The 1,067,286-nt window shown below is 49.3% G+C and overlaps 24 protein-coding genes, 4 non-coding genes and 1 pseudogene across 53 annotated transcripts; 16 read left to right on the top strand and 13 right to left on the bottom strand.

Annotated features, from left to right (window-relative positions):
• Positions 1-6,516: 6,516 nt before the first annotated feature.
• LOC137443414 (E3 ubiquitin-protein ligase RNF19B-like) lies at positions 6,517-13,309 on the bottom strand. The gene is given in 10 exon segments (XM_068143096.1): positions 6,517-7,045; positions 7,168-7,360; positions 7,702-7,839; positions 7,986-8,100; positions 8,475-8,637; positions 8,964-9,170; positions 9,921-10,043; positions 10,527-10,800; positions 10,985-12,774; positions 12,901-13,309. Coding segments are annotated over 9 exon segments (1,542 nt in total). The 5' UTR covers positions 11,154-12,774; positions 12,901-13,309; the 3' UTR covers positions 6,517-6,885.
• A 55-nt stretch (positions 13,310-13,364) lies between these two features.
• On the top strand, positions 13,365-18,399 carry ZNF513 (zinc finger protein 513). Of its 4 annotated transcripts, none has more exons than XM_068143092.1 (3): positions 13,365-13,650; positions 16,475-17,065; positions 17,273-18,399. In XM_068143092.1, exons 1-3 carry the CDS (start codon positions 13,380-13,382, stop codon positions 18,022-18,024), a joined length of 1,614 nt encoding a protein of 537 aa, XP_067999193.1. In that variant the 5' UTR covers positions 13,365-13,379; the 3' UTR covers positions 18,025-18,399. The 4 variants fall into 4 exon arrangements, with proteins under 4 accessions (XP_067999193.1, XP_067999192.1, XP_067999191.1 ...); XM_068143091.1 differs by having other exon boundaries at positions 16,472-17,065; XM_068143090.1 differs by having other exon boundaries at positions 13,365-13,818.
• A 104-nt stretch (positions 18,400-18,503) lies between these two features.
• On the bottom strand, positions 18,504-29,161 carry SNX17 (sorting nexin 17). The gene is made up of 15 exons (XM_068143095.1): positions 28,947-29,161; positions 27,102-27,176; positions 26,834-26,951; positions 23,342-23,406; positions 23,092-23,202; positions 22,610-22,700; positions 22,342-22,429; positions 21,967-22,036; positions 21,757-21,849; positions 21,419-21,622; positions 20,061-20,183; positions 19,858-19,935; positions 19,609-19,683; positions 19,278-19,319; positions 18,504-19,198 (listed from the first exon to the last, which is right to left on the bottom strand). Exons 1-15 carry the CDS (start codon positions 29,004-29,006, stop codon positions 19,079-19,081), a joined length of 1,413 nt encoding a protein of 470 aa, XP_067999196.1. The 5' UTR covers positions 29,007-29,161; the 3' UTR covers positions 18,504-19,078.
• A 292-nt stretch (positions 29,162-29,453) lies between these two features.
• Positions 29,454-37,045, top strand: EIF2B4 (eukaryotic translation initiation factor 2B subunit delta). 2 transcript variants are annotated; one of them, XM_068143094.1, is made up of 13 exons: positions 29,454-29,516; positions 29,696-29,739; positions 29,812-29,938; positions 30,370-30,576; positions 30,777-30,859; positions 31,536-31,627; positions 31,992-32,106; positions 32,400-32,476; positions 33,203-33,305; positions 34,060-34,187; positions 36,127-36,307; positions 36,418-36,598; positions 36,780-37,045. In XM_068143094.1, exons 1-13 carry the CDS (start codon positions 29,492-29,494, stop codon positions 36,977-36,979), a joined length of 1,563 nt encoding a protein of 520 aa, XP_067999195.1. In that variant the 5' UTR covers positions 29,454-29,491; the 3' UTR covers positions 36,980-37,045. The 2 variants fall into 2 exon arrangements, with proteins under 2 accessions (XP_067999195.1, XP_067999194.1); XM_068143093.1 differs by having other exon boundaries at positions 30,367-30,576.
• Positions 37,046-38,293: 1,248 nt separating this feature from the next.
• On the top strand, positions 38,294-38,457 carry LOC137443544 (U1 spliceosomal RNA). The gene has a single exon (XR_010987924.1). It is a non-coding gene; the product is annotated as a U1 spliceosomal RNA (small nuclear RNA).
• A 107-nt stretch (positions 38,458-38,564) lies between these two features.
• LOC137443332 (uncharacterized) lies at positions 38,565-45,840 on the bottom strand. Its single transcript, XM_068142923.1, has 2 exons — positions 44,894-45,840; positions 38,565-44,472 (listed from the first exon to the last, which is right to left on the bottom strand). The coding sequence occupies exons 1-2, from the start codon at positions 45,838-45,840 to the stop codon at positions 44,451-44,453; spliced, it is 969 nt and encodes a 322-aa protein (XP_067999024.1). The 3' UTR covers positions 38,565-44,450.
• On the bottom strand, positions 44,625-44,788 carry LOC137443547 (U1 spliceosomal RNA). Its single transcript, XR_010987927.1, has one exon. It is a non-coding gene; the product is annotated as a U1 spliceosomal RNA (small nuclear RNA).
• Positions 45,364-67,349, top strand: GTF3C2 (general transcription factor IIIC subunit 2). Its single transcript, XM_068143088.1, has 20 exons — positions 45,364-45,831; positions 46,189-46,672; positions 47,666-48,029; positions 48,861-49,104; positions 57,307-57,366; positions 57,992-58,086; positions 58,192-58,269; positions 58,674-58,772; positions 59,033-59,260; positions 59,995-60,106; positions 60,252-60,369; positions 62,228-62,259; positions 62,461-62,590; positions 63,411-63,555; positions 63,818-63,979; positions 64,408-64,495; positions 64,766-64,894; positions 65,768-65,896; positions 66,582-66,689; positions 66,826-67,349. Exons 2-20 carry the CDS (start codon positions 46,558-46,560, stop codon positions 67,027-67,029), a joined length of 2,640 nt encoding a protein of 879 aa, XP_067999189.1. The 5' UTR covers positions 45,364-45,831; positions 46,189-46,557; the 3' UTR covers positions 67,030-67,349.
• Positions 45,935-46,097, top strand: LOC137443545 (U1 spliceosomal RNA). Its single transcript, XR_010987925.1, has one exon. It is a non-coding gene; the product is annotated as a U1 spliceosomal RNA (small nuclear RNA).
• Positions 67,350-69,442: 2,093 nt separating the features above from the next.
• SLC30A3 (solute carrier family 30 member 3) lies at positions 69,443-84,966 on the bottom strand. The gene is given in 9 exon segments (XM_068142922.1): positions 69,443-69,683; positions 69,791-69,907; positions 73,987-74,092; positions 74,248-74,458; positions 74,979-75,132; positions 75,204-75,350; positions 75,426-75,598; positions 76,774-77,301; positions 84,962-84,966. Coding segments are annotated over 9 exon segments (1,605 nt in total). The 3' UTR covers positions 69,443-69,519.
• Positions 84,967-86,134: 1,168 nt separating this feature from the next.
• LOC137443408 (uridine-cytidine kinase-like 1) lies at positions 86,135-100,471 on the top strand. The gene is made up of 14 exons (XM_068143086.1): positions 86,135-86,399; positions 86,690-86,796; positions 86,929-87,099; positions 87,596-87,667; positions 87,943-88,132; positions 88,235-88,296; positions 88,751-88,767; positions 89,522-89,620; positions 97,772-97,865; positions 97,972-98,034; positions 98,239-98,361; positions 98,444-98,551; positions 98,635-98,791; positions 99,503-100,471. Exons 1-14 carry the CDS (start codon positions 86,189-86,191, stop codon positions 99,574-99,576), a joined length of 1,548 nt encoding a protein of 515 aa, XP_067999187.1. The 5' UTR covers positions 86,135-86,188; the 3' UTR covers positions 99,577-100,471.
• A 276-nt stretch (positions 100,472-100,747) lies between these two features.
• Positions 100,748-102,529, top strand: DNAJC5G (DnaJ heat shock protein family (Hsp40) member C5 gamma). The gene is made up of 5 exons (XM_068142921.1): positions 100,748-100,766; positions 100,878-101,115; positions 101,318-101,531; positions 101,653-101,800; positions 102,357-102,529. Exons 1-5 carry the CDS (start codon positions 100,748-100,750, stop codon positions 102,437-102,439), a joined length of 702 nt encoding a protein of 233 aa, XP_067999022.1. The 3' UTR covers positions 102,440-102,529.
• A 2,318-nt stretch (positions 102,530-104,847) lies between these two features.
• Positions 104,848-137,955, top strand: TRIM54 (tripartite motif containing 54). Its single transcript, XM_068142920.1, is given in 9 exon segments — positions 104,848-105,005; positions 105,595-105,767; positions 106,092-106,263; positions 106,619-106,714; positions 106,809-107,042; positions 107,609-107,631; positions 107,745-107,887; positions 108,165-108,266; positions 137,885-137,955. Coding segments are annotated over 9 exon segments (1,125 nt in total). The 5' UTR covers positions 104,848-104,894.
• A 1,121-nt stretch (positions 137,956-139,076) lies between these two features.
• On the bottom strand, positions 139,077-139,793 carry UCN (urocortin). Its single transcript, XM_068143283.1, has 2 exons — positions 139,688-139,793; positions 139,077-139,388 (listed from the first exon to the last, which is right to left on the bottom strand). The coding sequence occupies exons 1-2, from the start codon at positions 139,778-139,780 to the stop codon at positions 139,077-139,079; spliced, it is 405 nt and encodes a 134-aa protein (XP_067999384.1). The 5' UTR covers positions 139,781-139,793.
• A 3,637-nt stretch (positions 139,794-143,430) lies between these two features.
• Positions 143,431-151,577, bottom strand: MPV17 (mitochondrial inner membrane protein MPV17). 2 transcript variants are annotated; one of them, XM_068143083.1, is made up of 7 exons: positions 151,505-151,577; positions 146,727-146,842; positions 146,503-146,595; positions 146,159-146,254; positions 144,177-144,209; positions 143,964-144,016; positions 143,431-143,878 (listed from the first exon to the last, which is right to left on the bottom strand). In XM_068143083.1, exons 1-7 carry the CDS (start codon positions 151,575-151,577, stop codon positions 143,809-143,811), a joined length of 534 nt encoding a protein of 177 aa, XP_067999184.1. In that variant the 3' UTR covers positions 143,431-143,808. The 2 variants fall into 2 exon arrangements, with proteins under 2 accessions (XP_067999184.1, XP_067999185.1); XM_068143084.1 differs by lacking the exon at positions 143,964-144,016.
• A 34-nt stretch (positions 151,578-151,611) lies between these two features.
• Positions 151,612-169,076, bottom strand: CAD (carbamoyl-phosphate synthetase 2, aspartate transcarbamylase, and dihydroorotase). The gene is given in 47 exon segments (XM_068143085.1): positions 151,612-151,774; positions 152,477-152,571; positions 152,686-152,787; positions 152,862-153,017; positions 153,601-153,726; positions 153,922-154,134; positions 154,244-154,318; positions 154,402-154,556; positions 154,640-154,684; positions 155,166-155,213; positions 155,335-155,476; positions 155,551-155,646; positions 155,729-155,869; positions 155,938-156,066; positions 158,275-158,336; positions 158,414-158,615; positions 158,696-158,827; positions 158,905-159,069; positions 159,170-159,336; positions 159,517-159,598; positions 159,783-160,031; positions 160,112-160,216; positions 160,297-160,479; positions 160,550-160,717; positions 160,814-161,032; positions 161,140-161,322; positions 161,419-161,643; positions 161,739-161,837; positions 161,937-162,183; positions 162,704-162,954; positions 163,040-163,152; positions 163,229-163,362; positions 163,507-163,631; positions 163,841-164,029; positions 164,352-164,613; positions 164,615-164,736; positions 164,935-165,066; positions 165,147-165,292; positions 165,416-165,528; positions 165,611-165,796; positions 165,880-166,051; positions 166,628-166,769; positions 167,030-167,172; positions 167,374-167,503; positions 168,583-168,710; positions 168,713-168,721; positions 168,964-169,076. Coding segments are annotated over 47 exon segments (6,696 nt in total). The 5' UTR covers positions 169,049-169,076; the 3' UTR covers positions 151,612-151,671.
• A 340-nt stretch (positions 169,077-169,416) lies between these two features.
• On the bottom strand, positions 169,417-169,586 carry LOC137443549 (U1 spliceosomal RNA). The gene has a single exon (XR_010987928.1). It is a non-coding gene; the product is annotated as a U1 spliceosomal RNA (small nuclear RNA).
• Positions 169,587-199,345: 29,759 nt separating this feature from the next.
• Positions 199,346-199,474, bottom strand: LOC137443551 (U1 spliceosomal RNA; annotated as a pseudogene).
• Positions 199,475-200,249: 775 nt separating this feature from the next.
• On the top strand, positions 200,250-224,623 carry TMEM214 (transmembrane protein 214). The gene is given in 18 exon segments (XM_068143082.1): positions 200,250-200,552; positions 200,846-201,051; positions 203,072-203,222; positions 204,395-204,529; positions 205,682-205,764; positions 207,006-207,111; positions 208,927-209,008; positions 209,967-210,068; positions 210,176-210,317; positions 210,690-210,781; positions 210,895-210,943; positions 218,256-218,369; positions 218,686-218,803; positions 219,212-219,308; positions 219,786-219,852; positions 219,855-219,985; positions 223,668-223,811; positions 224,406-224,623. Coding segments are annotated over 18 exon segments (2,235 nt in total). The 5' UTR covers positions 200,250-200,263; the 3' UTR covers positions 224,533-224,623.
• Positions 224,624-226,403: 1,780 nt separating this feature from the next.
• Positions 226,404-243,568, top strand: AGBL5 (AGBL carboxypeptidase 5). 3 transcript variants are annotated; one of them, XM_068143077.1, is made up of 15 exons: positions 226,404-226,782; positions 227,278-227,449; positions 229,432-229,598; positions 230,841-231,018; positions 232,294-232,472; positions 233,548-234,094; positions 235,127-235,296; positions 236,920-237,055; positions 237,605-237,795; positions 238,849-239,057; positions 241,588-241,703; positions 242,634-242,680; positions 242,819-242,988; positions 243,100-243,179; positions 243,296-243,465. In XM_068143077.1, the coding sequence occupies exons 1-15, from the start codon at positions 226,586-226,588 to the stop codon at positions 243,371-243,373; spliced, it is 2,637 nt and encodes an 878-aa protein (XP_067999178.1). In that variant the 5' UTR covers positions 226,404-226,585; the 3' UTR covers positions 243,374-243,465. The 3 variants fall into 3 exon arrangements, with proteins under 3 accessions (XP_067999178.1, XP_067999176.1, XP_067999177.1); XM_068143075.1 differs by having other exon boundaries at positions 243,100-243,568; XM_068143076.1 differs by having other exon boundaries at positions 226,405-226,782; positions 242,852-242,988; positions 243,100-243,568.
• Positions 243,569-243,831: 263 nt separating this feature from the next.
• Positions 243,832-244,909, bottom strand: OST4 (oligosaccharyltransferase complex subunit 4, non-catalytic). The gene is made up of 2 exons (XM_068143080.1): positions 244,631-244,909; positions 243,832-244,075 (listed from the first exon to the last, which is right to left on the bottom strand). The coding sequence occupies exon 2, from the start codon at positions 244,013-244,015 to the stop codon at positions 243,902-243,904; it is 114 nt and encodes a 37-aa protein (XP_067999181.1). The 5' UTR covers positions 244,016-244,075; positions 244,631-244,909; the 3' UTR covers positions 243,832-243,901.
• Positions 244,910-246,906: 1,997 nt separating this feature from the next.
• On the top strand, positions 246,907-254,115 carry EMILIN1 (elastin microfibril interfacer 1). Of its 2 annotated transcripts, XM_068143078.1 has the most exons (8): positions 246,907-247,377; positions 249,155-249,280; positions 249,978-250,186; positions 250,268-252,046; positions 252,478-252,576; positions 252,686-252,703; positions 253,057-253,191; positions 253,533-254,115. In XM_068143078.1, the coding sequence occupies exons 1-8, from the start codon at positions 247,205-247,207 to the stop codon at positions 253,862-253,864; spliced, it is 2,871 nt and encodes a 956-aa protein (XP_067999179.1). In that variant the 5' UTR covers positions 246,907-247,204; the 3' UTR covers positions 253,865-254,115. The 2 variants fall into 2 exon arrangements, with proteins under 2 accessions (XP_067999179.1, XP_067999180.1); XM_068143079.1 differs by lacking the exon at positions 249,978-250,186 and having other exon boundaries at positions 247,287-247,377.
• Positions 254,116-254,195: 80 nt separating this feature from the next.
• On the bottom strand, positions 254,196-259,140 carry LOC137443403 (cAMP-dependent protein kinase catalytic subunit alpha-like). The gene is given in 19 exon segments (XM_068143081.1): positions 254,196-254,377; positions 254,447-254,522; positions 254,594-254,656; positions 255,000-255,116; positions 255,204-255,367; positions 255,450-255,591; positions 255,679-255,768; positions 255,850-255,980; positions 256,229-256,370; positions 256,613-256,657; positions 257,054-257,075; positions 257,078-257,100; positions 257,181-257,246; positions 257,443-257,541; positions 257,704-257,771; positions 257,962-258,025; positions 258,508-258,613; positions 258,684-258,883; positions 258,959-259,140. Coding segments are annotated over 19 exon segments (1,887 nt in total). The 3' UTR covers positions 254,196-254,290.
• A 45,346-nt stretch (positions 259,141-304,486) lies between these two features.
• ASXL2 (ASXL transcriptional regulator 2) lies at positions 304,487-459,384 on the top strand. Of its 2 annotated transcripts, XM_068143067.1 has the most exons (12): positions 304,487-304,727; positions 338,660-338,742; positions 363,871-363,979; positions 380,017-380,170; positions 427,018-427,133; positions 433,800-433,923; positions 437,813-437,953; positions 439,625-439,788; positions 443,958-444,054; positions 445,080-445,185; positions 446,803-447,502; positions 448,638-459,384. In XM_068143067.1, the coding sequence occupies exons 1-12, from the start codon at positions 304,671-304,673 to the stop codon at positions 451,053-451,055; spliced, it is 4,269 nt and encodes a 1,422-aa protein (XP_067999168.1). In that variant the 5' UTR covers positions 304,487-304,670; the 3' UTR covers positions 451,056-459,384. The 2 variants fall into 2 exon arrangements, with proteins under 2 accessions (XP_067999168.1, XP_067999169.1); XM_068143068.1 differs by lacking the exons at positions 304,487-304,727; positions 338,660-338,742 and adding an exon at positions 354,597-354,756.
• A 5,252-nt stretch (positions 459,385-464,636) lies between these two features.
• DTNB (dystrobrevin beta) lies at positions 464,637-969,727 on the top strand. Of its 6 annotated transcripts, XM_068143070.1 has the most exons (19): positions 464,637-464,816; positions 465,519-465,594; positions 543,325-543,392; positions 549,896-549,976; positions 552,275-552,488; positions 579,390-579,475; positions 609,850-610,004; positions 617,250-617,355; positions 679,914-680,080; positions 706,521-706,645; positions 757,609-757,686; positions 804,944-805,034; positions 834,966-835,051; positions 844,515-844,628; positions 866,798-866,894; positions 939,451-939,601; positions 956,704-956,793; positions 962,017-962,070; positions 969,451-969,727. In XM_068143070.1, the coding sequence occupies exons 3-18, from the start codon at positions 543,326-543,328 to the stop codon at positions 962,067-962,069; spliced, it is 1,761 nt and encodes a 586-aa protein (XP_067999171.1). In that variant the 5' UTR covers positions 464,637-464,816; positions 465,519-465,594; position 543,325; the 3' UTR covers position 962,070; positions 969,451-969,727. The 6 variants fall into 6 exon arrangements, with proteins under 6 accessions (XP_067999171.1, XP_067999174.1, XP_067999170.1 ...); XM_068143073.1 differs by lacking the exon at positions 549,896-549,976; XM_068143069.1 differs by lacking the exons at positions 464,637-464,816; positions 465,519-465,594 and adding an exon at positions 468,979-468,998.
• Positions 969,728-977,574: 7,847 nt separating this feature from the next.
• LOC137443517 (syncytin-2-like) lies at positions 977,575-979,146 on the bottom strand. The gene is given in 1 exon segment (XM_068143282.1): positions 977,575-979,146. A coding segment is annotated over 1 exon segment (1,317 nt). The 5' UTR covers positions 979,120-979,146; the 3' UTR covers positions 977,575-977,802.
• Positions 979,147-990,919: 11,773 nt separating this feature from the next.
• Positions 990,920-1,038,807, top strand: DNMT3A (DNA methyltransferase 3 alpha). Of its 6 annotated transcripts, none has more exons than XM_068143065.1 (23): positions 990,922-990,970; positions 997,413-997,650; positions 1,001,840-1,001,944; positions 1,014,426-1,014,696; positions 1,019,816-1,019,862; positions 1,020,773-1,020,919; positions 1,026,662-1,026,871; positions 1,026,968-1,027,126; positions 1,027,207-1,027,314; positions 1,027,830-1,027,986; positions 1,028,224-1,028,373; positions 1,028,646-1,028,690; positions 1,029,169-1,029,248; positions 1,029,399-1,029,511; positions 1,030,641-1,030,824; positions 1,030,951-1,031,035; positions 1,031,141-1,031,286; positions 1,032,320-1,032,410; positions 1,032,501-1,032,649; positions 1,032,746-1,032,831; positions 1,033,332-1,033,401; positions 1,033,683-1,033,801; positions 1,033,890-1,038,807. In XM_068143065.1, the coding sequence occupies exons 2-23, from the start codon at positions 997,582-997,584 to the stop codon at positions 1,034,029-1,034,031; spliced, it is 2,733 nt and encodes a 910-aa protein (XP_067999166.1). In that variant the 5' UTR covers positions 990,922-990,970; positions 997,413-997,581; the 3' UTR covers positions 1,034,032-1,038,807. The 6 variants fall into 6 exon arrangements, with proteins under 6 accessions (XP_067999163.1, XP_067999160.1, XP_067999166.1 ...); XM_068143063.1 differs by having other exon boundaries at positions 1,014,426-1,014,765; XM_068143062.1 differs by having other exon boundaries at positions 990,920-990,970; positions 1,030,951-1,031,286.
• A 1,818-nt stretch (positions 1,038,808-1,040,625) lies between these two features.
• Positions 1,040,626-1,054,495, top strand: DPYSL5 (dihydropyrimidinase like 5). Of its 2 annotated transcripts, none has more exons than XM_068143057.1 (13): positions 1,040,626-1,040,656; positions 1,045,127-1,045,391; positions 1,046,760-1,046,918; positions 1,047,386-1,047,565; positions 1,047,651-1,047,719; positions 1,047,929-1,047,973; positions 1,048,081-1,048,156; positions 1,048,593-1,048,749; positions 1,049,496-1,049,637; positions 1,050,298-1,050,440; positions 1,050,525-1,050,732; positions 1,052,087-1,052,255; positions 1,053,009-1,054,495. In XM_068143057.1, exons 2-13 carry the CDS (start codon positions 1,045,131-1,045,133, stop codon positions 1,053,092-1,053,094), a joined length of 1,695 nt encoding a protein of 564 aa, XP_067999158.1. In that variant the 5' UTR covers positions 1,040,626-1,040,656; positions 1,045,127-1,045,130; the 3' UTR covers positions 1,053,095-1,054,495. The 2 variants fall into 2 exon arrangements, with proteins under 2 accessions (XP_067999158.1, XP_067999159.1); XM_068143058.1 differs by lacking the exon at positions 1,040,626-1,040,656 and adding an exon at positions 1,040,707-1,040,736.
• Positions 1,054,496-1,057,109: 2,614 nt separating this feature from the next.
• Positions 1,057,110-1,065,923, top strand: MAPRE3 (microtubule associated protein RP/EB family member 3). 6 transcript variants are annotated; one of them, XM_068143055.1, is made up of 8 exons: positions 1,057,111-1,057,197; positions 1,059,784-1,059,996; positions 1,063,036-1,063,163; positions 1,063,327-1,063,413; positions 1,063,504-1,063,705; positions 1,064,331-1,064,482; positions 1,064,611-1,064,763; positions 1,065,001-1,065,923. In XM_068143055.1, the coding sequence occupies exons 3-8, from the start codon at positions 1,063,095-1,063,097 to the stop codon at positions 1,065,067-1,065,069; spliced, it is 732 nt and encodes a 243-aa protein (XP_067999156.1). In that variant the 5' UTR covers positions 1,057,111-1,057,197; positions 1,059,784-1,059,996; positions 1,063,036-1,063,094; the 3' UTR covers positions 1,065,070-1,065,923. The 6 variants fall into 6 exon arrangements, with proteins under 6 accessions (XP_067999155.1, XP_067999156.1, XP_067999154.1 ...); XM_068143053.1 differs by having other exon boundaries at positions 1,063,285-1,063,413; XM_068143051.1 differs by having other exon boundaries at positions 1,063,268-1,063,413; positions 1,063,504-1,063,660.
• Positions 1,065,924-1,067,286: the final 1,363 nt, after the last annotated feature.

The raw sequence follows: 1,067,286 nt of genomic DNA, 5'->3' as shown, positions 1-1,067,286 counted from the left end.
CTTATATAAACTCGGAGAGCCTCGTTGGCATAGCTCCATTGGTTCCCTATGAGTGACCACACATTGCACTATTACAGATTATTGGTCCAACTACTAATGACACAACGAGGTTGTTGATGCAGGTGCATATCCTGTTGTCCCAAGATAACTGTCCATGTTTATAGCTACCAGTGTCTTGTTTTAGTTACATGCTGCAGGCACAGCACTGTTTTGCTACACTGCTAGCTAACTCTGCATTTATGGCCTACCACCATGTCAGGCTCTAGGCCTGCACTGCCAGATTGCTCACACTGCTCGTCGCTGGCATTGCCACAAATCCCCCTTTTTGTTTTTGTGAGCAATCTGGTCATGGGAGTTCTTCTCATCCCATACAAGATACTACTGCAAACACAGAAGCAAGCAAGGTAAAGCTAAGCTGTGTAGCAAAAGCAAGAGTTCTGTAGTGCAGCATGTCTAACAGACTGATGTAACCCACACAAGGCACAGAGCTTAAGTTGAACTAGTTACAATGCTCTACAGAGCTGGCATAATACATGGTCAAAGATAACAAACATTGTAAAGAAGAACTTAGATCTTAACAGTTCCGATCTTTACATTTCACTCCTCTTATTGACAGAGAAGACTTGATTATGCCTGAATGCATTGCACACAGAGATTGAGGCACAAATGCAATCCTTAGCACTGTCTTTTGCGATCTGCTTTAGGATTATGTTGCATCTTTATTTTCTCTAGGATGGTCAAAAATCATGAATTGTTTAATCGTAGCAAGATTTCTTTAATCTGTAAAGGTAGATCTGGCCAGGCTCTAGCTTCACAGACAGAAAACTTGCAGGCAAGCAGCAAGAGCAGAAAGAGCTTCATTGCATTGCCCAATATAAAATTACACAGAATAATGTGTTTTTGCTCATCCTAGTAATTCTGATCTCTTAATGTTCACACAACAGTTAAGCAGTCACGACACTCAGTTATAAGTTAGATGTTTTCTGTTGACATCTTGGATTATCGTGACCGTCATTCTGGTCAGTGCTAAGCAGGTTTGCTGATTGTCATTTTCATGACATTTGTGCCGTGTTCGTGCTGTCTTGCAGTGAGAGGGTTACAGCACATTGCAAAGTTGATGTTTCTAGGGTTACAACATTTTCTAGGGTTAATATTTCTAGGGTTACAGCATTTCTAGGGTTGCCATGAGCTAATTTTTTGCTATGGGGTATTCTCTCTTCCCCCCCCCCTTGTTTTTTTTTTTGTTTTTTTTTTTTTGTTAATAATCTCTACTAAGCAAAATGTAAAGATGAAAGTGTATCCTCTAGGATGTCTACATTCAGAGGCACACTTAGTTAACAAGAGAGAATACAAAGTTATCAAGCAACCACAATATTCAGTCCTAATTCACATGATGCTATGGTACATTCTTCTGAGTGATGCTGTTTGATCCCAGATGATCATAGCAGTTGTTGTGATCGATGTTCGACTGCATGGGAAATGCTGTGTCCTCGTGGTCTTGATTCTTCCGCCATTGTTTGTTGTGATGATTGCAGTTAGCAGAAAAGAAGGCTCGAGGTGACCTGATCGTGGCCATCCAGTATCTGAAGAGAGCCTACAAGAATGCTGGGGAGGGACATCCTAGCATGTCAGGAAATGACAGGACTAGGGAGAATGGAACAAGGCTGGGGATGGGAAGATTCAGGCTGGATGTGAAGAAGAAATTCTTCACTGTGAAAGTGGTGAAGCCCTGGAATGGGTTGCCCAAGGAGATGGCCGAGGCCCCATGCCTGGAGGTGTTTAAGACCAGGCTGGACGAGGCTCTAGCCTGCCTGATCCAGTGTGAGATGTCCCTGCCCATGGCAGTGGTTGGAACTAAATGATCCCTGTGGTCCTTTCCAACCTTGACTCATTCCACGAGTCTATGATTCCACAGATTTTCTAACTAATTTTGAGTGGTTTTTGTTTGTTTTTAATGTGAGCTATTTTTAAATTTGTAATTAATTTTTTGTTTCATTTCTTTAATATTTGAAATCTACTTTCAATAAATCTATTTCATTTTTGTTTGATTTCATTATATGGATTTATGGGGTTTTTTATTATTTTTTACATGTTTGCAATTGTTTTTATTTAATTTTTAAATTTATTTTCATTTCAATTTTGATTTTGTAAATTATTTTTATAGTTTTTTCTTTTTAATTCTAACTTGAGTTGTTTCATGCTTTATGTTGAATGTATTTCTTTTATTATTTATTTTTTGTTTCTTTTGTTATTTTACTTCATTTTTAGTTATTGTTTTCTATTGTGAATTTATTATTTTGATGTGTTTAATATTTTGACTTTTAATCTAGTTCTTTTGTTTAATCTTTAATTAATTTCAATTTTTGTTTTTAAATTTATTTCTATACTGTTTTAATATGGTTTTTTCTTCATTGCATTTTATTATATATATATGTATATATATATTTTGTCTGCACTCTAATTATTTTTTGTTAACTTTTTTGTTTGTTAATTTTAATCTAATTTTGATATAATTTTATTCAATTAATTTTTGTTCTTTTGTATTTTAATTTTTCTTTGTTCTTTAAATTTTTATTATTATTTTTAACTTTTTTGTCATTTCTAATTTATTTCTTTCTTACCTTCTTTATTATTTTTCTTTTGTTATTGTAATTTTTTAATCTGTATTTTAATTTGTTATTCTAATCAATTTTTTCTTTCAATTTATTTTATTTTTGTAATTTCTATTTTTTTCTTTTTATCTAGTGTTTAATCTTTTATTTTTTATCTTATATTCTTTATTGTAATTATTTTTTATTTTGCATGGTTGTTTTATTTAACCTATTTTCTATTTTTTTTTTTTTAATTATATTTTTTAACCTTTTCTATTAATTCTTTTTTATTATCATTTTTCATTTTAATTTTCTCAACTTTTTCTTTGTATAATTTTTTGGTTGTTTTAATCTAGTAGTCTTGATAATCCTTATTTTCATTTTTTTGCTAACAATTCCTATGTCTTTTTTTTTTTTTTTGTTAATAGCTATTCTGTGTTAGTAATCTTTATGATTTTTCAGTGTGTCATATTTGTTTTTAATATTTTGTTTTTATTGTTGCTCTTCTTTTTTATTACTATTCTGTTATTTAGTACTCTACGTTTTGTATCCAGAGTTTTTGTGCTTTCGTTATATATTTCTATGGGGGTTTTTTTTGTTTAACTTTTTGGTTTTGCCTTTTTTTTTTTTTTTGTATATTTTTTCTAGTCTATGTCTAAGAAGGAAATATAAAGACATTACCTTAGCTAAGGAAGACTTTTTTTTAAAATGAATACCTATTTACTACAAGTCTTAACTATATTACATGGAGCTCCTTTGAAATGCCATGGCACACAACTAAGGAGGTTCGAACCAAAAGAAATCTTACAATGTGAACTCATTACTAAGTACTTACACCTTACTACAATTACTATGTACTAGGTATCTGTAAAAACCAAATGCTTACCATTCATTATGCTTACCAGGAAAACTTAGCAAATATCTAAATAACAAATCTCTTAAGGACATTGCAATCAGAAATTAAGAAATTAGTACTGTAACTTTAAATCAGAGCAGAGCTTTGGTTGGCAAGAGTAGTACTAGAAAATCCTCCCTTTTCTGGGGGTGGGGGGTAGGGGTGGGTGGCTAGCAAGGAGTGACCTAGTTGCTATTGTTTCTGTATTAGGGTCTTAACGACTTGATGCCTAAATGACTATCGTGTCTGAACGACCATTGTTCCACCCATACTGGATTATGTTTTCTCCATTTTAATTTGAGGGTTGGTTGCTGATTAGTAGCCACTACAAAGAAGGAACGGTAACAAGTTTTGCTCCTAGTTGACTTAAGGCATATCAGCCCGATAGAGCAACTGGAAGGGTTAACATGTACGGTCTTACAGTGATTGATTTGCTGTAGTTAAAAGCTAATTGCACTGGCTCTTTGCTAACCCAGGTTGTTTGGATACCTTTTAAACACGACTTCAACATTTGCCATGAGCAATGACTAGTGACCATTCCATTTATGACTAGGTATAATGATGACATCATCTCCAGTATCCATAATCATTGAAAATTGTATAATTTGTCCACAAGGGTGTCTGACAGATAAAATCTGTTCCAGTTTTCTCTTTTGGATTTTTAGGGCTAATAAGGTATTAGGCATATCGGTGGAACCTGAGCCTTCTTGCCCTTGGATTCTGTTAGAAGTTTTAGGCACTTGGGACTGAGATGGTATTAGCTAAGCAATTTCTGTCCCAACAAGAGTGCTAACAGGAGAGGCAATGGTATAGAGCATAATTTTCATAGCCATAATCAGAATGTATTGAACCAGGAATTATAAGGATGCCCTGTCTAAAGATAGACTGTCGTCTGTCAATTAACAGAGCACAGGATCTGTGACCCAAAGGACCATGCCAGTTAAACTCGAAAAAGCTTTGTGGATTCAAAAGGAGATATGCGGCTGTTGTCAGGTCCGCTGTGCGCTGCCAGAGGGGGCTGGGGGAGGGGGGGGGGAAGGGGGGGGGGCGCGGTCCAAGGACCCTGGTTTGGTGTCGTCGTGCGGGATATATTCACGCTGCAGGAGCAGCTTCTGCGACGATCTCGAGTAAAATGATTAGATTTGTGACCCTTTCGAGTCTGTCTAACAGTCAGACACTTTAAGGTACCTAGGTTTCTCAGAGGCACGATGATTTCAGGACTGCTTCTATGGCCGTGGCTAGATACATTGCTGCTTGTCGATGCCTTCATTCGTTGTGGTCCTGCAGTCATGAGGCAGTAGCACCTGTTGATAAAATGCTGAGAACCTGTTTAGTTTCTTCATTAGCATTGTCAAATGCCAAAATATCCACGTTTCTACCTTCATATCGTGAGTCAGGTCTGAATTAGTATTGAATGCCGTATGTAAGGGATGGTATTGACAAAGGAACCAAGTGTCCCTGTTCGGGCGCCAGATGTAGACGACGGAGATAGGAACCAATACGGCTGACCAATGTGATCGAGTATTGTTCCTTTATTGTTCCAGTGGTGCAGGCCGATGGTGCAGGCCTGAGGTGCAGGCCTATGGAGCAGGCCTGTAGTGCAAGTATAGCACGGTAAAGTGTAGAAGAACAGGAGACAGGAAAGGCAGAAGAAGAAGTGCGTAGCAAGGCAACTGCTACAACTTATATAAACTCGGAGAGCCTCGTTGGCATAGCTCCATTGATTCCCTATGAGTGACCACACATTGCACTATTACAGATTATTGGTCCAACTACTAATGACACAACGAGGTTGTTGATGCAGGTGCATATCCTGTTGTCCCAAGATAACTGTCCATGTTTATAGCTACCAGTGTCTTGTTTTAGTTACATGCTGCAGGCACAGCACTGTTTTGCTACACTGCTAGCTAACTCTGCATTTATGGCCTACCACCATGTCAGGCTCTAGGCCTGCACTGCCAGATTGCTCACACTGCTCGTCGCTGGCATTGCCACAGGGTTGGGTGGAGATCTGTCTGTGGTCCCTCTGCAGCTCCCAAGCAGCAGCTGACTCCTGCCACATAGGTGCAGAGCACGAGCCCCTGCTGTGAAGTGCTTGGGCCTGCTGCCTCCATACCCCTGAGGCGGAGATGAGTCTCTGGAGACCATTTGCATCTGCTGAAGGGACAGAGCTACCAGCCACCCCCTTGAGCTGACCTGCCTGCTGCACACTGCACCACCTCTGCTCCAGGCTCCCTTCAAGGGGTGGTAAAAGACAGCTGCTCCCTGGTGTGCTGGGTAGTATGAAGCTTGTACAACCCATGTCAGTGCTGCAGCTGCTGCTTGGACTCTAAATCACTGCTGGGGCAGTCAGCTGCTCCTCCTGTTCCTGTGCCCCTTCGCCTTCCACCCAGCATGGTGAAGCGCACAAGAAGGCACAGAGGTTTGCAGGCCAGGTCATGTGGCAGAGATTGCTCCAGGGTTCTTGTGGCACAAGCAGTGCCTCTGGCAGCACCTTGCACTACAAGCCTTCCCTCTTAAAAACTGAAACCCACCCTCCTGCACCCACTCCATTGTCAGCCCATGCCCTGCCAAACTCGCTGGGTGCTTCTCCTGTCATTGCTAAGCCACTTTCCTGGTGGCCCCTGAGCTTAGGTCCTTCTCTTTAGTGGTTCCTCCAAGGAATGAGTGATAGAACAAGAGGAAACAGCCTCAAGCTGCACCAGGGGAGGCTTAGGTTGGACATTAGGAACAATTTCTTCCCTGTGAAAGTACTGTCAAAGCCTGGAGTAGGCTGCCCAGGCAGCGATGAATTCCCCATCACTGAAGGGGCTTAAAAGCCATGTAGATATAGTGTTGAGGGGCATGGTTTAGTGGTGACCTGGCAGTGCTGGTTAACATTTAGACTCAATTACCTTAAAGGCCTCTTCCAAGCAGAACAATTCCACAATTCTATGCTTCTAGCCCTCCCACCTGGGCTCCTGTGATACCCATCACAGGAAGGCCCAATGATCAGATCACTGTGGGGAAGTAGCCATTCCACAGGAGACAGACTCTCAGAGAGCAGTTTTATTTCCCAGCAGTACTAATGCTCAAGCCAGACCTCAGGGAAAAGCTGGATGGGGCAGAGCACAGGGACAACCCTGGGGACAGCCAGGACCCAGTTCATGGCCAAAGTGGATAGGGCTCTGAGCAACCTTGTCTAGTGGGATGTGTCCCTGCCCATGACAAGGGGTTGGAACTGGATGATCTTTATGTGTTATCCTGCCTAAACCATTCTGTGATTCCAGGGGGCTGTTGGTGCCCCACAGCAGGTGACAGTTCTGCCCAAGAAGACACAAACTCTCTATCAGTGGCCAGGGGGAGCCCAGGCCAGGACTCTTTGGATCGAGGGTTTCCTCACCCAGTGCTTCAGTCCCTTCACTCTGCAGGGTCACTCACAGCACTGCCTCTGTCACTGGTGCCTCCCAAGGAGTCCCCAGAGAGGCTCTGCCCTGACAGCACACTGCACAGGCTCTGCTCCCAGGCAGGATGTGGCACTGCCTCAATCGACACCTCCACCTCAATGTTGACACCTTCCCTGCAGACAAACGTGGGGCCTGAGCACAGCAACCCACAAGGGGATACCCAACCTCCCTGCAGGTATGGGTTAGGCTGTTGGAAATGAGGTGCCCATTCCCACTGCCAGCCCTGAGGGCTCACCTGAGGGACGTGTCCTGGCCCTCGCTCAGCATGCTCCCTGCCAGGGCCACTGTGCTAGCCAAGTGGCTGTCCTGCTCCTTCCAGCCCAACACACCGTGAGGGCTGTGGCTGCTGCTGGGGAGTGAGATGGTGACATCTGGAGCTCCATCCTCAGGGGGCCTGGGGCTAGGCAGCACCGACCACAGCTCATTCACTGGCAGGAGAGATGGTACTTAGTGCCCTCCTTATAATAACTGTTCCCTATTGGAGCAGGGAGCAGAACAGCTTCCCCAGAGCAAGGACAGAGCACAGGGGATGCAAACAGGCAGATCCCAGACTGCTTTGGACAGCATACACCTCCCTCTGGACTGCTGCTTGCAGCCTGCCTGCAGGGACAGAGGCATATGCGGTGCCACCCTGGGTAGAAGTAGCACCAACACCACACCACAGGGAGCCCCCACCTCCAAAGATGTCACAGCCACAGAGATGAGGCAGGACCAGCACCTGCACAGCCCAATAAAGGGGACAGTGACCATACAGCAGTGCAGGACTCACACTTGGTGAGGTTTTCCAGCTCCACCACACCAAGATCCTTGGGAGGGCTGCGGCTGCCCCCACAGCCCCAGTGGCTCCAGCACAATGACAGCACCACCACCCCATAGACATAGGTGAGCATCAGGGGCACGCCAACTCCTGTGGGCAGAAAGACAACTACTTCACAGCCCAGCTGGTGGCCCTGGCTGGCCTGCCCCTCTCCCAGGTTAAGCCCAGGTGTCTCAGGTCTCGGACATACTCGCCCTGAGATGCTGCCATGGCGGCCCCCAGGCAGGTGCACTTACTCACAGTGACAGCTGTTATGATGGGGGACACAAAGAGGGAGAGGAGAACACTGCTGGTGACAGAGAGGCACTGCTGGCACCCTGACAGGCTGCTCCTCCGGCTCTGGCCCAGCACCTCGAGGAGAAGCAGGACAGGTAAAGTGCTCTGCAGAGCTCTCAGCGTGTAAACTCCAGGGATGGACCTGGACCCTCTTGCCAGCCCTGGCAGAGCTGTAGCTGCAGCCATGGCTGCCCAGACATGCCCTCCCATCTCTTCAGGGACATGGCACCACTGTTCACGTGTGCCTGGAAAATGCACCCAGACCCCTTGCCAGTGGAGGCTGTTGGAGTGAGCAGCAGTGAGGGTTCCTTCAAGGAGCTGTGAGGGGTCAGGGATGGCCTAGGAACATGCTGTGGGCAGTGGCAAGCATCGTGTGTCTGTTCAGGCATGAGGGCTACCAGGCTCAGTGGCAAGCAGGATCACGGGGACCCTAGGGCCCACTGAAGTACCTTCCTACCCATGTAAATGGGGATCCCAAAGGTAATGACAGGGATAGCGATGCCTGCAACAAGGGAGATCACCATGGGTGCCCCCAGCACCATGCCCAGCTGCCACAGGATCCTCTGGCTTCGTGACCATGGCCTCTTCCCCCAGAAGGTGCAGCCAGAGGGGCTGCGAGGACAGAGCAGGACTGAGCTGATGTTTCCTACACAGGGGCAGGCAGACCCCAGCACAGCCACCCTCATGCTGAGGTGATTCTCCCACTCCAATCCTGAGCTCCAGCTGTCTCCCAGGACCCCGTCTGTAGCGTGCCCAGAACCAGCCCTGGGCCCTCAGCTGTGCCAGCACCAACCACGCTGCTCTCCCATAGCCTAGCCAGGCCCAAACCTGGCTCTCAGCATAGCTTCACTGCCCCCCATCCCAGCCCCACAGCTCCTGGAAAAGCCTCCATCTCAGCCCTGAGGCCTCAACCCATGACACCCCAGCCCTGTGCTGACCTCAGGAAGTGGACATCAGAGATCTCCTGCAGACAGAGCCAGCAGAAGAGGCAGCCACACACTGTGCAGCTCATGCAGTTGCAGCTTCCATCGTTGATCTTCATGATAAAGGCACTGCAGCGGGGACAGACCTTGATGGCCTCAGCCTCAGCTGGTGGGGGAAAGGAGATGAGATGGGATGGGGTTGAGGGAAGCAGGAGAGGACAGTACAAGTCCACCCCTATACCCTACCCCAGCATTACTGCCCATCTAACAGATGTCAGGGTCAGCCAGACACAGCAAGGTCCCCTGCACAATCCCAGCACAACTGCACAGGGGCTACAGTAACTGTTAAGAGTTGAATTCGGGGGTGCATTAGAAAAGTGTGACCAGAAGACTGAGGGAGGTTCTCATCCTGCTCTTCTCTGCCCCAGTGAGGCCATGTCTGAAGTACTGGGTTCCATTGTGGGCTTCCCAGTTCAAGAGAGACAGGGAACTACTGGGAGAGAATCCAGCAGAGGTTACAGATGCTGAGAGGACTGAAGCATCTCTCCAATGAGGAGAGGCTGAGAGCCCCTGGGCTGTTTAGCCTGGAGAATAGCAGGCTGAGAGGGGATCTTTTCAATGTTGATCAATACCTAAAAGGCAGGGAGCAAGAGAACCGGGCCATGGGGCAACAAGCACAAACTGAAACCCAGGAGGTTCCATCTGAACACGAGGCAAAACTTATTTCCTGTGGAGCTGCCAGAGCCCTGGACCAAGCTGCCCAGAAAGGTTGTGGAGTCTCCTTCTCTGGAGAGATTCCAAACCTGCCTGGACACCATCCTGGGCAATTTGCTGTGGGTGAACCTGCTATAGCAGGAGGGTTGGACTCAATGATCTCCAGAGGTCCCTTCCAAGCCCCACCATGCTGGGATTAGGTGAAATCCCTGCTCTGCTCACTCCCACCTTGCGCCATGGTCTCACTATGGGCCGAGTCCTCTGGGTGGTCCATCAGGGTGCCAGGGCTGCCAGCAGTGGTAGCAGAACTCAGTGCCACAGCCCTCACGGCCACAGGTGAGGCGAGGACACTCGGCACAGCCATAGGCGATGACGGCATAGCTGTGGGGAGAGGGGGATCAGCACTGAGGCACAGCTGCAGAGTAGGGACTCAGGAGACACTCTCAATAGCTTAGACTAAAACAGCCTCCCCTCTCCACCACCCACCCAGCTTCCCTGGGCCCTCCCAGACTGGTCCAATATGAACTAGGGTTGCTCAGTTTGGAGAAAAGGCAGCTCAGGGGAGAACTTCTCACTTAAGCTTGGACACGAAGAACAATTTCTTCCCCAAAAGGGTTGTCTAGCCCTGGAACAGACTGCCCAGGGCAGTGGTGGAGCTCCCATTCCTGCATAGATTTAAAAGCCACATAGATGTGGTGCTGAGGGACATGGTTTAGTGATGACCTGGCAGTGCTGGGTTAATGGTTGGACTAGATTATTTTAAAGGTCTTTTGCCTCTTAAAGGACTCTGTGGTTGTCCTATGGGTTCCATGACCCACCACCACCCCAGCTCCCAGCCCCGTACAAGGGGCAAGCACCAGTCACCTGCAGTCGGGCGCAGGGCACCAGCGTGTGCCTGGGTCTGCCACCAGGAGCCGTCGCAGGAGGAACTCTTCATACTTGTCCCGGAGACTGGGCTCGGCCAGGAGGCAGTGGACATCAGCAGGCTGGAGCAGGGCAGGGCAGTGGGGGCAGGCCACCGGCACACGGCTCTCACTGATGGCGATGCGCAGGTACTGCTCCAGGCAGGCCCTGCATGAGCAGTGGTGGCAGGAAGCCAGGGTGGGAAAGGCCTCGGGTGACTGGGGCAGCAGGCAGATAAACCAATAAACCAATAAACCAAACCAGGTTGGAAGAGACCTTCAAGATCATCGTGTCCAACCCATCAACCAATCCAACCCACCCAAACAGCTAACCCATGGCACCAAGCACCCCATCAAGTCTCCCTCTGAACACCTTCAATGATGGCGACTCCACCACCTCCCCGGGCAACCCATTCCATAGCGGACACTCCACCAGTTCCCCACCCTCACCCAGCGCCAGCACGATGCACATCTCCGCAGGTTCCTCCGGCTCCAGCTCTGAGGATGTTTCCCCTCCGACAGACTATGGCTTCTGCCCAAAGAAGCCCAGCAGGCGGAGGGGCCTTGGCACCCACGTGGGCCGCTCCATAGTGGCCTCTTGGGGCAGCAGCCACCGCACTATGGAGGGCAACAGGGAGGTGCCAAGCCCAGCCTGGCCCCCAAGGCCAGGCTCCTACCTGGGCCTTGGAGCCAGCTTCTCACCACAGGCGACAGGGGAATCATCTCCATCTGCAGTCGGTTCTGCTCAGCCTGTGAAGGAACCCCACATGAGAGCAAGCTCTGGGCCCAGGGTGTGGGAGTGAGCCCTCAGCACCCAGAGGACCCAATTGCAGCCCCTGCTGATGAGCCCCAGGGCCGTCCACCAGCCATACCACTGAAAACACCTCAGCAGCACCAGGACAAGCCATAATCTGCAATCCACAGACCAGTCCAGTCCCAGTTAAGTTCAGCCCTTATATGTCCAGGGCAGCAGGGCCAGCCCCAACAGCAGCACCCTGGACCCATCACAAGCCCTTCAGCATTTGCCTCCCTCTGCTCCTGCATCTGCAGCCTCCTTCACCCAGGATGTAGAATCATCCAATGTTTTGGTGGTAATGGACCTTGAAAGGCAGTAGGACCCAGCCTCTCAGGGAGTAAGTGCCTGACAAGTGCTTGCCCATATCCCAAGTTGTTGCCAAGCTTGTAGAAGAGACAGCCAAGCCAAAGGACCCAGAAGCCAGTTGATTCAGTGCCAAAAGTCAGGTGATTACAGGAGAGAGGAGGCAAATCTGCCCATTTTTACCATAGGGTTCATGAGCCTATGGCCACACAACCACTGTGACAGCAGTGCCAGCACTGCTCTCTTGCTCTTTACTTATGCAGAACCCAAAAGCTGCATCCTACACGTCACATCTCCCCAGCACTACTGCGTCACTTCACCTCTAACAGCCTCTGCATTTTTTTTCTATTAGAGCAGAGCAAGAACAGCATAGCTGGCACAGGAGGAAGCAGAGATTAGTGTTGGCTCAGGTAAGAGCAAGGAGCCCAATTTCAGGGTGACAGAACTCTGGAAAATGCTGCTCAGAGAGGGTGTGGAGTCTCCTTCTCTGGAGAGATTCCAAACCTGCCTGGACACAATCCAGGACAACCTGCTCTGGGTGACCCTGTTAGCAGGGGCAGTGGACTAAATGGTCTCCACAGGTCCCTTCCAGTCTCCACCATGCTGGGATTCAGGGATTCTGTGATCGGCTCTGCTGGGAATGAGCAAGGTGCTGCACCGCATCACATCAGGTGATACAGCACTTCCCAGTGAGGTGGTAACTGAGGAGCTCATGGAAACTGGGATGAGTATGGAATGAAATGCTTCTTAGCATGGGATGTACTGCAGGAGGAGAGTGGGAGAGAAAGCGCTCAAACATGGGGAGGGCAGTGGGACTGATGCTATTATTGGGACTCTGCCCAGCAGAAGAGCAGCAATCAGTGCTGGAGCAGCCACAATGACACCGTGGCCATCAGCTGGCCAGCCAGCAGGGACGGCTCACAAGGAGACACCCTGGAACCACAATGCCTCAGCTGAATGTTCGGGGCTGTAGGGCACAAGCTAAGAAGCACCAGCCCCATCCTCTGGCCCCCAGGTCCCTGTCAGCGGGGGATCACTGCTGGTTACACAGCACAGCCATGGCTACCCTGGCACTACCACAAAGTCCGGCACATCCGAGTCCCTCAGGGACCTGAAAATACAGAAACACTCTGTGAAGAGGCTCTGCTGGTGGGCAGGGCAGGGTCCGGGATGCTGGGATGGCCAGACCCCGCGGTGGGGCTGCAGGGACCGGCACCAGTACCGGCACACGACTCACCGAGCTGTTCCCTTGGCTCAGGAGCCCGGGTCCTGGCTTCCCCGGAGCGGGGCCAGGCCTGGCGAGGCAGCGGCAGAGGTGGCCGCAGCCGCTCCTGGTGGGGCATAAACAACGTCAGACCCCTGCCCCGGTGCCCCGTTGACCCTTCACCCTGGTGGCCCAGTGGCCCTCCATCCCCATGGCCCTACCCTTTCCCGCTCACGAATCCCCCCCAACCGCCCCTCTGGGGTCCGCAGCGCCCGTAGTAGCGCCCGTAGTAGCGCCCGTAGTAGCGCCCGTAGTAGCGCCCGTAGTGCCGCCCGCCGCCTGCTCCGGTACCCGGTGCACAGGAAGAGGAGGAGCCCCGGCTGACCCCGCCCTCACAACCTCCGGTTTTACAGAGCCTCGCCCCTCCCGAGCGCCACTATCGCCCACAGGGCTCCGGCCTTGTCTATCTCCCGCCTGCCTCTCCCCGTTGCGGCTCGATAGTCCCCCGCCGCATGCCGGCAAGGTGCTGGAGAGAGGCGGGCGCTAGGACCCGCCTTACACTTCCAGGTACCAGGACGGCTTCCGGGGCGCCGCACCCACGTCCGGCGCTGGCCCCACCCCTCCGCGTCTGGAAGCGGAAGTGCCCAGTCGAGGCGGGGCGGCGGTGGCCGCCCCGGGCTGGTGGGGGCGGCTGGCGGGCCGCGGGCAGAAGGGCGGCGGGGCCGGGCCCGGGCCCGGCCACGATGCCCCGGCGGAAGCAGAGCCACCCGCAGCCGGTGAAGGGTGAGTGCGCGGCGAGGCTAGGTGGCGGCGGCCCGGCCGTGACCCGCGGCGCTCCGTGTGTGGCAGCGGATGCCGAGGACGGCCCCGAGGAGACGGCGGGAGCGGCGCTGGTGCTGCCCGGTGAATTGCTGCTGGGCCGTGGCCTGGCCTTCGAGAAGGGATCGCCAGGTGCGTGCCGCAGTCCGGGCCCGGCGGCCCGCTCCGGGAGCGCCGCCGGGCGGGGGCGCGGCCCAGCCCTGCCGGTACCGGCACAGCGCTTGGCCTCATCGGGCAGCCGCCCTCCCCGGGAGCGGTCCCTCCCGGTGACTGCTCCCACTACGAGCGCGTTCCCTGTCCTGTATCATCTCCCGCGGGTGAAGGCCGAAGGCCGCAGCCCTTGGGGTGGTGCCCGCACTGGTGGTCTCTAGTTGCTCGACCCCGATCCTCGGCATTGACCCGCCCCCCGCGGTTGCTTGGGGACACCGGGGCTTCCCCGTCACCTACCGCAGCTGCACACGGGGCTCATCCCTGGAGCCCCTGATTCCCCCGAGACACGGCTTTGCTGCCCACCCAAAGCCGGGGCCTGGTCCCTGCGGGGTCCTACCCCACGGCCGCCCCATGCGTTGCGTGGGGGAAGCTGCGCCGGGGCTGTCCCTGCTCCCTACCGTTTGTCTGCTCTGTGGGACCCCCAGCCCCTTAGTGCAGCTGGTCGAGACCAGACACCGGGTCGGCCAGGGGAGCAAAGGTGCTCCAGCCCCCTTCTTGTGCCTCTCAGAAACCAGTGAAAGCATCACTCGCTGCCACTGAGCAGTGAGTAACGTGAGGACATCCTCAGTGGCGAGAGGGAGATACAGACCACTACTGTGGCCCTCTGTCACCTCACTGTCCTCAAGGGCTGTGTTCTGGCCTGTATACTCGGTGCTTGTGCCAGCAGCTCCCACTGTCACATCGAGCTGTTGTCCCAGGTGCCTGACAGATGAGTTCTGTTCCCACTTGCCTACAGCCTGTGTGCACAGAGCTCAGCATTGGGGCACAGCCATCTCAGCAGTAGGGGCTGAAAGCAGGTTTCTGCAGACCTTGTGCCATTAGCAATACCTTCTTTCCCCTTCCTGAGCTGGGGAACAGGACCAGGCACCTTAGGAGATGCTGAGGAGGTCAGGGGAGCCGTCACTGTCCATGCCCTCACCCTGTGGGCAGTACTGTCCCACCTGGGCACAATGACCCAGTAGCACACAGGGGAGAGTGTTCCAGGGCAGCTGTGGCACTGTGGGCCTGAGTTGGGAGGCGGAGAAGTCCCTTGGTGTGAGGCTTCAGGCAGGTCAAGGGTCTCCCCAGCAGGAGCCAGGCCCTCATAGGATGCCCTGGTGTGGTGTCTGTGCTTCAGGCAGTGTTTACAACCAGACTGGAGGGCAGAGAGTTTACCCCATCCTGCAGCATGGAGCAGCCTTGGGGCTTGGAGCTGGACCCAGCCAGGTGACAGCAACAAAGGAGACTGCCCAGGCTGTTTCCAGGGGCAGTGTATGCCTGCTGGGTCTTTCAAGGTCCCAGGTCAAGCACTGCATGAAGAGAGCTGGGCACAGCTTGAGGCTCATAGTTGCAAGGCTTTGGGTGCATGCCACTACCCTGCCAGCCCTGAGCACAGCCCTGGGGCCATATCTGGGGCACAAGAACAGCCCAAGGCAGTTACAGGGAAGCAGGTTTCATTCCTGTCATCGTTACTGGTGCACCAGCGCTGCCCCTAGGGTCTGTGACCAGACAGGAAGCAAAGATGTGCTCTGAAAGCCTGGCACAGTCTTCTCCCCACTGGCAGAGAGCAGGGGAAGGTCTCTTTTCCTCGGTGATGCAGGAGGGCTGGTGATGGAGCCCTGTAGTGTTGGCCATGGGAGCAGGACCAGCTGCCATCCTCGGGCCCAGAGTGAGTGTTACAGGGACACAGCCTTCCTGCCTGGGCCAGCCTGTACCCACCACCTTCCCACCACTACTGTGTCCCACTAGCCAGGCCTGGCAGCACTGGTATGCTGGCTGCCCACCCCATGACCCTCTCCAGCTATCCTGCCTGCTGCTGGGGGTCTGGCTGTGGACTGACACCTAGCTTGGCCATCCACAGGGTGGAGGTGACAGGGCTTCCTGAGGCACCCAGGACAAGGTGCTTGGGCAGGTGGGGGCCATGAGGCTCCTCATCCTGCTGTGCACAACATGGTGGGTGCTGCTGGGGTGAGTGCAGCTGCCCAGACCCTCCTGGCCCCAATCCCCCCAAGACAGACTGGTAGCCCAAGTGGAGGGGCTGATCCCATGCTAGCTGGGCTGACCCCATCCCAACACTGGTGAGGCTGCAGCTTAAATACTGGGTTCAGTTTTGGGCCCTTCACTCCAAGAAGGACATGGAGGTGCTGGTGGGTATCCAGAGAAGGACAATGAAGCTGGTGAAGGGTCTAGAGCACAAGTCTACTGAGGAATGGCTGAGAGAACTAGGCTTATTTACCCTGGGGCAAAGGAGGCTCAGGGAAGACAAATCCCTGAAAAGGAGGTGGAGGAGATGTGGGAGGTAGCTTGTTCTCCCAAGTAAAAAGCAATGGGTCAAAAGGAAGGAGCCTCAGGTTGCACCAGGGAAAGTTTAGATTGAACATTAGGAAAAATTCTTCCCCAAATGGGTTGCCATGTCCTAGCCTGAGCTGCCCAAGGCAGCAGTAGAGCCCCTATCCCTGGAGAGGTTTAAAAGCCATGTACACATGGTGCTGAGGGACTTAGTTGTGGGAGTGCTGGGCTAATGGTTGGACTTGATCTTGGGGATCTTTTGCAACCTAAATGATTCTGTGATTCCATGACCCCCGCGGTGTTTCAGCAGACACGCTGGTGGGGAAGATCGCCATCCCGGCATACGCGCTGAGCGACGACGACTGCTCCTCCAGCTACCAGCAGCTGAGTTTGGAGAGCGACCCTGAGGAGGGGGGAGAGCCGGGCCCAGCCGCGCTGCCCTGCCGCCAGTGTGGGCTGCAGCTGGCTGCCAGCCTCGGGCAGAGCTGCCTGCAGTGCGCAGGCACCGAGGCGGGCCGCAGTCAGCGCATCGTCTACTCGTGCCAGCTCTGCCCTTTCGCCTCCCACTACTCCAGCCACCTCAAGCGCCACATGAAGACCCACAACGGGGAGAAGCCATTCGCCTGCCCTCAGTGTGCCTACGCCTCTGCCCAGCTGGTGAACCTGACCCGGCACCTGCGTACGCACACTGGGGAGAAGCCGTACCGCTGCACAGGCTGCAGTTTTGCCTGCAGCAGCCTGGGCAACCTCAAGCGCCACGAGCGGGTCCACAGCCAGGACAAGCCCTTCCAGTGTGCCGCCTGCGACTATCGCTGCAACCAGAGCCGCAACCTGAAGCGGCACATGCTCAGCCACCGCATGCCCGAGGGCGAGGGACCGCACCGGCAGGACAAGGACACAGGTAAAGACTAGGGTGGGGGGCTGCAGCTGGGAACCGCCCCCAAGGCATAACCCCCGGGGCTAGGGAAGGGGCAAGGCTTTGGCTGCATGTTGCTGCCCTGCCAGCATGTCCTGTGCCAGGTCTGGGGCTGCAGGCCACCGGCCTCAGCAGGCCACCGTCACCTCCAGCTCCCTGCCGCTGACAGCCTCTTCTGTGTTTGTCCCACAGAACCCCTGCTGCCAGAGCTGAACCTGCACGTGGGCAGCAACAGTGGCCCCTTCCTGCCTGGTTGTACCCGACTGCGGGGTGAGGAGGCAGCTGCACTGCCCGAGCTGCTCTTCCCCTTCACGTGCCGCATGTGTGGGCTGGTGCTGGACGATGGCTTTGCTCAGGATGAGGGCCTGGCCGAGCAGGTCTGTGGGCGCTGCAGCCTGGCAGTGCTGGGCACCGAACCGGGAGCCAGCCCCCGCAAAGGCACTGGGGACAAAGGCTTCGCCTGCAGCCTCTGCCCCTTCGTCACCCACTACCCCAACCACTTGGCGCGGCACATGAAGACACACAGCGGGGAGAAGCCCTTCACCTGCCCGCTTTGCCCCTATGCCTCTGCCCACCTCGACAACCTGAAGCGGCACCAGCGGGTGCACACAGGTGAGAAGCCCTACAAGTGCCAGCTCTGCGACTACGCCTGCGGCAACCTGGCCAACCTCAAGCGTCATGGGCGCATCCACTCGGGTGACAAGCCTTTCCAGTGCAGCCTCTGCAGCTACAGCTGCAACCAGAGTATGAACCTGAAGCGGCACATGCTGCGGCACACAGGTGAGAAGCCCTTCCAGTGCCGGGACTGCTCCTACACCACTGGCCACTGGGACAACTACAAGCGCCACCAGAAGATCCACGGCCACGCAGCGGAGAGCTGGGTTAACCCGCGCAATGCCAAAGCCCTCCTGGCCCCTCCAGCTGTGGGCACAGCCTTGCCCTGAGACAGCACTTAGCCTGGCTGCAGAGGCACCAGGCCCCGGATGCCTCAGCCCTGGGAACTGAACCCCCAGCCGCAGCCCCTGCCCTCCCTGGGGGAGGGATGGGCAGCAGACTCCATGGGGGCTTAGGGCTGCCTTACACCAAGTTCTCCCAGGCAGGGTGAAGCGTGTGGCTCCAGTGCTTGCCGCAGTGACTGGTGCTGTGTCTCCAGGTACCCCCGGGAGTGGTTCCTGCTGACTGGACCCTTCTTCTGCTGGAGTTTGGGGAAAAGGGGAGGGAGGGTGGAACAGGACTGGTTCTGTGGCTGTCGCCATGCCGGTCGGTGTAATTTATATTGTGTATAAAAGCATTAAACCAGTTGGTTTTGTTATCCGCTATGCTCCCTGGGGGCCTTGTTCTACTTCAGGAAAGGATAATGTGGGGCTGGCAAAGGTATACAGGGATGGGAGGGACAGTGGCCACCCCCCAACACACAGCCTCGTACCAATCAGAATCCATTTTAATCATCATTGCATTGTGTAAACATCAGTTACTGTCCATTAATGCTCTGGTCGGTCTGAGCAGCAGGAAATAGGTGGTTATAAAGCCTAGATTATGCTGGAGTCTATGAGCGGGTTAGAGAGGAGGCTCTGCGCAGGGCCTCCCCCTGGAGACAGCTTACTGCAGTTTCCCAGCAGAAATCTAAATGCTAATTTGGCATTTACAGAGCCTCAAGAGTGGCTGCTCAGTGCCACCCAGGGCAGCTGCCCTCCTGCACAGCTGGGCACTTGAGGCAGGGGCAGCTCTGCTCCCCACCACACTGCTCCAGGGTTCAGCTTGGGCATGCTGCTCGGGTTGGAACAAGCCCTTCTCCCGGCTAGAGCCAGCACAGCAGCAGGAGGAGGTCAGCTGCCTCCAGCCCAAAGGAAGGCATTGGTGGGCTGAGGGCTTAGCCCTAGGGAACAGGGGAAGGTGGATGGAGCGGGTGAGAGGCACATGGATTGCAACCTGACTGCAGGTCGTACATTCCTCAGCGAAGGCCCTCGGCCAGTGCTGCCCGAGGAAGGAACGGGGTCACTACAGATCTTCGTCACCGATGCCCTCAAAGGCGTAATTGCCATGGAAGTCATTGGCGCCCATGTCGTTAGCTGAGCTGGATTGGCTGATCCCTCGCAGGCTGACAGAGGTGAGCTTGCTCTATGGAGAGGGGAGGCATTAGGGTGGACCCCCACTCCCCCCAAGGGTGACAGTGATAGTGCAGATGCATACAACTCACCGAGAGTTTGGCCATTGGCTCCCGGGAGGCATCAGGTGAGTCCTGTGGAGAGCAGCATGGTCAGTACATGGCACCCACCATCTCCCTGCCCTCATCTGGGACAAGCCCAGGCCACCCTCCCTTTCCCCCCACCGTGAGTCAGCTCCCAGGGATGGGTCTAGGACCTTTTTCTCTTCCCTCCCAGGGCTACAGTAGTGTGGTACTGCAGCCTTGCTGTCTTTGGGGCTTGCCTCAGCCCTGCTGAGCAGACATGGCACCTCGGGGTGGTGGGCATACAGTGATGATCACAGTTGTGCCCATCTCCCCTCCAGCGTTGCAGGGTCCCACTTACCAGCAGTGGGGGTGATTTCACAGCTTGCTGGCTCTCTGAGCGCCGCAGGGCCCCATTTACCCGCCGACGAAACATCTGCAAGGAAGGAGCTGGGCTCAGCCACAGGGTCTCCAGGGGCAGCTCCAGAGGTTGAGATGGGCCCTGGAGATCCTTAATCTGACCACACTCAGAAATCAAAGCAGGGCCCTGTGAGACCCCAGGGGCAGGGTAGGATCCCAGTCCAGAGATAAGATCCAGTCTCACCCTTACCTTGCGGATACTGCCTCCAGACTTTTTCACCATCAGCTCGTCCACCATGGACTGCAGGCAGATGCTCAGCATGATTGCCTGCAAGGGAGAGGTGTCACAAGGCTCCACACACCCCACAGCCTTCCCCACAACCTATGCTGAGCCCAGACCACCACCTTGCTGCCATCCTAGTCCACCACTGGTCTAGCACCAGGCAGCCTTACCTGTGGACTGGTGATGGTAACCCACTGCAGTCGATCCTTGCTCATTAGATACTCAAAAGCCAACTCCAGCTTCACTTCGGACTTCCCTGGACTGCTCCCTGAGGGACCATTGCTCATAGGCACCTGTGAGGGCACAGGCTGAGGCTACAGCATCTGTAAAAGCAGCAGCCGGCTTCCCAGGCCCTGGCTGACTTCCCAGGTGCTGCACACTCTGCCCAGTTCCCACTGGCCTTCCACCACTGTCAGGTGGCAGCAGTGGTCCCCTCAAATGTCCTCACACCAATGACCCTTAATACATTTATTAATGATCTGGACAAGGGGATCAAGGGCACCCTCAGCAAGTTTGCACACAACACCAAGTTGAGTGGGAGGATTGTTGAGGGTCAGGAAGCCCTCAGAAGGATCTGGCCAGGTTGCATTGATGAGCTGAAGCCAATGGGATGAGGTTCAACAAGGCCAAGCACCAGATCATGTACATGGGACACAACAACCCCATGAATGCTCCAGGCAGTGACTGGAAAGCTGCCCGGTGGAAAAGAACCTGAGGATGTTGGTCAACAGCCAGCTGAAGCCAGGGTATGCCCAGGTGGCCAAGAAGACCAAGAGCATCCTGGCCATGATCAGGAGTAGTGTGGCCATCAGGACCTGGGCACATAGTGTCTCCCTGTACTGGGCACTGGTGAGGCCACACTTCAAATACTGCAATCAGTTTGGGGTCCCTCATCCCCAGAAGAACACTGAGATGCTGAAGCATGGCCAAAGAAGGACAGCAAAGCTGATGGAAGGATCTAGAGCACAAGTTCTGTGAGGAGCAGCTGAGGAAACTGGTGTTATTTAGCCTGGAGTAAAAGAGGCTCAGGGGAGAACTTCCTGCTCTCTACAACTTCCTGAAAAGAGGTTGGAGAGAGGTGGGGTCAGTCTCTTCTCCCAAGGAACAAGCAATAGGACAAGAGGAAATGGCCTCAAGTAGTGCTAAGGTACATTTAGGTTGGACATAAGGAACCCTTCCTCAAAAGGGTTGTCAAGCCTTGGAACAGGTTGCCCAGAGCATTAGTGGAGTCAGCACCCCTGGAAGGGTTTAAAAGCTGTGTGGATGTGGTGCAGAGGGACATGGTTTAGTGGTGACCTGGCAGAGCCAGGTTAATGGTTGGACTCAATGATCTTCAAGATCTCTTCCAACTTAAACCATTCTGTGACACCCACAGCCCCAAAGCAGGACTCGGATCTGACCTAGCTGGCTGGGCTGGAAGCGAGCGGCACAGCCAGAACGTCTTCTGGGCAGAGCTGCCAGTGAAGCAAGGTCCCAGCAGACCCCCCAAAGCTCTCCCTGCTCCCTGGTGCAGGCAAGCAGCACTCACCGAGGACGTGACACGCCAGCACCGCATGCGCGTGACCTTGAAGCTACCCTCCTTGATCTGCTCGTTGGGCAGCCGCACCTGGAAGTTGAGCTCATTGTTGCCAGCGCTGACCACGACGTGGCAACCCTTCTCGGGGAAGTCAGTAACGCAGGGGTCAAACTTGAGATAGCCATAGTACTTCAGGGTCTGTGCCAAGCGGATGAACTGTGGGCAGAGACGGGAAGGGAGCTCAGCACTGCTGGTTGCACCGCCCAGACCAGCAAAAGGCACCAAACACAGCACCACCTCTTCACACAGTGCTGGGAATACTCCAGACACAGCATTCTGCTCTCCCCTACCTCCTTCTTGGAGACTTTTTCCTGCAGGGACTTCAGCTGCCGGTGCTGTTCCTTGTTGACAGGGATCCATCCATGCTCAATGTCTGACACCGTCTACCAGGGGACAGATACTGGTGAGTAGCTGGGTCTGGAGCCACATCAGACCCTGCACAGCCATAGCCAAGGGGTGCGGAAGCTCTCCTCACCCAGTGGGGCTGCATCAACCCTCACCTGTGCATACAGCAAGTTCAACCCCACGCGATGCTCCATTACATCATCGTCATAGGAGGAGTCCCAGTAGCTAGAAGGTAACCACATGGGTCAACCTATTCCCCAGGTCCTAATAGTGATGGGGAGAAAAACACCCCACACACTAGGACAAGGTGCTGGGCTGGCTCTCTGACCAGCACCTCCAGTGGCATGCCAGTTGCCATGACCCTCTCTTTTCCCTGTGTCATGGCTGAGACCATCTAAGTGTGTTCCTGGTGGCCAAAGCACCCTGTGATTTGCAATCCAGGCAGGGGAGGGGTCCCTCTACAGAGCAGAGACCCCCAGACACCAGCCCACTGCTCCAGCAGCCACTGTTACTCCATCCCCACCACTCACCTCTTGCGCAGGATGATCCTGAACTCGGGGTTGTGCAGGCTGGTGACAGACACATATGGCAGCTCAAACTCCTGCAGCTTCCGCACAACTGCAGGGAAACAGCAGCTCAGCAGCAGTTGTGGGCAGCAGGAGCCCACCAGTACCCCACCAGTCAGGGCACTCAAGGGAGCACACTGAATCCCCGCCACCCAAGACAGGATGCTTGGGGCAAGGCACAGAGCACATGTCCCACCACAGCCCTCACAAGGCTACAGTGTGCTCTACTTACAGGAGAAAGCTCCATCCTTGGTCTCCCTCACTAGGAAGAGGCTAAAGTATCCAATCAGGTCATCTGGCAGATCCAGCTTGGAGGCCGCTGCCTAGGAGTGAGAGCAGGAGGTCAACACTTCCCACAGAGAGCACTTCTACCTCCCTACACCATGGCAGGATCCAGTCCGTGTACACCCTGAGACCTCCAGACAGGAAGGGAGTACCTCTGTGGTAGTGGGACCCTGGGTAGTGGGGACAAGTGCAGCCTGGGGGATCATGGCAACAGTGAAGTGGCTGGGGACCTCCTGACATCAACCTGGGCCCAGAGAGGGGCACCAGCACATGGGGACACCCCTCCCAGCTTCAGCATTCTTCAACCTCCAAGACAACCCTGCTGAAGGATATGGACAAGGCAGGATGGGCCAGGGGCTGACAGGCTGAGGGAAACCACAGAACTTTGGCTGAAGGAACCTGTCCTGCCCAGCACAACAGCTTTGGCACCTCAAGGACATCCTCCGTCTGATCCGAGGTAAGAATGGTGACCTTGACCTTCTGGCCATTGGAGAGCAGCACTTCCAGCACCACCTCCTCTGTAGGTATCTGCTGTGTCTCCTGAAGAGAGAAACAAGGTTTGTATTTTGGCTCCTTCACCCTTCACTGCCCCACAGTCCAAGGGCCCCAGTTCCCAGCACTCACCCCCGTGCAGGCTGCCCCAGCAGCCCACCACCTCCAGCAGCTCCAGCCCCCTCACCTGCTGGGCCTTGCGCAGGAAGCTGTTGAAGGTCTCACTGCCTCCCAGCATCGGGTCCTGCCTCACTGGGGGTGAAGATGAATAAGAAATCAGACATGACATGAGAAGTGTCACAACAACCCCCTGCAACCCTCCAGGCTTGGGGTAGAATGGCTGGAAAGCTGCCCAGTGGAAAAGGACCCAAGTATGTTTGGTCAACAGCCAGCTGAAGACAAGTCAGCATATGCCCAGGTGATTGAGAAGGCCAACAGCATCGTGGATTGTGTCAGCAACAGTGTGGCCAGCAGGACCAGGGCCCTGGAGAGGCTCCACTTTGAATACTGGGTTCAGTTTGTGGCCCCTCACTCCAAGAACATTGAGGTGCTGAAATATGTCCCCACAAGGACAACAAAGCTGGTGAAGGGTCTAGAGATTGGCCAAGAGTTTGCTGTGGGGGACAGTGTCAAAAGCCTTGCTGAAGTCCAGACAGACCACATCCACAGCCTTCCCCACATCCACCAGGCAGGTCACCTGATCATAGAAGGAGATCAGGTTGGTCAGGCAGGACCTGCCCTTCCTAAATCCATGCTGGCTGGGCCTGATCCCTTGGCCATCCTGCAAGTGCTCTGTGATTGCCCCCAAGATGATCTGCTCCATAATCTTTCCTGGCACTGAGGTCAGGCTGACAGGCCTGTAGTTTTCAGGTTCCTCCATCTGACCCTTCTTGTGGATGGGCATCACATTGGCCAGTTTTCAGTCATCTGGGACCTCTCCAGTGCTTGGCCAGCTCATCTGCCAGCTCTCTCAGCACCCTAGGATGGATCCCATCTGGTCCCATGGACTTGTGAGTATCCAAGTGACTCAGCAAGTCCCTAACTACTTCCTCATGGATTCTGGGGGGATTATACTGCTCCCTGACCCCATCTACCAGTTCAGGAGGCCAGTTATCCTGAAGTCCTCCTGCCTTACTGTTGAAAATAGAGGCAAAGAAGGTATTTAGAACCTCAACCTTTTCCTTATCGTTAGTTACAATGCTCCCCTCCAGGTCCAATAAGGAGTGGAGGTTCTTCTTGACCCTCTTTTTAACATTAATATAGTTATAAAAATGTGTTTTATTATCTGTGACCGTTTGAGGCTGTGCCTTTAAGAAAAGGACAGTACTGGGACACTCTGGCTGAATGTTTTGTAAACAAAAGACAGGTCTAAACGAATTTCATTGGTAGATTGGTGGAATGCAACTTAAAGTTTTGAGTGCAACTGGGACTTTCCTCAGTCCACTCTCCCCTCCTCCTTTCCAGCTTGTCCCCTTCTAGGCTCTCTGTCAGACTGACCTTGGACAGATAAGCGTGAGGCCTACTAACACTTTGCTTTAATTAACAACTGCTCTTTTTCTCTTTCTAACCTTCTTTGGGGAAAAAGGGGAGAGAAAGGGGTACGGGGGGGAACCCTCCTCCAGAGGGGGGGGAATTTAGTTCTTTTACTTTGCTGTATATTTCTGTGTATATATTGTAAATACTGTAAATTGTATATATATATATCCTGCATTCCCTAAAAATTGCTTGTAAATATAGCATTCCCTTTTGCTTCTCCGGTTGGCTAGATGTGGTTATTTTTTTTTTCCTCTCTTTGTCGGGGGCGAAGGCTGAGACTTTCTCTCTAACCCTCCACATCTTTAAGAAGGAGGCACACCTCTGGCTCAGCCCATTGCAGGATTCAAACCCATGATCTCAACACTCAGTCTCATGCCCTACCAAGTGAGCCACAGTGCCCCAGTACTGTCCTTTTCTTAAAGGCACAGCCTCAAACGGTTACATTATCTTTCACAGCTTATGTTCTACCTGGTCTTTTGCCTCTCTAATTTTTCTCCTGCATGATCTAACAACATCCTTAAATGTATCACGAGCTGCATTTCCCCCTTTCCAAAGGTGATATTCCCTCTTTTTTTTCCCCTTAATTCCTTCCAGAGCTGCTTGCCCATCCAGGCCGGTCGCCTTCCCCGCCAGCTCATCTTTCAGCACATGGGCACAGCCTGTTCCTGTGCCTTCAAGAGCTCCTCTTTGAAATAGGTCCAACCGTCCTGGACCCCTTTGTTCTTAAGGGCTGCTACCCAGGGTACTCTCTGAATTAGTTGCTTAAACAAGCTGAAGTCTGCCCTCCAGAAGTCCAAAGCAAGGGTTCTGTTATTGCTCCTCCTTATTTCCCTGCATATTGAAAACTCATGGTCGCTGCACCCTGGACAGCCTCCTACCACCACATCTCCCACCAGCCCTTCTCTATTTGAGGTCAAGCAGGGCTTGATCCCTGGTAGGTTCACTTAACAGCTGCATCAAGAAGCTCCATACACTCTAAGAACCTCCTGGACTGCCAAGTTAAGTTCCCAGCAGATGTCTGGCAGGTTAAAGTCGCCCACAAGGACAAGATCTGATGATCTTGAGACAGCCTCCAGTTGCTTATAGAATATTTCATCTACCTCTCCATCCTGGTTGGGCGGTCTATAAGAGACTCCAACTAGGATGTCAGTTTTGTTAGCCCACCCTCTGATTTTAACCCATAGGCATTCAATCCTTTCATCCTCTACTTCAAGTTCTGTGGCATCAAGAGATTTCCTAATATACAGGGCCATCCCTCCTCCTCTTCTCCCTCCCCTGTCTCACCTAAAGAGCTTGTAACCATCCAGTGCAGTACTCCAATTCTGTGAATCGTCCCACCATGTTTCTGCAATGGCAACTACATCATAGTTTTCCTGGTGAACCAAGACTTCCAGTTCCTCTTGTTTGTTACCCATACTGTGTGCATTGGTGTACATGCACTTCATCTGGGCTGCTGATTTCTCCACTAACTTTACTTAATGTCCCTCTCTCTCCTCTCCGGAGACACTGTTTTCATCACCCACCCCCTTCAAACCTAGTTTAAAGCTCTCCCAATGAGCCCTGCCAACTCTAGTGCTAGAGCCCTCTTGAGCAGGACAAGAAGAAATGGCCTCAAGTTGTGCCAGGGAAAGGTTTAGGTTGGACATGAAAGACAATTTCTTCCCCAAAAGGATTGTCAAGGCCAGGAACAGGCTGCCCAGGGCAGTGATGAGATCACCGTCCCTACAGGGACTGGGAAGCCATGTAGATATGGTGCTAAGGTCACCTGATAGTGCTGTTAGCAGTTGTTCTTGATCTTAAAAGTCTTTTCCAGCCAAAACAATTCAGTGATTCAATGACTCTAAGGCACAGCAATCCCTGCCAACACCCATCCACTCTGCAGCCCCTCAGAACCACACCTGCACTGCATGTAGGATATGTACAAGGGCAGCCACAGACTCCCTGCAGCTGGAGGCACCAGCAGGTCTCCACCTCTGTCAGTGCTGGGACAAAGATGACCTCCAGTCGACAAAACTAGCCAGTACTAGAACTAGACTGAGAGCATCAAGATGGGCCACATTGTGGGAAGATGCAGACAGTGCCTTGAGTGACCGAGGTGGGGGTGGCCAGCCCTGAGCCTCAGCATGGGGCACACTCAGCTCACCTGCCTGCATGTACTTCTCCAGCTGTTCCCGTCGGTGCTCCACCTCTGCTGGGGTGAGTGTGAAGATCTTCTTTGGGGGGAAGGCTGGGACCACATTAGCGCCATATTCCTTCCTTAGCTGGGAAGAGAGCAAAGCACTGCAGGAGCCTCCAAAGCAGATGGTGGGTGCTGTGACCCCTCCACCCCAATTGATTCCCAGAGCTCCAGTGCTCCACAGCCACAGAGTGCAGCCAGTGGTTTGCAAGCCCAGCTGCTTGCAGCTCCATACCTGCTCATGCAGCCCCAGGAGCTGGCTGTAGCGCACTCGGCAGTGCAACACCCCGTTCACGTGGATGTTGTAAGCCTAGGGAGAGAGACAACAGTCAGATCCCAGCTCCTGCCAGGACACCAGCACCCAGCTTGCAGAAAATGTGCCAGGGAGAAGCCCCTGCAGGGCCCAGCCTGAGACAGTGCTCCTGAGGACTCTGCCAACGCACATATGGGGCACCCTTAGCCCTCCCCTCCTGTCAGCAGAGTTCAGCCCCTGCCCCAAGAAGTGCCAGGACCCCCCATGGTACCCTGTGCCAAGCTGGGCAGTGCTGTGGGTGCTGGATTTGCCTTGCAGACATCAGTCTGGAAGCACCAATCCTAGCAGCATGCTGCCCAGACACCCTCCAGGTACTGTCCTGGAGAATACAGCTACACAGAGCTGCCCCTGGAGGACCAGCACCTCTCCAGCTCTCAAGGGCAGCAGCCCAGTGCTCCAAGGCTGTCCACAGAGACTGACACAGGCAGGCACAGCCATGACCCCCAGCATGGCCAGGACCACAAGGAGCTGCTGGTAGCAGCCAAGGGCTACATGTAGCAAGAATGGATCAGGCACCAGAAAAAGACAATAACAGCACTGAAAGGACTCCATGGAGCTGGTTCTTGCTGCTAACTACTGCTGCCTCTCTGCCCTGGCTCAGCCTTCCGCTTACTGGCAGCCCCAAGTGTTCTCCTGCCCCCACATACTGGGGCTGCCCAGGGTCAGCAGAGACATCTCTCCAGGCCATAATGGAGCTCACAATGGCTTCTCATGCCATCTTTCAACAGCCCCTCTGCTCAGGAGCCGTGCAGAATGCTCAGGGCACCACAGGGGATGCTAGGTGGCCCAGGCAGTGTCAATTTGGGGTCCACGCTGCCAGGGTTATCCATGGCATCACCAGCTCCTGCCCAGATTCAGAGCTGCAAATGACCTCTCTGGTGTCAGGGATGAGCTCTCTAATGCCAAGGATCAGCTCTCCTCCAAAACTGGGAACAAGGTCCCTGACACTAAGGACAAGCTCTCTTCTGACGCCAGGGATGAGCTCTTCTCTGACTCTGATGACATCCTTCCCCCACCCAAGGAGCCATCGTGATACTGGAGGGCAAAGTGCACGGGAAGGCTCAGGGCCAGACATTTCGGGTGCAGCTTTGCTCTTCCAGCTTTGTTCAGCTGCAGCTGTCTGGGGATCGGCGGGTCCCCTCTCAGCCCTTCCCGCAGGTCATGGGCCTGTGTCCCCGACGCACCGGTGAGACCCCCCGAGATGGATCTCGGCAGAGGGAGCAGGCAAGGGATCCCCCATAAGAAGAAGCAGAGTAGCTGGGGGGCACGGAGCCCAGAGACGCGGGGAGCACAGGTCGGGACCAGCCTCACTGCCTCTGCGCACCCCGGGGTCTCCGCCGCTGCTGGGGTTCTCGGTACCGGGGAACTGGGGGGTCCCCACCCCGCAACACCATTCCTTCCCACCGCCCAGAGTAGCTGGCAGGCGGGAGGGCGTTCACAGCAAAACAGGAAGCCTGGGCAGACGGATGGGCCAGGATGAGCTGGGCCCCCGCACCGGATGGGGCCCCCGCCCGCTGTCCAGTCCCGCCGCAGCACATCGGGACGGCTGGCCCCCAGCACTCCTCCGAGTCCGCCAGGGCCCTCGCGGGGGGCTGCCCACACCGCCTGGCCCGGCCTCAGACCCGGTCCCGGCCGGCACAGGCCACCCGCCACCCCAGGCCTGCACGGTGCCACCGGACCCGCTCCCGGCCAGCGGCCCCGTTCCCGGCCCTACTGGGCCACATCGGAACCGGGTACCGCGGGTGGCTCCGCTCCGGCCCCACTCACCACGTAGGCGGCTCCACCGTCGCCGGCACGGGTCTCGGTCTCGGGGATGGAGAAGTGCATGGCGGGGCCGAGAGAGGGGCCAGGGCCGGTGCGGGTCGCGCGCCCCCGCTACCTGCCGCGCGCCGCCATGTCGGGCCAGGCACCGCGCTGGCGCGGCCGGTGGAACCACCCGACGGGGCCGGACCGGCTACCAGCCCCGCCCCGCTCCTGGTGATCCCCTCCCCGCCCCTAGGGAAGCCTCGTGCCCAATGTCCGGGAGAGTCCCGGTGACGCCCCGCCGCGCCTGGTGCTGAGAGCGGGGCGGACCCAGGGAGGGGAGCCCGGGATAGCAGGGGGAGCAGGAGCTCCCAGCCGCTTTGGGAGCGGAGCGGCGCGGGCAGAGACACCCCAGGTAGAGGGAACGGCCCCCAGTACCGGTCACGGAATGGCGTCACCGCTCGTCATGCGGAGGGTCGCTTACATCACGCCAGGTCATGCAGCGCCGGCTGCGTGGCATGCGGTCCTCCTGGCCAGCAGGGGGCGCTGTGGACAGACGGGCAGGCGTCATGGCGGAGCGTGTCGCGCCGGGCGGTGAGTGTGAGACCCCGGGACGGGACCTCGGGATGGCGGTGGGGCCCCGCCCTGCAGCACTGGCTGGGGCGCCGCGCCCGCTGCGCTGCTCAGCTCCTACCTATCCCCCTTCACACTAGTGTCCCCGTAGCCCACTCCTGGCCCCGCTGCCGGCCCCTCTCACGCTCTCATCGTTCTAGGTACGGGCCCCGAAGCAGTCGCGCCAGTTCCGACGGGACCGCAGGTAAGCAGAGCCGGGGACCAGTGTGGGGCTGGGGCCGAGGACCCTGGGCCGCCTGACAGTCTGTGCCCGCAGGCCCCGGAGCTGTCCCGGGAGGAGAAGCTGCAGCTCCGGAAGGAGAAGAAGCAGCAGAAGAAGAAGAAGAAGAAAAGCGAGAAGGCAGCCGAGCCCGGGACGCCCTCGGAGCCAGGGCCGCCGCGAGGTGAGGACTCCCTTACAGTCGGAATGGAGAGCTCTGCACAGAGCTCCCCAGAACCCTGATTGGGAAGGGGCTGGTGGGGTCCTGGGTTGAGAACAGTCTCAAGCTGGAGCTGCGCTGAGCTGCAACAATGCTCTAGTTGGAGGAAGCTGCAGTGGGGTCTTGGGGTTGTCCCACCTCTCATATTGCACCTGAGTCCTGGTCCTTGCTGTACCAACATTCTGGCTGGGACTTGGATGGAGAGTGTCTTGTGCCCTCCCCACCTGAATATGGGGCTGGCCCAATGTTCCCAAGAGTGATAGGATGCAGGAGAATAGGGGGACTCAGTCCCACCTGCTCCTCCAGAGGTAGGCCCTTACACAGAGGAGGGTCTCCATAGGCTGCCCTGTGACAAAAGCTGGGCACAGATTTCCCACTTGTGTCTCCTGCAGTAGCTGCTCAACCTCCAGCCCCCCCAGCCTTGGCTGATGGCCCAAATGATGGTGAGAAGCCCTCAGGAGGCAAGAGCAAAGCTGAGCTGCGAGCAGAGCGCCGGGCCAAGCAGGAGGCCGAGCGGGCCCAGAAGCAAGCCAAGAAAGCAGAACAGAGCCAAGCAGCCATAGCAGCCAAGCCCAGACTGACCCCAACCGAGCCTCAATCTGGTAAAGCTGTCATCGCAGAGTGCAGGGGGTGGGCAAGTGGAGAGAGACAGGTCTGAGGTGGGCACCTATCTGCCCAGCCCTTCCATGGTGCCCTGGGCACTGCCCTGACTTGTGCTTTCTCAGTCTTGGGCAGGATGGCTGGGCTGGGGGTTGCACCAGAGTGGTACAATCTTACCCCATCCTCCCCTCTGTCCTTACAGTGGTAAAGCGGCTGCCAGAGCACATGCAGGTGGATGACCCTGCTGCCCAGAGGAAGCTAGCCAAGAAGTTGGAGCGGCAGCAGGTCAGAGGAGAGCTGGATGACTGACTGTGTGCCTCAATGGAATCATGCTGCAGAGGGATGTGGTGGGGGTCAGGCTGCAAGTGTGGTAGAGCTGAGGCAGAGGAAACAGCAGGTGTGCCACTGGTGACTGTGATCAGTGGCACTGGAGTGAGCAGGGCTGTATGGCAGGCTGGGTAAATGATCATCAAGCCCTCACTCCAAGAAAGACATTGAGTTGCTGAAACATGTCCAGAGAAGTGTAGCAAAGCTGTTCAAGGGTCTGGAGAACAGGCCTTAAGAAGAGTGAGGGAACTGGTATTGTTCAGCCTGGAGAAAAGCAGGCTCAGGGGAGACCTCACTCTACAACTCTCTGAAAGGAGATTGTAGCAAGGCAGGAGTCAGTCTCTTCTCTCAAGGAACAAGCAACAGGACAAGATGAAATGGCCTCAAGTTGCAGCAGAGGAGGTTTAGGTTGGGCATGAGGAACAATTTCTTCTCCAAAAGGGTTGTCAATGCCTGGAACAGGCTGCCTAGGGCAGTGGTGGAGTCATCATCTATGGAGGGGTTTAAAAGCCATGCAGGTGTGGTGACCTGACAGTGCTGGGTTAACAGACAAACTAAATGCTCTTGAAGGTCTTTTCCAACATAAATGATTCTGTGTTTCTATTATTCTGTTGTCCCCACTGTTTGGCTGCAGGTGCCTCTGAGGCAGGACTATGGGACCAAGGTCAACCTGTTCTCCCATTTGCACCAGTACAGCCGGAAGAAGCCACTGACACAGCAGATGAGGTATGTGGCCTCCCCAGTCCAGATGCCTGGCAGCTATTTTGCTTTGCTCTTGCTGGCCTAGCTGCAAAATGGCAAAGGTGTATCCTGGTTCTGCATGTGGATTAGGCATGATGGGGGGGTCAAGGGATCCTTTCACTCGCTTTGAGAAGCAGAAGCAGCCCATGAGTTGGGGAGAGCTGCCCTTGAGCAAAGCATGGCCACAGTAGAAGAGGCTGGCTCCTCAGGTCATACAGCAAGTAGGGACCAGCTGCCAGCTCCCTCCTAGGGCTGTCCTGGTGGCTGTTTGCCTGGGGCCTGGCAGTGGGCTGTTTCATTCCTGGGCTGTAGAGGCCTGTGCTGAGGGCTCTCACATTTGTCCCTGCAGCATCCCCTCCACGGTCATTCACCCAGCTGTGGTGCGCCTGGGCCTCCAGTACTCCCAGGGCATCATCAATGGCTCCAATGCCCGTTGCATCGCCCTGCTGGAAGTCTTCAAACAGGTATGAGAGCAACTACCTGTTCTCACCAGGCCCAGGCATTTCTTCCTATTCCCTGACTACTGAGGTTGTATTTGTGCTCAGTCATCTTCACCCTGTTCTTTTTGACCATGCCCAGGGCTGGGATGCTGTTCTGATGCTGACACTGCAGATTTGAGCTCTTGGAGCACCTTGTTACCAGCCCATGCCAAGCTGTGTACTGTGCACCCATGCCTGGTTCACAGACCCTTGGTTGAGGGTGATGGTGTATCAAGAAGGGGCAGATGTCCTGAGCTCATGCTCTCTTCTTGTCTCAGCTGATCCAGGACTACTCAACTCCTCCCAATGAAGAGCTGTCACGGGACCTGGTGGCCAAGCTGAAGCCACACATCAGGTGAGGGAGGGGATTTTGCCTCTCTGATTTGCTCTGGTGAGATCCACCCTGCAGTGCTGTGTCCAGCTCTGGAATCCTCACCACAGGACCTGTTGGAGGTCCAGAGCAGGCTGCAAGTAAGATCCAAGGGCTGGAACCCTTCTGCTGTGAGGACAGGCTGAGAGAGTTGAAGTTGTTCAGTCTGAAAAGAAGGCTCCACAGAGACCTTATTGCAACCTTTCAGTACTTAAGGAGTTGATAGGAAAGAATGCAGGGGGCAGACTGTTTAGCAGAGCCTGTTGTGACAGGACAAGGGATGACAGTTTTAAACTAAAAGAGGAGCAGTTTGGACTAGATAGAAGGAAGAAGTTCTTCACTATGAGGGTGGTGAGACACTGGCCCAGGTTGCCCAGAGAGGTGGTAGATGGCCTATCCCTGGGTTGCCCTGAGCAACTTGCTTTAGTTGAAGATATCCCTGCTCACTGCAGGAATATGGGACTAAATGCCCTTTCAAGGTACCTTCCCACCCAAACCATTCCATGGATTTGATGTGAGGCTCCCAGTGCTGGAGTAGAGGGACTGAAACTAGTGGTCTATCAGTTGTCTCTCCAGGTTGGTGTCCACCCAAACACGGGCTGACTTTTGGCAGTCTGGGTTCTGCCTCCCTGCCCACCATCCCCAGCCCAGCAGCATCTTCCCTTTCTCTCTTCCCGTTGCTTTGGAGCTAAGCCTGTTTCCTCTCTGCAGCTTCCTGAACCAGTGCCGGCCTCTTTCAGCCAGTATGGGCAACGCCATTAAGTTCCTCAAGAAGGAGATCTCTTCCCTGCCTGACTCCCTGAGAGAGGAGGAGGTGAGTGGCCTCATGCGAGCAGCACAGGACAGCCCTGGTGCAGGCTGAGGGAAGGTGGTGGGACGAGACTGGGAGCAGGGCTGCAGGGAAGCTGGAGGACTTGGTCAGCACTGTCAACAGCCATGGCCTGAGTGAGGACTGTGGCCAGACCTGCTCCCCCTCAAGTGACCCTTGAGTAGCTGGAGGACTTGCAGGCTGGTTGCACCAGTGCTGTGCACTGCTGGAAGGCCACCAAGGCTGTAGCAGCCAGGCACCATTAGCTGCCCTTGCCCACCAGGACTGGCTGTGGGCATTATTTGACAGTGTCAGTAAAGTCACAGATGGAGAAAAGTGTGGGTTTTTTGGTGCTCCTACACATAAAGCTCCCAAAGAGCACATGGGCTGTGGACCAAGAGGCAAGGTGGTGGTAGTATGTATCAAGAGGACCACTGAAGCTGCAGAGTAGTGGGCTGAGAGGAGTCTGAGCACAAAAATCTCCAAGTCATGAGCAGAATGACTGCCCCAGGAGGTGCAGGGAAATAATTGCAGAGCAGCTGAGGGCCTGCTGACAACTTGAATGCATGGTGAGGCACCATGGTCTGCTGGGACAAGAGCAATCCTGTATGTCCTGCCCATGGCCCCTGGTCCCAGGGCAAGGTGCTGTTCAGCAAATAGGCTGTTAGAGAGCAGGGTGGGGTTCTCTGTTGGTGGGCAGGTCTGCAAGGGACAACAGTGTGACAAAAACATGCTGCACATGGTGGTACTATCTTCCCAGGCAAAGGAGAAGCTGCAGGACACTATTGACAAGTATCTGCGAGAGAAGATTCTTTTGGCAGCTGAAGCCATTTCAAGGTCTGCCTTTGAGAAGATAAATGACAACGATGTGATCCTGGTATATGGATGGTAAGAGGAGAGGGCAGCAGAGCAGTTGAGTGAATGTGGAACAGGGTTAAGGGAACTGGGGTTCACCCTGGAGAAAAGGAAGCTGAAGGGAGACTTTATCAGTCTCTACAACTCCCAGAAAGGAGGCTGGAATGAGATGGGGGGGTCCGTCTCTTCTCCCAAGGAACAAGTGCCAGGACAAGAGGAAAGGGCCTCAAGTTGCACCAGTGGAGGTTTAGGTTGGACATGAAGAACCATTTCTTCCCCAGAAGGGTTGTCAAGTCCTGGACCAGCCTGCCCAAGGCAGTGGTGGAGTCATCATCTATGGAGAGGTTTAAAAGCAATGTAGAAGTGGTAATGAGAGAGATGGTTTAGTGGCGACCTGACAGTGCTGGGTTAACTGTTGGACTCAAGGTCTGTCCCAGGCAAGACAATTTGATGGTTCTGTGTTTCTGTTTTAACAGTGGCTGTGTGAGGATGTCAGGACAAAGGGCATTGCCCTGGGATTAGCATTGGCTAATGGGACACAGATGTGTTGTTAGTGCTTCAGGAGAAGCAGAAAGCTCATTAGGACTCTGGTCCTATCCTGGGAGATGAGCAGGCTGATGAGCTCTTGTCACAAGGAGGTGACAGGGCACATTTTGTCTGGCAGCTGCCAGGAGGAATTCAAAGCACAGCAGGCAGTGTTGGCAGGTCTGGCTATAAACAGGTGCCATTGGAGGCCCTTGCTGCAGGGAACTGCATTCTGCTGGTATCATTTCCGATATCTCCACATGCCCTCACGTTGCCCTCACTTTCATTAGAGAAAGAAACAGGAGGATCTGATCAAGTAGCCTTATACCAGCCTGTACTGATGATTGTAGTGTTAGGACCTCAGACTTGGTCAGTGAATGCCTGAATTGGCCATTTCAGCCATTTCCTTAGCCCAGACCCACCAGCCTGTGGCATTACAGCAGTGAGCATTGCCAGGGCTGGGCCAGGAAGTGTCTGACAGAGGCCTAAAGCCATTTGTCTGTACCCACAGCTTGTCTGTGAGACTTTGCTGTTCAGGGTTCAGTGCTGTCCCCTGTGGGCAGGAATCCAGAGTTAAGTGTTCAAAGGAACCCAGATTGACCACTTCTTCAATACAGGGCACTTGGGGAGCAGCTATGGCTCTCCACTGGCATTTTAAATACACTGTAGCAAAGCTGAAAGTCAGGAAGCAAAGGTCAGGAGTCCAGTGAGGGACTGTGTCCCAGAAAGTCAAGGTAGGCGAAGGAGCCAGAGACTGCTGTGGCAAAACAGAGCCCAAATGCAGTGCATTCTCTGGGTGATGGGTGGAGGAAGAAGCAGGGGTGGGAGGGCCTGGTGTGTCGGGAGGAGAAAACTCAGAGAAGGTTTGGAGGGAGAGTTCCTTGCTGTGGTCATGGACGGGTTAGTGCTGCTTCCAGAGAGGGCTGAGACATCACGTTTTATAGGGGCTGGTTCTCTCTGCAAGGACAGGGAGAGGGGCCTGGAAGTGAGTGTTGTAGGAGGCTGTTGGGAGGAGGCAACACTTGTCACAGGAAGGGTGGACACTGGCTCTGCCTGGCCTCATCTTGAGGCAGCACCATCTCATGGGGGTGTCAGTGAGACTGACTGCTACCCTGGGTAAAAGAGACACTGCTTAATTTGGGTTGGGTATGCTGGGGACCTGCTGTGGCAGCTGGCAGTGCCCACTCTGCTGCAGCTGCTGGCAACCATCCTCTGCCACGGGGCACTTGTTGGGGCTGTCTCCAGGGCAACAGCCCATGTTAATGCTTAGAAGACCTCCTGCCTGGTTGGCATCTGATGAGTCCCACACTGGAGCCAGCACTGAGGGGAGAGTCCTGGCACTGGGCTGCATTTCTGGGCAATGCCACCAGTGCAGGGCAACCAGGTGCCAAGTGAGAGCCTGGCATGGCAGGATGGGGCAACCACCTTCTTAATGGGTGTCTGTCAGCTCCTCCCTGGTGAACCGCACACTGTGTGATGCCCATGCAAAGAAGGGACGGGCCTTTCGTGTGATCGTGGTGGACAGCCGGCCGCGACTGGAGGGACGGGAGACGCTGCGCCGGCTGGTGCGGAAAGGCCTTCATTGCACCTACGTCATGATCAACGCCATCTCCTACATGCTGCCCGAGGTGAGGGGCTGCGCTGAGGGCAGTGGTGGGCACAGTGTAGACTGTGGTGGGCACAGTGTAGACTGTGGTGTGGTTAGAGGGGCTGATGTATCTCTGCACTGTCCTTGCAGGTCTCCAAAGTGCTGCTAGGAGCCCATGCGCTCCTGGCCAATGGCTCTGTCATGTCCCGGGTGGGGACATCCCAGATAGCACTGGTCTCCAAGGCCTACAATGTGCCTGTCCTGGTGTGCTGTGAGACATACAAGTTCTGTGAGAGAGTGCAGACAGACTCTTTCGTCTCCAACGAGCTGGGTACAACTTCAGTCCCCTTCCTCCCACCTGGAACCTGCCCCCTCTTCCTGCCGCTGCCCAGGACAGGGAGCTGTTAGTTCCCTTCCCAGGCAAGCAGCCATGGCTCACATGAAGGGTGGCCTGACGGGAGGGAGAGAGGTGGTGTCCCTCCCCTGATCTCACTGGCTGCTCCTCTCTGCAGATGACCCAGATGATCTCATCGTGCTCCAAAAGGGCCAGGCCCAGCTGGGTGGCTGGGCCGAGAATAAGTCCTTGCGCCTCCTCAACCTGGTCTACGACGTGACACCACCTGACCTGGTGGATCTGGTCATCACAGACTTGGGCATGATCCCCTGCACCTCGGTGCCTGTTGTCCTGCGTGTCAAGAGTGTGGATCAATAGTGGGAGTAGCTGCATGGACATTAATAAACCATGATACACCGTCTGCCTTCTGTGGTATGGCAGGAACACTGATACCCCTTTTCCCTAAGGCTTGCGTCTTTGCTTGGGCTTGCTGGCAGTTCTGCCCAGCTCTGCATCAGTCTGCAAAAGGGGAAATGGGCCCTTCCTCTGGGACCTGGAGAAAATGATGATGCAGCGTTGATGGACCCTGGTTCTTCTGGCTCCAGTTCTGGCAGGCACTTGAGATGGGCTTGTACAGGAGAGAGAATAGCCCCAACTCTCTCAGTCTGTCCTCATAGGAGAGGTGCTCCAGCCCTCTGATCATCCTCATGGCCCTTCTCTGGACATGCTCCAGCATGTCCAGATCCTTCCTGCAATAGGGGCTCCAGAACTGAATGCAGTAGTCCAGGTGGGGCCTCACCAGAGCAGAGTAAAGAGGGAGAATCACTTCCCTTGACCTGCTGACTATGCTTCTCTTGACACAGCCCAGGATCTGATTGGCTTTCTGGGCTGCAAGTGCACACTGCTGGCTCATGTTGAGCTTCTCATCCCCCAGCACCCCCAAGTTCTTTTCTTCAGGGCTGCTCTCAAGCTAGTCACTGCCCAGCCTATATCAGTGCTTGGGATTGCCCCAACCCAGCTGCAGGACCTTGCATTTGGTCTTGTTGAACCTCATGAGGTTGGCTTGGACCCACTCCATCCTGTCAAGCTCCCTCTGGAGTCAGTGATTGGAGCGCAACAAGAACTTTAAAGGCCATTTACTCCAAACCCAGCTGCAGAACGGGTCCTTCTGTCTCCTACCACCAGCCCTTTTGCCAGTGCAGCCTCCCAAGTGCATTCAGGGATACAGATTGGGTTGAGGGAGCCGACTCCCTCCCAGCCAGGAACCCTGAGCTGAGGCCTGCCCACAGTAAAGGGACAGAGCAGGCAGTACATGGCTGAGACGCTGTGGCCCACGAAGAACCAAAACCCCCACTGTTCTGTAGATGGGGCACGGAGGATTATCCGGAACCACGAGGCCAGGCACCAGAATTGCCCCAGCTCGGCAACCCCAACCCTTCGGGGGCTGGGACTTGGGGGCCGGGGCGGGGCCATTCAGATCAGGCACCGTGTAGAGTGCTGGGAGTTCATCGGTCCGCCCCACTGCTGGGCACGGACACAGGTGGGCGCATGAAGCGGTGGAGCCTGGTGGTGGCAAAATGGGCATCGGGAAGCTGCGTGGTGGAGTGTGCGGGTTGTGCATAAGGTGTGGGATGTCCGTGTGAGAAGTGTGTGTGCAGCGGCGGGCCATGCTGGTCGTGGGGAGAACTGAGCATACTTACCTGGCAGGGGAGACGCCATGATCAGGCAGAAGGTTTTCCCAGGGCGAGTCTCGTTCTTTGCACTCCGGGTGTGCTGACCCCTGCGATTTCCCCAAATGCGGGAAACTCGTCTGCATAATTTGTGGTAGTGGGGGACTGCGTTCGCTCTCTTCCCTGGTTTTACTGTAGTAAAAATAGAGTTAAGTGCAAGCTAAGGAAGCGGGGCTAATACTGATGAGTACTGCAAGAAGGGGGCCGCTTTAACAACCAATTTGATCAGCGGATTCCAACTTTATTGAGCATCAGACACATCTTATATACAGTTTGCTATAATTATGCCCACTTGGCAACATATTATTGGTTGCTCTCTAAATGGTTACATCATTGTTTTCACAACTCTGTGGAATTCTTCTATCCGGCCTAATTGCTCTCTTTCCCAGATCTCGCCTCCTCCTTATCTTGCTTGCCTCCCATCTCAGGGGCAGCTGGGTTTCAGCATACCAAGCAATCAGCACTTTCTCACATCTCCCACTTCGCCACTATATCATCAACAGAGAATTCTTCAAGGCCTGAATTGCACAGGTGTTCCTGGGACCCATGTCCCCTCTTGCCCGACAACAATTCCCCCGTTTTTCTTTTGTGCAAGTAAGGCCTTGGAAGTTATTCTCTGAACACTTTGCATAATACAATTATAAACAAGTTTAACAATAATCAAAATGAGTACAATAATACCTAAGAACCTTAAAGCTTACTACTATAATTAACAAACATATTAACATTAAGTCTGGGTATCCCTATCAGACATGTCTGAAAAAGTTCAATCAATTCATTATTACCTGTTATGTTGCATCTTTATTTTCTCTAGGATGGTCAAAAATCATAATTTGTTTAATGGTAGCAAGATTTCTTTAATCTGTAAAGGTAGATCTGGCCAGGCTCTAGCTTCACAGACAGAAAACTTGCAGGCAATCAGCAAGAGCAAAAGAGCTTCATTGCTTTGCCCAATATAAAATTACCCATAATAATGTGTTTTTGGTCATCCTAGTAATACTAATCTCTTATTGGTACCAACTTCACCCAAAAAGCAACCTTACAATAGTTTTCTTCATCTTATATAGTTTCATCATCTATATAAGCAAACTTATGCTAAATAGAAGGGAGGCATATGATAGTCTTAGAATAGGTGGTCAAATCCCTTCTCCCTACATTCAGTGTGGTAAGGGTCAAAGCATCCACTTTCACACATGCTCAATTGTGCAGGCTTCTTATCTGAAGAAAACAAATTCCCAGTTCTGAATGTTTATCTTTAAGACAGCTCCTTCTCAGCCGTGATGTCTCCAATTAACCAGACAGTGTCCTTGCAAGTCTGCAAGAGAGGTTTCTTTCTCTTTACCCTCTAAACAGGCCTTACAAGATCCTGACCCTTAATCCCAGTGCACTCTAAGTCTTACAATTTTAACACAAATCACCAGTATATTCATCACAATTCCCCCCTTTTTTTTTGTCACCATTGATTTGTGTTAAAATTTCCAGATATTTCAGAACCTTCTTAATTGGATCATAATTAAGTTCATCTGTTCTGATCACATTCTGATCATAACCATTTGCTTGTAACTTATTGGCATAAACAATTTCATCTAAAGGTCTTACCATTTTAAAACAACAATTACAATGAATTACACAGATCAGTATTACAATTATTCCAACAGGTATTGCAAAGAATTTTTTAAAGCAACTTATATTCGATAAGCAAGAAGTTAACTTATCCCATATTCCTTTAAATACAGAAGAAGTATCATCCAAAGAAATCTGATGTAATATCTGATTGTGGTTTACAATCGCCTGTAAATCTGTTTTCACTCGTTTATCTAGATTAACATAACTACAACAACTTACATGTATGACTACACATACACCCCCTTCCTTTACATATGAAAAATCCAAAGCTAATCTATTCTGAGTAGATATTTTCGAGAGACTATTGATTCCAATTTGCTGCGCTTTTATTGCATCTGTGCTTGCATTTACTATGATTTCAACTGTAGCAGAAAAATTTACCATTGCTTTTTCAAGTTCAAGTCTTTTCTCTCTGGTCTGATCAAGATTCCACACATGGGAACATGGTTTTTGATTTCGATTGGACTACTTATGTACAGATAGGGTTAGGATCAAAATTAGGCTCCACCAAGTATATGTGAACTCTGCCTCCTCGGCCTGCTGGGGTGCAACCAGCAGCCGGGTGTATTTTCTTCTCGGCAGCAGTTACATTCTTCAGGAGCCCTACAGATTTTTTAACTCCTTAACCCACTTCAAAATTCCATTTGGAGTCTCTTCTCTACTTCCTTGGTTAGTTCGTTTACCATTTCCCATTGTGCTTTTGTTATTTCAATTCTTCTTCCTTCAAAATCTTATGTCTCTTACTTTTCCTTTTACTAATCCTTTTAATTATTCCTGATATTTCCCAACTAAAATTTCTCTAGTCTTTATTTCCCACTTATGCCAATCCCTTTCAATAATTTTCCATGGGGATTTAAATCCTTTTTCTCACCACAAAATAGGTTTTCTGTATTTACCAGCCCAAACTGCCTATTTTCAAATTCAGCATTCAGGACAAAATATTATTTTGATCATACTTTTGACCCCAGATTATCATAACAGTTATTGTGATCGATGTTCGACTTCATGGGAAATGCTGTTTCCTCTCAGTCTTGGTTCTTCTGCACATTAGTGAAGGAATAGTTGTTAAAATTAATACCTATTTGCTACAAACCTTAACTTATGCTAATACCAAAAATCCTTAAACCCTTAAAAAACTATGTTAAAATTAATCCATCAAATCAGTGTCTAAAAAGAAATAAAACTGTTACAGTAACTAAAAAACACTTTCCAAAATTAAAACCTGTTTATACATTCCTTAACTATATTACATGGAGCTCCTTTGAAATGCCTAGGCAGACAACTAAGAAGGTTCGAACCAAAAGAAAATCTTACAATTTGAACTCTTAACTAAGTGCATACACCTTACTGCAATTACTATGTACTAAGTACTTATAAATACCAAATGCTTACTTATTCATTATGCTTATTAGAAAAACTTAACAAAACTCTAAATAACAAATCTCTGAAAGACGTTACAATCAGAAATGACAAAATGAGTACTGTTGCTTTAAATCAAAACAGAGTAGTGCGGCTAAAGCCGCTGCGGGGGAAAGGGGTGGGGGCTGCTGCCGTGGCAGCTGCTCCGCTGCTACTGTCGGTGCTGTCGGTGTCGGTGGTGCGTCAGCCGGTACCGCCTTGGTCGGAGCCGTCGGTATCCGCGGGGGCCGGCAGGGCTCGCGGGAGGAGTGCGGTGGCAGGAACGCTGTAACCGCGAGCCTCCAAGCGCTCCATTTTTTCTAAGAGGGGCCGTAAAGCAAAGTCGGCGCTGTTTGAATTCCTCGCTGCCGGTATTGTCTTCCGAGTCCGAGCCGTCGCTGGCGATGTCAGAGGAAGGTTCCCCGCTGTGTGCAAACGGCAGTGGTGACGGCTGGTAAACGCGGTGTGGTCGCCGCAAGATGTATCGGGGGCGGCCCCGGTCGATCGGTCGACAGTTCTCAGACACATCTTTCAGCTGCAACTCAGATACACCTGGCGCTGCATCTCGTCCTGACAAAGTTGCTCTAACTGCAGCAGCCATTCGCTGTTTCAGTTCGTAGGTTTTAACACAGTTCATGCATTCTCGCCACGACTCTTGCAGCTTTATAGCAGTTTTATCACCATCTATAACCAAGTCCCACAACTTGTTCCTGTATTCTCTCCAACAAGCTTCATCAAAATAACTATCTCCACTAGGGAAATGCCCTAAAGCGGATCTATGGGCCAAAAGTCCAGGCATTACTTTAGACGATATCTCCGCCTTACGCTTTTCGATGACACTGTATTTCGTCTGATGACTGCTTATAGGGTCGGCCTTGCCCTTTCGAGTTTGTGCGCAAAGGTACTAAGGCTGCCATAACCTGCTGACTATGCTCAAGCTGTTTTGTCATTGTCATTGACAACACCTCAGCCTGTTTTTGTAATCCCTTATCAATCACCTCCGTCAGCATGGCCATCGGATTGCTTGGCAAGTCCTGAGCCCTCTGCAACAATTCGGCTACCGTCCATCTAGGATCTGCTGATGTAATAAGCTGTTGCGTCTGCTGGTTCCCATTCTGCATTAAACACTGCCTTAAAATTGCCTCTCGGATACCTTCTCCTACGCTTGCTGCTCTAAGTGCGGCAAGCAACTTATCTACAAATTCACCAAGAGGTTCCTGTCTACCTTGCTTAATTCCCATATAGTGAGGATTTGCATTTCCATCCTTCTGCTTGTCAAAAGCCCTCCTTACTATCTGGGCTGATGCTTGCAAAACAGGCAGCTGTAAAAGTGCCTGTAACTCTGGTCTCTCATACTGTCCCGTTCCACACAACTGATCTACTGTTACACCAAATAGTGGATCATTTTGCTGTCTTTGTACTCCAGCTGATTGTCTAGCTAGGTGTTCCCACTCATTCAAAAATGTCATAAATTGAGATGCTGTTAGGATCAGCTTCATAACATTATAAGAATCTCTAGGTAACATATTATAGTTCATGTAAATAAAATCAATCATCTGTCTAGCTGGTTCAGATTGAATCCCGAACTGACTCGCAGTCTGTCGTAATTGAGATAACAATTTCCATGGCAATTGGGTTACATCAGCCTGAACAACATTTTGCTCCCCAGGGACCTGTGTATACATTACTGGAAGAACTTGATGTGAAGCAGCCAGCCGGCTAAGCCCTTCCTGATCTCCTTCGGCATTTAAGTGCTCTGCAACCTTTCGCCAATACTCTGTGTGCTTTCTTACATGATCTTTAACACCACCTCCAGGATCTACCGCCCTGTTTGTCTCCTCTCCCTCACCTACTTTCTTCTCCTGTACAATTTGCTCAGCTAAAAGAGACGGGGAAGGCTCCCCAGCAGAGTCCTGTGTTACAGATTGTAATTCGACTCTGCCACCTAACCCTTTTACACACGCAGCCTTCTCCTTTCTTAAATAATCCTGAACCTCTTCTGACAAAGGCAACCCAGCATGTGTAACACTTGCTCCATTTGGGTCCGTATAATCTAATCGTACCCTGGCTTGATAAGCTGCCATTTGCTCAGCACGATGCTGATCCAATGCTGTCATAACCGTCTTCCACCATTTTCCACACTCCATTGCTCGTTTTTCATCATCTAAGCTATGCAGCCACAAGTCTTGTCCAGACTTTTTCCACTGCAATTTTTCAAACACCTCATTTGGGTCCTTAAAATATCCTAACTCTCCTGCATAGCTTAACAGCGGCACCAACTCCTTTGTAAAATTTAACTTACACTGTCGCTTTTCTAAAAAGCATATAAATAAATCATACGCTGCCTGCCTATCCATATCCGTATTTAAACGTTAATACCTGTGCGCACAGACCTCGTTTAAGCAGTTTCCGGCTCTACAGCGTCTTCGGCTTCAAGGCTGTCTTCCCTTTTCTTGCAGCCTCCGGTACTGCTATCCCGGGCCGGCCGTCTTCTTGCCTCCCGGCTTACTGCGAATCTCCCAACGTCCCGAAGAACTTCTTAAACCCTAACGTTTGTCTTCATTAGGGTCCCGTGTTCGAGCGCCACTTACTGCAAGAAGGGGGCCGCTTTAACAACCAATTTGATCAGCGGATTCCAACTTTATTGAGCATCAGACACATCTTATATACAGTTTGCTATAATTATGCCCACTTGGCAACATATTATTGGTTGCTCTCTAAATGGTTACATCATTGTTTTCACAACTCTGTGGAATTCTTCTATCCGGCCTAATTGCTCTCTTTCCCAGATCTCGCCTCCTCCTTATCTTGCTTGCCTCCCATCTCAGGGGCAGCTGGACTTCAGCATACCAAGCAATCAGCACTTTCTCACATCTCCCACTTCGCCACTATATCATCAACAGAGAATTCTTCAAGGCCTGAATTGCACAGGTGTTCCTGGGACCCATGTCCCCTCTTGCCCGACAACAGATGAGCAAATCCCGCCGAGATTTTCAGGGGGCGCGGAAGAGTCCGTCACAATCTCCGGAGGGTGAAGGGCGAGGTTCAGCAGTGCCAGCAAAAGGCGAGAAGGTTCCGCGTCTTTTAAAAAATCCTTACGCAGAGGAAAGCTGCAACCTGGGGAACAACGAAGTGATTGAGTACCTGCCTGCGCTTCCCCTGCCCAGCTGCACGCTAAGCAACATTTCAAAGCCCATTTATCTCTGTCGGAGCCCGTAGTAACTGTCACCCGGTAACCCATTGTAATTCTGCCTTTGTTACAGCCAAGTCAGGGGAGAGCGCGAACGCAGTCCCCCATTACCACAAATTATGCAGTCGAGTTTCCCGCATTTGGGAAAGTCGCAGGGGCTAGCACACCCGGAGTACAAAGGATGAGCCTCGCCCTGGGAAAACCACCTGCCTGATCATGGTGTCTTCTCTATCACATAAGCATGCTTTCAGTACCCGCACCACCCGCCGCCGCACACACACTGAACACACGGACACCCTACACCACACGCACGCTTCGCCACGCCTCACCCCGACACGACTGTCTCACCGACACCCCCGTCCCAACACTACCGCCCGTGTCCGTGCCTGGCGATAGGGCGAAACGGTGAGCTCCCGAAACCCCGTGCGGTGTCTGATCTGCATGTCCCCGCCCCCGACCTCTGAGGCCCGGCCCTCTTGCTTCGTGGCGTCTCTGCTGGCAGCAGTGCGGTCTTTGGCCGTGCTCCTCTTCCCAAGAGCCCGCCCCCATCTGCAGGCACCACACAGGACCTCTCGGTCGCCGCACCTTGGTGAGGCCTGCCCGCACCGAGACCTTCCGCTGTCAGAGCCGAGGGAGACCGGGACAGAGCCTTCTCCTCCTCCGGCGGAGCAGGACAACCGCGGGGCCGGCAGCGGGAGGGACCCGAGGGGCTCCGCCGTGCTGGAGCACCTATGCGAGCGCCCGGGGTAGGAGGGGGCCTGCAGAGGCAGTTCAGGGCTACGTGCCAGTGCGCCCCGGGGCCTCGGCGAGACCGGATTAACGAGGGGGGGTGAACGGTCTGGCGAGAATCTACCGGCCGGAGCCGCCCCTTTGCGCTGCGGAGCAGGCGCTGCGAAGCTGCGGGACGTCACCGCTGCCGGTTGTGCAGGGCGACCCCGCAGTCCCCTGCCAAGCAGCCGCCGCAGGAACCGGCTCCTGCTCACAGCCGGGTCCCGGGTCTCGCCAGCCCCAGCCTCGCTTGTGAACAGCGTTGTGTGCCGGTCAGGGCCCCGTCCCGCTACAGTGGGGAAAAAGGGACCTGGCGAAAGGGGGCAAAAGCACGGAGACCGCGCCGCTGCCGGCAGAACCGCCACGAAGCGACAGGACAGGGCCTTGCGGCCCGGGGCGGGGATATGCAGATCAGACACCGCACGGGGTGCCGGGAACTCACCGTTTCGCCCTATCGCCGGGCACGAACACGGGCGGTAGTGTTGGGACGAGGGTGTCGGTAACACAGGCGTGTCGGGGTAAGACATGACGGAGTATGCGTGGTATGCGTGTGGTGTGGGGTGTCCGTGTGTTAAGTGTATGTGCGGCGGAAGGCGGTGTGGTCACGGGTAGTATCTAGCCATACTTATCTGGCAGGGGAGACACTATGATTAGACAGGTGGTTTTCTAGGGTGAGGCTCATCCTTTGTACTCTGGCTGTGCTGGCCCCTGCTATTTCCCCAAATGCGGGAAACTTGACTGCATAATTTATGGTAGTGGGGGATTGCGTTCGCGCTCTCCCTTGGCTTTAATGTAATAAAATCAGATGTAATTATTTCATTCTTTGAGCTGTGTCTATGGGCCTGTACATGTAGTCACTAGTTTCGGCTGTTCAGTTCTCTTTGCTCCATAGCCGCCCAGTGCCCGTGCAGGCTGCTAAGGTTCATCGTGCACCACGGTTGAGGTCACTGCCCTATGACTGTGCTTCATCACCCTACATCTGCTCGTTCTAGCCCCGTTTGGGGTTCCGTAGCCCTCGCACTGCACTTCCCGGACACCCCTTGGTCACACGTGGACACGCAGTGTTGTCAGCGCTTCGCACCACCGCTCCCGGTCCGTGTTCGCCCAATCTGTCACACAGCTGGGCGGGGACTGTGCCAGTAATGACGTTGGCGTCGTGACGTCATCTTCCCGCGCCACGACATTCCTGATCCGGATCCGTGCTTGGCGGCGCGGTTCCTTAACGGCGGCTCCGGGAGCCCGGGATGGCGTCAAGCGCCTCCCGTGCGCCGCGCTGCCGGGAACGGAGCCGTCGAGGCCAATCGGGACGGGGAGCAGCATGCTCCGGGCGTAGTCGGAGCCGCAGCAGGGCACAGGAGGGTAAGTCTCGGAAGCGGTCGGTGATGGGCGGGGGTCACAGTATCACAGTAGTATCACAGTATCACTTAGGTTGGAAAGGACCTCGAGGATCATCGAGTCCAACCTATCAACACAGACCCCATGACTAGACCATGGCACCAAGTGCCACGTCCAATCTCCCCTTGAACGCCTCCAGGGTCGATGACTCAACCACCTCCCTGGGCAACCCATTCCAATGCCGAATGACTCGCTCGGTGAAGAACTTCCTCCTCACCTCGAGTCTGAACCTCCCCTGGCGCAGCTTGAGACTGTGTCCCCTTGTTCTGGTGCTGGTTGCCTGGGAGAAGAGGCCAACCCCCTCCTGGCTACAACCACCTTTCAGGTAGTTGTAGAGGGCAATGAGGTCACCCCTGAGCCTCCTCTTCTCCAGGCTAAACAATCCCAGCTCCCTCAGCCTCTCCTCATAGGGCTTGTGTTTAAGGCCTCTCACCAGCCTTGTTGCCCTTCTCTGGACACGCTCAAGTGTTTCAATGTCCTTCTTAAACTGAGGAGCCCAGAACTGGACACAGTACTCAAGGTGCGGCCTAACCAAAGCAGAGTACAGGGGCACTATGACCTCCCTGCTCCTGCTGGCCACACTATTCCTAATGCAGGCCAGTATGCTATTGGCCCTCCTGGCCACCTGGGCACACTGCTGGCTCATATTCAGGTGGCTGTCGATCAGCACACCCAGGTCTCTCTCTGTTTGGGAGCTCTCCAGCCACTCCGACCCCAGCCTATAGCTCTGCATGGGATTGCCGTAGCCAAAGTGCAGCACTCGGCACTTGGACTTGTTGAAAGCCATCCCATTGGACTCTGCCCATCTGTCCATTCCCGTGGGCGCCGCAGCGTCCTCTGGGGGGATCACCCTGCCCTAGTGCTACAGGGCACAGAGCTCACGTGTCGCTGCGCCCAGGGGTGGTGGGACAGCCTCGGTATGGTTGCTTGCTAACTTCGGCTGTTATTTTTGGGCAGGACACAAATATCCGCATGGTTTGGAGCTCTCAGAGGATGGAGTAGAAGCTGTCAAATCACAGCAAAAAACTGTCCTCAACCAAAACCCGAAAAATAGCCCTAGTGACCTCCATGGTACAGAACCTACAGAGGGTGAGGGACACGGAGAGCCCTCGGGGACCTCTGAGAACGGGTCCGTGTCACCCACAAAGGGAAAGCGTGGGCGGAAGCTCAAGGCGGAGATGTTGCTGCTGAAACTGTCTCAGAACCTGGAATGTCTTAGCTCGAAGCCCATCTGTGTGCAGAAGATGCTGGGGAACAGTGAGGCAGCAGGAGGCCTGGAGAACACCACTGGCGGGCGCCCCAAAAGGCGGGCAGCCAAAGTGTGAGTAGGAGCAAATGGGTGGAGGGGTCCAAGGGCTGTGGGGAGGTTGGAAGGACAGACAGACATCACTCTTGGAGTCCTCTGCCTTACCTAGGAGGGCTTAGTGTCTCTGTTGAAGGACTTTTTCCATGTCAGTGGACCGGCAGGTTCTGTACAGAATGACCTTGAATGTGTTTGAATCCAGGAGTGTGGGGTGGGGATGAACCATGTGGGTTGTCAAGCTCACCTGCAGCAGGTGTTTGGTAGTGGTGGGCTGTCTGTGGTTGGGAGAGGATCCCTTGGTTCCTGACAAAGCCACGAGGAGCCTTATGTGAGGGAGAACAGAGTCATCGAATCACAGAATCCCAGGTTGGACAGGGCCTCAGGCATCATCTGGTCCAACCCTTCTTGGGAGCAACCTGGTTTAGACAAGCTGGTCTAGCCCCTCTTCAATTGATTCTTAATGGTGTTCAATGACACAGCATTGGGGACATGCTATGCTAGCCATGCACCGCTTAATGCAGTGTCCTGGGGGTACTCCATGTGCTCTGGGGCCTCCAAAGGCAGCTGAGGCAATGCCTTTGCTCTGTGAGAGCCCCAGGTGGGCAGGGACACAGCTGGCAAAGGGCCATGTGCTGTTCTGCCTGCAGTTGCAGACCAGGCAGACACACATTCCCTGCAGAGGAGCTGGCTGCCCAAGCACTGGCCCGAAGGCTATCAGTGCATCCAACTTGCTGCAGCCTGGCTGAGCAGGGCTAGAACTAATTACTTGCCCAGACCAGGAGCTGGGAGGGTTGGTAGTCCCTGTGCTGTCCCTCTGCTCACCACCAGGCCATGCCTTTGGTGTCCCAGGGCTTTGCTGTACCTGCAGGAGCTGGCAGAGGATCTGACATCTGTGTATCAGCCCTCACCTCCCACTGAGGGTGCCCAGGAGCCAGAGCCAGAACTTGAGCCAGTCCAGAAGAAGCATTGGAAACGGAGGAAGAAGGAGGAGGAAATGGACAGCGATGATCTCACACAAGATGCCGACTTTGTCCCCTCAAAGGACGTATTGCTAGAGGCAGAGGAGGAAGGGAGAAATGGACCCCTCAGTGAGGTATCATAGTATCATTCAGGGTTGGTCCCTTGACCACAAGGATCATCTAGTTCCAACCCCCCTGCCATGGGCAGGGACACCCCACACTAGATCAGGCTGGCCAGAGCCTCGTCCAGCCTGGTCTTAAACACCTCCAGGGATGGGGCCCCAACCACCTCCCTGGACAACCCATTCCAGGGTTTCACCACTCTCATGGTGAAGAACCTCCTCCTCACATCCAGCCTGAATCTCCCCACCTCCAGCTTCATTCCATTCCCCCTAGTCCTATCACTACCTGAGATCCTGAGAAGTCCCTCCCCAGCCTTCCTGTAGGCCCCCTTCAGATACTGGAAAGCCACAATTAGGTCACCTCGGAGCCTTCTCTTCTGCAGACTGAACAGCCCCAGCTCCTTCTGTCCTCATAGGAGAGGTGCTCCAGCCCTCTGATCATCCTTGTGGCCCTTCTCTGGACACGTTCCAGCACCTCCACATCCCTCTTGTAATAGGGGCTCCAGAACTGGACACAGTACTCCAGGTGGGGTCTCACCAGGGCTGAGTAGAGGGGGAGGATCACCTCCCTCGACCTGCTGGCCGCACTTCTGATGCAGCCCAGGATCTGATTGGCTTTGCGGGCTGCAAGTGCCCATTGAGAGCTCATGTTGAGCTTTTTGTCCACCAACACCCCCAAGTCTCTCTCCTCAGGGCTGCTTTCCAGCCAGTTACTGCCCAGCCTGTATTTGTGCCTGGGATTGCCTCGACCCAGATGCAGGACCCTGCACTTGCTCTTATTGAACCTCATGAGGTTGGCTTGTGCCCACCTCTCCAGCCTGTCAAGGTCCCTCTGGATGGCCTCCCTTCCCTCCAGCGTGTCTGCTGCACCACACAGCTTGGTGTCATCAGCAAACTTGCTGAGGGTGCACTCAATGCCACTGTCCATGTCACTGACAAAGATGTTGAACAAGACAGGTCCCAGGACTGATCCCTGAGGGACTCCGCTTGTCACTGGCCTCCACTGGGACATGGAGCCATTGACAGCCACTCTTTGGGTGCGGCCATCAAGCCAGTTCCTTATCCATCTAGTGGTCCACCCATCAAACCCATGTGTCACCAGTTTGGAGACCAGGATGTGGTGCGGGACGGTGTCAAAGGCTTTGCTCAGGTCCAGGTAAACGACATCAGTTGCTCGCCCCTCATCTATTAATTTCATCACCTGCTCATAGAAGGCAACCAGGTTGGTCAGGCAGCATTTGCCCTTGGCAAAGCCATGCTGACTGTTCCCAATCACCTCTTCACTATTCTTTTGAGCGAGTAGTGCCTCCAGGAGGATCTGCTCCATGATCTTTCCAGGCACAGAGGTGAGACTGACTGGCCTGTAGTTCGCTGGTTCCTCCTTCTTACCCTGTTTGAAAATGGGGGTGATGTTTCCCCTTTTCCAGTCTGTGGGGACTTCCCCAGACTGCCATGACTTTTGAAATATAATAGAGAGGGGTTTAGCAACCTCATCTGCCAGTTCTCTCGGTACCCATGGGTGTATCCCATCGGGTCCCATGGACTTGAACACTTTCAGGTTCTTCAGATGATCACGAACCTAATCTGCACTTACAATGGGCAGTTCTTCCTCCCCATCCCTGGCATTGTCTTCCATAACATCAGGAGTGTGGCTAGAGGCCCTTGCAGTGAAGACTGAGGTAAAGAAGTTATTAAGTACCTCAGCCTTTTCCTCATCACTTGTGACCATGTCACCATTTTCCTTTCTGGGGGGCCCACACTTTCCCTAGTCTTCTTCTTCCCATTAATGTACCTGTAGAAGTGCTTAGTGTTCCTTTTAACCTCCCTGGCTAGATTCAATTCAAACTCTCCTCTGGCTTTCCGAACCAGGACTCTTGCTGCTCAGGCAGCTTCCTTATATACCCCCTGTTCTAGCTGTCCTTCCCTCCACTGCCTGTAGAGTTTCTTTTTAAGTAATAGTGTGTCCAGTAGCTCCTTGCTCATCCAGGCAGGCCTCCTAGCATTCTTACCTGCTTTTCTCTTTGTTGGTACACAGAGCTCCTGCACACAGAGGAGCTGGTCCTTGAATACTGACCAGCTGTCCTGGGTCCCTCTTCCCTCCAGGGCTTTGTCCCACGACACTTTGGCTATCAGATCCCTGAAGTGATCAAAATCTGCACGCCTAAAGTCTAGGGTCGTAAGCTTGGAGTACTTCCTCCTGATTGCCCTGAGGATATTAAATTCAACTGCTTCATGGTCACTGCAGCCAAGGCTGTCTCTGAGCCTCACATTGCTTACCAGCCCTTCCCTGTTGGTGAGAACAAGGTCCAGCATAGCACCATTTCTTGTTGGTTCCTCTACCATTTGGAGGAGGAAGTTGTCTTCTATGCAGTCCAGGAACATCCTGGATTGCTGGTGCCTTGCTGTGTTGTCCCTCCAGCAGATGTCCGGGTGGTTGAAATCGCCCATGAGGACCAGGGCTTGTGACCTGGAAGCCGCTTCTGTTTGCCTGTGGAGGGCCTCATCTGCTTGGATCTGCTGGTCAGGTGGCCTGTAGGAGACCCCCACAGTAATATCTCCTTCCCCTGTCCTGCCTTTAATTTTAACCCATACACTCTCAACCAGCTCATCATCCCTCCCCAGGTGGAGCTCCACTGATTCCAACTGGTTATTGACATAGAGGGCAACACCTCCTCCTCTCCTTCCCTGCCTATCCTTCCTAGAGAGTTTATACCCATCTATGCCTACATTCCAGTCATGGGATTCATCCCACCAAGTTTCAGTAACAGCCACTATGTCGTGGCATCCCAGCAGCACAGTGGCCCTTAACTCATCCTCTTAGTTGCCCAAGCTGCGCGCATTCGCATAGAAGCACTTCAGCTGGGCTGGCCCTGTCCTCCTCTTGTGCCAAATCCCCTCGGTTTCCACAGAATGTCCTGGTGGATCATTCGTGGCTTGCCTCAGGGCAGTAAGTTGAGAGCCCTTACCTGTTGGGGTTTGTTTTGAGCAAGAGGGGACTTGGGTCCCAGGAACACCTGTGCAATTCAGGCCTTGAAGAATTCTCTGTTGATAATATAGTGGTGGAGTAGGAGCTGTGAGAAAGTGCTGATTGCTTGGTATGCTGAAGTCCAGCTGCCCCTGAGAAGGGAGGCAAGCAAGATAAGGAGGAGGCGAGATCTGGGAAAGAGAGCAATTAGGCCGGATAGAAGAATTCCACAGAGTTGTGAAAACAATGATGTAACCTTTTAGAGAGTAACCAATAGTATGTTGCCAAGTGGGCATAATTATAGTAAACTGTATATAAGATGTGTCTGATGCTCAATAAAGTTGGATTCTGCTGATCACATTGATCGTATAGCGGCTCCTTCTTGCAACAGTGGTGGAGAATGCGGGCAGTGGCACCTTGAACAGGGACCCCACAGAGTGGGTCCTGAACCCAAAAAGGAGGGTTCTGCAAATCTCCGAAAGGAGTCACGGCAAAGAAGGGAGCCGTGCTGTTCCGACGAGGACTATCAGGGTTCAAGAGCGCGGAAAGCAAGAAGTATTCCGATCCAGGATAGCAGTACTGGTGCTGTGTTTACCGACCCACAGAGAGGCGGAGGAAACAGCAGAAGATTGAAGACGCCGTAAGCCGATACTGCTCTGAGTCTGTGCGCACAGGTATCAACGTATAATAGATAGTAATGGATAGGCAGGCGGCGTATGATTTATTTAAGTGCTTTTTAGAAAAGCGTAAGGCAGAGATATCGTCTAAAGTAATGCCTGGGCTTTTGGCCCATGGATCCGCTTTAGGGCATTTCCCTAGTGGAGATAGTTATTTTGATGAAGCTTGTTGGAGAGAATACAGGAACAAGTTGTGGGACTTGGTTATAGATGGTGATAAAACTGCTATAAAGCTGCCAAAGCCGTGGCGAGAATGCATGAACTGTGTTAAAACCTATGAACTGGAACAGCGAATGGCTGCTGCAGTTTCAGCGAATTTTTCAGAACGGGATGCAGCGCCAGTTGTATCTCAATTGCGACCGAAGGAGGTGTTTGAAAAATATCGCCCGGGGCCGCCTCCGGCACAGAGCACAATACCACTACCGTGCCCTGCAAGACCTGAATTTCCACCTCCACCCCCACCGACAGAATTCAGTGAGGCGCCTAATGACCTAGCCCCAGGCGCAGCCTGCCTGGCTAGGGGAGTGGGGGCTTCGGCTGAACTGAACGACAGCGTAGAATCACAAACTGAGACAGTAAATCAGAGGGAGGCACCATTATCTATTTCTCCGGCTCAGTTAGAAAATTTGGTGGAGCACATGTGTCAAAAACTGATTTTAGAAAGTTCCCAGGGAAAAGAAATGCTCTTAGAAAATAAAACGGAGAAGAAACCTAGCTCGGGAGCGGTTGTGCGAATTAACTGGAAAGCGATTGCTCAGGAGGCTATGAAAAATGGATGTTACGATGTGGCTGCTGAGTTGTCTAAGGTACTGTGTTTTCCTGTAACGTATGATATTGATCATAATCAAGGACACTATCAGGTTTTGGACTGGAAGATTTTGCAGCGATTGAAAGCAACGGTAGCTGAAAGCAGGCTACATGGCAAGCCTGCCCGACAAATGCTGCAGTATATCTGGGGTAGTGATTTGTTGGTTCCAGAGGACATTAAGACACTGATGAGAATGATTTTGACTCCTTCTCAAATGATCATGTTTGATGAGTTTTGGGGTCAGTTTTGTCAGCTCTCAGAGAATACACAACAGCAGCAGGGGGATCCCCTGGCTGGAGTCACAGCACAACAATTAATGGGAACAGGACAATGGTTTGGTGTTGAACGGACAAGTTCGAAGTGGTCCTGCAGTCTTTCAGGAATCAATGGAATGTGCCCAAAAGGCATTAAGAAGAGTACAAGCAGACCCTAAAAGGCCGCACTATATGTCTTTAAGACAAAAGCCAGAAGAGTCGTTTGCAGAATTTGTAGATCGTGTATGTGAGGCAATGAGTAATTCGGATATTCCTGACTATTTAAAGGGTTATATGTTAAAAAATGTAGCTTTTGAAGGAGCTAATACAAAAACAAAATCAGTATTGGTAAACTTACCACAGGGGACCACAATTGAGGAGATGCTGGAAAGAGCAGCTAACATACCTTCTGGTCCACAGGCTTTTCTCATAGATACTATGCACAAATTGGCTGAACGATCACTGAAATTGGAAGAGGCTGCGGAGTCACAAACCCAAATATTGGCAGCCTTAGCTCCTTTAAAGGCTAATACGAGGGGGCAACAAGGGGATGTTTTTCAAAGGAAGATACGATGTTATAAGTGTGGTAAAGAAGGGCATATCCAATCACAATGTAGAGTGAAATTTGTATGGTGTGATAATTGTAGAAGTAATTCTCATTCCACCAATGCATGTCAAAGTTCGGGAAACGGCCGGAGCAGCGCGAAGAGCCGCCGCACCGGGACACAAGTGGCAGCTCCAGTATATTACCAGCAGGATGCAGAAATGAAAACGACACCTCAGCCTTACAACCAGCAACCAGAGGGAGCATCGGCTTGGACGTGGCAACAGCAGTAGATGCTACCTTAATAGATAATCGGCCCATTAAAGTGGAAACAAATGTAAAGGGGCCTATATACATCAATGGTCAGCCTGTAGGAGCATTGTTAATGGGTCGATCATCTATGGGTGTTAAAGGGGTAATGGTATTGCCAGGGGTAATTGATGCGGATTACAGTGGTGTTATTTGTGTTGTGATGTGGAAATGGCATGCGATCAGCCTGTACGAGGTGACAAAGGCTTTGGATCCACAGGGGGACTGGCTCTCTTAACTATACCAATGGGAAGACGACCAGTCGCTAGTGTTGAATTTTGGTACGGGTCTCAGCACGTGAAATTAATTTGCCTGCTAGATACTGGTGCTGACAACACAATCATGAGTAACGCACACTGGCCTTTAGAGCCAGCAATAGGAGAAGTAGAAGGTGTTGGAGGAGCTCAAGCAGTAATGCAGAGTAGTCGCAAAATTGTAGTGAAGATTGAAGGAAAACAGGCCTTAATTACAGTTACAGTTATGCCATTGCCTAATGGAATCAATGCTTTGGTGGGCCGGGATGTGATGCAGCAATTGGGTGTGGTCTTAACCTCAGCGCGCACACACACACACACACACACCCACCCCCAGCGGTTTCTGGTACGGCTACTGTCGACCATGGCTCTGTTTTGATTTAAAGCAACAGTACTCATTTTGTCATTTCTGATTGTAACGTCTTTCAGAGATTTGTTATTTAGAGTTTTGTTAAGTTTTTCTAATAAGCATAATGAATAAGTAAGCATTTGGTATTTATAAGTACTTGGTACACAGTAATTGCAGTAAGGTGTATGTACTTAGTAAAGAGTTCAAATTGTAAGATTTTCTTTTGGTTCGAACCTTCTTAGTTGTCTGCCTAGGCATTTCAAAGGAGCTCCATGTAATATAGTTAAGGAATGTATAAACAGGTTTTAATTTTGGAAAGTGTTTTTTAGTTAATGTAACAATTTTATTTCTTTTTAGACACTGATTTGATGGATTAATTTTAACATAGTCTTTTAAGGTTTTAAGGATTTTTGGTATTAGCATAAGTTAAGGTTTGTAGTAAATAGGTATTAATTTTAACAACTATTCCTTCACTAATGTGCAGAAGAATCAAGACTAAGAGGAAACAGCCTTTCCCATGAAGTCGAACATCGATCACAATAACTGTTATGATAATCTGGGGTCAAAAGCATCAATCAGAAGAATGTAACACAGCATCATGTGAATTAGGACTGAATATTGTGGTTGGTTGATTGTTGTGTGATTAGAGAAAATGTTCATAGGGACTTATATGTTATCTCACCAGTTTGCTATAATTTTACACACCTAGAGGGAAAATCAAAACTCATAACAACACAACATGCATTTTCATTTTCGGTTGAAAACATCAACAAACAAACAAAAAAAAAAAAAAGGGGGGGGGGGGGGGAAGAGAGAATACCCCATAGCAAAAATAAAAAGGTTTTTTAATGGTACCAATAAGAGATCAGTATTACTAGGATGAGCAAAAACACATTATTATGGGTAATTTTATATTGGGCAAAGCAATGAAGCTCTTTTGCCCTTGCTGATTGCCTGCAAGTTTTCTGTCTGTGAAGCTAGAGCCTGGCCAGATCTACCTTTACAGATTAAAGAAATCTTGCTACCATTAAACAATTTATGATTTTTGACCATCCTAGAGAAAATAAAAATGTAACATATCCCTAAAGTAGAATGTAAAACAGTGTTAAGGATTGCATTTATGTTTTAATCTTTGTAATGTGTTCAGGCATAATCAAGTCTTCTCTGTCAATAAGAAGAGTGAAATGTAAAGATCAGAACTATTAAGATCTAAGTTCTTCTTTACAATGTCTGTTATCTTTGACCATGTATTATGCCAGCTCTGTTAGAGCATTCTATCTAGATTCAACTTAAGCTTTGTGCCTTGTATAGGTAACATGGCCCAACATAACAGGCAATAATGAATTTTGATTGAGCCTTCAGACTGTGGGTGAACCTTTTCAGACGTGTCTGATAGGGATACCCAGACTTGATGTAAATATGTTTGTTAATTATAGTAGTAAGCTTTAAGGTTTTTAGGCATTATTGTACTAATTTTGATTATTGTTAAACTTGTTTATAATTGTATTATGCAAAGTGTTCAAAGGATAACCTCCAAGGCCTTACTTGCACAAAAGAAAAACGGGGGATTTGTTGGGGTTTGTTTTGAGCAAGAGGGGACATGGGTCCCAGGAACACCTGTGCAATTCAGGCCTTGAAGAATTCTCTGTTGATAATATAGTGGTGGAGTAGGAGCTGTGAGAAAGTGCTGATTGCTTGGTATGCTGAAGTCCAGCTGCCCCTGAGAAGGGAGGCGAGCAAGATAAGGAGGAGGCGAGATCTGGGAAAGAGAGCAATTAGGCCGGATAGAAGAATTCCACAGAGTTGTGAAAACAATGATGTAACCTTTTAGAGAGTAACCAATAGTATGTTGCCAAGTGGGCATAATTATAGTAAACTGTATATAAGATGTGTCTGATGCTCAATAAAGTTGGATTCTGCTGATCACATTGATCGTATAGCGGCCCCTTCTTGCAACACTTACCAGCTCTCCTTCTCTCTGCTGCTGGTGAGCTGCCCCTCTGTTTGTCACCGGCCAGCAGGAGACTATTAACCCCTTCCCCCTTCAAATCTAGGTGTCAGAGCCAGAGCTGGAGACACTCCAAGGACATGGTGGAAGGGCATCATCGGTACAGGTAATGGTAGGGTCAAGGTCAAGGTTGCTTGGATGCTTCTTAGCTCTGGCCCGACATGAGCAACACAAAGTGTTGGTCAGGTTAGATCAGGCTCTGGGCAACCTACTCTCGCTGAAGATGTCCCTGTTCACTGCAGAGGGGTTGGACTAGATGACCTTTAAAGGTCCCTTCCCACCCAAACTAGTCCGTGGTTCAATGATTATAAGTGTCTGAGCTCTCCTGTAGTGTCCCCACGTGTGGTTGTTTGTGGCAGGATGGCCCTGAAGCAGAGCTCAGGGATGGCACAGTGCCCATCAGCATTGTGGCCTTCACTACAGGCAGGGACAGCTCTGCATGACTGTGGATGGGGACAGGGTGACAGATACTTCTGGGAGAGGGCACGGGGGTCTTGGGCTCCTGCTGAAGCTGGTGGGAGATGAAGGCCATGTCTCGAGGCTGTCCTGTACTTCATGTGTGTCCCCAGAATGGGACTCTGTCTTTAGCCCAGTGTGATGTGGTCTTGGTGACTGGCTGGGGGAGAGCTCTGTGCTTGGGGGCTGCTCCAGTGCTGTTAGGATAGGTGGATCCCCTGGGACATGTGGCAGTGAGCAGGTAGAAACAACCCTGAGTCTGCTCTTGTGCCCAGAGATCCAAGCCCCCAGGCCGAGGCCTTGCTCCCAATGGCTTCCACAACTCCATTATGGCCCCAGTGGAGAAGAGCTCCAGCCTCACCTGCAACCTGTGAGTGGGGGCTCATGGTGCTGGGAGGTCATGGTGGGGTTGCCTGTGCTGCAGGCAGGGTGCAGGAGGCATATCTGTGGCTGAGGTCTGTTTCACCCACTGCAGGCGGGATCAGCAGCATTCACAGTGGGAGTTTCCTGACTGGATCCCCTTGGCACACAAGTGGACATGTCTCTCTGAAAGGTGCCAGGGGAGCAATGTGAGAAGAGAGGGGCTGGGGGGGGGGGGGGGGGGCTGGCACACACGATAGGGCAGGTCCCACCAGTATTTGGGGTAAGCCAGCTAACCCCAGCCAATGGGGCTGGGGGAGAACAGGGGCATGGTGTGTACTGAGGGACATCTCTGGTGGAGTCAGGCCCCAGCAGAAAGGATGTAACTTTCTTGTTTTGGTCTTTGGAGCTCTCATGGGCTTGGCCATGGAGTGTCCATAGCCTTCGGCCTTTCAGTACCCTCCTATCCTGGCAGCGGGGCATGTGGTGCTGTACAGAGGCTGGGATTGTACAGCGATGGCATGGTACTGTGCCAGGGGGTGACCAGGTGAAGGACAAGATGTGGAGATTTCTTCATACCTTCCTCTGTCTCCACAGTGAAGCTGCCCTGTACATGCCAGCCGAGGAGAAGTCTCCTTTCTTTTCCATCCAGCGGGAGGGCATCGATGATGACAGAGTTTTGTACAGGGTGAACAGGTCTGTGACAGGGTGCCCAGGGTGGGGCACTGCCAGGGTGGTCCCTGTGATAGGCAAGAACCCCCAGGGTTGTGGTCCTGGTGGGTCTGAGGGCTGGATGGCTGCCCCAGGCAGCAGGTGCAGCCATGGGCTAAACAGCCAGACAGTGAAGCGTGCCCTGGGGTACCACCGGGCCCATGCCAGGTCTCTGTGCCAGGCAGATGCAGCCTCGCGGTGACAGTGCCCTTGCCCTGTGCCCTCACCCCCTTCCTGGTTGCCAGGTTCAGCTCCCTCCAGCCCCATGAGGAGCGCCGGGATCTGTCCTTCTTTGCAGGCGGCCCTGTCTGGGCAATGGAGTGGTGCCCATCCCCGGAGGGCTCAGCAGCCTCACAGTATGTGGCTCTGTACTGCCACAGGAGCATGGAGGAGGCACACAGCATGGCTGGGCTCCACAACAGCCCAGCACTCCTGAAGCTCTGGGGCCTGGGCACGCTGCAGCACAATCAGGGGTGAGTTCTGGCTTCAGTTTTGGGCTCTTCACTCCAGGAAGGAAGTTGAGGGGCTGGAGCATGCCCAAAGAAGGGTAACAAAGCTGATGAGAGATCTAGAGCATGAGTTTTGTGAGGAGCAGCTGAGGGAACTGGGGTTGTTAAGTCTGGAGAAAAGAAGGCTCAGGGGAGACCTTACTCTCTACAACTCCCTGAAAGGAGGTTGGAGCAAGGAGGAACAAGTGATAGAATAAAAGGAAACAGGATCAAGTTGCACCATGGGAGGTTTGGGTTGGATATGAGGAATGATTTTTTTCTACTAAAAGTGTTATCAAGGCCTGGAACAGCCTGCCCAGGACCATGGTGGAAATCCTATCCCTGGAGGAGTTTAGAAACTACATAGATGAGGTTCTGAGGGACATGGTTTAGTGGTGACCTGGCAGTACTGTGTTAACAGCTGGAATTCATGATCTTAGAAGACTTTTCCAACCTAAACAATTCTATGAATGGCCAAGCCTGGGGAACAGCCTCCCAGGAGAGGGGCTGGGGACTGCCCATCTCCCATGGATGGGTCAGGGTCTCACCTCTTACCCATTCATGGCTGAGTGGGTGGCGAGGCTTGTCCTTTCCCAGAACCACCAGGCAGGTCCTGAACCCCATAGGGGCTGTGCTGGGAGCCAGCTTCAGTGCTGCTGTAGACTGGAGCTGCTGAGCCCTAGCTGCTGCATTCTTCATGGCTCATCCTGTGCCTGCAGCTCTGCTGACAAAGCCAGGCTGGCTTACGCTATTGCTGCTGATCATGGCTGTGTCTGGGACATGAAGTTCTGCCCCAGCGGTGCCTGGGAGCCACCCACCTCTGCCAGGAAGGTGGGTCTGCTGCTGGGGGGCTGCCTCTGCTTTCCTCCAGGACTCCTAACTCTGCCCTCACTCATGCCTTGCCTTCTTGGGCTGGGGATGGTGACCATGCAGTCCCTCAGATGGTGACTCCCTGTCACTCTGTGTCATTCTGCAGCTCCCACAGATGAGCCGGCTGGGACTGCTGGCCGTGGCCTTCTCAGATGGCAAGGTGGTGCTGTACCCCCTCCCACACCCCGAGGCCCTGCCACAAGCCAAGACAACCCAGGTAAAAGGTAGGAAGAGCTGCACTGCCGGGAAGGAGCTACCTGGCTCACATCCCACTGTGCCGGGATGGGCATGGGTGAGCCCCAGGGTTGGGATCCCTCTGTCCTTGCTGTGCTGAGGGGCTAGGATGCCTCTGCCCTCACTGTGCCAAGAGGTTGGGCTGGGGCATGGCCATGGGGCAGCTAGACCATGCCCAGGCCAGTGCTACCCTGCCCAGGAGCTATGTGGTGGGGCAGCCAGCCCTGGTGCAACTCCAGGCTTGGGACCAGCAGTTCCTGCTTCCTTTGGCTTGGTTTCTGGCAGATAATGGTGGGAGGGGAGCAAGGCTGCTTTTTGATGTCATAGGACATCAAAGCACTGCTGATGCAGAAGCAGGTTCAGTCTTGGTGGGATGCTGTGGCAACCCAGTAAGGGCATGGCTCCCAGGCAGCCCCACCTGAAGCTGGAAGCACAGGGAGGGTCCTCTTGGCAGAGTTGTGGGAGCTGGGATAGGGTTGAAGGATGAGGTGTTGCTGCAGCAGTGTATCCCTGAGCCTTTCCTCACCTTCCTTCCCATTGCCGTTGCATGTCCTGGCATGGTGGACCTGCTTATTCCAGTCCAGCTGAGGAGTATTTCAGAACAGGGCCCCAGGCCTCTGCACACTCGGCTGGCTTGGGCTAATGATACTTGTAATGGCCTCATCTGTCGGGAGCTGGGTGGGATTGATGGCTTGTGCATGCTGCTCGTGGTCACCCAGCCGTGGCTGACAGTGGGAAATGGGTTCCTCACTCCCTGTCACGGTGTTGCCGCTGCCTCTCCCTCCCTATCTCAACAGGCTGGCTCTGGGTGGTTGTTGCTGGTGCCGCAGCACCCACGTGGGGAGCTTGCGGCAGGTGTGGATCCCTTCTCAGCCCACAGCTCCTGTCACGTAGTGTCGGCCCAGCTGTGGCTGCTGTACCATCCCTGTGCCTTGCAGCTAGCCTGGAGCTGCTGGTTCACAGCCGCAGGATCACTGCCAGGCTGCGGCACGCTGAGGTTCTGCCAGCAGCTCCCGAGTGGGCATGGCTGTTTTCCCTGGGCACACCCTCACAGTGTTCCCACCTTACGGAGCCTGGGCTGCTCTCACAGCATGCCTTGGCTGTGCTGGAGGTGCTGAGGAAGACATGTGGCTCCTGTGTCTCCAGACAACATCAGCTGCAGTTGCCATGCTCTGGGATATAGGCAGTGCTGGCTGACAGCCCTGTGCTGAGGGATGGAGAAGTCCTGTCTGGCCCCAGCAGTGAAAGACAGGAACCTCACAGCACTTGTGTCCTTTGTCACTGGTGGTGAGATCCCACAGTGGACAAAGCTGGTGCATGGGGGTCCTGCGGGCACCTTGTCCTGGTTGCAGGGGTCTTGGTGCATTCTGCCTTGCCTAGGCTGCTCCATCCCTGTCACCAGCTGCTCTGGTCAGAGCAGGCTGTCCCACACAGCTGCTTTCATGGTCTTGTCAGGCCCCTGTGTGTCATCAGATCCCCTTTGGTTTAGGGAAGACCTTGTTCACAGAGGCAGGCAGCTGGTCACTGTGTGGTAGAGATCACCTGGGTGAGGGGAATGTCGGCCCTGCCCAGTGCCTACCTGCGGTGTCTTTCAGAGTGCTGCTTCCTCCAGCACAGGCAGGTCTGGTTCCCAGAGGTCTGGTCACTGCCTGCATCTGGGTTTACAGCTCCATGTGCTGTTTGCTGTTGCTGGGTGTGCAACACTGGTCCAGATGGGACAAGAACTGGGAGCCCTGACTAGGGCCATGGGGAGCGGTGAGCCAAGCTGCAGGCTACTGAACAGCTCCCTACACAAGGAGCTTCTAGGAGAGCCGGTGCCTGTCCTGACTCCACTCTGCTCTCTTCTAGATGGGTCCTTCCACAAGCATGTTATCTGCAAGGTCAGTGTCCTCTACCAGTGTGGTCCCCCAGTAGGGCTGGCACCCACGAGCCTCTGGCAGGTGCAGGTGGGAGAGCTGAGCAGAGCTCATCAGCTCTGCTCATTTGGGGTGGCAGAGCAAAGCTGTGCTCCACAGCTGGATGTCCTCACTCTTGGGATATGAGCACAGGGCTGTGACCAATGTCTGTCCTTTGGCCTCCAGGTACAAGGTATTGCCACGCTCCAAGTGGGCTCTATGCAGGCAGGGAATGCCTCTGAGTGTGGCCAGTGCTTCAGCCTCTCCTGGATGCCATCTAAGCCCCATCATCATCTGGTAGCAGGTTTTTATGATGGTGAGTCCCCTCCTACACAAGAAGGATCTGTGTCCCATGGCAAAACATGGAAACACATGGGGCTTTGTGCTGCTGCAGCCTCACCTGAGGCAGAGAATGAGGAGTCTGAGAACAAGGTACAAGGCAGCATGTTGTACCTTGTTGGCCTCTTCTCCCAGGCAACCAGCACCAGAACAAGGGGACACAGTCTCAAGCTGCGCCAGGGGAGGTTCAGACTCGAGGTGAGGAGGAAGTTCTTCACCGAGCGAGTCATTCGGCATTGGAATGGGTTGCCCAGGGAGGTGGTTGAGTCATCGACCCTGGAGGCGTTCAAGGGGAGATTGGACGTGGCACTTGGTGCCATGGTCTAGTCATGGGGTCTGCGGTGTCAGGTTGGACTCGATGATCCTCGAGGTCCTTTCCAACCTAAGTGATACTGTGATACTGTGATTGGAGCAAGTAGCAGTGAGTGGCAGACACTGTGAAGGAACCTCTGCCCGTTCCCTAGTGGCTCTGCCTTAATCTACATCACACTTAAAATCATAGAATTGTTTTGGTTGGAAAAGACCTTTAAAATCATGAAGTCCAACTGTTAACCCAGCTCAAGACATGTGCTCTTAGACCTTTCATCAGCCTTGTTGCTCTTCTCTGGACACTCCAGCACCTCAATGTCCTTCTTGAAGTGAGGGGCCCTAAACTGAACCCAGTATTTGAGGTACAGCTTTGACAGTGCCAAGTACAGGGGGATGATCACTGCCCTGGTTCTGCTGGCCACACTATTTCTGATACAAGCCAGGATACTCTTGGCTTCCTTGGCCACCTGTACGCACTCTTCCCCCAGGGTCCGTGGCCATCTGGAACCTGCTCACCAAGTCCATGCTGCAGTGTGTGCGCCAGCCCGATGGCTCCCTCAAGCTCTACCCTTTCCAGTGCTTTCTAGCCCGTGACCACGCTGTCCGGAGCATCGAGTGGTGCAAAGCCAACAGGTGAGGACCAGGATGTGGGCACGGGTGTGGATACTGCCTGGGAGAGCAGGCTGCTCCTGCAGATGAGCCAAGAGAGCTTTAAGAGGATGTGGTGGTGATGGCACTTGGTCCTCTGAGCTGATGAAGAGATTGAATTGGGCTTCCCAGGGTGAGAGATAGGAGCAGCACTGTGCTGCAGAACCAGAGCTACCTTGTGCCTGTAGCAGGGATAGGGCACAGCTCTGCACTGGGGTCTCAGTGCTGCCTTTCTCCTGATTCTCAGCAACTTCCTGGTCACGGCAGGGAGTGACCGTAAGATCAAGTTCTGGGATCTGCGGCGGCTCCATGAGCCCATCAACAGCATCAAGCGGTTCCTCAGCACTGAGGTGGCCTGGCTGCTGCCCTACAATGGCGTCACCGTGGCCCAGGACAACTGCTACGCCTCGTGAGTGCCATGACCATTGTGCTGCCTGCTTTGTGCCCAGGGCCAGCCTGCTGGGGCCTGGCCATGCACCCAGTGCCCTCTCCAGTCTGTCCCTCCATGGGAACATCCATTGATGCCATAGTGAGGGCTGGGTCATGCCACCGCTGCACCATCCTGTGGCATGAGTGGGGTGGGCCATGGGAGGGACAAGGTGCCTGAGCTGGGATGGGTGTGGGACTTCTGCATGTTGCTGACACAACACAATCTGGCTGAAGGGTTCTGAGGTCTTGGGGTGTTCTCAGCCTCCAGGAGCTGCCCTGAGCTGTGACACACTGCTAGAGGGACAACCCTTCTCCAGGGTCCCAGGTTCTCCAGGGAGGTGGTCTGCTGGGTGGCTTTTAGGGTGGCCATGCAGGGCTCTGTCCTCACCCATTCCCTTTCCATTGCAGTTATGGTCTCTGTGGGATCCACTACATTGACACTGGGTACTTGGGCTTCAAGGCTTATTTTGTGGCCCCTCGCAAGGGGACCGTGTGGGTAAGAGGCTGGTGCAAGGCACTTTTGTCCTGGGGGCCATGTCAGAGGGATGGGTACCTGCCCCTATCCCAGTGCCAGCTGGGGGTGAGCCTCTTGGGGTCACCACTCTGTCTCTCAGATGATGGGTCATGACAGCTGCACAAAGTGGTGTCCAAGCTGGCTGTACCTTCAAGCCCCTTTCTCCCTGGAGATGCAAGGAGGTGCATGCTACAGCCTGGCTGGGGGTGGTGGGGACCCTGTTGGGATCCCCATGGAATCCTGTTCCCACAGAGCATTTCTGGCTCAGACTGGCTGAACACGATAGCTGCAGGAGACATCACTGGCGAGCTGGTGGCTGCAGTGCTGCCCGATCTGTCCATCTGCCCCCTTAACGTCAGGCGCTCCTCGGACCGCAGATTTGTAAGAGACCATCGTGCTCAGCAGGGCCTGTCTGTGATGTGCATGGGGCTGGGCAGGGTGAGAGTTGCGTTTCTGGGTCACTGGAAGCGTCTTGAGCTGGCCTCATTCATGTATGTGTCATCCTCTCCTTGCCCGGGCAGGGGATACATGGTGAGGAAGCTATGGGGAGCTGGGGTTTTGTGGGACACGAGCCATGCCCTTGCCGCAGCACCTCCTTCCACTGCAATGCTGTGGGACAGGGTTCCCAGGGCCCCCAGCCCCAGCAGTCTCAGGGGAGGTTTAGGCTGGATGTTAGGAAGAAGTTCTTCATAGAAAAACTGATTGGCCATTGGAATGGGTTGCCCAGGGAGGTGGTGGAGTCACCATCATTGGAGGTGTTTAGGAAGAGACCGGATGGGGCGCTTGGCGCCATGGTTTAGTCGATTAGATAGTGTTGGATGATAGGTTGGACTCAATAATCTCAAAGGTCTTTTCCAACCTGGTTAATTCTATTCTGTTCTCTGCCTGCAGAAGAGGTCAAGAGCACAAGCCTTCTGAGGGGCAGCTGAGGGAACTGAGGTTGTTCAGCCTGGAGAACAAGGGACACGTTGTTCTCTACAGCTCCCTGAAGGGAGGTTGGAGTGAAGTGGCAGTCAGTTTATTCTCCCAAGAAACAAGCAGTAGAACAAGAGGAAACAGCTTCTAGTTGCACCAGGGGAGGTTTAGGTTGGACATGAGGAACAATTCCTTCCCCAAAAGGGTTGTCAAGCCAGGGCAGTGATGGAGTCCCTGATACTAAGTGGTGAGCTGGCCGTGCTGGGTTAATGGTTGGACTCGGTGATCTTAAAGGTTTTTTCCAACAAAACCCTGCCCTGAGCCACATCTTGCTCACAGCCAGTCTACAAGGCCGACCTGCTGCCCTGCAGCCCCCCAGGGTCAGAGGATGATGAGGTGCTGCCAAGAACCAGACTCTACAGTGAGATGGTGACCAAGAGCTACATTCGATTCTGGGACACAGACCTGGTAGGTCTACCCCCAGTCCTCTCCTGATCACAAGTGAGGCCTGTGGAAGCTATGCCAGGGTGGTGCCTGGGCAGTGGGAGGGCAACAACATGCCACTCAAATTGTGGCAGCCCCATGCCTCCATTTGGCTGCCCCAAGAACACAAGGGTGGGTTGCCCAACCTATGCAGAGCCTGTGCCTGGCTGCCTTGCCAGGCTGGGCCGGGATTCCCCGGGCAGAGACTGCCTGGCTGCCTAGCCACAGGGCAATGGGTGGTATGGCCATGGGTATCAGCCCCGACAAAGCAGTACTTTCAATGTCCTGGCTGTGGCAGCCCTTGGAAGGAGCCTGAGGGGTCACAGCCTGCCTGGATCCCATTCCTGGCTGTGCTGGGCCATGTTTGGAGCTGTTGGCTTGAGGCAGCAGGGTCAGATTGTGACCAGGGCCCCCCAAGAGAGGGGCAGTGAGTCTGTGGGTCAGAGCTGCTAGGATGGCATGGGGAAGTCTGCCACATTGCAGCAGACCTGTTTGGGCCCTCCCTGGCATGTAGTTCCTGCTGGCCTCTGCTGTGGGTGACCCAGAGGGGGACCTATGTCTGCTGGCCAAGTAGCACCTGCCCTGGTGCAGTCCTAATGCTGCCAAGATGGATATGTGTGCCATGCTTCTGCCCTGGCACACATTCCATGGATGTGCCACCACTTCACAGCGCAGCTTCAAGAATTTCTCCAGCCGGGAGCCGATGCGCAGGATGCACAAACAGGAGGTGAAGGCTGAGCTGAGCCTTGACCGCCTGCAGCTAGAGTCCCTGCACAAAGTGAGAGCTGAGCCTGCAGCCCCCACACAGCCTGGCAGGCTCTGCAGAACCCTGTCACCCATGCCCCATTCCTGGGTGCAAGGGTCCCGGTACCTCAGCCCCCTCCCTCCTGACCCCCTTCTCTTCCCTCCTGCAGGTGCGCTTCAGCCCCAACCTGGACTCACTCGGCTGGCTGGTGTCAGGCAGGCAGGCAGGCATTGTGCGGGCACACTGCCTGGCAGGGCTGGCCTCCAGCGTGGCACACCAGCTGCTCCCAGAATGCCATGCCTGCTTCTGTTCCCTCTATGGGGATAAGCCTGGCAGCAACAGCTCTGGCAAGAACTCCCCAATGCCAGTGTAGTAGGGGAGTGGGCCCCTTGTGCTGCTGCCCAACACGCTCTCCCCAGGCAGGAGCAGGTGGTGCTGTCCAGGAGAGCTGTGTACCCCTTCTTGGTGCTTCTGACCCTCGGCATCCCCTGCTCAGGGGAGGAACGGCTGCTCCTGGCTGTCACCGGGGATGCTGAGGACATTGTCCTTATGCTCTGGGTCCGGAAGGATCCTTTTGTGCTGTTTGCTCTGAGCTGGTGCAGGAGGGTGGTGGGACCCTGATGTGTCCCTGGGTCAGGCTGTGGGTCTGGGAGCCTGATGCTGGGGATGCATCCCACCTCTGTGGGGTTGTGCTTGCTCACTGTCTGTTGCTGCATGGGTTCAGGGAGGGGTCTGGGGGGTCCAGCCTTACCCTGAGCAGGGAAATGGGGCTCGCATGTGGCTGGGACTTCTGAAGTCGCTCACATTGAGCCTGTGTTCAGCTGTGCAGTAAAGCGTGGTTGGTTTTGTAGCACTGGTTGTGGTGCTGGCACAGAGCCCCGAGTTGGGCACCAGTGCCTGGGGAACTACCATGGGGCCCAATCCTGACTCTGCTTTACTCCTGGAGGAATGTCTGAGGCTAACCCACATCCTCAGTCCCCTCCTGGATCCCTGCACTGCTGCTGCTGTCCAACAAGTTTATTTGGGGCTGCGAGTTCTGCCGTTGCCTGCTGGGCTCCTTGCACAAAGCGGTGGACAGACACAGACGCTCACAGTGTGACAGACAGATCACTACAGAAGGAATGGGTCAGGCCAGGGCAGGTGAGGATTCAGTCTTGGCCAGGGTTGCAGTGCAGGGAGCAAAGCCAGGGATGTGGAGCTCAGGGCTGAGATCTGGGCTCTGGCTGCCCTGTTCCGCTGCCCTGGGTGGGTTAGGAACTGGCTGGAGGGCCGGGCCCAGAGGGTGGTCGTGAACGGTGCCGCATCCAGCTGGAGGCCAGTCACCAGTGGTGTCCCCCAGGGATCAGTGCTGGGCCCTGTCCTCTTCAACATATTCGTTGATGATCTGGATGAAGGGGTAGAGTCAGTCATCAGCAAGTTTGCAGATGACACAAAGTTAGGGGCAGATGTTAGTCAATTAGAGGGTAGAAAGGCTCTGCAGAGGGACCTCGACCGACTGGACAGATGGGCAGAGTCCAATGGGATGGCTTTCAACAAGTCCAAGTGCCGAGTGCTGCACTTTGGCTACGGCAATCCCATGCAGAGCTATAGGCTGGGGTCGGAGTGGCTGGAGAGCTCCCAAACAGAGAGGGACCTGGGTGTGCTGATCGACAGCCACCTGAATATGAGCCAGCAGTGTGCTCAGGTGGCCAGGAGGGCCAATAGCATTCTGGCCTGCATTAGGAATAGTGTGGCCAGCAGGAGCAGGGAGGTCATAGTGCCCCTGTACTCTGCTTTGGTTAGGCCGCACCTTGAGTACTGTGTCCAGTTCTGGGCTCCTCAGTTTAAGAAGGACATTGAAACACTTGAGCGTGTCCAGAGAAGGGCAACAAGGCTGGTGAGAGGCCTTGAACACAAGCCCTATGAGGAGAGGCTGAGGGAGCTGGGATTGTTTAGCCTGGAGAAGAGGAGGCTCAGGGGTGACCTTATTGCCCTCTACAACTACCTGAAAGGTGGTTGTAGCCAGGAGGGAGTTGGCCTCTTCTCCCAGGCAACCAGCACCAGAACAAGGGGACACAGTCTCAAGCTGCGCCAGGGGAGGTTTAGACTCGAGGTGAGGAGGAAGTTCTTCACCGAGCGAGTCATTCGGCATTGGAATGGGTTGCCCAGGGAGGTGGTTGAGTCATCGACCCTGGAGGCGTTCAAGGGGAGATTGGACGTGGCACTTGGTGCCATGGTCTAGTCATGGGGTCTGTGGTGTCAGGTTGGACTCGATGATCCTCGAGGTCCTTTCCAACCTAAGTGATACTGTGATACAGAAGCAGCAGTTCTCCCACCCCACCTCCAGGGGGGCATTAGCAAAGCCATGACCCATGAGGTGGTGAAGTGGCCATGGAGCTGGTGGGGTGGCCATGATGAAGCAGCTGCGGTCAAGGCTGAGTTTGGGGGCTGCATGCTCTCCCATCCCTGGCCCTTCAGCAGTGGCTCCCTCCTGTCCCCTTCTGTATGGGACAAGGCTTTGAGGGGACAGGTGGTGCAGGACCCCACTCCTCCCTGGAGGCTGGCCCCCACTATGCCTGGGGCTGTAGCAGGCTCCATGTACCCTCCTCCCACAGCTCAGGGTGGAGGTTCCCAGGGGACACCCTGTGTGCGGCAGGACCAGGCTGTGTTCCCCGCCTCACAACTCTACACCCTCAAGGACTCCGTTGTTCTCCCCCAGCGCACTGTCCTGTCGCCAGCAGGGCTCCCCAGGAGTGAGGTGGATACAGTTCAGGGACAGAAGCCGAGGCAAGGCCCCCACTCCTGTGCTGCACCCCCAGCTCCCTCTCACCCACAGGGCAGGGGCCAGGGCAAAGCCTGCCCCAGCTCTGCCACAGGTGGTATCTCAGGCGCGGGGATCCTGGCAGTGGTGGCAGGTGGCCATGTCCTCCCGATAGGGCTCCACCTGCACCGTGCACGAGGCAAAGCCAAACTTGGCCTGCAGCTGGGTGACAGCATCCCACAGCACCATCTTGGGGTCAACGCTGGACTCTAGGGACAGCAAGGCAGCTGGCTCAGCACTGCTGTGTGGAGCAGCACTGGTGCCCCACGGGACCCCCAGCCGTGCCCTGGGGGCTGCATGAGCTGGTGGAGCACTCACCAACAGCCATGTGCACCGACAGCGTGGTGGCTCAGCATTAGGGCCCAGAGGTGCAGGTCATGGGTGTCCTTCACCCCATTCACCCCCAGCAGCATCTCCTTCACCGCATCGAACTCGAGGCCCCGTGGTGACCCTGCCACCAAAACCTGGTCACAGGGGGGACAGCCCCAGCTGCAGCCCCCAACAGGGTCAGAGCTTGTGGTGGAAGTAGCTGTGGTGGGGGTTCCCCCAAGCTACCACCAGTCTGGGGATGGTGGCTCCAGGAAGAGGTGACTTTTCACTACAGGGCTGTGTGCCCAGGGGGGCAAGGATGGGCTCAGGGACTATAGAATACATAGAATAGAATACATAGAATATACCAGGTCGGAAGAGACCTTCAAGATCATCGCGTCCAACCCATCAACCAATCCAACCCACCTAAACAACTAAACCATGGCACCAAGCACCCCCTCAAGTCTCCTCCTGAACACCTCCAATGATGGCGACTCCACCACCTCCCCCGGCAGCCCATTCCAATGGGCAATCACTCTCTCTGTATAGAACTTCTTCCTGACATCCAACCTAAACCTCCCCTGGTGCAGCCTGAGACTGTGTCCTCTTGTTCTGGTACTGGCTGCCTGGGAGAAGAGACCAACATCCGCCTGTCTACACCCTCCCTTCAGGTAGTTGTAGAGAGTAATAAGGTCACCCCTGAGTCTCCTCCAGGCTAAGCAACCCCAGCTCCCTCAGTCTCTCCTCATAGGGCTTGTGTTCCAAACCCCTCACCAACTTTGTTGCCCTTCTCTGGACTCGTTCCAGCAAGTCAACATCCTTCCTAAACTGAGGGGTCCAGAACTGGACACAGTACTCGAGGTGTGGCTGAAGGGTGCAGAAGATGGACACGAGGGGTGTTACAAGAAGGGGTCGACACACGATCAATGTGATCAATCGAATCCAACTTTATTGTTCCACACTTCATTATTTATAGTCTTATTTTATGCATAGTTAATTCTATTCTAATTTAACACATACTATTGGTTTCTCTCTAAAAGGTTACATCATTGTTTTCACAACTCTGTGGAATTCTTCTATTCGGTCTAATTGCTCTCTTTCCCAGATCTCGCCTCCTCCTTATCTTGCTTGCCTCCCTTCTCAGGGGCAGCTGGACTTCAGCATACCAAGAAATCAGCACTTTCTCACATCTCCTACTCCACCACTATATTATCAACAGAGAATTCTTCAAGGCCTGAATTGCACAGGTGTTCCTGGGACCCATGTCCCCTCTTGCTCAAAACAAACCCCAACAAATTCCCCCATTTTTCTTTTGTGCAAGTAAGGTCTTGGAGGTTATCCTTTGAACACTTTGCATAATACAATTATAAACAAGTTTAACAATAGTCAAAATTAGTGCAATAATACCTAAAAACCTTAAAGCTTACTTCTATAATTAACAAACATATTTACATCAAGTCTGGGTATCCCTATCAGACACGTCTGAAAAGGTTCACCCACAGTCTGAAGGCTCAATCAAAATTCATTATTGCCTGTTATGTTGGGCCATGTTACCTATACAAGGCACAAAGCTTAAGTTGAATCTAGATAGAATGCTCTAACAGAGCTGGCATAATACATGGTCAAAGATAACAGACATTGTAAAGAAGAACTTAGATCTTAATAGTTCTGATCTTTACATTTCACTCTTCTTATTGACAGAGAAGACTTGATTATGCCTGAACACATTGCACACAGAGATTAAGACACAAATGCAATCCTTAGCACTGTCTTTTACATTCTACTTTAGGGTTATGTTGCATCTTTATTTTCTCTAGGATGGTCAAAAATCATAAATTGTTTAATGGTAGCAAGATTTCTTTAACCTGTAAAGGTAGATCTGGCCAGGCTCTAGCTTCACAGACAGAAAACTTGCAGGCAAACAGCAAGAGCAAAAGAACTTCATTGCTTTGCCCAATAGCATTTTTACTCATCCTAGTAATGCTAATCTCTTATTGGTACCATTATATATATATAATCCTTAAAAGCTATTACAAATACAAAATAAGACCAAAAATCTCATTCCATAATATACCTATAACAAACCCTTAACTTATGCTAATACCAAAAATCCTTAAAACCTTAAAAAACTATGTTAAAATTAATTCATCAAATCAGTGTCTAAAAAGAAATAAAATTGTTACATTAACTAAAAAGAACACTTTCCAAAATTAAAACCTGTTTATACATTCCTTAACTATATTACATGGAGCTCCTTTAAAATGCCTATAGGCACACAATTAAAAAGATTCGAACCAAAAGAAAATCATACAATGTAAACTCATTACAAAGTACTTACACCTTACTGCAATTACTATGTACCAAGTACCTGTAAATACCAAATGCTTACTTATTCATTATGCTTATTGGAAAAACTTAACAAAACTCTAAATAACAAATCTCTGAAAGACATTACAATCAGAAATGACAAAATGAGTACTGTTGCTTTAAATCAGAGCAGAGTAGTGTGGCTGAAGCCGCTGCCGGGGAAAGGGGTGGGGGCTGCTGCCGTAGCAGCTGCTCCGCTGCTGCTGTGGCCGCTGCTGGGTCGCTGCTACTGTCGGTGCTGTCGGTGTCGGTGGTGCGTCAGCCGGTACCGCCTTGGTCGGAGCCGTCGGTATCCGCGGGGGCCGGCAGGGCTTGCGGGAGGGATGCGGTGGTAGGAACGCTGTAATCGCGAGCCTCCAAGCGCTCCATTTTTTCTAAGAGGGGCCGTAAAGCAAAGTCGGCGCTGTTTGAATTCCTCGCTGCTGGTGTTGTCTTCCGAATCCAAGCCGTCGCTGGCGATGTCAGAGGAAGGTGTTGATAAAAGGGGTCGAACACACTGAGCTGCCTTTTTTTTGGCTTTTTCCCCACTGGGTGCAAACGGCAGCGGTGACAGCTGGTAAACGCAGTGTGGTCGCCACAAGATGTATCGGGGGCGGCCCCAGTCGATCGCTTGATAGTTTTCAAGCACATCTTTCAACTGCAACTCGGATACACCTGGCGCTGCATCTCGTCCTGACAAAGTTGCTCTAGCTGCAGCAGCCATTCGCTGTTTCAGTTCATAGGTTTTAACACAGTTCATGCATTCTCGCCACGGCTTTTGCAGCTTGATGGTAACCCAGTCCCACAGTTTGTCAAAAAACTTATCTCCTAACTTACGCCATTTTCCACATTTTCATGCTTGTTTATCTTCCTCTAACTCGCGCAACCATAAGTCTTGGCCAAACTTCTTCCACTCGCTCCTTTCAAATACCTCATTAGGATCCTTCAAATACCCTAATTCCTCTGCATATTCTAATAATGGCATTAGTTCCCTTTTAAAATCTAACTTACATCCTCGCTTTTCTATAAAGCACTTAAACAAATCATACGCCGCCTGCCTATCCATTGCTATCTATTATGCGTTAATACCTGTGCGCACAGACTCAGAGCAGTATCGGCTTACGGCGTCTTCAGTCTCTGCTGCTTCCTCCGCCTCTCTGTGGGTCAGTAAACACAGCACCAGTACTGCTATCCTGGACCGGAATACTTCTTGCTTTCCGCGCTCTCGAACCCTGATAGTCCTCTTTGGAACGGCACGGCTTCCTTCTTCGCCGTGACTCCTTTCGGAGATTTGCAGAACCCTCCTTTTTGGGTTCAGGACCCACTCTGTGGGGTCCCTCATTCAGGCGCCACTGTTACAAGAAGGGGTCGACACACGATCAATGTGATCAATCGAATCCAACTTTATTGTTCCACACTTCATTATTTATAGTCTTATTTTATGCATAGTTAATTCTATTCTAATTTAACACATACTATTGGTTTCTCTCTAAAAGGTTACATCATTGTTTTCACAACTCTGTGGAATTCTTCTATTCGGTCTAATTGCTCTTTTTCCCAGATCTCACCTCCTCCTTATCTTGCTTGCCTCCCTTCTCAGGGGCAGCTGGACTTCAGCATACCAAGCAATCAGCACTTTCTCACATCTCCTACTCCGCCACTATATTATCAACAGAGAATTCTTCAAGGCCTGAATTGCACAGGTGTTCCTGGGACCCATGTCCCCTCTTGCTCAAAACAAACCCCAACAGAGGGGAGCTGCTAGCTCGGGGAGGCACTGTTGCAGCTGCAGTCCTGAGGCATTCCTGTGACAGCCCTCTGCACCCCACCACCTCCTGTGCTCATGGTCCCATGCTCCCCTCACCCACTCCTCACCTTCCATGAGGACCCTGAAGACATCCCTGAGGATGGTGAAGGTGGAGCCAAAGACGAAAATGGAGAAGAAGAGGGCACTGATAGGATCTGCAATCTTGCACTGGGGCTGCAGAGAACAGGGGCTGTATGAGGCTGGGGTGGGACAGAGTTGAGCTGGGCACCCCAGTTTTGGGATGCCAGGGCCTCACTGTCCCACAACACCCTGCATAGGGCTGAGGGACTTGTTCCCATGGGCAGTGGAGGGGGGGCCAGCTCAGGCACCTTGAAGTAGATGATAGTGGCAGCCACAAGGACTCCAATGCTCTGCAGCAGGTCACCCACCACATGGATGAAGGCTGCACGGATGCTGGTGCTGCCGGGTAGAGTGGCATAGCCAGGCAGGCAGACACCAGTGCTCTCCAGCTGCTCGTAGCCCTGTGTGCTATGGCTGTGGCCATGGCCAGTGGGACCCTGGTGCAGGATGTAGGCCATGCTGGGGAGAGCAGGGCTGTGTCAGTGCTGTGCTAGGCAGGGGACAGGGGTCTTGCTGGCCCTGGCTGGACCTGCACATAGACAGCAGTGCCCAGGCAGCTCAAGGAAAGGGGACATGGGCAGGCACATTGAGACCCTAGGATTGTGAAGAGGTGTGGGGCAAAGTCTCACCACAAGGCAGGGCTGGAGGCAGATCTGGAACAGGGCAGATGCAGTGCTGCTAGGAAGTACATAGGGCCAGGGCAGGGATTTGTGCCATGTCTCAGGCTGGGCGTGAGCCAGGGCTGAGGGGTTGCTGCTTGGGAGAGCTGCAGGATGTGGGGCCAGAGGGGTGGAAGCTGGAAGTATATTGGGGACAACAAATAGGGAAAGGCAGCACTTGGGTAGGCAAGGCTGGTACACAGGGACAGAGGGTGACCTGAGGGCAGGGATGGCAATCTACTGAGGCAAGGGTGTAAGTGAAAGCCAGGGTTTGGACTGGGGGTGTGCAAGGGGATGCACAGAGCCTGCATGAGACGTACACCAAGTTGACGCCGACAGCACTGGCAGAAGTAGCCAGCATGGCTCATGCCTCGATCTTGTAGTCATTGCTGATGATGCGGGCAGCAGCCAGGTAGACAAGAGCCCCAATCACCACCCAGATGGAGAGCATGGAGGCCAGCGCTCCCATAGTCTCTGCAAGATGGCAGCCATCAACACCCAGCTGGGCCATGGGGCTCCTGGAAGACCATGCCCCACCAGCTTACCTGAGCAGTGCCAGCCAAAGGTCATGGTCTTGGTGAGTGGGTGGGTGGAGACCCAGAGAGAGAAAAGGCTGACAGACATGCTGCCCACATCCGTCAGCAGGTGAGTTGCATCCATCATGATGGCCAGGCTGTATGCCAGGTACCCACCTGCGGGCACAGGGTAGCTGGCACCCTGTGCCCTGGGAATCCCCTGTCCCCTCCTTGTCCCCATCCTGCCATTACCTATCACCTCCCCAACCATGAAGATGCAGCAGACAACGCAGGTGATGCTCAGCTGTCGCCAAGCCTGGAGCTTCCCTGGGCCTGGGATGGGGACGGGGGGGATGCAGTGGCAGCGGGAATCCAGGCCCGGGGGGTCAGGTGGCGCCAGGGTGTCCGAGGAACCTGCAAATACACTGGGGACAGGGGTCATTCCCAGACACGTCAACTCCCGGTGCCCCTGATCGGGGATCCCCGTAGTCAGCTTGGCTCAAATACCCAGGAGTCTCGCAGAGGACCGGGCACACGGGCACAGGACCGGGTCGCGGTCCTGCCGCCAGAGCTGCGGCAGCTCATCCTGGCTGCATCCCGAAGGGGACGAAGAGAGCCCGGACCGGGTGGGACCGGGGCCGGGAGTGGGGCAGAAGCCGGTGGGACCGAGGTGTCGCATCTGGGACCGGGCTGTTGGACAGGGCGTGCGGGGACGTGAGGCGTGGGACGGGGGTGGACGGGGGCCAGGGCCGTGGAGGACCAGGGTGGGAAAGGGTACTGACAGCACCGGTGCGGGGCAGTGATGGATGGACGGTAGCGGTGCGGGGACGTGATGTTTGGGCGCCGGTACCACCGCATGGACACCTGAGGGGAAAGCGGGGGACTGCGCAAGGTGCGGGGGCTGGTTCTGCTTGAATGGAAGTGCCAGTACTGGGGCGGGATGGGCGCCGCTGCACAAGCGGGCGGGACTGACTCGGGGTCTGCGGAGGTGCTGATGTCCACGCTGGATGAATGAGAGCGCGGGGGCTGGCGGGGGGGGCAGCCGGACTTGCCGGAGGTGCCGGTGTCGTGTCGGGGTGGGAGTTGGGCAATGCCGGACGTGCCGGGGGCCTTGCGGGTCCCTGGGGGTGGGAGCAGGCACTGCCGGGGGCTGCCGGTGCCGGGAGTGTGGGTGCCGTGAACCCGGGGGCGATTGGGTGATGATGGGGGAGCTAGTGTGGGTGCGAGGGATCGGGGGTTGCAGATGCAGCAGGTGATGGGGCGGCGGTGCCGGGGGTGCCGTGGGCACTAGAAGGTAGTGCTGGCAGGGAACGATGGAGTGGTAGTGAAGGGATGATGGGGTCGGCGTTGACAGAGGTGCCGGGATGATGAGTGTCGCTGGGGTGATGGGGGTACTGGAGTTGCTGGTGCCGGAGATACCGGTGCTAGAGGTGCTGGTGCCGCAGGTGCCAGGGCTGCAGGTGCCAGGGGTGATGGAGCTGCCCGTGATGAATATGCTAGTGCCGGGGTGATGAAGGTGATGGAAGTGCCGGGGTGATGGGGATGCCAGTGGTGGAAGTGCCAGGGTGTTGGGGATGCTGGGATGCGATTCCGGATGTACCTTTTGAGACGCAGGCTGCTGTCGGCGCGGGCGCCCCACGGGCTGACCAGCCGGGAGCTCTCAGTGCCGGTCGGTGGCTCCAAGCCGGGAACGAGCAGCTCAGCGAGCGCCAACCGCCGGCTCTGCCGCAGCCCCGCCCCCTCGCCGCAGCCCCGCCCCCTCGCCGCGGCCCCGCCCCTCCTCGGCCCCTCGTAAGCAGCGGCCAGGGGGAGTGAAACTGTACCAGGGGTGTCGGGCGGAGCCAGCACCCGCAGGGCTACCTCCCCTGGCACTCTGGGTCTGCTCCTTGCTGGAGGAGGAGGTTTGCACACAGCGGTGCTTGCTGCTTCTGGCACCGGGGAGGGGGTACAGACCGCGACCCCGCTGAGACCCCAGCATAGGGTGAAGGAGACATGGTGGGGACGCTTCAGAACCAGGCCGGGCTGTCTGGGGCCACAGGGCGCTGTGCTGGAGCCAGTTGGCCCAGGGAAATCACTGGGCGGCAGCACTGGTTCTGCTGGAGGGAAGTCGGGGCCCTGCTGGGTGCTCCTGTGGATGTGTACGGGAAGGTGGATCGAGTACAGTGGGCTGCTCTGGTACGTGGGGAATGATTTGGGGAGGCTGCTTGGATCTGTGGGAACTGCTCATGTAAGGCAGTTGCTTTCACATGTGAGGCTGCATGGGTGCAGGGGTGTCATAGGGTTGGAAGGGTAAGGCCAAAAAGCCTCCTCCCTCCCCCCTGTAAAGTAAAGGGAAAGAAAATTGAAGGGAAAGGGAAAAAAAAACTCACAGCTGAATTAGCAAAGCAAGGGATGCTGTATATTTACAAAGCAGGGAAACGCAGGGAAATATATACAAATTTACAATATTTACAATATATACAAAGATATACAATAAAGTAGCACAGAAACTAGAGTTGTTCCCCCCCCTCTGCTGAGGGTGTTCCCCACCTCTGCTCTCCCCTCTCTCCCCCCTTTCCCCAGAGCGGGTTAGAAAGAGAGAGAAAGAGAAAAAAGTTAGAAGCAGTTATGTGTTAATTGGAAAGCAGTTAATACAGGCCTTGCAGTCTATCAGTTTTTCAAGGTCAAAGCCTTGGCCGAAAGCCCAGAAACAGCTGCTGCCCAGAGGAGGAGCAGAAGAAAGACTGAAGATAAAAGTGCCAGAATGCCCAGGATACCCTCCTGCACTCCCAGTTCAGAAGGTGCTTCCTCCCACTCTACCAATGAAATTAGTTTAGATCCATCTTTTCGTTTACCAACTTCCGTCCACCATATTCCCTTTCTTAAGGGGACACCCTCAAACGGTCACAGTCCACCCCTTCTAAACAATTTCATTGGCTGTTCACACTGTCCATCCAATCCAAAATGATATTTACATTTCATGAGTAAAGTTCATAGTCCATTCCGGCTATACTCAGATGTGGATGATTCGAAAGTCCAAGGAAATCAGAAAATGAGAAAAATGGAAAACAGTTCATTTCTTCGCCGACGAAGAGAAGAAAAGGGAAACAGGGATTCTCAGGGTCTCTTAGTTGACTCAGGGCTCTCAGGGATCTCAGGGTTCGTGCACCGTAGACTCCTCGTTGATTCTTCCTTTGGACGCGATGTAGCTGTACAACAGTTCGAAGTTAACCTCTTTCAGCTAAAGTTAAATTTCTTTGTGGAATACACTGAATTTCACCATTCTCTTGCATTACCCAATAAGTGTGACCAGGACCTTCAGCTGAAACCACTCCTCGGACAGGTTCAGCCTCTCCTGAGGGTGAAAATACCCAAACAGTTTTACCTAACAGATTCTTTTCTCCAACAACCGGAACTCTATCACCTTCTACTTTCCGTCGCAAATCTGAATGTGCAGGTCCAGCTCGGTTCACTGAACCTCTACTATTTATCAGCCAGGTTGCTTGTGCTAAATGTTTTTCCCAGTTTTTCAAAGATCCACCCCCCATGGCTTTAAGAGTGGTCTTCAACAAACCGTTGTAGCGTTCAATCTTCCCTGAAGCTGGTGCATAGTAGGGAATATGGAATATCCACTCAATACCGTGCTCTTTTGCCCAGTTCTTTACAAGGTTGTTCTTGAAATGAGTTCCGTTGTCTGACTCAATCCTCTCTGGAGTTCCGTGTCTCCACAGGATCTGTCTCTCCAGACCGAGAATGCTGTTGCGTGCAGTTGCATGTGGAACTGGATAAGTTTCCAACCATCCACTGTTTGCCTCTACCATAGTAAGCACGTATTGCTTACCAGAACGAGAACGTGGTAGAGTGATGTAGTCAATCTGCCAAGCTTCACCATATTTGTATTTGGACCATCTGTCACCATACCACAAGGGCTTAAGTCGTTTTGCCTGCTTAATAGCAGCACAAATGTCACAGTCATGGATGACTTGTGTGATAGCATCCATGGAAATGTCTATGGATCTGTCACGAGCCCATTGGTATGTTGCATCTCTGCCTTGATGTCCTGACGAATCGTGAGCCCACCGAGCTAAGAATATCTCACCTCGGTGTTTCCAGTCGAGATCAAGATTAGAGTCCATGTCTACTTGAGAAACTCTTGCAATTAGATCTGCCTGATGGTTGTGTTGCTGTTCCTCAGTAGCTTTGCTCTTAGGAATGTGAGCTACGTCGAGAGCTAGCTGGACAGCTTTTACCTCTGCGAAATGACTGGATTCTCCTTCTCCATCCTTCGCCTCTGCAACTCGGCGTGTTGGACTCCACACTGCAGACTTCCACCTTCACTTGTTCCCAACAAGATGACAGGAACCGTCTGTGAACAAAGCATATTTCTTTTCATCATCATCAGAAAGGTCATTGTAAGGAGGAGCTTCCTCAGCACGAGTTACTTTCTCCTCTGGAGGTTTAGCACAGTTGATACCTTCAGGCCAACTTGAGATCACCTCCACTAGACCAGGCCTTTCAAGATTTCCCATTCGAGCTCTCTGTGTTATCAGAACCATCCACTTAGACCAGGTTGAGTCTGTGGCATGATGTGGTGTGGAGCCTTTGCCTTTGAACATCCAATTCAAAACTGGTAACCTGGGAGCTAAGAGAAGTTGTGATTCAGTTCCAATTACTTCAGAAGATGCTTTTACTCCTTCATAGGCAGCTAAAATTTCTTTCTCTGTTGGAGTATAATTTGCCTCTGAACCTCTGTAACCTCGACTCCAGAAACCAAGAGGTCATCCACGTGTCTCACCTGGAGCTTTTTGCCACAAGCACCAGGTTGGACCATTGTCACTTGCAGCCGTGTACAAAATGTTCTTAATGTCTGGACCATCTCGGACAGGTCCCAGACCCATTGCTTGAATCACCTCTTGCTTTATCTGGTCAAAGGCTGCTTGTTGTTCAGGTCCCCAGTGGAAATGGTTTCTCTTTCGAGTCACATCATACAGAGGTTTCACAATCTGACTGTATCCAGGAATGTGCAGTCTCCAAAATCCCACTGTCCCCAAGAAACGTAGGGTCTCATGCTTGTTTGTGGGATTTGCCATGGTAGAGACTCTATTTACCACATTCACTGGAATGTGTCGGCGTCCATCCTGCCACCACACTCCCAGAAACTGAATCTCTGTGGTAGGTCCTTTCACCTTGTCTCTCTTGATGGCAAAACCTGCACTCAGAAGAATGTCAATGATTTTGTTACCTTTCTCGAAGACTTCCTCAGCAGTTTTACCCCAGACGATGATATCATCGATGAACTGGATGTGTTCTGGAGCACCGCCTTTCTCCAGAGCATCGTGGATCACTGCATGACAGATGCTTGAGCTGTGGATCCAGCCCATTGGCAATCTATTGAAAGTGTACTGGATTCCTCTCCAGGTGAAAGCAAACTGAGGCCTGCATTCCTCTGCTATGGGAATAGAGAAAAATGCATTAGCAATGTCTATGGTAGCATACCATTTGGCCTCTTTGGATTCCAGCTCATACTGTAGCTCCATCATGTCTGGTACTGCTGCACTCATAGGTGGTGTCACTTCATTTAGGGCTCGGTAGTCTACTGTCAGACGCCAGTCTCCATTCTGCTTCCGCACAGGCCACACTGGACTGTTGAAAGGTGAATGAGTTTTGCCGACGACTTTCTGACTCTCCAACTGACGAATCAGATTCTGAATGGGCAACAAAGAGTCACGGTTGGTTCTGTATTGTCTGTGATGCACAGTCTGAGAATGTGGCCGTTTGAGGCTGTGCCTTTAAGAAAGGGAATATGGTGGACGGAAGTTGATAAACTAAAAGAAGGATCTAAAGTAATTTCATTGGTAGAGTGGGAGGAAGCACCTTCCGAACTGGGAGTGCAGGAGGGTATCCTGGGCATTCCAGCACTTTTCTATCAGTCTTGCTTCCACTCCTCCGCCGAGCAGCAGCAGCTCTTTGTGCTGGGCTTTCGGCCAAGACTTTGGCCTTGAAACCGATAAGCTACCAAGGCCTGTATTAACTGCTTTCCAATTAACACACAACTGCTTATAATTTTTTTTCTTTTCTCTCTCTTTCTAACCCACTCTGGGGAAAAGGGGGAGAGAGGGAGAGAGCGGAGGTGGGGAACCCCCTCAGCAGAGGGGGGAACTCTCATTTCTGTGCTACTCTGTTGTATATCTTTGTATATATTGTAAATATTGTAAATTTGTATATATTCCCCTGCATATCCTACATTGCTTTGTAAATATACAGCTCTACTGCTTTGCTAATTCAGCTGTGAGGGTTTTTTTTCCCTTTCCCTTCAATTTTCTTTCCCTTTACTTTACAGTGGGGAGGGAGGAGGCTTTTAGGCCTTACCCTTCCAACCCTCGACAGAGAAGCAACCGGCAATTTAATGTCCTGTATCTTATGTTGTCCCACAACTGCAGATCCATCAGAAAGCTCAGGTCTAGCACCCAGCTTTAATTTTTGTCCATCAATTTCTATAGAAGCTACTCCAAAAGCCCATTTGTAACCTCTAGGGTCTTTGAAACGCCCTTCTCTCAGAAAATCAATTCCCAAAATACAAGGTGCATCAGGTCCGGTCACAACTGTATGCTTCCTCCATTGTTTACCAGTCAAACTTATATTAACCTCTACCTTACTTAACTCTTGAGATCCACCAGTGACTCCCAGAATAGTTATAGACTCCGATCCCTGATAATTTGACGGCATTATGGTGCACTGAGCTCCTGTGTCAACCAAGGCCCTGTACTTCCGAAATTGTGAAGTGCCAGCCCAATGGATGTACACATCCCAATAGATTCTATTATCTCTGTTATCCCTTTCCTCCCCCTGGCGGGAGGCAGGGCACCCCTAGTTATGGGGAACATGCGCACATGTGCATTGCGCACAGTGTGCAGTGTTATAACTTTGCATATTATAACTGGAGCCACTGTTGGAGCTACTATGGTTGTTCTGGGGAACTGTGGAAGTAACAGCTACCCTTCTGGCATTGCTACCTCGGGTTCTGCCACTTTGCAATTCCCTCAGTCTCCTGAAAAGATTAGAAGTTGGTTGGCCATCCCAGCGGTTCATGTTCTCACCAAACTGATCACGCAGAGTTATCCAAATAGTTCTACGTGATTGCCTTGGTGGTCTGTTTTGATTTGATCTGTTTTGGAATGACCTCCTTGGAGGACGTGTATTCCTCACAGATGAAACTTGTATCCACCTGGAGGAAGAATTGAAATTATCCTTCTGTGCCAATTGGGATATGGAATTTCTAAATTCATCCTTCAACTCTCTTATGCAATTCTGTATATCACCAGACATAGATTTAATGGCTGAAACCAAAGAACCACGTGTCATGCTATCCTCCAATTGTCTCATTTGATCACTGAATTGGCCAGCCGTGGGAGAAGCTCCACCATAATTTCTTGACACAATTCTGCTTGCCAAAATGTTTGCATAATTAGAAGGAGCAAGTTTGATGATCTTTTTAGCAAGACCAATACCCACAGGAATGTCATCAGGATTCAGAGTTTCATGTTCACCATAGAGTAGCTCTCTAACAGCAAATTCTCTCAAATGCTTAATTCCCTCATCTATGGTAGTCCAGGGTTTAGGATTCCATGGAAGATCATCTCGGGAAGGGTATCTCAGGGCAACCGCCATTAAAAGACGTATCCACAGATTAACCTTACCGAGAGCCCTGCCTAGATGTCTATCTATTCCATTATCCCTTGATAGAGTTCCTAACTGAGCTGCTGACTTGTCTCCAACTGTTAGAGCTGGAGCACTTGTATCATAACACCTACTAAGCCAAGCTAGAACTGGCTCCTTATCTGCCCTGGTGAAATCTTTACGGACATTTCGCAATTCCTCACGTGGTGAGGAACATTCTAAAATATCATCTTCCTCCTCTTCTCCCTGAACTTTTTGTCCTAATAATCCTGCTGTCATTTTCTCAAGGATCTCTTTAAGCTGAGAACCACCTTTGCCAGCGCCTTTCCTAGCTTCATCTTTATCCTGCTTTGATCTCACTAGGTCAGCTAGATCTTTAAAACAAATCTTCTCTTCCTCCTCAGCAGGATTTCTTAGAGTAGAGGGCCCCTCACCAGGATCAGTCTCCAGCTCTTCTTCTCCATCTTCTTTGGTCTTTGCACCTCTAGTCTTTAAAACAGCCACCTTAACTGGAGCTGTGTTTGAATTTACAGCCACCTTAATAGAAGCTGACAGGTCCTGAGATAAATCAGCTGCTGGGGCAGTGACTTCCGGTCCCACCGAGAGAGTGGGCGGAAATGACGTTGCTCCATTAATGGCCGACGGAGAAGAAGGAGGAGGAGAAGGAGCGGCGGAAATGACGTTGCTCGATTAATGGCCGACGGAGAAGAAGGAGGAGAAGGAGCAGGCGCCATGTTGATACCAGCCGCCGCCCATGGCAGTTTGCCAGAACCAGCAAAGTCATTCAGGGCTGCTTTACCAATTAACTTTTTAGCTCTCTTTTTAACTGACAGAGATTCTGCACACTCCTCATCACTAGATGACTCTGGGACTGATCGAGAGCCACGGTGTTTTCTTTTTGATCTAGTTTTAATAACAAAACAAGCTCTGGACACCTTTCTCTCTCGCCGCAAGGAATACAGAGAATACACATTAGTTATCACCAGCAGCAGAATTATAGACACCAAATAAATCACCTTTGGATCCCAGGCATCACCTAAAGTTACTCTCTCCTCCGGCGGAATCTTAAAACCCTTTATCTCAATTGGGAGAGTGGTGGAGGTAACATTCCTGTATCTCGCTGGCCATAAGAAATCCACACATTTTCCATACCATAGTCTAACTCTATACATAACCCACAGATAAATTGTCCGCACCAAATATTTACCCAGGTAATCCAAAATCAAACCCAAACAATATCTGTAAACCAGAGCCCCAAAAATTGAAAAGAATAATTGCTCCACAAACCACAACACCTTCATGTTTGCTAATTCAGCTGGAAAACACTAAATCAGTCAAGTAATAAATTAAACTAATTATCTGTCGCACGTTGGGTAAGCCAAGAAAAAAAAAATGTCGTAGGGTTGGAAGGGCAAGGCAAAAAAGCCTCCTCCCTCCCCCCTGTAAAGTAAAGGGAAAGAAAATTGAAGGGAAAGGGAAAAAAAAACCTCACAGCTGAATTAGCAAAGCAAGGGGTGCTGTATATTTACAAAGTAGGGAAACGCAGGGAAATATATACAAATTTACAATATTTACAATACATACAAAGATATACAATAAAGTAGCACAGAAATTAGATTTGTTCCCCCCCTCTGCTGAGGGTGTTCCCCACCTCCGCTCTCCCCTCTCTCCCCCCTTTCCCCAGAGCGGGTTAGAAAGAGAGAGAAAGAGAAAAAAGTTAGAAGCAGTTATGTGTTAATTGGAAAGCAGTTAATACAGGCCTTGCAGTCTATCAGTTTTTCAAGGTCAAAGCCTTGGCCGAAAGCCCAGAAACAGCTGCTGCCCAGAGGAGGAGCAGAAGAAAGACTGAAGATAAAAGTGCCAGAATGCCCAGGATACCCTCCTGCACTCCCAGTTCAGAAGGTGCTTCCTCCCACTCTACCAATGAAATTAGTTTAGATCCATCTTTTCATTTACCAACTTCCATCCACCATATTCCCTTTCTTAAGGGGACACCCTCAAACGGTCACAAGGGGTCAGCTCTCCTCTGTCCCTGCGAACTAATCCCAGGGGCCATTTCTAACCATACGAAGGACAAACCCACCAGGAGATGCTAGCATGGCTTCACTGAGGGAAGGTTGTGCCTGACTCACCTCATCGCCCTCTTCAATGAAGTGATGACCTAGGCAAATTCACAGTGGATGCTGTCTACCCCCACTCCAGGGAGGCTTTTGTGTCCCCTCAGATCCTCCTGAAGAAACTATGGAAGCATGGACTGGAGGAGCAGATAGTGAAGTGCATTGGACACTACCTGCAGAGGCAGACCCGTAGGATGCTGATCAGCAGCACAAAGTCAAGGTGGAGGCTAGTTAGGATCAGTGTACCCCAGGGGTCAATACTGACTCTAGCCCCATTTAATGTCTTCATTAACAATCTATAGGATAGGGCAGAGCGTACCCTTAGCACCAGGATGGGAGGAGCAGCTGTGCACCGAGTGCAGGAGTACCTGAACAGGCTAGAGAAATGGACTGTCAGGAACCTCCTTAAGTTCAGCTGAGTCCTGCCCCTGGGGAGGAACAGCGCCACACCACCAGTACGTGCCGAGAAACAGACAAATTGATAAAGACCCCAGGGTCCTGGTGGACCCCGAGATGACCATGAACCATCAATGTGCTGTTGCTTCAAAAGCAGCAGATGGTGTCTTGGGCTGCAGGGGAAAAACACTGCCACTTGAGGGGGAGGATGGTCCTTCCCCTCTGCTCAGCACTGTTGAGATCACCTCAGGAGTGCTGGGCTCCACAGCACAAGAGAGATATGGTAACACTGGAGAGGGTCCAACGAGTGGTCACCGAGATGCTGAAGGAACTAGAATGTCTCTGCTGTGGCAGTAAGCTGGGGGAGCTGGGGCTGCTCAGCCCAGAGCAGAGAAGGCTGAGGGGGGTCGAAGACAGGTCTGTGCCAAGAGGATGAAGCCAGTGCGCTCAGTGCCAAGACCAGGGGCAACAGACATAAAGTGGATTCCGGGAAGGTCCCTCTCTAGGGAGACGGGAGCGGTGGTGGGGTCTCCATCCCCAGGGACTCTGCCTATGATCCCGGGCAATGGCTCCGGATGACCGGGCCAGAGCGGGGGCAGGGGCGGGGAAAAGCCATAAGGGTCTGGCCCGGGACGGTCCGTTTATGCTGGGCACGGGGCCGCGGGTCGCGACTCGATAACTCGGGACCGGGGCCGCTGTGTCACACCCATGCGGCGGCGGGCGGGGTTCGGGGCGTGTCCGGCGCGGGGGCTGCCGGGAGCCGTCGGGAGCCGTGCGCGGCTGCGGCCCGTCCCAGCAGCCTCTGCGGCCCGTTCCGACCGGAGCGGCCCGTGGCAGCGCGGGGAGATGGCGGCGGCGGGCACGGCGGGTCCCGAGCCACCTGGCGCGCTGGGCTCGCTGTTGAGCCGGCTGCCGCTGGCCCCGCGGCGGCAGACCGCCAGCCAGTGCAAACCGGAGCCGCCGCTGCTGCGGACCAGCAAACGGACCATCTATACGGCGGGGCGGCCGCCCTGGTACAGCGAGACCGGTGCACCCGTGGACGAGGCCTTCGTCATCGGTGAGCGGCGGGAAGGGCCGGGCCCGGACTGGGAAAGGGAGCGGATGGAGCTGGGGATGGGATGGAACCAGGACCGGGGCCGAGCTGTGAAAGGGGGGGAGCCGGGCGACGGTGCTGGATCTGGGCCCAGGGAAATGACAGCTGGGGCTTGTGCCACAGCCAGGGAAGCGATGTGACCGGCGGGAGCCAGTCGAAGCTGGGATCGGGGATGGAAGTGGGATGAGGTTGGAGCTGGGCGCGGGGCAGTAATGCAGCTGTGGGCACCGCGCTGCCCCACCGCTTGCCCCTAGGTCTGTGCGGCGGCAGTGCCTCGGGTAAGACGACGGTGGCAACACGGATCATCGAGGCACTGGACGTGCCCTGGGTAGTGCTGCTCTCTATGGACTCCTTCTACAAGGTGAGTGCTGGGGGCTGCAGATCTGGAGGGGTCCAACACGGTATTGAGTGGTGTTAGCGTCTGTGGGGCTGGCACGGTGCTGAGCGGTGCCAGTGTCCATGGGGTGGCGCTAAGCGATGCCGGTGCTCGCAGGTGCTGGATGAGGGGCAGCAGGCCCTGGCAGCCCGCAGTGACTACAATTTTGACCACCCTGATGCCTTTGATTTTGAGCTGCTTGTCAGTGTCCTCCGCAAGCTCAAGAAGGGCAAGAGCGTGAAGGTGCCAGTCTATGACTTCACCACGCACAGCCGTCGCCGCGAGTGGGTAGGTGCCACATGGGACCAAGGCCCCAAGAGGGTGGGTGGGGTGGACACCCTGGGTAGAGCTCCCAGGAAAGGGGTGGGTGGCTGCAAACAGGGTTAGGGAGCATAGGAGGGGACTGGAGCAATCAGGTGTAGGAGTTTTAATCTGGGGTAATTTAGGATGTAGAGGCAGGCAGGGAGGGAGCACAGAGAGATTGAGGGACATGGAAATGAGCCAGTGCAGTTCAGGGAGAGGCTGTGGTCAGGAGCCTGGAGGAGTGCAGAGAGGATGAGGCTGTGAGGAAGGTGTTGAACAGAAGTTTGGGGTTCTGGGTGAATGTGGGCATAAGAGAAACACCCTGTAGAGGTTGGATGATGAGGAGGACCTGTAAAGGTTGGATGATTATGGGGAGCCCTGCCCATGGGTGTTGTGGTCAGGGGTGGGGGTGTTGTCTTTGCTGAATGCTGATATTGCTGTAGTGCTTGTGAGGATGAGTACAGCTCTCATCTCCCCACAGAAAACAGTGTATGGAGCCAACGTCATCGTGTTTGAGGGAATACTGGCTTTTGCCAACAAGGAGTTGCTGAAGGTATTGCTGCCTGATGGGGCTGGTGGCCTCTCTTGGTGCGTGGTGTGGGAGATGTGTCATGGTGTTCTGTGGCTGCTATGGGCACTGCCCTGGTACAGCCCTTGTTGGCACTGGGTCTGGGCAGTGGCTGGAGGCTATGGCGGGAGAGGTCACCAGGTGCTTGTGGCAGAGCACCTCCGTGCCAGGGCTTCAGAGGTGCCATTGCTGGGTGCTGGGAGCGAGACAGGTCTGACAGGGGAATGCAAAGGGGATGCTCACCCCTCCCAGTTTTCCAGCTCCTGGACATGAAAGTGTTCGTGGACACGGACTCTGACATCCGGCTGGTGCGGCGACTGCAGCGTGACATCATGGAGCGGGGGCGTGACATTGTGGGTGTCATCAAGCAGTACAACAAGTTTGTGAAACCAGCCTTTGAGCAGTACATTGAGCCCACCGTGCAGGTTGCTGACATTGTGGTGCCCAGAGGTGAGACTCTGTTTGCCAGACCTCAGCTGGGTGTCAGAAGTGAATGTTCTGGGAGGGGTTGGGCACCGTGCATCTGACCCACCTTCTTCTCTCTCCTGGCAGGTGGGGAAAACTTTGTGGCCCTGGACCTCATTGTGCAGCATGTGCACAGCCAGCTGGAGAAGGTGAGGGATGGGCTGTGATCGCTGCACGTGCAGGCGAGGAGAATGAGTACTCTGCATGCAGAGAGTAGGATGTGACTGCTCATAGAACCCTGTGCTCTCATGTCACCTCTCTTTACAGAAGGTTTTGGTGCAGCTCTCAGGGCAGACTGAGCTGCAACACCGGGCTGGGGAACTAGAGACAAGGGTTGGAAAAATGAAGATTCTTGGCCTCATTCACTCACTGTTCCCTTCAGCCCTTCTGGTCTTAGCTGTCCCCACTTACTCTCCCTTGCCCCTGGGTTCACCCCACAGGCCACCCTTATTCCCAGGTGTACCCAGCTGTGGCTTTCCTGCTCCAGAAGTGGGGTGGGAGCTGAATGGGGCTGCTCAGGTAGTTGTGCCTGGCCATTGCATTGACTGGGTGTTCTTTTCTGTCCCCTTTGGCCATGCTGGATGACTGTGCTCCACCACTCAGCGTGAGATCACCGTCAGGTACGTGGAGACACCTCCCACCTCAGCAGGGCCAGTTCCTGGGCTGGAGGTGGAGGACTTCCAGCACCCCTCTGAGTCCTGCCCGAGTCTCTGTTGGGAAAAACTTTTGTCAAGATGCTGAACCATGGCTGCTGCTTCTTGACAGATGAGGGAGCTGTTCCACATGCAGCTTCCTGGGGGTTGTCTCACTGTGGCCATGGGCTCCTGTATGACCTGTCCCACGGCAGCTATGCTTGACTTATGAGATGGGCTCCTTGCACAAATTCTGTGCTTTTCTGGAGCATGTTTACTTCCCTGAGCACTGGAGTGCCCCAATCTGCTCTCTCCTATGGGAGGTGTGCCCTGGACAGTCCTTGTTCTCTGGGACTCCATGAGTCAGCCTCACAGGACATTCCTTATCCCTTGGCACAGCACATACAGCTCCTACAGCCCTGTCTCGGGGTATGTGTGGAGCAGCTCCGGCTGCCCAGGTGCTGGCAGAGCCTTGTGTGCTGCAGAGGCTGCCGATGGCTGGGTTTGTGGTTGGGGGAGGCTTGCCCCAGGGTGATGCTGCTTTGGGATCTGTGCTTGGTGCCAGACATGGAGATCAGGGTGGGAAGGCCAAACACTTTGTGGTGTCCAGCCTGTGCAGTGGGTTCTCTAGGAGGAGCCTTCCATCACCCAGGGGCCATGTCCCTCCAAGGAGGTCCAGCACAGTGGCTCTGTGTATGTGTGTGTGTGCTGTGCAGCTCTGAGTGCTGCTTCACTGTTACAGGGCAGCTCTGGCCTCTGCCCACCAAGGGCAGCCCTTGCCGAAGACGCTGAGTGTCCTGGAGAACACGCCGCAGGTCCGAGGCATGCACACTATCATCAGGTACATGGCTGCCTTAAAGTAGCACAAGCCAAGCTCTTGGTGTCCCAAAGCAATCTCGAGCATCATGTCTCATGAAAATGCATGAGTTAATAGTGTGATGCAGCAGCAGGGTGAGCTCCAGCTGGTGCCTCCACAGAAGGACCTCACAGCGGTGTCCCTGGACTCTTTAAAGCCTTATGCTCTATTGCATCAGCTCTCAATGCCAACCCTGTGCATCTCGATGCAGCTGCTGAACAAGTTATTCATCCTTTCCACTGGCTGGATTTTTGGCACAGGCAACTTTACCCATGTACTCAGTTTCACTCTCTCTTGTTCCGCTTGCCCCTGGGACTTCTTGATCTTCTCCTGACTCTAGGTTGAATGGGTTCTTCCTTAATTTCCATCAATTCCAACTCCTCTCCTTTGCTTGGGATGGTCACTCAAATTCATACTGCTGAGCACAGAATCCTCAGTAATGTTATTTATACAGGCTCATCATGTTCACTCAGTTACAATTCATCAGGGTCATGCAAAACTTCTATCTGTTCCTCTTGTTTCTGAGAAGGAGCTCAGCCTCAGCTCACCCATCTCTAGGTCACAGCTGTCAGCTGAAGGCTTCAGTGATAATCTCATGCTGAGCGAGATCACTTTTAACCCTGCCCACAGCATGGGATCCAGACAGTCTCATTAAGATCAGTTCCCAGCACTCCTGAGGGATATCCTTCCCATGGAAGGGCTGGTCTGCAGGACCACAGTACAAAACCTGGTGTGACTTTTCCCTCTGCTGCATTTAGGGGTTTGGATGAAGATGGTTTTGTGGAGCAGAACAGCTAAACAGAGCTGGCTCCAGCATGCAGACACTTTTTTTGTTGACAAGACCTTGGCATATCTGCTCTGGGATGACTTTTGAGCCACAGGCAGGCTTTTTTTATGAGGGACTGGTTGGCTCTGGCCTAGATGAAGCAGAGATGTAGTAGTAGGTGGCATGAGGCGAGGTGCCCTTTCTGCCCCTCTTCTGAGGTGCTTTGTTTTAGAGCCATTTAGAGAAGGACCCAAGCTGCTGCTGCTTCCACAATGTTGATATCACTTGATCATTCCCCACCAATGCTCATTTTTCCCAGGTGACAGTGGAATTGGTATAGGGCCAAGAGCTGCATTCTATAGGACCACTAAAATGTCCCTTGTTTCCTGCAGCTGCAAAAGCTTTAGCCTCTGTGTGTCTGTGGCTTCCAATGTGGCTCAGTTGGTAGCGCATAAGGCCCTTAATGGGAAGGTTGTGAGTTCAAGCCTGCAGTGGGCAGTAGTGTCCTCCCTACTCTAGTCATGAGGTCTGTGGTGACAGGTTGGACTCGATGATCTTTGAGGTCCCTTCCAACCTTAGGAATACTGAATACTGTTCCTGAGTTGTAGAACAGTGAGGGGATGCTGATCTCAGCAGGGCTCCTCCTCCCACCTCCTGACACTGTGGCTGGCCACCAGCACCCACATGTTGGTTTGGAGAATGTAATCTCACACCACACACATGCTTACACCTCTTTGTAGGAAGCATGGTGTTTGTGATTCTTCTCCAGGCTTCTCTGTGGTTTCTAAGGGATCTAAAGCATAAATCTTTTGAGGAGCAGCTGAGAGAGCTGGGGTTGTTGGTGAGAGAAGGTTGAAGAGAGGTGGGAATCAGTTCCAAGGAACAAGCAACAGGAAGTACCCTCAAGTTGCACCAGGAGAGGTTTAGGTTGAGCATGAGGAACAATTTCCTGGATCAGGCTGCCCAGGGCTGTGATGGAGTCATCATCTATGGAGGGGCTTAAAAGCCACGTAGTTGTGGTGCTGAGGGCCATGGTTTAGTGGTGACCTGGCAGTGCTAGTAACCTGTTAACTGTTGGACTTGATGATCTGAAAGGTCTTTTCCAACTAAAATGATTATGTGGTTCTATGACCCCCTGTTGAAGCACAGACACCTGGAGCAGTTTGCAACAGTCAAAAGCCAAACGATGTGCTTCACGCTGCCGGTGCTCTGGTCAGTCCCATGCCAGTGTCTGAAGCCCCTCACCACTAGGTGGAGTCCTACTATGCTGTTCTGACTTCTGGTCTAGTTAAGGAAACTTTGGAGCTGGTATCACCTTGTCCCTCCGGCATCTTTTGCTCTGGCGGTGGCTGACTTCTGTGGATTAAGCCAGTTTCTCCAGCTCCCCTGCTCTGTGCACTCAATGGTAGAGGTGAACAGGATACCCTGGGGGAAAGGCATCTCCAGAGCCTGAGTGTTGTCAGCTGTTTTCCCTTACCCAGGGTTATGAAGGGAGAGAAGAATGAAGTCTTTGTGTGGCAGCATGCCTGTCTGTGCCCTTCCTGCTCACTATCTGTGGCATTGACTGTTCACCTCTAACTCATCCTGTTCCCTGGAAGAGCCAGCAGCATGACTCTATTGTGTGCCGCTCTTGAGCGAGCCAGGTTCAGCCTGCCCTACCCAGAAGGGCAGGCACCAAGTCCTCTCTGGTGTGTAGCTGCTGTTTATTTCTTCCTCCTCAAAGTCTGTGTCCTTTTGCCTTGCCAGGAACAGCCCATGGTGCCTCCACCTTTCTGCCACAAGCCTCTGATAATCTTCATCTGCTTGGATTTAGGAGCATGCAGGAGGGCAGGCTGTGCAGGCTGCAGTTGGAGTCCAGCTGTGCTGCTGGTGTTAGCTGTGTGAGTGGCAGAGCTGCTGGGAGGAGGACTTTGCCTCTTCCAGATGGTAAATGAAAAACACCGCATTTATGAGGGGTGTTGACTTGGCCTGCCAGCCACCCCCTCAAATCCTGCTGCAGCCTCAGAAGGGAAAGCTGAGGCGGTGCTGTCACTAAGAGCCCAAATCTGAGGAGCTCTCTTGGTGAAGAGTGCCTGTGTTCAGTGACAAGGCAACGTGGTATTTCTAGTACTTGTAGGTGATACTTGGCAGCACTTGCTTCTGCGTGACTTCAGCACGGCATGGAGCTGTTAATGGTCCTCACATGCGACCCTCTGGGCTCCTCCACTTCAGGAATACCACTCCCTGCCTGGGGGGCTTCCTGGACTGCTCCATGCTGGCAAGGATTGAACAAACACCTTTCACCAAGCTTCTTGCACCTCCCAGCATGGACTTACTTTTGTCTTGGCAAACCTGATTTCTTCTTGGCCTCATTCTGCAGTGACAGTGCCCTAGTGAACCAAACTGGGTGTCTATGGATGCACCAGTGAGCTGTGAGCCAGGGTTTCCCTCCAGCTCTCTCTTTTCCATCGTGCCTTTCCCATTCCCTTCCTCAGAGACATTCTGTTAATTTTACTTGCCAGGCTGCTGCTGGCCAATGCTGTTTTCCTGTTGTTCAACACTGGAGGCTCAACTGTGCTCCATCCTTCTGTCTCTGAGGGCCTACCAGGAAGATGATGCCATGGCAGCAGATGAGCATTTACCATAGTCAGGCTTGGTGTCCTGGGACAAATGGCTTCCAGAGAGATTTTCTGTTGTGAAGAAGCAGGAACTGAGTGGCTGAATGATTTTATTCATGTTTCATTGGGTGATGAGATACTGGCCCAGGTTGCCCAAAGAGGTGGCAAATGCTCCATACCTGGAAATGTTCCAGGTCAAATTGGACAGGTCTCTGAGCAACCTGTTCTAGTTGTCCCCCCTGACTGTAGGGGAGCTGGACTTAGATGACCTTTAAGGTCCATTCCCACTCAAGCATTCTGTGATCAGGCTGAGAATGGACAGTGATAAGGGTGTGAGTCTTCCAACTTACAAGATGCTTCAGTATCAGGGTCCAGACCTCCAGAGCCAGTAGTAGTGTTTCATGCCACAGTACTTGAACAGTCCTTGTTGCTCCTCAACATCCCTGAAGTATCTCAGGCTCTTTCTGCCACAAGAGCAACATTTCACAGAATCCCAGCATGGTGGGAATTGAAAGAGGCCTCTGGAGATCATTAAGGTCAAGTCCTCTGCTAAAGGAGGTTTACCCAGAGCAGGTTACCCAGGGCCATGTCCAGACGGGTTTGGAATCTCTCCAGAGGAGACTCCACAACCTCTCTGGGCATCCTAGCCCAATGCTCCAGCACCTTCACAGGAAAGATTTTCCTTCTTCATGTATAGATGAAACCTCTTGGCTTGCAGTTTGTACCCACTGCCCCTTGTCCTGTTGCTAGGTACCACTGAAGAGTCTGGCCTCAGTCTCTGGGAACACAGGAGATTCCATCTCAACATGAGAAGAAACCTCTTTATGGTGAGGGTGATGGAGCACTGGAACAGGCTGCCCAGAGAGTTTATGGATTCTCCTTCTCTGGAGACTTAAAAAACCTGCCTGGGTGTGTTCCTGTGTGGCCTGCCCTAGGTGATCCTGCTTTGGTGGGGGGATTGGTCTAGGTGATCTCTGAGGGTTCCTTCTAATGCCTAACATTCTGTGATTGTCACCCTTTAGATATTGATCAGTTTGCCCTGCTCCAGGCTGAAAAGCCCCAGATTTTTCAGCCTTTTCTTGTCAAAGAGATGCTTCAGTCCCCTTAGCATCTCTGTAGCCTCTGCTGGACTCTCCCCAGTACTTCCCAGTTTCTCTTGAACTGGGGAGCCCAGAACTTGATCCAGGACTCCAGATGCAGCCTTACTAGTTCAGAGTAGAGGGGAGGAAATCCTCACTTGACCTGCTGGCCACACTCTTCTTAGTGCCCCCCAGTTTCCTTTCCACCACTTACATTTTGGTGCCCACATACTCATGAAAAGGCTCTGGTCCATGCCCTGTTGCACAGCTTCTCTTCAGGTTTGCTCTTGCCCTGAAACTTTGGACTTTGGGCTCTGACAGGACACATTGTCCCCTGCTGGAGCTGCCCTCGAGAGCGTGTGGCTGTTGATGATGGAGTAAAGAGCAGGGCGAGGTGCTCCTGTGCACTAGGAAGCTGCCAACACGAGACAAGGTAATTCAGATGCGAGACTTCTCTGTGCTCAGGTTTCCTCAGGGCTGGAGTGTGCTGGCTGGCTTTCAGCTGCTGACACTCCTCTTGCTGAACTGAGCCGATGCTGTGTCAGACTCCCAGGCAGATGCTTGCTGGTCCCTGTCAGGCCCCTGGTGCTTTCCTGCCATCTCCTGCTGAGATGGAGCTCACTGGGAGCCTTTTGCAGGGATGTGCACATTGATGTGGTTTGGCTACCTCCTGTTGAGTGGTGGGCAGCACCTGGGTCAGTGTGTATCCTTGGGCTTTACCTGAGCTGCAGCACAGGTGTCCAAACCTATGCTATGAAGAGACAAGGTGAGCAGAGCTGACATACAGATGGCATGGAGGCATGGCTGGAACAGTCCTGCTCTGACTACTACAGGAAGGGTCCTCTGCTGCTGCTGGGGCATGTCAGGGCTGCCCTCCCCTGCAGCACCCTTTCCCCCTTGTACTGCTGGCAGATGCTTGTCCTCTGGATGAGAAGTTTATTGGTTGCCTTTGCCTCTGTTTTGGGCCTCTTGCTGCAAGAAGGACCTTGAGGTGTTGGGGTGTGTAAGGACAACAAAGCTCATGAAAAGTCTAGGACAAAAGTCTTAGGAAGAGCAGGTGAGGGAACTGGGATTGTTCATCCTGAAGAAAAGAGGGCTCAGGGGAGACCTTCCTCTTCTCTACAACTCCCTGAAAGGAGGCTGGAGAGAGGTGGGGGTCTGTCTCCTCTGCCAAAAAGCAAGTGATAGAACAAGAGAAAACAGCCTCAACTTGTGCCAGAGCAGGTTTAGGTTGGACACAAGACCTCAAAGTGTTGTCAAGGACTGGAACAGGTTGCTCAGGGCAGTGATGGAGTCCCCATCTCTGGAGAGGTTTAAATGTCATGTAGTTGTGGTGCTAGTGGACATGGTTTAGTGGTGACCTGGCAGTGAGCAGTCAACAGTTAGACTTGATAATTTTAAAGGTCTTTTCCAACCAAAATGATTCCATGATTCTAAAAGGCAGGCATGCTGGGGCCCTCGTAGCACAGGGACAGGGATGCTTCTTCATCCTGCAACACCTTTTGGAGGCTGTGGAGGAACCTACCTCTGGTCTGAGCACTAATGATCCTGTCCCACCCAGGTCAGGGTTGACCAGGGCAACCAACTGCCCCTTGCATGGCAGAACAGCCCTGGGGCCACTGTGGGACTTGTCAGAGGCAGCTGTGGGCCTGGGTACCTGGGGCTCAGCTGGTGTGGGATGCCTCCAGAGCTGCTACTGTGGGTCTGTGTAGGGGAAGTCCACACATGGATTAAAGTGTGTGCTGACAGCCCACGCTGAGGAGCTGTGGGCAGGGTGCTTGTTTCTTCCAGAGCATAACTGATTTTCTGTCTTCTCCAGGAGTCCTCCAGTATTTCCACTCTGGTGGTTGAGTTTTCTGGTCACTGCAACACTCTTGGGTATGTTACCCAGGTCTGGCTACAAAAATGTCTCATGATAGTAGCAGCTGTTTGTCCTTCTGAGCAGTGTTGACTGTGCTGTCTGTCATCTTGGTGAGATGTAAGAATTGGCAGATGATGTCTTAAAATACAGAGTAAAAATATTGAATATCCTTCTGCCTCTCCTGGACTGCTGCCAGCTCCACCTCTTCCATCTGGACACTGGGAAACGTCTGCAGGGTTCCTTTGTTCCCTGCAGCTTCTGGACAATACTGGGGGTGTGTGCAGGCTGCATGGCCTTAGAGCCGGGTCGCAAGAGAACAGATTTCATCTGTGTCCTGTTAACCATGGTTGTTCTGTGTCCATCTGCCTCTGGCTGCTGTTCAGCCAGGAGCTTGGTTTTGATAGTTCTCCAGTGAAACAGTGCTTACATCTCAGCCTGCTATGTGCTCTTCTACCAAAGCAGCTGAGTGGTATAGATGGATATTGATGGAGTCATTACAGTCACGTTTTAAACCACAAGCACATGCCAGGTTCTCCTTCTTTCCTACTCAGTGACCTTTTGCTGAGGTACTCTGCCTTGACTGGCCATGCTGGTGAAGGAGCATTTCTGCTCGCCCTTTGAGTGATGTTGGACTGGTCCCAGTCCTGCTGGTCAGGATGGTGCCACACGCCTGTACTGCTGTGCGGCAGGAACTGTGTGTGCAGCAAACCTGATGCTTTCTGAAGGGTTTTTTTCTTGTGTGATTGGAGGGTTGGGCTGCAGCACAAGCATGCTGATGATCAGAATGCTCCTAATAAGAAAAGCCTCTTTCCCCTCTGCCCCAACACTGGGATTAGCATGGGATTAGTTGCCTTTACTCCAAAGGGAGAAGGGGAGGGAGGTGTCCTGAGTTACAAGCCCATTGTGGTTTCATTCTTATTTATTTCTTGCTGCCCACAGCATGTCAGTGTTGTGGTGAGACAACAGCAGGTGTTTTAAATCTGTCTGGTTCCCAGCAGTGGTTTATCTCCAACCTGGTCCGTAAATGGAGAGGACTTGGGAAAGTGTTGTGTGTTTTCCTATTCCTGGTATCCCAGCAAGCTCCTGGATGGGGTGTGGCCTGGCTCTTCCACATCCAGGTGCTCCCAGAGCCAGCTGTCTGGCTGTGCCTGGTTCGTCCTGACTGTATCCCTGTTGCACTCTGTGCTTCCCCGACAGGGCCCGTGTGGAACACTTGCCACTTGCTCCCAAGATTCTATTGCCCCAGAACTACTGGTGCTGCCTGATGTCCTGCTGCTCCTGCCACTTGTTCTTCTCCTGGTCCTTTTAATGTAGCTGTGTCCTGAATTTCCAGACCTACAAATCCTCCAGCAGAGGATCAGCAGCAATGAGAGGTTGTGCTCAGAGCAAGTGATGCTGCACTTCTGTACCTGCTTCTGTGGCACCTGCCTCATCTTTGTTCGGGGTCAGGGTGTGCATCTACACCAGGCTGCTGATATTTGCTCACTTATTCCTCCTCTGCCATTGGCTTTATTCACTTTTCTAGTCCAGCTAGCCCACTGTGCAAGGTCGGCCCTGAGCTGTCCCACGTCCCAAAGATGGCTGAGCAGCTTCTCGTGGCATCCTTTCAGTGCATCTGACCTGAGTGATCTGCTGCAGGCTCTGTTCCCCACTTACAGGGGAACCAAACACATGGCTTGACCATGTGCTCCTTTCCAGACACCACCCTAGCTCTTCAGTGAGCCCTATGTCACCTCCCTGAGAGCTCCTAGGCTCTCAGTTTTCTTTGAGCCCTGTCTTTGGGGTGGAGCGAGGACTCTGCTCTCATCTCATGCTGTTGTCTTCCCTCCACAGGAACAAGGACACAACTAGGGATGAATTCATCTTTTACTCCAAGCGCCTGATGAGGCTGTTAATTGAACACGCCCTCTCCTTCCTGCCGCTCAAGGTGAGCAGCCACTCCTCAGGTGTGGCCACAGCCACATTCCCCCTCCTGAGCCTGGGGCCATGCAAATGACAGGTTTCATCCACACTCACTTCTCCCCTTCCTGCAGTCGGTCACTGTGGAGACACCTCAGGGGACAGTGTACGAAGGAAAGCGGTTCCACAGGCAGCGGGTGAGGTGTTGTCCTGTCCCCTTTCTTCCCCACCAGCACATGACTGCCCCAACTTGGCACAGACTGGGAAAACCTGGTGGCTCCAGGGTCCATCCCTGCACAGATGAGCCGCTCAGTGGGGCTTGTTCCCCCTCCTCTGGTGCTAGAGCCTCAGGAGCTCACAGGAGCACAGTGCCAGGCAATGACGTTCTCATCCCTTCCCAGATCACAGGCGTGTCCATCCTGCGCGCAGGGGAGACCATGGAGCAGGCCCTCACTGCTGTCTGCAAGGACATCCGCTTGGGCAAGATCCTCATCCAGACTAACCATGACACGGGTGAGCCCGAGGTGAGCGACGCTTGTGGCCCTGACACTGTGGAGCCCCTGACACTGCACTGTGATCACCATCTCTTGTTCTTTCCCTCCTCAGCTCCACTACCTGCGTCTTCCCAAGGAGATCAGTGAGGACTATGTCATCCTCATGGACAGCACCGTGTCCACAGGAGCCGCAGCCATGATGGCTGTGAGGGTCCTGCTGGTGAGTGGTCAGGGATGGCAGGGGGAGGAGTGATGGGTCACACCCTAGCAGCAGCTGGGCTCTCATGGCACTATGTACTGCAGGACCATGACGTGCAGGAGGACAGGATCTTCCTCCTTTCGCTGCTGATGGCTGAGATGGGGGTACACTCTGTGGCCTATGCCTTCCCCCGTGTCCGCATCATCACCACTGCTGTGGACAAGAGGATCAATGAGGAGTTCCACATCATCCCAGGCATTGGTGAGCGCAGACTAGGCTTGTGTCAGCAATAGTGTGGCTGGCAGCACCAGAGCAGTGATTGTTCCCTTGTACTGGGTACAGGTGAGGTTGCATCTCAAATAGTGGGTTCAGTTTTGGGCCCCTCACTTCAAAAAGGACATTGCAGTGCAGAAGCATGTCTAGAGAAGAGCAGCAAGGCTGGCAAAGGGTCTAGAGTACAAGACTTGTAAAGAGCAGCTGAGGGAACTGGTGTTGTTTAGCCTGGAGAAAAGGAGGCTCAGGGGAGACCTTCTCATTCTATACAACTTCCTGAAAGGAGGTTGGAGTGAGGTGGAGGTTGACCTCTTCTCCCAAAGAACAAGTGAGTACCATGAGGAAACAGCCTCTAGTTGCACCAGGGAAATTTCTGCCCCAAAATGGTGGTTGAGCACTGGAACAGATGGCTTAGGGTAGTGGTGCAGTCTGCATCACTAGAGGGGGTTAAATGTGGTGCTGAGGGACATAGTTTAGTGGTGACCTGGTAGAGCTGGGTTAATGGCTGAACTTGATGATTTTAAGGTCTTTTCCAACCAAAATGACTCTCAGGCTATGCTGTTACTCACTGGCCAAATCCCCCCAGTCCCTTGCCCCAGCAGCCCTATGGGGTGCCCAGTGGCCTCCCTGAGGGAGCCCCAGAGCAAGGGACTTGGGACTGCTGCTGCCATCACCTTACTTTGTCTCCTCATCCTTCAGGTAACTTTGGGGACAGATACTTTGGCACCGACGGCCCCTCTGCCTGGTGTGAGAGTGACAGCATGGACTGCTGAGCTGGCCAGCTACAGGGCCAGTCCATGCCTGTGCCCCCCAGAGGGGCTCTGAGCTGCCAGCCTGTGCCACCTACCTACAGCATGGCTCAGCCCTGACAGCCCCCGCTCGAGGAGGCCCTTGCCGCTGGCCTCTCCTCCACCTCTGGGAGCCATCCTCCCCGAGGAGTAGGAGGAGGATGGGGTGGAGGGAAGGATGGTGGCTCCTCTGCCCCTGGGGACAGGGTCAATTCCTTGCCTCCAGAGCCCTGCCAGCTGCACGAGGTGATCTCCCTGTGGCCCATGCCTGGGGGGGGTGGACCAGTCACCCTCTTCTTGGGGGAAGTTGCGGGTACAGGGTCCAGTCCCCTTGCAACTTTCTCCAGGCCAAGGCTTGGTCCTGGGCAGGCTGCCAGGCTGGAATTTGTATTTATTTGTATTTATTTTGTGCAGCTGCCTGCACAGCTCTCTGGCAGGGCTCACCACCTACTTGAAAACCATCAGGGATTGGGGATCTCTGCAAGGAACCACCTTGTCCCCACTGATCTGACACTCCATCCCCTCCCAGGCCCTGGTTTTCAGTGCCAGGAGGTCAGGGACTGCTTTGCCCCCACACTGGCCAGAGGGTTTGATATTCAAACACTCTTCTCCCAGTGAGATTCCAGCTCTGCGGGGTCAGCCTGGGGACCAACTAAGGCTCCTGGCTCAGCTGCCACCACCCTTCTTGCTCAGGTTTTTCATTGAAGGGACAGGAGCAGGAGCAGACATGTCTCCAAGCAGGGCTGAGGGTCTGTGTCTGGCCCCTGCCCCCCTTTGCTGGCTGTGCCCCTGGCCCCAGGCACTGCCCCCTCCCTGCTGCCCTCGTTTTGTACCCCAATAAAGGAGCATCATCACCCTGAGATCTTACCTCCTGCCACCATCATCACCTGCTGCTTCATCACCTACAATGGGCAGGGGGAGGGACAACAGGCAAGGGGTGCTGCCTGCTTGCAAGGGTGTCACGGTGTGCCAGGGGAGGAGGTGATAGAATTGTGTGTGTCTGTGTCCTACGCTGTCACTGTCTGGGTGTGGGTGATTGGGTTGTCACCACGTACGGGGGGTGCTGGGGGTGTCACTGGGTGTGGGGAGGGGATGAGGGGTGTGTCAATGAATGCTGGGGTGCTCTGGTGTGTTCCAGGGGGTGTGACTGGGGGACATGGTGGGGGTGTCACCAGGTACTGGGGGTGCTGGGTTATGTGCTGGGAGTGTCACCACACACGGAGGTGAGGGGGGTGTTACTGGGAGTGCTGGGCCGTGTGACAGGGCCATCACCCTGTGCTGGGAAGTGTCCGAGCCGGCTGCCGGCGCTGCGCAGGCGCACAGCGGTGGGGGTGGAAGTGGCGGCAGGGCCGGGGCGACTAGTGTCGCCGTCTGCCTCCCTTCTTCCGTCCCTTCGATCGCCTCCGCCGCCTTGGCGGATCCCGGACGGCTGCAGCGGAAGCTGTCCCGGGTCGGGGAGAGCCTTTATTGGGTCCTCGGCCTGCAGAAGGGTAGCTCCCCCGAGGAGATCAAGCGGGCTTACCGGTACGGCGGGCACCGAGGCGAGACGGCGGGGCTGGGGCAGCGGCCTGGGGATCCGTCCGGGTGGCAGGCGGGGCGGGACCAGCCGGGAGGGTGAGGTCGAGCGTGCCTGGCGCGGAGACCGTCCCGGGGGCACCCGGGCATGCAGGGCTGGTCCCGGCCCCGATATAGGTCCCAGTCCGGTCCTACTCGGCATGTCCCGCAGGAAGCTGGCCCTCAAGTACCACCCGGACAAGAACCCTGACGACCCGTCTGCCGCTGAGCGCTTCAAGGAGATCAACAGCGCTCACGCCACACTGAGCGATGAAGACAAGCGCCGGCTCTACGACCAGTACGGCTCCCTAAGGCTCTACGTGGCCGAGCAGTTCGGGGATGATGCCGTTAAGCACTACTTTCTCACGTCCAAGTGGTGGTTCCGGGTGAGCCTCATTACTGATTATCCCGGCACTGGGCATCGTCGGGGCTGCCGTGGTGGGAGTCCTGGTATAGCTCAGTTGCACTTAGGGGGACCTGGATGCAGGTACAGCTTGGCCCCAGCAGGCCTTGGCCCTGTGCTGTGGCGTTCTCACCTGCTGCTGCTGTTGCTGCTGCTTCTGCTGTGGGACATGCTGCCCGCCGAAGGAGGATGAGTCCTACAAGTACGTTGACCCCAAGGACCTGGAGGCGCAGATGCACACAGAGGACAGTGGTGAGTCAGACTGGCTCTGTCTGTTTCAAGACCACCTGGCTGTATCTTGTGTGGGACTCAGGGGGAGCTCGTGTCTCATCTCATAGAGGGGATGGAGCTCTGGCTCACGGCTCACGTGGGACTCGGCTGCAGCTCTTGCTGAACTGCCAAGCCTAGGTGTTTCCCAGCTGGACTGGGGCTTGTGATAATGACAGAGAGACCCACCACGCAGGCCATGAGAACTGTCTCCTTCCTTGCTTGCCTCTAGGTGAGGGCCCCCTGAAGCCCCTGTGCAGGTCTTTGACTGAGAGACAGATGAGTCTGTGCTTTCCAGAGCATAGAACACAGCAGGAGCAGGCATGGTCCAGGCTGGTTTAATTCTCTGGGTGCTGGCCATACTGGTGCCTATGGGGACTGCCAGTAGGTGACTTGTGGAAGTCTCTATGGGGTTGGGGTACTGCATTATGGCTGTGTGCTGGCTAGAGGTTTGGGAGCCTTTGTGGGGGTGTTGGGGCATCCCAGATACCAACTTGCTGGCACCACAGTATGAGGCTGATGCACAGCATTTCTCTTCCAGGTCGACAGATACCCATGGTGTCACAGCCCCACCCTGCCAGTGTGGAGCTGTTGCCAGCTGTCAGCGCCAGGAACGATGCCTGAGGCTGGCCTTGGTTCTGCCATCTCCTCCAGGACTCAGGGCTGGAATCCTCCTTTAGGACTGTTACTTTCTGGGACCCCAGTCACACCACCAGCACCGGCTTACCGGCGTCACGGTGGTTAGAATCTCAGGTTATTTTAGCCAGTATCAATGCAGGGGCTCTTCTAGCCCTGCTTAAGTTCTGGGGCAATGCTCCTGTTGCCCAGCACCGGTAGTGGAGGTGGCCTGGAGCCTGTGCTGCTGCACCCCATCCCCCATGCCTCCTCGCTTGCTGCTGTGCCCTTGCCTGGCATGGGACACCAGCCTGTCAGCCGCAGGCACAGACCTCTCCAGGCCAAGCTCTGTCATTCATGAGACCGTCAGCACTGTAATCTCTGGCGCTGGGCTGAGCCCACTGCCCAATCTCACAGGGACCCTCACAATGGGTGCTGGGTGCCAAATGCTGCTGGTGGGGTTGGGGTGCTGCCTTCTGTGCCCCCATCCTCTTTGCCCTGCCCCAGCCCTGGGCACTGGCTGCACCCTTTGCTCGCTGCTGCTGGCCGGCTCTCTGCAGGGCTGGGCCCAGCACAGGCACTTTCCTTGGGTTCATGTAGGTTTTATGGCACCATTAAAAGGTGATGAGAGGGGAACTGTGCACATGTCCTGAGTGCTCCAGAGTGGGACCTGGCTCTACCTGGGGGGCTGCAGCCATGGGTTGTGTGGGGAGGATGAGCTGAACAGGGTGTGGCATAGCTGGGTCATGTCTCACTTGCAGCTCAAGGGATGACTTTCTCAAAGGGTGTAGGTTGCTCTGTTTCCTGTCACTTTCCTGGGTCAGTTCTGTGTGCCCCAGTTGGTGCTGGCTCCCACAGGGCTGCTGCCGTGCAGAAGTGTTTTAGCCCACCCAGCTGGCACTAAACGCTCCTGCAGCCACTTCCTCACTGCTGCCCCTTTTGGTGGGATGGGGAGGAGAAAATGCCACAAAAGGCTCAAGGGTTAAGACAAGGACAGGGAGGTACCACATACATGTAAGTGCTTCCAGTGCTGCTGATTGACTTGGCCTTGCCCAGAGGTAAGTCTGACATCTAGTTCCACTCCTGCCAACCCCCTGTCCCAGACACAGACCTAGCACTGTGGGGCAGCACTAGCCTGGCTGGGCACCCTGCTCCCAACTGGCACCTGCACAAAGACTGTCCCTCTTCTTCCCACTGCTGATGTGTGATGTAGCAGTGTTCTGGTCTCCCTGTGACCCTGGGGGTGATGCCACCCTGGGCCAGCCTGGCTGCCAGAAGCAGCTCCCCTGGACATAGGACTGGCAACTCAGTGTGAATCTTGCTGCCCTGGAGCCCTGTTCCTAGCCTGGACATGGCTGCTAGCTGCCTGGTCAGGCTCCTTAGCTCCTTCCTGGCTCTTCCAGGGACTGTGCCCCTGCTGAGGGCCAAAGCTGGACTGTGCTGCCACATGTGGGGAAAAAGGGGTAGGGATGACACCGTGAGCCCTTTGTCCTTCCCTCCCACTCCACAGGCACCAGCCTCTGCCCACAGATGCACAGGCTGTGTCTCATTCCCTAAATATAGTCAGTGTCAGGGGAGCAGTGGCAGGGGGGTTAGTCCTGGCAGCAGCCTTCTGGGAACCCTCCCACACTACTGTCTAGGGGCACTGCCACTGGACAGGGTCTGTGGGGCCTAAGGGGACCCTGGCCCTACTGTCTGCCAGGGAGGGCATGCTGCCCTGCTCCCCCAGGCCTGGCTCTGCTGTCCTTGGTCTTGCCTGCCTGCCCCAGCCCCATGGGCTCCAGTTCACACAGGATCACACAGGATGTTAGGGGTTGGAAGGGACTTCCAAAGATCCAACCCCCCTGCCTGAGCACAGGTCACACAGGTCTTGAAAGTCTCCAGTGAAGGAGACTCTACAACCTCTCTGGGGAGCTTTGCCCTCCCCATGCAGGAAGTAGTGGCAATACAGAACCCCTGGAAAGCAGACTAGGGGCCTGGGCTGGGGTGGAGAAGGACAGGCACCGAGAGGAGGTCTGCCTGCGGGGGGTGGCTGTCAGTCCTCGGGTCAACTGGTCCCTGGGGATCAGCCGGGCATGGGCTGTCAGCCAGTCCCAGGAGGTTAGATGGGCCGGTCCGTAGGCTCAGCCAGTCCCTGTGGATCAGCCGGTCCCCAGGGGTCGGCCAGTCCCTGTTGGTCAGCCGGGTCCGGTCGCAGGGGTCAGCTGGTCCTGGGGGTCAGCCTGTCCCGGGGCCAGTGGGCCCCTCTGACGGACCGTGGCTCAGTGTCACCCAACGCCGCCGACAGCTGCGGCGGCCCCGGCTGGGCGGGGACGGCTAAAATTAGCGCCGAGTTCCGTGGGGCCGGGGCAGAGGTAGAGCGGGGACCAGACGGCCAGAGGGGAGCCGGAGCAGGCAGAGCCGGGTCGGGCCGGACCCGGACTTCGCGGTGGGGTTGAAGCCGCTGCTGGCGGAGGCGCGGAGCATGGAGAGCTTGGAGAAGCAGCTCATCTGCCTGGAGATGTTCACCAAGCCCGTGGTCATCCTGCCCTGCCAACACAATCTCTGCCGAAAATGTGCCAACGATGTCTTCCAGGTGCGGCCGCACCGGGACCGGACCACGGCGTGGGCCGGATCGGTTCCCGGCACTGGGACTAGCCGCCGGGATCCCTGGGTGGGCTGCACCCTGGTCTGCTGGGAGTGGGGACAGAAGCTGTGTCCAGGGCCATGTCTGTGTCCATGTATGTGTGTCTGTCCATGTCTGGGGCTGTGTCAGTGTTCGTGCCCATGTCTGTGTCCATGTGTCCATGTCTCCATTTCAGTGTCTCTGTGTCCATATTGCTGTCTGTCCATGTTAGTTCATGAACATGTCTGTGTCCATGCCCATGTCTACCCATGTCTGTCTATGCCCGTGTTCATGTCCATATGTCTCCATGTCCATTTCTGTATCCCTGTCCATCTTTATCTGCGACTGGGACTATACCTATCTGTGTCTGTTGCATGTCCGTATCCTCATGTGTTGAAGTTGGTTTGTGTCCATGCCTGTGTCCATGCAGGGAAGTGGGGGACCCAGCCTTTGTGGGTTTTTTTGCTCCTGGCAGCAGAGGCCAGGGTGGAGGGTGCTGGGGGGCTGTTAGGGGGATCTGAGGGTGGGTGAACACAACCATGCCCTGCTGCCCACTCAGGCTTCCAACCCACTGTGGCAGTCACGGGGCTCCAGTGCGGTGCCGTCGGGCGGCCGGTTTCGGTGCCCGTCTTGCCGGCATGAGGTGGTGCTGGACCGACACGGCGTGTACGGGTTGCAGCGAAACCTGCTGGTGGAGAACATCATCGACATCTACAAGCAGGAGTCAGCCAGGTGCGGGGCGCACCGGGAGCACTGTGGGGAGAGAGCTTCAGGGAGAAAAAAGGGAGCCTACAGCATAGGGGGGCTGCAAGGATAGGGTGGGGGCTGTTCCTGGGGCCCAGGGGTATCCCTGGGTCTGGGTGTGTCCTTGGGGACTGGGTGTGTCCTGAGGACTGGGAGTGTCCCTGGAGTCGAATGGGGGCCGAGGGTGGCCCTAGGGCCATGCATATCCCCGGGGCTGGAAGAATCCCTCAGATAAGTGGTATCCCTGGGGTTGGGGGTATCCCTGGGACTGGGGACCCACTGTTGGGCAGCCATGCCCGGCCCTTGCTGCAGGCCCCTACACACCAAGGCCGAGCAGCACCTGATGTGTGAGGAGCACGAGGATGAGCGGATCAACATCTACTGCCTGCGTTGTGAGGTGCCCACCTGCTCCCTCTGCAAGGTCTTTGGAGCACACAAGGACTGCGAGGTAGCGCCGCTGCCTGCTGTCTACTAGCGGCAGAAGGTGAGTGGTGCTGGGGAGTGCTGATGAGAGGCCTGGAGACTACTCACCCAGCCAGCCTCCATGCTCTTCCCATCTTATCCCACCCCCTACTGTCTCATCCTGTCACATCCTGCTCTGTCCCATTGCCAGCCCTTATCCCATCCCATCCTATCTCCACCTTCATCCCATCCTATGCCCGTTCCCCAACCCTAACCCATCCCATCTTGATTCCATCAATTCTCATCTTGTCCCACCCCCATTCCCCATCCTATCTCATCATGCCCCATGACATCTCATCATGTCCCATCCCCATTCTCATTCCTCAAGTTGTCTCATCTTGTCCTGTCCCATCTCATCCCATTGTATTCCATCCCAGAGCAAGCTCAGTGATGGCATCGCCATGCTGGTGGCAGGCAATGACCGCATCCAGGCCATCATCACACAGATGGAGGAGATCTGCCACACCATCGAGGTCGGGGCCAGGGAGTGGCATGTCCCCAGAGCCATGCCAATGGCAGAGACATGGGGAGGAGGCAGAGGCAGCCCTGAGCCCTGTGGTCCCACAGGAGAATGGTTGTCAGCAGAAGCAGCATCTGGGACTGCGCTTTGACACGCTGTGCAGCATCCTGGAGGAGAGGAAGAAGGAGCTGCTGCAGAGCATTGCGCAGGAGCAGAAGGCCAAGGTGCAGCGCATGCGGGGCCTCATCTGCCAGTATGGAGACCACCTGGAGGCCTCCTCCAAGCTGGTGGAGTCAGCTATCCACGCCATGGAGGAGCCCCAGATGGCTGTCTACCTGCAGGTCTCTGTGGGCAGGGGTGGAGGCAGGACCCTCCAAGGGAGCTGGGGCTGCCCTGGGGCTGTTGTGGCAACCTGGTGGGGCAAGTCTTTTCGGGGGGGCTTGGGGCTGCCCCAGGATTGTAGTGGGGAGCTGGGAGGCCAGGACTCCCCAGGGGGATGGGGGAACTGTGGAGCCAGGTCCTTCCAGGGACTAGCCCATAGGACGGTGGTGGGGAGCTGTGGGACCAGGACCTCACAGAGGGACTGGAGCTGTCCCAGGACTGTGGTGGGGAACTGGAGGCCAGGTCTTTCCAGAGAGGCTTAGACTGCTCCAGAACTCTGCTGAGGAACAGATCCTTCCATGGTGTCTGGGACTGCCTCAGGGCACTGTGGTGGGGCCATGGATCCCTGTGGGAGGCTGCGGCTGCATCACAAGGCTGTACTGGAGGCTGTGGTTTTTCCGAATGATCTGAGTCTGCCCCTGTGATGTGCTGGGATGGGACTGTAGTGAGGGTGACATGTGGTTCCTGGGGTCTCGGGTCTCATTGCTCCAGGGAGACACTGACCCCTCCACACTTTCCTCCACAGCACTCCAAGGAGCTCCTGAAAAAGTGAGTGGAGCCTAGGGAACATAGGGGCTTGAGGGCAGGGGCAGGGTGGGGAGGCACAACCATGGCTGCAGATGTGGGGACCCCACAACTCCCAGGCTTCTCCTGCCCTGCAGAATCACAGACATGTCCAAGGTGTCAATGAGCAGCTGCCCAGAGCCTGGCTATGAGAACATGGACCACTTCTCCATCAATGTGGACTATGTGGCTGAGATGCTGAGGACCGTCGAGTTTCAGACAGGTGCCAACACCAGGACAAGTACTGCCGTGCCTGGGGTACCCAGCCCTTGGACAGGCAGAGCCTCCTGACCAACTCCTACCCTACGTGGGGCTGTATCTTGGGCACAGGAATAGGCGTATGTAGCCCTTTCAGCTGCTCTCAGGGACCTTGCAGGGTCAGGCCATCTCTGTGCCACTTCCTGGCTTGTGGGCTGCTGTTTCCCTCACTGGGATGGTTCTCTCTCTCCTGTGATGTCCCTGGGCTGCCCAGGATGTGGGGAGGGAGATCGCTGGCTGACCTGTGCCCCTGCCTACAGAGCCACTGGGTGAGGATGAGGCAGATGGACCCAGGGATGGCAGTGAGGCCACAGCAGATGAGGATTGGCTGGACAGCCTCGAGGTTCCTGAAGCCACAGAGGGTGAGTTCCCATTGTGCCATGCTAATGCTGTGCCATGCCATGCTGTGCTGTGTCATGTCATTCTGTGCGTGGTTGCTGTGCTTGACCTCAGGGCTGCAAGGGTGGTTGAGGCCAGCAGAGCCCAGAGGGCTGGGGTTGCCATGCCCATGGAGGGGGGACTGTGCCATACTGTGCTGTGCCATGCCCAGCAACATATCTGTGTGGCTGCTCCATGGCCTGCATGTGGCTGTGCAGGTCTTGCAGCATGGCCGGAAGGTCCCTGCCTCCATCTTGTCACCCACTTTCCCTCTGCAGATGTGGGGCCGAGACAGAAGCCAGCAAGTTTACCTGGACTTCAGCAAGGCCTTTGACACCGTCCCCCATAGCAAACTCCTGGCCAAGCTGTCAGCCCATGGCTTGGACAGCAGCACTCTGAGCTGGGTTAGGAACTGGCTGGATGGCCGAACCCAGAGAGTGGTGGTGAATGGTGCCACATCCAGCTGGCGGCCAGTTAGTAGTGGAGTCCCCCAGGGATCAGTGCTGGGCCCCATCCTCTTTAACATCTTTATTGATGATCTGGATGAGGGCATTGAGTCTATCATCAGTAAATTTGCTGATGACACCAAGCTGGGGACAGGAGTTGATCTGCTAGAGGGTAGAGAGGCTTTGCAGAGAGACCTCGACAGGCTGGACTGATGGGCAGAGTCCAACGGCATGAGATTTAACACATCCAAGTGCCGGGTTCTGCACATTGGCCACAGCAACCCCATGCAGAGCTACAGGCTGGGGTCAGAGTGGCTGGAGAGCAGCCAGGCAGAGAGGGACCTGGGGGTGCTGGTTGATGGTAGGATGAACATGAGCCTGCAGTGTGCCCAGGTGGCCAGGAGGGCCAATGGCATCCTGGCCTGCATTAAGAACAGTGTGGCCAGCAGGAGCAGGGAGGTCATTCTGCCCCTGTACACTGCACTGGTTAGGCCACACCTCGAGTACTGTGTCCAGTTCTGGGCCCCTCAGTTTAGGAAGGATGTTGACTTGCTGGAACGAGTCCAGAGAAGAGCAACGAAGTTGGTGAGGGGTTTGGAACACAAGCCCTATGAAGAGAGGCTGAGGGAGCTGGGACTGCTTAGCCTGGAGAGGAGGAGACTCAGGGGTGACCTTATTGCTCTCTACAACTACCTGAAGGGGGGTTGTAAACAGGCTGTGGTGGGTTTGGAAGGGTAAGGCTGTAGTGGTTTGAGCCTTAACTGAGAGTTAAAAGCTCAAATGGGGAAAAGGCTGAGAATCTCTTCCCCACTTCCCCCCCACCTCCTCCCTCCAAACAGGGAGAGGAGGGAAAAAAAGGTAAGGAGCAAATCCACTAATCAACAATCTGGAGTCAGCTTGGAAGTAGAGAGGCAAATAATTTTTTTTTTTCTTCAAATATATATATATATATATATATATAAAACAATAACAGGGAATAAGGTTCACAAGGGCAAGGAACAAGAATGGATGGGAGGGGAATAGAAAAAAAATAATACAAAACCAGTCTGTCTCTGAAGAGGCGCAGAGGCAGCAGGGAGAAGGATCAGGTCCAGCCACGTGGTTGAGGATCAGGAGAGCAGCTGCAGTAGCTCTCATTGTGGTGGGTGGAAGGGCAAGGCCAAGAAGCCTCCTCCCTTCCCCCTTGTAAAGTAAAAGGGAAAAAAAAATTGAAGGGAAAAGAAAAAAAAACTCGCAAGCTGAATTAGCAAAGCAGTGGAGCTATATTTACAAAGCGATGTAGGGTTTGCAGGGAGATATTTACAAATTTACAATATCTACAATATATACAAAGATATACAACAGAGTAACACAGAAATGAGAGTGAACCCCTCTCGGCAGAGAGGGGGGTTCCCCACCTCCTCTTTCCCCTCTCTCCCCCCTTTCCCCAGATTAGGTTAGAAGAGAGAGAGAGCGAAAGAAAGAAGTTAAAAGCAGTTTTGTGTTAATTGGAAAGGAGTTAATACAGGCCTTATCAGTTTTTCTCTCAAGGCCGGAGCCTTGGCAGAAAGCCCAGCACAGGGACAGAGAGCAGCCGCACCGTAGAAAGGCGGAAGCAAGACTGAAAATAAAATGCCGGAGTGCCCAAGATATCTTTCCTACACTCCCAGTTCAGAGGGTGCTTCCTCCCACTCTTCCAATGAAATTAGTTTAGACTATTCCTTCCGTTTACCAACTTCCGTCCACCATATTCCCTTTCTTAAGGGGGCAACGTCAACCGGCCACAGTCCACCCCTTCTAAACAATTTCATTGGCTGTTCATACTGTCCATCCAATCCAAAACGATATTTACAGTTCGTGAGTAAAGTTCATAGTCCATTCTGGCTATGCTCAGATGTAGATGATTCAAAAGTCCAAGGAAATCAGAAAATGAGAAAAATGGAAAACAGTTCATTTCTTCGCCGACGAAGCGAAGAAAAGGGAAATAGGGATTCTCAGGGTCTCTCAGTTGACTCAGGGCTCTCAGGGATCTCAGGGTTCGTGCACCGTAGATTCTTCATTGACTCTTCCTTTGGACGCAATGTAGCTGTACAACAGTTCAAAATTAACCTCTTTCAGCTAAAGTTAAATTTCTTTGTGGAACACACTGAATTTCACCATTCTCTTGCATTACCCAATAAGTGTGACCCGGACCTTCAGCTGAAACCACCCCTCGGACAGGTTTAGCCTCTCCTGAGGGTGAAAATACCCAAACAGTTTTACCTAACAGATTCTTTTCTCTAACAACAGGAACTCTATCACCTTCCACTTTCCGTAGCAAATCTGATTGTGCAGGTCCAGCTCGGTTCACTGAACCTCTACTATTTACCAGCCAGGTTGCTTGTGCTAAATGCTTTTCCCAGTTTTTCAAAGATCCACCTCCCATGGCTTTGAGAGTGGTCTTCAACAAACCGTTGTAGCGTTCAATCTTCCCTGAAGCTGGTGCATAGTAGGGAATGTGGAATATCCACTCAATACCGTGCTCTTTTGCCCAGTTCTTTACAAGGTTGTTCTTGAAATGAGTTCCGTTGTCTGACTCGATCCTCTCTGGAGTTCCGTGTCTCCACAGGATCTGTCTCTCCGGACCGAGAATGGTGTTGCGTGCAGTTGCATGTGGAACTGGATAAGTTTCCAACCATCCAGTGTTTGCCTCTACCATAGTAAGCACGTACTGCTTACCAGAACGAGAACGTGGTAGAGTGATGTAGTCAATCTGCCAAGCTTCACCATACTTGTACTTGGACCATCTGTCACCATACCACAAGGGCTTAAGTCGTTTTGCCTGCTTAATAGCAGCACAAATGTCACAGTCATGGATGACTTGCGTGATAGCATCCATGGAAATGTCTATGGATCTGTCGCGAGCCCATTGGTATGTTGCATCTCTGCCTTGATGTCCTGACGAATCGTGAGCCCACCGAGCTAAGAATATCTCACCTCGGTGTTTCCAGTCGAGATCAAGATTAGAGTCCATGTCTACTTGAGAAACTCTTGCAGCTAGATCTGCCCGATGGTTGTGTTGCTGTTCCTCAGTAGCTTTGTTCTTAGGAATGTGAGCATCGATGTGTCTCACTTTCACTGGAATTCTCTCGATTCGATCAGCAATGTCCTGCCACAGGTTGGCTGCCCAAATAGGTTTTCCTTTTCTCTGCCAACCACTCTTCTTCCAGTTCTTTAGCCAACCCCACAGAGCATTGGCTACCATCCATGAGTCGGTGTAGAGATAAAGCTTTGGCCATCTCTCACGTTCAGCCACGTCGAGAGCTAGCTGGACAGCTTTTACCTCTGCGAACTGACTGGATTCTCCTTCTCCATCTTTCGCCTCTGCAACTCGGCGTGTTGGACTCCACACTGCAGACTTCCACCTTCGCTTGTTTCCAACAAGACGACAGGAACCGTCTGTGAACAAAGCATATTTCTTTTCATCATCAGAAAGGTCATTGTAAGGAGGAGCTTCCTCAGCACGAGTTACTTTCTCCTCTGGAGGTTTAGCACAGTTGATGCCTTCAGGCCAACTTGAGATCACCTCCACTAGACCAGGTCTTTCAAGATTTCCCATTCGAGCTCTCTGTGTTATCTGAGCCATCCACTTGGACCAGGTTGAGTCTGTGGCATGATGTGGTGTGGATCCTTTGCCTTTGAACATCCAATTCAAAACTGGTAATCTGGGAGCTAAGAGAAGTTGTGATTCAGTTCCAATCACTTCAGAAGATGCTTTTACTCCTTCATAGGCAGCTAAGATTTCTTTCTCTGTTGGAGTATAATTAGCCTCTGAACCTCTGTAACCTCTACTCCAGAAACCAAGAGGTCGTCCACGTGTCTCACCTGGAGCTTTTTGCCACAAGCACCAGGTTGGACCATTGTCACTTGCAGCCGTGTACAAAATGTTCTTAATGTCTGGACCATCTCGGACAGGTCCCAGACCCATTGCTTGAACTACCTCTTGTTTTATCTGGTCAAAGGCTGCTTGTTGTTCAGGTCCCCAGTGGAAATGGTTTCTCTTTCGAGTCACATCATACAGAGGTTTCACAATCTGACTGTATCCAGGAATGTGTAGTCTCCAAAATCCCACTATCCCCAAGAAACGTAGGGTCTCTTGCTTGTTTGTGGGACTTGCCATGGTAGAGACTCTATTTACCACATCCACTGGAATGTGTCCGCGTCCATCTTGCCACCTCACTCCCAGAAATTGAATCTCTGTGGTAGGTCCTTTCACCTTGTCTCGTTTGATGGCAAAACCTGCATTCAGAAGAATGTCAATGATTTTGCTACCTTTCTCGAAGACTTCCTCAGCAGTTTTACCCCAGACGATGATATCATCGATGAACTGGATGTGTTCTGGAGCACCGCCTTTCTCCAGAGCATCATGGATCACTGCATGACAGATGCTTGAGCTGTGGATCCAGCCCATTGGCAGCCTGTTGAAAGTGTACTGGATTCCTCTCCAGGTGAAAGCAAACTGAGGCCTGCATTCCTCTGCTATAGGAATAGAGAAAAATGCATTAGCAATGTCTATGGTAGCATACCATTTGGCCTCTTTGGATTCCAGCTCATACTGTAGTTCCATCATGTCTGGTACTGCTGCACTCATAGGTGGTGTCACTTCATTTAGGGCTCGGTAGTCTACCGTCAGACGCCAGTCTCCACTCTGCTTCCGCACAGGCCACACTGGACTGTTGAAAGGTGAATGAGTTTTGCTGACGACTTTCTGACTTTCCAATTGACGAATCAGATTCTGAATGGGCAACAAAGAGTCACGGTTGGTTCTGTATTGTCTGTGATGCACAGTCTGAGAAGCAACCGGCAATTTAATGTCCTGTATCTTATGTTGTCCCACAACTGCAGATTCATCAGAAAGCTCAGGTCTGGCAGATAGCTTCAATTTTTGTCCATCAATTTCTATAGAAGCTACTCCAAAAGCCCATTTGTAACCTCTAGGGTCTTTGAAACGCCCTTCTCTCAGAAAATCAATTCCCAAAATACAAGGTGCGTCAGGTCCGGTCACAACTGTATGCTTCCTCCATTGTTTACCAGTTAAACTTATATTAACCTCTACCTTACTTAACTCTTGAGATCCACCAGTGACTCCCAGAATAGTTATAGACTCTGATCCATGATAATTTGATGGTATTATGGTGCACTGAGCTCCTGTGTCAACCAAGGCCCTGTACTTCCGAAATTGTGAAGTGCCAGGCCACTGGATGTACACATCCCAATAGATTCTGTTATCTCTGTTATCCCTCTCCTCCCCCTGGCGGGAGGCAGGGCACCCCTAGTTATGGGGAACATGTGCACATGTGCATTGCACATATTGTGCAGGGTTATAACTTTGCATGTTATAACTGGAGCCACTGTTGGAGCCATAAGAGTCGTTCTGGGGAACTGTGGAAGTAACAGCTACCCTTCTGGTATTGCTATCTCGGGTTCTGCCACTTTGCAATTCCCTCAGTCTCCTGAAAAGATTAGAAGTTGGTTGGCCATCCCAGCGGTTCATATTCTCACCAAACTGATCACGCAGAGTTATCCAAATAGTTCTACGTGATTGCCTTGGTGGTCTGTTTTGGAATGACCTGTTTTGGAATGTCCTGTTTTGGAATGACCTCCTTGGAGGACGTGTATTCCTCACAGATGAAACTTGTACCCACCTGGAGGAAGAATTGAAATTATCCCTTTGTGCCAATTGGGATATGGAATTTCTAAATTCATCTTTTAACTCTCTCATGCAATTCTCAATTTTTCCAGACAGAGTTTCAATGGCTGAAACCAAAGAACCACGTGTCATGCTATCCTCCAATTGTCTCATTTGATCACTGAATTGGCCAACCGTAGGAGAAGCTCCACCATAACTTCTTGACACAATTCTGCTTGCCAGAATGTTTGCATAATTGGAAGGAGCAAGCTTGATGATCTTTTTAGCAAGACCAATACCCACAGGAATGTCATCAGGATTCAGAGTTTCATGTTCACCATAGAGTAGCTCTCTAACAGCAAATTCTCTCAAGCGCTTAATTCCCTCATCTATGGTAGTCCAGGGTTTAGGATTCCACGGAAGATCATCTCGGGAAGGGTATCTCAGGGCAACCGCTATTAAAAGGCGTATCCACAGATTAACCTTACCGAGAGCTCTGCCTAGATGTCTATCTATTCCATTGTCCCTTGAGAGAGTTCCTAACTGAGCTGCTGACTTGTCTCCAACTGTTAGAGCTGAAGCACCTGTATCATAACACCTACTAAGCCAAGCTAGAACTGGCTCCTTATCTGCCCTGGTGAAATCTTTACGGACATTTCGCAATTCCTCCCGTGGTGACGAACAGTCTGTAATATCATCTTGATCTTCATCTCCCTGAATTCTTTGACCGTAAAATCCTGCTGTCATTCTCCTAAGGATCTCTTTAAGCTGAGAACCACCTTTGCCAGCTGCTTTCCTAGCTTCATCTCTATCCTGCTTTGATCTCACTAGGTTAGCTAGATCTTTAAAACAAACCTTCTCTTCCTCCTGAGCAGGATCTTTTAGAGCAGAGGGCCCCTCACCAGGATCAGTCTCCTCCTCTTCTTCTCCATCTTTGCCCTTTCCAGCTCTAGTCTTCAAAGGAGCCACCTTAACTGGAGCTGTGTTTGAATTTACAGCCACCTTAATGGAAGCTGACAGGTCCTGAGATAAATCAGCTGCTGGGGCAGTGACTTCCGGTCCCACCGAGGGAGTGGGTGGAAGTGACGTTGCTCCATTAATGGCCGACGGAGAAGAAGAAGGAGGAGAAGGAGTAGGAGAAGGAGTAGGTGCCATGTTGATACCAGCCGATGCCCTTGGCTGCTTGCTAGAATCAGCACAAAAGTCATTTAGAGCTGCTTTACCAATTAACTTTTTAGCCTTCTTTTTAACTGACACCGGTTCTCCACAGTCCTCGTCACTAGATGACTCTGGGACTGATCGAGAGCCACGGCGTTTTCTTTTTGATCTAGTTTTAATAACAAAACACGCCCTGGACACCTTTTTCTCCTGACGCCAGGAATACAGAGAATACACATTAGTTATCACCAGCAGCAGAATTATACACACCAAATAAATCACTTTTGGATCCCAGGCATCACCTAAAGTTACTGTCTCCTCAGGCGGAATCTTAAAACTCTTTATCTCAATTGGGAGAGTGGTGGAGGTAACATTCCTATATCTCACTGGCCATAATAAATTAATACATTTTCCATACCATAATTTAACTCTATACATAACCCACATATAAATTGTCCGCACCAAATATTTACCCAGGTAATCCAAAATCAAACCCAAACAATACCTGTAAACCAGAGCCCCAAAAATTGAAAAGAATAATCGCTCCACAAACCACAATACCTTCATGTTTGCTAATTCAGCTGGAAAACACTAAATCAATAAAATAATAAATTAAACTAATTATCTGCCCCACGTTGGGCGCCAATAAAAAAAAAATGTGGTGGGTGGAAGGGCAAGGCCAAGAAGCCTCCTCCCTTCCCCCTTGTAAAGTAAAAGGGAAAAAAAAATTGAAGGGAAAAGAAAAAAAAACTCGCAAGCTGAATTAGCAAAGCAGTGGAGCTGTATTTACAAAGCGATGTAGGGTTTGCAGGGAGATATTTACAAATTTACAATATCTACAATATATACAAAGATATACAACAGAGTAACACAGAAATGAGAGTGAACCCCTCTCGGCAGAGAGGGGGGTTCCCCACCTCCTCTTTCCCCTCTCTCCCCCCTTTCCCCAGATTAGGTTAGAAGAGAGAGAGAGCGAAAGAAAGAAGTTAAAAGCAGTTTTGTGTTAATTGGAAAGGAGTTAATACAGGCCTTATCAGTTTTTCTCTCAAGGCCGGAGCCTTGGCAGAAAGCCCAGCACAGGGACAGAGAGCAGCCGCACCGTAGAAAGGCGGAAGCAAGACTGAAAATAAAATGCCGGAGTGCCCAAGATATCTTTCCTACACTCCCAGTTCAGAGGGTGCTTCCTCCCACTCTTCCAATGAAATTAGTTTAGACTATTCCTTCCGTTTACCAACTTCCGTCCACCATATTCCCTTTCTTAAGGGGGCAACGTCAACCGGCCACACTCATCCAGCAGAGGCAGGAGCCAAAAAGGAGCTCCAACAGCTATGAGGTCCTGCTTTTTATACCCTTGCTGGGCAGGGAGGGGGGAGTGGAACAGACTCAGCTTTCCCAGGGGGGAGACGCCCTTCGGGGGTGTAAAGTACCCGCAAGCCCTCCACCCTACTTTCTTCTTTTGTTTTCAGAAAAAGGTGTTAACCCACCACAATCCACCCCTCTGTTCCACTTCCTCTCTCCTGCCACAGCCCCTTCATGTGATTTTGACACATGGTATTTGAATCCTTGGTGCAAGTCTCTTGCTATCCCGGCTTGCTCTCTCCCAGGGCAGTCTCTCTCTCTGCTGATGGTCACTGTAGGTGGTGCTTGAACTGGGCAGGCATGTGGAGAAGAATCAGGAATCAGTCTGTCTTTGAAAGGGAAAGGAAAAGGTCAGGAACAGTCTGTTGCTGTATGGACATAGGGAACAGTCTGTTGCTGTAGGGACATCAGGAACGGGTACAGGTGAGATGATGCTCTTTGGGTTGGTGTGCAGTGGGTACGTTGGGTCCTGGATGCTGGGCTGGTATTAAACTAGGATGGAGAAACTTAGAACAACTTATAACTATCCACATAATTACATTGATGAGGGTTGCCTCCTCTGAGTTCATCCTCTCTCAGCCAGAGTCATGTTCTGCTGTGGGATACACTGAATGTCCCCAGTTTCTAACATAACCCAGTATGTGTGACCAGGACCCTCAGCCGAGACCACCCCTCGGGTTGGTTTGCCCCCACCAGCAGCAGGGAAAACCCACACTGACTTCCCCAGCAGGTTCTTCTCAGCAATCACAGGAACTCCATCTCCATCCACTGTTTGCAGCAGGTCGGACTGGGCAGGACCAGCTCGGTTCACAGATCCTCTGCTGTTCACTAACCAAGTGGCTTGGGCTAGGTGCTTTTCCCAGTTCCTGAAGGTTCCACCCCCCATGGCTTTTAGGGTGGTCTTTAGCAAGCCATTGTAGCGCTCGACCTTCCCTGCAGCTGGTGCATGGTATGGGATGTGGTAAATCCACTCAATCCCATGTTCCTTTGCCCAGTCCCTTATGAGATGGTTCCTGAAGTGGGTTCCATTGTCTGATTCAATCCTCCTAGGGGTGCCGTGTCTCCACAGGATATGTCTCTCTAGGCCCAGGATGGTGTTGCGAGCAGTGGCATGAGGAACTGGATAGGTCTCCAGCCACCCTGTACTTGCCTCCACCATGGTCAGTACGTACTGCTTGCCACTGTGAGACCGAGGAAGGGTGATGTAGTTGATCTGCCAGGCCTCTCCATATTTATATTTCGACCATCTCCCCCCATACCACAGAGGCTTCATGCACTTGGCCTGCTTGATGGCAGCACAGATGTCACACTCATGGATGACCTGTGAGATGGCCTCCATAGAGATGTCCACGGATCTGTCCCGAGCCCACCGGTATGTGGCATCTCTCCCTTGGTGGCCAGAAGTGTCATGGGCCCAGCGAGCTAAGAACAGCTCACCCTTGTGTTCCCAGTCCAAGTCTATTTGGGAGATCTTAGCAGCCAGGTCTGCTTGGTGGTTGTGCTTGTGCTCCTCTGTGGCTCTGCTCTTGGGGATGTGTGCATCGATGTGCCGTACCTTGGTTGGCAGCCTGTCCAGGCGGGCGGCGATGTCTTGCCACAGGTCAGCGGCCCAAACAGGCTTCCCTTTTCTCTGCCACCCGTTCCTCCTCCATTCCTTCAGCCACCCCCACAAGGCGTTGGCTACCATCCAGGAGTCAGTGTAGGGGTACAGCACTGGCCAGTTCTCTCGTTCTGCTATATCCAGGGCCAGCTGGACAGCTTTTACCTCTGCGTACTGACTGGATTCACCTTCTCCATCCCTTGCTTCTGCCACTTGCCTTGTTGGGCTCCAGACAGCTGCCTTCCATCTCCGCTTGCTTCCTACAAGCCGGCAGGACCCATCTGTAAATAGAGCATAGCCCTTCTCGTTGTCAGGGAGATCGTTATATGGGGGAGCCTCCTCAGCACGGGTCACTGTCTGCTCTGCTGGCATTCCAAAGTCAGCACCCTCTGGCCAGTTGGTGATCACTTCCACTATGCCAGGGTGTTCGAAGTTCCCCATCCGAGCTCGCTGAGTTATCAGGGCCATCCACTTACTCCAGGTAGCATCTGTGGCATGATGTGGGGTTGAGCCTCTCCCTTTGAACATCCAGGTCAGGACTGGAAGTCTCGGAGCTAGAAATAGAGGTGACTCCCTCCCAATTACCTCAGAGGCAGCCCGGACGCCCTCATAGGCAGCTAGGATTTCCTTCTCTGTCGCGGTGTAGTTGGCCTCAGAGCCTTTGTACCCCTTACTCCAGAAACCTAGGGGCCTGCCCCTGGTTTCACCAGGATCCTTCTGCCACAAGCTCCATGTAGGACCATTCTCACCGGCCGCAGTGTACAGCACATTCTTGATCTCTGGCCCAGTTCGAACAGGTCCCAGAGCCATAGCATGGACCACCTCTCGTTTGATCTGGTCAAACGCCACCTGCTGCTCAGGTCCCCACACAAAATCATTTTTCTTCCTTGTTATATGGAAGAGAGGCTTCACAATTTGACTGTACCCGGGAATGTGCATTTTCCAGAAGCCCACAAGCCCCAAAAATGACTGTGTCTCATTCTTGTTCGTGGGCTGCACCATAGTGGCTACCCTGTTCACCACCTCCTGAGGGATGTGGCGACGGCCATCCTGCCATTGAACACCCAGGAACTGGATCTCCCTGGCAGGCCCTTTCACCTTGCTTCTCTTGATGGCAAAGCCAGCCTCCAGCAGGATGTCAGTTATCCTCTTACCCTTCTGGTAAACTTCCTCTGCTGTCTCACCCCATACAATGATGTCATCAATGAACTGCAGATGCTCAGGAGCTCCACCTTTCTCCAAGGCAGTCTGGATCACCTCATGGCAGATGGTTGAGCTATGGACCCAGCCCTGAGGCAACCGATTCCATTGATACTGTACTCCCCTCCAGGTGAAAGCAAACTGTGGCCGGCATTCTTCTGCAATGGGAATGGAGAAAAAGGCATTAGCAATGTCAATTGTGGCATACCACTTGGCCGCCTTCGATTCCAGCTCGTACTGGAGCTCCAGCATGTCCGGCACGGCAGCGCTGATCGGAGGAGTCACTTCATTCAGGCCACAGTAGTCCACAGTCAGTCTCCATTCCCCATTTGCCTTCCGCACTGGCCATATCGGGCTGTTGAAGGGGGAGTGAGCCTTGCTGATCACGCTCTGGCTCTCCAGTCGTCGAATCAGTTGGTGTATGGGGTGCAGAGAGTCTCTGTTGGTCCTGTATTGCCTGCGATGTACTATGCGAGAGGCAATAGGTAGCTTCAAATCCTGCACCTTATGGCTGCCCACTACGGAGGGGTCATCTGAAAGCTCGGGCATGGTGGACAGCTGTTCTTTGCCTGCAGTCTCCACAGCTGCCACCCCAAACGCCCACTTGTGCCCCCTAGGGTCCTTGAAGCATCCCTCCCGCAGAAAGTCAATGCCAAGAATGCAAGGTGCATCTGGACCAGTCACTATGTCGTGCTTTCCCCATTCATTCCCGGTCAGGCTTATCTCAGCTTGCAGTACAGTCAAGTCTTGTGAGCCTCCTGTGACTCCTTGAATGCTTATGGACTCAGCCCCTTTGTACCCCGATGGTATCAGGGTGCATTGGGCCCCTGTGTCCACCAGAGCTCGGTACTTCAGGGCTTCTGAAGTGCCAGGCCATTTCACGTACACATCCCAGTATACTCAGTTGTCCCTGGCCTCCACCTGGCTGGAGGTAGGGCACCTCTAATGGTGGCGGCAATGTCCACACTTGTCACATGGTCCTGTGTTACTAGGGGAAGGGTCTCTTGAGCGAGATGGACCACTCCAGGAAACTGGGGCAGCTCTTCTCCTAGATGAGTTATCCCCGTGGTGCCCACCTTGCAGTTCCCGCACCCTGTTCCAGAGGGCAGAGGTGGGTTGGCCATGCCAGGTGTCCATGTCCTCTCCATGGTCACAGAGGAACCTCCACAGAGACCCCCTTGACATTCCCCGATTGGCTTGGGGTGATCTCCTAGGGGAAGGTCGCCTGTTCCTGATTGCTGAAACCTGGACCCATTCTGAAGGAGAAGGGGAAAAGGAGGCATCGCTCCCCTTTTTCAGTTCAGACATGGAGGTCTTGATCTCTTTGACAGTGTCTTTAGCCATAGTTTCTATGGCTGAGATCAGGGGGTTCTGATTTACGCTGTCCTCATATTCCCTTAAATCATTGGCAAACTCACAGACAGTTTTAGGACTTCCATCCTGTCCAGTCAAGAGTATCCCTCCTAATGTGTGAGCATATTTCTGAGGAGCACCCTGGGTGAGTTTCTTTACGAAGGGCCGTCTCATGGGCACCTCATCTGGGTCCGAAGGGAGCTGGCCATCCCCATAAATTATTTCCATCACGGCCATCTGCCTCAGATACCGAATGCCCTGTTCCATAGTTGTCCATCTAACTGGGGCCCAGGGCAGGTCATCTCTTGAGTGGTACCGGCTCTTGATGGCGTTCAGAATCCGGGCCCAGAGAGTGTGTATTCCATCAAGTTTGGCTAACTCCTTGTCCAGACCAGCATCACGAGTCAGGGAGCCTAAAAGCTTTGCCTCCCTCTTATCCAGGTCCACTGTGTCCACCCCCTTGTCCCAGCATCTCAGGGCCCAGCTTAGTATTGGCTCACCCTCTTTCCTGGCGTAGTCCAGACAAGTTTGCCTTAGTTCCTTTCTGGGCAGCGATGTAACAGTTATTTCCTGGTCTGAATCATCTTCATCCACTGCTGGGTTCTGTGAGCTGCTGGGGCCTGCTGAGGTTCCTTCCTCACCATCCGTGCTTGGCGATGATTTTTGATTTCTTTTCCTGCGTGTGGTGACCGGTGCTATAGAGACTGCATTGGCAGGAGCATCAGGGGTCAACTGTGGGACTCCTGGTGGTGGGGCAAACCCTTGTGCCTGGGGCTCAGGCTGAGAGCTGGCACAGTCATTACAACCCGACCCCTCCCTCTTTGTGTCTACAGAGTGCTTACAATGCCCACAGCAGACACGCCCCCAGTCATTAAAGAGCACAAAGGAGTGTGTTATCACCCTCCAAACAGCTCTTAATGGGTTAGCTAGTCCTCCACCCAACACGGTCCCAGGAAATGCCACTATAAGGATTACATTTAGGCAGATGGAGCATATTGCAATGTAGAGCAATTTTCCATCACAGGCACTTTTATCTACACCATTGGTTTCATAACTTCCTTCAAGGAAAGTTTCCTATGTTAGAAAAGTTACCACTGACAGTGAAATTCAATGAATTCAAGAGATACATGCCTAACTTAATTGGTAAAGTTTTTATCCACTTGATCAGCATCTCTATCATTAACCACACCACGTGGTAAGTTATTAATTTGTAGATGTGGGTCCAAAAGATCCAGCCAAAAGCCCATGAAAAGGCTTGGACCATCAGGTTCTTTAAAATTGCCATTTCTACTTCAAGCTCCTTTTTCAGAAAAAAAAAAGGTATTGCTTTCCCAATACAAGATTAATTTCCAAGCCCCACGTTGGAGGCGCCAAAAATTGTAGTGGTTTGAGCCTTAACTGAGAGTTAAAAGCTCAAATGGGGAAAAGGCTGAGAATCTCTTCCCCACTTCCCCCCCACCTCCTCCCTCCAAACAGGGAGAGGAGGGAAAAAAAGGTAAGGAGCAAATCCACTAATCAACAATCTGGAGTCAGCTTGGAAGTAGAGAGGCAAATAATTTTTTTTTTCTTCAAATACATACATATATATATATATATATATATATATAGCAATAACAGGGAATAAGGTTCACAAGGACAAGGAACAAGAATGGATGGGAGGGGAATAGAAAAAAAATAATACAAAACCAGTCTGTCTCTGAAGAGGCGCAGAGGCAGCAGGGAGAAGGATCAGGTCCAGCCACGTGGTTGAGGATCAGGAGAGCAGCTGCAGTAGCTCTCATCCAGCAGAGGCAGGAGCCAAAAAGGAGCTCCAACAGCTATGAGGTCCTGCTTTTTATACCCTTGCTGGGCAGGGAGGGGGGAGTGGAACAGACTCAACTTTCCCGGGGGGAGACGCCCTTCTGGGAGTGTAAAGTACCCGCAAGCCCTCCACCCTGCTTTCTTCTTTTGTTTTCAGAAAAAGGTGTTAACCCACCACAAAGGCCAAGAAGCCTTCTCCCTTCCCCCTTGTAAGGTAAAGGGAAAGAAACTTGAAGGCAAAGAAAAAAAACTCACAAGCTGAATTAGCAAAGCAGTGGAGCTATATTTACAAAGCAATGTAGGGAATGCAGGGGAATATTTACAAATTTACAATATCTACAATATATACAAAGATATACAACAGAGCAACACAGAAATGAGAGTAAGCCCCCTCGGAAGAGAGGGGGGTTCCCCACCTCCGCTCTCCCCTCTCTTCCCCCCCTTTCCCCAGAATGGGATAGAAAGAGAAAGAAAAGAGAGGAAAAAAAAGTTAGAAGCAGTTTGTGTTAATTGGAAGGGAGTTAATACAGGCCTTATCAAGTTTGTCAGTTTGAAGGCCGGAGCCTTGGCAGAAAGCCCAGCACAGAGAGCTGCAGCACGAAGAAGAGGCGGAAGCAAGACTGACAGAAAAGTCGTGGAAATGTCCAGTTCACTCCCAGTTCCGAAGGTGCTTCCTCCCACTCTCCCAATGAAATTAGTTTAGACTATTCCTTCCGTTTACCAACTTCCGTCCACCATATTCCCTTTCTTAAGGGGGCAACGTCAACCGGCCACAGTCCACCCCTTCTAAACCATTTCATTGGCTGTTCATACTGTCCATCCAATCCAAAACGATATTTACAGTTCGTGAGTAAAGTTCATAGTCCATTCCGGCTATGCTCAGATGTAGATGATTCAAAAGTCCAAGAGAATCAGAAAATGAGAAAAATGGAAAACAGTTCATTTCTTCACTGACAAAGCGAAGAAAAGGGAAACAGGGATTCTCAGGGTCTCTTAGTTGACTCAGGGCTCTCAGGGATCTCAGGGTTCGTGCACCGTAGATTCCTCGTTGATTCTTCCTTTGGACGCGATGTAGCTGTACAACAGTTCGAAATTAACCTCTTTCAGCTAAAGTTAGATTTCTTTGTGGAATACACTGAATTTCACCATTCTCTTGCATTACCCAATAAGTGTGACCCGGACCTTCAGCTGAAACCACCCCTCGGACAGGTTTAGCCTCTCCTGAGGGCGAAAATACCCAAACAGTTTTACCTAACAGATTCTTTTCTCTAACAACAGGAACTCTATCACCTTCTACTTTCTGTAGCAGATCTGAATGTGCAGGTCCAGCTCGGTTCACTGAACCTCTACTATTTACCAGCCAGGTTGCTTGTGCTAAATGTTTTTCCCAGTTTTTCAAAGATCCACCTCCCATGGCTTTGAGAGTGGTCTTCAACAAACCGTTGTAGCGTTCAATCTTCCCTGAAGCTGGTGCATAGTAGGGAATGTGGAATATCCACTCAATACCGTGCTCTTTTGCCCAGTTCTTTGCAAGGTTGTTCTTGAAATGAGTTCCGTTGTCTGACTCAATCCTCTCTGGAGTTCCGTGTCTCCACAGGATTTGTCTCTCCAGACCGAGAATGGTGTTGCGTGCAGTTGCATGTGGAACTGGATAAGTTTCCAACCATCCAGTGTTTGCCTCTACCATAGTAAGCACGTATTGCTTACCAGAACGAGAACGTGGTAGAGTGATGTAGTCAATCTGCCAAGCTTCACCATATTTGTATTTGGACCATCTGTCACCATACCACAAGGGCTTAAGTCGTTTTGCCTGCTTAATAGCAGCACAAATGTCACAGTCCTGGATGACTTGTGTGATAGCATCCATGGAAATGTCTATGGATCTGTCACGAGCCCATTGGTATGTTGCATCTCTGCCTTGATGTCCTGACGAATCGTGAGCCCACCGAGCTAAGAATATCTCACCTCAGTGTTTCCAGTCGAGATCAAGATTAGAGTCCATGTCTACTTGAGAAACTCTTGCAGCTAGATCTGCCTGATGGTTGTGTTGCTGTTCTTCAGTAGCTTTGCTCTTAGGAATGTGAGCATCGATGTGTCTCACTTTCACTGGAATTCTCTCGATTCGATCAGCAATGTCCTGCCACAGGTTGGCTGCCCAAATGGGCTTTCCTTTCCTCTGCCAACCACTCTTTTTCCAGTTCTTTAGCCAACCCCATAGAGCATTGGCTACCATCCATGAGTCGGTGTAGAGATAAAGCTTTGGCCATCTCTCACGTTCAGCCACGTCGAGAGCTAGCTGGACAGCTATTACCTCTGCGAACTGACTGGATTCTCCTTCTCCATCTTTCGCCTCTGCAACTCGGCGTGTTGGACTCCACACTGCAGACTTCCACCTTCGCTTATTCCCAACAAGACGACAGGAACCTTCTGTGAACAAAGCATATTTCTTTTCATCATCAGAAAGGTCATTGTAAGGAGGAGCTTCCTCAGCACGAGTTACTTTCTCCTCTGGAGGTTTAGCACAGTTGATACCTTCAGGCCAACTTGAGATCACCTCCACTAGACCAGGTCTTTCAAGATTTCCCATTCGAGCTCTCTGTGTTATCTGAGCCATCCACTTAGACCATGTTGAGTCTGTAGCATGATGTGGTGTGGAGCCTTTGCCTTTGAACATCCAATTCAAAACTGGTAATCTGGGAGCTAAGAGAAGTTGTGATTCAGTTCCAATCACTTCAGAAGATGCTTTTACTCCTTCATAGGCAGCTAAGATTTCTTTCTCTTTTGGAGTATAGTTAGCCTCTGAACCTCTGTAACCTCGACTCCAGAAACCAAGAGGTCGTCCACGTGTCTCACCTGGAGCTTTTTGCCACAAGCACCAGGTTGGACCATTGTCACTTGCAGCCGTGTACAAAATGTTCTTAATGTCTGGACCATCTCGGACAGGTCCCAGACCCATTGCTTGAATTACCTCTTGCTTTATCTGGTCAAAGGCTGCTTGTTGTTCGGGTCCCCAGTGGAAATGGTTTCTCTTTCGAGTCACATCATACAGAGGTTTCACAATCTGACTGTATCCAGGAATGTGCAGTCTCCAAAATCCCACTCTCCCCAAGAAACGTAGGGTCTCATGCTTGTTTGTGGGATTTGCCATGGTAGAGACTCTATTTACCACATCCACTGGAATGTGTCGGCGTCCATCCTGCCACCGCACTCCCAGAAACCGAATCTCTGTGGTAGGTCCTTTCACTTTGTCTCGTTTGATGGCAAAACCTGCATTGAGAAGAATGTAAATGATTTTGTTACCTTTCTCGAAGACTTCTTCAGCAGTTTTACCCCAGACGATGATATCATCGATGAACTGGATGTGTTCTGGAGCACCACCTTTCTCCAGAGCATCGTGGATCACTGCATGACAGATGCTTGAGCTGTGGATCCAGCCCATTGGCAATCTGTTGAAAGTGTACTGGATTCCTTTCCAGGTGAAAGCAAACTGAGGCCTGCATTCCTCTGCTATGGGAATAGAGAAAAATGCATTAGCAATGTCTATGGTAGCATACCATTTGGCCTCTTTGGATTCCAGCTCATACTGTAGCTCCATCATGTCTGGCACTGCTGCACTCATAGGTGGTGTTACTTCATTTAGGGCTCGGTAGTCCACTGTCAGACGCCAGTCTCCATTCTGCTTCCGCACAGGCCACACTGGACTGTTGAAAGGTGAATGAGTTTTGCTGGCGACTTTCTGACTCTCCAACTGACGAATCAGATTCTGAATGGGCAACAAAGAGTCACGGTTGGTTCTGTATTGCCTGTGATGCACAGTCTGAGAAGCAACCGGCAATTTAATGTCCTGTATCTTATGTTGTCCCACAACTGCAGATTCATCAGAAAGTTCAGGTCTGGCAGACAGCTTCAATTTTTGTCCATCAATTTCTATAGAAGCTACTCCAAAAGGCCATTTGTAACCTCTAGGGTCTTTGAAACGCCCTTCTCTCAGAAAATCAATTCCCAAAATACAAGGTGCGTCAGGTCCGGTCACAACTGTATGCTTCCTCCATTGTTTACCAGTTAGACTTATATTAACCTCTACCTTACTTAACTCTTGAGATCCACCAGTGACTCCCAGAATAGTTATAGACTCTGATCCCTGATAATTTGATGGCATTATGGTGCACTGAGCCAGAGGCAACTCCAAAAGCTAAAGTTGCCAAGGAAAGCCAGAAGAAGACCAGCTCAGGAGTGGTGACAGGATGCCAAGATGGCTGGGAGCAGGGGAAGGCCTTGGGAGATCTGCTGTTCCAGCCTCCTGTTCAGGGCAGGGGCAGCTGGAGCGGGTAGTTCATGGCTATGCCCACCCGGGCCTTGGAGGAGAAAAGTCCATCTGAATGCAAGAAAATAAGAACTGGAATAGTGTACTGGCAAGAAGAGCCATACTGGAACAGATTTCCCAGAATAAATCCCATGCCAGCTCTCCAGAAGTCACCTGGGAAGCCCCAACCTGGCCAGGACCATGCATCCACAACCTCCTCACATTGCTGGAGCAGGGGACTTGTCCCCTACAGCCCACGGTGCTGATGGACCCTCCACACATTGCTGATGAATCTTCAGCTCAGTGTCATAGCACTATCAGATCATTCTGGTTAGAAAAGACCTTTAAAATCATTGAGTCCAACTGTTAACCCCACACTGCCAGGTCACCACTAAATCATGTCCCACATCTACATGGCTTTTAAACCCCCCAAGGATAATGAATCCACCTCTCCAGCTCTTGGCCACCATATCACTGTAGAGCTTGGGGATCAGTGAGAGATCAGCTGGGGCTGAGATGTACAAGACCTTTGCCCAATGGATAGGCTGGAGATAGGGAGAGAAGCAATGGGTGATGGGCACTTGGACATGGGGCTACCCAAAAAAAGAGAACAAAGGTGAGGACTCTCCTGAGACAACTTGAGTACCAAGGGGCAGCATCCAAGGGTGCAAACAGACTGTCATGGTTCTGTGAGCCCCTCAACAGTCTCTCTGGAGAGAGGAGCTACAGGCTGGGGTCAGAGTGGCTGGAGAGCAGCCAGGCAGAGAGGGACCTGGGGGTGCTGGTTGATGGTAGGATGAACATGAGCCTGCAGTGTGCCCAGGTGGCCAGGAGGGCCAATGGCATCCTGGCCTGCATCAGGAACAGTGTGGCCAGCAGGAGCAGGGAGGTCATTCTGCTCCTGTACACTGCACTGGTTAGGCCACACCTCGAGTACTGTGTCCAGTTCTGGGCCCCTCAGTTTAGGAAGGATGTTGACTTGCTGGAGCGTGTCCAGAGAAGGGCAACGAAGTTAGTGAGGGGCTTGGAACACAAGCCCTATGAAGAGAGGCTGAGGGAGCTGGGACTGCTTAGCCTGGAGAGGAGGAGACTCAGGGGTGACCTTATTGCTCTCTACAACTACCTGAAGGGGAGTTGTAGACAGGCAGAGGTTGGTCTCTTCTCCCAGGCAGCCAGCACCAGAACAAGAGGACACAGTCTCAGGCTGCGCCAGGGGAAGTTCAGGCTGGAGGTCAGGAGGAAGTTTTACACAGAGAGAGTGATTGCCCATTGGAATGGACTGCCCGGGGAGGTGGTGGAGTCACCATCACTGGAGGTGTTTAGGAGGAGACTTGACAGGGTGCTTGGTTACATGGGTTAGTTGATTAGGTGGTGTTGGATGATAGGTTGGACGCGATGATCTTGAAGGTCTCTTCCAACCTGGTTTATTCTATTCTATTCTAAGTTCGCCCCATGGTGAGACCTTCCCTGGGACTGAGGAGGAGGGGAGTGAGATGGGATCAGGCCACAGGGTGCTGTGGGGCAGAGGAGGCACATCTTGGGGAGAGATGGGTGTTGGGAGAGAGATGAGGGTTCACACCTTGGGGCCCCCTGGGCTGTCCTCATCTCCCTGCCTGCAGGGGCATGGGTCTTGGGTCCTCACTGCACAGTGCTGAGGCCACTTTCCTTCACAGGTCAGCACTGATCTGGTGCTGTAGTGGAGGATTTGTACTCTCCAGCTCTTTCCTGTCCTTGTCCCCACCCTTGGTGAGCCCCAGTCCTGTCACTGAGATGCCCCCAAAGCTGAAGCTGCTCTTCACCAACATTAAACACTGTGTGAGGACATCGTCTCAGGTGTGGTGCGTGGGATGGGTGGGCTTGGGGGCTGTCCCACCCACCGCTCCATGGGTTCCAGCTTGGGTACAGGCTCTGCCTCACTGACTTGGGTCTGCCCTGGACCTCCAGCAAGGGTCTGAGTCCCCGAGGATCCCTCACCTCTGCCAGCCTAGAGCAGGAGCTTTGCATCCCAGACCTTGTGAGTGGGGCTCTGTGCCTGCGGCTCTTGCCTGGAGACCGCCTGCAGCCCCCACAGTGCTGCCAGCTTCCCCACCGGGTGTGATGCTTTCTGGACAGCACTGTCCCCTGGGTGCTCTGAGCAAACAGCGAGAGGCTGAGCTGGCTGAGTATACAGCTGGGAACACCATGATCAACACTGGGTCAGGCTGTGCCCCCATCCCACCGGCTGTGCCCCCCGGGAGGGACGAGGCAGTGCTGGATGTGTCACCTGCTTGGTCCCACGCCACTGTGATGTCACAGATGATGCAAAAGGTGAGGGCCTCCTCATGGGGCCGAGGCTGGGGCTGAGCAGGTTCCCTGGGTTCCCTGAGCAAGTTCCCAGCAAGGGCTGGCTGATGGTCCTGCCTGGGACTCCCCATACCCAGCAGCCCTGGTACCCCACAGCAAGTCCAAGGCCACCATAATGGCCAGGGGCTGGGGGGCAAGACCCTGGAGGATGGGCCCATCTGAATGGGAAAGGCCAGGGGTGCTCTGGCAGCCAAGGAGACCCCTGTGCCAGGACTGTGCAAGACCCTTCCCCTGCTGCCACCTGGTTCCTGCCCAGTTGGGGTCCCTGTAAGCAAACAGGCACACCTGGCTGGGCAGGGGACACAGCGGGGGCAGGAGCCAAGCTTATGTAGCCAGGGGAGGGGAGACTCCTTGGCTGCCTCCTGGGGTGAGGGCACCTGGAGCCAGAACCCCCAAGACCAGAAAGACAGCACAGGAGTTGGTGATACAGGGTGTTGCACAGAACATTCCTGTTGGATTCCAGGAAAATTCCATCTTCCAAGAGCACAGCAACCATGTGGCAGCTCCAGCTCCTTCAACATTGCCCCTACTCAGGGCAAGAGGGAGCAAGTGATGCAGCTGAGCCACTGTGGTTTGACACCGCAGGGGCCACAGCAGAGCCCTGGCCATGGAATGGGACATGCACCAGCACCCCTTCCTGTAGGACACAGCTGTGGAACAGGACATGGCACCAACGTCCCCTCTATGGGACACAGCCCCACTCACCTCTCATGGAACATGGCCCAGCATGGCTCCCTCATGGCCCCATGCCAAACCCACACCCATGTAGATGTTCAGGGATGCCGCACACCTCAGGGATGTCACCCTGTCTCCATCACTCTCCAGAGAGACTGTTGAGGGGCTCACAGAACCATGACAGTCTGTTTGCACCCTTGGATGCTGCCCCTTGGTACTCAAGTTGTCTCAGGAGAGTCCTCACCTTTGTTCTCTTTTTTTGGGTAGCCCCATGTCCAAGTGCCCATCACCCATTGCTTCTCTCCCTATCTCCAGCCTATCCATTGGGCAAAGGTCTTGTACATCTCAGCCCCAGCTGATCTCTCACTGATCCCCAAGCTCTACAGTGATATGGTGACCAAGAGCTGGAGAGGTGGATTCATTATCCTTGGGGGGTTTAAAAGCCATGTAGATGTGGGACATGATTTAGTGGTGACCTGGCAGTGTGGGGTTAACAGTTGGACTCAATGATTTTAAAGGTCTTTTCTAACCAGAATGATCTGATAGTGCTATGACACTGAGCTGAAGATTCATCAGCAATGTGTGGAGGGTCCATCAGCACCGTGGGCTGTAGGGGACAAGTCCCCTGCTCCAGCAATGTGAGGAGGTTGTGGATTGTGGTGGGTTTGGAAGGGGTAAGGCCAAGAAGCCTCCTCCCTTCCCCCTTGTAAGGTAAAAGGGAAAAAAAAATTGAAGGGAAAGGAAAAAAAAACTCACAAGCTGAATTAGCAAAGCAGTGGAGCTATATTTACAAAGCAATGTAGGGTATGCAGGGGAATATTTACAAATTTACAATATCTACAATATATAAAAAGATATACAACAGAGCAACACAGAAATGAGAATAAGCCCCCTCGGCAGAGAGGGGGGTTCCCCACCTCCGCTCTCCCCTCTCTTCCCCCCCTTTCCCCAGAATGGGATAGAAAGAGAAAGAAAAGAGAGGAAAAAAAAGTTAGAAGCAGTTTGTGTTAATTGGAAGGGAGTTAATACAGGCCTTATCAAGTTTGTCAGTTTGAAGGCCGGAGCCTTGGCAGAAAGCCCAGCACAGAGAGCTGCAGCACGAAGAAGAGGCGGAAGCAAGACTGACAGAAAAGTCGTGGAAATGTCCAGTTCACTCCCAGTTCCGAAGGTGCTTCCTCCCACTCTCCCAATGAAATTAGTTTAGACTATTCCTTCCGTTTACCAACTTCCGTCCACCATATTCCCTTTCTTAAGGGGGCAACGTCAACCGGCCACAGTCCACCCCTTCTAAACAATTTCATTGGCTGTTCACACTGTCCATCCAATCCAAAACGATATTTACAGTTCGTAAGTAAAGTTCATAGTCCATTCCAGCTATGCTCAGATGTAGATGATTCAAAAGTCCAAGAGAATCAGAAAATGAGAAAAATGGAAAACAGTTCATTTCTTCACTGACAAAGCGAAGAAAAGGGAAACAGGGATTCTCAGGGTCTCTTAGTTGACTCAGGGCTCTCAGGGATCTCAGGGTTCGTGCACCGTAGATTCCTCGTTGATTCTTCCTTTGGACGCGATGTAGCTGTACAACAGTTCGAAATTAACCTCTTTCAGCTAAAGTTAGATTTCTTTGTGGAATACACTGAATTTCACCATTCTCTTGCATTACCCAATAAGTGTGACCCGGACCTTCAGCTGAAACCACCCCTCGGACAGGCTTAGCCTCTCCTGAGGGTGAAAATACCCAAACAGTTTTACCTAATAGATTCTTTTCTCTAACAACAGGAACTCTATCACCTTCTACTTTCCGTAGCAAATCTGAATGTGCAGGTCCAGCTCGGTTCACTGAACCTCTACTATTTACCAGCCAGGTTGCTTGTGCTAAATGTTTTTCCCAGTTTTTCAAAGATCCACCTCCCATGGCTTTGAGAGTGGTCTTCAACAAACCGTTGTAGCGTTCAATCTTCCCTGAAGCTGGTGCATAGTAGGGAATGTGGAATATCCACTCAATACCGTGCTCTTTTGCCCAGCTCTTTACAAGGTTGTTCTTGAAATGAGTTCCGTTGTCTGACTCAATCCTCTCTGGAGTTCCGTGTCTCCACAGGATCTGTCTCTCCAGACCAAGAATGGTGTTGCGTGCAGTTGCATGCGGAACTGGATAAGTTTCCAACCATCCAGTATTTGCCTCTACCATAGTAAGCACATACTGCTTACCAGAATGAGAACGTGGTAGAGTGATGTAGTCAATCTGCCAAGCTTCACCATACTTGTACTTGGACCATCTGTCACCATACCACAAGGGCTTAAGTCGTTTCGCCTGCTTAATAGCAGCACAAATGTCACAGTCATGGATGACTTGTGTGATAGCATCCATGGAAATGTCTATGGATCTGTCACGAGCCCATTGGTATGTTGCATCTCTGCCTTGATGTCCTGATGAATCGTGAGCCCACCGAGCTAAGAATATCTCACCTCGGTGTTTCCAGTCGAGATCAAGATTAGAGTCCATGTCTACTTGAGAAAATCTTGCAGATAGATCTGCCTGATGGTTGTGTTGCTGTTCCTCAGTAGCTTTGCTCTTAGGAATGTGAGCATCGATGTGTCTCACTTTCACTGGAATTCTCTCGATTCGATCAGCAATGTCCTGCCACAGGTTGGCTGCCCAAATGGGTTTTCCTTTCCTCTGCCAACCACTCTTCTTCCAGTTCTTTAGCCAACCCCATAGAGCATTGGCTACCATCCATGAGTCGGTGTAGAGATAAAGCTTTGGCCATCTCTCACGTTCAGCCACGTCGAGAGCTAGCTGGACAGCTTTTACCTCTGCGAACTGACTGGATTCTCCTTCTCCATCTTTCGCCTCTGCAACTCGGCGTGTTGGACTCCACACTGCAGACTTCCACCTTCGCTTGTTTCCAACAAGACGACAGGAACCGTCTGTGAACAAAGCATATTTCTTTTCATCATCAGAAAGGTCATTGTAAGGAGGAGCTTCCTCAGCACGAGTTACTTTCTCCTCTGGAGGTTTGGCACAGTTGATACCTTCAGGCCAACTTGAGATCACCTCCACTAGACCAGGTCTTTCAAGATTTCCCATTCGAGCTCTCTGTGTTATCAGAGCCATCCACTTAGACCATGTTGAGTCTGTGGCATGATGTGGTGTGGATCCTTTGCCTCTGAACATCCAATTCAAAACTGGTAATCTGGGAGCTAAGAGAAGTTGTGATTCAGTTCCAATCACTTCAGAAGATGCTTTTACTCCTTCATAGGCAGCTAAAATTTCTTTCTCTGTTGGAGTATAATTAGCCTCTGAACCTCTGTAACCTCGACTCCAGAAACCAAGATGTCATCCACGTGTCTCACCTGGAGCTTTTTGCCACAAGCACCAGGTTGGACCATTGTCACTTGCAGCCGTGTACAAAATGTTCTTAATGTCTGGACCATCTCGGACAGGTCCCAGACCCATTGCTTGAATTACCTCTTGCTTTATCTGGTCAAAGGCTGCTTGTTGTTCAGGTCCCCCGTGGAAATGGTTTCTCTTTCGAGTTACATCATACAGAGGTTTCACAATCTGACTGTATCCAGGAATGTGCAGTCTCCAAAATCCCACTGTCCCCAAGAAACGTAGGGTCTCTTGCTTGTTTGTGGGACTTGCCATGGTAGAGACTCTATTTACCACATCCACTGGAATGTGTCGGCGTCCATCCTGCACCGCACTCCCAGAAACTGAATCTCTGTGGTAGGTCCTTTCACCTTGCCTCGCTTGATGGCAAAACCTGCATTCAGAAGAATGTCAATGATTTTGTTACCTTTCTCGAAGACTTCCTCAGCAGTTTTACCCCAGACGATGATATCATCGATGAACTGGATGTGTTCTGGAGCACCGCTTTTCTCCAGAGCATCGTGGATCACTGCATGACAGATGCTTGAGCTGTGGATCCAGCCCATTGGCAGTCTGTTGAAAGTGTACTGGATTCCTCTCCAGGTGAAAGCAAACTGAGGCCTGCATTCCTCTGCTATGGGAATAGAGAAAAATGCATTAGCAATGTCTATGGTAGCATACCATTTGGCCTCTTTGGATTCCAGCTCATACTGTAGTTCCATCGTGTCTGGTACTGCTGCACTCATACGTGGTGTTACTTCATTCAGGGCTCGGTAGTCTACCGTCAGACGCCAGTCTCCATTCTGCTTCCGCACAGGCCACACTGGACTGTTGAAAGGTGAATGAGTTTTGCTGACGACTTTCTGACTCTCCAACTGACGAATCAGATTCTGAATGGGCAACAAAGAGTCACGGTTGGTTCTGTATTGTCTGTGGTGCACAGTCTGAGAAGCAACCGGCAATTTAATGTCCTGTATCTTATGTTGTCCCACAACTGCAGATTCATCAGAAAGTTCAGGTCTGGCAGACAGCTTCAATTTTTGTCCATCAATTTCTATTGAAGCTACTCCAAAAGGCCATTTGTAACCTCTAGGGTCTTTGAAACGCCCTTCTCTCAGAAAATCAATTCCCAAAATACAAGGTGCATCAGGTCCGGTCACAACTGTATGCTTCCTCCATTGTTTACCAGTTAAACTTATATTAACCTCTACCTTACTTAACTCTCGGGATCCACCAGTGACTCCCAGAATAGTTATAGACTCTGATCCCTGATAATTTGATGGTATTATGGTGCACTGAGCTCCTGTGTCAACCAAGGCCCTGTACTTCCGAAATGGTGAAGTGCCAGGCCACTGGATGTACACATCCCAATAGATTCTATTATCTCTGTTATCCCTCTCCTCCCCCTGGCGGGAGGCAGGGCACCCCTAGTTATGGGGAACATGCGCACATGTGCATTGCACATATTGTGCAGGGTTATAACTTTGCGTGTTATAACTGGAGCCACTGTTGGAGCCATAAGAGTCATTCTGGGGAACTGTGGAAGTAACAGCTACCCTTCTGGTATTGCTACCTCGGGTTCTGCCACTTTGCAATTCCCTCAGTCTCCTGAAAAGATTAGAAGTTGGTTGGCCATCCCAGCGGTTCATGTTTTCACCAAACTGATCACGCAGAGTTATCCAAATAGTTCTACGTGATTGCCTTGGTGGTCTGTTTTGGAATGACCTGTTTTGGAATGACCTGTTTTGGAATGACCTCCTTGGAGGACGTGTATTCCTCACAGATGAAACTTGTACCCACCTGGAGGAAGAATTGAAATTATCCCTTTGTGCCAATTGGGATATGGAATTTCTAAATTCATCCTTTAACTCTCTTATGCAATTCTGTATATCACCAGACATAGTTTTAATGGCTGAAACCAAAGAACCACGTGTCATGCTATCCTCCAATTGTCTCATTTGATCACTGAATTGGCCAACCGTAGGAGAAGTTCCACCATAACTTCTTGACACAATTCTGCTTGCCAGAATGTTTGCATAATTAGAAGGAGCAAGTTTGATGATCTTTTTAGCAAGACCAATACCCACAGGAATGTCATCAGGATTCAGAGTTTCATGTTCACCATAGAGTAGCTCTCTAACAGCAAATTCTCTCAAGCGCTTAATTCCCTCATCTATGGTAGTCCAGGGTTTAGGATTCCAGGGAAGAACATCTCGGGAAGGGTATCTCAGGGCAACCGCCATTAAAAGGCGTATCCACAGATTAACCTTACCGTGAGCTTCGCCTAGATGTCTATCTATTCCATTGTCCCTTGAGAGAGTTCCTAACTGAGCTGCTGACTTGTCTCCAACTGTTAGAGCTGAAGCAGCTGTATCATAACACCTACTAAGCCAAGCTAGAACTGGCTCCTTATCTGCCCTGGTGAAATCTTTACGGACATTTCTCAATTCCTCGCGGGGCGAAGAACAGTCCAAAATATCATCTTCATCTTCATCTCCCTGAATTCTTTGCCCATATAATCCTGCTGTCATTCTCCTAAGGATCTCTTTAAGCTGAGAACCACCTTTGCCAGCTGCCTTCCTAACTTCATCTCTATCCTGCTTTGATCTCACTAGGTTAGCTAGATCTTTAAAACAAACCTTCTCTTCCTCCTGAGCAGGATCTTTTAGAGTAGAGGGCCCCTCACCAGGATCAGTCTCCTCCTCTTCTTCTCCATCTTTGGCCTTTCCACCTCTAGTCTTTAAAGGAGCCACCTTAACTGGAGCTGTGTTTGAATTTACAGCCACCTTAATGGAAGCTGACAGGTCCTGAGATAAATCAGCTGCTGGGGCAGTGACTTCCGGTCCCACCGAGGGAGTGGGTGGAAGTGACGTTGCTCCGTTAATGGCCGACGGAGAAGAAGAAGGAGAAGGAGTGGGAGAAGGAGTAGGCGCCATGTTGATACCAGCCGATGCCCTTGGCTGCTTGCCAGAACCCGCAAAGTCATTTAGAGCTGCTTTACCAATTAACTTTTTAGCCTTCTTTTTAACTGACATGGGTTCTGCACAGTCCTCGTCACTAGATGACTCTGGGACTGATCGAGAGCCACGGCGTTTTCTTTTTGATCTAGTTTTAATAACAAAACACGCCCTGGACACCTTTTTCTCTCGCCGTAAAGAGAACAGTAAATATGCGATTACCATCACCAGCAACAGATTTATACACATCAAATAAATCACTTTTGGATCCCAGGCATCACCTAAAGTTACTCTCTCCTCAGGCGGAATCTTAAAACCCTTTATCTCAATTGGGAGAGTGGTGGAGGTAACATTCCTGTATCTCACTGGCCATAGGAAATTAATACATTTTCCATACCATAATTTAACTCTATACATAACCCACATATAAATTGTCCGCACCAAATATTTACCCAGGTAATCCAAAATCAAACCCAAACAATATCTGTAAACCAGAGCCCCAAAAATTGAAAAGAACAATCGCTCCACAAACCACAATACCTTCATGTTTGCTAATTCAGCTGGAAAACACTAAATCAATCAAATAATAAATTAAACTAATTATCTGCCGCACGTTGGGTACGCCAATAAAAAAAATGTGGTGGGTTTGGAAGGGGTAAGGCCAAGAAGCCTCCTCCCTTCCCCCTTGTAAGGTAAAAGGGAAAAAAAAATTTAAGGGAAAGGAAAAAAAACAAGCTGAATTAGCAAAGCAGTGGAGCTATATTTACAAAGCAATGTAGGGAATGCAGGGGAATATTTACAAATTTACAATATCTACAATATATACAAAGATATACAACAGAGCAACACAGAAATGAGAGTAAGCCCCCTCGGCAGAGAGGGGTTCCCCACCTCCGCTCTCCCCTCTCTTCCCCCCCTTTCCCCAGAATGGGATAGAAAGAGAAAGAAAAGAGAGGAAAAAAAAGTTAGAAGCAGTTTGTGTTAATTGGAAGGGAGTTAATACAGGCCTTATCAAGTTTGTCAGTTTGAAGGCCGGAGCCTTGGCAGAAAGCCCAGCACAGAGAGCTGCAGCACGAAGAAGAGGCGGAAGCAAGACTGACAGAAAAGTCGTGGAAATGTCCAGTTCACTCCCAGTTCCGAAGGTGCTTCCTCCCACTCTCCCAATGAAATTAGTTTAGACTATTCCTTCCGTTTACCAACTTCCGTCCACCATATTCCCTTTCTTAAGGGGGCAACGTCAACCGGCCACATGGATGCATGGTCCTGGCCAGGTTGGGGCTTCCCAGGTGACTTCTGGAGAACTGGCATGGGATTTATTCTGGGAAATCTGTTCCAGTATGGCTCTTCTTGCCAGTACACTATTCCAGTTCTTATTTTCTTGCATTCAGATGGACTTTCCTCCTCCAAGGCCCGGGTGGGCATAGCCATGAACTACCCGCTCCAGCTGCCCCTGCCCTGAACAGGAGGCTGGAACAGCAGATCTCCCAAGGCCTTCCCCTGCTCCCAGCCATCTTGGCATCCTGTCACCACTCCTGAGCTGGTCTTCTTCTGGCTTTCCTTGGCAACTTTAGCTTTTGGAGTTGCCTCTGGCCGGATTCCATCTACCAGGTCACTGAAACGGCTCACTTGGAGCTTGTGGTGTGCACCCTGATAGTGGCCCTGGCAGTGCTGAATTCCAGCCCCTCATGGCTGCTGCCATCACACTCCGGGCACCCTCCAGAACCCTCCTTCCTTGCTCTCACACTGCTTTTCTAGCAGGTGCTGGAGAGGCTGAAGTCCCTTGAGAGGACCAGGGCCACCTGTGAGGAGGCTGAGCCTCCCCACAGCTTCATCCATGTCCTCCTCTTGATGAGGGTCTGGAACACATCCAAAACCAGTGGATGTGTTCCCTGCCTTCTGCTCCTGGTTCCCCAGCACCCAGCAGCACTCTATCCCCCCAAAGGAGCAAACCCCTCAACCAGTGCTCCCATGGCCCTCCTGACACCTGTACCCCTTCCCACACCCCAGTCATACTCTGACAGCAGCCCTTGGGATTGCTACATGCAGGACTCAGGTTCTCCCTACAATATGTTTGCTTGTAGGTGCAGCACCTTTTGCTCTGCTCCTTAGTGACAAGGCACCCACTGTCCCATTACTCTGTGCCTTCGGCCTCCTGATGCACCCAGGGCTGCATCCAGCCCATCCCTCTATTAACGGTGAGCCTGGGCCCGGTTCCCGGTGAGCCTATCCTTCTGGTCTTGGTGAGCCGATCCTCGGGTCAGCTTACCCCCCCGTCCCCCGTCCCCCATCCCAGGGACCCCCAGTCTCCTCCTCCCGCCCCGCACTCACTCACACCTCAGGTTTCCATCAGGTTTTATTACAAAATCGGTACGGGTCAGTCCTAGGGCTGGTACCACACCCACTTGCCCCAGCACGGAGGATGAGGCGGGGGCAGACCGGTCCCGGTCCCGGTCCCGGCGAGTTTGCCAGTGAAGCGCTGAGCGGCAACGGCGTAGAGGCTGAGACAGTGGTCGGACCCCGGCGCAGCCCCGATGGGGTCCGGAGTATCACGGAGAGGTCCCGGTGGTCCCGGGCCGGCGCTCAGCGTCCCACGGCGTCGAGGACGCGGCGGTTGCTGTCGGCGCGGGCGCGCTGGCTCTGGGCGCGGGCAAGAAGCAGGAGATGCCGCAGGAGGTGAAAGGTGAGGTCGATGGAGAGCGGAGGCTCGTCCCGCCGCCCCCGCCACGGCCCCGGGGACGGCGGAGACAGCGGCGGCCAATGTGGAGGCCGGTCTCGAACCCCTGCACCGGGCACCGGGACGGAGCCGTCGGGGCGGGCGGCGACGGGTGGCAGACGAGCGAAGAGTAGCAGGAGGGCGAGCAGCGCCTGTCTCATCCTCGGCTCCGGCCGCACCTGTGGGGCCGTGGGTTCAGCGCGACCGGGACAGACCACCGGGGCACCGGGACGGATTCCCGGGACCAGGAAGACCCTAGGGGAGCAGTAGGGGACAGGCGGGCACCGGACCGCCGTGGGGCCACCCCGGACACGGTGCCCCTTTACTCGGCCAGTGCACCATCCCGTACGCGCCGAGCCCTGCCTGGTTCCCTGCACCGGCGCCTGCTTGAGGCGCTGCACCCGTGCCCAGTGCACTGTCCCCTTACCCATGCACCATCCCGTACCCCGTGCACTGTCCCCGGTCCCCCGTCCCATACCCGGTGTGCTGTCCCCGGTCCCTTGTCCCCTCTGGTGTGCTGCCGGTGGAGTGGAACGCGAGCGGTCCCGCGGGAGCTGAGCCGGCGGCGCATTCGGTGGTTATATAGCTCGGGCTGACGTCAGCGCCGGGAGCGCACCGACCGACGGAGAAGTAGGGGCGGGGGGAGGGGGCAGCGGGACCGCTGCGGGAAGCGGGCGCCCAACAGTGGCAGCGAGCGCCGGGACGGCGGGGCAGTGGGTCTGCGGGACAGCGGAGCAGGCTCTGCACCGGGGGGCCGCGACTCCGTTCCATTCTGGCCCCTACCTGAAGTGGCACGGCGGAGCTGTGCCGGTGCCGCTGATGGTGCAGCTGCCGGCAGGTTCGCAGGGCCAGAAGTGGGAACCCGCGCTGCCTTCCGGTGTCCCGGTTCCCCACGGGTCTCCCCGCTCCCCCTCCCGATCTCAGTCTCGACCCCGTTCACCGGGAGCCCCGGGGCCCAGCCCCAGTGCTCTCAATGCCGCTGTCCGCGGTGCTGAAGGGCCGGGAGCGCGGGGGCTAGGTCACGGGTGGGTTGCCGGGGCCGGCGGAGCGGGGGTGACCCGCGGCTCCTGGAGTGGGAATCCTCTGTGCGGGACGGGCCAACAGCCGCGTCGAGCCGCGACGTCTGGGCAGGCACCGGGTGTGGCGGCGGAGCTGGCTCCGGGACTTCCGGCCACCGGCACACACCAACCACTAACACCCATCACCATCCGCTGACAACCGGCACCCACGGGCACAGAGTGGGCATAGTGGAGCACTCAGGGCCTGGACATGGCGGGGCCTGGGAGTCACCGTTCCCTGGTCACCGCTGGTGGTGCTGGGGTCACACTGCTGCGTGCACCGGTACCAGTTGCTGCAGACAGCCCCCAGCAGCAGCGAGGCACCACCAGCCAAGTTCCGTGACTCATAGCGTGGAGGCTCCGGAGCCGACAGCGCTGTGCTGCATGTGGGATGTTCCAGCCGGGCATCGGCACCGCTGCCAAAGGGTGAGATAGAGCTGATGGTGCACCACTGCCCTGCCTGCAGACCCTTTCCCTGCCTGCAGACTCACAATTCTTGAAGATCTCCCTGGCAGCCCTGTACCTCTGCCTGCAGGTGAAGGGCACCTGAGCTGACACACAGGGTCGATGCTGGTGCAGGTGCCAGGGTGTACCTGGAGAACGCCCTTTCCCCGTGCTGGTGCCAGGCAGAGCCTGGGGACAGCAGTTCTTAGCCTGGCCCCTTGCCCAGTGCATCCCACCCTGGGCTGTGCAGGGGTGAGGGGGCACAGCCTTGCCCGCAGCCAGACAGCACACAGTATCATGCACCTGTGACACGGATCTGGCATGAAGTTTGGCAGCCAGCACCACCTCCCCATGGCTCTAGGGTAGAACCCTCAGCAGGAGCTGGGCTCAGCCCCCTGAGCCCTGGCAGTCTCCATGCCATGGAGCTGGCTGCTGCTGGGGACAAGCACCTGGATCAGCCCTTCTTGCCACTCACTCACTGCCAACATGCTAGGGCCTCCTGCCTCCCACATGGGGCTCAGTGCATTGGGGTTGCAGCCTTCTGCAACCTCTGACTAGTGTCATCCATGCTATGCACTGACAAGAGACTGGGCCAAGTCCTGCAGCTCCCTGTGGTGCCCAAGGGAAGACTGGGCCCTGCACCTCGAAACCCTGATGCTGTCCACAGCCCCATGGCATGGCCCTGGTCCTGCAGCTGAAGGCTTCTCGGCTGTGCTGTTGGGCAGCTGTAGCTACAGCCCCACCACATCCCTTGGGTGCTGAGGGCTGGGCAGCCAGCGGAGCTATGCCATCACCACAGGGCATACAAGGGTCCTGCAAGGATTTTGGCTCCTCCATGTTTTGGGTGGCACCCATATGCCTGGAACTGCAGTCATGCCTGGGTGTGCCCAGCATTGAGGGGGTGTACCAGGGCAGCATGAGGCAGGGTCCATGTGGGCTTGTGGGGAGGGGAAGAATGGTGAAGAGGAAGGAAGGACAGTACAGCCCACTCAGCCAGTGGCACGATGGTGGCTGGTCAGTGGAGTCCAGCTTCTTGGGGCTGCAGCAGCATGACTGAGGGGCTCCATGACCCCACCAGCCATGTGCTGGAGACCCTGGTCAGGATGTGCCACGCTGGGTGTGGCATGAGCTGTGTCTGGTCAGTAACTGTGTGGGATGTGGCTGAGCACATCTCCACGAGGCAGCTATGGAAGCAGGTGGCAGCACTGGGGTGCTCCTTGCAGGTGAGACTGACAGGCTCCTCTTGGACAGGGAACAGGCATTAGCCCTGTCACAACCCCCACTCCTGCTTCACCCAGATCTTTCTTGTACCTTCCACCTTGATGCACAGCTTGGCATCAAGTGTGATGTGAGCCTCAGCAAAACGGCCTCAGCCCCTTCTCCCGGCAGATGCTCCAGGTTTCACAGTTGACAGCCCGGCTTCTGGCAGCTTTCACCCTCACTCCCGGCAGCTCACAGCAAGGAGGGCAACGAGACGTCGGCTGGGAAGTGGCCCCTGCCAGCCTCCCCGCGCCATTTGACAGGGCTCCTTCCACCACTCAGGAGGCCGGTGCTGCAGTCTGGCTCCGCATCCCCCTGCCTCCTTCCCGCCACCTTTCCCCTCGCGACGCCCAGGACAGCGGGCGGCTGCCCAGCCATTTTCCCACCTCACCGCAGTGAGGGGCATGGGTCGTGGCCGGCGGTGGGGGAGAGCGACGAGACGATGATCACACGCCCGAGGGGCCTGTAGGTGTGGAAGGCTCCTCCAGGGCTAGGTTGGGTGCGGATCTAGGCTGCCCCTGTTCTTTTCCAGAGCAGCGGGTACTACTCCCAACATCTCTGTCCCCTGAGTGTAGATTGCCCTGTCCCACTGCTCAGCAGCAGTGGAGGCACCACCACATCCACAGAACAGCCACAGTGGGACTTGGTGACCCACTAGGCCAACAATCCACCCTCTTCCAGAGCCCCTTACCCTTACTAGTGTGGTGGTTTAGGCTGGGTGCTGGCCCGGATGCCACTGCACAGACCACACCTGGGAGGTCCCAAGGGGTGGGCCCAGCCCAGGGGGTGGTCACAGGAAACCAGGTATTTCATTCCCATAATGCCCTGCTCCCCTATAAAATGTCCATGCGGGGTCTTCACTTCCTCTTTCGTCCCCTGCTGCAGCCTAGGTAAAATGGCATGAGCCGCCTCCCTTGGGCCTGCCCAGGCCCAAGGCTGGGTTGGGGGGGGAAAGAGCCCTGGGGGGTTTGGGTGTACCCCCCAGGTGGGGAGGGGATGTTCTTGGGTATGTTCTGGGATTTCTCTCTTTGTCACAGTGCTTGTGGTTCTCTGTAAAGCTTTCATTGGTGTTTTTTTATTGTTTTTCTATTTAAACTTTCCATCACTTTTGCAATCCCTTTGTCTGAGTCGTTATTTCTGCCCGTGGTGGGGAGGGGGTTTGCCCCAACCCATTACAACTAGACAGCCGGGGTGCCCATGTCCAGCAACTTGCACCACTCAGCACTGCAGTGCCCAGCCCTGTGCCTGATGCCAGCCCCATGGCTCCACACTCTGCTCCCCAGGGGTGAGGCAAAGAGCAGAGCCATTGGTCTGCCCTCTGGGAGAGCAATGCTGAGTTCCCACTCCACCAAGGGGACAGGAATGTCAGCAGCTCCCAGGCACAGGGACAACTGGGCTGAAACTGCTTCTGCACAGCGTGCAATGTGGGATGGAGGGCTACAAGCTTATGTCATGAGAGTTGAGTGAAAAATACCATTTATTGGGTGTTTTGACTGCCCACAGCAGAGCTGAGGCCAAGTCCATGAGGGAAAGAGCTGGGGACTGGATTGAGCATGGACAGAGCAGCATACTGAGGGGCAGAACTGCTCCAACCACCTGCATCAGCTGCTGGACCCCCATCAGTCCCAGGCATTGGCCCATCTCAGGCTGGACTTGGTGCTGTCTTCTCTTCCATGTGTCCCCGGAGCAGCAAGGGTGATGTGGTCTCCTGAAGAGAGCACAGGACGGCTGCTGCCAGCACCCTGCATATCCCAGCCCTGCAGGCAGCCACAGGTGCCTGATCCAGGGGCACTGGCAGTGGGGTAGAGTCAGGCAGGGAGGGGACACAACTTCCACCTCACAGCCAATTTGTCTTCCAGGAGAGGTAGCAGTTCCAGATGATTGCAACACACTGGACAACGGCCAGCCTGGGGACAGAAGGGTCAGAAAGAACAGGGTCCACAGCCACAGGCTCCAAGAGCTGAGGAGCCAGGGCTGCAGCAGCATTACTACCTGTGCTTCAGGGGCACAAAGTAGAAGTTTGCAATTTGCACTGGTGGCCAGATCTAGGGAGAAGATGACAGAAATGAAGGGGTTCTGCCAGTGCCCACCTCTGCCCAGACTCTCAGAATGTGGCATCCCCCAAGGCAAGGGAACAGGGACAGAGGCACAGCCAGTCTGGCACAGAGGGGCATGAACTCAACTGCAGCCATTGCCAGAACTTACAGAATAGTTGGTCAGGAGGGCATCCACATAGTCCTGGAAGAGAAAGGAGCCTGTGAGCACTGAGAGCCACCCTGTGCCCCCAGCCACTGTGGGGGACCCAGCCCCAGGGGTGCCCCAATGCGGGTAGGAATGGTGCAGGAGTATCTCTGAAGAGATGCCCAGGACCAGAGGTTGAGGCAGGCTGAGAGGCAGGCAGGGACTGGGACCAGAGGGTCACTGTCCCCTGACAACTTCCCCTCTACTCCTGGTCACAGGAACCCTGCAGCCCCTGCCTGTCCCCTTCCCAGAGCCCTGCACATGTGGGGTGAGCACAAGGTGGCACAACTGCTCTGCCCCCACCCAGAGTCCTTCCTGCCACAGATATGGCCCACTGTGCCACAAACACGCTACCACACTGGCAAGCCCAGGGGCAGGCATGGGGCAGGATAAGATGAGCCTGCCAAGAGGGCAGGTGGTGAGCTGGGCAAATTGGACAAGGCAGGGGCAGTCAACTCCTCTCCCTGGCACAGGGTGTGAGCCCCCCATCAGGCCTTGTGTCACCCAACCTCTCCCCAGACTCTGTGGGACAGGGATAGAGTGGGGCACCAAGCTGAGAGCCACCTTGGGAGCCTGAGGCACTGTCTTGTCCTCATGCCATGCCCATGGCCATGCCACAGCCCTACCCCAGGGCAGCAGGACAAGTCTCTCGTCCAGCCTGGCTGTGACTCAGCTAGGAGTCCAGCCTTGTCCCAGCGCTGGCTGGCAGCCCAGGACGGGGTGAGCGGGCACAGGGGTGATGGATGCTCTGCTGACACTTCCTCTGCATGGGGAGAGATGGATGTGCCCCGAGCCAGGGGTGAAGGTGGCTGCCAGCCACCGCTGCCTGGCCTCCAGCTCCCTGCCAGGGCCAAGCACCTCTCAGAGCCCCACAGCTTGCAGGAATCACCCACTGCCGTGCTCAGGCCCAGGCAGGTTTCCCTGGGAGAGGCAAGGCAAGAGAGAAGGCACAACCTGGTTGAGATGCAGCTGGGGCAGATGGGAATGCTTGAGGGGCTGCCCACACTGAAGACTAGCCTATGTGTCTGTCTGGGGTGTCTCAAAAGACCTCAGACCCTGGCTCTCCTCTCACAATGAAGAGTTGACTCAGTTGCCCCCCACATTTGTTCCTGGGCAGGACAAGGGACAGGAACTGTCTCTGCTGGCACATACCTGCAGCCCAGAAGGCTGCTGGCTGGGGCTTCGTGGGTGGCACCACACTAAGGAGTGAGCTCCGTGTGATGGGAGCCCAGCAGTGCTCTGGCCTGGGGGGCAGAGGGTCTGGCTGGAGCAGTCTCCAGCTCCCAGCCTTGGCTGGGCTCGGGACCTCTCACAACCCTAGTAGCTGTTGGTGCTGTGCACTCTGGGTATCTGTATGACCACCCCGGTGCACCTCATCCATAGCCAGTGGTCACCCACTCGCTGGTGACTCATGCTCTGGACATGCTGACTCAGCTTTCACGCTGGTTTCCAGCAACTACTGCTAATGGGAGCCATCTCAGTAATGGCTCTGGAGATGCAGCCAGGGGAGGGGCTGGGTGGCACGCCGGGGACTGGATGGCACCAGGTACCCATCACCCTGGCCCAGGCAGGGCCCCAGAGCTGAGCCACAGGGAATAGCCCTGATATCAGCATCCAAAAGACTGCCAGCACCTGATGTTCCCAGCCCTGGCACCCAGCACCAAGCCCAGCAGGACCCTTGGGCCCTGGCCAAGTGGAGCTGTGCCACACCTCACAAAGTGGAATTGACACTTCCCAACCCTGGTCATGGGATGCCCACGGGGCTGGCTTTATGTCTGTGGTTCTGAGGCACAACAGAGCTACAGGCGAGGCTGTGGCAAAGCTAAGAGCATGCAGCCAGTGCTGGGAGTGACCTGTGCCTAGGCACTGGCATGGGCACAACCACAGGTGGGAGTAGCTAGTGCACCAAGAGGCTCCTGGTGCCACCTCGGGGATGCAGCACATACCTGCTGGATCTTGGACCAGTTCTCTTCCACGAACAGACCATTCATGGCACCTGTGATGGCGAGGAAGCAACTAAGGAAACACGGTGCAAAGGCTCCCTGCAAGACAGAGCAAGGGACTGACGCCAGGGAGCCTGTGGTGCCCAGCACAGAGCCACATGGTTGGCACCACTGTATGGCCTCTGGAAGGGTCCAAGGGAGATCACCCAGCAGGCCTGTGCCCTCCACCACATCGAGCCAGGGCTCTCAGAGCAAGACAGAAACTTGCCCACATGCACGTCACTGCATCCACCACCCCACCCTGCTGCACCACCTGATGTGGGCACTCTCACCAATATGGCACCAACCTGATCCAGCACCATCTTCTTCACCGCCACCACTTTTGAGGTCCCTGGGATGAGTCGATCCAGAATCTTGTACCAGCTGCCCACAATGGGGCCCTGAAGAGGCCAGGAGGTGAGTGGCAGCATTCTGCCCTCCTGGGCCACAAGGTGCCAAGGCTGGAGTGGGTCTCTGTTCTGCCAGTACCGCCCAGGATGCTACCAGGTCCCCACTGTGTGCTGGCACTCACCACAAAACAGAAGCCAATGGCCATCATCTTCACAGTGCGGGTGCCATGGTGCCCGTGCAGCCCCTGCCGTTCCACCAGCTGCTGTGCCATCATATCACCAACTCCCATGAGGACTCCTGTGACCAGGAATGCCTTCTCAGGTGGGGCATGGTGAGATGCCCACGTGTCCTGCCCACAGCCAGGGCCCCTGCAGCCCCAGTGCCCTTGTGAAGGTCTGATCCTGCTCTGGATCCACCCCAGAGTGCAGCTGCCCACTGCCTTGCACCAAGCACTCACCTCATGGCTCAGGCCCTCCCAAGCACCTCAGGCTGCTCTCAGGATGATGCAGCATCTTTGGCCAAAACAGTGTCCAGCTGTGCCAACTCCCTGCACCCCTGACACGGGGCTGATCCATCACCCAGCATCTGCTGCACCCAGGGCTTTTGGGGAAGAGCCTACCCTTGCTCCCCATTATGCCTCTCCCAAGCCCAGGGCTTCTGTTCTCTAAAACCTCCCCGTGAACAGCCCACAGACGCAGCCAACTATGATCCCATTCCTTGGACCGCTGCTCTGGGTCTGTGCTGCTTCTACCTGGCAGTGCCACTGCTGCCACCAGCAGCCGGGACAGGCAGGCAAGGCTCTGGCTGCTGGCACCAGTCCTCACCTTGTTTCCATGTCAGTGTGGGGGACCTTTTGCTGTGCTGTCCCCCACGGGCTGATGCTCAGCTGGGCCGCTGGCAGCCCCTACCGCATCCTGGACCCCTGACCTCTTCGACACAACTTGGCTGGCCCAGTGCTGCTTTCCCTGGCTCCCTGCTTGTCCCCCCACTGCTCCTCACAAGATGGGTCCCAGGCAGGTCTCCAGCCCTGCTGCCGGTCTGCTCTTGGGAACCCTGAACTCAGTAATCCTTTGGCCTGGGGACCAGCATCCCTACCATCCCCCCTCCTCTGGGCACCATGCTCAGGGGCAGCCCTGTCTGGAGGGCCTCCATGAGCAATTCCTCATGGATGAAGCATAGCAGAGGCCCAGGCGTGACCGCAGCCTGCATGCATGTGGTGCAGGCTTGGCTCCCCGACCTCTCACCACAGCCACATGGACCAGGGCCACAGCGTGGCCCCAGCAGCCTGTGGGCAGGGGCTGGACCTGGCCCAAGATGGCTGTGGTAGTCAGGCAGGAGATGAGATCTCAGCCAAGGCTAAGTGGGCTGGATGTGCCCCAGCAGGACGTGGGTGGCTGTCCCAGTCTCTGCAGCTCCACAAGGCTGCTGTACTCCTGGCAGCTTCTCCTGCTAGCATATCTCCAAGCTCTAGGGTCCTCAGCACATGAGACGTAGACCTGTTAGGTCTGAGGGCTGGAACTTCTCTGCTGTGAAGACAGACTGAGAGGGCTGGGGTTGTTCAGCTGTGGGGAGACCTTCTTGTGGCATCTCTCAGAAACCTGGGGACAGACCTTTTAGCAGGGCCTGTTGTGACAGTTTTAAACTAAAGGAGGGGAGATTCAGTCTAGAGAGAAGAAATTGTTCATGCTGAGGGTGGGGAGAGTGGCCCAAATGAGGCAGATGCCCTATTCCTGCAAACATTCCAGGCCAGGTTTGACACAGCTCTGTGCAACCTGTTCCAGTAGGAGAGGTACCTGCTGTCTGCAGGGCTGTTGGACTGGATGACCTCAAGAAATTCCTTCCAACTACAACCAGTCTGATTCTGTGTCATCAGCTCTAACTCCCACCTCAGAGCACCACAGGCTGAGGCTCTATCTCTGTTCCTAACAGTCCCCACTCCATAATGGCAGAACAGCCCCTGCCAGCCCACAGGCCACTGGGTGGGTCCCAGGGTGGTGCCAGACCCCTGGCTGTTGGGGCAGAGGCAGGGCTGGCTGCTGCGGGCAGCGGTGCTGCTGGGCCTGGGTGGCTTGCTCTGCACACTGCTCACTGGAACGGTGATGCCCTTGCTCATTCAATGTCAAAGGCTCTGGGCACGGTGCCTGGCAGTGACAAAGCAGCCCCAGGGCTGCAGGGGGACATAGATCTGTCCCCCAGCCCCTGTCTGGATCTAGGGGGACAAGATCAATCACCTCGCAAAGACTTCACTGGCTCAAGCTGGAACCAGCCACTGACTACCCCCACTGCATCTGCCAGGGTGATGCCAGCGTGGCCTTGAAACAGCTCTGGCATAAGGCTGGAACCTGGGGGGCTGTGCCCCACAGCATGAACATGCTCTGCTAGGCACTGTTATCATGCCCCAAGCTGGGCAGAGCCGAAGCACATCGCAGCACTGCGCTGGTGTGACAGCTGGTGAGAGAGGGAGATGTGCCATGAGGAGGCATTTTCTTGTCTCTTGGTGCAGAACAGAGCCATGAGAGTGGGCAGGAGACACCAAGCAGGCTGAGCCCTAGAGCTAGGGCTGCCTGGCTGACCCTGGCTGGGGGAGTTTGAAATGGACCCAAGCTTAAGTAGGCCACACTGTCTGTGTCCCCCATGGCCTTGGCAGCTGGCAGCTCTCTGTGGGAGCACAGCGCTGCTTGCCCCAGGTGGGAACAGCAAGGTTACTGATGTGGGCATGTGCTACTGCCCACTGTGCCCAGGTCCTGCTGGCCTGGGATAGAGGAGGCAAAGCTCTGCCTGACCCTGCAGCTCTGGCTGCAGGCTGGGACAAGGATTGGGCAGGCAAGCACAGCTGGACCCATCAGGCACAGCCAGCAACGCTCTTTTGTGCTGGGGACTGCTGGCAGCTCTGCTCTGCCTAGGGAGAACAGTGGCACCAGGGGAACAGCAGCACCAGCAGCAACCTAAGGAGGGGCTGGACGCTGTCCAGCGCAAAGCACAGGGCAGCCTGCCTCCTCCATAAAGCTCATGGCATGGCTGGCAGCAAGTGGCCAAGTGCAGCACAGCTGAAGGCACAAGTACAGCAGGAGAGAGCTCAGCCTCAAGCAACATCACCCCGTCATGCTGGCACAGCCTTGCACAAGGAGACATCCAAGATGACACTGAGGTTGCCCTGAGAGGCAGTTGATGTCCCATCCCTGGAAACATTCCAGGTCAGGTTGGATGAGACTCCAAGAAACCTGCCCTAGTTGAAAACCCTCAGTGCAGCAGGGGTGGAAGTAGGTGATCTTCAAGGTCCCTTCCAACCCAAACCATGATATGATTTGGTGATTCAGTTCCAAAGGTTCTTTGCTATAGGAACCACATCCACCCCTGGGTCAACCACCTACACAGAGCAGCTGTGCACCTCCATAAGCACAGCTCACTGCTCACCAGGGCTACCGAGGCACCAAACAACTGGGGGGGCTCTGTCTTGGCACAACAGGGCCAGTTCCAGTAAGAACAACATAGAGTTGCTGAGCCTGGAAAAAAGCAGGCTCAGGAGAGACCTTCTCACTGTCTCCACCTCCCTGAAAGGAGGTTGCAGCGAGGTGAGGGTTGGTGTTTTCTTCCAAGTAAGAAACAATGGGGCAAGAGGAAATGGCCTTGAATTGTGGCAGGGAGGTTTAGGTTGGACATGAGGAACATTTTCTTCCCCAAAGGAATTGTCAAGGTCTGAACCAGGCCACCCAGGGCAATAGTGGAGTTCCTATCCCTGGAGGGGTGAAAAGCTGTGTAGGTATGGTGCTGAACGACATGGTTTAGCAGTGACCTGGCAGTGCTAGATTAATGGTTGGACTCAATGATCTTAAAAGGTCTCTTCCAGGCAAAATGATATAAGCAACAGGCAGAGCTGAAGTCCCAGCCAGCCCGGGCTGCACCAAGCCTGATACAGCAGCAGGCAGGAGCAGTATGGGAGAGCAAAGGCTGGCCCTGGGCAGCTCTCCCAGCTCCACCCTGGCCTCCCTCCAGGAACCAAGTGGGGGATGCACAGCCCAGCAGCACTTGGTGCAGCAGGGGCCATACAACAGACTCCATCAAATCAGATAAAAATAACAGCAGGAACTGTGCAGTGGCCTGGCAGAGCCCCAGTAGCCTGGGCAACATGCCACCATCCCCATGGGCAGCGGGAAGGAGGGCCAATGACTACACACTGAACTGAGGCTCCTCCAGCCATCACACCAGCTCCTTGGTGTGTAGGGCACCCCCAGCCCCCACGGTTGTGCTTTTCCAGTGCCCTGGGCCAGTCACTTGTGAATTTCTTGCAGAGCCTAGGTGAAGGACAGCACCTCCTCCTCTCTAAGGCACCAGGGCCCTCCCTCCCACCTCCCCTGTGGGGGTCCTGCCCTGCATCCCACCAGGTGTTATTATGTCCATGACAGCAGGGCAAGGGGGCCCAAGTTACAGGGGTGAGGGGCTGGGGAAAGGAGACAGTGTTAGGGATAGGGCAATAGTGGGGAGGACTGAGAGTTATACCCGACAGAAGTGGGCTTGTGCAGGGGGTGGGGCTGTGTCAGAGGATGGGATGGGAACTGTGTTCTGTGGGGCAGGGAGGAAGGCTGTGCATTCTATGGTACAGAAAAGTGGAGCAGCAGTGTGCTGGGGCAGGTGGAGTGGATGGGGGGGAGTCTGCATCTGAGGAAGGAATGGGGAGCTATGTACAGAAGGGTGGAATAAAGCTGTGCATTATATGGGGATAGGTGGCTTGCGGTATGCCGGGACAGGGGCTGTGCACCCCCGAGAGGGGCGAGCCCTGTGTCGGGGATGAGGGGGAAACAGGCCGCGCTAGCAGATGGAAGGGCACGTTTGGTCCAGGCCCCACGTGGGCAGGGATCGGGGAGAGGGTGGCGAGTGTTCAGGCCCTGGCTGAGCAGGGTCAGCGTTGCAGGACAAGGGCAGGGGCAGGTCCCGCTCCGACCGGTCATTCCCGGCCCTTACCGGCGGTGAGCGCCTGCGCAGTCCCCGGCCGCCGCGCCAGCAGCCGCCCGCGGTGCCTCCAGAGCGCCGCCATGGCCCGCGCGGAGCGATGACACACACAGACAGCGGCGCGGAGCGATGACGCGCACGGGCCCAACGCGACCCGCGGCGCCACACGGCGTTTATTGTCAGTAGCAGCCCAGCACGGTGGCCAGCAGCGCCATCCGCATGTACATCCCGTTCTCCGCCTGCCGGAAGTACGCGGCGCGCGGGTCCAAGTCCACCTCCACGCTGCGGAAGTGACGTAACAATGTCACCAGGACCCTCTCCCTCCCTCCCTCCCTCCCACCACGCCCAGCCAGGAGCCTCCGTGCAGGAACGCCCCGCCTCGCACCCGCTAACGCAGCAACGCCAGCGCCCTCGGCCCCCAGCCCCATCCGGCACCCATCAAACTGAGGCATTTTCCCCACGCTCAGCAGCACCACAGCCCCTGGCGCCCCTGAACCCTTCCAGAGGTCCCCTCCCGGCATACCAGACCTCATGGGCCTGAGACCTCTCCATCACCCCCACAGCTCCTCTCTCCACCCAGTACATCCCAGCACCCCCAAACGCCCGGAGTACCCCCCAGACCCCACCACCCTGAGATTCCCCTTGTGTCTGAGTCCACTACCCAGGACACCACAGCCTCATCTCTGCTGGACCATCCACCCCTGCAGCACACCATAGTCTCCATCACCCCTGCACACCCTGCAGCCCCTGTACCCCCAGAGCCCCCCTGACTCAACACACCCTAGCTCCTCAGACACCCCACCTGCTCTCCTCCCTGCAGAGCCCACCACAGACCCCTCCCAATCCCATCAGCACACCAGTCCCCACTCATTCCAAAATACACCCAGACCCCCTCCATCGGGCACGCCACACCCCCAGTCACCCTGAAACACCCCTAAACCCAGCATACCCCAGCCCCATGCGCCCAGGTTCCCCCATCCCCACCTGATCTCATTGACACGAGGCAAGGGGTGCATCACCACCATCTTCTCCTTGGCCCGGGTCATGATGTGGGGAGTGAGGATAAACTGCCCAAAGCACTTTGGGAAAGGACACACATCAACACAGCCCTGAGCATGGGGAGCCCCTACCCCACTGCTGCCCCCCACACCAAGGTGACACGCAGGGGTCCCCTCAAGCAGCCCCTCACTCACAGCCTCATACTCCTCAGTCAGGCGGAACCGCTCCTTCTGGATGCGAGTCATGTAGAGCACATCTGTGTCTGGCAGCGCCTCCTCAATGCTCCCAAACTCCTCCTGTGGCAGCACTGTCAGCAGGACTGGGGATGGAAGGGACACAGGGCCCTCGACCCCCCATCCCACTGACTCACCTGTTTGATGCCCTTGGAGGCCACAAAACTGGTGATGTCAGGGGGCATCTGGAGGCCAGGGGGGGTGATGTAGCGTAGGTTGACATGGTACTGGGTGAGCAGACGGGCCAAGGAGTGCACTGTACGCCCATGTTTCAGGTCGCCCACCATGGTAATCTGGGGAGAGTGGCCGTGGAATCATCTCATGAAATTTAATCATTAACCCAGCACTGCTAAGTCACCACAAACCCACATCACTTAGCACCACATCGATACAGCTTTTAAATCCCTTCAGGAATGGGGACTCCATCTCTGCCCTGGGCAGCCTGGTCTAGAGCTTGACAACTTCTTTAGAAGAAATTGTTCCTCATGTTCAACTTAAACTTTCCCTAGCACGTGAGGCTGGTTCCTCTTGTCTTATCACTTGTTCCTTGGGAGAAGAATCTAACCCACAACTTGCTCCATCCTCCTTTCAGGAAGCTGTAGAGAGTGAGGTCTCCCTGAGCCTTTTTTACTCCAGGCTAAAAAACTCCACTTCCTTCAGCTGCTCATCACAAGACTTGTGCTTTAAACCCTTTGCCAGCTTGTCCCATTGGCCTCAGTTCATTGATCCAGCATGGCCAAAACCCTCTGCAGACCCTCCCGACACTCAAAGCAGAACAGTCCAACTCATGGCACCCAACAGCCCTTTTGCTCCAGATGGGGCCCTTCAGCCCCACAATGGTGTTGCCCCTATCCCCCCAAGCCCCTGTCCCCTTACTGTCATGCCGTTGACGGTGCCCAGCTCCTCACGGATAGTGAAGATGTCCAGCAGCGCCTGTGTCGGGTGCTCCCCGACCCCATCCCCGGCATTGATCACCGGCTTGCGGCAGTGCTTGGCAGCCAGCTGGAAGCACAGACAGGGCTCAGCATGAGCAGAATGCAGCCCCTGCCAGATCCAGGGGGCCATGACCTGGCTCCTGCTCCTGCATCCTGCCCTGCTGGAGAACCCAGCCCTGCCCCATAGTACAGGCCACCAATCTCACTGTCCAGGCAAGACCCGCAGTGCCACTGGGGCATGATGTGACCACCCCACTCTCACCTCGACAGAACCAGGCTGGGGGTGCCGCAGTACCAGCACATCAGCGTAGCAGCACATTGTCTGCACCGAGTCAGCCAGCGACTCGCCCTTCTGCACCGAGGAGGTAGCCTCTGAGAAAGACAGGACAGAGCCACCCAACCGGCTCATTGCTGCTGCAAAGGAACTGCTGGTCCGTGTGCTTGCCTCATAGAACATGGATGCCATCACCTTGCCCTGTGGGTGGCATGCCATTACCTCAGGGAGCCCAGGGGAACTTGTGCTTGGCACTCGGCTCCCATAGCCTTGCTCGGGGTCCTGGGCAGCTGCTCTTTGCCCATCTCACCTTGAGTATGTCCAGGCTCCGCTCCTTCTGCACCAGCATGTGCAGGGTGTGTGCCACATTGAACAGATGTGACATCTGTGGGGAGAAGTGGCTCAGCAGTAGGCACAAGAGATCACACTTCCTATGCCCATCCCGGTGCCCACCACCAGCCCAGGCACCTGTTCCTTGGAGAACTGCTGGACAGAAAGGACATGTTGCCCAACAAGGGGGTGCAGCAGTGGGGAGGTCTGGAAGTGGGGTGCGTCCTGGGGGGATGCCTGGCGTGGGAAGGGGCCTGGTGGGTAGAAGTAGCTGTCTTGGATCACAGCTGGATCTGTGGCATGGAGAGCAGTTGGTCAGTTGACATGGTCCTTGAGTTCAGCCTGCTGCTAGCGCTCAGATTCTCACAGCACTCACCTGCCTCCATTGCCTTCCTGCTGGCCTTCTCACAGGCATCCTCAGCTGGAGTGGGAGATAGAAAGTGGCAGCATTAGAGGGTGGAAGGAGCTGTGGCACCCTGGGCTTTGCCCTCCCGGGGTGCTGGCAGCACAGCACAACCCTCCCGGCACTCATCAGCACTAGGCAAAAGTACGGCAGGCCCTGATCTCAGGGCTATGGCCACCCAGAGACTGGTGAAGCCCCAGTGTAGTGCTGTGCCCCTCTCCCCACGTGCCCCACAAGACCCAGTCAGATGCAACCCAAATCACTCCGGCAGGCAAGGGGTCCCTGAGGTGCCATCCGGGCAAGGAACAGGCAGGCGCAGCCATGTCCTGTGCTGCAGTGCCCAGCCTCATCCCAAGGTGCAGGAAGAGGCCTGTGCTGGGATGGCATTGGGGCAGCCTGTGGCCGGCACGGCACCTGGGGGTGGATGCACTCATGGCTGCGGTTAGTGCCATTAGTACGGCTGCGTCTCATTGTCTGGGTGTCCCCCCTACAACATTACCGGTGCCTCGGGCGCCTGGGCAGTGCACGGCTCCCAGCCTCTGGAATGCTGAACGGGACACAAGGGCCGGTGTCAGCAGGGCCACCCAGCCGTGGCCCTGGGCAGCACACGCTCACTGCCCCGCCACCCACCATGCTACGCTGCCCCATGCCACCCTACTCCCCCTTACCTGGCAGCCCCAGGTCAGAGGCCCGGTGAATGCAGGGCGGGAGGTGGAAGCGTCCCTCACCTGCGGGGCCGGCTTGGCGGGGGCTGGAAGCTCGGCCACATAGCATCTCAGCAGCTACCGCATGCCGGGGCTGCTCAGGCGTCTGCAAGGAGAGACTGAGCTGAGCCAGAGCAGGAAAGAGACCCCCTCCACCAGCCCCACACATACCCCTGGTACCTTTGTGCTCTCCTTGGTGGGGGCTGCATGTGGTGCCATCACAGCTCCTGAGGGCCACTTCTTCACATCCTGCCCATATCCAGGAGGCACCAGGACCTGCAGCCATGGGTTAGCAATATTGTTGGTGATGGGATGGGAGAACCCCTAGATACCAGGGTAAGGAGACCCATGACCTTACCTGCCCGTCGATGTAGGCAACCTCCCCACGTAGGACCACCCTCCGCACTGTCCCCTTCACTTTCATGCCCTCAAAGGGTGTCCAACGAGCCTTTGAGAAGGCCATGGCACTGGGGATGATCCACTCATGCTCCAGGTCCACCTACCAGGACAGTGAGTCAGGGGCTGCATGGCCAGGGACAGATCTGGAATGGGTGGGCAGGGACCCACCTCCACATAGGTGTCCTCCTGTGCTGGTAACCCAAAGATCTTGTGGGGGTTCTCATAGAGGCGCTGGATGATGTCCTCCACAGTAAGGCGTCCATCAGAGACAGCAGTCAGTAGCAGTGGCAGAATCGTCTCCAGGCCGGGTGTAATGGGTTGGGGCAAGCCCCCCTCCCCACCACACGCAGAAATAATGACTCAGACAAACAGATTGCAAAAGTGATGGAAAGTTTAAATAGAACAGTGAGTGCATGCAGAGAACTAGAAATACAGTGACAAGAGAAAAGAACCCAAAACAGACCCAGAGAAATCCCATCCCTACCTGAGGGTACACCCGAGACCCCCAGGGCTCCTTCTTCCCCCTCCCACTGCTAGGCTAGTCTCAGCTGGCCAGATCTGAGACTGCCCATCCCCCCGTGGCCTTGGGCCTAGCAAGGCCCAAAGCCAGGAGATCTCTCCCCCATGTTACCGACTGACGGAGGAGGAAGAAAAGAGGAAGTGCCAGACCCCGCCGCGAAACTTATAGTGGTGCAAGGGATCATGGTAGGAAATAACCTAATATCCTGTGTCCACCCACTGGGCTGGACTTCTGGACACAGGAAACACCCCTGTAGCAGAGGGCACCCAGCCCAAACTACGACAGGAGCCACCCCTTTATTTCAAACCATGATGCCTGCACCCAAACACATCATCAAATCAGAAAACTGATGACATGTCCGGCGAAGTCTGTGTCTTCATCTGGGCGTCCACTCAAACAGTCTCTCAGTCAGGCTCTAGTGTCTGTCCATTCCAGTTCTTCTTCCTTCATCCAATGGAACCTCCCGGCGATGCAGAACTCATTCTCCTGCGGTGCAAGTTCTCCATGGATCCGTTGGGCATCCTGGTCACCTGGAATAGCCTCACGACTTCTCAGCCAAGCCTCTACTTTTTCACCTATGGTCACTCGGCGGCATATTCTCCACCCCTGGGGCAGGCCAGTCGAAACCATCCAACCCACGACTGCCTTTTTCAATCCATCCAGGGTGCCGCAACCAACCGCTTCCAACTGCGGTCCAACTACACGGATGCTTGTCCGAGGTACTCTGCCCCCCCACTAGGCGTACCCGTACCAAAGCAAGACAGCATCCGGCTGCACACACCCCCCCCACCAGAAAGGGAGGGGCTGCACCACAGCTCACTGAGAAGAAGGGAGGTGGAGCCAGGTGCTTGGCGCCAGTTTCGGAACTCGTCCGAAAAAGTCGGGGAAGAGACTAGGGCCGGGCCCGCCGCAGCCCGAGCGCACGGCCGGGTCCGCCGCCGCCGCTCGCCATGCAGCAGGGCTCCGCCCACCTCTGCCGCCGCGGCACAGAATCAAAATCACCTCCACCCCTCGGACACTCAAACAGCTTCTCCAGCGAAAGCCATGCACGCGTTCTCAGAGCCCTTGAAAACGGCTTTCCAGCTGGAGTCCCCGTCGGCCCCCCGGGGCTTCGGGAGCTGGCTCGCCCGCTCGCAGCGGCTGGCTCTATCCCCGCAGCGAGAACGGACCTGACTCTGATCTGCTCGCCGCTGCCCCTCCCCCACTTCGCTTCCCGCCGCAGAGGAGGGGCAGGTTCCGCGTTCTCAAGCGGTACCCCGATGCCGATGGTCGAGAACCACCCCTGCCTGAAATAGCAGGAGAAGGTCCGCGCCACCGGCAGCGCACCAGTCATCCCCCCACAATCCACAAGAGCTTACACGGCCGCCCCGGCAACATCACTTGAGCCCCCAACTGCCAAACCCAAACCGACGCCCAGAACTGAATTTAAACTCTCCATCCTTTGCAATCGATCTGCAGAGTGGGCACAACAGCCAGCCCCACGTTGGTGCGCCAAAATGTAATGGGTTGGGGCAGGCCCCCCTCCCCACCACACGCAGAAATAATGACTCAGACAAACAGATTGCAAAAGTGATGGAAAGTTTAAATAGAACAGTGAGTGCGTGCAGAGAACTAGAAATACAGTGACAAGAGAAAAGAACCCAAAACAGACCCAGAGAAATCCCATCCCTACCTGAGGGTACACCCGAGACCCCCAGGGCTCCTTCTTCCCCCTCCCACTGCTAGGCTAGTCTCAGCTGGCCAGATCTGAGACTGCCCATCCCCCCGTGGCCTTGGGCCTAGCAAGGCCCAAAGCCAGGAGATCTCTCCCCCATGTTACCGACTGATGGAGGAGGAAGAAAAGAGGAAGTGCCAGACCCCGCCGCGAAACTTATAGTGGTGCAAGGGATCATGGTAGGAAATAACCTAATTTCCTGTGTCCACCCACTGGGCTGGACTTCTGGACACAGGAAACACCCCTGTAGCAGAGGACACCCAGCCCAAACTACGACACCGGGGTAGCCAGGAGGTGGCTCCTGCCCTTCCTTCTCCTCCAGTGTGTGGGGGGCTGAAAGATGGGGCTGGTCACTGGGGGGAATCCACTGCTGTCCCCACCCCACGCTCCCACCATTCCCCTGAGCTCACCGTGATCTGTGGCAAAGCAGTCAATAGTGTCCACGTTCTCCCAGAGAGCCTCCAAGTCCTGGCGCGTGCCCAGTGCTGGCCGCACAGCCGCTCGGCCCTCCCCAAGGCGCCCCAAGTCATCCCGGCACAGGAAGAGGTGGTGTGGGGCCACTTCGCAGGTCACCGGCACCCCCTTCTGCTTGGCTGCCTTGATGAGGAGGATCTGAGAGAGCCATGGTGAGGTGGGAGCCCCAGACAGCCCTGGCCCCTGTCACTAAGTTCCACAGTCCTCCCACCACTCACCTCCTCCCTGCGGGCCACGTGGCAGATGTGCACAGGGCGCTGGTACAGCTGGGCCACCATCAGGACAGCAGCCACCATCTGCTGTTCTGCGTGTGCCACCACAGGCAGGTGCCGTGGCCACCGCTCAAAGTGCTGCAGGATAGATAACACAGGGCTAGGTAGCACAAGCGCCAGGAGGTGGACCCAGCCCTGTGCCCACGGTGGCTCACCTCCATCCACAGTGACACGTCATGCATCCGCAGGTTGGAGAAGGTGTCATTCAGGTAGAGCTTGAGCCCAGCAGCTGCCCCAGCTAAGGGGCCCAGCAAGCTGGCATTCTCTGAGGAAGCCCCCAGAAAGAGGGCAAAGTCACAGTGGGCACCGGCCTCAGCCAGCTGTGGAGTAAGAGATGGTGGGTGCCAGGCCAGAGCACAAGAGTTTACACCACTGCCCATCTAAGGGACATGGACACTGGGCAAGGCAGCAGCCCCTCACCTTCTGCACCAGGGTGAAGGAGACGGCATCAGTGATGGCAAGACTGGTATTGGGCATAGCACACACCATGGTGACACCACCAGCCAGGGCAGCTGCTGTGCCTGATGCAAAGTCCTCCTTGTGTGTGCCGCCTGGCTCATGGAGGTGGACATGGATGTCGATCAGCCCTGGGGAGCGGGGAAGTGTTGGCACAGGTAGTTCCCAGCCACAGGGTGATGGGGGTACCCTGGCAGTGCAGGGAGATGTCTCCTCTTCTCAGAGCACCCAGCGTGGCTCTCAGCACTGCCCTGGCTCCATGCTGCACAAGCGGAGCCCCCACTGCCCTGCCATAGCCCAGTCCCACTGACCTGGTAGACGGATAAGCTTCTGGGAGGTCATGCAGTCCACGTGCATCTTCAGCGGAGGGGCTGCCCCGATCTGGCCCAGAGCCTGCAGAGACAGCAGCTGTGGGGTCAGGGCTCAGGAACAGGGCCAGGATAAGGACATTGGTCTGAGCTTTACCCCAAAAATGACCCTATGGCAGCAATGCCCACGCACAGCACCCGCCCTACAGTAGTCACAAGACAACTCACCTACCCCAGACATCCCTTGGCCCCACCACACCCCAGCCCACCTCCACAAAGAGCTTGGTGCACTTGATGTCAATGATGAGGGGCACAGAGTAGTCGACAGCCAGGCGCCGAGTGCGGTAGCCCTTGGTGACAAAAGAGGAGAGCCGGCGGCCCCCTGAGTTGCGCATTGAGAAGTTGATGACCATCTCAAAGTGGTTCTCAGCCAGGTAGTCCAGGATGCTGCGCTGGGTCTCCCGGGCACCAGCCTCGCTACCATCTGCCTCATCAAAGTGCCAGTCCACAGCCATCACCTGCCAGCAATGACATCCATCAGGACCCCTCATACCACCCCCAAGATCACCTCTAGTCCCACTGCACCCCCAGCCTCAACCTTGATGCCATGCTCAGTGTAGAAGTCAGCAGTGCCAAGGCTGGCATACAGCTTGTAGCCGAGGCTCTCCAGGGTCCGTACCGTTGGAAGCAGCTCGCTCTTGTTCTGCAATGACCCCACGGCTGGTCAGAGAGTGGAGGGGGGACACTGGCTCCCATTCTGTCCCTTGTCCCGGCCCCACACACCTTGTAGCTGCCAATGGTCAGCAGGATGTTCTTCTTGGGGATCTTGAAACCAGTGCTGAGCATGGCCTTCAGGTAAGCCTCACAGCGGTTCTCCCCAAAGCAGGCCACCTCACCTGTGCTGGTCATCTCCACGCCCAGCACCACGTCAGCACCCGCCAGGCGTGAGAAGGAGAACTGGGGCACCTAGGGGCAGAAGGGGCTCAGGGGCTGTCCAAATATAAGTCCCAGCCCAGCTCCCCCATCCCTTGCTCACCTTGACACCAACAATGCCTGTGCCAGTCATCAGCCCCACAGACTCCACATCCTCACCCATGATCACTTGGCTGGCCAGTGCCACCAGGTCCACCCCCAGGGTCTTGGAGACAAAGGGAAAGGAGCGGGAGACTCGGACGTTGCACTCAATCACCTTCAGCTGGTTGTCCTGTGGGAAAGCAGACAGCACAAGGCTTGTGCAAGGTTGCAAAGCACCCTCACACACCACACCACGCCAGCTGGCATGGACCCCCAATTGAGGTACCTTGGCAATGAGCTGCAGGTTGAAGGGTCTGGTGACCTGCAGCTCCTGCCCGATGGCATGGACAATAGCCTCGATACGCTCCAGTGTCTTAGGTGTGATGTCCTGGGGGGGTGTAACCAGCGTGGCATCACCTGAGTGCACCCCAGCATTCTCCACATGCTCCGAGATGGCAATGGCTACCACCACGCCGTCACAGGCCACTGCGTCCACATCAATCTCCTGTGAGTAGGAACATGGTTATGGCACAGCACTGGCACCAGAGTAGGACAATCAGGCTCTCATAGGGACCAGGGGTGCTCAGGGGCTGGAGTAGCCTCCAGATGGACCTTGGCCTCCTGGATGAACTTGGAGATGACAACAGGCTGCTCCTTGGACACAGCCACGGCATTGCTCAGGAACTTCTCTAGGTCGCTGTCTGAGTAAGCCACATTCATGGCAGCACCACTGAGAACATAGGAGGGACGCACAACACAGGGGTATCCCACCTTGCAGCAGAAGTGCTTGGCTGACTGTGAGCGAGATGGCACCCTCAGGGAACGTGTCAAGGACCAGTCCCCTTCAGGGCAGCCCCATTGCCCTCATTGTCCCACTCCCATGCCCCCCACCTCCATGTCGGAGAGCTCCTTCCAGAGGGGCTGGCTAATGCCGATAGAGTCAAGCAGGCGGGAGAACTTGAAGCGGTTCTCCGCTGAGTCGATTGCCTCCGGGGAGGTGCCCAGGATGCGGCACTGCTGCCGGTGCAGGGCCATGGCAATGTTGTTGGGCAGCTGCCCGCCCATGGACAGGATCACCCCCTCAGGATTCTCCAGCTCATAGATGTCCATCACCACCTGTGACACCACGTGGGGCAAAGCAATAGCTAGGATGGAGCCCAGGGCAACCCCCATCCTGCCCCACAGCAGGAAGGGCCTCCAGGCTTGCTTACCTCAAAGGAGATCTCATCAAAGTAGAGGCGGTCACACATGTCATAGTCAGTGCTTACTGTCTCAGGGTTGTAGTTCACCATGATGGTCTTGAAGCCCATCTGCCAAGGGAGCAGGACAGGGTGAGGCTGTGGGCCCCTTACTAGCTCATCCTCTGGCCAGGGACACCTGATGCAGCGACCCCATGGGGCCCAGCTGACCTTGCGGAGCTCCTGGATGCAGCCCACAGCACACCAGTCAAACTCGACACTGCTGCCAATGCAGTAGACACCAGAGCCGATGACCATGACGTGGGGCTCGTGGAAGGTCAGGTCGTGCTCAGTGCCGTTGTAGGTCAGGTACAGGTAGTTGGTTTGGGCTGGCCACTCTGCTGCCACCGTGTCGATCTGCTTCACCACCGGCAGGATCTGCAGGTCATGACGCATCTTCCGCACGGCCAGCTCGGTGCTGCAAGGGACTGGGTGAGCGCCAGGACAAAGCATGGGACACATACCACATGCCCTGCTATGCACCAGCTGCAGGAAAGATTGAATGCTACAACGGTTTGCTGAAAACCATTCTGAGAGCCATGGGGGGTGTGGAACTTTGAAAAATTGAGAGAAACATCTAGTATGAGCAACCTGGTTGGTAAATAGTAGAGGTTCTGTAAATCGAGATGGACCTGCACAATCAGATTTGTTATGAAAAGCAGAAGGTGATAGAGTTCCTGTTATTTGAGAAAAGAATCTGTTAGGGGAAACTGTTTGGGTATTTTCTCCTTTAGGAGAGGCCAAGCCTATCCGAGGTGGGGTTTCTGCTGAAGGTCCTGGTCACACTTACTGGGAAATGCAAGAGAATGGTGAAATTCAGTATGTTCCACAAAGAAACCCCACTTTAGCTGAGAGAGTTTAAGTTCAGAGTGTATAGTACAAGCTATTAGGAGTTTCTGTTTCAGGCACAGAGCGGGGCCATTGCCTGCCTGCCTCACCTGAGCACAGCCAGGGCCACCTGTTTGTCAGAGAACCCAAGCTGCTTGGCCCTCATGAGCACGGCGGGCGGCATGGTGCTCTGCTCCTCACGGTATGACTCCAGCAGCTCTGCGTGGTCTGTGATGTTCTTCATCTTGTGCAGGAACCAGCGGTCAATCTTGGTCAGCTCATAGAGCCGCTCGATGGAGTAGCCGGCCCGCAGCGCGGCCGCCAGCACAAAGATTCGCTTGTCTGTTGGTGTCTCTAGCTCCTGCCAGGCCGGGAGGTGAGTGTGGCTGGGCAGGAGCCAGACAGCACCTACTACCCAGACCTCCCCATGCTTTCCTGCCACTCACCACGTCTGAGGCTCGCTTCACAGTGTGATCGAAGCCCACACAGTTCTCATCCACCATCCTCAGTGCCTTCTGAAAAGCTTCCTCGAAGTTCCTCCCGATAGCCATGACCTCCCCTGTGGACGAGGCCATGAGCAGCTGGACCCCACACTCACGACCCCCTTGCTCCCCTCCTGCCTGCCCTGCACTCACCCACACTCTTCATAGAGCTGCCAATCTTGGTGCTGACACGCAGGAACTTGCTGAGATCCCAGCGTGGGATCTTCACCACACAGTAGTCCAGGCTGGGCTCAAAGTTTGCTGTGATGGAGTTGGTGACAGAGTTCCTAGGGAGAGGATGGGGATCAGTGAACAGGGCTGTGCCAAAGCAGGGGTGTGGGGCTGTCAGGGCAGAGCCCTGGGCTGTGCCAAAGCAGGGGTGTGGGGCTGTCAGGGCAGAGCCCTGTCCTGTGCCACAGCAGTGCCATTACCTGAGGATGGGCAGGGGGATGCCCAGGGCCAACTTAGCAGCCACATAAGCCAGAGGGTAGCCAGTGGCCTTGCTGGCTAGGGCTGAGCTGCGGGAGAGCCGGGCATTCACCTCGATGATATAGTACTGCAGGCAAAAGGGTTAGAGGGGTCAGCGGGATGTGCCCCCCAAGCCCAGCATCTCCCTGGTACTGGGCTGGCACCAAAATGCCACTTGCACATGGAGGGCACAAAAAGTGACAGGGATGAAAGTGAGGACAGCCAGAGGCCAGAGAAGGAGCAGCCCAGGGCTCTCAGGGGGCAGCCAGGGCTTTTGAGAGTGGAGGTCCCATTTACCTGCTCAGACTCAGGGTTCAGGGCAAACTGGATGTTGCACTCGCCCACGATGCCCAGGTGCTGCACCACCTTCACGGCTGTGCGCCGCAGCATGAAGTACTCAGTGTCATTGAGGGTCTGGCTGGGAGCCACCACGATGGACTCACCCGTGTGGATCCCCAGTGGGTCCAGGTTCTCCATGTTGCACACCTGGCAGCGGACAGCAGGTTACTGCAGACTGGAGTGGTCCCCACCACCCCTCACAGGTTCCTCTCAGCTTCCACTGCCCCCTCTCCTACCTAGTGGGTGACAGAAGCACCCTGCAGAACCAAAACATAAGCACCCAAGGACACCCCATTTGCTGCAGTCCCCACAGAACACAGAGGGTGTGGTGGTCTGCCTCAAGCTATGCAGCTCAAAGTGATGCAGAAGAGGCTGGGGAGCCTTTCCTGGGAATGAGGTCCAGCCAGAGCCCCCCACCCCACACCTCCAGCATACAGAAGAGCCCTGGAGGTGTCACCCCAATCTGTACCGTGACACAGTTGTTGTAGGCATCCCGTACCACCTCGTATTCAATCTCCTTCCAGCCTTTCAGGGACTTGTCCACCAGGACCTGGGAGGTATGGGTAAAGGCCTGGCTCACCAGTGCCACCAGTTCCTCCCGGGTGTTGGCAAAGCCAGAGCCCAGGCCGCCAAGGGCATAGGCAGAGCGCACAAGCACTGGGTACCCCAAATGGTCAGCTGCTGCCTGTGCCTGCAGAGAGCAGCAAGATGAGTCATAATGGACATGGGAAGGAGAGCACCTGCACGTGGTACTGCTCCAGCACACCCGCTTTGGTCAGCTCCACACCGCAGTTGAGTGCCGTCTGTCCCCCGAAAGTCAGCAGCACCCCATCGGGATGCTCGTTCCGGATCACCTGGGGTGTACAGGGCAGTGGGGCAGGGACCTATGGCAGCTCCACAAGATGTGTGCTGTGCCTATGTGGCCCCACACGCATCTCTCCACCTCCTCCTTCTATGTATTAGCTTCTCTGCCATCCCCCAGCCCCCCCAGATACCCTTACTCCCCAGCCCCCAAAACTGTTCCCTCTGCCCCAGTGTCCTTAGGTGCTCACCTGAGTCACATACTCAGGAGTGATGGGGAGGAAGTAGACATTGTCTGCCAGCCCCTTGGAGGTCTGCACCGTGGCAATGTTTGGGTTGATCAGCACCGTCTGGATGTTCTCCTCCTTCAGTGCTTTGATGGCCTTATAAGGAGCAAAGAGGGCATGGTTGGTAGCCCTAGTGACCCTCACTGCCTCCCTGTGCCCCCTGGATGGGTGCTCACCTGTGACCCTGAGTAGTCAAACTCGCCTGCCTGCCCAATGGAGAGGCCACCAGAGCCCAGGATCAGCACCTTGCGGGGCCGGACCAAATCCTGATTCCCTGCTGGCACCTTGGTGTAGGTCAGCCAATCCTGCAGGCGCTCCCGCACTAAAGGAGATAGGACATTCTGGAACCAGGGCCACATGCAGCCCTTTACAGAGCCCCAGCCTCACAGGCCCTGTGCCATGGTCCTGCCCCAACACCAAGGATGCAGCCCCTTCCTGCACCCACCTGTCCAGGTGCTACCTTCCCCCCTCTGCAAGTCCCGCGCAGTCTCCACAAAGATGTCAAAGAGCCCCTCCAGGTCTGTGGAGCCGGCACAGTGCTCCGGGTGAAACTGAACACTACAGAGGAAGGGCATCAGGCAGGGCTGTGCACAGCCCTGTGCCCCCTGCCTGGCCCCTCCAGCCCTGTCCCTGCGCTCACCTGAAGAAGGGCTTGTGCTGGTGGACAAGGCCCTCATTGGAGCCATCATTGGCATTGGCGAAGAGCGGAACCCAGCCAGGCGGCAGGCTACCTGCCTCCACTGCGAAGCCATGGTTCTGAGCTGTGACGAAGCAGCGCCGCGTGTCCTCATGCAGGCATGGCTGGTTGTGCCCGCGGTTCCCGTACCTGGGGTGGCAGGATGAATGGCAGTCAGCCCCCAGGCAGCTGGGACCCCAATGTGGTTGCCTCTACCCCAGAACCCTGCTCACTTCATCTTGTAGGTGTGGGCACCAATGGCCAGAGACAGCAGCTGATGGCCCAGGCAGATCCCAAAGACTGGCTTGGGCTGGGGCATGTCCAGCACCCAGCGCAAACTGGACACTGTCGCCTGGCAGAGCTGTGGGTCCCCAGGGCCATTGCTGATGAAAAGCCCATCGAAGTCTGTGCCGAGACAGCAGTGAGATCAGAAAAGTGATCCCCAAGGCCACAGTAAGGTCCCTGCCCACCACCCAAACCCCTGCTGCGTGACAGCAGGATCCTCCAGCTCCCCAAAAGCCTTGCAGACTCACAGCAGTTCAGCCCCAGCCCTGCCAAAGTCCTACCAAGCTGCAGAATGGCCCCCCAAGCTACCAGCAGCCTGAGCCCACAGTACCCCTGACACTCCAGCAGGGTCACACCAACCCCACAAATGCCACAACACTCATCCCATTAGCAGCAAGGCTCCCCCGAGTCTCATAGCCCCCAACAGTCCCCCATGTGAAGGGTCACATTACGATCCAGAGTTCCCCATCCCAAGCAGAGCAAGGCATCTCAAGTCCATGTCCCCCATCCCTGTAGTGTCACACTAAGGGGTCTGAGTTCCAGAGACCCCTGGGAGACAACTTTTAGGCTCCCCAACCCTTCTGCATGGAGCAGGACACAGTTCCTTGCTGCCCCTACTACTGGCCAAGGAAATGGACCCTGCCTCCCTCACACCAGAGCAAGGCTCTATGATGCCCCCAGCTGTTGCCACCTCACCTGTGGTGTCCAGTGGGTGGTCCCAGGGCACCACAGTGACGGCTGCCCCTCGCTCACACAGGCACCGCAAATGGTTGTGCTTGAGGCCACAGTCAATGGCCGTAATGCACAGCGACCCTCCGGGGTTGAACACACGGGGTGTCTGTGGAGGGGTGAGTGTGAGGCACCCCAGCTCCCAAACTGGGACTAGCTACCTCTGTCAAGCCTCAGCCCAGCATCAGCCCTCCACCAGCCTATTGCCAGCCCCCTGCCACCCCAATGTCCCTCAGCTCAGCACCAGCCCCTCTGTCACTCCCCAGCCCAATGTCTACTCTTTCAGCCCCATCACACCTCCATTCCACTGCCAGCACCCTCTGCCACCTCCCAATCTCCCAAGTCAGGTGCCAGCCCATCTAGCCCCACCTTCAGGGACACCTCTTGCACCAGGTGCCGTTTGTTGGGGTCCTCAAAGCAGAGGCTCTCCTCGGGGATCCCATCAGGTACCAGCTTCCCCAGCAGCGTCCCCTTCTCACGAATCTTCTTTGTCAGGGCCCAGGTGTCAACCCCTGCAGCAGGTTGTGAAATGCAACTCCATGGCCCTGACCCACCTCAAGCATCACCTCCCTTCATTGCCAACCACCAACAGCATGTCAAGCTCCAGGGGGAAAATCCCAACATGTAGAGAGGCCTGGTCCAGAACTTGGTACCCCTGGTCTCTGGCCCCCAGGTCCCTTCCACACCCAACCCCACAGTCCCCTCAGTCCCACCTTCCAGCCCGAGGATGTTCTGCTCCTTCAGCCACTGGTGAAGAGAGCGTGATGCACTCCAGTGGCTGGGGGTCTTCGAGCACTCGCCCACCACCAGTGCAGCCACGTGGATCTTGCTGGACTCAAACCACTGCAGGGATGGAAGGTCAACATGGCCAGGTGGGAAGCCACCAGCTTAGGAGGAGCCCTGTGTGCTTCTCAGGTGACTGGTCTGGCTGTTCTCACAGGACACAGCAGGATGGCTGTAGAACAGGGCTGAAGGTGTTCCATGGGACAGTGGTCCACGGCACAGGCCCAGCCACCCCCACCCTCCCCCTATCCCTCTGATATGGCACATTGGGCTGTCAGTGCACCCCACTACATGCCACATCCAGCTCTGCAAGGTTGGGGTTTGGTCTAGCTGATTACCCCCGCAGCTCTGGGAGCCCCAGGACAGAGTGTCCAGGCCCCCACCACTGCTGCACCCCAGAGCCCCGCACCACGGGACCACTCAGCTCAAACCAGCACACAGGAAAGCATCGATCCCTCTGGCACAGCCCCATCGGGAGCCCCCCACACACCGTGGGTCCTGTCCCACGGGATTAGGGCCCTGGTTCCCAAGAGCAGGATTGCGGGAACGCAGCAGAAACCCGGAGTGGGCTGCAAACGGCGAGAGTGGGGCCAGGGATTTGGGATGGGCAGGACAGTCCCCAGGGTCAGCGAGAGGGAGGCCCGAAACCACAGGGGAGCCTGGACTCTGTCCCGGGATGGGCAGCAGAGCCCAGGAGCTGGGAGGGGGATGGGGTCTGAGCAAGCAGCAGGGGCAGCTCTGCCTTGACCCACTCTTGGGGCGTGGGACCCGGCAGAATCATACACAATAGCAGCACTCAGGGGTTCCCCCCCCCCCCCCCCGCGCCCAGCCCTGGTCCTCTCTTGGAAACACGTCGGGCCGGAGCGCTTCGCGCCCCGCGACATCAGCGTCAAACCTCCTCTCACCGCCGCACGTGCCGCCCCGGTGCCCGCTGTTCCCCCGCCCTGACACCCTGCACCGGCCTGCCCAGCCACGCTCTGGCCACCAAGGCTGCCAGCGCCAGGAGCTGCAGCGGCACCGCTGCCGGGACGCGATGCTCCACGTCCCGCTGACCACCGTGCTGCAGGGACAGGGTGCCCCACACACCGCTGCAGGGTCACGCTGCCCCATGCCCTCTGCCTTGGTCCTCGCCCGCTCACCCTGCTGAGGCCGAAGGGGTCGGTCTCGTCCCGGGGCACCCCGTAGTTACCGATCAGCGGGTAAGTGAGCACCAGGATCTGCGCCTTGTAGGACGGGTCGGTGAGGGCCTCCAGGTAACCGACCATGCGGTCTGGAATACTGCGGGCGAGGAAGCGGGGCTGGGGATGGCGGGATGGCGCATTCCTTCCCACCCGTCCCGCCCACCCCGCCGGCAGAGACAGCGAGCCCCGGGCACGGGTGATTCTACCCCATCACCCAAGACAGTCCCCGCTCCTGTCGCCGTATGCCCTTCCCTCCCGGTACCGCTCGCCGCCCTCGGGCCGCTCTCCGACATCCGCCGCCGTCCCAGCCGCAGTCTAGCCCCGCCCGGCCGCCCTCACCGACTTCTCCGGAGACGGCAGCCCCAGTAGCCCCGAAGGGGCGTCCGTGCAGCACCGTCCCATCCTGCAGCACTAGGCGACCCATGGCGGCTCCACGTGCGTTCCGGCGGCTCCACGACAGCAGCGCGTGCAGCGCGGCAGCAGCGACAACGGGAGGATCCGGGGCGGGGCCGGGCCCGGCCAGCCTCCGGGGTAGAGCAGCTGCAGCACCTGGTTCACCGGTGGTAAGCTGCGGGGCAGCGCGATTCCACCGCTCGCGGTGGCGAGTGTGGGCAGGATAGACTGAGATAGGAGCGCAACGACTCCGAGTGTGGCTACGGGGGTGCGGCAGGAACACGAAGGCGCCAATTAACGGAACCGCCAACCAAAAAGACACAACATGACAGTCACGGGTTGCTTTGAAAGGATGGAAATAAGAGCGAGACCACTGAGCTGTTTTTTTAACACCGGAAACAGGTGAAAGCGCGAACGCAGTCCCCCACTATAATAAATTATGCAGTGGAGTTTCCCGCATTTGGAGAAATCACAGGGGCAGAGATCAACACAACCGGAGTACAAAGGATGAGCCTCACCCTGGAAAATCCACCTGCCTAATCATGGTGTCTTCTCCATCACATAAGCATGCTTTCAGTACCCGCACCACCGCACTGCCCGCCGCCGCACACACACTCAACACACGGACACACCACACGCACACTCCGCACACTCCGTCATGCCTCACCCCGACACGCCTGTCTCACCGCCACCCCCGTCCCAACACTACCGCCCGTATTCGTGCCCGGCGATGGGGCGGAACGGTGAGCTCCCGAAACCCCGTGCGGTGTCTGATCTGCATGCCCCCGCCCCCGACCTCTGAGGCCCGGCCCTCTTGCTTCGTGGCGGCTCTGCTGGCAGCAGTGCGGTCTTTGGCCGTGCTCCTCTTCCCAAGAGCCCGCCCCCATGCGGCCCACATCTGCAGGCACCGAGACCTTCCGCTGTCAGAGCCGAGGGAGACCGGGACAGAGCCTTCTCCTCCTCCGGCGGAGCAGGACAACCGCGGGGCCGGCAGCGGGAGGGACCCGAGGGGCTCCGCCGTGCTGGAGCACCTATGCGAGCGCCCGGGGTAGGAGGGGGCCTGCAGAGGCAGTTCAGGGCTACGTGCCAGTGCGCCCCGGGGCCTCGGCGAGACCGGATTAACGAGGGGGGGTGAACGGTCTGGCGAGAATCTACCGGCCGGAGCCGCCCCTTTGCGCTGCGGAGCAGGCGCTGCGAAGCTGCGGGACGTCACCGCTGCCGGTTGTGCAGGGCGACCCCGCAGTCCCCTGCCAAGCAGCCGCCGCGGGAACCGGGTCTCGCCAGCCCATCATGCGCCGGTCCATGTCTACTTGAGAAACTCTTGCAGCTAGATCTGCCTGATGGTTGTGTTGCTGTTCCTCAGTAGCTTTGCTCTTAGGAATGTGAGCATCGATGTGTCTCACCTTCACTGGAATTCTCTCGACTCGATCAGCAATGTCCTGCCACAGGTCTGCTGCCCAAATGGGTTTTCCTTTCCTCTGCCAACCATTCTTCTTCCAGTTCTTTAGCCAACCCCATAGAGCATTGGCTACCATCCATGAGTCGGTGTAGAGATAAAGCTTTGGCCATCTCTCACCTTCAGCTATGTCAAGAGCTAGCTGGACAGCTTTTACCTCTGTGAACTGACTGGATTCTCCTTCTCCATCCTTCGCCTCTGCAACTCAGCGTGTTGGACTCCACACTGCAGCCTTCCACCTTCGCTTGTTTCCAGCAAGACGACAGGAACTGTCTGTGAACAAAGCATATTTCTTTTCGTCATCAGAAAGGTCATTGTAAGGAGGAGCTTCCTCAGCACGAGTTACTCTCTCCTCTGGAGGTTTAGCACAGTTGGAACCTTCAGGCCAACTTGAGATCACCTCCACTAGACCAGGTCTTTCAAGATTTCCCATCCGAGCTCTCTGTGTTATCAGAGCCATCCACTTAGACCAGGTGGAATCTGTGGCATGATGTGGTGCGGAGCCTTTGCCTTTGAACATCCAATCCAAAACTGGTAATCTGGGAGCTAAGAGAAGTTGTGATTCAGTTCCAATTACTTCAGAAGCTGCTTTTACTCCTTCATAGGCAGCTAGAATTTCTTTCTCTGTTGGAGTATAATTAGCCTCTGAACCTCTGTAACCTTGACTCCAGAAACCAAGAGGTCATCCACGTGTCTCACCTGGAGCTTTCTGCCACAAACACCAGGTTGGACCATTGTCACTTGCAGCCGTGTACAAAATGTTCTTAAATGTCTGGACCATCTCGGACAGGTCCCAGACCCATTGCTTGAACTACTTCTTGCTTTATCTGGTCAAAGGCTGCTTGTTGTTCAGGTCCCCAGTGGAAACTGTTTCTCTTTCGAGTCACATCATACAGAGGTTTCACAATCTGACTGTATCCAGGAATGTGCAGTCTCCAAAATCCCACTATCCCCAAGAAACGTAGGGTTTCTTGCTTGTTCATGGGATTTGCCATGGTAGAGACTCTATTTACCACATCCACTGGAATGTGTCGGCATCCATCCTGCCACCGCACTCCCAGAAACTGAATTTCTGTGGTAGGTCCTTTCACCTTGTCTCGCTTGATGGCAAAACCTGCATTCAGAAGAATGTCAATGATTTTGTTACCTTTCTCGAAGACTTCCTCAGCAGTTTTACCCCAGACGATGTGTAATGGGTTGGGGCAAACCCCCTCCCCACCACGCGCAGAAATAACGACTCAGACAAACAGATTGCAAAAGTGATGGAAAGTTTAAATAGAGAACAGTGAGTGTGTGCAAACAACTAGAAACACAGTGACAAGAAGAACCCCAAGACAGACACAGAAAGATCCCATCCCCACCTGAGGGTGCACCCAAAACCCCCAGGGCTCCTCCTTCCCCCCCCACTGCTAGGCTAGTCTCAGCTGGCCAGATCTGAGACTGCCCATCCCCCCGTGGCCTTGGGCCTAACCAGGCCCATGGCCGCGAGATCTCTCCCCCAGTTACCGGGTGGCAAAGAGGAAGGAAAGAGGAAGTGCCAGGCCCCGCCATGAAACTTATAGTGGCGCAAGGGATCATGGTATGAAATAACCTAATTTCCTGTGTCCACCCACTGGGCTGGACTTCTGGACACAGGAAACACCCCTGTAGCAGAGGGCACCCAGCCCAAAGTACGACACGATGATATCATCGATGAACTGGATGTGTTCTGGAGCACCGCCTTTCTCCAGAGCATCGTGGATTACTGCATGACAGATGCTTGAGCTGTGGACCCAGCCCATTGGCAATCTGTTGAAGGTGTACTGGATTCCTCTCCAGGTGAAAGCAAACTGAGGCCTGCATTCCTCTGCTATGGGAATAGAGAAAAATGCATTAGCAATGTCTATGGTAGCATACCATTTGGCCTCTTTGGATTCCAGCTCATATTGTAGCTCCATCATGTCTGGTACTGCTGCACTCATAGGTGGTGTCACTTCATTCAGGGCTCGGTAGTCGACTGTCAGACGCCAGTCTCCATTCTGCTTTCGCACAGGCCACACTGGACTGTTGAAAGGTGAATGAGTTTTGCTGATGACTTTCTGACCCTCCAACTGACAAATCAGATTCTCAATGGGCAACAAAGAGTCACGGTTGGTTCTGTATTGTCTGTGATGCACAGTCTGAGAAGCAACCGGCAATTTAATGTCCTGTATCTTGTGTTATAGATGACTCCAGGTAAAAGTTTTTGGTAACAGATTTATTGGCACTAAAAGATCGTAAAAAGGCAATAAAAGCAAGCAAAGCAACCAGTTGGGCATGTGAGGGTACAAAACTTCACCCCAAAAGCAACCTTACAATAGTTTTCTTCATCTTATATAGTTCCATCATCTACATAAGCAAACTTATGCTAAATAGAAGGCAGGCATATGATAATTAGTCTTAGAATAGGTGGTCAAATCCCTTCTCCCTACATTCAGTGTGGTAAGGGTCAAAGCACCCACTTTCACGCATGCCCAATTGTGCAGGCTTCTTATCTGAAGAAAATAAATTCCTAGTTCAGAATGTTTATCTTTAAGACAGCTCCTTCTCAGCCGTGATGTCTCCAATTAACCAGACAGTATCCTTGCAAGTCTGCAAGATAGGTTTCTTTCCCTTTACCCTCTAAACAGGCCTCACAAGATCCTGACCCTTAATCCCAGTGCACTCTAAGTCTTATAATTTTAACACAAATCACCAGTATATTCATCACAATCCCCCATTTTCTTTTTGTCACCGTTGATTTGTGTTACATTTTCCAGATATTTCAGAACCTTCTTAATTGGATCATAATTAAGTTCCTCTATTTTGATCACCTTCAGATCATAACCATCTGCTTGTAACTTATTGGCATAAACAATTTTACCTAAAGGTCTTACCATTTTAAAACAACAATTACAATGAATTACACAGATCAGTATTTGTGCTGGGTTGAGGCAGCCCCCTTCCCCACCCCTGGCAACAATAAACACTCAGACAAACAGATTGCAAAAGTGATGGAAAGTTTAAATAGAAACCAGTGAACTTTTACAGAAAAGCAAAAGCACAGTGATAAAGAAAAAATCCCACAGCAGACCCAGAGAGATCCCATCCCTACCTGAGGGTACACCCGAGACCCCCAGGGCTCCTTCTTCCCCCTCCCACTGCTAGGCTAGTCTGAGCTGGCCAGATCTGAGACTGCCCATCCCCCCGTGGCCTTGGGCCTAGCCAGGCCCAAAGCCAGGAGACATCTCCCCAGTTACCGACTGACGGAGGAGGAAGAAAAGAGAGAGTGCTAGACTCCGCACTGGATCTTATAGTGGTGCAAAGGATTGTGGTATGAAATACTACATAATTTCCTGTGTCCACCCCTGGGCTGGACTTCTGGACACAGGAAGTAAACACTGCAGGGGGGCACCCAGCTCAAACTGTAACATACCACCCCTTATTTCATACCACAATCTTTGCACCCAAACACATCATTAAATCAGAAATCTTCCAATGACATGTTCGGCGAAGTCCATATCTTCATCTGGGCGTCCACCCAAACAGTCTCTCATTCAGGCTCTAGTGTCAGTCCATTCCAGTTCTTCTTCCCTCATCTAATGGAACCTCTCAGCGATGCAGAGTTCACTCTTCTGCGGTGCAAGCTCTTCATGGATCCGTTGGACATCCTGGTCACCTGGAAAGAACCTCACAACTTCTCAACCAAACCTTTATTCCCATCTCTATTTGCTCAGCGGCATATTTCCACCCCTGGGGCAAGCCAGTCAGAACAATCAGGCTCTAACTGCTTCTCCACCCCTCCAGGAAAACAGCACGCTGAGCCTTTCACAACCCTGCACGGACCTGTCCCAAGCCCAGTGCTGACCGCTTCCAGCCGCGGCCCGAGGCTCTACGGATGCATGTCACGGTACACCGCCTTCCCACTAGGCGTTTGCGTACCAAAACGTGCCAGCATCCAACAACTTAACCCTCCCCTGGCGGAGGGAGGGGCTGCACCACAACCTAGTGAGAAGAAGGGAGGTGGAGCCAGGTGCTCGGCGCCTTTTTCGGAACCCAGCGCGTGGCTGAAGAGAGAGGAGGCAGCTTGAGGAGCGCAGCTCTGGGAGTTTGGCTTTTGGCTTTAATTCCCTTGCTTTTCAGGCGGTAAGGGGCTGGTGGCTTGGGACTTTCCAAAGAGAGGAGGAGGGGCAGCGGGCTCGGATTGCATACCTGCCGGAGGGCAGTGACGTAGCTGGGGGAGGGGTTGCCGTGGAGACCGCGCGCAAACCAAACAGAACCCCAGGTGGTCACCACTAGAGCAAAGGCTAGCAGAAGGACAGTGGGCACCCAAACAGAGACCACACACAAGGATGCAGATGTTCAGGTAGGTGGCTGCAGTGAGTGCTGGAGCCTGGCACTCGATATGGAGGATGGAGGGAGCAGCTCCTGTTTCAGGTGCGAGCAGGTCAGTGATCTGATGAGCATGGTGGTCAAACTAAAAGAAGAGGTGGAAAGGCTAAGAGCTAGAAGAGATGGCGAGCAGAAAATTGACGATTCCCATAATGTAATCTCTTCTAAACCAGAACAGGGGGTAACACTTAGGGGAACAGGGAGTTTGATACCTTCCCAGAAGCAAGATTCTCAACCTCCCTGTAGTAACCCACATGAGCAGGGCCAATGGGAACAGGTCTCCGCCTGACGGAAGAAATGCAAACAAAGGAAGTCTGCTCCTGTGAGCAGCACGCTGCCTCCAGTGCAGTTACAGAACAGGTATGAGGCTCTGCAGGAGGAACAGGTCATTGGTAAGGTCGAGGACTCAAGAAGGTCAGAAGCTGCACCAATGACAGGTTGCCTCAGGCCAGCCATCAAAACTTACCCAGAAAAGAAACCTCGCAGGGTCATCGTCATAGGAGACTCCCTACTGAAGGGAACAGAGGGCCCAATATGCAGACCAGACCCATTTCATAGAGCGGTCAGCTGCCTCCCTGGTGCCCAAGTAAAAGACATTGTAGATAGAATTCCCAACCTCGTGAGTCCTTCGGACTACTACCCACTGCTGGTCTTTCAGGTGGGCAGTGACGATGTAACAATGAGAGGCTCACAATCTATTAAGAAAGACTTCAGAACCTTAGGGCAAATGCTAAAGGGATCAGGGGCTCAAGTCGTGTTCTCTGCCATCCCTCTAACGTCAGCAATGGATGAGGACACACTGAGGAAGGGCCAACAGATCAATTCATGGCTCAGGGGCTGGTGCCATCGACAGGGCTTTGGGTTCCACAATCACGGACTGGTTTTCAAGGCACCTGAGCTGAAAACAACTCATGGGACACACTTGTCCCAGAGTGGGATAAGAATCCTGGGGCAGGAATTGGCAGGGCTCATTGATAGGGCTTTAAACTAGATTTGAAGGGGGAAGGGGTTAATAGTCTCCTGCTGGCTGGTGACAAACAGAGGGGCAGCTCACCAGCAGTAGAGAGAAGGAGAGCTGGTAAGGGCTCTCAACTTGCTACCCTGAGGCAAGCCACGAATGATCCACCAGGACATTCTGTGGAAACCAAGGGGATTTGGCACAAGAGGAGGACAGGGCCAGCCCAGCTGAAGTGCTTCTATGCGAATGTGCGCAGCTTGGGCAATAAACAGGATGAGTTAAGGGCCACTGTGCTGCTGGGATGCCACGACATAGTGGCTGTTACTGAAACTGGGTGGGATGAATCCCATGACTGGGATGTAGGGATAGATGGGTATAAACTCCTTAGGAAGGATAGGCAGGGAAGGAGAGGAGGAGGTGTTGCCCTCTATGTCAATAGCCAGTTGGAATCAGTGGAGCTCCAACTGGGGAGGGATGATGAGCTAGTTGAGAGTGTATGGGTCAAAATTAAAGGCAGGACAGGGGAAGAAGATATTACTGTGGGGGTCTCCTACAGGCCACCTGACCAGCAGATCCAAGCAGATGAGGCCCTCCATAGGCAAATAGAAGCAGCTTCCAGGTCACAAGCCCTGGTCCTCATGGGTGATTTCAACCACCCGGACATCTGCTGGAGGGACAACACAGCAAGGCACCAGCAATCCAGGATGTTCCTGGACTGCATAGAAGACAACTTCCTCCTCCAAATGGTGGAGGAACCAACAAGAAATGGTGCTATGCTGGACCTTGTTCTCACCAACAGGGAAGGGCTGGTAAGCAATGTGAGGCTCATAGACAGCCTTGGCTGCAGTGACCATGAAGCAGTTGAATTTAACATCCTCAGGGCAATCAGGAGGAAGTATTCCAAGCTCACGACCCTAGACTTTAGGCGTGCAGATTTTGATCACTTCAGGGATCTGCTAGCCAAAGTGTCGTGGGACAAAGCCCTGGAGGGAAGAGGGACCCAGGACAGCTGGTCAGTATTCAAGGACCACCTCCTCTGTGTCCAGGAGCTCTGTGTACCAACAAAGAGAAAAGCAGGTAAGAATGCTAGGAGGCCTGCCTGGATGAGCAAGGAGCTACTGGACACACTATTACTTAAAAGGAAACTCTACAGGAAGTGGAGAGAAGGACAGCTAGAACAGGGGGAATATAAGGAAGCTGCCCGAGCAGCAAGAGTCCTGGTTAGGAAAGCCAAAGCAGAGTTTGAGTTGAATCTAGCCAGGGAGATTAAAGGGAATACTAAGAACTTTTACAGGTATATTAATGGGAAGAAGAAGACTAGGGAAGGTGTGGGCCCCCTCAGAAAGGAAAATGGTGACATGGTCACAAGTGATGAGGAAAAGGCTGAGGTACTTAATAACTTCTTTACCTCAGTCTTCACTGCAAGGGTCTCTAGCCACACTCCTGATGTTATGGAAGTCAAAGCCAGGGACGGGGAGGAAGAACTGCCCATTGTAAGTGCAGATCAGGTTCGTGATCATCTGAAGAACCTGAAAGTGTTCAAGTCCATGGGACCCGACGGGTTACACCCACGGGTACTGAGAGAACTGGCAAATGAGGTTGCTAAACCCCTCTCTATTATATTTCAAAAGTCATGGCAATCTGGTGAAGTCCCCACAGACTGGAAAAGGGGAAACATTGCCCCCATCTTCAAAAAGGGCAAGAAGGAGGAACCAGGGAACTACAGGCCAGTCAGTCTCACCTCTGTGCCTGGAAAGATCATGGAGCAGATCCTCCTGGAGTCACTACTCGCTCAAAAGAATAGTGAAGAGGTGATTGGGAACAGTCAGCATGGCTTTGCCAAGGGCAAATCCTGCCTGACCAACCTGGTGGCCTTCTATGAGCAGGTGACAAAATTAATAGATGAGGGGCGAGCAACTGATGTCGTTTACCTGGACCCGAGCAAAGCCTTCGACACTGTCCCGCACCACATCCTGGTCTCCAAACTGGTGACACATGGGTTTGATGGGTGGACCACTAGATGGATAAGGAACTGGCTTGATGGCCGCACCCAAAGAGTGGCTGTCAATAGCTCCATGTCCCAGTGGAGGCCAGTGACAAGCGGAGTCCCTCAGGGATCAGTCCTGGGACCTGTCTTATTCAACATCTTTGTGGGTGACATGGACAGTGGCATTGAGTGCACCCTCAGCAAGTTTGCTGATGACACCAAGCTGTGTGGTGCAGCAGACACGCTGGAGGGAAGGGAGGCCATCCAGAGGGACCTTGACAGGCTGGAGAGGTGGGCACAGGCCAACCTCATGAAGTTCAATAAGAGCAAGTGCAGGGTCCTGCATCTGGGTCGAGGCAATCCCAGGCACAAATACAGGCTGGGCAGTGACTGGCTGGAAAGTAGCCCTGAGGAGAGAGACTTGGGGGTGCTGGTGGACAAAAAGCTCAACATGAGCTCTCAGTGTGCACTTGCAGCCCGCAAAGCCAATCAGATCCTGGGCTGCATCAGGAGAAGTGTGGCTAGCAGGTCGAGGGAGGTGATCCTCCCCCTCTACTCAGCCCTGGTGAGACCCCACCTGGAGTACTGTGTCCAGTTCTGGAGCCCCTATTACAAGAGGGATGTGGAGGTGCTGGAACGTGTCCAGAGAAGGGCCACAAGGATGATCAGAGGGCTGGAGCACCTCTCCTATGAGGACAGACTGAAGGAGTTGGGGCTGTTCAGTCTGCAGAAGAGAAGGCTCCGAGGTGACCTAATTGTGGCCTTCCAGTATCTGAAAGGGGCCTACAGGAAGGCTGGGGAAGGACTTCTCAGGATATCAGGTAGTGATAGGACTAGGGGGAATGGAATGAAGCTGGAGGTGGGGAGATTCAGGCTAGATGTGAGGAGGAGGTTCTTCACCATGAGAGTGGTGAAACCCTGGAATGGGTTGTCCAGGGAGGTGGTCGAGGCCCCGTCCCTGGGGGTGTTTAAGAGCAGGCTGGATGAGGCTCTGTCCAGCCTGATCTAGTGTGGGGTGTCCCTGCCCATGGCAGGGGGGTTGGAACTAGATGATCCTTGTGGTCCCTTCCAACCCTGAATGAAACTATGAAACTCGTCCGAAAAAAGTCGGGGAAGAGACTAGGGCCGGCCCCGCCGCAGCCCCAGCGCACGGCTGTGCTCACCGCCGCCGCAGCCCGAGCGCACAGCAGGGCTCCGCCCACCTCTGCCGCCGCGGTACAGAATCAAAATCGCCTCCATCCCTCGGGCATTCAAACGTCTCCTCCAGCGAAAGCCGTAAGCACGTCCTCAGGGCCCTTGAGAACAGCTTTCAGCTGGAGTCCCCGTTCGCCCATAGGGAGTCGAGCTCGCCCGCTCGCCGCGGCTGGCCCTACCCCGCAGCGAGAACGGACCTGACTTTGATCTGCTCGCCACTGCTCCTCCCCCACTTCACTCCCTGCCGCTTTTACCGCTCCGCAGAGAATAAAGGTGGAGGAAGGCAGGTCCCGCATTCTCAAGCGGTGCCCCCATTCCGATGGTTAAGAACCACCCCTGCTTGAAAATAGCAGGAGGGACTCTCTGCCACCGGTCACCCACCAGGAGTCCCCCTGCAATCCACAAGAACTTAACACAGTCGCCCCAACACAACACATGAGCCCCCAACTGCCAAAAAACCAAAACGACGCCCAGAACTAAATTTAAACTCTCTTATTTTTTGCAATCCGATCTGCAGAGTAGCCACAATAACCAACTCCTACTCCTGCATGGCTCGCCAAGAATGTAAAGGGGTTGGGGGCAGACCCTCTGCCCACCTCAACCATCCTCTGCTACCAAGAATGTGCTGGGTTGAGGCAGCCCCCTTCCCCACCCCTGGCAACAATAAACACTCAGACAAACAGATTGCAAAAGTGATGGAAAGTTTAAATAGAAACCAGTGAACTTTTACAGAAAAGCAAAAGCACAGTGATAAAGAAAAAATCCCACAGCAGACCCAGAGAGATCCCATCCCTACCTGAGGGTACACCCGAGACCCCCAGGGCTCCTTCTTCCCCCTCCCACTGCTAGGCTAGTCTGAGCTGGCCAGATCTGAGACTGCCCATCCCCCCGTGGCCTTGGGCCTAGCCAGGCCCAAAGCCAGGAGACATCTCCCCAGTTACCGGCTGATGGAGGAAGAAGAAAAAAGATAGTGCTAGACTCCGCACTGGATCTTATAGTGGTGCAAAGGATTGTGGTAGGAAATACTACATAATTTCCTGTGTCCACCCCTCTGGGCTGGACCTCTGGACACAGGAAGTAAACATTGCAGGGGGGCACCCAGCTCAAACTGTAACAGTATTACAATTATTCCAACAGGTATTACAAACAATTGTTTAAAGCAACTTATATTCAATAAGCAAGAAGTTAACTTATCCCATATTTCTTTAAATCCACAAGAAGTATCATCCAAAGAAATCTGATGTAATATTTGATTGTGATCTACAATCACTTAACATAACTACAGATTAACATAACTTTGACAGCTTACATTTATGACTACACATACAACATGTAAGAAATCCAAAACCAACCTATTTTCAGTAGATACTTTTGAGAGACTATTGACTTCAAGCTGTTGAGCTTTTGTTGTGTCTATGCTTGCATTCGTCATAATTTCAGCTGTAGCAGAAAAATTTACCATCGCTTTTACAAGTTCACTAACCCCAAGCCAAGGTAGAAACCTCCTAGCAAAACTATGAAACTTGCTATGCCTGGTTGGTAGTGGATTTGCTCCCCTCTTGGTTCTTCTTGCAAAGCTCCTGAGTAATTCCTGTGGCTGATTTACTATAAAGATATGAGGATAGGCCAGTCCTATAGCACATCTTCCTTACCAGCCCAAGGGTAATACCTTATAAGCATTTTTACCACATATCCAATACCATCCTGACCCAATAGGTATCAGCCATCCTTTAGGTATGTGTCTTTCTTTCTGGTCTGATCATGGCTCCCCATATTTCCTTCTTCCTAACTAATAAATTGTGAACACTTTGATTACTGTCCTATAAAAATTACATTCCCACATCCAGGGTCAGTCCTATTTCCCCTTTATTCCTGCCTACAGTTGTCTCCCAACATCGCTGGATACAAGGTACAGGCATATCTACATCCAAGGGTTCTTCAAATTGTAATCTCCCCCTTAACTGAGATTGTGGAATCTCGGTACAATCCTCAAGTTGCTGGGCTTTTGGAATGCTTTTTGTATTTCTGTTACATCAGGAAAGACTGTCCCTATCAAAGGAAACCTGTGTGCTGAATTCTCAGGTAGCTGGGAACATATCCAACAGTAAAAGGACACTGCTGCCTGTCCACTGCAGGCTTGAACCCACAACCCTGAGATTGAGAGTCTCATGCTCCACTGACTGTGCTCCCTTTCAACAACTGCAGATAAGTGTTCTGTTCTCATACCTTTACTTCAGATGATGTTATGATCTTAGCTCCATAATGGCCTTTCAACCTACCTATCATTACTAATATTGGAAGAGAATTTATCCACACATGGGAACATGGTCCTTGATTTTGATTGGACTCCTTATACAAAAATAGGGTTAGGATCAAGATTAGGCTCCACCAGTATATGTTAACTCTGCCTCCTTAGCCTACTGGGTGCAACCAGCAGCCAGGTGTCATGTCTTCTTGGCAGCAGTTACATTCTTCAGGAGCCCCACAGATTCCTTAACCCACTTTAACATTTCATTCGGAGTCTCTTCTCTACTTCCTCAGTTGGCTTGTTTACCATTTCCCATTGTGCTTTTGTTATTTCAATTCCTCTTCCCTCAAAATCCTCTACAATATTTTTTCTTATGTCTTCCTTACTTTTTTCCTTCTACTAACCCTTTCAGTTTCAAAAACCTGATCTCCTTCTATGATCAGGTGACTGCCTGGTGGATGTGGGGAAGCCTGTGGATGTAGTCTACCTGGACCTCAGCAAGGCTTTTGACACTGTCCCCCACAGCAAACTCCTGGCCAAGCTGTCAGCCCCTGGCTTGGACAGCAGCACTCTGAGCTGGGTTAGGAACTGGCTGGATGGCCGAACCCAGAGAGTGGTGGTGAATGGTGTCACATCCAGCTGGTGGCCAGTCACTAGTGGTGTGCCCCAAGGATCAGTGCTGGGCCCCATGCTCTTTAACATCTTTATTGATGATCTGGATGAGGGCATTGAGTCCATCATCAGTAAGTTTGCGAACAACACCAAGCTGGGGCAGGAGTTGATCTGCTGGAGGGTAGAGAGGCTTTGCAGAAGGACCTGGACAGATGGGCAGAATCCAATGGCATGAGATTTAACACATCCAAGTGCTGGGTTCTGCACATTGGTCACAGTAACCCCATGCAGTGCTACAGGCTGGGGTCAGAGTGGATGAAGAGTGGCCAGGCAGAGAGGGACCTGGGGGTGCTGGTTGATGGTAGGCTGAACAGGAGCCTGCAGTGTGCCCAGGCAGCCAAGAGGGCCAATGGCATCCTGGCCTGCATCAGGAACAGTGTGGCCAGCAGGAACAGGAAGGTCATTCTGCCCCTGTACACTGCACTGGTTAGGCCACACCTCGAGTACTGTGTCCAGTTCTGGGCCCCTTAGTTTAGGAAGGATGTTGACTTGCTGGAACGAGTCCAGAGAAGGGCAATGAAGTTGATGAGGGGTTTGGAACACAAGCCTTATGAGGAGAGGCTGAGGGAGCTGGGGTTGCTTAGCCTGGAGAAGGGGAGACTCAGGGAAGACCTCCTTGCTCTCTATAGCTACCTGAACGAAGGTTGTAGACAGGCGGAGGTTGGTCTCTTCTCCCAGGCAGCCAGCACCAGAACAAGAGGACACAGTCCCAGGCTGCACCAGGGGAGGTTCAGGCTGGATGCCAGGAAGAAGTTCTACACAGAGAGAGTGACTGCCCACTGGAAGGGGCCGCCCGGGGAGGTGGTGGAGTCACCACCACTGGAGGTGCCCAGGAGGAGACCCAATAGGCTGCTTGGTGCCATGGCCCAGTTGATCAGGTCGGTTGGACTGGTTGATAGGCCGGACGCGACGATCCCGAGGGTCTCCTCCAACCTGGCCTACTCCATTCCATTCTATTCTAATTGTTCTTGGTATCCCTAACTAAAAATTTCTCCAGCCTTTATTTCCCACTTATGCCAATCCCTTTCAAGAATTTTCCATGGGGATTTAAACCCTTTTTCGTTACCACAAAATAAGATCTCTATATTTATCAATCCAAACTGCCTATTTTCAGGCCTACTTTTACAGTTTTACAGTTACAGCATTCAGGACAAAATACTCCTCAATTATAAGAGATACAAGACCATTTCTTACAACATTTAAAACATTTACAAGTTACCCATCCCCCATGAGTTCTATGATGTTTTATACACAGAATGAAATGGGGATATTCCTCAATGTTCTCTTGCAACGCAGATTCAATATCACACGCTATTGCATATATTTCAGGAGGTGGGTCTGTCTTGTAAGTTCTGGAGCTTTCAGACTGAGATGTTACAGTATTGCATTGAGTACTTATCTGTCAGCACTAACTGCAGTCTCGGAGATGCTTCCAATCATCTATATAAGTGGCGTGGAATTCATGCTGATGTCAGTTTTGCTTTCTCTGTAGAGTCACTCTAATCTCTCCAGGCTCAGAGGTTACTGTCCTTTTACTCGCGACACATGCGTCCACCCTTTTTCTGCAGTCCGGACAGCTGTAATCTGTTGTTGACAAAACAAAAAAAGATCTCTCCCAAGAGAGTGTATTCAGTCTCTGAAACAACTAACAAATCATTTAAACAAATCCTTTTCCAGATTCTATTTCTATATTTTCAAGCAGGGGCACCTTAAAAGGTTCCCCTTTAGCTTCAATTACTGTTGCTGGGGTTTTTCCTTCTCAACCCTCTTAGGAGTCTTAGGGGTCTTTTGTATAATCGATTTTCTGCTCCCATATCTACCAAAAAAAATTACCTCCTCCTTCTGGGGACTCATTTGATATTCTTGTCCCCAGAATATACAGCCCCTGACACCTTTATCCATGATCGATAGTACCCCAAAGGTCCGAGCAGCTGCCTGATTTCTGACTTTCCCTTACAGCAGTTACAAACAGTTTAGCCTCTGCTTTTTGTTTCTCTTCATCCCGCCTTACATATACTTTCTGAGCTTCCCATAGTAACTCCTCTAATCCCGTCTTGCCAATCCTCAATCTTTTCCAGTTTCTTTCTAATATCTCCCCATGATTTCACCACAAACTGTGTCCTGAGAAGTATCACTCCAACTGCAGGATTGGGGTCGATTCCAGAGTACATGTGCAAATCTTTCTTTAATTTTCCCATCCACTCCATGGGAGATTCATCCTTCCTCTGTGGGTCACTAAAAGCTTTATCAAAATTCTGTCCTCTAGGAACAGCTTCCCTAATTCCTTGTATTATTATAGTTCTCAGGTCACTCATATTCTGTCTCCCTTGGGGCTGCTGATGGTCCCACCCAGGGTCTTGATTAGGCCACTTCTGATCTCCTGGTGGCCCCCCCGATTCTGCCTTTCCCATATTCTCATACCAGCCTGTCTAATCCTGTTTCTTTCCTCTGCAGTGAATAGAATACTCAAAATAGACTGCATCTCTTTCCAAGTATATGTATTGGGACCCAAAAATTGGTCCAGTCTCTCAGCTACACCTAAGGGATCATCCAGCAAGGTACCCATCTCTTTCTTAAAACTGCGGACATCTGATGTACTGAGAGGTACAGTCACAAACCCTATTCCTCCTTGCTGCCCCCCCCATAGGCACTTCCCTGAGTGGATGTAATTCTACAGTGTCTCCCTCTTGTTCATTCCTGTCATTCCTCACTCTGCTTCTTGTTTGGGTGGGTGAAGGAGAAGTTGGTTGCAGGGCTATTTGATTTAGGGGACCTTGACCCCTGTTCTGGTGAAAAGGTGGTGGTAGGTTATCCAGGGGTTCCCATTTCTCCTTCTCCTTGTCTTTGTCCTTATCCTCAGTTCTTAATATTGGAACAGGAGAGGGACACGAGACCCTAATCCAAATAGCAACATATTCAGCTTCTTCCTTACTAAAACACTTTTTAGAATTCACATGATGGTTCAAAGCTTGGCAAATCCAATCCTCAAAAGATCCAAAAATAGGCCAAAACACATGTGGTCTTAATGATACTTTTGGACATACCTCCATACAGTAGTGAATCATTCTTTCTTTTGATTTCCCTTTTCTCTGTCCATTATCCTCCCAGTATTGAATGAGCATTCCTAACAGACTCTCTGGAGGAATAGAAGGTAAAGCCTTCTCTCCACCCTGCTTTGATGACTTACTCTTCTTTTGCCCCATTGTCTCCTGACTACCATAAATATTACAAATAAATAAAGTGTAAAACTGCGCTAACATGTAAAGCTAAGCTAAGGTAACGTGTAAAGCTAAACTAAAGTGTAAAACTAAAATAAAAAACAAAAAAAATAAATCCAAAGAATTCCTGCTCAGGAATACTATTCCTGGCTACCACAAATACTCATGCAAGTGGAATAATCAAAATAATTCCTACTCACAAATACCCCTCTTCTTTACCAGCCAGAGCCACTGCGCCAGATCCACCGTACCTCCCCCCTTGCAGAACCTGAAACAGTGGACTCAAACACTCAAACTATGGTAGCCGAATACAAATGTAGCCGAATCCTTCCCCCCCCAAGCGGTATTCTTACCACCGTGGTCGTCGTCGCTTGGATCTCGTATACGAAGTTTTACAGGGTCCATGTCCTCCAATTGGACGTCAAACAACAAAACGACACCAAAAAAAAGAAAAAAAGGAAAATACAATAAAAGAAAAAAAATTAAAAATTTCTTTGCTTGCCTTTATTGAGTTCTGATCATGCTGACCATTCTGTCTTTTGACTACAATGAAGCCACAGAAAATGCTGTGGGGCGCCCCTTCATTTGCAGTTCAAAAGATGTGAAGGTTCAGACGATTCCCAGCCAATGCACCATTTGTTATAGATGACTCCAGGTAAAAGTTTTTGGTAACAGATTTATTGGCACTAAAAGATCGTAAAAAGGCAATAAAAGCAAGCAAAGCAACCGGTTGGGCATGTGAGGGTACAAAACTTCACCCCAAAAGCAACCTTACAATAGTTTTCTTCATCTTATATAGTTCCATCATCTACATTGTTGTCGGACAAGAGGGGACATGGGTCCCAGGAACACCTGTGCAATTCAGGCCTTGAAGAATTCTCTGTTGATAATATACTGGCGGAGAGGAGATGTGAGAAAGTGCTGATTGCTTGGTATGCTGAAGTCCAGCTGCCCCTGAGATGGGAGGCAAGCAAGATAAGGAGGAGGCGAGATCTGGGAAAGAGAGCAATTAGGCCGGATAGAAGAATTCCACAGAGTTGTGAAAACAATGATGTAACCTGTTAGAGAGCAACCAATAGTATGTTGCCAAGTGGGCATAATTATAGCAAACAGTATATAAGATGTGTCTGATGCTCAATAAAGTGGAATCCGCTGATCAAATTGGTTGTTAAAGCGGCCCTCTTCTTGCAGTAAGTGGCGCTCGAACACGGGACCCTAATGAAGACAAACGTTAGGGTTTAAGAAGTTCTTCGGGATGTTGGGAGATTCGCAGTAAGCCGGGAGGCAAGAAGAAGGCCGGCCCGGGATAGCAGTACCGGAGGCTGCAAGAAAAGGGAAGACAGCCTTGAAGCCGAAGACGCTGTAGAGCCGGAAACTGCTTAAACGAGGACTGTGCGCACAGGTATTAACGTTTAAATACGGACATGGATAGGCAGGCAGCGTATGATTTATTTATATGCTTTTTAGAAAAGCGACAGTGTAAGTTAAATTTTACAAAGGAGTTGGTGCCGCTGTTAAGCTATGCAGAAGAGTTAGGATATTTTAAGGACCCAAATGAGGTGTTTGAAAGATTGCAGTGGAAAAAGTCTGGACAAGACTTGTGGCTGCATGGCTTAGATGATGAAAAACGAGCAAAGGAGTGTGGAAAATGGTGGAAGATGGTTATGACAGCACTGGATCAGCATCGTGCTGAGCAAATGGCAGCTTATCAAGCCAGGGTACGATTAGATTATACGGACCCAAATGGAGCAAGTGTTACACATGCTGGGTTGCCTTTGTCAGAAGAGGTTCAGGATTATTTAAGAAAGGAGAAGGCTGCGTGTGTAAAAGGGTTAGGTGGCAGAGTCGAATTACAATCTGTAACACAGGACTCTGCTGAGGAGCCTTCCCCGTATCTTTTAGCTGAGCAAATTGTACAGGAGGAGAAAGTAAGTGAGGGAGAGGAGACAAACAGGGCGATAGATCCTGGAGGTGGTGTTAAAGATCATGCAAGAAAGCACACAGAGTATTGGCGAAAGGTTGCAGAACACTTAAATGCCGAAGGAGATCAGGAAGGGCTTAGCCAGCTGGCTGCTTCACATCAAGTTCTTCCAGTAATGTATACACAGGTCCCTGGGGAGCAAAATGTTTTTCAGGCTGATGTAACCCAATTGCCATGGAAATTGTTATCTCAATTAAGACAGACTGCAAGTCAGTTTGGGGTTCAATCTGAACCAGCTAGACAGATGATTGATTTTATTTACATGAACTATAATATGTTGCCTAGAGATTCTTATAATGTTATGAAGCTGATCCTAACAGCATCTCAATTTATGACATTTTTGAATGAGTGGGAACACCTAGCTAGACAATCAGCTGAAGTACAAAGACAGCAAAACGACCCACTATTTGATGTAACAGTAGATCAGTTGTGTGGAACGGGACAGTATGAGAGACCAGAGTTACAGGCACTTTTACAGCTGCCTGTTTTGCAAGCATCAGCCCAGATAGTAAGGAGGGCTTTTGACAAGCAGAAGGATGGAAATGCAAATCCTCACTATATGGGAACTAAGCAAGGTAGACAGAAACCTCTTGGTGAATTTGTGGATAAGTTGCTTGCCGCACTTAGAGCAGCAAGCGTAGGAGAAGGTATCCGAGAGGCAATTTTAAGGCAGTGTTTAATGCAGAATGGGAACCAGCAGACGCAGCAGCTTATTACATCAGCAGATCCTAGATGGACGGTAGCCGAATTGTTGCAGAGGGCTCAGGACTTGCCAAGCAATCCGATGGCCATGCTGACGGAGGTGATTGATAAGGGATTACAAAAACAGGCTGAGGTGTTGTCAATGACAATGACAAAACAGCTTGAGCATTGTCAACAGGTTATGGCAGCCTTAGTACCTTTGCGCACAAACTCGGAAGGGCAAGGCCGACCCTATAAGCAGTCATCAGACGAAATACAGTGTCATCGAAAAGCGTAAGGCGGAGATATCGTCTAAAGTAATGCCCGGACTTTTGGCCCATAGATCCGCTTTAGGGCATTTCCCTAGTGGAGATAGTTATTTTGATGAAGCTTTTTGGAGAGAATACAGGAACAAGTTGTGGGACTTGGTTATAGATGGTGCTATAAAGCTGCAAAAGTCGTGGCGAGAATGCATGAACTGTGTTAAAACCTACGAAGTGAAACAGCGAATGGCTGCTGCAGTTAGAGCAACTTTGTCAGGACGAGATGCAGCGCCAGGTGTATCTGAGTTGCAGCTGAAAGATGTGTCTGAGAACTGTCGACCGATCGACCGGGGCCGCCCCCGATACATCTTGCGGCGACCACACCGCGTTTACCAGCCGTCACCACTGCCGTTTGCACACAGCGGGGAACCTTCCTCTGACATCGCCAGCGACGGCTCGGACTCGGAAGACAATACCGGCAGCGAGGAATTCAAACAGCGCCGACTTTGCTTTACGGCCCCTCTTAGAAAAAATGGAGCGCTTGGAGGCTCGCGGTTACAGCGTTCCTGCCACCGCACTCCTCCCGCGAGCCCTGCCGGCCCCTGCAGATACCGACGGCTCCGACCAAGGCGGTACCGGCTGACGCACCACCGACACCGACAGCACCGACAGTAGCAGCGGAGCAGCTGCCACGGCAGCAGCCCCCACCCCTTTCCCCCGCAGCGGCTTTAGCCGCACTACTCTGTTTTGATTTAAAGCAACAGTACTCATTTTGTCATTTCTGATTGTAACGTCTTTCAGAGATTTGTTATTTAGAGTTTTGTTAAGTTTTTCTAATAAGCATAATGAATAAGTAAGCATTTGGTATTTATAAGTACTTAGTACATAGTAATTGCAGTAAGGTGTATGCACTTAGTTAAGAGTTCAAATTGTAAGATTTTCTTTTGGTTCGAACCTTCTTAGTTGTCTGCCTAGGCATTTCAAAGGAGCTCCATGTAATATAGTTAAGGAATGTATAAACAGCTTTTAATTTTGGAAAGTGTTTTTTAGTTAATGTACCAATTTTATTTCTTTTTAGACACTGATTTGATGGATTAATTTTAACATAGTCTTTTAAGGATTTTTGGTATTAGCATAAGTTAAGGTTTGTAGTAAATAGGTATTAATTTTAACAACTATTCCTTCACTAATGTGCAGAAGAACCAAGACTGAGAGGAAACAGCATTTCCCATGAAGTCGAACATCGATCACAATAACTGTTATGATAATCTGGGGTCAAAAGCATCAATCAAAAAAAAAAAAAAAAATTTGTCCTGAATGCTGAATTTGAAAATAGGCAGTTTGGGCTGGTAAATACAGAAAACCTATTTTGTGGTGAGAAAAAGGATTTAAATCCCCATGGAAAATTATTGAAAGGGATTGGCATAAGTGGGAAATAAAGACTAGAGAAATTTTAGTTGGGAAATCTCAGGAATAATTAAAAGGATTAGTAAAAGGAAAAGTAAGAGACATAAGATTTTAAAGGAAGAGGAATTGAAATAACAGAAGCACAATGGGAAATGGTAAACGAACTAACCAAGGAAGTAGAGAAGAGACTCCAAATGGAATTTTGAAGTGGGTTAAGGAGTTAAAAAATCTGTAGGGCTCCTGAAGAATCTAACTGCTGCCGAGAAGAAAATACACCCGGCTGCTGGTTGCACCCCAGCAGGCCGAGGAGGCAGAGTTCACATATACTTGTGGAGCCTAATTTTGATCCTAACCCTATTTGTACATAAGTAGTCCAATCGAAATCAAAAACCACGTTCCCATGTGTGGAATCTTGATCAGACCGGAGAGAAAAGACTTGAACTTGAAAAAGCAATGGTAAATTTTTCTGCTACAGTTGAAATCATGGTAAATGCAAGCACAGATGCAATAAAAGCGCAGCAAATTGAAATCAATAGTCTCTCGAAAATGTCTACTCAGAATAGATTAGCTTTGGATTTTCTATATGTTAAGGAAGGGGGTGTATGTGTAGTCATACATGTAAGTTGTTGTAGTTATGTTAATCTAGATGAACGAGTGGAAACAGATTTACAGGCGATTGTAAACCACAATCAGATATTACATCAGATTTCTTTAGATGATACTTCTTGTGGATTTAAAGAAATATGGGATAAATTAACTTTCTGGTTACCAAATCTAAATTGGCTTAAACATTTGTTTGTAATATTGTTGGAATAATTGTAATATTACTATGCATAATACTCTGCAATTGTTGTTACAAAATACTAAGACCTTTAAGTAAGATTGTTTATGCCAATAAGTTACAAGCAAATGGTTATGATCAGAATGTGATCAGAACAGATGAACTTAATTATGATCCAATTAAGAAGGTTCTGAAATATCTGGAAATTTTAACACAAATCAATGGTGACCAAAAAAAAAAAAAAAAAAAAAAAAAAAAAGGGTGATTTGTGTCAAAATTGTAAGACTTAGAGTGCACTGGGATTAAGGGTCAGGATCTTGTGAGGCCTGTTTAGAGGGTAAAGAGAAAGAAACCTCTCTTGCATACTTGCAAGGACACTGTCTGGTTAATTGGAGACATCACGGCTGAGAAGGAGCTGTCTTAAAGATAAACATTCAGAGCTGGGAATTTGTTTTCTTCAGATAAGAAGCCTGCACAATTGAGCATGTGTGAAAGTGGATGCTTTGACCCTTACCACACTGAATGTAGGGAGAAGGGATTTGACCACCTATTCTAAGACTATCATATGCCTCCCTTCTATTTAGCATAAGTTTGCTTATATAGATGATGAAACTATATAAGATGAAGAAAACTATTGTAAGGTTGCTTTTTGGGTGAAGTTGGTACCAATAAGAGATTAGTATTACTAGGATGACCAAAAACACATTATTATGGGTAATTTTATATTGGGCAAAGCAATGAAGCTCTTTTGCTCTTGCTGATTGCCTGCAAGTTTTCTGTCTGTGAAGCTAGAGCCTGGCCAGATCTACCTTTACAGATTAAAGAAATCTTGCTACCATTAAACAAATTATGATTTTTGACCATCCTAGAGAAAATAAAGATGCAACATAACAGGTAATAATGAATTGATTGAACTTTTTCAGACATGTCTGATAGGGATACCCAGACTTAATGTAAATATGTTTGTTAATTATAGTAGTAAGTTTTAAGGTTCTTAGGTATTATTGTACTCATTTTGATTATTGTTAAACTTGTTTATAATTGTATTATGCAAAGTGTTCAAAGAATAACTTCCAAGGCCTTACTTGCACAAAAGAAAAACGGGGGAATTGTTGTCGGACAAGAGGGGACATGGGTCCCAGGAACACCTGTGCAATTCAGGCCTTGAAGAATTCTCTGTTGATAATATACTGGCGGAGAGGAGATGTGAGAAAGTGCTGATTGCTTGGTATGCTGAAGTCCAGCTGCCCCTGAGATGGGAGGCAAGCAAGATAAGGAGGAGGCAAGATCTGGGAAAGAGAGCAATTAGGCCGGATAGAAGAATTCCACAGAGTTGTGAAAACAATGATGTAACCTGTTAGAGAGCAACCAATAGTATGTTGCCAAGTGGGCATAATTATAGCAAACTGTATATAAGATGTGTCTGATGTTCAATAAAGTGGAATCCGCTGATCAAATTGGTCGTTAAAGCGGCCCCCTTCTTGCAGTATACATAAGCAAACTTATGCTAAATAGAAGGCAGGCATATGATAATTAGTCTTAGAATAGGTGGTCAAATCCCTTCTCCCTACATTCAGTGTGGTAAGGGCCAAAGCATCCACTTTCACGCATGTCCAGTTGTGTAGGCTTCTTATCTGAAGAAAACAAATTCCTAATTCAGAATGTTTATCTTTAAGACAGCTCCTTCTCAGCCGTGATGTCTCCAATTAACCAGACAGTATCCTTGCAAGTCTGCAAGATAGGTTTCTTTCCCTTTACCCTCTAAACAGGCCTCACAAGATCCTGACCCTTAATCCCAGTGCACTCTAAGTCTTATAATTTTAACACAAATCATCAGTATATTCATCACATTGTGTTGTCCCACAACTGCAGATTCATCAGAAAGCTCAGGTCTAGCAAACAGCTTCAGTTTTTGTCCATCAATTTCTACAGAAGCTACTCCAAAAGCCCATTTGTAACCTCTAGGGTCTTTGAAACGCCCTTCTCAGAAAATCAATTCCCAAAATACAAGGTGCGTCAGGTCCGGTCACATCTGTGTGCTTCCTCCATTGTTTGCCAGTTAAACTTATATTAACCTCCACCTTACTTAACTCTTGAGATCCACCAGTGACTCCCAGAATACTTATAGACTCTGATCCCTGATAATTTGATGGTATTATGGTGCACTGAGCTCCTGTGTCAACCAAGGCCCTGTACTTCCGAAATTGTGAAGTGCCAGGCTACTGAATGTACACTTCCCAATAGATTCTGTTATCTCTATTCTCCCTCTCCTCCCCCTGGCAGGAGGCAGGGCACCCCCAGTTATGGGGAACATGCCCACATGTGCATTGCGCACAGTGTGCAGTGTTAGAACTGGAGCCAATGTTGGAGCTACTAGAGTTGTTCTGGGGAACTGTGGAAGTAACAGCTACCCTTCTGGTATTGCTACCTCGGGTTCTGCCACTTTGCAGTTCCCTTAGTCTCCTGAAAAGATTAGAAGTTGGTTGGCCATCCCACCTGTTCATGTTCTCACCAAATTGATCATGCAGAGTTATCCAAATAGTCCTACGTGATTGCCTTGGTGGTTGTCAAGGTCCGGAGACGTTAGATGTCTCGGTCCGGAGACACAGTTCTTTTAAATATTCCCGTATTGTGAAAGTAAAGGCACAAACGAGGCCAAAGTATCAACAGCTAGACTATTTATTAGATAAATAAGAAAGGGAGAGGGAGAAAATAGAGAAAGTGGATGTAAGAAGGGAAGGGGAGAAAAGAGAAAGAGGGACGAGAGATAGAAGAGGAAAGGAATTATATTACCACACCCCTCATCCCCCCCAAGACAAAGTCTGTGGAGGAAAGGTGCTGCAGGAGATGTTGGGTTTGTAGAGAAACTGTGGTGAGGCTTTTGCTGGAGAACAGCTGTGGTCCTCTGGGGAGATGTTGGGTTGATACAGGAACGGTGCTGAGGCTCCTCTGGGCAGCCTGGGTCTGTAGAGAAGGGGTGCTGAGGATTTGGCTGGAGCTGTGGTCCTCCGGGCAGCTTCTTTTCTCCGGAGCAGCATTGTCCCGGCTTTCTCTTCTCAGCAGCCTGGCTCGTCTCCTGTGTTTTCCTTCATCTCCGTTTTTCTCCCCGTTTTTCTCCTCTGTTTCTCTCCACAAACCAGTAGTTGCTCAAGTCTTTTATATAGTTTTTTAGTCCTTAGGTATGTAGTCAAATATCGTCCCTCAGGAATTCCAGTGGCAGGAAATCTGTGCGTTTGGGCAAGACCCTGGCTGGAGGAGGGGGGAATCTCCGTCTACCCCGTTTCCATCCAGACAAGGCTCAGGAAACAGGTGGTGATTATCTTGCCCTAAAGGTGTGATGGCTGGGTCCTTGGGTCCTATTGTTGTAGTCCCGTGTTATCACGATGCAATCACAAGCTGATTTGCATCCAGGATTGGTGGACAGGATTCTTTCCACCTTCTTTCCAGTGGCTCTGCTATCACTTTATCTTTGTTGACTCACATAGAGAGAGACAAACTTATTAGACTCTCACACCACCCCGTCAATCAAAGATAAAAGGAAGAAAGAAAGAAAAGAAAGGAAAGAAGTTTTAAACAATTTTTGCAATAGACATAAGTTTTGATTGGCTAACAGCACAAATCTGTTGTACACCATCATTAGACACAAACTGCATATTGGACACTACATGTATAAATCCCTGTTGCATACAGTGATTCAACAAGATTGACAATGCTAACAAAATATAACAAAATTACACCAGGTAATTACACAAGGTGAAAGCATCCTTGTTCCTCCTGGAAGCCAGGAGAACAAACAAACTCATACCCCCACCCCCCCACCCCGTCAGTCCTTCAGTTTGGAATTGAAGTGAGAGCTTCCGTCCAGATCTGAATGTCTGCGGGGTTATGGAAAGTACAGTCCTTGAAGAGATGTCTTCTGTGATGCAAAACTTGAGAAGTCCTCCATATTGTAGCAAGACAAGTCCTTGTGACAATACATCAGGTAGTCTTCAGCATTAGAACTTAAATTTAGCATTAGAACTTAAATAAGAAACACAACCTTGAAACATACAAAACTGGTATTTCCAGGTTACCATTCAGAGCCACCCTCTCAGGTGATAATTACTTTGAATGGGCCTGTAAGTATCATTGATTGTTTCAGGTTCTCTCAAAGCCAAGCTAAACACAAAAAAAAAAGCCTTTTTCCAAACCAAGTACATTTTTTTTGTGATCTCCTGATTCATGCTTCACCCCCCCATTCACCACTGGGAAGTGAAGCCCTTGGTTGCCCTGGGGTGCATACCCCTCCCCTCACCAAATGGTCCCACCAAGGGGGGAGCAGTGACCTCAGCCCTCTTTTTAGGCTCGGGCCAACATTGCACAATGATTTGTAATTGTCTCGTGGCTACCCCATCAACCACTTCTTTTGGAATACCTTTCTCCCGACCCACCCCCCACCAATATTGCCGGGTATTCAAGTGTTCCCTGCCCCTAGCCAGGTGCCTACTAGGAATACGGCGCATCTGGCCCTGGGGGCTTGGTGGGTGAGTCATTTTCACATGTCTCAAGCCTCTAGTTTGAGGTTTTTTCATTTCCTGAGGTACACTATACTGCCGAGCATAATCTAATAACTCCCTCCCCACGTCTTGCCATGTCCTGGAAGAAAGTGGGGTATTAGCTATTTCTTTTTGAAGCTGGATACCTCTTATTTTAAGCAAGTCAGGGAGCCCCCTGATCAAAGGAGTCATTCTGTTTGCATCCACCAGGAGAGAAAGAGGGGATTCAAAATGATGTTTTAGTTCCCTTTCATATATCATCTGCAGGCATGCAGCTTTTTGCACATTCTCCATTATCTGATTCATCCCTCCCCGCAGAATTAAGGGTTCACCCCTCTCCTTTGGATCAAACCCCCCTGCCCAATAGGCAGCCCTTTGCGTAAGACTCCAGGGTCCACTTCTGTTTTTTGTAGTTAGAAAAACATTATCACCCCAATAGCCCATGGCTTCAGCTTCTGTTAACAGAATCTGATCACCTCCAGTTTTTGAAACTCGCCAGACATATTCCACCTCAGATTCCTCAGCAGAGCGTGCAAATTCTGCACGAATTTTGGCCAATTCAGTGTAGGAGAAAGGCGTTTCTTTGGTTGTGATAGTGGGGGTAACCTCCCCATCCTCATATAAAACTTCAGTTTTAATGAGAGGTCTGATATGCGCAGCAGCTTCCTTAGCCGCTGTCAATTCTGCCAGAGGGCACATAGGGGCAGACTCCAAGTAATTCACACCCTCTTTTGAGTCCAAATACGAATTTTGCCTCCTCTCCTTTTCCAATTGAATTTTAAGATCTGCCACTACGTCTTTCAAAGTGGCAACATGGCTTTGTAGTGACGAAACTAAGTCTTGCAAAGAGGAAATAGAGGAATGGCATGAACAGGAGAATAAAACTTTCTCCTTCACTGAGGCGGCTAAACAGGCACCTAAAACCGCACAAATAAAACCTTTGCCTTTCCCGGCTTTTGCTCTTGCATCTTTCTGCAGGGCCACAATTCTATCAGTCACACTCTGGAAATTATGCCAATTTTCACGGGCCCAGTCAAGTACCTGTACAGATGGGCGGGCACCGTGAACTTCTAAAAGGTTAAAAAGCCACTCACTCCTGGCCATCTCTTTTGTTTCACAAAGCATTTCTTAATAGGGCACTAAGTTTCACAGGGAAATCAGATCAAAACACTGTTTGTACCAGCAAAATCCCTGGAAAAATGTACACTTTTAAGAGGCTTACTCCAAAATAATCTTCTCCAGGAAAAATGCACAATAGATTTCTCAGGAGAGGTCACACACAAGAAAAAACAACATCAACCTGGGCTTCTCAAGGAAGTCACACTATTTCCCTGAGAGAACCCACACAAATTTTCTGTTACACTAGGACAACAACCCTGTGATTCTTAGGGAAGAGCCACTCTGTTTCCCTGAGAGAACACACACCAGCAGAAGTTTCTCAACTTTTGCTTCAATACTGGGCTTCTCGGGAAAGCCACACTTCACAAATATCACCAAAACTGGGTTTCCTAAAAGAGGGTACTGAGAATTCTCGGGGAGGTCACACTATAAAGTCAACAGTTGTACCCCAGATAATCTTCCCCGGGAAAGCACACACATTTAAACCTTTTGAGAACTCCCACACAGTCTCTCTGAAAATTTCGCTTCGTCCTTCTCCGGCCACTTCCCTCTCGGGCGAGTGGAAACGTGAATCTGGACTCCACTCTCGCTTTGTACTAAAAGTACGTCTCAGGCACACACACACATTTCGGGGTTCTCAGAAATGCAGTAACTTTGCTGTGATACTTTTCACTGCACGGGAATCCTGCCGACTACGCCATTTAAATGTCTCGGTCCAGAGACACAGTTCTTTTAAATATTCCCGTGTTGTGAAATTAAAAGCACAAACGAGGCCAAAGTATCAACAGCTAGACTATTTATTAGATAAATAAGAAAGGGAGAGGGAGAAAATAGAGAAAGTGGACATAAGAAGGGAAGGGGAGAAAAGAGAGAGAGGGACAAGAGATAGAAGAGGAAAGGAATTATATTACCTCTCTCTCACAGTGGTCTGTTTTGATTTGATTTGTTTTGGAATGACCTCCTTGGAGTACGTGTATTCCTCACAGATGAAACTTGTACCCACCTGGAGGAAGAATTGAAATTATCCCTTTGTGCCAATTGGGGTATGGAATCTTTCAGTTCTTTCATGCAATTCTCAATTTTTCCAGACAGAGTTTCAATGGCTGAAACCAAAGAAACACGTGTCATGCTATCCTCCAATTGTCTCATTTGATCAGTGAATTGGCCAACCATAGGAGAAGCTCCACCATAATTTCTTGACACAATTCTGCTCGCCAGAATGGTTGCATAATTAGAAGGAACAAATTTGATGAGCTTTTTAGCAAGACCAGTTCCTACAGGAATGTCATCAGGATTCAGAGTTTCATGTTCACCATAGTGTCTCTCTCTAACAGCAAATTCTCTCAGGCGCTTAATTCCCTCATCTATGGTAGTCCAGGGTTTAGGATTCCAGGGAAGATCATCTTGGGAAGGATATCTCAGGAAAACTGCCATTAAAAGACGTATCCACAGATTAACCTTACCGAGAGTCTTGCCTAGATGTCTATCTATTCCATTATCCCTCGAGAGAGTTCCTAACTGAGCTGCTGACTTGTCTCCAACCATTAGAGCTGGAGCACCTGTATCATAACATCTACTAAGCCAAGCTAGAACTGGCTCCTTATCTGCTCTGGTGTAATCTTTACGGACGTTTGTCAATTCTTCGCGAGGTGAAGAACATTTGGAAATATCATCTTCTTCCTCCTTTGCCTCCTCTCCCTCAACTTGCTGTCCAAATAATCCTGCTGCCACTCTCCTAAGGATCTCTTTAAGCTGAGAACCACCACTGCTAGCTGCTGTCCTAACTGCATCTCTATCCTGTTTTGATCTCACTAAGTCTGCTAGATCTTTAAAACAAACCTCTTCCTCCTCAACAGGATCTTTTCTAGTAGAAGGTCCCTCACCAGGATCAGTCTCCTGCTCTTCTTCCCCATTAACTCCTGGATCAGCTTTGGCCTTTCCACTTCTAGTCTTTAAAACTGCTACTTGCTTAATTGGAGCTGTGTTTGTATTTACAGCCGCCTGAACAGAGGCTGACAGGTTTTGAGACAGATCAGCTGCTGTGGAAGGGGCTTCCGGTCGTGCCAAGAAGGTGGGCGGAAATGACTTTGCCTCATTAATGGCTGCCGCTGAAGAAGACAGGGGAGCTGCCATGTTGGGAGCTGCCGCCGCCCCTGGCTGCTTGGCAGAATCAGCAACAGAACCGTTCAAAGCAGCCTTTCCAATAGACTTGTTAGTTTTATCTTTAACTGACATAGATTCTCCACTCTCTTCATCACTGGACGTCTCTGGGGCTGACCCAGAAGTACGCCGCCTCTTCTTTGATCTATGCTTAATAATGAAGCAGGCCCTAGACATTTTTTTTCCTCTCGGCGCAAGGAAAATAGCAAATATGCAATCACTATCATCATCAGCAGATTCACACACATCAAATAAATCACCTTTGGATCCCAGCCATCACTTAAAATTACTCTTTCACCTACTGGAATCTTAAACTGCCTTATCTCAATTAGGAGAGTGCTAGAGGTCACATTCCTGTATCTGGTAAGCCAAAAGAATCCCAGACAGTGATCATATAGAAGCCAGATATTATACATAAACCACAAATAAATTTTCTGCATTAAATATTTACCTAGGTGATCCAGAATCAAACCTAAACAATATTTGTAGATCAGAACCCCAAAAACTGAGAAGAACAGACGCTCCAAAATCCAAAACACCTTCATGTTTGCTAGTCTGGCTCGAGCAAGCAATAAATCAAGCTAATTATCCGCCCCACATTGGGTGCCAAAAAGAAATGTGGTGGTTTGAAGAGAAGGCCCAAGCTTTCTCTCCCCCACAAAGAGGAAAAAAAAACCACAGCTAACCCAGCTGGAGAATCAAGGGAAATGTTATATTTTACAAGCAATGTGGAAAATGCAAGATATGTAAACAATATACAGTATTTACAACATATATACAGAAACATACAGCAAAGTAAAAAAAACAAGAATACAGGAACGAAAATTCCCTCCTCTGTGACAGAGGAGGGTTCCCCCCTGTACCTTCTTCTCTCCTCCTACCTCCCTTTTTTCCCCAAAGAGGGTTAGAAAGAGAGAAAAGGTAATTATTAATAAAGCAGAATCTTAGTAGGCTTCATGCAAATTAGTTGCTTATCTGTTCAGGGTCGCTCTGGCAAGGAGCCCAGAAGCAGACAAGCTGGAAAGGGAGAAGGAAAGGAGTGAACTGAGAGAAAATCCCAGCTGCACAAAACTTAAAACTGCATTCTACCAATGAAATTTGTTTAGAAGATCAATGTTTTCATTTGTCTTCACCAAAACATTCAGCCAGAGTGTCCGGACACAGTACTATCCCTTTCTTAAAGGCACAGCCTCAAACGGTCACACCAGTGGATTATTTACTCCCCTCACCACAAACTTCAAACAAAACTACTCCTATGACAACAATACCAGGGGAGAGCGCAAACACAGTCCAGGTTTCCCGCATTCAGGGAAATGGCAAGGGTCAGCACACCCGGAGTGCAAGGGACGAGACTCACCCTGGGAAAACCACATAGCTGATCATGGTGTCTTCTCTGCCAGGTAAGTATGCTGTATTTTTCCCTCCGCCGACACTGCACACCGCCGGGCACACACCTAGCACATGGGCACCTCTACGGACACCTCGCACATCCCACCATGCTCCGTTCCGATATCGCCGTCCTGCCCACACCCATGTGCCGCCTCCGTCCGCGCCGCCCATGCCCGGCGGTTAAGGGGACTGGTGAGCTCCCGGCGCCCCGCGCAGTGTCTGATCTGCATGGCTCTGCTCCGGTGCCCAAGGCTCCACCCTGTCGCTCCGTTGTGGCTCTGCTGACAGCTGCGCAGACCTCAAGGCCCCGTCTCCTCTCTAAGGCCCCGCCCCTCCCGGAACGCCCCGCCCCTCTCGGCGAAGCTCTGCCGGGAGCGACAGAATCGGCATGGTGCCGTCCTGTTCTGCTGGCCCTGCCTTTTCCCCCCACCTCGGGGCAACTCTATCCGAGTCCGTGCCTTTCCCGAGGCCCGCGGTGCCGTGTCCCAGGACAACGGCTCGGTCAACACTGGCAATGCCCAGTGGGCACGGGACTGGCGGCCGAGACCAGCCGGCGGCCTCGCTGTGGGTGCGGAGCTCGGCTGCTCTAGAAGTTGGGAATGGCCAGGGCCGCTTGTCCCCGCTCTGCCGAGGCGTACCCGCGGCTGCCTTCTGACCTAGTGGGGCGGGGCGGGGCCGTGGGGCGGGCAGCGCGCGGCGCGTGTCTGCAGCTACAGCCAATGGGCAGGGGTGGTGTGAGTGGCTGTACCCAACAGGCGGGGCCCGTGTGCGCACGCGCCTCGCGCCTGCCGCTCCCCGGGGTTTGGCGATGATGGCGGCGGTGGTCCCGGTCCCGGTCCCGGTCCCGGTCCCGGTCCCGGTCCCGGTCCCGGTCCCGGTCCCGGTCCCGGTCCCGGTCTCGGTCTCGGTCTCGGTCTCGGTCTCGGTCCCGGTCTTGGTCTCGGTCTCGGTCTCGGTCTCGGTCCCGGTCTTGGTCTCGGTCTCGGTGGGAGGCGGGCGCTGGGAGGTGGTGCGGAAGGGACGGCGGACTGCGGGCGGCACCGGCAGCCGCCGCGCCCTGGGCGAGGCCAATGCCGGCCGAGTGCTGTCTTTGGCCGGTGAGTATGTGCTGGGTGAGGATTTCCCGCGCGGTTTCCCGGAGGTCTGGGGAGAGTCTGCCCGGGGCGATCGGGCCAGCTCCCAGAGCGGCATGGGGCGATGGGTCGGGCCGTCGGGGTACTGGGCTCCATCGGGGTGGTGGGGCTAGGGGCGACTGTCCTCGTAGAGCTCACACCGAGATTCAGGCCCAGTTTGTCTGCCGCTCCCGGGAACTGTCCTTGTTTCCCGTCGCCCCGTCTGTCGGTGTTCTTGATACTCCTTGCCCATCTTCTCCCCTTTGTCCCGGTTCCAGCTCCCATTGCTACGTCCGACACCATTTTCGAACTGGGCTTTGAGAGGACGCTGAAGAAACAGAACAAGGAGCAGGTTCCTCCTACCTCAGCTCCTGAACAGCCACATCGGAGGCAGCATGCAGGGAAGAGCACGAAGAAGCCACCGTCGAATGATGCCAGCATCAAGCCGGGCAAGTGCCGCACACTGGAGGAAGCCCTGAGAGCTGTGAGTGTGCCTGGCTGCGCTGTGCCTGGCTGCGCTGTGCCTTGTGAGCACCCTGCCAGCACCTGTCTGCAGGTTGCTCATCTCCAGCCCACCCAGTTCCTGCAGGCCTGAGGGCACACAGGTCATTCCCAGCCCACTTCAATATGGCAGAACCGAAGTTCTGAGTACCTTTGGATTCCCAAGACTGGCCAGTGTTCTGGTAGCCTGCACTCTCCCCTGCTTCAGGAGCGAGAGCCTGGGTTGTCGGGATGGGGGTGGGGTTGTCGTTAAATCCAGTTGAAGGAAGCAGCACAAAAAGTGCGGTGCCCCATTGTGGTTCAGCCTTGTTGCAGGGGTTCATCACACCTTGAGAGAAGCAGGAGGCTGGCTCCTGCTTCCCAGTACCCCCTGTGTTGAGACCCTTGGGCTCATTCATGTGTCCCCACCTCCATTCAGGGATGAGCACTCCGGCTGTGGCCTGAGGTGGTCACGGTTGCTGTGGGAGTAGAACAGATGGTGTTGGTGCATTGGCAAGCCCTGGGCTTGTCTGGGAGATCCCTCTTCTGCTTGGAGTTCTGCTTTTGCTGTAGGCAGGAGCTGGCTGGAAGGGAATTTCTGGTTTCTCACATCACCCACTCCTTTGCTGCCTGGGAGGAATCCCCAGAGAGCCTCATCAGTGAATCCTCCCTGTTTTGCCATGTGATGTCCCAGAGAGCTGTTTCTGCATCTCATGCTCCCTGCATTTAAGATAAATCTGTAGAACTCTTTTGTTTCTCATGCCTGAGCATGGGCAGGTTTTGGGAAGGAACCCCAGATGGACTCTTTGTTGAGGGAAAGTGGCTACCTGGCAGGGCTCTCCTGCAGCACCCAGCCATCTAGCTTCTTGCTAGCACCACCTTGTTTGTATCCTGAACACTTTTGGTCTCCTCTGTTGCAGGAATAGGGGGTTTCTCCAACTCAGCAGTTCCCCGCATCCAGCTTTGTGTACAGAGACAGCTGAGAGCAGAGTGGATGCATTGTTTCTGCATGTGTCAGGGCAGATATTCCTCAGGAGAACAGCTCTGGACTGCAGTGTGGTTGTCCCGTAAGTGCTCCATGCAGCTTAGCAGTGGCTGAGCTGTTGTACAACTGCTGCTCCCCTGCCTTTGCCAGCAGCCTCATTCAGTTTGCCCATGTAGCAGCAGCTGTTTTGTTGTTATTCCTTTTTTTCAAAGTGGTTGCTGGAGTAAATGCACAACAAGAGGTGCCCAGCTCAGGTTTATTGATGTGCTGTAGCTGAACTCCATGGAAGGAAGCATTAGACTCTTCACAGCTTCCGACAGCCATTAAAATCTTGCTGCCCTCCTACCTCTGGAGTGTGGACAGGGTCTCCCTGTGAGCTGGCAGAGAATCTGAGTTTGAAAGCACGTGATAAGTGTGTTTGGTGACAGACAGCATAGAAGGAAGAAGGTGAGGGAACTTGAGTTGCTTCCTGTCCTCATGCTTTGTTGATTGCAGGTTGTTGATTGGAGGGGGTCTTGATGGTCTGGGCTGTTTTCTCCATGGAGGACTCTGGGTGCAGTTTCCTGACACTGTTGGCACAAACCAGCCACACTAGGGTAACATTGGACTGATCCTCACCAAGCTGCAGCCTCAAGCTGTCTCTGCCCAGAGATGGTGTGGATGGAGCCAGCTGGCCTTGGGTGATGCTGTGGGGTACATGGAGAATAGCAGAACTGTGGTGGTAAATTGGAAGGAGGCTCCGAGAAAGTGCTCATCCTTCTGACATCTCTGGGCCTTTCTGCAGCCTTTCATGATTTTTCTGTCCCTGGGTAGAGTTTTTTCCAGTGTTTCCAGTACAAGACAAAACACTTTCCAGGCCACTGCTCCCATTTGCATGAGTCAGTGGTGGACTGGGGTTTCCATGCAGGAAAGGCAGCACTCTCGCAATGAAGCAGGGAGTGTTTCTCTCCATGCCCAGTAGCCCCTTAGAAGCAGAAGTTCACATTTTTCATTTGGTACTGCATATCCTGGGTTGAATTTTTCTGTCTGTCACTTCCAGCTTGACCTGGCAGACTTGCAGAAGGAGCTGGCTAAGAGCCAGAGCATGTTCCCTGAGAACCCATCCGTCTGGGTGAAGGACCTGGCTGGATACCTCAACTACAAGCTGCAGACTCCCCGGAGTGACCCCTTGCTCAGCCAGCACCCCCATGGTCAGTGACTTGCCCCACTGCTGAGGAGGGCCTTGTGTTTTGTGGGGCACAAGGGACTAGTGCTTCTCCACGTCTAGGAGAGATTGGGGTCATTCTTAAAACCACGGGGTGCCAGGCAGAGGGGTGATGAGGCAGCTGGGCTCAGTGCCTGGGAAGAAGCAGCCTCTCCTCTCTTTCCTGCTGGAAGAAAACCTTAAGATCAAGTCCAGCTGTCTTGGTCCCAAGAAGAAGACCTGAAAGATTTCAGTGCTGTTTTCCTTGCCATCCTTATTTTGTGCAGTTTCTGAAGTGCATGGGTTAGAGGCCAGCTTGCTACGGAGCCAGGTTTCAGAAACACCAAAACAGGTGGGACCAAAACAGATGTGACAGGAAAAAACTCTCACCTGAGACAGATCAGGTTGAGCCTGTCCCACAGTCTGGGCTGGTTCCCTATGAACTGAGATGTTTGGGGTTGGCTTTGCTCCAAACAGGTTTTTCTCTATGCAAAACCATCTTGGGAAACCTGTTAATGGAAAAGGCTCAAGACTGGTAGAGACCTTTTTGTGCTCTGCAACCCTCTGAAAGGAGGTGGGAGCAAGCTGGGTGTTGGTCTCTTCTCTCAAGGAACAAGTGACAGGACAAGAAGAGCTGGCCTCAAGTTGTGCAAGGGGAGGTTTAGGTCAGACATGAGGAATATATTTTTTCCTCAGTTGTTAAGCCCTGGCCTGTGCTGTCCATGGCAGTGGAGGAGTCCCTGTCTCCAGAGGGATTGAAAAGCTGTGTAGATGTGGTGCTGAAGGACTTGGCTTAGTGGTGACCTGGCAGTACTTGGACTTGATCTTAAAGATCTCTTCCAACCAGAATGGTTTAGTGATTCTGGCTGGGTCTCCATTTGAAGCCTGATGTGTTGCTCTATGCATGCTTTGAGCACTTGTTGTCAGGGTGGCAATGGTTAAAAGAGCAGAACTCCTTCCCCAAACCCTTGGGTAAACTGCAGTGTCAACACTCAGAAGAAAACACTCCCTTACTGCTGAGTTAGCTGATGCAGAACAGCTAAGAAATAAGCTGGGTTTTGGCTGTGTGTTGTGCAAGGACAAGGTGCTTTGCCATGACTACCTTGTGTGCTGGGCCAGCTGCTTCTGGCAGCCGAGTCTTGCAAACTGGTGCTCACTAAACTCTTGCGTTGGTTCCATACTACCCATACTGCCTGGTGAACAAGGAGCTAAGGAACATCATCAGATCCCTGCTGGGAAAGTCATACAGTGTGCTGGAGCTCTTTTTTGATCACTGTGTTTATACCATGCTGCAGGAGCTGGACAAAACGCCAGGTAAGATGTTTGTCACAGGTCCATGGCACCAACATGCCCACTGTGCTCTGTTAGTGGACTAGATGATTTCCAGAGGTCCCTTTCAACCCCCACCATGTTGAAATTCTGGGATTGTGAAGCAACCAGTCTCTGCTACAGCCATGCTCCCTGTCCAAGGGGCTGGCAGAGCTAGAGGAGGTTGTTGGGTGGTGCCTGGCAAACATGGGGTTCCACTGTGACCCTCTCCTTTTGAACATGAGCAAGGGGAAAACGAGCCTTGGAAGCTCCTGGACTGTGGCAATGCCAGCGACGAGCAGTGTGAGCAATCTGGCAGTGCAGGCCTAGAGCCTGACATGGTGGTAGGCCATGCTCAGCATAAATGCAGAGCCAGCTAGCAGTGTAGCAAAACAGTGCTGTGTCTGCAGCATGTAACTAAAACAAGGCACTGGTAGCTATAAACATGGACAGTTATCTTGGGACAACAGGACATGCACCTGCATCAACAAACCTTGCATGTCGTTAGTAGTTGGACCAATAATCTGTAATAGTGCGATGGGAACCAATGGAGCTATGCCAACAAGGCACTCCGAGTTTATATAAATTGTAGAAGTTCCCTTGCTACGCACTTCTGCCTTTCCTGTCTCCTCTTCTTCTACACTTTACTGTGCTATACCTGCACTACAGGCCTGCTCACCATAGGTCTGCACTACAGGCCTCACCATAGGCCTGCACCTCAGGCCTGCACCATTGGCCTGCAACACTGGAACAATAAAGGAACAATATTGGTCAGCCGTATTGATTCCAATCTCCGTCGCCCCATACTGGACTTGGGGTCTTGATGGGGACAGTTACTGTCCTGCTTGCTGCTGTTCTGGAGGGCAGAGCTGGGATGTTGGGGGGTTTTAGGTAATTGCTGATGGGTTTCTATGCATCTGCAGAGTCTGAAGGTCTGCTGGAGCCCTGCAACAGAAGGTGGATGGGGAGCAGCCAAAGAGGGGGCAGGACCTGTGATGCTGTGATGGGATTCATGTCTAGAGCTCACTAACCAGTGACCAGGCTGCCCTGCACCTGCAGGGGCAGGATCATCACCCCCTGCACCTTCTGGGGCTGTCATAGGCAGAGTGGGACATTTGAAGCAGCCTATGGCTTAGAAGCTTCTGTGCTGTGTTTCAGGAGAGTCGCTGCACGGGTACAGGATCTGCATTCAGGCCCTGCTTCTGGACAGACCCAAAATTGCCACCACGAACCTGGGCAAGGTGAGCCAGGGCCTGGTTTGCACCCCAGGGGTGCTGCTGCTCTTTATGCCTTGAAGACCACTGGGGAAGCTGTATGATGAGCATCTGTTCCTGATAACTGGAAGCCTTTTGGAGCCTGTTGGGATTGTCCCACGCATGAAGCCCTTGTGCCTCTCTGTGCCTGTACCCCATGTAGAGGGACCAGTATTTCCAGTATCTCCCCACATGAGCTGGAACTGCTGTAAGCACTGACATCCAGCAGTGTCTTGTCCTTAAAGACCTTGTCCCTCTGTGCTGCTCTTGCAGGGAGCAGGACCTGGCCACCCTTGGTGGCCAAGCAGCCATGGGGCAGGAATGAGGGTTTCTGGGGTCCTGTTCCTTTAAAAGCAGCAGGTGATCACAGGACCTTGGGGGTTGGAAGGGACCTCTGGAGGTCATTGAGTCCGACCCCCCTGCCAGAGCAGGAGGATAGAATCTAGCACAGGTCACACAGGAACATATCCAGATGGGTCTTGAAAGTCTCCAGAGAAGGAGACTCCACAATCTCTCTGGGGAGCCTGTTCCAGTGCTCTGTGACCCTCAGAGGGAAGAAGTTCCTCCTCACATTGAGGTGGAACCTCCTGTGCTGTAGTTTATATTCACTGCCCCTTGTCCTATCACAGGGTGCAACTGAGCAGAGCCTGTCCCCTCCCTCTTGACCCCCAGCCCTCAGATACTTATATAACTGTGGCTTGGGTGCTGTCCAGCTCTGCTTCCCCAGAGCTGGGGTTAGCTGTTCCACCTGCCCCTAGCTGGCACATTCCCAGCCTCACTTGGTGCTGAGGGTCCTTTCTGGGACTGGGCTGGTGTGGAGAATGCTTCTTGGGGTAATGGGACTATGAGGAGGGGATCCACAGCATCCATAGCAGGTGCTTAGTTCTTCAGTTGGGACCACAGCACCCATATTCACCCCTAGAAAGTTCTCATGGGGATGATGGGCCCACAGCAACAATGGAGGGTACTCAGTTGCTCAGCACAGCACCCATATGATCTATATTGTGGGTGCATGGAGTGTGTTTGCTGGTGGGGTGATGGGATCATGGGGAGAGGGTTCACAGGCCTCTGCCAGCAACACCAGCTCACTCCTTCCTGATCGGGCAGCCCTGTTTCCAGTGGAGCTGCTGTGGTCCTGAGACACCAGCAGCCCCATGAAGTAACACAGTGGTGTTGGAGTGGGAGGGACTGAGGCTCTGCTCAACTAGCAGCTCTTGTCTTTGCCACAGTATTTGGAGGTGTTGCGGTCCCAGCAGAACAAGCCAGCGAAATGCCTCACTGTCCTCTGGGCACTGGGACAGGCTGGACACACTGACCTCCATGAGGGACTGAAAGGTGAGAGATGTAGAGCAGTGAGTTGGGCATCTGTCCCTGCTGAGAGGCACCCATCCCTCCCTGGGCAGTGGAAAGAGAGCCAGGGTGACCCTGGTGTTGCCCAGGCATGCAGTCTGTTCCAAAATGCACCTTCCCACTGCTGAAAAATGCCAGAGATGGGAGATCCTCAGGGCAGACTGCTCCAGGTGGACAGATGGGAACTGGAGTGTCTGCAGCTACTGCATGTACCTCCCTATGTGGTGCTCCCTTCAGAGCAGAGTCCTCGAATCATGGAACGGTTTGGGTGGGAAGAGACCTTTAAAACTCACGTAGTCAGGCCCCATTGCAGTGAGCAGGGATACTAGAGCAGGTTGCTCAGAGCCCCATCTAACTTGGCCTGCGTTTTTGCCAGGAATTGAGCATCTACCACCTCTGGGTAACCTGGGCTAGGTGTCACCACCTTCAGCATAAACTATTTCTTCCTTCAAACTAGTCTTAATCTCCCCTCCTTCAGTTTAAAACCATCACCCCTCATTCTGTCACAACAGGCCCTGCTAAAAAGCCTGTCCTCATAAAGTCCTTCAGGTTGGGAAAGACCCTTCGGCTCATGACTCTCAGCAATGGTGGGGCCTGGTCAGGCTATGCTAGCTGGTGTGTCACAGCTGGCTGCTGCTGGCTGGTTCCTTGTGGGTGCCTTTGTTCCTTGGCCACGTGTGTTCAAGGCCAGTCACCGTCACAGAGGGGGTGACCTGTGCTGAAGTGTATTTGTAGAGGCAAACTGACTCCATGGTGACACTGCTAGAGCTCAGTTTTTTTCAGGGCAGCTAGAGATGTTGCAAGAAGCATATTGCCCTCAGAAGGGTGGGTTCAGATCTCCTGTCCAGCCTTGGTGGTTAAATAGTGACAGAAACTGCCCTTACAGCATTCAATCTCCAGGGAGCATCTTCCCCAAGCTGGGACAGGGAACCACTGACTCCCAGCAGGGCTCATCCTGCCTGACAGGACAAGCCAGGCAGCACGGCGGCCCCACAGCCCTTCCCAAGGGGTCTGTTTGGTTGCCTTCTGGGTGTTTTAAGTGGGGAAATGGGATCATGGTTTGTCCTGGGTTTAAATATTGCTGTGGGCCTGGCACCTGAAGGTTCCTCTGCTCTTCACTTGCTGCCTGTGGACCCAAGGAGTGCTTGTGCTGATGGATGGAGCATGTGGCATGGCCAGGGAGCATGTGAGTGTGTGGAGGCACAGCAAGATCTCTCCTGCTCCCTGATCTGAAGTTGTATCATGAATAGTATGTTCAGATTTGGGCCCCTCACTTTCCAAGAAGGACATTGAAGGGCTGGAGCATATCTAAAGAAGGACAACAAGGACGGTGAAGGGTCTAGAACACAAGTCTTCTGAGGAGCATCTTGAGGGAACTGGAGTTGTTGAGCCTGGAGAAAAGGAGGTTCAAAAGAGACTTTCTCATTCTCTCCAGCTCCCTGAAAGGAGGTTGAAGCAAGGTGAAGGTTGGTCTCTTCTCCCAAGTAACAAACAATGGGGCAAGATGAAATAGCCTCAAGCTGTGCCAGGGAGATTTAAGTTCAGCACAAGGAACAATTTCTTCTCCAAAAGGGTTGTCAAACACTAGAACAGGTTGCTAAGAGCACTTGTGGAGTCATCCCTGGAGGGGTTTAAAAGCTGTGTAGATGTGGTGCAAGGGGATATGGTTTAGTGGTGGCCTGGCAGTGCTGGATTAATGGTTGGACTGGATCATAAAGGTCTTTTCTAACCAAAATGATTCTGTGACTCCATGATCTTGTCCCTCCTGCCCCGTGGTCTGACCATGGCCTCTCTCCACAGTGTGGCTCGGTGTCATGCTCCTGGTGCTAGGAATCAAATCTCTCTCCCCTTATGCTGTTACCTATCTGGATCGTCTGTTGATGCGAGTCACACCTTGCTTTCAGCATCTTTGCTCTTTTGGGGGCCCTGCTGGTTCCTTTCCTCACACGGGGAGGTTGGTGGAGTGGAAGCAGAGCCCTTCCTGGCAGGCCCTGGTGACCTCCTGAGGCAGGCAAGTGGCTCAGCCGCTTGGCTCCAGTGCTGAATGTTGAGGCTATGGCAGTGCTGGTGTAATACTGTACCAGGACCAGGCTTCTCCAGTGCCACAACAAGCCTGGGAGAGCAGCTCTGCTGTGAGTGTCCATGCCCAGAAAGGCAGTACTCTGAGGAACAGGGTCCCTATGTCCACTTGTGGTGCTTGGGCACATCAGGGGTCCTGGCTGCAGTGAGAAGTGCCAGCAGCCTTCTTCATCACAGGCAGATGAGCCTTTTCCTGGCTGAGGACTGGGACAGGTGGCTCTGTGGCCACTTCCCACCAGTCAGGATAGCCACTGTCTCCAGCATGGCCACCTGGGCATGGTGGAAAGGAGATGGGAATTATGGCAGTGGCTCCAGCACTGGCTGGAATGCCAACTCTGCTGTTTCTGTTCCCTGGAAGTGGCTCCACAAGCCCCCTTTTTCTTTGTGTCCTTTGCAGCATGGCCACAGCCATGGTGTGGGGACACTGAAAGTATCAGGGTGGCTGCCTGGCCTCAGGCCCAGAAATGGGTTGGCTGCCTTGTTCCAGAGTATTAAGGCAGCTGCTGTATCCATCCTGCCCAGCTGGCTGCTGCTAGGAAGGGATGTGGCCCCTGGAGCCCCAGAGCCGCCTATGTGGTGTGGCCCTAAGTAGCAGTGGAGGCCAATGATTGTGTTGGCTGGAAACCACTGGCATTTGGTGCCTCCCACTGGTGCATCCCGCTGATGCCAGGCTGAGAGTGGCTGTTCTCCCACCCCTCCAGGGCTGTGTGGGGCCCCTGGCATGTCTGTCCCCGCTCACAGGGTGTGTTTGTGCCACACAGGATGCACCCAAACCTGACCAAAGGCTTTGGCATGATTGGACCCAAGGATTTCTTCCCCCTCCTGGATTTTGCCTTCATGCCCAACAACTCACTGCCACCCAAGTATGCTGACACCCTCTAGTACTCCCCAGTGTGGGCTGTGGCTTGGGGTGAACACCCCAGTGGCCAGGCTGGCCACTGCCTGCAGCCCCAGTGCAATCTCCCCTCAGCCTGCAGGAGGAGCTGCGGCAGCTCTACCCTCACCTGAAGGTGCTGGCGTTTGGCGCAAAGCCAGAGACCACACTGCACACCTACTTCCCCTCCTTCCTCTCCCGAGCAACGCTGAGCTGCCCTCCCAGCATGAAAAAAGAGGTGAGCCCTGGATGGGGGATGCATGGCCAGCAGCACCATGGGACTCGTGGTCCCAGCATGTCATTGTGTGGCAGCCCTGGTGTTCCAGCGAGGAGGGATGGCCAAGCAGGTCCTATCCTTCCCATCCTACTCACTGCACTGGGCATGAGATTCTGCCATCCACCAGCCTGGCTACCTGGCATGGCCAGGCACTGGTTCTTCTCTTGCAGGCTCAGCTCCCCAGTGTCAGAGTCTGAGCAGAGAGATGTCAACAAGAGGTCATGGTGCCAGCATACAGCCCAGAGCAGTTGTCTCATGTTCCAGACCAAGAGACCTGTGTCATGCTGGGGGCCCAGATCAAGTGTGCTGACCTGCTGTCTGGTCTCTTCCCAGCTCCTAACCTCCATGAGTCAGTGCCTGAACCTGGACCCCCTGAACTTCAACGTCTGGAGGCAGCTCTACACCAAGCACCTTTCCCAGTCCAGGTTGGTTCCTGCTGCTCTGAGGAGGGACAGCACCAACCTGCTAGTGTTTAGGAGTGTATTAAATTACTTCTTGGAGCCCCTGATCCAGTCTTGTGCTTTCTTTCCCCCCTAAGTTTGCTTCTGAATCATCTACTGGAGTCCTGGGAGAGCAGCAGCAAGAAGGTAAGGAGGGAGCGGTGGGAAGGAGAAGTTTTCTAGGCTGGGGAGACAATGAACAGGTGCTCCTGTAGGAGGCCCCTGTATGAGCAGTGTCCCTGTGGGATCTGTTACATGCTCACCTGGTATTGCTTTTGTGGGCATGTCCCTGCCAGGCTAAAAAGGTGGCACCATGTCCGGGGGACAGGCCACACAGTGCCTGCAGACACAGGAGAGCCTCTTACTCTCCATGGGCTGTACCAGGACTCAGATATACTGGATTCAGCCCCTCGTAGGCCTTGCTGTTCTGGTGCTGTGAGGAAGCTCTTCACCTAAAGGGCGAAGGTCAAGAGGACATCAAGGTGTCAGACTCTTCAGTGGTGCCCACCAATAGGACAAGGGGCAACAGACACAAACTGGAACCCAAGAGGTTCCATCTGAACATGAGGAAAAACTTTCCTATGAGGGTGCCAGAGCCCTGGATCAGGTTTCCCAGAGAGGTTGTGAAGTCTTGTCTGGAGAGGTTCCAAATGCACTTGGAGATTGCAAACTTGGGTGACCTGCTGTAGCAGAGAGGTTGGAATAGATTGTAGGACGACGGAGATTGGGAATCAATACGGCTGACCAATGTGATCGAGTATTGTTCCTTTATTGTTCCAGTGTTGCAGGCCTATGGTGCAGGCCTGAGGTGCAGGCCTATGGAGCAGGCCTGTAGTGCAAGTATAGCACTGTAAAGTGTAGAAGAAACAGGAGACAGGAAAGGCAGAAGTGCGTAGCAAGGCAACTGCTACAACTTATATAAACTCGGAGAGCCTCGTTGGCATAGCTCCATTGGTTCCCTATGATGACCACACATCGCACTATTACAGATTATTGGTCCAACTACTAATGACACAACGAGGTTGTTGATGCAGGTGCATATCCTGTTGTCCCAAGATAACTGTCCATGTTTATAGCTACCAGTGCCTTGTTTTAGTTACATGCTGCAGGCACAGCACTGTTTTGCTCCACTGCTAGCTAACTCTGCATTTATGCTGAGCATGGCCTACCACCATGTCAGGCTCTAGGCCTGCACTGCCAGATTGCTCACACTTCTCGTCGCTGGCATTGCCACAAATCCCCCTTTTTGTTTTTGTGAGCAATCTGGTCATGGGAGTTCTTCTCATCCCATACAAGATGCTACTGCAAAAACAGGAGCAAGCAAGGTAAAGCTAAGCTGTGTAGCAAAAGCAAGAGTTCTGTAGTGTAGCATGTCTAACAGACTGATGTAACCCACACAAGGCACAAAGCTTAAGTTGAACTAGTTACAATGCTCTACAGAGTTGGCATAATACATGGTCAAAGATAACAGACATTGTAAAGAAGAACTTAGATCTTAACAGTTCCGATCTTTACATTTCACTCCTCTTATTGACAGAGAAGACTTGATTATGCCTGAACGCATTGCACACAGAGATTGAGGCACAAATGCAATCCTTTGCACTGTCTTTTGCGATCTGCTTTAGGATTATGTTGCATCTTTATTTTCTCTAGGATGGTCAAAAATCATGAATTGTTTAATGGTAGCAAGATTTCTTTAATCTGTAAAGGTAGATCTGGCCAGGCTCTAGCTTCACAGACAGAAAACTTGCATGCAAGCAGCAAGAGCAAAAAGAGCTTCATTGCATTGCCCAATATAAAATTACACAGAATAATGTGTTTTTGCTCATCCTAGTAATTCTGATCTCTTAATGTTCACACAACAGTTAAGCAGTCACGACATTCGGTTATAAGTTAGATGCTTTCTGTTGACATCTTGGTTTATCGTGACCGTCATTCTGGTCAGTGCTAAGCAGGTTTGCTGATTGTCATTTTCATGACAGTTGTGCCGTGTTCATGCAGTCTTGTGGTGAAAGGGTTACAGCACTTTGCAAAGTTGATGTTTCTAGGGTTACAGCATTTCTAGGGTTGCCATGAGCTAATTTTTGCTATGGGGTATTCTCTCTTCCCCCCCCCCCCCTTTTTTTTTTTTTTTTGTTAATAATCTCTACTAAGCAAAATGTAAAGATGAAACGGTATCCTCTAGGATGTCTACATTCAGAGGCACACTTAGTTAACAAGAGAGAATACAAAGTTATCAAGCAACCACAATATTCAGTCCTAATTCACATGATGCTGTGGTACATTCTTCTGAGTGATGCTGTTTGATCCCACATGATCATAGCAGTTGTTGTGATCGATGTTTGACTGCATGGGAAATGCTGTGTCCTCGTGGTCTTGATTCTTCCACCATTGTTTGTTGCGATGATTGCAGTTAGCAGAAAAGAAGGCTCGAGGTGACCTGATCGTGGCCATCCAGTATCTCTTTTATTATTTATTTTTTGTTTCATTTTGTTATTTTATTTCATTTTTAGTTATTATTTTCTACTGTGAATTTATTATTTTGATATGTTTAATATTTTTACTTGTAATCTAGTTCTCTATTTAATCTTTAATTCATTTTAATTTTTGTTTTTTAATTTTTATACTGTTTTAATGTGTTTTTTTCTTCATTGCATTTTATTATATATATATTTTTTTTTGTCTGCACTTTTAAATTATTTTTTGGTGAACTTTTTTGTTTGTTAATTTTAATCTAATTTTAATATAATTTTATTCAATTAATTTTTGTTATTTTTGTATTTTAATTTTTCTTTGTTCTTTAAATTTTTATTATTTTTTTTTAACTTACTTTTTGTAATTTTTAATTTATTTCTTTTTTACCTTTATTATAATTTTTATTTTCTTATTGTAATTTTTTAATCTGTATTTTAATTTGTTATACTAATCAATTTTTTCTTTTAATTTCTTTTATTTTTGTAATTTCTATTTGTTTCTTTTTATCTAGTGTTTAATATTTTATTTTTTATCTTATATTCCTTATTGTAATTATTTTTTATTTTGCATGTTTGTTTTAATCTATTTTCTATTTTAATTTTCATTTTTTATGTTATGTTTCTTATGTTTTTTCTGTTACTAGCTATTCTGTGTTAGTAATCCTTATGATTTTTCAATGTATCATATTTGTTTTTTAATATTTTGTTTTTATTGTTGCTCTTCTTTTTTATTACTATTTTGTTATTTAGTACTCTATGTTTTGTATCCAGAGTTTTTGTGCTTTCGTTATATATTTCTATGTTTATATTTTTTCTTTGCACATGTTACCTTTTTGTTTACCTTTTTTGTATTTTTTTTATTTTTTCTAGTCTACGTCTAAGAAGGAAATATAAAGACATTACCTTAGCTAAGGAATACTTTTTAAAATGAATACCTATTTACTACAAGTCTTACCTATATTACATGGAGCTCCTTTGAAATGCCATGGCACACAACTTAGAAGGTTCGAACCAAAAGAAATCTTACAATGTGAACTCATTACTAAGTACTTACACCTTACTGCAATTACTATGTACTAGGTATCTGTAAAAACCAAATGCTTACCATTCATTATGCTTACCAGGAAAACTTAGCAAAACTCTAAATAACAAATCTCTTAAGGACATTGCAATCAGAAATTAAGAAATTATCACTGTAACTTTAAATCAGAGCAGAGCTTTGGTTGGCAAGAGTAGTACTAGAAAATCCTCCCTTTTCTGGGGGTGGGGGTAGGGGTGGGTGGCTAGCACGGTGTGACCCAGTTGCTATTGTTTCTGTATTAGGGTCTTAACGACTTGCAGCCTATCGTGTCTGAACGACCATTGTTCCACCCATACTGGATTATGTGTTTTCCATTTTAATTTGAGGGTTGGTTGCTGACTAGTAGCCACTATAAAGAAGGAACGGTAACAAGTTTTGCTCCTAGTTGACTTAAGGCATATCAGCCCAATAGAGCAACTGGAAGGGTTAACATGTACGGTCTTACAGTGATTGATTTGCTGTAGTTAAAAGCTAATTGCACTGGCTCTTTGCTAACCCAGGTTGTTTGGATACCTTTTAAACACATGACTTCAAAATTTGCCATGAGCAATGACTAGTGACCATTCCATTTATGACTAGGTATAATGATGACATCGTCTCCAGTATCCATAATCATTGAAAATTGTATAATTTGTCCACAAGGGTGTTTGACAGTTACAGTCTGTTCCAGTTTTCTCTTTTGGATTTTTAGGGCTAATAAGGTATTAGGCATATCGGTGGAACCCGAGCCTTCTTGCCCTTGGATCCTGTTAGAAGTTTTAGGCACTCGGGACTCAGATGGTATAAGTAGCAGTTTCTGTCCCAACAAGAGTGCTAACAGGAGAGGCAATGGTATAGAGCATAATTTTCATAGCCCAGTCATAATCAGAATGTATTGAACCAGGAATTATAAGGATGCCCTGTCTAAAGATAGACTGTTGTCTGCCAATTAACAGAGCACAGGGTCTGTGACGCAAAGGACCATGCCAATTGGACTCGACAACGCTTTGTGGATTCAAAAGGTGATATGCGGCTGTTGTCAGGTCCGCTGTGTGCTGCCAGAGGGGGCTGGGGGGGGGGGGAGGGGGAGGGAAAGGTGGGTGGCGTGGTCCAAGGACCCTGGTTTGGTGTCGTCGTGCGGGGTATATTCACGCTGCAGGGGCAGCTTCTGCGACGATCTCGAGTAAAATGATTAGATCTGTGACCCTTTCGAGTCTGTCCAACAGTCAGACACTTTAAGGTACCTAGGTTTCTCAGAGGCACGATGATTTCAGGACTGCTTCTATGGCCGTGGCTAGATACATTGCTGCTTGTCGATGCCTTCATTCGTTGTGGTCCTGCAGTCATGAGGCAGTAGCACCTGTTGATAAAATGCTGAGAACCTGTTTAGTTTCTTCATTAGCATTGTCAAATTCCAAAATATCCACGTTTCTACCTTCATATCGTGAGTCAGGTCTGAATTAGTATTGAATGTCGTATGTAAGGGATGGTATTGACAAAGGAACCAAGTGTCCCTGTTAGACCCTGCTCAGTAATAAGAAACACAGGATCAGAGTTATTGTCCTGGATTCTGGACCACTTTGATCACTAAATCCTGACTGTAGCCCATAGGTAGCTATGGCTTGTCTAGCTTCTGTTAAAGAACATTAGTCAGTTCAGATTACCATAGTCGTTGTTAACCTTCTCCATCTGTGACTACATTTCCCACAATACCTTTCCACCAGTGCAGCGGGACAGTTCCGTGTCCCTCCCACCTCCTGATCGCCCCATCGGGACTCAATTGAAATCTCCGTCCGAGGCTATACTCTGATGATAATGACTGGAATGTAGGAGGCCGGGGGGGTGTAGCGCAGCTGAAACCGCTGGGGGGAAGGGGCCGCTGGGGCCGTTCCTGCTGCTGCCGTGGGGGTGGCTGTTGCCGGGGCCGCTGTTGTCGGCGGTGCGTCGGTCGATGCCGCTTGATCGGAGCCGCTGGTACTCGCGGGGGCCATGGGGGGTCGCGGGAGGCGTCGCCAGGAGAACTGCCAGAGTGTGGGGCGCCGTCGGGCTGAGGGCTGCCGGGCTGAGGGCTGCCGAAGTGAGCGCTGCCGAGGTGGTGGGGGCCACCATCGGGGCGGCCGGGGCTCGCGGCGGGGTGGGGGTGCAAAAATGACGTGATCGCGAGCCTGCAAGCTCTAGGGCAGAGTTCGCGCTGTCCGGCTTCCAAGGCCAAGCCATCGCTGGCGGTATCAGGAAGATGTTGATGAAGGGGATCGAAAACGCCGAGCCGCAATGTAGTGGTGTCTTAATAAACACGGTGTGCTTGCTAAGATGGCGGAGGTGGCGTCTCCTTTGTGCAATTCCTAATGCGTAGCGACCTCCATTTTGATTTCGCGCGCCTTATCAGTTGGATCAGGATTCACTTCTGCCGCTATTGACATGGCAGGAGCAGATTTTTCCGCGCAAAAGGACGGTAATAGAGAGCCGCGATTCGTGTAAAAGGAGTAGCGGGCAATTGAAATTGAGGAGGATGCTGACAGAGTGGCAGACGATGTGCAAGGAGAGAGGAGGGGGGCGGAGGGCGGGGAGTGCCTTCGGAGTCTCTCTTTCTCGTCTCGGTTAGAACCAAAGGCCGCAGCAGCTGAATCGGGAGTAGACTGCTCTGCTTTTTTCGATTGCAATGTCCGTGACGATCCGTCACACGGCGCTATAGCGAAAAGCTGCTTTTTTAAGTATGTAGCACCTCATCCCACAGCTGGGCTGCAATTTCATCCCGTGCTTCGGAAGTAAAAGCTTTATTGCCATGGGGATGACTCTGGGCACAGGCTAATAGCCCTTTTACGATCCCAGAATTGCCAGTAATACCTCTCACGGAGAGGATAGGTGGAGGGCGTTTAGCACAGCCTCTTCTGTGTCGTGGCATGCTGCCCCTTGCCCCTCCTCTGGTCGCTCACTGGGCCAGGGTGAGATTCACTTCCTTTGTGAGCGCACGCTGCTAATTTTTCCAGCACCGGGGCAGTGCTGTTTGACCGGCTTTCTGTATCACTCGGACGTACCTCTTTGTGCTGAGTCGATCAGTATTGTAGTCCGAGGATCCCTTGTCCATGAGTTCAGGTGTATTCGGGCGCCCAGATGTAGGACAACGGAGATTGGGAATCAATACGGCTGACCAATGTGATCGAGTATTGTTCCTTTATTGTTCCAGTGGTGCAGGCCAATGGTGCAGGCCTATGGAGAAGGCCTGTAGTGCAAGTATAGCACTGTAAAGTGTAGAAGAAACAGGAGACAGGAAAGGCAGAAGTGCGTAGCAAGGCAACTGCTACAACTTATATAAACTCGGAGTGCCCTGTTGGCATAGCTCCATTGGTTCCCTATGAGTGACCACACATTGCACTATTACAGATTATTGGTCCAACTACTAATGACACAACGAGGTTTGTTGATGCAGGTGCATGTCCTGTTGTCCCAAGATAACTGTCCATGTTTATAGCTACCAGTGTCTTGTTTTAGTTACATGCTGCAGGCACAGCACTGTTTTGCTCCACTGCTAGCTAACTCTGCATTTATGGCCTACCACCATGTCAGGCTCTAGGCCTGCACTGCCAGATTGCTCACACTGCTCATCGCTGGCATTGCCACAATAGATGATCTTTTCCAATCCCTGCCATAGGTGAGATCATGTGTGTGGGGAGATCACACTGGTCACTGCTGGTTTTCAAACAACTCTGGCCACTCTGGAGCAGCAGGCTGGCTGGCTTGGTCAAGGCACCTGGTCTCGATGCAGGACCCTTGGAGTTGCCACCACAGCTTCATCTGTCCTGCTTGTCCTCAGTGTTTCTGCCCATCCCATCCCCTCTCCTTCTGCTCTATCTCACAGCCTCTTTGGGGCAGGGTGCCACCAGCTGGGGGTGCTGAGTGCCATGACACAACTCTTGCTTTCCCCAAGGTGCATCAGTCACTGCAGGAAACGGTTCACTCATTCAAAGTGATGAATGAGGAGCTGGTGGCAAAAGGTTCTAGCAGTGACCAGGATGTGTCTGCCTGCGATGCTGCCTGCAAGGTGAGCCCTGGGACAGGGTGGCTGGTGTGCTGTGACAGCCAGGGCCCAGATTTTGGCTCCATGCTGGAGTTGTGGTTGGCCTCTCCTGCCACCAGCACATGCCCGGTTGGGGCCTCACAGCAGCATGTTTGCAGGACATGCTGGGGACAGATGTTGCTGGCTCCTGTCCATCCTCCCAGCTGCTCCCCACATGCCACTGGTTCCCACTGGGAAGCCAGGGGTGGGTGGTGTGAGCAGCTGCCAGTGCAGCAGTGTGGAAACCTCCCTGGCCTTGGGAGCCACATGTTCACTGGGCCTCATCCTTCCGCTTGCCCAGGAGCTGCTGCACAAGATGAAGGGCCGGGGCTTCCCCTGGTCCCGGCTGCTGCTCGTCCTCCTGGTCTTTGGGGCTGGCTTCCTCCTGCACAACGTTCGGACCCATGGCTCCTTCCAGGGTAAGGGGCTCTCTCTGACGTGATGGAACATCCTTGGGGATCAATAACCTGGCAGTTCTGAGCAACACCCTTCTACAGCACTCCCTTCACCTTGGGTCTATGCTGATGAGCAGCATGGCCCTGATGATGTGTCTCTGGAATTGCTTGAGGGGTATGTGGACTGTGTTGGCCAGATGTTTTCAACAGGCTGCAGAAAGATTCCTCCTGCCTGTCCCCACTCCCGCAGGCTTCCTCTCTGCTCGGGAGTTTCTATGCCTCTTTGTCTCACCTTGGAGCATCTTGAAGATGTTTTCGTGAAGCAGCTCAAGCTATGCGTTCCCAGAGAGAGAATTCAGGGACAGGCTGAGAACACAGCTCCCACAGATCAAGTCAGAGAATTGCTCAGGGAGTGGTTCTTGTCTCTTACAGCCTCCTCTTCTGCTCGCCTGCTTCGTTCCACCAGCATCCTGCCAGTCTCTCAGCAAGCCTGGAAGAAGGTCTCCCACAGCTGCCTTGAAGGGTACAGGTCAGTGGTGCCAGTGCTGGGTGGCAGCGTGTGTGGCTGGATGGGTGTGAGGATATTCCCATAGCACAGAGCAATCTTCTTAGAGAGCCGTCCTTGCTAGGAAGTGTTCCTGGTGTTGCCTGGAGAAAAACTGAAGTCAGCTCTGGATTTTTTCTCTCCCCTTGGCAGCAGCTTCCTAAACCTCCCACAGCACAACTTGAGACTGGTTCTTCTTGTCCTATAGCTTGTTACCTTGGGAGGAGAAACCTGCCCCTAACTTGCTCCTACTCCTCTGTAGAACTTTCTGATCTTCAAGCAGATCAATGCTGCTGCGCAGTTTGGTGTCATCTGCAAACTTACTGAGTATGCCCTTGATCCCCCCATCCAGATTGTTGATAAAGATATTGAACAGAAGAGGTCCCAGTACTGAGCCATGGGGAACAGCACTTGTAACACATCACCAATTGGGTATAACTCTATTCCTCCTAACTCTTGCAGGTGGCTGGAGCAGACCCTGCCTGTCTACAGCTCCCAGGCAGTGGCTGTCTGTGACCGTTTGAGGACACTGTCCTGCAGCCACAGCTGGAGCTGCTCTGGGTGAAGAGTGTTGAGCTGGCCCTGTACATGTCTGAGCAGAGTTTCTCTCTGCTCTCTGGCATCCATGACAGCCTGCCTGGCTTCATCAAGTGGGTAAGAAGGGTGTTTCAGCTGCTGGGAGAGACCAGGAATGCTGAGAGCAGCCTTGGGGGACTGCAGAGGCTGTGTTGGGGTCCCTGTCAGATTGCAATACCACAGGCAGGAAGTGAAGTGAGAGATCTGAAGGAGGAATGTGATGTAACTGTTGATGCCTGACCATGAGCCTTATGGTGCTGGTGGGTCTGGTCTGGGTCTCAGATGCTGTTCTCCCTGCGCTGGTACTGCTTACCAGCTGCCTTCCAGCTGCTGGCAGTGCCTGTGTCAGCTCTGAAGGGTAGAGGTCACAAAGATAACTCACAGAATTGCCTGGTTGGGAAAGACCTTAAGATCATGGATCTAACCATAACCTAACATCTCCCTGTACACAACTGTTAGACTATGATGTCCATAAGCTCCTCACCCAAATATCTTTTAAACACCTCCAGGGATGGTGACTCCACTTCCTTGGGCAGCATGTTTCAGCACCTAATGACCCTTTTGGTGGAGATTTTTTTTCCCCCTAATATCCTGAAAATCAGCAGTTTAGTGGGAAGGGAATGACTTTAGTATCTCCCAGAGTGAGCACTGTGGGTACTGTGCATCTGCTGTTTGGTGGAAGCATGCCACATGTGAGCCAAGTGATCATGGAGAGGGCTTGGAGATGCCAGAGCATGGCGGGAGCGAGAGGAGGAGGGTGGGGCCTGGTTCAGTTTAGACCAGTTCAAGAAAGACAAGGAACTACTGGAGAGAGTCCAGTGGAGGCTGCAAAGATGCTGAGGGGACTGAAGCATCTCTTTGATGAGGAAAGGCTGAGAGACCTGGGGATGTTTAGCATGGAGAAGAGCAGCCTGGGCAGGTTCTCTGCCTATTGGTATCTAAAGGGCAGGGGACAAGGGGATGGGGCCAGACTCTTTTCAGTGGTGCCCAGCAACAGGACAAAGGGCAACAGGGACAAACCCAGGAGGTTCCATCTGAGCAGGAGAAGAAACTTTCCTGTGAGGGTGCCAGAAGCCTGGACCAGGTTGCCCGGAGACTGGAGTCTGCTTCTCCAGAGAGGTTCCAAACCTGCCTGGATATTGTGACCCTGGGCAGCTTGCTGTGGGTGACCCTGCTTTAGCAGGTGGGTTGGACTGGATGATGCCCAGAGGTGCCTTCCAACTGCCACCACGCTGGGATGCCTGGCTGTCTGTGGGACACCCTGGCTTGGTAAAGCCTTCTTCATGGATATGCAAGACACCAGGCTCCTCAGGGCACCTGAACCCAGCCTGTGAAGGTGATGTTAAACCTCTTCCATCCCTCTGTGTCCCCACAGCTCCGGTCCCAGGTCCAGAAGATTCCTGGAGCGAATGGAGGATTGCTTCCTGACACAGCTGTTAAGCGAGCCTACCAGGGGACAGGCTCTGCTTGACCTGCTGTTCTCCAATAGGGAAGGGCTGGTGGGAGACGTGATCGTGGGAGGCTGCCTAGGGTGCAGTGACCACGAGATAGTGAAGGTTTCAATATGCAGGGAGATAGGGAGGAGCACCAACAGAACCTTCACCTTGGACTTCCGAAGGGCGAACTTCAGCCTATTTAAGAAACTTGTCTGCAAAGTCCCCTGGGTACCAGCCCTCATGAACCAAGGGGTTCAGGAGGGTTGGACCTACTTCAAACAGGAGCTCTTGAAGGCACAGGAATTGGCGGTTCCCATGTGCCGGAAGGCAAGCCGGCGGGGAAGGCGACCAGCCTGGATGAGCAAGCAGCTCCTGGAGGATTTAAGGGGGAAGAGGAGGCTGTATCACCTTTGGAAGGAGGGGAAGGCTTCTCGAGGTATGTTCAAGGAAGCGGTTAGATTATGTAGGAATAAAATTAGGGAGGCAAAGGCCCAGCTGGAACTGAAGCTGGCCACCTCAGTCAAAGACAATAAAAAGCATTTTTATAAATATATTAACAATAAGAAGAAGGGCAGGAAGAACCTGCACTCCCTAGTGGACCTGGAGGGGAACACGGTGACTGAAGACGAGGAGAAAGCTGAGGTCCTGAACACCTTCTTTACCTCAATGTTTAACAGCAAGGCAGGAGTTCAGGACGAGTGGCCTCCTGAGCTGGGCGTTGGGGTCGGGGAGCAGTGTAATGCCCCGGAAATCCATGAGGAATTAGTTCGGGACCTGCTGAGCCACTTGGACACTCACAAGTCCATGGGACCGGATGGGATCCATCCTAGGGTGCTGAGAGAGCTGGCAGATGTGCTAGCTAGGCCACTCTCCATCATTTTCCTCCAGTCCTGGCTCACCGGTGAGGTCCCAGATGACTGGAAACTGGCCAACGTGGTCCCCATCCACAAGAAGGGTCGGATGGAGGAACCTGGAAACTACAGGCCGGTCAGCCTGACCTCAGTGCCAGGGAAAGTGATGGAGCAGATTATCCTGGCGGCAATAACTGTGCACCTGAAGGATGGCCAAGGGCTCAGGTCCAGCCAACATGGATTTAGGAAGGGCAGATCCTGCCTCTCCAACCTGATCTCCTTCTATGATCAGGTGACCCGCCTGGTGGATATGGGGAGGCCTGTGGATGTGGTCTACCTAGACTTCAGCAAGGCCTTTGACACCGTCCCCCACAGCAAACTGCTGACTAAGCTGTCAGCCTGTGGATTGGACCGCAACACTCTGTGCTGGGTTAGGAACTGGCTGGAGGGCCGGGCCCAGAGAGTGGTGGTGAATGGTGCCACATCCAGCTGGAGGCCAGTCACCAGTGGTGTCCCCCAGGGATCAGTGCTGGGCCCTGTCCTCTTCAACATATTCATCGATGATCTGGATGAAGGGGTAGAGTCAGTCATCAGCAAGTTTGCAGATGACACAAAGTTAGGGGCAGATGTTAGTCAGTTAGAGGGTAGAAAGGCTCTGCAGAGGGACCTCGACCAACTGGACAGATGGGCAGAGTCCAATGGGATGGCTTTCAACAAGTCCAAGTGCCGAGTGCTGCACTTTGGCTACGGCAATCCCATGCAGAGCTATAGGCTGGGGTCGGAGTGGCTGGAGAGCTCCCAAACAGAGAGGGACCTGGGTGTGCTGATCGACAGCCACCTGAATATGAGCCAGCAGTGTGTCCAGGTGGCCAAGAGGGCCAATAGCATCCTGGCCTGCATTAGGAATAGTGTGGCCAGCAGGAGCAGAGAGGTCATAGTGCCCCTGTACTCTGCTTTGGTTAGGCCGCACCTTGAGTACTGTGTCCAGTTCTGGGCCCCTCAGTTTAAGAAGGACATTGAAACACTTGAACGTGTCCAGAGAAGGGCAACAAGGCTGGGGAGAGGCCTTGAACACAAGCCCTATGAGGAGAGGCTGAGGGAGCTGGGATTGTTTAGCCTGGAGAAGAGGAGGCTCAGGGGTGACCTCATTGCCCTCTACAACTACCTGAAAGGTGGTTGTAGCCAGGAAGGGGTTGGCCTCTTCTCCCAGGCAACCAGCACCAGAACAAGGGGACACAGTCTCAAGCTGCGCCAGGGGAGGTTTAGACTCGAGGTGAGGAGGAAGTTCTTCACCGAGCGAGTCATTCGGCATTGGAATGGGTTGCCCAGGGAGGTGGTGGAGTCATCGACCCTGGAGGCATTCAAGGGGAGATTGGATGTGGCACTTGGTGCCATGGTCTAGTCATGGGGTCTGTGTTGATAGGTTGGACTCGATGATCCTCGAGGTCCTTTCCAACCTAAGTGATACTGTGATACTGTGATACTGTGCCAGAGTTCCTGCTGCATTTTGCCGAATGTGTCTGAGAGCTGCTGCTGTTCCTGACGTGGAGCTGCCTGCTGCCACTGCTGGACTGTGTGGCCACGGCGCTGGAGCGAGTCTGGCAGCACTGCCTGGACTCCTGCAAGTGAGCATCTCTGAGGGTGCAGAGCATGAACAGGCTGTGCAGGGCACTGGTGGGTTCCTTATCCCTGGAGGAGTTTAAAAGCTGTGTAAATGTGGTGTTGAGGTGAATGGTCTAGTGGTGACCTGCCCTGTGGCAGCAACTTTCACCCTGTGGGCATCACAGTCAGGTCGCTCAGCTTCCTCAAGCCCTGCAACCGCTAAAGACCAGGGGTTCTCGCCCTCATCCCTGGCTCCTGCTGGGACCTGGCAGTGGGGCCACCTATGGGTTGTCTGAGCTGAGAGTTGCCCGTCTTCAGGGAGAAGGGATGTAGCCAGACACTGCTGGTGTGGGTATAGTTTACTCCTGATCTCACTACAGAACTGGCTCCATGCTCCTCCTGGCAGAGAGATCATAGTCTAGGGAGATGGAGCTGGTGTTCCTGGGCAGGGCCTTTCCAAGGGGTTCAGGACATTCTTCTACAGTGTGTCCCTGTAGCTGACAGCTTAGGGTGCTCTCATATCCCTCTTGGGCTTGTAACACTGGGGCTGGGTCACTGCCACTGCTCCACAGATGGTGATTTCCCTGCCCATAACCTGTTCTTCTCCCCCCTTTCAGCAGAGAAGTGTCCTGGGACTGTGTGAGGGAACACCTGACGAGCTTTTCCTATTCCTCTTGGATTTACCTGCAAAACACAACCATAGCTGTCAAAAACTGGGCCTTGGCCATGATTTCTGGACACTGACCTGCTTCCTGGAGGAGAGGGGACGCACAGTCCTGCCGTCTCCTGATGTTCCAGCCACCGAGGAGTGTCTCCAGCACAACGTGGGATGGAGGGAGACTCACATGGGGGTTTGGGGCTCAAATCTGAGCTTACAAGGGAGTGTTTTTTCTTTCCTAGGCAACACACATCCAGGTCTTTTCCATACCATGTGAATTCCTTTTGTCTTTCCCTGTCCCATGTTACGTGGGCAAGTGACTCCCATGCTCACTCTCCCCCCCCCCTCAGTTCCCATGGCTGAATGAACTGGACTCATTTTTATTTCTAGGGTTTTTGTCCTTTTATTGATGTGTTTTGTTCCTGTCTGCGGGGCGGGGGAGGGCTCTGCTGAACTACTGCACTCAGGGTCTGGCCCACTTTGGTGGGGGAAAACACCAATTCCTGTGGTTTCAGTCCCCAAGGAGCACTGTTTTTCCCCTGCCTTGGACCTGGGCAGGAGGGTGAAGGAGGGGGAAAGTGTTTGTGTGACCCAGTGGGGGGTTGTGGGTGCATCTCTGGCAGGGTTTGAGAGGGATGTAGAACTCGGGGTGATAGAATACTCATTGGCACATGTGGGATGGTGGCTTTGAGACTCGTGTCCATGGTTTGGCTGCTGTGGGGTAGAGAGGAGCATGTATGTGGACATGCATGTTGTGGACATGTGTGTATACATGTGCTTGGGGGGTTGGACATGTGTGTAGCTGTGGGAATGTGTATTGATGTGTGCACATGTGAGTATATGCATCTGTTTGGGTGCTTGTACATGTCTGCATATATAGACATGCACATGTATCTGTTGGGAGTGTAGATACGTGTGCATGCATGTGTAGGCATGTACATGTGTGTATTTAGATGTATGTGGGTGGATGCCTGTGTGTGCATCTGTATGTGTCTGTACATGTGCATGCATGTAACAGCTTGGATCGGCAGAACAGGAGAAGTGATTGTGCGCCTGTACTCAGCATTGGTGAGGCCACACTTCAAATACTCTCTGCAATTTGGGGCCTCACAAGATGAAGGACAGTGAGGTGCTGGGGTGTGTCTAGAAAAGGGCAACAAAGCTGGTGAAGGATCTGGAGAAAGAGGCCTTGTGAGGAGCAGCTAAGGGAACTAGGGTTGTTTAGTCTGGAGAAAAGGAGGCTGAGGGGAGACCTTCTCCCTCTCTATAAGTCGCTGAAAGGAGGTTGGAAAGAGGTGGAGGTTGGTTGCCCCTAGTAACAAGTGATAGGATACTAGAAAACAGCCTCAAGTTGCACCAGGGGAGGTTTAGTTTGGACACTAAAAGAGACTTCTTCATTGAAAGGGTTCTCAAATGCTGGAACAGGCTCTAACTCACTCCTCAGGGAGGTAGTTGAATCCTCATTCCTGGAGTGGCTTCAAAGATGCAGAGATGTGGTGCTGAGGGATGTAGTGGCACCAGACTTGGTAGAGGTAGACAAGGGTTGAGCTCAATGATCTTAGAGGTTTCTTTTCTAGCCAAAGCAGTTAAGTGATTCTATATGCAAATGTGTGTACATATGTGTGTTCTTATGTACCTGTGCGTCTGCACGTGTCTTTCTGCACAGGTGTGCACATATGTGCATGCGTGGATGTGTGTGCGTGCACATACATGTATGGAGGTGTGCAGGTATGGGCGTATACGCCTGTGTACGTAGACGCCTGCGGCTGTACATATCGGTGTGTACGTACCTATAGCTGTGGGCACACCCGCGCACATGCCTGTCCCCCATGTACACCCGTGGGCGTGTCCCCCGCCTATCTGCGCTCACCCGCGGCCGCGGGGCAGCAAAGGGAGGCAGTCCGCAGGAACGTGGCCAGCAGCGCACGGGTCCCGCGCAGGGGCCGCGATCGGCAATGGGAGGGTGTGGCCAGGCCCCCCGCGGACCGTGGGCCAGGCACCGCCCAACGGGTGGGCGCGTTGCTGGGGAGCAGTGGGCCAATGGGAGCGTGCGTTGCTGTTGCCCGGGGGCGCGGCGGACCGAGCCGGGCCAGGCTGGGCCTGGCGGAGCGATGAGCGGGCCGCGGCGGCCCGGCAGCCATGGAGATCCGGTGTGGGGGGCTGCTTTTCAGCTCCCGCTTCGACTCAGGCAATCTAGCACGTGTGGAGCAGGTAGACCCGATCGGTACTGGCGGGGGCCCAGCGGGTCGGGCTGCCACGCTCCCCGCTGCCGACTACGAGTTTAACGTCTGGACGCGGCCCGACTGTGCCCACACCGAGTATGAGAACGGCAACAGGTAACAGCATGGTGGGGGGCCTGAGGGACGAGGTGGCGGCTGGGAGGTTCCCCTGAAGGAGGTGGCCGGGGTTCCCCAAGGAAGGAGGCTGGCAGGATGCAGGGGTCCCGTGGGGAAGAGGGTTGGCAGAGGGGCAGCTGGGGTGGTCCCGGGAGGGGCGGCCTCCGGGGAAGGGGACTGGTGGAGGGGAGGGGTGGCTGGCAGGGTACCGAGGACCCGGGAAGGAGTGGCTGGTAAGGTCGAAGGACTGTGGAGAGGGATAGGAGGAGCGAGCAGGGTCTGAGATGCCCTGGGAAGAGGGGAGCTTGTGCTATCTGTGTTCCCCCGATTGGAGATGCCCTGAGATGCTTAGTGGGGTTGTGTGTCCGCCCGGGATCTGACAGGCTTCTTGCGGAGCGGGTGCTCATGGGGCTGGATGACTGGTGAGGTTGGAGGGTCCGAGAAGGAGAGACTGGTGGGCCTGGGGACTGACCCGGCGCTCCTGTCCTTCCCCAGGTCCTGGTTCTACTTCAGCGTGCGGGGAGGGGCTCCGGGGAAGCTGATCAAGCTGCACATCCTGAACATGAACAAGCAGAGCCGGTTGTACTCTCAGGGCATGTCCCCCTTCGTGAGGACCCTCCCTGTGCAGCCCCGCTGGGAGCGCATTCGTGAGCGGCCCAGCTTCGAGGTACGGACCCGGGCCTTAGGGCTTGTGCTATGGCTGGGGGTACCTTTGCTCAGGGTGGGGGGCATTTCCGGGAACACAGATACCCCTCGTTCACTGTGCCAGGGTGACCTCCAGCCTTCTGTGGCAGGATAGGATGGCGTGGGCAAGTGGCTGATTTGTATCTTAGCAGCCCTAGTGGAGAGGTGCGGGAGGTCAGTGACAAAGCCTCTTCTTGGGGCTTCTTGGCCACGGCAATCCCATGCAGAGCTACAGGCTGGGGTCAGAGTGGCTGGAGAGCTCCCAAACAGAGAGGGACCTGGGGGTACTGATCGACAGCCACCTGAACATGAGCCAGCAGTGTGCCCAGGTGGCCAAGAGGGCCAATGGCATCCTGGCCTGCATTAGGAATAGCAGAAGCAGGGAGGTCATAGTGCCCCTGTACTCTGCATTGGTTAGGCCACACCTTGAGTACTGTGTCCAGTTCTGGGCCCCTCAGTTTAAGAAGGACATTGAAACACTTGAACGTGTCCAGAGAAGGGCAACAAGGCTGGGGAGAGGCCTTGAACACAAGCCCTATGAGGAGAGGCTGAGGGAGCTGGGATTGTTTAGCCTGGAGAAGAGGAGGCTCAGGGGTGACCTCATTGCCCTCTACAACTACCTGAAAGGTGGTTGTAGCCGGGAAGGGCTTGGTCTCTTCTCCCAGGCAACCAGCACCAGAACAAGGGGACATAGTCTCAGGCTGCGCCAGGGGAGGTTTAGACTCGAGGTGAGGAGGAAGTTCTTCACCGAGCGAGTCATTCGGCATTGGAATGTGCTGCCCAGGGAGGTGGTGGAGTCCCCATCCCTGGAGGTGTTCAAGGGGAGATTGGACGTGGCACTTGGTGCCATGGTCTAGTCATGGGGTCTGTGTTGATAGGTCGGACTCGATGATCCTCGAGGTCTCTTCCAACCTTAGTTATACTGTGATACTGAGTACTTGGGAGAAGAGAACCCAGCAGCTTTTTTCTCTACCAGCCAACTCTGTCTGGGTATTGCCTCTCTCTAGGTGATTTCCCATTTCTGGGGTAGGAGAAACCACTGACCAGCCCCTGAGGTGTGCCTGGGGCTTTCTTTTCTATTGGTCTGTTGTCAAAGTGGGCAGTAAATGACCCTTTGTGACATGCTGCTGTCAAGAGTATTGGTGCCCTATGAAGGGAGCAGAGGGTGAGAGCCCTGGGAATCAAAGGTGGCAAGAACAGGTACAGGGGCAGGTTTTCTCTTGCAGCCCTGTTGAGCTCTTTGGACCTCAAAGTTTACTGGTCCTAGAGTTTTCTGGCTTTGGCCTGGTAGGAGATGCCTGGGAAGGGTCCTTTGTAGGTGCTCTGGGTTGTGCTTGCTCTGTGGAGAGGCAGTGATCCCTATTTCTGCCCCACAGAACAGGGGCCAGAAAGCATCTCCCCTGATGCAGGAGGGGTTGATGCTTAATGCTTGATTTGGTCCATGCCAGTACTAGGGAGAGGCACAATGGAGAGCTGAGCCCTGTAGCACTTGTGACATTTGTGAAGTGTGCCCAGATTAAACAGCTTAACTTCTGACTGCTGATGGTGGGTACAAGGACCACAAAGAACCCTCATGGGTTTTCCAGAGAGCACTCCACCTCTCTTACATGTGCCCAATGACCAGAAGGAATCCCCTGAGTTTGCCAGAGTGCTCTCTGGACATACAGTGAGGCTGGGGACATGAGTGCTCCAGGGTGAGCAGGGACTGAGGGCTTTGTAGTAAGCAGCTTGATGTTTTGGGGATCTCAGTGAAGTGGGCTGGGATCTGCTGGAGCGTAGCTTTGATTCCTGTGCAGTTAGAGAAGGCCTGCAGGCACTGCCAATACCTGAGGGAGTCAGAAGAGAATCAGGGGGGGCTGTGGTGGCCATGGTTGCCTGTCCCCTGCTCAGGGGGTGGCTCTGCATGCCCATGGTGGCTGCTTGTGGAACCATGCCTGTGCTCAGCCTCTGCTCTGTGTCTCCCAGATGGTGGAGACGCAGTTTGTACTGTCCTTCGTGCACCGCTTCCTGGAGCACCATGGTGCCACTACCTACTTTGCCTTCTGCTACCCATTCTCCTACTCAGAGTGCCAGGAGATGCTGGTGCAGCTGGATGGCCGCTTCCAGGAGTGCCGGCACATGTCTCCCAGCAGGTGCGACCCTCTGGTGCCCCCCATTCCCGGCCCTCTCTGCTTGGCTTTGCGTCCCTAGTGGAAGTGCAGTGTTGTCTGCAGTGGGCTGAAAGTCAGAGGGGGTTCCCTGAGTCCTCTACTCTCTGCCCCCCTGTAGCTGCTTGATGCACCAGCAGCTGCAGCAGCTCCTCCCCAGCATGTGTGTCCAAGGGGTTTCCAGACAGTCCTTTGCTGCTGTGGGCGGAATCTCCCTGGTATTCTCAAGGGCAGGGAGAGGCTGTTGCTGCAGCCCTTGGTTTAAAGAGAGAGGATTCTCATAGGCCAGGACTTTATTTGCTTTCTTTCTGCTGGCTGCGGAAAGGTCCAAGCATCTCTCTTCTCCTGCTCCCCTTCTCTGCAAGCTGCTGTGGCAGAGGGAGATCTTGCTGTTCAGAGTAGCCCCAGTGCTAGGCTCTCTGTGGGTCCTTCTGGGAAGCTCCTCTGCTCTCACGAGCTTCTTTTCCACAGTCAGAGGAGAACTTAATGCCTGGCTGAGGGGATGAAGGGAGAGAGTCATTCTTCAGTGTTTGTGGGTAACTGTCCTGCCACCCTAGAGATGCTCCTTGCCCTGAGTCTGGGATCACAAATACCTTTTCTCAGACAATGGGTGAGCAGTGGTGCATTGGAGGGGTTTGTGATGGAGAGTGATGAGAAATTCCAAACTTGACAGTCAATAAGCAAGGATCTTAAGGAAATATCATAATCTATGGGTCAAACTCACCTACTGATGTGAGGACACCAACCACTGGGATCATGGCAGGGCTGAGTGGTCCTGGCTGAACTCTGGTAATGAGGCCCCAGGCCCACTGGTGCACCAGGAGCTGCCATGGCCATTGGCAGGCTGATACAGGGATCTCCACACCATGGTGGTGGTCATGCACTCCTCTGTGCACCATCAAACCCTCCAGTCTAAGGCTGGAGGCTAGTCCTGCAGCAGCACCTGACTAGTGCCTAGGCTGTGGGTGACCCAGTGCCTACCTCATTTTCCCTCTTAGATGAGTGGTTGGAGGCCAAGCTCAGGGCTGTAGGTGCAGAGTGCCCCCTGCCCACCTAGGAGCCACCTTTGCTCCTTGAAGGTATCTCCAGCTGCCCAGAGTGAGGCTTGGGTGCCTTGTCCCTCAGTGCCCAGCCCAGCAGCACACACAGACCCAGCTAAGCCACTTTCTTCCCTGATGGGGAGGCTCTGACCTGTGCATTGGCAGCTGATCCCTCCTCACCCTGCAGCCCCCTTGACTCCGTCTATTACCACCGGGAGCTGCTCTGCCACTCGCTGGACAAGCTACAAGTTGACCTGCTGACCATCACCTCCTGCCACGGCATGCTGGAGAAGCGAGAGCCCCGGCTGGACAAGCTCTTCCCAGACACCAGCACTCCCCGGCCACGGCGCTTCACAGGGAAGAGGGTAAGTGCTTCCCAGCAGACTGTGTGATGGTCTCTGTACCCCAGCCTTGTTTCTCTGACTTGAAAGGTTTCATAGCATAGAATCACAGAATCGTTTTGGTTGGAAGAGGCCTCCAAGAGCATCAAGTCCACCCAGCATTATGTCACCACTAAACTCTGACCCTCAGCCTTGACAACCTTTTCAGAGAAGACACTGTTGCTCATGTCCAGCCTAAACCTCCCCTGGCACAACTTGAGGCTGTTTACTCTTGTCCTGTCACTTATTACTTGTGTGAAGAGACTGATCCCCCACCTTGCTCCAGTCTCCTTTCAGGGAGCTGTAGAGAGGGAGAAGGTCTCCCCTCAGCTTCCTTTTCTCTGAGCTGACCACCTCCAGTTCTCTCAGCCACTCTTTGTAAGATTTGTGCTTTAGAACCTTCACCAGCTGCTTTGCCCTTCCTTGGACACTCTCTAGCACTTCCATGCCCTTTTTGGAGGAGGGGCCCAAAATTGAACCCAGTGTTCAAGCTGCAGCCTCACCAGTGTCCAGTACATGCATACTGTCCCTGCCCTGGTACAGCTGGCCACGCTATTGCTGATTCAAACCAGGATGCTGTTAGCCTTCTTGGCCCCACACTGACTCACTTTCAACTTGCTGTTGACCAACAGCCCCAGGCCCTTTTCTGCTGGGCACTTTCTAGCTATTATCCTGGAGGGCTGGAGCATTGGACTGGATGGAGATTGTGCTGTGGGCACCACTGTCAGGAGTGCATCCACTCACCACCATGCAACCCCCTCTGGCCACACCACACGTGTTCCTCTGGGCACAAATTAGTGTCTTGCTACCTCTGCAGCTGCACAGAACTGGGATGTGGGGCTGCAGCTCCTGCTCAACCTCCCACCAGGTGAAGGGCTTTTCAGGAGGTGTTGTATGTTGCAATCAGGCTCATTCTTTGTGGGATCACTCTGGGCTTTTCCCCTAGTGCACCTCTGTTGCTGTGGTTTCTCCTGGCAGCAGCTGGAGAACTCCTGTCCCCTTGGTCTCATGCAGGGATAACTAGCTTTGGTCTAAGCAGGACCTGGGAGAGGCATCAGGCAAAGAAACCACTAGAAATGTATTGCCACGCATGGTACCTGGTTGTCTGCTTCCTATAGAGACCTTGGCTACTTGTTGGGTGCAGGGGGCCTTGCTGCAGAGCAGGAGGGAGCCCCAGGAAGCATTTGACCTCTCAGCAAAGGCCATCACATCTTGGGGCAGGCAGGAACTGTCCCATTGTCCTTGTCTCTTTGCCCCAAGGTATTCTTCCTGAGCAGCAGAGTCCACCCAGGAGAAACACCTTCCAGCTTTGTCTTCAATGGATTCCTGGACTTCATCCTGCGGGAGGAGGACCCCCGTGCCCAGATGCTGCAGCGGATGTTCGTCTTCAAGCTCATTCCTATGCTGAACCCTGATGGGGTGGTGCGAGGCCACTATCGGTGAGAGATCACTGGGTCAAATAGGGTCCAGGCTGGGCTGGTCTCTCCTGGTTTGGAGCCTGATCTGTGTTTGATGGTGGCTGGGAAGAACTATCCTGGGTCTGCGGAACAAGCTGGGACTGGTGGATGCAGCAGCCTGTCCCTGCTGCTCCCTGATCTGTGTCATGACCTGGGGCTGCGATGCCTGTGTAGGTCATCTCCTAGATCAGGGCTTTCTAGCTCAGGCAAGCAACACTGACCTGTGCCTTTGAGGTGCTCAAGCACTGACCTGTCCTGTCCTTGCTCTCCCTGGGGTGTTGGAGAGAGACCATAAAATCACTGAATTGTAGAATGGCTTGTATTGGAAGGGATCTCTAGACATCACTCAGTCCAGTCCTCCTGCAGTGAACAGGGACATCTTCAACTAGATCAGGTTTCATAGTTTCATTCAGGGTTGGAAGGGACCACACGGATCATCCAGTTCCAACCCCCCTGCCATGGGCAGGGACACCCCACACTAGATCAGGCTGGCCAGAGCCTCATCCAGCCTGCTCTGGTTGTTCAGAGCTCTGTCCAAGTTGACCTGGAATGATCCCAGGTGTGGGGCATCTACATCCTCTCTGGGCAACCTGGGCCAATGTTACACCACCATCAGTGTAAACAACTTTTTTCTTCACTCTAGTCTGAATCTCCCCTTTTTTATTTTAAAATTGTCACCCCTTGTCCTGTCACAACAGCCCCACCTAAAAAATCTGTCCCCAGCTTTCTTATCAGCCCTCTTTGAGTACTGAAAGAGGGAGACCTTCTCCAGGCTGAACAACCTCAACTCCCTCTGGCTGTCCTCTTAGCAGAGAGGTTCCAGCCCTTGGGTTATGTTTGTGGCCTCCTCTGTGTCCACTCCAACCAATCACTTGGGCTCTGTCTCACTACAGCCAGGAGAAAGTTTCTCAGTTGTGTTGGGGAAGAGTCTTTGCCTACCAGATGTTTTGGCCCCAGGACAGCACTCAAAGCTGTGGCTGTTAAGAGGAGAGGTCATGTCCTTGCAGAATGGCCATTCTCTCTGGTGGACCTCATATCTCTTCCACTCTCTCTGCAGAACTGACACCCGTGGGGTAAACCTGAACCGCCAGTACCTGAACCCCGATGCCGAGCTGCACCCTGCGGTGTTTGGGGTCAAAGCTCTTGTCCTCTACCACCATGTCCACAGTCGTGTCCTGCCAGGCTCTCCTGACTGGAGGACCTTTGTCTCCCCACTCAGCAACAGCTCGCTAAGAACAAAATCTTCCAACCATTCCGTCCACAGCAGCGGCCCATTCCCAGAGGCTGCACTCTTGGAGCTGGAGAAAGCCATTAACCTCCGGAACTCGCCCAGCTCCTGGCATTCCAGCAGCTACTTCAGCCCTTCTCAGGAAGCCCACCTCTTGGGAGCAGCAGGCAGCACAGGCCGCACTGGCTGGATCCTCCCATCAAGCCACACTGCAGAGCGCTGTGAGGAGGAGGCTAGGAGGCCTCTGCCAGCACCTCTTCCTGAAACCATCCTGCCCCAGGACAGTGGACTGGCCTACTATGTGGATCTGCACGGGCATGCCTCCAAGCGTGGCTGCTTCATGTATGGCAACAACTTCAGCAATGAAAATGATCAGGTGAGGGACGGAGTAGGAAGTGATGTGAATCCCAGAATCCCAGCACAGTGAGTGTTGGAAGAGACCTTTGGGGATCATCTAGTCTGAGCAGGTTCCAGAGCAGGCTGCCCAGACTCGTGTCCAGGTGTTCAGAGGAGGGCAACAAAGCTGGTAACGGGTTTGGAGCACAAGCCCTATGAGGAGAGGCTGAGGGAGCTGGGGTTGCTTAGCCTGGAGAAGAGGAGGCTCAGGGGAGACCTTATTGCTGTCTACAACTACCTGAAGGGAGAATGTAGCCAGATGGGGGCTGGTCTCTTCTCCCAGGCAACCACCAACAGAAAAAGAGCTGTACCAGGGGAGGTTTAGGCTGGATGTTAGGAAGAAGCTCTTCACAGAAAGAATGATTGGCCATTGGAATGGGCTGCCCAGGGAGGTGGTGGAGTCACCATCACTGGAGGTGTTTAGGAAGAGACTGGATGGGGTGCTTGGTGCCATGGCTTAGTTGATTAGATGGTGTTGGATGATGGGTTGGACTTGATGATCTCAAAAGTCTCTTCCAACCTGGTTAATTCTACTCTACTCTACTCTACTCTTTGGAATCTCTCCAGAGGAGTCTCCACAACCTCTCTGGGCAGCCTCTTCAATGGCTCCAGCACCCTCACAGGAAAGAATTTTCCTTTTCCTGGTCAGATGGAACCTCCTGGGTTCCAGTTTGTGCCTGTTGCCTGTCATCTTGTTACTGAGCAGCACAGAAAAGAGTCTGGCCTCATCCTCTTACCCCCTGCCCTTTAGATACTCATCAGCATTGAGAATATCCCCTCTTAGCCTGCTCTTCTTCAGGCTAAACAGTCCCATGTCTCTTAACCTTTCCTCATCATAGAGATGTTCCAGTCCCCTCAACATCTTCAGAACCTTCACTAGGCTCCCTCCAGTTAATTCCTTGTCAGCCAACACCCCTGAGTGTCCCAGAGCTTGGCACTGGTGATGCTGGAGCAGGTTGAAGAGCTGTGGGCTCCCCACAATGTCAGCCATATTCCTCTCTGTGTGCTGCAGGTGGAGAACATGCTGTTCCCAAAACTCATCTCCTTGAACTCCCCTCACTTTGACTTCACGGGCTGCAACTTCTCGGAGAAGAACATGTATGCACGGGACAAGCGGGACGGGCAGTCCAAGGAGGGCAGTGGCCGCGTGGCTGTCTACAAGGCCCTGGGAATTATCCACAGGTAGGCAAGGCTCAGATGCTCACCGTGCAGCCCTGCCAGTGGGTCTGTCCCAGCACTCCACCATCTTGCCAGGTGCAGGGTGTTAAGGAAACTGTTTTCTTGGGGCAGCAGAGTCCTGTGTGGCTCTCCAGGGGCTTGGGGCTGGCTAGGAAGGGTGCTGTAGGCAGAGGCCAGGAGATAGCCTTGCTGGGTGCTGCCACCTTCCTGAGCCCACAAGCCTGACTCCTTTCCCTCTAGTATCTCCTGTTCACATACAGCCTGCAGCTGCTCCCGTTTCCTGTTCTCACTGTTATAGAGCTGTTTGTGTGCGGTTTTCCAGAAGGAATTCTTCTCTTTTGCAGCTGTTTATGTCTGTATTGAGCTGTAGTTAAAACCTTTTTAGCTGTAATGAGCTCAGATTCCCCAGACTGCCCACGTGAGGTTGCTCTGTAAGATTCCAGCCTCAGCCATCTGTGATTCTGCGAGACAGAATCATGGAATTGTTTTTGTTGGAAGAGACATTTAAGATCATTAAGTCCAGCCATTAACAGAGCACTGCCAGGTCACCACAAAACCATGTCCCTCAGCACCACATCTACATGGCTGGAAGCAGCCACTCTGGCTCTCTGATACCCCCACAGCCAGTCCTTCCTTTGTCATCTGTTTTGAAGCCTGGTTCTTTGAGTCAGAGAGTTGCAGAATCATTTGGATTGGAAGGGACCTCTTAAGCCCATCTGGTCCAACCCCCAGCAATGAGCAGGGACATCAACTAGAGCAGGTTGCTTAAAGCCCTGTCCAACCTGACCTGGAAAGTTTCCAGGGATGGGGCATCTACAATCTCTGGGCAACCTGTGCCAGTCTCACCACCCTCAAAGTAAAAAAATTCTTCCTTCCATCTAGTCTGAATCTCCCCTCTTTTAGTTTAAAACCATCACCTTCTGTCCTATCACAACAGGCTGTGCTAAAAAGTCTGTCCCCATCTTTCTTCTGGACCTCTTTAAGTACCAAAAGGCCACCAGAAGGTCTCCCCGGAGCCTTCTCCAGGCTGAAGAATCCCAACTCTCTCAGCCTGTCCTCACAGCAGAGAGGTTTCAGCACTGAAGGTGGGGTCTCAGCAGAGCAGAGGGGCAGAATCTCCTCCCTCACCTGCTGGTCATGCTGCTTTGGATGCAGCCCAGGAGACAATTGGCTTCTGTGCTGTGAGCATACATTGCCAGCTCCTGCCCAGCTTTTCACCCACCAGCATCCAAAGTCCTTCTCCACAGGGCTGCCCTCCATCCTTCCACTGTCCAGCCTGGACTGATATCAGGGATTGCCCTGACCCAGGTGCAGGACATTGCATTTGGCCTTGTTGAGCCTCAGCAGTCCCATGCCTCTGTCCTTGGTACACTTCTGGTTTCCACTCATTGCTTCTTTTTTTGTCCCCTCTTTTATTCTTTCCTCAGCAGATGACAATGTGCAGCACGTGACACAGGTCACAGTCAGTGCTGCAGCTTGATGGCAGGAGCCATGCCTTTTCCCCAGACTCCCCTAGAGCCTCCCCTCCTGGGACTGGGGGACACACAGGCTTGGGGTGACCCCAGCTTTGTCTTCTGAGAGACATCTGATACATTAGGTGATGTGGGGCTTCTGTGTGCTTCACAGCTACACGCTGGAGTGCAACTACAACACAGGGCGCTCAGTGAACAGCATCCCTTTGGCCTGCCATGACAATGGACGTGCCAGCCCCCCACCCCCACCCACCTTCCCCTCCAAATACACCGTGGAGCTTTTCGAGCAGGTAAGAGGTCCCCAGCAGTAGTGGGGGGCAGGTCTGCACAGCCCTTTCTGGGAAGAGACTTTCACATTCTCTTCTACTTCTGCATCCACGAGTTCCTGTGGGAACCTAGAGAGTAGGTTTGGCAAGCTGTAAGAAGCATGGTGCTCTTGGTGTCAGTGCTGTAACCTGGCCATACATCCCAGCCCACACTGGACTGTGAGTCCCTCCACCACTAGCCCTAGCCCCAAAGTGCTTTGCCCACTGGCTGAGCTGGAGACTTCTGCCCTTGGCCTTGGAGGCAGCCCAAGAGAGTCCCTGGTTTCTCTCCACTGAGCATGGGGTTTACCTGCTTCTCTGTTGGCCCCTGTGTCTGTGAGCACCTGGCCCTGTGTGTGCTGTACACCCAAAGACATCCCATGGGATCAGTCCTCCTGCCAGGGAGCTCGCTGAAGCCTGTGCTGGAGGTGAAATGAGCTCTGGGGAGCACCTGTCTGTCTCTGTGCCTCAAGCTCCTGTGAGCTGCTGCTCTGTCTGGAGGCCCCTCTCACTGGTCATCACTTGCCCCGGCAGGTTGGGCGAGCCCTGGCTGTGGCAGCCCTGGACATGGCCGAGTGCAACCCCTGGCCCCGCATCATCCTCTCGGAGCACAGCTGCCTCAGCAACCTGCGCGCCTGGATGCTGCGTCACGTGCGCAGCATGAAGGGCGCAGGAGAGGGCCCACGGCGCAGAGGAGGTGCCAGGACCACCCCCCGGAGCTCCATGTAAGGGCCTACTGGATTGAGTGCTCAAGAGCTGCAGGATAACGCCAGTTAGAGATGATAAATGAACTCCAAGTGAGTTACCCTGCAGCTAACGATGCTGAGGGTTGTTTGCTTGCTCTCTCACCCCACTGGGGCCCTACAGGGTTTGCTCCATGTGCTGCAGGTGTGGGTGTCTCTCAGCCCCATGGCATCGGGATGCAGCTATGTGGGGTCAGGCTGTTGGGGGTTCACCTGGGAAGAACCATGGAATGATTTGTGTAGGAAATTCCTTTTAGAGATCATCTAGTCCAACTCACCTGCATTGAGTAGGGACATCTTCAGCTAGATCAGGTTGCTCAGAACCCTGTCCAGCCTGACCTGGAATGTTTCCAGGCACCATCTACTGTTTCTCTAGTCAACCTGTCCCAGTGTCTCACCACCCTCAGCATAAATAATTTCTTCCTTATATATAGTCTAAAGGGATGATCTGCCTGCAGATACAGCCAGCCTCTTCTACTTCCCCTCTCTACCCAGCCTGATCTGATGCTGGATGGGAATGGGTTTGGGACAAGAGGTGAGGAATAGGACCTCTGAAGCCACACTGCTGCTCTGAGGCTGCTCGGACAGTGATATGCAGCACTGTGGACTGGGGTCTGCTACTGCTGGTGACAGCCCCATGTCACCGAATCATAGAATCTTTTTGGTTGGAAGAGACCTTTAAGATCAAGTCCAGTCATTAACCCATCACTGCCAGGTCACCCCTAAACCATGTCCCTCAGCACATCCACACAGCTTTTAAACCCCTCCAGGGATGGGAATTCCACCACTGCCCTGGGCAGCTGTTGTAGGACTTGACAACACTTTGCAGGGTTGTCCAACCTAAACCTCCCCTGACATAATTTGAAGCTTGTTTCTTTTTGTCCTATTGCTTGTTCTGTGGGAGGAGAGACAGCCCCCCACAATGTCTGGGCTGTTAGTGGGGACAAATCTGAGTCTCTGACCAGCTGCAGGGAGCACAGAAAGGACCCCTCCCCACAGAGCTGGGCTGAACCTCCCATTTCTTGCCCCTTCCAGTGGGATCCCCATCTCTGCCTCTGATAATGTCCTGTCCCGCGCCAGAAGCTTCAGCAATGGCACCAGCAGGAGCAGCAGCAGCCAGCAGGACTCGCTGCAGCTCAAGGCCTCTCCCAGCTTCACCTTTGGCTGCAGCAGCCCCTCGGCTCAGGCCGCCACAGACCAGAATGCTCAGCATGGCAGCACCCCAGCCCCAGCTGTGGGCAGAGGTAAGCTAGGCCAGAGGCTGCTTGTGCGCCTGATCCAGCATCTGTCGAGCTGCTGTGCCAGGCCACAGCCCTGAGGAAAGCTCCTTCCAGCATAATGTGTGCTTTGATGTCATAAACGTGGGTTTGTGTGCAAGAGGTGTATGTGAGCTGCTGCCCCATTCCCTCAGAAGGGTGCTGGATGCCCTCTGGGCTCAGCCCCACGCTCTGTCCTTGCCTGGGTAAGGACAAATATCAACCTGTGGCTTCTGCTGCCCAGCTTCTGCCAGGAACCAAGAGGCTCAGGACAGAAGCTCAGGGCAGCAGCCAAGGGGCTTTTGAAGAAGCCAGCATAGAAAACCTCCACTCAATTTCCTTTGGCCTCAGCCACTCTCAAAGCATTCCTGAGGCCTGTGGGATACACCGAAGTGCCTTTTCCCTTCCCAGGCACCTGCTGAGCAGCATTTGATCTATCACAGCCCATGGCTCTGGCAGAGCTTTAGTCATTGGGGGGCTTGGAACAGGCAGTGAGTGCTGGCCAGGGGGTTCCAAGTTGCCAAGGGGCAAGGGCTTGGTGCTGCTGCAGAGCTGGCCCCTTGGGGGCTTGGTGCTGCTGCTGATGGAGGAAACGCCAGTGCCACAGTTTACTCTGGGCCAGCCCCACAGGCCCCCAGATAAGGAAACAGGGCTGGACTGAAAGCCCTAGTCTGCTGTGGGGTTCTGGGCTGGGGTGAGCACTGAGGTATCCAAATGCCCAGTGATGGGAGGTGTGTGGGTGAGGGTCTTCTGTTGGGGTGTGACTCTGGGTGCAAGTCTGAAGGTGTCGTGGTGCTGCTCTCAGGAGACATCTCATTGTTCCTGACTGTCAGCTGGTTTCTTGTGCTCTGCCTGTTTCTTGCCTTGCTTAGTCCCTTGTGCTTGCTCTCCAGCACTGTGTAGTGACTGTTTCTCCTCTGCCATGAAAGTGGGGTGGGGAAGAAATAAAATGTTTCTGTTCTTATGGCCATGTTGTAATGCCTGTTCCTTCTGCCATGCATGCATGGCCTGCCCTAAGCCAGTGGGACACCAGCCCTGGCTGCCAGGGGTTGGATGACAGTTTGGCACACGAGCAGAAACAGACTGTGTGGGGCTGGAGGGGGAAGACTTTGTCTCAATAGGACTGATCACCATTCTGCTGCCCTAGCCTATGCTCTCTGCTTGCTGGCTGCTGTCCGCTGCCTCTGGATCTGAGTGTCAGGTGGGGCATGCCTAGCTCCTGTCACTGGAATATGGCTCTTCCTTCCCTGCCCTGGCATTGCCTGGCAGATTTGCCTTCCACATGTCCAGCCTTGCTGCCAGCAGTGCCACTGTTTTCTGAGCGTGAGACCCTGGCAGCACTAGCACTGCTGTGTCTATGCAGGGAAACATGGCCCAAGAATGCTTTGACCACCCAGCTTTGCCTTACAAGCCTCACAACACTGCCCTTCTGCCTGCTGTCCTGGCATGGTGCTGGGGTACTGGCACAGACTCTTCCTTCCCCAGACAGCTGGGAGGGAACCGAGAATGCTCAGTTCCTGCCACCAGCCCTCACATGATGAGGCAGTGGTAAGAAGGCACAAGATGAAGACACTGTCTCCCGGTCCTCTCCCATCCCTCCCCTTCCTGCTTGTCCCCTGCCATGCCCCGAGGGCCAGGGAAGCTGCTCTCTTGCTGCTGTGGCCCTGCAGGACAGCTGTCCTTGGTCACACACAGGATGTCCTGCTGCTGGGGCCCTGACAAGTGTCAAGAGATGCATCCCTGTCCCAGCTGCTTCCTCAGAACCTCACAGGAAGGGAGCCCTTTCCTAGTGGGCTACAGCTACAGCCCTCTGGCACAGTCTAGAGGCAACCCCCACTGGTGGAGCCAGTGCCACTGCTGTGCCAGGTCTTGTCTCCAGCTTCCATGTCTGAGGAGTAGCAGTGCCTGGGAGAGGCTAGGGAAGGGAGAGGCATGTCTCTGAGCATGGGACCCCCTGGTGACCCTCCCAGCTGCTGCTGGCCTTTGCTGGCTGGAGTTTGTCACCAAGAGATGCTGTTTCAATTGTGCTGTGTCCCAGATTAATACTTGTCCCTCACTGGTACCAGCTGCTGTGTAAAGCCACAACTCAGAGAAGAGCTTCTGCCCATCACGAAGCTGCCCCAGCACAAGCACTGCTGGCATCTGGCACCTGTCTGCTGTTGTGGCAGACTCATTTGCTGGGGGTTCCAATGGCCTGCTCAGGTGTTTCCCATGTTGTCCATTCATAAGAGACAGTGTTGTGGTCTCATTCTTGGGACAGCTCAGCCACCCCCCAGCCATACCTAGCACATCCTCACACATTGGCTGTGGGTGTCCCTCTGTCTGCTGTCTTGTGCCACAGCCCAGCCACAGCACATCTTGGTGAGGGCACCAACTCCAACATTTCTCTCCACTGCAGTGCTTGGCCTGTCCACACTGAATGGCACCACCATAGCTCTGTGCACCCAGGACAGGCAGCCAGTGCCCCTGCCATGGCTCACCGACCCTGGCACTGAGCTCTCTCTCATTTGTCACACAGGGATTCTGTCAGCAGGCACCTGGACAGCACCCAGCACTGGCACCAGCCACCAACCACAGGAGGCCCAGCATGGTGCAGGACACACGGCAGCTGTCCACAGTACAGCACCACTACAGGTACCACTGGTGGGGCCTGGGGGTCTGGTATGGTCCTGTGTCCCCACTCCAGGGCTTCTGAGTCCTGGATGAGGGCTACCCCATGGCTCTGCCAGCCAGGCCTGGGGAATATGGAGGTGTGGTGGGAAGTATGGTTATCAGCAACGGAGATTAGAATCAATACGACTGACCAATATGGTCAAGTATTGTTCCTTTATTGTTCCAGGCCGATGGTGCAGGCCTGTAGTGCAAGTATAGCACTGTGAAGTGTAGAAGAAGCAGGAGACAGGAAAGGCAGAAGTGCGTAGCAAGGCAACTGCTACAACTTATATAAACTCGGAGTGCCCTGCTGGCATAGCTCCATTGGTTCCCTCTGAGTGACCACACATTGCACTATTACAGGTTATTGGTCCAACTACTAATGACACAACGAGGTTGTTGATGCAGGTGCATGTCCTGTTGTCCCAAGATAACTGTCCATGTTTATAGCTACCAGTGTCTTGTTTTAGTTACATGCTGCAGGCACAGCACTGTTTTGCTACACTGCTAGCTGGCTCTGCATTTATGCTGAGCATGGCCTACCACCATGTCAGGCTCTAGGCCTGCACTGCCAGATTGCTCACACTGCTCATCGCTGGCATTGCCACAGGGAAGTACCAGGACGTATTGGTCCCCAGATCCACTGAAGTGTGGGCCTCAGAGACTCATATGTGGGTCCGAGAACCCCCATCTGTCAAGCTCAGAGATGCCTCAATCCATGGGGCTCTTCCAGAAGCCTTTGCTCTATATTCATAGTTTTCTGAGCTGCACCTTCATGTTCCCTGAGCCATGCAGCCCCTCCCCATGTAGGGGTCTTGGTCTGAAGGACCCCCAGCAGCTGTGGGGAACTGCTGCAAGGCCAGGGTCAAACATCCCTGCCAGGCACTGAACCCTCATCTCCCCTCCCTGTAGGTGCTCCCGATGAAGCTGGATGCCAGGAAAGCCTATGAGCAGCCTGGGTAGGTGCTGGCATTGGCCATGGTACGGGGTCACCCTTCAGCCAGCCTCGAGGCTGCCCACACCTGGGCAGTTAGAGCTCCATGCAGAGCCCTTGCTGCAGGGGAGTCTGAGCAGAGGCATCCCTCCACTGCTGGCAGCCTCCTCAGGAGCATCATGTGGGTTCTCCACAGCCTAGGGGGGGGCCCTGTGCGCCCCAGCAGGATCCCTGTGTGGAGGAAGGGGACAAGCACCTTCAACAGCACCACAGCCCTTTTCCAGGCTGGGGAGCAGAGCCAGAGTGAGCACCAAACCTTCCAGCCACCACCAGGTAGGGCATAGCACAGCCCTGGCACCAAGGCTGCCATAGTAGACACTCCAGCAGGGCCTGGCACCGTGCTGGGGCCAGCCTCACTACTGATACCAGTCTCTGTTCCCACAGGGCTGTGCCAGGAACCCCCTGGAGGAGTGCAGAATGCCAAGGGACTGTTCCTGTGCCAGGGCAAGGGGCTGCACCCCCAGGTATGGCCCTGTGGTGTTGGGGGGATGCAGCTTTGCTCTGCCATCTGCTTGGGCAAGGGCTGTGGCACGGGGGAGTGGGCTCCAGCCCCTCTCTACCTCGTTGTCCCCTACTGCAGCACCCACCAGGCCAAGCCACGGGCCCTGCTTCGCTCAGCTCCTACCGGCACCTCCTCTCCTTCTGCGCCGAGGCCTGACTACAGCCACTGGTACTCACGAGGTGGCACCATGGGCCACAACGGTGCATGGGGCAGGCCCAAGGCCTCCCCAAACCAAAGCAGCAGCAGTGCAAAGCCCACTCCTGGCACAGCCCAACGCTGTCTCTAACCCCAGCTGCAGCAAATGCCACCCCTGGTGCTGACTCACATGGCTGGCCACCCTGGCAGCTCCCCAGCAATGACAGCCTCCTGGCCCTGGATGGCCCTGCTCCTCCCGTGGGACCGGCAGAGGGACTCAGTGGCGGGCAGCAGAGATTTTTACTTCACACGGTTTTATCTGGTATTGTTGTGTTTATGTTAAAGTTGGTTTGGAAGAAGCTCAGCATCCTGCCTCACTGCAGCACCACACTGATCCTGCAGGGCTCCAGGCTGTGCTTGGATGGTCCCTGCTTCTCCATGGCCACTGTGTCGCGGGGCGGTGCAGCGCAGCCCTGTTGGGGGGAGAGGGGTGAGTGGTGGGGCTGGCGCAGTGCTGGTGTGGGTACCGGTGCCTCACCTCATGTCACCTCACTCCTGCTTCTTGGGGTTGTTGACAGCCACATAGTGGTAGAGGACAACAAGGAGGAAGAGCGACACGCCCAGCATGTTGGCAAAAATGGCAAGCTGCACGTCTGTGATCATCCTGCCGGGGGGATGTGCTCACAGCCCACCAGTACCACCGGCCCCAAGCCTGGCTGGGAACTGCACATTGGAATGGGACATCTGGACCTCCCTCCTGCTTGGGACATCTCCCTTAGGGCCAGCCCCCCTCCCCCGTTTCACCCCGAGCTCCTTTTCCACCTGGGACTGGACTTCCCTGGTAACTCCCACCCAGGTCAGGACCCCAAAACGGTCACGACTGGCACCCTTATGCCCGAGCCCGGCCGGGACCCACCCCGCGAGCCCCTTCCCACTCTGCATCGGAAGGACATGATACTCCCAGTACCCCAGGGCAAGACCTTGTCCCACCCCACCTCTCCGCAGAAGCACCAGCACCCCTGGCTCCAGGGACCCCCGCTGGGCCGTCCGACCCCGAGACAGGACACTCCCGAACCCCTTCCCACCCAGAACTCCCTGGTCACGACCCTCTGCTAGCCCCAACCCGGGGCTGGGCCCCCCACTACCCACAACCGGGACCCCACTGCGGGGCCAGACCCCTCACTAGCCCCCACCTGGGGTAGGGCCTCCCGCCGCCCGCACCGAACGCACCCCGACCCACACAGTCCGCAGGACAAGCCCTTTCCCCCCGAGCCTCACGCGCTGCTGGTCCCGCCGCTACCGACACGTCTCCTTGCGCCGTGCGCCACTTCCGGGGCGGGGCCACGGGAGCACCTCGGCCACCCGCATCCCGCCGCAGGCTTCGCCGTGACGTCACGGCGCGCTCCCGGCCACGTCGTGACATCACGGCCGCCGATCCCCTTTCTAAGGGCTCTCATCACTCAGGCTCGGCGACACTCCAGCCCTAGGGCTGCGGTGACGTCACAGCTGCTGGCCCTAGACCCGCAGTGACGTCGCGGCTTGGCCTCAGCCCCGCGGTGGCGTCATGGCCCGGCTCACCCCTTGGCAGGGGATGGGACGCCCCTGGGGCACCCCCCACCAGGAGAGTCCTGCCCGACCCCATCCCTGTCCTCAGGAGAAGAGGAACTGGAGCCACCGCAGTCCCCCGCGTTGTCTTCCCCTGGCTCCTGTGGCGGCCGCCGCCGCCTCCATACAAGGCCTGGTGCGGGCCTGAGGGCGGGGCTGTGGCGAGCCAGGGGTGGAGTCTCAGCGTGGCCGTGGCTAATTATAGCTGATGGGAGTGGGGTGTGCCCGAGGGGCTGTGTTGGGGTGTACTAAGGAATGTAGGGATGCACTGAACCCTGATATTCCGTACGGGGGGCCATAGGCTGGGTGGGGTCCCAGGAATGGGTCCACTCTAGGGGTCCTGCACCTCCACTTTGTCCCAGATTCCCTATGCCTAGCACCTCCGAGCCATGCTGGGAACAGGACTGGGTTCTCTAGAGGATGAGAATCATAGAATCATAAAATCAATAAGGATGGAAAAGACCTCAAAGATCATCAACCTGTCACCCAAGACCTCATGGCTACTAAACCATGGCTTCAAGTGCCATGTCCAATCCCTGTTTGAACATTTCCAGGGACGGTGACTCCACCACCTCCCTGGGCAGCCCATTCCAATGGCTAACAACTCTCTCTGTGAAGAACTTTCTCGTCACCTCAAGCCTAAACTTCCCCTGGTGCAGTTTTAGACTGTGTCCTCTTGTTCTGGTGCTGGTTGCCTGGGAGAAGAGACCAACCCCCACCTGGCTACAACCTCCCTTCAGGTAGCTGTAGAGAACAATAAGATCTCCCCTGAGCCTCCTCTTCTCCAGGCTAAACAATCCCAGCTCCCTCAGCTCTCACATTCCCTTCCCGGCTCTGTCTGGGGTCCCCTGTGTCCCACCATCCCCCACACCCTTCAGCCACCCAGCTGCCGGCAGCTGTTTGCACTTAACCTGCCCACGATGAGCCCCAGAGAGCAGTGGGTTCCTGCGCTGCTCTGCCAGGCCATGATGTCACCCTGGGGCTGGGGCCAAGGCATGATGTCACTAGGAGACTGCTACATCATTTGTGATCTGGGGAAAGCCATAGTGTCACTGCAAGTCCAGGGCTCCGGCAGGGCAGCTATTGTGTCACCACCTGCTCCTGGTGACTGTGCAAAGAGCAGGGTGTTGTGTGACACTGCAAGGAGATGGCTGTTGTATGATGGTGTAGTTGTGCAAGGAACTTGGTGTTGCATGTCACCGTGTAAGGTGCAGGGTGTTGTGTGATGGTGTGTCATCTATGCTGGGAGCAGGGTGTTGTGTGATGCTGTGGCTGCACGGTGCAGTGGCTGTGGTGGTAGCACCATCAGTGCTGGCTGCCTCAGCCCTGGCCCCCTGCCCGGCCTCTCTGGCTACCCCTGTCCCTCCTGCCCGGCCTCGCCGCAGCTGGGCCTAACGAGAAGCAGATGTGCAGGCAGCTGTGGTGGCGGGGGCCAGCGGGGGATGCGGTGCCCGGCAGAAGTCGGGATGTGCTGGGGGCTGCAACGAGGAGGAAACGGGGGGCCCCTGTGACTTAGAGAAAGATACACAAGAGACTCATTAAGTTTCTTGTATTATGCTTCTGTTCTGGCACCTGACACAGGTAGAATAATTTCAAAAGACCTGTGTGTCTTCAGAGAGTTTTGGGCAAACTTTTATACAGAAAGTTATCTGTCTATAATGACAGAGGTATGTTAATATTTCACAGAAAAGTCCAGATGCTTCCTATCTATACAAAGGTTATCTATCTAAAAATAGCAGAAGTATACATATCATGCAGGTGTCCTTTATCTTATACAAAAGATCATCTTGTCCAAGACTAACAGAAGTGAATCACTGAAAAATACTGCTATTCCTTATCTATCCAAAGGCTGTCTGCCAACCCCTCTCCCCCTCCCTGCATTCCAGCATTTCAGCTAACAAGCGGAAAATTCTTATCAACTCTGTTATTCTGTTAATGAGAATTTTCTGTTCATCACCTGGGACCCTGGTATCGTGGTTGTCGTCGGTGGGCAGCACCGGGGCGGCTCTGGAAGTGAGGGGCTGGCCGAGGCGCGGCCAAGGGGAGGGCAGAACCGCCGTGCCGAGCTGAGTTGAGCCGAGCCGTGCTTGGCGGCACACAGCCAGGAGGGACAGACGGAGCCGCGCCAGGACGCGCCATGAGCTCCTGAGCTGGGCCGTGACTGCCGAGCCACGCCGTGCCACGCTAAACTGTGCCGTGCTGTGCCAAACCGAGCCGCGACACGCTGTGCCGAGCTGTCCGCTCAGCATGGCCCCCTGGCTCTGGCCGTGCCTCCTGGCCGCCCAGGCCCTGGCCGTCAACTTTTCCCCCAGGTACAGCCTCTACACCAGGGGGGCCACCTCGCATGGTGTCGGTCAGGCCGCAGTCCCGCAGGGCCCCGCTGCGGCCCACAGTGGTGCCCGGGTCGCCAGCCAGCACAGGTAGGAGCTGTGACCGCCGGGACATGCCGGGAGGGGACAGAGGCATCTGGGGAAGTACTGCCACCTCCGGCTGTCGGGGGGGAGGGGGGGGGGGTTGGGGTCAGCCGGTCCCTGGGACTGGCTAGGTACCAACACGTGCAACATCCAGCTCGGGGTGTGCGGCAAGGGACAGCAGCTCCTGTCCCTGCTGGGCGCTGCCATGCCGGATGCTGGGGGCACCCCCCACCTCATGGAGGCTGCTCCTACCCTTCCCTCACCCGCTGGCCCCGGTGCAGGCAGCTGGTGGGAGTGGGCAGGGGGTGCACGTGGAGGACACGGGACGGGGTGGGGGGTCTGCAAGGGGCTGAGGGCATGTGGAGGAGTTGAACCTGGGGGACCACAGATGCAGCTGTGAGACCCAAACGTGAGGGAGCTCCGTGAACTGCACTGTAGGGGTGCCATGGATCCTGGGGCTGGTCCTGCCTCGGCATCCACACACTCGTGCTGTCTGGGACAGGACAAGGGGCCCAGACCCACCCTGTCCCCATCTCTGCCTATGCCATGCTGAGGACTGACAACTGGTACCGTGGGGCTGCCTGGAAAAGGTGGATAAGGTTCAGGCACCCCCAGCACAGCCCCGCAGTGGGTCATGGACATGGTTTGCCTGCTTTGGGGGCATAATGGCGTTTCCTCACAGGCTGGGGTGCACAGCGACCCCTCCCAGTGCTCAAGGGAACACGGGGTTGTCCCCATGCCCCGCCCTTTCAGGAGGTTTCCTCTCTCATCCCATATTCCACACCCCCGTTCCCACCCCATCTCTGGGATTGGGGCATCCTCAGTCCTAAGTGCTTGGGGACCCTAGGGCAGCCTGGGGGGTCCCAGAGTCCCGCGGGTGTGGGGCTGATGGGGTACAGTGAGGCCGGGAAGGGGAAGGAATGGGAAGGGGGAGGCGAGGGGGGGCCGTTGGTCGGCTCAGGAATTCCCGGCGGCCCCCGGGGAGCAGCTGGAATCCAGCCGGGCTGACGGGAACCAGCCGCGGCTCCGCGCCCCACCGCAGCCCAGCAACCACCAAGGGAGCCGGGGCCGGTCCCGGGGGGGGCTGCCCGGGAGCTGCTTGCTGTGGGGCTGCTCGGGGGCTGGGTACGGGGCTGAGCTGCGGGCTAGGACCATATAAGGCGCTGCCGGGTCCCTGCAGTCTGTAGGGCTGGACTGGGGTCCCACATCATGGAGCTAGAGTCCCTGCGGCTTATGGGGCTGGGCAGGGAAGGAAGGGATCCGGCGTGGGGCAGGATCCGGCCCATTAAACCGCAGCGCTGGGCCGTGACGGCTGCTGCCGGTGGGGCCGGCTGGGCGAGTATGGGAGCAGCTGGGGGGGCCCGGTGTGTGCTGGGGGATGCCTGGGGCAGGGCATGCTGGGTGAATGCCGTGACAATTCCTGGTGTGTGCCAAGGGTTGCCAGGTGTGAAGGACAGAGATGCCAGGTGTAAGCCAAGACGATGCCCCATGTGTGCTGGGGGATGCCTGGTGCATATGTCAGTGTGTGCCAGGGGATGTCCACTGTGCTGGAATGATGCTGAGCATGCTCATGGGGTGCCTGATGTGTACCAGGGGATGCCTGTGAAGGTAATGATGCCTGGTGTGTGCCGGGGGATGTTCAGTGTGTGCTAGGATCATGATGAGTGCATCCTAGGGGATGCCTGTGAAGCAGATGATGCTGGATGTGTGCCAGGATGACTCCCAGTCCAAGACAGGGGATGGCCTCTGCATGCCAGCTAGGCATTCTGACCCTTTCCTGCAGGAACTGGTGTGCCTATGTGGTGACACGCAGTGTGAGCTGTGTGGTGGAGGATGGCGTGGAGAGCTTTGTCAAGCCAGATTACCAGCCGTGTGCCTGGGGGCAGCTCCAGTGCCCCCGTGTCCTGGCGTGAGTAGGGCTGGGCTGGGGACTCTGAGGGCTGGGGGAGCTCACACAGAGCTGGCTCTGGCCATGGTCCAATCTCCTCCACTGCTGGTTATCCATCCCGGGGTCGTGTTTACTTTTTCACAAGAGCCAGATGGCCTCGAGCAGTGGCGGAGGGGCAGGGGTGGGGGGATCAGCCCTTACTACTGCCTGGCTGGCAGTCCCCGCCCAGGCGCATGCCAGGCCCCCCAACACGCCTGGTACACTCTATGCCCAAAGCAGGTCTCTCCATGCCAGTGACTCACTGGCTGGTGATAGGGTTAGGGGTCCAGGCAGGAGTAGCACCCCCCAGCTGCTGATGGTTGAGCAAGTGGCCAGGCACAGGCTGGGGCCTGGTTGTGCCAAACTATGACCAGACCGCAGCCTGTGTTTGGTTTTGCTCCTGGGTGCCCAGCTCTGACCTGCTGCTTTTGCACACACCTGGAACTGGTGATGCTGGCACAGCCTGAGTGGGGACCCACAGGCAGAGAACATGGGCAGGGGCCTGGGTGCAGGCAGGGAGCTGAGTGTGAGCAGAGGGCTCAGTGTGGGCAAGTCTCACCTCCCCGCCCCTGCTGCCCCATGATCAGGCCTGCTCCCCACACCTGGAACTTCCACCCAGTGCCCCAACCAGGGGCTCCCATGTTGACCCACATTGTGCCAGCATCTCCTGTGCCTGCAGGTACCGCACTTTCCTGCGGCCCCGCTACAGGGTGTCGCAGCAGACAGTGTCAGAGCTGGCCTGGCGCTGCTGCCAGGGCTACTCGGGGGAGGACTGCACGGAGGGGCCAGCATCAGCACCCTCCCAGCCCACCAGCCACCCCCGGCCTCAGCCTGGCCGTCCCACACTCTCTGGCTTCGGCAACCCCCTCAGCGGCCTAGGGGGCGAAGGTAATGTCAGAGAACAGGGCAGGGAACGCACGCTGGTGGGGTGTCCCCAGCGTGACCATGACCCTGCCGGTGCGGTGACAGGTGGTGGTGATGCCGAGAAGGTGCGGTGGCTGGAGGAGCAGGTGCGGCGGCTGAGCGAGCAGGTGGAGGAGCTGCGTGCTGGGCAGGAGCCGCTGACGGAGCACCTGCACCGGGCGCCGGCCGCTGGCTTTGAGGGCGAGCAGCCGGCTGATGCAGCCGCCCCAGCCGAGGTGCGGGAGGCTCTGAGCCACGTCCAGCGGCGGCTGGAGGAGCTGGAGAACCGCCTGCAACGTCAGGAGAGCGACCGGGAAGGGCCGGTACTGCCACCGGGCCCGGCGCTGTGGGAGCTGGAGCGACGGCTGCAGGAGACCTGCGCTGCCTGTACGGCTGGCACCGAGGGGCTACGGCGTCGGGCAGCCGAGGACAGGGAGCGCATGAGGGCTCTGGAGAAGCTGGTGGGCTCGGTGGACCAGCGCAACCGGGATGCGGTGGAGACGGTGCAGCGGCACATCAGCAGCCTGAGCAACCGCCTGGCCCCCGCTGCCCCCCCGCCGCTGGACTCTGAGCTGCACCGGCAGCTGGCCGAGCTGGAGAGATGTATCGAAGCCCTGCCTGTGGCAGCAGCAGGACGTGGTGGGCAGGGGCTGGTGCTGGCTCGGCGGTTGGCAGAGCTTGAGGGGAGGCTGAATGCCTCTCGGGCCGGCCCGTGGCCCCTAGAACCAGAGGGTCAGCATAGTGGGATGCCAGCACACCTGACCAACCTGAGTCGGGTGGTGGAGGGGCTGGTGGTCAGCGGGGCCAAGCATGGTGCCCGCTTGGATGAACTGGAGGGGCTGGTGGCTCGCTGTGGACAGCCCTGCCCGGCACAGCTGCCCTGGGCCGGGCAGCTTGGTCCCATCCTGCAGCAGCTGGAGCAGCGGCTGCAGGATGCTGAGGGTCAGCTTCAGGACCTGGGGGCTGGTGGGGATGGGGTGGCCGGGACCCTTGGAGGACTGCGGGAGTTGCTGGGGGTGCACGGGGAGGCCTTGGGGCGGCTGGAGGGGCAGCTGGAAGTAGGGGGGTCCCTGGCAGAGGAGGTGGCACAGCTCCGCAACCAGACAGGGCAACTGGAGGCCAAGCTGGGGGGATCAAGTGATGACCTCTGTCCCCAGTCCTGCAACCTGCTGTCACCCCAGGAGCTGGAGCAGCTGCGGGCTGAAGTGGATGCCTGCACTGCCGCATGCCATTCGCCCCAGCCTGGCCCTGCTGAGCCGGAACTGGAGCCTGAGCCTCCACTTGATGGGTTCAGCACCTTCGGATCTACCCCATCCTTGGAGCTGCAGGGGCTGCGGGGCGAGCTGTCAGGTGCTCTGCTCGCCTTTGCCAGGCTGAATGCCACGGTGCAGGGGCTGGAAGATGCCCTGGACGAGCAGGACGCTCGGCAACGGCATCTGGATACCATCATTGACCGCATCGTGGCTGAGCTGGACACAGCGGCGGCGGTGGCAGCAGAGCGGCAGGCTGAGAGCGAGGAGCGGCTGGAGGCGCTGGTGCGGGAACTGGTGCGGCAGGCAGGGGGCTGCCCCGCTGGGCTGGAGCCGCGGCTGGCCAAGCTGGAGGGAGTCTGTGAGCAGCTGGAGGCTGTGTCTGACGGACTGCGGGGTGTCCGTGATGGGCTGAGCTGGCACGTGGCTGGGCTGTGGGGTGCGGTGCGGGAGCTGAACGGCACAGCTCGCACCAATTCTGCCATGATGGAGAAGGTGCTGGAAACCCAGCTCCCACGCCGTGTTGGGGCCCTCAATGCTAGCCTGCAGCAACTGCGTGAGGAGCTCCAGCATCTGGGACAAGCAGACCTCACCGGTGCGTGGGGACATGAGGTCTTGGGGACGTGGGGCATCAGAGGTGCTTGGGGACAACAGTGAAGGCGTGGGAACATGGGAACGCAGAGACACAGGGTGTCAGAAGGGTTGCTGGGGGGAGTGGGGCTGGGGGAACAGTACTTGGGGACAGTGGTGGAGGCATGAGGACATGGGGACACATAGGCATGGGGGCACAAGGACAGAGCTGAGTGGCACAGAGCTGCAGATATGGTGCTTAGGGACAATGGCAAAGCTGTAGGGATGTGAGGACACAGGTCACCATAGAGTAAGGAATTGGGGAGTGGGGACATGGGGATCCAAATCATGATATGGGGGCTCAAGGCATGGGGATGTGAGGACACAAGCCATGGGAGTGTGGGTGAAGGGAAGTGCTGTGGTGCTGGGGCAGCTCTAACCTCATCCTCCCTGCAGGCCCCCCTGGCCCTGCTGGCCCCAGGGGTGAGATGGGCCCCCCTGGCCCTGCTGGGCCACCAGGGAAGGATGGAGAACAAGGCCCCATGGGCCCCCCAGGTAAGAAGCAGTCCCCACAGTGGGGTATTGCTGGCATGGCTGGATCCTGTGCCCTGGGGGTCCTGCCCTATGCCAGCTCTGCAGCCCCTCTCCTCCCTTTCTATTCTAGGGCTGCCTGGAGAGAGAGGTAGGACTCGGGGGCTTGGGGAGTGGGCATGAGAGAACAGGGGGTGGGCTTGGGTGGCTGAAGGGCATGGGGGAGGCTGAGAGACTGGGGGCTGGGTGATGAAGGGGCTTGGAGTGCTTATGGTCTTGGGTAGAGGGTCTGGGTGTTTGCAATGGTAGCTGGGGGGTGTATGTGCTTGGGGCAAGGGGAGCCGGGGCTGGGGGCATGGGTGTGTGGTTAATGGCAAGGGTTATGGACATAGCAGTGGGGCTGGCAGAGGGTGGGGGGTAAGGGGCTGTGGCTGCTGGGCTGTGGGTACTGGTGGGGAGCAAGAGGTACTAGACTAGGGTGCCCTGTCTTGACATGGTGCCCAGGCGAGGTGGGGGAGCCAGGCTCTGTGCCCCGCATTGCCTTCTCGGCTGCCCTGAGCACCCAGCGCACGGAACCTGGCACTATCCCCTTTGACCAAGTCCTGCTCAATGATGGTGGAGCCTATGACCCTGAGACTGGTGAGCATCTGCAGCACTGCCATGGGGGAAGTGGGGCAGAAGGGACTGTGGGTTGTAATGGGGGTGTAGGGTGAAATGGGACTGTGGGGTGGGATGGAGTTGCAGTGGGTTCTGTGGGGCTAGTGATAGCTGCAGTGGGGCCTGTGGGTTGGACCAGGACTGCATGGTCATGGATGAAGTGTGACCCTGGAGTGTGAAGAAGGGCAACAGGAGGGGGGTCTCCTCAGTGGGTACTGTGCACTAGGGTGCTATGGGGGAGCCTGGGGGTTGCCAAGCCTGTTCAAGGTTGCTTTTGGGGTACCTGGGGCCAGGGCTGGCAGTGACACCTGCACCCACCACAGGCACATTCACGGTGCCGGTGACCGGGCGGTACCTGGTGAGCGTGGTGCTGACAGGGCACAAGGGTGAGAAGCTGGAGGCTGTGCTGTCGCGCTCCAACCAGGGCATTGCCCGCCTGGACTCAGCCGGGTTCCAGCCCGAGGGGCTGGAGAAGGAGCCGGTGGCTGCCTTGGGGCCCAGCCCTGGTGCCCTTGGTGTCTTCAGCCTCCTGCTGCCACTTGCTGCCAGCGAGACCCTCTGTGTGGACCTGGTGTCGGGGCGCCTGGCCCATGCACCTGACGAGCCCCTCACTGTCTTCAGTGGGGCCCTGCTCTATGACACTGACAAGCCCTAGAGCTGGTGGATCCCCCGGGGAGGGTCCCCCCCGGGGACCCTCTGACCCTGCCACCCAGACAGGGGAGAACAGCCAAGCCAGGGGAACCCCACATCCTGGTGGAGCATCCTATCCCCACCCTGTTATTTATCAGCACCCCTCGCTGCCCGGTGCCAGGCACCCCTGCCCCACACTGCTCACCCCCATCCACCCACACCACCCCTGTTCCTCACTGCCCCCCACCAAATAAAGATGTGGCACCAGGTTTTGTACCCATGGCTCCGTCTCCTCCCTGCACCTGGGTGCAGCCCTACGATTTATTGCCTTAAGGCAGCCCCAGACCTCACCACAGAGAGCAAGAGGCCACAGGGCAGCCCCTGGCATCGGCCTGCTGCAGAGGGGGCACAGCCTAGGGGTCCCATTGTAGGCACAGGAGTCCTACTGCCATTAGAAATCCTCGTCCCAGCCTGAGAACTCATCCTCCACCGTTGTCGAGTCCACTGAGTAGTGCTTGAAGTTGACGTAGGGGGGTCCCTGTGGGGGGACAGCGTCAGAGCTGGCCCCTCCTACTCCCCCACTAAACCCCTTGAGCCCCCACCTCACCTCCTTGATGAGCCACAGGGTGGGTGCCTCCAGCTGCCCCAGCAGGAGCTTCCTCCACTTCAGGGCACCGAACCACCTGGGAAAGGGAGGCTGCAGGAGGGCCCAGGGCAGACAGCAGGGCATCCCCCTCTCCCACCTTCTGCTCACCTGTGCTTCTTGATGCCGTGGATGCCGCTGGCTGTGTTCCCCAAGCGCTGTCCCGGGCAACGCCTGCAAGGGATGGGCGGGTCAGGGATTGGGAGCGGCACTCCAATGTACCCAGGGCCCTTCCACCCCAATATCCACCGGGGTGTAGCCAGGGGCCTCCATCATACAAACTGGGGTGTAACAGTTCACCCAGGGCACCCCTCACTACTATTGGGGTGCACAGTGTCCCTTGGGGCACCCCACCATGCGTGCTAGGATGCAACAAAGCACCCAGGGACACCCCACTTGCCCCTATGCTCACTGGTGTATAATGATGCACCCAGGGCATGCAAATGCCTCCCATGGTGCCTTGATGCTGCCCAGGGTATCCACTGCACCCAGCCAGGCCATGCCCGCCCCATGGTACCTGCAGAGTTTGCTGATGAGGGAGCAGGCGACCTCGCCAAGGAAGGCTGGGAAGGAGAATACTCCATCCAAGATGTGGCTGTAGATCTGCTGGGGGTCAGCACTGTGGAAGGGTGGCCTGCAGGGTGCAGGGACAGGTGGGGTCTCGCCAAGATGTGTGCAGGGGTGGGGTCTTGGCCAGCCCTAGCATCCCCTGCCCACTCACCTGCCTACCAGCGACTCGAAGGTGAGCACACCCAGCATCCAGAAGTCAACGGCAAAGTCATGGCCCTCCTGGCGCAGGATCTCAGGAGCCAGGTACTCAGGGGTTCCGCAGAAGGAGAATGCCTTCTCCCCCTGCCCCAGCTCCTTAGCAAAGCCGAAGTCTACCTGCAGACACCGTCAGCCAGCACGGCCCCCCCAGTGCCCACTGCTCTCTCCACAGGCACCTCCCTGACACCCGCCCCAGTGCCAGCTTGATGTAGCCACGCTGGTCCAGCATGAGGTTCTCGGGTTTCAGGTCACAGTAGGCAATGCCGTGGCTGTGCAGGTACTCAAGGGCCTCGACCATGCAGGCACAGCAGAACACAGCCACTGGCTCCTCAAAGCACCGCCTGTGTGGCAGGGAACATCAGTTGCATGGCACAAGCACGGCCTGTCACAGAATGGCATGGCCTGGCACCACCACCCTGGCTCCATACATCTCGTGCAGCTTGGTCCACAGTTCTCCGCCCTGGCAGAACTCCAGCAGCAGATAGACGTAGTGCCTGTCCCGGAACGTACCAAAAAGCCTGTTGGCAATGAGGGGTTGGCAGGACCTTGGCACAGCTGGTGGCTGCCCTGCCCAATGCCCTCCACAGCCCCCAGCTCACCTCACCATGAAGGGGCTGCGGCTGCCTGCCAGCACTCGCCGTTCTGTCTGCATGTGCTCCTGCTGCTGCTTCCCCACCACCCGGTCCTTGTGGATCCGCTTCAGCGTGAAGAGACGCTCCCGGAAGCGCACCTAGGCATGGGCAGCTGTGGGCACTGAAATGGGCACCACAACGGGCACTGGGGTGGGTACCAGGTGGGCACTGAAATGGGCACCACAATAGGCACTGGGATGGGTACCAGGATGGGCACTGGGACAGGCACCAGAATAGGCACTGCAGTGGGCACAGACCACTGGAATGGGCACCAGGATGGAGACTGCCATCCATGGCATGATGGGTGCCAGGAGCTAGGAATGTGAGTGTGGCATCTTGCACTCACCAGATCCACCCGACCAAAGCCGCCGGTGCCCAGGACAACACACTGGCCCTGCCGCTCCCCCTCCTGGTAGCGCATGGCCTCCAGCTCCTCCAGCCGCAGTGGCACAGCTTGTGGCTGCCCCAGGCTCGAGGAACCCCAGCCCCTGCAGGTGGGGACCACGGCCCTGCAGCACCAGCACTGGGGGACTCTTGAGCCCCCGCCTGGACAAAGCCTGAGACTCTCCTGCTGCTCCCAAGGGACAGTGGTGGGTTGGGTCTTGAGGACCCCCATCCCATCTCCATCATTTCCCATCCCATCCCATCTCTATCCCCTTCCCCATCCTCATCTCTATCTTCAACCACATCCTCATCCCATCTCTACCCCCACGGTCATCCCCACACTGACCTCTCGGGATCTTCTGGGGATGGCGCTTCTGTTTCGGGTATGTTTCTGGAGTGATAAGGAGGTGGAGGGAAGGTGAAGGCAGTGGTGCAGCCACTGCTCACCCCTGGGCACCCCCCACAGCCCTTCAGCCCAACTTCCCACAACCCCCCAGGGATGGGCACAGGGTGAGGGGATCAGTGGCAACCCAGTGGCAGCCAGGAGCCAGGTGGTCCATGGTGGTGGGACACCCACAGAGTCCTGCACAAGGTGTCCCCTACTCCATGGACCCCACTCCAGATCTTTCAGGCCATGCCCACCCACATAGCATCCCACTCTCTGCCCAGCAGGACCCCAGTGCCCTGCCAGAGCAGCCCACACACACTGGAGGTTGTCCCTGTGGCTGAGGGGCTCTGCACAGAGCCCTGAGGGGTTGGGGGTCCCAGGAGGGCTGGCAATACTCACGGCTCTGCAGGATGGGGAGGAAATAGGGACTGATCTCCAGGAAGTCTCTGTGGGGCAGAGGAGGAGTCAGGGGGCTGGGGGGTGTCTGGTAGGGACAGGCCAGGGGGATAACATGGGGGACACCCACTTTTTGGCCATGCTGACGCAGGTGACATGTCCCTGGGCCTGGCACGATGCTGTCCGGGGGCTGTTCCTGCACAGAGAGGGTCACAGAGGCTGTCACCCCAGGGACAATGTCACTGCAGGACCCCCTGCCGCAGGGACCAGCTCTATGTCCAGAGCAAGCCCAGTCTGGCCAATGCCACAGAAGCCAGGTGGCCAAGACTGGGCTGGTGGTCCAGGGAAGGCAGATGGAGCACGGGGGTGGTGGGGGGCAGCTGGGAACTTACCACAGCAGGGAGAGCTCCCCAAAGTGCTGCCCACCACCCAGGACACGGAGCAGCTTCTCTTGCCCATCCACTTGCTGGGTCACCCGCACCTGGGCACAGGACAGGATGGGATAGGGGTGAGACGGGATAGGATGGGATGGAGATGAAGATAGGATGGGGCTGAGATCAGGAGGGGGATGCAGATGTGGATGGGATGAGATAAGATAGGGTGAGGATAGGATGAGGATGTGGATAGGGGTGGAATGTAATTGCATAGAGAAAAGGATGATGTAGGAGTTTTCTCCCTCATCCCCTTCATGAATAATGATGTGACCAGGCTTGAAGGTGCGCTGTGGGGATGGGAGATGGGACAGAAAGGCAGTGAGGCATCAGAGGGGCAGGTAGGGGAGCAGGAGGGCTTCAGGAAGGCAGGCACCCCTCCACAGTTTGTCCCAAACCTGGCCCTCCAAGGGATGCAGCCCCTCTGGCATGTGTCCAGGGGACCTGTGCGAGGGAGGCCCTTCCTGGGAGCCCACCCACCTCCTCCATGGCATCCAGTAGCTTGCAGAGGTAGCTGTCGGAGAGGTCCTGCAGCCAGTGCACCCTGCAGGGGAGAGGGTCCAGCTGGGCTCCATGGCCTGCTTGCTTGCACCTTGCCTGTGCCCTGCCTGCACCTTGCTTGACTCCCACACCCTAGAGCCCAGCCCAGCAGGTGAGAAAGGTGCTGGTTTGGGGAGGAGATGGAATGGGGAAGGAAACTGGGAATGAGGATGGGGACAGGGGTGGATGGTGACAGGGATGAGATATGGAATGGGAATGGGGACAGGGATGGGTATGAGGATGTGGTGGAGTGGTGCTGGGCATAGGAAGGGAGATGAGATGGGCATGGGAAGGGGATCAGACAGGAATAGGGATGTGGATGAGATGAGAATAGGGATGGGAAGTTGGAGGAGGAGGACAAGGCCGGGGATGAGACTCTGAAGTGAGAAAGGGTTAGCACTCTCCACAGGGAGGGGGTCAGGGTGTGGGGAATGGGGTGGTGGGTGCTAGGGTGGTGCCAGCAGGTAGGTGCTATGCCACACTCACTTCTGCAGGGAGGCCAGGATCTCAGCCCATCTCTGCTTGGCATTGCTGGTGGCAATGGCCCGGTACCGCTGCCGGTCGACGGCCCAGAGGTGCACGGGGCTGAGTGCTGTAGCACAGGGGTGTCAGTGGGGTGCTGGGATGCCAGGGTGTAACGCAGGGCCTGGGGGGTCCCTTACCCTGCACGGTGGCTGTGTGCTTGCAGTTGTAGATATGCACGATATACATGCTGGTGCCTTCAGTGCCCTCAGCCAGCACCGTGTCCCCAGGGCTGTGCTGGACAGTTACGAAGCTCTGGGCCAGCACCTCAGGGCAGCTTTCGCCCAGGTGCTGTAGAAACTCACTGCGTGCCACCGCCTCCGTGATCAGGCCAAGGTCCCTGGAAACACAGGGACATGGGGACAAGAGCAGGGCAGCACTGGCCCCCTGTCCCCTCCCTGTCCCCACTGGTTACCTGCGAAATTTAGGGCTGTTGGGCACACAAAGTGCAGCATCACTGGCAAGGGGCTCTGGGATGATGGCTGGTGCCCGGCTGTCCCACCAGCTAGGGGGCTTCTTGGTGACCTCCTCCCTTGCCATACTCTGCAGGAAGACCCTCTCCTCCTGCAGCCGCAACTCCCGCAGCTGCTTGTCCATTCCTGCTTCTGGGGGTGCCACAGACAGTGAGCAGCATGGCAGCCCCCAGCTATGCTCCCCAGGGGCACAGGTGTCCACACGGTGAGAGACACCCAGGATCCTTACATCCTGGATACTTGGCTCCCACTCCACCCTAAATCTTTGGCCCTGTGTGACCGTTTGAGGCGGTGCCTTTAACAAAGGGATAATATGGCCGAATGTTTGTAAACAAAATACGGATCTAAACTAATGTCATTGGTGGAGAGGCAGAAGCACTGCCTTAAGTTTGATTCCCAGTGGGACTAGTGTCAGTCTTGCTTTCTCCCCTTGCAGCTCACAGCTTTCTGGGCTTTCAGCCAGGCTTGACCTTGAAACTGATAAACTGCAAGGCCTGTATTAACTGCTTTCCAATTAACAACTGTTTTTTTTCCTCTCTCTCTTTCTAACCCTCTCTGGGGAAAAGGGGAGATGTGGCAATGCCAGCGACGAGCAGTGTGAGCAATCTGGCAGTGCAGGCCTAGAGCCTGACATGGTGGTAGGCCATAAATGCAGAGTTAGCCAACAGGGCACTCCGAGTTTATATAAGTTGTAGCAGTTGCCTTGCTACGCACTTCTGCCTTTCCTGTCTCCTGTTTCTTCTACACTTTACAGTGCTATACTTGCACTACAGGCCTTCTCCATAGGCCTGCACCATTGGCCTGCACCACTGGAACAATAAAGGAACAATACTCGATCACATTGGTCAGCCGTATTGATTCCTATCTCCGTCGTCTACATCTGGCGCCCGAATACACCTGAACTCATGGACAAGGGATCCTCGGACTACAATACTGATCGACTCAGCACAAAGAGGTACGTCCGAGTGATACAGAAAGCCGGTCGAACAGCACTGCCCCGGTGCTGGAAAAATTAGCAGCGTGCGCTCACAAAGGAAGTGAATCTCACCCTGGCCCAGTGAGCGACCAGAGGAGGGGCAAGGGGCAGCATGCCACGACACAGAAGAGGCTGTGCTAAACGCCCTCCACCTATCCTCTCCGTGAGAGGTATTACTGGCAATTCTGGGATCGTAAAAGGGCTATTAGCCTGTGCCCAGAGTCATCCCCACGGCAATAAGCTTTTACTTCCGAAGCATGGGATGAAATTGCAGCCCAGCTGTGGGATGAGGTGCTAAATACTTAAAAAAGCAGCTTTTTGCTATAGCACCGTGTGACGGATCGTCACGGACATTGCAATCGAAAAAAGCAGAGCAGTCTACTCCCGATTCAGCTGCTGCGGCCTTTGGTTCTAACCGAGACGAAAAAGAGAGACTCGAAAGGCACTCCCCGCCCTCCACCCCCCTCCTCTCTCCCTGCACATCGTCTGCCACTCCGTCAGCATCCTCCTCAATTTCAATTGCCCGCTACTCCTTTTACACGAATCGCGGCTCTTTATTACCGTCCTTTTGCGCGGAAAAATCTGCTCCTGCCATGTCAATAGCGGCAGAAGTGAATCCTGATCCAACTGATAAGGCGCGCGAAATCAAAATGGAGGTCGCTACGCATTAGGAATTAGACAAAGGAGACGCCACCTCCGCCATCTTAGCAAGCACACCGTGTTTATTACATACCACCACCACTGTTCACCCCAAGCAGAGAAAAAGCCATAAAAAAGCGGCGAAACCTGTGGCTTGGCATTTTCGATCCCCTTCATGAACATCTTCCTGATACTGCCAGCGATGGCTTGGCCTTGGGAGCTGGACAGCGCGAACTCTGCTGTAATCAATCAGTTGTTTTCAACACATTTGTTAATCCCTTCTGACACACGTATGTCAGCAAATGGTGTTTATTACGAGGTCTGACAGCGATCATAGAGGAGATGGGTGCCTTACAACCTGGCCTCCCAACTCCCAGTCCCCACAAATTGGGACCTGATTATTATTCATTTGAAAGATCGTTTTCTTTACAATTTGCTTACACCCGGAGGACTTAACAAAGTCTGCATCTACTGAGTCATCGATTAAGGCAGACTCCACCCACCGATATCAATGGGTAGTCCGAAGGAACTCTCTTCCCACTTAAACAGACTCATTGTGACATAGACTTGTGACATCTATAAGTCTATGGATGATATTCTGATTGCAACAAAAAAGTTACGTCCAAGACAGTGCTGTCTGAGTTTCAGCAGCAAGCAGACTTTGAAAGTCACGCCGCCTTAGACCTTGCAACTTCTCAATTAACTGACAATTCACTTGCAAATGCCTGGGAAGCCATGCCCCGGCAGCCAGCAGACTCTACGAGGTGTCACCATTAACCATCTCATTGGGGCGAGATCTTTGCCAGATCTTATCAGCAAATGCAGCTTCCTGATAAGGCTTTGCAATTAAGTCAGGATTTAGTGATCAAAAAGTGGTCCACAATCCAGGACAATAACTCTGATCCTGTGTTTCTTATTACTGAGCAGGGTCTAACAGGGACACTTGGTTCCTTTGTCAATACCATCCCTTACATACAGCATTCAATACTAATTCAGACCTGACTCATGATATGAAGGTAGAAATGTGGATATTTTGGAATTTGACAATGCTAATGAAGAAACTAAACAGGTTCTCAGCATTTTATCAACAGGTGCCACTGTCTCATGACTGCAGGACCACAATGAATGAAGGCATCGACAAGCAGCAATGTATCTAGCCACAGCCATAGACGCAGTCCTGAAATCATCGTGCCTCTGAGAAACCTAGGTACCTTAAAGTGTCTGACTGTTGGACAGACTCGAAAATGTCACAGACCTAATCATTTTACTCGAGATCGTCGCAAAAGCTGTTCCCGCAGTGCAAGTACACCCCGCGACGACACCAAACCAGGGTGCTTGGACCGCGCCCCCCCCTTCCCCCCCTTCCCTCCCCCCCCCGCCCCCTCTGGCAGCACACAGCGGACCTGACAACAGCCGCATATCACCTTTGAATCCACAAAGCGTTGTCGAGCTCAACTGGCATGGTTCTTTGGGTCACAGACCCTATGCTCTGTTAATTGGCAGACTGTCTACCTTTAGACAGGGCATTCTTATAATTCCTGGTTCAATACATTCTGATTATGACTGGGCTATGAAAATTATGCTCTATACCATTGCCTCTCCTGTTAGCACTCTTGTTGGGACAGAAATTGCTCAGCTAATACCATCTGAGTCCCGAGTGCCTAAAACTTCTAACAGGATCCAAGGGCAAGAAGGCTCAGGTTCCACCGATATGCCTAATACTTTATTAGCCCTAGAAATCCAAAAGTCATAAATGGAATGGTCACTAGCCATTACTCATGGCAAATGTTGAAGTCATGTGTTTAAAAGGTATCCAAACAACCTGGGTTAGCAAACAGCCAGTGCAATTAGCTTTTAACTACGGCAAATCAATCACTGTAAGACCGTACATGTTAACCCTTCCAGTTGCTCTATTGGGCTGATATGCCTTAAGTCAGCTAGGAGCCAAACTTGTTACCATTCCTTCTTTGTAGTGGCTACTAGTCAGCAACCAACCCTCAAATTAAAATGGAAAACACATAATCCAGTATGGGTGGAACAATGGTCATTCAGACATGACAGGCTGCAAGTCGTTAAGACCCTAATACAGAAACAATAGCAACTAGGTCACACCTTGCTAGCCCCCCACCCCTACCCCCACTGTAATGGGTTGGGGCAGACCCCCTCCCCACCATGCGCAGAAATGACGACTCAGACAAACGGATTGCAAAAGTGATGGAAAGTTTAAATAGAACAGTGAGTGCGTGCAGAGAACTAGAAATACAGTGAGAAGAGAGACCCCAAAACAGACCCAGAGAAATCCCATCCCCACCTGAGGGTGCACCCAAAACCCCCAGGGCTCGTCCTTCCCCCCCCCCCCCACTGCTAAGCTAGTCTCAGCTGGCCAGATCTGAGACTGCCCATCCCCCTGTGGCCTTGGGCCTAGCCAGGCCCATGGCCGGGAGATCTCTCCCCCAGTTATCAGGTGGCGGAGAGGAAGGAAAGAGGAAGTGCCAGACCCCGCCGTGAGACTTATAGTGGTGCAAGGGATCATGGTAGGAAATAACCTAATTTCCTGTGTCCACCCACTGGGCTGGACTTCTGGACACAGGAAACACCCCTGTAGCAGAGGACACCCAGCCCAAACTACGACACCCCACCCCCAGAAAAGGGAGGATTTTCTGGTATGACTCTTGCCAACCAAAGCTCTGCTCTGATTTAAAGCTACAGTGCTAATTTCTTCATTTCTGATTGCAATGTCCTTAAGAGATTTGTTATTTAGAGTTTTGCTAAATTTTCCTGGTAAGCATAATGAATGGTAAGCATTTGGTATTTACAGATACCTAGTACATAGTAATTGCAGTAAGGTGTAAGTACTTAGTAATGAGTTCACATTGTAAGATTTCTTTTGGTTCGAACCTTCTTAGTTGTGTGCCATGGCATTTCAAAGGAGCTCCATGTAATATAGTTAAGACTTGTAGTAAATAGGTATTCATTTTAAAAAGTATTCCTTAGATAAGTTAATGTCTTTATATTTCCTTCTTAGACATAGACTAGAAAAAAAAAAAAAATTAAAAAAATGCAAAAAAAGGTAAACAACATGTGCAAAGAAAAAATTTAAACATAGAAATATATAACAAAAGCACAAAAACTCTGGATACAAAGCATAGAGTGCTAAATAACACAATAATAATAATAAGAAAGAAGAGCAACAATAAAAAGAAAATATTAAAAACAAAATATGACACTGAAAAATCATAGGGATTACAAACACAGAATAGTTATTAACAGAAAAAACATAAGAATTGTTAGCAAAAAATGAAAATAAGGATTATCAAGACTACTAGATTAAAACAAACAAAAATTTATACAAAGAAAAATCAAGAAAATTAAAATGAAAAATTATAATAAAAAAGAATTAATAGAAAAGAAGGTTAAAAAATATAATAAAAAAGTAAAAATCAAAATTAAGATAGAAAATAGATTAAATAAAACAAACATGCAAAATAGAAATTACAAAAATAAAATAAATTGAAAAATAAAAAAATTATTAGAATAACAAATTAAAATACAGATTAAAAAATTACAATAAGAAAATAAAAATTATAATAAAGAAGGTAAAAAAGAAATAAAGTAAAAATGACAAAAAGTAAGTTAAAAATAATAATAAAAATTTAAAGAACAAAGAAAAATTAAAATACAAAATAACAAAAATTAATTGAATAAAATATATATAAAAATTAGATCAACATTAACAAAACAAAAAAGTTAACAAAAAATAATTTAAAAGTGCAAAAAAAATGCAATGAAGAAAAAACCACATTAAAACAGTATAAAAATAATTTAAAAACAAAAATTAAAATTAATTAAAGATTAAACAAAAGAACTAGATTAAAAGTCAAAATATTAAACACATCAAAATAATAAATTCACAATAGAAAATAATAACTAAAAAGGAAATAAAATAACAAAGAGAAACAAAATAAATAATAAATATATTCAACATAAAATGTGAAACAACTCAAGTTAGAATTAAGAAAAAACCATAAAAATAATTTACAAAAAATCAAATTGAAATGAAAATAAATTAAAAAATTAAATAAAAACAATTGTAAACATGTAAAAATAATAATAATTTAAAAAATATAACTTAGGAAAAAATATACATACATATAATAAAATCAAACAAAAATGAAATAGATTTATTGAAAGTAGATTTCAAAATATTAAAGAAATGAAGCAAAAAATTAATTACAAATTTAAAAATAGCTCACATTAAAAACAAACAAAAAACAGTCAAAACTAGTTACAAAATATGTGGAATCATAGACTCGTGGAATGAGTCAGGGTTGGAAAGGACCACAAGGATCATTTAGTTCCAACCACTGCCATGGGCAGGGACACCTCACACTGGATCAGGCAGTCTAGAGCCTCGTCCAGCCTGGTCTTAAACACTTCCAGGCATGGGGCCTCGGCCATCTCCCTGGGCAACCCATTCCAGGGCTTTATTACTTTCACAGTGAAGAATTTCTTCTTCACATCCAGCCTGAATCTTCCCATCCCCAGCCTTGTTCCATTCTCCCTAGTCCTGTCATTTCCTGACATGCTAGGATGTCCCTCCCCAGCATTCTTGTAGGCTCTCTTCAGATACTGGATGGCCACGATCAGGTCACCTCGAGCCTTCTTTTCTGCTAACTGCAATCATCGCAATAAACAACGGCAGAAGAGTCAAGACCATGAGGACACAGCATTTCCCATGCATTCGAACATCGATCACAATAACTGCTATGATGATCTGGGATCAAACAGCATCACTCAGAAGAATGTACCACAGCATCATGTGAATTAGGACTGAATATTGTGGTTGCTTGAAAACTTTGTATTCTCTCTTGTTAACTAAGTGTGCCTCTGAATGTAGACATCCTAGAGGGTAAAGTTTCATCTTTACATTTTGCTTAATAGAGATCATTAAACAAAACAAAACAAAAAAAAAAAAAGAAAAAAGGGGGAAAAGAGAGAATACCCCATAGCAAAAAATTAGCTCATGGCAACCCTAGAAATGCTGTAACCCTAGAAACATCAACCCTAGAAATGCTGTAACCCTAGGGACATCAACCCTAGAAAGTGTTGTAACCCTAGAAACATCAACTTTGCAAAGTGCTGTAACCCTTTCACCACAAGACAGCACGAACACGGCACAACTGTCATGAAAATGACAATCAGCAAACCTGCTTAGCACTGACAATGACAACTGTCATGGTAAACCAAGATGTCAACAGAAAGCATCTAACTTATAACTGAGTGTCGTGACTGCTCAACTCTTGTGGGAACATTAAGAGATCAGAATTACTAGGATGAGCAAAAACACATTATTCTGTGTAATTTTATATTGGGCAAAGCAATGAAGCTCTTTTTGCTCTTACTGTTTGCCTGCAAGTTTTCTGTCTGTGAAGCTAGAGCCTGGCCAGATCTACCTTTACAGATTAAAGAAATCTTGCTACGATTAAACAATTCATGATTTTTGACCATCCTAGAGAAAATAAAGATGCAACATAATCCTAAAGCAGATCGCAAAAGACAGTGCTAAGGATTGCATTTGTGCCTCAATCTCTGTGTGCAATACGTTCAGGCATAATCAAGTCTTCCCTGTCAATAAGAGGAGTGAAATGTAAAGATCGGAACTGTTAAGATCTAAGTTCTTCTTTACAATGTTTGTTATATTTGACCATGTATTCTGCCAACTCTGTAGAGCATTGTAACTAGTTCAACTTAAGCTTTGTGCCTTGTATGGGTTACATCAGTCTGTTAGACATGCTGCACTACAGAACTCTTGCTTTTGCTACACAGCTTAGCTTTACCTTGCTTGCTTCTGTTTTTGCAGTAGCATCATGTATGGGATGAGAAGAACTCCCATGACCAGATTGCTCACAAAAACAAAAAGGGGGATTTGTGGCAATGCCAGCGACGAGAAGTGTGAGCAATCTGGCAGTGCAGGCCTAGAGCCTGACATGGTGGTAGGCCATGCTCAGCATAAATGCAGAGCCAGCTAGCAGTGTACCAAAACAGTGCTGTGCCTGCAGCATGTAACTAAAACAAGACACTGGTAGCTATAAACATGGACAGTTATCTTGGGACAACAGGACATGCACCTGCATCAACAACCTCGTTGTGTCATTAGTAGTTGGACCAATAATCTGTAATAGTGCAATGTGTGGTCACTCATAGGGAACCAATGGAGCTATGCCAACAGGGCACTCCGAGTTTATAAGTTGTAGCAGTTGCCTTGCTACGCACTTCTGCCTTTCCTGTCTCCTGTTTCTTCTACACTTTACAGTGCTATACTTGCACTACAGGCCTGCTCCATAGGCCTGCACCTCAGGCCTGCACCATCGGCCTGCACCACTGGAACAATAAAGGAACAATACTCGATCATATTGGTCAGCCGTATTGATTCCTATCTCCGTTGTCTACAGGGAGAGAAGGGGGATACAGGGGTGGGGAACCCCCTCAGCAGAGGAGGGAACTCTCATTTCTGTGTGACTTTGTTGTATATTTCTGTATATATTGTAAATACATAAACCTGCATTTCCTAAACTACTTTGTAAATATACAGCACCCACTCCTTTGCTAATCCGGCTGTGCATTTGTTTTTTTCTTTCAATTTTCTTCCCTCTACTCACAGGGGAGGGAAAGGGCCCGGCCTTTTCCCCAACCCTACAACATTCTTTTTCTTGGCTTACCCAATGTGCGGCAGATAATTAGCTTGATTTATTATTTTATTGTTTTAGTGTTTTATAGTCGGATTAGCAAACATGAAGGTGTTGTGGTTCTTAGAACGATTATTCTTTTAAATTTTTGGGGCTCTGGTTTACAGATGTTGTTTGGGTTTGATTTTGGATTACCTGGGTAAATATTTGGTGCGGACAATTTATTTGTGGGTTATGTATAGAGTTAGACTATGGTATGGAAAATGCGTGGATTTCTTTTGGCCAGTGAGATACAGAAATGTAACTTCTACTACCCTCCCAATTGAGATAAAGGGTTTTCAGATTCCGCCGGAGGAGAGAGTAACTTTAAGTGATGGCTGGGATCCAAAGGTGATTTATTTTATGGGTGTAATTCTGCTGCTGGTGATAATTATCGTGTATCTGCTGATTTCTCTGCGGCGAGAGAGGAAGATATCCAGACCGTGTTTTCTTATTAAAACTAGATCAAAGAGAAAATGCCGTTGCTCTGGGTCAGTCCCAGAGACATCTAGTGATGAGGAGTGTGGAGAATCTGTGTCAGTTAAAAAGAGGGCTAAAAAGTTAATTGGTAAAGCAGCCCTGAACGACTTTGCTGCTGATTCTGGCAGGCTGCCAAGGGTGGTGGCTGATATCAACATGGCGCCTACTCCTTCTCCTCCTCCTTCTTCTCCGTTGGCCATTAACAGAGCAACGTCAGTTCCGCCCACTCTCTCGGTGGGACCAGAAGTCACTTGCCCCAGCAGCTGATTTATCTCAGGACCTGTCAGCTTCTATTAAGGTGGATGTAAATTCAAACACAGCTCCAGTTAATTCACTCCCACAGGCTGCCCTGCCCAGCATGTGCCACCCTACACCTGTGCCTGCTTGCACTACTGCACCTCGATCTGCACCTGCACCCTGGTCTGCAACCCGACCTGAACCAAAACCTGCACCCCGCCCTGCGCTGTGCAGCTGAGATGTGCGTCAGGTGTGCGGGTATGTGGAAGCCGAGGAGCGTGAGCTCTCTTCTGGTCCCGCAGGACGTACATGGGGCTCGACATCATCAGCATGGTGGAGGGCCCGGTCCGGGACTCCGTCTGCAGGTACCGCTGCTACGGGACTCCTGGGTCTCCGACTGAGACAGCCCATGTGGATCCTCCTGGCGCTTTTGCTGGAACTCTTCCAAGGCCCTCATGGACTGTTCCCAGGGTTCTGCCGGCGTTCTCTCTGTCTCCTCTAGGCCGCTTCCTCTCGAGCACTCCTGTTCCATTCCGATACTGCTGCCAGCGAGGTGCAGAGCCCGTCTCCAGTCAGTAGTCGTGATGGGCGATAATTAGGGGGTTTGTCCATTGTTTTGAATCTGTTTTCTCAATTGTTTCAGACGTAGGGCTCTGAAGTGATCTTTACCTGACTGCTTGGATCCCGTGCTGTGGTTGCTCCATCTGTCCCTGCTGCTATAACACTATTAAATTGTTTGGTTTTCTGAGGTCCAATGCTTGAGACTCAGTTTTGAGACACTGAGGGCTTGGCTTGTGCTGCTTGAACATGTTGCAGCAATTTTCTTACCAATGGAAGGTTCATTCCGATGGAAGTAGTTGGTAAGTCATGATACAACTGGAGCTTAACTGTAGCAGTTAGTAGGTTGTGCCAGAAGCTGAATAGGGTGGGTGAGGAAATCGGTCCCTCTGCAGAGGAAAGAGTAGGGCACAAATTAGGGGCAATTGAGAAGTCGGGAGCCCAGCTGAAATGCATGTACACCAATGCACGCAGCATGGGCAATAAGCAAGAGGAGCTGGAAGTCCTGGTCCACCAGGGTGACTATGATGTAGTTGTCATCTCAGAAACATGGTGGGATAACACGCACGATTGGAGTGCTACACTGGGGGGTTACAGGCTCTTTAGGAGAGATAGGCGAGGGAGAAGAGGAGGAGGGGTGGCTCTGTATATTAGGGAGTCACTCTCTGCCACAGAACTTGAGGTGGACAAAGAAGGGATTGAGAGCCTGTGGGTTAAAATCAGAGGGCAGCCTAACAAATCTGGCATCCTGGTTGGAGTCTGTTATAGACCACCCAACCAGGATGAGGAGGCTGATGAATTATTCTACAAGCATTTGGAGGCTGTCTCAAGATCATCAAATCTTGTCCTTGTGGGCAACTTCAACCTGCCAGATATCTGCTGGGAACTTAATTCAGCAGAGAGTAGGCAGTCCAGAAGATTCCTGGAGTGCATGGAGGACTGCTTCCTGATGCAGCTGTTAAGTGAGCCTACCAGGGGACAGGCTCTGCTTGACCTGCTGTTCTCCAATAGGGAAGGGCTGGTGGGAGACATGATCATGGGAGGCTGCCTAGGGTACAGTGACCACGAGATAGTGAAGTTTTCAATATGCAGGGAGATAGGGAGGAGCACCAACAGAACCTTCACCTTGGACTTCCAGAGGGCGAACTTCAGCCTGTTTAAGAAATTTATTTGTAAAGTCCCCTGGGTACCAGCCCTCATGAACCAAGGGGTCCAGGAGGGTTGGGCCTACTTCACACAGGAGCTCTTGAAGGCACAGGAACTGGCAGTTCCCACGTGCTGAAAGACGAGCCGGCGGGGAAGGTGACCGGCCTGGATGAGCAAGCAGCTCCTGGAGGATTTAAGGGGAAAAAAAGAGGGTGTATCACCTTTGGAAGGAGGGGAAGGCTTCTCGAGGTATGTTCAAGGAAGCTGTTAGATTATGTAGGAATAAAATTAGAGAGGCAAAGGCCCAGCTGGAACTGAAGCTGGCCACCTCTGTCAAAGATAATAAAAAGCATTTTAACAAATACATTAACACTAAAAAGAAGGGCAGGAAGAACCTCCACTCCTTATTGGACCTGGAGGGGAACACGGTGACTGAAGAAGAGGAAAAGGCTGAGGTCCTGAACACCTTCTTTGCCTCAATTTTTAACAGCAAGGCAGGAGTTCAGGACGAGTGGCCTCCTGAGCTGGGTGACGGGGTCAGGGAGCAGTGTAATGCCCTGGAAATCCATGAGGAATTAGTTTGGGACTTGCTGAGCCACTTGGACACTCACAAGTCCATGGGACCGGATGGGATCCATCCTAGGGTGCTGAGAGAGCTGGCAGATGAGCTGGCCAAGCTGCTCTCCATCATTTTCCTCCAGTCCTGGCTCACCGGTGAGGTCCCAGATGACTGGAAACTGGCCAATGTGGTCCCCATCCACAAGAAGGGTCGGATGGAGGAACCTGGAAACTACAGGCCAGTCAGCCTGACCTCAGTGCCAGGGAAAATGATGGAGCAGATTATCCTGACGTCAATAACTGCGCACCTGAGGGATGGCCAAGGGTTCGGGTCCAGCCAACATGGATTCAGGAGGGGCAGGTCCTGCCTCTCCAACCTGATCTCCTTCTATGATCAGGTGACCCGTCTGGTGGACGTGGGGAGGCCTGTGAATGTGGTCTACTTGGACTTCAGCAAGGCCTTTGATACCGTCCCCCACAGCAAACCGCTGGCTAAGCTGTCAGCTCGAGGCTTGGACCGCAACACTCTGTGCTGGGTTAGGAACTGGCTGGAGGGCCGGGCCCAGAGAGTGGTGGTGAATGGTGCCACATCCAGCTGGCGGCCAGTCACCAGTGGCGTCCCCCAGGGATCAGTGCTGGGCCCCATCCTCTTTAACATCTTCATTGATGATCTGGATGAGGGGGTCGAGTCAGTCATCAGCAAGTTTGCAGATGACACCAAGTTAGGAGCAGATGTTAGTCAGTTAGAGGGTAGAAAAGCTCTGCAGAGGGACCTCGACCGACTGGACAGATGGGCAGAGGCCAATGGGATGGCATTTAACAAGTCCAAGTGCCGGGTGCTGCACTTTGGCCACGGCAATCCCATGCAGAGCTACAGGCTGGTGTCAGAGTGGCTGGAGAGCTCCCAAACAGACAGGGACCTGGGGGTGCTGATCGACAGCCACCTGAATATGAGCCAGCAGTGTGCCCAGGTGGCCAAGAGGGCCAATGGCATCCTGGCCTGCATTAGGAATAGTGTGGCCAGCAGGAGCAGGGAAGTCATAGTGCCCCTGTACTCTGCTTTGGTTAGGCCGCACCTTGAGTACTGTATCCAGTTCTGGGCCCCTCAGTTTAAGAAGGACATCGAGACACTTGAACGTGTCCAGAGAAGGGCAACAAGGCTGGTGAGAGGCCTTGAACACAAGCCCTATGAGGAGAGGCTGAGGGAGCTGGGATTGTTTAGTCTGGAGAAGAGGAGGCTCAAGGGTGACCTCATTGCTCTGTACAACTACCTGAAAGGTGGTTGTAGCCAGGAAGGGGTTGGTCTCTTCTCCCAGGCAACCAGCACCAGAACAAGGGGACACAGTCTCAAGCTGCGCCAGGGGAGGTTTAGGCTTGAGGTGAGGAGAAAGTTCTTCACCAAGAGTCATTCGTCATTGGAATGGGCTGCCCGGGGAGATGGTGGTGGCACCATCCCTCGAGGTGTTCAAGAGGAGATTGGACGTGTGTGACCGTTTGAGGCTGTCCCTTTAAGAAAGGGGACATTGTGGCTGAATGTTTATAAACAAAGGACAGGTCTAAACTAATTTCATTGGTGGAAAAGCAGAAGCACTGCCTTCAGTTTTGATTCCCAGTGATACTTGTCTCACTCAGTTTCAGTCTTGCACTTTTTCCTTCTGTGGCTCACAGCTTCTGGGCTTTCGGCCAGACTGAACTTGGAAAAAGATAAGGCCTCTGCTAACACACTTGCTCTAACCATATAACTACTTTTAATTAACAATTGCTCCTTTTTCTCTCTTTCTAACCCTCTCTGGGGAAAAGGGGGAGAGAAGTGAGTACAGGGGTGGGAAACCCTCCTCAGCAGAGGAGGGAATCTCATTTCTGTGTTACTTTGTTGTATATTTCTGTATATATTGTAAATACTGTAAATTCTGTATATAAACCTACATTCCCTAAACTGCTTTGTATATATAGCACATTCCTTTGCTAATCCGGCTGTGGGTTTTTTTTCCCTTTCAATTTTCTTCCCTATACTTAAGGGGGGGGAAGAAGGCTTTGCGGCCTTCCCCTCAAACCCCTCAAACCCTCGACAATGTGGCACTTGGTGCCATGGTCTAGTCATGAGGTCTGTGGTTACAGATGATCCTTGAGGTCTCTTCCAACCTTGGTGATACTGTGATACTGTGAAGGTAAAGTCACATAAAATCACAAATACAGGAACCACCTGGGGTCCAGTTTGCCCCTTGTCCTGTCACCACTGAGAAAATTCTGGCCCCATCATCTTGCCTCTTGCCTTTCTAGGCTCCATAATTCACAAGAGACAAGAAACTTCTGGAGGGAGTCCAGCAGAGGCCACAAAAATGAGGAAGGGGCTGGAGCATCTCTTTGATGAGGAAAAATTGAGAGACCTGGGACTGTTTAGAGAGGGGATCTTCTCAATACTGATCATTATCTAAAGGGCAAGAGGCAGGAGAATGGTGCCTATTGACAGGACAAGGGACAGTGGGCACAAATTGGAACCCAGGAGGTTCCATCTTGTGACCGGTTGAGGCTGTCCCCTTAAGGAAGGGAATATGGTGGACAGAAGTTGGTAAACGAAAAAGAAGGATCTAAACTAATTTCATTGGTAGATTGGGAGGAAGCACCTTCTGAACTGGGAGTGCAGCAGGGTATCCTGGGCATTCCGGCACTTTTCCAGTCAGTCTTTCTTCCACTCCTCCTTTGGGCAGCAGCTCGCTGTTCTGGGCTTTCGGCCAAGGCTTGACCTTGAAACTGATAAACTGCAAGGCCTGTATTAACTGCTTTCCAATTAACACATAACTGCTTCTAACTTTTTTCTCTTTTCTTTCTCTTTCTAACCCGCTCTGGGGAAAGGGGGAGAGAGGGGAGAGCGGAGGTGGGGAACACCCTCAGCAGAGGGGGGAACTCTCATTTCTGTGCTTCTTTATTGTATATCTTTGTATATATTGTAAATATTGTAAATTTGTATATATTTCCCTGTGTTTCCCTGCTTTGTAAATATACAGCACCCCTTGCTTTGCTAATTCAGCTGTGAGGTTTTTTTTTTCCTTTCCCTTTTCAACTTTCTTTCCCTTTACTTTACAGGGGGGAGGGAGGAGGTTTTTTGGCCTTACCCTTCCAACCCTGCACACATCTGAACAGGAGAAAAAACTTCTTTTCTGTGAGGATGCTGGAGCCCTGACAGAGACTGTCCAGAAAAGCTGTGGAGTTTTCTCTGGAGAGATTCCAAACCTGCCTAGATGTGATTCTGGGCAACCTGCTATGTGTAACCCTGTTTTATCAGGTGGATTAGACTAAATGATTCTCAGAGGTCCCTTCCAACCACCACCATACTGCAATTCTGTAATGTTGCTCTTTGCTTAGCTTTGCTTACTCAGTATAAGTAGCTGAATTTGCTGAGGCCTCTAGCTCTAAACTTTCACATGGATTTACTGAAATGTACCTGCTTAAGCGAATCAGGCCTCCAGAACCAGAAGATAAGTGGGGCACAAGGCTACAGCCTTAAATGGCAGCTGTAAGTGGTATAGGTAACATCCGGCCTGAAGACAATGAAAGAACCTAGTAGAGAGTCAGGTGTTGGAGGATCTCAGGTCAGAATTGTCATTGGACCAAAGGACATGTTTCATAGTTTCATAGTTTCATTCAGGGTTGGAAGGGACCACAAGGATCATCTAGTTCCAACCCCCCTGCCATGGGCAGGGACACCCCACACTAGATCAGGCTGGACAGAGCCTCATCCAGCCTGGTCTTAAACATCCCCAGGGACGGGGCCTCGACCACCTCCCTGGACAACCCATTCCAGGGTTTCACCACTCTCATGGTGAAGAACCTCCTCCTCACATCTAGCCTGAATCTCCCCACCTCCAGCTTCATTCCATTCCCCCTAGTCCTATCACTACCTGAGATCCTGAGAAGTCCTTCCCCAGCCTTCCTGTAGGCCCCTTTCAGATACTGGAAGGCCACAATTAGGTCACCTCGGAGCCTTCTCTTCTGCAGACTGAACAGCCCCAGCTCCTTCAGTCTGTCCTCATAGGAGAGGTGCTCCAGCCCTCTGATCATCCTTGTGGCCCTTCTCTGGACACGTTCCAGCACCTCCACATCCCTCTTGTAATAGGGGCTCCAGAACTGGACACAGTACTCCAGGTGGGGTCTCACCAGGGCTGAGTAGAGGGGGAGGATCACCTCCCTCGACCTGCTAGCCACACTTCTCCTGATGCAGCCCAGGATCTGATTGGCTTTGCGGGCTGCAAGTGCACACTGAGAGCTCATGTTGAGCTTTTTGTCCACCAGCACCCCCAAGTCTCTCTCTTCAGGGCTACTTTCCAGCCAGTCACTGCCCAGCCTGTATTTGTGCCTGGGATTGCCTCGACCCAGATGCAGGACCCTGCACTTGCTCTTATTGAACTTCATGAGGTTGGCCTGTGCCCACCTCTCCAGCCTGTCAAGGTCCCTCTGGATGGCCTCCCTTCCCTCCAGCGTGTCTGCTGCACCACACAGCTTGGTGTCATCAGCAAACTTGCTGAGGGTGCACTCAATGCCACTGTCCATGTCACTGACAAAGATGTTGAATAAGACAGGTCCCAGGACTGATCCCTGAGGGACTCCGCTTGTCACTGGCCTCCACTGGGACATGGACCCATTGACAGCCACTCTTTGGGTGCGGCCATCAAGCCAGTTCCTTATCTATCTAGTGGTCCACCCATCATGTGAAGATCACATGATAGTCGGATGCAGAGTCTGTAAGGATATAAAAGCCCAGGGATTTCATTCTCTGGAGGCACCCAGTTCAAGCTTTACCACTCTTCTAAATTACCTGTTTTTATGAGATCTAATGCCTGAGACTTTGCTTCATGAAAATGAGGGTTTGGACTGTGCCTCTTTAACATTATCTTCATACCAGCTCCTTTAATTTTCCAGATAACTCCATTTTCATGTGTGACCATGTTGGAAAGGTTATAATTTTCCCTACCAGCATGAGTTCCTACCTTTCAGTGTATTTAACACAAGTCTGAGACCATGGCTCCTCAAGGTCTCCTTTTGTGAGGCTCCTTTTAATAATGCTGGGAGTGTTTAGCACAGGCATGGGGGTGGTTGTGGTGCGTTAACTGATTCTGAGAGATTTTGTTCTTAATATGATGCTACATCCTTCTGGAGTGTTCCACTCATTCATGATTTGTGGTCAGAGCCATAGGCACATGGCCAGAGGAGGGGAGACTGACCATCCCAGGTGTGACCGTTTGAGGTTGTGCCTTTAAGAAAAGGGACATTGTGACAAAAGACAGGTCTAAACTAATTTAATTGGTGGATTGGTAGAAAGCAACTTTAAACTCTGAGTTCAGCAGAGACTAGTCTCAGTCTTGCACTTTCTCCCCCTCCTTCCGCAGCTCACAGCTTCTGGGTTTTCGGCCAGACTGACCTTGAGCGGATAAGGCCTTTACTAACATATTCTGCTTTAATTAACAATTGCTCTTTTTTTCTCTCTTTCTAACCCTCTTTGAGGAAAAAAAGGGGAGAAAAGGGGGGTACGGGGGGGGAACCCTCCTCAGCAGAGGAGGGAATCTCATTCCTGTGTTAATTTGTTGTATATTTATATATATATATTACAAATACTGTAAATTGTGTATATAAACCTGCATTTCCTAAACCGCTTGTAAATATAGCACATTTCCTTTGCTAATCCAGCTGTGGTTTTCGTTCAATTATCTTCCCTTTACTTATTGGGGGGGAGAAGGCTGGGCCTTCCCCTCAACCCTCGACATTTTTTTTTCTTGGCGCCCAACGTGGGGCAGATAATTAGCTTGATTTATTTCTTTACTGATTTATTGTTTTATAGCCGGATTAGCAAAACATGAAGGTGCTGTGGATTTTGGAGCGCATAGTTTTTTCAATTTTTGGGGCTCTGGTTTACAGATATTGTTTGGGTTTGATTCTGCATTACCTGGGTAAATATTTGATGCAGAAAATTTATTTGTGGTGTATGTATCAAGTCAAACTTCTCTATGCATGATGTGTGGATTTCTTCTGTCCAGCAAGATACAGGAATGTGACCTCTAGCACTCTCCCGACTGAGATAAAAGAGTTTACGATCCCAGTAGAAGAAAGAGTAACTTCAATTGATGGCTGGGATCCAAAGGTGATTTCTTTTATGTGTGTAATCCTGCTGCTGGTGATAACTAACGTGTATCTGCTGTTTTCTTTGCGTCGGGAGAGGAAGGTATCCAGACCGTGTTTTGCTATTAAAACTAGATCAAAGAAAAGGCGACGTGGCTCTGGGTCAGTCCCAGAGACGTCTAGTGATGAGGAGTGTGGAGAATCTGTGTCAGTTAAAAAGAAAGCTAAAAAGTTAATTGGAAAAGCTGCTCTGAACGGTTTTGCCGCTGATTCTGGCAAGCTGCCAGGGGCGGCGGCAGCTGCCAATATGGCGTCTCCTCCTACTCCTCCTCCTGTTTCTCCTTCAGCCATTAACAGGGCAACGTAATTTCCGTCCACTCTCACGGTGGGACCGGAAGTCACTGCCCCAGCAGCTGATTTATCTCAGGACCTGTCAGCTTCTATTAAGGTGGCTGTAAATTCAAACACAGCTCCAGTTAAGGTGGCTGTTTTAAAGACTAGAAGTGGACAGACCAAAGATGTTCCAGGAGCTAATGGAGGAGAAAGGCAGGAGACTGATCCTGGTGAGGGACCCTCTAGTAGAAAAAGATCCTGCTGAGGAGGAAGAAAATATTTGTTTAAAAGATCTAGCTGACTTAGTGAGAGCAAAACAGGACAGAGATGCAGCTAGGAAAGGAGCTGGCAGAGGTGGTTCTCAGCTTAAAGAGATCCTTGAGAAAATGGCAGCAGGATTATTAGGACAACAAGTTGAGGAAGAGGAGGATGACATTTCCGAATGTTCTTCACCACGTGAAGAATTACGAAATGTCCGTGAAGATTACACCAGGGCAGATAAGGAGCCAGTTCTAGCTTGGCTTAGTAGGTGTTATGATACAGGTACTCCAGCTCTAACAGTTGGAGACAAGTCAGCAGCTCAGTTAGGAACTCTCTTGAGGGATAATGGAAGATAGACATCTAGGCAAGGCTCTCGGTAAGGTTAATCTGTGGATACGCCTTTTAATGGCGGTTGCCCTGAGATACCCTTCCCGAGACGATCTACCATGGAATCCTAAACCCTGGACTACCATAGATGAGGGAATTAAGCACTTGAGAGAATTTGCTGTTAGAGAGCTACTCTATGGTGAACATGAAACTCTGAATCCTGATGACATTCCTGTGGGTATTGGTCTTGCTAAAAAGCTCATCAAACTTGCTCCTTCTAATTATGCAAATATTCTGGCAAGCAGAATTGTGTCAAGAAATTATGGTGGAGCTCCTCCTATGGTTGGCCAATTCAGTGATCAAATGAGACAATTGGAGGATAGCATGACACGTGTTTCTTTGGTTTCAGCCATTAAAACTATGTCTGGTGATATACAGAATTGCATAAGAGAGTTAAAGGATGAATTTAAAAATTCCATATCCCAATTGGCACAAAGGGATAGTTTCAATTCTTCCTCCAGGTGGATACAAGTTTCATCTGTGAGGAATAGACGTCCTCCAAGGAAGTCATTCCAAAACAGATCAAATCAAAACAGACCACCAAGGCAATCACGTAGGATTATTTGGATAACTCTGCGTGATCAGTTTGGTGAGAACATGAACCGCTGGGATGGCCAACCAACTTCTAATCTTTTCAGGAGGCTGAGGGAATTGCAAAGTGGCAGAACCCGAGGTAGTAATACCAGAAGGGTAGCTGTTACTTCCACAGTTCACAAAACAACTCTAGTAGCTCCAACAGTGGCTCCAGTTATAATACTGCACACTGTGCGCAATGCACATGTGGGCATGTTCCCCATAAGTAGGGGTGCCCTGCCTCCCGCCAGGGGGAGGAGAGGGATAACAGAGATAATAGAATATATTGGGATGCGTACATCCAGTGGCCTGGCACTTCACAGTTTCGGAAGTACAGGGTCTTGGTTGACACAGGAGCTCAGTGCACCATAATGCCATCAAATTATCAGGGATCGGAGTCTATAACTATTTTGGGAGTCACTGGTGGATCTCAAGAGTTAAGTAAGATGGAGGTTAATATAAGTTTAACTGGTAAACAATGGAGGAAGCATACAGTTGTGACCGGACCTGATGCACCTTGTATTTTGGGAATTGATTTTCTGAGAGAAGGGCGTTTCAAAGACCCTAGAGGTTACAAATGGGCTTTTGGAGTAGCTTCTATAGACATTGATGGACAAAAATTGAAGCTGTCTGCTAGGCCTGAGCTTTCTGATGAATCTGCAGTTGTGGGACAACATAAGATACAGGACATTAAATTGCCGGTTGCTTCTCAGACTGTGCATCATAGTTTCATAGTTTCATAGTTTCATTCAGGGTTGGAAGGGACCACAAGGATCATCTAGTTCCAACCCCCCTGCCATGGGCAGGGACACCCCACACTAGATCAGGCTGGACAGAGCCTCATCCAGCCTGCTCTTAAACACCCCCAGGGACGGGGCCTCGACCACCTCCCTGGACAACCCATTCCAGGGTTTCACCACTCTCATGGTGAAGAACCTCCTCCTCACATCCAGCCTGAATCTCCCCACCTCCAGCTTCATTCCATTCCCCCTAGTCCTATCACTACCTGAGATCCTGAGAAGTCCTTCCCCAGCCTTCCTGTAGGCCCCCTTCAGATACTGGAAGGCGACAATTAGGTCTCCTCGGAGCCTTCTCTTCTGCAGACTGAACAGTCCCAACTCCTTCAGTCTGTCCTCATAGGAGAGGTGCTCCAGCCCTCTGATCATCCTCGTGGCCCTTCTCTGGACACGTTCCAGCACCTCCACATCCCTCTTGTAATAGGGGCTCCAGAACTGGACACAGTACTCCAGGTGGGGTCTCACCAGGGCTGAGTAGAGGGGGAGGATCACCTCCCTCGACCTGCTAGCCACACTTCTCCTGATGCAGCCCAGGATCTGATTGGCTTTGCGGGCTGCAAGTGCACACTGAGAGCTCATGTTGAGCTTTTTGTCCACCAGCACCCCCAAGTCTCTCTCCTCAGGGCTACCCTCCAGCCAGTCACTGCCCAGCCTGTATTTGTGCCTGGGATTGCCTCACAGACAATATAGAACCAACCGTGACTCTTTGTTGCCCATTCAGAATCTGATTCGTCAGTTGGAGAGTCAGAAAGTTGTCAGCAAAACTCATTCACCTTTCAACAGTCCAGTGTGGCCTGTGCGGAAGCAGAATGGAGACTGGCGTCTGACAGTCGACTACCGAGCCCTAATGAAGTAACTCCACCTATGAGTGCAGCAGTACCAGACATGATGGAGCTACAGTATGAGCTGGAATCCAAAGAGGCCAAATGGTATGGTACCATAGACATTGCTAATGCATTTTTCTCTATTCCCATAGCAGAGGAATGCAGGCCTCAGTTTGCTTTCACCTCGAGAGGAATCCAGTACACTTTCAACAGATTGCCAATGGGCTGGATCCACAGCTCAAGCATCTGTCATGCAGTAATCCACGATGCTCTGGAGAGAGGTGTTGCTCCAGAACACATCCAGTTCATCGATGATATCGTCTGGGGTAAAACTGCTGAGGAAGTCTTCAAGAAAGGTAACAAAATCATTGACATTCTTCTGAATGTAGGTTTTGCCATCAAGCGAGACAAGGTGAAAGGTCTCTTCTCCCAGGCAGCCAGTACCAGAACAAGAGGACACAGTCTCAGGCTGCGCCAGGGGACGTTCAGATTGGATGTTAGGAAGAAGTTCTATTCAGAAAGAGTGATTGCCCATTGGAATGGGCTGCCCAAGGAGGTGGTGGAGTTGCCGTCATTGGAGGTGTTCAGGAGGAGACTTGATGGGGTACTTGGTGCCATGGGTTAGCTGTTTGGGTGGGTTGGATTCGTTGATGGGTTGGACGTGATGATCTTGAAGGTCTCTTGCAACCTGGTTTGGTTTATTTTAAATAAAGGTTTATTCTAAATAAAGACCTACCACAGAAATTCAGTTTCTGGGATTGCGCTGGCAGGATGGATGCTGACACATTCCAGTGGATGTGGTAAATAGTGTCTCTACCATGGCAAATCCCACAAAGAAGCAAGAGACCCTACGTTTCTTGGGGATAGTGGGATTTTGGAGACTGCACATTCCTGGATACAGTCCGATTGTGAAACCTCTGTATGATGTGACTCGAAAGAGAAACAATTTCCAGTGGGGACCGGAACAGCAAGCAGCCTTTGACCAGATAAAGCAAGAAGTGGTTGAAGCAATGGGTCTGGGACCTGTCCGAGATGGTCCAGACATTAAGAACATTTTGTACACGGCTGCAAGTGACAATGGTCTAACCTGGTGCTTGTGGCAAAAAGCTCCAGGTGAGACACGTGGACGACCTCTTGGTTTCTGGAGTCGAGGTTACAGAGGTTCAGAGGCTAATTATACTCCAACAGAGAAAGAAATTTTTGCTGCCTATGAGTGGACGACAGAGATAGGAATCAATACGGCTGACCAATATGATCGAGTATTGTTCCTTTATTGTTCCAGTGGTGCAGGCCGATGGTGCAGGCCTGAGGTGCAGGCCTATGGAGCAGGCCTGTAGTGCAAGTATGACACTGTAAAGTGTAGAAGAAACAGGAGACAGGAAAGGCAGAAGTGCGTAGCAAGGCAACTGCTACAACATATATATACTCGGAGTGCCCTGTTGGCATAGCTCCATTGGTTCCCTATGAGTGACCACACATTGCACTATTACAGATTATTGGTCCAACTACGAATGACACAACGAGGTTGTTGATGCAGGTGCATATCCTGTTGTCCCAAGATAGCTGTCCATGTTTATAGCTACCAGCGTCTTGTTTTAGCTACATGCTGCAGGCACAGCACTGTTTTGCTCCACTGCTAGCTGACTCTGCATTTATTCTGAGCATGGCCTACCACCATGTCAGGCTCTAGGCCTGCACTGCCAGATTGCTCACACTGCTTGTTGCTGGCATTGCCACACCTATGAAGGAGTAAAAGCAGCTTCTGAAGTAATTGGAACTGAATCACAACTTCTCTTAGCTCCCAGATTACCAGTTTTGAATTGGATGTTCAAAGGCAAAGGCTCCACACCACATCATGCTACAGACTCAACATGGTCTAAGTGGATGGCTCTGATAACACAGAGAGCTCGGATGGGAAATCTTGAAAGACCTGGTCTAGTGGAGGTGATCTCAAGTTGGCCTGAAGGTACCAACTGTGCTAAACCTCCAGAGGAGAAAGTAACTCGTGCTGAGGAAGCTCCTCCTTACAATGACCTTTCTGATGATGAAAAGAAATATGCTTTGTTCACAGATGGTTCCTGTCATCTTGTTGGAAACAAGCGAAGGTGGAAGTCTGCAGTGTGGAGTCCAACACGCCGAGTTGCAGAGGCGAAGGATGGAGAAGGAGAATCCAGTCAGTTCGCAGAGGTAAAAGCTGTCCAGCTAGCTCTCAACGTGGCTGAACGTGAGAGATGGCCAAAGCTTTACCTCTACACCGACTCATGGATAGTAGCCAACGCTCTATGGGGTTGGCTAAAGAACTGGAAGAGTGGTTGGCAGAGAAAAGGAAAACCCATTTGGGCAGCCAACCTGTGGCAGGACATTGCTGATTGAATCGAGAGAATTCCAGTGAAGGTGACACACATTGATGCTCACATTCTGTCGTGGGGTTGGAAGGGTAAGGCCAAGAAGCCTCCTCTCTTCCCACTTGTGAAGTAAAAGGGAAAAAAATTGAAGGGAAAGGAAAAAAAAACTCACAAGCTGAATTAGCAAAGCAGTGGAGCTGTATATTTACAAAGCAATGTAGGATATGCAGGGGAATATATACAAATTTACAATATTTAAAATATATACAAAGATATACAATGAAGTAACACAGCAATGAGAGTTCCCCCCTCTGCCGAGGGGGTTCCCCACCTCCGCTCTCCCCTCTCTCCCCCCTTTCCCCAGAGCAGGTTAGAAAAGAGAGAGAAAGAGAAAAAAAAAAATTAGAAGCAGTTGGTGTTAATTGGAAAGGAGTTAATACAGGCCTTATCAGGTTTGTCAGTTTGAAGGCCGAAGCCTTGGCAGAAAGCCCAGCACAGAGAGAGCTGCTGCACTGTGGAGAGGCGGAAGCAAGACTGAAGATAAAGTGCTGGAGTGCCCAGGATACTTTCCTGCACTCCCACTTCAGAAGGTGCTTCCTCCCACTTCACCAATGAAATTAGTTTAGATTATTCTTTCCGTTTACCAACTTCCGTCCACCATATTCCCTTTCTTAAGGGGACAGCATCAAACGGTCACGGCAAAGCTACTGAGGAACAGCAGCACAACCATCAGGCAGATCTAGCTGCAAGAGTTTCTCAAGTAGACATGGACTCTGATCTTGATCTCGACTGGAAACACTGAGGTGAGATATTCTTAGATCGGTGGGCTCATGATTCGTCAGGACATCAAGGCAGAGATGCAACATACCAATGGGCTCGTGACAGATCCATAGACATTTCCATGGATGCTATCACACAAGTCATCCATGACTGTGACATTTGTGCTGCTATTAAGCAGGCAAAGTGAATTAAGCCCTTGTGGTATGGTGACAGATGGTCCAAGTACAAGTATGGTGAAGCTTGGCGGATTGACTACATTACCACGTTCTCGTTCTGGTAAGCAATACGTGTTTACTATGGTAGAGGCAAACACTGGATGGCTGGAAACTTATCCAGTTCCACATGCAACTGCATGCAACACCATTCTCGGTCTGGAGAGACAAATCCTGTGGAGACACGGAACTCCAGAGAGGATTGAGTCAGACAATGGAACTCATTTTAAAAATAACCTTGTAAAGAACTGGGCAAAAGAGCACGGTATTGAGTGGATATTCCATATTCCCTACTATGCACCAGCTTCAGGGAAGATTGAACGCTACAACGGTTTGTTGAAGACCACTCTTAAAGCCATGGGGGGTGGATCTTTGAAAAACTGGGAAAAACATTTAGCACAAGCAACCTGGCTGGTAAATAGTAGAGGTTCAGTGAACTGAGCTGGACCTGCACATTCAGATCTGCTACAGAAAGTAGAAGGTGATAGAGTTCCTGTTGTTAGAGAAAAGAATCTGTTAGGTAAAACTGTTTGGGTATTTTCTCCCTCAGGAGAGGCTAAACCTGTCCGAGGGGTGGTTTCAGCTGAAGGTCCGGGTCACACTTATTGGGTAATGCAAGAGAATGGTGAAATTCAGTGTATTCCACAAAGAAATTTAACTTTAGTGGAAAGAATTTAATTTCAACCTGTTGTACAGCTACATCTCATCCAAAGGAAGAATCAACGAGGAATCTACGGTGCACGAACCCTGAGAACCCTGAGAGCCCTGAGTCAACTAAGAGACCCTGAGAATCCCTGTTTCCCTTTTCTTCGCTTTGTTGGCGAAGAAGTAAACTGTTTTCCATTTTTCTCATTTTCTGACTTTCTTGGACTTTTGAATCATCTACATCTGAGTATAACTGGAATGGACTATGAACTTTACTCACGAACTGTAAATATCGTCTTGTATTGGATGGACAGTATGAACAGCCAATGAAATTGTTTAGAAGGGGTGGACTGTGACCATTTGAATTTGTGCCTTTAAGAAAAAGTACTTTGTGACTGAATGTTTTATAAACAAAGGACAGGTCTAAACTAATTTCATTGGTGGATTGGTAGAAAGCAACTTTAAACTCTGAGTTCAGCAGAGACTGGTCTCAGTCTTGCACTTTCTCCCCCTCCTTCCGCAGCTCACAGCTTCTGGGCTATTGGCCAGACTGACCTTGAGCAGATAAGGCCTCTACTAACATATTCTGCTTTAATTAACAATTGCTCTTTTTTTCTCTCTTTCTAACCCTCTTTGAGGAAAAAAAGGGGAGAAAAGGGGGGTACGGGGGGGGGAACCCTCCTCAGCAGAGTAGGGAATCGCATTCCTGTGTTACTTTGTTGTATATTTATATATATATATAGTAAATACTGTAAATTGTGTATATAAACCTGCATTTCCTAAACCGCTTGTAAATATAGCACATTTCCTTTGCTAATCTGGCTGTGGTTTTCTTTCAGTTTTCTTCCCTTTACTTATGGGGGGGGAGAAGGCTGGGCCTTCCCCTCAACCCTCGACACCAGGCTGTCCTGGCTGTGATGTCATTGGATGTTCCCTTTTCCCAGAAGGAGGAGTGCTAGGCTCAGATTCTGTGAGGAATGCTTGGCCATAGTTCTCTGTACAGTTCACTCAGTACATGGGGTGTGCTGAAAAGATGAATGTGGCTGAAGGCTCCTTCTTAACAGGCCATCAGCTCTTTCTACCATCCCATTTGACTGAGGAGAATATGGGGGGGTGCATCATAAAGGCACCTACAAACCAGACAGCAACAGCTACCTGAAAATGGGGATTTATTGTAACCAAATTTACTCAGCCCTCCTGCTGACACAGTTAAATTAGAAGTTCAGATGGCAGTCAGGAATACAACTACTGCACAACCAATTAAGCTATAGCCTTAGTCTTGTAGGGATTATTCTTTCTAGAAAGATGAACCAAAATGTGTGTGTACTCACTCATAAAGAGGAAACCTTCCACTTAAGGGTACTCAAAATAAACACACACCAAAGGAGAGTGTGTGTGTGTGCTTGTTTGTGAGGACTTGGTCAACAGAAGTATCCTCAGATGGTGTCCCATTCTAAGAGGAGAGGATCTGCCTCCTTTTTCTTCTCATTTTGCCTCTGCTCTGGTCCATTACTGAGTTTTCATTTGCTTTCATGAACCCAACTCATTAGCTGTTTTGTGTCAGTTTTACTTTCATTTACTCCAAGGGAATTTTTGAATCTCAGCACAACCTCCCGTGCTGCCCAGGGCTGGCTTGAGATACTGAATTATGTCAGGCCCTCAGCTGGAAGCAAGCACAAATGAGAAAGGTTTCAAGGCATGTTGGGATCCAGTTCTGCCTCAGTGGACTGCAGGCACCGGAAGGGGTTTCAAACCACATGGTGCAGATGAAGCTAGTGAAGGGTCTTGAGCCCAGGGCTTCTGGAGAGGGAACTGCTGAGGGAACTGAGGTTGTTGAACCTGGAGAAAAGGAAGACTCAAGGAAGACCTTCTCACTCTCTACAGCTCCCTGAAAGGAGGTTGGAGTGAGGTGGAGGTCTGTCTCTTCTCCCCACTTCTGTGCTCACTGGAATGTTTTCTGCTCAAAAAGACCCCAAAACCCATGTGACACCCTGCTGTGAGCTGTCAGAAGATGTAGCTGAAACAGGAGAGATGAGATGAGATGAGTTGAGATGAGATGAGATGAGATGAGATGAGATGAGATGAGAATAGCCAGTCAGCAGAGTTCCTGGTACAGTGATGACTTATAGTTTCATAGTTTCATAGTTTCATTCAGGGTTGGAAGGGACCACAAGGATCATCTAGTTCCAACCCCCCTGCCATGGGCAGGGACACCCCACACTAGATCAGGCTGGACAGAGCCTCATCCAGCCTGCTCTTAAACACCCCCAGGGACGGGGCCTCGACCACCTCCCTGGACAACCCTGGACAACCCTGGACTTCAGACCACCAGAGACCAAACCTATTAGTTACATTGCTCCCTGCCTTATCCTTCAGCTAAATTTAGAGCAGAAAAGAAATGCAGTTCATTAACTTCCCCAGTAAAAGAGACACAATAAATTTGGGAGGCCCATGGAGCCTGGCTCTGGAGGCTCTGTTGTCCCTCCTTCTGTATATGGTAAAGGTGGATAGGAAAACTTCAGCCACAGAAGACAGATCCCATAACCCAGCTGCATGAAGTGACCTGTCTGCTGACATGTTCCAGACTCCAGACTGCAGAAAGTTGCACTTGGTGCTTAATGCATCACTTCCCATGGAAAGGGAAGTGAAGTTTGCATCCTTTTAGTGGCAATAGGACAAAGTTTCTATTCTATTCTATTGTTTGTATTCGAGCATGAAAATCTTGTGTGCATAAGGCCAGACCTGCTTGCATTGCTCCCCATGAGTATGACAGGGGAGATCACCAACTCTGAGCTTTTGCAGGGTTGGGAAGGGGCTCACACCTGAGTGTCAAGGCACATTTCACTGTCATTTTGTATTGTGAATACACACTGAAAGTCATTCTGGTGCATATCTTGTTCCAGACTTGTGCTCATTAAAGACAAAGTTGTGACTGAAGGAACATGTTACTAAATAATATTTAGATGATTAGAGCAAACAGAGTGGAAACTTGTGGACCTCAGGTGAAGCTTTTCATGAGGAACCACATGATTACAGGCAGCTCAATGATTGGAGACTTCCAAACCAACTTTTTCACCTATAGCCTGTCAGAGCCCAATACTCTTTGAAAAGTATCTTACAGAAACAAGGTTTAATGTTTAATATCAAATATACTTACTAGAAGCTATCTGATGCTACACATAGTTCTGATTAAGCAGTGGCACAGCAGTGAGCTGAAATCACTACCCAAATACAACAACAGTTAGCAGTAATCAGCAGTTGGCAGTACACCATAGAATCACAACACAAACATGATTTCTATTCCCAGGTTCCATAAGACACTCACCATCATGACCCTGAGCATCCTTACAAAGGAGATCTTCTCAGTGCAGATCGATATCTAAAGGGTGAAGGTCAAGAGGATTGGGCCAGACCCTTTTAAGCCACAAGGCAAGAGGCAGTGGGCACATGAGGAGAAACTTTGTTCCTGTGAAGGTGCTGGAATCCTGGAGCAGGCTGCCCAGAGAGGTCGTGGAGTCTCCTTCTCTGCAGAGATTCCAAACATGTCTGGATATTGTTATTCTGGGCAACCTATGCTGGGTGACCCTGCTTTATAAGAAAGGCTGGTCTAGATGGTCTCCAGAGGTCCCTTCCAACCCCAATGCTGGGATTCTGTGTGAATACATAAATTGAGACCAGCTCAGGCCTGTTTCTCTCATCAGAGCTTCTTGATGCTTGTTGTTCAGATTTCATACTCTCTGTGGGGCTGAGCCATGGATATGCTCTCCTATTTCTGGTCTGATTCAGGAAGGCTTTCAAACCCTTTTGACTAACTCAAGGACAAACATTTACACAACCACTTGATCCACTTAGCTGATATATTTAGGGGACACAGTCTCAAGCTGCGCCAGGGGAGGTTTAGACTCGAGGTGAGGAGGAAATTCTTCACCGAGCGAGTCATTCGTCATTGGAACGGGTTGCCCAGGGAGGTGGTTGAGTCATCATCCCTGGAGGCGTTCAAGAGGAGATTGGACGTGGCACTTGGTGCCATGGTCTAGTCATGGGGTCTGTGTTGATAGGTTGGACTCGATGATCCTTGAGGTCCTTTCCAACCTAAGTTATACTGTGATACTGTGTGATACTGTGATATAGCCAGTTGATCTAAAACAAAGGCCACCCTTCAGTTCCCTTTGACTTGAGATCAGTTCATGTTTATTTGAAAGAGATGTGGTCAATTATTCTTTCCTCCTTCAAGCTTCAGGAGCCCTTTGTCCTCTTCCCCCTCACCTTCTTCCATTGTAGAGGTTTATTGATTGGTCCTGTTGTTAAGTGCACATGTGACTCAGTCATAACTTCAAACAAACACAGAACATGCTCCACAGTAGCAAAATCCAATCCAAGGATGAATCCAAAAGTCACTAGAAAGAATTCTTTGAGGCAAGAAATTAGAATTTTTCCATATTCACCCAGAGTGCCACCATGTTCAGAATCATCAAATCACAGCACCATTTTGGTTGGAAGAGACATTTAAGAATAAGCCAGTAGTGTTGGGCCATCACTAAACCATGCCCCTCAGCACCACATCTACATACCACTGCCCTGGGCAGCCTGTTCCAGGACTTGACAAACCTTTTGAGGAAGAAATTGTTCTTCATGTCCAACCTAAACCTTCCCTAGCACAACTTGAGGCAATTTCCTGTTGTCTTATTCCTTGTTCCTTGGGAACAACTTGTTCCTGAGCCTCCTCTGAGTCTCCTTTTCTTCAGGCTCAACATTCCCAGTTTTCCCAGCTGCTCCTCCTAAAACATGTGCTCTATATGCTTCAGCAGCTTTGTTGTCCTTCTTTGGAAACTCTTCAGCACCTCAATGTCCTTCTTGGAATAAGGTGTCCAAAACTGAAACCAGGATTCCAGGCACAGCCTGTGGTGATTTGAGAGATGGCCTAAGCTTTCTCTCCCCCACAAAGAGGAAAGAAAACCACAGCTAATCCAGCCGGAGAATCAAGGGAAATGCTATATTTTACAAGCAATGTGGAAAATGCAAGATATGTAAACAATATACAGTATTTACAATATATACAGAAATATACAGCAAAGTAAAAAAACAAGAATACAGGAACGAAATTCCCTCCTCCGTGACAGAGGAGGGTTCCCCCCTGTACCTTCTTCTCTCCCCCTACCTCGCTTTTTCCCAAAGAGGGTTAGAAAGAGAGAAAAGGTAATTATTAATAAAGCAGAATCTTAGTAGACCTCATGCGAATTAGTTGCTTATCTGTTCAGGGTCGCTCTGGCAGGGAGCCCAGAAGCAGATGAGCTGGAAAGGGAGAAGGAAAGGAGCGAACTGAGAGAAAATCCCAGCTGCACAAAACTTAAAACTGCATTCTAACAATCTACCAATGAAATTCATTTAGAATATCAATGTTTTGTCTTCGCCAAAACATTCAGCCAGAGTGTCCCACCACTGTCCCTTTCTTAAAGGCACAGCCTCAAACGGTCACACAGCCTCACCAGTGCCCAGTACAGGGGGACAGTCCCTGCCCTAGTCCTGCTGGCCACACTATTGCTGATTCAAGCCAGGATGTTGTTGGCCTTCTTGGCCAGCTGGACACGTGCTGGCTCGTCTTCACCCAGCTGTTGACCAGCATGGCTTATTCAATCACATTTAGATCAGATTTAATAACACAACAGTTGTGGAGTACATGGAGATTTCAGTCCTGACTCTACAACAGGCCTGCTTGGATTTCATGAGGATAATGCTTTGCCAGACCGGAGAAGTCCTGCTGGATATGAGCTGGCTCTACAGAACTCCAGGATGGGGACCTGCACGCCCAGCAACCCAGACATCTTGCAAATGGATAGGAAGAATCAAGAAACAATACACTTCTCTGTTGTGAGGTATTCATGTTACATTTCTCATTTTCATTCAAGGTTGCAGTCATCTGTTTGCACAGACATTCGGTTTCCTGGTTTTGAGTCACTTTCAGAACTTAAAATAATGATTGAAGAGCTGTAGCCCCATAACCCTCCCCCACCAGAAAGACCATGTGACGGGTTGAGGCTGTCCCCTTAAGAAAGGGAATATGGTGGTCGGAAGTTGGTAAACGAAAAAGATGGATCTAAACTAATTTCATTGGTAGATTGGGAGGTGTGGTGAAGGCACATTATGCCCTGGTACTGAATCTTGTCCCAGCATGTGGGCAAGTTCCCCCTCCCTCTAGGAGGAAGACAAAAGCCAAGGCATTAGCCAGGCTTGCACGTACCCAGCGCATGCAGTGCTTGTGCTTACACCAAGTATGGGCATAATTCTAGCTTCACGCTTTCTATAGGCTGAAGCCAGTTGCTTATGAGAGTGCCCATTGGTCAAGCCCAGCCTCGAGGAATCTATAAGTATTACCCCAGTTGGTGAACACGTTGCTCCCTCATTTACTTTGTCTCTGTGCTTGCTCGAGAGAGTAACTCTCGAGCTGCAGCCTTTGCCATTGAGCTTATTGTTGTTAGCTTCTGTTATACATGCACGCATACTGGAAGCCTCTGCATTGTTGAAGAAGCCTAGAGGGAGGACCTTCGCTGAGCCTGAGGAGCTCAGCATTGCTACAACCAGTCGTGCCGATCGGAAGAGCCCATCGTGCCACCGGAGGACTGGACCAACCCCCGCGGGTAAGATCTGCCCAGTTGCCGGGGAGAAGGGACTTGATCAATACCGAGTGCCGCTCTGAGGAGCCGCCGAGTGCCGCTCTGAGCCCTGTGAATTCCAGGGAAAACCAGAGCATTGTTCGTGCTTGTATTGCACCGGACCCGGGACCACTACGAGAGTCCTGTTGCTCCTTTAACCTCGGTAAAGAGAATCCGCCGCCTAGCGCAGCCGCATTCTCTCCCTGAGGCTGTTTGCATCAGCCCCGAGAACCGCCGTGGTTGGGCCGACCCCCGTAGCTTCGCCTGCTTCCGTCGTTCGAGCCCACCTACCGGCCACCGTCGTCCCGCCCTGCCGTGCGAGCCGACTTCTGAGGGCCGACCCCACGGATCGACCCTGTCCAGGACCGATCCCTGTTGTCTGAAGGGAATTGAATATTGTCCACGTGCTTTCCACCCACTAGCACTCAGTTCAAAGTATCCGCGTCTAGCAGAGTAAGCGCTGACGCATAGAAAGATTATAATATTGCTGTATATAGCCAGAAGCCGCCCGCGTCCCGCCGAGTCTCCATCTAGTGGCCAAGCGGCGGAACTGCACCCTTCGTTATATAAATATAGAAAGGGTTTATAGATAGTTCAATTACGTTATAATCATAACACTAAGCCAGTTGTGGAATCTATTTCACGAACGTGCACTGGAACATGTATATAAGTTGGTGATTCATCGGTTATTAATAGTTTGATAATAAAAATAATATTTTTCATAATTCATATTTCATACTCATAAATTTAATAACCTCTTCACCACAGGAGGAAGCACCTTCTGAACTGGGAGTGCAGCAGGGTATCCTGGGCATTCCGGCACTTTTCTATCAGTCTTTCTTCCGCTCATCCTTTGGGCAGCAGCTTTCTGCTGGGCTTTCGGCCAAGGCCTGACCTTGAAAACTGATAAACTGCAAGGCCTGTATTAACTGCTTTCCAATTAACACATAACTGCTTCTAACTTTGTTTTCTCTTTCTCTCTCTTTCTAACCCGCTCTGGGGAAAGGGGGAGAGAGGGGGATAGCGGAGGTGGGGAACCCCCTCAGCAGAGGGGGGGGGGGGGAACTCTCAGTTCTGTGCTACTTTATTGTATATCTTTGTATATATTGTAAATATTGTAAATTCTGTAAATTCCCCTGCATATCCTGTATTGCTTTTGTAAATATACAGCACCCCTTGCTTTGCTAATTCAGCTGTGAGTTTTTTTTTCCCTTTCCCTTCAATCTTTCCTTCCCTTTACTTTACAGGGGGGAGGGAGGAGGCTTTCTGGCCTTACCCTTCCAACCCTACGACAGACCATCTGCTCGTTATTTTACCTCAGCAACCTGACATTTGCATCTTCTTTCCCTGGCTAGAAGAATCAACCTGCAACCAGCTTACTTCCTGCTTTGATTCTGAGTTTAGAAATAGGATTTAAACAGACTCACCCATTCTGCTTTTAATAAATACAAATTATTTAAGATTAAAGTAAAATTACTGTAACAACCTTACTCCTGATTCTTCCAAAGTGGGATAGTGCTGGGGTCATATATAATAAGGTCAGTCCTTCCCTTTTCCATCAGGGACAAATGGATTCCCTGATGATGAACTGTGCTTCACTTCCTCCTGTACAGCGTCCAGATATAAAATTAGATCTGAGAAAAATGACCCCTGAGAGCAGCTGCCCAACTGAGCCACTTGCTCTGAAACTCTTGTAAGCTCTTGTAATCAGCCATGACACATTTTCACAAAGTCCCAGCATTGTGGGGGTTGGAAGGGACCTCTTGGGATCATCTCATCCACCTACTCTGCTAAAGCATAGTCACCCAGAACAGGTTGCCCAGGATCCCAATATCCAGGCAAGTTTGGAAGATCTACAGAAAAGGAGATGCCACAACCTCTCTGGATAGCCTCATACAGTGCTCCAACACCCTCACAGGAAACATGTTTCTCCTTCTCTTCAGATGGAACCTCCTGAGTTCCATTTTATGACCATTTCCCCTCATCATGTCCCCAGGCACCATTGAAAAGAGCCTAGTCCCATCCTCTTGACCCTTGCTCTTCAGATATTTCTAACCATTGAGAAGATCCCCTCACAGCTTAGTCTTCTCCAGGCTAAACAGTTCCAGCCTTTCCTCCTTAGAGAGATGCTTCAGTCCCCTCAGCATCTTTGTAGCCTCTGCTGAACTCTCTCCAGTAGTTCCTTGTCTCTCTTGAACTGGGGAGCCCAGACACAGATATAGCCTCATTAGGGTAGAATAGAGAGGGAGGAGAGTCTCCCTTGATATGCTGGCCACACACTTCTTCATGCACGCCAAGAGACCATTGGCCTTCTTGACCACAAGGGTGCATTGCTGGCTCATGAGGAGCTTGTCCCCCAGCACTCCCAAGGAACTTCACAGAGCTGTCTTCCAGCACCTCATCCCCTAACCTGGCCTGGTGCAGGAGGTTCTTTCTCTCCAGATGAAGGACTCTACACTTACCCTTGTTGAACTTCATGAGGTTCCCCCACCCCCAACACTCCAGGCTGTCCATGTCTTGCTGAATGGCAGCACAGCCTGATGGAGTGTCAGCAACTCCCTCCCAGTTTGGTTTCACCAGCAAGCTGGCTGAGGGTCCACTCTGTCCCTGTTCTCTTCTCCCAGGCAATCAGCACCAGAACAAGAGGACACAGTCTCAAGCTGTGCCAGGGGAGGTTTAGACTGGATGTTAGGAAGAAATTCTTCATAGAGAGAGTGATTGCCCATTGCAATGGGCTGCCCGGGGAGGTGGTGGAGTCACCATCACTGGAGGTGTTTAGGAGGAAACTGTATGGGATGCTTGATGCCATTGTGAGAAACGAACTCACTGCTGAAAATTTATAACCAGTTTATTATAAAATAAAGGCAACACAGCTCTGGGCGCATAGCGAGTTTGCTAGAGGCGCACCCCAACAACACGAGTTGAACTTATATAGACGGCAAACATACATATTCATATATTAAAACGTACATATTCATATATTCCCCAGCACCCCTCTCCATCAGGACTGAGACAAAACCTGCACTTTTGACCTGGCCAGTCTTTAGACATGTTGGCACCTCCCCTTTCTCTCCCAATACCCCACACAATACAGACCATCAGCCCAACGATCCAGGCCCAACGATCGGGCCAACGATTGAGCCCCATGGTCCCCAGTAATTCCCCTTGCAAAAGCCAAATATTATAACCAATTTCTCACAATCCCTCCCCTTCTTTTTACTACATTTGGCTTAAGCCATAATTACTTATTCCCAATTTCAACTTCCTGGTAAAGGAATGGGATAACAACTGATGTTCCTTGCCTGAAAATACTTCCTCTTTTACTTTAATAGGTACCATCTGGGTGACAACTTTCTCCCACCGAGTGGTTAATCCTGGGAATTAGGAGTTCAGTTTGACTTGCAACTCCACTCACAATGGCCTATGGGGTTGCTGCCCACAGCCATGGTTCTAGATCTTCTTCGTGGCAATTACAGAGGTCTACCCGGCCTTGCCTCCTTCAATCCCACCAATGCTCTGCTCGGACCGTGTCTCCTTCCCTTGTCCAGGGAGGTTGTACCAATTTTGAACCCTGACCTGTTTCTAGTTTGTGATGTTTTCAGGCAAGGACCATTACCACTCCTATTCTGATACTGGAACCCATCCTCATATCCTCCATTTGGGGTACCACGGTCCATTCAGTGGATGGATCCACCAGTCCTTTAACTCTGGTTGCATGTTGGCTGTCTGTATTGCAGTCTCTGTGGTCCCACTAGCTGAAGACAGTTTCTGGTACTTTAACACACAGAACATAGATGAATCCTCTGTCCTAATCACTTCAAATTATAACTACAACAGCATACATTTATACACACACTCTCAGCACATCATTGTAGTGCAGCAGAAAAATTTACCATCACTTTTCTAAATAACCAGTTTACCATTACTATTACACTTTACCCATCCCCAATGACATCAAGTCCCAGGATCTTTTATACACAGAATGAAATCCTTGGTATTTTCTTGCAATGCAGATTCGATGTCACATGTTTCAAAAGGTGGGTTTGTCTCGCTAGTTCCAGAGCCTTTAGACCAGAGGTGTTACAGATGCAAGTCAGTCAGCTCCCTTTCTCTCCCAATACCCCACACAATACAGACCATCAGCCCAACGATCCAGGCCCAACGATCGGGCCAACGATCGAGCCCCATGGTCCCCAGTAATTCCCCTTGTGAAAGCCAAATATTATAACCAGTTTCTCACACCATGGTTTAGTTGATTAGATGGAGTTGGATGATGGGTTGGACTTGATGATCTCGTAGGTCTCTTCCAACCTGGTCTATTCTATTCTATTCTATTCTATTCTATTCGATTCTATTCTACTCTACTCTACTCTACTCTATGTCGTTGATGAAAACGTTGAATTTGCCACACTAGGTAGCTAAATAAATGGCTAACTGAAAGCTGACTGAAGGATATTTTTTTAAAAATCATAGTTTCATAGTTTCATAGTTTCATTCAGGGTTGGAAGGGACCACACGGATCATCTAGTTCCAACCCCCCTGCCATGGGCAGGGACACCCCACACTAGATCAGGCTGGCCAGAGCCTCATCCAGCCTGGTCTTAAACACCTCCAGGCACAGGGCCTCAACCACCTCCCTGGACAACCCATTCCAGTGCTTCACCACTCTCATGGTGAAGAACCTCCTCCTCACATCCAGCCTGAATCTCCCCACCTCCAGCTTCATTCCATTCCCCCTAGTCCTGTCACTACCTAAGATCCTGAGAAGTCCTTCCCCAGCCTTCCTGTAGGCCCCCTTCAGATACTGGAAGGCCACAATTAGGTCACCTCGGAGCCTTCTCTTCTGCAGACTGAACAGCCCCAACTCCTTCAGTCTGTCCTCATAGGAGAGGTGCTCCAGCCCTCTGATCATCCTCGTGGCCCTTCTCTGGACACGTTCCAGCACCTCCACATCCCTCTTGTAATAGGGGCTCCAGAACTGGACACAGTACTCCAGGTGGGGTCTCACCAGGGCTGAGTAGAGGGGGAGGATCACCTCCCTCGACCTGCTAGCCACACTTCTCCTGATGCAGCCCAGGATCTGATTGGCTTTGCGGGCTGCAAGTGCACACTGAGAGCTCATGTTGAGCTTTTTGTCCACCAGCACCCCCAAGTCTCTCTCCTCAGGGTTGCTTTCCAGCCAGTCACTGCCCAGCCTGTATTTGTGCCTGGGATTGCCTCGACCCAGATGCAGGACCCTGCACTTGCTCTTATTGAACTTCATGAGGTTGACTTGTGCCCACCTCTCCAGCCTGTCAAGGTCCCTCTGGATGGCCTCCCTTCCCTCCAGCGTGTCTGCTGCACCACACAGCTTGGTGTCATCAGCAAACTTGCTGAGGGTGCACTCAATGCCACTGTCCATGTCACTGACAAAGATGTTGAATAAGACAGGTCCCAGGACTGATCCCTGAGGGACTCCGCTTGTCACTGGCCTCCACTGGGACATGGACCCATTGACAGCCACTCTTTGGGTGCAGCCATCAAGCCAGTTCCTTATCCATCTAGTGGTCCACCCATCAAACCCATGTGTCACCAGTTTGGAGACCAGGATGTGGTGTGGGACAGTGTCGAAGGCTTTGCTCAGGTCCAGGTAAACGACATCAGTTGCTCGCCCCTCATCTATTAATTTTGTCACCTGCTCATAGAAGGCCACCAGGTTGGTCAGGCAGGATTTGCCCTTGGCAAAGCCATGCTGACTGTTCCCAATCACCTCTTCACTATTCTTTTGAGTGAGTAGTGCCTCCAGGAGGATCTGCTCCATGATCTTTCCAGGCACAGAGATGAGACTGACTGGCCTGCAGTTCCCTGGTTCCTCCTTCTTACCCTTTTTGAAGATGGGGGCAATGTTTCCCCTTTTCCAGTCTGTGGGGACTTCACCAGATTGCCATGACTTTTGAAATATAATAGAGAGGGGTTTAGCAACCTCATCTGCCAGTTCTCTCAGCACCCGTGGGTGTATCCTGTCGGGTCCCATGGACTTGAACACTTTCAGGTTCTTCAGATGATCACGAACCTGATCTGCACTTACAATGGGCAGTTCTTCCTCCCCGTCCCTGGCTTTGACTTCCATAAAATAAAATAAATAACAACCATTGAGTTTGGTGGCATGGGCAGCTGATTTGGGAAGATAAACCTGTCCAGATCATGTTTCCTTTGAGGTGCTGGCATGCAGGGTAGCATGCCCTCCCTAGAAGCACCCTGTTAAATAATTAACATGTTTCTAATGTTAAATATAAAGTAATTTATAAAACCAATGTCACAGGCCACCTCAAAGTAAATGACTTACCATTTGTCTGATTTGTTTATAACAAGCAACTGTGAGAAACTGATTATAATATTTGGCTTTCGCAAGGGGAATTACTGGGGACCATGGGGCTCGATCGTTGGGCTGGATCATTGGGCTGATGGTCTGTATTGTGTGGGGTATTGAGAAAGAAAGGTGAGGCGCCAATGGGTCTAAAGACTGGCCAGGTCAAAAGTGCAGGTTTTGTCTCAGTCCTGATGGAGAGGGGTGGGAGCTGTGCTGGGGTGTGGAAGAATGGTTAAGAGCAAAAGGAGTAGAAGACACTGTTGCATTTGCAGATAAAAATATAAGGCGACACAGGACCCAGTGTATATGACAAGCATATGAACCGTTGCAATAAGCAAAGACGCTGAGCAAGGACTTTTGTCCCTGAAATAGTCTGGACTTGTTCAAAAACAGGATACATCTGTTGGCCTGTCTGAGCAAGGAACCAGGACGTGCAACCGCAAGAGGTGGGGTTGACATTTAGCAAATATCCAATAAGCAAGTGAATAGTAGGCATAATTAACTAAAATTGTATATAAGCTTGTCTGATGCTCTAATAAAGTGGATTCGATTGATCACATTGGTCTGTATGTCGACCCCTTCTTGCGGCAAAGTGGCGCCTTGAACAGGTACCCCACAGAGTGGGTCCTGAACCCAAAAGGAGGGTTCTGCAAATCTCCGAAAGGAGTCACGGCGAAGAAGGAAGCCGTGCCGTTCCGAAGAGGACTATCAGGGTTCGAGAGCGCGGAAAGCAAGAAGTATTCCGGTCCAGGATAGCAGTACTGGTGCTGTGTTTACCGACCCACAGAGAGGCGGAGGAAGCAGCAGAGACCGAAGACGCCGTAAGCCGATACTGCTCTGAGTCTGTGCGCACAGATTAACGAATAATAGATAGTAATGGATAGGCAGGCGGCGTATGATTTATTTAAGTGCTTTTTAGAAAAGCGAGGATGTAAGTTAGATTTTAAAAGGGAGTTAGTACCCATGTTAGAATATGCAGAGGAGTTGAAGTATTTTAGGGATCCTAATGAGGTATTTGAAAAGAGCGAGTGGAAAAAGTTTGGCCAAGACTTGTGGTTGCACGGGTTAGATGAAGATAAGCAAGCACGAAAATGTGGGAAGTGGTGGAAGGCAGTAATGGAGTGTTTAGATAGGCACCATGCTGAGCAAGTAGCAGCGCGGCAAGCTAGATCGCGTTTAGAATATTCAGACCCCAATGGGGCAGGAATAACGCATAGTGGATTGCAGTTATTGGAGGAAATTCAAGAACAACTGATAACGGAGAAGGCTGCATGTGTTAGGGGTTTGGGTGGCATAGTGGCAGGTACTAGTGAAAGTAGCGGTGTCAGTAGCAAAGAGGAGGAATTTCCTCCGCCACCTCACTCTTCTGAGTTGCCGAATGATGAATTAGCAAGAATACAGGAAACTGCGGAAATAGAGGAAGTAAAGAGAACAGAGATTAACGATGATTTAGAACAAAGAAACATAAATTATTGGAGAAGGCTTGCAGAGCATTTACACGAGGAGGGAGATGAAGGAGAATGGTGTAAGTTAGGAGATAAGCTTTTTGACAAACTGTGGGACTGGGTTACCATCAAGCTGCAAAAGCCGTGGCGAGAATGCATGAACTGTGTTAAAACCTATGAACTGGAACAGCAAATGGCTGCTGCAGCTAGAGCAACTTTGTCAGGACGAGATGCAGCGTCAGGTGTATCTGAGTTGCAGCTGAAAGATGTGTTTGAGAACTATCAACCGATCGACCGGGGCCGCCCCCGATACATCTTGCGGCGACCACACCGCATTTACCAGCCGTCACCACTGCCGTTTGCACACAGCGGGGAAAAAGCCGAAAAAAAAAAGGCAGCTCAGTGTGTTCGACCCCTTTTTATCAACACCTTCCTCTGACATTGCCAGCGACGGCTCGGATTCGGAAGACAACGCCGGCAGCGAGGAATTCAAACAGCGCCGACTTTGCTTTACAGCCCCTCTTAGAAAAAATGGAGCGCTTGGAGGCTCGCGATTACAGCGTTCCTGCCACCGCATCCCTCCCGCGAGCCCTGCCGGCCCCCGCGGATACCGACGGCTCCGACCAAGGCGGTACCGGCTGACACACCACCGATACCGACAGCACCGACAGTAGCAGTGGCGCAACAGCGGCCACGACGGCAGCGGAGCAGCGGTCACGGCAGCAGCCCCCACCCCTTCCCCCCGCAGCGGCTTCAGCTGCACTATTCTGCTCTGATTTAAAGCAACAGTATTCATTTTGTCATTTTTGATTGTAATGATTTTCCAGAGATTTGTTATTTAGAGTTTTGTTAAGTTTTTTTAATAAGCATAATGAATAAGTAAGCATTTGGTATTTATAGGTATTTGGTACATAGTAATTGTAGTAAAGTGTAAGTACTTTGTAATGAGTTCACATTGTATGATTTTTTTTTTTGGTTTGAACCTTTTTAATTGTGTGCCTATAGGCTTTTCAAAGGAGCTCCTTGTAATATAGTTAAGGAATGTGTAAACAGGTTTTAATTTTGGAAAGTGTTTTTTAGTTAATGTAACAATTTTATTTTTTTTTTTTTTTTAGACACTGATTTGATGGATTAATTTTAACATAATTTTTTAAGGTTTTAAGGATTTTTGGTATTAGCATAAGTTAAGGGTTTGTTATAGGTATATTATGGAATGAGATTTTTGGTCTTATTTTGTATTTGTAATAGCTTTTAAGGATTATGTATATATAATGGTACCAATAAGAGATTAGTATTACTAGGATGAGCAAAAATGTTATTGGGCAAAGCAATGAAGTTCTTTTGCTCTTGCTGTTTGCCTGCAAGTTTTCTGTCTGTGAAGCTAGAGCCTGGCCAGATCTACCTTTACAGATTAAAGAAATCTTGCTATTATTAAACAATTTATGATTTTTGACCATCCTAGAGAAAATAAAAATGTGACATATCCCTAAAGCAGATTGTAAAACAGTGTTAAGGATTGTATTAATGTTTGAATTTTTGTAATGTGTTTAGGCATAATCAAGTATTTTTTGTTAATAAGAGGAGTGAAATGCAAAGATTGAAACTATTAAGATTTAAAAAATTTTTTTTATAATGTCTGTTATCTTTGACCATGTATTATATCAGCTCTGTTAAAACATTGTTATTAGTTCAACTTAAGCTTTGTATTTTGTTGGACAACAACCAAAAAGGCCAGCAGCAGTACCTTTGTGGGCTGTTGGACACCAGATCCGATGTTATTGTCATTTCATCTTTGTATTGGCCATCTGCATGTCCGCAAGTGACATCATCAGCTGCAATAGCTGGAGTAGGAGGCTTAAAGATTGCTCAGTCAATGCCTCTGATAACTGTGTCACTGGATGGAAAAACAGTTTTTGTAGTCTTTTAGCAATATCGGGTTGTTGATTTTATTGATTGTTTTTGTTATATTGTTAATTTTATCTTGTTTGGTTTTTATGTGTGCAAAGGATGTTAGGTTAGAATGATATAGTTTTGTTGCCTTTTGATTTTATTTGTTATAAACTTTGTAGAAAAGGATGAACTTTATTGTAACGTGTGTCAACAGTTAACAATGACCAGTGGTTGGCAGGAACCATGGAAACAACTTATTTACAGCAATTATTGGGATGGCGAAGAGTGGCAGTGACAAGGACAGGGAGAGCGGCGCAGATTGAGACACCGAACAGTGAATAAACTGGCACTCTAAGCCGCCTTCGACCAACCACCTCCACATCTGGACGCAGCGTGGTGCGATGGGCGGTGCCAGCTCTCCTTCTGAGAAAAGAAGATATCAATCATAAAAAAGGGAATGTTTTTGATTTTTTTTTTTTTTTTTTTTTTTAATTACCCAGAGCCTTAACAGAACTAACCTCTTTGGTTGTTGTGGAGGGCTAACAATTGTTACTCTAGGCCTCTCCTCCCTGGTGGGTGACAGTGGCCTAACAGCCTAATAGTGAGAAAATATTTCAGTGTTATATTTAAGTTAGGAAATATTGTTTGGGCTTTTATTAAAATATTGTAGAGAAACGTTACCATTGGTGGGATGACTGGCATTTCAGAAAGCTCTGGAAACGGATCCGAGGTGGTCTTGTCCTCTCTGGCGGTGGCCATCGCTTCCACCTCGAGTGGTGATACCTCGTGAGTTGGGTGTGAGAATGCGCAAGTCCAGTCCTGTGCATGTGCCATAACCCTCTATGGTTCAGCCATGATGCTGTGACGCATGTTGAAATCAAGGCCATAACTAGCAAAAGGGTTTATGTTTTATATGATTGTTTTAATTGTGTTGTATGAATTTGTTAGATCACTTAGTTTTAATGTATAAGCATGTTTAAGAACTGGAATAGAGAGTAACACATTTGTAGATTGATAATAATGGTTAGTTTAAAGAATTGTTTAACACTTAGGGCTGTATATCATAATTGTTTAATGATTGTATGATTAGAGAAATGTTTATATGGATTTAAATGTTAATTTATTAGTTTGTTGTAATTTTAAATAGTTATAGGAAAAGTTAAAATCAATTATAGTATAAAATATATTTTAATGTTAGGTTATAAAAACAAAAGAGGGGAATTTAGGTATTATGTTATAAGAAAGAATAGTTAAAGTATATTATGTTTTTAAATTTTTATTTTATATGTGATTTTAAATGTGATTTAACAAAACTTAGAGGGGATGTAAGAATTATGGAAGTTTTAGCTAGGAGAAATTTGAAGTAAAAAGAAACAGCATTAGGCCAACGGTGAGCATTAATAGGACCCAGTATTTTTTTTTTAGCAGAAACAAAACACCTTATGGGGGCCTTGACTTAAGTTTTAAAGAAAACGGGGGAAAAGGGGTCAGGAGAGTGTATAGACCTGAGTGTTAGAATGGGTATTTTTACCATTATAATAAAAAACAATTATATAACAAAAAAATTTAATTTTGGCAGATTTGATAAGAGGCCTAAATAAGATGTTGACATGGGACCCACAAGAACTGTAATTATTAGGTTCAATGCAAATTAATAATTGAAGTAGCATTGGAACCTGTTTTTAATTTATAAATTTTGATAATTGGATGAAAAATCATGGGTTTTTGTTATAAAAATTAATATAATTGGACATATTATTGTGGCAATCTGACAAAAGAGTCAGAAAGTGCCCTATGCCAATATGAAAAGTCTAGAGTATTGTTTGAAGGTATATTTTTAATTTGTGGAGATAGGGCCTGGCAAGATATTTTTGTATTATTACGAGGAGGTCTATGTTATTTAGGCAAACTAACAATGTTGATGGCAAAATATTGGGATTGGTTGGCTATATTGAAGCCTATTAAACGACAGAAAAGAGCATTGACTGTTATAGATATTGATAGTTGTAATGATAATGTATAGTTATGGTCAATTGTAGCCAATGTATTTGTTTTAATTTTAGCACCAGGAGTAGTTGCCGCTTATGGTTGTATCAGCTTATGGGTCTGCCTCCAGCAATAATATATCTCCCCACGCAGCAATCATGGATTGGTATACCAAAATATAAGGAGCAACCAATTGTGGGTGCTCTGATAGTATTTACAGACGCAGGGAAGTGTTCCCAAAAAGCTGCAGTGACTTGGCAAGATAAGAGTATTAGCCAGTGGAGACGTGATGTTAGAGGCAGAACCACAGGACTCACTTCAAACTTTGGAATTGTTGGCAGTGTTGTGGGCCTTATAGCATTGGATGAGCCAACCTCTTAATATAGTGTCAGATTTTATGTATGTTACAGGGGTTGTATAACAGATAGAGGATGTCTTGATTAAAGATGTAACAAATAAAAGATTATATGAGTTGATGTTGAGGTTACAACAAGCCATAAGATGTAGGTCAGCATCATATTGTATTTTGTATAGTAGAAGTCATAAGTTTGATGTTGGCCAGGGAGAAGGAAACGCTCAAGCATTAAGGCAAACAGAAAAACTTGTTTGTTGGTCACTTAAGCAGGCCAACATAACTGATGAAGTTATATAAGAGTTGTTAATGGATCAAAATAGCCTTAGACATGTTTTGTTGTAGAACTGTGTTGTCATAGACTTTTTATTATTAGCTCAAGGCCATGGATGTAATGATGTTGAGGGTATGTGTTGTTTTAATCTTTTTGATCACAGTGAATCTATTTATGCCAAATTGAGCTGGCTTAAAAAACATTCATAGCAAATTTAGAAAGATATTGGTGTTTTTGATTTTTGGTTATAATCAATGTTTGGTGGATGGTTTAGTTGGATAGGGCCTTTGATTAAAGAATGTTTATGGTTTTTGTTAGTTGGGCTTTTGATATTAATAGCAGCAAGAATTATTTTTTATTGTATTATGAAACAAGCTAACCGCACCATAGAGACATTTGTGGTTGTTAAAGAAAACGGGGGAATTGTGGAAGAATGGTTAAGAGCAAAAGGAGTAGAAGACACTGTTGCATTTGCAGATAAAAATATAAGGCGACACAGGACCCAGTGTATATGACAAGCATATGAACCGTTGCAATAAGCAAAGACGCTGAGCAAGGACTTTTGTCCCTGAAATAGTCTGGACTTGTTCAAAAACAGGATACATCTGTTGGCCTGTCTGAGCAAGGAACCAGGACGTGCAACCGCAAGAGGTGGGGTTGACATTTAGCAAATATCCAATAAGCAAGTGAATAGTAGGCATAATTAACTAAAATTGTATATAAGCTTGTCTGATGCTCTAATAAAGTGGATTCGATTGATCACATTGGTCTGTATGTCGACCCCTTCTTGCGGCACTGGGGAATATATGCATATGTACATTTTAATATATGAATATGTATGTTTGCCGTCTATATAAGTTCAACTCGTGTTGTTGGGGTGCGCCTCTAGCAAACTCGCTGTGCGCCCAGAGCTGTGTTGCCTTTATTTTATAATAAACTGGTTATAAATTTCAGCAGTGAGTTTGTTTCTCACACAACCATCTATGAAGAGATGATCTTAGCACTTGTTCTGTGTACTGACCGTATCTCATTTTGTGTCTTTGGTCTGTTCTAGGCAGATAGGAGGACAGGATCACAGAATGTTCTTTGTTGGAAGAGCCCTTTGAGATCTCTTAACCCAGCACTGCCAGGCCACCACTACACCATGTCCCTCAGCCTGACATCTACTCTGCACAGCTTCTAAACCCATCTAGGGATGGAGGCTCCACCACTGCCTTGGGCAAGCCTATTTGAGGCCTTGGCAACACTTTTGGGGAAGAAATCGTTCATGTCCTTCTCACAAGGATGCAAGAAAATGACCTCAAGTTGCACCAGGGTAGATTTAGGCTGGGAAATTAGGAAGATTTTTTTTTTTTCACTGAAAGGGTTGTCAAAGCCTGGAACAGGCTGCCCAGGGCAGTGCTGGACTCCCTGGAGAGGTTTGAAAGCTCTGTATGTGGCGGAGGGACACGGTTGAGTGATGACCTGGCAATGCTGGGTTAGCGATGGGACTTGACGACCCTAATGTCCTTTCCAACCAACACGACCCTGTGATTCCATGGCGTGGAGGTGGGTGGCAGTGCTGTAATGAGGAGGGGGAAATGAGTTTCCGGGTGGGGTGGGGGTGGCACCGGTGTCCAGCCCATGGTGATCGGTGACTGCACGCAGTGAAAGGACAGCTGATCACTGTAACGGAAGCGGGCCGCCATGGCGCGGCCGCCGCGGCTGAAGGAGCCGGCAGCAGCGACGAACATCAGCTGGTGGCCGGGCGCCATCTGCGCGGCGCAGGGAAGGGGCAGGCGCAGGCGCGTTTGCAGGCCGCGCGCGTGCGCAGGCGCGTGGGGCGGGAAGCGCGCGGGGCGGGAGCCGCGCGGTGGCAGCCCCGCCCCCAGCCGGGGCCCGTACCGTAGGTGGAGTCACGCGGGCGGGTCACATGACCGGGGCCCTTTACAGTAGGATCCCAACATGGCAGCGGTGGCGGGTGTGGGGGTTGTGGTGGTCCGGGGTGTCCGCTCCTAGGGCCGTTCCGCTTCTCTCCGCTCCCCCGCGAGCTCCTTCCGTCTCCCCTCGCGGACAGGCGGGTGGACGGCCTCCCCTCCCTCTAGGGTACTTTAGGGTTAGCTGCGCCCCGTTGCGTCCGACATGAGGGAGAAGGGTCGCAGGAAGAAGGGCAGGACCTGGGCAGAGGCCGCCCGGACGGTACGTGGGGCCTGCGGGGTAGGGGTCAAGAGGTTGCTGAGGCAGGTCGGAGGCCTCCCAGGGCGCGCCGAATGATGCGGGTTCCCTCCTGCTTCCGCCGCGCTCGACCCCGCTTGGAGCCCGGTGAGGTAGAGGTTCGGTGCAGCTTCGGCCTCCAGCTGTGTGTAGGACTGCGGGGGCGGCCCGGGGAGGTTCGGAGGAGTGAAGGGGTTGCAGAGTTCGTGCGAGCTGCTGACCCGGCTCTGCATCCAACTTTGTATCAACGCTGCTCACTTGCATAGTATTTAATTTCATTTTATTTTAATTTCTGAACTGTTCTCCAGTTGTTTGGTGTCTCCAGGAACGAATTTATGTGGGAATCTGTGGGGGAGAGATTGCTCCTTCATACTTAGAAAATGCTGTGGTTATTCAGGGTGCAGTTATTATTAGTGATGTGCACAATGCATTTTTTTGTCACTATCATCAGTGTCTTTCATGCAGCAGAACACGTGCTGTAGGAGATACTGGGTTGTCTCAGGTCAGATAGTATGTTGTGAATCCTAAAAAGAGGATTTTTGTCTTCAGATTTCCCCAGAGTTTTTTACCATGCTGTTTTCAAAGTGGATTTATTGCAGTTTCTCTGTAGGGTAGCCACGTTAGAGAGTGGATAAAAGAAAAGGGATGTTGGGTAGTGGCACAGGCATGAGAGGGGAAACTTAAACAAGTGCAACTTGCAGGAGCTGAACAGCAGTGTTGAACTCTGAAAGTACAACACATGCTTCTGAGGGAGCTGTATTTGCAATAGGGATTCACATCTACCTAATGGAGAGGGCGAGTGGTCCAGGTTCTATCTAACCATTTTGAAAGAGGTGTCTGTTAAAACAAGGCCTGAAAAGTCTGGCTAGTGAGTAAATGTAGATAGACATCTACAACTGAGACTTGCAAGCACCGTTTTAATAAATAGTACTTTATTTGGGCTTTGTATTTGCAGTTTCAGCGACACCAAAATAGCTGCTGCCCTTTCAGGGAATATGATGCAGTTAACTATTTTAGGAGTATGAAATGCTATTTCACAGGTAAACACTCTGGTACTGCTCTCTGTGGTTTTGTGTATATCCCTTAGAAATAAATTATTAAAAAAAAAAAAAAGAGAGTGGCAGCATCTCCAGAGTGGAGTATAAGTTGGACCAGCTCCTCTCCTGTCAGAGTTCATCCATGATCTCTTCCAGAATCCACTTAAAGGCTTAGAATCCACACACGCTTAGAAAAGCTGCACTGAAAACTAAACTGCAGGTTGCTCCTTACCCTGTGTTGCATACCTGGATTCATGGCTGAGGCAGCCAAAACTAACCAAAGGAGTAAATGCTTGCTAAAACTGAGGCTTTGGCCAATATTTCTAGTTGTGTATTCAGTGGGAATGTTAAAATATTCTGGTCAAACTCCAGCTCCAATCTTCAAAAGGTTTCCCTGTGTTTTCAGCTTGGAATAATGTCTTTTGATTCTTGCCCTAGCTTGTGTGCTTGTGTTGGCTTCTCAGCTGCTGCTGATTGAAGTTTGTAGGGTTTATTACAAAACTGCATTAAGAAATGTGGTAGCTCTTGCATGCCCTATTTTTCTGTTCTTTTAAGGTAACAGAAAACTTACCTCAAGATTAAGAAACCTCCCATTTTGTCTCCAGTGCTTTTCTGCAGAGTTAGTTCACTTGATAAGTTCTCTGTGGGGTGAGCTCTCAGAGTCACAGGTCAGCATGGAGCTGCAGGGGATGGAGCTAGGGTTCTGATAGCAGCTGGCTGTAGACTTGCCTATCCTGGCAAACTGCCTTGTGGTGGTGTCTGAACAGCAGTGTAAGGTCATCACAGCTGATGTTTCTGTGGCAGTTTTGTCCCTTCTCTGCCTCCTTGCTCTGTCATCTAACTGCTGATGCTTGTAGGTAGCTCATGGTGCTAAGCCAGCAAGAAAACATTGACATTATTATGGTGTTGATCTGGCTTAATGCCAGTTTAGTCTTCCTAACCAGGTATTTGGGAGTGGGTGTCCTCCAGTGCAAGGGAGGTGATGGGAGAGTGCCAAGGTAAAGGCTACTTGAATTAACTTAATCTGTGGTAAGAGTTCAGTGTTAGCTGTAAATAAGGTGGTAAGCAAGACCTGACAGCAGAGCCTTGGGGAAGGTATGTGGATAAGGTAGATTCAGTGGGACTCAAGACATGCTTGCTTTTGGATGTATAGGACTATTAATTAGAGCAGAATTGCAGTCTGAAGGAAGGAAAGGGTGCCCTGTGTGGGCAACGTGTTTGGGGAGGAAGTTACTGTTGATAAACAAGGGTTTTCTTATTTCCTGGCTCATTCAGTAGATTTGCAGCTGTAGATGATGGCTAACTTGTGACTTCTCTTGGGACAATGGCGGCATGTCCCTGCAGTTGAAGTAAAAAGTTTCCTTAAGGTAAGGATCACAGAATGATAGGGGTTGGAAGGGATCTCTGGGGATCATCTAGTCCACCTCCCACTTGCTGCTAAAACAGGGTCACTCGGAGCAGGCTGCTGGGATCGTGTCCAGGCAGGCTTGGAATCTCTCCAGAGGAGACTCCACAACCTCTCTGAGCAGCTTGTTTCAGTGCTCTGTCACCCTCACAGGAAAGAAGGTTCTCCTCGTGTTCAGATAGAGCCTCCTAGGTTCAAGTTTGTGCCCACTTATCCATGTCCTGTCAGCAGGCATCACTGAAAAGAGTCTGTTCCAGTCCTCCTGACCCTCACACTTTAGATTTTATTAGAATAAACCAAACCAGGTTGGAAGAGACCTTGAAGATCATCGTGTCCAACCCATCAACCAATCCAACCCACCCAAACAGCTAACCCATGGCACCAAGCACCCCATCAAGTCTCCTTCTGAACACCTCCAATGACGGCGACTCCACCACCTCCCCGGGCAACCCATTCCAATGGGCAATCACTCTTTCTGTATAGAACTTCTTCCTAACATCCAACCTGAACCTCCCCTGGTGCAGCCTGAGACTGTGTCCTCTTGTTCTGGTACTGGGTGCCTGGGAGAAGAGACCATCATCCACCTGTCTACAACCTCCCTTCAGGTAGTTGTAGAGAGTGATAAGGTCACCCCTGAGTCTCCTCTTCTCCAGGCTGAGCAACCCCAGCTCCCTCAGCCTCTCCTCATAGGGCTTGTGTTCCAAACCCCTCACCAACTTTGTTGCTCTTCTCTGGACTCGTTCCAGCAAGTCAACCTCCTTCCTAAACTGAGGGGCCCAGAACTGGACACAGTACTCGAGGTGTGGCCTAACCAGTGCAGTGTACAGGGGCAGAATGACCTCCCTGCTCCTGCTGGCCACACTGTTCCTGTTTTAGTTTTAGTAAGATACTGTACAGTGCACAAGATTAAGCTGATATTACACAGTTTTAAGATAAATGCTCTGGAAGTGTCCCTAACCTGGAGCATACTCTTCAGATACAGTGGTAGAGCAACCAAACTGCAGAGACTTGCCAAAGGGACAGTGTGTCTAAAGAAACAAGGCAATTTATCCACTGGACTGAAGACTACAACAGGCAGGTTACATCTGTACTGATAAACTCAACTTTTAGGGCTTGCTTTCTGTCCCCAAGGACATCTTACAGGTTCTGTATGTATTCATACTGTTTGACCTTCATCCTAGCTGGATGTTAGTGTTCAGGCTGCTTTACATTGATTCTTGAACAGCACCAGTGTCAGGGCTCAATTTGTCACTTTGCTTACAACCAGGCTGGTGCCTGTGCAGTGTCTATCTGGGACTGATCTTAAACTGGCTGTGGCAGTCCTATGGGCATGAGAAGACTGTAACTGATACCTTTTAAGTTGGCAGAGGCAGATGAGAACAAGCATTCAGAAGTACTTGCTGTCATCTGATTTGTGTTGAGTGTTATCACTGCAGCACTGAGTTGATGTTTGCTGGGCTGGAAGGGGCAGGTGCCTTGTTGCATGTGGCAGTGGGACTTGGGTTGTGCAGCAGCAGTTCTGTGCTTTGTTATGACTGCTCAGTTCCGAGTTGTTGCTGTTCCTCTTGCTTTTAACACGCTGCTTGTGATGCAGCTTTCCAAAGCAGAGGGATCAAAGCCCAGTTGAATGCTCTGTGCACCTTCCTGCTGCTGCCCTCTGCTCTGTGATGGGCTGCTGTGGTGTGTTAATGGCCTGTTTAGATCCTGACCAGAGGTCCTGTTGCTGGACAGAAGCCACGAGCAGGCTGCCTTTGTGCTTTGTTTGCGTGGAGGAAAGTGTGTGCAGTCCTGTGCCAAGTCTGAAGAAATCTGGTGTTTGTTTTTCATGGGAAATCCCCATGTGTGACCTGACAAAACAGTTCTTGCTGTGTGACCTCTGACTGTCAAGTCCTGGGGGTTGGAGGTGGCCTCTCTAAATCCTCTATGGCAAGCTCATCCAGGATCACAAAAGGCAGTCTTGTTTGCTACCTGTTTGAGAGGCGACTGCTGCAGCCGTGTTTTCTCCTGTGTGCTGCTTTCCTGTTGGGTCAGACTGACTTGATTGGCTTTGAGTGGTGGAAATCCACCCTGTAAATGCCTTTGGGAAAGCAGACAGAGTCTGAGCGTGTTGTGGTGGACATATCTGAAGACATAGATGTCAAGTATGAATCCTGTTGTGATGCTAGCAGTTGCTGTGTGGCCATGGTGATGTGAACGCTGCTTCCCTCTTGCTGTAGGGGTTTGTTTGCATCACGTGGCCAGGGAAGAATTAAAATTAAATTACTTGCCTTCTGAAACTGGTAGTGCAGAGCATATGATCTGATTTGGTGTTCACAGGCCCATCTGTTGTGTCAAACAAGAGATAGTGTAGTAAGGTCAAAAGGTGAAGTCAAGTAGGAAGCTCATTTGTTGGGGGAAACAAATTATGTGTTTTTGCAAGCTGACTTTAGTCATGAAGTCACAGAATGGGAAGGAGCCTTTAAAGGTCATCTAGTCCAATCCCTGAAGTGAGCTGGGACATCTTCAACTAGAGCAAGTTGCTCAGAGACCTGTCCAACCTGACCTGCAATATTGCCAGGGATGGGTCTTCTACCACCTCTGTGGGCAACCTGGGACAGTGTCACACCCCCCCTCTATGTAAATAATTATTTTCCTTCTACCTAGTCTAAATCTCCCTTCTTAGTTTAAAATGATCACCCCTTGTTTTGTCACAAAGGGCCCTTCTCAAAAGCCTATCCTCATCTTTCTTCTTGGCCTCTTTAAATGTTGAAGGGCCCCCAGATGGTCTGCCTGGAGCTCTCTCTTCTCCAGACTTAACAACCCCAACTCTCTCTTCCTTGTCATTATGACAGGGGGGTTCTAGAGCAGGCCACGAAAATGTACCAACAGCTGGATGTGTTCCAACAGGTCCATGTCTCTCCTGTGCTGAAGACCTCAGAGCTGGGCCCAGCACTGTGGGTGGGAGTCTGATCAGAACAGAGGATCAGAATCCCTTCTCTTGACCTGCTGGCCATGCTGCTTTGGAGGCAGCCCAGGAGACAGTTGGTTTGTGGCCTGTGTGTGCACATTGCCAGCTCCTGTCCTGCTTTTCATGCACCAGCACCCCTAAGTCCTTCTCTGCAGGGCTGCTCTCCATCCCATCAACTCCCAATCTGGATTGGTACTAGGGTTGCTGTGACCTAGGTGCAAGACCTTGTGATTGGCTTTGTTGAACACTAGGGAGCTCCCCCAGTCACACTTCTGCCTGTCCAGCAATGGAATAGAGAATGAGGGATGCCTTTTATCCCTCCTTGCTGTTAAGATGTTTGCAGAGGAGAGGATGGAAGGTTCAATACTGTAGAAGCTGTCTGCTTGCTTGCATTTGCTCACCCATATACATGGACTTGAAAACTTGCCACAGTTCCAAGACTGCTGCAAGAATAGGCAGAAATTCAGAGGATTCTGTAAACCATGAACCTGAGGGGTCAGTAGATGATGTTATTTTTCACTGCTATGTGTTTCAAGTGCCCAGCTGCAACTTGCTGGTGTGTAAGTTGGCAGCACCAAGTTTTGTGTTGCTTTACAGGTTGCTTTTCTGAGGGAAGAGCAGTACCTGCTTTAAGGGGGTACAAAATGCTTCTGATGTCTGAGATGAGTTTCTTCATTTTGCCAGTCTTTCAGAAGTCTGATTGTTCAGCTGGGAAAAGTCTGAAGGATGATTTGGAGCACAGCAGCCCCTTCTTGGCTGAATCTGAGCACTGGCTTTTTGCTTTTCAGCAAGATATTGAATGGGGCTGCCCTGTAGAAGGTTAAATGATTAATCCCAGCTTGTGAAATGAGCTGATAGTTGAAGCTGCTACAGCATGGGTGGGTTTTTCATTTGTTTGGGTTTTTTGAAGGGATTGTTTGTTGCTGTGCTAGGTGGTTTTGGCAGCATTTTCTTTCACTATTAATCCCTTAAGTATTACCACAGATTACTTGCATGAATTAAGAAGAGCATGGCCAGAAGGTCGAGGGAGGGAGATTCTCCTCCCCTTCTGCACTGCCCTGGTGAGGTCACATCTACAGCTGTGGATCCAGTCCTGGGTTTCCCAGTGCAAGAGAAACAGGGAACTACTGGAGAGAGTCCAGTAGAGGCTACAAAAATGCTGAGGGGACTGGAGCATCTCTGTGGAAAGGTTGAGAGACCTGGGACTGTTTAGCCTGGAGGAAAGACTGATGGGACAGTGAAGGGGCAGTGGTCACAACCTGGAACCCAGGAGGTTCCATCTGAATATGAGGAGAAACTTCCTCCCTGTGAGTGTGCCAGAGTGCTGTCTGGAGAGGTTGTGGGGTCTCCCTCTCTGGAGAGATTCCAAACCTTGCCTGGACATAGCAATACTGAGTAGACTGCTGTGGGTGACTCTGTTTTATCAGGGAGCTGGACTAGATGATCCCCAAAGGTCCCTTCCAATGCTTACCACCCTGGGGTTCCCTCTTTCTGGTCTCCGTCCAGGTACAAGACCTGTTTCCACTGAGGATAAAGAGTTGTGGCAAAACTTGGTCTTGTGTGTCTGTTGAATGCTATTGTAGAGACCTTTGGAGGCCAGGCACAGTGTGCTTGGCAACCACTGCTCTAGTGACCAAACCACTGTATGGTGTCCTTCTGCCCTTTGACCTATCTACATTTCTGCTAGCTAGGGAAATACCTTGGCAGCGTTTCTAGAGAAACAGACTACTGGCTGCACAAAAGTTGGCATAAAATTTATCACATGGTAATAAAGAACTGCAATTTCCTTCACTTCATACACAACTTGATTCACTCTCAGCACTTGGATGTATTTTCCTGTGTTGTTGTTTGGGGGGTTTTTGGTTCAATTTTTCCCCCTCCAGGTTGTTTTTAAGGACTTTAAAGTCAGCATTTGATCTGTAGCCGCAGCAACCCCATGCAGCACTAGAGGCTGGGGTCAGAGTGGCTGGAGAGCTGCCAGGCAGAGAGGGACCTGGGGGTACTGGTTGACAGCCGGCTGAACATGAGTCAGCAGTGTGCCCAGGTGGCCAAGAAGGCCAATGGCATCCTGGCCTGTATCAAGAATAGTGTGGCCAGCAGGAGCAGGGAAGTCATTCTGCCCCTGTACTCCACACTGGTTAGGCCACACCTTGAGTACTGTGTCCAGTTCTGGGCCCCTCAGTTTAAGAAGGACATTGAGACTCTTGAATGTGTCCAGAGAAGGGCAATGAGGCTGGGGAGAGGCCTTGAGCACAAGCCCTACGAGGAGAGGATGAGGGAGCTGGGGTTGTTTAGCCTGGAGAAGAGGAGGCTCAGGGGAGACCTTATCACTCTCTACAACTACCTGAAGGGAGGTTGTAGCCAGGAAGGGGTTGGTCTCTTCTCCCAGGCAACCAGTGCCAGAACGAGAGGACATAATCTAAAACTCCACCAGGGGAAGTTTAGGCTCAAGGTGAGGAGAAAGTTCTTCACAGAGAGAGTTGTTAGCCATTGGAATGTGCTGCCCAGGGAAGTGGTGGAGTCACCATCCCTGGAGGTGTTCAAGCGGGGATTGGACGTGGCACTTGGTGCCATGGTTGAGTAGTCATGAGGTGTTGGGTTACTGCAAGAAGGGGGCCGCTTTAACGACCAATTTGATCAGCGGATTCCCCTTTATTGAGCATCAGACACATCTTATATACAGTTTGCTATAATTATGCCCACTTGGCAACATACTATTGGTTGCTCTCTAAAAGGTTACATCATTGTTTTCACAACTCTGTGGAATTCTTCCATCCGGCCTAATTGCTCTCTTTCCCAGATCTCGCCTCCTCCTTATCTTGCTTGCCTCCCATCTCAGGGGCAGCTGGACTTCAGCATACCAAGCAATCAGCACTTTCTCACATCTCCTACTCCGCCAGTATATTATCAACAGAGAATTCTTCAAGGCCTGAATTGCACAGGTGTTCCTGGGACCCATGTCCCCTCTTGTCCGACAACAATTCCCCCGTTTTTCTTTTGTGCAAGTAAGGCCTTGGAAGTTATTCTTTGAACACTTTGCATAATACAATTATAAACAAGTTTAACAATAATCAAAATGAGTACAATAATACCTAAGAACCTTAAAACTTACTACTATAATTAACAAACATATTTACATTAAGTCTGGGTATCCCTATCAGACATGTCTGAAAAAGTTCAATCAATTCATTATTACCTGTTATGTTGCACCTTTATTTTCTCTAGGATGGTCAAAAATCATAATTTGTTTAATGGTAGCAAGATTTCTTTAATCTGTAAAGGTAGATCTGGCCAGGCTCTAGCTTCACAGACAGAAAACTTGCAGGCAATCAGCAAGAGCAAAAGAGCTTCATTGCTTTGCCCAATATAAAATTACCCATAATAATGTGTTTTTGGTCATCCTAGTAATACTAATCTCTTATTGGTACCAACTTCACCCAAAAAGCAACCTTACAATAGTTTTCTTCATCTTATATAGTTTCATCATCTATATAAGCAAACTTATGCTAAATAGAAGGGAGGCATATGATAGTCTTAGAATAGGTGGTCAAATCCCTTCTCCCTACATTCAGTGTGGTAAGGGTCAAAGCATCCACTTTCACACATGCTCAATTGTGCAGGCTTCTTATCTGAAGAAAACAAATTCCCAGCTCTGAATGTTTATCTTTAAGACAGCTCCTTCTCAGCCGTGGTGTCTCCAATTAACCAGACAGTGTCCATGCAAGTCTGCAAGAGAGGTTTCTTTCTCTTTACCCTCTAAACAGGCCTTACAAGATCCTGACCCTTAATCCCAGTGCACTCTAAGTCTTACAATTTTAACACAAATCACCAGTATATTCATCACAATTCCCCCCTTTTTTTTTTCTTTGTCACCATTGATTTGTGTTAAAATTTCCAGATATTTCAGAACCTTCTTAATTGGATCATAATTAAGTTCATCTGTTCTGATCACATTCTGATCATAATTCTCTACTTGTAACTCGTTGACATGAGCAATCTTACTTAAAGGTCTTAGTATTTTGTAACAACAATTGCAGAGTATTATGCATAGCAATATTACAGTTATTCCAACAATATTACAAACAAATGTTGAAGCCAATTTAGATTTGGTAACCAGAAAGTTAACTTATCCCATATTTCTTTAAATCCACAAGAAGTATCATCTAAAGAAATCTGATGTAATATCTGATTGTGGTTTACAATCGCCTGTAAATCTGTTTCCACTCGTTCATCTAGATTAACATAGCTACAACAACTTACATGTATGACTACACATACACCCCCTTCCTTAACATATAAAAAATCCAAAGCTAATCTATTCTGAGTAGATATTTTCGAGAGACTATTGATTCCAATTTGCTGCGCTTTTATTGCATCTGTGCTTGCATTTACTATGATTTCAACTGTAGCAGAAAAATTTACCATTGCTTTTTCAAGTTCAAGTCTTTTCTCTCCGGTCTGATCAAGATTCCACACATGGGAACATGGTTTTTGATTTCGATTGGACTACTTATGTACAAATAGGGTTAGGATCAAAATTAGGCTCCACCAAGTATATGTGAACTCTGCCTCCTCGGCCTGCTGGGGTGCAACCAGCAGCCGGGTGTATTTTCTTCTCGGCAGCAGTTACATTCTTCAGGAGCCCTACAGATTTTTTAACTCCTTAACCCACTTCAAAATTCCATTTGGAGTCTCTTCTCTACTTCCTTGGTTAGTTCGTTTACCATTTCCCATTGTGCTTTTGTTATTTCAATTCCTCTGCCTTCAAAATCTTATGTCTCTTACTTTTCCTTTTACTAATCCTTTTAATTATTCCTGATATTTCTCTAGTCTTTATTTCCCACTTATGCCAATCCCTTTCAATAATTTTCCATGGGGATTTAAATCCTTTTTCTCACCACAAAATAGGTTTTCTGTATTTACCAGCCCAAACTGCCTATTTTCAAATTCATCATTCAGGACAAAATATTTTTTGATTGATGCTTTTGACCCCAGATTATCAGAACAGTTATTGTGATCGATGTTCGACTTCATGGGAAATGCTGTTTCCTCTTAGTCTTGGTTCTTCTGCACATTAGTGAAGGAATAGTTGTTAAAATTAATACCTATTTACTACAAACCTTAACTTATGCTAATACCAAAAAATCCTTAAAACCTTAAAAAACTATGTTAAAATTAATCCATCAAATCAGTGTCTAAAAAGAAATAAAATTGTTACATTAACTAAAAAACACTTTCCAAAATTAAAAGCTGTTCATACATTCCTTAACTATATTACATGGAGCTCCTTTGAAATGCCTAGGCAGACAACTAAGAAGGTTCGAACCAAAAGAAAATCTTACAATTTGAACTCTTAACTAAGTGCATACACCTTACTGCAATTACTATGTACTAAGTACTTATAAATACCAAATGCTTACTTATTCATTATGCTTATTAGAAAAACTTAACAAAACTCTAAATAACAAATCTCTGAAAGACGTTACAATCAGAAATGACAAAATGAGTACTGTTGCTTTAAATCAAAACAGAGTGGTGCGGCTAAAGCCGCTGCGGGGGAAAGGGGTGGGGGCTGCTGCCGTGGCAGCTGCTCCGCTGCTACTGTCGGTGCTGTCGGTGTCGGTGGTGCGTCAGCCGGTACCGCCTTGGTCGGAGCCGTCGGTATCCGCGGGGGCCGGCAGGGCTCGCGGGAGGAGTGCGGTGGCAGGAACGCTGTAACCGCGAGCCTCCAAGCGCTCCATTTTTTCTAAGAGGGGCCGTAAAGCAAAGTCGGCGCTGTTTGAATTCCTCGCTGCCGGTATTGTCTTCCGAGTCCGAGCCGTCGCTGGCGATGTCAGAGGAAGGTTCCCCGCTGTGTGCAAACGGCAGTGGTGACGGCTGGTAAACGCGGTGTGGTCGCCGCAAGATGTATCGGGGGCGGCCCCGGTCGATCGGTCGACAGTTCTCAGACACATCTTTCAGCTGCAACTCAGATACACCTGGCGCTGCATCTCGTCCTGACAAAGTTGCTCTAACTGCAGCAGCCATTCGCTGTTTCACTTCGTAGGTTTTAACACAGTTCATGCATTCTCGCCACGACTCTTGCAGCTTTATAGCAGTTTTATCACCATCTATAACCAAGTCCCACAACTTGTTCCTGTATTCTCTCCAACAAGCTTCATCAAAATAACTATCTCCGCTAGGGAAATGCCCTAAAGCGGATCTATGGGCCAAAAGTCCAGGCATTACTTTAGACGATATCTCCGCCTTACGCTTTTCGATGACACTGTATTTCGTCTGATGACTGCTTATAGGGTCGGCCTTGCCCTTTCGAGTCTGTGCGCAAAGGTACTAAGGCTGCCATAACCTGTTGACTATGCTCAAGCTGTTTTGTCATTGTCATTGACAACACCTCAGCCTGTTTTTGCAATCCCTTATCAATCACCTCCGTCAACATGGCCATCGGATTGCTTGGCAAGTCCTGAGCCCTCTGCAACAATTCGGCTACCGTCCATCTAGGATCTGCTGATGTAATAAGCTGCTGCGTCTGCTGGTTCCCATTCTGCATTAAACACTGCCTTAAAATTGCCTCTCGGATACCTTCTCCTACGCTTGCTGCTCTAAGTGCGGCAAGCAACTTATCTACAAATTCACCAAGAGGTTCCTGTCTACCTTGCTTAATTCCCATATAGTGAGGATTTGCATTTCCATCCTTCTGCTTGTCAAAAGCCCTCCTTACTATCTGGGCTGATGCTTGCAAAACAGGCGGCTGTAAAAGTGCCTGTAACTCTGGTCTCTCATACTGTCCCGTTCCACACAACTGATCTACTGTTACACCAAATAGTGGATCATTTTGCTGTCTTTGTACTCCAGCTGATTGTCTAGCTAGGTGTTCCCACTCATTCAAAAATGTCATAAATTGAGATGCTGTTAGGATCAGCTTCATAACATTATAAGAATCTCTAGGCAACATATTATAGTTCATATAAATAAAATCAATCATCTGTCTAGCTGATTCAGATTGAACCCCAAACTGACTCGCAGTCTGTCTTAATTGAGATAACAATTTCCATGGCAATTGGGTTACATCAGCCTGAACAACATTTTGCTCCCCAGGGACCTGTGTATACATTACTGGAAGAACTTGATGTGAAGCAGCCAGCCGGCTAAGCCCTTCCTGATCTCCTTCGGCGTTTAAGTGTTCTGCAACCTTTCGCCAATACTCTGTGTGCTTTCTTGCATGATCTTTAACACCACCTCCAGGATCTATCGCCCTGTTTGTCTCCTCTCCCTCACTTACTTTCTCCTCCTGTACAATTTGCTCAGCTAAAAGATACGGGGAAGGCTCCTCAGCAGAGTCCTGTGTTACAGATTGTAATTCGACTCTGCCACCTAACCCTTTTACACACGCAGCCTTCTCCTTTCTTAAATAATCCTGAACCTCTTCTGACAAAGGCAACCCAGCATGTGTAACACTTGCTCCATTTGGGTCCGTATAATCTAATCGTACCCTGGCTTGATAAGCTGCCATTTGCTCAGCACGATGCTGATCCAATGCTGTCATAACCATCTTCCACCATTTTCCACACTCCTTTGCTCGTTTTTCATCATCTAAGCCATGCAGCCACAAGTCTTGTCCAGACTTTTTCCACTGCAATTTTTCAAACACCTCATTTGGGTCCTTAAAATATCCTAACTCTTCTGCATAGCTTAACAGCGGCACCAACTCCTTTGTAAAATTTAACTTACACTGTCGCTTTTCTAAAAAGCATATAAATAAATCATACGCTGCCTGCCTATCCATGTCCGTATTTAAACGTTAATACCTGTGCGCACAGTCCTCGTTTAAGCAGTTTCCGGCTCTACAGCGTCTTCGGCTTCAAGGCTGTCTTCCCTTTTCTTGCAGCCTCCGGTACTGCTATCCCGGGCCGGCCGTCTTCTTGCCTCCCGGCTTACTGCGAATCTCCCAACATCCCGAAGAACTTCTTAAACCCTAACGTTTGTCTTCATTAGGGTCCCTGTTCGGGCGCCACTTACTGCAAGAAGGGGGCCGCTTTAACGACCAATTTGATCAGCGGATTCCAACTTTATTGAGCATCAGACACATCTTATATACAGTTTGCTATAATTATGCCCACTTGGCAACATACTATTGGTTGCTCTCTAAAAGGTTACATCATTGTTTTCACAACTCTGTGGAATTCTTCCATCCGGCCTAATTGCTCTCTTTCCCAGATCTCGCCTCCTCCTTATCTTGCTTGCCTCCCATCTCAGGGGCAGCTGGACTTCAGCATACCAAGCAATCAGCACTTTCTCACATCTCCTACTCCGCCAGTATATTATCAACAGAGAATTCTTCAAGGCCTGAATTGCACAGGTGTTCCTGGGACCCATGTCCCCTCTTGTCCGACAACATTGGGTGACAGGTTGGACTTGCTGATCTTGGAGGTCTCTTCCAACCTTATTGATTCTATGATTCCATAACTCAGTTTTGGCCCAGTGTGAGTTGTAATCTCTGATACCTGCTCTTCAGGATGCTGGAACTTCTAATGAACTACAAGTTGCTTTAAACTCATCTTGGGAATCTGCAGGAGACAAATGGAGGTTTAAAAAGTTGGTTCTGATGTGGAAATAGTGCTTGGAAAGGGTGAGAGAAAACAGCAATCCACTTTAATTGCTTCAGCAGACAACAGAATCTGCATTTATTCCAGTTACAGTAATCCAGTTACTTGCCTGCCATTTCAAAAAACAATTTCCAAGTTGTGACTTGCATTCCTGCTGGGAACTTTAACCTCTTCAAGGCCCTGACATCCCTGCTGCTTTGTGTGTGCAAGTTGTGCTGGCTTTGACTGCAGCAGAGTGAGCTTGTTTGCCAGCTGATCGATGGGGTTGGCAGTGCCGTGCTCTCGTGTTAAGGTGTGGATAATTTCTGTAGTAGTGGTACAGCTTCTTTTAAAAGATAGTTGAGAGGAGTGGCTCTGAGAATCATCAAATCACAGAATAGCTTGTGGGAAGGGACCTTTAAAGATCATCTAGTCCAATCCCTCTGCAGTCAGCAGGGCTGTCTTCAACTACAGCAAGTTGTTCAGAACCCTTTCCAACCTGACCTGGAATGTTGCAGGGGATGAAGAATCTTCCACTTCTTTGGGCAACCTGTGCCAGAGTCTCACTGCCCTCAGTGTAAAAAACCAAAGTTTTCCTTCTCTCTAGCCTAAATCTCCCCATTTAATTTAAATCCATCACCCCTTATCTTGTCACAAAGGCCCTGCTGAAAAGCCTGTCTCTAGCTTTCTTCTTGATCCCTTTAAGTGCTGAAATGCCTTAAGAAGGTCTCCCTGAATTCTTCTTTTTTCCAGGCTTAAGAACCCCATCTCTCTCTGCCTGCTCTTGCAGCAGAGGGGTTCCAGTCCTTAGAGCATTTTCATGGCCTGCTCTAGACTCACTCCAGCAGGTCCATGCCTCTCCTGTGCTGAAGACCCCAGCACTGCAGGTAGAGTCTGAGCAGCAGGGCAGAATCCTCTCCCTTGACTTGCTGGCCTTGCTGCTGGGGATGCAGCCCAGGACATGGTTGACTTCTGTGCTGTGAGCACATGTTACCAGCTCATGTCCAGCTTTTATCTACCATCCATACCCTCTTGGCATGAAGGTAGTTGAGTCTCTGTCCCAAAGCATCAGTGCACATGGTAAGATCCTGGAGTGTTACTTCCCTCCTGCAAAACAGGGTGGAGGCAGATGTGTTGACACCCAGCTTGCAAGCACAAGGTGGAAGGGGAACCAGGGAGCAGCAGTGCCAGGCAGGGAATCCCTGGCAGCTGCAGAGCATTGAAGCCCTGCCTGGGAATACCTCTTATGGCATGCTGCAAGGTGGCGGTTTGGGCAACTGCTCACCTTGGTCTGTTCCTCCAGAAAAATTCATTGCTACTGAAGGATCTCAGACACATTCACTTCATATTCTGAAGTAAAACAATAAATGAAGTGGAGGTATTAATTAAGAGCTGAGATTTACTTATGGTTCCTCTCATTAACTTTGTTTTGGCACAGAAGGATTTAAAGGTATCCACAGTTTTCCTTGAGTAAGCTCACCTCTGGAACTGCAAGAGCATTGAAATGGCTTCTCTGAAAGTGTTGTGGTCTGTTTTCAGATGAGAAGATGAGTGCTCTGCTGATGAGATTAAAAACTAATATTGTAGCTGTGACATGTGGGTGTTAGTGTCCAGATACACCAGAACCAAATGAGGGTCATCCTGTGGCTTTTTGGTTCCATGCTGCATCCATTGCCTATAATGTCTGAAACCCCATCAGAAGTGGATGCTTAATGTATCTGCTCAACAAGGGCAAGTGTAGGGTCCTGCCCCTGGGGAGGAATAACCCCCAGCACCAGGCTGGGTTAGTTGATCTCCTGGAAAGCAGTTCTGTGGAGAAGGTCCTGGGTGTGCTGGGGGACAAGTTTCCCATCAGACACCAATGTGCCCTTGTGGCCAAGAAGGCAAATGGTCTGCTGGGGTGCATTAAGAAGAGTGCCCAGCAAGTTGAGGGAAGTGGCTCTTCTCCTGTATTTTGCCCTAGTGTGGTAGTTTTAGGCCACACTGGAGTTCTGAGTCCAGTTCTGGGCACCCCAGTTCAAGAGACACAGCGCACTGCTGCATAGAGTGCAGCAGAGGCTACAAAGATGCTGAGGGCACTGGAGCATCTCTCTGAGAAAAGGCTGAGACACGTGGGGCTGTTTAACCTGCAAAAGAGCAGACTGAGGGGATCGTCTTAATGATTAATAGCTAGAGGGTGGGGGGCAAGAGGATGGGGCCAGACTGTTTCAGTGGTGGCCAGTTACAGGACAAAGGGCAATGGGTACAAACTGGAACCCAGAAGGTACCATCTGAACAGGAGGAGAAGTTTCTTCCTTGTGAGAGATGCCAGAGCACTGGAACATGCTGCCCAAGAGAGGTTGGGGAGTCATCTTCTTTGGAGATATTTAAACCCACCTGAATGTGATCCTGAACAACCTGTTCTGGGTGACCCAGCTTTATCAAAGGGATTGGACTGGCTGATCTCTAGACACCCACCATGCTGGGATACTCTATGTTCATAGCTAACCAAACCTGGGAGTTTCTGAATGAAGAAGGCACCTCCTGTGCTGGCAGAGTCAGAAGTTTGCTGCTGCCTGCTGAACTTTGTTTTTAACTATGTTTAAATCCCCACTCTGTTTCAAAGTGTCCTCACCAGTGCTGACATGGAGGATTTAGTGAAAAGACTTTCTACTCCTTGCCTCCCCTACCAGTGGCAATGCAAAGCCCTGGCTTTAATGTTTAAAGGCAAACAAAAATCTGAGTGCAGTTTAGCAACCTTTGCCTCGCATGGCTGGCTCTCCCAGGAAGGTTCAGAGGAGTGGTTTTGGGGTAAGGTAGACATGCCTGAGCACTGACTGCAGAGCAGGCACCCAGGCACTCTGCCAGCTTGCCAACACTCAGCTCTCTCTTATGGTAATAAGAGACATTTGCTTTTCAAGGTCTATCCAACTGTGTTCAAAAGAGGTTGTGGAGAGCTGTAGGGGCTTCTTTGAGAGATTTCTCTTCAGAGAGAACAGTTGATGATGAAGCAGAGATCCAACTTCCAATTGAAGGTCTGTAATGCGAGTTCTCACTTCAGGTCAGTAGGCAATGAATTTCCCATGGTGTCTCCTCTTCAGTGTTCTGACTAATGTGGAAGCTGAAATGGGAGAGAATCCTTTATTCCAGCAGGGCTCAGAATATGAAAGCTTCATTGCAGGAAAACAGGTTGAGGATCCTGTGTTAGGTCTAATTATTGGAGTGACACATTTATCAGAATAGTATCAATGCTACTTTAACCTGTAAATCTGATTTATATGTTTTTAAAATTCTGTTAGATAATTACTGGACTGAAGTGGAGTCTTAAATAAGATTTTGCTCCTGGTTGGTAATAAATATTGACTCAGTTGGTGTTTGTTCTGGTGACTCCTGTGAAGCTGATGCACTTAATCAACATGAAACATCGTTAGTATAATGATGATCATGGCTAGACACTTTTCTTCTGGAGACTCTGTCGATAGCTGTCTAGCAGGAACATTTTGTGGTGTCATTTGTCAGTGGTGCTGCTGCTGGGAGGCTCGCTGTCTCGCCTCTGGAAACCAGCAGTGTGAATAGAGTTCATCTTTCCACATCATCCTTAATGGGAACTTGCTGACTCCATGCACCATAGCACAAATAGCCAAGGTCTAACATGGAGGGTAAAAATAGCTGCAGTGGTTTTGTCTCCTAGTGTGCTCCCTGTGTTTCAAAACTGGCCTGCAAATGTGAGTGTAAATATTGGATAGTTGTTTAATCCTTAGTGCATTAGAACCATTAAGGTTGGAAAAGACCTCCAAGAACACTGAGTCCAACCATTAACTCAGCAGTGCCAGGTCACTGCTAACCCATGTCCTTCACCACATCTACATGGCTTTTAAATGTATCCAGGGATGACAATGCCACCACTGCCCTGAAACAGGCTGCCCAGGCCTTAATAACCCTTTTGGGGAAGAAATTCTCCCTTATGTCCAACTTAAACCTCCCCTTGCACAACTTGAGGCTGCTTACTTTTGTCCCTGGGCAGAGAGACCAACCCCACCTCAGTCCAACCTTCTTTTAGGGAGTACTGGAGAGGGAGAAGGTTTCCCCTGAGCCTCCTTTTCTCCAGGCTAAACAACCCCAGTTCCCTCAGGTGCTCTTCACAAGTCTTGGTCTCTAGACACTGCACCGGCTTTGTTGCCCTCCTTTGCATGCAGAGGTGGTAAAACCTGAAAGTGTTCTAAGTAAGGTTAATAAATCCATCAAATTGCACCATGGCACTTGATGATTTGGTTGTGCCATGTGCTGTCATGAATGCTGCTCCTTACTTTCCTTTTTGGACTCTCCTTACCTTAGAAGGATCCCCTGCTGGCACCCACAGCAGATGGAGTTACCTCCTTCCTGCAGTCTCCTGTGTTGATATTTGCAAATCAAAGGCTGGTTTATGAACTACTTGAGCTGCTGCCAGATGGGGAGGTGCTTGTCAGCACTGGCCTCTTTCTAGTGCAACATGAATGTGTGAAGCTGCCTTTTTCTTTCCATTAAAAAAAAAAAAAAAAAAAGTTTAGCTCAGATTAAATCCCTGATCTTGTTTACCACTTGGATAGCATGCAAGGTTCTGCAGCCTGGAGGAAGGGAGTTGTGCCAAAGGCACAGAACCATTTTCCAGTATCAGTGTGGACGCTCCAGCTTGTGGAACTTTGGTGTTTTGTTTAATAGGACATTGAATCATTTGAGACAGGTGTGGGGTTTTTTGTCACTGCATAGTCTTAAATCACAGAATTGTTTAGGCTGGAAAATACTTTGTAAGATTGTGGAGCTGAGCCATTAACTCAACACTACCAGGTCAGCTGCTGAACCGTGTCCCTCAGCACTATGTCTGAACTGCTCTAAACCCCCTCCAGGGGTGGTTGACTCCACCACTGCCCTGGACAGCCTGTTCCAGGGCTTGACAAACCTTTTGAGGAGGAAATTGTTCCTCATACCCAACCTAAACGTCCCCTGGTACAACTTGAGGCCACTTCCTCTTATCCTGTGCCTTGAGGGGAGAAGAGACCAACTCCCCTGACTTCAGCCTCCTTTTAGGGAGTTGTACAAAGCAAGAATATTGCCCCTGAGCCTCTTTTCCTTCAGGCTAAAGAGCCCTAGTTCCCTCAGCTGCTCCTCATATGATTTGTTCTCAGTTTAGTAGCTGGCCCTGTTGGATTTAACATGATCATGTTTTCACACGCAAATACTGGGAGCTCTTCTTTGTAGCCCTGGTGTTCTACCCAAGTCAAGCATGAGCTGATTTTGATTTAGCTCCTTGCTTCATGCAGGATGGCTGCAGAAGAAATGTTTTATTTCTGAGACTTCCTTATTGGGTTGCTAAACACAGGTCTGGGACTCTGACCTCTGGTGTTTGCTCTCCAATTGCATTGCTATTTGTTTTCTTGTTGGGAAGTGGTGACCTGCACCAGGTCTCCATGTCTTCACTGCATGTCCATGCTCTCTTTTCACTAAATGTAGGTACCAGTGCAGGTCTTAAATACTGCTTTTATCTCCACAAATACTAATTGGGACCTTAAGACCATTTGAATCTGAAAGAAGTATATATGTCCAAAGATGATGCTTTGTAGAGTTCTACATCTGTGTTTTGAACTCTTCCTCTGGGTGTGGGAGCCAAAATAATAGAATGGCTTAGGTTGGAAGGGACCATAGAGATTATCTACACCAACCTCCTTGCCATCCAGAGGGACACCTCTCAGACTCAGCTGCTCAAGGGCTCACCCAGCCTGGCCTTGAACACATGTAGGAAGAAGGCATCCTCAACCTCACTGGGCAGCCTATTCCAGAGTCCTACCACCCTTGTACTGAAGAACTGCTTCCTAAGATTCTATTCTCCCTCAGTTTAAAACCATTCCCTCTTGTCCTATCACTAGACACCCTCATGAAAAAAATCCTCTTCAGCCTTCCTGTAGGATCCTTTCAGCTATTGGAAGGCTGGGAGTAGTTCAAGATTTGCTTAATGATTGTGTCTTGCTAATCATTATGACCACCTTGTTTTACTGTATAAATCCTCAAACCCCGAGAGATAATACAGTTGCATGTTTGTGTGTGGAAAAGGCCTCTACTGATTAGCTTTCTGCCCCTCACCACCGAAGAGCTACAGGGATGATTTGGGAACTTGAACGTCTTTCCTATGAAGAAAGACTGGGAGAACTAGGGCTATTTAGTCTTGAGAAGAGAAGGCTGAGAGGGGGTCTTAACATCTATATCTGAAGGGTGGGTGTCAGGATGAAGGTGACAGAGAACAGTGGGTACAAGCTGGAGCACAGGAGGCCCCACCTCAGCATGAGGAAAAACTTCTTCATGGTGAGGCTGCCCAGAGGGGTTGTGGAGTCTCCAGCTCTGGAGATTTTTCAAAACCCACCTGGATGCATTCCTGTATGACCAGCCCTAGGTGATCCTGCTTTTGTAGAGGGGTTGGACTAGGTGATCTCTAGAGGTGCCTTCTGACCCCTGGCATTCTGTGATCTCGTAAGCACATTACTGCTGAAGGCATGTTGCACATAAGCCCTTACCTCAGAGGTGCTGTTCTGCTTTGCTTTTTGTTCACAGTTTGGGGGTGTAAGCACCAAGTTCAGAATCTCAGCATGGTGGTGGTTGGAAGGGATTCTGAGGATCTAGTCAAACCCCCCTGCTACAGCAGGGTCACCCACAGCAGGTTGCCCAGGATCACAATATCCAGGTGGGCTGGGATCTCTCCAGAGGAGACTCCTCAAACTCTAAGGGCACTGTGTTCCAGGGCTTTGACACCCCTCACAGGAAGGAAATGTTCAGACAGAGCCTCCTGGGTTCCAGTTTGTGCCTGTTGCCCATTGTCCTGTTGCTGGGCACCACTGGAAAGAGTCTGTCCCCTTCCCTCTAGGTATTGATCAGCTTTAATTGCTCTTCAGGCTAAACCAGGAGTCTCAGCCTTTTCCTCATCTTTGAGTTGTTTTGTAGGGATGGTCAGTTTTGGGTTTTCCCCACAAAAATGTATTGTAGACATTGGACTTCTCTTGGTCTTTGAGGTTGATATAATCCTGTTGAGCTTCTTTCAGATTCTTTGTTCTTCACTTAATGCTGATCTTATCAACCTTCTGAAGGGGAGTTCTGGGAGTTGGTGGGAGCATAGGATAGCCCACAAAATGGTGATGTCTTCAGGTTGGAAGTTTTTTCACCAGTACAGAAATGATTTGATGCAGCATTTCAGTTTCCTCTTGGCCGTATAATCTTGAAATGGAACAATCACAAAGAGACAATTTCATTTCCTGTCTCTGCTGAGCATCAGGGTATAACTTCCAACCTGTGTCCCTCTTCCACCATCTCTCCTGTGTTGTGTCTTGGCAGAAAGAAGTAATGAGCTTCCATGGAGCTGCTGTGTCCTCCTCTGAGTTCATGCTAGACTGTGAGTTATGCAGTTGCCTAACCAGGTCCTTGAGGTGAAACATGCCTCTTGGATCTCACCTGCTCATGCTGCTGTTCAAAGACACTTGCAGCTGGTGTGACGTGCTGCATGAAATGACAATGTGTGCTGGCATTTAATGGCAAATGGTTTCTAATAACATGGAGTTGTCCATTCCTCCTTGACCTCATTTCTGGTTAAAACCTTGAAGAGCATTTGGTTAATTGGATGAGTAGAAAAGATACTGCAATCTAGGTCAAGTCTTTCAGTCCCCCTCTTTGCTCCTCTCATTACTGCCAGAGTGGAGTGGTGTTTTGCATGCTGCCTCTGCCCAGCACACTGCTCTGGAGTGACTGACTGACAAGGAATTCCACACACACTTAAGTTTTTTTATAGCTGACCCACTTCTCTCTAAAAGGTTTGATTGCATAAAGATTATTTCTTTATGAAGGAGTATGTAATGAAATTTGCAGTTACTGCTGGCATCTGCAGCTGAAAGTCTCCTAGAAAGGAATATCCAGGAAGTAGGAGGCTCATGTTAGAGATGAGGGTTGAGAGATAACCTCATGAGAAGGTATTGCTGCCTCTCTAGACCATGAGGGGAAATGAGCTAACATCTGATGAAATCACTGTGAACTCATGGCTTTTAGGAAGCTTAAATTCCCTTCCCAGGAAGGAGCCCACATGTGAGCGATGGTTACACTCATTGTTAGGTTGCCCCCTTTGAATTCCTCCTTTATAATATATACACTAAATAATGTTGCATATTTTATACTGTATGATAGTTTGGAATTCTTGCTCCTGATGGTTATTGGAAAGTGCATTTTTAGCAAAGCTTGCTGAAAACATGAATGGACTAAGGCTGTCCTTTCATATCACAGGATGTTAGGGGTTGGTAGGGACCTCTGGAGATCGAGTCCAACCCCTGAGTCTGTCCAGCCTTGGACAATCTCTTGCTTGAGCCATGATGGACAGATTTGTTTGAAAACAAACCAACCCAAACCCAACCAAACAAAAAAAAACCTCCCCAAACATCCTCAAAACAAGATTTAAAAAAACACCAAACCACTTCAAACACAGGGTTCCAGGAGGCTTTTCTCCTGTGTGGTTTTAAACACTGGCATGAATTGCTGCTGCAGTTATATGGGCAGAACTTTGATCACTCAGAGCATTCTTAAAGAGGTGCAGCCAGCTCTTACTTCTGGCAGAGGCTGAGGTATGCAAGAAATCTTAACATTATCACCCAGGAAGAGTTGTTCTGTGCTGGACAGAGTGGGGGAGGGGATAGCTTTTAATTAATTTAACAAGGGTTTCAGCTTCTGTATTCATGAATGATTCATTGCAGCCTTCTAAGGAGCTGCTTGCCCATGGTGTAACTGCATTCTAGTGAGGTGCATGCTAATTTGCTGCCCTGAGACTGCTCTGAAGCTCCTAACTAGCCTTGAACCTTGGTACTTACGAATGGAGGTGTGGATTCATTACATATGACAAATGGGGCGGGTTGCCTGTCATAAAGTTCCTCCTCCTTTGCCTGGTAAGCTGCACTAAATGCTCAGATTTGTGCAGCAATTTCCTGAAGACCTGGCATTGAAACGGAAGTCTCAGCATGGTGGGAGTTGGAAGGGATCTCTGGAGACCATTTTCTCCAATCCCCTTGCTAAAGCAGGGTGACCCACAGCAGCTGGCCCAGGATCTCCTCCAGATGGGTTTGGAATTTTGGCAGAGGAGGAGACTCCACAACCTGTCTGGGCAGCCTGGTCCAGGGTTCCAGCACTCTCACAGGGCAGAACTTTCCCTCGTGTTCACATAGAATGTCCTGGGTTTCAGCTTCCTAACTGAAGTGTCAGGCCCCATACTCTTCCGGGGCACAAGAGGATGTGCTGGGTCTCTTTTTAGTGGTGCCCAGCAACAGGACTAGTGGCAATGGGCACAAACTGGAACCCAGGAGGTTCCAGTTTTACCTTTCTTAGTAAGAAGCTGTAGGAGAATGATGAATGTAAAGAACTAAGTCTAGTCTGTGTTGTTTTAGAAGGAATCTTGATCTTATGTGGAACTCCCTCCTACGCTAAGACTGGATCTTCAGGTTCTGACTCCCTGTTCCATGTTCCATCCTAACTCCATGTTCCCTGGAGGGGAACATGGTGACTGAAGAGGAGGAAAAGGCTGAGGTCCTGAACACCTTCTTTGACTCAATTTTTAACAGCAAGGCAGGAGGAGTTCAGGAGGAGTGGCCTCCTGAGCTGGGCGATGGGGTCAGGGCGCAGTGTAGTGCCCTGGTAATCCATGAGGAATTAGTTCGGGACCTGCTGAGCCACTTGGACACTCACAAGTCCATGGGACCGGATGGGATCCATCCTAGGGTGCTGAGAGAGCTGGCAGATGAGCTGGCCAGGCCGCTCTCCATCATTTTCCTCCAGTCCTGGTTCACAGGTGAGGTCCCAGATGACTGGAAACTGGCCAATGTGGTCCCCATCCACAAGAAGGGTCGGATGGAGGAACCTGGAAACTACAGGCCGGTCAGCCTGACCTCAGTGCCAGGGAAAGTGATGGAGCAGATTATCCTGGCGGCAATAACTGCACACCTGAAGGATGGCCAAGGGCTCAGGTCCAGCCAACATGGATTTAGGAGGGGCAGGTCCTGCCTCTCCAACCTGATCTCCTTCTATGATCAGGTGACCTGTCTGGTGGACGTGGGGAGGCCTGTGGATGTGGTCTACCTGGACTTCAGCAAGGCCTTTGACACCGTCCCCCACAGCAAACTGCTGTCTAAGCTGTCAGCCCGTGGATTGGACCATTACACTCTGTGCTGGGTTAGGAACTGGCTGGAGGGCCGAGCCCAGAGAGTGGTGGTGAATGGTGCCACATCCAGCTGGCAGCCAGGCACCAGTGGCGTCCCCCTGGGATCAGTGCTGGGCCCCATCCTCTTTAACATCTTCATTGATGATCTGGATGAGGGGGTCGAGTCAGTCATCAGCAAGTTTGCAGATGACACCAAGTTAGGAGCAGATGTTAGTCAGTTAGAGGGTAGAAAGGCTCTGCAGAGGGACCTCGACCGACTGGACAGATGGGCAGAGTCCAATGGGATGGCATTCAACAAGTCCAAGTGCCGAGTGCTGCACTTTGGCTACGGCAATCCCATGCAGAGCTACAGGCTGGTGTCAGAGTGGCTGGAGAGCTCCCAAACAGAGAGGGACCTGGGGGTGCTGATCGACAGCCACCTGAATATGAGCCAGCAGTGTGCCCAGGTGGCCAAGAGGGCCAATGGCATCCTGGCCTGCATTAGGAATAGTGTGGCCAGCAGGAGCAGGGAAGTCATTGTGCCCCTGTACTCTGCATTGGTTAGGCCGCACCTTGAGTCCTGTGTCCAGTTCTGGGCCCCTCAGTTTAAGAAGGACATCGAAACACTTGAAGGGCAACAAGGCTGGGGAGAGGCCTTGAACACAAGCCCTATGAGGAGAGGCTGAGGGAGCTGGGATTGTTTAGCCTGGAGAAGAGGAGGCTCAGGGGAGACCTCATTGCCCTGTACAACTACCTGAAAGGTGGTTGTAGCCAGGAAGGGGTTGGCCTCTTCTCCCAGGCAACCAGCACCAGAACAAGGGGACACAGTCTCAGGCTGCGCCAGGGGAGGTTCAGACTCGAGGTGAGGAGGAAGTTCTTCACCGAGTGAGTCGTTCATCATTGGAATGTGCTGCCCAGGGAGGTGGTGGAGTCACCATCCCTGGAGGTGTTCAGGAGGGGATTGGACGTGGCACTTGGTGCCATGGTCTAGTCATGGGGTCTGTGTTGATAGGTTGGACTCGATGATCCTTGAGGTCCTTTCCAACCTTAGTTATACTGTGATACTGTGACTCCATCTCCAAGTTAACACTCTTGCTTTTACTGTTTTAGACAACTGCAGATTAAACACAAAGGTGTAAGAGTTGAGTTTCTCATTGCTTTTCTCCCCAGCTGTTCTCAGTTAACCAACAGTTGATCTGTATGATCCTAGACCTTTGTCTTATCCCTGTGCTTTAAAGTTATCTTCTATGGTTTTCCTGTTCTGTTAATGGGTTGATGAAAGGGATAGAAATCCAAGATGGGGAGATTCCTTGGTCTGTCTGAGAAGATATTCTAACAGCTTTAGCCTTATTAAACCAGAGATGTAACAGGTTTCTGCTCACTAGAGAGACTTGTGGTGCAGTTGAAAGGAGAGAAATATACCACTCTTTGCAGATAAAATGGCCCTTGGTTTAAGTAGCACAGGTAACACCAGTTGGTTTGGTTCTGTGGTGTATGGGTCAGTATTTGAATCACAATGCTTTGGATTGAAAGGGAACTTTTGAAGGTCACTTAGTCCAATCCCCTTGCAGCTAGCAGGAACATCTTCAAATACAGCAGGTTGCTTAGAACTGTCCAACCTGACCTGGAATGGTTCTAAGGATAAGGCATCTACCACTTCTCTGGGCAACCTGGGCTGGTGTCTTCCCATCCTCAGTGTAAACAGTTTCTTCCTTTTCTCTAGTCTGAATCTTCTCTCTTAATTTAAACTTGTTGCTCCTTGTCCTGTCACAACAGCCCTGCTACAAAATCTGTCCTGGGCTTTCCTTGCTGCCCCCTTCAGTGCTGAAAGGCCACTAGAAGTTCTCCACAGAGCCTTCTCTTCTCCAGACTGAACAGCCCCAATTCTCTCAGCCTCTCCTTGCAGCAGAGGGGTTCTAGCCCTTGGATCATTTTTGTGGCCTCCTCTGGCTTTGCCCCAGTAGGTTTGTGTCTCTCTCCAGAGCTGAGAGCTGGATGCAGCACTGCAGGTGGGGTCTGAGCAGGGTGGCAGAATCACCTCTCTTGACTTACTGTCCATGCTGCTTTTTAATTTGATGTGCTTTCAGAGTGAGACCTTGGCTATTGCAGTGTTAATATCAGGAATCTAGTGGTGTGGCCAGTCATGCCTCCTCTTCAGTCTTGTTCACAAGTGTGTTGTCTTGCAGCTTGGCCAGCGCAGCACATGGGCATTGCTGCAGCTTTGGGGAGTTGAGAACAGGCTGCTGTTCCATGGGGCTTGGAGCTAGAAGGGCTGTTGATTTAGTTTAAGAAGATTTCTAAAAAGGAGGTGAAAGCTTTGATGTAGAAATAAGATTGTTTTGGTTTGGGATTAACAACGCTGGAAGATGCCTGCCAGGCTACTCCCACAGCAGCCAGCCCAGGCTAATCATGTTTCGAGGCTGGCTTGTTTGGTTTTGACTTTTAAACCCCTCCTGTTTGCAGTTGACACTGATGTGTGGGCATATTGAGCCTTGCAAACTTTTATTACTGAGCTCTTCAATTTTCACAGAATGTTAGGGGTTGGAAGCAACCTCTAAAGATCACCTAGTCCAGCTCCCCTGCCAAAGCAGAATCACCTAGGGCATGCTGCATCCAGGTGTGCTTTAAAACTCTCCAGTGGAGGAGACTTTCAACTTCAACAACAACCTCTCTGGGCAGCCTGTGCCAGTGCTCCTTCACTGTAAAGAAGTTTCTGCTGATATTGAGGTGGAGCCTCCTGTGTTGCAGCTTATACCCCTTGCTCCTTGTCTTATACCTTGTCACCACCACAAAGGGACTGCCACCTTTATCTTGATACCCACCCCTCAGGTATTGATAGACTTTAATGAGATCCCCTCCCAGCCTTCTCAAGACAGAACAGTCCTAGGTTTCTTGGCCTTTTTTCTTAGAGGTGTTCAAGTCCCCCAGTCATCCATGTAGCTCTCTGTTGGACTCTCCAGTAGCTCCACGTACCTCTTGTCTTTGGATGGTTTCTGTAGCTGCATGCTGTAGCTCTGTGGGTTGCCAGCCCTACTGAAGGCATCACTGTGGGTCCTCTGTAGCCCAGCAGCTGAGGTGGAGGCTGTTCCCTACTGTGTGCTGGGTCACTTGTGAGATGTGTGTTTGCAAGCTCCCTCCTCCTTATCCCAGTCCTTCCTTCTACTTAGTCTTGCTGGTTGGAACCTGGTCATCCTCATTACTGAACTGAGCAGCAAGTTCAGATTTGTAGCAGAAATATGTGTTTAAGGTTAAGAGGGCATGTGGCTATGGGTGAAACCTTGTTGTATTGGGAGGTGTTGGAAATGCAGATTTCTGTTGGGACTCCTTGAGTCTTTGCATTTTGCTCTCAAAGTCAGGAGTGCTGGAAGGCAGGATAGCCAGAGATGAGATTTCCTCTGGATGGTGTTGTAATAGTTCAACCTGGAACCAGAATGTGGAATTTGAGCTTGAGTTTAGCCAAACTGTAACAAAAGTGTATTTGGGGTGCATTCAGAAGACTGACTAGTAGGTCAAGTTAGATTCTTCTCCCCTTTTACTCTGCCCTAATGAGGCTACCTCTGGAGTACTGGATGTAGTTCTGGGCTCCCCAGTTCTAAAGAGATGGGGAACTACTGGAGGGAGTCCAGCAGAGGCTACAAAGATGCTGAGGGGACTGGAGCATCTCTCTGGCAAGGAAAGTCTGAGAGACCTGGGGCTGTTTAGCCTGGCGAAGGCTGAGAAAGGGATCTTGTTAATGCTGATAAATAGCTAAGGGTCAAGAGGATTGGGCCAGACTCTTTTCAGTGGTGCCCAGCAACAAGACAAGGAGCAGCAGCCGCACTGGAACCTAGAAGGTTCCATCTGAATGGGAGGAAGAATGCTTTTCCTGTGAGGGTGCTGGAGGACGTTATCAGGCTGCCCAAAGAGGTGGTGGAGTCCCTTTCTCTGGAGAGATTCCAAACCCAGCTGGATGTCGTGGTCCTGTACAGCCTGCTGTGAGTGACCCTGCTTTATCAGGGGGGTTGGGTTAGGTGATTCCCAGAGGTCTCTTCCAGCTTCCACCATTCTGTGAAGATAGATGAACCATGAAGTTAATTTCTGTTGACAGATTAGCTCTCCATCTTCCTCTCTGGTATTTCCCTGGTTTTATCCCAGGTTCCAGAGTCTCCTCTCTGTTTTAAAGGGCTGCTGTAATGACAAGGATTTCATGCACTAAGACGTCAAACTCCCTAAATACTCTTAGTTGTGTTTGGTCTCTGGTACCTCTAAACCACCTCTCAGTTCTGCCCCTTCACTAAAGCAGCATCTCAGGTCTCTGCTCCAACAGCTGGATGCTGTTGCAAGCTTGAGTCTTAGTTTGCAAACAGCCTTTGGGTTTTTCTGCTGTAGCTCTGAGGTGTGACACAAGCTTCCCCTCTTGCCAGTGCTTATAAATCAGCCATATGTGGGGAACATGGAAAAACTTCCCTCATAGAATAAACCAGGTTGGAAGAGACCTTCAAGATCATCGCGTCCAACCCATCACCCAACACCATCTAATCAACTAAACCATGGCACCAAGCACCCCATCAAGTCTCCTCCTGAACACTTCCAATGATGGTGACTCCACCACCTCCTTGGGCAGCCCATTCCAATGGGCAATCATTCTCTCTATGAAGAACTTCTTCCTAACATCCAGCCTAAACCTCCCCTGGCACAGCTTGAGACTGTGTCCTCTTGTTCTGTTGGTGGTTGCCTGGGAGAAGAGACCAACCCCCATCTGGCTACAACCTCCCTTCAGGTAGTTGTAGAGAGAAACAAGGTCTCTTCTGAGCCTCCTCTTCTCCAGGCTAAGCAACCCCAGCTCCCTCAGTCTCTCCTCACAGGGCTGTGTTCCAAACCCCTCCCCAGCTTTGCCCTTCTCTGGACACCTTCCAGCAAGTCAACATCTTTCCTAAACTGAGGGGCCCAGGACTGGACACAGGACTCAAGATGTGGCCTAACCAGTGCTGAGTCCAGGGGCAGAATGACCTCCCTGCTCCTGCTGGCCACACTGTTCCTGATGCAGGCCAGGATGCCATTGGTCCTCCTGGCTGCCTGGGCACACTGCAGGCTCATGTTCAGCCTACCATCGACCAGCACCCCTAGGTCCCTCTCTGCCTGGCTGCTCTCCAGCCACTCTGACCCCAGCCTGTAGCACTGCCTGGGGTTGCAGTGGCCAATGTGTAGAACCCAGCACTTGGATGTGTTAAATCTCATGCCCTTGGACTCTGCCCATCTCATGTGTTTTGTTGGAAATGATGAGGATGTTTCCAACAATGGAGTCTGGGGTGGTGTTGGGTGAGAGTTTTGGTGTGGTGAGATGGTGCTCATAGGGCACTTACTTTTCTGGCTTGTCTTGATGCAGTTGCCTACCTTTACCATTCCACAGATACTTGTAAGAGTGTTTTGAAATCTTTGAAGAGGTGAAATGGGGAAGTAATTTTCTGGGGATCCTATTTTCTTGGAAACCTTTGTGGGAACCAGAACATCTTCAGGGTGCAAAACAGCTTGTGCTATGGAACAGATAACAAAAACAATTAATGGAGTTACCAGTGAGCCAACTAAAAATATTCCAGTGCCTAAGAGGGCATAATTTGACTCAGTGACACCATCCCAAGTTAATGGCTTTGCCTGTGCTGAACACTGACACTTCAGTACTGAGAGCTAGGGCCAAGTACCAAAGGCTTTACCAGTACCCAGTGTTGGCTCTTGCTGGTTTGTACTCTTCAGTCATCTTGGCTGAAGAGTTGGTTTATAAATCCCAGCATGGTGCAGGTGGGAAGGGATATCTAGAGATCATCTAGTCCAACTCCTGTGCTAAAGCAGGGTCACCCACAGCAGGTTGTCCAGGACCATAATGTCCTGGTGGGTTTGGAATCTCTTCAGAGAAGGAGACTCCACAACTTCTCTGGGCAGCCTGGTTCAGTGCTTCTCACAGGAGAGGATTTTCTCATCATGTTCAGGTGGAACCTCCTGAATTCCAGTTTATGCCCATTGCCCCTTGTCCTGTTGCTGGGCACCACTGAAAAGAGTCTGGCCCCATCCTCTTGCCCCCCACCCTTCAGATATTGATCAGCATTAAGAAGGTCCCCTCTTAAGCTGCTCTTCTCCAGGCTTAACAGGCCCAGGTCTCTCAGCCTTTCCTCCTCAAAGAAATGCTCCAGTCCCCTCAGCATCTTCACAGTCTCAGTTGAACTCTGCAGTACTTCCCTGTCTCTCTTGAACTGGGGAGCCCAGAACTGGACCCAGGACTCCAGAGGTGGCCTTCCTAGGGCAGAGTAAAAGGGGAGGAGAAAGTCCCTAGACCTGCTGGTCACACTCTGAGTGAACCTCAGGAGAACAGTGGCCTTCTTGGCCACAAGGGCAAAGTTCTGGCCTATGGCGAACTTCTTGTCCAATCTTGGCTCTTAAATTGCCTCTCCAGTACTGTGACAGTAGCAGTAGACTTTATTTACACACAATAACTAAAAAGACTTGAGTGAAAGAGCTGATATGGGATTAAAGGGCCAGAGGAGAGGAGAGGATGCTTAAGGTGGTGGTGTGTGGTTTGTTTTTTTTTTTAAGAGCTGCTTTAATTCTTGTACCTGGTTCTTCTGGATCAGCTTGTAGAACATCAGAGGGGTTATGAGTGTCTGAAGATGTGAACTGCTTTGCTTATCTAAGTAGGCTAAGAGTTAGTGTTAAACAAGCCTCTCAAAGAGCATGTTACCAGGGTAGGGCAAATGAATCTTGGACCTGTGGAGCCAAAGCTGTTCATTTTATGGACTCTGCCTGTGGTGTTGGTTGTCCCACACAAGAAACATCAGTCCTACAGTACAGGATTAGCTAGTTAGTGAGGTGGGAGTTGATCTCTTTTCCCAAGGAACAAGTGATAGAATAGTATAGTAGTATAGTATCATTCAGGGTTGGAAGGGACCACAAGGATCACATAGTTCCAACCCCCCTGCCCCTATGGCTCGTGGTGGTTAACGTCTTCCCTATTCCTGTTTGGGGTATTTGCAAAGCTTGGTAGGTTGCTGGAAGTAATCCAGTGGGGGCTGCATGCCTTTGGGAAAGATGGAAACTGGTGACTAGGAGTGCCCTAACCACTCCCACAGAGGGGTTGTCCAACCTTTTTGTTTCTGGTTTGTGATCTGAGGTCTGATTGCACAGGAGCTGTGTGTGCTTGGAGGTTTCTGGGAAGTGTCTGATCTCTGTAAACAAGTCTCTTAACTCCCCTGCAAATGTTCTGCTGTTAGTAGCAGCTGTGGCTGCTCAGCCGGAGAAGTTGTTTTTCCAGATGAGCTTGTCTAGACTGAGCTGAACTTCCAGGAGTTTCCCAAACCTTGGACCTTTCTTAGGATGTTGTTCTATGTAAACCCTACTGAATTGCTCAGGACTCCCTGAATGAGATGCTTTCTGGGATCTGGAAGCCTTTTGACCATGACCTGTTTCTGTTCATGATTTCACAGCACTGGCAGTGGCTTATGTTTCTTTCTAAGGTCTCTTGTGGAACTTCCAAATGGTGAAAAGGTTTTCAGTGCCTATTTTATGGGATAGGAGTAGTAAATCTGAAGACCCTTTTCTGTGGTTATGCTGAGAGGAGTGGCTGGCACCCTGTGAGGCTGTGCTGCTATTCAGCAAGACCTGGACAGGCTGGAGAGTTGGGTGGAAAGAAACCACATGAAGTTCAACAAGGGCAAGTGTAGGGTCCTGCACCAGGAAAGGTTAGGGGCATGACCTGCTGGAAAGCAGCTCTGCTGAGAAGGACCTGGGAGTTCTGGTGGGCAAACAAGTTTCCCATCAGTCAGCAATGTGCCCTCATGGCCAAGACCTCTTGGGGTACATTCAGGAAAGTGTGGCCATCAGGTCAAGGAAGGATCTCCTCATCTTCTACTTTGGCTTAGGGAGACCACATTGGAGTCTTGTGTCCAGTTCTGGGTTCCCCAGACAGGGAACTACTGGAGAGAGTCCAACAGAGGCTATGAAGATGTTGAGGGGGCTGAAGCATCTCTCTGAGGAGGGGCTGAGAGACCTTGGGCTGTTTATCCTGGAGAAGAGCAGCTTGAGAGAGGATCTTTTCAATGCTGATCAACATCTAAAGAGGGTGGATCAAGAGAACGGGGTGGACTTTTTTCAGTGGTGACCAGTTGCAGGAAAAAGGTCAGTGGGCACAAACTGGAATGCAGGAGGTTCCATCTGAACATGAGGAGAAGCCTCTTTGCTCTGAGGATGTGGGAGTCCTGGACCATGTTGCCCAGAGAAGTTGCAGAGTCTCCTTTTCTGGAGAGATTCCAGAGCTGCCTGGGTACAATAGAATAGAATTAACCAGGTTGGAAAAGACCTTTGAGATCATCAAGTCCAACCTATCATCCAACACCATCTAATCAACTAAACCTTGGCACCAAGCACCCCATCCAGTCTCTTCCTAAACACCTCCAGTGATGGTGACTCCACCACCTCCCTGGGCAGCACATTCCAATGGCCAATCATTCTTTCTGTGAAGAGCTTCTTCCTAACATCCAGCCTAAACCTCCCCTGGCACAGCTTGAGACTGTGTCCTCTTGTTCTGTTGGTGGTTGCCTGGGAGAAGAGACCAACCCCCACCTGGATACAACCTCCCTTCAGGTACTTGTAGACAGAATCCTGGGCATCTAGCTCTGGGTGACTCTCCTCTAAAGCAGGGCTGGACTTAGGTGATCTCCAGAGGTCCTTTCCAACCCCCACTGTGCTGGGATTTGGGGATTCTGTGAACAGAAAAATTCAAACTGCTGATTTCTTTATGCAAAGTCACTTGTATGTTTTTATACTTCATACACTGATGGTTTTGTTTTCTGCTTAAAGACCCAAGTCAGGACTCAAGGGTTGATGTCTGGACATGGGTCAAAATTGGATGATTAAGAAGGAAATGAGGCATTTCCTGCCTATCATTCCAACACAAATACTGCTTAAAATATCCAAATGGCACACAGTAACTGACATCCTCCCTCTGTCTGCTCTTCCGAGTTACACTTTTGCTTCAGGAAAGTGGTAGTGTGACTGTCCCTGGAAGTGTTTGCAAGACATGGGGATAGGGCCCTGAGTAACATGGTTTAGTGGTCAGCTGGCAGCGCTGGGTTCATCGTTGGACTCTCTCTTGGAGGTCTTTTCCAACCTTAATCTCTCTATATGATTCTAGGATCTTGGCTCCCTTAAGGGGATGGATGGGTGATGCTGAGGCAGTGGGGTGTGCTTAGTGTGGGCTGGGGAAGTGGCAGGAGCATGTTGTCCATGTAGGGAGCATTTTTGTTTGCCTTGGAGCTTAATCATGAACTGTGTGCAGAGGTTTTCTTTCAGAGCACCCTGACAGTGCTGAACCCCATGTTTCTTTCAGCTTCTGCAGCACTTGGGACTAAACTGATCAGTAGTTGTTTCAACATCACAAACCTCAAAAGATTTGTGTTTTGGAAGTTTTGTACCTCAGCAGTTCTTGAAGCATTCTGAAGTGAAGGTAATGATTGTGAAGCCACCCAGTTACTGTGGAACACTTAATTGTCTTCAAAAAGTGTTTACTTCAAATGCACTGTCTCTAGTTAAACTTGGGAGTTGCACTCAAGTTTTTTATCCAGTCCAAGGGAATCTCCTTGCCCCTTGTATTCTTCAGGTGTGTGGGGTGGTAATGAGATGTGAGAAGGAGAGCAGTTCTTCCTTCTCCAAGGTTGTATCCTTGGGGAAGCCCAAACCATGAAATGCAGTTTTCTGTGCAGCTGAGCATTGAAAATGCAAATGAATAAATTCCTCTCAATCTACTTTTACTTGCCAGGTCCTGGAGAAATATCCTAATACACCTATGAGCCATAAAGAGATCCTTCAAGTTATCCAGAAAGAAGGACTTAAGGAGATCAGGTGAGTTAAGTCCTCAAAACAGTAAAACAGTTATACTGTAGTTCCTACATAGTTTAGTTTACTCTTAACTTCCATCTCTAAAGTATTTGGGGACTGAAATGTTACAAACCTGCAGAACTGAAGTCCAGGTCCCCTTTGCTATCAAGTCACTTATCCTTTCACCAGGAAAGCTAGCTGTAGAAGTCATACTTAATTCCTGCTATGAATGACTTTGGTCTGCAGCACTTCTCTAAGATAAACTATACTTGATCAGGCAGTTCAGGCTCTAAGTACTGAAGTAGACTTAATTACTTCGATATTAAAAAGTGACTAGTCAGGTTAATAGAAATGACCTAGCCCAAAGCTACCCAGGAGGTTAAAATGCAGCCTCACTTACAAATCCTTATTTAGAAAGCTTCATGCTCTGTTCTTCAGTCCTCTCTGGCAGTAGTGTGTGGTTCTGCTTTGCAGACCTTCTCATTTCTGCCCTTCCCCCAAGTTGCAGACCAAGTGTTTTGTGTGCTGGGCAAAAGAGAATGCCAGCCTGGATGCTGCTGATCTGCTTTGGAAACACAGCAATCTGAATGACAACTCTGGAACTGCTTACTTCTTGAGTCCCCACTCACATGTATTCCCCAGAGCTCACAGCATCATAGAATGCTTCAGGTTGGAAAGGTCATCTAGTCCAACCCCTCTCACTCAGCAGGGTCATCTTCACCTAGAGCAGGTTGCTCAGAGCCCTGTCCAACTTGACCTGGAATGGTTCCAGGAATGGGTTATCTGCCATCTCTTTGGGCAACCTGGGCCAATGTCTTGCCACTCTTAATGCACAAATATCTTCCTTCTATCTGTTTAGTTGAAAAACCATTACTCCTTGTCCTGTCACCACAGACCCTGCTAAAAAAATTGTCCCCGCCAAAGATGTATTTGCCGAGATACAGAACAACTATCCACAGGATTTATAGAGTCATTGTACTGCTGTTTTCTAAGACCAAAGAAAAAGGGAAAGGGGGGGGGGGGGGGGGGGGGGCGGGGGCGGGAAGAGTACTGGATGTGCCAGTTCATCTCTTTTGGAAGTAAATAGGCATCTTGAATTCAACTTAATTATCTTTTCCACTTCACTATCCCAGTTTAATACAGCAATCCCTTGGCTTTGGAGGAAGTCCTCAGGGGCCCAAGTATAGAAATTCTGCTATTGAGAACAAGCTGTGAACAACACAAAGGTTATTTGCTTTTTGGAAATTTGAGCTTTAAAAGTGAGGAAACCAAGTATAATCATACAGCTGTTAGGGAAGTAAGGTTTAGATCCTGCCCTGATGACACACTTTGCTTTGGGGCAGTGCTACATTAAGTCAGATTAAAGCTCTACCAGCCTTAGGGCAGCTTCAGTATTCTGTTAAATGCTGTGAATTCGTTAAAGGCAAATTCATAAATGGGGAACTGTGCTTGTCAGCCCTTTGTGTGCACCCAAGTGTAGAAATGCAGTTGTCAGTACTAGTGGTCTTGCTGATGGTAAGGCACAAGTCCAGCACTTTCATGTGGGGAACTGTTTTAGCAGTTCAGTGCTCTCTTGGGGCTAGAGCCTTAGAGAGGAACTCAGATGTGACATGAACGATCCAATCCCTGCCTGGCCAGGTATAGAACTGAACAGCCCCCACCAAAGCAGGACAGAAGTGCCATGGTGCCATATAAACTTCTTACCCTCAAAGATCTCTTTTATAGTTGATTTGAGGATTTAGCCTGAGCTGATAAATTGGTTTTCTTCACTAAAGAAGATTCTGTGAACACCAGGACAGCTCAAACCCCTCAGGGTCTTAAACCCCAGGTGTTTGTGGGAGCAGTTGGATGTGAAACTCAATTTCTCTGGTTCTATCCACCTTGTTGACTTAGCCACCTTTGGATGCTATGTAGTGCTCTTTCCCTCTTAATTATTAGATTGGACTTGCAGTCCAGAAGCTGCTGTATCCAAAGCAGTGTGGCCAGCAGGTCGAGGGAGAGGATTCTCTAGTCTGCTCTGATCAGACTCCACCTCCAGCACTGTGTCCAGCTCTGGGGTCCTCAGCACAAGAGAGACATGGACCTGTTGGAGTGGGCCCAGAGTAGGCCACAAAAATAATCCAAAGGCTGTAACCCCTCTGCTATGAGGACAGACTGAGAGAGTTGGGGTTGTTCAGCTTGGAGAAGAAAAGGCTCCAACGAGATCTTCTTGCAGCCTTTCAGTACTTAAAGCTGGGGACAGACTTTTTAGTAGGGCAGGACAAGGGGTGATGGTTTTAAATGAAAAAGGGAGATTCAGACTAGAGAGAAAGGAGAAAAAAAACATAACACTGTAGATGGTCCAGGCTGCCCAGTGAGGTGGTTGGTACCCCATCCCTGGTAACATTGCAGGTCAGGTTGGACAGGGCTCTGAGCAACTTAGTCTAGTTGAAGATGGCCCTGCTACCTGCAGAAGGGTTGGACTAGATAACCTTTAAAAGGTTGTTTTTAAAACAAGAGCATTCTATGAAGTAATAAAAATTTGTTTAGATTAATATCTGAAAAGTTTTCAGTTCTTCAAGCATTTCAGTTCCAGGTAGTGCCAGTAATGTGTTTGTGGCTGGACTGGGCTTCTGTTAGGTCTGTGCCTGCAACAAGATTGACTTAACACAAACCAGCATTTAGTGGAGGAAAAACCATGATAGAGAAGATGTAAAAGCTAATGGAGGAGCTGTAGTGGGTTGAGAGAGAAGGCCTAGCTCTCCCTCCCCCACAAAGAGGAAAAAAAACCACAGCTAGCTCAGTCGGAAAAGCAAAAGGGATGCTATATTTACAAGCAATGTGAAAATGCAGGTTGTATATACACAATATATACAGTATTTACAATATATATACAGAAATATACAGCAAAGAAAAATACAGGAACAAAATTCCCTCCTCCGGACAGAGGAGGGTTCCCCCCCTGCACCCCGCTCTCTCCCCCTACCTCCCTTTTTTCCCAAAAAGGGTTAGAGAGAGAAAAGGCAGTTATTAAGGGAGAAAGCTCTTATTAGGCCTCCAAGCGCATGCAGGTTTAATGCTTATCTTATCCAAGGTCGTTCTGGCTAGGTGCCCAGAAGCAGGCAAGCTGGAAAGGGAAGAGCAAAGAGGAACTGAGAAGAATTCCAACTGCACTAAAACTTAAAGGTGCATCCTACCAATCTACCAATGAAATTTGTTTAGACCTGTCTCTGTTTACAAAACATTCAGCCAGAGTGTCCCAGCACTGTCCCTTTCTTAAAGGCACAGCCTCAAATGGTCACAGTCCATCCCTTCTAAACAATTTCATTGGCTGTTCGTACTGTCCATCCAATCTAAAACAATATTTACAGTTTGTAAGTAAAGTTCATAGTCCGTTCTGGCTATCCTCAGATGTAGATGATTCAAAAGTCCAAGAAAATCAGGAAATGAGAAAAATGGAAAACAGTTTATCTCTTCGCTGACGAAGCGAAGAAAAGGGAAAACAGGAACTCTCAGTTGACTCAGGGCTCTCAGGGTTCGTGCACTGTAGATTCTTCGTAGATTCTTCCTTTGGACGCGATGTAGCTGTTAAACTCTTTCAGCTAAAGTTAAATTTCTTTGTGGTATACACTGAATTTCACCATTCTCTTGCATTACCCAATAAGTGTGACCCGGACCTTCAGCTGAAACCACCCCTCGGACAGGTTCAGCCTCTCCTGAGGGAGAAAATACCCAAACAGTTTTACCTAGCAGATTCTTTTCTCTAACAACAGGAACTCTATCACCTTCTACTTTCTGTAGCAGATCTGAACGTGCAGGTCCAGCTTGATTCACCAAACCTCTACTATTTACCAGCCAGGTTGCTTGTGCTAAATGTTTTTCCCAGATTTTCAAAGATCCACCCCCCATGGCTTTAAGAGTCGACTTCAACAAACCGTTGTAGCATTCAATCTTCCCTGCAGCTGGTGCATAGTAGGGAATATGGAATATCCACTCAATACCGTGCTCTTTTGCCCAGTTCTTTACAAGGTTGTTCTTGAAATGAGTTCCGTTGTCTGACTCAATCCTCTCTGGAGTTCCGTGTCTCCACAGGATCTGTCTCTCCAGACCGAGAATGGTGTTGCGTGCAGTTGCATGTGGAACTGGATAAGTTTCCAGCCATCCAGTGTTTGCCTCTACCATAGTAAGCACGTATTGCTTACCAGAACGAGAACGTGGTAGAGTGATGTAGTCAATCTGCCAAGCTTCACCATACTTGTACTTGGACCATCTGTCACCATACCACAAGGGCTTAAGTCGTTTTGCCTGCTTAATAGCAGCACAAATGTCACAGTCATGGATGACCTGCGTGATAGCATCCATGGAAATGTCTATGGATCTGTCACGAGCCCACTGGTATGTTGCATCTCTGCCTTGATGTCCTGACGAATCATGAGCCCACCGAGCTAAGAATATCTCACCTCGGTGTTTCCAGTCGAGATCAAGATTAGAGTCCATGTCTACTTGAGAAACTCTTGCAGCTAGATCTGCCTGATGGTTGTGTTGCTGTTCCTCAGTAGCTTTGCTCTTAGGAATGTGAGCATCGATGTGTCTCACTTTCACTGGAATTCTCTCGATTTGATCAGCAATGTCCTGCCATATGTTGGCTGCCCAAATGGGTTTTCCTTTCCTCTGCCAACCACTCTTCTTCCAGTTCTTTAGCCAACCCCATAGAGCATTGGCTACCATCCACGAGTCGGTGTAGAGATAAAGCTTTGGCCATCTCTCACGTTCAGCTACGTCGAGAGCTAGCTGGACAGCTTTTACCTCTGCGAACTGACTGGATTCTCCTTCTCCATCTTTCGCCTCTGCAACTCGGCGTGTTGGACTCCACACTGCAGACTTCCACCTTCGCTTGTTTCCAACAAGACGACAGAAACCGTCTGTGAACAAAGCATATTTCTTTTCATCATCAGAAAGGTCATTGTAAGGAGGAGCTTCCTCAGCATGAGTCACTCTCTCCTCTGGAGGTTTAGCACAGTTGGTACCTTCAGGCCAACTTGAGATCACCTCCACTAGACCAGGTCTTTCAAGATTTCCCATTTGAGCTCTCTGTGTTATCAGAGCCATCCACTTAGACCAGGTGGAATCTGTGGCATGATGTGGTGTGGAGCCTTTGCCTTTGAACATCCAATTCAAAACTGGTAATCTGGGAGCTAAGAGAAGTTGTGATTCAGTTCCAATTACTTCAGAAGCTGCTTCTACTCCTTCATAGGCAGCTAGAATTTCTTTCTCTGTTGGAGTATAATTAGCCTCTGAACCTCTGTAACCTCTACTCCAGAAATCAAGAGGTCATCCACGTGTCTCACCTGGAGCTTTTTGCCACAGGCACCAGGTTGGACCATTGTCACTTGCAGCCGTGTACAAAATGTTCTTAATGTCTGGACCATCTCAGACAGGTCCCAGACCCATTGCTTGAATCACCTCTTGCTTTATCTGGTCAAAGGCTGCTTGTTGTTCAGGTCCCCAGTGGAAATTGTTTCTCTTTTGAGTCACATCATACAGAGGTTTCACAATCTGACTGTATCCAGGAATGTGCAGTCTCCAAAATCCCACTATCCCCAAGAAACGTAAGGTCTCATGCCACCACACTCCCAGAAACTGAATCTCTGTGGTAGGTCCTTTCACCTTGCCTCGCTTGATGGCAAAACCTGCATTCAGAAGAATGTCAATGATTTTGTTACCTTTCTCGAGGACTTCTTCATCAGTTTTACCCCAGACAGTGATATCATCGATGAACTGGATGTGTTCTGGAGCACCGCCTTTCTCCAGAGCATCGTGGATCACTGCATGACAGATGCTTGAGCTGTGGATCCAGCCCATTGGCAGTTTGTTGAAAGTGTACTGGATTCCTCTCCAGGTGAAAGCAAACTGAGGCCTGCATTCCTCTGCTGTGGGAATAGAGAAAAATGCATTAGCAATGTCTATGGTAGCATACCATTTGGCCTCTTTGGATTCCAGCTCATACTGTAGCTCCATCATGTCTGGTACTGCTGCACTCATAGGTGGAGTTACTTCATTCAGGGCTCGGTACTCCACTGTCAGACGCCAGTCTCCATTCTGCTTCCGCACAGGCCACACTGGACTGTTGAAAGGTGAATGAGTTTTGCTGACGACTTTCTGACTCTCCAACTGACGAATCAGGTTCTGAATGGGCAACAAAGAGTCACGGTTGGTTCTGTATTGTCTGTGATGCACAGTCTGAGAAGCAACCGGCAATTTAATGTCCTGTATCTTATGTTGTCCCACAACTGCAGATTCATCAGAAAGCTCAGGTCTAGCAGAGAGCTTCAGTTTTTGTCCATTCATTTCTACAGAAGCTACTCCAAAAGCCTATTTGTAACCTCTAGGGTCTTTGAAACGCCCTGCTCTCAGAAAATCAGTTCCCAAAATACAAGGTGTGTCAGGTCCGGTCACAACTGTATGCTTCCTCCATTGTTTACCAGTTAAACTTATATTAACCTCCATCTTACTTAACTCTTGAGATCCACCAGTGACTCCCAGAATAGTTATAGACTCTGATCCCTGATAATTTGATGGCATTATGGTGCACTGAGCTCCTGTGTCAACCAAGGCCCTGTACTTCTGAAATTAAGTGCCAGGCCACTGGATGTACACATCCCTATGGATTCCATTATGTCTGTTATCCCTCTCCTCCCCCTCACAGGAGGCAGGGCGCCCCTAGTTATGGGGATGTTATGAGGATGTTGATGAGTCATTCTATAGGCAGCTTACGGCTGTCTCAAGATTGCCTGACCTTGTTCTCATGGGTGACTTCAACTTGCCTGATATCTGCTGGGATCTTAACATAGCAGAGAAGAGGCAATCTAGGAGGTTCTTAGAATGCATGGAGGACAGCTTCTTATCCCAGGTGCTGCGAGAGCCTACCAGGGGCAAGGCTATGTTTGACCTCTTCACCAATAGGGAAGGGCTGGTGGGTGATGTGGTGGTCAGAGGGTGCTTAGGGGCCAGTGACCACGAGATAATTGAATTCTCATTATTTGGTCAAGCTAAGAGGGGTGGCAAGAAGACCTCCACTCTGGACTTCTGGAGAGTGGACTTCAGGCTACTCAAGGAACTAATTCAGAGGGTTCCTTGGGATAAAGCCCTTAAAAACAAAGGGGTCCAGGAGAGCTGGTCCTACTTCAAGGAAGAACTGTTGAAGGCTCAGGGACAGGCTGTGCCAATGTGCCGAAAGATGAGCCGCCAGGGCAGACGGCTGGCCTGGATGGTTAAAGAACTTTTAATAGAGCTAAGGGAAAAAAAGAGGGTGTATCATCTTTGGAAGAGAGGGGAGGCAACCCGTGAAAAATTTAAGGATATTGTTAGGTCTTGTAGGAAGAAAATTAGGGAGGCAAAAGCGCATTTGGAGCTTAGTCTGGCCTTTGCTGTGAAGGACAACAAAAAGTCCTTCTATAAATACATTAATAGCAAGAGGAAGGGCAGAGACAACCTCCGCTCCTTGGTGGACACGGAGGGGAACGTTGTGACAAGGGATGAGGAAAAGGCAGAGATACTTAACACCTTCTTTGCCTCAATTTTTACTAGCAGGACAGAATGTCTTCCAGACAGGTGGCCTCCAGAGCTGGCAGAAGGAGCCAGGGAGCAGCATAGTTTTCCACTGTTCCAAAATGGGGTAGTTGGTGATCTGCTCAGCCGCCTGGATCCCCACAAGTCCATGGGACCAGATGGGATCCATCCTAGGGTGCTGAGAGAGCTGTCAGAGGAGGTGGCCAAGCCGCTCTCCATCATTTTTCAGCAGTCCTGGCTCACTGGAGATGTCCCAGAGGACTGGAAGCTGGCCAACGTGGTGCCCATCCACAAGAAGGGCCGGTTGGATGAGCCAGGGAATTACAGGCCTGTCAGCCTGACCACAGTGCCAGGCAAGATCATGGAAAAGGTCATCCTGAGTGCATTAACACAGCACTTAGAGGATGGCCAAGAGGTCAGGCTCAGCCAGCATGGATTTAGGAAGGGTAGGTCCTGCCTGACCAACCTGATGTCCTTCTATGATCAGGTGACCCGCCTGGTGGATGTGGGGAGGCCTGTGGATGTAGTCTACCTGGACCTCAGCAAGGCCTTTGACACCGTCCCCCATAGCAAACTCCTGGCCAAGCTGTCAGCCCATGGCTTAGATGGGAGCACACTGCATTGGGTTAGGAACTGGCTGGAGGGCTGAGCCCAGAGAGTGGTGGTGAATGGTGTCACATCCAGCTGGCGGCCAGTCAGTAGTGGAGTCCCCCAGGGATCAGTGCTGGGCCCCATCCTCTTTAACATCTTTATTGATGATCTGGATGAGGGCATTGAGTCTATCATCAGTAAATTTGCTGATGACACCAAGCTGGGGACAGGAGTTGATCTGCTAGAGGGTAGAGAGGCTTTGCAGAGAGACCTCGACAGGCTGGACAGATGGGCAGAGTCCAACGGCATGAGATTTAACACATCGAAGCGCCGGGTTCTGCACATTGGCCACAACAACCCCATGCAGAGCTACAGGCTGGGGTCAGAGTGGCTAGAGAGCAGCCAGGCAGAGAGGGACCTGGGGGTGCTGGTTGATGGTAGGCTGAACATGAGCCTGCAGTGTGCCCAGGCAGCCAGGAGGGCCAATGGCATCCTGGCCTGCATCAGGAATATAGTGGCCAGCCGGAGCAGGGAGGTCATTCTGCCCCTGGACTCAGCACTGGTTAGGCCACACCTCGAGTACTGTGTCCAGTTCTGGGCCCCTCAGTTTAGGAAGGACGTTGACTTGCTGGAACGAGTCCAGAGAAGGGCAACGAAGTTGGTGAGCGGCTTGGAGCACAAGCTCTATGAGGAGAGACTGAGGGAGCTGGGGCTGCTTAGCCTGGAGAGGAGGAGACTCAGGGGTGACCTTATTGCTCTCTACAACTACCTGAAGGGGGGTTGTAAACAGGCGGAGGTTGGTCTCTTCTCCCAGGCAGCCAGCACCAGAACGAGAGGACACAGTCTCAGGCTGCGCCAGGGGAAGTTCAGGCTGGAGGTCAGGAGGAAGTTTTACACAGAGAGAGTGATTGCCCATTGGAATGGACTGCCCGGGGAGGTGGTGGAGTCGCTGTCACTGGAGGTGTTCAGGAGACTTGACAGGGTGCTTGGTTACATGGGGTAGTTGATTAGGTGGTGTTGGATGATAGGTTGGATGCGATGATCTTGAAGGTCTCTTCCAACCTGGTTTATTGCATTCTATTCTAACATGCCCACATGTGCAATGAGCGCAGTGTGCAGTGTTAGAACTGGAGCCACTGTTGGAGCTATTGTAGTTGTTCTGGGGAACTGTGGAAGTAACAGCTACCCTTCTGGTATTGCTACCTCAGCTTCTGCCACTTTGCAGTTCCCTCAGTCTCCTGAATATATTAGAAGTTGGTTGACCATCCCATCTGTTCATGTTCTTACCAAACTGATCACGCAGGGTAATCCAAATAGTCCTACATGATTGCCTTGGTGGTCTGTTTTGGTTTGCTCTGTTTTGGAATGACCTCCTTGGAGGACGTGTATTCCTCACAGATGAAACTTGTATCCACCTGTAGGAAGAATTGGAATTATCTTTTTGTGCCAATTGGTATATGCAATCTTTCAGTTCTTTCATGCAATTCTTTATTTCACCAGACGTAGTTTCAATGGCTGAAACCAAAGAAACACGTGTCATGCCATCCTCCAATTGTCTCATTTGATCACTGAATTGGCCAACCGTAGGAGAAGCTCCACCATAATTTCTTGACACAATTCTGCTTGCCAGAATATTTGCGTAATTAGAAGGAGCAAGTTTGAGCTTTTTTAGCAAGACCAGTTTTTACGGGAATGTCATCAGGATTCAGACTTTCATGTTCACCATAGAGTATGTCCCTAACAGCAAATTCTCTCAGACGCTTAATTCCCTCATCTATGGTAGTCCAGGGCTTAGGATTCTATAGAAGATCATCTCAGGAAGAGTATCTCAGGAAAACTGCAAATAAATGGCATATCCACAGATTAACCTTACCAAGAGTCTTGCCCAGATGTCTATCTATTCCATTATCCTTTGAGAATGTTCCTTGCTGTGCTGCTGACTTGTCTCTGACTTGTGGAGCACCTGTATCATAACATCTACTAAGCCAAGCTAGAACTGGCTCCTTATTTGTTCTGGTGTAATCTTTATGGATGTTTCTAAGCTCCTCGCGAGGTGAAGAACATTCAGAAATGTTATCTTCCTTCTCCTTTGCCCCTTCTATCACATCTTCCTGAACTTGTCCCCATAATCCTGCTTTCACTCTCCTAAGGATCTCTTTAAGCTGAGAAGCACCACTGCTACCTGCTGTCCTAGCTGCATCTCCATCCTCTGTTGATCTCAATAACTCAGCTATATCTTTAAAACAAACCTTCTCTTCCTCCTCAGCAGGCTCTTTTCTAGCAGAAGTTCCCTCACCCTCATCAGTATTTTGCTCTTCTCCCCCATCAGCTTCCAGATCAGCTTTGGCTTTTCCACTTCTAGTGTTTAAAACTGCTACTTGCTTAATTGGAGCTGTGTTTGAATTTACAGCTGCCTTAACAGAAGCTGACAGGTTTTGAGACAGATGAGCTGCTTTGGAGGGTGCTTCCAGTCCTGCTGAGAAGGAGGGCGGAAATGACTTTGCCTCGTTAATGGCTGCTGCTGAGGACGGGGGAGCCGCCATGTTGTAAGGTGCTGCCGCCCATGGCTGCTTGCCAGAATCAGCAACAGAACCATTCAAAGCAGCCTTTCCAATAGACTTTTTAACTGACACAGATTCTCCGTTCTCCTCATCACTATAAGTCTCTGGGGCAGACCCAGAGGTATGCCTCTTTTTCTTTGATCTATGCTTAATAATGGAGCAGGCCTTAGATTCTTTTCTCTCCTGGCGCAAAGCATACAACAAATATGCAATCACTGTCATCAGCAGCAGATTCACACACATCAAATAAATCACCTTTGGATGCCAGCCATCACTTAAAATTACTCTTTCACCTACTGGAATCTTAAACTGCCTTATCTCAATCAGGAGAGTGCTAGAGGTCACATTCCTGTATCTGGTAAGCCAAAAAAAAACCCAGACAGCGGTCATACAGAAGCTGAATTTTATACCTAAACCATAAATAAAATTTATGCATTATCTATTTACCTATTTGATACATAAGTAAACCCAAACTATATTTGTAGATCAGGACAGAACATATTGAAAAGAGCAATTGCTTAAAAATCCAAAACACCTTCATGTTTGCTAGTCCGACTCGAGCAGGCAATAAATCAAGCTAAATATTCTTGGGCTGCACATTGGGACCACCAATTAAAATGTAGTGGGTTGAGAGAGAAGGCCTAGCTCTCCCTCCCCCACAAAGAGGAAAAAAAACACAGCTAACTCAGTCGGAAAAGCAAAAGGGATGCTATATTTACAAGCAATGTGAAAATGCAGGTTGTATATACACAATATATACAGCATTTACAGTATATATACAGAAATATATAGCTAAGAAAAAACACAGGAACAAAATTTTCTCCTCCGGACAGAGGAGGGTTCCCCCCCTGCACCCCGCTCTCTCCCCCTACCTCCCTTTTTTCCCAAAAAGGGTTAGAGAGAGAAAAGGCAGTTATTAAGGGAGAAAACTCTTATTAGGCCTCCAAGCACATGCAGGTTTAATGCTTATCTTATCCAAGGTCATTCTGGCTAGGTGCCCAGAAGCAGGCAAGCTGGAAAGGGAAGAGCAAAGAGGAACTGAGAAGTATTCCAACTGCACTAAAACTTAAAGGTGCATCCTACCAATCTACCAATGAAATTTGTTTAGACCTGTCTCTGTTTACAAAACATTCAGCCAGAGTGTCCCAGCACTGTCCCTTTCTTAAAGGCACAGCCTCAAACGGTCACAGGAGCATATTGAGTTCACCAGATTTTTGAGTCCTCCTAAGTGAAGGTTCTGGGAGGAGACCATGGCAAAGACTCTTGGGCTGGCATAAGCGGTGTGTAAGTCTGTAGGCAAGCCATAGGCTCCTGTTAGCATGTGTCAGGGTATTTGAAGTTTGTTTGTTGTGTTTTTTCCCCTCAATGCAATTTGCTTTTAATAAACAAAATGGCAAATTAATTTGTTAATAAACTATTTCCACAAACCACATAGTTTTGAGTGTGCCTCTGTTGAGGTTTTGAGATTTAGCATTTATTGCCACAAATACCTAGCCACATCCAGCATTTCTAAATCTCTGATTTCCAGAAAGCAAACCGCTTTAGAAGTGAGTTTCCTACAGATGTGTTGAACTGAGGCAAAATGGGGGGGGGGCAGCTTGTGTCCAGCAGTCAGTTTCTGTTTTGTTTGGCTGTGCCACCAGTCCACCTCCTTTTTCGCTCTGATTCCTGGCATGTTGCTGCCCTTTGGCAGCTGCTGGAGAGGAAGCTTGAGGACATGTTGAAAAAGGACTTGAAGCCCTGTTGAGCATTTGGACCTGCAGGGAGGAAGGGGGTGGCAGTGGAGAGGAGTGTGGAGACAAAAAAAGAGGAATGGTGATTTCTGCTACCTGCAGGACACTGACTTCTCTTTGAACAAGGTCTCTGATAAGGTGGGGGGGTGGGTATAGCAATACTGGGTGATTATCTTGCCCATATTTATAATTCTATCCTACCAGTCAAGTGATTTTAATCATGAGATTTTTAAAGGTCAGCCCAGGATCAGTACTCTGTTGTGACAGTTCCTGAGACTTGGGGCACCTTGAAGCTAGATTATATTTGTGTGTGATCTGTCATCCCGATTTCCTTGATTTGCCTCTTTTGACAGGCTGCTCTAATTCTCTGAGAGCCTTTCCTACCTATAGGTCACTGCAAAAATGTGGATAAACACTCAATTAACTGGCAGTGTAACCAGATCTGACTCTTCAGATTTGGCCAGCATCCTATATTGTCTTGTTTCTGTAGCCTGGTGAAGCCTGAGGATGTTGTTACATGCTCCCAAATGAGGCTTTAAAGATTCAGGGCAACACTAAGGTGCATTAGTGTGAAGCCAAGCAGCACCAGCTGTAGAAGTTCCCTTAGCTTATATAGATGGACACCAAGAGTTAGCAAAAGAGAATCATTTATTTGATCATAAGCTTTTAACATGCAAATTGTTAACTTGCCATTGGATTTAATTAGTCGTCTTGAGTACATTAAAATCAATTTAAGACTATCTGAAGAGTTTGCATCTTGGAAAGATATCCTTGGGACACTATTCTGTGAAAGCTTAATTTTTCATGAATCTTACTTGGGACACCATGTAAAATACCAGAATCTCAGCTTGGTGGGGATCAGAAGTAAACTCTGGAGATCATCTAGCCCAACTGCCCTGCTAAAGCAGGGTCACCCAGGATTACAATGTCCAGGTGAGTCTGAAATCTCCTTAGAGAAGGAGACTCTACAGCCTCTCTGGCACCCTCACAGGAAAGACATTCTTCTTCATGTTCAGATAGAACCTCCTGGGTTTCAGTTTCTGCCTGTTGCTGGGTGCTACTGGAAGGAGTCTGGTCCCCCCCTCTTACCCCCCCACCCTTTAGCTGTTGATCAGCATTGCAAAGATCCCCTCTCAGTCTCCTCTTCTCCAGGCTAAACAGCCCCAGGTCCCTCAGCCTTTCCTCATCAGAGAGAAGCTCCTGTCCTCTCAGCATCTTTGTAGCCTCTGCTGGACTCTCTCTAGTAGTTCCCAGTCTCTTGAAGTGGACCCAGTACTGCAGATGTGGCCTCACTAGTGCGGAGTAGAGAGGGAGGAAAAACCTTCCTGGACCAGCTGGCCACATTCTTCTTAATGCATCCAAAACACTATTGGCATTCTTGGTCACAAGAACACTCTGCTGGCTTGTGAACCTCTGCCCAAACTCAGTGACTTTTTTTTGTCCAAATTTAAGCAAGGAAATACATCTCAACACAAGCTCAGCCTTGGTGAAAATGAAAACAGGCCTAATTTATGCTTCTCTTTGGCAAGTCAGTCCTTCCAAATGTCTTGCAGGATGCTCAGGACACCAATGAGGAGAGAACTTGTGTCCAGACAAGGAGATGGTTGTGTGAAAAGGGCTGGAGCTGCTCAGTGTGACACCTCTATAAATGAGCTGCCAGCACTGCAGCTTTAGGCTTCCATAAGGTTTCTTAGGTGGTGTCCTATAGATTTTTCTCTTTTGCTGTCTGGAAATTAGATGCCTGCTGTATTTCTGTTCTCAGCTTCTCCTCTGAGTCCAATAATGTCAACAGTTTGTCCTCCTGAGTGATGAGGACTGCCACAGATTCTGATTCCCCTCATCCGGAAAGAAGCCATGGAGCTCTTAGCTTCTGCCTGGTTCAGTGTAGTGCCACATTTGTATTGTTCCTGCAGTAGCTTGTGTGCTATGAAATGAGGATCTTGCATCTCTATACTTGGTCACTGTCTTGCAGGAGGAGAGAGGATGAACTTAAAAGGCGATCTGCTCTCTTGTTGACTTGTCATGGTAACCAGCACAGGAACCTTCTCCTGCTTGAGCTCTCTGTACAGCAGTACATTTCACAGAATCCTAGCTGGGTGGGGGTTGGAGGGAATCTCTGGGGGCCATCTAGTCCTGCTGCCTTGATAAAGCAAGGTCACCCACAGCAGGTTGTCCAGGGTGACAATGTCTGGTTGGGTTAGGAACCTCTCCAGGGAAGGAGCTTCCACAACTGCTCTAGGCAGCCTGGTCCAGGGCTCCAGCACCCCTCACAGGAAAGGAGATTCTTCTCATTTTCATATGGAGCCTCCTGGGTTCCAGTTTGCATCCATTACCCCTTGTCCTGTTACTGGGCACCACTGAAAAGAGTTTGGGCCCCATCCTCTTGACCCCTGCCCTCTAGATATTGATAAGCACTGTAAAGATCCCCCTCCCATTCTGCTCTTCTCCAGGCTAAACAGCCCCAGGTCTCTCAGCTTTTCCTCCTCAGAGATGCACCTTTGTATTCAGTATTCAGTATTCCTAAGGTTGGAAGGGACCTCAGAGATCATCAAGTCCAACCTGTCACCCCAGACCTCATGACTAGAGTAAGGAGGACACTACTGCCCCCTGCAGGCTTTGAACTCACAACCTTCCCATTAAGGGTCTGATGCACTACCAACTGAGCCACTTGAAGGACTAGACTGTTGCATTCTCTCCAGTAGTTCACTGTCTGTCATGAACTGGGGAGCCCAGAACTGGATCAAGGGACTCCAGATATGGCCTTACTATGGAAGACTAGAAGAGGAGAATCTCCTGTGATCTGTTTGCTACGCTCTTCTGAATGCACCCCAGGAGACCATTTGCCTTCTTGGCCATGAGGCCTTATGGGCAATTTGTTGACCCCTAGCACTCCCAGGTCCTCCTCTGTGGAGCTGCCTTCCAGCAGGTGAACACCTAACCTGTCCTGGTGCAGGGGGTTACTCCTCGTTCTGGTGTAGGACTGTACACTATATGAGGTTCCACTTCAACCAACTCTGCAGCCTGTCCAGGTCTCACTGAGTGACAGCAGAGCCTGACTGGGTGTCAGCCACTTCTCCCAGTTTGGTATCCTCAGCAAACTGGCTGAGAGTCCACTCTCTTCACCTAAGCTGTTGAAGATGTTGAACAATACTGGACCCAGTCCTGACCCCTGGGGAACATCACAAGCTGCAGGCTTCCAACTAGACTGCACCACTGATCACAACTGTTTGAGCCATTTCACTGCCTGCATTTCAGTCATTTCTCAACCTGCTTCGCTATCTACTCATCTGACCCACATTTCCTAAGTTTACCTATAGGGATGTTATGGGGTGCTGGGGAGGGTTTAAGACAACACATCTAGGGCTGCTTGGGGTTATTAGCTCCTTTGAAAAAGAGACTGACAAAATCTGACAGGTCTCCACCTTCCTCCCTCATGTCTCCTTGATAGAACCTGCTCTTAGTGTTACTGCAGGTCTCAAACCCCTTTCACTTTGGTTCTGGTGGATGGGGGGAGGGTTCAATACTAATGATCAGATAATTGTTTTGCTCAAGTTTTTAAAGGGGTGTTTCTCTCCTTTTTTTGCGTTGCACTCCAACTCCAGAAGGTAAGAACCACTGCTGATTGTTCTAAAGCTGCTCTTCTCTATTAACCCACGCTGCAAAAGCCTTAATTAAAAAAGCATCTGCTTGTTTCACACAGCCCTAGAGCTGAGTAATGGTCGTGTGTGTGGTGTTAATGCTTCTGCTCCCTTCCTCCTGTCTCTGTTGCATGCTGTTTGCATTGGCCAGTGTGATGCAAACCTGAAATCCTCATGTTTAAAGTCTGTGGAGAATGTTGGCTAATAGCTTGTGAGTGCTTCATGTCTTACACATTAACCCTGCTGTCCCCAGGCCCAGATTTGGTGGGAGGGGGTGGTGGTGCTTGATTTGCATGATGTGGTTTTGTTCATGGTTTGTCTCTGGGATATTTGGCACTGCATGGTGGGTGAAGCAAAATGTGACACATCAAATAAGCTGCTTTTCTAAATCCTGAATTTGTTTAACAAGCTTGAAGTTGGTACTGTGGTGTCTGCTCACAATACTTCTCTGCTCTGACACTTCCATAGATCTGAAACTATTGTTTAAACCATTAGATTTTAATACACTAATAACCAAAGAGCTATTTGTGTGAATGTCTGATGCAAATTGAAAGAGGAGAAGAAGGGGATGCTCAAAAGAACCAAAAGTGGGAAACCCTCAGCCTTAATCACAACCCAGTCCATTTGGGTGTTTTTACCTAGTTACACCAATGTGAAATGACACTTGCTGCTGGGTGCACTTTATATAGAGCTCCATTTAGAGCAGAAGGAAATCATTCACTTTTCCCAGGTGCTGGGGTTGCTGAATGCTCTGGTACCTAGCTGGTGTGAACCCAGTGAGTTCTGGGTGATGTTTCTGTGCCCAGCAGGATCAACAGATATCCCCTGGGGGTCCTGCTCTGGTGGGAGACTGCAATGGGTTCTTCTGGGTTTGCCATGCTGTTCACAGATTGCATGGGGTTGGAAGGGACCCTCAAGGGTCATTTTGTCCACCCCTTTGCAGTCAGCTGGGACACCTCCAACTAGATCAGGCTGCCCAGGACCACATCAAATCTGATCATGAATGTTGGCAGGGATGGGGCCTCAACCACATCCCTGGGCAACCTGTTGTGCACACAGAGAAATACTAAAAACTCTGCTAACCAAGCTGAAAATGGAGCTTTACTAAGAAGTAACCTATTGACAGGTAAATTCACCTTGCATGGTGCTCCTGAGAGGCAAAAGGTTTTACATACATCCCAGGTCCTCCTCTGTGGAGCTGCCTTCCAGCAGGTGAACACCTAACCTGTCCTGGTGCAGGGGGTTACTCCTTCTGGTGTAGGACTGTACACTTCATGAGGTTCCTCTCCAACCAACTCTGCAGCCTGTCTAGGTCTCATTGAGTGACAGCAGAGCCTGACTGGGTGTCAGCCACTCCTCCCAGTTTGGTATCCTCAGCAAACTGGCTGAGAGTCCACTCTCTTCACCTAAGCTGTTGAAGATGTTGAACAATACTGGACCCAGTCCTGACCCCTGGGGAACATCACAAGCTGCAGGCTTCCAACTAGACTGAACATCAAATCTGATCATGAATGTTGCTAAGGACAGGGCCTCAACCACATCCCTGGGCAACCTGTTGTGCACACAGAGAAATACTAAAATCTCTGCTAACCAAACTGAAAATGGAGCTTTAATGTGAAATAACCTATTGACAGGTAAATTCACCTTGCATGGTGCTCCTGAGGGGCAAAAGGTTTTACATACATCACCATTGAAAAATCTGAATTCAGGTCCTATCCATATGTGACCAAACAGAAGTGCTTTGGTCACTCTTTGTCTTCAGAGCAGAACAAGTTGGGTCCCTGAGGTCCCAGGAGCCAGGCTGATGGGAAGGATGCTGCAGTGGGACTGAAAGTGTGGGGAGAAACTTGCCACCTTCTTCCTCCCCTTACACAGGCAGCTGCTCAGAGTAGAGGACTCTCCTTAACCTTGTGTGCATTTACCACTCTCGAAACCCTTCTTTCCTGCTTAGTCTGAAGAAGCTTTGAATTTTAATGCGGAGTTTAAAATGCCATGATTTAATGAGGGCTTAAAGCTGGCAGTTCTCTAAATGGGAATTTGGTATGTACGTGTCTGAGATATCAAGTAGCTCAGAGAAATGCTCAGTGGCAAGAGCTCAGAACATTAAACTCTTCTTAGGCCTTACAGCTACCTCCTGACTACAAAAATTATTATTGCACTGATGTAGCCACTTCAGCAATCCAATCAAGTAAGCAGAGAAGACCTTTTGTTAAAGAATTACCAAATCCCAGCATGGTGAGGGTTGGAAGTGACCTCTAGGAATCATTTAGTCCAACTCTTTTGATAAAGCTGGGTCACTCAGAGTAGGTTGCCTAGGATTGCCATGTCCAGGTGGGTTTGGAATCTTTCCAGAGGAGGAGACTCCACATCCTCTCTGATCAGCCTTACAGGAAAGAAGTTTTTCCATGTTCAGATGGAACTTCCTGGGTTGCAGTGTGTGCTTGTTGCCCCTTGTTCTGTTGCTGGGCACCACTGGAAAGAGTCTGGCCCCATTGTTTTGCTTCCTGCCCTTTAGGTATCAATCAATATTGAGAAATTTTCCTCTCAGTCTGTTTTTCTCCAGTCCCAGGTCTCTCAACCTCTGCTTGTCAGAGAGATGCTCCCTCAGCATCTTTGTAGCCTCCTATGGAGTTCCCTCTCCTTTGAACTGGGGAGTCCACAACTGGAGCCAGGACTCCAGACATCACCACCAGCCCTCCTAGTTCCTTCTCCATGGTCCTGTTCTGCAGGCAGAGGGACTTTTACTAGCTGGAGGTCACTTTGAGATGGATGTTATGATTTATTAATTAAATGAAAGTACAGATTGGATAACTGTTAGTTTCTAAACTAGAATGGATGCTTAAAATCTCCCCAAACCTCCCCCCCTCCTTGTTTGCTCAAGGTAAAAATGCAACTTATGCATCAGGGTTGTAAATGTCAATGCAAATTAATCTGTTAATTGGATTGTTTTTAATGGGGGAGTTGGTGTTAAAATAATTACTAAACCAGCATCTTCAGTGGAAGGAGGCACTGCAATGGAAGCAGAACAGTTGGTGACTGGAGTGGCCACCTCACAGGCACTTGGTGTTTTGTCCCAGTGCCACGTGCTTGAATTGAGGTTCAGGAGATACCAGACCTTTGGCTGACAAAATAAGTATCATTCAGACCCCACTGTGGAAGGTGCTGTGTACCAAAGAGGTCAGTGCTGGCTCTGATAACATCAGGGTTTGAGAACAAGTCACACCTATCCACCAGGTGGTTGCCTGGTAAGTATTGATGGATACTTGCTGGTTTAGAAAGGTCTGATATATGCATCTGTAAATGAAAATGTTCTCAGTGCTGTGGTTTAAAAGCCATGCCAGCACTTAAATGACTTCTTCTGCTTTGATAAAGGTTGTTCTAAGTGGGTAGATATGTTGCTCCCTAGTTTTGCTGAAGCTGAGATATGCTTTGAGGGTAATGCATATTTATGGGACAGTGAAATGATTTAGGACTTAAAAGAGTGAACAAATCAATGTTTCCTGGTTTTCATGCTGAAGATCCTGGGTTTAGGGAGGAGAGCTTACCTCATTCCCCTTGCAGCAACATCATCATCCTATAGTGATAGGACAAGAGAATGGAGTTAGGCTAAAGATTCAGACTGGATATCAGGAAGAAATTCTTTACAGTGAGGGTGGTGAGATGATGGAGCAGGCTGCCCAAGGAGGTCATGGATGCCCCCTCTCTGGAGGTGTTCAAGGCCATTTTGGATGAGGCCTTGAGCAACCTTGTCTAGTAGAAGGTGTCCCAGGCTATGGCAGGGGGGTTGGAACTAGATGATCTTCAAGGTCCCTTCCAACCCAAACCATTCTATGAATCAGTCCTATTTATGCTGTGTTTTGCTGCCTCTGTTCTGCCAGCAAGCTTTGCTATTTTTAGCTTTTTGAGAAGTAAAAATGAAGAAGTTCCATTATGTACTTGTGACACCATGGAAACCAGATTAATGCTGGTAAAGGCTGTTACAGTGACCTTTGCATCTCACCAGTTGCAAATATATATTTTTACTTTAATGCAAGCTCATTTCCTAGAATCACTGAATTGTTTTAGTTGGAAGAGACCTTTTAACATCATTGAGTCCAACTGTTAACCCAGCACTGCCAGTCACCAATCAAATCCTGGGCTGCATCAAGAGAAGTGTGGCCAGCAGGTCAAGGGAAGTGATTCTCCCCCTCTACTCAGCCCTGGTGAGACCCCACCTGGAGTACTGCGTCCAGTTCTGGAGCCCCTATTACAAGAGGGATGTGGAGGTGCTGGAAGGTGTCCAGAGAAGGGCCACAAGGATGATCAGAGGGCTGGAGCACCTCTCCTATGAGGACAGACTGAAGGAGTTGGGGCTGTTCAGTCTGGAGAAGAGAAGGCTCCGAGGTGACCTAATTGTGGCCTTCCAGTATCTGAAGGGGGCCTACAGGAAGGCTGGGGAGGGACTTCTCAGGATCTCAGGTAGTGATAGGACTAGGGGGAATGGAATGAAGCTGGAGGTGGGGAGATTCAGGCTGGATGTGAGGAGGAAGTTCTTCACCATGAGAGTGGTGAAGCCCTGGAATGGGTTGTCCAGGGAGGTGGTTGAGGCCCCGTCCCTGGGGGTGTTTAAGAGCAGGCTGGATGAGGCTCTGGCCAGCCTGATCTAGTGTGGGGTGTCCCTGCCCATGGCAGGGGGGTTGGAACTAGATGATCCTTGTGGTCCCTTCCAACCCTGACTGATACTATGATACTACCAAACCAGGTCCCTCAGCACCACATTATATAGCTTTTGAACATCTCTAGGGATGGGCACTCCACCACTGTTCTTGACAGCCTCTTTCAGGCCTTGACAACCCTTTGGGGGAAGAAATTGTTCCTCACATTCAACCTAAACCTCTCCTGGCACAACTTGAGGCTATTTCCTCTTGTCCTGAGGCTTGTTTCTTGGGAGGAGACATTACAGTGAGCACAACTGTAGCTGACTTTGCATTAGGTGAATTTAGCAGCCTTAAACAACTCTGTTCTGATCCCAGCTGTCCTAAGAAGGGCTCAGCTGAGATGTGACCCAATATAAATATTTATGGCCTGGTATAAACAGAGGGATGTTTGTCCTGATTTTTCCAGAGGATGCAGTTTGTTTATGGGTGGGCTGGCACTGATCTCTGGGTAGATGATAAAGGTCAGCATGCCATTTATTATCACAGTAGTTAAAATTTGCTGCTGTTGCTGTCAGCTCACACCCACTTACTTCCCTATTGTCGTACAAAGTGCAGGGAATGCCCTGCTGGGAGCGTATCAATGAAAACAACTCAGAAATCCTTTCTACTCACGGAAGCACAAACAACTCCTGTGTCTGTGCATCTAAAAAAAAAAAGCTGACAGTTGGACTGGATGATCTTAGAGGTCTTTTCCAACCTTATTGATTTTCTGATTTGTGGTTAGGTACAAAGCTTCTGATAACTATGTAGATGCAGAAGTAGGAGGGATGAAGAACACCACTTGTGGGAGTAGGACAGGTATATTGGCCAGGTATCCTTGTGTGCAGTTCTTGCATAGGATTTGTGTGCAGAAATCACATCCAGGAGCAGAGACAAGAAGAGGGGAAGTGTTTACTTTGAGAGTTTGGGGTTGCTGTAGGAAATCACACTGAGTTGTAGTTTCCAACTTGGATTAGATGACCTTTAAACTACAAGACAGGTGATTCAGATTAGATAGAAGGAAGAAATTGTTTGCACTAAGGGTGGTGAGACACTGGTACATGTTGCCAGAGGTGGTAGAAGCCCCATCCCTGAAACATTCTGGATGGGGCTCTGAGCAACTGGCTCTAGTTGATTATGTCCCTTCCAACCCAAACCTTTCTGTGATGATTCCAGAGGGACCTTGTGACTTTCTGGACATGTGGATTAGTTTTGTGAAGTTAGCAGGTAGCCTTGGTGAAGCTACTGTGAAAGAGTTGCTTCCAGTTGTGGTATTCAAATTTGCAGTGGTTGGTTGATGTACCTCTGGGGAAGACACACAGATAAGTGGTGGGAGCAGCGGGGAGTGATGAGCCATGAGCTGGTTTTGGTGGGGTTAGTTAAGGAAGAGTTTGTCTACTGTGTGCAGGTCTGGTTAGGAGTTGTTCATATTCAGTGACACGAGTTCTGGCTGGAACATCAACATAGACACACAGTGTCTGGAGATGGGCATGGGTTTTTGGCAGGTATCCAAGTGGGATGCTGAGGTTTCTGGTTGCTCTGTTGTATCACAGTTGGCTGGCTCTCCAGAAGACACACATTACCTAGAAGAGTTGCTGGGTCAGTGTAAGAGCACCCACATGAAGTAGAGTTTTACTATGTAAGTACTAAACCATGAGTGGGTGGTCCCCAGAGTGCTTGAAGCTCAGCTGCTTCCTCCAGCATTGTTGGTTTTCCCTTGAGCATCAGGCTGAGCTATCTGCTGATGCAGTCAGATGAGCTTTGGGCTGGAGTTTAGAAGACTCTCCCCTCATCACCATTTTCACTGGTATTTGTTAGTTAATGATGCTGGCAGAACCTCAGAAAGCTCAGGACTGAAAAGAGACACAACAGAGGTTGTTCTCTGACCCTTTGCATGGAATTGCCTAGGTTTGAAGGAGATCATCTGCTCTGACTGGGGTCTGTAACCCCACAGAGATCTCTGCTGATGGGAAAAGACTGCACACCTGTGTCAGGCTTGTCTGAGCCCTGGGGTGCCCTGGTACAACCATAGAGCTCCCACATTTGTCTCAGTACTTCTCTGAGGCTGTTCCTCAACCAGAGGAGCCATGAGCCTGCAATGAGGTTGTCTTCAAAAGCAGCTATGTAATTCCTGCCTTTCTAAATGGAGAAGGTTTGTGCATCTGGAGCTTGAACCCCCTCATCTTCAAGCCAGGAATCACAGCTTGAGCTTTTCTAGAGCTCAGGGCAATTGATGAACATGATCACAAAACTGAAGAACACTTCCAGCATAAGCAATTTTGTTCTATGAAAAGACCTTTAAGATCATGGAGACCAACTGTTAACTCAGCACTGCCATGTCCACCAAATTTCGGTTCAGAAGCTCTAGAAATCAAGTTATGGGGTTGACCTGTAACAGATCTAACACAGCTTCCCCTGAGGGGACATGGAGGAACACAGCAGTTACCAAGTACTCGTGTCATAGTCTAGCTGAGGTCCAGAGAACCTTTCCTGAAGGATGAATCCTGTTTTGAGACCTCCAAAATTACTTGACCTCTGTGTTAGCATTCACATTGGTGGCCATCATATTGGAGACTGACTGTGGCTTTGCATGTGGAGCAGTATGAGCTTGTTCCTCAATTGGAGGGGCCAGCAGCCTCCAGGATGGCTGATCTGCAGTGCTGTGGGCAAAGGGGATCACCATGGTGTCCTGGCAGTGGTGATGCCCTGACATGGACCGGTGTGTCTCTGTATGTTGGTATGGCAGTCACAGATGGGACTGGGTCTAGCAATACTGACTCCTCTTGTCATGGTACTTCTGCTGTGGTTCATGAATACCATCTCTAGCTGGTGTTCCTTGGGGGATCTCCTGCTGGCTGGTACTTGAAGGGTTTGAGTAGACCAGGCCTATTTCAGGCCTTGAGAAAAGAAGGCTCAAGGAGACCAGTATTTATTCCAGTATTTAAAGGAGGGCTACAAAGGAGAGGGAGACTCCATCTTACAGGGAGTCACGTGGAAAAGGCAAGGGGTAGCATATACAAATTATTCTTGGGGGGATTCTGGTCGGGCACAAGAAGAAAAATTTTCACAGTAGGGATAGTCAGCCATTGGAAATCTTGTAGAATCATGGCTTTTTGGTTGGAAAAGATCTTTAAGATCATCAAGTCCAGAGATAAACCCAACACTGCCAGGTCACCACTAAACCATGGCTTTTAAACTCCTCTAAGGACAGAAACTGCCAGGGCAGTGGTGGAAGAAATTGTTCCTCATGTCCAACCTAAACCTCCACTGGCACAACTTGAAACCATTTTCTCTTGTCTTGTTGCTTAATAATCTCCTCAGGAAAGTGGTGGAATCCCCAGCATTGGACACTGAAGATTAATCTGGATGAGATGCTGGGCCAGCTTGCCTGAGCTGTGCTTTTGACAAGAAAGGATTGACCAGATGATCCTTGAGGTCCTTTCCAACCTGTGGTTCCATGATTCAGGACATTGTCTTCTCCTTGTACTGGGTGTCAGTAACTCAGCTGAGCTGCTGTGTTGCTCTTAGGCAGAGCTTGAAGTGCACATGCCCTGCCCAGATGATCTAGAGGGCTGTGCCAACCTTGCCTTTAATTCCCTTTCCTCACTGCTTTTGATCTGATAAAGGTTTCCTGCTCAGGGATTTCAGTCAAGCAATCACAAATTCAGATCTTTAGTCAATTTGATGGTTCTGGTTCCAGCCTTTGTGACAGGGTGTTGGAAGGTGAAAACTTCTGTGTAGGGGTTTGCTCCATATCAGAACAGTTCACAAGTAAGGACATCTATTTAGCAGGGTGTGATCAGCCTGACCCTGCAGTGGGAACAGAATTCACCTGCCTTGCTGTGTCCACCTGATTCTGCTTCTCTCTACAGCATGATGGGTTTAAAAAACAAACAGAAACCCTCAGCAGCACCAGTGAAAAGATGGATCTTCTGTCTCTGTTCTGCTGCCTGGGATTGAAGAGCTCCACTCTTTTCAGGGCAAATTCCATAACTGGTTTCCATCCTCTATCCCACAGTCCTCATTCCAGTATGACATGGGGTGTTTTGGGCGTAGACCCCACAACACAACTCTACTTCTCTCTGCAATTGGTCATTAGCTCATGGCAAACCTGCTCTGAGTTGGAGAGAAGCAGCACTGAGTGTCTGGAGCTTGAAAGAGGCATTGGAGAGCATGAACTCAGGGGCTGCTCTGTTTGCTTTTTTCCCTGGGACGTGGGTATGTAGACTGCTGTCACTTACTGTGGCAGCTTCAGCTTGTATTCCCCTTGGGAATAGAAGTTGGATCTGGAATCTTTCTGCCTCTGCATGTGTGGTGGTCAGGTGAGGGGCTGTGATTGTCTCCTGGCAGTAGATTAGCTTCAACCTAGTCCATGCAAATGTTAACCCTGTGTTTTTGTTTCCAGTGGGACTTCTCCTCTTGCATGCCTGAATGCTATGTTGCATACAAACTCCCGAGGGGAAGAGGGCATTTTCTATAAGGTCCCAGGGCGCATGGGAGTCTACACTCTGAAGGTAAGTGGTCTTGGAATGCTCAGGGGACTTCTGTCCATTTAAGAAAACGTTGGATTAGGATAATCCCCAAGAGGGGAACTGTATTCTTCATTGGTATGAATTGTAGCCTAAACCTTCCATCCAAATATGAACACCAAGACTCCATGTGCTAGTGGGCACCTGGGTGCTGAGAGTATCACAGAGTCACAGAATGTTAGATGTTGGAAGGGACCTCGAAAGGTCACCTGGTCCAAACCCCCTGCCACAGCAGGATCACCTAGAGTAGGTCACACAGGAGTGTGTCCAGGCAGGGTTTGAATGACTCCAGAGAAGGAGACTCCCAACTTCTCTGGGCAGCCTGTTCCAGTGTTTTAAGTACAACTGAAGATGCTAGGCATTTGTTTATTGATCACAGAATCCCAGCATGTGTGGGGTTGGAAGGAGCCTCTGAAGATCATCGTCCACCACCCTGCTAAAGCAAGGTCACCTACAGCAGGTTGCCCAGGATTGTGTCCAGGCAGGTTTGGAATCTCTCCAGAGAAGGAGACTCCTCAACCTCTCTGGGCAGCCTGATCCAGGGCTTCAGCACCCTCATAGGAAAGAGATGTTATTAATTAATGTTCCTGAAATGAAAAAGTAATTAAAATGTTAATGGCATTTTAGTCCTGAAATGGTAGCTTCATCTCTACTGATCTCAGCTTGTGTCTAGAAATGGAAAATTACTTTGTCTTCAGTCTATTAATAGGAGGCAAAAAAAGCATTTGTAGGGGGGAAAGTGTGGGTTCCTTAATTTGTTTGGCATCTTTAAAAATCTTTGTTTGAAACCTTTCACCCCAGTGTAATTACTGGGAGGAAGCCTGCTTGCAGGCTTGATTCTGAAGACTGTGCAATAATGTAAGATTCCCCTGCCCACACATAGACCTTCTAGAGTAGGTGTTGTCACTGGAACCTCTTTTCTCCTCACTCCAGACTTCATAGAAATAAAACCTTCTGAGATGAGATTTCATAGACTCATAGAATCATTAAGATTGGAAAAGACTTCTAAGATAGTCAAGTCCAACCTTCTACCCAACGTCTCCATGACCACTAGATGGTCTCCTGAAGTGCCATGGCTGCTCATGGTTTGAGCGCCTCCAGGGATGGTGATTCCACCACCTCCCTGGGCAGCCTGTACCAATGCTTCACCACTCTTTCAGTAAAAAAAAAAAAAGTCTTCCTAATATCCAATCTGAACCTCCCCTGGTGCAGCCTGAGGCCCTTAAAATCTTACTTGGAAATGAGACATGGTTTAGGGCACATGGCTTAGTGGTAGTGGCTTAGCAGTAGTGGTGGGATTGGAAGTTCAAGGCAAGGGGTTGGGGCATGATCTCCAGGGGCTTTTCCAACCTCAATAATTGTGTGATTCTGTGAAAATACTCAAAACATCAGAGAATGTGTGCTTTACAAGGGCCACTTAGATCCCAGAATCACAGCATTGTGGGCACTGGAAGGGACCTCTGGGGATCATCTAGTCCAACCCTTCTTGCTAAAGCAGGACCACCCAGATTACCAATGGAATCAACTAAGAACTGCCCTGCAAAAGACATCCTTATTATCATTGTCAGAAACGTAGCTAGGCTGGATCCCATTCTCACCATCTTAATCATGGCTCAGGCTGGAAGGCACCTCAGGAGATCATGTATTCCAACCCTCTTGCCATGGGTAGGGAAGCCTCTCAACTAGACTTGGTTGCCCAAGGTCCCATCCAGCCTGACTTTAAACACCTTCAGGGGAGAGGGCATCCACAACCATTCTGGGCTACCTATTTCAGAGTCTCACCACCCTTGTACTGAAGAACTTCTTCAGCTATAGAGTCCCCCCAGAGCCTTCTCTCCCTGCTGAACAACCCCAGCTCCCTCAGCCTGTCATCACAGCAGAGTTTGTGCAACAAAAGTGACTGGCAGGGTGATTGCTGTAGCTCAGTTTTTCTTCACAAAATCTGCAACTTAAAACTAATTTTCTTTCAAACTTTTTTCGGTCTCAGTGTTAAGCTTCAGCAGAACTCCAATGGTACTTAGGTTGTTGTAGGAGTAAGTCAATTAAATGTAACAATTTGTATTGATTAGGAGGCTGGACTACCAGCTGAGATAATCCAAAGGCATAGTCTGTCACCTGTCTCTAAAGATACTGTGGATTTGTGTCTTCTTTCTTTCCTTCCTTGGGGATAGGTAGTCTGGAGGTAGTAAGTTCTGTGGAACACCAAGAAACCCAGTATTGCAGAAAAGAGGGAGAGGTTCAGCCCTGCTGCACCAGTCCCAGGTCCCCTGTGCTGTGCTTACTTCTAGCACAGCTGCCAGGAAGGGCTTGGAAACTGATGGTTTCACAAGTCTTTTGGAGGGTCCATGATTAACATAACATGATGGCTTAGGTTGCAGTCAGGAGGACTGCAGAGGGGCTGACTATTCCCCAAGCAATGTGTGTTACACCACAGTGAAGAAAAGCTAAATGGCCAGTACATCATACAAAATGTGGTGGGTGGAAGGGTAAGGCCGAGAAGCCTCCTCCCTTCCCCCTTGTAAGGTAAAAAGGAAAAAAAATTGAAGGGAAGGGAAAAAAAAACCTCACAAGCTGAATTAGCAAAGCAGTGGAGCTATATTTACAAAGCAATGTAGGGTATGCAGGGGAATATTTACAAATTTACAATATCTACAATATATACAAAGATATACAACAGAGTAACACAGAAATGAGAGTAACCCCCCTCGGCAGAGAGGGGGTTCCCCACCTCCTCTTTCCCCTCTCCCCCCTTTCCCCAGATTAGGTTAGAAGAGAGAGAGAGCGAAAGAAAGAAGTTAAAAGCAGTTTTGTGTTAATTGGAAAAGCAGTTAATACAGGCCTGTATCTGGACTTCAAGGCCGAGGCCTTGGCAGAAAGCCCAGCACAGAGATAGCTGCAGAGCTGCTGCACCGTGGAAAGGCAGAAGCAAGACTGATAGAAAAGTCCTGGAAATGTCCAGTTCACTCCCAGTTCCGAAGGTGCTTCCTCCCACTCTCCCAATGAAATTAGTTTAGATTATTCCTTCCGTTTACCAACTTCCGTCCACCATATTCCCTTTCTTAAGGGGGCAACGTCAACCAGCCACAGTCCACCCCTTCTAAACAATTTCATTGGCTGTTCATACTGTCCATCCAATCCAAAATGATATTTACAGTTCGTGAGTAAAGTTCATAGTCCATTCTGGCTATGCTCAGATGTAGATGATTCAAAAGTCCAAGAAAATCAGAAAATGAGAAAAAATGGAAAACAGTTCATTTCTTCGCCGGCGAAGCAAAGAAAAGGGAAACAGGGAAATCTCAGGGTCTCTTAGTTGACTCAGGGCTCTCAGGGATCTCAGGGTTCGTGCACCGTAGATTCCTCGTTGATTCTTCCTTTGGACGCGATGTAGCTGTACAACAGTTCGAAATTAACCTCTTTCAGCTAAAGTTAAATTTCTTTGTGGAATACACTGAATTTCACCATTCTCTTGCATTACCCAATAAGTGTGACCCGGACCTTCAGCTGAAACCACCCCTCGGACAGGTTTAGCCTCTCCTGAGGGTGAAAATACCCAAACAGTTTTACCTAACAGATTCTTTTCTCTAACAACAGGAACTCTATCACCTTCTACTTTCCGTAGCAAATCTGAATGTGCAGGTCCAGCTCGGTTCACTGAACCTCTACTATTTACCAGCCAGGTTGCTTGTGCTAAATGTTTTTCCCAGTTTTTCAAAGATCCACCTCCCATGGCTTTGAGAGTGGTCTTCAACAAACCGTTGTAGCGTTCAATCTTCCCTGAAGCTGGTGCATAGTAGGGAATGTGGAATATCCACTCAATACCGTGCTCTTTTGCCCAGTTCTTTACAAGGTTGTTCTTGAAATGAGTTCCGTTGTCTGACTCAATCCTCTCCGGAGTTCCGTGTCTCCACAGGATCTGTCTCTCCAGACGGAGAATGGTGTTGCGTGCAGTTGCATGTGGAACTGGATAAGTTTCCAGCCATCCACTGTTTGCCTCTACCATAGTAAGCACGTATTGCTTACCAGAACGAGAACGTGGTAGAGTGATGTAGTCAATCTGCCAAGCTTCACCATACTTGTACTTGGACCATCTGTCACCATACCACAAGGGCTTAAGTCGTTTTGCCTGCTTAATAGCAGCACAAATGTCACAGTCATGGATGACTTGTGTGATAGCATCCATGGAAATGTCTATGGATCTGTCACGAGCCCATTGGTATGTTGCATCTCTGCCTTGATGTCCTGACGAATCGTGAGCCCACCGAGCTAAGAATATCTCACCTCGGTGTTTCCAGTCGAGATCAAGATTAGAGTCCATGTCTACTTGGGAAACTCTTTCAGCTAGATCTGCCTGATGGTTGTGTTGCTGTTCCTCAGTAGCTTTGCTCTTAGGAATGTGAGCATCGATGTGTCTCACTTTCACTGGAATTCTCTCGATTCGATCAGCAATGTCCTGCCACAGGTTGGCTGCCCAAATGGGTTTTCCTTTCCTCTGCCAACCACTCTTCTTCCAGTTCTTTAGCCAACCCCATAGAGCATTGGCTACCATCCATGAGTCGGTGTAGAGATAAAGCTTTGGCCATCTCTCACGTTCAGGCACGTCGAGAGCTAGCTGGACAGCTTTTACCTCTGCGAACTGACTGGATTCTCCTTCTCCATCTTTCGCTTCTGCAACTCGGCGTGTTGGACTCCACACTGCAGACTTCCACCTTCGCTTATTCCCAACAAGACGACAGGAACCGTCTGTGAACAAAGCATATTTCTTTTCATCATCAGAAAGGTCATTGTAAGGAGGAGCTTCCTCAGCACGAGTCACTTTCTCCTCTGGAGGTTTAGCACAGTTGATGCCTTCAGGCCAACTTGAGATCACCTCCACTAGACCAGGTCTTTCAAGATTTCCCATTCGAGCTCTCTGTGTTATCAGAGCCATCCACTTAGACCAGGTTGAGTCTGTGGCATGATGTGGTGTGGAGCCTTTGCCTTTGAACATCCAATTCAAAACTGGTAATCTGGGAGCTAAGAGAAGTTGTGATTCAGTTCCAATCACTTCAGAAGCTGCTTTTACTCCTTCATAGGCAGCTAAAATTTCTTTCTCTGTTGGAGTATAATTAGCCTCTGAACCTCTGTAACCTCGACTCCAGAAACCAAGAGGTCGTCCACGTGTCTCACCTGGAGCTTTTTGCCACAAGCACCAGGTTGGACCATTGTCACTTGCAGCCGTGTACAAAATGTTCTTAATGTCTGGACCATCTCGGACAGGTCCCAGACCCATTGCTTGAACTACCTCTTGCTTTATCTGGTCAAAGGCTGCTTGTTGTTCAGGTCCCCAGTGGAAATTGTTTCTCTTTTGAGTCACATCATACAGAGGTTTCACAATCTGACTGTATCCAGGAATGTGCAGTCTCCAAAATCCCACTATCCCCAAGAAACGTAGGGTCTCTTGCTTGTTTGTGGGACTTGCCATGGTAGAGACTCTATTTACCACATCCACTGGAATGTGTCGGCGTCCATCCTGCCACCGCACTCCCAGAAACTGAATTTCTGTGGTAGGTCCTTTCACCTTGTCTCGCTTGATGGCAAAACCTGCATTCAGAAGAATGTCAATGATTTTGTTACCTTTCTCAAAGACTTCCTCAGCAGTTTTACCCCAGACGATGATGTCATCGATGAACTGGATGTGTTCTGGAGCACCGCCTTTCTCCAGAGCATCGTGGATCACTGCATGACAGATGCTTGAGCTGTGGATCCAGCCCATTGGCAGTCTGTTGAAAGTGTACTGGATTCCTCTCGAGGTGAAAGCAAAATGAGGCCTGCATTCCTCTGCTATGGGAATAGAGAAAAATGCATTAGCAATGTCTATGGTAGCATACCATTTGGCCTCTTTGGATTCCAGCTCATACTGTAGCTCCATCATGTCTGGTACTGCTGCACTCATAGGTGGTGTTACTTCATTCAGGGCTCGGTAGTCTATTGTCAGACGCCAGTCTCCATTCTGCTTCCGCACAGGCCACACTGGACTGTTGAAAGGTGAATGAGTTTTGCTGACGACTTTCTGACTCTCCAACTGACGAATCAGATTCTGAATGGGCAACAAAGAGTCACGGTTGGTTCTGTATTGTCTGTGATGCACAGTCTGAGAAGCAACCGGCAATTTAATGTCCTGTATCTTATGTTGTCCCACAACTGCAGATTCATCAGAAAGCTCAGGTCTGGCAGACAGCTTCAATTTTTGTCCATCAATTTCTATAGAAGCTAATCCAAAAGCCCATTTGTAACCTCTAGGGTCTTTGAAACGCCCTTCTCTCAGAAAATCAATTCCCAAAATACAAGGTGCGTCAGGTCCGGTCGCAACTGTATGTTTCCTCCATTGTTTACCAGTTAAACTTATATTAACCTCTACCTTACTTAACTCTTGAGATCCACCAGTGACTCCCAGAATAGTTATAGACTCTGATCCCTGATAATTTGATGGTATTATGGTGCACTGAGCTCCTGTGTCAACCAAGGCCCTGTACTTCCGAAATTGTGAAGTGCCAGGCCACTGGATGTACACATCCCAATAGATTCTGTTATCTCTGTTATCCCTCTCCTCCCCCTGGCGGGAGGCAGGGCACCCCTAGTTATGGGGAACATGCGCACATGTGCATTGCACATAGTTTGCAGGGTTATAACTTTGCATGTTATAACTGGAGCCACTGTTGGAGCCATAAGAGTCGTTCTGGGGAACTGTGGAAGTAACAGCTACCCTTCTGGTATTGCTACCTCGGGTTCTGCCACTTTGCAATTCCCTCAGTCTCCTGAAAAGATTAGAAGTTGGTTGGCCATCCCAGCGGTTCATGTTCTCACCAAACTGATCACGCAGAGTTATCCAAATAGTTCTACGTGATTGCCTTGGTGGTCTGTTTTGGAATGACCTGTTTTGGAATGACCTCCTTGGAGGACGTGTATTCCTCACAGATGAAACTTGTACCCACCTGGAGGAAGAATTGAAATTATCCCTTTGTGCCAATTGGGATATGGAATTTCTAAATTCATCTTTTAACTCTCTTATGCAATTCTGTATATCACCAGACATAGTTTTGATGGCCGAAACCAAAGAACCACGTGTCATGCTATCCTCCAATTGTCTCATTTGATCACTGAATTGGCCAACCGTAGGAGAAGCTCCACCATAACTTCTTGACACAATTCTGCTTGCCAGAATGCTTGCATAATTAGAAGGAGCAAGTTTGATGATCTTTTTAGCAAGACCAATACCCACAGGAATGTCATCAGGATTCAGAGTTTCATGTTCACCATAGAGTAGCTCTCTAACAGCAAATTCTCTCAAGCGCTTAATTCCCTCATCTATGGTAGTCCAGGGTTTAGGATTCCAGGGAAGATCATCTCGGGAAGGGTATCTCAGGGCAACCGCTATTAAAAGGCGTATCCACAGATTAACCTTACCGAGAGCTTCGCCTAGATGTCTATCTATTCCATTGTCCCTTGAGAGAGTTCCTAACTGAGCTGCTGACTTGTCTCCAACTGTTAGAGCTGAAGCACCTGTATCATAACACCTACTAAGCCAATCTGGAACTGGCTCCTTATCTGCCCTGGTGAAATCTTTACGGACATTTCGCAATTCCTCCCGTGGAGAAGAACACTCCAAAATATCATCTTGGTCTTCATCTCCCTGAATTCTTTGCCCATATAATCCTGCTGTCATTCTCCTAAGGACCTCTTTAAGCTGAGAACCACCTTTGCCAGCTGCCTTCCTAACTTCATCTCTATCCTGCTTTGATCTCACTAGGTTAGCTAGATCTTTAAAACAAACCTTCTCTTCCTCCTGAGCAGGATCTTTTAGAGTAGAGGGCCCCTCCCCAGGATCAGTCTCCTCCTCTTCTTCTCCATCTTTGGCCTTTCCACCTCTAGTCTTCAAAGGAGCCACCTTAACTGGAGCTGTGTTTGAATTTACAGCCACTTTAATGGAAGCTGACAGGTCCTGGGATAAATCAGGTGCTGGGGCAGTGACTTCCGGTCCCACTGAGGGAGTGGGTGGAAGTGACGTTGCTCCGTTAATGGCCGATGTAGAAGAAGAAGAAGGAGAAGGAGTAGGAGAAGGAGTAGGCGCCATGTTGATACCAGCTGATGCCCTTGGCTGCTTGCCAGAATCAGCAAAGTCATTTAGAGCTGCTTTACCAATTAACTGTTTAGCCCTCTTTTTAACTGACACGGGTTCTGCACACTCTTCGTCACTAGATGTCTCTGGGACTGACCTAGAGCCACGGCGTTTTCTTTTTGATCTAGTTTTTATAACAGAACGCGCCCTGGACACCTTTTTCTCTCGCCACAAGGAATACAGAGAAAACACATTAGTTATCACCAGCAGCAGAATTATACACATCACATAAATCACCTTTGGATCCCAGGCATCACCTAAAGTTACTGTCTCCTCAGGCGGAATCTTAAAACCCTTTATCTCAATTGGGAGAGTGGTGGAGGTAACATTCCTGTATCTCACTGGCCATAGGAAATTAATACATTTTCCATACCATAATTTAACTCTATACATAACCCACATATAAATTGTCCGCACCAAATATTTACCCAGGTAATCCAAAATCAAACCCAAACAATACCTGTAAACCAGAGCCCCAAAAATTGAAAAGAATAATCGCTCCACAAACCACAACACCTTCATGTTTGCTAATTCAGCTAGAAAACACTAAATCAATCAAGTAATAAATTAAACTAATTATCTGCCGCACGTTGGGTACGCCAATAAAAAAAAATGTGGTGGGTGGAAGGGTAAGGCTGAGAAGCCTCCTCCCTTCCCCCTTGTAAGGTAAAAGGGAAAAAAAATTGAAGGGAAGGGAAAAAAAAACCTCACAAGCTGAATTAGCAAAGCAGTGGAGCTATATTTACAAAGCAATGTAGGGTATGCAGGGGAATATTTACAAATTTACAATATCTACAATATATACAAAGATATACAACAGAGTAACACAGAAATGAGAGTAACCCCCCTCGGCAGAGAGGGGGTTCCCCACCTCCTCTTTCTCCTCTCTCCCCCCTTTCCCCAGATTAGGTTAGGAGAGAGAGAGAGCGAAAGATAGAAATTAAAAGCAGTTTTGTGTTAATTGGAAAAGCAGTTAATACAGGCCTGTATCTGGACTTCAAGGCTGAGGCCTTGGCAGAAAGCCCAGCACAGAGATAGCTGCGGAGCTGCTGCACCGTGGAAAGGCGGAAGCAAGACTGATAGAAAAGTCCTGGAAATGTCCAGTTCACTCCCAGTTCCGAAGGTGCTTCCTCCCACTCTCCCAATGAAATTTAGTTTAGATTATTCCTTCCGCTTACCAACTTCCGTCCACCATATTCCCTTTCTTAAGGGGGCAACGTCAACCGGCCACACCTCATAAAAGAGAAACTCACTGGGCACTGGTGAGGCTGCACTTTGAATCCTGGGTTCAGTTTTGGGCCTCTTGTACCAAGGACATTGAGTTGCTGGGGAGTGTCCAAAGAAGGACAGTGAAGCTGGTGAGGGGTCTAGAGCACAAGTCTTGTGAGGAGTCATTGAGGAAACAGGGGTTGTTCAGCCTGGAGAAAAGGAGGCTTCGCGGAGACTTTGTTGTGCTCTATAAGTCCCTGAAAGAAGGCTTGAGCCAGGTAGAGCTTGTTCTCTAAAGAACAAGTTGTGCCAGGTGAGGTTTAGGTTGGACATCAGGACCCCAGCGCGTGGCTGAGAGAGGAGGCAGCTTCAGAAGCGCAGCTCTGGGAGTTTGGCTTTTGGCTTTGATTCCCTTGCTTTTCAGGCGGTAAGGGGCTGGTGGCTTGGGACTTTCCAAAGAGAGGAGGAGGGGCAGCGGGCTCGGATTGCCTACCTGCCGGAGGGCAGTGACGTAGCTGGGGGAGGGGTTGCCGCGGAGACCGCGCGCAAACCAAACAGACCCCAGCGCGTGGCTGAGAGAGGAGGCAGCTTCAGAAGCGCAGCTCTGGGAGTTTGGCTTTTGGCTTTGATTCCCTTGCTTTTCAGGCGGTAAGGGGCTGGTGGCTTGGGACTTTCCAAAGAGAGGAGGAGGGGCAGCGGGCTCGGATTGCCTACCTGCCGGAGGGCAGTGACGTAGCTGGGGGAGGGGTTGCCGCGGAGACCGCGCGCAAACCAAACAGACCCCAGCGCGTGGCTGAGAGAGGAGGCAGCTTCAGAAGCGCAGCTCTGGGAGTTTGGCTTTTGGCTTTGATTCCCTTGCTTTTCAGGCGGTAAGGGGCTGGTGGCTTGGGACTTTCCAAAGAGAGGAGGAGGGGCAGCGGGCTCGGATTGCATACCTGCCGGAGGGCAGTGACGTAGCTGGGGGAGGGGTTGCCGCGGAGACCGCGCGCAAACCAAACAGACCCCAGCGCGTGGCTGAGGAGAGAGGCAGCTTGAGCAGCGCAGCTCGGCTTCTCACTGACAGGGAAAAAAAAAAAAAAAAAAAAAAAAGCCGTGTAGAGAGGGTGGTTACTGCAAGATGGTCACCACTAGAGCAAAGGCTAGCAGAAGGACAGTGGGCACCCAAACAGAGACCACACACAAGCATGCAGATGTTCAGGCAGGTGGCTGCAGTGAGTGCTGGAGCCTGGCACTCGACATGGAGGCTGGAGGGAGCAGCTCCTGTTTCAGGTGTGAGCAGGTCAGTGATCTGTTGAGCATGATGGTCAAACTAAAAGAAGAGGTAGAAAGGCTAAGAGATAGAAGAGATGGCGAGCAGAAAATTGACGATTCCCATAATGTAATCTCTTCTAAACCAGACCAGGGGGTAATCTCTTCTAAACCAGAACAGGGGGTAACACTTAGGGGAACAGGGAGTTTGATACCTTCCCAGCAGCAAGCCTCTCAACCTCCCTGTAGTAACCCCCATGAGCAGGGCCAATGGGAACAGGTCTCTGCCCGACGGAAGAAATGCAAACAAAGGAAGTCTGCTCCTGTGAGCAGCACGCTGCCTCCAGTGCAGTTACAGAACAGGTATGAGGCTCTGCAGGAGGAACAGGTCATTGGTAAGGTCGAGGACCCAAGAAGGTCAGAAGCTGCACCAATGACAGGTTGCCTCAGGCCAGCCATCAAAACTTACCCAGAAAAGAAACCTCGCAGGGTCATCGTCATAGGAGACTCCCTACTGAGGGGAACAGAGGGCCCAATATGCAGACCAGACCCATTTCATAGAGCGGTCAGCTGCCTCCCTGGTGCCCAAGTAAAAGATGTTGTAGATAGAATTCCCAACCTCGTGAGTCCTTCGGACTACTACCCACTGCTGGTCTTTCAGGTGGGCAGTGACGATGTAACAATGAGAGGCTCACAATCTATTAAGAAAGACTTCAGAACCTTAGGGCAAATGCTAAAGGGATCAGGGGCTCAAGTCGTGTTCTCTGCCATCCCTCTAACGTCAGCAATGGATGAGGACACACTGAGGAAGGGCCGACAGATCAATTCATGGCTCAGGGGCTGGTGCCATCGACAGGGCTTTGGGTTCCACAATCATGGATTGGTTTTCAAGGCACCTGAGCTGAAAACAACTCATGGGACACACTTGTCCCAGAGTGGGATAAGAATCCTGGGGCAGGAATTGTCAGGGCTCATTGATAGGGCTTTAAACTAGATTTGAAGGGGGATGGGGTTAATAGTCTCCTGCTGGCTGGTGACAAACAGAGGGGCAGCTCACCAGCAGTAGAGAGAAGGAGAGCTGGTAAGGGCTCTCAACTTGCTACCCTGAGGCAAGCCACGAATGATCCACCAGGACATTCTGTGGAAACCGAGGGGATTTGTCACAAGAGGAGGACAGGGCCAGCCCAGCTGAAGTGCTTCTATGCGAATGCGCGCAGCTTGGGCAATAAACAGGATGAGTTAAGTGCCACTGTGCTGCTGGGATGCCACGACATAGTGGCTGTTACTGAAACTTGGTGGGATGAATCCCATGACTGGGATGTAGGCATAGATGGATATAAACTCTTTAGGAAGGATAGGCAGGGAAGGAGAGGAGGAGGTGTTGCCCTCTATGTCAATAGCCAGTTGGAATCATTGGAGCTCCAACTGGGGAGGGATGATGAGCTAGTTGAGAGTGTATGGGTCAAAATTAAAGGCAGGACAGGGGAAGAAGATATTACTGTGGGGGTCTCCTACAGGCCACCTGACCAGCAGATCCAAGCAGATGAGGCCCTCCATAGGCAAATAGAAGCAGCTTCCAGGTCACAAGCCCTGGTCCTCATGGGTGATTTCAACCACCCGGACATCTGCTGGAGGGACAACACAGCAAGGCACCAGCAATCCAGGATGTTCCTGGACTGCATAGAAGACAACTTCCTCCTCCAAATGGTGGAGGAACCAACAAGAAATGGTGCTATGCTGGACCTTGTTCTCACCAACAGGGAAGGGCTGGTAAGCAATGTGAGGCTCATAGACGGCCTTGGCTGCAGTGACCATGAAGCAGTTGAATTTAACATCCTCAGGGCAATCAGGAGGAAGTATTCCAAGCTCATGACCCTAGACTTTAGGCATGCAGATTTTGATCGCTTCAGGGATCTGCTAGCCAAAGTGTCCTGGGACAAAGCCCTGGAGGGAAGAGGGACCCAGGACAGCTGGTCAGTATTCAAGGACCACCTCCTCTGTGTGCAGGAGCTCTGTGTACCAACAAAGAGAAAAGCAGGTAAGAATGCTAGGAGGCCTGCCTGGATGGGCAAGGAGCTACTGGACACACTATTACTTAAAAGGAAACTCTACAGGAAGTGGAGGGAAGGACAGGTAGAACAGGGGGAATACAAGGAAGCTGCCCGAGCAGCAAGAGTCCTGGTCAGGAAAGCCAAAGCAGAGTTTGAGTTGAATCTAGCCAGGGAGATTAAAGGGAATACTAAGAACTTTTACAGGTATATTAATGGGAAAAAGAAGACTAGGGAAGGTGTGGGCCCCCTCAGAAAAGAAAATGGTGACATGGTCACCTGTGATGAGGAAAAGGCTGAGGTACTTAATAACTTCTTTACCTCAGTCTTCACTGCAAGGGCCTCTAGCCACACTCCTGATGTTATGGAAGTCAAAGCCAGGGATGGGGAGGAAGAACTGCCCATTGTAAGTGCAGATCAGGTTCGTGATCATCTGAAGAACCTGAAAGTGTTCAAGTCCATGGGACCCGACGGGTTACACCCACGGGTGCTGAGAGAACTGGCAGATGAGGTTGCTAAACCCCTCTCTATTATATTTCAAAAGTCCTGGCAGTCTGGTGAAGTCCCCACAGACTGGAAAAGGGGAAACATTGCCCCCATCTTCAAAAAGGGCAAGAAGGAGGAACCAGGGAACTACAGGCCAGTCAGTCTCACCTCTGTGCCTGGAAAGATCATGGAACAGATCCTCCTGGAGTCACTACTCGCTCAAAAGAATAGTGAAGAGGTGATTGGGAACAGTCAGCATGGCTTTGCCAAGGGCAAATCCTGCCTGACCAACCTGGTGGCCTTCTATGAGCAGGTGACAAAATTAATAGATGAGGGGCAAGCAACTGATGTCGTTTACCTGGACCTGAGCAAAGCCTTTGACACTGTCCCACACCACATCCTGGTGTCCAAACTGGTGACACATGGGTTTGATTGGTGGACCACTAGATGGATAAGGAACTGGCTTGATGGCCGCACCCAAAGAGTGGCTGTCAATGGCTCCATGTCCCAGTGGAGGCCAGTGACAAGTGGAGTCCCTCAGGGATCAGTCCTGGGACCTGTCTTATTCAACATCTTTGTGGGGGACATGGACAGTGGCATTGAGTGCACCCTCAGCAAGTTTGCTGATGACACCAAGCTGTGTGGTGCAGCAGACACGCTGGAGGGAAGGGAGGCCATCCAGAGGGACCTTGACAGGCTGGAGAGGTGGGCACAAGTCAACCTCATGAAGTTCAATAAGAGCAAGTGCAGGGTCCTGCATCTGGGTCGAGGCAATCCCAGGCACAAATACAGGCTGGGCAGTGACTGGCTGGAGGATAGCCCTGAGGAGAGAGACTTGGGGGTGCTGGTGGACAAAAAGCTCAACATGAGCTCTCAGTGTGCACTTGCAGCCCGCAAAGCCAATCAGATCCTGGGCTGCATCAGGAGAAGTGTGGCCAGCAGGTCAAGGGAGGTGATCCTCCCCCTCTACTCAGCCCTGGTGAGACCCCACCTGGAGTACTGTGTCCAGTTCTGGAGCCCCTATTACAAGAGGGATGTGGAGGTGCTGGAACGTGTCCAGAGAAGGGCCACGAGGATGATCAGAGGGCTGGAGCACCTCTCCTATGAGGACAGACTGAAGGAGTTGGGGCTGTACAGTCTGCAGAAGAGAAGGCTCCGAGGTGACCTAATTGTCGCCTTCCAGTATCTGAAGGGGGCCTACTGGAAGGCTGGGGAAGGACTTCTCAGGATATCAGGTAGTGATAGGACTAGGGGGAATGGAATGAAGCTGGAGGTGGGGAGATTCAGGCTGGATGTGAGGAGGAGGTTCTTCACCATGAGAGTGGTGAAACCCTGGAATGGGTTGTCCAGGGAGGTGGTCGAGGCCCCGTCCCTGGGGGTGTTTAAGAGCAGGCTGGATGAGGCTCTGTCCAGCCTGATCTAGTGTGGGGTGTCCCTGCCCATGGCAGGGGGGTTGGAACTAGATGATCCTTGTGGTCCCTTCCAACCCTGAATGAAACTATGAAACTATGAAACTATGAAACAATTTCTTCCCCAAAAGGGTTGGTAAGCCCTGGAACAGGCTGCCCAGGGCAGTGGTGGAGTCCCCATCCCTGAAGGTACTTCAAGTCATGCAGGGTGCTGAGGGGTGTGGTTTAGAGGGACCTGGCAGTGCTGGAATGATGGTTGGACTTGATCTTGACATTCTCCTCCAAACAAAATGATTCCATGATTCTATGGCTATCTCAGGAGCAGTTAGCACCAATTTCCTGTGTAGGTTAGAACTGGAATCCAGAAGGACAATCACTAGAGGGCAGTCTGAGTTCAGGTGTGGACAGGGTGAAACCTGCCTGAAGTTCTCCCTGCTGGCTGTTTTCCACTTAATGTCTGTCAAGGGTTGGAAGGGAAAGGCCTCCTCCCCCCGGAAAGTGAAGAAAAAAAAGCTCACAGCTGAATTAGCAAAGCAGTGGGTGCTGTATATTTACAAAGCAATATAGGATATGCAGGGGAATATACAGAATTTACAATATTTACAATATATACAAAAATATACAATAAAGTAGCACAGAAATGAGAGTTTCCCCCCTCTGCTGAGGGGGTTCCCCACCTCTGCTCCCCCTTCTCTCCCCCTTTCCCCGGAGAGGGTTAGAAAGAGAGAAAAGAGAAAAAGATTAGAAGCAGTTAAGTGTTAATTGGAAAGTGGTTAATACAGGCCTTGCAGCTTATCAGTTTCAAGGTCAAGCCTTGGCCGAAAGCCCAGAACGCTGTGAGCTGCAAAAGGGGAAAAGTAAGACTGACTAGAAAAGTGCAGGAATGCTCAGGATACTCTGCTGCACTCCCAGTTCAGAAGGTGCTTCCTCCCAATCTACCAATGAAATTAGTTTAGATCCGTCTTTTCATTTACAAACATCCGACTACAACATTCCCTTTCTTAAGGGGACAGCCTCAAATGGTCACAATGTCGTAGGTAAGCTGAGTGAACCCACTGCTGTGGCCTTGGGTAGTGCAGGTTTTCCACCACACAGAAAGCCCCTGGCAGGTCCCCAGGGGCTGCTGAGGGACCTGATTGGAAAAATAACATTATCTGGGCCCACTGACTGCTGAGCCATCAAGTGTTCTTCTCTCATGAAATTCACAGATTGCCTGGATTTCCTGGGGAATAGGAGTGTGTTTGTGATGGAGTTGTTAAGGAAGAGTGTGTACCTGAAGGTGGTGATGAGGGTGCTGTAGAAGAGATGTTATCTGAGGTTGGGTTAAGCATTTCATATGGGCCCATAAAGGCAGTGTGTTTGATGCCAGTGGGCAAGCAATTTTGATGCTTGGTAAATAGAAATGTTTTGTTAATTTGGGAAGTTTATTGTCGAATGGGTGACTGTGCCTGTTTCTTGCCTTTGCAGAAGGATGTTCCAGATGGGTTGAAGGAACTCTCTGATGGCTCTGAAGAGAGCAGTGATGCCCAGTCTGACTCTCAGAGCTCTGAGAACAGCAGCAGTAGCAGCAGTGATGGATGCAGGAAGAAAGATGGGAAGAAAAGCAGATGGAAAAGGAAAGGTAATTTTTCCTTTTCAAGGGTGATGATTTCAATATGGTCTGTGTAGGGCTTGAAGGCTTTTATTCATCACATCTGTTGCCTTATAAAGAGGAGGCTTAGGGGAGACCTCTTGCTTTCTGTGACTCCTTGAAAGGAGGTTTTGAGCCATCCTGAAAGAGGGTCTGTCACTTCTTCCTAGGAACAAGAAGATCAGCCTCTAGTTGCACCAGGGGAGGTTTAGGTTGAACATGAGGAACAATTTCTTCTCTGAAAGGGTTGTCAAAGCCTGCCCAGGAAAAAGCTTAAAATCTGCTGTTACCTTGGCACTTGTGGACTTGATCTGATGGATCTCTTCCAATGAAAATGATACTATGGTTCTAAATGCTTCTCTTCCCCATAACTTCCTGTAATGGGTTGGGGCAAACCCCCTCCCCACCACGCGCAGAAATAACGACTCAGACAAACAGATTGCAAAAGTGATGGAAAGTTTAAATAGAGAACAGTGAGCGCGTGCAGAAAGCTACAAACACAGTGACAAGAGAGACCCCAAAACAGACCCAGAAAGATCCCATCCCCACCTGAGGGTGCACCCAAAACCCCCAGGGCTCCTCCTTCCCCCTCCCACTGCTAGGCTAGTCTCAGCTGGCCAGATCTGAGACTGCCCATCCCCCCGTGGCCTTGGGCCTAATCAGGCCCATGGCCGGGAGATCTCTCCCCCAGTTACCGGGTGGCGGAGAGGAAGGAAAGAGGAAGTGCCAGACCCCGCTGTAAAACTTATAGTGGTGCAAGGGATCATGGTAGGAAATAACCTAATTTCCTGTGTCCACCCACTGGGCTGGACCTCTGGACACAGGAAACACCCCTGTAGCAGAGGGCACCCAGCCCAAACTATGACACTTCCACCTTTGCTACTGCTCATATGAGCAGTATGAGGCAGACTTCACAGAGAGCAAGAGTGCTCATCTCACTGCCTGCTGGAATGACCATGTTTCAGCTGTCAGTGTGAGGCATGAAGAGAAATAAATCACCTGTGGGACACACAGAGCCATATGCTGAGTTCAGTGTGACATACTGAGACATCCCAGGGAGGCTGGAGGGAGTCCTCCCTAAGTGGAATGTGCCTTTACCCTGGGGAATGGGTCACGAGCAGTAGGTACAGGACACGTTGGAATATGTCCTTGGGTGGCTCTTTTATGGTGAGTGTCAGAATGCATCTTTAACAAGCCAACTAAATGGCTGTGCTCAGAGCTGGAAAGGCTATTTGCAGCTGGCAGAGGGACACTCCCGTCACAGAATCACTAACGTTGGGAAAGACCTTTAAGATCGAGTCCAATCGTAACCAAACTACCATGACCTGAAGTGCCACATCTGTAGGCTTCTTGAATATCTCTAGGGATGGCACCTCCACCACCTCCCTGGGCAGCCTGTTCCAATGCCTCACCACTCTCTCAGTAAAGAAGTTTTTCCTAATGAATGTCCAATCTAAACTTCCCCTGGCACAACTTAAACCCATTTCCTCTCATCCTATCACTAGTTCCTTTGTCTGGAGTTGTCTGCTGCAGTCCATCTCAGCCTCCACCTTCCTCTGTCTTGGTTCACTGTAGGATCAAGAAACAGGTGGTTAAAAATCTACTTCTATGCATCACACTGGGAAGGTAAAGCAATATTTCCAGATGTATTTAGGTCTCAGAGGCCCATATCCAAAGATGGCAACATGAATTTCATGCTTCAGAGCAAAAAACCACAAATTGCTTTGCAATGATGAAATTCCCTAGTAAAAAAAAAAAAACAAACAACAATTGTTCTTAACTAACTTATGGGTCTGGTACTTTCCTCTAAACCACCAGCTTCTGCAAGGCTGGAGTGATAACTGTCTGCTCTGCTTGGTGTGACTCTCTAACTTGCTCTGTGCTGACTTCTCCAGACACACCACCATGTTCTGCACCCTCAGGAAGGTGCAGGATGAGGGGTGTGTAATTACTTGCTCCTCCTCGATGTAGCTTGAGTGATGCACTGGGCATTTCTGTTACTTAGGAGTAATGAGGAGAAGGACGCAGGATTTATTTGAATGCTGATTCTTAGAGCAGGGATGAAGCCTCTTTTCTTGGCAGTCCACTTTCATTGCCTTTCCATGTTAAAAGGAAGAGCTTTCTTTTAACTACTGACTGGTAGAGGACAAGAGCCCAGAGTGCTGGAGCCCAATTGTGGGCTCCCCAGTTCAAGAGAGACTGGGAACTGCTGGAGAGAGTCCAGTGGAGGCTATATGAAGATGCTGAGGGGACTAAAGGGTCCCTTCTCAGTCAGTCTTGTCCACACTAAACAGCCTTAGGTCTTGCAAGCTTTTCCATGTCAGAGATTCTCCAATAAAGATACTTCTTGGCTTAATGTAGCTTTTCCTGAAAACTAATGATGCAGAACTGTTGAATGAGATCAAGTAAGGTATCATGATGGGAAATTGCTGAAAAAAAATTTCTTTGCATGAAACATTTAAGTTCTAAGATTTGTAAGGCCTCTTTCTTGGGTCACACACTGTCACTCAGTGATGTCTGAGAGACAGGAATTATCACTAGGTGGAACCCACCCTTCTATCAGTTTAAGTTTCACAGAGGTGCAGATCAGCTGTACTTGGAGCTGACCATCTGAGACACACACAGAGTTGTGCCAGGATAAAGAACTTTTGTTTCAAGTGTTTCACTTACTTGATGCATCTGAAAGGATTCTTTTGGTTTCCTCCAGCAACAGCTGAAGCTTCCTGATCTTTCTGTATATAAAAAATTCACTTGGGTTTCACATTCAAGGAGCTGCCATGAAAGCAAAATGAAAGTAGAAAGTACAAACTGGCTTCAGCTCGCTCCCAGCTGTGGTTCATCTCAGACTTCTCCAGTCAGCAGTGTCTGAAAGTGGGAGTGGAGCTGCACATTGCAAGAGCTCCTGGCAGTGGTGGTTCTGGCTATGGGGTTTAAGAAGTTGTGGCTTTGCTGGCAGCTCTCCTCTTTGGTGCTTCCATGCTTTTTACATTTGTATTCTTCAAGAGAAAAAGAGTTTTCTTTGCAAAATGAGGGTTTTGTTGGGCAGTGTGGGTTGGTGTTTTTGGGGTGGGTTGGTTGGTTTGTTTGTTTTTTAATTGGTATGTTCTTTTAACCAGAAAAGCATTAGAAATCTTGAGCTGTGCAACATCAGCTCTGGAATGCAGCATTCCTACACAACTGCTTCCTGGGTTGTCTGTGTCCACAAGAAACATATAAAAGGATCCTAACAAAAAACATAACACCCCCCCCTCCCCCCAAAAAAAACACCAAACCAAAACCCCACCCAAACCAAAAGGACAAACAAAAACCCAAACACAAACCTAGCCCCTGGAACTCAAGGATGGCCCCAAATTTCAGCTGAATTTCTTGCTTGGTGGCTGACAGTGTCCTCACCTGTGCAATGTTGGTGGTAGGGCTGTCAGCATCCACCAAGCCCTGTGTAATTTCACCCATCCTGAGAATCAGGTAGGCAGCCCAGAAGCTGTGAGCTGCGCAAGGAAGGGGAGAAAATGCAAGACTGCCCACAAGTCTCTGCTGAACTCCAAGTTCAAAGGTGCTTTCTACCAATCTACCAATGAAATTAGTTCAGATCTGTCTTTCGTTTATAAACATTCAGCCACAATGTCCCCTTTCTTAAAGGGACAGCCTCAAACAGTCACAGGCACTAACTTCAGGAAGCCCTTTACTGCCTCATGGCCCCAACAGCTGTCCAAAAAACCAACAACCCAACAACTTCAAAAAAGAATTCTATTTGGGTTATGTCATTTTGTTTCTTCCTGCTAAATATTTGGTAGAAATATCAGCTTTCCTAATTGCAGCCCATTCATGCCTCTGCTCGTGACTCATGAGGAAGCTGTTTCCCAAGTATCACATTGTGCAATTTACCAAGGAAGCTGCAGACACAAAGCCAGAAATGTTCCTTTTTCCTTTATTTACCTCGGTGTGTCTTCTACTTAGGCTAGGACATCGTAGTGTCCAGCTTTTGAGGGAGCTGGAGGTTTTATGATAGGCTGTATGGTCTCCCAGGGTGTAGTGAGTTGAGAGAGAAGGCCTAGCTCTCCCTCCCCCACAAAGAGGAAAAAAAAACACAGCTAACTCAGTTGGAGAAGCAAAAGGGATGCTATATTTACAAGCAATGTGAAAATGCAGGTTGTATATATACACAATATATACAGTATTTACAATATCCAGTTCTGGGCCCCTCAGTTTAAGAAGGACATCGAAACACTTGAACGTGTCCAGAGAAGGGCAACGAGGCTGGGGAGAGGCCTTGAACACAAGCCCTATGAGGAGAGGCTGAGGGAGCTGGGATTGTTTAGCCTGGAGAAGAGGAGGCTCAGGGGAGACCTCATTGCCCTCTACAACTACCTGAAAGGTGGTTGTAGCCGGGAAGGGGTTGGCCTGTTCTCCCAGGCAACCAGCACCAGAACAAGGGGACACAGTCTCAAGCTGCGCCAGGGGAGGTTTAGACTCGAGGTGAGGAGGAAATTCTTCACCGAGCGAGTCATTTGTCATTGGAATGGGCTGCCCAGGGAGGTGGTTGAGTCATCGTCCCTGGAGGCGTTCAAGAGGAGATTGGACGTGGCACTTGGTGCCATGGTCTAGTCATGGGGTCTGTGTTGATAGGTTGGACTCGATGATCCTCGAGGTCCTTTCCAACCTAAGTTATACTGTGATATATATACAGAAATATACAGCAAGGAAAAAAAGAATACAGGAATCAAATTCCCTCCTCCGGACAGAGGAGGGTTCCCCCCTCGTACCCCACTCTCTCCCCCTACCTCCCTTTTTTCCCAAAAAGGGTTAGAGAGAGAAAAGGCAGTTATTAAGAGAGAATGATTTTAGTAGGCCTCATGCAAATTAATTGCAGGATTAGAGCTTATCTTATCCGAGGTCGCTCTGGCTAGGTGCCCAGAAGCAGGCAAGCTGGAAAAAGGGAGAAGGAAAGGAATGAACTGAGAAAAATTCCAGCTGCACTAAAACTTAAAGCTACGTTCTACCAATCTACCAATGAAATTTGTTTAGACCTGTCTTTGTTTACAAAACATTCAGCCAGAGTGTCCCAGCACTGTCCCTTTCTTAAAGGCACAGCCTCAAACGGTCACACACGGCTTCATCTCTATCAGTCAAGAAGTTACCTTTCCACCAGCCTTCACAGCAGGTGTTGTAGTTCTTAAGTTGCATGAGCAGCAGTCATTAGGCTGTGGGGTCAGCCCTCTCCCAGCTCTGTTTGGTAGGAGATTTAGAACCATAGAATCAATAAGGTTGGAAGAGACCTCCAAGATCAGCAAGTCCAACCTGTCACCCAACACCTCATGACTACTCAACCATGGCACCAAGTGCCACGTCCAATCCCCGCTTGAACACCTCCAGGGATGGTGACTCCACCACTCCCCTGGGCAGCACATTCCAATGGCTAACAACTCTCTCTGTGAAGAACTTTCTCCTCACCTTGAGCCTAAACTTCCCCTGGTGGAGTTTTAGATTATGTCCTCTCGTTCTGGCACTGGTTGCTTGGGAGAAGAGACCAACCCCTTCCTGGCTACAACCTCCCTTCAGGTAGTTGTAGAGAGTGATAAGGTCACCCCTGAGTCTCCTCTTCTCCAGGCTAAACAACCCCAGCTCCCTCATCCTCTCCTCGTAGGGCTTGTGCTCAAGGCCTCTCCCCAGCCTCATTGCCCTTCTCTGGACACATTCAGGAGTCTCAATGTCCTTCTTAAACTGAGGGGCCCAGAACTGGACACAGTACTCAAGGTGTGGCCTAACCAGTGTGGAGTACAGGGGCAGAATGACTTCCCTGCTTCTGCTGGCCACACTATTCTTGATACAGGCCAGGATGCCATTGGCCTTCTTGGCCACCTGGGCACACTGCTGACTCATGTTCAGCCGGCTGTCAACCAGTACCCCCAGGTCCCTCTCTGCCTGGCAGCTCTCCAGCCACTCTGACCCCAGCCTCTAGTGCTGCATGGGGTTGCTGTGACCAAAGTGCAGCACCCAGCACTTGGACTTGTTGAATGTCATCCTATTGGACTCTGCCCATCTGTCCAGCCTGTATACCTGCATGTATTTAAACATGTAGAAAATTACCTAGATAACTGGTGAAGTTGGGGCTGTGTCAACCTCCTGAGCTTGAACAAAGCTAAGTGCAAGGCACTACAGCTGGGTTGGGGCCACTCCTGGAATCAGTTGAGGCTGTGAGATGAAGAGTGGAGGGAGCAGCCCTGCAGAGAAGGATTTGGAGGTGCTGGGGAGTGAAAGACTGGGCAGGAGCTGGCAATGTGCACTCACAGCACAGAAGTCAACTGTCTCCTAGGCTGCACCCAAAGCAGTGTGGCAAGCAGGTTGATGGAGGGGATTCTGCCCCTCTGCTTCACTCTGGTCAGACTCTACCTGCAGTGCTGTGTCCAGCTCTGGGGTCCTCAGCTCAAGAGGATCTGTTGGAGCAGGGCCAGAAGAAATGATGATGATCTGAGAACAGGAACCTCTCTGCTGTGAGGACAAGCATGAGAGAGTTGGGGTTGTTCAGCCAGGAGAAGACAAGGCTGTAGGGAGATCTTGTGAGTGGGGGCAAATAATTTTGGCAGGGCCTGTTGTGACAGGACAAGGGATGATGGTTTTAAACTAAAAGGGGAGATTCTGACTAAGTGGAAGGGAGGAATGTTTCTCACTGGTGGTGGTGACAAACTGGCTCAGGTTGCTCAAAGAGGTGGTAGAAGCCCTACTCCTGGAACCATTCCAGGTCAGGTTGGATGAGGCTTTGACATGGTTCATCTTGGCAGTCTGACCTAGTCCTCTAGTCATTGGCATAGAGTTTAACTTGGTTTCCCTCCAACATTTCTGATTTATGCAGTGACACAGCTCCTTAGCATGGCTCTCTGGAAGTTTTTTCAAATGGTTTCTGCAAAAAATAAATAAATAAGTGAAGCAGAGTTGGAAGATGTCACAGCTATCTGAATGGTACCAGACCCAACTGCTGCATACAGCATGTCCTGTTTGCTCCTTTTAGGAACTGTTCATCAGCCAGGTATTACCCATGTAGAGCAAAACTGTATCTGACAGCAAAGACATCAGGAGGTTGTCACAGAATCCCAGTGTGGTATGGGTTAGAAGGGACTGTTGGAGGTCACACAGTCCAACCCTGCTTTAGAAGAGGATCACACAAAGTGGGTTGCCTGGGATTGTAATGTCCAGGTGAGTTTGGAATCTATCCAAAGAAGATGACTTTGCAACCTCTCTGGGCAGCCTGGTCCAGTGCTATGGCACTCTCAGAGCAAAGGAGTGTGTCCTTGTGTTCAGATGGAGTTTATGCCCATTGCCCTTTGTCCTGTCATTGGGTACCACTGTGAAGCGTATGACCCCATCCTCTTGCTCTTTGTCCTTTAGATATTCATCAACATTGAGAAGGTCCTGTTGCAGTTTGAGCTGGGTGCCCCCTGCAGTGCTTACTTCTTGTGTCCAGAAGTCCAGTCCGGAGGGGTGGACACAGGAAATTATGTAGTATTTCCTACCACAATTCTTTGCACCACTATAAGATGCAGTGCGGAGTCTAGCACCTCCTCTTCTCTTCCTCCTCTGTCAGCCGGTAACTGGGGGAGATGCCTCCTGGCCTTGGGCCTGGCTAGGCCCAAGGCCACGGGGGGATGGGCAGTCTCAGACCTGGCCAGCTGAGACTAGCCTAGCGGGGGGGGGGGGGGGGAGAAGAAGGAGCCCTGGGGGTTTTGGGTGTACCCTCAGGTGGGGATGGGATCTCTCTGGGTCTGTTTTGGGATCTTTCTTTGTCACTGCGCTTTTGGCTTTCTGTAAATGTTCACTGCTTTCTATTTAAACTCTCCCATCACTTTTGCAATCCGTTTGTCTGAGTGTTTATTGTTGCCAGTGGTGGGGAAGGGGGCTGCCTCAACCCAGCACAGTCTCTCAGTCTGTTCTCCTGCAGGCTAAACAGCTCCATATCTCTCAGCCTTTCCCTGTCACAGAGATGCTTCAGTACCCTCAGCATCTTTGTAGCCTCTACTGCACTCACTCTTCTAGTTTCCTCTCTGTTGTGAATGGGAGAGGCCAGAACTGGATCAAAGACTCTAATGTAGTTTCACAAGGGCAGAGTAGAGGGGGAGGAGAGCCTCCCTCTATCTGCTGGCCACATTATTCTCCATGCACCCCAAAGGACCATTGGCCTTCTTGGCCCTGGAGGACATGTTGCTGAATGATAGTGAATTCATCCTCCAGCACTTTCAGGTCCTTCTCTGCAAAGCTGCTTTCCAGCAGGTCAGTCCCTAACCTGTCCTTGTGCACAGGGTTATTCATCCCTTTGTTCTGGGCCCCTCAGTTTAAAAAAGACATCGAAACACTTGAACGTGTCCAGAGAAGGGCAACAAGGCTGGTGAGAGGCCTTGAACACAAGCCCTATGAGGAGAGGCTGAGGGAGCTGGGTTTGTTTAGCCTGGAGAAGAGGAGGCTCAGGAGAGACCTCATTGCCCTCTACAACTACCTGAAAGGTGGTTGTAGCCAGGAAGGGGTTGGCCTCTTCTCCCAGGCAACCAGCACCAGAACAAGGGGACACAGTCTCAAGCTGCGCCAGGGGAGGTTTAGACTCGAGGTGAGGAGGAAGTTCTTCACCGAGCGAATCATTCGTCGTTGGAACGGGTTGCCCAGAGAGGTGGTTGAGTCATCGACCCTGGAGGCGTTCAAGGGGAGATTGGACGTGGCACTTGGTGCCATGGTCTAGGCATGGGGTCTGTGTTGATAGGTTGGACTCGATGATCCTCGAGGTCCTTTCCAACCTAAGCGATACTGTGATACTGTGATCCCCAGGTGTGGGACCCTGGCCTTGTTGAACTTTATGAGGTTTCCCTCCACTGAACTCTGTCCAAGTGTTGCTTAGTGTCAGCATGTTCTTATGGGGTGTCAGACACCTCCTGGTTAGGTATGGTGAAGCTGTCCCAGCACTGCTGGGGGCATCAGAGGTAGGACTGCAGACTTGCATGTACTTCTGCAAGCACATTCTCCTCAGGGCCTTTGGGAGGCAGTTTCAAGAGCTGATGCTGCCCAGCAGTCTTCTTTAAAAGACCTTTTTCATTTGCCAGACTTTATTTTGATGACTTAGTTATCTATCTGGGGGAGTGTCTTTTAGCAGCAGGATGTCTTCAAATGCTGCTGAGAATATAGTGGAGGGATATTTATTTTTTTAGGGTCTACTTAAAAGCCTGACTTTCTCAGTATGGCAGTGGCAGTGCCTCAGCCCAGGACTGCAAGTTCTTGCTGACAAAAGGGAGCACGCAGATTTGTTGTTTTCATGACCCTGTGCCTGCATTGCTGAGCGCCTGAGGCTCGCAGTGCAGCGGGCTGAGGGCACAGGTCACGACAAGAGGAACAGGGAGCAGAGCGCAGGGGCAGTGGGGAGGCACATTTTTAAGCGCTGATTCGTTTTCCCCAGAACTGTGAGTATCTCAGCTTGGCTCTTTCTTTCCTTTCAGTGCAGAGTTGTGGAATCCATTGTCAAAATGCATGAGTTTTTGTTGTTGGGGTTGGTTTTTTTAATGCTGGTCCCACCGCGGCAGAAGGGTTCTGCTTCAGCTACGGATGGGTCCAAGGCGCGCCGGGGTCGCAGCTGACAGCATTTTGTGTTTCTCAGCTATGTTTTTAATGTACATTTGCAAATTAATGAAAATTAGTTTGGGTTATGAGTTGGAAATGCTTGTTGACAGTTCATTCCACATGAGGACTTTGCTGTTCCTGAGTGATTGGTCCCATGTGGGGTGAATCAGGAAGTGTTAATCACAAACAACTGTGAGGAAGAGCTACAATAGCTTTGTTTTAGTCTGTCTGACAGTGGGCTCTAGAAACTGATCTCTCAACAGCAGAGAAGAAACTGAACACATCGTAGTAGATGTAGCGCTGAGGGACATGGTTTAGCGATCACAGAATGGTTGGGATTGGAAGGGACCTTTAGAGATCATCTATTTCCAACTCCTGCTTCATGGGCAGGGACTCCTTCCACTAGTCTGGGTTGCTCAAGGCTTCATCCAACCTGGCCTTGAACATCTCCAGGGAGGTGGCATTTACTCTGCCAGTGTCTAACCACCCTTACTGTAAAGAATTTCTAATATCCAGTCTAAATTTGCCCTCCTCAAGCTTCAGTCCATTCCCTCTCACCCTATCACTACAAGTCCTCATAAAAAGTCCCTCCCCATCTTTCTTGTAGGCCCCCTTCAGGTACTGGAAGGCTGATAGAAGGTCTCCCCAGAATCTTCTTACCTCCAGTCCTTACAAGCCTCAAATCTCTTGGTCTGTCCCCATCGGGTAGATGCTTCAGCCCTCTGATCATCTTTGTTGCCCTTCTCTGGACCTGCTCCAACAGTTTCATGTTCCTCTTATGCTGTGGTGACCTGGCAGTGCTGGGTTAATGGTTGGGCTCCATGATCCTGAAGTGACGAGAACGGAGGCAGGGACGACAGCACTCAATATGAGTGATAGTAATCATCCAACTTTATTGTTCCACACTTCATTATTTATAGTCTTATCTTATGCATAGTTAATTCTATTCTAATTTAACACATACTATTGGTTTCTCTCTAAAAGGTTACATCATTGTTTTCACAACTCTGTGGAATTTTTCTACTCAGTCTAATTGCTCTTTTTCCCAGATCTCGCCTCCTCCTTATCTTGCTTGCCTCCCTTCTCAGGGGCAGCTGGACTTCAGCATGCCAAGCAATCAGCACTTTCTCACATCTCCTACTCCACCACTATATTATCAACAGAGAATTCTTCAAGGCCTGAATTGCACAGGTGTTCCTGGGACCCATGTCCCCTCTTGCTCAAAACAATCCCCAACAATTCCCCCGTTTTTCTTTTGTGCAAGTAAGGCCTTGGAGGTTATCCTTTGAACACTTTGCATAATACAATTATAAACAAGTTTAACAATAATCAAAATTAGTACAATAATACCTAAAAACCTTAAAGCTTCTTTTATCAATTGTATAACCCACTGTGACACATTCCCAAGCATTGATCTTAACCAATCATCTAAGGGACTTTTTACAATTGTAACAGCGCGCGTGTGATTCTTTAGCCACCTAATCTCAGCATGCATCGACACTCCATGATCCAACAAGTTAAAACAACACATTCCTTCAAAATCTTTGCATCCATGCCCTTAAGCCAACAACAAAAATTAATTGCAGCATGATTTTGCAGTAACACACGTTTCAATGAGTTCTGATCTAACAATAACTCTTCCAACACCTGAGTGGTAACATCCTTCAGAACTATTTGTTATCTCAAGCGGTATTGTACCCCATTGTGCCAACATTTGCTCAAAAGCCCTGCTGTCCTTGAAACTTTGCTCCAAATATCATACATGTGTGACTATGGTTAGCTGATGCATTGCCAACTTGTTGTGAGCGAGCCCAACAGTCACAGTTCTTCAGGATCATACAGTAACCGCTGAGTCAGTCCCTTAATCAATAATGCACTACAATTTGCTACTTCACTCTCATTACTACAATTATTACTACTATAATTAACAAACATATTTACATCAAATCTGGGTATCCCTATTAAACACTTCTGACAAGGTTCACCCACAGTTTGTAAGCTCAAACAAAATTTGTTATTGCCTGTCATGTTGGCCCATGTTATCCATACAAGGCACAAAGCTTAAGTTGAACTTAAGTTGAATGTTCTAACAGAGCTGGCATAATACATGTTCAAAGATAACAGACATCGTAAAGAAGAACTTAGATCTCAGTAGTTCCAATCTTTACATTTCACTCCTCTTATTGACAGAGAAGATTGATTATGCCCGAACACATTGCACACAGAGATTGAGGCACAAATGCAATCCTTAGCACTGTCTTTTACAATCTGCTTTAGGGTTATGTTGCATCTTTATTTTCTCTAGGATGGTCAAAAATCATGAATTGTTTAATGGTAGAAAGATTTCTTCAATCTGTAAAGGTAGATCTGGCCAGGCTCTAGCTTCACAGACAGAAAACTTGCAGGCAAACAGCAAGAGCAAAAAGAGCTTCATTGCTTTGCCCAATATAAAATTACCCATAATAATGTGTTTTTGCTCATCCTAGTAACACTAATCTCTTATTGGTACCATTAAAAAACTCTTTTTGCTATGGGGTATTTTCTCTTTCCCTCCTTGTTTTTTTTATTTTGTCTATTTATTTATTTGTTTGTTGATGTTTTCAATCGAAAATGAAAATGCATGTTGTGTTGTTATGAGTTTTGATTTTTCCTCTAGGTGTGTAAAATTATAGCAAACTGGTGAGATAACATATAAGCCCCTATGAACATTTTCTCTAATCACACAACAATCAACCAACCACAATACTCAGTCCTAATTCACATGATGCTATGTTACATTCTTCTGATTGATGCTTTTGATCCCAGATTATCATAACAGTTATTGCGATCGATGTTCGACTTCATGGGAAAGGCTGTTTCCTCTTAGTCTTGATTCTTCTGCACATTAGTGAAGGAATACTTGTTAAAATTAATATCTATTTACTACAAACCTTAACTATATCACATGGAGCTCCTTCGAAATGCCTAGGCAGACAACTAAGAAGGTTCAAACCAAAAGAAAATCTTTCAATTTGAACTCATTACTAAGTTCATACACCTTACTGCAATTACTATGTACTAAGTACCTGTAAATACCAAATGTTTATCATTCATTATGCTTACCAGGAAAACTTAGCGAAACTCTAAATAACAAATCTCTGAAAGACATTACAATCAGAAATGAATAAATTAGCACTGTTGCTTTAAATCAGAACAGAGCCATGGTCGACAGTAGCCGTACCAGAAACCGCTGGGGGGGGGCTGATGTGAGCCGCTGGGGCAGGGGTTGTGTGGTGTAGCGCAGCTGGAGCCGCTGGGGGGGGGGGGGGGGCACACTGGTGCGAGCCACCGGGGCCACCGCTACCGTCGGTGCTGCCTGTGTCATCGGAGCTGTCTGTGCCATCGGGGGTTGCGGGAGGGGTGTGGTTGTAAGAATGCCGTAACCGCGAGCCTCCAAGTGTTCCATTGTTTCTAAGAGGGGCTGTAAAGCAAAGTCGGTGCTGTTTGAATTGTCCGAATCCGAGCCCTCGCTGGCGATGTCAGAGGAAGATGTTGATGAACGGGATCGAACACACTGAGGTACAGGTTTCGCTGCCCTTTTTCGGCTTTTTCTCTGCTTGAGGTGAAACGGCAGTGGTGGCGGCTGGCAAACGCGGTGTGGTCGCCGCACGATGTATCGGGAGCGGCCCCGGTCGATCAGTCGATACTTTTAAAACACATAATTCGGCTGCAACTCAGATAGGACTGGGACTGCATCTCGTCCTGAAAAATTCGCTGTAACTGCAGCAGCCATTCGCTGCTACCTGCAGAATCGTGTCCCTGGTTCAGGCACCACTTGACAAGAATGGAGACAGGGACGACAGCACTCAATATGAGTGATAGTAATCATCCAACTTTATTGTTCCACACTTCATTATTTATAGTCTTATCTTATGCATAGTTAATTCTATTCTAATTTGACACATACTATTGGTTTCTCTCTAAAAGGTTACATCATTGTTTTCACAACTCTGTGGAATTTTTCTACTCAGTCTAATTGCTCTTTTTCCCAGATCTCGCCTCCTCCTTATCTTGCTTGCCTCCCTTCTCAGGGGCAGCTGGACTTCAGCATACCAAGCAATCAGTACTTTCCCACATCTCCTACTCCTTTGCTATATTATCCACAGAGAATTCTTCAAGGCCTGAATTGCACAGGTGTTCCTGGGACCCATGTCCCCTCTTGCTCAAAACAATCCCCAACACTGAAGGTCTCTTCAGGCCAAATGAGTTGACTATTATATGAATTTAATCCCAGCTATGTGTCCTGCTCTTCAATAGCAACCAGCTGGACACACTCCAGCCCTGTTTCAATGTTGCTCCTGGTGAAGGGGCTGCTCTGCTGGGGGCTGCTCTGCAGTGTTCCTGCCCAGGGAGTTTGCAGACATGCCACTTAAGTGACAAAGTGAAAACAGAGAAGGAAACACAGGGAAACAGCTTAAGTTCTTCTATACTGGCTATAATTTGACTTCCCATTTAGGACTGTGAGCCACACACTTAGAGTGATGGGTGTAGAGCACAAGTCTGATGAGGGAACTGGGGTTGTTGAGCCTGGAGAAAAGGAGGCTCAGGGGAGACCTCAGTCTCTGCAACTCCCTGAAAGGAGGGTGGAGCAGGGAGAGGTTGATCTCTTCTAAAGAACAAGTGAGGAGTGCTGAGGCATGTGGTTTAGTGGAGACTTAATAGAGCTGGGTTAACTGTTGGAGTTGATGATCTTGGAGGTCTTTTCCAACCTTAATGATTTTATGATCCTGTGATTCTATTTCAGTGAAGTACCCTAGAGCTGGTGTTAAACATGATTACTCTCTCCATCAGCTTTTCTGCCTAAAAATTATCTGGAGAATTCCTAAATTGTCTAAATCATCTGATTCAAAGTCAGCTGTGTGGTTTCACTAATGAAGAAAAATGCTGCTTCAGAGGGTGAAAATCAGGAAGCTTCAAGTATTGGGTAACTCATGGTTATTCTCCAAAATATGGATCAGTTATGCTAGTGCTGTCTCAGGAGTAAGAGCATTGGCATCACTGCTGCTGCAGTCTATGCATAACTGCTTATCACCTTCATGTGCTTGTGAAACAAAAAATAATCTTCTCACAGGCCCTTGTGCTGTCCTTGGAGGCTTATTTTGAGGCCTGTGTATCTTGGCAACAAGCCCTGGTTAAGTGGATGAGACACCTCCTCAGAGGCACAGGTGAGGTGGCAGCTGGGAGAGTGATGTGCAAGACTTCACAGGTTCTAGTTTGGGATTCTCTGTGATCAGGGTATGAGAGTTTTTAAATGGTTGGATTTGTTTGTTTGTGTGTTTATTTTTATTAAAATGCATATTGGCAGAGACAAGCTGCAGAAGCAGTGATCAAAGAGAGCTGAGATCTGATGAGTTGGTTATCATCATCTCTTAGATCTGGGGAGGTGAGCAGCTGCGCTGCCTTGATGCAGTCACACTGAGGTGAGATGTGATGCAGGGAAGTGGAGTTCAAAGAAACATGACCACATTTTCCCCCCTTCAAATGCCTGTGTTAGCTTCCTCTAGGATTTGTGTTTGGCCACATCTAATCTGCTCTGTGTTTCAGTCAGCAACCTAGAAATGTGTTCTGTTACCCCAGAACAAAGCATCTGAAGCATATGGTCCTGCTTATGTTGGCCTCTGCCTGTTGTGAAGAGATGCTGAGGATCAGCGGAGCTGTTCAGAGGACTCTCTTTGCCCCGGACTGTGATCTGTGCCCTCTCTTTACTGACCCTAGGTAGATGTGGGCGGCTGTGGTGACCCTGCTATGAGGCACCACACCTCAGTAGTCCTGTACAAACCTAGCAATACAAAGACTGACAACCTTGTGCCTGATGAGCAACTTGGATCAGCCCATGGAGGGACCTGATGCATGTTGAGACAGTCTGTGGGAAGGGATGGGGCTAGTCATCTGGGGTGAGAGGTGCAGGACCTTCTTTTGATGACAGCAACTATTAGATCAGTTCAGTTGTTCATGTATGTTAACAAACTTGCTGTGCTCCAGATACCTTGCTCTGGCTCAGGGACATGTGTGTCTTCAGTATGCTGTGGTAGGCAGTCGCAACTGATATTCAAAAAAGATATTTTATTGAACTGCAAGGAGAATCTCCACTAGAACTTACAGGGGGGTTCTTCACAACCACATGTGTTCAGTTTTGGGCCCCTCACTCCAAGGAGGGCATTGAGGTGCTGGAGCATGTCCAGAGAAGGGTAATGAAGCTGGTGAAGTGTCTAGAGAACAAGTCTTGTGAGGAGTGGCTGAGGGAACTGGGGTTGTTTTGAGAAAAGGAGGCTTAGGGGAGACCTTCTTGCTCTCTGTAAGTATCTGAAAGGAGGTTGGAGCAAGGTGGGGTTGGGCTCTTCTTTCAAGGAACAAGCTACAGGACAAGATTCAACTCAATGCCTGTTTTGTAGGTTATAAGTTTTCCTCCTAAAGGACTCAGCACTAATGGAACAACCTATTGAAATGTCACCTGTTCTCTGGCTGTTGCATGTCAGCTGAGAACCAGAGAAAGAGAACAACAAGGGTTCTCTTAGAGACTTCTTGGAGCAGGTGCCATGTTCAGTCTGAGCAACAAAAGGGTACCAGTGAAGTGAATGCTGTCAGTTGGGTATTGCTTATGTCAAAACTGGTTGCTTTAGGTGTTGAATGTTAGTGCTAGAACCTTCTCTGGTGTGAGAGCATAAAATTTTGGCCTTCTTCGATGTAATTCTTATGCAGGGATGCTTAGAGGAGGATTTCTGTCTTCTCTCACTTTAATGTAGATGTTCTCCACACTTTCATGTCATCATTTAAAACTGTCCACGTAACAAGATCTTTTCCTTGTGGTTCTCTCAGACTCAAGGCTGCCATTGGTGTCCACTGCACTCATGGAGCAGAGACCTCTTCGTGTAATCCCCCTTTGCACCAACCTCTTGACAGGAGTCACCTGGCTGGCTTTGGTCCTCCGCTAGGTGGCTATAAAATACCAGCAGCAGATGTCAAGGACAGTTATCAAATGACTTTAAGTGAGCTTTGGGTGTTTATCAACAGGGGGAATGAGTGAATACTTCTATCCTGGGCTGCTGTTGTGCATGTTGTGAATAACTCTGATCACTCACCCTCACGGTCTTGGCTTGTTCCTGAGGGCTCTTATGATGAGATCTTTGGATTTTAGCAAAAGAAAGCCACACCAGACACCATTGATGTTGGCTCATCTGATGCCAGCTGAGGTAGTTAGCCCTTAAAGCTGTAATTTTTCAATGTGTTTATGTAAAATACTTTATTTTTTCCTTCCAGTACAACAAATGTAAAACTCCCCACAACAAGGTTGTTTGGATCAGTACAACATCTCTAAATTCAAAACATTTTGATGATTATGATTTGGTTTCTTGAGCACCCAGGGAGTTGTGCTTTCATCTGTCTTTGTCATTGCCATGTATCCTCCAGGAAACTTGAACTTTCTTAAACTTAGCAAGTGAGAGGGCTACAAATCACTGAGCATTTATCTTTCACTGTTTACTTTAGTTCCATTTGGTTTATAATTAGATTCTGAGCCTGCTGGGTTGGGGACTTCTCATCCCATTTGCACACATGCTGTCTGCAGCTGGGTCTTCTAGTTCGTGGCTGGTGTTCCTAGATGTGCTGCATGCTGTGTCATGGGCCTTCCCCATGGCTGGGCTGAAACCAGAACTGCTCTTGTGTCCTTTTGGTAAGGCTGGGGTTGGTTAACTGGGGGATCCTCCATAGCTGATAAGGCTTTATGTCTGAAAGGTTTGTAATGCTGATGAATGTTTCTCTGACAGAAGCAAATCTTAAAAGTTGTGCTTGGTCCAGCATCACAAAGAGCTCCACAGTGACCTGGCCTTCTGGTGTAAAGCCATCATAAATATGCAGAGCAGGTTTTGGTGTCAATGTCTTGAGGTTTTCATGTAGAATCCTTGACTACTGTTGGCAGCTCAGCTTGTCTTCCTGACATTAAGCTACTTAGTGAGAGCTGCTTGGTGCCAACTTTATGTCTTCACCAGAGCAGAAAGCTGTGGAGCTGGGTCTTTCCTTTTCTCTTTCCCCTTCTTTCTTGTCGGTACTTAAATGATGTCCTTTCCTAGAGTGTAGGAATTGCCCAATGTGACCACAAATGAACAGATAAATAAATTTCCTCTAGGGAAAGCTCTAAATTGAGAGAGAAAGAGGGTAGATTTTAGGTGAAATCACTGATGCATGGAATGATCAGACACAGACTTGCTGAGTACTTCAGTTTGTTTTGTCAGAGCTGTCAGTGCAAGAGACATGTCAGTCTCTCCATATGAAGGAAACAGTTGATCATTTTTTTCTGTCTATGAAACTGTAATCTGCTAGCAGGAATGTGTAATCCTCAGCAGATCACAAGCTTCAGCTTTACCCAGGGTTGGTGCAGGAGAGGGAGTTCTGGGAGGTCACAATTGGACAGTATTTTTTGGCTATTGTTTCTTCCTTCACTTTAGCAAGGAACAGTTACATGGGGAAGGACTCTTTTAAAATGGTTGTCTCACTTGTGAGCATGACACTGTTTTGATGTGAATTCAAGGTCAAGTTGCCATTCTCTTTCTGGTAAACTTCTAGAAAAGAAAGGTATTGGATTAACTGGAGACATTTCTTTGTTTCTCAAAATGCATTTTAATGGCTGTGGTGGGTTTGGAAGGGTAAGGCCGAGAAGCCTCCTCCCTTCCCCCTTGTAAGGTAAAAGGGAAAAAAAAATTGAAGGGAAAGGAAAAAAAAACCTCACAAGCTGAATTAGCAAAGCAGTGGAGCTATATTTACAAAGCAATGTAGGGTATGCAGGGGAATATTTACAAATTTACAATATCTACAATATATACAAAGATATACAACAGAGTAACACAGAAATGAGAGTGACCCCCCTCGGACAGAGAGGGGTTCCCCACCTCCGCTCTCCCCTCTCTTCCCCCCCTTTCCCCAGAATGGGATAGAAAGAGAAAAAAAAGAGAGGAAAAAAAATGTTAGAAGCAGTTTGTGTTAATTGGAAAGGAGTCAATACAGGCCTGGTATCTTATCGGCTTCAAGGCCGAAGCCTTGGCAGAAAGCCCAGCACAGAGACAGAGCTGCTGCACGAAGAAAAGGCGGAAGCAAGACTGAAGATAAGGTGCTGGAAAAACCCAGTATAGTCCCAGCTCAGAAGGTGCTTCCTCCCACTTCACCAATGAAATTAGTTTAGACTATTCCTTCCGTCTACCAACTTCCGTCCACCATATTCCCTTTCTTAAGGGGGCAACGTCAACCGGCCACAATGGCTTTCACTAGAAGTTGGTAATGTACTACATCTGGATCCCATTATCTGTTTGAAATTGGCTTATTTTAAGCTTTTGACTGCACATAGTTGAAGGGGGAGTATTGTATTTTTAGTTCAGCTTGCCTGTACTTTCTTTCCAAAGGAATGAAGTACAGCCTTTTCTTTCTGAACATGTAGATCTGAAGACAAAAAAATACCTCAGAAATGCATGCAGCCCCTTGAGCAGGAACTCCAGACCTGCTATTCCAATTTCTTTCCATTTTATCATCTCCCAAGCCCAAACAGGTCAGTGACAAAGCCTCAGTAGAGCTCTTGCTTCTGAGCTCCAGCCAGGACACAGGTGTGAGTACCTGCTCTGTGTGCCTGCATCACTTTGCCCGAAGCTCTGCTGTGAGGGTGACAGTAGCAGGTGCAGGGCTGGCAGCAGTGTCTGCCAATGGGATGTGCCTTGAGTCAAGATCACACTGCATTTTGGTGCTGTTAAAGGCAAAGGGCAGATATGCCTGAAGACTGTATGGACCCTGCTTCTGTGCCAAGTGGTCAGTTGGAAGAGACCTCAAAGATCATTGAGTCCAATCTGTCACCACAGACCTCATGGCTAGACCATGGCACCAAGTGCCACGTCCAATCCCCTCTTGAACACCTCCAGTCAATCAAGTGTTTGCTGGCAGCAGGATTATGGACTTCAGACTCCTAATGAGTGGAATGAATTACCCAGGTGCATTCCCTGGTCATAAGATGGCATCAATTTCTGTATCATGTGCAGCCACAGTGGCTTGTTAAGTGTTAAGCTTGTTAAGTGATGCTCATGAAGCTGTTGTCCAGAAAAAGGCTTTTTATCCCTGACAGATGTTTATATCTAATGCTCTGAATATAAATATGAATATAATATATATGAATATAAGAGATTTCTGCAAGCGCTGCGAGGCTGCAAGGCTTGCAGGAACCGTCTTTTCAGGTGCCTGCAGCTCATGATCTCAGCGTCATCGGCGGCAGATTTTAAAAGCCACAGCCGCGGCTCGCGGGGCTCTGTTCGGCGGGCAGCCCGTCTTCTCTCATACTCTCTCGTGCTCTCACGCGCCGCCGCACTTTTTCTAATTTTTTTTTTTTTGTGTGTGTGTGCAGTAGGTGCTGTGGCCAGGGACAGCCATGGTTGTAACTCACAGCAAAGACTCCATAAAAAAATTCAGTGTCGACCCAGACTGAGGTAGAACACAAGCAGGTAGCTCTCCAGGTATCTGGCTGTAGAGAATGCTGGAGCCTGGCTCTTGAGATGCAGGGTAGTGGGGGCAACTCTTGCATAAGGTGTGAACAGATTGACTATCTGCTTAATCTGGCAGCCAGACTGAAGGACGAGGTTGCTAGTCTTAGAGATGTAAGGGAATGTAGGAAGGAGATGAACCAGAGGAGGGAAGAGATGAACCAGAGGAGGAAAGAGTTGAATCAGAGTAAGCAGGCTCTGCAGGCTCCCCCAGCAGAGGCTGGTTATTCAAAAAGCAGAGGGGAATGGACGCAGGTTCCTCTCAAAAGACACAAAGTTAAACCTCCTTGCCTCCCCTCACCTTCCCCGCTGCTCTTGGAAAACAGGTATGGAGCACTGGAGATCGAGGGTGAGGTGGTCCTGATGCTGGAGGACACACCATCTGGGGTTTTCTCTGAGGCTAAACAGCCTAAGGTTAAACAGCCTAAGGCAAAGCAGCCTAAGGTTAAACAGCCTTCCCCTGGCATCAGGACCTGCTCCCTCAAAAAAGACAGAGGAGGGTAATTGTTATTGGTGATTCCCTTCTGAGGGCAACGGAGGGCCCCATATGTCGGCCTGACCCATCTCATAGGGAACTCTGTTGTCTGCCAGGAGCCCAAGTTAATGATGTTACCAGAAGGCTGCCTAGCCTGGTGCAGCCCTCTGACTACTATCTCTTACTAGTTATGCAGTTAAGGAATGATGATGTTGCAACCAGAACTCCCAGGGCTATCAAAAATTACTTCAGGGCCCTGGGCGACCTGGTTGAGGGGTCAGGTTGCAGGAGGGAATACCATAAGGAACAGGTCAGCAGGTATAGTTAACAAGTGGCTTAGAGGCTGGTGCAGTCAAAAGAAATTTGGGGTTTTTGATCATGGAGAACTTTCTACTGCACCAGGCCAGCTGGCAACAGATGGAGTACATCTGTCCCAGAGAAGGGGAAAGGTCACAGTATATGAGAATGGCCTGTCCCCCAAAGGTAAAAAGATTCTGGGAAGGGAATTGGTAGGTCTCATCGACAGGGCTTTAAACTAGTTTCAAAGGGGGAAGGGGCTGAAACTTTGAGCAGCACGCTGCCTACAGTGCAATTAAAGAACAGGTATGAGGCTCTGCATGAGGAACAGGTCATTGGTAAGGTCAAGGACTCAAGAAGGTCAGAAGCTGCACCAATGACAGGTTGCCTTAGGCCAGCCATCAAAACTTATCCAGAAAAGAAACCTCGTAGTGTCATCGTTATAGAAGAAGGGAACAGACGGCCCAATATGCAGACCAGACTCATTTCATGGAGAGGTCAGCTGCCTCCCTGGTGCCCAAGTAAAAGACATTGTAGAATATATTCCCAACCTCGTGAGTGTAATGGGTTTGGGCAAACCCCCTCCCCACCACGCGCAGAAATAACAACTCAGACAAACAGATTGCAAAAGTGATGGAAAATTTAAATAGAGAACAGTGAGTGCGTGCAGAAGGCTAGGAACACAGTGACAAGAGAGACCCCAAAACAGACCCAGAGAGATCCCATCCCCACCTGAGGGTGCACCCAAAACCCCCAGGGCTCCTTCTTCCCCCCCCCACTGCTAGGCTAGTCTCAGCTGGCCAGATCTGAGACTGCCCAACCCCCGTGGCCTTGGGCCTAGCCAGGCCCATGGCCGGGAGATGTCTCCCCCAGTTATCGGGTGTCGGAGAGGAAAGGTGTGGTGGGTTGGAAGGGTAAGGCCAAGAAGCTTCCTCCCTTCCCCCTTGTGAAGTAAAAGGGAAAAAGAAGGGAAGGGGAAAAAAAACTCACAAGCTGAATTAGCAAAGCAGTGGAGCTTTATATTTACAAAGCAATGTAGGGGATGCAGGGGAATATTTACAAATTTACAATATCTACAATATATACAAAGATATACAATAAAGCAACACAGAAATGAGAGTAACCCCCCTTGTCGAGGGGTTCCCCACCTCCGCTCTCCCCTCTCTCCCCCCCTTTCCCCAGAGTAGGTCAGAAAGGAGAGAAAGAGAAAGAAAGAAGTTAAAAGCAGTTTTGTGTTAATTGGAAGCAGTTAATACAGGCCTTATCAGGTTTGTAAGTTTGAAGGCCGGAGCCTTGGCAGAAAGCCCAGCACAGAAAGCTGCTGCCTGAAGAAGAGGCGGAAGCAAGACTAAAGATAGAAGTGCCGGAGTGCCCAGTTCACTCCCAGTTCACTCCCAGTTCAGAAGGTGCTTCCTCCCACTCTTCCAATGAAATTAGTTTAGATTATTCTTTCCGTTTACCAACTTCCGTCCACCATATTCCCTTTCTTAAGGGGACAGCGTCAACCGGTCACAGTCCACCCCTTCTAAACAATTTCATTGGCTGTTCACACTGTCCATCCAATCCAAAACGATATTTACAGTTCGTGAGTAAAGTTCATAGTCCATTCTGGCTATGCTCAGATGTAGATGATTCAAAAGTCCAAGAAAATCAGAAAATGAGAAAAATGGAAAACAGTTCATTTCTTCACTGACGAAGCGAAGAAAAGGGAAACAGGGAATCTCAGGGTCTCTTAGTTGACTCAGGGCTCTCAGGGATCTCAGGGTTCGTGCACCGTAGATTCCTCGTTGATTCTTCCTCTGGACACGATGTAGCTGTACAACAGTTTGAAATTAACCTCTTTCAGCTAAAGTTAAATTTCTTTGTGGAATACACTGAATTTCACCATTCTCTTGCATTACCCAATAAGTGTGACCCAGACCTTCAGCTGAAACCACCCCTCGGACAGGCTTAGCCTCTCCTGAGGGTGAAAATACCCAAACAGTTTTACCTAACAGATTCTTCTCTCTAATAACAGGAACTCTATCACCTTCTACTTTCCGTAGCAAATCTGAATGTGCAGGTCCAGCTCGGTTCACTGAACCTCTACTATTTACCAGCCAGGTTGCTTGTGCTAAATGTTTTTCCCAGTTTTTCAAAGATCCACCCCCCATGGCTTTAAGAGTGGTCTTCAACAAACTGTTGTAGCGTTCAATTTTCCCTGAGGCTGGTGCATAGTAGGGAATATGGAATATCCACTCAATACCATGCTCTTTTGCCCAGTTCTTTACAAGGTTGTTCTTGAAATGAGTTCCGTTGTCTGACTCAATCCTCTCCGGAGTTCCGTGTCTCCACAGGATTTGTCTCTCCAGACCGAGAATGGTGTTGCATGCAGTTGCATGCGGAACTGGATAAGTTTCCAACCATCCAGTGTTTGCCTCTACCATAGTAAGCATGTATTGCTTACCAGAACAAGAACGTGGTAGAGTGATGTAGTCAATCTGCCAAGCTTCACCATACTTGTACTTGGACCATCTGTCACCATACCACAAGGGCTTAAGTCGTTTTGCCTGCTTAATAGCAGCACAAATGTCACAGTCATGGATGACTTGTGTGATAGCATCCATGGAAATGTCTATGGATCTGTCACGAGCCCATTGGTATGTTGCATCTCTGCCTTGATGTCCTGACGAATCGTGAGCCCACCGAGCTAAGAATATCTCACCTCGGTGTTTCCAGTCGAGATCGAGATTAGAGTCCATGTCTACTTGAGAAACTCTTGCAGCTAGATCTGCCTGATGGTTGTGTTGCTGTTCCTCAGTAGCTTTGCTCTTAGGAATGTGAGCATCGATGTGTCTCACTTTCACTGGAATTCTCTCGATTCGATCAGCAATGTCCTGCCATAGGTTGGCTGCCCAAATGGGTTTTCCTTTCCTCTGCCAACCACTCTTCCAGTTCTTTAGCCAACCCCATAGAGCATTGGCTACCATCCACGAGTCGGTGTAGAGATAAAGCTTTGGCCATCTCTCACGTTCAGCTACGTCGAGAGCTAGCTGGACAGCTTTTACCTCTGCGAACTGACTGGATTCTCCTTCTCCATCTTTCGCCTCTGCAACTCGGCGTGTTGGACTCCACACTGCAGACTTCCACCTTCGCTTGTTTCCAACAAGACGACAGGAACCGTCTGTGAACAAAGCATATTTCTTTTCATCATCAGAGAGGTCATTGTAAGGAGGAGCTTCCTCAGCACGAGTTACTTTCTCCTCTAGAGGTTTAGCACAGTTGGTACCTTCAGGCCAACTTGAGATCACCTCCACTAGACCAGGTCTTTCAAGATTTCCCATTCAAGCTCTCTGTGTTATCAGAGCCATCCACTTAGACCATGTTGAGTCCGTGGCATGATGTGGTGTGGAGCCTTTCCCTTTGAACATCCAATTCAAAACTGGTAATCTGGGGGCTAAGAGAAGTTGTGATTCAGTTCCAATCACTTCAGAAGCTGCTTTTACTCCTTCATAGGCAGCTAAAATTTCTTTCTCTGTTGGAGTATAATTAGCCTCTGAACCTCTGTAACCTCGACTCCAGAAACCAAGAGGTCGTCCACGTGTCTCACCTGGAGCTTTTTGCCACAAGCACCAGGTTGGACAATTGTCACTTGCAGCCGTGTACAAAATGTTCTTAATGTCTGGACCATCGCGGACAGGTCCCAGACCCATCGCTTGAATCACCTCTTGCTTTATCAGGTCAAAGGCTGCTTGTTTTTCAGGTCCCCAGTGGAAATGGTTTCTCTTTCGAGTCACATCATACAGAGGTTTCACAATCTGACTGTATCCAGGAATATGTAGTCTCCAAAATCCCACTATCCCCAAGAAACGTAGGGTCTCTTGCTTGTTTGTGGGACTTGCCATGGTGGAGACTCTATTTGCCACATCCACTGGAATGTGTCGGCATCCATCCTGCCACCGCACTCCCAGAAACTGAATCTCTGTGGTAGGCCCTTTCACCTTGTCTCGCTTGATGGCAAAACCTGCATCCAGAAGAATGTCAATGATTTTGTTACCCTTCTCAAAGACTTCCTCAGCAGTTTTACCCCAGACGATGATATCATCAATGAACTGGATGTGTTCTGGAGCACCGCCTTTCTTCAGAGAATCGTGGATCACTGCATGAACGATGCTTGAGCTGTGGATCCAGCCCATTGGCAATCTATTGAAGGTGTACTGGATTCCTCTCCAGGTGAAAGCAAACTGAGGCCTGCATTCCTCTGCTATGGGAATAGAGAAAAATGCATTAGCAATGTCTATGGTAGCATACCATTTGGCCTCTTTGGATTCCAGCTCATACTGTAGCTCCATCATGTCTGGTACTGCTGCACTCGTAGGTGGTGTCACTTCATTCAGGGCTCGGTAGTCTACTGTCAGACGCCAGGCCACACTGGACTGTTGAAAGGTGAATGAGTTTTGCTGACGACTTTCTGACTTTCCAACTGACGAATCAGATTCTGAATGGGCAACAAAGAGTCACGGTTGGTTCTGTATTGTCTGTGATGCACAGTCTGAGAAGCAACCGGCAATTTAATGTCCTGTATCTTATGTTGTCCCACAACTGCAGATTCATCAGAAAGTTCAGGTCTGGCAGACAGCTTCAATTTTTGTCCATCAATTTCTATAGAAGCTACTCCAAAAGGCCATTTGTTACCTCTAGGGTCTGTGAAACGCCCTTCTCTCAGAAAATCAATTCCCAAAATACAAGGTGCGTCAGGTCCGGTCACAACTGTATGTTTCCTCCATTGTTTACCAATCAAACTTATATTAACCTCTACCTTACTTAACTCTTGAGATCCACCAGTGACTCCCAGAATAGTTATAGACTCTGATCCCTGATAATTTGATGGTATTATGGTGCACTGAGCTCCTGTGTCAACCAAGGCCCTGTACTTCCGAAATTGTGAAGTGCCAGGCCACTGGATGTACACATCCCAATGTATTTTATTATCTCTGTTATCCCTCTCCTCCCCCTGGCGGGAGGCAGGGCACCCCTAGTTATGGGGAACATGCGCACATGTGCATTGCACATAGTTTGCAGGGTTATAACTTTGCATGTTATAACTGGAGCCACTGTTGGAGCCATAAGAGTCGTTCTGGGGAACTGTGGAAGTAACAGCTACCCTTCTGGTATTGCTACCTCGGGTTCTGCCACTTTGCAATTCCCTCAGTCTCCTGAAAAGATTAGAAGTTGGTTGGCCATCCCAGCGGTTCATGTTCTCACCAAACTGATCACGCAGAGTTATCCAAATAGTTCTACGTGATTGCCTTGGTGGTCTGTTTTGGAATGACCTGTTTTGCAATGTCCTGTTTTGGAATGACCTCCTTGGAGGACGTGTATTCCTCACAGATGAAAAGGAAAGAGGAAGTGCCAGACCCCGCTGTAAAATTTATAGTGGTGTAGGGGATCATGGTAGGAAATACCTAATTTCCTGTGTCCACCCACTGGGCTGGACTTCTGGACACAAGAAACACGCCTGTAGCAGAGGGCCCCCAGCCCAAATTACAGCAGTAAGTCCTTCAGACTACTACCCACTTCTGGTCTTTCAGGTGGGTAGTGACGATGCAACAATGAGAGGCTCACAATCAATTAAAAAAGATTTCAGAACCTTAGGGCAACTGCTAAAGGGATCAGGAGCTCAAGTTGTGTTCTCTGCTATTCCTCTAATGTCAGCAATGGATGAGGGAACACTGAGGAAGGGCCGACAGGTCAATTCATGGCTCAGGGGCTGCTGCCATCGACAGGGCTTTGGGTTCCACAATCATGGATTGGTTTTCAAAGCACCAGAGCTGAAAACAACTTACGGGAGACACTTGTCCCAGAGGGGGAAAAGAATCCTGGGGCAGGAATTGGCAGGGCTCATTGATAGGGCTTTAAACTAGATTTGAAGGGGGAAGGGGTTAATAGTCTCCTGCTGGCTGGTGACAAACAGAGGGGCAGCTCACCAGCAGCAGAGAGAAGGAGAGCTGGTAAGGGCTCTCAACTTTGTTAGAATAAACCTTTATTAGAATAAACCAAACGAGGTTGGAAGAGACCTTCAAGATCATCGCGTCCAACGCATTAACCAATCCAACCCACCCAAACAGCTAACCCATGGCACCAAGCACCCCATCAAGTCTCCTTCTGAACACCTTCAATGACGGCGACTCCACCACCTCCCCGGGCAACCCATTCCATAGCGCAATCACTCTGGTACTGGGTGCCTGGGAGAAGAGACCATCATCCGCCTGTCTACAACCTCCCTTCAGGTAGTTGTAGAGAGTGATAAGGTCACCCCTGAGTCTCCTCTTCTCCAGACTGAGCAACCCCAGCTCCCTCAGCCTCTCCTCATAGGGCTTGTGTTCCAAACCCCTCACCAACTTCGTTGCCCTTCTGTGGACTCGTTCCAGCAAGTCAACATCCTTCCTAAACTGAGGGGCCCAGAACTGGACACAGTACTCGAGATGCGGCCTAACCAGTGCAGTGTACAGGGGCAGAATGACCTCCCTGCTCCTGCTGGCCACACTGTTCTTGATACAGGCCAGGATGCCATTGGCCCTCCTGGCTGCCTGGGCACACTGCAGGCTCATGTTCAGCCTATCATCAACCAGCACCCCCAGGTCCCTCTCTGCCTGGCTGCTCTCCAGCCACTCTGACCCCACCCTGTAGTACTGAATGGGGCTGTTGTGGCCAATGTGCAGAACCCGGCACTTGGATGTGTTAAATCTCATGCCATTGGATTCTGCCCATCTGTCCAGCCTGTCGAGGTCCCTCTGCAGAGCCTCTCAACCCTCCAGCAGATCAACTCCTGCCCCCAGCTTGGTATCGTCAGCAAATTTACTGATGATGGACTCAATGCCCTCATCCAGATCATCAATAAAGATGTTAAAGAGCACAGGGCTCAGCACTGATCCTTGGGGCACACCACTAGTGACTGGCTGCCAGCTGGATGTGGCACCATTCACCACCACTCTCTGGGCTCGGCCCTCCAGCCAGTTCCTAACCCATCGCAGTGTGCTCCCATCCAAGCCATGGGCTGACAGCTTGGCCAGCAGTTTGCTATGGGGGATGGTGTCAAAGGCCTTGCTGAGGTCCAGGTAGACCACATCAACAGGCCTCCCCACATCCACCAGGCGGGTCACCTGATCGTAGAAGGAAATCAGGTTGGCCAGGCAGGACCTGCCCTTCCTAAATCCATGCTGGCTAGGCCTGATCCCTTGGCCATCCTGTAAGTGCTGTGTGATTGCACTCAGGATGACCTTTTCCATGATCTTGCCTGGCGCTCAGGTCAGGCTGACAGGCCTGTAATTCCCTGGCTCATCCAACCGGCCCTTCTTATGGATGGGCACCACGTTGGCCAGCTTCCAGTCCTCTGGGACCTCTCCAGTGAGCCAGGACTGCTGGAAAATGATGGAGCGTGGCTTGGCCAGCTCCTCTGCCAGCTCTCTCAGCACCCTAGGATGGATCCCATCTGGTCCCATGGACTTGTGGGGATCCAAGCTGCTAAGGAGAGTTCCAACCACCTCCTCGTGGAACATAGGGAAACTGTGCAGCTCCCTGGCTCCTTCTGCCAGTTCTGCAGGCCAGCTGTCAGGAAGACGTTCTGTCCTTCTAGTAAAAATTGAAGCAAAGAAGGTGTTAAGTATCTCTGCCTTTTCCTCATCCTTTGTTACAATGTTCCCCTCCGTATCCACCAAGGAGTGGAGGTTGTCCTCTCCCTTCCTCTTACTATTAATGTATTTATAGAAGGACTTTTTGTTGTCCTTCACAGTAGAGGCTAGTTTACTTGCTGCCCTGAGGCAAGCCACGAATGATCCACCAGGACATTCTGTGGAAACCTAGGGGAATTGGCACAAGAGGAGGACAGGGCCAGCCCAGCTGAAGTGCTTCTATGCGAATGTGCGCAGCTTGGGCAACAAACAGGATGAGTTAAGGGCCACTGTGCTGCTGGGATGCCACGACATAGTGGCTGTTACTGAAACTTGGTGGGATGAATCCCATGACTGGAATTTAGGGATAGATGAGTATAAACTCTTTAGGAAGGATAGGCAGGGAAGGAGAGGAGGAGGTGTTGCCCTCTATGTCAATAGCCAGTTGGAATCAGTGGAGCTCCACCTGGGGAGGGATGATGAGCTGGTTGAGAGTGTATGGGTTAAAATTAAAGGCAGGACAGGGGAAGGAGATATTACTGTGGGGGTCTCCTACAGGCCACCTGACCAGCGGAACCAAGCAGATGAGGCCCTCCACAGGCAAACAGAAGCGGCTTCCAGGTCACAAGCCCTGGTCCTCATGGGTGATTTCAACCACCCGGACATCTGCTGGAGGGACAACACAGCAAGGCACCAGCAATCCAGGATGTTCCTGGACTGCATAGAAGACAACTTCCTCCTCCAAATGGTAGAGGAACCAACAAGAAAAGGTGCTATGTGGACCTTGTTCTCACCAACAGGGAAGGGCTGGTAAGCAACGTGAGGCTCAGAGATAGCCTTGGCTGCAGTGACCATGAAGCAGTTGAATTTAATATCCTCAGGGCAATCAGGAGGAAGTATTCCAAGCTCACGACCCTAGACTTTAGGCGTGCAGATTTTGATCATTTCAGGGATCTGCTAGCCAAAGTGTCGTGGGACAAAGCCCTGGAGGGAAGAGGGACCCAGGACAGCTGGTCAGTATTTAAGGACCAGCTCCTCTGTGTGCAGGAGCTCTGTATACCAACAAAGAGAAAAGCAGGTAAGAATGCTAGGAGGCCTGCCTGGATGGGCAAGGAGCTACTGGACACACTATTACTTAAAAGGAAACTCTACAGGAAGTGGAGAGAAGGACAGCTAGAACAGGGGGTATATAAGGAAGCTGCCTGAGCAGCAAGAGTCCTGGTTCGGAAAGCCAGAGGAGAGTTTGAATTGAATCTAGCCAGGGAGGTTAAAGGGAACACTAAGAACTTCTACAGGTATATTAATGGGAAGAAGAAGACTAGGGAAGGTGTGGGCCCCCTCAGAAAGGAAACTGGTGAAATGGTTACAAGTGATGAGGAAAAGGCTGAGGTACTTAATAACTTCTTTACCTCAGTCTTCACTGCAAGGGCCTCTAGCCACACTCCTGATGTTATGGAAGACAATGCCAGGGACGGGGAGGAAGAACTGCCCATCGTAAGTGAAGATCAGGTTTGTGATCACCTGAAGAACCTGAAAGTGTTCAAGTCCATGGGACCCGACGGGATACACCCACGGGTACTGAGAGAACTGGCAGATGAGGTTGCTAAACCCCTCTCTATTATATTCCAAAAGTCATGGCAGTCTGGGGAAGTCCCCACGGACTGGAAAATGGGAAACATTGCCCCCATTTTCAAAAAGGGCAAGAAGGAGGAACTAGGGAACTACTACAGGCCAGTCAGTCTCACCTCTGTGCCTGGAAAGATCATGGAGCAGATCCTCCTGGAGGCACTACTGACTCAGAAGAATAGTGAAGATATGATTTGGAACAGTCAGCATGGCTTTGCCAAGGGTAAGTCTTGCCTGACCAACCTGGTTGCCTTCTATGAGCAGGTGACGAAATTAATAGATGAGGGGCGAGCAACTGATGTTGTTTACCTGGATCTGAGCAAAGCCTTCGACACTGTCCCGCACCACATCCTGGTCTCCAAACTGGTGACACATGGGTTTGATGGGTGGACCACTAGATGGATAAGGAACTGGCTTGATGGCCGCACCCAAAGAGTGGCTGTCAATGGCTCCATGTCCCAGTGGAGGCCAGTGACAAGCGGAGTCCCTCAGGGATCAGTCCGGGGACCTGTCTTGTTCAACATCTTTGTGGGTGCCATGGACAGTGGCATTGAGTGCACCCTCAGCAAGTTTGCTGATGACACCAAGCTGTGTGGTGCAGCAGACACGCTGGAGGGAAGGGAGGCCATCCAGAGGGACCTTGACAGGCTGGAGAGGTGGGCACAAGCCAACCTCATGAGGTTCAATAAGAGCAAGTGCAGGGTCCTGCATCTGGGTCGAGGCAATCCCAGGCACAAATCCAGGCTGGGCAGGGACTGGCTGGAAAGCAGCCCTCAGGAGAGTGACTTGGGGGTGCTGGTGGATGAGAAGCTCAACATGAGCTCTCAGTGTGCACTTGCAGCCTGCAAAGCCAATCAGATCCTGGGCTGCATGAGGAGAAGTGTGGCCAGCAGGTCGAGGGAGGTGATCCTCCCCCTCTACTCAGCTCTGGTGAGACCCCACCTGGAGTACTGTGTCCAGTTCTGGAGCCCCTATTACAGGAGGGATGTGGAGGTGCTGGAACATGTCCAGAGAAGGGCCACAAGGATGATCAGAGGGCTGGAGCACCTCTCCTATGAGGACAGACTGAGGGAGTTGGGGCTGTTCAGTCTGCAGAAGAGAAGGCTCCGAGGTGACCTAATTGTGGCCTTCCAGTATCTGAAGGGGGCCTACAGGAAGGCTGGGGAGGGACTTCTCAGGATCTCAGGTAGTGATAGGACTAGGGGGAATGGAATGAAGCTGGAGGTGGGGAGATTCAGGCTGGACGTGAGGAGGAGGTTCTTCACCATGAGAGTGGTGAAGCCCTGGAATGCGTTGTCCAGGGAGGTGGTTGAGGCCCCGTCCCTGGAGGTGTTTAAGACCAGGCTGGATGAGGCTCTGGCCAGCCTGATCTAGTGTGGGGTGTCCCTGCCCATGGCAGGAGGGTTGGAACTAGATGATCCTTGTGGTCCCTTCCAACCCTGATTGATACTATGATGCTATGAAACTAGTCCCCTCAGGCAAGAGTCTGGGGGCGATAAGCTAGAGTCAGAGGTGAAACCAGCAGCCCAGCTGAAGTGCATGTACACTAATGCACGAAGCATGGGTAACAAACAAGAGGAGCTGGAAGCCTTGTTGCAGCAGAAAAGTTATGATGTAGTTGCCATCACAGAGACGTGGTGGGACAACTCACATGAGTGGAGCGCTGCAATTGACGGCTACAAGCTCTTCAGGAGAGACAGGCAAGTAAGAAGGGGTGGAGGGGTGGCCCTGTACATCAGGGAGGCACTAGATGCCATTGAGATGGAGATTAGGGACGATTGGGTTGAGTGCTTGTGGGTAAGAATTAGAGGGAAGACTGGCCGGACAGACACCCTGGTTGGAGTCTGTTACAGACCACCCAACCAGGAGGAAGATGTTGATGAAGCATTCTATAGGCAGCTTAGGGCTGTCTCAAGATCTCCGGACCTTGTTCTCATGGGAGACTTCAACCTGCCTGACATCTGCTGGGATCTCAACACAGCAGAGAGGAGACAGTCTAGGAGGTTCTTAGAATGCATGGAGGACAGTTTCTTATCCCAGGTGCTGCGAGAGCCTACCGGGGGTAAGGCTGTGCTTGACCTCCTCTTCACCAATAGGGAAGGGCTGGTGGGTGATGTGGTGGTTGGAGGGTGCTTAGGGGCCAGTGACCACGAGATAATTGAATTTTTGGTATTCGGTCAAGCTAAGAGGGGTAGCAGGAAGATCTCCACTCTGGACTTCCAGAGGGTGGACTTCAGGTTACTTAAGGAACTAATTCAGAGGGTTCCTTGGGATAAAGCCCTTAAAAATAAAGGGCTCCAGGACAGTTGGACCTGCTTCAAGGAAGAACTCTTGAAGGCGCAGGGACAGGCTGTGCCAGTGTGGCGGAAGATGAACCGCCGGGGCAGACGGCCAGCCTGGATGGTTAATGAACTTTTAATAGAACTAAGGGAAAAAAAGAGGGTGTATCATCTTTGGAAGAGAGGGGAGGCAACCCACGGAATGTTTAAGGATGTTGCTAAATCATGTAGGAAGAAAATTAGGGAGGCAAAAGCACATTTGGAGCTTAAACTGGCCTATGCTGTGAAGGACTACAAAAAGTCCTTCTATAAATACATTAATAGCAAGAGGAAGGGCAAGGACAACCTTCACTCCTTGGTGGACATGGAGGGGAACGTTGTATCAAGGGATGAGGAAAAGGCAGAGATACTTAACACCTTCTTTGCCTCAATTTTTACTAGCAGGACAGAACGTCTTCCAGACAGGTGGCCCGCAGTGCTGCCAGAAGGAGCCAGGGAGCTGCACAGTTTCCCTATGTTCCATGAGGAGGTGGTTGGAACTCTCCTTAGCAGCTTGGATCCCCACAAGTCCATGGGACCAGATGGGATTCATCCTAGGGTGCTGAGAGAGCTGGCAGATGAGCTGGCCAAGCCACTCTCCATCATTTTTCAGCAGTCCTGGCTCACCGGAGAGGTCCCAGAAGACTAGAAGCTGGCCAATGTGGTGCCCATCCACAAGAAGGGCCGGTTGGATGAACCAGGGAATTATAGGCCTGTCAGCCTGACCTCAGTGCCAGGCAAGATCATGGAACAGGTCATCTTGAGTGCAATCACACAGCACTTACAGGATGGCCAAGGGATCAGGCCTAGCCAGCATGGATTTGGGAATGGCAGGTCCTGCCTGACCAACCTGATTTCCTTCTACGATCAGGTGACCCGCCTGGTGGATGTGGGGAGGCCTGTTGATGTGGTCTACCTGGACCTCAGCAAGGCCTTTGACACTGTCCCCCATAGCAAACTGCTGGCCAAGCTGTCAGCCCATGGCTTGGACAGGAGCACACTGCATTGGGTTAGGAACTGGCTGGAGGGCCGAGCCCAGAGAGTGGTGGTGAATGGTGCCACATCCAGCTGGCGGCCAGTCACTAGTGGTGTGCCCCAAGGATCAGTGCTGGGCCCCATGCTCTTTAACATCTTTATTGATGATCTGGATGAGGGCATTGAGTCCATCATCAGTAAATTTGCTGATGACACCCAGCTGGGGGCAGGAGTTGATCTGCTGGAGGGTGGAGAGGCTCTGCAGAGGGACCTCGACAGGCTGGACAGATGGGCAGAATCCAATGGCATGAGATTTAACGCATCCAAGTGCCGGGTTCTGCACATTGGCCACAACAACCCCATGCAGAGCTACAGGCTGGGGTCAGAGTGTCTGGAGAGCGGCCAGGCAGAGAGGGACCTGGGGGTACTGGTCAATGGTAGGCTGAACATGAGCCAGCAGTGTGCCCAGGTAGCCAAGAGGGCCAATGGCATCCTGGCCTGCATCAGGAAAAGTGTGGCCAGCAGGAGCAGGGAGGTCATTCTGCCCCTGTATACTGCACTGGTTAGGCCACACCTCGAGTACTGTGTCCAGTTCTGGGCCCCTCAGTTTAGGAAGGATGTTGACTTGCTGGAACGAGTCCACAGAAGGGCAACGAAGTTGGTGAGGGGTTTGGAACACAAGCTCTGTGAGGAGAGGCTGAGGGAGCTGGGATTGCTCAGCCTGGAGAAGAGGAGACTCAGGGGTGACCTTATCACTCTCTACAACTACCTGAAGGGAGGTTGTAGACAGGCAGAGGTTGGTCTCTTCTCCCAGGCAGCCAGTACCAGAACAAGAGAATACAGTCTCAGGCTGCACCAGGGGTGGTTTAGGTTGGATGTTAGGAAGAAGTTCTATAGAGAGAGAGTGATTGCCCATTGGAATGGGCTGCCCGGGGAGGTGATGGAGTCACCATCATTGAAGGTCCTCAGGAGGAGACTTGATGGGGTGCTTGGTGCCATGGTTTAGTTGTTTAGGTGGATTGGATTGGTTGATGGGTTGGACGCGATGATCTTGACCGTCTCTTCCAACCTGGTTTATTCTAAGTCTGTCTACCGTTCTAAGTCTATTCTAAATTTGGTAGAACAATTTTAGTGCTCCAAAATATTTTGATTCCATTAACCCAAAGATGAGAGTTTGAATATATTTGAATAATATATTTGAAACTATATATCTGATCTTTAAAAGATAAAGGATGAGAGATCAAGCAAATCCCCCCATTGCAGGAGCTGTTGTGTGAGTTGTTCAGAAGGTCGTGCCCTTTGCTTGCATCACTGATCCTTGTTCAGTGTCAAAATATAAAGTCCAGGTGGTGTTTTTATGCAGTAGTTTTGGGGTAGGTTAGTTTGGGCTGTCTGCAGCCAAAGAAGTTGTTTTCAGTTGTCTTTAGCCATAGCTTACACAAAAGACTCTTCTGTCAGATTAACTTCAGTTCTCTTAAACTGTTACTTTTTTTCTTCTGATTTGAATGCATTTTGACTCCCAGGTTCTCCAGCAATTGCAGATGTGTTTTTCCTTTACTCCTAGCACATTTTTTAATGCTTTGAATGTGTTTCATGCTGTTAAATAGTTAGCATATTAGTCAAAATGTCTGTATCATAGAATCCCAGCATGGTGGGGATTGGGAAGGACCTCTGGGGATCATCTAGTCCAGCCCTCTTGATAAAGCAGGGTCAGCCAGAGCAATGTCCAGGCAGGTTTGGAATCTCTCCAGGGAAGGAGACTCCACAGCCTCTTTTGAGTAGCCTGTTCCAGTGCTCTGGCACCCTCACTGGAAAGAAGTTTCTCTTCCTGCTCAGATGGAACCTCCTGGGTTCCAAATTGTGCCTGTTGCCTCTTGCCCAGTTGCTGGGCAGCACTGAAATGAATCTGGCTCCCTTGTTTTGACTCCTAGCATTTAGATATTTGTAGGCATTCAGAGGATACCTTCTTAGACTGCTCTTCTCCAGGCCTTTCAGCATCTCAGAGATGTTCCAGTCCCATCATCACCTTCATAGCCTCTGCTGGACTCTCTTCAGTAGTTCCTTGTCTCTTTTGAACCAGGGAGCGCAGAACTGGACCCAGTACTCCAGATGTTTAGAATAAAAAGATCTCTTTATTTAGAATAAACCAAACCAGGTTGGAAGAGACCTTCAAGATCATCGCGTCCAACCCATCAACCAATCCAACCCACCCAAACAGCTAACCCATGGCACCAAGTACCCCAACAAGTCTCCTGAACACCTCCAATGACGGCGACTCCACCACCTCCTGGGGTAGCCCATTCCAATGGGCAATCACTCTTTCTGTATAGAACTTCTTCCTAACATCCAACCTGAACCTCCCCTGGTGCAGCCTGAGACTGTGTCCTCTTGTTCTGGTACTGGCTGCCTGGGAGAAGAGACCATCATCCGCCTGTCTACAACCTCCCTTCAGGTAGTTGTAGAGAGTGATAAGGTCACCCCTGAGTCTCCTCTTCTCCAGGCTGAGCAATCCCAGCTCCCTCAGTCTTTCCTCATAGGGCTTGTGTTCCAAACCCCTCACCAACTTTGTTGCCCTTCTCTGGACTTGTTCCAGCAAGTCAACATCCTTCCTAAACTGAGGGGCCCAGAACTGGACACAGTACTCGAGATGCGGCCTAACCAGTGCAGTGTACAGGGGCAGAATGACCTCCCTGCTCCTGCTGGCCACACTATTCCTGATGCAGGCCAGGATGCCATTGGCCCTCTTGGCTGCCTGGGCACACTACAGGCTCATGTTCAGCCTACCATCAACCAGTACCCCCAGGTCCCTCTCTGCCTGGCTGCTCTCCAGCCACTCTGACCCCAGCCTGTAGCTCTGCATGGGGTTGTTGTGGCCAATGTGCAGAACCCGGCACTTGGATGTGTTAAATCTCATGCCATTGGATTCTGCCCATCTGTCCAGCCTGTCGAGGTCCCTCTGCAGAGCCTCTCTACCCTCCAGCAGATCAACTCCTGCCCCCAGCTTGGTGTCGTCAGCAAATTTACTGATGATGGACTCAATGCCCTCATCCAGATCATCAGTAAAGATGTTAAAGAGCACAGGGCTTAGCACTGATCCTTGGGGCACACCACTAGTGACTGGCCGCCAGCTGGATGTGGCACCATTCACCACCACTCTCTGGGCTCGGCCCTCCAGCCAGTTCCTAACCCAATGCAGTGTGCTCCCGTCCAAGCCATGGGCTGACAGCTTGGCCAGCAGTTTGCTATGGGGGACGGTGTCAAAGGCCTTGCTGAGGTCCAGGTAGACCACATCAACAGGCCTCCCCACATCCACCAGGCGGGTCACCTGATCGTAGAAGGAAATCAGGTTGGCCAGGCAGGACCTGCCCTTCCTAAATCCATGCTGGCTAGGCCTGATCCCTTGGCCATCCTGTAAGTGCTGTGTGATTGCACTCAGGATGACCTTTTCCATGATCTTGCCTGGCACTGAGGTCAGGCTGACAGGCCTATAATTCCCTGGCTCATCCAACCGGCCCTTCTTGTGGATGGGCACCACGCTGGCCAGCTTCCAGTCCTCTGGGACCTCTCCAGTGAGCCAGGACTGCTGAAAAATGATGGAGAGTGGCTTGGCCAGCTCATCTGCCAGCTCTCTCAGCACCCTAGGATGAATCCCATCTGGTCCCATGGACTTGTGGGGATCCAAGCTGCTGAGGATTGTTCCAACCACCTCCTCATAGAACATTGACGAGAACGGAGAGAGGGACGACAGCACTCAACATGAGTGATAGTAATCATCCAACTTTATTGCTCCACACTTCATTATTTATAGTCTTATCTTATGCATAGTTAATTCTATTCTAATTTAACACATACTATTGGTTTCTCTCTAAAAGGTTACATCATTGTTTTCACAACTCTGTGGAATTCTTCTATTCGGTCTAATTGCTCTCTTTCCCAGATCTCGCCTCCTCCTTATCTTGCTCGCCTCCCTTCTCAGGGGCAGCTGGACTTCAGCATACCAAGCAATCAGCACTTTCTCACATCTCCTACTCCACCACTATATTATCAACAGAGAATTCTTCAAGGCCTGAATTGCACAGGTGTTCCTGGGACCCATGTCCCCTCTTGCTCGAAACAAACCCCAACAAATCCCCCGTTTTTCTTTTGTGCAAGTAAGGCCTTGGAGGTTATCCTTTGAACACTTTGCATAATACAATTATAAACAAGTTTAACAATAATCAAAATTAGTACAATAATGCCTAAAAACCATAAAGCTTACTACTATAATTAACAAACATATTTACATCAAGTCTGGGTATCCCTATCAGACACGTCTGAAAAGGTTCACCCACAGTCTGAAGGCTCAATCAAAATTCATTATTGCCTGTTATGTTGGGCCATGTTACCTATACAAGGCACAAAGCTTAAGTTGAATCTAGATAGAATGCTCTAACAGAGCTGGCATAATACATGGTCAAAGATAACAGACATTGTAAAGAAGAAATTAGGTCTTAATAGTTCTGATCTTTACATTTCACTCTTCTTATTGACAGAGAAGACTTGATTATGCCTGAACACATTGCACACAGAGATTAAGACTCAAATGCAATCCTTAGCACTGTCTTTTACAATCTGCTTTAAAGTTGTGTTGCATCTTTATTTTCTCTAGGATGGTCAAAAATCATGAATTGTTTAATGGTAGCAAGATTTCTTTAATCTGTAAAGGTAGATCTGGCCAGGCTCTAGCTTCACAGACAGAAAACTTGCAGGCAATCAGCAAGAGCAAAAGAGCTTCATTGCTTTGCCCAATATAAAATTACCCATAATAATGTGTTTTTGCTCATTCTAGTAATACTGATCTCTTATTGGTACCATTAAAAAACTTTTTTTTTTTTGCTATGGGGTATTCTCTCTTTCACCCTTTTTTTTTTTTTTGTAATTTATTTATCTGTTTGTTGATGTTTTCAACCGAAAATGAAAATGCATGTTGTGTTGTTATGAGTTTTGATTTTCCCTCTAGGTGTGTAAAATTATAGCAAACTGGTGAGATAACATATAAGTCCCTATGAACATTTTCTCTAATCACACAACAATCAACCAACCATAATATTCAGTCCTAATTCACATGATGCTGTGTTACATTCTTCTGATTGATGCTTTTGATCCCAGATTATCATAACAGTTATTGTGATCGATGTTCGACTTCATGGGAAAGGCTGTTTCCTCTTAGTCTTGATTCTTCTGCACATTAGTGAAGGAATACTTGTTAAAATTAATACCTATTTACTACAAACCTTAACTATATTACATGGAGCTCTTTTGAAATGCCTAGGCAGACAACTAAGAAGGTTCGAACCAAAAGAAAATCTTACAATTTGAACTCATTACTAAGTACATACACCTTACTGCAATTACTATGTACTAAGTACCTGTAAATACCAAATGTTTATCATTCATTATGTTTACCAGGAAAACTTAGCGAAACTCTAAATAACAAATCTCTGAAAGACATTACAATCACAAATTAATAAATTAGCACTGTTGCTTTAACCTTGAGTACTGTGTCCAATTCTGGGCCCCTCAGTTTAAGAAGGACATCGAAACACTTGAGCGTGTCCAGAGAAGGGCAACAAGGCTGGTGAGAGGCCTTGAGCACAAGCCCTATGAGGAGAGGCTGAGGGAGCTGGGATTGTTTAGCCTGGAGAAGAGGAGGCTCAGGGGTGACCTCATTGCCCTCTACAACTACCTGAAGGGTGGTTGTAGCCAGGAGAGGGTTGGCCTCTTCTCCCAGGCAACCAGCACCAGAACAAGGGGACACGGTCTCAAGCTGCGCCAGGGGAGGTTCAGACTCGAGGTGAGGAGGAAGTTCTTCACCGAGCGAGTCATTCGGCATTGGAACCGGTTGCCCAGGGAGGTGGTTGAGTCATCGACCCTGGAGGCGTTCAAGGGGAGATTGGACGTGGCACTTGGTACCATGGTCTAGTACCAGAAACTGCGGGGGGGGGTGTGTGTGTGGTGTGGTGTTGAGGTTAAGACCACACCCAGTTGCTGCATCACGTCCCGGCCCACCAAAGCATTGATTCCATTAGGCAATGGCATAACTGTAACTGTAATTAAGGCCTGTTTTCCTTCAATCTTCACTACAATTTTGTGACTACTCTGCATTACTGCTTGAGCTCCTCCAACACCTTCTACTTCTCCTATTGCTGGTTCTAAAGGCCAGTGTCTCGGCCAGTGTGCATTACTCATGATTGTGATGTCAGCACCAGTATCTAGCAGGCAAATTAATTTCACGTGCTGAGACCCGTACCAAAATTCAACACTAGCGACTGGTCGTCTTCCCATTGGTATAGTTAAGAGAGCCAGTCCCCCTGTGGATCCAAAGCCTTTGTCACCTCGTACAGGCTGATCGCATGCCATTTCTGCAACTAAATTTGGAATTGGTACCAATTGAGCTACACGGCTACCTTGCTGTATAAAAATTGGAGGATACATAGTCCACATCACAACACAAATAACACCACTGTAATCCGCATCAATTACCCCTGGCAATACCATTACCCCTTTAACACCCTCTTATCGGTTTCAAGGCCGAAGTCTTGGCAGAAAGCCCAGCACAGAAAGCTGCTGCCCAAAGAAGAGGCGGAAGCAAGACTGCAGAAAAGTGCTGGAAAACCCAGTATACCTTCTTGCTGTCCCAGTTCAGAAGGTGCTTCCTCCCACTTCACCAATGAAATAGTTTAGATCCGTTCTTTCCATTTACCAACTTCCGTCCACCATATCCCCTTTCTTAAGGGGACAACGTCAACCGGTCACACACCCATAGATGATCGACCCATTAACAATGCTCCTACAGGCTGACCATTGATGTATATAGGCCCCTTTACATTTGTTTCCACTTTAATGGGCCGATTATCTATTAAGGTAACGTCTACTGCTGTTGCCACGTCCAAGCTGATGCTCCCTCTGGTTGCTGGTTGTAAGGCTGAGGTGTCGTTTTCATTTCTGCGTCCTGCTAGTAATAGACTGGAGCTGCCACTTGTGTCCCGGTGCGGCGGCTCTTCGCGCTGCTCCGGCCGTTTCCCGAACTTTGACATGCATTGGTGGAATGAGAATTACTTCTACAATTATCACACCATACAAATTTCACTCTACATTGTGATTGGATATGCCCTTCTTTACCACACTTATAACATCGTATCTTCCTTTGAAAAACATCCCCTTGTTGCCCCCTCGTATTAGCCTTTAAAGGAGCTAAGGCTGCCAATATTTGGGTTTGTGACTCCACAGCCTCTTCCAATTTCAGTGATCGTTCAGCCAATTTGTGCATACTATCTATGAGAAAAGCCTGTGGACCAGAAGGTATGTTAGCTGCTCTTTCCAGGATCTCCTCAATTGTGGCCCCCTGTGGTAAATTTACCAATACTGATTTTGTTTTTGTATTAGCTCCTTCAAAAGCTACATTTTTTAACATATAACCCTTTAAATAGTCAGGAATATCCGAATTACTCATTGCCTCACATACACGATCTACAAATTCTGCAAATGACTCTTCTGGCTTTTGTCTTAAAGACATATAGTGCGGCCTTTTAGGGTCTGCTTGTACTCTTCTTAATGCCTTTTGGGCACATTCCATTGATTCCTGAAAGACCACAGGACCACTTCGAACTTGTCGTTCAACACCAAACCATTGTCCTGTTCCCATTAATTGTTGCGCTGTGACTCCAGCCAGAGGATCCCCCTGCTGCCGTTGTGTATTCTCTGAGAGCTGATAAAACTGACCCCAAAAATTATCAAACATGATCATTTGAGAAGGAGTCAAAATCATTCTCATCAGTGTCTTAATGTCCTCTGGAACCAACAAATCACTACCCCAGATATACTGCAGCATTTGTCGGGCACGCTCGCTATGTAACCCACTTTCAGCTACCGTTGCTCTCAATTGCTGCAAAATCTTCCAGTCCAAAACTTGATAGTGTCCTTGATTATGATCAATATCATACGTTACAGGAAAACACAGTACCTTAGACAACTCAGCAGCCACATCGTAACATCCATTTTTCACAGCCTCCTGCGCAATCGCTTTCCAGTTAATTCTCACAACCGCTCCCGAGCTAGGTTTCTTCTCCGTTTTACCCCCTTTATTTTCTAAGAGCATTTCTTTTCCCTGGGAACTTTCTAAAATCAGTTTTTGACACATACACTCCACCAACTTTTCTAACTGAGCCGGAGAAATAGATAATGGTGCCTCCCTCTGATTTACTGTCTCAGTTTGTGATTCTACGTTGTCGTTCAGTTCAGCCGAAGCCCCCACTCCCTTAGCCAGGCATGCTGCGCCTGGGGCTAGGTCATTAGGCACCTCACTGAATTCCGTCGGTGGGGGTGGAGGTGGAAATTCAGTTCTTGCAGGGCACGGTAGTGGTATTGTGCTCTGTGCCGGAGGCGGCCCCGGGCGATATTTTTCAAACACCTCCTTCGGTCGCAATTCAGATACAACTGGTGCTGCATCCTGTTCTGACAAATTCGCTGTAACTGCAGCAGCCATTCGCTGTTCTAACTTATATTTTTTGATACAGTTTATGCATTCTTGCCACGGCTTTTGCAGTTTTATAGCAGCTTTATCACCATCAATTACCAAGTCCCACAACTTGTTCCCGTATTCTCTCCAACAAGCTTCATCAAAATAACTATCTCCACTAGGGAAATACCCTAAAGTGGATCCATGGGCCAAAAGCCCAGGGATTACTTTAGACGATATCTCCGCCTTACACTTTTCTAAAAAGCATTGAAATAAGGAGAGCGCTACCTCTTTTTCCATATTCACCAACGTCCGCGAACTTCACTGCGGCGTTCCGTTTCCCGCCGGTGTCCGCTGCTCCTTTCCTCAGGCCCGCCGATCCCGGCCCGCCCAAGCTGCCGCCGGCCCGCCAACTCCAGCCCGCCAACGTTTTCCACTGGCATGCCAATTTCGGCCCGCTGACTGGCCCGCCCGAGCCTTCCTCCACGGTCGGCTCGCCCGTAATCCCCGGGTGCGGTCTCCACCGTCGTCCCCGTCGAAACAGCTCAGAGTACCCGCAGAATAGGGTCCCTGTTCAAGGCGCCACTTGACGAGAACGGAGACAGGGACGACAGCACTCAATATGAGTGATAGTAATCATCCAACTTTATTGCTCCACACTTCATTATTTATAGTCTTATCTTATGCATAGTTAATTCTATTCTAATTTAACACATACTATTGGTTTCTCTCTAAAAGGTTACATCATTGTTTTCACAACTCTGTGGAATTCTTCTATTCGGTCTAATTGCTCTTTTTCCCATATCTCGCCTCCTCCTTATCTTGCTTGCCTCCCTTCTCAGGGGCAGCTGGACTTCAGCATACCAAGCAATCAGCACTTTCCCACATCTCCTACTCCTTTGCTATATTATCAACAGAGAATTCTTCAAGGCCTGAATTGCACAGGTGTTCCTGGGACCCATGTCCCCTCTTGCTCAAAACAATCCCCAACAGAACATAGGGAAACTGTGCATCTCCCTGGCTCCTTCTGTAAGCTCTGCAGGCCAGCTGTCAGGAAGACGTTCTGTCCTGCTAGTAAAAATTGAGGCAAAGAAGGTGTTAAGTATCTCTGCCTTTTCCTCATCCCTTGATACAACATTTCCCTCCATGTCAACCAAGGAGTGGAGGTTGTCCTTGCCCTTCCTCTTGCTATTAATATATTTATAGAAGGACTTTTTGTTGTCCTTCACAGGAGAGGCGAGTTTAAGCTCCAAATGTGCTTTTGCCTCCCTGATTTTCTTCCTACATGATTTGGCAACATCCTTAAACATTCCATGGGTTGCCTCCCCTCTCTTCCAAAGATGATACACCCTCTTTTTTTCCCTTAGTTCTATTAAAAGTTCATTACCCATCCAGGCTGGCCGTCTGCCCCAGCGGCTCATCTTCTGGCACATTGGCACAGCTTGTTCCTGAGCCTTCAACAATTCTTCCTTGAAGTAGGTCCAGCTCTCCTGGACCCCTTTATTATTAAGGGCTTTATCCCAAGGAACCCTCTGAATTAGTTCCTTGAGTAACCTGAAGTCTGCCCTCCGGAAGTCCAGAGTGGAGGTCTTCTTGCTACCCCTCTTAGCTTGATCAAAACCCGAGAATTCAATTATCTCGTGGTCACTGGACCCCAAACACCCTCCAACCACCACATCACCCACCAGCCCTTCCCTGTTGGTGAAGAGGAGGTCAAGCATAGCCTTGCCCCTGGAAGGCTCTCGCAGCACCTGGGATAAGAAGCTGTCCACCATGCATTCTAAGAACCTCCTAGACTGTCTCCTCTCTGCTGTGTTGAGATCCCAGCAGATGTCAGGCAGGTTGAAGTCTCCCATGAGAACAAGGTCCGGAGATCCTGAGACAGCCCTAAGCTGCCTATAGAATGCTTCATCAACATCTTCCTCCTGGTTGGGTGGTCTATAACAGACTCCAACCAGGGTGTCTGCCCTGCCGGTCTTCCCTCTAATTCTTGCCCACAAGCATGCAACCTGATTGTCCCTAATCTCCGTCTCAATGGCATCTAGTGCCTTCCTGATGTACAGGGCCACCCCTCCACCCCTTCTTCCTTGCCTGTCTCTCCTGAAGAGCTTGTAGCCGTCAATTGCAGCGCTCCAGTCATGTGAGTCGTCCCACCACGTCTCTGTGATGGCAACTACATCATAACTTTCCTGTTGCAACAAGGCTTTCAGCTCCTCCTGTTTGTTACCCATGCTTCGTGCATTAGTGTACATGCACTTCAGCTGGGCTGCTGGTTTCATCTCCGACTCTAGCTTGTCGTCCCCAGACTCTTGCCTGAGGGGACTAGTTTCAGCCCCTTCCCCCTTTGAAACTAGTTTAAAGCCCTGTCGATGAGACCTGCCAATTCCCTTCCCAGGATCTTTTTACCTTTGGGGGACAGGCCGTTCTCATATACTGTGACCTTTCCCCTTCTCTGGGACAGATGTACTCCATCTGTTGCCAGCTGGCCTGGTGCAGTAGAAGGTTTCCCAATATCAAAAAACCCAAAATTCTTTTGACTTGCACCAGCCTCTAAGCCACTTGTTAACTATAGCTGCTGACCTGTTCCTTACTGTATTCCCTCCTGCAGTTAAGGGTATTGATGAAAAAATTACTTGTGCCCCTGACCCCTCAACCAGGTCTCCCAGGGCCCTGAAGTCATCTTTGATAGCCCTGGGAGTTCTGGTTGCCACATCATCATTCCCTTACTGCATAACTAGTAAAGGGTAGTAGTCAGAGGGCTGCACCAGTCTAGGCAGCCTACTGGTAACATCATTGACTTGGGCTCCTGGCAGACAACAGAGTTCCCTATGAGATGGGTCAGGCCGACATATAGGGTCCTCCATTCCCCTCAGAAGGGAATCACCAATAACAATTACCCTCCTCTTTTTTTTGAGGGAACAGGTCCTGATGCCAGGGGAAGGCTGTTTAACCTTAGGCTGCTTTGCCTTAGGCTGTTTAACCTTAGGCTGCTTAGCTTCAGGGAGAACCCCAGATGGTATGTCCTCCGGCATCAGGACCACCTCACCCTCGATCTCCAGTGCTCCATATCTGTTTTCCAAGAGCAGCGGGGAAGGTGAGGGGAGGCAAGGAGGTTTAACTTTGCGTCTTTTGAGAGGAACCTGCGTCCATTCCCCTCTGCTTTTTGAATAACCAGCCTCTGCTGGGGGAGCCTGCAGAGCCTGCTTACTCTGATTCAACTCTTTCCTCCTCTGGTTCATCTCTTTCCTCCTTTGGTCCATCTCCTTCCTCCTCTGGTTCATCTCTTTCCTACATTCCCTTACATTTCTAAGGCTAGCAACCTCGTCCTTCAGTCTGGCCACCATATTAAGCAGATAGTCAACCTGCTCACACCCTATACAAGAGTTGCCCCCACAACCCTGCTTCTCAAGAGCCAGGCTCCAGCACTCTCTACAGCCAGATATCTGGAGAGCTACCTGCTTGTGTTCTACCTCAGTCTGGGTCGACACTGATTTTTTTAGGGAGATTTTGCTGCGAGTTACAACCATGCCTGCACCTACTGCACAACAACAAAAACAAAACAAAAAAAATTTAGAAAAAGTGGGGTGGCGCGTGAGAGCATGAGATAGTATGGGCTGCCTGATGAAGAGAGCCTGCGCGAGCCGCAGCTGACCCTTTTAAATTCAGCTGCTCCCGCCGCTGGGATCACAAGTCTGACCACGTGAAAGGACAGCTGCTCCTTCCTCGCGGCAAAACTCAGCAGCGATGGCGATTCCCGCAGCCCGAAAAGGAGAGCAGCGGCTGGTCCCCGGCGGTTGCTGGTCTTGCTGCTGTCCCGAGAGGGCTGCCCGATGAAGAGAGCCCGCGCGAGCCGCAGCTGACCCTTTTAAATTCAGCCGCTCCCGCTGCTGGGATCACGAGTCAAGTAAAGATATAAGACAACTATGTTGTCTCACATAGTAATGTAAATGAGCTGTTTCATGCCAGGACAGGGATCCGTTAGAGCTAGCAGATGAATGCAAATGACCAGCAGGCTAACTTTGGTTATTGGCCAGTACGGTGTGTCTCTGCCAAGACAATGGAGGCAAACCCATGATGATGAGAGTCTGGGAGTGAATGATTTCCCTCCCTAGCCATCACCCCACTACTGCCAGAGCAGAGTTGTTGAGTATGCTGTGCCAAACAGGTCTATTCAAGCTACTAAGTGGTATTTAATTCCCATCCCCAGTCTGCTGGTTGTGAGGAGACCTTTTGAAAACTGAAACTTGAAGCCTTTAGGACTCCGCATGGCTGGGACTAGATTTCTTTAAGCAGCTTAATTCTCATCCGCTGAGAATATGTCTTCATTTAGAGGGATATCCTGTATATTCCCTGATTTCATTTTAGAAAGGAGCAAGTGATGTTCCACTTCCTTTGCATGTCACTTATCTTCCTGTTCTTGCATGGGATTCAGATCTGTTCTGATCAGAAAGTGCTGTTATTTGGGTGTCCAACCACAGGACATTCCAGATGAAGGCAACCGCTGCCTATGTTATTATTTCCAGTTAGATCTGAAGTGGCCAAACTTGCACAAGCCTGAAGCTTTTCCTCCAGCTGCAGTGTTGTTTGACAGCAGCTATTTACAACAGCAATAAAAAAGAGATGGACAAGAGATGATAAATCTGAAGTCACAGGTATTGCTGTTGGCTTTCAGAGGAAAACAGCTGCCTTGGTGGTGGGGAGGAAATAGAAATGATTCTTTGTGTAGAGTAACATTTGCTAGAGGTGCAATTTTGATGAGCCTCATGAGACAATCTGAAATGGTGAGGACTGGCTAACGTACTGCAGTCAAAATAAAGGTCAGATTATGTGTGTGTAAACATACTTTTTTCTCTTTTCTTGTAGTGTCATCTAGACTGTCACAGACATCCTCTCCTCAGTCAGGCTGCCCGTCACCTTCCATCCAGGCAGGCAAAGTCATCTCCTCGTCGCAGAAGCACAGCAAGAAGGCCCTCAAACAGGTAAGGAGCCTAGTCCAGAGCTTGGCTCAATGATTGATGCAGTGATTTTTGTTCTCTGGTAGATACCTTTCTCAGTAAAACTGCATTCTGCAGGGAGGAAACTCAGGGCTGCCTGACTGTCTCATAGTAAATAGCTCTGTTTTGCTAAAATATCCCGCTCTCTTAAGGGTGATTCCAAATGTTATGCTGTTTAGTTCTGTGCTTTTCCTCTGGAAACTCTTTTCATTATTATTTTAAGGAACAAATGTAAGATGTTATTTCTTTTCACCCAACCCTTTGAGTGTCCTTAGCTTTCTACAGTCTAAGTAAATGGAAGGTCTTTTGGGGAAAATAATTGACTTCTTCCTTGAGTTAGCAGCATCTTTTCCCTTGCAAGGCTTTCTGGTTTTGCATATGTGGAGAGAAGAAGGGGAAGGAGAGCACACTGACTTTATGTTGCCCCTCTGTTGAGTGCTAGGAGGGAAAGAGGAGGACTGGTTGTTTGCCATGCTTGGAGAATGACTCTGTGTAGACAGAGTTAATTTTTTGCAGGCAGGATGAAATGGGTGTTTGTACTTCAAATTATGTATTTCTCCTGATGAAAAGTCCTGATGAGTGACCTATTTGCAGGTGTTTCCCCAAATGCATTGTTCAGTTTTCCATGGTCCTTTTACAGGTGTGCTGGGTTGAGGCAGCCCCCTTCCCCACCACTGGCAACAATAAACACTCAGACAAATGGATTGCAAAAGTGATGGAAAGTTTAAATAGAAAGCAGTGAACATTTACAGAAAACCAAAAGCGCAGTGACAAAGAAAGATCCCAAAACAGACCCAGAGAGATCCCATCCCCACCTGAGGGTACACCCAAGACCCCCAGGGCTCCTTCTTCCCCCCCCACTGCTAGGCTAGTCTCAGCTGGCCAGGTCTGAGACTGCCCATCCACCCCATGGCCTTGGGCCTAGCCAGGCCCAAAGCCAGGAGGCATCTCCCCCAGTTACCGGCTGACGGAGGAGGAAAAGAGTGCTAGACTCCGTACTGCATCTTATAGTGTTGCAAAGAATTGTGGTAAGAAATACATAAATTCCTGTGTCCACCCCTCTGGGCTGGACTTCTGGACACAGGAAGTAAACACAGCAGGGGGCACCCAGCTCAAACTGCAACAACAGGAAATGTTTTATGAGGGTTAGATTTACTCCTTAGTGAAGTGAAAACCTGTCAGGAGTTAAGGATCAAGTTGCAGAGGGGGTCCTAGTCCAGCGATTACAGAGGCTTGTCACAGATAAAATCATGATCTGTTCCAGACAGGATTTACCTTTTCCAGACTGGACTGTTTGTGGTGTTCTGCAGCTGAGAAACAACACTGGGGATGGTATTCAGCTAACAGATGTCTGGGGCATTGGGAAAAGGATCTGCAGTGAGAGGGAAGGATCTAATTAGGGCAGGTTATTGAGGAAAATGTTACAGGGGAAGATAAGGCAACAGAATGAACTAGAGCACTTTTTCCAGCAAGAGAGGGTTGATATCAAAATGGGATGCCAGTTTTAGGGAATCTTCTCTATCTTCTCACTTGTCTATTCCTTGACAGAAGCATCAGTGTTACTGTGATGCTCCTTGCTCCTGATAGCTGCAATAAAGCTGCAAGATTATGTCATCACTTTAGGGAGATTTACTTCTGAAATTCAGATTCAAGCTTCCACTTTCATTTGAATCCTCAGTAAATGGCTTCTTACTCATTCAGCAAGATGTTGATGGTACTCTTTGCTTTCCTTTCCTCATCACTTTAACCCTAACTGGAAATCATTTCTTTCCAATCTCTGCAAAGACTTTTCTCTCTGAAGAGAGTGATCAAGCAGACTCAGGGTTCATAACAAACCCCTTTCATGCTCAGTAGTTCCTCCCCGTTCTCTTTGGTCTGTAGGTCCTTGTTTTGCAGAATCACCTTGGAAGGGACTTCTGGGCAAAGTCACACTTAATTTCCAAACCAGTATTCTTTCCAAACCTGTACACCATCTAGCTTTCTTCTCTTCCCAGCCTCTGCCCTTACATGCCTAATAATTTATTTGTTTTCATCTCTGAATTCCCCATGGTCCTGTTCCTACCAGCATTCCCCCACCATTATATTAATTCCCCTCTGACTCTACTTTTTCCCTTCACTCTGCAGCTTTCTTATTCTGATATGTCTACTTCCCATTCAGGCTTGTTCCAGCACTGTTGCTGAATGTAATGGGATATGTCAGAGCCATTGAATTCCAAAATGAAAACTGTTTTCATTTTCAGTGTGGATCTCATTGGTTTAGGGGGAAAGAAAAAGTCAGAAACCCTAGAAGAGAAATGGGGAACCACATGGAGGCCTTGCAGATCTGTTTGTACTTAACATTTCTGCAGTTGCCTGCAGAGCAAAAAGCTATTCCTGATGGTAACCGTAGAATTTGGTTGGAAGAGACCTTTAGGATCATCCAGTCCAACCCATTAACCCAGCGCTGCCAGTGCCTTAGAACCACATCTCCACATCTTTTCAGTCCCTCCAGGGATGATGACTCCACCACTTGTCTTGCATTGCAACAGCTCATCTCCCTGAACGGAGCTCTTGTGGTGCAGAGTAGAGCATCAGGATCTTCAGCACAGAAGAGACATGCACCCATTGGAATGAGTCCAGAGGAGGCCACAAGCATGATCTGAGGGCTGGAACCACTCTGCTGAGGACAGGCTGAGAGAGCTGGGATTATTTAACCCAGAGAAGAGAAGGCTCTGGGGAGATCTTATTGAGGCCTTTCAGTACTTAGAGACCTATGAGAAAGCTGGGGACTGTTTAGCAGGGCCTATTGTGATAGGACAAGGGGTGATGGTTTTAAACTGAAAGAGATTTAGAGAAGGAAGAAATGTTTTGTGCCAAGGGTGGTGAGGCACTGGCCCAGCTTGCTCGGAGGAGGTAGAAGCCTGTTGCATTTAGAGAAGGATAAACTTGGTAAGAGATGAATTCCCTTTGTTCTAGCTTGTCCTCAGAGATTAGGGGGGCTGGGGGCAGCTGGATTTCTCTCTTGAATGTGTCCAGAGAAGGGCCACGAGGATGATCAGAGGGCTGGAGCACCTCTCCTATGAGGACAGACTGAAGGAGTTGGGGCTGTTCAGTCTGCAGAAGAGAAGGCTCCAAGGTGACCTAATTGTGGCCTTCCTGTATCTGAAGGGGGCCTACAGGAAGGCTGGGGAGGGACTTCTCAGGATCTCAGGTAGTGATAGGACTAGGGGGAATGGAATGAAGCTGGAGGTGGGGAAATGCTGGCTGAATGTGAGGAGGAAGTTCTTCACCATGAGAGTGGTGAAGCCCTGGAATGGGTTGTCCAGGGAGGTGGTTGAGGCCCCGTCCCTGGAGGTGTTTAAGACCAGGCTGGATGAGGCTCTGGCCAGCCTGATCTAGTGTGAGGTGTCCCTGCCCATGGCAGGGGGATTGGAACTAGATGATCCTTGTGGTCCCTTCCAACCCTAACTGATACTATGATAGATAAGCTGCCTGTGGGTATTACAGGCCCAACAGTTCTGTTTAAATTACAGTTAGAGATGGAGTTCAGGATGCTTGTTGGTGCCATTTGGAAGGAATTCTGCTCCTTTTTCAGTTCTCTAGAATAAAGTGGTGGTTTCTGACCTCAACAGTTGGGTTCACCTGAGAGTTGCCCTTTGTGCAAATGCACCTGCATGCTGAGGAACATCTGCCCTCCATTGAGGGGAGAACAAAGGACAGCTTGAAGGCAAGCAAACAAAAAAATAATGAGCTCCTGCACACAGGCAGGGAGGAAGTGTTTGGGCAGGTCAGGGTGAAGGGAAAGTTGGCAGGCTGGTGGAGGAGTCTACCTTGCTGTGGGGTCTCTGGAGATGAGACCCTCTTGGGACCCTCAGAGAGATCCTCTGGAGAGAGAGACCCACAGAAGAGACCTTCTGAGAGACTCTCTGCTTCCTCCAGAGGCTTCTGAAGCTGTGGCCTAGTTGCTGGGTGCAGGGTAGTTACTGCTTTGCTGATTGCCTGATTCCAGGCAGAGGTGGGGTGAGGCCTTGCCTGGCTGGAGCTGAGGGGAGCTGGGTGTAGCGTGGGGTGTCACAGGAGAGCTGAGCCTCCTACCCCTGCTTAGTATTTGCAAGGAGGTTTTTGAGAAAATAGAAACAGGCTGTGGTGGAGGAAGTGAGATGATGAGGATTTATTAAAGGAAGCCCCAAACATTTATTACAGAAGTGTGAAGAGTTTAAGAAGAGGTATCTAATGAATTTTTGCTTCCTCCTCTTCCCACACATCCCTGAGATACCATTGGCATGGGCACCTTTGGGTGCTGCATGACCAAGAACTGAGGTGGCAGAGGGAACAGAAGCATACTTGTTTTACCTAAGCAAAAAAAAATGTAGTAGTTAAAGAGCACATGGAACAGGTGATGGACAGAACATACAAAGCCTTGAATATTTCATAGAATCATAGAATGGTTTGAGTTGGAAGGGACCTCCAAAGGTCATCTAGTCCAACCCCCTGAACACTTTAGTGGTCTTCATAGTCTTGTGTGTTCTTGATGTTCACTGTTTCCTGTGGTTCCTCTTCAAACCAAAGAATTTGCAGGAGCCTTCTGAACTTGTTTATGGATTTTTGATACTCATGTGAGTGCCAGGCCTCTTGTTTGATCTCCCTCTCTTTAAAGAGCTTTTGACCTCAGTAACAGGAGTTTCAGAGGATACTTCCTCATACTGATTTTCAATTCTGCTGTGTTTCAGCTTGGCTAAAGGCCTTTTTTTTTTTCACCCTGTGGTAGAAGTGGTTAAATAGGAACTATTTAGTATTGGAAAATAGGACTCAAAAGTGTCCATTCGTTCCCTTCATCCTTTTGTGTCTTTGCAAACTAAGTCTGCTGTTCTTGTGTGGCAAATATTCTGCAGGTTCCTGCATATTTTTATTCTCCTATGATTTTTGTATCACTATTCATAGAAACACAGAATCGTTAAGGTTGGAAAAGACCTCCAACATCATCATGTCCAGCTGTTAACCCAGCACTGCCAGGTCACCACTAAACCACATCCCTCAACACCACATCTGCATAGATTTTCAATTCCTACAGGGAAGGGGACTCCACCACTTCCCTGGACAGCCTGTTTCAGGGCTTGACAACCCTTTTGGGGAAGAAACTGTTCTCCATGTCCAACCTAAATATTCCTTGGAATAACTTGAGGCTGTTTCCTCTTGTCTTGTTTGGGAGAAGAGACCGACCCCTGCCTCACTCCAGCTTCCTTTCAGGGAGTTGTAGAGGGCCAGGAGGTCTCCCCTGAGATTCCTTTTCTCCAGGCTGAGCAATCCCAATTCCCTCAGCCTCTCCTCACAAGCCTTGTGCTCTAGACTCTCTGCCAGCTTTGTTGCCCTCTTGGAGTGAGGGGCTCAAAACTGAAGGCAGGATTCCAGATGTGGCCTCACCCGTGCGCAGTACTGATTGCTGCCTTGGGCTGTTGCTGATCCAAGTCGAGACGTTGTTGGCATTCTTGGCCCCCTGAGCACACCCTGGTTCACCTTCAGCAGGCTATCTACCAGCACCTCCAGGTTCTTTTCTGCTGGGCAGTTTTCAGCTGCTCTGCCCCAAGCCTGGAGCTTTCATGGGATTGTTGTTATTATTACTGTTAATTAAGATGATGATCTCTCTTTAGCAGTCCCACTCATTTGTATGTATGCAACACCACATTTTCCATTACTCTCTATGTCACAGCTCCACAGCATGTTTGAGCTGTCAGCGTTCACTCTGCAGTTCAGTTGATTTGGGTTTGAGTTTCATTTTCTGAAGGCAGACAACATGGTTTGAGTAAATGTTGCAGTTGATCCAAATGTCTCCTTACTTCCTCATCTTAGTCATTTAGGCTCTATTCTGGTCACCTTAATGGCCTTTTCTGAAACAAAGGATTTTATTTCCTTCCTCTGAGTGTTTTAATCTTTGTTACCGCCCTAATTAAAGGAATCTTTCCCAAATGACTAACCTCTCTGTGGAAGATATTTAGGAAGTTGGTTTTCCAGGAGACAGAAATGAATTACATTGTGGTCCTTTGAGGTTGAGGTGCTGGTCTCTTCTCACAGGTAATTAGTGATAGAACAAGAGGGAATGGCTTCAAGCTACAACTGGGTAGCTTTAGACTGGGCATTAGGAAACATTTTTTTCCCAGCAAGAGTGGTCAGGCATTGGAATGTGCTGCCCAGGGAGGTGGTTGAGTCACCAACCCTGGATGTGCTTAAAGGTGGTTTGGATGTGGTGCTTGGGGATATGGTTTAGGGGGTGACTTCAGAGTAGAGTTATCATTTGGACTTGGTGATCCTGAGGGTCTTTTCCAACTTCAGTTTTTCTGTAATCATGTAATTACTTCTTGAACCAGCTTCAGATTTGGAATCCTTTCTTTTTGCATTCTCTGGAGAGCATTTTTCATGAAACAACCCAGGTTAAGATGTTCTGGGTTTTGGTTTAGATGCAAGGTAGAAAAATCTGTCAGCTTGCAGTGGTGTATTTAAGTGGCTGTTGTCCCCTATGAACTGAATGTCTTTCAGAAGCTGTTTTGAACCTCTGATGTAGCTGGAATCAGAACCCTGCTATGGGTTGGTGTAAAACAAACAGTTTGTACTGTATGCTAGTCATTTGTAAGAGCAATTTGAATGTCTTTGGTCATGTTCTTCTGTCCTCTTCCTCAGGCCTTGAAGCAGCAGCAGCAGAAGCAGCAGCAGCAATGCCGAGCAGGCATGCCGGTCTCCTCTAACCAGCACGTCCTTCTGAAGGCCGTCAAGGCAGCCAGCAGCCCCACACCAGCCAAATCCTGTAGGTGGCAGCCACACTCCCAACGTGTTTTTTTACTGTCCTGTCTCTCTGAATTGCCTTTTCTCTTCTTAAGGGATGAGAGAAGAAACTACTCCTTTTTATGTGATGTTCTTTTTGTTTCTGAAATGGTTTACCTTCTGTTTTCCTGCCTTTGATTCTTATTAGAACCATAGAATCACAGGATGGTTTGGGTTGGCAGAGACTTTTGAAGTCCATCCAGTCCCTGCAGCACCCTGCAGTGAGCAGAGGTATCTGCAACTGGAGCAGGTTGCTCAGAGCCCTGTCCAATCCCACCTAGAATGATTCCAGAGATGGGGCAACTACCACCTCTCTGGACAACCTGGGACAGTGTCTCACCACCCTCAGCCCAAAACATTTCTTCCTGCTGTCTAGACTGAATTTCCCCTCTTTTAGTTTACAACTATCACCCCTTGTCTTGTCATAACAGGCCCTGCTAAAGACTCTGTCCCCAGCTTTCTTATTTGCCTGTTTAAGTGCTGAAAGGTCCTCCCAGAGCCTTTTTCCTCCAGACTGAACAACTCCAACTCTCTGAGCCTGTCCTCACAGCAGAGAGGTTCCAGCTCTCAAATCATTGTTGTGGCCTCCTCTGGACCCACTCCAACAGGTCCATCTCTCTCCTGTGCTGAGGACCCCAGAGCTGGACACAGCACTGCAGGTGGGGTCTGAGCAGAGTAGAGGGACAGAATCCCCTCCCTCAACCAGCTGGCCAAGCTGTTTTGGATGCAGCCCTGAATAGAATAGAGTAAAACTAACCAGGTTGCAAAAGACCTTTGAGATCATCGAGTCCAATCTATCACCCAACACCATCTAATCAACTAAACCATGGCACCAAGCACCCCATCCAGTCTCTTCTTAAACACCTCCAGTGATGATGACTCCACTACCTCCCTGGGCAGCCCATTTTTATGCAGTTGTCTTCTGGGCTGTGAGTGCACATTGCCAGCTCCTGTCCAGCTATTCACTCAGCAGCACCCCCAGGTACTTCTCCTAAGGACTGGTCTCCATCCCTTCATCCCCCCAGCCTGGACTGGTACCAGGAGTTGTCCCATCCCAGGTGCATTAGCAGTGCATTCAGTTCAGAATACACCTTGAATAGAACCCACCTGGGCATTATATTGGGCAGCCTGCTCTAGGTGACCCTGCTTTATCAGGGGGCAGAGAGGATTATACAGCAGCAATAAAGCAGTATTAGCATGAGAAACATCTTGGTCTTGCATGTTCTTGGTGTAATTATGTGATTGTTTAGCTGAAATTGACCAGTCAGGTTAAGAAATTCCATAGAGCTATCAGACACTAGGCCTAGGAGTACCTTTGAGAGCTCATCTGGTCCACATCCTTTCCTCAGGGACAGATCTGTGATGCATTCATTCATTCCTGACAGGTGTTTTCTTCAGTCTGTTCTGAGAGAAGCCATTGATGCGAAGACCCAAAACTTCCAGCAAGTCTTGTCCTTCTTGCATAGTTAACTTTGTCTTCAAAATGCTTTTCTTAGCCTCTAATTGGAATATTTTCTTCCTCCTTGGGTTTAAACCCAAGATTTCCTGTCCCATCCATCACAGGCACAGAGTGCAGGTTATTTGATTTCTTCTCCCTGCTGCCTTTGACATAATTAGAATTACAGAATCAGAGAGTCATTTTGTTTGGAAGAGACCTTTAAGATCACCAAGTCCAACTGTTAACCCAACAGTGCCAGGCCACCACTAAACCATGTCCCTCAGCATCACATCTCCATGTGGTTCACTCACACAATGTTAGCTGACAATCTTACAAATCATCCCACCTGTTTCAGTCCCTCTTTGGTCGGCCCTGTTCCTGCTTTCCTAAGTGAAGATGCAGTTCCTCCTGGGGCTCTGGAGATGGGGGTCCTCCAGGAACAATATCTGCCTGTTGTGCTAATGAACCATTCAGGTTTAATCCTGGTTAGCAGAGAAATTGTCAAAGGCTTTTAAACTCTCATTTCATGCTAAAGACTTGACACACCTGACACTGCATTTTCTTAATAGTGCTGGGGGAAATGTGTCATTTCCTAATGGATTAATTTTGGCTTCCTTCTCAGACCAGGTGTTGGAGGCACAAGCACAGCTTAGGACTGAATTTCAGCCAAACAAGATGTTGTCTGCTACAAGGACAGGCTGAGGGAGCTGGGGTTGTTCAGCTTGGAGAGGAGGAGGCTCAGGGGAGACCTAACAGCAACTTTCCAGTACCTGAAGGGGTCCTACAGGAGGGATGGGGAGAGACTGTTTACAAAGGCCTGCAGTGACAGGACAAGGGGCAATGGCTTCAAACTAGAGAACTCGAGCAGATTTAGACTGGATGTTCGGAACAAGTTCTTTACAATGAGGGTGGTGGATCACTGGAACAGGTTGCCCAGGGAGCTGGTAGAGGCCCTTTTCCTGGAGATATTCAAGATGAGGCTCAATGAGGCCCTGGGCAGCCTGATGTAGTTGGGGATGTCCCTGCTGACTGCAGGGAGGTCATATTGGTAGTATCATAGTATCAGTCAGGGTTGGAAGGGACCACAAGAATCATCTAGTTTCAACCCCCCCTGTCATGGGCAGGGACACCCCACACTCATCCAGCCTGGTAAGATGACCTTAGGAGGTCCCTTCTGGCCCAGACTACTCTATGATTCTATGTTAACCTCCTTCCCCTTAACCTTCTTGAAAGGGTCTGAGCTCCTAAGCTGCCTGGGAGCAACAGGCAACCTCATCAGTTGTTAAATACTTTGCTCTTAAATGATACATGAAGTAGAGCTGATAAATATGGCTGTTCCTTCAGCTGGCTCTACAGCACATAGCTGCAACCTTGCATTTGTCTAAACAGATGTCACAAGAAACATTCCAGCTGTGTATTAACCAACAAGACAGGACAGATTGGTCTAGTTTTGGTTTGGATTTGTTTAGGGCTATTTGGAAGGGGAGCATAAACACACACACAAACCCACAGAATTCCACACTACAGAAAATGAGCATGAGATGAGGAAATATTCCAGATTTTGTAGTGAGGGGCTCAAAACCTGCTGGTCACTCTGCTTTGGATTCAACCCAGGATGTGGTCAGCTTCAGGCTGTGAGTGCACATTGCCAGTTGCTGCCCAGATTTTAATCCACCAGCATTCCCAAGTCCTTCTCCACAGGGCTGTTCTCCATCCCTTCATCCCCCAGCCTGGATTGATACTGGGGGTTGTCCCAGCATAGGTGCAGAACCTTGCACTTGGCCTTGTGGAATCTCAGGAGTTTCTCCACTTGTCCAGGCCACTCTGGACAGGTCCCATCCCTCACATGTGTCAACCTAGGGGAGCGGCTCTTTCCACTGGCACAAAAATGTACTGCTGTGCAAACTAGAATGTGGGTGACAGTGATGTATAAGGAAAAGTCATAGTGATGCAACCTGTCTCATTTGCCCAAGTAATGCATTTAGAGAAGGACATTTAAATATCTCTTTGAGTATGTGAAAGAGGAAGAGAAATTACTGAGAATGGCCTAAAAGAACAAAAGCTGCAAAAAGTAGGGTAGCATATAGAAAGTGCACACGCACTCAAACAGACCCTAAAGCTGCTTGTGAAAGGTGATTTTAACAAGGTCATTAGTGGATTGGATACAGAGGGAAAATAAGATGGGACTAAGTGGGAAATAGACTCAAACCATAAACAAAATGTCTGTGTATCTGAAATAGAGGGGTCCTCTACTTCAGGCATTGGGGAGCACGTGCTACAAGAACAAAGGAACATAAGGATCCTAGAAGTGCTTGTCCCAGAGCTGCTGGGGTTGGGGTGTGCATGTTAAAGCACCTTTGTTTCAATCCAAACAGCTCTGATTTGGTATTTCTTTGTACTTCCTTGGTTTTAAATGTTTCCATTTCCTGTGCAGCTTGGGAAGCAAAGCAGTCAGATGGACAGTCAGGAAGCCCTCAGAACTCCAATTCCAGTTCCTCTCCCTCTGTCAAGCTTGAAAACTCCTTGCCAGGGCTGGGGAAGAAACCGTTCCAGAGATCTGACAGGCTCCATGCAAGTAAGATATTTCTTCTTCTGCTTCTGGGGATTTGGTTGCTCTGATGACAGAACAAAAGCCTGAAGAGCAAAATGCACTAAAATGTGTAATTAATTGCATAGCTAACATGACTTCTGGACCACTCAAGAAGGCACTGATGTGAATTCACTGTGTGAATTAGGATAAATAATTCAAACCTTAATTAGGCAAAGAAACCTTTTCTCCTTTCTTCTCATCAGGGGTTTCTACCTGTGCATTTGCAGCTTGCCATTTGAGAAGCTAAAAAGGTCCTGCATTATTTAGCAGGCTCTGTGTACTGTTTGGCTTCTTTCCCATTCACTGAGCTGAGGCCTTTCTCAGCACTCCTGACCTTCTGTGGTTTCTTTAACATCTACTAATAAAGAAACTGACTTCAGTGAACTCAAGGACATGTTGAGGTCTCTGTCTATACTAATCATGGTAGATTTCCTGTATCACTGCTGAAAACAGACACTTTTCAGGGCATGTTCCATTTGTCCTCTGTACTAAGGAAATTCAGCAACTTGAGTAGATTATAAACCTGCAGGGCTGTTTTCTGAAAGACTTCTAATTGAACAAACTTAGCCTAATGAAACAAACCTCCATGGCATTCATTAGGTACTGGTACTGTGAAAATAACTGCTGTTGCCCTTGGAGTCAGGAGGAGCATGACCTGTCTTCATGATAGCCATTTTACTAGTAATGTACTTCTAATCTAAGCTTCCAAACACGGGGTGTTTTGCCAGTAGTAGGCAGTGGATGTGTCCAAAGGAAACAGAGTGCACAGTACAAAGGCTTTATTGGTTATTCTCTTCTGAATTTGCAGCACAGAAATGAAGCTGGCTGCAGCATAAGGGTTAATGCTGGACTTGCTGATTTTAGAGCACAGAAAAGGGAAGAAAAAGAGTTACTGCCTTGTCCACTGTTGTTGTTTCTACACAAGGACAAGGAGCTGATGAAGTTTACTAAAATGCTTTCATGGAGAATGAAACAGGAAAATACAGGAAGAAATCCTGAGGAGCAAACTGACCTTTGAGCCTTAACACTGATGTCTCTGGGGACTCCTACTAACGACCTTCCAGTGCCTGAAGGGGACCTACAAGAAGGATGGAGGCTGTTTACAGAGGCCTGTGGTGATAGGATGAGGGGCAGTGGTTTCAAACTAGAGAAGAGTAGATTTAGATTGGACATTAGGAAGAAGCTCATGGTAATGAGGGTGGTGGAACACTGGATCAGGTTGCCCAGGGAGGTGGTTGAGGTCCCATCCCAGGAGATATTCAAGGTGAGGCTCAACAGTGCTCTGGGCAACCTGATCTAGTTGAGGATGTCTCTGCTTTCTGTTGAGGGGGCTGGACTGGGTGACCTTTCAAGGTGCCTTCCCACCTAAACCATTCAGTGATTCTAAAAGCAGTTCTGGAGGCCCTCACGGATAAGACTCCTGGGCAGTCCCCAGCTAGTCAGGATTCCTACTGAAGTGAGGTGAGCTGCAGGTATGGGAATGGTCTGTGCTGGGAAGGACCTCCCCCACTTTGTTTTTAACTGTTTGTGCAACGGCAAAATGTGTCCAGTCGAGGTATGAAGAGGATTATTAAGGTAGTGTTTTGATCTTCTCAAAAGGAGCCTTTAATCCTCTCCTAGCTGAGATGTCACTCACGTCCTTGTGGTTGATTGCAGGGCAGCTGAAGAGAGCCAAGTGTGCAGAAATTGACGTGGAGACTCCTGACTCCATCTTGGTGAACACGAACCTGCGGGCACTGATCAACAAGCACACCTTCTCCGTCCTGCCTGCAGACTGCCAGCAGCGCCTTCTGCTGCTGCTGCCTGAGGTGGACAGGCAGGTACGTCCTCTGAAGACAAGCCAGGCTCTTAGGTGTCAGCAGGAAGCTTCTCCAGAAGGAATTCAGACTAGACATCCCCATGCTGATATCTAGTGGGATGGACTTTCTCTTCTGTGCATGGTGTGAAAAAAACAAACCAACAAACAACCTGGAAAATGCTTCAGTGATTTGTTTGGGTATTTATTGCTACCAGAAAACAAAACCAAAACCAAAGAGTTCACAGCATCATTTTGGTTGGAAGAGACCTTTCAGATCATCAAGTCCAACTGTTAACCCAGAACTGCCTGGTCACTGCTAATCCATGTCTCTCAGCATCACATCTGCATGGCTTTTAAACCCCTCCAGGGATTGTAATGCCCAGGTGGGTTTGGAATCTCTGCAGAGAAGGAGACTCCACAACTTCTCTGGGCAGCCTGGTCCAGTGCTTTGACACCCTCACAGGAAAGAAGTCTCTCCTTCTGTTCACTTGGAACCTCCTGTGTCAGCTGACCCTTGTTCTGTTGCTGGGCACTGCTGAAAAGAGTCTGGCAACATCCTCTTGCCCCTTGCCCTTAAGATATAGATCAGCATTGAGAAGATCCCCTCTTAGTCTGCTCTTCTTCAGGCCAAACAGCCCCAGGTCTTTCAGCCTTCCCTCCTCAGAGAGATGCTCCAGTCCCCTCAGCATCTTTGTAGCCTTTGTTGGTCTCTCTCCAGTAGTTCCCTGTCTCCCTGGAACCAGGGAGCCTAGAACTGGACACAGGACTCCAGTTATGACCTCACTAGTGTGGAGTGGAGGGGGAAGAGTACCTTCCGTGACCTGCTGTCCACACTCTTTGAATGCACCCCAGGAGACCATTGGCCTTGTTGGTGATGGGGGCACATTGCTGGCTGATGGGAAACTTGCTGTCCCCCAGCACTCCCAGGTCCTGCTTTGCAGAGCTGTTTTCCTGAAGGTTAAGCCCTAACCTGTCCTGGTGCAGGGGGTTATTCCTCCCTGGTGCAGGACCCTACACCTGCCCTTGTTGACTTCATGAGGTTCCTCTCTTCCCAACTCTCCAGCTTGTCCAGGTACAAATCTAGTTGGAACAATCCAGAGCCTGTGACCAAATACAGGTGTGTGCTTCAGGATGAGGTGAACCAAGTGAGTGAACCAAGATGAGGCTCTGGCCAGCCTGATCTAGTGTGGGGTGCCCAGCCCATGGCAGGGGGGTTGGAACTAGATGATCCTTGTGGTCCCTTCCAACCCTGACTGATACTATGATAAGTGCCCCCCTCTATACACACAGCTGGCTTGGTCACTATAAACTGAAGAGGGACAGCAGCTTGGGCTTATACACTTGGCACAAACATCTGTCTTAGTGGGGTTCTACCCATCTGCACAGCTGTGCTGCTCTTTTGGTTCCCCCAGTGTGCTGGTAACAGCTATGGCTGTGGCAGCCGCACTCTGCTTTGTGCTAGAGGATGCTGTGCTGACCAGGCAGTGTTCTCCTGGAGCTAGGAGTTCTGACATTTCATGTTGTCTCATAAATTCTCATCTTCCCTCAGTGTTCACTGGGGACTTGTTAGCCCAAGGCTGATCCAATAAATATTTGAAGGAATTGTATTAGAAGTCCTGTGGCCTTTTGTCATAATTAGGTATGTGTCAAAATATGATGTGGTTGAGTTTGCAGCTGGTGTTCACTGGCAAGAGCCTCACAGCAGATGGTAAGATGTTTCTGGCCTGACTTTCAAGTTTAATTGTCCTTAAATTGAGTTAGAATTTGACTGAGAACAAATTTTGACTAACTGACTAATATTGCCTGGCTGCTAGAAAATGTCAGGCATTAGAAAATGCCAGGCTCTGCTGTAGCAAACGGAAGAGGTGAAGGTGTTGGACATGCCAGCTGTGAAAGGTCACATCTCCTGTGTTTTGCTTGGCCATGACTCTGAGCTGTTATAGCTGCTGCTGCTGGGCACCTTGAGGTGTGACCTGGTCAGCCCTGCAGTAGTTGTCCTCCAGCAAAAGGAACAGGCAACACCATATCTGCAGTAGGGAGTGGTCATGTGAATCCTGCTCCAGATTTGGGCTGGGAAGTAACAGCTCTGCTTTTGTAATCCCTGTAACGGCTGCTCCTACTGGAAAAGCCTCCAATTACCTCTTACCTACAAAACCCTCTGTTAGGTCACTTCTGTCAATTTAATCTCCTCCACCACACATGCTGCCTAAGGAGAAGCAGTGTGTTCTGCCTAACCCTGCACCACTGAAGGCTTGCTGCACAGATCCCTCAGTGCAAGCAGATGTATCCTGCATTTGGACAGATGGATTTTGCTTGTTTACTCTGACTTATCATTTATGCAAGAACTGGAAACATGTTAGGTTTTTCCCTGCAAGTTTTCATGGAGCATCTGAGGGAGCTGGGATTGTTCAGTCTGGAGAGAAGGAGGCTGAGGGGAGACCTCGTTGCTCTCTACAACTACCTGAAGGGAGGTTGGAGTGAGGAAGGAGCAGCCTCTTCTCCTTGGTGGCAAGTGTCAGGACTAGAGGAAATGGTTTCAAGCAGCACCAGGGGAGGTTTAGGCTGGATGTTAGAAATATTTCCTCACTGAAAGGATTTTCAGACACTGGAACGGTCTGCCCAGGGCTGTAGTGGATTCACTGTCCCTGTAGTGTGTGGACCTGGCACTTGGGGACATGGTTTATTGCTGACCCTTCAGTACTGGGTCAAGAGTTGGATCTTTGAGGTCTCTTCCAACCAGATGTATTCTGTGATTCTGTGATACCTCTATTTTTGTGTTTCTGGTAGAGAAAATTACTGCTGTAGGATAAAGAGCAAAAGCAAACTTGACATCTTTTCTATTACCCTGTTTATAATTTCTCACCATGCTCTGCTCTAGTCTTACCCTCAGGCCTTCTCCTTCATATCCTACTCTGCAGCATGACTGCCCTGTTTGGTTAGCCATACTTCAAAGACCTGGGTTTTGAGCCACATTTATCCCTGTTTTTCCTGGAGCATCTATGGTTATGACTGCATACATTTCAAATACATCTACATTACCTACTGGAAAGCAGCTCTGCAGAGAAGGACCTAGGAGTGCTGGTGGACACCAAATTTCCCATCAGCCAGCACTGTGCCCTTGTGGCCAAGAAAGCCAGTGGTCAGGAGTACATTCAGGAGAGTGGGAACAGCAGGTCAGGGACATTCTCATTGCCTTATACTCTGCCCCAGTGAGGCCACATCTGGAGTCTTGGGTCCAGTTCTGGACTCCCCAGTTCAAGAGAACAACTGGTGAAAGATTCCAGTAGAAGCTACAAAGGTGCTGAGGGGACTGAAGCATCTCTCTGATGAGGAAAGGCTGAGAGTCTTGGGGCTGTTTAGCCTGCTGAAGAACAGACCTAGAGGAGATCTTCTCAATGCTGATCAACAGCTAAAAGACAGGGGTCAAGAGGATGCGGTCAGACTTGTTTCAGTAGTGCCCAATGACAACACAAGGGGTAGCAGGCACAAAATGGAATCCAGGAGGTTCCATCTGAACATGAGGAAAAACTTCTTTCCTGTGAGAGTCACTGAGCCCTGAAAGAGGCTGCTCAGAGAGGTGGAGTCTCCTTCTCTGGAGAGATTCCAAACCTTCCTGGATAAAATTCTGTGCAACCTTCTGTGGGTGACTCTGCTTGATCAGGGAGGTTGGACTAGATGATCCCCAGAGGTCCCTGCCAACTCTCACTGTGCTGGGGCTCTGTGAAATTTACTCTTTTATGACACCTTTCATGTCCTTGCTTTTCTTTCATGCACTTCACATTCCCCAGAAGACAGCAGAGCTGTTGCCTTGTGTGGTAGTTCAGATGATGCTAATTCTGGAGGGGAAAGAGCATCTAAAGAAGCTTCTCAGGGGCACTGCTGTTCTGTTTCCTTGTGATTCTCCTTGCCACCTTTAACATCTGCTGCTCATGCATGTTTGTGCAGCAGAAGGACCACAGAGAGCTGGGCTGAAGCAAGGGTGAGGGTCATTTACTCCAGCCTCCTGGATCACAGGCTTGGCTGAGCACAGCCTTAAGAAGAGTGATTATCTAGGTCTGTGTGAGTTAAAGAAATTCCAGAGAGATTCGTGTCAGTGTTTGGGCTCTTGCTCTGTTTTCAGATCTGAGGTGACAGCTTGTGGCACTTGTCTTTCCAGCTAGCTAATGCTTTTTCCTTTGTCCTGTGTTGCAGGTTGGGGCAGATGGTTTGATGAAGCTGAGTGGCTCTGCACTCAACAATGAGTTCTTCACCTCAGCTGCCCAGGGCTGGAAGGAGAGGTTGTCAGAAGGTAAAACCTCCTAAGAAAATGAAGCCAAATGCTAGAAAGCTTTCAACTAGTGAATGTCTGAAATGTGATATTTAATGAAGAAGTTGAAGTGCTGTAGTGACCAAAGGTCACTGTTGTCAGTGCAGCCCATGCAAGCACATGCCAAGCCTAGATCTGTGTCATCTCGAGGCTATGGAGAGGGCTGGAGTAAGGGGTTCTCTTCTGAACCTAATATGAAAAAGTGAGCAAGTCCCTGGAAGAGATGAGAAAAGAAGGATAAATGGGTTTAAGATCTCACTGAACTGACAATAGAGATGTGATATCCTCAAGCTCTGGTATCTAAATACAGCCTACTGCTAAGCCCAGTAGAGAAAGGAAGTGCACAAGTGTGCTCTTGTGACAAAGAAGGACAGTGGTCTTTTGGGGTGTATTAAGAAGAGTGTGGCCAACAGGTCAAGAGAGAGTCTCCTCCCCCTCTACTCTGCTCAAGTGAGGCCGCATCTGGAGTCCTGGATCCAGGTCTGGGCACATCAGTTCAAGAGAGACAGGGAACTATTGGAGAGAGTCCAGCAGAGGCTAAAAAGATGCTGAAGGGACTGAGGCTTCTTTCTTGATGAGGAGAAGCTGAGAGACCTGGGGCTGGGTAGTCTGGAGAAGAGCAGACCGAGAGGAGATCTTCTCAGTGCTCATCAATAGCTAAAGGGTTGGGAGCAATTTGATGCACCAGACTCTTTTCAGTGGTGCCAGCAACAGGACAAGGGCCAAATGGCACAAACTGGAACCCAGGGGTTCTACCTGAACATGAGGAAAATCTTTCCTGTGAGGGTGCCACAGCCCTGGAAGAGACTGCCCAGGGAGGTTGTGGAGTCATCTTCTCTGGAGAGATTCCAAATCCTCCTGGGCAACCTGCTGTGGGTGATGGTTCTTTAGCAGTGGGGTTAGACCAGATGATCCCCAGCAGTCCCTTCCAACCCCCAGCATGATGGAATTCTGTCATTTATTTTATCCATAGCTTTATAAAAGGTATCCTCTATTGCATTTTGCAGGTGAATTCACCCCAGAAATGCAGCTAAGAATACGTCAAGAAATAGAAAAGGAAAAGAAGGTTGAGCTGTGGAAGGAACATTTTTTTGAGAGCTATTATGGTCAGAGGTAAGGAAATCACCTGCCTTTTTTACCCTTGCATTGCCTGCCCAGATGCATTGCCACATTGATAGCTTTGCTGTCCATAAAGAAGCATTAATGTTTCTTTAGTCCTGAAACCTGAAAAACCTGCTCCAGAACTGAGCGATCTAGGTCAGAAGTGATTGTTTGCTGTCATTTCTAATGCTAATTAGAATTCATTTCTAATCAAGGCTTAGATTACACATTAGGGAAAAATTCTTCACCATATGAGGGTAGTGAGACACTAGAACAGGTTACCCAGAGAAGTGGTGAACTTTGGAAGAGTTCAGAGATAAGCTGGATGGGGCCTTGAGCAGCATGGTCTAGTAGGAGGTGTCCCTGCCCATGGCAGGGGGTTGGAACTTGGTGGTCTTTAAGATCTCTTCCAACCCAAAGCATTCTATGATTTTGTGATTCCTTAACTCTTGTAGTACTGTTTTCCTTAGCTGAGGGTGTCCTTTAGACTTTTTATCTCAGTTTCTCCCACTCCTTGCCAATATACTTTGAGATGCTATCCTCGCATGGCTCTTCTAGTGTCAGGATCCTGGTGATCCACAGGTGGTGGTTGAGCCTACTCTGCAGCAAGAGGACACAGTCTCAAGCTGTGCCAGGGGAGGTTTAGACTGGATGTTAGGAAGAAATTCTTCATAAAGAGAGTGATTGCCCATTGGAATGTGCTGCCTGGGGAGGTGGTGAAGTTGCCATCATTGGGGGTGTTTAGGAGGAGACTTGATGGGGTGCTTGGTGCCATGGTTTACTTGATTCGATTCTATTCTAGTCTAGCTGCTAGGTAAAATCTTTGTATTTCTCCACATCTTCAGTCAGAGATGTGTTCAGTTAAACACCTCAGTCTGCAAGCCTGTGCTTCTTTTTCCTTCAAGACTTTCCCATCATTTTGGAGATGGATTTAAGAAGTTCTTCAGTACGAGGGTGGGGAGACTCTGTGATTCTATGAAATTCACTTTATAAGGATTGGAGCATCCCTTTCTCCAAATGTCACCATATGTGCTCCAGACAGAGGCACACAGTGTGGGAGATGTTCATGTGCTGCAGAGATAGGTCTGTGATGACCAATGAAGTGAATATTTACTCTTGGCCAAATTATTCTGGTTTGCAGCCTGGAAAATTGTTAGTTCTCTGAGTAGAGGGACTAGATCTCACCTGTGTTCCTCAAGTTTTGTTTAGGTGGTTTAAAATTTGCTATTAAGTTCTGTTCCATGTGGAAGCATCAAGAGCTCAGAGAGTCACAGCATGTTAGGGGTTGGAAAAGGACTTTGAAAGATCATCTAGTCTAACTCCTCTGCCAAAGTAGGATTACCTAGAGTAGGTCATACAGGAATGCATCCAGGTGGGTTTTGAATATCTCCAGAGAAGGAGACTCCACAACCTTTCTGGGCAGCCTGTTCCAGGGCTCTGTCATCCTCACAGTGAATGAGTTTTTCCTTATGTTTACATGGAAACAGGTTTTCAAAGACAGCAGCATAGATTTAGTTCTGAGACACATTTATTTACAGTGTGCTCTGCTGAGAGTCCTCTCCCTGTTTTCAAACTGGTAATATGCATTTTGCAAGAATGTTTTACAAAATACTCTGTTTTTATTGATAGTTCTGGACTAAGTCTCGAAGAGTCTAAGAGACTGATGGCAAACAGCAGCCCTGCCGAACCAGAGACTGAAAATTTAGTATCTGAACAGCCAAAACGCACAGCGGCCTCTCTGGCCTCCCTCAAAGAGGAGGTAATGTCTCCCTCAGAGTCTAAAGCACATGCAGTCCACGAAGCACCAACCATGAAAAGAGAGGAACAAAGAGAAGATGTGCAGCCAAAACCAGCCAAACCTGCAGAGGCCTCGGTTTCTCCAGTGAAACCCAGTGACCATTCACTCCCTACAAAAGAGAAGGTCCAAGGAGAACCCGTTCAAGAGGAACCAGAAACTGCTGCTGGTCAGAAGCCTGAGGAAGAGAGAAAGCACACTGCCTCCAAGGAGGTGCTCGTGAAAGGGACTGTCAGTACCTCAGTCCTGACCCCAAGTAAACCAAAGAGCCTTGAAGCAGGGGAAGTTGTAGCAAACATGAAGAGTCCAGTGAAGACTCCAGAAACACCTGAAAAGAAGGCCCCTGTAAATGAAGAGATGGAGGTCAGCATTGAAGCCCATAAGAGGAAGCTGGAGAGTCATGAGGAAGCTCTCACCACTCCTGAGAAGAAGCCACGCATGGTGGAGAGCTGCCAGCACCACCAGGCGTTTCGCACTCAGCTACAGTCCTTTCCTGCCACGGGGACCCCAGTGCCACGAGTACCCCCACTCAAGGTAAGGAGAAACAAGGCCAGATATGTGGAGTGGCCCCAGATGGCTCATTTCAGCTGGTGGCTCCCAGAGAAACCCTTTGTTGGTCCTGGTTGTGTTTGCAGATTGTTGCCTGCCTGTTGCAGCAATGTAGATATGAAGGCTGGTTGCTACTCACCATGGCTTGGGTTAGGCGTCTCTCATACACACGTGTCTGTTAAAAGATGTCTTGGGCAGAAGCTTGGACAGTTGTGCAGAAGCCCAAGACTGCCCATAACAGGGAACACTGAGTTCATGGTGGAAGCCAGGGACAGCTGTAGAGGAACTGTGAGACTATAACAAAGTAGATTGCAGCCCAGAAGTGCAGAGAACTTTGCAGGTGTGGAGGTATCCCCAGCAGTACAGTAACAGGTCAGGAAAGAACATTGTTGCAGTTTCCTCCATTACGTCAAGCCCAGAAATTAAATTATTCACCATCTAGAGCTAATGCAGTTCTCATTTCTACCAGCTGGATGCAGCATAGTACAGACTGGGTGGCAGGGAAAGGCTGTTGTAGGGAATATCTGAACTTCAAAAGCCTTTTAGCTGCTGAGTCTTGAGAACCTGCATAGGAAAAGAAGCAGGCAAACAGTTGCCACTAGGATAGGGCAGATGGAAACAAAGAGGAAATACTCCAAATTTTGGTCTGGGCGATAGACCACACACCTACTACCAAACCACCAGGAAATACCCCATGAGTGAGCAATAAGCACACTCAGTTTGGGCATTTGATAGTCTTTGAGGAAACAGTTACAAAGGCTGGAAGAATGATGGACCATAAGTGCTGAGGTCCAGAATAACCTTACAGATTTTTCTGAGTGAGCTTGATAGGCTTTGAGTTGTGATGTATGACGTTCTCTTGCCTGCAGCTGTGAGGGATGAGCTTCCAGGTGAGTCACTAGGATTGAAATGTACTTAAAACAGGTCTGCCTGACACCGAAAGATCACACAGGGCCTTTATTACTGGCCTCAGGTGAGGGAGATGAGGGATTTATCCAAGACACTTCTCCAACACTACAACTATTTCTCTAAGGCCCCAGCTGTAGACCCTAAAGTTCTTAAATACATGGGTTGAATGTTTCCTGTATCTCAGTTGTGCTTTTCTCTTCCTCTGTTTCAGATTCCCATCTCCAGAATCTCCCCAATGCCATTTCCTGCGGGCCAGGTCTCTCCCAGGGTACGTTTCCCACTCTCACTTACCAGTCCAGGAAGAACAGGGGCCAGAACTCTGGCAGACATCAAGGCAAAAGCCCAGCAAGCCAAGGCTCAGAGGGCAGCAGCCGCTGCTGCCGCTGCTGCCGCTGCCGCCGCTGCCTCCAATGGGGGAGCTGTCCCAGGGCCTGGACCAGGAGGTGGTGGGGCCCCACCAGGAGGTGGAGGAGATAAGAGTAACACAGCATCAGGTGGAACCAACACAACTGGAACTGGAGGAAATGCACTGGAACTGGCAGGAACTGGAAGCGGGGGAAGTTCAAGGTTTCTTTCCCATTGTCCAGGGACCCACAGCCAGGTGGAGAACCAGGCCACAGAGCAGGCACCACCTCACAATCCTTCTAGAGCACAACTACAGCAGACTTCCACACTGCAGTCCAGAACTCCGGCCAGCAATACAGGCACCAGCCCCTCCTCATCTGCGGCACCGGCATTAGAGAAAACCAGCAGATTAAAGCGGAGCCCTCTGAGCATGTTTGTCAGTCAGACTTCAGGCTCCAAGTATGCTGGTAGCAAAGAGAAACAAGAGAAAGTACCTCCTGCTCTGGCCGGGCCTGGCCAGGCCCGTGGGGCACCAGCTGTCAGGGATGGAACGGTCTGTGTCACGGTATCCACAGCGGATCCCAGCACAAGCCTAATTAAGGTAACACCTACAGCCTTAGGAGGGACCATATTAGATGTTTCTAAAATCAAATCTCCTTCCCCTCCAATGTCTTTGCTAACATCCGTGAGCTCAGAAGGCCAGGCTGGAGGTGTGGTCCCATCTGCTGCATCCATCCCACCCTCTCACACTTCATCAGCAATGCCTAGCCTTAAAACTCATCCAAGTTCAAGTGCAGCCCTCCCAAAACCAAGCTCCAGTATTCCTGCTAACAACCCTTTGGTCACCCAGCTTCTTCAAGGCAAGAACGTCCCTCTGGAGCAAATCCTGCCGAAGCCTCTCACCAAAGCAGCAATGAAAACTGTCCCGTTAGCTCCTCATGAAGAAAAAGGGGCAGCAGCAGCAGCATCCAGTGCTACAAGTGTAGCAGGGAACAGCACTGGAGCTGAGGGTGGGGAAAGACAACCCAGTTTACCCACACCACAGCTGGGGAAAATCTTTTGCCAGAACTGGCCTCTGCCTCACGTTCAAAGGACCTTCCCACTCCCCTTGGGAAAGGAGCCCAGTCTTGAGCAGCAGCAGTGCCATGAGGCACTCAGCAAGACAACCCAAGAGCAGATTCTTCAGACTCTTATCAAGAGGGTCCAGAGGCAGAATTTGTTGCCAGTCCTTCAGCCTTCACAGCTGAATCTCACTCACTCAGGCTTCCAGGTAGAAAACAGCTCCAACAGCCAGAGATTTATGTTGGGTTTCATGGGCAGAAGGACATCCAAGCCTGCTATGTCTGGTCATTATCTGCTCAACATTTCCACCTATGGTCGTGGTTCAGAGAGTTTGAGGAGAGGCTTCTCCTTGAACCCTGAAAGCCGCTTGTGCCTGAGCAGTCCTGCTGATGCCCTGAAACCGGAGTGTGGGGAATGTGAGGAGGTAGCTGGCCATGGCAGCAGCAGTGAGGAAGGAGATGCAGATGATAAGAGCACTGGTGATGAACAGGAACATATCAGTGTAAAAGAGGAGCCCCAGGCTTTGCAGGCTGCTGGTCAGTGTGAAAAAGAGCAGGTATCTCATAGCATGACTTCTCCAGATTACAGCACCCTTGCTAAGAAGGGTGTAAAGACGGAAGCAGCCGTGTTGCAGCAAGCAGCAGCAGCCAGCAAGGAGAATGTTCAGGCCTTTGATGGGACTACACTAGCACAAGATTTTATTCAGGCTGCCCAAGAGCAGGTGGCACATGCAATGAGGGGAAAAATGCATGGCAGTCCGGAGCTTTTCAGTCCTCCTGTACTGTCCTCAGACTCTGGGCAGCAGCAGCCTCCACGGCTCTCTCCTTCACACCCTCCAAAGCTGTCTGGAAACACTGCCCCACAGCTCATTGGGCCCGGTTATAGTGGTACAATAAATGTCTCCACTTCCCCGGATGTGAATCAAGGGTCTCTTATGACTGGGCTGTCTGAGTGCAATCAGTTGTCCAGTAGCATGGGGAACGTCATGTCTTTTTCTGTGACTGTTACCACCATTCCCACCACCCAGGCTATGAACTCTGGCAACCACAGTCAACCCATCCCTGTTCAAGCCTTCGCTGAAGACAGCAGCATGGAGGATTCCCCTTCCAAATGTTACTGCAGGTTGAAAGCCATGATCATGTGCAAGGGCTGCGGTGCCTTCTGCCATGATGATTGCATTGGCCCCTCTAAGCTCTGTGTCTCCTGCCTCGTCGTGCGGTAACCAGGACGGGAAGTGGGGAAGAGGACGGCTTGATGTTGGGTTTGCTTTAGGAATTACATTGGGAAGAAACAGGAAATTTACTGCCTTGCACAAGAGACACGTTACAGAATCAGGAATACAGAGTAGAGTTCTTCTTTCATTACAGAAAGAGCACCTTCTTGTACAGTGAGTCTAAACTCAGCTCAACTACGTGAATTGTGACAAGAGTTTGCACTTAAGGAATTATGTAAATATGTCACATTATTTTGTTTAAAAATATTTTTTCAATCTTCTAGGAGGTAGTGTTTGACTTGTACTGCAGTTTCATTAACCCTTTCCTGCTCTTCAGCACATTTGCTGAGCTCTGCTCTAGATGGAGGGGAACAAACCCCTGGCAAAACCTTAGCCTGGTGGTGGTCTTCTCTGGGCAAAGAGAAGAATTGGGTAATCAAGCAACTAAACATTTGTACTGACTGATAACGAGCACCAGAGTGGAAAGCCCTGACTGGGTTGCTGCCTGGCTCAGAATTTTAGCTCCAATTGTTTAGAACTAGGAGGCCATTGCACCAGCCTTTCAAGCAGTTGCCTTTGCCTTGTGATCAGGGCATTTCAAGAAGGAATTTTGGGTTGTGAAGTATGGGCTGGTGGTTTTAATTTGCATGTCCCTCTTTGTCAGGGAGGCAGCTGCAGTGACCTTGTTTGAGTGCCTTGATTTGTTCCTGGTAAATACTGAAAATTGCAGCTGTGCTAACCATAGGATTCAGGAATCTAAATCACTAAAGCAACTCAGTAACCTTGATTATCAGTAATCCCAGGAACCATTTAAAGCAGAGGTCACAAATATGTGCTGAACCACATTTCATTTCTGGACTGTCAGAAATCTGCTTTCTTAGGCATTTTGAGCGAGCTGGAAGGTGTCATCCCCGATCACCATCCACTGTCACAGCACATGATGAGAGCGAAACGCACTCAGTGTCACCCTCAGTCCTGCTGTTTTCTTAACTGTGCTCATTCCAGCCCCTGCATCAGTCAGACCTCTCTGAGCTCTGTAGAGTTTATATTTAGCTAAGCATAGGGAAAGGAATGCAGGTGTCTTGTTGGGCCTTGCCATCAGCCTGCCATGGACGTCTCTTTGTGTTTTAAAATACCAAATCAGGCTTGACTCAGCTTGGGTTTTGCCCGGTTGAGAGCTGGGAAAGACTGGAAGGGGGTGCATGGGACTTGTGTGTGGTGGTGGGACACAGCTAGTGCTGCTCATCCTCCCTTTGGGTGTTCAGGAATGCATTCACTTGGGTTAATGGAAGCAGCTGCAAAGGGGTCCTCTGCTCTCACAGGGAGGAACCGAGGTGTCAGGCTGGTGAATGACGCACAGGCTGAGCTGCGCTTCCATGTCTCACAACACGTCTGCATCGCATCCACCGTCTGTCTGTTGTTACTGAAACAAAGAACATCAGAGTCACCAGTCACCTCCAGTCCCATGTTGCTGTTGGGGGCGGGTGGGGGCCATACTGCATTGTGGTCAGGGAACAGTTCTATGTATCTTTTTGATGGAAAAGCACTGAATTCACTTTTAATCCAAAAGCCTTTTTAAGATGAAGCAATATTAACAGAACAGGTGGGACAGCTGTTTGGTGATCTAGGGGTCCTCAGCCTATCTCTTCTCCCTTTGACTGCTACTGCTTTCCCTTGCCCTCTCCCTCGCCCCAGAACCTGGCATGCTGCTGGCAGAGTTCAGGAAGCATTCCCTGTGAAGCAGTGTGTTTTACTAAGGGGCAGGTGGTGATTTATTTGGTAACCATAAAGAAAAGAGTCACAGACTTCATCACATCATAACAGAAACGTTTTCTTCTCTGCCCAGCAGAGCATGGTGTCCTCCAGAGCAGGATTTGTGGGTGTGAGTTAACCAGAGATGCAGCTTGGTCTCCATTTGCTCATCTTCACTGGTGAGCTGTGACTTCTGCTTTCTGACAGTGTGTTAGAAATAACACCCTCCCCCCCTTTTTTTATTAAATCTAAACCTGAAATCTCCAATCCTGCTCAAAAATTCCTTCTAGTTTTTCCATTGTAATGGGTTGGGGCAAACCCCCTCCCCACCATGCGCAGAAATAACGACTAAGACAAACAGATTGCAAAAGTGATGGAAAGCTTAAATAGAAAACAGTGAGTGCATGCAGAAAGCTACAAACACAGTGACAAGAAGAACCCCAAAACAGACCCAGAGAGATCCCATCCCCACCTGAGGGTGCACCCAAAACCCCCAGGGCTCCTCCTTCCCCCCCCCCCCCCACTGCTAGGCTAGTCTCAGCTGGCCAGATCTGAGACTGCCCATCCCCCCGTGGCCTTGGGCCTAACCAGGCCCATGGCCGGGAGATCATCTCCCCCAGTTACCGGCTGATGGAGGAGGAAGAAAAGAGGAGGTGCTAGACTCCACACTGCACCTTATAGTGGTGCAAAGAATTGTGGTAGGAAATACTACATAATTTCCTGTGTCCACCCCTCTGGGCTGGACTTCTGGACACAGGAAGTAAACATTGCAGGGGGCACCCAGCTCAAACTGCAACATCCATCATGCTGCACACATTGGTGGGAGAAACCTGTGGATGTGGAGAAACACATCCTGGTCTGTCTACCTTCCCTCTGCCACCTGCGTGTGTGAAGGGCAGACCACCAAACATGGGCTGGCTTCTCCCATTGCATCCCCAGGTGCTATAATAGGGATAATCTCGTTCCCTAGGTTGACTTATCCATCAGCACTGATTTGGACAGCAGCCTATCGCTGCCTGCCTCTATCTCCAGTGCTCTTTGAGGAATTTCTGCCATTTTTTTTACATCCTAGGCTGTGGTGGTGTGAAATGGTTTCAAGCTGTGTGCCCTGGGGAGCCCAGCACTGAGAGCAGCGTCTGTCCACTTCTGATTAAATTAAGTTTTGTCTAGATATGCCAGAAGTGACACCAGTGCAATCCTCAGACACTCTCAGTCCTCCCTAAGGCAGGTCTCCCAGTATAATCCAATTTACAGATTATTGCTAGTTACAAAACAAACTGAAAAAGTCATTAACTGCCCCAAATAAGAGCAGAGAGGCTTTGCTGGCATAATTGGATTGGTTCTGTTCATACCTTTACTTTCATCACTGTACTTTTCTAGGTTGACAAGAGTGCTTAAGAGGGGGAAGATGATGAGGGAGCAGCAGGCTGTGATCTTGGTCCCTGTAGGCTTTTCAACCCACTGAAGCTTCCCCTTGGACAGGCTGCTCTTGGCATCTTTTAGAACAGTCCCCAACCCTGGCTGTGGCCCTAGCTGGTTCCTCCTTTTGAATCTTACAGCTCTGTAGTGCATGGGTTTGGATTTCTGTGCCACAGGCACCTCTTGAGCGTCTGCTTTGGCAGGGCAAGAAGCTTCTGCTCTATGCATGGTCCTGCAGGAACACACCTGCTGGGCCATCGCTGTCCCAGGCTGGGATGTGTAGTGACCATGAAGACCTTGGTGTCTCCAGGCATATTGTGGACAGTGTAGGCATCTTACATCACAATTTGGAAGTTTACAACTCTGTTCAGTGCCTTAGTTGTATTTTAACAGCTCAGCACTTTTATTGGGCTACTTTTCTTCTATTTCTTTTTTAAGAAAATAAATTCTTTTAACTGCATGTCTTTGATTTTAACAGAAGCTCTGAGCTATGAAGTACAGCTTGATGGAACAGCCTCCAGAGGTTTGCAAGAGGGAATGAATTACTTAGGAAATCATTAGAAATGACAGAGCTCAGTGTGATAATGTCTCTGAAGTTCAGGTGAAGTAAAACCTTGAAAGCTTTGCATGTTTTACAGTGCTGGTTATGGCACAGAGGACTTTAGAAGGGGGAAATTCTGCAGTCTGCATAGAAAGTGGCATCAGCCTGCTGCTGCCCTGCTGCTGAGGCTCCTTCCAGCAGTTTCCACTCTTCCCATCATGCCACCTTCCTGCTGTTCCTTCCAACCAAGTGGTAAAACCTCCTTCACACTGGTTTTAAGAGTAAGAGGGATGCTGTGGCATAGTGTTAGACTTTGTTTTGCTGGGTAGTAAATTCACAGCACTATAGTAAATGCTGTTACAAAAAAAACAACACAAAACCTGAGAGACGGTGTTTTCATAGCTAAACATCAAACTATGTTTATAGGAGTAAGAACAACTTGAGTAAGGAAAGATACACAGCTTTAAATTTTTCCCTTCAGGCCACATCCAGGTCCTGCAGTGAGAACAAGGTATTCTGTCTGATCAACAGAATTCAACCTTCCAGTACAAAACCTCCCAGTTTTGTGTTGCAGAAGAGCAGTGAACACAGCTCTGAGTGAGTGCAGCATTTGAGGCAGGTTGGTAGTGTGTTTTTTATTGTCCCTTCTTAAATCAAAAGGAAAGACCAAAATACTCAGCAGTTAGCACTGGTCAGCGGAGTTGTGGCTTTGTAATGGTGGTAAGAAATAGATGATGGGGCAGCAAGTTCCTGGTCAAACTGTTAGCAGGCAGGGGGTATCCTCAGGTTGTTACTTTTGATGGGTGAAATTCATGCTGCTACAGCCACAACTATCCTGGGGCTGGGTCCTACCTGGCATGAAAGCAGTGGTGGGTTGGGAGCAGGAATTGGGCTTCTCTCTTTCAGGGAGGCTCAATGTGATGGTCATTTGAACTACTCAAGTGTGGCAGGCCACCAGAAGGGTGAGGAGCACCAGCCCTGCCCAGGCATCCTCCCATCTTCTTTGGAGATGGTCAGTCTTCCCCGTGGCAGTGGTGTGAGATGCTTGTGGTAGGGCTGGAGCAGAACTCACCACTGCTCTGGTGGCAGACTCTACTTGGAGCACCACAGCTTAGAGAAATAAAACAGGCTGGGCTGTTTTCCATTGAAAGGTCAGCAGCCCCTTCACCTCACCAGAGGTGCTCGAAGCCCTGAACAAACTCTGGTTTCACATGGGAGTTTTGCTTAGGCTCAGCTGTTTGGAAGCCACCTCTGGCTGTGCTTTATGGTTTCAGGGGTTGGTGGAGGAGGGTGCTGGGCTCTCCCCAGCCAGGGCTGACTGGGCTGGCAATGGTTGAACATCCAGAATCCCACATCTGAGCATGTGGGTGGCAGCAGCAGTGGGAGGGAAAGGATAGCTTGTGCATAATCCAATTAGCATGGATTAATTGCTGTGTGGGGTTGGAGAAGACTATTCCCAGGACACTGCTGTTGTGTTGAGGAGCACCCTCAGCCCATCTGCTGGTTGTGGGGTTAACTTGGTGAGTGAGGAGGGTCCCTTCCAGATGTCAGGTCCAGCATAGTCTCACTGGGGGAACAGCTCCCACATCTGCTAAGATGATGATATCCAGGATTTTCTTTGTTAGGTTGTTTGGGGTTTTTTTAATGCTATACATTTGATATAACTGAAGATCAATTTTAAGAGCTTACAGTAATATATTTTAAGTAATATATATTTTAGTATCTGTAAAAAAAAAAAAAGGAGAAAAAAAAAGAATTGCTAAAGGATGATTTATGAAGTAGATAAACAGGGTATGGGGGTATGCAGTGTCTTGGCAAGGCTGAGAATTGTTTTACTAGCAGGAGAACTTTTGCTTTGTTTTCCCTGGATGCAATAAAAATGGGAGTTCTCGCAAAGAAGAAATCTGATGCTGTTGGCCATGTCTGTCCCTTGTTTTTGACAATGGGCCTGTGACACCTTTTAGAAGATACTAAACTTTTGTCTGTCTTTTGCCGTCGTAAAAGGGACTTAAGTAGTAGAGTGTCTGTACAGCAAACTCTAGCTGGCACCGTTTTCAGATGTATTTTTTACACAGATAATATAGAGGAGTCATATTTTACATAAGGATTTTCAATATTGGCAATATGTGTATGTATATTCTGTATGTACTTCATATAGGCTTTGTTTTACACTTTTGATGTATTAAAAAGGGTTTGAGCTGGTTGGGTTTGAGCATGTGTGAAAACAAAAGGAAGAAAAGACAAGAGGGAGAGAAGGACTCAAAGCGCTGCGCCGCTGCAGGGGTGCAGAGGTTCAGGAGCAAATGGAGTTGGGAAGAGCTTCTGGAGCAGTTTTAGGTAGGACATCCAGAGTGTTTCTCAGTCCTGTGTCCTGTGTGTGTTTCTGTTAATGGTCATTCATTTTGCCTTATAACCCACCCAGAATAACCTATGGTGAGATGGTGAAGTTGAGGTGGATCTTTTATACAAGCAATGCTGCCTTTAGAGCCAAAGATATGATGGACTGGTTCAGAAGCTACTCAACCAAAACAAAATTGGGAGCTACTCTGTTTTGCTGTGCCACTGAAATGTTACTAAATGGCTTCATTTCTTCCATGAGCACCTGATGGGGAATTCAAATGATACACCAAAAGTCCAGTGATTGGAAGGAAACATGCTCAGAGCAGATGCAGGTTTTGCTTTGTAGGAATTTTGCTGAGAATCTTGCTGCAGAGGACAATCCATCTCTGCAGCTATTAGAATTCTCATCAGAAAGGGGCTCCTGGAGATGCTTCTCTTGAGCAGCAACTACCTAATACACACACAGATTGCAGAGGGCAGCTGCAGCGCTGGTCAGACAGCACAGGGGTGCAGATTGTGGGGTTGCAGGATGATGCTGATAGAGAGCGCTGTGCCTCCTGGTGGTATTTATCAGAGCAAGCAGCACATGCTGCTCATTTGTGAAAGACTGGGAGATCTGCAGCCCCCTGAGACAACACAAAATCTCTGCTGAGAATCAGGTGGCAACGGCTCTGCAGCACAGGAGAGACAGTGCACTCACCTCTCCTTTTCCGTGGTGCCCATTTTGGCTTAGATGAGTCTCAAGTGACATTTACACCGTTCCACTTAGTCCAGCCAGCAGTTGCAGGAATCTTGTGTAGGAATTGGAGATGTTTGCAGCAATTATCTGTTGCTGGGACCTGGGTGGGCATGGAGGTGGGGAAAGAAATTATGTGGGGGAAAAGAAAGAGGCATTAACAAGTTCTTAAAAGTACAAATCTGAAAGGTGAAAAGGCAGCTGACAGTTTTATACTGCTTCAGTTATTAGTGGACTCGCTTGAAAAAACAAACCATGGCACCCAAAGTTTTGTCCAAACTTGCTGTCAGCACACTGAGGGGGGCTTTCACTCCATGAAGAGTTGCACTATGAGGAAGCCCTGCTGTTCTGGTGTGGATATAGAGTCTATATGGGGGGGGGGGGGCTGCGCATGTGCACACTCAGCCATGTGTCAGTTGGCTGTACAGAGCAAGACCGGCTCCATCTCAGCCTCCTGGTGACCTTACACCTTGCAAAGTCACCACAGACCTAGGATGGAATTACAGCTTTTCTGTTTGTTTTCTTATTTAAGATAGGTGGGTAGACAAAGTATATGGTAGCAATGTGTTTTGACTGCACTTTTAAACAGACATTCCTTATTCCCCTGGTACTGCTGCATCTCCCTTCTTCTCCCAGTTTAACATTTTTTGTCTCTCTTGTACCTTTCAGTTCAGACTTCTCAGATGCTACATTATATAGGAAAAGCTGGGCCAAGACATTAATTTTTTGGACCCTTCCAGATCCTCATGGCCCAGTTCCAGGGAATGTGACCCAAAACGGACAGCGCAGGTGTAGAAGTGAATGCGGTGTAGCTGCTGCAGCTTTCCACAGGGCTGTTTCCCAGCTGATAGGATTCATGTGCAGATGCTCTCAGCTGGTAGCTGAGGTGGGACAAGCTTTACCTTGAGCCTCAGGGATGGGGATTTCAGGAACGAGGATTTTACCGGGTGTCTAGAGGTATACCAAGGATAGACCCACAAGCAGCCAGCTGGACATATAGCACCTTGCACTGCCAAGAATCATCTGTGCGCTTGCAAGCCCATATCCTACCAAAGTCTGTTGGCAAAGTCAAATTTAGTAAGAAATATAGTGAGGTTTGGGTGAGGGGGGAAGGCAATTTTAAGTCAGTAGGTGTTCAAAAGCAGCACAGGCCGGTTCCAGCGAAGGAAGGTGTGCTCTGCAGCTATGCATCCTGGCAAAGGTGGTTTGGCAGCGTCTCACTCATTTGGCTGTATAAGACTCCACCTTAGCTTCTCACCAGCATTGAGAGGGATCTGAGGAGTGCTAAAACCAGCCTGTTTCTAACCTGTCACTTGGAGATCTGCGTGCCCTTAGGAGATAGCACTTTGACAAGTAAAGCCTGCCCTGTGGCTGAGGTCTTCTTGCCAATTCCGTTCCTCTTCCTCCCACTTACTTTTTTTCCCCCCGTCATGTAAAACTACCTGCTTTATAAATGAATGTAAAATACAGTAGTTCTTCAGCACATGGACAAATGTGTATTTTATCTTCATGTTTCATTTTACGTTAAATAAAAAAAACATATGATTTTATGGTCGTTAGTTCTGCTAATGTTGATTTTTTTTTTTTCAGCCATCAAACTTTTGGCTTTCAAGGACCCTTACAAACAACAGGGAACCAGGTTTTTCTGGCTTTATAAGCTGTGGGCACCTGTAATGGTTTTGTTTGTTTGCTTGCTTGACACATTTCAAGGGGAAAATTTGGTTTCATACTGTGGTGGTTTAGGCTGGGTGCTGGCCCGGATGCCACTGCACAGAACACACCTGGGAGGTCCTTACGGGTGGGCCCAGCCCAGGGGGGTGGTCACAGGCAGGTATTCCATTTCCCATAATGCCCTGCTCCCCTATAAAATGTCCATGCGGGGTCTTCACTTCCTCTTTTGTCCCCAGCTGCAGCCCAGGTAAAATGGCGTGAGCCGCCTCCCTTGGGCCTGCTCAGGCCCAAGGCTGGGTTGGGGGGGGGAGGAAAGAGCCCTGGGGGGGATTGGGTGTACCCCCAGGTGGGGATGGTATGTCCTTGGGTATGTTCTGGGATCTCTCTCTTTGTCACGGTGCTTGTGGTTCTCTGTAAAGCTTTCATTGGTGTTTGTTTTTTAATTGTTTTTCTATTTAAACTTTCCATCACTTTTGCAATCCCTTTGTCTGAGTCGTTGTTTCTGCCCTGTGGTGGGGAGGGGGTTTGCCCCAACCCATTACACATACAAAGCCTTAATAAACATCCTGCAGTCCCCTCAGGCCTCACTACTTGGGGTCCTGAAACAATTTAGGAGCATTGGGGCTGTTTATCCTGGAAAAGAGCAGGCAGAAAGGATCTTCTCAGTGCTGATCAACAGTGAATGAGTGGGGAGCAAGAGGCTGGGGCCAGACTCTGTTCAGTGGTGCTCAGTGACAGGATGAGGGGCAATGGGCACAACCTGGAACCCAGGAGGTTCCATCTGAACATGAGGAAAAAATTCTTTCCTGTGAAGATACTGGAGCCCTGGACCAGGCTGCCCTGAGAGTTTGTGGAATATCCTTCTCTGCAGAGATTCCAAACCCACCTGGACATTGCAATCCTGGGCAGTTTGGTGTGAGTGACCCTGTTTTAGCAGTGAGGTTGGACTAGATGATCTCTGTAGGTCCCTTCCAACCCCCACCATGCTGGGATTCTGTGAAATCAGCTGGGGTGCTTTGGAGCATGACAGTTGTTGCTCTAGTCCTTGTACCTCCTGTCTCTCTGGCACACACTGTTGATGCTCTCAGCTAATTTTTTTTTTTTTTTTTACATCAACACACTCTGCATGAGGGAAGTCCTCTCTCCCCACACTTTTGCTGCTCTTTTTCTTTAGCTGAAAAAATATTCTGTGTGCTGTTGCTGTGGTTCCTCCTCTACCCACTCCCCTACCTCCGCCCCAGCATCGCTTGGAGAAGCTGTGACCTAGAATGGAGTAATGCTGGGCAAATGGATGTTGGCATCTTGTTGGCATCTTGGAGGCATCTGTACTGCAAGACCATGATAGAATGGGAAGAATTCTATGCAAACCATGTCCATCAATCTCCCTTCCCAGGCAGTGACTTTGGTTTGGGCCACAGCCCAGGCTTGGTTTCCCTTTTGTCAAGGAAAGGCTTGAAGCCAAGGGGCTGAGCATGCATTGACTATATTGTCCTATTTACACTGAGCAACCCACAGCAGCTCAGAAGGGAACAGCCTGTTCTGCCTCCATCAGGAGCTGGTGCCCACTTTGGAGGACTGAGGGAGCCAGCTGCTGTCACTGTGAGGCCACCCCAGCTATCTTATAAAGGTCGTGGTGATCAGGGGATGTTCCTGAAGACTAGGCAGAAGCAAAAGTTGTTTCTATGGTTAAGAAGAGCAAGGCTGCTCCAGCCTCACCTCAGTCCCTGGGAAAGTGATGTAGCAAGTAAGCCTAGAAACCATTTATAAACATATGAAGGGCAAAGTGATTGGTTGTAGTTGGTGAAGACAAAACCATGCCTGACCACTATTACATTATAGCCTTCTGCAGTGAAGTGACTGACATGCTGGCCATGTGTGATGGGGGAAGAGCAGAGGATATTTATCTGGGCTTCAGCACAGCTTTTCAAACTCCCCCACAACACAGAGCAACTGGTGAAGTGCAAAGTAGGTAAGAGGACAGCGGACTGAACACTTAGCTGGCTATGATCAGTAGCACAAAGTCCAGTTGGAGGCCTGTCACTAGTGGTGGTCCCTGAGACTTGGAACTAGGTCCAGATGTTTAACATCTTTATTAACCACTGTGGTGGGTAGACCCTGACTAGATGCCCACTGAAACTGCTCTATCACTGCCCAACTCAGCTGGACAGGAGAGAAAGTACAACAAAAGGCTTCTCAGTGAAGATGAGGACAGGGATATCATTGTCATGTGCAAAGCAGACAAGACTTGGGGAAATCAGTTAATTGCAAATTCATTCAAAGTAGTGTAACGAACTCTTAAAACACCTCCCCACCCCTTTCTTCTTCCTGGGTGCAGCTTTATTCCCAGTTGTCTCTTCCTCCTTCCCCCCTCAGTAGTGCCGGAGTTAGAGAATGGGGGTTATGGTCAGTTCTGTACTCAGTCTCTGCCACTCCTTCTTCTTCAGGAGGACTCTTCACACTCTTCCCCTGCTCCAGTGTGGAGTCCCTTCCACCAGTCTTCTTTGAAGTTCTCCAGCACAGGGTCCTTCCCATGCAAGACATTTCTTCATTAAGTGCTCTAGCATATGTCCCCTCCACAGGGATTTGCCAGCAAAGCTGCTCCAGCATGAGCTTCTCTCTACATGGGGCCACAGGTCTTGTAAGAAGCCTGGTCCATCATGGCCTTCCCAAGGGGTCACAGCCTCCTTTGGGCATCCATCTGCTGTGTTAAAACAGTGTGTGGACCTGGTGCTTAGAGTCATGGTTTAGTGTTGACCCTTCAGTGCTGGGTTGAAGGTTGGACTGGATGATCTTTGAGGTCTCTTCCAACCAGATGTATTCTGTGATTCTGGTGTAGGGTCTTCTCTAGGCTGCAGGTGAATATCTGCTCACCCATGAACCTCTGTGGGTGCTAGGTGGATATCTGCTCCACCATGGACCTCGAGGCAGAGTCTGCCTCACCACAGTCTCTTTTATCCACTTGCACACAAACCCAATGCATTGACCTACATGATGGGATGGTGTACAACCTTTGCAAGTCTGCAAACTTCACCACTGATGAGACACTGGCCCAGATTATTCATAGTGGTGTTATGAACAGCATCCCTGGAAGCATTCCAGATCACGTTGGATGGGGCTCTGAGCAACCTGCTCTAGCTGATGTCCTTGCTCTCTACAAGGGGACTAGACAACCTTAAAGGTCCCTTCCCACCCAAACTATTCTGGATACACACTAAAATGCACTGTTTGGTACCTGTTTCAACAGTTAAACAGTACCATCAAACTCCAGCACCAATGCCTACGTCCTGCTGCTACTTAATTCACTAGTGTTGACGAAGCCAGCAGAAACAACCACCTCTGCCAAGTCTGGTTCCACTGCTACTCGTGGGCCTGACTCCAGGATTTGGGAAAAGGGCCCCATTACTATCATTTGCACATATAAAGCTCAGGGAAAAAAAAAAATCAATGCAGCACTAACTAGAACATTTAAGCCATATTTTTCTTTTCCCCTCCCATTTTCTGCTCCTTATTCCAAAATCTCTTTCCCATACATGTTAGCAGCCTCTCTTCTTCACACAGTGTTAAGACCCCTGTTCCTTTCCCACAGGCACAGAATTCTGCAGAAGGAACCTGTGGTATTTCCACTCAGGGATGCTGAGCAGAGGGAGGCTGCAGGCACAGCCTGGCAGATGCCTACCCTGCCCAATCTTCCTCAGAAAACACTCACGTACTGGTGTCTGTTGTGAGGGTGCCAGCGAGCCAAGCTGTGACATAGTTGATTGCTGTACCACAGTGCTATCCAGCTGGCCACAGATGGTCAAAGAATGGAGCAGGGGAGATTGTCACATGAAAAACTTGCTGTTCCTCTGGCAGGGGAAGCTATGAGACACAGCAGGGTGCTTTTAGAAGACTCCCCTGGTGTATGACTGGCCTGTTCTTGAAGTCCACAGCTCCTTGTGAGCCAAAGCTGCCCTTCAAGCACAAAGGATACCTGTTGAAGCTAGTCTCAGCAAGACATACTGACAGAGCTGAAGCACTACACCAGTGTCTTCTCACTGCTATCCCTATTAAAGGAGGGGGGGGGGGGGCGCAAGAGGATGTGGCCAGACTCCTTTCAGTGTGGCCCAGCAACTGGACAAGGTGCATTGGGCACAAACTGGAACCCAGAAGGTTCCATCTGAACAGGAGGAGAAACTTCTTTCCTCAGAATGCCAGCGCCCGGGAAGAGGCTCACCAGAGAGGTGGTGTCATCATCTTCTCTGCAGAGATTCCTAACCCACCTGCATTTTGTGACCCTTGACAACCTGTTGTAGGTGACCCTGTTTTAGTGGAGGCTGGATTAGATGATCGCCAGAAGTCCCTTCCAACCCCCACCATGCTGTGATTCTTTGTTTCACACAATGGATGATACAATGTTCTGTTCTTAGGGGCTCCCCACTCTGCTTACCAAGGTCTCAAAGCACAGCTATCATACTTGCCTAATCTTTGGTAAACATTTAAATCGTTTAGACAACAAATACATACATGTATATGCACACACACCACACTGCTTTTCTGGAGCTGCTGCAGCTCCGCGGAATGCTCTACTACAACCTGCCTGTACCAGGCCTTACCCGGTCCCACTGACAGGGCACCCTCAGGTTCAGAGTTAACCTCCGGATTTTTCTGTGGCCTCAAGAAGCTGCCTCTGTGCTCCACATAGCTCTACAGGCACCAGAGGCAGAGGCAGAGCCCGAGCCCGAGCCGAGACCGGAGCCAGGCCGCCCCCTGGCCGCGCACACTGAACTCCGCCGCCGCGCCCTGAGGCAGGGGTGCTCCGCCTCGCGCTGTGGGGTGGGAGACGGGAGCGCGCGAGGCCGCTGATTGGCTGCAGTGCAAGAGAGGCCCCGGGCTCCAGGTTGGCGCAAGGGAGACGGCGCGCACTGGCAGCGCACGACCCCAGCCGCCGATTGGCTGAGGTGAAAGGACGGAGGGCGCAGGGGGAGCGCACACACGTCCGCCGCCGGGTGAGGGAAGAGTCGTGCCTCGTGATTGGACAGCCAAATGGGTGTCGTACAGGAGCGGGAGGGTTGGAGGCTTCGCTGCTGATTGGCTGAGGGTGTCGGAGAGGGTGGGGTGAGGCGGGGCGCGGCGGGGCGCGGCGGGGCGCGGGTTCAGATTGGCGAGGGTGCGCGCGCCCCTGCAGAGGTGTGTTGGGATTGGTTGGAACAGGGAGGCTGACGGAGGCGTTTGGGCCGTCCGCGCCTGCGGAGCCGCTGCCGCCGGTGGCTGGAGCCCACCAGGACGGTACTTCCCGCCCCCCGGCATCCCCGGACCGCCGTCCCTGGGAGAGGTGCGTGCTGGGCGGGACGGAGACAGGCGCTAGCGGGGCCGAGGCGGGCGCGCTGTGAGGTCTGCTACCGCCCGCGGAGCGGGAGGGTGCGGGGCCTGTTAGGGAGGAGGATGCCCCTGCAGTGCCGCCTCTGCCCGTGCAGGGTTCAGGGACCGGCGGGCACGTCCGGGACGCACCCTTCCTGACCGCCAAGGTGTTGGCGGCAGCACCGAGCCAGAGCCCTTCGCGTCAGCCCCGGGAGCTGCGTGTGCGCTGACGGGCTTCGCCGAGCTGCGGGCCTGGCGCGGAGGAAGCGCCGAGCGGGACGGCCGCCGGGAGGCCTGGGGAGTGAGGGAATGGAGCTGCGCTGCCGTCTCGGTGCTTCTAAACGGGCCCCAGATACCTTGGAGAGAGCCTGGCAGATTCACCTGCCCCGCGCCCTGCCGGCGCTGCACTCCTTGTGGAGGCTGTTGGCTGGTAGCAGGAACAGTCCTGGCACCCGAGTGATTCTGGCTGTCTCGTTCTTTCATCTTGTAGCAGACAGATGCTCACGTAGACACAGAACCTGCAGGCTTCATTACTTTTGTAATTAACAGGAGACACAATCAGGGAGAAGTGGCGTAGTCACAGTTGTAACTGCAAAAGAGGGGATGAGAGGTTATTTTTCTGTGGAAAGCCTCATCTTGGAAAAAAAAATCCACGTTTTTCTTCCCATCTTTTTAGATTGTCTTTAAATGCTTGAAGAAACTGAGCCCAGGAAAGTGGAAGTCGTCCTGAGAGACTTCTCAGTGTAATTCAGGTAATGTGAGCTGTTGCAACTGCCTGTGATATTGAACTAAAGACTTTGGTAGGTAACTGATTTCAGTTGCCTGTTCACATTCACAGAACTGATAGTGAAGTGTTTCATTTGTGACATGCTTCTGGAATGAAGAAGTGATTTCTGTACTTTATGTGAAATACTGGACATGGAAAAGTATTGCTATGTGAAATGCAATCCTGTATTTAATAAACCTTTCACACAACAGCTCTCATAGATGAGGAAGGTGAAGCCAATGGATGTTCTTTTGGAGACCTAGGAGAGCCTCATTGGTGTGCAGAGCATGAGCATGGTACTTTCTTTTTCAGAGGGGATTGATGAGCCGTGGAGAATGGGGTGGAGAGCACAAGGATACTTGGAAGTTGTTTCTGTGCTGCTTGAAAATGTGTGTCCAATAGAATCTGAGATATTCAAATTAGGATTTGATCAATAGTTGAGCATGACTGCCCCTTGAAAATGGTTTGTGCTTTCAGTTTTCTCACTCTGGTTCCCAAAACTGAAACTATAGTCTGGAGTGGCTGCCGAGTGACAAAACATTCCATGTGCCTCAACCAGTGACTCAGAGTCAGAAGTCTCAGTTACAGGTTATAAGTTGGGAAATAATGGACTAGACAATTGGGCTTTTTCTTCTCTTCTTTTTTCTTTATCCTGTTAAGTGTCTATGACCCTGTACTAGTAGATGGTATTGGACAGTGCAGGGCAGATTGGGCAGTCAACTCTCACCAAAACATGGACATTTGACAAAGACTGGCTGTGACTTATCACAGAATGAATCAACCAGGTTGGAAAAGACCTCAGAGATCATCAAGTCCAACCTAATACCTCCTGACAACTAAACCATGGCTCCAAGTGCCACATCCAATCCTTTTTTGAACACCTCCAGGGATGGTGACTCCACCACCTCCCTGGGCAGACCATTCCAATGGCCGATTACTCTTTCTGGGAAGAACTTTCTCCTCACCTAGAGTCTAAAGTTCCCCTGGTGCAGCTTGAGACTGTGTCCTCTTGTTCTGTTGCTGGTTGCCTGGGAGAAGAGACCAACCCCCATCTGTCTACAACCTTCTTTCAGGTAGTTGTAGAGAGCAGTAAGGTCTCCCATTATGCTGCAGTCTTTGCTGAAACTCTTCCAGACTGGTGAATTCACGTACTGTTCCCAGCAACACTGTTCCTCTGGCCATTAAATTCTTATTGTGCTTTCATCTGTCCAGGATGCTAGACCAGAAGTGGCTTGCTGAGCTTATTGCTTTGACCATATCAGCCTACTTACATCCTCTTTAGGTTTCTGCTTCTTACCATTATTCTTGTCTTTGATTTGTAGCTGTTTAATGACTTACCCTAGTCTGCTGCTGAGGTGGTCTTTGGTACCAAGAAGGGAGCACCTCACTCTGGAGTTGGAGGCCTGCAGTTTGTGGTGTTCCCCATGGATTAGGACTTGGTATAACCTTATTCAATAGGGAAAGAGTGGACCCTAGTGAGGCTACAACCTCATGGCCTAGGTCCAGTTCTGGGCTCCTCAGATCAAGAGTGACAAGGAACTACTGGAGAGAGTCCAGCAGAAGCTACAAAGATGCTGAAGGTGCTGAGGCCTCTCTCTTGATGAGGAGAAGCTGAGAGACCTGGGGCTGTTTAGGCTGGAGAAAAGCAGCCTTAGAGGGGATCCTCTCAGTGGTTAGAAATAGCTAAATGGGGGTAGGGAGGCAGTGGAAGAGGATGGAGCCAACTCTTTTCAGTGGTGCCCAGCGATGGGACAAGGGGCAACAGGCACAAACTGGAACCCAGGAAGTTCCATCTGAACATGAGGAGAAAATTCTTTCCTGTGAGGATGCTGGAACCCTGGACCAGGCTGCTCAGAGAGGTTGTGGGGTTCTCCTTCCCTGGAGAGATTCCTAACCCACTTGGACATTGGTGACCCTTGGCAACCTGTTGTGGGTGACCCTGTTTTAGCAGTGGTGTTGGACTAGATGATCTCCAGAGATCATGTCCAAGTCATCCTGGAGTTTGCCTACTTGTTAAGTGCTCTCACAATTTAAGAGGGCATATCCAGTAGACTTCCATGTTACACTGACCCGAGTTGCCCATAGCAGTAGTAGATAACCCATCAGTGGAACCATTCCAGGTCACATTGGACAGGGCTCTAAGCAACCTGCTCTAGTTGAAGTCACCTCTGCTCACTGCAGGGGAGTTGGACTAGTGACCTTTAATGGTCCTTTCCTTCCTACCCAAACCTGCAAACTTGCTGAGGGTGCACTTGATCCCACTGTGTCATTGATGAAGGTATTAAAAAGCACTGGTCCTACTATGGACCCTTAAGGGACACCACTTGTCACTCATCTCCATTGAGCCACAGCTGTGGTTGTGATCCTACAGCTTGTAGAGCAGGGTGGACAGCACGCCATTTGGAAGCGGGTGTGCTGTGAAGTACACACATCAAAATCTTTCCTGATCTGGTTATGAATGCAACTGAAATAGGCTTTGGGGTTTGGTGGGTTTTTTTAAGCTTTGCATAATGAGCAAGCCTGCTTGTCACGAGAGGCTCACTGGGACTGCAGAGTGGATTAGCCAAGCTGGGTGGGCACGGTAGAATTACACCAGGGAGAGAGTTGCTGTGGTGACAGGCAGGATGCTCTGTAAAAAGCACAACAGGGTTCTTTGAGTTTGTTTGTTTATGGTACATCTTTTATGCAGTGTTTATGAAATCCTATCTTTTAATTATTGTGGGTTAATCTTTTATCTATTGATATTGGAGTAGAATGATTACATAAAGGGAAACACTGAGTCAGTAGGAAGGCACTGGTGGTTTTGACAACTAGTTTGTGCACGGCCAAATTTTTGAAGGAAGTGGTGTCTGTTTCTAGCAATTCAGATAAAACGAATGTTTTCTTCTACCTGGGACTATATCTGTGTTCATTTTCCCATTGCCTGTTCCCCATTCTGCTCTGGGTGACCCTGCTTTAGCACAGGTGTTGGACTAGATTTCTAAAGATCCCTTCCAAGCCCCACCATGCTGGGGTTCTGTGAAATGGCAGATGTACTTTTCAGATTAATGTAAATTCCCTATTCTATACTTTCACAGTATTTTAATAACTTCCATAACTTCAAAAACATTATCACTTTGTAGACTTGTGAAGTTGAGGATAGTTCTACAATTCAATATATGACATAAAATTGTCATTATGTAAAGAATTATGCTTGAGTAAGTGTTGTGGTTGTGTTGTTTTTTTCTTTCATTTCAGTTGTGATAGTAAAAGTCCTTCATGGTTCCAGGAGTTTGTCACTACCTCTGTGATGGGTATTTGCCATCTCTGCAGATTCCCAAAGGAGCAGTTTGTGGCAGCATTTTCCAGTGGCTGAAACTTGTAATCCAAGATGATTACCTCTGAAGTGAGGTGGGAAGGCAAGGTCTTGCATGGATTACTCTGGTGAAGATGGAGAAATCATGAAATCACAGAATGCTTTAGGTTGAAAGGGACATTTAAAGCTCATCTAGTCCAACCCTCCTGAAGTGAACAGGGGCATCATCAACTCAGGTTGCTCAGAGTAAGCAACAGAGAACTGGAGATGATGGTATTATCTTTTCCTAGCATGAATGGGTTGGGAGGAGAGTGATGTTTCTGCTTTGTGCTGTCACTGACCAGCCAAAGATTAGGGTCAGTTTGCATTTGTTCAGTGTTCTTGTAGGTGTGATACCCTGCTGGTCATGCATTCCTTACTCTGTTTATATTTGATCACATCATGGTGAGGGCTCGGAAGGGAGTTCTGCAGATCATCTAGTCCAACCCCCCTGCTAAAGCAGTCACCTACAGCAGGTTGCCCAGGATGGTAGTTTTCCTGTAGGTTTGAAATTTCTCCAGGGAAGGAGACTCCACAAGCACTGTGGGCAGCCTGGTCCAGCAGCCTCAAGAAGTTTTTCACAGTATCACAGTATAACTAAGGTTGGAAATGACTTCAAGGATCATAGAGTCCAACCTATCAACACAGACCCCATGACTAGACCATGGCACCAAGTGCCATGTCCAATCCCCTCTTGAACGCCTCCAGGGACGGTGACTCCACCACCTCCCTGGGCAGCCCATTCCAATGAGGAACGACTCGCTCGGTGAAGAATTTCCTCCTCACCTCGAATCTAAACCTCCCCTGGCACAGCTTGAGACTGTGTCCCCTTGTTCTGGTGCTGGTTACCTGGGAGAAGAGACCAAGCCCTTCCCGGCTACAACCACCTTTCAGGTAGTTGTAGAGGGCAATGAGGTCACCCCTGAGCCTCCTCTTCTCCAGGCTAAACAATCCCAGCTCCCTCAGCCTCTCCTCATAGGGCTTGTGTTCAAGGCCTCTCACCAGCCTTGTTGCCCTTCTCTGGACACGCTCAAGTGTTTCAATGTTCTTCTTAAACTGAGGGGCCCAGAACTGGACACAGTACTCAAGGTGCGGCCTAACCAAAGCAGAGTACAGGGGCACAATGACTTCCCTGCTCCTGCTGGCCACACTATTCCTAATGCAGGCCAGGATGCCATTGGCCCTCTTGGTCACCTGGGCACACTGCTGGCTCATGTTCAGGCGGCTGTCGATCAGTACCCCCAGGTCCCTCTGCATTTGGGAGCTCTCCAGCCACTCTGACCCCAGCCTGTAGCTCTGCATGGGATTGCGGTGGCCAAAGTGCAGCACTTGGACTTGTTAAATGCCATCCCATTGGATTCTGCCCATCTGTCCAGTTGGTTGAGGTCCCTCTGCAGAGCCTTTCTACCCTCTAACTGACTAACATCTGCTCCTAACTTGGTGTCATCTGCAAACTTGCCGATGACTGACTCGACCCCCTCATCCAGATCATCAATGAAGATGTTAAGGAGGACGGGGCCCAGCACTGATCCCTGGGGGATGCCACTGGTGACTAGCTGCCAGCTGGATGTGGCACCATTCACCACCACCCTCTGGGCTCGGCCCTCCAGCCAGTTCCTAACCCAGCACAGAGTGTAGTGGTCCAAGCCACGAGCTGACAGCTTAGACAGCAGTTTGCTGTGGGGGACGGTGTCAAAGGCCTTGCTGAAGTCCAGGTAGGCCACATCCACAGGCCTCCCCACGTCCACCAGATGGGTCACCTGATCATAGAAGGAGATCATGTTTAGGTGAAAAACCTGGTTTAACAGAGAAAAGAGCAAACGTAACTCCAAGTTTTGCTAGTAAATATTTCATTCTATGGAAGAGATGAGTTTATAGGTCTCTCTTGTGTTCTGCTAGGCATTTCTGGGAACCTGCAGATTTAAGTGGCTAGGAGGGGTTTTGTTAAGGTTCAGGGTTTATTTTTGTTTTGGGCATTTGAGCAAATAGTTACATACATGAGGTGAAATCTTGCTGTGTTCCAACAATTCAGATGGTTTGGAGCTCTACCTGGACTGGAATTCATTTTATCTTGAGCTGATGTGGAGCATTTAAAGCATCTATTTTAAAGCATCTCTTTTGAAAGAGCTTTTGGAGGTTGTCAAAGAAACCCATGCTGGAATACTGTTCCTTGTTCCATCTCTGATTAATTTACCTAGTATCACTTTTTACTAGGTGGGAAGATAAGATTGCTGGTCTCATCCTGGAGCTAAGACCAGTGCTGTGGTTTTCCATGGCAGTGAGTTGAAGCAGTGAGGATTGGTTGTGGATGTGTTACTGCATGCACTATGCTGTACAAACTGAACAGATGGCATTTTACGCCTTGGAAAAAAAATCTCAGTTTAAATAGAAGTGGCAAGGCATGGAATAGGGAAATGTGTAGTTCTTAGTACTAAATTTTACTTCCTAAACTTCTTGATTCTTGGAAATGAACAGGCGAAGTTTACTGTATAATAGGTGTTTAGGAGGAGACTTGATGGGGTGCTTGGTGCCATGGTTTAGTTGATTAGGTGGTGTTGGATCATACGTTGGACTCGATGATCTTGAAGGTCTCTTCCAACCTGGTTTATTCTATTCTATGTGTTTTAGCAAAATCCTCTGTAAGAGTAGCTTTTGATCCACTTTATTTTATATGAGGTAAAGATCCATTGCCTTCTGTAGAATTTCACTGCAAGGTGATAATCCAGCCTCTTAGCCTTAGTCCAGTGGGTTTTTCACTTGTGCCCTTCTACACCGAAGTAATTTTTGACTAGTAATGCTCTTACTCAAGTGTTTGAGTCCAGTACTTGTAAAAAAGCTTTTATCTTTAAAAATCTGTGAGAGATCCAGACCTTTAAGTGTTTGGGAAACTGCTACTAGAAGATGCATTTTGTATCTCGAGGGTGCTCTGTTACTCCCCTTGCTGTAGGTACTGAAGTAACACTTTAGAGTGTTTTTAAGACTTTGGTGCACAGTTGCTTATGCTGCATTTACTTACCTCTTACAGTTGTTGAGAGATACTGATTGTTTATCTTAAGTAAATTTTAAATAGAATGCATCTGTTCTATGGGAACAGTGTTAAAAATAATGAATTAAACTGGGAGAGTTATCAGAAATGGTTAAAATAAGCTTTAAAAGCAGCTGTTATCAGTCTACTGGCATAAGTAAAGGCTCATCTTTTGTCTTCCTGAGTTTTAGTCTGTGTTAGATGTGTCCTCCTGATAAAACTTCCAGATTGTTTCTTTTAATACTAGGAGGCATAGGGAGATGAAGGAAGTCATATCAATTAGATATATTAATGCTGACTGCCACTAAAAGGGAGATCAGAATATGAACTGAGAGGGAATGAAGGACAGAGAAATGAGTAAGACAGCGTTCAGGCATTTTGGACAGAGAATGAGATGAGGGGATGAAATCAATCCTTGTGGATTTTTTTTTTGCTCAGATTTGCAGCCAAATAAGAATACTTAATCTTTTTACTGAAATCTGTCTGAGCAGAATAAATGAAGCAACTTGCTATCATAAATAAATTGTGTTTTTATACTTCAACCAAGCATTTATGGCAATTTAGAAGTGATTTTAAATTACTTCAGTCAAATGCCTGTTGAAGCCACAGAAGTTTAGAAGCCCAAAGCAAATGATTGAAGTATGAAAGCAGATGGACAGCAAGAACTACTTCTGCAAGTACAGACATGCCCTGGATTTTGATTCTGTATTTTCATCCCAGTGGAAGGTTCGCTCAGATATTTAAGAGTGAAGGAGCTGACAAGGGATGAAAGCTTTTCTTTAAACCACCCCTGAAGACATGTTCCATCTAATTAGCAAATTAGCACCAAGTTACTCAACTTCCTTCACTGAAAATGAAATAACTACATTTGAGATCAAGATAACCTCCAAACTAGTATTCTGAATTTCTTTTTTCATTATAAGTTCTTTCTGAACATAAACAGGTACAGTACAATTTGACCCTCACACAGCAGCTGCAGTCTTCCTATCACAGAATGTTAGGGATTGGAAGGGACCTGAATAATAATCTAGTCCAACCCCACTTCCAGAGCAGGGTCACCTTGAGTAGGTCACAGAGGAATGCATCCAGGTAGGTTTTGAATGTCTGCAGAGAAGGAGAGTCCACAACCTCTCTGGACAGCCTGTTCCAGTGTTCTGTCACCCTCACAGTGAAAATGTTTTTCTTTATGTTTGTGTGGAAGCTCTTGTGGTCCAGCTTGCACCCACTGCCCCTAGTTTTATCACTGGACATCACTGAGCAGAGCCTGGCTCTATCCTGCTGACACTGCCTTTCACATCTTCATAAACATGAATGAGGCCACCCCTCAGTCTCCTCCAAGCTGAAGATACCCAGCTCCCTCAGCCTTTCCTCATATCCCTGACATCAAATATTATTTCTGCTGGTAAAATGCAACAGTGAGACTCTGAACAAACTCAAATTTAGTAGTTCATAAATCAACTTCTATTTCTGTGCTCTTCTCTTTGGCTAATGAGGCTGTGCTTCAGTGCAAACTGTTGTCCTTAAAGGATTATCAAATCATGAATATCAGAATTGCCTTTGGAGTATTATCTTAAGGGTGGAAATATAAAATAAACAAAAATTGAATTTCAAGCAATAAAACCAAACCATCTCTCACCAAGGAGCTGATTTAGTGACTTGGAATAATCAAAAAGCAGTGAGGAAGCACCTGGAATTGCAGATACAAAACTCAAATGACAGAGTTTCAGTGTATGGCCTCTGATGCAGGAAGTCAATGTAGAATCATACAGTCTTTAAGGTTGGATGAGACATTTAGGATCACCAAGCCTAACCATTAGCCCAGCACTGCCACATCACCACTAAACCATGTCCCCCAGGCCTCATCTACATGGCTTTTAAACCCCTCCAGGGATGGGGACTCCACCACTGCCCTGGGCAGCCTGTTCAAGGGCTTGACAACCCTTTTGAGGAAGAAATTATTCCTCATGTTTAACCTATACCTCCCCTGGTGCAACTTGGTGCCATTTCCTCTTATCCTATTGCTTGTTCCTTGGGACAAGAGACCAACCTGGTTCCAACTTCCTTTCAGGGAGTTGTAGAGAAGGAGGTCTCTCACAAGCCTCCTTTTCTCCAGGTTAAACAACCCCAGTTCCCTCAGCCATTCCTCACTTGTGCTTTAGACCATTCAGCCAGCTTCATGTATGGTGGCAGCTAGGGAAGCACAGAAGTGTGTTCTCTCAGATGATGGCTGTAGTTAGTGCAGAAATAAGGCAGCTGCATTGGCTGAGATTGGTTCCACAGCCTGTCTCCCTCCCTTCCATTTGAGGAGGAAAAGCTGCTGCTTTAGGCCGTTACCTACAGCTGATGAGCTCCAAGAAGAGCAAAACCTGTTAAGATAGGTCCTGTAGTATTGGCCTAACAGTCTGCAGAGTGGCTTGCTCATGTTGGGTTTGTGCTGAAGCTGCAAGTGTGCTGATGAACCCCAGAAATGAGTGGTCTGGAGTCATCAGTGGCTGAACCTGTTGGAGCAAGGCAAGGGGAAAACAGTCATTAGGTTTTGCTTTAGATTTCTCTCATTGGTTTTGATCTAGCCAGGTGCACATATCTCATGCATGCATCTGTGGGGAGCGTGGGAGAGACCTTTTGAAGGTAAAGAATAGGGAGAACTGTTAAACCAGCAAGGAATATAAACAGGAAAAGGAAAAAGAAAACAAGACAAAGAAGAAAAATGTTTCAGCTCATGGTGCTACTGAAGATGTTTTAGATGGTGACTGTCTGTAATTCTTCACTCTTATTGGTATGGAATTTATAAATTAGTTTATATGTTAAAACTGTCATAGATGTTAGTGGTGAAGCAGTGTTGCTGTAGCTATTGAAAGAGGGAGAAGCTGAGTGGATAAAGCACAACTTTTTGAAGGTAAACTTTTTGAAGGTTTGCATCAAACCTACTCAGCTGTAGTTTTGTGAAGTACTGCATTTGTTGTGCTTTAAGGTGAGCATTACATTGCAACAAATGTAAACAAATCACAGAACAGGAGAATGGTTTACACTGGAAAAGACCTTTAAGATCTTAGAGTCCAACCATTAGCCTAGCATTACCAAGTCTGTTGTTAAACCTTCACCACATCTACACAGCTGTTAAATCTTCAGGGTTGGGGACTCCACCACTGCCCTGGGCAGCCAGTTGCAGGCCTTGACAACCCTTTTGGGAAAGAAATTGTTCCTCATGCCCAGCCTAAAGCTCCCCTGGCACAACTTGAGGCTGTTTCCTCTTGTTCTGTCACTTGTTACCTGGGTAAAGAAACAAACCTGGCTCCAACTTCCTGAGCCCCCTTTTTTCCAGGCTGAGTAACCCTCAGTACCTCAGCTGTTCCTCACAAGACTTGTGCTCTAGACCCTTCACCAGCTTTCTTGTTCCTCTCTGGACATGCCTAAGCACCTCAATGCCCTTCTTGTTGTGAGGGGCCCCAAACTGAAACTAGAATTTGAGATGTGGCCTCACCAGTGCCCAGTACAGGAGGACTATCCATGCACTGGTCTTGCTGGCCACACTATTGCTGATCCAAGCCAGGATTCCATTAGCCTTCTTGGCCACCTGGGCACACAATGGCTTATCTTCAGTTGCTGTTGACCAGCACCCCCAGATCCTTTTCTGCTGTACAGCCTTCCAGCCACTAATAACTGTTATCATTTAATGATTTTGTTCTGGTATTATTTAACTATAATTAAACTGTGTTTCTTTAGTGACTGCCATTACTGCAGTGCAGATAATTCCCTGCTGATTGTCAGCACTATGAATGTCAATAAATCTTAGATCTCTCATGGAACTTGAGGCTTATCTTCCCATTACAGTAAAAACCAATCCTTTAAAAAAATGCATTTATACATAAGGTTATAGACACACACTTAAAAGTACAAATAAATTACCATTACAGTGTCTTGTTAATTTTCAACAGGCACAGCCTCTCATCTGAATACTTAGAAGAGGCAACTGAGAACAGAAACTGAGCAAACTGAGAACAGTCAAAGGACTGTGGTAGTTTAGCTCTGGCCTGGAGGCCAGATACCCACCAAGCCGCTCTATCACTCCCCCTCTTAAGTGAACAGGGGAAGAAGGGAAAGAAAATATAACAGAAGCCGGGGAATAAGATAGGAGCAATTTAATAACACTAATAAGCAAACAGCAAATAGACCGTGCGGAAGCAAAAGAAAGCAGAGAGAGAGAGATGTTAGTCTCTACTTCCCATCAGCAGGACAGTGGTCGGTCTCGGGAAGTAGGGCTCTCTAAGCTTGGTGGTTCCTTGGGAGGATAAACGCCATGGACGAATCCCCAAACTTCCTTCTTTCACTTCCTTCTTATACCTGAGCTGACCTCATATGGTATGGAATACCTCTTTGGCCAGTCTGAGTCAGCTGGCTCAGTTGTGTCCCCTCCTAAGATCTTGCCCACCCATCAATGTACTCTTGGGGCAGGGAAATGTTGAAAGGATTTCGGAAAGCATGCACGGACTCCCATGTTGGTGAGGCAGGAATCGTTTATTGGTACAGAACAAGCAGCTTATATAGGAAAAATCGAGCAGGGTAAGCAATTCCCTGACATTCTTGCACCACTGCTGCTAATTGGGTTTTCTCCTTTGATATGCAGCTGTCCATTGTTATCTTCATCCCATATCAGGTTGGTCTTCTCCAGCATGGAGACAAGCGTCCTCTTGTCTGGCACGTCAGGTTGTTTACCACGGTCAGCTCTTCTTTATCATCAAGCCATCCTTCCAGTATCAGTGGCCTGTTGTTCTTTCTCGTCCTGAAACCTTCCATAGATACTTTCTGCTTTCCTACAACTCCCCATTTTTATATTGTTTAAAACAGCAGCCATCACTTGTGTCCTGACCATCCTCGTATTCCTAAAAGCTATGATTACAAATACCATTAACACCACAATTACAATACCATTCACTACCAGGATTCCACATATAACCCACACTCGTAGATTCAGACCTGAGAACCAATTTTTTGGATTCGACCAGCTAAGATCTTTGTTCAGTGCTTGCCATGTTGAATCAATCCACACCTGTTGTATATTTGCTAATTGCAGTTCCAGCTGATGCTTCAATGTTTGGACATTATATTTCAAGGAGCTATCGAAGGCCCCTTGTAAGTGTGATCTTACTGAGTTCCAATCATGCTGAGAGTCATTCCAAGACAAGGATGTTACACACATGTCCTTCTTATGATATTCCCAATCGCACTGCAGCATCATATGGGTCTGCAAGGCAGCTTGTTGGTCTCCTAACCAAACAATGCTGGCTTCAAGTGCATATAGCCTTGCCATTATTTCCTCATCGATAGCCTCCTGCATCTGCAAATCATTTGTCACATTGGTTAATAAAGTTCTCACTGTGTCTGCAGTTTGTATGCCCTTTGTCAAAGCTGTAACTGAAGCAGCAGCAGATGCTAATATTATGACAGCTGATATTATAGCAAAAATTAACCATCCCACAAATCTTTTTGCCCTTTTTCTAGAGTCTTTTAGTCCCTGGTCTAATAGCCTGATAACATGGTCCAATCCATTCTCACTCTCCCATCCTCTTGTCATATTCACTGGAATCCATACCTCTGCCCTTCTTCGGAATGGAATAATCATGCTCCGCTGATCAATGTCTTTATCAATAATACAAGTCTTAAAACTAATATTGCTACAACTAAGATGATATATGCTTGATTCGTTATAGATTATACAATCAATGCCTATTCCTAATACATATGGGTGGGTAGTACACACAGTAGCAAAGGAACTACATAGTACATGTTCTACTAAAATGCCTTTACATGAGAGGTCTTTTATATTGTGACAAGGCAAGTCCTTCTGACAATACATCAAGGAATCTTCAACATTAGAGTTTAAATGAGAAACACAACCTCAAAACATACAAAACTGCTACTGCCAGGTTTCACACACACACCCCTTTTTTTTTTTCTCTTTTTTTTTTTTTCCTTTCTTTCTTTTTTTTTCCTTGGTTTTTTTTCTCCTTTTTTTTTAAATTTTTTTTTAAATTTTTTTTTCTGTCCTTAATGATTTCACCTGGGTCCTTTTACAATTTTTTGGTGAGCTGCTGGATCACGCTTCACCCCCCTGCTCACCACTTAGGGGAGAAGCCCTTAGCCGCTCTGGGAGGCACACCACTCCCCTCACCTAATGGTCCTACCAAGAGGAGAGCAGTGGGTTCAGCCCTGTCCTTGGGCTCAGGCCAGCAACTCACAACCACTTCTAATTGCCTCGTGGCTAGTCCATCTATCGCTTCTGTTTGAATGCCTTTCTTCTGACCCACCAGGAGACAAAGGGGGGATTCAAAATGATGTTTTAGTTCTGTTAAGATATCATAGGACAGAGACTGATACACGGGAGCATTCCCACCTCCTGGTCTGTTTTCCATCACTACTGGCATCGCATGCATCTGTAACATTTCTGTATTTATAAAACCCTTATCATCTTTATCCATCAAAACATCAGAAATTGAAATCTGCAATCGTGTAGCTACACTTGGAACATTAGAATAAACTTTATTAGAATAAACCAAACCAGGTTGGAAGAGACCTTCAAGATCATCGTGTCCAACCCATCAACCAATCCAACCCACCCAAACAGCTAACCCATGGCACCAAGCACCCCATCAAGTCTCCTGAACACCTTCAATGACGGCGACTCCACCACCTCCCCGGGCAACCCATTCCATAGCGCAATCACTCTTTCTGTATAGAACTTCTTCCTAACATCCAACCTGAACCTCCCCTGGCGCAGCCTGAGACTGTGTCTTCTTGTTCATGTTCATTAATCAACAATCCATTAGACATTTTAACGCTATCCTGCACATTGCCTCCTTGATAAAGCATCCCGTTATCCCTCACCCCCATATTACTTATAGTAGCGGCAGGAGGTACACAAACACCTCCATAAGGTGGCTGGGGGGTAGACAAAGCCCCCGCCTGCTGGGGTATAGGAACCGAATGAGGCTGAGGGTAAAAACCTGCTGGAAAAGGAAAGGGATAGGGAACAGAGTTAAGAACTTCAGTAGTGGTATTTAAGGGAAGAGAGGAAGATAAACTTGGTGCTGTGGGTTGGAAAAGTGGCTGGTTTGATTTGTCGAGCGATTCTTGAGTAACGGAGCTGTCAGAATCAAAAGAAATTAGTTTTTCATCAGTTACTTGAGTTGGTTTTAACTTTGCATCTGGTTTTCTTTGTTTCTTCTGCTCCGCTTGAGGATTTGCTCCTTCTGTAGCTGCGACGGCTGCCTTAAGCGGAGGTACCTGTGGATATAAACCTGGCTGCTTTTCTGTAGCGGTGGAGCCCTGATCGAAAGGATCATGCGGCTCTGGGTCTGAATCAGAGCCTCTGTCCCCGTATTTTGCATTTGCATCAGGCAATGTCTTAGACTTCTTAAGGGGCACGTCAAACGGCCTCTTTCGCTGTTGAACTAGGAGCTTTTGTGACCGTGCTCTCATTAGCGGGTCATCAGTGCCTATTCTTTCCTCCCCCGTGTGCCCTGCGGCAACACCGCGTGCTTCTGCCTGTGTTGTGTTGTTTGTAGGAAGCTCATCCTGCTTCTGAGGGCCCGCACGGGTAATGGGAGTATTTAGAGTCCCCGAGGGTGAAGTGCTGTTAGATTTACTCATTAGCGTGGTCAGCGCTAGCCATAGTATGCGCCACGTTATTAAAATGTCCGGTGAAAAATCATCCCCGGATTTTTGTGCTTCTGAGAGGGTCTCTCCAACCCTGTTCCACTCTGTTAATTCGTATGTCCCTGATTCAGGATACCAGGGGCAATTGCGATTTATCCACAGCAAAAGAAGGGTAAGTTTTTGAGAGCTCAGTCTGTACCCTTGCTCTTTGATAATTCGCATAAGCACGTCATGGTGCAATTGCTGTGATCTCGTGGCTCCCTGGCCCATATTCTTCCCCGGCCGCAGTCCCCGTACCTGACCTGCAAGTGTAGGGGATGGACGCGTCGTTTTCTCACTTCTCCTGTTCAGCTCACTGGGGGTGCAATCCGAGGGTGAGTCTGGACAAAGACCTCACTGAAATTCCCGATACGGGCGCCATTTTTTCGGAAAGCATGCACGGACTCCCATGTTGGTGAGGCAGGAATCGTTTATTGGTACAGAACAAGCAGCTTATATAGGAAAAATCGAGCAGGGTAAGCAATTCCCTGACATTCTTGCACCACTGCTGCTAATTGGGTTTTCTCCTTTGATATGCAGCTGTCCATTGTTATCTTCATCCCATATCAGGTTGGTCTTCTCCAGCATGGAGACAAGCGTCCTCTTGTCTGGCACGTCAGGTTGTTTACCACGGTCAGCTCTTCTTTATCATCAAGCCATCCTTCCAGTATCAGTGGCCTGTTGTTCTTTCTCGTCCTGAAACCTTCCATAGATACTTTCTGCTTTCCTACAAAAGGACACAGCTCGGATACTGGATTCAGCCGTAGCCAAAACACTGCTGTGTTATCGACTACTGCTGCAAAAACCCACAGCCCTAGAACAATGCTGTGAGGAGAATTAACTCCACCTCAGTTCAACCCAATACAATCTCCACCCCTTATTCCATACCATTTGCATCAATCTCAGGTTCTACGCATTTCAATACATTTAACCATCTCATTTGATTCTTACACCAAAATAACAAAAGAACACAAAAAATTTCTTGCTTACATTCACAACCTGATCTACATACTTAAACTATCTCAATACTCCAACATATAGAGACTTATATCAATGTCTCAGTCCTCTCTTGAAGAAAGTTTTTTCTGCTCCTGCAGATGTCACTTGGGAATATTCAAGACAGGAGAAGCAGAATATTCTGTTCTTGGACACCAACTCCAGCTGGTCTCAACCACTGTGTCATTCTTGATCCTTGCAAAACTCCATCAGTCTAGGTTCTTCTTACTTCATTACTTTCTGCAACATGCAACTCACATTATTCACATTCCAAATTACCTTTCTCCCAGTTTTAGGTCTCTTTGAGGCACACACTGAGTCTCCCCATTTCTTTTCGTTACCCACCATGTACATCCAGGCCCCTGAGCAAAGACAATCCCACGAATGCGTTTGCCTTTCCCCATGGGAGGAGCAACCCACACTGCCTTTCCTAGCCACTTTCCCATGTGTACTACAGGGACTTTATCTCCCCCCACAGTGTGCAAGGGTTCTGTTTGGGCAGGACCAGGACAGTTAGCAGATCTTCAAGAATTAACCAGCCAAGTGGCTTCTGCTAAATTTGCATCCCAGTGCCTCCATGCTCCATTACCCAATGCTTTCAGCATAGTCTTTAACAGTCCATTATATCTTTCAACCTTCCCAGAGGCTTGTGGGTGATAGGGAATGTGATACACCCATTCGATGCCATGTTTCTTGGCCCAGGAGCTGATGGCATTGTTCCTGAAGTGAGTCCCGTTGTCAGACTCGATCCGTTCAGGGGTACCGTGCCGCCACAGAATTTGCCTTTCAAGGCCTAAGATAGTGTTCCGGGCAGTAGCATGATTTACAGGGTATGTTTCTAACCAGCTTGTAGTTGCTTCTACCATGGTGAGGATGTAGCGCTTGCCTTGGTGTGTTCGTGGCAGTGGTCCAATATAGTCAATCTGCCAGGCCTCACCATAGCGAAGACCCAGCCACCGCCTCTGTTCCAGGGAGACTTGGCTCTGGTGGCCCTCTTGATGGCAGCACAGGTTTCACAGTCATGTGTGACCTGTGTGATGGCTTCCATGGTCAAGTCCACCCCTCGGTCACGAGCCCACCTGTACGTAGCATCTCTCCCTAGATGTCCTGATGTTTCATGGGCCCATCGAGCTACAAACAGTTCACCTTTTCACTCCCAGTCTAGATCCACTTGAGCTATATCAATCCTGGCAGCCTTGTCTGCATGCTCATTGTTTTTCATTAGCATAACTCTTAGGTACGTGAGCATCAACATGACGTACCCTCAGAGGCATGTTCTCCACCCGAGCAGCAATGTCCTGCCACAGTGAGGCAGCCCAAATAGGCTTGCCCCTGCGTTGCCAATTGGTCTTCTTCCACTGCTGTAGCTATCCCCACAAGGCATTAGCCACCATCTAAGAATCTGTGTAAAGATAAAGTACTGGCCACTTTTCTCTTTCAGCAATTTCTAGAGCAAGTTGGATGGCTTTCACCTCTGCATATTGACTCGATTCACCTTCTCCTTCAGTAGTCTCAACAACTTGTCGTGTAGGACTCCATACAGCAGCTTTCCACTTCTGATGGCTTCCTACTGCACGACATGATCCATCAGTAAACAGAGCATAAGGCCTTTCATCTTCAGGTAACTCGTTGTATAGTGGTGCCTCTTGGGCACGAACCACTTCCTCAGGCGATGCTCCAAAATCCCTACCTTCTGGCCAGTCCATAATCTCTTCCAGAATTCCTGGGTGGTTTGGTTTTCCCAGTCGAGCTCGCTGTGTAATCAGTGCTACCCACTTACTCCATGTAGCACTGGTGGCATGATGAGTAGAAGGGATGTTTCTTCTGAACATCCAATGCAGCACAGGCAGCCTTGGTGCTAAGAGGAGAGTTGCTTCTGTACCCACTACTTCTGATGCAGCTCGAACTCCCTCATAGGCTGCTAAGATCTCCTTCTCAGTTGGTGTATAGTGGGCTTCTGATCCTCGATATCCTCTACTCCAAAATCCCAATGGCCGACCTCGGGTTTCACCTGGTGTCTTCTGCCAGAGACTCCAAGTGAGACCATGCTCCCCAGCTGCGGTGTAAAGGATATTCTGCACCGATGGTCCTGTGCGAATGGGCCCAAGTGCCACTGCACGAGCTATCTCTTGTTTGATCTGTTCGAAAGCTTGTTGCTGCTCACTACCCCATTCAAATTGATTCTTCTTTCGAGTTACTCGATAGAGAGGGCTGACAAGCTGACTGTAGCCTGGAACATGCATTTTCCAGAACCCCACAAGGCCTAGAAAGGATTGTGTCTCTTTCTTGTTGGACGGTGGAGACATGGCTGTTATCTTGTTGACCACGTCCATAGGTACATGACGGCGTCCATCCTGCCACTTTATTCCCAAGAACTGAATTTCTTGCGCAGGTCCTTTGACTTTGCTTTTCTTTATAGCAAACCCAGCCTTTAAGAGTATTTGAATGATTTTTTCTCCCTTCTTGAACACTTCCTTTGCTTTAGTGGGTTGGAAGGGTAGGGCCAAGAAGCCTCCTCCCTTCCCCCTTGTAAAGTAAAGGGAAAGAAAAATTGAAGGGAAAGGAAAAAAAACTCACAAGCTGAATTAGCAAAGCAGTGGAGCTTTATATTTACAAAGCAATGAAGGATATGCAGGGGAATATTTACAAATTTACAATATTTACAATATATACAAAGATATACAACAGAGTAACACAGAAATGAGAGTAACCCCCCTCAGCACAGGGGGTTCCCCACCTCCGCTCTCCCCTCTCTCCCCCTTTCCCCAGAGTGGGATAGAAAGAGAGAGAAAAGAGAGAAAAAAAAAATGTTAGAAGCAGTTCGTGTTAATTGGAAGGGAGTTAATACCGGCCTTTATCTGGTCTTCAAGGCCGAGGCCTTGGCAGAAAGCCGAGCAGAGAGAGAGCTGCTGCACTGTGGAGAGGCGGAAGCAAGACAAGACTGAAGATAGAGTGCCGGAGTGCCCAGTTCACTCCCAGCTCATTCCCAGTTCAGAAGGTGCTTCCTCCAACTCTTCCAATGAAATTAGTTTAGATTATTCTTTCCGTTTACCAACTTCCGTCCACCATATTCCCTTTCTTAAGGGGGCAACGTCAACTGGTCACAGTCCACCCCTTCTAAACAATTTCATTGGCTGTTCACACTGTCCATCCAATCCAAAATGATATTTACAGTTCGTGAGTAAAGTTCATAGTCCATTCCGGCTATGCTCAGATGTAGATGATTCAAAAGTCCAAGAAAATCAGAAAATGAGAAAAATGGAAAACAGTTCATTTCTTCGCCGACGAAGCGGAGAAAAGGGAAACAGGGATTCTCAGGGTCTCTTAGTTGACTCAGGGCTCTCAGGGATCTCAGGGTTCGTGCACCGTAGATGTCTCGTTGATTCTTCCTTTGGACGCGATGTAGCTGTACAACAGTTTGAAATTAACCTCTTTCAACTAAAGTTAAATTTCTTTGTGGAATACACTGAATTTCACCATTCGCTTGCATTACCCAATAAGTGTGACCCGAACCTTCAGCTGAAACCACCCCTCGGACAGGTTTAGCCTCTCCTGAGGGTGAAAATACCCAAACAGTTTTACCTAGCAGATTCTCTTCTCTAACAAAAGGAACTCTATCACCTTCTACTTTCCGTAGCAAATCTGAATGTGCAGGTCCAGCTCGATTCACTGAACCTCTACTATTTACCAGCCAGGTTGCTTGTGCTAAATGTTTTTCCCAGATTTTCAAAGATCCACCTCCCATGGCTTTGAGAGTGGTCTTCAACAAACCATTGTAGCGTTCAATCTTCCCTGAAGCTGGTGCATAGTAGGGAATGTGGAATATCCACTCAATACCGTGCTCTTTTGCCCAGTTCTTTACAAGGTTGTTCTTGAAATGGGTTCCGTTGTCTGACTCAATCCTCTCTGGAGTTCCATGTCTCCACAGGATCTGTCTCTCCAGACCGAGAATGGTGTTGCATGCAGTTGCATGCGGAACTGGATAAGTTTCCAACCATCCAGTGTTTGCCTCTACCATAGTAAGCACGTACTGCTTACCAGAACGAGAACGTGGTAGAGTGATGTAGTCAATCTGCCAAGCTTCACCATACTTGTACTTGGACCATCTGTCACCATACCACAAGGGCTTAAGTCGTTTTGCCTGCTTAATAGCAGCACAAATGTCACAGTCATGGATGACTTGTGTGATAGCATCCATGGAAATGTCTATGGATCTGTCACGAGCCCATTGGTATGTTGCATCTCTGCCTTGATGTCCTGACGAATCGTGAGCCCACCGAGCTAAGAATATCTCACCTCGGTGTTTCCAGTCGAGATCGAGATTAGAGTCCATGTCTACTTGAGAAACTCTTGCAGCTAGATCTGCCTGATGGTTGTGTTGCTGTTCCTCAGTAGCTTTGCTCTTAGGAATGTGAGCATCAATGTGTCTCACTTTCACTGGAATTCTCTCGATTCGATCAGCAATGTCCTGCCATAGGTTGGCTGCCCAAATGGGTTTTCCTTTCCTCTGCCAACCACTCTTCTTCCAGTTCTTTAGCCAACCCCATAGAGCATTGGCTACCATCCATGAGTCGGTGTAGAGATAAAGCTTTGGCCATCTCTCACGTTCAGCTACGTCGAGAGCTAGCTGGACAGCTTTTACCTCGGCGAACTGACTGGATTCTCCTTCTCCATCTTTTGCCTCTGCAACTCGGCGTGTTGGACTCCACACTGCAGACTTCCACCTTCGCTTGTTTCCAACAAGACGACAGGAACCGTCTGTGAACAAAGCATATTTCTTTTCATCATCAGAAAGGTCACAGTAAGGAGGAGCTTCCTCAGCACGAGTTACTTTCTCCTCTGGCCCTACCCCGCAGCGAGAACGGACCTGACTTTGATCTGCTCGCCACTGCTCCTCCCCCACTTCACTCCCTGCCGCTTTTACCGCTCCGCAGAGAATAAAGGTGGGGGAAGGCAGGTCCCGCATTCTCAAGCGGTGCCCCCATTCCGATGGTTAAGAACCACCCCTGCTTGAAAATAGCAGGAGGGACTCTCTGCCACCGGTCACCCACCAGGAGTCCCCTTGCAATCCACAAGAACTGACACAGTCGCCCCAACAACAACACGAGCCCCCAACTGCCAAAAAACCAAAACGACGCCCAGAACTAAATTTAAACTCTCTTATCTTTTGCAATCCAATCTGCAGAGTAGCCACAATAACCAACTCCTACTCCTGGCTGGCTCGCCAAGAATGTAAAGGGGTTGGGGGCAGATCCTCTGCCCATCTTAACCATCCTCTGCTACCAAGAATGTGCTGGGTTGAGGCAGCCCCCTTCCGCACCCCTGGCAACAATAAACACTCAGACAAACGGATTGCAAAAGTGATGGAAAGTTTAAATAGAAAGCAGTGAACTTTTACAGAAAAGCAAAAGCACAGTGACAAAGAAATCCCAAAGCAGACCCAGAGAGATCCCATCCCTACCTGAGGGTATACCCGAGACCCCCAGGGCTCCTTCTTCCCCCTCCCATTGCTAGGCTAGTCTCAGCTGGGCAAATCTGAGACTGCTCATCCCCCGTGGCCTTGGGCCTAGCCAGGCCCAAAGCCAGGAGACATCTCCCACAGTTACCGGCTGACGGAGGAGGAAGAAAAGAGATAGTGCTAGACTCCGCACTGGATCTTATAGTGGTGCAAAGGATTGTGGTATGAAATACTACATAATTTCCTGTGTCCACCCCTGGGCTGGACTTCTGGACACAGGAAGTAAACACTGCAGGGGGGCACCCAGCTCAAACTGTAACAACTCTGATCCCTGATAATTTGATTGTATTATGGTGCAGTGAGCTCCTGTGTCAACCAAGGCCCTGTACTTCCGAAATTGTGAAGTGCCAGGCCACTGGATGTACACATCCCAATAGATTCTATTATCTCTGTCGTCCCTCTCCTCCCCCTGGCGGGAGGCAGGGCACCCCTAGTTATGGGGAACATGCGCACATGTGCATTGCACATAGTTTGCAGGGTTATAACTTTGCATGTTATAACTGGAGCCACTGTTGGAGCCATAAGAGTCGTTCTGGGGAACTGTGGAAGTAACAGCTACCCTTCTGGTATTGCTACCTCGGGTTCTGCCACTTTGCAATTCCCTCAGTCTCCTGAAAAGATTAGAAGTTGGTTGGCCATCCCAGCGGTTCATGTTCTCACCAAACTGATCACTCAGTTATCCAAATAGTTCTACGTGATTGCCTTGGTGGTCTGTTTTGGAATGACCTGTTTTGGAATGTCCTGTTTTGGAATGACCTCCTTGGAGGACGTGTATTCCTCACAGATGAAACTTGTACCCACCTGGAGGAAGAATTGAAATTATCCCTTTGTGCCAATTGGGATATGGAATTTCTAAATTCATCTTTTAACTCTCTTATGCAATTCTGTATATCACCAGACATAGTTTTAATGGCTGAAACCAAAGAACCACGTGTCATGCTATCCTCCAATTGTCTCATTTGATCACTGAATTGGCCAACCGTAGGAGAAGCTCCACCATAACTTCTTGACACAATTCTGCTTGCCAGAATGTTTGCATAATTAGAAGGAGCAAGTTTGATGATCTTTTTAGCAAGACCAATACCCACAGGAATGTCATCAGGATTCAGAGTTTCATGTTCACCATAGAGTAGCTCTCTAACAGCAAATTCTCTCAAGCGCTTAATTCCCTCATCTATGGTAGTCCAGGGTTTAGGGTTCCATGGAAGATCATCTCGGGAAGGGTATCTCAGGGCAACCGCCATTAAAAGGCGTATCCACAGATTAACCTTACCGAGAGCTTCGCCTAGATGTCTATCTATTCCATTGTCCCTTGAGAGAGTTCCTAACTGAGCTGCTGACTTGTCTCCAACTGTTAGAGCTGAAGCACCTGTATGATAACACCTACTAAGCCAAGCTAGAACTGGCTCCTTATCTGCCCTGGTGAAATCTTTACGGACATTTCGCAATTCCTCCCGTGGAGAAGAACACTCCGAAATATCATCTTCCTCTTCGTCTCCCTGAACTTTTTGTCCATATAACCCTGCTGTCATTCTCCTAAGGATCTCTTTAAGCTGAGAACCACCTTTGCCAGCTGCTTTCCTAGCTTCATCTCTATCCTGCTTTGATCTCACTAGGTTAGCTAGATCTTTAAAACAAACCTTCTCTTCCTCCTGAGCAGGATCTTTTAGAGTAGAGGGCCCCTCACCAGGATCAGTCTCCACCTCTTCTTCTCCATCGTGGGCCTTTCCACTTCTAGTCTTTAAAGTAGCCACCTTAACTGGAGCTCTGTTTGAATTCACAGCCACCTTAATGGAAGCTGACAGGTCCTGAGATAAATCAGCTGCTGGGGCAGTGACTTCCGGTCCCACCGAGGGAGTGGGTGGAAGTGACGTTGCTCCGTTAATGGCTGACGGAGAGGAAGAAGGAGGAGAAGGAGTGGGAGAAGGAGTAGGCGCCATGTTGATACCAGCCGATGCCCTTGGCTGCTTGCTAGAATCAGCAGAAAAGTCATTTAGAGCTGCCTTGCCATTTAACTTTTTAGCCTTCTTTTTAACTGACACGGATTCTGCACAGTCCTCGTCACTAGATGACTCTGGGACTGATCGAGAGCCACGGCGTTTTCTTTTTGATCTAGTTTTAATAACAAAACAAGCTCTGGACACCCTTCTCTCTCGCCGTAAAGAAATCAGGAGATACACGATAATTATCACCAGCAGCAGAATTATAGACATGAAATAAATCACCTTTGGATCCCAGGCATCACCTAAAGTTACTCTCTCCTCAGGCGGAATCTTAAAACCCTTTATCTCAATTGGGAGAGTGGTGGAGGTAACATTCCTGTATCTCACTGGCCATAGGAAATTAATACATTTTCCATACCATAATTTAACTCTATACATAACCCACATATAAATTGTCCGCACCAAATATTTCCCCAGGTAATCCAAAATCAAACCCAAACAATATCTGTAAACCAGAGCCCCAAAAATTGAAAAGAATAATCGCTCCACAAACCACAACACCTTCATGTTTGCTAATTCAGCTAGAAAACACTAAATCAATCAAGTAATAAATTAAACTAATTATCTGCCGCACGTTGGGTACGCCAATAAAAAAAATGTGGTGGGGTGGAAGGGTAAGGCCAAGAAGCCTCCTCCCTTCCCACTTGTAAAGTAAAGGGAAAGAAAAATTGAAGGGAAAGGAAAAAAAACTCACAAGCTGAATTAGCAAAGCAGTGGAGCTTTATATTTACAAAGCAATGAAGGATATGCAGGGGAATATTTACAAATTTACAATATTTACAATATATACAAAGATATACAACAGAGTAACACAGAAATGAGAGTAACCCCCCTCAGCAGAGGGGGTTCCCCACCTCCGCTCTCCCCTCTCTCCCCCTTTCCCCAGAGTGGGATAGAAAGAGAGAGAAAAGAGAGAAAAAAAAAATGTTAGAAGCAGTTCGTGTTAATTGGAAGGGAGTTAATACCGGCCTGTATCTGGTCTTCAAGGCCGAGGCCTTGGCAGAAAGCCGAGCAGAGAGAGAGCTGCTGCACCGTGGAGAGGCGGAAGCAAGACAAGACTGAAGATAGAGTGCCGGAGTGCCCAGTTCACTCCCAGCTCACTCCCAGTTCAGAAGGTGCTTCCTCCCACTCTTCCAATGAAATTAGTTTAGATTATTCTTTCCGTTTACCAACTTCCGTCCACCATATTCCCTTTCTTAAGGGGGCAACGTCAACCGGTCACACCCCACACAATGATGTCATCAATGTACTGGAGATGTTCAGGGGCCTCACCCTTTTCCAGTTCACTCTGAATTAGTCCATGACAAATGGTGGAGCTATGCTTCCACCCCTGGGGCAATCGATTCCATGTGTATTGAACACCCCTCCAGGTGAAAGCAAATTGTGGCCTGCACTCTGCTGCCAATGGGATTGAGAAGAACGCATTGGCGATGTCAATAGTAGCGTACCATTTAGCTGCCTTTGACTCCAGCTCATACTGGAGCTCTAGCATGTCTGGTACAGCAGCACTCAGTGGTGGCATCACTTCGTTCAGGCCACAATAGTCCACAGTTAATCTCCATCCTCCATCAGATTTTGGCACTGGCCATATGGGGCTGTTAAAAGGTGAATGTGTTTTGCTGATCACTCCCTGGATCTCCAGCTGGTGAATCAGTTCATGAATGGGACCCAGGGAGTCTCGGTTTGTACGATACTGCCATCGGTGCACTGTTCTAGTAGCAATTGGCACCTGTTGTTCTTCAACCTGCAGCAATCCCACAACAAAAGGACTTTCTGAAAGGCCAGGCAGGGTAGACAGCTGTCTGATCTCTGTATTCACCGTGGCCACACCAAAAACCCATCTATAACCCTTTGAATCCTTGAAATACCCTCTCTTGAAGTAATCAATACCAAGAATGCAAGGGGCTTCTGGTCCAGTCACAATGGGATGTCTTTCCCACTTGTCCCCTGTTAGGCTCACATCAGCTTCTAATACAGACAGCTCCTGGCAGCCTCCTGTCACTCCAGAAATCCAAAGAGATTCAGCACCTCTATGCCCTGATGGCATCAATGTACACTGTACCCCTGTGTCTACCAGCACCTTGTATTTCTGTGGCTTTGATGTGCCAGGCCATCGAATCCACACAGTCCAGTATACTCATCCCTCTCCTCCTCCTGGCCGAAGGCAGGGACCCTCTACTCCTGGTCCTCATCAGAGCATTCACTGTCTGATCTGGGTAGTACCTGGCCAGAGGTCCCCTCATCGGGATCAAGGGGTGTAACCTCAATTCTTTTTCTCCTGAGAGATCATTGATTACTTTCTTGGCTTTTTACAGCAGATACCTTTGCTGTTTTCTTAAATGATCCCTTTTTAGTTGTTGTTTTCCCTTTCAGTTCATGTACCCGAGCTTCCAATTTATAAGTGGGTTCACCATCCCACTTCCTCATGTCCTCCCCCTGGTCACGAAGGAAAAACCAGAGTATTCCACGTGGTGTGCATCTGGGGCTCCCTTTCCCTCCAACTGAGGCAGGAAGGGACAGATTTCTTGGAGTAGACCTGGTCGATGAGGCACTGGCGCGTGGAAATGAGTTAGTACAGAGGTTATCTTCAAAATTCTGGAGCCAGGCTGACACAATCTCCACAGACCATGCGTCCTCATCCAAATAGTACATCATTGCTAGGCTGTTAGAATACCTGAAGGGAGGTTGTAGACAGGCTGATGATGGTCTCTTCTCCCAGGCACCCAGTACCAGAACAAGAAGACACAGTCTCAGGCTGCGCCAGGGGAGGTTCAGGTTGGATGTTAGGAAGAAGTTCTATACAGAAAGAGTGATTGCGCTATGGAATGGGTTGCCCGGGGAGGTGGTGGAGTCGCCGTCATTGAAGGTGTTCAGAAGGAGACTTGATGGGGTGCTTGGTGCCATGGGTTAGCTGTTTGGGTGGGTTGGATTGGTTGATGGGTTGGACACGATGATCTTGAAGGTCTCTTCCAACCTGGTTTGGTTTATTCTAATAAAGGTTTATTCTAATACGATGCTGGAGCACCTTGGATCACTTTCCTCCACATGGCCCGTGTGCATGGGACATCTTCTGGATCTGTGGAGACACTTTGATCATCTAAATCACTATAGATAACTTCCAACACCGCTAATTCTCTTAAGTATTGGATTCCTTCATCTGCAGTATTCCACTTCCCTGGAGAACTCATAAGGTCCTCCTTGCATGGGTACCTGGCCCTCACACTTCAGCAGGAGTCATCTCCAGAGGCTGCATATGCCTGTCTCCTTTGCAATGCCTTTCTCAATACCTCTGTTTCTAGCAATGGGTCCCAATTGTTGGGCCTCTTTGCCTTCCAGCAGTTGGCTGTCAGCCCCATTATCCCAGCACCGGAGCAGCCAAGCAGCAATTCGCTCTCCTGGCTGGCGACTATAATCCTTGCGTATGTCTCTCAGTTCTGCTCAGGTCAAGGACCGAGTAGTCTCTGCTTCTTGTTTAATCTCACTCACTTCCTCTGATTTCCCACTTGATGGACCAGCCTCTTGATCATAATCTTCCTCATCCCTTACCAATTGATGAGAGGGACCTGTTGACCTCCTTGTCCACTGCTTCTTTTTTACAACTGGGGCAATCTCTCTGGTTGCTGTCTGGGTCCCCATCTCCACCATGGTGTCTTCAGGTAGTGTTTGGGTGCCTGCCTCAGCCATACTCCTCATAGAGTATTGAACTGTGGCTCGGTAAGCACAGGCCAGGCCCCAGTAGAGTGCAAGAAGTTGTTTGTTCTTATTGGGATAAGTGAGGCACCCTTCTATCAGATGGTGAGTTAGTTTAGTAGGATCGCTCGCCTCTTCTGGGGTAAAGTCCCAGGCTATGGGAGGTGATAACCATCCTAGGAATCTGCCCAAGTCCTTCCACACACCCTGCCACCCAGGGACTGACCGCTTCAAGGCACACTTCAATATATCTCCACCCAAAGACTGTCTCTTCTCATGCCATGATGGAATCAAACTCCACAAAACCCGCAACATGCCAGTAATGTTGATTAGCAGTACTAGAGAGCTCACGTAAGGATGGATCAAAATTTTGGGGGCCTGCATAATAAAATTCTTTACACTCATTTCAGGTGGGGAGACAGAAATGATGACCTCTCTAGCATAGTTCCCACAAAACAGCAGCCCTACAAGCAGGAGAAAGAGACACATAGCCATTATTTGCTTCGGCATGTTCCTAAACAAATGAAGTATTTCCAAAACAAAGCAGAAGTTATCAGCAAGCCACGTGACCAGCACAGGAGCCTGTATCATAAGCAAGCTTATATAAAAAAAACTGCAGAAATTACAGCTATGTTATATTTTTGTTTCCCGGCCAATGCACCAAAAAGGACTGTGGTGGTTTAGCTCTGGCCTGGAGGCCAGATACCCACCAAGCTGCTCTATCACTCCCCCTCTTAAGTGAACAGGGGAAGAAGGGAAAGAAAATACAACAGAAGCCGGGGAATAAGATAGGAGCAATTTAATAACACTAATAGGCAAACAGCAAATAGACCGCGCGGAAGCAAAAGAAAGCAGGGAGAGAGAGATGTTAGTCTCTACTTCCCATCAGCAGGACAGTGGTCGGTCTCGGGAAGTAGGGCTCTCTAAGCTTGGTGGTTCCTTGGGAGGATAAACGCCATGGACGAATCCCCAAACTTCCTTCTTTCACTTCCTTCTTATACCTGAGCTGACCTCATATGGTATGGAATACCTCTTTGGCCAGTCTGAGTCAGCTGGCTCAGTTGTGTCCCCTCCCAAGATCTTGCCCACCCCTCAATGTACTCTTGGGGCAGGGAAATGTTGAAAGGACACAGCTCGGATACTGGATTCAGCCATAGCCAAAACACTGCTGTGTTATCAACTACTGCTGCAAAAAACCACAGCCCTAGAACGATGCTGTGAGGAGAATTAACTCCACCTCAGTTCAACCCAATACAACCATCCTCTGCTACCAAGAATATGCTGGGTTGAGGCAGCCCCCTTCCCCACCACTGGCAACAATAAACACTCAGACAAATGGATTGCAAAAGTGATGGAAAGTTTAAATAGAAAGCAGTGAACATTTACAGAAAACCAAAAGCGCAGTGACAAAGAAAGATCCCAAAACAGACCCAGAGAGATCCCATCCCCACCTGAGGGTACACCCAAGACCCCCAGGGCTCCTTCTTCCCCCTCCCACTGCTAGGCTAGTCTCAGCTGGCCAGGTCTGAGACTGCCCATCCCCCCATGGCCTTGGGCCTAGCCAGGCCCAAAGCCAGGAGGCATCTCCCCCAGTTACCGGCTGACGGAGGAGGAAGAGAAGAGAGAGTGCTAGACTCCGCACTGCATCTTATAGTGGTGCAAAGAATTGTGGTAGGAAATACTACATAATTTCCTGTGTCCACCCCTCTGGGCTGGACTTCTGGACACAGGAAGTAAACATTGCAGGGGGGCACCCAGCTCAAACTGCAACACAGAGCTACTTGAAATGGGAGAAGTTGTGGCTTACATTCCATGTCAACAAACTTAAATCAGCAAACACAGTTAGCCCGGTGTCAGGTGCTGACAGCAGCAGCAACTTCAATCCTCTAACTTTCATTTCTGGTTTCAGCTGGAGCATACTCAGCTGTAGAAAGCCATCAGTGCTAGTACCTGTCCTGACTTCACAGAGTAGAATCTCTTTGCCAGTACTGGGATTGTCTTTCTGATTTCAGATTTTCCTTCTTAAAGTTGCTGCCTCTTTACATAAAGCAGAACCATTTCTGTGGACTCAGCACCTTTAGAATAGAATAGAATAGACCAGGTTGGAAGAGACCTTCAAGATCATCGCATCCAACCTATCATCCAACACCACCTAATCAACTAAACCATGGCACCAAGCACCCTATCAAGTCTCCTTCTGAACACCTCCAATGATGGTGACTCCACCACCTCCCCAGGCAGCCCATTCCAATGGGCACTCACTCTCTCTGTGTAGAACTTCTTCCTAACATCCAGCCTAAACCTCCCCTTGGCACAGCTTGAGACTGTGTCCCCTTGTTCTGGTGCTGGCTGCCTGGGAAAAGAAACCAACCTCCATCTGGCTACAACCTCCCTTCAGGTAGTTGGAGACAGCAATAAGGTCACCCCTGAGTCTCCTCTTTCTTACTTTACATTCAAGCCCTGTTCAATGATTGCATGGAATAAAGTCTGTATTTCACCAATTCTGTAGTTCAGCCTTGAGCAGAGCACTTGTGTGCTCTCTTGAATGTTTTCTGCACTTCCACCTCAGCTGGTGAGTGTAATTTTAAGTCCATTCTGTCAGAGCAAGAGCTGATGTGAAGACCAAAGTCTGTGGAAGTAACTTTTGCTTCCAGCTTTCTATGCTTTCTTGGGGAGACTCCTGTTGTCAATCCAGGCTGGGAGATGAGGGAATGGAGTGCAGCCCTGTGGAGAAGGGCTTGGGGGTGCTGGTGGGTGAAAAGCCAGACAGGAGCTGGCAATGTGCACTCACAGCACAGAAGTCAACTTCATCCTGCACTGCATCCAAACAGTGTGGCCAGCAGGTGCAGGGAGGGGTTCTGTCAATTTGCTCAACTCTAGTGAGATGTCACTTCCATCACTGTGTCCAGCTCTGGAGTCTTCAGCACAGGAGAAGCATGGACCTTTTGGAATGAGGAGGAGACCACAATAATGGTCAGGGGGCTGCAGCACCACTCCTGTGAAGACCTGCTGAGAGAGTTGGATTTGTTCAGCCTAGGGAAGAAAAGGCTCCAAAGAGACCTTATTGTGGCCTTTTAGTACTTAAAGGGGCCAAGAAGAAAGCTGGGGACAGACTTTTCATTTGGGCCTGCTGTGTCAGGACAAGTGGTGATGGTTTTAAACTGAAAGAGGGGAGATTCAAACTGAGGCTGGTGAGACACTGGCCTAGGTTGCTCAGAGGTGGTAGATGCCTTATCCCTGTAACCATTCCGGGACAGGTTGGACAGGGCTCTGAGCAGCCTGCTCTAGCTGAAGATGCCCTGCTGACTGTAGGGGAATTTGACTCTATGACCTTTAAAGGCCCCTTCCCACTTAAGGCATTCTTTGATTCTATGACATCCAGGCAGAAGAGATTGCCCCTGGCATACAAATTCAACTGCGGTTAGTTTTAAGAGCCTTTAAGGAAACACAGCAGTAGGTTGAACCTACCCTTAGTTCTTTTCCTTAAGTGGAGCAAGAGTTGCCATCATTGCATTTGTTCTCTCTGCATTGCTAAAGGTTTCAGAGAGCTTTCTGAGAAAGAAATACCCATGCACAACTTTATGAGATTGTAGGTTTTCCCTTCTAAAGGCACTGGTGGGGATACAGATTTTATATATATATTTTTTTCTCTTCAGGAGTGTTTCTTTACACACTGGAATTTTCAGCCTTTGGTTGAAGTGAGTGTTATTAAAACCTGGTGTTATTCTTCAGTCATTTATATGTGCACCAATTGTATAAGCATTGAAAGTCTGCAGGTTTCACTTAGCCCTTGAAGCAACCTGTGAATCTGTGGTTTTCCTTTCAATTCAGTTGTGAGTATAATACTTAATTTGACCCTGACTTCTCTGTCTTTTTGGCAGCAAGGGAGAAAATAGATTTGGGTTATATCACACAACAGAGATTTCTAATTTGTGAAACACTGGAGTAGGGAAAGGGGAAGCAAAATCAAATCACATTAACTTACTGCTAAGAATGCCTCAGTATAGGGTAAGAAAAATGTATCTCTCTGCCCTGTGAACAAGGTTATACAGAGAAATGGAGCTGAAGATGACAGATCTATTAATTGTAGTGTTGCCATCCCCAGATTAACTGAATTGCTGTCATAAACAACAGCAAGTGTTGGCTGACCAGAGGGTGACCGGGAACCTAATGAATAGAATAGAATTAATCAGGTTGGAAAAGACATTTGAAGTTCAACAAGGGAAAGTGTAGAGTCATTCAGTGAGACCTGGACCATCCAGAGAGATCAGGTAGAACCTCCCAGGTTCCAGTTTGTGCCTGTTGCCTCTTTTGCTGTGACTGGGCACCACTGAAAAGAGTCTGGACCCATCCTCTTGACACCCCCTCTTTAGCTATTGATAAGCATTGACAGGATCCCCTTTGAGCCTTTTCCAGGCTAAAATGCTCCACGTCGCTCAGCCTTTCCTCCTCAGAGAGATGTTTCAGTGCCCTCAGGACTTTTGTAGCCTCCACAGGACTCTCTCCAGTAGTTCCCTGTCACTCATGAACTGGGAAGCCTAGATCTGGACTCAGCACTGCAAATGTGGCCTCACTAGGGCAGAGTAGAGTGGGAAGAGAAACTCATGACCTCCTGGACACACTCTTCTGAATACACCCCAGGAGACCATTTGCCTTCTTGTTCACAAGAGCACGTTGCTGGCTCATGGTACTCCAACCTATCACCCAACACTATCTAATCAACTAAACCATGGCACCAAGCACCCCATCCAGTCTCTTCCTAAACCCCTCTAGTGATGGTGACTCCACCACCTCCCTGGGCAGCACTTTCCAATGGCCAATCTCTCTTTCTGGGAAGAACGTCTTCCTAACATCCAGCCTGAACCTCCCCTGGCACAGCTTGAGACTGTGTCCTCTTGTTCTGGTGGTGGTTGCCTGGGAGAAGAGACCAACCCCCACCTGGCTACAACCTCCCTTCAGGTAGTTGTAGACAGCAATCAGGTCTGCCCATCTTCCACTAGACCAGGTCACTCAAGGCCTCATCCTTGATGCTTGGCCTTGAACACCTCCGCTAATGGCATTCATGACCTCCCTGGGCAACCTGTTCCAGGATTTTACCACCCCCACTGTAAACTCATTGCATCACAAATGTTAAAAAAAGAAAGGAGAACTCAAACCATGAACTGAAAACCCCAGCTGAACAACAGCAAAACCACCCCAAAAACCCCCACCAAAACCCCAAAACAAACACCCCTCCCTTTGAACAAACAGAAACAAGCAAAGCAAAACCCACTGCAGAAACAACTGCAGGTCTCTTCCTTGTTTTCTGATGCTGAGCAGGGTAGTTTGCACACTTTGCATAATTGCAGTTAGTAGCTTTAGTTCATTCCTGTTGTGAACTTGAGGCAAGCTTGAAGTGTGAAGATGAATGTGGACTTCCCATCGTTCTTCTTCCCAGCATCACCAGTAAGAGGTCTTTCTGTAGCTGATTGTTCAGGCTTTAAAAATGAGATCATCAGTGATGCTGTGATTCTAATTGGTCTCACATATGCCTCATGTAATCTCCACAACTTTTCCAAGCAGCTGCCAGTTTGTTTCTTTCTCTCTTCACTCTATTTATCTTGAGAATGTGGAACTCTCTGGCCCAAAGAGAGAATTCCCTGGATGTTTACCCCTTCACAGATAATAACAGAAAAGACTCAGCAGGGAGAGATTGTGAATCTAAATAGTAAGATTTGATTGTTTTGGTGAGCAGGTACAGGATTGTTGAGCTGTTAGAAGATGTTAAATCTTCTGCTCCATTCAAGAAAGGCAAGAGGCTTGGAGGAGGTTGAGTTTGGGTCGTTCAGCTTGGAGAAGGAAGAACATACTGTGGCCTTTCAGTGCTTAAAGGGGTTCATAAGAAAGATGGTTACAGACTTTTTAGCAGGGCCTGTTACAGGACAAGGGGTGATGGCTTAAAACTAAAAGAGGAGATTCTGACTAGATAGAAGGAAGAAACTTTTTTATGTTGAGAGTGGTGAGACCCTGGCCCAGGTTGCCCAGAGAGGTGGTAGATAGGATAGAATAAACTTTATAATTAGAATAAACTTTATTATTAGAATAAACCAAACCAGATTGGAAGAGACCTTCAAGATCATCGCGTCCAACCCATCAACCAATCCAACCCACCCAAACAGCTAACCCATGGCACCAAGCACCCCATCAAGTCTCCTCCTGAATACCTTCAATGACGGCGACTCCACCACCTCCCTGGGCAACCCATTCCATAGCGCAATCACTCTTTCTGTATAGAACTTCTTCCTAACATCCAACCTGAACCTCCCCTGGCGCAGCCTGAGACAGTGTCCTCTTGTTCTGGTACTGGGTGCCTGGGAGAAGAGACCATCATCAGCCTGTCTACAACCTCCCTTCAGGTAGTTGTAGAGAGTGATAAGGTCACCCCTGAGTCTCCTCTTCTCCAGGCTGAGCAACCCCAGCTCCCTCAGCCTCTCCTCATAGGGCTTGTGTTCCAAACCCCGCACCAACTTTGTTGCTCTTCTCTGGACTCGTTCCAGCAAGTCAACATCCTTCCTAAACTGAGGGGCCCAGAACTGGACACAGTACTCGAGGTGTGGCCTAACCAGTGCAGTGTACAGGGGCATGTGGTGGGGTGGAAGGGTAAGGCCAAGAAGCCTCCTCCCTTCCCCCTTGTAAAGTAAAGGGAAAGAAAAATTGAAGGGAAAGGGAAAAAAAAAAAAAACTCACAAGCTGAATTAGCAAAGCAGTGGAGCTATATTTACAAAGCAGTGTAGGATTTGTAGGGGAATATTTACAAATTTACAATATCTACAATATATACAAAGATATACAACGGAGTAACACAGAAATGAGAGTAACCCCCCTATAGCAGAGGGGGTTCCCCACCTCCGCTCTCCCCTCTTTCTCCCCCCTTTCCCCAGAGTAGGTCAGAAAAAGGGAGAAAGAAGAAACAAAGAAGTTAAAAGCAGTTTTGTGTTAATTGGAAAGGAGTCAATGCAGGCCTTCTATCTTATCGGTTTCAAGGCCGAAGTCTTGGCAGAAAGCCCAGCAGAGAAAGAGCTGCTACCCAAAGAAGAGGCGGAAGCAAGACTGACAGAGAAGGTCTGGAAATGCCCAGTTCACTCCCAGTTCAGAAGGTGCTTCCTCCCACTCTTCCAATGAAATTAGTTTAGATTATTTCTTCCGTTTACCAACTTCCGTCCACCATATTCCCTTTCTTAAGGGCACAGCGTCAACCGGCCACAGTCCACCCCTTCTAAACAATTTCATTGGCTGTTCATACTGTCCATCCAATCCAAAACTATATTTACAGTTCGTGAGTAAAGTTCATAGTCCATTCCGGCTATGCTCAGATGTAGATGATTCAAAAGTACAAGAAAATCAGAAAATGAGAAAAATGGAAAACAGTTCATTTCTTCGCCGATGAAGCGAAGAAAAGGGAAACAGGGATTCTCAGGGTCTCTTAGTTGACTCAGGGCTCTCAGGGATCTCAGGGTTCGTGCACCGTAGATGTCTCGTTGATTCTTCCTTTGGACGCGATGTAGCTGTACAACAGTTTGAAATTAACCTCTTTCAGCTAAAGTTAGATTTCTTTGTGGGATACACTGAATTTCACCATTCTCTTGCATTACCCAATAAGTGTGACCTGGACCTTCAGCTGAAACCACCCCTCGGACAGGCTTAGCCTCTCCTGAGGGCGAAAATACCCAAACAGTTTTACCTAACAGATTCTTTTCTCCAACAACCGGAACTCTATCACCTTCTACTTTCCGTAGCAAATCTGAATGTGCAGGTCCAGCTCGGTTCACTGAACCTCTACTATTTACCAGCCAGGTTGCTTGTGCTAAATGTATTTCCCAGTTTTTCAAAGATCCACCTCCCATGGCTTTAAGAGTGGTCTTCAACAAACCGTTGTAGCGTTCAATCTTCCCTGAAGCTGGTGCATAATAGGGAATGTGGAATATCCACTCAATACCGTGCTCTTTTGCCCAGCTCTTTACAAGGTTGTTCTTGAAATGGGTTCCGTTGTCTGACTCAATCCTCTCTGGAGTTCCGTGTCTCCACAGGATCTGTCTCTCCAGACCGAGAATGGTGTTGCGTGCAGTTGCATGTGGAACTGGATAAGTTTCCAACCATCCAGTGTTTGCCTCTACCATAGTATGCATGTATTGCTTACCAGAACGAGAACGTGGTAGAGTGATGTAGTCAATCTGCCAAGCTTCACCATACTTGTACTTGGACCATCTGTCACCATACCACAAGGGCTTAAGTCGTTTTGCCTGCTTAATAGCAGCACAAATGTCACAGTCATGGATGACTTGTGTGATAGCATCCATGGAAATGTCTATGGATCTGTCACGAGCCCATTGGTATGTTGCATCTCTGCCTTGATGTCCTGACGAATCGTGAGCCCACCGAGCTAAGAATATCTCACCTCGGTGTTTCCAGAAGAGATCGAGATTAGAGTCCATGTCTACTTGAGAAACTCTTGCAGCTAGATCTGCCTGATGGTTGTGTTGCTGTTCCTCAGTAGCTTTGCTCTTAGGAATGTGAGCATCGATGTGTCTCACTTTCACTGGAATTCTCTCTATTTGATCAGCAATGTCCTGCCACAGGTTGGCTGCCCAAATGGGTTTTCCTTTCCTCTGCCAACCACTCTTCTTCCAGTTCTTTAGCCAACCCCATAGAGCATTGGCTGCCATCCATGAGTCGGTGTAGAGATAAAGCTTTGGCTATGTCTCATGTTCAGCCACGTCGAGAGCTAGCTGGACAGCTTTTGCCTCTGTGAACTGACTGGATTCTCCTTCTCCATCCTTCGCCTCTGCAACTCGGCGTGTTGGACTCCACACTGCAGACTTCCACCTTCGCTTGTTTCCAGCAAGATGACAGGAACCGTCTGTGAACAAAGCATATTTCTTTTCATCATCAGAAAGGTCATTGTAAGGAGGAGCTTCCTCAGCACGAGTTACTTTCTCCTCTGGAGGTTTAGCACAGTTGATACCTTCAGGCCAACTTGAGATCACCTCCACTAGACCAGGTCTTTCAAGATTTCCCATTCGAGCTCTCTGTGTTATCAGAGCCATCCACTTAGACCAGGTTGAGTCTGTGGCATGATGTGGTGTGGATCCTTTGCCTTTGAACATCCAATTCAAAACTGGTAATCTGGGAGCTAAGAGAAGTTGTGATTCAGTTCCAATCACTTCAGAAGATGCTTTTACTCCTTCATAGGCAGCTAAAATTTCTTACTCTGTTGGAGTATAATTAGCCTCTGAACCTCTGTAACCTCGACTCCAGAAACCAAGAGGTCGTCCACGTGTCTCACCTGGAGCTTTTTGCCACAAGCACCAGGTTGGACCATTGTCACTTGCAGCCGTGTACAAAATGTTCTTAATGTCTGGACCATCTTGGACAGGTCCCAGACCCATTGCTTGAATCACCTCTTGCTTTATCTGGTCAAAGGCTGCTTGTTGTTCAGGTCCCCAGTGGAAATTGTTTCTCTTTCGAGTTACATCATACAGAGGTTTCACAATCTGACTGTATCCAGGAATGTGCAGTCTCCAAAATCCCACTATCCCCAAGAAACGTAGGGTCTCTTGCTTGTTTGTGGGATTTGCCATGGTGGAGACTCTATTTACCACATCCACTGGAATGTGTTGGCGTCCATCCTGCCACCGCACTCCCAGAAACTGAATTTCTGTGGTAGGTCCTTTCACCTTGTCTCGTTTGATGGCAAAACCTGCATTCAGAAGAATGTCAATGATTTTGTTACCTTTCTCAAAGACTTCCTCAGCAGTTTTACCCCAGACGATGATATCATCGATGAACTGGATGTGTTCTGGAGCACCGCCTTTCTCCAGAGCATCGTGGATCACTGCATGACAGATGCTTGAGCTGTGGATCCAGCCCATTGGCAGCCTGTTGAAAGTGTACTGGATTCCTCTCCAGGTGAAAGCAAACTGAGGCCTGCATTCCTCTGCTATGGGAATAGAGAAAAATGCATTAGCAATGTCTATGGTAGCATACCATTTGGCCTCTTTGGATTCCAGCTCATACTGTAGCTCCATCATGTCTGGTACTGCTGCACTCATAGGTGGTGTCACTTCATTCAGGGCTCGGTAGTCTACCGTCAGACGCCAGTCTCCATTCTGCTTCCGCACAGGCCATACTGGACTGTTGAAAGGTGAATGAGTTTTGCTGACGACTTTCTGACTCTCCAACTGACGAATCAGATTCTGAATGGGCAACAAAGAGTCACGGTTGGTTCTGTATTGTCTGTGATGCACAGTTTGAGAAGCAACCGGCAATTTAATGTCCTGTATCTTATGTTGTCCCACAACTGCAGATTCATCAGAAAGCTCAGGTCTGGCAGATAGCTTCAATTTTTGTCCATCAATTTCTATCGAAGCTACTCCAAAAGCCCATTTGTAACCTCTAGGGTCTTTGAAACGCCCTTCTCTCAGAAAATCAATTCCCAAAATACAAGGTGCGTCAGGTCCGGTCACAACTGTATGCTTCCTCCATTGTTTACCAGTTAAACTTATATTAACCTCTACCTTACTTAACTCTTGAGATCCACCAGTGACTCCAAGAATAGTTATAGACTCTGATCCCTGATAATTTGACGGTATTATGGTGCACTGAGCTCCTGTGTCAACCAAGGCCCTGTACTTCCGAAATGGTGAAGTGCCAGGCCACTGGATGTACACATCCCAATAGATTCTGTTATCTCTGTTATCCCTCTCCTCCCCCTGGCGGGAGGCAGGGCACCCCTAGTTATGGGGAACATACGCACATGTGCATTGCACATAGTTTGCAGGGTGATAACTTTGCATGTTATAACTGGAGCCACTGTTGGAGCCATAAGAGTCGTTCTGGGGAACTGTGGAAGTAACAGCTACCCTTCTGGTATTGCTGCCTCGGGTTCTGCCACTTTGCAATTCCCTCAGTCTCCTGAAAAGATTAGAAGTTGGTTGGCCATCCCAGCGGTTCATGTTCTCACCAAACTGATCACGCAGTTATCCAAATAGTTCTACGTGATTGCCTTGGTGGTCTGTTTTGGAATGACCTGTTTTGGAATGACCTGTTTTGGAATGACCTCCTTGGAGGACGTGTATTCCTCACAGATGAAACTTGTACCCACCTGGAGGAAGAATTGAAATTATCCCTTTGTGCCAATTGGGATATAGAATTTCTAAATGCATCTTTTAACTCTCTTATGCAATTCTGAATATCACCAGACATAGTTTTGATGGCCGAAACCAAAGAACCACGTGTCATACTATCCTCCAATTGTCTCATTTGATCACTGAATTGGCCAACCGTAGGAGTAGCTCCACCATAACTTCTTGACACAATTCTGCTTGCCAGAATGTTTGCATAATTAGAAGAAGCAAGTTTGATGATCTTTTTAGCAAGACCAATACCCACAGGAATGTCATCAGGATTCAGAGTTTCATGTTCACCATAGAGTAGCTCTCTAATAGCAAATCCTCTCACGCGCTTAATTCCCTCATCTATGGTAGTCCAGGGTTTAGGATTCCAGGGAAGATCATCTCGGGAAGGGTATCTCAGGGCAACCGCCATTACAAGGCGTATCCACAGATTAACCTTACCGAGAGCTTCGCCTAGATGTCTATCTATTCCATTGTCCCTTGAGAGAGTTCCTAACTGAGCTGCTGACTTGTCTCCAACTGTTAGAGCTGAAGCACCTGTATGATAACACCTACTAAGCCAAGCTAGAACTGGCTCCTTATCTGCCCTGGTGAAATCTTTACGGACATTTCGCAATTCCTCCCGTGGAGAAGAACACTCCGAAATATCATCTTCCTCCTCGTCTCCCTGAATTCTTTGTCCATATAATCCTGCTGTCATTCACCTAAGGATCTCTTTAAGCTGAGAACCACCTTTGCCAGCTGCTTTCCTAACTTCATCTGTGTCCTGCTTTGATCTCACTAGGTTAGCTAGATCTTTAAAACAAACCTTCTCTTCCTCCTGAGCAGGATCTTTTAGAGTAGAGGGCCCCTCACCAGGATCAGTCTCCACCTCTTCTTCTCCATCTTGGGCCTTTCCACTTCTAGTCTTTAAAGGAGCCATCTTGACTGGAGCTGTGTTTGAATTTACAGCCACCTTAATGGAAGCTGACAGGTCCTGAGATAAATCAGCTGCTGGGGCAGTGACTTCCGGTCCCACTGAGGGATTGGGCGGAAGTGACGTTGCTCCATTAATGGCCGATGGAGAAGAAGAAGGAGGAGAAGGAGTAGGAGAAGGAGTAGGCGCTATGTTGATACCAGCCGATGCCCTTGGCTGCTTGCTAGAATCAGCAGAAAAGTCATTTAGAGCTGCTTTACCAATTAACTTTTTAGCCTTCTTTTTAAGTGACACGGGTTCTCCACAGTCCTCGTCACTAGATGACTCTGGGACTGATCGAGAGCCACGGCGTTTTCTTTTTGATCTAGTTTTAATAACAAAACAAGCTCTGGATATCTTTCTCTCTCGCCGCAGAGAGAACAGTAAATATGCAATTACCATCACCAGCAGCAGATTTATACACATCACATAAATCACCTTTGGATCCCAGGCATCACCTAAAGTTACTCTCTCCTCAGGCGGAATCTTAAAACCCTTTATCTCAATTGGGAGAGTGGTGGAGGTAACATTCCTGTATCTCACTGGCCATAGGAAATTAATACATTTTCCATACCATAATTTAACTCTATACATAACCCACATATAAATTGTCCGCACCAAATATTTCCCCAGGTAATCCAAAATCAAACCCAAACAATATCTGTAAACCAGTGCCCCAAAAATTGAAAAGAATAATCGCTCCACAAACCACAATACCTTCATGTTTGCTAATTCAGCTAGAAAACACTAAATCAATAAAGTAATAAATTAAACTAATTATCTGCCGCACGTTGGGTACGCCAATAAAAAAAATGTGGTGGGGTGGAAGGGTAAGGCCAAGAAGCCTCCCCTCTTCCCCCTTGTAAAGTAAAGGGAAAGAAAAATTGAAGGGAAAGGGAAAAAAAAAAACCTCACAAGCTGAATTAGCAAAGCAGTGGAGCTTTATATTTACAAAGCAGTGTAGGATTTGTAGGGGAATATTTACAATATTTACAATATATACAAAGATATACAACGGAGTAACACAGAAATGAGAGTAACCCCTCTATAGCAGAGGGGGTTCCCCACCTCCGCTCTCCCCTCTTTCTCCCCCCTTTCCCCAGAGTAGGTCAGAAAAAGGGAGAAAGAAGAAAGAAAGAAGTTAAAAGCAGTTTTGTGTTAATTGGAAAGGAATCAATACAGGCCTTCTATCTTATCGGTTTCAAGGCCGAAGTCTTGGCAGAAAGCCCAGCAGAGAAAGAGCTGCTACCCAAAGAAGAGGCGGAAGCAAGACTGACAGAGAAGGTCTGGAAATGCCCAGTTCACTCCCAGTTCAGAAGGTGCTTCCTCCCACTCTTCCAATGAAATTAGTTTAGATTATTTCTTCCGTTTACCAACTTCCGTCCACCATATTCCCTTTCTTAAGGGCACAGCGTCAACCGGCCACAGGGCAGAATGACCTCCCTGCTCCTGCTGGCCACACTGTTCCTGATGCAGTCCAGGATGCCATTGGCCCTCTTGGCTGCCTGGGCACACTGCAGGCTCATGTTCAGCCTACCATCAGCCAGCACCCCCAGGTCCCTCTCTGCCTGGCTGCTCTCCAGCCACTCTGACCCCAGCCTGTAGCACTGCATGGGATTGTTGTGGCCAATGTGCAGAACCCGGCACTTGGATGTGTTAAATCTCATGCCATTGGATTCTGCCCATCTGTCCAGCCTGTTGAGGTCCCTCTGCAGAGCCTCTCTACCCTCCAGCAGATCAACTCTTGCCCCCAGCTTGGTGTCGTCAGCAAATTTACTGATGATGGACTCAATGCCCTCATCCAGATCATCAATAAAGATGTTAAAGAGCACAGGGCCCAGCACTGATCCTTGGGGCACACCACTAGTGACTGGCTGCCAGCTGGATGTGGCACCATTCACCACCACTCTCTGGGCTTGGCCCTCCAGCCAGTTCCTAACCCAGCTCAGAGTGCTCCCGTCCAAGCCATGGGCTGACAGCTTGGACAGCAGTTTGCTATGGGGGACGGTGTCAAAGGCCTTGCTGAGGTCCAGGTAGACTACATCAACAGGCCTCCCCACATCCACCAGGTGGGTCACCTGATCATAGAAGGAGATCAGGTTGGTCAGGCAGGACCTGCCCTTCCTAAATCCATGCTGGCTAGGCCTGATCCCTTGGCCATCCTGTAAGTGCTGTGTGATTGCACTCAGGATGACCTGTTCCATGATCTTGCCTGGCACTGAGGTCAGGCTGACAGGCCTATAATTCCCTGGCTCATCCAACCGGCCCTTCTTGTGGATGGGCACCACGTTGGCCAGCTTCCAGTCTTCTGGGACATCTCCAGTGAGCCAGGACTGCTGGAAAATGATGGAGAGTGGCTTGGCCAGCTCATCGGCCAGCTCATCTGCCAGCTCTCTCAGCACCCTAGGATGAATCTCATCTGGTCCCATGGACTTGTGGGGATCCAAGCTGCTAAGGAGAGTTCCAACCACCTCCTCATGGAACATAGGGAAACTGTGCAGCTCCCTGGCTCCTTCTGCCAGCTCTGCAGGCCAGCTGTCAGGAAGACGTTCTGCCCTTCTAGTAAAAATTGAGGCAAAGAAGGTGTTAAGTATCTCTGCCTTTTCCTCATCCTTTGTTACAATGTTCCCCTCCGTATCCACCAAGGAGTGGAGGTTGTCCTTCCCCTTCCTCTTACTATTAATGTATTTATAGACGGACTTTTTGTTGTCCTTCACAGTAGAGGCCAGTTTAAGCTCCAAGGGTGCTTTTGCCTCCCTAATTCTCTTCCTACAAGACCTAGCAACATCCTTAAACATTCTGTGGGTTGCCTCCCCTCTCTTCCAAAGGTGATACACCCTCTTTTTTTCCCTCAGTTCCATTAAAAGTTCATGAACCATCCAGGCTGGCCGTCTGCCCCGGCGGTTCATCTTCCGGCACATTGGCACAGCCTGTCCTTGAGCTTTCAACAATTCTTCATTGAAGTAGGTCCAGCTCTCCTGGACCCCTTTGTTTTTAGGGGCTTTATCCCAAGGAACCCTCTGAATTAGTTCCTTGAGTAACCCGAAGTCTGCCCTCCGGAAGTCCAGAGTGGAGGTCTTCTTGCTGCCCCTCTTGGCTTGACCAAAACCCGAGAATTCAATTATCTCGTGGTCACTGGACCCCAAACACCCTCCAACCACCACATCGCCCACCAGTCCTTCCCTGTTGGTGAAGAGGAGGTCAAGCATAGCCTTGTACCTGGTAGGCTCTCGCAGCACCTGGGATAAGAAGCTGTCCTCCATGCATTCTAAGAACCTTCTAGACTGTCTCCTCTCTGCCGTGTTGAGTTCCCAGCAGATGTCAGGCAGGTTGAAGTCGCCCATGAGAACAAGGTCCGGAGATCTTGAGACAGCCCTAAGCTGCCTATAGAATGCTTCGTCAACATCTTCCTCCTGGTTGGGTGGTCAATAACAAACTCCAACCAGGGTGTCTGCCCTGCTGGTCTTCCCTCTAATTCTTATCCACAAGCATTCAACCCGATCGTCCCTAATCTCCATCTCAATGGCATCTAGTGCCTTCCTGATGTAAAGGGCCACCCCTCCACCCCTTCTTCCTTGCCTGTCTCTCCTGAAGAGCTTGTAACTGTCAATTGCAGCGCTCCAGTCATGTGAGTCATCCCACCATGTCTTTGTGATGGCAACTACATCATAATTTTCCTGCTGCATCAAGGCTTCCAGCTCTTCCTGTTTGTTACCCATGCTTTGTGCATTAGTGTACATGCACTTCAGCTGGGCTGCTGGCTTGACCTCCGACTCTAGCTTGTCGCCCCCAGACTCTTGTCTGAGAGGACTATTTTCAACCCCTTCCACCTTCGAAACTAGTTTAAAGCCCTGTCGATGAGACCCGCCAATTCCCTACCCAGGATCTTTTTATCTTTGGGGGCCAGTCCGTTCTCATATACAGTGATCTTTCCCCTTCTCTGGGACAGATGTACTCTATCTGTTGCCAGCTGGCCTGGTGCAGTAGAAAGTTTCCCAATATAAAAAAAACCAAAATTCTTTTGACTGCACCAGCCTCTAAGCCACTTGTTAACTATAGCTGCTGACCTGTTCCTTACTGTATTCCCTCCTGCAGTTAAGGGTATTGATGAAAAAATTATTTGTGCCCCTGACCCCTCAACCAGGTCTCCCAGGGCCCTGAAGTCATCTTTGATAGCCCTGGGAGTTCTGGTTGCAACATCATCATTCCCTAACTGCATAACTAGTAAAGGGTAATAGTCAGAGGGCTGCACCAGTTTAGGCAGCCTACTGGTAACATCATTAACTTGGGCTCCTGGCAGACAACAGAGTTCCCTATGAGATGGGTCAGGCCGACATATAGGGCCCTCCATTCCCCTCAGAAGGGAATCACCAATAACAATTACCTTTCTCTCTTTTTTTGAGGGAACAGGTCCTGATGCCAGCAGAAGACTGTTTGACCTTAGGCTGCTTTGCCTTAGGCTGTTTAACCTTAGGCTGCTTAGCCTTAGGGAGAACCCCAGATGGTGTGTCCTCCGGCATCAGGACCGCCTCACCCTCAATTTCCAGTGCTCCATATCTGTATTCTAAGAGCAGCGGATAGGATAGGATCGGATAGGATAGGATAGGATCGGATAGGATGGGATAGGATTGGATAGGATAGGATAGAATTAACCAGGTTGGAAAAGACCTTTGAGATCATCAAGTCTAACCTATCACCCAACACTATCTAATCAACTAAACCATGGCACCAAGCACCCCATCCAGTCTCCTCCTAAACCCCTCTAGTGATGGTGACTCCACCACCTCCCTGGGCAGCACATTCCAATGGCCAATAACTCTTTCTATGAAGAACTTCTTCCTAACATCCAGACTAAACCTCCCCTGGTGCAGCTTGAGACTGTGTCCTCTTGTTCTGGTGTTGGTTGCCTAGGAGAAGAGACCAACCCCCACCGGGCTACAACCTCCCTTCAGGTAGTTGTAGACAGATGCACCATCTCTGGAGCAGGTCATGTTAGATGGGGCTCTGTGGAACATACTCTAGTTGAAGAGGGGGTTCACTGCAGGGGGGTTCATCTAGATGGCATTTAAAGGTCGCTTCCCATGCATAAAGGCCTCAGATCAGACGTGGCGACCCGCTGAATTTAAGCATATTAGTCAGCGGAGGAAAAGAAACTAACGAGGATTCCCTCAGTAACAGCGAGTGAAGAGGGAAGAGCCTAATGCCAAATCCCACTGTGGGGCGTGGGACATGTGGCGTACAGAAGCCCCCCTCTGCGGTGGCACTCTCGGGGGATTCAAGTCCTTGTGATCGAGGCCACAGCCCGCGGACGGTGTGAGGCCAGTAGCGGCCCCCCCGGCGCTTCTCGGAGTTGGGTTGCTTGGGAATGCAGCCCAAAGCGGGTGGTAAACTCCATCTAAGGCTAAATACTGGCACGAGATTCCCACTGTCCCTACCTACTATCCAGCGAAACCACAGCCAAGGGAACTGGCTTGGCAGAATCAGCGGGGAAAGAAGACCCTGTTGAGCATGACTCTAGTCTGGTGCTGTGAAGAGACATGAGAGGTGTAGAATAAGTGGGAAGCCGGGCGCGTGCCGGGCCCGGCGGGGTGACCTGCTGGGCCGGCGTCCCGGCCGGCGGTGAAATACCACTACTCTGATCGTTTTTTCACTTACCCGGTGAGGCGAGCCCTGAGGGGGACTCTCGCTTCTGGTGCCAAGCGCCCGGCGCGCTCTGGGGACAGCAGGAGGTGGGGAGTTTGACTGGGGTGGTACACCTGTCAAATCGTAACGCAGGTGTCCTAAGGCAAGCTCAGGGAGGACGGAAACCTCCCGTGGAGCAGAAGGGCAAAAGCTCGCTTGATCTTGATTTTCAGTACGAATACAGACCGTGAAAGCGGGGCCCCACGTTGGGCGCCAATTGTAAATGTGGTGGTGAGAGAAGGTTCAGTTCTCTGTCCCCCACAAAGAAAGAAACCATGGCTGACTCAGTCAGAGAAGCAAAGGGTAGATCTGTATTCACAAGCAAGATGAAATGCAGGTTGTATATACACAATATATACAGTATTTACAATATATATACAGGAATACACAGCAAAGAAAGTAATCAGAACAAAACTCCCTTCTCCAGACAGAAGAGGGTTCCTCCTCTGTACCCCTTCTCTCCCCCTACCTCCCTTTTTTCCCAAAAAGGGCTAGAGAGAGAGAAAAGGTAATTAATAAGGATGAAATTTTGTTAGGCCTCAAAGCGCATGCAGGGATTAGTCCTCTTATCTGCTATCCAAGGTCATTCCGGATAGTTGCTCAGAAGCAGACAGGCTGGAAAGGCAGAACAGACTGGAACAGAGTGAGACTCAAACTGAACTAAAACTTAAAGTTGCATTCTACCAATCTACCAATGAAATTCGTTTAGAATATCTGAATGTTTTCAAAACATTCAGCCAGAGTGTTCCAGCAAATGTCCCTTTCTTAAAGGTACAGCCTAAAACGGTCACAGCACTCTATGACTCTGACCTTAGACAATGTTCCTTAGGATGTGATTTTCCTGAGATCACATCTGAAAAATCCATACAAGGTAATTCCTGAGCTATGGATTGATCAGGCTTTGTTGATGTGTCCCTGCAGCACTTCATAATTGTGGACAGACCAGCTTACTAATTCAGATCTCATTTCAAGGACATGGCTTAACAGATACTTCACTCATTTGCTTTGCAGAGAGCATGAAGGGTACCACTAACTCCTTTAGAATTCTGAAGGTGTGTATCCTGGTCTATCAAACCTGTTCAGATGGGAATTATGCATGGTCCTGTTGTGGTCCATGCAGCTTGAATGACCTCTTAAAATCCTCAAATTCTGATGCCTGCAAGGCAAGGAAGGGTCTGTAGGGACAGAGATTGACAATGTGGTAATCACAGAATCATTTAGGCTGGAAAAGACCTTTAAGATCATAGAGTCCAACTAAGTCTGCAGCTAAACCATGTCCCTCACTGCCACATCTACATGGCTTTTAAACTTCTTCAGGGCTGGGTACTCCACTACGGTCCTGGGCAGCCTGTTCCAGGCCTTGACACCCCTTTTGGCTAAGAGATTGTTCTAATGTCCAACCTCCCCTGATTCAACTTGATGCTGTTTCCTCTTTTCCTATCACTTGCTGCTTGGGAGAAGATACTGACCCTCACCTTGCTCCAGTCTTTCAGGGAGTTGTAGAAAGGGAGAAGGTGTCTCCTGAGCCTCTTTTTCTCCAGGCTAAACAACCCCAGTTCCCTTATCTGCTTCTCACAAGACTTGTACTCTGGATGCTCACCAGCTTCACTGTCCTTTCTTTGGACACACTCCAGCAGCTTGATGTCCTTCTTGGAGTGAGTGACCCAAAACTGATCCAAATAGTTGAGGTTTGGCCTCACCAGTGCCTAGTACAGGGAGACTATTGTGGTCCTGCTGGACACACAATTGCTGATCCAAGCCAGGAGGCTATTGGCCTTCGTGGCCACCTGGTCACATCTTGGCTGATCTTCAGCTGGCTGTTGACCAGCACCCCCAGGTCCTTTTCTGCTGGGCAGTTTCCTGCTACTCTTTCCAAGCACTGAACATTCATGGGGTTGTTGTGACCCAAGTGCAGGACCTGGGGTCTCATAATATCATGCCTTCCAATGTACATGTTCCCCAAAAGCAGCAAAATTAATTGCATCCCTTAATTCAGTACTACTCTCATCCTTTGCTTCATCTCTACCTCCAGTCCTCTCCTCAGCCCTGTCTGTGCTCCTTGTGCAGCCTCTTGATGGGTGCTGAACAGGACTGTCTGCTGTTGCCATCTGCTGCTTCTTGCTGGCTGGTAGCACGTCTCCGTGCCTTCTGTGGAAGCATGGTGGAAGATCTTTCCTGTGGGTTTTACTGGAATCTGGTAGGTAATTACTGGGACAAATGGTGGTTATGGTATCTCTGCTATCACTATCTTGCTGCTCTGCTGGCAGACAAATCCCCAGGGACTGGTTCCTGCTTTGCAGAAAAATGAGATAGGCTTGGAGGCAGGGGCTAGGAAGGTGGAATGAGGGACATGTGCACCTGCAGCCAGAGGACAACATTTAATGTTATTGTTAATATTTGTTTTTGGGGTGTTGTAGAAGGATCAAGTGCTGTTGTCCCTTATGTCTTGATAAAATAGTCCCTACTAAAAGCAATTTAAAAGGTAAATTCTACCTCTTGGAGTCCATCTGTTGTGGAATTGAGAGAGGCACTAGCTCTTGAAATAAAGCTAATTGCTGCTACAGTAACTGGCAGTCTTCAAGATGACATGCATGTTTTATGTGGTGAGGAAATGAAGAGAACAGGAGTTAGTTTCAAAAGCTTTTAAGCATGAGGCAGTATATGAGAATAGCTGAAATTTGTGGGTGAGCAAAATGAATCACCTGGGCAGAGTTTCTATGTGCCCAGCTCCTTGAACACCTGCTTCAGGCTGCAGTGTTGTACAGCTTGAGATAATGTGTTGTGAAGAAGCATGATTGAGGAGATAAGACACTGTGTTTGCATGTAGTTATTGAACTTAATGGAAGGAATTTATTTGAGGAAGCTGAAAATAAAAATAAATTTACATATCTACAAAAATATCATTGAGGTTTTTTGCCTTCAAATAAATCCCAATCAGTACAGGCTGGGGGATGATGAAATAGAGAGCAGCCCTACAGAAAAGGACTTGGGGTGACTGGTAGATGAGGAGCTGATCATGAGCCAACAATCTGCATTGCAGCCCAGAAGGCAAATCGTATCTTGGGCTGCATTAAAAGCAGTGTTATAGATGACTCCTGGTAAAAGTTTTTGGTAACAGTTTTATTGGCACTAAAAGATCTTAAGAAGGTAATAAAAGGCAATAAAAGCAATAAAAGCAAGCAAAGCAACCGGTTGGGCATGCGAGGGTACAAAACTTCACCCCACAGCAGCCTTACAATAGCTTTCTTCATCTTATATAGTTACATCATCTACATAAACAAGCTTATGCTAAATAGAAGGCAGGCATATGATAATGAGTCTTCAGAATAGGTGATCAAATCCCTTTTCCCTACATTCGGTGTGGCAAGGGTCAAAGCATCCACTTTGACGCATGCTCAATTGTCCAGGCTTCTTATCTAAAGAAAACAAATTCCTAGTTCTCCTCAGCCTTGGTGTCTCCAATTAGCCAAACACACTGTCTCTGTTTAAGTCTGTAAAATATGCGGCTCCCCCTTTGTCCTCAAAACAGGCGCCTGCAAGCTTCTGACCCCCAGTTCCAGTACACTCTGAATTTTCTACCTTTAACACAAATCACAGAATCACCAGTATATTCATAACAATCCCCCATTTTCTTTTTGTCACCATTGATTTGTGTTAAAATTTCCAGATATTTCAGAACCTCCTTAATTGGATCATAATTAAGTTCCTCTATTTTGATCACCTTCAGATCATAACCATCTGCTTGTAACTTATTGGCATAAACAATTTTACCTAAAGGTCTTATAATTTTAAAACAACAATTACAATGAATTACACCGATCAGTATAACAATTATTCTAACAGGTATTACAAACAAATGTTTAAAGCAATTTATATTCGATAACCAAGAAGTTAACTTATCCCATATTTCTTTAAATCCACAAGAAGCATCATCCAAAGAAATCTGATGTAATATTTGATTGTGATCTACAATCACTTAACATAACTACAGATTAACATAACTACAACAGCTTACATTTATGACTACACATGATGAAGCATTCTATAGGCAGCTTAGGGCTGTCTCAAGATCTCCGGACCTTGTTCTCATGGGCGACTTCAACCTGCCTGACATCTGCTGGGATCTCAACACAGCAGAGAGGAGACAGTCTAGGAGGTTCTTAGAATGCATGGAGGACAGCTTCTTATCCCAGGTGCTGTGAGAGCCTACCAGGGGCAAGGCTATGCTTGACCTCCTCTTCACCAACAGGGAAGGGCTGGTGGGTGATGTGGTGGTTGGAGGGTGTTTGGGGTCCAGTGACCACGAGATAATTGAATTCTCGGTTTTTGGTCAAGCTAAGAGGGGCAGCAAGAAGACCTCCACTCTGGACTTCCAGAGGGCAGACTTCGGGTTACTCAAGGAACTAATTCAGATGGTTCCTTGGGATAAAGCCCTTAATAATAAAGGGGTCCAGGAGAGCTGGACGTACTTCAAGGAAGAATTGTTGAAGGCTCAGGGACAGGTCTGGGGACGACGGAGATTGGAATCAATACGGCTGATCAATATGATCTAGTATTGTTCCTTTATTGCTTCATCATTGTTCCGTTATAAAGCAAGCATAGTGCAAAGCAGACAGTAGAGCTGACAGGCTAGTAAGAAGTGCGCAGAAGAAGTGCGTATTAAGAAAAACTTTACAACTTATATAAGCTCGGGGGGCATTGCTGGCATGGCTTCATTGGCCCCTCACGAGTGACCACACACTGTACTACTGTGGATTATTGGTTAACACGCGGGATTGTTGATATACGTGTGCGTCCTGTTATTCCAAGATAACTCTCTATGTTTATGGCTACCAGTGCCCTGCTTTGGTTACACAGTGCGGGCACAGCACTGTTCTGCTATACTGCTAGCCACTTCCGCACTCATGCTGGGCACGGCCTACCATCATGTAAGGCTCTAGGCCTACACTGCCAGATTGCTCACAGTGCCTGTCACAACCATTACCACAGACAGGCTGTGCCAATGTGCCGGAAGATGAGCCGCCGGGGCAGACGGCCAGCCTGGATAGTTAATGAACTTTTAATGGAACTAAAGGAAAAAAAGAGAGTGTATCACCTTTGTAAGAGAGGGGAGGCAACCCACGGAATGTTTAAGGATGTTGCCAAATCATGTAGGAAGAAAATTAGGGAGGCAAAAGCACATTTGGAGCTTAAACTGGCCTCTACTGTGAAAGACAACAGAAAGTCCTTCTATAAATATATTAATAGCAAGAGGAAGGGAAAGGACACCCTCCACTCCTTGGTTGACATGGAGGGAAATGTTGTATCAAGGGATGAGGAAAAGGCAGAGATACTTAACACCTTCTTTGCCTCAATTTTTACTAGCAGGACAGAATGTCTTCCAGACAGCTGGCCTGCAGAGCTGGCAGAAGGAGCCAGGGAGCTGCACAGTTTCCCTATATTCCATGAGGAGGTGGTTGGAACTCTCCTTAGCAGCTTGGATCCCCACAAGTCCATGGGACCAGATGAGATTCATCCTAGGGTGCTGAGAGAGCTGGCAGATGAGCTGGCCAAGCCACTCTCCATCATTTTCCAGCAGTCCTGGCTCACTGGAGAGGTCCCAGAGGACTGGAAGCTGGCCAACGTGGTGCCCATCCACAAGAAGGGCCGGTTGGATGAGCCAGGGAATTACAGGCCTGTCAGCCTGACCTCAGTGCCAGGCAAGATCATGGAACAGGTCATCCTGAGTGCAATCACACAGCACTTACAGGATGGCCAAGGGATCAGGCCTAGCCAGCATGGATTTAGGAAGGGCAGGTCCTGCCTGACCAACCTGATCTCCTTCTATGATCAGGTGACCTGCCTGGTGGATGTGGGGAGGCCTGTGGATGTAGTCTACCTGGACCTCAGCAAGGCCTTTGACACCGTCCCCCATAGCAAACTGCTGGCCAAGCTGTCAGCCCATGGCTTGGACGGGAGCACTCTGAGCTGGGTTAGGAACTGGCTGGAGGGCCAAGCCCAGAGAGTGGTGGTGAATGGTGCCACATCCAGCTGGCGGCCAGTCACTAGTGGTGTGCCCCAAGGATCAGTGCTGGGCCCCATGCTCTTTAACATCTTTATTGATGATCTGGATGAGGGCATTGAGTCGATCATCAGTAAATTTGCTGACGACACCAAGCTGGGAGCAGGAGTTGATCTGCTGGAGGGTAGAGAGGCTCTGCAGAGGGACCTCGACAGGCTGGACAGATGGGCAGAATCCAACGGCATGAGATTTAACACATCCAGGTGCCGGGTTCTGCACATTGGCCACAGCAACCCCATGCAGAGCTACAGGCTGGGGTCAGAGTGTCTGGAGAGCGGCCAGGCAGAGAGGGACCTGGGTGTGCTGGTTGATGGTAGGCTGAACATGAGCCTGTAGTGTGCCCAGGCAGCCAAGAGGGCCAATGGCATCCTGGCCTGCATCAGGAATAGTGTGGCCAGCAGGAGCAGGGAAGTCATTCTCCCCCTGTAAGCTGCGCTGGTTGGTCCACACCTCAAGTACTGTGTCCAGTTCTGGGCCCCTCAGTTATGGAAGAATGTTGACTTGCTGGCGTGTGTCCAGAGAAGGGCAATGAAGTTGGTGAGGGGTTTGGAACACAAGCCCTATGAGGAGTGGCTGAGGGAGCTGGGATTGCTTAGCCTGGAGAAGAGGAGACTCAGGGAAGACCTTCTTGCTCTCTACAACTACCTGAAGGGAGGTTGTAGACAGGCGGAGGTTGGTCTCTTCTCCCAGGCAGCCAGCACCAGAACAAGAGGACACAGTCCCAGGCTGCACCAGGGGAGGTTCAGGCTGGAGGCCAGGAAAAAGTTCTACACAGAGAGAGTGATTGCCCACTGGAATGGGCTGCCCGGGGCGGTGGTGGAGTCACCACCGCTGGAGGTGCCTAGGAGGAGACCCGATAGGGTGCTTGGTGCCATGGCCCAGTTGATCAGGTTGGTTGGATTGGTTGATAGGCCGAGCACGGCGATCCCAAAGGTGTCCTCCAACCTGGCCTACTCCATTCCATTCCATTCCATTCCATTCCATTCCATTCCATTCCATTCCATTCCATTCCATTCCAATTGTTCTTGGTATCCCTAACTAAAAATTTCTCTAGCTTTTATTTCCCACTTATGCCAATCCCGTTCAAGAATTTTCCATGGGGATTTTAATCCTTTTTTGTTACCACAAAATAAGATCTCTATATTTATCAATCCAAACTGCCTATTATTTGGCCTACTTTTACAGTTTTACAGTTACAGCATTCAGGACAAAATACTCCTCAATTATAAGAGATACAAGACCATTTCTTACAACATTTAGAACATTTACAAGTTACCCATCCCCCATGAGTTCTATGATGTTTTATACACAGAATGAAATGGGGATATTCCTCAATGTTCTCTTGCAACGCAGATTCAATATCATACGCTATTGCATATATTTCAATAGGTGGGTCTGCCTTGTAAGTTCTGGAGCTTTCAGTCTGAGATGTTACATTATTACATTGAGTATTTATTTGTCAGCACTAACTGCAGTCTCGGAGATGCTTCCAATCATCTGTATACGTGGCGTGGAATTCATGCTGATGTCAGTTTTGCTTTCTCTGTAGAGTCACTCTAATCTCTCCAGGCTCAGAGGTTACTGTCCTTTTACTCGCGACACATGCGTCCACCCTTTTTCTGCAGTCCGGACAGCTGTAATCTGTTGTTGATAAAACAAAAAAAAGATCTCTCCCAAGAGAGTGTATTCAGTCTCTGAAACAACTAACAAATCATTTAAACAAATCCTTTTCCAGATTCTATTTCTATATTTTCAAGCAGGGGCACCTTAAAAGATTCCCCTTTAGCTTCAATTACTGTTGCTGGGGTTTTTCCTTCTCAAACCTCTTAGGAGTCTTTTGTATAATTGATTTTTCTGCTCCCATATCTACCAAAAAAAAAGATTACCTCCTCCTTCTGGAGACTCATTTGATATTCTTGTCCCCAAAATATACAGCCCCTGGCACCTCTATCCATGATCGATAGTACCCCAAAGGTCCGAGCAGCTGCCTGATTTCTGACTTTCCCTTACAGCAGTTACAAACAGTTTAGCCTCTGCTTTTTGTTTCTCTTCATCCCTCCTTACATATACTTTCTGAGCTTCCCATAGTAACTCCTCTAATCCCCTGTCTTGCCAATCCTTGATCTTTTCCAGTTTCTTTCTAATATCTCCCCATGATTTCACCACAAACTGTGTCCTGAGAAGTATCAGTCCAACTGCAGGATTGGGGTCTATTCCAGAGTACATGTGCAAATCTTTCTTTAATCTTCCCATCCACTCCTGTCACCGGTTGAGGCTGTCCCCTTAAGAAAGGGAATATTGTAGTCGGATGTTGGTAAACGAAAAGATGGATCTAAACTAATTTCATTGGTAGATTGGGAGGAAGTACCTTCTGAACTGGGAGTGCAGCAGGGTATCTTGGGCTTTCCTGCACTTTTCCAGTTTAGTTCTGTCTCCCCTCCTTCGGTAGCAGCAGCTCACTGCTTCTGGGCTTTCGGCCAAGGCTTGACCTTGAAACTGATAAACTGCAAGGCCTGTATTAACCGCTTTCCAATTAACACTTAACTGCTTCTAACTTTTTTTCTCTTCTTTCTCTTTCTAACTCGCTGTGGGGAAAGGGGGAGAGAGGGGGGAGCAGAGGTGGGGAACCCACTCAGCAGAGGGGGGGAACTCCAATTTCTGTGCTACTTTATTGTATATTTTTGTATATATTGTAAATATTGTATATTCCCCTGCATATCCTGTATTGGTTTTGTAAATATACAGCACCCATTGCTTTGCTAATTCAGCTGTGAGTTTTTTTTTCCTTTCCCTTCAATTTTTCCTTCCCTTTACTTTACAGGGGGGAGGGAGGAGGCTTTTTGGCCTTACCCTTCCAACCCTCAACACTCCGTGGGAGATTCATCCTTCCTCTGTTGCTCTCTAAAAGCTTTATCAAAATTCTGGCCCCTTGGTACTGCTGCTTTGATTTCTTGTATTATTATAGCCCTCAGGTCACCCATATTCTGTCTCCCTTGAAGCTGCTGCTGATCCCACCCAGGATCTTGATTAGGCCACTTCTGATCTCCTGGTGGCCCCTCCTGATTCTGCTTCTCCCATATTCTCATACCAGCCTGTCTAATCATGTTTCTTTCCTCTGCAGTGAATAGAATACTCAAAATAGACTGCATCTCTTTCCAAGTATATGTGTTGGGACCCAAAAATTGGTCCAGTCTCTCAGCTACACCTAAGGGATCATCCAGCAAGGTACCCATCTCTTTCTTAAAACTGCAGACATCTGACGTACTGAGAGGTACAGTCACAAACCCTATTCATCCTTGCTGCCCCCCCCATAGGCACTTCCCTGAGTGGATGTAATCCTACACTGTCACCCTCTTGTTCATTCCTGCCATTCCTCACTCTGCTTCTCGTTTGGGTGGGTGAAGGAGAAGTTGGTTGCAGGGCTATTTGATTTAGGGGACCTTGACCCCTGTTCTGGTGAAAAGGTGGTGGTAGGTTATCAAGGGGTTCCTATTTTTCCTTCTCCTTGTCTTTGTCCTTATCCTCAGTTCTTAATATTGGAACAGGACAGGGATGTGAGACCCTAATACAAATAGCAACATATTCAGCTTCTTCCTTACTAAAACACTTTTTAGAATTCACATGATGGTTCAAAGCTTGGTAAATCCAATCCTCAAAAGATCCAAAAATAGGCCAAAACACATGTGGTCTTAATGGTTCTTTTGGCCATACCTCCATACAGTAGTGAATCATTCTTTCCTTTGATTTCCCTTCTCTTTGTCCATCATCCTCCCAATATTGAATGATCAGCCCTAATGGACTCTCTGGAGGAATAGAAGGTAAAGCCTTCTCTCTATCCTGCTTTGATGACTTACTCTTCTTTTGTCCCATTGTCTCCTGACTACCACAAATATTATAAATAATAAATAAATAAAATAAAACTAAAATAAAAAAATAAAAAAAATAAATCCAAAGAATTCCTGCTCAGGAATACTATTCCTGGATACCACAAATACTCATGTGAGTGGAACAGTCTAAACAATTCCTACTCACAAATACTATTCCTGGTTACCAGAAATACTCATGGAACAGTCTAAGCAATTCCTACTCACGAATACTATTCCTGGCTACCACAAATACTTATGCAAGTGGAATAAACCACAAATACTCATGCAAGTGGAACAGTACCACAAATAATCATGCAAGTGGAATAATCAAAATAATTCCTACTGGCAAATACCCCTCTTCTTCACCAGCCAGAGCCACCGCGCCAGATCCACCGTACCTTCCCCCTTGCAGAACCTGAAACAGCGGACTCAAACACTCAAACTAAGGTAGCCAAATCCTCCCCCCCAAGTGGTATTCTCACCACCATGGTCATCGTCGCTTGGATCTCGTATCCGAAGTTTTACGGGGTCCACGTTGTGACCGTTTGAGGCTGTGCCTTTAAGAATGGGACAGTGCTGGGACACTCTGGCTGAATGTTTTGGAATAATAACGAAAACAATCAGATATTCTAAATTAATTTCATTGGTGGATTGGCAGAATGAAGTTTGAAGTTTTAGAGCAGGTGGAACTTTTTCTCAGTTCGCTCCTTTCCTTCTCTTTTCCAGCTTGCCTGCTTCTGGGCTCCCTGCCAGAGCGACCCTGAACAGATAAGCAAGAGGCCTACTAATATTCTGCTTTATTAATAGCTGCCTTTTTCTCTCTTTCTAACCCTCTTTGGGAAAAAAGGGAGGTAGGGGGAGAGAAGGGGGTACAGGGGGGGAACCCTCCTCTGGAGGAGGGAATTTTGTTCCTGTATTCTTGTTTTTATTACTTTGCTGTATATTTCTGTATATGTTGTAAATACTGTATATTTTGTGTACATATCTTGCATTTCCCACATTGCTTGTAAAATATAGCATTTCCCTTGCTTCTCCAGCTGGGTTAGCTGTGGTTATTTTTCCTCTTCGTGGGAAAGAGGAGGCTAGGCCTTCTCTCCAAACCACCACATTTCTTTTTGGCGCCCAACGTGGGGCAGATAATTAGCTTGATTTATTGCTTGCTCGAGCCAGACAAGCAAACATGAAGGTGCTTTGGATTTTTAAGCAATTGCCGTTTTCAGTGTGTTCAGTTCGGATCTGCAAGTATTGTCTGGTCCTCCTGTCGAGGGTTGGAGGGGAAGGCGACAAAGCCTTCTTACCCCCCCGCCCGTAAGTAAAGGGAAGAAAATTGAAAGGAAAAAAACCCAAACATCCGGATTAGCAAAGGAATGTGCTATATTTACAAAGCAGTTTAGGGAACGCAGGGAAATATATACAGAATTTACAGTATTTACAATATATACAGAAATATACAACAAAGTCACACAGAAATGAGATTTCCCTCCTCTGCTGAGGAGGGTTCCCCACCCCTGTATCCCCCTTCTCTCCCCTTTTCCCTAGAGAGGGTTAGAAAGAGAGAAAAAGGAATGATTGTTAATTAAAAGCAGTTAGGCAGTTATGTGTTAGAAGAGGCCTTATCTTTTTCCAAGATCAGTCTGGCTGAAAGCCCAGAAAGCTGTGAGCTGCACCAGGAAGGGGAGAAAATGCAAGACTGCCCACAAGTCTCTGCTGTACTCCAAGTTCGAAGGTGCTTTCTCCCAATCTACCAATGAAATTAATTTAGATCTGTCTTTTGTTTATAACCATTCAGCCACAATGTCCCCTTTGTTAAAGGGACAGCCGCAAATGGTCACAGTCCACCCCTTCTAAACAATTTCATTGGCTGTTCATACCGTCCATCCAATCCAAAACAATATTTACAGTTCGTAAGTAAAGTTCATAGTCCATTCCGGCTATACTCAGATGCAGATGATTCAAAAGTCCAAGAAAATCAGAAAATGAGAAAAATGGAAAGCAGTTCATTTCTTCGCCGACGAAGCGAAGAAAAGGGAAACAGGGATTCTCAGGGTCTCTTAGTTGACTCAGGGCTCTTAGGGATCTCAGGGTTCGTGCACCGTAGATTCCTCATTGACTCTTCCTTTGGACACGATGTAGCTGTACAACAGTTTGAAATTAACCTCTTTCAGCTAAAGTTAAATTTCTTTGTGGAATACACTGAATTTCACCATTCTCTTGCATTACCCAATAAGTGTGTGTGGTGGGTGGAAGGGCAAGGCCAAGAAGCCTCCTCCCTTCCCCCTTTGTAAAAGTAAAAGGGAAAAAAAATTGAAGGGAAAGGAAAAAAAAACTCGCAAGCTGAATTAGCAAAGCAGTGGAGCTGTATTTACAAAGCGATGTAGGGTTTTGCAGGGAGATATTTACAAATTTACAATATCTACAATATATACAAAGATATACAACAGAGTAACACAGAAATGAGAGTGCCCCCCTCGGCAGAGAGGGGTCCCCCACCTCCGCTCTCCCCTCTCTTCCCCCCCTTTCCCCAGAATGGGATAGAAAGAGAAAGAGAAGAGAGGAAAAAAAAGTTAGGAGCAGTTCGTGTTAATTGGAAGGGAGTTAGTATACAGGCCTGTTATCTGGTTTTCAAGGCCGAGGCCTTGGCAGAAAGCCCAGCACAGGCAAAGCTGCTGCACGAAGCAAAGGCGGAAGCAAGACTGATTGAGAAGTGCTGGAAATGTCCAGTATAGTCCCAGCTCAGAAGTGCTTCCTCCCACTCGTCCAATGAAATTAGTTTAGACTATTCCTTCCGTTTACCAACTTCCGTCCACCATATTCTCTTTCTTAAGGGGGCAACGTCAACCGGCCACAGTCCACCCCTTCTAAACAATTTCATTGGCTGTTCATACTGTCCATCTAATCCAAAACGATATTTACAGTTCGTGAGTAAAGTTCATAGTCCATTCCGGCTACGCTCAGATGTAGATGATTCAAAAATCCAAGAAAATCAGAAAATGAGAAAAATGGAAAACAGTTCATTTCTTCACCGATGAAGCGAAGGAAAGGGAAACAGGGAAATCTCAGGGTCTCTTAGTTGACTCAGGGCTCTCAGGGATCTCAGGGTTCGTGCACCGTAGACTCCTCGTTGATTCTTCCTTTGGATGCGATGTAGCTGTACAACAGTTTGAAATTAACCTCTTTCAGCTAAAGTTAAATTTCTTTGTGGAATACACTGAATTTCACCATTCTCTTGCATTACCCAATAAGTGTGACCCGGACCTTCAGCTGAAACCACCCCTCGGATAGGTTTAGCCTCTCCTGAGGGTGAAAATACCCAAACAGTTTTACCTAACAGATTCTTTTCTTTAACAACAGGAACTCTATCACCTTCTACTTTCCGTAGCAAATCTGAATGTGCAGGTCCAGCTCGGTTCACTGAACCTCTACTATTTACCAGCCAGGTTGCTTGTGCTAAATGTTTTTCCCAGTTTTTCAAAGATCCACCTCCCATGGCTTTGAGAGTGGTCTTCAACAAACCGTTGTAGCGTTCAATCTTCCCTGAAGCTGGCGCATAGTAGGGAATGTGGAATATCCACTCAATACCGTGCTCTTTTGCCCAGCTTCTTACAAGGTTGTTCTTGAAATGAGTTCCGTTGTCTGACTCAATCCTCTCTGGAGTTCCGTGTCTCCACAGGATTTGTCTCTCCAGACCGAGAATGGTGTTGCGTGCAGTTGCATGTGGAACTGGATAAGTTTCCAACCATCCAGTGTTTGCCTCTACCATAGTAAGCACGTATTGCTTACCAGAACGAGAACGTGGTAGAGTGATGTAGTCAATCTGCCAAGCTTCACCATACTTGTACTTGGACCATCTGTCACCATACCACAAGGGCTTAAGTCGTTTTGCCTGCTTAATAGCAGCACAAATGTCACAGTCATGGATGACTTGCGTGATAGCATCCATGGAAATGTCTATGGATCTGTCACGAGCCCATTGGTATGTTGCATCTCTGCCTTGATGTCCTGACGAATCATGAGCCCACCGAGCTAAGAATATCTCACCTCGGTGTTTCCAGTCGAGATCAAGATTAGAGTCCATGTCTACTTGAGAAACTCTCGCAGCTAGATCTGCCTGATGGTTGTGTTGCTGTTCCTCAGTAGCTTTGCTCTTAGGAATGTGAGCATCGATGTGTCTCACTTTCACTGGAATTCTCTCGATTCGATCAGCAATGTCCTGCCACAGGTTGGCTGCCCAAATGGGTTTTCCTTTTCTCTGCCAATCACTCTTCTTCCAGTTCTTTAGCCAACCCCATAGAGCATTGGCTACCATCCATGAGTCGGTGTAGAGATAAAGCTTTGGCCATCTCTCACGTTCAGCCACGTCGAGAGCTAGCTGGACAGCTTTTACCTCTGCGAACTGACTGGATTCTCCTTCTCCATCTTTTGCTTCTGCAACTCGGCGTGTTGGACTCCACACTGCAGACTTCCACCTTCGCTTGTTCCCAACAAGACGACAGGAACCGTCTGTGAACAGAGCATATTTCTTTTCATCATCAGAAAGGTCATTGTAAGGAGGAGCTTCCTCAGCACGAGTCACTTTCTCCTCTGGAGGTTTAGCACAGTTGATGCCTTCAGGCCAACTTGAGATCACCTCCACTAGACCAGGTCTTTCAAGATTTCCCATTCGAGCTCTCTGTGTTATCAGAGCCATCCACTTAGACCAGGTTGAGTCTGTGGCATGATGTGGTGTGGAGCCTTTGCCTTTGAACATCCAATTCAAAACTGGTAATCTGGGAGCTAAGAGAAGTTGTGATTCAGTTCCAATTACTTCAGAAGATGCTTTTACTCCTTCATAGGCAGCTAGAATTTCTTTCTCTGTTGGAGTATAATTAGCCTCTGAACCTCTGTAACCTCGACTCCAGAAACCAAGAGGTCGTCCACGTGTCTCACCTGGAGCTTTTTGCCACAAGCACCAGGTTGGACCATTGTCACTTGCAGCCGTGTACAAAATGTTCTTAATGTCTGGACCATCTCGGACAGGTCCCAGACCCATTGCTTGAACTACCTCTTGCTTTATCTGGTCAAAGGCTGCTTGTTGTTCAGGTCCCCAGTGGAAATGGTTTCTCTTTCGAGTCACATCATACAGAGGTTTCACAATCTGACTGTATCCAGGAATGTGCAGTCTCCAAAATCCCACTATCCCCAAGAAACGTAGGGTCTCTTGCTTGTTTGTGGGACTTGCCATGGTAGAGACTCTATTTACCACATCCACTGGAATGTGTTGGCGTCCATCTTGCCACCGCACACCCAGAAATTGAATCTCTGTGGTAGGTCCTTTTACCTTGTCTCGCTTGATGGCAAAACCTGCATTCAGAAGAATGTCAATGATTTTGTTGCCTTTCTTGAAGACTTCCTCAGCAGTTTTACCCCAGACGATGATATCATCGATGAACTGGATGTGTTCTGGAGCACCGCCTTTCTCCAGAGCATCGTGGATCACTGCATGACAGATGCTTGAGCTGTGGATCCAGCCCATTGGCAGCCTGTTGAAAGTGTACTGGATTCCTCTCCAGGTGAAAGCAAACTGAGGCCTGCATTCCTCTGCTATGGGAATAGAGAAAAATGCATTAGCAATGTCTATGGTAGCATACCATTTGGCCTCTTTGGATTCCAGCTCATACTGTAGCTCCATCATGTCTGGTACTGCTGCACTCATAGGTGGTGTCACTTCATTTAGGGCTCGGTAGTCTACCGTCAGACGCCAGTCTCCATTCTGCTTCCTCACAGGCCACACTGGACTGTTGAAAGGTGAATGAGTTTTGCTGACGACTTTCTGACTTTCCAACTGACGAATCAGATTCTGAATGGGCAACAAAGAGTCACGGTTGGTTCTGTATTGTCTGTGATGCACAGTCTGAGAAGCAACCGGCAATTTAATGTCCTGTATCTTATGTTGTCCCACAACTGCAGATTCATCAGAAAGTTCAGGTCTGGCAGACAGCTTCAATTTTTGTCCATCAATTTCTATCGAAGCTACTCCAAAAGCCCATTTGTAACCTCTAGGGTCTTTGAAACGCCCTTCTCTCAAAAAATCAATTCCCAAAATACAAGGTGCATCAGGTCCGGTCACAACTGTATGCTTCCTCCATTGTTTACCAGTTAGACTTATATTAACCTCTACCTTACTTAACTCTTGAGATCCACCAGTGACTCCCAGAATAGTTATAGACTCTGATCCCTGATAATTTGATGGTATTATGGTGCACTGAGCTCCTGTGTCAACCAAGGCCCTGTACTTCCGAAATTGCGAAGTGCCAGGCCACTGGATGTACACATCCCAATAGATTCTATTATCTCTGTTATCCCTCTCCTCCCCCTGGCGGGAGGCAGGGCACCCCTAGTTATGGGGAACATGCGCACATGTGCATTGCACATAGTTTGCAGGGTTATAACTTTGCATGTTATAACTGGAGCCACTGTTGGAGCCATAAGAGTCGTTCTGGGGAACTGTGGAAGTAACAGCTACCCTTCTGGTATTGCTACCTTGGGTTCTGCCACTTTGCAATTCCCTCAGTCTCCTGAAAAGATTAGAAGTTGGTTGGCCATCCCAGCGGTTCATGTTCTCACCAAACTGATCACGCAGAGTTATCCAAATAGTTCTACGTGATTGCCTTGGTGGTCTGTTTTGGAATGACCTGTTTTGGAATGTCCTGTTTTGGAATGACCTCCTTGGAGGACGTGTATTCCTCACAGATGAAACTTGTACCCACCTGGAGGGAGAATTGAAATTATCCCTTTGTGCCAATTGGTATATGGAATCTTTCAGATCCTTCATGCAATTCTCGATTTTTCCAGACAGAGTTTCAATGGCTGAAACCAAAGAACCACGTGTCATGCTATCCTCCAATTGTCTCATTTGATCACTGAATTGGCCAACCGTGGGAGAAGCTCCACCATAACTTCTTGACACAATTCTGCTTGCCAGAATGTTTGCATAATTAGAAGGAGCAAGTTTGATGATCTTTTTAGCAAGACCAATACCCACAGGAATGTCATCAGGATTCAGAGTTTCATGTTCACCATAGAGTAGCTCTCTAACAGCAAATTCTCTCAATCGCTTAATTCCCTCATCTATGGTAGTCCAGGGTTTAGGATTCCATGGAAGATCATCTCGGGAAGGGTATCTCAGGGCAACCGCTATTAAAAGGCGTATCCACAGATTAACCTTACCGAGAGCTTCACCTAGATGTCTATCTATTCCATTGTCCCTTGAGAGAGTTCCTAACTGAGCTGCTGACTTGTCTCCAACTGTTAGAGCTGAAGCACCTGTATCATAACACCTACTAAGCCAAGCTAGAACTGGCTCCTTATCTGCCCTGGTGAAATCTTTACGGACATTTCGCAATTCTTCCCGTGGTGACGAACAGTCCGTAATATCATCTTCATCTTCATCTCCCTGAATTCTTTGCCCGTAAAATCCTGCTGTCATCCTCCTAAGGATCTCTTTAAGCTGAGAACCACCTTTGCCAGCTGCCTTCCTAGCTTCATCTCTATCCTGCTTTGATCTCACTAGGTTAGCTAGATCTTTAAAACAAACCTTCTCTTCCTCCTGAGCAGGATCTTTTACAGTAGAGGGCCCCTCACCAGGATCAGTCTCCACCTCTTCTTCTCCATCTTGGGCCTTTGCAGCTCTAGTCTTTAAAGGAGCCACCTTAACTGGAGCTGTGTTTGAATTTACAGCCACCTTAATGGAAGCTGACAGGTCCTGAGATAAATCAGCTGCTGGGGCAGTGACTTCCGGTCCCACCGAGGGAGTGGGTGGAAGTGACGTTGCTCCGTTAATGGCCGATGGAGAAGAAGAAGAAGGAGAAGGAGTAGGGGAAGGAGTAGGTGCCATGTTGATACCAGCCGATGCCCTTGGCTGCTTGCTAGAATCAGCAAAGTCATTTAGAGCTGCTTTACCAATTAACTTTTTAGCCTTCTTTTTAACTGACACGGGTTCTCCACAGTCCTCGTCACTAGATGACTCTGGGACTGATCGAGAGCCACGGCGTTTTCTTTTTGATCTAGTTTTAATAACAAAACACGCCCTGGACACCTTTTTCTCCTGACGCCAGGAATACAGAGAATACACATTAGTTATCACCAGCAGCAGAATTATACACACCAAATAAATCACCTTTGGATCCCAGGCATCACCTAAAGTTACTGTCTCCTCAGGCGGAATCTTAAAACTCTTTATCTCAATTGGGAGAGTGGTGGAGGTAACATTCCTGTATCTCACTGGCCATAATAAATTAATACATTTTCCATACCATAATTTAACTCTATACATAACCCACATATAAATTGTCCGCACCAAATATTTACCCAGGTAATCCAAAATCAAACCCAAACAATACCTGTAAACCAGAGCCCCAAAAATTGAAAAGAATAATCGCTCCACAAACCACAATACCTTCATGTTTGCTAATTCAGCTGGAAAACACTAAATCAATCAAATAATAAATTAAACTAATTATCTGCCGCACGTTGGGTACGCCAATAAAAAAAATGTGGTGGGTGGAAGGGCAAGGCCAAGAAGCCTCCTCCCTTCCCCCTTTGTAAAAGTAAAAGGGAAAAAAAATTGAAGGGAAAGGAAAAAAAAACTCGCAAGCTGAATTAGCAAAGCAGTGGAGCTGTATTTACAAAGCGATGTAGGGTTTTGCAGGGAGATATTTACAAATTTACAATATCTACAATATATACAAAGATATACAACAGAGTAACACAGAAATGAGAGTGCCCCCCTCGGCAGAGAGGGGTCCCCCACCTCCGCTCTCCCCTCTCTTCCCCCCCTTTCCCCAGAATGGGATAGAAAGAGAAAGAGAAGAGAGGAAAAAAAAGTTAGGAGCAGTTCGTGTTAATTGGAAGGGAGTTAGTATACAGGCCTGTTATCTGGTTTTCAAGGCCGAGGCCTTGGCAGAAAGCCCAGCACAGGCAAAGCTGCTGCACGAAGCAAAGGCGGAAGCAAGACTGATTGAGAAGTGCTGGAAATGTCCAGTATAGTCCCAGCTCAGAAGTGCTTCCTCCCACTCGTCCAATGAAATTAGTTTAGACTATTCCTTCCGTTTACCAACTTCCGTCCACCATATTCTCTTTCTTAAGGGGGCAACGTCAACCGGCCACAGTGTGACCCGAACCTTCAGCTGAAACCACCCCTTGGATAGGTCTAGCCTCTCCTGAGGGGGAATATACCCAAACAGCTTTACCTAACAGATTCTCTTCTCTAACAACAGGAACTCTATCGCCTTCTACTTTCTGTAGCAGATCTGAATGTGCAGGTCCAGCTCGGTTCACTGAACCTCTACTATTTACCAGCCAGGTTGCTTGTGCTAAATGTTTTTCCCATTTTTCAAAGATCCACCCCCCATGGCTTTAAGAGTGGTCTTCAACAAACCGTTGTAGCGTTCAATCTTCCCTGAAGCTGGTGCATAGTAGGGAATATGGAATATCCACTCAATACCGTGCTCTTTTGCCCAGTTCTTTTCAAGGTTGTTCTTGAAATGAGTTCCGTTGTCTGACTCAATCCTCTCTGGAGTTCCGTGTCTCCACAGGATCTGTCTCTCCAGACTGAGAGTGGTGTTGCATGCAGTTGCATGTGGAACTGGATAAGTTTCCAACCATCCAGTGTTTGCCTCTACCATAGTATGCATGTATTGCTTACCAGAACGACAACGTGGCATAGTGATGTAGTCAATCTGCCAAGCTTCACCATTCTTGTACTTGGGCCATCTGTTACCATACCACAAGGGCTTAATTCGCTTTGCCTGCTTAATAGCAGCACAAATGTCACAATCATGGATGACTTGTGTGATAGCATCCATGGAAATGTCTATGGATCTGTCACGAGCCCATTGGTATGTTGCATCTCTGCCTTGATGTCCTGAAGAATCTTGAGCCCACCGAGCTAAGAATATCTCACCTCGGTGTTTCCTGTCGAGATCAAGATTAGAGTCCATGTCTACTTGAGAAACTCTTGTAGCTAGATCTGCCTGATGGTTGTGTTGCTGTTCCTCAGTAGCTTTGCTCTTAGGAATGTGAGCATCGATGTGTCTCATTTTCACTGGAATTCTCTCGATTCGATCAGCAATGTCCTGCCACAGGTCGGCTGCCCAAATGGGTTTTCCTTTCCTCTGCCAACTACTCTTCCAGTTCTTTAGCCAACCCCATAGAGCATTGGCTACCATCCATGAGTCAGTGTAGAGATGAAGCTTTGGCCATCTCTCACGTTCAGGCACGTCGAGAGCTAGCTGGACAGCTTATACCTCTGCAAGTTGACTGGATTCTCCTTCTCCATCCTTCGCCTCTGCATCTCGGCGCGTTGGACTCCACACTGCAGACTTCCTCCTGTCGTCTTGTTCCCAACAAGACGACAGGAACCGTCTGTGAACAAAGCTTATTTCTTTTCATCATCATCAGAAAGGTCATTGTAAGGAGGAGCCTCCTCAGCACGAGTTACTTTCTCCTCTGGAGGTTTAGGACAGTTGGTACCTTCAGGCCAACTTGTGATCACCTCCACTAGACCAGGCCTTTCAAGATTTCCCATTCGAGCTCTCTGAGTTATCAGAGCCATCCACTTAGACCATGTTGAGTCTGTAGCATGATGTGGTGTGGAGCCTTTGCCTTTGAACATCCAATTCAAAACTGGTAATCTGGGAGCTAAGAGAAGTTGTGATTCAGTTCCAGTCACTTCAGAAGATGCTTTTACTGCTTCATAGGCAGCTAAAATTTCTTTCTCTGTTGGAGTATAATTAGCCTCTGAACCTCTGTAACCTCGACTCCAGAAACCAAGAGGTCGTCCACGTGTCTCACCTGGAGCTTTTTACCACAAGCACCAGGTTGGACCATTGTCACTTGCAGCCGTGTACAAAATGTTCTTAAATGTCTGGACCATCTCGGACAGGTCCCAGACCCATTGCTTGAACTCCCTCTTGCTTTATCTGGTCAAAGGCTGCTTGTTGTTCAGGTCTCCAGTGGAAATTGTTTCTCTTTCGAGTCACATCATTCAGAGGTTTCACAATCTGACTGTATCCAGGAATGTGCAGTCTCCAAAATCCCACTATCCCCAAGAAACGTAGGGTCTCTTGCTTGTTGGTGGGATTTGCCATGGTGGAGACTCTATTTACCACATCCACTGGAATGTGTCAGCGTCCATCCCACCAGCGCACTCCCAGAAACTGAATCTCTGTTTTAGGTACTTTCACCTTGTCTTGCTTGATGGCAAAACCTGCATTCAGAAGAATGTCAATGATTTTGTTACCTTTCTTGAAGACTTCCTCAGCAGTTTTACCCCATACGATGATATCATCGATGAACTGGATGTGTTCTGGAGCACCGCCTTTCTCCAGAGCATCGTGGATCACTGCATGACAGATGCTTGAGCTGTGGATCCAACCCATTGGCAACCTGTTGACGGTATACTGGATTCCTCTCCAGGTGAAAGCAAACTGAGGCCTGCATTCCTCTGCTATGGGAATAGAGAAAAATGTCTATGGTAGCATACCATTTGGCCTCTTTGGATTCCAGCTCATACTGTAGCTCCATCATGTCTGGCACTGCTGCACTCATATGTGGTGTCACTTCATTCAGGGCTCGGTAGTCTACTGTCAGACGCCAGTCTCCATTCTGCTTTCGCACAGGCCACACTGGACTGTTGAAAGGTGAATGAGTTTTGCTGACGACTTTCTGACTCTCCAACTGACGAATCAGATTCTGAATGGGCAACAAAGAGTCACGGTTGGTTCTGTATTGTCTGTGATGCACAGTCTGAGAAGCAACCGGCAATTTAATGTCCTGTATCTTGTGTTGTCCCACAACTGCAGATTCATCAGAAAGCTCAGGTCTGGCAGACAGCTTCAATTTTTGTCCATCAATTTCTACAGAAGCTACTCCAAAAGCCCATTTATAGCCTCTAGGGTCTTTGAAACGCCCTTCTCTCAGAAAATCAATTCCCAAAATACAAGGTGCGTCAGGTCCGGTCACAACTGTATGCTTCCTCCATTGTTTACCAGTTAAACTTATATTAACCTCCACCTTACTTAACTCTTGAGATCCACCAGTGACTCCCAGAATACTTATAGACTCTGATCCCTGATAATTTGATGGCATTATGGTGCACTGAGCTCCTGTGTCAACCAAGGCCTTGTACTTCCGAAATGGTGAAGTGCCAGGCCACTGGATGTACACATCCCAATAGATTTTATTATCTCTGTAATCCCTCTCCTCCCCCTGGCGGGAGGCAGGGCACCCCTACTTATGGGGAACATGCCCACATGTGCATTGCGCACAGTGTGCAGTGTTATAGCTTTGCATGTTATAACTGGAGCCACTGTTGGAGCTACTAGAGTTGTTCTGGGGAACTGTGGAAGTAACAGCTACCCTTCTGGTATTGCTGCCTCGGGTTCTGCCATTTTGCAATTCCCTCAGCCTCCTGAAAAGATTAGAAGTTGGTTGGCCATCCCAGCGGTTCATGTTCTCACCAAACTGATCACGCAGAGTTATCCAAATAGTCCTACGTGATCGCCTTGGTGGTCTGTTTTGATTTGATCTGTTTTGGAATGACCTCCTTGGAGGACGTGTATTCCTCTCAGATGAAACTTGTATCCACCTGTTTCACCGTTTGAGGCTGTGCCTTTAAGGAAGGGAATATGGTGGACGGAAGTTGGTGAATGAAAAGTACAATCTAAACTAATTTCATTGGTAGAGTGGGAGGAAGCACCTTTTGAACTGGGAGTGCAGGAGGGTATCCTGGGCATTCCGGCACTTTATCTTTAGTCTTGCTTCCGCTTCTCCTTTGGGCAGCAGCTTGCAGCTCCTGGGCTTTCAGCCAAGGCTTTGGCCTTGAAAACTGATAAGCCACCAGGCCTGTATTAACTGCTTTCCAATTAACACAAAACTGCTTCTAACCTTTTTTTTTCTCTTTTCTCTCTCTTTCTAACCCACTCTGGGGAAAGGGGGGAGAGAGGGGGGAACGGAGGTGGGGGACCCCCTCAGCAGAGGGGGGAACTCTCATTTCTGTGCTACTTTATTGTATATCTTTGTCTAAATTGTAAATATTGTAAATTTATATATTCCCCTGCATATCCTATATTGCTTTGTAAATATACAGCTCCACTGCTTTGCTAATTCAGCTGTGAGGTTTTTTTTAACCTTTCCCTTCAATTTTCTTTCTCTTTACTTTACAGGGGGGAGGGAGGAGGCCTTTGGGCCTTACCCTTCCAACCCTACGACAACCTGGAGGAAGAATTTTGTGCCAATGAAATTAATTTAGATCTTTCTTTCATTTATAAACATTCAGCCACAATGTCCCCTTTGTTAAAGGGACCGCCTCAAACGGTCACACCTCCTTATCGAACACCTAGGTAAATATTTAATGCAGAAATTATATTTGTGGTTTGTGTACTAGATCCGGCTTCTATATGATCGCTGTCTGGGATTCTTTTGGATTACCAGATACAGGAACGTGAGCTCTAGCACTCTCCCCATTGAGATAAGGCAGTTTAAGATTCCAGTAGGTGAAAGAATAATTTAAAGTGATGGCTGGGATCCAAAGGTGATTTATTTCATGTGTGTAATCCTGCTGCTGGTGATAACTAATATGTATTCACTATATTCTTTGCATCGAGAGAAAAAAGTGTCTAGAGCCTGTTTCATTGTTAAGCATAGATCAAAGAAGAGGCGGCGTACTTCTGGGTCAGCCCCAGAGATGTCCAGTGATGAGAAGAATGGAGAATCTGTGTCAGTTAAAGATAAAGCTAAAAAGTCTATTGGAAAGGCTGATTTGAACGGTTCTGTTGGTGATTCTGGCAAGCAGCCAGGGGCGGCGGCAGCTCCCAACATGGCGGCTCCCCCGTCTTCTTTGGCGGCAGCCATTAACGAGGCAAAGTCATTTCCGCCTCCTTCCACGGCAGGACCGGAAGCCCCTTCCACAGCAGCTGATCTGTCTCAAAACCTGTCAGCTTCTGTCAAGGTGGCTGCAAATTCAAACACAGCTCCAATTAAGGAAGTATCAGTTTTAAAGACTAGAAGTGGAAAGACCAAAGATGATCCAGCAGCTCATGGGGGAGAAGAGCAGGAGACTGATCCTGGTGAGGGACCCTCTACTAGAAAAGATCCTGCTGAGGAGGAAGAGAAGATTTGTTTTAAAGATCTAGCTGAATTATTGAGATCAACACCTGTGACCGGTTGACGTTGTCCCCTTAAGAAAGGGAATATGGTGGACGGAAGTTGGTAAACAGAAAGAATAATCTAAACTAATTTCATTGGAAGAGTGGGAGGAAGCACCTTCTGAACTGGGAGTGAACTGGGCATTCCAGTACTTCTCTGTCAGTCTTGCTTCCGCCTCTTCTTGAGGCAGCAGCTTTCTGTGCTGGGCTTTCTGCCAAGACTTCGGCCTTGAAGCCGATAAGCTACCAGGCCTGTATTAGCTCCTTTCCAATTAGCACGAAGCTGCCTCTAACTTTTTTTTCTTTTTCTCTTTCTTTTCTAACCTGCTCTGGGGAAAGGGGGGAGAGAGGGGAGAGCGGAGGTGGGGAACCCCTCGGCAAGGGGGATTACTCTCATTTCTGTGTTACTTTATTGTATATCTTTGTATATATTGTAGATATTGTAAATTTGTATGTATTCCCCCGCATATCCTACATTGCTTTGTAAATATACAGCTCCACTGCTTTGCTAATTCAGCTTGTGAGTTTTTTTTCCTTTCCCTTCAATGTTTTTTCCCTTTTACTTCACAAGGGGGAAGGGAGGAGGCTTCTTGGCCTTACCCTTCCACCCCACGACATTTTTTTTTCTTGGCGTACCCAACGTGCGGCAGATAATTAGTTTAATTTATCACTTGATTGATTTAGTGTTTTCCAGCTGAATTAGCAAACATGAAGGTATAGTGGTTTGTGGAGCGATTATTCTTTTCAAGTTTTGGAGCTCTGGTTTACAGATATTGTTTGGGTTTGATTTTGGATTACCTGGATAAATATTTGGTGTGGACAATTTATATGTGGGTTATGTATAGAGTTAGATTATGGTATGGAAAATGCATGAATTTCTTATGGCCAGTGAGATACAGGAATGTTACCTCCACCACTCTCCCAATTGAGATAAAGGGCTTTAAGATTCCGCCTGAGGAGAGAGTAACTTTAAGTGATGCCTGGGATCCAAAGGTGATTTATTTGGTGTGTATAATTCTGCTGCTGGTGATAACTAATGTGTATTCTCTGTATTCCTGGCGTCGGGAGAGAAAGGTGTCCAGAGCTTGTTTTGTTATTAAAACTAGATCAAAAAGAAAACACCGTGGCTCTGGATCAGTCCCAGAGTCATCTAGTGATGAGGAAGGTGCAGAATCCGTGTCAGTCAAAAAGAAGGCTAAAAAGTTAATTGGTAAAGAAGCTCTAAATGACTTTGCTGATTCCAGCAAGCTGCCAAAGGCGGCAGCTGGTATCAACATGGCGCCTACTCCTTCTCCACCTTCTTCTTCTCCGTCGGCCATTAACAGAGCAACGTCACTTCCACCCACTCCCTCGGTGGGACCAGAAGTCACTGCCCCAGCAGCTGATTTATCTCAGGACCTGTCAGCTTCCATTAAGGTGGCTGTAAATTCAAACACAGCTCCAGTTAAGGTGGCTATTTTAAAGACTAGAAGTGGAAAGGCCAAAGATGGAGAAGAGGTGGAGACTGATCCTGGTGAGGGGCCCTCTACTCTAAAAGATCCTGCTGAGGAGGAAGAGAAGATTTTTTTTAAAGATCTAGCTAACCTAGTGAGATCAAAGCAGGATGGAGATGAAGCTAGGAAAGCAGCTGGCAAAGGTGGTTCTCAGCTTAAGGAGACCCTTAGGAGAATGACAGCAGGATTATATTCAGGGAGACGAGGAGGAAGATCATATTTCAGACTGTTCGTCACCACGTGAGGAATTGCGAAATGTCCGTAAAGATTTCACCAGGGCAGATAAGGAGCCAGTTCCAGATTGGCTTAGTAGGTGTTATGATACAGGTGCTCCAGCTCTAACAGTTGGAGACAAGTCAGGAGCTCAGTTAGGAACTCTCTCGAGGGATAATGGAATAGATAGACATCTAGGCAGGGCTCTCGGTAAGGTTAATCTGTGGATACGCCTTTTAATGGCGGTTGCCCTGAGATACCCTTCCCGAGATGATCTTCCATGGAATCCTAAACCCTGGACTACCATAGATGAGGGAATTAAGCGATTGAGAGGATTTGCTGTTAGAGAGCTACTCTATGGTGAACATGAAACTCTGAATCCTGATGACATTCCTGTGGGTATTGGTCTTGCTAAAAAGATCATCAAACTTGCTCCTTCTAATTATGCAAACATTCTGGCAAGCAGAATTGTGTCAAGAAGTTATGGTGGAGCTTCTCCTATGGTTGGCCAATTCAGTGATCAAATGAGACAATTGGAGGATAGCATGACACATGGTTCTTTGGTTTCAGCCATTGAAACTCTGTCTGGAAAGATTGAGAATTGCATGAAGGATCTGAAAGATTCCATATACCAATTGGCACAGAAGGATAATTTCAATTCTTCCTCCAGGTGGATACAAGTTTCATCTGTGAGGAATACACGTCCTCCAAGGAGGTCATTCCAAAACAGGACATTCCAAAACAGGTCATTCCAAAACAGACCACCAAGACAATCACGTAGAACTATTTGGATAACTCTGCGTGATCAGTTTGGTGAGAACATGAACCGCTGGGATGGCCAACCAACTTCAATTCTTTTAAGGAGACTGAGGGAACTGCAAAGTGGCAGAACCCGAGGTAGCAATACCAGAAGGGTAGCTGTTACTTCCACAGTTCCCCAGAACAACTCTTACGGCTCCAAAAGTGGCTCCAATTATAACATGCAAAGTTATAACACTGCACACTGTGCGCAATGCACATGTGGGCATGTTCCCCATAAGTAGGGGTGCCCTGCCTCCCGCCAGGGGGAGGAGAGGGATAACAGAGATAATAGAATCTATTGGGATGTGTACATCCAGTGGCCTGGCACTTCACCATTTTGGAAGTACAGGGCCTTGGTTGACACCGGAGCTCAGTGCACCATAGTGCCATCAAATTATCAGGGATCAGAGTCTATAAGTATTCTGGGAGTCACTGGTGGATCTCAAGAGTTAAGTAAGGTGGAGGTTAATATAAGTTTAACTGGTAAACAATGGAGGAAGCATACAGTTGTGACCGGACCTGATGCACCTTGTAATTTGGGAATTGATTTTCTGAGAGAAGGGCGTTTCAAGGACCCTAGAGGTTACAAATGGGCTTTTGGGGTAGCTTCTATAGAAGTTGATGGACAAAAATTGAAGCTGTCTGCTAGACCTGAGCTTTCTGCTGAATCTGCAGTTGTGGGACAACACAAGATACAGGACATTAAATTGCCGGTTGCTTCTCAGACTGTGCATCACAGACAATACAGAACCAACCGTGACTCTTTGTTGCCCATTCAGAATCTGATTCGTCAGTTGGAGAGTCAGAAAGTCGTCAGCAAAACTCATTCACCTTCCAACAGTCCAGTGTGGCCTGTGCGAAAGCAGAGTGGAGACTGGCGTCTGACAGTAGACTACCGAGCCCTGAATGAAGTGACACCACTATGAGTGCAGCAGTACCAGACATGATGGAGCTACAGTATGAGCTGGAATCCAAAGAGGCCAAATGGTATGCTACCATAGACATTGCTAATGCATTTTTCTCTATTCCCATAGCAGAGGAATGCAGGCCTCAGTTTGCTTTCACCTCGAGAGGAATCCAGTACACTTTCAACAGACTGCCAATGGGCTGGATCCACAGCTCAAGCATCTGTCATGCAGTAATCCACGATGCTCTGGAGAAAGGTGGTGCTCCAGAACACATCCAGTTCATCGATGATATCATCGTCTGGGGTAAAACTGCTGAGGAAATCTTCGAGAAAGGTAACAAAATCATTGACATTCTTCTGAATGCAGGTTTTGCCGTCATGCGAGACAAGGTGAAAGGGCCTACCACAGAGATTCAGTTTCTGGGAGTGCGGTGGCAGGATAGATGCCGACACATTCCAGTGGATGTGGTAAATAGAGTCTCTACCATGGGAAATGTAGAATACTGTGTCCAGTTCTGGGCCCCTCAGTTTAGGAAGGATGTTGACTTGCTGGAACAAGTCCAGAGAAGGGCAACGAAGTTAGTGAGCGGCTTGGAACACAAGCCCTATGAGGAGAGACGGCGGGAGCTGGGGCTGCTTAGCCTGGAGAGGAGGAGACTCAGGGGTGACCTTATTGCTCTCTACAACTACCTGAAGGGGGGTTGTAAACAGGCAGAGGTTGGTCTCTTCTACCCGGCAGCCAGCACCAGAACAAGAGGACACAGTCTCAGGCTACACCAGGGGAAGTTCAGGCTGGAGGTCAGGAGGAAGTTTTACACAGAGAGAGTGATTGCCCATTGGAATGGACTGCCAGGGGAGGTGGTGGAGTCGCCGTCACTGGAGGTGTTTTGGAGGAGACTTGACAGGGTGCTTGGTTACATGGGTTAGTTGATTAGGCGGTGTTGGGTGATAGGTTGGACGTGATGATCTTGAAGGTCTCTTCCAACCTGGTCTATTCTATTCTATTCTATTCTATTCTATTCTATTCTATTCTATTCTATTCTATTCTAAATCCCACAAACAAGCGAGAGACCCTACATTTCTTGGGGATAGTGGGATTTTGGAGACTGCACATTCCTGGATACAGTCAGATTGTGAAACCTCTGTATGATGTGACTCGAAAGAGAAACAATTTCCACTGGGGACCTGAACAACAAGCAGCCTTTGACCAGATAAAGCAAGAGGGAGTTCAAGCAATGGGTCTGGGGCCTGTCCGAGATGGTCCAGACATTTGAGAACATTTTGTACACGGCTGCAAGTGACAATGGTCCAATCTGGTACCTGTGGCAAAAAGCTCCAGGTGAGACACGTGGACGACCTCTTGGTTTCTGGAGTCAAGGTTACAGAGGTTCAGAGGCAAATTATACCCCAACAGAAAAAGAGATTCTAGCTGCCTATGAAGGAGTAAAAGCATCTTCTGAAGTGATTGGAACTGAATCACAACTTCTCTTAGCTCCCAGATTACCAGTTTTGAATTGGATGTTCAAAGGCAAAGGCTTCACACCACATCATGCTACAGACTCAACATGGTCTAAGTGGATGGCTCTGATAACACAGATAGCTCGAATGGGAAATCTTGAAAGGCCTGGTCTAGTGGAGGTGATTTCAAGTTGGCCTGAAGGTACCAACTGTGCTAAACCTCCACAGGAGAAAGTAACTAATGCTGAGGAGTCTCCTCCTTACAATGACCTTTCTGATGATGAAAAGTGTGGCAATGCCAGCGACAAGCAGTGTGAGCAATCTGGCAGTGCAGGCCTAGAGCCTGACATGGTGGTAGGCCATGCTCAGCATAAATGCAGAGCCAGCTAGCAGTGTAGCAAAACAGTGCTGTGCCTGTAGCATTGAACTCAAACAAGTCACTGGTAGCTATAAACATCGACAGTTATCTTGGGACAACAGGACATGCACCTGCATCAACAAACCTTGCGTGTCATTAGTAGGTGGACCAATAATCTGTAATAGTGCAATGTGTGGTCACTCTGAGGGAACCAATGGAGCTATGCCAACAAGGCACTCCGAGTTTATATAAGTTGTAGTAGTTCCCTTGGTACGCACTTCTGCCTTTCCTGTCTCCTGTTCTTCTTCACTTTACTGTGCTATACTTGCACTACAGGCCTGCTCCATAGGCCTGCACCTCAGGCCTGCACCACTGGAACAATAAAGGAACAATACTCAATCATATTGGTCAGCCGTATTGTTTCCAATCTCCGTTGCTGATATCCATAGAAAAGAAATATGCTTTGTACACAGACAGTTCCTGTCATCTTGTCGGAAACAAGCGAAGGTGGAAGTTTGCAGTGTGGAGTCCAACACGCCGAGTTGCAGAAGCAAAGGATGGAGAAGGAGAATCCAGTCAACTTGCAGAGGTAAAAGCTGTCCAGCTAGCTCTCGACGTAGCCGAACATGAGAGATGGCCAAAGCTTCATCTCTACACCGACTCATGGATGGTAGCCAATGCTCTATGGGGTTGGCTAAAGAACTGGAAGAAGAGTGGTTGGCAGAAGAAAGGAAAACCCATTTGGGCAGCTGAGCTGTGGCAGGACATTGCTGATCGAGTTGAGAGAATTCCAGTGAAAGTGAGACACATTGATGCTCACATTCCTAAGAGCAAAGCTACTGAGGAACAGCAACACAACCATCAGGCAGATCTAGCTGCAAGAGTTTCTCAAGTAGATATGGACTCTAATCTTGGTCTCGACTGGAAACTCCAAGGTGAGATATTCTTAGCTCGGTGGGCTCATGATTTGTCAGGACATCAAGGCAGAGATGCAACATACCAGTGGGCTCGTGACAGATCCATAGACATTTCCATGGATGCTATCACACAAGTCATCCATGACTGTGACATTTGTGCTGCTATTAAGCAGGCAAAACGACTTAAGCCCTTGTGGTATGGTGACAGATGGTCCAAGTACAAGTATGGTGAAGCTTGGCAGATTGACTACATCACTCTACCACGTTCTCGTTCTGGTAAGCAATACATGCTTACTATGGTAGAGGCAAACACTGGATGGTTGGAAACTTATCCAGTTCCACATGCAACTGCGCACAACACCAGTCTCGGTCTGTAGACACAAATCCTGTGGAGACACGGAACTCCAGAGGGGATTGAGTCAGACAATGGAACTCATTTCAAGAACAACCTTGAAAAGAACTGGGCAAAAGAGCACGGTATTGAGTGGTGTGGTGGTTTAGGCTGGGTGCTGGCCCGAATACCACTGCACAGACCACTCCTGGGAGGTCCCAAGGGGTGGGCCCAGCCCAGGGGGTGGTCACAGGAAACCAGGTATTTAATTCCCATAATGCCCTGCTCCCCTATAAAATGTCCATGCGGGGTCCTTACTTTCTCTTTCGTCCCCAGCTGTTGCCTAGGTAAAATGGCATGAGCTGCCTCCCTTGGGCCTGCCCAGGCCCAAAGCTGGGTTTGGGGGGTAGAAAGAGCCCTGGGGGGTTTGGGTGTATCCCCAGGTGGGGATGGGAGTTCTTGGGTATGTTGTAGGATTTCACTCTTTTGTCACGGTGCTTGTGGTTCTCTGTAAAACTTTTATTGTTGTTTTTAAAATTGTTTTTTCTATTTAAACTTTCCATCACTTTTGCAATATGCTTGGTAACTGTTTTATTGGCACTAAAAGATCTTAAGAAAATAATAAAAGGCAATAAAAGCAATAAAAGCAAGCAAAGCAACCGGTTGGGCATGCGAGGGTACAAAACTTCACCCCACAGCAGCCTTACAATGCCTTTCTTCATCTTATATAGTTACATCATCTACATAAACAAGCTTATGCTAAATAGAAGGCAGGCATATGATAATGAGTCTTCAGAATAGGTGATCAAATCCCTTCTCCCTACATTCGGTGTGGTAAGGGTCAAAGTATCCACTTTGACACATGCTCAATTGTCCAGGCTTCTTATCTAAAGAAAACAAATTCCTAGTTCTCCTCAGCCTTGGTGTCTCTAATTAGCCAAACACACTGTCTCTGTTTAAGTCTGTAAAATATGCGGCTCCCCCTTTGTCCTCAAAACAGGCTCCTGCAAGCTTCTGACCCCCAGTTCCAGTGCACTCTGAATTCTCTACCTTTAACACAAATCACAGAATCACCAGTATATTCATAACAAGCAGTGTGGTCAGCAGGTCAAGAGAGGTGATTCAGCCAGTCTGCTCTGCTCTGGTGAGACCTTGCCTGGAGTACTGTGTCCAGCTCTGGGGCCCCCAGCTCAAGAGGGACATGGAGCTGCTGGACCGGGTCCAGAGGAGGGCCACAAAGATGATTAGAGGGCTCTCCTATGCAGAGGAGCACCTCTCCTTTAAAGACAGGCTGAAAGAATTTTGGCTGTTCAGCCTGGAGAAGAGAAGGCTCTGAGGAGACCTCACAGCTACGTTTCAATATCTGAATGGGACCTACATGAAGGCTGGGGAAGGACTGTTTAGAAGGGCTTGTAGTGATAGGATGAGGGGCAATGGTTTGAAACTGGAGCAGGGTAAATTTGGGTTGGACATCAGGAGGAAGTTCTTTACAATGAGAATAGACTAGACTAGACTAGACTAGACTAGACTAGACTAGACTAGAATAGAATAGAATAGAATAGAATAGAATAGACCAGGTTGGAAGAGACCTTCAAGATCAGCGCGTCCAACCCATCATCCAAAACCATCTAATCAGCTAAACCATGGCACCAAGCACCCTATCAAGTCTCCTCCTGAACACCTCCAATGATGGCGACTCCACCACCTCCCTGGGCAGCCCATTCCGATGGGCAATTAGTGGTGAAACACTGGAACAGGCTGCACAGGGATGTGGTTGAGGCCCTGTCCCTGGAGACATTGAAGATCAGACTTGATGTGGCCCTGCACAGCCTGATCCAGTTGGAGATGTCCCTGCTGAGTGCAGGGGGGCTGGACAATATGGCCTTTGAGGGCCCCTTCCAACCCAATGCAATCTGTGAAAACACAGAAGCATATTGGTTCTGAGTGTGTGGTTTTCTAAAGCAGGAAAAATTAGGGAAATCAAAAGTATTTGCATATTTTCCCACCATAGGCTCATTTTCTTCTTATGAGTTGTTAAGGAGAAAGGTTTTGGTGGGTTTCAAGAAAAACATGTGTTGTGAGATCTTTACCAGAGAATAATTAACAGGCAATGGACAACTGCTGAGGGAAACTGTTAATCAGAGAGTGTATATTAAGTGCCAAGACACAACTTTCTCTTCCTTGGTTGACATTTAATCCTAATGAAATCTGTCCTACCATGTTGCAGGAGGGTGAGCTGGCTGAATCCCACAGAGTTAAGTTCTGATGTAACTGTAGAATAATTGTTTGCTTTTTTGACCTTTTTTGTTGTCTTTTTTTAGACGTTTAAACAAATAACCCAACCACAAACATTTAATTGGTGAATCTGGTAACAAAAGGACAATGCAATGGGGTTAATTTTAAGGGAACAATTAAACTGATACTGAATTAAGTTGCTTTTCATTCTGCAGGAGTTGACTGAAATTTAGCATGTAGCTTTTAGGTCTAAAAGTAGCTCTTTGAGCTGTCAGAGGTACTAAATTGCCCCTGTGCCTCCTTACCATGGGCTGTAAGCTTTATTATGTTTTCCCCCTGTGCAGGGCACTGGTGAGGCTGCACTTCAAATACTAGGTTCAGTTTTGGGCTCCTCACTCCAAGAAGGACATTGAGGTGCTGGATCATGCCCAAAGAAGGGTGATGAAGGGTCTAGAGCATAAGTGTTGTGAGGAGCATCTGAGGGAACTGGGGTTGTCAAGCTGGAAGAAAACAAGGCTGATGGGAGATTTTCTCGCTCTCTACAGTTCCCTGAAATGAGTGAGGTGGAGGTCAGTCTCTTCTCCCTGGTATCAGGTGATAGAATGCAAGGCCTTTTTCAACTGAAACAATGCTATGATTCTGTGAAAGTGTGGCTCTGCTGTGAAGCTGGGTTGTTACGAAGAGATGTCTGCCTTTCCACTGCTTTTTTTTTCATTTATTAAACACAATCAAACTTTTATTTGAGGGATAAAATCATGTTGTTCACAGCAAGTTGCTCTTATAACAGAAATTCTAGCACCAACAGTGTTTGCCTTTTTTATCTTCAGAATGATTGAAGAGAGTGGGAAGAGGAGGAGGACAATGGCAGAGAAGAGACAGCTGTTCATGGAAATGAGTAAGTAAGACATCGCATGATGTAATGTCGCTTAGTCTTTAGTCAGAGCTTCACTCTGATAGTTTTCCCAGATCATTTACATCTCTTTTCCACAAGACCATTGCCTCATCTAGTGAAAAAAAAGGAATGGAATGGAATGGAATGGAATGAAATGTGTAATGGGTTGGGGCAGACCCAAGGGAGGCGGCTCACGCCATTTTACTTAGGCTGCAGCTGGGGACGAAAGAGCAAGTGAAGACCCCGCATGGACATTTTATAGGGGAGCAGGGCATTATGGGAATGAAATACCTGCCTGTGACCACCCCCTGGGCTGGGCCCACCCCTTGGGACCTCCCAGGTGTGGTCTATGCAGTGGCATCCGGGCCAGCACCCAGCTTAAACCACCACAGAATGGAATGGAATAGAATAGAATAGAATAGAATAGACCAGACCAGGTTGGAAGAGAACTTCAAGATCATCACGTCCAACCTATCGTCCAACATCACCTAATCAACTAAACCATACAACCAAGCACCCTATCAAGTCTCCTCCTGAACACCTCCAATGATGGTGACTCCACCACTTCTCTGGGCAGCCCATTCCAATGGGCAATCACTCTCTCTGTGTAGAACCTCCTCCAGCCTAAACCTCCCCTGGTGCAGCTTGAGGTGTCCTGGGTTCTGGTCAGGAGGAGAATACAAGAGGTGGGTGCCTAAAAGGCCCTTTCATTTCTAAGATTTTTGAAGCTCATATTTTAACGAAAATTTGTGCCTTGTATATGGCAATACCTAGAGTGTGTTGGTGGACAAAAAGCTCAACATGAGCTCTCAGTGTGCACTTGCAGCCCGCAAAGCCAATCAGATCCTGGGCTGCATCAGGAGAAGTGTGGCTAGCAGGTCGAGGGAGGTGATCCTCCCCCTCTACTCAGCCCTGGTGAGACCCCACCTGGAGTACTGTGTCCAGTTCTGGAGCCCCTATTACAAGAGGGATGTGGAGGTGTTGGAACGTGTCCAGAGAAGGGCCACGAGGATGATCAGAGGGCTGGAGCACCTCTCCTATGAGGACAGACTGAAGGAGTTGGGACTGTTCAGTCTGCAGAAGAGAAGGCTCCGAGGAGACCTAATTGTCGCCTTCCAGTATCTGAAGGGGGCCTACAGGAAGGCTGGGGAAGGACTTCTCAGGATCTCAGGTAGTGATAGGACTAGGGGGAATGGAATGAAGCTGGAGGTGGGGAGATTCAGGCTAGATGTGAGGAGGAGGTTCTTCACCATGAGAGTGGTGAAACCCTGGAATGGGTTGTCCAGGGAGGTGGTCGAGGCCCCGTCCCTGGGGGTGTTTAAGAGCAGGCTGGATGAGGCTCTGTCCAGCCTGATCTAGTGTGGGGTGTCCCTGCCCATGGCAGGGGGGTTGGAACTAGATGATCCTTGTGGTCCCTTCCAACCCTGAATGAAACTATGAAACTATGAAACTATGAAACTATTAAAATAAATAATGACCACAGAGAGATCACCTTTTAACTTCAAAAAAACCCCAGCAAACCACAAAACTGCACTGTAAGTCTGGTGTGACCCAGAAGAGAAACAGTTTGAGTGGTTTGGGAGGTTGGTTTTTGTGCTTAAAAGGGACCTATAAGAATGACGGACAGGCTTTTTAGCAGGGCCTGTTGTGACAGGACAAGGAGTGATGGTTTTAAACTCAAAGAGGGAGATCTAGGTTAGATAGAAGGAGGAATGTTTTGTGTTGAGGGTGGTGAGACACTGGCCCAACTTGCCCAGAGACATAGATTCCCCATCCCTAGAACTATTCCAGGTCAGGTTGGATGGGACTCTGAGCTACCTGGTATAGCTGCAAATGTTCCTTCTGACTGCAGGAGGGTTGGACTAGATAACCTTTTAAAGGTTCCTTCCCACCCAAGGCATTCTGTGCTTCTTTGACACTCTAGATTAGGCAAGGACATCCTATAATTCTAGTTATGGGCTGATGAAGGTCTGGCTTAAAACAATAGTGTATTTGTACTGTTTTCTTGAGGGAATTCCAGAGTAACATTCTTAGTGTGGTGATGAGCATCTTATAATTTCAGGAACAGTTTAATTCCTGGCTAATCTATATCTGCTTCCTCCTATGTGAGACTGATCTTGGAGAGTGTTTCTCCCCACTTTCCCAGCTTGAATTTATAGTCATGTCCTTTCTTGGCTTGTTCTACATATGGCACAAGCTAACTCCTGTGGTCTCCCTGCCCTGCACCTCATGTTGTGCTCTTCTCAGCCTCTGTTCAGTTTTATGTAAGCAAAGGTGGCTGAACTCTGTGTGATATCCTGGATGAAATCTCATTGGAACCTTTTAAAATTATGATAGGACTTCTCCACTAGAAATGTTTTGACTATGTGCATCAGAATATGACATTTGCCTCATCACTTTCAAGTGGTGTAGTTATCCTGTGATCAGTTAGTACAGAAATGGCCTTGCTAGTTTTGGGTTTGGGCCAAATTGTTAAAAATACTCAGAATTCTTCTCATTATCTCTATACAAGGTGTCCTTTTATTATTTTTTTGCAGCTGTGGTTCTTGTTGTTTATCAGTGACAGTGCTGGTGTGTAGACATTCTGAGCTGCCTTTCTCTTTAAAGCACTTTGGCATGTTGGTATGAGAAGTTGAAGGTCTCCAAGCTTCACCTGTGCTGTGGTGGACTGTTTCACTACAAAGTGAACACAGAAATATTTTCCCTTCTAGGTGAGCTTCATACTCAGAGTAGATGTGCAATGGGTGTCATGGGTTTGGGATAAAGGCCCAGCCTTCTTCCCCCACAAACTGAAGGAAAAAAAAATTGACCACAGCTAACCATAGCCGGATGAGCAAAGGAACGCTGTATTTACAAGCAGTTTTAGAGAATGCAGGATATATATACACAATTTACAGTATTTACAATATATACACAGAAATATACAGCAAAGTAACACAGGAATGAAATTCCCCTCCCCCTGCTGGAGGAGGGTTCCCCCCCTGTACCCCCTTCTCTCCCCTTTTTCCCCAGAGAGGGTTAGAAAGAGAAGAAAGGAGCAGTTGTTAATTAAAAGCAGTTATAAATTAGAGCAAAATGTTAGTAGGTTTGCAGGCCTCACGCTTATCAGACCAAGGTCAGTCTGGCAGAGAGCTTAGAAGCCACAAGCTGCGAAAAGGGAGGAGGGAAAGTGCATTGAGGAAAGTCTCAGTCGTACTCAAAACTTAAAGCTGCACTCTACCAATCCACCAATGAAATCCGTTTAGACCTGTCCTTTGTTTATAAAACATTCAGCCATAGTGTCCCTTTCTTAAAGGCACAACCTGAAATGGTCACAGTGGGTAAAATCAGCACTGTCAGTAACCATTTGCTCTTGGTCAAGGTACAAAGTGCTCAGGTGAGACAAGGGCAGACTTTGACATTCACCCACACTGGACGTGCCACCTAAGGATGTATGTGTTGGGTTTGTCATGTTCTACATCAGTGATGGAGAGAAATAATTCTTGGACATTACTTTCAAGACAAGTACACCAAGTTGGGTGGAGGAGCTTGCACATCTGAGGGACAGGATGCCCTCCAGAGAGACCTAGACAGGTTCAAGAAGTGGGTCCATGAGACCCTCCTGAGGTTCAACAGGGTCAAGTTCAAGGTCCTGCACCTGAGTTAGGGCAGCCCCTGGTACCAGTCCAGGCTGGAGAATGAAGTGATGAAGAGCAGCCCTCTGAAGAAGGACTTGGGGCTGCTCGTGCGTGAAAATCTAGACGTGAGTTGGCAATGTGTGTTCACAACCCAGAAGCCAGATGTATCCTGGGCTGTATCCAAAGCAATGTGGCCAGCAGGTCAAGTGAGGTGATTCTATTTCTCTGCTCTATTCAGACCCCACCTGCAGTGCTGTGTCCAGCTCTGGGGTCCTCAGTACAGGAGAGACATAGGTTGGAGAGCGTCCAGAGGGGGATGCAACAATGATACAAGGGCTGGAACCTCTCTGCTCTGAGGACAGGTTGAGAGAGTTGGGGTTGTTCAACCTGGAGAAGAGAAGGCTCCAGGGAGACCTTCTTGCAGCCTTTCAGTAATGAAAGATGCCAAGAAGTAATATGGGGACAGACTTTATAGCAAGGCCTGTTGTGACAGGACAAGGAGTGATGGTTTTAAACTCAAAGAGGGAGATCTAGGTTAGATAGAAGGAGGAATGTTTCACGTTGAGGGTGGTGAGACACTGGCCCAACTTGCCCTGAGACATAGATACCCCATTCCTAGAACTATTCCAGGTGAGATTAGATGGGACTCTGATCTACCTGGTAAAGGGGGGATTTTGACTAGACAGAAGGAAGAAAAATTTTTACTCTGTCAGTGGTGAGACACTGATACAGCAATTGGAGACCTTCAGGAGGATGTGGCTTTGGTTTGTTTTGTTTTGAAGTACCTTAGAAGTCTGGATTCTCTTAAGTCACAGTTACCCATATTTCTCAGTTCTCTACTCATCTAGGCTGTGGCTTTTGAGAGAGGTGTGAAAGACTGAAGCAGATCCTACATTTATGCAGTCTCCTGAGTGTACAAGTGGTGCAGGAGCCATGTCATTGCCACCATGCAACTGGACTGTTTAGACCACACCTTAGAACTGTGTAGGATGTAGTTGCTAACGCTGGCATTTGGGTTTATAGTGGGATTTTCAAGGCTTCACTTGTTGGCTGCTTCCAAATCAAAATGATCAATACTGGAATTTAAGCCGGTGTCATTTATCATCACCACATCATTTACCATCTCATTTGAGTGGTGTAGGAGGTACCCAGGCCTGTTAACCTTTGTAACCTTCAGAGCAATTGCTGGAGCTAGGAGGTGTGGTACTGACCAGTGACAGAAATCTTCCATGATGTGGCAGTGTTGGAAGGTGTAATCTTACCTGATTTGGATCTATCTGGGAGACCAAAAGCATGCTCCTGATGGAGCTGCAATGCAGGTGGTGGTAAGAGCACCAACTAGCCCTTTTCTTTGTCTCTTATTTTTTGCTTACATCTTCCAGCATCAGCACAATCCTGTTCCTTGCCCACTCACTACCTAATTCTTGCTTCTTTTGAAGATAATCATAGAATCTTTTAGGCTGGAAAAGACCTTTGAGATCATTGAGTCCAACTGTTAATCCAGCACTGCCAGGTCATCACTAAACCATGTTCCTCATCACTACATCTATATGGGATCGAGACAGTCACTGCCCTGGGCAGCCTGTTTCAGGCCTTGACAACCCTGTTGGGGAAGAACTTGTTCCTCATGTCAACTTAAACATCCTCTGGCACAATTTGAGGCTGTTTCCTCTTGTCGTGTTGCTTGTTACCTGTGAGAAGAGACTGACCCTCACCTCATTCCAACCTCCTTGCAGGGAGCTGTAGAGAGTGAGAAGGTCTCCCCATAGCCCCGTTTTCTCCAGGCTCAATAACCCCAGTTCCTGCAGCTGCTCCTCACAAGACTTGTGTTCTAAAACCTTCACTATCTTCACTGTCCTTCTCTGGACACTCTCCGTCACCTCAATGTCCTTCTTGGAATGAGGGACTCAAACTGAACCCAGTATTTGAGGTGTGGCTTCACCCATGCCCAGTACAGGGGAAGACAAACCCTGACCTTATCCTGCTGGCCATACTATTGCTGATCCAAGCCAGGATGCTGTTGGCCTTCTTGGCCACCAGAGTAGCTCGTGTCAGTCTCAAACTTAGGTCAATTTGTCATATACTGCTGAAAATCACTTTGACATGAGATAATGAAATTCTTCATCATGTTTCTATGACAAAGGTCACAGGATCACAGGATGTTAGGGGTTGGAAGGGACCTCTGAAGATCATTGAGTCCAACCCCCCTGCCAGAATAGGACCATAGAATCTAGCACAGATCACACAGGATCACATCCAGATGGGTCTTGAAAGTCTCCAGAGAAGGAGATTCCACACCCTATCTGGGGAGCCTGTTCCAGTGCTCTGTGACCCTCACAGTGAAGAAGTTCCTCCTCATGTTGAGGTGGAACCTCCTGTGCTGTATTTATATCCTTTACCCCTTGTCCTATCACAGGGTGCAACTGAACAGAGCCTGTTCCCTCCTTCTTGACACCCAGCCCTCAGGTATTTATAAACATTTATTAAATCCCCTCTCAGTCTTCTCCAGACTAAAAAGCCCCAGGTCTCTCAGCCTCTCCTCATAGGGCAGTGCTCCAGTCCCTTAATCATCCTCATAGCCCTCCATTGGACTATGTTGAGTAGATCCCTGTCCCTCTTGAACTGGAGAGCCCAAAATTGGACACAATATTCCAGGTGTGGTCTCACCAGGGCAGAGTAGAGGGGTGGACAACATCCCCTGATCTGCTGGACACACTCCTCTTAATGCATCCCAGGATATCATTTGCCCTCTTGGCCACAAAGGCACATTGTTGACATAAGTGACATGGATAAGGTGATGTCTGTGAGGAAACACTGATACCATTTTTTAAGTCATTCTCTCAGAGTGTTGCAGAGGAAAGCAAAACAGCACCTGTTCTTTATTCATAGGAGCACAGAATTTTGATGTCATCAGACTTTCAACATATCGAACAGCCTGCAAGCTGCGGTTTGTACAGAAAAGATGTAACTGTAAGTTACAATTGCTCTTTGTCTTCCAAAATTTCTCCTGCATAACTGTTTCAGATGTCCTACCCCTATGAATTTGAAGTATAGTCAGAGTGAGCAACATTTTATCAGACAGTGGTAGTTGCTACTTAAGCCAGAGATTAAAGATAACAATTAAAGAGAGGTAGCAGTCTTTGTCCAGTGCTCTTTAGTATCCTCAGTTTTATGCCTTAATGTTTTGAAACTTTAAAATATCTGGGCCAGCTTGCTGTTTTTCAGTTGCCTTGAGTGTTGGATGTGAGCAATCTCAAGCTATTTGAGCTCCTGTTCCTTCATGGTGCTCCACAAACCACCCCATAGCAAGGCCCAGCTGTTGAGTCTGGTGATGCAGATGCAGTCCCCAGCATAAAAGTGGATGGAGCTGATCACGGTGGCATAGAAGAAATGTAACAACATAAAGAATTCTGTATGTTTATGCCATGCTAGTTAGTTTAAGTTTTCTCATTCTCCTCTGTGGTCACTAAAACAAGGATCAATCCAAGAGTGAATAGATAATCCTACTCTGCATTCTGCTACCAGCGTTGAACTGGATGTGGCAAAAAGTGGAACAGACTGATGTATGCAGGAAGATTCCAGTGCAGTGGAATTGGTGTGTGTCTGGTGTGGAAGAGGGTAGTTCACCAGCTGAGGAAACCTCTAGGGGACGTATACCACTTCAGCACAGCTGTCCCTGGGCCATTTGTGTCTCAGGGCTGTTCTGACAGCCCCCAGTGCCTTGTATTTGGTGAATGGCTTCCAACGTTTTTGTCCCTGTGGAAAAGTGTAAGTCCTGGTCTGTAATTCCTGCTTTTGAATCAAAAACCTCTCTGAATCTCTAGAGAGGTATTAAGAAATGCTGAGGATACTACATTTCATACTTTGGGCCCAACTGACTGATACCTGTATGTATAGATTATTGTGCGTTCATTGTCTTTGTCTGGACACAGGGTGATGCAGGGGCTTATGTTGGGTGTGAAGAGGCAGCCTGGCTTTTATCATTGTGTGGTTTTCAGGTGAGAAACCATAAGATGAGTTTTATGCAAGAAGGGCCACAGAAAAGATCTGAGGGCTAGGGACAGGCTGAGAGAGTCGGGCTTGTTCAGCCTGGAGAAGAGAAGGCTCTGGGAAGGCCTTATGTTGGCCTTTCAGTACTTAAAGGGACCTATAAGGGTCCTTTTTGGCAGGGCCTTCTGTGACAGGACAAGGGGTGATGGTTTTAAGCTAAATAAGGGGAGATTCAGGCTAGAGAGAAGAAAGAAATTTTTTACACTGAGGATTGTGGGACACTGGCCCAGCTTGTCCAGAGAGGTGGTAGATGCCTCATCTCTGGAACCATTCCAGGTATGATTAGATGGGGCTCTGAGCAACCTGCTGTAGTTGAAGATGTCCTGGCTGACTGCAGGGTTAGTTGGTCTAGATGAGCTTTAAAGGTCCTTTCCCACCCAAAACACTCTCTGGTTCTATGAAATGTTAAAGATCACACCCTTACTTCAGAGCCTTGTTTTGTAAGTTAAGATAATGAAAGGTGTGAAGTTAGCAAGTGAGTCTGTCCTTTGTAACTGTTGGATCACATTCAGTTTGGAGTGGTGGATTTCCTTTGATCCTTAGATGTCTTCTCCCACTCTCATACCTACTTTCCAAGCTTTGGAACGTTTAAAAGTGCTGTTTAATGTGGTTCTGCAGATACTCAGTGTGGGTTTGAAAACCTTTTTCTCTACACTGTTAACATTTAGATATGCCCTAAGATACAGCAGAATAATTTAGAGGAACACTTTGGAGTTGTGGACCTGTGTTTACAAGGTGTTGTGCTCTCGACTTGGCAACTGGATCCACTGGAAATAGTTGTAGTTTAACTGGAACATGAAGCTTCTCCCTCAGTGCTCAAGTACTAGTCAACATGAGGATGTTCAAAGTTATTGTAACCAGATTGTAGTGGATGTAGAATATGGCTGATATCTCTTTCAGATGGAGATACCTAATAGAGTGCCCTGCATGATGATGGAAGATCACTTTTCTCCTTTAGGAAGTTGTTCTCTCAGAGCACCCAGAGGTCAAAGGGTGGAATAAAAGGCACTCAAGATGTCTGGGCACTGCTCTGTTGCTTTTGACTAGCTGACACGAACTATGAGTATAAATATCAAGAGACTGTCTCTCCCTATGAGTACCAATAAGTAACTGTTCATTCCAGAGTGAAAGCTAACATAGTAACCAGCAACAGTACCATAAAATAAGCTTGCATGCGTTACAGAATAGAAGTTAATTTTTTTTTTCCTTTATTTTTAGTTCATCTTGTTGATATCTGGAATATGATTGAAGCCTTCCGAGATAATGGCCTTAACACTTTGGATCATAACACAGAGATCAACGTGTCTCGACTAGAAACAATAATTTCATCCATCTACTACCAGCTAAACAAACGCCTTCCTTCTATCCACCAAATCAGTGTAGAGCAATCCATCAGCCTCCTCCTCAACTTCATGATAGCAGCATATGACAGGCTAGTAACTCCTCTAAAACTAATTTTCTTTTTTAGTTAGCTGAATGCAGCCAACGAACTGCATGAGTCTGGCAAACTCTCCGCATGCTGTTTCTGGAGCTCCTGAAATGGTGTGGCACAGACACGCAGCTGCCTTGAGTATGGTGGTGGGGTCTGCAGAGCTTTGCACTGCCACAGCAGCAGCGCTTTGTCTTGAAACCTGCTCCCTTAAGAAAGATGAGTTAGTGCCCTCTGTAAGTGGCAGGCTGTTGTATGCTGTGTGTCTGACCTGAAGATGATGAAGTGAAATGGTGCTCTGCTCTACAGGCTGTGATAGAACCTTTTAATGTTAACCTTTTGGTGGTATGGCAGTATTGTGAAAAAGTGAAAGTGTTTTACTAACTCTTGATCCACAAGACCATTTTATAATGCTATTTCTATCCCATTCTAACATGCTGTGACCCCATAAAGGCTAATTCTCATTTCTAGACTGGGAGAAGCTCAATTACTCATTCAGGAGAGTGTCCAGGCATTTCCTTTTGCTCACTGTTATGAGTTTCTTTTGCAGCCTCTTTCTTCAAGGTTTGGTTTGCTGATCTTCTTAAGTAGATGTGTCTCTGTGGATTCTCTGAGTAGCAACTGCAAGTCTTTCACTGTGGTTTAGCACTTCTTACTTTTTCTCTTCTCTTTTTCAAGTGACCTATTACTTCAGCCTTATGTTCCTTCTGCTTTTGCCCTCTCAGAGCAGTGGAGAACTGCTTGTGGCCTGAATATTGTCACAGGCTGACTTTTACCCATGGCAATCTGCAACAATAAATATACCAAATAATTGCTCTATTTGTAATGTCCAGACTTGGATCCTTTCTTAATCTTATCATCACCAGAAAAGAAGCCCCCAGAAGTCCAAGACTTCAGAACAATTCTTGACTCTCCAAGGACAGATTCAAACAACCCAAAGCTCAGAGCAGGAAGACAGCTGTGACAACAGAATCAAATGTGTATTAGGTTTAGTTATTCTGAGATAGATCACACTAAGAAATGTAGAATTTCAAAATAGAAATGATTGTGTTTTGGGGAGCTGGCTGAAAAGCTTGAGGCTTTAGTCAGAGAGGGGTTTTCCTACCCCCAGATCTGCAAGCTGTGCCTCTTGTTGGACCCAAGCAGCAGGCTGGATCCCAGCACAGTGGAACAGCTTCCCTTCAGCTCCCTCTGCCTGGCATCTGGCATAAAGACAGAAGCTGGGATGCTGAGCTGTGTGGAGCAGAGGGAGAACCAAGAGTAAAATGAGAGGTAGGGCTGAAGCTCCCTCTCCAGGAGTTCATCAGTGTGGCAGACAGCACCTGAGCAGGCTGAGCAGAGGATGGATAGAGAGCAACCCTTTGGAGACCACCCAACCAGGAGGAAGATGTTGATGAAGCATTCTATAGGCATCTTAAGGCTGTCTCAAGATCTCCGGACCTTGTTCTCATGGGTGACTTCAACCTGCCTGACATCTGCTGGGATCTCAACACAGCAGAGAGGAGACAGTCTAGGAGGTTCTTAGAATGCATGGAGGACAGCTTCTTATCCCAGGTGCTGCGAGAGCCTTCCAGGGGCAAGGCTATGCTTGACCTCCTCTTCACCAACAGGGAAGGGCTGGTGGGTGATGTGGTGGTCGGAGGGTGTTTAGGGGCCAGGAGGGCTGGACCTGCTTCAAAGACGAACTCTTGAAGGTGCAGGGACAGGCTGTGCCAATGTGCCAAAAGATGAGCCACGGGGGCAGACGGCCAGCCTGGATGGGCAATGAACTTTTAATAGAACTAAGGGAAAAAAAGAGGGTGTATCATCTTTGGAAGAAAGGTGAGGCAACCCACAGAATGTTTAAGGATGTTGCCAAATCATGTAGGAAGAAAATTAGGGAGGCAAAAGCACATTTGGAGCTTAAACTGGCCTCTACTGTGAAAGACAACAAAAAGTCCTTCTATAAATATATTAATAGCAAGAGGAAGGGAAAGGACAACCTCCACTCCTTGGTTGACATGGAGGGAAATGTTGTATCAAGGGATGAGGAAAAGGCAGAGATACTTAACACCTTCTTTGCCTCAATTTTTACTAGCAGGACAGAATGTCTTCCAGACAGCTGGCCTGCAGAGCTGGCAGAAGGAGCCAGGGAGCTGCACAGTTTCCCTATGTTCCATGAGGAGGTGGTTGGAACTCTCCTCAGCAGCTTGGATCCCCACAAGTCCATGGGACCAGATGGGATTCATCCTAGGGTGCTGAGAGAGCTGGCAGATGAGCTGGCCAAGCCACTCTCCATCATTTTCCAGCAGTCCTGGCTCACTGGAGATGTCCCAGAAGACTGGAAGCTGGCCAACGTGGTGCCCATCCACAAGAAGGGCCGGTTGGATGAGCCAGGGAATTATAGGCCTGTCAGCCTGACGTCAGTGCCAGGCAAGATCATGGAACAGGTCATCCTGAGTGCAATAACACAACACTTACAGGATGGCCAAGGGATCAGGCCTAGCCAGCATGGATTTAGGAAGGGCAGGTCCTGCCTGACCAACCTGATCTCCTTCTATGATCAGGTGACCCACCTGGTGGATGTGGGGAGGCCTGTGGATGTGGTCTACCTGGACCTCAGCAAGGCCTTTGACACCGTCCCCCATAGCAAACTCCTGGCCAAGCTGTCAGCCCATGGCTTGGATGGGAGCACACTGCGATGGGTTAGGAACTGGCTGGAGGGCCGAGCCCAGAGAGTGGTGGTGAATGGTGCCACATCCAGCTGGCGGCCAGTCACTAGTGGTGTGCCCCAAGGATCAGTGCTGGGCCCTGTGCACTTTAACATCTTTATTGATGATCTGGATGAGGGCATTGAGTCGATCATCAGTAAATTTGCTGACGACACCAAGCTGGGGCAGGAGTTGATCTGCTGGAGGGTAGAGAGGCTCTGCAGAGGGACCTTGACAGGCTGGACAGATGGGCAGAGTCCAACGGCATGAGATTTAACACATCCAGGTGCCGGGTTCTGCACATTGGCCACAACAACCCCATGCAGAGCTACAGGCTGGGGTCAGAGTGGCTGGAGAGCAGCCAGGCAGAGAGGGAGCTGGGGGTGCTGGTTGATGGTAGGCTGAACATGAGCCTGCAGTGTGCCCAGGCAGCCAAGAGGGCCAATGGCATCCTGGCCTGCATCAGGAACAGTGTGGCCAGCAGGAGCAGGGAGGTGATTCTGCCCCTGTACACTGCACTGGTTAGGCCACACCTCGAGTACTGTGTCCAGTTCTGGGCCCCTCAGTTTAGGAAGGATGTTGACTTGCTGGAATGAGTCCAGAGAAGGGCAACGAAGTTGGTGCGGGGTTTGGAACACAAGCCCTATGAAGAAAGACTGAGGGAGCTGGGGTTGCCTAGCCTGGAGAAGAGGAGATTCAGGGAAGACCTTCTTGCTCTCTACAACTACCTGAAGGGAGGTTGTAGACAGGCTGATGATGGTCTCTTCTCCCAGGCACCCAGTACCAGAACAAGAGGACACAGTCTCAGGCTCATCCAGCCTGGTCTTAAACACCTCCAGGCACAGGGCCTCAACCACCTCCCTGGACAACCCATTCCAGGGCTTCACCACTCTCATGGTGAAGAACCTCCTCCTCACGTCCAGCCTGAATCTCCCCACCTCCAGCTTCATTCCATTCCCCCTAGTCCTATCACTACCTGAGATCCTGAGAAGTCCCTCCCCAGCCTTCCTGTAGGCCCCCTTCAGATACTGGAAGGCCACAATTAGGTCACCTCGGAGCCTTCTCTTCTGCAGACTGAACAGCCCCAACTCCTTCAGTCTGTCCTCGTAGGAGAGGTGCTCCAGCCCTCTGATCATCCTTGTGGCCCTTCTCTGGACACATTCCAGCACGTCCATATCCCTCTTGTAATAGGGCCTCCAGAACTGGACGCAGCTCTGAACATAATAACAATCAGCAAAATGAACAATAATAAAAATCAGCTCTGAACATAATAACAATAAAGTGAAATAGATACAAATGGATACAAGCCAATACTGAACTCAGCCCCCTGATGGCAATGATGTCACCATTACCACTGATGATGGGGGCAGGCACTGGGGAAGTCCCAGAATGGACTCAGCAGAAGACAGGAACTGGATTCTGGAACTGGATTGAGGAACACACAGATCAGGATCAAAGGCAGAATGGACAGAGTCCCTCCTCAGACACTGGCTGTTAAAAAAGAGGCTTGACCCTTGTGGTCCCTCAACCTTATGCTGAAAATCATGTCCATGTAATGAAATCCTTTGTTGGTCAATTTAGGGTCACCTGCCTTGTCTGCTTCTCCCTCAAGATGTCACCTCTTACTACACCCCCAATCTTTATAATTCTATGGACGTGGTATACAAGATTTAGAAGTTACCTTGTAACGGGGCGACGGAGATGGGAATCAATACGGCTGACCAATATGATCGAGTATTGTTCCTTTATTGTTCCAGTGTTGCAGGCCGATGGTGCAGGCCTGAGGTGCAGGCCTATGGAGCAGGCCTGTAGTGCAAGTATAGCACAGTAAAGTGTAGAAGAAACAGGAGACAGGAAAGGCAGAAGTGCGTACCAAGGGAACTGCTACAACTTCTTATATAAACTCGGAGTGCCTTGTTGGCATGGCTTCATTGGTTCCCTATGATGACCACACATCGCACTATTATAGATTATTGGTCCAACTACAAATGACACAACGAGGTTGTTGATGCAGGTGCATGTCCTGTTGTCCCAAGATAACTGTCCATGTTTATAGCTACCAGTGCCTTGTTTTAGTTACATGCTGCAGGCACAGCACTGTTTTGCTACACTGCTAGCTGGCTCTGCATTTATGCTGAGCATGGCCTACCACCATGTCAGGCTCTAGGCCTGCACTGCCAGATTGCTCACACTGCTCGTCGCTGGCATTGCCACAAATCCCCCTTTTTGTTTTTATGAGCAATCTGGTCATGGGAGTTGTTCTCATCCCATGCAAGATGCTACTGCAAACACAGAAGCAAGCAAGGTAAAGCTAAGCTGAATAGCAAAAGCAAGAGTTCTGTAGTGCAGCATGTCTAACAGACTGATGTAACCCATACAAGGCACAAAGCTTAAGTTGAACTAGTTACAATGCTCTACAGAGTTGGCAGAATACATGGTCAAAGATAACAAACATTGTAAAGAAGAACTTAGATCTTAACAGTTCTGATCTTTACATTTCACTCCTCTTATTGACAGAGAAGACTTGATTATGCCTGAACGCATTGCACACAGAGATTGAGGCACAAATGCAATCCTTTGCACTGTCTCTTGCAATCTGCTTTAGGATTATGTTGCATCTTTATTTTCTCTAGGATGGTCAAAAATCATGAATTGTTTAATGGTAGCAAGATTTCTTTAATCTGTAAAGGTAAATCTGGCCAGGCTCTAGCTTCACAGACAGAAAACTTGCATGCAAGCAGCAAGAGCAAAAAGAGCTTCATTGCTTTGCCCAATATAAAATTACACAGAATAATGTGTTTTTGCTCATCCTAGTAATTCTGATCTCTTAATGTTCACACAACAGTCAAGCAGTCACAACACTCAATTATAAGTTAGATGCTTTATGTTGACATCTTGGTTTATCGTGACTGTCGTTGTGGTCAGTGCTAAGCAGGTTTGCTGATTGTCATTTTCATGACAGTTGTGCCGTGTTTGTGCAGTCTTGTGGTGAAAGGGTTACAGCACTTTGCAAAGTTGATGTCCCTAGGGTTACAGCATTTCTAGGGTTGCCATGAGCTAATTTTTTGCTATGGGGTATTCTCTCTTTTCCCTTTTTTTTTTTTAATAATCTCTACTAAGCAAAATGTAAAGATGAAACTGTATCCTCTAGGATGTCTACATTCAGAGGCACACTTAGTTAACAAGAGAGAATACAAAGTTATTAAGCAACCACAATATTCAGTCCTAATTCACATGATGCTGTGGTACATTCTTCTGAGTGATGCTGTTTGATCCCAGATGATCATAACAGTTATTGTGATCGATGTTCGACTGCATGGGAAATGCTGTGTCCTCATGGTCTTGGATTCTTCTGCCATTCTTTATTGCGATGATTGCAGTTAGCAGAAAAGAAGGCTCAAGGTGACCTGATCGTGGCCATCCAGTATCTGAAGAGAGCCTACAAGAATGCTGGGGAGGGACATCCTAGCATGTCAGGAAATGACAGGACTAGGGAGAATGGAACAAGGCTGGGGATGGGAAGATTCAGGCTGGATGTGAGGAAGAAGTTCTTCACTGTGAAAGTGGTGAAGCCCTGGAATGGGTTGTCCAGGGAGATGGCTGAGGCCCCATGCCTGGAAGTGTTTAAGACCAGGCTGGACGAGGCTCTAGCCTGCCTGATCCAGTGTGAGATGTCCCTGCCCATGGCAGTGGTTGGAACTAAATGATCCCTGTGGTCCTTTCCAACCCTGACTCATTCCACGAGTCTATGATTCCACATATTTTGTAACTAGTTTTGACTGGGGTTTTTTTGTTTGTTCTTAATGTGAGCTATTTTTAACTTTGTAATTAATTTTTGATTCATTTCTTTAATATTTTGAAGTCTACTTTCAATAAATCTATTTAATTTTTGTTTCATTTCATTATATGTATATATTTTTTCCCTAAGTTTATATTTTTTTCTACATGTTTGCAATTGTTTTTGTTTAATTTTATAATTTCTTATAATTTCATTTTTTAAATTATCTTTATATCTTTTTTTTTATTCTAATTTGAGTAGTTTCACATTTTATGTTGAATGCATTTCTTTTATTATTTATTTTGTTTCTTTTGTTATTTCATTTCATTTTTAGTTATTATTTTCTATTCTGAATTTATTATTTTGGTATGCTTAATATTTTTACTTTTAATCTAGTTCTTCTGTTTAATCTTTAATTAATTTAAATTTTTGTTTTTAAATTATTTTTATACTGTTTTAATGTGGGTTTTTTTTTGCATTTTATTATTTTTATTTTTTTTATCTGCACTTTTTAATTATTTTTGTTAACTTTTTTTTTGTTAATTTTAATCTAATTTTGATATATATTTTATTAAATTAATTTTTGTTATTTTGTATTTTAATTTTTCTTTTTTCTTTAAATTTTTATTATCATTATTTTTAACTTACTTTTTGTCATTTCTTAAATCCATTTCTTCTTTACCTTCTTTATTATCGTTTTTATTTTCTTATTGTAATTTTTTTATCTGTATTTTAATTTGTTATTCTAATCAATTTTTTATTTTCAATTTCTTTTATTTTTGTAATTTCTATTTTTTCTTTTTATCTAGTGTTTAATCATTTCTTTTTTGATCTTATATTCTTTATTTTTTTTTGCATGTTTGCTTTATTTAATGTATTTTTTATTTTAATTTTCATTTTTGTTTTTTTATTATATTTTTTAGCCTTCTTTTCTATTAATTCTTTTTTATTATAATTTTTCATTCTAATTTTCTTGATTTTTTCTTTGTATAACTTTTTGTTTTAATCTAGTAGTCTTGATAATCCTTATTTTTATTATTTGCTAACAATTTTTATGTTTTTTGTTAATAGCTATTCTGTGTTAGTAATCCTTATGATTTTTCAGTGTGTCATATTTTGTTTTTAATATTTTGTTTTTATTGTTGCTCTTCTTTCTTATTATTATTCTGTTATTTAGCACTCTATGTTTTGTATCCAGAGTTTTTGTGCTTTTGTTATATATTTCTATGTTTAAATTTTTTCTTTGCACGTTACCTTTTTGTTTACCTTTTTTTGTTTTTTACATTTTTTTGTATTTTTTCTAGTCTATATCTAAGAAGTGTTATAGATGACTCCAGGTAAAAGTTTTTGGTAACTGATTTATTGGCACTAAAAGGTTGTAAAAAGGTAATAAAAGCAATATCAGCAAGCAAAGCAGCGCGCTGGGCTTGGGAGGGGTCAAAACTTCACCTCCACAGCAGCCTTACAATAGTTTTTCTTCATCTTATATAGTTACATCATTTACATAAGCAAACTTATGCTAAATAGAAGGCAGGCATATGATGATTAGTCTTAGAATAGATGGTCAAATCCCTTCTCCCTACATTCAGTGTGGTAAGGGTCAAAGTATCCACTTGCACGCATGCTCAATTGTGCAGGCTTCTTATCTGAAGAAAACAAATTCCTAGTTCTGAATGTTTATCTTTAAGACAGCTCCTTCTCAGCCGTGGTGTCTCCAATTAACCAGACAGTGTCCTTGCAAGTCTGCAAGATAGGTTTCTTTCCCTTTACCCTCTAAACAGGCCTCACAAGATCCTGACCCTTAATCCCAGTGCACTCTAAGTCTTATAATTTTGACACAAATCACCAGTATATTCATCACAATCCCCCATTTTCTTTTTGTTATCATTGATTTGTGTTAAAATTTCTAAATTTTTCAATACTTCTTTAACTGGATCATGGCTAGGTTCATCTGTTCTGATCACATTCTGATCATAATTCTCTACTTGTAACTCGTTAACATGAGCAATCTTACTTAAAGGTCTTAGTATTTTGTAACAACAATTGCAGAGTATTATGCATAGCAATATCACAATTATTCCAACAAATATTACAAACAAATGTTTAAGCCAATTTAGATTTGGTAACCAGAAAGTTAATTTATCCCATATTTCTTTAAATCCACAAGAAGTATCATCTAAAGAAATCTGATGTAATATCTGATTGTGGTTTACGATCGCCTGTAAATCTGTTTCCACTCGTTTATCTAGATTAACATAACTACAACAACTTACATTTATGACTACGCATACACCCCCTTCCTTAACATATAAAAAATCCAAAGCTAATCTATTCTGAGTAGATATTTTCGAGAGACTATTGATTTCAATTTGCTGCGCTTTTATTGCATCTATGCTTGCATTCATCATGATTTCAACTGTAGCAGAAAAATTTACCATTGCTTTTTCAAGTTCACTAACTCCAAGCCAAGGCAGAAACCACCTAGCAAAACTATGAAACTTACTATGTCTAATTACTAGTGGATTTGCTCCTCTCTTAGTTTTTCTTGCAAAGCTTCTAAGTAATCCCTGTGGTTGATTTACTATAAAGATATGAGGATAGACTGGTCCTATAGCACATCTTCCTTGCCATCCTAAGGGTAATACCTTATAAGCAATTTTACCACATATCCAATACCATCCTGATCCAATAGGTATTTGCCATCCTTTAGGTATGTGTCTTTTCTCTCCGGTCTGATCAAGATTCCACATATTTGCTTCTCCATAGCTAATAAATTGTGAACACTTTGAATATTGCCCTATAAAAATTACATCTCCACATCCAGGGTCAGTTCTATTTCCCCCTTTATTCTTGTCTATAGTTATTTCCCAACATCGCTGGACACAAGGTACTGGCATATTCGCATGTAAAGGTTCCTCAAATTGTAATTTCCACCTTAACTGAGATTGTGGAATCTCCATATGTTCCTCATGTTTATGATTTTGGAATACTTTTTGTATTTCTGTTACATTAGGAAAGGCTGTTCCTATTAAAGGAAGCCCATGGGCCGAATTTTTAGGTAGCCGGGAACAGATCCAACAATCAGTCAAATTATAACTATTCACTATCCCTTTCAATAGATGCAGATAAGTGTTTTGTTCCCATGACCTTACTTCAAATGGTGCTATCATCAATATGATTAATGGGGTTATGATCTTAGCTCCTTTTAATTTGTATATCATTACTAATGTTGAAAGAGAATTCATCCACACATGGGAACGTGGTTTTTGATCTTGATTGGACTCCTTATGTGCAAATAGGGTTAGGATCAAAATTAGGCTCCACCAGTATATGTTAACTCTGCCTCCTCGGCCTGCTGGGGTGCAACCAGCAGCCGGGTGTATTTTCTTCTCGGCAGCAGTTACATTCTTCAGGAGTCCTACAGATTTTAACTCCTTAACCCACTTCAAAATTCCATTTGGAGTCTCTTCTCTACTTCCTTGGTTAGTTCGTTTACCATTTCCCATTGTGCTTTTGTTATTTCAATTCCTCTTCCTTCAAAATCTTATGTCTCTTACTTTTCCTTTTACTAATCCCTTTTAATTATTCCTGATATTTCCCAACTAAAATTTCTCTAGTCTTTATTTCCCACTTATGTCAATCCCTTTCAATAATTTTCCATGGGGATTTAAATCCTTTTCCTCACCACAAAATAGGTTTTCTGTATTTACCAGCCCAAACTGCCTATTTTTAGATTCAGCATTCAGGACCAAATATTTTTTTGATTATGAGAAATATAAAACCATTTCTTACAACAATTAAAACATTTACAAGTCACCCATCCTTCATAAGTTCTATGATGTTTTATACACGGAATGGAATGAGGATGTTCTTCAGTGTTTTCGTGCTGTGCAGATTCAAGATCACATGCTCCAGAGCCTCCGACTGTGGTGCTATGTCTATTAGAATGTTTATCTGGTCTGTCGGCACTCGCTGCAGTCGTGGAGGTACTTCAAGCAATTTGTGTAGGTGGCGTGGAAGTCGTACTGATGACAGTTTCACTTTCTCCGCCGAGTCACTTTTATCTCTCCAGGCTCAGGGGTCCCGTTCATTCCTGAACTGGTCCTTTTACTCTCGAAACATGCGTCCACCCTTTTTCAGCAGTCCGGACAGCCGTATCTGTGGTTAATAAAACAAGAAAAGGTCCCTCCCAAAGGGGAAACAATGATTTCTCTTTCCATGATTTTATCAACACTTTATCCCCAGCTTTAATTTCATGTATAGCGAATCCCAAAGGTGGGGTCTGAGATAATATACCCATTTTCCGTAACTCATTCAGTCTTTTCCCAATTTGGATGACATATTGCTTTATATTCCAATCTTCAATTAAATTATCTTTAAGGGGCATCCCCTGGATATAGGGCATTCCATATAGCAGTTCATAGGGGGAAAGACCCATATCCCCATGGGGTTTGGTTCGAATGTTCAACAATGCCAATGGTAAACATTTAATCCAAGACATTCGTGTCTCCACCATCAATTTCATTAACTGCTGTTTTATGGTTTGATTCATCCTCTCCACCCGTCCGGAACTCTGAGGGTGCCACGGAGTATGGTATTCCCACCTAGTTCCCAAGGCTTGCATTAATAATTTCACAACCTTAGAAGTAAAGTGTGTCCCTTGATCTGAGTCAATTACTTGGATTATTCCATATCTTGGAATCACTTCTTCTAATAACACTTTTGCTACAGTCTGTGCTGTAGCCCTTGCTGTAGGGAAAGCCTCCACCCACCGGGTGAGGTGATCTATTATTACTAACAAATACTTAATTCTCCCTATTTTAGGTAATTCAGTAAAATCTACTTGTATCTTTTCAAATGGTCTTACAGCCACTTGCCTTCCTCCCATTGCTGCCTGTCTGAATGTTTTTCTGTTTATCTTCTGACATGTCAAGCACCCCTGTGTTACTTGTCTCGCTATCTCGTATACTCCAATGCAGGCATACTGCTTAAGGAAGGCCTCTCCCAAGGCCTTAGAACCCCAATGAGTATGAGCATGCAACCTATTCATAATTACCCTAGCATAAGCTTTGGGTAATACTTCCTTTCCATCTGGAAGATTCCACTTTCCCTCCTTCAGTATGGCCCCCATTTCTTTTATTTTATTCAATTCTTCCTCTTGATAAACCTTTAATTCAGCTTTTTCTGGGTTTTCTTGTTCTAAGTGTAAAATCTTCAGATCTCTTCCCTGATTCCTTAAGGCAGCACTCCTTGCTTCACTATCTGCAGCATTGTTTCCACGAATGTGATATTCTAATCCCCTTTGATGTCCCTTTATGTGAACCACTGCAATATTTTTAGGACCCCTTAAGGCTTTAAGGACTTTTACCACTAACTCCTGATGTATAAGCCCCTTTCCCTGAGTATTTATTAATCCTCTTTCCTCCCAAAGTTTTCCAAAGGTATGCACTACCCCATATGCATATTTAGAGTCGGTATAGATAGTCCCTGATTTGTTCTTAAACAACTCTAATGCTCGGAGTAGAGCATACAGTTCACAGGCTTGGGCTGACCAGCTGGCACTTAAAGGACCTGATTCAACTATCCTCATTTCTCCATCTACGATGGCATATCCTGATTTTCTTTTTCCCTCCACTATCCTGGAAGACCCATCTATAAATAGTCGCTCTCCGTCATCCAACTCAAAGTCCTTTAAGTCTGGTCTTATTTTAGTTTGTAACTCAATTATCTCGATACAGTCATGCTGTAAGTCTTCTGGTGGTTCTCCGAACAGAAACTGTGAAGGATTCTGAGCCTTGGTAGTCCTAAGCTCAAGTTCCGGTGATTCCATTAAAATAGCCTCATATTTCAAAATTCTGCTATCTGTTAGCCATTTTTCTGCCTTTTGTTGCAGCACCCCCCTTATGTTATGTGGAGTGTATACTCTCAAAGGAGCATGAAAAGTTATTTTCTGTGCTTCTTCTACTAATAATGCTGTTGCCACTAAGGCTTGTAAACAAGCTGGCCATCCCCTACTTACAGGATCTAACAACTTGGAACAATACCCTACAGGTTTCTTACTTCCAGCCCAATCCTGGGTTAACACTCCATATGCGGTGTGGTTAGATGTGCTTACGAAAAGGTCAAATGGTTTCTCCACGTCAGGCAGATTTAAAACAGGGGCTTCAATCAACATTCTTTTTATGTTATCCAGTCGCTCATCATCCTCTGGACTCCACTTGATATTACTAAGGGTCAATTTCTCATACAGGAATTTCACCTTTTCGCTGTATCCCTCTATCCATGATCGACAGTACCCCAGAAGTCCAAGCAGCTGCCTGATTTCTTTTTTACACTCAGGAGCCCTTAATGCTAATATTCCTGACACCCTTTCAGGGTCCAACCTCTTTTTACCCTTACTTAACCAATGTCCCAGATATTTCACCTCCTGCTCTACAAACTGCAGTTTTGACTTTGAAACCTTAAGCCCGTTTTCCCCCAAAAAGTTTAGCAGCTGTATTGTGGCTGACCGAGTTTCTTCCTCATCTCTTCCTGCTATCAACAGATCATCCACATACTGCAGGAGTTTAATATTTGCTGGAATTTCCCAACCTTGTAATAGTTTTTCTAAAGTCTGTCCAAATAAATTTGGTGATTCGGTGAACCCCTGAGGCAACACAGTCCACCTTAACTGCTGTTTTCTTCCTGTTTCAGGATCTTCCCACTGAAAGGCAAATAAATCCCTTGAGTCCTTGTCTAAGGGGCAAGCCCAAAAAGCGTCTTTCAAATCTATTACACTATACCAAGTGTATTCTGGGGTCAAATGACTCAACAATGTATATGGATTTGTTACTACAGGAAATTTAGTTAATGTTCTCTGATTTACTGCTCTTAAATCTTGTACTAAACGGTAAGTTCCATCTGATTTCTTTATCAGTAAGATTGGGGTATTGTGAGGAGACATACAGGGTTCTAGTGTTCCTTTGTTTATTAATTCATCTATAATAGGTTTCAAACCTTTTCTCCCTTCTAATGGTATAGGATATTGCTTTATACGTATAGGATTACTTGAGTCTATTATTTGAATTTTAATTGGATCCATATCAATTTTTCCTCTACTCCCATATTCATACCAAACTTCTGGACTTATATCCTTTTCATCCTTTGCAGTTAACTTATATAATCGAACACTCAAACCATCTTCTTGACTCTCTAAATTCAATTTCAATTTTATGATTAAATCTCTTCCCAAGAGATTGTATTCAGCCTCTGGAACAACTAACAAATCATTTAGACAAATCCTTTTTTCCGATTCTATTTCTATATTTTCAAGCAGTGACACCTTAAAAGGTTCCCCTTTAGCTCCAATTACTGTTGCTGTTTTTTTTCCTTCCTCAACCCCCTTAGGAATCTTCTGTATAGTCGATTTTTCTGCTCCTGTATCTACCAAAAATGTCACCTCCTCCTTCTGGGGACCTACTAGTAACTTTATCAAGGGCTCATTTGATGTTCTTGTCCCCAAAATATACAGCCCCTGACACCCCTAATCTTCCTTAAACATTTTCTCATCTTTCTCCTTTTGTCTACATCTTTTCTGAATATGTCCCTTCTTTTTGCAGTAATGACAAGTAGGGACTTCGTTTTTCTGAACCCTGTTATCCCATTTCCACTCCCGTGTTATTTCCTGTGGTTTCTGACTTTCTCTTACAGCAGTTAGAAACAGCTTAGCTTTTGTTTTTTGTTTAACTTCATCTCTCCTCACATATACCTTCTGAGCTTCCCGTAGTAATTCTTCTAATCCCCTGTCTTGCCAGTCCTCGATTTTTTCCAACTTCTTCCTAATATCTCCCCATGATTTTGCAACAAACTGTGTCCTGATAAGGGTCACTCCAGCTGCAGAATTGGGGTCTATTCCAGAATACATCTGCAAACTTCTCTTCAATCTCTCCATCCACTCAGTAGGAGATTCATCTTTCTTCTGTTGTTCACTAAAAGCTTTATCAAAATTCTGTCCTCTAGGAACAGCTTCTTTAATTCCTTGTATTATTATAGTTCTCAGGTCACTCATATTCTGTCTCCCTTGGGGCTGCTGATGGTCCCACCCAGGGTCTTGATTAGGCCACTTTTGATCTCCTGGTGGCCCCCCCTGATTCTGCCTTTCCCATATTCTCATACCAGCCTGTCTAATCATGTTTCTTTCCTCTGCAGTGAATAGAATACTCAAAATAGACTGCATCTCTTTCCAAGTATATGTATTGGGACCCAAAAATTGGTCCAGTCTCTCAGCTACACCTAAGGGATCATCCAGCAAGGTACCCATCTCTTTCTTAAAACTGCGGACATCTGAGGTACTGAGAGGTACAGTCACAAACCCTATTCCTCCTTGCTGCCCCCCCATAGGTACTTCCCTGAGTGGATGTAATCCTACAATGTCTCCCTCTTGTTCATTCCTGTCATTCCTAGTCCTACCTCTTGTTTGGGGAGGTGAAGTAGGGGGAGGAGGAGGATTTGGGGGATTCCGACGACCCCTATCCTGGCGATAAGGTGGTGGTAAGTTGTCCAAGGGTTCCCATTTTTCCTCCTCCTTTTCTTTGCTCTTATCCTTATCCTCAGCTTTTAATGCCAGTATTGGAACAGGAGAAGGCCGTGAAGCCCTAATCCAAATGTCAGCATACTCACTCTCTTCTTGATTAAAAGGCTTTTTAGAGTTCACATGTAAATTTAAGGCTTGACAAATCCAATCCTCAGAAGATCCAAAAATAGGCCAAAACACATGTGGTCTTAATGGTTCTTTTGGCCATACCTCCATACAGTAGTGAATCATTCTTTCCTTTGATTTCCCTTTTCTCTGACCATCATCCTCCCAATATTGAATGAGCAACCCTAATGGACTCTCTGGTGGAATAGAAGGTAAAGCCTTCTCTCCACCCTGCCTTGATGACTTACTCTTCTTTTGTCCCATTTTCTCCTGACTACCACAAATCTTACAAATAATAAACAAATAAAATAAAACTAAAATAAAATAAAACTAAAATAAAAAACTAAAAAAAATCCAAAGAGTTCCAAATACTCATGCGAGTGGAACAGTCTAAACAATTCCTACTCACGAATACAATTCCTGGCTACTACAAAAACTCATGCAAGTGGAACAGTCTAAACAATTCCTACTCACGAATACAATTCCTGGCTACTACAAAAACTCATGCAAGTGGAACAGCCTAAACTATTCCTACTCACGAATACAATTCCTGGCTACCACAAATACTTAGGCAAGTGGAATAAACCACAAATACTCATTCAATTGGAACAATACCACAAATAATCATGCAAGCGGAATAATCAAAATATTCCTACTCACGAATACCCCTCTTCTTTACCAGCCAGAGCCACCGCACCAGATCCACCGTACCTCCCCCCTTGCAGAACCTGAAACAGCGGACTCAAACACTCAAACTATGGTAGCCGAATACAAATGTAGCCGAATCCTTCCCTCCCCAAGCGGTATTCTCACCACCGTGGTTGTCGTCGCTTGGATCTCGTATACGAAGTTTTACGGGGTCCACGTCCTCCAATTGGACGTCAAACAACAAACAAAAAAAAAGGAAAATAAAAGAAAAAGAAAAAAAAGAAAAAAAAAATTAAAAGAAAAAATTAAAAATTTCTTTGCTTGCCTTTATTGAGTTCTGATCGTGCTGACCTTTCCGTCTTTGGACTACAATGAAGCCACAGAAAATGCTGTGGGGCGCCCCTTCATTTGCAGTTCAAAAGATGTGAAGGTTCAGACGATTCCCGGCCAATGCACCATTTGTTATAGATGACTCCAGGTAAAAGTTTTTGGTAACTGATTTATTGGCACTAAAAGGTTGTAAAAAGGTAATAAAAGCAATATCAGCAAGCAAAGCAGCGCGCTGGGCTTGGGAGGGGTCAAAACTTCACCTCCACAGCAGCCTTACAATAGTTTTTCTTCATCTTATATAGTTACATCATTTACATAAGCAAACTTATGCTAAATAGAAGGCAGGCATATGATGATTAGTCTTAGAATAGATGGTCAAATCCCTTCTCCCTACATTCAGTGTGGTAAGGGTCAAAGTATCCACTTGCACGCATGCTCAATTGTGCAGGCTTCTTATCTGAAGAAAACAAATTCCTAGTTCTGAATGTTTATCTTTAAGACAGCTCCTTCTCAGCCGTGGTGTCTCCAATTAACCAGACAGTGTCCTTGCAAGTCTGCAAGATAGGTTTCTTTCCCTTTACCCTCTAAACAGGCCTCACAAGATCCTGACCCTTAATCCCAGTGCACTCTAAGTCTTATAATTTTGACACAAATCACCAGTATATTCATCACAGAAGGAAATATAAAGACATTACCTTAGCTAAGGAATACTTTTTAAAATGAATACCTATTTACTACAAGTCTTAACTATATTACATGGAGCTCCTTTGAGATGCCAAGGCACACAACTAAGAAGGTTCTAACCAAAAGAAATCTTACAATGTGAACACATTACTAGGTATTCACACCTTACTACAATTACTATGTACTAGGTATCTGTAAATACTAAATGCTTACCATTCATTATGCTTACCAGGAAAACTTATCAAAACTCTAAATAACAAATCTCTTAAGGACATTGCAATCAGAAATGAAGAAATTAGCACTGTAGCTTTAAATCAGAGCAGAGCTTTGGTCGGCAAGAGTCGTACCAGAAAATCCTCCCTTTTCTGGGGGTGGGGGTAGGGGTGGGTGGCTAGCAAGGTATGCTCTAGTTGCTATTGTTTCTGTATTGGGGTCTTAACGACTTGCAGCCTATCGTGTCTGAACGACCATTGTTCCACCCATACTGGATTATGTGTTTTCCATTTTAATTTGAGGGTTGGTTGCTGACTAGTAGCCACTACAAAGAAGGAACTGTAACAAGTTTTGCTCCTAGCTGACTTAAGTCATATCAGCCCAATAGAGCAACTGGAAGGGTTAGAATAAACTTTATTAGAATAAACCAAACCAGGTTGGAAGAGACCTTCAAGATCATCGTGTCCAACCCATCAACCAATCCAACCCACCCAAACAGCTAACCCATGGCACCAAGCACCCCATCAAGTCTCCTTCTGAACACCTTCAATGACGGCGACTCCACCACCTCCCCGGGCAACCCATTCCATAGCGCAATCACTCTTTCTGTATAGAACTTCTTCCTAACATCCAACCTGAACCTCCCCTGGCGCAGCCTGAGATTGTGTCCTCTTATTCTGGTACTGGGTGCCTGGGAGAAGAGACCATCATCAGCCTGTCTACAACCTCCCTTCAGGTAGTTGTAGAGAGTGATAAGGTCACCCCTGAGTCTCCTCTTCTCCAGGCTAAGCAGCCCCAGCTCCCTCAGCCTCTCCTCATAGGGCTTGTGTTCCAAACCCCTCACCAACTTTGTTAACATGTTAACATGTACGGTCTTACAGTGATTGATTTGCTGTAGTTAAAAGCTAATTGCACTGGCTCTTTGCTAACCCAGGTTGTTTGGATACCTTTAAAACACGACTTCAATATTTGCCATGAGCAATGGCTAATGACCATTCCATTTATGACTAGGTATAATGATGACATCGTCTCCAGTATCCATAATAATTGAAAATTGTATAATTTGTCCACAAGGGTGTTTGACAGTTACAATCTGTTCCAGTTTTCTCTTTTGGATTTTTAGGGCTAATAAGGTATTAGGCATATCGGTGGAACCCGAGCCTTCTTGCCCTTGGATCCTGTTAGAAGTTTTAGGCACTCGGGACTCAGATGGTATTAGCTGAGCAATTTCTGTCCCAACAAGAGTGCTAACAGGAGAGGCGATGGTATCGAGCATAATTTTCATAGCCCAGTCATAATCAGAATGTATTGAACCAGGAATTATAAGGATGCCCTGTCTAGAGGTAGACAATCTGCCAATTAACAGAGCACAGGGTCTGTGACGCAAAGGACCATGCCAATTGGACTCGACAACGCTTTGTGGATTCAAAAGGAGATATGCGGCTGTTGTCAGGTCCGCTATGCGCTGCCAGAGGGGGCGGGGGGGGGGGGGAGGGGGGGGGAAGGGGGGGGGGGCGGTCAAAGCACTCTGGTTTGGTGTCTTCGCGGGGTGTACTTGCACTGCGGGAGCAGCTTTTGCGATGTTCTCGAGTAAAATGATTAGGTCTGTGACCCTTTCGAGTCTGTCCAACAGTCTGGCACTTTGATTTAAGGTACCTAGGTTTCTCAGAGGCATGATGATTTTGAGCCAGGTTTTTTCCTTTGTGCGGTGGGTCGTACTGGTGATTTCAAGACTGCGTCTATGGCTGTGGCTAGATACATTGCTACTTGTCGATGCCTTCATTCGTTGTGGTCCTGCAGTCATGAGGCAGTGGCACCTCTTGATAAAATGCTGAGAACCTGTTTAGTTTCTTCATTAGCATTGTCAAATGCCAAAATATCCAGCATTTCTACCTTCATATCATGAGTCAGGTCTGAATTAGTATTGAATGCCGTATGTAAGGGATGGTATTGACAAAGGAACCAAGTGTCCCTGTTAGACCCTGCTGAGTAATGAAAAGCAGTATCAGAGTTATTGTCCTGGATTCTGGACCACTCTGATCGCTAAATCCTGACTTAATTGCAAAGCCTTATCAGGAAGCTGCATTTGCTGATAAGATCTGGCAAAGATCTCGCCCCAATGAGATGGTTAATGGTGACACCTTGTAGAGTCTGCTGGCTGCCGGGGCGTGGCTTCCGAGGCATTTCCAAGTGAATTGTGAGTTAATTGACAAGTTGCAAGGTCTAAGGTGGTGTGACTTTCAAGTCTGCTTGCTGACAGGGGCTGAAACTCAGACAGCACTGTCTTAGGGTGTAACTTTTTGTTGCAATCAGAATATCATCCATAGATTTATAGATTAGAAAGTCACAATGGGTCTATCTAAGTGGGAAGAGAGTGCCAGAGAATTCAAGCATGCCTTCAGGCTACCAATTGATATTGGTGGGTGGAGTCTGCCTTAATCGATGACTCAGTAGATGCAGACTTTGTTAAGTCCTCCGGGTGTAAGCAAATTGTAAAGAAAACGATCCTTCAAATGAATAATAATGAGGTCCCAATTTGTGGGGACTGGGAGTTGGGAGGCCAGGTTGTAAGGCACCCATTTCTTCCATGATCACTCTCAGACCTCGTATTAAACACCATTTGCTGACATACGTGTGTCAAAAGGGATTAACAGATGTGTTGGAAACAACTGATAGATTACAGCAGTTGTGTATCCTGTCTGTAGCCCATAGGTAGCTATAGCTTTTTTAGCTTCCTTTAACATTAGTCAGTTCAGAGATTAGTCATTGTTAACCTTCCTCATCTGTGACTACATTTCCCACAATACCTTTCCACCAGCGCAGCGGGACAGTTCCATGTCCCTCCCACCTCCCGATCGTCCCATCGAGACTCAATTGAAATCTCCGTTGGAGTGCTATACTCTGCTGATAACGTGTGGAATGTAGGAGGCGGGGGGGGGGTGTAGCGCAGATGAAACTGCCGGGGGGAAGGGGCCGCTAGGGCCGTTCCTGCCGCTGCCATGGGGGTGGCTGCTATCGGTGGTGCGTCGGTCGATTCCGCCTGATCGGAGCCGCTGGTACTCACGGGTCCATGGGGGGGGTGCGGGAGGCGTTGCCAGGAGAAATGCCGGAGTGTGGGGCGCCGTTGGGGTGGGCGTCACTGGGCTGAGGGCTGCCGGGCTGAGCGCTGCTGGGGTGGTGGGGTCCACCATCAGGGCGGCTGGGGCTCGCGGCGGGGTGGGGGTGCAAAAATGCCATGATCACGAGCCTGCAAGCACTACAGGAGTTGTAGGGCAGAGTTGCCGCTGTCTGGGCTCCCAGCGTCGGACCTCTCGTCTTCCAAGCCCAAGCCGTCGCTGGTGGTATCAGAGGAAGATGTTCATGAAGGGGATCGAAAACGCCGAGCCACAGGTTTCGCCGCTTTTTTTTTTTTTTTTTTTTTTTTAATGGGTTTCTCTGCTGGGTGCGGACGGCTGTGGTGGTGTCTTAATAAACACGGTGTGCTGGCCAAGATGGCAGAGGTGGCGTCTCCTTTGTCTAATTCTTAATGCGTAGCGACCTCCATTTTGATTTTGCGCGCCTTATCACTTCGATCGGGATTCGCTTCTGCCACTATTGACGTGGCAGGAGCAGATTTTTCTGCGCAAAAGGACGGTAATAAGCCGCGATTCGTGTAGAAGGAGTAGCGGGCAATTGAATTTCTGAGGAGGATGCTGACAGAGCGGCAGACGATATACAGGGAGAGAGGAGGGGGGCGGAGGGCGGGGAGTGCCTTCGGAGTCTCCCTTTTTCATCTCGGTTAGAATCAAAGGCCGCAGCAGCTGAATCGGGAATAGACTGCTCTGCTTTTTTCAATTGCAATGTCCGTGACGATCCGTCACACGGCGCTATAGCGAAAAGCTGCTTTTTTAAGTATTTAGCACCTCATCCCACAGCTGGGCTGCAATTTCATCCCGTGCTTCGGAAGTAAAAGCTTATTGCCGTGGGGATGACTCTGGGCTCAGGCTAATAGCCCTTTTAAGATCCCAGAATTGCCAGTAATACCTCTCACGGAGAGGATAGGTGGAGGGCGTTTAGCACAGCCTCTTCTGTTTGGTGGCGTGCTTCCCCTTGCCTGTCCCCGGTCGCTGACCGGGCCAGGGTGAGATTCACTTCCTTTTTGAGTGCGCGCTGCTAATTTTTCCAGCACTGGGGCAGTGATGTTCGACCAGCTTTCCATATCGCTCGGATGTACCTCTTTGTGCTGAGTCGATCAGTATTGTAGTCCGAGGATCCCTTGTCCACGAGTTCAGGTGTATTCGGGCGCCAGATAACGGGGTGACGGAGATGGGAATCAATACGGCTGACCAATATGATCGAGTATTGTTCCTTTATTGTTCCAGTGTTGCAGGCCGATGGTGCAGGCCTGAGGTGCAGGCCTATGGAGCAGGCCTGTAGTGCAAGTATAGCACAGTAAAGTGTAGAAGAAACAGGAGACAGGAAAGGCAGAAGTGCGTACCAAGGGAACTGCTACAACTTCTTATATAAACTCGGAGTGCCTTGTTGGCATGGCTTCATTGGTTCCCTATGATGACCACACATCGCATTATTATAGATTATTGGACCAACTACTAATGACACAACGAGGTTTGTTGATGCAGGTGCACGTCCTGTTGTCCCAAGATAACTGTCCATGTTTATAGCTACCAGTGCCTTGTTTTAGTTACATGCTGCAGGCACAGCACTGTTTTGCTACACTGCTAGCTGGCTCTGCATTTATGCTGAGCATGGCCTACCACCATGTCAGGCTCTAGGCCTGCACTGCCAGATTGCTCACACTACTCGTCACTGGCATTGCCACAACCTTGGGTTTCATAGAGGCAAGTACAAGCAAGAGCACCCCAATCGTTGGAAGTAACCCTAAACATCAACATTATCACTCCTAGAAGCAGACACTGTCTGCAAAAACATGCTGGTAACATCAGAAAGTGCAGTCACTGAGAAGAGACTCAGTTGAGAAGTCAAATCAATGAACAGAATTATCACAGAATTAACCAGGTTGGAAAAGACCTTCAAGATCATTAAGTCCAACCTATCACCCAACACCACCTAATCAACTAAACCATGGCACTGAGTGCCTCATTCAGTCTCTTTTTAAACACTTCCAGTGATGGTGACTCCACCACCTCCCTGGGCAGCCCATTCCAATGGTCAATCTCTCTTTCTGTGAAGAATTTCTTCCTAACATCCAGCCTAAACCTCCCCTGGCACAGCTTGAGACTGTGTCCTCTTGTTCTGGTGCTGGTTGCCTGGGAGAATGACCAACCCCCACCTGTCTACAACCTCCCTTCAGGTAGTTGTAGAGAACAATAAAGTCTGCCCTGAGCCTCCTCTTCTCCAGCTAAGAAACCCCAGATAACATCCAACCTAAACTGCAAAATTGTTTTAGAATCATAGAGTCACAGAATTGTCAGGGCTGGAAGGAACCTCGAGGATCATCCAATTCCAACCCCTCTGCCACGGGTAGGGACACCTTACACCAGATCAGGTTGCCTAGAGCCATATCCAGCCTGGCCTTAAAAACGTCCAGGGATGAGGCTTCCACCACCTCCCTGGGCAACCTGTTCATTTCTCACCAAACTCATGGTGAAGAACTTCCTCCCAACATCCAGTCTGAATCCACCCATCTCTATTTCTTTTTCCTTTGCCCTTAGTCCTATCACCACCTGACACCCCAGAAGTCCCTCACCAACCCCATTTTGCCACTTTTCCCCCTCAAATCTCAGGGCCCCTGGGCTGTGTTGGAGTCTCCTCCCCCCCCAGGTGTTGGCACTTGGCCCTCCCCGCCCACTCCCCTTTTAATGTCCCCCAGGAAGGGTAGAAGCTCCAAGCTGAGTCCATCTGTGCTAGAGGATCCTTTTCTTATCTTTGGTGAGTCTCCTTGGGGCACACTGGGTGATGGTGGTGGTGACAACAAAAGCTGGGGGGCCTGGTGGCCCCCTGGTTAGGTAGGAAGAGAGTTGATGTTTCCTCCAGTATCCCAGGATCATGGAATTGTTAGGGTTGGAAGTGACGTCGTATATTTTTGCAACAGAATTTGTTGCCCTGTCTAGAGTTACACATTTTAAACCCATCTAGAGCAGTGTCCCTGAATAACAGCCCTTAGGCTTTATGTACTGAGTCCACAGAGACATCGTAGTATTTAGCAGGACATTAGTAAAAGATACTCTAAAGCAAATATTTCACTGGTATCTGAATCCCTGAAGTGAGGTACAGAGGCTTCAGTAGTAGATAATAATAAGGGGAGGATCACTAAGTTTTAAAAGCAAAGAGCCCATGATGTAGTTCTGTTCTAGCTCAAACCAGGACACCAGCAAATGAGAAAGTGAGTTGGTGAGCAGTGTGGAGTGATGCCATTAGGAGGAACCTTGTAACCAGCAGAGCAGAGCTGGAAGGGACTCACTTAAAGCAGATGCATAGACATAAGGACATGCCTTCAGATCAGCGTTGTGCAAGGCCCTTGTGCCTTTGCTGGGCAGTCAGCCTGAGCAGGCATCTCTCTGAGATACTATTGTGTGCAGCATAGGGGAAAATCAGGTCTGATTCCTCTAGGGAGGACATGGTGGGAGAGCTGACACAACTGGAGTGCTGCATTGGGCTTTTTAAGAGGGACAGACCAGGAGGGCAAGTTGCTTTTTCTCTGAGAGAGTGGCTGGAGTGCATGGAGCTCTGCCTGGGGATGGAATGTGAGCCAGCTGGGAGCTTGAGTAAAGATTAGTGGGCAGACTGACATGGACATTACTGCTGTGAGCATCTGCTGCAGACTGCCTGGTTTGGAAAATGTGGAGGCTGAGGCTTTCTTAAGGTGACTGGAAGAAGCCTTCTGGATGTGGGAGAAGTCCCCCAGTTCTCTTTCAAGTCCTGAGAGCTCCTGGTGGTTCCAGGATTTGCAAAATCGTATTAAAAGTTCTGTCCCTCTTCTGTTTGATAGGGAATTCAGCAGACTGAGTAGCAGTGGGACAGAAATACTTTTAGGAAAGATGTTTAAAGCCACACCTCTACCAGATTGCAGGAGGAAGAGTTTGGGGTTTTCTCTTGGTAAATAAACAGAAGGCCAGCAGAATCAGTCCTGATATCTGAAGGCACCATAAGATAGCTTTGCAAGGGTGTGTCCTCTGAGGAGGCACTGATGGCTTTTGTCACTTGCTTGTTTGTTTTCCCAGAAATTAAATTAAAACGGAACTTTTTTGGGAGAAAATAGTCTATTGAAAAGAAAAGAGGGAGGATGACTGAGACTATAACTTAAGAATCTGCTAGAAAGGCTTGCTTAGATGGAAGTGGGGGTCAAGGCTTGCAGGCCATAAGTTTTTGATGCAACCATTTTGAGCTATGGTCAAATCTTCTTTATTTTTCCACACTTATTCCTTTGAGAAAGCTGTTTAAGAGAAAAGACAGAAAATGGGAGAACTGAAATATTTACCATTTTATAGCCTTTATATAACTTGAAGTAAATATCTAATGTGTTTCATTTTCTGCCTTTGTTTAGCTTCTTCAAACAGAGATTCATAGGTAAAGTGATGGCCTTTGGATTGCCATTCCTCTTCAAAGATCTTCCTGAAGCTGTAGCTCTGGCAGAGGTTGCCTCTCTTCTGTAGAGGGAACATTTGTCTCTGTGTTAGAGAAATTGCAGATTACATTTCAGGTATTCTCAGGTGAAGAGCATTTACCTCACTGTGGAGTTGTTAACAAAAGATAATATTTGTGTATGTCGTAGTTTGGGCTGGGTGCCCTCTGCTACAGGGGTGTTTCCTGTGTCCAGAAGTCCAGCCCAGTGGGTGGACACAGGAAATTAGGTTATTTCCTACCATGATCCCTTGCACCACTATAAGTTTCACAGCGGGGTCTGGCACTTCCTCTTTCCTTCCTCCTCGCCACCTGGTAACTGGGGTAGAGATCTCCTGGCCATGGGCCTGGCTAGGCCCAAGGCCACGGGGGGATGGGCAATCTCAGATCTGGCCAGCTGAGACTAGCCTAGCAGTGGGGGGGGGAAGGAGGAGCCCTGGGGGTTTGGGTGTACCCCCAGGTGGGGATGGGATCTCTCTGGGTCTGTTTTGGGGTCTCTCTCTTGTCACTGTGTTTCTAGTTCTCTGCACGCACTCACTGTTCTATTTAAACTTTTCATCACTTTTGCAATCCGTTTGTCTGAGTCATCATTTCTGCGCGTGGTGGGGAGGGGGGCTGCCCCAACCCATTACAGTGTATTAACTCTGAGCATGAAAGGGAAAACACATAATTTAGTTACTTCCTGATATCTCCACCTGACTGCTTGACTGTCAGTGGTGTTAGACCTTGTCACTGCTTCAATACCACAAGCCAATATTTACTTGGAGTAATTCTACCCTTAGCACTTTCCAAGTGCAAACGTTACATCACAGAATGCAAAGTTTGGGAGGGACCCCAAGGATCATCTGGTCCAATTTTTCTAGGTGATAGTGTAGCTGAAATAAGATGCCTGTCAAGTTGAGTCTTACACTGCCCAAAGTAGGGGAATCCACCACTTCTCTTGGGAGATGATTCCAGTGTCTCACTGTTCTCACGGTGAAAAATGTTCTTCTGGAGTCCAAAACAACTCTTGCTGAACTCATGGCCAAGAGTATGAGGGCCCATCTTGTAGGGGTGTTGGGATGTCTTCTTTCCACTTGCAATTCTTCTTTCCACTGAGAAGCATTCAAGAGTTTCTCTAGAGCTCTTCCAACACTTAAGTATTTTCTCCATCATTGTAGTTGCTATGATGATACTTCAGATTCTGTCCAACACATTTAATTAGTTACTTGAACTTATTTTAATTATTTACATGTGACTTAACTTCCTTGGTGGAGTCTGTTTGTAGTTAAGGTTAATGATATGGCATGCTTCTGTCTGGCAGTAAATTGCTCAGAATTCCAACAGCTTTTACTCACCTTTACACACTTTATTTTTTCCCTAAACCAGCATTCAACCAAGTTGTCACTAAGGGTGGATTTACACTGAGGTGACCACACTGTGGCTGTCTTACCACATATGCAGAGGTTCTCTGACTCCTTTGTCACTGTGGCAGACAGGAGTTCAGGAGGTGGATAGGGTGGGCTGTGTGAGCCCTCTGCCCAGCACCCAGCTGGAGAAACTGACATCAGCTGTGCTGTGCTTTAACCCAGCAAGCTGCCTTCTGCATTCCTGGTGACTTTAATTCCCTCATAATTTCATTGTTATCTGTCTTTCTGGTAACAGGAGTAATATACATAGCTGTTTCTCTATCTCATACTGTGCTGAATGGCCTTCTTCATACTTCCCATAGAGACAAATTCATTTTCCCTTGAAAATAATTCCCCATTGTGCCATCTGTTCTGATAGCACAGCAGCTTGATTAACTTAAATTGGAATAAAAGATTGTTCATATCACTCCAGTTCTGTGTGAGATATTCAGGGCATCAAACAGCTTCTCCTTTAGCTATCAATCACTGAACTATTTGCAGAGTAAAATGTATATTTGAGCATCAGAGCTTAAATCAAGGAGTAAGAATTGATAGAGACTAACAAAGGGTAGCAGGGGTAACAATGAGATTTAACATTTCTTCTACAGTGAATAAATGGGGTTCAATAGAAAAATTTAATGCTACAGTGATGGGATGAACAAGGCAAATGTAGTCTGTCTGCATTTGGCTTAACTCTGAAAGAAAACTTGATGTGTGATGAAACACTTGTTAACTCTTCCAATATAGCAAAAATGCTGCTGAGTTGTCACTGGTTTAATGTTACATGAAATAGTTTGGGCAGATTTTTGTAGTGAATGGAGGGCATTTGTGCATTTCCTTCTTAGGCCTTGAGTGGTTTTGTTGTTTCTCATTCTGGGTGGCAGTTACTTACCCTGTAACTTTATTTTTCCACAGTGAGGGCCACGGGAAGCTGACAGTGTTTTCAGTGAAAGCTATGTTAGCAACAATGTGTGGTGGTAAAATCCTGGACAAACTGAGATGTAAGTACTTTCAGCTTGTGAAATGCTTAGTTTCCCTCACTGGCCCCATGTGTTATTGTATTTAAGTTCTGAAAGCTGACTTTTTCACTTAGCCATCTTTGCACTGACACAGAGCTTGCTCTGTTCATGTTTTTGTGACCCATGCCATCTGCTGTCCATAAACCAGACTGATTTGCCACTGAGAAGACTTCATGACTACATCTGTTTAAATCCTTGGGTGCTTCTTCAGGTGTGATTTTGCTGGTCGTAATGTCAAACTTGTTGCCATCCTCCCTAGTTGGAGGATGTTGGGGTGGGGGCACTTCCTGCATAAGGAGTTGGCTGGATGGCCACGCTTAAAGGGTTGTGGTCAATGGCTCAATATCCAAATGAAGACCAGTGACAAGTGGCATCTCTCAGGGGTTGGTACTGGCATCAGTGCTGTTTACCATGTCAGTGATACGGACAGTGGCACTGAGTGCACCCTCAGCAAGTTTGCAGATGTGGTAGTGTCACAGCAGATAACACCAAACTGTGGCTCAGTTGTCACACTGAAGGGAAGGAATGCCATCCAGAGGGACCTGGACAGGCTTGAGAGGTGGGCCCATGCTAACCTCCTGAAGCTCAACAAGGCCAAGTGTGAGGTCCTGCATCTGGGTCAGGGCAATCCCAAACACGGAGCAAGGCTTGAGAGCAGTCTTGAGGAGAAGGACTTGAGGGTGTTAGTTCATGATAAACTCAACATGAGCTGGCAATGGGTACTTTTGATGCAGCCCAGGATATTGTTGGCCTTCTAAGCTAAAAGAAGTGTGACCAACAGGATGAGGGAGCTGATTCTCCCCCTCTAATCTGCTCTGGTGAGACCCTACCTGCAGTAATCCAGTTCTGGGTCCTCCAACACAAGAAGCACATCAAACTGTTGGAGCAGGTTCAGAGGAGAGCCATGAAGATGATCTGAAGGCTGGTGCACTTCTCCTATGGGGACAGGCTGCAAGAGTTGGGGCTTTTCAGCCTGGAGAAGAGAAGGCTTCTGGGAGGCTTTCAAGTAGGCTTTCTAGTATCTGATGAGGAACTGCAAGAAAGCTGGGGAGAGACTTTTTTTACAAGGGCTTGTAGTGATAGGATGAGAGGGAATGGCTTGAAGCTGGAAGAGGGGAGATTGAGACTGGATATTAGGAAGAAGTTCTTCACAGTGAGGGTGGTGAGACACTGGAACAGGCTGCCTAGGGAGCTCATGGATGTCCCCTCCCTGGAAGTGTTTGAAGCCAGGGTGGATGAGGCCTTGGGCAACCTGGTCTAGTGAAAGGCATCCCTGCCAATGGCAGGGGGATTGGAACGAGATGATCTGTGCCCTCAGCGTGTCACTCACACTGACTTACCCACATTTGATCTTTTTTGGACAAGTTCTTATGAGAGGGTGTCAACTGTTGTAAGACCTATGTAAAACTTGGGTTTGGTGAGGGTTTATTTTTGTTGTGCTGTCAGGTCTAATATCTTACAAGTCAACTGAGAAAGAAAAAGATCCATGCTGGTTTGCCACTGCTTTGTATAGCTATGGCACTTTGTTCACATGCCCCATCTGGTGTGAATGCTCTTCTGTCACTTCTTCATACTTCTCTGGCCCCTGATATGCTGCTTGTGGTCTCTGCTCAACTGGAGAGAAGTTGAAGACTTGAACCACCTTACTATTAACCTCCTAGAATGCTCAGAGAGCCATGTGTGAGGTTAGACCTAGAGGCAGAGTCTTGGTGTGCGATTAGCAAATTTGTCCAGGAAAAGTGAGTTTTGACTAGTTTGAAGTTGAGCTTTCAGAAGTTTAGGAAATCTGTGCAGAAGGGAAAAGCTTTCTCTAAACCAGGGTAGAGTTAGGCTGTTGACTTCCCAGGAGAACTTACTGTGAAATGTGGGAGGAAAAACTGGGAAAATCAGGGTCTTGTGAAGCTTCTGAAGGCAGAGAAAAGAAGTCTGTTGTGTTCTTAAGCTAAGTTTCCAAATACCACCAGAGTTCAAGTAAGTAATAAAATAACTATAACTGTTGGCTACTTAACTATAACTGTTGGCTGTAATGGGTTGGGGCAAACCCCCTCCCCACCACGGGCAGAAACAATGCCTCAGACAAACGGATTGCAAAAGTGATGGAAAGTTTAAATAGAAAAACAATTTAAAAAATGAACAACAATGAAAGCTTTACAGAGAACCACAAGCACCATGACAAAGAGATCCAAGAACATCCCATCCCCACCTGGGGGTACACCCAAACCCCCCTAGGGCTCTTTCCTCCCCTCCCCCCCCCAACCCAGCCTCAGGCCTGGGCAGGCCCAGGGGAGGCGGCTCATGCCATTTTACCTAGGCTGCAGCTGGGGACGAAAGACGAAGTGAAGACCCCGCATGGGCATTTTATAGGGGAATAGAATAAACCAGGTTGGAAGAGACCTTCAAGATCATTGCGTCCAACCTATCATCCAACACCACCTAATCAGCTAAACCATGGCACCAAGCATCCTATCAAGTCTCCTCCTGAACACCTCCAATGATGGTGACTCCACCACCTCCTCAGGCAGCCCATTCCAATGGGCAATCACTCTCTGTGTAGAACTTCTTCCTAACATCCAGACTAAACCTCCCCTTGGCACAGCTTGAGACTGTGTCCCCTTGTTCTGGTGCTGGCTGCCTGGGAAAAGACACCAACCTCCATCTGGCTACAACCTCCCTTCAGGTAGTTGGAGACAGCAATGAGGTCACCCCTGAGTCTCCTCTTCTCCAGGCTAAGCAACCCCAGCTCCCTCAGTCTCTCCTCACAGGGCTGTGCTCCAAGCCCCTCACCAACTTTGTTGCCCTTCTCTGGACACCTTCCAGCAACTCAACATCCTTCCTAAACTGAGGGGCCCATTACTGGACACAGGACTCAAGGTGTGGCCTAACCAGTGCAGTGTACAGGGGTGTTGGGGTTTGTTTTGAGCAAGAGGGGACATGGGTCCCAGGAACACCTGTGCAATTCAGGCCTTGAAGAATTCTCTGTTGATAATATAGTGGTGGAGTAGGAGATGTGAGAAAGTGCTGATTGCTTGGTATGCTGAAGTCCAGCTGCCCCTGAGAAGGGAGGCAAGCAAGATAAGGAGGAGGCAAGATCTGGGAAAAAGAGCAATTAGACTGAGTGGAAAGAATTCCACAGAGTTGTGAAAACAATGATGTAACCTTTTAGAGAGAAACCAATAGTATGTGTTAAATTAGAATAGAATTAACTATGCATAAGATAAGACTATAAATAATGAAGTGCGGAGCAATAAAGTTGGATGATTACTATCACTCATATTGAGTGCTGTCGTCCCTGTCTCCGTTCTTGTCACAGGGGCACAATGACGTCCCTGCTCCTGCTGCCCACACTGTTCTTGATGCAGGCCAGGATGCCACTGGCCCTCTTGGCTGCCTGGGTGCACTGCAGGCTCATGTTCATCCTACCATCAACCTGTACCCCCAGGTCCCTCTCTGCCTGGCCACTCTCCAGCCACTCTGACCCCAGCCTGTAGCACTGCATGGGGTTGCTGTGGCCAATGTACCTCAGTGTATTTGTCAAATGGTGAATGCTGGAAGATTGTAATCCTAAAATGTGGTGTGCAGAAAGGTGAGCTAAGGAAGTTGTTATTGCTCATATGAGAGCTCTTGGAGTTGTACTTCTGTGAAGATGTTGATGCTTTGTTTCCTAATGGCTAAAACCCACATGAAGGTCTTTCCTAAATGAAACTATTCTAAGATGACCAGGCTAGAAAAGACCTTAAGGTCATCAAGTCTTACCGTAACCTAACATTTTCCTTCTGTCATTTATCATTGAGTCTGAGCAGTCATTTTTCACATTCTCTTTCTTTCTCTCTGCTTTTTAAAAAAAGACCCTGACTGTAGTGTAGCAACACTGAACTGAAATAGCATATGAAAGCTGAAGTATTAACCCCTTGTCATCAGGGAGCTGTTAGCACGTGCCTGTTCTGACCCTGAGGTTAGCTCTTGAGAATTGGCACTATTACCCTCTGTTTCACTTGAGGTATTGTCTGAGGGTAATTTACTGCCCTTGAAATGGACAGGTGGCTGTATAATGATATCCTACTAATCTTTAGCTTCCCCAGTTTCACTGCTAATTTCCCTTGTGTGAGGCCCCTGCAGAAATGAGTTAATCTTGACTTCGGTTATAAAGGCACTTTTTTGATGAGTGCAGGATATAGGTGTGGTGGGTGGAAGGGTAAGGTCAAGAAGCCTCCTCCCTTCCCCCTTGTAAGGTAAAGGGAAAGAAACTTGAAGGGAAAGGGGAAAAAAAACTCACAAGCTGAATTAGCAAGGCAGTGGAGCTATATTTACAAAGCAATGTAGGGTATGCAGGGGAATACTTACAAATTTACAATATCTACAATATATACAAAGATATACAACAGAGTAACACAGAAATGAGAGTAACCCCCCTCGGACAGAGAGGGGTTCCCCACCTCTGCTCTCCCCTCTCTCCCCCCCTTTCCCCAGACTGGGATAGAAAGAGAAAGAAAAGAGAGGAAAAAAAAAAGTTAGAAGCAGTTTATGTTAATTGGAAAGGAGTTAATACAGGCCTTTATCTGGTTTTCAAGGCCGAGGCCTTGGCAGAAAGCCCAGCACAAAACAGAGCTGCTGCACGAAGAAGAGGCGGAAGCAAGACTGACAGAGAAGTGCTGGAAATGTCCAGTTCACTCCCAGTTCCGAAGGTGCTTCCTCCCACTCTCCCAATGAAATTAGTTTAGATTATTCCTTCCGTTTACCAACTTCCGTCCACCATATTCCCTTTCTTAAGGGGACAGCCTCAAACGGTCACAGTCCACCCCTTCTAAACAATTTCATTGGCTGTTCATACTGTCCATCCAATCCAAAACGATATTTACAGTTCGTAAGTAAAGTTCATAGTCCATTCCGGCTATGCTCAGATGTAGATGATTCAAAAGTCCAAGAAAATCAGAAAATGAGAAAAATGGAAAACAGTTCATTTCTTCGCCGACGAAGCGAAGAAAAGGGAAACAGGGATTCTCAGGGTCTCTTAGTTGACTCAGGGATCTCAGGGTTCGTGCACCATAGATTCCTCGTTGATTCTTCCTGTGGACGCGATGTAGCTGTACAACAGTTTGAAATTAACCTCTTTCAGCTAAAGTTAAATTTCTTTGTGGAATACACTGAATTTCACCATTCTCTTGCATTACCCAATAAGTGTGACTCGGACCTTCAGCTGAAACCACCCCTCGGACAGGCTTAGCCTCTCCTGAGGGTGAAAATACCCAAACAGTTTTACCCAACAGACTCTTTTCTCTAACAACAGGAACTCTATCACCTTCTACTTTCCGTAGCAAATCTGAATGTGCAGGTCCAGCTCGGTTCACTGAACCTCTACTATTTACCAGCCAGGTTGCTTGTGCTAAATGTTTTTCCCAGTTTTTCAAAGATCCACCCCCCATGGCTTTAAGAGTCGACTTCAACAAACCGTTGTAGCGTTCAATCTTCCCTGAAGCTGGTGCATAGTAGGGAATGTGGAATATCCACTCAATACCGTGCTCTTTTGCCCAGATCTTTACAAGGTTGTTCTTGAAATGAGTTCCGTTGTCTGACTCAATCCTCTCTGGAGTTCCGTGTCTCCACAGGATCTGTCTCTCCAGACCGAGAATGGTGTTGCGTGCAGTTGCATGCGGAACTGGATAAGTTTCCAACCATCCAGTGTTTGCCTCTACCATAGTAAGCACATACTGCTTACCAGAACGAGAACGTGGTAGAGTGATGTAGTCAATCTGCCAAGCTTCACCATACTTGTACTTGGACCATCTGTCACCATACCACAAGGGCTTAAGTCGTTTTGCCTGCTTAATAGCAGCACAAATGTCACAGTCATGGATGACTTGTGTGATAGCATCCATGGGAATGTCTATGGATCTGTCACGAGCCCATTGGTATGTTGCATCTCTGCCTTGATGTCCTGACGAATCGTGAGCCCACCGAGCTAAGAATATCTCACGTCGGTGTTTCCAGAAGAGATCAAGATTAGAGTCCATGTCTACTTGAGAAACTCTTGCAGCTAGATCTGCCTGATGGTTGTGTTGCTGTTCCTCAGTAGCTTTGCTCTTAGGAATGTGAGCATCGATGTGTCTCACTTTCACTGGAATTCTCTCGATTCGATCAGCAATGTCCTGCCATAGGTTGGCTGCCCAAATGGGTTTTCCTTTTCTCTGCCAACCACTCTTCTTCCAGTTCTTTAGCCAACCCCATAGAGCATTGGCTACCATCCATGAGTCGGTGTAGAGATAAAGCTTTGGCCATCTCTCACGTTCAGCTACGTCGAGAGCTAGCTGGACAGCTTTTACCTCTGCGAACTGACTGGACTCTCCTTCTCCATCTTTCGCCTCTGCAACTCGGCGTGTTGGACTCCACACTGCAGCCTTCCACCTTCGCTTGTTTCCAACAAGACGACAGGAACTGTCTGCGAACAACGCATATTTCTTTTCATCATCAGAAAGGTCATTGTAAGGAGGAGCTTCCTCAGCACGAGTTACTTTCTCCTCTGGAGGTTTGGCACAGTTGATACCTTCAGGCCAACTTGAGATCACCTCCACTAGACCAGGTCTTTCAAGATTTCCCATTCGAGCTCTCTGTGTTATCAGAGCCATCCACTTAGAGCATGTTGAGTCTGTGGCATGATGTGGTGTGGAGCCTTTGCCTTTGAACATCCAATTCAAAACTGGTAGTCTGGGAGCTAAGAGAAGTTGTGATTCAGTTCCAATCACTTCAGAAGATGCTTTTACTCCTTCATAGGCAGCTAAAATTTCTTACTCTGTTGGAGTATAATTAGCCTCTGAACCTCTGTAACCTCGACTCCAGAAACCAAGAGGTCGTCCACGTGTCTCACCTGGAGCTTTTTGCCACAGGCACCAGGTTGGACCATTGTCACTTGCAGCCGTGTACAAAATGTTCTTAATGTCTGGACCATCTCGGACTGGTCCCAGACCCATTGCTTGAACTCCCTCTTGCTTTATCTGGTCAAAGGCTGCTTGTTGTTCAGGTCCCCAGTGGAAATGGTTTCTCTTTCGAGTCACATCATACAGAGGTTTCACAATCTGACTGTATCCAGGAATGTGCAGTCTCCAAAATCCCACTATTCCCAGGAAACGTAGGGTCTCTTGCTTGTTTGTGGGACTTGCCATGGTAGAGACTCTATTTACCACATCCACTGGAATGTGTCGGCGTCCATCCTGCCACCGCACTCCCAGAAATTGAATCTCTGTGGTAGGTCCTTTCACCTTGTCTCGCTTGATGGCAAAACCAGCATTCAGAAGAATGTCAATGATTTTGTTACCTTTCTCAAAGACTTCCTCAGCAGTTTTACCCCAGACGATGATATCATCGATGAACTGGATGTGTTCTGGAGCACCGCCTTTCTCCGGAGCATCATGGATCACTGCATGACAGATGCTTGAGCTGTGGATCCAGCCCATTGGCAGCCTGTTGAAAGTGTACTGGATTCCTCTCCAGGTGAAAGCAAACTGAGGCCTGCATTCCTCTGCTATGGGAATAGAGAAAAATGCATTAGCAATGTCTATGGTAGCATACCATTTGGCCTCTTTGGATTCCAGCTCATACTGTAGCTCCATCATGTCTGGCACTGCTGCACTCATAGGTGGTGTTACTTCATTTAGGGCTCGGTAGTCGACTGTCAGACGCCAGTCTCCATTCTGCTTCCGCACAGGCCACACTGGACTGTTGAAAGGTGAATGAGTTTTGCTGACGACTTTCTGACTTTCCAACTGACGAATCAGATTCTGAATGGGCAACAAATAGTCACGGTTGGTTCTGTATTGTCTGTGATGCACAGTCTGAGAAGCAACCGGCAATTTAATGTCCTGTATCTTATGTTGTCCCACAACTGCAGATTCATCAGAAAGCTCAGGTCTGGCAGATAGCTTCAACTTTTGTCCATCAATTTCTATTGAAGCTACTCCATAAGCCCATTTGTAACCTCTAGGGTCTTTGAAACGCCCTTCTCTCAGAAAATCAATTCCCAAAATACAAGGTGCATCAGGTCCGGTCACAACTGTATGCTTCCTCCATTGTTTACCAGTTAAACTTATATTAACCTGTACCTTACTTAATTCTTGAGATCCACCAGTGACTCCCAGAATAGTTATAGACTCTGATCCCTGATAATTTGATGGCATTATGGTGCACTGAGCTCCTGTGTCAACCAAGGCCCTGTACTTCCGAAATTGTGAAGTGCCAGGCCACTGGATGTACACATCCCAATAGATTCTGTTATCTCTGTTATCCCTCTCCTCCCCCTGGCGGGAGGCAGGGCACCCCTAGTTATGGGGAACATGCGCACATGTGCATTGCACATATTGTGCAGGGTTATAACTTTGCATGTTATAACTGGAGCCACTGTTGGAGCCATAAGAGTCGTTCTGGGGAACTGTGGAAGTAACAGCTACCCTTCTGGTATTTCTACCTCGGGTTCTGCCACTTTGCAATTCCCTCAGTCTCCTGAAAAGATTAGAAGTTGGTTGGCCATCCCAGCGGTTCATGTTTTCACCAAACTGATCACGCAGAGTTACCCAAATAGTTCTACGTGATTGCCTTGGTGGTCTGTTTTGGAATGACCTGTTTTGGAATGACCTCCTTGGAGGACGTGTATTCCTCACAGATGAAACTTGTATCCACCTGGAGGAAGAATTGAAATTATCCCTCTGTGCCAATTGGGATATGGAATTTCTAAATTCATCTTTTAACTCTCTAATGCAATTCTGAATATCACCAGACATAGTTTTGATGGCCGAAACCAAAGAACCACGTGTCATGCTATACTCCAATTGTCTCATTTGATCACTGAATTGGCCAACCGTAGGAGAACCTCCACCATAACTTCTTGACACAATTCTGCTTGCCAGAATGTTTGCATAATTAGAAGGAGCAAGTTTGATGATCTTTTTAGCAAGGCCAATACCCACAGGAATGTCATCAGGATTCAGAGTTTCATGTTCACCATAGAGTAGCTCTCTAACAGCAAATTCTCTCAAGCGCTTAATTCCCTCATCTATGGTAGTCCAGGGTTTTGGATTCCATGGGAGATCATCTCGGGAAGGGTAGCTCAGGGCAACCGCCATTAAAAGGCGTATCCACAGATTAACCTTACCGAGAGCTTCGCCTAGATGTCTATCTATTCCATTATCCCTCGAGAGAGTTCCTAACTGAGCTGCTGACTTGTCTCCAACTGTTAGAGCTGAAGCACCTGTATCATAACACCTACTAAGCCAAGCTAGAACTGGCTCCTTATCTGCCCTGGTGAAATCTTTACGGACATTTCGCAATTCCTCCCGTGGTGACGAACAGTCTGAAATATCATCTTGTTCCTCGTCTCCCTGAATTCTTTGTCCATATAATCCTGCTGTCATTCTCCTAAGGATCTCTTTAAGCTGAGAACCACCTTTGCCAGCTGCTTTCCTAGCTTCATCTCTATCCTGCTTTGATCTCACTAGGTTAGCTAGATCTTTAAAACAAACCTTCTCTTCCTCCTGAGCAGGATCTTTTAGAGCAGAGGGCCCCTCACGAGGATCAGTCTCCTCCTCTTCTTCTCCATCTTTGGCCTTTCCACCTCTAGTCTTTAAAGGAGCCACCTTAACTGGAGCTGTGTTTGAATTTACAGCCGCCTTAATGGAAGCTGACAAGTCCTGAGATAAATCAGCTGCTGGGGCAGTGACTTCCGGTCCCACCGAGAGAGTGGGTGGAAGTGACGTTGCTCCATTACTGGCCGACGGAGAAGAGGAAGAAGGAGAAGGAGTGGGAGAAGGAGTAGGTGCCATGTTGATACCAGCCGATGCCCTTGGCTGCTTGCCAGAATCAGCAAAGTCATTTAGAGCTGCTTTACCAATTAACTTTTTAGCCTTCTTTTTAACTGACACGGGTTCTTCACAGTCCTCGTCACTAGATGACTCTGGGACTGATCGAGAGCCACGCCGTTTTCTTTTTGATCTAGTTTTAATAACAAAACAAGCTCTGGACACCTTTCTCTCTCGCCGCAAAGAGACCAGCAGATACACGTTAATTATCACCATCAGCAGAATTATAGACACCAAATAAATCACCTTTGGATCCCACGCATCACCTAAAGTTACTCTCTCCTCAGGCGGAATCTTAAAACCCTTTATCTCAATTGGGAGAGTGGTGGAGGTAACATTCCTGTATCTCACTGGCCATAACAAATTAATACATTTTCCATACCATAATTTAACTCTATACATAACCCACATATAAATTGTCCGCACTAAATATTTACCCAGGTAATCCAAAATCAAACCCAAACAATACCTGTAAACCAGAGCCCCAAAAATTGAAAAGAATAATCGCTCCACAAACCACAATACCTTCATGTTTGCTAATTCAGCTAGAAAACACTAAATCAATCAAATAATAAATTAAACTAATTATCTGCCCCATGTTGGGCGCCAATAAAAAAAAAAAATATGGTGGGTTGGAAGGGTAAGGTCAAGAAGCCTCCTCCCTTCCCCCTTGTAAGGTAAAGGGAAAGAAACTTGAAGGGAAAGGGAAAAAAAACTCACAAGCTGAATTAGCAAGGCAGTGGAGCTATATTTACAAAGCAATGTAGGGTATGCAGGGGAATATTTACAAATTTACAATATCTACAATATATACAAAGATATACAACAGAGTAACACAGAAATGAGAGTAACCCCCCTCGGACAGAGAGGGGTTCCCCACCTCCGCTCTCCCCTCTCTTCCCCCCCTTTCCCCAGAATGGGATAGAAAGAGAAAGAAAAGAGAGGAAAAAAAAAGTTAGAAGCAGTTTATGTTAATTGGAAAGGAGTTAATACAGGCCTTTATCTGGTTTTCAAGGCCGAGGCCTTGGCAGAAAGCCCAGCACAAAACAGAGCTGCTGCACGAAGAAGAGGCGGAAGCAAGACTGACAGAGAAGTGCTGGAAATGCCCAGTTCACTCCCAGTTCCGAAGGTGCTTCCTCCCACTCTCCCAATGAAATTAGTTTAGATTATTCCTTCCGTTTACCAACTTCCGTCCACCATATTCCCTTTCTTAAGGGTACAGCCTCAAACGGTCACAATAGGTTAGTGGGCTTTGGGGTTGGTTTGTTGTTGTGGTGCTTTTTGTTTTTTTTTTAACCCTTGACACAGCCTGTTCCATTTTCTCATCTTCACTTTCACAGCTTTAATTAATTCAGGCTACCTGCCTGAGGGCAGTGACGTAGCTGGGGGAGGGGTTGCCGCGGAGACCGTGCGCAAACCAAACAGAACCCAGCGCGTGGCTGAAGAGAGGAGGCAGCTTGAGGAGCGCAGCTCCGGGAGTTTTGCTTTTGGCTTTCCTTCCCTTGCTTTTCGGGCGGTAAGGGGCTGGTGGCTCGGGACTTCCCGAAGAGAGGAGGAGGGGCAGTGGGCTCGGGTTGCCTACGTGCCTGATGGCAGTGACGTAGCTGGGGGAGGGGTTGCCGCGGAGACCGTGTGCAAACCAAACAGAACCCAGCGCGTGGCTGAAGAGAGGAGGCAGCTTGAGGAGCGCAGCTTGCCTTCTTACTGACAGGGGAAAAAAAAAAAAAAAGAAAAAAAAACCAAAAAAAAAAACAACACACCAAAAATGGGTGGAGAGGGTGGTTACTGCAAGATGGTCACTACTAGAGCAAAGGCTAACAGAAGGACAGCGGGCACCCAAACAGAGACCACTCACAAGCATGCAGATGTTCAGATAGGTGGCTGCAGTGAGTGCTGGAACCTGGCACTAGATATGGAGGATGGAGGGAGCAGCTCCTGTGTCAGGTGTGAGCGGATCAGTGATCTGATGAGCATGGTGGTCAAACTAAAGGAAGAGGTGGAAAGGCTAAGAGCTAGAAGAGATGGCGAACAGAAAATTGACGATTCCCATAATGTAACCTCTTCTAAACCAGAACAGGGGGTAACACTTAGGGGAACAGGGAGTTTGATACCTTCCCAGCAGCAAGACTCTCAACCTCCCTGTAGTAACCCACATGAGCAGGGCCAATGGGAATAGGTCTCTGCCTGATGGAAGAAATGCAAATGAAGAAAGTCTGCTACTTTGAGCAGCACGCTGCCTCCAGTGCAGTTACAGAACAGGTATGAGGCTCTGCAGGAGGAACAGGTCATTGGTAAGGTCGAGGACTCAAGAAGGTCAGAAGCTGCACCAATGACAGGTTGCCTTAGGCCAGCCATCAAAACTTACCCAGAAAAGAAACCTTGTAGGGTCATCGTTATAGGAGACTCCCTACTGAGGGGAACAGAGGGCCCAATATGCAGACCAGACCCATTTCATAGAGAGGTCAGCTGCCTCCCTGGTGCCCAAGTAAAAGACATTGTAGGTAGAATTCCCAACCTTGTGAGTCCTTCAGACTACTACCCACTTCTGGTCTTTCAGGTGGGTAGTGACGATGTAACAATGAGAGGCTCACAATCTATTGAAAAAGACTTCAGAACCTTAGGGCAAATGCTAAAGGGATCAGGGGCTCGTGTTCTCTACTATCCCTCTAACGTCAGCAATGGATGAGGAAACACTGAGGAAGGGCTGACAGGTCAATTCATGGCTCAGGGGCTGCTGCCATTGACAAGGCTTTGGGTTCCACAATCATGGATTGGTTTTCAAGGCACCTGAGCTGAAAACAACTTATGGGACACACTTGTCCCAGAGGGGGAAAAGAATCCTGGGGCAGGAATTGGCAGGGCTCATTGATAGGGCTTTAAACTAGATTTGAAGGGGGAAGGGCTTAATAGTCTCCTGCTGGCCGGTGACAAACAGAGTGGCAGCTCACCAGCAGCAGAGAGAAGGAGAGGTGGTAAGGGCTCTCAACTTGCTGCCCTGAGGCAAGCCACGAATGATCCACCAGGACATTCTGTGGAAACTGAGGGGAATTGGCACAAGAGGAGGACAGGGCCAGCCCAGCTGAAGTGCTTCTATGTGAATGCGCACAGCTTGGGCAACAAACAAGATGAGTTAAGGGCCACTGTGCTGCTGGGATGCCACGACATAGTGGCTATCACTGAAACTGGGTGGGATGATTCCCATGACTGGAATGTAGGGATAGATGGGTATAAACTCTTTAGGAAGGATAGGCAGGGAAGGAGAGGAGGAGGTGTTGCCCTCTATGTCAATAACCAGTTGGAATCAGTGGAGCTCCACCTGGGGAGGGATGATGAGCTGGTTGAAAGTGTATGGGTTAAAATTAAAGGCAAGACAAGGGAAGGAGATATTACTGTGGGGGTCTCCTACAGGCCACCTGACCAGCAGAACCAAGCAGATGAGGCCCTCCACAGGCAAATAGAAGCGGCTTCCAGGTCACAAGCCCTGGTCCTCATGGGTGATTTCAACCACCCGGACATCTGCTGGAGGGACAATACAGCAAGGCACCAGCAATCCAGGATGTTCCTGGACTGCATAGAAGACAACTTCCTCCTCCAAATGGTAGAGGAACCAACAAGAAATGGTGCTATGTGGACCTTGTTCTCACCAACAGGGAAGGGCTGGTAAGCAATGTGAGGCTCAGAGACAGCCTTGGCTGCAGTGACCATGAAGCAGTTGAATTTAATATCCTCAGGGCAATCAGGAGGAAGTATTCCAAGCTTACGACCCTAGACTTTAGGCGTGCAGATTTTGATCATTTCAGGGATCTGCTAGCCAAAGTGTCGTGGGACAAAGCCCTGGAGGGAAGAGGGACCCAGGACAGCTGGTCAGTATTCAAGGACCACCTCCTCTGTGTGCAGGAGCTCTGTATACCAACAAAGAGAAAAGCAGGTAAGAATGCTAGGAGGCCTGCCTGGATGAGCAAGGAGCTACTGGACACACTATTACTTAAAAGGAAACTCTACAGGCAGTGGAGAGAAGGACAGGTAGAACAGGGGGTATATAAGGAAGCTGCCCGAGCAGCAAGAGTCCTGGTTAGGAAAGCCAAAGCAGAGTTTGAATTGAATCTAGCCAGGGAGATTAAAGGGAACACTAAGAACTTCTACAGGTATATTAATGGGAAGAAGAAGACTAGGGAAGGTGTGGGCCCCCTCAGAAAGGAAACTGGTGAAATGGTTACAAGTGATGAGGAAAAGGCTGAGGTACTTAATAACTTCTTTACCTCAGTCTTCACTGCAAGGGCCTCTAGCCGCGCTCCTGATGTTATGGAAGACAATGCCAGGGACAGGGAGGAAGAACTGCCCATTGTAAGTGAAGATCAGGTTTGTGATCACCTGAAGAACCTGAAAGTGTTCAAGTCCATGGGACCCGACGGGAACACCCACAGGTACTGAGAGAACTGGCAGATGAGGTTGCTGAACCCCTCTCTATTATACTTCAAAAGTCATGGCAGTCTGGTGAAGTCCCCACAGACTGGAAAAGGGGAAACATTGCCCCCATTTTCAAACAGGGCAAGAAGGAGGAACCAGGGAACTACAGGCCAGTCAGTCTCACCTCTGTGCCTGGAAAGATCATGGAGCAGATCCTCCTGGAGTCACTACTCACTCAGAAGAATAGTGAAGAGGTGATTGGGAACAGTCAGCATGGCTTTGCCAAGGGCAAATCCTGCCTGACCAACCTGGTGGCCTTCTATGAGCAGGTGATGAAATTAATAGATGAGGGGCGAGCAACTGATGTTGTTTACCTGGACCCGAGCAAAGCCTTTGACACTGTCCCGCACCACATCCTGGTCTCCAAACTGGTGACACATGGGTTTGATGGGTGGACCACTAGATGGATAAGGAACTGGCTTGATGGCTGCACCCAAAGAGTGGCTGTCAATGGGTTCATGTCCCAGTGGAGGCCAGTGACAAGCGGAGTCCCTCAGGGATCAGTCCTGGGACCTGTCTTGTTCAACATCTTTGTGGGTGCCATGGACAGTGGCATTGAGTGCACCCTCAGCAAGTTTGCTGATGACACCAAGCTGTGTGGTGCAGCAGACACGCTGGAGGGAAGGGAGGCCATCCAGAGGGACCTTGACAGGCTGGAGAGGTGGGCACAAGCCAACCTCATGAGGTTCAATAAGAGCAAGTGCAGGGTCCTGCATCTGGGTTGAGGCAATCCCAGGCACAAATCCAGGCTGGGCAGGGACTGGCTGGAAAGCAGCCCTCAGGAGAGAGACTTGGGGGTGCTGGTGGATGAGAAGCTCAACATGAGCTCTCAGTGTGCACTTGCAGCCTGCAAAGCCAATCAGATCCTGGGCTGTATCAGGAGAAGTGTGGCCAGCAGGTCGAGGGAGGTGATCCTCCCCCTCTACTCAGCCCTGGTGAGACCCCACCTGGAGTACTGTGTCCAGTTCTGGAGCCCCTATTACAAGAGGGATGTGGAGGTGCTGGAACGTGTCCAGAGAAGGGCCACAAGGATGATCAGAGGGCTGGAGCACCTCTCCTATGAGGACAGACTGAGGGAGTTGGGGCTGTTCAGTCTGGAGAAGAGAAGGCTCCGAGGTGACCTAATTGTGGCCTTCCAGTATCTGAAGGGGGCCTACAGGAAGGCTGGGGAGGGACTTCTCAGGATCTCAGGTAGTGATAGGACTAGGGGGAATGGAATGAAGCTGGAGGTGGGGAGATTCTGGCTAGATGTGAGGAGGAGGTTCTTCACCATGAGAGTGGTGAGGCCCTGGAATGGGTTGTCCAGGGAGGTGGTTGAGGCCCTGTGCCTGGAGGTGTTTAAGAGCAGGCTGGATGAGGCTCTGGCCAGCCTGATCTAGTGTGGGGTGTCCCTGCCCATGGCAGGGGGGTTGGAACTAGATGATCCTTGTGGTCCCTTCCAACCCTGAATGATACTATGAATTACTTTCTCTTCAAAATCATTTAAATCTTGAATACTGTTCAGGTTAATAGACTGCATATACCCAGAAGAGTTCTGTCCGCTTTTAAATACAGAATAACAAAATCTCAGCATGACAGAAGTGGGGAGGGACTTGTGTGGATCATCTAGTCCAAGCCCCTCTGCTAAAGCAGGGTCACCCACAGCAGGTTGCCCAGGAGGGTTTGGAATCTCTCCAGAGAAGGACGCTCCACAATCTCTGTGGGCCACTGAAAGTCTGTGGCTTGCCCTTTGGATATTGATGAGCATTAAAAAAGTAACCATTTAGTCTTGTCTTCTCTAGGCCAAACAGCCCCAGTCTCATCCTCCCATCAGAGCGATGCTGTGGTCCCCTTACCATCTTCATAGCCTCTGCTAGACTCTGTCCAGTAGTTCCCTGTCTCTCTTGAAGTGGGGAGCCCAGAACCAGATCCACGACTCCACATGTGGTCTCCATAGAGCACAGTAATGAGAGAGGAGAACTTCCCTCAACCTGCTGCTCATTACTCTTCTGAATGTCACCCAAATTACCATTGGCCTTCTCTGCCATGAGAGCACATTGCTGGCTGATGGGAGTGCTGGGGGACAAGAATTTCCCCAAGTCCTCCTCCACAGAACTGCTTTCCAGCAAGTCTGCCCCTAACCTGTCCTGGAGCAGGGGGTTATTCCTCCCCAGGGACAGGCCCTTGTTGAATTTAATACAAGAGCTGTCACCTTCCAGTCATGATATTACTGTCCCACCTCAACTGATCTCTTACCAGACCTTCAGCTTTTGTTCACGTGCCAGTTCTTGACTGTAGATCCTCATCTACAGTGGGTTAGGATTCTGGGATTTTTTGCGTTTTAGTTGTTTTCATAGTTTCATTTGTTTGGGTTTTGATCCTGATTTTTTTTTTTCCCATCCTCCAGATGCAATTTTCAATTTAATTTTTCAGCTTGGCTTAGTTTTCTAAAAGACACAATTTCCTCCACCTTCTATCTCTCTCTTTCTCTTTCCTTCCTTTTTCCCCCCTTCATAATTCCTAATGTGTTTTACAAGATTAGAGGGGCAGAGAGGCTAGAACTAGATGATCTATAAGGTCCCTTCCACCCCAAACCATTCTGTGAGCCTATGAATTATTTCATCACAAGGGCTCCAGACCTTTGCATTAAGCTTCTCTGCTTCTGCTGTTGTCTTCTTCTGTAGCTAATGATACAAATTCCAGACAACCTTATCACCCTTAACTTGGATATTACAGGCTGCTTCATCAGCTCTTTCACTCAGATGATTGCAATAATTTCTCTGGTTTATTCAAAGTAAGCCTTTCTGAAACAGTCTTGATTTTTCCTTTTTATTTTTTTTCTTTCCTCCCAGACCTAATTTTGATTACTAAATTTAAGCTTAGTTTCTGTCAACATAATCCTGTTTGATGTTTAATTACTGACAGTGTCTTAAGTAACCTCATAGATGATTCAGTGGCTGTTCAGTGAAGAATTCTGGTATCTGTCACATCTTGGAAAATAATTAGATTTTACTAATATTAGCACTTTTATTAGAGAAATATTTCTTTATGGAGGAATCTGACTCTGCAATATCTCAGGGACCCAGCTTTCCTCTCTGAGGGATTTGTCTTTTCCAAAGACTTCTTGATCCCAGGACAGTTCTGCTTTAATCTCTGTGCAGCTGTCCTAATGTTTGCATGGAATCATGGATTTGTTTAGGCTGGAAGAGATCATTGAGTCATAGAATCAACAAGGTTGGAAAAGACCTCAAAGATCATCAAGTCCAACCTGTCACCCAACACCTCATGACTACTAAACCATGGCACCAAGTGCCACATCCAATCCCCTGTTGAACACCTCCAGGGATGGTGACTCAACCACCTCCCTGGGCAGCACATTCCAATGGCTAACAACTCTCTCTGTGAAGAACTTTCTCCTCACCTTGAGCCTAAACTTCCCCTGGTGCAGCTCAAGACTGTGTCCCCTTGTTCTGGTGCTGGTTGCCTGGGAGAAGAGACCAACACCCCCCCTGGCCTACAACCACCCTTCAGGTAGTTGTAGAGAGCAATAAGGTCTCCCATGAGCCTCTTCTTCTCCAGGCTGAACAATCCCAGCTCCCTCAGCCTCTCCTCAGAGGGCTGTGCTCAAGGCCTCTCCCCAACCTCATTGCCCTTCTCTGGACGCGTTCAAGAGTCTCAATGCCCTTCTTAAACTGAGGGGCCCAGAACTGGACACAGTACTCAAGGTCTACCCTAAGAAGGGGTGGAGGGGTGGCCCTGTACATCAGGGAGGCACTAGATGCCATTGAGACGGAGATTAGGGATGATTGGGTTGAGTGCCTGTGGGTAAGAATTAGAGGGAAGGCCAACAGGGCTGACATCCTGGTTGGAGTCTGTTATAGACCACCCAACCAGGAGGAGGATGTTGACGAGTCATTCTATAGGCAGCTTAAGGCTGTCTCAAGATCGCCTGACCTTATTCTCATGGGTGACTTCAACTTGCCTGATATCTGCTGGGATCTTAACATAGCAGAGAAGTGGCAATCTAGGAGGTTCTTAGAATGCATGGAGGACAGCTTCTTATCCCAGGTGCTGCGAGAGCCTACCAGGGGCAAGGCTATGCTTGACCTCCTCTTCACCAATAGGGAAGGGTTGGTGGGTGATGTGGTGGTCGGAGGGTGCTTAGGGGCCAGTGACCACGAGATAATTGAATTCTCATTATTTGGTCAAGCTAAGAGGGGTAGCAAGAAGACCTCCACTCTGGATTTCCGGAGGGTGGACTTCAGGCTACTCAAGGAACTAATTCAGAGGGTTCCTTGGGATAAGGCCCTTAAAAACAAAGGGGTCCAGGAGAGCTGGTCCTACTTCAAGGAAGAACTGTTTGAAGGCTCAGGGACAGGCTGTGCCAATGTGCCGGAAGATGAGCCGCCGGGGCAGACGGCCAGCCTGGATGGTTAAAGAACTTTTAATGGAACTAAGGGAAAAAAAGAGGGTATATCACCTTTGGAAGAGAGGGGAGGCAACCCGTGAAAAATTTAAGGATGTTGCTAGGTCTTGCAGGAAGAAAATTAGGGAGGCAAAAGCGCACTTGGAGGAAGGGCAGAGACAACCTCCACTCCTTGGTGGACACGGAGGGGAACGTTGTGATAAGGGATGAGGAAAAGGCAGAGATACTTAACACCTTCTTTGCCTCAATTTTTACTAGCAGGACAGAACGTCTTCCAGACAGCTGGCCTGCAGAGCTGGCAGAAGGAGCCAGGGAGCTGCAGAGTTTTCCACTGTTCCAAAATGGGGTAGTTGGTGATCTGCTCAGCCGCCTGGATCCCCACAAGTCCATGGGACCAGATGGGATCCATCCTAGGGTGCTGAGGGAGCTGTCAGAGGAGCTGGCCAAGCCGCTCTCCATCATTTTTCAGCAGTCCTGGCTCGCTGGAGATGTCCCAGAGGACTGGAAGCTGGCCAACGTGGTGGCCATCCACAAGAAGGGCCGGTTGGATGAGCAGGTGTTACAGTTTGAGCTGGGTGCCCCCCTGCAGTGTTTACTTCCTGTGTCCAGAAGTCCAGCCCAGGGGTGGACACAGGAAATTATGTAGTATTTCATACCACAATCCTTTGCACCACTATAAGATCCAGTGCGGAGTCTAGCACTATCTCTTTTCTTCCTCCTCTGTCAGTCGGTAACTGGGGGAGATGTCTCCTGGCTTTGGGCCTGGCTAGGCCCAAGGCCATGGGGGGATGGGCAGTCTCAGATCTGGCCAGCTGAGGCTAGCCTAGCAGTGGGAGGGGGAAGAAGGAGCCCTGGGGGTCTCGGGTGTACCCTCAGGTGGGGATGGGATCTCTCTGGGTCTGCTTTGGGATTTTTCTTTGTCACTCTGCTTTTGCTTTTCTATGAAAGTTCACTGCTTTCTATTTAAACTTTCCATCACTTTTGCAATCCGTTTGTCTGAGTGTTTATTGTTGCCAGGGGTGGGAAGGGGGCTGCCGTAACCCAGCACATTCTTGGTAGCAGAGGATGGTTGAGGTGCACAGAGGATCTGCCCCCAACCCCTTTACATTCTTGGCGAGCCAGCCAGGAGGAGTTGGTTATTGTGGCTACTCTGCAGATCGGATTGCAAAAGATAAGAGAGTTTAAATTTAGTTCTGGGTGTTGTTTTGGTTTTTTGGCAGTTCGGGGCTCGTGTTGTTGTTGGGGCGACTGTGTTAAGTTCTTGTGGATTGCAGGGGGACTCCTGGTGCGTGACTGGTGGCAGAGAGTCCCTCCTATTTCAAGCAGGGGTGGTTCTTAACCATCGGAATGGGGGCACCGCTTGAGAATGCGGGACCTGCCTTCCCCCACCTTTATTCTCTGCGGAGCGGTAAAAGCGGCAGGGAGTGAAGTGGGGGAGGAGCAGTGGCGAGCAGATCAAAGTCAGGTCCGTTCTCGCTGCGGGGTAGGGCCAGCCGCGGCGAGCGGGCGAGCTCGACTCCCTATGGGCGAACGGGGACTCCAGCTGAAAGCTGCTCTCAAGGGCCCTGAGGACGTGCTCATGGCTTTTGCTGGATGAGGCGTTTGAATGCCCGAGGGGTGGAGGCGATTTTGATTCTGTACCGCAGCGGCAGAGGTGGGCGGAGCCCTGCTGTGTGCTCAGGCGGCGGCAGGACCGGCCGTGCGCTCGGAGCAGCGGCGGCGGTCCCCGGCCGTCCACTTGAGCTGTGGTGGCGGCGGGACCGGCCGTGCGCTCGGAGCGGCGGCGGCAGTCCCCGGCCGTCCACTTGAGCTGCGGTGGCGGCGGGACCGGCCGTGCGCTCGGGCTGCGGCAGCGGTGAGCACAGCCATGCGCTCGGAGCGGCAGCGGCGGTGAGCACGGCCGTGCACTTGGGCTGCGGCGGGGCCGGCCATAGTCTCTTCCCCGACTTTTTTCGGACGAGTTCCGAAAATGGCGCCGAGCACCTGGCTCCACCTCCCTTCTTCTCACTAGGTTGTGGTGCAGCCCCTCCCTCCACCAGGGGAGGGTTGTGTTTTGGATGCTGTCACATCTCGGTACGCGAACGCCTAGCGGGAAGGTGGTGTACTGTGATAAGCATCTGTAGAGCCTCGGGCCGCGGCTGGAAGCGGTCAGCACTGGGCTTGGGATAGGTCCGTGCAGGGTTGTGAAAGGTTCAGCGTGCTGTTTTCCTGGAGGGGTGGAGAAGCAGTTAGAGCCTGATTGTTCTGACTGGCTTGCCCCAGGGGTGGAAACATGCCGCTGAGTAAATAGAGATGGGAATAAAGATTGGTTGAGAAGTTGTGAGGTTCCTTCCAGGTGACCAGGATGTCCAACGGATCCATGAAGAGCTTGCACCGCAGAAGACTGAACTCTGCATCGCTGAGAGGTTCTACTAGATGAGGGAAGAAGAACTGGAATGGACTGACACTAGAGCCTGAATGAGAGACTGTTTGGGTGGACGCCCAGATGAAGATATGGACTTCGCCAAACATGTCATTGGAAGATTTCTGATTTGATGATGTGTTTGGGTGCAAAGATTATGGTATGAAATAAGGGGTGGTATGTTACAGTTTGAGCTGGGTGCCCCCCTGCAGTGTTTACTTCCTGTGTCCAGAAGTCCAACCCAGGGGTGGACACAGGAAATTATGTAGTATTTCATACCACAATCCTTTGCACCACTTGTGGCCGGTTGATGTTGCCCCCTTAAGAAAGGGAATATGGTGGACGGAAGTTGGTAAACGGAAGGAATAGTCTAAACTATTTCATTGGTAAAGTGGGAGGAAGCACCTTCTGAGCTGGGACTATACTGGGTTTTTCCAGCTCTTTGTCTTCAGTCTTGCTTCCGCCTTTCCACAGTGCGGCCGCTCTCTGTCTCTGTGCTGGGCTTTCTGCCAAGGCCTCGGCCTTGAAGATAGATAAAGGCCGGTATATTAACTCCCTTCCAATTAACACAAACTGCTTCTAACATTTTTTTTTTCCTCTCTTTTCTTTCTCTTTCTATCCCAGTCTGGGGAAAGGGGGGGAGAGAGGGGAGAGCGGAGGTGGGGGACCTCTCTGCCGAGGGGGCTTACTCTCATTTCTGTGTTGCTCTGTTGTATATCTTTGTATATATTGTAGATATTGTAAATTTGTAAATATTCCCCTGCATACCCTACATTGCTTTGTAAATATAGCTCCACTGCTTTGCTAATTCAGCTTGCGAGTTTTTTTTCCTTTCCCTTCAATTTTTTTTCCCTTTTACTTTACAAGGGGGAAGGGAGGAGGCTTCTCGGCCTTACCCCTTCCAAACCCACCACAATTTTTTATTGGCGTACCCAACGTGCGGCAGATAATTAGTTCAATTTATTATTTGATTGATTTAGTGTTTTCCAGCTGAATTAGCAAACATGAAGGTATTGTGGTTTGTGGAGCGATTATTCTTTTCAATTTTTGGGGCTCTGGTTTACAGGTATTGTTTGGGTTTGATTTTGGATTACCTGGGTAAATATTTGGTGCGGACAATTTATATGTGGGTTATGTATAGAGTTAAATTATGGTATGGAAAATGTATTAATTTATTATGGCCAGTGAGATACAGGAATGTTACCTTCACCACTCTCCCAATTGAGATAAAGGGTTTTAAGATTCCACCGGAGGAAAGAGTAACTTTAGGTGATGCCTGGGATCCAAAAGTGATTTATTTGATGTGTATAAATCTGTTGCTGGTGATGGTAATTGCATATTTACTGTTCTCTTTGCGGCGAGAGAGAAAGGTGTCCAGAGCTTGTTTTGTTATTAAAACTAGATCAAAAAGGAAACGCCGTGGCTCTCGATCAGTCCCAGAGTCATCTAGTGACGAGGACTGTGGAGAATCTGTGTCAGTTAAAAAGAAGGCTAAAAAGTTAATTGGTAAAGCAGCTCTAAATGACTTTGCTGATTCTAGCAAGCAGCCAAGGGCATCGGCTGGTATCAACATGGCGCCTACTCCTTCTCCCACTCCTTCTCATAGTTTCATAGTTTCATAGTTTCATAGTCTCATTCAGGGTTGGAAGGGACCACAAGGATCATCTAGTTCCAACCCCCCTGCCATGGGCAGGGACACCCCACACTAGATCAGCCTGGACAGAGCTTCTTCTTCTCCGTCGGCCATTAACGGAGCAACGTCACTTCCACCCACTCCCTCGGTGGGACCGGAAGTCACTGCCCCAGCAGCTGATTTATCTCAGGACCTGTCAGCTTCCATTAAGGTGGCTGTAAATTCAAACACAGCTCCAGTTAAGGTGGCTCCTTTAAAGACTAGAGCTGGAAAGGGCAAAGATGGAGAAGAAGAGGAGGAAACTGATCCTGGTGAGGGGCCCTCTACTCTAAAAGTTCCTGCTCAGGAGGAAGAGAAGGTTTGTTTTAAAGATCTAGCTAACCTAGTGAGATCAAAGCAGGATAGAGATGAAGCTAGGAAAGCAGCTGGCAAAGGTGGTTCTCAGCTTAAAGAGATCCTTAGGAGAATGACAGCAGGATTTTACGGGCAAAGAATTCAGGGAGATGAAGATCAAGATGATATTACAGACTGTTCGTCACCACGGGAGGAATTGCGAAATGTCCGTAAAGATTTCACCAGGGCAGATAAGGAGCCAGTTCTAGCTTGGCTTAGTAGGTGTTATGATACAGGTGCTTCAGCTCTAACAGTTGGAGACAAGTCAGCAGCTCAGTTAGGAACTCTCTCGAGGGACAATGGAATAGATAGACATCTAGGCGAAGCTCTCGGTAAGGTTAATCTGTGGATACGCCTTTTAATGGCGGTTGCCCTGAGATACCCTTCCCGAGATGATCTCCCTGGAATCCTAAACCCTGGACTACCATAGATGAGGGAATTAAGCGCTTGAGAGAATTTGCTGTTAGAGAGCTACTCTATGGTGAACATGAAACTCTGAATCCTGATGACATTCCTGTGGGTATTGGTCTTGCTAAAAAGATCATCAAACTTGCTCCTTCTAATTATGCAAACATTCTGGCAAGCAGAATTGTGTCAAGAAGTTATGGTGGAGCTTCTCCTACGGTTGGCCAATTCAGTGATCAAATGAGACAATTGGAGGATAGCATGACACGTGGTTCTTTGGTTTCAGCCATTAAAACGATGTCTGGTGATATTCAGAATTGCATAAGAGAGTTAAAAGATTCCATATACCAATTGGCACAGAAGGATAATTTCAATTCTTCCTCCAGGTGGGTACAAGTCTCATCTGTGAGGAATACACGTCCTCCAAGGAGGTCATTCCAAAACAGGACATTCCAAAACAGGTCGTTCCAAAACAGACCACCAAGGCAATCACGTAGAACTATTTGGATAACTCTGCGTGATCAGTTCGGTGAGAACATGAACCGCTGGGATGGCCAACCAACTTCTAATCTTTTCAGGAGACTGAGGGAATTGCAAAGTGGCAGAACCCGAGGTAGCAATACCAGAAGGGTAGCTGTTTCTTCCACAGTTCCCCAGAACGACTCTTATGGCTCCAACAGTGGCTCCAGTTATAACATGCAAAGTTATAACCCTGCAAACTATGTGCAATGCACATGTGGGCATGTTCCCCATAACTAGGGGTGCCCTGCCTCCCGCCAGGGGGAGGAGAGGGATAACAGAGATAATAGAATCTATTGGGATGTGTACATTCAGTAGCCTGGCACTTCACAATTTCGGAAGTACAGGGCCTTGGTTGACACAGGAGCTCAGTGCACCATAATACCATCAAATTATCAGGGGTCAGAGTCTATAACTATTCTTGGAGTCACTGGTGGATCTCAAGAGTTAAGTAAGGTAGAGGTTAATATAAGTTTAACTGGTAAACAATGGAGGAAGCATACAGTTGTGACCGGACCTGATGCACCTTGTATTTTGGGAATTGATTTTCTGAGAGAAGGGCGTTTCAAAGACCCTAGAGGTTACAAATGGGCTTTTGGAGTAGCTTCTATAGAAATTGATGGACAAAAGTTGAAGCTGTCTGCCAGACCTGAGCTTTCTGATGAATCTGCAGTTGTGGGACAACATAAGATACAGGACATTAAATTGCCGGTTGCTTGTCAGACTGTGCATCACAGACAATACAGAACCAACCGTGACTCTTTGTTGCCCATTCAGAATCTGATTCGTCAGTTGGAGAGTCAGAAAGTTGTCAGCAAAACTCATTCACCTTTCAACAGTCCAGTGTGGCCTGTGCGGAAGCAGAGTGGAGACTGGCGTCTGACGGTAGACTACCGAGCCCTGAATGAAGTGACACCACCTATGAGTGCAGCAGTACCAGACATGATGGAACTACAGTATGAGCTGGAATCCAAAGAGGCCAAATGGTATGCTACCATAGACATTGCTAATGCATTTTTCTCTATTCCCATAGCAGAGGAATGCAGGCCTCAGTTTGCTTTCACCTGGAGAGGAATCCAGTACACTTTCAACAGGCTGCCAATGGGCTGGATCCACAGCTCAAGCATCTGTCATGCAGTGATCCACGATGCTCTGGAGAAAGGCGGTGCTCCAGAACACATCCAGTTCATCGATGACATCATCGTCTGGGGTAAAACTGCTGAGGAAGTCTTCGAGAAAGGTAACAAAATCATTGACATTCTTCTGGATGCAGGTTTTGCCATCAAGCGAGACAAGGTGAAAGGACCTACCACAGAGATTCAATTTCTGGGAGTGAGGTGGCAGGATGGACGCCGACACATTCCAGTGGATGTGGTAAATAGAGTCTCCACCATGGCAAATCCCACCAACAAGCAAGAGACCCTACGTTTCTTGGGGATAGTGGGATTTTGGAGACTGCACATTCCTGGATGCAGTCAGATTGTGAAACCTCTGAATGATGTGACTCGAAAGAGAAACCATTCCCACTGGGGACCTGAACAACAAGCAGCCTTTGACCAGATAAAGCAAGAGGTAGTTCAAGCAATGGGTCTGGGACCAGTCCGAGGTGGTCCAGACATTAAGAACATTTTGTACACGGCTGCTAGTGACAGTGGTCCAACCTGGTGCTTGTGGCAAAAAGCTCCAGGTGAGACACGTGGATGACCTCTTGGTTTCTGGAGTCGAGGTTACAGAGGTTCAGAGGCTAATTATACTCCAACAGAGAAAGAAATTTTAGCTGCCTATGAAGGAATAAAAGCATCTTCTGAAGTGATTGGAACTGAATCACAACTTCTTCTAGCTCCCAGATTACCAGTTTTGAATTGGATGTTCAAAGGCAAAGGATCCACACCACATCATGCCACAGACTCAACCTGGTCCAAGTGGATGGCTCTGATAACACAGAGAGCTCGAATGGGAAATCTTGAAAGACCTGGTCTAGTGGAGGTGATCTCAAGTTGGCCTGAAGGCATCAACTGTGCTAAACCTCCAGAGGAGAAAGTAACTCGTGCTGAGGAAGCTCCTCCTTACAATGACCTTTCTGATGATGAAAAGAAATATGCTTTGTTCACAGATGGTTCCTGTCATCTTGTTGGAAACAAGCGAAGGTGGAAGTCTGCAGTGTGGAGTCCAACACGCCGAGTTGCAGAAGCGAAAGACGGAGAAGGAGAATCCAGTCAGTTCACAGAGGTAAAAGCTGTCCAGCTAGCTCTCGACGTAGCTGAACGTGAGAGATGGCCAAAGCTTTATCTCTACACCGACTCATGGATGGTAGCCAATGCTCTATGGGGTTGGCTAAAGAACTGGAAAAAGAGTGGTTGGCAGAGAAAAGGAAAACCCATTTGGGCAGCCAACCTGTGGCAGGACATTGCTGACCGAATCGAGAGAATTCCAGTGAAAGTGAGACACATCGATGCTCACATTCCTAAGAGCAAAGCTACTGAGGAACAGCAACACAACCATCAGGCAGATCTAGCTACAAGAGTTTCTCAAGTAGACATGGACTCTAATCTTGATCTCGACAGGAAACACCGAGGTGAGATATTCTTAGCTCGGTGGGCTCATGATTCGTCAGGACATCAAGGCAGAGATGCAACATACCAGTGGGCTCGTGACAGATCCATAGACATTTCCATGGATGCTATCACACAAGTCATCCATGACTGTGACATTTGTGCTGCTATTAAGCAAGCAAAACGACTTAAGCCCTTGTGGTATGGTGACAGATGGTCCAAGTACAAGTATGGTGAAGCTTGGCAGATTGACTACATCACTCTACCACGTTCTCGTTCTGGTAAGCAGTATGTGCTTACTATGGTAGAGGCAAACACTGGATGGTTGGAAACTTATCCAGTTCCGCATGCAACTGCACGCAACACCATTCTCGGTCTGGAGAGACAGATCCTGTGGAGACACGGAACTCCAGAGAGGATTGAGTCAGACAACGGAACTCATTTCAAGAACAACCTTGTAAAGAGTTGGGCAAAAGAGCACGGTATTGAGTGGATATTCCATATTCCCTACTATGCACCAGCTTCAGGGAAGATTGAACGCTACAATGGTTTGTTGAAGACCACTCTCAAAGCCATGGGAGGTGGATCTTTAAAAAACTGGGAAAAACATTTAGCACAAGCAACCTGGCTGGTAAATAGTAGAGGTTCAGTGAACCGAGCTGGACCTGCACATTCAGATTTGCTACGGAAAGTAGAAGGTGATAGAGTTCCTGTTGTTAGAGAAAAGAGTCTGTTGGGTAAAACTGTTTGGGTATTTTCACCCTCAGGAGAGGCTAAACCTGTCCGAGGGGTGGTTTCAGCTGAAGGTCCGGGTCACACTTATTGGGTAATGCAAGAGAATGGTGAAATTCAGTGTATTCCACAAAGAAATCTAACTTTAGGTGAAAGAGGTTAACTTCAAACTGTTGTACAGCTACATCGCGCCCAAAGGAAGAATCAACGAGGAGTCTACGGTGCACGAACCCTGAGATCCCTGAGAGCCCTGAGTCAACTAAGAGACCCTGAGATTTCCCTGTTTCCCTTTTCTTTGCTTCGTCGGCGAAGAAATGAACTGTTTTCCATTTTTCTCATTTTCTGATTTTCTTGGACTTTTGAATCATCTACATCTGAGCGTAGCCGGAATGGACTATGAACTTTACTCACGAACTGTAAATATCGTTTTGGATTGGATGGACAGTGTGAACAGCCAATGAAATTGTTTAGAAGGGGTGGACTGTGGCCGGTTGACGTTGCCCCCTTAAGAAAGGGAATATGGTGGACGGAAGTTGGTAAACGGAAGGAATAGTCTAAATTATTTCATTGGTAAAGTGGGAGGAAGCACCTTCTGAGCTGGGACTATACTGTGTTTTTCCAGCTCTTTGTCTTCAGTCTTGCTTCCGCCTTTCCACGGTGCGGCCGCTCTCTGTCTCTGTGCTGGGCTTTCTGCCAAGGCCTCGGCCTTGAAGATAGATAAAGGCCGGTATATTAACTCCCTTCCAATTAACACAAACTGCTTCTAACATTTTTTTTTCCTCTCTTTTCTTTCTCTTTCTATCCCAGTCTGGGGAAAGGGGGGGAGAGAGGGGAGAGCGGAGGTGGGGGACCTCTCTGCCGGGGCTTACTCTCATTTCTGTGTTGCTCTGTTGTATATCTTTGTATATATTGTAGATATTGTAAATTTGTAAATATTCCCCTGCAAAACCCTACATTGCTTTGTAAATATAGCTCCACTGCTTTGCTAATTCAGCTTGCGAGTTTTTTTTCCTTTCCCTTCAATTTTTTTTCCCTTTTACTTTACAAGGGGGAAGGGAGGAGGCTTCTCGGCCTTACCCCTTCCAAACCCACCACACCACTATAAGATCCAGTGCGGAGTCTAGCACTATCTCTTTTCTTCCTCCTCCGTTAGTCGGTAACTGGGGGAGATGTCTCCTGGCTTTGGGCCTGGCTAGGCCCAAGGCCACGGGGGGATGGGCAGTCTCAGATCTGGCCAGCTGAGACTAGCCTAGCAGTGGGAGGGGGAAGAAGGAGCCCTGGGGGTCTCGGGTGTACCCTCAGGTGGGGATGGGATCTCTCTGGGTCTGCTTTGGGGTTTTTCTATGTCACTCTGCTTTTGCTTTTCTATAAAAGTTCACTGCTTTCTATTTAAACTTTCCATCACTTTTGCAATCCGTTTGTCTGAGTGTTTATTGTTGCCAGGGGTGGGAAGGGGGCTGCCTCAACCCAGCACAGCAGGGAATTATAGGCCTGTCAGCCTGACCGCAGTGCCAGGCAAGATCATGGAACAGGTCATCCTGAGTGCATTAACACAGCACTTAGAGGATGGCCAAGGGATCAGGCTCAGCCAGCATGGATTTAGGAAGGGCAGGTCCTGCCTGACCAACCTGATCTCCTCCTACGAGCAGGTGACCCGCCTGGTGGATGTGGGGAGGCCTGTGGATGTAGTTTACCTGGACTTCAGCAAGGCCTTTGACACCGTCCCCCATAGCAAACTCCTGGCCAAGCTGTCAGCCCATGGCTTGGACAGCAGCACTCTGAGCTGGGTTAGGAACTGGCTGGATGGCCGAGCCCAGAGAGTGGTGGTGAATGGTGTCACATCCAGCTGGCGGCCAGTCAGTAGTGGAGTCCCCCAGGGATCAGTGCTGGGCCCCATCCTCTTTAACATCTTTATTGATGATCTGGATGAGGGCATTGAGTCTATCATCAGTAAATTTGCTGATGACACCAAGCTGGGGACAGGAGTTGATCTGCTAGAGGGTAGAGAGGCTTTGCAGAGAGACCTCGACAGGCTGGACAGATGGGCAGAGTCCAACGGCATGAGATTTAACACATCCAAGTGCCGGGTTCTGCACATTGGCCACAACAACCCCATGCAGTGCTACAGGCTGGGGTCAGAGTGGCTGGAGAGCAGCCAGGCAGAGAGGGACCTGGGGGTGCTGGTTGATGGTAGGATGAACATGAGCCTGCAGTGTGCCCAGGTGGCCAGGAGGGCCAATGGCATCCTGGCCTGCATTAAGAACAGTGTGGCCAGCAGGAGCAGGGAGGTCATTCTGCCCCTGTACACTGCACTGGTTAGTCCACACCTCGAGTACTGTGTCCAGTTCTGGGCCCCTCAGTTTAGGAAGGATGTTGACTTGCTGGAACGAGTCCAGAGAAGGGCAACGAAGTTGGTGAGGGGTTTGGAACACAAGCCCTATGAGGAGAGGCTGAGGGAGCTGGGGCTGCTTAGCCTGGAGAGGAGGAGACTCAGGGGTGACCTTATTGCTCTCTACAACTACCTGAAGGGGGGTTGTAAACAGGCAGAGGTTGGTCTCTTCTCCCAGGCAGCCAACACCAGAACAAGAGGACACAGTCTGAGGCTGCGCCAGGGGAAGTTCAGGCTGGAGGTCAGGAGGAAGTTTTACACAGAGAGAGTGATTGCCCATTGGAACGGACTGCCCGGGGAGGTGGTGGAGTCGCCGTCACTGGAGGTGTTCAGGAGGAGACTTGACAGGGTGCTTGGTTACATGGGTTAGTTGATTAGGTGGTGTTGGGTGATAGGTTGCACGCAATGATCTTGAAGGTCTCTTCCAACCTGGTTTATTCTATTCTATTCTAACCAGTGCTGAGTACAGGGGTGCAATGACTTCCCTGCTCCTGCTGGCCACACTATTCTTGATGCTTGTATCTTTATAGTAAGTGATAAGTAAGGCATAAGAAGAAATTTCTTGAGAGTTATTTTTAGTAAACATCTTCTTACTGTTGGTTTTCTTCTGTTTTCTTACAGATATTTTCTCTCAAATATCTGATTCAAATGGGCTAATGATATTTACAAAGTTTGATCAGTTTTTGAAGGAAGTTCTGAAACTCCCAACAGCTGTCTTTGAGGGGCCTTCTTTTGGATACACAGAGCATTCTGTAGAGACCTGCTTCCCACAACAGGTAAGAGCTCACAACACAGGATTTGGGCATAGCTTGTTTATGCAGTGCTTGCTCCTAAAGCCTAGGCTGCTTGTTGTTTGTCTGGGGTTTAAAGGGAGGGGCTTGACAGCGGACAGCTATATAATTGACATAGGTATAAGGCAGTCTGACTAGTTTAAATTAGTATGTCTAGTTTTTAGTCAGATAAAGAAATTTTTCACTTTTTAGTTTGTTCCTTCTTCTTGAAGGGATACTTCTGTCCTCATGCTAAGAACAAGGATCACAGACTCACAGAATGTTAGGGTTTGGAAGGGACCTTGAAAGGTCATCTAGTCCAACTTCCCTGCTAGAGCATGATCACCTAGAGTAGGTCACACAGGAATGCATCCAGGTGGGTCTTAAATGTCTCCAGAGAAGGAAACGTCACAACCTCTCTGGCAGCCTGTTCCAGAGCTCTGTCACCCTCAGTGAAAGTTTTCCCTTATGTTCATGTGGAACCTCCAATGCTCTGGCTTGCAGCCATTGCCCTTTGTCTTGTCATTGGACATTACTGAGAAGAGCCTGGCTCTGTTCTCCTGCCACTCACCCTTTCACACTTTTATAAACATGAATGAGGTCCCCCCTCAGTGTCCTCCTCTCCAGGCTAAACAGACCCAGCTCCCTCAGCTCTTCGGCATATGGGAGATGTTCTCTCTGTATACCAACAAAGAGAAAAGCAGGTAAGAATGCTAGGAGGCCTGCCTGGATGAGCAAGGAGCTACTGGACACACTATTACTTAAAAGGAAACTCTACAGGCAGTGGAGAGAAGGACAGCTAGAACAGGGGGTATATAAGGAAGCTGCCCAAGCAGCAAGAGTTCTGATTAGGAAAGCCAAAGCAGAGTTCGAATTGAGTCTAGCCAGGCAGATTAAAGGGAACACTAAGAACTTCTACAGGTATATTAATGGGAAGAAGAAGACTAGGGAAGGTGTGGGCCCCCTCAGAAAGGAAAATGGTGACATGGTCACAAGTGATGAGGAAAAGGCTGAGGTACTTAACTTCTTTACCTCAATCTTCACTGCACGGGCCTCTAGCCGCGCTCCTGATGTTATGGAAGACAATGCCAGGGACGGGGAGGAAGAACTGCCCATTGTAAGTGAAGATCAGGTTTGTGATCACCTGAAGAACCTGAAGGTGTTCAAGTCCATGGGACCCGACGGGATACACCCACGGGTACTGAGAGAACTGGCAGATGAGGTTGCTGAACCCCTCTCTATTATACTTCAAAAGTCCTGGCAGTCTGGTGAAGTCCCCACAGACTGGAAAAGGGGAAACATTGCCCCCATTTTCAAACAGGGCAAGAAGGAGGAACCAGGGAACTACAGGCCAGTCAGTCTCACCTCTGTGCCTGGAAAGATCATGGAGCAGATCCTCCTGGAGTCACTACTCACTCAGAAGAATAGTGAAGAGGTGATTGGGAACAGTCAGCATGGCTTTGCCAAGGGCAAATCCTGCCTGACCAACCTGGTGGCCTTCTATGAGCAGGTGATGAAATTAATAGATGAGGGGCGAGCAACTGATGTTGTTTACCTGGACCCGAGCAAAGCCTTTGACACTGTCCCGCACCACATCCTGGTCTCCAAACTGGTGACACATGGGTTTGATGGGTGGACCACTAGATGGATAAGGAACTGGCTTGATGGCTGCACCCAAAGAGTGGCTGTCAATGGCTCCATGTCCCAGTGGAGGCCAGTGACAAGCGGAGTCCCTCAGGGATCAGTCCTGGGACCTGTCTTGTTCAACATCTTTGTGGGTGACATGGACAGTGGCATTGAGTGCACCCTCAGCAAGTTTGCTGATGACACCAAGCTGTGTGGTGCAGCAGACACGCTGGAGGGAAGGGAGGCCATCCAGAGGGACCTTGACAGGCTGGAGAGGTGGGCACAAGCCAACCTCATGAGGTTCAATAAGAGCAAGTGCAGGGTCCTGCATCTGGGTTGAGGCAATCCCAGGCACAAATCCAGGCTGGGCAGGGACTGGCTGGAAAGCAGCCCTCAGGAGAGAGACTTGGGGGTGCTGGTGGACGAGAAGCTCAACATGAGCTCTTAGTGTGCACTTGCAGCCTGCAAAGCCAATCAGATCCTGGGCTGCATCAGGAGAAGTGTGGCCAGCAGGTCGAGGGAGGTGATCCTCCCCCTCTACTCAGCCCTGGTGAGACCCCACCTGGAGTACTGTGTCCAGTTCTGGAGCCCCTATTACAAGAGGGATGTGGAGGTGCTGGAACGTGTCCAGAGAAGGGCCACAAGGATGATCAGAGGGCTGGAGCACCTCTCCTATGAGGACAGACTGAGGGAGTTGGGGCTGTTCAGTCTGGAGAAGAGAAGGCTCCGAGGTGACCTAATTGTGGCCTTCCAGTATCTGAAGGGGGCCTACAGGAAGGCTGGGGAGGGACTTCTCAGGATCTCAGGTAGTGATAGGACTAGGGGGAATGGAATGAAGCTGGAGGTGGGGAGATTCTGGCTGGACGTGAGGAGGAGGTTCTTCACCATGAGAGTGGTGAGGCCCTGGAATGGGTTGTCCAGGGAGGTGGTCGAGGCCCCGTCCCTGGAGGTGTTTAAGACCAGGCTGGATGAGGCTCTGGCCAGCCTGATCTAGTGTGGGGTGTCCCTGCCCATGGCAGGGGGGTTGGGACTAGATGATCCTTGTGGTCCCTTCCAACCCTGTATGATACTATGATACTATGTTCCACTCCCTTCAGCATCTTTGTGGCTCTGTGCTGGATTCTTCAATCAGTTCCCTGTCCTTCCTCAACTGTGGGGCCCTGAATTGGACTCAGTATTCCAGATGTTGTCTCCCCACCTACTTATTTTCTAAAACAGGAAGCACAGCATTTGTACTATTTCCCATTGGTTTTTGTCACTTTTAAAGCTTTCTTAGCATGCTAAAAACTAGTTTCAACAGATCTCTTACTAGTTGGTTGGGTCTGTGCAAAATAAAACCACTTTATGCACAAAGTGTACTTTTAAATTGATTTAACTGTTGTGCTTATTACAGAATCCCAGTAAGGTGGGGGTTGGAAAGGGCCTCTGGGGGATCATCTAGTCCAACTCCTCTGCTAAGGTAGGTTTCATGCAGAGCAGGTTGCACAGGATAGCAATGTCCTGGCAAAATTAGAATCTTTCCAGAGAAGGAGACACCACAAACTCTCTGGGCAGCCTGTTCCAGTGCTCTGGCTCCCTCACCAGCAGGAAGTTTCCAGTACTCCAGATGTATCCACACTCCAGGGCAGAGTAGAAGGGAAGGGTAACCTCCCTTGACCTGCTGGCCACATTCCTTTCCATGCTCTCTAGGAGACCATTGGCCGCCTTGGTCATGAGGGCACATTTCTGGCTTATGGTGAACTGATAGCAAGGAAGCAGATGATGACAGAGTGTTCACACAGAAATGTGTTCTGGAGGACACTTCATATAATAGCAGCATGGTGGGAGGCAGAAGAAAGCTCTGGGGATCCAATTTTCCTGCTAAAGTTGAGTCATCCACAGCATGTTGTCCACGATCATGTCCAGGTGGGTTTGGAATCTCTGCAGAGAAGGAGACTCCACAGCCTCACTGGGAAGCATGTTCCAGGGCTCCAGCACCCTCACAGGAAAGAAGTTTTTCTTCTGTTCAGCTGGAACCTCCTGGGTTCCCCTTTGTGCCTGTTGCCCCTTGTCCTGTTGATAGGCACACTGAAGAGAGTTTGGCCCCATCCTTTTACCCTTTAGATACTGCTAAGCATTGAGAAGGATAATCACTGGTGAGCCTTGCCACTTCCTGATTTTCAGTGTATATTCTTGGAGTTTGGAACCTGCTGGCAAACTATTGGATTGTTTGACATTTCCACATAGTGACTGATGTTTTTGTGATTGCTCCATAATTGAGTTCTGAACCCAGTAAGAAGTTTTAGAGCAGCTCCAAGAGCAGCCTTTATCTAGGCTTTTTCTCTGGCACATTCATAGCTTCCAAGAGAAGGAGAGGGCTACTTGCCTTTCTGTCAGCTCGGCCATTACTCTGAATGTCCATGTCCAGACACACAAAAAGCAGCAGTGATGCTGCCGTGTGATTCCTTTCCGCCAATTGGTTGCAAAATATCCCACTGGTACGGGTGAAAGTAAACCCCAACGCTTGTGTTCCTACCGCCCTCCTGTGACTGCTGTGGGAATTGCACCACTCCGCACACCGGCTTTGACATCTCACATAAGGGTCTCACTCCTTAAAGGGAACCAGTATTCTCTCTTTCAGGAACAGCCTTGTCTGTAGCAGAATGAAACCTTCCTCACAGGTTTAGGTTCTTCTGCCATTGTGTGTATCGTATATCACTGCCTAATCGTAGAAGGGTTTGGGTTGGAAGGGGCCTTAAAGATCACCTGGTTCAACACCCTTGCTTAGGGACAGGGATATCTTTCACTGATTCAGGTTGGTCAAAGCCCTATCCAACCTGACCTGGAATGGTTCCAGGGATGGGAGATCTACCACTTGTCTAGGCAACCTGGGCCAGTGTCTCACCACCCTCAGTGGTGAATCTTCTTCCATCTGAATCTCTTCTTGTTTAGTTTAAAACTATCCCTACCTTGTCCTGTCCCAACAGGCCCTGCTAAGAAGTCTGTCTCTAGCTTTCCTATTGGGTCCATCTGAGTACTGAAAGGGCACCAGAAGGTCTCCTGGGAGCCTTCTAATGGGACGGAAATTGGAGTCAATACAGCTGACCAATATGATCGAGTATTGTTCCTTTATTGTTCCAGTATTGTAGGCTTATAGTGCAAGTATAGCACAGTAAAGTAAAGCAAAGAAGAAGAAGGGAAAGGAAAGGTAGAAGTGCGTATCAGGGAACTTCTACAACTTACATAAACTCGGAGAGCCTTGTTTGCATAGCTTCACTGGTTCCCTATGAGTGACCATACATTGCACTGTTATAGATTATTGGTCCAACTACTAATGACATGTGAGGTTGTTGATGCAGGTGCATGTCCTGTTGTCCCAAGACAACTTTCTGTTTATAGCTACCAGTGTCCTGCCTTAGTTACATGCTGCAGGCACAGCACTGTTTTGCTACACTGCTAGCTGGCTCTGCACTTATGCTGAGCATGGCCTACCACCATGTTAGGCTCTAGGCCTACACTGCCAGATTGCTCACACTGCTTGTCGCTGGCATTGCCACAGCCTTCTCTTCTTCAGGCTGAACAACCTCAACTGTTAGCCTGTCCTTACAGCAATAAGGGTCCAGCCCTCAGATAAGGGCAACAAGGCTGGTGAGAGGCCTTGAGCACAAGCCTTATGAGGAGAGGCTGAGGGAGCTGGGATTGTTTAGCCTGGAGAAGAGGAGGCTCAGGGGAGACCGCATTGCCCTCTATAACTACCTGAAAGGTGGTTGTAGCCAGGAAGGGGTTGGTCTCTTCTCCCAGGCAACCAGCACCAGAACAAGGGGACACAGTCTCAAGCTGCGCCAGGGGAAGTTTAGGCTCGAGGTGAGGAGAAAGTTCTTCACCAAGAGAGTCATTAGTCATTGGAATGGGCTACCCGGGGAGGTGGTGGAGTCACCATCCCTCGAGGTGTTCAAGAGGAGATTGGATGTGGCGCTTGGTGCCATGGTCTAGTCATGAGGTCTGTGGTTACAGGTTGGACTTGATGATCCTCGAGGTCTCTTCCAACCTTAGTGATACTGTGGTAATTTCTGTGGCCTCCTCTGGACCCGTTCCAGTAGGTCCATGTCTCTCCTGTGCTGAGAAATCCAGTTTTTACTCTGCATCCTTCTAATGCTTAAAGAAAGATGGGTCTGGAACAGAGAGACCTTATAATAGTTGGAAGAAGTAAAATGAAATATTTGTTGGAGTTTTCCTTAATGGTAACTGGAATAGACAATGCTCATTCCATGTGATCTTTCCAAGGCAGTTAGCTGTAGAGATGTCCATATTTTATAAGCCTCTTTAATTAATCAAAGCCAACAAAGAACCACATAGGAAAAAAAATCTAATTTTTTTTTGGCATGATGGTTGCAAGTGAAAGCTGCTATTAATTTCACAGCTCCTAGAAAACCACCCTGGCTTTCCCTCTGGCTCTGCCTCCCCTCCCTGTTGCAGAGGCTTTTTGGACTAATGCTGCCATATGCTAAGGTGAGGGGAAAAAAAGAGCCACCTGACCAGCTGCTCTTCTGCCTCTAGGGAGAATCTTTAGCATCTAGCTTACTGTATTCAAAAGCCAATGTGGTCTTTCTTTTTACCCATAATATTCTTAGCTTGTTTTCTTGCAAATTATCTCATTCTGTTTGTATTTGCAGCAAATATTTTTTTTTTTCCTCTTGCTCATTTGAATCTGAAACCTTAGGCAATACTACTCTTGACGTGCCTGACTTCCTTTTCCTAATGATTTAATTCAAATTTATTTTTTGTGTTTAGTTGTTTACAATCATAATCTACTTCTCCTTTTGCCTCTTTTATTCCTTATTTTGCCTTTTAATATATTTACTGCTGGGATCTTCTAGGACTATTAATTGTAATTACTCTTTTATGTGTAGCTACTGCTTGTAGCCTGAATTGTCTGAATGACTGTTTTCTACATTGTTAATGTAGATTATATGTTAGTAACCTCTACTCACATTTCATAGAAGGTTTGGAAAGGACCTCCAAAGGTCATTAGTCCAACCCCCCTGCAGTCAGCAGGGATATCCTCCACTGGATCAGGGTTCTCAGAGCCTTGACCTTGAGTATCTAGGGGGATGGGGCCTCAACTACCTCCCTGGGCAACCTGTTTCAGTGTTCCACTACCCTCATGGTAAAGAACTTGTTCTTAACATTCAGTCTAAATATACTCTTCTCTAGTTTCAAACCATTGCTCCTCATACTATTGCTATAGGCCTTTGTAAACAGTTCATCTGCAGCCTTCTTGTAGGGTCCCTTCAGCTACTGGAAGGCTGCTATTAGGTAATTTGTTGTATTACTCTTCAAAGCAAGAACCTTTAACTGCAGCACAGGACCCAATCCCGATTGACTAGTACTCCACATGCTGTAGTTTTCTATTCCTCTGTTTATCATCTGGTTTTGTGTGATTATATCATGTCTATATTAATACCTGTTTGCTTAATATAGATTGAAACTCCTTGAGCAAAGATTTTTATCTCTTTCTAGCCTATGAAACACTCTTGATAGGTAGAAGTTGAGTCAGAATAGTAGTTGCAAGTAGCTGAAGTAGTTTTTGGTATGTAAAACAGATATTTCTCATATAATTAAGTTCTTTTTCTCTTTTCTTTGTAGAAAAAGATCATGCTAAACATGTTTTTAGACACATTGATGGCTGACCCACCTCCTCAGTGCCTTGTGTGGCTGCCTCTCATGCACAGACTTGCCCATGTTGAAAATGGTAAATGGAATGTTTTCTTGTTTAAAGCATCTGTTCTGTTCAACATGTGTGGATGTCCTGTCCGTTCTCACATCACAAAGCACTTAGTGCCTTCCTTGTTCCAACTGTAGCTATCGTAGTCCTAGAAGCATTTAACCCACACTTCTCTTGGAGTGAAAAGTGTTCAGTGCTTCCTGGGATGACAAATTCTGTATGAAATCAGCAGAAGCAAAAATGCAAAACATGATTAATTTAGGAGGGGAAGGTGGAAAAACAAGCAGTGGACAGATGATCTTCTCTAAAAATTCATATTTATGCTGAAACTTTCCAAAAGCTTCACTTGAACTGTGCTGTAACACTCACTTCAAGTGTGAACTCCCAGAGATTTTGGTACCTGTTCAAATGTCTGTCTTGAGTAACATTTAAATACAGGAGTCACTTCAGTGTTTGCTGTGGAAGGCAAATGCTGAACTCCCCTCACTTCAGACTTTTTCTTAGCAAAATTGTCCTGGGTTTGCTGCCTTTAGAAAGTTTTTAAGGGGCAGTAAGGGATGGAAAACTGAAGAGGGACAGTGACAAAGAATGATGAAAAAGTGGTCTGGCTGGGAGAGCTTTGTGGAATTCAGGGAAGCAAAAGGGGTTTCCTGCAGAAGGTTGTGCAAGTGTATCAAAACTATTTCTTTGGTTTGGTGGCCAAAAGGGTGGGGGGTGTGTGTGTTTAATTTCCTGTGTGGTTGCACACAGTGTATGTATGTGAGTGTTTGTATGTGAATTCTAGGGGGAAAATCTCAACCTTTTTATTTCTTCACCTATAAACTAAATTTAATTTTTTCCTTCCCCACTAAGTAAAATCATGTTGTCAATCTTCAAACCCTTACTAGTTGTTAAATCTTCTTTTAATGCATTTATAGTAATTTCAAGGTCTGTAGATTGTTCCTTTTAAGAGACAGACTCTAGACTCTTGGTTTTGCTCATCTGTTTACAGGCACACCTTGGCAGTTTTCATGGTTTATATTCCATTCTCTGATTCTTGACATTTGTCTGTGAAGTGACTCAGTATTGCTGTGTGTAGTGGTTTGAGCCTTAACTGAGAGTTAAAAGCTCAAATGGGGAAAAGGCTGAGAATCTCTTCCCCACTTCCCCCCACCTCCTCCCTCCAAACAGGGAGAGGAGGGGAAAAAAAAAGGGTAAGGAGCAAATCCACTAAGCAACAATCTGGAGTCAGCTTGGAAGTAGAGAGGCAAATAATTTTTTTTCTTCAAATTATATATATATATATATATAACAATAACAGGGAAAAAGGTTCACAAGGACAAGGAACAAGAATGGATGGGAGGGGGACAGAAAAGAATAATACAAAACCAGTCTTTCTCTGAGGAGGCGCAGAGGCAGCAGGGAAAATGATCAGGTCCGGCCACGTGGCTGAGGATCAGGAGGGCAGCTGCAGTAGCTCTCATCCAGCAGAGGCAGGAGTCAAAAAGGAGATCCAACAGCTATGATGTCCTGCTTTTTATACCCTAGCTGGGCAGGGAGAGGGGAGTGGAACAGACTCAGCTTTCCCAGGGGGGAAACGCCCTTCAGGGAGTGTAAAGTACCCGCAAGCCCTCCACCCTGCTTTCTTCTTTTGTTTTCAGAAAAAGGCGTTAACCCACCACAATCCACCCCTCTGTTCCACTTCCTCTCTCCTGCCACAGCCCCTTCATGTGATTTTGACACGTGGTATTTGAATCCTTGGTGTAAGTCTCTTGCTATCCTGGCTCGCTCTCTTTCAGGGCAGTCTCTCTCTGGTGATGGTCACTGTAGGTGGTGCTTGAACTGGGCAGGCATGTGGAGAAGAATCAGGAATCAGTCTGTCTTTGAAAGGGAAAGGAAAAGGTCAGGAACAGTCTGTTGCTGTAGGGACATAGGGAACAGTCCGTTGCTGTAGGGACATCAGGAACGGGTACAGGTGAGATGATGCTCTTTGGGTTGGTGTGCAGTAGGTATGTTGGGTCCTGGATGCTGGGCTGGTATTAAGCTAGGATGGAGAAACTTAGAACAACTTATAACTATTCACATAATTACATTGATGAGTGTTGCCTCCTCTGAGTTCATCCTCTCTCAGCCAGAGTCACATTCTGCTGTGGGATACACTGAATGTCCCCAGTTTCTAACATAACCCAGTACGTGTGACCAGGACCCTCAGCCGAGACCACCCCTCGGGTTGGTTTGCCCCCACCAGCAGCAGGGAAAACCCACACTGACTTCCCCAGCAGGTTCTTCTCAGCAATCACAGGAACTCCATCTCCATCCACTGTTTGCAGCAGGTCAGACTGGGCAGGACCAGCTCGGTTCACAGATCCTCTGCTGTTCACTAACCAAGTGGCTTGGGCTAGGTGCTTTTCCCGGTTCCTGAAGGTTCCACCCCCCATGGCTTTTAGGGTGGTCTTTAGCAAGCCATTGTAGCGCTCGACCTTCCCTGCAGCTGGTGCATGGTATGGGATGTGGTAAATCCACTCAATCCCATGTTCCTTTGCCCAGTCCCTTATGAGATGGTTCCTGAAGTGGGTTCCATTGTCTGATTCAATCCTCCCGGGGGTGCCGTGTCTCCACAGGATATGTCTCTCTAGGCCCAGGATGGTGTTGCGAGCAGTGGCATGAGGAACTGGATAGGTCTCCAGCCACCCTGTACTTGCCTCCACCATGGTCAGTATGTACTGCTTGCCACTGTGAGACCGAGGAAGGGTGATGTAGTTGATCTGCCAGGCCTCTCCATATTTATATTTCGACCATCTCCCCCCATACCACAGAGGCTTCATGCACTTGGCCTGCTTGATGGCAGCACAGATGTCACACTCATGGATGACCTGTGAGATGGCCTCCATAGAGATGTCCACGGATCTGTCCCGAGCCCACCGGTATGTGGCATCTCTCCCTTGGTGGCCAGAAGTGTCATGGGCCCAGCGAGCTAAGAACAGCTCACCCTTGTGTTCCCAGTCCAAGTCTATTTGGGAGATCTTAGCAGCCAGGTCTGCTTGGTGTTTGTGCTTGTGCTCCTCTGTGGCTCTGCTCTTGGGGATGTGTGCATCGATGTGCCGTACCTTGGTTGGCAGCCTGTGCAAGCGGGCAGCGATGTCGTGCCACAGATCAGCGGCCCAAACAGGCTTCCCTTTTCTCTGCCACCCGTTCCTCCTCCATTCCTTCAGCCACCCCCACAAAGCATTGGCTACCATCCAGGAGTCAGTGTAGAGGTACAGCACTGGCCAGTTCTCTCGTTCTGCTATATCCAGGGCCAGCTGGACAGCTTTTACCTCTGCGTACTGACTGGATTCGCCTTCTCCATCTCTTGCTTCTGCCACTTGCCTTGTTGGGCTCCAGACAGCTGCCTTCCATCTCTGCTTGCTTCCTACAAGCCGGCAGGACCCATCTGTAAATAGAGCATAGCCCTTCTCGTTGTCAGGGAGATCGTTATATGGGGGAGCCTCCTCAGCACGGGTCACTGTCTGCTCTGGTGGCATTCCAAAGTCAGCACCCTCTGGCCAGTTGGTGATCACTTCCACTATGCCAGGGCGTTCGAAGTTCCCCATCCGAGCTTGCTGAGTTATCAGGGCCATCCACTTACTCCAGGTAGCATCTGTGGCATGATGTGGGGTTGAGCCTCTCCCTTTGAACATCCAGGTCAGGACTGGAAGTCTTGGAGCTAGAAATAGAGGTGACTCCCTCCCAATTACCTCAGAGGCAGCCTGGACGCCCTCATAGGCAGCTAGGATTTCCTTCTCTGTCGCGGTGTAGTTGGCCTCAGAGCCTTTGTACCCCTTACTCCAGAAACCTAGGGGCCTGCCCCTGGTTTCACCAGGAGCCTTCTGCCACAAGCTCCATGTAGGACCATTCTCACCAGCCGCAGTGTACAGCACATTCTTGATCTCTGGCCCAGTTCGAACAGGTCCCAGAGCCATAGCATGGACCACCTCTCGTTTGATCTGGTCAAACGCCACCTGCTGCTCAGGTCCCCACACAAAAACATTTTTCTTCCTTGTTACATGGAAGAGAGGCTTCACAATTTGACTGTACCCGGGAATGTGCATTTTCCAGAAGCCCACAAGCCCCAAAAACAACTGTGTCTCTTTCTTGTTCGTGGGCTGCACCATAGTGGCTACCCTGTTCACCACCTCCTGAGGGATGTGGTGACGGCCATCCTGCCATTGAACACCCAGGAACTGGATCTCCCTGGCAGGCCCTTTCACCTTGCTTCTCTTGATGGCAAAGCCAGCCTCCAGCAGGATGTCAATTATCCTCTTACCCTTCTGGTAAACTTCCTCTGCTGTCTCACCCCATACAATGATGTCATCGATGAACTGCAGATGCTCAGGAGCTCCACCTTTCTCCAAGGCAGTCTGGATCACCTCATGGCAGATGGTTGAGCTATGGACCCAGCCCTGAGGCAACCGATTCCATTGATACTGTACTCCCCTCCAGGTGAAAGCAAACTGTGGCCGGCATTCTTCTGCAATGGGAATGGAGAAAAAGGCATTAGCAATGTCAATTGTGGGATACCACTTGGCTGCCTTCGATTCCAGCTCGTACTGGAGCTCCAGCATGTCCGGCACGGCAGCGCTGATCGGAGGAGTCACTTCATTCAGGCCACGGTAGTCCACGGTCAGTCTCCATTCCCCATTTGCCTTCCGCACTGGCCATATCGGGCTGTTGAAGGGAGAGTGAGCCTTGCTGATCACCCTCTGGCTCTCCAGTCGTCGAATCAGTTGGTGTATGGGGTGCAGAGAGTCTCTGTTGGTCCTGTATTGCCTGCGATGTACTATGCGAGAGGCAATAGGTAACTTCAAATCCTGCACCTTGTGGCTGCCCACTACGGAGGGGTCATCTGAAAGCTCGGGCATGGTGGACAGCTGTTCTTTGCCTGCAGTCTCCACAGCTGACACCCCAAACGCCCACTTGTGCCCCCTAGGGTCCTTGAAGCATCCCTCCCACAGAAAGTCAATGCCAAGAATGCAAGGTGCATCTGGACCAGTCACTATGTCGTGCTTTCCGCATTCATTCCCGGTCAAGCTTATCTCAGCTTGCAGTACAGTCAAGTCTTGTGAGCCTCCTGTGACTCCTTGAATGCTTATGGACTCAGCCCCTTTGTACCCCAATGGTATCAGGGTGCATTGGGCCCCTGTGTCCACCAGAGCTCGGTACTTCAGGGATTCTGAAGTGCCAGGCCATTTCACGTACACATCCCAGTATACTCTGTTGTCCCTGGCCTCCACCTGGCTGGAGGTAGGGCACCTCTAATGCTGGTGGCAATGTCCACACTTGTCACACGGTCCTGTGTTACTAGGGGAAGGGTCTCTTGAGCGAGAGGGACCACTCCGGGAAACTGGGGCAGCCCTTCTCCTGGATGAGTTATCCCCGTGGTGCCCACCTTGCAGTTCCTGCACCCTGTTCCAGAGGGCAGAGGTGGGTTGGCCATGCCAGGTGTCCATGTCCTCTCCATGGTCACAGAGGAACCTCCACAGAGACCCCCTTGACATTCCCCGATTGGCTTGGGGTGATCTCCTAGGGGAAGGTCGCCTGTTCCTGATTGCTGAAACCTGGACCCATTCTGAAGGAGAAGGGGAAAAGGAGGCATCGCTCCCCTTTTTCAGTTCAGACATGGAGGTCTTGATCTCTTTGACAGTGTCTTTAGCCATAGTTTCTATGGCTGAGATCAGGGGTTTCTGATTTATGCTGTCCTCATATTCCCTTAAATCAATGGCAAACTCACAGACAGTTTTAGGACTTCCATCATGTCCAGTCAAGAGTATCCCTCCTAATGTGTGAGCATATTTCTGAGGAGCACCCTGGGTGAGTTTCTTTACAAAGGGCCGTCTCATGGGCACCTCATCTGGGTCCAAAGGGAGCTGGCCATCCCCATAAATTATTTCCACCATGGCCATCTGCCTCAGATACCGAATGCCCTGTTCCATAGTTGTCCATCTAACTGGGGCCCAGGGCAGGTCATCTCTTGAGCGGTACCGGCTCTTGATGGTGTTCAGAATCCAGGCCCAGAGAGTGTGTATTCCATCAAGTTTGGCTAACTCTTTGTCCAGACCAGCATCACGAGTCAGGGAGCCTAAAAGCTTCGCCTCCCTCTTATCCAGGTCCACTGTGTCCACCCCCTCGTCCCAGCATCTCAGGGCCCAGCTTAGTATTGGCTCACCCTCTTTCCTTGTGTAGTCCAGACGAGTTTGCCTTAGTTCCTTTCTGGGCAGCGATGTAACAGTTATTTCCTGGTCTGAATCATCTTCATCCACCGATGGGTTCTGTGAGGTGCTGGGGCCTGCTGAGATTCCTTCCTCACCATCCGTGCTTGGCAATGATTTTTGATTTCTTTTCCTGCGTGTGGTGACCGGTGCTAGAGAGACTGCATTGGCAGGAGCATCAGGGGTCAACTGTGGAACTTCTGGTGGTGGGGCAAACCCTTGTGCCTGGGGCTCAGGCTGAGATCTGGCACAGTCATTACAACCCGACCCCTCCCTCTTTGTGTCTACAGAGTGCTTACAATGCCCACAGCAGACACGCCCCCAGTCATTAAAGAGCACAAAGGAGTGTGTTATCACCCTCCAAACAGCTCTTAATGGGTTAGCTAGTCCTCCACCCAACATGGTCCCAGCAAATGCCACTATAAGGATTACATTTAGGCAGATGGAGCATATTGCAACGTAGAGCAATTTTCCATCACAGGCACTTTTATCTACACCATTGGTTTCATAACTTGCTTCAGGAAAGTTTCCTATGTTAGAAAAGTTACCACTGACAGTGAAATTCAATGAATTCAAGAGATACATGCCTAAGTTAATTGGTAAAGTTTTTATCCAGTTGATCAGCATCTGTATCATTAACCACACCACATGGTAAGTTATTAATTTGTAGATGTGGGTCCAAAAGATCCAGCCAAAAGCCCATGCAAAGGCTTGGACCATCAGGTTCTTTAAAATTGCCATTTCTACTTCTAGCTCCTTTTTCAGAATAAAAAGTATTGCTTTCCCAATACAAGATTAATTTCCAAGCCCCACGTTGGAGGCGCCAAAAATTGTAGTGGTTTGAGCCTTAACTGAGAGTTAAAAGCTCAAATGGGGAAAAGGCTGAGAATCTCTTCCCCACTTCCCCCCCACCTCCTCCCTCCAAACAGGGAGAGGAGGGAAAAAAAAGGGTAAGGAGCAAATCCACTAAGCAACAATCTGGAGTCAGCTTGGAAGTAGAGAGGCAAATAATTTTTTTTTCTTCAAATTATATATATATATATAACAATAACAGGGAAAAAGGTTCACAAGGACAAGGAACAAGAATGGATGGGAGGGGGACAGAAAAGAATAATACAAAACCAGTCTTTCTCTGAGGAGGCGCAGAGGCAGCAGGGAGAAGGATCAGGTCCGGCCACGTGGCTGAGGATCAGGAGGGCAGCTGCAGTAGCTCTCATCCAGCAGAGGCAGGAGTCAAAAAGGAGATCCAACAGCTATGATGTCCTGCTTTTTATACCCTAGCTGGGCAGGGAGAGGGGAGTGGAACAGACTCAGCTTTCCCAGGGGGGAAATGCCCTTCAGGGAGTGTAAAGTACCCGCAAGCCCTCCACCCTGCTTTCTTCTTTTGTTTTCAGAAAAAGGCATTAACCCACCACACTGATTTTTGATGTGCTGGGTTCTGGCATTCCTTTCATCACCTTCTCTTTATCCTTTTGCAAATCAGGGTTGTGAATTTAACCTGCATTTTTTCAGCAGTGAACAAGCTTGGAGTTGTGGTGCTTGGTGGGCCTTTTCTTTATTGCAACAGAAGAGGAGGTGACTTTTCCATGTGCTCAATATGTGTACAGACCTTTTCTGATAACTGGGGGTCTCAGTACAAAAGTGATTTGAGAGAGAATTTTTAGGAGAGCAATTTTATGAAGACAAATGTTATGGGAAGACATGGCAAACAAATTGAGGAGGATGATCTAGTTGAAATATTGTGTGCACTACAGTAGTGCAGTGTCTTTCCCATCCTTCTGTGACAGGTTGCTCTGATAGAATAGAATAAACCAGGTTGGAAGAGACCTTCAAGATCATCACGTCCAACCTATCAACCAATCCAACCCGCCTAATCAATTAAACCATGGCACCAAGCACCCTCTCAAATCTCCTCCTGAACACCTCCAATGGTGGTGACTCCACCACCTCCCCAGGCAGTCCATTCTAATGGGCAATCACTCTCTCTGTATAGAACTTCTTCCTAACATCCAGCCCAAACCTCCCCTGGCACAGCTTGAGACTGTCCTCCTCTTCTGGTGCTGGCTGCCTGGGAGAAGAGACCAACCTCTGCCTGTCTACAACCTCCCTTCACGTAGTTGTAGAGAGTAATAAGGTTGTTGGGAACTGTCAGGACGACTCTTGTGGGGACGATGGCGAGGAAAGACTCGCAGCCAATCAATATGATTGATAAGCAAGCTTCCACTTTATTGTTCGAAAGCACGGCTTATAAAGCATCTCAGCTAAATATGCACAAGTGTCATCATTCCATTGGCTATTAGTCCAGGGTTACATTATAATATCCAGCCTACTTGCAGGTAGGTCTATGTGCACTTTCACAAGCTTCTCTCTAATTAGTTCTTTGTTTTACTTATACATTGTTTCAATGCTGTTATCTGGAAGCATAGCTACAAAGCTATGATGACACATACTGTTATCTTTTAAGCGCAGCTGCAAGCATAGCTACAAGGCCACGATGACCTTACTACATCAGCATTTTAGCTAACTGTGAGCAGTAAGCAACAAGATGGAGTACGGCCTACACATTCTGCTTGAATAGTTGTTCCATAGACCCATGTCCCTTAGATTCAAGCCATTCCTCAACAATTCCCCCCTTTTTCTTTTGTACAAGAAAAGCCCAAGATGTTACCTCATTTACACTTTGCATAACACATCCATATACAATACACAAAACAAGCAAAATCAACAAAACAATACCAATCTAGCATAAACCTTCCTTGAGTAGGCCCAAAAGCCAAGCAAGCTTCTCCAAAAATATATAAATGGTGCAGAACAAAAAGAACTCTCCCTAGCTTCTCTTGTGGATCCTGCTGGCAACATTGCAAGATTTGGCCAACATAGGTGTAATTGGCCAGTTATCTGGCCAGACTGAGCGGTTGATGATGGTACTATCAGCTCCTGTGTCTAATAATACAGTTAATTGATGTTGTTTATGTCCATTGTCCAAACTAATGGTAGCTTCTGGTCGTTGATTCATGGGCATACATAATAGTGCCATTCCTCCTGTTGATCCGAAGACTGCATCTTCTCTGGTGTTCTGAGAAATTGCTGTGGCTGCTTCTGTAAGTTGTAATGATGGCACCAGTTGTGCAATGTGACTGCCTTCAGTAATAACCAGTGGTGGAAAAAATGTCATAGCAATTACACAAGTCTCTCTAGTGAAATCTGCATCAATAATTCCAGATAAAATAAATAGTCCTTTTAGGCCAGCTGAAGAGCGTCCCAATAACAAGGCTCCACATGGCTGTCCTCGGTATCTAGGTCCAGCCCAAGGCTCCATGGGGTGGCTGGCTTGAGATTGGAGGCTGGTTGTAGCTGATGGTGCATGTTCTGTTGTTCCAAGATAAGTTTCTGTGTTTATAGCTGTAGTGGGTTGAGAGAGAAAAAGGCAGTTATTAAGGAAAAATGATTTTAGTAGGCCTCATGCAAATTAATTGCAGGATTAGTGCTTATCTTATCCAAGGTCGCTCTGGCTAGGAGCCCAGAAGCAGGCAAGCTGGAAGGGAGAGGGAAAGGAACGAACGAACTGAGAAAAATTCCAGCTGCACTAAAACTTAAAGCTGCATTCCACCAATCTACCAATGAAATTTGTGTAGACCTGTCTTTGTTTACAAAATATTCAGCCAGAGTGTCCCAGCACTGTCCCTTTCTTAAAGGCACAGCCTCAAATGGTTACAGTCCACCCCTTCTAAACTATTTCATTGGTTGTTTATACTGTTCATCCAATCCGAGACAATATTTACCGTTTGTAAGTAAAGTTCATAGTCCATTCCGGCTATACACAGATGTGGATGATTCAGAAGTCCAAGAAAATCAGGAAATGAGAAAAAATGGAAAACAGTTTGTCTTTTTGCAGACAAAGCGAATAAAAGGGAAACAGGGATTCTCGGGGTCTCTTAGTTGACTCAGGGTTCATGCACCGTAGATTCCTCCTAGATTCTTCCTTGGATGCGATGTAGCTGCACAACAGTCTGAAATTAAATTCTTTCCGCTAAAGTTAAATTTCTTTGTGGAATACACTGAATTTCCCCATTCTCTTGCATTACCCATTAAGTGTGACCCAGACCTTCAGCTGAAACCACCCCTCGGACAGGTCTATCCTCTCCTGAGGGAGAAAATACCCAAACAGCTTTACCTAACAGATTCTTTTCTCTAACAACAGGAACTCTATCACCTTCTACTTTCCGTAGCAGATCTGAATGTACAGGTCCAGCTCGGTTCACTGAGCCTCTACTATTTACCAGCCAGGTGGCTTGTGCTAAATGTTTTTCCCAGTTTTTCAAAGATCCACCCCCCATGGCTTTAAGAGTGGTCTTCAGCAAACTGTTGTAGCTTTCAATCTTCCCCTGCAGCTGGTGCATACTAGGGAATATGGAATATCCACTTAATACCGAGCTCTTTTGCCCAGTTCTTGACAAAGTTCTCCTTGAAATGAGTTCTGTTGTCTGACTCAATCCTCTCTGGAGTTCCGTGTCTCCACAGGATCTGTCTCTCCAGACCGAGAGTGGTGTTGCGTGCAGTTGCATGTGGAACTGGATAAGTTTCCAACCATCCAGTGTTTGCCTCTACCATAGTAAGCACGTATTGCTTACCAGAACAACAACATGGCAGAGTGATGTAGTCAATCTGCCAAGCTTCACCATACTTGTACTTGGACCATCTGTCACCATACCACAAGGGCTTAAGTCGTTTTGCCTGCTTAATAGCAGCACAAATGTCACAGTCTGTGGCCGGTTGACGTTGCCCCCTTAAGAAAGGGAATATGGTGGACGGAAGTTGGTAAACGGAAGGAATAGTCTAAACTAATTTCATTGGATGAGTGGGAGGAAGCACCTTTAGAACTGGGAGTGAACTGAGCATTTTCAGGACTTTTCTATCAGTCTTGCTTCCGCCTCTTCTTCAGGCAACAGCTTTCCTGTGCTGGGCTTTCTGCCAAGGCCTCGGCCTTGAAAACCAGATAACAGGCCTGTATACTAACTCCCTTCCAATTAACACGAACTGCTTCTAACTTTTTTTTCCTCTCTTTCCTTTCTCTTTCTATCCCATTCTGGGGAAAGGGGGGGAGAGAGGGGAGAGCGGAGGTGGGGGACCCCTCTCTGCCGAGAGGGGTTACTCTCATTTCTGTGTTACTCTGTTGTATATCTTTGTATATATTGTAGATATTGTAAATTTGTAAATAATCCCCTGCATTCTCTACATTGCTTTGTAAATATAGCTCCACTGCTTTGCTAATTCAGCTTGTGAGGTTTTTTTTTTCTTTTCCCTTCAATTTTTTTTCCCTTTTACTTTACAAGGGGGAAGGGAGGAGGCTTCTTGGCCTTACCCCTTCCATCCCACGACATTTTTTTTTATTGGCGTACCCAACGTGCGGCAGATAATTAGTTTAATTTATTATTTGATTGATTTAGTGTTTTCTAGCTGAATCAGCAAACATGAAGGTATTGTGGTTTGTGGAGCGATTATTCTTTTCAATTTTTGGGGCTCTGGTTTACAGGTATTGTTTGGGTTTGATTTTGGATTACCTGGGTAAATATTTGGTGCGGACAATTTATATGTGGGTTATGTATAGAGTTAAACTATGGTATGGAAAATGTATTAATTTATTATGGCCAGTGAGATACAGGAATGTTACCTCCACCACTCTCCCAATTGAGATAAAGGGTTTTAAGATTCCGCCTGAGGAGACAGTAACTTTAGGTGATGCCTGGGATCCAAAGGTGATTTATTTCATGTCTATAATTCTGCTGATGGTGATAATTAACGTGTATCTCCTGATTTCTTTACGGCGAGAGAGAAAGGTGTCCAGAGCTTGTTTTGTTATTAAAACTAGATCAAAAAGAAAACGCCGTGGCTCTAGGTCAGTCCCAGAGACATCTAGTGACGAAGAGTGTGCAGAATCCGTGTCAGTTAAAAAGAAGGCTAAAAAGTTAATAGGTAAAGCAGCTCTAAATGACTTTGCTGATTCTAGCAAGCAGCCAAGGGCATCGGCTGGTATCAACATGGCACCTACTCCTTCTCCCACTTCTTCTCCTTCTTCTTCTTCTCCATCGGCCAGTAATGGAGCAACGTCACTTCCACCCACTCCCTCGGTGGGACCGGAAGTCACTGCCCCAGCAGCTGATTTATCTCAGGACCTGTCAGCTTCCATTAAGGTGGCTGTAAATTCAAACACAGCTCCAGTTAAGGTGGCTCCTTTAAAGACTAGAGCTGGAAAGGGCAAAGATGGAGAAGAAGAGGAGGAAACTGATCCTGGTGAGGGGCCCTCTACTCTAAAAGATCCTGCTCAGGAGGAAGAGAAGGTTTGTTTTAAAGATCTAGCTAACCTAGTGAGATCAAAGCAGGATAGAGATGAAGCTAGGAAAGCAGCTGGCAAAGGTGGTTCTCAGCTTAAAGAGATCCTTAGGAGAATGACAGCAGGATTTTACGGGCAAAGAATTCAGGGAGATGAAGATCAAGATGATATTACAGACTGTTCGTCACGACGGGAGGAATTGCGAAATGTCCGTAAAGATTTCACCAGGGCAGATAAGGAGCCAGTTCTAGCTTGGCTTAGTAGGTGTTATGATACAGGTGCTTCAGCTCTAACAGTTGGAGACAAGTCAGCAGCTCAGTTAGGAACTCTCTCGAGGGACAATGGAATAGATAGACATCTAGGCGAAGCTCTCGGTAAGGTTAATCTGTGGATACGCCTTTTAATAGCGGTTGCCCTGAGATACCCTTCCCGAGATGATCTTCCCTGGAATCCTAAACCCTGGACTACCATAGATGAGGGAATTAAGCGCTTGAGAGAATTTGCTGTTAGAGAGCTACTCTATGGTGAACATGAAACTCTGAATCCTGATGACATTCCTGTGGGTATTGGTCTTGCTAAAAATATCATCAAACTTGCTCCTTCTAATTATGCAAACATTCTGGCAAGCAGAATTGTGTCAAGAAGTTATGGTGGAGCTTCTCCCACGGTTGGCCAATTCAGTGATCAAATGAGACAATTGGAGGATAGCATGACACGTGGTTCTTTGGTTTCAGCCATTGAAACTCTGTCTGGAAAGATCGAGAATTGCATGAAGGATCTGAAAGATTCCATATACCAATTGGCACAAAGGGATAATTTCAATTCTCCCTCCAGATGGGTACAAGTCTCATCTGTGAGGAATACACGTCCTCCAAGGAGGTAATTCCAAAATAGGACATTCCAAAACAGGTCGTTCCAAAACAGACCGCCAAGGCAATCACGTAGAACTATTTGGATAACTCTGCGTGATCAGTTCGGTGAGAACATGAACCGCTGGGATGGCCAACCAACTTCTAATCTTTTCAGGAGACTGAGGGAATTGCAAAGTGGCAGAACCTAAGGTAGCAATACCAGAAGGGTAGCTGTTACTTCCACAGTTCCCCAGAACGACTCTTATGGCTCCAACAGTGGCTCCAATTATAACACGCAAAGTTATAGCCCTGCACAATATGTGCAATGCACATGTGCGCATGTTCCCCATAACTAGGGGTGCCCTGCCTCCCGCCAGGGGGAGGAGAGGGATAACAGAGATAACAGAATCTATTGGGATGTGTACATCCAGTGGCCTGGCACTTCACAATTTCGGAAGTACAGGGCCTTGGTTGACACAGGAGCTCAGTGCACCATAATACCATCAAATTATCAGGGATCAGAGTCTATAACTATTCTTGGAGTCACTGGTGGATCTCAAGAGTTAAGTAAGGTAGAGGTTAATATAAGTTTAACTGGTAAACAATGGAGGAAGCATACAGTTGTGACCGGACCTGATGCACCTTGTATTTTGGGAATTGATTTTCTGAGAGAAGGGCGTTTCAAAGACCCTAGAGGTTACAAATGGGCTTTTGGAGTAGCTTCAATAGAAATTGATGGACAAAAATTGAAGCTATCTGCCAGACCTGAGCTTTCTGATGAATCTGCAGTTGTGGGACAACATAAGATACAGGACATTAAATTGCCGGTTGCTTCTCAGACTGTGCATCACAGACAATACAGAACCAACCGTGACTCTTTGTTGCCCATTCAGAATCTAATTCGTCAGTTGGAAAGTCAGAAAGTCGTCAGCAAAACTCATTCACCTTTCAACAGTCCAGTGTGGCCTGTGCGGAAGCAGAATGGAGACTGGCGTGTGACGGTAGACTACCGAGCCCTAAATGAAGTGACACCACCTATGAGTGCAGCAGTACCAGACATGATCGAACAACAGTATGAGCTGGAATCCAAAGAGGCCAAATGGTATGCTACCATAGACATTGCTAATGCATTTTTCTCTATTCCCATAGCAGAGGAATGCAGGCCTCAGTTTGCTTTCACCTGGAGAGGAATCCAGTACACTTTCAACAGGCTGCCAATGGGCTGGATCCACAGCTCAAGCATCTGTCATGCAGTGATCCACGATGCTCTGGAGAAAGGAGGTGCTCCAGAACACATCCAGTTCATCGATGATATCATCGTCTGGGGCAAAACTGCTGAGGAAGTCTTCAAAAAAGGTAACAAAATCATTGACATTCTTCTGAATGCAGGTTTTGCCATCAAACGAGACAAGGTGAAAGGACCTACCATAGAAATTCAGTTTCTGGGAGTGAGGTGGCAGGATGGACGCCGACACATTCCAGTGGATGTGGTAAATAGAGTCTCTACCATGGCAAGTCCCACAAACAAGCAAGAGACCCTACGTTTCTTGGGGATAGTGGGATTTTGGAGACTACACATTCCTGGATACAGTCAGATTGTGAAACCTCTGTATGATGTGACTCGAAAGAGAAACCATTTCCACTGGGGACCTGAACAACAAGCAGCCTTTGACCAGATAAAGCAAGAAGTGATTCAAGCAATGGGTCTGGGACCTGTCCGAGATGGTCCAGACATTAAGAACATTTTGTACACGGCTGCAAGTGACAATGGTCCAACCTGGTGCTTGTGGCAAAAAGCTCCAGGTGAGACACGTGGACGACCTCTTGGTTTCTGGAGTCGAGGTTACAGAGGTTCAGAGGGTAACTATACTCCAACAGAGAAAGAAATCTTAGCTGCCTATGAAGGAGTAAAAGCATCTTCTGAAGTGATTGGAATTGAATCACAACTTCTCTTAGCTCCCAGATTACCAGTTTTGAATTGGATGTTCAAAGGCAAAGGTTCCACACCACATCATGCCACAGACTCAACCTGGTCCATGTGGATGGCTCTGATAACACAGAGAGCTCGAATGGGAAATCTTGAAAGACCTGGTCTAGTGGAGGTGATCTCAAGTTGGCCTGAAGGTATCAACTGTGCCAAACCTCCAGAGGAGAAAGTGACTCGTGCTGAGGAAGCTCCTCCTTACAATGACCTTTCTGATGATGAAAAGAAATACGCTTTGTTCACAGACGGTTCCTGTCGTCTTGTTGGAAACAAGCGAAGGTGGAAGTCTGCAGTGTGGAGTCCAACACGCCGAGTTGCAGAGGCGAAAGATGGAGGAGGAGAATCCAGTCAGTTCGCAGAGGTAAAAGCTGTCCAGCTAGCTCTCGACGTGGCTGAACGTGAGAGATGGCCAAAGCTTTATCTCTACACCGACTCATGGATGGTAGCCAATGCTCTATGGGGTTGGCTAAAGAACTGGAAGAAGAGTGGTTGGCAGAGGAAAGGAAAACCCATTTGGGCAGCCAACCTGTGGCAGGACATTGCTGATCGAATCGAGAGAATTCCAGTGAAAGTGAGACACATCGACGCTCACATTCCTAAGAGCAAAGCTACTGAGGAACAGCAACACAACCATCAGGCAGATCTAGCTGCAAGAGTTTCTCAAGTAGACATGGACTCTAATCTTGATCTCGACTGGAAACACCGAGGTGAGATATTCTTAGCTCGGTGGGCTCACGATTCGTCAGGACATCAAGGCAGAGATGCAACATACCAATGGGCTCGTGACAGATCCATAGACATTTCCATGGATGCTATCACACAAGTCATCCATGACTGTGACATTTGTGCTGCTATTAAGCAGGCAAAACGACTTAAGCCCTTGTGGTATGGTGACAGATGGTCCAAGTACAAGTATGGTGAAGCTTGGCAGATTGACTACATCACTCTACCACGTTCTCGTTCTGGTAAGCAGTACGTGCTTACTATGGTAGAGGCAAACACTGGGTGGTTGGAAACTTATCCAGTTCCACATGCAACTGCACGCAACACCATTCTCAGTCTGGAGAGACAGATCCTGTGGAGACACGGAACTCCAGAGAGGATTGAGTCAGACAACGGAACTCATTTCAAGAACAACCTTGTAAAGAGTTGGGCAAAAGAGCACGGTATTGAGTGGATATTCCATATTCCCTACTATGCACCAGCTTCAGGGAAGATTGAACGCTACAACGGTTTGTTGAAGACCACTCTCAAAGCCATGGGAGGTGGATCTTTGAAAAACTGGGAAAAACATTTAGCACAAGCAACTTGGCTGGTAAATAGTAGAGGTTCAGTGAACCGAGCTGGACCTGCACATTCAGATTTGCTACGGAAAGTAGAAGGTGATAGAGTTCCTGTTGTTAGAGAAAAGAATCTGTTAGGTAAAACTGTTTGGGTATTTTCACCCTCAGGAGAGGCTAAACCTGTCCGAGGGGTGGTTTCAGCTGAAGGTCCGGGTCACACTTATTGGGTAATGCAAGAGAATGGTGAAATTCAGTGTATTCCACAAAGAAATTTAACTTTAGCTGAAAGAGGTTAACTTTGAACTGTTGTACAGCTACATCGCATCCAAAGGAAGAATCAACGAGGAATCTACGGTGCACGAACCCTGAGATCCCTGAGAGCCCTGAGTCAACTAAGAGACCCTGAGAATCCCTGTTTCCCTTTTCTTCGCTTCATCAGTGAAGAAATGAACTGTTTTCCATTTTTCTCATTTTCTGATTTTCTTGGACTTTTGAATCATTTACATCTGAGCATAGCCGGAATGGACTATGAACTTTACTCACAAACTGTAAATATCGTTTTGGATTGGATGGACAGTATGAACAGCCAATGAAATTGTTTAGAAGGGGTGGACTGTGGCCGGTTGACGTTGCCCCCTTAAGAAAGGGAATATGGTGGACGGAAGTTGGTAAACGGAAGGAATAGTCTAAACTAATTTCATTGGATGAGTGGGAGGAAGCACCTTTAGAACTGGGAGTGAACTGAGCATTTTCAGGACTTTTCTATCAGTCTTGCTTCCGCCTCTTCTTCAGGCAACAGCTTTCCTGTGCTGGGCTTTCTGCCAAGGCCTCGGCCTTGAAAACCAGATAACAGGCCTGTATACTAACTCCCTTCCAATTAACACGAACTGCTTCTAACTTTTTTTTCCTCTCTTTCCTTTCTCTTTCTATCCCATTCTGGGGAAAGGGGGGGAGAGAGGGGAGAGCGGAGGTGGGGGACCCCTCTCTGCCGAGAGGGGTTACTCTCATTTCTGTGTTACTCTGTTGTATATCTTTGTATATATTGTAGATATTGTAAATTTGTAAATAATCCCCTGCATTCTCTACATTGCTTTGTAAATATAGCTCCACTGCTTTGCTAATTCAGCTTGTGAGGTTTTTTTTTCTTTTCCCTTCAATTTTTTTTCCCTTTTACTTTACAAGGGGGAAGGGAGGAGGCTTCTTGGCCTTACCCCTTCCATCCCACGACACAGTCATGGATGACTTGTGTGATAGCATCCATGGAAATGTCTATGGATCTGTCACGAGCCCATTGGTATGTTGCATCTCTGCCTTGATGTCCTGACGAATCGTGAGCCCACCGAGCTAAGAATATCTCACCTCGGTGTTTCCAGAAGAGATCAAGATTAGAGTCCATGTCTACTTGAGAAACTCTTGCAGCTAGATCTGCCTGATGGTTGTGTTGCTGTTCCTCAGTAGCTTTGCTCTTAGGAATGTGAGCATCGATGTGTCTCACTTTCACTGGAATTCTCTCAACTCGATCAGCAATGTCCTGCCACAGCTCAGCTGCCCAAATGGGTTTTCCTTTCCTCTGCCAACCACTCTTCTTCTAGTTCTTCAGCCAACCCCATAGAGCATTGGCTACCATCCATGAGTCAATGCAGAGATAAAGCTTTGGCCATCTCTCACATTCATTCGCGTCGAGAGGTAGCTGGACAGCTTTTACCTCTGCGAACTGACTGGATTCTCTTTCTCCATCCTTCGCCTCTGCAACTCGGTGTGTTGGACTCCACACTGCAGACTTCCACATTCGCTTGTTTCCAAGAAGACGACATGAACCATCTGTGAACAAAGCATATTTCTTTTCATCATCAGAAAGGTCATTGTAAGGAGGAGCTTCCTCAGCATGAGTCACTCTCTCCTCTGGAGGTTTAGTACAGTTGGTGCCTTTAGGCCAACTTGAGATCACCTCCACTAGACCAGGTCTTTCAAGATTTCCCATTCGAGCTCTCTGTGTTATCAGAACCATCCACTTAGACCAGGTTGAGTCTGTGGCATGATGTCATGTGGAACCTTTGCCTTTGAGCATCCAATTCAAAACTGGTAATCTGGGAGCTAAGAGAAGTTGTGGTTCAGTTCCAACTACTTCAGAGGCTGCTTTCACTCCTTCATAGGCTGCTAGAACCTCTTTCTCTCTTGGAGTATAATTAGCCTCTGAACCTCTGTAACCTCGACTCCAGAAACCAAGAGGTCGTCCACGTGTCTCACCTGGAGCTTTTTGCCACAAGCACCAGGTTGGACCATTGTCACTTGCAGCCGTGTACAAAATGTTCTTAATGTCTGGGCCATCTCGGACAGGTCCGAGACCCATTGCTTGAATCACTTCTTGCTTTATCTGGTCAAAGGCTGCTTGTTGTTCAGGTCCCCAGTGGAAATGGTTTCTCTTTCGAGTCACATCATACAGAGGTTTCAGAATCTGACTGTATCCAGGAATGTGCAGTCTCCAAAATCCCACTATCCCCAGGAAACGTAGGGCTTCTTGGTTATTCGTGGGATTTGCCATGGTGGAGACTCTCTTTACCACATCCACTGGAATGTGTCGGCGTCCATCCTGTCACCGCACTCCCAGAAACTGAATCTGTGTGGTAGGTCCTTTCACCTTGTCTCGCTTAATGGCGAAACCAGCATTCAGAAGAATGTCAATGATTTTGTTACCTTTCTTGAAGACTTCCTCAGCAGTTTTACCCCAGACGATGATATCATCGATGAACTGGATGTGTTCTGGAGCACCGCCTTTCTCCAGAGCATCGTGGATCACTGCATGACAGATGTTTGAGCTGTGGATCCAACCCATTGGCAGTCTGTTGAAAGTGTACTGGATTCCTCTCCAGGTGAAAGCAAACTGAGGCCTGCATTCCTCTGCTATGGGAATAGAGAAAAATGCATTAGCAATGTCTATGGTAGCATACCATTTGGCCTCTTTGGATTCCAGCTCATACTGAAGTTCCATCATGTCTGGCACTGCTGCACTCATAGGGGGTGTTACTTCATTCAGGGCTCGGTAGTCTACCGTCACACGCCAGTCTCCATTCTGCTTCCGCACAGGCCACACTGGGCTATGGAAAGGTGAATGAGTTTTGCTGACGACTTTCTGACTCTCCAACTGACGAATCAGATTCTGAATGGGCAACAAAGAGTCACGGTTGGTTCTGTACTGTCTGTGATGCACAGTCTGAGAAGCAACCGGCAATTTAATGTCCTGTATCTTATGTTGTCCCACAACCGCAGATTCATCAGAAAGCTCAGGTCTGGCAGACAGCTTCAATTTTTGTCCATCAATTTCTATAGAAGCTACTCCAAAAGCCCATTTGTAACCTCTAGGGTCTTTGAAACGTCCTTCTCTCAGAAAATCACTTCCCAAAATACAAGGTGCATCAGGTCCGGTCACAACTGTATGCTTCCTCCATTGTTTACCAGTTAAACTTATATTAACCTCTACCTTACTTAACTCTTGAGATCCACCAGTGACTCCCAGAATAGTTATAGACTCTGATCCCTGGTAATTTGATGGCATTATGGTGCACTGAGCTCCTGTGTCAACCAAGGCCCTGTACTTCCGAAATGGTGAAGTGCCAGGCCACTGGATGTACACATCCCAATAGATTCTGTTATCTCTGTTATCCCTCTCCTCCCCCTGGCGGGAGGCAGGGCACCCCTAGTTATGGGGAACATGCCCACATGTGCATTGCACATAGTGTGCAGGGTTATAACTTTGCATGTTACAACTGGAGCCACTGTTGGACCTACTTGAGTTGTTCTGGGGAACTGTGGAAGTAACAGCTACCCTTCTGGTATTGCTACCTCGGGTTCTGCCACTTTGCAGTTCTCTCAGTCTCCTGAAAAGCTTAGAAGTTGGTTGGCCATCCCTGCGGTTCATGTTCTCACCAAACTGATCACGCAGAGTTATCCAAATAGTCCTACGTGATCGCCTTGGTGGTCTGTTTTGATTTGATCTGTTTTGGAATGACCTCCTTGGAGGACGTGTATTCCTCACAGATGAAACTTGTATCCACCTGGAGGAAGAATTGAAATTATCCTTCTGTGCCAATTGGTGTATGGAATCTTTCAGATCCTTCATGCAACTCTCAATTTTTCCAGACAGAGTTTCAGTGGCTGAAACCAAAGAACCACGTGTCATGCTATCCTCCAATTGTCTCATTTGATCGCTGAATTGGCCAGCCGTAGGAGAAGCTCCACCATAATTTCTTGACACAATTCTGCTTGCCAGAATGTTTGCATAATTAGAAGGAGCAAGTTTGATGATCTTTTTAGCAAGACCAATACCCACAGGAATGTCATCAGGATTCAGTTTCATGTTCACCATAGAGTATCTCTCTACCAGCAAATTCTCTCAAGCACTTACTTCCCTCATCTATGGTAGTCCAGGGTTTAGGATTCCATGGGAGATCATCTCGGGAAGGGTATCTCAGGAAAACTGCCATTAAAAGGCGTATCCACAGATTAACCTTACCGAGAGCCCTGCCTAGATGTCTATCTATTCCATTATCTCTCGAGAGAGTTCCTAACTGAGCTGCTGACTTGTCTCCAACTGTTAGAGCTGGAACACCTGTATGATAACACCTACTAAGCCAAGTTAGAACTGGCTCCTTATCTGCCCTGGTGAAATCTTTACGGACATTTCACAATTCCTCGCGGGGTGACAAACATTCTAAAATATCATCTTCTTCTTCCTCTCCCTGAACTTGTTATCCTAATAATGCTCCTGTCATTTTCTCAAGGATCTCTTTAAGCTGAGAACCACCTTTGCCAGCTCCTTTCCTAGCTTCATCTCTATCCTGCTTTGATCTCACTAGGTTAGCTAGATCTTTAAACCAAATCTTCTCTTCCTCCTCAGCAGGATTTCTTAGAGTGGAGGGCCCCTCACCAGGATCAGTCTCCAGCTCTTCTTCTCCATCTTTGGCCTTTCCACATCTAGTCTTTAAAACAGCCACCTTAACTGGAGCTGTGTTTGAATTTACAGTCACCTTAACAGAAGCCGACAGGTCCTGAGATAAATCAGCTGCTGGGGCAGTGACTTCTGGTCCCACTGAGAGAGTGGGCAGAATTGACGTTGCTCCATTAATGGCCGACGGAGAAGAAGGAGGAAGAGAAGGAGTAGGCGCCATGTTGATACCAGCCTCCGCCTTTGGCAGATTGCCAGAATCAGCAGCAAAATCATTTAGAGCTGCTTTTCCAATTAACTTTTTAGCTCTCTTTTTAACTGACAGAGACTCTCCACAGTCCTCATCACTAGACGACTCCGGGACTGATCCAGAGCCACAGCGTTTTCTTTTTGATCTAGTTTTAATAACAAAACACGCCCTGGACACCTTTCTCTCTCGCCGCAAGGAATACAGTGAATACACATTAGTTATCACCAGCAGCAGAATTATACACATGTAATAAATCACCTTTGGATCCCAGCCATCACCTAAAGTTACTCTCTCCTCAGGCGGAATCCTAAAACCCTTTATCTCAATTGGGAGAGTGGTGGAGGTAACATTTCTGTATCTCGCTGGCCATAATAAATCAATACATTTTCCATACCATAATCTAACTCTATACATAACCCACATATAAATTGTCCACACCAAATATTTACCCAGGTAATCCAAAATCAAACCCAAACAATATCTGTAAACCTGAGCCCCCAAAATTGAAAAGAATAATCGCTCCACAAACCACAACACCTTCATGTTTGCTAATTCAGCTAGAAAACACTAAATCAATCAAGTAATAAATTATACTAATTATCTGCCCCACGTTGGGCACCAAGAAAAAAAAATGTGGTAGGATTGGAAGGGTAAGGCCAAAAAAGCCTCCTCCCTCCCCCCTGTAAAGTAAAGGGAAAGAAAATTGAAGGGAAAGGGAAAAAAAAAACCTCACAGCTGAATTAGCAAAGCAGTGGAGCTGTGTATTTACAAAGCAATACAGGATATGCAGGGAAATATATACAAATTTACAATATTTACAATATACACAAAGATATACAACAGAGTAGCACAGAAATGAGAGTTCCCCCCCCTCTGCTGAGGGGGTTCCCCACCTCCGCCCTCCCCCTCTCTCCCCCTTTTCCCCAGAGCGGGTTAGAAAGAGAGAGAAAGAGAAAAAAAGGTTAGAAGCAGTTGTGTTAATTGGAAAGCAGTTAATACAGGCCTTATCAGTTTCAAGGCCAAAGCCTTGGCCAAAAGCCCAGAACAGAGAGCTGCTGCTGCTTGGCGGAGGAGCAGAAGAAAGACTGAAGATAAAAATGTTGGAATGCCCAGGATACCCTCCTGCACTCCCAGTTCAGAAGGTGCTTCCTCCCACTCTACCAATGAAATTAGTTTAGATCCTTCTTTCCGTTTACCAACTTCCGTCCACCATATTCCCTTTCTTAAGGGGACAGCGTCAAACGGTCACAGGCTCTTGCAGCACCTGGGATAAGAAGCTGTCCTCCATGCATTCGAAGAACCTCCTAGACTGTCTCCTCTCTGCTGTGTTGAGATCCCAGCAGATGTCAGGCAGGTTGAAGTTGCCCATGAGAACAAGGTCCGGAGATCATGAGACAGCCCTAAGCTGCCTATAGAATGCTTCATCAACATCTTCCTCCTGGTTGGGTGGTCTATAACAGACTCCAACCAGGGTGTCTGCCCTGCTGGTCTTCCCTCTAATTCTTACCCACAAGCATTCAACCCGATCGTCCCTAATCTCCATCTCAATGGCATCTAGTGCCTTCCTGATGTACAGGGCCACGCCTCCACCCCTTCTTCCTTGCCTGTCTCTCCTGAAGAGCTTGTAGCTGTCAGTTTCTGTGCTCCTGTCATGTGAGTCATCCCACCACGTCTCTGTGATGGCAACTACATCATAACTTTCCTGCTGCATCAAGGCTTCCAGCTCCTCCTGTTTGTTACCCATGCTTCGTGCATTAGTGTACATGCACTTCAGCTGGGCTGCTGGTTTCACCTCCAACTCTAGCTTGTCGCCCCCACTCTTGCCTGAGGGAACTAGTTTCAGCCCCTTCCCCCTTTGAAACTAGTTTAAAGCCCTGTCGATGAGACCTGCCAATTCCCTTCCCAGGATCTTTTTACCTTTGGGGGACAGGCCGTTCTCATATACTGTGACCTTTCCCCTTCTCTGGGACACATGTACTTCTTCTGTTGCCAGCTGGCCTGGTGCAGTAGAAAGTTTCCCAATATCAAAAAACCCAAAATTCATTTGACTGCACCAGCCTCTAAGCCACTTGTTAACTATAGCTGCTGACCTGTTCCTTATGGTATTCCCTCCTGCAACTAAGGGTATTGATGAAAAAATTGTTTGTGCACCTGACCCCTCAACCAGGTCTCCCAGGGCCCTGAAGTCATCTTTGATAGCCCTGGGAGTTCTGGTTGCAACATCATCAGAGTGGCTGGAGAGCAGCCAGGCAGAGAGGGACCTGGGGGTGCTGGTTGATGGTAGGATGAACATGAGCCTGCAGTGTGCCCAGGCAGCCAAGAGGGCCAATGGCATCCTGGCCTGCATTAAGAACAGTGTGGCCAGCAGGAGCAGGGAGGTCATTCTGCCCCTGTACACAGCACTGGTTAGGCCACACCTCGAGTACTGTGTCCAGTTCTGGGCCCCTCAGTTTAGGAAGGATGTTGACTTGCTGGAACGAGTCCAGAGAAGGGCAACGAAGTTGGTGAGGGGCTTGGAACACAAGCCCTATGAGGAGAGGCTGAGGGAGCTGGGGCTGCTTAGCCTGGAGAGGAGGAGACTCAGGGGTGACCTTATTGCTCTCTACAACTACCTGAAGGGGGGTTGTAAACAGGCAGAGGTTGGTCTCTTCTCCCAGGCAGCCAACACCAGAACAAGAGGACACAGTCTGAGGCTGCGCCAGGGGAAGTTCAGGCTGGAGGTCAGGAGGAAGTTTTACACAGAAAGAGTGATTGCCCATTGGAATGGACTGCCCGGGGAGGTGGTGGTGTCGCCGTCACTGGAGGTGTTCAGGAGGAGACTTGACAGGGTGCTTGGTTACATGGGTTAGTTGATTAGGTGGTGTTGGGTGATAGGTTGGACGTGATGATCTTGAAGGTCTCTTCCAACCTGGTCTATTCTATTCTATTCTATTCTATTCTATTCTATTCTATTCTATTCTATTCTATTCTATTCTATTCTATTCTATTCTATTCTATTCCCTGACTGCATAAGTAGTAAAGGGTAGTAGTCAGAGGGCTGCATCAGTCTAGGCAGCCTACTGGTAACATCATTGACTTGGGCTCCTGGCAGACAACAGAGTTCCCTATGAGATGGGTCAGGCCAACATATAGGGCCCTCCGTTCCCCTCAGAAGGGAATCACCAATAACAATTACCCTCCTCTTTTTTTTGAGGGAACAGGTCCTTATGCCAGGGGAAGGCTGTTAAACCTTAGGCTGCTTAGCCTCAGGGAGAACCCCAGATGGTGTGTCCTCCGGCATCAGGACCACCTCACCCTCAATCTCCAGTGCTCCATATCTGTTTTCCAAGAGCAGTGGGGAAGGTGAGGGGAGGCAAGGAGGTTTAACTTTGCGTCTTTTGAGAGGAACCTGCGTCCATTCCCCTCTGCTTTTTGAATAACCAGCCTCTGCTGGGGGAGCCTGCAGAGCCTGCTTACTCTGATTCAACTCTTTCCTCCTCTGGTTCATCTCTTTCCTCCTTTGGTCCATCTCCTTCCTCCTCTGGTTCATCTCTTTCCTACATTCCCTTACATTTCTAAGGCTAGCAACCTCATCCTTCAGTCTGGCCACCATATAGTCAACCTGCTCACAGCCGCAGCTGACCCTTTTAAATTCAGCCGCTCCCACCGCTGGGATCACGAGTCTGACCGCGTGAAAGGCCGGCTGCTCCTTCCTCGTGGCAAACCTCCGCAGCAATGGCAATTCCCGCAGCCCGAAAAGGAGAGCAGCGGCTGGGCCCTGGTGGTTGCTGGTCTTGCTGCTGTCCCGAGAGGGCTGCCGGCTGGCTTGAGGCCTTCCCCTCAACCCTCCACACATGTCCACAGGTTTCTTGAACAGCTGCAGGTACAGTGACTCCACCAGCTCCCTGGGCAACCTACTCCTGTGCCTGACCGCTCTTTTTGTAAAGCATTTTTTCCTAATATCCAACCTAAACCTCTCCTGGCACAATTTCAGGCTATTTCATCTTATTACCTGATACTAGAGAGAAGAGACTGATGCCCAACTCACTACAGTCTCCTTTTGCATCGTTGTAGAGAGCAGTGAGGTCTCTCTTCAGCATCCTCTTCTCCACACTAAGCAGCTCTTTTCCTCAGCCACTCCTCACAAGACTTGTGCTCTAGACCCTTCACCAGCTTTGTTGCCCTGCTCTGGACATGCTCCAGTACTTCACTGTCCTCCTTGTGGTGAGAGGTGCAAAACTGAATATAGTATTTGAGGTGAGGCCTCAGCAGGACTGAGTGCAGGGGCACTATCACTTCTCTACTTCTGCTGGCTACACAATTGCTGATAGAAGCCAGGATGCTGTTTGCCTTCTTGGCCACCTGAGCACACTGTTGGCTCACATTCACACAGCTGTCAGCCAACACCCCCAGGTCGTATGTTATGCACAGGAGTCTTGTTTCACATAGGTGTTTAGCAGTCAGATAACTTGATAGGATAACTTTTCATGTTTGTGGTGTTAAAATTCTGTTTCTAACACTTCTCAGCCTCTTCTACAGCTGCCTCCTGAGCTGCTTGCAGAATTATGTTACCATCTCTAATTCCTGCCAGTGTTCTTGCCCTTTAAGTTACTACAATTTCTTTGTTTTCCTCAGAAACTTTTATTCTGTTGCAAGTGATATTTTTGCTCCAGAGTCAGGCAGCAGTTTCTCTGACTACTTAAAACAACCGATGAGGAATCATTGCAGCTACTGTAGAGAGGTATGTAGCAAGTCATAACAGTCTGAGGAGGTGGGGGGATTGAGTCTGCATTATGCCCCTGCAGTAAAAGAATGCCAGAATCCCAGAATGGTGGGGGTTGGGAGGAACCTCTGAGGATCATTCAGTCAAACGGTCCCCCCCCCCGCTAAAGCAGGTTCATATAGAGCAGGTTGCCTGGGATCACAACGACTGGGAGTTTTTGGAATCCCTCTAGAGGAGGAGACTCCAAAACCTCTCTGGCCAGACTGGTCCATTACTCTGGCTCCGTGAAGGAAATAATTTTCCTTCTCATGTTCAGATGGAACCTTCTGGGTTCCAGTTTGTGCCCACTGTCCCTTGTCCTGTCACTGACCACCACTGAGAAGAGTCTGACCCAATCTTTTTCACCTCCACCCTTTAGCTATTGGTCAGCATTGGGAAGACCTCATCAGAGGGATGTTTTAGTCCCCTCAGCACCTTTGTAATCTCTGCTGGACCCTCTCCAGTAGTTGCCTGTCTCTTTTGAACTGGGGAGCCCAGAACTGGACCCAGTACTTGTGGTGAAGGTACATTATGCCCAGATGTTGAATCTTGTCCCAGCATGTGGACAAGTTCCCCCTCCTTCAGGAGGAAGGCAAAAGCCAAGGCATTAGCCAGGCCAGCACGCACCCAGCGCATGCAGTGCTCGTGCAAACACCAAGTATGGGCATAATTCTAGCTTCAGGCTTTCTATAGGCTGAAGCCAGTTGTTTATGAGAGTGCCCATTGGTCAAGCTCAGCCTCACGGAATCTATAAGTATCACCCCAGTTGGTAAACAAGTTGCCCCCTCTTTCACTTTGTCTCTGTGCTTGCTCGAGAGAGTAACTCTCAAGCCGCAGCCTCTGCCACTGAGCTTATTGTTGTTAGCTTCTGTTATACATGCATGCATACTTGAAAGCCTCTGCATCGTGAGAAGCAATCGTGAGGATCATCTCCAGAGGGAGGACCTTCGCTGCGCCTGAGGAGCCCAGCGTCGTCACAGCCAGTTGTACCGACTGGGAGAGCCCACCGTGCCACCGGAGGACTGGACCAACCCCCGAGGGTAAGATCTGCCCAGTTGCCGGGGAGAAAGGACTTGATTGAGACCGAATCCACATATGCTTAGCCCCGCCATAGCAGGAGAGGAGCCGCCACACGTGCCGCTTTGAGCCCTGTGAACCTCAGGGAAGACTAAAGCATTGTTCGTGCCTATACTGCACTGAACCCGGGACCACTCTGAGAGTCCCTGTGACCGTTTGAGGCTGCGCCTTTAAGAAAGGGACACTGTGACTGAATGTTTTATAAACAAAGGACAGATCTATACTAATTTCATTGGTGGACTGGTAGAAAGCAACTTTAAGCTCTGAGTCCCGCAGAGATTTCGGGCAGTCTTTCACTTTTCCCTCCTCCTTTCGCAGCTTGCGGCTTCTAGGCTTTCTGCCAGACTGACCTTGGACTGATAAGCGTGAGGCCTGCAAAGCTTACTAACATTTTGCTCTAATTATAACTGCTTTCAATTAACAACTGCTCCTTTTGTCTCTTTCTAACCCTCTCTGGGGAAAAAGGGGAGAGAAGGGGGTACGGGGGGGAACCCTCCTCCAATTAGGGGGAGGGGAGTTTCATTCCTGTGTTACTTTGCTGTATATTTCCGTGTATATATTGTAAATACTGTAAATTGTGTATATATCCCCCTGCATTTCCTAAACTGCTTGTGAATATAGCACATTCCTTTGCTGATCTGGCTGTGGTTAGCTGTGGGATTTTTTTCCCTTCACTTACAGGGGGGGAGAAGGCTGAGGCCTTCCCCTCAACCCCTGACAGTCTCGCTGTTCCTTTAAGCTCAGTAAATGAGAATCCACTGCATAACGCAGCCGCATTCGCTCCCCAAGGCTGTTTGCATCAGCCCAAAGAATCGCCGTAGCTGGCCGACACCGTAGCCATTGCCTGCTGACGTGTCCTCCGAGCCAGCCTACCAGCAACCGTCACCCCGCTCTGTTGTGCGAGCCGACTCCCGAGGGCCGAGCCCATGGGCCGACCCCGACCAGGACCGATCCCTCTTGTCTGGAGGGAATCAATTGAGTCCTGAAGGGAACCTGCTTCCGAGCTAAGCCCAGGTTCCATTATTCCCTCTTCACTGCAGTGAAGAGAGGAGACAGTAACCCAACACTGCCGTCCAACTCGACTAGGAACCAGTCCAGCGACAGCAGCCTGCCGGACCTCCACTTTGCTACAAACAACAGCTACAGAGTATCTTCCACGTGCTTTCCATCCACTAGCACACAGTTCAAAGTATCCATGTGTAATGGGTTGGGGCAGACCCCCTCCCCACCACGCGCAGAAATAACGACTCAGACAAACGGATTGCAAAGGTGATGGAAAGTTTAAATAGAACAGTGAGTGTGTGCAGAGAACTAGAAATACAGTGACAAGAGGAAAGAACCCAAAACAGACCCAGAGAAACCCATCCCTACCTGAGGGTACACCCGAGACCCCCAGGGCTCCTTCTTCCCCCTCCCATTGCTAGGCTAGTCTCAGCTGGCCAGATCTGAGACTGCCCATCCCCCCGTGGCCTTGGGCCTAGCCAGGCCCAAAGCCAGGAGATCTCTCCCCCATGTTACCGGCTGACGGAGGAGGAAGAAAAGAGGAAGTGCCAGACCCCGCCACAAAACTTATAGTGGTGCAAGGGATCATGGTAGGAAATAACCTAATTTCCTGTGTCCACCCACTGGGCTGGACTTCTGGACACAGGAAACACCCCTTGTAGCAGAGGGCAGCCAGCCCAAACTACGACACCATGTCTAGCAGAGTAAGCACTGACGCATAGAAAGATTATAATACTGCTGTATATAGCCAGAAGCCACCCGTGTCCCACCGAGTCGCCATCTAGTGGCCAAGCGGTGGAACTGCACCCTTCGTTACACAAATATAGAAGTAGTCTGTAACTAGTTCAATTAAGTTCTAATCATAACACTAAGCCATTTATGGAAAGTATTTCATGAACGTGCACTAGAACATGTATATAAGTTAGTGACTCATGGGTTATTGTGACTGTTTGAGGCTGTCCCTTTAAGAAAAGGGACATTGTGGCTGAATGTTTATAAACGAAAGACAGATCTAAACTAATTTCATTGGTAGATTGTTAGAAAGCACCTTTGATCTGGGAATACAGCAGAGACTCCTGGGCAGTCCTGCACTTTTTTTTTTTCCTTCCTAGCGGCAGCTTGCAGCTTTCTGGGCTTTCAGCCAGACTGACCGAAGAGATAAGGCCTCTTCTAACACATAACCGCCTAACTGCTTTTAATTAACATTTGCTCTCTTTCTCTCTTTCTAACCCTCTCTGGGGAAAAGGGGAGAGAAGGGGCATACAGGGGTGGGGAACCCTCCTCAGCAGAGGAGGGAAATCTCATTTCTTTGTCACTCTGTTGTATATTTCTGTATATATTGTAAATACTGTAAATTCTGTATATATTTCCCTGCGTTCCCTAAACTGCTTTGTAAATACAGCATATTCCTTTGCTAATCTGGCTGTGGTTTTTTTTTCCTTTCAATTTTCTTCCCTTTACTTACAGGGGGGGAGAAGGCCCAGCCTTTCCCCCAACCCTCGACACTTTTTTTTTCTTGGCTTCCCAAAGTGCGGCAGATAATTAGCTGGATTTATTGCTTTATTGCTTTAGTGTTTTATAGCCAGATTAGCAAACATGAAGGTACTGTGGTTTTTAGAACGTTTATTTTTTTCAATTTTTGGGGCTCTGGTTTACAGATATTGTTTGGGTTTGATTTTGGATTACCTGGGTAAATATTTGGTGTGGATAATTTATCTGTGGTTTATGTATAGACTTAGATTATGGTATGGAAAATGTGTTGATTTCTTATGGCTGGCGCGATACAGAAATGTAACCTCTAGCACTCTCCCAATTGAGATAAAAGGCTTTAAGATTCCGCCGGAGGAGAGAGTAACTTTAGGTGTTGGCTGGGATCCAAAGGTGATTCATTTTATGGGTGTAATTCTGCTGCTGGTGATAATTAACGTGTATCTGCTAATTTTTTGGCGTCGGCAGAGGAAGATATCGAGACCGTGTTTTGTTATTAAAACTAGATCAAAGAGAAAATGCCGTGGCTCTGGGTCAGTCCCAGAGACATTTAGTGATGAGGAGTTGTGGTGGGTTTGGAAGGGTAAGGCCGAGAAGCCTCCTCCCTTCCCCCTTGTAAGGTAAAAGGGAAAAAAAAATTGAAGGGAAAGGAAAAAAAACCTCACAAGCTGAATTAGCAAAGCAGTGGAGCTATATTTACAAAGCAATGTAGGGAATGCAGGGGAATATTTACAAATTTACAATATCTACAATATATACAAAGATATACAACAGAGTAACACAGAAATGAGAGTAACCCCCCTCTGGACAGAGGGGGTTCCCCACCTCCGCTCTCCCCTCTCTTCCCCCCCCTTTCCCCAGAATGGGATAGAAAGAGAAAGAAAAGAGAGGAAAAAAAGTTAGAAGCAGTTCGTGTTAATTGGAAGGGAGTTAATATACCGGCCTTTATCTGTCTTCAAGGCCGAGGCCTTGGCAGAAAGCCCAGCACAGAGACAGAGCTGCTGCACGAAGAAAAGGCGGAAGCAAGACTGAAGATAAGGTGCTGGAAAAACCCAGTATAGTCCCAGCTCAGAAGGTGCTTCCTCCCACTTCACCAATGAAATTAGTTTAGACTATTCCTTCCGTTTACCAACTTCCGTCCACCATATTCCCTTTCTTAAGGGGGCAACGTCAACCGGCCACAGGAGTGTGGAGAATCTCTGTCAGTTAAAAAGAGGGCTAAAAAGTTAATTGGAAAAGCTGCCTTGAAAAGTTTCGCTACTGATTCTGGCAAGCTGCCAGGGGCGGCGGCAGGTATCAACAAGGTGCCTACTCCTTCTCCTCCTCCTTCTTCTCCGTCGGTCATTAACGGAGCAACGTCAGTTCCGCCCACTCTCTCGGTGGGACCAGAAGTCACTGCCCCAGCAGCTGATTTATCTCAGGACCTGTCGGCTTCTATTAAGGTGGCTGTAAATTCGAACTCAGCTCCAGTTAAGGTGGCTGTTTTAAAGACTAGAAGTGGAAAGACCAAAGCTGATCTAAGAGCTGATGGAGAAGAAGAGCAGGAGACTGATCCTGGTGAGGGGCCCTCTACTAGAAGAGATCCTGCTGAGGAGGAAGAGGAGATTTGTTTTAAAGATCAAGCTGACCTAGTGAGAGCAAAGCAGGATAGAGATGCAGCTAGGACAGGAGCTGGCAAAGGTGGTTCTCAACTTAAAGAGATCCTTGAGAAAATGACAGGAGCATTATTAGGATAACAAGTTTGGGAAGAGGAGGAATCAGATGACATTACTGACTGTTCGTCACCACGTGAGGAATTACGAAATGTCCGTAAAGATTACACCTGGGCAGATAAGGAGCCAGTTCTAGCTTGGCTTAGTAGGTGTTATGATACAGGTGATCCAGCTCTAACAGTTGGAGACAAGTCAGCAGCTCAGTTAGGAACTCTCTCGAGGGATAATGGAATAGATAGACATCTAGGCAGGGCTCTCGATAAGGTTAATCTGTGGATACGCCTTTTAATGGCATTTTTCCTGAGATACCCTTCCCGAGATGATCTCCCATGGAATCCTAAACCCTGGACTACCATAGATGAGGGAATTAAGCGCTTGAGAGAATTTGCTGTTAGAGAGCTACTCTATGGTGAACATGAAACTCTGAATCCTGATGACATTCCTGTGAGTATTGGTCTTGCTAAAAAGATCATCAAGCTTGCTCCTTCTAATTATGCAAACATTCTGGCAAGCGGAATTGTGTCAAGAAATTATGGTGGAGCTTCTCCTACGGTTGGCCAATTCAGTGAGCAAATGAGACAATTGGAGGATAGCATGACACGTGGTTCTTTGGTTTCAGCCATTGAAACTCTGTCTGGAAAAATTGAGAGTCGCATGAAGGATCTGAAAGATTCCATATACCAATTGGCACAGAAAGATAATGTCAAGGGTTGGAAGGGAAAGGCGTTCTCCCCCCGGAAACTGAAGGAAAAAAAAACCCTCACAGCTGAATTAGCAAAGCAGTGGGTGCTGTATATTTACAGAGCAATATAGGATATGCAGGGGAATATACAGAATTTACAATATTTACAATATATACAAAAATATACAATAAAGTAGCACAGAAATGAGAGTTCCCCCCTCTGCTGAGGGGGTTCCCCACCTCTGCTTGCCCTTAACTCCCCCTTTCCCCAGAGAGGGTTAGAAAGAGAGAAAAGAGAAAAAGATTAGAAGCAGTTATGTGCTAATTGGAAAGCGGTTAATACAGGCCTTGCAGCTTATCAGTTTCAAGGTCAAGCCTTGGCCGTAAGCCCAGAACGCGGTGAGCTGCAAAGGAGAAAAAGTAAGACTGACCAGAAAAGTGCAGGAATGCCCAGGATACTCTGCTGCACTCCCAGTTCAGTAGGTGCTTCCTCCCAATCAACCAACGAAATTAGTTTAGATCCGTCTTTTCATTTACAAACATCCGACTACAATATTCCCTTTCTTAACATGACAGCCTCAAACGGACACAGATAATTTCAATTCTTCCTTCAGGTGGATACAAGTTTCATCTGTGAGGAATACATGTCCTCCAAGGAGGTCATTCCAAAACAGATCAAATCAAAACAGACCACCAAGGCAATCACGTAGAACTATTTGGATAACGCTGCGTGATCAGTTTGGTGAGAACATGAACTGCTGGGATGGCCAAGCAACTTCTAATCTTTTCAGGAGACTGAGAGAACTGCAAAGTGGCAGAACCCGAGGTAGCAATACCAGAAGGGTAGCTGTTACTTCCACAGTTCCCCAGAACAACTCTAGTAGCTCCAACAGTGGCTCCAGTTATAACATACAAAGCTATAACACTGCACACTGTGCGCAATGCACATGTGGGCATGTTCCCCATAACTAGGGGTACCCTGCCTCCCGCCAGGGGGAGGAGAGGGATAACAGAGATAACAGAATCTATTGGGATGTGTACATCCATTGGCCTGGCACTTCACCATTTCGGAAGTACAGGGCCTTGGTTGACACAGGAGCTCAGTGCACCATAATGCCATCAAATTATCAGGGATCAGAGTCTATAACTATTCTGGGAGTCACTGGTGGATCTCAAGAGTTAAGTAAGGCAGAGGTTAATATAAGTTTAACTGGTAAACAATGGAGGAAGCATACAGTTGTGACCAGACCTGACACACCTTGTATTTTGGGAATTGATTTTCTGAGAGAAGGGCGTTTCAAAGACCCTAGAGGTTATAAATGGGCTTTTGGAGTAGTTTCTGTAGAAATTGATGGACAAAAACTGGAGCTGTCTGCTAGACCTGAGCTTTCTGATGAATCTGCAGTTGTGGGACAACATAAGATACAGGACATTAAATTGCCAGTTGCTTCTCAGACTGTGCATCACAGACAATACAGAACCAACCGTGACTCTTTGTTGCCCATTCAGAATCTGATTCGTCAGTTGGGGAGTCAGAGAGTCGTCAGCAAAACTCATTCACCTTTCAACAGTCGAGTGTGGCCTGTGCGGAAGCAGAATGGAGACTGGCATCTGACGGTCGACTACCGAGCCCTAAATGAAGTGACACCACCTATGAGTGCAGCAGTACCTGACATGATGGAGCTACAGTATGAGCTGGAATCCAAAGAGGCCAAATGGTATGCTAACATGGACATTGCTAATGCATTTTTCTCTATTCCCATAGCAGAGGAATGCAGGCCTCATTTTGCTTTCACCTCGAGAGGAATCCAGTATACTTTCAACAGACTGCCAATGGGCTGGATCCATAGCTCAAGCATCTGTCATGCAGTGATCCACGATGCTCTGGAGAAAGGCGGTGCTCCAGAACACATCCAGTTCATCGATGATATCATCGTCTGGGGTAAAACTGCTGAGGAAGTCTTTGAGAAAGATAACAAAATCATTGACATTCTTCTGAATGCAGGCTTTGCCATCAAGCGAGACAAGGTGAAAGGACCCACCACAGAGATTCAGTTTCTGGGAGTGCGGTGGCAGGATGGACGCCGACACATTCCAGTGGATGTGGTAAATAGAGTCTCCACCATGGCAAATCCCACAAAGAAGCAGGAGACCCTACGTTTCTTGGGGATAGTGGGATTTTGGAGACTGCACATCCCTGGATACAGTCAGATTGTGAAACCTCTGTATGATGTGACTCGAAAGAGTAACAATTTCCACTGGGGACCTGAACAACAAGCAGCCTTTGACCAGGTAAAGCAAGAGGTGATTCAAGCAATGGGTCTGGGACCAGTCCGAGATGGTCCAGACATTAAGAACATTTTGTACACGGCTGCAAGTGACAATGGTCCAACCTGGTGCCTGTGGCAAAAAGCTCCAGGTGAGACACATGGACGACCTCTTGGTTTCTGGAGTCGAGGTTACAGAGGTTCAGAGGCTAATCATACTCCAAGAGAGAAAGAAATTTTAGCTGCCTATGAAGGAGTAAAAGCAGCTTCTGAAGTAATTGGAACAGAATCACAACTTCTCTTAGCTCCCAGATTACCAGTTTTGAATTGGATGTTCAATGGCAAAGGCTCCATGCCACATCAAGCTTGGCAGATTGACTACATCACTCTACCACGTTCTCGTTCAGGTAAGCAATACGTGGTAGAGACAAACACTGGATGGTTGGAAACTTATCCAGTTCCACATGCAACTGCACGCAACACCATTCTCGGTCTGGAGAGACAAGTCCTGTGGAGACACGGAACTCCAGAGAGGATTGAATGGGACAACGGAACTCATTTCAAGAACAACCTTGTCTAGAACTGGGCAAAAGAGCACGGTATTGAGTGGATATTCCATATTCCCTACTATGCACCAGCTTCAGAGAAGATTGAACGCTACAATGGTTTGTTGAAGACCACTCCTAAAGCCATGTGGGGTGGATCTTTGAAAAACTGGGAAAAACATTTAGCACAAGCAACCTGGCTGGTAAATAGTAGAGGTTCAGTGAACTGAGCTGGACCTGCACATTCAGATCTGCTACGGAAAGTAGAAGGTGATGGAGTTCCTGTTGTTAGAGAAAAGAATCTGTTAGGTAAAACTGTTTGGGTATTTTCACCCTCAGGAGGGGCTAAACCTGTCCGAGGGGTGGTTTCAGCTGAAGGTCTGGGTCACACTTATTGGGTAATGCAAGAGAATGGTGAAATTCAGTGTATTCCACAAAGAAATTTAACTTTAGCTGTAAGAGGATAATTTGAAACTGTTGTACAGCTACATCGTGTCCAAAGGAAGAATCAATGAGGAATCTACAGTGCACGGACCCTGAGATCCCTGAGAGCCCTGAGTCAACTAAGAGACCCTGAGAATCCCTGTTTCCCTTTTCTTCGCTTCGTTGGCGAAGAAATAATGTTTTCCATTTTTCTCATTTTCTGATTTTCTTGGACTTTTGAATCATCTACATCTGAGCATAGCCGGAATGGACTATGAACTTTTCTCACAAACTGTGAATATCGTCTTGGATTGGATGGACAGTATGAACAGCCAATGAAATTGTTTAGAAGGGGTGGACTGTGACCGTTTGAGGCTGTCCCTTTAAGAAAAGGGACATTGTGGCTGAATGTTTATAAACGAAAGACAGATCTAAACTAATTTCATTGGTAGATTGTTAGAAAGCACCTTTGATCTGGGAATACAGCAGAGACTCCTGGGCAGTCCTGCACTTTATTTTTTTTTTTTTTGCTCCCTTGCGGCAGCTTGCAGGTTTCTGGGCTTTCAGCCAGACTGACCGAAGAGATAAGGCCTCTTCTAACACATAACCGCCTAACTGCTTTTAATTAACATTTGCTCTCTTTCTCTCTTTCTAACCCTCTCTGGGGAAAAGGGGAGAGAAGGGGCATGCTGGGGTGGGGAACCCTCCTCAGCAGTGGAAGGAAATCTCATTTCTTTGTCACTCTGTTGTATATTTCTGTATATATTGTAAATACTGTAAATTCTGTATATATTTCCCTGCGTTCCCTAAACTGCTTTGTAAATACAGAACATGCCTTTGCTAATCCGGCTGTGCATTTTTTTTTCCTTTCAATTTTCTTCCCTTTACTTACGGGGGGGGAGAAGGCCCAGCCTTTCCTCCAACCCTCGACAGTTATTAATAATAATAATAATAATAATAATAATAATAATAATAATAATAAACCAGGTTGAAGGGTTAAATCTTGGAGAGTCGAGCTCCAAGCATTGCTGGACTGATAAGAAGGAGACAGTGTTGGCCTTGATGGCTTGTGACCTATGGGAACTCAGTGCAGCAGTGCTGTTGGAGGAGGGCAGATATTTGATTATGTGTGGCTGTTATGACCTGAGAGGGTCAGACTTCAGACATACAGAAGATTGATGTAACAGAGTCCCTGGTCCTGTCATAAACTGCTTTTGCATTGTATTAGTTTTATAAAGAAGAATTCTGTATAATAAAGTAGACACCTGGCCTGCATCAGGCTGCGTCCCATCTCTTAATCGCAGCAAATGGTAACCCTCGATGTGATAGGGGCAATGAAACGCTAAGCTGCGTCCTGCCGTGTATTCCCTTGGAACTTGGAATGAGCTGCTGAAAGGAAGCAAGAAAAGCCAGCCGGCCAGAGCAATCCCTCCCGCTGGACGAGAGGTGAGCCGTGGGAAACATGGGGAACCAGGAGAGTTCCTCCGAAAGAGGAACTTATGAATTAATGCAAGAACTCCTTAAAAAGCATGGCAAGGTTATCTGTAGCCGTGATCTTAAGGAGATGCTGAAGTGGATGCAGGAGAACATCCCGACAGTTACAGTATCTAGCATGTTTACGAGTGAAATCTGGGATCAAGTGGAGGTGAAGTTATGGGATGCTGCTACTACAGGGAATGTTGAGGCGCAGCGTATGCTCCCATGGTGGCGGATTATATTTGAGATTATTAAAGCACAAGAAGGGAACTCGGAACAGAGTATTGAGGGAGCTCAGACTCCTCCTCCATTATCCTCTAAGCTGCCACCAAAGCCGAAGCTGCGGACTGAGACTTTGGGTACATACGCAGCAGAATATCCCCCCGAAGACGACCTCCTAGATCCAGGTCTTGTCTATCCTGAACGGGAACTAGACCTTTATCTCCAGGATCCTCACAATGTGTGGGCTTCTATTAAGCGCCAAGCTTTGCGGGATGGAGACACTGAGGTTGCGTCAAGAATCATGGCTCCTGCACTGTACGCGGGAAGAGGGGGTAACCCTCAATGGGAGGCTTTGTCCTTCCCAGTGATTAAAGAACTCCGTCGTACTGCCGCTGAGCATGGGCTCTCTTCCCCTTATTTCTCTAATCTTTTAACACCATACGATTTAAAATCTCTAGCACAACTGTTGCTAACTCCGTCTCGGTATACTTTATGGGAGTTCCAGTGGAGAAAAGGGCTCCAAGCGCTCTTACTTATATATGCGGGACATAACAATCAGGCTTTAGCAGCACTCACGTTGGATCACCTCATGGGCACAGGTCAACACACCCACCCAGCAGCTCAAGCCCGCGACTGTCCGCATGAAGCCCTGGAAGCATCACGAGAGGAGGCACAAAAGGCTTTTCTTAAGGTCCTGGACTTCCAAAAGCCACAAAAAGTTTTTACGAATATCGTTCAGGAACCACGGGAACCTTATATGCAATTCATAGACAGGCTTAAACTGGCCTTAGAACGCCAAATCGATAATGGGGAGGCAAGGGAAATATTACTGTTGAAATTAGCTGTGGAAAATGCAAATGCAGATTGTAAGAAGCTGTTAAAATCTTTGCCTAATCAAAACCCCACCTTGCTAGAAATGATTGAGGCATGTAATAAGATAGGTATGATGGAATATAAGTATGAAACTATGGCTGCAGCTTTTGCAGCTATGAATGGTCCAATGAATACTAGAGTTTGTTATGTCTGTGGGAAACCGGGTCATCTCAGAAAGAATTGTTTGGTAGCTAATACTGGAGCCAAAGCTAAGGCACCTGGGATTTGCCCTAAGTGCCAGAAGGGGAGGCATTATGCTAATCAATGTCGATCTAAGTATAATTCTCAAGGGCAGCCTGTGCAGGGAAACTGGATGCGGAGCGTGGGATGGCACCTCACACAGACACAAATCATCCAGCCGCCACCGGCCAGCCAGATGCCGCAGCACGCGCGTCTCTGACCTCTGCCCAGCAACAGCAGGCAGCGCAGGGCTGGACCTGGCAACCTCCGACACAGTAACTTTACTTGATACCACGGTACATTTATTGCCAACAGGTGTGTCAGGTCCTCTTCCAGTTAAAACTCAGGCATTAATATTAGGTAGATCATCAACAACGATATCAGGACTTTTTGTGCTTCCTGGGGTTGTCGATTCTGACAGCACAGATAAAATTCAGATCATGGCATGGACTCCGTTTCCTCCCTGCACAGTACCAAAGGGAAGTCGTATTGCACAGCTGTTATTGCTTCCCTTGGGATCGGAACGTCCCCTTGCAAAGGGACCTTTAAGAAATAAAGGAGGATTCGGGTCTACTGGGGATCCACAGATTCTGTGGGTACAGACTATCTCTCAAAAACGTCCTATTTGTCAATGTGTCCTGATGTATGGTCAGCAGAAAATAGTGCTTAGTGGTATTATTGACACTGGAGCAGACGTCACAGTGATTTCTAAAACTAAATGGCCCCCCCACTGGCCTGTAGCTAGTGCATCTCAGGCACTGGCAGGCATAGGGGGAGCTGGAGAAAGTCATCAGAGCCTGAATTTCATTCAGATTCAGGGACCAGAGGGACATATAGCTTCTGTGAAACCTTTTGTTTTATCTGTGCCTATGGTGCTATGGGGTCGTGATGTGCTTTCACAATGGGGGGTGACCATGAACACCCATTTTTAGAGGGGGCCATTGCGGTGCACGACACCCTCCAGTTAACATGGAAAACAAATTCCCCTGTCTGGGTAAGATCAGTGGCCCCTACCAGAAAAGCTTTGCGCACTCCAAGAACTAGTCGCAGAGCAATTGGGGAAAGGGCATATTGTACCCTCCACGAGTCCATGGAACTCTCCTATTTTTGTCATCAAAAAACAAACAGGCAAGAGGCGCTTACTCCATGATCTCAGAAAGATGGAAGATATGGGGAGCCTTCGACCAGGGCTACCCTCACCCACAATGATACCACAATATTGGCATTTAACTGTTATTGACCTGAAAGATTGCTTCTTTAGCATTCCTTTACATCTAAATGATGCTCCTAAATGTGCTTTTTCAGTTCCAGACATCAACATGCAACAGCCTTTGCAGAGATACCATTGGGTTGTGCTTCCACAAGGAATGAAAAATAGTCCTACAATTTGTCAGTGGTATGTAGCAAAAATTCTCAGTCCTGTTTGAGAGGCATTTCCTGATGTTCTGATATATCATTACATGGATGACATTCTAGTGGCAGCACAAAGCCCCGAGCTCATGGAGAAAGCCGTAGCCCTTACTGCATCTACTGTGACTAAAGTGGGTTTTTGTGTAGCACCTGAGAAAATTCAGAATGTACCACCTTGGAAATATTTAGGGTGGAGAATTTGGACCCAAACAATTGTTCCACAGTCTTTACAGATCAATGTACATGTGAAAACACTTTATGATGTTCCTTCACCTTTTAAATTGCTTGCTAATTGAGGACTTTTTCTCTGGTTTTGTAGTTTTCTTAGAATAATTATGTATGCTTTTACTGCTTTATTCTTTTTGCTACTTTTACCTTGTTTACTGTGATGCTTACAGAGTTTGATTAAGTTTTTTTGTTAAGGGGATTCTTGTTATATAACAGAAGGGGGAAATGAAGGGTTAAATATTGGAGAGGCGAGCTCCAAGCACTACTGGACTGATAAGAAGGAGACAGTGTTGGCCTTGATGGCTTGTGACCTATGGGAACTCAGTGCAGCAGTGCTGTTGGAGGAGGGCAGATATTTGATTATGTGTGGGTGTTATGACCTGAGAGGGTCAGACTTCAGACATACAGAAGATTGATGTAACAGAGTCCCTAGTCCTGTCATAAACTGCTTTTGCATTGTATTAGTTTTATAAAGAAGAATTCTGCATAATAAAGTAGACACCTGGCCTGCATCAGGCTGCGTCCCATCTCTTACTCGCAGCACCAAGTTGGAAGAGGCCTTCAAGATCATCGCGTCCAACCCATCAAGCAATCCAACCCACCTAAACAACTAAACCATGGCACCAAGCACCCCATCAAGTTTCCTCCTGAACACCTCCAGAGATGGCGACTCCACCACCTCCCCAGGTAGCCCATTCCACTGGGCAATCACTCTCTCTGTATAGCACATCTTCCTAACCTCCAGCCTAAACCTCCCCTGGCGCAGCCTGAGACTGTGTCCTCTTGTTCTGGTGCTGGCTGCCTGGGAGAAGAGACCAACATCCGCCTGTCATAGGGTTGGGGGAAAGTCCGGGCCTTTCCCCCCCCACTGTGAGTAGAGGGAAGAAAATTGAAGGGAAAGGGAAAAAAAACCCTCACAGCTGAATTAGCAAAGCAATGGATGCTGTATATTTACAAAGCAATATAGGATATGCAGGGGAATTTACAGAATTTACAATATTTACAATATATACAAAAATATACAATAAAGTAGCACAGAAATGAGAGTTCCCCCCTCTGCTGAGGGGGTTCCCCACCTCTGCTCCCCCTTCTCTCCCCCTTTCCCCAGATAGGGTTAGAAAGAGAGAAAAGAGAAAAAAAATTAGAAGCAGTTATGTGTTAATTGGAAAGAAGTTAATACAGGCCTTGCAGTTTATCAGTTTCAAGGTCAAGCCTTGGCCGAAAGCCCAGAATGCTGTGAGCTGCAAACCCACCGAAGGAGGGAAGACAGACTGACCAGAAAAGTGCAGGAATGCCCATGATATTCTGCTGCACTCCCAGTTCAGAAGGTGCTTCCTCCCAATCTACCAATGAAATTAGTTTAGATCCGTCTTTTCGTTTCCAAATATCCGACCACCACATTCCCTTTCTTAAGTGGACAGCCTCAAACAGTCACAGTCCACCCCTTCTAAACAATTTCATTGGCTGTTCATACTGTCCATCCAATCCAAGACAACATTTACAGTTCGTAACTAAAGTTCATAGTCCATTCCGGCTATGCTCAGATGTAGATGATTCAAAAGTCCAAGGACAACAGAAAATGAGGAAAATGGAAAACAGTTCATTTCTTCGCCGACGAAGCGAAGAAAAGGGAAACAGGGAATCTCAGGGTCTCTTAGTTGACTCAGGGCTCTCAGGGATCTCAAGGTTCGTGCACCGTAGATTCCTCGTTGACCCTTCCTTTGGACGCGATGCAGCTGTACAACAGTTTGAAATTAACCTCTTTCAGCTAAAGTTAAATTTCTTTGTGGAATACACTGAATGTCACCATTCTCTTGCATTACCCAATAAGTGTGACTCGGACCTTCAGCTGAAACCACCCCTTGGACAGGTTTAGCACCTCCTGAGGGTGAAAATACCCAAACAGTTTTGCCTAACAGATTCTTTTCTCTAACAACAGGAACTCTGTCACCTTCTACTTTCTGTAGCAGATCTGAATGTGCAGGTCCAGCTCGGTTCACTGAACCTCTACTATTTACCAGCCAGGTTGCTTGTGCTAAATGTTTATCCCAGTGTTTCAAAGATCCACCCCCCATGGCTTTAAGAGTGGTCTTCAACAAACTTTTGTAGTGTTCAATCTTCCCTGAAGCTGGTGCATAGTAGGGAATATGGAATATCCACTCAATACCGTGCTCTTTTGCCCAGTTCTAGGCAAGGTTGTTCTTGAAATGAGTTCCGTTGTCCCACTCAATCCTCTCTGGAGTTCCGTGTCTCCACAGGACTTGTCTCTCCAGACCGAGAATGGTGTTGCGTGCAGTTGCATGTGGAACTGGATAAGTTTCCAACCATCCAGTGTTTGTCTCTACCATAGTAAGCACGTATTGCTTACCTGAACGAGAACGTGGTAGAGTGATGTAGTCAATCTGCCAAGCTTCACCATACTTGTACTTGGACCATCTGTCACCATACCACAAGGGCTTAAGTCGTTTTGCCTGCTTAATAGCAGCACAAATGTCACAGTCATGGATGACTTGTGTGATAGCATCCATGGAAATGTCTATGGATCTGTCACGAGCCCACTGGTATGTTGCATCTCTGCCTTGATGTCCTGACGAATCATGAGCCCACCGAGCTAAGAATATCTCACCTCGGTGTTTCCAGTCGAGATCAAGATTAGAGTCCATGTCTACTTGAGAAACTCTTGCAGCTAGATCTGCCTGATGGTTGTGTTGCTGTTCCTCAGTAGCTTTGCTCTTAGGAATGTGAGCATCGATGTGTCTCACTTTCACTGGAATTCTCTCGATTCGATCAGCATTGTCCTGCCACAGGTTGGCTGCCCAAATGGGTTTTCCTTTTCTCTGCCAACCACTCTTCTTCCAGTTCTTTAGCCAACCCCATAGAGCATTGGCTACCATCCATGAGTCAGTGTAGAGATAAAGCTTTGGCCACCTCTCACGTTCAGCCACGTCGAGAGCTAGCTGGACAGCTTTTACCTCTGCGAACTGACTGGATTCTCCTTCTCCATCCTTCGCCTCTGCAACTCGGTGCGTTGGACTCCACACTGCAGACTACCATCTTCGCTTGTTCCCAACAAGACGACAGCAACCGTCTGTGAACAAAGCATATTTCTTTTCATCCTCAGAAAGGTCATTGTAAGGAGGAGCTTCCTCAGCACGAGTTACTTTCTCCTCTGGAGGTTTAGCACAGTTGGTACCTTCAGGCCAACTTGAGATCACCTCCACCACACCAGGTCTTTCAAAATTTCCTATTCCAGCTCTCTGTGTTATCAGAGCCATGCACTTAGACCATGTTGAGTCTGTAGCATGATGTGGTGTGGAGCCTTTGCCTTTGAACATCCAATTCAAAACTGGTAATCTGGGAGCTAAGAGAAGTTGTGATTCTGTTCCAATTGCTTCAGAAGCTGCTTTTACTCCTTCATAGGCAGCTAAAATTTCTTTCTCTTTTGGAGTATGATTAGCCTCTGTACCTCTGTAACCTTGACTCCAGAAACCAAGAGGTCGTCCACGTGTCTCACCTGGAGCTTTTTGTCACAGGCGCCAGGTTGGACCATTGTCACTTGCAGCCGTGTACAAAATGTTCTTAATGTCTGGACCATCTCGGACAGGTCCCAGACCCATTGCTTGTACTACCTCTTGCTTTATCTGGTCAAAGGCTGCTTGCTGTTCAGGTCCCCAGTGGAAATGGTTTCTCTTTCGAGTCACATCATACAAAGGTTTCACAATCTGACTGTATCCAGGGATGTGCAGTCTCCAAAATCCCACTATCCCCAAGAAACATAGGGTTTCTTGCTTGTTGGTGGGATTTGCCATGGTGGAGACTCTATTTACCACATCCACTGGAATGTGTCGGCGTCCATCCTGCCACCGAACTCCCAGAAATTGGATCTCTGTGGTAGGTCCTTTCACCTTGCCTCGCTTGATGGCAAAACCTGCATCCAGAAGAATGTTAGTGATTTTGTTACCTTTCTCAAAGACTTCCTCAGCAGTTTTACCCCAGGCGATGATATCATCGATGAACTGGATGTGTTCTGGAGCACTGCCTTTCTCCAGAGCATCATGGATCACTGCATGACAGATGCTTGAGCTGTGGATCCAGCCCATTGGCAATCTGTTGAAAGTGTACTGGATTCCTCTCCAGGTGAAAGCAAACTGAGCCCTGCATTCCTCTGCTATGAATAGAATAGAATAGAATAGAATAGAATAGAATAGAATAGAATAGAATAGAATAGAATAGAATAGAATAAACCAGGTTGGAAGAGACCTTCAAGATCATCGCGTCCAACCTATCACCCAACACCACCCAATCAACTAACCCATGTAACCAAGCACCCTGTCAAGTCTCCTCCTGAACACCTCCAGTGACGGCGACTCCACCACCTCCCCAGGCAGCCCATTCCAATGGGCAATCACTCTCTCCGTGTAAAACTTCCTCCTGACCTCCAGCCTGAACTTCCCCTGGCGCAGCCTGAGACTGTGTCCTCTTGTTCTGGTGCTGGCTGCCTGGGAGAAGAGACCAACCTCTGCCTGTTTACAACCCCCCTTCAGGTAGTTGTAGAGAGCAATAAGGTCACCCCTGAGTCTCCTCCTCTCCAGGCTAAGCAGCCCCAGCTCCCTCAGTCTCTCCTCATAGGGCTTGTGTTCCAAGCCCCTCACTAACTTCGTTGCCCTTCTCTGGACTCGTTCCAGCAAGTCAACATCCTTCCTAAACTGAGGGGCCCAGAACTGGACACAGTACTCGAGGTGTGGCCTAACCAGTGCAGTGTACAGGGGCAGAATCACCTCCCTGCTCCTGCTGGCCACACTGTTCTTAATGCAGGCCAGGATGCCATTGGCCCTCTTGGCTGCCTGGGCACACTGCAGGCTCATGTTCATCCTACCATCAACTAGTACCCCCAGGTCCCTCTCTGCCTGGCTGCTCTCCAGCCACTCTGACCCCTGCCTGTAGCACTGCATGGGGTTGTTGTGGCCAATGTGCAGAACCCGGCACTTGGATGCGTTGAATCTCATGCCGTTGGACTCTGCCCATCTGTCCAACCTGTCGAGGTCTCTCTGCAAAGCCTCTCAACCCTCTAGCAGATCAACTCCTGTCCCCAGCTTGGTGTCATCAGCAAATTTACTGATGATAGACTCAATGCCCTCATCCAGATCATCAATAAAGATGTTAAAGAGGATGGGGCCCAGCACTGATCCCTGGGGGAATAGAGAAAAACGCATTAGCAATGTCTATGGTAGCATACCATTTGGCCTTTTTGGATTCCAGCTCATACTGTAGCTCCATCATGTCTGGCACTGCTGCACTCATAGGTGGTGTCACTTCACTCAGGACTCGGTAGTCTACTGTCAGACGCCAGTCTCCATTCTGCTTTTGCACAGGCCACACTCGACTGTTGAAAGGTGAATGAGTTTTGCTGACGACTTTCTGACTCTTCAACTGACGAATCAGATTCTGAATGGGCAACAAAGAGTCGTGGTTGGTTCTGTATTGTCTGTGATGCACAGTGTGAGAAGCAACAGGCAATTTAATGTCCTGTATCTTATGTTGTCCCACAACTGCAGATTCATCAGAAAGCTCAGGTCTAGCAGACAGATTCAACTTTTGTCCATCAATTTCTATAGAAGCTACTCCAAAAGCCCATTTATAACTTCTAGGGTCTTTGAAACGCCCTTCTTTCAGAAAATCAATTCCCGAAATACAAGTTGCATCAGGTCCGGTCACAACTGTATGCTTCCTCCACTGTTTACCAGTTAAACTTATATTAACCTCCACCTTACTTAACTCTTGAGATCCACCAGTGACTCCCAGAATAGTTATAGACTCTGATCCCTGATAATTTGATGGCATTATGGTGCACTGAGCTCCTGTGTCATCCAAGGCCTTGTACTTCCGAAATGGTGAAGTGCCAGGCCACTGGATGTACACATCCCAATAGATTCTATTATCTCTGTTATCCCTCTCCTCCCCCTGGCGGGAGGCAGGGCACCCCTACTTATGGGGAACATGCCCACATGTGCATTGCGCACAGTGTGCAGTGTTATAACTTTGCATGCTATAGCCGGAGCCACTGTTGGAGCTACTAGAGTTGTTCTGGGGAACTGTGGAAGTAACAGCTACCCTTCTGGTATTGCTACCTCGGGTTCTGCCACTTTGCAGTTCTCTCAGTCTCCTGAAAAGATTAGAAGTTGCTTGGCCATCCCAGCAGTTCATGTTCTCACCAAACTGATCACGCAGAGTTATCCAAATAGTTCTACGTGATTGCCTTGGTGGTCTGTTTTGGAATGACCTCCTTGGAAGACGTGTATTCCTCACAGATGAAACTTGTATCCACCTGGAGGAAGAATTAGAATTATCCTTCTGTGCCAATTGGTATATGGAATCTTTCAGATCCTTCATGCAACTCTCAATTTTTCCAGACAGGGTTTCAATGGCTGAAACCAAAGAACCACGTGTCATGCTATCCTCCAATTGTCTCATTTGATCACTGAATTGGGCAACTGTAGGACACAATTCTGCTTGCCAGAATGTTTGCATAATTAGAAGGAGCAAGTTTGATTATCTTTTTAGCAAGACCAATACCCACAGGAATGTCATCAGGATTCAGTTTCATGTTCACCATAGAGTATCTCTCTAACAGCAAATTCTCTCAAGCACTTAATTCCCTCATCTATGGTAGTCCAGGGCTTAGGATTCCATGGAAGATCATCTTGGGAAGGATATCTCAGGGCAACCACCATTAGAAGGCGTATCCACAGACTAACCTTACCGAGAGCCCTGCCTAGATGTCTATCTATTCCATTATCCCTTGAGAGAGTTCCTAACTGAGCTGCTGACTTGTCTCCAACTGTTAGAGCTGAAACACCTGTATGATAACACTTACAAAGCCAAGCTAGAACTGGCTCCTTATCTGCCCAGGTGTAATCTTTACGGACATTTCGTAATTCCTCACATGGTGACGAACAGTCAGTAATGTCATCTGATTCCTCCTCTTCCCCAACTTGTTATCCTAATAATCCTGTTGCCATTTTCTCAAGGATCTCCTTAAGCTGAGAACCACCTTTGCCAGATCCTGTCCTAGCTGCATCTCTATCCTGCTTTGCTCTCACTTGGTCAGCTTGATCTTTAAAACAAATCTTCTCTTCCTCCTCAGCAGGATCTCTTCTAGTAGAGGGCCCCTCACCAGGATCAGTCTCCTGCTCTTCTCCATCAGCTTTGGTCTTTCCACTTCTAGTCTTTAAAACAGCCACCTTAACTGGAGCCGACAGGTCCTGAGATAAATCAGCTGCTGGGGCAGTGACTTCTGGTCCCACCGAGAGTGTGGGCGGAAATGACGTTGCTCTGTTAATGGCCAATGGTGAAGAAGGAGGAGGAGAAGGAGTAGGCGCCATGTTGATACCCGCCGCCGCCCTTGGCAGCTTGCCAGAATCAGCAGCAAAGTCATTTAGCGCTGCCTTTCCAATTAACTCTTAGCTTTCTTTTTTACTGACACAGATTCTCCACACTCCTCATCGCTAGATGTCTCTGGGACTGATCCAGAGCCACAGCATTTTCTCTTTGATCTAGTTTTAATAACAAAACAAGCTCTGGATACCTTCTTCTCCCGACGCCAGGAATACAGAGAGTACACATTAGCTATCACCAGCAGCAGAATTATACACATCAAATAAATCACCTTTGGATCCCAGCCATCACCTAAAGTTACTCTCTCCTCAGGCGGCATCTTAAAACCCTTTATCTCAATTGGGAGAGTGGTGGAGGTAACATTTCTGTATCTCGCTGGCCATAAGATATCCACGCATTTTCCGTACCATAGTCTAACTCTATACATGAACCACAGAAAAATTGTCTGCACCAAATATTTACCCAGGTAATCCAAAATCAAACCCAAACAATACCTGTAAACCAGAGCCCCAAAAATTGAAAAGAATAATTGCTCTACAAACCACAACACCTTCATGTTAGCTAATTCAGCTAGAAAACACTAAATCAATCAAGTAATAAATTAAGCTAATTATTTGCCACATGTTGGGCGCCTAGAAATAAAAATGTCGTAGGATTGGGGGAAAGTCTGGGCATTTCCCCCCCCACTGTGAGTAGAGGGATGAAAATTGAAGGGAAAGGGAAAAAAAACCCTCACAGCTGAATTAGCAAAGCAATGGGTGCTGTATATTTACAAAGCATTATAGGATATGCAGGGGAATTTACAGAATTTACGATATTTACAATATATACAAAAATATAGAACAAAGTAGCACAGAAATGAGAGTACCCCCTCTGCTGAGGGGGTTCCCCACCTCTGCTCCCCCTTCTCTCCCCCTTTCCCCAGAGAGGGTTAGAAAGAGAGAAAAGAGAAAAAAAATTAGAAGCAGTTATGTGTTAATTGGAAAGAAGTTAATACAGGCCTTGCAGTTTATCAGTTTCAAGGTCAAGCCTTGGCCGAAAGCCCAGAATGCTGTGAGCTGCAAACCCACCGAAGGAGGGAAGACAGACTGACCAGAAAAGTGCAGGAATGCCCAGGATACTCTGCTGCACTCCCAGTTCAGAAGGTGCTTCCTCCCAATCTACCAATGAAATTAGTTTAGATCCGTCTTTTCGTTTACAAATATCCGACCACCACATTCCCTTTCTTAAGGGGACAGCCTCAAATGGTCACACCACCTGTCTACAACTTTCCTTCAGGTAGTTGTAGAGAGCAATAAGGTCACCCCTGAGTGTCCTCCTCTCCAGGCTGAGCAACCCCAGCTCCCTCAGTCTCTCTCTCGTTGCCCTTCTCTGGACTCATTCCAGCAAGTCAACATCCTTCCTAAACTGAGGGGCTCAGAAGTGGACACAGTACTCGGGGTGCGACCTAACCAGTGCAGTGTACAGGGGCAGAATGACCTCCCTGCTCCTGCTGGCCACACTGTTCTTGATGCAGGCCAGGATGCCATTGGCCCCCTTGGCTGCCTGGGCACACTGCAGGCTCATGTTCAGCCTACCATCAACCAGTACCCCCAGGTCCCTCTCTACCTGGCTGCTCTCCAGCCACTCTGACCCCAGCCTGTAGCACTGTATGGGGTTGTTGTGGCCAATGTGCAGAATCTAGAACTTGGATGTGTTAAATCTCATGCTGTTGGATTCTGCCCATCTGTCCAGCCTGTCGAGGTCCCTCTGCAGAGCCTCTCTACCCTCCAGCAGATCAACTCCTGTCCCCAGCTTGGTGTTGTCAGCAAATTTACTGATGATGGACTCAATGCCCTCATCCAGATCATCAATAAAGATGTTAAAGAGCACAGGGCCCAGCACTGATCCTTGGGGCACACCACTAGTGACTGGCCGCCAGCTGGATGTGGCACCATTCACCACCACTCTCTGGGCTCGGCCATCCAGCCAGTTCCTAACCCATCACAGTGTGCTGCTGTCCAAGCCATGGGCTGACAGCTTGGCCAGGAGTTTGCTATGGGGGATGGTGTCAAAGGCCTTGCTGAGGTCCAGGTAGACCACATCCACGGGCCTCCCCACATCCACCAGGTGGGTCACCTGATCATAGAAGGACATCAGGTTGGTCAGGCAGGACCTGCCCTTCCTAAATCCATGCTGGCTAGACCTGATCCCTTGGCCATCCTGTAAGTGCTGTGTTATTGCACTCAGGATGACCTGTTCCATGATCTTGCCTGGCACTGAGATCAGGCTGACAGGCCTATAATTCCCTGGCTCATCCAACCGGCACTTCTTGTGGATGGGCACCACGTTGGCCAGCTTCCAGTCTTCTGGGACATCTCCAGTGGGCCAGGACTGCTGAAAAATGATGGAGAGTGGCTTGGCCAGCTCATCTGCCAGCTCTCTCAGCACCCTAGGATTGATCCCATGGACTTGTGGGGATCCAAGCTGCTTAGGAGAGCTCCAACCACCTCCTCATGGAACATAGGGAGACTGTGCAGCTCCCTGGCTCCTTCTGCCAGCTCTGCAGGCCAGCTGTCTGAAAGACATTCTGTCCTGCTAGTAAAAATTGAGGCAAAGAAGGTGTTAAGTTTCTCTGCCTTTTCCTCATCCCTTGATACAATGTTCCCCTGCTTGTCCACCTAGGAGTGAAGGTTGTCCTTGCCCTTCCTCTTGCTATTAATGTATTTATAGAAGGACTTTTTGTTGTCCTTCACAGCAGAGGCCAGTTTTAGCTCCATATGTGCTTTTGCCTCCCTAATTTTCTTCCTACATGATTTGGCAACATCCTTAAACATTCCGTGGGTTGCCTCCCCTCTCTTCCAAAGGTGATACACCCTCTTTTTTTCCCTTAGTTCTATTAAAATTTCATTACCCATCCAGGCTGGCCGTCTGCCCCGGCGGCTCATCTTCCGGCACATTGGCACAGCTTGTTCCTGCGCCTTCAAGAGTTCTTCCTTGAAGTAGGTCCAGCTCTCCTGGACCCCTTTGTTTTTAAGGGCTTTATCCCAAGGAACACTCTGAATTAGTTCCTTGAGTAACCTGAAGTCTGCCCTCCGGAAGTCCAGAGTGGAAGTCTTCTTGCTGCCCCTCTTAGCTTGATGAATACTGAAAATTAAATTATCTCGTGGTCACTGGGCCCTAAACACCCTCCGACCACCACATCACCCACCAGCCCTTCCCTTTTGGTGAAGAGGAGGTCAAGCATAGCCTTGCCCCTGGTAGGCTCTCGCAGCACCTGGGATAAGAAGCTGTCCTCCATGCATTCTAAGAACCTCCTAGACTGTCTCCTCTCCGCTGTATTGAGATCCCAGCGGATGTCAGGCAGGTTGAAGTTGCCCATGAGAACAAGGTCAGGCGATCCTGAGACAGCCCTAAGCTGCCTATAGAATGCTTGGAACGGTAAAGCCAAAAATCCTCCTCCCTCCCCCCCGTAAAGTAAAGGGAAAGAAAATTGAAGGGAAAGGGAAAAAAACCTCACAGCTGAATTAGCAAAGCAATGGGTGCTGTATATTTACAAAGCAGGGAAACGCAGGGGAAATATATACAAATTTACAATATTTACAATATATACAAAGATATACAACAGAGTAGCACAGAAATGAGAGTTCCCCCCCCTCTGCTGAGGGGGTTCCCCACCTCCGCTTCCCCCTCTCTCCCCTTTTCCCCGGAGCAGGTTAGAAAAGAGAGAGAAAAGAGAAAAAAAAGTTAGAAGCAGTTATGTGTTAATTGGAAAGCAGTTAATACAGGCCTTTGCAGCTTATCAGTTTCAAGGCCAAAGCCTTGGCCGAAAGCCCAACACAGAGAGCTGCTGCTCGGTGGAGGAGCGGAAGAAAAACTGATAGAAAAGTGCTGGAATGCCCAGGATACCCTCCTGCACTCCCAGTTCAGAAGGTGCTTCCTCCCACTCTACCAATGAAATTAGTTTAGATCCTTCTTTTTGTTTACCAACTTCTGTCCACCATATTCCCTTTCTTAAGGGGACAGCGTCAAACGGTCACAATCTTCCTCCTGGTTGGGTGGTCTTTAACAGACTCCAACCAGGATGTCTGCCCTGCCGGTCTTCCCTCTAATTCTTGCCCACAAGCACTCAACCCGATCGTCCCTAATCTCCGTCTCAATGGCATCTAGTGCCTCCCTAATGTACAGGGCCACCCCTCCACCCCTTCTTCCTTGCCTGTCTCTCCTGAAGAGCCTGTAGCTATCAATTGCAGTGCTCCAGTCATGTGAATCGTCCCACCACATCTCTGTGATGGCAACTACATCATAACTTTTCTGCTGCAACAAGGCTTCCAGCTCCTCTTGTTTGTTACCCATGCTTCGTGCATTAGTGTACATGCACTTCAGCTGGGCTGCTGGTTTCACCTCCGACTCTAGCTTGTCACCACCAGACTCTTGCCTGAGGGGACTATTTTCAGCCCCTTCCCCCTTCGAAACTAGTTTAAAGCTCTGTCGATGAGACCTAATAATTCATATTTCATATTCATAAATTTAATAATCTCTTCACAACAGTACTCCAGAGGTGGCCTCTCAGAACAGATTAGAGGGGGAGAAGGGGAGGAGAACCTCCCTCAACTTGCTGATCCCGTTCTTTAGAATTCACCCCAGGAGACTATTTGGTGTCTTGGCCATTAGGGCACGTTCCTGGCTGATGGGAGGTCCTTCTCCGCAGAACTGCTTTCCAGCAGGTCAGGACTCTACAGTTGCCCTTGTGAACTCCTTGAGGTCACTCTCCACTCATCTCTTCATCCTCACCAGGTCTTGCTGATTGCCAGCACATACTGCTGGTGTGTCAGCCACAACTCCCATTTTGTATCATCAAAGAAAGAAGTTAAAGGAGGCTTAGTGTTGGAGGAGTGACTATGGGTAGGTAAAAATAGCAAACTTGAGGCATAGAGACAGAAGGAATGCTCATTGGATTACTGGAACATTGGGTAGGATAAGAAATATTGAGGGACAGCACAGCCCTGATTCCAGATGTTCCTGGTAAGGAAAAAAGCTATCCAGCAGCTTTTGTGGTTTCAAGTCTGGGACAGGATATAGGCAAGAGCTAAACATCTCCTATTAAGTGGTAATTTTCAACTTTTAAATAGCAGTAGCTCAGTCAGCTTGTGTTGACATTGGCTGTTGCTGTGGCTTCTTTGACCAGATGAGTATGAAGTTGTGTTGTGAGAGCTGTGTTATGTGTTAATATTTGCAGATATATAAAAGCATAAACTTGGTTGAAATGAGCATTCATAGGAAGTCCCTTTTCAGTCAGGAAACACAGACAAAGCATGAATGAAGGAGAAACCTTTGCTCATTTAAAACATGATCATCTTTTCTTTGGGTATTTTCAACTGATGATAGAAGGATGTTGACTTGCTGGAACATGTCCAGAGAAGGGCAACAAAGTTGGTGAGGGGTTTGGAACACAAGCTGTATGAGGAGAGGCTGAGGGAGCTGGGGTTGCTTAGCCTGGAGAAGAGGAGGCTCAGGGGAGACATTATTGCTCTCTACAACTACCTAAAGGGAAGTTGTGGACAGGCGGAGGTTGGTTTCTTCTCCCAGGCAACCAGCACCAGAACAAGAGGATACAGTCTCAAACTCCACCAGGGGAGGTTTAGGCTGGAGGTTAGGAAGAAATTCTACACAAAGTGATTACCCATTGGAATGGGCTGCCCAGGGAGGTGGTGGAGTCACCATCATTGGAGGTGTTTAGGAGGAGACTTGATAGGGTGCTTGGTTGCATGGTTTAGTTGATTAGGTGGGTTGGATGATGGGTTGGACATGATGATCACAGTATCACAGTATCACCAAGGTTGGAAGAGACCTCAAAGATCATCGAGTCCAACCTGTCATCACAGACCTCATGACTAGACCATAGCACCAAGTGCCATGTCCAATCCCCTCTTGGACACCTCCAGGGACGGTGACTCCACCACCTCCCTGGATCTTGAAGGTATCTTCCAACCTGGTTTATTCTATTCTAATCATATAATACTTTGGTTTGGAAGGGACCTTTCAAGATCATCTAGTCCTGCAGTCAGCAGCTGTATCTTCAACTGGAGCAGGTTGTACAGAGCCCTGTCCAAGCTCACCTGGAAGGGTTTCAGGGATGAGGTATCTACCTCCTATCTGAGCAACCTGGGATGGTGTCTCATCACCCTCAGTGTAAAAAACCAAAAAATAAAATTTCCCTTTTCTCTAGTCCATATCTCTCCTCATTTTGTTTATACCCACCTCCCCTTATACTGTCACAGAAGGCCCTGCTAAAAAGTCTGTTCCCAGCTGTGACCGTTTGAGGCTGTGCTTTTAAGAAAGGGATAGTGCTGGGACACTCTGGCTGAATGTTTTGGAATCATAACAAAAACAGTCAGATATTCTAAACGAATTTCATTGGTAGATTGGTAGAACGCAGTTTTAATTTTTAGTGCAGCTGGAATTTTTTCTCAGTTAGTTCCTTTCCCTCTCCCTTCCAGCTTGCCTGCTTCTGGGCTCCTAGCCAGAGTGACCTTGGATAAAGATAAGCACTAATACTGCATGCGCTTTTAAGGCCTAACCAAATTTCATCCTTATTAATTACCTTTTCTCTCTCTCTAGCCCTTTTTGGGAAAAAAGGGAGGTAGGGGGAGAGAGGGGGGTACAGGGGGGGGAACCCTCCTCTGTCTGGAGGAGGGGATTTTGTTCCTGTAGTCTTTTTTTTCCCCTTGCTGTATATTTCTGTACATATATTGTAAATACTGTATATATTGTATATCTAAACCTGCCTTTCCACATTGCTTGTAAAATATAGCATTCCTTCCGCTTCTCCGACTAAGTTAGCTGTGTTTTTTTTTCCCTCTTTGTGGGGGAGAGAAAGCTAGGCCTTCTCTCTCAACCCACTACACCAACTTTCTTATTGTCTCCTTCAAGTATTCAAAGGCCTCCATAAGGTCTCCCCAGAGCCTTCTCTTCAGTCAGATTTTTGTCAGCCTTACAAGCCAACCAGAACTAATCCACTGGTTTGAAGGAAAGAGTTGGCCCGAGAGTTTATCCAATCTTTATCCATTACTTTATAATGAGTTACTGCCCCAACTGCTTGCTTCCTTCAGGCATTACCTCCACTTCTAATCCTGACCAGCCATTCAGCGCTGCGTGCAGGACTGATTTCTCCCAGGTCTGACATGGTGGAAACATCAACACCGGATACAGTAAGAATTGGCATCACCCTATGGAAATCTTGGAGCTGAAACCTGAGGCTTGATGGTCCCAGACATAATATTGGAGTTGTTTCATGAACTGTTCCCCAATTAGGAATAAGGCTTGTGTTTCAGAAATGGATTTGAGCCCTTAATGCATTTGATACGCTTGGGGTTTAAATTTTAAACTACAGCTGGCACCTGTGTTTCTGAATGGTACAAAGTGCAGTGGAGTGACAGGTTCTCACATCCAGCATCAGCTAAAATCAGCAGCAGTCACAACAATAAGAATACCTAATCTATTCCACCCAGATGCTGGAGGTGCTTTGCTAGGGTTGCTGTGAAAGTCTCCCTGGCTGATGAACCTCTGTTGTGTTGTGATCTGATACTAGAACTTGTGAGAATTGTGAAACTTTTCCATCTTCACCAATGGTAAACATAAAGATGGATTCTCCAAGATCAGAGGCAAAACAGAATCCCAGCATGGTGGGAGTTGGAAGGGACCTCTGTAGATCATCTACTACAACTTCCCTGCTAAAGTAGGGTCACCCACAACAGGTTCCCTAGGACAGTGTCCAGGTTTGGTTTGGAATCTCTCCAGAGAAGGAGAATCCACAACCTCTCTAGGCAGCTGGGTCCAGGGCTCCAGCACTGTCAGAGGAAGGATTTTTTTCCTCATGTTCAGGGGAAACCTCCTGGATTCCAGTTTGTGCCCATTGCCTTTTGTCCTGTCACTGGGCACCACTGAAAAGGGTTTTACCTCATCCGCTTGCCACCTGCCCTTTATATATTGATGAGTATTGGGTAGATCCCCTCTCAGGCAGTGCTTTTCCAGGCTAAAGAGCTCCAGATCTTTAAGCCTCTTGTGGTGGGTTGGAAGGGGCAAGGCCAAGAAGCCTCCTCCCTTCCCCCTTTGCAAAGTAAAAGGGAAAAAAAAATTGAAGGGAAAGGAAAAAAAAACTCGCAAGCTGAATTAGCAAAGCAGTGGAGCTATATTTACAAAGCGATGTAGGGTTTGCAGGGAGATATTTACAAATTTACAATATCTACAATATATACAAAGATATACAACAGAGTAACACAGAAATGAGAGTAAACCCCTCGGCAGAGAGGGGGTTCCCCACCTCCTCTTTCCCCTCTTTCCCCCCGTTCCCCAGATTAGGTTAGAAGAGAGAGAGAGAGCGAAAGAAAGAAGTTAAAAGCAGTTTTGTGTTAATTGGAAAAGAGTTAATATACAGGCCTGGTATCTTGTTTTCAAGGCCGGGGCCTTGGCAGAAAGCCCAGCACAGAGTTAGCTGCAGAGCTGCTGCACCATGCAAAGGCGGAAGCAAGACTGAAGATAAGGTGCCGGAGTGCCCAGTATAGTCCCAGCTCAGAAGGTGCTTCCTCCCACTCGTCCAATGAAATTAGTTTAGACTATTCCTTCCGTTTACCAACTTCCGTCCACCATATTCCCTTTCTTAAGGGGGCAACGTCAACCGGCCACAGTCCACCCCTTCTAAACAATTTCATTGGCTGTTCATACTGTCCATCTAATCCAAAACGATATTTACAGTTTGTGAGTAAAGTTCATAGTCCATTCCGGCCATGCTCAGATGTAGATGATTCAAAAGTCCAAGAAAATCAGAAAATGAGAAAAATGGAAAACAGTTCATTTCTTCGCCGGCAAAGCGAAGAAAAGGGAAACAGGGATTTCTCAGGGTCTCTTAGTTGACTCAGGGCTCTCAGGGATCTCAGGGTTCGTGCACCGTAGATTCCTCGTTGATTCTTCCTTTGGACGCGATGTAGCTGTACAACAGTTTGAAATTAACCTCTTTCAGCTAAAGTTAAATTTCTTTGTGGAATACACTGAATTTCACCATTCTCTTGCATTACCCAATAAGTGTGACCCGGACCTTCAGCTGAAACCAGCCCTCGGACAGGTTTAGCCTCTCCTGAGGGTGAAAATACCCAAACAGTTTTACCTAACAGATTCTTTTCTCTAACAACAGGAACTCTATCACCTTCTACTTTCCGTAGCAAATCTGAATGTGCAGGTCCAGCTCGGTTCACTGAGCCTCTACTATTTACCAGCCAGGTTGCTTGTGCTAAATGTTTTTCCCAGTTTTTCAAAGATCCACCTCCCATGGCTTTGAGAGTGGTCTTCAATAAACCGTTGTAGCGTTCAATCTTCCCTGAAGCTGGTGCATAGTAGGGAATATGGAATATCCACTCAATACCGTGCTCTTTTGCCCAGTTCTAGACAAGGTTGTTCTTGAAATGAGTTCCGTTGTCTGACTCAATCCTCTCTGGAGTTCCGTGACTCCACAGGATCTGTCTCTCCAGACCGAGAATGGTGTTGCGTGCAGTTGCATGTGGAACTGGATAAGTTTCCAACCATCCAGTGTTTGCCTCTACCATAGTAAGCACGTATTGCTTACCAGAACGAGAACGTGGTAGAGTGATGTAGTCAATCTGCCAAGCTTCACCATACTTGTACTTGGACCATCTGTCACCATACCACAAGGACTTAAGTCGTTTTGCCTGCTTAATAGCAGCACAAATGTCACAGTCATGGATGACTTGCGTGATAGCATCCATGGAAATGTCTATGGATCTGTCACGAGCCCATTGGTATGCTGCATCTCTGCCTTGATGTCCTGACGAATCATGAGCCCACCGAGCTAAGAATATCTCACCTCGGTGTTTCCAATCGAGATCAAGATTAGAGTCCATGTCTACTTGAGAAACTCTTGCAGCTAGATCTGCCTGATGGTTGTGTTGTTGTTCCTCAGTAGCTTTGCTCTTAGGAATGTGAGCATCGATATGTCTCACTTTCACTGGAATTCTCTCGATTCGATCAGCATTGTCCTGCCACAGGTTGGCTGCCCAAATGGGTTTTCCTTTTCTCTGCCAACCACTCTTCTTCCAGTTCTTTAGCCAACCCCATAGAGCATTGGCTACCATCCATGAGTCGGTGTAGAGATAAAGCTTTGGCCATCTCTCACGTTCAGCCACGTCGAGAGCTAGCTGAACAGCTTTTACCTCTGCGAACTGACTGGATTCTCCTTCTCCATCCTTCGCCTCTGCAACTCGGCGTGTTGGACTCCACACTGCAGACTTCCACCTTCGCTTGTTTCCAACAAGACGACAGGAACCGTCTGTGAACAAAGCATATTTCTTTTCATCATCAGAAAGGTCATTGTAAGGAGGAGCTTCCTCAGCACGAGTTACATTCTCCTCTGGAGGTTTGGCACAGATGATGCCCTCAGGCCAACTTGAGATCACCTCCACTAGACCAGGTCTTTCAAGATTTCCCATTCGAGCTCTCTGTGTTATCAGAACCATCCACTTAGACCATGTTTAGTCTGTGGCATGATGTGGTGTGGATCCTTTGCCTTTGAACATCCAATTCAAAACTGGTAATCTGGGAGCTAGAAGAAGTTGTGATTCAGTTCCAATCACTTCAGAAGATGCTTTTACTCCTTCATAGGCAGCTAAGATTTCTTTTTCTGTTGGAGTATAATTAGCCTCTGAACCTCTGTAACCTCGACTCCAGAAACCAAGAGGTCGTCCACGTGTCTCTCCTGGAGCTTTTTGCCACAAGCACCAGGTTGGACCATTGTCACTTGCAGCCGTGTACAAAATGTTCTTAATGTCTGGACCATCTCGGACAGGTCCCAGACCCATTGCTTGAATTACCTCTTGCTTTATCTGGTCAAAGGCTGCTTGTTGTTCAGGTCCCCAGTGGAAATGGTTTCTCTTTCGAGTCACATCATACAGAGGTTTCACAATCTGACTGTATCCAGGAATGTGCAGTCTCCAAAATCCCACTATCCCCAAGAAACGTAGGGTCTCTTGCTTGTTTGTGGGACTCGCCATGGTAGAGACTCTATTTACCACATCCACTGGAATGTGTCGGCGTCCATCTTGCCACCGCACTCCCAGAAACTGAATCTCTGTGGTAGGTCCTTTCACCTTGTCTCGTTTGATGGCAAAACCTGCATTCAGAAGAATGTCAATGATTTTGTTACCTTTCTTGAAGACTTCCTCAGCAGTTTTACCCCAGACGATGATATCATCGATGAACTGGATGTGTTCTGGAGCACCGCCTTTCTCCAGAGCATCGTGGATCACTGCATGACAGATACTTGAGCTGTGGATCCAGCCCATTGGCAGCCTGTTGAAAGTGTACTGGATTCCTCTCCATGTGAAAGCAAACTGAGGCCTGCATTCCTCTGCTATGGGAATAGAGAAAAATGCATTAGCAATGTCTATGGTAGCATACCATTTGGCCTCTTTGGATTCCAGCTCATACTGTAGCTCCATCATGTCTGGCACTGCTGCACTCATAGGTGGTGTTACTTCATTCAGGGCTCGGTAGTCTACCGTCAGACGCCAGTCTCCATTCTGCTTCCTCACAGGCCACACTGGACTGTTGAAAGGTGAATGAGTTTTGCTGACGACTTTCTGACTCTCCAACTGATGAATGAGATTCTGAATGGGCAACAAAGAGTCACGGTTGGTTCTGTATTGTCTGTGATGCACAGTCTGAGAAGCAACCGGCAATTTAATGTCCTGTATCTTATGTTGTCCCACAACTGCAGATTCATCAGAAAGTTCAGGTCTAGCAGACAGCTTCAATTTTTGTCCATCAATTTCTATCGAAGCTACTCCAAAAGCCCATTTGTAACCTCTAGGGTCTTTGAAACGCCCTTCTCTCAGAAAATCAATTCCCAAAATACAAGGTGCGTCAGGTCCGGTCACAACTGTATGCTTCCTCCATTGTTTACCAGTTAAACTTATATTAACCTCTACCTTACTTAACTCTTGAGATCCACCAGTGACTCCCAGAATAGTTATAGACTCTGATCCCTGATAATTTGATGGTATTATGGTGCACTGAGCTCCTGTGTCAACCAAGGCCCTGTACTTCCGAAATTGTGAAGTGCCAGGCCACTGGATGTACACATCCCAATAGATTCTGTTATCTCTGTTATCCCTCTCCTCCCCCTGGCGGGAGGCAGGGCACCCCTAGTTATGGGGAACATGCGCACATGTGCATTGCACATATTGTGCCGGGTTATAACTTTGCGTGTTATAACTGGAGCCACTGTTGGAGCCGTAAGAGTTGTTCTGGGGAACTGTGGAAGTAACAGCTACCCTTCTGGTATTGCTACCTTGGGTTCTGCCACTTTGCAATTCCCTCAGTCTCCTGAAAAGATTAGAAGTTGGTTGGCCATCCCAGCGGTTCATGTTCTCACCGAACTGATCACGCAGAGTTATCCAAATAGTTCTACGTGATTGCCTTGGTGGTCTGTTTTGGAATGACCTGTTTTGGAATGTCCTGTTTTGGAATGACCTCCTTGGAGGACGTGTATTCCTCACAGATGAAACTTGTACCCATCTGGAGGGAGAATTGAAATTATCCCTTTGTGCCAATTGGGATATGGAATTTCTAAATTCATCTTTTAACTCTCTTATGCAATTCTGAATATCACCAGACATAGTTTTGATGGCCGAAACCAAAGAACCACGTGTCATGCTATCCTCCAATTGTCTCATTTGATCACTGAATTGGCCAACCGTAGGAGAAGCTCCACCATAACTTCTTGACACAATTCTGCTTGCCAGAATGTTTGCATAATTGGAAGGAGCAAGTTTGATGATCTTTTTAGCAAGACCAATACCCACAGGAATGTCATCAGGATTCAGAGTTTCATGTTCACCATAGAGTAGCTCTCTAACAGCAAATTCTCTCAAGCGCTTAATTCCCTCATCTATGGTAGTCCAGGGTTTAGGATTCCATGGAAGGTCATCTCGGGAAGGGTATCTCAGGGCAACCGCTATTAAAAGGCGTATCCACAGATTAACCTTACCGAGAGCTTCGCCTAGATGTCTATCTATTCCATTGTCCCTTGAGAGAGTTCCTAACTGAGCTGCTGACTTGTCTCCAACTGTTAGAGCTGAAGCACCTGTATCATAACACCTACTAAGCCAAGCTAGAACTGGCTCCTTATCTGCCCTGGTGAAATCTTTACGGACATTTCGCAATTCCTCGCGGGGCGAAGAACAGTCCGTAATATCATCTTCCTCCTCGTCTCCCTGAATTCTTTGCCCATAAAATCCTGCTGTCATTCTCCTAAGGATCTCTTTAAGCTGAGAACCACCTTTGCCAGCTGCTTTCCTAGCTTCATCTCTATCCTGCTTTGATCTCACTAGGTTAGCTAGATCTTTAAAACAAACCTTCTCTTCCTCCTGAGCAGGATCTTTTAGAGCAGAGGGCCCCTCACCAGAATCAGTCTCCTCCTCTTCTTCTCCATCTTTGCCCTTTCCAGCTCTAGTCTTTAAAGGAGCCACCTTAACTGGAGCTGTGTTTGAATTTACAGCCACCTTAATGGAAGCCGACAGGTCCAGATGTTTGTCTTCTTCACAGCTTGTAAATATTCCTATTAATTTCTGTGGCAATCTCTGCTGAGTTACTTCAGAAGCATTTAAACACCTCAGCTGACATCTTCAAAACCAGGAAAAAAAATCCTGCCATCTTGGTTGTCTTCTCCACTCTGATACAAGCAGAAGGCAATTAGCTTCTTTTACTGGCAAAATAATGCTGCCACGTGAAGGAGAACATCTCTTCTTCCTTGAGGCATCAAATAAGCTCATGGATTGCTATTATCGATACCACAGCATGTTATTTTTGAGAGCTATCATCTCAATTTGCATGCTGATGTGCAGTGTAATAGCAGTGTGCATTCTGATCTGGTTAGCTATGCTCTTGTAGAAACAGGGCCCTTTGTAAATGCAAGTGGAAGAGGCCTGCAGGCTATGGGGTGTTTTTCGCTCTCATTTGTAACAAAGGGAAATACAGAAACAAACAATTAGCTTTTAAACTTGCCAGGGCTGTTACCTTAAGCTCACATTAAGATGTCATGGTGAACAAGTTTCCCATGAGCTAGCAGTGTGCCCTGAGGCTGATGGTCTCTTGGGATGCATTAAGAAGAGTGTGACCAGTAAGTGGAGGGAGGTTCTGCTCCCCCTCTACTCTGCCCATATGAGATGCTGGATTTAGCTGACACAGTAAAATCTCACTTTTACTTCATTCTCATGTTCTTCCTTTGTTTATTCTGAAGACTTTTTGCTTAAATGGACCCAAGTCTGTGATTGTTCCTGGGTAGAAGAACAGGGAAGAAACATTGGTTTACTTTTAGCCTTCTTCTTATGGGGACTCTGCCTGTCACACCTAATTTAATGTTCCAGTTCTTGAGATGTTCAGATTTAGAGGTACTTTGGAGATTTATCCAGTTTAAGCTATAGAGGTACAAGAGGCAGCACACAGGTGGGGAAGGGTGAGGGAAGTACCTCAGTGAGAGGTGGTTCAGAGCAAAAGCCCATTGTGGTGCTCTGGATTTGCCTGTTCTGTGGAAAGCTCTCCCAGCTGACTCCAGGGCAAAGCAATGTCCTTTAGGCAGGAATTAACTTGTGTGAATGTAGCCTGTCTCCTCTCCCTGTCCCCTTTTATATGTTCACACTGCACTTGGACTGCCACACAGGCTTCTTGGTCTGAGTGCATCAGAGGAGGGAGAAAGCTGAAGAAAAAAGTACTGAATTTGTCAGATGGAACTTCTGTGTTATTATCATTAGGGTTAATCTTACAGAAATTGCCTGTTCTGCACTCAAAATTCATGACCTGCCCAGAAAAACAAGTTGGTTTTATGGTTAAGAACCTGGGGGGTGCTTTGGAAGCTCCAGTGAAATTCATTGATCAAGGTTTTCCTGAAGTTCACTTATTACTTTTCTCTGTTTCTTTTTTTCCCCTCCTCCTTCCCCATACCCACCAAGTCTTCCATCCTGTGGAGTGTTCCTATTGCCGGTGTGAGAGCATGATGGGCTTCCGGTACCGGTGCCAGCAGTGCCACAACTACCAGCTCTGTCAAAACTGTTTTTGGCGTGGCCATGCCAATGGTCCTCACAGCAACCAGCACCAGATGAAGGAGCATTCCTCTTGGGTAACTCACCTTTGTTTGTCATGCTGAAACCACGACCTCACAACTCATTTGTTCTGAAAGTTGCAGTTTCTATAGTAGAGTTGATCAGCAGGACTTGGCAAGGTCTTATAGAATCATAGAATGGTTTGGGTTGGAAGGTGTCGGCGACAGAGATTGGAATCAATACGGCTGACCAATATGATCGAGTATTGTTCCTTTATTGTTCCAGTGTTGCAGGCCGATGGTGCAAGCCTGAGGTGCAGGCCTATGGAGCAGGCCTGTAGTGCAAGTATAGCACAGTAAAGTGCAGAAGAAACAGGAGACAGGAAAGGCAGAAGTGCGTACCAAGGGAACTGCTACAACATCTTATATAAACTCGGAGTGCCTTGTTGGCATAGCTCCATTGGTTCCCTCTGAGTGACCACACATTGCACTATTACAGATTATTGGTCCAACTACAAATGACACAACGAGGTTTGTTGATGCAGGTGCATGTCCTGTTGTCCCAAGATAACTGTCCATGTTTATAGCTACCAGTGCCTTGTTTAAGTTACATGCTGCAGGCACAGCACTGTTTTGCTACACTGCTAGCTGGCTCTGCATTTATGCTGAGCATGGCCTACCACCATGTCAGGCTCTAGGCCTGCACTGCCAGATTGTTCACACTACTCGTCACTGGCATTGCCACAGGAAGGGACCTCCAAAGGTTATCTAGTCCAACCCCCTCTGCACTAAGCAGGGGCATCCTCATGCCCAGAGCCTTGTTGAGCCTCACCTTGAATATCTTCAGGGATGGGGCCTCAACTATCACCCTGGGCAACCTGTTTCAGTGTTCCACCACCCTCGTGGAAAAGGATTTGTTCTTAACAGACAATCAAAATCCACTCTTCTCCAGTTTGAAAGTAGCAAAAGCGTGTAAATAGGTAAACTGTCCTGGTTTTATCACAGGTCATGGTGATTTATTGGTGGTTATCCCTTTATTCACTGCTGTTTAAAGCACACAAGACAGCACCTTCCCTCTGAAGGCTTTAACAGGTGGTTTTGCCTCCTTTATTAGAATAAAACCTTTATTAGAATAAACCAAACCAGGTTGGAAGAGACCTTCAAGATCATCGTGTCCAACCCATCAACCAATCCAACCCACCCAAACAGCTAACCCACGGCACCAAGTACCCCATCAAGTCTCCTCCTGAACACCTCCAATGACGGTGACTCCACCACCTCCCCGGGCAGCCCATTCCAATGGGCAATCACTCTTTCTGTATAGAACTTCTTCCTAACATCCAACCTGAACCTCCCCTGGCACAGCCTGAGACTGTGTCCTCTTGTTCTGGTACTGGGTGCCTGGGAGAAGAGACCATCATCCGCCTGTCTACAACCTCCCTTCAGGTAGTTGTAGAGAGTGATAAGGTCACCCCTGAGTCTCCTCTTCTCCAGGCTAAGCAGCCCCAGCTCCCTCAGCATCTCCTCATAGGGCTTGTGTTCCAAACCCTGCACCAACTTTGTTGCTCTTCTCTGGACTCGTTCCAGCAAGTCAACATCCTTCCTAAACTGAGGGGCCCAGAACTGGACACAGTACTTGAGGTGTGGCCTAACCAGTGCAGTGTACAGGGGCAGAATGACCTCCCTGCTCCTGCTGGCCACACTGTTCTTGATGCAGGCCAGGATGCCATTGGCCCTCTTGGCTCCCTGGGCACACTGCAGGCTCATGTTCAGCCTACCATCAACGAGTACCCCCAGGTCCCTCTCTGCCTGGCTGCTCTCCAGCCACTCTGACCCCAGCCTGTAGCACTGCATGGGGTTGTTGTGGCCAATGTGCAGAACCCGGCGCTTGGATGTGTTAAATCTCATGCCGTTGGATTCTGCCCATCTGTCCAGCCTATCGAGGTCCCTCTGCAGAGCCTCTCTACCCTCCAGCAGATCAACTCTTGCCCCCAGCTTGGTGTCGTCAGCAAATTTACTGATGATGGACTCAATGCCCTCATCCAGATCATCAATAAAGATGTTAAAGAGCACAGGGCCCAGCACTGATCCTTGGGGCACACCACTAGTGACTGGCCGCCAGCTGGATGTGGCATCATTCACCACCACTCTCTGGGCTCGGCCATCCAGCCAGTTCCTAACACATCGCTGTGTGCTCCCGTCCAAGCCATGGGCTGACAGCTTGGCCAGCAGTTTGCTATGGGGGACGGTGTCAAAGGCCTTGCTGAGGTCCAGGTAGACCACATCCACAGGCCTCCCCACATCCACCAGGCGGGTCACCTGATCATAGAAGGAGATCAGGTTGGTCAGGCAGGACCTGCCCTTCCTAAATCCATGCTGCCTAGGCCTGATCCCTTGGCCATCCTGTAAGTGCTGTGTTATTGCACTCAGGATGACCTGTTCCATGATCTTGCCTGGCACTGAGATCAGGCTGACAGGCCTGTAATTCCCTGGCTCATCCAGCCGGCCCTTCTTATGGATGGGCACCATGTTGGCCAGCTTCCAGTCCTATGGGACCTCTCCAGTGAGCCAGGACTACTGGAAAATGATGGAGAGTGGCTTGGCCAGCTCATCTGCCAGCTCTCTCAGCACCCTAGGATGAATCCCATCTGGTCCCATGGACTTGTGGGGATCCAAGCTGCTAAGGAGAGTTCCAACCACCTCCTCATGGAACATAGGGAAACTGTGCAGCTCCTTGGCTCCTTCTGCCAGCTCTGCAGTCCAGCTGTCAGGAAGATGTTCTGCCCTTCTAGTAAAAATTGAGGCAAAGAAGGTGTTAAGTATCTCTGCCTTTTCCTCATCCTTTGTTACAATGTTCCCCTCCGTATCCACCAAGGAGTGGAGGTTGTCCTTTCCCTTCCTCTTTCTATTAATGTATTTATAGAAGGACTTTTTGTTGTCCTTCACAGTAGAGGCCAGTTTAAGCTCCAAGTGCGCTTTTGCCTCCCTAATTTTCTTCCTACAAGACCTAGCAACATCCTTAAACATTCTGTGGGTTGCCTCCCCTCTCTTCCAAAGGTGATACACCCTCTTTTTTTCCCTCAGTTCCATTAAAAGTTCATGAACCATCCAGGCTGGCCGTCTGCCCCGGCGGCTCATCTTCCGGCACATTGGCACAGCCTGTCCCTGAGCCTTCGACAATTCTTCATTGAAGTAGGTCCAGCTCTCCTGGACTCCTTTGTTTTTAAGGGCTTTATCCCAAGGAACCCACTGAATTAGTTCCTTGAGTAACCCGAAGTCTGCCCTCCGGAAGTCCAGAGTGGAGGTCTTCTTGCTGCCCCTCTTGGCTTGACCAAAAACCGAGAATTCAATTATCTCGTGGTCACTGGGCCCCAAACACCCTCCAACCACCACATCGCCCACCAGTCCTTCCCTGTTGGTGAAGAGGAGGTCAAGCATAGCCTTGCCCCTGGAAGGCTCTTGCAGCACCTGGGATAAGAAGCTGTCCTCCATGCATTCTAAGAACCTTCTAGACTGTCTCCTCTCTGCCGTGTTGAGATCCCAGCAGATGTCAGGCAGGTTGAAGTCGCCCATGAGAACAAGGTCCGGAGATCTTGAGACAGCCCTAAGCTGCCTATAGAATGCTTCGTCAACATCTTCCTCCTGGTTGGGTGGTCTATAACAGACTCCAACCAGGGTGTCTGCCCTGCTGGTCTTCCCTCTAATTCTTATCCACAAGCATTCAACCTGATCGTCCCTAATCTCCATCTCAATGGCATCTAGTGCCTTCCTGATGTAAAGGGCCACCCCTCCACCCCTTCTTCCTCGCCTGTCTCTCCTGAAGAGCTTGTAGCCGTCAATTGCAGTGCTCCAGTCATGTGAGTCATCCCACCACGTCTCTGTGATGGCAACTACTGCTGCATCAAGGCTTCCAGCTCCTCCTGTTTGTTACCCATGCTTTGTGCATTAGTGTACATGCACTTCAGCTGGGCTGCTGGTTTCACCTCCGACTCTAGCTTGTCGCCCCCAGACTCTTGTCTGAGAGGACTATTTTCAGCCCCTTCCCCCTTCGAAACTAGTTTAAAGCCCTGTCGATGAGACCTGCCAATTCCCTACCCATGATCTTTTTACCTTTGGGGGACAGTCCGTTCTCATATACAGTGATCTTTCCCCTTCTCTGGGACAGATGTACTCTATCTGTTGCCAGCTGGCCTGGTGCAGTGGAAAGTTTCCCAATATCAAAAAACCCAAAATTCTTTTGACTGCACCAGCCTCTAAGCCACTTGTTAACTATAGCTGCTGACCTGTTCCTTACTGTATTCCCTCCTGCAGTTAAGGGTATTGATGAAAAAATGATTTGTGCCCCTGACCCCTCAACCAGGTCTCCCAGGGCCCTGAAGTCATCTTTGATAGCCCTGGGAGTTCTGGTTGCAACATCATCATTCCCTAACTGCATAACTAGTAAAGGGTCGTAGTCAGAGGGCTGCACCAGTCTAGGCAGCCTACTGGTAACATCATTAACTTGGGCTCCTGGCAGACAACAGAGTTCCCTATGAGATGGGTCAGGCCGACATATAGGGCCCTCCGTTCCCCTCAGAAGGGAATCACCAATAACAATTACCCTCCTCTTTTTTTTGAGGGAACAGGTCCTGATGCCAGCAGAAGACTGTTTGACCTTAGGCTGCTTTGCCTTAGGCTGTTTAACCTTAGGCTGCTTAGCCTTAGGGACCCCAGATGGTGTGTCCTCCAGCATCAGGACCACCTCACCCTCAATTTCCAGTGCTCCATATCTGTTTTCCAAGAGCAGCGGGGAAGGTGAGGGGAGGCAAGGAGGTTTAACTTTGCGTCTTTTGAGAGGAACCTGCATCCATTCCCCTCTGCTTTTTGAATAACCAGCCTCTGCTGGGGGAGCCTGCAGAGCCTGCTTACTCTGATTCAACTCTTTCCTCCTCTGATTCACCTCTTTCCTCCTTTGGCCCATCTCCTTCCTCCTCTGGTTCATCCCTTTCATACATTCCCTTACATTTCTAAGGCTAGCAAATTTATCCTTCAGTCTGGCCACCATATTAAGCAGATAGTCAACCTGCTCACACCTTATACAAGAGTTGTCCCCACTACCCTGCGTCTCAAGTGCCAGGCTCCAGCATTCTCTACAGCCAGATACCTGGACAGCTACCTGCTTCTGTTCTACCTCGGTCTGGGTCGACACTGATTTTTTTAGGGAGATTTTGCTGCGAATTACAACCATGGCTGTCCCTGGCCACAGCACCAACTGCCAATTTAAAAAAAAAAAAAAAAAGGGCGGCGCGTGAGAGTACAAGAGAATACGGGAGAGGTGCCCGACGAAGAGAGCCCCCCGAGCCGCAGCAGAGCCTTTTAAATTCTTTTAAATTCAGCCGCTCCCGCCACTGGGATCACGAGTCTGACCACGTGAAAGGGCGGCTGCTCCTTCCCCTCGGCAAAACTCGGCAGCGATGGCGATTCTCGCAGCCCGAAAAGGAGAGCAGCGGCTGGTCCCCGGTGGTTGCTGGTCTGGGTGCTGTCCCAAGGGAGCTGCCCGACGAAGAGCAGTCCTACTCATCTTGTGTTTTCCTCTCTTCTAGCTTGAAAAGACTTAAAGGCTGCCATACCCTTCCTTCCCAGGAAGGTGAACTGGTTACCATGAATGTTGTGCTTAGAAAGGGACCACATCCAAAGTGACAAGAGGAAAATTCATTACTGTTATGGTCCTGACTATTGTAAATATATGCACTGAAAGCTTGTAACTAAAAAGATTTAAAGAAATTAAATGAGAAATATCATTTAGTTAAATGACAGAATCCCAGCATGGTGGGGGTTGGAAGAGACCTCTGCAGATCATTTAGTTGAACTCCCCTGCTAAGGCAGGGTCACCCAGAGCAGGTTGCCCAGCATGGCTTCCATGTGGGTTTGCAATCTCCCCAGAGAAGGAGACTCCACAACCTCTCTGGAAAGCCTGGTCTGGGGCTCTGGCATTCTCACCTTAATGAAGTTTCTCCTCATGTTCAGATGGAACCTCCTGGGTTACATCCCAGATTCCATCCTCTGGGGGGCCCAGAACTAAACCTAGTACTCCAGATGTGGCCTCACTAGGGCAAAGTAGAGAAGGAGATAGAATAGAATAAACCAGGTTGGAATACACCTTCAAGATCATTGCGTCCAGCCTATCATCCAACACCACCTAATCAACTAAACCATGGCACCAAGCACCCTATCAAGTCTCCTCCTAAACACCTCCAATGATGGTGACTCCACCACCTCCCCGGGCAGCCCCTTCCAATGGGCAATCATTCTCTCTGTGTAGAACTTCTTCCTAAATCTCCCCTGGTGCAGCCTGCGACTGTGTTCTCTTGTTCTAGTGCTGGTTGCCTGGGAGAAGAGACCAACCCCCACCTGGCTACAACCTCCCTTCAGGTAGTTGTAGAGAGTGATAAGGTCTCCCCTGAGCCTCCTCTTCTCCAGGCTAAGCAACCCCAGCTCCCTCAGTCTTTCCTCATAGGGCTGTGCTCCAAACCCCTCCCCAGCTTTGTTGCCCTTCTCTGGACTTGTTCCAGCAAGTCAACATCCTTCCTAAACTGAGGGGCCCAGAACTGGACACAGTACTCAAGGTGTGGCCTAACCAGTGTTTAGCACAGGGGCAGAATGACCTCCCTGCTCCTGCTGGCCACACTGTTCCTGATGCAGGCCACGATGCCATTGGCCCTCTTGGCTGCCTGGGCACACTGTAGGCTCATTCTCAGCCTACTATCAACCAGCACCCCCAGGTCCCTCTCTGCCTGGCCGCTCTCTAGCCACTCTGACCCCAGCCTGTAGCACTGCATGGGGTTGTTGTGGCCGATGTGCAGAACCTGGCACTTGGATGTGTTAAATCTCATGCTGTTGGATTCTGCCCATCTGTCCAGCCTGTCGAGGTCCCTCTGCAAAGCCTCTCAACCCTCCAGCAGATCAACTCCTGCCCCAGCTTGGTGTCGTCAGCAAATTTACTGATGATGGACTCAATGCCCTCATCCAGATCATCAATAAAGATGTTAAAGAGCATGGGGCCCAGCACTGATCCTTGATGAAAATCACAGCACAAGAAATAATACACAATTTTAGCTACAGACCCTTATTTTATGGCAAAGTATTAAGCCCAACCTTTCACTTACTAAAAGAGAAGTTCAAATGATGATGGGATTATAATTAGTAATTATTTTCATGAGGCAGAGTCATTATAGTATTACTGTTTAATTTAGAAAAGTGGGGCTGACTCCCATGCAATAGTTGGAAGGTGAAGAAAGGAAACTTCTGTCTTAAGTAATGTTCTTTTTTTCTTTTAAAAAACCTATGTGGGTAATAAACTGCTGGAATGTTTAATCTGAACTTCCAGTAGACTGTTAGCCCTTTAAGTATATATAAATCCATCCTGGATTGTTTAAAACAAAGACACATTGAAATAAATAGCTTTAACGTAGATATTTACTTTTGAAGTCTCTGAGCCGTGTCTGAAGGAAGCTCTGTTAGATGAACTGTGCCACATCCTGGTACCAGGGTCTGTGGCAGCCTGTTGTGTCTCACTAGTAACTTTGAAGACATTTGATTCTTACTGGGCTGTGCAGAGTAAGTTAGCTTTAAGATATAATGTGAATTGGAGGAGTGGAAAGCTGTCTGAATGGAGGAGGATATTCAGACTGTCACACTCTGATAAATAAAACAGTGCAGGTTGTTGGATGATCTCACCTGCAGGACTGCAAGAACAATCTCTAGCAGACCAAACAGCACTCTCCAAGCAGCTCCTAAGGTAGGTTTAGGAGCTGACACAGGCAAGGAACCTACTAGACAATCTGGGTGCAGCAACCTTGTTTTGGAGATCAAGAATTCAAATTCTCTGCCATCAGGACCAGGTGTCTGTTCTGGATCACTTACATTTTCCAAACAAATGCAGTTCGGTACAGAAAATGGCAAAGTTCTCAGGCAGGACAAAGCAGCTGCAAAGTTTTATGGAGTGGGAGTGGCTGGGGAGCAGCTCTGCAGAAGACAATGTGAGGAATGTGGTTGCCTGTGAACTGAACATATATGAGCAATGTCAAACTGCTGTGTAAAACACTATACTGGTGTCTGGAGAGGAAGACAAGACTACAAAATCTAACTCTTTCTTCTACTCAGTGCTGGTGCAGCTTCAACTCCTAACCTGTCCCTAGTCCAGGGTTTTTTCCCTTCCAGGTACAGGAATCACTTGCCCTTGTTGAACTTCATGATGTTCCCCCCACCTCTCCAGCCTGTCCAGGTCTCAATGGCAGTACAGCCTGCCTGGGTGTCAGCCACTCCTCCTGGTTCTGTAAATCACATAATATAGTGATTTTTACTGTGTATAAAAATATGTATTACTATAGTGATATCATAGAATCACAGACTGATTTGGGTGGAAAGGGACCTTTAAAAGTCATCTAGTCCAGTCCCCCTGCAGTGAGCAGGAGATATGTGTTTATATATATGTAATATATCTAAATTCAGGTAGAAGTCTTTCTTTAAGAGTGAGGATTTGCTGCATGAGCACAGTTCTTGTTGGGGCCTGTTTGGGGGAGAAACAAAACCACTTCATACACTTCCCACCTTTTTCCTTCTGGGCTATTTCAATTTTGGTTTTATTAAATACCTCCAAATGCTGATTCATTTGGTTATGTACATGCAGCAGATCTGAAACCCAAATTGTTCCTCTTCAAAGGGAGCAGATTAGTCATTGTTCATTCCATTTGTTTATGTTTGTTTAGTCTGCTAAACTTCAACAGCCTCTGACATCTATAAATCTCAGGTGAAATGCTAAAACAGCCAAGTTCCCTAAAGGCCCACACCTGAGGGGCCTAAGTTTTCACAGATTTATAGAATAGTTTGGGTTGGAAAGGACCTTAAAGGTCATCTAGTTCCACCCCCCCCCACCATGGGCAGGGGCATCTCCTACCAACCCAGGTTGCTCGAGGCCTCATCCAACCTGGCCTTGAACACCTCCAGGGAGGGGCATCCTCAAAATCCCTGGGCAACCTGCTCCAGTGTCTCACCACCCTTACTGTAAAGATTTTCTTCCTAATATGCAGTCTGAATCTGCCCTCCTTAAGCTTCAATCCATCCCTCTTGTCCTATCACTACAAGCCCTTGTGAAAAGTCCCTCCCCAGCTTTCCTGTAGGCACTCTTCTACTATAAGGTCTCCCCGGAGCTTTCTCTTCTCCGGGCTGAACAGTTCCAGCTCTTGCAGCCTGTCCCCATAGGGGAGGTGGTCCAGCTTTTGTGGCCCTCCTCTGAACCTGCTCTAGCAGTTCAATGTCCTTCTTGTGCTGAGGACCCCAGAACTAGATGCAGGATGCCAGGTGATGTCTCATGAGAGCAGAGTAGAGGGGGAGAATCTCTTCCAAGATTTGGTGGGTTATTATTAGCTGTAGTTGAGTTAGAATCTGCTTTCTGCTGTAAATAACTGAATGCTTGTTATTTATAATCACCCTTAAGGTGGTGGCTTTAGAGTATATATCCATAACCTAAACCGATGTTCAGTTGTTTCTATAGTAATACTATCTCTGGCTTCTGTTGGGAAGTCATTGTGCTGGGTACTAATTGAATGGGAAACAAGAGAGCGACCCTTTCATCTGCTGACTGAGAGACTAGCAATACCCTAAGCAGCTGTTAATAAGGTTTTGCTCTCACAATGATCTCTCTCCTATTTCTGCTTCATTTAATTTCCCATTTAGACTCCCATAAAGTTATTAAAAAATTTTGAGCAGATTTTGATTCGGTCCTGTGGTGGGTGGAAGGTAAGGCCGAGAAGCCTCCTCCCTTCCCCCTTGTAAGGTAAAGGGAAAGAAACTTGAAGGGAAAGAAAAAAAAAAACCCTCACAAGCTGAATTAGCAAAGCAGTGGAGCTATATTTACAAAGCAATGTAGGATTTGCAGGAAAATATTTACAAATTTACAATATCTACAATATATACAAAGATATACAACAGAGCAACACAGAAATGAGAGTAAGCCCCCTCGGCAGAGGGGTCCCCCACCTCCGCTCTCCCCTCTCTTCCCCCCCCCCTTTCCCCAGAATGGGATAGAAAGAGAAAGAAAAGAGAGGGAAAAAAACCAGTTAGAAGCAGTTTGTGTTAATTGGAAAGGAGTTAATACCGGCTGTTATCTGGTCTTCAAGGCCGAGGCCTTGGCAGAAAGCCCAGCACAGGCAGAGCTGCTGCACGAAGCAAAGACGGAAGCAAGACTGACAGAAAAGTCGTGCAAATGTCCACTTCACTCCCAGTTCAGAAGGTGCTTCCTCCCACTCGTCCAATGAAATTAGTTTAGACTATTCCTTCCGTTTACCAACTTCCGTCCACCATATTCCCTTTCTTAAGGGGGCAACGTCAACCGGCCACAGTCCACCCCTTCTAAACAATTTCATTGGCTGTTCATACTGTCCATCCAATCCAAAACGATATTTACAGTTCGTGAGTAAAGTTCATAGTCCATTCCGGCTATGCTCAGATGTAGATGATTCAAAAGTCCAAGAAAATCAGAAAATGAGAAAAATGGAAAATAGTTCATTTCTTCGCCGACAAAGCGAAGAAAAGGGAAACAGGGATTCTCAGGGTCTCTTAGTTGACTCAGGGCTCTCAGGGATCTCAGGGTTCGTGCACCGTAGATTCCTCGTTGATTCTTCCTTTGGACGCGATGTAGCTGTACAACAGTTCAAAGTTAACCTCTTTCAGCTAAAGTTAAATTTCTTTGTGGAATACACTGAATTTCACCATTCTCTTGCATTACCCAATAAGTGTGACCCGGACCTTCAGCTGAAACCACCCCTCGGATAGGCTTAGCCTCTCCTGAGGGTGAAAATACCCAAACAGTTTTACCTAACAGATTCTTTTCTCTAACAACAGGAACTCTATCACCTTCTACTTTCCGTAGCAAATCTGAATGTGCAGGTCCAGCTCGGTTCACTGAACCTCTACTATTTACCAGCCAGGTTGCTTGTGCTAAATGTTTTTCCCAGTTTTTCAAAGATCCACCTCCCATGGCTTTGAGAGTGGTCTTCAACAAACCGTTGTAGCGTTCAATCTTCCCTGAAGCTGGTGCATAGTAGGGAATATGGAATATCCACTCAATACCGTGCTCTTTTGCCCAGCTCTTTACAAGGTTGTTCTTGAAATGAGTTCCGTTGTCTGACTCAATCCTCTCTGGAGTTCCGTGTCTCCACAGGATTTGTCTCTCCAGACCGAGCATGGTATTGCATGCAGTTGCATGTGGAACTGGATAAGTTTCCAACCATCCAGTTCTTGCCTCTACCATAGTAAGCACGTATTGCTTACCAGAACGAGAACGTGGTAGAGTGATGTAGTCAATCTGCCAAGCTTCACCATACTTGTACTTGGACCATCTGTCACCATACCACAAGGGCTTAAGTCGTTGTGCCTGCTTAATAGCAGCACAAATGTCACAGTCATGGATGACTTGTGTGATAGCATCCATGGAAATGTCTATGGATCTGTCACGAGCCCATTGGTATGTTGCATCTCTGCCTTGATGTCCTGACGAATCATGAGCCCACCGAGCTAAGAATATCTCACCTCGGTGTTTCCAGTCGAGATCAAGATTAGAGTCCATGTCTACTTGAGAAACTCTTGCAGCTAGATCTGCCTGATGGTTGTGTTGCTGTTCCTCAGTAGCTTTGCTCTTAGGAATGTGAGCATCGATGTGTCTCACTTTCACTGGAATTCTCTCGATTCGATCAGCAATGTCCTGCCATAGGTTGGCTGCCCAAATGGGTTTTCCTTTTCTCTGCCAATCACTCTTCTTCCAGTTCTTTAGCCAACCCCATAGAGCATTGGCTACCATCCATGAGTCGGTGTAGAGATAAAGCTTTGGCCATCTCTCACGTTCAGCCACGTCGAGAGCTAGCTGGACAGCTTTTACCTCTGCGAACTGACTGGATTCTCCTTCTCCATCTTTCGCCTCTGCAACTCGGCGTGTTGGACTCCACACTGCAGACTTCCACCTTCGCTTGTTTCCAACAAGATGACAGGAACCGTCTGTGAACAACGCATATTTCTTTTCATCATCAGAAAGGTCATTGTAAGGAGGAGCTTCCTCAGCACGAGTTACTTTCTCCTCTGGAGGTTTGGCACAGTTGATGCCTTCAGGCCAACTTGAGATCACCTCCACTAGACCAGGTCTTTCAAGATTTCCCATTCGAGCTCTCTGTGTTATCAGAGCCATCCACTTAGACCAGGTTGAGTCTGTGGCATGATGTGGTGTGGAGCCTTTGCCTTTGAACATCCAATTCAAAACTGGTAATCTGGGAGCTAAGAGAAGTTGTGATTCAGTTCCAATCACTTCAGAAGATGCTTTCACTCCTTCATAGGCAGCTAAGATTTCTTTCTCTGTTGGAGTATAGTTAGCCTCTGAACCTCTGTAACCTCGACTCCAGAAACCAAGAGGTCGTCCACGTGTCTCACCTGGAGCTTTTTGCCACAAGCACCAGGTTGGACCATTGTCACTTGCAGCCGTGTACAAAATGTTCTTAATGTCTGGACCATCTCGGACTGGTCCCAGACCCATCGCTTGAATTATCTCTTGCTTTATCTGGTCAAAGGCTGCTTGTTGTTCAGGTCCCCAGTGGAAATGGTTTCTCTTTCGAGTTACATCATACAGAGGTTTCACAATCTGACTGTATCCAGGAATGTGCAGTCTCCAAAATCCCACTATCCCCAAGAAACGTAGGGTCTCTTGCTTGTTGGTGGGACTTGCCATGGTAGAGACTCTATTTACCACATCCACTGGAATGTGTCGGCGTCCATCCTGCCACCGCACTCCCAGAAATTGAATCTCTGTGGTAGGTCCTTTCACCTTGTCTCGTTTGATGGCAAAACCTGCATTCAGAAGAATGTCAATGATTTTGTTACCTTTCTCGAAGACTTCCTGAGCAGTTTTACCCCAGACGATGATATCATCGATGAACTGGATGTGTTCTGGAGCGCCGCCTTTCTCCAGAGCATCGTGGATCACTGCATGACAGATGCTTGAGCTGTGGATCCAGCCCATTGGCAGCCTGTTGAAAGTGTACTGGATTCCTCTCCAGGTGAAAGCAAACTGAGGCCTGCATTCCTCTGCTATGAGAATAGAGAAAAATGCATTAGCAATGTCTATGGTAGCATACCATTTGGCCTCTTTGGATTCCAGCTCATACTGAAGCTCCATCATGTCTGGTACTGCTGCACTCATAGGTGGTGTCACTTCGTTTAGGGCTCGGTAGTCTACCGTCAGATGCCAATCTCCATTCTGCTTCCGCACAGGCCACACTGGATTGTTGAAGGGTGAATGAGTTTTGCTGACGACTTTCTGACTCTCCAACTGACGAATCAGATTCTGAATGGGCAACAAAGAGTCACGGTTGGTTCTGTATTGTCTGTGATGCACAGTTTGAGAAGCAACCGGCAATTTAATGTCCTGTATCTTATGTTGTCCCACAACTGCAGATTCATCAGAAAGTTCAGGTCTGGCAGATAGCTTCAATTTTTGTCCATCAATTTCTATTGAAGCCACTCCAAAAGCCCATTTGTAACCTCTAGGGTCTTTGAAACGCCCTTCTCTCAGAAAATCAATTCCCAAAATACAAGGTGCGTCAGGTCCGGTCACAACTGTATGCTTCCTCCATTGTTTACCAGTTAGACTTATATTAACCTCTACCTTACTTAACTCTTGAGATCCACCAGTGACTCCCAGAATAGTTATAGACTCCGATCCCTGATAATTTGATGGTATTATGGTGCACTGAGCTCATGTGTCAACCAAGGCCCTGTACTTCCGAAATTGTGAAGTGCCAGGCCACTGGATGTACACATCCCAATAGATTCTATTATCTCTGTTATCCCTCTCCTCCCCCTGGCGGGAGGCAGGGCACCCCTAGTTATGGGGAACATGCGCACATGTGCATTGCACATAGTTTGCAGGATTATAACTTTGCGTGTTATAACTGGAGCCACTGTTGGAGCCATAAGAGTCGTTCTGGGGAACTGTGGAAGTAACAGCTACCCTTCTGGTATTGCTACCTCGGGTTCTGCCACTTTGCAATTCCCTCAGTCTCCTGAAAAGATTAGAAGTTGGTTGGCCATCCCAGCGGTTCATGTTCTCACCAAACTGATCACGCAGAGTTATCCAAATAGTTCTACGTGATTGCCTTGGTGGTCTGTTTTGGAATGACCTGTTTTGGAATGTCCTGTTTTGGAATGACCTCCTTGGAGGTCGTGTATTCCTCACAGATGAGACTTGTACCCATCTGGAGGGAGAATTGAAATTATCCCTTTGTGCCAATTGGGATATGGAATTTCTAAATTCATCTTTTAACTCTCTAATGCAATTCTGAATATCACCAGACATCGTTTTAATGGCCGAAACCAAAGAACCACGTGTCATGCTATTCTCCAATTGTCTCATTTGATCACTGAATTGGCCAACCGTGGGAGAAGCTCCACCATAACTTCTTGACACAATTCTGCTTGCCAGAATGTTTGCATAATTAGAAGGAGCAAGTTTGATGATCTTCTTAGCTAGACCAATACCCACAGGAATGTCATCAGGATTCAGAGTTTCATGTTCACCATAGAGTATCTCTCTAACAGCAAATTCTCTCAAGCGCTTAATTCCCTCATCTATGGTAGTCCAGGGTTTAGGATTCCATGGAAGATCATCTCGGGAAGGGTATCTCAGGGCAACCGCTATTAAAAGGCGTATCCACAGATTAACCTTACCGAGAGCTTCGCCTAGATGTCTATCTATTCCATTGTCCCTTGAGAGAGTTCCTAACTGAGCTGCTGACTTGTCTCCAACTGTTAGAGCTGAAGCACCTGTATCATAACACCTACTAAGCCAAGCTAGAACTGGCTCCTTATCTGCCCTGGTGAAATCTTTACGGACATTTCGCAATTCCTCCCGTGGTGATGAACAGTTTGTAATATCATCTTCATCTTCATCTCCCTGAATTCTTTGCCCATAAAATCCTGCTGTCATTCTCCTAAGGATCTCTTTAAGCTGAGAACCACCTTTGCCAGCTGCTTTCCTAGCTTCATCTCTATCCTGCTTTGATCTCACTAGGTTAGCTAGATCTTTAAAACAAACCTTCTCTTCCTCCTCAGCAGGATCTTTTAGAGCAGAGGGCCCCTCACCAGGATCAGTCTCCTCCTCTTCTTCTCCATCTTTGCCCTTTCCAGCTCTAGTCTTTAAAGGAGCCACCTTAACTGGAGCTGTGTTTGAATTTACAGCCACCTTAATGGAAGCCGACAGGTCCTGAGATAAATCAGCTGCTGGGGCAGTGACTTCCGGTCCCACCGAGGGAGTGGGTGGAAGTGACGTTGCTCCATTAATGGCCGATGGAGAAGAAGGAGAAAGAGTAGGAGAAGGAGTAGGCGCCATGTTGATACCAGCCGATGCCCTTGGCTGCTTGCTAGAATCAGCAAAGTCATTTAGAGCTGCTTTACCAATTAACTTTTTAGCCTTCTTTTTGACTGACACAGGTTCTCCACAGTCCTCGTCACTAGATGGCTCTGGGACTGATCGAGAGCCACGGCGTTTTCTTTTTGATCTAGTTTTAATAACAAAACACGCCCTGGACACCTTTTTCTCTCGCCACAAGGAATACAGAGAAAACACACTAGTTATCACCAGCAGCAGAATTATACACATCACATAAATCACCTTTGGATCCCAGGCATCACCTAAAGTTACTGTCTCCTCGGGCGGAATCTTAAAACCCTTTATCTCAATTGGGAGAGTAGTGGAGGTAACATTCCTGTATCTCACTGGCCATAATAAATTAATACATTTTCCATACCATAATTTAGCTCTATACATAACCCACATATAAATTGTCCGCACCAAATATTTACCCAGGTAATCCAAAATCAAACCCAAACAATATCTGTAAACCAGAGCCCCAAAAATTGAAAAGAATAATCGCTCCACAAACCACAATACCTTCATGTTTGCTAATTCAGCTAGAAAACACTAAATCAATCAGATAATAAATTAAACTAATTATCTGCCGCACGTTGGGTACGCCAATAAAAAAATGTGGTGGGTGGAAGGTAAGGCCGAGAAGCCTCCTCCCTTCCCCCTTGTAAGGTAAAGGGAAAGAAACTTGAAGGGAAAGGAAAAAAAAAAAACCTCACAAGCTGAATTAGCAAAGCAGTGGAGCTATATTTACAAAGCAATGTAGGATTTGCAGGAAAATATTTACAAATTTACAATATCTACAATATATACAAAGATATACAACAGAGCAACACAGAAATGAGAGTAAGCCCCCTCGGCAGAGGGGTCCCCCACCTCCGCTCTCCCCTCTCTTCCCCCCCCCCCCTTTCCCCAGAATGGGATAGAAAGAGAAAGAAAAGAGAGGGAAAAAAAACAGTTAGAAGCAGTTTGTGTTAATTGGAAAGGAGTTAATACCGGCTGTTATCTGGTCTTCAAGGCCGAGGCCTTGGCAGAAAGCCCAGCACAGGCAGAGCTGCTGCACGAAGCAAAGACGGAAGCAAGACTGACAGAAAAGTCGTGCAAATGTCCACTTCACTCCCAGTTCAGAAGGTGCTTCCTCCCACTCGTCCAATGAAATTAGTTTAGACTATTCCTTCCGTTTACCAACTTCCGTCCACCATATTCCCTTTCTTAAGGGGGCAACGTCAACCGGCCACAGGTCCCCCCGAAAAGGAGCAAACATTACATTAACCAGTATGCTCTGCAGCCCTGTCACGTTGCTGTCTGTGTGGACTTCCACCATCACATGGCCTCCTGTTTTCAGATGGTTTGAAAAACCCTTCCATCATGCGGCATTTTCCAGCAGAGGACACACTGGCCTCGCAGACAGACAGGCAGATCTAGGGTGATCCTGCACCTTCTCTCCTGGGAGCTGGAAGCACACATGTGCGGTTAGCTTCCTTCACCAAATACTGTCTCTGTATATGGGTTACACTCACTTCACTTAGTCCATCAGCTTTTTTCTGCTTAACCACTGGGCTGCTCAGCACAATTCCTCTCCTGGAAGAAGAAGAAAAGTTCTCTCTGTGCTGACTTGGACAATGTTTTTTTTGCTTATTACCATTTTTCAGTATAAGGGAAGGATAGCCAGAGCTATTCCCTTGTGCACTACTGTAGTCAGTCCATCATAGAAGGCCACTGGATTTGTCATGTTTACATTGTGTGTAGTCTATTATATTGTGAGGAACATCAACAAAATGCAGTGGATACTGTGGAGGGGAGCAAAGAGAGAGGGAATCATAGAATCAATAAGGTTGGAAAAGACCTCAAAGATCATCAAGTCCAACCTGTCACCCATATAGCTGTATAGGAAGCATCAGGATGAAGGTCATATCGAACACCTTGGTGGTCACAGCACTACTCTGCTGTTCACAGAGCAACAACCATGGATGTGGAAAGGCAAGCTCTCTCCAGACCCACTGAAACTATGTTCCATGAGAACACTGCATGGCCATAAAACTCCCCACTTTCTGCTGAAAGACAAAGCAGCAAAAAACCCAACCACCAATCACCAGCAAACCCAAAAGCACCTAAGAGCTTTCATTCCCATCAGTCAATATGCCACTGAGCAGCACTGTGAGTCCTGCTGTGATGAGAGCCATAGAAAAGTCTACAAGCAATAAAACACTGTGGCAAGTTTTCTCCTGGTCCATCCTCCACTGAAGGCAGTGAGATTGCAGCAGAAATAATCTATTTGCAGTGGGCAAGACTGATAATACAAATACCAAAGCCCTTGCTGCTCCTTTATTAGAATCATTTATTGCTGCAGACATTTCAGTAAGCAACAGACTCAAACCCTGCCACAGATTCACAGAATGGTTTGGGCTGGAAGGGACCTTCAAAGGGCATCCAGTCCAACCACCCTGTAGTAAGCAGGGACATCCCCAATCAGACCAGGTTGCTCAGAAGTGACGTTAAACCCTCCACTTTCAAAATTGTGTGCTTGCCAACCATGTTTCAGTTTGGTTTCTATTACCTACAACTTTTTAAGCCAATCATACCCATTTTTATTAGACCTTTTTGGGGGAGGTGGAGGTGATTTCTAAATAGACACAGGCTACCCAGAGAGACTGTGAAGTCTGGAGACTTTCAAAACCCCCATGGACATATTCCTGTGTGACCTGTTCTAGCTCACCCTGCTCTGGCAGCGGGGTTGAATTAGATGATCTTTTGAGGGCTCTTCCAACCCCTAGCATTCTGGGATTCTATTATTTTGTGATTCTGTGGAAAGCTATAAAGACAGCTTTTAATCCAGTGTAGTTTTGAATTTCCAGCTTTTTTAATTCCATGAGGGAGGTATTATTTTATTTTTTTAGTAGATCGAAGTGCAGGTGGACAGAGACAGGATCTATAAGCCATTTGGAATTGAAAAAGATCTGGCACACACAATACAGATGCAATTTGGAACATCAAAGTTACATTTTTACTGGTAATTTCTCACATCTTTTCATAGAATCATTGAATGTTAGGGGCTGGAAGGTACATCTACAGGTCATCTAGTTGAACTCCTCTGCCAAAGCAGGACCACCTGGGGCAGGCCACACAGGAATGCATCCAGGCAGGTCTTGAAAGTCTCCAAAGAAGGAGATCCACAGCCTTTTGGGGCAGCCTGTTCCAGTGCTCCATCACCCTCACAGTAAAAAAGTTTCTCCTCATGTTGAGGTGAGCCTTCCTGTGCTCCAGCTTATCCATGATGTTCCTCGTCCTGTTACTGGGCACCACTAAAGAGACTGCCACCTTCATCTGAACACCCACCCCTCAAATATTTATACACATTAATAAGATCCCCTCTCAGCCTTTCCTTCTCAAGACTAAACAGCCCCAGTTCTCTCAATATTTCTTCATAAGAGAGATGTTCAAGTCCCTTATCATCCTCATAGCTCTCCACTGGACTCTCTCCAGTAGATCCCGGTCTCTTGAACTGGTGAGCCCAAAACTGGTTACAGTTTTGCACATATAACACAGTTTTTCAGTGCTCTATGTTAATAACATGTTCATTTCTCTGGCAGAGATGATCTGTCTATTTGCATTTGCTGCAGATACTTAGGCCATGTGTGTGTGTGCAGATTTAGGCATCTCCAGGGGAGATGCTTGCCCAGCCACAACACAGCTTTCTCTCAGCTCAGTTAAGAATGTGCATGTGCTAATGTCTGGGTCTCTGGGAAAAAGGAGTGGAATTGTTGTTCTAGTACTTAAAATGGCTTTTATTTATAGGCTGGTCGCACACTTACACAGACATCACTGCATCAGTTATGTTTTGTTCATCCCCTCTGCTGTGAGGACAGGCTGAGAGAATTGGGGTTGTTCAGCCTGAAGAAGACAAAGCTCCAGGGAGACTTTCTTGTGGCCTTTCAGTACTTAAAAAGGCCTTTTTAGCAGGGTTGGCTGTGACAGGACAAAGGATGATGGTTTTAAAGTGAAAGAGGGGAGATTTAGACCAGATAGAAGGAAGAAATGGTTTTGGTTGAGGGTGGTGAGACACTGGCCCAGGTTGCCCAGAGAGATGGTAGATGCCCCACCCTAGAAACGTTCCAGGTGAAGTTGGATGGGGCTCTGAGCAATGTGCTCTAGTTGCAGATGTCCTTTCTAGGGGGGTTGGACTAGATGACCTTCCCACCCAAACCATTCTGTGATTCTATGATTGTTTATCAAATAAAAATTTTGAATCCAGGACAGTTCATGGCTGATTTAGCAACGATATTTTTACAGAAGTAACTGAATCCTAAGTGTTTGGTTTGCATTTGATCCTGACTGAGGGTGGGTGCCATAGGGAGGGTGAGTCAATGGTTAATAGAAAAAGTCTCTTAACTGTACCTTGTGGCTACACAGATGGAATGTGATATCACCTGGAGAGGTACAGTGCAAAGCCAGGGTCTCCTTCAACTTCTTATGTTAAATTAAGCAGGAGCAAAGCTTCCAGCCTCTCAGAAGTATTTATTTCACTTTTTTATAGCCTGGAGAAGCCAGCTGTGCTTGCTGGTAGGTAGACACTGTTTTGGATTGTGCAAGCTACTGCTGCTACTTAGGAACTTCTGCTGCTACTTATGAACTTGAGTGGCACTGCTGAAGAAGGCAGTTTTGCAGCTTCCCACTGCAGTGGCCACAGCAGCTGTGTACCAAACAGTGCTGTGCCTGGAGACAGATATGACTCTTTTAATACTTGCCTGATCTCTTCTGACCTCCATTTCTTGTTCACCTGAAAAATGTATTGACATGTATCACGTAGAAAGTGGTGGTGGAAGTGATGTCACAGCAACAGTTCTGGATGTCTGGATTCATGCATAATTAAGTAGCCTGCCTCTGATTTCAAACTTCACAGGGTTTTCAGAAAACAGGAAACCCCAAAATGTGCATCTCAGATAACCAGCTCAAAAGGAGGGGGATCCACTGGGATGTTTTTATAGCTGTGTACTGAATTGTGACTGTTTAGAAGATTCATTGGGCCCTTAAACATCTACAGTAGCTGGTGCAAACATTTCTCCCAAGTTTAATTGCTATCAGCATGATGAAGAAAAAGCAGAAGCTGTTTCTTTTGAGAATTTCATGATAGACTTGGGGAAAAGGTAAGTATCCTCCCCTGGTAGGTCTAGATGTGTTCTTCAGCAGACCTTCCCTGCTAATGCACACAACACTGCAAGGCCCTGCTGCCTTATTCTAGGGCACAGGTCTTGTGAGGACTGACTGAGAAAATTGGGGTTGGTTAGCCTGGAGAAAAGAAGGCTGAGGCAGAGACCTCCTCACACTCTACAACTCCCAGAGAAGGGGTTGGAGAAAGGTGGGGATCAGTCTCTTCTGTCAAGTAACAAGTGATAAACAGCCTTGAGTTGTGCCAGGGGAGATTTAGGTTGGACATTGGAAAAAAAGTTTTCCCCAAAAGGGTTGTCAAGGCCTGGGGGCAGTGGTGGAGTCCCCATCCCTGAAGGGCTTTAAAAGCCTTGTAGATGTGATGCTGAGGGATGTGGTTTAGTGGTGACCTGACAGTGGTGGGTTAATGGCTGGACTAAATTATCTTAAAGGTCTTTTCCAACCTAAAAGATTCTGTGATTCTATTATTGCTAGAGCCAAAGTGACACCAGTATCTGGCAAAGCTTTTGGAGTCACCTGGAGAAGAAACCTTTCATGAATACCTTGGCAGTTAGATGATCAGTAAAAGGGGGGAAACACAGTTGCTGTATGACAGCATTTTGGAGGAAAACCAAAGCCATGAATTCCTGGGTCCAAGAAGGTGGCTGGAAGGTGGTGTCCAGATAAAGAGCACATATTTCGGTTGGGGTTGGGGGGGGGGGAGGGAATCAAGAGCCACGCTTGCAGTCAGGCTGATAGAATGGCCACTGCAGTGCAAGTCCTGCTGAGTCATGTACCGTGCCCCTTCAGGAAGTAAAACAAAATGGATTGCCTGCCAGCTGTTCCCAGGAGAGTGGAGAATGAAGCTGAAGGCAGAGCAGTGTGTTGCTGGCTGGTTTCTGCAGTGGCGCTTCTGTAGCAGAAGAAAATGTTGAAGGGGTTGAAAACCTTTTGAAAATAAAGGCACACCAAATTGTTTTCCCATCCCAAGCTGAAGATAAGTAAGACCACAAATTGGGACTGGAGGATGTGTGAAAACTTTTTCAAAGCCTGAAATTCTTTATTAGTTTTTAGCTGCTGGTGTTGTGTTGAAATTCATCAATAGCAGGGATGTTACAGGTTCCAAACAGACTCACATCCTGTTGTGACAACAGCTATGGTTGCTACAGGCCTTTGTAAACAGTCCCTCTGCAGCACCCCCCTTCAGGTGCTGGAAGGCCACTATTAGGCTCCCCAATTCTTGCAGCCTGTGTCCATAGGGGAGCTGCTCCAGCCCTCTGATAATTTTCATGGCCCTCCTCTGGACCCATTCTGCCACCTCTGTGTCCTCCTTATGCTAGGGGCACCAAAACTGGACACAGTACTCCAGGTGGAGTCCTACCAGAGCAGAATAGAGGGGGAGAATCACCTCCCTCATCCTGCTGGTCACACTTCTTTTGATGTAGCCCTGGATATGGTTGGTCTTCTGGGGTGCAAGCTCACACTACCAGCTCACAGTGAGTTTTATCAACTGACACCCCAAAGTTTTTGGGACTGCTCTCAAGCCACTCCTCACCCAACCTGTATCTGTGCTTGGGATTGCCCTGACCCAGGCGTAGGACCTTGCACTTGGTCTCGTTGAACTTTGTGTGGTTGGCTTGGGCCCACCTCTCAAGCCTGTCCAAGTCTCTTTGGATGGCATCCCTTCCCTCCAGTGTGCCCTTGTTGAACCTCATGAACTTCTCCTTCACCTAATTCTCCACCTGGTTTAATGTGATGTGGAAGGAGATCGTGTTATTTGTGGGCTCATGGTGGTGAATAAGAGGATTGGGTTACTCTGTGGTTTGTATTTTGTGCCTTTCTTTTTTTTTTCTTCCTTAAGAAAAAGGTGCTTACAAATGCTCTCAAATGAAGGATCCCAGTTAGTGACAGTGATGAAAAAGAAATGGCTTCATTAGAAATTGCTAATGGAGAACTTGGCTAATTAAAAGGAAAAAAAGAGCTGTTTCTCTGGGAAATGAGACACCCGTAAGAGGTTTACTTGCCTGTGAAATAGCATCTCACTCAGCCTGCTCTGCTCTTCTCACTATCAGCTGCACTGAGAAGCATTATCAGAAGTTTGGGATCAGTGGGAATTACCTTTCCCCTGTAATTTTGGGAAAGCAAAGCTACAGTTGTGGCTCAGTTGTGCAGCATTGCAGACAATGCTCTGTGTGTCAAACACAGTAAATGGTGGGGTAGCACAAGAGGATGCAGTGTTTGTTACCACAATGGGGGAAAAAACCCTCACTTTTCAAATAAGCCTGAAATACTGCAAAGGGGAGGTCATAGCAAAAGGGGAGGTCTCAGCAAAGACACACTGAGAATAGAGGGGCTGTGCAGGAACTGAAAGGGGAGCAAGGGGAAAGCAAAGCAGGAAATACTCTAAAAGGAGAAGTGAACAAGTTAAGAGAGAAATAAATGTGGGAAATTGCAAGATGTAGAGGAATTAATTTAGGAGCATTGCTATTATCACCTTTAGGTGCATGCTTTAAGTTTGACTGCACACTTTAATAAGCAGTGATATAAAGATTGGATCATGGTTTTCATAGGATTTCAAAATAATTAAAGCTGATGGTAAATGGTCTCTTGGGGTGCATTTGGAAGAGTGGCCAGCATGTCATGGAAGGTTCTCTTCCCCATGTCATGGAAGGTTCTCTTCCCCCTCCAGTCTGCTTCAGTGAGGTCATAACTGGAGTCTTGTGTCCAGTTCTGGTTTCCCTGGTTCCAGGGAGACAGCGAACTGGAGAGAGTCCAGTGGAGGCTGAAGATGTTGAGGGGACTGGAGCATCTCTCTGAGGAGGAAACACTGAGAAACCTCAGGCTGTTTAACCTAGAGAACAGCAGACTGAGAGGGGATCTTCTCAATACTGGTCAGTGTCTAAAGGATGGAGACCAAGAGGATGGGGCCAGACTCTTTTCATTGGTGCTCAGCAACAGGGCAAGGGGCAACGGGCACAAACTGGAACACAGGAGGTTCCACCTGAAAAGGAGGAGGAAATTCTTTCCTGTGAGGGCGCTGGAGCACTGGACCAGGCTTTCCCAGAGAGGTTGTGGAGTCTCCTTTGCAGAGGTTTCAAACCTACCTGGACATTGATAACCTGGGCAGTCTGCTCTGGGTGACCTTGCTTTATCAAGGGGCTTGGACGACACGATTCCCAGAGGTCATTTACAAGCCCCATCGTGCTGCAATTCTGGGGTTCTGTAATTTTACTTTAAAGTGCACCTCAGTTTACTACAAACTTTGTAAATCCACAGCTTCCTTCACACAAAGATTCTCCATACAAAAAACCATTGCTACCTGGTTTATATCATGACAGCCAAAAGACCCAAAGTTGAAGATTCTCACTGGTGTATGAATTACTAATTGTTTATTTTCTTAATTCTTTATTAGTAAATAATAATAGTAAATAATAGTAAATAATTCTTTATTAGTAAATAATAATAGTAATTGTCAGTAATTGCTAGCTACTAATTTATATTAGCTGAAGTATGTGTGTAGCTCCATTCTGAGCAGCCTTGCCTCCTACTTAAATCAGTATTAATATTTAGAATATTTAGAATAAACCAAACCAGGTTGGAAGAGACCTTCAAGATCATCGTGTCCAACCCATCAACCAATCCAACCCACCCAAACAGCTAACCCATGGCACCAAGTACCCCATCAAGTCTCCCCCTGAACACCTCCAATGACTGAACTTTAATTTGATTGTGTCTTGAGAATTTGCCCAAATTGCCCTTTGGAAGGCCTTACAAGAGCAGTAGAAAAATTAGAGTAATTAGCCACTGGGTTATACCTGCATGGACTGTTGGTGAATTGGATCAGGAAAACAGGTTGCTTCTGATCTTGTAAAAGCATTATCTGGCCTCCCACATCACTGGTGAGACTCCAGTGGGTATAATAACATTTTAAGACTTAATTTTGTAAGTCAACATTGGACCTGAACCACATTTTCAGTGCATGACTCAGGCCAGCCAGCCATTCCTGTGTGTTTGGCAAGATTGTCTGCAGAGTTTTAGTCTTCCTTGGATGATCCCTGAGTAGTTGTTCCTGTGAGGTTAGTTAGCACAACTCAGTGAATTCATGGAAGAAGATAAAGGAATTGGTCATTCATATTTCATAATTCATATGATTCTTAATTCTATGATTCTATATCTAAGCACTGTGGTTCACCTTGGCTTTACCCATAATGACCAAAAAATGGGAAACTTGTCCTGCCAAGCTAATTGCCTTTGCAAAGGAGGGAGGGGGCACAGCACCAGCTTTCCATGGATGCCAGTGGCTGTGAAATTAAAGCAGTGCTAGCTCTTGGTGTGTCTGTGTGTGCCATATCCTTACCTGCTCATACACCAGGTCCTTTGTCCTTCTCCTGCCCTTCCCTCAAACTGAAATGCCTGTGTTCTGAAGATGGCTGGGGTCAGAGTGGCTGGAGAGCAGCCAGGCAGAAAGGGACCTGGTGGTGCTGGTCGATGGTAGGCTGCACATGAGCCTGCAGTGTGCCCAGGCAGCCAAGAGGGCCAATGGCATCCTGGCCTGCATCAAGAACAGTGTGGCCAGCAGGAGCAGGGAGGTCATTCTGCCCCTGTACACTGCACTGGTTAGGCCACACCTCGAGTACTGTGTCCAGTTCTGGGCCCCTCAGTTTAGGAAGGATGTTGAGTTGCAGGAAGGTGTCCAGAGAAGGGCAACAAAGTTGGTGAGGGGTTTGGAACACAAGCCCTATGAGGAGAAGCTGAGGGAGCTGAGGTTGCTTAGCCTGGAGAAGAGGAGACTCAGGGGTGACCTTATCACTCTCTACAACTACCTGAAGGGAGGTTGTAGACAGGTGGATGATGGTCTCTTCTCCCAGGCAGCCAGTACCAGAACAAGAGGACACAGTCTCAGGCTGCACCGGGGGAGGTTTAGGCTGGACGTTAGGAAGAAGTTCTATACAGAGAGAGTGATTGCCCATTGGAATGGGCTGCCCGAGGAGGTGATGGAGTCGCCGTCATTGGAGGTGTTCAGGAGGAGACTTGATGGGGTGCTTGGTGCCATGGTTTAGTTGTTTAGGTGGGTTGGATTGGTTGATAGGTTGGACGCGATAATCTTGAAGGTCTCTTCCAACCTGGTCTGGTCTATTTTATTCTATTCTATTCTAGTGTCAAAAATGGGTAATGGTGGAACATTACTGACAAGGAGAGGCTGGGAGACCTGGGGATGTTCAGCCTGTAGAAGAGCAGACTGAGAGGGGATCTTCTCAATGATGGTCAATATCTAAAGGGTGGGGGGCAAGAGGATGAGTCCAAGCTCTTTTCAGTGCTGCCTAGCAACAGGACAAGAGGCAGCAGGCACAAATTGGAACCCAGGAGGTTCCATCTGAGCAGGAAGAGAAACTTGTTTCTGGTGAGGGTGCCAGAGCAGTGGAACAGACTGCCCAAGAGAGGTTGTGGAGTCTTTTTACTTTGCAGAGGTTCCAAACCCACCCAGACATTATGAACCTGAGCAGCCTGCTCTGGGTGTCCCTGCTTTATCAAAGGGCTTGGACTAGATGATTCCCAGAGGTCGCTTCCAACTCCCACAATGCTGCAATTTGGAGATTCTGTGATTGCCACTTGATTTAATTCATAATAGAAATGCCAGATAGTTGGTTTATTTCTTTATCTTGCACACTGTTGTGAAACTACTCTTACAGCATGAAAAAAGCCACCCTCACAAACCTTGTTCACCTCTGTAGTGTCTGTGTTAATTACTGACCTCAATGTCTAAACTAATTTCTCCCATGTGGTACAACATACCAGGATATTTCTGAATATTCTGGTACTTTGTATTTCTTTACACCTCTGTGTTGTCTGATTGCACAGTTAGCTGTTATCTGATTACCCTGCCCTTTGTAATATTCAACTCATGTTTGTCATTCTTCTCACCAACAGAAATCACCTGCAAAGAAGCTGAGCCATGCAATTAGTAAATCTCTTGGTTGTGTACCGAGTCGAGAGCCACCTCGTCCTGTATTTCCTGAGCAGCCAGAAAAGCCACTTGATCTTGCACATATAGTGTGAGTATCTGGTTTTGTCTGGTTTTCACTTACTCAGTGATTTAAAGCAAGATTTTTGTGGCTGTATTTGACTTCAGAATAGGCTGGCAGAGAGGAGAATTTAGGTTTGAATTATAAGGTTAGAATACCATAACTCTTGTGTTTCTCTCAAAAACCATTTGAAGCATATGTTTTGTTAAAAATAGCTCATTAGCAAGAAAAGAGACACAGAATATGTTTATGTGCAGTTAGACCAAGGCCTGACTCGATATTCTCCTTGCATCTATTAGCATTTCAAAGTACTGATCAGTCTTACAATCAATCAGTCTTAGCAACAATCTTTTGCACATCTCCATATTGCATCAGACACTATATTCTCATGTATGGCAGATTAAATTTATATAAACAAAAAAAGAAACATATTTACTTGCAACTTGATGTTGCCTAGTATTAGCAGCAGCAGCAGGTTTAGCTGCCTGGCAGCTCTGGCTTTCCATCCTTATTTGTCTCGCTGAGGGGTTTGCTCTGTTTTCCTGCTCAATGGCATTATTGTTACCCTTTCCTTCTGACCTTGTTATTGAACCAGTGCAATGATTGTGCTGGTGCTGATTTGAACAGGCTTGAACTCAGTCTGCTTCCCCAGTTTACCAGTTTTCATATCAAAAATAAAACCTGAGACACCCCACCCCCCCTCCAAATGAATTCTGTTACTATGTATATATAATAAATGAAGCCTCCCAATAGATCTGTCCTACAGAGTCTGGAAAGAAAGTCTCAGTAGCTAAATTTAAAGATGTGCTCAAGAGAAGGGCGAGGAGAGGAGCAAAGCAAAGGGAGATAACTGATGTGACATGGGGGACTCATCTTCACGAACACTGAGTCATTTGCAGTTCTGAGATTAAGTGGAATTGATGATTTTTCTGGTTTTCTTTTGATGTCACAAATACCAGATTCTTCTTGAACTGTTGGTCACCATTTATGAATGGAGAAGCAAGGTATTCACATCTGAAAGTCCTGTAACCTCTGTGAGTTCAGTGTTAGGATGTGCTACTTGGCCTTTCCTGATGCCATATGGTTGTGATTGACTGGCTCTTCTGTACACTCCTTTTGACATTTGACAGTCATTAAGGAAAAGCTGGAGGCTAGCTTGTCAAAATATGGCAAAGGTGAGAATTGTAAAGCTTATCATAGTGTGGTAAAACACTCATGTGGCTTTCTCTTGTGAAAAGCATAGAAGATCCATAACGTGATATGGAAGTGTAGATGTGATGCTGTACTCCTTTACAACATAGTTTTCAGCTTTACCAGTAACTGCTTAGCTGTGTGAGTGGTTTCTCTCTTGTTCTGGCATCACTAAGTATTTACCACCTTTTCTATTGCTTGCTTTAGTCCTGTGCAGTGAGGGGAAGCTGATCTGATTTAATGGAATATGATTTTCTCTGTGAAATTGCACTTAAATTAAAACCAAAGCAAAACAAAGCCTGTTCTGCTGCTGTTCAGTTCAGAGCTGGACTCTCTGTTCTCCTTAATGAATGGCCACATAGACAAGGCTGTACATTGTCTACAGATTTAGCTCCATGCTTTGGCTGGGATGTGATATGGAGCTTTTCACTTAGCCTTAAATCTGAATGTTCTGTAGTAAAGGTGCTGCTCAGCCTCACAGAAAACAAGATTGTGTTTAAAAAAAATCTTATCAGATCATGAATCCATTCACATTCTTCTGTTTAGATTTTTCTCTGTGCTGCTTCCATGTTGAAAGGCACTAACATTCACAAGAGAAAATTAGTTATTTACTATGTCACATTTGTATAAAAAATAACATAATATGTAATTGCCTAAGTACAGTGTATGAAAACAATTGCCAGGATGGTGGTGTGACTCCTGCATGGACGGCTGCATAAATGGACCCCAAAACTAATGAGACAAAGTTTTACCCTGACACAGATGACCAAGTCTGATAAACTACTCCTTTCTTTCACAGAATCATAGAACTGTTAAGGTGGTAAAACATCTGTATGATCATCAAGTTCAGCTGTTAACCCAGCACTGCCAGGTCACCACCAAACCATGTCCCTCAGCACCACATCTACATGGCTTTGAAATCCCTCCAGGGATGGAGACTTCACCACTACCCTAGGCAGCCTGTTCCAGGCCTTGACAACCCTTACAGAATAGAATAGAATAAACCAGGTTGGAAGAGACCTTCAAGATCATTGCGTCCAACCTATCATCCAACACCACCTAATCAACTAACCCATGTAACCAAGCACCCTGTCAAGTCTCCTCCTGAACACCTCCAGTGACGGCGACACCACCACCTCCCCGGGCAGTCCATTCCAATGGGCAATCACTCTCTCTGTGTAAAACTTCCTCCTGACCTCCAGCCTGAACTTCCCCTGGTGCAGCCTGAGACTGTGTCCTCTTGTTCTGGTGCTGGCTGCCTGGGAGAAGAGACCAACCTCTGCCTGTTTACAACCCCCCTTCAGGTAGTTGTAGAGAGCAATAAGGTCACCCCTGAGTCTCCTCCTCTCCAGGCTAAGCAGCCCCAGCTCCCTCAGCCTCTCCTCATAGGGCTTGTGTTCCAATCCCCTCACTAACTTTGTTGCTCTTCTCTGGACTCGTTCCAGCAAGTCAACATCCTTCCTAAACTGAGGGGCCCAGAACTGGACACAGTACTCGAGGTGTGGCCTAACCAGTGCAGTATACAGGGGCAGGATGACCTCCCTGCTCCTGCTGGCCACATTGTTCTTGATGCAGGCCAGGATGCCATTGGCCCTCTTGGCTGCCTGGGCACACTGCAGGCTCATGTTCATCCTACCATCAACCAGTACCCCCCAGGTCCCTCTCTGCCCGGCTGCTCTCCAGCCACTCTGACCCCAGCCTGTAGCACTGCATGGGGTTGTTGTGGCCAATGTGCAGAACCCGGCACTTGGATGTGTTAAATCTCATGCCGTTGGACTCTGCCCATCTGTCCAGCCTGTCGAGGTCTCTCTGCAAAGCCTCTCAACCCTCTAGCAGATCAACTCCTGTCCCCAGCTTGGTATCATCAGCAAATTTACTGATGATAGACTCAATGCCCTCATCCAGATCATCAATAAAGATACTAAAGAGCACAGGGCCCAGCACTGATCCCTGGGGGACTCCACTACTGACTGGCCGCCAGCTGAATGTGGCACCATTCACCACCACTCTCTGGGCTCGGCCATCCAGCCAGTTCCTAACCCAGCTCAGAGTGCTGCTGTCCAAGCCATAGGCTGACAGCTTGGCCAGGAGTTTGCTATGGGGGACGGTGACAAAGGCCTTGCTGAAGTCCAGGTAAACTACATCCACAGGCCTCCCCACATCCACCAGGCAGGTCACCTGATCATAGAAAGAGATCAGGTTGGTCAGGCAGGACCTGCCCTTCCTAAATCCATGCTGGCTGAGCCTGATCCCTAGGCCATCCTCTAAGTGCTGTGTTATTACACTCAGGATGACCTGTTCCATGATGATGGGGAATAAATGGTTCCCAATGTCCGACCTAAACCTCCCCAACACAACTTATCATAGTATCACAGTATCAGTCAGGGTTGGAAAGGACCACAAGGATCATCTAGTTCCAACCCCCCTGCCATGGGCAGGGACACCCCACACTAGATCAGGCTGGACAGAGCCCCATCCAACCTGGTCTTAAACACCTCCAGGGACGGGGCCTCAACCACCTCCCTGGACAACCCATTTCAGGGCTTCACCACTCTCATGGTGAAGAACCTCCTCCTCACATCCAGCCTGAATCTCCCCACCTCCAGCTTCATTCCATTCCCCCTAGTCCTATCACTACCTGAGATCCTGAGAAGTCCCTCCCCAGCCATTCTGTAGGCCCCCTTCAGATACTGGAAGGCCACAATTAGGTCACCTCGGAGCCTTCTCTTCTGCAGACTGAACAGCCCCAACTCCCTCAGTCTGTCCTCGTAGGAGAGGTGCTCCAGCCCTCTGATCATCCTTGTGGCCCTTCTCTGGACACATTCCAGCATGTCCATATCCCTCTTGTAATAGGGGCTCCAAAACGTCCAGTACTCCAGGTGGGGTCTCGCCAGAGCTGAGTAGAGGGAGAGAATCACCCCCCTCGACCTGCTGGCCACACTTCTCCTGATGCAGCCCAGGATCTGATTGGCTTTGCGGGCTGCAAGTGCACACTGAGAGCTCATGTTGAGCTTTTTGTCCACCAGCACCCCCAAGACTCTCTCTTCAGGGCTGCTTTCCAGCCAGTCCCTGCCCAGCCTGTATTTGTGCCTGGGATTGCCTCCAGCGTGTCTGCTGCACCACACAGCTTGGTGTCATCGGCAAACTTGCTGAGGGTGCACTCAATGCCACTGTCCATGTCACCCACAAAGATGTTGAACAAGACAGGTCCCAGGACTGATCCCTGAGGAACTCCGCTTGTCACTGGCCTCCACTGGGACATGGATCCATTGACAGTCACTCTCTGGGTGTGGCCATCAAGCCAGTTCCTTATCCATCTAGTGGTCCACCCATCAAGCCCATGTGTCACCAGTTTGGAGACCAGGATGTGGTGCGGGACAGTGTCGAAGGCTTTGCTCAGGTCCAGGTAAACGACATCAGTTGCTCGCCCCTCATCTATTAATTTTGTCACCTGCTCATAGAAGGCAACCAGGTTGGTCAGGCAGGATTTGCCCTTGGCAAAGCCATGCTGACTGTTCCCAATCACCTCTTCACTACTCTTCTGAGCCAGTAGTACCTCCAGGAGGATCTGCTCCATGATCTTTCCAGGCACAGAGGTGAGACTGACTGGCCTGTAGTTCCCTGGTTCCTCCTTCTTACCCTTTTTGAAAATGGGGGCAATGTTTCCCCTTTTCCAGTCTGTGGGGACTTCACCAGACCGCCATGACTTTTGAAATATAATAGAGAGGGGTTTAGCAACCTCATCTGCCAGTACTCTCAGTACCCATGGGTGTATCCCGTCGGGTCCCATGGACTTGAACACTTTCAGGTTCTTCAGGTGATCACGAACCTTATCTGCACTTACAATGATCAGTTCTTCCTCCCCATCCCTGGCATTGTCTTCCATAACATCAGGAGCGCGGCTAGAGGCCCTTGCAGTGAAGACTGAGGTAAAGAAGTTATAAAGTACCTCAGCCTTTTCCTCATCACTTGTGACCATGTCACCATTTTCCTTTCTGAGGGGGCCCACACCTTCCCTAGTCTTCTTCTTCCCATTAATATACCTGTAGAAGTTCTTAGTGTTCCCTTTAACCTCCCTGGCTAGATTCAATTCAAACTCTGCTTTGGCTTTCCTAAGCAGGACTCTTGCTGCTCAGGCAGCTTCCTTATATACCCCCTGTTCTACCTGTCCTTCTCTTCACTTCCTGTAGAGTTTCCTTTTAAGTAATAGTGTGTCCAGTAGCTCCTTGCTCATCCAGGCAGGCCTCCTAGCATTCTTACCTGCTTTTCTCTTTGTTGGTATACAGAGCTCCTGGACACAGAGGAGCTGGTCCTTGAATACTGACCAGCTGTCCTGGGTCCCTCTTCCCTCCAGGGCTTTGTCCCACGACACTTTGGCTAGCAGATCCCTGAAGCGATCAAAATCTGCATGCCTAAAGTCTAGGGTCGTAAGCTTGGAATACTTCCTCCTGATTGCCCTGAGGATATTAAATTCAACTGCTTCGTGGTCACTGCAGCCAAGGCTGACTCTGAGCCTCACATTGCTTACCAGCCCTTCCCTGTTGGTGAGAACAAGGTCCAGCATAGCACCATTTCTTGTTGGTTCCTCTACCATTTGGAGGAGGAATTTGCCTTCTGTGCAGTCCAGGAACATCCTGGATTGCTGGTGCCTTGCTGTGTTGTCCCTCCAGCAGATGTCAGGGTGGTTGAAATCACCCCAGAGTGGGTTAGAAAAGAGAGAGAAAGAGAAAAAAAAGTTAGAAGCAGTTTGTGTTAATTGGAAAGGAGTTAATACAGGCCTTTATCAATTTCAAGGCCAAAGCCTTGGCCGAAAGCCCAGGAGCTGCAAGCTGCTGCCCGAAGGAGAAGCGGAAGCAGGGCTTGTGACCTGGAAGCCGCTTTTATTTGCCTGTGGAGGGCCTCATCTGCTTGGATCTGCTGGTCAGGTGGCCTGTAGGAGACCCCCACAGTAATATCTCTTTCCCCTGTCCTGCCTTTAATTTTAACCCATACACTCTCAACCAGCTCATCATCCCTCCCCAGGTGGAGCTCCACTGATTCCAACTGGTTATTGACATAGAGGGCAACACCTCCTCCTCTCCTTCCCTGCCTATCCTTCCTAAAGAGTTTATACTCATCTATCCCTACATTCCAGTCATGGGAATAATCCCACCAAGTTTCAGTAATAGCCACTATGTCGTGGCACCCCAGCAGCACAGTGGCCCTTAACTCGTCCTGTTTGTTGCCCAAGCTGTGCGCATTCGCATAGAAGCACTTCAGCTGGGCTGGCCCTGTCCTCCTCTTGTGCCAATTCCCCTCGGTTTCCACAGAATGTCCTGGTGGATCATTCGTGGCTTGCCTCGAACTTGAGGCAGTTTCATCTTGTTCTATCACTTGTTCCTTGGGAGTAGAGACAGACCTCCACCTCACTCCAGTCTCTTTTCAGGGGGTTGTGGAGAGTGAGGTGATCTCCCCTAAGTCTCCTTATCTCCAGGCTATACAAGTTCAGTTCACTCAGCCACTCCTCACAAGGCTTGTGCTCTAGACCCTTCACAAGCTTTGTTGCTCTTCTCTGGACATGCTCTAGCACCCCAATGTCTTTCTTGTTGTGAGGAGCCCACAACTCAATACAGGATTTAAAGTATGGCCTCACCAGTGCCCAGTACATTGGGACAATCACCGCCCCGGTCTTGCTGGCCACAATATTGCTGATCCAATCCAGGATACTTTTGGCCTTATTGGCCACCTGGGCACATGCTAGCTCATCTTTAGCTGCTGCTAGGCAACACCTCTAGGTCCTTTTCTGCTGGTCAGTTTCTAGCCAGTCTTCCTCAAATCTAGAGAGTTCATGGGATGACCCAACTGGATTACTTGGCACTTGGATTTGTTTAACCTCATCCCACTGAACTTGTCCCATTGTTCCAGCCTGTGCAGGTCCCTCTGTAAAGCCTTCCTACCCTCCAGCAAATCAAAACTCCAGTCCACCTTAGTGTCATCTGAAAAGTGATTGAGGGTGCACTCAATTCCTGCTTCCAGATCACTGATAAAGATACTAATGAGAAGTGGCCCCAGTACTGAACTCTGAGTAACACCACTTGTGACCAGCCATACCTAGATTTAACTTCATTCCTCACCACTCTTTGGGCCTGACCATCCAGCCAGTTTTTATGTCCAGCAGAACCTATCCTCATCCATGCACATCACGTGCAGCAGCAATGGTAGGAGCCAGCTGGGGGCATGCTACCTGTGAGGAGATAGGTAGGAGGGTGCTGGGGCATGTTGGGAACCTGACAAGGGTATGTGACCCTGGGGATGAGCAGTTGGGGTACAGCAGGACATATCCTGCAGTGCCTGGACTGCTGCCCAGACACTCTTGGCGGCAGCATGACAACTTGGAGACATCTGCTCTGGGCTGCCAGCTTTAATTAAAACAAAACCAAACAAAAAAAAGTGTGTCCTAAGAAGTCCTAAGTCAAAGTCATGGGAGATGCTGCCTAATGCTTCAAGGACAACTGTGCTGAAGTCTGGGGTGAAAACAATGTGAGTTGGTGATTTATATTAAACACTGAATCACATGATAATAGAACACTGAGGGGGAAAAAAGACCTGCTCTTTTTTTTTTTATATAAGTGATGGAAGACCTTTGGGGGTTTCTGTGTAAGTGATACCACTAAAGTTAAAAAAAAACCCAACCCCACACACAAAAGAAACCCAACCCAGAGTTTTGACATGCGAAAAGAGACACAGCCAGCCAGGTTCTTTAATAGATCTCAGATAATAAAGAGGAACTGCTCAGGGCCACAATGAGTCATTATTTAGGTGTTGGTGATCATGGCATGATTCCATTTGTTTTATGTTCCATCAGCATCTAACACACACTTTAGAGGAGACGCTCGCGAAGCTAAAATCAACTTCAGCTGAGTAAATAATGAGAATGTAAAAAATATTAATAACTAGGAACAATTAAAAAATACTTGGCCAAAGATTCCAGGGAAAACAAGGCTTGGAAGGGAAGAAAAAAACAGATATGTTTGTCAAGGGAAGGAGACAAGGCAAAAATTGAATAAACCATTTATTTAGAATAAACCAAACCAGGTTGGAAGAGACCTTCAAGATCATCGCGTCCAACCCATCAACCAATCCAACCCACCTAAACAACTAACCCATGGCACCAAGCACCTGTGACCGTTTATTAGAATAAACCTTTATTAGAATAAACCAAACCAGGTTGGAAGAGACCTTCAAGATCATCGTGTCCAACCCATCAACCAATCCAACCCACCCAAACAGCTAACTCATGGCACCAAGCACCCCATCAAGTCTCCTTCTGAACACCTTCAATGACGGCGACTCCACCACCTCCCCGGGCAGCCCATTCCAATGGGCAATCACTCTTTCTGTATAGAACTTCTTCCTAACATCCAACCTGAACCTCCCCTGGCGCAGCCTGAGACTGTGTCCTCTTGTTCTGGTACTGGGTGCCTGGGAGAAGAGACCATCATCAGCCTGTCTACAACCTCCCTTCAGGTAGTTGTAGAGAGTGATAAGGTCACCCCTGAGTCTCCTCTTCTCCAGGCTAAGCAGCCCCAGCTCCCTCAGCATCTCCTCATAGGGCTTGTGTTCCAAACCCCTCACCAACTTTGTTGCTCTTCTCTGGACTCGTTCCAGCAAGTCAACATCCTTCCTAAACTGAGGGGCCCAGAACTGGACACAGTACTTGAGGTGTGGCCTAACCAGTGCAGTGTACAGGGGCAGAATGACCTCCCTGCTCCTGCTGGCCACACTGTTCTTGATGCAGGCCAGGATGCCATTGGCCCTCTTGGCTGCCTGGGCACACTGCAGGCTCATGTTCATCCTACCATCAACCAGCACCCCCAGGTCCCTCTCTGCCTGGCTGCTCTCTAGCCACTCTGACCCCAGCCTGTAGCACTGCATGGGGTTGTTATGGCCAATGTGCAGAACCCGGCATTTGGATGTGTTAAATCTCATGCCGTTGGATTCTGCCCATCTGTCCAGCCTGTCGAGGTCTCTCTGCAGAGCCTCTCAACCCTCCAGCAGATCAACTCTTGCCCCCAGCTTGGTGTCGTCAGCAAATTTACTGATGATGGACTCAATGCCCTCATCCAGATCATCAATAAAGATGTTAAAGAGCATGGGGCCCAGCACTGATCCTTGGGGCACATCACTAGTGACTGGCTGCCAGCTGGATGTGGCACCATTCACCACCACTCTCTGGGCTCGGCCCTCCAGCCAGTTCCTAACCCATCGCAGTGTGCTCCCGTCCAAGCCATGGGCTGACAGCTTGGCCAGCAGTTTGCTATGGGGGACGGTGTCAAAGGCCTTGCTGAGGTCCAGGTAGACTACATCAACAGGCCTCCCCACATCCACCAGGCGGGTCACCTGATCATAGAAGGAGATCAGGTTGGTCAGGCAGGACCTGCCCTTCCTAAATCCATGCTGGCTAGGCCTGATCCCTTGGCCATCCTGTAAGTGTTGTGTTATTGAACTCAGGATGACCTGTTCCATGATCTTGCCTGGCACTGAGGTCAGGCTGACAGGCCTGTAATTCCCTGGCTCATCCAACCGGCCCTTCTTATGGATGGGCACCACGTTGGCCAGCTTCCAGTCCTCTGGGACCTCGCCAGTGAGCCAGGACTGCTGGAAAATTATGGAGAGTGGCTTGGCCAGCTCATCTGCCAGCTCTCTCAGCACCCTAGGATGAATCCCATCTGGTCCCATGGACTTGTGGGGATCCAGGCTGCTAAGGAGAGTTTCAACCACCGCCTCATGGAACATAGGGAAACTGTGCAGCTCCCTGGCTCCTTCTGCTAGCTCTGCAGGCCAGCTGTCAGGAAGACGTTCTGCCCTTCTAGTAAAAATTGAGGCAAAGAAGGTGTTAAGTATCTCTGCCTTTTCCTTATCCTTGGTTACAATGTTCCCCTCCGTATCCACCAAGGAGTGGAGGTTTTCCTTCCCCTTCCTCTTACTATTAATGTATTTATAGAAGGACTTTTTGTTGTCCTTCATAGTAGAGGCCAGTTTAAGCTCCAAGTGTGCTTTTGCCTCCCTAATTCTCTTCCTACAAGACCTAGCAACATCCTTAAACATTCTGTGGGTTGCCTCCCCTCTCTTCCAAAGGTGATACACCCTCTTTTTTTCCCTCAGTTCCATTAAAAGTTCATGAACCATCCAGGCTGGCCGTCTGCCCCGGCGGCTCATCTTCCGGCACATTGGCACAGCCTGTCCCTGAGCCTTCAACAATTCTTCATTGAAGTAGGTCCAGCTCTCCTGGACCCCTTTGTTTTTAAGGGCTTTATCCCAAGGAACCCTCTGAATTAGTTCCTTGAGTAACCCAAAGTCTGCCCTCCGGAAGTCCAGAGTGGAGGTCTTCTTGCCGCCCCTGTTGGCTTGACCAAAAACCGAGAATTCAATTATCTCGTGGTCACTGGACCCCAAACACCCTCCAACCACCACATCACCCACCAGTCCTTCCCTGTTGGTGAAGAGGAGATCAAGCATAGCCTTGCCCCTGGTAGGCTCTCGCAGCACCTGGGATAAGAAGCTGTCCTCCATGCATTCTAAAAACCTTCTAGACTGTCTCCTCTCTGCTGTGTTGAGTTCCCAGCAGATGTCAGGCAGGTTGAAGTCGCCCACGAGAACAAGGTCCAGAGATCTTGAGACAGCCCTAAGCTGCCTATAGAATGCTTCGTCAACATCTTCCTCCTGGTTGGGTGGTCTATAACAGACTCCAACCAGGGTGTCTGCCCTGCTGGTCTTCCCTCTAATTCTTATCCACAAGCATTCAACCTGATCGTCCCTAGTCTCCATCTCAATGGCATCTAGTGCCTTCCTGATGTAAAGGGCCACCCCTCCACCCCTTCTTCCTCGCCTGTCTCTCCTGAAGAGCTTGTAACCGTCAATTGCAGCGCTCCAGTCGTGTGAGTCGTCCCACCACGTCTCTGTGATGGCAACTATATCATAATTTTCCTGCTGCATCAAGGCTTCCAGCTCCTCCTGTTTGTTACCCATGCTTCGTGCATTAGTGTACATGCACTTCAGCTGGGCTGCTGGTTTCACCTCCGACTCTAGCTTGTCGCCCCCCGACTCTTGTCTGAGAGGACTCTCTTCAGCCCCTTCCCCCTTCGAAACTAGTTTAAAGCCCTGGCAATGAGACCCGCCAATTCCCTACCCAGGATCTTTTTATCTTTGGGGGACAGTCCATTCTCATATACAGTGATCTTTCCCCTTCTCTGGGACAGATGTACTCTATCTGTTACCAGCTGGCCTGGTGCAGTGGAAAGTTTCCCAATATCAAAAAACCCAAAATTCTTTTGACTGCACCAGCCTCTAAGCCACTTGTTAACTATAGCTGCTGACCTGTTCCTTACTGTATTCCCTCCTGCAGTTAAGGGTATTGATGAAAAAATGATTTGTGCCCCTGACCCCTCAACCAGGTCTCCCAGGGCCCTGAAGTCATCTTTGATAGCCCTGGGAGTTCTGGTTGCAACATCATCATTCCCTAACTGCATAACTAGTAAGGGGTAGTAGTCAGAGGGCTGTACCAGTTTAGGCAGCCTACTGGTAACATCATTAACTTGGGCTCCTGGCAGACAACAGAGTTCCCTATGAGATGGGTCAGGCCGACATATAGGGCCCTCCATTCCCCTCAGAAGGGAATCACCAATAACAATTACCCTCCTCTTTTTATTGAGGGAACAGGTCCTGATGCCAGCAGAAGACTGTTTAATCTTAGGCTGCTTAGCCTTAGGGAGAACCCCAGGTGGTGTGTCCTCCGGCATCAGGACCACCTCACCCTCAATTTCCAGTGCTCCATATCTGTTTTCTAAGAGCAGCGGGGAAGGTGAGGGGAGGCAAGGAGGTTTAACTTTGCGTCTTTTGAGAGTAACCTGCTTCCATTCACCTCTGCTTTTTGAATAACCAGCCTCTGCTGGGGGAGCCTGCAGAGCCTGCTTACTCTGATTCAACTCTTTCCTCTTCTGATTCTGATTTACCTCTTTCCTCCTTTGGTCCATCTCCTTCCTCCTCTGGTTCATCTCTTTCCTACATTTCCTTACATTTCTAAGGCTAGCAAACTTATCCCTCAGTCTGGCCACCATATTAAGCAGATAGTCAACCTGCTCACACCTTATACAAGAGTTGCCCCCACTACCCTGTGTCTCAAGTGCCAGGCTCCAGCATTCTCTACAGCCAGATACCTGGACAGCTGCCTGCTTCTGTTCTACCTCGGTCTGGGTCGACACTGATTTTTTTAGGGAGATTTTGCTGCGAGTTACAACCATGGCTGTCCCTGGCCACCGCACCTACTGCCAATTTAAAAACAAAAACAAAAACAAAAACAAAAAAAAAAATGGGCGGCGCGTGAGCGTACAGGAGAATACGGGCTGCCCGACGAAGTGAACCCCCCGAGGCGCGGCAGAGCCTTTTAAATTCAGCCGCTCCCGCCGCTGGAATCACGAGTCTGACCACGTGAAAGAGCGGCTGCTCCTTCCCCGCGGCAAAACTCGGCAGCGATGGCGATTCCCGCAGTTGAAAAGGAGAGCAGCGGCTGGTCCCCGGCGGTTGCTGGTCTGGGTGCTGTCTCGAGGAAGCTGCCCGACGAAGTGAACCCCCCGAGCCGCAGCAGAGCCTTTGAAATTCAGCCGCTCCCGCCGCTGGGACCACGAGTCTGACCACGTGAAAGAGCGGCTGCTCCTTCCCCGCGGCAAAACTCGGCAGCGATGGCGATTCCCGCAGCCCGAAAAGGAGAGCAGCGGCTGGTCCCCAGCGGTTGCTGGTCTGGGTGCTGTCTTGAGGAAGCTGCCCGACGAAGTGAACCCCCCGAGCCGCAGCAGAGCCTTTGAAATTCAGCCGCTCCCGCCGCTGGGACCACGAGTCTGACCACGTGAAAGAGCGGCTGCTCCTTCCCCGCGGCAAAACTCGGCAGCGATGGCGATTCCCGCAGCCCGAAAAGGAGAGCAGCGGCTGGTCCCCGGCGGTTGCTGGTCTGGGTGCTGTCTCGAGGAAGCTGCCCGACGAAGACAGTTTGAGGCTGTGCCTTTAACAAAGGGACACCATGGCCAAATGTTTTATAAACAAAGGACAGGTCTAAACTAATTTCATTGGTGGAGTGGCAGAGTACTGCCTTAAGTTTTGATTCCCAGAGAGACTTGGGCAGTATCAAGGAATGTAAACAAATGGTTTAAAAGTTGCTGGAAAATAGTTTCCACGTTGTGATTTGGCAGGGGCGGGGGGGGGGAGGGGGGGCAGAAGTTGTGTGGTGTGCTGCTGGTGAGATATTTACCTTGCAAAGGATGTGGAATTGCACCATTGATGTTTTCAGTCCAAACTGCATCTTGAAAGGATTTCTTCATTTGGATTTTTGCTACTTGATTGCTGCTATGTCTTGGAGCATTCAAAAGTTGCTGGAGTACTGGAGGGAAACTCATATGATCTCATTTCTTTTTTTGTTGTATTTTTTAAGGTGGGGAATGAAGTCAAACAGGGCAATCTCTGACATGTTGTATTTACCAACATGACTTTGATGGTTGTGGTGGGTTGAGAGAAGGCCTAGCTCTCCCTCCCCCACAAAGAAAGAAACCACAGCTAGCCCAGTCAGAGAAGCAAAGGGTAGAAGCTGTATTTACAAGCAATATGGAATGCAGGTTGTATATACACAATATATACATTATTTACAATATATATACAGAAATATACAGCAAAGAAAGATACTGGCACAAAACTCCCTCCTCCGGACAGAGGAGGGCTCCCCCCCTGTACCCCCCTCTCTCCCCGTACCTCCCTTTTTTCCCAAAAAGGGTTAGAGAGAGAAAAGGCAGTTATTAAGGAAAAGAATTCTTATTAGGCCTCCAAGCGCATGCAGGATTAGTGCTTATCTGGTATTCAAGGTCAAAACTCCGGCTAGTTGCTCAGAAGCAGACAGGCTGGAAAGGGAGAACAGAGAGGAACTGAGGAAAATTCCAACTGCACTAAAACTTAAAGTTGCATTCTACCAATCTACCAATGAAATTCGTTTAGACCTATCTTTGTTTCTCAAAACATTCAGCCAGAGTGTTCCAGCACTGTCCCTTTCTTAAAGGCACAGCCTCAAACGGTCACAATGGTGAAATAATTGAGCAGCAGAGAAGCTGTTTAGTTGATCAGTAACTAAAAAGATATCTCCTGCCAATCAACCAAAGGCTTTTGGCAGTGTGGTGTAGTCAGACACAGTTTATATCTTCTTTAGTTAGATTAAGTTTGATTAATAAAGTGATATCTTGCTTCTTGTCTGTGGCCAAGAAGGCAAATGGTATTCTGGGGTGCATTCAGAACAGTGAGAACAACAGGTTGAGGGAGGTTCTTCTCCTATTCTACTCTGCCCTTGTGAAGCCACATCTGGAGTACTGGGTCCAGTTCTGGTCACCCCAGTTCAAGGAAGACACAGAACTACTGGAGAGAGTCCAACAGAGGTTACAAAGATGCTGAGGGCACTGGAGCATCTCTGTGATGAGGAAAGGCTGAGAGACATGGGACTGTTCAGCCTGTAGAAGAGCAGACTGAGTAGGGATCTCAATGCTGATCAATATTGAAAGAGCATAGGGCAAGAGGTTAGGGCCAGACTCCTTTCAGCAGTGCCCAGCAACAGGACAGGGGGCAATGGGCACAAACTGGAACCCAGGAGGAGAACCTACAAGGAGAAACTTTGTTTCTGTGAGGGTGCTGGAGCTGTGGACCAAGCTTTCTAGAGAGGTTGTGAAGTCTTCTTCTCTGGAGAGATTCCAAACCCACCTTGACGTTGTGATCCTGGGCAATGTGTTCTGGGTGACCCTGCTTTATCAGCAGGGTTGGACCATGCTGGGATTCTGTGATGTTGCTGGCATAGTGCTTTTATTATGAGCATTGAATAATTTAGAAAACAATAATCAATGGAGCACAGATATAGCAGATAAAGAAAAAAAATTGTTTAGCTTCTTGTCCTCAATATAACTGCAAAAAGCAGGTTGATGAGTTGGGTCAGTTTCCTGCAGAGATCAGGCCTGTCTTTTGTGCTGTTATAAGCTGATTTCATGACCAGGAGGAAAATGTGTAAAATCACTACTGATAGGCTAGACAGGGAAATTGGGAAAATATTGGAGGGTTGAAGAAGATCAAAAGAACAGCATACTGCTCCAAAAATGTTTGGAGGTTGTGGTATCCAAAGGGCTGAATGTGTGATTGCAGGTCATTCTGTAATGAAGGATCACAGAGTCACAGAATGTTAGGGGTTGGAACGGTCATCTAGTCCAGCCCCCATGCCAAAGCAGAATCACCTAGAGTAGGCCACACAGGAATACATCCGGGTGAGTTTTGAATGTCTCCAAAGAAGGAGACTCTACAACTTCTCCGGACAGCCTGTTCCAGGGCTCTGCCACCTTCACAGTGAAAAAGCTTTTCCTTATGTTCACATGGAACCTCCTATGCTCCAGCTTGCATCCACTGCCTCCTGTCCTGTCATTGGACGTCACTGAGCAGATCCTGGCTCTGTCCTCCTGATGCTCATCCTTCATGTATTTATAAACATTAAGGAGGTCACCTTTCAGTTTCCTCCAAGCTAAAGAGCCCCAGCTCCCTCAGCCTTTCTTCTTAAGGGGAATATTCCACTCCCTTCAGCATCTAGAGGACACAGTCTCAGGCAGCGCCAGGGGAGGTTTAGGTTGGATGTTAGGAAGAAGTTCTGTACAGAGAGAGTGATTGCCCATTGGAATGGGCTGCCCAGGGAGGTGGTGGAGTCACCATCATTGGAGATGTTCAGGAGGAGACTTGATGGGGTGCTTGGTGCCATGGTTTAGTTGTTTAGGTGGGTTGGATTGGTTGATGGGTTGGACGCGATGATCTTGAAGGTCTCTTCCAACCTATTCTATTCTATTCTATTCTATTCTATTCTATTCTATTCTATTCTATTCTATTCTATTCTATTCTATTCTATTCGGCTCTGTGATGCACTCTTTCAAGTAGTTCCCTGAGGTCCTTCTTGAACTGAGTGACCCAGAATTGGACACAATATTCCAGATGTGGCCTCACCAGGGCAGAGTAGAGGGGGAGGAGAACCTATTTTGACCTACTAACCATGCTCCTTCTAATACATCCCTAGGATGCTGAGAGTGCCAACCAGAGTTAACCCACTGTGCTCGGTGGTGGCTGGGTCTTTGTCAGGAAACTGTAGTTACAGTTCCCACCGTCAAGACAAACATTGAAAGACCAAATATTCTGAGAAAATCAGTGGAAATGATGAAAGGACTGGAATTAAGTATGAGAAGGTGAACAGCTTTGTTGCAAGAAGGGGCCGCTATACGATCAATGTGATCAGCGAAATCCAACTTTATTGAGCATCAGACACATCTTATATACAGTTCACTACAATTATGCCCACTTGGCAACATACTATTGGTTACTCTCTAAAAGGTTACATCATTGTTTTCACAACTGTGGAATTTTCTTCTGCTCAGTCTAATTGCTCTTTTTCCCAGATCTCGCCTCCTCCTTATCTTGCTTGCCTCCCTTCTCAGGGGCAGCTGGACTTCAGCATACCAAGCAATCAGTACTTTCTCACATCTCTTACTCCTCCACTATATTATCAACAGAGAATTCTTCAAGGCCTGAATTGCACAGGTGCTCCTGGGACCCATGTCCCCTCTTGCTCAAAACAAACCCCAACACAGCTTCACATCCAAAGAGGCAAGTAACATAAGTGTAACACAACGAGGTTAAGAAATTACTTAATATGTCTAAAAATACCCATCCTAGAGAAATTAATTCTAACCCCAGGGTGCTTTAGCAGACAGGCTTAATGAGAGTCATGAACTGTGAGTTGGAGTTAGACAAATTCAGGATAAAAGAAAGAAATAACATTTTTAGTTGTGAGGGTGAGTAAATAATGGTTAGGGTGTGTTATAGATGACTCCTAGTAAAAGTTTTTGGTAACAGTTTTATTGGCACTAAAAGATCTTAAGAAAGTAATAAAAGGCAATAAAAGCAATAAAAGCAAGCAAAGCAACCGGTTGGGCATGCGAGGGTGCAAAACTTCACCCCACAGCAGCCTTACAATAGCTTTCTTCATCTTATATAGTTACATCATCTACATAAACAAGCTTATGCTAAATAGAAGGCAGGCATATGATAATAAGTCTTCAGAATAGGTGATCAAATCTCTTCTCCCTACATTCGGTGTGGTAAGGGTCAAAGCATCCACTTTCACGCATGCTCAATTGTCCAGGCTTCTTATCTAAAGAAAACAAATTCCTAGTTCTCCTCAGCCTTGGTGTCTCCAATTAGCCAAACACACTGTCTCTGTTTAAGTCTGTAAAATATGCGGCTCCCCCTTTGTCCTCAAAACAGGCTCCTGCAAGCTTCTGACCCCCAGTTCCAGTACACTCTGAATTCTCTACCTTAAACACAAATCACAGAATCACCAGTATATTCATAACAATCGCCCATTTTCTTTTTGTCACCACTGATTTGTGTTAAAATTTCCAGATCTTTCAGACCCTCCTTAATTGGATCATAATTAAGTTCCTCTATTTTGATCACCTTCAGATCATAACCATCTGCTTGTAACTTATTGGCATAAACAATTTTACCTAAAGGTCTTATAATTTTAAAACAACAATTACAATGAATTACACCGATCAGTATAACAATTATTCCAACAGGCATTACAAACAAATTTTTAAAGCAATTTATATTTGATAACCAAGAAGTTAACTTATCCCATATGTCGAGGGTTGGAATGGAAAGGCCTCCTCCCCCCGGAAAAGTGAAAGGAAAAAAAAACTCACAGCTGAATTAGCAAAGCAGTGGGTGCTGTATATTTACGAAGCAATATAGGATATGCAGGGGAATATACAGAATTTACAATATTTACAATATATACAAAAATATACAATAAAGTAGCACAGAAATGAGAGTTTCCCCCCCTCTGCTGAGGGGGTTCCCCACCTCTGCTCCCCCTTCTCTCCCCCTTTCCCCAGAGAGGGTTAGAAAGAGAGAAAAGAGAAAAAAAATAGAAGCAGTTATGTGTTAATTGGAAAGAAGTTAATACAGGCCTTGCAGTTTATCAGTTTCAAGGTCAAGCCTTGGCCGAAAGCCCAGAATGCTGTGAGCTGCAAACCCACCGAAGGAGGGAAGACAGACTGACCAGAAAAGTGCAGGAATGCCCAGGATACTCTGCTGCACTCCCAGTTCAGAAGGTGCTTCCTCCCAATCTACCAATGAAATTAGTTTAGATCCGTCTTTTCGTTTACAAATATCCGACCACCACATTCCCTTTCTTAAGGGGACAGCCTCAAACGGTCACACCATACTTCTTTAAATCCACAAGAAGTATCATCCAAAGAAATCTGATGTAATATTTGATTTTTGTGACCGTTTGAGACTGTCCCCTTAAGAAAGGGAATATTGTGGTTGGATGTTTGTAAACGAAAGACGGATCTAAACTAATTTCATTGGTAGATTGGGGGGAAGCACCTTTTGAACTGGGAGTACAGCAGAGAATCCTGGGCATTCCTGCACTTTGCTTTCTCCCTTTGCAGCTCGCAGTTTTTCTGGGCTCTTGGCCAGGCTTGACCTTGAAGCAAGATAAAAGCATGAGGCCTCTTCTAACATCCTAACACATAACTGCTTTTTAATTAACAGTTTCTCTTTTCCTCTCTTTCTAACCCTCTCTGGGGAAAGGGGGAAGTGAAGGGGAGCAGAGGTGGGGAACCCCCCCCTCAGTAGAGGAGGGAACCCTCATTTCTGTGTGACTTTGTTGTATATTTCTGTATATATTGTAAATACTGTAAATTCTGTATATATTTCCCTGCGTTTCCTAAACTGCTTTGTAAATATACAGCACCCACTCCTTTGCTAATCCGGCAGTGAGGTTTTTTTTCCCTTTCACCTTTCTTTCCCTCTACTCACAGTGGGGGGGGAAGGGCCTGGCCTTTCCCTCAACCCTACGACAATCTACAATCACTTAACATAACTACAGATTAACATAACTACAACAGCTTACATTTATGACTACACATACAATATGTAAGAAATCCAAAGCCAACCTATTTTCAGTAGATACTTTTGAGAGACTATTGACTTCAAGCTGTTGAGCTTTTATTGCATCTATGCTTGCATTCATCATAATTTCAGCTGTAGCAGAAAAATTTACCATCGCTTTTTCAAGTTCACTAACCCCAAGCCGAGGTAGAAACCTCCTAGCAAAACTATGAAACTTGCTATGCCTGGTTGGTAGTGGATTTGCTCCCCTCTTGGTTCATCTTACAAAGCTCCTGAGTAATTCCTGTGGCTGATTTACTATAAAGATATGAGGATAGGCCAGTCCTATAGCACATCTTCCTTACCCGCCTAAGGGTAATACCTTATAAGCATTTTTACCACATATCCAATACCATCCTGACCCAATAGGTATCAGCCATCCTTTAGGTATGTGTCCTTTCTTTCTGGTCTGATCATGGCTCCCCATATTTCCTTCTTCCTAACTAATAAATTGTGAACACTTGGATTACTGCCCTATAAAAATTACATTCCCACATCCAGGGTCAGTCCTATTTCCCCTTTATTCCTGCCTATAGTTGTCTCCCAACATCACTGGATACAAGGTACAGGCATATTTACATCCAAGGGTTCTTCAAATTGTAATCTCCCCCTTAACTGAGATTGTGGAATCTCGGTACAATCCTCGAGCTGCTGGGCTTTTGGAATGCTTTTTGTATTTCTGTTACATCAGGAAAGACTGTCCCTATCAAAGGAAACCTGTGTGCTGAATTCTCAGGTAGCTGGGAACATATCCAACAGTAAAAGGACACTGCTGCCTGTCTGCTGCAGGCTTGAACCCACGACCCTGAGATTGAGTGTCTCATGCTCCACTGACTGAGCTGACTGTGCTCCCTTTCAACAACTGCAGATAAGTGTTCTGTTCTCATACCTGTGGCCGGTTGACGCTGTCCCCTTAAGAAAGGGAATATGGTGGACGGAAGTTGGTAAACGGAAAAGAATAATCTAAACTATTTCATTGGTAAAGTGGGAGGAAGCACCCTCTGAACTGGGAGTGAGCTGGGACTATCCTGGGCACTCCGGCACCCTATCTTCAGTCTTGCTTCCGCCTTTCCACGGTGCAGCAGCTCTCTGTCTGTGCTGGGCTTTCTGCCAAGGCCTCGGCCTTGAAGACCAGATAACGGCCGGTATTAACTCCCTTCCAATTAACACAAACTGCTTCTAACTTTTTTTTCCTCTCTTTTCTTTCTCTTTCTATCCCATTCTGGGGAAAGGGGGGGAGAGAGGGGAGAGCGGAGGTGGGGAACCCCCCTCTGCCACAGGGGGGTCACTCTCATTTCTGTGTTACTATGTTGTATATCTTTGTATATATTGTAGATATTGTAAATTTGTAAATATTCCCCTGCATACCCTACATTGCTTTGTAAATATAGCTCCACTGCTTTGCTAATTCAGCTTGTGAGTTTTTTTTTCCTTCCCTTCAATTTTTTTTCCCTTTTACCTTACAAGGGGGAAGGGAGGAGGCTTCTTGGCCTTACCCCTTCCAAACCCACCACATTTTTTTTATTGGCGTACCCAACGTGCGGCAGATAATTAGTTCAATTTATTATTTGATTGATTTAGTGTTTTCTAGCTGAATTAGCAAACATGAAGGTATTGTGGTTTGTGGAGCGATTGTTCTTTTCAATTTTTGGGGCTCTGGTTTACAGATATTGTTTGGGTTTGATTTTGGATTACCTGGGTAAATATTTGGTGCGGACAATTTATATGTGGGTTATGTATAGAGTTAAATTATGGTATGGAAAATGTATTAATTTATTATGGCCAGTGAGATACAGGAATGTTACCTCCACCACTCTCCCAATTGAGATAAAGGGTTTTAGGATTCCACCTGAGGAGAGAGTAACTTTAGGTGATGCCTGGGATCCAAAGGTGATTTATTTGATGTGTATAATCCTGCTTTCAGTGATAATTAACGTGTATCTCCTGATTTCTTTGCGGCGAGAGAGAAAGGTGTCCAGAGCTTGTTTTGTTATTAAAACTAGATCAAAAAGAAAACGCCGTGGCTCTCGATCAGTCCCAGAGTCATCTAGTGACGAAGAGTGTGCAGAATCCGTGTCAGTTAAAAAGAAGGCTAAAAAGTTAATTGGTAAAGCAGCTCTAAATGACTTTTCTGCTGATTCTAGCAAGCAGCCAAGGGCATCGGCTGGTATCAACATGACGCCCACTCCTTCTCCCACTCCTTCTCCTCCCTCTTCTTCTCTGTTGGCCATTAACGGAGCAACGTCACTTCCGCCCAATCCCTCGGTGGGACTGGAAGTCACTGCCCCAGCTGCTGATTTATCTCAGGACCTGTCAGCTTCTATTAAGGTGGCTGTAAATTCAAACACAGCTCCAGTTAAGGTGGCTCCTTTAAAGACTAGAGGTGGAAAGGCCAAAGATGGAGAAGAAGAGGAGGAGACTGATCCTGGTGAGGGGCCCTCTACTCTAAAAGATCCTGCTCAGGAGGAAGAGAAGGTTTGTTTTAAAGATCTAGCTAACCTAGTGAGATCAAAGCAGGATAGAGATGAAGTTAGGAAGGCAGCTGGCAAAGGTGGTTCTCAGCTTAAAGAGATCCTTAGGAGAATGACAGCAGGATTATATGGGCAAAGAATTCAGGGAGACGAAGATGAAGATGATATTTTGGAGTGTTCTTCTCCACGGGAGGAATTGCGAAATGTCCGTAAAGATTTCACCAGGGCAGATAAGGAGCCAGTTCTAGCTTGGCTTAGTAGGTGTTATGATACAGGTGCTTCAGCTCTAACAGTTGGAGACAAGTCAGCAGCTCAGTTAGGAACTCTCTCAAGGGACAATGGAATAGATAGACATCTAGGCAGGGCTCTCGGTAAGGTTAATCTGTGGATAAGCCTTTTAATGGCGGTTGCCCTGAGATACCCTTCCCGAGATGATCTTCCCTGGAATCCTAAACCCTGGACTACCATAGATGAGGGAATTAAGCGCTTGAGAGAATTTGCTGTTAGAGAGATACTCTATGGTGAACATGAAACTCTGAATCCTGATGACATTCCTGTGGGTATTGGTCTTGCTAAAAAGATCATCAAACTTGCTCCTTCTAATTACGCAAACATTCTGGCAAGCAGAATTGTGTCAAGAAGTTATGGTGGAGCTTCTCCCACGGTTGGCCAATTCAGTGATCAAATGAGACAATTGGAGGATAGCATGACACGTGGTTCTTTGGTTTCAGCCATTAAAACTATGTCTGGTGATATTCAGAATTGCATAAGAGAGTTAAAAGATGAATTTAGAAATTCCATACCCCAATTGGCACAAAGGGATAATTTCAATTCCTCCTCCTGGTGGGTACAAGTTTCATCTGTGAGGAATACACGTCCTCCAAGGAGGTCATTCCAAAACAGGACATTCCAAAACAGGTCATTCCAAAACAGACCACCAAGGCAATCACGTAGAACTATTTGGATAACTCTGCGTGATCAGTTTGGTGAGAACATGAACCGCTGGGATGGCCAACCAACTTCTAATCTTTTCAGGAGACTGAGGGAATTGCAAAGTGGCAGAACCCAAGGTAGCAATACCAGAAGGGTAGCTGTTACTTCCACAGTTCCCCGGAACGACTCTTATGGCTCCAACAGTGGCTCCAGTTATAACGTGCAAAGTTATAACCCTGCAAACTATGTGCAATGCACATGTGGGCATGTTCCCCATAACTAGGGGTGCCCTGCCTCCCGCCAGGGGGAGGAGAGGGATAACAGAGATAACAGAATCTATTGGGATGTGCACATCCAGTGGCCTGGCACTTCACAATTTCGGAAGTACAGGGCCTTGGTTGACACAGGAGCTCAGTGCACCATAATACCATCAAATTATCAGGGATCAGAGTCTATAACTATTCTGGGAGTCACTGGTGGATCTCCAGAATTAAGTAAGGTAGAGGTTAATATAAGCTTAACTGGTAAACAATGGAGGAAGCATACAGTTGTGACCGGACCTGACGCACCTTGTATTTTGGGAATCGATTTTCTGAGAGAAGGGCGTTTCAAAGACCCTAGAGGTTACAAATGGGCTTTTGGAGTAGCTTCTATAGAAATTGATGGACAAAAATTGAAGCTATCTGCCAGACCTGGGCTTTCTGATGAATCTGCAGTTGTGGGACAACATAAGATACAGGACATTAAATTGCCGGTTGCTTCTCAGACTGTGCATCACAGACAATACAGAACCAACCGTGACTCTTTGTTGCCCATTCAGAATCTGATTCGTCAGTTGGAAAGTCAGAAAGTCATCAGCAAAACTCATTCACCTTTCAACAGCCCAGTGTGGCCTGTGCAAAAGCAGAATGGAGACTGGCATCTGACGGTAGACTACCGAGCCCTGAATGAGGTGACACCACCTATGAGTGCAGCAGTACCAGACATGATGGAGCTACAGTATGAGCTGGAATCCAAAGAGGCCAAATGGTATGCTACCATAGACATTGCTAATGCATTTTTCTCTATTCCCATAGCAGAGGAATGCAGGCCTCAGTTTGCTTTCACCTGGAGAGGAATCCAGTACACTTTCAACAGATTGCCAATGGGCTGGATCCACAGCTCAAGCATCTGTCATGCAGTGATCCACGATGCTCTGGAGAAAGGCGGTGCTCCAGAACACATCCAGTTCATCGATGATATCATCGTCTGGGGTAAAACTGCTGAGGAAGTCTTCAAGAAAGGTAACAAAATCATTGACATTCTTCTGAATGCTGGTTTCGCCTTCAAACGAGACAAGGTGAAAGGACCTACCACAGAGATTCAGTTTCTGGGAGTGCGGTGGCAGGATGGACGCCGACACATTCCAGTGGATGTGGTAAATAGAGTCTCTGCCATGGCAAGTCCCACAAACAAGCAAGAGACCCTACGTTTCTTAAGAATAGTGGGATTTTGGAGACTGCACATTCCTGGATACAGTCAGATTGTGAAACCTCTGTATGATGTGACTCGAAAGAGAAACCATTTCCACTGGGGACCTGAACAACAAGCAGCCTTTGACCAGATAAAACAAGAGGTGATTCAAGCAATGGGTCTGGGACCTGTCCGAGATGGTCCAGACATTAAGAACATTTTGTACACGGCTGCAAGTGACAATGGTCCAACCTGGTGCTTGTGGCAAAAAGCTCCAGGTGAGACACGTGGACGACCTCTTGGTTTCTGGAGTCGAGGTTACAGAGGTTCAGAGGCTAACTATACTCCAACAGAGAAAGAAATTCTAGCTGCCTATGAAGGAGTAAAAGCATCTTCTGAAGTGATTGGAACTGAATCACAACTTCTTCTAGCTCCCAGACTACCAGTTTTGAATTGGATGTTCAAAGGCAAAGGCTCCACACCACATCATGCCACAGACTCAACATGGTCTAAGTGGATGGCTCTGATAACACAGAGAGCTCGAATGGGAAATCTTGAAAGACCTGGTCTAGTGGAGGTGATCTCAAGTTGGCCTGAAGGTATCAACTGTGCCAAACCTCCAGAGGAGAAAGTAACTCGTGCTGAGGAAGCTCCTCCTTACAATGACCTTTCTGATGATGAAAAGAAATATGCGTTGTTCACAGACGGTTCCTGTCATCTTGTTGGAAACAAGCGAAGGTGGAAGGCTGCAGTGTGGAGTCCAACACGCCGAGTTGCAGAGGCGAAAGATGGAGAAGGAGAATCCAGTCAGTTCGCAGAGGTAAAAGCTGTCCAGCTAGCTCTCGACGTGGATGAACGTGAGAGATGGCCAAAGCTTTATCTCTACACCGACTCATGGATGGTGGCCAATGCTCTATGGGGTTGGCTAAAGAACTGGAAGAAGAGTGGTTGGCAGAGGAAAGGAAAACCCATTTGGGCAGCCAACCTGTGGCAGGACATTGCTGATCGAATCGAGAGAATTCCAGTGAAAGTGAGACACATCGATGCTCACATTCCTAAGAGCAAAGCTACTGAGGAACAGCAACACAACCATCAGGCAGATCTAGCTGCAAGAGTTTCTCAAGTAGACATGGACTCTAATCTTGATCTCGACTGGAAACACCGAGGTGAGATATTCTTAGCTCGGTGGGCTCATGATTCGTCAGGACATCAAGGCAGAGATGCAACATACCAATGGGCTCGTGACAGATCCATAGACATTTCCATGGATGCTATCACACAAGTCATCCATGACTGTGACATTTGTGCTGCTATTAAGCAGGCAAAACGACTTAAGCCCTTGTGGTATGGTGACAGATGGTCCAAGTACAAGTATGGTGAAGCTTGGCAGATTGACTACATCACTCTACCACGTTCTCGTTCTGGTAAGCAGTACGTGCTTACTATGGTAGAGGCAAACACTGGATGGTTGGAAACTTATCCAGTTCCACATGCAACTGCACGCAACACCATTCTCGGTCTGGAGAGACAAATCCTCTGGAGACACAGAACTCCGGAGAGGATTGAGTCAGACAATGGAACTCATTTCAAGAACAACCTTGTAAAGAACTGGGCAAAAGAGCACGGTATTGAGTGGATATTCCACATTCCCTACTATGCACCAGCTTCAGGGAAGATTGAATGCTACAACGGTTTGTTGAAGACCACTCTCAAAGCCATGGGAGGTGGATCTTTGAAAAACTGGGAAGAACATTTAGCACAAGCAACCTGGCTGGTAAATAGTAGAGGTTCAGTGAACCGAGCTGGACTTGCACATTCAGATTTGCTACGGAAAGTAGAAGGTGATAGAGTTCCTGTTGTTAGAGAAAAGAATCTGTTAGGTAAAACTGTTTGGGTATTTTCACCCTCAGGAGAGGCTAAACCTGTCCGAGGGCTGGTTTCAGCTGAAGGTCCGGGTCACACTTATTGGGTAATGCAAGAGAATGGTGAAATTCAGTGTATTCCACAAAGAAATTTAACTTTAGCTGAAAGAGGTTAATTTCAAACTGTTGTACAGCTAAATCGCGTCCAGAGGAAGAATCAACGAGGAATCTACGGTGCACGAACCCTGAGATCCCTGAGAGCCCTGAGTCAACTAAGAGACCCTGAGAATCCCTGTTTCCCTTTTCTTCTCTTCGTCGGCGAAGAAATGAACTGTTTTCCATTTTTCTCATTTTCTGATTTTCTTGGACTTTTGAATCATCTATATCTGAGCATAGCCGTAATGGACTATGAACTTTGCTCACGGACTGTAAATATCGTTTTGGATTGGATGGACAGTATGAACAGCCAATGAAATTGTTTAGAAGGGGTGGACTGTGGCCGGTTGACGTTGCCCCCTTAAGAAAGGGAATATGGTGGACGGAAGTTGGTAAACGGAAAAGAATAATCTAAACTATTTCATTGGTAAAGTGGGAGGAAGCACCCTCTGAACTGGGAGTGAGCTGGGACTATCCTGGGCACTCCGGCACCCTATCTTCAGTCTTGCTTCCGCCTTTCCACGGTGCAGCAACTCTCTGTCTGTGCTGGGCTTTCTGCCAAGGCCTCGGCCTTGAAGACCAGATAACGGCCGGTATTAACTCCCTTCCAATTAACACAAACTGCTTCTAACTTTTTTTTCCTCTCTTTTCTTTCTCTTTCTATCCCATTCTGGGGAAAGGGGGGGAGAGAGGGGAGAGCGGAGGTGGGGAACCCCCCTCTGCCAGAGGGGGGTCACTCTCATTTCTGTGTTACTATGTTGTATATCTTTGTATATATTGTAGATATTGTAAATTTGTAAATATTCCCCTGCATACCCTACATTGCTTTGTAAATATAGCTCCACTGCTTTGCTAATTCAGCTTGTGAGTTTTTTTTTCCTTCCCTTCAATTTTTTTTTCCCTTTTACCTTACAAGGGGGAAGGGAGGAGGCTTCTTGGCCTTACCCCTTCCACCCACTACAATACCTTTACTTCAGATGATGTTATGATCTTAGCTCCATAATGGCCTTTCAACATACCTATCATTACTAATATTGGAAGAGAATTTATCCACACATGGGAACATGGTCTTTGATTGGACTCCTTATACAAAAATAGGGTTAGGATCAAGATTAGGCTCCACCATTATATGTTAACTCTGCCTCCTTAGCCTACTGGGTGCAATCAGCAGCCTGGTGTCATGTCTTCTTGGCAGCAGTTACATTCTTCAGGAGCCCCACAGATTCCTTAACCCACTTTAAGATTTCATTCGGAGTCTCTTCTCTACTTCCTCAGTTAGCTTGTTTACCATTTCCCATTGTGCTTTTGATATTTCAATTCCTCTTCCCTCAAAATCCTCTACAATAATTTTTCTTATGTCTTCCTTACTTTTTTTCCTTCTACTAACCCTTTCAATTTCAAAAACCTGATCTCCTTCTATGATCAGGTAACCTGCCTGGTGGATGTGGGGAAGCCTGTGGATGTGGTCTACCTGGACCTCAGCAAGGCTTTTGACACTGTCCCCCACAGCAAACTCCTGGCCAAGCTGTCAGCCCCTGGCTTGGACAGCAGCACTCTGAGCTGGGTTAGGAACTGGCTGGAGGGCCAAGCCCAGAGAGTGGTGGTGAATGGTGCCACATCCAGCTGGCGGCCAGTCAGTAGTGGAGTGACAATATGTGAAGCCACATATGTGAAGCCAGTTGACAATATGTGAAGCCACAGAGAGGTAAAGGACTATGGGTAACTTCAAATGAACTTGCTGATGTTAGGGAACTGGAGATGCTTCTTGAAGCCTTCATGAGATAAATGAAAATGGGCTGAGGAACCCTTTGTAAGGATTCACAAAGTGTTTTGTACACCTGCTCGGCAGGGCTGACAAAAGTAAAGTTAGGAGCCCCATTGTCCTTATGTTAATGCACTTGCCTTGTGCCCAGCCAGAGCCAGTGTCACAAGGGAGCAATAATCTCTGGTGTATAGCAGTTGTCCCCCCAGAAGAGAATCTGGGGGCATCTGAGTTTTGTTGGTTGCCCCGAGTCACCTGGTGAGGTGATGTGAGACACTGGAAAGCATATTCTAAGTATTGTTACTGATTTCCATCTGAGCTTAAGAAAAAACTTCTTTCCTGTGGGGTTGCCAGAGCCCTGGAGCAGGCTGCCCAGAGACTGCAGAATCCTCCTCTGGAGAGATTCCAGACCTGCCTGGATATTGCTGTCCTGGTCAACCTGCTTTGCGTGATCTTGCTTTAGCAGGGGTTGTAGTAGATGATCTTCAGAGGTGCCTTCCAAGCCTCACTATGCTTGCACACAGTTGTGATATCTTGTCAGACTCTTGGTTTTATCTGTCCACATTTTTTGGGAAGTTGCTGTGTCTTCCTAAGATCTGCAGAAGCATTTGGTAGGAATTTATGTGTTGGGAATGCGATGGTTTGTTTTTAGCATTCTGCTGCTGCTGAGGAATGGTGCCTGCTTCTTTCTCATTGTAGGCATTTTTTACTGAAATGACACAAATACTCATTTTAAAACTGCAAATATGTTTAGCAGAAGACTGATGACATGGTTCTTAAAAAGGGCTATAAAACCAAACGTGTTTGAAATTACTCTTGTCCTTGATTTTTCTGTTCTCTTAGGTTTTGTATTTGAGTACCACACTTGCTGCCTTGAATTTTCCATCATTTCATACAATCATTGAATCATTCAGGGGATAAAAGACCTTTACAGTCACCCACTCTAAGCATATTCCCCAGGGAAGGAGCCATGTTTCTGTGTTCTCTGAAGTTGCTTCTTCAGAACTAAAATGGTTTTAGGTATCTGCTCACTGGTGGTTTGATTTGCCTGACACCCCATGGACAGTTTCCTAATAGTCTTAAACCAATGCTCACTCTTGCTGTGTCAGCTGGACTCCAGGCTGCCTCATAGGCAGGATCTCCATCTCACACCACCTGCTGAAATTAGGCTTTAGACAAACTGAAATAACTTGTCTTAGTGCTGGAGTATGTGGGGGAAATGTGATTTTTTGTTTGTTTGTGTTTTTATATACAGGAGGGCAGATTACCTGGTGGAATGATCTCTATTATATTTGCAGTTTATCAATCCTGCATTAATTTATATTTGAGTTCAAAACATGCAGCAGTTTGCATCTCACTGTGTATGTATTGGCTGGATCTGTGCTTCTGTTCTACCCAGTCTTTATTCTTCTCTGCCACCCTTTCCCTTCTTCCTTCCTTTCTTTTCAATGTCCCTAAGTCCTTGGTGTGGTGCTGTCTCGGTCCAGAGACACAGTTCTTTTAAATATTCCCGTGTTGTGAAATTAGAGGCACAAACGAGGCCAAAATATCAACAACTAGACTATTTATTACATAAATTAAGGGGACATAAGAAGGGGAGAGGGAGAAAATAGAGAGGGGGGGAGAGAGAGAGAGAGAGAAGAGGAAAGGAATTATATTACCACACCCCTCACCCCCCCAAAGACAGTTTGAGTCTGTGGAGGAAAGGTGCTGCAGGAGATGTTGGGTTGGTACAGGAACGGTGCTGAGGCTCTGGCTGGAGAAGAGATGTGGTCCTCTGGGCAGCTCCACGGCCTCTTCTCTCCAGAGCAGCATTGTCCCGGGCCTTTCCCTCTCAGCGGCATGGTCCGTCTCCTGTGTTTTCCTTCCTCTCCTGCACTTTTCTTCTCTTAATCATCCAGTCCGGGGGACACAGTCTCCCACATTTTTCTTCTGCGTTTTTCTTCCACTTAGCCAGTAGTGGCTCAAGTCTTTTATACAGTTTTTAGTCCTTAGGTATGTGTCCAAGTATTGTCCCTCAGGAATTCCAGGGCCAGGAAATCATCCTTAGGTAAATGTTCAGGTAACGTTCCCCCGGAAATCTTTTTGTGCATTTCTGTGTGTTTGGGCAAGGTTCTGGATGGGGGGTGGGGGGGCCCTCCGCCTCCTCCGTCTCCATCCAGACAAGCCCCCACACTCCTTACACATCAGGAAACAGGTGGTGAATCCATTGTATCACCCTTCCCAGGGTACTTGATGGGTGGAGATTATCTTGCCCTGAAGGCGTGATGTCTGGGTCCTTGGGTCCATTGTTGTAGTCCAGTGTTATCATGATGCAATCGCAATGTGATTTGCATCCAGGATTGGTAGACAGGATTCCTACATGATCTTTGCACCTTCCTTCCAGTGGCTCTGCCCAACACATCAATTGTCTGGGCAAGCAGCAAGTGATTTTATCTTTGTTGAGTCACACCAAGAGAGACAAACTTTTAGTCTCTCACAGGTGCAGAGAACTGTGTGTCTGTCTGTGAGTCCATGGCTCTTCTTTCTGTGCTCCATTCTCTCTGGGCAGTGGGAGATCAGTTACTTGTATTGAACTCCAAGGTTTCCTGGTGTTCATAGAATCATAGAATGGTTTGGATCAGATGGGACCTCTGAAGGTCCTCTAAAGGTATTGCTGAAGCTGGGATCCTGGTGAAATAGGAAGAAGTCTGGTCCACTCAGAACATTAAAATCACAAATGTATGTGTGACAAATAATTTGGCACCAGAATTTCACAGAGGCTGTGCTGTGGTCTCTCTAACCCACATGGGATTTGGCAGGGCTGGCTGTGAGCAGCCTTGTTAGAGAGCCATGACAATATTCTTCCCCAAAAAGCCAGTGGTTTGATCTCAGCCTGGTGATTCTTTCGTGAGGGTGCTGTTTCTTGATGACTATGTGTAATGGGTTGGGGCAGCCCCCCCTCCCCACCACGCGCAGAAAAATAACGACTCAGACAAACGGATTGCAAAAGTGATGGAAAGTTTAAATAGAACGGTGAGTGCGTGCAGAGAGCTAGAAACACAGTGACAAGAGAGAGACCCAAAACAGACCCAGAGAGATCCCATTCCCACCTGAGGGTGCACCCAAACCCCCAGGGCTCCTCCTTCCCCCCCCACTGCTAGGCTAGTCTCAGCTGGCCAGATCTGAGACTGCCCATCCCCCTGTGGCCTTGGGCCTAACCAGACCCATGGCCGGGAGATCTCTCCCCCAGTTACCGGGTGGCGAGGAGGAAGGAAAGAGGAAGTGCCAGACCCCGCCGTAAGACTTATAGTGGTGCAAGGGATCATGGTAGGAAATAACCTAATTTCCTGTGTCCACCCACTGGGCTGGACTTCTGGACACAGGAAACACCCCTGTAGCAGAGGGCACCCAGCCCAAACTACGACACTATGGGATTCTAAAGAGTTTTCTGCTATTCCATTTACATGCTGGAGACAGCAGCCAGCTAACGATGCTCTTCAGTGTTTCTCATATAGATGTTGTGTAGAAATAAATTGGCTGTTACAGCAAAAAAGCAGCAAAACCTTCTTTGTTAAACCTCTCAGAAAGAGCAGAATGCACAGATCTCTCAGTATACACAAACTGAATTGCAAACTGCTGTATGCTGTGAACTGAAAAATTAATATAGGATTCACAGACTGTAACAGAGATGATTCCACCAGGTAATCTGCCCTCCTGCATAGAAAATGAATAAACAAACAAAAATCACATTTCACCCAGTGACTCCAGCACTGAGACAAGTTATTTCAGTTCATCTAAAGCCTAATTTCAGCAGTTTGGATCTAAAGAAGTAGGTCGAGAGAGGTTCTCCTCCCCCTCTACTCTGCCCTGGTGAGGCCACATCTGGAATATTGTGTCTAGTTCTGGGCCCCTCAGATCAAGAAGGACCTCAAGGAACTGCTCAAGAGTCCAGCATAGAGCCACAAAGATGCTGAAGGGAGTGGAACATCTCCCTTATGAGGAAGGGCTGGGGGAGCTGGGTCTCTTCAGCTTGGAGACAAGGAGACTGAGGAATGACCTCATTAATGCTATAAATGTGTGAAGGGAGAACAGACAATGGAGCTAAGCTCTTCTCACAGATGTCCAATAATAGGACAAGGGACAGTGGGTGCAAGCTGGAGCATGGGAGGTTCCATGTGAACATAAGGAAAAGCTTTTTCACTATGAGGGTGACAGAGCCCTGGAACAGGCTGTCCAGAGAGGTTGTGGAGTCTCCTTCTCTGGAGACATTCAAAACTCACCTGGATGCATTCCTGTGTGACCTACTCTAGGTGATCCTGCTCTGGCAGGAGGGTTGGACTAGATTATCCTTTGAGGTCCCTTTCAACATACTTGGATTCTGTGAAAGCATCAAAGAGAAAAACTCATGACATCTTCCCTTGGTTGTTTATTCTATTCCTGTCTTGATCATAAAAGGCAGGTTCTTGACTGACATTTGTTTGGCTTCAGCATCAATAGCTTGAGGATTAAAAAAAACTCTCAGCTCCTTTTTCAGGTATAAAAGGAATTAAAACTGATGCTGAATATTCTTTGTCAGCAGCTGCAGTCAACAAGTGGCTTAGAGGCTGGTGCAGTCAAAAGAATTTTGGGTTTTTTGATCTTGAAAAACTTTCTACTGCACCAGGTCAGCTGGCAACAGATGGAGCACATCTGCCCCAGAGGAGGGGTAAGATCAGAGTGTACGAGAATGGCCTATCCCTCAAAGAGACAAAGATTCTAGGAAGGGAATTGGCAGGTCTCATAGATGGGGCTTTAAACTAGTTTTGAAGGGGGAAGGGGCTGAAATTAGTCCCCCCCAGGCAGAAGTCTGGGGGTGATAAGCCAGAGGTGAAACCAGCAGCCCGGCTGAAGTGCATGTACACTAATGCACAAAGCATGGGCAACAAACAAGAGGAGCTCGAAGCCTTGCTGCAGCAGGAAAGTTATGATGTAGTTGCCATCACAGAGACGTGGTGGGACAACTCACATGACTGCAGCGCTGCAATTGATGGCTACAGGCTCTTGAGAAGAGACAGGCAAGGAAGAAGGGGTGGAGGGGCGGCCCTGTACATCAGGAAGGCACTAGATGCCATTGAGCTGGAGATCAGGGACCATCAGGTTGAGTGCCTGTGGGTGAGAATTAGAGGGAAGGCCAACAGGGCTGACATCCTGGTTGGAGTCTGTTATAGACCACCCAATCAGGAGGAAGATGTTGATGAGTCATTCTATAGGCAGCTTAAGGCTGTCTCAGGATCGCCTGACCTTGTTCTCATGGGCGACTTCAACTTGCCTGATATCTGCTGGGATCTTAACATAGCAGAGAGGAGGCAACCTAGGAGGTTCTTAGAGTGCATGAAGGACAGCTTCTTATCCCAGGTGATGCGTGAGCCTACCAGGGGTAAGGCTATGCTTGACCTCCTCTTCACCAATAGGGAAGGGCTGGTGGGTGATGTGGTGGTCGGAGGGTGCTTAGGGGCCAGTGACCACGAGATAATTGAATTCTCATTATTTGGTCAAGCTAAGAGGGGTAGCAAGAAGACCTCCACTCTGGATTTCCGGAGGGCGGACTTCAGGCTACTCAAGGAACTAATTCAGAGGGTTCCTTGGGATAAAGCCCTTAAAAACAAAGGGGTCCAGGAGAGCTGGTCCTACTTCAAGGAAGAATTGTTGAAGGCGCAGGGACAGGCTGTGCCAATGTGCCAGAAGATGAGCCGCCGGGGCAGACGGCCAGCCTGGATGGTTAATGAACTTTTAATGGAACTAAGGGAATAAAAGAGGGTGTATCATTGGAAGAAAGGTGAGGCAACCCATGAAAAATTTAAGGATGTTGCTAGGTCTTGTAGGAAGAAAATTAGGAAGGCAAAAGCACATTTGGAGCTTAGTCTGGCCTCTGCTGTGAAGGACAACAAAAAGTCCTTCTATAAATACATTAATAGCAAGAGGAAGGGCAAGGACAACCTCCACTCCTTGGTGGACATGGAGGGGAACATTGTAACAAAGGATGAGGAAAAGGCCTCAATTTTTACTAGCAGGACAGAACGTCTTCCAGAGAGCTGGCCTGCAGAGCTGGCAGAAGGAGACAGGGAACAGCATAGTTTACCTGTGTTCCAGAATGGGGTAGTTGGTGATCTGCTAAGCCGCTTGGATACTCACAAGTCCATGGGACCAGATGGGATCCATCCTAGGGTGCTGAGAGAGCTGGCAGAGGAGCTGGCCAAGCCACTATCCATCATTTTTCAGCAGTCCTGGCTCACTGGAGAGGTCCCAGAGGACTGGAAGCTGGCCAACGTGGTGCCCATCCACAAGAAGGGCCGGTTGGATGAGCCAGGGAATTATAGGCCTGTCAGCCTGATCTCAGTGCCAGGCAAGATCATGAAAAAAGTCATCCTGAGTGCAATCACACAGCACTTACAGGATGGCCAAGGGATCAGGCCCAGCCAGCATGGATTTAGGAAGGGCAGGTCCTGCCTGACCAACCTGATCTCCTTCTATGATCAGGTGACCTGCCTGGTGGATGTGGGGAGGCCTGTGGATGTGGTCTACCTGGACTTTAGCAAGGCCTTTGACACCATCCCCCATAGCAAACTCCTGGCCAAGCTGTCAGCCCATGGCTTGGACGGGAGCACACTGCGATGGGTTAGGAACTGGCTGGAGGCCCCAGCCCAGAGAGTGGTGGTGAATGGTGCCACATCCAGCTGGCGGCCAGTCAGTTGTGGAGTCCCCCAGGGATCAGTGCTGGGCCCCATGCTCTTTAACATCTTTATTGATGATCTGGATGAGGGCATTGAGTCCATCATCAGTAAATTTGCGGATGACGCCATGCTGGGGGCAGGAGTTGATCTGCTGGAGGGTAGAGAGGCTCTGCAGAGGGACCTCGACAGGCTGGACAGATGGGCAGAATCCAACGGCATGAGATTTAACACATCCAAGTGCTGGGTTCTGCACATTGGCCACAACAACCCCATGCAGTGCTACAGGCTAGGGTCAGAGTGGCTGGAGAGCAGCCAGGCAGAGAGGGACTGTAATGGATTGGGGCAAACCCCCTCCCCACCACAGGCAGAAATAACAACTCAGACAAACAGATTGCAAAAGTGATGGAAAGTTTAAATAGAAAAACAATTTAAAAACAAACAACAACGAAAGCTTTACAGAGAACCACAAGCACCGTGACAAAGAGAGAGAGATCCCAGAACATACCCAAGAACATCCCATCCCCACCGGGGGGGGTGCACCCAAACCCCCCCAGGGCTCTTTCCTTCCCCCCCCCCCAACCCAGCCTTGGGACTGGGCAGGCCCAAGGGATGTGGTTCACGCCATTTTACCTAGGCAGCAGCAGGGGACGAAAAGAGGAAGTGAAGACCCCGCATGGACATTTTATAGGGGAGCAGGGCATTATGGGAATGGAATACCTGGTCTCCTGTGACCACCCCCTGGGCTGGGCGCACCCCTTGGGACCTCCCAGGTGTGGTCTATGCAGTGGCATCCGGGCCAGCACCCAGCCTAAACCACCACAGGGACCTGGGGGTTGATGGTAGGCTGAACATGAGCCTGCAGTGTGCCCAGGCAGCCAAGAGGGCCAATGGCATCCTGGCCTGCATCAAGAAAAGGGAAAAGGGGAAACATTGCCCCCATCTTCAAAAAGGGTAAGAAGGAGGAACCAGGGAACTACAGGCCAGTCAGTCTCACCTCTGTGCCTGGAAAGATCATGGAGCAGATCCTCCTGGAGTCACTACTCGCTCAGAAGAATAGTGAAGAGGTGATTGGGAACAGTCAGCATGGCTTTGCCAAGGGCAAATCCTGCCTGACCAACCTGGTGGCCTTCTATGAGCAGGTGACAAAATTAATAGATGAGGGGCAAGCAACTGATGTCATTTACCTGGACCTGAGCAAAGCCTTCGACACTGTCCCGCACCACATCCTGGTCTCCAAACTGGTGACACATGGGTTTGATGGGTGGACCACTAGATTGATAAGGAACTGGCTTGATGGCCACACCCAAAGAGTGGCTGTCAATGGCTCCATGTCCCAGTGGAGGCCAGTGACAAGCGGAGTCCCTCAGGGATCAGTCCTGGGACCTGTCTTGTTCAACATCTTTGTGGGTGACATGGATAGTGGCATTGAGTGCACCCTCAGCAAGTTTGCTGATGACACCAAGCTGTGTGGTGCAGCAGACACGCTGGAGGGAAGGGAGGCCAACCAGAGGGACCTTGACAGGCTGGAGAGGTGGGCACAAGCCAACCTCATGAAGTTCAATGGGGGCAAGTGCAGGGCCCTGCATCTGGGTCGAGGCAATCCCAGGCACAAATCCAGGCTGGGCAGTGACTGGCTGGAAAGTAGCCCTGAGGAGAGAGACTTGGGGGTGCTGGTGGACAAAAAGCTCAACATGAGCTCTCAGTGTGCACTTGCAGCCCGCAAAGCCAATCAGATCCTGGGCTGCATCAGGAGAAGTGTGGCCAGCAGGTCAAGGGAGGTGATCCTCCCCCTCTACTTAGCCCTGGTGAAACCCCACCTGGAGTACTGTGTCCAGTTCTGGAGCCCCTATTACAAGAGGGATGTGGAGGTGCTGGAACGTGTCCAGAGAAGGGCCACAAGGATGATCAGAGGGCTGGAGCACCTCTCCTATGAGGACAGACTGAGGGAGTTCGGGCTGTTCAGTCTGGAGAAGAGAAGGCTCCGAGGTGACCTAATTGTGGCCTTCCAGTATCTGAAGGGGGCCTACAGGAAGGCTGGGGAAGGACTTCTCAGGATCTCAGGTAGTGATAGGACTAGGGGGAATGGAATGAAGCTGGAGGTGGGGAGATTCAGGCTAGATGTGAGGAGGAGGTTCTTCACCATGAGAGTGGTGAAACCCTGGAATGGGTTGTCCAGGGAGGTGGTTGAGGCCCCGTCCCTGGGGGTGTTTAAGAGCAGGCTGGATGAGGCTCTGTCCAGCCTGATCTAGTGTGGGGTGTCCCTGCCCATGGCAGGGGGGTTGGGACTAGATGATCCTTGTGGTCCCTTCCAACCCTGAATGAAACTATGAAACTATAAGAACAGTGTGGCCAGCAGGAGCAGGGAGGTCATTCTGCCCCTGTACACTGCACTGGTTAGGCCACACCTCGAGTACTGTGTCCAGTTCTGGGCCCCTCAGTTTAGGAAGGATGTTGACTTGCTGGAGCATGTCCAGAGAAGGGCAACAAAGTTGGTGTGGGGCTTGGAACACAAGCCCTATGAGGAGAGGCTGAGGGAGCTGGGGCTGCTTAGCCTGGAGAGGAGGAGACTCAGGGGTGACCTTATTGCTCTCTACAACTACCTGAAGGGGGGTTGTAAACAGGCAGAAGTCGGTCTCTTCTCCCAGGCAGCCAGCACCAGAACAAGAGGACACAGTCTCAGGCTGCACCAGGGGAGGTTCAGGCTGGAGGTCAGGAGGAAGTTTTACACAGAGAGAGTGATTGCCCATTGGAATGGGCTGCCTGGGGAGGTGGTGGAGTCGCTGTCGCTGAAGGTGTTCAGGAGGAGACTTGACAGGGTGCTTGGTTGCATGGTTTAGTTGATTAGGTGGTGTTGGATGATAGGTTGGACGCGATGATCTTGAAGGTCTCTTCCAACCTGGTCTGGTCTGGTCTATTCTATTCTATTCTATTCTATTCTATTCTATTCTATTCTATTCTATTCTATTCCTTGAGTAACAGTATTGTTTCCAGAAGCATGGCTGTGAATACTCGTATGCTGAGATGCTAAATGATGATTAAACAAATATTAATTTATTCAAGGTGGGGAATGTAGTGAAGTTTACATCTATGAAGTACTGCTTGTTTGTTAAAGAACTTTGCCTGCACATCAGCATGTGGTGTCTGGCTGACACCTCTGTCCTTCACCCCCAAATAGGTCAGATGGGGTTAGATTATAAAAAAACCCAACATAACCACAACTTAAAACCCCATCCAGAGTCCTTTTGTAGCTTGATAATCTATCCTGGACCACCTCATCCAAACCAAACCTATTTTGTGGGATTACATCCCCTGTGCCCAGGAGATGCTGGGTCACGTGGCGGCTCCGTTTCCTTAGAGACGCCACCGTGTGGTGCATCCATCGGGATGCCGCCTGTCGTCGGGATGCCAGCTCGGTGGAGGATAGGAGAGCTGCTCACCACCAACACAAAGGTTTGAGGATTTGCATTCCTCAGCAGGAAAACGTTAGCCGGGGCTTTGGGAGCTGTCGGGATACGGGTGCGTCGCTAAGGCAGAGTGAACTCTCGATTCGGGTTAAAACGTCACCCTGGCTTTTTGTGGTGGTGCGCAGGGAGCTGTTACAGACTTGGGAGAGAGGGATGCCAGCGAGGAACAGCAGCACGACCATGCTGGCAGGTTTTGTTTCTTTCTGTTGTAAACAGCTTGTAGGAGCAGCTCAGAGAGGGACGCGGAGGGGGTTTCTTACTGAGCCACCGGGAACGGGTAACTCACTGAATGCTTCCTTTTCATCATTCCTGTTAGTCATTTTCGAAGAGGGCAAGAGCAAAGTCATTATGAAGTAATCCCTCACTTGGTGCCTTGTTTACAATCAGAACGATCATTAACAGATCATCCCCACCCTTGTGACATTTTAGTGGAAACCAAGAGAATTTACTGTGGTGCTTTGTCACGGTAAGTAACGTGCACGCTGAAATTCACTGGAAATAAACAGGCTTAATAGCAACCTCGTGTTCCCGTCAGCTTCTCTGAACAGCTCCTGCTAATCCAGCTACGTGATGGAGATAGGAGCTAGCTGAAGATGCTCCTTAGTGTTTTTGTTAGAGATGTAGCATACAGATAAATTTGCTATTACATAAAAAGCAGTGAGGATCTTCTTGTAAGATTGCTCAGAAACAATCCAGTGCATGTTGTGAGAGTGTCCAGGGATGTATTTTCCTCAGTACCTATCTTTTGTGAAATAGGGATTTGAGAGTGCAAATGTGATCAGAATTGTGACTGGTATTTAACTTCTGAATATGTCTCATTTGTTTCTGATCAGCCATACACCTTAAACTATTTTTTGAATGACTACAAATCCTGTTAAATTAAAACAGTCTGTTCATCACCCCTGCTGCTAAGTAACCTATATCCACAGTTTTCTGGAGGACAGAGCAGAGAGATGAGGTCTTTGAGTCCCCTCACCTGGGCGCGTGGCAATGCAAAGCCAGGGTGAGTTGCAGGACATTGCTGTCCTGGCTTTGGGAATGAGTCAGGCCGTGGAATGTCATCATATCCAAATATGTTGGCAAATATTCAGGCTGCTGGTTTGGGGTTATACATTTTTTTAAATGGAATTGCTGGATTGTACATTGTTCATTTTATTCCTATCTTCCTTTGCATCAAGAGAGCTTTGGGCTGGTTGGCTACAAGGCAGCATTAGGAAAATTAGTCACAGTTAAAGAGATGTAAAAGCTCCATAAAGGCATGTGTAAAACTAGCTCAAAATGTTACAGGGAAGCAGAGACCACATTGCTCATTCTTACTCCACAAACAAACAGTAGAAGAACGGGAATTTACTATTTTCTACACTTTAAAGTAACAAAGGAAACAAAGAAGGAAGTAATCTGTAATACAGACACACAAATGTTCTAGGAAGTGGCTCATGTGATTTACACTGGAGTGGGGTGGTGAGATCCAATTTGATACTACAGTTATGTTCCCTTTTTATAGGGGAAAAACTGTTGGCTCAGATGTATTTGCCCTTGGTGCTCTTATTGGAGAAGTGTTACCAAATATTTTTAAACAATTCCCTATTTTTTCCTTACAAATACACTGTCTGACAGTAGTGTTCCAGTGAGGAACTGCCAACAGTCATCCTGAGCTTGGAATTTTTCAGGAGTTGGTTTGGTTTATGCCTCCCTGAAAGAGCAGTTAGGGAGATTGATTAATTACACTGAACTAATTCTTTAGAACTGTTTAAACAGTTCTAGAATCTGGATAGCATAGGGAGTAGGTAAAGAGCTATAGGGCATTTTACATCTGGTTCTCTGCCATTCAGGGACAGCCACAAAATCACACAATCCCAGCACTGTAGGAGCTGGACGGAAGCTCTGGGGGATCATCTAGTCCAACCCCCCTCGATAAAGGAAACTCACCCAGAGCAGGTTGCCCAGGATCACAATGTCCAGGCAGGTTTGGAATCTCCAGAGAAGGAGACTCTACAACCTCTCTGGTCAGGCTGTTCCAGGGCTCTGGCACCCTCACAGAAAAGAAGTTTCTCCTTGTGTTCAGGTGGAACCCCCTGTATTCTAATTTGTGCCCATTGTCCCTTGTCCTGTCACTGAGCACCACTGAAAAGAGTTTGGCCTCATTGTCTTGCTCCTTGTCCTTTAGATCTTGATCAGCATTGAGAAGATTCCCTCTCAGTCTGCTCTTCTCCAGGCTAAACAGCCCCAAATCTCTCAGCCTTTCTCCTCAGAGATGTTCCACTTCAGCATCTTTGTAGCCTCCCGTGGACTCTCTGAAGTAATTCCCTGTTTTGCTGGACGTGGGGAGCCCAGATGTGCATCAGTACTGCAGACATAGCCTCAATGGAGACACAAATGCAGTTCCATTCTCCAGTTTGTTTCATCTGCACATTTAATTGATTTACATGTCCTGGAAATTCACATTATCCCTATTAGGGAATTTTTGTTCTTTGCTCAGAAAAGAAACTGAAGGAGTACCAGTAGCTTCAATCTCTCTTCTTTACTGCAAGTCCACTTTGACTTTAAACAGACTTTGATTTTTAGTTAACTGTGGAGATAACAAGTAACAGTGTCCCACTTTTTACTGGATTTTTTTAGTATTTTGTTGTGGGATCATAGAATGTTCTCCAGGTGACCTCAAAGCTTAAGGCTGAACTTGATTAGTCACTCTCCTAGGCTCCCTGATGAGATAAAATAAGCACTTGAATAGAACAGAGATGAGGTAGGAAGTGATATGAGTTTTTGGTTGCCCTGTGGCCATGTTTATACCTGTCTGGATACTGCAGGACTCTGGTGCAGGACTCTGGTGCAGTTTTACTTTAAACACAGGTGCAGAAAGTCATAGAATCCTGGAACCATTGTGTTTGGAAGAGACCTTTGAGATTCTCATATCAACCATTAACCCAGCACTGCCAGTTCACCACCAAAACATGTCCCTCAGCTTTTCAATCCCTCCAGGAATGGTGACTCCACTACTTCCCTGGGCAGCCTGTTCCAGGGCTTGGCAACCCCTTTGGGAAAGAAAGTTTTCCCTGTGTTCAGCCTAAACCTCACCTGCCACAATCTGAGGCTGTTTTCTATTGTCTTTTTACTTGTTGCTTTGATCTTTTCCTCCTTCATAAAGAGGGAGGAGGTAGTTTTGTGATTCTTAATCCAAACTCCTACCCAAGATTAACAAAACCACAAAATCCACTAAGGAAAGATCTAATTTACTTCTGCCTTTTGCACAATACATCTAACAAAAATATTTTTGCCATTACAAATCACATCAGGTTGAACAGAGCTCCGAGCAACCCAGCCTAGTCAATGTGCCTGCTCACTGCAGGGAGGTTGGACTAGATGACTTTTAGAGGTTCCTTCCCACCCAAACCATTCTGTAATTCAGTGACTCTATGGCTTTGTGGTTGGTTGCCAGCTGTTAGAGAGCATGGGCCATAGCTGCCACCAAACTGTCATTTTGAATTTGCTTATTTTGCCTCTTGAATTTGGCTGCTAATTCTTCTGTTTGTGTCTGATGGGGGTTTGGTGTCTTCATTCATTGTAAGAAATCACACCATGGCAAACAGAAGTTTCCAAAACTTCTCCTGATGTGAGGCTTTTCCATAATGTTTTGGAGCAAAAGAACTGAGAACATTTCCACAGATGATTCTACAATTATTTTCTCATTCTATGTTCAGGGAGTCCAAGTGAATCATCACAGGCATTTAACTTCAGCTGCAAGTTGAACAGAAATCAGAAGGTTTCTTTGAATGAATTCCAGTGCAAAGGAGAAAATACCAACAAATATGAGATATTTTATAAAAAGGTTTAAAATTTCTGATGTGAAGAGAGTGCCCCAGTCCTGGGAGTATCACAGAATCACAGAATGTTAGGGGTTGGAAGGGGCCTCAAAAGATCATCTAGTCCAACCCTCCTGCCAGAGCAGGATCACCTGGAGTAGGTGACACAGGAACACATCTAGGCAGGTTTTGAATGTCTCCAGAGAAGGAGACTCCACAACCTCTCTGGACAGCCTGTTCCAGGGTTCTGTCACCCTCACAGTGAAAAAGTTTTCCCTTTTGTTCACATGGAACCTCCTATACTCCAGCTTGCACCCACTGCCCCTTGTGCTATTATTGGACATCACTGAGAAGATCCTGGCTCTGTCCTCCAGACACTCACCCTTCACATCTTTATAAACGGTACTGAGGTCACCTCTCAGTCTCCTCTAAGCCAAAGAGCCCCAGCTCCCTCAGTCTTTCCACTCCTGGAATCATCTTTGTGGCTGTATGCTGGACACTTTTAAGCAGTTCCCTGAGGTCTTTCTTGAACTGAGGGGCCCAGAACTGGGCCTCACCATGGGGAGGACAACCGCTCTCAACCTACTAACCACACCCCTTCTAATACACCCCAGGATGCCATTGGCCTTTTCGGCTCATAGTCATCCTTCTATGCACCAGAACCCCCAGGTTGCTTTCCTCCAGGCTCTTCTCCAGTACTGGAGTCAGTAAATTAGTATCTGATGTTGCTCTGCTGCACTTTGTTCATTGCAGTTTTTGCCCTTTGGATTTTGTTATGTCTTTGTGTTACTGTGGTTTGGTTTTATTAGAAGTAAATCAAATTTAGATCTAAGTTGCCATCACATCACCACATAATTGTCTGCTAAATAGGAGGTTTGGAATTAGGCTTCTCTGTGGAATGTTCTCCAGCTTGGAGGTGTTCCTGTTTTTCTTTGCTGAACCATTGCTGCTTTTCAGCCTCCCTTTTGAATTGTAGTTCCTCAAATGGGATGCAGTTCTATTAGCATTCTTAAAGAGCCAAACAGAAACTCTCTGTTCCCAGAAACTGCTCTCCTACTTCTGCACATGGTTACTGTAGTTGGCTGTTCTGCTCCAGCATCTCACCAGGGATGCTACTTCAATTGATTGCCATGAACCCTTGTGCCTTTTGCAGTCATTTTCCCCAAACGAAATCTGTTTGTGCCCCTCAATCTGTTCATTCTGGGGGGGGAGAAGGTAGTTCTAGCATCCCCTCGTCCTGGATGGACGAAAAAGCCTCAAAATTAATCTGAATCAGACAATGAGGCAGAAGTTAGTAGATCTGGTTCTTTAGGCTTGCTTGAACATGTCTCAGAGCCAGAATGAGCCAGGTGGGCATGCTTTTGGCCACGTTTGGAAAGAAGGCTTTCTATAGGTTGCAATACCAGGGTTTTATCCCTAGATCTGTGTTGCTACTGGCCATTATTGCCTCAGGAAATCTATAAGTATCAGCCCAAAGAGCCAGAGCTTTGTCTTGCAATTGTCCACGCTCTGGAAGGAACCACGAGCTTCACTTGGAAGCTGAACTGTGTTTCAGTTTACCCAGACAAGACAGCAAGGACCCCTCACTATTTTCAGCATTGTAAAGCCCAGAGGGCAGACACGCATCTTGCCGGGCCGAGAGGCGAAACCCCAGAGGAGCTGAGTCCCCGGGACAGTTTCGTTTGACTGGAGAAAGGAGTGAGCGCTGCTACAAAAGGATTACAGCCGAGAGACCTCCTCTCTACAAAGCTTTCAGCTACAAATCCTTTGGGAACAAATCCTGTCTCAGTAATAAACTGCAGACACCAACAGAAAGTGAAACGGTGCTCCTGCAACTTCCACGTGGTTGGGGCCATTTTGGTTTATCTAGATCTTAACGTGTGCCACGAGGTATCAGGATCGGTGAGTGATTACAATATCTGATTTTTATAAGCATCTATTGAAGGTCTGTTGCCTTAGGGAATTCTAGAGTTCCCCCACCCCGTTGTGGGCAATCACCGGCTTCATTGCCAAGGTTGCTTTTCTTTATAGTGCTGTTTGTTGTTTCTGGATTTTTGTACATATTGTCTAAATTGTTACTTGTTCCTGCTGGTCAGGTATCTCTTCCACAGCCCAACCCCTCGAATCTGTAAATAGGTTTTGATTAATGTTTGTTTTGCGTTGTTTTTTTTTTTTTTTGTGATTAATAAAATTAGTAATTTTTAAAAAAATTAATTGCCCCATTTATTGAACATTAATTTATCCTTTTATAGAACACAACACCCCTTCCTTCCTGTTGTGAACTTTTATTTTATTAAAGTGCTCTTGCACTTTATATAGGTTTAGGTCTTTTTTTCTCTGATGTAGAGAGACTGAGAGACCTGTAGATGTATATCCTGGAGAAGTTCACAAACTGAACGTGACGAGAAAGTTCCTCTCTGTGACGGTGCCGGAGCCCTGGCTCAGGCTACCCAGAGAGGTTGTGGACCTGAACACAATCCTGGGCAACATGCTGTGGGTGACCTTGCTTTTAGTAAGGGGGGGTTGGACTAGTTGATCTCTAGAAGTCCCTTCCATCCCCCACCATGATGGAATGCTGGGATTCTTTGGTTTTTTGCCTTCAGTGATGTATTGATCAGATGTACTGATCTTATATTCTACTTACTCAGACCTGTAGTCAAGAGGGAAAAGGTGGCAGGAGATCGTTATTTAGCTTTGAATCATAAATATTTGGCCTTATTTATGAGTTTGGTTCTATATAGTACACTGTGAAAAAGAACTCATTCTTTCATGTCCACCTACTTTATGAGTGGTGAATAGAATAGAAAAGAATATAATAGAATAGAATAGACCAGGTTAGAAGAGAGTAATTAGCAGATAAGAGTACCAGTAAATACCAGCAAAATAATTACCCTCAAACAGCAGAAAAATTTGCTTGGTAGAGAGACCTTTGGACAGGAAATTCACCCATCTTGTGGTCACCATTACCAAGGGCACGGTGTGACCCACTCACATCAGAGCTGATGAATCTCAAAGCAAGAAGGTATCTGACCTGATTAACTTCCAGAAGTATTTCAAGTAATTGTTGAACCTCTCCAGGCACACAATATGGAATAGCAAGGGCAATGTTAAAGTAAGAGGTCTGCTATCATTTTCATCTCATCTTATTTAAAAGTAGCTCTGTGGGCTACTGAAGCTTCAGTATCCTGCAGCACTGCACAATATCATTTTCCTCATGCCAGCCCTCCTCTTTTGATTTAATGAATGTCTGTGTTGCATAATGTTTCATACATGCTCCACCCCAGAGCCACTACACACAGAGCTCTGGAACATATATGCTTTCCTGCCTAGCATGAATTAAAGCTTTCACTTTTGGCCATTCTTTAACCGGTTTTAGATAACTAGTAACCGGTGCTTGTGTAAAGTCAGGCCTGAAAGGACTTTTTGAAGCTCGTGGTCCTTAGATGTTCTGGTCTTCCCATCTGCTTGCTCACTTCCTGTTCCTCAGCACATGTAGGTTTAGAATCATAGAATATCTCAGGTTGGAAGGGATCCTTAAGGATCATAAAGTCCAGCTTCTTTGATGTTAGTGAGTGCAGACCTTAATGCAGACTGACCTGTTTCTGCAGATTATCCCAGATACAACTGCTCAAACCCTCTGATGTAGGAAGAAAGGTTACCTCACTGTAGGCAATCAGTGGGATGGTGGAGTCTCCATCCTTGTAGATGCTAGTAACCTGACTGAGCAACCTGATCTGGCTGCCCAGGCTTGGGCAGAGAGTTTGGACTAGGTGATCTCAAGAGGTCCCTTCCAACCTCAATGATTCTATCAGCTGAAATAACCAATTGCTTCGAGATGCTGGAGGCAGGGTGATTGAGCAGTGCCATAAATCATTCTTAACTCATGACTGCCAGTCCCCTGAGTGCCACCACTGATGTGAGGAGTTTCTCTGGATCATTGCTTCTGATAGAATAGAATAGAATAGAATAGAATAGAATAGAATAGATCAGGTTGGAAGAGACCTTCAAGATCATCGCGTCCAACCTATCATCCAACACCACCCTCAATTAAACTATGCAAACAAGCACCCTGTCAAGTCTCCTCCTGAACACCTCCAACGATGGCGACTCCACCACCTCCCCGGGCAGCCCATTCCAATGGGCAATCACTCTCTCTGTGTAAAACTTCCTCCTGACCTCCAGCCTGAACCTCCCCTGGTGCAGCCTAAGACTGTGTCCTCTTGTTCTGGTGCTGGCTGCCTGGGAGAAGAGACCAACCTCTGCCTGTTTACAACCCCCCTTCAGGTAGTTGTAGAGAGCAATAAGGTCACCCCTGAGTCTCCTCCTCTCCAGGCTAAGCAGCCCCAGCTCCCTCAGCCTCTCCTCATAGGGCTTGTGTTCCAAGCCCCACACCAACTTTGTTGCCCTTCTCTGGACATGCTCCAGCAAGTCAACATCCTTCCTAAACTGAGGGGCCCAGAACTGGACACAGTACTCGAGGTGTGGCCTAACCAGTGCAGTGTACAGGGGCAGAATGACCTCCCTGCTCCTGCTGGCCACACTGTTCTTGATGCAGGCCAGGATGCCATTGGCCCTCTTGGCTGCCTGGCCACACTGCAGGCTCATGTTCATCCTACCATCAACCAGCACCCCCAGGTCCCTCTCTGCCTGGCCGCTCTCCAGCCACTCTGACCCCAGCCTGTAGTACTGCATGGGGTTGTTGTGGCCAATGTGCAGAACCCGGCACTTGGATGTGTTAAATCTCATGCCGTTGGATTCTCCCCATCTGTCCAGCCTGTCAAGGTCCCTCTGCAGAGCCTTTCTGCCCTCCAGCAGATCAACTCCTGCCCCCAGCTTGGTATCATCCGCAAATTTACTGATGATCGACTCAATGCCCTCATCCAGATCATCAATAAAGATGTTAAAGAGCACAGGGCCCAGCACTGATCCCTGGGGGACTCCACTACTGACTGGCCGCCAGCTGGATGTGGCACCAGTCACCACCACTCTCTGGGCTGGGCCCTCCAGCCAATTCCTAACCCATTGCAGTGTGCTCCCATCCAAGCCATGGGCTGACAGCTTGGCCAGGAGTTTGCTGTGGGGGACAGTGTCAAACAGTGTCCTCTGGCAGATTCCTGGTTGAGTGCTGTGTGGCCTTGATAGCAGAGAAAAACTGAAGCTACAAAGCCAGAGCAATAAGCCCTTGATCAAGTCATAGTGCTGTGCATGGCTGTTAATTTGAATGTGCCTGGGACTGCTCTTTGCCAGTGAAGCAGCTGGCCCTGAACCATCACATCTGTGCTATGAATGCTTCTCACCTTCCAAAAGAGCCTGGCCACATCTGAACCACTTCCTGGCTCCTGCAAACTCCTAGGAATTGTTGGAAGAGAGCTGTTTGACTCAGCCAAGTCTGTGCTAGTCCCTGCTAACAATTTAAATGTGTGGATGATCCCATTCCAGGGTTTTGGAAGATTCTGTTTCATTTAATAATCTGAGTGGGGCCAAACTGGCTCTGGATCAGGTCATCAAACTGTGTTCTTAAAGATCTGTGGGACAGCTCAAAAATTAGGCACGTTGGAGCAGGCTCTAAATTTTGAGTCAATAAATGGAAATCTCCCTTTCTTTTATTATTTTTGGAGAATTTGCAGTTCAGTGGGGGAAGATACCCCCCTGGGGGGCTATGGTTGTCACGCCACCTGGATTTTTTAACTCTGCTCCTTCAGTGTCCCTGTGTGCACAGAGCAGGTTTCTACACCAGTCCAAGCCTGCAGGATTGTGTGTGAGCACATGAGGTTGAAATGTTCTCCTGTTATGGAGGAGTTTGATTTTAAATGGCCAGACTGCTCAGACTGCAGCAAACTGCTCAGCAACAGTGGCCCAAATTACCTAAGCCACACAGAGGATCCACCGTGCTGCCACCCTTGTTTCATCCACAGCTGTGTGCCAGTGGCCACAAACTGAAGCAGCATAAGGACATCCTCAGCAGAACCTCCCCTGAGAATCTTGGCAAGTTCCAGCATGTGTAAAAGAGGGTTTTCTCTTTTTTTCCCTTCACTCTAAAAGGACACTGAGGTGCTGGAGCATGTTCAAAAAAGGGCAACAAAGCTGGTGAGAGGTCTAGAGCACAAGACTTCTGAGGAACGGCTAAGAGAGTTGGAATTGTTTAGCCTAGAGAAAACGAGGCACAGGGGAGACCTTCTCACTCTCTAGAACTCCTGAAAGGAGATTGGAGCCGAGTGGGATTAGATCTCTTCTGCCAAGAAACAAGCAATAGGACAAGAGGAAACAGCCTCAAGTTGCACCAGGGGAGATTTAGATTGAATGTGAGGAACAATTTCTTCATGGAAAGTGTTGTCAAGCCCTGGAACAGGCTGTCCAGGGCAGTAATAGAGTCACCATACCTGGAGAGATTGAAAAGACATAGACATGTGGTGCTAAAAGACAAGGATCTAGTGGTGGACTTCACAGTTCTGGGTTAAAAGTTGGGCTCGATGATCTTGGAAGTATTTTCCAACCTTTATGATTCTATGGCTTCAGTTGTATTCTCAATATACAGCATTTTGCACATAGTGATGTGGTTTTACCCTCATTGTCTGCTCCCTTGAACCTTCTTCTCACAGCAACCCTTACTTTTGGTCATTTAAATCCAATGATCACTTTGCCAGAACGACCTGATTTGTATAGCTGTTAGCACCAGACCTTGATGACCTGGATATGCTTTGTTTTCATAGTTGCATCTTGTGCCTTTTTGTCATATTGCAGTGCCTGCATCATGCCAGGTAGAGGAGCAACTCTGTTCTCCTTAGAGCAGCCCAGTGTCCTTGTACTGCACTGAACGTACACCAAGTCTTGTCATATCTGTGACAGATGGGAAGATTCTGAGAAGGAAAAGTTCCATATAAATTATTAAATTCTTGGCCAAAGTGCATTTCAAACATCTATCTCTGTATCTATCTTCCTTTGCCACTGCATGGTAGGTTCTTTGGTCCTCTGGCAAAACAATAAGAATCAATCTCCTTTAAATACTAACCTGAAAGACTATGTCCTCCTTTGGCTTTTGGATTGTTACAGAGTCAAACTGGCCAGAAAGGAAGCTTGAAAACAAAACAGCAGCAATAGATCCTGTATCTCATCATCTTAAAGGTAAACAAGATGGGCCAGAATAACAGGAAGCACAAGCAGCCCACTAATCATTCTTAGTGTGAATAATGTCCGGGGTGGCCTGGTGAAGTAAATGATCTATCATCTCAGCATCAAGTATGATAATGCTCTTACTGATGTTGATGAACTTATCAGTCTGTGCCTGACTACAGCCTTTCTGAATGAAGTCACTGAATGACAGACCGGTTTGGGTGGGAAGGGACCTTTAAAGGGCATCTAGTCCAACCCCACTGAAATGAGCAGGGACATCTGCAACTAGAGCAGGTTGCTCAGAGCCCCATCCAACCTTATCTGGAATGCTTCCAGGAATGAAGCATCTACCACCTCTCTAAGCAACCTGGGCCAATGTCTCACCACCCTCAGTGTAAACATTTTCTTCCTTCTATCTATTCTGAATCTCACCTTTTTTTCAGTTTAAAACCATCACCCCTTTCTTATTGACCTCATTAAGTACTGAAAGGCCATGAGAAGGTCTCTCTGGAGCTTTCTCCAGGCTGAACGACCCCAACTCTCTCAGCCTGTCCTTACAGCCTTCAGATCATCTTTGTGGTCTCCTTTGGACCCACTCCAACAGGTCCCTATCTCTCCTGTGTTGAGGAGCCTGGAGCTGGACACGGCACTGAAGATGGAGTCTCACTAGTGTGAATCAGAGGCTGCTGGCCACACTGTTTTGGATGCAGCTCAGGAGACAAATTGCTTCTGGGTTGTGAGTGCACAGTGCCAGCTCCTGTCCACCTTTTCACTCTCCAGCATGCCCAAGTCCTTCTCCATAGGGCTGCTCTCCATCCCTTCAACTCCCAGCCTGGACTGATGCCAGAGATTGACCCAACCCAGGTGCAGGGCAAACAGTCCTAGTGAATTCTAATGAATGATACTTCTTAAACTGCTGTGTGAGAGAAACTCAAGTTCCCAGACAGAGGACTCAATCTCACTTTATTGCTTTTTCTAGTCAACACCTTCTCTGAGAAAAGTGACAGGACTGTCAAGCCAGCTCAGATGGTTTTATCTCATCTGTTGTGTGCAGTTTTATGTTTCATCAGCCTTTACTTATCATTCATGGAGGGGGTTTCAGTTAATAGACTGATCTAGGGTTCCCTATGGATTTGGTTGTTTTTCCTTTATATTTAACTCAAAGCAAATCTTTCTAATGGTATCAAGGTCTTGACTGCAGGGTCTTCTGCCTGTGAAGCCAGTCTGCCTGTCCCAAAGAAATGCTTCATATTAACCCTTACCTAGAAACATCCACAAAACCACCTGTTTTCCTTTAAATATCTCCTTAAAATTCCATCAACATGCCTGCAAAATAATCATCATTGTCAGTCACTCTGTAGTGTAAAGTGATGTAACACCAGTGTGATTCTTCAGTTTCATGTCTCTAATATGAACAATATATCATGTGTGGAGGCTACCAAGATGCTGAGGGGACTGGAACATCTCTCTGAGGAGGAAAGGCTAAGAGACCTGGGGCTGTTTAGCCTGGAGATGAGCAGACTGAGAGGGGCAAGAGGATGGGGCCTGACTCTTCTCAGTGGTGCCCAGTACCAGGACAAGGGGCAATGGGCGCAAACTGGAACCCGGGATGCTGGAGCCCTGGAGCAGGCTGCCCAGAGAGATTGTGAAGCCTCTTTCTCTGGAGGGATTCCAAACCTGCTTGGCCACAATTCTGGGAAGCCTGCTCTTGGATTAGAGGATTTCCTGAAATCCTTTCTGACCCCCACAATGCTGGGATTTTGGGATTCAAACAATTGCCCTCATTTGAATGGTTCCTACATTTGCTTGAAGTATTAGAAAATGCCAAATGTCAATGAATGACAAATGTTAGTTTTATCTCATTTAATGTAACACATCACATCATTGTTAGACAACAGTGGACCAAGCTCTTCAAGTCACTTTGTGCAAAGCAGTTTTTGCTGCTGCTGTTTGACCTGATGCTGTCACAGAGCACACCAATGTCCTTTTCCCTTGGGTTGGGTTTGTTTCATTTGTTGCTGAAATCACTAACTGGAATAAATATTTCTGTTGTAGTCCTCCTCGGCCTCTGACTAACATGAATGACACCATGGTGACCCACATGTCCTCTGGAGCACCTACCCGAACAAAAAGGTAAGTGTGCCTCAGCTGCTGATTTCTCCGAGAGGCAAAAATTATTGATTTTGGGGGTTGTATCACTAGGACCCTTTTGTTTCAGATAACAATGACGCTTCCAACCATGTCTGCAACACTGGTAATATAAGGAACTATTTGCATTGCTTCCTGTTGTTCTCTCTGGAGTGGTTTTCTTTTGTGTTACCTGTTACTGCCTGGGAGTGACTGAAAAAATACCTAAAGACCTCTAAAGAAGGTTTTAGTTTTGGTTTTAGTTAGAGCATTGCTTTCAAAGCCGTTCTGAGGAAGGCTGATCTTGTGTCATAGGCTCCTCTGCTCACAAAGGGCTGTTCTGTTCTGCTGCAGACAGTTCATGTTTCACTGTGCACTGCACTGCTGTTGTTAGCATGTGTTCTCCACACCCAACACAGCCAAGCTGCCAGAAGTCTTTGGAGTTGCCCATGTCTGGTGAAGGCTTTTAGATTTGAGTTTGGGCTTATATTTCATTAGTTCTATATATGTAAATTAATGTATGGCTGTATGCATTCAACCATCAAAAATATTGAGTTGAATCCTGTGGGAATTGCATTTTTCTGCCTTGTTAGGATATGTTAGGGAGGTGTCGTAGGGTTGGGGGAAAGGCCGGGCCTTCTTCCCCCCCCGTAAGTAAAGGGAAGAAAATTGAAAGGAAAAAAAAAACCACAGCTGGATCAGCAAGAGGAATGTGCTGTATATTTACAAAGCAGTTTAGGGAACGCAGGAAAATATATACAGAATTTACAGTATTTACAATATATACAGAAATATACAACAAAGTCACACAGAAATGAGGGTTCCCTCCTCTGCTGAGGGGGGTTCCCCACCCCTGCTCCCCCTTCTCTCCCCCTTTCCCCAGAGAGGGTTAGAAAGAGAGAAAAGGAGAAACTGTTAATTTAAGCAGAATTTGTTAGTAGAGGCCTCACACTTTTTATCAGCTTCAAGGTCAAGTCTGGCCGAAAGCCCAGAAAGCTGCGAGCTGCAAAGGGGAAGAAGGAAAGCGCAGGACTGACCAGAAAACTGCTGTACTTCCAGTTCAAAAGGTGCTTTCTCCCAATCTACCAATGAAATTAGTTTAGATCCGTCTTTCATTTACAAACATTCAACCACAATGTCCCCTTTCTTAAAGGGACAGCATCAAACGGTCACAGTCCACCCCTTCTAAACAATTTCATTGGCTGTTCATACTGCCCATCCAATCCAAGAAGACATTTACAGTTTGTGAGTAAAGTTCATAGTCCATTCCGGCTATACTCAGATGTAGATGATTCAAAAGTCCAAGAAAATCAGAAAATGAGAAAAATGGAAAACAGTTTGTTTCTTTGCCGACGAAGCAAAGAAAAGGGAAACAGGGATTCTCAGGGTCTCTTAGTTGACTCAGGGCTCTCAGGGATCTCAGGGTTCGTGCACCATAGATTCCTCGTCGATTCTCTCCTTGGACGCGATGTAGCTGCACAATAGTTCAAAATTAAATTCTTTCAGCTAAAGTTAAGTTACTTTGTGGAATACATTGAATTTCCCCATTCTCTTGCATTACCCAATAAGTGTGACCCGGACCTTCAGCTGAAACCACCCCTTGGACAGGTTTAGCCTCTCCTGAGGGTGAAAATACCCAGTTTTACCTAACAGATTCTTTTCTCTAACAACAGGAACTCTATCACCTTCTACTTTCTGTAGCAGATCTGAATATGCAGGTCCAGCACGGTTCACTGAACCTCTACTATTTACCAGCCAGGTTGCTTGTGCTAAATGTTTTTCCCAGTTTTTCAAAGATCCACCCCCATGGCTTTAGGAGTGGTCTTCAACAAACCATTGTAGCGTTCAATCTTCCCTGAAGCTGGTGCGTAGTAGGGAATATGGAATATCCATTCAATACCCTGCTCTTTTGCCCAGTTTTTTACAAGGTTGTTCTTGAAATGAGTCCCGTTGTCTGACTCAATCCTCTCTGGAGTTCCGTGTCTCCACAGGACTTGTCTCTCCAGACCGAGAATGGTGTTGCGTGCAGTTGCATGTGGAACTGGATAAGTTTCCAACCATCCAGTGTTTGCCTCTACCATACTAAGCATGTATTGCTTACCAGAACGAGAACGTGGTAGAGTAATGTAGTCAATCTGCCAAGCTTCGCCATACTTGTACTTGGACCATCTTTCACCATACCACAAGGGCTTAAGTCGTTTTGCCTGCTTAATAGCAGCACAAATGTCACAGTCATGGATGACTTGTGTGATAGCATCCATGGAAATGTCTATGGATCTGTCACGAGCCCATTGGTATGTTGCATCTCTGCCTTGATGTCCTGACGAATCATGAGCCCACCGAGCTAAGAATATCTCACCTCGGTGTTTCCAGTCGAGATCAAGATTAGAGTCCATGTCTACTTGAGAAACTCTTGCAGCTAGATCTGCCTGATGGTTGTGTTGCTGTTCCTCAGTAGCTTTGCTCTTAGGAATGTGAGCATCAATGTGTCTCACTTTCACTGGAATTCTCTTGATTCGATCAGCAATGTCCTGCCACAGGTTGGCTGCCCAAATGGGTTTTCCTTTCCTCTGCCAACCACTCTTCTTCCAGTTCTTTAGCCAACCCCATAGAGCATTGGCCACCATCCATGAGTCGGTGTAGAGATAAAGCTTTGGCCATCTCTCACGTTCATCCACGTCGAGAGCTAGCTGGACAGCTTTTACCTCTGCGAACTGACTGGATTCTCCTTCTCCATCTTTCGCCTCTGCATCTCGGCGTGTTGGACTCCACACTGCAGACTTCCACCTTCGCTTGTTTCCAACAAGATGACAGGAACCATCTGTGAACAAAGCATATTTCTTTTCATCATCAGAAAGGTCATTGTAAGGAGGAGCTTCCTCAGCACGAGTTACTTTCTCCTCTGGAGGTTTAGCACAGTTGATGCCTTCAGGCCAACTTGAGATCACGTCCACTAGACCAGGTCTTTCAAGATTTCCCATTCGAGCTCTCTGTGTTATCAGAGCCATGCACTTAGACCATGTTGAGTCTGTGGCATGATGTGGTGTGGAGCCTTTGCCTTTGAACATCCAATTCAAAACTGGTAATCTGGGAGCTAAGAGAAGTTGTGATTCAGTTCCAATCACTTCAGAAGATGCTTTTACTCCTTCATAGGCAGCTAGAATTTCTTTCTCTGTTGGGGTATAATTAGCCTCTGAACCTCTGTAACCTCGACTTCAGAAACCAAGAGGTCGTCCACGTGTCTCACCTGGAGCTTTTTGCCACAAGCACCAGGTTGGACCATTGTCACTTGCAGCCGTGTACAAAATGTTCTTAATGTCTGGACCATCTCGGACAGGTCCCAGACCCATTGCTTGAACTACCTCTTGCTTTATCTGGTCAAAAGCTGCTTGTTGTTCAGGTCCCCAGTGGAAATGGTTTCTCTTTCGAGTCACATCATACAGAGGTTTCACAATCTGACTGTATCCAGGAATGTGCAGTCTCCAAAATCCCACTATCCCCAAGAAAAATAGGGTCTCTTGCTTGTTTGTGGGATTCGCCATGGTGGAGACTCTATTTACCACATCCTGCCACCGCACTCCCAGAAACGGAATCTCTGTGGTAGGTCCTTTCACCTTGTCTCGCTTGATAGCAAAACCTGCATTCAGAAGAATGTCAATGATTTTGTTACCTTTCTCGAAGACTTCCTCAGCAGTTTTACCCCAGACGATGATATCATCGATGAACTGGATGTGTTCTGGAGCACCGCCTTTCTCCAGAGCATCGTGGATCACTGCATGACAGATGCTTGAGCTGTGGATCCAGCCCATCGGCAATCTGTTGAAAGTGTACTGGATTCCTCTCCAGGTGAAAGCAAACTGAGGCCTGCATTCCTCTGCTATGGGAACAGAGAAAAATGCATTAGCAATGTCTATGGTAGCATACCATTTGGCCTCTTTGGATTCCAGCTCATACTGTAGCTCCATCATGTCTGGCACTGCTGCACTCATAGGTGGTGTCACTTCATTTAGGGCTCAGTAGTCGACCGTAAGACGCCAGTCTCCATTCTGCTTCCGCACAGGCCACACTGGACTGTTGAAAGGTGAATGAGTTTTGCTGACGACTTTCTGACTCTCCAACTGACGAATCAGATTCTGAATGGGCAACAAAGAGTCACGGTTGGTTCTGTACTGTCTGTGATGCACAGTCTGAGAAGCAACCGGCAATTTAATGTCCTGTATCTTATGTTGCCCCACAACTGCAGATTCATAAGAAAGCTCAGGTCTAGCAGGCAGCTTCAATTTTTGTCCATCAATGTCTATAGAAGCTACTCCAAAAGCCCATTTGTAACCTCTAGGGTCTTTGAAACGCCCTTCTCTCAGAAAATCAATTCCCAAAATACAAGGTGCATCAGGTCCGGTCACAGTTGTATGCTTCCTCCATTGTTTACCAGTTAAATTTTTATTAACCTCCACCTTACTTAATTCTGGAGATCCACCAGTGACTCCCAGAATAGTTATAGACTCCGATCCCTGATAATTTGATGGCATTATGGTGCACTGAGCTCCTGTGTCAACCAAGGCCCTGTACTTCCGAGATGGTGAAGTGCCAGGCCAATGGATGTACACATCCCTATGGATTCCATTATGTCTGTTATCCCTCTCCTCCCCCTCGCAGGAGGCAGGGCACCCCTAGTTATGGGGAACATGCCCACATGTGCATTGCGCACAGTGTGCCGTGTTGTAACTTTGCATGTTACAACTGGAGCCACTGTTGGACCTACTAGAGTTGTTCTGGGGAACTGTGGAAGTAACAGCTACCCTTCTGGTATTGCTACCTCGGGTTCTGCCACTTTGCAGTTCTCTCAGTCTCCTGAAAAGATTAGAAGTTAGTTGGCCATCCCAGCGGTTCATGTTCTCACCAAACTGATCATGCAGAGTTATCCAAATAGTTCTACATGATTGCCTCGGTGGTCTGTTTTGATTTGATCTGTTTTGGAATGACCTCCTTGGAGGACGTGTATTCCTCACAGATGAAACTTGTATCCACCTGGAGGAAGAATTAGAATTATCCTTCTGTGCCAATTGGTATATGGAATCTTTCAGATCCTTCATGCGACTCTCAGTTTTTCCAGACAGAGTTTCAATGGCTGAAACCAAAGAAACATGTGTCATGCTATCCTCCAATTGTCTCATTTGATCACTGAATTGGCCAACCGTAGTAGAAGCTCCACCATAATTTCTTGACACAATTCTGCTTGCCAGAATGTTTGCATAATAAGAAGGAGCAAGTTTTATGATCTTTTTAGCAAGACCAGTTCCTATGGGAATGTCATCAGGATTCAGAGTTTCATGTTCACCATAGAGTATCTCTCTAACAGCAAATTCTCTCAAGCGCTTAATTCCCTCATCTATGGTAGTCCAGGGTTTAGGATTCCATGGGAGATCATCTCGGGAAGGGTATCTCAGGGCAACCACCATTAAAAGGTGTATCCACAGATTAACCTTACCAAGAACCCTGCCTAGATGTCTATCTATTCCATTATCCCTTGATAGAGTTCCTAACTGAGCTGCTGTCTTGTCTCCAACTGTTAGAGCTGGAGCACCTGTATCATAACACCTACTAAGCCAAGCTAGAACTGGCTCCTTATCTGCCCTGGTGTAATCTTTATGGACATTTCTTAGCTCTTCCCGGGGTGACGAACACTTGGAAATGTCATCTGCCTCCTGCTCCTCCCCCTCAACTTGTTGTCCTAATAATCCTCCTGCCATTTTCTCAAGGATCTCTTTAAGCTGAGAACCACCTTTGCCAGCTCCTGTCCTAGCTTCATCTCTATCCTGCTTTGCTCTCACTAGGTCAGGTAGATCTTTAAAACAAATCTTCTCTTCCTCCTCAGCAGGATCTTTCCTAGTAGAGGGCCCCTCACAAGGATCAGTCTCCTGCTCTTCTTCTCCATCAACTTTGGTCTTTCCAATTCTAGTCTTCCAGCCACCTTAACTGGAGCTGTGTTTGAATTTACAGCCACCTTAATAGAAGCTGACAGGTCCTGAGATAAATCAGCTGCTGGGGCAGTGACTTCTGGTCCCACCGAGAGAGTGGGCAGAAATGAGGTTGCTCTGTTAATGGCCGACGGAGAAGAAGGAGGAGGAGAAGGAGTAGGAGCCACGTTGATATCTGCCGCTGCCCCTGGCAGCCTGCCAGAATCAGTAGCGAAACTGTTCAAGGCAGCTTTTCCAATTAACTTTTTAGCCCTCTTTTTAACTGACACGGATTCTCCACACTCCTCATCACTAGACATCTCTGGGACTGACCCTGAGCCATGGCGTTTTGTCTTTGATCTCGTTTTAAAAACAAAACACGGTCTGGATATCTTCCTCTCTCACCGCAGAGAAATCGGCAGATACACGATAATTATCACCAGCAGCAGAATTACAGACACCAAATAAATCACCTTTGGATCCCAGCCATCACCGGCAGAATCTTAAAGCCTTTTATCTCAATTGGGTAAGTACTAGAGGTGACATTTCTGTATCTCGCCGGCCATAAGAAATCAACACATTTTCCATATCATAATCTAACTCTATACATAAACCACAGATAAATTGTCCGCACCAAATATTTACCCAGGTAATCCAAAATCAAACCCAAACAATATCTGTAAACCAGAGCCCCAAAAATTGAAAAGAATAACCATTCTACGAACCATAACACCTTCATGTTTGCTAATCCAGGTATAAAACACTAAACCAATAAAACAATAAAGCAATATATCAAGCTAATTATCTGCCGCATGTTGGGCAAGCCAAGAAAAAATGTCGTGGGGTTGGGGGAAAGGCCGGGCCTTCTTCCCCCCCCCATAAGTAAAGGGAAGAAAATTGAAAGGAAAAAAAAAACACAGCTGGATCAGCAAGAGGAATGTGCTGTATATTTACAAAGCAGTTTAGGGAACGCAGGAAAATATATACAGAATTTACAGTATTTACAATATATACAGAAATATACAACAAAGTCACACAGAAATGAGGGTTCCCTCCTCTGCTGAGGGGGGTTCCCCACCCCTGCTCCCCCTTCTCTCCCCCTGTGACCGTTTGAGGCTGTGCCTTTAAGAAAGGGAATATGGTGGACGGATGTTGGTAAACAAAAGAAGAATCTAAACTAATTTCATTGGTGAAGTGGGAGGAAGCACCTTCTGAACTGGGAGTGCAGGAAAGTATACTGGGCTTTCCAGCACTTTTCTGCAGTCTTGCTTCCGCTTTTCCTTCAGGCAGCAGCTTGCAGCTCCTGGGCTTTCTGCCAAGGCTTCGGCCTTGAAACTGATAAAGGCCTGTATTAACTCCCTTCCAATTAACACAAACTGCTTCTTACTTTTTTTTTCCTCTTTCTCTCTCTCTTCTAACCTACTCTGGGGAAAAGGGGGAGAGAGGGGGAGAGCGGAGGTGGGGAACCCCCTCAGCAGAAGGGGGGAACTCTCATTTCTGTGCTACTTTATTGTATATCTTTGTATATATTGTAAATATTGTAAATTTGTATATATTTCCCCTGCATATCCTACATTGCTTTGTAAATATACAGCTCCACTGCTTTGCTAATTCAGCTGTGAGTTTTTTTTTCCTTTCCCTTCAATTTTCTTTCCCTTTACTTTACAAGGGGGAACGGAGGAGGCTTCTTGGCCTTACCCTTCCAACCCCACGACACTCCCTTTCCCCAGAGAGCGTTAGAAAGAGAGAAAAGGAGAAACTGTTAATTTAAGCAGAATTTGTTAGTAGAGGCCTCACGCTTTTTATCAGCTTCAAGGTCAAGTCTGGCCGAAAGCCCAGAAAGCTGCGAGCTGCAAAGGGGAAGAAGGAAAGCGCAGGACTGACCAGAAAACTGCTGTACTTCCAGTTCAAAAGGTGCTTTCTCCCAATCTACCAATGAAATTAGTTTAGATCCGTCTTTCATTCAACCACAATGTCCCCTTTCTTAAAGGGACAGCCTCAAACGGTCACAGGAGGATAGTGAGGTGGTTCACTGGAGACTTCGCTTCTCCAAAGCTGTGAGTGAATATTCCCTTCAGGGAATAGGAAACCTAGCGCTGTCACTCTTTTAGTGACGAGGATGTACTCAAGAGGCAAGCTAAAGGGCAGGGGCAAGAGGATGGGGCCAGACTCTTTTCAGTGGTGGCCAGTGGCAGGGCAAGGGGCAGCAGGCACAAGCTGGAATCCAGGAATTTACATCTGAACATGAAGAGAAACTTCATTCCTGTGAGGGTGTTGGAGCCCTGGGCCAGTCTGCCCAGAAAGGTTGAGAAGTCTCCTTCTCTGGAGAGATTCCAAACCTGTCTGGACACTGTGATCCTGGACAACCTGCTGTGTGTGACTGTGCTTTAGCAGAGAGGTTGGACTAGATGATCTCCAGAAGTCCTTTCTGCCCCCCACTATGCTGAGATTCTAGGATTCAAATAATTGCCCTATTTTGAATGGTTCTTACATTTGCTTGAAGTACTAGACAATGGCAAATGTCAGTTAATGGCAAATGTTAATTTTATCTCATTTAGTGTAGCACATCACTTGTGAAGAACGATTAGAGGTCCCTTCCAACCCTCACCACACTGGGATTCTAGGATTCTGTAATGCATCCAACAGCTGGGGATTTTTTTAGCCTTGAGCATTTCAAGGTCCACTGACTTGTGCATAACCTCTGCATACAGCCAAACTGGATAGCTGTGGGATCTGTGAATTTAGCACTAAGCTTGAAAGCTGCAATACATGGCTTTTGCCTCAGCTTGACACTCTTAGGTGTGTCTCAGCATATGTCTGTCCATGTATGGTATAATGTTTCCAAGTATTTTGAGGCTTTTAGTGCACTGACTAAACTTCTGAGTATGTTGAAGCACTATTGGTTCATCTGTCATGTAGTCTGTCACAGAAGCTTGTGTCTGTGCTGTTTGCATCTTCCATTTCTGTAAACTTGGAGAATGTAGAGGTGAAATAGAGTGAGGTGAGGAGGAGAAATGGGGTTTTCCCCCTTTGAAAATTGGCTCAATTTCTCTTTTGTCAGTTCACCTATGTCTCATTACAGTGTTTTCCCTAAGATTTATTACTGTATGTATTGCTCTGGGTTAATCCATGATGTAAAAGCACATCACTGAATAAACTTCAGGCCTCATTTCCCTAGCTGGAGGCACTGTCATGTCTTGGCAGCATGAAATAAAGATATCAGGGTCACCAAGGCTGCTCCATGTGAGCTAAATGGAGCTCAGAGCCACATTTAAATGTGCGGAAGCTGTTCAAACTGAAAATGTTTCAGTAGCTTCACTTCTTTGTTCCTAAATTAGAGTCATAGTATTGTTGAGGTTGGAAAAGACCTTTCAGATTGAGTCCAACTGTTAACACAGCACTGCTAGGTCATCTCTAAACTATGTCCCTCAGCACAACATCTGAATGGCTTTTAAACCCTTCCACGGATGTGGCCTCCTCTACTGCCCTGGGCAGCCTGTTCCAGGCCTTGACAACCCCTTTGGGGAAGAAATTGTTCCTCATGTCCAACCTAAACTTCTGCTGGCACAACTTGAAGGTGTTTTCTCTTGTCCTTCTGCTTGTTCCCTGGGAGAAGACACCAAACCCCACCTCACTCCAAACTCCTTTCAGGGAGTTGTAGGGAGTAAGAAGGTCTCCCCTGAAACTCCTTTTCTTCAGGCTAAACAACCCCACTTCCCTCAGCTGCTCCTCACAAGACCTGTGCTCTAGACCCTTCAGCAGCTTTGTTGTCCTTGCTGACTGCAGAGTAGCTAGATTAGATGACCTTTAAAGGTCCTTTCCCACCTAAATTATCCCATGATTTGATCAGGATGGGGCCAGCTGCACTGCAGACTTTCTCACTCTTCCCAGTGAATGCTGACCATTCAGTGGCAGGGAAGGACAGAATCCTCCTTTTGTGATTTCCTGGTCTTAAACCCACAAAAATAACCTGCCTTTGACAACTGTTTGATTGGGAATGGGGCTGAGCTGAAAGAACAGGGTTTTGATGCCTGAGGTCAGTTGTTTTGTCTACTAAAAAGTTGAAAAAAAACCCCAACCTAAAGGAGCCCTCTCTGACATTGTTTTTGATTCCATGCACACCTCTTGGAGGAACCTTCAGTGTTTCCAGCCTCCTCATTCTCTATGTTCAGTGAGAAAATATCCAGAGGGGCAGTGAACTCTTCAAGTCCCACCACTGCAATAGCTTTGTTTTGCACAAGGAAGCAAGCTCTCTAAACTGCTGTAGACAGAATGAGGTCAGAGAAAGATTTTTATGGTGATGGGGGAGTTCTGGGAGCTGTGGCCACACTCAGCTGTATATTTTGTTCACATTTCTATGTGTAATGTTACAATTTTGGTGTTCTTCATCTTGCAAAATGTAAGTTTCCAAATGAAAAATGCCAGCTGATTCACTGGTGTGTTTACATGTAATGGTGTTGGTTCAGAGGTGGAAGCCAGATGTTCCATGTGTTCATGCATTTCAACCCACCACACCTTTGTAGATGTCTCCAGAATCTCAGCGTGGTGTGGGTTGGAAGTGGCTGCTGGAGATCACCTAGTCACCCACAGCAGGATGGCAGTGATCACAATATCCAGTGAGGTTTGGAATCTCTCCAGAGATTCCTCAACCTCTCTGGGCAGCCTACTTCAGGGCTCCAGCACACTCACAGGAATGAAGTTTCTTCTCGTCATCGGATGGAACCTTCTGGGTTCCAGTTTGTGCCCATTGCCCTTTGTCCTGTCACTGGGCACCAATGAAAAGAGTCTGGCCTCATCCTCTTGCTCCTTGCCCTTTAGCTATTGATTGGCAACAAGAAGATGCCCTCTCAGTTTGCTCTTCCCCAGGCTAAACAGCCCCAGGTCTCTCCACCTTGCCTTGTCACAGAGATGCTTCAGTCCCCTCAGCATCTTTATAGCATTTGCTGGACTCTCTCCTTTAGCTCCCTGTCTCTCTTGCACTGGGAAGCCCAGAACTGGACCCAGTACTCCAGATGTGGTCTCACTAGAGCCAGAGCAGAGGGGGAGGAGAACCTCCCTCGACCTGCTGGCCACTCTCTTCTGACTGCATCCCAGGAAACCATCAGCTTTCTTGGCCACGATGGCACATTGCTGGTTGATGGTGAACTTACTGTCCACTGTCACTCCTAGAGCCGTCTTGGTGGAGCTGCTTTTAATGCAATCTTGCCTGTGTTTGTTAATTTAACAAAACTCAGCATTTCTCTCATCTTCACAGCCAAGGAGCCTTTCTAGCTAAACAATGATTATGTTTCTTCATTTGGACTTGGCCCAGCCACTAAATCTTATTTTGCTTTTGCTAATTTATTTTAAGTTACTTCAGAAATAGATTTGTTTTGGTTTTTTTTTGCTTTCCCTTGTGGTCAGTGTGCACTATTGTTCTTTCAGTAATTCTCTTCCCATAGACAGCATGTCCTTGATTAGGTTAATTACATGATTTTCCCACTTCAAATGCACTTCTACCCTTCTGCCCTGCTGAGGAATCTTCTGTTCCTCAGCAGCTGTGGTGAGTCCATAGGTTATGCAGCATCTTTTACATTGCTGATCCATGTTAGACATTACATTCATTGTATTTCCATCTTGTTAATGTATATACTATGTGCAGTAGGCTTCCTATGAGCTTTATGTGTACAGATAACATCTTCATTGATGATCTGGATGAGGGGATTGAGTCAGTCATCAGCAAATTTGTAGATGACACCAAGTTGGGAGCAGGTGTTGATCTGTTAGAGGGTGGAAGGGCTCTGCAGAGGGACCTCGACTGACTGGACAGATGAGCAGAGTCCAACATGATGGCATTTAACAAATCCAAGTGCCAGGTGCTGCACTTTCGCCACAACAACCCCATGCAGAGCTACAGGCTGGGGTCAGAGTGGCTGGAGAGCTTCCAAAGAGAAAGGGACCTGGGGGTGCTGATTGACAGCTGACTGAACATGAGCCAGCAGTGTGCCCAGGTGGCCAAGAAGGCCAATGGCATCCTGGCCGGCATCAATAGTGTGGCCAGCAGGAGCAGGGAAGTCATTGTGCCCCTGTACTCTGCACTGGTTAGGCCACACCTTGAGTATTGTGACCAGTTCTGGGCCCCTCATTTTAAGGACATTGAGACTCTTGAACGTGTCCAGAGAAGGGCAATGAGGCTGGGGAGAGGCCTTGAGCACAGCTCTATGAGGAGAGGCTGAGGGAGCTGGGGTTGCTTAGCCTGGAGAAGAGGAGGCTCAGGGGAGACCTTATTGCTGTCTACAACTACCTGAAGGGTGGTTGTAGGCAGGAGGGGGTTGGTCTCTTCTCCTAGGCAACCAGCACCAGAACAAGGGGACACAGTCTCAAGCTGCACCAGGGGAGGTTTAGGCTCGAGGTGAGGAGAAAGTTCTTCATGGAGAGAGTTGCTAGCCATTGGAATGTGCTGCCCAGGGAGGTGGTGGAGTTACCATCCCTAGAGGTGTTCAAGAGGGGATTGGACGTGGCACTTGGTGCCATGGTTTAGTCATGAGGTCTTGGGTGACAGGTTGGACTTGATGATCTTTGAGGTCTCTTCCAAACTTGGTGATTCTGTGACTCTGTGTAATAGAGCAGACCTGATCTAGATGTCTGCTTTAAGATGAGAACAGGCCTGATGAGAGTCATCCCACAGTCCTGAGGGAATTAGCTGATATAGTTGCCAGGCCACTCTCCATAATATTTGAGAAGTCCTGGCAGTCAGGTGAAGTCCCTGAAGACTGCAAGAAGGGACACATTGCATGATGAGAACGGAGACAGGGACAACAGCACTCAATATGAGTGATAGAAATCATCCAACTTTATTGTTCCACACTTCATTATTTATAGTCTTATCTTATGCATAGTTAATTCTATTCTAATTTAACACATACTATTGGTTTCTCTCTAAAAGGTTACATCATTGTTTTCACTACTCTGTGGAATTTTTCTACTCAGTCTAAAAAAGGCAGAGAGGGACCTGGGGGTGCTGGTTGATGGTAGGATGAACATGAGCCTGCAGTGTGCCCAGGCAGCCAAGAGGGCCAATGGCATCCTGGCCTGCATTAAGAACAGTGTGGCCAGCAGGAGCAGGGAGGTCATTCTGCCCCTGTACACTGCACTGGTTAGGCCACACCTCGAGTACTGTGTCCAGTTCTGGGCCCCTCAGTTTAGGAAGGATGTTGACTTGCTGGAACGAGTCCAGAGAAGAGCAACGAAGTTAGTGAGGGGCTTGGAACACAAGCCCTATGAAGAGAGGCTGAGGGAGCTGGGGCTGCTTAGCCTGGAGAGGAGGAGACTCAGGGGTGACCTTATTGCTCTCTACAACTACCTGAAGGGGGGTTGTAAACAGGCAGAGGTTGGTCTCTTCTCCCAGGCAGCCAGCACCAGAACAAGAGGACACAGTCTGAGGCTGCGCCAGGGGAAGTTCAGGCTGGAGGTCAGGAGGAAGTTTTACACAGAGAGAGTGATTGCCCATTGGAATGGACTGCCTGGGGAGGTGGTGGAGTCGCCGTCACTGGAGGTGTTCAGGAGGAGACTTGACAGGGTGCTTGGTTACATGGGTTAGTTGATTGGGTGGTGTTGGGTGATAGGTTGGACGCGATGATCTTGAAGGTCTCTTCCAACCTGGTTTTATTCTATTCTATTATTCTATTCTAATTGCTCTCTTTCCCAGATCTCGCCTCCTCCTTATCTTGCTTGCCTCCCTTCTCAGGGGCAGCTGGACTTCAGCATACCAAGCAATCAGTACTTTCCCACAGCTCCTACTCCATTGCTATATTAATAACAGAAAATCCTTCAAGGCCTGAATTGCACAGGTGTTCCTGGGACCCATGTCCCCTCTTGCTCAAAACAATCCCCAACAATTGCACCCATTTTTGAAAAGGGTAGGAAGGAGGAACCTGGGAACTAACCACCTGTCAGCCTCACCTCTGTGCCTGGGAAGAACATGGAACAGATCCTCCTAGAAGATCTGACAAGGCACATGGAAGACAGGGAGGTGATCAAAGACAGCCAACGTGGCTTCATTAAGGACAAGTCCTGCCTGATGAGCCTAGTGGCTTTCTGTGTTGGAGTGATTACATCAGCAGGCAAGGGATGACCTACAGATGTTATCTATCTGGTCTTCTTCAAGGCTTTTGACACGGTCCCCCACAACATCCTATTTGCCAAATTGGAGAGATACAGATTTGACAGGTGAACTCTTCAGTGGATAAGGAATTGGCTGGATGGTGGCATCTAGAGGGTAGTACTCAATGTCTTGAAGTCCAGATGGAGATTGGTGACAAATGGTGTCCTTTGGGTTGTTTAGAGCATTCCGGGAATGTTTTGGCTTCCCCATGACTTCAGATCTTTAAGCCAGATTACATCATGGTCTGAACAGAGAGCTGCAGGTCAGGCAGAGACATGGCTGTGATTAGAAATTACTGTGCTACGTTTCAGCATCTGTGTTATGCAGACAATGGTGGTAATTATCCTTTTTGACCTTCACATCTATGTAAATCAGTCACAGGGGAAAGTAATGCAACAGAAAACAAGAGACCCCTCTAGGTTACATCCTAGCAGCTCTGTCAAAAGCTCCTACCCTTCTCAGCAGCCAGAGCAGCAGTGTGCAGTTTAGTGAAGATTTACAGAGTTGTGAGCCAGGAGAATAGAAATTTTCAGGGAATTCTGCTCTAAGTTCAACAAGGGCAAGTGTAGGGTCCTGTGCCTGGGGAGGAATAACCACTATCCCAGGACAGAATCACAGAATTATTTGGGTTGGAAGGGACCTCCAAAGGTCATCTAGTCCAACGCTCTCTGCAGTAAGCAGGGGCATCCTCAACTAGATCAGATTAGTGGTTGATCTGTTGGAAAGCAGCTCTGTGTAGAAGGACCTGGGAATGCTGGTGGACATGTTCCAGAGGTCCCTTTCAGCCCCCACCACACTGGGATTCTGTGATACAAAGATTTTTTTTGCTGAAATACATCTGTGAAAGTCAAAGAGTTACCTTCAGATTCCCAAACACATTATAAAGCAATTGGTCAGTGCCCATGTAGAGGGATAGAGAATAAAAATAGCTGACATATCTATGTGGGGAACAAATCCTGCCCAAGAATGGAAACTGGGTGGTTCTGCCTGGGTGGGTGGCCTCCTAAAGGAGGGGGAGGCAGCAATTTAAAATACAGTGACTCATAAAGCTCTTGAAACTATCCCATATACTGTATTCATAGATAAACTAGGTGGATGTGGACTGTTCTGGGAGTGTAACACCAGTGGAAAAATTGCAGTCAGAGAAGGAAAGTATCAATATTTTCCTATCAAAGAGGGAACACAGGTCAGGTGAGACTCCAGGGAGTCTGTTCCTAGCTCAGCATTACTGGGTTTATGTCTTGGCAGCTTGCAGAACACACTAAGGAGCAGGAATAGGTAAATGTCACAGCCACTGTGCAAGGGAGCGATGAGGATTCTCCAGCCTCTGATTCAGGATGGTCTGTAGATGCAGGACCAAGAAGGTCAGTAGTATCCTGGCTTGTATCAACAATAGTGTGGCCTGCAGGACCAAGGCAGTGATTGTCCCTGTGTACTTGGCACTGGTGAGGCTACAGCTCGAATACTGGGTTCAGTTCTGGGCTCCACACTTGAAGAAGGATGTTGAGGTGCTGGAGCATGTCCAAAGAAGGGCAATGAAGCTGATGAAGTAATTGGAGCACAAGGCTTGTGGGGAGCATCTGAGGGCACTGGGGTTGTTTAGAAAAGGAGGCCTGGAGGAGGTCTTCTCACTTTCTGCAACTCCCTGAAAGGAGGTGGGAGTGAGGTGGGAGTCAGTCTCTTCTCCCAAGGAACAAAGGACAGGACAAGAGGAAACAATATCAAGCTGTGCCACCAAAGATTTAGATTGGACTTTGGGGAAAAAATCTTTACTGAAAGAGTGGTTAAGCTCTGGGGCAGAGTGTCCAGGGAACTGGCATTGCACTTGAGGACATGGCTTAGTGGTGGCATTGGCAGTGTTGGATTAATGGATGGTCTTCGAGGCCTTGTCCAACCTTTGTGATTCTGCGATCCTGTGATCAAAATGATGACATTAATAAAGACAGTTATGAGTGACAGAAAATAAAATCAAGTGCATGACTAAGTTGTAGAGAACAACAGACCAGACAGAACTCTTTTCTGTGGAGTCACAGCAGATTCAGGGCTGGACACAAGTCAACAAGTTCCCACAGAAAAGGAGATGATGATGTCATTGAGGTTTGTAGTAAGAGGAGTATCATATCTAGGACCTTGGCTGTTTGACCAGGAGAAGAGCAGACTGAGAGGGGATCTTCTCAATGCTCATCAATATCTAAAGGGCAGGGGACAAGAGGATGGGGCCAGACTCTTTTCAGTGGCATCCAGTAACAGGACAAGGGGCAATGTGCACACACTGGAACCCAGGAGGTTCCATTTGAACAGGAGGGTAAGCTTGTGAGGATGCTGGAGCCCTGAAGTAGGTTGCCCAGAGAGGTTGTGAAGTCTCCTTCTCTGGAGAGATTCTGAACCTGCTTGGACGTTGCAATCCTGGCCAGGCTGCTGTGGATGACCCTGCTTTAATGGAGGAGGCTAGACTATATGATCTGCAGAGGTCACTTCCAACCCCCCACCATACTGGGATTCTAGGAACAGCATTCAGACTCAATTGAATCTAACTTATTTCTCTTCCAAACCCAGGAATGTTGTTTGTTGTCAAAGCTGTTGCCATTTTGTGTTTCAAGCATTGTCATCTCTGTTGGGCTTTTTCCCTTTCAGCAGTAATGAGTTATGATGAAGAAGGTCTTGGAGTCTTACTTGTTGTGTTTACAACCATGTGCTTGCTCTAAATCCCACCTAAGCCAAACTTTTCAGCACTTGCTGGTAGTCAGACTTGATGAAGTGTAGATTGCTTAAAAATTCCTCTGTGCAGTGGTTAATGTTAAGGCACTTTGATTACAAACCCATTATTACAGAGCTTGCTCCTTGCCCAGAGGGGTTGGTGTGGATAATTCCATTTTACCTCTTTTTTTATAGGGTCTTATTCTGCTTCTGGCAGACTTCTCTGGCATGTTGCTGCATGTAACATAGAAGAAAAGAGTTTGTGTGTCTAAAAAATGTGAATTCTGTTTCCACAGTGTCAGTGTGTTCATGCTGACAGCAATAAAAGCCATGTCTTTAAAGGTTCCTGAAACAAATACTTCCTGGCCATGTGTGGAGAGGGAATTAACTGCAGGTTATGAACTGAAAGAGTAGCTTGAACACCTGATAGAGAAATGACAAATGTGATTTCTTGAACACTGGTGTTTTAGGAAGAAATGCATATTAGGCTAAAATAACAGTGATTTATGCTCAAGAATCTTTTTTTTTTAATGTAAAAAGTCTGATGTCATACCTTCCCAGGACTTTCATTTCCCAGTATAGAGTGGTGCTTTCTCTAGACATGAATTGCAGGAGAGAGTGCAGCCAGCACATCAAAGAAGTTCTCCTCCTGTTCTGCTATTCCCTAGTGAGGCCACCTCTGGAGTCATGGGTCCAGTTCTGGACTCTCCAGTTCAAGACAGACAGGGAACTACTGGAGAGAGTCCAGCAGAGCCTACAAAGATTCTGAGGGGACTGGAGCATATCTCTGAGAAGGAAAGGCTGAGAGACCTGGGGCTGTTTAGCCTGGAGAAGAGAATGCAATCTTCTTGGTATTGATCAATATGTAAAGGGCAGAGGTCAAGAGGATGGAGCCAGGCTCTTTTCAGTGGCACCAAGTGACAGGACAAGGTGCAACAGGCACACACACGAGAACCCAGGAGGTTCCATCTGAAGATGAGGAGAAAATTCTTTCCTGTGAGGGTGCAGAGTCCTAGAAGAGGCTGCGCAGAGTGGTTTTGAGGTTCCTTCTCTCAAGAGATTCCAAGCCCACCTGGACATTGTGATCCAGGGCAACCTGCTGTGAGTGATCCTGCTTTAGCAGGGAGGTTGGACTAGCTAATGCCCAGAGGTCCCTTCCAACCTGCACCATGCTGGGATTCTGAGGCTCTGTGATACAGACAAATAGTTCTTTATGTGAGATTACTTCTGACAAATATTTCATGTGTCCAACCTCTATGCACAGAAATAGTCAGAAGCACAGTAACCTTGTTTTTACAAGTCCTCAAAACAAACAAACAAAAAGTGTCATTTAATTAATCCCTATTAGAGGGTAGTTTGATTGGTTGGTGTCCACTACTCTTGGTAGTGGATATCATAGTTTCATAGTTTCATAGTTTCATTCAGGGTTGGAAGGGACCACAAGGATCATCTAGTTCCAACCCCCCTGCCATGGGCAGGGACACCCCACACTAGATCAGGCTGGACAGAGCCTCATCCAGCCTGCTCTTAAACACCCCCAGGGATGGGGCCTCGACCACCTCCCTGGACAACACATTCCAGGGTTTCACCACTCTCATGGTGAAGAACCTCCTCCTCACATCTAGCCTGAATCTCCCCACCTCCAGCTTCATTCCATTCCCCCTAGTCCTATCACTACCTGAGATCCTGAGTAGTCCTTCCCCAGCCTTCCTGTAGGCCCCCTTCAGATACTGGAAGGCCACAATTAGGTCACCTCGGAGCCTTCTCTTCTCCAGACTGAACAGCCCGAACTCCCTCAGTCTGTCCTCATAGGAGAGGTGCTCCAGCCCTCTGATCATCCTTGTGGCCCTTCTCTGGACACGTTCCAGCACCTCCACATCCCTCTTGTAATAGGGGCTCCCGAACTGGACACAGTACTCCAGGTGGGGTCTCACCAGGGCTGAGTAGAGGGGGAGGATCACCTCCCTCGACCTGCTGGCCACACTTCTCCTGATGCAGCCCAGGATCTGATTGGCTTTGCGGGCTGCAAGTGCACACTGAGAGCTCATGTTGAGCTTCTTGTCCACCAGCACCCCCAAGTCTCTCTCCTCAGGGCTACTTTCCAGCCAGTCACTGCCCAGCCTGTATTTGTGCCTGGGATTGCCACGACCCAGCTGCAGGACCCTGCACTTGCTCTTATTGAACTTCATGAGGTTGGCTTGTGCCCACCTCTCCAGCCTGTCCAGGTCCCTCTGGATGGCCTCCCTTCCCTCCAGCGTGTCTGCTGCACCACACAGCTTGGTGTCATCAGCAAACTTGCTGAGGGTGCACTCAATGCCACTGTCCATGTCACCCACAAAGATGTTGAACAAGACAGGTCCCAGGACTGATCCCTGAGGGACTCTGCTTGTCACTGGCCTCCACTGGGACATGGACCCATTGACAGCCACTCTTTGGGTGCGGCCATCAAGCCAGTTCCTTATCAATCTAGTGGTCCACCCATCAAACCCATTTGTCACCAGTTTGGAGACCAGGATGTGGTGCGGGACAGTGTCGAAGGCTTTGCTCAGGTCCAGGTAAATGACATCAGTTGCTCACGCCTCATCTATTAATTTTGTCACCTGCTCATAGAAGGCCACCAGGTTGGTCAGGCAGGATTTGCCCTTGGCAAAGCCATGCTGACTGTTCCAAATCACCTCTTCACTACTCTTTTGAGCGAGTAGTGACTCCAGGAGGATCTGCTCCATGATCTTTCCAGGCACAGAGGTGAGACTGACTGGCCTGTAGTTCCCTGGTTCCTCCTTCTTACCCTTTTTGAAGATGGGGGCAATGTTTCCCCTTTTCCAGTCTGTGGGGACTTCACCAGATTGCCATGACTTTTGAAATATAATAGAGAGGGGTTCAGCAACCTCATCTGCCAGTTCTCTCAGCACCCGTGGGTGTATCCCGTCGGGTCCCATGGACTTGAACACTTTCAGGTTCTTCAGGTGATCACGAACCTGATCTGCACTTACAATGGGCAGTTCTTCCTCCCCGTCCCTGGCTTTGACTTCCATAACATCAGGAGTGTGGCTAGAGGCCCTTGCAGTGAAGACTGAGGTAAAGAAGTTATAAAGTACCTCAGCCTTTTCCTCATCACTTGTGACCATGTCACCATTTTCCTTTCTGAGGGGGCCCACACCTTCCCTAGACTTCTTCTTCCCATTAATATACCTGTAAAAGTTCTTAGTGTCCCCTTTAACCTTCCTGGCTATATTAAATTCAAGCTCTGCTTTGGCTTTCCTAACCAGGACTCTTGCTGCTCGGGCAGCTTCCTTATATTCCCCCTGTTCTACCTGTCCTTCTCTCCACTTCCTGTAGAGTTTCCTTTTAAGTAATAGTGTGTCCAGTAGCTCCAGGCAGGCCTCCTAGCATTCTTACCTGCTTTTCTCTTTGTTGGTACACAGAGCTCCTGGACACAGAGGAGGTGGTCCTTGAATACTGACCAGCTGTCCTGGGTCCCTCTTCCCTCCAGGGCTTTGTCCCACGACACTTTGGCTAGCAGATCCCTGAAGCGATCAAAATCTGCACGCCTAAAGTCTAGGGTCATGAGCTTGGAATACTTCCTCCTGATTGCCCTGAGGATATTAAATTCAACTGCTTCATGGTCACTGCAGCCAAGGCCGTCCTGAGCCTCACATTGCTTACCAGCCCTTCCCTGTTGGTGAGAACAAGGTCCAGCATAGCACCATTTCTTGTTGGTTCCTCTACCATTTGGAGGAGGAAGTTGTCTTCTATGCAGTCCAGGAACATCCTGGATTGCTGGTGCCTTGCTGTGTTGTCCTTCCAGCAGATGTCCGTGTCATTGTGTAGGTTTTAGAATAAACTTTATTTATTTATTTAGAATAAACCAAACCAGGTTGGAAGAGACCTTCAAGATCATCGTGTCCAACCCACCAACCAATCCAACCCACCCAAACACCTAACCCATGCCACCAAGCACCCCATCAAGTCTCCTCCTGAACACCTCCAATGACGGTGACTCCACCACCTCCCCGGGCAACCCATTCCAATGGGCAATCACTCTTTCTGTATAGAACTTCTTCCTAACATCCAACCTGAACCTCCCCTGGTGCAGCCTGAGACTGTGTCCTCTTGTTCTGGTACTGGCTGCCTGGGAGAAGAGACCATCATCCACCTGTCTACAACCTCCCTTCAGGCAGTTGTAGAGAGTGATAAGGTCACCCCTGAGTCTCCTCTTCTCCAGGCTGAGCAATCCCAGCTCCCTCAGTCTTTCCTCATAGGGCTTGTGTTCCAAACCCCTCACCAACTTTGTTGCCCTTCTCTGGACTCGTTCCAGCAAGTCAACATCCTTCCTAAACCGAGGGGCCCAGAACTGGACACAGTACTCGAGGTGTGGACTAACCAGTGCAGTGTACAGGGGCAGAATGACCTCCCTGCTCCTGCTGGCCACACTGTTCTTAATGCAGGCCAGGATGCCATTGGCCCTCTTGGCTGCCTGGGCACACTGCAGGCTCATGTTTATCCTACCATCAACCAGCACCCCCAGGTCCCTCTCTGCCTGGCTGCTCTCCAGCCACTCTGACCCCACCCTGTAGTACTGAATGGGGCTGTTGTGGCCAATGTGCAGAACCCGGCACTTGGATGTGTTAAATCTCATGCCATTGGACTCTGCCCATCTGTCCAGCCTGTCGAGGTCCCTCTGCAGAGCCTTTCTGCCCTCCAGCAGATCAACTCCTGCCCCCAGCTTGGTATCATCAGCAAATTTACTGATGATGGACTCAGTGCCCTCATCCAGATCATCAATAATGATGTTAAAAAGCATGGGGCCCAGCACTGATCCTTGGGGCACACCACTACTGACTGGCCGCCAGCTGGATGTGGCACCATTCAGCACCACTCTCTGGGCTCGGCCCTCCAGCCAGTTCCTAACCCACTGCAGTGTGCTCCCGTCCAAGCCATGGGCTGACAGCTTGGCCAGCAGTTTGCTATGGGGGATGGTGTCAAAGGCCTTGCTGAGGTCCAGGTAGACTACATCAACAGGCCTCCCCACATCCACCAGGCGGGTCACCTGATCGTAGAAGGAGATCAGGTTGGCCAGGCAGGACCTGCCCTTCCTAAATCCATGCTGGCTAGGCCTGATCCCTTGTCCATCCTCCAAGTGCTGTGTGATTGCACTCAGGATGACCTGTTCCATGATCTTGCCTGGCACTGAGATCAGGCTGACAGGCCTATAATTCCCTGGCTCATCCAACCGGCCCTTCTTGTGGATGGGCACCACGTTGGCCAGCTTCCAGTCCTCTGGGACCTCTCCAGTGAGCCAGGACTGCTGGAAAATGATGGAGAGTGGCTTGGCCAGCTCAACTGCCAGCTCTCTCAGCACCCTAGGATGAATCCCATCTGGTCCCATGGACTTGTGGGGATCCAAGCTGCTAAGGAGAGTTCCAACCACCTCCTCATGGAATATAGGGAAACTGTGCAGCTCCCTGGCTCCTTCTGCCAGTTCTGCAGGCCAGCTGTCAGGAAGACGTTCTGTCCTTCTAGTAAAAATTGAGGCAAAGAAGGTGTTAAGTATCTCTGCCTTTTCCTCATCCCTTGATACAACATTTCCCTCCATGTCAACCAAGGAGTGGAGGTTGTCATTTTCCTTCCTCTTGCTACTAATATATTTATAGAAGGACTTTTTGTTGTCCTTCACAGTAGAGGCCAGTTTAAGCTCCAAGTGCGCTTTTGCCTCCCTAATTTTCTTCCTACATGATTTGGCAACATCCTTAAACATTCAGTGGGTTGCCTCCCCTCTCTTCCAAAGGTGATACACCCTCTTTTTTTCCCTTAGTTCCATTAAAAGTTCATTAACCATCCAGGCTGGCCGTCTGCCCCGGCGGCTCATCTTCCGGCACATTGGCACAGCCTGTCCCTGTGCCTTCAACAATTCTTCCTTGAAGTAGGTCCAGCTCTCCTGGACCCCTTTATTTTTAAGGGCTTTATCCCAAGGAACCCACTGAATTAGTTCCTTGAGTAACCCGAAGTCTGCCCTCCGGAAGTCCAGAGTGGAGGTCTTCTTGCTGCCCCTCTTAGCTTGACCAAAAACCGAGAATTCAATTATCTCGTGGTCACTGGACCCCAAACACCCTCCGACCACCACATCACCCACCAGTCCTTCCCTGTTGGTGAAGAGGAGGTCAAGCATAGCCTTGCCCCTGGTAGGCTCTCGCAGCACCTGGGATAAGAAGCTGTCCTCCATGCATTCTAAGAACCTCCTAGACTGTCTCCTCTCTGCTGTGTTGAGATCCCAGCAGATGTCAGGCAGGTTGAAGTCGCCCATGAGAACAAGGTCCGGAGATCTTGAGACAGCCCTAACCTGCCTATAGAACACTTCATCAACATCTTCCTCCTGGTTGGGTGGTCTATAACAGACTCCAACCAGGGTGTCTGCCCTGCCGGTCTTCCCTCTAATTCTTACCCACAAGCATGCAACCCGATTGTCCCTAATCTCCGTCTCAATGGCATCTAGTGCCTTCCTGATGTACAGGGCCACCCCTCCACCCCTTCTTCCTTGCCTGTCTCTCCTGAAGAGCTTGTAGCCGTCAATTGCAGCACTCCAGTCATGTGAGTCGTCCCACCACGTCTCTGTGATGGCAACTACATCATAACTTTCCTGCTGCATCAAGGCTTCCAGCTCCTCCTGTTTGTTACCCATGCTTTGTGCATTAGTGTACATGCACTTCAGCTGGGCTGCTGGTTTCACCTCCAACTCTAGCTTGTCGCCCCCAGACTCTTGTCTGAGGGGACTATTTTCAGCCCCTTCCCCCTTTGAAACTAGTTTAAAGCCCTGTCGATGAGACCTGCCAATTCCCTTCCCAGGATCTTTTTACCTTTGGGGGACAGGCCGTTCTCATATACTGTGACCTTTCCCCTTCTCTGGGACAGATGTACTCCATCTGTTGCCAGCTGGCCTGGTGCAGTAGAAAGTTTCCCAATATCAAAAAACCCAAAATTCTTTTGACTGCACCAGCCTCTAAGCCACTTGTTAACTATAGCTGCTGACCTGTTCCTTATGGTATTCCCTCCTGCAGCTAAGGGTATTGATGAAAAAATTATTTGTGCCCCTGACCCCTCAACCAGGTCTCCCAGGGCCCTGAAGTCATCTTTGATAGCCCTGGGAGTTCTGGTTGCAACATCATCATTCCCTAACTGCATAACTAGTAAAGGGTCGTAGTCAGAGGGCTGCACCAGTCTAGGCAGCCTACTGGTAACATCATTAACTTGGGCTCCTGGCAGACAACAGAGTTCCCTATGAGATGGGTCAGGCTGACATATAGGGCCCTCCATTCCCCTCAGGAGGGAATCACCAATAACAATTACCCTCCTCTTTTTTTTGAGGGAACAGGTCCTGATGCCAGAGGAAGGCTGTTTAACCTTAGGCTGCTTTGCCTTAGGCTTTTTAACCTTAGGCTGCTTAGCCTTAGGGAGAACCCCAGATGGTGTGTCCTCCGGCATCAGGACCACCTCACCCACTTTAATCACTTTCTTCATATTTTCATGTATTATTATGAGAAAGAAACTGGCCACTTACAGGTCTGATTTTAGACACATCAATAAAACTGCCACCTAGTTTGGTTTGAGGTATTTTGAGTGCTGTTTGCCAGCATAAGGGTAAGTTCTCTACAGGTTCGGGCTCCGGTCTGCCCAGCCATACTGGCTCTGGTTGTTCTCAGCTATTCCCAGGAGCTGCCTGAAGACCACGGATTCTGGTGGGAATGTCCCTGCTGCCATCAGAGCTTTGATGGCACTGTTTGAGGCTGTCTCTCTCTCCAAGTGACAGCAGGCTCAGGGACTCTCCCCATTCCACATTTACCTACCCAAATGTTGCTCTAACCTGCGTTTCCATCCTTCCCTGCAGAACAGGTCGTTTTCATGAGACTTACAGAAACATCTTTCCATGTTTAACTGCTCATGCTTGGTTTGATTTTTTGACTGTTTGTTTTGTTAACATTCATTAATGATTTGCTTTGTATTCATGCCCTGGTTTTATTTGCTCTCTTTTGCCTCCATTAACACCGGGTCACCCCGCAGCCTGGAGGCTGCCAGCCCAGTTGCTGACAAACACACACTGATAGCCACCTATGTGAGCCAGCTGCAGAGTGGGGCACAGTTAGTGTTAGGGAACCATTCCTGGAGCAGGGACAGGTACAAGAACTGCTGCTTCTTCTGGGAATGATGGTCCCATTGAAGGTATTTGCCCTCTGTTGGCAAATAGAGGGAAATGTTTGTAGTATTCTCCAAAACCTTCTGAAAACACACAGACACCTGCTCATGTACGCACCAAGAGCACAGGGGAGACATCCAACAGGAAGGGATCTCTCTGTGTCCATTCCCACTCCACTGTACTCACTGTGTGACAGAATCCCTGACAGGAATGGGTTAATATCATTCCAAACAGGTTAGGTGGTTTCTGTGACCATTCTGAAATCTTGGTTTTCACCAGTAGGAAACTGTCAAATTTCATAGAAACATGTAATGGTCTGGATAGGAAGGGACCTTTAAGGGTCACATAGTCCAACCTCTCTGCAGGCAGCAGGGACATCTTCTCAGCAAGTTACTGAGAGGCCTATTCAACCTGACCTGTAAAGTTTCCAGGGCTGGGGACATCTACCCCCTGTCTGGGCAACATGGGCCAGTGTCTCCCCACCCTCATAGTGATGAACTTCTTTCTTATACCTAATTCCAATCTCCCTCCTTTTAGTTTTAAACCATCACCCCTTGTCCTATCACAACAGGCCCTGCAAATAATCTGTCCCAGTCATTCTGATAGGCTCCTTTAAGTATTGAAAGGCCACAAGAAGTTTTCCCTGGAGCATTCTCTTCTCCAGGCTGAATGACCCCAACTCTCTCAGCCTGTTTCACAGCAGAGGGGCTCCAGACCTTGGATTATTATCACAGACAGATGTCCTATCCTGTAATCACTTTTGTTACCTGGGCTAAATAAGCAAGCTCTTCCAACCCCATTAACATGATCCTCTTTTCTTTCTGTGCCCTTCCAAAAAAAGGACTTAATGCTTTGAAGAATTAATTTCTTTCATCTCAGCTTTACTGTTTGTTCACATTTATGTTTCATGTCTGTATCTATACAAAAATTTTCCCCTAAAGCCCCAAAATTCAGCTCTCCCATTTCAGGACCTAGCTGGGAGGTTTCCTGTATTCCACTTTTGGACCTAATTAAATTCTGCCTCTACAGAGCCAGAGCTGAGCTGGAAAGGAAAAGGAGGTTTGATAAGCTGGAGGCTATATGTAAAGACTTTGCTCTATCCATGTTGTCATCCTCTGGATGATATTTTTAGAACCCTATTTCATCACTGTGTCATGGAGCAATGTGTACTCCACAGCTTTGTTGATGAGGTCCATTCTGCCTGACTAGATCTGTGGGGAAAGTCAGGGTTTTTTTCTTGGTAGTGAATCACTCTTGTCTGTCATCACCTGCTATGGACTGAAAGCCCATAATACTGCCCATGTGTGGCGGGTTAATGCCTTTTTCTGAAAACAAAAGAACAAAGCAGGGTGGAGGGCTTGCAGGTACTTTACCCTCCCTGCAGGGTGTTTCCCCTGGGAAAGCTGAGTCTGTTCCACTCCCCTCTCCCTGCCCAGCTAGGGTATAAAAAGCAGGATATCATAGCTGTTGGATCTCCTTTTGGCTCCTGCCTCTGCTGGATGAGAGCTACTGCAACTGGCCTCCTGCTCCTCAGCCACGTGGCCGGACCTGATCCTTTTCCCTGCTGCCTCTGCACCTCCTCAAAGAAAGACTGGTTTTGTATTATTCTTTTCTGTCCCCCTCCCATCCACTCTTGTTCCTTGCCCTTGTGAACTTTTCCTGTTATTGTCATATATATAGTTTAAAGAAAAATTCTTTGCCTCTCTACTTCCAAGCTGACTCCAGATTGTTGTTTAGTGGATTTGCTCCTTACCCCTTTTTCTTTCCCTCTCTGTTTGGAGGGAGGAGGTGGGGGGGGAGTGGGGAAGAGATTGTCAGCCTTTTCCCCATTTGGGCTTTTAACTCCCAGTTAAGGCTCAAACCACTACATCATGAGACAATAAAACCCAAGGAATGTCAGGCTCTCACCCTCACTCAATTACTGTAATCATAGGACTTGGAGATACAAAGGAATGCAGGTTGTAAAGTACATGACAGATGGAAATCCTGCGTGTAGTTCCTAGCTGCGATGTCTCAACCAGCTAGAGTAGAGCTGCTCAGGCTTTGTAAGGCTTTACATTTAAAGAAGCCACTCAGTACAGTACTCCAAGAAGGAGTCAAACACAACAAAACCAGTTTAAATCCTGTTTTCATTGTGCATGGGAATGTCTCCCAGTTCAGCATGAGGGACTGAGGATGGTGTGCTTCACTGGCGCTTCAGGGATCTTCTCAATGCTGATCAGTATCTGAAGGGCAGAAGACAACTGGCTGAAGTGTGGATGTGGTTTGCTGTTGGTGGGCTGATCTAGGCAGATGGATGGGTGGTTAGAGGCTTCACTGGTTTGATTTGGTTTCCTTTAACTACCTGGCCCTCTGAAACTGCAATTCTCTGCAGCACTTCTGGTTTTAGAGGGGAATGAAAGGGAAAAGTCACTTTAAAAGACATTCTGTCCCCACCGGTTTTATTCTTGGCACATCATCAGTTGACACTTGGGATGTGTGGCTCTTCAGGTCAGTGCTAGAAGACTAAGTCATGCCGCCTTTGCCACTTCTCAGCATCATGAATTCCTAAGCAGTTTTGGAAGGAGTCCAAGATCTCAAACCTCCCCCTGTAGTGTATCATCTTCCCTTACATCCCTTGGGGCCTGTTCCAGTGCTCTGGCACCCTCACAGGAAAGAAAGTTTTTCTCCTATTCCAGCAGAGCATTCTAGGTTCCAGTTTGTGCTCAGTGCCCCTTGCCCTGTTGCTGGGCACCACTGAAAATGGTCTGGCCCCATCCTCCTGCCCCCTGGCCTTTAGATACTGATGAGCATTGAGAAGATCCCCTCTCAGTCTTCTCTTCTCCAGGCTAAACAGCCCCAGGTCTCTCACTTTCCTCCTCAGAGAGATGTACCAGTCCCTTCAGAATCTTTGCAGCCTCACAGTGGAGGCTCTCTCTATTAGTTCCCTGTCTCTCTTGGACTAGAGAGCCCAGAACTGGATCCATGACTCCAGATGTAGCCTCACTGCGACAGAGAGGGAGGAGAACCTCCTTTGACCTGCCGGACACACTCTTCTGAATGCACACGAGAAAACCATTGGCATTTTCATCCATGAGAGCACATTGCTGCCTCATGGTGACCTTGGAGGTCCTTCACCAGAGCTGCTTTCAACCTTGTTACCTCTTAACCTACCCTGATGCAGGGAGGGAAGGGTCCCTGTGCTTGCCCCTGTTGAGCTTCATGAGGTTCAACCCCCACCATGCTGGTATCCTGTGTGCTTTAAGTGTTAAAATTAATTGTCTTTAAGATGAAGAAACCTATAATATTACCTTCCCAAAATTCTGCTGCTGTGAAAACCTCTAAGCTGTCATTTATATATCCTGCATCCTTCTGAGCTCTGGGCTTAAGTCAGGCTTGATCTTTCCCTTTGCTGCCTTTCCTGCTCTTCTTGCTCTGCTGCCCTCAAGTTGATGTGTTGGCTGTCACCCCAGGACAGGCAGCGCTGGATACCAGTGGGATTGCTGTAGGCAGGGGGAGGCTGACAGTTTGCAGGGACAGAGCTCCACAAGGCATATGTCCAAGAGGAGATTTCAGGGTGGGAATCCTTTGCAATGGATCCAAAGAAATTAAAACTACAGGGAAGTAAATTTTCCTTCGTGAAACAATGTGAAGAATTTGATGGTGTTTTGCAGATGGTGTTTAATGCTTCCTCTGTTAATCCAAGAGCTGTAGGTTGTGGTCAAGTTTCCTTGTTCAAGCTGGTTTATGTTAAAGAATATGCAGAAGGGCCAGGAGATGGACTTGAGCTCTACAAGCAAATGCAAAAGAATTTATTCACAGATTTTCATCAAGAGAGTAGGAAATTGTCAATAAGTATTTCTGGATTCACTTAGAGAAGAAGAGGTTAAAAGTTACAGGGGCTGGGAGAGGTATTGGGAGAAACCAGATTATGGAAAGGGTAGAAGGGATGGAATGAACTTGCACAGACAGAGGCAAGCTATACAAAACCAACACCTTCAGAAAGTGGGATGGCAAAAATTGCTCTTCAACAAAAATTAATCAGGAAACAAACTGGCATGAAGGCATGGGAAGGTTCATCAGGCCTCCTGTGAAGACTGAATTTATTTTATTTTTTTTTATTCAATTTGTTTTCCTACAGATTTAACTTGCCTTTTGCCGGCTTCTTCCATTGCACTGTGTTTATTTAAACACCTTCAGGCCCTAGCAGATTCTTTTCTCTAACAACAGGAACTCTATCACCTTCTACTTTCTGTAGCAGATCTGAATGTGCAGGTCCAGCTCGGTTCACTGAACCTCTACTATTTACCAGCCAGGTTGCTTGTGCTAAATGTTTTTCCCAGTTTTTCAAAGATCCACCCCCATGGCTTTAGGAGTGGTCTTCAACAAACCATTGTAGCGTTCAATCTTCCCTGAAGCTGGTGCGTAGTAGGGAATATGGAATATCCATTCAATACCCTGCTCTTTTGCCCAGTTTTTTACAAGGTTGTTCTTGAAATGAGTCCCGTTGTCTGACTCAATCCTCTCTGGAGTTCCGTGTCTCCACAGGACTTGTCTCTCCAGACCGAGAATGGTGTTGCGTGCAGTTGCATGTGGAACTGGATAAGTTTCCAACCATCCAGTGTTTGCCTCTACCATACTAAGCATGTATTGCTTACCAGAACGAGAACGTGGTAGAGTAATGTAGTCAATCTGCCAAGCTTCGCCATACTTGTACTTGGACCATCTTTCACCATACCACAAGGGCTTAAGTCGTTTTGCCTGCTTAATAGCAGCACAAATGTCACAGTCATGGATGACTTGTGTGATAGCATCCATGGAAATGTCTATGGATCTGTCACGAGCCCATTGGTATGTTGCATCTCTGCCTTGATGTCCTGACGAATCATGGGCCCACCGAGCTAAGAATATCTCACCTCGGTGTTTCCAGTCGAGATCAAGATTAGAGTCCATGTCTACTTGAGAAACTCTTGCAGCTAGATCTGCCTGATGGTTGTGTTGCTGTTCCTCAGTAGCTTTGCTCTTAGGAATGTGAGCATCAATGTGTCTCACTTTCACTGGAATTCTCTCGATTCGATCAGCAATGTCCTGCCACAGGTCAGCTGCCCAAATGGGTTTTCCTTTCTATCCGAGGCGACGGAGATGGGAATCAATACGGCTGACCAATATGATCGAGTATTGTTCCTTTATTGTTCCAGAATTGCAGGCCTATGGAGCAGGCCTGTAGTGCAAGTATAGCACTGTAAAGTGTAGAAGAAACAGGAGACAGGAAAGGCAGAAGTGCGTAGCAAGGCAACTGCTACAACTTATATAAACTCGGAGTGCCCTGTTGGCATAGCTCCATTGGTTCCCTATGCATGACCACACATTGCACTATTACAGATTATTGGTCCAACTACTAACGACACAACGAGGTTGTTGATGCAGGTGCATTTCCTGTTGTCCCAAGATAACTGTCCATGTTTATAGCTGCCAGTGCCTGGTTTTAGTTACATGCTGCAGGCACAGCACTGTTTTGCTACACTGCTAGCTGGCTCTGCATTTATGCTGAGCATGGCCTACCACCATGTCAGGCTCTAGGCCTGCACTGCCAGATTGCTCACACTGCTTGTCGCCGGCATTGCCACAAATCCCCCTATTTGATTTTGTGAGCAATCTGGTCATGGGAGTTGTTCTCATCCCATACAAGATGCTACTGCAAACGCAGAAGCAAGCAAGGTAAAGCTAAGCTGTATAGCAAAAGCGAGGGTTCTGTAGTGCAGCATGTCTAACAGACTGGTGTAACCCATGCAAGGCACAAAGCTTAAGTTGAACTAGTTACAATGCTCTACAGAGCTGGCATAATACATGGTCAAAGATAACAAACATTGTAAAGAAGAACTTAGATCTTAACAGTTCCGATCTTTACATTTCACTCCTCTTATTGACAGGGAAGACTTGATTATGCCTGAACGTATTGCACACAGAGATTGAGGCACAAATGCAATCCTTAGCACTGTCTTTTGCGATCTGCTTTAGGATTATGTTGCATCTTTATTTTCTCTAGGATGGTCAAAAAACATGAATTGTTTAATGGTAGCAAGATTTCTTTAATCTGTAAAGGTAGAACTGGCCTGGCTCTAGCTTCACAGACGGAATACTTGCAGGCAAGCAGCAAGAGCAAAAAGAGCTTTATTGCATTGCCCAGTATAAAATTACACAACAGTCAAGCAGTCACAACACTCAGTTATGTTAGATGCTTTCTGTTGACATCTTGGTTTATCGTGACTGTCGTCAGTGCTAAGCAGATTTGCTCATTGTCATTTTCATGACAGTTGTGCCGTGTTCGTGCAGTCTTGTGGTGAGAGGGTTACAGCACATTGAAAAGTTGATGTCCCTAGGGTTACAACACTTCCTAGGGTTGCCATGGGCTAATTTTTTGCTATGGGGTATTCTCTCTTTTCCCCCTGTTTGTTTTTTTTTTTTTTTGTTAATAATCTCTACTAAGCAAAATGTAAAGATGAAACTGTATCCTCTAGGATGTCTACATTCAGAGGCACACTTAGTTAACAAGAGAGAATACAAAGTTATCAAGCAACCACAATATTCAGTCCTAATTCACATGATGCTGTGGTACATTCTTCTGATTGATGCTGTTTGATCCCAGATGATCATAGCAGTTATTGTGATCGATGTTCGACTGCATGGGAAATGCTGTGTCCTCATGGTCTTGGATTCTTCTGCCATTCTTTATTGCGATGATTGCTGTTAGCAGAAAAGAAGGCTCGAGGTGACCTGATCGTGGCCATCCAGTATCTGAACAGAGCCTACAAGAATGCTGGGGAGGGACATCCTAGCATGTGAGGAAATGACAGGACTAGGGAGAATGGAACAAGGCTGGGGATGGGAAGATTCAGGTTGGATGTGAAGAAGAAATTCTTCACCGTGAGAGTGGTGAAGCCCTGGAATGGGTTGTCCAGGGAGGTGGCCGAGGCCCCATGCCTGGAAGTGTTTAAGACCAGGCTGGACAAGGCTCTAGCCTGCCTGATCCAGTGTGAGGTGTCCCTGCCCATGGCAGTGGTTGGAACTAAATGATCCTTGTGGTCCTTTCCAACCCTGACTCATTCCATGAGTCTATGATTTCACATATTTTGTAACTAGTTTTGACTGCTTTTTGTTTGTTCTTTAATATTTTGAAATCTGCTTTCAATAAACCTATTTCATTTTTGTTTGATTTCATTATATGTGTATATATTTTTTCTAAATTTTTAAAATTTTGTTTTATTTTCATTATTTTTACGTTTACAATTGTTTTATTTAATTTTTTTAATTACTTTTCTTTTCAATTTGATTTTTTGTAAATTATTTCTATAATTTTTTCTTTTTAATTCTAATTTGAGTAGTTTCATATTTTATTTTGAATGTATTTCTTTATTTTTGTTTATTTTTGTTATTTTATTTTTAGTTATTTTCTATTATGAATTATTTTGATATGTTTAATATTTTTACTTTTACTCTAGTTCTTTTGTTTAATCTTTAATTAATTTTAATTTTTGTTTTTAAATTATTTTTATACTGTTTTATTTTTTGTTTTTTTCATTTCTTATGTTATTTTTTTATCTGCACTTTTATTTTTTGTTAACTTTTTTGTTTTGTTAATTTTAATCTAATTTTGATAGATATTTTATTCAACTAATTTTTGTAATTTTGTATTTTAATTTTCTTTGTTCTTTAAATTTTTAACTTACTTTTTGTCATTTCTTAAATCCATTTCTTTTTTACCTTCTTTATTATCATTTTTATTTCCTTATTGTAATTTTTTGGTCTGTATTTTAATTTCTTATTATAATCAATTTTTTATTTTCTATTTCTTTTATTTATTTGTAATTTCTATTTTTTCTTTTTATCTAGAGTTTAATCTTTTATTTTTTATCTTATATTCTTTATTGTAATTATTATTTATTTTGCATGTTTGTTTTATTTAATCTATTTTCCATTTTAATTTTTGTTTATTATATTTTATGACCTTCTTTTCTATTAATTCTTTATTATAATTTTTCATTTTAATTTTCTTGATTTTTTTCTTTGTATAATTTTTTGTTTTAATCTAGTCTTGATAATCCTTATTTTAATTTTTTGCTAACAATTCTTATGTTTTTTTGTTAATAGCTATTCTGTGTTAGTAGTCTTTATGATTTTTCAGTGTGTCATATTTTGGTTTTAATATTTTTTTTTTATTGTTGCTGTTCTTTTTTATTATTATTCTGGTATTTAATACTCTGGTTTGTATCCATAGTTTTTGTGCTTTTGTTACATATTTCTATGTTTACATATTTTCTTTGCACATGTTACCTTTTTGTTTACTTTTTTTTTTTTTGTATTTTTTCTAGTCTATGTCTAAGAAGGAAATATAAAGGCATTACCTTAGCTAAGGAATGCTTTTTAAAATAAATACCTATTTAGTACAAATCTTAACTACATTACATGAAGCTCCTTTGAAATACCAAGGCACATAACTAAGAAGGTTCGAACCAAAAGAAAATCTTATAATGTGAACTCATTACTAAGTACTTACACCTTACTACAATTACTATGTACTAGGTATCCCATGACTGGGATGTAGGGATAGATGGGTATAAACTCTTTAGGAAGGATAGGCAGGGAAGGAGAGGAGGAGGTGTTGCCCTCTATGTCAATAGCCAGTTGGATTCAGTGGAGCTCCACCTGGGGAGGCATGATGAGCTACTTCAGAGTGTATGGGTTAAAATTAAAGGCGGGACAGGGGAAGGAGATATTACTGTGGGGGTCTCCTACAGGCCACCTGACCAGCAGAACCAAGCAGATGAGGCCCTCCATAGGCAAATAGAAGCGGCTTCCAGGTCACAAGCCCTGGTCCTCATGGGTGATTTCAACCACCCGGACATCTGCTGGAGGGACAACACAGCAAGGCACCAGCAATCCAGGATGTTCCTGGACTGCATAGAAGACAACTTCCTCCTCCAAATGGTAGAGGAACCAACAAGAAATGGTGCTATGCTGGACCTTGTCCTCACCAACAGGGAAGGGCTGGTAAGCAATGTGAGGCTCAGAGACAGCCTTGGCTGCAGTGACCATGAAGCAGTTGAATTTAATATCCTCAGGGCAATCAGGAGGAAGTATTCCAAGCTTACGACCCTAGACTTTAGGCGTGCAGATTTTGATCGCTTCAGGGATCTGCTAGCCAAAGTGTCGTGGGACAAAGCCCTGGAGGGAAGAGGGACCCAGGACAGCTGGTCAGTATTCAAGGACCACCTCCTCTGTGTGCAGGAGCTCTGTGTACCAACAAAGAGAAAAGCAGGTAAGAATGCTAGGAGGCCTGCCTGGATGGGCAAGGAGCTACTGGACACACTATTACTTAAAAGGAAACTCTACAGGCAGTGGAGAGAAGGACAGCTAGAACAGGGGGTATATAAGGAAGCTGCCCGAGCAGCAAGAGTCCTGGTTAGGAAAGCCAAAGCAGAGTTTGAATTTAATCTAGCCAGGGAGGTTAAAGGGAACACTAAGAACTTCTACAGGTATATTAATGGGAAGAAGAAGACTAGGGAAGGTGTGGGCCCCCTCAGAAAGGAAAATGGTGACATGGTCACAAGTGATGAGGAAAAGGCTGAGGTACTTAATAACTTCTTTACCTCAGTCTTCACTGCAAGGGCCTCTAGCCACACTCCTGATGTTATGGAAGACAATGCCAGGGACGGGGAGGAAGAAATGCCCATTGTAAGTGAAGATCAGGTTTGTGATCACCTGAAGAACCTGAAAGTGTTCAAGTCCATGGGACCCGACGGGATACACCCACGGGTGCTGAGAGAACTGGCAGATGAGGTTGCTGAACCCCTCTCTATTATATTTCAAAAGTCATGGCAATCTGGTGAAGTCCCCACAGACTGGAAAAGGGGAAACATTGCCCCCATCTTCAAAAAGGGTAAGAAGGAGGAACCAGGGAACTACAGGCCAGTCAGTCTCACCTCTGTGCCTGGAAAGATCATGGAGCAGATCCTCCTGGAGTCACTACTCGCTCAAAAGAGTAGTGAAGAGGTGATTGGGAACAGTCAGCATGGCTTTGCCAAGGGCAAATCCTGCCTGACCAACCTGGTGGCCTTCTATGAGCAGGTGACAAAATTAATAGATGAGGGGTGAGCAACTGATGTCATTTACCTGGACCTGAGCAAAGCCTTTGACACTGTCCTGCACCACATCCTGGTCTCCAGGCTGGTGACACATGGGTTTGATGGGTGGACCACTAGATGGATAAGGAACTGGCTTGATGGCCGCACCCAAAGAGTGGCTGTCAATGGGTCCATGTCCCAGTGGAGGCCAGTGACAAGCGGAGTCCCTCAGGGATCAGTCCTGGGACCTGTCTTGTTCAACATCTTTGTGGGTGACATGGACAGTGGCATTGAGTGCACCCTCAGCAAGTTTGCTGATGACACCAAGCTGTGTGGTGCAGCAGACACGCTGGAGGGAAGGGAGGCCATCCAGAGGGACCTTGACAGGCTGGAGAGGTGGGCACAAGCCAACCTCATGAAGTTCAATAAGAGCAAGTGCAGGGCCCTGCATCTGGGTTGAGGCAATCCCAGGCACAAATCCAGGCTGGGCAGGGACTGGCTGGAAAGCAGCCCTGAGGAGAGAGACTTGGGGGTGCTGGTGGACAGAAAGCTCAACATGAGCTCTCAGTGTGCACTTGCAGCCTGCAAAGCCAATGAGATTCTGGGCTGCATCAGAAGTGTGGCTAGCAGGTCGAGGGAGGTGATCCTCCCCCTCTACTCAGCCCTGGTGAGACCCCACCTGGAGTACTGTGTCCAGTTCAGGAGCCCCTATTACAAGAGGGATGTGGAGGTGCTGGAACGTGTCCAGAGAAGGGCCACAAGGATGATCAGAGGGCTGGAGCACCTCTCCTATGAGGGCAGACTGAAGGAGTTGGGGCTGTTCAGTCTGGAGAAGAGAAGGCTCCAAGTTGACCTAATTGTGGCCTTCCAGTATCTGAAGGGGGCCTACAGGAAGGCTGGGGAAGGACTTCTCAGGATCTCAGGTAGTGATAGGACTAGGGGGAATAGAATGAAGCTGGAGGTGGGGAGATTCAGGCTAGATGTGAGGAGGAGGTTCTTCACCCTGAGAGTGGTGAAACCCTGGAATGGGTTGTCCAGGGAGGTGGTCGAGGCCCTGTCCCTGGGGGTGTTTAAGAGCAGGCTGGATGAGGCTCTGTCCAGCCTGATCTAGTGTGGGGTGTCCCTGCCCATGGCAGGGGGGTTGGAACTAGATGATCCTTGTGGTCCCTTCCAACCTTGAATGAAACTATGAAACTAATATCGGTGGAACCCAAGCCTTCTTGCCCTTGGATCCTGTTAGAAGTTTTAGGCACTCGGGACTCAGATGGTATTAGCTGAACAATTTCTGTCCCAACAAGAGTGCTAACAGGAGAGGCAATGGTATAGAGCATAATTTTCATAGCCCAGTCATAATCAGAATGTATTGAACTAGGAATTATAAGAATACCATGTCTAGAGGTAGACAATCTGCCAATTAACAGAGAACAGCGTCTGTGACGCAAAGGACCGTGCCAGTTGAGCTCGACAGCGCTTTGTGGATTCAAAGTTGATATGCGGCTATTGTCAGGTTCGCTGTGCACTGCCAGAGGGGGCTGGAGAGGGGGGGGTGGGGGAAGGGGGGGGGCGCGGTCCAAGCAACCTGGTTTGGTGTCGTTGCGGGGTGTACTTGCACTGCGGGAGCGGCTTTTGCGACAATCTTGAGTAAAATGATTAGATCTGTGACCCTGTCGTAGGTTTGGAAGGGTAAGGCCAAAAAGCCTCCTCCCTCCCCCCTGTAAAGTAAAGGGATAGAAAACTGAAGGGAAAGGAATAAAAAAAACTCACAGCTGAATTAGCAAAGCAATGAGAGCTGTATATTTATAAAGCAGGGAAACGCAGGGGAAATATATACAAGATTTACAATATTTACAGTATATACAGAAATATACAACAAAGTAGCACAGAAATGAGAGTTCCCCCCTCTGCTGAGGGGGTTCCCCACCTTCGCTCTCCCCTCTCTCGCCCTTTCCCCAGAGCGGGTTAGAAAGAGAGAGAAAGAGAAAAAAAGTTAGAAGCAGTTATGTGTTAATTGGAAAGCAGTTAATACAGGCCTTGCAGTTTATCAGTTTTTCAAAGTCGAGCCTTGGCCGAAAGCCCAGAAACAGCTGCTGCCCAAAGGAGGAGGAGAAAGAACTGAACTGAAAAAGTGCAGGAAAGCCCAAGATACCCTGCTGCACTCCCAGTTTAGAAGGTGCTTTTACTCCTTCATAGGCAGCTAAAATTTCTTTCTCTGTTGGAGTATAATTAGCCTCTGAACCTCTGTAACCTCGACTCCAGAAACCAAGAGGTCGTCCATGTGTCTCACCTGGAGCTTTTTGCCACAAGCACCAGGTTGGACCATTGTCACTTGCAGCCGTGTACAAAATGTTCTTAATGTCTGGACCATCTTGGACAGGTCCCAGACCCACTGCTTGAACTACCTCTTGCTTTATCTGGTCAAAGGCTGCTTGTTGTTCAGGTCCCCAGTGGAAATGGTTTCTCTTTCAAGTCACATGATACAGAGGTTTCACAATCTGACTGTATCCAGGAATGTGCAGTCTCCAAAATCCCACTATCCCCAAGAAACATAGGGTTTCTTGCTTGTTTGTGGGACTTGCCATGGTGGAGACTCTATTTACCACATTCACTGGAATGTGTCGGCATCCATCCTGCCACAGCACTCCCAGAAACTGAATCTCTGTGGTAGGTCCTTTCACCTTGTCTCGTTTGATGGCAAAACCTGCATTCAGAGGAATGTCAATGATTTTGTTACCTTTCTTGAAGACTTCCTCAGCAGTTTTACCCCAGACGATGATATCATCGATGAACTGGATGTGTTCTGGAGCACCGCCTTTCTCCAGAGCATCGTGGATCACTGCATGACAGATGCTTGAGCTATGGATCCAGCCCATTGGCAATCTGTTGAAAGTGTACTGGATTCCTCTCGAGGTGAAAGCAAAATGAGGCCTGCATTCCTCTGCTATGGGAATAGAGAAAAATGCATTAGCAATGTCTATGGTAGCATACCATTTGGCCTCTTTGGATTCCAGCTCATACTGTAGCTCCATCATGTCTGGTACTGCTGCACTCATAGGTGGTGTCACTTCATTTAGGGCTCGGTAGTCGACCGTCAGATGCCAGTCTCCATTCTGCTTTTGCACAGGCCACACTGGACTGTTGAAAGGTGAATGAGTTTTGCTGACGACTTTCTGACTCTCCAACTGACGAATCAGATTCTGAATGGGCAACAAAGAGTCATGGTTGGTTCTGTATTGTCTGTCATGCACAGTCTGAGAAGCAATCGGCAATTTAATGTCCTATATCTTATGTTGTCCCACAACTGCAGATTCATCAGAAAGCTCAGGTCTGTCAGACAGATTCAATTTTTGTCCATCAATTTCTATAGAAGCTACTCCAAAAGCCCATTTGTAATCTCTAGGGTCTTTGAAACGCCCTTCTCTCAGAAAATCAATTCCCAAAATACAAGGTGCATCAGGTCCGGTCACAACTGTATGCTTCCTCCATTGTTTGCCAGTTAAACTTATATTAACCTCCACCTTACTTAACTCTTGAGATCCACCAGTGACTCCCAGAATAGTTATAGACTCTGATCCCTGATAATTTGATGGCATTATGGTGCACTGAGCTCCTGTGTCAACCAAGGCCCTGTACTTCCAAAATGGTGAAGTGCCAGGCCACTGGATGTACACATCCCAATAGATTCTATTATCTCTGTTATTCCTCTCCTCCCCCTGGCGGGAGGCAGGGCACCCCTAGTTATGGGGAACATGCCCACATGTGCATTGCGCACAGTGTGCCGTGTTATAGCTTTGCATGCTATAGCCGGAGCCACTGTTGGAGCTACTAGAGTTGTTCTGGGGAACTGTGGAAGTAACAGCTACCCTTCTGGTATTGCTACCTCGGGTTCTGCCACTTTGCAGTTCTCTCAGTCTCCTGAAAAGATTAGAAGTTGGTTGGCCATCCCAGCGGTTCATGTTCTCACCAAACTGATCACGCAGAGTTATCCAAATAGTTCTATGTGACTGCCTTGGTGGTCTGTTTTGATTTGATCTGTTTTGGAATGACCTCCTTGGAGGACGTGTATTCCTCACAGATGAGACTTGTATCCACCTGGAGGAAGAATTGAAGTTATCCCTTTGTGCCAATTGGGATGTGGAATTTTTAAATTCATCCTTTAATTCTCTCATGCAATTCTGGAATTTTCCAGACAGAGTTTCAATGGCTGAAACCCAAGAAACACGTGTCATGCTATCCTCCAATTGTCTCACTTGATCACTGAATTGGCCAACAGTAGGAGAAGCTCCACCATAATTTCTTGACACAATTCTGCTTGCCAGAATGTTCGCATAATTAGAAGGAGCAAGTTTGATGATCTTTTTAGCAAGACCAATACCCACAGGAATGTCATCAGGATTCAGAGTTTCATGTTCACCATAGAGTATCTCTCTAACAGCAAATCCTCTCAATCGCTTAATTCCCTCATCTATGGTAGTCCAGGGTTTAGGATTCCATGGGAGATCATCTCGGGAAGGGTATCTCAGGGCAACCGCCATTAAAAGGCGTATCCACAGATTAACCTTACCGAGAGTCTTGCCTCTATCTATTCCATTGTCCCTTGAGAGAGTTCCTAACTGAGCTGCTGACTTGTCTCCAACTGTTAGAGCTGGAGCACCTGTATCATAACACCTACTAAGCCAAGCTAGAACTGGCTCCTTATCTGCCCTGGTGAAATCTTTACAGACATTTCGCAATTACTCACATGGTGACGAACATTCTAAAATATCATCTTCCTCTTCTTCTTCCTCAACGTTTTGTCTTAATAATACTCCTGTCATTTTCTCAAGGATCTCTTTAAGGTGAGAACCACCTTTGCCAGCTCCTGTCCTAGCTTCATCTCTATCCTGCTTTGCTCTCACTAGGTTAGCTAGATCTTTAAAACAAATCTTTTCTTCCTCCGCAGCAGGATTTCTTAGAGTAGAGGGCCCCTCACCAGGATCAGTCTCCAGCTCTTCTTCTTCATCTTTGGTCTTTCCACTTCTAGTCTTTAAAACAGCCTCCTTAACAGAAGCTGACAGGTCCTGAGATAAATCAGCTGCTGGGGCAGTGACTTCCGGTCCCACCGAGGGAGTGGGCGGAAATGATGTTGCTCCGTTAATGGCCAACGGAGAAGAAGTAGGAGGAGAAGGAGTAGGCGCTATGTTGATACCAGCCGCCGCCCTTGGCAGCTTGCCAGAATCAGCAGGAAAGTCATTTAGAGCTGCTTTACCAATTAACTTTTTAGCCCTCTTTTTAACTGACAGAGATTCTGCAAGCTCCTCATCACTAGATGACTCTGGGACTGATCCAGAGCCACGGTGTTTTCTTTTTGATCTAGTTTTAATAACAAAACAAGCTCTGGACACCTTTCTCTCTCGCTGCAAAGGAAACAGTAAATATGCAATCACCATCGCCTGCAGCAGATTTATAGACACCAAATAAATCACCTTTGGATCCCAGCCATCACCTAAAGTTACTCTCTCCTTTGGCGGAATCTTAAAACCCTTTATCTCAATTGGGAGAGTGGTGCAGGTAACATTTCTGTATCTCGCTGGCCATAAGAAATCCACGCATTTTCCATACCGTAGTCTAACTCTATACATAACCCACAGATAAATTGTCTGCACCAAATATTTACCCAGGTAATCCAAAATCAAACCCAAACAATATCTGTAAACCAGAGCCCCAAAAATTGAGAATAACCGCTCTACAAACCATAACACCTTCATGTTTGCTAATTCAGCTAGAAAACACTAAATCAACCAAGTAATAAATTAAACTAATTATCTGCCCCACGTTGGGCACCAAGAAAAAAAAATGTCGTAGGGTTGGAAGGGTAAGGCCAAAAAGCCTCCTCCCTCCCCCCTGTAAAGTAAAGGGAAGGAAAATTTGAAGGGAAAGGGAAAAAAAACTCACAGCTGAATTAGCAAAGCAATGGAGGTGTATATTTACAAAAGCAATACAGGATATGCAGGGGAATTTACAATATTTACTATATATACAAAAATATACAACAAAGTAGCACAGAAATGAGAGTTCCCCCCTCTGCTGAGGGGGTTCCCCACCTCCGCTTCCCCCTCTCTCCCCCTTTCCCCAGAGCAGGTTAGAAAAAGAGAGAAAAGAGGGAAAAAGTTAGCAGCAGTTATGTGTTAATTGGAAAGCAGTTAATACAGGCCTTGCAGTTTCTCAGTTTTTCAAGGTCAAGCCTTGGCCAAAAGCCCAGCACAGAGAGCTGCTGCTCGGCGGAGGAGCAGAAGAAAGACTGAAAATAAAAGTGCCGGAATGCCGAGGATACCCTCCTGCACTCCCAGTTCAGAAGGTGCATCCTCCAAATCTACCAATGAAATTGGTTTAGATCCATCTTTTCGTTTACCAACATCCGTCCACCATATCCCCGTTCTTAAGGGGATAGCCTCAACCGGTCACAGACCCTTTCGAGTCTGTCCAACAGTCAGACCCCTTGATTTAAGGTACCTAGGTTGCACAGAAGCACGATGATTTCCAGCCAGGTGGTGTGGTGGTCGTGCTGCTGGGGACTGCTTCTATGGCTGTGGCTAGATACATTGCTGCTTGTCGATGCCTTCATTAGTTGTTGCATCCTGCAGTCATGAGACAGTGGCACCTGTTGATAAAATGCTGCGAACCTGTTTAGTTTCTTCATTAGCATTGTCAAATGCCAAAATATCCAGCATTTCTACCTTCATATCATGAGTCAGGTCTGAATTAGTATTGAATGCCATATGTAAGGGATGGTATTGACAAAGAAACCAAGTGTCCCTGTTCGGGTGCCAGATATCGGAAGCGACAGAGATGGGAATCAATACAGCTGACCAATATGATCGAGTATTGTTCCTTTATTCTTCCAGTGTTGCAGGCCGATGGTGCAGGCCTGAGGTGCAGGCCTATGGAGCAGGCCTGTAGTGCAAGTATAGCACTGTAAAGTGTAGAAGAAAGAGGAGACAGGAAAGGCAGAAGTGTGTAGCAAGGGAACTGCTACAACTTATATAAACTCGGAGTGCCCTGTTGGCATAGCTCCATTGGTCCCCTATGTGTGACCACACTTGCACTATTACAGATTATTGGTCCAACTACTATCACAGTATAACTAAGGTTGGAAAGGACTTCAAGGATCATTGAGTCCAACCTATCAACACAGACCCCATGACTAGACCATGGCACCAAGTGCCACGTCCAGTCCCCTCTTGAACGCCTCCAGGGATGGTGACTCAACCACCTCCCTGGGCAACCCGTTCCAATGACGAACGACTCGCTCGGTGAAGAATTTCCTCCTCACCTCGAGTCTAAACCTCCCCTGGCGCAGCTTGGGACTGTGTCCCCTTGTTCTGGTGCTGGTTGCCTGGGAGAAGAGACCAACCCCTTCCTGGCTGCAACCACCTTTCAGGTAGTTGTAGAGGGCAATGAGGTCTCCCCTGAACCTCCTCTTCTCCAGGCTAAACAATCCCAACTCCCTCAGCCTCTCCTCATAGGGCTTGTGTTCAAGGCCTCTCACCAGCCTTGTTGCCCTTCTCTGGACACGTTCAAGTGTTTCGATGTCCTTCTTAAACTGAGGGGCCCAGAACTGGACACAGTACTCAAGGTGCGGCCTAACCAATGCAGAGTACAGGGGCACAATGACCTCCCTGCTCCTGCTGGCCACACTATTCCTAATGCAGGCCAGGATGCCATTGGCCCTCCTGGCCACCTGAGCACACTGCTAGCTCATATTCAGGTGGCTGTCGATCAGCACCCCCAGGTCCCTCTCTGTTTGGGAGCTCTCCAGCCACTCCGACCCCAGCCTGTAGCTCTGCATGGGATTGCCGTAGCCAATGTGCAGCGCTCAGCACTTGGACTTGTTGAATGCCATCCCATTGGACTCTGCCCATCTGTCCAGTTGGTTGAGGTCCCTCTGCAGAGCCTTTCTACCCTCTAACTGACTAACATCTGCTCCTAACTTGGTGTCATCTGCAAACTTGCTGATGACTGACTCGACCCACTCATCCAGATCATCGATGAAGATGTTGAAGACGACGGGGCCCAGCACTGATCCCTGGGGGACACCACTGGTGACCGGCCTCCAGCTGGATGTGGCACCGTTCACCACCACTCTCTGGGCCCGGCCCTCCAGCCAGTTCCTAACCCAGCACAGAGTGTATTGGTCCAAGCCACGGGCTGACAGCTTAGCCAGCAGTTTGCTGTTGGAGCTACTAGAGTTGTTCTGGGGAGCTGTGGAAGTAGCAGCTACCCTTCTGGTATTGCTACCTCAGGTTCTGCCACTTTACAGTTCCCTCAGTCTCCTGAAAAGATTAGAAGTTGGTTGGCCATCCCACCGGTTCATGTTCTCACCAAACTGATCACGCAGAGTTATCCAAATAGTTCTACATGATTGCCTCGGTGGCCTGTTTTGATTTGATCTGTTTTGGAATGACCTCCTTTGGGGATGTGTATTCCTCACAGATGAAACCTGTATCCACCTGGAGGAAGAATTAGAATTATCTCTTTGTGCCAATTGGGATATGGAATCTTTCAGCTCTTTCATGCAATTCTTTATTTCACCAGACAGAGTTTCAATGGCTGAAACCCAAGAAACACGTCATGCAATCCTCCAATTGTCTCATTTGATCACTGAATTGGCCAGCCGTAGGGGGAGCTCTACCATAATTTCTTGACACAATTCTGCTTGCCAGAATGTTTGCATAATTAGAAGGAGCAAGCTGGATGAGCTTTTTAGCAAGGCCTGTTCCCACAGGAATATCATCAGGATTCAGAGTTTCATGTTCACCATAGAGTATCTCTCTAACAGCAAATTCTCTCAAGCGCTTAATTCCCTCATCTATAGTAGTCCAGGGTTTAAGATTCCATGGAAGATCATTTTGGGAAGGGTATCTCAGGAAAACTGCCATTAAAAGGCGTATCCACAGATTAACCTTACCAAGAACCCTGCCTAGATGTCTATCTATTCCCTCGAGAGAGTTCCTAACTGAGCTGCTGACTTGTCTCCAACTGTTAGAGCTGGAGCACCAGTATCATAACACCTACTAAGCCAAGCTAGAACTGGCTCCTTATCTGCCCTGGTGTAATCTTTACGGACATTTCTTAACTCTTCGCATGGTGAAGAACATTTGGAAATGTCATCTGACTCCTCCTTTGCCTCCTCTTCCTCAACTTGTTGTCCTAATAATCCTGCTACCATTCTCTCAAGGATCTCTTTAAGCTGAGAACCACCACTGCTAGCTCCTGTCCTAGCTGGATCTTTATCCTGCTTTGCTCTCACTAATTCAGCTAGATCTTTAAAACAAACCTTCTCTTCCTCCTCAGCAGGATCTTTTCTAGTAGAGGGTCCCTCACCAGGATCAGTCTCCTGCTCTTCTCCTCCATTAGCTCCTGGATCCTCTTTGGCCTTTCCACTTCTAGTCTTTAAAACAGCTACTTCCTTAACTGGAGCTGTGTTTGAATTTACAGCCACCTTAACAGAAGCTAATAGGTTTTGAGACAGATCAGCTGCTGTGGGAGTGGCTTCCGGTCCCGCTGTGCAAGAAGACGGAAATGACCTTGCCCCATTAATGGCCGAAGAAGGAGGAGGAGAAGGAGGAGCCGCCATGTTGGGAGTTGCCGCTGCCCCTGGCAGCTTGCCAGAATCAGCGGCAAAACTGTTCAAAGAAGCTTTTCCAATAGACTTTTTAGCTTTCTCTTTAACTGACACAGATTCTTCACACTCCTCATCACTGGACGTCTCTGGGACTGACCCAGAGGTACGCCGCTTCTTTTTTGACCTATGCTTAATAATAAAACACGCTCTGGACACCTTTCTCTCCCGACTCAAGAAAAACAGCAGATACACATTAATTATCACCGAGAGCAGGATTACACACATCAAATAAATCACCTTTGGATCCCAGCCATCACTTAAAGTTACTCTTTCCCCTACTGGGATCTTAAACTCCTTTATCCAAAGCACCTTCATGTTTGCTAGTCCGGCTGGAGCAAGCAATAAAGCAATAAATGAAGCTAATTGTCTGCCGCACTTTGGGAAGCCAAGAAAAAAGTGTTGTGGGTTTGGGAGGAAGGCCCAGCCTTCTCCCCCCCGTAAAGAGAGGAAAAAAATTGACCACAGCTAACCACAGCCAGAGGAGCGAAAAGGAAATGCTATATTTACAAGCAGTTTTAGGGACTGCAGGGTATATATATGCAATTTACAGTATTTACAATACATACACAGACATATACAGCAAAGTAATACAGGAACGAAATTCCCCTCCCCCTGCTGGAGGAGGGTTCCCCCCCTGTACCCCCTTCTCTCCCCTTTTTCCCCAGAGAGGGTTAGAAAGGGAGGAAAGGAACAGTTGTTAATTAAAAGCAGTTACAAATTAGAGCAAAATGTTAGTAGGTTTGCAGGCCTCACACTTATCAGTCCAAGGTCAGTCTGGCAGAGAGCCTAGAAGTGAAAAGGGAGGAGGGAAAGTGAACTGAGGAAAGTCTCAGTCGTACTCAAAATTTAAAGTTGCTTTCTACCAATGAAATTCGTTTAGACCTGTCCTTTGTTTATAAAACATTCAGCCATGGTGTCCCTTTCTTAAAGGCACAGCCTCAAACGGTCACACCCTGCAATGTAGCCTTGTAGCCAAGAAGGCTAATGGCATCCTGGGGTTTATTAGAAGGAGTGTGGTTAGTAGGTAGAGAGAGGTTCTCCTCCCCATGGTAAGGCCTCTTCTGGAATATTTATCCCATTCTTCTGTCATCTCGTGGAGGTGGGGGCTGGCCTCTTCTCCCAGCTAACAAGCAATAGAGTGAGAGGAAATGGACTCAAGTTGTACCAGGGGAGGTTCACATTAGATATTAGGAAAAATCTCTTCACTGAAAGTGTCATCAGGCACTGGAACAGACTGGCCAGGGAAGTGGTGGAGTCATCATCCCTGGAAGTGTTTGAAAGACATTTGGATGAGGAGCTTAGGGATGTGGCCTAACAGTTGTGTGCAGGAAGATGTTAGGTTATGACTGGACTCAGTGATTTTAAGGTCTTTTCCATCCAGGCTATCCTATGATTCTGTGGTGCTGTCCCTGTGGCTGATGATTATTGGCAATATTTTATAATACCTCATTCAGCAACATCTCCAAGGCAGCCAGAGCCTTGTCTGTGTGAGGTGATACAAGGCAGCTGGAACCATTTCACCCTCTGCTAGCTGTGGAATGAAAGGCCAAGTCTCAAATTACCACCTTCTGTACCACTGGTTGTGTGTAGTAAGTCAGGTATAACTCAGGCTTACTTACAAAGTACTGTTTGTATTCAAGTCAATGCCATTTAGGGACAGAGTCCATTCTTGGCTCAGCATGGTCCCCTCATTGTTCCCCCACAGAACCACAGAATGGTTTAGGTGGTAAGGGGCCTTTAAAGGTCATCTAGTCTAAGCACCCTGTAGTGAGCAGAGGCATTGGCAACTAGAGCAGGTTGCAGAGGGCCCCATCCAACCTGATCTAAAGTTTCCACGGTTGAGGTGTCTACCAACTCTGGGCAACCTGGGCTAGTGCCTCACCACCCTCAGCATAAGCAATTTCTTCCGTCTGTCTAATCTGAACTTCCCCTCTTTTAGTTTAAAACCATCACTCCTTGTCCTGTCACAACAGCCCCTGCTAAAAAGTCTGTCCCCAACTTTCTTATCAGCCCCATTAAGTAAAGAAATGCTGCAAGAAGATCTCCCTGGAGCTTTCTCTTCTCCAGCCTGGCCCCAACTCTCACAGCCTGTCCTCACTGCAGTGGTGCCCAGACTTTGACATTTGTCATCCTGCATCTCCTGAGGACAAAGCTTTTCTCTGTTACCATTCAGCTATTTCCCCCTTTTTCCCTTTGGTAAATCCAAATGCTTTGCAGAAAAGCTCCTCAGAAGCAGGTGAAATTTACTCCTAGTGATATGTGTTTATGAATTGTTGAAACCAAATTATTTTAATCATTAAAAATTGACAAATGTGACTCCTGGATGAAATGCTGCTAGGCAGAAGGTCTGGAGAGCAGTTCCCATTTCAGAAGTGGAATGGGAAAGGGAATGATCTCTGTTGTTTCCCACATGACTCTTCACTTCCCCATCACTGTCCTGTTGCAATAACACAGCTTTCCTCTGTTATGCCCCAGCCTGAGGAACAGGTACTAACAAGGTGTTTTGGCTTTCCCCAGCAGCGTCCTGGACAGCCCTGGCCGGCTGGACGAGGAGCACCGGCTGATTGCCAGATACGCTGCCCGGCTGGCTGCTGAAGCCGGAAATGCAGTAAGTCAATATTCCATCCCCCTCTTACTGACCAGGGAGCGTGGAAGGAGGTGTTTTTCAGAGCCTAATGAGTAGTTTGATGCTAATAACTGCATGAAACCCTCTGGTTTTGTTTGTCCAGCTGAAAGAGCAGCTCGCTTTCCTCCTCTTCAGCAGAAACGCTGTGTCCTCTGGCAACGGGGGAAACAACAACACAAATTTATTAGAAATGAGGTCAGAGGAGACAGGAGAATAAGCAGACTAGTCCTACTTAGTTAAGAGAAGAGATAAATACGCAGATACTTGAGGAAAACAAATGGTGGAACAAACTGTGTGGAATATATTTATACCAGAGGGAAGGAGCCTGAGAAAGGAAGATATTTGTTATGTTTGCAGTCTCTCACAATAGGCAAAAACTAAATCAGGCACCCAAGCAATTTTAAATTGGTAAAAGTAAATGCTGCTTGAACAGAGAATTGCTAGAAGAGACCATGACTGAAATTCCATAGAATTCATTCCTTAGCTGGATGAGATGCTCATCTTTGCCTTTTCATCCACATGAAAGCAGAGCAGCATTTGCAGGAGCTCTCTTCCCTAGTACTGAGCAGCTGTGGATCTCCCTTGATTCACAGCTGCCATTTTACAGTATTTCCCCCAAAATGAAGCAGCTTGACTTAGCACATCCTCAAAAACCTGGCCACTCTTTCTGTTTGTTGAAGGTGCACACACACCATCATGGCTGCTCTAACAGCTTTGGACAGGCTACATCATCTCTTCCTCATTGCTGCTCTACACAATTCCTATTGCAAACCAAATTTGCTCCCATGTACAGTTTCCAATACAGCCTTTGTCTTCTGCAGCCTCCTGCAGCAGCAGTACTAAGCATAGAATCACAGAATCATTTTGGTTGGAGGAGACCTTTAAGATCACTGAGTCCAACCATTAACCCAGCACTGCCAGGTCACCACTAAGCCATGTCAGTGCCACATCTATGAAGCTTCTAAACCCCTTCAGTGATGGGGACTCCACAACTGTCCTGGGCAGCCTGTTACAGGCTTTGCCTACCCTTTCAATGAAGAAATTGTTCCTCATGTCTAGCCTAAGTTTCTTTGGTACAACTTGAAGCCATTTCCTCTTGTCCTATTGCTTGTTCCTTGGGAGAAGAGACTGATCCCCTTTTCACTCCAGCCTCTTTCCAATGAGTAGTAGAGAGTAAGAAGGTCTCCCCTCAGCCTTCTTTTCTTCAGGATAAAGAATCCCAGTTCCCTCAGCTGCTCCTCATAAGATTTGTGCTCTAGACACTTTGCCAGTTTTGTTTTCCTTCATTGGACATGCTCCACCACCTCAGTGTCCTTCTTGGAGTGAGGAGCCCAAAACTGAACCCAGTTTTTGAGGTGTGCCCAGTACAGGGGGACAATCCCTGCCCTGGTCCTGGTGGTCAGACTGTTGCTGATCCAAGCTACAATGCTGTTTGCCTTCTTGGCCACCTGGGCACATGATGTCTCATCTTCAGTCACTGACAACCAATGCACTCAGGTCCTTTTCTGCTAGTTTTCATCCATTCTTCCCTAAGCCTGGAACATTCATAAGGTTGTCAAGATTGGAGTGCAGGACCCAGCATTTGGCCTTGTTGAACCTCATCCCACTCACCTCAGCCCATCAATCCAAGGCAATACCTCCTTCCCACCTGCTTTCCCTCACCTCCATCTTTCCCTGTTTTCAGCTGTAACACACCTCCAGATCCTCCTGAGGTTTTGCTGATACACTTGGGGAGGCTAGTTCATACAAGCACAGGTTGGTATCTGGCCTGTGAGCCAGATGTGCCTGCTGCTTCCCAGTGACTTTTGATGGAGAGTGAGCCACCCAGGCAGGAAGCAGCCTGTGGCACTCAGCAGGAGCAGAGGTCCACAGGGACTGTGCACTCTTGGCAGGACTCTGCTGACCTTTGCAGCCTTGCAACTAGGAAAAGTACAAGCACCTAATAAATATGAGATAATAATCATGGGATAATAATCATTAGGTTGAGTTATGTGGATGAGTTATGATAATTAGGTTCTTGCCCACATTGCTCTTTTTTGACAGCAGTGTGTGGTTGCTGCTCTTGCCTCAACATTAAGCACTGCTAAAAGCATCATCTCACCTCGTTAAAGCTACCTACAGCCTAAATAGTATTTATCATTTTCACTTCATGTAACTTTTCTTTTAGGCTTATAGGCATTATTCAATAAATAGTTTTAATCAAGGAAGAACAAGTAAATTAGGTTTCCTGCTCTACTTCTTTGCAGGATATATGTGCAGCTTGGTCCTTGGGTCATTTCTTCTTCTCCCAGATGCACCAGTCATATGAAACATTTTTTTCTTACTTGTTTCCTCCTCTTCTTAGTCATAAAGAACATTGTGATACCACAGTGAAGGGGAGGGGAAATACTGTTTCAGATTTTCCATGACACCATGATATCCTTGCACCAGGAAACCTGGAATCTGATGCCCACGACGCATGAGCTTTACTGTTCTTTGACAGTTTCTTCCAGATCAGAGTGATGCCAAACTGGGTTTTGGGAGCTTGATTAAACACTGTCATTAAACCCCCTTCTGTCACCCAAAGAAAGGTACACTGTAGGTGAGGTCTGAATGCTCCATATTTGAAATACCAGTCCAACAAAGAGTTGGACTCGGATAACCCCAGCACGATGGGGGTTAGAAGGCACCTCTGGGGATCATTTAGTCCAACTCCCCTGCTAAAGCAGGGTCACCCACAGCAGGTTGCCCAGCATAGCTTCCTGGTAGGTTTGGAATCTCTTCAGAAAAGGAAACTCCACAACTTCTCTGGGCAGCTTGGTCCAGGGCTCCAGCACCTTCACAAGTGTATCCTCCCGTTCCAGTTTGTGCCGGTTGCTGGGCACCACTGAAAAGAATCTGACTCTGTTCTCCTGTTCCCTGCTGTCGAGGGTTGGAAGGGTAAAGCCAAAAAGCCTCCTCCCTCCCCCCTGTAAAGTAAAGGGAAGGAGAAATTGAAGGGAAAGGAAAAAAAAACTCACAGCTGAATTAGCAAAGCAATGGGTGCTGTATATTTACAAAAGCAATGCAGGATATGCAGGGGGAATTTACAGAATTTACAATATTTACAATATATACAAAGATATACAATAAAGTAGCACAGAAATGAGAGTTCCCCCCTCTGCTGGGGGGGTTCCCCACCTCTGCTCCCCCTTCTCTCCCCCTTTCCCCTGAGAGGGTTAGAAAAGAGAGAAAAGAGGAAAAAGTTAGAAGCAGTTATGTGTTAATTGGAAAGCAGTTAATACAGGCCTTGCAGTTTATCAGTTTCAAGGTCAAGCCTTGGCCGAAAGCTCAGAAACAGCGAGCTGCTGCTGCCGAAGAAGGGGAAGAAAGACAGAACTGACTGCAAAAGTGCAGGAATTCACAGGAAACTCTGCTGCACTCCCAGTTCAGAAGGTGTTTCCTCCCAATCTACCAATGAAATTAGTTTAGATCCTTCTTTTTCGTTTACAAACATCCGACTACTATATTCCCTTTCTTAAGGGGACAGCCTCAAACGGTCACAGTCCACTCCTTCTAAACAATTTCATTGGCTGTTCATACTGTCCATCCAATCCAAAAGGATATTTACAGTTCGTAAGTTCATAGTCCATTCCGGCTATGCTCAGATGTAGATGATTCAAAAGTCCAAGAAAATCAGAAAATGAGACAAATAGAAAACAGTTCATTTCTTTGCCGACGAAGCAAAGAATAGGGAAACAGGGATTCTCAGGGTCTCTTAGTTGGCTCAGGGCTCTCAGGGATCTCAGGGTTCATGCACCGTAGATTCCTTGTTGATTCTTCCTCTGGACGCGATGTAGCTGTACAAGAGTTTGAAATTAACCCCTCTCAGCTAAAGTTAAATTTCTTTGTGGAATACACTGAATTTCACCATTCTCTTGCATTACCCAATAAGTGTGACCCGGACCTTCAGCTGAAACCACCCCTCGGACAGGTTTAGCCTCTCCTGAGGGTGAAAATACCCAAACAGTTTTACCCAACAGACTCTTTTCTCTAACAACAGGAACTCCATCACCTTCTACTTTCCGTAGCAGATCTGAATGTGCAGGTCCAGCTCAGTTCACTGAACCTCTACTATATACCAGCCAGGTTGCTTGTGCTAAATGTTTTTCCCAGTTTTTCAAAGATCCACCCCCCATGGCTTTAAGAGTGGTCTTCAACAAACCGTTGTAGCGTTCAATCTTCCCTGAAGCTGGTGCATAGTAGGGAATATGGAATATCCACTCAATACCGTGCTCTTTTGCCCAGTTCTTGACAAGGTTGTTCTTGAAATGAGTACCGTTGTCTGACTCAATCCTCTCTGGAGTTCCATGTCTCCACAGGATTTGTCTCTCCAGACCGAGAATGGTGTTGCGTGCAGTTGCATGTGGAACTGGATAAGTTTCCAACCATCCAGTGTTTGCCTCTACCATAGTAAGCACGTATTGCTTACCAGAACGAGAACGTGGTAGAGTGATGTAGTCAATCTGCCAAGCTTCACCATATTTGTACTTGGACCATCTGTCACCATACCACAAGGGCTTAAGTCGTTTTGCCTGCTTAATAGCAGCACAAATGTCACAGTCATGGATGACTTGTGTGATAGCATCCATGGAAATGTCTATGGATCTGTCACGAGCCCATTAGTATGTTACATCTCTGCCTTGATGTCCTGACGAAACATGAGCCCACCGATTGAGATTAGAGTCCATGTCTACTTGAGAAACTCTTGCAGCTAGGTCTGCCTGATCGTTGTGTTGCTGTTCCTCAGTAGCTTTGCTCTTAGGAATGTGAGCATCGATGTGTCTCACTTTCACTGGAATTCTCTTGATTCGATCAGCAATGTCCTGCCACAGGTTGGCTGCCCAAATGGGTTTTCCTTTTCTCTGCCAACCACTCTTCCAGTTCTTTAGCCAACCCCATAGAGCATTGGCTACCATCCATGAGTCGGTGTAGAGATAAAGCTTTGGCCATCTCTCACGTTCAGCTACGTCGAGAGCTAGCTGGACAGCTTTTACCTCTGCGAACTGACTGGATTCTCCTTCTCCATCTTTTGCCTCTGCAACTCGGCGTGTTGGACTCCACACTGCAGACTTCCACCTTCTCTTGTTTCCAAAAAGACGACAGGAACCGTCTGTGAACAAAGCATATTTCTTTTCATCATCAGAAAGGTCATTGTAAGGAGGAGCTTCCTCAGCACGAGTTACTTTCTCCTCTGGAGGTTTAGCGCAGTTGGTACCTTCAGGCCAACTTGAGATCACCTCCACTAGACCATGCCTTTCAAGATTTCCCATTCGAGCTCTCTGTGTTATCAGAGCCATCCACTTAGACCATGTTGAGTCTGTAGCATGATGTGGTGTGGAGCCTTTGCCTTTGAATATCCAATTCAAAACTGGTAATCTGGGAGCTAGAAGAAGTTGTGATTCAGTTCCAATTACTTCAGAAGATGCTTTTACTCCTTCATAGGCAGCTAAGATTTCTTTCTCTGTTGGAGTATAGTTAGCCTCTGAACCTCTGTAACCTCGACTCCAGAAAGCAAGAGGTCCACGTGTCTCACCTGGAGCTTTTTGCCACAAGCACCAGGCTGGACCACTGTCACTTGCAGCTGTGTACAAAATGTTCTTAATGTCTCGACCATCTCGGACTGGTCCCAGACCCATTGCTTGAACTACCTCTTGCTTTATCTGGTCAAAGGCTGCTTGTTGTTCAGGTCCCCAGTGGAAATGGTTTCTCTTTCGAGTCACATCATACAGAGGTTTCACAATCTGACTGTATCCAGGGATGTGCAGTCTCCAAAATCCCACTATCCCCAAGAAACGTAGGGTCTCTTGCTTGTTTGTGGGACTTGCCATGGTGGAGACTCTATTTACCACATCCACTGGAATGTGTCGGCATCCATCCTGCCACCGCACACCCAGAAACTGAATTTCTGTGGTAGGTCCTTTCACCTTGTCTCGCTTGATGGCAAAACCTGCATTCAGAAGAATGTCAATGATTTTGTTACCTTTCTCGAAGACCTCCTCAGCAGTTTTACCCCAGACGATGATATCATCGATGAACTGGATGTGTTCTGGAGCACCGCCTTTCTCCAGAGCATCGTGGATCACTGCATGACAGATGCTTGAGCTGTGGATCCAGCCCATTGGCAATCTGTTGAAAGTGTACTGGATTCCTCTCCAGGTGAAAGCAAACTGAGGCCTGCATTCCTCTGCTATGGGAATAGAGAAAAATGCATTAGCAGTGTCTATGGTAGCATACCATTTGGCCTCTTTGGATTCCAGCTCATACTGTAGCTCCATCATGTCTGGTACTGCTGCACTCATAGGTGGAGTTACTTCATTTAGGGCTCGGTAGTCGACCGTCAGACGCCAGTCTCCATTCTGCTTCCGCACAGGCCACACTGGACTGTTGAAAGGTGAATGAGTTTTGCTGACAACTTTCTGACTTTCCAACTGACGAATCAGATTCTGAATGGGCAACAAAGAGTCACGGTTGGTTCTGTATTGTCTGTGATGCACAGTCTGAGAAGCAATCGGCAATTTAATGTCCTGTATCTTATGTTGTCCCACAACTGCAGATTCATCAGAAAGCTCAGGTCTGGCAGACAGCTTCAATTTTTGTCCATCAATTTCTATAGAAGCTACTCCAAAAGCCCATTTGTAACCTCTAGGGTCTTTGAAACGCCCTTCTCTCAGAAAATCAATTCCCAAAATACAAGGTGCATCAGGTCCGGTCACAACTGTATGCTTCCTCCATTGTTTACCCGTTAAACTTATATTAACCTCTACCTTACTTAACTCTTGAGATCCACCAGTGACTCCCAGAATAGTTATAGACTCTGATCCCTGATAATTTGATGGTATTATGGTGCACTGAGCTCCTGTGTCAACCAAGGCCCTGTACTTCCGAAATTGTGAAGTGCCAGGCCACTGGATGTACACATCCCAATAGATTCTGTTATCTCTGTTATCCCTCTCCTCCCCCTGGCGGGAGGCAGGGCACCCCTAGTTATGGGGAACATGCGCACATGTGCATTGCACATAGTTTGCAGGGTTATAACTTTGCATGTTATAACTGGAGCCACTGTTGGAGCCATAAGAGTCGTTCTGCGGAACTGTGGAAGTAACAGCTACCCTTCTGGTATTGCTACCTTGGGTTCTGCCACTTTGCAATTCCCTCAGTCTCCTGAAAAGATTAGAAGTTGGTTGGCCATCCCAGCGGTTCATGTTCTCACCGAACTGATCACGCAGAGTTATCCAAATAGTTCTACGTGATTGTCTTGGTGGTCTGTTTTGGAATGATCTGTTTTGGAATGACCTGTTTTGGAATGACCTCCTTGGAGGACGTGTATTCCTCACAGATGAGACTTGTACCCACCTGGAGGAAGAATTGAAATTATCCCTTTGTGCCAATTGGGATATGGAATTTCTAAATTCATCTTTTAACTCTCTCATGCAATTCTCAATTTTTCCAGACAAATTTTCAATGGCCGAAACCAAAGAACCACGTGTCATGCTATCCTCCAATTGTCTCATTTGATCACTGAATTGGCCAACCGTAGGAGAAGCTCCACCATAACTTCTTGACACAATTCTGCTTGCCAGAATGTTTGCATAATTGGAAGGAGCAAGTTTAATGATCTTTTTAGCTAGACTAATACCCACAGGAATGTCATCAGGATTCAGAGTTTCATGTTCACCATAGAGTATCTCTCTAACAGCAAATTCTCTCAAGCGCTTAATTCCCTCATCTATGGTAGTCCAGGGTTTAGGATTCCAGGGAAGATCATCTCGGGAAGGGTATCTCAGGGCAACCGCTATTAAAAGGCGTATCCACAGATTAACCTTACCGAGAGCTTCGCCTAGATGTCTATCTATTCCATTGTCCCTTGAGAGAGTTCCTAACTGAGCTGCTGATTTGTCTCCAACTGTTAGAGCTGAAGCACCTGTATCATAACACCTACTAAGCCAAGCTAGAACTGGCTCCTTACCTGCACTGGTGAAATCTTTACGGACATTTCTCAATTCCTCCCGTGGTGACGAACAGTCTGTAATATCATCTTGATCTTCATCTCCCTGAATTCTTTGCCCATAAAATCCTGCTGTCATTCTCCTAAGGATCTCTTTAAGCTGAGAACCACCTTTGCCAGCTGCTTTCCTAGCTTCATCTCTATCCTGCTTTGATCTCACTAGGTTAGCTAGATCTTTAAAACAAACCTTCTCTTCCTCCTGAGCAGGATCTTTTAGAGTAGAGGGCCCCTCACCAGGATCAGTCTCCACCTCTTCTTCTCCATCTTGGGCCTTTCCACTTCTAGTCTTTAAAGGAGCCATCTTGACTGGAGCTGTGTTTGAATTTACAGCCACCTTAATGGAAGCTGACAGGTCCTGAGATAAATCAGCTGCTGGGGCAGTGACTTCCGGTCCCACTGAGGGAGTGGGTGGAAGTGACGTTGCTCCATTAATGGCCGACGGAGAAGAAGAAGAAGGAGAAGGAGTAGGCGCCATGTTGATACCAGCCGATGCCCTTGGCTGCTTGCCAGAATCAGCAAAGTCATTTAGAGCTGCCTTACCAATTAACTTTTTAGCCTTCTTTTTAACTGACACGGGTTCTCCACAGTCCTCGTCACTAGATGACTCTGGGACTGATCGAGAGCCACGGCGTTTTCTTTTTGATCTAGTTTTAATAACAAAACACGCCCTGGACACCTTTCTCTCTCGCCGCAAAGAGACCAGCAGATACACGTTAATTATCACTGAAAGCAGGATTATACACATCAAATAAATCACCTTTGGATCCCAGGCATCACCTAAAGTTACTGTCTCCTCAGGCGGAATCTTAAAACCCTTTATCTCAATTGGGAGAGTGGTGGAGGTAACATTCCTGTATCTCACTGGCCATAAGATATTAATACATTTTCCATACCATAATTTAATTCTATACATAACCCACATATAAATTGTCCGCACCAAATATTTACCCAGGTAATCCAAAATCAAACCCAAACAATATCTGTAAACCAGAGCCCCAAAAATTGAAAAGAATAATCGCTCCACAAACCACAATACCTTCATGTTTGCTAATTCAGCTGGAAAACACCAAATCAATCAAATAAAAAATTAAACTAATTATCTGCCGCACGTTGGGTACGCCAATAAAAAAAAATGTGTGGTGGGTGGAAGGGCAAGGCCAAGAAGCCTCCTCCCTTCCCCCTTCTAAAGTAAAAGGGAAAAAAAATTGAAGGGAAAGGAAAAAAAAACTCGCAAGCTGAATTAGCAAAGCAGTGAAGCTATATTTACAAAGCAAATGTAGGATTTGCAGGGGAATATTTACAAATTTACAATATCTACAATATATACAAAGATATACAACAGAGCAACACAGAAATGAGAGTAATCCCCCCTCGGCAGAGGGGTCCCCCACCTCCGCTTTCCCCTCTTTCCCCCCCTTCCCCAGATTAGGTTAGAAGAGAGAGAGAGCGAAAGAAAGAAGTTAAAAGCAGTTTTGTGTTAATTGGAAAAGAGTTAATATACAGGCCTGGTATCTTGTTTTCAAGGCCGGGGCCTTGGCAGAAAGCCCAGCACAGAGTTAGCTGCAGAGCTGCTGCACCATGCAAAGGCGGAAGCAAGACTGACAGAAAAGTCCTGAAAATGCTCAGTTCACTCCCAGTTCTGAAGGTGCTTCCTCCCACTCGTCCAATGAAATTAGTTTAGACTATTCCTTCCGTTTACCAACCTCCGTCCACCATATTCCCTTTCTTAAGGGGGCACTGTGTCAACCAAGGCCTTGTAATTCCGAAATGGTGAAGTGCCAGGACACTGGATGTACACATCCCAATAGATTCTATTGTCTCTGTTATCCCTGTCCTCCCCCTGGCGGGAGGCAGGGCACCCCTAGTTATGGGGAACATGCCCACATGTGCATTGCGCACAGTGTGCAGTGTTATAGCTTTGCATGCTATAGCCGGAGCCACTGTTGGAGCTACTAGAGTTGTTCTGGGGAACTGTGGAAGTAACAGCTACCCTTCTGGTATTGCTACCTCGGGTTCTGCCACTTTGCAGTTCTCTCAGTCTCCTGAAAAGTTTAGAAGTTGGTTGGCCATCCCAGCGGTTCATGTTCTCACCAAACTGATCACGCAGAGTTATCCAAATAGTTCTATGTGATTGCCTCGGTGGCCTGTTTTGATTTGATCTGTTTTGGAATGACCTCCTTGGAGGACGTGTATTCCCCACAGATGAAACTTGTATCCACCTGGAGGAAGAATTGAAATTATCCTTCTGTGCCAATTGGTATATGGAATCTTTCAGATCCTTCATGCGACTCTCAATTTTTCCAGACAGAGTTTCAATGGCTGAAACCCAAGAAACGTGTCATGCTATCCTCCAATTGTCTCATTTGATCACTGAATTGGCCTACCGTAGGAGAAGCTCCACCATAATTTCTTGACACAATTCTGCTTGCCAGAATGTTTGCATAATTAGAAGGAGCAAGTTTGATGATCTTTTTAGCAAGACCAATACCCACAGGAATGTCATCAGGATTCAGAGTTTCATGTTCACCATAGAGTATCTCTCTAACAGCAAATTCTCTCAAGCGCTTAATTCCCTCATCTATAGTAGTCCAGGGTTTAGGATTCCATGGGAGATCATCTCGGGAAGGGTATCTCAGGGCATCCGCCATTAAAAGGCGTATCCACAGATTAACCTTACTGAGAATCCTGCCTAGATATTCCATTATCCCTCGAGAGAGTTCCTAACTGAGCTGCTGACTTGTCTCCAACTGTTAGAGCTGGAGCACCTGTATCATAACACCTACTAAGCCAAGCTAGAACTGGCTCCTTATCTGCCCTGGTGTAATCTTTACGGACATTTCTTAGCTCCTCCCTCGGAGACGAACAGTCAGTTATGTCATCTTGTAGCTCCTCCCCCTCAACTTGTCCTAATAATCCTCCTGCCATTTTCTCAAGGATCTCTTTAAGCTGAGAACCACCTTTGCCAGCTCCTTTCCTAGCTTCATCTCTATCCTGCTTTGCTCTCACTAGGTTAGCTAGATCTTTAAAACAAATCTTCTCTTCCTCCTCAGCAGGATTTCTTAGAGTGGAGGGCCCCACACCAGGATCAGTCTCCTGCTCTTCTTCCCCATCATCTTTGGTCTTTCCACTTCATAGTATCATAGTATCATTCAGGGTTGGAAGGGACCACAAGGATCATCTAGTTCCAACCCCCCTGCCATGGGCAGGGACACCCCACACTAGATCAGGCTGGCCAGAGCCTCATCCAGCCTGCTCTTAAACACCTCCAGGGACGGGGCCTCGACCACCTCCCTGGACAACCCATTCCAGGGTTTCACCACTCTCATGGTGAAGAACCTCCTCCTCACATCTAGCCTGAATCTCCCCACCTCCAGCTTCATTGCATTCCCCCTAGTCCTATCACTACCTGAGATCCTGAGAAGTCCTTCCCCAGCCTTCCTGTAGGCCCCCTTCAGATACTGGAAGGCCGCAATTAGGTCACCTCGGAGCCTTCTCTTCTGCAGACTGAACAGCCCCAACTCCTTCAGTCTATCCTCATAGCAGAGGTGCTCCAGCCCTCTGATCCTCCTTGTAACCCTTCTCTGGACACGCTCCAGCACCTCCACATCCCTCTTGTAATAGGGGCTCCCGAACTGGACACAGTACTCCAGGTGGGGTCTCACCAGGGCTGAGTAGAGGGGGAGGATCTCCTCCCTTGACCTGCTAGCCACACTTCTCCTGGTGCAGCCCAGGATCTGATTGGCTTTGTGGGCTGCAAGTGCACACTGAGAGCTCATGTTGAGCTTCTTGTCCACCAGCACCCCCAAGTCTCTCTCCTCAGGGCTGCTTTCCAGCCAGTCCCTGCCCAGCCTGTATTTGTGCCTGGGATTGCCTCGACCCAGATGCAGGACCCTGCACTTGCTCTTATTGAACTTCATGAGGTTGGCTTGTGCCCACCTCTCCAGCCTGTCAAGGTCCCTCTGGATGGCCTCCCTTCCCTCCAGCGTGTCTGCTGCACCACACAGCTTGGTGTCATCAGCAAACTTGCTGAGGGTGCACTCAATGCCACTGTCCATGTCACCCACAAAGATGTTGAACAAGACAGGTCCCAGGACTGATCCCTGAGGGACTCCGCTTGTCACTGGCCTCCACTGGGACACGGACCCATTGACAGCCACTCTTTGGGTGCGGCCATCAAGCCAGTTCCTTATCCATCTAGTGGTCCACCCATCAAACCCATGTGTCACCAGTTTGGAGACCAGGATGTGGTGCGGGACAGTGTCAAAGGCTTTGCTTCTAGTCTTTAAAACAGCCACCTTAACTGGAGCTGTGTTTGAATTTACAGCCACCTTAATAGAAGCTGACAGGTCCTGAGATAAATCAGCTGCTGGGGCAGTGGCTTCCGGTTCCACCGAGAGAGTGGGCGGAAATGACGTTGTTCCGTTAATGGCTGATGGAGAAGAAGAAGGAGGAGAAGGAGTAGGCGCCATGTTGATACCAGCCGTTGCCCTTGGCTGCTTGCCAGAATCAGCAGGAAAGTCATTTAGAGCAGCCTTTCCAATTAACTTCTTAGCTCTCTTTTTAACGGACAGAGATTCTCCACACTCCTCATTGCTAGATGACTGTGGGACTGATCCAGAGCCACGGCGTTTTCTTTTTGACCTATTTTTAATAACAAAGCATGCCCTGGACACCTTTCTCTCTCGCCGCAAAGAAATCAGGAGATACACGTTGATTATCACCAGCAGCAGAATCACAGACACCAAATAAATCACCTTTGGATCCCAGGCATTACCCAAAGTTACTCTCTCCTCCAGCGGAATCTTAAAACCCTTTATCTCAATTGGGAGAGTGGTGGAGGTAAGATTTCTGTATCTCGCTGGCCATAATAAATCAATACATTTTCCATACCATAATCTAACTCTATACATAACCCACAGATTAATTGTCCGTACCAAATATTTACCCAGGTAATCCAAAATCAAACCCAAACAATATCTGTAAACCAGAGCCCCAAAAATTGAAAAGAATAATCACTCTACAAACCACAACACCTTCATGTTTGCTAATTCAGCTAGAAAGCACTAAATCAATAAAGCAATAAATTAAACTATTTATCTGCCGCACGTTGGGTAAGCCAAGAAGAAAAATGTCGTAGGGTTGGAAGGGTAAGGCCAAAAAGCCTCCTCCCTCCCCCCTGTAAAGTAAAGGGAAGGAGAAATTGAAGGGAAAGGAAAAAAAACCTCACAGCTGAATTAGCAAAGCAATGGGTGCTGTATATTTATAAAAGCAATGCAGGATATGCAGGGGGCATTTACAGAATTTACAATATATACAAAGATATACAATAAAGTAGCACAGAAATGAGAGTTCCCCCCTCTGCTGGGGGGGTTCCCCACCTCTGCTCCCCCTTCTCTCCCCCTTTCCCCTGAGAGGGTTAGAAAAGAGAGAAAAGAGGAAAAAGTTAGAAGCAGTTATGTGTTAATTGGAAAGCAGTTAATACAGGCCTTGCAGTTTATCAGTTTCAAGGTCAAGCCCTGGCCGAAAGCCCAGAAACAGCGAGCTGCTGCTGCCGAAGGAGGGGAAGAAAGACAGAACTGACTGCAAAAGTGCAGGAATTCCCAGGAAACTCTGCTGCACTCCCAGTTCAGAAGGTGCTTCCTCCCAATCTACCAATGAAATTAGTTTAGATCCTTCTTTTTAGTTTACAAACATCCGACTACCATTAGAATAAACCAAACCAGGTTGGAAGAGACCTTCAAGATCATCGTGTCCAACCCATCAACCAATCCAACCCACCCAAACAGCTAACCCATGGCACCAAGCACCCCATCAAGTCTCCTTCTGAACACCTTCAGTGACGGCGACTCCACCACCTCCCCGGGCAACCCATTCCATAGCGCAATCACTCTTTCTGTATAGAACTTCTTCCTAGCATCCAACCTCCCTTCAGGTAGTTGTAGAGAGTGATAAGGTCACCCCTGAGTCTCCTCTTCTCCAGGCTGAGCAACCCCAGCTCCCTCAGCCTCTCCTCATAGGGCTTGTGTTCCAAACCCCTCACCAACTTTGTTGCTCTTCTCTGGACTCTTTCCAGCAAGTCAACATCCTTCCTAAACTCAGGGGCCCAGAACTGGACACAGTACTCGAGGTGCGGCCTAACCGGTGCAGTATACAGGGGCAGAATGACCTCCCTGCTCCTGCTGGCCACACTGTTCTTGATGCAGGCCAGGATGCCATTGGCCCTCTTGGCTGCCTGGGCACACTGCAGGCTCATGTTCAGCCTACCATCAACCAGCACCCCCAGGTCCCTCTCTGCCTGGCTGCTCTCCAGCCACTCTGACCCCAGCCTGTAGCACTGCATGGGGTTGTTGTGGCCAATGTGCAGAACCCGGCGCTTGGATGTGTTAAATCTCATGCCGTTAGATTCTGCCCATCTGTCCAGCCTGTCGAGGTCCCTCTGCAGAGCCTCTCTACCCTCCAGCAGATCAACTCTTATTCCCTTTCTTAAGGGGACAGCCTCAAACGGTCACACCTGCCCTTTAAATATTGGTAAGCATTGAGAAGATTCCCTCTCAGTCTGCTCTTCTCTAGGCTAAACAGCCTCAGGTCTCTCAGCTCTTCCTCCTCAGAGTGATGCTCCAGTCCCCTCAGCATCTTTGTAGTCTCTGCAGGACACTCTCCAGTAGTTCTCTGTCCCTCTTGAACTAGGGTGTCCAGAACTGGACTCAGGACTTCAGATGTGGCAAGAGATGTGATGGAGGGGATGAACCATAGTTCATTAAACTACCTGCTCTACAGGACAGACTGCAATCCTCTAGACTTCAGAAAGGCAGAGACAAAGTTTTTTAAATCTAGGTGTCTTTTGTAAGTACTTTCATGATGACATTGTATTTTTATTCAAGCTACAGCAAGATCCTTGCCTGTCACAGAGAAAATGGTTGCATCTCAGGACTGAGTTGTGAAGGAACTTGGGGGATTATTGATCAATGAGCAATCACAAAAAGATTAAGGCTACAGATCCTGTGAGCAAAGGAGCTGATAAGAACTGTTATCATCCATGATATTCATGGAAATATTGGATGGTACTAACTGTAAAACACCTCAAAAGCATCTGCTGTGTTCATAGTTTCCTATACACAGGATTTGATTTTTTACTGTGGAAGGAAAATGGTTTGTGTGCTGGGTTGAGGAAGCCCCCTTCCCCGCCACTGGCAACAATTAACACTCAGACAAATGGATTGCAAAAGTGATGGAAAGTTTAAATAGAAAGCAGTGAACTTTTACAGAAAGCCAAAACCGCAGTGACAAAGAAAGATCCCAAAACAGACCCAGAGAGATCCCATCCCCACCTGAGGGTACACCTAAGACCCCCAGGGCTCCTTCTTCCCCCTCCCATTGCTAGGCTAGTCTCAGCTGGCCAGATCTGAGACTGCCCATCCCCCCGTGGCCTTGGGCCTAGCCAGGCCCAAAGCCAGGAGGCATCTCCCCCAGTTACCGGCTGACGGAGGAGGAAGAAAAGAGACAGTGCTAGACTCCGCACTGGATCTTATAGTGGTGCAAAGAATTGTGGTATGAAATACTACATAATTTCCTGTGTCCACCCCTCTGGGCTGGACTTCTGGACACAGGAAATAAACATTGCAGGGGGGCACCCAGCTCAAACTGCAACAGTTTGCTTTGGTGTGATTTGATCTTAAAACCTTCATTTAGATGACTCTTTAACCTGTTCTAAGCACTGGCAAGTGAGTTTACTCTGGGTTTCTTTTCCAAGAACTGGGTTTAAGCTGACTGGTCTGTAGCTGTTGGTTCCTTCTTGCATTGTTTTGAGGTGCAACCTTTAGGGATAGCTTGTACCCACACATGAGTGTCAGCTTATAAAACTCAGTGCTTTCAAAGATGAACACAAAAGCTTTGAGAATGCCTCAGGTTTATTTAAGATGAAAGTACTCTGATGAATTTCCTTATGTCCTGGCTACTCAAAGCATCTCTTTGTGCTTTCTTCAGGCTGCTTTCTCTTTTCTAATCAAGATTTTGCCTGAAGGCTGTAAAGTCTCTGTCCTGGGTAGCTGCCATTTTTTAATATTAAACCTACTATTGGATTTTTTAAAAATAAAGCCTAACCCTGGACTGCCTCTTGCCCACCACTGCACGTTGTACTGCTGCCTGCAGCTGGGCAGTGGTAGGGAGGATGTAGCCTGCTGCTTCCCAGGATGCTTGTCTGCTGGAGAATGTGGGGCAGGAGCTGTGTCATCTGATCAATGCAAGGGCAAATATATCTAGAACAGGTGTCAGATATTCTCTGGACAAGTGCAAAAGCACTTATACATGTACCTCTATTGTATTTCCATCAGGCTCAGTGCTCTCTCAGGTGACTCTGATAGACTTTTAAATATGGAAGAGTTTAGACACATCTCCTCCTGAGCCTGCATCATAAGTGACTGATGTGCTACTTCTCAACAGCTGAGTGTATCATAGAATCACTGAGTCACAGAGTGCTTTGGGTGAGAAGGCACCTTTAAAGGTCATCTAGTCCAAACCCCTTCATTCAGCAGGGAAATCTTCAACTAGAGCAGGTTTCTCAGAGTCCTGTCCAATGTGACCTGGAATGGTTCAAGGGATAGGGCACATTGGTGGCTCATCTACCACCTCTCTGGGCAACCTGGGCCAGTGTCTCATCACTGTCATGGTGATGAACATCTTCCTTATATCTAATCTCAATCCCTTTTTAATTTGAAAGCATCACCCCTTGTCCTGTCACAACAGGCCCTGCTAAAAACTCTGTCCACAGCTTTCCTGTAGGCCCCTTTAAGTAATGAGAGGCCACAAGGAGGTCTCCCTGGAGTTGTCTCTTCTCTGGGCTGAACAACTCCAACTCTGTCAGCCTGTTCTCACAGCAGAAGGGTTCCAGCTCTTGGATCATTGTTATGGCCTCCTCTGGACTTGCTATAACAGGTCCATGTCTCTCCTGACCTGGACACAGCACTATAAGTGCAGTCAGGCCAGAGTGGAGCAGAGGGGCAGAATCCCTTTGCTTGACCTGCTGGCCACATTGCTTTGGGTTTGCATCTGTGCTGTGAGTGCATGTAGCCAGTTCCTGTCCAGCTTTTCACCCACCAGCACCCCTAAGTCCTTCTCCACGGGGCTACTCTCCATCCCTTCATCCTCCAGCCTGGATTGATACTGGGGGTTGCCCCAACCCAGGTGCAGGACCATGCTGACTTAGAGAATGACACAAGAGACTCAGTAAGTTTCTTGTATTATGCTTCTATTCTGGCGTGCCTGACACAGGTAGAATCATTTCAAAAGACCTGTGTGTCTTCAGAGAGTTTTGGGCAAGCTTTTATACAAAAAGTTATGTCTATAATGACAGAGGTCCAGATGCTTCCTATCTATACAAAGCTTATCTATCTAAAAATAGCAGAAGTATACATATCATGCAGGTGTCCTTTATCTTATACAAAACATCATCTTGTCCAAGACTAACAGAAGTGAATCACTAAAAAATACTGCTATTCCTTGTCTATCCAAAGGCTGTCTGCCAACCCCTCTCCCCCTCCCTGCATTTCAGCTAACAAGCAGAAAATTCTTATCAACTCTGTTCTTCTGTTAATGAGACTTTTCTGTTCATCAATTCCCCCCTTTCTTACAGCCAACAGTATATTCCTATACTATATTTTCTTAAAATAATGTCCTGTTTCCAGCTCATGCCTGAGTTTATAATTTTTATACTTCTGGTAGGATTCTACACCACTCTTTCCAGTACACATCATTATCTTAATCAAAACTAACAGTAGTATTATCCAACAGTTAGGGAGATTAGTTTACAAAGCCAATTCTTGACTAACATTTCAGTACCTATTTCCTTCCCATCCCTCAATAGTATCAACCAACAAACAAATCACAATTATCGATACAACTTGAGCTTCAGGGGTCCCTGGGATTCAAGTTTCCATTCTTTTGCTGAAGTCTTCTTGACTCTGGTGTGGTGAATTGTGGTGAAGGCACATTATGCCCCGATACTGAATCTTGTCCCAGCATGTGGGCAAGTTCCCCCTCCCTCTAGGCGGGAGACAAAAGCCAAGGCATTAGCCAGGCTTGCACGCACCCAGCGCATGCAGTGCTTGTGCCTACACCAAGTATGGGCATAATTCTAGCTTCACGCTTTCTATAGGCTGAAGCCAGTTGCTTATGAGAGTGCCCATTGGTCAAGCCCAGCCTCGAGGAATCTATAAGTATCACCCCAGTTGGTGAACACGTTGCCCCCCCCCCCTCATTTACTTTGTCTCTGTGCTTGCTCGAGAGAGTAACTCTCGAGCTGCAGCCTTTGCCATTGAGCTTATTGTTGTTAGCTTCTGTTATACATGCACGCATACTGGAAGCCTCTGCATTGTTGAAGAAGCCCAGAGGGAGGACCTTCGCTGAGCCTGAGGAGCTCAGCATTGCTACAACCAGTCGTGCCGGTCGGAAGAGCCCATCGTGCCACCGGAGGACTGGACCAACCCCCGCGGGTAAGATCTGCCCAGTTGCCGGGGAGAAGGGACTTGATCAATACCGAGTGCCGCTCTCTCAGAGCCGCACGGGTGCCGCTCTGAGCCCTGTGAATTCCAGGGAAAACCAGGGCATTGTTCGTGCTTATATTGCACCGGACCCGGGACCACTACGAGAGTCCTGTTGCTCCTTTAACCTCGGTAAAGAGAATTCGCCGCCTAACGCAGCCGCATTCTCCCCCTGAGGCTGTTTGCATCAGCCCCGAGAACCGCCGTGGTTGGGCCGACCCCCGTAGCTTCGCCTGCTTCCGTCGTTCGAGCCCACCTACCGGCCACCGTCGTCCCGCCCTGCCGTGCGAGCCGACTTCTGAGGGCCGACCCCACGGACCGACCCTGTCCAGGACCGATCCCTGTTGTCTGAAGGGAATTGAATATTGTCCACGTGCTTTCCACCCACTAGCACTCAGTTCAAAGTATCCGCGTCTAGCAGAGTAAGCGCTGACGCTTAGAAAGATTATAATATTGCTGTATATAGCCAGAAGCCGCCCGCGTCCCGCCGAGTCTCCATCTAGTGGCCAAGCGGCGGAACTGCACCCTTCGTTATATAAATATAGAAAGGGTTTATAGATAGTTCAATTACGTTATAATCATAACACTAAGCCAGTTGTGGAATGTATTTCACGAACGTGCACTAGAACATGTATATAAGTTGGTGATTCATCGGTTATTAATAGTTTGATAATTAATAAAATAATATTTTTCATAATTCATATTTCATATTCATAAATTTAATAACCTCTTCACCACAATATGGCGCAGCGAGCAGGGTGCACAGCTGTGAAATATTTCCATAACTTGGGATACAAAATTACAGCCCCAGACTTGGAATGGGCAAAATTAAATTGTAAAAATATAGATGGCATTTTCGCAAAGCTAAGCGAACCCAGCAGCGAACACGCTGTCCTGATGGCATCTTGTATTATACAGATGCAGGAGGAAATTAAATTCTTTGACAAAAAGGTTTCCCAATTGGAAAGGGAACTGGCGAAGTCAGAGGCACAAAGCCAGAGACTTCATGATTTATTTGAGCTGCACATAAAAGAGACCATGTCTGTTTTCAAGTCTCAATGGCAATCACATGCTACCTATGAAGTAGCCAGGGCACATGACACACGAGAGCCAGGCTCTCCTATTCTGTCTGTTCCAGCTGACAGGCAGAAGCTAGCTGATTTTGATTCAGCAGCTGCTCAGCATCAGCGCATGAGCAATGTTAGCTCACCCACACCAGACAGGTCAGCAGCTACAGCACCGGTGCAGCAAGCCAAGCCAGGCTCCACATCACCGGATGATGACAATGAAGCCACCAGCTTCAATCAGCAACGAATCCCCAAGAAGAAGGTGAGATTCAACTTAGCATCACTAGATGACCCCAAAGCCAGCAGCGGACCAAGTTTCCCACAGCATGGCAGACCAAGAGGTAACCAGGGAAATAGAAGCTCCTGCAATAAGGTAGCCAAGCCGACTCGACAACAGCTTGCACAGCATCCCAGCAAGAGAGCTTACTGCGATCCCAGAGACACACTGAGCACCACATCAGACTCAGATTCTGGATGTGAGTCTAGCTCACAGCATCACCGCAAACTGCGGAAAAGCCAAGCTGCTATAGAAGCCAATAAGGCTGAACCCCGCAGCATCCTGAAAGCAAAGCTCCAGGAAAAGACCTCCGAAAGGGAGAGTTCCAGAAGGGACCACAGACCCAGCAAGGAGGGACACCGGCAAAAGGTATATACCGCCAGCCGTAAAGCGATACCGCACGGCCAGAGAAGGGAAGAACAACGCTCTCAAGCATTCTCTTCCACCAACCCAGGCAGACATGAATACTGCACTGGAAAACAACACTCACGAGGTTCCTGCAACCCCAGTAGAGGGAATGAAAACATGCAGAGTGACAGGGAATACTCTAATTCACGAGATTCACCTGACTCACTAGATCCATGGTGTTGGGTACTCCTCAAAATGGAATGTCCCGAGGAAGTTGTATTTGGCTTGGAACCAAGGATGAGAAAGAAAGTAGCAAAAACGGTACTCACTAAATTGATAAAAGAAGCAGTGGAAAGAGATTATTCCTCATTTCAATACTGAGGAAGCCCTGTCATAGTGACAGAGCCCATCCTATCAAGGGGGTGGGAAATTGACAAACTCCATAGACACTTTGATAGCTTCAGTGTCATATGGGAATCAAACCCCATCACTCAGTCAAGGGGGTGGTGGGAGATAATTGAGAGTACCAATGTTGGTTTCGGAACAAACATTTGTTCCACACTGCTAAGACAGCTCGCTCTGTTAAGAGTATAGTTTAAAGGTTGTATACTGTTCATATAGTGCTAAGGTATTGTAAGTCACTATATTTGAAAATGTATTCTACCAAACAGGTATGATATAGTTTAACCTGTATGGGATAAACCTTGTTAAGGGTAATCCATACTCGAGGCTTATACATGCCCATGGGCAAGGGGGTGGTAATGTGGTGAAGGCACATTATGCCCCGATACTGAATCTTGTCCCAGCATGTGGGCAAGTTCCCCCTCCCTCTAGGCGGGAGACAAAAGCCAAGGCATTAGCCAGGCTTGCACGCACCCAGCGCATGCAGTGCTTGTGCCTACACCAAGTATGGGCATAATTCTAGCTTCACGCTTTCTATAGGCTGAAGCCAGTTGCTTATGAGAGTGCCCATTGGTCAAGCCCAGCCTCGAGGAATCTATAAGTATCACCCCAGTTGGTGAACACGTTGCCCCCCCCCCTCATTTACTTTGTCTCTGTGCTTGCTCGAGAGAGTAACTCTCGAGCTGCAGCCTTTGCCATTGAGCTTATTGTTGTTAGCTTCTGTTATACATGCACGCATACTGGAAGCCTCTGCATTGTTGAAGAAGCCCAGAGGGAGGACCTTCGCTGAGCCTGAGGAGCTCAGCATTGCTACAACCAGTCGTGCCGGTCGGAAGAGCCCATCGTGCCACCGGAGGACTGGACCAACCCCCGCGGGTAAGATCTGCCCAGTTGCCGGGGAGAAGGGACTTGATCAATACCGAGTGCCGCTCTCTCAGAGCCGCACGGGTGCCGCTCTGAGCCCTGTGAATTCCAGGGAAAACCAGGGCATTGTTCGTGCTTATATTGCACCGGACCCGGGACCACTACGAGAGTCCTGTTGCTCCTTTAACCTCGGTAAAGAGAATTCGCCGCCTAACGCAGCCGCATTCTCCCCCTGAGGCTGTTTGCATCAGCCCCGAGAACCGCCGTGGTTGGGCCGACCCCCGTAGCTTCGCCTGCTTCCGTCGTTCGAGCCCACCTACCGGCCACCGTCGTCCCGCCCTGCCGTGCGAGCCGACTTCTGAGGGCCGACCCCACGGACCGACCCTGTCCAGGACCGATCCCTGTTGTCTGAAGGGAATTGAATATTGTCCACGTGCTTTCCACCCACTAGCACTCAGTTCAAAGTATCCGCGTCTAGCAGAGTAAGCGCTGACGCTTAGAAAGATTATAATATTGCTGTATATAGCCAGAAGCCGCCCGCGTCCCGCCGAGTCTCCATCTAGTGGCCAAGCGGCGGAACTGCACCCTTCGTTATATAAATATAGAAAGGGTTTATAGATAGTTCAATTACGTTATAATCATAACACTAAGCCAGTTGTGGAATGTATTTCACGAACGTGCACTAGAACATGTATATAAGTTGGTGATTCATCGGTTATTAATAGTTTGATAATTAATAAAATAATATTTTTCATAATTCATATTTCATATTCATAAATTTAATAACCTCTTCACCACATGAATCCAAGCAGCTTGTTCCTTGATTTTGATGGCTGTGAAGGATGTCAATAACACCTGATATGGTCCGGTCCACTTGGGCTCCAGAGGGTTCTCTGAAAGAGATCTGACATAGACATAATCTCCAGGTTCCACATCATGCACTGGTCTGTCTAACCCTCTCACATTGGTTCCAATCACCTGTTTGTTAACAATGCTCAGGTTCTTATAAATTTGCTGAACATACTTGTTCAACATTTCCTCTCTAAATTGCCCTGGTTCAGAAGGGTCCATAGTTCCTACTACATAAGGTCTTCCAAACAGGATTTCAAATGGGCTCAACCCTTCCTTTATTCTTTGCTTAGTCCGAATTCGCAACAGGGCAATTGGTAATGCTTGTGGCCAAGGCAGGTTTGCTTCCTGTCCAATTTTTACTATCTGGTTTTTGATTAAATGGTTCATTTTCTCCACTTGCCCACTCGAATGTGGATTGTAGGGGGTGTGGAGTTGCCAATCAATCCCTAAAATTTTGCTCACCTGTTGTACCACCTTGGCCACAAAATGAGGTCCCCTGTCTGAGGAAATAGCAGCAGGTACCCCAAAACGAGGTATTATCTCTTGTAACACTGCCTTAGTAACCTCCCATGCTTTGTTTGTGCGACAGGGAAATGCTTCTGGCCAACCAGAGAAGGTGTCAGTGAGTACCAACAGGTACCTGTATCCCCCCTTTCTTGGGAGCTCAGTAAAATCAATTTGCCATTGTTGTCCTGGATAATTTCCTTTGCTAATTTGTCCCAGTCTAACTCCTCTTCTTACTTTGGGGTTAGCCTTAAGACACACCTCACATTGCCGGGTTACCTGTTCGACTGTGGTGTATAACTTCTGTGCTATACACTCCCGAACCAATTTTCGATACAGGGCTTCTGTTCCCCAGTGAGTCTTTGCGTGTTCCATCTGAACAAAAGCCCAGAGAAGGTTCGTGGGAATGATTAATTTCCCATCCGGTGTCCTGGCCCAGCCCTTTCCTGTCCTATTACCCAAAAGGTCTTTAATTAATTTCTGATCCTCTGTGCTATACACAGGTTCTGGCTCTTTTTGCTCAATTGACAGTTTACCATCTGGGATCAAAACAAACTCTGACACCTTCCTCCCCTCCCTGGCCACCCTTTTAGCTGTTTCATCTGCCAGTCTGTTGCCTCTTTCTTGACCAGTATTCCCTTTTTGGTGTGCTTTGCAGTGCATTATGGCTACTTTGCTTGGCTTCTGCACTGCTTCTAGCAGCCTCAGTATTTCTTCTGCATGTTTAATACCTTTTCCTTGAGATGTTAACAGTCCTCTTTCTTTCCAAATGGCTCCATGGGCATGTACCACCCCAAAGGCATACTTGGAGTCAGTCCATATGTTTGCACTTTTCCCTCGGGAAAGCTCAAGAGCTCTGGTGAGTGCTATTATCTCTGCCTTTTGAGCGGAGGTGTTACTTGGTAGGGCTTCTGCCTCGATTACCTCTTCTCCTGTAGTTACAGCATACCCAGCTTTTCTTTCTCCCTGGATCACAAAACTGCTTCCATCGGTGTACCAGTTATGGTCTGCCTTTTCTAGGGGTTCTTCCTTCAGGTCAGGTCTGCTGGAATAAGTGGCCTCAATTGTTAACAAACAATCGTGAATAACTGGTTCTCCATCACCACCCTGGAGGAAAGAGGCTGGATTGACAAAGTTAGCAACTTTAATTTCTACATCATCCTGCTCCACTAGGATGGCTTGGTATTTAAGAAATCGTTGTGGAGACAGCCAGTGTCCTCCCTTGGCTTCTAGAACAGCAGAGATGGTGTGTGATACTAGGACTGTGATCTTCTGCCCCATTGTGAACTTTTGAGACTCTTGAATGTTAATTGCAACTGCTGCCACAGCCCTCAGGCATCCTGGCCATCCTTTGCTTACCTCATCCAGTTGTTTAGAGAGGTATGCCACCGCCCTTCGGTAGGGTCCTAAGGTTTGTGCTAGGACTCCGAGTGCTATCCCTTGGCTTTCATGGGAATACAATAAAAAAGGTTTAGTGACATCAGGTAGGCCTAGTGCTGGTGCCCTCATCAATTCCTTCTTTAAGGTACGGAAAGCTTGTTCAGCTTCTCCATTCCATTGCAAGTCCTTATCAGTCTCTTTCAATAATTCATAGAGGGGTTTCACAAGCAGGCCATAATTATAAATCCACAACCGGCACCACCCTGTCATTCCCAAAAAGGTTCGGAGTGCCTTTACTGTGTTTGGAAGTGGAATAGAACAGATGGCCTCCTTTCTTTCAGGGCCCAGCACTTGTTGTCCTGCTGTTAATTCATATCCCAAGTAGATTACTTGCTGCTGTACTATTTGGGCCTTCTGCGGGGAAACTCGGTACCCATTAAGTCCCAGGAAATTCAGCATACTCACAGTCCATCTTTCACATTCTGCTCTGGTCTGGGTGGCCAGCAGGATGTCATCTACATACTGTAGCAGAACTCTGTTGCCTTCTGGCCTGTTCCACTTCTCTAATTCTTTTGCGAGCTGATTTCCAAAGACAGTAGGGCTGTTCTTAAATCCTTGGGGCAAGACCGTCCAAGTTAATTGACACTTTTGGTTAGTTCCTGGGTTCTCCCATTCAAAGGCAAACAGTGGCTGGCTCTCAGGGGCCAGGGGTAAACAGAAAAAGGCATCTTTTAGATCCAAGACGGTAAACCATTCTAATTCTGTTCTCAATTGAGTCAAGAGGGTATATGGGTTTGCCACCACAGGATGGATATCCTTTGTTATTTTATTTATAGCCCTTAGGTCCTGCACTAACCGATACCCTCCAGCTGCTTTCCTTACAGGTAAAATTGGAGTATTGTAAGCTGATTCACACTCTGTTAGCAGCCCATACTTTAAGAATTTTTCTACAATAGGCAAAACTCCTTCCCTATCTTCTTTCCTTAAAGGATATTGTTTTAATCTAACAGGTTGAGCTCCAGGCTTAAGATCTATTATCACAGGTAGGGCATTTTTGGCCCTTCCAGGCTACTCAGTGTCTCAAACCCCAGGATATACTTGATCTTTTATGCTTTCTTTTATTCTGTTTTTCTTTTGTTGAGGGCTCATTAATGCAAGACTTAAAACCTCAATCAACTGTTCCTCCCTTACTCTGAATTCTACCTTCCCCTTATTACATTTAATTTCAGCTCCCAATGCTTCCAACAAATCCCTCCCCAGCAATGACTTTGGGGCATTTGGCATATATAAAAATTTATGTAAGCCCCAAGTTTTACCATATTTATATTTAAGAGGTTTAAAAAAGTATGCCTTCTCAGTTTGACCTGTAGCCCCTACCACAGAAACATAGCTCTCATCCAGAGGCAGCAGTGTTTGATTTAAGACTGAAAAGGTTGCTCCTGTGTCCACTAGGAATTCCAGTTTATTTTCTTGTTCCCCTAGCTTCATTATAACCAGAGGATCTGCTAGGGTATTTATAGTCTCCTCCGGTCCTCCCTAATCATCCTCTTCTAGTTGTGCCTGTATTCTATTTTTCTTGTTCCTCTCTGGACATTCTCTTTTCCAGTGTCCCTTCTTTCTGCAAATCGCACACTGATCCTTTTCCAACCGCACTCTATTAGTCCCTTTAGTCTCCTTACTTTCCTGCAACGCTGCTACCAACATTCTCTTCTCTTTTCTCCTACTTTCTTCTTCCCTGTTAGAAAATACTCTCCATGCTACATCCAAAAGTGCCTCTAAATATCTTCCCTGCGGGGGTGACAACTTTTGCAGCTTCTTTCTGATATCACTAGCAGATTGGCCAATAAATAGGGATACCAGTTGTTGTATACCTACTTCTGATCTGGGGTCAAGAGAGGTGTTTTTCCTCATGACTTCCCTCAGCTTATCTAAGAATTCTGAGGGTGATTCACCAGGTCCTTGTCTGACTGAGTATAACACAGACCAGTTAATTGCTTTCGGAATGGCTTTTTCTATTCCCCTGGCTACAAACTCCTGGTATTCCTCCAATCTAGTCCTTTGCAGCGCATTGTTCGTATTCCATTCCGGATTTTGGAGTGGAAATACATCTCCAATGTTTGCCCCCCCTCCCCGGGTTTGAATTCTTTCTGTTGCAAGCTCCAATCCATGTTTTTCAATTAATTGTTTCTCTGTTTCAGTCATTTGTTCTAATAATAACTGGATATCGTCCCAGTCTGGATTGTGCTGCCTAACCATGAATCGAAAATGTGTAGCCATCCCTGTGGGATCATTACGATAATTTTTAGCCTTTTCTCTCCAACTATCCAAATCATGACTTGTAAAAGGCACCTTAATCCAGACTGGGTCCCCCTCAGGCCCTACTGCTTGTCGCAGGGGGGCTTGAATGAGTACCTGGGAAGCCGGGGCATTTGCTTGCTGTCCTCAGGTCCTTCTTGCCACTGGGCTTCCCTGAGCATAGCTCTGGGAACTGACTCCAGTATCACTCTCTGAATTGCTGCCACTCCCAAAACTTCCTACATTATTTTCCGAACTCTCTGTCACTACCTCTTGCAATTTTCCTGGAGATTGATAAAATTCAGGCAGGTCTTTTATTTCCTCAAGTTTAAGACACCTCTGCCCTATGCTACACGCAGAGCAACACCTTTTCAACTGTGTCTGCCTCTTATTCTTGGCTTTGTTTTCTTTTTCAAGGGCCAAAACCATTGGATCTGAGGGAGCTCTAACACCACAGTCCCTTTGAAACTCCGGATGCTCTCGGAGATAGAAAAACATATCAGCATATATTGTCTCATCCCATTTCTTTTCTCTTCTTAAAAACAACATCAATTGCAGTAAAGTATCATACTCCAGACTCCCATTTACAGGCCATTTCTCTCCACCATCTAATTTATATAATGGCCACCACCGGGTACAAAATTTAATTAGAGTCTTTTGATTTGTTGACCCTCCTGGGGGGCCTCCAATTTCCCCCCAGTGGGCAAGTATACAACCAAGTGGGCTATGTCTTGGGATCTCGCTACTTTGTCTCCCTCCCATTTTACACAATACAACACAGTATTTTCTTTTTACAGCACACAGAACACAAAACAAATGCAAATACAACTACAACAATAATGACCGGTCCTTAGCACACAGTTATTGGCCACACACACTCAGCCACACATTCAAAACCTCTAGTACTTTATGTTCTTTAGGGACCCTCTTGGCCCCTCGCACACTTAAACGATACTTATAATTCCCTTTGGGACCCCCCTGGTCCCACACTACAAACAATGTTCACAATATATAAACAATGCTTATAGTTACCTTTGGGACCCCCCTGGTCCCACACTACAAACAATGTTCACAATATAAACAATGCTTATAGTTACCTTTGGGACCCCCCTGGTCCCAACCCAAGAGCTCTTTTACCTAGGGGTGCAATAAATGCCTCTCTCCCGCGCAGGGCGTCCCCTCGCGACTTACGGAGCTACCCCTTTTATAGAAGCATACCTTCTCTTTGCTGGCAGTCTTGTCTGTTCCTGCAGCGATCTGATGAGCAGCGGAGCTCTCCTCGAGAATTTCTCCCTGAGAGGTCCGGCTCCTCAGCAGGTCCTGCAGCCAAACAGAGTCGTCCTGCCGCGGTCGCCAAATTGACTTAGAGAATGACACACAAGAGACTCAGCAAGTTTCTTGTATTATGCTTCTATTCTGGCGCGCCTGACACAGGTAGAATCATTTCAAAAGACCTGTGTGTCTTCAGAGAGTTTTGGGCAAACTTTTATACAGAAAGTTATCTGTCTATAATGACAGAGGTCCAGATGCTTCCTATCTATACAAAGCTTATCTATCTAAAAATAGCAGAAGTATACATATCATGCAGGTGTCCTTTATCTTATACAAAAGATCATCTTGTCCAAGACTAACAGAAGTGAATCACTAAAAAATACTGCTATTCCTTATCTATCCAAAGGCTGTCTGCCAACCCCTCTCCCCCTCCCTGCATTTCAGCTAACAAGCAGAAAATTCTTATCAACTCTGTTCTTCTGTTAATGAGACTTTTCTGTTCATCAATACACTTGGCCGTTTTTGAACCTCAGAAGTTTCACATGGTCCCACTTCTCCAGCTTGTTCAGATCCCTCTTGGTGATCCCATTCCTCAGGTCTGTCAGCTGTGCTATTCAGCTTGGTGTAATCTGCAATCTTGCCAGTCTGTATCACTGAGGAAGATATTAAACAGCACTGACAGACCCTTAGGCTCCCTGTGTACCAGTCATTAAATCCTCCTGGTGCCCACATCTATCATCCTGAGCATTCTCCCCCACCTGACCAGTGTAGCTGTGCCAACACAACCACCTGCTGCAGATAGTTCTCAGCTTAGAGCAGAACCTGAACCACACTGAGAATTACTGGAGAGATCTGTTTAGTCCAGGCTAAAAACAGAGCAGGGGCAATGCTAAACATCTGACAGTAAGGGTGGTCAAATTCCAGTGCCTCTGCCTGGTGCTTTTAGACACTTTCTTTGCAAACCTTCAGGCTGAGCATCTTCTAATATGTTCAAGAACCTGGAAGGTTTAGATATTGGTAGAGAATCAGCAGCCTAGGTTTTTTTTTTTGTGGTTTTGTTTGCTTGCTTGCTTGTTTGTTTCTGGGTGTCTTTAGCCTTGAGAACACTTGTGGGGGTCTTGTTGTGTATTAATAGATAATGGTTCTAAGAGGCAGTGGAGCCAGTTGAGTGGTGCCATGATAGAACAGGAGGTAATGGGCACTAGGTCATTCCATTTAAACAAAAGAAAGAACTTTCTTATGATCTAAGTACTCAACCACTGGAGCAGGCTGTGGGGTCTTCATCCTTGGAGGTATTCAAAACTCATCTGGACAATGCCCTGAGCAGCCTGCTGTAGTTGGCATTGCTTTGAGCAGGGGCTTTGGGTTAGACTATTTCAAAAGGTCCTTTTCAATCCCTGTGACTCTGACTTAAAATAAAAAATTAAATGTACTCCTGGAAGCAATAGAACAAATAAGAGAACATTGGCTTGTCCTGTAAAATAGCCACTGTAGTTTCCAAAAGCCCTCTTGACTAGTGGTGTTTGAAAGTGAGCAGCATGAAGGATGTCTCTCCTCTGCAGTGTTGTCTTTGCTCCTGAGGGCTCAAGTACTTTAGGTCATGAGGGTGACTTCAGGCTTCAGGCAGGATTTCTGAAGAAAGTGATTAAGGACCAGATGGTATTTTTCATAGGCACATCCCTTCTTCTCAGCAGAACAAAGTTTTTTGTGCTTTGGATGGAGCCCCAGAACCTCAGGAGCTTCCAGAGTCTGCACATGAAAGACATCACCTGCACTTGTCCTTGTAGCTGATTGTACCATGATGCAGGGAGATACCATGGGACCTCAGCTTTGTGACACACTCTTTGGGGACATCAGTAGGTCATCAAGAACAACTGTTAACCCAGCACTGACAGGGCTCCACTAAACCATGTCCCTCAGCACCACATCTACATAGCTTTATAACCCCTCCAGTGATGGGGACACCACCACTGCCCTGGGCAACCTGTTCGTGGCCCTGACATCCCCTTTGGGGAAGGAGTTTGGTTCAAACTATGTCATAGGTGGTAACAGGTAATTAATATTGTGTCTAATTTTCCTCTGTTCCTCCAGCCTCGCCCACCTACAGACCTGGGTTTTGGCTTTGATGCCAACAAACAACAAAGACAGCTGATTGCAGAGCTGGAAAACAAAAACAGGTAAAGCAAGCTTTGATCAGCACTATTTGGGGAACAATGTTTGAGGAGAGAAAAGTCTTTAGTCCTCATGCTTTGTTGTTGCTAACCTTTTATATTGCATTAACCAGATTGTTCTTCTAGATCTTTTGTTGAAGCTGCCTCATTAACCAATTAGTTCAGTGTGGATAGAGCTGCAAGGCTCTTAGTCTCCAGGGAGCAGGTTGATCTTCTTCACTGATCTTCTTAATACCATCTTAAATGGTGATGAGTGTTGGGAGCTGCTTTGCAGTCTTCTGTTGATGTCTGCAAACTTCTCACCACAAGGTCAAGTATTCAGATGGCAACAAAATAAGTGGGCTGAGAACAATGTAGTAGAGTGATGGACAGCTGGGATGGGTAAACTCATCTTGAAAAGAATGAGTGGGGTTTTTCCTTTTGTTGGGACACAAAATAGTCTGAAGGAACTGGGTGGCCTGGAAGAAATAGGAGATGGGCTGTAGGAGATGGCTTCCTTCTTCTGGACAGGGGCCAGCAGTGTGCATTTGTAGGGCTGAGGCCAGCCGTACCATGGGCTGCATCCCCAACAGCATGGCCAGAAGGTTAAGAGAGGGGATTCTGCCCCTCTGCTCTGGTCAGACTCCTGCAAAGCTGGGTTCAGCTTTGGGGTTCTCAACATGGGAGAGACATGAACTGTTGGAGCAGGGCCAGAGAAGGCCACAAAAATGCTCTGAGGGCTGGAACTCCTCTGCTGTGAAGACAGGGTGAGAGAATCTGATTTGTTCAGCCCAGGGAAGAGAAGGCTCTGAGACCTTCTTGTGACCTCATTAAGGTGGTAGAGAAGAAAGCAGGGAACAGACTTTTGAGGAGGACCTGTCTTGACAGGACAAAGAATGATGGTTTTAAACTAAAAGAGGGAAGATTCAGACTAGAGAGAAGGAAAAAAAAAATTTTTTTTTTCCTCCTGACAGTGGTAACAAACTGGCTTAGGTTGCCCAGAGAGGTGGTAAATATCCTATCCCTTGCAACATTCTAGATGAGTTTGGATGGGGCTCTGAGCAACCTGCTGACTTCCCTGTTTATTGCAGGGGGGTTAGACAAGGTGACCTTTAAAGGTCCCTTCCAAACCAAATCATTCTGTGATTCTAATACTTCTTGGTCCCAAGGGACTACTACGAAGTAATCCACCCTGGTGTTACCATAATACTGCATTTGCACTCACCTGCTGCTTCAGCAGCTGCATTTTGAGTTCATGTTTCTCTGGCTGAGAGAGGCTATTTGGTACAGCTCTAAAGAACAAGCTGCTGAGCAGTTCAGACCCCAAATGTTGTATGCAAAAGCAGCCCCTGTGTTATCTGCAGAGCCTCTCCTGGATGTTGTCGGCATGCTCTCCTCAATGGTGTACTCTTCTCATAGCCGTGATCTGCTCTCTCCATGCTGCAGCTGAGCCTCACTGGCATGCATGAGCTTGCTGCCTGCACAGCCCTTTGCCAAGGCACTCTCAGTGCCAGGTAAAAATACTGAAGGTTAGTTTGGAGGAGAACCAGTTCCTGGAGAGCACAGGAACAGCTCAATACTTGCACTGTCATAGCATCCATATACTATCAAGAGACCTTGCAGGTATATGAAGTTCTTTGTAGAGATGACAGATAAGGGAGATCTCAATCACTGCTGGTATGAAAGCCTGGGAGGAGAGCAGAGTGGCTCGGAAACTTTAAAAAGGGCAGGAGGAGAGAACAAGAGATAATGATATTCACTCAGAAGGATTTCATTTCCATTTCAATCAGGGAGCCCTTGGCTGTCGCTGCCATGTTCCCTCACCTCTGGCTATACAGAACATTGTGACCTTAATGGTGCTGCTCACTGATCACCTTTTGTGGTGGGTTGAGAGAAGGCCTAAGCTTTCTCTCCCCCACAAAGAGGGGAAAAAAACCCACAGCTAACCCAGCTGGAGAAGCAAGGGAAATGCTATATTTTACAAGCAATGTGGAAAACGCAAGATATGTACACAAAATATACAGTATTTACAATATATACAGAAAGTAAAAAAAACAAGAATACAGGAATGAAAATTCCCTCCTCTGAGACAGAGGAGGGTTCCGCCCCTGTACCCCCCCTTCTCTCCCCCTACCTCCCTTTTTCCCAAAGAGGGTTAGAAAGAGAGAAAAAGGCAGGAAATTAATAAAGCAGAATCTTAGTTAGGCCTCATGCGAATTAGTTGCTTATCTGTTCAGGGTCACTCTGGCAGGGAGCCCAGAAGCAGACAAGCTGGAAAGGGAGAAGGAAAGGAGCGAACTGAGAGAAAATCCCAGCTGCACAAAACTTAAAACTGCATTCTACCAATCTACCAATGAAATTCGTTTAGAATATCGATGTTTTCATTTGTCTTCACCAAAACATTCAGCCAGAGTGTCCCAGCACTGTCCCTTTTCTTAAAGGCGCAGCCTCAAATGGTCACACCTTTACTCTGAGAGACCTCTGATTTGATCTCTATTACTCTTATTTTCTTTAGTTCTTCTGACCTGCCAGAAGGCCTTGAAAAAGTGAGTGGGAAGATGAGGATGCCAAGTGAGAGGAGTGACTGCCAGACTGTCAGGCTGTGCTGCCATTCAGCAAGACCTGAACAGGCTGAAAGTTGGGCTTATGAATAGCTAAAGCATAAGGGACAAGAGGATGGGGACAGATTCTTTTCAGTGGTGCCCAGCAACAGAACAAGTGGCAACTGGCACAAACTGGAATCAGGCTACCTAGAGAGATTTTGGAGTCTCCTTCTCTGGAGTGATTCCAAACCCACCTGTATGCAATCCTGGGCAATCTGCTGTGGGTGACCCTATTTTAGCAGGGGTGTTGGACTGGATGATCTCCAGAGGTCCCTTCCAACCCACACCATGCTGGAATTCTGGGATTACAGTAATTCAAAGAACTACACTGAATTCTGTCTTGGTGTGGTGGTTTAGGCTGGGGGCTGGCCCGGATGCCACTGCACAAACCACACCTGGGAGGTCCCATACTGCAAGAAGGGGGCCGCTTATTCGACCAATTTGATCAGCGGATTCCAACTTTATTGAGCATCAGACACATCTTATATACAGTTTGCTATAATTATGCCCACTTGGCAACATACTATTGGTTGCTCTCTAAAAGGTTACATCATTGTTTTCACAACTCTGTGGAATTCTTCTATCCGGCCTAATTGCTCTCTTTCCCAGATCTCGCCTCCTCCTTATCTTGCTTGCCTCCCATCTCAGGGGCAGCTGGACTTCAGCATACCAAGCAATCAGCACTTTCTCACATCTCCTACTCCACCACTATATTATCAACAGAGAATTCTTCAAGGCCTGAATTGCACAGGTGTTCCTGGGACCCATGTCCCCTCTTGCTCAAAACAAACCCCAACAACAATTCCCCCGTTTTTCTTTTGTGCAAGTAAGGCCTTGGAAGTTATTCTTTGAACACTTTGCATAATACAATTATAAACAAGTTTAACAATAATCAAAATGAGTACAATGATACCTAAGAACCTTAAAACTTACTACTATAATTAACAAACATATTAACATTAAGTCTGGGTATCCCTATCAGACACATCTGAAAAAGTTCAATCAATTCATTATTACCTGTTATGTTGCACCTTTATTTTCTCTAGGATGGTCAAAAAATCATAAATTGTTTAATGGTAGCAAGATTTCTTTAATCTGTAAAGGTAGATCTGGCCAGGCTCTAGCTTCACAGACAGAAAACTTGCAGGCAATCAGCAAGAGCAAAAGAGCTTCATTGCTTTGCCCAATATAAAATTACCCATAATAATGCGTTTTTGCTCATCCTAGTAATACTGATCTCTTATTGGTACCATTTGTTGATGTTTTCAATCGAAAATGAAAATGCATGTTGTGTTGTTATGAATTTTGATTTTCCTTCTAGGTGTGTAAAATTATAGCAAACTGGTGAGATAACATATAAATCCCTTCTCTCTACATTCAGTGTGGTAAGGGTCAAAGCATCCACTTTCACACATGCTCAATTGTGCAGGCTTCTTATCTGAAGAAAACAAATTCCCAGTTCTGAATGTTTATCTTTAAGACAGCTCCTTCTCAGCCGTGATGTCTCCAATTAACCAGACAGTGTCCTTGCAAGTCTGCAAGAGAGGTTTCTTTCTCTTTACCCTCTAAACAGGCCTCACAAGATCCTGACCCTTAATCCCAGTGCACTCTAAGTCTTACAATTTTAACACAAATCACCAGTATATTCATCACAATTCCCCCCTTTTTTTTTTTTTTGTCACCATTGATTTGTGTTAAAATTTCCAGATATTTCAGAACCTTCTTAATTGGATCATAATTAAGTTCATCTGTTCTGATCACATTCTGATCATAATTCTCTACTTGTAACTCGTTGACATGAGCAATCTTACTTAAAGGTCTTAGTATTTTGTAACAACAATTGCAGAGTATTATGCATAGCAATATTACAGTTATTCCAACAATATTACAAACAAATGTTTAAGCCAATTTAGATTTGGTAACCAGAAAGTTAATTTATCCCATATTTCTTTAAATCCACAAGAAGTATCATCTAAAGAAATCTGATGTAATATCTGATTGTGGTTTACAATCGCCTGTAAATCTGTTTCCACTCGTTTATCTAGATTAACATAACTACAACAACTTACATTTATGACTACACATACACCCCCTTCCTTAACATATAAAAAATCCAAAGCCAATCTATTCTGAGTAGATATTTTCGAGAGACTATTGATTTCAATTTGCTGTGCTTTTATTGCATCTGTGCTTGCATTTACCATGATTTCAACTGTAGCAGAAAAATTTACTATTGCTTTCTCAAGTTCAAGTCTTTTCTCTCCAGTCTGATCAAGATTCCACACATGGGAACGTGGTTTTTGATTTCGATTGGACTACTTATGTACAAATAGGGTTAGGATCAAAATTAGGCTCCACCAGTATATGTGAACTCTGCCTCCTCGGCCTGCTGGGGTGCAACCAGCAGCCGGGTGTATTTTCTTCTCGGCAGCAGTTACATTCTTCAGGAGCCCTACAGATTTTTTAACTCCTTAACCCACTTCAAAATTCCATTTGGAGTCTCTTCTCTACTTCCTTGGTTAGTTTGTTTACCATTTCCCATTGTGCTTTTGTTATTTCAATTCCTCTTCCTTCAAAATCTTATGTCTCTTACTTTTCCTTTTACTAATCCTTTTAATTATTCCTGATATTTCCCAACTAAAATTTCTCTAGTCTTTATTTCCCACTTATGCCAATCCCTTTCAATAATTTTCCATGGGGATTTAAATCCTTTTTCTCACCACAAAATAGGTTTTCTGTATTTACCAGCCCAAACTGCCTATTTTCAAATTCATCATTCAGGACAAAATATTTTTTTGATTGATGCTTTTGACCCCAGATTATCATAACAGTTATTGTGATCGATGTTCGACTTCATGGGAAATGCTGTTTCCTCTCAGTCTTGGTTCTTCTGCACATTAGTGAAGGAATAGTTGTTAAAATTAATACCTATTTACTACAAACCTTAACTTATGCTAATACCAAAAAATCCTTAAAACCTTAAAAAACTATGTTAAAATTAATCCATCAAATCAGTGTCTAAAAAGAAATAAAATTGTTACATTAACTAAAAAACACTTTCCAAAATTAAAACCTGTTTATACATTCCTTAACTATATTACATGGAGCTCCTTTGAAATGCCTAGGCAGACAACTAAGAAGGTTCGAACCAAAAGAAAATCTTACAATTTGAACTCTTAACTAAGTGCATACACCTTACTGCAATTACTATGTACTAAGTACTTATAAATACCAAATGCTTACTTATTCATTATGCTTATTAGAAAAACTTAACAAAACTCTAAATAACAAATCTCTGAAAGACGTTACAATCAGAAATGACAAAATGAGTACTGTTGCTTTAAATCAAAACAGAGTAGTGCGGCTAAAGCCGCTGCGGGGGAAAGGGGTGGGGGCTGCTGCCGTGGCAGCTGCTCCGCTGCTACTGTCGGTGCTGTCGGTGTCGGTGGTGCGTCAGCCGGTACCGCCTTGGTCGGAGCCGTCGGTATCCACGGGGGCCGGCAGGGCTCGCGGGAGGAGTGCGGTGGCAGGAACGCTGTAACCGCGAGCCTCCAAGCGCTCCATTTTTTCTAAGAGGGGCCGTAAAGCAAAGTCGGCGCTGTTTGAATTCCTCGCTGCCGGTATTGTCTTCCGAATCCGAGCCGTCGCTGGCGATGTCAGAGGAAGGTGTTGATAAAAAGGGGGTCGAACACACTGAGCTGCCTTTTTCCGGCTTTTTCCCCGCTGTGTGCAAACGGCAGTGGTGACGGCTGGTAAACGCGGTGTGGTCGCCGCAAGATGTATCGGGGGCGGCCCCGGTCGATCGGTCGACAGTTCTCAGACACATCTTTCAGCTGCAACTCAGATACACCTGGCACTGCATCTCGTCCTGACAAAGTTGCTCTAACTGCAGCAGCCATTCGCTGTTTCAGTTCGTAGGTTTTAACACAGTTCATGCATTCTCGCCACGACTCTTGCAGCTTTATAGCAGTTTTATCACCATCTATAACCAAGTCCCACAACTTGTTCCTGTATTCTCTCCAACAAGCTTCATCAAAATAACTATCTCCACTAGGGAAATGCCCTAAAGCGGATCTATGGGCCAAAAGTCCAGGAATTACTTTAGACGATATCTCCGCCTTACGCTTTTCGATGACACTGTATTTCGTCTGATGACTGCTTATAGGGTCGGCCTTGCCCTTTCGAGTTTGTGCGCAAAGGTACTAAGGCTGCCATAACCTGTTGACTATGCTCAAGCTGTTTTGTCATTGTCATTGACAACACCTCAGCCTGTTTTTGTAATCCCTTATCAATCACCTCCGTCAACATGGCCATCGGATTGCTTGGCAAGTCCTGAGCCCTCTGCAACAATTCGGCTAGCATCCATCTAGGATCTGCTGATATAATAAGCTGTTGCGTCTGCTGGTTCCCATTCTGCATTAAACACTGCCTTAAAATTGCCTCTCGGATACCTTCTCCTACGCTTGCTGCTCTAAGTGCGGCAAGCAACTTATCTACAAATTCACCAAGAGGTTCCTGTCTACCTTGCTTAATTCCCATATAGTGAGGATTTGCATTTCCATCCTTCTGCTTTTCAAAAGCCCTCCTTACTATCTGGGCTGATGCTTGCAAAACAGGCGGCTGTAAAAGTGCCTGTAACTCTGGTCTCTCATACTGTCCCGTTCCACACAACTGATCTACTGTTACATCAAATAATGGATTGTTTTGCTGTCTTTGTACTCCAGCTGATTGTCTAGCTAGGTGTTCCCACTCATTCAAAAATGTCATAAATTGAGATGCTGTTAGGATCAGCTTCATAACATTATAAGAATCTCTAGGTAACATATTATAGTTCATGTAAATAAAATCAATCATCTGTCTAGCTGGTTCAGATTGAACCCCAAACTGACTCGCAGTCTGTCTTAATTGAGATAACAATTTCCATGGCAATTGGGTTACATCAGCCTGAACAACATTTTGCTCCCCAGGGACCTGTGTATACATCACTGGAAAAGCTTGATGTGAAGCAGCCAGCCGGCTAAGCCCTTCCTGATCTCCTTCGGCATTTAAGTGTTCTGCAACCTTTCGCCAATACTCTGTGTGCTTTCTTGCATGATCTTTAACACCACCTCCAGGATCTACCGCCCTGTTTGTCTCCTCTCCCTCACCTACTTTCTTCTCCTGTACAATTTGCTCAGCTAAAAGAGACGGGGAAGGCTCCTCAGCAGAGTCCTGTGTTACAGATTGTAATTCGACTCTGCCACCTAGCCCTTTTACACACGCAGCCTTCTCCTTTCTTAAATAATCCTGAACCTCTTCTGACAAAGGCAACCCAGCATGTGTAACACTTGCTCCATTTGGGTCCGTATAATCTAATCGTACCCTGGCTTGATAAGCTGCCATTTGCTCAGCACGATGCTGATCCAATGCTGTCATAACCATCTTCCACCATTTTCCACACTCCTTTGCTCGTTTTTCATCATCTAAGCCATGCAGCCACAAGTCTTGTCCAGACTTTTTCCACTGCAATCTTTCAAACACCTCATTTGGGTCCTTAAAATATCCTAACTCTTCTGCATAGCTTAACAGCGGCACCAACTCCTTTGTAAAATTTAACTTACACTGTCGCTTTTCTAAAAAGCATATAAATAAATCATACGCTGCCTGCCTATCCATGTCCGTATTTAAACGTTAATACCTGTGCGCACAGACCTCGTTTAAGCAGTTTCCGGCTCTACAGCGTCTTCGGCTTCAAGGCTGTCTTCCCTTTTCTTGCAGCCTCTGGTACTGCTATCCCGGGCCGGCCTTCTTCTTGCCTCCCGGCTTACTGCGAATCTCCCAACGTCCCGAAGAACTTCTTAAACCCTAACGTTTGTCTTCATTAGGGTCCCATGTTCGAGCGCCACTTACTGCAAGAAGGGGGCCGCTTATTTGACCAATTTGATCAGCGGATTCCACTTTATTGAGCATCAGACACATCTTATATACAGTTTGCTATAATTATGCCCACTTGGCAACATACTATTGGTTGCTCTCTAAAAGGTTACATCATTGTTTTCACAACTCTGTGGAATTCTTCTATCCGGCCTAATTGCTCTCTTTCCCAGATCTCGCCTCCTCCTTATCTTGCTTGCCTCCCATCTCAGGGGCAGCTGGACTTCAGCATACCAAGCAATCAGCACTTTCTCACATCTCCTACTCCACCACTATATTATCAACAGAGAATTCTTCAAGGCCTGAATTGCACAGGTGTTCCTGGGACCCATGTCCCCTCTTGCTCAAAACAAACCCCAACAACAGTCCCAAGGGGTGGGCCCAGCCCAGGGGGTGGTCACAGGAAACCAGGTATTCCATTCCCATAATGCCCTGCTCCCCTATAAAATGTCCATGTGGGGTCTTCACTTCCTCTTTTGTTCCCAGCTGCTGCCTAGGTAAAATGGCGTGAGCCGCCTTCCTTGGGCCTGCCCAGGCCCAAGGCTGGGTTGTGGGGGGGGAGGAAAGAGCCCTGGGGGTTTGGGTGTACCCCTAGGTGGGGATGGGATGTTCTTGGGTATGTTGTGGGATTTTCTCGGGTATGTTGTGGGATTTTCTCTCTTTTGTCACGGTGCTTGTGGTTCTCTGTAAAGCTTTCATTGTTGTTTGTGGTTTTTTTTAATTGTTTTGCTATTTAAACTTTCCATCACTCTTGCAATCCCTTTGTCTGAGTCGTCGTTTCTGCCCGTGGTGGGGAGGGGGTTTGCCCCAACCCATTACACTTGGGTTTGAATCTATGCCATCCCCATATGAACCCAATTGCTGTGCCTAGGCTGGAAACCGACACAAAATGCACTGTAAGGGTTCTGACTGTGTTTAAGAGCCATGAGTACACTGACTGACATTTTTCCTCTAATCTTCTCTCTCTTCTGTAGGGAGATACTCCAGGAAATTCAGCGTCTCAGGCTGGAACATGAGCAAGCCTCTCAACCCACTCCTGAGAAAGCCCAGCAGAACCCAACGTTATTGGCTGAGCTCAGGCTTCTACGGTAAAAGCAGTCCTAGCTCTGGTCTGTGGCTGTTACTGGGGAAATAATATCTCGAAGTGTATTTAGAAATAAATCAAAATGTCTCTTAAAATGAATTCTATTTGGGTAGTTCAGAAAAGTGTTTGTAAAGGAGAAACCTATAGGAAAAAAGAGCAGAAAAGGCATGAGGTGCTCCTCATTTATTGTTTAAAGGAGCACAGTTGAAGATACATGTCAGTGAAACTCTGAAAGTTCCTACCTAGGAATTGTCAGATGTACATCCAAAGCTGGAGAACAAGCTTCAAAGCCTCTTTGATTAAGTTTGTGAAGTGACAGGGGGACATTGTCAGTGGGGTTGTTCCTTTTGCTGGAAGATAAAAAGGTCTTAGGAAACTGAGAGGCTTGGAAGAAATCAGAGATGGGCTGAATGAGGTGGTTTCCTTCTTCTGATCTTGAGCTGGCAACATGCTCTCACAGAAGCCAACCATCTCCTGGGCTGTCCAAAGCAGCATGGCCAGCAGATCGAAAGGGGAAATCCTGTCCCTCTTCTCTGCTCTGGTGAGATCCCGCCTGCACTGCTGTGTCCAGCTCAAGGGTCCTCAGCACAGGTGTGGAGGGTTTAAGAGAAGGGCTCAGCCTTCTCCCCCCCACAAAGAAGAAGAAAGAAAACCACAGCTAGCCAGCCAGAGAAGCAAAAGGGAAATGCTATATTTACAAGCAATTTTTAGGGAATGCAGGATATATACACAGTTTACAGTATTTACAATATATACACAGAAATATACAGCAAGGTAAAAAAAAAATAAAGAAACAATAATACAGGAATTAAATTCCCCCCCTCTGGAGGAGGGTTCCCCCCCTGTACCCCCTTCTCTCCCCTTTTTCCCCAAAGAGGGTTAGAAAGAGAGAAAAAGAGCAGTTATTAATTAAAGCAAAGTATGTTAGTAGGCCTTAGTTTGCTTATCTGTCCAAGGTCAGTCTGGCAGGGAGCCCAGAAGCAGACGAGCTGGAAAGAAGAAAGGAAAGGAGCGAACTGAGGAAAGTCCCAGCTGCACCTAAGCTTAAAACTGCGTTTTTACCAATCCACCAATGAAATTAGTTTAGAATATCTGATTGTTTTCGTTAATATTCCAAAACATTCAGCCATAGTGTCCCAGCACTGTCTCTTTCTTAAAGGCACAGCCTCAAACGGTCACAACAGGGCAGACATGAACCTGTTGGAATGGGTCCTGAGGAGGCCACAACAATGATCCAAGGGCTGGAACCCCTCTTCTCAGAGGACTGGCTGAGACAATTGGGGTTGTTCAGCCTGGAGAAGAGAAGGCTCCAGGGGGACCTTCTTGCAGACATTCCTTATATAAAAGAGGCCAATAAGAAAGATGGAGAGAGACTTGAGGCTTGACCAAGGACTGTAGGACCAAAGGGGCAGCAGTTTTAAACTGGAAGAGGATTGGTTTAGATGCAACCTAAGGAAGAAATTGCTCAGGCTGAGGAAGGTGAGACGCTGGCCCTGGCTGCCCAGAGAGGTGGTAGATGTCCCATCCTTAGAGCCATTCCATGTCAGCTTGGACAGGAGCAGCCTGCTTTAGTTGTATTTGTCTCTGCTAACTGCAGGAGGGTTGGACTAGTGACCTTTAAAGGTTCCTTACCACCCAAACCATTCCATGATTCAGTGATTCCATTAGTTAGATGGTTTGTGTTTTACCAAGGAAAAAAAGCTGAATGACCATTGTAGCCATTTCTGGCCTTCAAATATGTAAACACCACTGACAAATACAGAAAAAAAGTCAAATTCAGCATATCAAGCTGGTCAGGCCGTCACAGTTGTCCTGTCTGACCTTCTGTGTAACACAGGCCAGGAAATTTCTCCCTGCAGCACTCCTGCAGAACACTTTTGGTCTGGGCTACAGCCTGCATGTACAGCAGATGTTCAGGCTTTTGTTTCAGAGATGCAGAGAATCCCACATCCCCTGATACCCTTAATGTGATCATCAGCTAATTTCTGTGCCTTGGCTGTGCTCAATGGACTAGAAGCATGCACATTATTGCTCACCTCTAGAAGCTCAGTGCTGTTTTCCAAACCTTCTCTTTCCCCCCAGCTTTGTCTACTAAAGGTCTTTCTCAAAATTCCTCCATATGGGATTTTGATTCCCTCCTCTCTTAACCTTATCTTGCCTAAATAGCTTGAACTGATTCTGGTTTGCCCGAAAGCTCTTTTGCCACATCTACAGCTCTGCCTTCAGCTTACTGTCAGGTTCTCTCTAAGTCCTCTGCATCTCTTCCATATATAGGATGTGGTATACTAACTGCAGTAGAATAGAATAGAATAGAATAGAATAGAATAGAATAGAATAGATTGGTTTTCAAGGCACCTGAGCTGAAAACAACTCATGGGACACACTTGTCCCAGAGTGGGATAAGAATCCTGGGGCAGGAATTGGCAGGGCTCATTGATAGGGCTTTAAACTAGATTTGAAGGGGGAAGGGGTTAATAGTCTCCTGCTGGCTGGTGACAAACAGAGGGGCAGCTCACCAGCAGTAGAGAGAAGGAGAGCTGGTAAGGGCTCTCAACTTGCTACCCTGAGGCAAGCCACGAATGATCCACCAGGACATTCTGTGGAAACCGAGGGGATTTGTCACAAGAGGAGGACAGGGCCAGCCCAGCTGAAGTGCTTCTATGCTAATGCGCGCAGCTTGGGCAATAAACAGGATGAGTTAAGTGCCACTGTGCTGCTGGGATGCCACGACATAGTGGCTGTTACTGAAACTTGGTGGGATGAATCCCATGACTGGGATGTAGGCATAGATGGGTATAAACTCTTTAGGAAGGATAGGCAGGGAAGGAGAGGAGGAGGTGTTGCCCTCTATGTCAATAGCCAGTTGGAATCAGTGGAGCTCCAACTGGGGAGGGATGATAAGCTAGTTGAGAGTGTATGGGTCAAAATTAAAGGCAGGACAGGGGAAGAAGATATTACTGTGGGGGTCTCCTACAGGCCACCTGACCAGCAGATCCAAGCAGATGAGGCCCTCCATAGGCAAATAGAAGCAGCTTCCAGGTCACAAGCCCTGGTCCTCATGGGTGATTTCAACCACCCGGACATCTGCTGGAGGGACAACACAGCAAGGCACCAGCAATCCAGGATGTTCCTGGACTGCATAGAAGACAACTTCCTCCTCCAAATGGTGGAGGAACCAACAAGAAATGGTGCTATGCTGGACCTTGTTCTCACCAACAGGGAAGGGCTGGTAAGCAATGTGAGGCTCATAGACGGCCTTGGCTGCAGTGACCATGAAGCAGTTGAATTTAACATCCTCAGGGCAATCAGGAGGAAGTATTCCAAGCTCATGACCCTAGACTTTAGGCATGCAGATTTTGATCGCTTCAGGGATCTGCTAGCCAAAGTGTCATGGGACAAAGCCCTGGAGGGAAGAGGGACCCAGGACAGCTGGTCAGTATTCAAGGACCACCTCCTCTGTGTCCAGGAGCTCTGTGTACCAACAAAGAGAAAAGCAGGTAAGAATGCTAGGAGGCCTGCCTGGATGGGCAAGGAGCTACTGGACACACTATTACTTAAAAGGAAACTCTACAGGAAGTGGAGGGAAGGACAGGTAGAACAGGGGGAATACAAGGAAGCTGCCCGAGCAGCAAGAGTCCTGGTCAGGAAAGCCAAAGCAGAGTTTGAGTTGAATCTAGCCAGGGAGATTAAAGGGAATACTAAGAACTTTTACAGGTATATTAATGGGAAGAAGAAGACTAGGGAAGGTGTGGGCCCCCTCAGAAAAGAAAATGGTGACATGGTCACCTGTGATGAGGAAAAGGCTGAGGTACTTAATAACTTCTTTACCTCAGTCTTCACTGCAAGGGCCTCTAGCCACACTCCTGATGTTATGGAAGTCAAAGCCAGGGACAGGGAGGAAGAACTGCCCATTGTAAGTGCAGATCAGGTTCGTGATCATCTGAAGAACCTGAAAGTGTTCAAGTCCATGGGACCCGACGGGTTACACCCACGGGTGCTGAGAGAACTGGCAGATGAGGTTGCTAAACCCCTCTCTATTATATTTCAAAAGTCCTGGCAGTCTGGTGAAGTCCCCACAGACTGGAAAAGGGGAAACATTGCCCCCATCTTCAAAAAGGGCAAGAAGGAGGAACCAGGGAACTACAGGCCAGTCAGTCTCACCTCTGTGCCTGGAAAGATCATGGAACAGATCCTCCTGGAGTCACTACTCGCTCAAAAGAATAGTGAAGAGGTGATTGGGAACAGTCAGCATGGCTTTGCCAAGGGCAAATCCTGCCTGACCAACCTGGTGGCCTTCTATGAGCAGGTGACAAAATTAATAGATGAGGGGCGAGCAACTGATGTTGTTTACCTGGACCTGAGCAAAGCCTTCGACACTGTCCCGCACCACATCCTGGTCTCCAAACTGGTGACACATGGGTTTGATTGGTGGACCACTAGATGGATAAGGAACTGGCTTGATGGCCGCACCCAAAGAGTGGCTGTCAATGGCTCCATGTCCCAGTGGAGGCCAGTGACAAGTGGAGTCCCTCAGGGATCAGTTCTGGGACCTATCTTATTCAACATCTTTGTGGGGGACATGGACAGTGGCATTGAGTGCACCCTCAGCAAGTTTGCTGATGATACCAAGCTGTGTGGTGCAGCAGACACGCTGGAGGGAAGGGAGGCCATCCAGAGGGACCTTGACAGGCTGGAGAGGTGGGCACAGGCCAACCTCATGAAGTTCAATAAGAGCAAGTGCAGGGTCCTGCATCTGGGTCGAGGCAATCCCAGGCACAAATACAGGCTAGGCAGTGACTGGCTGGAGGATAGCCCTGAGGAGAGAGACTTGGGGGTGCTGGTGGACAAAAAGCTCAACATGAGCTCTCAGTGTGCACTTGCAGCCCGCAAAGCCAATCAGATCCTGGGCTGCATCAGGAGAAGTGTGGCTAGCAGGTCGAGGGAGGTGATCCTCCCCCTCTACTCAGCCCTGGTGAGACCCCACCTGGAGTACTGTGTCCAGTTCTGGAGCCCCTATTACAAGAGGGATGTGGAGGTGCTGGAACGTGTCCAGAGAAGGGCCACGAGGATGATCAGAGGGCTGGAGCACCTCTCCTATGAGGACAGACTGAAGGAGTTGGGGCTGTACAGTCTGCAGAAGAGAAGGCTCCGAGGTGACCTAATTGTCGCCTTCCAGTATCTGAAGGGGGCCTACAGGAAGGCAGGGGAAGGACTTCTCAGGATATCAGGTAGTGATAGGACTAGGGGGAATGGAATGAAGCTGGAGGTGGGGAGATTCAGGCTGGATGTGAGGAGGAGGTTCTTCACCATGAGAGTGGTGAAACCCTGGAATGGGTTGTCCAGGGAGGTGGTCGAGGCCCCGTCCCTGGGGGTGTTTAAGAGCAGGCTGGATGAGGCTCTGTCCAGCCTGATCTAGTGTGGGGTGTCCCTGCCCATGGCAGGGGGGTTGGAACTAGATGATCCTTGTGGTCCCTTCCAGCCCTGAATGAAACTGTGAAACTAAGAATAGAATAGAATAGAATAGACCAGACCAGACCAGACCAGACCAGACCAGGTTGGAAGAGACCTTCAAGATCATCGCGCACTTTATATGGAATCTCACTAGTGCTATAGATAGATGTAATGGGTTGGGGCAGCCCCCCCCTCCCCACCACGCGCAGAAATAACGACTCAGACAAACGGATTGCAAAAGTGATGAAAAGTTTAAATAGAACAGTGAGTGCGTGCAGAGAGCTAGAAACACAGTGACAAGAGAGAGACCCCAAAACAGACCCAGAGAGATCCCATCCCCACCTGGGGGTGCACCCAAACCCCCAGGGCTCCTCCTTCCCCCCCCACTGCTAGGCTAGTCTCAGCTGGCCAGATCTGAGACTGCCCATCCCCCCGTGGCCTTGGGCCTAGCCAGGCCCATGGCCGGGAGATCTCTCCCCCCAGTTACCAGGCGGCGGAGAGGAAGGAAAGAGGAAGTGCCAGACCCCGCCGTAAAACTTATAGTGGTGCAAGGGATCATGGTAGGAAATAACCTAATTTCCTGTGTCCACCCACTGGGCTGGACTTCTGGACACAGGAAACACCCCTGTAGCAGAGGACACCCAGCCCAAACTACGACAATAGAACTAATGTTATCTTCCTTACCACTAAACATCACCCTCATTAATCAGTTCAAAATGCACACTGTCTTGACTGCGTTGCGTCACGCTGGAGGCACACAATTAGCAGGTTATCCCTGTTGTGAAAGTGCTTCCCAAAGCCACAGCTAAGGAGGAGGCATTTCCCAAGGCTGTGAGCAGTGGGTGATGACCTTACCTTTAGATGTTGTGCTGGGTTGAGGCAGCCCCCTTCCCCACCCCTGGCAACAATAAACACTCAGACAAACGGATTGCAAAAGTGATGGAAAGTTTAAATAGAAAGCAGTGAACTTTTACAGAAAGCCAAAAGCACAGTGTCAAAGTAAAAATCCCAAAACAGACCCAGAGAGATCCCATCCCCATCTGAGGGTACACCCAAGACCCCCAGGGCTCCTCCTTCCCCCTCCCACTGCTAGGCTAGTCTTAGCTGGCCAGATCTGAGACTGCACATCCCCCCGTGGCCTTGGGCCTAGCCAGGCCCAAAGCCAGGTGACATCTCCCCCAGTTACCGGCTGACGGAGGAGGAAGAAAAGAGAGTGTGCTAGACTCCGCACTGGATCTTATAGTGGTGCAAAGGATTGTGGTATGAAATACTTCATAATTTCCTGTGTCCACCCCTCTGGGCTGGACTTCTGGACACAGGAAGTAAACATTGCAGGGGGGCACCCAGCTCAAACTGTAACACGCCACCCCAGACTAGATTGTATTGGGTTGAACTGAGGTGGAGTTAATTCTCCTCACAGCATCGTTCTAGTGCTGTGGTTTGTTTTTTTTTGCAGCAGCAGTTGATAACACAGCAGTGTTTTGGCTACAGCTGAATTTGGTATCCGAGCTGTGTCCTTTCAACATTTCCCTGCCCCAGGAGTACATTGAGGGGTGGGCAGGATCTTGGGAGGGGACACAACTGAGCCAGCTGACTCAGACTGGCCAAAGAGGTATTCCATACCATATGACGTCAGCTCAGGTATAAGAAGGATGTAAAAGAAGGAAGTTTGGGGATTCGTCCATGGCGTTTATCCTCCTGAAGAACCACCAAGCTTAGAGAGCCCTACTTCCCGAGACCGACCACCGTCCTGCTGATGGGAAGTAGAGACTAACATCTCTCTCTCTGCTCTCTTTGCTTCCGCACGGTCTATTTGCTGTTTGCTTATTAGTGTTATTAAATTGCTCCTATCTTATCCCCGGCTTCTGTTATATTTTCTTTCCCTTCTTCCCCTGTTCACTTAAGAGGGGGAGTGATAGAGCGACTTGGTGGGTATCTGGCCTCCAGGCCAGAGCCAAACCACCACAGTCCTTTTTGGTGCGTTGGCCGGGAAACGAAAATATAACATAGCTGTAATTTCTGCAGTTTTTTTTTATATAAGCTTGCTTATGATACAGGCTCCTGTGCTGGTCACGTGGCTTGCTGATAACTTCTGCTTTGTTTTGGAAATACTTCATTTGTTTAGGAACATGCCGAAGCAAATAATGGCTATGTGTCTCTTTGTCCTGCTTGTAGGGCTGCTGTTCTGTGGGAGCTATGCTAGAGAGATCATCATTTCTGTCTCCCCACCTGAAATGAGTGTAAAGAATTTTATTATGCAGGTGTGGACGGTTGACGTTGCCCCCTTAAGAAAGGGAATATGGTGGACGGAAGTTGGTAAACGGAAGGAATAATCTAAACTAATTTCATTGGAAGAGTGGGAGGAAGCACCTTCTGAACTGGGACAGCAGGAGGGTAAACTGAGCATTTCCAGGACTTCTCTATCAGTCTTGCTTCCGCCTCTCCACGGTGCAGCAGCTCTGTCTTGTGCTGGGCTTTCTGCCAAGGCTCCGGCCTCGAAAAACTGATAAGGCCTGTATTAACTCCTTTCCAATTAACACAAACTGCTTCTAACTTTTTTTTTCTCTCTTTTCTTTCTCTTTCTATCCCATTCTGGGGAAGGGGGGGAGAGAGGGGAGAGCGGAGGTGGGGAACCCCCTCTGCCTTGAGGGGGGTCACTCTCATTTCTGCGTTACTCTGTTGTATATCTTTGTATATATTGTAGATACTGTAAATTTGTAAATATTCCCCTGCATACCCTACATTGCTTTGTAAATATAGCTCCACTGCTTTGCTAATTCAGCTTGTGAGTTTTTTTTTCCCTTCCCTTCAATTTTTTTTTTCCTTTTACCTTACAAGGGGGAAGGGAGGAGGCTTCTTGGCCTTACCCTTCCAAACCCACCACATTTTTTTTTATTGGCGCCCAACGTGGGGCAGATAATTAGTTTAATTTATTACTTGATTGATTTAGTGTTTTCCAGCTGAATTAGCAAACATGAAGGTATTGTGGTTTGTGGAGCGATTATTCTTTTCAATTTTTGGTGCTCTGGTTTACAGATATTGTTTGGGTTTGATTTTGGATTACCTGGGTAAATATTTGGTGCGGACAATTTATATGTGGGTTATGTATAGAATTAAATTATGGTATGGAAAATGTATTAATATCTTATGGCCAGTGAGATACAGGAATGTTACCTCCACCACTCTCCCAATTGAGATAAAGGGTTTTAAGATTCCGCCTGAGGAGACAGTAACTTTAGGTGATGCCTGGGATCCAAAGGTGATTTATTTGATGTGTATAATCCTGCTTTCAGTGATAATTAACGTGTATCTGCTGGTCTCTTTGCGGCGAGAGAGAAAGGTGTCCAGGGCGTGTTTTGTTATTAAAACTAGATCAAAAAGAAAACGGCGTGGCTCTCGATCAGTCCCAGAGTCATCTAGTGACGAGGACTGTGCAGAATCCGTGTCAGTTAAAAAGAAGGCTAAAAAGTTAATTGGTAAAGCAGCTCTAAATGACTTTTCTGCTGATTCTAGCAAGCAGCCAAGGGCATCGGCTGGTATCAACATGGCGCCTACTCCTTCTCCTACTCCTTCTCCTTCTTCTTCTTCTTCTCCGTCAGCCATTAACGGAGCAACGTCACTTCCACCCACTCCCTCGGTGGGACCGGAAGTCACTGCCCCAGCAGCTGATTTATCTCAGGACTTGTCAGCTTCCATTAAGGTGGCTGTAAATTCAAAAACAGCTCCAGTCAAGATGGCTCCTTTAAAGACTAGAGGTGGAAAGGCCAAAGATGGAGAAGAAGAGGAGGAGACTGATCCTGGTGAGGGGCCCTCTACTCTAAAAGATCCTGCTCAGGAGGAAGAGAAGGTTTGTTTTAAAGATCTAGCTAACCTAGTGAGATCAAAGCAGGATAGAGATGAAGTTAGGAAAGCAGCTGGCAAAGGTGGTTCTCAGCTTAAAGAGATCCTTAGGAGAATGACAGCAGGATTATATGGGCAAAGAATTCAGGGAGACGAAGATGAAGATGATATTTTGGAATGTTCATCAGCACGGGAGGAATTGCGAAATGTCCGTAAAGATTTCACCAGGGCAGATAAGGAGCCAGTTCTAGCTTGGCTTAGTAGGTGTTATGATACAGGTGCTCCAGCTCTAACAGTTGGAGACAAGTCAGCAGCTCAGTTAGGAACTCTCTCAAGGGACAATGGAATAGATAGACATCTAGGCGAAGCTCTCGGTAAGGTTAATCTGTGGATACGCCTCTTAATAGCGGTTGCCCTGAGATACCCTTCCCGAGATGATCTTCCCTGGAATCCTAAACCCTGGACTACCATAGATGAGGGAATTAAGCGCTTGAGAGAATTTGCTGTTAGAGAGCTACTCTATGGTGAACATGAAACTCTGAATCCTGATGACATTCCTGTGGGTATTGGTCTTGCTAAAAAGATCATCAAACTTGCTCCTTCTAATTATGCAAACATTCTGGCAAGCAGAATTGTGTCAAGAAGTTATGGTGGAGCTTCTCCTACGGTTGGCCAATTCAGTGATCAAATGAGAAAATTGGAGGATAGCATGACACGTGGTTCTTTGGTTTCGGCCATTAAAACTATGTCTGGTGATATACAAAATTGCATAAGAGAGTTAAATGATGAATTTAGAGATTCCATATCCCAATTGGCACAAAGGGATAATTTCAATTCTTCCTCCAGGAGGGTACAAGTTTCATCTGTGAGGAATACACGTCCTCCAAGGAGGTCATTCCAAAACAGGTCATTCCAAAACAGACCACCAAGGCAATCACGTAGAACTATTTGGATAACTCTGCGTGATCAGTTTGGTGAGAACATGAACCGCTGGGATGGCCAACCAATTTCTAATCTTTTCAGGAGACTGAGGGAATTGCAAAGTGGCAGAACCCGAGGTAGCAATACCAGAAGGGTAGCTGTTACTTCCACAGTTCCCCAGAACGACTCTTATGGCTCCAACAGTGGCTCCAGTTATAACATGCAAAGTTATAACCCTGCAAACTATGTGCAATGCACATGTGGGCATGTTCCCCATAACTAGGGGTGCCCTGCCTCCCGCCAGGGGGAGGAGAGGGATAACAAAGATAATAGAATCTATTGGGATGTGTACATCCAGTGGCCTGGCACTTCACAATTTCGGAAGTACAGGGCCTTGGTTGACACAGGAGCTCAGTGCACCATAATACCATCAAATTATCAGGGATCAGTAAGGTAGAGGTTAATATAAGTCTAACTGGTAAACAATGGAGGAAGCATACAGTTGTGACCGGACCTGATGCACCTTGTATTTTGGGAATTGATTTTCTGAGAGAAGGGCGTTTCAAGGACCCTAGAGGTTACAAATGGGCTTTTGGAGTAGCTTCAATAGAAATTGATGGACAAAAATTGAATCTGTCTGCCAGACCTGAACTTTCCGATGAATCTGCAGTTGTGGGACAACATAAGATACAGGACATTAAATTGCCGGTTGCTTCTCACACTGTGCATCACAGACAATACAGAACCAACCGTGACTCTTTGTTGCCCATTCAGAATCTGATTCGTCAGTTGGAAAGTCAGAAAGTCGTCAGCAAAACTCATTCACCTTTCAACAGTCCAGTGTGGCCTGTGCAAAAGCAGAATGGAGACTGGCGTCTGAGGGTAGACTACCGAGCCCTGAATGAAGTGACACCACCTATGAGTGCAGCAGTACCAGACATGATGGAGCTACAGTATGAGCTGGAATCCAAAGAGGCCAAGTGGTATGCTACCATAGACATTGCTAATGCATTTTTCTCTATTCCCATAGCAGAGGAATGCAGGCCTCAGTTTGCTTTCACCTGGAGAGGAATCCAGTACACTTTCAACAGGCTGCCAATAGGCTGGATCCACAGCTCAAGCATCTGTCATGCAGTGATCCACAATGCTCTGGAGAAGGGCGGTGCTCCAGAACACATCCAGTTCATCGATGATATCATCGTCTGGGGTAAAACTGCTGAGGAAGTCTTCGAGAAAGGTAACAAAATCATTGACATTCTTCTGGATGCAGGTTTTGCCATCAAGCGAGACAAGGTGAAAGGACCTACCACAGAGATTCAGTTTCTGGGAGTGCGGTGGCAGGATGGACGCCGACACATTCCAGTGGATGTGGTAAATAGAGTCTCTACCATGGCAAATCCCACAAACAAACAAGAGACCCTATGTTTCTTAGGGATAGTGGGATTTTGGAGACTGCACATTCCTGGATACAGTCAGATTGTGAAACCTCTATATGATGTGACTCGAAAGAGAAACCATTTCCACTGGGGACCTGAACAACAAGCAGCCTTTGAACAGATAAAGCAAGAGGTGATTCAAGCAATGGGTCTGGGACCTGTCCGAGATGGTCCAGACATTAAGAACATTTTGTACACAGCTGCAAGTGACAATGGTCCAACCTGGTGCTTGTGGCAAAAAGCTCCAGGTGAGACACGTGGACGACCTCTTGGTTTCTGGAGTCGAGGTTACAGAGGTTCAGAGGCTAATTATACTCCAACAGAGAAAGAAATTTTAGCTGCCTATGATGGAGTAAAAGCATCTTCTGAAGTGATTGGAACTGAATCACAACTTCTCTTAGCTCCCAGATTACCAGTTTTGAATTGGATGTTCAAAGGCAAAGGTTCCACACCACATCATGCCACAGACTCAACCTGGTCCAAGTGGATGGCTCTGATAACACAGAGAGCTCGAATGGGAAATCTTGAAAGACCTGGTCTAGTGGAGGTGATCTCAAGTTGGCCTGAAGGCATCAACTGTGCTAAACCTCCAGAGGAGAAAGTGACTCGTGCTGAGGAAGCTCCTCCTTACAATGACCTTTCTGATGATGAAAAGAAATATGCTTTGTTCACAGACGGTTCCTGTCGTCTTGTTGGAAACAAGCGAAGGTGGAAGTCTGCAGTGTGGAGTCCAACACGCCGAGTTGCAGAGGCGAAAGATGGAGAAGGAGAATCCAGTCAGTTCGCAGAGGTAAAAGCTGTCCAGCTAGCTCTCGACGTGGCTGAACGTGAGAGATGGCCAAAGCTTTATCTCTACACCGACTCATGGATGGGAGCCAATGCTCTATGGGGTTGGCTAAAGAACTGGAAGAAGAGTGGTTGGCAGAGGAAAGGAAAACCCATTTGGGCAGCCAACCTGTGGCAGGACATTGCTGATCGAATCGAGAGAATTCCAGTGAAAGTGAGACACATTGATGCTCACATTCCTAAGAGCAAAGCTACTGAGGAACAGCAACACAACCATCAGGCAGATCTAGCTGCAAGAGTTTCTCAAGTAGACATGGACTCTAATCTTGATCTCGACTGGAAACACCGAGGTGAGATATTCTTAGCTCGGTGGGCTCATGATTCATCAGGACATCAAGGCAGAGATGCAACATACCAATGGGCTCGTGACAGATCCATAGACATTTCATTGGATGCTATCACACAAGTCATCCATGACTGTGACATTTGTGCTGCTATTAAGCAGGCAAAACGACTTAAGCCCTTGTGGTATGGTGACAGATGGTCCAAGTACAAGTATGGTGAAGCTTGGCAGATTGACTACATCACTCTACCACGTTCTCGTTCTGGTAAGCAATACGTGCTTACTACGGTAGAGACAAACACTGGGTGGTTGGAAACTTATCTAGTTCCACATGCAACTGCTCGCAACACCATTCTCGGTCTGGAGAGACAGATCCTGTGGAGACACGGAACTCCAGAGAGGATTGAGTCAGACAACGGAACTCATTTCAAGAACAACCTTGTAAAGAACTGGGCAAAAGAGCACGGTATTGAGTGGATATTCCACATTCCCTACTATGCACCAGCTTCAGGGAAGATTGAACACTACAATGGTTTGTTGAAGACCACTCTTAAAGCCATGGGGGGTGGATCTTTGAAAAACTGGGAAAAACATTTAGCACAAGCAACCTGGCTGTGTCAAGGTCCGGAGACATTAGATGTCTCGGTCCAGAGACACAGTTCTTTTAAATATTCCCGTGTTGTGAAATTAAAGGCACAAACGAGGCCAAAGTATCAACAGCTAGACTATTTAATAAATAAAGTGGACATAAGAAGGGAGAGGGAGAAAAGAGAGAGAGAGAGGGACGAGAGATAGAAGAGGAAAGGAATTATATTACCACACCCCTCATCCCCCCCAAGACAGTTAAAGTCGGTGGAGGAAAGGTGCTGCAGGAGATGTTGGGTTTGTAGAGAAACCGTGGTGAGGCTTTTGCTGGAGAACAGCTGTGGTCCTCTGGGGAGATGTTGGGTTGATACAGGAACAGTGCTGAGGCTCCTCTGGGCAGCCTGGGTCTGTAGAGAAGGGGTGCTGAGGATTTGGCTGGAGCTGTGGTCCTCCGGGCAGCTTCTTTTCTCCGGAGCAGCATCGTCCCGGCTTTCTCTTCTCAGCGGCCTGGCCCGTCTCTTGTGTTTTCCTTCATCTCCATTTTTCTCCCCGTTTTTCTCCTCTGTTTCTCTCCTCTGTTTCTCTCTACAAACCAGTAGTTGCTCAAGTCTTTTATACAGTTTTTTAGTCCTTAGGTATGTAGTCAAATATTGTCCCTCAGGAATTCCAGTGGCAGGAAATCTGTGTGTTTGGGCAAGACCCTGGCTGGAGGAGGGGGGAATCTCCGTCTACCCCGTCTCCATCCAGACAAGGCTCAGGAAACAGGTGGTGATTATCTTGCCCTAAAGGTGTGATGGCTGGGTCCTTGGGTCCATTGTTGTAGTCCTGTGTTATCACGATGCAATCACAAGCTGATTTGCATCCAGGATTGGTGGACAGGATTCTTTCCACCTTCTTTCCAGTGGCTCTGCTATCACTTTATCTTTGTTGACTCACATAGAGAGAGACAAACTTATTAGACTCTCACAGGCTGGTAAATAGTAGAGGTTCAGTGAACCGAGCTGGACCTGCACATTCAGATTTGCTACGGAAAGTAGAAGGTGATAGAGTTCCTGTTGTTAGAGAAAAGAATCTGTTAGGTAAAACTGTTTGGGTATTTTCACCCTCAGGAGAGGCTAAACCTGTCCAAGGGGTGGTTTCAGCTGAAGGTCCGGGTCACACTTATTGGGTAATGCAAGAGAATGGTGAAATTCAGTGTATTCCGCAAAGAAATTTAACTTTAGCTGAAAGAGGTTAATTTCAAACTGTTGTACAGCTACATCGCGTCCAAAGGAAGAATCAACGAGGAATCTACGGTGCACGAACCCTGAGATCCCTGAGAGCCCTGAGTCAACTAAGAGACCCTGAGAATCCCTGTTTCCCTTTTCTTTGCTTCGTCGGCGAAGAAAAATGAACTGTTTTCCATTTTTCTCATTTTCTGATTTTCTTGGACTTTTGAATCATCTACATCTGAGCATAGCCGGAGTGGACTATGAACTTTACTCGCAAACTGTAAATGTCGTTGTGGATTGGATGGACAGTGTGAACAGCCAATGAAATTGTTTAGAAGGGGTGGACTGTGGCCGGTTGACGTTGCCCCCTTAAGAAAGGGAATATGGTGGACGGAAGTTGGTAAACGGAAGGAATAATCTAAACTAATTTCATTGGAAGAGTGGGAGGAAGCACCTTCTGAACTGGGACAGCAGGAGGGTAAACTGAGCATTTCCAGGACTTTTCTATCAGTCTTGCTCCCGCCTCTCCACGGTGCAGCAGCTCTGTCTTGTGCTGGGCTTTCTGCCAAGGCTCCGGCCTCGAAAAACTGATAAGGCCTGTATTAACTCCTTTCCAATTAACACAAACTGCTTCTAACTTTTTTTTCTCTCTTTTCTTTCTCTTTCTATCCCATTCTGGGGAAGGGGGGGAGAGAGGGGAGAGCGGAGGTGGGGAACCCCCTCTGCCTTGAGGGGGGTCACTCTCATTTCTGCGTTACTCTGTTGTATATCTTTGTATATATTGTAGATACTGTAGATTTGTAAATATTCCCCTGCATACCCTACATTGCTTTGTAAATATAGCTCCACTGCTTTGCTAATTCAGCTTGTGAGTTTTTTTTTCCCTTCCCTTCAATTTTTTTTTTCCTTTTACCTTACAAGGGGGAAGGGAGGAGGCTTCTTGGCCTTACCCTTCCAAACCCACCACAGCAGGCCCCCAAGATTTTGATCCATCCATATGTGAGCTCCCTTGTACTGCTAATCAACATTACTGGCATGTTGTGGGTTTTGTGGAGTTTGATTCCATCATGGCATGAAAAGAGACAGTCTTCGGGTGGGGATATATTGAAGTGTGACTTGAAGCGGTCAGTCCCTGGGTGGCAGGGTGTGTGGAAGGACTTGGGCAGATTCCTAGGACGGTTGTCACCTCCCATAGCCTGGGACTTTACCCTAGAAGAGGCAAGCGATCCTACTAAACTAACTCGCCATCTGATAGAAGGGTGCCTCGCTTATCCCAATGAGAACAAAGAACTTCTTGCACTTTACTGGGGCCTGGCCTGTGCTTACCGAGCCACAGTTCAATACTCTATGAGGAGTATGGCTGAGGCAGGCACCCAAACACTACCTGAAGACACCATGGTGGAGATGGGGACCCAGACAGCAACCAGAGAGATTGCCCCAGTTGTAAAAAAGAAGCAGTGGATAAGGAGGTCAACAGGTCCCTCTCATCGATTGATAAGGGATGAGGAAGATTATGATCAAGAGGCTGGTCCATCAAGTGGGAGATCAGAGGATGTGAGTGAGATTAGACAAGAAGCAGAGACTTCTCGGTCCTTGACCTGAGCAGAACTGAGAGACATACGCAAGGATTATAGTCGCCAGCCAGGAGAGCGAATTGCTGCTTGGCTGCTCCGGTGCTGGGATAATGGGGCTGACAGCCAACTGCTGGAAGGCAAAGAGGCCCAACAATTGGGACCCATTGCTAGAAACAGAGGTATTGAGAAAGGCATTGCAAAGGAGACAGGCATATGCAGCCTCTGGAGACGACTCCTGCTAAGTGTGAGGGCCAGGTACCCATGCAAGGAGGACCTTATGAGTTCTCCAGGGAAGTGGAATATGGCAGATGAAGGAATCCAATACTTAAGAGAATTAGCGGTGTTGGAAGTTATCTATAGTGATTTAGATGATCAAAGTGTCTCCACAGATCCAGAAGATGTCCCATGCACACGGGCCATGTGGAGGAAAGTGATCCAAGGTGCTCCCGCATCGTATTCTAACAGACTAGCAATGATGTACTATTTGGATGAGGACACACGGTCTGTGGAGATTGTGTCAGCCTGGCTCCAGAATTTTGAAGATAACCTCTGTACTAACTCATTTCCACGCGCCAGTGCCTCATCGACCAGGTCTACTCCAAGAAATCTGTCCCCTCCTGCCTCAGTCGGAGGGAAAGGGAGCCCCAGATGCACACCACGTGGAATACTCTGGTTTTTCCTTCGTGACCAGGGGGAGGACATGAGGAAGTGGGATGGTGAACCCACTTATAAACTGGAAGCTCGGGTACGTGAACTGAAAGGAAAAACAACAACTAAAAAGGGATCATTTAAGAAAACAACAAAGATATCTGCTGTAAAAAGCCAAGAAAGTAATCAACGATCTCTCAGGAGAAAAAGAATTGAGGTTACACCCCTTGATCCCGATGAGGGGATCTCTGGCCAGGTACTACCCAGATCAGACAGTGAATGCTCTGATGAGGACCAGGAGTAGAGGGTCCCTGCCTTCGGCCAGGAGGAGGAGAGGGATGACAGAGTATATTGGACTGTGTGGATTCGATGGCCTGGCACATCAAAGCCACAGAAATACAAGGCGCTGGTAGACACAGGGGTACAGTGTACATTGATGCCATCAGGGCATAGAGGTGCTGAATCTCTTTGGATTTCTGGAGTGACAGGAGGCTGCCAGGAGCTGTCTGTATTAGAAGCTGATGTGAGCCTAACAGGGGACAAGTGGGAAAGACATCCCATTGTGACTGGACCAGAAGCCCCTTGCATCCTTGGTATTGATTACCTCAAGAGAGGGTACTTCAAGGATTCGAAAGGTTATAGATGGGTTTTTGGTGTGGCCACGGTGAATACAGAGATCAGACAGCTGTCTACCCTGCCTGGCCTTTCAGAAAGTCCTTTTGTTGTGGGATTGCTGCAGGTTGAAGAACAACAGGTGCCAATTGCTACTAGAACAGTGCACCGATGGCAGTATCGTACAAACCGAGACTCCCTGGGTCCCATTCATGAACTGATTCACCAGCTGGAGATCCAGGGAGTGATCAGCAAAACACACTCACCTTTTAACAGCCCCATATGGCCAGTGCCAAAATCTGATGGAGGATGGAGATTAACTGTAGACTATCGTGGCCTAAACGAAGTGACGCCACCACTGAGTGCTGCTGTACCAGACATGCTAGAGCTCCAGTATGAGCTGGAGTCAAAGGCAGCTAAATGGTACGCTACTATTGACATCGCCAATGCGTTCTTCTCAATCCCATTGGCAGCAGAGTGCAGGCCACAATTTGCTTTCACCTGGAGGGGTGTTCAGTACACGTGGAATCGATTGCCCCAGGGGTGGAAGCATAGCTCCACCATTTGTCATGGACTAATTCAGAGTGAACTGAAAAGGGTGAGGCCCCTGAACATCTCCAGTACATTGATGACATCATTGTGTGGGGCGATAAAGCAAAGGAAGTGTTCAAGAAGGGAGAAAAAATCATTCAAATACTCTTAAAGGCTGGGTTTGCTATAAAGAAAAGCAAAGTCAAAGGACCTGCGCAAGAAATTCAGTTCTTGGGAATAAAGTGGCAGGATGGACGCCGTCATGTACCTATGGACGTGGTCAACAAGATAACAGCCATGTCTCCACCGTCCAACAAGAAAGAGACACAATCCTTTCTAGGCCTTGTGGGGTTCTGGAAAATGCATGTTCCAGGCTACAGTCAGCTTGTCAGCCCTCTCTATCGAGTAACTAGAAAGAAGAATCAATTTGAATGGGGTAGTGAGCAGCAACAAGCTTTCGAACAGATCAAACAAGAGATAGCTCGTGCAGTGGCACTTGGGCCCATTCGCACAGGGCCATCGGTGCAGAATATCCTTTACACCGCAGCTGGGGAGCATGGTCTTACTTGGAGCCTCTGGCAGAAGACACCAGGTGAAACCCGAGGTCGGCCATTGGGATTTTGGAGTAGAGGATATCGAGGATCAGAAGCCCACTATACACCAACTGAGAAGGAGATCTTAGCAGCCTATGAGGGAGTTCGAGCTGCATCAGAAGTAGTGGGTACAGAAGCAACTCTCCTCTTAGCACCAAGGCTGCCTGTGCTGCATTGGATGTTCAGAAGAAACATCCCTTCTACTCATCATGCCACCAGTGCTACATGGAGTAAGTGGGTAGCACTGATTACACAGCGAGCTCGACTGGGAAAACCAAACCACCCAGGAATTCTGGAAGAGATTATGGACTGGCCAGAAGGCAGGGATTTTGGAGCATCGCCTGAGGAAGTGGTTCGTGCCCAAGAGGCACCACCATACAACGAGTTACCTGAAGATGAAAGGCCTTATGCTCTGTTTACTGATGGACTGACACTAGAGCCTGAATGAGAGACTGTTTGGGTGGATGCCCAGATGAAGATATGGACTTCGCCGAACATGTCATTGGAACATTTCTGATTTAATGATGTGTTTGCGTGCAAAGATTATGGTATGAAATAAGGGGTAGCGTGTTACAGTTTGAGCTGGGTGCCCCCCTGCAATGTTTACTTCCTGTGTCCAGAAGTCCAGCCCAGAGGGGTGGACACAGGAAATTATGTAGTATTTCATACCATAATCCTTTGCACCACTATAAGATCCAGTGCGGAGTCTAGCACACTCTCTTTTCTTCCTCCTCCGTCAGCCAGTAACTGGGGGAGATGTCTCCTGGCTTTGGGCCTGGTTAGGCCCAAGGCCATGGGGGGATGGGCAGTCTCAGATCTGGCCAGCTGAGACTAGCCTAGCAGTGGGAGGGGGAAGGAGGAGCCCTGGGGGTCTTGGGTGTACCCTCAGGTGGGGATGGGATCTCTCTGGGTCTGTTTTGGGATTTTTCTTTATCACTGTGCTTTTGCTTTTCTGTAAAAGTTCACTGCTTTCTATTTAAACTTTCCATCACTTTTGCAATCCGTTTGTCTGAGTGTTTATTGTTGCCAGGGGTGGGGAAGGGGGCTGCCTCAACCCAGCACAGATGTAAGCACCAGGGGTGGTTTAAGTTGGACATGAGGAACAATTTCTTCCCCAAAGGGGTTGTCAAGGCCTGCAACAGGCTGCCCAGGGCAGTGGAGGAATCCCCATCCCTGAAGGGGTTTTAAAGTTGTGTAGATATGATGCTGAGGAACATAGTTTAGTGGTGGCCTGGCAGTGTTGGGTTAACAGTTGGCCTCTTCCAATCAAAATAATTCAATGATTCTATGATTCCAAGCATGTTCTTAAAAGTTCTCAGTTGCTGTGTAGAGTTTAGACTGTGAAAGCCTGAGAAAGATAATCCCTGGAAAATCAGCTTGTCCTAGGTTTCAGAACCTGCCTACAGCACAGCCTACAGAGCTGAGTCAGCTCCACCGTGCTGCTGGCAGATGTAACCTTGGAAGAAGCATGGCTGGATCCCTCGCCCTTCCAGGTCCTGCCTTTGATGCAGATGTGCTTGGCTGCATCTGAGAGTCCACAGGATGCTCATCCCTACCCCAGTGCCAATGACTCCTTTGCCCCAGGCATGTGCCTCAAACAGCATCACTCCATTTGCCCTTAGAGCTTTTCCTGACTTTAGATATAAACATTTAAACCCTTTGTCATTGCCAAGCAGCACCTCCTCTTTCCTCACTGGAGGGCATTAGAAAAGAGATTGAGTAGCATCAACCAAAATCACAGTATCACAGTATCACAGTATCACTTAGGTTGGAAAGGACCTCGAGGATCATCGAGTCCAACCTGACACCGCAGACCCCATGACTAGACCATGGCACCAAGTGCCACGTCCAATCTCCCCTTGAACGCCTCCAGGGTCGATGACTCAACCACCTCCCTGGGCAACCCATTCCAATGCCGAATGACTCGCTCGGTGAAGAACTTCCTCCTCACCTCGAGTCTGAACCTCCCCTGGCGCAGCTTGAGACTGTGTCCCCTTGTTCTGGTGCTGGTTCTTCATTAACAACAACACTGGGGGGATGCTCAACTTACTAAGTAGGCTGATTTGTACATGATTTGTAGTTACTAAATAAAACAAAATATTGAATAGAATGAAATATTTTGTTTTAGCCTACAGGAAGGCTGGGGAAGGACTTCTCAGGATCTCAGGTAGTGACAGGACTAGGGGGAATGGAATGAAGCTGGAGGTGGGGAGATTCAGGCTAGATGTGAGGAGGAGGTTCTTCACCATGAGAGTGGTGAGACCCTGGAATGGGTTGTCCAGGGAGGTGGTCGAGGCCCCGTCCCTGGAGGTGTTTAAGACCAGGCTGGATGAGGCTCTGTCCAGCCTGGTCTAGTGTGGAGTGTCCCTGCCCATGGCAGGGGGGTTGGAACTAGATGATCCGTGTGGTCCCTTCCAACCCTGAATGAAACTATGAAATTATGAAACTATGAAATATTAAATAACTATAGAATAAATGCTACAGGCTTTGAACTCACCTAGAGAGAGAAAAAGGACCACAGAGACAGGGAAGAGAAGGCTCCAGGGAGACCTTATTGCAATCTTTCATTATTTACTGGGGCCATCAAAGATGGGGGCAGACTTTTTATCAGGACATCTTGTGACAGGACAAGGGGTGATGGTTTTAAATTAAAATAGGGAAAATTCAAACTAGACATAAAGAAGAATTTTTTTATGCTGAGGGTGGTGAAACCCTGACCCAGGTTGCCCAGTGAGGTGGTAGAGGCCCCATCCCTGGAAACATTCCATGTAAGGTTGGATGGGACTCTGGACAACCTGCTCTAGTTGCAGATGTTGACTGCAGGGATTTGGACTAAATGACCTTGAAAGGTCCTTTCCCACTATGAAATAAGACTTTTTAATCTCTTTTTTTCCCCCTTACTTATTTTTCATTACTTCTGAGTGGGATTTAGGGGGCCCAGCATTTATTAAATCATCTTAAGATACTGAACGCCTTTCATCTTTGAACATATTTTTATATGAGTCGCTTTATTTTTTAAAAACATGAAATAAACCCAAAGTGTCAGAGTTCCTTAAATAGCTGACAAATAGGCATCAATAGTCATAAAGTGGTTTTCTGATGCCAAGGAAGGGGAAGGTCACTTTTCATCTCCTTTTCTTGTTCCCTGGCTTCTGGTGCAGCCAATATGTCGAAATTGTACGTCACATTGGTGGACAGAAAGATCTCTGCTGAGTCTCCATCCAGACAGGGATGGTGTTTCCTTCCCAAATATCTGCAGCCTTTTCTCCTCTGCTGTCTTTTTCTCTTCCTCCCATAGTTCATTCCTGCTCATCTGAGAGCTCTGCAGGGTGCCCGAGTCTGATGTTATGAGAGTTCTTAATAAGAAGGAACAAAGCAGGGTTTTCTGCTCAAAATGCAGTGCTCTTGACAAAGGCTTCCCACTGCCAAGGTGCTGAGTGAGGATCTCTGGAGCTGAAGGGAAAAGGCTGATTTTCTACATGGGTTTCATGGTCCTTGTAGTGGGCTTTTCTCTGGGGTTTAAATTGGAAGCAGGGGGGAGGCATGAAAACGGAAGACAGATATCTGGGCAAATTTCCTGAAGTGGTTCTGAAATAACTCAAAGTTTGTTTTCTGGCTCTTTCTTTCATGTAACTGAAACAGACAGAGAAAGGATGAATTGGAGCAGAGGATGTCTGCACTTCAAGAAAGCCGAAGAGAACTGATGGTGCAGCTCGAAGGGCTGATGAAACTGCTCAAAGTAAGCCATCCCACATCTGAAATTCACACTTCCCTCTCTTCCTCAGCCCTGGAATTTGTATTAATGCTATGAGATTCCCTCCTTGCTGTCACACCATTCGTTACAAACGCAAAAAGTCATTTCCACACTGGCTCTGTGCATTGGTGCAGATGGTTGAGCAGTTTCAAGTTCATATCTTGCTGGTTTGGTTAAAGTATCAAGAACCCTTAAGATTTTGAGCTCTTTAGAGAAGTATTAGATTTGGTGATCACCTGAGTGCTGTTCTGGGTACCAGTTTGGTTCTTCCAACCTGAACTGGAAGATAAATTGGAGGCTCTAGTCCCTGAAGTACAGAACATGACTCACCCATGACACAGTGCTGTGTCCCACAGGTAATATTGCACTGACCCCACAAGGTCTGTGGAGATATTTTCCTTTAGAGTGTGATGATGTTGGCTCTGATCTACCATATAAGTTGATGCTTGGATTTCTGAGGAGGGTCTGTTACAAAATTTTGTAGAGTCCCACTGGATTTGAGCTCTTAAAATCCCAGAGTCATTAAGGTTGGAAAAGACTTCCAAGATGATCAAGTCCAACTGTCAGCCCAGCACTGACAGGTCACCAGTAAACCATATCCCTCAGCAACATCTACACAGATTTTCAATCCCTCCAGGGATGGTGTCGAGGGTTGAAGGGGAAGGCCGGGCCTTCTCCCCCGCCGTAAAGTGAAGGGAAAGAAAATTGAAAGGGGAAAAAAACACCACAGCCGGATTAGCAAAGGAATGTGCTATATTTACAAAGCAGTTTAGGAAATGCAGGGAGATATATACAGAATTTACAGTATTTACAATATATACAGAAATATACAACAAAGTCACACAGAAATGAGGGTTCCCTCCTCTGCTGAGGAGGGTTCCCCACCCCTGTACCCCCTTCTGTCCCCCTTTTCCCAGAGAGGGTTAGAAAGAGAGAAAAAGGAATAATTGTTAATTAAAAGCACTTAGGCAGTTATGTGTTAGAAAAGGCCTTATCTTTTTCCAAGGTCAGTCTGGCCGAAAGCCCAGAAAGCTGCGAGCTGCCGCAAGGAAGAAAAGAAATGCAGGACTGCCCAGAATACTCTGCTGTACTCCAAGTTCAAAGGTGCTTTCTACCAATCTACCAATGAAATTAGTTTAGATCTGTCTTTTGTTTATAAACATTCAGCCACAATGTCCCCTTTCTTAAAGGGACAGCCTCAAACAGTCACAGTCCACACCTTCACAGCCACAATTTCATTGGCTGTTCATACTGTCCATCCAATCCAAGACTATATTTACAGCTCGTGAGTAAAATTCATAGTCCATTCCGGCTATGCTCAGATGAAGATGATTCAAAAGTCCAAACAAAATCAGAAAATGAGAAAAATGGAAAACAGTTTATCTCTTCGCCGACGAAACGAAGGAAAGGGAAACAGGGATATTAATGGGAAGAAGAAGACTAGGGAAGGTGTGGGCCCCCTCAGAAAGGAAAATGGTGATATGGTCACAAGTCATGAGGAAAAGGCTGAGGTGCTTAATAACTTCTTTACCTCAGTCTTCACTGCAAGGGCCTCTAGCCACACTCCTGATGTTATGGAAGACAATGCCAGGGACGGGGAGGAAGAACTGCCCATTGTAAGTGAAGATCAGGTTCGTGATCACCTGAGGAACCTGAAGGTGTTCAAGTCGATGGGACCCAACGGGATAGACCCACGGGTACTGAGAGAACTGGCAGATGAGGTTGCTAAACCCCTCTCTATTATATTTCAAAAGTCATGGCAATCTGGGGAAGTCCCCACAGGCTGGAAAAGGGGAAACATTGCCCCCATCTTCAAAAAGGGTAAGAAGGAGGAACCAGGGAACTACAGGCCACTCTCACCTCTGTGCCTGGAAAGATCATGGAGCAGATCCTCCTGGAGGTACTACTGGCTCAGAAGAATAGTGAAGAGGTGATTGGGAACAGTCAGCATGGCTTTGCCAAGAGCAAATCCTGCCTGACCAACCTGGTGGCCTTCTATGAGCAGGTGACAAAATTAATAGATGAGGGGCGAGCAACTGATGTCATTTACCTGGACCTGAGCAAAGCCTTCGACACTGTCCCGCACCACATCCTGGTCTCCAGGCTGGTGACACATGGGTTTGATGGGTGGACCACTAGATGGATAAGGAACTGGCTTGATGGCCGCACCCAAAGAGTGGCTGTCAATGGGTCCATGTCCCAGTGGAGGCCAGTGACAAGCGGAGTCCCTCAGGGATCAGTCCTGGGACCTGTCTTGTTCAACATCTTTGTGGGTGACATGGACAGTGGCATTGAGTGCACCCTCAGCAAGTTTGCTGATGACACCAAGCTGTGTGGTGCAGCAGACACGCTGGAGGGAAGGGAGGCCATCCAGAGGGACCTTGACAGGATGGAGAGGTGGGCACAAGCCAACCTCATGAGGTTCAATAAGAGCAAGTGCAGGGTCCTGCATCTGGGTCGAGGCAATCCCAGGCACAAATCCAGGCTGGGCAGTGACTGGCTGGAAAGCAGCCCTGAGGAGAGAGACATGGGGGTGCTGGTGGATGAGAAGCTCAACATGAGCTCTCAGTGTGCACTTGCAGCCCGCAAAGCCAATCAGATCCTGGGCTGCATCAGGAGAATTGTGGCTAGCAGGTCGAGGGAGGTGATCCTCCCCCTCTACTCAGCCCTGGTGAGACCCCACCTGGAGTACTGTGTCCAGTTCTGGAGCCCCTATTACAAGAGGGATGTGAAGGTGCTGGAACGTGTCCAGAGAAGGGCCACAAGGATGATCAGAGGGCTGGAGCACCTCTCCTATGAGGACAGACTGAAGGAGTTGGGGCTGTTCAGTCTGGAGAAGAGAAGGCTCCGAGGTGACCTAATTGTGGCCTTCCAGTATCTGAAGGGGGCCTACAGGAAGGCTGGGGAAGGACTTCTCAGGATCTCAGGTAGTGATAGGACTAGGGGGAATGGAATGAAGCTGGAGGTGGGGAGATTAAGGCTAGATGTGAGGAGGAGGTTCTTCACCCTGAGAGTGGTGAAACCCTGGAATGGGTTGTCCAGGGAGGTGGTCGAGGCCCCGTCCCTGGAGGTGTTTAAGACCAGGCTGGATGAGGCTCTGGCCAGCCTGATCTAGTGTGAGGTGTCCCTGCCCATGGCAGGAGGTTTGGAACTAGATGATCCTTGTGGTCCCTTCCAACCCTGAATGATACTATGATACTATGATGATACTATGATTCTCAGGGTCTCTTAGTTGACTCAGGGCTCTCAGGGATCTCAGGGTTCGTGCACCGTAGATTCCTCGTTGATTCTTCCTTTGGATGAGATGTAGCTGTACAACAGGTTGAAATTAAACTCCTTCAGCTAAAGTTAAATTTCTTTGTGGAATACACTGAATTTCACCATTCTCTTGCATTACCCAATAAGTGTGACCCGGACCTTCAGCTGAAACCACCCCTCGGACAGGTTTAGGCTCTCCTGAGGGAGAAAATACCCAAACAGCTTTACCTAACAGATTCTTTTCTCTAACAACAGGAACTCTATCACCTTCTACTTTCCGTAGCAAATCTGAATGTGCAGGTCCAGCTCGGTTCACTGAACCTCTACTATTTACCAGCCGGGTTGCTTGTGCTAAATGTTTTTCCCAGTTTTTCAAAGATCCACCCCCCATGGCTTTAAGAGTGGTCTTCAACAAACTGTTGTAGCATTCAATCTTCCCTGAAGCTGGTGCATAGTAGGGAATATGGAATATCCACTCAATACCGTTCTCTTTTGCCCAGTTCTTTACAAGGTTGTTCTTGAAATGAGTACCGTTGTCTGACTCAATCCTCTCTGGAGTTCCGTGTCTCCACAGGATTTGTCTCTCCAGACCGAGAGTGGTGTTGCATGCAGTTGCATGTGAAACCCTGGAATGTGTTGTCAAGGGAGGTGGTCGAGGCCCCGTCCCTGGAGGTGTTTAAGAGCAGGCTGGATGAGGCTCTGTCCAGCCTGATCTAGTGTGGGGTGTCCCTGTCCATGGCAGGGGGGTTGGAACTAGATGATCCGTGAGGTCCCTTCCAACCCTGAATGAAACTATGAAACTATGAACTGGATAAGTTTCCAACCATCCAGTGTTTGTCTCTACCGTAGTAAGCACGTATTGCTTACCAGAACGAGAACGTGGTAGAGTGATGTAGTCAATCTGCCAAGCTTCACCATACTCGTACTTGGACCATCTGTCACCATACCACAAGGGCTTAAGTCGTTTTGCCTGCTTAATAGCAGCACAAATGTCACAGTCATGGATGACTTGTGTGATAGCATCCAATGAAATGTCTATGGATCTGTCACGAGCCCATTGGTATGTTGCATCTCTGCCTTGATGTCCTGATGAATCGTGAGCCCACCGAGCTAAGAATATCTCACCTCGGTGTTTCCAGTCGAGATCAAGATTAGAGTCCATGTCTACTTGAGAAACTCTTGCAGCTAGATCTGCCTGATGGTTGTGTTGCTGTTCCTCAGTAGCTTTGCTCTTAGGAATGTGAGCATCAATGTGTCTCACTTTCACTGGAATTCTCTCGATTCGATCAGCAATGTCCTGCCATAGGTTGGCTGCCCAAATGGGTTTTCCTTTCCTCTGCCAACCATTCTTCTTCCAGTTCTTTAGCCAACCCCATAGAGCATTGGCTCCCATCCATGAGTCGGTGTAGAGATAAAGCTTTGGCCATCTCTCACGTTCAGCTACATCGAGAGCTAGCTGGACAGCTTTTACCTCTGTGAACTGACTGGATTCTCCTTCTCCATCCTTCGCCTCTGCAACTCGGCGTGTTGGACTCCACACAGCAGACTTCCACCTTCGCTTGTTTCCAACAAGACGACAGGAACCGTCTGTGAACAAAGCATATTTCTTTTCATCATCAGAAAGGTCATTGTAAGGAGGAGCTTCCTCAGCACGAGTTACTTTCTCCTCTGGAGGTTTAGCGCAGTTGGTACCTTCAGGCCAACTTGAGATCACCTCCACTATACCATGCCTTTCAAGATTTCCCATTCGAGCTCTCTGTGTTATCAGAGCCATCCACTTAGACCATGTTGAGTCTGTGGCATGATGTGGTGTGGAGCCTTTGCCTTTGAATATCCAATTCAAAACTGGTAATCTGGGAGCTAGAAGAAGTTGTGATTCAGTTCCAATCACTTCAGAAGATGCTTTTACTCCTTCATAGGCAGCTAAAATTTCTTTCTCTGTTGGAGTATAGTTAGCCTCTGAACCTCTGTAACCTCGACTCCAGAAACCAAGAGGTCGTCCACGTGTCTCACCTGGAGCTTTTTCCACAAGCACCAGGTTGGACCATTGTCACTTGAAGCCGTGTACATAATGTTCTTTATGTCTGGACCATCTCGGACAGGTCCCGGACCCATTGCTTGAATTACCTCTTGCTTTATCTGTTCAAAGGCTGCTTGTTGTTCAGGTCCCCAGTGGAAATTGTTTCTCTTTCGAGTCACATCATACAGGGGTTTCACAATTTGACTGTATCCAGGAATGTGCAGTCTCCAAAATCCCACTATCCCCAAGAAACGTAGGGTCTCTTGCTTGTTTGTGGGATTTGCCATGGTAGAGACTCTATTTACCACATCCACTGGAATGTGTCGGTGTCCATCCTGCCACCGCACTCCCAGAAACTGAATCTCTGTGGTAGGTCCTTTCACCTTGTCTCACTTGATGGCAAAGCCTGCATTCAGAAGAATGTCAATGATTTTGTTACCTTTCTTGAAGACTTCCTCAGCAGTTTTACCCCAGACGATGATATCATCGATGAACTGAATGTGTTCTGGAGCACCACCTTTCTCCAGAGCATCGTGGATTACTGCATGACAGATGCTTGAGCTGTGGATCCAGCCCATTGGCAATCTGTTGAAAGTGTACTGGATTCCTCTCCAGGTGAAAGCAAACTGAGGCCTGCATTCCTCTGCTATGGGAATAGAGAAAAATGCATTAGCAATGTCTATGGTAGCATACCATTTGGCCTCTTTGGATTCCAGCTCATACTGTAGTTCCATCATGTCTGGTACTGCTGCATTCATAGGTGGTGTCACTTCATTCAGGGCTCGGTAGTCAACCGTCAGACGCCAGTCTCCATTCTGCTTTCGCACAGGCCACACTGGACTGTTGAAAGGTGAATGAGTTTTGCTGACGACTTTCTGACTCTCCAACTGACGCATCAGATTCTGAATGGGCAACAAAGAGTCACGGTTGGTTCTGTATTGTCTGTGATGCACAGTCTGAGAAGCAACCGGCAATTTAATGTCCTGTATCTTATGTTGTCCCACAACTGCAGATTCATCAGAAAGCTCAGGTCTAGCAGAGAGCTTCAGTTTTTGTCCATCAATTTCTATAGAAGCTACTCCAAAAGCCCATTTGTAACCTCTAGGGTCTTTGAAACGCCCTTCTCTCAGAAAATCAATTCCCAAAACACAAGATGCATCAGGTCCGGTCACAACTGTATGCTTCCTCCATTGTTTACCAGTTAGACTTATATTAACCTCTACCTTACTTAACTCTTGAGATCCACCAGTGAGTCCCTTATCCCCTGCAGGGCTGCCCAGAATACTCTGCTGTACTCCAAGTTCAAAGGTGCTTTCTACCAATCTACCAATGAAATTAGTTTAGATCTGTCTTTCATTTATAAACATTCAGCCACAATGTCCCCTTTCTTAAAGGGACAGCCTCAAACGGTCACAGATGGTCACTCCACTACTGCCATGGGCAGCCTGTTCCAGGCCTTGGCAACCCTTTTAGGGAAGAAATTGTTCCTCATGTCCAACTTGAACATCCTCTGCTGCAACCTGAGGCAGTTTCTTCTTGTTCTATCACTTGTTCTTTGGGACATGAGACTGACCCCCATCTTGCTCCAAACTCCTTTCTGGGAGTTGTAGAGAGTGAGAGGGTCCCAACTGAGCCTCCTTTTATGCAGTCTAAACAACCCCAGTTCCCTCAGCTGCTCCTCACAAGACTTGTGCTCTAGACCCTTCACCAGCTTCTTTCCCCTTCCCTGGACACAGTCCAGCACCTCAATGTCCTTCTTGGAGTGAAGTGCCCAAAACTGAGCTAAGTATTTGAGTTGATGGCTGTAGTCTGAAATATGTGCTTGTTCTTTCTGGGTTTTGATTCAGACAAGAGCCTCTATAAAGTGAATGGCAAAACATTAGCTTTACTCAAAGAGGTCTTGGTCTGAGACAAGATGCAACAAAGATTCTATAGACAGTATAGGAAGTGGGAGAGAGATTGTGTCAATGACACTGATGAGAGCAGCACAGGGGGTTATACATTAGCTACAGACACATCCAGAAAAATGAAGAGCTTCTCTGCACTTGGCAGTGATAATGAATTCACATCATCTGTAAATCCAATGTGCAGCTGCTCCTCAGATTAGGCTGGTGTTCTGGAATAGGAGTGTGTATCCAAGAGTCAGGCCATTACTATCTGTGATCCTATAATCTGTGGGTTCAGGACTCATTCATTAAGTTAAATTGTGCAGTTCAGTTATGAGATTGACAGAAGCTTTAATGACATCTAGGCTATATCATACAAAAAGTTAGTTTAGAAGATGATTCTTACTAGATTTTTATTTCTAAATCTAGTACCTTTTAATTAACTCCCCCTGTTCCCAAAGTTGTTTCAAATTCTAAGGGCAAATAGGACTGGATATAAGGAGAAACTTCTTCCCTATGAGGCTACTCAAGCAGTGGAGCAAAACCTCAGAGAGATTGTCATGTCCCCACCTTGGGAGATTTTCATGACTCAGCTGGACAAGGCTCTCAAATGAGCCTGTCCTTGCTGTGAGCAAGGGGCTGGATGCAAGACCACCTGAGGTCCTCTCTAACCTGAACTACTCTGTGAGTCCATGACTACTGGAATGATTTGGCTCTACACATTGCATAATGGGGTTCTTTGCATTTCCCCTTCTTAGCTCTCTATGGAGCCTGACAGCTCCTCTTTGATGAAAGCATCCTCCACAAAGACATCTGGTCTTGAACTGAAGGAATCAGAAATTCTGCATTTTCTGCCAATGCAAATTTGATTGCACAGTTAAAAATTTATTCCTCATTTTCAGTTTTAATGCCTTTGACTGCAGTTTACACCCATTGCCTTGGGTACGTGCAGTTCTCCCTCCATTAAATTAAGGAGTATTTTAGCACCCCTGTTTTTTTCCTACACAGATACTTACTCATCCCAGTGAAGGCACTTTTCAGTTGTCTTCTTTAAATCAGTTAAGCAGGTAGAGGTTTTCTGGGCTTCCAACAGTCCTGCACAGCAGAGTAGTTTTTTATGGCTGGTTTCTTTACCATCTCCAGACTTTTAACCTGATTCTTACTTTGGAGGAAAAAAAGAACAACTAACTGTAAGTTGAATTCTTCTCTGGAGCATAGCAACACTACAGGGAGAGCTACAGGAGGAATTTCATTGCTCTTCATCACCATTCCCCTTCTTGCCTTTCTGCACCAGTGAGTGCTTATTGAAAGCAGGCTGGATGAGGCTCTGGCCAGCCTGATCTAGTGTGGGGTGTCCCTGCCCGTGGCAGGGGGATTGGAACTAGATGATCCTTGTGGTCCCTTCCAACCCTGAATGAAACTATGAAACTATGAAAGCTGTCAGTTCTCCAGACCTTACCCTGTTAAAAAGTGATTTATTTAATTTATCTAGTACTAAGTGATTAGTGATAATGTACTACACCTTTGGCCTCTGAAGGAACTGATGGGGTGCATTTATCTAGAAGGGGTAAGAGAGTCCTAGCACTGGAGTTGGCAGGGCTCATTAGGAGGGCTTTAAACTAGGTCTGAATGGGGTGGGTGAGGGTATCGGTCCCTCTGCAGAAGAAAGAGTAGGCCACAAGGTGGGGTCAATTGAGAAGTCAGGAACCCAGCTGAGATGCATGTACACCAATGCACACAGCCTGGGCAATAAGCAAGAGGAGCTGGAGGTCCTGATCCATCAGGGCGACTATGATATAGTCGCCATCTCAGAAACTTGGTGGGACAACACCCACGATTGGAGTGCTACACTGGGGGGCTACAGGCTCTTTAGGAGAGACAGGCGAGGGAGAAGAGGAGGAGGGGTGGCTCTGTATATTAGGGAGTCACTCTCTGCCACAGAATTTGAGGTGGAAGATGAGGGAATTGAGAGCCTGTGGGTTAAAATCAGAGGGCAGCCTAACAAATCTGACATCCTGGTTGGAATCTGTTACAGACCACCCAACCAGGATGTGGAGGCTGATGAATTGTTCTAAAAGCAACTGGAGGCTGTCTCAAGATCATCAGATCTTGTCCTTGTGGGCGACTTCAACCTGCCAGATATCTGCTGGTAACTTAATTCAGCAGAGAGGAGGCAGTCCAGAAGATTCCTGGATCGAATGGAGGACTGCTTCCTGACACAGCTGTTAAGCAAGCCTACCAGGGGACAGGCTCTGCTTGACCTCCTGTTCTCCAATAGGGAAGTGCTGGTGGGAGACGTGATCGTGGGAGGCTGCCTAGGGTGCAGTGACCACGAGATAGTAAAGTTTTCAATATGCAGGGAGATAGGGAGGACCAACAACAGAACCTTCACCTTGGACTTCCTAAGGGCGAACTTCAGCCTATTTAAGAAACTTATTTGCAAAGTCCCCTGGGTACCAGCTCTCAGGAACCAAGGGGTCCAGGAGGGTTGGACCTACTTCAAACAGGAGCTCTTGAAGGCACAGGAACTGGCAGTTCCCACGTGCCGAAAGACAAGCCGGCGGGGAAGGCGACCGGCCTGGATGAGCAAGCAGCTCCTGGAGGATTTAAGGGGAGAAAAGAGGCTGTATCACCTTTGGAAGGAGGGGAAAGCTTCTCGAGGTATGTTCAAGGAAGTTGTTAGATTATGTAGGAATAAAATTAGGGAGGCTAAGGCCCAGTTGGAACTGAAGCTGGCCACCTCTGTCAAAGACAATAAAAAGCATTTTTACAAATATATTAACAATAAGAAGAAGGGCAGGAAGAACCTCCTTATTGGACCTGAAGGGGAACACGGTGACTGAAAACGAGGAAAAGGCTGAGGTCCTGAACACCTTCTTTGTCTCAATTTTTAACAGCAAGGCAGGAGTTCAGGACGAGCGGCCTCCTGAGCTGAGCGATGGGGTCGGGGAGCAGTGTAATGCCCCGGTAATCCATGAGGAATTAGTTCGGGACCTGCTGAGCCACTTGGACACTCATAAGTCCATGGGACCGGATGGAATCCATCCTAGGGTGCTGAGAGAACTGGCAGATGAGCTGGCCAAGCTGCTCTCCATCATTTTCCTCCAGTTCTGGCTCACCGGTGAGGTCCCAGATGACTGGAAACTGGCCAATGTGGTCCCCATCCACAAGAAGGGTCGGATGGAGGAACCTGGAAACTACAGGCCAGTCAGCCTGACCTCAGTGCCAGGGAAAGTGATGGAGCAGATTATCCTGGCGGCAATAACTGCACACCTGAAGGATGGCCATGGGCTCAGGTCCAGCCAACATGGATTTAGGAAGGGCAGGTCCTGCCTCTCCAACCTGATCTCCTTCTATGTTCAGGTGACCCGTCTGGTGGACGTGGGGAGGCCTGTGGATGTGGTCTACCTGGACTTCAGCAAGGCCTTTGACACCATCCCCCGCAGCAAACTGCTGTCTAAGCTGTCAGCTCGTGGCTTGGACCACTACACTCTGTGCTGGGTTAGGAACTGGCTGGAGGGCTGAGCCCAGAGAGTGGTGGTGAATGGTGCCACATCCAGCTGGCGGCCAGTCACCAGTGGCGTCCCCCAGGGATCAGTGCTGGGCCCCGTCCCCTTTAACATCTTCATTGATGATCTGGATGAGGGGGTCGAGTCAGTCATCAGCAAGTTTGCAGATGACACCAAGTTAGGAGCAGATGTTAGTCAGTTAGAGGGTAGAAAGGCTCTGCAGAGGGACCTCGACCGACTGGACAGATGGGCAGAGTCCAATGGGATGGCATTCAACAAGTCCAAGTGCTGAGTGCTGCACTTTGGCCACGGCAATCCCATGCAGAGCTACAGGCTGGTGTCAGAGTGGCTGGAGAGCTCCCAAACAGAGAGGGACCTGGGGGTACTGATCGACAGCCGCCTGAATATGAGCCAGCAGTGTGCCCAGGTGACCAAGAGGGCCAATGGCATCCTGGCCTGCATTAGGAATAGTGTGGCCAGCAGGAGCAGGGAAGTCATTGTGCCCCTGTACTCTGCATTGGTTAGGCCGCACCTTGAGTACTGTGTCCAGTTCTGGGCCCCTCAGTTTAAGAAGGACATCGAAACACTTGAACGTGTCCAGAGAAGGGCAACAAGGCTGGTGAGAGGCCTTGAACACAAGCCCTATGAGGAGAGGCTGAGGGAGCTTGGATTGTTTAGCCTGGAGAAGAGGAGGCTCAGGGGTGACCTCATTGCCCTCTACAAGTACCTGAAAGGTGGTTGTAGCCAGGAAGGGGTTGGTCTCTTCTCCCAGGCAACCAGCACCAGAACAAGGGGACACAGTCTCAAGCTGCGCCAGGGGAGGTTTAGACTCGAGGTGAGGAGAAAGTTCTTCACTGAGCGAGTCATTCCTCATTGGAATGGGCTGCCCAGGGAGGTGGTGGAGTCACCGTCCCTGGAGGTGTTCAAGAGGGGATTGGACGTGGCACTTGGTGCCGTGGTCTAGTCATGGGGTCTGTGTTGATAGGTTGGACTCTATGATCCTCGAGGTCATTTCCAACCTTAGTTATACTGTGATACTGTGATACTGTGAACTCTGGGTATGAAAATATTTCACAGCTGTGCAGTCCCTCTAGAAGCCAAACTTGTAAGGCATTCAGACAACAATTCAGATTTATTTGGCAGAACCTCTTTTCCATGAATCCCAGACTTCCAGACTGGAAGAGATCTCTGAAGATCATCTACTCCAAGCCCCTGCTACAGCAGGGTCACCCAAAGTAGGTTTGGGATCTCCAGAGAAGGAGACTCCACAACCTCCCTGGGCAGCCTGCTCCAGGGCTCCAGCACCCTCACAGCAAAGAAGTTCTTTCTGTTCAGATGGAACCTCCTGGGTTCCAGTTTGTATCCTTTGCTCCTTGTACTAATGTAAATGCATTGTCTAATACCAGTGCAACTCAGCACATTCCAGTTCTGGCTGTTCCAAGATCTATTAGAAATTACCTTCACTGGGCTGGAGAACTCCTCATGTAATTATTTTCAGAATCCAAGCTGCAAGCCACCCAGGCCTGCTGATCTAAAGATACTATTTCTAGTAGGTACTTTCTAACACCTTTTGTCATTGTTAGTGACAAGTACTTCATTGTTTGCTGATAGAAATTACGAGGGGGAGATACTGTGAGTCAAACACAATGCAGAAATGTGGACTCCTCTCCTTATATTAAGAATTTTACTTGGACAGGCTGGAGAGCTGGGCAGAGGGGATCCTCACAAAGTTCAACCAGGGCAAGTATAGAGTCCTGCACCTGGGGAGGAATAACCCCTTGCACCAGGACAGGTTAGGCGTTGACCTTCTGGAAAGCAGCTCTGTGGAGAAGGACCTGGGAGTGCTGGTGGACAAGTTCACCATGAGGCAGCAGTGTTTACTTGTGGCTAGTGGTCTCCTAGGGTGCATTAAGAAGAGTGTGGCCAACAGGTCAAAGGAGGTTCTCTTCCTCCTCTACTCTGCTCCTTTGAGGCCACATCTAGAGTACTGTGTGCAGTTCTGAGCTTCCCAGTTCAAGAGAGACAGGGAACTACTGCAGAGAATCCAGAAGAGGCTAAGAAGATGCTGAGGAGTCTGGATCATCTGTGACAAGGAGAAGCTAAAAGACCTGGGGCTGTTTAGCCTGAAGAAGAGCAGACTGAGAGACCTTCTCAATGCTCTTCAATAGCTAAAGGGGAGGGGGCAAGAGGATGGGGCCAAACTCTTTTCAGTGGTGCTCAGCAACAAGACAAGGGGCAATGGGCACAGACTGGAACCCAGGAGGTTCTATCTGAAGATGGGGAAAGACTTCTTTTCTGTGAAGATGCTGGAACACTATACCTGGCTGCCTAGAGAGGTTGGTGGAATATCCTTCTCTGGAGAGATTCCAAACCCACCTCAACATTTTATCCTGGGCAACATCCTGTCAGTGACCCTACATCATCATGGGGCTTGGACTAGATGATCTCCAGAGGGTCCTTCCAGATTTCTTCTGATGTTTGTGTTCATTTCAGAATATCATTTTGGTGGTTTTAGCCCTTCCTGACATGAACTTTTCCCACAAGGTTTTAACCTCTCTCATCATTGAGAAATATTCATCTATAATTTATAGCAGCTGTTAAGCTTTTATGATTTTTTTCCATTTTCTTACACAGTATTTTGTACATTTTTAAATGCTGCCTTCATTCCATTATTTAGTGCTGGGTTCAGCTTATCTAATGCTAGTTATCTGAAAGTTGGGCACCTCAGTCCCTCTGTAAAAAAAAAAAACAGAACAAGAGGGAAGATCATGTTTGAAGGAAATAGTTTGTCTCTGGAGGTTCATCCATTCTCACATGGTGAGATTTGACCTCAGAGCAGAGAAACACCCTCAACTATTTTAGTTGTTAGTGTAGAGGTAATGAACTCCCCAGTTAATGTTGCAGAATCCTTGAATCACAGAGTGTTTTGTGTTGGAAGGAGCCTTTAAAGGTCATCTAGTCCAACCCCCCCCTGCAGTCAGCAGGGATATTTTCAACTTGAGCAGGTTGCTCAGAGCTCCATCCAACCCAACCTGTAATGTTTCCAGGGATGGGTCATCTGTCACCTCTTTGGACAACCTCTTCCTGCTCTGTTGTTTATTTAGCCCTCACAGCAACCTTCCCATGCCTCTGCAATTTAGAGTTAAGGTTGGGTTTTACATCAAGTGTCCTTCCACATCTTGTTGTTGACTCTCCTGTCAGGAGGTTCCTGTTAGAGGAATTTGATGGTGGTTTTCCCTGAAGGAGAAGTTCTGGCTGTTCATCTTCACTAAGTCATTGGTATCTTCTGCTGTGTTGTCCCCCTGGCTCTGTCTGGTGAACTTCTTAGTGCCAGACAATGTTCTTTGGGCAGGCACTGCCTGCTCTGCTGATGGTGTGGTTGCTAACATGCCTTTGGATCAGAGCTATCAGTGCTTCCTCAACACATCTCCAACCACCACCCAGAGGTTATCATAGAATAGAATAGAATAAACCAGGTTGGAAGAGACCTTCAAGATCATTGCGTCCAACCTATCACCCAACACCACCTAATCAACTAACCCATGTAACCAAGCACCCTGTCAAGTCTCCTCCTGAACACCTCCAGTGACGGCAACTCCACCACCTCCCCGGGCAGTCCATTCCAATGGGCAATCACTCTCTCTGTGTAAAACTTCCTCCTGACCTCCAGCCTGAACTTCCCCTGGCGCAGCCTGAGACTGTGTCCTCTTGTTCTGGTGCTGGCTGCCTGGGAGAAGAGACCAACCTCTGCCTGTTGTGGCCGGTTGACGTTGCCCCCTTAAGAAAGGGAATATGGTGGACGGAAGTTGGTAAACGGAAGGAATAGTCTAAACTAATTTCATTGGACGAGTGGGAGGAAGCACTTTATGAGCTGGGACTATACTGGACATTTCCAGCACTTCTCAGTCAGTCTTGCTTCCGCCTTTCTACGGTGCAGCTGCTCTCTGTCCATGTGCTGGGCTTTCTGCCAACGCCTCGGCCTTGAAAACCAGATAACAGGCCTGTATACTAATTCCCTTCCAATTAACACGAACTGCTTCTAACTTTTTTTTCCTCTCTTCTCTTTCTCTTTCTATCCCATTCTGGGGAAAGGGGGGGAAGAGAGGGGAGAGCGGAGGTGGGGGACCCCTCTCTGCCGGGGGGGGGCACTCTCATTTCTGTGTTACTCTGTTGTATATCTTTGTATATATTGTAGATATTGTAAATTTGTAAATATCTCCCTGCAAACCCTACATCGCTTTGTAAATATAGCTCCACTGCTTTGCTAATTCAGCTTACGAGTTTTTTTTTCCTTTCCCTTCAATTTTTTTTTTCCTTTTACTTTACAAAGGGGGAAGGGAGGAGGCTTCTCAGCCTTATCCTTCCAAACCCACCACACCTGTTTACAACCCCCCTTCAGGTAGTTGTAGAGAGCAATAAGGTCACCCCTGAGTCTCCTCCTCTCCAGGCTAAGCAACCCCAGCTCCCTCAGTCTCTCCTCATAGGGCTTGTGTTCCAAGCCCCTCACTAACTTCGTTGCCCTTCTCTGGACTCGTTCCAGCAAGTCAACATCCTTCCTAAACTGAGGGGCCCAGAACTGGACACAGTACTCGAGGTGTGGACTAACCAGTGCAGTGTACAGGGGCAGAATGACCTCCCTGCTCCTGCTGGCCACACTGTTCTTAATGCAGGCCAGGATGCCATTGGCCCTCTTGGCTGCCTGGGCACACTGCAGGCTCATGTTCAGCCTACCATCAACCAGCACCCCCAGGTCCCTCTCTGCCTGGCTGCTCTCCAGCCACTCTGACCCCAGCCTGTAGCACTGCATGGGGTTGTTGTGGCCAATGTGCAGAACCCGGCACTTGGATGCGTTAAATCTCATGCCATTGGACTCTGCCCATCTGTCCAGCCTGTCGAGGTCTCTCTGCAAAGCCTCTCTACCCTCTAGCAGATCAACTCCTGTCCCCAGCTTGGTATCATCAGCAAATTTACTGATGATAGACTCAATGCCCTCATCCAGATCATCAATAAAGATGTTAAAGAGGATGGGGCCCAGCACTGATCCCTGGGGGACTCCACTACTGACTGGCCGCCAGCTGGATGTGTGGATCATAGCTACCAGCTCTTCCCCAGATCATCTCCAACCACCACCCAGTGGCCCAAACCCATTCCTGGAGGGCAGTATGGATAAGGCCACCTCAAGAGGGTGATAAAGGATTTTAGCAGCATGGATATTTGCAGCTGATGATGGAGAACAATTGCACAATTTCATTTAAGACTGTAGGCTCGAAGTCTGCAGAGCTGCTGAAGTAGCCACTGTAGGGCTCCTGCTGGCTGCTAACCTTGTCCTCCTGACCACTGCAGTCACTTCCGGGATGAGCAATGGCCAGTGACCTGTTAGTACTCTCCTCAGTGACTTCTTTCCCTATTTTTGTCTTGTTTTCCTCATTGTGGCCATTGGCTTAGCATTCCCTTTTTTCCTAAGGACTCTGAGATCACCTGGTGCCATTACCTGGCACTCCTCTAATGAGGAGTTGGCCTCCTGCCTTGGTGCAGGGCTTTTGCTTTCGCCGAGGCAGATGTTCCGCAGACAGATCTCATTTCACATTTTCCATTTCCTCAATAGTGATTTCCTCACTGGCTGATCTGATGATTTATCTCATCACTGCTCAGTCCTTGTAGCCAAGGCACACACCTCTCGAGATTATTGTTTCACATCTGTAGTTAATGCTAAAGCCTCATTTTTCAAACTAACAGTTTCTTTGTAGAGCAGAGATCATTTAAGATCTTTTCCCTGACCCTGCTCACCATCTGGTCCTGCAAATCCCACTGCTGCTAGGAGGAGCAACTGCAAACGTGTGGGAATGTGGTAGGGACAGCGTTGGCCTCTGCTGCTGATGTGGGTCTGTGGTTGACAGGATCCCAGCATGCTAGGGGTTAGAAGGGACCTCTGGAAATCATTGTGGTGGTTTAGGCTGGGTGCTGGCCCGGATGCCACTGCACAGAACACACCTGGGAGGTCCCAAGGGGTGGGCCCAGCCCAGGGGGTGGTCACAGGCAGGTATTCCATTTCCCATAATGCCCTGCTCCCCTATAAAATGCCCATGCGGGGTCTTCACTTCCTCTTTCGTCCCCAGCTGCAGCCTAGGTAAAATGGCGTGAGCTGCCTCCCTTGGGCCTGCCCAGTCAACATCCTTCCTAAACTGAGGGGCCCAATCATGGATGGATCCATATCATTCAGTCATGATGTAGTCTCCTTGAATCAATCCCAGTGTGCTCGTTGTAAACAGGAGGAGTAAGCTGAGAGACAAGAAGGCATTTGCTGTGTTACTGATTTTCATTTGCTCTGCCCACCAATTAAAATCTGCATCCTGTGTTAATTTTGGAATCCACTCCAGAGGGAGCCCTTCTGCTTTCCTCAGCCCTAGCCAGATGTTCCATCTCTTCCTTCCAGAAAAACAGATTTTTTTTTAGCCTTTTTGAATGTGGTTTTCATTACACACAAAGCTTTAATGAAGTTTAATCCTGTGCTTCCCATTGTTGGGGATTTTTTTTTACACGTTGCTTATTAGCTGTTTGGATGTTGGGTATGTGAATTGAAAACTGTGGTGGCTTATTTTGGTAAGGAAATACGTATTTATGGCTGGCTTCTATTGCTGAAAATACTTCAGTCCTACATGTGCTGAAATTGGCTTTTGGTTCCTCTTGGATGGCCTTGCTATTGAAGTTGTGTCATCAGTTTAAAAAGAAGATGGTGGTAAGTGTGCATCTGCTGATGGAGCCCCGTTCATAGAATCACATCACAGCGTCTTAGCTGATGCTGCCAGTGAAGATTTCACAGAATCTCATCATAGCTGGGATTAGAAAGGACCTCTAGAGATCATCTAGTCAGACCTCCAGCTACAGCAGGCACACCCTAAGCAGGTTACCCAGGATTGCATTCAGGCAGGTTAGGAATCTCTCCACAGGAGACTCTGCAACCTCTCTAGGCAGTCTGGTCCAGGGCTACGGCAGCCTCATAGGAAAGTTTTTCCTGATCTTCAGATGGAACCTTCTGTGTTCCAGTTTCTGCCCATTGCCCCTTGTTCTAATACTGACACATTGACACTGTCTCCAGTACTGTTCTCTTGGAATCAATGGTGAATGAGCCAGGAAGGGTTTCAAACCCAAGAAGGCAGATTTTCATCAACCCAAAGACACATCGCTGAGCTGTAGGAATTGTAAATTTACATCCTTACATTTACACAGACTGAAACAGCTTGAAATGTTCCCCTCTTAACTACAAAGATGTAGATGGTGCCCAGCAGTCCTGGTCACACCCTTGAGGAGCAGTGCATTGTATAGAGATATTATTCCACTAATGGAGTATTAAGCCACATGGTATTCATAGACCATCACACTATTCTCTACTACTGCTAAGATTGTTGTGTCTTAGCTTATAAAGATCTTTGCCAGCGTAAATCCTAATTCACAACAGGACCATTTTCATGTCACAGCTGGTGAGAGGCTTGAGTAGTCTGCTAGATATTAAACCCTCTTTGTTTTATAGTTCGATGAACAGCCATTGGTGCTGTAGTCTTCAACATTCAGATGAACGTTAAAGGAATTCACAAAGATGTACATCACATCTATGGTGTCTTTGACATGTAGTACAATTCCTCCTACACATCCAGAAGAGCATCAAGGGCTCATACTCCAACACATGAGAACTTATCTAATGCCAAACAGGCACAGAAATGGCTTCACAGCAGAGGAGCTCACATGGGAGTATTTAAACACGGCCGTGGAAGTCTTTTTTCATTTCAGAAGATGGTGGGAACTGTACGACAGAGCTGAGCAGACTGGGCTCATGAACTCTGAGGTTATGTTACCAATCAAACAAAGCATACATGCTCTCAACTAACAATCCCTGTGAAGTCATGGAGGTTGTGGGAGGGATCCTGTGTAACCCCATGGAAACTGAGTGAGGAGTTCCCGTTTTCTCCCATCGTTCAGATTCAGAGTCTATAGATCAAAGAACCACAGAACGCTTTGGGTGGGAAGGGGCTGTTAAAGGTCCTCTGGTTTCATGCTCCCTGCAGCAGACAGGGACATCTTCACCTAGACCAGGTTACTCAAAGCCACACCCAACCTGACTTTGAACACTTCATTTCAGTCAGCTCGTCTGCAGGCAGCACTGCACGTACCCTTAGTGAGATGTACCTTCTTAACCAACAGCTGTAGCAAATCTGAGCCCAAATAACAAGCTAGGATGATACTTGTGTCCTTACTCAAGAGGTGTAAAAACCTCTGAGTGGGAGATTCCCTGCCTTGAAAAGCCCTGTGACAGCTGAAGAAGACTCATCATGTCGAGGGAGGTGATTCTCCCCCTCTACTCCACTCTGGTGAGACCCCACCTGGAGTACTGCGTCCAGTTCTGGAGCCCCTGTTACAAGAAGGATCTGGATGTGCTGGAATGTGTCCAGAGCAGGGCCACGAGGATGATCAGAGGGCTGGAGCACCTCTCCTATGGAGACAGACTGAGAGGGTTGGGGCTGTTCAGTCTGGAGAAGAGAAGGCTCCAAGGAGACCTTATTGTGGTCTTCCAGTATCTTAAGGGGGCCTACAAGAAAGCTGGGGAGGGGCTTTTTAGGGTGTCAGGTAGTGATAAGATTAGGGGGAATGGAACAAAACTAGAAATGGGTAGATTCAGATTTGATGTTAGGAAGAAGATCTTCACCATGATGGTGATGAGACACTGGAGCAGGTTGCCCAGGGAGGTGGTAGAAGCCTCATTCTCGGAGGTTTTTAAGGCCAGACTGGATGTGGCTGTGAGCAACCTGATCTAGTGCGAGGTGTCCCTGCCCATGGCAAGGGGGGTTGGAACTAGGTGATCCTTGAGGTCCCTTTCAACCCTGACAATTCTCAGATTCTATGTTGGTAACCGAATCTGAGATTGCTCTTCAGCTCTGCATCGCTTTTTCCATCAGCCAAAGGTCCTGTACACCTCTCCAGAGGGGATCACTGATGAAGTAAAACTTCTTCCCTGGGAGGATGCTAGAGCACAGAAACAGTCTGCCCAGAGAGGTTGTGGAGCCTCTGTCTCTGGAGAGATTGCAAACCTGCCTGGACATTGTGTTCCTGGACAATCTGCTGTGGGTGGCCCAGCATTAGCACTGGGGTTGGACTAGATGGTCTCCAAAGGTCCCTTCCAACCCCCACTATGCTGGGATTCTGTGAAATAAATGGAAGACTGCCTTCTACAGGGTAGGATTGTGCTACAGCCCAAGGAGCATAACATAGAATAAGACAAAAGTGCCTGTTTGGGATAAACTTAAGGTTACCCACCACACTGGCAGTCTTAAATGCCTTCTCTGGTTGAGCTGGCAGGGTTTGTGGCATGCAGACTGCCTGTAAATGCATGTGGAAAAAGTCTCTTACACTGAAGGCAAGCAGCATGACGCTGCCTGCCTCTATGCTCACAGGTTCACTTAGCCTCCAAGGCCTGGTGACTGCAGGCAGCATTGGGATTGGTATACCTGGGAACTGCTGAGAAATGTGCTAGCTGAAATGTGTCACAACCCTGCCAGGGAACGCTCTAACACTTAGATGCTCTAAATTATCTTGTTCCACTGACAGAAACACTCCTGCATATGGTTCAACTCACTAATATAGCTATGGAATAAGCTTTGAGAAGTTGCCTCCACGATAAGAGCCACGTTCGTGGGCCTCCTGGAGGATGTCTGTGGTGGGTGGAAGGGCAAGGCCAAGAAGCCTCCTCCCTTCCCCCTTGTAAGGTAAAGGGAAAAGAAAATTGAAGGGAAAGGAAAAAAAAACCTCACAAGCTGAATTAGCAAAGCAGTGGAGCTATATTTACAAAGCGATGTAGGGTTTGCAGGGAGATATTTACAAATTTACAATATCTACAATATATACAAAGATATACAACAGAGTAACACAGAAATGAGAGTGAACCCCTCTCGGCAGAGAGGGGGGTTCCCCACCTCCTCTTTCCCCTCTTTCCCCCCTTTCCCCAGATTAGGTTAGAAGAGAGAGAGAGCGAAAGAAAGAAGTTAAAAGCAGTTTTGTGTTAATTGGAAAGGAGTTAATACAGGCCTTATCAGTTTTTCTCTCAAGGCCGGAGCCTTGGCAGAAAGCCCAGCACAGGGACAGAGAGCAGCCGCACCGTAGAAAGGCGGAAACAAGACTGATAGAAAAGTCGTGGAAATGTCCAGTTCACTCCCAGTTCCGAAAAGTGCTTCCTCCCACTTCACCAATGAAATTAGTTTAGACTATTCCTTCCGTTTACCAACTTCCGTCCACCATATTCTCTTTCTTAAGGGGGCAACGTCAACCGGCCACAGTCCACCCCTTCTAAACAATTTCATTGGCTGTTCATACTGTCCATCCAATCCAAAACGATATTTACAGTTCGTGAGTAAAGTTCATAGTCCATTCCGGCTATGCTCAGATGTAGATGATTCAAAAGTCCAAGAAAATCAGAAAATGAGAAAAATGGAAAACAGTTCATTTCTTCACCGATGAAGCGAAGAAAAGGGAAACAGGGATTCTCAGGGTCTCTTAGTTGACTCAGGGCTCTCAGGGATCTCAGGGTTCGTGCACCGTAGATGTCTCGTTGATTCTTCCTTTGGACGCGATGTAGCTGTACAACAGTTCGAAATTAACCTCTTTCAGCTAAAGTTAAATTTCTTTGTGGAATACACTGAATTTTACCATTCTCTTGCATTACCCAATAAGTGTGACCTGGACCTTCAGCTGAGACCACCCCTCGGACAGGTTTAGCCTCTCCTGAGGGTGAAAATACCCAAACAGTTTTACCTAACAGATTCTTTTCTCTAACAACAGGAACTCTATCACCTTCTACTTTCCGTAGCAAATCTGAATGTGCAGGTCCAGCTCGGTTCACTGAACCTCTACTATTTACCAGCCAGGTTGCTTGTGCTAAATGTTTTTCCCAGTTTTTCAAAGATCCACCTCCCATGGCTTTGAGAGTGGTCTTCAACAAACTATTGTAGCGTTCAATCTTCCCTGAAGCTGGTGCATAGTAGGGAATGTGGAATATCCACTCAATACCGTGCTCTTTTGCCCAGTTCTTTACAAGGTTGTTCTTGAAATGAGTTCCGTTGTCTGACTCAATCCTCTCTGGAGTTCCGTGTCTCCACAGGATCTGTCTCTCCAGACTGAGAATGGTGTTGCGTGCAGTTGCATGTGGAACTGGATAAGTTTCCAACCATCCAGTGTTTGCTTCTACCATAGTAAGCACGTATTGCTTACCAGAACGAGAACGTGGTAGAGTGATGTAGTCAATCTGCCAAGCTTCACCATACTTGTACTTGGACCATCTGTCACCATACCACAAGGGCTTAAGTCGTTTTGCCTGCTTAATAGCAGCACAAATGTCACAGTCATGGATGACTTGTGTGATAGCATCCATGGAAATGTCTATGGATCTGTCACGAGCCCATTGGTATGTTGCATCTCTGCCTTGATGTCCTGACGAATCGTGAGCCCACCGAGCTAAGAATATCTCACCTCGGTGTTTCCAGTCGAGATCAAGATTAGAGTCCATGTCTACTTGAGAAACTCTTGCAGCTAGATCTGCCTGATGGTTGTGTTGCTGTTCCTCAGTAGCTTTGCTCTTAGGAATGTGAGCATCGATGTGTCTCACTTTCACTGGAATTCTCTCGATTCGATCAGCAATGTCCTGCCATAGGTTGGCTGCCCAAATGGGTTTTCCTTTTCTCTGCCAACCACTCTTCTTCCAGTTCTTTAGCCAACCCCATAGAGCATTGGCTACCATCCATGAGTCGGTGTAGAGATAAAGCTTTGGCCATCTCTCACGTTCAGCTACGTCGAGAGCTAGCTGGACAGCTTTTACCTCTGCGAACTGACTGGATTCTCCTTCTCCATCTTTCGCCTCTGCAACTCGGCGTGTTGGACTCCACACTGCAGACTTCCACCTTCGCTTGTTTCCAACAAGACGACAGGAACCGTCTGTGAACAAAGCATATTTCTTTTCATCATCAGAAAGGTCATTGTAAGGAGGAGCTTCCTCAGCACGAGTTACTTTCTCCTCTGGAGGTTTAGCACAGTTGATACCTTCAGGCCAACTTGAGATCACCTCCACTAGACCAGGTCTTTCAAGATTTCCCATTCGAGCTCTCTGTGTTATCAGAGCCATCCACTTAGACCAGGTTGAGTCTGTGGCATGATGTGGTGTGGATCCTTTGCCTTTGAACATCCAATTCAAAACTGGTAATCTGGGAGCTAGAAGAAGTTGTGATTCAGTTCCAATCACTTCAGAAGATGCTTTTACTCCTTCATAGGCAGCTAGAATTTCTTTCTCTGTTGGAGTATAATTAGCCTCTGAACCTCTGTAACCTCGACTCCAGAAACCAAGAGGTCGTCCACGTGTCTCACCTGGAGCTTTTTGCCACAAGCACCAGGTTGGACCATTGTCACTTGCAGCCGTGTACAAAATGTTCTTAATGTCTGGACCATCTCGGACAGGTCCCAGACCCATTGCTTGAATTACCTCTTGCTTTATCTGGTCAAAGGCTGCTTGTTGTTCAGGTCCCCAGTGGAAATGGTTTCTCTTTCGAGTTACATCATACAGAGGTTTCACAATCTGACTGTATCCAGGAATGTGTAGTCTCCAAAATCCCACTATCCCCAAGAAACGTAGGGTCTCTTGCTTGTTTGTGGGACTTGCCATGGTAGAGACTCTATTTACCACATCCACTGGAATGTGTCGGCGTCCATCCTGCCACCGCACTCCCAGAAACTGAATCTCTGTGGTAGGTCCTTTCACCTTGTCTCGTTTGATGGCAAAACCTGCATTCAGAAGAATGTCAATGATTTTGTTACCTTTCTCGAAGACTTCCTCAGCAGTTTTACCCCAGACGATGATATCATCGATGAACTGGATGTGTTCTGGAGCACCTCCTTTCTCCAGAGCATCGTGGATCACTGCATGACAGATGCTTGAGCTGTGGACCCAGCCCATTGGCAGCCTGTTGAAAGTGTACTGGATTCCTCTCCAGGTGAAAGCAAACTGAGGCCTGCATTCCTCTGCTATGGGAATAGAGAAAAATGCATTAGCAATGTCTATGGTAGCATACCATTTGGCCTCTTTGGATTCCAGCTCATACTGTAGCTCCATCATGTCTGGTACTGCTGCACTCATAGGTGGTGTTACTTCATTTAGGGCTCGGTAGTCTACCGTCAGACGCCAGTCTCCATTCTGCTTCCGCACAGGCCACACTGGACTGTTGAAAGGTGAATGAGTTTTGCTGACGACTTTCTGACTCTCCAACTGACGAATCAGATTCTGAATGGGCAACAAAGAGTCACGGTTGGTTCTGTATTGTCTGTGATGCACAGTCTGAGAAGCAACCGGCAATTTAATGTCCTGTATCTTATGTTGTCCCACAACTGCAGATTCATCAGAAAGTTCAGGTCTGGCAGACAGCTTCAATTTTTGTCCATCAATTTCTATAGAAGCTACTCCAAAAGCCCATTTGTAACCTCTAGGGTCTTTGAAACGTCCTTCTCTCAGAAAATCAATTCCCAAAATACAAGGTGCATCAGGTCCGGTCACAACTGTATGCTTCCTCCATTGTTTACCAGTCAAACTTATATTAACTTCTACCTTACTTAACTCTTGAGATCCACCAGTGACTCCCAGAATAGTTATAGACTCTGATCCTTGATAATTTGATGGTATTATGGTGCACTGAGCTCCTGTGTCAACCAAGGCCCTGTACTTCCGAAATTGTGAAGTGCCAGGCCACTGGATGTACACATCCCAATAGATTCTATTATCTCTGTTATCCCTCTCCTCCCCCTGGCGGGAGGCAGGGCACCCCTAGTTATGGGGAACATGCGCACATGTGCATTGCACATAGTTTGCAGGGTTATAACTTTGCATGTTATAACTGGAGCCACTGTTGGAGCTACTATGGTTGTTCTGGGGAACTGTGGAAGTAACAGCTACCCTTCTGGTATTGCTACCTTGGGTTCTGCCACTTTGCAATTCCCTCAGTCTCCTGAAAAGATTAGAAGTTGGTTGGCCATCCCAGCGGTTCATGTTCTCACCAAACTGATCACGCAGAGTTATCCAAATAGTTCTACGTGATTGCCTTGGTGGTCTGTTTTGGAATGACCTGTTTTGGAATGTCCTGTTTTGGAATGACCTCCTTGGAGGACGTGTATTCCTTACAGATGAAACTTGTACCCACCTGGAGGGAGAATTGAAATTATCCCTTTGTGCCAATTGGGATATGGAATTTCTAAATTCATCTTTTAACTCTCTTATGCAATTCTGAATATCACCAGACATAGTTTTAATGGCTGAAACCAAAGAACCACGTGTCATGCTATCCTCCAATTGTCTCATTTGATCACTGAATTGGCCAACCGTGGGAGAAGCTCCACCATAACTTCTTGACACAATTCTGCTTGCCAGAATGTTTGCATAATTGGAAGGAGCAAGTTTGATGATCTTTTTAGCAAGACCAATACCCACAGGAATGTCATCAGGATTCAGAGTTTCATGTTCACCATAGAGTAGTTCTCTAACAGCAAATTCTCTCAAGCGCTTAATTCCCTCATCTATGGTAGTCCAGGGTTTAGGATTCCAGGGAAGATCATCTCGGGAAGGGTATCTCAGGGCAACCGCTATTAAAAGGCGTATCCACAGATTAACCTTACCGAGAGCTTCGCCTAGATGTCTATCTATTCCATTGTCCCTTGAGAGAGTTCCTAACTGAGCTGCTGACTTGTCTCCAACTGTTAGAGCTGAAGCACCTGTATCATAACACCTACTAAGCCAAGCTAGAACTGGCTCCTTATCTGCCCTGGTGAAATCTTTACGGACATTTCTCAATTCCTCCCTTGGCGAAGAACAGTCCGTAATGTCATCTTCCTCCTCGTCTCCCTGAATTCTTTGCCCATATAATCCTGCTGTCATTCTCCTAAGGATCTCTTTAAGCTGAGAACCACCTTTGCCAGCTGCTTTCCTAGCTTCATCTCTATCCTGCTTTGATCTCACTAGGTTAGCTAGATCTTTAAAACAAACCTTCTCTTCCTCCTGAGCAGGATCTTTTAGAGTAGAGGGCCCCTCACCAGGATCAGTCTCCTCCTCTTCTTCTCCATCTTTGGCCTTTCCGGCTCTAGTCTTTAAAGGAGCCACCTTAACTGGAGCTGTGTTTGAATTTACAGCCACCTTAATGGAAGCTGACAGGTCCTGAGATAAATCAGCTGCTGGGGCAGTGACTTCCGGTCCCACCGAGGGAGTGGGTGGAAGTGACGTTGCTCCGTTAATGGCCGACGAAGAAGAAGAAGAAGGAGAAGGAGTGGGAGAAGGAGTAGGTGCCATGTTGATACCAGCCGATGCCCTTGGCTGCTTGCTAGAATCAGCAAAGTCATTTAGAGCTGCTTTACCAATTAACTTTTTAGCCTTCTTTTTGACTGACACGGGTTCTCCACAGTCCTCGTCACTAGATGACTCTGGGACTGATCGAGAGCCACGGCGTTTTCTTTTTGATCTAGTTTTAATAACAAAACAAGCTCTGGACACCTTTCTCTCTCGCCGCAAAGAGACCAGCAGATACACGTTAATTATCACTGAGAGCAGGATTATACATATGAAATAAATCACCTTTGGATCCCAGGCCTCACCTAAAGTTACTGTCTCCTCAGGCGGAATCTTAAAACTCTTTATCTCAATTGGGAGAGTGGTGGAGGTAACATTTCTGTATCTCACTGGCCATAATAAATTAATACATTTTCCATACCATAGTTTAACTCTATACATAACCCACATATAAATTGTCCGCACCAAATATTTACCCAGGTAATCCAAAATCAAACCCAAACAATACCTGTAAACCAGAGCCCCAAAAATTGAAAAGAATAATCGCTCCACAAACCACAATACCTTCATGTTTGCTAATTCAGCTGGAAAACACTAAATCAATCAAGTAATAGATTAAACTAATTATCTGCCGCACGTTGGGTACGCCAATAAAAAAAAATGTGGTGGGTGGAAGGGCAAGGCCAAGAAGCCTCCTCCCTTCCCCCTTGTAAGGTAAAGGGAAAAGAAAATTGAAGGGAAAGGAAAAAAAAACCTCACAAGCTGAATTAGCAAAGCAGTGGAGCTATATTTACAAAGCGATGTAGGGTTTGCAGGGAGATATTTACAAATTTACAATATCTACAATATATACAAAGATATACAACAGAGTAACACAGAAATGAGAGTGAACCCCTCTCGGCAGAGAGGGGGGTTCCCCACCTCCTCTTTCCCCCCTTTCCCCAGATTAGGTTAGAAGAGAGAGAGAGCGAAAGAAAGAAGTTAAAAGCAGTTTTGTGTTAATTGGAAAGGAGTTAATACAGGCCTTATCAGTTTTTCTCTCAAGGCCGGAGCCTTGGCAGAAAGCCCAGCACAGGGACAGAGAACAGCCGCACCGTAGAAAGGCGGAAACAAGACTGATAGAAAAGTCGTGGAAATGTCCAGTTCACTCCCAGTTCCGAAAAGTGCTTCCTCCCACTTCACCAATGAAATTAGTTTAGACTATTCCTTCCGTTTACCAACTTCCGTCCACCATATTCTCTTTCTTAAGGGGGCAACGTCAACCGGCCACAATGTCAAACCTGGAAAGGTTCCTGAGGGAGCCATGTAGACATTAAAGATTTAATGTCATCTAGGGAACCAGACCTCCATATCTATGGAGTTTTATCTGTCAGTAGACTTTTTGGAAAAGAGGGCTGGGTCTGTGCTGGCATTAGGTAGTAGAGGTGAAGAAGACCTTAACTTGCTCTTGAGTTGGCAGCACTACTCCTAGCACATGACTTGAGGGGGAAGGCTTGTCAGGGAATAGCCATGGCTCAAGAATCCCACAAACAGCCATACATCAGGATCACTTTCCTGGAAGTCTGTTTGCTCTGATGGATGGCTGACACTGTCTTGTGGTGTCTAAGTGTCAGGTAAGAGACAGATCCACAAGAGTTTTAAAATCAAAGAACGATTTGGGTGGGAAGGGATCTTTGGAGGTCACCTAGTCCAACCCCCTGGAATGTTTTCAGGGATGGGGCTTCTACCACCTCTCTGGGCAACCTGGGTCAGGGTCTCACCACTCTTGGCTTAAATGCAGACCGAAGTGTGAAGGTGATATCTGCAGAAGACACAAATTCTGTCTGAAGGGAAGGAAAACACTTCTTATCACACCAGCAGAGCATTAGCAGGTTCCTCTGGGCTCACACCACCCTCCCCTGCCACCTTTTGCCATCTGTGCCAAGCACAGCAGGCAGAGCTAAGAGGATTGAGCATGGCTTTGTCAGCAGCACAAAAAGAAACACAGGATCCCAGAATCCTAGCATGGTGGGAGTTGGAAGGGACCTCTGGGGATCATCTATTCCAACGCCCCCTGATAAAGGAGGGTCACCCACAGCAGGTTGCCCAGGATCACAATGTTCAGTTGGGTGCAGAATCTCTCCACAAAATGGAGCCCAGGACATTCTGTAACCTCCAAAGTGAAGAAGTTTTTCCTCATGTTCAGATGGAACTTCCTGGGCTCCAGTTTGTGCCCGTTGCCTCTTGTCCTGTTGCTGGATACCACTGAAAAGAGTCTGGCCCCATCCTCTTGCCTCCTGCCTTTTAGATATTGATGAGCATTGAGAAGATCCCCTCTCAGACTGCTCTGCTCCAGGCTAAACAGCCCCAGATCTCTCCAACTTTCCTTGTCAGAGAGAGGCATCTTCATGGCCACTGTTGGACTCTCTCCAGTAGCTGCCAGTTGCCCTTGAACTGGGGAGCCCAGAACTTGACCCAGGACTCCAAAGCTGGCCTCACTAGGGTAGAGCAGAAGAGCAGGAGAGCACCCATCAACCTGCTGGCCACAGTCTTCTTAACGCACATGAAGAGGCTGTTTGCTTTCTGGGCCATGAGGGCACATTGCTGGCTCATGGGGAACTTTTTGTCCACCAGCACTCCCAAGATCAATCTTTTTGTGTGAATCATTTAAGCTGCTTGGCAGAAAAAAGGTGCAAACACCTGTGGATCAGGGCAGATGTAGTAGCAGGGACACAGAGAGGGATGTCCCTTTGGAGCAGTGGAAGGAAAGGATGTTTTGCTTAACAGCAGGTCATAAAGGCTGATGAGCAATGTCTCTCCAAAGCCAGTGCTCATTTAGAGCCATGAATTCGGTGCTTAGGTTTATCCTAGAGGTATATTTCATCAGTCACCATTAGATTTTCTGTGCCAGATCATAGTGACCTTCAACACTGAGTGCACCCTCAGCAAGTCTGCTGATGACACCAAGCTGTGTGGTGCAGCAGAAATGCTGGAGGGAAGGGAGGCCATCCAGAGGGACCTTGACAGGCTGGAGAGGTGGGCACAAGCCAACCTCATGAGGTTCAACAAGACCAAGTGCAGGGTCCTGCATCTGGGTTGAGGCAATCCCAGGCACAAATCCAGGCTGGGCAGGGACTGGCTGGAAAGCAGCCCTGAGAAGAGAGACTTGGGGGTGCTGGTGGACAAGAAGCTCAACATGAGCTCTCAGTGTGCACTTGCAGCCCAGGAAGCCAATCAGATCCTGGACTGCATCAGGAGAAGTGTGGCCAGCAGGTCAAGGGAGGTGATTCTCCCCCTCTACTCAGCTCTGGTGAGACTCCACGTGCTAGAACATGTCCAGAGAAGGGCCACGAGGATGATCAGAGGGCTGGAGCACCTCTCCTATGAGGACAGACTGAGGGAGTTGGGGCTGTTCAGTCTGCAGAAGAGAAGGCTCCGAGGTGACCTTATTGTGGCCTTCCAGTATCTGAAGGGGGCCTACAGGAAGGCTGGGGAGGGGCTTCTCAGGATATCAGATAGTGATAGGACTAGGGGGAATGGAATGAAGCTGGAGGTGAGGAGATTCAGGCTAGATGTGAGGAGGAAGTTCTTCACCATGAGAGTGGTGAAGCCCTGGAATGGGTTGTCCAGGGAGGTGGTTGAGGCCCCATCCCTGGAGGTGTTTAAGACCAGGCTGGATGAGGCTCTGGCCAGCCTGATTTAGTGTGAGGTGTCCCTGCCCATGGCAGGGGGGTTGGAATTAGATGATCCTTGTGGTCCCTTCCAATCCTGACTGATACTATGATACTATGAACATGTGTTGGAGATGTTCTACCACTGCCTGGGCACTTCTGTCCTTTGTCTCTTGTTCATGGCACATCAGTGGCATTTTTTAGTTCACTTAGATATTTCCACCAAATCATTTGTTGTCACATTTGGGGACAGATACTCATGGGACATCATGGGGGTATCATTGAGATGTACTATAAGGGTTTGCATTCACTTGCATGAGATTTGGCTGTGCTTGATGTGTGTTTAGTCCCTCAGAGATGTGATGCTGCCACTGAGATTGGCAAGACAGGAGACAATTCTGGAGTAATGCATTTTTCTGTTTTCTTTGATCATGGATTGGAACTGGTAAAGTCCAGGATGTGAAATATTTTATGGCTTCCCTGATGAGTTCCATGGCCATGGTGATTCTTTTGAGACAATGTTTTCTACACTTTGTAGTCAAGGACCTGCTATAGTATGCCAATAAAGCTTCAGTAGGTGCAGTCATCACAGGCATGCTTCTCCTTCAGGGTGTGATTCAGCATCAGTCTTAGTTCTCTGCAGGTAGTAATTCAAAGGGCTGTAACTCCTCTGCTGAGCGCTGGGGTGGTTCAACCTGGAGAAGAGAAGGCTCCAGGGCGACTTTATTGCAACCTTTCAGTACTTAAAGGGTCCAAGAAGAAAGATGGGGACAGATTTTTATCAGGGCCTGTTGCAACAGGACAAGGGGTGATGGGTTTAAACTGAAAGAGGAAAAATTCAGACTAGACTTAAGGAAGAAATTGTTTATGCTAAGGATGATGAGACACTGTCCCAGGTTGCCCAGAGCAGTGGTAGATGTCCCATCCCTGAAACTATTCCAGGTGAGGTTGGGTGGTGCTCATAGCAACCTGCTCTAGCTGCAGATGTCCTTGCTGACTGCAGGGGGTTGGACTAGACGATCCCTTTAAAGATCCCTTCTCACCCAAACCAGTCTATGATTCTGTGCTTTCAGAGGCAGGGAAAGCTGACACTTTTTCAGACATTCAAGACTATCCAACAAGATGTTGATGAAATTCAGATGAGAGCTGTTGCCTGTATCTTGGCTGTCACTTGTAGAAAGGATTGCTCCTCATATACAATCATGGAAAATACAGCAAGAACTCATAACTGAGGCTGCTGTAGCTCCATCCTGAAGGTCTGCCTGCTCTACACCTTGTGTAAGTTCCATCTGCATAGCTGACCTCCAGACATTCAGGAGGATGGGAGGTGCATAATGCTGTTAGTGCCCCCTAATTCAATTGCAGAGAAATTAATATTAAATGTGTTTCTGTGTGTGTATCTGTAATACTTTCCCTCCTATCGTTATCCAAGCCTGGAAGGGTAATGAAAGCCACATGAAGAACATCTGAATCCAGTGGTGGTTTATATGGCACCTGGCCCTTATTAATAGTAATAAGGAAATGGCAGTTTGGGATTTCTTGACCTCACATGAAATTAATTTTGCTGGGCATAAGCGGTTAACAGATGGCAGTGATTTGGGGCTCATTTAATCATCTGTTATACAGACTTTTCTTGCTGCATTTTGGCCCTTTCCTTTGTAAGGAGCTATCCTTTTTTTCCACCTCATCTCTTTATAAGAGTTGTCTCTTTCAAAGGGAGTTCTGAAACATCTTGTTAAAGCATGTTACATGCAGCACAAGGGTTTAGGTATGGTCTGAAACAACAAAATGATCCCTTTGAGCATAAATCACTCTTTTACTAACTGTGCTGTAAAATTTTCTCTTTTTGAAGTCAGGATTTTCTTCTGGGTTATTGGCCTCTCTCCAATTTGTATTTCCCTGGCCCACAAATACAGTTTTGCACTCCAACTTTGAGCAAATGGAAGAGCTACAAGAAGACACAATTCCTGAACTGTCCACACCATGCACTTAAACTAGTAATCATGTCCCTGAAGTCCAACCTAATAACCTACTCCAGTGAGCTGGAGACCAGCAAGCCTGGTTTTGCACAGCACCCAGCACCTATAGAAAGGATTTGTGTTTAGGCGTTTACCTTGCTGCTGTTACATTGGTGTTACAGAAATCCCAGTGTGGTGAGGGTTGGTGGGGACTTCTGGGAATCATCTAGTCCAACCTCCCTGCTAAAGCAGGGTCACCCACAGCAGATTGCCCAGGTTTGCAGCGTCCTGGCAACTTTGGAATCGTTCCAGAGAAGGAGGCGCTGAAGCCTCTCTGGGTAGACTGTTCCAGTGTTCCAGCACCCTCAGAGAAAATAGGGTTTTCCTCATGTTCATGTGGAACCTCCTGAGTTCCAGTTCGTGCCTGTTGCACCTTGTCCTGTCACTGGACACCACTGCAAAGAGTCTGGCCCTATCCTCTTGACCCCTGCACTTTAGCCATTGCTGAGCATCAAGAAGATCTCTTTTCGGTTTGCTTTTTTCCAGGCTGAACAGCCACAGGTCTCTCAGTCTTTCTGCCTCAGAGAGATGCTCCAGCGCCCTCAGCATCTGTAGCCTCTGCTGGAATCTCTCTACTAGCTCCCTGTCTCTCTTGAACTGGAACCCAGAACTGGACCAAGTAATCCAGAGATGACCTCACTAGGGCAGAGTGGAGGTGGAGTCAACTGAGTGTTGACTTAGTTATCCTTAAAAAGCCTCCTAGGTTGAGCGGTCATGTGGAGATCTTTGTGCAGTGGCTTGTACAAAGGTTGGTTGGAATGTGCTATAGAATCATAGAATCAATAAGGTTGGAAAAGACCTCAAGGATCATCAAGTCCAACCTGTCACCCAACACCTCATGACTACTAAACCATTGCACCAAGTGCCATGTCCAGTCCCGCCGTGAATACCTCCAGGGATGATGACTCCACCACCCCCCTGAGCAGCACATTCCAATGGCTAACAACTCTCTCTCTATGAAGAACTTTCTCCTCACCTCGAGCCTAAACTTCCCCTGGTGCAGCTTGAGACTGTGTCCTCTTGTTCTGGTGCTGGTTGCCTGGGAGAAGGGACCAACCCCCTCCTGCCTACAACCTCCCTTCAGGTAGTTGTAGACAGCAAGAAGGTCTCCCCTGAGCCTCCTCTTCTCCAGGCTAAACAATCCCAGCTCCCTCAGCCTCTCCTCATAGGGCTTGTGCTCAAGGCCTCTCCCCAGCTTTGTTGCCCTTCTCTGGACACATTCAAGAGTCTCAGTGCTAGGTATCCTTCTTGCTGACTTTGTAGATCATTGCCAAACAGAACCATTTGCGATGCTCCTCAGAGGTTAAAAACTTTGAGCTGTGTGTTTGGGTTTACTTTTCTGTTGTTAGGGTTTTGTTGTTTGGGTTTGTTTTTTCAGTTGTAGATGATTTGAAGCATGCTAGAGGTAAGATGAAGAAACCTAGAAAATACAGACACAATGCTGGTTAGTAGTAAGGAAATATTATGAATTCTAGACCCTGGAAATGATGAGGTTTGATATTTACTTGCTCAGATGTTGCAGTAGCTGAGATCTCTATGGCTGAGATCAGGGGTTTCTGATTTACGCTGTCCTCATATTCCCTTAAATCATTGGCAAACTCACAGACAGTTTTAGGACTTCCATCCTGTCCAGTCAAGAGTATCCCTCCTAATGTGTGAGCATATTTCTGAGGATCACCCTGGATGAGTTTCTTTACGAAGGGCCGTCTCATGGGCACCTCATCTGGGTCCAAAGGGAGCTGGCCATCCCCATAGATTATTTCCATCACGGCCATCTGCCTCAGATACCGAATGCCCTGTTCCATAGTTGTCCATCTAACTGGGGCCCAGGGCAGGTCATCTCTTGAGCGGTACCGGCTCTTGATGGCATTGAGAATCCGGGCCCAGAGAGTGTGTATTCCATCAAGTTTGGCTAACTCTTTGTCCAGACCAGCATCACGAGTCAGGGAGCCTAAAAGCTTCGCCTCCCTCTTATCCAGGTCCACTGTGTCCACCCCCTCGTCCCAGCATCTCAGGGCCCAGCTTAGTATTGGCTCACCCTCTTTCCTTGCGTAATCCAGACAAGTTTGCCTTAGTTCCTTTCTGGACAGCGATGTAACAGTTATTTCCTGGTCTGAATCATCTTCATCCACCGCTGGGTTCTGTGAGGTGCTGGGGCCTGCTGAGGTTCCTTCCTCACCATCTGTGCTTGGTGATGATTTTTGACTTCTTTTCCTGCGTGTGGTGACCGGTGCTAGAGAGACTGCATTGGCAGGAGCATCAGGGGTTAACTGTGGAACTGCTGGTGGTGGGGCAAACCCTTGTGCCTGGGGCTCAGGCTGAGATCTGGCACAGTCATTACAACCCGACCCCTCCCTCTTTGTGTTTATAGAGTGCTTACAATGCCCACAGCAGACACGCCCCCAGTCATTAAAGAGCACAAAGGAGTGTGTTATCACCCTCCAAACAGCTCTTAATGGGTTAGCTCGCCCCCCACCCAACACTGTCACAGCAAATGCCCCCATAAGGATTATATTTAAGGATACTGAGCATATTGCAATGTAAAGCAATTTTCCATCACAGGCAGTTTTATCTACACCATTGGTTTCATAGCCTGCTTCAGGAAAATTTCTTATGTTAGAAAAGTTACCACTGACAGTGAAATTCAATGAATTCAAGAGATACATGCCTAGCTTCATTGGTAAAGTTTTTATCCAGTTGATCAGCATCTCTATCATTAACCACACCACATGGTAAGTTATTAGTTTGTAGATGTGGGTCCAAAAGATCCAGCCAAAAGCCCATGCAAAGGCTTGGACCATCAGGTTCTTTAAAATTGCCATTTCTACTTCCAGTTCCTTTTTTAGAAAAAGTATTGTTTTCCCAATACAAGATTAATTCCCAAGCCCCACGTTGGAGGCGTCAAAAATTGTAGTGGTTTGAGCCTTAACTGGGAGTTAAAAGCCCAAATGGGGAAAAGGTTGACAATCTCTTCCCCACTTCCCCCCCCACCTCCTCCCTCCAAACAGAGAGGGAAAGAAAAAAAGGGTTAAGGAGCAAATCCACTAAGCAACAATCTGGAGTCAGCTTGGAAGTAGAGAGGCAAAGAATTTTTCTTTAAACTATATATATATATATGACAATAACAGGAAAAGTTCACAAGGGCAAGGAACAAGAGTGGATGGGAGTGGGACAGAAAAGAGTAATACAAAACCAGTCTTTCTCTGAGGAGGCACGGAGGCAGCAGGGAAAAGGATCAGGTCCGGCCACGTGGCTGAGGAGCAGGAGGGTAGCTGCAGTAGCTATCATCCAGCAGAGGCAGGAGCCAAAAGGAGATCCAACAGCTATGATATCCTGCTTTTTATACCCTAGCTGGGCAGGGAGGGGGGAGTGGAACAGATTCAGCTTTCCCAGGGGGAAACGCCCTGCAGGGAGGGTAAAGTACCTGCAAGCCCTCCGCCCTGCTTTGTTTTTTTTGTTTTCAGAAAAGGGCGTTAACCCACCACACCCATGAGCCACCAATGTGTCCTTGTGGCAAAGCCCAGTGATCTCAATGGGTGCATTAAGGAGACCATGGTCAGTAGGTTGAGGTAGGGTTTTGTCTCCCTCTACTCTGCCCTAATGAGACCACCTCTGGAGTCCTGGGTCTGGTTCTGGGCTCTCCAGTTCAAGAAGGACAGGGAAGTACTGGAGAGAGTCCAGTGGAGGCTACAAAGATGCTGAAGGGTCTGGAGCATCTCTCTGAGGAGGAAAGCCCACTTCAGAGAGGCAGTAGAAGTTGCCAAGTAACCAACCAGCTGCTGCTTACCAAGGAAGATATGTAAGACCGTGGCTGCAAAGGGTATGGCAATTACTAGTTAAGGGCACTGGGAGCCTTCCACTTCGTATCTAAAACATAGCCAAATTCCATTATAGCACAAGAAGTTTTCTGAGCCCCAAAGCAAATATTTATTTGTCAGCATGGTCTTCCTGAAATGGGCTGAAAAAGCTTGCTTTGATCAGTTCCTACAGAAACTCACAGCCTTATGTCAACAGTGAGATATGATTTCCTCACTGCCTTGTACCCTTCTTATCAAAGACTTCATCTTCCCATCTATTTTAGCCTCCTTGCAGCTATTCAGAGAAAATATTTAGATACAGAAATCAAACCATCTAAGTTTTTGATCAGTGGTGAGGTTTAAGTTTGTTGTGAGTAAAATATGGTTCTGTGCCCTTGTTAAGACTGATTTTATTGTCCTACTCTGTGGTCAGTGAAAGATGTGTCTTCCTAACCAGATTTTTTAATGTTTTCCTGTCTTTATAATCACCAACATTTAACAAATGTGTTTTCTGGTGAAGAAGAAGATCAGAGACTCAGGTAGTGTCTGGAGTGGGACCAGTGGTGTTGGCTTCAGTGGCACTGTGCAAGACCCAAAAGCATGGGTTCTTAAGCTGGTTCATGTTTGGTCATGGTCACTATCTTCATGAAATTAATTTTCTGAGAGAGTTCATGGTCAGGAGGCTTTCCTTATCATTTTGTGACATGCAAGATCCTCATGTGTTTGACAGGGCAGAGTCTAGTTGGAAGCCTGTAGCTCACAATGTTACCCAGGGGTCAAGACTGGATGCAGTCTTGCTCAACATCTTCACCAGTGACCAGTGAAGGGACAGAGTGGACCTTCAGTCAGTTTGCTGATGGTACCAAGCTGGGAGGCATGGCTGACACACTGTCAGGCTGTGCTGTCATTCAATGAGACCTGGACAGGCTGGAGAGCTGGGTGGAGGGGAATCTCATGAAGTTCAACACAGGCAAGTATAGGGTCCTGCATCTGGGGAGGAATAACCCCCCCACACCAGTACATACTAGGGTCTGACCTGCTGGAAAGAAATCTATGAAGAACCTAGGAGTGCTGGAGGACAGAAAGTTCCCCATAAGCCAGCAGTGTGCCCTTGTGGCCATGAAAGCCAGTGGACTCCTGGGGTGCATTAAGAGTAGTATGGCCAGCAGGTCGGGAGGTTCTCCTTCCCCTCTACTCTTCCCTAGTGAGACCAGCTCTGGAGTATTGTTCCCAGTTCTATGCTCCCCAGTTCAAGAGAAACAGAGACCTGCCCAGAGAGGTTGCAGAGTCTCCTCTGGAGAGATTTCAAACCCAGCCAGACACTGCGGTCCTGGGCAACATGCTGTGGGTGACCCAGATTTAGCAGGGGTTGGACTAGCTGATCCCCAGAGGTCCCTTCCAACCCCTGCCACGCTGGGATTCTGAGATTCAGCTGAGGGCATCTAGCCAAAGTGTGGTCATGTTTCATTATTTCATGGCTTGACCAAGCCCAAGTAGGTGACCTTCCCAGTTCAGCTCCTGGAGAGTCTCTGCAGCTTGTCAGCACTGTTGGTTATAGACTGAGTGCTCATCTCTCATGAATAGTGCATTATTTTCTCACATTCCAGGCAGCTCCTTGTCCCTACCCTGCAAGCAGCATGTTCCATAGACTTTCTGCTCTGTGCACATGCTGGCCCAAATGCCTCTGTTCCAAGGCCAGCACTGGAACATGGATGTGTGGCTCCAGCCCATGTTTCTCAGTTAATCACCCATGTTTTGGCCTTTTCCATGGTACACCAACAGAGCTGTGCTACAGCAACACCTGCCTTAGCAGTGTGCATCACCAGAGCAGAACTCCCCAAGCACAGTCTACAGTGTCCTTGAGGACTGGGAGAGTGTTTCAGGAAATGAGGGAAGCCATGAAGAATTTAAATGTTTTCCCAAGTTGTGTGTCCACACCCACATTCTGTCTTCATTGGCTTCCTCTCCTTTTTTCCAACACACTCAAACCTTCAGCCACATTTTTTAAGGTCCTGCAAAAAACCTTGAGTACTCCATTGCTTTTACACTTTGTAGAAACATCAAATCATAAAATGGTTTGCATGGGATGAGACCTTAAAGGTCATCTAGTCCATCCTCTCTGCAGTGAGTAGGAACATCATCTAGACCAGATTGTTCAGCCCTGTCCAACCTGACCTGGAATGATTCCAGGGTTGGGGCATCTACCACCTCTCTGGGAAACCTGGGCCAGTGTCTTATCACCCTCAGCATAAACAATTTCCTCCTTCTCTCTAGTCTGAATCTCTCCTCTTTTAGTTTAAAACCATCACTCCTTGTCCTGTCACAACAGGCACTGCTAAAAAGTCTATCTCTGTCTTTCTTCTAGGCTTCTAACTTTACACACTTCCTGATGTGACAGTCACAGGTCTGAGCAACAGATGAAGGACCTTGTAAATCCACCTGGTGTTTTCTCCCCATTGTTTCCACCACCACCCCCCATCAGTCTCCTCTGGGACAAGACTATAGTTTTTACCTCTTCATACATCAGTAGAGTCTCGAGGGCTCAATTTGGAACCAGGATTTCCAATAACTTGTTCTCCTCCTTCACCTGATTGCCACTGAGAGTCCCTTTGTGAGTGTCTGTGTGTGACACCTTGCAGCAGTTCCATAGTCAGGCTGGCAAATACTGATCTCTATTACAAATTGCTAATGGTCCTTCCTTCTCTGAGGATCTCTGGATGATTATCCTCTAGTGGAATGGCTCTCTGGAGCACATCCAAAGAAGAGCACCAAAGTTGATGCAGGATCTAGAGCACAAGTCTGCAGAGCAGCAGCTGAGGGAACTGGGGTTATTTAGCCTGGAGAAAAGGATGCTCAGGGTAGACCTTCTCACTCTCTACAACCCCCTAAAAGGAGGTTGGAGACAGGTGGAGATCAGTCTCTTATTATAAGGAATAAGCAACAGGGCAGGAGAAAAGGGCCTCAAGTTGCACAAGGGGAGGTTTATTTGGGACATGAGGAGCAACTCCTTCATGGAAAGGGGTTGTCAAGCCGTTCAGCAGGCTGCTCAGAACCCTGGAGGGGTTGAGAAGCTGTGCAGATGTAGTGCTGAGCAATGTGTTTTAGTGGTGACCTGGCAGTGTTGAGTTGACATTTGGACTTGATGATCTTAAAGGTCTCTTCCAACCAAAATAATTTTCCACTTCTGGGATTCAAGAGGAAGATGTCTTCTTGGTGAGATGTACTACTGCTCTTAACTATGGCGCATCTAATGCTGTTATCAGGACTCTGATCCAAACAGTGACACAAATATAGTTGTTTACTAGGTCTAAAAGAAGAATTTTTACTTGAAAAGTCTCTCTCTCTTTTTTTTTTAATGGCTTCCTTCAACATTTCTTAAATGCAGGAGTTGCAAGCTCAGAGAAATCAGATTTCTCAGTAATTCCAATGTTCTCCAAGAACCTGTTTTCTCTTTGGAAAATAAAAATATTCTATCATAGTATCATAGTATCAGTCAGGGTTGGAAGAGACCACAAGGATCATCTAGTTCCAACCCCCCTGCCATGGGCAGGGACACCTCACACTAGATCAGGCTGGCCAGAGCCTCATCCAGCCTGGTCTTAAAACACCTCCAGGGATGGGGCCCCAACCACCTCCCTGGACAACCCATTCCAGGGCTTCACCACTCTCATGGTGAAGAACCTCCTCCTCACATCTAGCCTGAATCTCCCCACCTCCAGCTTCATTCCATTCCCCCTAGTCCTATCACTATCTGATATCCTGAGAAGTCCTTCCCCAGCCTTCCTGTAGGCCCCCCTCAGATACTGGAAGGCCACAATAAGGTCACCTCGGAGCCTTCTCTTCTGCAGACTGAACAGCCCCAACTCCCTCAGTCTGTCCTCGTAGGAGAGGTGCTCCAGCCCTCTGATCATCCTTGTGGCCCTTCTCTGGACACCTTCCAGTACGTCCATATCCCTCTTGTAATAGGGGCTTGTGCTGGGTTGAGGCAGCCCCCTTCCCCTCCACTGGCAAAAAATAAACAACTCAGACAAACGGATTGCAAAAGTGATGGAAAGTTTAAATAGCAGTGAATGTTTACAGAAAGCCAAAAGTGCAGTGACAAGAGAGACCCCAAAGCAAACCTGGAGACATCCCATCCCCACCTGGGGGTACACCCAAGACCCCCAGGGCTCCTTCTTCCCCCTCCCACTGCTAGGCTTCTATCAGCTGGCCAGATCTGAGACTGCCCATCCCCCCGTGGCCTTGGGCCTAGCCAGGCCCAAAGCCAGGAGGCATCTCCCCCAGTTAGTGGCTGACGGAGGAGGAAGAAAAGAGGAAGTGCTAGACTCCGTGCTGGATCTTATAGTGGTGCAAAGAATTGTGGTAAGAAATACATAATTTCCTGTGTCCACCCCTCTGGGCTGGACTTCTGGACACAGGAAGTAAACACAGCAGAGGGCACCCAGCTCAAACTGTAACAGGGCTCCAGAACTGGATGCAGTACTCCAGGTGGGGTCTCACCAGAGCTGAGTAGAGGGGGAGAATCACCTCCCTTGACCTGCTGGCCACACTTCTCCTGATGCAGCCCAGGGTCTGATTGGCTTTGCGGGCTGCAAGTGCACACTGAGAGCTCATGTTGAGCTTCTCGTCCACCAGCACCCCCAAGTCTCTCTCCTCAGGGCTGCTTTCCAGCCAATCACTGCCCAGCCTGGATTTGTGCCTGGGGTTGCCTTGACCCAGATGCAGGACCCTGCACTTGGTCTTGTTGAACCTCAACCTCTGCTAATGCATTTTTGTCAGTTCTCTCATCCATGGAGCAGGTGGATTCTCCTCCAAGCAGCCTATTTTAACTTACTGAAAGGTTTCAGTTCCTCAGCCATTATTTGTAGTCACTCCTCTAAGTTTGTGTTGTCTACATGAGGAAAAAATTTTTGGTTAACAACATCCCCAAGGCCAAGAATTTCACTTTTCAGTGAAGACTTTGATGTTCAGAAGATGTTCACATTTGCATAGCAAAGGGTCTCAAATATTCAGGAATCTCAGGATTTTCTTACATGTGCAGATTTCGTGGTGCTCTGGGGTTCATCACGAGATTGTTACCAGGGATTAGATGATAGGAAACATGTGACACAGAAAACGTCTGAGATCAAAGTCTGCTTCTGCGTTAAGCTCTCCCCTTTCCAAGCTGGTGCTCACTAAGATGAGCAACCACCTGCACAGCTGCTCTGTCCCAGAGCTACCTCTGAGCTATGCAAACCCCAGGAGAGAATGGGCACAGCTTTCTGGTACATCTGGTACTCTGACATCCACATCTGGAAGCTCCTTGGCTTTCTGGCTGTGCTCTGTAACAGTGCTCCTTAGGGAAGGACTTACAGAATCTCAGCATGATGGGGGTTGGAAAGGATCTCTGGAGATCATCTAGTCAAACTTCCCTGCTAATGCAGGGTCACCCACAGCAGGATGCCCAGGATCACCATGTCCAGACAGGTTCAGAATCTCTCCAGAGGAGACTCCTCAACCTTTCTGAACAGCCTGATCCAGGGCTCCAGCACACTCACAGGGCCATCTGGAATTCTCTTGTTTATTCAAGATTTATCCAAACCAGGTATCAGTAGGCCAAAAAACTCTTCAAGCAATTCTTCAAGGACTCTTACATAAAAGTTATGCAGCCTACTGGCTTTACAAGTTAGTATCTTCAGAGAACAGTCTGCTGAGCACTGAAAGACTGCCCTGTGAGCAAGTCACCAAACCTGCTCTCACAGCACGTGTCCCCAGCGTCAGTTAATTCACCTTTGTTCACCATCCTGAACTCCAGGTGGTATCTTGTGCTGGGTATGGAGCACTTTGCTGAAGAAAACTGTGATTTCCAACCTTTCTGAGCACTCAGTGTTCCAGAGGGAGCTCTTGCAAACCCATCTCAAGTTGGAGTCCTCCACGATGCTTCACTTCTGCACTTTGTGAGGAGATGCTTAAAGAAGAGCTCATCCTGCTCCCTCGTTTGGTGAGAAACTTAATGCCATTAGTGCTCTTTGTCCATACCAGTTACCTCAGGGATCAATTGCAGTGGAGGTCCTGGAGTTCTGGGTTAACAATGTAGCTAAAGCATTTCACATGGGCCACCACCCACATGCATCTTTTTCATAGAATCTTCACATCACAGACTGATTTTGGTGGGAAGGGACCTTTACAGGTTATCTTATCCAAACCCTCTGCAGTCAGCAGGGACATTTTCAACTAGAGCAAGTTGCTCAGAGTGCCATCTAACCTGACCTGGAATAATTCCAGGGCTGGGACAACTACCACCTCTCTGGGCAACCTGAGAAAGTGTCTTACCATCTTTGGCATAAAAAATGCCTTCCTTCTGTCTAGCCTGATTCTCCCTTCTTCTAGTTTAAAACCATCACCCCTTGTCCTGTCACAACAGGACCTGCTAAAAAGTCTGTCCCCATCTTTCTGAAGGGTCCTTTTTTATACTGAAGGGCCAGAGTTAGGTCTCCCTGGAGTCTTCTCCAGATGATCAACCCCAACTCTCTCAGCCTGTCCTCACAGCAGAAGGGTTCCAACACTTCACATCATTGTTGTGGCATTCTCTGGACCCTCTTCAACAGGTCCTTGTCTCTCCTGTGCTAGGGATCCCAGAGCCGGACACAGCACTGTGGGTGGGGTCTCAGCAGAGCAGAGGGGCAGAATCCCCTCTCTTCACCTGCTAGCCGTGCTGCTTTGGATGCAGCCCAGGAGAGGGTTGTTGTTTGGGCTGTGAGCAGATATTACTGACTCATATGCTTCTTCACAGGGCTGCTCTTTCTCTGTACCTTCACCTTTCCTAAATGGGAAGAAGTTGGATTTTGGGATGTCAGCATACAAAGTCTCTATGTTCACAATATCATATCCACCAGTTTCTCCCATCCTGTTAAACACAATTTGGGGGAGGTGGGGGGAGGGGGTGTTACTTCTCTGGACTAATACTTTTGAACACCCAAAGGACTTTTTCTATCTGAGTTTTCACCAGAGATTGTGTCTGCCCCATTTTCTCCTTTTCCATGTCAGGAACAGGACTAACTGGACCATAGTCATTGTCCCTCGGGATTTCCCACATTGTGAATGTTAGAAAAGAGGTGAGGATGTTTCAATGGCCATACCTTCAGAGAGAGCCCTGGGACTGCTTACATGACTGTACTGTCCTGCTAACCAGTACTTACCTTGCAGTGAATAACTAGTGACTCATACTTGCCTGGTGTCACCGGTTGAGGCTGTGCCTTTAAGAAAGGGAATATGGTGGATGGAAGTTGGTGAATGAAAAGAACAATCTAAACTAATTTCATTGGTAGAGTGGGAGGAAGCACCTTCTGAACTGGGAGTGCAGGAGGGTATCCTGGGCATTCCGGCACTTTATCTTTAGTCCTTCTTCCGCTCCTCTGCAAGGCAGCAGCTTTCTGTGCTGGGCTTTCTGCCAAGGCTTTGGCCTTGAAAACTGATAAGCCACCAGGCCTGTATTAACTGCTTTCCAATTAACACATAACTGTTTCTAATTTTTTTTTCCTCTTTTCTCTCTCTTTCTAACCCGCTCTGGGCAAAGGGGGGAGAGAGGGGAGAGCGGAGGTGGGGAACCCCCTCAGCAGAGGGGGGAACTCTCATTTCTGTGCTACTTTATTGTATATCTTTGTATATATTGTAAATATTGTAAATTTGTATATATTTCCCTGCATATCCTATATTGCTTTGTAAATATACAGCCCCACTGCTTTGCTAATTCAGCTGTGAGGTTTTTTTTCCCTTTCCCTTCAATTTTCTTTCCCTTTACTTTACAGGGGGGAGGGAGGAGGCTTCTTGGTCTTACCCTTCCAACCCTACGACATTTTTTTCTTGGCGTACCCAACGTGCGGCAGATAATTAGTTTAATTTATTACTTGATTGATTTAGTGTTTTCTAGCTGAATTAGCAAACATGAAGGTGTTGTGGTTTGTGGAGCGATTACTCTTTTCAATTTTTGGGGCTCTGGTTTACAGATATTGTTTGGGTTTGATTTTGGATTACCTGGGCAAATATTTGGTGCGGACAATTTATCTGTGGGTTATGTATAGAGTTAGACTATGGTATGGAAAATGCGTGGATTTCTTATGGCCAGCGAGATACAGGAACGTTACCTCCACCACTCTCCCAATTGAGATAAAGGGTTTTAGGATTCCACCGGAGGAGAGAGTAACTTTAGGTGATGGCTGGGATCCAAAGGTGATTTATGTGATGTGTATAATTCTGCTGCTGGTGATAACTAATGTGTATTCTCTGTATTCCTTGTGGCAAGAGAGAAAGGTGTCCAGGGCATGTTTTGTTATTAAAACTAGATCAAAAAGAAAACGCCGTGGCTCTCGATCAGTCCCAGAGTCATCTAGTGATGAGGAATGTGGAGAACCCGTGTCAGTTAAAAAGAGGGCTAAAAAGTTAATTGGTAAAGCAGCTCTAAATGATTTTGCTGATTCTGGCAAGCTGCCAAGGGCAGAGGCTGGTATCAACATGGCGCCTACTCCTTCTCCTCCTTCTTCTTCTCCGTCGGCCACTAATGGAGCAACGTCATTTCCACCCACTCTCTCAGTGGGACCGGAAGTCACTGCCCCAGCAGCTGATTTATCTCAGGACCTGTCAGCTTCTATTAAGATGGCTGTAAATTCAAACACAGCTCCAGTTAAGGTGGCTGTTTTAAAGACTAGAGGTGGAAAGGCCAAAGATGGAGAAGAAGAGCTGGAGACTGATCCCGGTGAGGGGCCCTCCACTCTAAGAAATCCTGCTGAGGAGGAAGAGAAGGTTTGTTTTAAAGATCTAGCTAACCTAGTGAGATCAAAGCAGGATAGAGATGAAGTTAGGAAAGGAGCTGGCAAAGGTGGTTCTCAGCTTAAAGAGATCCTTGAGAAAATGACAGCAGGATTACTTGGACAAGAAGTCCAGGGAGAAGAAGAGGAAGATGATATTTTAGAGTGTTCATCACCACGTGAGGAATTACGAAATGTCCATAAAGATTTCACCAGGGCAGATAAGGAGCCAGTTCTAGCTTGGCTTAGTAGGTGTTATGATACAGGTGCTTCAGCTCTAACAGTTGGAGACAAGTCAGCAGCTAAGTTAGGAACTCTCTCGAGGGATAATGGAATAGATAGACATCTAGGCAGGGCTCTCGGTAAGGTTAATCTGTGGATATGCCTTTTAATAGCGGTTGCCCTGAGATACCCTTCCCGAGATGATCTTCCATGGAATCCTAAACCCTGGACTACCATAGATGAGGGAATTAAGCGCTTGAGAGAATTTGCTGTTAGAGAGCTACTCTATGGTGAACATGAAACTCTGAATCCTGATGACATTCCTGTGGGTATTGGTCTTGCTAAAAAGATCATCAAACTTGCTCCTTCCAATTATGCAAACATTCTGGCAAGCAGAATTGTGTCAAGAAACTATGGTGGAGCTTCTCCTACGGTTGGCCAATTCAGTGAGCAAATGAGACAATTGGAGGATAGCATGACACGTGTTTCTTTGGTTTCGGCCATTAAAACTATGTCTGGTGATATACAGAATTGCATAAGAGAGTTAAAAGATGAATTTAGAAATTCCATATCCCAATTGGCACAAAGAGATAACTTCAATTCTTCCTCCAGGAGGGTACAAGTTTCATCTGTGAGGAATACACGTCCTCCAAGGAGGTCATTCCAAAACAGGTCATTCCAAAACAGACCACCAAGGCAATCACGTAGAACTATTTGGATAACTCTGCGTGATCAGTTTGGTGAGAACATGAACCGCTGGGATGGCCAACCAACTTCTAATCTTTTCAGGAGACTGAGGGAATTGCAAAGTGGCAGAACCCGAGGTAGCAATACCAGAAGGGTAGCTGTTACTTCCACAGTTCCCCAGAACAACCCCAGTAGCTCCAACAGTGGCTCCAGTTATAACATGCAAAGTTATAACCCTGCAAACTATGTGCAATGCACATGTGCGCATGTTCCCCATAACTAGGGGTGCCCTGCCTCCCGCCAGGGGGAGGAGAGGGATAACAGAGATAATAGAATCTATTGGGATGTGTACATCCAGTGGCCTGGCACTTCACAATTTCGGAAGTACAGGGCCTTGGTTGACACAGGAGCTCAGTGCACCATAATACCATCAAATTATCAGGGATCAGAGTCTATAACTATTCTGGGAGTCACTGGTGGATCTCAAGAGTTAAGTAAGGTACAGGTTAATATAAGTCTAACTGGTAAACAATGGAGGAAGCATACAGTTGTGACCGGACCTGATGCATCTTGTGTTTTGGGAATAGATTTTCTGAGAGAAGGGCGTTTCAAAGACCCTAGAGGTTACAAATGGGCTTTTGGAGTAGCTTCAATAGAAATTGATGGACAAAAATTGAAGCTGTCTGCTAGACCTGAGCTTTCTGATGAATCTGCAGTTGTGGGACAACATAAGATACAGGACATTAAATTGCCGGTTGCTTCTCAGACTGTGCATCACAGACAATACAGAACCAACCGTGACTCTTTGTTGCCCATTCAGAATCTGATTCGTCAGTTGGAGAGTCAGAAAGTCGTCAGCAAAACTCCTTCACCTTTCAACAGTCCAGTGTGGCCTGTGCAAAAGCAGAATGGAGACTGGCGTCTGACAGTAGACTGCCGAGCCCTAAATGAAGTGACACCACCTATGAGTGCAGCAGTACCAGACATGATGGAGCTACAGTATGAGCTGGAATCCAAAGAGGCCAAATGGTATGCTACCATAGACATTGCTAATGCATTTTTCTCTATTCCCATAGCAGAGGAATGCAGGCCTCAGTTTGCTTTCACCTGGAGAGGAATCCAGTACACTTTCAACAGACTGCCAATGGGCTGGATCCATAGCTCAAGCATCTGTCATGCAGTGATCCACGATGCTCTGGAGAAAGGCGGTGCTCCAGAACACATCCAGTTCATCAATGATATCATCGTCTGGGGTAAAACTGCTGAGGAAGTCTTTGAGAGAGGTAACAAAATTATTGACATTCTTCTGAATGCAGGTTTTGCCATCAAAGGAGACAAGGTGAAAGGACCTACCACAGAGATTCAGTTTCTGGGAGTGCGGTGGCAGGATGGACGCCGACACATTCCAGTGGATATGGTAAATAGAGTCTCCACCATGGCAAATCCCACCAACAAGCAAGAGACCTTACGTTTCTTGGGGATAGTGGGATTTTGGAGACTGCACATTCCTGGATACAGTCAGATTGTGAAACCTCTGTATGATGTGACTCGAAAGAGAAACAATTTCCACTGGGGACCTGAACAGCAAGCAGCCTTTGACCAGATAAAGCAAGAGGTGATTCAAGCAATGGGTCTGGGGCCTGTCCAAGATGGTCCAGACATCAAGAACATTATGTACACGGCTGCAAGTGACAATGGTCCAACCTGGTGCTTGTGGCAAAAAGCTCCAGGTGAGACACGTGGACGACCTCTTGGTTTCTGGAGTCGAGGTTACAGAGGTTCAGAGGCTGATCATACTCCAACAGAGAAAGAAATTTTAGCTGCCTATGAAGGAGTAAAAGCATCTTCTGAAGTGATTGGAACTGAATCACAACTTCTTTTAGCTCCCAGATTACCGTTTTTGAATTGGATGTTCAAAGGCAAAGGCTCCACACCACATCATGCCACAGACTCAACATGGTCTAAGTGGATGGCTCTGATAACACAGAGAGCTCGAATGGGAAATCTTGAAAGACCTGGTCTAGTGGAGGTGATCTCAAGTTGGCCTGAAGGTATCAACTGTGCTAAACCTCCAGAGGAGAAAGTAACTCGTGCTGAGGAAGCTCCTCCTTACAATGACCTTTCTGATGATGAAAAGAAATATGCTTTGTTCACAGACGGTTCCTGTCGTCTTGTTGGAAACAAGCGAAGGTGGAAGTCTGCAGTGTGGAGTCCAACACGCCGAGTTGCAGAGGCGAAAGATGGAGAAGGAGAATCCAGTCAGTTCGCAGAGGTAAAAGCTGTCCAGCTAGCTCTCGACGTAGCTGAACGTGAGAGATGGCCAAAGCTTTATCTCTACACCGACTCATGGATGGTTGCCAATGCTCTATGGGGTTGGCTAAAGAACTGGAAGAAGAGTGGTTGGCAGAGGAAAGGAAAACCCATTTGGGCAGCCAACCTGTGGCAGGACATTGCTGATCGAATCGAGAGAATTCCAGTGAAAGTGAGACACATTGATGCTCACATTCCTAAGAGCAAAGCTACTGAGGAACAGCAACACAACCATCAGGCAGATCTAGCTGCAAGAGTTTCTCAAGTAGACATGGACTCTAATCTAGATATCGACTGGAAACACCGAGGTGAGATATTCTTAGCTCGGTGGGCTCATGATTCGTCAGGACATCAAGGCAGAGATGCAACATACCAATGGGCTCGTGACAGATCCATAGACATTTCCATGGATGCTATCACACAAGTCATCCATGACTGTGACATTTGTGCTGCTATTAAGCAGGCAAAACGAATTAAGCCCTTGTGGTACGGTGACAGATGGTCTAAGTACAAGTATGGTGAAGCTTGGCAGATTGACTACATCACTCTACCACGTTCTCGTTCTGGTAAGCAATACGTGCTTACTATGGTAGAGGCAAACACTGGATGGTTGGAAACTTATCCAGTTCCACATGCAACTGCACGCAACACCATTCTCGGTCTGGAGAGACAGATCCTGTGGAGACACGGAACTCCAGAGAGGATTGAGTCAGACAACGGAACTCATTTCAAGAACAACCTTGTAAATAACTGGGCAAAAGAGCACGGTATTGAGTGGATATTCCATATTCCCTACTATGCACCAGCTGCAGGGAAGATTGAACGCTACAACGGTTTGTTGAAGACCACTCTTAAAGCCATGGGAGGTGGATCTTTGAAAAATGGGAAAAACATTTAGCACAAGCAGCCTGGCTGGTAAATAGTAGAGGTTCAGTGAACCGAGCTGGACCTGCACATTCAGATTTGCTACGGAAAGTAGAAGGTGATAGAGTTCCTGTTGTTAGAGAGAAGAATCTGTTAGGTAAAACTGTTTGGGTATTTTCACCCTCAGGAGAGGCTAAACCTGTCCGAGGGGTGGTTTCAGCTGAAGGTCCTGGTCACACTTATTGGGTAATGCAAGAGAATGGGGAAATTCAGTGTATTCCACAAAGAAATTTAACTTTAGCTGAAAGAGGTTAACTTCGAACTGCTGTACAGCTACATTGCGTCCGAAGGAAGAATCAGCGAGGAAATCTACGGTGCACGGACCCTGAGATCCCTGAGTCAACTAAGAGACCCTGAGAATCCCTGTTTCCCTTTTCTTTGCTTTGTCGGTGAAGAAATGAACTGTTTTCCATTTTTCTCATTTTCTGATTTTCTTGGACTTTTGAATCATCTACATCTGAGCATATCCGGAGTGGACTATGAACTTTACTTACGAACTGTAAATATTGTTTTGGATTGGATGGACAGTGTGAATAGCCAATGAAATTGTTTAGAAGGGGTGGACTGTCACCGGTTGAGGCTGTGCCTTTAAGAAAGGGAATATGGTGGATGGAAGTTGGTGAATGAAAAGAACAATCTAAACTGATTTCATTGGTAGAGTGGGAGGAAGCACCTTCTGAACTGGGAGTGCAGGAGGGTATCCTGGGCATTCCGGCACTTTATCTTTAGTCCTTCTTCCGCTCCTCCGCAGGGCAGCAACTCTCTGTGCTGGGCTTTCTGCCAAGGCTTTGGCCTTGAAAACTGATAAGCCACCAGGCCTGTATTAACTGCTTTCCAATTAACACATAGCTGTTTCTAATTTTTTTTTCCTCTTTTCTCTCTCTTTCTAACCCGCTCTGGGCAAAGGGGTGAGAGAGGGGAGAGCGGAGGTGGGGAACCCCCATAGCAGAGGGGGGAACTCTCATTTCTGTGCTACTTTATTGTATATCTTTGTATATATTGTAAATATTGTAAATTTGTATATATTTCCCTGCATATCCTATATTGCTTTGTAAATATACAGCCCCACTGCTTTGCTAATTCAGCTGTGAGGTTTTTTTTCCCTTTCCCTTCAATTTTCTTTCCCTTTACTTTACAGGGGGGAGGGAGGAGGCTTCTTGGCCTTACCCTTCCAACCCTATGACACCTGGTAACCAGTCACTAGTTCCTCTTCTGAGGGCATCCTTATGCCAAAGCGCCAGAAGCCCTTGCTCTGTTGTGCATGAGTGTGCCCCATGCCATTTCTGTTCTTCTGAGCCCCCAGATGATGTGTAATGTTCTACTCTGCCTCTGTATTAATGATTCATCCCAACCTCTATGTCATCAGGAAGCTTCATTAGAGAGGGGTTATTTTTGTGCACATAATTAAAATATTAAATGGACAAATCCCTGTGGAATTCCTCTTGTATCCTGCAGTCTGTAGGTTGTCTTTCAGCAGAACTCATTTTCTTCTCACTTTCATGTTGATGTGGAGTCACTAATCACAGCCCTGCCTCTCTGGTTGACCTGTGTTGACCACTGTTTCAGAGAACAAAACCAAATAGCAGGTTTATCTCCTAGAGCCTGTTGTCACAGAATCACAGAACATTAGGGGCTGGAAGTGACCTCGGGAGATCATCTCATCCAACCCCCCTGCAGAGAAGGATCACCTATACTGGATCACACTGGAACTCATCCAGGCAGGTCATGAAGAGAGGGAGACTCCACAAGCCCCCTGGGCAGCCTGTCCCAGTGTTCTGTCACCCTCACAGTGAAATAATTCTTCCTCCTGTTTCCATGGAGCTTCCTATGCCTCCACTTCCACCCATTGCCCCTTGTCCTGTCATTGGGCATCACTGAGCAGAGCCTGGCTCCATCCTCTTGGCACTCACCCTTTACATAGCTATAAACATGAATGAGGTCACCCTTAGCCTCCTCCCCTCCAAGCTAAAGAGCCCCAGTTCCCTCAGTCTCTCCTCGTAAGGAAGATGTTCCACTCCCTTAATCATTTTTGTGGCTCTGCACTGGACTCTTTCAAGCAGTTCTCTGAGATCCTTCTTGAACTGAGGAGCCCAGAACTGGACACAATATTCCAGATGTGGCCTCACCAGGGCAGAGTAGAGAGGGATCTACTGTGGTACCTGGGTCACATTCCTTGATAGTTCATTTTCCAAGCATCATCTCACCACTTGGTGTTCTGGCTTGAAGAAGTAACCCTTCTGTCTCATGGTCACAAGTCCACAGTCCATCTTTTCAGCTCCTTACACACCACTTTGGCTTCTCTTTCTCTTTGGCAATGGTTACCACATTGGGCTAACTAGAATGCTTTGAGATGTGTCTCTCTGTCTACCCCAGAAGCCACAAGCTTTGGGAGGTTTCTTTCTGCTCTGTAAAGGCAGCAAAGCTCATCCAGTATTACAAAGGTACTTCTTTGTTGTCAATATCTGTCAAGCATGTAGACAGAGTTATGATTCCTGTCCAACTTCCTGACAAGCTACATGCCCCTGCCTGCTTAAAAGCACATGTGCAAACTTGTTTCTATCCTCTCTTTTTAGCTTCATGCTGTTATTACCAAGGAAGAGTTTCATCAGTGACTTCAAAAGCTCCATCTGTTGAGAGACCCACTAGTGCTGGTTCTTATCCCATCAGCTCTATAATTGAGTGGCTGCCAGCATCATTATACCTGTGTCCTTCCCAAGAACTAACTACTTTGCTCTGCTTGTGTGAAAGGAGACAGAACTTGATCATGGGACGCAAGATCATAGAATCATCAAATTACAGAATGGGTTGGATTGGAAGGCCTTTAAAGGTCATCTGCAACTAGAGCAGGTAGCTCAGAGCCCTATCCAACCTGACCTGGAACAATTCCATGGATGGGGCATCTACCACCTCTGTGGACAACCTGAGAAAGTGTCTTACCATCCTCAGCATAAAAATACTCTTCCTTCTATATAGTCTGAATCTCCTCTCTTTTAGTTTAAAACCATTCCTTGTCCTGTTGCAGCAGGCCCTGCTAAGCTGTCAGAGATGAGTGTTGTGCTATGACACACTAATCATTGCCACCTCTAGACTTGTTTCTGTGTATTGGAGCAGCTGGGCTTGTCTATAGCCACTTGCTTGGAGGTGACAACAAATGACCAGAAACACTTTGATCAGGCTGTTTGTCCATGGAGAAGTTGGTGAGGGGCTGGAGATGCAAGAGGTGTTCATCTACAACTTGCTTTGCTGAGCATATGTTCCCAGTACAAGCTCCTTGATATTTTTAGGGGGTGATGTCTTCTCTCTCAGCAGTGACAGGTGTACTCTCATTACACTGCTGCCATGGTAGAATCATGGAAACACATAATCATGTAGGTTAGAAGAGACCTTTAAAATCATTGCATCAAACCGCTAATCCAGCACTACTGGGTCACCACTAAATCATGTCCCTCAGTACCACAACTACACAGCTTTTAAATCCCTCCTGGGGTGGGGACTTGTGAGGTTTGTCTCTCTTGGTGTGAATCAACAAAGATAAAATCACTTGCTGCTTGTGCAGACAATAGCTGACAGAGCCACTGGAACGACTCTTGGAAGGTGCAAAGATAACATTGCTCACTGGGCCACAGCTGGCCTACAACAATGACCCAGCCATTCACGCCTTCAGGACAAGATAATCTCCACCCATCAAGTACCCTGGAAAGGGTAGACAATGATGTGTAATGAGTGTGGGGGGTTTGTCTGGATGGAGGGCCCCCCTCCACCCCTCATCCAGATCTCTTGCCCAAACACACAGAAATGCACAGAAAGATTTCCGGGGAAACGATACCTGGATATTTACCTAAGGATTATTTCCTGCCCCTGGAATTCCTGAGGGACAATACTTGGACACATACTAAAAACTGTATAAAAGACTGGAGCCACTACTGGCTAGTTGGAGAAGAAATACATGGAAGGAAAATGTGGGGGACTGCATCCCCCGGACTGGCTTAGAGGGAGAAAAACGGAGATGAAGGAAAACACAGGAGACGGACCATGCCGCTGAGAAGGGAAAGCCGGGACAATGCTGCTCTGGAGAAAAGAGGCTGCCCAGAGGACCACAGCTCTTCTCCAGCTGGAGCCTCAGCACCGTTCCTGTACCAACCCAACATCTCCTGCAGCACCTTTCCTCCACAGACTTTAACTGTCTTGGGGGAGATGAGGGGTGTGGTAATATAATTCCTTTCCTCTTCTCTCTCTCTTCTCTCTCTCCCTCTCTATTTTCTCCCTCTCCCCTTCTTATGTCCACTTTATTTATGTAATAAATAGTCTAGCTTTTGATACTTTGGCCTCGTTTGTGCCTCTAATTTCACAACACGGGAATGTTCTAAAAGAACTAGAGTCTCTTTCCCTCTCCGGACCAAGACAGGACTCCACCACTGCCCTGGACAGCCTGCTCCAGGCCTTGGTGATCGTTTCCATGAAGCATTTTTTCCTTATGTCCAACCTAAACCTCCCCTGGTGCACTTTGAGGCCATTTCTTCTTGTCCTCTCACTTGTTCCCTGGAAGAAGAGATCAACCCCCACCTCACTCTGTCTTCCTTTCAGGGAGGTGTGGAGAGCAAGGTTTCCCCTGAGTCTCCTTTTCTCCAGGCTCAGTGTGGTGGGTTTGAGAGAAGGGCTCAGCCTTCTCCCTCCACAAAAGAGGAAGAAAGAAACCACAGCTAGCCAGCCGGAGAAGCAAAAGGGAAAATGCTATATTTACAAGCAATTTTGGGGAATGCAGGATATATATACACAGAAATATACAGCAAAGTAAATAAACAATAATACAGGAACGAAATTCCCTCCTCTGGAGGAGGGTTCCCCCCCCGTACCCCCTTCTCTCCCCTTTTTCCCCAAAGAGGGTTAGTTAGAGAGAAAAAGAGCAGTTATTAATTAAAGCAAAGTATATTAGTAGGCCCAAGTTGCTTATCTGTCCAAGGTCAGTCTGGCAGGGAGCCCAGAAGCAGACGAGCTGGAAAGGGAAAAGGAAAGGAGCGAACTGAGGCAAGTCCCAGCTGCACCTAAGCTTAAAACTGTATTTTACCAATCCACCAATGAAATTAGTTTAGAATATCTGATTGTTTTCGTTAATATTCCAAAACATTCAGCCATAGTGTCCCAGCACTGTCTCTTTCTTAAAGGCACAGCCTCAAACGGTCACACTCAACAACCCCAGTTCCCTCAGCCATTCCTCACAAGACTTGTGCTCTAGACCCTTCACCAGCATCGTTGCCCAGGTGAAAGAATTTCAGGTGGCCCTTGGTACCTCTATCATTGCAGACTGACCTTCTTGGTGGACTTTTCTAGCTGTTGTTTTAGCGGCAGGGAAATCGAACCTGGGGCACTTCACATGTCCCCAGGCAACGTCTGGAGAATGTGGTTGGTGGTTGGTCTGGATGCTTCCAGAGTTAAGACATTTTGCTCTGGCCCCTTACAAACCCCACCAGGCTGGTGCTGCAGGATGGAGCTGAAGCAACTTCTCCACCCTTCCTGCTTGCCCCTGGAGACATGGTGAGAGCTTTTGAGCCATGTTAGTGATGCTGATGAGCTAAAGGGATAAAAGTGGCAAGTGAGAAGCCTGAAAAGAAAACTGGGATCATTATGAAAGATAAGGCTTGCTTTTAGCCTCTGTAGTCCAAGTCAGTCAGGGAATCAGGTGGGAATTGAAACCATCAGAGTCCTGGGAACAGCTGGAAGGGAGGGAGCAATGCTGGATGCAGGGAGGGGAGCAATGTGGGACATATTGAGTGCAGTTTTGGCATCTCCAGATGAGGCCCTGTTGGAAGGAGAGGCAACACATGCCCCTGAACTGTGGAAATGGCGGATGAAAGCAAAAATGTCAGGCTTTGAAAGGAGCAAGGAAAAAGGAGGCATTCTGTGTGGTAACCAAGATTTTATTATTTCCTGGTCCCTGCTCTGTATCCCACAGCTGGGGAGAGAGAGAGGAATGAAAACAAACAGTGTTACATGAATGGAGTAGTTCAAACAGCTCTCTGGCACTCAGCAGAGCTGGGGATGCAGCAGACCTGGTTCTGGAGAGGTCTTGGGGTGGTGGCCAGGCTCTTCAGCAGCTGGTACCACAAGGCTTTGGTTATTTTGGTTATTTATTTTATTCAAAAAAAGCCAAATGACAGCAAAGTGCAGGAAGGTGCTTAGGAATGGGTCAGATGTGTGGACAGTGAGGTGGACTGAGAACTGACTGCAGGACAGACCTCAGAGGGTTGTGAGCAGTGGGGCAGAGTCTAGTGGGAGGTGTGTAGCTTGTGGTGTTCCCCAAGGGTCAGAACTGGGTCAAGTCTTGTTCAGCTTCTTCATCAGTGACTTGGATGAAGGGAAAGAGTGGAGCTGGTGGCACCAAACTGGGAGGAGTGGCTGACACCCTGTCAGGCTGTGCTGCTGATCAGCCAGACCTGGACAGGCTGGACAGCTGGGCCAAAGGGGAACCATGAAGTTCAACAAAGGCAAGTGTAGGGTCCTCTCCCTGGGGAGGAATAACCTCCTGCACCAGTGCAGGCTGCTTGAAAGGAGCTCTGCAGAAAAGTACCTTGGAGTGCTGGTGGACAAGTTCACCAGCAGCCAGCCATGTGCCCTTGTGGCCATGAGGGTGAACAGCATCCTGGCTTGTGCCAGCAGTAGTGTGGTGAGGAGGACCACAGCAGTGATCATCCCCTTGTACTGGGCACTGGTGAGGCCACACCTGGAATTCAGTTCATTTGTGGGCCACTCACTACAAGGACATTGAGGTGCTAGAGCAGTTCTAAAGAAGGTCAATTAAGCTGGTGAGCAGTCTAGAGCATAGGTCTTATGAGGAGCAGCTGAGGCAACTGATGTTGTTGAGCCTAGGGAGAAGGAAACTCGGGGAAAGTTTCTTGCTCTGTACAAGTCCCTGAAAGGAAGACAGAGCATGGTGGGGGTCTGTCTCGGTCCAGAGAGGGGAAAGAGACTCAAGTTCTTTTAGAACATTCCCATGATGTGAAATTAGAGGCACAAACGAGGCCAAAATATTAACAGCTAGACTATTTATTACATAAATAAAGTGGACATAAGAAGGGGAGAGGGAGAAAATAGAGAGGGAGAGAGAGAAGAGAGAGAGAAGAGGAAAGGAATTATATTACCACACCCCTCATCCCCCCCAAGACAGTTTGAGTCTGTGGAGGAAAGGTGCTGCAGGAGATGTTGGGTCTGTAGAGAAATGGTGCTGAGGCTCCAGCTGGAGAAGAGCTGTGGTCCTCTGGGGAGATGTTGGGTTGGTACAGGAACGGTGCTGAGGCTCTGGCTGGAGAAGAGCTGTGGTCCTCTGGGCAGCCTGGGTCTGTAGAGAAAGGGTGCTGAGGCTTTGGCTGGAGAAGAGCTGTGGTCCTCTGGGCAGCCTCTTTTCTCCAGAGCAGCATTGTCCCGGCTTTCCCTTCTCAGCGGCATGGTCCGTCTCCTGTGTTTTCCTTCATCTCCGTTTTTCTCCCCGTTTTTCTCCCTTTAATCATCCAGTCTGGGAGACACAGTCCCTCACATTTTCCTTCTGTGTTTTTCTTCCACGTTTTTCTCCAGTAACTCGCCAATAGTTGCTTAAGTCTTTTATACAGTTTTTTCCGTGTGTTTGGGCAAGAGATCTGGATGGGGGGGGTGGAGGGGGTCCCTCCATCTCCTTGGCCTCCATCCAGACAAACCCCACACACTCATTACACATCATTGTCTACCCTTTCCAGGGTACTTGATGGGTGGAGATTATCTTGTCCTGAAGGCGTGAATGGCTGGGTCATTGTTGTAGGCCAGCTGTGGCCCAGTGAGCAATGTTATCTTTGCACCTTCCAAGAGTCGTTCCAGTGGCTCTGTCAGCTATTGTCTGCACAAGCAGCAAGTGATTTTATCTTTGTTGATTCACACCAAGAGAGACAAACTTTTAGTCTCTCACAGGGTCAGTCTCTTCTCCCAAGGAACAAGTGACAGGACAAGAGAAAACAACCTCAAGTTGCACCAGTGGAGGTTTAGGTTGGACATGAGGAACAATTTCTTCATTAAAAGGGTCATCAATGTTTGGAACAGGCTGTCCAGGGAAGTAGTGGATTCCCCATTCCTGGAGAGTTTCACAAGATATGTAGATGTGATTCTGAGGGATGTGGTTTAGTGGTGCCCTGCAGTGCTGGGTTAATGGTTGGACTTGATGATGTTAAAGGTCACTTCCAACTGAAATGATTCTGTGATTCTGTGGAAGGAGCATGCAAGAGTGTCAGGGAAGCTGCATGAAAGTTGTCCTGAAGTCCTGGGTTATCTGTGCATTAGAATTAAAGCTGAAAAAGCAAATTGCAGAAAGAGCTGAGCAATACACAGTGGTTGCCAGAACAGCAGTGGAATAGTGATGAGGCTCAATGTCTCTCAGTTTGGCACTGGGGCCTGACCAGCTACCTCAGTATCTGTTGCTGGTTCTGCTGGAGGCTCTGACAGAGGTTTCTACCAGTTCCTGGGCACTGCCTGGATAGGGACAATTGCCACAGGGTCCTGTCTTCAGAGCAGGAACTGTTGACTGGAGCAACAGGGATTTAATTTAGCACTAAGGACCACAGCTGTATGCTAGCCCTGCAGTCTCAGACTCTTCAGTACAGGGTTCCACCACCCTGTCCTTAGCCCCCAGCCCAGTGCAATGCTGGAGCTGCAGTCAGGAGGGCAGAGCCACCACGTTCACAGGCAAACCTGCTGTTAATTAATGCCATGACTTAAACCGAAGACTGCTCGATGGTGGCACAGGCTTGGCCCCTGTTCTTCCCTCCTTGTGCCCTCCCAGTGTGCTCTGCCTCCCTGCCCATGCCTGCCTCCCAGCCCACTCAGCATCACTGGGTGGTTTTCTGTATCTAATCTAATTATGTCATTCTGAACAATTAAGCACAAACCTTTCAGTGCAATCTGATAATCCCATCAACTCCACCTGGCCTCTGCCCTGCACCACTGGGTTGGCATTGCTGGGCTGGCATCAGTGAAATGCCCAGCATCAGCTGGGTCTAAACCAGAGCATCCCTTGTTAGGAAGTTAGTGTTTGTGCATTTGTGGTACATTCCCCTCCACACACCCACTTTATATAAATATATGGTTATTTTATATACAGAATACCAGGGGTTGAAAGGGACCTCTGGAGATTATCTAGTCCAAATCCCTGCCACAGCAGGTTGCCCAGGATCACATCCAGGAAGGTTTGTAATCTCTCCAGAGGAGACTCCACAACCTTTTTGGGCAGCCTGGTCCAGGGCTCGGGCACCCTCACAGGAAACAAGGTTCTCCTCATGTTTGGGGTTCCAGTTTGTACCTGTTGCCCCTTGTCCTGCTGCTGGGCACCACTGAAAACAGTCTGGCCCCATCCTCTTGACACCTTTCATCCCACACCTTTAACTATTGATCAACATTGAGAAGATCCCCCCAGTCTTTTCTTCTTCAGGCTAAACAACCCCAGGTCTCTCAGCCTCTCCAGTCCCTTCAGCATCTTTGAAGCTTATGCTAGATTCTCTCCAGTACTTCCCCATCTCTCTTGAACTGGAGAGCTCAGAGCTGGACACAAGACTCCAGCTGTGGCCTCACTAGGACAGAGTAGAGGAGAAGGAGAACCTCCCTTGACCTGCTGGCCTCCCTCTTCTTAATGTACCCCAGGAGACCATTGGTCTTCTTGTCCATGAGGCTGCGTTCCTGGCTGATGATGAAGTTTTTGTCCACCAGCACTCCCAGGTCCTTCTCCACAGAGCTGCTTTCCAGCAGGTCTACTCCTAACCTGTCCTGGTGCATGAGGTTATTCCTTCCCAGGTCCAGGACTCTACACTTGCCCTTGTTGAATTTAATGAGGTTTCTCTCTGCCTGTGGCCGGTTGACGTTGCCCCCTTAAGAAAGGGAATATGGTGGACGGAAGTTGGTAAACGGAAGGAATAGTCTAAACTAATTTCATTGGATGAGTGGGAGGAAGCACTTCTGAGCTGGGACTATACTGGACATTTCCAGCACTTCTCAGTCAGTCTTGCTTCCGCCTCTTCTTCAGGCAACAGCTTTCTGTCCTGGGCTTTCTGCCAAGGCTTCGGCCTTGAGGCCGATAAGATACCAGGCCTGTATATTAACTCCTTTCCAATTAACACAAAACTGCTTTTAACTTCTTTCTTTCGCTCTCTCTCTCTTCTATCCCATTCTGGGGAAAGGGGGGGAGAGAGGGGAGAGCGGAGGTGGGGGACCCCTCTCTGCCGAGGGGGGCACTCTCATTTCTGTGTTACTCTGTTGTATATCTTTGTATATATTGTAGATATTGTAAATTTGTAAATAATTCCCTGCAAACCCTACATCGCTTTGTAAATATAGCTCCACTGCTTTGCTAATTCAGCTTGCGAGTTTTTTTTTTCCTTTCCCTTCAATTTTTTTTTCCCTTTTACTTTACAAAGGGGGAAGGGAGGAGGCTTCTCAGCCTTATCCTTCCAAACCCACCACATTTTTTTATTGGCGTACCCAACGTGCGGCAGATAATTAGTTTAATTTATTATTTGATTGATTTAGTGTTTTCTAGCTGAATTAGCAAACATGAAGGTATTGTGGTTTGTGGAGCGATTATTCTTTTCAATTTTTGGGGCTCTGGTTTACAGGTATTGTTTGGGTTTGATTTTGGATTACCTGGGTAAATATTTGGTGCGGACAATTTATATGTGGGTTATGTATAGAGTTAAATTATGGTATGGAAAGTGTATTAATTTATTATGGCCAGTGAGATACAGGAATGTTACCTCCACCACTCTCCCAATTGAGATAAAGAGTTTTAAGATTCCGCCTGAGGAGACAGTAACTTTAGGTGATGCCTGGGATCCAAAGGTGATTTATTTGGTGTGTATAATTCTGCTGCTGGTGATAACTAATGTGTATTCTCTGTATTCCTGGCGTCGGGAGAAAAAGGTGTCCAGGGCGTGTTTTGTTATTAAAACTAGATCAAAAAGAAAACGCCGTGGCTCTCGATCAGTCCCAGAGTCATCTAGTGATGAGGACTGTGCGGAACCCGTGTCAGTTAAAAAGAAGGCTAAAAAGTTAATTGGTAAAGCAGCTCTAAATGACTTTGCTGATTCTAGCAAGCAGCCAAGGGCATCGGCTGGTATCAACATGGCGCCTACTCCTTCTCCCACTCCTTCTCCTTCTTCTTCTTCTTCGTCGGCCATTAATGGAGCAACGTCACTTCCACCCACTCCCTCGGTGGGACCGGAAGTCACTGCCCCAGCAGCTGATTTATCTCAGGACCTGTCAGCTTCCATTAAGGTGGCTGTAAATGCAAACACAGCTCCAGTTAAGGTGGCTCCTTTAAAGACTAGAGCTGGAAAGGCCAAAGATGGAGAAGAAGAGGAGGAGACTGATCCTGGTGAGGGGCCCTCTACTCTAAAAGATCCTGCTCAGGAGGAAGAGAAGGTTTGTTTTAAAGATCTAGCTAACCTAGTGAGATCAAAGCAGGATAGAGATGAAGCTAGGAAAGCAGCTGGCAAAGGTGGTTCTCAGCTTAAAGAGATCCTTAGGAGAATGACAGCAGGATTTTACGGGCAAAGAATTCAGGGAGATGAAGATGAAGATGACATTACAGACTGTTCGTCACCACGGGAAGAATTGAGAAATGTCCGTAAAGATTTCACCAGGGCAGATAAGGAGCCAGTTCTAGCTTGGCTTAGTAGGTGTTATGATACAGGTGCTTCAGCTCTAACAGTTGGAGACAAGTCAGCAGCTCAGTTAGGAACTCTCTCAAGGGACAATGGAATAGATAGACATCTAGGCGAAGCTCTCGGTAAGGTTAATCTGTGGATACGCCTCTTAATAGCGGTTGCCCTGAGATACCCTTCCCGAGATGATCTTCCATGGAATCCTAAACCCTGGACTACCATAGATGAGGGAATTAAGCGCTTGAGAGAATTTGCTGTTAGAGAGCTACTCTATGGTGAACATGAAACTCTGAATCCTGATGACATTCCTGTGGGTATTGGTCTTGCTAAAAAGATCATCAAACTTGCTCCTTCTAATTATGCAAACATTCTGGCAAGCAGAATTGTGTCAAGAAGTTATGGTGGAGCTTCTCCTACGGTTGGCCAATTCAGTGATCAAATGAGACAATTGGAGGATAGTATGACACGTGGTTCTTTGGTTTCAGCCATTGAAACTCTGTCTGGAAAAATTGAAAATTGCATGAAGGATCTAAAAGATTCCATATACCAATTGGCACAGAAGGATAATTTCAATTCTTCCTCCAGGTGGGTACAAGTTTCATCTGTGAGGAATACACGTCCTCCAAGGAGGTCATTCCAAAACAGGACATTCCAAAACAGGTCATTCCAAAACAGACCACCAAGGCAATCACGTAGAACTATTTGGATAACTCTGCGTGATCAGTTTGGTGAGAACATGAACCGCTGGGATGGCCAACCAACTTCTAATCTTTTCAGGAGACTGAGGGAATTGCAAAGTGGCAGAACCCGAGGTAGTAATACCAGAAGGGTAGCTGTTACTTCCACAGTTCCCCAGAACAACTCTTATGGCTCCAACAGTGGCTCCAGTTATAACATGCAAAGTTATAACCCTGCAAACTATGTGCAATGCACATGTGCGCATGTTCCCCATAACTAGGGGTGCCCTGCCTCCCGCCAGGGGGAGGAGAGGGATAACAGAGATAACAGAATCTATTGGGATGTGTACATCCAGTGGCCTGGCACTTCACAATTTCGGAAGTACAGGGCCTTGGTTGACACAGGAGCTCAGTGCACCATAATACCATCAAATTACCAGGGATCAGAGTCTATAACTATTCTGGGAGTCACTGGTGGATCTCAAGAGTTAAGTAAGGTAGAGGTTAATATAAGTTTAACTGGTAAACAATGGAGGAAACATACAGTTGTGACCGGACCTGATGCACCTTGTATTTTGGGAATTGATTTTCTGAGAGAAGGGCGTTTCAAAGACCCTAGAGGTTACAAATGGGCTTTTGGAGTAGCTTCAATAGAAATTGATGGACAAAAATTGAAGCTGTCTGCCAGACCTGAACTTTCTGATGAATCTGCAGTTGTGGGACAACATAAGATACAGGACATTAAATTGCCGGTTGCTTCTCAGACTGTGCATCACAGACAATACAGAACCAACCGTGACTCTTTGTTGCCCATTCAGAATCTGATTCGTCAGTTGGAAAGTCAGAAAGTCGTCAGCAAAACTCATTCACCTTTCAACAGTCCAGTGTGGCCTGTGCGGAAGCAGAATGGAGACTGGCGTCTGACAGTAGACTACCGAGCCCTAAATGAAGTGACACCACCTATGAGTGCAGCAGTACCAGACATGATGGAGCTACAGTATGAGCTGGAATCCAAAGAGGCCAAATGGTATGCTACCATAGACATTGCTAATGCATTTTTCTCTATTCCCATAGCAGAGGAATGCAGGCCTCAGTTTGCTTTCACCTGGCGAGGAATCCAGTACACTTTCAACAGGCTGCCAATGGGCTGGATCCACAGCTCCAGCATCTGTCATGCAGTGATCCACGATGCTCTGGAGAAAGGCGGTGCTCCAGAACACATCCAGTTCATCGATGATATCATCGTCTGGGGTAAAACTGCTGAGGAAGTCTTCAAGAAAGGTAACAAAATCATTGACATTCTTCTGGATGCAGGTTTTGCCATCAAACGAGACAAAGTGAAAGGACCTACCACAGAGATTCAATTTCTGGGAGTGCGGTGGCAGGATGGACGCCGACACATTCCAGTGGATGTGGTAAATAGAGTCTCTACCATGGCAAGTCCCACAAACAAGCAAGAGACCCTACGTTTCTTGGGGATAGTGGGATTTTGGAGACTGCACATTCCTGGATACAGTCAGATTGTGAAACCTCTGTATGATGTGACTCGAAAGAGAAACCATTTCCACTGGGGACCTGAACAACAAGCAGCCTTTGATCAGATAAAGCAAGAGGTGATTCAAGCAATGGGTCTGGGACCTGTCCGAGATGGTCCAGACATTAAGAATATTTTGTACACGGCTGCAAGTGACAATGGTCCAACCTGGTGCTTGTGGCAAAAAGCTCCAGGTGAGACACGTGGGCGACCTCTTGGTTTCTGGAGTCGAGGTTACAGAGGTTCAGAGGCTAATTATACTCCAACAGAGAAAGAAATTTTAGCTGCCTATGAAGGAGTAAAAGCATCTTCTGAAGTGATTGGAACTGAATCACAACTTCTCTTAGCTCCCAGATTACCAGTTTTGAATTGGATGTTCAAAGGCAAAGGATCCACACCACATCATGCCACAGACTCAACCTGGTCTAAGTGGATGGCTCTGATAACACAGAGAGCTCGAATGGGAAATCTTGAAAGACCTGGTCTAGTGGAGGTGATCTCAAGTTGGCCTGAAGGCATCAACTGTGCTAAACCTCCAGAGGAGAAAGTAACTCGTGCTGAGGAAGCTCCTCCTTACAATGACCTTTCTGATGATGAAAAGAAATACGCTTTGTTCACAGACGGTTCCTGTCGTCTTGTTGGAAACAAGCGAAGGTGGAAGTCTGCAGTGTGGAGTCCAACACGCCGAGTTGCAGAGGCGAGAGATGGAGAAGGAGAATCCAGTCAGTTCGCAGAGGTAAAAGCTGTCCAGCTAGCTCTCGACGTAGCTGAACGTGAGAGATGGCCAAAGCTTTATCTCTACACCGACTCATGGATGGTAGCCAATGCTCTATGGGGTTGGCTAAAGAACTGGAAGAAGAGTGGTTGGCAGAGAAAAGGAAAACCCATTTGGGCATCCAACCTATGGCAGGACATTGCTGATCGAATCGAGAGAATTCCAGTGAAAGTGAGACACATCGATGCTCACATTCCTAAGAGCAAAGCTACTGAGGAACAGCAACACAACCATCAGGCAGATCTAGCTGCAAGAGTTTCTCAAGTAGACATGGACTCTAATCTTGATCTCGACTGGAAACACCGAGGTGAGATATTCTTAGCTCGGTGGGCTCACGATTCGTCAGGACATCAAGGCAGAGATGCGACATACCAATGGGCTCGTGACAGATCCATAGACATTTCCATGGATGCTATCACACAAGTCATCCATGACTGTGACATTTGTGCTGCTATTAAGCAGGCAAAACGACTTAAGCCCTTGTGGTATGGTGACAGATGGTCCAAGTACAAGTATGGTGAAGCTTGGCAGATTGACTACATCACTCTACCACGTTCTCGTTCTGGTAAGCAGTACGTGCTTACTATGGTAGAGGCAAACACTGGATGGTTGGAAACTTATCCAGTTCCACATGCAACTGCACGCAACACCATTCTCGGTCTGGAGAGACAGATCCTGTGGAGACACGGAACTCCAGAGAGGATTGAGTCAGACAACGGAACTCATTTCAAGAACAACCTTGTAAAGAACTGGGCAAAAGAGCACGGTATTGAGTGGATATTCCACATTCCCTACTATGCACCAGCTTCAGGGAAGATTGAACGCTACAATGGTTTGTTGAAGACCACTCTCAAGGCCATGGGAGGTGGATCTTTGAAAAACTGGGAAAAACATTTAGCACAAGCAACCTGGCTGGTAAATAGTAGAGGTTCAGTGAATCGAGCTGGACCTGCACATTCAGATTTGCTACGGAAAGTAGAAGGTGATAGAGTTCCTGTTGTTAGAGAAAAGAACCTGTTAGGTAAAACTGTTTGGGTATTTTCACCCTCAGGAGAGGCTAAACCTGTCCGAGGGGTGGTTTCAGCTGAAGGTCCGGGTCACACTTATTGGGTAATGCAAGAGAATGGTGAAATTCAGTGTATTCCACAAAGAAATTTAACTTTAGCTGAAAGAGGTTAATTTCAAACTGCTGTACAGCTACATCGCGTCCAAAGGAAGAATCAACGAGGAATCTACGGTGCACGAACCCTGAGATCCCTGAGAGCCCTGAGTCAACTAAGAGACCCTGAGAATCCCTGTTTCCCTTTTCTTCGCTTCATCAGTGAAGAAATGAACTGTTTTCCATTTTTCTCATTTTCTGATTTTCTTGGACTTTTGAATCATCTACATCTGAGCATAGCCGGAATGGACTATGAACTTTACTCACGAACTGTAAATATCATTTTGGATTGGATGGACAGTATGAACAGCCAATGAAATTGTTTAGAAGGGGTGGATTGTGGCCGGTTGACGTTGCCCCCTTAAGAAAGGGAATATGGTGGACGGAAGTTGGTAAACGGAAGGAATAGTCTAAACTAATTTCATTGGATGAGTGGGAGGAAGCACTTCTGAGCTGGGACTATACTGGACATTTCCAGCACTTCTCAGTCAGTCTTGCTTCCGCCTCTTCTTCAGGCAACAGCTTTCTGTCCTGGGCTTTCTGCCAAGGCTTCGGCCTTGAGGCCGATAAGATACCAGGCCTGTATATTAACTCCTTTCCAATTAACACAAAACTGCTTTTAACTTCTTTCTTTCGCTCTCTCTCTCTTCTATCCCATTCTGGGGAAAGGGGGGGAGAGAGGGGAGAGCGGAGGTGGGGGACCCCTCTCTGCCGAGGGGGGCACTCTCATTTCTGTGTTACTCTGTTGTATATCTTTGTATATATTGTAGATATTGTAAATTTGTAAATAATTCCCTGCAAACCCTACATCGCTTTGTAAATATAGCTCCACTGCTTTGCTAATTCAGCTTGCGAGTTTTTTTTTTCCTTTCCCTTCAATTTTTTTTTCCCTTTTACTTTACAAAGGGGGAAGGGAGGAGGCTTCTCAGCCTTATCCTTCCAAACCCACCACACTGCCCAACTCTCCTGTCTGTCCAGGTCTTTGTGAATTGCAGCACAGCCTGACAGGGTGTCAGCCACTCCTTCCAGTTTGGCACCATCAGCAAACTGGCTGAGGGTCAACTCTGTCCTTTCATCCAGATCTTTGATGAAGACAATTAAGAAAACTGGACCCAGTTCTGACCTCTGGGTAACACTGTGAGCTACAGGCATCCAACTATACTCAGACCCACTGATCATAACCCTGTGTACATGGATAGATGTTGGGGTTCCAGCAGCACACTCAAAGCCCTTTTCTTGTGCTGCGTTTCAGAGCACTTTGTTCCTGTGGTACAGGATGTGTTCAGTCTGCAGTGGGATGCAGTTGCTTGTTCAGGCGAGCTGACTGCTGCCCCACACCAGTGAGACTTGGGAAGACTGGAGAAATTGGGGGGGGGGGGGGGGCGGGAAAAAGCAGGGAGACCAGGGGAACTTGGGGGAGCAGGAGGTCCAGGAGAGCAGGCACAGATCCTCTCCCCTGCCTTTGCCGTGCAGACAGACGTGTGTTTTGTTTTTCAGTCAGAGGATTGCATTATCGCCTCCAAAAGGTCATTAGCCCATTAGCCCACTCCACTAATGAGCCTTTGATGTATTCCTTGACATGGTTGCTCTTGGAGAAGAGCAGCAGGCAGTGTGGGGCCTCGCGGAGCCGGGAGCCCTGGCTGATGTGCCATGGAGGACAGTAAAATTCAATTTTACTACAAGAATAAGGTTAAGAGGAGTGATTGGTGGGGCTCTGAGTTAATTGCCTCTTTTTTTTTTTTAATATTTTCCTCCAAGAGCATTTGCGGGGAAGGGGTTGAATTATTTTTAGCACAGGCTTCGATCGAGCTGGAATTATTCAGGCAGCAGCAGCAGCGGCAGCAGCAGCAATAGTTTTGTTTGCAGCACTGAGAGCATTTTCCCCCTCCATTTCTGGTAGATCACGTCTTGCAGATGTGGGGGCTGAGGGACATGGTTTAGTGGTGACCTGGCAGTTCTAGGCTAATGGTTGGACTTGATGATCTTAAAGGTCTCTTCCAACCAAAACAATTCCATGATCCTGTGCTTAACAAAAATAATTTTAAATGACTGGTCAAAACAAAAAGCAAAAATTACAACAGACTCAAATTCTGGAGCAATATCTCACAGGGAAATTAAGCCCCTGAGGCTGCAGTCATGGTACTGAATTGCACAAGGGGCTGCAGAGCAGAAATGGGGAGAGCAGCTCCAGTGGTGTCCCAGGAAAATAGGATTGGTCCCACAAGGCTGATGCATCTGTTGTGCACCTCCATGTTTGTGCTTGTAGAGCACATCTGATCCCTGTCTGAAAGCTGCGAGGACAAAACTGAAGGTTCTGACACCAAACCAGCTCAGCAGCATTCCAGTTTTTATTACAGAGTAATTTGAGTAAATGTGTGTATGAGGAAAAATCAGCCAGCACTGAGCATCCTCTGTGCAGTGCTCTTCTGCAGGCCTGTGCCAGAGCAAGCTCCCATTTTCATGGAATCATTGAATCACAGAATAATTTGGGTGGGAAGGGACTTTTAAAGGTCATCTATTCCAGTCCCACTGCAGTCAGCAAGGACATCTTCCATTTGAGCAAGTTGCTCAGAGCCCTGTTAAATCTGACCTGGAATGTTTCCAGAGATGGGCCATCTACCACCTCCCTGGGAAACCTGGGCCAATGTCTCACCACACTCAGCATAAACCATTTCTTCCTTCAAACTAGTCTGAAGCTGCCCTCTTACAGTTTAAAACCATCACCCCTTGTCCTGTCACAACAGGTCCTGCTAAAAAGTCTGTTTCCATCGTTCAGATGGGTCCTTTTTAGTTATGAAAGGCCACAATAAGATCTCCCTTCTCATCTCCAGAATGAACAACACAAATTCTCTCATCCTGTCCTCACAGCAGAGAGGTTCCAGCACTTGCATCATTGTTGTGGCCTTCTCTGGACCAACTCCAGAGGAGTGCTGAGAACTCCAGAGCTGGACGCAGCACTGCAGGTGGGGTCTGACCAGAGCAGAGGGGCAGAATCCCCTCCCCCCACCTGCTGCCCATGCTGTTTGGATGCAGCCCAGGATGTAGTTGGCTTCTGTGCTGTGAGTGCACAGAACCAGCTCCTGTCCAGCTTCTTACCTACCAGCACTCCCAGGTCCTTCTCTGTAGGGCTGCTCTCCATCCCTTTATCCTCCAGCCTGGATTGATACCAGGGGTTGCCTCGACTGCAGGACGTTGCACTTGGCCTTGTTCTACTTCATGTTGAATGTTAAGAGCTTCAAAAACCATGAGAGCAGCCTCAACTCTGATATTTACTGGACCTTGCCTCATTCCTTCCTTTACTTACTTTGCCTTCAGCTGTTGGAGAAAGAAGGTTGCAAGAGTGATTTATGGACCATTCTCAGTGACATGGCCTCATCCAGCCTTGGGAAGCATCCCTGAGCATACCCACTGACAGTCACTACCTCTGGGCTGTCCTGCTTCATGTGCCACAGCTGCAGAGGCACTGCTACACCCACCATGTCCTCCTACGGCTTCCTTTGCCCTGGCCAAGCCCCATTGCTGTGCCCTAGCACCTGTGTGTCACGTGGCGGATGCTTTGACTGGCGTGGCTCCCTGCTGCTCCCTCTGCATCTGCCCCAGGTGGCTCTCTTGGTTTCTCAGTAGATAAAAGTGCTTTCTAGGACAGGTTTTATGCTCTGCAGTCACTGAGTCATACAATCATTTTGGTTGGAATAGACCTTTAACATCGTTGAGTTCAACTGTAAACTCAGCACTGCCAGGTCACCACTAAACCATGTCTTTCAGCACAACATTTACACAACTTTGAAACTCCTTCAGGACTGGGGACTCCACCGTGTGTCTGCCCTGGGCAGCCTGTTGCAGGTCTTGACAACCCTCCTGGGGAAGAAATTGTTCCTTATATCCAACTTAAACCTCCCCAGGCACAACCTGAAGCCATTTCCTTTTGTCCTATTACTTGTTCCTTGGGTGAAGAGACTGACACCCACCTGTCTCCTTTAGGGGAGTTGTAGAGAGGTAGAAAATCTCCCCTGAGCCTCCTTTTCTCCAGGCTCAACAACCCCAGTTCCCTCAGCCACTCCTCACAAGACTTGTGCTCTAGACCTTTCACCAACTTCTGTTGCTCTTTGAACATGTTCTAGTACCTCCATGTCCTTCTTGAAGCAGGGGACCCAAAACTGAACCCAGTATTTGCTGTGCAGCCTCACTAGTGCCAAGTACAGGGGGATGATCTCTGTGCTAGTCCTCCTTGACACACGCAAGCTTATGCAAGCCAGGTTTTCTACCCCCATTCTAGACCTGTTCAAATGTCATCTCCACTCCAAATGTGGCCATCTGAGAGGGACTGCACCCTCAAAGAGATCTCCCAAAAAATCATCCATAATCCATCAGATTATTTCCTCCTGGAGACATAAACTTGGAGGCCCTTGTAACAAGCTTGCACATGTCCTGCACACACAGGTGGAGCTCAGACCATATTTCCCACCTGTAGGTGCTGCATAGGAAGGGTTCATTTCACTGTTGGTCAGGAGTGAGTGCTTAGGAAGTCTATCCCACCCAGGTGTCCCACAAGTCTTTCTAGCTTTTACATTTCCATTTTTCTCCCCCATCATGGTGGAGAATGCATGAGGAGCTGGTAGGAGCTTAATTACTGGCTGGGGCAAACCCTTCAGTGCAGCTCCTGGAGTCCATGGGATACTAATGCAGCTCCTGGAGACTGTGTGATCTCACTTGAGATCTGTGAGCCCCATTAGCCTGGGACCTGTAGCTCTGTGGTCCTGAGCAGCAACCATGTCTCCATCAAGGAGTTTCTGGTGAAGGTTGAGTTTGAAGCCTTCACTGAACCAAAAACTCTCAGATCCTCCTTCTGAGTGCTGTAGGGTGGATCTCATGAGGCAGCTGAGCACAGTGCTGTGACCATGCATGAAGACAGGGGAAGAGGGAAATGTGTCTCTGTCCCATCGAGATAACGTCGTCTGTGTGCGACCTCAGGAGCTGCTCTCACAGTCACAGCGGTTTCCAGGAGCCGCCTCCAGGCGCGGGTGAGGGAGTTCCCAGCTTCTCTGCTCCGGTGGCTCTATGCAAATCAGCACGGCCCATCTGTGTGCCCGGTGGGTAAAGCAGGCTGAAAACCAATACATCAAGTGCTCAGGCACTCACTCTAAGAATGCAGAAGTAGAGAGGATGTCTCAAAGAGGAATGGTGGTGAAAGCAATATTTCCTCCCCCCAGAGCTGAAGTCTCTGTGCATGGAGGCTACGAAGATGCTGAGAGAACTGAAACATCTCTCTGAGGAGGAAAGGCTGAGAGACATGGGGCTGTTTAGCATGGAGAAGAGCAGACTGAGAGGGGATCTTCTCAATGCTTATCAATAGCTAAAGGGCAGGGGGCAAGAGAATGGGGCCAGCTTCTTTTCAGTGGTGCCCAACAACAGGGCAAGGGACAATGGGCACAAACTGGAACCCAGAGGATTCCATCTGAACATGAGGAGAACCTTCTCTGAGGACCAGAGTCCCTGAAGAGGCTGCCCAGAGAGGTTGTGGAGTCTCCTCTGAAGAGATTCCAAACCCACTCAGACATTGCAGTTCTGGGCAACCTGCTGTGAGTGACCATGCTTTAGCAGGAGGGTTGGATGAATGATCCCCAGAGGTCCTTTCCAACCCCACCATGCTGTGCTGCTGTGGACAGTGTCTGGGTTGCTTCTCTCCCAGCTCTCTGCCAGGGTTTAAGGCACAAGCACATCTTCACAAAGCACCACCAGCCAGATGTGATGAGTGGGATGGATTGAGTTTGCTGTGCAGGGTAAGATTGGACCCCTTGCAGCCTTGGCATGTGTTTTGGGGAGGGACGGTGCCCAGTGAGGTTTTACTCCATTCACTGAGCTCTTTTCCAAATAACAAAATCTCTTGGTGGTTTCTCATTCGTAGTTCCTCCCACATCTGCCATCAGCAGATGGTCTCAGGTGGTTAACAGGAACATGTGCTAAGGTCCCAAGGTGCAACCTGGGCGACAAGCTTCACAACATACAATGTTCCCTTAGGCTCCCTCCTGGGAGAAGTGGAGCTCTGACTTGTGGGACTCTGTCTCCATTGTGGTGCTGGCACTGGGTTTCCTCCTGGGTTTCAGTCTTAATTCACACATGGGCTGATTATCCTCTTCTGAGCAGCTTCTGAGGGAGGAGAAAGGATGAGCCAGTTGCTTCAGCCCAAAGCCATGGGATGGGTGAACACTGCCATGTTTGCCATGTTGTGTCTCCTGTAGCAGACTGGGAGCACTGAGCAGTGCTTCTGACACAAATCTGTGCAAATTTGGACACTCCTGCCTGTTTCTGTGTATTTTCAGGCCATTTTGAAAGTTTGGTTTGAGGTTTAATTGAAGGCAAGTGAAACTGCTGGTGATTTTACCTTTGAAAGATGTCCTATCCCTCCTGCCCCATCATGAGAACATGGCACACAGCAGTGTCACCGCTGTGACACAGTGAGGTGCTGGTGGCAATGTCACTGCTGTACAGGCTGCTGGTGGTGTCACCACCGCACAGGGTGCTGGCAATGTCATTGCTGTCCAGGCTGCTGGCTGTGTCACTGCTGCACAGGGTGCTGTCAGTGTCATCACTGTGAGTTGGGCCAGGTGTTACTGCTGTGCTTGTGACGTCCCCGTGGTGGTGATGTCTCTGCTGTTCTGGGTGCTGGTGGTGCCAGTGCTGTGAGGGCTGCTGGCAACGTCACAGCTGCGTGGGTGCGTGAGGTGCTGGTGGTGTGACTGCTGCTCAAGGTGTTGGTGGTATCAGCGCTGTGAGAAGTGCCAGCAGTGTCACCATTGCACAGAGTGCTGGCAGTGTCAGCTCTGTACGGGGAGCTGGTGGTGTCACTGTGCAGCATCACTGCTGCTCTGGCCAGTAACTGGTGCATGTCAAAGGCATGAAGAGGCTCACAAAAAGGTGACAAGACACTGGGTTTTGCTCCAGGAGGCTGGGGGGATTTTAATGCCCCTCGCCTGTAATTATTTTTGAGTGAATTTCCTTTCATCAGCAGCAGCACAGGGACCCTGCTGCCATGCAGACATGGTCACAGCTCATAAAGACTCCTCAGCAAACCAGGCAGAACTGATCATTAATGACCCTGCAGTCAGTTCAGAGGTGGTTGACAGGCACAAGTGGCTGCAGAGAACAACCAGATTATTAACAGTAAAGTAGCACTGGGTACATCCAAAGCCTTCATAAATAATGGGCAGTGCTCCAGGGAAGGTGACATCTTTGCCTTCTGGGGATAGGTGATGGGGAGTGAGCAGTTTCTGGGGAGGAGGAACTTAACCAGGCTGTGCAGACCCTCTGCTATGTAGTGAAGGACAAGGACACTGAGGTGCTGGAGCATGTCCAACAAAGCTGGTGAAGGGTCTAGAGACCAAGTCTTGTGAGGAGCAGCTGAGGGAACTGGGGTTATTTAGCCTGGAGAAAAGGAGGCTCAGGGGACATCTTCTTACTCTCTACAACTCATTGAAAGGAGGTTGGAGACAAGTGGGGATCAGCCTCTTATTACAAGCAACAAGTGACAGGACAGGAGAAAAGGGCCTCAAGTTGTACCTGGGGAGATTTAGGTTGGACATAAGGAACAATTTCTTCCTCAGAAGGATTGTAAAGGACTGGAACAGGCTGTCAAGGGCAGTAGTGGAGTCCCCATACCTGGAGTGGTTTAAAAACGTTGTAGATTAAATGTGGTGCTGAGGGGCATGGTTTAGTGGTGACCTGGCAGTACTGGGTTAGCTGTTGGACTTGATGATCCTAAAGTTCTTTTCCAATCTAAACCATTCTATGATTCTATATAAAATATATAAAAATATATTAAATATATAAAAACACATTTTAAAGGGGGATGGACCTTCAGCAGAGGCTTGGTGGTTCCATGGAGCTCTGGAGGTTTCCTCACTGCTGCCCACTGGAAGAATAAGCAGATACCAAGTGGTAGACCAGTCTTTCAGGAACATGTGGCTGGGAAGGTCATTCTGTGCCTTCCTGGGGTTTTCTGACTTGCTGTTTGACCCAGTGACACAGCAGACGTGGTATGCAGGCTGTGGGTCAGATCCTGTGCTGGAGGCAGCATGGATGTGTGAACCATGGGCAGCTCCACCTTGGGCACTGTGTGATGAGCCACACCGAGTACCACCACAGGTTCCTCCCACAGCTTCTCCCCATCACACATCCTATCATTACCCAAACTGAGAGTGGTTTGATGAAGCATCTGTCCTCATACATTGCTCTTTTCTTTCAGCATTATTTTTAGACACTGACCCAAAAAAACAATTAAGAATTTGGAATCTGTGTCTCATGTCTCATGCAGGTGCAAGCAGCAGGCTCAGCACACTCCTCGCCCACCCACGGAGCCATGCCCATGCCGGTCAGATCCACCTCTGCAGGCTCTACCCCGACTCATGGCCCACAGGACTCACTTGTAGGTGTTGGGGGAGACGTGCAGGAAGCTTTCACACAAGGTGAGTATCACACAGGGCAGAACCACATTTGATGTTAGTCCTGCATCAGCATGTGGAAGAGGGGGGACTCAGACCAGATGAAAGGCATTATTTGAATGAGGGTGGTGAGACACTGGCCCAGGTTGCCCAGAGAGGTGGTAGAAGCCCCATCCCTGGAAGCATTCCAGATCAGATTCAGTGGAGCTCTGAGCAACCTGCTGTAGTTGAAGATGTCCCTGCTGACTGCAGTGGGACTGGACTATATGACTTTTAAAGGTCACTTCCCACCCAAACCGTTCCTTGATGTAACTCACCAATATCAGGACAGTATCCATGAAACCCCTTCCTGGGCTCTAGATCAAAGAGATTGAGGGCACATCTTTACAACTTAATGACATTATTTCTGTCATGAGGATCTCTCTGGGGAAGGAATCTTCCATCCCAGAAAGTAATTGAATAGTAAGGCATCAAAAAGTGATTGTAGTTACAAATCTGGTGGTTGAACTCCACTGTGACTTGCAAGAGGGAAATAAAGAGTTTAATAACCTGAAGGAAAAAAACAAACAGGCCTCTCACCTAGAGTATTGGGGAGGGGGAGGAGAGGAGAGGAGAGGAGAGGAGAGGAGAGGAGAGGAGAGGAGAGGAGAGGAGAGGAGAGGAGAGGAGAGGAGAGGAGAGGAGAGGAGAGGAGAGGAGAGGAGAGGAGAGGAGAGGAGAGGAGAGGAGAGGAGAGGAGAGGAGAGGAGAGGAGAGGAGAGGAGAGGAGAGGAGAGGAGAGGAGAGGAGAGGAGAGGAGAGGAGAGGAGAGGAGAGGAGAGGAGAGGAGAGGAGAGGAGAGGAGAGGAGAGGAGAGGAGAGGAGAGGAGAGGAGAGGAGAGGAGAGGAGAGGAGAGGAGAGGAGAGGAGAGGAGAGGAGAGGAGAGGAGAGGAGAGGAGAGGAGAGGAGAGGAGAGGAGAGGAGAGGGGAAAAGCTATCCCTTTTGGGCCCGAATTCATGGAGTTGTAGAATGGGTTGAGTTGGAAGGGACTTTTCAAGCTCATCTAATCCAACACCCCCTACAGTCAGCAGGAACATCTGCAACTAGAGCAGGTTGCTCAGAGCCCCTTCCAACCTGACCTGGAGTGGTTCCAGAGATGAAGCTACTATCTCAACCTGGGCCAGTGTCTCACCACCCTCAGTGTAAATTCATTGCTGCCAACTGCTCCATAAGCAGAGCTTACAGTTGCTGCTTTATCTGGCAGTTCCAGCTGCATTTCTCTCTCCACCATGTCCCCTGGTTCTTTGGTGACATTGATGTGGTTGGAGCAAGTGGGTAAGCTATCCATTTGTAAATAATGCAGCTCACTGGGCTCTGTAGAAAAACCAGGAGAGCAGTTGACACACGTATTTTTATCCCCCAACTCCTGTAGGTAGTGTGAGTTTATACTTAGCTGCTGTTGCTTTCTATAAAAACCTGAAGTGTTGGAGTCACACATTGCAAAAGAAGTCAAACTGCTCCATGTCAAAACCCTCAGCAGCTCGAGAAGGGCTCCAGAATTTGGAGGCAACAAGATGAGATGAAAACTGGTGCAGGCCACTGCCACTGCCTCAAATCCTGAAGAGGTTTGACTGGCTGGAAGTACCGGAAGGCAGAAAGCAAAGACACAACTGTCAGTGTGATGGCAAGAAACTGGGCAAGCATTTCTTCACCCTCCAGGGACCATTTTCTCACTGCAGTGGAGGTGAAATCAGTTATTCTGCCTACTTCAGCTCTGCTCGTGGTGAAAGAAGCCATTTCTTGTAGGACCTCTGTCCAGACCTCTTCATCTTTAGTACTCCAGAAGCACCCCAGGATGTAGAGCTGTGAAGAAAAACAGCATCAGGATCTGGTCTCTTCTGGTGCTTCTAATAGATTCATATGATCCACAGATCCTGAACATGATGTACCTCGCTGGAGATGGACATCCACTCATGTATAATATTCTTCTTACTGAGGATAAAAGGAAGAAGGACAGAAAATCCATGTGAAGCTCTGTCAGGGACTTCACCTGTTTGTGAGCAGAAACTGGGCAGTGGCTCTTTGGACATCTTGTTACTCCAAGGGAAATCCCACCGGATTTTGGCCATCTTGGAGCCTGTAGTGCCAGGGTGCTGCAGCTTCTCATGTGTGCTGGTCGTTTGCAGTAAGCAACCTTGTGACAGAGGCCAAGCTGTTTATTGCTTTAAAAGATGACAAGTTGTAACATATGGAGTCCCAAACCTGGAGGTGGTAGTTTCTCATACTGGGAAGGGAAGATTGTGAATGTTGGTGTCAAATACCTTTGTCAGATGGATGCTCTCCTTTTCAAAACAAAGACAACATGAAAATAAACCTCACAGGACTGCTGATGTACCTCAAAACCAAACAAATTTTAAATAGCAATTTGTGTTTCATGGACTCACAGCATGGTGCAGGGTTGGAAGGGACCTGTGGAGATCATCCAGTCCAACCCTCCTGCTAAAGCAGGGTCACCCACAGCAATGTGCCCATGATTGCAATATCCAGGCAGGTTTGGAATCTCTCCAGAGAAGGAGACTCTATCAACTTCTCTGGGCAGTCTGGTTCAGGATTCTGTAATGCCCAAAAGAAAAAAGTTTTTCTTCCTCATCAGAGAGAACCTCCTGGGTTCCAGTTTGTGCCCATTGCCACTTGTCCTGTCACTGGACACCACTGAAAAGAGTCTGTCCCCATCTTCTTGCCCCCTGCCCTTTAGCTATTGATGAGGATTGAGAAGATCCTCTGTTAGTCTGCTCTTCATCAGGCTAAACAGCCTCAGGTCTCTCAGCCTTTCCTCCAGTCTTTTCAGCATCTTTGTAGCCTCTGCTGGACTCTCTCCAGTAGTTTCTTGTCTCCCTTGAACTGGTGTGCCCAGAATTGGACCAAGGACTTCAGATGCTGCCTTACTAGGGTAGAATGGAGGGGACTGAGAACCTCTCTTGACCACACTCTTCTGAATGCACTCAATTTATCAGCTGCTTATGAGTTATATCCTTTTAGAACAATTTTCTTCCTTGCCTAAATGAGCTGTTGACAGAATATGAGGAAAGAGACTGCTTCATGGTAGCAGAGGAGCAGGTCGTATCAGGCAATACTTCTAATTTGATGGCTGGGGTGCTACATCGAGGATGTCAAGCCCAGAGCTCCATCACACTCCAGAGAGAGAAAGGTTGTTATTTGTTCTCCTGAACTTCAGTCAGTGAATGGGTCAGGCGATAGAGAAAACACACAGAGTATCTACAACTCAGGAGATGTCTTTTTCCTATCCCATGGGTAGGAACAAGCTCCTCATCTCTCTAAACACTTAAAGAAATGACAGCAGGATCAGGCATTTCCAGGGAGGCAGGATGCCAAATACCAGAGGCACAACACTCCATCTGTTGCTGTGGGTGGTCCAGTCGCCTCCTCTTCATCTCTACAAGAAGTTTGATGGTACAGCCAAGAGCTCTCAAGCAATGTCTTTGGCAGCTGCCTCTCCTCCCCTCATTCTCATCTGCAGATCAACTTTCTTTTTTTCCAGGCTGCATGAAGGGGAAGAGCAGCACAGTGAGTCCCACCAGTTCCTGGGGAAATCTGCTCTCTGCCTCAGTGTTTCCCCTTTCCCTTTCTTAAGGGGGAAAGCACAATGAGATGAAAATGAGGGAAGCACAAAGAGAAGAAATTATTTCCTTTGATGCTGGAGCAGTGAACATGACTGGAGTAGCACATTAACTGTCCTACTCAGTTTGTTTGCATTGTGCAGTGTTTCTCTGGCACCAAACTCACTCTCCATCCGTCTGCTTTTTCCTTCAGAGACACAGGGAAAAGCCATGACAAAGCAAACTCCTCTGCACTGTTTGCAATCACCAGAGCTCTCTTCCTCCAGCTCCTGGCCCAGGCAGAAGCTGATGTCATTAATCATGGGCTCCTTCATGCCTTTTACTTGACTGACTGCTTCATAATGGGATTGTCTTCGTCAGGACCTGTTGAGATTGCCCAGAGTGAAAATTTGTTTTTTCTAGGTTTCTAACACCTGACAGCATCTCAAATATCTGTTGCAGTGAACCAGGTGTTGTTTAAATTATGCAGGTCTGGGCTAAGGACTTGGGCAGCATCCATATCACCACAGCTTGGTGTCACTGGTGATGTCCACTCCTCAGAAGCAAAAAATCTATCGTCAGGGCCTGCAGAACACATATTTTATGGAGGCTTTTTATAGTAATATAATTTAAATTATATTGGCTGACTTTTGCATATCCACAGAATGGTGGGGGGCAGAAGGGACCTCTGGAGATCATATAGTCCAACCCTGCTGCTAAAGCAGGATCACCCACAGCAGGATGTCCAGGATCACAATGTCCAGGCAGATTTGGAATCTCTTCAGAGAAGGAGACTCCACAACCTCTCTGAGCAGCCTGTTCAGTGCTCCAGCAACCTCACAGAAAAAAAAAATTCTTCCTCATGTTCAGATGGAATCTCCTGGGTTCTATTTTGTGCCTCTTGCCCCTTGTCCTGTTGCTGGGCACCACTGAAAAGAACCTGGCCCCATCCTCTTTTAGATATTTATAAGCATTGATTCCCTCTCAGTCTTTTCTTCTCCAGGATAAACAGCCCCAGATCTCATCTTTGTAGCCACTGCTGGACCCTCTCCAATAGTTCTTGTCTTTCTTGAACTGGGAAGCCCAAAACTAGACATTCCTGGATTGATAAGAATCTAACAGATTTGTATAAAATGTTATGGTGGGAGAGAGGAGGGAAAGGGAGTGAAGATCACAGTGTTGTTCCACATCTTGCTGCTCTGACCTAAGAGCAGCCAGGGATGTCAATGCATTGTCTTTCCTCCCATGGCACAAATCTTCTTCCCTATCAGTGCTAGAAGGTGTAGAGAAGGAAACCCTTAAGGAATTGAATCCCTGGGATCTTGATTATGCAGTCCTAAGTCTTTCGGGGAAGTGGTGGAGTCCCCATCCCTGGAAGGGTTTTAAAGTTATGTAGATGTGATGCTGAGGGACACATTTTAGTGGTGACCTGGTAGTGCTGAGTTAATGGTGGAACTTGATGATCTCAAACATCTTTTCCAACCAAAACAGTTCTATGATTCTAAGACTATGTAAGTTTTCTCCATAGGTGATTTAATGATCTTCTTCATGGCCATAGGGTGGATACAGTAATACATTAGTAGATAAATTCCCTGATGATATTCCAGGTGGGCTATTCAGGTAGAGAGGCCTCCATCTAATTGGAAAGCTAATGCTGCTGTTCATCATCTTGTAAGAGAAGAAAGTCCTTCAGGATATCTCAGTTCATAGAATCATAGAACAGTAGGGGTTGGAAGAGACCTCTGGAGATCAACTAGTCCTGCCCCGCTGGCAAAGCACCATCTAGGACAGGCCACACAGGAATGCATCCAGGTTTTGAAAGTCTCTAGGGAAGGAGACTCAACAACCCCACTGGGCAGCCAGTTCCAGTGGTCCTGAGGTTTTTCCTAATGTTGAGGTGAAACTTTCTGTGTTCCAGTTGTAGCCATTGCCCTTCATCCTATCACAGGGCACCACTGGCAAGAGACTGGTCCCTTCTGGACACCCACCCTTCAGGTATTTATAAACCTTATGTCGTAGTTTGGGCTGGGTGCCCTCTGCTACAGGGGTGTTTCCTGTGTCCAGAAGTCCAGCCCAGTGGGTAGACACAGGAAATTAGGTTATTTCCTACCATGATCCCTTGCACCACTATAAGTTTCACGGCGGGGTCTGGCACTTCCTCTTTCCTTCCTCTCCGCCACCTGGTAACTGGGGGAGAGATCTCCCGGGCATGGGCCTGGTTAGGCCCAAGGCCACGGGGGGATGGGCAGTCTCAGATCTGGTCAGCTGAGACTAGCCTAGCAGTGGGGGGGGGAAGGAGGAGCCCTGGGGGTTTTGGGTGCACCCTCAGGTGGGGATGGGATCTTTCTGGGTCTGTTTTGGGGTTCTTCTTGTCACTGTGTTTCTAGGTCTCTTCACGCACTCACTGTTTTCTATTTAAACTTTCCATCACTTTTGCAATCTGTTTGTCTGAGTCGTCATTTCTGCGCGTGGTGGGGAGAGGGTCTGTCCCAACCCATTACACATTAATAATATCCCCTCTCAGTCTTCTCTTCCCCAGGCTCAACAGCCCCAGGGGTCTCAGCCTTTCCTCATAAGACAGATGTTCCAATCCCTTAATCATCCTCCTAGACCTCCTTTGGACTCTCTCTGGTATTTCCCTGTGACTCTTGGACTGGGGAGCCCAGAACTCCAGATTAAATACAATGCACCATTGCCAAGAGAGAGGTGGAGCTTCCTCTCACCATAACCACAACAGTGTCTCATTCAACTCCTAGACAAACTCTTGCAAGAAGAATGTTCAACAGCCTCTCTAATAAGTTTCCTGTCCTGGTCCTTCTGGAAGGGCCATCTGCACAATTAGAGCTGTTTCAGAGCAGTCACGTGAAATCAGGCAAAAGCAAAGGGAAAATGCAGGAAACAGGATCAAATTTCTCTGTTTTCTCATAATAAAATAATTGAATGCCACCAGGCAGAAAGGCTTCAAGTGGCTGCTGCACAGCTCAGTAACATTGTTCATCTGTTTCACAGGGCAGACAAGATGGAATTTTATGACCTTTCACTCACAAAAGTAATGTCAGGCATGGCAGTGGTCGTCCTTCACAGTCATGGTCTAAGACAGGGCTAGGGACATTGAGAAGGCCAGGAAAAGTGGCCTCCTTTGTATAGGAGATGCAGAGAAGTCTCCTAAGTCACAGGTCATACAATCATGCAATCACTTTTGGTTTGAAGAGACCTTTAGGATTACCAAGTCCAACTGTTAACCCATCACTGCCAGGTCACCACTAAATCCTGTCCCTCAGTGCCACATCTACACAGATTTTAAACCTGTCCAGGTCTGGGGAGTCCACCACATTCTTTGGGCTTGACAACCCTTTAGGGGAAGAAATTGTTCCCCATGTTCAACCTAAACTTCCCCTGTAGCAACCTGAGGCCATTTCCTCTTGTCCTCTGCCTTGTTCCTTGGGAGAATAGACAGAGCCCCTACCTCACTCCAACATCCTTTCTGGGAGCTGTAGAGAGTGAGAAGGTCTCCCCTCAGCTTCCTTTTCCCCAGGCTAAACAACCCCAGTTCCCTCAGCTGCTCCTCACAAGACCTGTATTCTAGACCCTTCACCAGCTTCATTGCCCTCCTCTGCACACTCTCCAGCACTTCAGTTTCATTATAGTGAGGGACTCAAAACTGAATTCAGTATTTGATCTGCAGCTTCACCAGTGCCCAGTACAGGAAGACCATCCCTGACCTTGTCCTGCTGGTCACACTATTGCTGATTGAGGCCAGGATACTGTTGTGCTTCTTGGGCACACACTGGCTCATCTGCCACTGCCAACCAGCAGCCCCAGGTCCTTTTGCACCAGACAGTTTCCAGCCACTCTTCCCCAAGCCTAGAAGTTCTTGTGACTGAAGTGCAGGACCCAGCACTAGGCCTTGTTGAACCTCATCCCACTGGCCTCAGGCTGTTGATCCAACCCATCCAGTTCATTTCCTAGCCTGTCTTAGATCCAGGTCTCATACTAAATTATTGGCCAGTATCTTCAGGCTTTCCCAGAAACTGCACAGTTTGTGTGTGCACAGGAACATCCAGTGCCTTGGTGCCACCACGGGAATGATACTGATCAGCTGACAACCTATTTTGGAGGGCTGGAGCTCCTCTGCTATGAGGACAGGCTGAGATCCCCACAAGTCCATGGGACCAGATGGGATCCATCCTAGGGTGCTGAGAGAGCTGGCAGAGGAGCTGGCCAAGCTACTATCCATCATTTTCCATCAGTCCTGGCTCACTGGAGAGGTCCCAGAGGACTGGAAGCTGGCCAACGTGGTGCCCATCCACAAGAAGGGCCGGTTGGATGAGCCAGGGAATTACAGGCCTGTCAGCCTGACCTCAGTGCCAGGCAAGATTATGGAACAGGTCATCCTGAGTGCAATCACACAGCACTTACAGGATGGCCAAGGGATCAGGCCTAGCCAGCATGGATTTAGGAAGGGCAGGTCCTGCCTGACCAACCTGATCTTCGTCTATGATCAGGTGACCTGCCTGGTGGATGTGGGGAGGCCTGTGGATGTGGTCTACCTGGACCTCAGCAAGGCCTTTGACACCGTCCCCCATAGCAAACTGCTGGCCAAGCTGTCAGCCCATGGCTTGGACGGGAGCACACTGCAGTGGGTTAGGAACTGGCTGGAGGGCCCAGTCCAGAGAGTGGTGGTGAATGGTGCCACATCCAGCTGGCGGCCAGTCACTAGTGGTGTGCCCCAAGGATCAGTGCTGGGCCCTGTGCTCTTTAACATCTTCATTGATGATCTGGACGAGGGCATTGAGTCGATCATCAGTAAATTTGCTGACAACACCAAGCTGGGGGCAGGAGTTGATCTGCTGGAGAGTAGAGAGGCTCTGCAGAGGGACCTCGACAGGCTGGACAGATGGGCAGAGTCCAACAGCATGAGATTGAACACATCCAAGTGCCGGGTTCTGCACATTGGCCACAACAACCCCATGCAGAGCTACAGGCTGGGGTCAGAGTGGCTGGAGAGCAGCCAGGTAGAGAGGAACCTGGGGGTACTGGTCGATGGTAGGCTGAACATGAGCCTGCAGTGTGCCCAGGCAGCCAAGAGGGCCAATGGCATCCTGGCCTGCATCAGGAACAGTGTGGCCAGCAGGAGCAGGGAGGTCATTCTGCCCCTGTACACTGCACTGGTTAGGCCACACCTCGAGTACTGTGTCCAGTTCTGGGCCCCTCAGTTTAGGAAGGATGTTGACTTGCTGGAATGAGTCCAGAGAAGGGCAACGAAGTTGGTGAGGGGTTTGGAACACAAGCCCTATGAGGAAAGACTGAGGGAGCTGGGATTGCTTAGCCTGGAGAAGAGGAGACTCAGGGGTGACCTTATCACTCTCTACAACTACCTGAAGGGGGGTTGTAGACAGGCGGATGATGGTCTCTTCTCCCAGGCAGCCAGTACCAGAACAAGAGGACACAGTCTCAGGATGTGCCAGGGGAGTGTGGCCGGTTGACGTTGCCCCCTTAAGAAAGGGAATATGGTGGACGGAAGTTGGTAAACGGAAGGAATAGTCTAAACTAATTTCATTGGAAGAGTGGGAGGAAGCACCTTCTGAACTGGGAGTGAACTGGGAATGAACTGGGCACTCTGGTACTTCTATCTTCAGTCTTGCTTCCGCCTTTTCTCCGTGCAGCAGCTCTTGTCTCTGTGCTGGGCTTTCTGCCAAGGCCTCGGCCTTGAAAACAAGATACCAGGCCTGTATTAACTCCCTTCCAATTAACACAAACTGCTTCTAACATTTTTTTTTTTCCTCTCTTTTCTCTCTCTTTCTATCCCACTCTGGGGAAAGGGGGGGGGAGAGAGGGGAGAGCGGAGGTGGGGAACCCCCTCTCTGCCGAGAGGGGTTACTCTCATTTCTGTGCTACTCTGTTGTATATCTTTGTATATATTGTAGATATTGTAAATTTGTAAATATTCCCCTGCATTCCCTACATTGCTTTGTAAATATAGCTCCACTGCTTTGCTAATTCAGCTTGTGAGTTTTTTTTTCCTTTCCCTTCAATTTTTTTTCCCTTTTACCTTACAAGGGGGAAGGGAGGAGGCTTCTCGGCCTTACCCTTCCAAACCCACCACATTTTTTTTTATTGGCGCCCAACGTGGGGCAGATAATTAGTTTAATTTATTACTTGATTGATTTAGTGTTTTTCAGCTGAATTAGCAAACATGAAGGTATTGTGGTTTGTGGAGCGATTATTCTTTTCAATTTTTGGGGCTCTGGTTTATAGGTATTGTTTGGGTTTGATTTTGGATTACCTGGGTAAATATTTGGTGCGGACAATTTATATGTGGGTTCTGTATAGAGTTAAATTATGGTATGGAAAATGTATTAATTTCCTATGGCCAGTGAGATACAGGAATGTTACCTCCACCACTCTCCCAATTGAGATAAAGGGTTTTAAGATTCCGCCTGAGGAGAGAGTAACTTTAGGTGATGCCTGGGATCCAAAGGTGATTTATGTGATGTGTATAAATCTGTTGCTGGTGATGGTAATTGCATATTTACTGTTCTCTCTGCGGCGAGAGAGAAAGATCTCCAGAGCTTGTTTTGTTATTAAAACTAGATCAAAAAGAAAACGCCGTGGCTCTCGATCGGTCCCAGAGTCATCTAGTGACCAGGACTGTGGAGAACCCGTGTCAGTCAAAAAGAAGGCTAAAAAGTTACTTGGTAAAGCAGCTCTAAATGACTTTGCTGATTCTGGCAAGCAGCCAAGGGCATCGGCTGGTATCAACATGGCACCTACTCCTTCTCCCACTCCTTCTCCTCCTTCTTCTTCTCCGTCGGCCAGTAATGGAGCAACGTCACTTCCACCCAATCCCTCGGTGGGACCGGAAGTCACTGCCCCAGCAGCTGATTTATCTCAGGACTTGTCAGCTTCCATTAAGGTGGCTGTAAATTCAAACACAGCTCCAGTTAAGGTGGCTCCTTTAAAGACTAGAAGTGGAAAGGCCCAAGATGGAGAAGAAGAGGTGGAGACTGATCCTGGTGAGGGGCCCTCTACTCTAAAAGATCCTGCTCAGGAGGAAGAGAAGGTTTGTTTTAAAGATCTAGCTAACCTAGTGAGATCAAAGCAGGATAGAGATGAAGTTAGGAAAGCAGCTGGCAAAGGTGGTTCTCAGCTTAAAGAGATCCTTAGGTGAATGACAGCAGGATTATATGGACAAAGAATTCAGGGAGATGAGGAACAAGATGATATTTCAGACTGTTCTTCGCCCCGCGAGGAATTGAGAAATGTCCGTAAAGATTTCACCAGGGCAGATAAGGAGCCAGTTCTAGCTTGGCTTAGTAGGTGTTATGATACAGGTGCTTCAGCTCTAACAGTTGGAGACAAGTCAGCAGCTCAGTTAGGAACTCTCTCAAGGGATAATGGAATAGATAGACATCTAGGCGAAGCTCTCGGTAAGGTTAATCTGTGGATACGCCTTTTAATGGCGGTTGCCCTGAGATACCCTTCCCGAGATGATCTCCCATGGAATCCTAAACCCTGGACTACCATAGATGAGGGAATTAAGCGCTTGAGAGAATTTGCTGTTAGAGAGCTACTCTATGGTGAACATGAAACTCTGAATCCTGATGACATTCCTGTGGGTATTGGTCTTGCTAAAAAGATCATCAAACTTGCTCCTTCTAATTATGCAAACATTCTGGCAAGCAGAATTGTGTCAAGAAGTTATGGTGGAGCTTCTCCTATGGTTGGCCAATTCAGTGATCAAATGAGACAATTGGAGGATAGCATGACACGTGGTTCTTTGGTTTCAGCCATTGAAACTCTGTCTGGAAAAATTGAGAATTGCATGAGAGAGTTGAAAGATGAATTTAGAAATTCCATATCCCAATTGGCACAAAGGGATAATTTCAATTCTTCCTCCAGGTGGGTACAAGTCTCATCTGTGAGGAATACACGTCCTCCAAGGAGGTCATTCCAAAACAGGTCATTCCAAAACAGACCACCAAGGCAATCACGTAGAACTATTTGGATAACTCTGCGTGATCAGTTTGGTGAGAACATGAACCGCTGGGATGGCCAACCAACTTCTAATCTTTTCAGGAGACTGAGGGAATTGCAAAGTGGCAGAACCCGAGGTAGCAATACCAGAAGGGTAGCTGTTACTTCCACAGTTCCCCAGAACGACTCTTATGGCTCCAACAGTGGCTCCAGTTATAACACGCAAAGTTATAACCCTGCAAACTATGTGCAATGCACATGTGCGCATGTTCCCCATAACTAGGGGTGCCCTGCCTCCCGCCAGGGGGAGGAGAGGGATAACAGAGATAATAGAATCTATTGGGATGTGTACATCCAGTGGCCTGGCACTTCACAATTTCGGAAGTACAGGGCCTTGGTTGACACAGGAGCTCAGTGCACCATAATACCATCAAATTATCAGGGATCAGAGTCTATAACTATTCTGGGAGTCACTGGTGGATCTCAAGAGTTAAGTAAGGTAGAGGTTAATATAAGTCTAACTGGTAAACAATGGAGGAAGCATACAGTTGTGACCGGACCTGATGCACCTTGTATTTTGGGAATTGATTTTCTGAGAGAAGGGCGTTTCAAAGACCCTAGAGGTTACAAATGGGCTTTTGGAGTAGCTTCTATAGAAATTGATGGACAAAAATTGAAGCTGTCTGCTAGACCTGAGCTTTCTGATGAATCTGCAGTTGTGGGACAACATAAGATACAGGACATTAAATTGCCGGTTGCTTCTCAGACTGTGCATCACAGACAATACAGAACCAACCGTGACTCTTTGTTGCCCATTCAGAATCTGATTCGTCAGTTGGAAAGTCAGAAAGTCGTCAGCAAAACTCATTCACCTTTCAACAGTCCAGTGTGGCCTGTGCGGAAGCAGAATGGAGACTGGCGTCTGACGGTAGACTACCAAGCCCTGAACGAAGTGACACCACCTATGAGTGCAGCAGTGCCAGACATGATGGAGCTACAGTATGAGCTGGAATCCAAAGAGGCCAAATGGTATGCTACCATAGACATTGCTAATGCATTTTTCTCTATTCCCATAGCAGAGGAATGCAGGCCTCAGTTTGCTTTCACCTGGAGAGGAATCCAGTACACTTTCAACAGACTGCCAATGGGCTGGATCCACAGCTCAAGCATCTGTCATGCAGTGATCCACGATGCTCTGGAGAAAGGCGGTGCTCCAGAACACATCCAGTTCATCGATGATATCATCGTCTGGGGTAAAACTGCTGAGGAAGTCTTCGAGAAAGGTAACAAAATCATTGACATTCTTCTGAATGCAGGTTTTGCCATCAAGCAAGACAAGGTAAAAGGACCTACCACAGAGATTCAGTTTCTGGGAGTGCGGTGGCAGGATGGACGCCGACACATTCCAGTGGATGTGGTAAATAGAGTCTCTACCATGGCAAGTCCCACAAACAAGCAAGAGACCCTACGTTTCTTGGGGATAGTGGGATTTTGGAGACTACACATTCCTGGATACAGTCAGATTGTGAAACCTCTGTATGATGTAACTCGAAAGAGAAACCATTTCCACTGGGGACCTGAACAACAAGCAGCCTTTGACCAGATAAAGCAAGAGGTAATTCAAGCAATGGGTCTGGGACCTGTCCGAGATGGTCCAGACATTAAGAACATTTTGTACACAGCTGCAAGTGACAATGGTCCAACCTGGTGCCTGTGGCAAAAAGCTCCAGGTGAGACACGTGGACGACCTCTTGGTTTCTGGAGTCGAGGTTACAGAGGTTCAGAGGCTAATTATACTCCAACAGAGAAAGAAATTCTAGCTGCCTATGAAGGAGTAAAAGCATCTTCTGAAGTGATTGGAACTGAATCACAACTTCTCTTAGCTCCCAGATTACCAGTTTTGAATTGGATGTTCAAAGGCAAAGGCTCCACACCACATCATGCCACAGACTCAACCTGGTCTAAGTGGATGGCTCTGATAACACAGAGAGCTCGAATGGGAAATCTTGAAAGACCTGGTCTAGTGGAGGTGATCTCAAGTTGGCCTGAAGGCATCAACTGTGCTAAACCTCCAGAGGAGAAAGTAACTCGTGCTGAGGAAGCTCCTCCTTACAATGACCTTTCTGATGATGAAAAGAAATATGCTTTGTTCACAGACGGTTCCTGTCGTCTTGTTGGAAACAAGCGAAGGTGGAAGTCTGCAGTGTGGAGTCCAACACGCCAAGTTGCAGAGGCGAAAGATGGAGAAGGAGAATCCAGTCAGTTCGCAGAGGTAAAAGCTGTCCAGCTAGCTCTCGACGTAGCTGAACGTGAGAGATGGCCAAAGCTTTATCTCTACACTGACTCATGGATGGTAGCCAATGCTCTATGGGGTTGGCTAAAGAACTGGAAAAAGAGTGGTTGGCAGAGGAAAGGAAAACCCATTTGGGCAGCCAACCTGTGGCAGGACATTGCTGATCGAATCGAGAGAATTCCAGTGAAAGTGAGACACATCGATGCTCACATTCCTAAGAGCAAAGCTACTGAGGAACAGCAACACAACCATCAGGCAGATCTAGCTGCAAGAGTTTCTCAAGTAGACATGGACTCTAATCTTGATCTCGACTGGAAACACCGAGGTGAGATATTCTTAGCTCGGTGGGCTCACGATTCATCAGGACATCAAGGCAGAGATGCAACATACCAATGGGCTCGTGACAGATCCATAGACATTTCCATGGATGCTATCACGCAAGTCATCCATGACTGTGACATTTGTGCTGCTATTAAGCAGGCAAAATGACTTAAGCCCTTGTGGTATGGTGACAGATGGTCCAAGTACAAGTATGGTGAAGCTTGGCAGATTGACTACATCACTCTACCACGTTCTCGTTCTGGTAAGCAATACGTGCTTACTATGGTAGAGGCAAACACTGGATGGTTGGAAACTTATCCAGTTCCACATGCAACTGCACGCAACACCATTCTCGGTCTGGAGAGACAGATCCTGTGGAGACACGGAACTCCGGAGAGGATTGAGTCAGACAACGGAACTCATTTCAAGAACAACCTTGCAAATAACTGGGCAAAAGAACACGGTATTGAGTGGATATTCCATATTCCCTATTATGCACCAGCTTCAGGGAAGATTGAACGCTACAACGGTTTGTTGAAGACCACTCTCAAAGCCATGGGAGGTGGATCTTTGAAAAACTGGGAAAAACATTTAGCACAAGCAACCTGGCTGGTAAATAGTAGAGGTTCAGTGAACCGAGCTGGACCTGCACATTCAGATTTGCTACGGAAAGTAGAAGGTGATAGAGTTCCTGTTGTTAGAGAAAAGAATCTGTTAGGTAAAACTGTTTGGGTATTTTCACCCTCAGGAGAGGCTAAGCCTGTCCGAGGGGTGGTTTCAGCTGAAGGTCCTGGTCACACTTATTGGGTAATGCATGAGAATGGTGAAATTCATTGTATTCCACAAAGAAATTTAACTTTAGCTGAAAGAGGTTAATTTCAAACTGTTGTACAGCTACATCGCGTCCAGAGGAAGAGTCAACGAGGAATCTACGGTGCACGAACCCTGAGATCCCTGAGAGCCCTGAGTCAACTAAGAGACCCTGAGATTCCCTGTTTCCCTTTTCTTCGCTTCGTCGGCGAAGAAATGAACTGTTTTCCATTTTTCTCATTTTCTGATTTTCTTGGACTTTTGAATCATCTATATCTGAGCATAGCCGGAATGGACTATGAGCTTTACTCACGAACTGTAAATATCGTTTTGGATTGGATGGACAGTATGAACAGCCAATGAAATTGTTTAGAAGGGGTGGACTGTGGCCGGTTGACGCTGTCCCCTTAAGAAAGGGAATATGGTGGACGGAAGTTGGTAAACGGAAGGAATAGTCTAAACTAATTTCATTGGAAGAGTGGGAGGAAGCACCTTCTGAACTGGGAATGAACTGGGAATGAACTGGGCACTCTGGTACTTCTATCTTCAGTCTTGCTTCCGCCTTTTCTCCGTGCAGCAGCTCTGTCTCTGTGCTGGGCTTTCTGCCAAGGCCTCGGCCTTGAAAACAAGATACCAGGCCTGTATTAACTCCCTTCCAATTAACACGAACTGCTTCTAACATTTTTTTTTTCCTCTCTCTTCTTTCTCTTTCTATCCCAGTCTGGGGAAAGGGGGGGGAAGAGAGGGGAGAGCGGAGGTGGGGAACCCCCTCTGCCTTGAAGGGGGTCACTCTCATTTCTGCGTTACTCTGTTGTATATCTTTGTATATATTGTAGATATTGTAAATTTGTAAATATTTCCCTGCAAATCCTACACTGCTTTGTAAATATAGCTCCACTGCTTTGCTAATTCAGCTTGTGAGGTTTTTTTTCCTTTCCCTTCAATTTTTTTTTCCCTTTTACCTTACAAGGGGGAAGGGAGGAGGCTTCTTGGCCTTACCCTTCCAAACCCACCACAGGGAGGTTTAGGTTGGATGTTAGGAAGAAGTTCTATACAGAGAGAGTGATTGCCCATTGGAATGGGCTGCCCAGGGAGGTGGTGGAGTCGCCGTCATTGGAGGTTTTCAGGAGGAGACTTGGTGGGGTGCTTGGTGCCATGGGTTAGTTGTTTAGGTGGGTTGGATTGGTTGATGGGTTGGACGTGATGATCTTGAAGGTGTCTTCCAACCTGGTTTGGTTTATTCTAAATAAAGGTTTATTCTAAATCATTGTCTCTTGTTAAGCAAGGGGGCTCTGGTTGGGCTCTGCTGGGTCATCCAAGTGCTATCCCAAGGTGGGCACCTTGGTGGGGAGTGATGAGGTTGAGCACTGATATAGGCTGGGCAGTGACTGGCTTGAGAGCAGCCCTGAAGAAAAGGACTTGGGAGTGCTGGTGGATAAGAAGCTCAACATGAGCCTGTGGTGTGCACGTGCAGCCCAGAAAGCCAATCACATCCTGGGCTGCATGAAGAGAAGCATAGCCATCAGGTCGAGGGAGGTGATTCTCCCTCTCTACTCTGCTCTGGTGAGACCCCACCTAGAGTACTGCATCCAGTTCTGGAGCCCCTATTACAGGAAGGATCTGGAGATGCTTGAATGTGTCCAGAGAAGGGCCACAAGGATGAGCAAAGGGCTAGAGCACCTCTCCTGTGAAGACAGCGTTGGGGCTATTCAGTCTGGAGAAGAGAAGGCTCCAAGGAGACCTTATTGTGGCCTTCCAGTATCTGAAGGGAGCCTACAAGAAAGCTGGGGAGGGACTTTTTAGGGTGGAATAAAAATAGAAATGGGTAGATTCAGATTAGATGTTAGGAAGTTGTTCTTCACCATGAGGGTGGTGAGACACTGGAACAAATTACCCAGGGAGGTGGTGGAAGCCTCATCCCTGGAGGTTTTTAAGGCCAGGCTGGATGTGGATGTGAGCAACCTGATCTAGAGTGAGGTGTCCCTGCCCATGGCAGGGGGGTTGGAACTGGATGATCCTTCAGGTCCCTTCCAACCCTATCAATTCTTTGATTCTATGTGGCCAAGCATCGTGGCATGAGGAGGTGAGGCAGTGGCACTGTTGATTGTGTGTTTGCTCTGCTCTCAGGTACGAGGAGGAACCTCCGCAACGACCTCCTAGTAGCAGCCGATTCCATCACAAACACCATGTCGTCACTGGTGAAGGAGCTGCATTCTGGTAAGAGTTAATTTCTGCCTCATGCAGAAAAGGGAGAGCTGGAGGTCACAAGCTGCAAAATGGTCTTTAGATTTATTTTAGTCTAGTCTCCCATGTTTGGTCTGTCCTCCCAAGAAGCAAGCAATAGGAGAAGAAGTAATGGTCTCAGGTTGTGCCCGCAGAGGTTTAGGTTGGACATGAAGAGCAATTTCTTCTACAAAGGGGTTGCCAAGCCCTGCAAAAGGCTGCATCAGGGCAGTGGAGGAGTCCTCATCCCTGGAGGAGTTTAAAAGATGTGGTGCTGAGGGACAGAGCTTAGTGGTGACCTGGCAGTGCTGGGTTGACAGTTGGACTCGATGACCTCAAAGGTCTCTTCCAAGCAAAACGATTCCACGATTCTATAATTTTTTATAAGATCTGTTTAAAGCATCCTGTGAGGGTCTGTGTACATTTTTTCAATGATGAAGTGAAAAAAACCATACTAGAGCTGACATCCCCTCCAAGTACCTTCTGAACAGGCTCTCTATTGATTTTATCACTGAGAGTTAGGGCAATGCTTTGCAGACACAAACCTGGCCGATGGCACCGTTAGTGATTCATGACTCACATCCAGTTCCTGCTCATATTGATCCATGCATGTGTAACAGCACTGAGAAGCTTTTCCTTCAAGCCTCTCCTGAACCACTCTGAGGCAAGAGAAGTGCCACTTCCCATTCCCACTTTTGGAAGTCAGAGCTCCTCCACAACACAAGGCAGGAGCTGGGGCAGATCTGTGAGCGTCTCCAAGGCATTGCCTAGTGACATCAGTACTTGAGCATGAGTTGAGGTCCCTCTGCAATGAATCCCCATGAGATGCCATCATCACAAATATACAGTTAAATGTGTGTGAGGCCAATGGCAAGAGGATTAAACAACGATGTGTAAAAAGCAGTAATTATTCTCTTTGTGCCATTTTTTCCTGTGCCAGTGGAGGTAAACATCCTGATAAGGCTGGAGCAGCTTCTGCTGTAGCCCAGCAACACGTCTCAACCTTCATCACACAGAATCCCAGCATGGTGGGGGTAGGAAGGGACCTCTGAGGATCATCCATTCCAACACCCCTCTGCTAAAGCAGGGTCACCCACAGCAGGTTGCCCAGGATCACAATGTCCAGGCAGGTTTGGGATCTCTCCAGAGAAGGGGCCACCGCCACTTCTCTGGGCAGCCTGGTCCAGGGCTCCAGTACCCTCATAGGAAGTAAGGTTTTCCTCATGTTCAGGTGGAACCTCCTGGGTTCTGGTTTGTGCCCATTGGCCTTTGTCCTACTGCTAGGCACCACTGAAAAGAGTTTGTCCTCATCTTCTTGTCCCCTGCCTTTTAGATCTTGATGAGCACTGAGAAGATCCTTTCTCAGTCTGCTCTTCTCCAGACTAAACAGCCCCAGGTCTCAGCCTTTCCTTGTCAGAGAGATGCTTCATTACCAGTGGTGGACTAGAATATCACTTAGGATCCAGCAGCTTGTTTGTGGGCTGCCTTCCCTATTCCAGCAGAAGTGAAGTATTCTGCATCCAGAGCTTCCCTGTTTCTGCTCCACACCTCCCCCAGCTCCATGCTTTATCCAGTAGTTGCATCACATAATCCCCCCTCATAAATGTATCCAACCCTGCATTCAAAGCAGTTCAGCTTCTCCCTTTCTTCCCCACTGCCCTTACTGGAGATGTCACTGCTATAAACCAGGTTAATATTTTACTGCCCAGCAGTAAATTCAGCCCCTCTCTGCCCGGTGCCTGGGCTGCAAAGGCAGCTGTGAGTTAATAAAGCTTTTCATGTACAGCAGCAGCGGCACTGGTGCCGATGCCACGAGGGGCCAAGTGTGCCCTCAATAAATCACCATGCTGGAGATGCGCCGCTCTTTCCCCTCCAGGCTGAAACCTGGCAAGCCAAGTCTCTGCCCAAACCAGATGTCTGCAGTAATTTATTTTTTGCTTCTGATAGCAGAGGGGTCTGGCCAAGCTCAGGGTCTGCTCTGGGCTGGCTGCAGGCAAGGCTGGTGTTGGCTTGACCTGCAGCAGTCCTGCCCTCCTCTGAGATGCCACAGAGACTGGCAATGCCAGCAGCCTGGGTTTGAGCTCCTGACAGGCCTTGCAGCTCATCAGGGATCATAGAATCATAGAATGGTTTGGGTTAGAAAGGACCTTTAAAGGTCATCTAGTCCAACCAACCTGCAGCCAAGAGGGACATCTTCAACTAGAGCAGATTGCTTAGAACCTTGTCCAACCTGGCATGGAATGTTTCTAGGGACAGGGCTTCCACTACCTCTCTGAGCAACCTGAGACAGTGGCTCACCTCCCTCAAAAAAAAACAATTTCTTCTTTCAAACTAGTCTGAATCTTCCCTCTTTTAGTTTAAAACCATCACAACAGGCCCTGCTAAAAAGTCTGTCCCCAGCTTTAAGGTCTCTCTGGAGACCGTCTTGTTCTCCAGGCTGAACAACCCCAGTTCTCTCAACCTGTCCTTACAGCAGAGGAGCTCCAGCCCTTGGATCATTGATGTGGTCTCCTCTGTCCCCTCTCCAACAGGTCTATGTGTCTCCTGTGCTGAGGACCCCAGAACTGGATGTAGCGCTGCAGGTGGGGTCTCAGCAGAGCAGAGAGGCAGAATCTTCTCCCTCCACCTGCTGGCCACAGTGATTTGGATGCAGCCCAGGATGCAGTTGGCTTCTGTGCTGTGAGTGCACATTGCCAGCTCCTGTCCAGCTTTTCACCCACCAGCACTCCCAGGTCCTTCTCTGCAGGGCTGCTCTCCATCCCTTCATCCCCCCATCTGGATTGATACCAGGAGCTTCCCCAACCCAGGGCCAGGACCTTACACTTGGCCTTGTTGCACCTCAGGAGATTCACAGGAACCCACTTCTCTAGCTTGTCTAGGTCCCTCTGGATGGATTCTATGTCTTAGATATGTCAACAAACAGACTGCAAAGCTGTTAGAGCACACAGGGGAGGGAAGATGCAAACAGTTATAGTCTCCTCCTTGAGAATATGCAGATATGAAAGAAGGCTCCCCTGAAAGTATCTGAAACCATTTCACTTGTGTAAATTAGGAAAAGCATGAGTTATCCTCAGCTGAGAGCTGAGACGATCTAACACATATTGTCTTAGAGGTAAACTGTGAGAATTGACACCTCCTCCAGCCCCAGGATGGCCCACTGGAGCTGCAGGCATTGTGTTTTGTGAGATGCCAGTGCCTGCAGCACCCACGCTTCTGCTTGCCTCTCCATACCTTCACAGGAGCTCAGGAAAAAATGTTCCTTCAGAAAGGAGATACTGCTCAGGGTTCCCTTCCCCATCTGGGCTTCCAGAAGTGCTTTCATTATCCCACACCTAATAGTCTGATGCTCCTGAGGCTGTCAAGGGACCTCTGAGATAATTTTTACTCCAGCTGAACTTAAAGACACACACTTCTGATCTCCAAGGATCAGGGGTGATGCTACTGGAGGGAGCTCACAGGGACACAAGTTCAGGACTCAAAAGTGGCTGCTTAGCTCAGGCTACCTATGGTTGTTTGAAAGGCATTTGAGTTCTTGATTTGTTTTGCACTTACATCACACAGAATTCCAGAATTCCAGCATGGTAGGGCTTGGAAGATACCTCTGGGAATAATCTAGTCCAATCCCTCTTCTAAAACAGGGTCACCCACAGCAGGTTGCCCAGGATCACATCCAGGTGGCTTTGGAATCTCTCAAGAGAAAGAGACCACACAACTCTCTGAGCAACCTAGTCCAGTGCTCCAGCACCCTCACAAGAAATACATTTTCCCTTATGTTCAGTTAGACCTCTTGGGTTCCAGTTTGTGCCCTTTGCCCCTTGTCCTGTCAATAGGCACCACTGAAGAGTCTGGCCCCATCCTCTTGCCCCCTGCCTTTTTGATATTGATCAGCATTGAGAAGATCCCCTCTCAGTCTGCTCTTCTCCAGGCTAAACAGCTCCAGGTCTCTCAGCTTTTCCTTCTCACACAGATGTTCCAGTCCCTTCAACATCTTTGTAGCCTCTGCTGGACTCTCTCCAGTAGTTCCTTTTCTCTCTTGAGCCAGGGAGCCCAGAACTGGACCCAGAACTCCAAATGTGACCTTACTATGGCAGAGTAGAGAAGGAGAAAGACTCATCAATGGTTGTCACTGAGTAGGCAGAGACTGTGTGACTCTCAGATATCTCATCAGTCCTGCTGTCAAAGCAACAAAAAGAGCAAATGGTTCTGAGATTCCCTTTGATCAGCTTGATTCAGAATGCCTCAGTTTGTCAAGACTGAGCCTTTCCTTTCATGTCTCCTCCTTTGCTCTGCTCCCTGCAGTGTCTGAAGTAGGCAGATGTGATATCACTGCTTTACCTGTTTGCTCAGGCCTCATTGTGCAGAGATATGAGCCACTACCTGCAGAAGAATGTGACCTTCTGCTCCCCCTCTCTGCTCCATAAATATGAGCCTGGCCATAAACTCTTCAGCTTAACCAGAGCTAGGTATGATGAACCACCAGCTCTTGGACATCAAATAAGTGGCTGTCCCTGTGGGCACAGCCCCTCACCAGTGATGTGGCTTTGCCCCTGTGTGAGCATCACCATCACTGACAAACCCTGCAACACCAGGAGGGTTCCTCCAAGGTTGTCACCTCATCCTTTGTAATTTTTCTTCCTTAGATTTGACCTCAGTCTGAAAGTCCCAGTTTCCTCCCCATTGTGAATATCATGCAGATCTTTGTTCCAAATATCTTAGGTCCCAATATTACCAGTGAAGCTGGCGAAGTCTTATGAGGAGCATCTGAGGGAACTGGGATTGTTCAGCCTGGAGAAAAGAAGTTATTAGGGGAAACCTCCCTGTTCTCTACAACTCCATGAAAGGAGGTTATAGCCTGGTCAGGGCTAGTCTCTTTTCCCAAGGAATAAGTCATAGGACAAGAGGAAACAGCCTCAAGTTGTGGGAGGGGAGTTTTAGGTTCAATATGGGGAACAATTTTATACCCCAAATGCTTGTCAAGGCCTGCAACAGGCTGCCCAGGGCAGTAGTGGAGTCCCCATCCCTGGAGAGGTTTAAAATCTGTGTAGATGTGGTGCTGAGGGACATGGTTTAGTTGGTGGATTCCATAGCATTGTGTTAATGGTTGGGCTCAATGATCTTAAAGGTCTCTTCCAATCAAAACAATTCCATGATTCCATGATTCCCTCTATTCTTTCTTGTCTCATGTCTGGGTTGTTTTTTTCCCTTTTATTTTTAAAGCAGAGGAAGAAGATGAAGAAGAAACAGAAAAAATGCAGAATGGAAAGGACTAAGGTAAGGGGACAGGCTGAGGTCTCTAAGCTGTGAAACATTTTCTCACTTGCTCCTTTGCAGGAACTCAATTTGCCTTGTGGAGACCCAGTAAAGGACTCTGAGTGAGGATGGCTTCTAGTGGAAGCAGCCCACATTGCTCCTGCTGGTGTTAGGTATTAGGTGGACTTGATGATAGTATCAAAATATCATAGTATCAGTCAGGGTTGGAAGGGACCACAAGGATCATCTAGTTCCAACCCCCCTGCCATGGGCAGGGACACCCCACACTAGATAAGGCTGGCCAGAGCCTCATCCAGCTTGATCTTAAACACCTCCAGGGATGGGGTCTCAACCACCTCCCTGGACAACCCATTCCAGGGCTTCACCACTCTCATGGTGAAGAACTTCCTCCTCACATCCAGCCTGAATGATCTCTGAGGTCTTTTCCAGCCTGGTTGATTCTGTGATTCTGTGCTCCTGTCACACCACCTGTAGACAGGGCACAAGTTTATCTGCCTGCTCTGGTCATCACCATGCTGCCAGATCACTCTCTCCAACATCTGCCATGGTTCAAAGTGATGTCACAGCCAGAGGTTTTTCAGTGTGTGTAGTCAGCTGTCAAGAATATTTTTCTTTCAGCAGAGGTCATGCACAGAAATGTGTGAGATGAAGAGGAGTTGCTCCCAGTGCTGTGAGCAGGCCAGTTCAGATGGACATACTGGTAAAAACCAAAGCATGGGCTGGCCACCAGCCTGAGAGGTGGGACCAGCACCTGCTAAACCTCCTGTGACACTGGCTGGACGAATGTTCAGGATTACTCTCTTGATGGTAATCCCATGTAGGCAGTACTACCAGCTAAGTGGGGTTCTGCAGGAGGTCCCTTTCATCTCTGCTATCCCTGAATTGCAGGTCTAGATACTATTGCTGCCCAGATCTCATCTCCCTTTGGAGCACATGAATCCAAACATGTGGCAGCAGAGTTATTCCTGGGGCTGCAAGTGATTGCCACTGGCATGGAGAGCAGACCCAAGACCTGCAAACACCCATGCAGTGGATAGTTGAATTGGAGAGTGCTGCAGGAGATTGGTTCCTCTTATTCCTTCACAAGCACCTCCCAGACCTTCCTTGGGAGAAACCTTGCTGAGAGATCTCAGGAGTTTCGCTTTCTGTGTTTTAAACCAAAGTGACTTGGACAGCTTTGAATCAGTCCAAGCATTTGTCTCACTTGAGCCAAACCTAATTTCATCATTGACAAATCGGAACTTCTTTTGTTGGTGTCTGCACATTTTCCTGCAGCTGAGCTGAAGGGGGTGGGGATCAGGTTTCTCAACAGAAGAGCTCATTTTCCTGAGTTTTCCTGTCCAATGAGTTCTGTGAAGTGTGTGGATGTTTGGAAATGCTTTGCTTCCCCATGGTTTGTCCATCAGTGTCTCAGAATCCCAGCATGGAGGGAGTCAGAAGAGACCTCTGGTGAACATCTAGTCCAACCCCCCTGCTAAAGCAGGGTCACCCATGGCAGGTTGCCCAGGATCACAGTGTCCAGGCAGGTTTGGAATCTCTTCAGAGAAGGAGACTCCTCCAGGGTTCTGTAACCCCCAAAAGAAAGATTTTTCCTTTTATTCAGATAAAACAAGTTTGTGCCCATTGCCCCTTATCCTGTTGCTGGGCACCACTGAAAAGAGTCTAGCCCCATCCTCTTGCCCCTCACAAGGCCTTTAGATATTGATCAGCACTGAGAAGATCCCCTCTCAGACTTCTCCAGGCTAAACAGCTCCATGTCTCTCAACCTTTCCTTCTCAGAGATGCTCCAGTCCCATCAGCTTCTTTGTAGCCTCTGCAGGACTCTCTGTAGTTCCCTGTCTCGCTTGAACTGGGGAGCCCAGAACTGGGCCAAGGACTCCAGATGTGGCCTCCCTAGGGCAGAGCAGAGGGGAATGAGAACCTCCCTCAACCTGCTGGTCACTATTGTGAATGCACATGAGGAGACCATTGGTCTTTTTGGCAATGAGGACACATTGCTGGCTGATGGGAAACTTGTCCACCAGCACTCTCAGATCCTTCTCCACAGAGCTGCTTTCCAGCAAGTCAACCTCTAACCTGTCCTGGTGCAGGAGGTTATTCCTATCTAGGGACAGGACTCTGCACTTGCCCTTGTTAAATTTCATGAGGTTCACTCCACCCATCTCCCCAGCCTGGCCAGGTCTCACTGAATGGCAGCACAGCCTGAAAGTGTGTCAGCCGCTGCTCCCAGTTTGGTATCATTAATAAACTGGCTGAAGGTCCACTCTGTGCCTTCATCCAGGTCACTGATGAATGAGACATGGTGAGTTGGTATGAAGAAGTCCATCACTATCAGATGTTGTAAGCTTGTAGGAAGGAGTGCAGTAGGTCTAATTTTAGCTAAACCAGGAGTTTTCAAAGCAGAATCACTTTGGCTCTGAAGCACAGGACCTCCTTTGCCCTAGAACATTCCTCCTCAATTAGATATTTTAGATGCTTGGCAGAGGAACCAGCTGCTCTTTTCCACATACACATTGTGCCTTCCATGGGAAATAGGGAAAGGGGTATCTTGAAGAGCTGAAATACGATGTCTGGTGGCAGAGATGTAGTAAGACAAATTCCTCTCTGTTACTTGTGGCAGCATTGAAGTCAGGGCAGGACCAAGACATGTAACCAACAGCAGAACTTGGCCCAAAAGCCTCCATGAGGAATGTAAATACTGTCTCTGCCAGAGAGTGAGTGCTTCCAAACGTCACACAGCCAGCAAGAGGAAAACCTGGCAGGAAAATCCAGGAACAATGCATCAACTGCAGTCCTGGATCATGGCAGGAGCTCCTCCAATGACCACATCACAGGTGATGGTGGGGTATCAGATTGTGTTTCATGCAGGCTTCATCAAGGATGAATGCTCTAGAAGTGCTTGTTCTCTGCACCTTGTTACTTAAGGGGCTCATGGCTAGGGTGTTCCAGGCATGCAGAGTCTGATGGGGCCCATGCTCATGTGGAGCTCTACCTGCCCCGACTTCATTATTTGCACAGAGATTCTGTGCACAGCCCCATCTCAGCAAGGCTCTTCTGTTGCTTCCTCCCATCCTGAATGGGTGAGAGGATGAATAGATGACCTTTAAAGGTCCCTTCCAACCCAAGCCATTCCACAATTCTGTGTTCAAAATGACTTGCAGCTCATTTATTCCCCATGTTCTGCAGCAGTGTAGACCAAGAAGATGCTGGTCCTCATGGGGACTCCGTTGCAGTGTGTTTCCTAGGGACAGCGTTGCCCTTGGGCCTCCTCACAGGTTTCTTCACAGAGTTATTTCATGTTTCTCTGTGTCCCAATTAATGAAGCTCAGAACTTGTTCCTCTGCTGGAGAGCCTCACATTCGTGCTCTTTATTTAGCATCAGCATGGTTTGGCTTCAGCAGGATGAGATCACTCAGGAGGACTCCAAGTTGGCTATGCCTTTTGTGGTTGGGATTACAAATTACTCATCATCTCCAGAGATCTCTACAAGGTTTCCAAGCACAGTTGGGAACTGGCAAAGCCACATCCATCCAGTTGTGTTAGACATCACTCCACAGCAGTTCACCCAACCTCAGTGCTCTCTTTGAGTTACACCTTCCTGAGGCGTGGTGTTACACCTCCAGACATTGCATGTGAGCCAGACATGAGTCCAAGCTGGATGGTCACTCAACTAGGGCTGTCCCACAGTCACTGTTCAACATGGTCCTGCTGCCTCTCTCCATGATGCCTGCTCCAGCTGGTGCCTAGGAGGTGAACCCACAACAATAGCACCTGAAATGAGACCCTCCATCAGCTGGTCCCTTCATATGTGGATTCCATAACCCTCAAAAACACTTGAAAGGGCACTGAAGAGCTATGCCAAACTGCTGGCAGAAAGCATGTGGTTTGCAGACCCATAAATTTGTTAGATGAAAATATGTTTGAAGTAGACCTGCCCATACTGACCAAAACTAGTCCCTGCAGCTGTCTGTTGCTGGAGGACTGGACAGAGTCCATCCACAGCAGGTTTGCAGGTGACACCAGACTGGGAGGAGTGGCTGCACACCAGAGGGTCATGCTGCCATCCAGAGGGACCTCAACACACTGGAGAAATGGCCCAGCAAGAACCTCATGAAGTTCAACAAGGAGAAGTGCAAGTCCTGGGAACAACACAGGCTGGAGGCCACCTGCTTGCAGCTCTCTTGGGAAGAATCCAGGGGTCCTGGTGGACAGCAAGTGGACCATGAGGCAGCAATGTGACCTTGTGCAACAAAGGCATTGTCAGTCAAGGGACAGGATCTTTCCCCACTGCTCAGCACTGGTGAGGCCCCCCCTGGAGTGCTGATTCCAGTGCTGGGCTCCCTGTTAGAAGCAAGACATGGACAGACTGGAAAGAGCCCAGGGAAGAACCATGGCAGCTGTTAAGGCATTGAAGCATTTGTTCCATGAGGAGAGGCTGAGAGAGCTGGGTTCAGCTCAAGGTGTGTGAATAACTGATGGAAAAGACCAAAGAAAATGAGGGTCTTCTCAGCGACAGCCAGTGGCAGGATGAGAGACAGCCTGCACACACCCAGAGGAATTCTGTAGGAACACAACACATACTCTTTTGCCACGAGGCTGGTCAAACACTGGCACAGGTTGCCCAGAATGGCTGTAGATTCTCCACCCTTGGAGATATTGAGAACCAAGGTCCTGAGCAGCCTACAGTGGCTAACCCTGCTGTAAGGAGTAGGCTGGACTGGGAAATCACCAGAGGTCTCTTCCAACCTCAGCAATGCCAGTATTTGGTAAAATCAGGAGCACTACTCCACCTGTAAAGTATTTGCAGTCCTGAGTAGAGTTACTAGTTAGAGCACCAAGAGATGGGAGGCCAGCAGGTCAAGGGAGGGTATTGGAGGGGATTCTGCCCCTCTGCTCTGCTCTGGTGAGATCCCAACTGCAGTGCTGTATCCAGTTCTGGGGTCTTCAGGACAGAAGAGACATTGACCTGTTGGAGCAGGTCCAGACGAGGCCACAGAAATTATCTAAGGTGCTAGAGCCCCTTCTGCTGTGAGGACAGGCTGAGAGAGAAGTGAAGGCTCCAGGGAGACCTTCTTGTGGCCTTTTATTACTTAAAGGGACCAGGAAGAAAGCTGGGGACAGATTTTTTTTAAGCAGAACTTGTTGTGACAGGACAAGGGGTGATGGTTTTAAACTAAAATAGAGAAGATTCAAATTAGACAGAAGGAAGAAATTCATCACTATAAGGATGGTGAGACACTGGTCAAGGTTGCCCACAGAGGTGGTGGGATGCTCCATCCCTGGAACCATTCCAGGTCAGGTCTGATGGAACTCTGAGCAGTATGCTTCAGTTGAAGGTATCCCTGGTGACTGCAGGGAAGTTGAACTAGATGACCTTTAAAGGTGTCTTCCCACCCAGACCATTCTGTGATTCAATGACTTTTCAATTTCAGAGGAAATCAAATCACTTCTACATGTTCCTCTCCCTCTGTTGCAGGTTAGGCAACTGCAGGCTGCACAACAATCCAGATAAGGATGGGTGTGGGGTTTTGAATGCATTTTTATTTCCTCTCCCCACCATCACTGCACACCATTTCAATGCCCAGGACCAAGTCCTTGGTCTCGTCCTGCCTTTTTCCCTCCTGTCCCATCTCTGCACAAGGAGGGTTCTCTGCCCATCACTCCACAACTCCAAAAAAGGATGCGGAGTGTTTCCTCACGGAGATCCAACTCTGCTCCTGCTGCAGGCAGTGGGAAACCGTCACTAACCTGGGTGAGAACAACATTATCTCCTGGTTCATTAGCATCACGTCCACACTGAGAGGCCCCAGCCAGGAAACAGGAGCCTGTTGTGATGGACACTATCCAGATGTACTAAAAATACAGTCTCTGCCCTCAAAGAGCCTGCGCTTCAAGTTATAATAAGGCACAGCAGATGGACAGACAAACAGGTGCTTGGAAAGCAGAAATAGCAGGGAGGGAGAGAGCTTGAGCCCTGTGGTGACAATGCCTGAAGGACCTGAATGAGATCCTTATCATCCCCTTCTGAAAGGCTTGTAGGAGGGCTCAGGTTTCCACACTCTGGGTGTGTGTTGTGTGCCTGTCTCACCATCCCCAGTGTGAAGAAGGAGGGTTGTCATGGCAGAAAACATGGCATGGATGCTACATAATTCATCAGAAAGGGATGAGGACTGGAGCAGGAGGAAATCTTGTTTCTAGGATCTTCTCCTTTACACTGTAGATTGGAGAAAGTCTTTTAACTTCCCAGTTCAGCCCCAGCCTGATGGATCTGAAACATAGTTTTGCATAATAAAGCCACTACAGTTGTCTTCTGAAGGTAATCTCCAAAGGAGAACAAAGTGGGGTTTGCCCTTTTTTGCCTCCCTGCCATTCTAGCTGTGGATGGAGATAACACAAAAGTAGCTTGAGAGTCTTCCTGAGAGTTTCTACATGAGAAATTCAAGTCCTGTCTCATCTGGGAGACAATCTGGTAACCCAAGAAGGGGTGAAATTATACTGTTGGAGAGGGATCCAGCAGTGCAGAGCTGCTCATGCTGCTGGGGGGACAGGGAGGAGAGGCTTTTCTTGGTGTCCCTTTAACTCAAATAGCTTTGGAGAAAAGGGTGGCTTTGACCCTGCTCACCGATACAGAGGTGAGAATCAACCTGTTCCCTGGGAAGCTCAGGAGTGACTCCAACTCTACCAAGGGCCAAAGCTGATGAGCACTGAAGTAGAAACAACTGGGAAAATAAGAGAAACTACTTCCAGGTTTCTTTATCCTCCAGAAGGAATGGGAAAACATGTCAGTAAAAGGGAAAAATCCCTTAAACTCTGGTGGTTCTTCAAGTTCCTCCTGTTTATGGTGTCAGGGCCTGGGGTGGGTTCTCCTGAGACTTCCTGATGGTGGTGGTGTCAGGCCTAAATGCACACTGTTCCACCCTTTGGCTCTGTTTGCCCACCAGTGATGGAGGGGCTGAGGTGGGCAGCAACATCTTAGCTCTTCTGGGGGGAAGATGCTCAGCAGCAACCTCACATTGGCTTCCAAAGTCAGCAGTGTCAGCTCATGGGCCTTCACTTGCAGCAGCCAGGGACCTGCCCCAGCACCATGTTCCTGGTGTCATCGACTCAGAAACTCAGGTTTCCTCTTTCCTGAGTTGTCTGGGATCCAAGGTGAGGAGCTCTTGGATCAGCAGGACACTTGGTGGTCACGGTGGGTACCACACATTTGATCTGCCCTGCGCTTGCCAGGGATGGCCAGAGAGATGCACAGACAGAAGGTTCAGGAGGTCCCAGTCACAGACCTGCGACTTTGCAGGAGCTGCTCTCCAAAGCTGCAGAGGGTGAGGCTGGAGCTCTGTTCCTTGCAGATGCTGATGGCACATTGTGTGTTTCTGATGACAGGCATCCAGGAGGGCTGCGCTTACGACCGAGACTTCTCCCTGTCCTCTGGAAGAGGCACATTCACCATCGCGCAACTGTGCTGAGCTCAACAACCTGCTGACCAAAGCGGCTTCCTCCAACCTACCTGGAGGGCTTTCCCCGTGGGCACTTGCCTCTTAGGTCATTGCATGTCCTACTTTCCTCCATCTGTCTACTAATGATAACCAAATCCATCAAAGTCAGCAATTTAAGGGAGGTTTAAATGAAAACAGCACAAAAGGAAAGCTCATACTCGCAACTCCTGCTCTGTGTCCTGAGCTTCTGTGATTTCCTCCCAAATGGTGTCACCGTGGCTTCACACACAGGTTATTTCCTCCTAACTTATCCATGTGCATGGGAAAATGGTTATGGAGCCTCCCAGGGTCCTTCATGTGCATGACACAGAAGGGATGTGGCCATCACACACCTGAAAACGCTGCGCTGTCTGCTGCTGACTGATGGCCATCCCATGGGATGTTCCCTGTCTGATCCCAGGGGTACCTGGCAGGGTACCTCACAGATGGAGGGTGCCCAAACAGAGGAGCAGCAGTGGCGGGGATGGACCACCAGCTCCCTGTCTCCTGGCTCTGCTTCTCTTCAGACTGTTAAAAGGTGTCCCTTTTCAGCAGGGAATTCAGGGGTGGTCACTGCCAGGCTCAGGTCTGCTTTCATTTCACAGGATCCCAGCATAGTGGACAGAGGGAACCTCTGAGTGTCATCTACTCCACCCTCCCTGATAAAGCAGGGTAACACAGAGCACATTGTTGTGGATCACAATGTCCAGCCAGGTTTGGAATCTCTCAGAGAAGGAGACTCCACAACCTCTCTGGGCAGCCTGGCCAGGGCTCTGGCACCCTCACAGGAAAGAAGTTTTTCCTCATGTTCAGGTGGAACCTCCTGGGTTCCAGTTTGTGCCCTTTGCACCTTGTCCACTGATAAGAGTCTGGCCTCAAGTCTCTCAGTTCTTCCCTCATCACAGAGATGCTTCAGTCCCCCCAGCATCTTTGTAGCCTCTGCTGCACTCTCTCCAATACTTCCCTGTCTCTCTCAAACTGGGAAGTCGAGAACTGGACACAGGACTCCAGGTGTGGCCTCACCTGAGCACAGTAGTGGGAGAGGAGAACCTCCCTCGATCTGCTGGCTACACTCTTGTGAATGCACCCAAGGAAACCATTGTCCTTGACTGTGATCTCACATTGCTGGCTGATGAGGAACTTGTCCACTCCCAGGTCCTTCTCCACAGAGCTGTTTTCTAGCAGGTCAACCCTAACCTCTCCTGGTGCAGGGGATTATAAGGACCCTACCCTTGCCCTTGTTGAACTTCATGAGGTTCCCCTCTGCCCAACTCTCTGTCCAGGTCTCACCGAATGGCAGCACAGCCTGGCAGGGTGTCAGCCACTCCTCCCAGCTTTGTGCCATCAGAAGTGTTTCCAAACCACATCGAGCTGAGTTTGGTTTAAAACCAAGAGAAAGAACCCAGTTGTGTAGCCTGAGGCTGGCAGCTCACTGCTGGCAGGGCTTTTCTTCCATAGCTGCTTAGAAAGCCTCAGCAGCAGCTCCAGTCACGGGTGGGTTTCTTCTTAGTTGTTTTTTTTCTTGGTGCTCAGGAATGTTATTTTTAGTGGCAGGAGCTGAGAGCCCTGGTGCAGTTATAAATATTTATTGAGGGTGATGAACGGGAAGCAGTGATAAGCCCTGAAACTGGCCTTCAGCTTCTCTTCCTGTCTGAACCCATGCGTGGCCCCAGTGCTCAGTGAAAAGCGCTCGCTGGGTACCTCCAGCCCTTGGGAAAAGGTAAAATAAACAGACGTGGTGGCCACAGCTTTGGGTGAATATAAATATTGTGAATGAGCTGTCAAGGAGGAGAGGAAAGTGATGATAACATGGTGCAGCATTGCTGGCTTCAGCTTCCCAGACAGAGCACGGGAAAGGTCCCGTATTTTGTCTGTGGCTGAATGTGATGAATTACAATCAGAAACATAGAACCAGGGAGTGGTTTTGGTTGAAAGAGTCCAACTGTTAACCCAGCACTGCCAGGTCACCACTAAACCCTGTCCCTCAGCACCACATCTACACAGCTTCTAAGCCATTCCAGGGATGGGAACTCCACCAGTGCACTGGGCAGCCTGTTCCAAGGCTTGACAGCCCTTTTGGGGAAGAAATTGTTCCTCATGCCCAACCTAAACCTCCCCTGGTGCAACTTGAGGCCCTTTTTTCTTCTCCTGTCACTTGTTCCTCAAAAGAAGAGACCTAGCCCCACCTGGCTCCAACCTCCTTTCAGGGAGTTGTAGAGAGTGAGAAGATCCTCCCTGAGCCCTCTTCTCCAGGCTAAATAACGCCAGACCACTCAGCTGCCTCTCACAAGACTTGTGCTCTAGACCTTTTATCAACTTCATTGCCCTTCTCTGGACATGCTCCAGCACCTCAATGTCCTTCTTGAAGTGAGAGGCCCAAAACTGAATCCAGTATTCAAGGTGTGGCCTCACCAGTGCCAAGTACAGGAGGATGGTCACTGCTCTGGTCACATACCCTGTAATTTTCCCTTCTCACTTTTGCTACCATGATAGGCAAAGCCTTCTGCCACAGCCAACACCTTAGCCATCATCATCTCTCAGCCTGTGGTCCAGCTGCAACTAGAAGCAGCAATGGTGGCACCACTGAGACCTGCCATCACAGCTGCTCCAGCTGGCCAGGTGCTCAGAGGGGAGACATTGGGGACATGCCCTACCTTTGCCAGGGGTCCATTCCCTGTAGGGCAGGCAATGCCAAGGGGACTATTGATTAGCTGGCTTGGTGGTGCACTGGGCAGGCTGTGGACATCCAAGGGTGTCTTTTAGGAAGGTCCTTTCCAGTCTCCAGAGCCTGTTGGTCAAGCCCAGTTGGTGCAGATGATCCCAGTACCATGAAGTCTGCCCTCACCATGATGCTGCACCAGGCACAGGTATGACACTGGACCAGGCAGCTGTGGCCATTGAGGGGGTTCCTGTGAGAGGCAGGTTGTCTGAGATCATTTTGCACCCCAGTAATGCCAGACACCTCCACCAGTGATGTGCTGGGATATTGTGCAGGGGAAAAAAACCCAGCACTGCAGTTTGTTTACAGGGAACTTGGAAACCTGATTGCCTTTGGAACCAGCACCTTAAATCCCCCAGGAGGAATGTGAGTGTGGAAGTGTATGTCTAGGGGGGAGGGGAGGTCCATGCCCATGGGTGTGTGCCCATGGGTGTATGCCTGTGGATGTGGGGGTGTGTCTGTTGGGGGGGGGGGGGGGGGGGAGTGTGCCTGTGGGTGTGTGGTCATGTGCTGATTGTTCTCCAATGACTTCTCAGCCTGTGCTGGAATTCCCTTGTCAATAGAATCAGAAGCACAGAATGGTTTGGGTGGCTTGTTTAGACCAAACCTGTTCAGCCAGCAGATTGCTCAGAGCCCCACCCAACCTGACATAGAATGGTTCCAGGGACAGGGCTGCTACCACCACCCTGGGCAATGTGTGGCAGAAACAATTTCTTCTTTCTATCCAGTCTGAATCTCCCCTCTTTTAGTTTAAAACCATCACTCCTAGTCCTGTCAGGCCTTGATAAAAACTCTGTCCCCAGCTTCCTTACAGGCCCCTTTAAGTACTGAAAGGCTACAAGAAGGTCTCCCTGGAGCCGCCTTCAGGCTAAGCAACCCCAACGCTCTCAGCCTGTCCTCACAGTAGAGAGGTTCCAGCACTTGCATTATTGTTGTGTCCTCCTCTGGATCAACTCCAGCAGGTCCATGGCTCTCTTGTGCTGAGGACTCCAGAGCTGGACACAGCACTGCAGGTGGGGTCTGGCCAGAGCAAAGAGGCAGAATCCCTTTCATAGTATCATAGAATCAGTCAGGGTTGGAAGGGACCACAAGGATCATCTAGTTCCAACCCCCCTGCCATGGGCAGGGACACCCTACACTAGATCAGGCTGGCCAGAGCCTCATCCAGCCTGGTCTTAAACACCTCCAGGGACGGGGCCTCAACCACCTCCCTGGACAACCCATTCCAGGGTTTCACCACTCTCATGGTGAAGAACCTCCTCCTCACATCCAGCCTGAATCTCCCCACCTCCAGCTTCATTCCATTCCCCCTAGTCCTATCACTACCTGAGATCCTGAGAAGTCCCTCCCCAGCCTTCCTGTAGGCCCCCTTCAGATACTGGAAGGCCACAATTAGGTCACTGGTCCCAGCATGGGCCTCGGAGCAACACCAGTGGTCACCCAGGAGTCCTGACTAAACCTTCTGCTATCGCCCCAGCAGCTATAAAACTACCAGGAACAGCATCACTCCCTGCGAGCCATGTTCCTGCATTGGCATCCCTGACCAGGGGAATTTAGCAACCCCAGATGCTGCCCTTGTGTCAGTGGTTAATGCCAGGAGAGGGAAAACCCCAGTTTTCCTGACATAGGGAATAGAGATGGGCATGGTACAGGGTATTGCACCCCCAACTGATCTGTCAGTGGTGTGAAAAAGGGAAGTGGTGGCTTTGGCCACTTTTAGAATAAACCAAACCAGGTTGGAAGAGACCTTCAAGATCATCGTGTCCAACCCATCAACCAATCCAACCCACCTAAACAACTAACCCATGGCACCAAGCACCCCATCAAGTCTCCTTGTGCCGTCCCTTGGCACAGATACTGCTCCCCACTTGTGCCATCCCTCAGCACATGCATCCCTCCCCAAGCCTTATCCATACCCACACGATGAGGGTGTCCTTGGTGGCAGAGCCCAGCAGTCAGAGGGATGGGAGCCATGCCAAGCTTTGGTGCCGTTCCCTCTTCCTGGCACAGTGCGAGTGCAGCCATGGGCATGGATGTGTGCAGGAGCGTTTGGCAAAGACGATGCTGTGAGCCTGGGGAATGACTCTGAGAGAAAGCTGTAAACTGGAAGCCATGTTCTGTCATCTGCCAAACACTTAATAAACTCATCTCAGCCCTGAGGGGTTCCTTGTCCCTTCAGTGTGTGAAAAAAAAAAAAAAAAAAGCCAAGACAGTGATTAAAGATTGAGGGAGGGGGGAAAGGTTTTTAGTGGGGAAGGAGAGCTGCCAGAGCTTCGCCGTGGGCTGGGAGGGAGCGGCAGAGCCGGGAGATTACCCACATTTGTCATGGCTGCAGGTCACTGGAAGCAGACAGAGCTGCTTGTGTTTGGGTGTCCACCCTGCCAGATGTTCCTCATACACGCTGCAGACCCCGGCGATCACATCTGGTGGTGGTAGAAAGGGTGAGGGACAGGCATGGAGAGCAGGCACCAGGGTGGGAGCTTCTGCAGTGGAGCCAGCCCCCCCCCCCATGCCCTCCCAACACAGCAGGGGTTTGGGAGGGCTGGTGCCAAACACCCCCCCCCAGCAAAGCCCCCTGTGATAGTGGGGTCGTTGTCACTGCTGCTCCCTCAGATATGGAGCCAGTGATGGAGGAAGTCTGATGCCCCATTCAGCCCCAGTGCTCCGGGGTGGTGGTTCAGAGCTGGCATCAGTTCTCACACAGGGATGCCAGGCTCCCATTGCTGGATCTGGCAGTGATGCCTCATGCCCATTCCTGGACCCCTTGGCCCTTGCAGACTCCCAGGCAGAGCTGCCGGCAGCAGGGACCAGGCTCAGCTTGTGGAAGGGAAATCTTAGCCTCTGTAATTTGCAGCTTCAGGGGCACAGATGCGTCCCCTCCATTTCCCTGGCCCAAATTTGTCACGGCACTGCTCAGCTCCAGGTGCCCATGTGCGTGAGGAATTAGGTGCCTTGGTGGGAAAGATAATGGACCGCAGCTGAGGGAACCCCAGTTCCCTGGTGTGCTCACTGTCGGCAGGCTGCATCCAGGGTGCCTGTCCGGTGGCATCCACGTCCCTGTCCGCTGCCCCTCTGTTCATTCTGTGGGGTAGACAGACATACCTCATCAGAACCATGTTTAAAACAAACTAACCACAGACCCAGGAGGGGGATCAGCTCAGTGTGGGGCAGCGGATGGGCTCAGCCCCACAGAGACCCCGTGGATCTCATGTGCCCCACAAAGACCCCATGTGCCCCATGAAAACCCCTGGGTCTCTATGCACCCCAAGGAGACTTCAGGGACCCTGTGTGCCCCATGGAGACCCCATGGACATCATGCACCCCAAAGAGATCCCTATGGCTTCCATGTGCTACAAGGAGACCTCAGGGACCCCATACAATCCACACAGATGCTAAGGATCCCATGCACCCCCAAAGACATCCCAGGTTGTCTACATGCCCCATGGAGACCTCAAAGACCCATCGATCCTCACAGAGACCCCCAAGAATCCCATGTGCCCCAATATACCCCATAGAAACCTCATGGACACTATGCACCCCAAAGAGAATGCAATGACTCTGTGCACCCCAAAGGCATCCCAGGAAAACTGTGAGTCCCACAGCCAGGCTCAGATCTGGGTCCCTCAAGTAGCATCAGGAAAGGCCCCAAATCCTGTCTGCAGTACCCACCCTGCTGCCATGCGCCAGTGCTACCACACACCCTGTGGACCCCTGTCCAGCAATGGCCTCATGTCCTGGACACTGCTCCTAGTCCTCACTGGAGTTCCCAGTCCTCACCACCCCTGTTCACACCCACCTCTGGCGCTTGGTCTGACCTGGCTGCCTGGCACATTGTGACACACACTGTGTCACCTGGAGACAGGTGTAATGGGTTGGGGCAGACCCCCTCCCCACCACGGGCAGAAACAACGACTCAAGACAAACAGATTGCAAAAGTGATGGAAAGTTTAAATAGAAAAACAATTTAAAAAACCAACAATGAAAGATTTACAGAGAACCACAAGCACTGTGACAAAGAGAGAAATCCCAGAACATACCCAAGAACGTCCCATCCCCACCTGGGGGGTACACCCAAACCCCCCAGGGCTCTTTCCTCCCCCCCACAACCCAGCCTTGGGCCTGGGCAGGCCCAAGGGAGGCAGCTCACACCATTTTACCTAGGCGGCAGCAGGGGACGAAAGAGGAAGTGAAGACCCCGCATGGACATTTTATAGGGGAGCAGGGCATTATGGGAATGGAATACCTGGTTTCCTGTGACCACCCCCTGGACTGGGCCCACCCCTTGGGACCTCCCAGGTGTGGTCTGTGCAGTGGCATCCGGGCCAGCACCCAGCCTAAACCACCACACGCCACCCCTTATTCCATACCATAATCCCTGCACCCAAAACATATCATCAAATTAGAACTGTTCTGATGGCATGTCTAGAAACAGTTCAGGTCTTCATCTGGGCACCCTTCCACACAGTCTCTCATTCAGGCTCAAGTACCAGTCCATTCCAGTTCTTCTTCCTCATATGATGGAACCTCCCAGCGACACAGAGTCATTCTCCTGCAGTGTGAATTCCTTGTGGACTCGTTGGGACATCCTGGTCACCTGGAAATACCTCACAACTTCTCAGATGAGCCTTTGTTTGCTTTTACATTTACTCAGCGGCTTTTTCCACCCCTGGGGCAAGCCGGTCGGAGCAATCAGGATCCACGACCGCTTTTTTCCATCCCTCCAGGGAGCCGCAGCCGACCGCTTCCAGCCGCGGTCCGAAGCTACACAAATGCACATCGCAGGCACATCACAGGCATATCGCGCCCCCACTGGGGGTTTGCGTACCGAGGCATCACTGCATCTGGCTCACAGCCCTCCCCCGGAAGAGGGGGTGGCTGCAGCACAACTCGCTGAGAAGAGAGGAGGCGGAGCCAGGTGCTCGGCGCCATTCTCGGAGCATGTCCGAAAACACCAGGGAAAGATTTACAGCTGCCGCCGCTGCTTGAACGCAGCCCGGCCTGGCCCCCGCCGTCTCTGTCGTCGCGATGCAGAGTCCAAGTCACCTCCACCCCTTCTGACTTAGAGAAAGACACACAAGAGACTCAGTAAGTTTCTTGTATTATGCTTCTATTCTGGCACCTGACACAGGTAGAATCATTTCAAAAGACCTGTGTACCTTCAGAGAGTTTTGGGCAAACTTTTATACAGAAAGTTATCTGTCTATAATGACAGAGGGATGTTAATATTTCACAGAAAAGTCCAGATGCTTCCTATCTATACAAAGGTTATCTATCTAAAAATAGCAGAAGTATACATATCATGCAGGTGTCCTTTATCTTATACAAAAGATCATCTTGTCCAAGACTAACAGAAGTAAATCACTGAAAAATCCTGTTATTCCTTATCTATCCAAAGGCTGTCTGCCAACCCCTCTCCCCCTCCCTGCATTCCAGCATTTCAGCTAACAAGCGGAAAATTCTTATCAACTCTGTTATTCTGTTAATGAGAATTTTCTGTTCATCAATTCCCCCCTTTCTTACAGCCAAGAGTATATTCCTATACTATATTTTCTTAAAATAATGTCCTGTTTCCAGCTCATGCCTGAGTTTATCATTTTTATACTTCTGGTAGGATTCTACACTACTCTTTCCAGTACACATAATTATCTTAATCAAAACTAACAGTAATATTATTAATAAAATAATCATTACAATTCCCAGCAACAACTGTTTAAGCCAGCGTATATTGGGCATCCATGAGGTTAACTCTTCCCAGAGGTCTGATAATCCATATGATGTATCATCCTTGCTCACCTCATGTAATACTTTCCCCTGTTCCCATATATTTTGTACATCAGTTTTAATTTGTCCTGATTTATCTACATAGGTGCAACAAGTGGTGTTTATCAAGGTACACACCCCTCCCATTTCAGCTGTAATAGTATCCAAAGCCAGCCTGTTTTGCAGTGACACACTGCTCGCAGACTTAACTTCCACCTGCAGATTCTGCACTGCATCAGCTGCTGAATTAGCAATGACTTCCATTGTAGCTGATATATTTACTATTGCTTTTTCAAGTTGTGCAACGCCTAATGCAGGGAACAATGCTCGAAGAAAACTGTGATATCCAGTATTGTATCTGACAAGGGGATTTGCTGTCCTTCTGTGTCTTCTCCAAAGAGTTCTCCAATATCCTCTAGGCAGGACCTCATCATGGACAGTGATTTGTGGGGTTAAGTAGCCTGCAGTGCAAACTCCTGTCCATTTTGAGGGTAAGCTTTTTCTGGCATGCCCATCCCTACATAACCACCAATATCCATAAGGGAGTAAGCAACTAATTTGACTTAATAGGGCTACACCAGCCCCTACAACATCCAGCCTGCTTTCTTTAGAAGAGGTACAGCCATTTCCCTGAACCCGTGGATTGGCACCTGAGACTTCTCCAGGGGAAGAGTAATTCCAGCTGCAGCCCAACCCTGTTAAATTTTGCCATCCTACCTTATTTTCACTACTTTCATTACTTTCTGCAAAATGGGTTCATGAAGGATCTACAATTAATAAGTCAAACTTTGGACCCAGGTTTTCTGAGCTATCTTTCCCATGCTGACAATTGTGGAAGTTACTATCAGATGTAGTCACCTAGTCTGATGGCCCCCAAGCCAAATTCATTGAGACTACCCCAAATAAAGGGGTCCTCATTTGGCCTCGAGGAAGTTCAGTGCATATCCAACAGTTAGAGAGATTAGTTTGCAAAGCCAATTCTTGACTAACATTTAAGTACATATTGCCTTCCCATCCCTCAATAGTATCAACCAACAAACAAATCACAATTATCGATACAGCTTGAGCTTCAGGGGTCCCTGGGATTCGAGTTTCCATTCTTTTGCTGAGGTCTTCTTGACTCTGGTGTGGTGGTTTGCTTCCTGTCCAATTTTTACTATCTGGTTTTTGATTAAATGGTTCATTTTCTCCACTTGCCCACTCGAATGTGGATTGTAGGGGGTGTGGAGTTGCCAATCAATCCCTAAAATTTTGCTCACTTGTTGTACCACCTTGGCCACAAAATGAGGTCCCCTGTCTGAGGAAATAGCAGCAGGTACCCCAAAACAAGGTATTATCTCTTGTAACACTGCCTTAGTAACCTCCCATGCTTTGTTTGTGCGACAGGGAAATGCTTCTGGCCAACCAGAGAAGGTGTCAGTGAGTACCAACAGGTACCTGTATCCCCCCTTTCTTGGGAGCTCAGTAAAATCAATTTGCCATTGTTGTCCTGGATAATTTCCTTTGCTAATTTGTCCCAGTCTAACTCCTCTTCTTACTCTGGGGTTAGCCTTAAGACACACCTCACATTGCCGGGTTACCTGTTCGACCGTGGTGTATAACTTCTGTGCTATACACTCCTGAACCAATTTTCGATACAGGGCTTCTGTTCCCCAGTGAGTCTTTGCGTGTTCCATCTGAACAAGAGCCCAGAGAAGGTTCGTGGGAATGATTAATTTCCCATCCGGTGTCCTGGCCCAGCCCTTTCCTGTCCTATTCCCCAAAAGGTCTTTAATTAATTTCTGATCCTCTGTGCTATACACAGGTTCTGGCTCTTTTTGCTCAATTGACAGTTTACCATCTGGGATCAAAACAAATTCTGACACCTTCCTCCCCTCCCTGGCCACCCTTTTAGCTGTTTCATCTGCCAGTCTGTTGCCTCTTTCTTGACCAGTATTCCCTTTTTGGTGTGCTTTGCAGTGCATTATGGCTACTTTGCTTGGCTTCTGCACTGCTTCTAGCAGCCTCAGTATTTCTTCTGCATGTTTAATACCTTTTCCTTGAGATGTCAACAGTCCTCTTTCTCTCCAAATGGCTCCATGGGCATGTACCACCCCAAAGGCATACTTGGAGTCAGTCCATATGTTTGCACTTTTCCCTCGGGAAAGCTCAAGAGCTCTGGTGAGTGCTATTATCTCTGCCTTTTGAGCGGAGGTGTTACTTGGTAGGGCTTCTGCCTCGATTACCTCTTCTCCTGTAGTTACAGCGTACCCAGCTTTTCTTTCTCCCTGGATCACAAAACTGCTTCCATCGGTGTACCAGTTATGGTCTGCCTTTTCTAGGGGTTCTTCCTTCAGGTCAGGTCTGCTGGAATAAGTGGCCTCAATTGTTAACAAACAATCGTTAATAACTGGTTCTCCATCACCACCCTGGAGGAAAGAGGCTGGATTGACAAAGTTAGCAACTTTAATTTCTACATCATCCTGCTCCACTAGGATGGCTTGGTATTTAAGAAATCATTGTGGAGACAGCCAGTGTCCTCCCTTGGCTTCTAGAACAGCAGAGATGGTGTGTGATACTAGGACTGTGATCTTCTGCCCCATTGTGAATTTTCGAGACTCTTGAATGTTAATCGCAACTGCTGCCACAGCCCTCAGGCATCCTGGCCATCCCTTGCTTACCTCATCCAGTTGTTTAGAGAGGTATGCCACCGCCCTTCGGTAGGGTCCTAAGGTTTGTGCTAGGACTCCGAGCGCTATCCCTTGGCTTTCATGGGAATGTAATAAAAAAGGTTTAGTGACATCAGGTAGGCCTAGTGCTGGTGCCCTCATCAATTCCTTCTTTAAGGTACGGAAAGCTTGTTCAGCTTCTCCATTCCATTGCAAGTCCTTATCAGTCTCTTTCAATAATTCATAGAGGGGTTTCACAAGCAGGCCATAATTATAAATCCACAACCAGCACCACCCTGTCATTCCCAAAAAGGTTCGGAGTGCCTTTACTGTGTTTGGAAGTGGAATAGAACAGATGGCCTCCTTTCTTTCAGGGCCCAGCACTTGTTGTCCTGCTGTTAATTCATATCCCAAGTAGGTTACTTGCTGCTGTACTATTTGAGCCTTCTGTGGGAAAACTCGTTACCCATTAAGTCCCAGGAAATTCAGCATACTCACAGTCCAGCTTTCACATTCTGCTCTGGTCTGGGTGGCCAGCAGGATGTCATCTACATACTGTAGCAGAGCTCCATTGCCTTCTGGCCTGTTCCACTTCTCTAATTCTTTTGCGAGCTGATTTCCAAAGACAGTAGGGCTGTTCTTAAATCCTTGGGGCAAGACTGTCCAAGTTAATTGACACTTTGGGTTAGTTTCTGGGTTCTCCCATTCAAAGGCAAACAGTGGCTGGCTCTCAGGGGCCAGGGGTAAACAGAAAAAGGCATCTTTTAGATCCAAGACGGTAAACCATTCTAATTCTGTTCTCAATTGAGTCAAGAGGGTATATGGGTTTGCCACCACAGGATGGATATCCTTTGTTATTTTATTTATAGCCCTTAGGTCCTGCACTAACCGATACCCTCCAGCTGCTTTCCTTACAGGTAAAATTGGAGTATTGTAAGCTGATTCACACTCTGTTAGCAGCCCATACTTTAAGAATTTTTCTACAATAGGCAAAACTCCTTCCCTATCTTCTTTCCTTAAAGGATATTGTTTTAATCTAACAGGTTGAGCTCCAGGCTTAAGATCTATTATCACAGGTAGGGCATTTTTGGCCCTTCCAGGCTGCTCAGTGTCCCAAACCCCAGGATATACTTGATCTTTTATGCTTTCTTTTATTCTGTTTTTCTTTTGTTGAGGGCTCATTAATGCAAGACTTAAAACCTCAATCAACTGTTCCTCCCTTACTCTGAATTCTACCTTCCCCTTATTACATTTAATTTCAGCTCCCAATGCTTCCAACAAATCCCTTCCCAGCAATGACTTTGGGGCATTTGGCATATATAAAAATTTATGTAAGCCCCAAGTTTTACCATATTTATATTTAAGAGGTTTAAAAAAGTATGCCTTCTCAGTTTGACCTGTAGCCCCTACCACAGAAACATAGCTCTCATCCAGAGGCAGCAGTGCTTGATTTAAGACTGAAAAGGTTGCTCCTGTGTCCACTAGGAATTCCAGTTTATTTTCTTGTTCCCCTAGCTTCATTATAACCAGAGGATCTGCTAGGGTATTTATAGTCTCCTCCGGTCCTCCCTAATCATCCTCTTCTAGTTGTGCCTGTATTCTGTTTTTCTTGTTCCTCTCTGGACATTCTCTTTTCCAGTGTCCCTTCTTTCTGCAAATCGCACACTGATCCTTTTCCAACCGCACTCTATTAGTCCCTTTAGTCTCCTTACTTTCCTGCAATGCTGCTACCAACATTCTCTTCTCTTTTCTCCTATTTTCTTCTTCCCTGTTAGAGAATACTCTCCATGCTACATCCAAAAGTGCCTCTAAATATCTTCCCTGCGGGGGTGACAACTTTTGCAGCTTCTTTCTGATATCACTAGCAGATTGGCCAATAAATAGGGATACCAGTTGTTGTATACCTACTTCTGACCCGGGGTCAAGAGAGGTGTTTTTCCTCATGACTTCCCTCAGCTTATCTAAGAATTCTGAGGGTGATTCACCAGGTCCTTGTCTGACTGAGTATAACGCAGACCAGTTAATTGCTTTTGGAATGGCTTTTTCTATTCCCCTGGCTACAAACTCCCAGTATTCCTCCAATCTAGTCCTTTGCAGGGCATTGTTTGTATTCCATTCTGGATTTTGGAGTGGAAATACATCTCCAATGTTTGCCCCCCCTCCCCGGGTTTGAATTCTTTCTGTTGCAAGCTCCAATCCATGTTTTTCAATTAATTGTTTCTCTGTTTCAGTCATTTGTTCTAATAATAACTGGATATCGTCCCAGTCTGGATTGTGCTGCCTAACCATGAATCGAAAATGTGTAGCCATCCCTGTGGGATCATTACGATAATTTTTAGCCTTTTCTCTCCAACTATCCAAATCATGACTTGTAAAAGGCACCTTAATCCAGACTGGGTCCCCCTCAGGCCCTACTGCTTGTCGCAGGGGGGCTTGAATGAGTACCTGGGAAGCCGGGGCATTTGCTTGCTGTCCTCGGGTCCTTCTTGCCACTGGGCTTCCCTGAGCATAGCTCTGGGAACTGACTCCAGTATCACTCTCTGAATTGCTGCCACACCAAGAACTTCCTACATTATTTTCCGAACTCTCTGTCACTACCTCTTGCAATTTTCCTGGAGATTGATAAAATTCAGGCAGGTCTTTTAATTCCTCAAGTTTAAGACACCTCTGCCCTATGCTACACGCAGAGCAACACCTTTTCAACCATGTCTGCCTCTTATTCTTGGCCTTGTTTTCTTTTTCAAGGGCCAAAACCATTGGATCTGAGGGAGCTCTAATACCACAGTCCCTTTGAAACTCCGGATGCTCTCGGAGATAGAAAAACATATCAGCATATATTGTCTCATCCCATTTCTTTTCTCTTCTTAAAAACAACATCAATTGCAATAAAGTATCATACTCCAGACTCCCATTTACAGGCCATTTCTCTCCACCATCTAATTTATATAATGGCCACCACCGGGTACAAAATTTAATTAGAGTCTTTTGATTTGTTGACCCTCCTGGGGGGCCTCCAATTTCCCCCCAGTGGGCAAGTATACAACCAAGTGGGCTATGTCTTGGGATCTCACTACTTTGTCTCCCTCCCATTTTACACAATACGACACAGTATTTTCTTTTTACAGCACACAGAACACAAAACAAATGCAAATACAACTACAACAATAATGACCGGTCCTTAGCACACAGTTATTGGCCACACACACTCAGCCACACATTCAAAACCTCTAGTACTTTATGTTCTTTAGGGACCCTCTTGGCCCCTCACACACTTAAACAATACTTATAATTCCCTTTGGGACCCCCCTGGTCCCACACTACAAACAATGTTCATAATATATAAACAATGCTTATGGTTACCTTTGGGACCCCCCTGGTCCCAACCCAAGAGCTCTTTTACCTAGGGGTGCAATAAATGCCTCTCTCCCGCGCAGGGCGTCCCCTCACGACTTACGGAGTTACCCCTTTTATAGAAGCATACCTTCTCTTTGCTGGCAGTCTTGTCTGTTCCTGCAGCGATCTGATGAGCAGCAGAGCTCTCCTCGAGAATTTCTCAGTGGGCCCTGAGAGGTCCGGCTCCTCAGCAGGTCCTGCAGCCAAACAGAGTCGTCCTGCCACGGTCGCCAAATTGACTTAGAGAATGACACACAAGAGACTCAGCAAGTTTCTTGTATTATGCTTCTATTCTGGCACCTGACACAGGTAGAATCATTTCAAAAGACCTGTGTACCTTCAGAGAGTTTTGGGCAAACTTTTATACAGAAAGTTATCTGTCTATAATGACAGAGGTATGTTAATATTTCACAGAAAAGTCCAGATGCTTCCTATCTATACAAAGCTTATCTATCTAAAAATAGCAGAAGTATACATATCATGCAGGTGTCCTTTATCTTATACAAAAGATCATCTTGTCCAAGACTAACAGAAGTAAATCACTGAAAAATCCTGTTATTCCTTATCCATCCAAAGGCTGTCTGCCAACCCCTCTCCCCCTCCCTGCATTCCAGCATTTCAGCTAACAAGCGGAAAATTCTTATCAACTCTGTTATTCTGTTAATGAGAATTTTCTGTTCATCACTTCAGGCATCCAAACGGTTGTTTCAGCCAAAGCCACGAGCGCATTCTCAGGGCCATTGAGAACAGCTTTCTAGCTGAAGTCCCTGCTCGCCCTCGGGTTTCGGAAGCCGTCGCTTGCCCGCTCGCCACAGGTGGCCATCCCCCGCAGCGGCAGCGGGCCGACCCCGCTCCGTTTACCACTGCCCCTCCTCCGTTCCGCTCCCTGCCACTCCGCAGAGAACGAAGAGGAGAAGGCAGGTCTCGCCTTCTTAGGCTACTCGAGCATTCTTAAGCCACCCTGGGCAGAAAGTCACAGAAAGAGCCACCCCTCACTGTTCCCAAGCAACAGGAGGGACTTCCATGCCATCAGCCACGCACCAGGTGTCCTTCTGCAGTCCACAGGAGTTCACACAGTCGCCCTGGCAACAAAACTTGAGCCCCAACTTCCAAACCCAAACCGACGCCCAGAACTAAATTTAAACTCTCCATCTTTTGTAATCGATCTGCAGAGTGGGCACAACAGCTAGCCCCACGTTGGTGTGCCAAAATGTAATGGGTTGGGGCAGACCCCCTCCCCACCACGGGCAGAAACAACGACTCAAGACAAACAGATTGCAAAAGTGATGGAAAGTTTAAATAGAAAAACAATTTAAAAAACCAACAATGAAAGATTTACAGAGAACCACAAGCACTGTGACAGAGAGAAATCCCAGAACATACCCAAGAACGTCCCATCCCCACCTGGGGGGTACACCCAAACCCCCCAGGGCTCTTTCCTCCCCCCCACAACCCAGCCTTGGGCCTGGGCAGGCCCAAGGGAGGCAGCTCACACCATTTTACCTAGGCAGCAGCAGGGGACGAAAGAGGAAGTGAAGACCCCGCATGGACATTTTATAGGGGAGCAGGACATTATGGGAATGAAATACCTGGTTTCCTGTGACCACCCCCTGGGCTGGGCCCACCCCTTGGGACCTCCCAGGTGTGGTCTGTGCAGTGGCATCCGGGCCAGCACCCAGCCTAAACCACCACAACAGGCCATCCCCATGAGCTCCCAGTGCCAACAGTGCTCCTGCACCCCTGTGACCCCTATCTAGTTCCCTGCCCCATGGGATGGCACAAGCCCTGGTGGCATTCTGGGACACGACACAAGGGAGACAGCCCCAGCAGGATGTCTCTGAGCTGCTTTCAGCATCTTTATGCTGCAGGCATGGTATCAGGATAGGGATAACCAGGAGAGGGGCTGGGACATGCAGGGTCCATCCTGGCCACCTGTTTCCCTGCTTTGGGACACTGGGACATTCAGCCTGTCCACCCCTTGCCATGCTTGGCCACCACTGGCCTCTCTTGCTGCCTTATGCAGAAATTCAGCAGCAATTACATAAGGAGTCGTGATGTCCTGGCCCATGTGACTCTTGGGGTCCTCTGAGCCACACTGTCATCCTGCTTACATCCTGTGGAGTCCCCTGAGCCATGGTGTCATTACACCTGCATCCCCTGGGGTCCCCTGAACCACAGTGGCATCATGCCTAGGTCCCTTGGTGCTAGCTTGTTGGGTGCTGCAGGCTACCCCCATACCATGGCAGGCTCAGGGGCTGCACTCTGCACTGACTTACTGGCTGACCATGTGTCAGCAGATTAATTTGATGCCTGCCCTCTTGGTGACATTAATTAATCCAATCCCAGAGCCCCAGGAGGGAGCTGCCTTCCAAATGGCAAATGTCACCAGGATGCAGGGCTGACAGCTCTCAGTGGCACAGCTGAGCTGCTGCAAGGGTAAGCAGCTGAGCAGTGTTAGGGGACTCCAGGGACCCCCATCTCTGCCAGGGGCCCCCATCTCTGCCAGGGGCTTCTGCCCTCCTTCAGCTGACAGCATCCTGTCACAGAGATGTGACCCAGGGACAATTGTACCTGTACTGGTCACTGGTGAGGTCGCACCTCAAATCCTGGGTTCAGTTTTGGGCCCCTCACTCCAAGAAGGACATTGAGGTGCTGGAGAGTGTCCAGAGAAAGGCAATGAAGCTGATGAAGTGTCCAGAGCACAAGTCTTGTGAGGAGCAGCTGAGGAAACTGGGGTTGTTGAGCCTGGAGAAGAGGAAGTCAGGGGAGAACTTTTCACTCTCTACAACTCCCAGTCACCGTCCCTGGAGGTGTTCAAGAGGGGACTGGACGTGGCACTTGGTGCCATGGTCTAGTCATGAGGTCTGTGGTGACAGGTTGGACTTGATGATCTTTGAGGTCTCTTCCAACCTTGGTGGTGATACTGTGAAAAAAGGCTGGGGCCAGGAGGGGATTGGTCTCTTCTCCCAAGGAACAGGCAATAGCACAAGAGGAAATGGCCTCACATTGTGCCAGGTGAGGTTTAGGTTGGGCATGAGGAACAATTTATTTCTCAAAAGGGTTGTCCAGCTCTGGAATAGGCTGCTCAGGAACTGCCCTGAGCAGTGGAGTCCCCATCCCTGGAGGGATTTACAAGCCATGTAGATGTGGTGCTGAGGGACATGGTTTAGTAGTGCCCTGGCAGTGCTGGGTTAATAGTTGGACTCAGTGACCTTAAAGGTCTCTTCCAACTGAAATGACTCCATGATTCTAGAAGTACAACCCCAAGCAGGTGGTTTATTTGTCATTTAAGTTAAGCCTTCCTGGAGGTGCAGTGGTTGAAATGCAGTGGGACAGCCCTGCCCAGCCAGCAGGTGCAGGACAGCAAGGGCCACAGTGAGGTTGGCAGTGCAAGCCCCAGCCATGACCAACACAGCTGCACCTACACACAGCTGTACACAAACGCAGCATGGCTGCGGCGCATGCCTGGGCTGGTGCCAAGCTAGTGCCAGCCAGTGCCGGAGGCACAGTCACCTGCAGCGCTGCAGCACAAGGAGTCACAGTCATGCCAGGGCATGCCAGCATGGCTGTGCCAGTGGCTCTGCAATTAGGCTGGGCCTCAAGATACGGGAAAGAATTCCTGCAACACAGCAGCAGAATGCACTGGAGCCAGAAGCGGAGGCAGGAGTGGAGCCAGGAGTGGAGCCAGGAGTGGGCCAGGAGTGGGGTGCTAATGCCAGCATTGCCAGGGCTGGCCAGCATTGTTATCTTAGAGGACTGTGGGGAACTGGACAGAGTCTAGCTGCAGGCTAGTTGCAAAGTTCTCCAAGGGTCAGGACTGGGCCCAGTCTTGTTCAGTATCTTCACCAATGATCTGGATGAAGGGACAGAATGGACTTTCAACCAGTTTGCTGATAGTACCAAACTGGCAGGAGTGGCTGACATGCCATTGGGCTGTGCTGCCTTCCAGTGAGACCTGGCCAGGCTGGAGAGCTGGGTGGAGGGGAACCTCACGAAGTTTAACAAGAGCCAGTGCAGAGTCCTGTCCCTGGGGAGGAATAACTCCCTGCACCAGCACAGGTTAGGGACTGACCAGTTGGAAAGGAGCTCTGTGGAGAAGGACCTGGGAATGCTGGTGGACAAAAGCAATGTGCCCTTGTGACCAAGACCAATGGTCTCCTGGGGTGCATTCAGAGAGTGTGGTCAGCAGGTCAAGGGAGTTTCACCTTTCTCTCTACTCTGACATAGTGAATCTACATCTGGAGTCCTGAGTCCAGTTCTGGGATCCTCAGTTCAAGAGAGACAGGGAACTACTGGGGAGAGTCCAATGAAGGCTAAGAAGATGACAAAGGCACTGGAGCATCTCTCTGAGGAGGAAAGGCTGAGAGACCTGAGCCATTTATCCTGGAGAAGAGCAGCCTGAGATATTCTCAACAGGGGGGGATAGCTCAAGAGGGGGTGGAACAAGAGGATGGGACCAGACACTTTTCAGTAATGCCCAGCAACAGGACAATGGGTAATGGGCACAAACTGGAACCCAGGAGGTTCCATTTGAAGATGAAGAGAAACTTCATTCCTGTGAGGGTGCTGGAGCCCTGGACCAGGCTGCCCAAGGTTTGTGGAGTCTCATTCTCTGGAAAGATTCCAAACCCACCTGGATGTTGTGATCCTGGTCTGAATGACCTTGCTTTAGCAAGGGGGTTGGACAAGATGGTCCTCAGATATTCCTCCCAACCTCCACCACAGTGGGGAGATTCTGTGATCACCAATACCAGCATCACTAACACCCCTCACTGTGGCCACAGGAACCAGCTGGGAAAGCTCTGCCATAGCTAGAGGGACCGTGAGGCCATGGGCAGCTTGAGAAGGGCATACAATGGGACACATCCAGGGCCAACCTGCCTGAGTTCTGCTGCAGGCACACATGTGGAGCCAAGGCTCAGCCAGACAGGCTGTCCAGTAGTGGGTTGTATCAGCAATAGTGTGGCCAGCAGGACTAGGGCATGGATTGTCCCCCTGTACTCAGCACTGGTGAGGCCCTGCCTTGAATACTGGGTTCAGTTTTGGTCTCAGGTCCTGCACACTGTGCCACTATCAGCCCCTGGCTACACCAATACCCAGAGCCAGGGCAGATCCCAAATTTCACATGCCTGGGCAATTACATGCTCATCGCACCCCAGCTCTTCTCTGAAAGCACTGTGGTGCTCTTTCCAGGTCATCATCATGGATATGGGCATCAGCAGCTGGTGCTGGTTTGGTGAGCTCAGTCCCAGCCCCAGGAACACCACCATCCACTCAATGGCTCCAGCAAGACATCCATGGGAGCAGGAATGAGGGAAGAGCAATATTCCCCTGCAGCAATGAGGAGCTGGCCTATTAAGTCACAGGAATGCCACATTAATTATCATTATTCATTAATGTTTTATTTTACAGTGCCCCCATGTGCACTCAGTGCCTTCCAGCACCACAGACAATACAGGGACTCAGCCTAGAAGAGTTCCTTTTGGGGTTGCATCCCTGCATGGCACAGCAGGGGACAAGAGTGGGGTCACTCCCCACACAGGAGAGAGGCCGGGCACTGCCAGGTCCCTCTGTGCCCTTGCCAGGGACTGTAGATACCAGCCTGACACTCTAAATGGTGCCAGGATTCTCCCTCAGCAGCCACTGGCAACAGCATTGGCATGTGGCCCTGGCCAAGCACAAGCTTTGGTGCTGCAGCCCATGCCCAGTGTGCAGTGTTGGGGGGTGGCAGTGTGGCCATCTCTGGGTGCCACCATGGCTGGAGGGACCCAGCAACCTCTCCTCCTATCCCTCCTGTCCAGTGGTGGCCCACAGTTCTTCTGGGGCCTCCAATGGCCCTCGAAGCCCAGCCCTAAGCCCTTGACCTGTGGGTCTTCCCTATGGCTGCTGCCAGCCAGTGGGTCTGTCCCAGTGATGCTTGCAATGTGCAGTGGCTGCACAGATTACCACTGCATGGCACAGCTTGACATGGCATGGCCTGGTGCTCCTTAGCTAGGTATGGCACTGCTTGACTTAGCACTGCATGGCCTTGCACAACTTGTTTTGGCCTTCCACTGCTTGGCATAGGGTGGCACAGCTTGGCATGGCCTGGAATTGCTCAGATCTGGTCGGTATGGTTCAGTGATGCTGGACTCTGCCTGGCTCAGCTTGGCCCAGCCTGCCTCAGCCCAGCACAATGTGGCACAGCTCAGCTTGGCTTGGCACAGGTTGGCTCACAGTGGTCTGGCCTGGCTTGGCACTGCATGGTCAACATTGGCTCAACCCAGTCTGATCCAGCCTGGCTTGGCTTGTCTCAGCTTGTCCCAATCCAATCTGGCCTGGCTTGACACTGCACAGCCATTGACTTTGCTTTGGTTGACCCAGCCTGGCTTAGCTTGGTCTGCCATGGTCTGGCTTGGTATAGCGCAGCACAGCTTGGCATGGCACAGCACAGGTTGCCTCACCATGGTCTGGCCTGGCTCAGCACTGCTTGGCTAGCACTGGCTCAACCCAACCTGGTTTGGGTCAGCTTGGCTTGGCTCAGTCGAGCTTTGCTTGACACCACACATCCCTTGACAGCGTTTGGCTTGGTCTGGCACGGTCTTGCTTGGCACAGCATGGCACGGCATGGCACGGCACGGCACAGCTTGGCTTAGCCGAGCTCAGCAAAGCCCAGCGTTACCCGGACCGTCCCATTCCTGCCGATCCCCGATGACACCCGACGAATCCCAGTCCGACCCTGCCCGCCCCTGCATGGCTCTGCCTGGCCCAGTGGGTCCGGCTGCGCTGGCGCGGGCGGCGGGCGCTAGGACCGCGCGGCGCGGCTCGGTGCTGCAGTAGAGGCGGCGGCGCTGCGGGCGGAGGGAGGCCTGGCCGGGCAGCGCAGCGGCGGCGGCTCGGCACGGCGCGCCGGGCCCGCACCGGCCCAGGTAACGGCACTGCGGACAGGAACTGGCCCCCACTGACCCCCGGCATGGGGCAAACCACTTCACCCTCCCTTGGCACCGCCGGGCTCGGCAAGACTCGGCTCGGTTCGGGAAGACTCGGCTCAGTTCGGCACCGCTCGCCTCGGTTCGGCAAGACTCGCCTCGGTTCGGTTCGGCTCAATTCGGGTCGGTTCCGCACGGTCCCTCCCGCACTCCCCGCCGACACACTCCCCGCCGACGCCCTCCCCGCCTCCGTGCCGTCCCTCCCCGGTGTGTGTCCCGCGTCCCGTGTCCCGTCCTCCCCCGTTCCCTCAGGCTCGGCGCCGAGCAGGAAAACATGGCAGCGGCCGGGTCGCCACCCGCGGGGCCCGCCTCGGCCTCCCCCCCTCCTGCCCCGCTCCCCGCCGCCGCCCCCGCTCTCGGCCCGGCCCCGCTCGGCGGGCGGGGGAAGGGACGGGTTGGGGGAGCGGGGGGGTGCTTGGCGGCGGGGCCCGGCGGGCTCGGCCGGGCCCCCGCGGCGCCGCCGTGTCCTTGAGCGCAGCGCCGGGCGGCTGAAGAGCAGCGCGGGGGGCCCGGCCCGGCCCGCGCCCCGCTACGAGGGAGAGGTCCCCGGAGTGGGGGAGTGTGTGTGCGTATGTCCCAGCCCCATCGCTTAGCTGCGGAGACCCCCGGGGCGAGACCTGCGGAGAGCCCCGGAGTGATACCCCAGGGAGCCGGGGGAACTGTGGAGAGCCAGGACGTGTACTCTGCTCACCCTGGCTCCGGTGCGGGGTCGCAGCCCACAGCCCCCCGGCCCTGCACTGCCCTCCCTCGGGCGGCAGTGGCGTTGCCCCGGGGGTGTGTGTAGGTGGCGTCCGCCTGCCAAAAGTTTTCTATTTTTGCAGCTAAAATAACACCCCCCGGGGGAGCCTGAAAAGCCCAGGGCAGGGAGGGGGCAGCAGGGCACAGGGTGGCAGCGTACTGGGTGCCTGTCTCCCGGCCTCAGTGGAGTAGTTTGGCCACCCACTCACTTCCTTACTTCCTTCAGCTTATCTTTTTTTCTTTACCCCCACCACATCCCGGGTTTTGGGGTGTTGGTGGTGCAGGGACCTGTGGGCATATGAAATGTTCCTCTTCCTCAGTTCCTCTTTCTTTATTTCTTCCCTATGTGTGACGTAGATGGTGTCACCGTGGGATTGGCGTTCGGTGCTCACATTTGCTGCACTGAGCACAGCAGCAGCGGTGGAGGCAGGACTGCCACAGTGGGCACCTGCATCCTTCCCACCTGTGCTAAATGCTGCCCATCACCCACCCCATTGGGGAAACACACAAGCGGGGGACACGGCATCAGCCCTGAGCAAACCAGTGGCCATGGGAAGTGGATGTTGTGGTAGCCGGCAACTGCTCCCAGCAGCTCCCGTGCCCATGTTGGCCTTTTTGTGCTGAGTCAGCTCAAAACTTCCTCACGGGAGCCTTATTTCGTGGCACGAAGCGCCTGCCACTGCTTGTGGAAAGGCAAGATACTGGCAATGCTCACTGCAGCTCGGGCTTTGCCCTGGCTGTCCACATGACCACGGAGATACTGACTGCAGGTGACGTCCCTGCCTTAACGGTGACCAGTGGTGCTGCCACCCTGTCACAGTGCCATGGTGGCCTCTCAAGGGCCTTCAGGTGGTGATTTCCGTGTGAGTATTTTTAGGTTGACACACCCACACGTCCCTGCCCAATGCTTTCCCATGCATTCTGTCTGCCCCAGGCCATAGGGAAGTGTGTGGGCTTGCCAGGTAACCACCGGCGCGTGTGTGCGTGTGCTTGGGACGTGCGTGTGCCAGACACACACGTGCTGCAGTGGCTCTGGCTCTGCAGGATTCGCCAGGGGTGTTTGGGTGTGATGTTTCTTGGGGTGGGAGATGTCATCTGCATTCTGTTTTGGTTCTGGAATCCACTTGCCCTTGAGGTTGCAGTTGGTTTGGGGGTTTAATGCCACCACCTGAACACCCACTGGTGCCACCACCTCATTGTGAGACTTGTGGGGCTGCACCAAGCAACTTCACCAAACCTGGCAGCCTGGATGGGATTGGGCTGAGTCACCATTCCACCGTCCCACTCTTCCCACCACTGTCCCACTTGCCTGCCATGCTCTTGCCACCGGTTGGGCCTGTTCCTGCAGTTAACCGCCCTTCCCAGTTCCAAGCATGTGCCTGGCTGCCAGTCTGAACCACCCCAGCTTTGCTCCTGGACCTGCTCTGCTGCCAGCTGGAGGCTTCAGCAACGCTGGGGGCTCTGCCCACAGTGGCACTTCCTCACCATAATCAGATCATCTCCCAGCCTTTTTTCCCCTAATAAGCTGAGCATGTTGAGCTGCATGGTGTCCTGTGGCGAGGTGTTCCCACAGCTTGGGGAGCTCAGTTCATAAACTCCACCAGGGCTGCACTGTCCCACCTGCCAAACCGCACTAAAACCCAGTGCCAGGGTCTGTGGTGTGTGTCATGGCACTGCTTCACTCTTGGGGTGCAGTGAGGTGCCATGCATCACTCTAGGGACACAGCAGCACAGGGCAATGCATTGCTCTGTGGGGTGCAGTGTAGTGCAGCACACTCCCCAAGGTGCAGCACAGGGCAGTACACTGATCCCCAGGGTGCAGTGTAGAGTTCTATGTTGCACCCTCCGGTGCAGTGTTGTGCAGTGCATTGCTTTTGAGGTGCAGCACAATGCATTGCATTGCTCCCCCGGGGTGTAGTGTTGTGCCATGCACTCTTCAGGGTGCAGTGCAGGGCCCTATATTGCACCTGGAGTGCTTCTCAGGACCGCACACCATTTCCTCCGGGTGCAGTATGAGACCAGTTTGGTGATGCCAACCATTCTGGGGTTCCCCTCAACCCTCCTGGCGGGACCTGTTAGTGGTTCCTGGGTGGCTGTGGTGAGTGCAGGAGCCACTGCAGGGGCGGGTGAGCAGGAGCTTCCCTGCCTGTGGCCATATGCACCCCCCAACAGTGTGGCCAAATATTTGGCTCCTAAGTTGTAATTATGGGCGATGAGGTCAATGCTTTGCTCGCGACCGTGGTTTTGGTGCAACCATCTGTTGGAGGCGATCGCAGGGGAGCTGCCGGCACTCAGTTACATTTCATGCCCTGGAGGATGCCCACTCCATCCCCGTTGCCCCCACGGCAACGGGGGGGGGGGGGTTGGGGCTTGGGGGGAGGCCCCCTCCGTGAGTCAGGGGTAGGGGGTGCAGGGGATGGGGGGTGACTCACGGACGCAGCTCCAGGCCCCTCTGAGTCAATGCTGAACTTCATCCCCGGTGCTGGGGAGGAGGAGGAGCGCGGCTGCCCGGGGGTGGCGGTGACTCAAAGTGACAACAACAATAATAATACGCTGCGGCACTTGTCACGGGAGAGGCGTTTGGACAGGGTCCCTTCTGCCACCGGCGGGGCGGAGATACACGAGGGACCCCAGCCAAACCTGGCGATGGGTGTCACCGCGCCGGGAGGGGGGCGGGATGCTACACGCGAGGTCACATTAGGACAGGAGTGAGGGGGACTGCGGTGAACGTGTCACCCGCCACCTGCGTGGGGGTCTGCGGGGACCCTGCTCGCCAGCACCTAAAATGGCCGTTTGGGTTTCTGCGGCACAGCAGCGGCGGGCGCCGGTGAGGTCCCTAAATGTAGGGGAGGGGAAAGGTTTGGGTTTTTTTTGTTGGTGTTTTTTTTTTTTTTGTTTTTTTTTTTTGTTAACGCGGCGTGTCTCATCCCCCCGTCGCAGGTAACCTACTTTGGAACGCCTCTGCCGAGTGTGACTCGCCGGGGCCCCGGAGTGCGGGAGCGGCACGGCGCGGGCTGGGAGCTGCCGGTTCCCCCGCTCACCGTCAGCCCTGAGGCCGGCCCGAGCCCTTAAATAGGGAGGCAGGAGGCAAGCGGCGCCGTGAGTCCCTCCCCGCGCCTCGGCACAGGACGAGGGTCTCTCTGTGTGTGTGTGTCCCCGCCGCCACCGCCAAGCCGCTGCGTCGGCGAGGGGATGTCCCGGCGCTGCGGGAGAAGGGTTCCGGCGGCCTAAGGTGGGGGGTACGACACCACAGCCGCCCCCCCCCCCCCCCCCCCCATTCGCCCCGTCCCCTACATCCTGTGAGCCTCGGCCGGGTAAGAGCGCGGAGGAGCGGGGCCGGTGCCGGGGGGGCTTCCGCGTTAGCCGCATGGACCCTCCCGGTGGGACCGCGCTCGGCTGTCCCCGCCGAGCCGGCGGTGGGGCTGGGGAGAGCGGGAAGCAGCCGGTGCGGCCGGTTTCTCCCCGTCTTTGTTACAGCGGCCGGCGGGCCGGAGCTGCCGCGGGGTTTTGTACGCAGCCCAACTATTTTTAGAGCGTTCGGAGACCATGTTGGCTGGAAGCGAACCAAAGCCCTGCGAGCTGGCCCTTCGGCAGCGCCAAGAAGGGCAGTTAGTGGCCGTACGAGCACCGGGGAAACCGGGTTGGGGGGGGGTTCACCTGCCCCCCAGGGGCTGCCAGAGGGACGCCAGTGCAGTGGGGCTGGGCTTGGGGGCCGGAGGGACCCCGGTGTCGTGGGTCTGGGGGTGCCTGAGCCATTTCCTAGAGACGTATCACATGCCATCAAGGACCCACTGGGGACATTGTCATTCCGCTCTTTGGGCACGGGGGACCCCCCTGAGGGGGCTGGGGCACTCCTGCCGCGGTGCAGGGGTGCTGCTGGGGTGTCCCCAGATACTTATCTATGGCTCGTGTCCTCCCGTGCCCACAGCCAGGGCTTTGTTGTGGCACAGCTTGATGGGAGCAAGGAAGGGGGCTCGGGCAGCTTCACGCTCACGAGCAGCACTCCAAGGAGGCAGCTTACAGGAAGGGCCATGGGACTGAGGTGCACATTGCTGTGCCAAACTGTGCCATAGTGCTGGTGGCACAGCATCTACCAGATGCGTGCAGGAAGCAGCAGCATGTGGGCGTTGGAGGTGCTCCGTGGCAGCCCAGGCTCCCCACAGAGGGGCAGAGCCGTACCTGGACTGCCAGTGTGGGGCAGAGTCCATCAGTGGCAGAAGGCAAAGAGTGTGACCAGGCCCTTTGTGGCATGGGGCTGGCCGGGCCAGTGCCTCAGGATGGGGAAGCCCCTGACTGGCATCTGGCACAGGTCTGGCCATTGCGGGGGAGGCAGCCTGCACCCCACATCTCTATATTATGTACTGTATCCACACTCATCCCACATTCCCATCCCACACCCATATCCTGCCCTCCCAGGTCTCATCCTGCACCCAGCACCCCCAGCCCACATCCCCCATTCCCATTCAGCACTCCCAGGTCTTACTCTGCACCCAGCACAATTAGCCTGCATTCTGCACCCCCAGCCCACACACAGCACCCCAGCTTGACTCCTACATCTGCATCCCCCACTTCCAGTTTGCACCCCCAGCCTGCACCTACACCTTGCACCCCCTTCCTCATCCCCCTGCCATGTCCCACCCCAGCCCTCCCTGCGAGAGGGGCCATGCTGAGGGAGCTGAGACAGGAACAGCTAAGCTCCCACTCATCTCCCACTCTCCCATTTCCCACCTTCCAGCCCAGCACCCCGAGTCCTAGAGGGTCCCTGTGCATGTGGTGGGTACAGCTGGAGGGGGCAGGAGAAGCTGCAGCCCTGATGGGGACCCCTCCACCCCTCACAGGCAGCCCCCCATTGTAGATAGCCATAGGGACAAACGGGATGTGACAGATCTGATCATCAGTGGCCCTGCCTGCCCATAGTCCCCCCGCCAGCAGCCCCCCAACCCGCCTGCCGGCTGGGAGCAAGCAAGCGAACAGGCTGCAGCTGGAAAGCTCTAGAAACAAATTGCAGCTCTGGTGCCAAAGGCAACAGCAGCCTCGGCCATGGCTAATGCAGCATTTGCCATAGCAACAGGTGCCGGGGCTCAGCCTCCTCCACAACCCCTATTGGAACCCCCCCGCCCTGCACTTCACACCCTGCACCTGCAAGCTGCACCCTGCAGAATGCAACCTGCCCTCTGCACCCCACACCTTGTACTCCACAGAACACACCCTGCATTTTGCACCCTGTGTTCTGCATCCTGCACCCTGCAGCGTGGATACTCTGTGCCTTGCACCCTGCACGTTCTGTATCCTACCTCATGCACCCTACCCTGCACCCCCACACCTTACACCCCACAGTCTTCACCCTGTGGCAGGCAGCTCGCGTGGTGTGATGAGTACCTCATGCTGGGCACTGTGTACCCCTCAAAATGTCCCATGCACCCCACACTGCACCTTGCACCTTTTGCCAGCACAGCCAGTGCCATGCACCCCACGCTGTGCCCCCTGCAGCCAGGGCAATGCCAGGGACAAGGGCCCCCAGCCCAGCCCAGCTGAGTCAAGGTTGTGGTGTGTTAATAATTGCCGGGGGCCAGGGCGTGGTGCAGCCGAGGGGCGGTGGGGCTGGCGTTCCCCCCTCAGTCCCAACCCTTTCTACTTCCTGCAGGGGCAGAAGGATCCAAGCAGGTGGTGGGACGCAAGGGCTGGCCGCTGCACTGGGTGACAGCTCCTGGACCCCTTCCGTGGTGCAGAGAGCCAGAGAGTGGTGGTAGCAGCAGGACCTGCTTTGGTGCTGAAGAGCTGACAGTCCCAGACACCCACCCTTGCTCCCTACCATGCCATCCAGTGGGAGCCTCGACACCAGCAGCCCTACTTCAAACCGTGAAGCACTTGACACACACAAGGTAGGGTCCTGCCATAGCTCAGGGAATCTGTGGGGGGGTTGGGGGGTGACCTGGTTGTTCTGTGGACATCCCTAATTCTGGGCTTGGCCTGATACAAGCAGTGCTGGAGTACTGGTGGGCTCTGGGGGTCAAGTTTGTGTCTGGCTGGATGGTGTGCAGATAAAGGGAGTGTAGGGTCCCCTCTGCCATGTGCAAAACCCTCTCCCCCTTGTCACAGTGGGGAATAAGGTGCCAAGCCAGGGGAGCCCTGAGCTGCAGCTGGGATTAGTGCGGATTGAGCTATTCCTGGCAGTGGGGAGAGGACAGGGCAGCAAAGACCTGCTGTCATCTCTCAGCAGTAGCAGCCAGGGCTGGGACAAGCCTGGCTGCAGGGAGGAGGCTGCTGGGGTAGGGGGTGTCCCCCGGCTCTGGGGCTGAGTGGACATACAACCTGGACTGTGGGGCAGTGGGATGGGGACACAGGACATGCAATGAGAGGTGGCCCTGTAGCCTCACCACAAGACCCAAGCTCAAACCCTCATGCCAGTCTTGATGCTCCATTGTGGGGGGGCTACCTGCTGCAGGGACTAGGGGATCCCTGTCCTTCTCCTGCCTCCTTATGTGCAATGCTGCAGCTGGGGAAGGAACAGTAACCCCCCTGTGCCAGGTGGCATGTGGTGCATGCTCACCTTCTTATCAGTGTATGATACCCAGGGTTTTCAGCCCTGGTGCATGGACCCTATCCCTAGTACATGCTCCCCCCGAGCATCCCTGTCTGGAGAGCGGCTCTGTGGGGAAGGGCTGCCCCTCAAATTGCCCTGTCTGCTGCAGCGCTCAGCAGGGGCCAGCTTGGTTGGGGTGTAGCAGTGGGCGAGAGGCTGTGCTGGGTTTGTGGCGGTCGGAGCCAGAGGGGATGGCAGGTTCTGATCCTGTCCTCACTGCTCGCTGCTACACATGGACATGCCAGGCTTGCGTGGCGCTCCCAGTGCTGGCAAAGGCATCACTCTTCCTGTGGAGAGAAGCAGCGTCCGGGGGGGCACAGGGGCAGGGCCTGCCCTGGTCAAGGCGTGGGGACTGGAGCTGGTGGCCAGCTGGCTGCCGTCCTGCTGCGGGCAGCAGGGGATTGGGGTCATCCCAGTTCCTCCAGGCCAGCTTGACCGTGGCAACTACTCTGAGCCTCCAGGTCAAGCCTGGCTGGTCTCTGTGCCAGTGCTCCCCATCCTCCAGCCATCACTCTGGGCTGCTGGATGGATTGAGCCATGTGTCCTTTGGTACTTTTGTGGCATGACTGGGGGGGGACAAGTAAACCAGGGGTTAGCTGATCAGTACCATGGTTTAGCACATGGCAGCCTATGCCAGGGCAGCAGCATGTGGCCGATCCCACCTGCATCAATTGCTGGCACAAGGAATGTGAGCCGAGGCTGTGGGGCAGACCCTAGGAGGTGGATGTGACAGCTGACCCTGTGTTTTGGTGCAGTTCTTGGGGGTATGTGGCAGAGCTGGCTTGGAGAGTGGGGCTGTGGCATGTGGAGGGATGCAAGGAAGAGCCGTGGGAGAAACTGGCGCTTGCAGTGCAACCTGGCTCACCCTCGAAAGCAGGACCTGCCAGTGCTCGTGCTGATCCCCCGGGTGCCAGTGCCCCACGTGGGCTGGCAGCAAGTTCACCGCGAGCACGCCCAGCAGAGCACTGTCCTGGCCTGACCCCACCGGGACACAGCATCCCCTCCCCCGCAGAGGTCACCTCTAACAAGGGGTCCAGGAGAATGAGGCTGTACAGTGCTGTAGGTCATGCCAGGGCTGTCGGCTCTCAGCACAAGCCTGGCAAGGCTGAGCTCCAGCTCCTGTGTGAGTTGGGGTGGGTCTCTGCACCCCCATTCTCCTGCCCAGCCAGGCCAATTTCCTTCCACTGCCAAGGTCTCCCTAGTGCAGCCGGGAGCTGGGACCCGACACAGCGGCTGCAGAGCCAGCACTGCGTCATGCAGCAGCTTTTCCTCCTCCTCCCTCCTTGGCGGTGGTTTCCCTCTGGGTTGTTGCTTGGCAGTGGCGCAGGAGCAGGGCACACCAGGGACGTGCCATGCAGCCCCGCGCCTGGACGAGCCCTGGGGAGAGGAGCCGGCGAGGAGCAGGGTGATGTATGGGGAGATGACTCAGCTCCCGGCAGGATGCGGGCAGCGAGGGGCTGCAGCACCAGCTCCACCACGCCGGGAAGGGGACAGCGGATCCACCTCTCAGGGCTTTGCACAAGCCTTGCTCATGCTTGGGCTGCATTCTTGCTTCCCCGATGCCTGCTCTGATTTTGGGATACGGTGCCCTGGATGGGGGTCCCTTCAGCCCCGGTCCTGCCCCAGGCCCTGCATCCCCCAGCTCACTGGTATGGAGACTGTGCTGATCTCCGTGGCAGGGCCACAGGGAGCTCATCTTGTACGCCCCCGGGCTGGGAGCACCTCCCTGACCCTGCATCAGGGACCCCCGCCCCCAACACTGCAGTGTCCCTCTGGCACTGCAGTGTCTTTCATGCCAGTGTTCCATGTACTGGGCACAGCATGGGGAGCAAAATGGATCCCTGAGCACCAAGTCGGGGTGGGGGTCCCTCCTGCAGCTCTGCACCAGGGTGTCCTGTGCACCATGGGAGGAGCTGGGGTTGCTGTGGCAGGCAAGGCACTGTGCCCAGCATTGCTTTGCCAGCACAGGGCATTGCTGGGAGAAGAATCACAGCTGTGCCTGTTGCCACTGTTTAGGCGGTGAGGCAGGCCTGGGGCAGCACAAAGAGACCCCTGTAAAGGACTGCAGTCTCCCAGAAGAGGGAGCATTGCCTGGGGATCCTGTAGAACACCCCTTGCCTCACCAACACCCACCATGTGCCCCCCAGCTGCATCCTCTCCCAGCTGCAGGATTTGACACCCTGCCAGACCTTTCCATTCTATCCATTCTAAACACTCATGCACGACTCCTGACAGGGGGAGATGGGAATTGAGGGGCATGGTTTGGGTTGGCAGGGGTGGGAGGGAGCTGGTCTGGGGCACCACAGCTGTGGGGTGCCATGGCCATGGGACATGGTGTGTCCCAGCCCTGCGGGACCTTCAGGCTGGAGCCTAGCAGGGATGTGCTGATGCTGTGGGCATCGCTGCCTGCAACCACCCCAGGCCCAGGGAAAAGGAAGGCAGCAGCAGGCAGCAAGAATGTGTCTGGGACTGGCGCCCACCATGACTGCAGGGCCACACGAGTGCAGCTGGATGTCTGCGCTGTCTGGCTGCCAGTCTCATCCCCTCCCTGGCCTCTCCCTCGCCAGCCCCCCGCCGGCCTCTCCTCCTTCCCCTGCTCCCCCTCTGTGGCCTCTTCCTGCCTTGGCTGCTGCCGACGGGATCTTCTGGGGCTCAGGTGAAACCAGCTTCGCCACCGCCACCGGACACGCGAGGGGCCCTGTGCAGCCTCACCCTGCGGACACGTCCCTTTGCCAGGACGCAGCACCAGGCGTGGGACCCCCAGGCAGGGATCAGGACCCTGAGCAGGAAGCGTGGCCTCCGGCACAACACCATCCTTGGGCGGGTGCTGCCACTGCGGGAGCAGGTTCATTTCCCGGGGCCAGGTTCCTGCTCCACTGCCTGTGCTGGTGTGGGCACCCTGCCAGCACACAGAGCTGGGGCACGGTGCTGGGGAGGTGGGGGTGGGGTGGTGGGGCACTGGCAGCTGCTTCAGGCAGAGCATGGAGAAGGGGGTGCAGTCCCCAAAAGCGTGCAGACACCTTGCTCTGAGCACACCCTGGCTCCTGCTGCCTGTCCTTGTCCCCAGGGAGCTCTATGGCCCCTGCTGTGCCATGCCATGCCATGGGGTCCATGCAGGCCTTTCTGCATGCCACAATGCAGAAGCCCCAACTCCCACATGCTTAGGGTGCTTGCAGGCTGCAGGGGTGAGCACATACTCCAGAGCTGGCTGGAGCAGAAGCATGTATAGGAGGGTTCACCCAGTGATGGTACCCACCTTGTGCTGCAGCCCCAACCTGGCAGGAGCCACAATCACCCTTTCTAAAGGTGCCCTGGAGGCCACAGGCTTGCTGATGCCAGATGATGCCAGGCACCCAACCATGTGCAGCCCTCTGTGGTGTACCCTTGGTGCCAGCCATCTCAACGCTGAGCAGAGCCGTGCCCGAGACCCCAGGCTGCCCAGCCCTGGGGCCGATGGCATAACCATCCTCTCTATCTCTGGCTCGCAGGGGGAAGAGGAGCCTGAGGAGAACCAGAGCAAGGAGGAGAAGCAGGAGCCAGGGACGCCCATGAGGAAAGCTGGGCGGCCTGGGCGGAAGCGCAAGCATGCCCAGGTGAGCCAGTGGGCACTGGGCGCAGTGGGGTGTCCCCCACCATGGGGCTGTTCTGCCCCTTTGCTGTGTTGGTGGGAGACTATGGCTTCCGGCATGCAGCTGGCCCCCGCAGCTTCCCTGTGTGCAGGACATGCAGCTGCTTGCTCGCCACCCCAGCAGCCTCCAGCCCCTGGTAAATGCTTCCTGTGCCTGGCGGCGGCAACTTACTCCTCAGTGTGGCTCTGGTTGAAGCCCCGCCGTGCATTTGCTCCCCATCTGAGGAGCTGGTACCCTTGTGTGTGTCCTCAGCCACCATGAAGCTGCTCAGCCCTCTGGCTGCTGTGACCAGCCAGGCACCAGGTGAAGGTGCACAGCTCTTGGGCTCATGCCAGCAGCTGCAATAACAAAATGGATATGGGCATGCAGGGCTGGGCCCTACCCCAGCTTCCCCAGCTCCTGCCTCACAGGTGATGCCCACTCCAAACTGTTCAGGGCTCGGCAAGGGATACTGAATCCCCAGAGGAAAGATGCACATCATCACCCTGGGCTTCAGCAGTGTCCCTGTCCTCATAGCAGGGGACAGTGGGACAGAAACAATCAAGGGTGGGGCACCTTCACTGCTAGAAGGGTGAAAAAAACCTCCTTGCTGAGGTTTCCAGCTGCATAAAGGGTTAATCCCGTGCTTTGATGTGTCCACATCCTGATCCATGTGCTGGATCTGTGCCTTCACAGCAGCAGGGCCAGGGAAGCCAACGTGTGGGGGCGAGCAGGGGTGTGATGGGGCTGGATGTGGTGCAGGGCTGGGAGCAGGCAGGCAGGCTCTGGAGGCTGGCTGTAAATGCAGAGGAGAGGGAGGTACGTGCTGGGGCGGGGGGAAGCCGTTTGGGTGGAAGAACAATGCTGGCATAGGAACAACTGGGGAAAGTTGTCAGGAAGAGATCGAGCCTGGGAACCAGGAGGTCTTTGCCCATAAGAGCAGGCGGCCCCAGGAGCCCTCTCTAATGCCCCAGGATGGATGGCAATGTTGCCACAATGCTAGGCACCTCCCAGGCCTCCTGCAGAAGAGCTGACTGGCTCACAATGGGTGCCCATTCTAGCTGCTCTTACTGCTTTTTCCCTTGTGCCACACCTGCCCCATTCATGGCACCAGCCCCTTTGTCCAGCCAGCAGGTCCTGCTGCCAAGCAATTGGAGCTGGCAAGCTCCACAGCCCCATGGGCACTGCCAGGATGCTGGGGAAAGCCCCAGACAGGTGTGAGGTGCTAAAAATATCCTCCCCATTGTGCCAGTGCCTGCAGGAGCAGCCCTCTTCTGGGGCCACCAGACTGGGGACCCTAGGGGAGCAGGCTAACTCCTTGGGGTCTGGCTGAGGGTCTCCAGAACCCTGTTCACCAGGATTCAGCAAGTAGATACATGTCAGGAGAGTGCTGAGCACCCACCTCAGCTTATGCCTGGGCAGGGACATGAGCCCTGTGTGGGGATGGAGCTTGCCAGTATGGGGAGGGGGTCAAAGTGGGTCTGGGCACTGAGCTGCCCCAGCCCGCTGCCCTGGAGGGGCTGAGGTGAGTGAATCTCCATGGAACCCCTGTCTGGTGAGAGCTGATCCAGGGGTTCTGATTGAGGACAGCCCTGCAGGGACATGTATCATGGTGTTGGTGAGCCATGCTGCACTAAGCCATGCCAGGTCATACTATGCTGTCCTGTGGTGCACTTTGGTTGAGCCATCCCATACCACATAGAGATGCACTGTGCTATGCAGTGCCAGACTCTTCCATGCTCCCAATCCCCAGCAGGGTCCAGCACAGGCTCAGTAGTGGGACACACCCTTGTGCCTTGGTGCCATGGATGAGGCAGCGGCTCTCCAAATACCTTCCTCCTGCAGAGGAGGTATGGCCACGGGGCTGCCTATCCCATGTCACCCAGCTGGACAGCTCCCCAGGATTGGGCAGGGGCTGGTGCTGCAAACCCTGGAAAGGGGGTTTGCATGAGCGCTGCAGTGTTTGGAGCTGTCCCAAATCCCTCTGCTGGGACTTGTCCTTAGCATCAGCATGTGTGCCCACGTAGCCAAGAAGGCCAGCAGCATCCTGTGTTGGATCAGCACCTGTGTGGCTAGCAGCACTAGGGCAGGGATTGTCTCACTGTTCTCAGCACTGCTGAGGTTGCATCTTTAATACTGGGTTTGGTTCAGTTTGGGGCCCCTCACTCCAAGATGGACATTGTGGAGCTGGAGCATGTCCAGAGAAGAACAACTATGCTGATGAAGGATCTAGAGCATTCATCTTGTGAGGAGCAGCTGAGGGAACTGGGATTGTTTGGTCTGGAGTAAAGGAGGCTCAGAGGAGACCTCTCCACAGCTCCCTGAAAGGAGGTTGGAGTGAGGTGGCAGTTGGTCTCTTCTCCCACAGAAGAAGGGATAGGACAAAAGTAAGCGGCCTCAAGTTCTTTCAGGGGAGATTTATGTTGGACATGTAGAAGAGTTTCTTCATGGAAAGGTTTCTAAGGCCTGGAAGAGGCTGCCCAGGGCAATAGGATAGTGTCCATCCCTGGAGGGGTTTAAAAGCCATGTAGATGTGGTGCTGAGGGACACATTTTAGTGGTGACCTGGCAGTGGTGGGTTAATGGTGAGTCTTGATCGTAAAGGTCTTTTCCAACCAAAACGATTCTATGTGTCCTCAGCACAACCAACCGACAAGGTCCCCCCTGGCAGCAAGCAAGGCACTGGGGCGGGCACAGGGCTTTCCAGCCCAACAGGCTGCCGGGAGCAGCCTCCTTGGCAGGGGCCCAGCAGAGGGGAGGGGAGCAGCAGAAAAGCTGTGCTTGTTCCCAGGGCCCGGCCAGCGCAGAGGAAGTGGGTGGGTGGGCAGGAAGACAGACCTGTCGCTGGGCTCTCCTCGGGGATGGGGACAGGCGCCGGGGTGGCCAGAGAGGGGCAGGGACATAGGGTGGGTCCTGGCTTCCCCTTCCCTTGTGCCTCACTGTCCCAGAGGCAGCATCTGAGCGGTGGCACCGGCGTGCCCAGTGTGCCAGAGTCCAGTTCTAACTCAGGCAGGAAAGCAGTGACGCTGCTGGAGCCAGCGTACCAGGTTTCGCTGGGGTAGCTGTTGATGGGCTGGAGGTGAGAAGATGCTGCTTGTGAATGGGTGTGATGCCAGGGCATGCTCACCACTGTGCCAGCTGTGGTGTCCCTGTCCCAGCAAGCTGTCATGCCAAGAGATGATGCCCCTTGTCCCACTGCAACATGGCAGGACCCACCAGCCTGGCACAGCCTGGCACTGTCTCACAGCATTGTGGTGCCCAGGGAACTATAGCTGCATGAGTGCCATGGTAGATATATGGCCTCCTGAAAATACAGCTTGCTGGATCTGCTGTGCTGGTGGGAAGAGACTGCCAAGGGCAAGGCTATAGCACCAGGGTGGCATTCAGCATGGCAGCCCCCACAGCCCTGCATGGGTAGGGAGTGATGTAGCTCCCAGTAAGGGACATATGATCTCAGCAGGATGGCATTGCCCAGTCCCAGGGCTGATAGTAATGTCATAATGCTCATCGTGGTGACACTGCCATGGCCTCACAGTATGAAAGTATGCCACCATGCTTCTGCTACCCTTCTGGGTCTCCTGCAGCCAGACTCAGGCCCCATGGATGGATTAAGCCCCTGCAGCTGCCTAATTCAGAGCACATTTGCTGCCCTTCCCATTTCCTCCTGGGAAGCCCATACAGCCCCTGTGATTGCTGTTGGTACAGTGTCCAGGATGCAGCCCCAAATAAAAGGCAAGAGTGGGACTGGGAGTGGCTGGGGTCCTGGTACCACACTGAGGGGATGGCAGCCAAGAACCACAAGGATTCCAGTATGTATGTCAACAAGCCCGAAGGATGGGATCCATCCAGAGGGACCTGGAAAAGCTGGAGAAGTGGATCCACGTGAACCTTGTGAGGTTCAACACGATTAAGTGCAAGGTCCTGACCTGGGTCAGGGCACCTCTCAGTATCAGTTCAGGCTGGGGGATAAAGGGATGGTGAGTAGCCCTGTAGAGGAGAAATTGGGGGTACTGGTGGGTGAAAAGCTGGATGTGAACCACCAATGTGTGTTCACGTCCTAAAAGGCAACTGTCTTCTGGGCTGCGTCCAAACAGCATGGGCAGCAGGGAAGGGATTCTGCCTCTCTGCTCTGCTGAGACCCCACCTGCAGTGCTGTGTCCAGCTCTGGGCTCCTCAGCACAGGAGAGTCATGAACATGTTTAAGTTGGTCCAGAGGAGACCACAACAATGATCCAAGTGCTGGAGCCCCTCTGCTATGAGGACAGGCTGAACCAGTTGAGGTTGTTCAGCTTGGAGAAAAGAAGGCTCTAGGGAGATCTTACTGTGGCCTATCAATACTTAAAGGGGATGGTAACGGAGTGTAGAGACAGGACAAGGGTATCATAGTATCAGTCAGGGTTGGAAGGGACCACAAGGATCATCTAGTTCCAACCCCCCTGCCATGGGCAGGGACACCCCACACTAGATCAGGCTGGCCAGAGCCTCATCCAGCCTGCTCTTAAACACCTCCAGGGACGGGGCCTCGACCACCTCCCTGGACAACGCATTCCAGGGCTTCACCACTCTCATGGTGAAGAACCTCCTCCTCACATCCAGCCTGAATCTCCCCACCTCCAGCTTCATTCCATTCCCCCTAGTCCTATCACTGCCTGAGATCCTGAGAAGTCCCTCCCCAGCCTTCCTGTAGGCCCCCTTCAGATACTGGAAGGCCACAATTAGGTCACCTCGGAGCCTTCTCTTCTGCAGACTGAACAGCCCCAACTCCCTCAGTTTGTCCTCGTAGGAGAGGTGCTCCAGCCCTCTGATCATCCTTGTGGCCCTTCTCTGGGCACGTTCCAGCACCTCCACATCCCTCCTGTAATAGGGGCTCCAGAACTGGACACAGTACTCCAGGTGGGGTCTCACCAGGGCTGAGTAGAGGGGGAGGATCACCTCCCTCGACCTGCTAGCCACACTTCTCCTGATGCAGCCCAGGATCTGATTGGCTTTGCAGGCTGCAAGTGCACACTGAGAGCTCATGTTGAGCTTTTTGTCCACCAGCACCCCCAAGTCTCTCTCCTCAGGGCTGCTTTCCAGCCAGTCCCTGCCCAGCCTGTATTTGTGCCTGGGATTGCCTCGACCCAGGTGCAGGACCCTGCACTTGCTCTTATTGAACTTCATGAGGTTGGCTTGTGCCCACCTCTCCAGCCTGTCAAGGTCCCTCTGGATGGCCTCCCTTCCCTCCAGCGTGTCTGCTGCACCACACAGCTTGGTGTCATCAGCAAACTTGCTGAGGGTGCACTCAATGCCACTGTCCATGGCACCCACAAAGATGTTGAACAAGACAGGTCCCAGGACTGATCCCTGAGGGACTCTGCTTGTCACTGGCCTCCACTGGGACATGGACCCATTGACAGCCACTCTTTGGGTGCAGCCATCAAGCCAGTTCCTTATCCATCTAGTGGTCCACCCATCAAACCCATGTGTCACCAGTTTGGAGACCAGGATGTGGTGCGGGACAGTGTCGAAGGCTTTGCTCAGGGCCAGGTAAATGACATCAGTTGCTTGCCCCTCATCTATTAATTTTGTCACCTGCTCATAGAAGGCAACCAGGTTGGTCAGGCAGGATTTGCCCTTGGCAAAGCCATGCTGACTGTTCCCAATCACCTCTTCACTATTCTTCTGAGCGAGTAGTGCCTCCAGGAGGATCTGCTCCATGATCTTTCCAGGCACAGAGGTGAGACTGACTGGCCTGTAGTTCCCTGGTTCCTCCTTCTTGCCCTTTTTGAAAATGGGGGCAATGTTTCCCCTTTTCCAGTCTGTGGGGACTTCACCAGATTGCCATGACTTTTGAAATATAATAGAGAGGGGTTTAGCAACCTCATCTGCCAGTTCTCTCAGTACCCGTGGGTGTATCCCGTCGGGTCCCATGGACTTGAACACTTTCAGGTTCTTCAGGTGATCACGAACCTGATCTTCACTTACAATGAGCAGTTCTTCCTCCCCATCCCTGGCATTGTCTTCCATAACATCAGGAGTGTGGCTAGAGGCCCTTGCAGTGAAGACTGAGGTAAAGAAGTTATTAAGTACCTCAGCCTTTTCCTCATCACTTGTGACCATGTCACCATTTTCCTTTCTGAGGGGGCCCACACCTTCCCTAGTCTTCTTCTTCCCATTCATATACCTGTAAAAGTTCTTAGTATTCCCTTTAATCTCCCTGGCTAGATTCAATTCGAACTCTGCTTTGGCTTTCCGAACCAGGACTCTTGCTGCTCAGGCAGCTTCCTTATCTCCCCCCTGTTCTAGCTGTCCTTCTCTCCACTTCCTGTAGAGTTTCCTTTTAAGTAATAGTGTGTCCAGTAGCTCCTTGCTCATCCAGGCAGGCCTCCTAGCATTCTTACCTGCTTTTCTCTTTGTTGGTACACAGAGCTCCTGCACACAGAGGAGGTGGTCCTTGAATACTGACCAGCTGTCCTGGGTCCCTCTTCCCTCCAGGGCTTTGTCCCACGACACTTTGGCTAGCAGATCCCTGAAGCGATCAAAATCTGCACGCCTAAAGTCTAGGGTCGTGAGCTTGGAATACTTCCTCCTGATTGCCCTGAGGATATTAAATTCAACTGCTTCATGGTCACTGCAGCCAAGGCCGTCTATGAGCCTCATATTGCTTACCAGCCCTTCCCTGTTGGTGAGAACAAGGTCCAGCATAGCACCATTTCTTGTTGGTTCCTCTACCATTTGGAGGAGGAAGTTGTCTTCTATGCAGTCCAGGAACATCCTGGATTGCTGGTGCCTTGCTGTGTTGTCCCCCCAGCAGATATCCAGGTGGTTGAAATCACCCATGAGGACCAGGGCTTGTGACCTGGAAGCCGCTTCTATTTGCCTATGGAGGGCCTCATCTGCTTGGATCTGCTGGTCAGGTGGCCTGTAGGAGACCCCCACAGTAATATCTCCTTCCCCTGTCCTGCCTTTAATTTTAACCCATACACTCTCAACTAGCTCATCATCCCTCCCCAGGTGGAGCTCCACTGAGTCCAACTGGCTATTGACATAGAAGGGAGATTAACTCTAGATAGAAGGAAGAAATTGTTTGCACTGAGTGGAGAGACACTGGCCCAGGTTGTCCAGAGAGGTGATAGATGCTTCAGCCCTGGAAACTTAACAGGTCAGGTTGAATGGGCCTCTCAGTGACCTGCTGTAGTTGAAGATGTCCCTGCTGACTTTTGGAGAGTTGGACTAGATGAGCTTTAAAGGTCCCTTCCCACCCTAACCATTTGCTGGAGAGCAACCAGGCAGAGAGGGACCTGGGGGTGCTGGTTGATGGTAGGATGAACATGAGCCTGCAGTGTGCCCAGGTGGCCAGGAGGGCCAATGGCATCCTGGCCTGCATTAAGAACAGTGTGGCCAGCAGGAGCAGGGAGGTCATTCTGCCCCTGTACACTGCACTGGTTAGGCCACACCTCGAGTCCTGTGTCCAGTTCTGGGCCCCTCAGTTTAGGAAGGATGTTGACTTGCTGGAACGAGTCCAGAGAAGGGCAACGAAGTTAGTGAGGGGCTTGGAACACAAGCCCTATGAGGAGAGACTGAGGGAGCTGGGGCTGCTTAGCCTGGAGAGGAGGAGACTCAGGGGTGACCTTATTGCTCTCTACAACTACCTGAAGGGGGGTTGTAAACAGGCAGAGGTTGGTCTCTTCTCCCAGGCAGCCAGCACCAGAACAAGAGGACACAGTCTGAGGCTGCGCCAGGGGAAGTTCAGGCTGGAGGTCAGGAGGAAGTTTTACACAGAGAGAGTGATTGCCCATTGGAATGGACTGCCCGGGGAGGTGGTGGAGTCGCCGTCACTGGAGGTGTTCAGGAGACTTGACAGGGTGCTTGGTTGCATGGGTTAGTTGATTAGGTGGTGTTGGGTGATAGGTTGGACGCGATGATCTTGAAAGTCTCCTCCAACCTGGTCTATTCTATTCTATTCTATTCTATTCTATTCTATTCTATTCTATTCTATTCATGATTCTGTAACACCTCAGCCCTCCTAATGGCACCAGTGTCTGCTTCATCGAGCTGTGCCCTCCGTGGTAACCAGGCTTTGTTGCCTTCCACAGCTCAGAGCATCATGGGGAGTGGCTGTCAGGGACGTCTGTGACTGGTGGTGGCTCATGTCCCCAGTGCATGGTTGTATGGTGACCCTGTGTGTCCTGATCTAGGCAAACATGCAGGAGAGTTGATCTAGATGATCTCCAGAGGTCCCTTCCAACCCCTACCATTCTGCGATTCTGTGACCCTGGTTGATTCCTGGTGCACACACATCCCCAGCACAAGTGCCATCACCGTGCTGTCCCCAGGTGGGAGCAGGTCCAGCCTGGTGCAGGGAGGTGCACAGCACAAGAGAATTCAGGAGCAGTTCCATGGAGCTGAGAGCCATTGCACCAGTGTGGCCGTAGCAACCCACCGGTGCTGCCAAACACCCTGTTGGGGTTCCCCCTGGCCCACATCACCCATCCTGCCCTCCTTCCTGGCTCTGCTTTTGACCCCTCGGCACAACATGTTGCACATTGGGGCCAGCGAGCTTGCAGGGGAGTGGAGGAAGTGACTGCCAGCAAGCCGGAGCAGCCGAGGCAGGCAGGAAGCGTGCGTGGGGAGGAAGCAGCTGCACCCAAGCGGGCGGCAGCCAGGCGAGAGGGTGTGCAAGCCCGAGGAGGGGATGCACCATGGTAAGCGGCCCACACTCCCCACCACCTGCCAGGCATGCCTGGGGAAGAGGCTCCTGTGGCATGAATCCTGGAAGCCCTGGCAATCAAAGCCACCTCTGTCACTTGCTGTTGCCCCTGGAGCTCCTGCTTTGTCTCCTACCTTATGGCCCTGGGGCAGGGGAGGGTGGGCATTGCCTTGGGCACCCCTATGGCACTGCAAGCACCCCAACTCATGCCAGGCCTGGCTGGCAGCTCAGCATTTTCTCCCTGGCACATTGCCACTGTATAATGTATCTTGGGACATGTAGTTTGCTGGGAATGGGCAGGAGTGTCCCTGCAGCTGGCATCTCTCTGTGCCACCCCAGCACTGCAGCCAGCTTCCCCTGTGCCACTCGGCCACTGCACCAGCCCCATACCACTTCCCCGGCACCCCATCCCTCTTGGGAACAAACGTGGGGCCTCTCCCTCCCTGGGACTCTGCAAAACCCCTGACACTCCTGGCTTCTGGCAAAGCCTTTGTTGAGGGCTCAGGGGCACAGGGGTGCCCGGGCAGGTAAGTGCAGGGCTCAGATGCACAAGCTCACAGATGCAAGCATGAGGCTGGCACACTTGTGGCAGTGAGCATGGGGCAGAGGATGCACAAGTTTGTGGTGTGGGATGTGGGGCTCAGGGCTGCAGAAGTTCACGGACACAAGTGTGTGGGTCTAGGGAGCACAGGCTTCCAGAGGTGAGCATGAGAGTGGTAACCTTGTGGAAGTGATTATGGGCCACAGGATGTACAAGTTTGCGGAGTCAAGGTGGGGTTCAGGTTGCACAGGCTGGCAAGGACGAGCACAGGGCTGAGGGGTGCACAGGCCTGCAGAGGTGAGCACAGGGTTCTGGGGTGCACAAAATCATGGAGGTGAGCACAGGCATCTGGAGTGCACAAACTCACCAAGGTGAGCATGGGGCACAGGAAACAGGGCCAGGCACCACCTCCTCAGCTCCTGGTGCTGGGAGGCAGTGGCAGCACCTCTGGGTGTCTGTTCTTGGAGTGTTCAGCCTCCTGTGACCCCCCAGGAGCACATGGGGGAGGGCGCTGAGCCCTGTGGCAGTGGGTCCCACCAGGGTGTCAGAGCCCGCCCTGCCACGGCTGCACCTGGTGTCGCAGTGACGCGGCAGCACTTTCACTCTCCTTGGCCACGGAAACTGCCGAGCCAGGCTACTCCTCTCGCTCTGACTCTGCTCCTGCCAGCCCATGCCATGCAGTGCCATGCAGCTTTCCCATGGCTGGTGGCACAGCAGGGACTGGCTGTGCCATTCCCAACCCTGCAGCCCTGTGCTGACATTGGCGCTGCCTGTCATGTGCAGGCACCTGCTCGGTAAGCACCGGCACCGCCGGGCTGCTTCTGTGCTCCATACAAACACCAGGGCCAGCAGCACATTTCCTGTGCTCCCTGACACACACTCCCTCATCACACACACACAAGCCTGACACACACAAACCCACCACACACACAGACCTCTACCACACACACACCCCCATCGCACATGCACACACATCACACACCTGTCACACACATACCTGTCACAGAGACCTGTAACACAGACCTGCCACTCTCACACCTGTCACACACACACACCTCTGTCACACCTGTCACACACACACCTGTCACACATAGAGACCCTGTCACCTCACACACACTTGTCACACACACACCTGTCGCACACACTCCTGTGACACACACGCCAGCCATGCCCGTGTGTCATGCTCCTGTGGGTGTCGTGGCATTGTGTCCTGGTCCTGCAGGTGACAGCATTGTGCCCAGGTCCTAAGAGTGCTCTGGTGGTATGTCCTGTCTGGTATGTCTGGGTTCTGAAGGTTTCATGGCCCTTAGTCCAGGTTCTGAAGGTGTCATTGCAGTGTATCCAGGTCCTCATGGTGTCAGCTCCATTTATCTTGCTCCTGTGGGTGACATAGCATTGTGCCTGGGTCCTGAGGTGGCATTATGGTACATCCAGGTCCTGAAGGTATCATGGCAGTGTATCTATGTTCCCGTGGTGTCATATCCTTGTTTCTTTGTCCCGAGGGTGCTGTGGCTCCATGTCCTGATCTTCATGGTGTTGCCTCCATTTGTTTTGGTCCTGAGGATGACATGGCATATCATGGTCATAAGGGCATCACAGTGGTATGTCCTGCTCCTGAGGGTGCCATGATGGGGTGTCCTGATCAGGAGGACCATGTATCCTGGTGTTGAGGGTGCCATGGCTTTGTTTCCTGTATCCTAAGGGTGTTGTGTCTGGGTGTCCTTCTCCTGAGGATGTCATGCTAGAATGTCTAGCTCCTGAGAGTTTCAGGGCGTTATGTCCTGGTCCTGAGGGTATCATGACACTGAGCCCCGGTCCTGAGGCTGACATGGTTGTGTGGCATGGTTGTGTATCTTGTTCCAAAGGGTGCTGTGGCTGTGTGTCCTAGTCCTGAGGATGTCACAGCCCCATGTCATGTTTTTGTGGGTGTCACGACAGTGTGTCCTCATCCCGAAGGCACCATGGCTGTATGTCCTTGTCACAAGGCTGCTATTTCACTGCATCCTTGTCCTGACACTGTGGCTCCCATGTGTCCTGGTCCTGAGAATGTCATGGCAGCATGTTCTTCTCCTGAGGATACCATGTCTTGGTCCTGAGAGCATCATGGCAGTGTACCAAGGTCCTCATGGTGTCACATTCTTGTGTCCTCGTCCTAAGGGTCCAGGTCCTTTGTGTCCCCATCCTGAGGGTGTCATGGATGTGTGTCCTTGTCCTGAAGGTGTCAATACAGTATGTCCTGGAGCTGAAGGTGTCATTGCAACATGAGCTGCTCCTTAGGGTGCCATGGCAGCACTCCTGGGGTACCATGGTACCATACTCTGGCCCTGAAGGTTTCATGGCAGTGTGTCCTGGTACTTAAGGTGTCATGGCACCGTGTCCTGGTCCTCCAACTCTTGCAGCAGTGTCTTCTTGCTCTAAGAGTGCCATGGCAGTGTGGCCTAGTGCTGAAGGTGTCTTTGTCCTGAGAGTGTCATGGCTGTGTGTCCTGGTCCTGAAGGATTTGCAGCTGATGGTGTCATGGCAGAATGTCTTGGGCTTTGATAGTGCCATGGCCTTCTGCCCCCATCTGGAGAATGTTATGGCTGTGTGTCCAGGTCCTAAAGGTGTTGCGTCACCATGTCCTGGTCTTGAAGATGCCACAGCACCATGTCCTGCTCCTGAGGATGTCCTGTTAGCATGTCCTGAGGGTGCCATGGCAGCATGTCCTGGTCCTTTTGTCCCATGTCCATGTGTCCTGGCCCTGACAGTGTCACAGCAGCATGTCTTTTTTCTGAGGGTGTCATGGCAACGTGTCTTAATCCAGATGATGTCATGTCTTTATATCCTGGTTCTGTGGGTGCCATGGCATTGTGTGGTGGTCCTCATAGTGTTGTGATGCTATGTCCATGTCCTGAGGGTTCTGTGACTACTTCTCCTAGTCCTGAGGGCAGCCTGCCAGCCTCTGCAGTGAGCAGCATCCTGAGGTGCAGGAGGTGGAACTTGTTCTTTGTGGCGTAATGCACTTTTGTCCTCAGAGCATCACCACATCCTGGTGCTGTGTCGCTGGGTGTATGGACTGTCACCCTTCATGCTGTGCCGTCTGCAGTGGGGAATTGGTGCCAGGGCAGGGGGCCAGGGGCTGGATGGGACTGGCCGACCTGGGATGGTGCTGTGGGGTCTGCTGGCGGTGGCTGGTGGAGTGCAGGCTGGGCACCCTGCCAGCACCCAGCGCGGCTCCTTTTCCCTCTCCCTCGGCAGGTGGAAAGCAGTGACACCCCCAAAGACATCGCAGCCATCCCAAAGTGCCCCCCACCCTGCCCAGAGGCCAGCCCTGCCGAGCCGCTGCCCAACGGTGACGTGGAAGGGGACAGTGCCCAGTGGAAGGGCACAGAGGAAGGTGGCACGAGCCCCAAGGGTGGTCGCCCAGAGGAGGACGAGACGGAGAGCCTGCCCGATGGCGAGACAGGCCGGACGCTGGAGAACGGCTGCTGCACCCCCAAGGAGGGCATGGACACCCCGGCCGATGAGGGTGAGCTGGCCCCTTCCGATCCCCAGAAGAAACGTGGGAGGAGGAAACTCCTGGAAGCCGCAGAGAAAAGTAAGACCTTAGCGTTGAGGGCTCCCAGCTACAGGGCTGTGGCTCTGCCCGGCACCCACCCGCTGCACCTCACCGGAGACCCCCCAGCCCTGCCTGGCATGCCCTCCCTGGGCTGGGCAGTGTTGCTGGATGAGGAGAAGGAGCGAGGGCTGAGCCCCTCGGTGCCAGGCGGGATTTGGGGTGGGGCAGCAGGTTAGAGCTGGGGGCTGCCCTCGCATGCTCATCTGGTTGTGCCACCCATCTCACCGGGCTCTGCTCCCACCAGAGCTGGAGGGGAGCTTGGTCCTTGTCCTGCTGATGCAGCTGATGCCCTGTGGCACAGTTGTGCCCTTGCCTGCATGCCCACTGGTGCTCGTGTCGCTTTGCATGGCAGCCCTGCATGTGCCACGGGCAGTGTGGGAGGTGTGGGCATGGGTGGGTTCATTCTTCCCTGGTGCCAAGGAGCTTCCAGCTCTGGTGCTAGTGCTGCTCTAGGCATGGAGTGTTGCATAGAGTATGGTGGGCTCAGCACCATGCTAAGGATGAGCCCCAGCATGTGCTGGGCACCACTCAGCTGGCAAGCAGCTGTGCAGTGTTGCCTGTCATAGGCATGGCGACCTGGTTCAGGAATGGCACGGCGGCCAACCCCAGGCCGCTCGATCCATCAGCTTGCAGACACCAATGTGGTGGATGGCAAATGGCGTTTATTAGTGAACGACACTACACTATATAACTGAGGTTTACGTCACTTCCGTAAACTGAACGCTATTGGCTATCAGGAGAGGGGCCCTATCTTCCCATACAACGCGAGATCTTCCGAACGCTAGGTCCTAGCTACCTACAGTGCAGGTCTGGAGTTCCTGGTGGGCACCAAGTTGACCAAGAGCCAGCAGCAGGTCCCTGTGCAGTGAAGGCAGATGGTGTCCTGGACTGCATTAGGAGTGGTGTCCGTGAGCTGAGGACACACTGGGAGTGCTGGGTCCAGTATAAGAGGGACATGGACAGACTCAAGACAGTTCAGTGAGGTACCACCAAGATGCTGAAGGACTGGAGTGTCCGTGCTGTGGTGAGAAGCTGGGGGAGCTGGGACTGCTCAGCCCAGAGCAGAGAAGGCTCAGGAAGGTTGAAGCCATGTCTCTGCCAAGAAGACAGAGCCAGGGTCTTCCAGTGTGCCAAGACCAGAGACTGTGGGCACAAACTGGACCCCCAGCTGGAACATATTTCTCATTGGGTGAGTGACGCAGGTGCTGCAGAGCAGAAACATGGGGAGGACAAGGTGGGGCTCTGGCTCTTGAGGTCTTCTTGGCCTGGGTCAGCACAGACCGGCTGCCAGCCACGCTGAACAAAGATGGAGATGAACACGGAAGGGCTGGAAATGGAGGGAGGAGAGGCTGGGATGGAGCAGGGAGAGGCTGAGATGGACGTGGAAGAGGCTGAAGTGGGATGGAGATGGGAGAGGCTGGGATGGCATGTTGCTGGGAGAGGCAGGGCTGGAGACAGATGAGGCAGGGCTGAGAAGGAGTCGAGCAATGCAGATGCTGCCGCAGTCACGAGGCACAGAGCAGGCAGCCGAGGGAGCAGAGAAGGCAGAGCCAGCAGTGCAGCACAGATGGTGGGGGGGGGGAGGTAGCTGGGCTGGGCATGCCCTGGGCAGCCCCAGTGCCAAGCTGAGTGGTGCTGAACAGAGCTAGATGAGACAGGCTGAGCCAGAAGGGTCAGCACAGCATGGGCTGATGTGAGGAGCAGGGTGAAGTGGGCTGGAGGCAGCCCTGGGGGTGTCCTGCACCAGTTCCAGCGATGAGCAAGCTCTGGATTCAGTGGCCGTGTTGCTTCCCTTCCCTGGAAGCCATTTGCAGTGCTTCAGCTTTGTCTCTGCTGAGGTTACCAGAGACATCAGCACCTTCCAGCCACAGGCTTGGATTCTGCCAGATCACTTCTAGGGCAATTATCTGTGCTGGGCACTACTGAGGCTGCATCTTGAATACTGGGTTTGGTTTGGGGTTCAGTTTTGGACCACTCACCCCAAGAAGGACATTGTGGGGCTGGAGTGTGTCCAAAGAAGTGCAAAAAAAGCTGATCTAGAACACAAGTCTTGTGAGGAGCAGCTGAAGGAACTGGGGTAGTTTAGTCTGGAGAAGAGAAAGGCTCAGGGGAGGTCTGTCTCTCTACAAGTCCCTGAAAGGAGGTTGGATTGAGGTCCAAGTCAGTATTTTCTCCCAAGGAACGAATGATAGGACAAGAGGAAACAGCCTCAAATAGTGCCACAGTAGGTTTAGGCTGGACATGAGGAACAGTTTCTCCCTCAGAAGGGTTGTAAAGGCCTGGAACAGGCTGCCCAGGGCAGTGGTGGAGTCCCCCTCCCTGGAGAGGTTTCCATGTAGATGTGGTGTCTGAGGGTCATGGTTTGGTGGTAACCTGGCAGTGCTGGGTTAACAGTTTGACTTGATAATCTTGAAGGTCTCTTCCAGCTAAAATGATTCCATGATTCTGTGATCCTAGTTTGCTTCTAGCTCCTGCTGCCTCATGCTTAGCTGGCTGGAGAGTTCTCCCAAGCATCCTTCACCCCTCGCCCAGTGCTGCTGCCTCCAGCACTCATTCCTTCTCCTCCTCTTCACACTCTTGCTTTCACCTCTTGCTGCCCCACATCCCAGCCTGCTGTCACAGCAGGTTGGCAGAGTGCATGTGGCATGGCACTACTGGGTCGGGCAGGAGCCGAGGCCAGGGGCTTTGCTGAGCCCCCACCATGCCAGGCCTGTGCAGGATGCTCAAGGCAGTGAGCTGGAGGCCCCGCAGACCATTTCTGCAGCAGCCCTGGCACTGGTAACAGCCCAACAGTGAGCTTTGTGCCCCTAGCAACATGGTGGGCAGGGTGGCAGAGTAGTGGGGGGACACCAGTTGCACCAGTCCCCAGTTTAGTTGATGCCCCGCAGTTTAGTCAGTCTCAGTGCCTGGGTTGTTTGACTCAGTGCAGAGGGCACCAGCATCTCAGAAGAGGCCAGATTCCCTCTCCTGTGCCTCAGTTTCCCCACCTGAGAGCCACATGCCCACGTGCAGAACCAGGAAGACAGGCTACCTGAGTACCTTCAGGACACACACCCCCAGAGCAAAGCCAGAAAACTCCTGTTCCCCAGTGTCCCCTGCTGTGCCCCAGCTGCTCTCCTGCTGCATCCTTGCTGCTTCTGGGGTGGGGGCTGGCTGCTGTTGGGGAGTCAAGTCCCCATGTGCCATCTGCAACAGACTGTCTGGGTGCCATGCAAGTCTGGGTAGGCATCTGGAGGAGCTGTGACTGGGCGATGTTGCATCCTGCAGCAAATCATGGTGTGTGTTCAGCTGGAGAAGGGGACACCGATGGTCCTAGCTGAGCCCCTTCATTGCAGCCCAGCTCTGTGTCAGGATAGCACCCCAACCTCTGGGGTTAAGGTGGTGCCCAGGACAGAAGTGCCCTCCCTGGCATGGGGACCCATCTCCAGTGACACCCACAGCAAGGCAGGGGTGGGTGGCTGCCCCCACATGCACCCCATGCTCTGCCTTGTCTCTGACCCTCTCACTTTGGGGTGCACGGAGATTTGCAACCCCAGACCTCCCAGCTGGGGTACAGGAGCAGCCAGCTCAGGTGATTGGGAGCAGTCAGCATGGCTTTGCCAAGGGCAAATCCTGCCTGACCAACCTGGTGGCCTTCTATGAGCAGGTGACAAAATTAATAGATGAGGGGCGAGCAACTGATGTCATTTACCTGGACCTGAGCAAAGCCTTCGACACTGTCCCACACCACATCCTGGTCTCCAAACTGGTGACACATGGGTTTGATGGGTGGACCACTAGATGGATAAGGAACTGGCTTGATGGCCGCACCCAAAGAGTGGCTGTCCATGGCTCCATGTCCCAGTGGAGGCCAGTGACAAGCAGAGTCCCTCAGGGATCAGTCCTGGGACCTGTCTTATTCAACATCTTTGTGGGGGACATGGACAGTGGCATTGAGTGCACCCTCAGCAAGTTTGCTGATGACACCAAGCTGTGTGGTGCAGCAGACACGCTGGAGGGAAGGGAGGCCATCCAGAGGGACCTTGACAGGCTGGAGAGGTGGGCACAAGCCAACCTCATGAAGTTCAATAAGAGCAAGTGCAGGGTCCTGCATCTGGGTCGAGGCAATCCCAGGCACAAATACAGGCTGGGCAGTGACTGGTTGGAAAGTAGCCCTGAGGAGAGAGACTTGGGGGTGCTGGTGGACAAAAAGCTCAACATGAGCTCTCAGTGTGCACTTGCAGCCCGCAAAGCCAATCAGATCCTGGGCTGCATCAGGAGAAGTGTGGCCAGCAGGTCGAGGGAGGTGATCCTCCCCCTCTACTCAGCCCTGGTGAGACCCCACCTGGAGTACTGTGTCCAGTTCTGGAGCCCCTATTACAAGAGGGATGTGGAGGTGCTGGAACGTGTCCAGAGAAGGGCCACAAGGATGATCAGAGGGCTGGAGCACCTCTCCTATGAGGGCAGACTGAAAGAGTTGGGGCTGTTCAGTCTGCAGAAGAGAAGGCTCCGAGGTGACCTAATTGTCGCCTTCCAGTATCTGAAAGGGGCCTACAGGAAGGCTGGGGAAGGACTTCTCAGGATCTCAGGTAGTGATAGGACTAGGGGGAATGGAATGAAGCTGGAGGTGGGGAGATTCAGGCTAGATGTGAGGAGGAGGTTCTTCACCATGAGAGTGGTGAGACCCTGGAATGCGTTGTCCAGGGAGGTGGTCGAGGCCCCGTCCCTGGGGGTGTTTAAGAGCAGGCTGGATGAGGCTCTGTCCAGCCTGATCTAGTGTGGGGTGTCCCTGCCCATGGCAGGGGGGTTGGAACTAGATGATCCTTGTGGTCCCTTCCAACCCTGAATGAAACTATGAAACTATGTCCCAGCAGCTGGCATTCCTTGGGGAGCATGGCCCAGACATCACATGGCAGCAATAGGTACCCTTCTCTGGCCCAAGAATGCCCTGGGGGCGACCCTAGGTGGCCCCCTTACTCCCCCAGGTGCCCTGTCCCATAGCACCGAGACAGTCTCCCTCGCTGATGGCTGCTCTCTGTTCTGTGTGCAGGCAAGGAAGAGAAGGAAGAAAACAACTTCGATACCCTGAAAATGGAGGCAAGTATGTCCCGGGGCTGGGGCCCGCTGGAGGTGAGCATGGTCCTGCAGCCCAGCAGATGGCACTGTGCTCCCCGTGCCCATGGCAACCGGCACCCCCTGGCCTCTGTCTGGCAGTGGCTGTCAGGGAGATGCAGGGACAGGCATCCTGTGCACAGCCAGGAACTGGAACCGGATGGCACCAAGCCATTGCCAGGCTGGTGAACCTTCCTCTCCAGCCCTGCCATCGGATGGGACATGCCTGGGTTGACCCCAAGCCTTCCCCTGGTGCCCAGGTAGACCATGTTGGCCAAAGGCAGATCTGTGCCCAGCTAGTGGTGCCCACCACGATGCAGCAAGGCATGGCTGTATCAGGAGGATCTGGTGCCTCTGGGTCCAGACACAGACATGGGCCAGAGAATGTGTGTGTGGTGTGTGCACGTGTGTGTGTGCACGCATTGTGTGTGCATGTGTGTATGTGTGTGCGTGCACAGTGTGTGTGCAAATACCTTTGTGTGAACATGTGTGCATGTGTATGTGCACATGTGTGTGTACATGTGTGTACATGTGTGTGTGCATGTGTGTGTGTACGTGTGCACATTGTGTATGTGTATGCATGCAGTGTGTGTGCAAATGTGTGTGAACGTGCGTGCATGTGTGTGCACTGTGTGTGCAAATGTGTGTGTGAACATGTGTGTACACACGTGTGTGTGTGTGCGCGCGTGCACGTGTGTGTGTGCACAGACAGACAGTGTGCCCTGTGCACACCTCCCCCAGCCACTCCCAGCAGGGTGCCTACCCCCAGTCTCCCCCTAGCAGCTCTACTCTTCCTCATGCCAGGCCACGGCTCCCACCACACTGCCATCCCCAGTGCTGGTGGCAGCAGTGGAGCTGTGGCCTTCAGCCTCACCTCTGTTTCCCTTTGGCGCAGGGCTCCCGCGGGCGGCTGCGTGGGGGGCTGGGCTGGGAGTCGAGCCTGCGGCAGCGGCCCATGCAGCGCCACACCTTCCAGGCTGGGGACCCCTACTACATCAGCAAGAGGAAACGGGACGAGTGGTTGGCACGCTGGAAGAGGGAGGTAAGGAACTGGATGCTGCTGGAGGTGGTGGGCATGGGACCAGACTGGGAGGAGTGGCTGCCACACCATCGAGCGGTGCTGCTGTTCAGCAAGACCTGGACAGGGTAAAGAGTTGGGCAGAGAGGAACCTCATGAATTTCAACAAGAGCAAATGTAGGGTCCTGCCCCTGGGGAAGGAAAAAAAAGCCCTGCACCAGGACAGGTTAGGGGTTGACCTGCTGGAAAGCAGCTCTGTGGAGAAGGACCTGGGAGGAGTGGTGAACAAGTTCCCCATGAGGGGGCCCTGTCCCCTCGTGGTCAAGAAGGTCAGTGGTCTCCTGGGTTGTATTAAGAGTGTGGTTGAGGGAGGTTCTTCCCTTCTGCTGAGCAGACTGAGAGGGAATCTTCTCAATGCTCATCAATAGCTAAAGGGCAGACGGCAAGAGGATGGGGCCAGACTCTTTTCAGTGGTGCCCAGTGACAGGACAAGGGCCAATGAGCACAAGCTGGAACCCAGGAGGTTCCATCTGAGCAAAGGAGAAACTTCTTCCCTTTCAGCATACCAGAGCCCTGGACCTGGCTGCCCAGAGAGGTTGTGGAGTTCCCTCCAAAGAAATTCCAAACTCTCCTGGTCATTGCACTCCTGGGCAACTGCTGTGGGTGATGCTGCTTTAGCAAGGGGGTTGGACTAGATGATCCTTAGAGGTCCCTTCCACCCCCACCATGCTGGCATGTGGTAGGCTGCAAAGCTTGAGCTGCCATTCTCTGGACGCCTGCAGCCTGGTGTGTGCAGCCACCTGCAGCCTGGTGTGTGGGCAGTGTGGGCCCCTTCCTTCTTCTGCAGGATGTGCTGAGGGATGTGCTGGGGTGTGCTGGTTTCCCAGGGAACCGCTGTGGGCCATGACGTAGCTGAAAGCAGCCACGGTGGGAGGCTGTGGGGCAGCAGGAGCCCCGGGGCATATGCAAGGCTGTGGGCATGCTGTGGTACCAACACATGTTTGGGGGGGCGCCATGGGGTGGGGAGTCTGTGGGAATCCTGCTGGTGTTCCCCATAGCCCCCCTCATCTCGTTTTCAGTGTCGTCCCTAATTGCCAGTGGGTCTTCCTGGCAACAAGTCTTGTGTGCCACCACCACCCCCAGCACTATTTATAGCCCTGTGCTGCTGAAAGCCATCACACTGGCACTATGCAGCAATGGGAGGAGGCTGGCACGGCCAGGGGATCTCACAGGCATGACTGGAACAGCCATGATGTCCCCATGGTGCACAAGGTATGGCTGACACAGCCACAGAGTCCCCAAGGGGCACGGGGCATGGCTAGGTCATCCCTATGGGGCACAGGGCACAGCTGGCACAGCCACAATGTCCCCAGAGGACACAGAGCAAGGCTGGCACAGCTGTGTCAGGTAATGTTAGGTCTAGGGGGAATGGAACAAAACCAGAAATGGGTAGATTCAGATTGGATGTCAGGAAGAAGTTCTTCCCCATGAGGGTGGTGAGACACTGGCACAGGTTGCCCAGGGAGGTGGTAGAAGCCTCATCCCTGGAGGATTTTAAGGCCAGGCTGGATGTGGCGGTGAGCAACTTGATGTAGTGTGAGGTGTCCATGCCCATGGCAGGGGGGTTGGAACTGGATGATCCTTCAGGTCCCTTCCAACCCTAACAATTCTATGATTCTATGATGCGTCCCCATGGGGCATAGGGCTGGTGTCGTCAGTGGTACCCACACTAGAACATCTCATGGATCAGATCCTCTCAGGGCAGCTGGCATGGGCACAAGGAGATCCCACTGAGGGGCTGGCACCATGGGGCATGGAGGGGCTGTGCATCCAGGGGTCTGTGTGTGGCTGCTGCCCGCAGGCACAGGGTGGGCTGAGGAACCAGTGGGCCTCATGGGGGGTCCCAGCCAGGATGAGCTCCCCCAGGCTCAACTTAGCTGTGTCTGGAGTCAGGTTTGCCAAACACATCAGTGGTTGGTATTTGCTGCCATGCCAGGCACGGGGAGCACCAGCAATGCCAGGCATATACCCCTGGTGTAGCCATGATCTGACTGTCCATAGCTGCTGCTGGGGATGCCACAGATGCCTGTGCTATGGACATGGGCCACAAGCCAGTGGTGACTGCCCTGGAAGCCCTTTGGCACCTGCCATTTCCTCCCTGGAAGGTCCCCAGTGGAGATGAGGATGGAGATGGAGATAGATAGAGATGAGAATGCGATGGGGCAAGGACAAGGGATGGGATTGGAGATAGGGCAGAATATGGAGGTGGGATGAAGATGGGGATGGAACAATGGAGACAGAGAGGAGATGAAGATGGAGGTGTGGGGATGAGAATGGAGATGGAGCAGCAGATGGCGATAGAGGATGGGGATGGGACAGGGACATTGAATGGACATGGAGATAGATGGAGATGAGGATGGGAGTTGGAAAGGGACAAGGACTGGTTGTGGGGATGGGGACAGGAGAGGGGATGGAAATGAGGGCGTGATGAAGATGGAAATGGAGGTGGGGCAAGAACAGTGGATGGAGATGAGAATGGAGATGGATGGAGATGAGGATGGGGGTGGGCTAAGGACAGAACAGGGAATGGGGATGGAGGTGGGGTGGGATGGGGCAGAACAGAAGCAGGACTGGGGCTGGGCAGAGTGGGTTGTGGCCTGAGGGCAGTGGTTGGGTTGATTGTCAGGATGTCCCATCCCCTGGAGATGCAGCTTATCTCTCTTTAATGACCCTCCGATGGGATATTTCCTCCAGACAAAGATGGAGATTCCTGGCATCGTTGCTGCCTCCTCCACCAAGGGGACCAGGCAGTGGGTGCCCCATGCCCCTCTCGCGGCATCCTAGGCCCATCACCTGGCATTGGTGCACAGATGTTTGGGGTCCCTTGGGTGGAATGGTTTGGCTGAGGTGCCACCCCCTGGGCAGGGTGGGGGTTGGCAGGGCAGGAGTGCTTTGCCACTGCCTGGGGGGTGACAGCCATTTGCCCCATTGTCTCTTCACTCTGCAACACAAAGGGGTCCCAAATCCGAGGAGCCACTGCTCTGCAGGGGAGGGGGTGGTGGGGCAGGCCACCTCGGCCTGCCCAGGGTATTGGCAGGTTACAACTAGGGGCTGCAACTGGGGCCCCTGCTCTGCCCAGCATTGGTAAAAAATATGAGTCCCAAAAACATCCACCAAGCCAGGAGGGCAAGGCTGGCACCCCATGGGCATCTGTGCCACAGCTTGGTCCTGCACCCTGGGCACTGCAGAAGGGTACCCCACCCCCTTGAGCAGGTTGGCACCTAGCCTCCCACTCAAGGGTCTTGCAGTGGGCCACTGGCAATGGGCAAGGAGAAGGCACATGGTGGGCAGTTGATGCTGCCACCTCATCTTTGTCATCTTTGTGACACTGGCACATCCCCTGCAGCCATGGCCAGGTGGGACATGAGGCCAGGAACGTGGCATGGCACAGGCAGTGCCAATGCTGGGGGGAACTTGTGCGGCATCCAGCTGCTGGGGGACATGTATGAGGGGATGTGGTCCCAGACCAGTGCCTTGTCAGTGCGTGCTGATGGGCTGCACTGGGTGATGTGATGCCAGATCAGTGCCATGTGGGGCTGAGGTGAACTGGGTAATGTGGTCCTAGATCAGTGCCACCAGTTCTGGACATGCTGAGTGGTGACAGCCTTTTTCAGCAGGAGCCGAGAGGCTGAGCTGAGCCAGTTGCTCTCCAGACCAGTGTCCGTAGTGGGCTGAACTGGTGGCTAGTGGCCTCCCCAGAGCAGCCATCCATTCACCAACTGGTGTGCCGCTGGGGCGAACTGGGCCGGTGGGTCCCATCCGATGCCAGCGCGGTGGGGTCCAGCCCCTCGGCGGATTCCTGCCGTGGCGGGGCGAGGCCCCCCGGGGCGCTGCCGCCTCCCCCCGCCCCGGCAGCACAAAGGGGCCGGTGGGGCCGCGGCCCCGGGACAAAAGGCGGTGCGGAGCAGCCCCGCGCGGGAAATCCAGCCCGGACCGGAGCGGTGCCGCCGGGCCGGTGAGTACCTCGGAGGCCAGGGAGCCCCCAGCCCGCTGCTGCCACCCAACCGGGCCCGGGGCTGGGCAGCGGGGAAAGGGCCGGGATGCATGGAAAGGATGAGCCGGACTGAACGGGACCGGACTGCGGGGAGACATCGGAGCCTGACCTACCGGGACCGGGCCACGGTGTGAGAGCCGAGCGAGCGGGGACGAGCCGAACTGAGCCGAACCGAGTTGCCGAGCCGGGCCAAATGGAGTTGACCGGAGCAAAGCCGAGCTACCGAGCCGAGCAGACCAGACCCGAGTTACCTAGTCGGGCCGAGCAGAGGCGAGCTGAGTTGCCGAGCTGCCGACTCGAGGCAGGCCGACTCTAGCCGAGGCCGAGTCCAGCCGAGGTGACTCGAGTTACCAAGGCGGGCCGAGCGGAGCCGAACCGGGACAAGGCGCGGGTGCGGGGGGGGGGGGCGAGCCGGGCTGTCCTTTGGCGGCGTGCTGCCCCTCCCCGCCGCAGCCAACCAGCCGGGCCGGGAGGCACCATGTGACCCGGGATCCCAGACAAAGGACCGACGGGCTTACCCCACGGACCGGCTCGGCACGCCTGGCCCGGTTCGGCTCACTTCGGTTCGACTCGGACCGGCCCGTCGCGGCGCCCTGTCCGCGTGGGTAGGTGGCCACCGCGGGATGGCTTGGTTCCGCCTCGTTCGTTTCCACGCAGTCCGACACGACTCGACTCCACTCGACTCGATGTGGCTCGGCTCGGCCAGGCTGATCACTGTTCGGCTGCGATCGGTGTCCCGACTGGGGCCCGGCCCGGCTCTGCGCCATCCGGCTCGGCTTAGTCCGGCGGTCCCTGCCCGGCAGAGTTTAGTATTTCGACTAAGTCCCGGACGCGGCTCGGCCCGTCTCCGTTCAGAACAGCCCGGATCGCCTTGGTTGAGCCCGGCTGGTCCCCGCCTGGCTGAGTTTAGCGTCCCGGCAGCAGCCCGGCGCTGGCTTGGCTCGGCTCGGCTCGGCCAGCGCATTTGAGCACACCCAGCCCGGGGACAGTGGGTGCTCGGGCAGGGGAGGGCCGCAGGGCTGGGTGACCGGTCCAAGTGGGACATCGGGCCACCTGGAAGAGGGCTGGGATGGGTGTCTCAGGGCAGAAGCAGAAGGTGCGCAGGAGACCCAGCTGCTGGAGATCTGCTCAAGGGATGGAGCTGCAAGCCTGGGGCAGATGCCAGAGAGGCTCCAGGAGGGGCTTGGACTGAAAGGAGCTCGGGAAGGGGTTGGGCGGTGGGGAAGGGGGCCAGGAACAGGGAACCTGGTGTGGTAGCAATGTGTGGGGACAGGGCAGGACGGGCCAGGCCAGCTCCCGGGCCGGGAGTGAGACAAGATGTACAGGTTTTAGAACTGGTGGGATTGCCCCTCTGACATTGCAGGAGACCAAAGGCTGTGTCCTAGGGGACACTCACAGGGGAAGCCTGCCTGGCCAGGAGCCAAGGACAAAGCCCCAGGGGAAAACAGAGTTCCTTGGGGGCTGTCAGCTGCCATCTCCTTAGTAGCTTTGCAGGTGGTCTTCAAGCTGTCCCCTCCTCATGCACAGGGAAACTGAGGCAGGAGTACCCAAAGGGGATGAGGTAGGAGGGTGGTGTCTGGGTGGATAGCACAAGGGAATCACACATGCCCACTACCCTGTTGGGTAATCAGAAGCCAGCCAAATGTGGCCTACACCTTGGGGTGCAGGGTGAGCTATGCCCTAACCAGTCTCTCCCGCCTTATTGTCCACAGGCAGAGAAGAAGGCAAAGGTGATTGCCGTGATGAATGTGGAGGAGACACAGCGGACCGAGCCCCAAAAGGAGGAGGAGGCCAGCCCCCCCGCCTCACAGCAGCCCACTGACCCTGCCTCGCCCAATGTGGCCACCACACCTGAGCCAGTGGTGGCTGATGCTGTTGACAAGAACACCTCCAAGTCAGCTGATGATGAGCCTGAATACGAGGTAAGGATTGCCCAAGAAAGTTGTGGGGGAGGGGTGGGTGCATGGCTACCCTTTCCTGGGCACCACCTGGGCTCTGACCATGTCCTCACGGCACAGGATGGCCGGGGCTTCGGCATCGGCGAGCTGGTGTGGGGCAAGCTGCGTGGCTTCTCCTGGTGGCCCGGGCGCATTGTTTCCTGGTGGATGACAGGCCGGAGCCGGGCAGCTGAGGGCACCCGTTGGGTGATGTGGTTTGGGGACGGCAAGTTCTCGGTGGTAAGTGGCACCCTGTGAGGTGGAGGATCCTGCCAGCCCACTGTCCCCAGGTGTCCTCACAGTTGTATCCCATTTCCCAGGTTTGCGTGGAGAAGCTGCTGCCACTCAGTTCCTTTGCCAGCGCCTTCCATCAGGCCACCTACAACAAGCAGCCCATGTACCGCAAAGCCATCTACGAGGTGCTGCAGGTGAGCTGCAGGGTGGTGCTGACTGTAAGCTTGCACCAGTTGTTTTGGGGGCATTGGCTGCAGGGTGTCATCAGCTGTGGGGTGGCACCTTCCTCCCAGCACCAGGAGGCTAGAGAGACATCGATGCCCAAATGAGTCCATCCTGCTAGCTCCAGGCAGGGTGTGTGGGAACTGTCCACCCCTCTTGCATTTGGCAGGAGGCACAGAGTGTCTCCTAGAAGGTGGGGGGTATCTGGGAAACTTCATAAGAACACTGGGGCTCTCTTGTCCCAGCTAGGGGTGTTGGGAGGTCTTGTTGGAGAGGTTTGGATCTCTGTGGGGTTACTGAGTTCCTTGGGGGCTTTTGGCAGCGCTGGGAGGTTCTTGTTGGGATGGTGTGGAGAGTGACCACGTAGATTCCTTTGTGGACTTGGTGGGGCAGCATCTGGAGCATCTAGGATGAGGGGGTAGGGATGGGGACCACCTTGGCAGGGTGGGTGGGTGTGTGATGGCTGGTCCTATGGCTTCCCTGGCAGGTGGCTAGTAGCAGAGCAGGGAAGATTTTCCCAGCATGCCCCGAGAACGACGAGACTGACACCTCCAAGGTGGTGGAGATCCAAAACAAGCAAATGATTGAGTGGGCCCTGGGTGGTTTCCAGCCCTCTGGACCGAAGGGCCTGGAGCCCCCTGAAGGTGAGCACTGGGAGAAGCACAGGGTCCTGCTCATGGGATGGGGACCTGTTTGGTGGCTTCAGTAGTTGTCTCTGGGACCCCTGGCCATAGGCTTCACCATCACCAGGGTGGTGTGAGCTTGGGCCAAGCTTGCCATGGGGCTGGCAGGTTCTTTTGTGGGTATGGAACCACCAGGACCCCATTGGTGGGATCCTGCTGGTGTAAGCTCACTAATGGGACTCCACACCTCCCTTGCAGAGGAGCGAAACCCCTACAAAGAAGTTTATACGGAGATGTGGGTCGAGCCGGAGGCAGCTGCCTATGCACCACCCCCACCCGCCAAGAAACCCAGGAAAAGCACAACGGAGAAGCCCAAGGTCAAGGAGATCATCGATGAGCGCACCCGAGGTACCACCCAGGAGGTGTTGGGATTTCCCTGCACCCACTCTTCCTCAGCCATGGCCTTGCCAGGAGGGCTCGGCTCACTGTGGGTAGCTGTGGAGTGAAAGCTGCTTCAGGCTATGTCCCCTTCTCCACTCCCATCTTCACTGGGGACCTTCCCTCCTAGGGGTCCCCTGCCCTTGCCCCACTGCAGGGGCTGTGTGGAGGGGATGTGGGCTGGGGCAGGGCTGGCACCAGGCAATACCTCCCCCAGGCTAACACCTCTTGTCCCTCTCCAGAGCGACTTGTTTATGAGGTCCGGCAGAAATGCAGAAACATAGAAGGTGAGTGTGGGGCAGTGCCTAGCATCAGGGCTGGGGCAGAGGGTATCGCCTTAACTGGGCTCCAATTCTGGCTGCAGAATTGAGTGGCACAGAGGGGGTTTGGCAAAGCAGGGATCCAAGGGGCAGCTTGTTCCATCTCAGCCTTCCTGGCAGATAAGGATGCCCAGATGGTGGCTGGGACCCTTGGGACACTGCCCATGGCTAAGGTCACCAGCCTGGGCATGGAGTGAGGCAGGGCTGGGCAGGCCATTGGGGGCCAGGATGGGGCCAGGGAGGTCATAGGAGTGCTGGTCTGCTGGATAGATCCTTGTCACACTGCAGTGGTTCCAGTGGTGCCACCAGTTTGGGGCTTGTAGGGTTTTGAAACTGGTGTGAACCAGACACAGGGGTGAGTGTTTGTTGAGACAGCATCAGAATGCACCTCAGGATTTTAGGGGGTGGCAGAGCCTGGGGGTAATATCTCCCCTCCCGCCCCCAGATATCTGCATCTCTTGTGGGAGCCTCAACGTGACCCTGGAGCACCCTCTGTTTATTGGAGGAATGTGCCAAAACTGCAAGGTATGGCATAGCACCGGCAACCCCAGTGCCAGGCAAGCAGGCATGGCTGGGACCCCCCAGAGACCCTCTTTCAGAGGTTTCCTGGATGTGTCCCAGTGTCCCTGGCACAGGACTCAGGCCATGCCACACTCACACCTTGGCTCTCCCCAGAACTGCTTCCTGGAGTGCGCGTACCAGTACGACGATGACGGCTACCAGTCCTACTGCACCATCTGCTGCGGGGGCCGTGAGGTGCTCATGTGTGGCAACAACAACTGCTGCAGGTCCGGGGCCACTGGCCCAGCATGAGGCTGGGTGTGTGCTGTGGGTGCTGCAGTCCTGGCCCGTGGGGTTAGAAGGTTGTGGTGGTGTCATGGTTCTGCAATGGGATTGGGAAGGTTTAGATAATGTCCAGGTCCTAGCCCAGGGCTGAGGATATTTTGAGGAAGCCATGGTCCTGTTCTAGGGCTGGGGAGGTTTTGTGATGCCTTTGTCATGGTGCAGGGCTGAGGAGGTGTTGGTGATGCCACAGTGCTGCTGTGGAGCTGGGCAGGCTTCAATGATGCCAGTCCTGGTTTAGGGCTGGGACATTTTGGTGATGCCACAGTCTCAGTACAGGGCTGGGGAGGTTTTGGGGATGCCACAGTCTTGGAATGATGCTGAGAGGTTTTGGGGGATGGTCCTGGTGTGGGGCTGGGAGGTTCTGGAGATACCACAGTCCTAGCATGGGGTGGGGAGGTTTTAGGGGTGCCATGTCCCTACCATGGGGTTCTGGTGATGCCAGTCTTAGTGTGGGGCTTTGACATTTTGGTGATACCACAGTCTCAGTATGGGACAGTGAGGTTTTGGTGGTGCTGCAGTCCTCCTAGTGTGGCATTTTGGTGATGCCCCACTGCTGCCTAGCATGAGGCTAGGGGAGGTTTTGGTGATGCTGAAGTCCCAGCATGGTACTGGAAAGCTTTGCTGATAGCACAGTCCTGATTTGGTGCTGGGAAGGTTTTGGTAGCCCTACAATGTGATGTGGGGTTGGGTGTGGGGGTGATGCCACAATCCTGGCATGGGGCTGGGGAGATTTTAGTGCTACCATGGCCCTAGAGTGGAACTGGAAGCCTTTGGTGACTCTGTGGTCCTGGCATGGATCTAGGGAGGTTTTGGTGAAGCCAGTCACAGTGTGGGGCTTGAGAGATTTTGGTGAGGCTGCAAGGTCCTAGCTTTGAATCTTTGCATAGTGCTGGCTGAGCTTTGGGCATGTGCAGGTCCCAGCATGGGGCTGCTGGAGGTGATGTGGCCTCCATACCTCCTTCACAATGCATCACAACTGCAGCCTGCCCTTACTCCCAGCTGAGACAGCGTGGCCATGCCAGGGCCACTGTCCCCAGCCTCACTGCTGATGCCAGCCCCTTAATCTCCTAGGTGCTTTTGTGTGGAGTGTGTGGACCTGCTGGTGGGCCCGGGGGCAGCTCAAGCTGCCATCAAGGAGGACCCCTGGAACTGCTACATGTGTGGCCATAAGGGGGTCTATGGGCTGCTGCGGCGGAGGGAGGACTGGCCCTCACGCCTCCAGATGTTCTTCGCCAACAACCACGACCAGGAGTTTGTGAGTGCCCCTGTGGAAGGACCCCCTTCATCCTTGGTCCCAGCCCTGCTGCCCCCCATGTCTCCCCCTCTCCCTGATGGCTCCCTGTGCCTCCCCTCCCTCCCGACCTTGACCCCTGCCTTTCAGGACCCACCGAAGGTGTACCCACCAGTGCCAGCTGAGAAGAGGAAGCCCATTCGAGTGCTCTCGCTCTTTGATGGCATCGCCACAGGTTGGTGGGGGTCCCTAGAGACCCTTCTTGGGGCATTTGGGACCAATGAGGGGGTCAGGATGGAGGGTGGGGGGCCGTTGCTCACTCCAGTCTTGTTCTCCACAGGCTTACTGGTGCTGAAGGACCTGGGCATCCAGGTGGACCGCTACATTGCCTCTGAGGTGTGTGAGGACTCCATCACTGTGGGCATGGTGAGGCACCAGGGCAAGATCATGTACGTCGGGGACGTCCGAAATGTCACTCAGAAACACGTACGTCGTCCTCACAGCCAACCCCACTGCAGCTCCCCCCACCCCTGCTGCCAACACATCCCTTCAAAGTGTCTCAGTGTCCTTAAGACAGGCCCAGTCTCTTGTTCTGCACCTCCCCACACTCAGCTTCACCAGGCCATCAACAAGGCCAAGTACCAGGTCCTGCACTTGGATCACAACAACCCCATAAACACTCCAGGCTTGGGGAAGAGAGGCTGGAAAGCTGTCTGGTGGAAAAGGACCCCAAGTTGTTGATAGACAGCAGCTGAGTATGAGCCAGCGTAGGCCAAGAAGGTCAACACCATCCTGGCTGGCAATAGTGTGGTCAGCAGAACTAGGGCAGGGATTGTTCCCCTGTACTCTGCACTGCTGAGGTCACACCTTTAAAACTGGGTTCAGTTTGGACTCCCTTGCTCTATGAAGAACGCTGAGTGTCTAGGGAAGGGCAACAAAGCTGGCAAAGGGTCTAAAGCACAAGTCTTGTGAAGAGCAGCCAAGGGAACTGGGGTTGTGTAGCCTGGAGAAAAGGAGGATCAGGGGAGACCACTTCATTATCTACAACTCCCTGGAAGGAGGTTGGGGCAAGGTGGGCATCAGTCTCTTCTCCAACAGAACAAGTGGGAGGGAGGACAAGAGGAAATAGACTCAAGTTTTGCCAAGAGGAGGTTTGGTTTAGGTTGGACATGAACAATTTCTTCATGGAAAGGGTTGTCAAGGCCTGGAACAGGCTGCCCAAGGCAGTGGTGGAGTCACCGTCCCTGGGTGGGTTTAAAACACGTGCAGATGTGGTGCTGAGGGACATAGTGGTGACCTGGTCATGCTGGGTTAACAGTTGGACTCAATCCTAAAGGTTTTTTATATAACCAAAACAATTCTATCACTCTGTCCCACCAGGGAGCTCAGCCTCCATCCATCCCCCAGTGCCCCATGTATCTGGGTGCACTCCCTTGACTGGCACAGTGTCCTCTGAGCTGGTGGCAGCATCCAGCACCAGTGCCAGCACACAGCTCACTGCCATCTCTCCCTCTTACAGATACAAGAGTGGGGCCCCTTTGATCTGGTGATTGGGGGCAGCCCTTGCAATGACCTCTCCATCGTCAACCCAGCCAGGAAGGGGCTCTATGGTAAGTGTCTCCACACTTAGGCTGGGGCTGTCCCCTGCTACTAGCCCCCCACCACTGATCCCAGCCCCCTGCTCCCTCTCTCCTGCCCAGAGGGCACCGGGCGGCTCTTCTTCGAGTTCTACCGCCTGCTGCATGAGGCCCGGCCCAAGGAGGGTGACGACCGGCCCTTCTTCTGGCTCTTTGAGAACGTGGTGGCCATGGGCGTCAGCGACAAGAGGGACATCTCCCGCTTCCTGGAGGTGAGTGCTGGGGGCTTACTGCCCTCCAGATCCAGCCCTGGGGACTCAGAATGGGGGCTGCTGAGCTCCACTGACATCTCTTCTTCCTTGTCACAGTCTAACCCTGTCATGATCGATGCCAAAGAAGTGTCTGCAGCGCACAGGGCGCGGTACTTCTGGGGGAACCTTCCTGGGATGAACAGGTTGGTGAGAGCATCCCAAAGCTTTGCCAGTCCTTTGCCCGTGGCAGGTGTCTCCAGTACCAGGTGGGAGTGGTGGCAGGGGATGCAGAAAGGAGCAAACCTCTGGGTCCTCCTCCAGCCCAGACATACAGGGCTTTGGGGGTTCCCTGGTCCATATTGGTGCTGGGCAAGATCATGGTGGGCTCACAAATGGGTCTTTGTGACAGCACACCCCAAAAGCCCAGAGTGGTGGCTCCCATAGAGGAGGCTGGTCCTGTCCTTGCTGCCTTGTGCTGGTGGGGGTGGCAGGAAGCCACCCTCCACATCCCTGTCAGGTGGTGGCCCATGGCTGTGGGCCACAAGAGGGCTTCTATGGGGATCAGCTGCCACAGTCCTCTGAAACAGCCCTGGCCACCCAGTGCAGCAGCTGAAGAGCTGTCCAGTGCCCACAGGGGTGCTAGCATAGGGATGTGGCACTGTCACCCCATGCCTACTCTGTGCCCACTTCATTTTTCTCCCAGGCCACTTGCGTCCACAGTCAACGATAAGCTGGAGCTGCAGGAGTGCCTGGAGCATGGCAGGATAGCAAAGGTCAGCCCCAGCACACAGGATATGGCCAAGGCGGGTGGTGGGGTCCGATGGTGATGTGGTCCCATGGTGAGGTCCCACCATGGGGTCCTTCAGTGGGGTCCCGTGGTCATTCCTGGTGGTTGGGCTGCAGTGGGGAGGTTCCATGAGGGTGGAGCAGGAACATGACAACCTGGAAATAGGTGTCACCATGTGTGTGAGCACCCTGCCAGCCTGAGCGTTGTGCCTGGGGCAGGGGGCTCCATCACAGCCCTCCCAGCATGACAAGCCCTTGTGTCTTGCAGTTCAGCAAGGTGCGAACCATCACCACTCGCTCCAACTCCATCAAGCAGGGCAAGGACCAGCATTTCCCTGTCTTCATGAACGAGAAGGAGGATATCCTGTGGTGCACAGAGATGGAGAGGTACCAAAGCTGGCCTGTGGCTCACCATGCCTATGCCACGGTGTGGCCAGCACCCCGCCATGATCCCGCTCTCCCCGTATCCCCACAGGGTCTTCGGTTTCCCGGTGCATTACACGGACGTGTCCAACATGAGCCGCCTGGCCCGGCAGAGACTGCTCGGCAGATCCTGGAGCGTGCCGGTGATCCGCCACCTCTTTGCTCCCCTGAAGGAATACTTTGCCTGCGTTTAAGAGAGAAAGAGAGAGACAGGCAGGAGAACTGGTGACATGCAGAGCAAGTTGGAAACAAAACCATCCACGCCAAGAGAAGTGACAACACAGAATGAGAGAAGAATCAGCACCCAGAAGAGAGATGGGATTTTGCAGCCCAGTGGGAACCCAGCACACGATGTCTCCCCAAGCGAAAGGGTTCGGTGTCCTCTCCTGAATTTCCAATGTTCAGCTTTTAGCCCATTGAAAAGGAAAAAAAAAAAAGGCAAACAAAACAAAAAACAACCAAGCAACATAAATGACAAAAAAAACCAACCTAAACGAGAAAAAAAACAACAACAAAAAAAAAAAAGCTCAAACAAAACCAAAACCAGTTTGGGGGGTGGGGTGGGGGATGGGGAGGGTGTTGTTAACCTTTTAATTTTCTTCTCTTTTTGTTGGTTTTCTTGTTCTTTTCTTTTTATTTTCTTTTTTTCCTGGCTGGGTTTTTCTGTTGGTTTGGTTTCTTGCTTCTCAGACCAGCGGGCTGAGACAAGATGCATTCATTGCCCAAGCTCTGCTCTCAGAGGAAGGGAACCGGCAGCTGGAAAAGCCCAGCCCTGGGAGAGGCGTTGGGAGGAGGCAAAGGGAGAACCCCCACCCTGCCCTGCCCCGGCTCCGTTCCACGCCAAGCTTGCGGCCCCGGTGAGCTTGCGGGGAGCTGAGCTTGCAGGGAGCCACGAGGCAGCAGGGAAAGGCTCGGCCAGCTCCGCAGCAATGCCCAGCGACTGAGCCTCTCGCTCTTTTTTGATTCCACCAGCACCATTCACTGGTGATATGGAGCCAACCCAACTGGCAGGGAAGCCGAGAACACACACACCACACCACACACCTTTTCTACAGTATTTTTGGGTGCCTACCACACAGGAAACCTTGAAGAAAGCAAATTCTAGAAGCCGCTGTTACCTCTTGTTTACAGTTTATATATATATGATAGATATGAGAGATAGAGATATATATATAAAAGGTACTGTTACTACTGTACAACCTGACTTCATAATGGTGCTTTTAAACAGCGGGGTGAGTAGAGACATCAGCTTCCATGTTGCCTTATGTGCCGGGCCTTTCTGAGCGAGCAGCGCAGGCCGGGGCAGCAGCTGGGCGGGAAGCGTCTCCATCCCGAGTCATGCAATAACCTTTTTCTGTCCTAAAAGGAATCGCCTCCCATGGCGGTGGTGGCAGTGATGGTGGCCCTGCCCTGCCTGTGCTGTCCACCCTGCCTGCCCCGCGTACAAACATACTGGTGCTCTTCTGCGTACGTGGTGTCCCCAGCCAGGCTGGTGCTGGTTGTTCCCTTGCCCCAACCCAGTGGCAGTGGCAGCAGGGATGCTCCTGCCTGCACCTTGCCTGTTCATGCCTGCTGGGCTGGGGCACAGGTGCTGTGAATTGGGGTCTTGCCGAACTAGTGCTGCTGTCAGGGATGCTGGAGGCAGGACGGAGTGGTGCCTGAGTGTAGCTGGGATGCTTTCAGCATAGGACAGGGATGGCTGTGGGTGCCTGGACCCTGGTGCTACATCTGTAGAGGCAGGCTGATTGGCAGGAGAATAATGCCCCTGTGATCCAGGATGGGACCTTGGTGCTGCCCACAGTGTTTGGCATAGCTCTTCTGTCTGAGCATTAATTTCAAACAACTTGTGCCCTGTGCCCCTTTTGTGGGGTGTTTGGTGCCCACAAGACGCTTGGTGGGCATGGGGATACTGTGGTGATGGTGTCAAGGGCAGGCAGCCCTGGTCGCAGGGGGCCGGGAGCAGTGACGCTGGTGGTGGTGCCAAGGGGAGCTGTGGCGCAGATAAAGTGCAGTCAGGACACGAGCAGGTGCTGGCATTGCTGTGGATGGCACTACTTGTCTTGGCAGCTGTGGGTGCTGCAGAAGGTTGGTGGGTCTGGCTGGGTACAGAGGGATTTGCCCTGCAGCCTTGGTGCACACTGGGGTGGCCGGATCCTGTGCCTGCTGCTGGAGCACACGGAGCTTCGGTGGGGGCAAGGACTGGTGCTACGGCGCTGGGGGAGGCTCACAGAGGGTCTCCAGCCTGTTGCCATCTCTTCTCTAACTGTGAAAGGTGCTGGGGGGACCGCCGGCCACTCGATGCGGGGTGCTGGCTAATTTGGCAGCGAGCTACACCGGCAGTCCCTGGGGTGCTGAGAGGTGCTGGGACTGATGGCAACAGGGACAGGCTGGGGGGACCCCAGGGAACCCCTCCACCTCCCCATTGTGCCTGGTGCTACATTGGGGCAGTTCAGAGGCCACTCCATTGGTGTGGATGGTGCAGGGAGCTGAGGGGCAGATGCAGTGGGGGGCACCACGGGGCCCTGCTTTGCTAGGTGGTAAAGGAGGCGAGGTGGGACGTGGCTTTCCCCCACCACTGGCCCCAAGTGCTGAGCCATGGCTAAGGGCTCCGGCTCAGTGCCTGGGCCACATCCTGTGCTGTCCTGCAGCACTGGGGTGAGTGGGGCACAGGAGTGCTGCACCACAGGCAGATCCTGCCTGCTGCAGCAGTGCCAGGTGCAAGTGCTGCATGGCCCTGCAGTGCTGGATGTAAGTCTTGCGTGGACCTGCATCATCACGTGAGCCTTGCATGGCCCTGCAGCACTGGATGCAAGTGCTACATGGCCGTGCAGATCCTGCATGGCTTTGCAGCATCACATGAGAATCTTGCATGGCCCTGCAGTGCTGGGTGTCGGTCCTGCATGGTCCACAGCACTGGGTGTGAGTGCTGCATGGCCCTGCAGCATTGCATGCAAGTCTTGCACAGCCCTGCAGCACTGTTCACAGCTCCTGCATGGCTCTGCAGCACCAGCTGTGTGCCCTGCACAGCTCTACAGCATCACATCCTACATGTCTCTGCAGCATCACATGCAAGTCTTGCATGGCCCTTCAGCACTACTCACAGGTCCTGCATGGTCCTGCAGCATCACATGCAAGCCTCATGTGGCCCTGCAGTGCCAAGTGCAAATCCTGCACAGTTGTGCAGCACTATGAGTGAGCCTAGCATGATGCTGCAGCGCCAGCTGCAGATCCTGCATGGCCCTGCAAGTGCCAGCAGGGAATCTGGCACAACTCTGCAGCAGGGTTTAGGGGTCCTATTGGACCCCACCATGCTACACCAGCCTTGCACAGCCCTGCAGTGCTTGCTTGGGACCCTCTTGGCCCCATGGTGCCATTCATGGGCCAGGTCACAGCCAGCTCTGCAGCAATGATTGCCAGCCTGGTGCAGTGTTGGTACATCCCAGGCAGCTCCAGCACCTGCTCTGGGTGCCCACGGTTGGGCTGCTGGAGCCAGAGCTGGTGCCGGAGCCAGTGCTGGGAGCTGCTATGTTCTAGGCTGCTCTGGCACCTGCTCTGGGCACCCATGACTGGGACACCTGGGCTGGTGCCAGAGCCAGAACCAGTGCCACCAGCGGGAAGCACATTCCCTTCGTGGCACAATAGGAAAGGCGCTGAGGTATCGCCAAGCTCGGCTTGGCGGTGCCCAGAGGCACGCTGGCTGCTCCATGGCAGCTCTGGTGGCGCTGGGGCCCACGGGGCCAGCCAGGGGAAAGATGTTCAGTTTTTAACATACCCGACTCACATCTTTTTTTTAAAACAAAACAGCAAAATGTTGTTGCACAGCCCCAGACGAACCAGTGAAAAGAGACAACAGGAAAAACATAAAAAGGAAAAAAAACTATAAAAACAAAACAACAAAAAAAAGAAGCCTAAATTCCTTAAGATCCGCTGAGGGAGTGGGTGACAAACACGGTGCTAAAAACCTTTTATTAAGAATATATATTGTTAAATTAAGTCTGCTGTCTGGACAATGACTGTTTGTTTTGTTTTCTTGTAGTGGAGTTTCAAAGAGCACTATTATTTTACTCTTCTATATTATTATTAAAAAAAAAAAAATGAAAAAAACAACAAAAAAAACCAAAAAACAAAACAGAAAAAACCCACAAAAAAGAGGCATTTTAACTTTGTACTTGAAACCTAAACAAGCGCGTTCACGTGTTTTAGCCTAGGCATTGAAGTAGCTGACGCTTAACTATCCGTGGGGAAAACCATGTACTCATCACCCCGAGGAATCAATGCGTAGAGTTCGGTCCCCTTTCCCTCCCTTTCCCTCCCTCTCCCTCCCTCTCCCTCCCTCTCCCTCCCTCTTCCTCCCTCTCCCTCCCTCTCCCTCCCTTTTCCTCTTCCTCCACCCCTCTGATTTGGCCCAGCCCGTGCGTCACTGCCACATTCCCAGCAGTGCCGGTGGCGCCTAACAGTGTTTCCTCTTCCACATCCCTCTCTCTCCCCCTTTCCCAACCCTACCCTGCTTTAATTTCTCAACTTCTCCCTCAGTTCCTGTCCTGTCCCCCCACACACACCCTCCCTCCCCTTTTTATTTTTTCTCTGTTTGTTTGTTTTCCTGTTGGTTTATGTTTCTTTTTTGGGGTCGCTTCTCTATTTATTGCCGCTGAGTACTGTGCATCTCACCGTACGGTCGTGCCGCGGGCTCGTCGGCACTGGTGTATCTGTGTAAGTATTGCTCGTGACATTGCTGTGCTCAACTAATTAAAGGTCAAATGCGTGCAGCCGATGTAGGAAGTCTGTCCGTCCCGCTTCCATCCCATCCTTCCTTCTTTTTTCTTCCTTTTTTTGGTGCCCGGAAGAATATAATTACAGACGAGCTCCTTTCTAATGTACTTGTGCTGGAGAACACTTGAATCAATGTACTGTTTTTGTGCAGGAAAAACAAAAAAAAAAAAAGAGGAAAAAGAAAAAAAAAAGAGATTAAAAAACAACAAAAAAAAAAGCCTCACCTGCGATCCTGTGCTCTGTGTACTCTGGGTGCTCCGGGTCCAATCAGCAGGGCATGGGAGGTGGGCAAGGGGGTCCCAGTGGGTGATGGGAATCCAGGTGATGGCAAGTTTCCAGCAGTTGGTGGCATCCCAATGGATGGTGGAATCCAGGCAGTGGTATGGTTCTGGCAGACACTGAGGTTCCAACAGTTGGTGGGGTCTCAAAGGGTGGTGGAGTCCAAAGAACAGTGGGATCCCAGTGGGCAATGGGATCTTGGTTGGGTGGTGGAGTTCCAGCAGACAGTGGGTTTCCAGCAGTTGATGGGGTCCCAATAGGAGGTGGGGTTCTAGCTTAAAGGGTGGGGTCCAGGTGATGGTGGGGTTCCAGTGGGCACTTGGGTTCCAGTGGGCACTTGGGTACCAGCAGACACTGAGGTTTCAGTGGGGTTTTGGCAGTCGGTGGAGTCCCAATGCCTTGTAGGATCTCAGCATGGGTAGTGGGGTATGGGTTAAGGTGTTGTCCTGGTGGATGGTGGGGTCCTAGCAGGTCCTAGCAGACAATGGGGTCATAGTGGGGTTGCAGGATTTGCATGAGTCCCAAATGAATGGTGCAATCCCAACACAGGTAGTGGGATTCCCATTGTGGTGGGGTCCTGGTGCAGGTGGTAGGATCCCAGCACCACAAGTATTAGTGTCCAAGTAATGGTGGGTTCTTGGTGGGCAAGGGTGAAAGCAGGCAGTGGGGTCCTGGTGGGTGATGCTGTTCTGGTGTGAGTGGTAGGGTCCCAGCAGGTGGTGGGGTCCAGGTGGTGGTCGGGATCTGGTGAGAACAGTACAGTCCCAGAAAACAATGAGGTCCCAGTGAGGTTCCAGAAGTCGGTAGGGTCCCAGTGATGATGGGATCCCACGGATACCAGCAGGAGTGGTGGTATCTAGGTGATGGTAGGGTTGCAGCAACTGGTGGGATCCTGATGATGGTGGAGTTGCAGCAGGCAGTGGGGTCCCAGTCCAGGGGGCAAGTCCAGAGGAGTCCAAAACAATTATAGGAAGGCTGGGAGCCCTGTGCTGCGAGGACAGACAGAGAGTTGATGATCTTCAGCTTTGAGAAGTCTCCAGGGAGACCTAATGGCAGCCTTTCAGTACCTAAAGGAGCCCATCAGAAAGATGGGGTCAGACTTTTGACCAAAACCTGCAGGACAAGGAGCAATGGTTTTAAACTTCAAGGGGTGGGTTTAGATGGAACCTACAGAAGAAATACTTCATGCCAGAGGTGGTGAGACACTAGCCCAAGTAGCTCAGAGAGGTGGTAGATGCCCCATCCCTTGCAACATGCCAGGTGAGGTTGGACAGGGCTCTGGGCAACCTGCTCTAGTTGCAGATGTCTCTGCTGATGCAGGGGGCTTGGACTAGATAGCTTTTAAAGGTCCCTTCCCACCCAAATCTGTGAGTCTGTCATGACTCAGTGACCCTGCATTCAAGGGCAGAGCTGTAACTAGCGAGATGGAGCTCCTCCACTGGTAGAGGTTACCAGGGGCCGCTCCGCGCCCCTTTGTGCCGACTCCCGTCACCATGATAGCCGTGCGGGCAGGTGGCACGGCTGGGCGGGGTCCTGTGCCCTGCACCGCCCCTCTGCCTGTCAGTCAGGGGGCGCGCACCCAACTTTGCTGGGGGTGTTCGGCCCCGCCCTACGGCGGACAAAGGCGGGCGGCAATTGGCCGAGGCGGCACTCAGGCCCGGCCCCTGCCGCGCAGGTTTGGGTGAGAGGCGATCGCGGCCGGGGAGCGCGGCTGGAGCAGCATCAGCACCATCAGCAGCATCAGCAGCATCGGAGCGGCGAGAGCGAGAGGTACCGGCGGGGACGGGAGGTACCGGCGGAGACGGGATGGGCTAGGCTGGGCTAGGCTGTTCCGTTCTGTTCCCACACTGGTGAGACTTGATTTGTCTAGGAGGTATCGCGACGGGTACGACAATCGCGGCAGGTGCGTGTATCGCGATAGGCGGGGGTGTCGCGACAGGCGGGAGGGGGAGTGCTCCGCCACCACTACATCGGTCAAGCAGGGTGTGGCGAGTCAGAAACGTTGCGTATGTCCCCCGCCCATGTACGGGGACCTCACCTGTCACGACAGGCCGATGGTGTCGCGATAGCGCGAGGCATTCTCGGCGGGGTGTGCGGACGGAGCCACCCCGCCCGAATGGGCTAGGCTTTCTTTCATCTGTGCCGTGTCGCGACCGGGTGCGGAGTAGCAGGTGCGCGGGGCGCGGTAGAGCAGGGTGCCGGGGCAGTGCGGGCCCCCGGGGTGCGGGGGTAGAAGGGGGCGGTGGCGAGGGCGGGCGGGGGTCCCGCCAGGCCCGGGCCATTGTTCCGCAAGGGCTTCCGAGCGGCCCCGCCCCGGCTCCGAGTATCCTTTGTGCTGGGCGGCACCGGGGCTTTGTCTGTGGGGCCGCACCGGGGCCCGTGGGGCCGGGACACAGCCCTGTCCCCCTCACCGGGAACTGGGCATAGGGGCCCCGCCGCAGCATCTCCGCTGCCGTCCTTCGCCTCGGGCCGCGCCTCTCCCCACTGCCCCCGCACCTTGCCCTGGGGTCCCGCAGTCTTGTATCGAGGGCGGGCACCCCCAGCTCTCTGTCTTGGGACCACCTCTCGCCAGCTCTGATCTCCCTCCCGCAGCCTCATGACAAGCCCACTCCCCGAGGGCTGGCAGCACCCCTGTATTCGGTGCTCGGCCTGCCGCAGTGACGGCCGCGACGCGCCCTCCCGGCACACCCTGGGTGTGACAGGGACCCCACCACAAGACCGTGAGGGTCCCACCGGGCTGTCACCTCCCGGCTGTGGTACCGCGCCCGTGTGCGCTCGGATGTGGCCGTGCCGTACTGTGGCACGTGCCGCCCCAAGGCGCCTGAGGGGACCATGAGCGGCTGCTCACATGCCCACAGCATCCCTGCCAGAGCATCCTTGCTCCATCACCCATGCATCACGGTTCCCCAGTCACCGCATGGGTTTCACTGTCCTTTCTGATGCTGTGGATCGGTCACCCTGACACTGAAACTTATGGTGGCTGGGGATGTTGGTCAGTGGGGCCCTGGCACCAGGGCAGCCCAGGCCCCACACACATCATCGGAGTGGGACTCTGACATCCACCCTGGCTGTGTCTGAAACAGAGCTGGGGAAGGGGAAGGGGCAAGGCTAGGGGTGATGTGGTAGTTGTGACACACTTCCCCCCCCCCAAGAGGCATCTCTGCAGTGAGGGGTGATGCCCACCCATCTGCCACTGCTGCCAGCCAGGGACAGGCAGTGGTTATGGTTTGGTAACACCAGCAGTGCTCATCCTGCCCTGACAAACGAGGGTGGGTGACAGTCAGGGTGACAGCCAGGGATCTCACCAGAGCAGACAAAAGCAGGGAACACTGGGGGGACTGTGGCAGGCCAGTCACAGAAGCAGCTCCTGGCCTTCCCTTGCTACACAATGCAGCTCTGTGTGTGGCTGCACCACAGTCCCTAGCATCCCAGCACAAAGGCCCCAACAGGTGTCCCCCCAGTAGTCCCCACCAGGGCAGGGGTCCCTTTGTCCTAGCAAGATAACAGCTGTCCATGTGTCCCCATCCTGCCAGCCACCACAGCTCAGGTCCAGTGGAGCAGCCAACAGCAGTGGGTGGGCCATAAGCCCTCCTAGATGGCTGTACTGCTTTGTATGCTGTGAAACATCACCACAGCAAAACTGTGTGGCTGGCAGCATCCAAGGACTGCCAAGCTGTGGGGCTGTGACATGGGTGTCAGCTGCAGTGACGAGGTCAGTCAGGGGGTCCTCAAGGACACTCGCAGTCCCCCCTCCCTCCAGTGCTGACACTGCTTTTCTGCCCTGCCTGAGGAACCTGTTGTTTCACAGAAACCTCCTGCCACAACCTCAGTGCCACCAGACCTCAGCAGCTTACCATGGCACAGGCAAAGAGCCCCTGATGTGTTCTCAGGGCAAGGCTGTGCCACAATGCTATGGGACATAGCTGTGGGACAGAAGGAAAGAGACCCTGGGGATACTGTGTGTGACTGGGTGTGAGCTGGGGGGGGACTGGTGTGTCAGGCATTGGGACTGACATGTCAGCTGGCATGGTGACTGGTGGGGAGTGGCAGAGCTCTCCTGGGGCCAGGGGCAGTGAGTGGCCAGCCAGGTCGCTGAGGAGGGAGCAGGAGAGGGGCCTATTGCAATGGGGTTGGGGGAGCACAATGGCAGGTGTGGGGGTGGCTCCATGGTGGCCAAGGCCTTGGGCAGCATGTTGAGCTGCCAGCCCTCATCTGTACTCTATGTCCAGCCCACACAGGGCTCACCCTTGCCTGTGTCCCCAAGTGATGCTCTGTCTCCATGGCCAGCACCTCACTCCCTGTGCATCCTGGCAATGCCCACCATGCTCTTGCCATGCACTGGGCACAGTGAGTACCCTCTCCCCCCATCCCACCCATGTTGGGTGGGTGCTGCAGCACCACGGAGAAATGGCACAGGCTCCCTCCCTGTGTGCTGCTGCGCTCCAGATCTGTCCATCACAGCAACCTGCTTTCATCTTGGGGTGCGATGCACCACCTCCCTCCACCACGGCAGTACAGCCATGGGTTTGACTGCCCCACACGGCAGCCCTTGCCTGAGGTAGCAGCTTCCCTGAGTGCCTGAGGCAGAACTGGGTGGCAGTGTAGGAGCAGGTATGGGCAAGAGTTGACCCGGTACCAGCTCTATTGAAGTGCCAGTGCTCAGTGTGCCGTGTCAGCCTGGCACGCTACACAAGGAGCTGCTGCCGGTACGGTTGTTGCCATCCCAACTCAGACCCTCTGGGACTCATTTTTGGCATCTGGCACAGTTGTGCATGGTGGTGGCATTTTTAGCAGAGTGAGAAGCTACCTTTCCCAGGGATGTTCCCCATGAGGGAAGGCTGCCTGTGAGACACCCCCCCGGCAGATGCTTACTGCAGTCCTGTAACAGGAGCTGTGCAGCAGAACAAGACATGGGCTGACACTGGCTTGCCCATGGCAGGCCTGACATTGACATCATTCATGGAGCCCTAGGGTAGGAACAAGCCTGGGAAGGGTGGTTGTGGTGGTTGTGACCCTGTGGTGGGCACAGCTGGTTGCCCTCCCAGGGCAGCTGCTGCTGCTCACCATGCCAGGAATGCTCAGCTGTTGGCAAGGCCCAGTTCAGCCTCTCTGAACTTCCCTGGCACCCAGGGAAACCATTTGCTCCCGAGCTGGTGTTTTGCTGGGCAGTTGGGAATCTTTGGCATGTGCTCAGGACTGTCCCTTTGGAGCAGTATTAGGATACCAGGAAACTAGGCTAGTCCCTTGTGATGAGCACATTCATCTCTACAGCCCTGTGCTTGCCCTGGCATGATGTCAGGGACAGCATGTGCCATGTTTTTCCAGGGGCTTGGGGACACAGGTTGGGTGAGTGCTGGGGCCTTCCTCACATGGTGGCCATGTGAGCTCTGCCCCATGGTTGTGCCAGCAAGGTGGGACAGTGCTGTGCTGTCCATGTGTGCCCTGGCTCTTGTCTGGAGGCAGCATTGCTGGAGTGCCTGGAAGGGGGTCTATAGGGCAGTAGTCCTGGTGGGGTCCCAGCACCTTGTGCCCACAGGGTGGGCGCATGCTCCCAGGGTGCCCATGCAGCCGGCACGTGCTGTCCTTGCTCAGACAGGTCGATGGTGTTTGACCTTCATCTACCAAAGGACTTATAGATCGTGTCTGGGTTCACCCCTCACTACTGAGGGGGGCAAAGGCAGCTCTGGGGCAGCACAGGATGCTCTAGCAGAGCTGGCATCACGTGGGGCCATGTGCAGTGCCAGCGTTGGTGCTCTGCATGTCAGACCCAGCCACCCTGCAGTGCCTTCAGGGCAAGGTGGGTAACTTGCCCCAAGCATGGATGCATGGGTGAGGGTCCAGCAGCCCTATTCCTTGGCCAGCTCTGGGTGCTGGGACCACAGGGTGACCAGGGGATGAGGTGCAGGATCACATCACCAGAGCAGGGGGGGCTTGACAGGGCAGCAGCCCTCACTAAGCACCCAGTTCCGCCCCCCCCTCCACGGATTTCCCAGGATAATCCAGTGTTGACATGGCCTGGGGCAGGGATGAGCATGGTGGATGCGCAGCCGTGGGCTGCCCGCAGTCCTGCCTGCACTGGTTCCCCAGGCCCATAAAGGGGACTCGTCACAGCAACAGCAGTGTGCCAACCTAGGGGCCCCCTGGGGGTGGGAGATGGGGGTAAATCCTTCCTGGCCCCGGGGCACTGCATGGGACTGGGGCAGCAATTGGTCAACCCTGGGCTGATGCCTGCCCTCACAGCGCCATGCTCGCCAACACGGCCACCATGCGGATCCTCATCAAGGGGGGGAAGGTGGTGAATGATGACTGCACCCTGGAGGCTGATGTCTACATTGAGAATGGCATCATCCAGCAAGTGGGCCGTGAGCTAATGATCCCTGGTGGGGCCAAGGTCATCGATGCTACTGGCAAGCTCGTCATCCCAGGTGGCATTGACACCAGCACCCACTTCCACCAGACCTTCATGAATGCCACCTGCGTGGATGACTTCTACCATGGCACCAAGGTACTGTCTGTCTGTGCCCCCTTTGCCCTGCACATCCCTGGGTGTGCTGCCCACCTGCACCGTGAGCTCTCAGCTGGTGGGTTGGTCCCTGGGATGCTGGGGGATCTGCAGGGGGATGCTGGGCAGGCAAGAGCATTCAGTGGCAGGAGCTGTGTGGTGCAGGCAGACTCTGACCTAGCACTGCAGGCAGCACTGGCTCTCTGACAGCCTGGCCTGGCACTGCCTGTCCCAATGTCCCTATCCATCATGTCTTCTTGCTGTGAGCATCCTCCTCCCTCTCCACATCCACAGTGCTCTGTGCTGGCATGGGGATGCTCCATGGTGCCAGCTCAGCTTGAGGCCCTCCCAGTGCTGCCGTGAGTTGTGGTGCTGTGCACCAGCTGCCACCACCTGGGGGTGTTGAGGGGCTGAGGTGGGGTTGTCCTGGGCAGTACTGGGGCCAGCTGTCTCCAGCACTCTGCACAAAGCAACCATTGTGCCAGACCAGTGCTGGCTGTGCCTGGCCCCAGGGTGCCCAGCATCCCTAGGCAGGGGGCTCAGTGCTGCCACAGCTGCTGCAGCAAGGGGTTAGGGGACAATCCCACATCATGACACAGTGAAGGGGGCACAGAGGGCAGTGGGTTGATGCAGTGACCATGGATACCCCATGCTGTACTTGCTCCCTATCCCTGTCCCAGCATGCTGCCTTGTAGCACCATACCAGTGTCTGCACCAGCCCATGAGGGACAACTGGTAAAGGAGCTTTGGGGATTAGCCAGTCCGGGTGAGCCAGGGACACTGCCGGGTGCAAAGCACCCGCCCTGCCACCCACATATGCCATGGCTTGGGGCAGAGGGGGTGTCTCCCTATGGCCTCCATGCTGCCAGGGCTGGGCTTGGCACTCCCATCCCACCCCATGCCAGGGGTGCAGCTGGGGATGGGGGTGCAGCTGGGGGAAGCTGCAGTACCCAGGCTCACAAGCAACCCAGGCAGGACATCCCCCTGGCACCTCAAATCCAGCTGTTGGTGCTTGTGGCAGAAGTCAGTGTCCCAATGGGTAGCAGGATGGGGCCCAACAGATGTTTCATGCATCCACATGTGCTGCTGCAGCTGAGGAGCTGCATGTGGAGCCATGGTGCTGTGGGGGACAGTTGTACCCCAGGGTGATGAGGGGGATCCCTGCCTGCAACAGGACCCAGCCCAGGGTCCCACACCAAGCTGTGGGCAACACAATGCTCCAGATGTTGCTTCCCCAGACTAACCACCCAGGGACTGGCCTCACTCGTAGACAGGCAGGGTTTGTACCACCCCATGGCTTGAGCAGCACCACGGGCTCTCAGGGATGTTCACCAGCAGAATGAATCTTGTCCCCCACACACCAATCTGCAGGCGGCCCTGGTAGGAGGCACAACGATGATCATTGGCCATGTCCTGCCCGACAAGGAGACCTCGCTGCTGGATGCCTATGAGAAATGCCGCAGCCTGGCTGATCCCAAGGTCTGCTGCGACTATGCCCTGCACATGGGCATCACTTGGTGGGCACCCAAGGTGAGTCCAATCAACCTGACACAGCCTGGCTCCAGCAGCCACAGCACAGCCAGTGCCCAGAAGCAACTGCTATGGCCAGGGCTAATTCCTGACCTCACTGATCCCATTAGCTGCTTGCTGGGCTGGGCTGGGCTGAGCCCCCAGACAGCCCTTGGTTACCCCTTGACCCAGCCAGATCTTCCCCAGGCAGAGATGGGGATGGATTGGGTGCTCCCCAGGGTGCATCCCAGTACCAGCACACTGGGGATCCAGCCAGGTCAGATCACAGCATGACATGGCAAGCAAAATCCCCCCAGCATCTATCGCTTCCCTGATCACCCCGGGGTGCAGGTACAAATCCTGTATCTTGTGTCCCCAAGGACAAAGTGTTTGGCCCAGCCCCATGGTGGGATGAGGAGATGGGAGCTTGCACCCCAGGGCCACTGTGTCCTCCCCTTCACCATGCTGCCCTTCCTGTCCTGGCACAGGTGAAAGCAGAGATGGAAACACTGGTGAGGGAGAAGGGGGTGAACTCCTTCCAGATGTTCATGACCTACAAGGATCTGTACATGCTGCGGGACAGCGAGCTCTACCAGGTCTTCCGGGCTTGCCGTGATATCGGTGCCATCGCCCGTGTCCATGCTGAGAATGGCGAGCTGGTGGCTGAGGTGAGCACTGGAAACAAGGGTGCCCATCCCTGCTGGGGACCTAGCCATGTCACCCCCAATCTTTATTCCTGACTTCCTTCTCCAGGGAGCCAAGGAGGCGCTGGATCTGGGCATCACGGGACCAGAGGGAATTGAGATAAGCCGGCCCGAAGAGGTAGGTGACCACTGTCAGTACTGCCAAGATGGTAGCCTGGGACATGGCAGAGATCCTCCAGGGCATCCTCATATCTGCCACTACCTCTCTGTGCCACCTGTGCACCCATCTGCATGTCTATTGTCCCACCACCCAGCCAGCCATTGGTGCCACCGGGGCGTTTTGCTTTGCCACACTATGCTATGTCTTACTGCCCACTCTCTCCACAGCTGGAAGCTGAAGCCACACACCGTGCCATCACCATTGCCAACAGGGTGAGTGGTCCTGAGCTGCATCTGGGAGTGGGCACCCCATTTCCATGGGACCCCCTCATAGAGCTGGGGTGCCCACAAAGCTGTTGGCACTGACCCCCTCTTCACAGACCCACTGCCCCGTCTACTTGGTGAATGTTTCCAGCATGTCTGCAGGTGATGTGATCGCTGCTGCCAAGATGCAAGGTATGGGGGTACTTGGGTGGGCACCCTTCTCCTCTGGGTACATGCAGGGACGTGGGCACAGGCAGAGGGTTAATGCGGGCACTGGGAAGGTCATGTGATTGAAGAGACGTGGGTATGGGCACAAGTGGGGGCATGGGAGATAATCAGCCATGGGCATGCAGAGACACACAGACCCTTACACAGACCCTTGCACAGAGACAGACACAGGATACAGGAGCACATGTGGAGCACCTGTGACCCCACAGCTCCAGGCACATGTGGCCGTGCTTGCACACACACAGCACAGAGGTGACCACAGGTGTACGTGTGGGCGCACACATGACGACTGGCTTGTGCCTGCGGCGATACCGACATGGGCAGAGCTCACACATGATCCTTGCACATTCGCCCTCACACGCTTGCCCCCAGCACCACGCCTGTGCTTCTGCCCTGGCAGGGAAGGTGGTGTATGCAGAGACGACCACGGCGCACGCCACGCTCACTGGCCTGCACTACTACCACCAGGATTGGTTCCATGCTGCTGCTTACGTCACTGTGCCACCCTTGCGCCTGGACACCAACACCTCGGCCTACCTCATGAGCCTGCTTGCCAAGTGAGGTGCCCCCCTGGCACCCCTTTGCCCTGGGAACCCCCTCTCCATGGGCCTTGTTTCTCTGTATGCCCTCCTCAACTGCCATGTTTGCTGGGCATCCTGCTAACAGGGCATGGGGCTTTCTGGGCATCTCTGGTGTCCAGCATGCATAGATGTCCTGCTGCCAGCTGCTAAGCCATCCAGCTGCCCTGTCAACCCAGTATCATGCTTTCCTGTACCTTGCTCCCCTGGTGCTGTGCTCTTCAGACACCCCATCCTTTGGACACCCTCCTCCTTGGGCTAGCTCCTGGTCTTTCTCTGTCCCTGGCACCTTACTTCTTGGGCACTGGGCTCTCACTTCCCACTGTGCTCCCTCAAGGCCTCACTCTGTGGCTGCTGCATTTTGCCAGCACTTGCTGAGCACCTAGGATATTGTGTGCTTCACTCTCTAGGCACCCCATTCCCTGGGTGCTGAGCTCCCTGGGTACAACACGGCATGGGTACTACATTCCCTGGGTGCTAAGCTGCCCAGGCATCCCACTGCATGGATGCCCCACTCCTCAGGCACCCTGCTGCCTGGGTGCTGACCTCCCTGGGCACCCCACTGCATGGGTGCTCCATTCCCCAAGTGTTGAGCTCCTCAGGCACCCTACTTCATGGATACTCCATTGCCTAGGCACTGAGTTCTCTGGTCCCCCCACTGCCAGCTGGCTGTCCCTGAGCTGCCCTGACCATGCCATCAGCAGCTCTATCCTGTCCTCTTGCAGCGACACGCTGAACATTGTGGCCTCTGACCATCGACCCTTCAGCACCAAGCAGAAGGCCATGGGAAAGGAGGACTTCACCAAGATCCCCCATGGTGTCAGCGGGGTGCAGGACCGCATGAACATCATCTGGGAGCGAGGCGTGGTATGGGGGCCTGCGCCCCTCCCCTGCCCCTCTGAATGGGGATGGGATGGGGCTGACCCCCCACCAGCTCTTGGGGGCTCAGCAGTGGGACAACTTTGGAGTAGGATGTTGCTTGGGGAATTTTCCCTCTGGCATGGGAATGGGCGAGGTGCTCCCCAGTGCAATCCAGTGGATCTCAACAAGGGGCACAGCCCTGGCAGCAAGGGGATGAGGAGATGGGAATTCCCAGGGGTATGGACCCCCAGCAGTGAGGGGACACTTGGGGACAGAGTGTTGAGGACCCCTCAGGGATGTCACTCCTAAGGGCTAGGACCCTCCAGGAAAGGTGTTCCCAAGGGATGGGACCCTAAGGGGACAGAGGGACTGGGGACCCGCAGGATTAGGACCCTCCAGGGAAGGTGTCCCTGAGGGATGGACTCCTCTCAGGTCAGAGGAATGGGACATCTAAGGGATGGAGGGATGGGACCACTTCTAGTTGGCATCCCAGGGGTGAGACCTCCCAGGGCTGGGACCCTTGTGCTCCCTCGCCCATGAGCTGGGGGTGGTTTGGTGTGGGCAGCACAGGGTGTAAGGGATGGGACACAGGCAGCTGGGCAGCACCGTGGGACTGAGGCAGGATGCAGCCTGACATATCCTCATCCCACCCCAATCCGGTGGCAGGTCGGCGGCAAGATGGATGAGAATCGCTTTGTGGCTGTGACCAGCTCCAATGCTGCCAAGATCCACAACCTGTACCCCCGCAAGGGCCGGATCATCCCTGGCGCCGATGCTGATGTGGTGGTCTGGGACCCTGAAGCCACCAAGTAGGTGCAGCTGTTAGCAGGTGGCCAGAAAGTGGACTCCCAGTGCCACCAGGCACCTGCTCACTGTCACATTCTCCCACCCAGAACTATCTCAGCCAGCACCCAGGTGCAGGGTGGTGACATCAACCTGTACGAGAACATGCGGTGCCATGGAGTGCCCCTGGTCACCATCAGCCGTGGGCGAGTGGTCTATGAGAATGGTGTCTTCATGTGTGCCGAGGGCACCGGCAAGTTCTGCCCACTCCGCTCCTTCCCAGACTCTGTCTACAAGAAGCTGGTGCAGCGGGAGAAGGTATGGGCATGGTGCTGGGTTGCACGGGTGGTGTGCTGGTGTGTGGGGCAAGGGCTGTGCCATGCCTGGCTCCAGGCTGCCAGAGGGGGGACGAGAGGGACAGGGGCCACAATGGTGTAAGTGGCGTGGGTCAGTGCTGCCCGGTGCTGGCAGGATGAGTCTATGCCACCTAGTGCTGTGCCATGTCAGTTCTGTACTGGTACCACCCTGGAGCATAACACAGAGTGCAGCATGCCTCCCTCCTGCCAGGGCCAGGGTATGATGGCAGCAGCCACACCCAGCTGGGCTGAGTGCCGGTGATGAGATTCCTGATGGTGGACACACAAAGGACCCCCCAGGTCCTGTCATTCCCTGGCACCTTACTCGCATGTCGCAGGTGCAGAGGGTTTGGGGTTTAGGAACATGTGTGCAAGGTGTGTGCCAAGCTTTGGGGTCTCCCACATCCCACTGTCCTGGGCTCTCTGTCCTTTGCTGGGTCTCTGCAGCCCCAGAGGTAGTCCCTCAGCTCATGGTGGCTCCACATGCACCAGGGGAGGGACACATGGGTGGGATATGAAGGGAACCTAGGGCATGTGTCCTCCTGGTCCTTCCTATGCTCAGTGGAGCTGCAGGATCCCCTCTCCTCCTCTCTGTCCCCCTCAGTGCCCCCATCCCACAGCAGGCATGGGACCACCCCACACCAACCTCCTCTGCCCTCATGTGTCCCTATGACTGTTGCCTGGAAGCTCTGACCAGAACCTGGCACCAAGAATCCTTCTGTGCCTGGTCATGGGGGATGCACAGGGGGCTCAATGTGGTGCTGATGCTTCGAGGGAAGGGGATACCTGGGGAAACCTGGCACAATCTGAGGGAGCTGGGAGCCGATGGTCAGCACTGGGGTGCCCATCTAGAGCTGAGCGCTGTTGTGGCAGCATCAGGAGAAGCATGGGGCAGGGTCCGGCTGCTGTGTCTGCGTGGGGCATTGCACTGTAAGAGGAGTCAGCTTGGCATCTCCAGGGGGACAGTCAAGGGGCAGTGCCATCAGGATCACCCCCTGCCCTGGCATTTCTCTGCACCAGGAGCCTAGCCAGCATCCCACTCAGTGTCTCTTCTCCCTGGCTGTACCCCTCCTCATGTTACAGACCCCTCCTCACACTGAAGCTCTCTCCCTAGCCCCAGCATGCCCCAGCCCCACTCCTTCCCCCCACACCCGGCTGGTCCGCACCCCGCTGTAAGGCAGGGGCATCCCAAATCCTGCTTTGCCACGAGGCACCCCCTTGCTGCCCCTGCATCCTGTCCGCAGCCCCTCACCTGCCATGGCATGGTGCCAGCTGGGGCTGATGCGCTCTCTGCTCTTCTTTTTCCCTTCTGGCAGAGTTTAAAGCTGCGGGGTGTGGATCGCACCCCATACCTGGGGGACGTGGCTGTGGTTGTGCATACCGGGAAAAAAGAGACTGGGACACCCTTGGCTGATACACCCACCCGGCCTGCCACACGACATGGGGGCATGAGGGACCTCCACGAGTCCAGCTTCAGCCTCTCCGGTAAGAGCAGGGCCACAGTGAGGGTCCCGGTAGCTCTCTTGGCACCAACTGGGTGCTCTCCACCCTGCTGCTTCTAGGTAGGGTCCTGCACCCCACTGGTGCTCCCATGGCAGAGTAGGGAGCAGACCCCAGACCCATCCCCAGACTTGCAGGTCTTCTGTCACCCACCCATCCATCCATGCACCGTGGCTGTACCAGGCAGGGATCTGTGCCGGGCATGGTGTAGACAAGGTACCAGGGCAGGCAGGACTGTGCTGGTGCAGGCATTGTGTTTGTCCTGGGTGGGCACCTTTGTCCCTGGGAGCAGGATGAGAGGGATGGGAAGCATTGCCATGGCTCTGGTTGGTGCCCATCCTCCTGGCATGGTACTGCCCTGCACTGCAAAGGACCAAGCTGTGTGCTATGTGCCATGCTCAGGTGGAAGTGGGGCTTGCCACATCCCGCTCCTTTGGTCACAGTGCTCAGTGCTGCCCACACTTACTACAACTCAGTGCCAACTGGTGATGCTCCACAGGGTGGGTCACAGGGATCTGTGGGATTGCAAGAGTCTGTCCCAGCATGGCCAGTGCCGGCACAAGACACTGGTGCTCCGGTGCCCACCCACTGTGGGGAAGCCAGGGGCATGTGCAGCACCTGCTGGCCCTAGAGTGCCAGTGGTCAGGCTGCTGGTTGCGCTGGTGGTGCCATGGTGGCCGTTTGGCTCTTGCCTCTGCCCCAGCCTCCCTGACCCCTGTTCATCCGTCTGTCCGGCAGGTTCTCAGATCGATGACCACGTTCCAAAACGAGCTTCGGCCCGGATTCTCGCTCCCCCCGGAGGTCGGTCGAGCGGCATTTGGTAAAGCCGGGGACCTGTCCCCCAATTGAGGACCAGGCACCGGCCTCACGCCGTTCCCCATCCCGGGACCCCGGCTCCAGCGGGGCTCCCCTCGCGTCAGGAGAGGGGGGCCCTGCCCGGCCCCCGTCCTGCCGTGATAGCCGGTAGCCGTGTGCGGTGGGCCAGGGGCTGTGACCTGGCCAGCCGGAGGGGACAGGGGGCAGCGAGTGGCTCTGCCCCGGCCCTTTTCTGTTTGCACGTTGGGTTTGGATCAGTGAATTTTTGACTTGTTTGTGCATTGCGTGGAAATACTCTGAAGTGGTTTGTGTCACTAGCGTTAGGGGAGAAGCAGGGACCCCCCCACCCCCACTCCGGGCTGACCCCCTCCAGCCCTGCCCCCACCCCAGCCCTTCCTATGCCCTGAGAGCATCATCCTGACATGAATGCGCCTGGATGTGGGGCTGGCATCTCCCTGCTGGCACACGTGTGCACACACCCATGCAGCTGGTCGTGCATGGTGCCAGCAGGCTCCTTACTGCTGCATGTGTGAACACGTGTGTCACACCACACATGGTCTCAGTGAGGTGTTCCTGGTACACCCATGTGAATCCCCCTGTGCCAGATGCTGGCAGGCTCCTCACCATGCCCTATGTGCACACATGTGCCATGCTGTCCATAATCCCAGTGAGATGTCTGTTGCACACCTGTGCATCCCACCAAGTGAGATGCCAGCAGGCTGCTCACTGTGCCACAGGTTTGCACACATCTGTCACGCTGTGTTTTCTCAGTGGGATGTTGGTATCAGGCATGTGCCTGTGCATCCTTCTTCCATGCAAGGTGCCACATCTGTTGCATCATGTATGGCTTCAGTGAGGCATTCATAGCACACACACATGCACCCCTCTGGGTGAGGTGCCAGCAGACTCTTTACTCTGCCTCTTCTGTCTTAACACGTGTGCCATGCCATCCCTGGAGATGTTCATAGTGAACATGTATGCACACAGGAACTCCTCAGCAGTGAATGCCTGTTTCATACCATGCCAGTGTACCCCTCACCTCCACCCCTTGACGCCAGGGTCCCCGAGGATCCTGAGCACCCACAGTGGGCAATGATGTAGATGTCAGTGGGATGCGGGTCAAGAGGTGCAGGTCGTGGTGCTCATGGCCCCAGGAGAAAGGGGTCCCCATCACCCCCCTCCATGCACCCACTTGCCAACCCAGCTGTCCCCGGGGTAGTGTCAGATGTGAGTTGTCCCTTGTGCACTTTTCCCCTAGATGGTCCCTGTAGGTGTGCAGTGGGGGGAGCCAGGTGGGCACAGCCTGGGGCTGGGGGGGGGGTGTGTCCTGCCCACCCTGGGTAGTTCCTATTGACCGTTTTAGGATCCTGCAGTACGTTTCTGTTTGCTCAATAAAGACCGTTCTCACAGTGCCCAGCCTCCACCTCTGTTTGAGTGGGGGGCAATGGGGGAGGCCATGGGAGACAAGCCTGGAGTGAGGCCCACAGTGGGCTCTGCAACACCTCCACCCCAATCCTGCCAGGTTATGGGACCATCACCACATCCCCCCCCTGCACACTCACGCATTGCTCCCCATCATGTTGCTCCCAGGATGGGGTGCTCATACCCCCCCTCCCCAAGTGTGTGGGGTTTTGGGGATGGAGGGTCTGTAGGGCAGAGATAGAGTGCAGGTGGAGTTTTGGGGGTGGACACTATTGGGTGGGGATGGGGTGCAGGTGGGAGGTTGGGGTTCTGTAGTGCAGGGATAGGGTGTAGGTGAGGCATTTGAGGATGGGAAGTTCATAGGGCAGAGGTGGAGGAGGTTGGGGACCTGTAGAGGCAGGGATGAGGGATGAAGGGGTGAGCAGTCTATAGGGTAAGGATGGGATGCAGGTAGGGGATTGCAGAGAAGGTATAAGGCGGGGTCCCTGGGCTGCACTGGTCCAAACATCTCAGGGGGTTCTGACTATCACAGATTCAGATTTACAGATTGCAGTGTTATCCTGAGTGCATCAGGTCATCCTGAGTGCATTAACACAGCACTTAGAGGATGGCCAAGGGATCAGGCTCAGCCAGCATGGATTTAGGAAGGGCAGGTCCTGCCTGACCAACCTGATCTCCTTCTACGAGCAGGTGACCCGCCTGGTGGATGTGGGGAGGCCTGTGGATGTAGTTTACCTGGACTTCAGCAAGGCCTTTGACACCGTCCCCCATAGCAAACTCCTGGCCAAGCTGTCAGCCCATGGCTTGGACAGCAGCACTCTGAGCTGGGTTAGGAACTGGCTGGATGGCCGAACCCAGAGAGTGGTGGTGAATGGTGTCACATCCAGCTGGCGGCCAGTCAGTAGTGGAGTCCCCCAGGGATCAGTGCTGGGCCCCATCCTCTTTAACATCTTTATTGATGATCTGGATGAGGGCATTGAGTCTATCATCAGTAAATTTGCTGATGACACCAAGCTGGGGACAGGAGTTGATCTGCTAGAGGGTAGAGAGGCTTTGCAGAGAGACCTCGACAGGCTGGACAGATGGGCAGAGTCCAACGGCATGAGATTTAACACATCCAAGTGCTGGGTTCTGCACATTGGCCACAACAACCCCATGCAGTGCTACAGGCTGGGGTCAGAGTGGCTGGAGAGCAGCCAGGCAGAGAGGGACCTGGGGGTGCTGGTTGATGGTAAGATGAACATGAGCCTGCAGTGTGCCCAGGTGGCCAGGAGGGCCAATGGCATCCTGGCCTGCATTAAGAACAGTGTGGCCAGCAGGAGCAGGGAGGTCATTCTGCCCCTGTACACTGCACTGGTTAGTCCACACCTCGAGTACTGTGTCCAGTTCTGGGCCCCTCAGTTTAGGAAGGATGTTGAGTTGCTGGAACGAGTCCAGAGAAGGGCAACAAAGTTAGTGAGGGGCTTGGAACACAAGCCCTATGAGGAGAGACTGAGGGAGCTGGGGCTGCTTAGCCTGGAGAGGAGGAGACTCAAGGGTGACCTCATTACTCTCTACAACTACCTGAAGGGGGGTTGTAAACAGGCAGAGGTTGGTCTCTTCTCCCAGGCAGCCAGCACCAGAACAAGAGGACACAGTCTGAGGCTGCGCCAGGGGAAGTTCAGGCTGGAGGTCAGGAGGAAGTTTTACACAGAGAGAGTGATTGCCCATTGGAATGGACTGCCTGGGGAGGTGGTGGAGTTGCCGTCACTGGAGGTGTTCAGGAGGAGACTTGACAGGGTGCTTGGTTACATGGGTTAGTTGATTAGGTGGTGTTGGGTGATAGGTTGGACGCGATGATCTTGAAGGTCTCTTCCAACCTGGTTTATTCTATTCTATTCTGTTCTATTCAGTGGGTACTGCACAGCTTGGTATCATCTGCCAACTTGGTGAGGATGCACTCAGTCCCACTGTCTATGCCATTGATGGACATATTGAGCAGCACTGGTCCCAGTACAGACCCTTGAGGGACACCACTTGTCACCCATCTCCATCTGGACATCAGGCTGTTTACCACTACTACTCTTTCTATGTAATCATCCAACCAATTCCTTATCCACTGGACAGTCCACCCGTCAAATCCCTCTCTCTCCTGTTTAGAGAGAGGGACGTTGAGGAGAACTGTGTCACAGGCTTTACAGAAGCCTAGATAAATGACACCTGTTGGTCTTCCCTTGCCCATTGTTACACCATTGTAGAAAGCCACTAAGTATCCCCAGGGGTTCCCTGCCTACAGGGGTCCTGGGAGCCGCTGGGGTCTCGAGGGGAACTTTGAAATTTCTGAAACGTGTCACAAGGATTCTGTGCTACCGAGGGTGGGTCCCAAATGTCCCAAGAGACTGTAGGACTCCAGGACGCCCTGACAGGGTCCCTGCCAGGTATCGGCGATACGGAGACAGACCCCACCCGCCCCCAGGGGGCGCTGTGCGGAAGAGAGAGCCCCGGGAGTGGGCGTGGCCAGCGCGCAGTTACCATGGCGATAGGGGCGGGTGAGCGGGGCCTGGTCCCGCCCGCGGGGAGGGGCGGCAGAGGCAGCGGCTGCTGGTGCGCATGCGCGGGGCCACCCGTGTGGTCCCGGCCCGGTCCAGGTGAACCCGGCGTGGTGCGGAGGGTGCGGAGCGGCGGGAGGAGCGGCCGCGGCTCGAGCGTGGTGAGTGCGAGGCGGCACCGCGAGGAGGGACTTGACAGCACCACATCGGGCCGCCGCCATCGCCCGCATCCCGGTACTGGCGATTGCCATCCACCCCCCGGCACCCGACACGGAGGCCGATGTGGCCTCGGGGGATGGAGCATCCGGGGGGCAGAGCGGTAAGGGTGGGGGTGTCCGTCCGGTGCCCCTGGGGATAGTGCGGCCGTGACAGGTTGGGCGGCCCGGGGACGGAGCGGCCCTGTCGGGCGCCAGGGATGGAGCGGCCGTGACCGCGGTGGGAACCAGGCTGGGGATGGAGAGGGTAGATCCGGGGCTCGGGAGGGCCGATTCCGGCGATGTCAGTGATGGCGGGATCTGGCCTGACGGAGCGGCGGCCGCCGTTGCGTCCCCGTTGCGTTTCCCGCAGGGCCGTGGCCCCGGTACGGCACGGTACGGTATGGCACGGGCACAGCACGCCGGGAGCTGTAGTCCTGGCACCGGCGGGGCCTCCTGGTACCGCGCAACGCCAATTACCGGTCATCACCGCCGGTTACTGGTCATTACTGCCGGTTACACGGTATCATTACCAGTGACTGGGCATCACCGGGGAGACCCCCGGGCTGTACGGGTCCTGCTGGACCCGAGTCTCTGCCAGGTGTGGGGTTCGTGGTGCTGCTGGCCCCCGTCCCACAGACAGCAGGGTGCTGGTGCTGGGTGATGCTCCTCGGAGAGGCAGGCAGAGCCCCCGTGGCACAGGCTTGGCCAGAGCAGTCCAGAAGAGCATGGTCAGCAGCACGGTGACCTGTCAGAGCATGATGCACACCTGTCCATCGTCCTCATGGTGACTCTGGCACAGTGTCACACCCAGGACGAGTGGGGCACGGGCAAGATGGTAGCATGATCACCAATGCTGCCACCCACATGGGACATCCAGTCCCATCCACAAATGACCTCACCACCACGGCATGTGGTACACAGATCACAGATCTTGACCTCTCTGGTGCCACTGGGGCTGTGTGGGGACATTGTGTGCCAGCATGGTTGTTCTGTGCATGGGGACATGGTGGGGGACAGTTCTTCCCAGTGAGTGGCATAGGCACACTGTCATGTGGGGCCTCTCTTCTGGTGGCTTGGCCATTGCCCATGAGAGGGTGTCCAGGTCAGGGGGTGCTCTGCCACAACACAGACCGGCTGGTGTGGATGTCTCCAGCCATAGGGTGCCAATGAGTGGCTCTTCCCGTGCTGGGTCTGCCAGCCTCCGGATTTGAGCCATCAAGAGGCACTTGTCATTAATATTTCAGGAATGCAGTGCTGGATGAGGATGCTGGCACGGGTGAGCGGGTACTATGGGAGGCACTGCTGGCATCATTGAGCTCTGCACATGCTCCCACTGCTGCTATTTCAAGTTATTTAGGTTAGCCAGAGTGGAGCAGAGAGAGACCCATGAGGCTGGGCCACCCTCACTGTGCTCTGTGTCTGCATCAGCCAGGCACCACCAGGAGAACCACGAGCTCCTGGTACATGAGTGGCTGGTTTCCCTTTTCACAGGCTGGGATAGGTGCTGCCACCTGCTAAACACCTGGGAAACCAGAAGGGGTGATGGGGAATGGACCTGGCAAAGGAGCTGGGTGCTGTCTGCACCGAGGCAAACCCGTCTGCCACACATGAGCTCTGCCCTATGAGCCCTATGAGGAGAGGCTGAGGGAGCTGGGATTGTTTAGCCTGGAGAAGAGGAGGCTCAGGGGTGACCTCATTGCCCTCTACAACTACCTGAAAGGTGGTTGTAGCCAGGAAGGGGTTGGCCTCTTCTCCCAGGCAACCAGCACCAGAACAAGGGGACACAGTCTCAAGCTGCACCAGGGGAGGTTTAGACTCGAGGTGAGGAGGAAGTTCTTCACCGAGCGAGTCATTCGGCATTGGAACGGGTTGCCCAGGGAGGTGGTGGAGTCATCGACCCTGGAGGTGTTCAAGAGGAGATTGGACGTGGCACTTGGTGCCATGGTCTAGTCATGGGGGTCTGTGTTGATAGGCTGGACTCGATGATCCTCGAGGTCCTTTCCAACCTAAGTGATACTGTGATACTGTGATACTGTGATGTGGCACAGCATGGCACAGCTCAGGGATACTGTCCTCAGGGTAGGGGGAAGCGGCACTGGGGAGGACATCTGTGATGGCCACCAGTGCAAGAGGCCACCTTTGCCAGTGCCTGGGCAGCCCTGCCCACACTGCCTGCCAGCTGCCAGATGAAGCGGGTGGCACTGCAGCGGCTCTGCGCAGCACTCAGACCCCACTGGCTTGTCTGCCACCCCCCTCACATATTTGTCACTTGAGAAGCCACCGGGATAACTCCCAAAATAGAAACTGTGAGTCGCAGCAGCCCACCTCACTCTGCCACAACGGTGCTGCCAGGCTGGTGCAGACGGCGAGGGGTCAGCACCGACTCAGAGGCTCGGTAGGCAGTGCTGCCCATCCAGCACCTGAGTAGCTGCAGTGGCATGCAGTTGGTGCCTGGCTTTGGCAGCCCGTGCTGGCACCACAACCTCGGTGCTGAGCAAACATATTCAGCGTGGCTGCCGGCCTCATTCTCCTCTCACTTTGTTTGGCCAGAGCGCACCGGCCCCGGCCCAGTGAGGGCTGCGGCGTGGGACGCCAGTGCCTTGCCGCCGTCTCCCCGGCAGCGTCGGTGCAAGGAGCCAGGCTGGACGACCTCTCCACGCCCCGGCAGCGCCGGCAGGACAGGGCAGAGAGACACGCCCGAGGGTTTTGTTCGCTGTTGGGCCTTGATTAGCAGCTCTGCGGCTGGACAATTAAAATGCAGCGGTAAGCGTCCCCCTCTGTCCTGGCAGCAGGGCTGGCCAGACGCCCAGCACAGGTGGCACAAGGCAAGGGGGGGCTGCCCAGCATGACAGGGAATGCACCCCAGATCCCTGCATCCCACCACCACAGAGGCACCAGCCTGGCAGCAGGGGCAATGCTGCCAAACCAGCTGCTGCTCCCTGGGGACCCCATGCCGAGGCAGCCATGTGTTGAGCCCCGTGCCAGAGCAGCTCCTCTCTCCATGGCATGCCAAGAATTGGGACTAACTTCTTATTTTGATCCTTTTTATTCTTGCAAAAGCTGGTGGCAGCAACAGCAAACTGGCCAGGCCAGAGCCTATCTTTCCTGGGTGTGTCCATCACCTGGCACTGGAGTGGCAGCAGGGCCAGAGGGTTGGCACAAGCAGTGGGCTTCCCTGTGATTATGCTGGGGCATGCTTGGTGCTACCACAAAGGGCTTGGAAACATGGTGTGGTGTTTCAGAGAGTGGGTGTCACTCTGTGCCCTGGGCAGCATCCCCTTACAGTGCTGATGGCTCTGGATGCTTGGGGCTGTGCCATGCCAGTGCCAGAGCAGGGTCAGGGTGCATGGCAGAGTGTGCAGGAATTGGGGTGTGTCTGGCAGCAGCACTTCAGGGTGTGGCTGCTGTGGTGACACCCGAATTCACCCCGCAGTGACACCCATCCCTGTGGCCTTTGGCATGGGTGTTGGCTTGCTTCGGCAAAGGGGAGGCCGTGGCTGCACCAAGGCATGGGGCAACAACACCGGCAGTTTGCTGGGAAGCACGGTGGATATCCTGAGTGGTGAGGGGGTGCTGTGGGTGCCCCTTCCTGCTTGGCAAGATGATGAGGAAGATGCTGGGCTTAGCCCCAAACCAGGACTGGCTGAGGTTTCTGCTGGTGCCATGACCCACTGATGCTGGCACTGGGATGGTGTTGGAAGCTGTGCTGTGCCTGGAGCCATGTTGAGTGGTTCACTCCCTGACTCTGTGCCACCTTACCTGCCTGGGGAGTATCCCTGGTGAGGGGCTGCCTACCTGGACCCCCAGTGGTGGTGTGGCAAAGGTCCACCTGGGTGCCAGCAGTGTGTGTCCCATCCTGCAGCGTGCAACCATTGCTGCATGCCCTCCACACAGAATGCTGTCAGCGGCCAGAGAGCTGTGTGCTGGTTCCAAGCACCATGCAATGCCTCCCCACCTCCACCAGATCGAGTAGAGCAAGAGCTAACCCCTGTGGCTCGGCATGACGGCCAAAGCCTGCCAGCGAGCCTCCAGCACCCGTCCCAGCCCTGCTCCGGCACTGCCATGCGGCAGCTGTTCCCAGCTATTTTGGGAAAGGACGGCAATGGCGGGGAGGGGGTGTTTGTCACCAGGGAACCGGGGAGGGGGGAGTGTTGTCAGCCGGCTGCTGGCTCCTGGGCGGGGTGGGCAGCCAGCCTCCTGCCCACTCTGGCACCAGGCAAACGCTGTGGCATTGCCGGCCGCACCGCGGCGGCCGCACCGCAGTGCACGTGGCTTTGGCTCTCCGCCGCGCATGACTCAGCTCGGGGCTGCGGGGGGCACCTGCCTGCAAGCCCAGCCTGTGCGGGGCGGCCTGCGGCTCTTCGGACAGGTGATGTGGCCGGCACGATAAGGTGGCTTTGGTCCTCCTCGCCGGGGAATGAGGTGCCCCCTACACCGTGCCGGGGGCTGCTGGGGCCTCATTTCCAGCGGCTAAAAATACCGGCACCCCTGCTGCTTCACGGCGACACTGACCCTGCATGGGTTGGGATGGGGTGCTGGAGGTCCCAGCGAGGGTCCGGCCCCACTTAGCTGCTGGTGGCCGTTCAACTAGCTGGGCTGTGTGGCTGTGCATCACCGGTTCTGAGTCACAGCAGTGCTGAGGCGGGGGGGGGGGGGGGAGGCGGGGGGTGTCTGCAGCCACCAACACCTTTCCTCTTCACAAGCCCAGGGAGGTGGCAGCACCCCACGGCTCCTCTCTGCTGGGTGACAGGGGGTCCTGCTCCCATTCATGCCCATAGTGCAGTCATGGTGCAGTCAATGCCTCCCCTCATCAGCCCCACACAACACCCTGGGCTGTGGTAGCAGGCAGGTGGGTCTAGGTGAGTGATGGAGGGCCAGGGGGGATTAAGGGAAGTCACTCCCTACCCAGAGCCCCTGGCTGGCAGCTGGGCCCACACCCTGCAGCCCCCCCTCTCACCCCGGAGCGGGAAGCGGATTAACACTGCTGCTGCTGTGCTGGGGAGGGTGGGATGGGGGAGGTGGGGAAGGCGTGGGCAGCAGGGTTCGATGGGGACCCTCATTCAGGGAGGGCACAGGGATGGTCCCTGCTGTGAAACGTTTGCTGGGAGCTGGTGGGATGGTGTCATGATACACCACCCCCCAGTTCCACAGCATGACTCCATAGTGCTCTGCCATAGCACAGCCATGGCAATGGGGTCTCCACTCTCATTGTGCCCAGGCAGAGTCCTCCACCATCTGGGAGCAGGTTTGTGGCTATGCCTGCTGACAGATGTTGCCCCTCTAAGCTCTGCTCTAATGGACCCCGATCCTGGCCCCAGCAGATTAGGGCTGCAAGGGGGGGGCATAAGCTGCTTATGGGCCAGCACTGGCCCCTGGGAGCCCCATGGCCTTGCACAGGGAAGGAGCTGTGCCCTGGCACAGGGGCAGTGCCCTCAGTGGTGCCTGTATCCCCTTGAGACACCCTGCCTGTGAGCCACATCCTGCACTGCATGCGTGTCCTGCGGTGGGTCCCATTTCTCAGCACCCAATGACATGGCCCACCCAGCTGCCCCTGCTCAGGGGAGAGGTCTACCTGGTCGTGTGGGATGTCAGAGGGCTGCCAGGGACCCTCGTGCTCCCTACACCTGGGGACACAGCTGGGCTGGGGGTCTGCAGTGTCCCCTGATGCTGGAGCCTGGATGGGATGGGCACCCTGAGTCCTGCCACCCTTGACATGGAGCAGGGCTGGGTTGGGAGGCACAGCACCCAAGGTGGGGGTCATACCAGGGTGATAATGCCAGCGTGATGCCCATCTCTTGGCAGCTGGGGCATGGCCGTCAATGTGTACTCAACGTCGGTGACCAGCGAGAACCTGAGCCGCCATGACATGCTCGCCTGGGTCAACGATTCTCTCCAGCTCAACTACACCAAGATTGAGCAGCTCTGCTCAGGTGAGGCATGGGTCCCAGTGGCGGGGGAATGGGGATGGGGACACGGATGGTGGTGGTGTGCTGCTAACCCCCTCCCTTGACGCCACGGTGTGGCCCCGGCACAGGGGCTGCCTATTGCCAGTTCATGGACATGCTGTTCCCTGGCTGCGTCCACCTGCGGAAGGTCAAGTTCCAGGCCAAGCTGGAGCATGAGTACATCCACAACTTCAAGGTGCTGCAGGCTGCCTTCAAGAAGATGGGAGTGGACAAAGTAGGTCCACGGGGTGGGCAGGGGGACATGGTGGGGTGGGGGCCATGCCGAGAGGGCAGCCCTACCACCCGCTCTCTGTCTCCCTCGCAGATCATCGCAGTGGAGAGACTGGTGAAGGGCAAGTTCCAGGACAACTTTGAGTTCATCCAGTGGTTTAAGAAATTCTTTGACGCCAACTACGACGGGAAGGAGTACAACCCGCTGCTGGCACGGCAGGGCCAGGACGTCACGCCCCCTCCAAACCCAGGTGATCACATCTTCAGCAAACCCAAGAAACCCATTGGCACTGCAGGTAATGTCCGGGTCCTCCCCGGTGAGCGCTGCCCCCCTGCCCTCCTGCACCCCACGTCATTCTGGCCACAGAAGGGTGTCTCCCCTCCGCCTTGTCCCCCACCACCTCTGCCTGTGCCCCACTGTGCTGCCTGCTTTTGATCAGGGGTGGGTCAGAGGGTCTTCAGGGACATGCAGGGCAGAGGTGACACTGGAGGGACTAGTAGGGAGCTAGGCAAGGCTGAGCTGCCTCTATCCTGCTCACCCTGGGTCTGTGTGTGGTTTATACTCCCCCAGACCCCACCCTGGGTGCCTTCCCCACTGTGCCAGCCTGCTCCCAGACACGAGTGATGCTCTGTGGTCATTGTGGGCTCTTTGTGCCAACTGTGCAGGAGCATCTCAAGGACTGGGCTGCCCCCTCCATCCCACAGCAAACCCCAGCTAGGCTACAAGCACCTCTTGAGGGGGCTAGGGGTGAGATTTGCCAGGGAAAACTGAGGCAGAGCTGGAGCCTGGAGTCATGGCTCAGCCTTCAGTGCTCTGCCTGCCCTTGCTGCCTGCTGCTGGCCTCACACAATGCAGGGAGGGGTTCCTGCTATCACCCCCCCAGACCGGTATTAACCCGTTGGTCCCCATCTGTTGTCAAGTTCCCCAGAGAACCTCTCCCACCGGCCCCAAGAACACATCAAACCCAGCTCGCCTCAGCAACGTTCCCAGCAGCATCCTCCGGAAAAACTCCCCTGCAGCTCGTAACGGTGGCACTGAGGCTGATGCACAGATCCTGGAGCTCAACCAGCAGGTAGGCAGGACCCCTGCCCACCCCTGCCTGCTGCTGGTGGGACCGGGGAGCACCCTGGGTGAGTGGGGAAGGTGCTGAGCCCACAGGTGTGGGGACTTTGAACTCAAGGCTTTGGCCCCTTGCTGCAGCTGATGGACCTGAAGCTGACAGTGGATGGGCTGGAGAAGGAGCGCGATTTCTACTTCAGCAAGCTGCGGGACATCGAGCTGATCTGCCAGGAGCATGAGAATGAGAACAGCCCCATCATCACCGGCATCATCAGTGTCCTCTATGCCACAGAGGTGAGGGCTAGGCATTGCTGCCCCCCCCCAAGGACCTCCAGCCCCTCCATCCTGCTTTCTGGGCTTCGCTGGGAAGAGGGTCTCCCTCATTTGGTGCCAGAGAGGGCAGTCTGGGCTTTGCTGAAGCCCTTGCTCATGCTGGAAGGGCCCATGGGGATAAGGCAGGAGCCAGCCAGGAGCAGGATTGCCCACCCCATGCCATCCTTGGGCTCATGGCCACTCATACCCCCTTGCTAGGAGGGCTTTGCCCCACCGGAGGATGATGAGCTGGAGGAGCAGCAGCCAGAGGACCAGGACGAGTACTAGCCCCGGCACGCTCCCACGCCCCGCCCCGCGCTGTTCCCCCCACCATAGACATTCGAGGTCCTGAGCCCATGCGCCTCGCCCTGCAGTGTCTCACGCCATTAGTCTCCATCACGGCGTCCAGCAGCTCTGGTGGGAAGCCGCTGTCTCCATCATTGATGTCCACCCAGCGAGGAACACAGTTGTACCTCTGCCGGGGGCTGGGGGGGGTGGGCACAGGCTCCGGCTCTCACCACCCGTACCCCCCGTATTTATTTCCGTTGTCCCCTCCGGCATGAGTGCACAGCTGCCCCTGTGTCCCTGCCTGCCCTGCTCTGTGAGAGCAAGAGGGAAAGAATGAGTCCTCCTTGGAGTGGTTGTCCTGGGGTGGAGGGTGCCAGCATGGTGCCTGCACCCTGCAGCCCCAGGGAGGGAGGCTGGAGCCAGGGACCACTGCGTGGAACTCAGTGGCCTCTCGTCAGCCTTCAGAGAGAACATGGCTTGGAGGAGGAAGATTTTGCTTCAGGTTTCTGGGAAGGTGATAAAGAAACCGCAGCCTGGCTAGGACATGGCCACCTGCCTGTACATGCAGGTGCAGGCAGCAAGGGAGGGACTCAATCACCACGAGCCAGGATTGAGGATCCCGGAGTGGGAGCCTGTTGGCACCATGGAGTCCTCTCCTCTTGCCCATGGCTACAGAGGACTCCCTGGGGCTGAGCCAGCCGGGTCTCTGCTGGGGCATGTTTGCCAAGAGCGGCAGGCAGAGCTGGCCCCGGCCATCGTCCCTCCCGTTGCATCGCTTGTCTGGTCCGTCACTCCGGTCGCAAAGCCTGCATCTGTGTTCAGTTTTATTTAAAATAAAACTCGTGTGGTTAAAACCTTGTCCTGGACGCTCCCTGTCCTGGCTCCAGGCCCCCTGTGGTTGAAAAGGGTAGAGAGGAGGAACCTGGAACTACCAGCCTGTCAGCCCCACCTCTGTATCTGGGGAGATCATGGAGCAGGTCTTCCTAGAAGCTCGGGTAAGGCACACAGAGGACAGGAAGGCGATTCCAGACAGCCAGCATAGCTTCATCAAGGGCAACTCCAGCCTGACCAGCCCAGTGGCCCTCTGTGGTGGAGTGAGTACATTAGTGGACAAAGGAAGATGTCTGAATTTTGCCAGCCTGGCCTTTGACTTGGTCACCCCAAATATCCTTCTCTTTCAGCTGAAGAGAGACAGATTTATTGGTAGTCACAGTCAGAGTGGTGGACAACTGTCTGATATCCAGATGGAGATTGGTGTCCCTCAGAGGTTCATAGTGGGACCAGTGTTGTTTAATACCTTCTTGGTACCTCCATACCTGACATGGATAGTGGAATCAAGTGAAGTGCACCCTCAGCAAATTGGCAAATGACATCAAGCTGAGTGATACAGTTGAAACTCCTGAGGATGTCATCCAGAGGGACCTGTACAAGATGAAAAATTGAGCCCATGTGAACCTCCTGAGGTTCAGCGAGGCCAAGCACAAGGTCCTGCACCTGGGTAAGGGCAATCCCTGGTATCAGTGCAGACTGGTCAATGAAGGGATGGAGAGATGGAGAGCAGCCCTGTGGAGAAGGACTTGGAGGTGCAGGTGGGTGAAAAGCTGAACAAGAGCTGGCAATGTGCACTCACAGCACAGAAGCCAACTGTCTCCCGTGTTGCATCCAAACAGTGTGGCCAGCAGGTCCAGGAAGGGGATTCTGCCTATCTGCAGTGAGGATAGACTGAAAGGGTTGGGGTTCTTCTGCCTGGAGAAACCTCTGGGGAGACCTAGCCTAGCATCTGCTGCCTGCTGGTGAGATCACAAGAGATCATGGCCAGGCTGTGGATGACAGTCGTGACAGTGCTCAGAAGGTAGCCCCTCCAACCCAGGCCACAGCACCAGGAGTCCAACAGGAACAGGCAGGAAGTCTCTGACAAAGCTCAGGCACTGCACAGAGTATGCAGTGTGTAGCCAGGGTGGGGACCATGGGGAGCAAATGTGTCCCAGCCTTGGGGACAAGCACTGTAGGAATTGAGGAGCTAGAGGTGCCACAGACCAGTGTCACGCTGGGCTTTGGGGTCCCAGGCACCGAGGAAAGACTGGCACAGAGATGAAGACTAGGGCAGAGGCCACAGCTCAAATAGTTGTTCAGTTTTGCCCCTGCACCTCAGAAGGACATTGAGGTGCTGGAGTGTCTTCAAAGGGCAATGAAGCTGGTGAAGGGCATAGAGCACTG

Source organism: Melanerpes formicivorus, unplaced genomic scaffold, assembly GCF_026170545.1.
Source record: "Melanerpes formicivorus ecotype bairdi unplaced genomic scaffold, bMelFor1.0.p_v2 SCAF_9, whole genome shotgun sequence".
Lineage (NCBI taxonomy): Eukaryota > Metazoa > Chordata > Aves > Piciformes > Picidae > Melanerpes > Melanerpes formicivorus.
Note: the sequence above shows the minus strand (reverse complement) of the source record. Positions and strands in the feature narration are given on the sequence as shown.

Coding starts and splice junctions, on each gene's coding strand:
- LOC137443408 (XM_068143086.1), top strand. CDS start 86,189: ATGGCGGCGGCGGGCACGGCGGGTCCCGAGCCACCTGGCGCGCTGGGC. Junction 87,100..87,595: donor ACAGCCGTCGCCGCGAGTGG/GTAGGTGCCACA, acceptor ATCTCCCCACAG/AAAACAGTGTATGGAGCCAA. Junction 97,866..97,971: donor TCTCCTTCCTGCCGCTCAAG/GTGAGCAGCCAC, acceptor CCCTTCCTGCAG/TCGGTCACTGTGGAGACACC.
- EMILIN1 (XM_068143078.1), top strand. CDS start 247,205: ATGGCCCCCTGGCTCTGGCCGTGCCTCCTGGCCGCCCAGGCCCTGGCC. Junction 247,378..249,154: donor CGGGTCGCCAGCCAGCACAG/GTAGGAGCTGTG, acceptor CCTTTCCTGCAG/GAACTGGTGTGCCTATGTGG. Junction 252,047..252,477: donor GGGACAAGCAGACCTCACCG/GTGCGTGGGGAC, acceptor TCCTCCCTGCAG/GCCCCCCTGGCCCTGCTGGC.
- MPV17 (XM_068143083.1), bottom strand. CDS start 151,577: ATGGCGGCGCTCTGGAGGCACCGCGGGCGGCTGCTGGCGCGGCGGCCG. Junction 146,596..146,726: donor CCATTGGCTTCTGTTTTGTG/GTGAGTGCCAGC, acceptor TGGCCTCTTCAG/GGCCCCATTGTGGGCAGCTG. Junction 143,879..143,963: donor TTTGTGCCCCTGAAGCACAG/GTAGTAATGCTG, acceptor TTCTGTCCCCAG/GCTGGCCGTTGTCCAGTGTG.
- DNAJC5G (XM_068142921.1), top strand. Junction 101,532..101,652: donor CGTCCAAGTGGTGGTTCCGG/GTGAGCCTCATT, acceptor TGGCCCCAGCAG/GCCTTGGCCCTGTGCTGTGG. Junction 101,801..102,356: donor GATGCACACAGAGGACAGTG/GTGAGTCAGACT, acceptor TTTCTCTTCCAG/GTCGACAGATACCCATGGTG.
- SNX17 (XM_068143095.1), bottom strand. CDS start 29,006: ATGCACTTCTCCATCCCCGAGACCGAGACCCGTGCCGGCGACGGTGGA. Junction 27,177..28,946: donor ACGGTGGAGCCGCCTACGTG/GTGAGTGGGGCC, acceptor CTCTCTCCCTAG/GCTTACAACATCCACGTGAA. Junction 19,199..19,277: donor AGCCAATGGCCAAACTCTCG/GTGAGTTGTATG, acceptor CCCTCTCCATAG/AGCAAGCTCACCTCTGTCAG.
- ZNF513 (XM_068143089.1), top strand. CDS start 13,380: ATGCCGGCAAGGTGCTGGAGAGAGGCGGGCGCTAGGACCCGCCTTACA. Junction 13,819..16,471: donor CTTCGAGAAGGGATCGCCAG/GTGCGTGCCGCA, acceptor GCGGTGTTTCAG/CAGACACGCTGGTGGGGAAG. Junction 17,066..17,272: donor CCGGCAGGACAAGGACACAG/GTAAAGACTAGG, acceptor TTTGTCCCACAG/AACCCCTGCTGCCAGAGCTG.
- GTF3C2 (XM_068143088.1), top strand. CDS start 46,558: ATGGCGTCAAGCGCCTCCCGTGCGCCGCGCTGCCGGGAACGGAGCCGT. Junction 58,773..59,032: donor GTTTTGTACAGGGTGAACAG/GTCTGTGACAGG, acceptor CCTGGTTGCCAG/GTTCAGCTCCCTCCAGCCCC. Junction 64,496..64,765: donor CTCGCAAGGGGACCGTGTGG/GTAAGAGGCTGG, acceptor CTGTTCCCACAG/AGCATTTCTGGCTCAGACTG.
- ASXL2 (XM_068143067.1), top strand. CDS start 304,671: ATGAGGGAGAAGGGTCGCAGGAAGAAGGGCAGGACCTGGGCAGAGGCC. Junction 380,171..427,017: donor AAGCAGATGGAAAAGGAAAG/GTAATTTTTCCT, acceptor CTTTTCTTGTAG/TGTCATCTAGACTGTCACAG. Junction 427,134..433,799: donor GCAAGAAGGCCCTCAAACAG/GTAAGGAGCCTA, acceptor CCTCTTCCTCAG/GCCTTGAAGCAGCAGCAGCA.
- DNMT3A (XM_068143059.1), top strand. CDS start 997,582: ATGCCATCCAGTGGGAGCCTCGACACCAGCAGCCCTACTTCAAACCGT. Junction 1,027,315..1,027,829: donor CCATCTACGAGGTGCTGCAG/GTGAGCTGCAGG, acceptor CTTCCCTGGCAG/GTGGCTAGTAGCAGAGCAGG. Junction 1,031,287..1,032,319: donor GAAATGTCACTCAGAAACAC/GTACGTCGTCCT, acceptor TCCCTCTTACAG/ATACAAGAGTGGGGCCCCTT.
- LOC137443332 (XM_068142923.1), bottom strand. CDS start 45,840: ATGTCTTACCCCGACACGCCTGTGTTACCGACACCCTCGTCCCAACAC. Junction 44,473..44,893: donor GTGTTGGGACGGGGGTGTCG/GTGAGACAGTCG, acceptor GTTGTTCCCCAG/GTTGCAGCTTTCCTCTGCGT.
- AGBL5 (XM_068143075.1), top strand. CDS start 226,586: ATGGAGATCCGGTGTGGGGGGCTGCTTTTCAGCTCCCGCTTCGACTCA. Junction 234,095..235,126: donor TCAGCAATGAAAATGATCAG/GTGAGGGACGGA, acceptor TGTGTGCTGCAG/GTGGAGAACATGCTGTTCCC. Junction 239,058..241,587: donor AGCCCCAGCTGTGGGCAGAG/GTAAGCTAGGCC, acceptor TTTGTCACACAG/GGATTCTGTCAGCAGGCACC.
- DTNB (XM_068143069.1), top strand. CDS start 468,979: ATGATTACCTCTGAAGTGAG. Junction 680,081..706,520: donor TGAAGGAGCATTCCTCTTGG/GTAACTCACCTT, acceptor TCTCACCAACAG/AAATCACCTGCAAAGAAGCT. Junction 866,895..939,450: donor GGCTGATGAAACTGCTCAAA/GTAAGCCATCCC, acceptor TGTCTCATGCAG/GTGCAAGCAGCAGGCTCAGC.
- OST4 (XM_068143080.1), bottom strand. CDS start 244,015: ATGATCACAGACGTGCAGCTTGCCATTTTTGCCAACATGCTGGGCGTG.
- EIF2B4 (XM_068143093.1), top strand. CDS start 29,492: ATGGCGGAGCGTGTCGCGCCGGGCG. Junction 32,477..33,202: donor AAGCTGAAGCCACACATCAG/GTGAGGGAGGGG, acceptor TCCTCTCTGCAG/CTTCCTGAACCAGTGCCGGC. Junction 36,308..36,417: donor TCTCCTACATGCTGCCCGAG/GTGAGGGGCTGC, acceptor CTGTCCTTGCAG/GTCTCCAAAGTGCTGCTAGG.
- UCN (XM_068143283.1), bottom strand. CDS start 139,780: ATGCGCCGCCGGCTCAGCTCCCGCGGGACCGCTCGCGTTCCACTCCAC. Junction 139,389..139,687: donor GACCGGGGACAGCACACCGG/GTATGGGACGGG, acceptor ACGGCCCCACAG/GTGCGGCCGGAGCCGAGGAT.
- DPYSL5 (XM_068143057.1), top strand. CDS start 1,045,131: ATGCTCGCCAACACGGCCACCATGCGGATCCTCATCAAGGGGGGGAAG. Junction 1,048,157..1,048,592: donor CGCTGCTGCCAAGATGCAAG/GTATGGGGGTAC, acceptor CTGCCCTGGCAG/GGAAGGTGGTGTATGCAGAG. Junction 1,050,441..1,050,524: donor TGGGACCCTGAAGCCACCAA/GTAGGTGCAGCT, acceptor TCTCCCACCCAG/AACTATCTCAGCCAGCACCC.
- MAPRE3 (XM_068143049.1), top strand. Junction 1,063,164..1,063,267: donor GATTGAGCAGCTCTGCTCAG/GTGAGGCATGGG, acceptor GCCCCGGCACAG/GGGCTGCCTATTGCCAGTTC. Junction 1,064,483..1,064,610: donor TCCTGGAGCTCAACCAGCAG/GTAGGCAGGACC, acceptor CCCTTGCTGCAG/CTGATGGACCTGAAGCTGAC.